Genomic DNA, 1,153,433 nt, shown 5'->3' on the forward strand with positions numbered 1-1,153,433 from the left:
CCCTTTACAGGTGAGAGGAGTTTTCCTCTGGCCAGGAGGGATTTTAAAGAGGTTTACCCTTCCCTTTATATTTATGACAGCTTCTTACTGTTAAGGTACATTTTAGAAGTATGAGATTGCACTAGGGCAATAACAATGTAAAAGAAAGGCACTAAACAATGTTTTTCTTGAATGTTCACTATATTAGAATTAGGATTTCTGTTTAGCTGTTGATGGATGCATCTCAGGAAGTCTTACAGTTCAGTTTTGATAAGAACCGAAAAGTGTGGATGCTTATTTGATCTGTAATAACTTGTAAAACTGGTATAAGTTTCTTATGAGAGAATCTTGTGAGATTTCCAGTACTCCCTTCTTTCTACTTGGGCCAGCAAACATGATTAACCCTCCTAGTGACACATGGATCTCTCTGATTCTTGACCAAACTCAAGACAGCAGAGGAATAGAAGACAAAAAGATATACATCTATATAGATATATTTAATTTTGTATCTCAAAGAAGACTTGCTGTGGTTCAGTTTGAGTTCTGAGTGAAGGTTTGGATCAATTTTTATTTCGTGCATACCTCCTATTCTTAGTTTATTTTGTCCTAAAAGTGATGAAGAAAAGAGGGGAAAGAAAACAAAAGGAAGATGGTGCATATTCAGATGAACTGGCTGCTACAATAGCTTGACACACAACTGCACAAGAACAGCTCATGTCGTTCTAATATGGGATTCATAACTAACTCTCAGATTTAAAAGAGGTCACATACCACATGGCAGATTTCTTGTAGAACAATCTTGATAATTTATTCATCAAGATGGTATCTATGAGGATCTGACAATGGGGAGGAGAAGTGGAGATGTACAGAGCAGAATGTGCAAAGGTGTAGTAGAATTATAATGTGTTGTATAGTACTTAGCGCAGAAAGTGTTAGAAAATGTAATTAGGAGACAGCTGAAGCTGAAAAAATGACACTCCAGAGAACATGTGAAACAGATTAACAGGGGAAAGCAATAGAATAATGTCATCTCTAGCGAAAGACAGTACTGGGGGAAAGTGTGGAGAGCAAAGAGGGGCCAAAAAGCATCAATCTATGGAGCTTGGAAAAGACAATTTTCAGAAAAGGAGCTAGAACATTATGATTGAGGGACCATACAGCAGTGTAACACAGGAAGGCGGGGAGAGGGTAATGTGCAGTTCAGGTTAAAAGTCAGGGGGCAAATATGTGCGGAGAAATTTGATAGTATAGACGCTGGAAGAGAAAGGACACTGTGACACACAAGTTTTATTGTAGAGTGAAAATACAGGAGGAGACAAATGGTGTGATCAAAAATAGAAATAAGATGGCAGGGGATGTTTGAAAATGGATTGAAGAATGCATAACCCTGTCACACTGTCTGGACTGGCTCAGAACCAAGACTTCCAACCTCAGAGCAGACACTCCAACTGGTGGTATGTTCTATAATTAGGTTTCACCAATCCACTAACAGATGTGAACTACCAAAGTACTACAATAGCCTTATAATGGAGTCACAGACAGTCCCCTTAGACACTCCAGTCTATCTTGCCACCCAGGCAAGCTGGACTATGTGATAAGTGGCCACTTACACCAAAAATCACAAAATATTCAAGTTACACCCAGTCCCAAGAGACCAGTCACACATTAGGTGGATTTGCAACCTACCTGTCTCACCAAAGACAATGCTGGTAGCGAATTCCATAGTAAACTAACTAAAGGTTTATTAGCTAAGAAAAAGAAATGAGAGCTATTAAGAGGTTAAAGCAGGTAAAAATATATGTACAGGTGAGTCACAGTCTATAATTTCAAAAGGTAGCAGAGGTGAAGTTATCTGGGAGTCTTCCAAAAAGTCTTTTAGGGCCATCCAGAGTAAATTTGGGGATCTCCATTTTCTTTTTTGGTTATTCTGCTGAGCTAGGCTCCACACAGTCCACAGATTAAGCATTTTTCCTTGTGTCCATATTTATAGCTTCTTCTCACAGAAACTAAGCTGACCAGACAGTCCTCACGTCCTTTCTTTTATGGTGGGGAGAGAGGAATGCACTTACAGACTTTGAACTTTGATCTCTTACACAATGACCATTAGCTTTCCATGTGAAGAAATTAGCACTTTCCCGTTAAAATTCTTCATTTGCATTACACAAGGCTTCTTTCTTGTTTGATGGGTTACTTAGTTACAGGGGTATATACAATGCAAATGTTTGCTTTTACATTATAACAGGGTACAGAAAAGGGAAAACAATGCCTCCAACATCCCACCAGTTTTTCATGGAGTTTAAACACTAAATACATTCTTATACATTTTAAATCTACTTTGAACTACACTAACACAAGTGAGCAGGTCTGGCTTCCACCTCTGTGTTTGTCAGTTCTTAGCTGATGCCTGTGGCCTTGACCAGAGCTGGCACTTGGCTTACCAGCATCACAAACCCGATTATTGCATTAGGGCCACAGGAAGATGGGCAATGAAATTCTGAGAGAAATGAGGATACAGATAGAAAGGAGGATGAGTTACAGGATATTGAAAAAAGCTGGTAAAATATTGGAGGAGACAATGTAGGAAGCACAACTGCTGAAAGAGGCACTGAAAATAACATGCTACTGCAGAAGCAATATAGGAAAATATCATAAGAGCCGGATAATGGTATTTTGGCTTTGTTGTACTTTCTTCAGTTTTAGAGGGGTAGCCGTGTTAGTCTGTATTCACGAAAACAATGAGGAGGCTGGTGGCACCTTAAAGACTAACAGATTTATTTGGGCATAAGTTTTTGTGGGTAAAAAACCCACTTCTTCAGATGCATGGAGTGAAAATTACAGATACAGGCATAAATAACTTAAATTTATGCCTGTATCTTTAACTTTCACTCCATGCATCTGAAGAAGTGGGTTTTTTACCCATGAAAGCTTATGCCCAAATAAATCTATTCATCTTTAAGGTGCCACCGGACTCCTCATTGTTTTTCTTCAGTTTGTATTTGTTTTTTACAGTGTTCTAAAGACAAGGGGATTTCTTAAAAACAGGGCATGGGGGAAGAGGAAAAAGTGGCATGACAAAAACAGCCAAGGGGTCAATCCTGCAACCCTTATGTGACAGGGGCTTGATCTCCTGTTGAAGTCTACAGGGATCTTTCCATTGACTTCGATGAGAGCTGGATTAGGTCATTCATCCTGACTCACCCAAGTAAGTCCACTGCTTTTGGTGGGAGTATTGCATGCAGGATGAGGCATTCGTAGCTGGATTTTTCCCTCTGCAAAAACCAGGGACACTCAGTCTACAGAACCTTGAGGGGCAACTTATTTACTCACTCATTCTTTAGTCATTCATCAAACACAATAACCTCTGTTGGCAATTAGCTTGCAGGATGAGTGATTTTGGCAAATGCTGGAATACAGAACTGCACAGCTTACTCTCAAAGGAAACAGCAACAGATGTATTGTTAGAAAGTGCTCCCATGCCCACATGTTGTGTGAGATTTTTTAAATGAAACTGAAAACACTAGAAATGTGTCCGCTTTTCATTTTCAAATCAAAAATTGTTCTAGATTTTTCAAAAATGTACAAAATGCACGAAGTATTCCCTCAAAAGTGCGCTGTTTTCAATGAAGAACTATGCACTTTTAAGCCCAATAGTGGAAACTAGCCCCTTCCCATTAAACAGGATTTGTAACAAAAGTTGAAAAATTGTTTCCTATTTGATTTTCTTGGGCCCAGGCTCAAGAGGGTGCAAACGGAAATAAGTCAGGGAAGTTCTTAGAGGAAATCCAAATGTCCAGTCAAGCAAGGATAATTTAAACATATCCTGGGTCCCTATGGCCCAAGTTGATTGTCCTCCTCCCACCTGTGAGGTAATGCTGGACTGGACTATGGAGTGCAGAAGCTGACACAAGCATAGACATATTAATGAACAGCAGCATCCCCCATTTCTTGGGAGCACATTGCATCAAGACTTCAGACTGCAGTGGCCAGGTATTGTTGGAGATACCAGCAGGGGGAGCAGTAGAATCTAGGCTACTGGTAAATCCAGATGAGGACAGTGATAACTTCTGCAGGCTGATCCAAACATCATACCACACCAAGGAGGGAGATCTCAGCAGGCTATAAGTCTAAATGCGAGCCGGTGGCCAGCTCCAGCTAGTTCTTGCTGCCTAAAACAGTGGAAGTCAAGAGTCTCTTCAGTCCACAGCACAGTTATTTGCTTCCTACATGGTCCTTGATTATTTGCTCCTTACATGGTCTGGAGGAGAAGTGAGAAGCAAGCAGGCTCATAATTATGCCTCCTGGTGGGGACCTCTCATCTCAGACTAGGAACCCTAACATCACAGTTTGTCAGGACCTACAGGGCTTTCCATCATTCAGCCTCTGCAGCAGCAGCAGTCTGCACAGATCCAGGTGACTTTTGTATAGGAACCGGGGAAAACACTATCAGGATTCCCAGTACTTCACACACCTGCATGGCTGCAGGCAGGCATAGAAATAGCCTCAGGTATCAAACACAGAATGGGAAATCTTACAGCAGGAAGCTAAAAAAACTTTAGTGCCATGACAGCGGTGTCCAGGAATTGTGACACTTTCCAGGGGCATCCAGAGTTACCACCTGCCCTTAGCATGGGGAAGCCTTATCTGTGCCTGCGTGCGTCAGCTCCTGACTCCGCCAGCCACAGGCAACTGAAGCACTCTGCTCCTAGCTTATGCAGGGTCCACTCTCCCTCTGCAGGTTAGTGATAGGCATACTCCAACCCCAGAGCCCTATCATGTCCCCCTATAGTGTCCAGCCCCTCGTTTACTGGACAGTCACAGAATTCACAGATTCTAAGCTCCCAAAGCAACAGTACACCATCCCAGCTTACCAATCACACCTTAGATTATAGCTACTCTTAACACATAGCACTTATATATGTTTATAGTGAAAACAAGAAAAGTTTATTTAGGAAAGCATAGAGATTCAAATGATAGCAAGTAGAAATATTGGAAACAAATGGTTATATATAAAATACAATCATATCTTGCATTCTAGATCCTTGACTTATTTAACTAGTTACTTTCATCTCTCGTATAGCAAAGCACACCCCGCAGTCCTTTCTGTGTTTTTCAGCCAGGCTTTGCTGTGATCTTCAATACATGTGACAAGTCATGCTGTCATCTTGCCTCCTTGGTGAAAGATTCAGGGTGTCTCCCGGTACCCTAGTTATACCCCCCAAAACCATAGCTTTCACTCATAAACAGGACACATACACACATACCCCACTTGTTACTTTTTCCTGGATGCCTCTTTCTTGTTGAGTTTACAATCTCTTGATTAGCATTTGGCTCAGACTGTAGGTAGGCCTCCACTGTGAAGGACTACAGTACACATAAGACCAGCCAAAGCAAGATAAGCATCTCTTCCCTACTGCCTGACAGGACCATGTTTATCACTTTCTGGTGACCTGCCTTAATTCACATACCTTAAGAACATAATGTTCAGTGAAGATACAAAATTCCTTCAATATTATCCATCCATACATTTTGCGTGATTTTGATGACCAGTGGGCTACTGGCTCTTTCTAGAGACCTCACGTACCACCTTTTGATAAACTTAATATGCATACGTCTGACTCAAAGGATCCCTCTAAAACTCTATGCACCCCTTGTGCCCTCTGCCAGTTCAGCTGGCACCAAGAGTTTTCAGTGACATAGAGACAAACCAAGGTGAGCAGATGCTCCCATTCCCCTAAATATTTTACTGCTTGGTGAGATAGATAGAGCAAGAGAACAGGTTTGGGAGGAGCTCTCTGTAAATATCTGCAAAACTAACTTATTATCCGCCTTTACATCATTCAGTAAAGTTCTCCTTTGCTGTGATGCCTACAAACTTTGACAGGCTACTGGTGTGCTGAGATCACTGTCCATTATACTGACCAATATTGTCCTCTCCCATTGGTCTGTGTGAATCCCTCTGCTTTCTTTGTCTTATGCTTAGATTGTAAGCTCTTTGGGGCAAGGGCTGTCTTTTTGTTCTGTGTTTGTAAAGCGCCTAGCACAATTGGATCCTGATCCATGACTCTGTCTCCTAAGTGCTCCAGTAATAGTAGAAGAGTAATGAAATGTGGTGGAGGCCACAAAAAAGTTTGATCTATTCACTTGCTGAGCAAAGTTTATGAGCAATGTGCCCACTTGTGGACATGTACATCCAATTAGTATACAGAATATTCTGAAAGAACTATGGGCTAAATTCTGCTCAGTTACATTTGTATGCCAGAAGCAACTACAGTGTGATAGGTACTGTCCACACACACACACAGACTCTCTGTCTCTGTCTGTCTGTCTGTCCTAGAAGAGATTATCTTGATGTAAAGACAAAGACATTCCATTAACTTAACTTCAATGGATTTCCCCAAGTTTTACACATAAATGTCCCACTGTTATGGCCAAGGCACTGAGCTTTAAAGCTTCTTAATCAAATGGCAGGTACCTGTACAGTAGAACCTCAGAGTTACAAACACCTCTGGAATGGAGGTTGTTCATAACTCTGAAATGTTTGTAACTCTGAACAAAATGTTATGGTTGTTCTTTCAAAGGTTTACAACTGAATATTGACTAATACAACTTTGAAACTTAACTATTGTGAGAGACCCAGGCCAGTTGAGTACAACAGAGTAGTCCTATTGGGATCCGGGAAGTGGGCAGGCGAAGCCCGTCCACTGCTAAAGGATCCCCCCGGCCTAAGAGGGGGATCCACAGGACCTGGATACCAAATAAATCCGGGGGACAACTAATGAAATAACAGGGACAGGAGTGCGGTCAAAGGGTCAAACGAAGGGAACCGGACGGGGACACCAAGCAGAGAACCCCGGACAGTGCCCACTGCTCCTCAAAGGCGTCAAGGGAGTCAGTGGATGCCACCCAGAGGAACTCTGCCCGGATACGTGAACGGACTGAGGATCGGAAATAGGCCCCACAGTCACAGGAGACTCCATCGGCCAACCTCCTCACTCTGATTTTATAGATGGCCATTTTAGCTAGGGCCAGGAGGAGGTTGACCAGGAGATCCCGTGACTTTGTGGGGCTATGGATAGGAAGTGCATAAATAAGAAGGTGAGGGGAAAAGTGCAACCAAAAACATAATAAAATATTTGCGAGGAGCCAAAATAGGGGCTGCAGCCTGGCACACTCGAGATACATGTGCGCCAGGGTTTCCCTCATGCCGCAAAAGGGGCAGGTGTCTGGGATAGGGGTGAACCACGCCAAGAACATGCCCGTGCTCATGGCTCCGTGAAGGAGCTGCCAACTGATATCCCCGGCGGGCCTCGGGACCAAGGTGGAATATAGGTGAGGAGCCCCGGTGGGCCAGCCCTCCAAAGGTGGCAGGAGGTTCCACCATTTTGTATCGGGGCGGGACACAAGGGTGAGGGCGTGAAGGGTGTGGAGCATGAGCTTGTACAACAGAGTAGTCTTATTGGGATCCAGGAAGTGGGCGGGCAAAGCCCGTCCACTGCTAAAGGATCCCCCCCCCCAGCCTAAGGGGGGGTTCCAAAGGACCTGGAAAACCAAATAATTATGGGGGATAACTAATGAACAACAGGGACAGGAGTGCGGTCAAAGGGTCAAACAAAGGGAACCTGACGGGGACACCGAGCAGAGAACCCCGGACAGCGCCCACCGTTCCTCAAAGGTGTCAAGGGAATCAGTGGACGTCGCCCAGAGGAACTCTGCCCGGAGGCGTGAACGGTCAGAGGATCGGAAATAGGCCCCACAGTCACAGGAGACTCCATCGGCCAACCTCCTCACCCTGGTTTTATAGATGGCCACTTTAGCCAGGGCCAGAAGGAGTTGGCCAGGAGGTCCCGCGACTTAGTGGGCCCACGGACAGGGAGTGCATAGATAAGGAGGTGAGGGGAAAAGTGCAACCAAAACCTTAACAAAATATTGGTGAGGAGCCGGAATAGGGGCTGCAACCTGGCGCACTCCAGATAGACGTGCGCCAGGGTTTCCCTCACGCCTCAAAAGGGGCAGGTGTCCGGGATTGGGGTAAACCGCGCCAAGTACACGCCCGTGCTCACGGCCCCGTGGAGGAGCCGCCAACTGATATCCCCGGCGGGCCTCGGGACTAAGGTGGAATAGAGGCTGGCCCACCGGGGCTCCTCACCCTCTAGAGGTGGCAGGAGATCCCGCCACTTTGTGTCAGGGCGGGACGCGAGGGTGAGGACATGAAGGGTGTGGAGCACGAGCGTGTACAACAGAGTAGTCCTATTGGGATCCAGGAAGTGGGCAGGCAAAGCTCGCCCACTGCTAAAGGATCCCCCCCCAGCCTAAGGGGGAGATCCACAGGACCTGGAAACCAAGTAATTACGGGGGACAACTAATGAAGAACAGGGACGGGAGTGTGGTCAAAGGGTCAAAAGAAGGGAACCGGACGGGGACACCGAGCAGAGGACCCCGGACAGCGCCCACCGCTCCTCAAAGGCGTCAAGGGAGTCGGTGGACACCGCCCAGAGGAACTCTGCCCGGAGGCGTGAACGGACGGAGGATCGGAAATAGGCCCCGCAGTCGCAGGAGACTCCATCGGCCAACCGCCTCACCCTGGTTTTATAAATGGCCACTTTAGCCAGGGCCAGGAGGAGGTTGACCAGGAGGTCCCGCGACTTAGTGGGGCCACGGACAGGGAGTGCGTAGATAAGAAGGTGAGGGGAAAAGTGCAACCAAAACCTTAACAAAATATCGGTGAGGAGCCGGAATAGGGGCTGCAACCTGGCGCACTCCAGATAGACGTGCGCCAGGGTTTCCCTCACACCGCAAAAGGGGCAGGTGTCCGGGATTGGGGTAAACCGAGCCAAGTACACGCCCGTGCTCACGGCCCCGTGGAGGAGCCGCCAACTGATATCCCCAGCGGGCCTCGGGACTAAGGTGGAATAGAGGCTGGCCCACCGGGGCTCCTCACCCTCTAGAGGTGGCAGGAGATCCCGCCACTTTGTGTCAGGGCGGGACGCGAGGGTGAGGACATGAAGGGTGTGGAGCACGAGCGTGTACAACAGAGTAGTCCTATTGGGATCCAGGAAGTGGGCGGGCAAAGCTCGCCCACCGCTAAAGGATCCCCCCCAGCCTAAGGGGGAGATCCACAGGACCTGGTGGCCAAAAAATTCCGGGGGACAACTAATGAAAAACAGGGACAGGAGTGCGGTCAAAGGGTCAAAAGAGGGGAACCGGACGGGGACACCGAGCAGAGAACCCCAGACAGCGCCCACCGCTCCTCAAAGGCGTCAAGGGAGTCGGTGGACGCCGCCCAGAGGAACTCTGCCTGGAGGCGTGAACGGACGGAGGATCGGAAATAGGCCCCGCAGTCGCAGGAGACTCCATCGGCCAACCTCCTCACCCTGGTTTTATAGATGGCCACTTTAGCCAGGGCCAGGAGGAGGTTGACCAGGAGGTCCCGCGACTTAGTGGGGCCACGGACAGGGAGTGCGTAGATAAGAAGGTGAGGGGAAAAGTGCAACCAAAACTTTAATAAAATATCGGTGAGGAGCCGGAATAGGGGCTGCAACCTGGCGCACTCCAGATAGACGTGCGCCAGGGTTTCCCTCACGCCTCAAAAGGGGCAGGTGTCCGGGATTGGGGTAAACCGCGCCAAGTACACGCCCGTGCTCACGGCCCCGTGGAGGAGCCGCCAACTGATATCCCCGGCGGGCCTCGGGACTAAGGTGGAATAGAGGCTGGCCCACCGGGGCTCCTCACCCTCTAGAGGTGGCAGGAGATCCCGCCACTTTGTGTCAGGGCGGGACGCGAGGGTGAGGACATGAAGGGTGTGGAGCACGAGCGTGTACAACAGAGTAGTCCTATTGGGATCCGGGAAGTGGGCAGGCAAAGCTCGCCCACTGCTAAAGGATCCCCCCCCCAGCCTAAGGGGGAGATCCACAGGACCTGGAGGCCAAAAAATTACAGGGGACAACTAATGAAAAACAGGGACGGGAGTGCGGTCAAAGGGTCAAAAGAAGGGAACCGGACGGGGACACCGAGCAGAGAACCCCAGACAGCGCCCACTGCTCCTCAAAGGCGTCAAGGGAGTCGGTGGACGCCGCCCAGAGGAACTCTGCCTGGAGGCGTGAACGGACGGAGGATCGGAAATAGGCCCCGCAGTCGCAGGAGACTCCATCGGCCAACCTCCTCACCCTGGTTTTATAGATGGCCACTTTAGCCAGGGCCAGGAGGAGGTTGACCAGGAGGTCCCGCGACTTAGTGGGGCCACGGACAGGGAGTGCGTAGATAAGAAGGTGAGGGGAAAAGCGCAACCAAAACTTTAATAAAATATCGGTGAGGAGCCGGAATAGGGGCTGCAACCTGGCGCACTCCAGAGAGACGTGCGCCAGGGTTTCCCTCACGCCGCAAAAGGGGCAGGTGTCCGGGATTGGGGTAAACCGCGCCAAGTACACGCCCGTGCTCACGGCCCCGTGGAGGAGCCGCCAACTGATATCCCTGGCGGGCCTCGGGACTAAGGTGGAATAGAGGCTGGCCCACCGGGGCTCCTCACCCTCTAGAGGTGGCAGGAGATCCCGCCACTTTGTGTCAGGGCGGGACGCGAGGGTGAGGACATGAAGGGTGTGGAGCACGAGCGTGTACAACAGAGTAGTAGAAGGCAGATATACTGGCCCCTGGATAAGCAGTTTTCTGTTCCCTGACTGACCAGAGCAGACTTCCCTGGTCCAGGCTACAGTGGACACATGACTCCAATTAGCCAGCAAAGAGTCAGTTGAAGCCATTAGGCTAATGAGAACACCTGGCTCCAATTAACTTGAAAAGCGTCAGGTGAGGCCATTAAGCTAATGTGAACACCTGACTCTAATTAAGGCCCCCTGATACTATAAAAGGGCTCACTCCAGTCAGATCAAGGAGAGCCCAGGGAGAGGAAGTGTGGCTGAAGGGTTGAGTAATGAAGACACCCTCAAGCCACTGGAAAGGGAGCCCTAAGCTAAGGGTTGAGAGAAGAAGGTGTTGAGAGAGAGAGAGAGAGAGAGAGAGAGAGAGAGCTGTGGGGAAGTGGCACATGGAAGTGGAAATGTAGCATCTCTGGCAGTGAAAGGTCGGTTGCCAACAGCTGATGGGCCAGAACCCAAAGTAGAGGGTGGGCCCGGGTTCCCCCCAACCTGCCACTACAGAAACACCTCCTGGGAGGGGAAGACAGGCCCCTGTCAGGACAGGAGGCTAAACTGTTCTGGAATAAGCCCATAGAGACTGAGGGAGTTCTCTCACCAACCTCCTTGCTGGCTTATGATGAAAATGGCTCAATAGACTGTCTCCCTTGACTCTAGAGGGAGAAGGGCTACATAGAGGGTCACAGTGAGCCTCTGAGGCTAGCGTAATCCACCAGGAAGCGTGGGAGGCACCGAGACAAGGTCAAACCTCTGCCACACTATGTAGAAGAAAAATGCTGCTTTTAACCATCTTAATTTAAATGAAACAAGCACATAAAGTGTCCTTACCTTATCAAATCTTTTTTTGAAACTTTCCCTTTTTTTTTTTTTTCAGTAGTTTACATATGCATGCTTTTATTTTTTTATATATTTTTTGGTCTCCGCTTCTGCCTGATTGTGTACTTCCGGTTCCAAATGAGATGTGTAGCTGTCTGGTAAGTTCATAACTCTGGTATTTGTAACTCTGAGGTGCAAATGTACTTTGAAGTTACAGCTCAGGCTGGAGCCCATCCCCGCCCTAGGCTTCTGGGCTAGTGCCCATTAACAATCGATATTACCCCATGGCGAATCCCATTAAAAACATTGTTTGGGGATGGGATAGATTCTGGATTTGAATCAATGTCAAATTCTTAAAGGAAATGTGAGAGTTACATTTTTTTATCATTCCTTCACCTCTTTCTAATGGAATCCACCAAAAACATGTAGTGAATTCCAGCAAGCTGTTCCTCTGCACACCCTGCTACTAAAACTCCACAAATCAGGTTTTTTATTATGAATAAACCCAGAGATGCTTGACTAATTTAAGTGCACCAGCCTTATAGAAATTCAGAGTTCATCAAATCCTGCTTTGTGTGTGTTGTTGCAGTATTGCCTGCAGTAAATATTTAGGAAAGTAGTCAGTCAGGGTTCCCAGGCAAAACTGTAGGCGAAATCCAGTTCTGGGTCCACATGGTGTTCAACGTGCAGAGACACTTGATATAAAGCCATAGAGGCCCACAGCACAAAGGCTGCCAAGAGTAAATTCCAGGGGATCATCACAGCTCAAAAACTGATTGGTGCCAAACCAGTAGGGGGCATGACTAAGACAGTTAAAGGGATGTGTTGATTCAACAAATCACTTTAGCAAGCTGCAACATCCATGATGATGGAAATTGAAAATTCTGAGAGAAGGGAGGCAACAACACTGATTGCCTCCCACAGAGTGAAATCCTCCCCTCTCCCACAACCCTGCCAACAATACAAGGGGAGACTGGTGCAAGGAAATGTAAAATAATCCTTTCTACACTAGTTTCAGTTAATCTGGGTGTGGAGCTGTAAGCAAGATGTAAAAATGAAGCTTGCAACATTCAAAATAACAGTCGACTTGACCACTGTAAAATCATACTATCAGAAAAGTTTAAGGCAGACGCACTGTCAAGGTGTTTTCACAGTTCAAAAAATTATTTTGGTTAATTTATTTTAAACTAAATATAATCACTTGGAATCTGGAACGAACTTCCTTTTCAAGGAAAATTTTAGGTTGTTGCATCATAATGAATCCGCATCACTGCAAAATTTTCAGTGAAATAAAACAATCCAATTTGATGCCCTCTGGCCAGACAGCCGGGCAGGCTGCCTGACCATCAGCTAGCTGGATAACTGGGAAGCTGGTCAGCTGGTCAGCAGCAAGATAGCTAGGCAGCCAGGTGACCAGGCAGCAGGGTAACCTGCCTCCCAGCCGGCAAGCTGTTCAGGGAGCTGTCCAATGGCAAGCTAGCTATCTTGCTATGCAGCCAGTGACCCAACAAGGAGGGAGGGAGGGAGCTGGAAAGCAGCAAAGCAGTCAGGCAAGAGAGGAGAGGGCAGCAGGCCAGCTAGGCTACCTGCCTGCCTGTCCATCTGCAGGTGGGCAGCCTGGCAGATAAGCTGGCAGGAAACTAGGCAGACAGACCAGCCTTCTATGATTACAATGAAAGTGTTGACGGAATCCATATATTCCCTTTGCATCCATGCAATTCTGTCTACTCAGCATTTTCCAATGGAAAACTGTTCAACTGAAATTATTTTACTAGCTCCAAATGTAAATGTCACTCCCTTGTTCCACCTACGTACCCTTGATCATGTCACCATTGTAAGCCTCCAAGTCTTGTATGAACACCACTGCATGTGAGATCATATCTTGACCAAAGATGCAAGTATATTTAGTATCCACACAGAGAACACAAAAATGGCTGGAGAGATTTTTCTGAAACACTGCAAAATTTCCCACCCCTGGACTGAGACCTAGCATACACCACTTCAACTAAAAAGGAATTTGTTACAAGCAATTAAAAAAAGACATTTAAAATAGATACTGCATTTCAACTTAGCTGTAAATCAGTTGCTTCTGCTAAAATATTGGACTAGTTTTCAGTGGTATTTTTAACAGAAACTTGCCATTTTGTATGTACTTGTGTAGGATTCTTGACAGGAGTTCCATCTTTCCCTCGGAAAGGTTGGAAGATTTTTCTTGTAGCTGATTTCTGAGGCCTCACAAATAGCCTTTAGAGTAGCAGCCGTGTTAGTCTGTATTCGCAAAAAGAAAAGGAGTACTTGTGGCACCTGAGAGACTAACCAATTTATTTGAGCATAAATTGGTTAGTCTCTAAGGTGCCACAAGTACTCCTTTTCTTTTAACAAATAGCCTTGTAAACTTTACTGGTGCCTTTTGATTCTCCATTAATTATCCAGTATGTCTGTGGCAGATCCCTGAACTTACTTGCTATTTCTTCTAGTCATGACGGGGTCTAATACACTGTTGAAGATAATAATAATAATAAAGAAGTCAAAGCCAGTCATATGAATAATCAAGTGTCTAGCTTGTAACTTTGATGAGATGGTGATTTGTATTCTGTCTTTAAGCCCATCTCTTTACACATAGATCCAAAACAGCTTCTCCTTTTCTGTGCAGTAACTCTGTACTAATGGCCCCCTTTGGGGCTGTCTTAGTATAAAGAGGATGATTTTACTCGATCAGTAATAATGTGGGATTCAGGAATGAAGCAGATGTAGTGATTAGAATTCACTACATGAGAATACACAAGTGATTGGAGGAGGGGGAAAGCATCTTAAGTGATTAAGCTCTGGACACCGGCATGTTTGCTACACATTTGGCTGCTCTCTCCTAAACCTGACCAATCAGATTATCTGGCTTCACTCTGTGTTCTGTGAGGTGTGTTCTTCACTGCAGCAAAAAGTCCAGCATCGTGCATTCCTTATCAGACTACTTATATTTCCAGGCATTCGTCTTTACAGTGTCTTCTCCATCATCAAATCTGAGGAACAAAGAAAATTGATCCAAAGATAATTCCTTTGCTATTCTACTAGATAGAATCTGTGTCAGCCTACCCACTGAATTGCTGACATTTAGCCACTGATATATTCTGCCTTTCTTTAGAAAAAAAACAACAAACAACTTCAACTTGTGAGAAATCTGTCTTATATCTTTAAAATTGTATACTCCTTATAGATAAACCAGTCCCTGACTTGACACAGCACCCAACAGCTTTCCGGTCTAAAGGACTCAAAATGCAGTGTGCTGTGAGATGATCAGTTGTCACTTCATGGCAACAACATTGATTATATGGAAAAGAATAAATCTACATCAGTCATTTGCTATAAAAATAAAAACCTCCCCTTGCTTTATAGAGAAATGTTTAGCTTTGCCTAGGAACTTCAAGTGTTTTGTGTTAGTGTCCAGTGACACATGAGAGGGCAATAGGTCATGGACCTATAAAACTCAAACAACTAAAGAGTTTATGTATTTTATGAGCTATTAGCTAGTTTCTATACTACACACACACACACACCCCTTATTGTTGGTGTCAGGGTGCACAAGCACTAAGTGCACACTGTTAATAGCCTGCATGGAAAATGTTTCCATTTCTCATTTAGAGAAGTAAACTAGCTTATTTCAACTAAAATGAAGCTGAATGTTTAACTCTTCCACTAATACTTGTCAGCTCACAAGTATGATTCTTCCCCCCTAGCAAATACATAGCATTCAATAAATATTGATTCAGTTTTAACTTATTTGACATGCAGCATAAGCACCAGCAGGGTCATACAATTCCCAAAGCTGTGTTTTCCGCTTCAGATGTCAAATTATATATGTTTTTCTTAAATCTTCACTTATTATTGATAGTGAATATTTTAAACTACAGAGGGTAGTAAAGGCTTAAATTCCAAACTCTGCTCTGTATTTCTTCCTTCCAAAAATCTGTCAGTTTTAAAGCATGAGTGAGGGATCTGCTTGTCAATAGAAAAGCCAGACAAATTCTGGCCTGAGATATACAAATCTGCAAGCCTCGCTGTGAATGACACCCACTTAATGACACCTTATTAGCCCCTGTCAAGTGCACAAGAGGTTATGCCAACTGACAGATCATACAGACTTATTCTCGAATGGGTGTAAATATAAATAGCAGTTGATCACACCTGTAATAATTAAACCACCAGATATTCTGGAAGCAAATAAAATAATATTGCCCAGTAAAACCATGTCACTCTTTTGAACTTGATAATGGCTATTCCTTCACAAAGCATTTATTGACGAGGATGCTGTTAGGCTCAAATTATTATTATTTCAGCAATCCTCAATCTCCAACAAAGGAAGAAAATGGAGAAAAGGATAAGTATCAGGGCTGACAAATTTGTGCCTTTTCAGTTGATTACTTTTCATCATAAACTGAAAGGATTACAGGGACCAACCATTTGAGAGTTTGTCCTCCTTCATTCCCCATGGCAGTTAAAATTAAACAAACCAGGTATTCGGCATTATTCTCTAGGATTTCACTAGTTGGCAATGGGGAGAGGTAAAATGGGATTTTCAAAAGCACTCACCCTTAGCCTAACTCTGTTAACTGACTTCAGTCAGAGCAGAGCTAGGTTAATGGTGAAGGGTTTTGATCACCCCATCCATACTGTATATAATTCCTAGGGTTCTGCAGTGCAGACAAACATGGAATCAGTTATGATTATTGCCCACACCTAGGCTGATCGACAATTAACTAAGGAACCGTAAAATGTACAGCAGCCTGATCCAGACGAATGGAGTTTAATGCAAGTTTTGGGGGTTCAGCAGCTCTCAGGATCAGGTCCTTTGTGTACTACTTTTAATTTACATCATGAAAGTTGTAAATTTAAAAAAAATGTAAATAGTGAATTTTCCCCCATTACTTTTTTCTCATTCCTGGGAACTGCTTCGGCAATACACTTCTCACCATGCCAGTTTCATATTGTGACTTGCTGTGCTACACACGAACATTTTGATTTGCAGTACTGCAGATGAATCTGTTAGCAGCAGAAAGTAAAGTGTCTCTTGATACCATTACCTTTTACACCCAGACTATTCAATAACTGCATGCTGCTTCTGCAAATCTAAGTAGTGTCCTTGCTACTCTAGTACAGCCAGATTCTTTTGTTCAGGTGCAAAGGGTGAAATAAACCCAAAATATCATCTACTTCATGGCTTTAAACTACTGTAATCAAGTAAAAATGTTCCTCCAGTCATTAGAACATGATGGGTCTCTGGCAGCCTTCTAAAAATCTCAGTAAGAAACAAAGGTTTTTCTAGCAAGTGGGATTCTTGTGCCATTATTAACATTCTACAGCAGGTTCTATTTCTACTGCACCATTGAAGCAGAAGAAAATGAACCATCTCTGTTTGCTTTTTTCTCTTCCATGAAACAAAAACTAACTGAAAATATGTTGTCCATAATAAAGATCTAAGTAAAACACAATATTTTATTGATTATGTGAGTGACACCACAGTAACTAAATTGAAAAGTTTTGTTCATATTCTCTGACTTGTCAAAATACAAAAACTGATTAAAAAAATCAATCACTCATATTTGTACCATCTAATAAAGCAAAATCTAACTTCAGTATTTCTCTCACATCTATACAAACTATTTTTATGGGCTACAATTTATATTGTAGTACAAACATTGATAAAGTAGGCAATAAATTTGCCTTACAAATATAAAAGATTACAAATCTCAAGTTAGTTTAAGTTGGACTTTTTTAAAGCAGCAAAATTACTAGCACTTCCCAGAAAACCACCTTAAAAGTCATACATCTTGTCAAATGACTTTGAGGTCTATGTCATCCTTTCTTTTTTGCTGTGGATGAAATAAGTGTCGAAAATCCACTCTATTGGCCAAAATTCTAGCAGTGGGAGCAACTGTGACTCCCCTCTAACTCCATACGACGTGTTTTCAGGCTTGTGGCTGGTCAAGGAGTGAGGAGAAGAGCCATTCTCCACAGTAACAATCCAGGAGAATTTTCTCACTAGCCCTGCCACCCACTATGACTGTAAAAAATTCCCTCTCCATGCTGTAAAACCCCCACCTCTGGGAAAGGGGTTTTGGCCTAGAAGCCATTGGGAAGCTATGCCATTTTGGTATAGTCATGGCTCAAAAGAATGTTCAAAGATATATTTAAAAATATTGTAGAATTTGGAACATCTGTGAAGTTCATAGATTTCAAGGTCAGAAGGGACCACTGTGATCATTTAGTCTGACTTTCTGTATATCACAGGCCATAGAATTTCCCCAAAATAATTCCTGTTTGAACTTGAGCATATCTTTTAGAAAAACATCCATTTTTTTATTTTAAAATTTCCATTTATGGAAAATCCACCACCACCCTTGATAAATTGTTCCAGTTGTTGATTATCCTCATTGTTAACAATGCGTGTCTTCAGTCTGAAAAGGGAAAGCCTGCCCTGACCAAGCTGGAATTGGAGGCTCATGCCCTGTGGCCAGTAGAAAGGAATGTCAACCTCCCTTCTGATGGGAGAATTCAGCAGAAAAGTTACTTTACTCAATCCCTCTTGCAGATTTTTTACAGGCAGATGTGATTTATTCCCTAGTCTCTGTGGCCACTTGATACTTTGTCAACAGGGAGACATTTTTGGAATGCTACTTTTCCTTTTGCCAACAAAGTTAACTTTGGAAGTTGTCAGATAACTATTCTTAAAATAGCCTCTTTTGAAGTGATTTGATGATTTCTTCTTGAAGTAGTTTACTAATTATGCCTTTTAACTTTGCTCACTGAAGAGAAGATACTTAGCCAGTCAAAGAACTTATGTTGTGTCAAAAAGTACCTGCTTAGGTACCATTAGTAGGATTATATGGTAATTAGTTTCTATTGTTGATTGTCCAACAGTCTTGTCAGCTACCAATTCTTCAACCATCTGTTTGGAGATTTTTATTTTTAGAAGAAGCTGAGTTAGGGATCTTACACATTTTCTGAACATCTTGAAGAAAGGTTCATCTTCTCTGTACTCTCCTCTCTCCCAAGGCTTGTGTGCTGCCGATCGTACTTTTTAAATTCTATCATGAATCAATAAGTAAAAGAAAACCAAGATTGGATTTGAGTGGTAGCAGGTACTATAATAAGCATAAAATGTGTTCAACATAGCAAAGGTTTAGGCAATTTTTTAAATTAACTGTTGTGCTAAAACTTTTTCACAAGATTTACTCACTTCGGTGACTCACTGTCTCATGTTTTCTTCTCCTTTTATGTTTGCTTTCTGCATCAAACTGGTCATCAACTCTGTGCTATAATAAATCAGGCTGTGAAATAAGCTTGGTTGAGTAGCAAGAACATTATGATTTCTCATTTTGCAGCAGACAAATTGCCTTATGTTCAAATTCATGCCTCCCAGTAAGGCTCCCAAATACTTTCCAGACGGTGGCTTTTAATATCTGATCAGGAAAATGTGTCCTAGTGCTTAGTTCAGACTTGCCATCTCAAGCCATGAAAAGGATGTATTTACAATAGGCTGGATCCTGAAGATATATATTTTAGTGTTAATTCACTTTGTATTCTGGTAAAATTAATTGCAATCAACTGTAGTTTTATATGATTTGGCCCAATCGTACCACTTGGCAGATCAACTTTCCAATCGCTATTTATACTTAGGCTATCTACAGTGACCAAATTCTCATCTCATTTACACTAACGAGTTCTAACTAACTCCACTGATTGCAGTGGGCTTGCTGTGAATGAATCTGATCATGTGTGAGATATAGAATGTCAGTGACATTGTCTGCTTACAATGGAATTTCCATACAAAACCAATGTCCTCACAAAGCTGCAACTTTAACAATATTCTATTCACCTTGACAAAATCCATATCTTGTCTTGATCTTAGTGTATTTTTTATCAAGCTGGTTAAATGTATTTTAATTAGAAAGGGGAAAACCTGTTGGATTTAATGGCCTTTTTTGCCCCCATCAAAAGTCAGTTCCATTTTCAAGCTTGAAATCTATCATGTTTTTATTCTGTGAGCAAGAGTCATTTTGTCTAAAAAGAAAAACAAACTGCATACTGATAGACCACCCTATCCACTAATAAAAAAAAAAATGAAACAACAAGCACAAGCAGGTTGATTGTAAAACAAAATTTCTGTTCCATGGGAAATTCTGACATTTTGAAATGATTCCATTCTGAATTGGAAAATAAAGTTGAAATGGCAAATTTTTTGGTGAAATGGAAATTCTCAAATATTTTTATTCAGAAACTTTGTAATATTTTGTTTTGATAATGTCAAAATGTTTCATTTTGATAAGAGAATGTTTTGTTTTAATAATGTAAAATATTATAATGTTTAAAAATATTGTAAAATCTAAATTAAACCAGTCAAAATGAGAAAAAACAATTTTTTACTTTAGTAAAATGAAATGTTACGACATTGAAAGAAAACAAGAAAGCTGAAACAATTCATTTTAACATTCTGCCATTAAAATTTAGTAAAAATTGACATATTCCTGCAAAACATTTCAGTGAAATTATATATTCCAATACAAAGCGGTTTCATCCAAAAATAAAAAAAGACCAGCTCTAGTTAACAGTTTTATAATAAATAATGCCTGATCCTTATCCCATTGAAGTCAATGACAAAATTCCTATGGGAATAGGTTTGGGTCTCTACAGTGTCTTTAAAATCTAGTTTCCATACCAATGTGCGCTTCCATAACTAACATTCTCATAGTGGCTATTTTAATAACATTTCAGACATTGTAGATCAAAGCTGGTTCTTGCGAAGGGCATCAAACTACTTCTCTGGCACTGTATATGTATGTGAATGGAGGGAAACGGTGTACTCTGTACACATAAATGAATACTGAAAAGTGACTTTATCCTTGATGAAAGGAGAAACCTTTAAACCATTCCAAAAGAATATACGCAATTCATAGTTTGGAAATCTTATTGGCAAACACTGTTCACCTTCATGCCCTGTTGCAATAATATCCTTAACTTTTCTGTCTCAAATTCTACTTCCACTGGCTTCAGAGGGAGCAGGAATGGATTCTTCAACTGAGAACCCAAGCATAAAGTTAGTATTAAATAAACAGTGCATATATGCATTCTGGAAGTAACAAGTTTAAAAAACACCTCCATGATTGGCATGCATTTCATCCATAGCACTGAATAAGGAACATGAGCACTTAGAAATACCAAACTTCTGGAGACTTGAAAATAGCACATTGAGCATGTCTAAGACCTTAGTCTCTTTCCTCTAGAGACATATGGATGAGCATTTATTTTGACACCTTTGTGTGTTTATTTGAACAACCAGTCATTCAAAAACAGAAGGGATAGAGGAGATGCAGAACTCTTAAGGCCATCAAAAAAGCAAATTTTGAACCACCTCAACAGTTCTGAACTCCCACTCAGGACTTCATGGGGCTTTGGATCAATCCCAGGATGACAGTTTGGAGAACAAATAGTAAAATCAATTCAGCTAATGATATAGCAGAGGAGTAAGGGTTCATTGGGATGAAGAAGCTACGGGAGCTGCATGCTATAATTTCAAGGACAATGACTGGATGCTTGGAGGAGGAAATCAGTAGTATTTAACTGGCAGTTAAAGCAAATTCTCCTTTAGCTCAATAAGTTGCCTTAAATTTTTGGATGCAAGTGTCACTCATTAGGTTTCTTTATTAACAGGATTTCTCACAAATAAGGATAATTTTTCAATCAATGTTTACTCGCTCGGTTGCTTTCCTGTGTGTGCCCTGTTAACATTTGACATTACAATGTTGATGTATTCTTGCCAAAATGAGTTTGTGCATTAGTTTGTATTTATTTTTAATTTAACCTTTATACATTAATAAACTCTTGTGTTGGTGGCAAGATGAACATTTAAGGCATTCCATTTAACTTTAAAAAAAAATGCTGCTTAACAACATGCCATGGGAAAAATATAGATATCAAGCCCCCTTTGTTTAGCTGTCATATCTTTCTATTTCCAAAGAGTTGGGGGGGGGGGTTCAATTACATCTGTCTCTTGTTTTTCACAAAAAGAAAAGGAGTACTTGTGGCACCTTAGAGACTAACCAATTTATTTGAGCATAAGCTTTCATGAGCTACAGCTCACTTCATCGGATGCTCAAATAAATTGGTTAGTCTCTAAGGTGCCACAAGTACTCCTTTTCTTTTTGCGAATACAGACTAACATGGCTGTTACTCTGAAACTTGTTTTTCACAATTTTTTTTAAATATTTTACAATTTTTCTTTTAATACAATAAAATAACCTGACCATTTGGTGCAAAAATTAACCTGGAATGGGAAATGTGATACTGTAATTGCACTCCATTCTATCTATCCTACTTTATTCAGGTTCTTATACAATGCCAATAACTATAGCATGTGAGCATCTTCCCGAGAGAGCATGTGTGTGCGCATGAAGCAGTCAGGAGAATGACATTCAATAAACTATAGTGTTTAAAAACCACACATATGCACACAGACATCAGGACACTGTCGAGTTCAAGTTCCCACAGTATCTGTATCTCTACCTGCTATATGTATTGCAATTGGGTCTTGAATTAAAGAACACACACATCTATGCAGCAAAGAATAATGCTACGTACGTGTAGTTTCATCATTTATATAGTGCTGTATACTGCACATGCAACATGGGCAAGGGCTGAAGTTTATCACCTGGAACATAACATTGAAGGTCATGGCCATGGAGCAGCCCATATGTGCAAACTGTGGAAGAAAGAAAATAGCCAGTCCCTACAAGGAAGCAGTCAAGGGCAGAGCCACACATTATACTGCCATGTCTATTTGACTGTGAGGGAATAGGCTAAAATCAGGCGGCTAGTTGCATGAATAAAGCCACAACATATGGCATCAGTTAGATGGCCAGCTACCTGTAAGCAAGGAAGTGGCATCAGAGTCCAGGCATGTTTGGAAAATTCAAGGGAGCGCGCTCATCTGATGGTATTGCAGATATAGCCTGTTTCTTTAAATTGTGTGGTACTGCATGCATTCTGCTGTCTCTATGAAACTCCTGTATGAACTGTCTTCCCTTTCAACCTTGCTAGCTAGCCACACACACCCCCAGTGAAAACTACTGTTCTTCCAATATAAATTACACTTGTAGAACCACTGGATTCTACTTCTAATTTAAACACTCTAGAGTTCCTACTTTACAAGCTTCATCTTAAAACATTTGCTCACTCCGTTTTCAAGATTTTTGCCCTAAAACTCAGTTTAGCTATCTGCAAAATGAAACCAGTTTTGAGTTAACTCACAGCTCTTATAGCACAAGTTATTAATGCTTGTAAAGTGCTTTGAGATCCTCATATAAAAACTGCTGTAGAGTTACCAAAGTGTGTACAACCCTGTTTCTATATAATCAGTAATTAACTATATTTGGTCAATGTAGCAAAATTTTATTAACTAGTACATAAAATACCTACTTAAATACTGTTATCTCCACACAGCCATAATAGAAAGGGGGAAAATATATCTGTTTTATTTTAAATATAAAATATTCACAATGTTTATAACAATATCTAACAAATAATTAAGATAAATACATTACCTTATCAGGATGAAGGAGATGAGAAAGTTTGTGAATTTTTAATCTGAAAAACAAAAACATGACATTAATAAGACTTAATGGCATATTAAATATTTAAATGTGTCCATTAAAATATTTCTATTTAATATTTATATACTTAAGTATCTTTATTCATAAAGCAGCAACAACTATTGGAATTTTGGTTTGTGTTAATTAACTTGCTCAAAATGAACTTTTCTGTGCTATCTTAAAGTTTGTATTTTCTCTGCAGGTAAATATTGCCACCATGAACACATTAGGGAAAAATGACACAACTGTCCATTTCAGAGATGTACAATTAGACCCAGTTGGTGATCATGGACTGTCACACAATACAGGCATATGAAATTGTAACCAATCAGTTGTGTGCTAAGTAGCTAGCCTATATACTCATGAATTATTATTGATGTTATTCTTTTCCTTCTTTTTCTCTCCTACTTTTTGCTATTTTATTATACCTTAAATTAGATAGCAATCACTTCAGGGCTTGGACATTGCCGCAACATATGGTTCTGATCCTGACTGGGGCTTCTTGGCCCTATTGTAATACAAATGTTTAACAAAAATAACTGCACACCCTGTTGCTTATTGGAGCAGACACTGTTTTCTGCTAGTGAACCTTGGGGTGCTAGCCACCACAAATACAGTAGGCCAGTGGTTCTCAAACTTTTTTTTCCACAGATCACTTAAATTGATGAGGGGCTTGGCGGATCACTTAATGATCCTTCCAAATGTTGTTTGTACCGTTAGCTAACTATTGTAAAGCACTATATAAAAAAACCCTTAATTATTAACATTTTTTGTTCTACAAATAAAAGCACACAACTCATATTTTAATATCAGTAGTCTTACCTTTCTAATGCGATGGATGTGCCCTCTCTCCTTTGCCACGGCAGCCCCCGAGCTGGGGCTGGGAAGGAGGGGGGTCTCGCCGCAGCCCTGGAGCTGGGGAACGTTCTCTTTCTCTGGCCATCGCAGCCCAGCATGTCCCAAATTCCCCACCCATCCCCTCTTCTCACCCCACTACCCCCTTCCACCTACCCCCATTCCCCCCAAGGCCACCACCTCACCTTACATGTACATCTTCTCCAGGATCCAGGCACCTAATTAGTGGAGCCACACCTGTGCAGCTCCACTAATAAGATGGGTGGCCCTTCATTCTTTTCGTGTGCAGCTGCCCAGGTGCACACCTTAGAGGGAACTATCCATGGACCACCTGAAAGGAGCTTGTGGATCACTGGTAGTCCATGGACCACACTTTGAGAACCTCTGTGGTAGACTGTATTGAAGAGGAGGTGGGGCTATATTCTTGCCCACCCTCTGGATAGGCTAGGTGAACTGGCCAGCTACATAGGGGAGCATAACTTGTACCTCATTAAGAGTGAGAGGCATACACTTCCTAATAAGCTCTTGAGGTACAATGCTTTCTGTATGAGTAGTGCACATAACCCAGGGCTATATATGGCCCACTGTATTCTTAAACTACATGTCTATCAAGTATTATGTCATGTTTCCAAATGTTATGCACTTATTTATATGAAAGATCATACAACAGGATGCAATAAAAGGAACTGAGGGTGCTCACTTCCTCATGGGATCAAGCCTATAACGCATAAGCACAAAGCAGTCCTATTAATTACCATGGGAACCTAAGATCTCTAACTCCTTGCTTTGTTTGGTATTTCAAGCCTGTAGTTACAGCAATGAGAAGACTTTTCCTACTTCTCTGAAATCATTGCCTTGATATCTAGCTCTGTCTCTTAGATCAGCTAGCATTATGGGATCTCACAGATGATTGTTGTGCTGGGTTTCTTCAGCTTCATTATAAAAAAGTCTGTTCACAAATATACATACTGACAAAAACATATGGAAACAGCAGCCCCCTTCTGTAAATTTGCATGTCTCTGATTCAGCAGGCTTTCATAAAATTCAATACATTTGTTTCACTTAACTTGGTTAAGAGAACTGATTGACTTAAAAATTATATCTGACCTTTAGCCTCAGCTTTTTAAGATTCAGCTGAAAATGGGAGCAGCTTGAACCCTTTTGTAGTCTCTGAACTGCTGACCAAACCTTAAAGCTCCTTGATCAGTTCAATACAGGGATGGATATCATACTCCTATTTCCTGAGAATGTGTTGGCAAAGGCCAATTTGTTGAAGTTCTCCATAAAAAACCTTACAGCTGCAAGTGAAGACCTCTGCTCCTGTAGCAGTCCTCACTGATCATTGCAAAGAGTGGCACAGGATGAGCTTGGCAACTGCTGCTGAAACCCCCTAGATATGCTCAGTCTAACACAACCAGAAGATTTCTACTGTTTCACAAACTGTTCTCACTGGTACTTCAAGAAATCTATAGTGTCAGGAGCAGTCTTGGGCTGCAGGTTGTACACCACTAATCCAACAGCTCTCTTCCATCTCCAATTTCACTGATGCCCAGTCATGCTGGGTAAGCCCATTAGCTGGACATATCTGCCAAAATAACGCAGGTGGGCGATTTCACGTCTGATTTTGATGTCACTTCCTTGACTTTTGTAACTGAGTATAGAATCTTTCCCAATTATGTGTCACTGGATGTCATTAGGCTTCAGAGGTAACATTCTGGTAAGATAATGGATCAGTTCACACCTTAGAAATATCGTTTCAGACTGGCTTTTTCTATAAATTAAAGAAAATGCTGTACTGGGCCACATTCTGAAGAATTTCTTCACACCAGGAGGGCTAGAAACATCACATGTTTAAAACGAAACCTTTTCTTCTGCAGAAACTTAAAGGGCCACTAGACAGCTGCAAGAGATACTGATGTTCTTATGTCTGGGGAGAGTGTTTTTTCATTTCCTGTTCTAAGCTGTTGTGTATTTTCAAACAGCTGCTTTGTTCCCTCTCACAGGTAGCTGCATTTCAGTAGTGAGAAAGTAATTCCTATATATAATGGCCCATACGCTCCCTTTCCTTTGAAGTAACAGTGGAAAGTAGATGGACAAAAATCATGTGGAACTGTACTTCAAACTGTAGTATGTTAGCTACCTCAACTTCTGCACATCTGCCATCAACCCTTTGGTATAATTAATGCAGCAAAGCCCCTATGCTGATAAAGAGGGTGGCATGGAGGAGGGAGGGGGAGAAGTTGAAAGACAGCTACTATATGTAATAAGTTCTACCCGGGGTAGCTAATTTTAATTTATTGCTGCTATTTGGTGTCAAACTCAATGGAGCTAGTCATGTGCTTCAAGTTAGGCACATAGTTAAATACCTTATTGAATCAGGGCCATAGTTAGGATGAGTGCATACATCCAGATTTTCAATATGTTTTCAGATAAAGAGTGACAGAAAGCGAGAGCTTGGAATGAGAAATGGCTTTTTTCCTGTTTACGTTTGCAATGCATTAAAAAACAGTAGCCCCAAGACTGAGAACAGCAAGCACTTCAGGAAATGGAGTCAGTAATCTTATCATTCTAAATTAAAAATCACCTTTTCAATCTGTTTTTCACTTGTGCTCTGCCACAAACATGGCAAGGCCATATTTATTTTTTCTGTGGACAAGTTAACCTAATAAAAAGTGAGAGCATTTTGTATCCGATCCCCCTGAGTTTCATCTCCTGCAGTGATTTGATCGGGTTTCTTGTATGACTCTTTTAAATCTTTGCCTGATTTGATTCCCTATTCAGAGGTCTGTCACTGTACAAAAAAGCAGGCTTTTCAGAGTATGAGGATGCTGTATCAGACATGAGATCTGCTCAGTTTATGATGTGGGCAAAGGACATTTGTGCTTCAGAAATGATAGAGTTCAATCCTGTAGTAATAAATTAGGAGGTTTTATCTTAGTGCCCACTTGTACATGTCTCAAAACCAAATCACACTCTGCTCAGCAAAGGTCCAGGGCTGAAATCCTGGGAGCGGATACAGGTCAGGAGTGGGAGATGCTGACAGGGGGAAGTTTACATGCCCCTTGGCATTGGTGGAAACGTTCACTCATTAGGTATCACCTCTGGGATTATAACAGTCCCAAAGAGGGAGATTCTTATGGTCAGCTAAATGGCAACCTTTTTCCTGCAGCCCATGCTCTGGAGATGAGGATCTCCACACTACTTCAAATCACTTCTCAGATGTATGATTTAATGCAGCAGACTCCCATTGTGGGCAGAAAGGTTGACAAGCCTGGGGCTGAGAATTCAGCGTAATTGCTAGTTTTACATGCAGTTGCTTTTCTAGCAAACAGGTGGCTGCCTGTCCACAGAGCTCTTGTAAGGCCAGCAGTCTGCACGCACAGCATACCTGCCTGCTCCAATCTCCGCTCATACTATGGATAGTAGTCTCACAGATTCATGATCACAACATTCACTCATCTTTTCAAAACAAACCTCAGATTATAGGGAAAGGGAGAATGGAAGACCCACAGTTATAGACTGTGGTGGAAAGACGGTTCCAAAACTTAGTAAACTAACTCCTAACAGTGTGAGGGGCAGGAAGACATGAAGCAGAGCTGACATTGCTTTCACTGAGAGATATACATTAATATTAAACATAAACCTGAATAACGCACACAAAGCAGCATGACTCTCCTACTTCCATAGTGTTTGTCATCACTGGTAGCAGCAGACATCCATACATATCTGCAGAGAACTCTATCCAACATATATGAAATCACACTTGTGGAATCTTTGTTTAGTTCTAACCATGCTAAAATCTCACCATCAGACTCTCTATTCTCCTCTCCTCCATCATGTCAGATTTCCCCAGCCCCCCTAAAAGCTCCTCCCATCTGCAAATACTGTTCTTCCCTCATAATATCGCTACCATAATCCTCAGCAACTTCAAATTCCTTATTGATATGCAATCTGGCCCCTTCGCCTCCCAACTCCTTCAGTTCTTCATTTGACCACACCAGCTTCCCCACTTACAAAATTGGCCATCCACTCAACTTTGCTTTCACTAAACAATGCTCCTTCTTTGATCTCTCAATAGTGGAGTTCCATCTCTCAGTCATCAACTCATCCCTTCAACCTCACTCGCCTGCTAGCCAATCCCTTCCTCTTTCTCCTCTGCTGACTTTCTCTTGTTGAAATCTTCTCCACTCTCTTCCTTCAGTTCCTATAGGCCAAGAGTCCACCAAGGTCATTAAGAGAACCCTTGTTGATAGGTGAACTGAAGACTTTAGTTTCCACTACTGTTAACCCTGTACTTGCAATAACTTTTAAAAATACACATTCCAGTAAATACAGGGAAGGAAATATTTGATCCAGTGTTTGTTTCAGCTCTGTCTTAACAACCTCACTTTAAAAGGAAGTGGAAAAAATAGGAAACTCAGGTTTACAGTGAAATGCCATTGTCACAGCCCCAGTATTATGCTACTTTAACATGATCAGATAAGATGAGTAATTGGGCTATGTGCAGTTAAACCTTTTATCTAAACACATGTAGCTTTGGTAATTAGCAAATATGAAAATTAGTAATGGAAAACAAACAAAAAGTAAATGGATTTAATTTCTGAGTCTATGTTCTCCCAGTATAAAAATTTCTCCTTTAAAACTTGACAGCAGTTAGAGTCAAGGTGGATCTTTAGATTCTTGTCTCTGAATTTACTAGGAGGTCTTCTCCTATTGTTAATGTTATATAGTCACTTAAGTAGACTTTCACTATAGAAGAAGTTGCATTGGTCCTTTCTCCTGCTGGGTAGTTGTAAGAACAGGAGTTTTGTACTTCTCAGCTCTGATCAAGCCACAATTTAAAGGCAGAATTGCTGGAATAGAGGAAGCAGAAAATATAATACAATAGACCAGAATGTGATCATATAAAAACCCTTTCATACTCCAGATACTTCATCTGAAAGCCTTTGCACAAGTAATGAAGAGGTGTAGTATCATGAGTATAAAGAAAGCGTGGACTTATGATTACTAGGCCAGATCCTGTACTCCACTGCTCAGTACTCAGATTCCCCTTTGTGTGAGTCCAGTTTAGCCAGTTCTGTGTCATCCCTGGTGAAAGGATGTAGTGGGAAGGAGGCATACAGAGAGTGCTATTGTACTCTGCTGATTTTGGCTGTTCTGATAGCCCTTTGGTGGCTGTTGCAGCCAGGAGCAAATTAGAATAGCCTTGAGGCTGCTCTAATTTGGGCTAGGGATGAAGTGGCTCAAGGTTCTGAGAAGAGATGCACAATGATATAGTCCACCCATCTCTGCTCCAGTCCTGCGCCAAGCACAGCTTGATCTGAACCAAAAATTGAGCTCAGTGTGTCTCTTGTTTGCCTCAGAGGTTGAGCTTTCATATTGAAGCTATGAATTATATTTCTATCCATTTCCTTTGCAAAGATTGTAGCCAATGAAAACTAATGTGGCTTTCCCTCTTTGCCTAACCTTGCAGAAAACTGTGTTCAGCAAAAGCAGGAGCATCAGGAAAAGTGTGAATTCTGCTCTTCACTATCTTAGCAACTGTTCTGTGAGATAAACAAGTAGAGCCAAGATACCTGACAAACAAGGAAGGCTCATCTCTACTGGCCAGGGACAAGGTATTAGCATCTTTCCATCAAGAACCATGATAAAGATCAGCTTGCTAGAAAGGTGCAAACACTGTTTCCCTGGCCAGTGGAGGCAGAGCCTGACTTTATAGTCTCATTCTCCCGTCTCTCCTGTCAAATGGCCTGGCCTCTCTCTGAGCTGCATCTACCCTTTCCTGTTAGTACTCTGCTGTACCAGAGCTTATGGCTCATCTTTAGTTGGAAATGTTCGTCATATAGGCCTTGTCCCCAGTACAGAATTTTGAACTGGTGGGATATTCTCAGTGTGAAGTATCAGCAATGCAGTGTCCACACTGGGCATACCATTTTTGCTGGAGGTTAGTTGTAGTTTACCCTGCATCCATGCTAGCACTGAACTACATTCTGTGACCATGTTACAGTCACTCTGGATACCTCTCCAACAGTTCCTGGGACAGATCCTTGAGGCAGTTTTTTTCTGGGATATTTTGGGAAGTTGTTGAAGTAGTTAAACAGAATGGAGACCAGGCACTTGCTCCTTGCTTGGCCAAAAAGGTTTCTGTTAGAGCTCTTGAAAAGTCACTGGGAGGCATAGCTATGTGGTATTCCAGCAGTATTTTCAGAGAGACATAGACCAAGAACAGCAACAAATGGGGTGTTTGCTGCAATGATTGTGCACCCCATGCCTAGCTCAGAGTAGTCAGTTCCATGCAGTGCTTGAGGACGATGCTTATGAGGTACAGCATTGTCGGGAGGTCTAGATCATGACTTCACATTGGTAAGACCAAGTTGTTCTTCAGACCTAGGATAAGCAGCACATCAGCATACGGAAGGAGACCTTTCTCTACCTTCTTGATGAGCTAGCCCAAGCAATGTAATGCCAGAGTATTGAAATGAGAGCACCATTCCCCATGGAACAGAAGGTAATGACTGCCCTAAAGAAGCTGGCCGCTTGGATAGTTCTTTGTCAGTTGGATACTTTAGCTGCCTTCAAAAGTTCTTCAGCACTTCTGGAGAACACAAGTGTCAACCAGTGCTTAATTCAGACAGTTTCTTTGTAATATGAAGTCATTGGGAGAAAAAAGAAAGTTTATTAAGGGCTTTAGCATCCTCTTTCACAAAGTAACCCATGGGGATCACTGAGTTTCCAGGAAACCACCCCTACCAAGTGGACGGCGGGGTGGGCAAGGAGTTCAAGAGGTTACAAAGTGGATAGGGTTTGGGGTGTTCCACCACGGTAGATCATGGGGATCCATGGGAAAGGCAATCCCCAGATAGGCAGGAGTAGGAGATGGCCACTTAGCGGGCCGATTGCTCCATGCTACTTGGCTAGTCTCCCTACTCATGGCAGCATGGCTTCTTACAGGTGTACTGACACAACCTTTGGTTGAGCTAATCGATTGTCTACACTAGAATTTACAATTGTGGTAATTTGTCTACACTAGAATTTACAATTTACAATTTGAATTATCTGACAATCACAGACATTTGTAAAAGCTAAGGGAGACACTTTTAAACCTCCTTGAACACATGTCTGTGGAGCATCAATGCTAGAATTTACAATCGTATTAGCAATCTATTAGCTTGAGTTTCAACAGGACCAAAAGCTTGAGTGTATTTGTCTGAGGGTTGCTTGGAGTAGCATTAACGCCTGATTCCTTTGCAGATATCTGCAGGTTCAGCCAATGAGAGTTCAGCCATGAAAGCAGCAGCTCCTCTTCCTAACCACCCTGACCCTCAAACTTCAGTAGAACCTGATCCTTGCAAGGATGCAGCATGGGGCCTTTGTAGATTCTCAGTGGGAGATGGGATGATTCCACAGAGATGACATATCTTATCAGTGCCCCCAGATCCATTCAACACACTCTCAATCCCCAATGCTCATAGAAGAGGAGGGCGATTTCTGAACTTGAGTCTTGTTGTTTTGTGCATAAATATTTGCATTTGTTCTTAAAACACAGTAGTTTGCAATAAATATTTTTGATTTTAAATAAAATAGGAAACACGAGTAAATATGTTTTGATGGAGGTTCCTTAGCAATGCTTAATTACCAATAACAAGTACAATTAAGTAAGCAAATTATTTTTAATGATTGAAAAAATAGGCAATTTTTTCCTTATGAGTGATTAACTTTAAGAGGAGGAGTGATACCCATCCTGGTCTTGGTTTGACCCTGCATTAGCCAATGGGGGCAACACCTTTAACTCCCTTAGGCAGTAGTTACTTTGCATGCCAGTGTATCAGATAGAGAGGACTCTGGTTTGTATTGCAGGTGATGAATGGTGATTATCAGCACTTTTTTATTCTGCTGTGAAACATTGTCTCAGAGTTGGGGACTAAATCTCTGTATACTTCAATGACAGCAGATTAGAGAGTGTAACCAAATCCCTCTCTGGTACACTAAACAGGGCAGAGACTTAGAGGTCATGCATTCAATTTTGGGCAATTACTGTCAGTTTAACTTTGAAGATGAAGGAAGATAGCGTATAATTAATCAAGCAGATAGGCATGCATAGCTTTAGCACAAAAGATTTAATGGAACAAAAGACATGGAATTGGAAAACAGGAAGGGGGCAAAAGTTGTCATTTTGGAAGCGACAAATTGTAAAGGGCTGTATCCTCTCCCTCACCCACCAACCCTCCCCATCCTTTTTCTAAATATGTCGTAATGAAAACCAGAAATGCAGAGGGGATAAGGAGCCAAAGAAAAGACTATGTCAGTTTCTACTATCCAGTTAGAAACCGTAACTAGATTTCAGGTTTTATTCTCTCTAGTCAGCACTGAAAGGTGCCAGGCTGAAAGATCTAGAGCTAGGTCTTGATGTCATCCACAGAACTGGAGTAGCACTGGAATAAACAATGCAAGCTTCCTCCACACTAACCCTAACAAGGTATCACAACCATGATCGAAATCTATTTTAGGAACCCATATGCCCCCTGTCACCACTGTAACTGAATGGCTCAAAATCTCTAATGTATTTCTCCTTATAACATCCCCGTGGGCTAGAGCAGTTCTGTTGTCCCCATTTTACAGATGGGGAATTGAGGCCTACAGAGACTGAGCCCTGGTCTACACTATGAGGTTAGGCTGAATTTAGCCGAGTTAGGTCAATTTTATAAGCAATGCAGCTACACAACCAACCCCGTTCTGTTGACCTAAAGGGCTCTTAATATCAACTGCTGTACTCCTCCCCGGTAAGGGGAGTAGCCCTAAAATCAACCTTGCTGGTTCAAATTTGGGGTAGTGCAGATGCAGCATTGTGCAATTCGACAGAATTGGCCTCCGGGAGCTATCCCAGAGTGCTCAATGTGACCGCTGTGGACAGAACATTCAACTCCGATGCACTAGCCAGGTACACAGGAAAAGCCCTGGGAACTTTTGAATTTCATTTCCTGTTTGGTCAGCGTGGCAAGCTCAGCAGCACAGGTGACCATGCAGTCCCAGAATCGCAAACGAGCTCCAGCATGGATCGAACGGGAGACACTGGATCTGATTCCTGTATGGGGAGAAAAATCTGTGCAGGCAGAACTCCGATTGAAAAGAAGAAATGCTAAGATATATGCCAAAATCGCACAGGGCATGGTGGAGAGAGGCTACACCAAGGACACACAGCAGTGCCGCCTGAAAGTTAAGGAGCTCAGGCAAGCCTACCAAAAGACAAAGGAGGCAAATGGTAAGAGCCCCAGTAATGCCACTTCTATGATCAGCTGCATGCCATTTTTTGGGGGCAGGGGGACCCTACCACTACCCCACCACTGTCTGTGGACACCTGCGAGGGGGGAGTTTCATGCAACATGGAGGAGGATTTTGTGGATGAGGAAGAGGAGGAGAATGCGCAGCAGGCAAGCAGAGAATCCGTTCTCCCCGGCAGCCAGGAACTTTTCATCACCCTGGAGCAAATACCCTCCCAGGGTCTATTGTTCCTGGACCCTGAAGGCAGAGAAGGCACCTCTGGTGAGTACACATTTGTAACTACACTACTGGGGTTAAAAGCAATTGTGTTTAATGTTTGATTTGCCCTGAAGAATTGGGATGCATTCACGGCCAGTGCAGCTACTGGAAAAGTCTATTTGTCTGGGGGTGGAGCGAGAATCTCCATGAAGCTCTCCTAGAGGTACTCTGAAAGCCTTTGCCGAAGGTTTCTGGGGAGGGCTGCCTTATTTCGTCCACCATGGTAAGACACTACCATGCCAAGCCAATAGCAAGTAGTCTGGAATCATTGTAGCACAAAGCATGGCAGCAAATGGTCCTGGGTTGTGGTCATATTCATGCAACATTCAGTCTTTATCTTTCTGTGTTAGCCTCAGGAGAGTGATATCATTCATGGTCACCTGATTGAAATAGGGGAATTTTTGTAAGGGAACAGCAAAAGGACCCCGTTCATTCTGGGCTGTTTGCACTTGGCTAAAAGGTATCATCCCTGAGAATAGCCATGCAGTGTGGGGAGGGGTGACGGGATCAGCCCAGAGAATAGCCACGTGGTGGGGAAGAGGAAGGGGTGTGCTGCAGATCCACCCCAAAACTGCAGCCCCTCCTTTTAAATGGCAAACCCAACTGGCATTGTTTGCTATGGGGAAGAAGAGCGCTGAAGTTTGAAACCATTCCCACATGTTATGAAGGCGGAAGAAGCCAACCCCACGTACCAAAAGGTTTACCATGGCTGCCTGGAAAACAAATTCTGTTGCCCAGACGTGTGTGATGTGTCACCATACCGGCAGGCACTCAATATAAAAGGCAAAATGAGACCTTGTACCTAAAGCACATGTGCTGTCTCACAGTGAATCAAGCAATTCACAGCAAAGAGTCTCTCTTTTGTTCTCAGAAATATCTTCTTAAATTTTACTCTCCCTTTTTATCCCCCTTGCAGGTGCAAATGTTTCTATGCTCCCCCTAACATCTCTGTCCATGAGGTTATCGCAGATTAGAAGGCGAAAAAAATGCACTCGCGATGCCATTTTTTCGAGCTCATGCAATCCTCCCGCACTGATCGGGCACAGCTGAATGCATGAAGGCATTCAGTGGCAGAGGCCAGGAAAGCAGTCAGTGAGCGTGATCAGAACACACAGGAGGCTATGCTGAGGCTAATGGGGGAGCAAAAGGACAAGATCAGGTGTCTGGTGGAGCTGCAAGAAAGGCAACAAGAGCACAGACCACCGCTGTATCCACTGTATAACCGCCTGCCCTCCTCCCAGGTTCCATATCCTCCTCACCCAGACGCCCAAGAACGCAAAGGGGGAGGCTCCAGGAACCCAGCCACTCCACTCCAGAAGATGGCCCAAGCAACAGAAGGCTGTCATTCAAACAGCTTTGATTTGTAGTGTGGCTATAATAAGCAATGTGGCCTTGTCCTTCCCGCCTCCCGCACCCCACCTGAGCTACCTTGTCAGTGATCTCCCTTTTTTAAAAAATAAATAAAGAATGCATGGATTCAAAACAATAGGGACTTTATTTCCTTTGCCAACTGTGGCCTAAGGGGAGAGGGAGACTGGCTTCCAGGGAAGTAAATTCAACAAAGGGAGCGGTCCTTCATCAAGGAGAAACACACACAACTGTCACACTGTAGCCTGGCCAGTCATGAAACTGTTTTTCAAAGCCTCTCTGATGCGCAGCACACCTACCTGTGCTCTTCTAATCGCCCTTGTGTCTGACTGCTCAAAATCGGCTGCCAGGCGATTTGCCTCAACCTCCCACCCCGCCATAAACGTCTCCCGCTTACTCTCACAGATATTATGGAGCACACAGCAAGCAGCAATAACAATGGGAATATTGGTTGAGCTGAGGTCTAACCTAGTCAGCAAACACTGCCAGCGAGCTTTTAAATGTCCAAAGGCCCATTCTGCACTTGCTCAGCCTATAGTTGAACTGCTCCTTACTATTCATGAAGCCGTACACAGGCAGCCTGGGCCATGGGAGCAACGGGTAGGCTGCGTCCCCAAGGATAACTATTGGCATTTCAACATTCCCAGTGGTAATTTTCTGGTCTGGAAAGTAAGTCCTTTCTTGCAGCTGTTCGAACAGCCCAGAGTTCCTACAAATGCGAGCGTCATATGCCTTTCCCAGCCATGCCACGCTGATGTTGGTGAAACATCCCTTGTGATCCACCAGTGCTTGCAGCACCATTGAGAAATACCCCTTGCAGTTTATGTACTGGTGGAAAGGTGGTCTGGTGCCAAGATAGGGATATGCATTCCATCTATCACCCCACCACAGTTAGGGAACCCCATTGCAGCAAAGCCCTCTACTATGACCTGCACATTTCCCAGAGTCACTACCCTTGTTACCAGAAAGTCAGTGATTGCATTGGCTACTTGGATCACAGTAGCCCCCGCAGTAGATTTGCCCACTCCTAATTGATTCCCCACTGACCGGTAGCAGTCAGGTGTTGCAAGCTTGCACAGGGCTAGCGCCACTCGCTTCTCAACTGTCAGGGCAGCTCTCATCTTGGTATTCCTGCACTTCAGGGCAGGGGAAAGCAACTCAAAAGTTCCAGGAAAGTGGCCTTAGGCATGCAAAATTTTTGCAGCCGCTGGGAATCATCCCAGAGCCGCAACAGTATGCGGTCACACCAGTCTGTGCTTGTTTGCCGGGCCCAGAATCGGCGTTCCACTGTATCAACCAGCCCCACTGCCACCATGATGTCCCAACTGGCACATCCCATGCTTTCAGGAACATCTGTGTCCATGTCCTCCTCAAAATCGTCCTCGTGCTGGCGTCTCCTAGCCAGGTTCTGCACATACTGCAGAATAATGCATGAGGTGTTTACAATGCTCTCAGCAGCAGCGCTGAGCTGAGCAGGCTCCATGCTTGCCGTGCTATGGTGTCTGCATGCGTGACTCAGGAAAAAAGGCACAAAACGATCGTTTACCATTGCTTTCATGGAGGGAGGAAGGGGAGACTGACGACATGTACCCAAAACCACCTTTGACAGTGTTTTTGCCCCATCAGGCATTGGAAGCTTAATCCAGAATTCCAATGGGCTGCGGGGACTGTGGGATAGCTACCCACAGTGCACCACTCTGTGAGTTGATGCTAGCCACGGTATTGAGGACTTACTCCACCGACTTAATGCGCTTAGTGGGGACATACAATCGACTGTATAAAATCCCTTTCTAAAATTTGACTTCTATAAAATCGACCTAATTTCATAGTGTAAACATACCCTAAGTAACATGCCCAAAGTCATAGGGTCAGAGGAGGTAAATGAACTCCTGAATGCCAGGCTGGTGCCCTAACTACTGGATCAGCCTTCCATCCAGCAACAGCCTGTGGGGAGCAGAAGCCAGTTAGGTACTCAGCTGAGCAATAGTAGTATTCAGGACAGAGTTGGGCTGCGACTACCCTTTTATATAATCTAGACCACTAACATGGCAATGACTAGTCTGAATTAGATTTGAATCCATGCCCTGGAAACATAAAGGACTCTGTCGCTCTTTGCATAATCTCCTGAAATTTCAAGGGGATAGTCTTCTAATTACTTCTCACATCCAATTTGCCAAGGTAAGTAATAATTTCCCCTCTTCTATGAAATGTAGATGTAAGGAGCATGTCAAACAGCTTGCAGTAACTCAAGAGTATAGTGCTCCCCAGATGCTACACCTGTTTCTCATCTATCATTTTCTTTTTTAACATTTGTGTTTACTCTCCAGAAGCTTATGAATAACTAAGTTTTGCCATCAGGGAAAGTCAACGCTGAATGCTCCTTATTACTTTTTAAGATGTTTATTTGTATTGTGCTAGTGCCCATAGGCTTCAGTGAGGATCCTACTGTGGTGGGTGCTGTAGAAATATATATGTGGAACAGCCTTTGCCATGCAATCTAAAAAAGGCAAACAGCTGAGGAGTGGGAGAAAGTGATACAAAACACAAGCATAGGGCCAGGCTTAGTGGTGATGATGATAGCTGGCAACCATCACTCAGAGCTGAAGGGGGGAGAGGAATGTGGAAATAGGAGGCGAATGGGTGAAATAAGAGGGAGGAAGAAAAAAGGACGCCAAGTAAAAAGTTTGGGATGTGAGGGGTAGACCTTGTAGGAGAGGGGTGTGATGATGGGGGAACACAACCATTGGTAACACAGCAGATAAGATTCCAAACTGGCACTTTCACAGCTCTCTTGATGTCTGGGAGCCGTAAAGGCCTCTCCCAGATGCTGCTGTTTCTAATGAAGAAAAAGAGGAGGAGACTATTAGGTTCAGTGGCATTGGTTTGTATGAGGATGGAAGGACATGGCTTACCCCGGGAACCCTCAGCTATAGTTCATGCTGGCTGTTTTGAAGAAGGAGCTCCCATCATTGTTTTAGCTGAAGTGCACTAATGGCTTTATATTTATGTACGTAGAAACAATGGGCTTGTTGTCAAAGTTAGTTTGCAAAAGTCTATATTAGAGGTGGCTTGAGCCATGAATTCTGGTTTTGGATTCAGACTTCCCCCCCCAAAAAAATTCAAAGGGCTTTAGATCTGGTGCTGACGTATGGAATCACCTTCTACAGATGGAGCCAAGCCTCATGGTTCAGGAGCAGTATGGATTTGAAATCCCCCAAACATCAAAGGTTTTTGGAGCCAATGTTCTAGTTCAAACCCATTCCATATGTTCAGAGCCTTATATACAAACACACCTATTGAAGTAGATATTTACTGTTGGATGCAGCATTCCAGTCATTTGGATCAATATTAGGCATCTGCTGCATCTGGACAGTGCCTCCAAGAAGTACTGGGATTGAAATCCCATGTGAAACAGAGATAACTGAAGGCAAAAGATGAAGCGTTACAACGTAGTTTTTCTAAATGTCAAATAATTGTAAGATAAGTCTTAGCAAAATGTCTTACCATAGCCTTTCTATTTCTGAATGCAGTTCTTCACCTTCTGCCACAATGGCTCTGTTTACAAATGCAACGCTAGTGGTTAAATATCTCTTGTCTGCAACATCTGTGTTAAGAACTGGTGGGGTTTCAAACTGTGAAACTCTGATAACAAGAGAGCATGCCTGGCCCAGTGACCCAAAACAAAGGAAGCAATGGAGGTAAAAGGGTAGAGCTGGGAGGAAGAGGAAAAGTTCAGAATTAACCTAGGATGATTATATGTTCTGACAGAATGAAGTAGCTGTTACACACTACACTGAAGATACATGGCAGGGTGGGGGGGTGAACTAAAAACAGACGTAGACTTTGTATGCAGTAGATAATATAATTTATGTTTTAATACATGAATCAGTAGAGCTGCTGGAGTAGATTTTCTGTCAGCAGTGGCTAAACAATATGCAGACAGTTAGACATGTGTGTTTAATTATGCCAAGATTTAAACAACTCCTTATGGAAAAGTCCCATGTGGTTTAACAGAAAATGATAAATAATCATCTGTAAACTGTATAGAATGGGTATCTGCTATAGATTGCTCCAGAATGGTTGAAAGGGCCTCATTCTCTATTACATTCAATAGGTTTTCAGAATAATCTCTTTGGATCCCTGTTGGTGCCATAATTATTGAAATCCATGCAATGGCTCCATAAGAGATCCTTTGTCTTCTTGTGCCTCCATTTGCCCATCATGGTGAGACACCCTGACATACACAATTAAAGTACCATGTATTACCAAGTTTTGCTGGACCCAGAGCTCTGATTTTTCCCAGTTGGATGTCTGCTTTAAGACATTCTCTTCTGTTGCACTCCTCTGAGACCTGCTGACAGTAGAATAGGGTAATACAATATTAGTAACAGTAGTCGTAGCTCTACACTCTGCAAATAGCATGCAACTGTGCTCCAAGGTGTGTGCAGCATGACTTGTGCAGTTAGGTGGATTGTGACCAACTTGACCGCTGTGCATTGGAGTACAAATGGAAACCCAATCAGGCCAACTGAATAGTGCCCAGTGTGGGGTGGCAGTGCAAGAACAATCTGCACCCTTAGGGCTATTTCACCAGGCACTTATGTCCACATGAGCACATCTGTGATGGAGAATAGCATGTGGGAGGACCGTATTGTGGTCAGCCTTGCTTGATGCAAATCTAATACGGAAAGGATTGTAACACCTTAGCACTGTTAGAGTACCCAGATGTGGAGTCAGATGTGTGTTTCAGCATGCCAGGTGGACTACATAGTGGTTGGCATGCCAAATATGCATCGTGTAGACAAGGTTCAGCTGCAGCCAACAAACTGTTTAAAATAGGTGTAATTTTAAACAACGCTTGGCTGACCCTATGTCCATTTAGTGGGACAACAGAGTTTAAGGCCAATTGAGACAAGTCGGGAGGAGCAGTATTATCAACAGGTGTCAAACACAACTAAGAAGTCTAGTAAAGACATAGCTAATAGGACTAGCAAATTCAAGCCTCGATCCTGCATTTTGTTCCACACAGGCAGACCTCTGCACCTGCACAGGGCTATGTGAGAACATAGTGTCTTGTCATGTGGAACAAATTGCAGCATCAGGGCCTTATTGCTAACACTAGGTGCTGAAAAATGGATACTATTGTAAACCTCGTGTATGCAGTGCTGAGACAAAACCCCTGTGCTCTCTCTACACTATCACTTACACCATTGCTAGCTCTCTGTAGCTTCATTTGTGCTGAAAAATAGGCACTAAATTTGCTGGTGTAGATTCATCGTGAGAGGGTGTGAATGTGTATGTGTTTTTACACTAGTTTGCTGGTTAATGGCTCCAGCTTGCTGCTGCTGTCTGGTCTTTAAGGCTGGATTAACAGGCTAGCAGTTCATTTGAAGGGCCATCTTCATATAAGACTAGAGCTTGATGTAGTTATTGTTTTCAAATGAAGGAATGGGAGGCTGTAGAAAATAGCAGACAAATTACAGGGAGAAACTAAACTTGTGGGATCTCTGCTTTTTCCCTGACTAGACTTGCAATTTTCCACTGTCCATAGCAATTTGTTGTGTATGGTGTTGTTTTTAAATAAAAGGACTTGTTCAAATCAGACAAGTAGGGTGGTGAGGAATGTTCATCATGCATAAAAGCACTGTGACCTGTACGAAAATTTATAAACATGATGCATGGTCTCTAAGGTTGTGCTCTCTCTTTCTCACAGGCAGACACTTTTCAAAACTAATATTGATCCATCAAAACCTATTCTGGGTTCTAATTTGAACTGAATCTTCTACAGAGTCAATGTCCCTAGTCCTTATTGAAGCTCAGTCTAAATTGTAGATCAGCCTGTATATTTGAGAAAAGATTCATGATGCTCCTCTAGATGTAAATATTTGTAATGCTTTCTAGAATTATGTGGTTGCAATTTTGATCTCCAATATACATCCAGAAGAAAAGACAACTGAGGGTCTGATTCTGGGGGCTCAGAGCATGCCCACTAATGAGAACCTTGCAAGATCAGGCTCCAAGAGAGGATTTGGTAACTGTAGACAAACTACACTGGGAGAAAATAATGTAACAGGAAATATTTATTCAATGTGAACTACATCTATCATCTCAAAACTCCCTTATGTGCTGAAGGCTCCCTTCCAGCTAAAGGGGCATTCAATACGTTACTACCTTAAAAATATCCTCATTATTTTTCACAGTGGCTGTCACAGTGATGCCCTAGAATGTTTCCTGCTGCCATGGAATTCCACAGAGCCTCTTGGCTTGTTGGAATTTGCCACCATGACTGTAGGGGGACCTGAAGGAAGTTGTAAAAAGGATTATCCTGATTCTGCTGTCATGTACACATATGTAAATCAGGAATAATTCCACTGTCAGCAGAGTTACACAGCTTCAATACCTATGTGAGAAAAGAACCAGCCTTTGGCTGGAGTGTGATTGACCCCCTCCAGCCCAAAAGGAACATCCCCCACATATTACTGATGTCAATGGAATCTTGAGGCTGACTTTGCAGCTCACCTTGCACCTTAAGCTAAATATGAAGAAATGTATCTTAGGGGAGTCTAGCGCTCATGGAAGGTGTCAGATTGACAGCTGCAGAAACAGAAGTCTGTTTTATATATAAAACAAGTTCAGAATGGGCTGCCCACCCCACCCCCACTGCAGCCCTGCTAATATGTCTGATCCTTAATCTGGAGGGACCACATCAGATGGTGATATGACAAATCAGACTTAAGGGCACACTTGATCCTTAAGCTTTCTACGGAAACTGACAACAGGGAAACCATCCTGAGGGTAATTTGGATTGCGGACATCTGTCTGCTAAGACCTGGAATCTGCCCACCTGTTCATGGCATATAAGCCACCAAAGGTATATTTGCTGTTGTTGAATTGCCCCAGTATCGAGCCAGTCAGCTAAAGATAAAAGCTTGATAAGCCATTTGGGAGCAGATTAAGGTTAAATAAGACCTGAATCCATCAAATATTAGGATCCCCTTCTGTAGCTTCCCCCATAAGCAGAAAAAAGGCTCAGCAGCTCCAACATCATCTATGGGCTGAGCCTGCTGATCTAGTGTTCCATCCCCTAAGCCAGCTCTCTAACAGAGGTAGTGAGTTTAGCACTTAAGCAGACAGACTCATGTAATCAGATGTTGCTCCCCCACTATGGATGAATGATCATTCAAACTATTTGCTTCATGTTGACAAATTTAGAAGCCATTTCCAAATTTGGGAGCTAGACCCTAGAACTCAAGGTATCCTGTCTTAATTTGCAAATAATGTTTTACCAATTTTCTAAGCAACCTATTTACCTTGGAAAACAATTTATAATTGTATGATAAGAATGGACAAACTTGCCTGGGGAGATTGAGAAGTCATCATCACTAGGGATCCTGAAGAGTGAAACAGTAAAGAGTTTCAAATCCCTGAGTCCTGTCTACCCTACAGCTTCCACTGTTGCTGTAACTGAACTGGAGAATTACAGCTCTGAATTCTTCCAGTGTAGATATATCTCATATAACTTAGGAGGTCCATTTAGATCAGTAGCTTTAGCAACATCTGCAATGGTTATGTGAAGCACAGTGTTCCTGTGTCTCTTGTAGTAATTGTGCAGCATGAGCTTTGTCTGAGCTTCACTATTTACACGTATTACACTGTTTAGAAAGGTAATTCCTAGATTCATGAGTTTTGTGCACAAATGCTATTAGCATAATTAAAATAATTACAAAATGCCTTAAACCTTATATTTAAGAAGCTTATTAAAAGCAGGACCTAAGAGGAAAGAGATTCTTCCCTGATCCATTTATCGAGCTTACTCCATTATCAAGGCTCCATTTCTTATTGTATCAGTGCTAAAGAAAAAAAAACACCCACACCTCAGTGTTTTCAGAATAAACTTCTATTTTTTCAGCTACTGCAATTTTGTCCTCATTGCCATCTTAAATTTGGCAATGCACATTTTCAGTCCAGAAGAGATGTTTTGCTTAACAAATTTAAAGGGAAAATCTGTTATGGTGTATTCCCGCTGGTGTAAAGTTTGGACAAGTGGAAGGAGTCAGACAACACTGGATAGTTATGACTTCTGTTTATCCATAGAATTATTTCAACATAGGAAGTAGTAGTGCAAGTTATCCCGCAACTGTAATTCACTCCTGAGCTAGAGATGTGATATGAAAGGACTGGTCAGTCTACCGCCTTAATATTTAGACTACTAACAAGAGGATGAAGTAATGCCAATTCTGGTGGTAGTTTTTGCATTGTAGACAGATGTCCACTAAGAACTGGACCAACAACCCAAACCAACTGTACATACAATACATTGCCAAATGATCATCCAATAGAAATAACTTTTGGTCACTACCGTCCTGGGCTGGATTAGAACCAGCAGCTTTGAGATGAAGGTCTCTGTGATTTCCAGGTATTTGTCCAGCTCTGGGAAAATTAGTCACAATAACTCTCAAATGTCAGAGAATGTAACCCATTCACATGTGCTGAATGGAAAGGAGTATTTCATAGACTTCTAGGCCAGAATGCATCACTGTGATCATCTAGTCTGACTTCTAGTATAGTACAGGTCCTCAAGTGGTTAGAGCACTTGATGTCGAGAACTCTGCATTCAGTTTCTAACCCTAGTACTGACTCTATAAAACTTTGGGTAAGTAAGAAAGGCCCAAAATTTGAAAAATGTCCTCTAATTTATGTGCCTTCATGTTTGAGTGCCAAACCTGAAACACCTTGGACCTGATTTCCATAGGTGTTTGCTGCCTATGGCCCCCATGGACTTCAGTGGGAATTGTGTGCGCTGAACACCTCCAAAAATTGGGTCTTAAGTTCCTAAAATTGAGCCCCAAAAATGTAGATGCCTAAAATTAAGTCACTTTGAAAAATGTGGGCCTTCGCCTCTCTTTGCCTTAGTTTTCCCATTTATGAAAGGGGAATAAATACTCACCTAAGCATTGTGAGGCTTTATTCATTAACATCCAGGAAATCCTATGTTGATATATTTCAGGTTTCAGAGTAGCAGCCGTTTAACTCTGTATCCGCAAAAAGAAAAGGAGGACTTGTGGCACCTTAGAGACTAACAAATTTATTTGAGCATAAGCATCCGATGAAGTGAGCTGTAGCTCATGAAAGCTTATGGTCAAATAAATTTGTTAGTCTCTAAGGTGCCACACGTACTCCTTTTCTTTATGTTGATGTAGAAGTAGAAAGCACTATTCACAGTAGCAATAATGCTTCCTCTGTACAGTTCGTTTGTGGTTAAATTGGTTTAGTTGCAACTAGAGAAATGCAAAAATTTTTCTTTGTTTTTCAGAATTTCATAGGGAAAGTTTTACAGTTTCATTGGATTTTCTCTTTCCCCCTCCCCCCCTTTGTTTGGGCTTTATTTGCAGTTTTGATAAAATCAAATCAAAATACACATTTTTACATATTTTGGATGCAAAATCCTCTTTGCTTAAATGCTGTTGTTTGCTGTGATATGGGCCTGTTTTTGCTCAAGGAATTCGCCTATATTAGTGAAACTTCACAGTGTGTTACAAACTCAAAACACGTACGTTTGGAGATAAAAAGCATAAGGCTTAAAAATACCAGTTTTAAAATAAAATACTGTTTTCAAATACAGCTCACATTGGTACGTTCAGGATGAGATTTGCTTCCTACTGTGAAGGCTTTCAGTGTAGGGCACTGAGCCAAAGAGGGACAGCCTTCTTCGAAGGGGAAAGAAAACCAGATTAATCACTGTTCTAATTCCACTGAAGCTGATGAAGTTATATCCGCTATTAATTCAGGCCAAAACAGTTATTCATATAACACGCTATTGGACTGGTACATTTACATTTTGCCTGAGTAAGCAGCCCTTATGAGAAATATAAACACTTTGCTTCTTTAACCCTTTCATCATTCTCCACTGAGATACGACATACATACATACACTTACCCAATCCAGCTGTAGCTCTCTCCCTCCCGCAAAACGCAGTGAAAGTCCTCTTTGTCTAGCACCCTATCACCAAAACTCTCCACCAATGAGCTGAGTACCTCACTTTTCCTGTTTTCACATGCTGATCCTCCTTACAGATGGTCATGGCCCCATGTTCATTCTTCCCAGCTATAGCTATGTCCCACCTCTGTCTTGCTGACTCCCAGCTTGACAATGTGGTTGAGAACCGGGGGAAGGAAATACTCCAGGTCGGAGAAGTGTGGAGGCTCATGGTAAGGGAGGTACATGTAAGATGGGATTTCCATCACCCTAAACTCACCTACTCCCATGTTCCAGTGGCTGATAACCTTCCCTTTACTGGCCACCCAAATCTTGAAATCAGCCAGTAACCAGGTAACATCCACCTGAAAATCAGCTTGCTTCCAAAGCATAAGAGGGACATGAAGTATGGTTGAAATGTTCATTTTCATCTAATTGGCTCTCTGGATGAGATCTTGTCTACATCTACTGTTAAAGACGGCACTTTTCTCTTAAGTTTTCTTCTGTAAATTCCTCCACAGTTACTGTTAGATATTGTGGTAGTCTTCGTTTCCTAGACTAAAATTTGTCTAGTGTTGCTGTGCACTGATAAACAGGGTCTATGTTCCACAATTCTCAGGGCTGCGTGTTGGCCGTGGTTGAAATTATTCTGAGGTAGATACACTAGCACTTTTGTATAATATATTTCATGCAAGTTGTCACCAATGTAAGATGTCACAATTCATTCTGAGTATGTTAAATTCATTTTGCATATCTTACAATTATCTGAGAAGCAGAAAAATTGTCATAAATTCAACAAAATATTCCAGTGTTTGAATCAGGCAAAGCAGATCCTACCTGATCTTTTACTCCAGTATCTGTTTAGGCTTATTCACCTGTATCTGATTCTTGTTGATAGTAAATCAGTCAATGAAAACTCCCTCACAACAAATGAAAGCAGTTGTGACATGGCCTAACACAGTATCTCAGTTTCTGATAAAATCATGTAACTAGGTGTAGTTCAATCAATTATACACCTCTAAACTGAAAATCAGTAAATAGTGAAAGAAGCTGACAAAAGGATAGGCCTGGTTCGGTGAAGTTTTACTTTTTTTTTTTTTTTTTTGGTTGTGTGGAACAATCCATTTTGTAATATCTGAGAAAAGTCTTGCTAGAAGACTTTTACCAGGTACTTTAATCATTTAAATTAATGTGTCTTTACTTTGATGCAAAGAAAAAGCATCCCCTTAATACATGCTTTAACAGGTCAGCCTCACTCAACTCCATATCAAATTGTGTCAAAGCAGGATGCCTATGATTCCATATTTTACTTTTCTTTTTCTTTTTTAAGTCCCGTATTATACTTTTTCCTCCACAGGAAATTAATTTTGACCTATGAGTTAGATCCTATATAGTTCATAAATAAAGGACAACGAGTCTCAATCACTTGTTATCACCGGGATTGGTAAGGTTGAGAAAGATAGACTTGCTGACAGTGTTATGTCCTTGCAAACAGAGCAGTTAAGGGCACTTGATATTTTGCAGGACAGAGCTCTTCGGGTATGTCTCGGAGCAAGCCTCCCAGCCCAGGTAGACAGACTAAAAATAGCAGTGTGGCGGTTGCGACTTGGGCTCTCAAGCCCACCCCACCTAGGCTTGAGTTGAGAGCCTGAGCCCCAGCCAAAGCCACAACGTCCACATTTCTGTTTTTTGTGTACTAGCTAGAGTAACGTTAGCACAAATCTGTCTACCTGGGCTGAGGGGCTCGTTTCCAGCTGCAGTGTTGACATACCCTTAGTGATGTCAGGCTAAATGAACAGGAAAAGAAGAAAACTGAAGAGGCTTTTGTCATAAATATAAAGGGAAGGGTAAATCCCTCCTGGCCAGAGGAAAATCCTCTCACCTGTAAAGGGTTAAGAAGCTAAAGGTAACCTCGCTGGCACCTGACCAAAATGACCCATGAGGAGACAAGATACTTTCAAAAGCTGGGAGGAGGGAGAGAAACAAAGGGTCTGTGTCTGTCTGTATGCTGCTTTTGCCGGGGATAGACCAGGTATGGAGTCTTAGAACTTTAGTAAGTAATCTAGCTAGGTATGTGTTAGATTATGATTTCTTTAAATGGCTGAGAAAAGAACTGTGCTGAATAGAATGACTATTCCTGTCTGTGTGTCTTTTTTGTAACTTAAGGTTTTGCCTAGAGGGATTCTCTATGTTTTGAATCTAATTACCCTGTAAGGTATCTACCATCCTGATTTTACAGAGGTGATTTCTTTACTTCTATTAAAAGTCTTCTTGTAAGAAAACTGAATGCTTTTTCATTGTTCTCAGATCCAAGGGTTTGGGTCTGTGGCCACCTATGCAAATTGGTGAGGATTTTTACCAAACCTTCCCCAGGAAGTGGAGTGCAAGGGTTGGGAGGATTTTGGGGGGAAAGACGTGTCCAAACTACGTTTCCCAGTAAACCCAGTTAGAGTTTGGTGGTGGCAGTGGAGATCCAGGGACAAAGGATAAAATTAATTTGTACCTTGGGGAAGTTTTAACCTAAGCTGGTGAAAGTAAGCTTAGGAGGTTTTCATGCAGGTCCCCACATCTGTACCCTAGAGTTCAGGGTGGGGGAGGAACCTTGAGAGCTTTCCTCACAAAGTTGGCTGAAAACCACTGAAATGGGGAAGTTTATCCTTCTGAGTTCTTTTGTTATGTAAGAGGGATTATACTTCCTATGATCTGGTATTCCTTTAGGTGGCGGCTGCTGTATAAATAATGCCTTAGAGGAGCAATGATGTGGGCAGGGCGTGTGAGGGCAGACTCAAAGAGGTTGGAAAGCACCTGCATTTTTTTCAGATTCACTGAAGCACATCTCTTCTCTGACCCTTTCTGTAACTTGTGTCTACTCAAGTGTATGATTAATATTAGGGTTATGATATTTTGGAAGAATTCCAGTTTAAGAAAGGACTAAGTATTCCAATTAATTTTACCAGCTATCTCATTTCAACATGTCTAATACAACCATGATTTCAGATGCCTGACTTTAATCTATTCTAGGGTGGCAAAGTGGTTTCTTTTTTGCACCCTATTTTTAAAAAATGAGATCTTTATACACAATTAATATGTTAAAAAGATATTTCCTACTGAATGTATTTTAACATCATTCTAATGGCATTGGAAAAAACCTTTTTCTAATCAGTCTTCGATGACAACATGCTCATGGCATTCTGATAGTATCTTCTGATGAATGTAACTCCCTCCTAGCAGGCATGGAGATAACTTTACATAGCTGAAGGCTTGCTCTCTCCATTGTTCGCATTTGCCCTCAGAAGTTTCTCTTTTTACTCCAAGACCAATTATTCTTTTCCAAACCCTTCATTCCCCTGGAGTCTCCCTTTCTTTTGGGCTTCTTCTCCCTTCACTAATTCCCCTCCTGCTCTCTTTCTGATATACTTTGTGCCAAATTTTGCTGTCACACCACTCTAAATCTGAAGTAACTCCTTAGGGGATTTATACTGGAATGACTGAAAGCAAAGATGGTCATCTAATTATCACACTTCCACTTTGCTGTTTTATCTGTCCCTCATCATTAATATGGTTAGAGAGATATCTCCCAACTACTCCTCTTCTAAAATCTGCCTCTCTCTTCCCTCTACCACCTTCCCTCTCTGTCTTGCTCCTACATTGTCTTCTCTTTTCTCCCTCCTCCTCCTCCTCTATATTTCTAATCCCTGCCCCTCCACTCTTCATTTTTCTTCAATAGCCTCCTTTTTCCTTCCTTGTCACCCAGCCAGCTATGGATATTACCTGCACTTCCAAATGACCTCCATTGTGGTGTGATGGACCTGGCACTCCAATCTGTGCTGTAGCTGGAAGTGATTCTGAACAGTACTGCTATACACAGATGTGGTCTAAATAGCAGCACTATACTTCTCCATATTGCCTTCAAAGTCCCTCCAACTTTCCCAAACCCAGTAGCAGAGAGCATTGTTCCTGCCCATTTCTGTATACTGATGCCTTCTGTGATCCATAGAAAGGCCCATCAGCTACTGATGCCTTTGAAAGTGATAAATCAATGCTTTTTGTAGGAAAAATGGTTTAAATACTGTATGGAACTTTAACCAAACATTGAATTGCCTTAAAAGACCCATACAATTGCAATATTTGGGTTGTTGATTCTGCAGGGGAATATGTACATCTGAACAAAAACATTTTTATTGACATTTTAAAAAGAAAAAACACTATTATTTCTATTATTATTAGGTATGCAAATTTTTAATTGATTTTTGTGCGAACCTAAATCAGACCTAAAGTATTGTCAGTGACTATTCAATTTCTTGGTACTTGGTATTGATAAGAAAGATAATCAGGGTTCTTATACACATATGAACCGCAAGAAAGATGCTGCTGGAATAGCTTCTGCATTCCAAATTGTTTAGATAATACCCAGGTGGGGTAAGTATTCTGTAAGGCAGCACTTACAAAGTACAGTTAACAGCTGAGTACTACATAATGGGGCCATATGTTATCAAGAATAAGATCAGCATTATTTTTTGCAAAGTGACTGTACTGAGCAAACTGTGTATGATTAAACTTCCGTCATCCCATGTGTTTGTACTTTAGCTCATAGTACAAAAAAAGGAAATTTGATAAGATGTATTAGATCACTGAATTCTTTTCCCTTTAAGGACTGGGTGAGTTCTGTGGTAGAGTATGGATCAAATATTACTAAACTGACAACATTTGAGTTTAGTGGTTAATCTGTCCAGATAAATCTGTATATCCCTGCTCTGGGTATTTTTTTTCTAATGTGGTTTAATATTTCATTTAATAAAACCACTTAAATTCTAGGCTTTCACAGAAAAAACCTCTGACAGTGATAAAAATGGCATTCTATAATTCAAATGTTTTAAAAAATAAAAATAAAGAAATGCTCCAAGACTGGAAATCTAGTAAGAATTAGCATTTATATAAAACTTTTAATCTTCACAGACTGTCCAAACACAATGTAATTTATAAGGCTAGCAAAAAAAAAGATTTTTTTCTGCAGGAAAATTTTTAAAAAATCTTTCCCCCCCCCCCACAATGTTCTGGGTTTTTTTTGTTTTTTGTTTGTTTGTTTTTGTTAGCGGAAGGGGGTGGAGGGTGTCAGGGAATTTGATGAAAAAGCAAAACCTGAACTTTTTTGTTTGTTTTCTCAAGCTGACCCAAAACAAAAATTTTGATTTAAAATTAAACAAATAGTAATTTTGGTTTTGTTTCCTGGTGTTTAAAAACATGTTTTTAAAAAAATAGAAACAAAAATTTGACAAATTTTTTTTTTTTTTTTTTTTTTTAAAAACCGCTTTTGGTCAAAAATAATTTTCAGTGAAAAAACTGAACCAGCCCTGCTAATGAAATTTCATCACACTCCTGTGAAATACGATGGAAAGTGCACAGACTGGCACAGTAGCCTTATTTATTCTAGCTTTTCTCTCCTAAGATTTTCCACTGTTGCAACTGCACTGGTGGGAGCACTGGTGTAGAGAAAACTCTGTGGATTTAGACACCTTTGTGGCTAAAACAATGATGGCACTGCCCCAGGAGTAGCAATGATAGGCTACTTTAGGGGGAAACAACTAGTTCAGACAGAGTCAGAGGTTAAATAACTTGATCAAGGCACTACAGTGGGTGGAACTGGCATCAGGACATAAGAATTCCTGATTCCCAGCCCCATAAGTTATTCCTTTAGCCCTTCAGCTGCTACACAAGTCTCTTATATCCACAAACATGACCACATAAATGCAGAGTAACCTGTTGAAAACAACTACTCATAAGACCAATAAAAACCAGTTGCTTACCAGAGGTGACTTTCTAATAAAGCTGGAACAGAACTGCTCATCAGGATACTTTAGGGCAGTCTTTTAGGGCAGGATACTTTAGGGCAGTAAGTTGTCTAATAAAGTTGGGCACTAGTTAGGTTTTGTTGCTGTTGAAGAACTTGATTTATACTACAAGTGAGAGCTGGAACAAAGGTCATATAATATGCTGTTGTGGCATTATCCAAAGACCATTAAAGTCCATGGCATTGCTCCTGTTGACTTCAGTGAGCTTTGAATCAGGCACTTAGGAGATATTTAGTTTAAAAACATTAAAGTTGGGTTGTAATCTTGAAAATTTGAATATTTACCGGCTACACAGCAGGATCCAAGTGAACAATTGCAATAAGTATAGATCTTTCATTAGATAATTGCTCCAATAATTCTAAAATCAAGAGCCTTTTAGATGTCTGGCTTGGAATATTAACCAGACATTTAAGCCCCAGCTATAAACTAATTAAAACTTTCCTAGAAATTATATATCATCTACAGGATTTCCTTGCTTGTCAGTATCTAACAGAATTGGTGTGGTTTAGTGTCCACAAGTGTTTTAGCAGGCTATTGTTTCCCTTAACATCAGTTCTGTGTTTTGGCCTGAGGTATCGCTAAGACATAAGAGGCTATAAATTACCCTTATTACCTTAATCATTACAAGATTGCTGAATAAGCTTCATTCCATCATATAGGAATCACATTCCAGCAGCTGCTCCAGGCCTTTAAGATTTGCTGCTGCTTAGAAGGAATAAGGATCTGAGTCAATCAATATACAAAGCATTATGATTGCACAGAGTATCATATGTGCAACAAAGACCCTTGCATATAATTAAGGCTGTGATTGTGTCTCTGAGGAATTTACACATCTAAAAAGTGAATTAATACAGTAATGGGATCCTTCAATGTATTTTTATTTCAAATAGCACATGGAAATCACAGCAATAAAGCATTTTTTTATATATTTCGCCTGAATATATTTCTGTTTCCAGTGTTTGACTCTCCATTTTATTTGAGTGTTTGGAATTGTGCTCAAATTGATAGTGTTGGAAGACTTGAAATAGTTTTGCAGACTGCCTAACTATGGAACTCTGCCAATGTGTTACTCATGAGAGTGAGAACAAAAAGACCTTGGACTGCTACAACCAACCAGTCCAAAGAACAGTCTCTTTGCCAACCTCTTTGAACATGGAAACAAGCTGGTAATTATTGAGGTTGCAATTTTCAAGCTGATAGGCAGTTTTAACATGTTAGATTAATAGTTAATTTTGGTATGTTATACTCACCCCAGGACACTGCTGTCAATTAGTAATATAACTCAGTTAATCATAGCAGCATTCTGCACACACACACATACAAAGCATGGATTTGGAAAGTGGAACCTGCTGGGATTGAGCAATTTCTGTGATAATGGTGATGCCATCTCTTCTTAGAAAGCAATCAGATACAATTTGAAATGACTCTCAGTTTGAGTTATGTTCTTTTAATTTTTTTAAAGATACAATTATTGAAGCAAGCATTTTGCCGTCAGGTCTGTCCTTGTGAGGCAGAAAATCCAATCAGCCATGCAGACATTCAACTACAATAGTTGAGAAACACTAATTGTACAGTAACATTGGGTTGAGTGAAGGAGGACGTGTTACAGGGAGAACTGTATATACAGCACACTGGGACCAAATTCTTCAGCAATGATCCTTATATTGTACAGCAACATTAATCCATTCTGTCACAATTAAATATCCCTCGCCCCACACCAACCCAACTATGGTTCCTAGATGCAAATCACAGACAATTCATCATTGATTATTTTCTATATATATATATATATATATTTGTTACGCTCTTCAGGCTGCCTAGTTCCAGCCCCCAGACCTTGATTCCCATAGTGTCGTTCAGGTGGCCCAGTTCAGAACCACCTTCCTCCAGTGTGTGGAAAAAAAGGGAGAGCTTGTAAGTGGCCACAGCCACTAATATCCCTGGACCTCTGCTGCTACACTGTATGTCCATGCAGCCCTACTCATCAATCTATACTTCTGGGACCTGCGGCTGCCTGGCATGTGTTATAATCTGACCGATACCCTCTTGAAGGGAAAGTCAGAGAACAAGTGGCAGCTGTAGGCAGGTTCCCAGTAGGGCAGGGAGACAGGGGGTGGGAGAAAAGTAAATTCCCATGGCTTCCTGAAAAAATAAAGGCCAAACTCTGTGGCTGGGGAATCAGAGGGCCCTGACTGAGATGCATGGGGCTCTTCATCCCTCTGAGCTACTATTTCAGGCTCTGCAGACTCAGACTCACTGCATCAGTTTACCCTCAGTTCAAATTTATGTTCTCTCTGCAACCATAAGAGCTACAACCAATTTTTAAAAAAAAAGAAGAAAGAAAGAAAGCTAAGATTTTGGACTGAAGCTGTGCAGCAAGAGGCAAATTCTGATTGTAGAATATACATACACATAGTTACAGCACATGACTGGAACTGGTGATCTACAGGGTCTATTCCTAATTCAGGCACTAACTTGGCTTGTGACCTCAGGCAAGTAATTTAAACTTTTTGCCTCAGTTTCCCCATTTGCAAAAAAAGGATTAATTATCCTAACTCATATGGGGCTGTTAGACTAATGTCATTAATGGTTGTAAAGTGCTTTCTGTTCTTTAGAGGAAGGGCACTATGCCTGTCTTTCTATTGCTAATGGACCCCGATCACAGAATTATGTACAAAGCATCTGAGTTATGTAATGCTAATTATTTTGCTATTTTCACTACTTTCAAACCCAGCTGAGATTCATTCAGTCTTTCGCGAACAATTGTCAAAGAGAAATATCCTAAATCTATAGACTTATTTCAGTTTCAGGTAATTTATAAAAATCTTTACATGCAAATGTCTGGATTTAAATTTCATTTTCTCTGGCATAATAGAATTTTGAAGCATTGCTGCAGGCAGGATTTTGCCCTGCCTATTCTACCTCATCAGCGATTTTCAAAATCCGAGACACAATCCTCACAGGTATATGGACAGCATTAAATTAATAAATTCAGATTCCAAGGACTATTGCTTAAGTGTATCACCAATATGTTGTTGGCAGATGTACCTCCCTGTAGGTTTGAATTAGTTTTAGGAATATTCCTTTACACATAATACAAGGTTTCTTTCCTGATTCACAGTTCTTTTCCATCTTTCCGCCCACTCCCACTGAAGTCAGTAGTTAAATTCTCATTGACTTCCATGAGATCTGGATTGGGTCTGTCCATTTAGCTAAGAATTCAGCTACTCTTTGGGGGACTGATCGTGCACCATTTAGATCAAAGGCAGCTTTGCCATTCACTTCAATGGGTGCAGAATCAAGCCCTAGTACAGAATAATTGTATTTCTTCAATTTAAAACTTTCATTTTATCTTATTTACAATTATTTCTCCCCACTTCATCAGTCCTCCTGGGAAATTCTGCCTATTGCACTTAGTCCCATGTTGTTCTGGTCATCTTCTGGGTGCAGAGGGTGGAACACAGCTTACTTTAGACCCCACCAACATTGTCCCTGAGTTACTTGGAAATAGGATTATGTTTCTTTCTGTGGTTGTAGGCATATCTGTTCAGTTTAATTTGTAGTATAACTATCTCCTCTTTTGTAATATGCTGAGCCAAATTCTTCCTTTGTGTAACTGTTTTGAAGTCAAACAACTTAGAACAGGACTAAGTTTGCCCATTTATTTTAAACACAGTCATAATACAAACCCACTAAACTCTGGATCTTTCAGCATGTTAAAGGATTTTCCACGTTCCTCGAAACTGCACCACGTGATGAGAACTATGGCGCATATTAATTTCTTTAAGTTATTAGGAATATACTTAAGATTCCTTATTACTATGAACTATGCATATAAATTATGTTTGAACTGCAGTAAGCATCTGGCTTAATGCTATGTATTGATCTAAACACTGATTTAGTGCACATGCATGGAAATTGTTTCTGCCCATCATTGATTATGGGAATATTACATACTGTATCATATGGTGCCATCTTCTGTGCAGCAGAAACTATACTGTATATGTAAAATTATGTTGGAATTGTTTTATCTGGTGGTTTTTCCATTCATTGCACAATCCAGCTAATTGGTTGACTGATTAGTTTCTTTTCTTTTCTTTTTTTTTTGCAATGCAGTATATACTACACTAAGGGCAGTATATGTTTAGCGTGTAGTACCAGATTACCCTCTGTTTTATATCAGTCCAAAGTAGCAATTCTCTTCCCATTTCAATATTACAACAGTTAAAGAATTTCTGAAATGTTTTGTCTAGTATTGTTTATTATAATCTTCTCCAGATAACGTCTGCTTTGCTTTATCAAGTACTTTTGAGGCCAGTGAACTGAGCAAATTTTAAATTAAATTAGAGAGCCAACATAGTGACTCCATAGTTAAATTGTGCAAAGGGTACTGTGAGGAGCAGTTTTGGGGAAGAGTGAAGGGAAAGAGGGCAAATTAAAGGCTACACAAAGGATATGCACATGTAAGCTAATATCTGTAGGTGGAGGTAAAAAAACAAAACTGGTTGTGACACTACAGTTCTCACAGTGAGCTTCTTAACTGAGTACAGTGGAAAGTACCTGGAGTTGAGGAAGACAGTGTGGTGCTGGCAGTCTGAGACACAGATAGGCGCAGCCTCATTCTGAGACAAAGGCCAAAATATCTGCGCGTGACTGCAATCCAGACGTGTCTTGTGCTTGGAAGGGAAGAACCAACAGTGCAAAACTGAAACAACCCTAGACTTTAGACTTACAACAGGCATTGAGTTGTTTTCATTTAATGTGTTAAATCTCTAACCCAGTAAACTTGGGTAGTTTTTTCTCTTTTACAATCATTACAATTGCACTATAATAAAATAAAAGCCGGCAATTTATGCCATCAAATAAACCAGTGGCTTTAACCAGTGATGAGCTGCCAAAATCTTAACGGGTTCCCTCCTCACCCACGAGGGGGTCATTGCCCACCCCCGCCCCCTGGAACTCCTGCCCCATCCAAGCCCCCGCGTTCCTTGACCCCCCTCCCCCAGGATCCCTGCCCCATCCACTCCCCTCTCCTGTCACCTGACTGCCCCAGAACCGGGCAGGAGGGTCTTGTGGGCCACCGTAGTGGGTGCCCACCCCACCCCTAAGAGCCAGAGGCACCTGCCGGGGGGCGAGGTGGGGAGTCCCGGCGGTGCTTACCTAGGGCAGCTCCCAGGAAGCATCCGGCAGGTCCCTCTGGCTCCTAGGAGTGGGGGAGCATAGCTGGGGGGGGGGAGCAGGGGGAGCGGCCGCTCCCCCACTGATCACATCAAAAGTGGTGCCTTAGGCGCCGACTCCCTGGGTGCTCCGGGGCTGGTGCACCCACGGGGAAAATTGGTAGGTGCAGAGCACCCACCGGCAGCTCCCGTCCCACGCCCGGCCCCAGCTCGCCTCCACCTCCTCCCCTGAACACACATTCCCGCTCTGCTTCTCCGTGCCCCTCCTGGCTTCCCGCGAATCAGCTGTTCGGCGGGAAGTCGGGGAGGGCTGAGAAGCAGGCGGCGGCTTCCCGCTCAGGCCAAGGGTGGTGGAGGTGAGCTGGGGTGAGGAACGGTTCCCCTGAGCACATCCCCCTGCCCCGGGTTACCTGCTGCGGCGTGGGCAGCCCTCCTTGCACCCCCCCCACCCCAGCTCACCTCCGCCTCCCTGGGCCTGAGCGGGAAGCCACCACTTGCTTCTCAGCCTGCCCCGGCTTCCCGTGTAAACAGCTGATTTGCGGGAAGCCTGGTGGAAGGGGGAGGGCGGAGAAGCACGTCAGGGTGGCGCATTCAGGGGAGGAGGCGGAGGTGAGCTGGGGCCCGGGGGTGGGGCGGGGAGCTGCCGGTGGGTGCTCTGCACCCACCTTGGGTGCTCCTCGCGGAACAACCAGTTCTAAAAGAGCTTCTAAATTTAACAACCGGTTCTAGCAAACCGGTGCGAACCGGCTCCAGCTCACCACTGGCTTTAACTACCCCTCAGTATTTCTTTTCCCTACTATGCATGCAAAATTTACTAGGTTATTTTATGACTTATGTGAAATATCAGCAGGGCTGACTATTCATTCCTGCATATTTAGAAGCTGCAGCGAGATACTTGAGAAATTCAGGGCAATCTCCTCTCTTTATTCTGTTAAGTCATTTCAGTCCACTATGGCAGTATAATTAAGTTGCATAATGCACAATAGACTATTTTTAATGTAAAAATCCTGTCAAGCTTCTATTCCAATATGGCCATTTTGTGACAGAGTGAAGTAAACGACTTGGAAAATACCAGCAATGGCTGGCTAGCTGATTTATAATATCTGTATCATGAAATGTCTCTGGTTGACTCAAGATATTTAATCTGTTTAATATGGACCCATTGTAATGTGTTCAATGATTGCATTTTATTGTTACTTTTTAACTAAAATGGCATCACCAATAAACAGTATACAATCTTTTTCAGCTGTATTTTTAAAGTCATCCATAAAAGAAGACATCATTCCCCATAATTCAAACAAACATACTTGACACCTCAGAGTAAAAAAAACCCCTTAAATAGGAAATAACTTTCATACCCCCTTATGTCACGTAATATAGATATGCTTCAGCTTGACATTGGTCAATTGGATTAAACAGGTAAACACTAGAGAATTTAACAAAATCATCTTAAACATATAAGTTTGCTACAGTGTTCAGAATGTATTCATTAAAAACCAGGCTCTGATTTCACCAAAAATATTTTAAAGATCATATACAAACACATAGTTGGGCTTTATTCACTTAAAAAATACAAGTGCATGAGTTTTGGTTTATTTCTCATTTGTATTGTTTTGGCATCTGGAGACACATTACCCTGAATGTCTGACTGCAAACAGAAATCACACAGAGTGGTACATGGTAAGTGTGTGGAATTAAGGTAAACTGTAAAAGAATATGTTCATATTTTGTGCCCTATGTATAAAAGGGTACTAATGGAAGTTATGTGTATTGAGGGCCTGATCTCTCTCCAATGAAGTCTTTCCATTGACTTCAGTGAGGACTGAGTTGCACCCAGAGAGACTCACTCTCTCAGTAGAATTTACCAGCAAGCATGCATAACACCGCTTTCTGTGCACAGAAGAATACAAGTTTTTGAGTATACAAACACAAAGCATTTTGGAGAAATTTGTTTTTTCATCTCACAGTAGAAGGAATGTGTGGGTAGTAGAAGAGATGTGGCTCAGGAACACTCATTTGAGTACGTAAGATGCACAAAAGCAATATGGCACACAAAAGGTGGGATTATATCTCGACTGCTTCCTTTCTTCAACAGTGATCCGATTTACTAACAGGTGGTAGAATGCCTGAACTTTCAGAGGTTTAAACATGGAGAGAGCTAAGCACAATTCAAGCAAGTCCTTGTTTAATGTGCAAGATGCAGTGTCAAGTACGGTATTCCTTTCTCAAGAATACAGTGAACAGCACAACATGTGCAAGTTCTGCCAGACTGTGGCCCTTAAAAATTACACAGATCTGCATTTAGCAATTTAGGGTAAGGACAACTTTTGACCCTATTGTACCTACCACAGTTTTTTAAACTAGCAATTCTATTGGGGAAGTACCCAGTATAAGCTTGGTCCTTTGTGGCTGACAGCTGTACAAGTAGAGCTATACAAAACTTCCTTTTGAAATTTGCAGCCAATCAAACCTTTGGATATCAACCTGAAATTTTGCAGCTTCTCTTCAAGTTTTGCAATCCTTCTTCAACTGTGGGATGAGTTTTAAGTAAGCCTGTGCTGAACAGTGGTCTGGATGGAAACCATGAAAAACTCAGTGGTTTCAGTGGATTTCACACATAGTACATATTAACATATACAGTGTGCGTATATCATATCAGGTGTGTGTCTGATAAAAGGGAATGTATGGTAAAGTTTGCAATTTTAAATAAGAACAGGCAAATGTATGTAGATTGCTGCCATATGGGCCATTAATGTCCAAAACCAGACCAAACTTGTGCAACAGTATTTTTGGGAATGCTTCTTAATGACATAGGAGCCATTATATTTGTTTTGGCTTGAGCACTAGTCAAAGGTGTGGTTAACATTTAAAACAAATGTCACTTATGTGCAGGGAAAGGACATTTGCAGAATCACAGACTTGATACATTACATGGTGTGTTGCACTTTTTTCTGAGCTAACAGCGTAAACCTTGCGTAAATAATGCCTAGTGCTTTTATGAGTCTGACCCATACTGTCAGTAGTTTTAAGTAATAGATATGTGCATATATAATTTTTACTTTAATATTAAATTTCCATATCAACTTACAAATGTAGTTTCATTCATTTTAAAGTCACAAATAATTTCCTCTTTAAAAAAACCTCTAAGAAATGTAAACAGAATAACATCATAAAATGTTTTTTTCCTTTGTTACTTTTAAATTTTAAAATGTGAATGCAAACCAATGTGCTGTGATAGGTGTAATGTAATATCTTAAGGGACTTATAATAAAATATAATTAGTAGGAACTTTATGTCATATTCCCTAAATGGTTTTTAATGTGTGCAAAAAGCTCTGGTGATTTATTTTCTGGGATTACTCTGAGTGCAAATATAATTTAACTGAAATATTTTTTTATTTTTATTTTTTAATATTAGAAAATAAGGCAAGTCCATTTCTGAAAAAGGTGCTGCACTTCTGGGCTAAACATACCTTCTAGGTCACTAGATAAATGTGACAACTATGAAAATTATCAATAATAAAAACATTAAAAATAGCTGCAATTTCATATCGACTGAAAAGCTATCAAAAGACAAAGTGACCCAGCATTCATTTCAGAAAATATTTTTAGACTTCATAAATACAAGCACCCGGTATTTACATAAATTATCTTCTCAACTAGTTTTCCTTTGAAACACACTTTTGTTTCTAACAGATATGTCCGTTAAATTATAGAAATGTTTCAAACATGAAAAAAGGACTGTGTAGCAAAATAGAAATATCAGATCATGTTACTTTTTTGGATTTGCTTTTTGCTAGGATTTGGTTTTTAAATATCTGCAGTCTGCTACTACAGAGCTTTTTCAAAAACACAATGCCAGGAAATGAAGAACTCTGTACTTGTAACAATTAGTGCTACAGTATAACGAATCCATTGTGGGTTATTAGGTTAAGTTCACATGCGTTCTAATGATTATTTTCAACATTTCTGCCTTTAAACCCTAGTAAATTGTTTATCTTACTTTTGAGCTTCAGTACATTGTTTCACGATGGTATAAATCAGAAATATAGCCATTACAGACCTAATTTCTTTACATTTTGACTATTTTACATTGAGCACCTTTTTACAACTGTGAATTTACTACTTTAAAATTTTAAAAAATTTAGACTCATCAATACAAAGCCAGTGTTTGCTTATGCAAAATGGAATGTAATTCTTACTGCCTCTTACTGAAACAGTGGAGACAATTACGTTTTATATTCTTTTCTAAAATACACACACAACTCTTTACTTTGTTACCAGAAGGAAACTAGACACAGTCGTATTATTTTACAGCATACATTTCACTAGGTTTGCGTCACGTTTGTGTTGAGAAATGTAATAATGTGTAAAAATCCTGCTCCCTTTTAATTCTATGGGAATTTTCCCATTTGACTTCAATGAGAACCTAAAATAAAAGCCTGCAATTTATGCCATCAAATAAACCAGTGGCTTTAACTACCCCTGGGTATTTCTTTTCCCTACTATGGATGCAAAATTTACTAGGTTATTTTATGACTTATGTGAAATATCAGCAGGGCTGATCCTATTCATTCCTGCATATTTAGAAGCTCAATGCCTTCTCTTGTAATGAACTTCAATACTGTAAGAATTTAGCCCAGACCAGTCAGGTAATCTTGAAAGTCTTTAAGCCAGCAAAGCATAAAGAAGCTACTGTATAAAGACTTTTGGTTCAAAAGAGTAGTGCAAAGTTATACTGCTTCCAAATATGACTGCTCCACTTTTTCTGTGATTAACAACTGGTGCACAGAAAATAGAGTGCCTACCCTATTTTTCAAACACTGTTTATAACATAGAAAAAAGGTGTCCAATAGCCTCAGGGAATAATAATTTCCATAAAAATATAACCCACGTGGTGGCAAAACTGAATCAATTGCAGAGCATATCTCTACTTTTTTATACCATTTCCTGTTATGTGGAATGTCCACATTCCATGCTCACTTCCATTCATGATGACATAAAAACAATAACCCTTGAGTCCTTGGTAGAGGTTAAAGTCAACCCCCAGCAAGGCCGCATGTTCAGGTTCAGGCTGGGGATGTAAGGGTAGTTGGACTGTAGTTTCCCATTAAATGGTAGAATGTAAGCAGTGTCAGCTACTAAGCTCACTTGAGGTGCTTAAGTGTAGGGGCTTGTATTTAAATTAGAATGGGAAGCACCTCCTTGGAAGGTCAGGCTGCTACAATGATTGTGGTCACTGCTGCTTAGTGCTGAAGGGTAAAAAACACAATTTTTTATCTGCTTACTCTCCAGCACTAAGATCCAACTGTAAAGGAAGGTATTTTACCTGAGAAACAAAGGGAAAACTTAGAAAGAGGCAGTCCTGAACAGCTGCATAATGTAGTTTGTCTCTAAAAGCTAAACAAAGGCATTTTAGAATAATTACAATATGATAATTATTTTTCCTTAAAAATATCTGCATAAAGTATATATTTTATAAGTGCATAATTAGAAAATACTTCTTTTAAATATAGTTAAAACATATTATGCAATTTATACGGTTTAACTTTGGTACAATCCTATGCTTTTGTTTTGTTTTTAGCAATAAGTAGTTTTATATCATCAAACCACGGAAACCTTAGATTTATGGTAAGTTTAACTGCAACCAAAGTAGCTAAATCCATCAAGCTTTAACTTGAGATAAGATTGTAAGTAACCTTGATTGGGGCTATACACTGCTTTCTCATGCTTACAAAATAGGTCTCCTATGATGTGTGCAATATCAGCTCATATCTGAATTCATTAATATGCAAATTTTTGTTCATTTTTCCTTTAATGTCCAAATTGGAATCATGCCTCCCTTCTGTGACCTGATCTTGTTCGTTGCTGCATTTTTTCAGCAAGTTTCTATTTTCTAATTCTGCTCCTTATAGAATATTTTCCTAGAAGTCTCAACTCCCTTCAAGATAGTTGCCACCTTAAAAATGGCAAGTAACACATTAGATAACAAGATAACATAGAACCTTATAGTTTAACACTGTTTACAAATCCTGATAATTGTGTTACTAAAGTACAGTAAGTGGATTTTTTTTTTTTTAGCTCTTAAAAGTACATAATGTGTATTTATCTTCTGGTCTGTTCTTCACTAGAATTCATTTAAATTTCATTTCTGATCATTGCCGGTGTCTGTATGTATAACTTTTTTCAATAGGTCTGCATTTTAAAGTAAGTAAAACAATTCTCCAATTCTTTGGCTTTAGAGGAATCATATAGCTGTGATAGTTTCATTGTGGCGAGAACGTGACCTTTCCAAAGTTACTCGTCTGTTATCTGTAATAAAAAGAGAGAAAAAACAACACACCATAAGATTTGAAACATGGATATTGCAATGTCAAGAGGTTTTCAAACAGTCCTGAAAACTATTTCAAATAAATATGTAAATAAGTAACTAGAAAACTGGATCAGAGAGGTTTTACACTGCAGCTGCCAGGCTGAGTTCAAGAGTTCTGCAATCAGCAATAAATTACTTACTTGATCAGAGAAGCAGGGTGATAAAAGCATTGGAAGAATCCTGAAGCATACTCCCCTTGGAAATAGCAGATGACAACTAAAATGCTGGGTAAAAGTGTTATTCTACAAAGTATCTATGTACAGTGACTTTGGAGGAAAGGCAATTCAAATTTCCACTGAGTGTTCAGTACAAATGTGGTGAAAATACACCTCTTGGACAGAACAAGATACACAAAAAATGTAAGGGTTGTAAGATTGTTCACTTGAATTGGGTACACATACTTATATAAATAGAACAGTTAAATCAGCCACTTCCTAAGCATTTCCTGATTGTGTGGTGTTAACAACTTTCAGTATGAAATATTACAGAGTAATTATTGCAATGAATAATGAATATATCCCCGTCACAGGAAGAAATAATCATGGGCTAAAGCCAAATGCTTTCAAAGTTGTTTTAAAAGCCAGGAATGTGGCAGAAAACAGACTTTTCTTTTTCGAAACCAGAATGGATTTGTTTCTGTGGATTTCAGAGGCAGCTAGTCTGCTGCACAAAATGCAACTGATATGGATAAAATTCTTGTTTGACAAAGGTGTTCTATTGATTACTTAAGTCCTCAACCAACAAAGCCAGAAATTGGCTGACTGCCTAGAGGAGGGAAAGTGTATGGTGTAGATCCCTTGCCCAATCCAATGGAAACTCCTCTACAGTATTTTTGTAGCTCTTGTTGGTGTTTCCGCAGCCTTCCCTTTCCCCGCTTCCATCCTTGCATGGTTAAGATAATGCATCTACGCTACCCCTCTTGTGAGGGAATATACCTCACCTGCCAATGATAAGGTCAGCAGTTACTGGAAGTTAAAGCTCAGTGCACTGCTGCCTAAGCAGGAAAAATCCAGGAAGGGGAGTATCGACCCAAACATGTGATGTGCTTCTAATACAACAGTGAGCAGTAAAGTATCTAGCAAATTTTAATATCAGTAGGGAGAGGTGCCCAAGTACTGTCATCTGCTGAGCTATTTAGTTGATAGATTTTCCATATTACTAACTCTAAATGTGCAAAAAATCATGAGATTTACGAACGATAGTAAATGTTGGTTTCTTTTTATTTGCTTTATGGTTTTTGTCTCTTTAGAGTTCATGTTTTCTCAACAGTGAAGGCGGCAGGAAACTTTTTTTTCTCAAATGAAAGTTAAGATTCTCTTCTAATTATGTGAGTCCAGGAGCCGGGGCCTTAAGAAAAACATCAAACTTCCAGCAGTTGGCAACACTGGACTTTCCTTCCCAAGATGACCTCAAATCAAGCTAATTTAATTTCTAATCATTAGCAGTAACCTGAATTGGTTTTCTAAATTATTTGCAACTGTTAAGAAAGGATTTACATTTACAAAGGATGGTAAGGACACAGATCATAAGCTAGAGACGTAGCTGGTGGCGGCGGCAGGGAGAAAGTTCTGGACAACTCCATTGGAGAGGGCACTGATCCAGTTATTCTCACTAAGACATGATATTAGCACTTAAAGAGATTTTTCTGCAGTAAATATGTAAATAAGTAACTAGAAAACTGGATCAGAGAGGTCGATGGTGCTCGACAAGAGAACTTTCTTGCAACTTTTACTGTTGGGAAGGGAAGCAGAATGCAAATTAATCTCTGGTCTTACCTTTGTGCCACACTAAAAATAGCGATGGATTAGATTTAGCTGTTAGTAGCTATGTAAAACTGTTACTGTATTTTGAGATAGTATTAGTGTAGTCACCTGTTTCGCTGTGATCAAAATTTCCATTTGTGTTCGTAGGGTTTACAGAGGAAATGAAGTATTAGTGTATATATACACACCTTAATCTAAAACAAAGAGTTTCATATTAAGATCTTTATGGGGATAGACTTCATCTGAGAACCTCTTTTAGTGCAAATTAAAACTGGTTTATGCACTGTAATAATCAGACCTGCTGAAAATGTGATTAGGCCTTACCAGTGATTCATAGTATGTCTATAGCTCTTTTTTATCCATAGATCTCACAGCCGTTGTAAAGGAAATGTTACATCCACTGAGCCAATTTTTAATCTCAATGATATTTATTTTGTAATTCTGTCTGTCAATTTGATCATCATTGTATGTTTTAGAACATATATATGTGTACCTTTCTGAAGAACATAAAATGTAGGAAAAGGCAAATAAGAGATACAAACACTGGATATAAGAATGAGGGTAACAAAAACAAGTTCACAGTTAATTGTTATGAAAACCTTGTATTACAAGAAGTTCCACAATATATACTAAATTCAACCTCATCCTATTCTCGCACACAGCCAGATATATAGTCATCTGTGTGGAAATGTTTTATGAAAAAAAGGCTGCACAGTTCAGTACTAAAGTGGAGATTTGCACATGCAGTGTGAAAGTCTTTAGTTATCTAAGTAGGGATAACTATAATTTTGATTGGACATATTCCTGGAGCTTTCATCACATGACAATTATTAATTAAAGATTAATTTTTAATTCCTGGAGACTCCAGGAGAATCCTGGAGAGCTGGCAACCCTGTATCTAAGACACTATTTCTCAAATACAGTATCCTACAATTCCTTCTAAAACGTTTGTGAAACATGTTGTAGTACAGTGAATACCAGAATCAGTAACAGCCATTTATGACAGAATGTACACAGTAGATTTTACTGAGACAGTGAAGTACATAGTGTGGGACTTTTCCACCACAGGTGCTTTTGAAAACACAATCCATTTAGTTTTAAACAGGTTTCAGAGTAGCAGCCGTGTTAGTCTGTATTCGCAAAAAGAAAAGGAGTACTTGTGGCACCTTAGAGACTAACAAATTTATTTGAGCATAAGCTTTCGTGAGCTACAGCATCACTTCTCACTGTAGCTCACGAAAGCTTATGCTCAAATAAATTTGTTAGTCTCTAAGGTGCCACAAGTCCTCCTTTTCTTTTTAGTTTTAAACAGTTTATGTTAAAATTTGCTGTCGTATACAATACCATAGAAATGTAGTGCTGGAGGGGACTGCAAGAGGTAGGATTAAGTATACCTAAACCACCCCTGACAGGTGTCTGTCTAACCTGTTCTTAAAAACCTCCAGTGATGGAAAACAACTTCCCTCCAGTGCTTAACTATCCTTATAATTAGAAAGATTTTCCTAATATTCAACCTAACTCTCCCTTGGCGCAAACTAAGCACATTACTTCTTGTCCTCCCCGTGGGTGATATGGAGAACAACTAATCACCATCTGTCAAGATTCCTTCCCCACTGTCAACTCTAGGGTACAGATGTGGGGACCTGCATGAAAACCTCCTAAGCTTACTTTTCCCAGCTTAGGTTAAAACTTCCCCAAGGTACAAACTATTTTACCTTTTGCCCTTGGACTTTCGCTGCCGCCACCACCAAACGTCTAACCGGTATTATTATTAGGAAAGAGTCCGTTTGGAAAAGTCTTTCCCCCGCCAAAATCCTCCCAAACATTACCCCCCCCCACCTTTCTGGGGAAGGTTTGATAAAAATCTTCATCAATTTGCATAGGTGACCACAGACCCAAACCCTTGGATCTTAGGAACAATGAAAAAGCATTCAGTTTCTTAAAAGAAGAATTTTAATAGAAGAAAAAGTAAAAAGAATCACCTCTGTAAAATCAGGATGGTAAATATCTTACAGGGTAATTAGATTCAAAACATAGAGAATCCCTCTAGGCAAAACCTTAAGTTACAAAAAGACATAAAAACAGGAATCTACATTCCATTCAGCACAGCTTATTTTCTCAGCCATTTAAAGAAATCAGAATCTAACGCATATCTAGCTAGATTACTTACTAAGTTCTAAGACTCCATTCCTGTTCTGTCCCCGCAAAAGCATCACACAGACTGAGAGAGCCTTTGTTTCTCCGCCCCTCCCACTTTTGAAAGTATCTTGTCTCCTCATTGGTCATTTTGGTCAGGTGCCAGCGAGGTTACCTTTAGCTTCTTAACCGTTTCCAGGTGAAAGGGTTTTTCCTCTGGCCAGGAGGGATTTTAAAGGTGTTTACCCTTCCCTTTATATTTATGACACCATCCTTTTACATATCTGAAGACTTATGTCCCCCTTCAGGTTCTCTTCTCTGAACATGTCCAATCTTTCAACCTTTCCTCATAGGTCATGTTTCCGACATCTTATCAATTTTGTTGCTCTTTTCTGCACTTTGTTTGAAGCCTTCCCAGTGCTGAGTAATGTGAAACAGTTACACCTAACAAACTATTCTTTGACTACTATCTTTCAACCAGTTGTGCACCAACTTTATAGTAATTTAATCTAGACATTATTACCCTAATTTGCTTATGAGAATGTGAGACTGTGTCAAATGCCTTACTAAAGTCCAGTATGATCCACTTAATGACCGCCTCCCATCTTGATCAGCAGGGATAGGAAACAAGGGCATCATTGTCTCCTTGCTTCTGTAAACCTTAGAAAGGGGCAAATTGAAAGATAACCACACAGCCTTGCCTCAGTCCATGAACATAAGAAAATGTACCATATCCTCTCTTCAATACACACTGAATGATTTTAGTGAGAGCAGGCATTCAAAATTTAGTGTGAATTAACAGTATATGATTTTCAAAAGCCAACCAAAAGTTCTCTCTCACGCTTGGTACTCTCAAAGAGGTTAAGCATTTCTGCTCAATTTTTTAAGTAAATAAAGAAGGGGCCGACACATCAAGAGAAGGAAGTTTTAGCTCTCTTCTCTCCAAAAAGTGACTGAAAATAGTAGTGGGGATGAGAATGGAACCATTCTGCAACCTTAACTATTGTTGCTTCCATTCCCACAACAATGCTGGGAGATTAGGGGCAGAATGCATATAAAATTCTCCAGGGCAAAGAAATTCTCTTGATGGCTCTGCTAATTTGTACTGTCTTTAGGTCATATACCATGGGGACACAGCAGAACACTCGCTGTCAGTAAACAAATATAGAAAAAGCTCCTTAGAACAGACCTATCCAACAAATATAATTTTATTTGTTTTAGCCAACAGCTGTTCAGAGTGGCTAAGCAGGGAAAAAGAGACAAGGAGCAGAGTTTTTGTTTTTCTGTATATAGATTACAAGACCTGAAGGAAACATAGTGATCATCTAGTTTGACCTCCTATATAACAATGACCAGAGAACTTCCCCAAAATAATTACTAATGCAGATCTTTTAGAAAAACATCTAATCTTGATTTAAAAATGGCCAGTGATGAAGAATTTACCACAACCCATGGTAAATTGTTCCAGTGGTTATTAACTCTGTTAAATATTTATGCCCTAGTTCCAGTCTGAATTTTTCTAGCTTCAACTTTCAGCCACTGGGTTGTGTTATAACTTTCTCTGCTAGATTGAAGAGCCAATTGTTCTCCAGTTAGGTACTATTAAATTGTAACATACCACAGATTGAGCTCATTGGAGTCTTTAACAATAAGGATTCTAAGGCGTGTTTTCTAATCCTTTAATCATTGCTGTGGCTCTTCTCTGAACCCTCTCCAATTGCTTCTTGAACTGTTGACACTAGAACTGGACACAATATTCCAGCAGCAGCTGCATCGGTACCAAATACAGTGGTAAAATAACCTGACTCAAGATTCACCTGTTTATGCATCTAAGGATCACATTAACCTTTTTGGCCACAATGTCACACTGAGAACTCATGTAAAGGTGATTATCCACCAGGACCCCCAAATCTTTTTCAGGATCAGTGCTTCTCAGAGTCCCTCATTCCGTATGCATGTCTTGCATTTTTTGTTCCTAGATATACACATTTAAATGTAGCCATATTAAAATGCATATTTTTTGCTTGCACCCAGCTTATCAAATGATGTAAATCAGTGCTACTCGAAGTGGTGGTCCGTGGACCGGTGCTGGTCTGCGAGCCATCGGCTGCCGGTCTGCGCACACATTGGAAAAAAAAATTGCCGGTCCCCCACATCAGATGGCTTGAGAAGCACTGATCTAGATCACTCTGGATCAGTGATCCGTCCTCTTCGTTATTTTCCACTCCTCCAATTTTTGAGCCATCTGCAAACTGTATCAGTGATGATTTTATTTTCTTCTATGTCATTGATAAAAATGTTAAACACCATAGGGCCAAGAACCGATCTTTGAGGGACCACACTAGAAACCACCCCACTGGAAACATACCTTCTCAATGAGATTCCTCATTTACAATTATATACTAAGTTATATCAGTTAGTCAGCTTCTAAATCCATTTAAGGTATGCCATGTTAATTTTATATAATTTGAGTTTTTTAATGAAAATGTGTGCGATATCAAGTCTAATGCCTTGCAGAAGTTTTATGTATATTACATCAACACTGTTACCTTTACCAATCAAAACTGTAATCTCGTCAAACCTATCAAGTTAGTTTGACACAATGTATTTTCCATAAACCCATGCTGATTAACATTAATTATCTTACCTGCCTATAATTCTTTAGTAATCGAGTCCTGGACCAGCCACTCCATTATCTTGCCCAGTATTGATGATAGACTGACATGCCTGTGTAACCCAGGAAATCCCCTGTATCCTTTTTGAATATTGGCACAACAACTGTTTTCTGGAACTTCCCCAGAGTTCCAAGACTTCTTGAAAATCAGCATTAGTGGTCCAGTAAGCTCCTCAGCCACCTCTTTTAAAACTCATAGACACAAGTTATCTGGACCTGCTGATTTCAAAATGCCTCACTTTAATAGCTGCTGGTTAGCATCTTCCTGAGATACTAGTAGAGTAGAAATAGTGTTATATGATACAACTACCTCATCTGTTTTTTTCCCATATAAAGAACAAAAATACTTACTGAACACTTCTTTTTTGTGCATTATTATTGATAATTCTACCACTTCCATCTACTAATGGACCAATACTATTGTTGGGGTTCTTTTTATTACTAATATACTTAAACTCCTTATTGTCCTTAAAATTGCTGACCAAAGATTTCCTTCCGTCCCTTTGATTCCCTTATCAATTTTCTGCAATTCCTAGATTGTGATTTATATTCATTACTATCAACTTCCTCTTTCTTTCATTTGTTATATATTTTTATGGCTATCTTCACTTTCCTTGTAAACCAGGTCTGTGTTATGAGCAATATGGTCTTATTCCTCAATTGTGGCTTTTGGTACATCTGGTACAGTTTTCTTATATGATTTGCAATTATCATTCACATTTTTCTGATTAAATTCTTTTTCCCCACTAATTTGGCTCATAATTGTTTTTAGTAATGTGACATTTTAAAGCACCTATATATATATATATATATATATATATATATATATATATAAATATAAATATAAATAAATAAATAATTACTGGTCTAGAAGTTATTCTGTTTGCACATTATAAATGTGATCAAGTCATGACCACTTGTACCTAAGCTACCATTAATTTTTATTTCTGTGTTCCTCTTTATCTGTTAAGATGAGGTCTAAATAAATAATTCCACTGTGTTGGCTTCAACACTTCTTGAGTTAGGAAATTGTCATCTGTAATATTTAGAAATTCCAAGGATGTTTTATTATTAGCAGCACAAGATCTCCAGCAGATGTCACTCAAACTGAAGTCCCCCCCCAGCATTTTTCCTACACATTATATAGATAGGTGTGTAAGGAGCTGGTCATCCTGTTCCCTAGTGTGATTTGATGGTCTGTAGCAGACAGCAACTAACACCTCATTTTGTGCTTTATCTGTTAGTACATTGATCTATAAGCATTCAAGACCATTTCTTCCAAGTTATCAGTGACTTGAAAACTGGTAGTGCCATTTTTTGGCATAGAGTGCCACTCCCTCTCCCCTTTTGCCCATTCAGTGCTTCCTAAATAGGTTGTAACATTCCAATCATGTGACTCATCCCACCAGATTTCAGGAACACCAACTAGATTGAGTTTATGATCATAAGTAAGCAATTCTAATTCCTCTTGTTTGCTACTCAGGCTCCTAGCATTGGTGTATTAAGCAAATAAATATTTTCTTCTCTTCACGTTTTTTGGTTCCTTGATTAATCTGGTTTTCAATGCCTCAATTTTTGTGTTAACTGAATGCTCATATCTTTCCTCTTTTGTTATTAGTTTAATGCTCTCTTGACTACTCTGGTCTGCTAGTCCCTGAGAAGATTGGTTTCTTTTCTCCTGAGGTGCAGGCCCTCCAAACTATACAGTCTCCTCTCCCCATAGAAGGTGGATGAATGTTCCACAAAACCAGAATCATCCACTTATTGAGCCAGCAGTTCACTTCCAGAATCTACTGCATTCCATCTTCCTTCACCTGTGGGACAGGAAGGATCAGAAAAGATCACTTGGACATTCTGCTTCTTCCGCATGCTTCTGAGTTTCCTGAAGTGATCTATTATATGTGAGATAGCCCACAAAACACTATAACTGGTGGCAATAAGAATCATCACAATTGATCCTTTCACATTCACTTCAGAAACCTATCCAATTTTAGAGTGATGTCTTGTGTCTTGACTCTGGGATGGCAGCACATCATTCTGTTGTCTGCCTGCCACATGCAGAATGTCCTTTCAATTCTTCTGGGTATTTAATTCTCAACAAGGATCGTCTGTCTTCCTTGGATGGTTGAAGAACACTTTGTGGGCAATCCTGTCTTACAGGTTGGGCCAAGCTGCCATTGACAGGTGTGTCCTGTACAACTCTCTGTTCCTTTGGACTAGCTGGATCTTGACAATTATATTCCACAGTTCCCATGCTGAGGACGTGGTATCAACTGAAAACTTCTAGCTGTGTGGAATTTCTCCTGGTACTCTTCTCTCTGGTGGCCACAGCCTGCCCATTCTTGTCTATCTCGAGCTGTGTAGAACGTTGCCATGACTGCTTGTTTCTGGTGGTTACAAACTGCCATCCTTCTCTCTGGAGTCCTCTCTCTCTGTCTTCTTGGTGGCCAGCTCCTTTCTTTCTTGAATGTGGGGGACTGAAGTTTCCTGAACCTGGCTATCTAGGAACTCCACAGCTTCTCTAATTCTCAGTAACAGTTCTACTTGCCTCTCCAATCCAAGAACCTTTTCTTCCAGCAGTAATCAACTTGCACTTTATGCACAAGAAGCACCTTCTGGCTTCAGGCAGGAAAGCAAACATAGCACAGTTACTGTAGGTCATCACCACTGTTCTACTGCTGGCCATCTTGAAATCACATATAGAGCAGAACCAGGAATGAAAGCCATTCATGGTCCCTCTGAAACGTTCCTGTTAGCTGCCTCTGTTTGCAGTTCCTGAGTTTGTGTGGCAAGCGACTTTTTATTCCAAGTCTTGCTGCTTAGCTCAGGTCACCTCCACACCTCACCACCAGTCTCTAAGCAATTAACCACTCAGACTTCAAAAATGGGGCTGATCAACGCTCCTAGAATCAGAACCATGAGGCCCTTACTATGGCACTAACGAAGTCCTGTCTCAGGTGTTTACTCAGGGGCCCAGGGCCCAGCTACAGAGTCCATACAAAAAGAACAAACAAAGTCCAACAATGAACCCATGGACCCCTCACCACTAGTCCCACTACCTCTGAGCTCTCCTATTAGCAGCCTCTGATCTCAGCTCATATAGAAATGGTAAGGCCAAAAACAAAGTTAATGCAATGATCTGCAGACAAAGAAACTTCCTCCAAAAGCCAGAAAACCAAGTTATATACGAACCCCTAGTGGTTTTTGGGCTGGAAGCGTGGATGAGCTTATAGATCAAGCAAGCAGTAAATAACCAAAACTCAATACTAACCCTCCATAGCCACAAATTCAAGTATTAACAAATTTAAGCGAAGGACACAGAATAGCTATTGCTATAGCGTAGAGTGATAAGCTTTATACAAAAGTATTCACTCCACATCCAGTCAGCAGACAAACGTGTCAAAGCTGGTTCAGCAGAGCATAAGCTTGAAGCTTTACAGCTCATCCAACATTGACTGACACAGCGCTAAAACAGGAGATTTCACAACGGAGGCTGCAATGTGGACCAAATCGATTAAATAAAGTGTGAGTAGCTCTAAAATGTCAAGTAAAATAATTACCTGAATGAAATAACTCCACAGAAGTGTACCTTCAGCTATCCACAGTGGCTGTATTTTCTCTTTTGCTTTATCGGAGCCACATTGGGTAAAACAAGTTTTTTGTGTCTATGTAAAGCTATTATTGCAAAGAAATCCCACTCTCACCATTTAAATGAAGGGCAAATGTCCACAAAAAGCATGGGGAAAAAACAAAGATACAAGACTTTAGCTTTAACTTGATAGCATCCAACATTACAGTTGAAAGCAAATATCAAGAAGGCATAGATGTACACTGCAGGAGCAGGTAAAAATCATGGTGAATGATAAAATTTCTGTGGCCATTATTCATCCATCCCAGCATACATATCTAGCTGATGGACAAGATTTGTTTATATATGTGTAGTTTAGGTCTGCAGAACGTGGTCAGTAATTGAAACAAAATGTCTATATTGTCAGGAGAACTACTGTAAAAATAAGCCACCCAGGAAGAGTGACAAGCTGTAATCACTTAGTGCAGAAGTGATGGTCACTCTTGGATGTGTATATGTGAATTTTAAAATAGTCCCAAAGAACTTACTAGCTGCTTGTGGATTCCCTGTAGTAGTCCTTGATCCCACAACCAAGCTTGTCCTGTATCTGCTTAATTACTCTAAGACTAACCATTAAATGCAGAACACAAGATGTTATTTGTTCGGTCTTTAGAAATAGCTAGACTTCACATACTTAATGTTTGTATCAGTGCCTCATGGCCAGATTTAGGAGCAGGTGACCCATGTGACTGTCTGGGGTGCCATTTTTGTTGTTAGTGACAAAAGGGAAAATAGAATGTTTGAAGTAAAATGTTTCCAGTATTTTGTATGTGGATTCATTTTCACTAACCTCCTAGAATGTTCTGGAGAATCTAGTGGAACCTTCCAGACTTTCTGAGAACTACATTTTCCTTGAACCTCCTAGAATCTTGTCAGCCATGCCCTCGCAGGTATATAACGTGCGGGGCATCGACAGTGAGATATAAGAACCAAGTGAAGTAAGAGTCCAGCTGCGATATTGTGAACCTTGTTTTATTGTGTAATTTTGAAAGTGTACAATGCGCTTTAAGACTTGAAGTGTGTAAGTACCATGGAAACACAGCACTGGAGGAATGTGCTCAAGCATCTGATCTCAATTACCCTCTTTCTTGCAAAGAATAATTTGGCTTCCCAGGGCTCGTGGATACGACGTTCACTGAACATAATGGTAATTTCCTGGGTTGGTAGAGCTCCTTGGGAAATATGACAACGTCATGCATGAGCACCTACATGGAGTAGTTTGTAAAGCAGCTATGGGCCATTACTGCAGCAAAACAATTCAAAATTAATTTATTGACCTTATGGCAAGGAAGGTGCTTCATAACATTGATGCTGTTCGTCACAGCAAAGTAGTATGTTGTAATAATGGACTGCACTCCCTACATTAGTCACAGTGAAAAGATGTCATTTACAGTAAGACTTGTTGACAACGAGGATGGCTGTATCCAAGTAAAGGAACACTTTATTTGTTTCCAGTCTGTGGATGACTCTACTGGAAAAGGCTTAACAGAACTGTTTATAAAAGATTTGAATGAGAATAAAATAAAGCTTCAGAATGGCCAAGGTTATTACAATGGCATGAACATGAAGGGAAGAAACAGTGACATCTAGGCAAGGATCCTTATGCTGAATCCAAGAGCTTCCTTCATGCCTTGTGGCTGCCATTCCCTCAACCTGATTGTGTCAGATGCATCATCATCTTCTTTAGATTTAATATCTGTCTTTGGAGTACTGCAAATGATATATGTCCTGTTTTCAGCATCCACTATCAGGTGGAAGATCCTCATGGACAATGTTACAGCTCTGACCGTGAAGGCAGTAAGTGATGTTCACTGGGAGAGCCGCATTGACAGCGAAAGGCCAGCAAGGTACCAAGTGAATGTGGTTTACAACTCCCTGATGGAACTGGCACAGTTGAGTAATGCCAAGGTCGGAATACGACATGAGGCAAAAAGCCTGGCAAACCAGATCACTGAATTCAAATTTCTGGTCTCAGTTGTGGTTTGGCACGATATCCTGTTCAAAGTGAACTTTGTAAGCAAGGTATTACAAACTCAGTCGATGGACAGCATGACCACTACTACTTTGATGAGAAGCTGCCTTGATTTTGTTGTGGCCTGCAGACATAATGAATCTGAAGATGCCATCACTGCTGCCAAAGAAACGGAAAAATTTAGGAGTAAAGCCTGTATTAATCAGAAGAAGAGACAGTTTCTTTATGAGGGCAGAGATGAAGTGATGGGGAAGTTTGGAAGAAAAATTCAAGAGGCAGTTTTTTGCTCACTCATTGACTCTGCTTGAGTGTCCGTCGAAGAAAGGTTCAGACAAATGAAGCACCACGAAAAGACCTATCATACTGCTTCTTTATCATCTCAGTTTAGTTTTGTGATGGAAATAAATAATATTCAGTCAACTCTGCTGTGGATACCTCTCGTTAACTGTAATGCAAAATTACCCACGTGTAAAGATGAAAAGAGATGCCCACCTGCCTGTCAGTTTTGTGCCATGAGATGAATGGGGGGAAAAGTTCTGAATAATTATTTCTTAGGCAAAATATTCTAATTATATCCTTTGACTTGATATGAAATTTCAAATGTATAATTTCGCCCTACATTCTTTATGTATGAGGAATTACAGATCCGGTAGGGAAAAAAACATCTGTGAAAGGTAGTCTCCTTTTCTTAGTGCTCAACGGTACTTATGTTATTAAAAAAAACCTCTCAATAGTTGCAATGGATTTATTAATTCAGTAGCTTGTTATCAGCATGAAACTCTGCTGTGTTAGAGGAAAAAACAAATTATATTTTACAGAACTGTAATCACTACTAAGATTAAATCACTTTTCTGTATTTCACTTTCTTACCCCCCCCCCCCAGGTATTAAAAATCGGTGCTCTCTCTCTTATTACGAACCTCCCTTTTTGGAAACTATCATCTCTAGTAGCAATATAGAGGTTACATGATCAAGTAAATTCAATTATAGCAACTTTGGTGAAACTGAAATACTTGATAGCAGAAAAATCCACAGTGTACTAACTATAGCTTCAAGGAACACAAAACTAAATCTGTATTATGCTATAATGGGTATAGAAGTGTTTACTTTGACATGTCTACCATTAAAACTACAAGTGTATAAAACCATTCTCTTAGGCTCTTAATGACTAATATTTACATACTTAATAAGCTGACTAATTCACTGGAGTAAAGTCAAATCTTATGAATCAGTCCAAGTATCAGTCAAAAAACAGTTATTCAGCTTACCATTGGAACTGCATAGAAACAGCACCAGTGATCTTCTGTGGGCAAAATGTCAAAGCTCATTAAAAAGACCTTTTTTGAAAAGGGTTACTGGGTTTGTGCATTTCAGTTTTTGTATAAGGCTTTCATTTGCTAATTGAGTTTCGATCTTAGTTATGTTCTATGACAAATATGGTATGCACTTACAAAGCTAAATTCAGATGCTGAGAGCCTATGTGAGACTAGACAATAAATTGAATGCACAAAAGCATCAATGAAATAATGAATTCTATAAAGTGATAGCCCTTAAACAAACCAATTTAAGCTTACTGAAGTTATTCAATATCTACAGTATTCCTTTGTGCTTTCTTATACGTATCATAGGAAACAACCTCTATTTGCACATTCAAGGTATCCAATAAAAAACATATAGTTAAGGCTATTGGCAAATTAAGGTCCACATCTGTGATAGTTTTTTTTTATATTAAATTCTGTTAAATAACTCTACAGTTAAAAATATGGATAAGGCTCCAAAGTGTAAAGAACTCAAAAGTTAGGAAATGCTAAAATTATGGTTGTGCAGATAACCTTAGTTTGCATTGTAACTGGAACTGGGCAAAATGTTTAGACCAAATATATTTCAGCAAATATTGTAGACTCAAATCAACCAAACCATTTAGCAAATTCATATTGAATTTGCTGAATTGTCAAAGTTGAAAAAACAAAAATCGCCAAAATGTTCCATTTGAAACTCAAGGTTTTATTTTTAGGTTTCAAAACTACTTTTCATTTAGAAACTTTCTTTAATTTTCTGTAAAAATATTAAAACTAAATGCTTTGATCAATTTTTTTTTAAATTGGTTTGCCACATTTTTTTAAAAACAACACAAAACATTTTTTTTATTTCTCAAATCTGCCAGCAAATTGTAAAAATCAATTTTTCGCATAGCTCTAACTGTGATACAGTCTTTAACATGACCATACATATTTTTTTCCTCAGGACAGCAGCCACATTCCATGTACAGGATAGACAATGCTCAGTAAAATGAGACCCATTCAATATTTCTTAATCCTCCCCACAAACTGTGTGGCTCCAAGCCTTGTTTACTGTCCACCCTCCAGACACTTTACTAAGTGTGTGAAATCTTATTTCCTTATGAACTTTTCTACAGTGCTTATCAGCATAATAGCCAAATACCTCACAAACATGAATTAATTTATCTTCAAAACACCCCTGTGACTCAGGAAAGCACAATTGCCTCCATTTTACAGATGAGGAACAGAGAAAAATTGAGTCTAAAATTTGCGGAAGTGTCCACTAAATTGGATGCTTCAGTGATTGTCTATACTTACAAGTTTACAGCAGCACAGCTGCACTGATACAACTGTGCCACTGGAAGAATGCTGGTGTAGCCGCGTTATGCCGATGGGAGAGAGCTCTCCCGTTGTTGTTGAGCTGGTTTTATTACAAGCTGCGGTAGGTATGTCTGCGGGAGAGTGTTTCCTGCCAACACAGCGCTGGCAAAACTTATGTCACTCAGGGAGGTGTTTTTTCACAACCCTGAGTGACAAAAGTTTTGCTGACATAAGTGCTAGTGTAAAGATGGCCTGAGTGCTCACCTTGAGATAATTAATTTTTCAGAGGTAGTGAGCACCTGCAGCTTCACTGAGTTCAGAGTTATGAATACTCAATACTTCTGAAAATTAGGTCCAGGTTATCTCATGCTGGTCACAGAGAAAGGGAAGAGCTCACATGCAGTCACCACTTGGAACATTTTGATCTAACTTACATCACACAGAAAGTTTGTGGCTGAGACAAGGCTGGGTCCCAGTCCAGTGCCTTTACTACAAGATCAAACTTTCTCTTCCTGCAACCCGATGCCTCATTCACTACACTCCTTCCACTATTTGTAATGAATGAGGAAGGAGTCATACAGATAAGCTCAGTGGTTTCACAACCTCTGTCATTTAACACCCACCCTTTGTACACAAATGCCTCTCTGCCCATCATTTTGCCAATAGCTTCGAATAAGATCCATGAGCACACGAGTATTTAATAGCATATGTATGGCTGACAGGAGCAGTAAAACCTTGTCTATAGCACGGGTGGGCAAACTATGGCCTGCGGGTCGGATCTGGCTCGTGAGCCATTTTAAGCTGGCCCACGAGCTCCAGCTGGGGAGCCGGGTTGGGGACTGCACCACATGGCTCGGCCCCGCTCCAGCACTCTGGCCGGGGCACTGTGTTGGGGGCCGTAGCAGCGGCTTGGCCCTGCTCTGGCCTAGGTGCTGGGTTGGCGGCTGCTCTAGCCAGGGCACAGGGTCGGGGGCTGCTCCACGCAGCTCCCGGAATCCGTAGCATGACCCCGCTCCAGCTCCTACGCGCTCCAATGCGAGCTGCAAGGTTGGTGCCTGCAGATGGGGCAGTGTGCAGAGCTACCAGGCCTCACCTCCCCGTAGGAGCCGGAGAAGGGACCTGTCACTGCTTCCAGGAACCGCTTGAGGTAAGCGCCGCTTGGAGCCTGCACCCCGAGCCTCTCCCCATGCCCCAGTCCTGATCCCCCTTCCGCTCTCCAACCCCCTCAATCCCAGCCTGGAGCACCCTCCTGCACCCCAAACTCCCCAGCCCCTCCCCAGAGCCTGCACCCCTTGCCGGAACCTGCATCCCTTCCCCCACTCCTGCCCCAGCCGTGATCCCCCTCCTGCCCTCCGAACCCCTCGGTCCCAGCCCAGAGCACCCTGCTACACCCCAAACTCCTCATCCCCAATTCCACCCCAGAGTCCACACCCTCTCCCGCACCCCAACACCAATTTTGTGAGCATTCATGGCCCGCCATACAATTTCTATTCCCCGATGTGGCCCTCGGGCCAAAAAGTTTGCACACCCCTGGTCTATAGTTACATGTGCATTCTAGAAACTTCTAGTTACTACAGTTACACCTTATGAATAAAAAAAGATAACCTAACTTTACCTCTTTCACAGTAAAGAAACTTTTCTGATTTTAAATCCTAAGAGTTCAAAAGTGACAACTTTGTGTGACAAGGTAAAGAAATAATGAATGCTCAGAAAGAGGAAATTATTACCACTTGAACCTCGTTATTCAAACATAGAACAATTCCTCCAAGGAAAGATGGGGAAACAGTAGCATCTAACATCTAGACGACAGGTTAAATATGACAATTGAAATTAAATCGTTGCAAATTTTGTTGTTCAACTAAACTAGTAACATGAGTTGCATATATCCCAGGTGTAGTTCTTGTGGTTTATAAACATTACTTTCTCCTTAATTTTCAGAAGTGAATAGTTTAAAAAAATCCAATAATTCTCAAGTGGAAAATTATTCAGTTATTCAAATATGAAAATAGTGTCCTCGCTCTTCCCCCTGAAAAGAATTGTAGCTTAAACTTTCAGAAAAATGAGCAAACAACTGTGCAGTCAACTATGGCCACTGCATGTATAATTACTTCAATTGTATTCATGCATAATTTGCAACATATTTCTGAAACCTGATGTTTTTAAAGTCTCCAGAAAAGAGCACACAGCAGCAGATATGACAAACAGAATCTGGAATTTCATTTTAATTGTAAAATCTACTTAAAGCTCATTTCTATATTGTAATAAAATATAATGTAACTGCCTTCATTCATTTGCAAGATATGTCAGTGATGATTGTTGTTTTTCTTATAGTAGCCAACAGTCATCAAGACTAAAGGGTTCATCTCTATGTACTGGGTTTTATGCCTGTAAGGGAAAATTACTTACCTTGTAATTATACTTCTTTGAAGATATCATTCCCTCTCTTGGGTATCAAGCCTGCCACATGAATCTGGATTGAAATCCCAAAGCTACAGAGTTTTGGATGGCTACAGAATCCCTACATAAGAGCAGCTAGAAACATTCTGACCCAGTGCCCTGAACCTTCTGATCCTTTTTCAGGCAAAAGGATGAAACATTCACTTATATGCAGCAGTAAAAGCAAAACCCTCAAATGCTATGGGGAAGTTGGTCGTGGGAGATATCTTCAGAGAAGCAGCAGTACAAGGGGAATTATTTCCCCCTCGCCCCTGAAAAGTAATCCTGTGACCATGCTTTCACAACTGAAGAGTAAAAGACCCATCTAATAAATGTTATGGCTGACAGGTCACAGTAGTATGCACTAGAACCAGTGTCAGCATGTTGCTGGTATGTAGGGCGAGGAGTGGTATTTGTGCTAATTGCTCTGGCTTGAGGAATTTGTAGCCAGGAAGTTTTGTGCAGGAGGCATGAGACCTAAGAGTGAGACGATGATGTTGGTATATTTAAAAATTAACATTATTAAGTTAAGTGTCCAAAGTCAATATGTCTGTTATTTTAAACTTCCCAAAAGTGAAAGAATGACCTTTTCCAGAGCAATCAAAATAAAACAGAACAGTACTTCATGTTAAAAATATATCCTGGCTGAGTAAACTTGAAAATGACCACTCAAAAAAGGAACTAAGAGATCAATTTAGCAGTGGAAAGAACAAGAAAAGTTCCATTTTATCAGAGTAATTTTGGTTGAAGCAGAAGATGGGGAAATGCACCCTATATGGGCATTTGTAAGGCCTATGCCTTTGGAACGCAATGAAAGCACTTGCATCAAATATTCATTCATTCATTCATTTTCAATTTTTCTCCCTGGGAAAGCCATCTCATTTTCATAAGAGACCCAGGAGACAATATTCATATAATTCTAGTGTACTTTACTATAACATAAACAATAAACAATATAAAATGGCAGACTATGGTGAATTTCATTTGAAAATAATTCTTAAAACCAAAAATCTTGGATGTCTCTTTCTGTGGAAAACATACAAATGCCTGCCAATAAAAAAAGTCAACATTTGCCAGGTCTAAGTATAAAGGAAAACTTTTTAATGGCAACCATTGTAACGGTTTTCCGCTGTTTGGGTCAGCAATTCCCAGTTAGTTTGGTCTCTGGGGACATTACAATCAATATTTGTTAAAACAAAACAAGCTCCTGCCCAGTAAACTACTACACAATCTTTCTAGCACTGTAAGGAATTAAACATTGAACTCTGCTTAGTATGACAGAGCTGATGAATTGTGAAGTGGTCTGTCCTTTCAACCTCTTAATTACAATAAGTATTTAGAGTGATTGCACTAAAAATTAGTAAGCAGGCCACCACACTGTCTGCAGATGAAGAACCCTAAACCACTGCCACAATACTTAATTCCAATGAGCAAGTTGAGCAGCTGTGATGTTCATGTTAAGATTGAACATACCACCTGACCTCAATGAAAGAATGGAAGTTCCAGTAACTGCTTAGAACTGTTTTTTCTTTCACTGAAGCTGGATCCTGGTGAATTTGGCTTGCTACATCCTGCACAGTCTCTGTCTGTAATGTTATCATGTCTTCAACAGACTGCATTGGGCCACCCATAGATAGGGAACATTAAAGCTAAGTTTCAATGCAGTTTGCTGTAACACAGCATATTGTCAGTAGCTGTAAACAGCAACTAAGGGTGACTATTAACCCACTTATTACTTTTCCCCATAGAACACTTGAACCTTCTTCCTTTGTAGGTTAAATTCCTTTGGTAATTGTTGGTGACATTGGAGAATGCAAAAGGCAGCCAGGAAGCCCATCATTGTCCAATCTTTTCTAAGTGCTAGTGGCTGAACACCGTATTCTCTTTCAGGTATTGCCTACAGTTGTTCCTATGAGTGATTATGACAATTTATTCTAGTCAATAATGAGAACTAATTAAGAGCCTGAGAACTCTTTCCAGTTTATAGAAACAAATCTTTCTAAGAAACAAAGTAAAATATATATTAAGGAAAGGGCAATACTAGGAAAAATGGTGATATATTTGGGTTTGAATACATGGCCATCCTAACCCCACTGTTCTTACGACTCTGTGTTGAAACAAACAAATTAATCTTTCAAGGTGTGGGTGCATGTAAAAGCACAGCAAGGTGAGGATGTAGGTGTGTATGATGGGATTGAATACTAACAGAACGGTGTGTCCAAGAGCTTACTTGGCACAGGGCTAGAATTGGCCTGAAATAAAGATCTTTCAGGAGTTGGTACCACTACAGATAAATAAAGCAAGCTAACGAAACACAGACAGGGGTCTGCCATATTGTAATAGGTTGCACTAGTCCATCTACACGTTTCTGATAGCCACTGGTATTTAATTGTATTTTAGGTACTTAATAAATTAATCATGTCACACCCTTTGTTCTGTCAATGTTTTCTCTTGACTTCTTTTCACCTGCACTTCACAAACAAGGCAAGTCTGAAAAAAATTTCTGAACATCTTTTTGATTTTATCACCAAATATACTTTAAGATCTCACCTTCATATTCCAGCTTTTAAAATAACTACCCTTTGAGAAAATCAGCAACAGATGCTTCTCTAAATTGGGGTCTAGTCAACTGGACTCATTGGCTAATTTTAAAACAACCCATGTGTAAATTGAGCTCAGAAAGTACTCCACAACAGTGGTTTTCAACTTTTTTCATTTGCAAACCCCTAAAAAATTTCAAATGGAGGTGCAGACCCCTTTGGAAATCTTGGACAGGTTGAAAACCACTGCTCTAGGACAAGTAATCCTTACTCCATCATTCGGATTAGCAACCACTTTTTTCTTTATCTCCTCTGATGTTGCAGATCAATACAACAGAACCCAGAGTTTCACCTTGCAGATTTATTAAATTTCTAACATCCTTTGATTCCGAAAACAGATTTTTGAATGCAGTTACTTTCTGTGTTATTGGAGGCTGAGTAGTTGGTATGTTTTATTTTGGTTAATTAATATTTTAAACTCAAACTTTTTAAAAGAGCGCTTCAATAGGCATCTTAAACATGCATGGTGAAATAAATCTGAACTTGACCTTTTAGAACTAACTTAAGGTGACATTTTAAATGTATTGGGATTAGTCTTTTTTGTAACCTGAAACCAGAAAAGGTAAAATGATACAGTGTCCCTGTATTCATTTGACTTCCAAGCCTCTGAGTCAAATCTTTGTCACTCAGCAAATCTAACTGACAATTAAAATGGCTATACTATGATCTATTTCAACTAGGGATGTCAATTAATTGCAGTTAACTCACAGAATTAACACAAAAATTAATCATGATTAATCACACTGTTAAACAATAGAACACCAATTGAAATTTATTAAATATTTTGGATATTTTTCTACATTTTCAAATATATTGATTTCTATTACAACACAGAATACAAAGTGTACAGTGATCACTTTATATTATTATTTTTATTACAAATATGTGCACTGTAAAAATTATAAACAAAAGAAATAGTATTTTTCAATTAATCTCATACAAGCACTGTAGTACAATCCCTTTATCATGACAGTGCAACTTACAAATGTGGATTTTTTTTTAAATAACTGCTCTCAAAAACAAAACAATGTAAAACTATAGAGCCAACAAGTCCACTCAGTCCTACTTCTTGTTCAGTCAATCGCTAAGACAAACAAGTTTGTTTACATTTACAGGAGATGCTGCTGCCTGCTTCTTATTTACAATGTTATCTGAAAGTGAGAACAGGCATTCACATAGCACTTTTTTAGCTGGTGTTGCAAGGTATTTATGCGCCAGATACGCTGAACATTCGTATGCCCCTTCATGCTTTGGCCACCATTCCAGAGGACATGCTTCTATGCTGATGATGCTTGTTAAAAAATAATGTGTTAATTAAATTTGTGACTGAACTCCTTGGGGAGAACTGTATGTTTCCGGCTCTATTTTACATGCATTCTGCCATATATTTCATGTTATAGCAGGCTTGGATGATGACCCAGCACGTTTGTTTTAAGAACACTTTCACAGCAGATTTGACAAAACACAAAGAAGGTACCAATGTCAGATTTCTAAAAATAGCTACAGCACTCAACACAAGGTTTAAGAATCTGAAGTGTCTTCCAAAAACTGAGAGGGAGGAGGTGTGGAGCATGCTTTCAGAAGTCTTAAAAGAGCAACACTCAGATGCGGAAACTACAGAACCCAAACCACCAAAAAAGAAAATCAACCTTCTGCTGGTGGCATCTGACTCGAATGATGAAAATGAACATGCATCAGTCCGCTCTGCTTTGGATTGTTATCGAGCAGAACCCATCACAAGCATGAACGCATATCCTCCGGAATGGTGGTTGAAGATGAAGGAACATAAGAGTCTTTAGTGCATCTGGCACGCAAATATCTTGCGATTCCGGCTACAACAGTGCCATGCAAACACCTGTTCTCACTTTCAGGTCACATTGTAAACAAGAAGCAGGCAGCATTATCTCCTGCAAATTGTAACAAAGTTTGTTTGTCTGAGCAATTGGTTGAAGTAGGACTGAGTGGACTTGTAGGCTCCAAAGTTTTACATTGTTTTATTTTTCAATGCAGTTATTTTTTGTACATAATTCTACATTTGCAAGTTCAACTTTCATGGTAAAGAGATTGCACTACAGCACTTATATTAAGTGAATTGAAAAATACTATTTCTTTTTTTACAGTGCAAATATTTGTAATAAAAATAAATATAAAGCGAGCACTGTACACTATGTATTCTGTGTTGTAATTGAAATTAATATATTTGAAAATGTAGAAAACATCCAAAATATTTAAATAAATGGCATCCCATTATTGTTTAACAATGCAATTCATCGTGATTAATTTTTTTAATCGCTTGACAGCCCTAATTTCAACCCTTTAGTAAAAGTGTGAGTTTTCAAGCAATTGACACAGCAGTATATTCAAAAGTCATGTTTGGGGAAGTCACTTACTTATTTTACTGAAATCCTGAACCCCAGTGCACAAAATGCGTGAGGCCCAGCGCTGTATAGAAGATATATAGGATGTGGAGCAGAGGAGAAAAGAATCCTTTCCCCAGACTGCAGAGCTACTGCAGAGGAGAAAATGGCTAGTGCATGTCAATAGTTCTGGATTTCCCAGCTCAACCTTCTCCTGGGGGCTGAAGCTCAGGGGTCACCTTTGGAACAGAGCCCTACTGAGCACCAGACAGAAACTGTCTGGGTGGGGTCCCCACATTTCCCCTCTTCTTCACTCTGCAACTAGGTTCTGAGTTGAGGGTCAAGAGTCCTATAGACTGAAGAGACAAGAGCACAATTTGGCCCACAGGAAGCACCGATCTCCATATCAGACAAATGCTTACTTATACTATTAAAAACATAAATTATAGAAAACTTTGAAAAACCAAATAAGGATCAAACATAAGCTAAAAAATTAATCCTTTTGTAACTGTTGGATTGCAAAGTTTCTCTGAGTAAGTATGTATCTTTTTATGGGGCACACTTTTTAATTTTGACAGGTACAGGGACTGTCTCTTAGATCCTTGTGACAGTTTGCATTCCTACGTTCACCTTTTTTTTACAAGGCTGTGATGGATTTTGTACAAAGTATGCCTTGTGAGGTATCATTTGTAAACTCAATTTGCTGATCATTACTGTCCTGGTAAAATATGTGTGGCAATATTGTACGGAAAGTCATAACATTCTACTCTATAATGCCACTGAGACATGTTCCAAGTTAGAAAAGCAGGCACAAACCAGTTCCTCACAGACAAAAGGCACACTGATGCCTCAGCCAGGTGTCAACAAAATCAAAATCAAATAAACTATAATCTAGTTAAGCGGCCACTTTTTGGCAGGAAAAAAGGTGTGAGCGAGAAATCTACATTTTGGCAAGGAACCGCTGGAGTTTCCTGTCCCCATAGACCTTCTGTCTCCTGAACTCCAGCTGGAGATGGTTTTCAAAGAAAAAAGAGAACTATAGGAAAACAGGAACAGATGCCCCCAAATACTCCACTCTTTCTCTCTGCTCACCGCTTCAACAACACCTGAAAGACAAGGAAGTAACACTGAACTGGGGGAAGGATCCTGGTTGAAAGGAATCCAGGCAGACTGCTCTAAGCATGTGATGAGAGAAACCTTTGCTTTGAATTAATTTAGCTTCTTAAGCTAGATATTAGTGCGTTTTACTTTTTATTCTTTGTAATCAATTCTGACTTTTATGCCTCATTACTTGTAATCACTTAAAATCTTTCTGGAGTTAATAAACTTGTTTTATTGTTTTATCTAAACTAGTGTGCTTGGACTGAAGTGTTTGGGAAACTCCATTTGAGATAACAAGATTTGTGCATATCATTTTCTATTAATGAAATGATGGACTTTATATGCGCTTGTATTGTCCAGGAGAGTGCTGGGCAGTACAAGATGCACATTTCTAGGGGAAAATCTGGGACTGGGAATTTGCTGGTGTCACCCTACAATGTAATTCATGTGTGGCTGGCAATAGCACTCATACAATATAGCTGGGAGTGATTTACATGCTGAAGCAGACCAGGATTGGTGACTCTCAGTGATGCAGTGTAAGAGGTACTCCAGATTGGAGAATTGAGGGGACACAGCTGTCCATCTGTCCAGATTGTATGTTGGGCAATGTCACAATGCTGTTACACCATAACAGAGTTGGGTACATTACCCTGGGTCTCCTGAAAGTTATACAAAGACTGAACTGAGTAACTTGTGTGACTACTAATTGACCCACTGCATGTACTCCCTGTTCCCATCCCTTTTATAGGTTCATTATGTAATGGATTTGGATCTGTTCTGTAACCTTGTACGATACTGTATGCTGACGTGGCTACTAGTAAGTTTACTGTATGACCATACTGGTTTAGTTTAATAGGGCGTGTCAGGAAGAACAAACTGGAAAGGAAAAAATGGCTCAACATAAGCTGCTTCTCAGCAATCACTTGAGAGTTGTTAAGAAAAAATGTCAGGACAGGTAAAGGCATGTGAACACAGGAGAGCAAAAGAACTGTGGCAGATTTCAAAATAAATACTCTCTCCAGAGACAGGGGTAGTTGATTGGTGGAACCAGACTGAGAGACAGGCACACACTGGGGTGTTTGAAGACATTAGGTTGCCATTAAGGCCTTTAGGTAAGACAGACATGTGAGTAGACTATTGTTTTTAAATCCCTTTTCTCTAAAAGCTTTGTTCCTACTGTTAGAATAAACAATTCATGGTTTTTAAGAAGGCTGACTTGACCACTATCTACCATTGGTCACAGACTCCCTAAAGGAAGAACCCACTTGAATTTGATGGGTAAGAATGGTTGATATATAGGGTACTGCTGGGTCTGATCTAAGAGTGTGGGAATTGTGGAATTCCAACCCCAAGATAAGTAAAGACAAAAGGCCTAAAACCTGACTGGAGAGGGGGGCATTCAGAGAGACCAGAAAGGGGACAGAGGTGCAGCTAGCCCTGTAACTGTGACACATGATATTATATGTTCTGTTAATTGCAGTCCTTGTCTGATTCATGAAAAAATGTGGCTCATAGTGACTATAAACTGTTTATACTCTGTGTCTTATACACAAAAATGCTTTAAAAATGGATAATGTGCAAGTTAGAATGTTTAATGGTATGCGGGATGACATTTACTAGCGCACTGCAATCCAGCTGTGACCACATTCAATTCATGAGGAAAACATAACAGAGCGTTTTTGTCACCAAAATCTGAGAGTCTATTTGTATCTTGATCCCATCCAGTAAAGAAATATTTTTCCTATTCTGAGCTCACAAAATCCAATCAATTTAAACAACATATAATGTTAGTTCAGGAAAAAGATAGGATTATTCTCAAGCCTTACATTCAATTTATTTAATTAAGACAGCTTTTTATTAGTAAAAACAACAAGGAGTCCAGTGGCACCTTAAAGACTAACAGATTTATTTGGGCATGCTTTTTATTAGTAGTGACTCCAGTGATGTATACTGTCTCACATCTCTATGAAAGGAAAGTATCCATCAAGTTAAAATTCCTTTAACCTTTGAAATTTCTATTTAATATTTAAATTCCATTTTGCTTCCTTTGGTAACGCCAGCACCTGGGGGACACCTCAGTGAAAGAACTGAAAGCTCTTCCATGACTGGTGACTATAGAAAGCCTTATTTTGAAACAACACATGCCTGCCTCAAGGGTTACAAGACAAATCAATCTATTTTCTCCTTCCCTCCAAGGGTAATTGGCCTTTAAAAAACACACACGAAAACAGGCCTCTGTGCCAGTGCATGCAGAGCCATATACATCCATTCTGTCTCATTTGGAGATTGAATTCCCGGCTGAGGGGAGAGTGGAAAGAATAAAAGAAGGGTAAAGAAGAACTACTGCATCGGGTTGGAAAAAGAAGTACTCTGGGCATTATTTGGCTTTGGCGTTTAATAACAGCTACCTCCATTAGCTTTCACTTTCATACCAGTGGGAAGGAGGGAGCAGCGGGGGGAGGGAGAGTGTGCGTGTGAGAGAAAATAAAAAAAATCAATAATGTTATAACACTGCAGGGGTAAACTTTTACCCCATGAAGACCATGGAAGTTTTGCAACTGACTTCAGTGTTAGCAGGTTCAGGAAGTACAAGTGGCCTTATTGAAAGTTCACTAATCTATGCTGACTCCTTACTACCTCATCTATGTGCAGTTTCCTCTTCCAAACAGCGGTTGTGCCAGTGGGTAAGCTATCTCCCCCCTTCTACCATGTTGTATAAAATGGAGACAAACTGCTTTCAAGTGCCCCACTTGAGGACAGTAATCTCTGCTTCTCAGTGAAAACCTTGAAAACCACATGATATTCTTCACCTTTTTCTTAGCTCTTTATCTGGTCTGATATACCGTTACTCCGAGCAACAAAGTCATGCATGAAAATATTTTCCAAGCCGATAAATGAAGACTGCATATTCAGCTAAAATACAACTGGCCATACAAAGGAAGTTGTTGAAAAATAACACTGTCTTTTAAAAACAGTATCAAGTCCCTTTGGAGCACAGTATTGAAACTGTTCTACTAAACCTTGAATGTGAATTTGCTCAATGGGACTGTGTATACAGGTGTAGAGCAATTATTAGATTTGATATCTGAATGAATTCAGGTTCCCATTAGAGCTTGAATGCTTCAATGACCCCATTATTTTCCTTCCACTGCTCCCAGACCTGATCAACTTAATTATTCTGACTAGTGAAACATTTAGGACATGAATTTCTGATTTGTTTTAAACCAAATGGGACAACTGAAAGTGCTTCATTAAAAAAAAATTACACAAAAGAAGGATGAATTCTATTATGTGTCAGAGCTTGGAAGCAGGTCAGATCCAAGATATATGCCTTATAGTATCATACAGATTCCATACTATACTGTATTTATATTCCTCTTCTGTTTACACTGAAACTTGCTCCAAAGCAAACCCCTAATGTGCAACCTTTCTGCTGGATCGTTGGGACTGAACTGCAGGGCTACCATTAGTGTTACTAGAAATCCCATGGCTGAATCCCATGCATAGTGCTAAACATTTATCCCTACATCTTCAGTTTCTTAACATGTCAAATATTCAAAAGTGCAAAAAGCATTTCAAAGAGCAAACAAATTACATGTCTGCTTTGGCAATGAAAAAAACAACAACACAGGGACAGAACTGTCTAGTAAACATCTTACCTTGTCCCTTCAGGGCTAACATGCAAAGCAAATACCCTTTTAGTGGCTGTACTAAAGTAAAATTATATTCACTAATAAAAAAGGTATCTTATGTCAGCTAGAACAAATGTGCTGATATAAAAATGTGTTTCACTAGTTTAACTGGCACCGAGACTTATTATTAAGGAAAATAGTACAGCATGTGGCGAAAAAAACAGAATGTGCACATTTTGAACAGACTTGATCTGATGCTAATAAATGACACAATTCATAAACAATATAACTTAAAATGGCTTCCAATTTTTATTACTACTCCCAGCTCCCCTATTCTCTCTCTTACTCTTTCAATTTGCATTAGCACTGAAAGTAAGTTTGACTTAAAGGCCAGAAAATAGGAAGAAAAAATAAAGGCAGTAATGGGTTCTGAACTTTAAGTAAACAAGTAGTCATAAAGTTAGTATCTTCCCATCTGAACGCATTTGTCCTTAAAAAGAATGAAGCTGACATCAAAGTGGTCCCCTTGCCCCTTGCCTCCTTTCACTAATGATATGTAACGGCTGCTGAGCCTGCAATAAACGTGTTTATGTCCAGTCAGATTGCCATCATTTTACAATCCAATCTGATTCTTTAAAAAAAGTAAGTCGCGGGAGACCAGCACCAGCTCACGCTTTGAGGCATTTCCTGACATCAGCCTTCACTTTGCACTTCAACTGAAAGCACTAGATTTGACAAAACACACAGAAAGTCATGAGAGAAGGCTCTTCACCTCCTCTCCAAAACTGCCTGACAGGAGTCAATAGTGATTCCTTCACAAGGCTACAATCAAAAACTGCTAGATGAAAGTCCAAGGGGAAGCTTTCTAGCTATTCCTTACAATATTTTATTAAAGAGGGGTGTAAGAATGCATTTGCCTCAGCAGGACATTTTTTCCCTCTTCTGGTTCAACTCAATCAGTTTTAGCAGTTGGCAGTTTAAATACCAGAAGTTACAGTCTCCCATGCACAGATGCTTTATTCTTTGCATACAATATGAAAGCAATGAATTCAAAGATGGAAAAGAAAGTGGAAAACTCTCTCTTTTCTGAAAAGAAATTCTTTTATAATGGGAGCTGGATAACATTCTTCTGAGCACTGAGACTTTCCTAGTGTTTCATATAAACTGGCTACCATAGTTTTCTTCCTAGCCCACAATTACTGACAGTGCCTGTCAAAGGCAAACCACTTTCCCCCAAATCCTACAGTAGTCCTCCTTCTGTATTTTTAATGCAACAGCAACAAATTTGCTTTATAAAAAAAATAGTGACAACTCTGCAATAGCTTGTAGTCCACATGTAAAATGAGATATTTTAAATAATACAATAAAGGCAGCCTATCCAGAATTATTATTTTTAGATTAAATAAAATATCAACATTTTTTATTTATGCCTATGTTAACATTTGCAATTCACTAGTTTGCAATATTTAAATGGAATTGAATATGCTACAAAAAAAACTTAAAACTGCATCTTTCCTGTCTGAGTGGCTGGTGCAAGCAGTAATCATTAATGCTTGTCCACTGCCTTCATTATATAGCATTAAAGAAAAGCTCCCGTTCGAGCTTGGCAAGATGATCTCATTACTACCTGTTACTTCTCTAAGCCCACCCACTGTGAATTACTAAATATTGTATGTGTCTTTAACTATAAATTATTTGCAACAAAGGCATGTACGTGTTATGAAATGTGAAGATACTCCTTATTAAAAGGATTTATACAAAAGGCAATTTAGAGCGCAAGAGAAACACATTTCAAATTGTGAGATGAAATATAAAAACAACCCTTGTAGCCAAATTTCTCTCTTGGCTGAGCCCAAGCAGCTCCCATTGAATTCACAGGAGACCAAGTGTGTATTCAAGGGCAGAATTTAGCCCTTAATGCTGGTTCCTTTATGTATTATAGCTATATCTGATGGTGCACCCAGCAGCAGAATGACAGCTGTGTCAACGATATAGAATACCTTTGCCACTAAAATTCTCTACAGGTTTATAAAGCATCTGATCTTATTCCCACTGAAATCAATGAGAATTTTGCCAACAACTTCTATGGGAGCAGGGTCAAACCCCTAAAGTATAGCACAAATTGCACAGTTTTTGCTAGTAAAAATAAAAATTAAAAAAATCACTTTCGCCATTTAAAAATTATAAGAACAGTTAATGTTCTGAAGATAGTCAATGTTCTGTTGTGTGTGTGTTTTGGAGTTCAGAACAGCTATAATTTAATGGTATTTGTGTGTAATGACAACATCCTTGAAGCCTAATGTGATACTAGGGTGACCAGATGTCCCGATTTTATAGGGACAGTCCCGATTTTTGGGTCTTTTTCTTATATAGGCTCCTATTACCCCCTACCCCCATCCCGATTTTTCACACTTGCTGTCTGGTCACCCTATGTGGTACTCTTATGTGGATGATGCAGTACCAAAAATCAAATGTATTGGATTATTTGGAAACCAAATTTATCAGATAATTAGTCCATAATTCACCTCTGCCATGTAAAAAATATAAATAAATGTAGGTCCAGATTCTCCACTCCAATAGAGGAATGGAGGGCAAAAGTGGCTTCTAAGCCAGCTTTGCACATTTCCTATTTTCTATCCTGGAAAGGGCCTGCCTGACTTCCAGAGCATAAATATCCACCTGTAGCAACCCTTCCCACACCATCCTAAGCTAAAGCCATGGGTGGGGGAAGAGAGGAGAGCAGCTCTATGCCATCTGAGGAACTCCTGTTTGGAGGGAGTATCAACTGGTGGCTGATTCCAGTGGCTGTACAGCCGCATTGCACCACCAGAGTGGCAAAAGGAGCAGGGACAGAGGAGATAATAAGGATAACAATATTTCAACAAACCACAGGTTTATTTAAACTGAGCATTTTTGAGACATTTCACAAGTGTTTTCCTCTTGTACATACCAGCACATATACATTAGTTCCAAATGAGCCAGTGTGTGCTTTTGGGTGAATTATATGCATTTTGGACATTTTTAATATACCTATTTAGACAACTGTTCCAATTGTTCCAGAAACTTTTCTTTTTAGTCTTGTTTACATTATATATTACAATGGACTCTGTGCAGGGTCAGCCTTTTCTAAACTTCCCAAATGAATATTAGAACAATGAACCCTTATTGCTCTATGTAATGCATTGTGAATGCTGGGAGCCTATATTCTGCATTATTAAAAGGCCTTATTTTTTAAATCTATCATCTGCACTAAATAAAAATCAAGAACAGATTTCAATAATAGACAGATGCCATAAAGACGTGCCATTTGGCAGAAAGACATACAGCCATAGAATCTGTCGTGTCAATCTCACAGACTTTAATGAAGGATTTCTTTTTTGTCTTTGAAGCAAAAACAATCTACAGTTAAAATAAAAGAAAATAAATTACTTCCCAACTCCCTATATCTGAATACAACTATGACTGACAAAAAGTGACTGGAGCTAGGACATACTGTCCTTTGCTTGTCCCATGGTTCCTACCAAAGGTATTGCTGGGGTTTCCAACTAATGCATGATACTGTATTACAAGCCATAAGTGTTGCAATGCCTAGGCAAAATGAGATGAACTGAGAACTCAGTGGCAGCCTTAAACCCCTTGATACCACAACTCCAGATTTCTGACACCGTAAACTCTTATAAAATGCATTACCTCTAATGGAAGGAGGGTCAGTGACAAGGTTAACTTTGACTGTCATTGCCTTTGTCAGGTTATGTCACAACCCTAACATTATTTAAACATAGTTTTTGTTTTTTAATATTCTTGTGGATGCTTGCAATTTTTTTCACCCATCAACCTTGAATTTTAATTTAAGTTGATTTACAGTATAATACAATTCACAGCCAGGTGACAGATGAATGAGTTAAATGAGTTAAATTCACAATTTTTCATTTATTCTTTGACTCCGAATTAACTATGTATGCATGTCAACAGAGGCATTCAGAACATGAATAGAAAATACCTTCACCATATGCATGCTAATAAGGCTTAATATTGGATATTTGCTAACTATGCCATAAGATGTTAGCCATTCCTCCTTAACTTCACTCCGTGATCTCTTTGCTTTTGAATTATGTACTCTCCCAAACAGTTTATTGGCATCTATGTAGTCCTTTCTCTCCAAAATCTCATACGTCTCAGATCTCTCAGTTTTTTTTCCTCCATGCTAAACAGGCTAGTCTAGCTAGCTAATCTTGCTTTATGATTCATACCCTCAAAACGTAACTTACCCTCCACTGCACCTTTTCAAACTCAACAATATTTTGCTATAGTACATTTGGGTGACCAGAGCTGCGCACCGTATTCCAAATGTGGTCTTAATAATGCTGAGTCAGTGCTAGAAACCATGTGCCAGTATCGACTACAGACCTTTCTATATGCTCTATACAATTATTGTCTTTTTTGTGTGTGTGGCTACTGCTGCTATATTATGTTACCATTCTCACTCCCGTGCCTGTTTCCTTGTCTACATTTTACACTGTGCTATCTTGTAAACAATAGATTTCTTTGATAATTTTTGATCCTACGTTCATTATCATGCACATCTATCTCTACATTAAACAGCATGAAATAGTTATCAACTGAGAAGCTTAATTTTACCTAAATCAAATTAAAATGCAGACTAGATGGATTTTTCTTGAGCTTTGTATTGAATGAACAAACAAACAAAAAAACCCATAAAACAAAACCCACACACAAATGCCCATGCAAGCTACAGTAAAAATAGTGGAAACTAATCAGTCATAGTGGTGACACAAACTAATAGAAGCAAGAAGCTTCACAGTTAAAGCTGAAACCAAGGGATTAATCATTCTTCCAGTATGGAGGCTCCTCAAAATCTAGTGGAATGGGCATCCTTACCCCTCTGAGGTCAAGGATCTCTGGTGAAAACAAGCCCTACCCCCATGAATTCACGGCATCTTCATGGAGTGCCTCACCTTCTGTGTTGATCATCACACCATGTTAATTTGCCAGGACAGTTTGTCATGCAGTATGGCTGCTACACAACTTCACTCCCCTCCAGCCCATTGCAGAACTTCCAACCATACTGTGCTCATAAAGGGCCTTCCACAAGCTTCATGTCACAGGGAAAACCTGCTGCTCCCACCCTCCCAGGACTTCCACCACTTTTAATTCTCATGGGCTTGCTTCCACACTGCAGGGAGAAGAGCATTGCATAATTGTTTCCAAGTATTGCAGTGGCTCACACCCTCTGTGCTCCTGGTCCCTATGTCAGTTTTTAATTTCTTTAATAACTTATCTTTCTACTCGTCTTCCCTGACACACTAACCCTATTTCATCTCAGGATAAAATTCTCCCCTCAGGTCACAACTGAGATATTGTGCTCCAGCTCCTTCAGTGACATCCATGGGTGAACTGCACGTATACCGAAGAATAAGATCCACAATGTGGATTTAGGAAGAGAAAATTTTCTCAAATGTTGTTAATGCTTACATAAACAAGCCACTGAATGCATCCGATGAAGTGAGCTGTAGCTCATGAAAGCTTATACTCAAATAAATTTGTTAGTCTCTAAGGTGCCACAAGTACTCCTTTTCTTTTTTCATAAACAAGAGACTACAGCACTGGGTAGTAGGGATAGCCAAAGAGAATCTTACATTTATAGATAGCACAGATATTTGTGCTAGTTGGCAAGATAACATTTGAGTAATATTCGTTGGCCTGATATTTGGGTCACCTGTCTCCACTGCCATTAGCAGTAGCCAGTGCAACAGAGATGGCAACAGCTAAACACATCCTTCCATCTGAGGACACATGGAGAGAAGAATCATCCTATGCTGGTCTCTTTAGAGATAAGGGAGGAAGGAGGCAGAGAGGAGATAGAGTACCTCAATCTCAGCCTGCTCCCCTGGGCTCCTCAATAAGGAATATTTAAAAAAAAAACAAACCCAATCTCATTTCCCCTCCTTCTAATCACTGCAGTGAGGCAGGGAAATAAAATACCTGAACCTCACCTCGCATTTCCTGGCCTTCTTACCACAGATGGGAAATGAAATACATCCACTATTCAGACTGCTCAGATTCTTTTGCAGGTCTCCTGGAAAGTCCTCTCCCACAAACGAGCCACCCCACTCCTGTCTTTAGCTTTTTTTTTTGCTGATGACCAATGACATTTTAACTCCATTCCTCTGTTGGTGTCTTCAGAGCGTGGCGAAATGGCTGGCCACATGCATGCCACATCCTTCTGTGAAAAGCCAGGGCGAACTGTCCCCAAATCACCTGGGTATCTTGAGAGGAGTAGACAGTCGCTCTGCTCCTTTCATCTCCCCTGCAGCAGTGGGACCATCCAGCTCTCTCATCCAGCTTCACTGGTCCTTTAATTCAAAACTGAGAGATACTGCATAGTGCTTCAATGCCAATGCAGTAGAAACAGATGTAGGCTGGGGAGCAGCAATGTCATCCCCAAACCCAAAGATACCTAGGAAGATTTTTGGGAAGATGAAGTCCTCTCTGAAAATAAGGTAAGGGAGGGGAATGACAGGGCAAGAGCAAGCTGGCCACATGCTCCGAGCAGCAAGAAGGAAAAGGGTGTGGAACAGGCCACTGGTGAGAATACAAAAATAAGGAAACAATTCAGGGCTGGCAAGAGACCAGGGGTTGGGCTCTGCAGGTCAGGGAGAATCTAACTAGCAAAGAGGCTAGAGGAAGAGAACATGGAGAGTCTGAGACACCGTGTGATTTATAGTCACAGATCTAAAAATAAATGTAGAACATTCAGATTCAATTTCCCAGGCATAGCTGATATCCAAATATCAGCTGACGCACCCCAAAATAAATGGGGATATATAAACTTTACCATGCGCTTTTGCTAGTGACATTACAGTCCTGATCCTCAGGTTCTCCTGAACACAGATATCTTGAGTTGGTAATGTGGTTCTCAGAGAATAGTCTGAGACCATTTCACTAAACAAAACTTCAGCCTAGAACTTCCAAGTCTAAGACTATGATGTTAACCACCTACCACTGGCAACTCCTATAACATGCTTTCTACCCTTGTAAAATCAATTTGTTATATGCCACAGAACAACATACATTTTCCTGCAATTTAGATAAATGTCAGCTGTTCACTCACTTTGCCCTTCTAATTCTCATTTTATGGATCTAGTTGTTTAAAAATGTCTAAATTGACATTATAATCAAACCCTTCATCAGTCGTCTCCAGTGTCTTCCCAATTACCACAATGGAGATTAGGTTCTTGAATGTCTGAGTTTCCTGGAGTTCGTCTTTGATCCTGTTTTAAATCTGTGAACTACACTAGTTACCCTCTAAAACTGTCCTATTCTATCAGGTATCATATTTGCCCAAAGCTGCCTACTTCCTTTGGAATTTGAGGATGTGGTTAATCTCAGACTCCTGTTTTGTCAACTTTAAATATTTTTAACTGCATGATTCCTTAAACTTATTACGGAGAACGTTCTATATGAAAAAACGAATTCTGTCTTTTCAAGTATTCGGTCATAGCGACTAACAGTCTGTGCCTTTTTGAGACTGTCATAAGAGAGGTTAGTTTCACGCTGATGACGTGTTGTTGCAATAGTAATCCTGCTCAGTATGAGATGAGCTACAGGTTCAGACTTTTGGGTGAGGAGCCAGTGGAATGAAGCTACCATCCATGGGATTATGACTGAATGCCTCTGTCAAGGTTCCTTCCCCACTCTGAACTCGAGGGTACAGATGTGGGGACCTGCATGAAAGACCCCCAAGCTTATTCTTACCAGCTTAGGTTAAAAACTTCCCCAAGTTACAAACTTTGCCTTGTCCTTGAACCCTATGCTGCCACCACCAAGTGTGTTAACAAAGAACAGAGAAAGAGCCCACTTGGAGATGTCTTCCCCCAAAATATCCCCCCAAGCCCTAAACCCCCTTTCCTGGGGAAGGCTTGATAAAAATCCTCACCAATTTGTACAGGTGAACACAGACCTAAAGCCTTGGATCTTAAGAACAATGAAAAATCAATCAGGTTCTAAAAAGAATTAATTAAAGAAAAGGTAAAAGAATCACCTCTGTAAAATCAGGATGGTAAATACCTTACAGGGTAATCAGATTCAAAACATAGAGAATCGCTCTAGGCAAAATCTTAAGTTACAAAAAGACACGAAAACAGGAATATACATTCCATTCAGCATAGCGTATTTTACCAGCCATTAAACAAGAGGAAATCTAACGCATTGCTAGCTAGATTACTGACTAACTTAACAGAGTTTCTGAGACTGCATTCCTGATCTGTTCCCGGCAAAAGCATCACAGAGACAGAGAGACCCTTTGTTCCCCCCCCACCTCCAGCTTTGAAAATATCTTGTCTCCTCATTGGTCATTTTGGTCAGGTGTCAGCGAGGTTATCTTAACTTCTTAACCCTTTACAGGTGAAAGGGTTCTGCCTCTAGCAAGGAGGGATTTTATAGCACTGTATACAGAAAGGTGGTTGCCCTTCCCTTTATTTTTATGACAGCCTCTAAATCAGAATCCCCCCTAAACATAACATTGTAGTGAGCTCTTGCTTTAAATCAGAATCCCCCCTAAACATAACATTGTAGTGAGCTCTTGCTTGTCCTTGAGATGCTCAATGACCCTTAAACCACCATCCATGTGTGTATTTGGACATTCAGGCTAACTGCTAAATAAGGGCATCGTGCTTTGAACTCTTTTTTCTAAGACATCTGCCATAGAGTACTCTGTTGATGAACCTAAACCTCAGAAAACAGCTAATATCCTGCTTTCCCACTGTTCACCAGAATTACAATGTGTCAGGCTTAAGAGCACACAGTGCAAGGATTTTTTTATTCAGTCAGGCTTATGACTAAAAGAGATACTATTTTTGTTTCTATTCTGATTAATTGGATGTTTAAGGCCAGCAGTTTTCATGACAGGCAGGACTGTGAATTAGCGTTGATCGCTGAATATTGTTACTAGTACTTGGTCAGTGCCTAGGTACTTGATTACATACACCAGGTCAGCCAGCAAATAGATAGATAGATAGGTAATATACTCAAGAAAGCACATTTAATTTTCTTCTCTAGCACAGTGATAAAACATTTTCTACATCTCTTCCTCATTATTACAAAGAAAATGTAAACTGGGTTGCCACCTTCTATTTATTTGAAACACATACCTGTAAGGGACTAAGCAGCCCAGAGACCAGGGCCCAGAGTCAATTGTGATCACCACTAAGAATAATCACTTTAGATCATCTAACCCAGTGGTTCTCAAACTTTTTTTTCCGCGGACCACTTGAAAATTGCTGAGGGTCTCGGCAGACCACTTAATGATCTTTCCAAATGCTGTTTGTACTGTTAGCTAACTATTGTAAAGAGCTTTGGATAAAAGTGCTATATATAAAAAAATTAATAATTAACATTTTTTTGTTCTACAAATAAAAGCACACAACTCACATTTTAATATCAGTAATCTTACCTTACTAATGAGATGGATGTGCCCTCTCTCTCCCGTCACAGCAGCCACACAGCTGAGACTGGGAAGGAGGGCCATCTCTCCCCGGCAGCCGCAGCCCAGGAGCTGGGAAAAGTCACTTCTTTCTCTGGCCGCCGCAGCCCTGCGCAGCCCAAATTGCCCCACTCCCTCTTCTCACCCCACTGCCCCCCTCCCACCTACCCCCTATCCCCCCCAAGATCACTACCTCACCTTACATGTGCATCTTCTCCAGGGTCCAGGCACCTAATTAGTGGAGCTATGGCTCCACTAATTAGGTGGGTGGCCCTTCATTTTTTCGTGTGTGGCAGCCCAGGCGTGCACCTTAGAGGGAACTATCCACGCACTGAATGGAGCTCGCGGACCACAGTTTGAGAACCTCTGATTTAACCTAAATTTCCACTCCTGTCCCGCAGTGGCATATTTCTGCTATTTTGTTTGCTTCGTATTTCTTGCATGTTTAAATAATGTTAAAGTAAAAAACAGAAAGTGTTGGTAAATATTATCCGCTGCCTTATTAACTTTAATAATCTTTTATTTTTGTTTGTAAGGTAAATAAAATAGCTCTCTATTTCTTTCTAAGGCATTTCAATTATTTTGGGGGCTGCTTATTGTGAATAAAACACAAAAATCAATTAGCAGAACTATCATTTTCCCTCTGACCTAATATTTCAAAAGAAACCACCAACAAAAAACATCAACAAATAAAAATAATTAACTGTATTATCTATAGAGAGGCTGAATTTTGGCATGATACACTTGACTTGCAACAGTAAACTATATTAACTTGACTTTGGTATGTTGCTTCTAAATGTAATACTTTTTTTGTCTGAAATTCAAATCTATTACTTTAGCACGTCAGACTCAGTGAAAACAAAAAACAGTAAACTGCAGCTAAAGAATTTTCAAAAGTTGTCATACAGGATCTGTTACAGGACTTCTCTCATAAATTATGTAAATAACATCAGTTAATTCCTATGTAGTCTACTGACTATATAGCCTAAGAAATGCTTTAAACTACAAGTTCGGAATATCAGTTATTTTCTTAGAAATGTAGAGTTGTAAAAGGATTGGAAATAGAATTTGCAGGACTATTAAAAAAGAGGAAAAAGCACACTCTAAAACCTCAAAAGCATTTCTCAACCTTTTATCATTTATTGCAATAAGAATATATTTAAACATTTCCCATATCTGCCTGCATACACATAAAGTACCAACAAAGAGTCAAAGTGCTAATTCTGATTTGATTCCTTTTGTTTGGTTTGAGTTATTCTATAAAAACAAGTCTCATGCACTTTAAATCCAACATATCAAATGACACTATCATGATTCAGAAATGCCTGGAAAGTTCAATGGGGAGTCTTAGCAAATGTCATAGTACCTTCGAGGCACAGGAAATCCTTAAGACAGATAATGATTCAAGAGTTTAGTACCAAAGGTACAGCAGGGTGCTTTGGAGAAAGCCTGCATGAGGGAGAAAGGTCAACTAACTTAAGTTTAATGATGAGAAACTAAAAGGTCACTTAGCATTGTGATCAGTTTACGTTCACTTGCAGCTGTTTGATGCAATGATACAATCATATAATAATCCAGTAAAGGAAATATTAAAATAGACTCTTTGAGCCATCCGTTGCTTCTCAAAAACAACTCTCCCTTTCTTTCTGTTTATACAAATATAAATATCTCTCTCATCTCCCTCCCTCTGTAGATTGTGTATTGACACAGGGCAACATGAAGTAATTACTTTCACCAAGTGTGTTTATGGCTGGAATCCTCTAAATATCATCAAAGTTAAAAAGAAAAAGTCATTCAGATTTAAAATAGAAAGCGTATGTCAATATCCATGAAGGCTATTCCATCATGTAGTGGTGAAAATCAAAACAATGGGTTTAGATCCCTTTTGGTTCCAGTTATGTGGCAAAAGGAACATCTTGAAAGTGAAAGTATGACACACAATAATTCACCATCTTCCCTGTCAGAAGTTGTATGAACATTATAGTGACTGCCAGAACAAAGGGGATAAAACTAACCGTATCTAACAGGAAAAGGCCTGCACAATTGAGGTTTCATGTTTTAAAAGTAATTGCTATATTATATAGCCACTGTCATCCCAAAGATCTTTACAAGTACAAATCATACCATATGTAAAGACCACTCACCCACCACTGAAATGCAGCTACCGCTGGGGGGAAATATAAGTGGAGTACACAGTCAGCAGTTCAGGGGTCTAATTTTATAATACCAACTGCAGTCATAGAGAATCTTTCCATTGAGTTCAATGGGCTTCAGATCAGGCCCTAATGCAGAAAAGTGAAGAACACCAACTAAAACTACAGGGAGAATTTTAAGTAGATGTAATTTCCTGAGCTAGATGATGGCCAAGACTCAGGAGTTAAATCCCTTCTCTCACGCAAAGTACCATGGGAGGGAGTTTTCTAGTGATTAGACCAAGACTCTGAGTCTCGGGTCTCCTAAATTTAATTTGCAATACTGATACCTACTATCTGTATAATCTCAGAAAATTAATTTAATTTTTCTATGCCTCAGGTTATCTGTCTATAAAATGGATATTATTTTTATCACACCTAACAGATTTCACAGGTGGGTGCTGTTAGGATTAATTAATGTTTGTAAAGTACTGAGTTCTTCAGATGAAAGACTTAAGTGCAAATTATTATTGAACTGATATTGATTTTATGCCTTCTCTGAAAGATGAAAACACTAGCAGTGCACTGTCCTCTTCAACAGCATGATGGGGCATGGTTCAATAGTAAAGCTGGGTGGGAAATGATTTTTCCATCCTATGAGAATTTGAGATTTTAAAAAATGATTGCTGTTCTGAATTGGGACAAAAAGTGGAAATCTCAAATTTTCACAAGCTGAAAATGTGAATTTTTTTTGTGTTGAGGTTAACTGAAATGTTTCATTTTGGTAATTTTGAAATATTTCATTTCTGTTGAAACTGACTCTTTCCTGCAAACAGTTTCAGTTTTTATTAATCAGAATTTTCTGACAAAAATGGTTAAAAAAAGCTTAGTTGAAAAATTCCCAACCAGTTCTATTCAGTATTAATGCTCCCACTTCAGATGTAAAAATGTTAATGAAACGCTGATGTCAGTGATTCATTAACACTTCTACCTCTGAAGTGAGAGAATAACTTCTGAAGATTTATTATGTAATTCCTTGGATGTCCCTCACCCCAAGAACTGACTTTGCTCAAACACTAATTATGAGATCTGACACAATCACAGTATAAGTTGCAATGGCAGAAGGGTGTTGAATAGATTTTTCTGTTTTGTTTTCATTTGGCTTTGCTAGATCTCTCCTATACTTTTACAAATGGTTACTAGCATTCTGAAATATTGTATAAATGCAACCAAATTCTACCCAGACACTACTGATATTTTATTATGCTACTAGAAAAGGAGTACTTGTGGCGCCTTAGAGACTAACCAATTTATTTGAGCATAAGCTTTCCTGAGCTACAGCTCATGCTCAAATAAATTGGTTAGTCTCTAAGGTGCCACAAGTACTCCTTTTCTTTTTGCGAATACAGACTAACATGGCTGTTACTCTGAAACCTGTTATTATGCTACTAGTTTCACTGTTAGGGTTGCCTCTGATCACATTATTATATTTTCATTTCTTGATTACAATACAATTGTCCACTTAGATAGTAAATTTCCAAAAGGTTAAATCTGTTCATAAGCTACAAATCCCCTTTTTTCTTAAGCAGAACAATGAGATGAGATTTGAAGCTTTAGAAATTTTACATAAGCAAAAATGTAATGACAGTTACCACCAGGAGGTTCTCTGCTTATCTTTCTTGTGGATGGAGATACCTGATTGGATTTCAGTCTACAATTTTGCGAAGGGCCAATTGATAAAGCTAAATCTCAAATCTTGATAAAGCTAAACCTCAAAAAGACTTTTTCATAATAGATTGTGTTATGCAAAAAACTTATTCCTGGGTAAGAATCCAATTCTCTGATGTCAGAGTACAGTGCAAATTTTTGTTAGTTGGCAACATTTTCTGTTTGGTCACTCAAATTATATATTCAGTGGAATAACTTTACTTCTTCAGAATGGAAGCCCTGTTACTACAAAGAAATGTATTATATTCAGCATTATGTGTCATATGAAACTATCTTCTCTAACAACAAAGTAAATTCCTCCAAAATGTAACATTTTGGATCACTGACAGATACATAAAAGTATTCTGCTTTTATAAATAAAGCTTTAATTTATATGGGCATTAATTTAGAGAGGCGAAATAATATTTTGAAATCTTCTGCACTCTACATTTCCAGCTATGCTATATATCAATACAATCTGTCCGTTCCAAACAAGGAAGGCAAACAGGTGTAAATTCATGTAAAAAAAATGGATGGGTGAAACATGCTGAGCTACAAGTGATCCCCAAAGCAGCGAGTATGAAGCACACTGATAATAAAGTAGAAAATTTCAGTTTATTTATCATGTCACCAAGACAAACAAAATAAGCAACACGACATAATGCACTATTTTGGGGAAGAAAAGGGAGCTATATAGGTTTGTTTTCAGAAGTTGTTTTCAGAAGTTGGGGTGCATAGGGAAGCATCCTTTTGCCTCCTTGGTAAAGTACAGTGGTTGCCATTAAAAAGTCAGTATTAACCAGCTGTTATAGCACCACAGTATCTGAGGAGCCACAGGTGAGAGTTTTCCTTATATAAGCACAGGAAAAAGTCTGTGGCATTTCTGATGCCACTGTGTGGTAAACTATTAGTACATGCTGATTTTTTTTAATGGTGACCGATGTACAATTGGGCAGCTGTGGTCTAGTGCCAGGAATTCAAGGCTGACAGTCAAGTGACCTGAGCTGTATTCCTGCTTCTTCCACTGGTTGGGATTCTGTCTATTGGGAGATCACTTTTGGTCTGATGTTTAGAAAGGCTAAGCACTAGAAACTCCCACTGGAATCAAGAGCAATTGCTGGTGCTCAGTGACGTTTCAGTGACGTTTCAAAATCAAACTATTATTTTCTCTGCACGTTAGTTTTCTCCTCAAGTGAATAGAGCTCTCTAGCACTTGAAAAGTGCAAAATATTATAACAAACTTCTTTAATAACAAAACTGATGCAGAATCTTTTTCAACAGCAGGAAGAGCCAACAACACCTAACTAAGCAAAAAGGCATGAGAGATGACATGCGTGATCAAAAGCCAGCAAAATACTTGTTTTTACTTCTTTTCTGTTTTGGTGGAAGGCGATGAATTAAAAAAATAGTAGTATGGGGAGGAACATCAAGTGGTAAGGTAGTCCCTGAGCAGAAAGAGGAGGAGCAACAACAACATGGGGCCTAGTCAGCAGGAAAGTCAGGAATAACATGGGAGGGGAGCGATCTGCATCAAAATGGATCAAAAGCAAGAAGCTGGTAAGCATAATAGCAGTGGGGCAGAGGCAAGAGAAAATGCAGCCTGGAAAGCAAGGCAAAAAAGGAAGGAATAGGTGTGGCACACTTGACATGGGTTTGGAAGTCTATGCTCACTACTTTGGGGAAAGAATATTGTTTTATATCAGTCTGATTTTCCATAGCCAGCAATGCAACATCACGGAAAGAACGCAAGACAGCAAACAGCAGCAGGTAGATTAAGAACCTGATCCGGCACATACTTATGTGGGACTCCCAAATGGAGTTCTGTGTATGCCGCCCCTGCAACCCTAAGTGCCAAGGGATTCAAAACATGCAGTCGGCAGAAAACCTGAACAAAGAGACCCTTGCTGTAAAAATGCCTCTGATGTGTATTTGCCATGTCCATTTAGTGTGGTGCAATTTATGTACCATGCAGATATAGACAGTACTTGGTAAATTTGGAGCACTTTTCTGCTTTCTATATAATGACCATCCTGCACCTTTAAGTGGGGTGGGGGGGGCGGGCGTGGTGCTGGTGGTATTTGGCTGGCTGGCTGAATGAAGGGAACAGTGCTGGGGGCGGGGGAGGAAGAGAGATGAAAACTGATGCAAAAGGGTCAGTGAGGTCACTGACTCATTCCCTAGGAATGCAGGCTTTAAAGGGGGCAGCTCTGCGCCTGAAGCCTCCCTTTTACATGGAGCAGGCTGAAGCAGGGCCTACCCTCCTTCCCCTTTAGGTGGTAAAATACCAGGTTTGGTCAAGGCCTGCTATGGGCATTACGCTAGCCACCCCTTTTTTTGGGGGGGGGGGGGGGGGCGCGGGGGTAGGAATTTTTCCCTCACGTCCATATTGGTTTGGGTGCAGTTGGGGTTTTTCCCGCCTTCCCCACAGCGGGTTCAGGAAGGGCTCTGTTCATGCATGGCATGAAGGGCGGTAGGCGAAATGTCGCAACTCATTATTTAAGTGTAGGGCGGATGTCCAGTGCAAGTACTCCACAGAAAAGGTATATAGTGACCCAACAAATGGCTTGGAAAAGGACTTAAAAAGGTGTTTGTTAAAGGAATGAACTGGTTGGGCACTCCTATGATTGGTACGGCAGGGAGCCAACTCCCCATTCTTATAGCACACCTTAACCCTCCTAGGGCGGTGTGTGGGGGGGTGGATGGAAAGGTCCCAGCAATCGATTTGCTGCAGGGACCTGGATGGAAAAAGAGGGGGAGCTGGTAAAAGCACCCCAGGTAACCATGGAATAAACATGGGGTTACCTGCACTGTACACTTTTATCTGCCGGACAGTCCCAGACATCTGATAATAAGTTGCAGCCATCTCTCCTGTCCTTCTTTCGGTATAGCCAGGCATGCTGTGAACTCTTGTAGCATTGTAATATTTAACCTGTGTGAGAACGGCTTGAGATTGATGCTGCTGGCCAGTTGCTCAGGAGATATCTTGGCAGGATTATTTATGTCCTGAACCTCCAGCATGATTGGTCAAATGGGACTATGGTTTAATGGTTTATCTATAGGACAGCACCTTCTCCAGCTTTTCTGTAAATACTGAAGTCTTTTATATAAATATGCACAAACACGGGTTCTATTGCTTAGAGTATTTCATTTTCTTGAGGATTTTTTGCTAATTCCTTCATTGTTTTTCCTAATCCTTATTTTTGTACCACAGATCTCTCCCCCACACTCTCCTGCTCTCAATTGTCTTAGTCTTTTTTCCACTTTCCTTATTTACCATTGCATCCCATTAGACAACTGACTTGAGCAATGTCTTTCTTCTAAAATATCTCAACTCTCACCTTACCAGCTAACTGTATCTTTTTCTCTCTCCTCGTCTCCATTTAAAAATTATAAAAACAAAAAACTTTTGAAAAAAGGAAGACTGGTTTTTCTAAAGGTTGCCATGACAGCTTCTTTTCTGATGAACGCAGCTCTCATTTGTAGCCAATGTGCATGTGACTATTTCTTTGTTGGTACTGAACTTATCCTCACAGAGAAGTAATAGCAGTCAGTGGCAACTATTTGTCTTTCCCATAGTGACAGGTTTGGGTCCAAAATGACACAGATGAGGGATGACAGGTTTAGCTCCAAAGAGAGACAGAGATGAGATGAAGGCAAGAAATTGGGTGCATAGATTTGGCATAGGGAAAAGATTTGATTAATCATTTCTCTCTCTGGCCTGCTGCGTAGCTCATGTCATTTAACTTATATATATTATAAGAACAGAAAAGAGGAATAAGACTAAAACCACATATGTGTCTTGACTTAAATAGTATTTAAAGGATACACAATTTCAAAACATTTATTATTAGGCTTTGTATAAGTTTCAACATTTCTTACCTCATTTCTCAGAAATGTGCAGGTAGCTTTAGATTTTTGTGTGATCCTTATTTCATAATTAATATTAAAACTTTAAAATTCAAGAGGAGAAGAACAATGAAAGTTTGCTTAAATATCACAATATGCTAACTTGTATCTAAACAATGGCAAATTCTATACATCAGGAGGCAGATTTCTGTCTTTAAACCAAAATATAAAAATTATATTATATATCTAATTGGCCAGATTTGTAACATTACTGGAAGTCACCAGATGGTACTATTAGTGTTACAAATTTTGTTTATCTGAATGTATAGGAATTAGATCTTGGGAAAATGCTTATCGAGAGTTGTGATTCTCTTTTTCAGAAGATGACTATATCACCAGCATAAAACCCTCTATTCTGCCTTAGTTAGTCTCTGACTGAATTAGCTTTCCTTGGTGTACTGCTGCTGCCTACAAGTTATATACATACAAGCAAACAAAACATAAGTTCTGGTCTTAGTTACTACAATGCAAATATAACCAGGGTAACTTCATGCAAGCCTGACTATAACATTTGGCTCAATATCCTCAATTTAAAAAGGAAAGAACAACAATGGGGCCCTGGTTAATGACTAGAGTTCGTAGGTGTTATGGTAATACAAATAATAATGCCTGTTAGTAAAATTATTTTGTGCATAATTAATAATAAAAACTTCAAAGTTAACAGCAATAAATTGTACTTGAGGTGCATAAAAATCCTATTGAATTCGTGTACTGTAAAAATCCTTGGCTTATTGGATGATGTGATATTTGAACAACATTAAGGATTCTTTGATACTTAACAATTAATAAAATTCGTATCTCTAAATTCTTATAACACTATGAAACGGTTGTAAATACTTAATTATCTTAATTAAAATGTATTGTGAAGAAATACATTCCATATTCTTAATGCACTTTCATAAGCTCTTACATGCTTCTTCTAGGCAGCCATAAAACTTGACTTTCTTTCAATCCACTCATTGTAATGTATGAAACCACCACAATACAGTAAGTAAAGATCTGTAAATACTACTTCTGATCATCTGACAGATGGATGCATAAAAGGCGCAACAAGAGGTTAATCCTCCATCCCCAAAACAAACATGCAGGAGCTGAGCAGAAGACTGGGTCTAGAATTTGAACCTGCCTGTATTTCTAGGCAAGTGTACTAGCTAAATATATACATAAAATATTTGATTATAATATTATTTTACTTTTTGGCAAAACAGAAGTTTTTTTGTGATTTTATTTTCTTTGCTCCTTTATACACATATTATAAAAAGAGAATTTAAAAAAAACAACCACCCTAACATCCTATGGACATGTGGAAGGTTTAATCAGCTGAACCATAATAGCCATGTGAGTATTACTTAGGACGACCTATTGCGCGACTGTATTTATAAAAATGAAACCTACAACCCACATATAGATATTGTTAGACATAATTTTTAAGAAAGTGGATCACACTGGTTCCTTGAAAGTCCCCAAACACTTTTTTCTGAAATAGTTTCATATTTCATATTACTCATTTTGTAGCCTTGTATAGTTTGAATGCAGAGATATGCAGCATGAATAGCCACCAACATTTTTTCTTCTATTTCCTCCTTCCATCCCTGCCCAACATACGCCCACATGAATACAACATCCACAAGCACCTGCAGAAGCTACTTAAATTAGTGGAATTTACTGGAAGAAGGATCAAAGATTGCCGTGCTGTTTCAATCATAGGCCACTAAAGAAAAAAAAAATGGTGAAATATATTCTTGGTAAACATTTTAAGAAAATTTGCTACATAGTTTGTCTCGTGTGGGCCTCACTTTCTAATAGAGATTAGAAAACGATTAGACTCTTGCATGCTGGTACATAAGTGAACCTACTTTTGTGTGTGTACATGAAAATATCCGTGCAAATCACCTCCTGATTTTTGCTTGTGCACGTGGTTGCATAGATATCTTTTTAGGTAAGTGCAAAACTGGAGTTGTGATAGTGCACACACGTGAGTACGGACTGTGGTCCTCTAATATTTGAAATTGAGTCCTAGTTAAATTTTAGCCATGTTTTAGACAAGAGTATAACAACAACAACAACAGGAATGTAAATAATGGATAGAGTAGCAGAACTCAGTGTATAGTACTAGGGACAATTTTAGGTTACTTTGCAACAGATTCAAATATGTGAAAATAAATCATGAGTGAAATCACACTTAACATTTTTATCTTGGATAATGAAGCATATGACTATACTGCATCACACCTCGTGCCCAGTCCTGTCACATATTTTTAATGCTTTATCTCCAAATTCTTACTGCATGCAGGGTGGACTTTTACAAGGCAGGTATAACAATACAAAGCTGCATCGCTACATTGAATCATGAAGTACAGAGAAAGTCTAAATTACATCTGACTGCCATAGATTTTTGGCTGGACAATAGAAACATTCATTTTTATATACACAAATGTATTTAAGAAAGTACACTAGTATGAAGAGGCCATTGCAGAATTGTAAGTATGTGCAAAGCAACCAGAAAGAAAGAATGAAAAAAATGTAAAAGCTCCTTTTTGTTCCAGGGTAAGTATCTGTTTTGATTCTGGAATTAGCAAAATAGTGACTAAGTCACTGTAACAACAATATAAAAAGACCATTTAAAACCAGGTCAAGTACGTCAAATCTTTCTGTGTAATCTTCCTCTGTTTAAATATCGCTACTGAGGGGAAATACAACAATATGATTGTACAGTTGCCCATGTGCCCCTGTTGTATTTGGCTATAAAAAAGTGTTGCTTTACAATGTAAATAAAAATCGTTGCAAAATTATTTTTATTCATCCTTTCTTTCTGAGTCAAAGGCCTCCACATCATCAGATCATAAGTTCACCCCTATCTTCAACATGCTCTGTCTGAAGACTTGCCAGATCGGGTCCTGAAGACTTCCAACCTCCTTTTTAGTAGTAACTACTTGTTCGGGTTTATTTCAGCTTCTAGCTCCCCCTTCTCTCCTTCCAACAGCTACAAACCTGGCACACATCAATATGAAGAACAACTTTGCCCTTTAAAATGAAAGCTATGCCAATTTTGCACATCCAAATAATGTCAAATTAATACAAGTTATACTAAGGTATAAGGTAAATTGGTCATGAAACAGATGCAACTGATGCCACTATTGGCATTGAAATCAATGGATTATAAGCAACGAGGTGCTTTTGAAAACCTCTGTCAGAATCTATCAGCTTCTTTAAGCACCTAAATATCTTCAAAAATCCGGCGCTATATGAACCTGGCCTAGGTTACAGAGGAAGTCTGCGGCAGCGCCAAAAATCAAGCAGTAACTCCCAGTCCAGTAATAAACCACAAGACCATCTTTTCTTGTTCTGTTCTGATACTGACTTCACAGTCAAGTCAGAGTCAAGTCAGTTTTGATCTATAAATATCTCAATCTCTGCCTACTAGCTGACTGTGCAACTAAAATCAGGGTACATGCCCTATTCTGTTTATAGTAATAACCTATTTTGCTAGTATTGATCATACTCAAATTACAGCATATTCAAAATTGTTTAGACCCACAATTTATCTTCATTCAAATTCCTATGAAAATTAATTTCTTGCACAAATCCCACAAAATCTGATCCACGTTATATGCGCTCTACATCCTAACCGTACCTACTTCTGACAAAAACCAAAAAGAAATCTAACAAATGCCTCTGCTGTGTTCCCTAATGAGCCTGCCTGGTTTTTTCATTTAGACGTAAGCTATTTGGGGTAGGATCTGTCCTTAATTTCTGTCTCGTACAGTGGCAAATATATAGTCAATGATTAACAACTACTTTTGGTTTGTCATTACTATCTTCATTCATACCATGTATGGTTCTAAATACTGGGATTTTTGGTCATGGTCTACTGTGGTGGGATTTTTTACCTTGCAAGATTTCTATTGTTGAGTCCTCTATTCTATTCGCAGCTTAAAACTTAATTCTGTAGTTACTGTTCTTAATTTACTTTGTTTCTGTAAGCCAGTGAAGATAAATTACCATTTATTTTTAACAAATAAGTTCTTTAACTATTTATAATCGTGCGCCTTTACTCTGAAAGATTTATTAGAATAAAACAACAAAGGCAGTTTAGTTTCAGTGCTGCTACTGTGGATCTACATCATTATCGGAGAACTCAATGGCAGAAGAGATGTGTTAGAGCTAGGATTTCAGCAGTACTTTGGCAACTGGGCTCTTTACCCATAAAATACCAGCAAAATAGGGAACAAAGTACCTGTAAAATGTTAATGTTCACATATTACAGACATAAATCTGCTTCAAGCTTTAGGACAGGCACTTAGGAGATGCTGCTATGGATATTGTGCAGGTACGATACATTAATGCAGTTTCCAACAGCCTTGTAGACGAAGAATAAACCCATTGGCTGATATGGAAGTAATGTTCAAAAGTTCTAGAGTAAATTGTCCTGCCATGATTAGCTAAAAGGCGGATGTGGAACCTCTGGGGAAGGGAAAGAGTAGGAAGTTGAGGGAAAGAGGAAGAACACGGGAAACCGAGAAAGGTCAATTCTAACTGCTCTATTATCTGACTATGCTAAGACTAGAACTAAGTTAAATTTTTCGGCCTAATTCGGCCCCCCCCGCCCCCCAAAAAATGCAGTTTCAGTAACACCAAATCAATTTGCAAATTTGTGCCAGTTTTGCCAAATTGTTTTTGTAAAAAAGCAAAAAACCAAAAAGCCGCACTACCTTAAAAAAATTCTGAGAGTAACATTCAACATTTCAAAATGATATTTGGATATTTGGCTTAAAACAACTTTTTGTTTCAATGTTTCCTTTAATTTCATTTAAAAAATTAAAATAGTTTGTTGTAATTGAAACAAAAGGTTTTGATTTGTCAAAATGAAATAATTTGCTCAACCCAGATTGATTTTTTTTCAACTTTTTGATGCATAAAAAATTTCAAACAATTTTAATTTGACCTGAAACAATTTTTATTTTTGATATATTTGGAATTGCTAGCAAACTGAAAAATCTGTTATTTGCACAGCTCTAGAAAACACACATGAAAAGACTACATCAAAAAGACACAGTAGTTGACTGACAGGTTTTGCTATATATGGTAAAGACTTAAACAAAATTAAGGGGGAAAACAAATACACAGTCATAGCATTGGCTGCCTAAAGGAACTAAGGAGAAAACGAGACTCTTGGCTTATTGTTGTGAATTTTGGAAGTACATCTTGGTATGGGCTTGGATAGTACAGTGATGGAGGGCATTATAAAGACCAGGATGGACAGAGAAACAGATACCCAAGGTGGCATGCTCAGAATTCAAGTATCATGTAGAAAACTTCAGGTTTATTTACTGGGGAATGTAATTGGTGACCATGTAAAAGACAACAGACCATGATTTTGAAGAGTTTTAGAGAAGGATCTACTTTAACCAAGCTACAATTGTCTTTGATATCTTTGGTGCCATTCGTAATTGAGGTGTAACTGTTTGTACTAGTTGCTGTATATATTTTTGCAAGGAAACAAATCTAAAGGAAATCCCTTTGATAAGGGAAGAGGACGTAATTAGATAGAGTTCATAGAAGGTGGGAGATTTCGCCAAATGAGAGAGATGCAATTCAATTTCTAGTGCAGGATCCAGACATTTTTGCAAATTTCAAACGAGAGAAGGAGGTTATACAAGACTGAAAGAGGTGGGTGATGTTGTTTGTAAATCCTACAAACAATGGGCCAGTGCTGGTTACATCTGTTGAGTTTTTACACATCCAAACCTGGCCACTGGTAAAGAGAGACATTGCAGAGATGACAGAAGGAATATTATGGTGGCTTTAAATGTCAATCTGTGTATAATCATACAAATTAAACCTTAAATCATGGTGGCAAATCAAATTAATTGAAGCATGTGCAGAATGAAAGGAAAGGTTTTGATTAACAGCCCTGTGGGAGACCTGAGACAACCTGTTTAGTGGAGCAACCAATGGACAGGACATAAAGAGTGTCCGAGTGGACAGACTGGACCAAGAAAGAATTTTACTCAAGCTAACTAACAGGGCTTGAGAAAAGAGGTTTAGCTAAAATAAACTGTGCCAAAACCAGTTCTGATGTCTCCTCACACACATGCAAAATTTATGTAATCATATATGTACAAACACTTCTGAAGTTAAACAACAAAAACAGCTTGGTTTGCTGGTTTATTTGTCTGGCTCTATAGAGGCGATGTTATTATTAGTCACAATGCAATAGTGAATATCAGCTGGGGGCTATAGTTATTTGGAATTCATAGGCTCTTATTTAACACAAAGCCCATAAGACAGATGAGCTTTTGATGCCTCATCTGTTTTTGGTCTGATAAATGCTTTTTCTAGAATAGAAAATTAAACAATTCTCTTTAGTTTTTTTCTAAATAAAGCAACTAATATGAATATGAAATTTATAAAAGAATAATCATGCAAACACAATGTGCAAAATGCTTTTTAAGGTACATTTAATGGTTTGGGATCAGTTGTATTTCAGGGGGCGTTTTTATGTCTCACAAAAACAATTCAAGAGGAAGCAAATATCAGACTGTGCCTTTGTGCAGAAAAAGATGGACGTTGCTCTTGCACGCACCATAAATCTTGTGAGATGAAGGAGCCATCCACATCTGGTTGGTTTTCCTAGTGGTAAATACTAAGTACTCAATCATAAGTTTTATCACTAAAGATTATCCATGTGTCTTGCAAAAATTAACTAATGGAATTAATTTTGAATTAGTTTTACAATGCATGGTTAGGAATGTGGTGCAGTGCAATAATGCAATATATAAAGGGATAAAGTATGAGGCTCCATCTGAAGAGCAACAGCTTCCAGGACCTAAGAAAATCCTATGTCTTGTAAATAAACTTATACTATTACATGTATTATTTTAATTTGAATTTGGGATTTACTATCCTGGAATACAGTGTTCTTCATATAAAACATTTTAAAATAGGAAAAATCACTATAATACAGGAAAAATATCGCTTGATGAGCAACTTTTAGCCATAGAAATACTTCTACCTATATCATCCTTAAGATCTTTCCCCTACTACACAATACGTTCCCTGTTTGTTTTATATGCAGTCAAAATGAAGTGACTATGAACACACCTCGAGTTTTAGGGCACTGGTAAAATCCTAAAAACATACTGCTTCCTTCACAAAAACTTTGCCATTTCTGTCTGCACTATGTCAACTTAGTATTCCCACTTCTGAAGCTGACACCACTTGGGATGCTTGCACCTTTCACAAATGCTGAAAATCTGGAAACATGGCACTTCCCCTCAACTACATGCAGCTTTTAAAAAAAAATATTTCTCCAAACTTGGCTAAGATGGAAAGCATTGCTATTCTGCAGCCCTGACATTGCTGAAAAGATCAGTGTTTCTTGGAGCATTTTCAAATTCCAGTGGTCTGCTGCTGAGACGCCACAGCTTATACTGAATTGCATGAAATCTTGTGAAAGTTTTATGTCCTTACAGAATTCTATTACCTGTAGAATATTATTATTCAAGTGAAGAAAAGTCAGAACTTGCCCTGCATCACTTTGAGTGGAGGAAGACAGCATTGCTAATAGATGCAAAGTAGCTGTGGAGCCTGGCTGCTACAGAGGTTAGGAGGGCTTCATGTTGAAGTAAAATGCCCAGATACATAGCTTATTGTACTCTCTGGTTTTACAAGCCACATATTTGCCCATTCTACTCCAATATGAAGCCTTCTTAAGCTCCACCATGGCCAGATTCACTCATTTTGAAGATCCCTGTTGCAAAGGAAAGAGAACAGAAGGAGTATTGCTGCCTCCACATTATCATGCCTTGACCTTAAGTGGTCTGGAGTATGTGTTGAGGGAGGGGTGGAACAAGGCTGGTGGGATTGTTCTCCTATCAGTCTCAAGATTTGTGAAAAAAAATATTAATGCTGAGTTTATCATACTACCCATTTTCCCCCTCTGCCCTGTGGAACCCTGCCTTGCAGTAGGTTCTAGGTCCAACTGGAGCTGAAGAGGGCAGAGAGCCAACAAGGCTGCAAACAGCCTATGTGTGTGGCTGGCCCTGTACCTTCATAAATCTTAGGTTTAGGAGGTAGAACCATCATTGGTTCCATTGGGAATGGGATGAACTCTGTCTCTCTGATGGAGGAATTCCAGGGAAGCTTCTCAAGTGGAAACTTGCTGAATTTTCCTGCCCTCACAGAGTAGCTGCCTGCCTACTGGGAAAATCTGTCACAGAAAATAGTACAAAATAAAGGAAAAGGACAAACCTCAAGGTTAAAAAACAGTTACCACAAAAAGCACTTCCCAAAAGGGCAAAAAAGCCAGGCACTGTCAACAGGAAAGCAAACAAGCAATCAGATACATAAAGTAATTACTATAATAGGAAAAAATGTAACCGTTTAAGTCTTCTGACTGGATGCTATGCAGTAACTCTGTACTGCTTCTTGAAAAAGATAATTCCCTACATCATCCATTGTCATTAGTTCTAGAATTTAAAGCATTTATTCTAACTGAACTGCAACAGTGTTTTGCCTGCAGCATACTGTTCTGCCTCAGAAATGAAAAAGTGATTTAGATTTCTTGAGCTCTGGGCCACTGAGAGCTGGATACTGTCCCCAAAGCTCAGCCTACCCATTGAAGGGCAAGATAAATGCCAACAAAATACAGGCAAGCAATTTTATTTATTTATTTATTTAAGGGACAGACGGGATGGCATATGGGTTCAAACTACTGTAGAGACTCCACGTCTAAAAATATCAAAAGAAGAAAATATGAACTTGGAGGAGGATTGGGAAACTGTGTCAATATACATGGGACTTGGGAAATCTGGTCAGAAATCTGTTACACAAGGAGGGAGAGAAATGAAGCTAAATAGTGAGGTCCTGAAAAGCACTGCAGCTCAGGATAGTGTAATATTTGCACCACTTCAGATTGGCCATTATATGGCAGCACATGTAAACAACATACACGAATTCATATAGCAAGGGAATAAAGTGAGGGGAAAATAAGCTCCATCACCCATATTTTGTTTCAGAAGTGCAGGCGAATGTAAACGTAATGCCACACTACATGGTGGATGAGCATACTGTGTCAACAAGAGCAGCCTGGCTTGTCACTGTTTGACAGCACAAGGTGTGGAGACATGATGGCTCTATCTTGGCTGATACAACACAGATTAGAAAAAGATAGATAGCATGTGAACCAGACTGTAAAATCTCCAAATCCTTAGCTGTTTTAATTGATTTTCTATCAAAGGACACTATAACTGAGATGAGCAAATGAAAATGAAGCAAACTAATAAAAACATAGCCGTTAAAAGTAAATATAATAAAGCAATAACAGGTAAAGACTTTAGAGCTTGTGTTCCTAGATATATAACTGGCAGTCTGCAGCGAAACAGTATTGGAAAATGAATCGTTTTTTAGCTTGATTTTAGAAGAAAGGTGATCAACTGTCCTACAAATCAATGTCTGTAGTATTCTGTTGAATTTACTTTGATTTCCTAAGGATCACATTATATACCATCTAGACATATAGTTCATCATTATTAGCTCTTATTCTTATTTGAGAAGGTACTCTAAACAAATGAAAAGAGTTTTTTTGGTAAATTAAGAGAAGCTACTTTACATGTCCACTGTAACATAGTTATGGAAAAAGGCAAATATTAAAATGGAGATAAGGATATATGAACTTAATTTATTCCACACCCACCAGTTAAAACTAAGTTGAAAATTGAATAACCAATTTAACACTGAGATGGTATTCAAATATTTGAGCTCAACTCCTCATTGCTTCTAAATTCCCTCAAAAGCAAGATTATTAATTCCTCTTGACAGAAAATCAAGATTTAATGAATTACAAAGTAACTGTAGATGATAGTTCAGACAAAATAAAGTGCTTTTACATATATAAGAAAAACATTATGAAGAATAATGAATGAATAGCAAATGTTAGTTTAGACATTTTCTTTGGCACGAGTGACAAATTTTTTATCTGTAAATGCTGATGAAATGCAGGACAAAAAATGTGTTTCAAAATGTTCAGCAAAAAGAGGCTACAAACATGAAAGGGTTTATTCTGTTATTTGCTGAACCTTCTCCACATTTTAGCAACCCTTCCAAAAAACAACAAAAAAACCCACCCCAAACAAACCACACTTAAAGTGCTTCAGTAAGAAGAAAACATGAACAGTGAATCAGCCAATGAATCAGTCAAATATATTAGAGCCCAGTTTAGGAGAACGTCACTGTTCAAGATCAGGCAGTCAGTCTGTACAGCAAGGTGCCCCTTGAACCAAAACAGTTAAAGTAATGTCTTTTTGTACATTTTACAGGAAAACTGACTTCTAGTCTGTAAAAGTGACATGGATTAAGTGATTTTTATATAAGTTTTTAGATAGGCTCCATAGGGAAATAACATAAAACTAAAATTGATGTGGAAAAATGAAGATGCAGAAACTCTACAAGTTGTGCACTGATTTATTCCCCCCTTGCCTTCTCTCTGCTTGAAAAAATATTTTACAACAAACTAAGCAAGCCACTAGCAATGCATTTATATATTACATTGCTCATTTTGTTGCTTATAATACTATGTAATTTTAATATTGGCTATTTTATAAAACAGTTAAAAATAACAAGCATGTTCACAGCTGATTCTCTGGTTGTTGAAAATAGTATATATAACACAGTGATATTAGGGATGGAAACATTTCTCTGCTTCCCTCTCTGCTCTGCACCACCACCTTGCACTTAGAATAGGAATTAACTTTGATATATCCGATACTGGGAAAAGCTGATTTTTGCAATGCAAACCACTGTATGGGATATTAATGTTGCTAGCTACGCTGCACAGTAAAGATAATAAGTGACAGAGACAGAGTGCAGCCTAGATATAACCTAGCACTAGTAAGAGTATTTTTAAAGCCCCAATGTCAAAGACCCTCTACCCTTTCTTACAATCAGTTAAGCTGGACATTCCTTTAAGGAATCATGTTTCTGTCCCTTCCCAAAATCCCAAGGCCTGTGTTTGGTAGCATGAAGAAGACAGGAGTGAAACCTTTATACTTGTCTTAAAGTACCCTTTTCTTACTAGTGCTTTTGTGTCCTCTCACATATTTTATGTAAGTGGTAGTAATTTCCCATTTAAGTGAACGTTTTGTTACTGACATTGACAAAGGGCCCATATATGTTACTATAATATTCTATGGTCACTTCTGTCACCTCCTATTTTCATTCATGCAGTTTATCGCTGCCTTTTCATTTTCTCTTGTAGTTCTCAGTTTGTGTGTTTCTCTGGTCTTAAGTGGATTGTGAAAGATGGACGGAAAGGGTTAAAGCTGGCTTTGTACCTCCTTCAGAGCTTCTTTGAGTTGTGCCCCTCCTCCCAGCTTTTTACAGTATTTCTCTGTGCGCCCTCATAATGATCCCACTAGCTTCTATAAAACCTATTTGATCACTATTTTAAATGTGCTAAATTTAAATGCCACAATGGAAAGTGCTGAGCATCCTAGGAAGTGTGTAAGCGGATTGGTACCCTCGTGGAAAGTAATTAACTCTCTTCCCTTTCTCTTGCCTTGATTCAGTATTTTTTCTTCTTTCTCCTGTTTCCAATGCAACATTACAAATTTAGTACTGAATACCTATCCTGAAGTGTCATGGACAATTAGGGAGTTGTGTTAATAATAATTAAATATTAATCATATAATTTTACTTTTTGTATCAGTGACAAAAAAAAGGTGTTTTATTTTTCTAGTCTCAGCTGTTATCATTCCTGCAGCAACATTATGAGCTTGCTAGTTTTAGGGTATGTCTACACTACGAAATTAGGTCAAATTTATAGAAGTCGTTTTTTTAGAAATCGGTTTTATATATTCAGGTGTGTGTGTCCCCACAGAAAATGCTCTAAGTGCATTAAGTGCATTAACTCGGCGGAGTGCTTCCACAGTACCGAGGCAAGCGTCGACTTCCGGAGTGTTGCACTGTGGGTAGCTAGCGCACAGTTCCTGCAGTCTCCGCTGCCCATTGGAATTCTGGGTTGAGATCCCAATGCCTGACGGGGCTAAAACATTGTCGCAGGTGGTTCTGGGTACATGTCGTCAGGCCCCCCTTCCCTCCGTGAAAGAAAGGGCAGACAATCGTTTTGCGCCTTTTTTCCTGGGTTACCCGTGCAGATGCCATACCACGGCAAGCATGAAGCCCACTCAGCTCACCGTCACCGTATGTCTCCTGGGTGCTGGCAGACGTGGTACTGTATTGCTACACAGCAGCAGCAACCCATTGCCTTATGGCAGCAGATGGTACAGTAGGACTGGTAGCCATCATCGTCATGTCCAAGGTGCTCCTGGTCGCCTCTGTGAGGTTGATCAGGAGCGCCTGGGCAGACATGGGCGCAGGAACTAAATTTGGAATGACTTGATCAGGTCATTCTCTTTAGTCCTGCAGTCAGTCCTATTGAACCATCTTATGGTGAGCAGGCAGGCAATACGGATTGCTAGCAGTCGTACTGTACCATCTTCCGCCGGGCAGGCAAGGGATGAGGATGGCTAGCAGTCCTATTGTACCATCTTCTGCCGAGCAGCCCTGAGATGTGGATGGCATGCAGTCCGTCTGCACCGTCTGCTGCCAGCCAAAGATGTAAAAGATAGATGGAGTGTATCAAAACAAGAAATAGACCAGATTTGTTTTGTACTCATTTGCAACCCACCGCCCCGCCCCCCGTCTAGGGGACTCATTCCTCTAGGTCACACTGCAGTCACTCACAGAGAAGGTGCAGCGAGGTAAATCTAGTCATGTATCAATCAGAGGCCAGACCAACCTGCTTGTTCCAATAAGAACAATAACTTAGGTGCACCATTTCTTATTGGAACCCTCCGTGAAGTCCTGCCTGAAATACTCCTTGATGTAAAACCACCCCCTTTGTTAATTTTAACTCCCTGTAAGCCAACCCTGTAAGCCATGTCGTCAGTCACCCCTCCCTGCGTCAGAGCAACGGCAGACAATCGTGCATCTGAGCTGAGCGTGCTGTCCAGAGCAGTCACAATGGAGCACTCTGGGATAGCTCCCGGAGGCCAATACCGTCGAATTGTGTCCACAGTACCCTAAATTCGACCCGGGAAGGCCGATTTAAGCGCTAATCCACTTGTCAGGGGTGGAGTAAGGAAATCGATTTTAAGAGCCCTTTAAGTCGAAATAAAGGGCTTCATCGTGTGGACGGGTGCAGGTTTACATCGATTTAACGCTGCTAAATTCGACCTAAAGTCCTAGTGTAGACCAGGGCTAAGAAAGAAACATTGACAGACATATTAACATAAGGTCAAAGTAATGATATGATCAGTTGGAAGAATTCATGAAAAAGGAAAAGAAATGTTAAAAAACCCCACGAAATTTAAAGGGTCTATAGCTGATGAATATCAAAGGCCCTATGAACGACACAACCTCTCCATTTCTGGAGGCAACAAGGCTGTTAAAATCCATTGCATTGCTTATAGGCTGCCTTTATAGCTAACTATTATTAGTTAAGTACTTGCCTTCTGAGATGCTATTCTCAACTTTAAAGTTCTGTAATATGTGCAATTTGAGACCCAGAGACATTGGTATTTTGTCCTTTCTTACACAGCTGTGTAATGGGGAATATTCCTATAGTTTTGTATTTCTTGCTGGTATTAAGTAGGTAAGAAGCATCTTTACTTTGTTTTTGACGTCCTTAAATGTAATGTGTTTATTCATTTGATTTTTATTCTAAAGAAAATACAGTTAAAAATTAGATAAACAAGCGGACTAAAACTGTGATAAAGGCAACTGCTACCTCAGTTAACCTCAGCTGGGCATTTATTATCAGGGAATGTAACTGAAGATATTGTAAATCAACTAGAGCTGTCGGTTAATCGCAGTTAACTCATGCGATTAACTCAAAAAATTAATCACAGTTTTAATCACATTGTTAAACAATAGAATACCAATTGAAATGTATTAAATATTTTTGATGTTTTTCTACATTTTCAAATACATTAATTTCAATTACAACACAGAATACAAAGTGTACACTACTTAATTTATATTATTTTTGATTAAATATTTGCACTGTAAAAATGATAAACAAAAGAAACAGTATTTTTCAATTCACCTTGTACAAGTACTATAGTGCAAGCTCTTTATCATGAAAGTGCAACTTACAAATGTAGACTTTTTTTTGTAATATAACTGCACTCAAAAACAAAACAATGCAAAACTTTAGAGCCTACAAGTCCACTCAGTTCTACTCCTTGTTTAGCCAATCGCTAAAACAAACAAAGGTATTTACATTCACGGGAGATAATGCTGCCCACTTATTATTTATGTCACCAGAAAGTGACAACAGGCGTTCACATGGGACATTTGTAGACAGCATTGCAAGGTATTTACGTGACAGATATGCTAAACATTCATATGCTCCTTCATGCTTTGGCCACCATTCCAGAGGATATGCTTCCATGCTGATGATTCTTGTTAATTAAATTTGTGACTCAACTCCTTGGGGGGGGAGAATTGTATGTCTCCAGCTCTATTTTACTTGCATTCTACCATATATTTCATGTTATAATAGTCTCGATGATGACTCAGTACATGTTCATTTTAAGAGCACTTTTGCTGCAGATCTCACAAAATGCAAAGAAGGTACCAATGTGAGATTTCTAAAATAGCTACAGCACTCGACCTAAGATTGAAGAATCTGAAGTGCCTTCCAAAATCTGAGAGGGACGAGGTGTGGAGCATGCTTTCAGAAGTCTTAAAAAAGCAACACTCCGATGTGGAAACTGTGGAACTCGAACCACCAAAAAAGAAAATCAACCTTCTGTTGATGGCATCGGACTCAGATGATGAAAATGAACATGCATCAGTCCTCTCTGCTTTGGATTGTTATCAAGCAGAACCTGTCATCAGTATGGATGCATGTCCTCTGGAATGGTGGCTGAAGCATAAAGGGACATATGAATCTTTAGCGCATCTGGCATGTAAATAACCTGCGATGCTGACGACAACTGTGCCATGAGAACACCTGTTCTCACTTTCAGGTGACATTGTAAAGAAGAAGCGGGCAGCAGTATCTCCTGCAAATGTAAACAAACTTGTTTGTCTGAGTGATTGGCTGACCAAGAAGTAGGACTGAGTGGACTCGTAGGCTCTCACGTTTTACATTGTTTTATTTTTGAATGCAGTTATATTTTTGTACATAATTCTACATTTGTAAGTTCAACTTTCATGATAAAGAGATTATGCTACAGTACTTATATTAGATTAATTGAAAAATACTATTTCTTTTGTTTTTTACAGTGAAAATATTTGTATACAAAAATAAATATAAAGTGAGCACTGTACACCTTGTATTCTGTGTTATAATTGAAATCAATGTATTTGAAAATTTAGAAAACATCCCAAAATATTAAATAAATGGTATTCTATTATTGTTTTACAATGCGATTAATTGCATGATTAATCACGATTAGTTTTTATAATTGCACAATTAATTTTTTTTAATCGCTTGTCAGCCCTAAAATCAATACTAGGTAAAGGAAGAATATACAATTAAGAACCATTACAAATTTTCCAAGAATCATGTAAAAGGATAAAGGATGTAGTTTTCTTGTCTCAGTGACTTGGTATTGGGAGGGGATTCTACTCCTGAACATTCCAACTTTGGTAGGACAGAAGGGAAAAAACTAAAACTGTCTTTAAAAAACAAAAAGCAAATAAATAACAAAGCAGCTACCTTACGAGATACACTTAGCAATGTCTCAAAAGTGAATCATTATTGTAACATCAGCCACACACTGGACAGATAACTCCTGGTTCTAGGAGTTAACGAGTGACCTTGAAAATCCCAAACACATGCCTGATGTTCTAGAAAGCTCGTCAGATATGTAATTTCAACATGGTTGACCAAAATATCATTTATTTTAAGGTTCCAAAGAAAGGGGTTAGAGTATCTCCCAGATACATATATCCAGTAGAAATCCCAAAATTTCTCAGTGATTGATTTAGTATTACCTTGTTAGACAAAAACATGCTCTAAATTAAAGCTGCAAAAGGTGACTATGTAATCCACAGTTACAGAGTGATTAATAACAAATGTATTGAAATTTCTTGCTTATTAAACAGGTAGAAATGGACGAACAGATGGCTCATCCTCTCTGGACCTTCACGAAGAATATGTGACCCGAAGTTCACTTGGCAAAATCCTAAGCATGCAGCTCCACTGATGATAGTTTTGGAACAGGCTGCAAATTATACCACCCCAAGAGGAAGAAAAGTGCTGCTCTGGCAGCAATTTCCAGCAAGGGAAACTGAGGATAAAGGCAGTACAGGAGTAGAGTAACAGCCATAATCTACTAGAGAGGCGGTTGGGAGCTTTGAAGTACACAAAGTATCAGTACAAAAGTTTACACTGAATAAATGAATATCAAATTAAACTCCTCCAAGAAAGTATCTGAGACAGGATCTGCTATAAGATCAAACAGTAACCCAGTCTAGCTAAAGAAACGCATTATGTAAGAGTACATATGTCCTAAACAGACATTCTTATAAATTATGCTCTATCACTCTGAATTAAGGCCCTTTGCAAGGGCATGTGCAGCTGGATTTATAGGAGCTGTAAAAGGGGTGTGTACCTCATTATGGTACCAAGCTCATCTTTATGGGGGCTCCCAGACTGTGGACAGGCTAAAGACAGGATCAGAAGAGCAAAAGGCGCACATGGATTGAAAGCTTTTTGGGACAGAGATTTTGTCTCTCTCTTTGTTTGAAGACCAATTCATTTTTGGAATAACATGCTACATATATTTAATAAGTCTAAACTGAAGCAACTCTACAGACCTAGGCATTGCGGGGGAGGGCATCTCCTCAGGATCCAGCCCAGCTACTGTAGCTAGACAGTGGGATGAACATTTGGCCCTAAGAGAAATTAATGTTTCATTTAACAGGATGCCAAATTAAAGAATAAAAAAAAGAACAAAGAAAGAGAGCTCAATTACAAAGGGTTCCAAAAGGCAAAGTAGCCTACAGACTACACCTGAATAATGAACATTCTCCTAATGATCTCCTATAGAGTATTTCTTCACTTAGGTTCATTTTGATTTGTGACTACTTCATGACTTTTTGCAGAGACCAAAATTGGTATATAATTTTTTATCTGAGTTGTCATTAATTGAGAACAGATCTTACATCATTACACATCTCATATATTCTGATTAAACAACTAAATATTACTAAATTTAGTGGAATATAAATACTGTTCCTAAACAACCTGGACAGAGTAGGGAACATTTGTTCCCTGTGAATTATGAACTTTAGCCTTATTAGTACAGATGAAGATGTCTCACTTGCCATCGATATGTAATGTCAGAATGAAACACCATAGCCCTCTGTGAAGTTAAAATTCTAATGAAATTTACAGGATTTTGTTTTTGTTCCTGTAGAAAATTGCAGAAAGTGTTCCATATTTTTTATATTTGAAAGGCTTCTGATTTTTATATCATGCTAAAAAAAAATAGCTTTCAGAGAGTAGGCCTCTGTTAACACACCTATTGTATCAACTGTAGACCAAAATCCCACACTCCAAAGAAAAACACACAATGTATTAGCACCATTCCTTTCTACAATTAAATCTGCACCAGGACGTGCATAAACAGTGGATTCTGAAACCTACATAAATAGACTGAAAAGTGAGAAATCAAGCTGGACAATGCTTTAGGAAAAAAGTTGAAATATGAGCAACTTGTAATTTCATGTTTAGTTTTATGATTTTGCCTTGGAAAGGTATAATCAGCGGTATAAGTTAGGGACTCTTTGGTTGCTTTGTATTTTTTGATATACACTTGAAGAAAAGTGTCTCCAAGGGGTGCTACTAAAAGGTAGTGCACATTAAGGGCAGGGTCAAAGCGTCCACCACTACATGGATCCTCCCAGCCACATCAGGCTAGGATGCTCATAGTTTACTTTGACCACAAGGCTGAAGTCGTCTCCACCAAGTGGCTCTGCAGCATCTCCATGAGCTTGTGGGGAGACAGCCCCAAACCCCATCACAGGCATTTACCTAGTTCTCACATTATCTATTCAGGCTGGGTGCTGGGTTGAGGATGTAAAGGAAGCTATGGCTACATTGTTAGGAGGAGCAGACGCTGAGAATGTTTGGAATTTATCCCACAGCCCTTTATCCACCACACCCTTATGAGCTGGGGAAACTGCACTTAAAGGATAACTGGAAAACTTTTGAGTTTCAGTCTGTCTCATATAAAGCAGCTGGGAGTGGACTTTATAACTGTCTGTTATAAATACTGCAGCTATTTAATTCTGTAATTGTTTTTTTTCTTTAACGCTACTACCCTTGTACAAAATACACTATGCAAAATTGTATGCAGTGTTGTTGGTCCCAAGATATTAAAGATAAAAGGTAGCATTTTATTTGCATAGCGGGAGAAAGAGAAGCTTTCAAGCTTACACAGACCTGAAGAAGACTTGAAGAAGAGCTCTGTGTAAGCTTGAAAGCTTGTCTCTCTCACCAACAGAAGTTGGTCCAATAAATGATATTACGTCATCCTCTTGTCATACTATGCAAAGTAAACTTGTATTGCATTACTGAGTATGTCTTGAATAAAATATGCCTCCCCATGGCACTCTGGGCACTGCTGAGTAAGATACAACTGTGTCTATAAACAGATTAAATGAAGGGAGGCTTTTATGACATGTTTTTATCTAACCCGGGGTTAACAACAGAACAAGAATGGAGGGAAGGAAGGAGAGGAGAAAAATACATAACTATGGCGCTAATATCTGAGAAAGATCATGTTTCACTTCTAATATAACTGGAATTCAGAAACCTTGCAACAGGGAGCACTTTTACTTCTTTTTCTCAGTGTACATTTGCTAAGTTACAGTGCAGTGATATGTGGGTTTCATTGAGAGAACAAAATTAAAGACTGGATGATTAAATGCAGCTTTTACAAGCAACAAGCAGATTTTAGGTGGTTATCAGGCAAATATCAAGGGAGGTTCAGGTCCAGCTTTCAAAACCAGCTCTGAATCAACTAATAGTGAGCAGCTTGCCTTGATAGATGGTTTATAGATGAATGCAGCGAGACAAAAATCAAACCACAAAGGGAAATTCAATTGTATTTATCTTTACTTTTGATTTTATTTGAGAGAGGATTTCTGGCTATCACAGTGTCCTTCTCTATTTGTCTCTGTATAATGTACAGCAGATATACTTGATTAATGAACTGATTATCAAGTTCTTTAATTATTTTTCAGTAGTTTTGTTCATTATTGCAGACACAAAGAATCCTTAAAGTAGTGATTCTCAACTCTGCGTCTTGGGAAGGAGAGACACATTATGGAATTGATCTCTGCAATGAAGGGCTTAGATTTTAAAATAAAAATCTGATACAATGTAAGAGATATCCTAATCACCATATCTTCCAGCTCTACCTTTGGTAACTAGATAAAGTTTTCTTACTATTAACAGTATTCATGAATTCTGAGGTGATATTATCTAGTTATCAAAGGCAAAAAAACAAAAACAAACAAACAACCCCCCCAACAGTTTACGAGTAAACCACAGTAACTACAAAAAAGAGTCAATAACCAAACTAATTAAGTTTTTTAGCTATAAATAACAATCCAAAATCACCAATAAGATTCCATCTTGGTATCCACTGATGCAAAAGTAGCAGTGAACTTGTTCTCCCTTTAGAAACCACCATTTGTCAAAGCTGTTTTTAATGTTGTAGGAGTATGGGGGTAACACTTGAGGGGGAAAAAAGAGAAATACATTGTAACACATGTTGAGCAATTGCTGTTATGTCAGATGACACTAGGTTGGAGTGCAACGGGTGTAAGCAAAAGGAGAATCATGCCCTGTGCGAATAGTGGAAAATATCATTAAATTCTAATATGTATTTATTTACCTATTTGAGGTATAACCACCAATCACTAGAGTTTTCCTTTAAGAAAAACTGAACATCCTGAAATGGAGAATGGCATTTCAAGGGATACTGAAGAAAGAGGGAACCTCCCAAGGACACAGGTAAGATTTTTTCCATGGAATTCCTGCAAAAACTTTCATATCAAAGCATTAATTGCCAAACACAAAACATTTCAGTATGACAGTTTGACAAAGCCATTAAAAGAATATGCTGAAGGTAATCTTTTTAGAGGACTTTTGTGGGCATATGTATATGTACTCTAAAGATCAGTAACATCAATTGAGATAGCTGATTTCTTTCTTTTATCGTAACTTGGACACATCTGGGTCAGGGAAAATAAAGCTCACTTCTAAGTGAACTCTTGAAGAGAGTGCTTTTTCTTTCTCCACATAATACTAAAGTGTCAATGTTTGTGCCATATGATGGATTTTAGAAAAAGTAACTATAGTTTTTTTAGCCATGAAGTTGCTCGCTCACATTGCCAAATATTTTAAGTTCTAGCTGCTCTTTCCTAAAATTTCTCCATCTCTGGAATGTTTTGTTTGAACGTGATCTCCCATAAGTTGTTTGAGAGATTGGAATGCACATTCTACTAACAGCTGTCTAGTACAGATCTCTCATCAGTATCTTATCAGATCTTTCCTGTTAAGGAAAATTTAACATTACATACAGAGGTTGAAATAACTGCTGGTTAAAGTTAACATTTGTAATTTCACATTCAGGAAGGGGAAAGGAAGAGGAAGGGGCACACAGATCCCCTGGCGAAATGTGGTTGCAGAGTCTCTTTGAAATTGAGGGAAATTGAGTTTGTGGGGCAGGAGTAAGGCAGAATGGAGGAATGCAGTGTGAAATGAGCTCAGCTTACAGAAGCAAGTAAGTGTGCAGCCTTTTTAAGTGTGGCTCACTGTTTTTTGTATCTTGAAACAGTGCTGTCAGATCTGGGTCACTAGAAAAACTACAGCAGATTTAAGATTCTGTGATTTTTTCTGTAATTTCTTACATTAACAGGACTGGCTTCTCTGATTTAAAAATATTTCTGCCTGATTTCAAATTCAATGCACACTTATGATACATTGTCCAACTCACCTAACTTCTCTTAAACTTGTCTGGAAGGTAATAGTAATAAGGTAGCTGGCACCTTAAATGTTCAGTCCAGGTGTGCCCTAGTTTAATGTAATTAGGACGGTGGGGCTGCCCCTGGGAATCATAAATGACAGACAGCCAAAGACAAGAGAAAGTTTAGAAATTAGAAGCCAGAGACAGAGAATCTAGAGGAAGCAGAGAGTTCACAACCCAGAGTTCAGGAGAAGAGCAGAGCTGGGCTGAAGGCTTCAGGAAGGGGATGCCCCTGAAGGAGGGAACAGTGAGAGTTCCCTAGTTGAGCAGCGAAGCCACATCAGGCTGGTGAAAGCAGAAGACAGTCAGAGGATCCTCTACAAACTTTTCCAGTCTAGAGAGGCATAGCCAGACAGGTCTGAAGGCTGGCAGCAGCAGTGGGAGATGCCAACTGCTCTCTGAGCTGGAGAACTGAAGCCAGAGGGCTAGAAAAGGCTGAGGAATGATAGAAGGGTAAGCCTGCTAACCTTTCTGGGTGATAGCTAGAACCAGACCTGAGCATGAAATGGGGCAGAGAAGTACCCCAGCTGGAGGGGCTGGAATGTGTGGAGAGAGATGCTGAAACTCCTCCAGAGAGCTGGGATGTGGTGACAGATGCTGGAGCCAAAAGGCGGAGCTGGGGTATGGCAAGAGACCCTGGAGTGTACATGGTGAGCTGATGAACTGTTGGGACCTGAATGAGTGAAAGTACGGTTTGGACTGTGCTGGGAAACTCTAGATTTGGCACAAAAGGGAAAATTGAGGCAAATACACTGGTTGTTGCAGGCCTACCTCAGGAGGGCTCCCGGATGCCCTGTCACAGTATAAAGAAACACATAGTGATGAATTTGCTCTGAGCCCTACCTGCAACTCCATATCACTGAGCAGTAAGAGAAGATGATCATTGTCAAGGCTTTTTTTCCTAAAAAATAAAACTTTTAATTTTTGATGGACGATACTGATGAGTAAGAATGCAGACAGCTGTTACTGTAAAAGGAGGTTTCCTTTTGTGAAATATTTTTCTAACAAAAAATAGATTTATTGAGCTTCTCTGAAAATAGTTTATAACAAAAAACTAAGGGTCTTGACACCTCTTACTGTGGAACATTAACTGGTCAAGTGGTACTTTTGAACACTCAAAATGAAGGACTAACTGTGAGAAGGGAACAGGAAGTAAGCAAGAGTTGAAAAATGAACAAGTAAAGAAAAAATGAGTATGCAGAGATGAAGAGAAGAAAGAAGCAAAGAAGAGAGTAGAAAAAGGGAGATAGCAAGTGAGAAATAGCGGGAAAAGGATGAGAAAATATATAGGTCAGAAGGAGTAAAAGTGATGGGATAGAAAAATGTAAATATTTCCCTAAGAGGATGAAACATACTTTGTGATTCTATGGCAATGCTCAGGCATCACTTCTATGCACCAAGGACTCAAAATTCAGCATTCAGATATGGAAACAGAATTCTAATATTTCTTATTCAGTGATAGCAGGGCTTATTTTTCCTGTCGTGGATTAGACGGTAAAACACTAATTTAAATCTCTCTTGAAACACCAATCTTTCACTTTCAACTCTTTTAAAGTAAATATGACTGGACAGACTGTAAGGGGATGCACATTAAACTGAGTAAGCAGAGGAAAGAAAAATTCTTTTCAGCATTTATTTACAGTGGGAAGCAGCACTGGGTAATAATATGTTAATCAACATAACGTTAAATGTGTTTTCCCCCTGCGCCGACAAAAACTATTGTATTTAAAGTTTTGTCATATAGTCATAGTCAGGTGTTAAATGATTTCATAGATTCATAGACACTAAGGTCAGAAGGGACCATTATGATCATCTAGTCCGACCTCCTGCAAAACGCAGGCCACAGAATCTCACCCACCCACTCCTGCGAAAAACCTCTCACCTATGTCTGAGCTATTGAAATCCTCAAATCGTGATTTAAAGAGACTCCTCCAGCAATTGATTTATTATAAAAAGCATTAAATTTCAAGTTACTATAGGTTAACCATGACCAATTCTCAGGATTTTAAACACAGCAGGTGATCTCTTGATCACCTGGTGGTCCCTTCTAGCTTCAAACTTTATGACAACAGTCCTTGTCTACACTGAGTGCTAATGTGTTTAATCTGATATTACTGAACATGTGACATTGTGTTAGAACACTTAGTGTAAAGAAGCCCTTATTGGTGAGTTCATATTAAAGGGTAAATTGGGAAAAGAAAGGGATTCATTAATTTTAGATTAAAAATATGTAGTTTTGGCTCAACAAAAAGCAACTCTGTCCTAACTGTTCTTGTGGAAATCCACACAATTTATGAGCATTGCTCCCACACTTTACTGATACCACTAAATTCTGATTGGCTGGGTAAGCATATAATTGGCTTGCTGGGTTTTTTTGGCTTTTTTTGTTTGACAACCATAGGACAGAAGATAAAATAAGGTTCTTTAAAGGATGAACCTTCAATAGGAAAAAGGTGTGTTCTTCACTCAAAGCTAATTAACTCAAATTAACTAATGGAAGGTAAAATTCGAACAAAGACACGGCAGTTCATAGTTTACATGTGAGTTAGTAGGTCAAGGTAAAACCTAGGGTCCCCCAAGTCTTTACCTTAACCTGCTAACTCATGAAACAAGGCCTAAGCTAAGGAGTATGAGGACAGCCTATTCTATTTTGATTATCAATTCTAATCATAATCCCATTTTTGCACAAGTTATTCTCTATTTATTCATTTTACTATTCCAAATAGAAACCTGTGGTTTCACATGGTACATAGTGTGAGATGTCTAAACAATAAATTGTCAACCACCAAAAAGATATGCATTTACCAAATTCCTTTAAAAAAAAAAAAAAGGAAAAATTAATACAAATTGAGAAAGAAAAAAAACTCAGACAAGTGGCTTTATGCATAAAGAAGTGCAATTTGCATATCTGGGACTTCAACTCAGTAGTTTTTCCAATGCTTAATGACATAGCTGTGCCATGCAGACATGCTATACTAAAACTGTTGGCTCTCATTAGCCTGTGTAATATGACTAAGTATATTTTTCTTTTAATTCTTAAAATGAATGTAGAAATAATCAAACCGACTAGGATGGAAAATAGTTAAGTCATAGAGATAACACATCTCTCTCTACTTACTCATGAGAGCATATAACATTTGTCAAATTCATGTACTCCCCCCCCCCCCCCCCCCCCCCCCAAAAAAAAAATACTTTGTTCACTGAAAGGTCAAGTTTCTGTAGTAAATTACCTAATCTTTATCTATCTATCTTGTCCCCCATACCACAGTATTTGAATGCTTAACAATCTTTAATATATTTTTCCTCACAACACTTTTGTGGGGTAGGGAATTACTGTTATCCCCATTTGGAGATGAGGGATTAAGGGATCAGACACATTATGGTAATTGCCCAGGGTTGCATAGGAAGTCTGTGGTAAGGCAAGGAATGGAACCCAGGTCTCTAGAATCCCAGGATAGAACCCTAACCATTGGGCTATCCTTCCTCTCAAATAATAACAGTTACATAATTCAAATATTAAAACTATGAAAGTCACCATGTAAGGCAATTTACATAAGTATTCCTTTGTCTTATATCGCCTATGTTCAGTGATTTACAATATAAGCACACAAAACTTTGCTTGAAATGTATTCAGAAAAACTTATACTATGACCCAAAAGACATACTTTTGAACTACTTTAATATACAGAGAATTAATATGCATGTCTTCAACTACGGAAAATATGTTGTTAATATTTATGTTGAAAGACACATGGCTAAACTTTTATTTCTTTAAACTGCTTGCATACGGTTTAATATTTACCATAACCATCTTAACTTTTAGCTAATGATTGTTTTTGCCCACAAATTGCCTATTTTAAAATGTGCAATATTATACAGTATTTGAAATGTAAAGAGACTTCATAAATATTGATGATATAAAATTTCATGTGGATAAAATGAACAATGTAAATACAGTTAATAAATATTGATATTATAAAACTTCATGTGAACTTCAGTGCATAAAGTATTCTGTGCACAGACCTATATGCTCTGGAAGGAAGCTAGATAGAAAACTTTATGTGAAAGGTGCCTAAAGTTTTCTATGGTTTTCCATCTTCTTAGGGGGTTTGAGCACAAGTCTTTATGCACTGTAACTTTTCTGTAGTGCCAAGCAGCTAGCATCTCATGTTCAGACTATTAGAAGGTAAGCACACTCATTTTGTCTCTCAATTTTAATGCCAGAGTTATCACATGGAAAATTATAAACACTGGCATTTGATGAATTGTTTTATTTGCTGGCTTCGATGCGCCAGACAGAAGCATGAATAACAAATGATGCTAATAACTTTGTTCTTGTTTTTTTAAAGACAGTGTATGCATGAGATTTTCTTTAGCTCTACATCTACGTAAACTTTTTACACCAGAGTGGTCCAAAACCACCCCCCCACCCCCAGCCCCGAATAACCCATGAGACACCAGTGCTAGGAATTTTTATTTAAAATGCTTAATTCCTTGCAACTCCAAAACTATTTTAATGATTTACTTCTAACTTTCTAGAAATTAAATCTGCACCTCAAGGGTAAATGTGATGATTCCGGTTAGCAAAACATATCTGTGTTCTTCTCTACCAAAAATCTTTATTTTTTTTGGGTTAACTAATCATGGGAAAGCATGGGTTGGCCCATGGATCTTTTGAAGAATTTCAGCTCTCATTGTGAGTCCATGGGTTTGATCCTTTATGTTACTCACAGCATTATCCCTGACCTCCTGTTCTCTATTAGCCTTCCATACTGCCTAGGGTTCAAATTGGTGCTCTCCGAGGCTTTCAGTTAAGTTTGTTCAGCTGTTTACCATTACAAAGCCAATCATACACCCACTCATGCACACACAAACATCCCAAAGTTTCAAATATCATAGCAAAAATCTCAATGTCAAAAGTCATTAATATTTAATAAAAATTAAAATTATGGAATCTAATATTTCTCTGACAGCTATGACAAAACTTTAGCCTTAGGTACTGTTTATTCTTTCTATTTACAGCAGTGTAAGTATGCATGTATATGTAAAATTACATTTCACATTCTGCCAGACATGATCTAATTGGGTGGAAAGTTGATTTTATGTATATATCAATATTAAAGGATGCTGAGCTGGCTTTTTCCCCTCAGAGTACAGTCATACACTTCATGTTTCCACTGACAAATTATATTTGACATTTAATTTAAAAACTAAGTTACCCTAATCTAAAGCTCTAGTACAACAACAGTGATAAAGCAATGAAGCTTTCTATGGGACAAAATGAATTTTTTTAGTTCAAGATAATTTTAGTAATTGAAAATGCAATTTAGAATTCATTACTTTGGATGGTTAATTACATCAGAACAGCCACAGTTTCAATGATGATGAACCAACAAAATATAATAATTTCCCCTCCAATAATTGTATTAGAATAAATAAAATGAAAAAAAAAAGTAAGGCAAGTGGAAATAGGTATTTGACCTACACTAAAAAGAACAAGTGTATATCAACATGTGATTCACTATCCACCCTAAGCTTTATATTTGCGTGTATGTTCTACCATTTCATAAATGATTGAACTCACCCAGGTATTGGAATTAAGATTTATGGAAGTTATAACAAGGCAACTCCTATATGACAAATATGTTTTCTTTCTTTATAATCTGTCATGATGGGGCAACAGGATTTCATTTAACCCTCACTGTACAATGTGTCTATAACTCTTACTATAATACAAAGGGAAATTCAGTATTAAGAGCAAAATTCTTCTTTGAGAGCCTCATGATTAATTCCCCTGTTTCCTGCTTCCAATAGTATGAAATACATGGAAGCAGCACTGGGAGTTTCAGTGATGTAAGATTTCAAGCTCAGTATCACCACTCTGCCCATCAGCTCAACCCATGTCTTCTCTTTGGGTCCTTAGACTTCTCCCATTTTGTATGCCAATTGTATCCTCATTGCCACAGAACTCATCAGGGGCAAGAATCCTTGGTCTGTGCCCTTGTGACCAAGACTAAGGGATTGCCTACAACAGGAAAGTTATACCAGCATAAGATAAGGTGGGGATAGAAACTGATACAGTTACACTGGCATTAAACCTCACGTGAACACACTCATGCTAATAAAACCCCCTCCCCTTTTTTATTTTCCTCAGTTTAACTTACGTTGCTTAGGAAAGGATTTAAGGGGAAAAAAAGCACTTTTACTGCAATAAGAATGTCCCCAGTGGGGTTTATATCAGTATCAGTATATTAATTTACCTGTGCTCGTATATATGGTAAAAACAGAAACTGTGAGTGTTGTGTGCTAGGTTCATAACCTCTGATCACAAACAAGTAACCTTTTTAGCCTACAATGTCGCAAATAAGCAGAGATGGCCAACATTAGAAATACGAAAGATGTGCAAACCTGGGTTTATGAAAAATCCCTCACTCTCACAGATCTTGGGAGACACACCAGTCCTTGCTTACAGACAGCCCCCCAACCTGGAGCAAATATTCACCAGCAACCACACAACAAAAACACTAACCCAGGAACCTATTCTTGCAACAAAGCCCGATGTCAACTCTGTCCACATATTTATTCAAATGACACCATCATAGGACTTAATCACATTAGCCACGCCATCAGGGGCTCGTTCACCTGCACATCTGCCAATGTGATATATGCCATCATGTACCAGTAATGCCCCTCTGCCATGTACATTGGCCAACCTGGACAGTCTCTATGCAAAAGAATAAATGGACACAAATCTGACATCAGGAATCATAACATTCAAAAACCGATAGGAGAACACTTCAACCTCTCTGGCCAATCAGTAAAAGACATAAGGGTGGCAATTCTGCAACAGAAAAGTTTCAAAAACAGACTCCAATGAGAATCGGCTGAGCTTGAATTAATATGCAAACTAGATACCATTAACTTGGGTTTGAACAGAGACTGGGAGTGGCTGGGTCATTACACATATTGAATCTATTCCCCCATGTTAAGTATCCTCACACCTTCTTGTCAACTGTCTAAATGGGCCATCTTGATTATCACTACAAAAGTTTTTTTCTCCTGCTGATAATAGCTCATCTTAATGAATTAGCCTCTTACAGTTTGTATGGCAACTTCCACCTTCTCTGTATGTATGTGTATATATATATCTTCTTACTATATGTTCCATTCTATGCATCCAATGAAGTGGGCTGTAGTCTACGAAAGCTTATGCTCTAATAAATTTGTTAGTCTCTAAGGTGCCACAAGTACTCCTGTTCTTTTTGTGGATTTATGCTGAAGACTCTTGAGAATAATTTGAATGCTTCAGCCAACAACCGAAGGAAATTTAAGGTACTTTTGGGAGATACACACATATGGATCATGTATTAGGAGCATACCTTTCTGAATCACAAATATTTTAAATTACTGGTTCCACAGCTAAAGATAAATTTCATCAGTTTTTGTTAATCCAAGGTGCCTCATTCCTATAATTTTCTTTCTTGATGGTACATTGATAATTCCAAACTAGGAATATCATTTTCTCAACACATTTATGTTTCTGCTAAAAGAGCAGAATCTCACCATATTTCTACGGTGGAAGAAAAATCCAGTAGGCCTAAACTTCCCAAGTAGGCCTAAAACTTTGGTCAAGCTAACTGTGTGTGTAAAAGCATAAGTAGAAGCTGACGAAAATTCCACTGTGGGGCAGTTGCAACAGAACAGCTTAAGAAATGTAACCCTAACAGTTAGAAATTAGGAAGAACCTGTTAACCACAAAGAACAACCTGTCAATAACAGGAAAAGCTTGTTTTGCCATATCCCAAATAAGAAAAGCTACTGTTAGAACGTGCACTATACGCCAGTTAAGGAAAAATGCTGTTAAAGGAAGTGTGCTGAACAAATTGTGGTTTTCAGCTACATAAACTCCTGTATTTTCTGCTTACACAGAACAGCTATGGCTGACTCTCCCTGCATACGTATGCTTGAATAAAGGCGGGTTCTGATTCAAACACAACGTGTGGTTAATTTTCTACCACACTACCTAGTCTGGATTGCAACATCACGCAGCAGGGGTTTCAGCAAGTGTTAGACACATATGTGGTTTTTGGCTATATGTGCTAAATTACCTACACCATACCACCACCCTGCTAGTTTATGGCAAGCAGCACTCACCATGTCACAACACCCTCCCCAAAAAATCTTGCATATAACATGTCTAATTTTCACTCACATGTGCTCCCCAAAATACTGTAATCCCTTACCACATTCTGTAATTAGAATTTCCATTCCACTATGCTCACAATCATGGTACTTTAAAGCAACTAAAAGAAAAATGTAACAATTCTGTTCATCCAATAAATCTGACAACAGTGATAAAATTAAATGAAATTAGATGTCAAGTGCGTCTTAATTTAGTCATACTTTGAGGTACTTCTTTCTTTAAGTTCTTAATAAATTCTAAGCAGCATTTTTCTTACTTTACCTGTCTGAACATTTCAGTTATTAGCAATGGAAATAGTTCGTCTGTTTTTGTGTGTACGGTGAAATCACATTTACCGTTTACCAATAAAAATCTAATTCTCCAAAGCATAATTATAACCAGACAACTCCCTTATCATACATTTGCAGATCTAGAAGTGCAAGGTAAGGCCAGTACTGCCTTAAAACAGAAATCCTCTTTTTCTCACAGTATAATCTAGTTTACTATTTTGGTTTGGATTTTAGGATTCTCCTATCACAAATGATGATAGGGTTATCTGGAGATTCCTCACTTCTCTGCGGGCAGCCTCAGATCAGTCGTGCCTGAATTTTCACTACTGTTAAGCCTTTTAATGAAAGATTAATCACCATTTATGGTAGTTCTTTGAGAGAATAGCCTCTGCATATTCACACTGGTGCAATGGGCACCCCGCCACAGCTGAGCTTTATGGAGTTTCTAGAAAGCAATATCCAATAGGCACTGTGTAAGCTCTTTCACAACACTGAGTATCAGGAGGTGAGGTTATAAAAAGGCTATGCTGTCCTCCTAAATGTGGCAGCTCCTTTCTGTAAACCCTAGAATTCTAAACGTAGAACCTGTAGTATGTAGAACTCTACATAGTTTCTGTTTGTGGAAGTTGAGTAAGAAGCACAACCCTCATGTAAGGGAGCTAAGCAATTAGGATTACACATGGCTTGCAAGACAACCTTCACAGAGAGAGCATCAGATCTAGATGTTAAGGTCAAGAGACTAGTGTGTGAGAGTATAAACGGAGGACTTTAGATAGCCATCATAAAGATTTCTAGACTTATTTCCTGTAATAGTGATATTAGACAGCCAGTGGGTGGGAGTTGATATTCTCCTTACAGGAGCTACAAAAATTCTGCAGCCTGGACTACATTGAAAAGTTTTGCTAACATAGCTGTGTTGGTTAGGTATATGAAAAACAAACAAACAGTGATGCCATCACAACCTTCATGCCAGTGCAGCTTATTTTGTTCAAAGGTATAAACTATATTGTCAAAAGCACCCTTTTGCTGACATAAGGGGCAACTCCACTGGAAGGATTTGCTGCTATAGCTATACCATATACCTACTGAAGCTCTGGGAATGGGTGGGTGTAGGCCAGCCCATTAATAAATGCCACCCACCCCTCAGCTTAAGTGGAGTCGTCACTGGACCCAGGCATCAACTGATCACGGGGGACAACAAATGAAAAAACAGGGATAGAAGTGACGGTCAGAGGGATAAAATCAGGGATCCAGTAGAGAACACCGAACAGAGGACCCCAGGGAGTCAGTGGACTCAGCCCAGGCGTGACTTCAGGAGGAATGGGAAATAGTCCCCTCAGTCACAGAGCACCTGCCCCCTGTCCAGCTCCCTCCTCCTGGTATAGCTATACCATACAACTGAACTAGCAAACCCTTTTTAGTGTGGATAAAGCCTAAGTGATTTTCTAAACATTTTCATCTGATGACATTATAAATTCGGGGCCTTTTGGCATCTAGGATATGGAATCTCTCTCCCTCTAGATTAAGGTTTCTGCTGTGCCAAAACAGGCAATGCTACATTCTGTCCAACAGCCTAGTCTGGACATCAACTCTTATATTAATACTATACTCCAGTAAAAGTTTGTTATCCACAATTTTGCTGTTTATCAGAAGTTAATATATTTGAATAACTAGTCAGCAAAATTTTGTGGAAATAAAATATTGAGGAAGGAGTATAAATCAGAAAAATATTAAAATATTGCAGGCTATTTTAATTGAATACACAGACCCTTCAGGTACTTAGAGAAAATACGGTTTGCCACCGTGAAAATCCATGCTATGCACAGATATGTGTTGCATGGTGACAACTCTTGTCTCTTTTATCTTGCCAATAATGGAACTGGAGCAGAAACTGAATTTTAAACGTTCTTCCATCCTTCAGCATGAAAGGTTCTACAGAAATATAAAATATTAGTATTAAACATCTTTATAAAGTTCTATGAAATTGAAACAAAATTATTTCCAAATGGTGATAAGAGCGATTTCTTTTAAAAGTGGTAAATTATTTTACAGGGATAAAAATATACTTGTTCCCATGTATATTTACTGAATTCTTGTTTCGGATCCTGGTTGTCTGATAAAGATGTTTCTTATTGCTTGTAAAAAAAAAAAGGGGGGGGGGGAGATGAACAATTGATATTAACTCACAGGGGAAAGGCAAAGGTCTGATCACCTTGAAGGTGTTCCTTCAGCTTCCTCATCCAATCAGAGCAAATGTCTGATCCTCACTTATCACCTAGCACCTCACAAGAAAATTCAATCCTATCAGCTAAAGTGCTGCTAACAGCAATCACTCAATATTATTGTTTTACCAGGCTGGCCTCAGAACATAGAGTAGAAGGGTCTGAGCCATTGCAGTTTCTACTTAACATCTGAATTGTTGTACACACCAGTTCAGTTATGATTAGAACACAGTGGTTATGAACTGCAGGTAGACACAGATACTTGGGGATGCGTTAGTCTTTGCTGTCGAAGGGCAGTGGGCAGTGAGACTAAGGCTATGTTTACATTACAAAGGTAAGTCGACCTATGTTAGGTCGACTTACAGCTACTGCATTAATTACTGCGGTTGCTGATGTCCACACTACTCTCCTGTTGGTGGTGAGCATCCACACCAGGAGCACTTCCACCAACTGAAGGTGGTCAGTATGGAGGACTGGGAGCCAGGGTTCTCAGCTCCACACAGCTCCCTGGGACTTCTCACCTCTGTGCTCCTAGCCAGGATGCAGGGGGAAGCCACCCGGGACTTCTCACCTCCAGCTGGGTGATCCATGCCTGGAGTCTGGCTGGCTTCCATGTTCCTGGTGGGGAGCGGGCAAGCAGGACCCTGGGGGGGCAGCATCATTCTCAGCGGGGCTCCTTGCTCTAGTGGAGCCGTGAAATTGACAAGAATGACAGTCAAAAGCAGACGTAAGGAACGCAGTGTCTACACCAACATAAGCTCTTTGCCTCTTCTTGAGGTGGTTTTATTATGTTGGCATAGCAGGGGAGTTACATCGGCAGGAGGAGCATTTCAGTGTGTACATCCTCCACTGTTTTGTCGACAAAACCTGACTTTTGTCGACAAAACTGCATAGTGTAGACAAGGCCTAAATAACAGTTCTTTTGTTCTGTGTACAATCCAATGATGTAAAAAGTTCAAAGGACAAAATGGGCTGAATCCAAATGTTTGCTGCCTAGAGATTCTGGGCATATTTCTTTTACTACAACCCTTGCAAAAGGCCTCTTAATCAACATATTGTGGCATCCAAGCTTCCTGTTCTCATGTATTTGATCATTTTTGACAATAAATAAAATTGCACATTTATTTTACCCTCTGTCAATCATTTTGAGTGCACACAGGGCTAGTGTATGTTGTACCTTTACAATGAGCAAAAAAAAAAAGCTTCTCAATATGTGAACTTTCAAAACACTGCATTGGGTAAAAAGCACACAGCTGTCTTAACCCCTTGAGTGCTAAGAATGCCCACTCAACCCAGAACCATTTGAATTAGGATGGGCATTTTATTTATTTATTTATTTATTTTAAAGGAAAAGGAGAAGAAATAAGATGTGAAGTATGCATCCTCGGGCTATATGATGCCACTTTGCCGAGACTACAGTGTAGGGATCATTCAGAGAGTAAAAACATATTGCTGCTTTGACGGTGTTTAGAAGTAGGCTGCACAGCATCGAGAACTGAGTATTTACAAACACTTTAAAGTAATATCAAACTGTATTTTGATACCTTGGCATGCTTAACTTAGGTAGTGTAGCACATTTGATACCTATGTATTACAGGGGCTATTGAGCAAAAGAAGCTACTAAATACCAAAATAAACTTCAAAACAACATACATTCTATGTTTAAAACGACAAATGTGGATAAGGATTATGACACTGAACAATTTAAGTAAAAAAAATATCACAATTAAAGATGGAAAGAACCACGTGTATGACATCTAAAACAGGCCACTGAGAAAGCTGCTAAGGGGAAAGAGAAGTAACTTTGGAGCTGCAGAAGGAAATCTACTGTAATTCACCATCTAACAAATCTGGCCCAAGGGACAAAATTTTACTGCAGTGATCCAACTATGGATTATAGTAACAGAGTTGCAAAATCCTGAAAACAAGGAGTTTATAGTGGAAATGTTGACAAAAACTACATTAGAGCACAGAAAACTCAAACCTGGAAATACCTCTGGGGGATTTCAGGCACAGCAGCTGAAATCTTGGAGCCATTTGAATTAACGGGAGTTTTGTTGTTCACTTTAAATGGGCCAGAATTTCACCCAGAATCATTAAGATACCACTAAGTTGGACAGAGCAACAAGGAAAGCAAGGAAAGACAGAAGCTTGGGAAAAGATACACATAAATAAAATGTCCTTGAAAATGCAACATCTGAGAAACACTTTGAAGCTGTAAAATTTTTACAGTTTCTGTTTTTTTAAGTCTCCAGCTACATCAAAAATCCTTTTTATCTCAACAGCAAGGCTTTATATTTTTAATTCTTTTTTGAAAAGTCCAAGAATAGCAAAGATTAAAGTAATAAATTACATCATACTGTCTTGACTGATTTCCACAGGCGGGGGGAGTTAAAGTTTCTGATTTAATGAATGAAATATGAACAGGCATAACATAGATTTTTTAAAAAATATTAAATTTGCAACAATTTGCAACAAAAAAACTGTTTAAAATTAAAGCTGTAAGACAGAGACCAACAAAAAATGATATTGAACTATAAGCTGCCACTATTTCTTAAATCTTTCTACTGTGCTTAAGTATTGCAGATCATATAGGATGTAAGATCATGCTTCCTTCTATAGTACCTGCAATACCTATGCGGAATGGAATGAATTACAGATGAAACACCATTCTTAACAGTTAATTATCTTGCTCTTGTTGGTTTGCATCACAATCCTGACAGTACACATGTATTTTTGGTGTTCCTTTTCTAGTTTTCTTCATATGCAAAAATTCAATAGGACACGTTGATAATGGTGCTATGTCCATGGTGCCATAGAGGTACATACTGCTTTGCTAGATGTTCACTAAGCAACTATTGGGCAGTGAAGGGGTTAATTTTTTAAAAAGTTATAATACATTTGCTCTAACAAGTAAGAGTTGACATGAAAAACTGTCTAACTACCTCTAACATGCCATATTAATAAAAACTTTCAAAATGTAGATGACATAAATATGTATTTAGGGAGTTTTAAGAACCATTAGTCACTACTGTTTATTGGCACAATATTCATCTCCCCTCACAAAGGTGTTTTGGGGATAAATTATTTGTTAAAGTACTTCGAGATGCTCAGATGAAAACCATTATGGAACTGCAAGAGATAGGCCCTAACTAAATGTTCTTAACTTGGAAGTGGTTCAAATGTTCATCTCCCTCTCCAATTTTAAACATTAATACTATTCTGCTCTATATTAGCCTGAGCTTTCTGGGCACTGCAGAGCTTAACTTCCTTCAAGGCTCTCAGTGAGGTTTGTTCAATGACTTATCCATCCACAATGACACATCCACCTACCTTTATGGCCATCTAAATTTCAAAAAGTCAGAAGTCCAAGGTAATTTTTAAAGTAATTGGAAATTAAGGAATGTGTGTGTGTTATGACAGAAGGCCAACTTTACCACAAGTGCATAAACTATGTAGACTAGTTGTTATTATTGTTAAGTTATAAAATCCCTTGAAAAAAAAAATGTTGTTCACAACGTCACTAGTACAACCTTAACTATATGGCCCAACATGTGTTTTCTACTTTAGTGTCCAAGCACTGGTCTAGTAGAAGCAAAGAGCAGCAATGGACAGCTGTTCCATTTACACTAATAACAACTTACATTTATGTACAGTAAAAGCTGTTTTATCCAGCATGTTGGCAAAATGGGGGGTGCTGGTAAGTGAAAAATGCAGGTTAACTAAGAGGGAGGAAGTTTGGATGTGGGAGGGGGTGGGGGCCACGGGCTCTGGGAGGGAGGTTGGATGTGGGGCTGGATCCAGAGGGTACTCACCTTGGGTGGGTCCCTGCAAGTGGTGACATGTCCCGGCTTCTCCTAGGCAGAGGCGCGGTAGGCGGCTCTGCGCGCTGCCACTGCCCCTGCCCACCCTGAGGGCTGGCTCCTCAGCTCCCATTGGCCGGGAACAGCAGCTAATGGGACCTGTGAGGGCGGCACCTGCGGGTGGAGGCAGTGTGTAGAGCCGCCTGTTACGCCTCTGCCTAGGACCAGCCGGGACAGGTTACCACTTGCGGGGAACTGCCCGAGGTGAGCGCTGCCTGGATCTGGCACCCCACACCTCCTCTTGTGTCCCAAGCCCCGTCCCAAGCTCATGCTCTTCATCCCCACCCCCCAGTACCCTAACTCCCTGCCGGTCCTGCGTCAACTGGACTAGAAACTGGACTTAGAGCCAGTTGTTCATGTGGGTAAATAATTAAATACAAGTCAAACCTGTGAACAATTTTATCCCTTCAAAAAATACTTACATATTAGGTTACACATTTTCATACGTAAGTAAATTTAGCAGGGCACAAGAATCACAAGAGTTTAGAATGGAAAGTGAAGAATACATCATCTGACACCACAGGGGAATTCAGAAGGGCACCTAGGAGCAGTGACGGAATCTCCCACACATTTATCAAGACAGTCCTAACCTGCTAAACTTGTGAGATCTAACAACATGACAGCAAAAGTGCAGCAACTACAGTGAAGTGCACAGCAAAGTGGCAAACAAGATGCTCAACCCTGGAAGCTGCCTGCTTTTCACTCAATAAACTTTTCGTTTGTTATGAGTCTGAATATGCCCATTAAGACCAAGAGAAAGAGCATGCCTAAAGGATAAAGGAAATAGGGAGCTCAAAATTACAAAATCAAGCCAGCAGAAAATTGCTTCACAGCCAAATCTTAAAAAGTATCCCCCTGCCACCTCCATAACCAGCTATATTTAAGAATTTTTAGATATTAAAATGTGTCCAATAAGCAAACACAAATAAGAGAAACAGCCTTTCTTTGCATATAAAAAGCTGACCCAGAGCACCGTTTCTTGAAGATTTATTTTGTTCTACTAAATATAAAATAGTCAGGGAAAGAGCAGGGAAAAACGGGTATCTGAACTGAAGTCAAATAATGATTGGTGGGTGACTTTACTCAAAGAAATTTATCACTGATGTTGATTAGCTTGGAAAGTTCTAGAACACAAACCAGACTCTTTGCTAGGAAGAACCCATTAAAAAACCCCCAACACCTTACTAAAAACTTCTTAAATAACAGACTAATAATAGCACAACTAAAAACCAACAACCAAACAAAAAAACCTATCATAAAGTGCTTGGTGCCTCTTCTCCCAGACAACATCCGATATGCAGATTTTTTTCCCATGTTGACACAGCTGCTGTATCCAAAGATATTTGCTATCTTTGCAATATTAATAAGATTTGCAATATTTACACACACGCCCTCAGGTGTCGTCTAGAAACGGCATATCTGTAGTATATGCCCAGATCTGACTGACAATATGAGAAATTCAAGAGATACAGCTGAATCATTACCCTTTCCCTTCTCCACTATATGAACAATTAAAAGACTCTTGCAGAACTACAAACTTCAGAACTTATTTAGTCAAGTAGTAACTTCAGTGCCCACCTAAGTGTAGCCACAAATCTCTGCTCACTTGAATTCTCTGTTGTGGAAAAAGGCAAAAAACTTAAGAGTGAAGCCTGTCTTAAGCCAAAAGAATGAGTATGGAAAATCAATTAGTACATTAATTAAATTAGTTAAAAAAAAAAGAAAGGAAAATTATTAAAGCCAGTGAACTACTTGCTCTTTCTAAGCACCCTAAAAAATTTCTCATAAAAAATCTATCTAGCAAGTAGACCATCAAACACTAAAACATATGAATAGCAGGAGAATATATACAACTAGTCACTATTTTGTGAAAGCTCATAAAACAAAAAAAATAAATACCCTCTCCCCTTCAGAATAAAATAAACTGATAATTTTAATGAAGCCTGTCTGGACGTAAAAACCTGAATTTGGAAAATTTCCCCTTTCCCACACGATCTTATTCACCAGACTAGGCTCTCTCTAGTTTAATCTTTAAAGAAATAGATTGACAATGGAAGCAAACACACTTTAATCCTCAAGCACCTAACGAATGGAGTGAGTCTGGCAAGTAAGTTAACACATTTGACCAGCCAGAAGTGCTGCAGGGACAGCATTGGGAAAAACGGAATTAGAATTAGCAATATAGGAAGGTGGGAAGGCAAAGTTCTGCATACTGCCCCACTGAGACGGACAATAAATTAAAAGTAGACAGAAGATGTCAGTTATGCACAGCATTTGACTTTTGCTCACTCATTTATTTATACTCTCTAGCTTATTAAATATGGAATAGAGCACAGAGTTGCAACTCTGTTTTAGCATTAGTACTGAATACAGACACAAGTCAGTCTGAGCTGCTTTCTGTAACAGAGCAAGAGGTTGACTTCTTAAATGAAAAATAAATTTTCTTTTTTGCTGTGTATAAATTTTATCTCCAATGTTCTGTGATACTGATGTGCAACACACAGTAATCCATAGATAAATGAGCCTCCCATCCCTAGCTGGAGTGAAATACATCCTGTTTGCTTTAGAGAGAATTTACTGAAAAACGCAGGATAAAGAGTCATTTTAAAAACAGTATTGTGAAAAAAAAAAAGTCTCAACGTCTCCTGAGAAACCACCTTTTTTAGCAATGACAGGCTGGTGCTATAGAAGGTACTATAGATTGTACAGGAAAAAAGTTATAGTTTCACTTTTCTGTAGGTTGCTGCCTACAGAAATGCACCATTACCAAAAGGAATGCAAGATGTCTGTACTAATGAATCAAACCTTAAGAGAAAAAACAATTTGCAGAATAAATTGATGTGTTTACTACATTTTATAACAAAAACAACAACAAGGCATTGTGTGCGCAGAAAATAAAGCAATCTGGGCAAGACAAATTGTATCAATGCTTGGAGTTAAGAAAATAATTATCCTGCAATTTAATTACTATTTTCTTCAAAACATCAGTAAATAAGATAAATGGGGACACAAACTCAAAATCCTAACAAAAATGCAGATCATAACAGAAAAGAAAATGCACTGGCAAACCAGATCTATTGCAAGTCAAAATTGCATATCAGCATTTTCCAACAAATTATTTGACATTTGCAATATGTTGGTGTAGGTGTAAAGTCAGCTTTAAACTGCTGTTGGCTCAGGGTTCAGCAGATGTATCAAGTATAACATTTTGCAGCTTCTTGAATATATATGTTTGACTGTTCTAGGATAGAGCAGTTTAAAAAAATACCTCATTTACTGCATTATGCTTCAGTGATCACTATAGAAGAACTGACGTTTCTTTATTAAGTCCTGCATATGCTCATTCTTTGCATGACATCCAAATGTATTCAAAATGATACAGAGGTATTAGATTCTTTATTACAAAACCCAGGATGTTCTTTATAGAAAAGTGGTTACTCAAGAGTTTTTAGACCCATTAGACTTTTAAAATAGGCATACAGGCTGTATAAAATGTATGTTCCTAAATATCTGTGATTCTGCTCATAGAATATCCTACATGCAGGTTTCTCTGCTAAGTTGATTTATATGGTTTGAGATTCTTTTGTATATATTACATGAATTATGCCCATTTGCTGCTCCCTGTGGAAAGCCAGTGTTTTCAGCATCCTGGCACAATATGACTAGGGTCACCCCCCCCAACCCCCATACCACCCCCAATAATGATTTTGAAGTAGATACAGCACAGAGAGAAAGCATAGCAGTAGCTCCTGAACAATGCAACTGGATTACAATACAGAAAAAACACCACATTCATTTCAGAGGCTTAGTAGTGAGGTTTTTTGCATTACTGTAGCATTTCACATTGTGTGAAACAAACAGTTGAACTGATTTGTTTACAGGTTTCCGGTTTATATTTGCCACTGTAGATTTCTCAGTTTGTATACAAAGTTTATTTAAACAAAATAATTTCCAAAAGACCTTCAGCACATCTATGGTTTCTGAGCTGAAATTCTGACCTATATTGATCATAGGGGTATGTTTTAACAGCTATAGTTTAAATAGTATTGGAGATCCAGTTGTCATGGTGGGTGAATATGCTTAGCTTTTCATCTCTGAAGACATGTTCAAGAGTAGCTGAGATCACAAGAGAAAACGGATTTAATGATCACAACTATAATTCCTTGTATACGTTTGTAGTAATAAATCCACACATTCAGGCAACTAATTTGTAATACCAAAACAAAGCTTTTATCCCTTTTGACACTACTGTAAATGTGATTTATATGTACTTTATGAGACAGTTTTATAACACATTGCTAGGTTTACAGTTTCATGCTTCTGTTTAGTAAAGATTGCCAACTATCTGTTCTTTTTAGGAATAGAATATCTTACTTTTTAGCTAGTGCGTCATGTACAACATTCCAGGGTTAATGGGACAGCATCTATTTTTAGAATGAGAAAGTATGTACTGATTCATAAGGGAATCAAGCATTACATTCTTAAATAATTCACTAGAGACCAATACTAAAACCTTATGTACCAACTTCCAATTACTGTCTGCCTATTGCCAGGGCTGCAATCCATGTTGGGAAATCCTGACTCTCAGTACCAAGAAGTGAAGCAGCATGGTGACTTTCTTGGAAACTTCAGATTTGGAAAATCAACGGCATAAGAAAATGATATTTATGCCATATTTCCAAATGTCTGCTACTGAAATTCACCTAAAAAATAACCTGGAAAGAAGCTGAATGTGTCTATGTTCCCATAAGAAATTTGGAATCTGTAAGGTTTTTGATCAGAACTTTTAACACCCACATTATGTACATCAAGAGTGAAATCCTCAAGGGTCATATATGGGCTTTGTTGTTTGAGTGGAAGGCTTAAGTGGAAATGGCAGCCACTGCTCCTTGACTACGACTAATTCAGGGATTTCCAAACACTGTCTACGAAAGCAAAGCACCAGTACCCCCTTCATGCCCACATATTTGGAACTGCCATGGAGACTACCCTCCCAGCACACAGCAGGAAGCCATCCAACTTTGCCTAGGACTTGTTTTGAAGTATAGGGATTTTGTGGCACAGAGGACCCGACCTGAGCATTTTGCAAATAGGTGAATTTCATCCTGTAAGTAAATAATGAAGGTGCATTACAAGCTATGTATTTTAAATTAAATTAATGATGTTGGTTCATGTCACTGTTTAGAAAAAACATATATTGTACGTATCTCAATTTGTATAATAACTCTAATATTTAATGGTGATGAATTGTAAGGGACATATGTAAAATGATAATGCAACTGATGCATTTGTAATTGATGTGAAACAACATAATTAATTGTCTCAGAGTTCATCAATATATTATTCTACTAAACAGAATACTTGAAGGTCCCACTTGAGTTTTAAATGTGATATGAAGTCTTTATTTAAAGCATGACTTCCTCTGTGTGATATTCTCAATTATTTTTCAGCAACAAGAAATATTATGTTTACTACTTTTATTCTTGTATTCCCAGGTGGCTCTCCATTAAAGCAACTGAATTGATTCATTTATTTGTATACAAAGCTAAAGTCTGTTACGAGTTATTTTTAAAACAGGCATTTAAACAAACACAGTAAAGAGAAAACAAAAAATTTTTGAAGTGGCAAATTGAAATTAAAAAAAAGTTTTAAAAAGTTGCTAGAGTTTTTAAAAGGTAGAAAAAGGAAATAAAACATCACCTATCCTCTCCAATGTATGCAAACAGAAAATGAAAACTGTGATATAGTACCCTAAGGTGCTACTCGAAGGTCCCATGTTTCAAACCCTTACTAAACCAACTGGTCTACTGCTATGAAGACAACAGGACAACTCATGTGACTGTCAGTGGACTGTGCTATAAGAATCAATTTATATATCTGGTATGAGTTTATATATATAAAATATACCAAATATAGTGTCAATTCTTGGCTTTAGTAATTGCATTCACTTCCATGGAGTTTATCTGTAAAGAATTTGATCCTCTGTTTTTATGTATAATAAGTTTAGACTGTACTCTCTAATTCAGATTAATTTACACTGCAAACTCTTTGGAGCAGGGGCCGTATTTTGTTCTATGTTTTTTAAAGCACTGAGCACATGCTTGACACTTAATAAACAGTAACTAAAAATGAAGAAGTTCTTTCTTCCCCACACTCCGAACTGCTTTCAATCAGAAAAAAAAATGCACCATCTCCTAAACTTTTCCCATCTTCCAATACCCACTGAGAGAAAACTTATTCTTCAGCTATTTCTATACTCAAGAAGCATATAAAAGCTGGAGACAATGAACCCACCTGCTTCATGTCTTTTTCATTATTTAAGAGATGGGCTCCCAGTTTCAGTACAGTTAAAATTTAGTTTTATTTAAAGTTTTATTTCATAGCAAATGTACAAAAAATATCTAGATAAAACTTTAAGCAGACAGATTCATATACTTGTTTTTCAGTATCAGTTGTACCAATGTATAAGGGTCTTTGTCTTGACAATCCCATCCAATGTTTTTTCAACAGTTCTAAACTATTTATAATCTATACAAGCATATTGCTTTCGAATAAACCTCCACCGTACTATAAAATATCAATAAATCTTTAGGAAGACAGAAATGATATAATCAGTATTGAAAGAGAATGTTTGCTGATTTATATTTTTAGGTAGAAGGAAATAGAAGATCTCAAAAGAACAATTCTGTCTGCATTCAAATGATCTATAAAAAGTTTTGGCTTAATTTATGCTGTGTGAAAGCCCTGAACTAGTTTTCAGTAACTTTATCCTTCAAAAGAGTTCCTAATATTCAAAAAGACCTGCCTAATTAACTCCTAAAACTACCTCAAGTCCAACTTGCTTCTCCTAGTTCTTAGAAAAGTTTTAATGACTCAGATCAGGCATCTGAATACCATCTGTCACCTTCCAATATCTTTCTTGCTTTTTAAGCAAAGCGCTTTTGTGCTTTTCCCTTGTGCTTTGAGAAGGGCTTTATTTGTAACAATTTGGCATCTCCATATTACAGTGAGTTTTTCCTTGCCGTTTTTTAAAGAATGGAGTAGCAGTGTAAAATAAGATGTTACAACTTTAAATCCTGTTGCAAAATGTTTGGTTCTTTCCTAAAATATTATGGAGAATTTTATCATGTCTGAGCATCATAATGGCTCTTACTAACATAGGTAACAAAAAATAACTGAGTGTGTACTAGCCTGTGAATGAAAATTCTACATCCAATAATTCCAACACAGTTAGGGTTACCAATTTGTGGTTAGATATATTCCTGAAGCTTTCATCACATGACATAATCTTTAATTAGAAATCTTTATTTTCTGGAGACTCCAGGACAATCCTGGAGGGTTGGCAACCATAACACAGTGCACTCCTTTTTCTACTATCCATTGGAAGACAGCTCCGAGCCTGCTCAGATAAATTTTCAAAGGGTTGCCTGGGAATTTATCAGTGCAATTGCAATGAATATTAATGAGAGTATTGTGGATAAATTCCTGGGCAATGTAGTGGAAACATATTTCCACTTTTTGGGGAAAGCTACATTTTGGAGAGGTGGCAGAGAACTTTAAAATCTGGTAATCAAATGGAAAACTGAGTACTAGGCCAAAATTAATTGTCTCATGTTCTCATTAAACAGTCTAGGCCAAAACTAAGCAGGAAAACATGCATCCTATCTACTACATACTGACTGCAGAAACCACAATATTAGAAAAAGAGTCACTTCAAATATGAAAATAGGCTATACTCATTTTTAGCTTTTGTATGTCAACACTGTGTCTATAGTTATTTATCTAATCTTTTTAATTCTACATGGCACTCTTGCTACATCTTACATTAATTTCAGGTAAACGTCCTGGTCATTTCAAAGATAGTACAAGAAATGATAAAGATGAGATGCCCACAGATCATAGGCCTACACACCACAGTAAATAAGACTGCCCACAGAGAGCTTAGTTTCATAGATTCATCGATATTAAGGTCAGAAGGGACCATCACAATCATCTAGTCCGACCTCCTGCACAACGCAGGCCACAGAATCTCACCCACCAGAATGCAATAAACCTCTCACCTATCTCTGAGCTATTGAAGTCCTCAAATCATGGTTTAAAGACTTCAAGGTGCAGAGAATCCTCCAGCAAGTGACCCGTGCCCCATGCTACAGAGGAAGGTCTCTTCCAATCTGCCCTGGAGGAAAATTCCTTCCCGACCCCAAATATGGTGATCAGCTGAACCCTGAGCATATGGGCAAGACTCACCAGCCAGATACCCAGGAAAGAATTCTCTGTAGTAACTCAGATACTACCACATCTAACATCCCATCACAGGCCTTTGGGCCTATTTACCATGAATATTTAAAGATCAATTAATTGCCAAAATCATGTTATCCCATCACACCATCTCCTCCATAAACTTATCGAGTTTAATCTTGAAGCCAGATAGGTCTTTTCCCCCACTGCTTCCCTTGGAAGGCTATTCCATAACTTCACTCCTCTAATGGTTAGAAACCTTTGTCTAATTTCAAGTCTAAACTTCCTGATGGCAAGTTTATATCCATTTGTTCTTGTGCCCACATTGGTACTGAGCTTAAATAATTCCTCTCCCTCTCCAGTATTTATCCCTCTGATATATTTATAGAGAGCAATCATATCTCCCCTCAGCCTTCTTTTGGTTAGGCTAAACAAGCCAAGCTCCTTGAGTCTCCGTTCATAAGATAAATTTTCCATTCCTCGGATCATCCTAGTAGCCCTTCTCTGTACCTGTTCCAGTTTGAATTCATCCTTCTTAAACATGGGACATCAGAACTGCACACAGTATTCCAGATGAGGTCTCACTAGTGCCTTGTATAATGGTACTAATACCTCCTTATCTCTACTGGAAATATCTCGCCTGATGCATCCCAAGACCGCATTAGCTTTTTTCACGGCCATATCACATAGCCGGCTCATGGTTGTCCTGGGACAACCAATACTCCAAGGTCCTTCTCCTCCTTCATTACTTCCAAGTAATGCGTCCCCAGTTTATAACAGAAATTCTTGTTATTAATCCCTAAATGTATGACCTTACACTTCTCACTATTAAATTTCATCCTATTACTCTTACTCCAGTTTACAAGGTCATCCAAATGGTTAAAACGAAATCCAGAGCTTTCATTAGCTACAACATAACACAAGTAATGGGAGAATATCTGGGAAGCTCCTTCCAAGACCATTTACCCAATAGGATATGTTCAGTGTGGTTCATAAACAAGCTACTGTAAAGGCTGGACAATCCTTAAGAAGTTGTCACCATCAGTCCTTTTCCTATGAAATTCACCTTCATCAGAAAAGGCCTCAGATTTCCCCTTTCCTTCTTAGTACGGGGCACTGACCACAACCCAGAGCAGCAGAACAAAACAAAACAAAAACCTAAGGAAAGGGTGGGTGGGTTGGAAGAAAGTCCAAGAAGAGCAATGCAAGCTGACCCCTTCCCCTCAGGAGTGTGGGGATCCCATCAGACCAAAGAAGTGCCCGTGCATGGACCAATCAAGACACAGAAACTGGAACTAAGTGCCCTACCCCAGCCTCATCTGGCCAACCCCTGCTCATGCACAAGGCTGTCAAGAAGGGGGCAATCCAACCAAGACCCTAGGGATGACTTTCCCCTGCCAGTCCATCCAAATCCAACCTTTATCAGCCCCTCAAGAAACTGGGGCAGCACTAATGATTTGACTTAATGTACAAATATGCTGAAGCCCACTGATTAAGGTGCAATGCTTAAGTGTTATGCTAAGGCTTTGATCAAGGGATTGCAGATCCAAAGCTGAAAGTTATTTGACAAGGGAGATAATACACTGGGCTGCATACAATCAGAGATATGAAAAGGTCCAGTAAGGGAACACAGTTATCTCAAACAGAAATACACCAGACATGCTTACTTCATGAATCTTCATCTCTAGCTTTCAATAGGGTTTCTCTGGAAACAACAGTAAAACTAAAAGTAATATTTTAAAATGAATTCAGTGAATATGTGCCCGAATACACAGAATGCAATTTCCATTTAATGACTACATATTGTACAGGATATGTGATGACTTAAATGTAAATATGTTATTTATCCTCGTGAGTGCAATAGATAAGTCAGGTGTGATTATATGACTGTAAAGTTATCAATAGTTCTCAGCAGTGAAGATAATGTCATTTTGAACTTAACTCATCACATATTATACACTATGTGTACAACATACTTTTTGTGTGTGTATGTGTGTATTACTGTATTTTCTAACCTATTTTTTCTCTTAATCCAAAAATAATGAACTGCAAATACATTTTCTCCAAGGAATGTTGCAGAATAGCAACATAAAAATCCTAAACTGTCATATTTTCTTCACTCCTTGAACAAACCAACATGAAAATAGGGTGTGCTTATGTTACAATTGTTTGCATTTGGTAAAAAAAAAAAAATAATGCAGGAAAACAGCATTTATTTGTGCAAATATAATTCTCATTACTTTTTTTCTCTTGAGGCCATGGAATCAGACTTCTGTGTATTATCCACAACTCCTCCCAATTTTAAGCTGAAGAAATCAGATGTGAAAAAATACACCCTCTCCCCGGTCATCATTTAGGCAATATTCATGTCATAAATTAGACAAGCATGTGACAATTAAATGTATCACATCCCTATGGCTGTATCAGCTTCTCTCTACTCACAAATCTAGATCATCAGACTTACTCTAACATGTCAAAATCCTGAGCATCTTCAAAAAATATCATGGCTTTGAAATGCAATATTTTGCAACCCTTCAGATTAGAAATGGGAGTTTGTTCCACTGGGCAGAAGCGTGTCACAGATTCTTGCACACTAACTAGTCCCCAGCATGTGCAGCTTCCCTGGGAAGTTCCTGAAATACTAGGCTTTGAATTAATGATTTTTAGGGTTCGAAATGCTATTTTAGATAATTTTACAAGAATATTACATTAATTATTTTGATTTTTTTTTCTTTCCTTCACATTCCTGCACAGCTGGATTAATGGTAACTAAGTTGTGATGCTAGCAGACTAGGCGCCATCTCATGCCAAAGTCCCATGTCTCTCCTGAACACTGATAAATGCATAGCTAGAACCACTCTGGCTCACCTGTGTGTCAGCATTGTTGAAATAGATACTAGAATTATAAGAAGGTGTTTATGGAATGCTCATGAGTTGCTGCATGCATTAATTTCACTTTTAACATCCTATCCCATAATGTAAAGTAATACTTGACGATTTATATTGTGAGCCTCTATGACTATGTAAATCACCACACGAGAGAGATATTAACTAGTGCTGCTCTCCAACAGAAGGTGTTACGTCCTGGCCAACAAGGAAGGTCCATCAATCCCAGACAGACTACTGTGGAACATTAAAGAGGACAAAAGATTCTGCTGCTCTGCTCTTCCTCACCATTAAGATGAGTAATGCAAGTGGATTCCTCCCATCAGCTGAGTTTGCAGCCATAGCACATGGGAGGAAGGGAAAAACTGTAACAAAAAGGAAAGGAATTTCTATGCTGCTTGGACTCTGGGGGTAAAGGTTTCTAGGCATAAGCAAGGGATCTTCAGCTATTTAGCCTGGGTTAACCCTGAAGAACATAAAAAGCTTGCTCGTTATAGAAGCGTCTATTACCTTTTGCAACTTAAGCTTGTAATTTATATGCGTATATATGTTTACCTGCTTTTAACCTTGTAAATAACTCGTTTCCTTTTAATAAATCTTTAGATAGTTTATTATAGGATTGGCTACAAGCATTTTTTTAGGTGTGATCTAATGCAAATGACCTGAGGTAAATGACTGGTTCTTTGGGACTGGGAGTAACCTGAATAATGCTGTGATTCTTGGTGTATCTATCTATTATAAAGGTAGGCTCACCTGGGTGGCAAGACAGATCAGAGTACCCAAGAGGACTGTCTTTGACTCCATGTTAATGCTGTTATAGTGCTTGAGGAGTTTAAACTTGATAATTGGTTGGTGAAGGCTACGTATAGAACTCACAACCAGCTTGTGCCCTGGTTCTTAACAGTCTTCCCTGAGACTTGTATTCAGGCTCTTGAGGTACTGCAGGACAGCTTGCCTTAAGACAAGTACCTAAGGCACCTGGCTTTACAGAGGAAGAAATACTAGAAATAACCCAGAATTATTAAAGCCTCTCTAACATATTCCTAAATAGTTTTTCTGTAACTTTCATGGTAGGTACAAAATGCGTGGCAGTATGGGGTAGTATAAAGATGTTATTGGCATGAATTAATGGATATTTTGTGTAACTCACTCCTGGCTTTACCACTCATGAGTAATGTTTATAAAGCCTTTATGGCCACACCAAACCAACACATATTCTGTATGTGTGATTCTATATGTATGTATACACACAGTGCCTTGTGATGAGGATTCTTCTCCAAGATTGTGTCAAAGGGTAAGGCACTGGAATGTATCTATACTCCATTTAAATAAGTACCTGCAGGGTGAAAACCACCAGGATATCTCAATAACAAATTTAATACATTAAAAAGACCCAGTAATTTAATATAAAAGAATACACAATGTCGTTAATAGAAAACTTGTTAAAATGCAGACACGTTGCAATTTGGAACCAGAACCGTCTCTCATTTAAATCAATGGGACTTGCAGGAAAACCTGAGACACACCATCATGTTGTAACATTACATAATGGGTATCGCCTTCACTCTACAGTTAACCCAGGCTCTTATATGGCTTGTAGTCCAATTCGCCCACTATCCACACAGAAGCCTCTAATCTGGATTTGGGGGGGTGCTGGATGCCTCAGCTACCTTACATGGCTAGGGGGTATAGATTAGAACCCAGATTCCACTTTAACTTTGCCATGAGGATGCAGGTAAAAATCATTCGAGTGCTTATAGTTTTTCAATGTCTTTCCCACATCCTCTCCCCAAAGGGCAGACAAGTTCCCCATAAGTAACAGGGAAAGAAATCTCAAGCATCTCTCAGCACAAAGAACTATGAAACGTGCCCCTAGTCACATAGGGGCAAGTGCAAAAACAGTGAGGACACTGTTACGTGGGTAGAGCTTTGTTGTGGGGACACACACGTCGGCTAGGCTAAAGTAGGTGCTCAGAATCAATTGCCAGTTGCCTGGGTTAACTGTGCAGTGAAGACATATCCAAAGTCACAACATATACAACTGAGGGTTTCTGACCACTTATGTAAAAAGAAAAGGAGTACTTGTGGCACCTTAGAGACTAACCAGATGCTATGCATCCGATGAAGTGAGCTGTAGCTCACGAAAGCTCATGCTCAAATAAACTGGTTAGTCTCTAAGGTGCCACAAGTACTCCTTTTCTTTTTACGAATACAGACTAACACGGCTGTTACTCTGAAACCTGACCACTTATGGTCACTGAAAATCTATGACACATTTGAGCAGGGGTTAAATCCCAATGTCATAACCAGATCTGGTCTTTGCCTATCTAAATTACCTGGTAACTTCACTGCCCCCTTACCATCCCTATCTCAATGGGGACACTATTTGAAATGACAAACAGAGGACGGACAATCCTGGGAATTCCGAGAGGAGTAGAGGAAAGCAAGGCCAGGCTTGGCTACTCTAGGGCCTCCTCTCCTCCCAAAATGCATGTGAAGATTATGCCTGTGTGTCTGTCTGTCTGTCTGTGGCCAGAGTGTGAGTGTAACTGAGGAATTTGAGAGTCAGGATTTAGCAGGAACTTGGATTGGATTACCTGGCTGTCGCTGGCACCGAATGTGGTTTGATCTGAAATGCTTGATAGAGAAATGTCAACTGTGCTGATGTGGATCAGGCCTGAAGAAGTAGGAACTGAAAGGTCTCTAGAGTCTTTTCTGGAGACACTGGTAGCCCGGTGATCAAACACAGGGAAATCAGATACAATGCTCTGGGACTTTACAGGGAAGGTGGGAATTATCAGACACAGGGACAGATATGTGGTTGGGAGGATTGAAGAGACTGGATTGATGGGAGGCAGATACCAGGCAGTGGGGAGGAGGCTGTAGCCAAGCTGTTGCTGGCACCCCCCATGGCCAATGTGCAGGAGACGCTCAAATGGGCCAGCTCACAGAAATAAAACATGAGCCCTGGGAGATAACAGGTGGACCCGATTACACTAGACGAAGAAGTCTTAAATCTTCATAGACTGAAGTATCCTTCGCCAGGTATCCTCATCCCTCTTCACACAGAGGGAGATGAGGGGAGAGGATTCAGAGAGATGTTGAATCCTAGGGGTTAGGCTTAAGAGGCCCATCCCTGAATATTGTATGTTTGGCATGGAGGTAATTTAACAATGCACTGGAATGAAAAAAATGGATAGTCTTTTTTGGGGCAGGTTAGCCCTCTCCCCCAAATAAAGATAAAAGTGTAAAGCTAATAAAGTTGTAGTCTTCTGCCAGCCAACCCTGTATCTGTGTTGTGTTTTCCTGAGTGTCTTGATAAGACAGTAAACATTTTTTTCACTTCCTCTCCTAAAAAACTTTTATTGTATTCACTACATTCCACACCAGTGGTGATGAGTGAAAGGGTTTCTTGTTTATAATTCTGTCAAGTGCCTTGATCCTTGCAAAAAAGGTGTCATATACATTAGTAAAGATAATAAAGGGATATAATATGAGAAAAACTCTAGTTATCCCACTTTTGGATGTTTAACGTATTATCTTAAACTCTGAGTCTGTGCTTCTAACATACCAAAAGAAGCATTAAAAAATTATAATGGATAAAAAGAAAAATACCAAGTGTTTCCATAAGCAGTTAATACATTAGTCTTTTATAGAACTTCTTTTGTACAGTTGAGTTGTTTTTGTCTATTGTCAATGTATGTATTGAGTGGACAATAGGCTTACAATACCTATTATCTTGTTGCAGCTGAGAAAATACTGATAAAAAATTGAAAATCAGAGGTGGCGAGATTTACATTTGAACTGGGGCAGCATATTTATAAACTTGTTTCTGTATAGTTCATCAGCTCTCCCCACCCCCTTTCTCTTTTTAAAACTCTCTGCTGTCAAACTTGAGCCATGCCTGCTTTCTTTATAGTTGCCAAAAACACACACACAAACCCACAATCCCAAACCCCAGACTATGAATACAAACAGTTCAGCAAAGTTAAAGTACTACACAGCTTCTGCAAGTAAATAAGTACCTTTCTCTCAGAAGACAAACAGGTTCTGATTAAAATTTGTGTTTTGACAGCTCACGTCTTTTATCTGGTTTTGTTTGGTTCTTTAAATTGATGACAGGGCACACAGTTGAGCTGGGAGTTGTGATTAAGAGGTCAGGCACTGAATTGAGTACCTTTTTTATCTATTTTTCTCAACCAGCACTTTAGTCTCCTAAGTTATTCATATCAGCAGGAGGCTATGGGTGAACACCACCCTCCAGACACAAATATAGAGACAAGCTTCATTATCACCTATTGGTTGAAGTAAATAAACTCAATAGGAGTTCGGATAATCCAGGCATATATATTGCCTTTCAAACTCAATTACTGTTTTCATTTTCTTCTTCTGAACCATCAATTCCACTTTGAACAGCTTAAAAAAATTAAAAGACTTTTTAGAAAGGGAACCACTTTTGTCCTTACACAAAAGAGCAGCAAAAAAGGTACTCCCATGGACAGAGTCCGTTAAAAATCAGATTATTTCCACAGTGCTCTCCTATTATTCACCTGCCAGTAAAATATGTATGCTCATTGTCTCTGTCTGAATGCCTATTTTTAATCTGACTGAGGCTATATGGTCATTTTTGTATTTATTACTGAGTTCTTAAGAGTTTTTTTCTTTTTTCTAAAGCATGTTTTTCTGTTCTCAAAAACTGGGCCACATGCCTCTGAGGAGAAAGTAGTGCATTATTTCATTCCCACCTTTTCTTCTTTTTTGGCATCTCTGAGGCCTGCTATGCCCAGAAGTGCTTCCACTCAAGCTGGACCATCAAATCAATTATCACAGCAGTCTGCTTCCTAAATATGAATGGCAATGAATGACAACAGGCAAGGCGAACTTTCAGCTTTGATTTGTCATTGGTAATGTAAATTTTGTTTTGTTTTATAGATGTTTGTTAGAGGCTGGCAATTTGGCCAAACTCTCCCCCTGCTGTTTGCAGCTGCATTGTGTCAGATCCTCTGATAAAAAGCTTTGCCTTTGCTGAGCCAAAGATACAAGAGAAAAACAGGGCAGGGAACCATTATTGCTATAAAATCTGTTCCTATTGGCCTCTTATCCCAATCATTATTACATGTGCAGAAGCACTGCAGCACAGCAAACATTAATTTGCACTACTTAAAATTCTTAACTGCTTCAGTATTAGAAGCCTCAATTTTTTGGGCTTAATGTTGATCTTTTCACATCAAGTTCCTGGTTATGTGTAATAGTTTAATTTTAAAAATGTCCTAGGTGCTTGAATCAGATAGTGACTGACATAATGAAACATGCCGCCTTGGGCAAACTGTATCTAGCTCTCATAATACTATTTATGTGCACTAATCAGTCTATTGTGTGTGGGAACTCCACAAGTATCAGTTTAACAAATTCACAAGGAGTTACATATGCTACCGTTAATGTTGCAATGTTGCAATGTCCTAATGGGGTTATTATTTGTAGGCACTTTATTGATAGAGATACAGTACTCTAATTGCTCAATAATCATCATCTGGGATAGGAGAGGGGAAACTCTGCAAAATCACAATCACAGTGTGCAAATAAAATCTTATTTCAATGTGCCTATCCATGGAGTTCTTTGAACATTTTTTTTCCTACAGGCAGATTACTTTAGTTCTTTACATTTGTTGTTTCTCATGTTCTAATAGTGCAAATTTAGTTGGAATAGGAAATGAGAACTGTCATGCTAGTTCCTACATTCTGTAAAAGCTGAAGCAAGTGGCAGAGTTGCAGACTCTGATCATTCCTATCTGCTGCCTATCGCACATAGGAGTGCTTTTCTACTGCAGAGCTTGCTCAGTCAATATCTCAATCTAACTTCCTGTTTAAAAAAGTAATTTTACCATATAAGTATACAAAATAGAATACACGAATAAGCTGAATCTTACTTACATAAAATGTATCTTACATAGAAATGGATTTTTATATTTTATTTTCATTTGAATACTGGACCATATCCTGCAGTCTTTATCCAGGCAAAACTCACAAAAAAAGTAAAAAAGGTTCTTTTGCTTAAGTAAGGAAAACAGGAGTTGGTCTATTGTGTTTAACAATATTTTAAAAAGCAAACTTCATTATTTGTACAAAGAGCGTTCACATTAATGAAAATAAGGACATACTGACGGCAGTTGTAAATTTGCCATCTTAAATAAAGTGAAGCACGGTGTGGGGCTTTTTTTTTTTTTTTTTTTTTTAAGAAGGATCTTAAGCTTCTAGTCTCATGAGTAGAGAGAGTCATGGGTAAATCTAATGATACGCATCCGAAGAAGTGAGCTGTAGCTCACGAAAGCTTGTGCTCCAATAAATTTGTTAGTCTCTAAGGTGCCACAAGTACTCCTTTTATTTTTTAGAGAATTAGTTTCTCATCAGAAATCTCACAGCAAGTTGTGAGAAATACTATCAAAATGAAAACAGTAGACTTCTTCACTCTGGCATACTTAAAATATGCATATTAATTTAAAGAGAATGAAATGGCTTAATGTTATGATGACAAACCACTACTTTGAAAGACTGTTACTTTTGGTTGCATTTGGAAATTAATTATGTTTCTACTCATTTATGCAATATTTTATTCAAAATACTCTTTACATAATTAGATTTCTTACTTCTTCAGTCTAAGAACTACAATTTCAAATTAGGTGATTTCAAGCATACCTATATTTCTGCTGTAAATTAACACAAGCTTTAGCGTCAGCTAGATAAAGGAAAGAGAGCTAATGCTAGGTAATGTATCGGAGATTAACATAAACAAATTTACATAATCACACATTCAAAGACATAGTGCAGTCTGTCATGTTTTATTTTCCTCTCTTTAAAAATCATATTGTTTGACAAACAGTGTTTGGACCTCATACAGTAAATGTACATGAACTGCTGGTTTAAAATATCAAATGTTGGCCAATACAAGCCACAGTGCAAACTGAATTTATTAAAATGAATGTGCTACATAATTTCAGTTGGAATTAGCATTGAATTGTGACAATGCAAAAAGATTAATTCTGGTATAAAGTACGCATCTATTAGAACTCAAATGCAAGTCACTGCAGGCAAATCTCATAACTGAGCCAACTAAAATCAGTAAGAGATCTCGTCACTTTCCCATCTGCCATCAAATTATGTGCTGAAATCAAAATCGTGTCCACCAAAGATACATTGATTATTATAATCTTAGACAGAGTACTGTTTTGACTATATAGTGTAAGAGTAAAAATTAGAAAATTTCCTTCTAAAACATCTTTGGATGTTCTCCTTATTTTATACCATTATACAGCAATATGAATGGAGGGTTTCCAAATAATCAACAGGGAGACACATTCTGAAACCTTATGTTAATTGACTTAATCAAATTCTGTTTTATGATTGATGCCAAAATATGTAATCTGGTGACCATACAGGAAAGGTTGTGCTGCACTGAAATAATTCTAACTCTACAGTTAGTAATTTATTTCTGTGAGCATGGCTGAGAATACAAATTCTTTACGTATGTCATAGAATCATAGACTTTAAGGTCAGAAGGAACCATTATGATCATCTAGTCTGACGACCTGCACAGCGCAGGCCACAGAATCTCACCCACCCACTCCCAAACCTATGTCTGAGCTACTGAAGTCCTCAAATCGTGGTTTAAAGACTTCAAGGTGCAGAGAATCCCCCAGCAAGTGACCTGTGCCCCACGCTGTAGAGGAAGGCGAAAAAACCCCAGGGACTCTGCCAATCTGCCCTGGAGGAAAATTCCTTCCCAACCCCAAATATGGTGATCAGCTAAACCCTGAGCACGTGGGCAAGACTCACCAGCCAGACACCCAGGAAAGAATTCTCTGTCGTAACTCAGATCCCACCCCATCTAACATCCCATCACAGGCCACTGGGCATATCTACTGCGAATAGTTGAAGATCAATTAATTGCCAAAATTGGGCTATCCTATCGCATCAGCCCTTCCATAAACTTATCAAGCTTAGTCTTGAAGCCAGATATGTCTTTTGCCCCCACTTCTTCCCTTGGAAGACTGTTCTAGAACTTCACTCCTCTGATAGTTAGAAACCTTCGTCTAATTTCAAGTCTAAACTTCCTGATGGCCAGTTTATATCCATTTGTTCTTTTGTCCACATTGGTACTGAGCTTAAATAATTATTCTTCCTCTGTGGTATTTATCCCTCTGATATATTTATAGAGAGCAATCACATCTCCTCTCAGCCTTCTTTTGGTTAGGCTAAACAAGCCAAGCTCCTTGAGTCTCCTTTCATAAGACAGGCTTTCCATTCCTCGGACCATCCTAGTAGCCCTTCCCTGTACCTGTTCCAGTTTGAATTCATCCTTCTTAAACATGGGACACCAGAACTAAACACAGTATTCCAGATGAGGTCTCACCAGTGCCTTGTATAACGGTACTAACACCTCCTTATCTCTACTGGAAATACCTCGCCTGATGCATCCCAAGACCTCATTAGCTTTTTTCATGGCTATATCACATTGGCGCCTCATAGTCATCCTGTGATCGACCAATACTCCGAGGTCCTTCTCCTCTGTTACTTCCAAGTGATGTGTCCTCAGTTTATAACAAAAATTCTTGTTATTAATCCCTAAATGCATGACTTTGCACTTTTCACTATTAAATTTCATCCTATTACTATTACTCCAGTTTACAAGGTCATCCTGATCTTCCTGTATGATATCCCAGACCTTCTCTGTATTGGCAATACCTCTCAGCTTTGTGTCATCCGCAAACTTTATTACCACATTCCCACTTTTTGTCCCAAGGTCAGTAATAAAAAGATTAAATAAGATTGGTCCCAAAACTGATCCCTGAGGAACTCCACTTGCAACCTCCCTCCAGCCTGACAGTTCACCTTTCTGTGTGACCCGTTGTAGTCTCCCCTTTAACCAGTTCCTTATCCATCTTTCAATTTTCATATTGATCCCCATCTTTTCCAATTTAGCTAATGATTCCCCACGTGGAACCGTATCAAATGCCTTACTGAAATCAAGATAAATTAAACCCACTGCGTTTCCTTTGTCTAAAAAATCTGTTACCTTCTCATAAAAGGAGATCAGGTTGGTTTGACAGGATCTACCTTTTTTAAAACCATGTTGTATTTTGTCCCAATTACCACTGACATCAATGTCCTTAACTACTTTCTCCTTCAAAATTTTTTCCAAGACCTTGCATACTACAGATGTCAAATTACCAGGCCTGTAGTTACCCGGATCACTTTTTTTCCCCTTTCTTAAAAACAGGAACTATATTAGCAGTTCTCCAGTCATACAGTACAACCCCTGAATTTACAGATTCATTAAAGTTTTTTGCATATGGGCTTGCAATTTCATGTGCCAGTTCCTTTAATATTCTTGGATGAAGATTATCTGGGCCCCCCGATTTAGTCCCATTAAGTTGTTCAAGTTTGGCTTCTACCTCGGATGTGGTAATATCTACCTCCATATCCTCATTTCCATTTGTCATCCTACCATTATCCCTGAGATCCTCATTAGCCTCATTAAAGATTGAGGCAAAGTATTTGTTTAGATATTGGGCCATACCTAGATTATCCTTAACCTCCACTCCATCCTCAGTGTTTAGCGGTCCCATTTCTTCTTTCTTTGTTTTCTTCTTATTTATATGGCTATAGAACCTTTTACCATTGGTTTTAATTCCCTTTGCAAGGTCCAACTCTACATGGCTTTTGGCCTTTCTCACTTTATCCCTACATGTTCTGATCTCAATAAGGTAGCTTTCCTTGCTAATCCCTCCCATCTTCCACTCCTTCTAGGCTTTCTGCTTTTTCTTAATCACCTCTCTGAGATGCTTGCTCATCCAGCTTGGTTTACAACTCCTGCCTATGAATTTTTTCCCCTTCTTGGGATGCAGGCTTCCAATAGCTTCTGCAGCTTTGACTTGAAGTAATCCCAGGCCTCCTCTGCCTTTAGATCCACAAGTTCTTCAGTCCAATCTACTTCCCTAACTAATTTCCTCAATTTTTTAAAGTTAGCCCTTTTGAAATCAAAAACCCTAGTCACAGATCTGTTTTTGTTTATCCTTCCGTTTAGTTTGAACTGAATTAGCTCATGATCGCGCGAACCAAGGTTGTCCCCTACAACCATTTCTTCTATGAGGTCCTCACTACTCACCAAAACCAAATCTTAAAATGGCATCCCCTCTTGTCAGTTCAGCAACTACTTGGTGAAGGAATCCATCAGCTATCGCATCCAGGAAAGTCTGAGCCCTATTATTATTACTAGCACTTGTCCTCCAGTCTGTATCTGGGAAGTTAAAGTCTCCCATGATCACACAATTCCCATTCATATTTACTTCATTAAAAACATTAAAGAGGTCTCTATCCATATCCAAATTGGATCCCGGCGGCCTACAGCACATCCCAAGCACTATCCCAGGGGAGGTTCTAGTAGCTTTCTTCTTCAATGTGATTTTTGCCCAGACAGACTCTGTCTTATCCATTCCATCACTTCTTATTTCTTCACAGTCTACCTCATCATTGATATACAATGCTACTCCACCACCTTTGCCTTTATTTCTGTCTTTCCTAAAGAGCACATACCCTTCAACATCTGTAGTCCAGTCACGACTACTATTCCATCATGTTTCTGTTATTCCTATAAAATCTGGTTTCACTTCCTGCACCAGTAGCTCTAGTTCCTCCATTTTGTTACCTAGGCTCCTGGCATTAGCGTACAAACATCTTCATTTTTGCTGTTTGGCCTCACTCACATTCTTTACCCGATTAGGCACAGACATTCTACCACCAGTATCATCTATTGGACTGGTATGTACACTACCCTTCCTACTGATGTCCATTCTCCTACCCACGGCTATATCCTCTCTTACTTCGTTTTCTTCCCTCTCAAAGAGAAAATTCGGCGTGGAGATTACCTGGACATCTCCCAACCATCCCCCCCAGATTCCTAGTTTAAAGCTTTCTTGATCGGTTGTGCCATGCTCCATCTTAGAAGTCTATTTCCTTCCTTACTCAGGTGAAGTCCATCCCGAGAGAGGTATGCAAATGCAGACTCCTCCATGCGGGAAAAAAATCCATGATGCAAGTAGAACTGGTAGCAAATAAAGTATCACAGTATTGTGGAATGGAGGACATTCTCCATGGCTAGCCAACGCAAGCATCAGGTGAAAAAAAAATCCCTGAAGAGGGAAAGGTAATCTCCATTAATATAGTTCTCCAGTTGCTGTTTTGGTGTGTGTTTCTGTCCACTTGGTATTATTTAGAGAGTAAGGTTATAACTCATGCACAAAACATAATGTGGCTTTATTCTCTAACTTTGACATTAACATCTACTGGACACTAGAATTGGACCAAGCTCATTTTCAATTCTGGTGCTTTTATTAAAGCACCATTTTACCTTACCATTATGTGTATGTATTAAAAATGGATCTCCTCATTTCTACACTGAATTTTAACATTAATCTTATGTCTACCCATAGAGCCCTGTAAATCCACAGATACCCGCTTTATATGCGGGGATCTTTTTTGTGGATCAGATGTGGATACAAATTTTGTACCCAGGCAGGGCTCTATCTATTCAAAGTGCTATTCAATGCAACCAATAATAATACTAATTATTTATGCTGTTCAGTTTCACTCCATGAGTGATGAGTAATACCCCTCTCTGGCTGAGAATACCAGTATGGCTTGGGGGAAGAATGGCCTCAAACAGGGCACCTTGATACCCTCTTTCTTGGAGAAAGAGAGTTTCACCTGAGCAAGCGTGCTTCCCCTGTCAGCTCAGTGACTGAAGAGCACAAATCCTGGTTTCAACTCCTAACATCCATCAACTGGCACTGACACTAAGACAGTCTTTTTGTAAACAACTGATTGATTTAAACTCATTCTTTCGCATGCCCGGAGCAACGACACACATTTAGAAACAACTCATCCCTTTCTTTTCAAATAAAAACAATATCCACAGATGCCTGGATTAAAACAGAACCAAAGAAACCATATTCAGTTAAAAAAGTGCAAATTCCTGTCTTATGAAGGCAGTTGCTAAGACTGTCCTTTGCATTATGCAGTATTATGAAAATGCAGTATGTTATATAGCAGGGTTTATTTGTCACAGAAGCTACTAGCAGTGAGTTACTTTTATGGAGCAAGGTTAAATTTACATATTCTTGAATATACAGCCAGAAGAGACATAATTTACATTAATTAAATTTGTTATGTTTGGGTGCTATTTTTTGCCATGGAAATAAAACCACACATGGAGATGCAGGTTGCAGCAGCATTTATAATTCACTGACAATTGCCTATTATATGAATGAAGGAAACAAATAAAAATAAAGGGTACCTTTTGGAATATTTTCTTCAGCCCTTCCCACTTTCGTTATGCCAGTTGTGAATTATGCTTCATAAAATAAATAACTAGTCATGAGTGAAAAGATGCGATGCTCCAGAGCACATCTTCAGGCCTGATGGGCTGACTACCGTCAGATAATGTTGAAACTAGGATTATGCCTTGAAAAGCTGACAAACCACTGATTTGTATGTCTAAATCAAACCTACTATATTTAGCTCAACTCAGTCAACTATAATTAATTAGCCCACAATTAAAATAACTTCTTACTGAATGTTTTTAACAGATTAAATTACTGGAGAGTATATTATATATCCTAACTCTAAACTTTAAGGATTTACATAAAAAAAAAACAGCTTGCCTTCATTATTTCAAAGGTTTTCCCTCCTAGAAGCATGAAAACAGCCATTTATCACATGATATATTTTAGTGATTTAAAAACAAAAATAGAAAGACATATTTCATTTTTAAACATATCTTCAATTTAAGATAGTGGGTTTCTTCATTTAGATTGATATGTAGGGCCAGATGCTCCCACACACAGATCTCTTATTGATGCTAACAGGTAATGTGTGTGAGAAACAACTCGCATATAATGCCCCTTATTTCAGAGTGGTAGCCATGTTAGTCTGTATCAGCAAAAAGAACGAGGAGTACTTGTGGCACTTAGAGACTAACAAATGTATTTGAGCATAAGCTTTCGTGGGCTAAAACCCACTTCATCTGATGCATGCAGTGGAAAATACAGTAGGAAGATATATATGTATATCTACACACACAGAACATGAAAAAATGGGGGCTGCCATTTTAGAGTTGGTATGGCAACCCTCATTTTTTCATATTCTCTGTATATATATATATCTTCCTATTGTATTTTCCATTGCATGCATCTGATGAAGTGGGCTTTAGCCCATGAAAGCTTATGCTCAAATGTATTTGTTAGTCTCTAAGTGCCAAAAGTACTTCTCATTCTTTTTCCTTATTGACATAGTAAGACAATAGGTGGGCATGTTCTCTCTCTCTCTCTCTCAAACGTACACAGTAAAGAGTTTTTAGGGGGAGCACAAATTCTCTTTCTTTGCTAAAACAGAGGGATAATTGTCCCTTTTTTTCCTCTCATGAGCTTCCCCCAAAACCCACCTCCTCTTTCCTGGCTTTTGAAAGAAGCACTCATCAGATAGAAGAATATGAAATAGAAGCAGCAAGAGGGGCTGGTTTCTGGCTGGGCAGATGAAGTTCCAAATCCCTTTCTGCCAATAGACTGAGCACAGAGGGAACCTGATAGATAGGAGAAAAACAATTGTCTTATCTAGGTCCCCCCTCTGCCTCCTTTCCTCTATAGGAAGATTTTTTCCCCTCTCTCTCAAGGGGGCAAGGAGAGAATGAGAAAGAGCCTACTGCCTCCAGCTCCCCCTGCCCTTCAGAAGAAAAGGGAGTCTCTGCTAAAACCAAGGAGAAATAGAATGACTTTCAGTTCCTTCTCTCTTCTCCTGGCACTCCATAAGTGTGTGTGAGTGACATGGGATTGGGGGAGGTTGTTGGGAGCACAGGATTTACTCCACTACAGAGGACCACATTCTGCTTGCTTGCAGACATTTACTCCTTTCAGACAGCTGTAGTCCCTTGTCCCCATTTTCCTCCTGTGCCATGTACCATCACTCAAGATGATGTCATGTCACTTTACCACACCATATTAGTGTATGCAGTGACATATATTCACTAAAGTTGATAAGCTCATTCTCTGATTTTGACTTAATTAAACCAGTGCTCTCAGTATTTCAGTTTCTGATGTCATCTTTGTGGAACACCATCTGTTAATTTTATTTGCAGCTAAGGAGACTGGAATTTTCTTAAAATAGAACCTCCATTGTTTAACCTCATCTCAATGACAATTTGGGTTCGATAATTATTTCAAGTTTAATATCTTAGCTATTTCAAATCACTTCCACAAATTAAAAATCAAAATACTGACAACATATTTGTGATATACAAATAAAGTTTTTAATCTGTGTATTTTAAGATTTTTCCTTTCCAGGCACAGACTCTCCAGAGCACTACTAAATTGCCTTTCAGGCAAAGCCACAAGCAAGAGCAAAGGTCTTGTGTTTCAACAAGAAATTTCCAGAACTTTGTCATCGTCTTATTTTATTGAATAGGATGATGGAACCCAGAAAACATTTCTGAAGCAGTAGCTGTATTTCTAAATAACAGCTAACTTCTGTCTTTCGATGCTGGCGTGGAGCTCTCAATGAAATTGATGACAGCTGTACACAGGCATCTGAAGACAGAATATGACCTAAGTCTATCGCTCTTTCATAGATAGGTTTTGTAATTTCCTGATTAGGATCTATCATACCTGCTCTTCACACTGCTTAGTGAAGAACTATTTCTCTTAGTAAAAAAAAAAAATCTGTTTCTCTCAAACTTTGCTAGTACTCTCCTCCTGGCCACCACACCTTTTTTGAACTTCAGTTCTCCAAGTTCTGACAATCAGATTTTAGGAGTCAGTTGTGTTCTAATATGCAGTGAACTTTTCTGAGTCCCTTGTAGACCATATATGCACCCTGTTTTCAGATGGTGGTATATAATTTATATTTTTTTATACTCATATATTTAAAGCTTTACAAATAGTTGCAAATTTCTGCCAATAGCAAGAGAGTTCTTGTCATTGTGGCAATACCTTGGCTACCAGCATTCTGCAGAAACATACTTTTTCCTGAGAGAGTAACTTCTGCAGTGCATTGATAGTACTCTGATTGCACCCATATTACACTCCCTTTAACCAGTATTTGCAACTCTTTTGTGAACCTGCTGCATGGGATAATGTTTCTGGGGGTGTCAGTAGTCAGTGTACAATCAGTAATACAGTATTAAATAGGTGGTTATGGTTTGGGCATAGTCAGGTTTTGTATTGTATTTATTTACAGGAGTTTCTAGAGTGCTTTCTCCATAACATAGGTGCACTTCTGAAGGTTACTCTAATTTTTAGCACACAGACATAGGAAAAATGGCTCATAGGTAGTTTAGTGCCTGCCTTCAAGTCAAAGGTACAGTGAAAGACTATCTAATACACACATTTTCCTAAGGTAGGGCCACAGTGAAAAAAAAATCTACATAAAAGATTCCTAAAAGATCTCATTAAAAAAGTGGGCACAGTCAGAAGTAATTTGGTGGGAGTCAGGACAAAGACAAAAATAACACATATGCTATCCTGGAGAACAAAGTAGGCTGCTACAGGAAATGAATTATAAAAGTAAAGTTGCTCAGAGTAGCTTTAACTTACTAGCAAAAAAATCTGCACACTCACATCATTCCACCCCCATATGGCAAAAGATAAATGTTTCAGTGTATATTTAAGTACACAGGTGTCATCTGAAAATGTGTGGCCTTAATATCAGATGACAAGGTTGGCTACACATTCCCATAGGCCTCTTACTACAGATTCAGCCATATGTGTGGTTGTACAGTGTACCACGTCTTCCCAGTATCAATGAGGTGGTTTTTTTTCTTCACTTTCCTCCAATAGATGTTTCAGTCCATGACCAGTGCTATTTGGTGTACCGCATTTTTTTTCTCATGACGGGATGCATTCTGCATTAGGCAGCTCAATATTGCAGCAATTTTTGCAGATTTTTGTCTGTTGAGCATCTTTCTGTGAATTGGGGAACATAATTTCTGTGCAGGGTCTGCACTCCATTACATTGCTCTGCCTTTGAATGTCCTATCCTTTCAGCTGCCTTTTCTAACAGCAGCAGTGTATAATATTACTGAAATTGCCTTTTAACAACAGTTTAAGATAAAATATTTCATCTAAAGGGGAAATTAGTACTAAAAACTGTTTCTCTTTATTGAAGGAAAATTTTCAACTAGACTGTAATGAATTTTTACTCTGAGAATAAGTTTAATACAAAATTTCTTTCTTAATTTATTTAATCTCTGTCTGTTTGGCAGCTAGATTACTTTTGCTGCTGTGATGCAAACATTGTTGTCCTCAATGAATAGGTGTTATTTCCTATGATATGGATGTCTGTTACTATTAGGATCTATTTAATAAATATTCATAACATCCACTCTTCAAAACCAGGAATTTTAGATAATCTATTCCATTAAACATAAATTTATTTTATTTCTACCCGTTAGGACAAGGAATGAACATTTCAGTCAGTGTCCTTTTCAAGATGTTTGTCCTAATGGATGACACTTAGAAATAAAATAGACTTATGTATAATGGAATAGGCTGTCTAAGTCACCCTTGCTTTGAAACGTGTACATGCTCATAAGGAAAAGAATTTATGAAGTATCTTCAGAATATCTGACACAAACCAAAAGTTGGACACTAGTTATTTAACATCTTTAAAGGATGAAGCAGACACTGACTACTTTAATTTGCCTGTAAGAGAACAAAACTGAGAAACTGGTTCAATTTAAAATTGTTATTTGTACATCATACTATTATAGTTTATATATCACTGGCATTAAAGAATAAGCATTTGGCTTCCTATTCAAACCTACATAAATCTCACCATACTTAATAAATAAAAATCTTCTAAATAATCTAGTTATGGTTGAATCACATATCCAATTCTAGTTTACCTATTATCCTTTAATTCTTGCAGAATGTAAAGATGTACAACTTGATAGTGTAGGAAGTGAATGATGCAATTCCTAAAGTTGGATTATTTCCCCTCCTCCTTTCGTAGGAAGAAAAAAAATACATTCCTGTCTTCCTGGGCTAACTGACAGCTCATGTAGTCTGACCTAATGAACCTTTCAGCTCAAAAGCCTGCACACATCTCCTCGGAAGCAATGAACTGAAATTTTACCCTCGGCATTGTCTCTCAACCCCCCAGTGGTATGACTGTAGTGCCAAGGTACCAAAAACCACTGTAAACATTTGATGAAGGCCAATCCCTGCAGGAATGCTGTCGAGTTCATTTTGGGGTTTTTTTTGGATTTTTTTCCAAAGATTCATTTGGAAATCTGCTCGATCAATAGTTTATTTACTTAAATATGCAACCAACTTAACAATCTGATATTTTACCCTATTTCAGTTGTGAAGTGTCTTTTCTTTACCTCCTCTATTATTACTTTGTAGGGAAAAAATCGAAAGCTTGGCAAACCATTCTCTTAATATCTTCACTGATTTACAAGCATACAGCCACTTTCGTACAATTTTATGTGAATAATTTGCAATTGCTTTAATCAAAAGGACAATTACATACCTATAAGCAAATTTCTCTAAAAGCACTATTGACCTGTAGAATGGATTCACACTCCTGAATGTGAGGCATCTAGTGCATGGCATCCAAAGACATATTCAAAGACAGTTAATTTTTTTAAGTCATACAGTAAATTCTATATTTCATATCTGATTTAAAGATAGCAATTTAAAATTATGATATAAAACTTCCCTGGAGGAGGTGGGAGAGGATGGGATAGTGTGTATATTGATTATACTAGTCTCACAGAATCCTACCTACAGGTCAGTAATTCTTCTCTCACTAAAAGATACCGTCTATGAATATTGGAAATGCAAGGTAGAAAGAGCTCTTTATACAGATTAATTTAAATATAAAAAAACATACCAGAGAACATCCTTCACAACATAATCTAAACAGCACTAAGCTTCATGTAAGCTCCTCAGAGGATAGACCATGTCCTCTTGTGTATCTCTGTCAAATGCCATTCAAAACTCTGGCATTACAGAAATAATAAAAAACTATATTATGTTGCTATTAAGACTGCTACTATTATTAATAAATATATCAACATCCTACCTCTACCAATATCATAAAGAAGACTCATCCTATCTAAACCACCTGGGAAGACACAGGATTCTTTTAGTTACATTTGTGTGTGAGTGTGTGTATGTGTGTGAGAGACAAAGAGAACTAAGTTGTTTTAAGTAGTTATACTAGATGTATGCACAGAACACAAAAGGGACAAACGTACACAGCACGAACACCTTAACATCCAAGGTTGGTGGGAAGAAATGTGAACTCATTTTGGGAACAATTTCTGAACTGCATCTACTCCAAACTTTGAGCATCTCAGTGGCATTATGTTGAGACAATAACACATACAAATATGAGAATTCGGTGTTTCATCTTTGCAAATTTTCATGGAGATACTGATATGAAATTACACTATAGAAGCTCTGATGGCAGGGTCTTGACATAGCCCTTTCCAGGGTTCAACAATCCTAGTGCATAACAGTGAGGGTCCAGGACACAATCAAACATAAAGATAACCATTCAAGTTCAGTCCAGTGGTCTTTCAAATCCAGTACCTGTGTCTGATGGCCAATAACAGATACTTAGAGGAAGGTGCAAACCTCCTCATGCTGGACAATTATGCAGTAATCTGCTAGTAGGCACAATTTCTGCCTAACCTCATCAATGTCTTATGCCCTGAAGCATGCAGATTTATGTCCCTTATACTTTTTATCCTGTGTAAGGCCCTAATTCAGGAGAGTACTTAAGCATGTTAATTCCAATTAACTTCAATGGGAGTGAAGTACATATGTAAGCAGCCCTCTGAAATAAGGATACTTTACTGAACTGGGACCTAATGTAATTGTGAATGTGATTGGGATCTAATGTGACTGAGGATTTTAATAGTACATGTAAATGTCTAACCCTTTAAAAAAATTATCATACTAAACCCTTTGATTCCATGATATTTTATGGCAGTGAGTTCCACAAGTTAATTATACATTGTGTAAAAATTATCTGTTTTACATTTATTGCCTTTCAATTTAATTGTCAGCTTGTTTTTGTGTCATGAGAAAGGGTAAAAACAAACATCCCTAGTCCTAGTCTATACAGAAAAGGTTTGCTGGTACAGCTATGTTGGCAAACCCTCCTTGCATAGATGCAACTTATACAATAGGCAAAAGAGTTCTTTTGCTGGCATAGCTTATACCACCTCCCCAAAACAAAATAAGTTATGCTGGGAAAAGCACTTTTTTGCCAGTATAACTGCATTTGCACTAGGGCTTTGCCTGTATAGAAATGTCCTAAAAAAACCCCCATAAAATCACACACCTAACCAAGAATACTGCACTAAAGTTTGCACTGTAGACCTGGCCTTATTTACTTATACTGTTTATAATTTTGTATCCCTTTAATGAAGGCCTCCGCTTATTTGTCCCCTCTCTAAACTAAACAGTGCTGATCTTTTCAACCTCTTCACATGAAAACTTTCCAGGCTTCTAATAATTTTGCTTGTTTAGTTCTGAACCTCTTCTATTGCTGCTATAAATATTTTTTGAAATACAACTAGTATTTTATTTGATTCTTTATACAACCCAGTTTATTTTTTGACTGCCGCTGCCCATCAAGAACAGATTTGCATTTAGCTCTCCACAATAATACTATTTGTCCTATGTAAAAAAAAGTTAATTTCGAACCCAGTAATACATATTATATATATATACACACACACACACACTTTTATCTACATATATGTAGATAAAAGAACATGTATATGTAGATAAAAGTATTCCTTGCATGCATTACTTTCCATTTACCAGAGTTAATTTTATCTGCCACATATTGCCAATTTACTAGTTTTATTAGTGTCCTCAGAAGTTAACCACAGTCTTCTCTACACTTACTTAAATTAAATAATTTTGAATTATCTGAACACTTATCACCTCCAGGTTTATCTCATTTTACAGATTATATATATTAAAATAGGTAAGGAACTGCAGAGAATCCCCTGTGACACATTTCGCCGTGATGAAAATTGACCATTTATTCCTACCCTTGCTTGCAGATTCATAGCCAGTTTTGAAGCTATTTCAATGCTTTACCTCTTGTTCATGACTATGTAGTGTGCATGCTTAAAAGTCTGTTTTGAAGGTAATAAATTACATCATTTGCTTCTCTTTTATGTACTATTTTGCTGACACACTCAATAAATTCAACTACATTAGAGAGGAATATCTTTTCTTTATAGAAGCCCTGCTTTGTTTGTCCCACCATATCATGTTAATCTAGGTGTTATATAATTAAGGCTAAAATGATCTTTAAGCTAATTTTCTTAGTGTGAAGTGTAAGGACAAGTTCCTTCCCTGACTGACCCCCATATAAGGCCCCAAAACAATATGGCCCAAAAAAGGGTGGGTTTTTTGTTTTGTTTTTTACATGAATAAATAAGCAAGATATTTCTGTTGTGTGGGTTGGTGCACACAACATTGGTGTTGGCATTGGTAAACTCATTTTGAATTAGAACTCAGATAGAACTTCAGACAAAAGTGTCAGCAATTAACAGTTGAGATTTGTATCATCTATTTATTCTTTGACTAATTATAGATAAGCATTATTCCTGTTCAATAAGCTGCTAATTCATCCCAGTAGGTTGACATTGTTAAAAATTGCAACATGAGCACAGAAAGCATAACGTATACATCCAACTTTCAAATTGTGAACAATGCCACATGATTTGCAGCCAAAAAATTCCACACATCATTCTTAGTGTATTGATATAAACAGTATCTTGCAAAATTTAAGTTAAATGATAATTACAAAGCTCATTGAATAGGAATGAGAAGTTTGATAGACAAATGCTCTTAAAGGGTCAATTAATTCATATGAACCACATAGCTCAGCTGAAAATTGATTCACTAGTCTAAACCACCAGCTTCATCTTCTTTCAGCCATCGGAACATGAGTATTGTCTCTCACAATAATTGTTTAGTGGGGGTAGAAGTTGTGGGGGGAAGAAAGCTACTTCAGAAGGTGTGAGTAATCTCAGATACAATAATAACTCTGCGGGAACAGAAGCACTAGAGTACATAATACAGTTCAAACATCACTTGTTTGCACTCTGTAGTTCATGATACCCCTACGGGTTTGATATTTCCATATATATCACCCTTGTAAAGGTTCAGTTATAATTATCTTTATAATTATTATTATTATAATTATATTTATGTTCCTCATAACAGAATACCTTTAGTAAAAATATAATTTGAAATCCCTAGAAGCCAATAGCACAATTACAGTTAAAATATATCAACATTTATACAAACATTTTAAACAACGAGATGTTCAATGTGTACAATAAATAATATATTATCAGGAAAAACTATAGGGAAAAGGCAATATCATAGACTGTAAAAAAAAACACAAAAAACCCCAAAACCAAAACAACCCCAGCCCTTTAAGCTTATTAGATGGGTATAGGAGACTGTAATAGGATTATGAGTTTTGGTTTAGCTTGTCCATCATTCCAAAATCTCCATAACTAAAGGGAATATCTTCACAGGGGTCTGAGTTTAACATTGAAGCTGCTTTATTTAATTCTTCCTATTATATAATGCTGAGTGTTAATTAGTTCCATCCACTTTCTTCAGGCATGTCAATAAGGTAGCTTTGAAGCCAACCTTCTCTGAATTATGAATTAACCAGTTTTGCAACGGCATAATTCATGCCAGCCAGTTAGCCAATTTAGCACACTTGCCTGTAATACAGCTGCAGTGTTATTGTGGCATGACTGCAAGGAATTTGCTTTCTGTAAATCTGTGTCTTCTGCTACTTAAAACTAGGAAAATACATAATCGCTGCATTGTTATTATGTGCTTCTTGTTTTGATAGGACTAATGACAATTATTAAGATGAATGACGCTATCACAGATCTTACAATTATTTTTATGATTTTATATACTTTAGAATGAGATGTCAAACACACACAATCCCCTCAGGACAGTCTAAGAGAGGCCACAAAGCCAAAAATAAAAAAGTACCCTGGTCTACATTCATACCAAAGTTTTCCTGATGCCACCCAGTCGCAGATATTTTATCTCACTAATAAAAGCATTAAAATAAACATAATGGCATGACTTGTGTCTTTTGAAGGGAAGAGCAAAGCAACATTTGTAATTGATTCCTCCACACACTCGATGTACAGTAAGACATCTCTGCCTTAGAGCTTTTTAATTTTCAAAGACCATTATTATCCTTTTAGCTGCTATTGTAATAGCAAGTCATATCAGTTTTAACTGCTCTAGAGGAGCCAGTGTTTATGCATTTCTTGTCACAGCCTCTACCTCACCAGTCTCTTAACCCTCCCTAAAATATTGCCATGTCTTTTAACTACAGCAAAAGTGATGATATAGGGCATGATACTACAACCCTTACACACAAGGAATATGAGTTTCATGAGAATACTTGTGTATATATAGACTGCAGGACCAGGTCCAAAAATGTTCATGAAACAACTGATACAGTATTTGCAGCACAGAATTATTAGTTCTCCCTCTGAGTTATTAAAAAGGTTAATAAGTTAGGAATAACAGCTATAATTGCAATAATCTCTCCCTTCCCGCCTCCCCCCAGCTCCCACCAAAAGAAAAATAAAATGTCTTTTTTTAAAATCCAGAATGTGTGAGTAATACTGAAAGCTACAAGCCTCAGAGTAAAAACCACCAAACAAACCAGACAACTTATGGGATCATACCTTTCCTGAGACAGATGCAAATGTACAGAAAAAATAATAATTACACATCATTACTTCCTTGCTGTCCACTGGATGGAAGGAGTATATATGCAATGTCACTTTGCAGTATCTGGGACTAATGTAGGGAAGAACTGTCTGACTGTGGAATGAAGGGCAGGGTACTTTCATTGACACTGTTGTTGACATATGCTGGCAATAACAGAACTGCACATGCAATCTGGACAAGTCAAATATGAAAGTGAAGTACTACAGAGTGATAAGAAGGAGAGAGAAAATTGAAGAACACTTGAGATTCATTTGTCTGTACACTGCCAAGATTGTTCACAAGTGTAATCAGGAGCCTGGTCCTCTCCTGCAAGGGCCAAAAGGTATTCATATTTTGGGCACTGGGTGATCTGCTTGTTTAAAGCTTATATTTATATATATATAACAAATGGCCAAATACCATATTCTGGTAAAACTCCTGCTGTCAGGAAGGGTTACAGAATTTGTGTTTACTGAACCAAAACTCCTACCAAGCAAGGGCTGTATGATTTGGCCTACTACATATTTTCACACAGGCATATGAGTGAATGCACACCTGTGTCAATGTTTCAAACTATAACAAAATCCAAAGGTTTAAAATAATAATGGGTGTTCCTGAACTGAACCCAGAGCCATTATTTCATACGCAGGAAATATTTTTATAGAATCATAGAATATTAGGGTTGGAAGGGACCTCAGGAGGTCATCTAGTCCAACCCCCTGCTCAAAGCAGGACCAATCCCCAACTAAATCATCCCAGCCAGGGCTTTGTCAAGCCTGACCTTAAAAACCTCAAAGGAAGCAGATTCCACCAACTCCCTAGGTAACGCATTCCAGTGCTTCATCACCCTTCTAGTGAAAAAGTTTTTCCTAATATCCAACCTGAATCTCCCCCACTGCAACTTGAGACCATTACTCCTTGTTCTATTATCTGGTACCCCTGAGAACAGTCTAGATCCATCCTCTTTGGAACCCCCTTTCAGGCAGTTGAAAGCAGCTATCAAATCCCCCCTCATTCTTCTCTTCCGTAGACTAAATATCCCCAGTTCCCTCAGCCTCTCCTCATAACTCATGTGTTCCAGTCCCCTAATCATTTTTGTTGCTCTCCGCTGGACGCTTTCCAATTTTTCCACATCATTCTTATAGTGTGGGGCCAAAAACTGGACACAGTACTACAGATGAGGTCTCACCAATGTCGAAGAGAGGGGAACGATCATGTCCCTCGATCTGCTGGCAATGCCCCTACTTATACAGCCCCAAATGCTGTTAGCCTTCTTGGCAACAAGGGCACACTGTTGACTCATACCCAGCTTCTCGTCCACTGTAACCCCTAGGTCCTTTTCTGCAGAACTGCTGCCTAGCCATTCGGTCCCTAGTCTGTAGCGGTGCATGGGATTCTTCCGTCCTAAGTGCAGGATTCTGCACTTGTCCTTGTTGAACCTCATCTGATTTCTTTTGGCCCAATCCTCTAATTTGTCTAGGTCCCTCTGTATCCTATCCCTGCCCTCCAGCATACCTACCACTCTTCCCAGTTTAGTGTCATCTACAAACTTGCTGAGGGTGCAATCCACGCCATCCTCCAGATCGTTAATGAAGATATTGAACAAAACCAACCCCATGACCGACCCTTGGGGAACTCAGCTTGATACCGGCTGCCAAACAGACATGGAGCCATTGATCACTACCTGCTGAGCCCGATGATCTAAGCAGCTTTCTATCCACCTTATAGTCCATTCATCCAGCCCATACTTTAACTTGCTGGCAAGAATACTATGGGAGACCGTAACAAAAGCTTTGTTAAAGTCAAGGAAAACATGTCCACTGCTTTCCCCTCATCCACAGAGCGAGTTATCTAGTCATAGAAGGCAATTAGATTAGTCAGGCATGACTTGCCCTTGGTGAATCAATGCTGACTGTTCCTGATCACTTTCCTCTCTTCTAAGTGCTTCAGAATTGATTCCTTGCTACATTTCTCCTAAATGTTCAAGGAAGTTTTCGTCCAGCTTCCAAACTGAATATATTACAACACAATTTTACAAGGCACTAGTAGGTGAGCGTGATAGATCACCTACATCAACATCTGAGTAAGTGATAGCAAGTGATAGCAATGGCTTTTTTTGCGTGTCCTTTTAAGATTATTATACTCCATGACTGAACCTCCTTTTTTGGTGTGTCAGCCTTTAATGGCAGTACTAGCACCAATAACAAAGCCATAATGTAATCCTTAATACTTCTGTCACAGGGCAGGTATACCCTGTCACCTCTTTGGGGTGTTTTGGCGCTGTGACCAAGTCCAAACAACTGCACCTCTTCTCAGGAGGGTATGACCTAATGGTCTGAATCGGGGGGGTGGAGGCTGCTCTTAAATTCAGGGCAGCCTGGCTGAGTGGCCTATGTCTGTTAGGGGAGCCCTATAGCTCAGGACAATATGGCACAATGGCCAGTGTCAGTGACCTGTCCTTAGAGGCTGGGCAGTATGGCCTAGAGGCCGGAGCCAATAGGACCACCCTTCAACGCAGGGAGGTACAGCTTAGAGGCCAGAGTGAATGGGGCTACCCTTCTACACAGGGCAGCATGGCCTAGTGTCCAGGGTCAATAGGGCTGCCCTTCTGTGCACTGTGCAGGGCAGCGTGACTTAGTTGCTGGAGTCAATAGGGCTGCCCTTCTGTGCAGTGCATCATGGACAAGTGTCCAGGGTCAACAGGGCTGCCCTTTTGCTCAGGGCAGCATGGCCTAAAGTCCAAAGTCAATAGGACTGTCCTTCTGTGCCAGGCAGCATGGCTTAGTGGCCAAAAAGGGGGTGGGCCACCAACCGGGGTGGGTTGGCAGCCTGGGTAAGAAGACCCAGGACCTCCCTACTCCACTAGGTCCCAGCCCAGGGCCCTATCAGTGACGAGTGTATCTGCCACTGAGTCAGCGGAGATCTCCCTGAAACATGAATTCCATTCCCAGTTCCACAACTGGATCAATGTCTGGTTCCCCTGGGCTACTTCCCACCCTATCTTCCTGCTCCATAAACCACAGGTCCTCTAGCTCTTCGGGGTGGTCAGCAGGTGAAGTTCCCTGCGACTCCTTTCCCTTGTGGGTGTCCACATACAGCTGGGTATTGACCTGGGTCTTGGTGTGCCTGGCTTCTGCGGTTTGGAGTTCTGATAGCTCCCAGGCAGGAGCCAGCAATGTACATCCTCTCTCCTCCATGGTCAACCCTGACTATGCTGATCTGCTCCCTTTTATACTGTGGTTCTAGCTGGAGCATGCCGTGTGAGGGGGCGTGGGCTCCTTAGCCTACGGTATGGGGTTAACCTCCTCCTGTCTATATCCTGTCACCACCTTTCTGAGTGGCACTTGACATAAGTATCAAGACACATTGAACTATTACCACTGCAACAATGTACATCTCACTATATTTTAAAATTTTATTAAAGTTGGAAAGTGATGAAAGCCTCAAAGTCTTCATAATTAACTTTCTTCTGCAGTTTTTACACCAGACAAATGGAACATATATCAAATAGTCAACACTACTGTTCGCAGCTGAAGAAAAACTGAACTCTTATGTGAATGCGGTATTTATACTGAAAAAAACCCAGAGACATCCTCACTTAAAAATCAGCACATAGCTCTCATCTGAAATAACTTACATTTTTCCTGAAGAAAATGTATACAAATGTCAGTATTCAGTGTACATGCCAAAATTAACATAAATGTGTTTCCTTGTGAAGTTAAATAACTATATGCAATGGTTGTGATGTTTCTTTCCATGCACTGCAAAACAGATGTTAGTGTTTGAAAAGCAGCAAACTTGGCTTCCATTCATTCTTACTAATAGTACTAATCTGGAGTCTGTGGTTTTCAGGAAGCAAGTGGCAAATTTCAAGGGATAATATTAAATTTACGTATCATATATACACTCAAACATTTCTATGACCATTTTCAACCAACAATGCTCTTTGCTAAGCTGCTAGTATTTTTGACACCTCAAGAATGTAAAGACTTTCCATTCATTTTTCTGATTATCAGAATTTTCAAGATAAAGGTGCACAATCAAATGATAGCTTGTGGATAACTGGTTAAAAATAACACTTCATAAAATCAACTGCAACAAAAATTCTGGAACAGTCAGGGGTTCTCAGGACAAATTTTTGGTGGCCTCAGAGTGCGGCCACCAATTCTTGCTGGTGGCTGCTCTCACACTTTTTGCTACAATACTGAATTAGCTTTAGGAAAAACAAAGAAATATGCACATATACCTATCCAAATCATTGTAACTTATTTATTACTAGCTACTAAGTCTGTTGTTAAAAGTGATATTAATAAACATACAAGTATCACTTTTCCCAGCAGACTTATCCAGTCCTGCCTAGCCTGGGGACAAATTAAGCCCTGGATGGGGGGATCAGGGGAGGCAGCAGGAAGCTGGAGCCCAAAGCCCTGGGGCCTGCCACAACACAGCTGGAGCCTGGGGCTGGAGTCCAAAGCCCCTCACCCTGCAATCTCAGGGCTGAAGCCCAAAGCCTGAGCCCCACTGCCCCTGGGAAGGTGGGAATTCACTGGCCGCCTGTTCCTCCAGGGTTGTGGCCCAGGTATCGCCAGAGGGTGATAGGGCACAAACTCCTGCTGGCGGCGGCAGCAATCAACACCAAGGCAGTGCATTCAGGAGCAACCGGGAGGGGGGGGGGCAATATATTTCCCCCCACCCCAGCCCAGGAGGCTGTGGCCACAAGAAAAGCCCCCTGGTGGCCGCATTTGAGAAACACTGGACCATAGTGAGTTTAGCTTCCTCAGATGAGTTTATTCTGTGGCAACATGCTTGATACAACGTCTCTTGTTTTGTGCTCCCATGTTTTTAATTTAACAGTGCAAGATTACATGCAATGAATCTTTAGCACTTTCACCCAGAGAAAAACAACTGCAAAATCTATCATATCTGAAAGATATTTTGCGCTAGACACCCAAAATAGAACGATGTTACTGCTTTCAATCTATCAATCTCAATTTACTTAAGTTCTGGCATACTGGGTTTTACCCTAAAGGCTAGTATGCTGGAACAGATATGATCCTCTCTATGTACCAGTGTAGCATAAGAAGCCTTGAAGGGGGTTAAAAACTCGCATTGCTTCCAAGAACTTTTCAGTTGTCTGATCATAACAAACAATGTTCCATGTACTTAAATAACTTCTGAATGTAGCCAGGTTTGATTATTTTTAAAGCTGTTTTGAAGTATTGTCACTATGTCTGCCTTTTACTTAAGCATTTGCACTAGCGTAAGTCATGGTGTAAGGAACTGTCACAAGATGACTAGCCCTTACGTGTAACATAGGGCCCATCTATCTGTGCTTGATCAGCACACCCTTCAAGTTAATTAATTAATTAGGTCCTATAGATGGCATCTGGCTTGAGTGGGTTCCTAGCAAGGGAGTTTGTGGTGATTAATCTCAGGTGTGCAGGGGAAAAGGCAGAAGAAAGAGAGAGAGCTAGGAGTTCACACCCAATTACTGTGAAGAACTCAAAAGTTGAGTGTAGGGTGTTTGCTTCCTTGCTTTGCTTCCTATTGGACGCAGTGGGTATATAAAATATTTTTGTCCTCAAAATGCACAGCTGACGCATTTGCAGTATCAAAGCACCTCTACCTTCCCCACCCCAGTCTTATGGAAGACTAATCCTATATCCTGTCATTCTGGAACTTTGCTTTGCACAAAATTTTATTGTACCAGCCTTCGACTCTTATGAGTTTGATTTAAGTACATGATAGTGGAATATCCACACAATTACTTGTTTCATTAAAAATATTGCCAGCCTCAACAAGAAAAGATAACAAATATGTTAAACAAATTTGGCCATCAACTAACAATGATTTGCAACATGATTACATCTAGGTTCTCATCCCAGCCACCCACTGCCTGAGTCCTGCTCCCCTCTCCTCTGCTCTGGTCTAACCGACCTCAGCCACACACCCATTCGTTTCATTTAATTCACCTCCCCAGCCACTCATTCAAAGACCTACACTATGATGTAAGGTTCTGAGAGGGGAGGGGGGTTTAATAGGAGTGCTGGGATAGTGGGCTGTTGAGGCCCGTCATTCCGGTCTTAGATTGCCCAGCACCTTCACCATCTCAACCGTCTCAACCTCTTTGCAGGTCAACTTCCCTCTTACCAAGGAGAAAGGAATATCCCTCATAAAGATAGAGGTACATCAGAAAGATCAGTGTCCCTTACTTAGAAGATTAGTTGATGTAAAGGGTCAGCAGCAGAGGTAATGAAATGTTTAGGATTAAAAGTTTTCTGCGGGAAACAAAAGTCAGATTTTTGGTATGTGTGTTGTAGTGCTCTCAAATTTCTCTACTTTACCATTATAGTTATAGTAGGTAATGTACACCGGATCAGATGTTATGTAGAGAAGTCCAAGGACATTACTCAGGCTTATGAAATGTTTGTTGCACATTGGTGAGTTTAATTCTCAGAAATTCTATTCAGCCAAAGCTGTGGTTTTGAAACTAAAATGACTTAATGGTTCCAAGAACTCTACCCTTTAGTAAGCAACACGTGTCGTTTACAGTCAGTTGACTGGGGGAATGGGGGGGTGAGTGGAGAAGGAGGTGGCACAGAAGAAAACATGATACCTTACATGTGATCTAGGCCATACCATCTGTTGTGGTGTCAAATATTTATACATAATTTGTGATTTCTAGACTGGCACATGCTACCAAATACTTCACCATTTAATTGACGGGAACTTTTGCCATACTCATGGAAAAGCAGTGCTCTGCCAGGCATCCAATGTTAATCACTATGGCAATGCATATTTGAGAAATTCTTATAATGGTTTCACTTTATTGTGCCATCAGTTCTGGCATCAGGAAAAATGTCTTCCAGTTCCAATATAAGATAGTTTCTGTGGTTTTGGTGGGTAGGATTTGCACAGAAGAGTCTCTGCATTGGTAGATGAGTACTGAATATGAGGAGTAAAAAGAGAAAACTTTCACAGGAGAAAACTAACAACACTAACATCAAGAATAAAAATGAGTAGCTAATGTATGGCAAGTCATCATCATCACCTCAGCCATCATCAAAAGCTACTCACAGTTTTTAAAACCCCAGGACTAACAAACAATTATTATAACCGTCAAACAAAATGGACTACATGGTGAAAATAAATGTAGAAAAGAAAAATTTGTAATCTGACTTTCTATATTTGCACCATCATAAATGGTAAATGTTTACTTTACTATCATACTATGTAGCAGCACTGCAGTTACCACAAAGAAGAAAAATTTTCAGGGAAATTGAGTCAGATTCCACAGAATCATTAGTCTCTTCATACTGAATATATCCTCTTCTGTATCTTCGCTTCTTTCAAATCGTGGTTTTATTAAAAAAACAACCTACAAATAACTACCAGTAGAAATAAGAATCCATCTAAAATCAGTTGTCATCATGAACAAAACTTCAGATCTCGGCATGAAAGCACAGAATCACACTTTTAAAGTATATTGAGAATTTGTCAATTCCAGACAGCTACAGGACACTGATAGCTTGTGATTATGTTTTTCACGAACTCAAATGGAAACCTAAAATATTAATTTCATGTTGCTGCTCCTGACAGAGCTGAGATAGTTGTGGACACTCCAATTTTATGGCTCCCAAATACTATTTGTCAGCAGTAATGGGCACTTGCATTAGAATAACAGTATAAAAATCGCTACGGAAATAGCATTAGTGCCACAATCAAGCCTCATTTCCTAGAAACACACTTGACTATTAGTTTATATTTTAACAAAAGAGATACTATTTTTTCAGTCCACTTATGACTTAGATATTTGAAGATTGAATCTATCAAAAAATGTAATGTTACCACTATGATTTTTTCCCAGGGTCTGCTTTCATATAGAAAAGTGGCTGTTTGAAGCTCCTCAGCCAAAAGGAATTTCATCACTCCCATTATTTACTGTAGTAGTAAAGCTTAGCCACAAATCAAATACTAAGTCATTTTTTTTTTATCTGATTTGTCTGGCTCAAGGTTGCACTGAAAAGCCAGAAAAGAACCCAAGGGAAAATTTCTATCCTGACCTACTCCTTGTGCAATCCAAACAAACTCATCCTGGAAGTGATATGTAATGTCATGATAAAACCATACAAAGAGGCCTCTTGACTTTTAGGGTATCGCAAGGGGTGAAAATCTTTGCAGAATTAGACCCTCTGATCGTAATATTGGTTTGCATCCCGGCCTTAGTAGTAAATTGGGTAAACCTTTTGTAAACTGGTTTGATTGCAAAGGGTCATGAATGGAATGCAGTCCTCCCATGAAAAACTCAGAGAAGTGTCTGATTGGTTTGGGGTTGTGTTGTTTTCATTTAAGCATATTATGGTGCAGATGCTGAGCATTATGTAAACATTTACATTGCCAATAATGGGCCTCTAAGTGCAAAACACATTAACCAACAGCTGGGGTGGAGGGGGGGGTGGTGAACAATAACAAAAAAAGCAAGAAGATTGATAAACACTTCACAATGTAAATCATGTTAGAAAAGGAAAATGTCATCTTGCCTAAAAATCCCTGTCCTTTTGTTGGTTAAACTTAATGTTGCTATATTGCTCCTTCACCACATTCTTTTTACTTCAGGGGACAAAAAACGAGTTGACTTGAACTCACACATGCACTACTTCCAACATCTGCCCCAATGCTCTCATCTTAAACTCTAAAATGGAGGCATGGGGTGAATGCTTACTTAACTACAATAAAGTACCAGGCACACACAAAATAATTATAATTCAAAAAGCAGATTCGGTTATTTGTCATGTACACTGCATATAGCTGCTTCAACAATTTTATTTAATATCTTAAAAAAAAGAAAAGAAAAGGAGTACTTGTGGCACCTTAGACACTAACCAATTTATTTGAGCATAAGCTTTCGTGAGCTACAGCTCACTTCATCGGATGCATACTGTGGAAAATACAGAAGATGTTCTTATACATACAAACCATGAAAAAATGGGTGTTTATCACTACAAAAGGTTTTCTCTCCCCCCACCCTGCTCTCCTGCTGGTAATAGCTTATCTAAAGTGATCACTCTCCTTACAATGTGTATGATAATCAAGGTGGGCCATTTCCAGCACAAATCCAGGGTTTAACAAGAACGTCTGAGGAACGGGGGGGGGGGGGGGGGGGGGGGGGGGGATAATAAACAAGGGGAAATAGGTTACTTTTTATAATGAATCAACCATTCCCAGTCTCTATTCAAGCCTAAGTTAATTGTATCCAATTTGCAAATACAATTGGATACAATTAACTTAGGCTTGAATAGAGACTGGGAATGGTTGATTCATTATAAAAAGTAACCTATTTCCCCCTGTTTATTATTCTTCCCCCCCAGACGTTCTTGTTAAACCCTGGATTTGTGCTGGAAATGGCCCACCTTGATTACCATACACATTGTAAGGAGAGTGATCACTTTAGATAAGCTATTACCAACAGGAGAGTGGGTTTGGGGGGCGGGGGGGGGGAAGAAAACCTGGATTTGTGCTGGAAATGGCCCACCTTGATTATCATACACATTGTAAGGAGAGTGATCACTTTAGATAAGCTATTACCAGCAGGAGAGCAGGGTGGGGGGAGAGAAAACCTTTTGTAGTGATAAACACCCATTTTTTCATGGTTTGTGTGTATAAAAACATCTTCTGTATTTCCCACAGTATGCATCCGATGAAGTGAGCTGTAGCTCACGAAAGCTTATGCTCAAATAAATTGGTTAGTCTCTAAGGTGCCACAAGTACTCCTTTTCTTTTTGCGAATACAGACTAACAGGGCTGTTACTCTGAAACCTGTCATTTAATATCTTAGCATTACCACCACTGAGATTGATATAAGAAATGAGCATTGGTTGTAAACATGTTTACAGCTTCCATAAGAGCAGCACTACATGATTAAAAAGAAAAAAAAAGGATTTAACTTTGTTTGCAAGACCAATTTCTTTGACAAAAAGTAACAGTGGAGCCTTTTATTTCTGAAAGGTATGACCATGCCATTATGCCATTAGGTGCCATTTGAATTCATTAGCTGTAGGTTTTCAAAATTATTGATAAACAGCTCCCCATATCTGGGACTGCCTTTAAAAGAAAATGAGCACAACTTCCTTTACTTTATACTGTACTTCATGAACACACTGCTACTCTGTAAACTCTTCTGTCATCCTTTCTGTTTTCATGTGTAGCATCTTCAGAGAAAATGCAGAAAGGGCAGTGGGACAAACAAACAAAAACAAGAACAGACTATGTTCATGTGAGGGATAGGGAGCCATAAAAATGTGAACACCAAGAGACAGAAAAGGAGGCAGAGTTCAAAAAAAGTAGGAATGTGCTGAAGAGCCAAATCCTGATCCTACTGGGCAGCACAGGCCCTTCCCACCCCATTTTCAAGGTAATGTGCAAATCCATGAATCCCGACAGTGCTCCCACCCAGTTGGTGAGTGTGCAGTGCATATATGCGCACGCAATGCTTGCATTATGTCCATGGTTCTTGCCATTAGGGAAGTCAAAAAGGGATGACCTCGAGACAGTTTTGTCTCTCTGAAGTCCTACCTGGCTATGACATAACTGGGTAAAGTAAGAGAATGGGCCAGCCTAAAAAGTATCCTCGGTTGACTTCTCTGAAATAGGCCATTCAGTTAGCTACTGCAGTTGGGTCCACCAGCCCCTCTCCCTTTTGACTACTGCATTGCCATCACAAGGTCAAAGGAGACACAAACCACAATCAACTACACAAAAGGAAATATTATAAGAAACAAAACAACATTCTCTGTTCTCAGTGGTGGCAGATGACAGAACAAGAAGCAATGGTCTCCAGTTGCAGTGGGGGAGGCCTAGGTTGGATATTAGGAAACACTGTTTCACTAGGAGGGTGGTGAAGCACTGGAATGGCTTACCTAGGGAGATGGTAGAATCTCCATTCTTATAGGTTTTTAAGGCCCGGCTTGACAAAGCCCTGGCTGGGATGATTTAGTTGGGGATTGGTCCTGCTTTGAGCAGGGGATTGGACTAGATGACCTCCTGAGGTCTCTTCCAACCCTAATATTCTATGAACATTCAGAGGAAGCCACTCTTGACTTTTCTCTTTTGTCTGTAGGAGCCCTGTGGGAGGTAACCTAAGTCCTAGACCATAGCAACTACTTCTGCCTCAGAGAAAGACAGAAAAAATTAGTTTCATGAAAAACTGCCCAGGGAGGTGGAAGCTTATTTACCCCAATAAGTTCTAACATTTCTCAGAACTGACAGGCCTATCACAAAGCTGTCATATACAGAAGTAACTATTTCACATGCATGTTACTATCACATATCCTCTTACACTCACGTATTGTTTGGATTAAGCCAAATTAATTAGCTCAGTTTTTTCCCAATGGTGAACAATAATTCTACCTGATTTTGTAAATCAAAAACCCAAGCAGAAGCACCACTGAAAGGTTCCTGGAAAGCTCATTTTCTTTTAAATACTATATTGACAGTTAAAGTGATGCCATATTTAAGAATGGCTCAGATTTTCCTATATGCATAGCTGATGGATTCCTTGATCAAGTAGTTGTTAAACCAACAAGAGGGGATGCCATTTTAAGATTTGGTTTTGGTGAGTAGTGAGGACCTCATAGAAGAAATGGTTGTAGGGGACAACCTTGGTTCGCACGATCATGAGCTAATTCAGTTCAAACTAAATGGAAGGATAAACAAAAACAGATCTCTGACTAGGGTTTTTGATTTCAAAAGGGCTGACTTTCAAAAATTAAGGAAATTAGTTAGGGAAGTGGATTGGACTGAAGAATTTATGGATCTAAAGGCGGAAGAGGCCTGGGATTACTTCAGGTCAAAGCTGCAGAAGCTATTGGAAGCCTGCATCCCAAGAAAGGGGAAAAAATTCATAGGCAGGTGTTGTAGACCAAGCTGGATGAGCAAGCATCTCAGAGAGGTGATTAAGAAAAAGCAGAAAGCATACAGGGAGTGGAAGATGGGAGGGATCAGCAAGGAAAGCTACCTTATTCAGGTCAGAACATGTAGGGATAAAGTGAGAAAGGCTAAAAGTCAAGTAGAGTTGGACCTTGCAAAGGGAATTAAAACCAATAGTAAAAGGTTCTATAGCCATATAAATAAGAAGAAAACAAAGAAAGAAGAAGTAGGACTGCTACACAACGAGGATGGAGTGCAGGTTAAGGATAACCTAGGCATGGCCCAATATCTAAACAAATACTTTGCCTCTGTCTTTAATGAGGCTAACGAGGATCTTAGGGATAATGGTAGCATGACAAATGGGAATGAGGATATGGAGGTAGATATTACCATATCCGAGGTAGAAGCCAAACTCGAACAGCTTAATGGGACTAAATCGGGGGGTCCAGATAATCTTCATCCAAGAATATTAAAAGAATATGCACATGAAATTACAAGCCCATTAGGAAGAATTTTTAATCAATCTGTAAACTCAGGGGTTGTACCATATGACTGGAGAATTGCTAACACAGTTCCTATTTTTAAGAAAGGAAAAAAAATGATCCGGGTAACTACAGGCCTGGTAGTTTGACATCTGTAGTATGCAAGGTCTTGGAAAAAATTTTTAAGAAGAAAGTAGTTAAGGACATTGAGGTCAATGGTAAATGGGACAAAATACAACATAGTTTTAAAAAAGGTAGATCGTGCCAAACCAACCTGATCTTCTTTGAGAAAGTAACAGATTTTTTAGACAAAGGAAACGCAGTGGATCTAATTTACCTCGATTTCAATAAGGCATCTGATACGGTGCCACATGGGGAATTATTAGTTAAATTGGAAAAGATGGGGATCAATATGAAAACTGAAAGATGGATAAGGAATTGATTAAAGGGGAGACTACAGTGGGTCATACTGAAAGGTGAACTGTCAGGCTGGAGGGAGGTTACCAGTGGAGTTCCTCAGGGATCGGTTTTGGGACCAATCTTATTTAATCTTTTTATTACTGACCTTGGCACAAAAAGTGGGAATGTGCTAATAAAGTTTGTGGATGACACAAAACTGGGAGGTATTGCCAATTTAGAGAAGGACTGGGATATCATACAGGAAGATCTGGATGACCTTGTAAACTGGAGTAATAGTAATAGGATGAAATTTAATAGTGAAAAGTGCAAAGTCATGCATTTAGGGATTAATAACAAGAATTTTTGTTATAAACTGAGGACGCATCACTTGGAAGTAACAGAGGAGGAGAAGGACTTTGGACTATTGGTTGATCACAGGATAACTATGGGGCGCCAATGTGATATGGCCATGAAAAAAGCTAATGCGGTCTTGGGATACATCAGGCGAGGTATTTCCAGTAGAGATAAGGAGGTGTTAGTGCCATTATACAAGGCACCGGTGAGACCTCATCTGGAATACTGTGTTTAGTTCTGGCGTCCCATGTTTAAGAAGGATGAATTCAAACTGGAACAGGTACAGAGAAGGGCTACGAGAATGATCCGAGGAATGGAAAACCTATCTTATGAAAGGAGACTCAAGGAGCTTGGCTTGTTTAGCCTAACCAAAAGAAGGCTGAGGGGAGATATGATTGCTCTCTATAAATATATCAGAGGGATAAATACCAGGGAGGGAGAGGAATTATTTAAGCTCAGTACCATTGTGGACACAAGAACAAATGGATATAAACTGGCCATCAGGAAGTTTAGACTTGAAATTGGATGAAGGTTTCTAACCATCAGAGGAGTGAAGTTCTAGAACAGCCTTCCAAGGGAAGCAGTGGGGGCAAAAGATTTATCTGGCTTCAAGATTAAGCTCGATAAATTTATGGAGGAGACGGTATAATGGGATAACATGAATTTGGCAATTAATTGATCTTTTAACTATTCATGGTAAATAGGCCCAATGGCCTGTGATGGGATGTTAGATGGGGTGGGATCTGAGTTACTACAGAGAATTCTTGGGTATCTGGCTGGTGAATCTTGCCCATATGCTCATGGTTCAGCTGATCGCCATATTTGGGGTTGGGAAGGAATTTTCCTCCAGGGCAGATTGGCAGAGTCCCTGGGGTTTTTTCGCCTTCCTCTACAGCGTGGGGCACGGGTCACTTGCTGGAGGATTCTCTGCACCTTGAAGTCTTTAAACCATGATTTGAGGACTTCAATAGCTCAGAAATAGGTGAGAGGTTTATTGCAGGAGTGGGTAGGTGAGATTCTGTGGCCTGCAATGTGCAGGAGGTCAGACTAGATGATCACAATGGTCCTTTCTGACCTTAACGTCTATGAGTCTATGAGAATGTTGGTGCTGTATATACAATACAACCTTTTTCTGAATCAGGAGAGACACTGTTCTTTCCCCATGGAAATGTTGGTGGCACTACCAATGGTTTGAATGTATCCCTGGGTAACAGAAAATGACAATTCTATCACGTTTCAGTCTCTCAACATTTTTCTTTTCAGATATTTCTGTATCTACAAATGCAGTTTAAATAAATCTAGGAGTACTGTAGACACATATCCCTAGTTATGCTGCTCTCATCATACATCATTCCTCTCCAAGAATGAAAAAGGAAATTAACCTGCAGATATCACTTCAGTATTCTTAATAAAACTCAATAAAGTAGCAAACTGCTTTATACTTCACAATTTATTCGCTAGAACCACCAGCAATGCAACACCCTCCCACTTCTTCTACTGCCTGTAAATCAACTGGAATACAATCTTCAGCATGAACAAAAGATCTGTCTCAGTGAAACTTCTAGGATCAGTTGTTCTGCCCTGCCCCAGTGTATTAATCCATAGCCTGATTGTCTGGTGGATTCAGCAGAGTTCTGGGAGCCAACACACTTGGATTCTACTCCTGACTCTGCCACTGATTCACTGACCAACTGTATAACCCTGGGTAGATTACAAAGCACTTGGATTTCCAGATAGGCCGGGAACATGCAGCTCCCTTTGATTTCAATGGGATCTGTAGGTACTAAGCTGACGCCCAGGCCCTTAATTTCTCTGTACATTTGTTTCTTTATCTGTAAAATGGAGGCGGAATAAACAGTTCTGTAAAGCACTTTGAGATCTTTGGATAAAGAGACCTATGGTCTACACTTAAAATGCGGAAGTGATGCAGTTGTGGCGCTACAGCTATGCTGATGTAGCACTTCTGTGTAGACACCCACTACAGTGACAGATGGGGCTCTCCCATCACTACTGTAGTTAATCCACCCCCCTGAGAGATGGTAGCTAGGTCAACGGAATAATTCTTCCGTTGACCAAGCACTGTCTACACCAGGCGGATAGGCTGACAAGCTACGTCTCTCAAGGGTGTGGATTTTTCACACCCCAAGACACTTAGCTATGCTGATGTAAGTTTTCATTGTAGACCGGCCCATAAAAACAGACTAATAGCATCTTCACCCTTGCCCAATCTATCAGCTTCATCATTACTTGTCTTCACAAGATTATTCAGTGTTTTACCCTAAATTGCTGTCATCAACAATGCTACATCATTCCCTCAGAAGTAAGAGGTTTAAAATGCATGAGACCTACTGTAATTTAAAAATAGGCACCTGGAGAAAGTAGGGTACTTGGGCAAAGGTTCTCCAGAAAAAAGGGTATAAAATATATGGAATAAGTTACTGTGGAAAGAGGTTGTAATAAAGACTATAAATGAGTTCAAGACACTTTGCTTTATTTGAAAGAATTAGGGATTTTAAGAATAATGGTAAAAGAAAGAAAAAAGGCAGGAATGTTGGGGTGGATTGTTTAATCATATCCCTACAGTGGGTTTTTTCTGGTCCCTCTAGCCACAACTTTTCCATTTCTAACAGAGGCTTCACATCATCTTTTTCTCTTTCGAATGTGAAGTGCTCCAAAGTGTGTCTTTTATACGTCTTCTTACTTTTGGATATCTTGAGTCAAATGCTCAACTTGCCTAAATTGTCATAGATCAACTGAGTTCAATGGAGCTAAGACAATTTCAATGCATGCAGCTAAGGATCTGTCCCCTCATGTGATGATATCGCTTCAGTCTTGACAATCACATATGCAGATGACACAATATACACTATACTCCTTTGTTTCACACTCTGAATTCTCTACCACCAGTTTCCTGATGCTCCTTGGTACAACCTAAATTTCTACCAAAATAATCTCTGTGCCAATGAAAAATCCTTCTTTTTTCATGTCCCTGACTCATTCTCTAACTCACTGTGCTTTAACACAACCATCCATCTGTAAATCCAACACCACAATTCATCCTTACCCTTAGACACCACTGTCTACAAAAGTACTTATTCACGCCTTAATTACTTCCCATCAGCTATTGCAGATCCCCTTTCTGATCTTCCTAAATCCCTTCTCTCTAAATCTCAGGTCCGTCAGACTTTGTGTCCACACTGTTCATTTGTTCCAGGAAGCAGGACCAGAACACTCGTTTTCTATAACCTTTACTGACTTTCCATCAAGCTATGTATCTTGTGTTCCTGGTTTTTGAAACTTATATGGATTCTTGTTCTACTCGGACTCTCTTAAATTCACTGCCGTACCCAACTCACATACTCCTGGCTTCCGGACTCTTTTCATTGTGTGGATATTTGAGTTGTTTTCTCTCTTGAACTGCTTCCCATTTATTTTTAATATTCCTTTCCTCAAATCAAATGAATAACTTTATCTTCTCCTCATGTTATTGCATCCTTACATTCTCCTTTCATTGTAGCTTCTGTAGTCTGTAATAATACTTGCATTTTTACCATTATTAAATTTCGTCTTTGGCTCTAGTCCACCTTCCTGCAGTTTTTCCTTTTCTACTTGTATGATAATCACTGCCCAGGATCTAATTTTGAAGACCCTCTCTGTCTGTTTCAGCCTCTTCTGTGAAGTGTTTTATGGACACTTCATAAGAAGAATTACATATAAAAATGTTATATCGTATCTATACTTCAGAAAATATTTTTCAAGTCACATGATCATTTGTGGAAGGAGTGAATCAGCCATTTATTCAGGTAATATAAAAGCAATAATAAATTTAACATTTCTACAAATTAACACCACTCAGGTTTATTATTGTAATCAAACTTAATAGACATGTGTCCAGCTGATTGCTAACCTTTTAGGATGACATTTATTGTCTTTATGCAATATGTTTAAATCTCACAAGATGACATTTGAACAGTGTGAATCAATCTATTTTATGGATGTTATTTTTTTCTATGACTTAAAAATATATTTATCCTACCAATAATTTACTTGGAAGAAAATAAAAGGAGAATCATAACATACTGTTGCCCACTTAAACGTGAATGAAAGCGTTCTGAGACCTATTTTCTGAAACTGGCCATAAGGCCAAGCATCTTTTATTAAAAACAACACTAAAGCTGACCTGCTAATTTGGGAGACACCTGAGAAAATTATGTTTATATTGTGTTTATAATTCAGAGACAAGATCAGCTGCCCTTCCCTTAGCTCTACAAATAGATTCACAGGACAGTGGCATGGTAGCTAGCTGGTACTTTTTTGCCAGAGGTTTCTCTAGATGGATGCCAATGGATACTTCCCTCTCCTGACCAATCATAGCCTGGCTTTGCATTGGGCTGTGCCGATGGACATTCCCTTTGGGTCTAAGGAGCCCTCTTCGGGAACTGCTCCCTCCTTAGGCTGAGCAGGGAAGGAACAATGGACCATTCACACACTCTACCTGTAGCAAGGATTTTCCACACACTCATGCCGCTGGAGTGTGATTCAGGGCTATTATCTGTCCTTATCCTTAGGGTATCGTATTGGCATTCAGTTGCTAAATGTGTTGTTTTTGTTACATTGACTAAGCATTGCATTTTCTTTTCTGTTTGAGTCTAGGTAGAATCTCATTCAGGTTTCCATGTCTCAGAATATTATGTCAAAACTGTGCGGATAGACATTCTTTGCAGGGAATAAACACATTTGCCTGCTTAGGCTGACACAATAGGTAGGAACAGGTTCGTATCTCCAAGAATTGTGAGATTCAATGTGTGGCTGGGACAGACACACTTACTGGCAGAGACTGCCTGGAAGTGTCTCAGTGGTGCCCCTAACCCTCTCGAGAGGTGGCGGTGGTGGGGGATATAGTGTGGCTTGCGGTCTAATGTGCATGTCTAGGCCTGAATAGGCTGAACAGTATGATGGCTGTGTAGCAGTTTTGATCTTAGGATCTGCAAGTCAGGCTGCACAGCTATGAGCACCACTTTGCTGCAAAGACTATGTTCATACTCCTCCTTCATTACTTTACGTTATGTTTATTAAAAAAGTCATGGCCATTGTGCCATAAACAGTTCCTTAGTTTATGCACAGGTTTTTTGGGATCCCCTGGGAAATGCATGCTGCCACTACAGAAATGCAAAAATAGTGCAGAAAGGGAATTTTTCAAGCAGCAAGTTGGTGGTGGGGGTTTAAACCCATTTCAAGATAACTCAGTTTTTATTAACAAAAACATGTCAGTTCCAAAATGTGATTTGATATCTATGCTAAACTTGTATATCCTTCATTTGTGCATACAAAAATCAGTATCTGAATGTATAAAAATAATTTCTGAATGGGTGTGTTTGCTGTTAACTCAATGGATGTGCATGCTAACTTTATATGCACAATTTAGACATCAACCTTTCAAACTTTTGCCCTTAAAATCTAGTGAACATTCCTCATCAGAACAGCACAGCTTTAAGTTGAACTGAGATGCCAAAAATGTAAATGATGGTGTACTTGCCACTCATATAAAATCCCACCATACTAATTTGCAGCTAGTGTTTGGATTACTCTTTGTGAGAGACACGTTGCCACATCCATTTCTGAGTCTCATAAAAGCTTATTTTTCAGTTCTCAAAGCTTACTTCCCCACACCTAACATTTAAATAGGCTTTTGGAATTGAAAACAAAGCTTTAGGAGCTTCATAATTGGCTGTGGCAACTCAGACTATGATAACAGCCGGATTGTGTAGCTTTCCTAGGGACCTGCAAAATCATATGCTTAGTTCGAAAGGGCCTCTAAAAATAAGAGCAATAATAGTCAAATTTGATACCAGAAGTAATTAGCATGGTACCCTGGACTTACCCTATATGTATGAGGCATTGTAAGCAATTATGTTACATAAGATGTTTCGCAGATACCATGGTACCACACAGTTCTTTCATTACTCTTGTGTCATGTTTATCATTAATGGACATTATATATTTACTTCAAAAGGACACATTCTAATATATCTGTAGATTGTAACAGGAGAACGTATACCTTTGGTTCTTAAGGAAGTAAGAGAATAAATATAGTGCAGATATTTAAACTTTTTTTTATGCTTATAAATGTATTCAGATACTTTGCAGTATAACATTACAGATAATATTTGCAGGCTGTATTTTCTTATAATTTATACTAATAAAGGCAGGTAGCTCTTTTTTACTATTTATAAATCTGGTAATTAATACTTGAACTTTGGGTTACTTATGTAAATTCAGAAGTAATTTATAACAAACATTATCCTTAGCACCATATTTTTGAATGACATTATTCAGAAAGGATATCAATCTCCATTGCATATTTTCATTTACACAGATTCAAGTATTACCCTTTAGCTTGAATTAAAAAAATATGAAGGAAATTAACACAAATTTAATTTAAAGCAGTATACAAGTGTACAAGCAACACAACAATATATATAACGTTTGGAGTTAATAGTGCCATATATTGCTATGTCTGCCAATTACAGCACACAAGCATTAGCATTTTTTATCAGAGAAAGATGATGATTTTACACATTTAGGAAAATACTTCTTGCATAGATATGGTCTATACGTATCTGGATTGTCTGGTATTTTGCGAATCAGTTGCAATAGGATCTGAGGTTAACATAAAAAACAACCCTTCAGCAAGACATAGCATTCTTCAGTGGAAGATAATCAATACAGTTATGCCTAGATACAATGAGACCCAGGTAAGGACACTGTGCTTATCCTAATTCACACACTTCTGCTTTTTGTATATTTGCCTGTATTCATATTCCTAAATACTTCAAGTTGTGAAATGTTTCATACCTATGTAACTCCCACAGTTTATAATGGAAGTTCTTGGCTAAAACCCAGGGCAGTCTGGTTTAGGAAGCTTAGGGGTTAACATTGCTTTAGTATTTCGCTTTTTTTAATTCCCTTCTCTTTGCGAATGACATTCATCCCATATGCAAAGTAACACATGGACATGCTGTGACCGTAGTTTACATGCTAGTCGACTAGGATATATTATTTAGTTGTATTACTTTAACTACCAAAATCATAAAATAAAATGCATACGTAGTAAAAACTGATTATACAACAAATACCTGTTTTTAAATTGCCTTGGGACTGTTTATGGAGCTCTCTGGACTAAAGCAATTACTAAAACTAGATCTGAATGCCATTATAGATGGTCTTTTCTTATATAACCCATATTTATATTTACCAATAAAAGCAGACTTAAAGCTTGCAGTAATGTCTTGGTGGAGAAAGCCGGACAAATTTATTATCTATGATCCCTTCTTTATCTTTTGCCTTTACATTTGGGATAACTCTGAGGTACTTAAATGATATGAATAAGTCTCATTAGTCCATGACTCTTCTATTGTAAGCAAAAATCCTCCATCTAAAAATGAGATATGAAAAATGCTTCTACATATTGTGAAAAAATAAACAAATTACAGAGATATTGTCAGTGGAGTATAACAAAATCAAAGGATACTAGTGCCTCAGTACTATAGGATCTCTAAGATGAAGACCAGATATTTGGTGAAAGTAACATTGAGCCATTTATTTTCAAAGCATGGGAGACATTTAATTGTAGGTAGTCTGTTGCAATAATTTTTTTGTCTTGTATGCAAAGCACAGGTGATGTCATTCTGTTTGATTAACAAGGCAGCAAAATGACTCCACAACACTATTATGGATAGGTTTAGCTTCTGGTTTGTCAAAAAAGCATCTAGCACACTTTGCAAGCTATATAAATAACGATAAACATTCTTACTAGCTCAGACAACAAACATGTATATCAGAAATCAATTTACTCATAAAAGTACCATTTGCAATACATTCTTTTAAATGGATTGGGTTCTAGCTGTGTGAAGTTTTATTTTAATGTGTTTTAACAAATAAGAGCAGCCATCAAGAAACCTAACTGTCTAACATGATTTTATTTGGTATAATAGAAGGATAAATGTGAAAGTCATGTGTTAATTCTAACCTTCAGGATGCTCATCATCAAAAGTTTCAAATTACAGTAAAATATAATTTCTGTTCTTTTCTGGGTTGGAGAATTCTGATGGATTCAGACATAATACATAGATCTGGATAATTTTTTAAAAGCGTGCACTGAATTTTTTTTTAATTAAAAAGTGTCTTTATATAATCTGAAAATTATCTAAAGCCATTAAAAAGCAGTAATGTTCTACTGTCTCAGTTTCATTTTATCCTATTGAAGTTTAACAAGTGGTGGCAGCTTTCCAGATAGCTCGCATAAAAGATTCAAATTAGGTGTCAAAGTTGAATAAGGCAGGTTTGTTTTAATTTTTTCTCTCTCATGCATACTGCTGAAATGGAAATGGTAATGACAATATAACAAGTTTCCTCAAATAAATCAAGTTCACAAGACAATTCTTAAATTATGCCCAGTGTGCATCTCATTGATGTGCTGCAAGCTGACATGATATTGATGTATGGTATTCAAAAATGATCCAAAAGTTGCATTTCAGCACAGACTGCAGTACATATTCTATTAATATATTCCACACTCAGATCTAAAGCACAAAGAGCATACATGTACCTTAAAGCTGTAACTCCCCTGCAGTGAGAAAGTGGAAAAGTGATGGCACATAATGCCATTGCAGCTGCAATATTTCTGAACTAGGACACTCAAAAAAGGGCACTAGCTATTAACATTTCTGGAAACTTTAAGTTTAATTCCACAGAAAAGATTTAGCTGTTTAGTGGTAAGAAAAAAACCAGAAAGAACAGTTAGTCTGCAAAGAAATTTGCTTAAACAAATATTAGAAGGAAAATATTTCAGAATCAGATTTCTCTAATAATCTCGTACCCTGAGGCTATTCTCTTTTTCAGTTTTAGCATGTCAGGATATTGGCAAAGTTGTAAAAGAGCAAGAATATTTTTCTAAAAGGAAACAATACTACATTGAAAATATGCAATTTTTAATGTTTAGAGTATAGCCTCTAAAGACAAGAAACCTAGTGAAGGTACAAGATTTGCAGTTAAATCCTGTAGTCATGTACAATAATAAAACAAGCTTAAGAAGATAGAGCATGCAGTGTGTGTCTCATTAATTATCGTGCATTTGAAAAATCAATGTATCAATTAATATGTAGGAATGCAATGAAATGTAATCTTTTTTATTTTCACAGCTTGATGAGGAAGAGATTTTATTGAAACAGTGTTTAATTAATTACAATGTATTATATTAAAATCTACCTGTTCATTTGCAAGATTTGCAAAACAGGAGACAGGAAAAAACAACAGTTTCATACACAAAACTAGATGTACTTTTCCAAACCCATAATTTATTTGCCTGTGGATTTTACCCAGACACATTTATCTAGGTGTATATAAATGCACAGAGAGAAAGAGATAAATATTTCTATATCAAATATATCTCCACTCAGGGTTGCTATCATAGAGAAAATAAACAGTGTTACTTTTCAAGTTTTAAAATAAATGCTTCTACAGTGAATTTCTTTCACAATAGAATAAAATTAAGTATTTTAAGGCTGCATACACTAATGTTTAAAAGGATCATTAAGAAAATGATTCCCATACTGGGCTAAATCCTGAAGTCTTCCTTCAGGCAAAACTCCAACATGAGATTTTGCTGTTGTCAAAACTCCTGGTAACAGCTTTGTTAAAAAACAATCTTTCGTCCCAAAGCAAAAAAAAAAAAAAGCCTTGGAGTTTTTCACTATGGTTATCTGAATGGGCAAAAGTCTGAATGAATTATCTCAAAGGAAGGTGCTATTTCTTTTCAGTCACTTTTGAACTATTACTGCCCTATTCGGTATATTCTTCCAGAAAAGTTACAATGCTAACTGGCACTGTGCACAAGATTTTACACCACCAACAAACCCAGTCAACAGTTCTGCTTTGCCATACTTGCCATTTGTTCAAAATACGACACACACACACAGATTAAAAATACCATCAGGCAAGAAGAAAAACCATTTCTGTCTAGTAGAAAATATACAATATGTTACATCTGTACTTCACAAGCCTTATAGTTTTGGGTCCAAGAAAAAGTAAAATAAAAACTTCGTAGGCACCAAAGGCCTTTGCATCTTTCAAGGGCAAGATTTCCAGTCTGTTGAATCTTGCAGTGCTGAACATTTGTAATAAGCCCTTAACTCTTCTGACTTAGAAATGGATGACAACTAAGTCTGGAGCCACAAAAGCTACAGAGACCCCCTAACATATTTTCCATCTGCCATAAGCAAAACATTAACATCAAAATCCATTCATCCTTCTTAGCATCCATATCTGGGGTGTCTGGGCTGTATCAATTGCACAATTGTTAAAAAAATAAAAGATAAATCTTTCATTTTCATCAACACTGACATTTCTTACCCAAATCTATACTCTAGGGTAGCCAGGAGGCCTTGGGAAGTCCCTGGGCGAAGATGCTAGATGGCATAAGGTGTGATTAGTTAGTGGAGTCTTGTTTGTGATTTGTAGCAGCAATGAAGAATCTTCTTTTTACCCACGACAGTCAAAACTCCTACTTCTCTACCATGAAGGACATTACATAAAGTCATTGTAGCCCACTCTTAAAATGCCCCACTTCCCTTACTAAAGCAGTTTATTCTATGCATCACTAACAGGTACACTGGGTCTTGTATTGTATCCCAAGCGCGCGCCCCCCCCCCCCCCCCAGCCTGTCAATATAACCAAACTTCCTGATCCTTGAAAGCAAACACATTTATACTTATATTGTAACATTTTCATATCAAAACTATAAATTTATTTTAAAACATACATTTTTGGGTTACATTTTCAGGAACTTCCTAACTTGCACCACCATTAGTTGCATATGTAAACCCCTTCCTTGACATGATCAAGAAGGATAACTTCTTTCTCTTTCCACTTTCTCTTCTTTGATGCTGCATTTGTGGTATGTATCAAATGTTTATAATGATAATTCCATCTGCGGCCCAAATACAGATTCAATACCCCTTTCTGCATTACCAGATATTAACATAGCACAAACAATAAGGGCCCTTTTCTATAAAACAGAAAAAAACACTTTCACTTTCCTTTACCATTGTAAAGCTTACTTTTAAAACTCAATCATGCACTCTTTCCTCTTTTATTAACAATTAAAACTTTCATCATCAGTATCTCCAATTCCAGATTGTACATCTCAGATTTAAGGTCAGATATTAGCCAGCCAAGATGTGGTTATGCAAGGTGGAAAGGCGGAACAAAGAGCCTCTTTGCCCTTTTCCTACACTCCCCCAAGCACAAGGACCAGCATACCTTAAATGGGAAAGAGGAAGGGATATATCCTCTCCTGCAACCCCAGCTAAGTCCAGTGAGCTCCAACAAACCAAGAACTGTGGGAGTCATTGTATCTCCATGGAGCATAATGCCTTTAGGAGTAACCCCTGAGATGGGGTGGGTCCACATTGGTCTGTGTGTATTAACTTAAGTTCTTTTGGAATTTACAGTACACTTTAGTACTCAACTCTGCTACCAGGACAGCTCCTGTTATTTGTTAGGCGTACTTCCCCGTTCCTGTTATGAAAGTTATTTGCTCTTGTTAGGGAGCCCATCTTCGTCCTTTCACAGTTCTTTCAAAGACCAAAAAGAAGGAAAACGTTACCATTGGTGGTGTTTAGTAGCAAAATTGTCTTTTACATGTTAGAAGCCACCACTGATAATTTGCCTCTTCAGAAGTTGTTCTTTTGATAAATGATATTTTTATCAATCAAGCTGATCAGAATATCATACCATCACGTTCAGGTTTGTGCCTCTATCTTAGATCTTCTTGATAAAACCATAAGAAGCAAATACACCAAAAGAAAGATCTACTTTTTATGTTCAGACTAGCGGTTTCAGCTATTATCTCTCTTTCTCACGTTGTTTTCATTTTCATTATGCATTGGTTTTGGCAACAGGTTTATGATATGAAACTTCATTGAGATAGAGAACACATGCATGAAAAAGAAAATGTGTGAAATGACCATATTGCTGGGGTATTTTTATCATGTGGTTCAGTTTGCTTGTTATCATGTACTTAAGGGAAATATACCACAATTGCAACAGTAACAACCTACAAAATATCTCTCTTTCACTTGGTTTTTGTTAAGAATTATGTTATTTGCAGTCAGAATAGCTCAAGATGCAGCAGTGAAATGAAACCTATGTCCAATGTTGCCAGAGAACAGAAAGAAATATAACATTAATGTTTCTCTCTCTGATTTGCTTTTGATTAAGGATGGATGACTGCTACCAAGACCACTTGAAGATGAAATCTTTGCCCTAACTTTCAAAACAACAGCAAAAATATATTTCCCTCTTTCTTCTTTTCTGTGTGTTAAGGATAGATGCTGACTTTCTGGAAGCACTGCAGCAAGTTATGAATAATGTATGAAATGAAAAATTCCTGCTTACTGCACAGAGAAAGTACAGACAGCTAGCTATATGCTACATGCTAGCCAAACACAACCAAACAGCCCAGCAAGCTAAGAAATCCCAAGACCTACCCTACTTCTCCCACAGGAAATTAAAACAAAATAAAATATTTTTTTTTGTTTCCTCCTGCTAAAACCCCAGAGGCACTCACTTAGCTCCTGTCTAAAGAAGATCCTCACTCATGAAAACTCCAAGCGCCCAACATCAAAATCCATCCAGAATACTAAAAAGGAAACTAAATAACATTCTCTTTAGAAGTTTATAGTGAGTTTTAAAAGTTGGTAAAATTTTCCCATCTAGCTCCCATCTAGATATTGGTTGTAAGTCTCAAAGTCTCATCTACAAGCGTCTTCCAGCTGTTTGAATATATTGGAGAGTTACGTAACAGAGAGGGAGTGGCTTCCAAGGCAAATGAGAGGGTGTTTACTTTTAAATTGCTGTTTCAATTAGGTACTCAAATATTAGGTGGTGCTAGAGTTTGTCATCTACGATCTGAACTAATTTAAGGGGTAGTCCACATTTTGACATGTCAATCTTACTTGTTCAAACATATTTGTGGTTTGATGGTACTGTGATACAACATGATGATACAATGCAAAGATGTTGTGATGCAACATGTTTGTTTTTATATTCTTCCAGTAAAAGTGCTTATTATTAAACTATTTGTTGAGTTACTGCCCAAAGACCCAAATAATGACAAGGGTCCCATTGTACTAGGTGCTGGAAAACAAGGACGACGACATTATTCCTTGCCCCAACAAGCTTACAAACAAATGAAAACACAGACAAGTGATGGACAAAAAGGATACAATGTACTAGCCCAGGGTACAGAACAAAAGATTCCTCCAATAATTTTATTATTATTTCATTTGTAAAATAGTTTCTCCTTATTTGGTGGCATTGTACTTACTCAAAGGCTCCCCATGAGAATAGTTACGCCCATCTTTAGTTTTAACTAAAATTGACACACAGATCAGTGTTACTGTAAAGACAGAAGCACAGCAGTTCCACATAACTCTCAAGGAACTAATCTGTGCTGGAGCAATTAAAAAAACTAGTTTGTGAATCTCATAAGGTCCTTAGCAGTATCCGATTATTGATACCTCCAAGCCTAATATAGTTCAGCTTTTTGTTGACTACACTTTAGAGACCCCCTTCCTTCTCATACTACAAATGAACAACTAGATCTAAATGTTAAAAAGGGACTAATGATTTAGGGTGCCTTCATTTTTGGATGCCAATTTTACACACCTTCATACGTCCTGATTTTTAGAGGGACTGTACTGCTCAACACTTCCTGAGAAACCATGCCCCTGTAAGGAATTTCAAATTGGGTGCGCCCTAAAAAATGGAGTCATGCAAAATCACTAATCATCTTCTAAAATTTAGGTCTTCAAGCCTATTATTGAAAGACTCAAAGTCCAAGGCCAGAAAGAACCATTGTGATAATCTAGTCTGACCTCCGGTATACCACAGGCCATAGAATTTACCTAAAATAATACCCAGAGTACATTTTTTAATTTTTCAAGGCTGGCTCAGTTTAACACAGCATGAAATTAAAGGTGGCAATAGCTCAACAATAAATGGATTTAAAAGCAAGAGAATTTTAAAGACAGAGTTGATTTGAACAAATAACTATTTGTGGATATGGACTGTATCCATTCAGCCTACGTTACTCACACCCACAAGATGAAATGACATATTCCAGGATAGTTACGTCCTGCTATATTCCTTATATATGCAAATGATGTATATATAAAAATGAATGTAAAATGTCATAACTAATTATTTTCTAATGAAGCTGAATTTTTTTTTGACTCACAAGAGACTAAGATAAAAATGGATTATAAAATTCTGTTGAACCCTCTATTGATTCTGGGCAGAAGAACCATCAGATGTCCTAAGAATGTCAGTCACATGTGGTTATTCACCATATTTCTGGCATATATGCAAGGATTGGTACATCTACGCCATCACTGTTAAACTGTAAGTTTGTCAAAGGGGAATATTGGCTTGTGGCCAAATAGTAGGTCTGAATTTCTGTCATGAAAATAGGCATCACAAGAGGAAGTTTCTTGCAGAATATTCTTTCCTTATGCTAACCTTTACACCATTTCCTATATCAAAAATCAGCCTGCTAAATTCATGCTTTCACAACAGTCAAATGGAATTGACCCTATATCTCGCTGTCCTGCAGAGATCATCGCTGACGAAATATGCATGAGAGCTGATTATATTCTGTTGGAAAAGGGACAAGAAGAAGTGATTGAAATTTCTATAGAGAACATCAGTTCTTGCTTAGAACAATTTTGCATATAAATAGGGCATAAAACGGTCTGTACTCAATTTGTTCTCCAGTTGTTGACAAAAAATGTCATCAACTCCACTGTATATTGCACTCCTAAACTTCTATCTTCTTGTAATGCAAACCTAGATCTGATTAATCAATCAGTGAATCACTATGCTTATGTAGAGCCACCCAAAATGAGAATCTCATTGCCCTTAATAAATGAAATAAGAAAGCAAATTAAAAATCAGTATCAAGCAAATAAGTTCTGAGATTAGTTTTGAAAAGATCCAGGAGCTAATATAGAAATAGGAAAGCAGTTCTTCAAGGAGCTGCAAAATGAGTCAGAGGCCAAGGACCATTGTCAATGGTCCTGACATGAGAAACTATTAATGTCTGGGAAGTAATCCATGCAGAAGCAGAACACAGAATTTATAATGAAAAACCTTCACTCATAAGTGGGTAAAATCTCTAGTCTGATGTGCTGCATCTGAACAATACTTGAACACAGATTGAAATTATTTTTATGTAAGATCTATGGGATAATTTGAAGATCAGAAGGAAATGAAGGCTGCTATAAAGAAGTGATCTGGAGGTCAAAGAAATTGATAGAATTGGTCTGGTGTGAGTTTAAGAACAGTGAAACAAATGCATTAGCCTTAAGAGGGTTACACTGGAATCTAAACATGCTATTTTGTCTTAGAAATATCTCAAAGTGAGTACTGAATGGCCAATGTAATTACTTTATGTGTGAAAATAAATTGTGCTGTATCTTTCCCATCTGCTATTTATTCTTTTATACACCATATTGGGTTTTAATTCAAGAACCTGATGATTTAGGTTAATTTAATCATTCCTTTCTGTCTCTCTCTTTTTCTAGAAGTGAATTTAGTGGCCATGAAAGGTCCTAGCTTAAAAACTTTGATAAATAAAGGACTTTCTTTATCAATACAGAAAGTACAGTATGGACAGTTCCAGTGCATGCACCTTCACACTGCTATGCTATTGTGCCTGAAAACTGTTACAGAAAGACTTACTCTAGGGAAAAAGGATAATTCAGTTCTTGGCCTTTCTGCACAGAGTGACAAGGGTGCCAACCAGTGAGTTGATTTTGTGATATAATGTTTATTAGGGACTGAAATAAGACCAGCTTGTCCTTTTACATAGGCTACTGAACTGTTATTAGTTGGCAACCACTTCTGATGACTACCAACATATGCAGAGTTGCACCAGTATTTTATGAGTAAATAGTCTGTTAAACTCCTAATATAACCATGGAAAGTAGATGCCAGAAAAGAAGACTTGATTCATTCCGTTTCATTCTTTGCATTTTGCTGGACTGCTTGAAACATCAATTCCACTAACATTTTATTCTGAATCTATTCTTGAATACCTGTTCCATTGACCAATTGCTCTTGTTGTTGAGAACTTTTCCCTACTATCCTCACTTCCTTCCTTTCAGGTCATTGCTCAATGTCCTATCAACTTTGAGTCTATGAGTAATTCCCTTTCTTCATTTATACTCCTTGAAGATGTCCCCGTGTACCTATCTTCATATCTTCTCCTTTTTAAACTATATACATTTAGCTCCCTTTGTCTCTTCTAACATTTCTTCCAGATTTGGTTCCCTTTTTTGTATTTTCCCTATTTTTTCTACATCCTTTCTGAACAGTGCAGCCCACAATCTTCCATCCACAGTGGCACTACAGCTACTTAATGATAAACAGCCGATAGACTAAAGACAAGATTAGAGTTGGTGCTAGGCATAAGCTGAATAAGCAATTGCTTTGGGCCCTGAGCAGCTCAAGGGGGCCCCCTACTTGCTTTTTAGTGTGTGTGTGTAAAATACTCCTTCTTAGGACCCCCAATTGGCTAGCCGCACCTCTAAGATTATGTTTACTGATGGAGTGAGGCGTAACTACACAGAAGAGTCTCTGTTAAGGGAAGTGAGCTGGGTAAATTCTGCTCTCATCTCTCTGCACCAGTGCTACATCCTTCTCTCACACCTCATAATTGGGAGTCTTTATATCTCCCTAGCTTTCACTTCTCTCCTCCACTCAAATAGGGCTCCCTATCTTTTTAAAATAAATTTGTGCTGCCATTGTGTCACAAGTTACAGTCCTAGTCACATATGTGTCTCCAGGATGAAGGGTCAAACCCATGCTTATTTCCTCAAACAAGGCAGAGGAATTGGCCTAATAGTGGGAGAGTACAGGATAGGTTGTGAATAGCAGGAGCGGGATTGATTGAAAAACAGTGGCTGAAGCAATTTTGTACAAACTTCCCCAGTTATTGGGCTAACTGAATCTCTAATCCCCCTCCTGTTCTCTCCACATGCACCCCCCTTTAGGTCTCAAGCTGTCACCTGTCTCTCAGAGTGGAATCATGCAATTCTCACACTCTCAGACTGGGCCCTGAGTTGCAGTCCCCTCCCTGTGTATCAACCATGATTTACCTCAGTAGGTCTCACATATTCTGACCCTGCAATTCTGTTCTCTCTGGGGCAGTGACACAGTAATCAAACAGCCTCCTTAAAGCAAAGTATTATTTATTTGGAACAAAAGTGTTTCAGAGAAAACAACTTCAAAACAACAACAGACTGTATGCATATTTAGCTTTTCCTTCAGGCTTACCATTTCATGGCTCTGGGATAGCCCAAATCATTAGACATGCTCCACAGAGTATCTCTCTTTGTGTTAGCCTGTCTCCCTAGACAGTTTTTGGCAAGTGACACCCCTCCCCCCTTTTCCCTCGAGAAGGGCTCTAACACTTCAGCATTCTTTTCATTTCCAAGTGCCAAGCTTTGCCAGAATAAATCCTGCAACTTATTAGAGTGAAGACAGCATTACTGAAACTAGTCATTTCTATGATTTTATAAGCGTACTCTTCAGTGTTCTTATCTGAGAAGCCAGTGTGTCACCTTCATATACACAAGCAGTTGAATTCAGCCATTATAAGTATACAATAAACATTCCACTACCCTCAATATACAATAACTTGACCTCACTGACCAGGTCACATACCATGTTCATAAAACTATTACGTAGCAGTACTCATAACATTATTACATGTCTACTTCATATCTGACACACAGACTTTCTAAGAAAGAAAAAGAATAATGAGGCATCATAAATTTCAGCCACAGGCGAATATTTTGGAGGAAGTTATGAGCTATTGAACAGAGGAGTTTATACGGACCCTTAACTAAAAGCACTGTTGCGTCACTGTGCCATTAGAAAATACAGTATGCACTTATGAAAATTCGGTGTTCATTTATGTAGCCGGGGTGTAAGACAAAAGGTTCAATAAAAAGTAAAATGAATGATCCCCTGATTGTTCAACAGACTTTACGGGGGGGGGGGGGGGGGTAGAATTTAATATATTAGTTTTCACCACTGATGGCAGAATCAATCAAGATTTCTACATCTAGTCTTATGACTCTATCACAGACGAAAGCAAAGCCAATGTTAGCAAAAAAGAAAAAAATCTGACAGACTACGTTAAGATTGCCTACTCTGACCAAGTTTACTGCAGACATGCACCACATTGTATTTATAATCTTTCAGATCAAGGACAACAGAAAACATACTTTGTCCTGTTTCCATTTTAAAAATAACAAATTAATTACTCAGGCATGCTCATATTATTTCTTTTAATTGGGAGAACAGAAATATTGCTCAGATGGAAGGATGATTTTGAAAATGTAGCACAGTTTGCGAATAGTGTGTGCATCAAGTATTTCACTCTTGTTCTTTTTTTTAAGATCAGGTTTATGACAAATTATAAACAATAATAAATCACTATTATATTCCATTACTTTTACTGCTACCAGATAGAAGGTAGCACATTGTGCCTTATTAACTCAGCTGCATGGAGACTATGCTGAGTCTAAAATGACAATGAATGGTTTTGCATTGATAGTTCAGAGCAAAATAGAACAGTAGTGGCAATTTGAAGTCCTAAGCCCTATGTGGCAGTCAGGGATAAGGGTGTGAAGAAAACAGTGGTAATATTCCTGGCTACCTCTTCCTTTGAGATAATGTGTATTCTTGCAGTCAGATAGCCCCAAGAGTTATATATTACATATGGATGTAAAGGTAAGTCGCAAGAAGTCTGTCTACATGGCTCTAACTGCAGGATCAGAACTAATGGAGTGAGCGGGGGCTCACTTTACTCTTTTATGGAGTGGTAAGATGTACTCCCCAATTTGCCACCAATACCACTTTTCCAAACCCTCCGCATGGATCTGACTCATAAGGGCTTGATTTTGCCCTGCGTAAAGAAGTCATTTTAAACAATCTGATTTATTAAAATACTGTTTTTGCTATAAGACAAGTTAAAACTAGAAAATTACAAAATACAACGTATGTTGCCATACACTTTAATAAGAGATAGATTCAAAGTAACAATAATTTATATATTTTATGTGTTTGAAAAGTTACGTGTGTGTGAGTATTTGCTCCACTCTTCCTTGAGTCACTTCAAAACCAATACCTGTACAGAGGACAATCATTCAAGAACATCCCTACAGAATGTTAGTAAATCAACAGAATGAAGCTGCTTTAATAATGAATTGAGTTTTACTCCCCATAAATGTTACAGCTTCTAGCCCAATGAGCATGAACCCGAGCATGGCCCTTGAGAAAAGCTAGCGGCCATATGCATCACTCCATTAGTGTAAGAAGTTACTATGACTTTCTTAGGGCCAATTACAACAAATAATTTAATTATACTGATGGGTTTAAATGATATAAAATACACACATGCTCTTTTAAAAAAACAATGATTTTTTAAAATGTGAAATTAAACACAGTGGGAACCCTTGTTCTAGTTTTCTGCAGAGTCTACAATTATCTGAAGATAATTAGTTACCAAGTTTAAAATTGTGATCACACAGCTATAACCTGCTGAGATTTCACACCAGAAGTGAAAGACCAACTTTCAATGAAAGCTCTTAAAAGCCTTGGCAAGACTCTTCCCCTCATCCCCATATTTGGAACACTAGATTCCCCTCCCTCCATAACCACAAATCTACTAGAAAATGTCTTACTCACCCTGAATTCTTGGTGTTCGTTTCCTGCGATCCCGGAAGGCTGCCCCTGACTGCAGGGCCTCGAGCAGATTATCCATCACTCCTGTCTCATCACCCTCTGTGAATAGGGGAAAAAGTAAAATTAATCTCAGTGCAATTAAAGTGAGATTGCATGAAAAAAAGAAAGCAAAACTGACGTCAGATTTACATAAAACCTCTAAATTAAATTCATATATAGTATAACATAATGAACGCGTCATACAGACTCCTGACTAGTTTGCTTATGATGGTCTATTAAGCAATACTGATGACAACCTCACTGTTCTTTCAATTTAAAGATCTTGTCCTTTGTATTATTGATGACATGTTCAGTATGCAAATAAATAACTGCTGATCCGTGACTGCTACTTGATGGTTAAGAACCTTATAAGATATTCCCGAGCAAGAATCTAGTGACCCTATTTAATGGAATAAATGCACGTGGAGTGGTTTGATAAAACACAGTGACTTGAGGTTAAGTACTAATTGTGTTAATATTGCAAACATTTAAAACAGTCTGCTTCTATCTCAGAGATCTATAAAATAAACACATTTCTTACCATTTATTTATTTAGTCATTCTATTTATACTGCATGCCCACTAATTTCACATGGGTTCTTCTTGGTCTTTCAAGCAGGTAGCTTTGAGAAGGAATAAAAAAAAAACGCCTTCATTGCTAGACATATATCTGAACTCAGTACACAGAATGCCATTTCTTTCTTGCTCCCATTTGTTCGTATTCAGGGAGGCAAGCCATTAGACCTTAAATTGCCTGGTTCCCTGGAGCATTATGGGAGATTGGCTAAAAATGATTAATTTTTTTTTTGTTATTCATTTGAGTGTTTAACTTTCTTCATGTTTCAATTTGTTCTGTTATTAAGGGCTCATGGTGGCATGTAATAAATGCAAGAAATACAGGTCAAGGATTGCCATAAGTTGTAACTGCATCAATGAACCATGTCTCTTGTTCTGTTCATGTGTATATGTTAAGATCTAAATCTCAAAAGCTGACTAGACTGAGTGAACAGGCAGAGTAATGCGATGTTGAATTTTTATTAGCATCTCTGGGACTTTTTGTTGTCAACTGAATATTAAGTACCTCACTGGACTGTAGGAAGACAATTAGTTTACATGAAAGATTTGTGTCTTTGTAAATATTTCTAGTCTGTGAATCATGTAGAAACGATAGGATGCTGAACATTCAGAAGATACATTATCTCTGTCTCTCCCACCCCCTCATTAGTTTTATAGCATTCTTCCGTTGCTTATGGTTCTTCAATTTGGTTCACTACTACATAGATTAATTGGGCCACATTCAGACCCCACGTAAGAATATGCCAATCCCATAACAGTCCTTTGTTCATATTTGTAGACAACAAACATTAGTGCAAGTTAAATGGTATACTGAAATTGTAAATCAAAGTGAGAGAAAACATTTTAGCATTCAGTAGGTGTGGAAAACTTGTAAGTTATGTGTGGCGGGAGGCGGAAGGCAACATAGCCAGAAAAGCAACAACAGAAGCTTCTAAAATAGCAGGCCAGATTCTGATCTTGTTTTATCCTTGTGAATCTTTAACCCTTGATGTCAATGGAACTACTCCTTGTGCCACTTAGATCAGAAGTGTGTGTGTGGAGGGGAAGCGGTTGTTTTTGCTTACATGATTTTGTTAGTAGTTTTTCCTGCATTGAATTTATGTTCAAAAGATAAAGATTTAAGAGAAATTAAAATGAGAATGAACTATTACAGCAAACATTTAGCCTCACATGCTTATCAAAGCATGGAACCAAAATATACAGTACAAGTTTCAAACACAGACTGAATATGGTCACTTCATATGTAAATTTAGCTGTTCTATTATAGACCTTATGTTGAAAAATTAATAAACACAGTGGTTACCAATATGCATTTTGGAAAAAAATCTACTGTGTTTCCAATTAAAAAATAAATAAATAAATAAAGTACAGAAACAATCTACTAACTCCTTTAACACCTCACATACCTTTATACAAACTTCCACTACTTTAAAGTGGGTGTCACTGTCCTACCTTTAGTTACCGTGGCAACTAAAACAACAAATTTTTATGGAATATCAAAGTAAACAACTGTGTAACACTAGACATTGACTACAGAGGCTGTGTTTTTCAGAATTTTGTCAATCAGATTTTAGTTTTGGGTTGGGTTCAGATCTTAATTAAATTTTATCTAAACCAGAAGTTCTCAAGTGACTAACAGGGAATTGAATAGGAAGCTCCACTTCGGGTTGATCTTCATCTAAAAGTGATGAGTATGGTTAGAATGGAATTTCAGACCTCCCTAGCAGCTTTTGCTTATGTACCAGGTAAAAAAAATAAAAAGATCTTTGGTAATACATTTAATTTGTTCTACACCACCTGCAAAGGCACAGAAACTTGTAAAAGGAAAGGTTTCAGAGTAACAGCCGTGTTAGTCTGTATTCGTAAAAAGAAAAGGAGTACTTGTGGCACCTTAGAGACTAACCAGTTTATTTGAGCATGAGCTTTCGTGAGCTACAGCTCACTTCATCGGATGCATAGCATATCGTGGAAACTGCAGAAGACATTATATACACACAGAGACCATGAAACAAAACTTCCTCCCACCTCACTCCCCCGCTGGCAACAGCTTATCTAAAGTGATCCTCAAGTAGAGCCATTTCCAGCACAAATCCAGGTTTTCTCACCCTTCCCCCCCCCCCCCACACACACAAACTCACTCTCCTGCTGGCAACAGCCCATCCCCCTTTGAAACCCCTCTTTATAATGCGCATGATAATCAAGGTGGGTCACCTCCAGCACTAATCCAGGTTTTCTCACCCCCCCCCCCACCCACACACCCCCCCCCCTTTTTTTCAAAAACCACACACACAAACTCATTCTCCTGCTGGCAACAGCTCATCTTACAATGTGCACAGCAATAATCCAAGTTTAACCAAAACGTCTTGGGGGGGGGTTTGCAGGAAAAAAACAAGGGGAGACAGGCTACCTTGCATAATGACTTAGCCACTCCCAATCTCTATTCAAGCCCAAATTAATAGTATCCAATTTGCAAATGAATTCCAATTCAGCAGTTTCTCGCTGGAGTCTGGATTTGAAGTTTTTTTGCTTTAAGATAGCGACCCTCATGTCTGTGATTGCGTGACCAGAGAGATTGAAGTGTTCTCCGACTGGTTTATGAATGTTATAATTCTTAACATCTGATTTGTGTCCATTTATTCTTTTACGTAGAGACTGTCCAGTTTGACCAATGTACATGGCAGAGGGGCATTGCTGGCACATGATGGCATATATCACATTGGTGGATGTGCAGGTGAACGAGCCTCTGATAGTGTGGCTGATGTTGTTAGGCCCTGTGATGGTGTCCCCTGAATAGATATGTGGGCACAGTTGGCAACGGGCTTTGTTGCAAGGATAGGTTCCTGGGCTAGTGGTTCTGTTGAAAAGCCCGTTGCCAACTGTGCCCACATATCTATTCAGGGGACACCATCACAGGGCCTAACAACATCAGCCACACTATCAGAGGCTCGTTCACCTGCACATCCACCAATGTGATATATGCCATCATGTGCCAGCAATGCCCCTCTGCCATGTACATTGGTCAAACTGGACAGTCTCTACGTAAAAGAATAAATGGACACAAATCAGATGTTAAGAATTATAACATTCATAAACCAGTCGGAGAACACTTCAATCTCTCTGGTCACGCAATCACAGACATGAGGGTCGCTATCTTAAAGCAAAAAAACTTCAAATCCAGACTCCAGCGAGAAACTGCTGAATTGGAATTCATTTGCAAATTGGATACTATTAATTTGGGCTTGAATAGAGACTGGGAGTGGCTAAGTCATTATGCAAGGTAGCCTGTCTCCCCTTGTTTTTTTCCTGCAAAACCCCCCCCCAAGACATTCTGGTTAAACTTGGATTATTGCTGTGCACATTGTAAGATGAGCTGTTGCCAGCAGGAGAATGAGTTTGTGTGTGTGGTTTTTGAAAAAAAAAGGGGGGGGGGTGTGGGTGTGGGGGGGGGGGTGAGAAAACCTGGATTAGTGCTGGAGGTGACCCACCTTGATTATCATGCGCATTATAAAGAGGGGTTTCAAAGGGGGATGGGCTGTTGCAGCAGGAGAGTGAGTTTGTATGTGTGTGTGGGGGGGGGGGGGGGAAGGGTGAGAAAACCTGGATTTGTGCTGGAAATGGCTCTACTTGAGGATCACTTTAGATAAGCTGTTGCCAGCGGGGGAGTGAGGTGGGAGGAAGTTTTGTTTCATGGTCTCTGTGTGTATATAATGTCTTCTGCAGTTTCCAGGATATGCTATGCATCCGATGAAGTGAGCTGTAGCTCACGAAAGCTCATGCTCAAATAAACTGGTTAGTCTCTAAGGTGCCACAAGTACTCCTTTTCTTTTTGTAAAAGGAAAATCTCAAGTTTAATAAAGTTGAGAAACCACTATCTAGCGCAGGTATTTTATATGAAACAAAAATAATTATTTCATTTCTTTCTTCCCAAATGGCAAGAACATTAATGGGGTGGGAGTTGGACCTGGCCTCAAGGAATGAGGCAGCAGCTTCTCAGTTCACCCTTTCTTTCTTGGTGGAGTCCTGGAACCAGAAGGGAAGGGGGTATTAGAGAACATGTGTGTGAAACTTCTCTCCCTGCAACATCATGCTGGGAAGAGCTAGAATCTGAGGGGTCCCTGTTTTCTAGCCCTCTTGACCCCTTGATTACTTGTTTTGAGGATCCTGATTGGCCCTGGGCAATGAAGATAAAAAGCATGTCTATACTGCCCTGCAATTGCCTAATTGTTGCAGGGAGTGTGAGGAGTTGGTATAAATAGAGCAGGGAAATGGTTTACACCCGAAAGCCACATTTTGTCTGTTCCCCTAACAGCCGAATGATTGCTTTGTGGGGCCCACAACTGTTGTGTGGTCCAATACTGGAAAACTGAACTGGATAGGACTGGCACCTGCTGAGTAGCTTGGGAGTGATCTGTCCCATTCTGATGCTAATTGGTTATTTAAAGCTAATAAAGTTGCAGCCTTATTTAAACCACATGTCACTGTCCTGTGTCTTATTCCACAAGTGTTAAGGACAAAATCACTTTGCAAATGTCATTGTTTACAGATATGCTGAACTAGCACAGAGGTTGGTCTGCTAATTTTAGATATACACCACAAGTTCTAGAGTAGCAGCCGTGTTAGTCTGTATCCGCAAAAAGAACAGGAGTACTTGTGGCACCTTAGAGACTAAAGCTTGGGGCTGTTCAGAACAGGAGTTTTGATTCATGCCCACCTCTATTCTTAGCAGATTTTACATTCAGGTTTTTTTTTAAGCCACAGTTTAATAAAAATGATGTATTTCAAAACTTGGCTGCAGTTATTTTTAAGTGTAACCCAACTTCAAGAATACAAATAAAAGGTTTACTGCAGAAGACCTATATGCATTCGATTATTTTATCATTACAGCCCCATTACAAAAAAGGGCGTGCATGTAGTGTAACGTTAGCGCAAACATATGTAGCATTATGGTAAATAATACACAAAACTACAATAACTGGGTCATCTGTAGTCTGTGTAATCTCATTTGGGGTCAAAATGCCTTTGTATAGTCAGACATGAGACTGAAGGGGAAATTAAAGACACAGATCTTCTTGCACAAGGAAGTACTTCAGTGTTGCTATGCCCAAACCAAGACAACTCAAAGCATGTCCACTTGGTCAGTAATAATTTCTAATATTTTAATCACATATTTGTTTTTAGCAAAAATAATCAATTTTGGTAATGAGCAGGTGTTGTATGTCTACGCTTACATGGAGTGCAGGTGAACTGAATAAATATTTTGTATTTTGAAGAAATTAATTATGTCTTATAATTCAAACAGCACATGCCCTCGAACAGAAGTGACACTCAATTTCAAAATCAATAAAACCCTCCAGCGGGCAGATGTTGTCCACCAACTGAAGCTGCCAGTAAATGTAATATACAGTATTAGTAACTAGTATTTAATTATACTCAAACAATACAAGAACTCCACATTATAATCCAATAGCTCCCTGCTTGTTACGTTGTCAAGAAATAGGTCATAACTTTTTTAATGCCTTTGAACCACATAGATCCAGCACACCACCACTCACAAATCTGCTCCAATGGATACATTCGGTTAGTTTCTCTAGGCTGCTCAAATTTGTGTCATCTGACTGGAAGAGCAAGCTGAATGGTCACATCAGTATTGCAGTAGGAGTTGATTATTCAGTAAATAATATGCAATTCAAAGTTCTCAAATGCACGGCTTTATATACTATTTTGACAAAGACAGGTTAAGTAGGCAGTATTATACAGGTACACAATTAAGTCATGATGACTCATCATTTAACAAATATATCAAACATGGTATCAATTATTACAATGAAATAAATTCTGAATTCTCAAAGTATTGCGTGGTATTGGCAGAGGGCAGAGTGGATTATCTGGAGCTTTCAGAAACTCAGCTCACATGGTCCAACAGCCAAGCCACCTGAGCTGTTGAATCACTACTTAATGATTTACTTGCCAAATGAAGAATATTGCAGCCTTAAAATCAGTGGAGTTAGAAATCGCACTACCAGACAAGTACAGTTTCTCTGAAAAAGAAGTCTGTGGAAAAGATTATGACAGCCATTCAGAGAGAGGTGAATAGAGCTCTCTGCTATCATGAAGGAAGAAAGTGTTTTGGAATGAATCTTTGCTGATTTGCTCCTATCCAGTAAAAGAAAAAAGAAAAGAAAAAAAAAGAAAAGAAAAGATATAGTTTTGAACCTGGAATAAATGATTAGATTCATCTGGACAGTGTAAATTACGGAATCGAGAGAGTAACCCTTAGTGCCCATATATCTTCATGAAAATTCAGTTTTACTTTTAACAAATACCTACAGGCCCTGATTCAGGAAGTCAAGTTACTTAAGTACATGACTAACTTTAAGCACAGGAGTTTTCCCATTGTTCTCAACATGTTGAAAGCAAGGCACATGTGTAAATAGCTTCCTATATCAGCTCCATTAAAACTTGTACAAAATTCCGCTGTGTATTACAGAAGCAAATACATATACAGAAGGTAGAACTGCAAAGCAACTAAGCCACAATTTGAGAGGAACCAGACATTGGAGCGAAGATTTTGTGGGAGCAGACAACTTATGATCAGAATGAAAAAAAAAGAATGAGGTTGGACAGGAGTGTGAAGGAGCACAGAGACAGCAGGAATAAGAGAAATCCATCCAGTTGACTCAACCATTAGGACTGATACCAAAACCAGCTATTAAACAGTCCATCACAAAACTGGGAAAAATCTGTTGTGAATAGAGGCTATGCTCAAGAAACCTCAACCTGCAGTTTTCACCTGAGACGCTAGATTTGCTTGATAAGAATTATTTCAGAGGTAAGAATTCACCAAAAATGTTCCAGGAGGTTTGTGATTAGTACGCACCAAAAAGATGAATCGGGCTGGGAGAAAAAACCCAATGAGTTACCAAACCAATTGTTTTCCTCAACTTACATTGTTGCATACATTATAGAGAGCAAACAGTCTATTTCTGTGATTCTTGAACACATAATGGAAAAGGAGGCTTAAGTTTTCCATTGAATAAACTTTTTAAATACGTTCTTCTACAAATGTGAACATATAACAGTTATATACTTTCTTATATAGGGAACATAGCTGTTTGTTCATTATACTTATCAAACCAAATATCCTTTAAGAAACTATCTGATGGTGCGTGTGAGGGATGATCTTACATTTTCTTCATATAACAACTGGATCTGAAACATTACAATGAATCCATTAACCTGTTGTCCAACTAACTAGCAAGCTACAGCTAATATAATATGGTATGTCAGAGAGTGAAGCAGATCAGATGGAAACTAAACTAAACGGAAGCATGTCTTTCTGGAAGCGTTTAAATATATAGAGAAATCATTACCATCCTAACGCCAGATTATCTGTCCTCTAACTTAGACTCATGTTCCTTATATTTTGCTCCTCACCACTGGTAGCTGGAAATCAAAGGACAACATTTAATCCTGGTTTTATTTTTTTACTGTTTAAATTAAAAAATTAATGTTTATTTAATTTTGCTTTTATACTGATTGTATCAACAGTGAAGAGACTGCTCTTGCATATCACGACTTAAATCTTTCTTTTTTAAATGTAAAAATCAAGAGAAATACAAATGTAAGGCTAACTGTTTAAAACACTTTTATATAAATGTTTTGTTACTGCTAAGGGATCTCTCTCTCGGTATGTATAACTACCAATCTACTGTTTCAATATTTTAAATATCTTCCTAATGTGGCATTTTCCAGTTCACAGCTATGGAACACAGCAGGTGTAAAGATGCAAAACATTCTGTTCCACCACATGTGTGATAGTCGTTTCTAGGTTATCATAATTTGGATAAGAACAGTGCAAGAAATTAATGTAGATCAGAAGTTGTGCTCATCAAGCACACCAGGTTTCTAAACTTACATGAATAACCATATGAATCTGACATTTAAGCCAGCTCAGAGAGAGAGCAAAGGGATTAAAGTATCTTCTTTTTTTATAACAATTTATTGGAACAGGTGGCACTTGCATTATATTGTGGATATATCTGAAGTATTTGTAGAAGCTAGGATTCTACAACTTAGAAAGCAATATATTTTAGCATAGTCCATATACTGCTAAATTAACCTAGATAAATGTGTTGTAAAGGTGGAAATCACAAGCCTGATGAAATTGAGGATGATAAAGAATATGTTTATTTAGCACTTTTTCCACAGAGCAACTACAATCCTTCACATGTTTGTGAATCCACTCTCTCTCTTTTCAATGGAAATCTATCTTATCAAATATTGATTTCTAGTTCTCATCAAAAAGTGAGGAAACATGGAAATGAAGAATAAATGTTTTCTTGATTTTGTTCTCAATGTGGAACTAGGTGTTCCTTAGCCAAGATTTAGCGCCCACAGTGTTCTTTTATCTCTTCCCTGACAAATTTCATATGCTAAACCTTAGATAAGCCCACCTACATTTAATAGAAAGGTATTTGCTTTCCCATTTATAACTCATATCATCAGGATGCGGATTACAGTTGACAAATCAATACAAGAAAAACTTTTTCTTCACTTAGTATAGCCAGAGTAGCAGTGACCACTACAGTTGAGACGGAAAAACAGTTTTCATTACAACCCTTGTTTTCTGTTGTTCCTAAACTCATTTTTGAGTGTGAAATGTGCTTTTTGCTGGCCATGGAAGCAAATCTCTATTCCAGTCATTCATTGAAATCTAATTATGTCCTAAATCTTTCTTATGTTTTTCTCTTCACCAGTATGCCTTATACCCTTCCTTTCAAGAATTATTGTAGTATAATTTGTCTATCTTTGACTAAGTTCCTTAGGGCAAGCAAGGAAAATGTCTCAACGTGTTTGCATAGCATCTAAAGATTTACAGCATTACACAAAATAAGAATAAAAAACAAAAGCAAGGCCTGAACAGCTTACAGTCATTAAAGATCCCAAGGAAGTTCTCCAGGAGCTAGAGGTCATACTTCAACATCCTGGGCAAATTCCACTTTGGATAATTACATTCTGTCCATCTTCATTGCTCATGGAGTTTTAAACTGCTATACTTTCCCTCTGCACTTCTTGTCCTATATTACACTGCTGTGGGCTGCTAATAGCTGCCACATTCCAAAACTGGCTGCATTTTAAAAGTGAAAGGGTTAAAGAGTTTCACAGCTTTTACTAGTTTGTGTAATCATAGTCATTGTATATACACACCACTCACTAGTAGAAAGGGCTTAGTATAATAAACTAATATAAATAATTACTATATAATTAAATATTTGGTCACAACATAGTGTATGATGGTCAGTTTTTTTTCTTGGAAGTTTTATATTTTTGTTCTCTTGATAGCACTGGTTTTCAATTTTTGTTTTCTAAATTCATTTTGTGTACAGAGTAAAAATGCCCTTGAGAACCAGTTTTCCTCAGCAATTTCTACCAGAGTAAAATTCTGTGAATATTATCAACTTCTAATTAAAAGAAGAACAGGTTAGGGAAGTGTGAATGATAAGAGAATCAATATCTCACGTCAGTCTACAAAACAAGACAAGGCCTTGCATACATAACATTTCAACTCACTGTTTGTGATAACTTTACATAAGCCTGAGATCAGGTTAATAAAATGACAAAGCTATGCTTAGTTGTACTGGCAAGCTATAAAAAAGATTTCTAGAATTACATATTTTCCATTTTCAGAAAATATCACACTAGTCAAGGTCTATTTTAGCAGGAATGTATTCAACTAAAATGCATCAGCATTGTCCCAGGTGCCTTATTCTGAATGGATTTATGGCCTTTGCAAGGTTGATTTTCATGAAACTTAGAAAAATAAGCATGAATGTGGAATGCTCAGTAACAAATGGACACACACCTCTAACATGGGGGCCACAAAACTGCCAAAGTGACAGAAAATGAGGCAATACGAGAGGTATTGTACCCAAAGTAATATACATTCTACAGTAATATACAAGTTCAACTACTTTCTTAATGTTATGATTGGAAGTCAAGTAACTGGAGCAACTTTAAAGTTTTGCGATTGGCATCTATGTATAAGCATCATATAATCCAAGGTCTTGAATCCTTCTAGCATTAATGGAGTCATCTTCCTTTAAAGGTTACTTTCTTCTTTAACAACTTATCCTGGTTTTTTTAGGAAAAGAAAGGTTTTTATCATTCACACTGGGCTCTCATGTTTCTTTTTTGCACATGACTTCTTTAACATATTTTACGTGATTCAAGACAGGATATTTTCACTCTGTTTACATGCGAGTTCCATGAGGTCCCTCTTACCATTTTTCAAGGTACTGACAGAGTACACTATCGTGTTCCATGCATGAGTCTTTTAATGTGGCATCCTTCTTTGAGACTACAGCACCACAGAACAAGAGTGTTCAAGTGATCTTCACCAATTATTTTGTCTTCTGGGCTGTGGGATTGATTTTTTTCTAATATTGATTTCTGCCAATTCAGAGTGCTGGCTAGCTCTTTCCTGCTTCACTCAGGACGAGCACACAGAGGCAGCAGCAGTTTTAAAACGATCAAATGTGGCAGTCTGAATGAACAGACTATGTTATGCCAGTTTCCTCACTATAAAATTAAACCCTGATTTCCCAAACACAGACTGTCTGAAATTCAGGTTATTCTAAATTTAATTGTCCTCTATTGTCAAGACTCAAACAGAGCTTGAAATCTATTTATCTGAACGGTAGATTTTGCTAAAGTTGCTAATGCCACTGAGATCTCTGTAAAATGGGGGGTTGTTGGGGTGGGAGGATGTCTACTATCACTATGAAACCATCAACCATTTTGTCTCTTTACAGTGATGAACATTATGTAAAATTGTGACAGCTACCTAATCTTAACCACACAATAATGATTGTATCTGTACCTATGGTTTTTACTTGTATAGCTATTTTCTGAATTATGAATACTGTAGGGTATGCATAAATGGAGAACTTTCCAAGTTATGATTTCTCCTGGGGGAAAAACCCTTGGCAGGCCCAAAGCTGTCAAGGTCACAGAATTATCTGGATTCTAAAAACTCATAGCTTTTTTACCGACAGGCCAGATACTGACTCCCTGTGAGAGATAGTAGGAAACAGTGACCCAGGTCAAAGCTTATCTGCTAGGAGACTAGCCACTGAAACTTTATAGCCTATCAGTGTCTTACATCCCCAAAGGTGTTAGCAACTGATGTGTGTAGCCTGGGGCAGCATTACATTGCACCAAAACTACTGTTCCACATTTATGCTGCTGCTGCTAATACATCTTCACTGTAGTTATCCAGGCCAGTCTAAGGATTCATTTACAATGTATTGTGGGAAAAAACTTGTCTGACCTTCCTGGGCTCTTGGGACTTACTGATATCACACTGCGACTTTACCAAAGACTGGTGTCAGTTTCTGGACAGCTGGCAGCACGGGAGAAGGATTTCTCTGTTCAAATGCTGTTGAAGTGCCACACAAACAGAGTAGGCTAATATGGGATGAAAGCACACTGCAGCATGTGTAATTATGGGATGAGACTGGAAGACTACCAGCATCCAGGCTTGATTAATTTGCATTGTCACTTCAAAATCGGTAGGTTGCCAGCCCAGGCAGAAGCAAAACCCAAGCTCCTGAGTTAGATTCTTTCTGTTCGTCAGGAAGGGATCTTGAGGACAACATCCATGTTAACGCTGAAATGAAGAAATACCCAGAAATGCTAAAACTATGCTGTTCAAACAGACTATCTGTTGGCTTATCTATAGTTGGCTGTCTTCCATGTAGAACAAATGATGAGCAGATTTTCCAACAGTGTAAGAAAATACTTAAAACAGATGACTGAGATCCCACTTTTAAGACTGGCCAAAGATTGTGGGGAGACAGACACACATACGCTGCAGCTCAGGGTCGGCCTACTATGAGATCTAAACAGTCTAAGTCAGACAGGAGGCACACACTGCTAAATATAACTTGGCTTTCATCACACACTTGATTCCCAGTAAGAGAAACACTGAATCCAGAATTCATGGTTCAACTTTAATTTCCAGCATGGCGGCATGATACACTAATGTATCACTAGGATGGATATTACAAACAATTAATATTTACAAAAATTTCACTAGAAACATGTTGCTCATATTGTTCTCTGTAAAACCAAGCATAAGTTAAAACTTTAGCTAATAAGGAATAGTATTTTTCCCAGTAATTTCCTCATCTCTCATATCACCATTTAGCTATCAATAGATAGGATACACAGTTCAACTTATAGTACATAGCTGAATTTTGATTATACGGTGTAGAAGGAAATAGGTGGGAAATAAGGTAAAAAGCATATTAGAGTATGGAATTATAGCATTAAAAATGAAACCTAACTCACTAATGTATTTCTTTCCTCTGTATGTATATATCAAACTTATGACACATGCGTTTGTATTCTATAACCCAGTAACTGAGGAATGTCTGATTGAGCTACGTAGGATTGAATGAATACACAAGAAACTGAGAGAATGCTAAAGTGAAGAACAAAAGACTTCCCACATTCAGACTACTTATTATAAAGGAATATTAAATTGAATTTTTCAATGAAAACTATGCATTCAAAACCCAAAGTTACATCTTCATATACTATTTTAATAAGAAGAAACTTGTTCACTTGCTCCAAGGCCTTTTCTCTTGTGGACTGAGCCCTAATACTACTCATAAAGGTTCTCACTTCTTCGCAAAAATGCAGATAGCTAACCAACCAAAAAGGTTTTCTTTTTATTGATATGAGGGCAAGGCAAACATCTAGTTTTGCAGCTAAAAATATACTAGCAGAATGTCCTTTTAACATTTATAGCACAAGATGAAATAGAATTCCTTCCCAAATATTTGTGACATTACCTCACTGAAAATATAAAACTAAAACTTTACACCTTGGGAAGTAAGCATCAAATGTGTCTGCAGTTTGCTTTATCCAGAATTATATACAAGGAGGATTTATTGCTAAAGCTTGCGACTTACTCAGTCTCATTTCTGATGTCACTTCCACTTAAATTCTGTTCTCCAAGTGACGTATTTAAGCTTATAACTTGAAATGGCCCTAAAGACAGAACGGCCTAATAATTAGAATTAGTGACTCCTGAGAATACTGGAAGCTTTCAGAAAGGATTTAAAGATGGTAGCTCCCTAAATTGAGCCGAACATTCTTTTGGAAGACCCACTAGAGTGAAAATACTCAAAGACTAATGTATAAATTTTAATTCCCCTCCCACCCCCACCTTAATTAGGGTGCGTTCCTCGGACAAGAAAAAGAAACTAAAGAAAAAATGGCAAAGCTTCAGGTTATTTTCCATGGAAATGAGAGCTGGAAATCCTTTTCTTTACCGCAGTGAGTCTTTGTTAAGTGCACTAGAAGGGGAAGTCTGTTTCCTTTTCCAATTTAAATTTACTGTAGTGATAATTAGTTCAAAGAATCTGCCCTGACACAATTGCTTTTCCTTTTCAATTGTTTCTAAATAATCATAATAAACAGAAGCTGAGAAATCCACCTTCCAAAATAGATTTAAACTAATGCACATGACCTCAGACTAGCAAGGGTAAGCAAAATCTCTCTCCTTCTGCATTTCAAAAAGGACCAGTTGGTGAAAAAATAAATACATAAAAATAAAAAATAAAATGTTTGAAGGGTTTCTGACCAAAAAAGGGCTACAGGGAAAACACTAACATAAAGGCAGCATTTCCCCAACCCCAGATAAACAAATAACTTTATAAAAATACATACACTTTGGTGAAATGTAAAATTATAAACCCCACTGTAAAAAAGAAAAGAAGTACTTGTGGCACCTTAGAGACTAACAAATTTATTTGAGCATAAGCTTTCGTGAGCTACAGCTCACTTCATCGGATGCATTCCTAACAAATTTATTTGAGCATAAGCTTTCGTGAGCTACAGCTCACTTCGTTGGATGCATTTTCTTTTTGCGAATACAGACTAACACGGCTGCTACTCTGAAACCCCACTGTGAGACTGCAGTGTGCAAACTGGTGAGCCTGGACTCTGATCACTCAGGTGTTAATTAGTTCCCCTTGAGAAAGCTGATCGGGGTAATGATCGGGGTAATCGGAGTAATGGCCCACTGTATGATTTACGGAGTCAATTACCTCATCAGTGCAAGGTGGATAAAGAGGCAGGAAGGAAGTGCCGAGGATGAGGGCGGGGGGCACGGACGAGGGCTAGTTGAGCTCAGCTGGTCCTTCTATTTCCCTCATGTCCTGGGCAGAGGGTCAAAAGTGCTGTTGGCACTATCAATAGACAGTTGCACAGGGATTGTTGGTGGACCTGGTGCAGGGAACTTAAAATAAAAGAATATAGTGAAGGCACGAACACTGGAGTCCGTACAGTTTCTGCGTAGAGAAGGTGGGAGAGGAGCCACGCCCTGTCACAAACACATTTTGCTCTAAACTTAAAAGTTTGGGAAACAAACTACACAGACACAAAGGGAAAAATAGCGAAGTCTTTTTGTCAATTATAGCTGCATTCCAAAACAAATGTGTGTGTGTATGTGTGTGTGTGTGTGTGTGTGTATACGTACATACTGTCACTGCACAACATGTATTAATCCCACTAGTCCGATGAATTTGTATTATATGCTCTTATATAGGGCATGTTATTTATTCAGGCACACAAAATTGGATTGCAATGGCACCCGGGTTCCTAACTCCTTTACGCTCAATTGAAAATCACAGTTTCAATAGACTGAAAGAATCTGAATTTGCTATTATAGTCCCAGTGACAGAATTTGAGTAGGAGCTTTCTTCTTAAAGTTCTTCTTAAAGTTTCTGTTGGGCGCCTTTGGTTTCCACTTGACAGCTTCATGCAGGAGTTGGCATCTGGAGGATATTCCCCAACTATGTCCAGATCTTCCTTCTGATTCTAGTGGACACAAGCTGCTGGTTGGTAATATCTTAGATCTTGTCACTGGTGATAAAGTCTTTCCAACCAATGCTCAGAATCTTTTATAGGCACTTAGTTTTCCTATTTTTTGGTAGATCTCCAGCTCTCATTAACAGACATTATGTTTGCATTTAAAATGCTCAGTTTCATTCTGTATAGTGCTGTATATCTGATTTCCATATATTGCTGAGTTTGATAAATGCTGCGGATGTCTTTCCTTATCCTTGATGTCACTTTCTTCTTGAGATCTCAGTTAGCCATTATGGTGCTGCCCAGCTAAGTGAAATGTGGTTTGTTCTTGATATTTTTATCTTGTCATATGAAGTTACTGTTTGATGTCTGGGTTGAAAGAATATTTGTTTTAGCATAACTAAATTGAGCCCTGTTTGGTCTACTATTGTTGTCTGTTGTCTGGTTGTTCACCCTTACAGAACATTTAGCATCTTCAGTATGTGGCCTGAGAGATGCTGACAGATTTAGCTGGGATTCTGTAGGACTGAAGAATATTCCTCAATGTATGTCTGTACAAGCTGTCAAATACTTTTTGAAAAATCAATGAAATTGATGATGAGGGGACCTGGACAATCTATATATACACTTCTATGATGCTACCTAATGTGAATACTTGATCTAGAGAGGATCTCTTGGGTCTGAATTCAACACATTCTTCTCTAAGCTTTGCATCCATTGCCTCTTTCATCGCAGGAGTTCTCAAACTGGGGGTTGGGACCCCTCAGAGGGTTGTGAGGTTATTACATGGCAAGCTGTCAGTCTCCACCCCAAACCCTGCTTTGCCTTCAGCATTTATAATGGTGTTAAATATTTAAAAATGTGTTTTTAATTTATAAGGGGGGGGGGTCTCACTCAGAGGCTTGCTACGAGAAAGGGGTCACCAGTACAAAAGTTTGAGAACCACTGGTATATAGTATCACACTGCAGAAGACTCCCTACAACAGAGAGTAGTGCAACTCCTCTCCAGTTTTCAGAGTAGAAGCTGTGTTAGTCTGTATCCGCAAAAAAACAAAACAAAACCCAGTGCCACAAGTACTTCTCTCCAGTTGTTAGTCAGTAAGATCACCCTTCTGGGGTATTCTGACAATGAATGCATGTTTCCACTGGCCAGGAAGGGTCTCTTTCCCCAAAACTTAATTGAACAGCTGTCAGTTTAATTAGTTTCAAGTGCGTTTAGCATTTCTGTTGCAGTTTGATCATTGCCTGCCATTCTGTTATGTTTCAGCTTCTTAACTTCAGCCTCTACTGGGTTAATGTTAATGTCAAGCTGATCAGGTTCGCTTTTCATCAAAATCTGGTGAAGTGGGTCTGGGATTGTTGAGCACTTTGAAATGCTCTGACTATTTTTCTGTTCTACCTCAATTGTGAGCATTTTTCCATCTTTGGTTTTTATTGGTTCATTTCCTGTCTTGAGATTTCCACAAAGGGTTTTAGTCACTTGGTAAATGACTCTGTGGTTTCCCATTACAGCACAAGCTTCAGCAGCTAGGTCTTCAACATCTCTGCTTTTATCTTTCCTTGCTTTGCTTTGCTTTCCATGGCTTTGTTTGCTTTCTTGTACTCCTTTTTTCCCCCTTTTCTCCCCAATATTTCCTTGGTTTTAGCATTCAGGAGTTTTCCTTTCAGTATTTTTCTGTTCTCACTGAGACCTCATATCCTTTCCTTTTCCAGCTTATCCTTTTCTATGCTCTATGTTAATGTCCAACTGTGACTGCTATTGCCTGAATCACATTGTCTCTGAGCCCTGCCTGTTTTTCTTCAGCTCCAGTCTCTCTCTCTCTCTCTTCCTCTGCCCCTAGCAGTACCTCAAATCTGTTCCTTATCTCAAGGTGGAATTTCTTGCAGTACTCTTTTGATTTCAGTTGTGTACTGTTAATTTTCTTTACCACTTTCTGCTTAAAAGTGATCTCTCTCAATTCTTTTGCAATACAAAGACACTTGTAGGAGAGTTAAACACCTAGAGTTATTGAATGGAAATAGAATGAGGTGCTAACACCCAGAATGTAATGTGTCACCACTGCACACTATAAAATGCTGACTAACAACTATCAAATGGGTGGTGCAATAATAATCTGCTGCTGAACACTGAGACTTAGGTTCTCTGTACTCATTCAAATATAGGCCAGGAACCTATACATTCCATGTCGGTTTACGAAATCTATTAATTGGATATTCTTTGTTTGGGCTGAGTGCTCTCAGTTGATACTATGAATCTGTCAGCAACAACTATTGACTTGAATGTAAATACACTTGACTGAGAACACAACTAATTTAATTGCTATATTGGTGAATAGCAGCTGTTCATTTGACACTTCGGTAAAAAAAATTACAATATTGAAATATTAAACTAAAACAAGTTTCTAATTAATGATTAGGCAGCACAAGGGTGCTATTACGGCACTTCCTTTAGTACAGAGCTATTTAGATTGTTTTCAGCCTTTATCTCATATCTTAGAATGGTCTTCTGCAACATAAAGTTAAATAAAAATAATCAGCTGGCACTCTCTGCCTCAATTTCCCTTCCTGAGGTTGGTCTCCTTGGCTTTCCAAACACCAGACTGTGCTGGAGATGTGGCTTAGTTCTACAGCCAAATCACAAATAAAATTTAACTCCTTCCAGCATAGCAAAAGTCCAATGAAAAATTGCCTCCAGTACAAAAACGTTTTTCTCCCTTTTGGGGACTTCTCTTCAACCTGCTCTCTGGGTCCTATTCCAGCCCCTTTCTGGGTTACCTTTGAGTGTCTCTAAGGCTCAGGGATAGAACACTCAGCTCCTAGATCGATTCCCCTGAGATATTTACTGTTCTCTGTTCCTTGCATCCTTCCCTGCTCTGCGCCCCAAAAGTTGGTTCCTCTGGATCACCTTGTCCAGCATACCCTGACTCACTGCCTCCAGCCCAGACCAGCCTGTCACCCCGACTGATCTCCCTCAGCCCTTTTATAAGGCCCGGATGTCCATTAAGCTATCACATGACCCACTTTAGTCCTGTCCCCTCAGCCTGGGAAGCAGCTAATTTATTATGGCACAAGCCTGACTGGTCTCATCTCTCCTTAAATGGACAAGTCACACTGTGACAGGCAGCAGGCATGTACTGTACACAGAACACAAATTTGTAGCTACCAGTGATATTACCTCATCCACCTTGTCTCTCTAGTTTTACTGCCTTAAACTTTAGGAATGATCACATGTTGCTTCTTCTTCAATTTAAAAAGATGAGGCATCACATACTCAATCTTAAACACAGTGTTAGTTTATAGATATTCTTTGTTTTTTTAATCACTTTCCTCGCATAACGGGTTACACATCTCACCAATGACTTGCAATTTGAAGCTGCATATTTGATTACTAGAATCTGATCCTGACAAAGCTCTACTTAAATCAATGAAAGAAAGGTTCAATTCATTTAATTAGATGTCTGCATATGAGGGGAAAAAAAAAAAGATAGGCAGACTTCTGATATTAAACAAGGGTTCTTTGTTATACCTAGTGGACTTACTCTCCTGAAGAAAAGTGCTATATGCGGTGTCTAATCATCACAGTTTGCTCTTAAATTGAATGTAATGTGAAAATGTTTTTAATAATAACGTGCAATGTATAGGAGTGCCATATTAGGCTAATATCTAAAAGAATCTTCCAACCCTTAGTAACTCAGCATGTTTCAGTGGAAACAATATTAAAAACTAAGGTGTATTACGGTATTAGCTGATGGAGAATGAAAGTTAATTAATTCAAATCACTTCTAATTAAGCTAGTTTTGAAAAGTTTCAGTAGTATATTTCTTCAGAGCTGTTTAACACCATGGTATAGTAGATAAAAAACTTATCAACATGATTAATTTGTCTCTGTCTCGACATACTGTGGTAGAAAGCCCTTGGGAGAAAAAAATCTCAACAGACGTGTGAAACTATATGCTGCAGCTACAAAAACAACATTCCACTGATGCAAAATTCAACAAGCAACCCATTCTTCCTCCCACCCTTCAGTTGCATACAGATAAAGCTTCCATTTTATGACAGTTCTATATTTAAAGTGCAAATCTCCTTCCTGTTCTTTGACTACTGGCTAACCCATCAGTAAAGAGGCTGCTAGCTGACCAACTAAATTATTTATTTCAGAAATTTTTATTACTATTTATCTAACACCCATCAAGTATAGTATGTATAAGCATCATTTTACTGAACAATTACAGTGAAAAGTATGGCCACCTCTGGGATGCAGCACAGCTGTCATATTCAAGAACACCACTACTGCATAACAGTTTGGATAAGAATGGTTTGTCCAAATGACATGACAGGATGTGGGAATTATATAGGCAATTATCTTGGAACTTGGTCAGTTCAGCCAACAATTTGGTAATTCTCCTACTTTTTGAAGAAGTGCCATGGTTTTTTCATAGTAAGTGCTGATAACTCTTTTACAAAACACTTTTATACCTTACCATTTTATTTTCTCCAGGAAATATTTTTCTAAAATGTAAATACAATGAGTTTATTGACCCCAAGATGATCCTCATTGGCTGTCTTTATTGTTACCTTTTTATAACTTGAGCTTCTTACCCTTTGGCTCAGTTATAGCTGTTCTGTATCCCCCAAGTGCATTTACCACCCAATAATCTCATCACATTTTTACTCCAGCCTTTATGATTTGGTATCTCCTCTTCCCCAGAACCCTCCAACCACATTTTTCAAGCTCTTCAAGCTCTTGAGATATTATAAATGATTAGTTGTATTAAAGTTTTGGGAAATGCTCAAACGATCCCAAGTTTTGATTGATAGATTATTGCTATCTGAACCTAACTTGCCAGTTAACATATTCACACCTTTTTTTAAGGATTGCTACACCTTTTATGATGTGTGTGGTGGAACAAAACCACCAGTCACAACATATGATGAAAATAGGTAGGGTTAGATGAAGGTTTCTAACCACCGGAGGAGTGAGATTCTGAACTGCTTTCCAATAGTAGTGGGGACAAACAAGCTAACTAATTTTAAAATGAAGCCTGATAAATTTAAGTACAGGATTATATTATTGTTTCTGTGACCGTAGGGGACTAGACTTGATGTCACGGAGATCTCTTCCAGTCCTTGGCCCTAGGTTCCTAATACAAATAGGTGGCTGAGCGAAGCGAAATGTAATACCCAACTTGATATAACTTCTTTGTTTGTCAGTAATGTGATAACTTTTGAACATCATATCCAATTAACTCCAAAACTTCAAGGAATGTTCTAGGCATGAGTAGGCACAAGCCTATTGATTTTGGTGCAAGTCACAACACCAGAAAAACCCAATTTACAAGAAAATCAGAGCTGCCAGAAGCAATAGCTTAACTTCCTGTATGGGAACTTTGACTGTAGCCTGGACTCTAACAGAAATATGAGAGGCTTACAAGGACAGTTTCTACAGGGGAAGCTGGGATCCAGGGGAAAGAAAGATGAGTAGAGTAGGGGACCTGGAGCAGAAGGGGGCAACACTAGGTGGCAAGCTCCAGGGACACCAAAGGATGTGCTCCCGAGTGGCAGTGGGGGAAGCAGAGACCCAGTGAAGACTAAGGGCTAATGATGGCAGTGTGGGTAAGCAGGGACCCAGAGGGGAAGTGGACTTGGTGATGGTAGGGAATGGAGACCCAGAAAGGGGTAAAGCAGGGATCCACAAGGAAATGACAGGGTGGGGAGTGGCTGTGATAAGGAAAGCGGGGAACCAGAAGGGGGGAACTGGTGGGTGGACATGGAAGCAGGAACCTAGAAAGAGAGGACTGGAGATGGAGAGGAGAAAGCAGACTCTGGCAGCAGAAGGGAAGGGAAGGGAGAAGTGGGCCTGGGGAGAAGCAGGGATTCAGAGATGTGGAGGTGGAGAATGGGTGGGGACAACAGGGATCCAGAAAGGGTGAATGGAGACAGGGAAAGGGAATGTGGGGCAACAAAGAGACCCTGCCACAGGTGGGAAAAGAGAGCAAATAGAGATCCTAGCATGGGGACGACAATGTGGGACCCAGATATGTGGGGAGGAGAGAATGGGGGCCACACAGATCCCCTGACATGGGGAGAAGGTAGCCACGTGTGGACACACAGAGCCCCTGTCATGAGGGAGGAGGGGTGTGTGGAGTTGCACGAGTCCCTGAAATAGAGGGGCATGGAAGGGTGGCACAATGGGAACTTGAGGGCAGAATAAATGCAAGGAACCCCCTGGCAGGTGCACAATCCACTTGACTTACAGAAGCCATGAAGCTGCATCCCCCAATAAATAAATATATGCAAATAAATACAAAATAAAAAATCATGATACAATGAAGTATGCTCCAGTGGAAGGAGCAGGGGGTCTGGAAATCATGGCTCCTTGTTTCTACTATTGTTTCTTTCCCTGTTTCCCTTTGAGCTAATTTAACCACACAGTACCTTAGTATGATTACTTCCTGGGGGTTTATGAAGCTTTGTAAAGTGTCGGATTATTATTATTGTCAATATCCTCAGATGAAAGATCCAGTATTACAACTTGCACTGATGTAGAACCTTTCATCCAATGATCTCATGGCACTTTACAAAAACAGATAAGTATTATTCATATTTTATAGATAGGGAACTGAGGCATAAAGATACTGAATTACTTAGAGTCACACAGCTAACCATTAATACAGTAGGCAACTGAATCCAGGTTTCATTACTCCAGGTATCCTGTTCTAACCACTAGCCAACACTATCAGTTAGCACAAAGCGGTGTTATGTGAATGCTGATGCAGTAGTATGGGTCAAAAGCAATATCCTTCTCATACCAATTTTAGGGTCATTTTTTTCCCCAGTCTGCATGCTTATCTTGAAGGACACAGAATAAGTACATAAAAATTAAGACACTGCTGTGACATTAGGGACTAGTTGTGAAAGTGACCTTCTGCACTGGACCCTTACATCATCAATGCCAGTGAAACAGTTCTGTGAAATTCAGCTATTATTACGAACACAGGTCTGAACATTAATAGAATAGATACATTTTTAATAGGTGACTTATGATTCAATATTGGGATGTCCATATGTTTTTAGAATTAGAACACCTAGACATCCCAGATAGCCATCAACCACTACCAAAGAACTCCATTTACATTATCTTCATCTGTGTTAGGGGAAAACATTAATATACCTTCATAAAACAGACACACAAAGGAGTACTTGCATAAGTTTACTGGTGGAAATATAATTTTGATACTTGATTCTGGGAGGGACTAATTGATACATTACCTATTCAAATCACCCTGCCTTTGTCCTCATGTGAAAAAATTTGAATTGTCTTAATATGGATGTATTTTAATATTTTAGGGGTAAATACTACCCTGGCTGGAGCAGCAAGGGATTAGCACAGATGTTATCCAGTGTATGCTTTGCTTGACTGTTGGAGTGGGGTGAAAAGGGCTCCCTATAATCTTTTGTCCTACCAGCTGCAGGAAGCAGGATTCATTATTGCTGTTTATATTTATATAATGTCTAAAATATGCTAGTCACTTTACAATATGTAAAAAAAAAAATAAAAAAATTTCTTGATTCAGCCCTTAAAATGCAGGTAGGCAGTAAGATTACTTTAGACATGTAAACTAAGAGGCTGGAAAACTGAAGGCACTTGTTTGTTCCACACTGAAAGGTTTCAGGAGAGCATTAGAATTTTATATTCAAAAATAGTTAGAGAATGAGTGAAAAAACAGTGTTAGGTTAAAATATCCCTGGGTGAAAAGAGTCACCTTGTCAAAATGACAGCTTGAGAGGACGTATGCACCTTTCCACTATGACTTCTGTGTCATATTGGCTTAGAAAAAATTGCAAGCCATTTTCATAAGCAGCAATGACCCTGCAGAGCTGAACGTAACAAGGAAAAAACCTCATTTGGTAAACTAAGACATACTTATTGAATGAGAATGTTCTGGATTCTAATTGTCTTTTTCACTAGAGGTATAACATGTGGAATGGATATTATGGCATACAATGGTTTTATTATAGAAGAGAACACATACTTCAGCAATGAAGACAGGTAGATAGGGTTATTTTCATCATCAGGCCCCGGTTAAGATTTGAACAAGGCCACTGAAGGTAGTTACTGGCAGTTCAGTATTATATATGGTGGTTTCAGCACATTTTACACTGGATAGCCAACCACACACTGGTATTTTCCACACAGACCAAGGACCAAATTTGAAACTTCAGTTAAAATCTACTTCTAGTGAAGTTCCTTCATATTTTTGAGCAAGATATATGACCAAGACAGTTTGAGGCATCAGGCATTAACACTTCCCAGAATATCCCCTTCTTCGGCTACATATTAAAACAAATTTCCAGCAAAGTCAGCTGACATTTAATAAGAAATAAAGGAAGCCTAGTGATTGGTCAAGTGTTGAACACATCTCAAACTTAATCTAATAAAATGGAAGTTTACTCTTTTAGGTAGAATTTGTATTTAAACTGAAACTAACTAGAGAAGAATTCACATCATACTGTGAATTGAAAGAGTTTGCCACCTACACAAGTCATCAAAGGCTTATCTGAACAAATCTATGGGTTATTCCTATTTTTTTTTAATTTGGTATCTTTTCCACTCTAGCCAGATGCAAAATAATGTTAGACTATGTGGTTTCATGGGGCTAAAAAAAGATTACATCATCAATATGTCATAAAAATAAAGTTCACTGCAAACTCTGAAGAAGTCACTTCAAACAAAACAAACAAGAAACCAAACAAAAAAACCCCCAAACAAACATATAAACAAACATAATGAGGTTTAGAGGCTCTGTGGCAAAATCATGTGTATAAGCTTCCAAAAATATTATGTCCAAGGATTTTTACAAGACTACCACAAAAACAATTTGTGTATGTATATCTCTGTGCATAGGTTACAGTGGAAGTTTGTACAGCTACATTAAAAAATACAATGCAAAACATGAAAGAAATAGGAAAACATAATTTATCACTGTCAACAAATATAGCAAGGTATCTAATAAATATGTTCTCTTAAAAATAATTAGTTGCACATCTAAGAAAGATCACAGACCAAGATGAAAGGAAAACTGTCCTAATTTGGCTCATTGCAAAGTTCTGAGTGTTTACAGGTGACTAGCCATTCTTGCCAAATATTAATTATACAAGGACTTATCTAATGCAAAAGTTGCACTGATTTAACTACATATCAATATAGTTAAAGTGGTACAACTCTTTTAGTGTGGATGCAACATACTGGTATAGCAATTCCCACGTGAGAAGAGCAATAAGGTAGACTGTTATAAGGTACCTTTGCATCACTATAAGTGCACCCACGGTAGGGGCTGAACCAGTACAAATAGCTATACTGGTACAAAAACTGGGTGAAGACCAGGATTTAGGTTTGAAAGTGTAGTTGATATGTTCATCGCCCAGTGATGGTGGGAACTATCTTTTAGAAAATTCAGATTATTTGGGGCACTATGTCCCAAAGGTACCCTCTTCTGGAGAGCACAAAATGTAATGTAAGCAGAACAAGGGGTGGAAATGCTTGTAAAACTTTGAAAGGCAAAGCACAGTGGGCTGATGGCATGGGTTCCTACTTTCCAGGAGCCCCTCTACAGGATATTGGGCTGGAGCATGGAGGTCTGAGAGGATACAGTAGCAAGGAAGAAATTGTATTCTATACCACACTACTCACAAAACCCTAATAAATTTCTAAACAGGTTCCACTCTGTCCATACACTGTTCAAAGTGAGGATGTGCAGAGACATAGAACACAGCTCCTAAGGGAGCCTGGCTGCCAGTGGGAAGGTGAGGCTGGACAGCATCATTAAAGTGGCTGGCAATCTATACGAAAGCCCTAGGATCAACAAAATTTGCTTGATGATCATCAAGTTCTGTGGGTTTTAAACGCCTTATCTCAACTAGCCCACAAGACTGACAGACCTCCACAAGAAGAAACTGCAGAAGTCAGGCCTGGAAGAGTTTCTGAGTTTGATCTAGCCCCTGTTGAAGTCAATGGGAGTATCTCACTGACTTCAGCAGTAGCTGGATGAGGCTCTTTGTGCTTTTTTCCCATTCCAATTTTTTTTAATTACAGGAGAGAACTGGGCATATGGGATCAAAATACAAATAATTGTAAACTAGAGTCAATCATGTTTCTGTACTAGTATAACAATCTTAACAGGAAATATGAAAAAAAATGTAGTCAAATTCTTCTTACAGTTTTTAAACCTTTACAACAAACTGATGTTATTTTTGTTTTTCAGTCTCTTTCATAGACCTCCATAATGGTGGTGCGATACTGAAATCACATCTCAACTGGTTGACACAGCTAACTATCTGACTTGTATACTGTTCTTCAGTCAAAATGACAATGCATGAATTTTCCCACCCATGGTTTTATGGCTTTAGTTACATATACAAGAAAATTTCATGAAAACTCTCCAGTGAGATGACTTCACATATTCATGAAAAAGGTCACTGCAACAACATGTTCTGGAAAACTAGCGAGAAATCTATTTATTCATGTTCAGAAAGTACGTTGTCCTAGTTTTTTCCTGATTTTTTTTACACCGTTATTTAAGAATTTCCCTTTCCCCCTAAAAAGAAAACTTCTAACAACCTTTATGTACTTGAAAACAGTTATCATTTTTCTCTTCTCCAGACTAAACAAATCTAATTTTTTAAATCTTCCCTCATAGGTCATGTTTTCTAGACCTTTAATCATTTTTATCTCTGGACTTTCTCCAATTTGTCCACATCTTTCCTGAAATGTGGCACCCAGAACTGGACAGAATACTCCAGTTGAGGCCTAATCAATGCAGAGTAGAGCGGAAGAAATACTTCTCGTGTCTTGTTTACAAAACTCCTGCTAATACATCCTAGAAGGATGCTTACTTTTTTTGCAACAGTGTTACACTGTTGACTCATATTTATCTTGTGACTCACTATGACCCCCAGATCCCTTTCTGCAGTACTCCTTCCTAGGCAGTCATTTCCCATTTTCTATGTGTGCAACTGATTGTTCTTTCCTAAGTGGAGTACTCTGCGTCTGTCCTTATTGAATATCATCCTATTTACTTCAGACCATTTCTCCAGATCATTTTGAATTTTAATCCTATCCTCCAAAGCACTTGCAATCTCTCCCAGCTTGGTATCGTCTGCAAACTTTATAAGTGTACTCTCTATACTAGTGGTGGGCATCCTGCAGCCCGTGGGCCACACGCAGCTCATCAGGGTAATATGCTGGTAGGCCGCCAGAGCGTTTGTTTACATTTGCATGGCAGCCCGCAGCTCCCAGTGGCCGCGATTTGCCATTCCCGGCCAATGGGAGCTGTGGGAAGCGACACGGGCTGGACACTGCTTCCCACAGCTCCCATTGGCCAGGAACAGCAAACTGCGGACATTGAGAGCTGTGGGCAGCTTGCAAATGTAAACAAATGGTCTGGTGGCCCACCAGCGAATTACCTTGACAGGCAGCAAGTTGCCCGCCACTGCTCTATACTATTATTGAAATCATTGATGAAGATATTCAACAGTTCCATACCCAGAACTGATGCTTGGCACGACCCCATGCGATATCAAAAGCCTTACTAAAAGTCAAGATATACCACATCTACCACTTTTCCCCTCACATACACAAGGCGTGTTATCCTGTCAAAGAAAGCTATTAGGTTGGTTTGACATGATTTGTTCTTTACAAACCCATGCTGACTGTTGCTTATTATTTTTTAGGTAATTGTAAATAGATTGCTTAATTATTTGCTTCATTATCTTTCTGGGTACTGAAGTTAAGCTGACTGGTCCGTCCCTGGGGTTGTCCTTATTTCCCTTCCCCTTCCCCATTTATTTCCCATTTACATTGTGATTTCACAGACATACTGCTGGAATTATGATTTCACTGGAAAGGTAGCAAAAAGAATCTAGGCTGAGAGGTAGACCGCTCTTTTCTATAAAGCGAGAAGATATGAAATAACTGCAAAAGGGAATACAGAATATTGCTAGACAAGTTAATTATATTAAAAGACTGACAGGGACATACACAGTGTATCAAACTTGAAAAAAGAACAATATTATGTAGCTAACATTTTCAAAAGTCCCAGTAACCTGGAGATCCTCAATTTTTGAGTGCTCAGTTTGAGACACTTTAAAGTGGCCTCATTTTCAGAAAGCGCCAAGCACCCACCCTTTGATATGCTGGCCCTTTTAAGATGTCTCAAGTTGTGCCACCAAAAATTGAGGAACCCGAAGTCACTGGTCACATTTGAAAATCGTAGCCATATTTTTTTCCCAGGCTTGCTATAGTGTGAAAGTCCCCAATTAAACTCACTAGGAGACATTTTAATGAAACTGTGTTAAAAGTATATCAGCAAAGCAGTTTTCATAGAAAATGAAGGCCAGTTACTATGGGAACTCCATTTTTTAGGATATCTTGGGCCTGATTTCAAAACTGAGGAGCACTCAGAACTCCCTGTGGTTCAATGAGAGCTGTGGGTGCTCAACATATCCGGAAATAAGGCCAAAGGCCTCTCCAGCTGGACATCCAAAAATAAAGGCTCACAAAATCATTGATCACTTTTGAAAATTTTGTCCTAATATTTCTGAAGTGTAAAGCATCCCTGAATAAACTACCTTTCACTACAAATACTGTATATACACACTTAAAATATAATGTTTTTATTTCGAACCCTTCTCCGTAATTGATTGATCTCCAGTTTAGTGCTACCTCAATTCACTCTAATTATAAGGTTTATTGTAACATCATTCTGGTAAAAAAACTTATATATCTTGGCACCTTACATAAGATTTGTCAAAGAAAAAGAAATCTATTATTTTGCTTGAAGTGAACCTGTCAGATTTGTTCACTGGGTTGAAAAGAGAAGTTGTAGTCACATACTGAGCATTTTTATATGTTTTATGATTGAGAAGGATTAGTTCAGTCTCACAACAGCACAAAAATGATCACAGAAGGAGAACAGCAACTGAAGTCTAAAGTAATCTCTTGTTCAATCTAATTCATATTTGTGTCTTCTCCCTCAGTTATGGGGTCCAAAGGGATGGAAAGTAAAGCCTGCATTTTGCAGGCTTCTGGAACTTTGCAAAAAATAGATATTAGGAGCCAATTGATTTCTCCTTCCTCTCCCTCTGGGGCTCTCTCATAGAATGCCCTCATGAACTACATAATGTCATTCTAGCTAACCAGTAAGCTCAACACATTACTTTTTATCATGCTGAAATGTCACTCTGTATTTAGGCTCACAGCTGAACCAGATTTTTCAGCTCATAACAGTACTGTTGGGAGAACATCCATTTATAACATGGAGCCTCCAAGCTCAAAAAGAAAGATGTTAATTGCCACAATATCTTGATTATGGAGATGTTTACAGAATAAAATTAACAACAAAACAAGAAAGAAACTTTTTCTTGGGAGGAAATCCATATAAAAAGAAATCAGTTGACTGCAACAAATGAAAACAAGTCAATAATTCACCACAAAATGCCTTGGAAGAGACATTGCATATAGTGAATGACAGATGCAGAATAACATGAAAATCAGGTATGCCAAACCAAGGTAGAAAATTGACACTAGCAAAGTTAACTTGGTTTCTGCACTTTCAACATAGCAGTTAAGGACTTTTCATTCTAACCTGGAGGAGACTTAACTAGAATATCTTTTGTTCTGTTTACAAATTCCTCTACTGAAAATGTTGCCTTACCTTTGTTCATATCAATCAGCTGCTTCTTCTTCTGCTGCCGCTCTAGTCTCTCTCGTTCAGCTTTCTCTTTTGCCAGCTTGGCTCTCTTGCTCTTCTCCTCCATTTCTCTTCTCTTGTTGTTTTCCTTCAGTGCCTCCTGTATAAGAAATGTTGAAAATAGAATTTTTCCATGATTTATGCACTGTAAATTGGGGAACTGGTAATTTAATTTTAAAAAAATTGGTTGTGTGTAGACTTTGCCCATACTGGGGCTACACTATTGCTTCCTGAAGAGAGATTTATGTGCTTTTGATAGCATTAAGTAAATAACTTTATTTAGTCAAAGCCTCCTGTTTCTTTTTCTATAAGAAAAAAAATATCAGGTACAAATCAAGCCAAAACATTACAGCTTGGGGAGGTGGGAAATTAAAGAACCATCTGTGTTAAAGAATTACTGAAGGATGATATTTTGCACAAGTGAAGCAGATTTTTACCTAGATTAGATACACTTAAAAGGGAGGTTTTGAAATACACAGTGCCTACTAGACCAGTAATAAAATGAGGTGTTAATCTACTATTTTATCATGTATCCAATAAGGGAAAAGGAAAAAGAGTTAGTACCTAATGATCCTGAACATGTAGCAATCTATACAACCCTTGGAGAGAGTGCAACATGAAATACTAATAGATGTGAGAGAGATAGAGAAGAATGATTAGAAATACTGAAATAGTTCTTCACAACTAGAACAGCAGGTAACACCTATGGGGAGATGAAATGCATGAAATTTTTCTATAGCAATCCCCTGGGCTTACGTAGGCAAGATAATGGACCTACGTCAGACTGTCTCAGACAGAAACCTTGAGGATGGCAAGTGGCAAGCTGGAAGAAAGGCAAGTCCCCCGTGTGAAGGCACTTTATATACAAGTTACTACAGTTCTGTTGGTTTCTACTGCAGTTTAATTTATGCTTTCTAAAATGTTCTGGTTGAGATTTTCAAAGCTGTCTAGGTCAGTGGTTCTCAAACTTTTGTACTGGTGACCCCTTTCACATAGCAAGTCTCTGAGTGCGACCCCCTCTTATAAATTAAAAACACTTTAAAATATATTTAACACCATTATTAATGCTGGCGGCAAAGCAGGGTTTGGGGTGGAGGCTGAGAGCTCCTGACCACCCAATGTAACAACCTTGCGACCCCCTGAGGGATCCCGACCCCCAGTTTCAGAACCCCTGGTGTAGGTGATTTTGATATAAATCCTGCATTTACACTAAAGGAAGCGATCTGTCTGAATTTCTTAAATTCTAAAAATTTCAGCCTCTATGTTGGCCCAAATCATGCAAATGACATAACTCAAACCTACAAAGGAGGAGGAACATATTTGGTCAAAAGAGCCCATCATGATGCGTTGTTCCCTGCTGCCCCTTACACATGGAATAACCGGGCCATTTTAGGCTCAGCCGAAAACGCTTACTTTCTGTACATTTAAGGACCTCGTGAAGACATCTTTTTTATGGTTAGAGCTGGGCTAAATACTTTTGGCGAATAGTTTATCTGGTGGAAATTGCAGTTTTGGTCAAAGCAAAATTATTTATGAATTTATGTCAAATTTGCTGAATAACTTCAACTGAACCAAAAAATCAAAATGTTCTGAAAATGTTAAATCAAAATAATTGTTTTTAACATTTTTGTAACATTCTGGTATTTTGGGCTGGAGTCACAAAACCTCTTGATAAGGAGGTGAAGGTGGTGGTAGTGATGATGAGGCTGGTAGCCTCCTTAAAACTTTTAGCCCATTGGTTAGGGCACTCACCTAGAATGTGGGAGTCCCAGGTTCAATTCCCCTCTCCACCTACTATGGTGAAGAAATCTGAATTTTGGTCTCTCACATTGTAGTAAAGTGCCCTAGCCACTGGGCTATTCTGGTGTGTTTACACAGGGATAAAAAGATAAAACAAAGCCATGGCAGGCCTGGGTCCATTGACTCAGGCTTGATGGGCTGAAAATAATGTAGATGCTTGGGCTCGGGCTGGAGCCTGAGACCGTGAAGGGTCCCAGGACTCTGGCTCCATTCTGAGCCCAGATGTTTACACAGCAATTTTCAGCCCTGTAGCCAGAGCCCTGGAAACCCCAGTCAGCTGACCCAGGCCAGCCAGGGCCGTGTTGTGGGTCTTTTATCCCTGTGTATACGTACCCTGAAAGAACCTACCCCATATGGCATCCTATTTAGTAGCTAATGACCTGTTTTTCCCCCAGAGGTGCTAGGTACCTACAGCTCCCACTGATATCAAGGGAATTCAAGGTTCAGAGCACCTCTGAAAATTAGACCTTAAGAATGGTATTTACTGCACCAAGTACACTGTTAAAAAGCAACAATATTTTGAGAGAAAGAAAAAAAAAGAAGAAAACAATATTTTATCCTTCTTTTTTTGGACAGTTCTGTCTCTGCACATTTGATCACAACTGGCAGACACTTCATTTCATTGCAACTTCACAAACTGCAATGAAAGTAAATCCCCATAACCTTAAGAAAAAAACAAATAAGAAATGTCACAGATTAACAAACTAGTAGCCCAGTAGCCATTGACATTGATTTGAATAAGCATGGATTTGCCTGCACTGTACACTTTATCTGCTGGGTAGTCCCAGACATCTATATAATAAAGTTGTGGACTGATTAAAATCCATAACAAGTGTCTCCTATCCTTCTTGTGGTGTACCCAGACAAATACAATCCAGAAAAAACACCTAGGACTAAGACTAGCCATAACATGTGATGTACTTCATCCAGTGCACTCAATGCCCCAACATCATCTATGTGGGTGAAACAAGAATAGCTATGCTCTCGAATGAACTCACACAGAAAAATAATAGAAGATAAAAGCACCACTATTATTTGTGGGCAAAAAATTTTCAAAAAACGATCACTCCATATCTGACCTCTCAGTTCTCATGCTCAGAGGAAACCTGCACAACACCATCGAAAGATGAGCCTGGGAAATTAAATTCTATAACTCTGGTAGACACCAAAAACCATAATTAAGACACTGGATTTACGGCTCATTACAATAATCTGTAACCCACTCAACCTCCTTGTTCTATGACTGTAAAGATGTTAATCACCCATTTCACCTTGAATGGTCTCTTGCAACATCTGTTAACTCTTTTTCTGTTTCATCTTGCATTTCGCTGTGACACTGAGTATCATTCCCAGACCTGAGGAAGAGTTCTGTGTAAGCTTGAAAGTGTCTCTCTTTCACCAATAGAAGTTGGTCCAACAAAAGATATTACCTCACCTTGTCTAGCTCATCTCCTTGGACCAACACTGCGCACACACACACTTGTGTGTCTGTCCATCTTTCTGGCTAACTTTAAATGAATCTTTGCCAGCTATATATAAAACACATGCATTCTCCTTCTGATTCATCTACAGAAAACTCTGCATGCCAAGAGCTTAACCATAGATGGGTGAGAAAGGGAGCCCTATGAATTTTTTTCACTTTTTTCTGTGTTCATTTTGAAAAATTTCGCCATTGTGAAAATGGCAAAATTGTTTGAGAGTGGCATCTTCCCATCTGGCAGAATAGCTATGCCAGGTGCTGGCTTGAGGAAAGTTAATAAAGGGAAAAATTCTTTCTGGGGACCTCAAACTTCCACTATGTCTAGTACCTGCTCTTTCCATAGTTCACTGTTAGAGGGAGTCTCCTGTGCCCGAGATTGAGTTAGAATCTTATATACCTCAGCTCAGGAGAAAATGGTATCAGTTGTAGTATAAATAGACTTTGTTTAAAGGACAAATCTTTCCCATCTGGCGACCCCATATTTGGGCTTCTGCAAGATATTCATAAGCTTTGGAAGAAGTTCATAAGCTTTGAAAACTGAAGAGTCAATTTTCACCTGCAAAATTTGCCTTTTAGAGTTCAGTGATAAAAATTGCATGGATATGGCAAAGATTTCTTCCTGGCTGAGGATGACAAGGAGATCAGCTAGGGAAAGAAACAATAAAAGGGCCAAAACAGATTTTAAAACTTTTAAATCTTCACACGTTTTCATTTCTCCTTTCTTCTGCTGGCCTTTATTCTGTTTACACTCTCCTTCATACTACTGCGCTAAAGCTCTTTGCTTATGACACACCATGGTGCAATTTCAGGTTATCTTTTTTTTGGGTATTGAACACCAGCCATGCCCTTTTCTGGGCAGATTGGAGGTCAGGTTACCTAATTACCAGAGGTGAAAAACTGCTTCAATACTGGCAACGTTTTATACTTAGAAACTGCATTTTAAAAAGAGGAAGTTTGTGTTACTACAATATAGGTCAATAAAAACTCACACCATATACCACCAATTGCCAGTTGTACTACACAACTATGCATTGCTCTTACAACACAAAACACTACATATTAAGTTAATAGTTACACGTCACATTTAAGTGTTGCAAAACAAAAGGAAATTCAAAGTTACGAATAAAAGTCTTGCTGTGGGCACCTGCAGCACGTTTGTAAAGGTACTCATATAATATTTCCCTCTCAAAATATACGTAAGTACATATAAAATCTTTCATCAATATGAATTGTACTTTTAGTCAAAGAGATACATTTTCGGTGTTTAATGAAAAGGTTCAGAATTATTTTGTTCTACAAGGAGGTTTTGTCATCCACTTTTCTTTGGCAAAATGATCACTGTAATACAAAAGAAAAATAAGGATTACATTTTACAGTGGAAAGTGGTAGGTATAAGAGACGGGCTGAGTGATCATGTTTCATGTGGTAGTTGTCTTCTTTGGGATTATGTTAAAAGCGGATTTGATTAAAGTGCATAAAAATCTTTAAATGAAGTTTCCATTTTTTACCCAGGATGCTAGGACAAAGGGGTATAAGTGAAAACAACAGAAAGAACAACTTTTGAGCAGATGTTAGGAAATGCTTTTTCATGCAGAAAGAATCATGAATGCATACAAAGGTTTACTCTTCAATGTTGTTGGGGCCAAAATATTTGTGTAATTTAGAAAACAGTGAGATGTTACCATAGTGGGGACTAAAGGATTGAAAAAGGAAAAAAGCACTTAGAAGGAAAATATCACTTTTTTATATAAAGTGCTCATAAAGAATGCTGTACTTATTTCCCCAGGCATATTAATCCTATATCTTTGTTATATCAGATATTAAGAGAAAGAGTCTATTTAATGATCAGGATAAACATTAAAAAAAAACATTAAATACATTAAAAAAAACTATGGAAAACATATTTAATTCTCTATGTATTTTTCATTCTCTGTAGTCTGGCATAATATTTGGGGAAGGAAAAGTGCAGATGGGAACACTAATTTCAGATTTCCAGTAAAGTATAAATATTATAAACAAATGGCCCTCTTGAATTTAGCTAAAACCTTAATTATGAGCTATTTGGGGTACTAAATATCATGCACAAACACAATCCTAAGTATATTTGTTGGTGTAGAGTACCAGAGAGCTTTCAGGTTAATATTTTTTTTTCCTCACTACCGCATTGAAGATCAGATGAAAAGTTCATTTGAGCTTAATTGTACAAATGACTCCTTCTGGGCAGAGAAATACATTCTTTGAGGAAAATTATCTGTTGTTTAGGAAGCAAGTTGAAGCAAAATGTGAGTACATGTTCCCCCTTGTGTTTATTAGGATTCACTGAAGTACGCCTCTTGTTTTCAGCACAGCCAGCTTACTGCTCAGCTTTCTTAAGAATCAAATAAAAAATTAATGCATCTCTTACATGCTGTACATATCTTGAGGTTTGATGGACAAACAGATCTTTGCACACTAACACAGTTGTGAATAGCATCACAAAGATAAATTATTAAAAAGAAGAACAAAGAAACAGACTGTAGTGTGCAAAATCTCCTTGGATATTAAAGATGCAGTTAGTTACAAAGCGGTCATGCACTGATAATGAAGGCTGGCTCTGATCCCTAAGGCCTTCCTTTAAATTTGCCTTACAACTGCAAAAAACACAACCTGAAGTTGTAAGAAAAAAAACGTCTTTCTCGTCACAGCTCATTAGAATGGTGAACTCTGATTAACTGGAAATGAATCTATAAGCTACAGGAATGCAAGCTTAGTGTTGCCAAACTAAATATGTTTTTTTTTTCTCAATATATATCTGAGTATTCCATTACCTCTTTGGGATGAATGACAAATTCAAATAAAATGTTAACCCAATAACAAAGGAAAGGAACCCTGAAACATGACGAACCAAGGTAGTATAAAATGTAGCAGGCAAAGCTTGTGATTCCCAGTGGGTGAATATGAAACAATAAGGGTAAAAATCATGATTGCACTCGTGATTTAATCTTGTGGTTCATGCATCAGAGGCCTCATGTCTGAAATGGAACTTCTGAGGGATGTCATTAGAGATTATGACTCCTGGCAAACACTGCTACTGTGGTATATTCAGTGGGGAGATGGGCTTTGCTAACCATCTTATCAACACCACAGCATAACTGGTGAAGATGACAATATAGTAGATTAATGCAACAGTGGTTTTCCACGTGTAATGAGATGAGTGAATAAAGATCAGGGCTAGTAACAAAAAGCCAGCCATGCTGTATGTCCTTTAACTTTGTATAATACATTTATGTGCTGTACATTTGAAAAATAGATTTTAGGAGAATAGATTTTGGACTACAGTCTTAATTGCTACTTCCACCCAAATATTTAAAATATTTGATAAAAATCAAAATCTTGACTTCATAATTGACATGGAAAGCCCTCATTCAGATAATTAACGGAAGATCTGAAATGAGTAGTTACACTTCAACAAAATGTACACTTATCATTAAAAGCAAAATGACAGAAACTGGCTACACACAGATTTTTAGTTCTTTTCCACTTTAAGCTAAAGATATGTAACCTTCATGCAGTTTTTTAATTAGCCATTAGTTGTTATAATTTCATTTATTTAGTTTTTTGTCACAATACAATACTCAGCCACAATGATCAAGCCAGGTGAATACAAATAAAACAAAAATAAAAACTGGAGAAAAATAAAGGAATACAGAGGCACTCAGGTTGCTAAATCTGGCCTATGAATGTAGTGATCAAAAGTAGCTATTCTCTGATGTCAATGAAATGAATTGGTGGCCTTAGTTTAGATTCTACTGGACAGAGACTGATAGCATAAAATCTCAGCACAGCCTGAAAGGACCGTAGCAACTGAACTACTCTCTCATCCCAGAAAGTTGTCCTTCTGGGTCAGGGTGGAGGCTCACTGGTAGAGCAGTATGCAAAAGCTTTGATCGTTGCATGTCTGCTCTGCGTGTGCAGAGAGAACTTAACAGAGCTTGCCAGCACTGTATTCATTTAAAATCAAGGTAGAATAATACTGTGAGATCACTGTCTAGAGTGAGCAGCTCAAGTGCAAAGACTCAGAAACTTTGGCACACCCTGACCTTGATATTGTGCATTAAAAATTACTCCCAGGAAGAAAATTCTCTGTTGAGAAACCTTTGGGAGAGTTAATGGAGAATGCGAGAACTGCCAAGAGTTGCAAAGAAGATTGTGCAGGATTGATGTAAGTTAATTAATGCCTGTGTAACGCTGCAGAGAGTAAAGGATGATACAGCAGCCTCCATTCAGAAGGGAATTGATAGAAGGTCTGAAGGAACTGGTGTGGAGACTCTGCAATGTTCCTTTTTATAATTTCATTATGATGTTTTTAATGTAGTATAACATTGTTCAGATTAATTTTCCATTGTATTTCAGTTATGATCAGCTGTGTTACAATCTTTATCACTTTTTAGCTCCTTGTTCTTTTAGTACTTCATGTACTTAAGTGTAGAAAGGATCTAGGTACTCAGCACTATAAGTCTGAACATGGGACTGGTAGGGACAAGGGGCCAGGTGGGAGCTATTAGGTTAGATTAAATCCAGTGCCTATTTGGGCTTACTCTACCACTGCACATGTTTAGTCACTGGTGTGGAACCATGTAGGTAGGTGGTGTGCAGAATCATAAAATTGCTTTGTGTCTAAATATGAACCCAGCAGGAGCCACTTTGATTAATAAGTACATTGAAAGACCTCATAATGGGATTCCATTCAGAAGATCTTTGGATCCAAATTTTATGTTGAATGAGTCCTTCTTAGCCTAAGGCTTTGCCAGCAAAAATTTGGAACTTCTACTGTTTATTTTTCCATACCTTTCTGCTACTTTCTGCTACAGGCATTTTTAAGACTATTCCATGGACCCGTTACTTTCTAAGCATTCTGAATACGGATATTTAATCATCCCATAGTAAGCTGGTGGGCAGATCTCTACATCTCAGTTTGGTCTCAATTTATTTATTCAATTGCCAGGCATTCAAGACATGTAATAAGACTTCAGCTTGGTCAACTTTGTTTACTAAGGTAAAGGGATGACTTGAGAACATGTTATAAGTTCCTACATGGGGAACCAAAATGGACTCTTCAATCTAGCAGACACAGGTATGACAAAATGTGGGGGCTCGGTGTTGAAGCACGATAAATCTGACTGGAAATGAGGTTAATTAATCATTGGAACAATTTACCAAGGGCTGTGGTAGCCTTTCCATCATTGACAAGTTTAAGATTAAGATTGAATGTTTTTCTAAAATAAATATGCTCCAATGTAAACAAGAATAAATTCATGGAAGTTCTATGGTCTGTATTGTGCAGGAGGTCAGACTAGATGATCACGTAGTCCCTTGAGGCTTTATAATCTATGAATCTATTAGTAGCCGTGGTATTACCATACCATAGTAGTATTACCATAGCACCTAGGATCCCCAGTCATAGATCAGGACTCCATTGTGCCAGACAATGTATAAACACAGACCATCATTTATTATTAATTATTATTATGGACCCACTGAGAATTTACCCATTCATAGAGGGTCTGGTAAATAACCCAGGAAGAAATGGTCTCTGTGCCAAACAGCTTGCCATTTCATTTAAGCAATGTATAGCAAGCAAATGCAACAAACTGGAAGGAAGGATTACAAGGTTAACTGAAATGGCATTTGTGCTAAAACACACTGAAAACTACCATGGTGAAAAACATTTTTCCTGTGAAGGAAGTAAAACAAATGCTCAGTTCCCTCCATTTTAAAGTGGACAAGAGACAACTTAGCTTTATGAAATCTAGGAACACTTGGGATACGTGTGGGCTAATGCTGGCTGTCAATTCATTAACAGTTAATCATGCTTTACATTTTGCTGGAGCACAAAGAACAGCTTTTGTACCACTGAGTAAGCTCAAAGTGCATCCTCCATATGCTGACTGATTGACAATCAATGGTCATTGTTGATACAAAACTACAGCTGAGTTTGTTTTTTTCTTTTACAGGAACCCATTCATCTACACTGCCAACTGATAAACTGCTCATATATGCTTAAATGTTTACTCCCTTTGGACTATAAACTGTGCTTCATGTCTTCACAATCGAATTTAAAGACTTTATCTCTTACTCAAGCACAAGCGGGGATACTTGGGTTCAGGAAAGCAGAGTTATTGTTGAGACACAGACTACCAGACATAATTTGCTCATGTGGAAAAAGAATAAGAAAAAAGCTTATCTGTAACTTGTGACAGCCAGGCCATTAAATGCTTGTGATCACCTTTTCCAATTGAGTCCAACTTTTTTTTCTGGCAGACATTCTGTTTTCAAATATTAGTTTTAGACCTGTCAATATGTGCTTGTGAATGTATCTGCATAAAAGGCAGAGCCTGCAGATCACCCTCCTTATTTTGGGAGTCCTTCTCTAAATGCCAGGTAAATAAGATATAATACAGTTTTGTGGGGGTTGAAGAGTTAATTTGACTGAAAACAGCCATCACATCTTTGTAAGAGAAGAGTTTTTCTTAAAGAATTTCAGAGAATTAGTTAAGGAAATGCCAAGAAAGACAAATTAAAACAAATGTTAGGTATTTAGAATGCAATCCACGCAACCTCAAAGGGGTGACTTTGCCTGAAATGATGAGAAAAAAGGGTTGTGGGTCTTTCCTCCCCTTCCTCAGGGGTTGAGAGGAGGTGGCAGGAACGGGGGAAGGCATCAGCTGAGTGCTTGTTGAGCCACAGCAAGCCACTGGTTCCTGTGCCTCGGGGTAGGTCACATAAGCCCTGTTCCTCCACCCTGAGCCCCCTCTCATGCCTGAATTTACAGCTCCCACCTTTCCACCCATGGGATTAGTACAGGTCGGGATTTTTGCTATTGGCATTGCGCTAGTGACCTTTCTGAGAACTGGGAAGGAATTTTTCCCTCAGCACCAAAGTGGCCACGGTGGCGTGGTTTTTTTTTTTGCCTTTTCCACAGCAGCTCAGGGACCCAGAGATGTAGGTCAGGAGGTTAGGTTCAAACTGTCGTGCCTGAGCAGGTGTCCAATGCAGGTACTTGTTCCACACATCAGCATCCAGTTCCCTGATAAAGCAGAATTTAAAGTAGACTTAGGGAAAGGCATCCCCTAAAGATGCTGGGGAATGGGGTTGGGGCTCTTAATATTTGGCACAGTGAGGAGACAACCCCCCTTCCTCAACCTCTTAATCTTCATAAGAAGGGAAGGTGGAAGAGTCCCAGCAATGCCTGGGACCAGGTTTGGAGGAGTGGGGATCTAATGGCAGCTCTCTACCAAGTGGAAACAATTAAGAAAGGAATCATGACCTGCACTGTATGAATTATTGCTGGTAGTTCCCAGATAAGTCAAGTTAATCAAGTTGTGACCTAATTGAACCATGTCCTCTGTTTCTTCCTGCATGTCCAAGACAATGTCACAGAGCATTTGATAAGAATTTGGTTGGCTAAAGTAAGGATTCATAGTAAAATGGAGTAAAATGGTATCTTGCTTAACAACCTGAATTACTATTAATATTTGTTAAGTGCCCCAAGCTGCACTAAAAGAGCATAAAAGGCAGTGCACCTGCCCAATGGTACTTACCCTGATCTATGATTCTGTTATAAACCAAGAATAAAGGAGATTGAGTTTACCCTTATTAGAGAAAAGACTAAATCAATGATACTAGAAATTAATGTCTCTTCTGTAAAACATCTGTGTAAAAATGGCATCTTCTTACTCAACAGAACTACTCTCTAATCATTTAGTCCTGTTTACTTAGAATTGCCAACACAGCCATTGTGAGGACAGGGAACCAATCTAATGCAAGAGAGATTGCAAGCAAAGAAGAGACCAAAAGGGATGCAGGGATGAGAGGGTGGTCCTGAGCATCCTGAGGTAAAGGCTGTTTTGCCTCTTCGATTTATTATTTTCTTCCTTCTTCCATGCAGAAGAATCAGAAAAGGGAAGGCATGGTAAAGGTGACTGACTTGCCTGCTCTGTGCTTCCAGCAAGGAGAGGAAAAAAAAAAAAAGGTAAGGAGAAGGAGGTATAGGCTTAGCTTTTGTAAATCAGAATAATGGACGGTTCTCTTTCTAGTTCCTGCATCTCTAGATGGAACCATAATAGCTCAGTGTACCATCATGACCTATAGGGAACAGTTGACTAGATTACTAGGCAGGATTGCTGTCAATTGTATTTGACTAGTTGCAGTCATATGGTTGACAGCCTTCCAGATTTAAAGCAGTCCCTTGACTGACGGCCCTTATGACTAACTCTACAGTGTATTTTCTGCTGTTATAATCATCACATAATAGTACCAAAATAACACTACCTTTAAAGCACAAACCTAATCATGTAGTGGTAAAAACTATGTAAGAGAAACAATTAGACATTTTAATGGCAACTTGGTATGTGGAGGAGGAGAAGTGATTCAAAAATAAAGTTGGAAATCAGGAGAGAAGAGAAAAACAAACAAACAAACAAGGCAGGCTTGTTGGGCTAAGCGCCCTTTTCCAAAGCACGGAAAACATTTTGATAGTAATCAATATCTGTAGCTGCTCACAAAGCAACTGAGAAAGGTCAGTCACTGCACCATCCCATATTGCCTCCCTTATAACTTCCTTTCTTCCTGATGCTAAGGGATAATGCAATAACAACTTATTCATAGGGAACATTTTGCTGAAAAAATCATATGTGAAGATGAACTGCAAGACTCAAGGGAATTTTCTCTTATTTTGCAGTCACTGATATGCTTTGATCACGACAATGAAAGTTAGTTTTTGGCCTAACATTGACTGCTTGGGATTTTAAAAAACTCTGTAATATCTTGTCATTTATTGTCATAACTTCTGAAAACCTAGAACAAATCCCACTAGGAAAAGAAGTCATTTTTTGGACACATTTCATTTTTAGATGAGACAAAAAAAGCAACATCCCCAAAATGTTGTTAAAGATTAATTTATCCATTTAGGCCCTTTTAAAATTCGCTCTGGAAGCTTATGTCTTATTAAAACTAATTGACACATGTATCTTGTTTAAACTAGTTTTATTCTAAGTTCCTATTATTAAATATTATTTTTCTGTTCTCTGCAATATATGTTTAACTTTTGATGAAGATAACAATTAGAGAAGAAAAAATATATATATCTGCTTCTGACCCAAAGTAACCATAATCTTCTTAAAATAGCAAACAAGGGTTGGTGGCTATTTTTCACTCAGAAACTAATAATCTAATTATCCTTTTTTAAGTACTCATTGAAACCATTCACTCTACACTTCTCTGAAGAAAACAACATGAGTTTGCCAGTGAGACTAAATATCTTGGTAACATTAAAGTAACTTGACTTCAGCTGTGTTATTCTTGTGTAAATTATGTCGAAGTCAATCGCTGAATATTTGTATGGAATGTTCACAGGAGACATTTAGAACATATTTTTAACTTCATTTAATTTTGACTTTTCTTTTCACTCCACACTTAAGAACATCCTGATGGGCTATTTGTTTAGCCAGCTTGGAAACTTACTAAATGAGCCATGAAACCTTGGAATAGTGTAAAGTTGGAAGGGAGTTATCAGTGGCTGTGAACCAGAACACAGCAACATACGACTGGCTATACCAAAGATCACTAGTCTATTTACTTCAGTATCCTGTTTCTGACAGAGAAAGATATTGTAGCGGAAAGGGAGGAAAAAAAACAGTAGGTGGACAATTATGTAATAACTTATACATCAGGCAGTTTCTTCCCAACTGTAACAGAGTGCTAGGTAGGAAACCCTGAGCCAGTTCTCTGTTCACAGCAGCTCCAATCAGGCATAGCAGATTGGAGCTTCCGAGGCAGACCTGTGCCTAATTTGTGGGTGGGGTAGGGCAGAAAGGCTAATTAAGCCATTAGCCAGAGCCCACAAATAGGCACAGGAAGGAAATGAAAAGGGGGAAAGCAGGCAGTAAGAGAGAGAGAGAGAGAGAGAGATTGCTCTCCCCCTGCTTGTAAAGGCGCTAGGTATTCTGTGAAGGTAGTGGGACTCAATAATAAACAAACTGCACAGGGTGTTGAACCAGCACAAGGGTCTCTGCATGGTTTGTAGACCGAGACAGATGTGGGATCGAGGCAGCCCTGTTACACCAACCGCATTGTTTATTGTTTGGCTTATGTCCTGGAACATGAGGGGTTATACCCTTTCCAGTAGATCTGTATATAGTCTCATTTAGGGCTGTCAAGCGATTAAAAAATAATCACAATTAATCGCACTGTTAAAAATAATAGAATACCATTTATTTAAATATTTTTGGGTGTTTTCTACATTTTCAAATATATTGATTTCAATTACAACACAGAATACAAAGTGTAGAGTGCTTTTATATTTACTTTTTATTACAAATATTTGCACGGTAAAAAACAAAAGAAATTGTATTTTCAGTTCACCTAATACAGGTACTGTAGTGCAATCTCTTTATCATGAAAGTTGAACTTACAAAGGTCGAATTATGAACAAAAAAAATAACTGCATTCAAAAATAGAACAATGTAAAACTCTAGAGCCTACAAGTCTACTCAGTCCTACTTCAGCAAATCGCTCAGACAAACAAGTTTGGTTACATTTGCAGGAGATAATGCTGCCTGCTTCTTGTTTACAATGTCACCTGAAAGTGAGAGCGTTTAATGTTCGCATGGAACTGTTGTAACCAGCATCGCAGCATATTTACATGCCAGATGTGCTAAAGATTCATATGTCCCTTCATGCTTCAAGCACCATTCCCGAGGATATGCATCCATGCTGATGATGGGTTCTGCTCGATAATGATCCAAAGTAACGTGGACCGATGCATGTTCATTTTAATCTGAGTCAGATGCCACCAGCAAAAGTGGTGGTTTGGGTTCTGTAGTTTTCGCATCTGAGTGTTGCTCTTTTAAGACTTCTGAAAGCATGCTCCATACCTCTTCCCTCTCAGATTTTGGATGGTACTTCAGATTCTTAAACCTTGGGTCAAGTGCTGTAGCTATTTTTAGAAATCTCTCACTTTGCAAATCTTTGCATTTTGTCAAATCTGTAGTGACAGTGTTGGTAAATCAAACAACATGTGCTAGGTCATAATCCGAGACTGCTGTAACATGAAATATATGGCAGATTGCAGGTAAAAAGGAGAAGGCATACAATTCTCCCCCAAGGAGTTCAGTCACAAATTTAAATAATGCACTTTTTTTTAACAATCGTCATCAGCATGGAAGCATGTCCTCTGAAATGGTGGCTGAAGCATGAAGGGGCATACAAATGTTTAGCATATCTGGCACTTAAATACCTTGCAATGCTGTCTATAAAAGTGCCATGAGAATGCCTGTTATCGCTTTCAGGCGACATAGTAAATAAGAAGCAGGCAGCAGAATTTCCTGTAAATATAAACAAACTTGTTTGTCTTAGCGATTGGCTGAACAAGAAGTAGTACTGAGTGGACTTGTTGGCTCTAAAGTTTTACATTGTTTTGTTTTTGAGTGCAGTTATGTAACAAAACCCCCCTACATTTGTAAGTTACACTTTCAGGATAGAGATTGCACTACAGTACTTGTATGAGGTGAACTGAAAAATACTAGTTCTTTTATCATTTTTAAAGTGCAAATATCTGTAATCAAAATTTAATATAAAGTGAGCACTGTATTTTGTATGGTAATAGAGATCAGTATATTTGAAAATCAAAACATCAAATTTTTTTTATACATTTCAATTGGTATTCTATTGTTTAACAGTGCGATTATTCGTGATTAATTTTTTAAATCGCAGTTAATTTTTTTGAGTTAATCACATGAGTTAACTGCGATTCATCGACAACCCTAGTTTCATTATGTACATAAACGTAGAATTCTTTTTGAACACTACTGAATACAGGAGAAATTCTTAGGACATCTTCTGTTCTCCTCTATTTGCAATGTGGCTTTCATCTGGATTCCTTGCTATTATAGATAAGAGTGGTATAGCATTCTATAGAGCTTCAGCTCTAACCTGTTCAGGTTTCCACTGGCTTGCACAGGCTAACAGTGAACACCATATGTGGGATATGGAAAACATTACTATCTGTCATGACTTGGAACAGCTGGAATGAGAAAGTTACCCACCTTGTGCAATAACATAGGTTCTTTGAGATGTGTGTCCTTGTGGGTGCTCCACTTTAGGTGTTCGTGCACCCATGCTCGTAATCAAAGATTTGTGGTGGCAGTGCCCGGCTGGGTCGCACATGTGCAGTCCCCGTCTTGCACCGCTTCAGGCAGTCAACTGGTGCTGTGCGACCAATCCCACCTCTGTTCCTTCTCTATTGGAGAGACTAAGTGATAAACTCCAAAGTAGAAGGGAGGAGGACCCACAGAGGGACACATGTCGAAGTGGAGCACCCACAGAGGGACACATCTCGAAGAACCTATGTTACTGCACAAGGTGAGTAACTTTCTATTCTTCGAGTGCTGTCCTTGTGGGTGCTCCCCTTTAGGTGACTTCAGAGCAGTGCCCTCCGGTAGGAGGAAGGGAATTCGGAGTTGAAGTCATGGCAGAAGACAGTGAGTCCAAAAGAAGCATCAGATGTTGCCTGTTGCTCTAATGCATAATGCTGTGTAAAGATATGGGCTGAGGTCCAGGTTGTAGCGCTACAGACGTCCATGATGGGTACGTTGTTAAGGAAAGCAATGGAGGTCGATAGGGCTCTGGTGGAAGTGTGCAGATCCCCATAGGAGGTTGTCGGTCACATTGATGACAGTATTGTTTTATGCAAGCAGATATCCATTTGGAGAGCCTCTGTTTGGATATGGCACTCCCTTTGGAGTGTTTAGTGATGGAAGCAAACAGTTTGGGTGATTTACAAAATGGTCTTGTTCTGTCTATGTAAAAGGCCATTGCCCGCCATACATCGAGAATATGAAGTGTGGACTGCCTTCTATCCTTATGAGGCTTGGGATAGAATGTCGGTAGGTGAATGGCTTGGTTCAGATGGAAGGCTGAGATGACTTTTGGTAAAAACTTGGGGTGCGGTCTCAGGGATACTTTATCTTTTAAAATAGACAGTGTATGAGGGGATCTGCCACGAGAGCACACAACTCTCCTACATGTCTGACAGATGTAATTGCCACTAGAAATGCCACCTTCATATAATATTGACCATGTAGCCATGGGTTCGAATGGGGAACTGGTGAGGGCCTGAAGGACTAGGTTGAGGTCCCATGGTGTAGTAGGATCATGTAGTTCTGGGTAGATGTTGGTGAGGCCTTTGAGGAAATGTTTGGTGAGTGGGCGAGCAAAGACAGAGTTGATCCACTTTGTGGTGAAACGCTGTGATAGCGGAGAGGTGTACTCTTATTGAACTCATGGAAAGGCCTGCCATTTTACGTTCTAAGAGGTAGTCTAATATTAAGGGTAAGGAGGCTGAAATGGATACCATCTGCTTTCGTTGGCACCAGGCACTGAATTGCTGGCACTTGTGTAGGTCCGTGTGGCGGGCAGTTGCTCTACTACTATTTAATAATATGTTTTGTACATCTTCTGAGCAGGTCAACTCAGATCCCTTGAGCCATGGAGGAGCCATGATCTCAGGTGGAATCTTTGAGGATATGGATGCAGGATGTGACCTGCATCCTGGGACAGCAGTTGAGGCAGAAGCGGGAGCATGTGTGGTGGATGCACTGCCAGCGGGAGAAGGTAAGGATACTAGATTTGTCAGGGCCATGTGGGGGCTATTAGGATTACTGTGGCTCTGCCCTGCCTGATCTTATGGATCACTTGAGCCAGGAGGAGGGTAGGCATATAAGAGGAGAGCATTCCACTCGATGAGAAAGGCGTCGCCAAGAGAATGTGTACTAAGACCTGCCCTGGAGCAAAACATGGGGCATTTGGTATTTTGCACGGTTGCAGAGAGGTCTATTGTTGGTAACCCCACCCTTGGAATATGTGTAGTTGTGTAGTTGTTGTTGAGCTCTCACTCATGGTCCTGATCGAGTATGAGTCTCCACCTGCCTGACTTTTTCTTTGTGAGAAAATAGTGGAAATAAAATACCCTCCATTTGTGTCTTGTTGGAATGGGTTCTACTGCTCGTAGATGTATGAGGTGGATAACCTCCTGACGCAGTAGATGTTTGTGAGAGGGATCCCTGAAGAGAGACGGGAGGGAGGGTGGGTAGGGGGTTTGAAAAGAAAAGGGATGGTGTAACTAGTTTGTATGATTTCTAGCATGCATCTGGTGGATGTGATGGTTTTCCAGATTGGATAAAATGGAACTAGGCAATCTCTGAATCGTCAGGAGAGAGTAGACGTCTTCAACACAAAAAGGCATGGGGTTCTTTGGCCCTCAACCAAGGCTTCAAATTTGTTGCCCCCTTGTCGATGGCTGCAACGCAGCTGCTGGAGGAGTAGGCTGTCCTCTCCTTGATAGCCTCTATTTGCGATCCTGTGACTCGTACTGCCATTGTTGTTGTGAATATGCAGTGCGGCATAGTAACTCCACTGTCTTTTCTTGGATCTAGAGATCGGAGTGTTGCCTGTGAATCTTTTAGTGTATGGAGAGAATCGTCAGTCTTTGACCGTGGATTGCATTTCCCTAAGGAAGTTGGAGAGATGGAGCCACGAGGCCCTTCTCATCACCACTGCGGTCGCCACTGATTTTGCAGCTGTATCCACAGAGTCCAGTGCAGCTTGGAGAGTTGTTCTAGAGATGAGCTGTCCCTCTGATACAAGTGCTGTCAATTCTTCTTTTATATCTTCATAAATAAAGTCAATAAATTTGGAAAACTTCGTGTAATTGTTGTAATCATACTTTGCCAGAAAGGCCTCAGAATTGGCTATCCAGAGATGTAAGCCTGGTGGCCAAAAAGGTCGAGACTTTTCCAGTCCTTATCATAAGGTGTTTTCTTGGGCTGCTGTTGTCTGCCACATTCATGGTCTGCATTGATCATCAGTGAATTGGGTGTTGGATGGGAGAAGAGGAACTCTGTGTCCTAGGCTGGCACAAAATATTTTTTGTCAGACCTCTTGCAGGTTGGAGGAGCAATTGCAGAGGTCTGCCAAATGCTTTTGACAGGTTCCATTACTGTATAGTTCATAGGTAAATAGATTTGGGAAGAAGAGGATGTATTCAAAATGTCCACTAGTTTGTGCTTTGTCCCATGGACAGAGGTGAAAGTAAGCTGGTCCAGTCCGACTGTACCGGCTTCCCCAGGCCGGCGATTTAAAGCCCCGGAGTGGCGATTTAAAGGGCTCGGGGCTTTAAATTGCAGCCTGAGCCCCAGCGCTCTGGCAGCAATTTAAAGGGCCGGGAACCCCCCGCCCTTTAAATCGCCGGCCTGGGGAAGCCGGTACGCCGGAGTCCTGAGCAGATTTAAAGGGCCAGGGGATTTAAAGGCCCTGCCCCTTTCGGTTGAGTCCCCGTCCCCTCTCTCCCCCCGCTCAGGACTCCAGCATAGCGGTAAGTCCTTTAAGTTACTTTGACCCCTGCACCTTTACCTCTTCCACAGAGATGTTCAGAGAACTCGCCATCCTTGTATGCTCACTGGGGTGAAAGGGACATAGGTGAGCCCCAGGGTTGGCTGTACCATTGTGGATGTCCGGGATCAGTATAATACACCCCCTGAGGGGGTCCCATTTTGGATGGCTCATGGTGGGCAGGAGATTTTCGAGGGGAGTCTATTTGCCCTTCTTTGTCCTCCTCCTCATCGCTCAAAAAAGGTGGAGCGGAGCGTGATGGAGTCGTAAGAAGACTCAGTGCAGAATGTGCCGGGGATACGTCGGTGCCGAGAATGGGAGAGTCATGTGTAGAACGGGATTAAGAGTTCTTTGTGCCGTAGGAACTGCTGTGGTGTCTGCATCATCTATACCGGAGGCTGCATGACAGTCAGTGCTGGGAGCTGTGGTGTATATGTTGGCACCACAGGCTGTGCTGGTGGGTGCACTGAGCATGCAGTGGAGGGTCGAAGAGTTAGTCACAGTCTGCACCAGTGCCATGCCACTGTGTGCTGATCGCGGCTTTGGATGCATTGGACTTGAGGCATGGGATTTTGATTTCCCCATGGCGCCTGTATCTGAGCTGGCTCTTTTAGGGGTACCGGCAGTGCCAGATGGTCACGTTATCTTGGCTACTGGCACAGCCAGTGTGGTCAGCGCCGATGCTGTTTGACGTTTTCTTAACGGCACCTCTTGGCCGATTCCTGCATCAGGGACGTGACTACCTGCTTTTTGGACACTTTTTTAGTGGGGTGATCAGACGCCTGGGTGGTGGAGGAGGGACCCTTGTCAGAAGCCATGGTTCGCGAGGCTTGTCCAGGTGGGGTCCGGGCTTCAGGCTCAGATACTGGTCTGAGAGACTTCTCCATGAGAAGGTGTTTTAGTTCTAAGTCTCTAGCCTTTCTTGTTCAAGCAGTTAACTTGTGGCAATGAGGACACTTCTGTGTTATGTGTGTTTCTCCTAGGCAGCGAACACACTGAGCGTATCCATCTGAAACTGGTATGGAGAGACTGCAGGTGAGGCAATGTTTAAAGCCTGGGGAACCAGGCATTCCCATCAGGAAAGGCTTTTGCCCCCAGAGAGGCTAACTATTCTAAAGGGTCAACTGAAACTTAGCTTGTAACAAATAATAATAATAAAAATACATACTTTCTTTTGCTTATGTTTTTTTTTTAAACGCGGCAACAGGGATAAAGAGAAATTAATTCACTAACTATCCTAACTAAATGATGGTAGTAAATAGGCTAGAAGAACTAAGTAGCGAGGCACTGCTAAGTGCTCCAACTCAAAGCCAAAGGCGGTAGAGAACGAACTGCAGGGGGAGAGGGGTTTTGGTCGCACAGCGCCAGTTAACCGCTCAAAGCAGTGCAAGACAGGGACCGCGCATGTGCGACCCAACCAGGCACTGCCACCACAAATCTCTGATTACAAGCGCTGGGGCACACAAACACCTAAAGTGGAGCACTCAAGGGACAGCACTTGAAGAAGAACAGCTTTTTGTCCCTCTCAGTACATCTCTGCAGACCTCTTGATAGGTGGCTCGGGTTTTGGGGAGTGCGGACATTCACTGAACGTTCACTGAATGTTGGTAATGTAAGGAGGCTGCTAATAAAAAATCTGGGCTTGAACTGAATAACTGGATGGAACATATAGATAGTGATGTGAACACCTCAAGGGATATGCCTTAGTACTGGGCACGGAAATGGGGCACCATCTCCAGAGCACCCATTTCCTTCTCCAGCTGTGGCCCAAGGGGGATATCCCAAATGGTGTGTGTTTCTGCCTGCACGCATATCTGCGCACTGGGAAGAAAGAGGACAGCTGGCCCTGTAGGCACTAGGACCTACAACAGTACCCTGGATCATGAGGACTTATTTGCTTGGTAACAAGTTAAGTCTCAGGTTTTAAATTTTTTAACAAAAATTTCGGCCACATGTATTTAATCCTTATTGTTATTGAGATGTCTGAAGAAGGAAGAGCTGAGTGGCACAAGACAAATAAATCATTTACTACTGTCTTCTAATCTCACCCATCAAGGTATTTCCATAGCCTTATCCTTTAGCCAAACGACTCTTCACTTAAAAGTGAAAGATTAATGGTGCAGTCTGAAGTTTATAAATCTGAGAAGAGTCTGGGAAAAACTTTGATTTCAAGTAAATTCTCAATTCACTACACTCCCGCCACACTGCAACAAAATCTACAAATAAATATATGTATTTTTGAGTGTTTATGAAAAGATATAGATATCCAGATCTCTAAACAAACAGAGAACACTAGCAGGACATGTCGCGCAATAGATCTACAAATTGAAGTGCCTTGCAGATCCAGAACTCTGGAGAACCCTTCTCCCTTTTCTGGGGGCAACAGTATCCATGAAGCAACTTACTTTAACTCCCCATATGTGGTCTTGAGGAAAGAAGGGAAGAAACTGAAGAGAGGAGGCAGCCAGAGACTTGAGCTGGCAGGAGCAGATGAAGAAGCAGTTTAAGCTGCAGTTGTCTGACACCGATGATGACATCAGAGTGCTGTGAACAGTTTAAGCCAGGGTTGTCTGATACTGATATCATCAGACTGTTTTGTACAGTTTTGACCCTGACTGTTCTTATAACAACTTGAATAATGGAGAGGAGATGACACAAAGCTGGGAGAGGTTACAAGCACTTTGGAGGACAAGATTACAATTCAAAACGATCTTGATAAATTGGAGAATTGGTCAGAAATCAAGATGATGAAATTCAATAAAGGCCATTGCCAAACCACTGTGTTTAGGAAAGACAAATCAAATGCACAACTACAAAATGGGGAATAACTGCCTAGGCAGCACTCCAGCAGAAAAGGATCCGGGTATTATAATGGATCACAAATTGTCATAACCATATAGCTAAGGGTAGCCTAGAATTTCTCCTTTCCTGTAAGGGGTTAAGAAGCTCAAATAAACTGGTTAGCCCCTGACCAAAAGGACCAATGGTGAAAGAGGATACTTTCAAATCTGGGGGGAGGGGAGAAAGGCTTTGTTTGAGTTTTTTGTTGTGTGTGTTCTCTGGGGAAGCAGAGAAACATCAGGTCAGAAAACTCCTCCTCCTAAAATCATCCTAAAATGAGTCTCAATATTGCAAAAAGAGTAAGTAAATAAGGCAAGGCGCATTAGATTATCTTTTGTTTTTAGCTTATGAATTTTCCCAATGCTTAGAGGGAGGTTTATCACTTTTTTTTGTAACTTTAAAGTTTTTCCTAGAGGGGACTCCTCTGTGTTTTGAATCTAATTACCCTGTAAAGTTACCTTCCATCCTGATTTTACAGAGGTGCTTCTTTTAATTTTTTTTCTTTATAATAAAGTTCTGTTTTTTAAGAATCTGGTTTACCTATTTGGTTGGTATATTATTCTCAAGCCTCCCCAGGAAAGGGGGTGAAGAGGTTTGGGGGGATATTTTAGGGAACAGGAACTCGAAGTGGTCTTTTTCCTGAATCTTTGTCTAACTCACTTGGTGGTGGCAGCATTACCCATCAAGGACAAGGAAGGATTTGTGCCTTGGGGAAGTTTTTAACCTAAGCGAGTAGAAATAAGCTTGGGGGTCTTTCATGAGGGTCCCCACATCTGTATCCTAGAGTTCAGAGTGGGGAGGGACACAAATTGAATATAAGTCAACAACATTATGCTGTTGCAAAAAAGAACAAATGTCATTCTGGGATGTACTAACACGAGTGTTGCATGTAAGGGACAAGAACTAATTTTTTCTCGACGTGGCACTAGTGAAGCCTCAGATGTTGTACTGTGTCCAGTTTCAGACTCTTCACTTTAAGAAAGATGTGAATAACCTGGAAAGAACCCAGAGGAAACCAAGAACAACAACAACAAAAGAGGTTTAGAAAGTATTACACATGAGGAAACGTTGAAAGAACTGGGCATGTTTAGTCTAGAGGAGAAAGCTGAGGGGGAACAGTAACAGACTTCAAATATGTAAAATATTGTTATAAAGAGGATGGTGATCAATTGTTCTCCATGCCCAATGAGGGTAGAACAAGAAGAAATCAGCTAGGTTTGCAGCCAGGGAGATTTAGGGTAGATATCAGGAAAAAAAAATCTAACTATAAAAATAGTTAAGAATTAAAACAGGATATTAAAGGAGTGGTGAAATTGCTGTCATTACAGGCTTTTAAGAAAAGGTTACACAAATGCCTGTCAGAGATGGTTTAGGTATTCTTAATCCTGCCTCAGTACGGGGGACGGACTAGATGACCTTGAGGTCCCTTCCAGCCATGCATTTCTGTGATTCTCTCTCCTGTGCAGATTGGCTGTTTACTCCAACCCCCTTCCATCCAGTCTCTTCACCTCAGCCTTTCTGCACCTCTCCTCCATGATCCCGTCCTTGCCTTCTCTCACTTGCCCTATCCTCCCTCCCTTTTATGGCCCCTCTCTTTTTCTTTTTCTTTCCATTTAGCTAATTCTCTTCCAATACAATCCCATCAAAGGATTTAAACAACAAGCTCTCCAAGCCCCACATCCCAAAAAATCATGAAACTAACATGATGTTAGTTAACTATCAATGTTAATTCTGCTTGTGTTACATCCTTTCCTCCCTAATCTTCATCTCTCTTTAGACTTAGGGCTTGTCTATAGAGACATACACAGTTTGCAGCAAATTGGGGTGTAAATCTATCCTGTATTAGCATGCTGCACACTAAGTGTCCATCTGGACTCTGCTGCCACACACAAACAGTTCATAGACTCGTAGACTTTAAGGTCAGAAGGAATCATCATGATCATCTAGTCCAGGGATTGGCAACCTTTGGCATGCAACCCACCAGGGAAATCAGCTGGTGGGCCAGGACAGTTTGTTTACCTGCAGCGTCCGCAGGTTCGGCCGATTGCATCTCCCACTGGCCACAGTTTGCTGTCCCAGGCCAATGGGGGCTGCGGGAAGGTGGCCAGCACATCCCTCGGCCCGTGCTGCTTCCCGCAGGCGCCATCGGCCTGGGACAGCGATCCATGGCCAGTTGGAGCTGCAATCGGCTGAACCTGTGGACGCTGCAGATAAACAAACTGTCCCGGCCTGCCAGCAGCTTTCCCTGGTGGGGCGCACGCCAAAGGTTGGTGATCCCTGATCTAGTCTGAACTCCTTCACATTGTAGGCCACAGAATCTCCCCTACTCACTCCTGTACTGGATCCCTAACCTCTCATTGTGTTAATGAAGTCTCAAATAATGATTTAAAGTCTTCAAGGTACAGAGAATCCACCACTTACACTAGTTTAAAGCTTCAAATGACCCATGCTCCATGCTGCAGTTCCTTAGTACACTTCAATCTACTTCCATTTCAAAGCAGGGTAGATCAAAGTACACTCAGGAACTGTTAGTGCAAGGGAACAGCATCCAGATGGAAACTTTACCCCAATTTGCTACGGACTAAATGTCTTTCTAGACAATCCTTAAAGGACCAGATTTTTACATAGAATATGCACCTAACTTCCATTAGGTGCCAAATTCCCTTTAAAAATAGTGCCCTAAGCTCACTGGGGCAGGTATTGTCTATTACTTCATGTTCGTACAGTGTCCAGCACAAAAGTGTCCTGTTTTTGGTTGGCCTATAGGCATTGCTTTAGTTTTTATTTATTTATTTTATTTATTATTATATTTAAAGGAAAAATCCATAAAACCTGACTTTAGCATTCCAATGTAATACTGTTGGTTTTTACACTGGACGTCTAATAAAATTATGAAACAGGTGAGGTTCATATTTATGGTAAATTGTTAAGGTCAAATATTGCCTTAGAAATACTCACAAAGATTTGTGTGCACAAATTTGAGGGCAGAATCATGTTTAAATGAAACATAGTGCATACAGAGCAAGTATAAAATGTCTGCCAAAGTAAGTGATTAAAATAGTCTGCACAGTTTTTATTTTTTGTATTCAAGGAGAAACATTTGCAAATGTGTGAATTATACACATGTATATAAAGTCAATCAAAGAATTATAGTGAAATTGGGATAAATAAATAAATAGGGCTGTCAAGCGATTAAAAAAAATTAACCACACTGTTAAACAATAATAGAATACTATTTACATATTTTTGGATGTTTTCTATATTTTCAAATATATTGATTTAAATTATATCACAGAATAGAAAGTGTACAGTGCTCATTTTATATTTATTTTTGATTACAAGTATTTGCACTGTAAAAAATAAAAGAAATTGTATTTTTCGATTCACCAAATACAAGTACTGTAGTGCAATCTCTATCGCGAAAGTTGAACTTACAAATGCAGAATTATGTACAAAAAACTGCATTAAAAAATAAAGCAATGTAAAATTTTAGAGCCTGCAAGTCCACTCAGTCCTACTTCTTGTTCAGCAAAACGCTCATACAAACAAGTTTGTTTACATTTGCAGGAGATAATGCTGCCTGCTTCTTGTTTGCAATGTCACCTGAAAGTGAGAACAGGCATTCCCATGGCACTTTGTAGCCAGCGTTGCAAGATATTTACATGCCACATGCACTAAAGATTCATATGTCCCTTCGGGTTCAACCACCATTCCAGGGGACATGCATCCATGCTGATGATGGGTTCTGCTCAATAACAATCCAAAGCACTGCAAAGCGATGCATGTTCATTTTCATTATCTGGGTAAGATGCCACCAGCAGAAGGTTGAGTTTCTTTTTTTAGGGTTCTGTAGTTTCTGCAATGGAGTGTTGCTTTTTTAAGATTTCTGAAAGCATGCTCCATACCTCGTCCCTCTGAGATTTTGGAAGGCACTTCAGATTCTTAACCCTTGAATCAAGTGGTGCTGTAGTTATCTTTAGAAATCTCACTTTGGTACCTTCTTTGCGTTTTGTGAAATCTGCAGGGAAAGTGTTCTTAAAATGACCAACATGTGCTGGATCATCATCAGACTGCTATAACATGAAATATATGGCAAAATGTGGGTGAAACAGAGGAGGAGACATACAATTCTCCCCCAAGGAGTTCAGTCACAAATTTAATTAACACATTTTTTTTTTAATGAGCATCATCAGCATGGAAGCATGTCTTTTTGAATGGTGGCCGAAGCATGAAGGGGCATACGAATGTTCAGCAGATCTGGCATGTAAATACCTTGCAATGCTGGCTACAAAAGTGCCATGTGAATGCCTGTTCTCACTTTCTGGTGACATTGTAAATAAGAAGAGAGCAGCATTATCTCCTATAAATGTACACAAACTGTTTGTCTTCGTGATTGGCTGAACGAGAAGTAGGACTGAGTGGACTTGTAGGCTCTGAAGTTTTACATTGTTTTGTTTTTGAGTGTTTTGAATTATAAAACAAAATATATCTACATTTGTAAGTTGCACTTTCATGACAAAGATTGCACTACAGTACTTGAATGAAGTGAATTGACAAATACTATTTCTTTTATCATTTTTACAGTGCAAATATTTGTAATAAAAACAATATACTTTTTTATTTCAATTACAACACAGAATACGTATTTCCTATGTGGTTAAGACTACAAAATATCTAAAATGCTGTTATAAAGTAAGCTAAATCCTGAATTTAGAATCAATGGGAGTTTTGGGTGAGCAGAGAATGCAGGATGTGGCACGAGGGGTGAAATTCAGCCTGCAATCAAGTCAATAGTAGCTTTGTCATTAACCTGAATGAAACAAAGACTTATTTTCAGTTGGTATTTTTGTCTCTTCGCTCTTCATTATTCCCTTTTAAAGTGACTTCCACACAGAAATGATAACTCACTATGGCTTTTTAAAAAAGTATGAGGTCTTTCCCTTCATTTTACACCTTTGTCATGAGTTATGCAGTCTCTCTCTTTCCTTAGATATAAATGTAAAATTTTTTTTGCTTGTTCTCAAATTTGTTTACAGTAGTTATAATATAATACACATATCCTGTATTTTAAATATTCATTAATAAATGCAACGTTATTAGTAATGGTGTTAAGTTAATGCAGACTGGTAAAATAGGAAAAGAAAAAGTGTACTGGATAAAATTAACAACTGAAGACACAAAAGTTTTGCAGTCATTTCTTTTTATAAAGTGCCATATTACTCTGAAAAATGGATGTGTACAAATGCACCTTTATACTAAATAGATCTGCTTCCTGCACATGGGTACATTTACAGACAGATCTGCTGATTTCAGGAACAAAAATGCCTTTTATTATTGCTTCTTACCATATTAGCATTTTACAGCCAGTGTTGCCAAGATGGAGTGAGCTGGACTCTATTCCATTTATTACCATCATCATCAAATCAGTTACATCCATGCAAAACTACTGAAGAAAATGTGTTTCCCACAGGTGTTATGGGGGGAGACAGGAGGATTCATAATTTGAGAAGTGAGATAGAACGAGTGTAAATGCAGGCCAAGTCTGAGGCTTGCTGAGTCTTTATCACTAGAAATGATGACTGAGAAGGAAAGACCCCAGCTCAACTCTATGATCACGGGGAGAGTTTATAGGGGTTATATTTGAGATATCTTTTTTCTTGCAAAATGAACACCTTTGATATCAGTGAGAAAAACATGGAACTCCAAAATAAGATTCTTACAGAATTACTCTTCAGAGAAGAACCACATTTTATACATGAATTAATGACATTTTCAGCTCCTCCTGGATTAGTGAAGCTATAGAATAGTTCTTTTTATATATTCAGTTCAGTTGGAAAGGTCACAATTTTTTACATTTTTATTCTTGGCAGAGTTTAGAACATCTTATTTTAGTTCTCTCTTCTCCCAACTGAAAACACAAATATCACAAATTTTTCTTCCCACTAGTGGTAGAGTCCCCGCAAAAGCCACGTGCTTTTGTAAAACTAGCCACTTGGTTTTAAACATCTGAAGAATAAAAGTCCAAACCAGTTATAATGTATTTTCCAGAAATTCACCGCTAAGCACTGAAGAGTAAAAAGACATTCTATGTCTAAATATCCAGTAAGTCTGAAGGAAGATTAAGTAGTAGGGTTTAAACAAAATAAAAATGGGATTTCCCACTGTAATGTGACTTCTAGGAAACGCAAGGGCAAATATCCAGTGAAGTCCTATATACTTTCATGGGAGTTACATACACACATCTGAGGACAGATTTTGGCCATAATGCTTAATCTTGTTTATCTGAATACAATCGCCAGATCAGCTAATTTTTCCCTAGCTATTGTATTATTTGGGTAGAATTACTTATTTCAGTTGCCCAAATTTAAGCTGCCACATTTGAAAATTTTAGCATGGGATTTCAGGAAAAATAGATGCACGGATATATCTCATTACACTTGCTTTTGTCCATGACCAGTCTTTATACTGATGTGCTAGTGGTAATGTCCTATTATAGCAGCATTGCATAAATGACTTAGGAAAATGAACAATTTTAACTGTATTACAAATAATTAAAATGTGCTGTAGTTAAAGTTTAAAAAAATTAAATTATGTACTAAAGTTATGCTTTAAGAGCAGTTTGCATCTACTATACTGAAAATCCTGATAGTTAAAGAATTAAAGCTTGTTTCTGGCAATACGGATCTATTTGCTTTAGCTGTGTGGTAAATGGCTAAGTAGTATTGATAAGTCAAGGCAATTTGACTATTCCCTGGAGGCACAGTGTGATGTTCTGTCCATCTCTTTTCCCTACCTGCTTCCCTTCTTACATGTTATTTTGAAAAAACAAAATTTCTTAAAAAAAAAAAATTACGAGTCAGACACATTGGCTGGCTGGGAATAATAGAATTTAGGACCCAAAGGAGCTTTGGCGGATTCCTTTATTCAGAGATAGAAAGCTTATTTTGAAGGTTTCTATCTTCTTGCCTGCTAAACTGCAATATTCTACTAAAAAGCTTAGTCTCTAAATTTCAGAATGATGCAAATGTCGGCGTCACCAGTGACAACCATACAGGTTTTTTATTTTAATATTTTTCAAACATGGACCTGCCCAATTTCATGTAGTTTTTTTGCGCATGTGTTAAATGTGGGTGGTTTTTTTCTTCCTCAGTTTGTTTTTTAAACAGGGAGAACAACATTTTATATGCATACCTAAATAACCATCAAATCCAAATGTAATTTTATAAGAATTGTGAACTAACAGGTTGGAACAGGGGACTTCAAATCAATAGCTCTCGATGAGAAAATAATTCAATCTGTTTCTAAACTGTCGATTTACACCTGTCATTCTCTGTTATAGGATCAAAACACAGTCTATTTTATCAATGAGCGATTGGGGGAAAAACAACACTGAAAAGTTTGAAACAAAAAACAATAATGTTGTATCACTGTTTTGTTAGTCTTTACTTACCAAGAACATAGTTCGGAAGTTGCTCAGATCACCAAAAAATTCCTCTATACTTGTTGCTTTGGGATCAAAGGTAAAGTACTCTCCCAAATTCTCATATAACTTGGTCATGTTGTTATGCATGTTGGACAACTTTTCATACTGGTCTCGGGCACTCTTAGCAAAGCTGTAAGTTTGTGTTAAGGAAGATCATGCAAATATAACCATCTCAGTGTTAAAACAAACAACAAAATAGCACAAAAGTTAAATTATATTCTCATTTAATTGATATTGCTCTATAATCCAACCTGATATTTACTGATTTTATGGGGGTGAGGCAGAATTATATGTACTCAGGAACATTTCATCATTGGTTTGCAAACTTCCCCTTGTTATGGCCTCTCATTTAATTGTGAAAATCCTCCTGCTTAGTTACCTGAAAAAAGTAATACCAGACAGTATTAGATACAAGATGAAACAACCTTGCCATAATGCAATGACTGCTGAGCCCCATTTTGCCTCTGTAATGTCCATGTGCTCTCCATGGGTATAGGATTTTATATCCATTTGCACTGAATTGCATCTAATTGCCCATATCCACCTATTGAACTAATCTCTCACTTTGCGGTTTGATTACATCCTTCTATGTGTTTATTATAGCTCCAATTTTGAACACTGTTGAATTTACACCAAATACCCCCAAAATAAAGACAAAGTAGCAATTTAGAGTGCAGAGAGGTGAAGATTTTTCACTTTTTTTTTCTTTTAAAGATTAGTTGATTTAAAAAAAACTTCTTGAACTCCAAAGAGTTCTGGACTAGCAGGAAGCATCAAGCATAACAAAAGAAGCATTACTGCCTAAAGAAAGACTAGATGCTTTACAACTGTGGCAGAAGTGGCTTGCTGGACTACATTTGAGAATCACTACTTGAAATGTGCAACATTTACAACAATGAACATAAAAATAGCTAGTGAAAATTGATCCTTTAAATTAACCCTTAAGCTGTCAATAAGACACTCTCATTCATTTGAAGTTAGAGATTCAAAAAACAAACACACACTGTCCCTGGATGTGATAGAAAACATGAGTGATATAAACAACAAAGAATTAGACATGAAATGTAAATTGTCAATCTCTCCTCAAAAGCAGATTGGGAATGAAATGGTAGGGATGTATATAGGACTCAAGAATGCACAGTATCTGCCAGTTGTTTAAAATGTCACAAGTCTGTTGTATGCTGAAGTATATTGCACATACTTATTAGTAACTGAAGAGGGGCTAGAAATCAAGTAGTGATCCACTTGACCTTCACAATAGTTTTCATTAGAAATTTGGTACAACTATCACTTCACATGAAAGGAAGTCATTTTATATGTAAACACAATATAATCTATCTTCAGAAAAACGTATCTGAGAATATTTAACTGTTAACACACGTTATTAAGGGAAGAATTAAGAGAGAGTTTCCCCATTGTTTTCCTCAAAGGTTATTAACAGCTTCAGTACACTTCTCTCTTTTGTTGTTTGTTTTAAGATCAGGCACACACTACCTTTAAAACTGTTAGTCCATGGTTAAACAAGTTCCTCTGACCCAGAACTTCAGTTGATGAAATTGCTGTGTTGTACATAAAAAAAACCACCCAACCCACAAACCAAACAATCCGACAGAGAAGTAATCGAGTTGTGACACCCATGAATAAAAGGTAAGAGAATCCAGGCTGAAATTCTATTCTTAACATTTCCATTTTACTTAGGTATGGGTGATACCTCAAAAGCCTATGCAATCTTAGAAGCCTCATGCAATGCAATACCAAAGTGAAAAGATGCTCTACTGAAAACAGTTCTAATATTTTGCTTGAATTTTCCTTGTTTGTGACTAAGTGAGGGAATCAAACCCCTCACTTAAATACAGTATTCTAAGAACAACATGGAGAAGTCCATGCAAGAGAGACCACCTCTTTTAGGCAACCTATTTTTCCAAATCATCTCAAACATATCAATTCTGTTTCATCTTTCTTTGAAGACTTTCAGTGGCTTTTAAGACAAATTTTACTGTAAATCATATGCAAATATTTTTTGGAAGGAGGGGAAATAACCGAGGAAGGTTTATTCCCTACAAAGCTTGCTGGTACATCAAAGATATGTTTTCCTGCTGTATGTACATTACTGCTACAACTTAATGAGTGAGACACTCACAGGTTTGAAATAAGAACTGGATTTACTGATAAACTGTGTCCAACTTGGAGCACCTACACTCTTTTGGTCTAATCCTGGCAATTTCTACATTTTTAAACTTCAAAATCCTTAGTGTTATGCAGTATATAAAGTGTTACAGAAGAAAATAATTCCACAAATGTACAAACAGAAACATAACTACCTCTTTTTCTATCACTGACAAGATATTTTAGAGGTATAAGCAGTATATCAAAATGCTAGAATGCACGTTTCCTTACCAAAACAAACAAAAAATAAAATCACTATTATCTACAAAACAAAACAAAGCAAAAAAGAGAGGAAAATTTGTTAGATTACAAGGTGGATGAGACACTCACAAAGTTTGTTTACAACAGAAATCTGGGCATAAAAAACCCTACATCAAAGAAGCAAATGGGATATCTATGGTGAGTTTTTTGCTTCTAGTGCTTATGTTCCACCGTGCCCTGCCTATACATTTATGTATAATTTTTATCAGCAAAAAATGACTAGGACAACTTAAACTACCCAAGATTTTCTTTATAAGGTCTTGATGTTCAGGTTGCTCTTTGGAGTGCTACATGTTTTTTCCTGCTAGCTTCTAAAATCCATTGACATAAAAAAAATATAATCAGTAAGATGGGGGAAAAGGTGCATCTTAATGTAGTGTGAACTAATCACATTTTAAAAATAGGAAAAACTTCCATGCTAACCCTAAACTAGAGGTTGTGAACCTTTTTTAGGTACATATATGTCAGCAATGCCTACTGCTTTCCAATTCAGTTGTCCACAATCTACCCACAGTGGAGCTTGGATGGCTACAAACTCTCATTTTACATAGGGCCATGGTTTGGAGTAGCTCTGTCTCCACTGAAAATTAGGATATACACAAACGAATAAGAGGCTGGCATTTATGATGCATCGGGGCCTAGCACATTTGTGGGCAGCAATGGCACATTCCTGGATTGAGGGTTTCACACAGCCTAGAGAATTTCTTATTAAAGCCTGAATTACCTTTGCTGATACACACATTAGTGGCTGCGAGCCACTGTCCTGAACAACCTACTCAGCAAACTTCTCTTGGAAAAAAAATATATGTTAACCTACACAATTTTACAAGTTCCGTCTATCCTCCCCTTAAGAAAATAAGCTGTGTGAGGACTGTGGGAATGGAATTCTTCTTCCTCCCATGCAGTGGGCAGGAAAAGGGACACTTCTGCAGCCACAACAACAGCCTTTGTGCTTCAGTAGCAGCCATGGTCCATGGAACCGCCTGCCATGAAGTTTGACTCTTTGCACAAGGCTCTGCTGAGTTCCCATTCATGGCCTTTTCTTTATCTGCCTACCCAAAAGTGTGCAGTGGAACTACAGCACTCACTCTATGTTTTGGCCATTGTGTTGCTGTAATGGAATTTCAAGGGCATATTTTTACGATGAGTTAACTTATCACCTTACAGAAAATAAAGCAACACATTAAAGATGTGAGGAACTACAAAGTTACATACATTGTTATATTCCCTCAAAAATTAGTGTTATATTAGCAACAAGCATAAATTACCCTAAAATACTTAAAACCAATAAAAAATGTTATCACCAAAAAAGTGAACTTGCATGCATCATTTGAAGAATAAGGAACTGAGATGCAAAATCTGAAAATACAAAGCTATTAAAACTATAGATAACAGTATTGTTATGATAACTCAACAAACTCCTGTTTCTAATACAGCCTTGAGGTTAAAACCTGACTCCACTGAAGTCAATGGAAGTTTTGCCATTGACTTCAATGTACTGCCTTTTGCCATTGACTTTCAAGTTTTACCTACTTGACTGTTAAGATTATACATTTTGAAGATGATTTGACAAGCAACAAGTGAAGGGAATTTTATCTGCAAGTGTCTCTGCTTGTCTATACCACAAATTCTTTTGGGTGGTGCCCTTTTCCACTCTATGCTACTTTCCCATTGTAGAACACTGACTGAGGTTAAGCATCTTCTTTCTAGAAGTATGCATGAGCTTTAAGCATAGTGTTCCTGTAGGAAGACAGCAGTGGAAACTTGAGTTATTGCTCAGTTGTAGAGGACCGTTGTAGGGTTTATATGCCGTCTCCTTAAGCGCAAGGATGATAATTAACGACAACCAGTCATCCATTTTGTCTGGTTCCAGTAAGGTTTAAGGATGTTAAATACACCTACCTACAACTGCAATGTTTAGTATCCTGTCAGACAAGTGGCATACCTAGCTACCTCTTTAAACATCTGGGCTAAGGACTTTTACAACTCTAAGCAAACTGTAAAATGACTACTTCCATGAATGTTTTGGGTCCATGAAGTGGATTTTTTTTTACACACAAAAGCTTATGCCCAAATAAATCTGTTAGTCTTTAAGGTGCCACCAGACTCCTCATTGTTTTTGTGGATACAGACTAACACGGCTACCCCGCTGATGGATATTTTGCCGTCTTTGCTGCGGTCTTTGCTAAATTTTCAGCCTTGATTTTGCTAGGTTTTTAGACAAATTCCACTTGTTCCACAGGAACATGATTTCTATTTTGGAGCATGTTAGGAAAAGAGGGTATTTGTTTCATTAGCGGTTTCATTTCTTAGGCTAGAAAATACTCCACCAAGCTAATAACACAACAGTATCTGATTACCATCTATGTAACATTCCATACATTATCCACAGTAAAGCTTTGAAAATTTTATTTTATTAGGTCACAGAAAAAGAGCTTAGTATATGCATTTTATACACCCTTCACTCTACTTCCTTTTCTCATTTTCATCTTACTACAGATGGCAACTGCTTTTAAATCAAAGTTTGAGAATTTTTGAGCACCAAATTAGAATGTTTGAAGTGGCATTATTTTAGTCTAGAATAATAACAAACAACAATAATAAAAGAGATGATTTAAAAAGCCATCTGTTTCCTTCTAATTTTCAACTACATTTAACCTTCAGACAGAAAATAAAATAAAAGGTTCAGTAATTGAAATGAAAAAAACCCAGTGCATGTTATTAGATAATATAGTATTACACATTGCATGACTTCTCCCCAAATAACTCTAAAGTAACCTCAAATATAAGCATTCAGTTAAACAAGCCAAACAAGAAGAATGTTCTCTCTCAAAGCTCTAAGAGGTAGGCAAGTGGAGCTTCCATTAACAGATTATTCAGCTGACTAGGACCTTTTACTTTAAAATGTCATGTGTCTGCTACATTAGTGTTTTCCCTCTGGAGAAACTGTTCATTTTTAATCAGTTGAGCTGCCATATTAAATGTACTGTCTGATTCGCTTGTTACTTTTTTATTTGAGCATAAGCTTTCGTGAACTACAGCTCACTTCATCGGATGTAGCTCACGAAAGCTTATGCTCAAATAAATTGGTTAGTCTCTAAGGTGCCACAAGTACTCCTGTTCTTTTTGCGAATACAGACTAACATGGCTGCTACTCTGAAACCTCTTGTTACTTTGACATGGAAGACCAACACGCAGGCAAACAAGTCAGTGTTTAGACACAGAAAGATATATAAGTAAGGCTACGTTTATGTCACGGAGGTCACTGAAGTCACGGAATCTGTGACTTCCAGAGACCGCCATGACATTCTCTGCTTCAGCTCCAGGGGCTGCAGGACTCTGGAAGGGTTCCAGAGACAGGCGACAGCAGCGACAGGGGGCTCCCTGCAAGGTTCCAGTGACAGGTGACAGACTCCTGAGGGGGCCCTTCCAAGGGTTCCAGTGATGGACAACAGTCTTGCGTGGAGGGAGGGGGACACCTCGGGCGAGTGGCTGGGGGTGTCCCATTTTCTCTTTGGGAAATATGGTCACCCTGCAGTTCCCAACCACCATGGGAAGAGGGGTCCCCCCCAAAACTTCCAGCTTCCACAGGGGGAACCCCACAGCTCCCAGCCACCACGGAGGCAGGGGAAACCATGGAGCTGCAGCAGCAAAAGTCACAGACAGGTCATGGCTTCTGTGAATTTTTATTTATTGTCCAGGACACGTCCATGATTTTTACTAAAAATATCCACGACAAAATCTTAGCCTTATATATAAGGAGTTGTGAGGAGCAAATTAAATGTAAGAAGAGTATGTGTTGGAAAGCGTGGTGAGGAATCCTCAGTATTAAGAATATGTCATTCTATAAAACTAGTAATATTCGGTGAAAAGAAATGTTCAGTCATTTGGTCAATGAGCTTCATACTTGGAAAGCTACAAAATGACTATCATTTGCTGGCATTTTACCAAAGGCATGAAGAAGCTCACTAAATTAAGCAACTGATGGATATACATGCCACACTATTGCATACTGTCAAACATAAGAAAATAGTTATCACCCAGTGAGCACAAAGTGTGATTCTGAATCGCTATATGCCTGTGGTAGGAAAAATCACCTCTGCTGCCTTGGGGTCTATTGGTTTCTATCATATAATACATAAATCAGAAATGGGGATAGGGAAGTCAAGTTCAAAGAACAAAAATTGAAGGTCCAGCTTTGAGGGGAGGCCGACTTCAAGTTCAGGATCGTGTTCCTGGTTTTCTAAATCTCTCTGCAATTTGGGTCTGAGCTGCCACATCTTCAGTAACCCTGACATTGCATATTTGAAAGAATGACAGGGATAATCAAAGCAAGTAAAAGATTGGCAAGAGCTGGAGACAGAGCTTTCACAGTAGCCTGTCCATGTTCACAGAACTCCCTTCCCGAAGAGATCAGGAATCTCACCAATTTCAAACCTAAACATAAGACCTATTTGCAATGCCCTAGGTCTGTCTCAGCAATTAAACAAAACAAAAATCTGGTAATTTGCCTCTCTCCACCACAGATTTGAGGTGGGACAGAAAGAACAATCAGAATTTTGGTCACATTGGCTGGGAATGTGAAGTGGTGCAATGAACAGAGATCAGAGTTCGAGCATCTTTCCTTCCCCCTCTGACCAGCCAATGCAATAGGAGAAGGGGAAAAAGAAGCCCAGCAGAGGCCCCAGAAGACCCCATCCCTACAATAACAATTAAAAACAAAGTTACTCTGATAGCTCCTCACAGCTACTTGTTATAGGAAACTCTGAATTAAAAGAATGAAGTTAGAGACATATTCCATTGGGAGATTTTCCTTTTCACACTTATTTTTTTGAAGTTTGTGGTTATAAGAAGATATGAATAAGTGCATCTTAACAGAGGTGGGCAGGAGGCATTATACTACAGATGACTATGCAATTCCCAGTGAAAAGCAAAGCACCACTGATGAGGTAAACTGAGGTCTGTGAGGAAATAAGGTGCAAGGCTTCCTGCTCCTAAAATATCTGCTGTGGCAAAGTTCTTGCTCTACTGCCTGGAAAACAAAGAATCAAAGAGCTAACTGGAGTAACTAACTGGCATTGAGATGAAAAGGTAAGCAACAGTCAGTGTGGGATTCTTAAGCAGCACTGGCAAAAATAAAGAAGTCTGATTTTTTTATCCACTATTTGCCCATTCATTATGTTCAGAATGTACTTGCTGTTTCAAGGCTTGTCACGGTACAGAACATATATGCCTTAAACATATTTTGGAACGGTCATAGGAAAACATGGAACCATTATTAAATATGGAAAATACTACTTTTTGTTATAAATCTTCAGAGGGTTTCTCGCGAATTTGTGCAAACCTGCCTTTATGGATCCACTAAAGACCTGTACATGTCCAAATGTCTGCTTTGTGGTGAGGGGAAATAAAGAAAACAACTCAGTACAGGGACTGGTTGGGCATCATTCCTCCTGCCCCTCCCCTGCCAAGTTAGGAAAGGAAGCATATACAATGTCAGTGCTGTTAGTAGGTGAAAAATATTAAGCACCCCACTCTGCATTTGGCGGTGTTTTGCCAATTTGTTTCATTATCACTGTTTGATGGCAAACAATGCTATACAACTGAAAAGTGACTACCCCCCACGCTGGAAAATAAGTGTGTCATTACACTTCAGTTTCCCTAAGGAAACCTAATAATGAAACAGCTTTGAGAGTTGTTGCCGGGTTTGAATATCTGATGACCCGTTTGCTATTTCTAAAATATACTTTAAACTCATATAGCTTAGGAACAGAGTGAGGAAATAGTTTTCTTTATACCTGTAGATTGCTAAATCATAATCAGGTGAAGGTCAAGCAAAATATGTCTATGAACTATATAGCAATGTAAAGATGAAGCACTCCACCATTTTCTCCCTTAATGCTAAAGGCTGCAAGAGAGAAAATATGCAGGTCAGTATTCATCTACCCGCCTCTGTCATTTTTATGCAATGATTTCATAGTTTGTAATAGCTAAACTTATTATTCAATTAGGTATTCCATACTCTTAATTGAATGATATCCTCACTGTACCGACAATGGTACCCTCTCTCAGGACATTCAAAATCTCAGATAATGAAATTTAATTATAGCACACTATCAACATTTCCAAGATAAAGTCTGTTTTTCAAAGCTTTCCAATTTGATTGTAGAAGTCTGTTCTCAGCTGAACTAGAGAATATAGAATGTTTATTGGGGAGCAATTTTTGTAATATACATAAATGTAAGGCCTGATTTCCAGAAGTTCTGAGCGCCCACATCTCTCATTGACTTCAACAGGAGCTGTGAATGTTTGGCTCTTCTGAAAATCACAATCACAGAAACAAAAAGGCAAGCTAAAAATTCATTACTTTTGGATATATTTTGTAATGACATAGTATTACAAAAGTTTCAGAAGTGCGACAGTGCACAATGTTAGATTAGAGTTTCAGCCTGAACTCCTACTAGCTTTGCTCTGGAGTTTTTATATCACTCCTTTGCAGCTATTTAAATATTTTTGTGGTTTCACAGGTTCTCTTTTACTAATATGAGCTGCAACATGCAAGCAGAATAATTAGTGACAATAAAACAAACAGAGAGAAAGCCAGAAAAAGAACATATAATGAACTATATAGATTTTAGAGAAGAATGAATATAATTGAAAACCAACTGCTATTCAAAGCCCCTTTTGTGCTTCATGTAATTCATTTTAAACAGGACCAGCAACGCTTTTGCTATTCAAGTGTTAAGAATCTCTCTCCCCGCAAAATGTATGGGTCTAGTACGTCCACTAAAGGATTACCATGAACCCATCAGTACCACCTGTTGATCATCAAAATCTGAACTCAGCATGGAATTTTCATATTTGATCACATGACAAAGTTTATGCCTCCAAAACTGTAGTGGATTAACCAGTTGTGTTGTCTCTAGGTGAGGAAAAAAATCCGTTTTTCATAAAGTTTTATTTTGCATCATAACAAAGGGTCATTTCTAAATTGTGACATAACTGCAGTTTCCAATATAAATAGTTTTTTCTTGGTTTAAATAGATCTGCCACTTTGCACATCTTGAAGTTAATATGCCATCTCTGTTTTGTGTTCTGGCTTAAAATGAGTTGATAACAGTTTATCCATGAAAGTAATGGAACTCCTTTTGCACTGTATATACACTATACAGTAAAATCACCTTTGGTGCACCACTACAGCTTAATGCACAAAAAAGACCTCACCACTTCAAAATATAAAAGAAGCTCAGCTTGAGCCCTGCTCTCAGAAAGTATGAGAAAAGTACTCTACACTCAAAGACCAACTGAGAAAACCAGCTCCTGTCCTCAAGGGAAACTCTCAACTATTCACTTTTAAAGAGAGGAGTTACACTCACCCTGTGCAGTAACTGTAGTTCTTCAAGATATGTCCCCCATGGGTGCTCACTCCACTTCAGGTGCACCCCACTTGCCTTCAGTCAGAGATTTTCATCAGCAGTGTCCATCTGGCCCACACATGTGCTGTCAATATGCTAGTTTCCTGCTCCAAGGCTACATCAGGCTATGTTTCTTCTCCACTCAGGAGGAAACTCCAAAGCAGAGGGGAAGGAGGGACGGTAGTGGAGTACCCATAGCGGGGGACACATCTCCAAGAACTTCAGGCATTGCACAGGGCGAGTGTGACAGAGTTCACTCCCCATGGTGGCGCCTCCTGCTGGCTGTCCTGGGGATTAGGCCTGCCAGCCAGTGCATCCTGTTTTGGTGGTGCCTCTCTTGTCGTCGTCTCTGCTTGCAGACCTGTGTCACTCCAAAAACACATCTTTTTCCTGACTTGGCTCTCCGGTCATGTCATCATCAGTGTTTCCTCCTTCCAGGGCGTGGGTTTCACTGTCCTCCACTCAAGCCACTTCCCCAGTGGCGAATGGAAAGGACCCACACACACTCACTACTCTGGGTCCCAACCCAGGGACCCTGTAGATAGCAGCCTCTTGCTGAATCTCCTTAACTTCGTTCAATGCTGCTTCAATTCCCTGGGCCACTTCCCCATGGCCCCAGCACCTTCGTCTACCTGTTCTCAAGGCATTCTGTCAGCAAGTCCCAGCAGCCAGCCAGGAGCTCCCTCTTGTTTCCCTAGTCCCAGCCAGCAACGTCTTTGTCCAAAGTGCTACTCTTGCTATAGCCTGCTAGGAATGCAGTCCTCACTCCTTGGGCTCTCTGCAGCAACTGACCCTTCTGTGCCCTGCAGCTCCTTTTGTAATAGTCCGCTGGGCCCTGATTGGCTGCTCTCTGTGCCACCTCTCTAGGCCACTGCTCCTTTCTGGGGTGTGGCAGGCCCATGAGGCCTCCATTAACTCCTTCTACTCCTGTGTGGGGTGAACACCCTTCACAGTGAATAAATTCTCTTTCTTCTTTGAGTCGTGTCCCTAAGCTCCACTTCAGGTGATTCCCAAGCAGTACCGGCCATAATGATGAGGGAGCTTTGGAATCAAGTCCAGAACTGAGAAGACTGCTTTGCCAACTGTCACATCAGATCTAGACAGGTTTCAGAGTAGCAGCCGTGTTAGTCTATATTCTCAAAAAGAAAAGGAGTACTTGTGGCACCTTAGAGACTAACCAATTTATTTGAGCATAAGCTTTCGTGAGCTACAGCTCACCTCATCGGATGCATTCAGTGGAAAATACAGTGGAGAGATTTATATACACAGAGAACATGAAACAATGGGTGTTACCATACACATTGTAAGGAGAGTGATCACTTAAGATGAGCTAATACCAGCAGGAGAGTGGCGGGGGGGGGGGGGGGGGGGAACCTTTTGAAACGATAATCAAGGTGGGCCATTTCCAGCAGTTGACAAGAACATGTGAGGAACGGGCTGGGGGGGGGTGGAATAAACATGGGAAAATAGTTTTGCTTTGTGTAATGATCCATCCACTCCCACTCATTACACAAAGTAAAACTATTTCCCCATGTTTATTCCCCCTCCCCCTCCCCCCCCCCGGCCTGTTCCTCAGACGTTCTTGTCAACTGCTGGAAATGGCCCACTTTGATTATCACTACAAAAGGTTTTCTCTCCTCCCCCGCCGCTCTCCTGCTGGTATTAGCTCATCTTAAGTGATCGCTCTCCTTACAGTGTGTATGGTAACACCCATTGTTTCATATTCTCTGTGTATATAAATCTCCCCACTGTTATTTTCCACTGAATGCATCCGATCAAGTGAGCTGTAGCTCATGAAAGCTTATGCTCAAATAAATTGGTTAGTCTCTAAGGTGCCACAAGTACTCCTTTTCTTTTAGCAGATCTAGAGGCATCGACTAGGTCATAATGCTTGGAAAAGCACTGTACTGAGAACCATGTACCAGTTCTGCAGATCTCAGAAACTGGGGACATTTTTAAGTAGAGCCATAGTTGTCAACTGTGACCTTTCAGAATGAGCTGACCCAGCAGAAGAAGGAGCAATGCTGGCAGCACTGTAACAAGCAATAATACAACCAGAAATCCATTTCAACAGCCTTTGGGTAGAAATAGCAGAACCTTTAGATCGGTCTACAAATTAACCGAAGAAAGTACAGTAACTCCTTGCTTAAAGTTGTAGTTATGTTCATGAAAAATGCCACTATAAGCGAAACGATATTAAGTGAATCCAATTTCCCCATAAGAATTAATGTAAATAGGGGAGGGGTTAGGTTCCAGGGAAAGTTTTTTCGCCAGACAAGAGACTATATTTGATAGATAGATAAATACACACACATATATACACAGTATACATTTTAAACAAAGAATTTAATACCGTACACAGCAAAGACGATTGTGAAGCTTGGTTGAGGTGGTGAAGTCAGACAGTGGGATATTTCCCGGAGAATGCCTTACTGCTAAATGATGGCTGAGCCCTCAAGGGTTAACACGTTGTTAATGTAGCCTCACACTCTACAAGGCAGCAGGAATGGAGGGAGGGGAGACAGCATGGCAGAGAGAGACAGAGACACAGAGTGAGTGAGTGTGTGTGTGTGTGTGTGTGTGTGTGTGTGTGAGAGAGAGAGAGATGCACATTGCCCCTTTAAGTATACTAACCCCACTCTAAGTACATTGCCTTTTTAAGTAGGTCAGCAAGTTGAGACAGCAGCTGCTGCCAGCAAGCTCCTGAGCCCTGTCATCTGTCACCCCCTCCCCCCCCGCTCTGTGGAGAAGGGGTACAGAATTAGGAATGGGGTGGAGGAGGACACCCTGACATTAGCACCCCTCTTCTCCTCCCGCACTTGCTCAGCAAGCAGGAGGCTCCAAGGCAGAGGGCAGGAGCAGCACATCGCAGTGGGGGGAGGGACAGCTGAACTGCCCAGCAATTGGTAGTCTGCTGGGCGGCTGCTGCACAGGGAACTTAGGGGGAGCGGGAAGCTGATAGGGGAGCTTCTGGTTCCAAGCCCCCATCAGCTAGATCCAACGAGCTGCTGTTTCTGCAAGCAGTGGGCAAAGCAGGCGGCTGACAAACAACATTATAAGGGAGAATTGTGCAACTTTAAACGAGCATGTTCCCTAATTGATCAGCAATGTAACAACATGAACCGGGATGACTTTAAGCGAGGAGTTACTGTGGGAGATTTTTGAAATAATTTAGTCCTATCTAATTGGAATTAGGTGGTTTTGGAAAGAAAACTGGTAGGTAAATTATCTGATTCAGATGAAACTCAGATGGTACTTTAGGAAGGAACTTGGGGTGTGGCCATAAGGAAACCTTGGTCTGGTAGAATATCGTGAAAGGAGGGTCTGCCATTAAGGAAGGACCCAATTTCTCAGACTTGATGGGCGGATATAACAGGCACTAAGAAGGCTTTATTCACAGACAAATTTAGTAAGGAGCAGGTCACCGTCAGTTCAAAAGAAGGTTTCATATGACTTGTAAGAACTGAATTAAGGTCCCAAACTGGGATCCAAATATTTCCCAATCCTTTCATGAACCTTACAGTTGTAGAGTGAGCAAACAGCAAGAACACCTCAATTGAGAAATGAAAATCTGTTAAAGCAGCCAAATGAACCTTGAGATAACTAACAATACCCCCTCCTTTTTTCTTTTTTGGCTCTAGAAGGTAATTCACAACAAGCAGAAGCAAGGCAGATTCAGGAACTACTTTCTGGAGTTTGCACCAGTGACCAAGTCTTCACTTTTGAAATTAAGTATTTCTGATAGACTCTTTCCTACTATGAAGTAATATCTGTTATACCTCTGTAGAACAGGCTAATTTTACCCAAGCGGACCATCGGGGAGCCATGAGGTGGAGAATTCTTGAATTAGGATGCAGCAGCTGACCAGCATCCTGGGAGAAAAGCTGAGGAGTGGTTGGAAGATTTATCCAAAGGAGCTGGGTGAAATGGGTAAGAATACCACACTCGCTTCAACCACATCAGGATGATTATGATAACTCTGCCCTTGTCCTGTCTGATTTTGTTCACCAGTCTGAGGATCAGAGGTGTTTGGGGAAATGGCCAATGGAGGAACTCTAATTGGTTGTGGTGGAGAGTGGTTTCTTGGGGTGATCATCTGCCTTGTACCACGACAGTATCAAGGTGCTCTCCACATATTAGCAGAGAAGCATCCGTGGTTACAGTTAACATTGGCATTGGTTGAAGGGCGGGAATTCCTGCAGCTATGTGTTTCTACTAGTTTAGTAAGGGTTTTACCTATTGAAGAACTGACACCTGTTTGTCTAGGCTATGTCTGTTTGGCAAGTAAACTGATCTGAGCCATCCCTGGAAACCGTGAAGGTGTAACCTCACATTTTCTGTGACAAAAGTGCAAGATGCCAAGTGACCTAGAAGTTGAAGACTATTTCTGACTGAAGGTCTTTCTTTGGCACAAGGAAGTCATAGAAGTCCTGTCCCTTGTGCTGAGTGGAGACTGGCTCTATCACTCTGATACAAAGAAGGGAGTTTATTTCCTGTCTTAGTAAGAGCTCTTGAAAGGGGTCCCTGGAGAGGGCCAAGGAAGAGGAATGATGAGAAGGAAGGGAGGTAAAATAAAAGGGGTAGCCCACTGATATTATTCTCAGCACCCACTTGTCCGAGGTGATACACTCCCATGCTTATCAGAAATGGAAGAGTCAGGCAAACAGCCAACTTCTAATAAAAAATGTTGCTTCAAAGACGAAGTTGGCTGTGAAATTGTGTTGGGTGGGTTAGAATCTCTCTCTTTGGAGCCTATGTCTCTTTCTTGAAGTTCCATTTGTCTCTGAAACCCAAAGAATTTGGGGCCATTTGCAGTCTACTGAACTTTCTTTTGCTTCCAGGAGTGCAGATGCACAATGAACATATAACCCTGAAGTCTTTAAGAGAATGTAATGACTTGGTATCCTCCGCAAAAAACTTCAGTCCATCAAATGGGAGATCCTCTATTGTATTCTGGACTTCTCTAGGGAAATCTGACAATCAGAGCCAGGATGCCCTGTGCATCATCACTGCTGTGGAGATGGAACGGGCTGCGGTATTTGCAGCTCCCAAAGCCTCCTGGCCAGTACCTGTCCTGCGGCAATGGTACCCTTAAATTGTTCCCTTGGGTCTTGAGGAAAGGGTTCAATAAAAGAACCAAATTTTACACAATTTGTAAAGTTATATTTGGCTACCAGTGCCTGGTAATTTATGATGTGGAATTATAAAGCTGCAGATGAGAAAGATTTTTTTCCCCTAGAAGATCCAGATGCTTCTGATCTCTGTTGCACAGAATGGACTTACACCAGTGTTATTTTTACCTCATTCACTCTCTGAATCAACTACCAGACAGTGGGTGCAGTGTGGAAAAATAGGAACTCAGAGTTCTTGATGGGAACATAATACTTTTTATCATCTCTCTTACACATAGATATTACTGTGGCCGGGGTTTGCCAAGTGGTTTTTGCACGTTCCAGCAGAGCCTCACTGATAGGAAGGTGTTGCAGAGTGGAGAATATCAAACAGTTCGTGTAATGCTTCTTTTGCCTCCATAAGCGGTATCTACTGAGAGTTTGCCACCCATTTAATGAGGTCTTGAAATTGCCAAAAATCACTGGTGATAGAGAAGAAGGCATTATCACCTCATCCGGTGAGGAGGACAAGATGGTGGTCTGAGGGGCAGCTTATTTGTCTGCCCTAGCCTCCTGATCCTCAGATGTATCCTCCAGTTGAGTGGTGTGCCAGGAAGGAGAAGCCTGAGTCTCCCTATCATCTCAATGGGAGAGGCTCAGGGTCCTGTTCCCTGTGGTGATAAGATGCCCAGGGGTTCCAATATGGCTATTGAGAACCATCTCGGGGAAAGGGTGACATCCAGGGTTGTTCCCACCAAGAATGATGAGCTCCTCAGAAATCCTCCTAGTCTCTTCAAGAAAGGGGGGTTTGTAAGTGGGTACACAGTAGAATCCTGGACAAAGACTGATAATACTGAAGGGAGGTCTCCATCTCTGACCTCTTCTTCCTCTAATGGGGTAGCTATGCCCAAAAAGTGAGGTGAATCAGACGGTACTGGAGATGTATCAGGGGGTTGAGACTGAGTGGTTCTCAGTACCTAGAGATGCTGGGTATTTCCAAGCAATGGAGACTGACTCAGCAGTCACCGATAAGTCCTTCGGATACCTAAAGTCTTGAAGTACTGAGCGGAGTTGTGGCACCTAGTGGAGTTATATGGTATGACAGACAGAATGGTATGCCTGTCACTGCGGGACACAACTGAGGGTTTTGAGTACTTCACAGAAGGCACTGACATAGACGGAGGCTGTTTCTTACACGGTACCGAAGAACCCTACAGGGGTTCCAGGAGAGGGGCTAAGTCAAACCATACTGGTCTTCCGTGTTTGCTCTGACCATCTCTGCCAGAAAGTACCACGGCCTTTTCAGAGCCATGCTTACTCTTAGAAGAGCTATGGGATTTTCCCACCTGACTCTGGTACCAGAGGAATGCTTTGCTTCTGCAGTACCATTTCTCAAGGTTGAAGTCTCTGAAGTTGTTCACTTGCTCAGAGAGCAAGATCTTTTTGAGATGGAGCTCCTCCTCTTAGGATCTCTCTACACGTGAGGCAGTGTTTTAACTCTGGTGAACTGGGCATGCACTCTCAGGGAGGACCTCCTGGGAGGAAATAAAATAGTCTTCAAAATAACTAAACACACTCACTAACTAAAAACTCAAATACACTAAGCTAGACCAAAGTCAGCAAATATCAGAGGCACATGAAGTGCACATGCATGAAGCTGCATCTCTGGCCAAGGTAGCTGAGAAGGAACTGAAGGTGGGTCACCCACACAGTGTGAAATCGCCTCAGTGAGGGGCACCAAGATATTAACAGTGCATGCAAGGGCTGAATGGACACTGCTAATGAAAATCTCCATTTGAAAGTGCACCTGAAGTGGAGCATTGATAGGGACACTCAAAAAAGTACACTCAATTCTCCCTTCTAAAAGATTTACCAACAGTACTGAACATAGTAAGGACTAGCCAATACTACAGATTGTCACAGAGGCCTTATATTTAACTTCTGTGGAACAAACCTCAGCGCATACTTAAAAATCAAGTACACATGGAAACCATATGAAATGTCGTTATTTTATTCATCCTGTTCAAAATTTGTTTTGATGGTCAAAAATGTAGATGAACCATTACAGAGGCAGCCACTAGCACAGAAGTCCTGACAGATCTGTTGGTGGTATCCATTATAAACATTCATTTTTAAATGTTTGTAAATTAACTGTAAAAACTAACTCCAAACTGCAGCACTATACACGATGTTTCAGCTCTCACACATTCTTAAACTGCATGTACATCCTATTGTGTGGGGCTTTCCCTGTTTTTTTTTTTTAAAAAGAAGCAACGAGAACTTATTTAGAAAACAAGTTTTCATAAGAAAGGATCCTATTTTATTTCTAAAGCAAGCTATTGTGTAAGCTCTGGATGATAATGGGAGGAGAATAATGTCATGAAATTGCAAGGGGGGGGGAGTGTTTTTTTTAATAAAAGGTATTTAACATACTGTTAGTGTTTGAGAGAGGTGCTAGACTCATATCTTTATTTCTTACCACAGATTTAGCTTGGGTAGCAACACCCTTCTTCACACATCCATGTAACAGCAAGGACCAGGAACAAGACATGTCATTTGACCAACCGATGTGCCTCTACTTTATTTTGAGGACAACTTTCTAAGGATGTGTAGGTAATTAAGTCTCTATGCCATCTGATCCTTGGCCTCTATGATGAGGCTTTCTATAACATGGCAATTAAGGGTTTGAAAACGTGTCAACATTCAAATGGTCAAATTCCAATATTTTTGTTGTATGTCTATTTGTATCATCATAATCCCTTTAGTCATTACCATCCATTGAATGGCATCTATTTTTTAAAAGTTATCATAAAGTTCAAATATATGTAATGACCTTCTGGGTCCACCAACTTTGTTAATGAATAACCACTTAGTGAAAACAGTGGATAAATCTGTTTTCATCTCAGTTCCATAGTTCTTTAAGATGCATAACCGTTTTTCTTTAAGTTTCTTCAGGTACACACCTAATTATGGTCTTAATTAAGCAGTGTGGGTCTGCAGGTCTTAAAAAGGGACATACATACCACAAAGTAGCTATGTGAAAGACAGCTCATCAAGGTCACTATGATGCAGAAATGGAAAAAAAACTACGTAGATTACATTTCAAACAATTTTTTTCCTATTAACTTTTTATGGTTGTTCTAAAATCCCAGTTAAGAGAGGTATTATTACTCTAATCATCAGATTCTAACCATTAAAAATCAATGTTATGTCTTTAAACAAAGAGCTCAAACATATTAGGGAAGAGCTACATTTTAGGATACAAATGTTCCCTATTTTCACTGGGCTAAGATGTTGTGCATTAAAATTCCAAAAGGAACTATATCTCATAATACCCAATTCTTCTCAAATGCCTTAAATCTATTTTATGGAAATAACCTACACTTGATTCCTTTTCTGTTAAAGAATCTGTTTGAATGAAACCAGGATGCAAATGAACGAAGAGGAAAGAAGTCTGAGCTCAGGAAAAATCTGGAACAGTCTTGCTGCAGTGAAACTGACTTAAATTACAGATGCTGATTGTGGGAAACATTTGTGCTCTTAGGCACAAGCAAAGATGCATGCATACTCACTGAACAGTCAACATCTCCTGAATGTAAATCCACCAACTGTAGAAAGCATTTGTATATCTGCACACTGATTAACAATACTGCACATAAATGGCCAGCAATCAGATACCTGGAAAACTCATGAGGAAGGATCAATATCCTTGTCAACCATAAAACAAATATATTTATAAACATAGTATGAAAAAAAACATATTTGTTCAACAGGAGGAATAAACCATGCATTCTTGACTAGTTGGCCTGAATATTGCCAAATCCTACTTTATTATTGCAGAACAGCACTGAAAAATGTTAGACAGCAGAGAGAAACTTTTAACAGTGGTGCTCCAGGAGCATATGGGTAGTGTATACATGTATTCAGATACAGACATGCACACATACACCACTTTCACATGCACATGTACACCACAGGTTACTAACTTTCACACAGTAAATAAACACCCCGACATTCACAATACGTCAAAAATCAAACTAATCCCATGTCAAAGCAAGGCCAAAACAAGCCAATCCCTAAGAACCCCAAAGCTCTATGTGACTAGATCCCCCTGGCGTGCAGTCTGGGACTGTGGTGGGCGCACTGTGCACCCTGACTCTCTCCCCCCCTTATCCCTGCTTGCCCCCCCTTGCCGGGAGCTGATCAAAAAAAAAAAAAAGACGCAACAGGCTACAACAAGCAACAAGTCAAACAAGCTACAAGCAAAAAACTAGCCAACAAAGAACTCATAAGCCAATTAAGCAAAAAGCAGTCCAATTTCTGATTTTTTTTCATGACTTTGGCATGTCTGAATACACACTCAAAGATGTCATATGCTCTTCTCCACCGTACATTATGGTTTGTGGCAAAAAGAGAAAAGTGGCTATGCACCATGCAGCTCCTAGGGGACAAACACTGGCAACCTATGTTGGTTTGTATTGGGTGTGAATCAACTAAAAAAATACATCTATTCCTTTGCTCTGCCCTACATCACATGCACTCCACAGAATAGTACAAAACATGATAAACTGCCCACACATTGATCCTGATTGTTTCAGCATGAATTCTGCTGCTGTAACATGACTAATAGAACAATATTGTCAGTATTGTGGGGTAGAGGTTCCAGAGGTATGTCTACGCTGCAGCTGGGATGAAGTGAGCTGTAGCTCACGAAAGCTTATGCTCAAATAGATTGGTTAGTCTCTAAGGTGCCACAAGTCTTCCTTTCTTTTTGCGAATACAGACTAACATGGCTGTTACTCTGAAACCTGCAGCTGGGAGTGATGCTCCCAGCCCAAGCAGACAAGCTTGCGTTAGAAGGGCTTGCACTAAAGTGCTAAACTCAGCTGTGTGGATGCTGCAGCCTGGTGGAGTCTCATGCTAGCCACCAGAGCTCCCCTTATCCCCCACAGTCCCCTGGGTCCGAACTCGGGTGACTAGTCTGAACCTCCGCTGGTGATAACATCCACATAGCTATTTTTGGCACACTAGTGTGAGTCCTGATAGCTCCTGGATTGGAGTCAAATTCCACAACAGTCTTCAGTACTGATGCTTGATTTCCCACTCTGCCTAAGGGAGAAGTGGTGAGAGGTTCTCGCTAGAAGCCTTGTTTTTGTAAAGACTGCACTCTTATCAGTAAGGCACCACAGCTCCCTTTAGTGAGTCAGACTCCCAAAGGGATTCAGGTCTTGCCTCTCAACTTGACAGAATATGCAAGGAACTCTCCTTGGTCCTAGTTTTCCCTTTTCTCAATACACCTCTACCCCAATATAACGCGGTCCTCGGGAGCCAAAAAATGTTACTGCGTTATAGGTGAAACCACATTATACCGAACTTGCTATGGAGGACCCGGTAGGGAAGGCTATGCCTCCTCAAACAGCCTGGCCCCGCCCCCTATCCGACCCCCACCTACTTCCTGCCCCTGACTGACCCCTCAGAATCCCCTACCCATCCAACCCCCCTGCTCCCAGTCCCGACGTCCCCCAAGACCCTCTGCCCCTTATCCAACCCCCCTGGCCCTGGCCCCTTTAACATGCCGCTGCCATAGGCACCAACTCCAGGGCTGGAGCTCCCACGGAGAAAAATTGAGCAGCTTCCCGCCCTGCCCCCACTCACCTCTGCTCTGCCACCTCCCCTGAGCATGCTGCCGCCACTCCACTCCTCCCCCATCCCTCTCTCCCTCCCAGGCTTGTCACGAATCAGCTGTTTGGCGCGGCAAGCCTGGGAGGGGATTGTCTGCCCCATTCTTTGCAGTTCACCCTAAGTTAGTAACACCCTAAACACCCTTTGCAGTTCACCCTCAGTGCAGCTCCCCTGGGATCCCCGTCACAGCCATATACTTAATAATTCAGTATGTTGAATCTCCTTGCATACGTATGTGCACATGCGCACACACAAGTCTGCCTTATCTTTTCACTAATTCATCATGAAAACTAACACCAATTATAACTGATATTAAGTTGATAAAAAAAAATGCTCCTTTGGGGGGGGAAAAAAAATCTTTCAGCAGGTTGTAAGATTTCATATATGAAAAAGACCAAATCAAGTATTTACTTCAATACTGCTGTGTATCAGAACCACTTTCCTTTCTATCAAAAGAAAAAAATAAGCTAAAACACTATTGCGCTGGAAAATATCTCTGAACAGTGGCAGTTAAAGTAAGAACAAACTTCATTTCTAGAAAAAAAAAACAAGTCCTATTACCTATACATTAGCATTTCTTCTATTGGAAGAATCTTTTCTATTGATCTATATTCTTTTTGCTTTTCTTACACTGTAAATCGTGAAAAAAATATTGACTTAGGTGGCCATGTTTTGCTAAAATCAGAGTCTTCATTTTTCCCCTTTCCAATTAATTCTGAACCCAGGAAACTTTATCAAAAATTTTAACGTAATATTTTACAATTTTCAAGTCTCCCCTGCTCACTGGTGAATGATATCAAGTTTTTCAAATTAAAATGAATCTTGGCCTGTTTCTCAGACTATCAGATGAATTTTATTTGATATTTACCTTGTAGAGGCTTCTGGACAGGCTGCAATTCACTGTGCGCTCCCATGTGGGTTTTGGCTGTGCCAGTGGCTGCATTATGGAATGCTTTGAAAGCCATTCTGTAAAGCTGGCTCGTTTACCAGTTGTATGTTCCCATGCATATTTTGACAATTCTGGGGACTGTTTTACTGTTTGCTTCTCTATACAGCATGGAAATATTATCTGCTTTCGTATGAACATTGGGAGTGGGTCTGTCGATTTTTCTACAACATATGGATTTGAGCAATACTGTCGGCCTGCTTACATTGTGCTCCTCAAGTGTTCCTTCTTCTTATCATGATGATCTTATCTTTGATGATAATTTGAACAAAAGCTGGCTGCTCACACCTTGTTTAGAAAAAAATACACCCCGAAGATGTTCACCATACTATTCAGTTCGTGCACATCTACCCTACCACAGTAGCAAACAATTCATATTTTGTCTCAACTTGACTTTATCTTCCCCAGAAGCCCTGAATGGACGTCCCTAACATTATTTCTGCCCTATCATGGCTTAGTCTGTATGTGGCTTTTTAAAGATATACCAACACAAATATAACTCTTCCATTTTCATTAGCTTCTTGGGGGTCTTTATTCACAGAATGCATATGATCACCAAAAACAAATACAAGACAAATCCAAATGGGAAATTTGTCTTGCTCACAAGAAACTGTAAAAGGGTGCCCACATATTGTCCACAAGCTGGGTAGTGAAAATAAAATTCATCGTCAACCTGGGGTTTAATTTTATTGACAAAGAAATTAGCAACATAGAGCTATGCTCCAGTTTTCAGCCCAATTTGCCTAATGTTGGGATACCTCTCTCAGGACTGATCACCACCTCCTCTCTCTAGATATCCACCTCTCTCTCTCTTATATCTGGATAAGATAATGAGAAACCTGCCTCGGTGAGTCAGCCTAATCCATTTAGCCCTTTCCCCAAAAGGATTAAAACCTGCTAAGAGGGTGGGATACTTCAGACAAACACACCCAGCCTGTTACAACTGTCTAACAATTTTATTATTACATTTTTTCAGACAAAGATGAATGGCATAATTTATGTACTTCTGGCATTCTGCAGCCTGAAATTAGCATAAGTGCTTTCCAAAATGTCACTGAGGCAGTATTTTGATCAGAACAAGCTGGACAGTATAATTTCATGATATCTGACATCAGATCTTTACAAGAGACATCAGACGTGGCAAGTAAGGAATCATCATGTGAGAATCCCACCTGGAGGCATGACAAACAACAAAAGCCCACACCACAAACTGCAATATGATCATCAACATAAACATTTTTTTTTAAACCAGGAGGCTGGTCTCTGAATTTTAAATAACATTTCTAAGAAATACAACATCCTTGATTCAATATTTTCCAAAAAGCAGCTCTCCCCACAGTGTTTTCTTGGCTAGTAACCTTTGTTGGTAATGTTGTTATGCCTCTTTGCAATGTATTTAAAATTCTCTTGAAGAGCAATTCTCCATCTCAAAGGTAACAGTCCACGAAGTGATGCTATGGCAAGCATAAAGAAAGACACTACTTTAAAGTAATTGCAAATAAAGTCACTGGTTTTCTTAATAGTATTTTAAAGCTATGGAGGAAAATTATTCCTCCTTCATTATTTACCTTCTGTCTCACGGGTTATCGTATGATTGGCCATCATCAACCAGAGAACTATGTTTACAATTGCAGCTTTATTTAGTGCAGAGGTGTCAGGATACTTTTAACACCTTTAACATTATCTTAAGATGAAGGGAAAATCACAATCGTGAGCAACTAAATTTCTTATCAAGACTTATTCATGTTGATCCATGTTTCTTTTATTATATTGTATTTAAGCCTGTTCCATGTATCAAGTCTCACACTTCATGTGACTGATCATATCCACCTAAATATCTGAAGTGGGATTGACTGGAATCTGCAGGTAAGTGAATGGAGATGGCTACATAACAATTCTTCTGGAAAAGTACAGTAGCATTATCTCAAAACTGGTCCTGTACTGTGAGGGATATCATTGACATACAGGTTATTTCACTATTTTCTGCACTACATACTGTGACGAAGCTCTGTCCTTGTCTCTGTGGGTCCCACGCTTCCTGGTGGATTTCGCTAGCCTCAGAGACTCACCGTGACCCTCCACCTAGCCCTTCTCTCTCTAGAGGCAACTACTGAGCCATTTTCATCATAAGCCAACAAAGGAGGTGAGGAGAGGCTACTCTCCCTTGCACAGTCTCTGTTGTCTCCCAGTCTCATTGATTACAGTAATTTGGGGGGGTGGGGAGGGGAGGAGAGAGAAGGGGGGGGACCCAGGCCCGCCCTCTACTCCAGGCTCCAGCCCAGGGACCCTAATAGTATCAGCTGTGGTAGCTGACCTTTTGGAAACAGGACATGTACAATTCCCTGGCCACTTCCCCACAGCAGCCCCCCACTTCCTAAATATCTCCTTCACCCTTACCTCAGGGCCTCCTTCCTTCTGCCTGTTTTGGTTTGTACTGCTCAGTTTATCCAACAGCACAGCTTCCTCCTACAGCTCCTGACACATGCACCCACCTGACTAACTGGGAGGCTTTTAACTAGTTTCAGCCAGCCCCTGATTGGCTTCAGGTGTCCCAATCAACCTAGCTGTCTTCCCTGCCTTCTGGAAAGATCTTAATTGGCCCCATGTGTCTTAATTGACCTGGAGCAGCTGCCACTTGCTTATCCTGGTAACAGGGATTTGTTTAGCCTGTGGCTGATATATCTGTCTCCCACTACTTTACGGTAGCCATCTGGCCTTGCCCCATCACAGTACATTTCATTGCAATTTTTGCATTACAGGACATTTAGCTAACTTTCAAAGAAAATATTTCAAATCATCCAAGTTTTTGCACTTTCCACCATTATGTGTGTGTACGCACGTGCGCCCACGCATTACAGTAAACAGAAAAATCTTTGAAGTTTTTTATTGTTCTTTGTTGTTGAAAACATATTTTCCCTTAAAAAGTTGTGTTTGCCATTTGTTATTGGTACACTCTTTATTGCTGACATTGAGATGACTAAATTTACTTTATTTATAAATATGCCTTTCCTAACTATTTTGACCATGTTGTATGGTCAGTTATATTGTTTCTCATGCCCCACTTATGCTCAAATTTATTATGAACATGGTACTTTGCACTTGCCTGCTTTTTTTTTTTCCACATACTAGTTTGCATCTGTATACATTCTCAATTGATAAGATCCACGCCATAACTCAAGTGTGGAAAATCTAAAGAAAACCATACACTAACTGTAAATGCTTTCCAAACATGACTAGCAGTGCAACTCTGCATTTTCAAGTGTTTATGCATGCTTCCTCCATATACTAAGTTTCATCCAGGTATAGGGTCTCATTATGTCCAATCATGTAGATATGTAGCCTGCTCACTCTTTCCCTTGGTTTGCCCCGTCTTCATTGTGGGAAATACAGTGTGTCCTCCAGGAGGACAAGATAATAGTGATCTGACCAAGAAGATTGTACCCATGGAACATGCAGACTTTGACTAAGATTATCCACTCAAGATTCACTTTGCAGATCACTTGGAGAGACTCACATGCATGGTTTCCACCCCCTTCCACAAAAAAGTGGGTTTCAAGAGGGAAGACTCAGTTGTCTCCATTTCACTATTGTCTTGTCCTCCTGGGGGACACACTGCAGCTCCCACAATGAAGACTGGGCAGACCAAGGGAAAGAGTAAGCAGGCTACATATCTTCCTTCTCCACTCTGGGCCAGAAAAGAATACTGAAAAAATATACAGCCTCCAGCTGATCCACATAGACCATAACAGCCTACTACTGCTACCAACTGAGTTGCAGAGATATTAGATTCTATCACCACCAATGAGCCATGGTGGAACTGTTCCAACTTGGTTGCAGATGCCTTATATACTGCCTATATTTGCATAGAAACAATTGGCCATTACACTTTTTTATGTTGTGTCTTTTTCTGCTCATGAAATTGAAAATACATGCATGCACACTTTTTATATATATGACGACTAGCTAGTGGCAAACAGCGTGAAGGCAAAGACTGTAGCCTACTCAATACACCTTTGCCAATATAAATAATAAAATACACCCTAATGTGCCAACCCTCCCCCCGCACCCTCTACCTAGTATGACCTCCACTAAATCCCTGCTTTTTAAAGAGGGAGCAGCAGTTAGGAAAGAAACAAAAATTTGAAGTCAAGAAGCAGAAGAGCAGTATAGGGGCTAAAGAAAGAAAAAAGAAATTAAAAGGGGAGAATAACAGACAGGAAAGAATATGGAATGGGTCAAAGTGCAGAAGCAAAAGGTAATAAAGAATGCTAGAGGGGGAAATAAGTAGACTTACAAAAAAGGGTGCAAGGAAGAAGGGTCCGATCTTGCTTCCAATTAATAGCAAACATGAGCAAAATTAGGCCCTATGAAAGCAAATAGAAAAAAGCAAGATTTTCAATAGCCATGAAAATAATAAAGCTCATACATTTAAACACAAGAGAAGCTGAAAACAGCAACTAATATCATTGCTAGGACAGTTCATTTGATATGACCAAATGCGCAACATGACATGTGTGGTCGGAGCTGGAAGCCCCAAAGTACTTTTTCCATAACACAAACTATACATTCAACATTACAAACACCATTAGAAAATGTCTTGACAGTTCAAACAACCCTAAACAACAAGCACACTTCATAACACAGGAGTCATTGTTCTGAATGGTCAAAAGCAGCAACATGTGAGACTACATCATGTGCACAACTTACTTTGCAATACATTAAACAAAAATAGAAAATCCAAATTCATCAAATTATTTCAAAGTTTAGTTTTAGTTGAGTAAACAAAATGAAGAAGGAATTTCATTTAATGTACAAATTAAAATCTGTTTTTATCTGAACAAAAATTAACCATAACTTCTTATTCATTACTGCCTAAGTGTAATATAAATAAATAAATAAAATAAAATCTATATAAATCTAGCCACAACTAAAAAAAAACAAAACAAAAAAACCTCCACAACCTTAACACTGACCACATGAAAAAAGCCTGGAAGCAGTAAAGAATGCTAATAAGACATTTTGCAAGTGCTAATGAACTTCTCTAAGTTTTGTTTTCTTCTTTACACAATGATGGAGTGGATATGAAGCTTAGGTTGGAAGTTAAGACACATCTTTAACCAAAAGTAAGTCAAATTTCTTTTGAAGAAATAACTCTTTCACTCTTGCTTTACAGGCCTCCAGTACTTAAATCCAATGCCAAACATATAAAATTACAATAAAGATAGTAGTCCTGAACATAGCAACATAGAAGTCTTAGTTCCACAGATAAACACTTCAACATTTGAACCAGGTGCAGAACTACAGCTGTCCCATATCGGAGAGCTCTCAGTTTGCTTTTCACTGTTGGGAACTTTCATTTCCTCCCCAATGCCAAGTAGGAAGAGAAAATATATTAAACTAACTAACCACTGTCAATTGTGCTAAACGCTACACAATTGATCAGGAAAGGAATTCGATCCAGTCTGCCGCATAACAATTTTGCTGCTGTTTCTATGAATCATGCCAATTTTAAAAACAATTTAAGAATTTCTCAAAAATAAAAACTCACTCTGGAGTAGTGAGATCTAAAAGACTGCAAATCTCAACCACTCGCAGTTTTCCAATAGCAACTTGACTTTCTGAAAGAAGATCTCTCTTCCAGTTGTAGATTACCTACCTCAACTTAATTATGTGTTTTAAAATACAGCTGATTTACAGATGCATCTTAACTTGATGAAAAACAGGGTTTTTTATGTTTTGCCCCAATTTATATGTAAATGACATTAAAAACAACATAATTACTTTTAGAACAAAATTACAATAGGCCAAATTCATTTGTGTAACTCCTTTTAAGGGCTTCTCCTTGCAGACTGTATAGCTGGCCCACAGAAGCCAACTTAAAATGCTGAGAAAGAAACAGATTTTCAAAATGAATCTCCCTCATTCTTTAGAGTATGTATATGTATCAACTTAATGATAGCCCAACAAAACTGGGAATCAGTAAATTAAATAGAATTATATCAGGAGTTAAATATCTAAGTTCCATGTCCAGGAAGTTATGTATGCACACTCTTGTGTCCATAAAAAGAAACTTTCACACTAGGGCCTAAATTCACTCCACTCCACCCCAAAGTTGAGTAGAAAGGAATCTATAGAAAAATGTGTATTTTTTTAAACTGGTTATGTGAAACTCCCTTGAAACTTGCTGAGTCCAATTCATCCCCACTAAAGTCCACAAATAAATTATATCCATTCTATATGTAAAGTATGCATAAGAGAAATTTTTTCATACTGTGTCCAAAACGCTATGGTCAGAGAGCCACACCAGCACAGACATTGGGCAGAATCTGACTAGCAAAAAAGGAAGTGAGAAATATTACAATTAAGTTAGACATACATGTCATTCAGTATTTCTCCTTCAAAAAGGTTAAAATAAAAATGTTATCTGCTGATCATTATTATTATTATTTATTACTATATCATCACACCACCTTAGACTTGATTTTCAAACCTTGTCTCCACTGTTGCAGTTGCAATTTTCCACCCTTCAAGACCTGTTCCCTTTGTTTTGTGCCAGCAATGCAGCACTTACCTTATGAACTGTGGGCACCATATTGTGGGACCAATTCACCCTAGGCCACGACTATGCCTTCAAGTTTATGGTGAAATAGATGGAGAAATAAAATATGTTCACGTTTTATATAAATACACAGTATCAGAAATTAAACTTTTAAAAAAACATGATTGCCTTTCATTGCATTTCTGAACACACTAAACAAAGGCACAAACTAATTCCTTTCCCTGCATGCAAAGCAAAGCACCATACATCAAGACTGAATTTTCCTAAATACAGTGGACATGTGACAATTCATGATAACATTAGCAAGCAGATTAAATTCACTAATGTACATTAATTCTACTTTTTTGCTTTATACTGTACATTTCTATTTTACCAATATACAGAGAAAAAGACTGGTTAATCATTTAAAGTTGTGTTTAATCTAGGAAATTCCACTACATCTTTAGATATGACTTGCATCCACATTACTGTATGTGCAACTGTTCTTATGTGTAAATTATAAAGGGGAAATACCAGGTACACATCAGATTGCCCAGATCCTCAGCTACAATCAAGCTGTTAGACTCAAGTTCTGATACTGAACTGATCAGCAACACAAATTAGAGCAGCCACTTTCACTAGCTGCCAACAGCCCTATGGAGTTGGGGATCATGAGGGCATTGGGGCACCTTGGCCACGCTCCCTGTGCCAGGCGCTCCTTATCACACAAGTGATACAGGGCCTGTGATTGGTCTCATTAACAATAGTTCAAAATTAGACTAATCCACATATTGTAATTTTTTTTCTCCCACTCTTGCTAGAAAAGCAGTCACTTTGTGCTCTTGTGTATCTATGGCAACACACAGAATGATACTTCTAAAAAGATAGCATCAGTGTGTTACAACATTTTGTATGAGAAAAGAAACAGCTACAATAAGCTGTTAATAATAGCAACAGTATGATTGCACTGTCGACACACACATCAAAAATCAAACCCAAATTTGTGAAACGAGCATCATTTTGGAGATGCATACAGTAAGTATTCTCCCTTACGGGATTTTCTGATGCTGTGTTTTAAGTCCACAAATCTGGGATAACTGCTTTCTCTGGATATCTTTTTCAAAAGAGATACAGCATTCTAGGAAACTTGCAGGGGAGTGTCTTTACATTCTGACAGGTTTCAGAGTAGCAGCCATGTTAGTCTGTATCCGCAAAAAGAAAAGGCGTACTTGTGGCACCTCAGAGACTAACAAATTTATTTGACCATAAGCTTTCGTGAGCTACAGCTCACTTCATCGGATGCATTCAGTGGAAAATACAGTGGGGAGGTTTTATATACACAGAAACATGAAACAATGGGCGTTACCATACACACTGTAACGACAGTGATCAGATAAGGTGAGCTATTACCAGCAGGAGAGGAAAAAAACCTTCTGTCGTGATAATCAAGGTGGGCCATTTCCAGCAGCTGACAAGAACGTGTGAGGAACAGCGTGAGTGTGGGGGAAATAAAATGGGGAAATAGTTTTACTTTGTGTAATGACACATCCACTCCCAGTCTTTATTCAAGCCTAAGTTAATGGTGTCCAGTTTTCAAATTAATTCCAATTCAGGAGTCTCTCGTTGAAGTCTGTTTTTGAAGTTTTTTTGTTGAAGAATCGTGACTTTTAGGTCTGTAATCGAGTGACCAGGGAGGTTGAAGTTCTCCGACTGGTTTTTGAATGTTATAATTCTTGATGTCTCACCTTACCTGATCACTCTCGTTACAGAGTGTATGGTAACACCCATTGTTTCATGTTCTCTGTGTATATAAAATCTCCCCACTGTATTTTCCACTGCATGCATCCAATGAAGTGAGCTGTAGCTCACGAAAGCTTATGCTCAAATAAATTTGTTAGTCTCTAAGGTGCCACAAGTACTCCTTTTCTTTACATTCTGTTTCCAGGAATTCTCATACTTACAGTTGAGTTTTGCATCTTTCATTTATCTGTTTTTTCCCCCCAAGCTAGATTGGCCAACTTAAATTGTGGTAAATGCCCACTGAAATCTTAGCATTTTTCAAAGCAATTCACTCCAATGGCTGGGATGTTTATGTATCCAGAATCTGCAAACTTTTAATAATACTTTGTGATAACCAGTTTTCATGAGAATGATTCTACATCATCATATCACATCATCTCTGTTGATCAACAACAATCAGTTCTCTATTCATACATACCCTGGAAAATTTCAGGAGTCATAGGTGTTATCTTACTGCAGCACCTGAGTACACTAGCTAGAAAGCTGTACTTTACTCCATGATTGCTGCTGTTTATGCAAAGCTGCTTGGAAAAGAGGGTTCTAAAGAGAGCTGCTTAAAGTTTAATCTTTCTTTACATGACTAACTGATATTTTGTGTGTGTGTGTCGAAACCTTCAATTAAGCCACACAACAAACAGATGCAGTACAGGCAGCAACAGTATAAGCTTTCCCATAATGCCTCAAATGTACTTTAACCCTGGGCAAGAGGAGAGTGCAATCTCCATGCCCCATTGAAGATTAGTGCCTCTGACACTGTTGTTAAAGGAGGTATTAAGTGCCTACTTAGGGGGGATGGTTAGAGTGAACTGGACATCTGCCCACTATGAACGAGAGTAAAACCAAAGATTCATTTCACCCAAGCGAACAACCTATCAGCTGGTAAGGACTTTTGGCAGCCGTCACTTTGGGTCAAATATGAACCAGTGAGCCATCCTGTAGATAAAAAGGCCCATGAATCTTAAACCATTCTGTCCTACAGTAGATTAGATCAATACACATTGTAAATTACTGCCAATATTTTTCGAAAATTGACATTTGGGTGTATGGAAAAAATATTTAGCTAAGCTTGAAGGGACAATACTGACTTTTAAATGTAGCAGTGAGGGGGAAACCAAGACACAATTAGGCAGAAAACATCTAATTGTGCAAAAAAATTCTGCAAATAATCACAAGTATACACACTTTGGCAGGGAGGGGATTAAAACCCTCACCAAAGAGTAAACATTGCATTCTGTTAACAAGGATGGGTGGATTAGCAAATGCAGCTTGCAAATGAACCTCACTGGCAGTGGAGCTGGTATCTGACATCCTCAGGGCTAAGAAATGAAGAACAAAAGGGAATAATAAAGGGGAAAGTGGGCAGGAGGCTAGAGAGAAACCAGGGGATGTTCTACTTGCATATTTTGGGCTTGATTCATCCCTAATATAATACCAAGGAAAATAGTTACACCAGAGACATCTGGCCCTCTATGTCCATGAAGGCTGAAATAAGCCCTGGTTTGTACCATTTACTTTGAATTGTATTCTGTTTGACCCTAAAATGGACAAGACATGTTTCTTATTATTCTCTTCTTAAATAAACTGCCCATCTTTTAAATGGATGACTTTTTAACCTTTTGAACTTAGCATATAGTCCAACTACATACCAAATGCAGGCTGAAAGATAACCCATTAATAAACTTCAAACATTTGGAATTTTGAATGCATATATGCTGTATTTTGACTCAGTTGGAGTTTTTTCCTCCAAGTATGTATAAGGCAAAACCAGGGCTTTAGAACAGTTGCAGAACAGAAGTACAGTACACTAGGAAAGAATGGGTGTGTTGCCGCAATTCCCACTGCAACAGACGATATATGTCCACATTTCAGGACAAAATAACATTGCTGAAAAGTTAGTGGTTCCAATGCATGAAAAGTTTTTAATTATTAAAATAAGTTTCTTCACTAAAGAAAGCTAGGTCTTTGATTACTACACTTAGTTTCACAGACTATGCAACAATTTAACATTAACATTTAACAAGTTTATCAATGAGATAGAAGAAAACATGAAATGATCACTGAAAGTTTGCAGATGACAATATTGTGGGACTGGTAAAAAATCAAGAGGACAGGTCACTGATGCACTTGATAAGCTGGGCGCAAGCAAACTAAATCTAGCTAAATGTAAATGTATACATCTAGGAACAAAGAATGTAGGCCATATTTACAGGATGGGGGACTCTATCCTGGGAAGCAGAGACTCTGAAAAAGATTTGGGGGTCATGGTAGATAATCAACAGAACATAAGCTCTCAGTGTGATATTGGGCCAAAAGAAGAATGCTGATTAACTGGAAAGGGATCAGAGAACTTCCACGAGAAAGATTTAAGTATAGAAAACATGATAAGGCATGACAGACTCGAGGAACTCAATCTATTTAAGCTTTACAAAGAGCAGGTAAAGGGGTGACTTGATTATAGTCTATAAGTACCTACATGTATCAAATATAGGCTCAGCACACACATGGTACACGGCACACATGGTCAGCACGAGGTCTCCCAAACAAACGGACCACACGGTATATTTCAGTCAAGCAGCAAGCACACCACAAACACTACAGACAACAAACTTACCCCAAGGGTCCCTTAAGTGTCTGCTTCTTGGAGCAGCTGATCCTGGAACCCACAAGAGGAGAGGGAATTCTTGATTTAGTCCTAAGTGGAGCACAGGATCAAGTCCAAGAAGTGAATGTAACTGGACCGCTTGGTAATACTGACCATAATATAATTAAATTTAACATCCCTGTGGTGGGGAAAACTCCACAACAGCCCAACACGGTCGCATTTAATTTCAGAAAGGGGAACCACACAAAAAATGAGGAGGTTAGTGAAACAGAAATTGAAAGGTACAGTACCAAAAGTAAAATCCCTGCAAGCTGCGTGGAAACTTTTTAAAGACACCATAACAGAGGCTCAACTTAAATGTATACCTCAATTTAAAAAACATCATAAGAGAACCACAAAATAGCCACGGTGGTTAAACAACAAAGTAAAAGAAGCAGTGAGAGGCAAAAAGGCATCCTTCAAAAAGTGGAAGATAGAGGAAATGAGAAAAATAGAAAAGAACACAAACTCTGGCAAATGAAGTGTAAAAATATAATTAGAAAGACCAAAAAAGAATTTGAAGAACAGCTAGCCAAAGATGCCAAAAGTAACAGAAATTTTTTTTATACATACATCAGAAGCAGAAAGCCTGCTAAACAACCAGGGGGACCACTGGATGATTGAGATGCTAAAGGAGCACTCAAAGATGATAAGGCCATTGCGGAGAAACTAAATGAATTTTTTGCATAGGTCTTCACTGGATGTGAGAGAGATTCCCAAACACGAGACATTCTTTTTGGGTGACAGATCTGAGGAACTGTCCCAAATTGAGGTGTCATTAGAGGAAGTTTTGGAACAAATTGATAAACTAAACAGTAATAAGTCACCAGGACCAGATGGTATTCACCCAAGAGTTCTGAAGGAACTCAAATGTGAAATTGCAGGACTACTAACTGGCATCTGTAACCTATCATTTAAATCAGCTTCTGTACCAAATGACTGGAGGATAGCTAATGTGATGCCAATTTTTAAAAAGGGCTCCAGAGGTGATCCTGGCAACTACAGGCCAGTAAGGCTCACTTCAGTACCGGGAAAATTGGTTGAAATGATAGTAAAGAACAAAACTGTCAGACACATAGATGAACATAATTTATTGGGGAAGAGTCAACATGGTTTTTGTAAAGGTAAATCATGCCTCACCAATCTACTAGAATTCTTCGAGGAGGTTAATGAGCATGTGGACAAGGATATGCAAGTGGATATAGTGTACTTAGATTTTCAGAATGTCTTTGACAAGGTCCCTCACCAAAAGCAAAATAAGCAGTCATGGGACAAGAGGAAGGTGCTCTCATGGATTGGTAACTGGTTAAAAGATAGGAAACAAAGGGTAGGTATAAATGGTCAGTTTTTAGAATGGAGAGAGGTAAATAGTGGTGTTCCCCAGGGGTCTGTACTGGGACCAGTCCTATTCAACATATTCATAAATGATCTAGAAAAAGGGATAAACAGTGAGGTGGCAAAATATGCAGATGACACAAAACTACTCAAGATAGTTAAGACCCAGGCTGACTGCGAAGAGCTACAAAAGGATCTCTCAAAACTGGGTGGCTGGGACAACACAATGGCAGATGAAATTCAATGTTGATAAATGCAAAGTAATGCACGTTGGAAAACATAATCCCAACTATACATATCAAATGATGGGGTCTAAATTAGCTGTTACCACTCAAGAAAGAGATCTTGGAGTCACTGTGGACAGTTCTCTGAAAACATCCACTCAATGTGCAGCGGCAGTCAAAAAAGCTAACAGAATGTTGGGCATTATTAAGAAAGGGATAGATAATAGGACAGAAAATATCATGTTGCCTCTGTAGAAATCCATGGTACGCCCACATTTGAATACTATGTGCAGATGTGGTCACCCCGTCTCAAAAAAGATATATTGGAATTGGAAAAGAATAAAAAAGGCAACAAAAATTATTAGGTGTACGGAACAGTTGCCCTGTGAGGAGAGATTAGTAAGATTGGGACTTTTCAGCTTGGAAAAGAGACGATTAATGGGGGATATGATAGAGGTCTATAAAATCATGACTGGTGTGGAGAAAGTAAATAAGGAAGTGTTATTTACTCCTTCTCATAACACAAGAACTAGGGGTCACCAAATGAAATTAATAGGCAGCAGGTTTTAAAACAAAAAAAAAAAGGAAGTATTTCTTTACACAACACCGTCTGTGGAACTCTTTGCCAGAGGATGTTGTGAAGGCCAAGACTGTAGCAGGGTTAAAAAAAGAAAGAGATAACTTCATGGAGGGTAGGTCCATCAATGGCTATTAGCCAGGATGGGCAGGAATGGTGTTCCTAGCCTCTGTTTGCCAGAGTTTGGGATTGGGTGACAGGGCATGGATCACTTGATGATAACCTCTCTGTTCTTTCCCTTTGGGGCACCTGCCATTGGCCACTGTCAGAGGACAGGATACTGGGCTTGATGGACCTTTGGTCTCACCCAGTATGGCCGTTCTTATGTTCTTAATCCATAGCTGGAAACTGAAGCTAGACAAATTTAGATCAGAAATATGATGTACACTTTCAACAGGGAGGGTAATTAACCATTGCAACAATTCACAAAGGGTCATGGTGGATTCCCCATCACTATGGATTTTAAAATCAAGATTGGCTGTTTTTCTAAAAGATCTGCTCTAGGATTTATTTTGGGGAAGTTCTACGGCCTGTGTTATGCAGGATGTCAGACTAGATGATCATAATGGTACTTCTGGCCTTGGAATCTATACATCTACTTATTTAGTAAGAACAAATATAATGCATATTCTAAAATGACTGTTTTTCCAATTTTTTCACAATTTGCATTGTTTTTTGTTTAGTTTCTGATCCGTACTTACATCTGCTCACTCTTTTATTGACTTCACAAAAAATGTACTTCGGAGTGATGCAAGGACCTCCAACACAAACCATGAGACAGAATGTAATCACTTCACATTCTTCAGCTGCAACAGCACACAGCAATGATCAGCATAGCAGGCTATCCCTATTGCTGCATCATGTTTATAGAGTGAAGCACATTTTGTTCTTGGGGTACACAATTCCTACTAACATTAAATGGAATATACATAGACATGTTGACAAGAGCATGGATGCCTATTATGCTAGTTTCCTAAATAAATATTAGCTGACACTTATGTGAGCCATAGTGCTGTTTCAATAAAGGTGCTATAAAATTAAATAGAAACAAGATCAAATGGCACATTGCACCTTAAAGACTGCGTTTAGAACTTGCTAGAACAGATTTTTTACAAATTAAGTATTTTTAAATACATGCGGACCTCTAACTCACATACACACAACTTACTCTCAACTATTCTACCCAAATACCGAAGGAATGTTCTTCAGAAATGTAGGTTTAATGTAGTTGCATTCTCATATCTAATTACCGTGTAACCTATTTATTGTATGTACCTCTACATCTTGATAGACTTATACTCATAGACTTTAAGGTCAGAAGGGATCATTGTGATCATCTAATCTGACCTCCTGCACTTTGCAGGCCACAGAAACTCATATACCCAGTCCTGAAATAGACTCCTATCCTGTGACTGAGTTACTGAAGTCCTCAAATTATGGTTTAAAGACTTCAAGTTACAGAGAATTCACATTTACACTACTTTAAACCTGCAAGTGATCTATGCTGCAGTGGAAGGCATTTGGTATATCTATATAGCTATAGAGAGCATTTAGTACAACGCTCATATAGCATACACTCATTAATCTGAGTTGTAATGAAGATATCTATGTAGTTATTTCTTCCTGCAGAAAGCCCGTCCGTTCTGCATAATAACGCTGAAATCGTCACTGGAATGTTTTGGCTCTGCCCAAAGGGTTGTGGGAAACACAGAAGAAATCCAACAGGTTCTCAGCTGTCTCAAGTACAGCAATTATTAACAGTTCATTCAGACAGTAAGATTTAAGAGAAAGCACAAATAGAACAAACTTCAGTGTCGACAGCCATCAACAATAATTTTATGTTCATTGTAATATTGTTTTAGATACATAATGAAGATGGATGTTACGGCTCTATAATAAATAATGTTAGTGACCAGCGGTAGAAACAGGAAATTATTACTAACATGCTGACCTTCTTAGAGACTGCAGAGCAGAGCAAAAAGCCACAGTCTGTAAATCTTCTCAATTCTACCATCACTCAATCCTTTGGCATTTTAAAAGTGGATAAAAAAGAAGAACTGTTATGATTAGTGAGGAATTTTAGATGCAGAAGCTGGTTTGGTCTGTATAAACTCTGCCAAATCTGGCCTAAAGATAGACAGACAGTTGGATAGACAGACAATTAGATGGACAATTAGTTATAATTTTCACTTAAAGAAGGGAATACCAGTTATTTTGATCAGTTCATTTAAATCGTATGCATGTCATTTATTGTCAAATTGACATAAAACCGCTTTCAATACTTTTTGATTTGAAAAGTCATTTTTTCATACTGAACTCTTACTGTAATCCAGCTATGCTAATAAGGAAACCAAAATGATAACCCATCATTGAAAGATGACACAATAGCTAGATACTACAGTGATGGAAGCATTTGAAAGAGAATACACTACAGTATTTTGCTCTTACGTAACACTTTTCCTCTATAGGTCTTCGATTAGACAAAATATGGTGTCTGTTCACACAAAATCTTGTCCTGGCAGAAAGCTTTGAGATCCATGGATGAAAAGTTCTTTGTGACTACAAAAAAATATTATTGGATGTTTGTCTATATAACAAAACTAGATAACTTTCTAACAATTCAGCTGCGGGTCAGGTTAGAGGTGCACGAAAGGTTTGTTCTTCACTAGAAAATTATGTAGTATGAGAACTTCTGGAATAATGTTAACTAAAAATATTTAACACAAATGTGCAGCCTATATAGACAGGGATTGCTTTGTAAACATTCTGTCAATCAGTTGTGGTTAAACCCTGCCAGAAGCACAAGGTTAACCAGAACAGTCTGAAACAATGTTAAACACAATTTGTCCATGTCAGGGTTCCTTCCCCACTCTGAACTCTAGGGTACAGATGTGGGGACCCGCATGAAAGACCCCCTAAGCTTATTTCTACCAGCTTAGGTTAAAACTTCCCCAAGGCATAAAGTCTTTGCCCTTGGATTAGGTAAACGCTGCCACCACCAAGTGATTTGACAAACAATCAGGGAAAGGACCACTTGGAGTTCCTATTTCCCCAAAATATCCCCCCAAGCCCTGACAGCCCCTTTCCTGGGGAGCCTTGAGAATAAACAAGATGAGCACAAACCAGCCTTGGATTTTTAAGACCCAAAAAACCCAATCAGATTCTTAAAAAACAGAACTTTATTAGAAAAACAAAAAAAGATAAGAGAACTCCTCTGTAAGATCAGAATGGAAGATAATCTTACAGGCAGTCAGATTCAACACACAGAGAATCCCTCTAGGCAAAACCTTAAGTTACAAAAAAGACACAAAAACAGGAATGCACATTTCCTCCAGCGCAGCAAATTTCACAAGCCAAAACAAAGAAAACCTAATGCATTTTCTAGCTAGATTACTTACTAACTTTACAGGAGTTGGAGGGCTTGCATCCTTGATCTGTTCCCGGCAAAGGTGTCACACAGACAGACAAAAACCTTTCCCCCACCCTCCTCCAGATTTGAAAATATCTTGTCCCCTCATTGGTCATTTTGGGTCAGGAGCCAGCCAGGTTACCTGAACTTCTTAACCCTTTACAGGTAAAAGAACTTTGCCTCTGGCCAGGAGGGATTTTATAGCACTGTAAGCAGAAAGGTGGTTACCCTTCCCTTTATATTTATAACAGTCCCTATCTTCACAAACTGGAAAGCCACATTTAACACAAAATCTGAATGATGTATTCAAACAAAACCTAATTTTCTAATGAAGGCAAGTCCTGTCTGATTTGCAGGGGAAGCAGGAGAAAAGCAAAATTCTTTTCATCTCAGTATAAACTGGGAGAGCTGTTTGGGGAACCTTCAGTGTCTATCCACAATATTCCTGGCTCTAGGCAATTATATTAATCTATCACTTTCATGAGGTCAAATTTCAAAGGAAATTACAGAATAATTACTGAAGACAATCTGCTGGGCCCTTTCCCCCTACATAAATATAAACTAGTCTATTATCTAAGTGATAGAACTTTATATCAGCATAACTCCGGTGCTGTCTTTCTGACTTGTATCTCTGTTGATCAAGAAATGCAGTTCAGTGCTTCATAACTTCATGGAATCTCTAGGCAGGGGCAAATAAATTAGGGCTTCTGAATTGCTCCATCTGAAGAATAAATTCCAACAGATCATTTCTGAAGATTCGTTTTCTATTGCAAATGCCCAGTTGAAAACATACAATGCTCCATTTTTTAACAGAAAATGGAACTTTATAACTTTTTAAAGTAACCATAAGCATTTGTGCTCCTCCGACAGTACAAATCAACAATAGGAGCTGTAAAGCTGGTCTGATGGGGTTCTTATGGTTCCCACAGGAATGAAAAGTGTGCCACACTTTTAAAGAGTAATAGATATGCCAAGCTCACAAAGTTAAGAAGAGCAGTGTGATAGATGGTCATTTCCACCCACTTTGGCCACATATGTTTTGGAACAGAGCAATGGAGAAGAACAGGACTAGAGCAGTCTAACTGATAATTAAGTAAACATAGCCATGTAGGGTACAAAATATTGGGAGTGCTTTTCACTCTTCCCCCAATGTTCTTCAATTTTCTCCAGACCTGCAGTACAATGCTCTCATGTATATGTTTTCAGGGACATGAAAAGAGGGGTGATTTAAACTAGTCTGAGAACTTTTAGCCTGATGATTAGGGGAAGCAGACCCCTCTGTATGCGATAAGGCACCAGAGGCAGCAAGAGGACCCGGGGCCTAAAAAGCGACCAAAATTCTGTTCTAAATCCAAGTTGTCTTTGTCTTCATTCTCAGTTCATGATAGGACACAATGAGGAATATTAAAAGATGACAAGACAAAATACCAGTTATACTTTATGTCACTCATAGGTAATGAAAAGAGATGGAAAAAGAGCCTTAAGAGTTTAAACATGTTCAATTTAAACAATGAAATATAACTTCAGTATCTGGAGTATGCAAGTTTGAAGCATTATGAAATGTTTTAATTTAAAAGGTTGATGACCTTCTTGCTATTATCACAGGGAAGTCAGACGATAAAGATCAATTTTAGAACTTGGATTTAATTTATTTTTGGAATAATTTTTCATCCTGTACTATATTGTTGCCACCCATTCCAAGAGTAAAGATGTTTCTGAATTCATAAATTCAGAATAAATATTTTATAGATTTCATAGATTAATTTATTTGCTTAATTTTGACGGATGTAAGATTTAAGCACATTCTGCTCCCAAGGGATTTTAAGGAACATATTGTAATAATAAGAAAGTAAATAATAATAAATCTAGAGGTATGGAATATATTTAAATTCCTGAGGAAAATAATATATTTATTTTGTAACTCAAACTATATATAGTACCATCCTTATGGCATTTTAAATCCTGATGGCATAAGTATTTGACATCTTCCTGTCTTTGAATACTTACACAACACACCACAATTAATTTGAATTAAACTTTAGCTACCTTTCTGTGATGCTATTCAAATTTTCCGTCCTCTTCAATATATAAGAAAAGGAACCTCACGTTTAGAAAATGTGCGTGTGTTAGTCTTGACATCTTAAAATACATCAAAATCTTTGAAGTGTTTGCTTAATTATAAGAAGTATATTTAAAAAACAATCTTTGGAGAAAAATCAATATTAAGCCAGCTTGATATAAAACATGTAAAGACCGTTTGCAGCTTTCCTTTTCAACATTTCATAATGCTGCTTGTATTGCTGATCTTAAATTATTTTTCTATACCATTTACATACTCATAAATTGGAGAAGCTCTGCTTGCATGCCTGTCTACACCAGTCTTTCAAGTTCACCAGGAATCAAATGTTTAAAGATCAGAAGACAATTGACTATATTTTTACATATGAATTTTAATCAAGGTTTATATAACACCTGTTACAAAGGATACTCATCTTGTTTTATTATAATTCTCATTTAAAATTGCTTCGATTTAGATTCTTTGACACAATACTAAAAAGCAAACTGGTTTTATATAGCTTTGAAATTCAAATTTCACTCACTTTTAGTGGTGGCCACAATTAACGGTAATCACTATTGATACACAAATTAGGAAGCAACACAAAAGACATGATAGTCAAAAATACATCAAACAGAAAATATTGTAAGAGTAATGAATCTCTAGTGTACCTTCCCCGGAGAGTAACTAGGTAAAATCTGTTTAGATGAATAAAGAAAAGTTAAAGAAAACGACTGAAATGCAGGTATTGCAAAGAAATCAAATATTTATGTTATGGTTTTGTAAAACTCATTTTGCATATTATTTTTGTATTAATTAAACATGATCATTTCAAATAACTAAGGCACTGTCACAGGATGTGCTATGAACAATAAAAAGTAGGAGTCTGGCACCAAACTGAATGACACTGTTATAAGGTTGCCACTACTGGACAAGTTATATTAGCTTGGAAATGTACAGTGATACAATGTAGCTTATAACATTAACAACTTTGTTTGCCCTAAATCTTTCATATAAATTGCAACCATTTTAGCTCCCCTTTTGCTCATGCAGTCTCCCTGCTTCGTTTGGATTTAATTAGCTGGGGTTTATCTGAGTTGTCAGGTGTACCCTACTTTAACAAGCTGAATCAGGAGACTTGATAGACACTTCCACGAGAGAAATACACTTCTATGGGGGTTCACTTCTAATCCCTTTCCAAGGTTCTTTTAAAAGCAGAAACATTAGTAAGTCTCTTATTCTTCTCCATTGTTAAAGTTCTAAAATTAGTTTTTGAAGTATATAAGATTTCAAGGTTTAGTACATCTGAAACCAAGTATGAAAAATGAATGCCTAGGTCAGGAGAGCACATGTATATAAAGAGAATTCATACAGAAAGTAACAAATATATTTAATGCAAACAACTACCATAATGTATTGATAATTTAGTGCTCACATATTCAAATGCACAAGAGTCAGAGTATGAAAATGTTAAGATTCCGATAGGCACAATGTGGCCAACCTGATGTGACTATTCTGTCTACTAATTGTCCTGTTAAATGCATACCATACTACACAGTGTGTGCAGTGTGGCTGATAACTTTTTTCCATTCCTGACTTTTAGTATTTAAGACTGTAACCTTAACATTTTATTACATAGAATAAATATTTTCCCAGATTAGGAACCTATTGTTCTACACAATAGCTGAGAGGCTGCCCCTGCCCCAGAATTTACAATCTAAATAGACTGGACAGACAAAAGGTGGGAGAAATTAAAAATTCTCACCAATTTAGGCCCCATCCTTCAACAACTTATGCATGTGCTTATGGCTAACCATGTGTATAAGGATCAGGGCCTTACACAGAAGCAGAGAAAGGCCGTAATAGAGTCAGGATCTGAATCCATGTCTCGTAGGTCCACGTCCAGTGCCTTAAACACAAGACCATCCTTCCTCTCTGCATTTAATGCATTTTTTAAACTATAAAAGAAAAGAAAACTGTCTTTGGTTAATTGACCAATGATTTGGTTAATAATTTAAATTGTACCTATTCATTTTTGGAGTTCTCACCTCACCTGGAATAAAAGGGGTGAAATTCCCACCTTTCTTCTCTTCTGGTTTGTCACCCTCCCACCTCAGTAATGAAACTAAAAACAAAAGATTCTGAGTTTCCTCTATTTGTAATGGACCATGCTAACAAAACAAAAGAGAAAACAACAACAACAAAAACCCAAAATACCACCACCAAAAACCAAGAGTGGAGTTGTGAAGAAAGAATTCAGAATATCTTTACACATCAGAGAAGCAGTAAAAGAACAAGTTTTTCTCTTTAAAGTTCACCTTCAATAGTACAGCAGTCAATCAATTTACCTTATGACTATTCTACCTTCCCATAAGAAAACAAAACAAAACAAAACATTATTTTCTCCTATCCTGTTTGCTATTGGAATTTAATTAAATAGGTTTAGTACATGTTTCAGCTAGAAACTTATTACACTATCTTTAATACTTACATGCCCCACCACCATAATATTGGAGCACCTAACAACCACCTTGTGAGATAGGGATACCACTTTAGAGATGGAAAACTGAAGCACAAAGAGAGTGACTTTCACAGGTTTATACAGGAAACCTATAGTAGAGCTGGGAACATATCCAGTGTCTCCCAAATTTCATGTTAGCACCTTAACCACTCAACCATAGTTTCCACAATCTCCTTTGTGCAAACTGTTCCATTAACAGCCCAGTGCCTGGTCAAACCAGATAAACAGCATATGTAGTTTTCATAAGACTCTACTAAAACCCTAGATGCCATGAATGAACATGCAATGAAGCCGTTTGAGAGTCACTTACATTATCACTTGTTTTTTATCCTCCAAATTTAGCACATTTCCATGTGGAGCCAAATGATCAGTTTGCAGATTAATTTCATTTTCATCCTTTTTTGATATACCGGGATTAAAAATAATTCTTTTTTTTTTTAAATTAAGCTGAAAATAATGTATCCCACTGTCCCAGAACTCAAAGCACTGCAGGTATTTTCCTAAAATTCTTAAAATAAATAAATACAAATAATAAAACAATTCCACCCTGACAGGAAAAACAAAGGAAGTTTCAACCCAAAAAAGGATTTTTTGACAAAGTTATGAGTACACGATTGCAGGGAGATACATTCAGATATCTGTTGTAACATTACACTAATGTTCATTCTCATGAAAACTATATTTTCATACAAAAAAAGCTTTATCTGCATAGTAAGCCAGAACATAAAACTCAATAAAGCTATTAAATGAGAAAGGATAATCCAAGAGGGAAAATAGTTTTACCTAAAGATATTTAGTTTAAAGGTAAGCAGTAAATAGTAAAAAGAAGCAATACAGTATTATAAAATGAATATTATATCATTCATTAATTTTACTTGTTTGACTTCAAATCTAGATAAACCTATAAAATGGCCAGCGCTCATTTTAAATGAGTAATAACTCCAAAGTTCTCGTGGTTTTAATTTTATTCAGCATCTCTCCTCTTTAGGGGCCAGGGGAAATAAAGAGAAGCACATTGCATATTTATGAAGCCCCTGGAACCCTAGCAGGCTTCCAATTGCCTTGTTTGTTGCAATCTCCTTGTCAAACTATTAAAAAAGTAAAATCCGCACGGTATCGTGCAGAATCCGCTAATTAAATCAAAAGGAGCTGATTGCAAGAATGAGAAATGTTGCAGTTTGTCAGCTTTGTATTGTTTAGGCAATAAGAAGAGATAGAACAAGTGTAGGTTTCAGAGTAGCAGCCATGTTAGTCTGTATCCACAAAAAAAGCAGGAGTACTTGTGGCACCTTAGAGACGAACAAATTTATTTGAGCATAAGCTTTCGTGGGCTAAAACCCACTTCATTGGATCCATGCAGTGGAAAATACAGTAGGAAGATATATATACACACAGAGAACATGAAACAATGGGTGTTATCATACACACTATAATGAGAGTGATCGGTTAAGGTGAGCTATTACAAGGAGGAGAGAAAAAAAAAACCTTTTGTAGTGATAATCAAGATGGGCCATTTCCAGCACTTGACAAGAACGTGTGAGGAACAGCAGGGGGGAAAAATAAACATGGGGAAGTAGTTTTACTTTGTACAATGACACATCCACTCCCAGTCTTTATTCAAGCCTAATTTAATGGTGTCCAGTTTGCAAATTAATTCCAATTCAGCAGTCTCTCGTTGGAGTCTGTTTTTGAAGTTTTTCTGTTGAAGAATCGCAAGTTTTAGGTCTGTAATTGAGTGACCAGAGAGACTGAAGTGTTCTCCGACTGCTTTTTGAATGTTATAATTCGTGATGTCTGATTTGTGTCCATTTATTCTTTTATGTAGAGACTGTCCGGTTTGGCCAATGTACATGGCAGAGGGGTATTGCTGACACATATCACATTGGTAGATGTGCAAGTGAACGAGCTCCTGATGGCATGGCTAATGTGATTAGGCCCTATGATGGTGTCCCCTGAATAGATATGTGGCAACAGGCTTTGTTGTTGCCAACTGTGTCCATATATGGAACATTTTGCCAGGGATAATTTTGCAACTGCAGTGAGAGCTGGGGTTGTTTCTTGTCTTTGCTGCAGTTTTTTCACCTGCTTCTAGTATTAACTCCCTGGCAATGGATTCAGTAACCTGTGAAACCCATTTCAGTTCCTGTTAAATGCACTAACTTTTAGCAGGACAGGACCATACTGTCAGCATCCTCGGAGGTTATTGGGCACCTTTTTTCTTCAATTTCATATATTCTATGTTTAAAAAAATTACAACAATTGGAAAAGAAAAACCTAGTGCATCATCTTGTCTCTTCCTCAACCAGAGCAGGATCCCTCCTTACAATATAATCAAGTGATCTGGACAGCTTAACTTATGTGAGTCTAACTGTGGAGCTTCCACTATTTCCCTTAGGAAACTATTCCACATTCCAACAGTACTCAGTGTTAGGAAGGCTTTCCTTCTAGTTAGCCTGATATTTCTCCCCTGTTAAATTTAATGTATTCCTAGGTATACCTCTCCCTTTGGAAAACTCTAAACATTTTTTCCATCATTTCCCACAAACATATTATAGCCTGTTCATAATTATTTAGCCAAAATATACACAGTTAGCTTTTACTCTTCACTCATAAGTTACTTGCTTCAGCTCTTTAATATTTTTTCCTTTTCTTATATGAATTTATTTAAATTTGCCTGTATCTTTCTTGTACAGAAATACCAGAAATGAAGCACTTTTCCAGATGCAGTCTGCATTAACGAATAGAAAGAGGCTCCCTCATGTGGTGTATCTGCATAGTCTCATCAAAAAAACAAACAAAAAAGGTAAACCACCAACCCCAAACTATATCACTCACCCACCCTTCACTTTGACCTCTTATTTTTTTTGCTTATTGGGAAGGTATTGTTGGATGTACATTTCTGTGTAGTTTATTAAATGTGTAGTAATTAAATGCATAGAGAACAAATATAATTCCATTGAATGTTACATCAATGTGGGTCTGAGGTAGACATATATTAACAGGATTAACACAAAAACTCTTATCCTCACTGAAAAGTAAGCCCTACAATATTGCGTAAGTAGGAGATATTAAAATTCAACCTTGATAAATGACTGCCTTTCCCCCCTACCACTCATCCCTGCATGCCTCACTCCCATCTCCCCATCTTCCCCCATACCCTCCTTCCTTGATCCCCATACCTGCCTACTTGCTAATTGCAAGACCCCTCTACCTCCCTGCTAAACCCTGTACTCCCCTCCCTGCTAATTCCCACACTCCCTTTCTCCCTATAAGCCCCACATTCACCTCCATGCCTTTCCCTGTACCCTTCTCCCCCTGCATGCACCACCACCAACCCTTTCTGGCAATACCTACATTTCCTCTCCATGCCCTGCCAGTTTGTGATTGCTCTTCCTCTATACACCAACTCCTGCTTCCCCCAGATCCCTGTGTTCCAACATACATGCACCCAAATCCATATTCCATATCCCCAATGTACTTTCTGGTCTACTTTACATTCAACATGGCATATGTCCCTGCACATTCCCTTCCAACTCCACCTTCTACCCACCCACACATGCCCTTCCCACCAGCAACTGGGCCAGCACATGAAGATGCCACTTCACTGCCTACAGTGAATAACAGGTGAGCTTTAGTTTATGTTTTTAAACAATTGTAGACATTCTTCTGACTATCCATAAACAAATCTGTAAGAGTGTGACTTAAGGCAGTAACCATTCTGTTCTGTACCTAGTTATGAAAACAACTCTGTAAGAGCACGACGTGGGTGACAGCCATGCGATAACAGAAAAGGAACAAGCAGAAACTAAAAACAAACAAAATGCCTCATCTGGCCATTTTAATGCACATGCATATCCATGCAGATGATTTCCCAACCACAGGTCAGCATACAGGCATCAGACTACTCCACCTCCATAATCTTTATACCACCTTCACCCCAAAAACCAGGAAACAAATGATAGCTTGTTTCAGCCAAGAAAAATGCAAGTACTTCCATCAATTTACAAAATCTCATGTAAAGTTTCCCATTTCCTTCTTGCTCTGTGTGGTTGGGCAAACACTTCTTTCCATCTCGGCCCATCACACAGTTTTCTTCCACCTCACTTTGTAGCCACACCAAATGAAGTCCTAGTTAACTTACCTGCTTACCTTAGGTAAGATCTACACTACAGTGTTTTGTCAGGATAGTTATGTCATTCAGGGGTCTGAAAAAATGTCACCCCAGCTGACATAGCTAAGTTAGCAGAAACCCCAGTATAGATGCAGCTAAACCAAAAGAAGAGTGCTTCTGATAGCATAAGTAATCGTTTGAAGAGGCAAGTGTTACTACGCTGACAAAAAAAGCTCCTTCTGTTAGTATAAAACTATGTCTACATTGTTTGGGCTCTGCAGGCATAGCTATAGACTTTAACTATACTGTCAAAGCATCTATACTGTAGACAAGGCCTGAGTGTATTGTATGTTCATTTCACAAGTTGTTATTGTATATCTTTAATTCCTTCATTTATCCCTACAAAGCAAACAAGCACTTCTCAAACAAGACCAATAAAACCAATTTTGAGTTAGTAAGTCAAGCCATTTTGAAGATATGATGATCTATAATGCAACACCAAGTTTTGTTTGCTTTTTTGTTTTGTTTTTTTGCCATATACCAGAATGAACTTGTATACAATTTGCTGTCTTCTATCAGCAACTTATCTTCCCAATAACCGCATGTGTTCTGTATTATTTTTCCCAGATGTATTAACATGCACTTTTGCAGGCTCAATCTCATTTTATTATTTCCTGCTCATATTTCCACTCTCCCTAGGTCCCTTTGTATTATGTCTCTGCTCTCACTGGTGTTTGCATTACCTACCAATTTATTATCTGTGAATTTAATTGATGTGCTGTTTATCTTATTCTCCAGATCATTCATAAAGCTGTTAAACAAAACTGGACCTTACACCAACCCCCGAAGCACCCCGCTAAACACATTACCCTGCTAAATGTATTCCTATTTATCACTATCCTTTGTTTATGCCCTTAAGGAAGTTTGTCGTCCATAAGGCAGTCATCGCATCCACACAAATTTAATTTTTTCATATACTTGGTGAAGCAGAGCATCAGTGCCTTACTAATAACCCTCTCTGTTGGTGTACATCTATTGCATTTTGTTCATAAAGGATTCCCTTCCTTTAATCAAGGAACATGAACTCAAGCAATGAACAGAAATGAGGGGAAAAAAATAGAGATAGTAATAAAGAGATGAATGAAAAGCAAAGTGGGATGTTAACAAGAAACGAAACAAGAATGCAGTGAATTAGTATTTAAAATTCAAATTAGGATAAAAACATAATATTTGAAATTTCAAATATGTCTGACTTGGTTTGTTACCAAGTTACCTTCACTGCTTCACTGAAAACGATGTAGAATGTAACAAGTTAAACAGCTAACCCAATACTACTGATAAGAAATTCTTGCTATTTGATGGTGTGCAGTCACAGCAGATTCCCAATCTTGGTTCTATGCTTTATGCATATAAGAGGAGGAAATACCTAGGTAAGGATTATATTTCCTTTTACGGGGGGGAAATGGACACAGAGGCCAGGAAACTCCATGAGCGTCAGCTTACCAGTCTGTTGGGGAGGAAAAACTGGAGAGTGCAGTTTACTCACACAACTCCACATAATAGACAGGGAGATAAGAGCCAAACACACATACAGGTATCTTGAGATTCACAGCGTAGTATCACATATCTTCCGACACACGCCAATGACTGGGACATTAATGCAGAGGCCCAGTGCATCTGCAGTACTCAACGGGCTCCATGCTATACCCCTAAGGGCCCTGCTTCCCTAAACTACTAAACCAGGAGTGATGTTTAATGTACAGGAGAGACTGACCACCGCTTCCAACTATGTTCCCAACACATACTCTATGGAACACATATCCAAAAAAACTGAGACAGAGGATAAAGGAAAAATGAAGACCTTGATGTACTAATTTCCAATGGATTTTTCTCCTTTCTAATCATAGAACAGAGGGGGGCAAACTACGGCCAGCAGGCCACATCTGGCCCCCGAGCTCCTGCCAGGGAGTGGGATCAGGACAGGCTCGCAGAGGAGCAAGCCCAACTCCCCGGCAGCGCGGTGAGTGGGGCAGAGGCTAGCCCCTGGCCCCTCCCCTTTTGCTCCCCTCCCTCCCTCGCAGTCACAGTTCCCCCAGCACCTGGGCAGCGTGGCTGCAGCTCCGGCCAGGTGGCATGGCTATAGCGCTGCCAGGCCTGGTGCCCCAGGGGGCTTCCCTCCACCTCCAGCATGCTTGGCCCCTGTCCCCAGCAGCCAAGCCCAGACAGGGAGCGAGCCCTGCCCGACTGCCAGGGAGAGCAGCCAAACGAGAGGGGAAATACACAGGGAAAGGACTGAGACCCCCTTTCCCCCACCCCACAGGTAACATGGGGTGGGGAGAGCAGGGAGGATTGGATAGAGGGTGAGAGGCTCCAGGGAGTGGGGAGCAGGGGAGATTACATAGGGGCGGGGAGTCCCAGGGGTGGTCAGGGGGTGGGGAGCAGGGTGGATTGGATAGGGGATGGGCATCCCGGGGGGATGGTCAGGGGGCAGAGAGCAGGGGTGTTTGGATAGGATGCAGGAGTCCCGGGGGCAGCCAGGGGTGGGGAGCAAGAGGGGTTGGATGGGGGTGGGAGTTCCGGGGGGGCTGGAATGGGGGCGGGGGCCAGGCCACGCCTTGCTGTTTTGGGAGGCATAGCCTCCCCCAGCCTTCCCTACCCTGCACTCCATATAGTTTCTGTACCAGATGTGGCCCTAGGTCTAAAAAGTTTGCCCACCCCTGTCACAGAGGGATGGCTTACTGGACGGGAACCATATGCACATTAGTTTTGTGCTGTCAAGGGTAGTGTTATACTTGCCAATGCAAGGGGATATGGCAATTGCAGAACCTTAGAGGTTAGTCCCTTTCTAACAAAACAAACAAATTATAATAATAATAAAGAACAATTTGTAAGGATAGACTAATATCTGTCTTCCAATTCTGTAGAGAGGGTGGATTGGTGGGTGTGGCAGTACTCAACTACCATCAGAACAAGAATTACAGAGAATATTCTTTTGTAAAGGTCACAGCAGTTATCCACTGTTAAACTAATGGGCTCCCATTATCTCTCTGCACAGAAAATAAAAGCCTTCTGCAACTGTAGGATGAAGGAACAGTGCTCACTAGAATGGGAATACAGGCGTGGAAAGAAAAGTGACAGAAGGATTGACTGTTGACAGTCTAATTTTGCCACTGTTTCTGTTGGATCATTCCCTAAATTTTCAAAAGCAGGGGACAGTTTTGGAGTGAAAAGTGGGGAGGGGAAAAATGTGAGTGTTTGGAGATAAGGGTTTTAAAACCCAACCTTTTAGAAAATTCAAAAATGGGGTTTGTTCTTAGTTTTAAAAATACACTAACCAACGGCAATCTTTTATTTTAAATGAACCTTGACTAGTCTTACATTGTTATAGCTACAATTTATGGTGTGTGTTCTACCATTTACACATCTAAGCAGTTGACTGCATTCTTAAATCAGGTGTTCAAATCATAGAATCAGAGAAATGTAGGACTGGAAGGGACCTTGATAGGTCATATAGTCCAGTGCCCTGGACTGAGGCAGGACTAAGTATTATCGAGACCATTCCTGACAAGTGTTTGTATAACCTGTTCTTAAAAACCTCCAGTGACAGGGATTCCACAACCTCCCTACATAATATAGTCCCGCGCTTAACTACCCTTACAGTTTGGAAGTTTTACCTACTATCTAACCTAAATCTCCCTTCCTGTATTTTAAGCCCATTACTTCTCGTCCTGTCCTTGGTGGTTAAAGAGAACAATTTATCACCCTCTTCTTTATAACAACCATTTACATACTTGAAGACTTACAATGAGCTCCCTTTGTCTTCTCTTCTCCAGACTAAAAAAACCCCATTTTTTTCAATGTATCCTTCTAGGTCATGCTTTCTAGACCTTTCATCACTTTTATTGCTCTCCTTTCTCCCATTTGTCCATGTCTTTCCCCAAAGTGTGGTGCCCAGATCTGGACACAATCCTCCAGCTGAGGCCTTATCAGTGCTGAATAGAGTGGAAGAATCACTTCTTGTGTCTTGCTTACAATACTCCTGCTAATACATCCCAGAATGATGTTTGCTTTTTTTGCAACAATATTACATTGTTTACTCATATTTAGTTTGTGATACATTATAGAACCCCTTTCTTCAGTACTCCTTCCAAAGCAGTCATTTCCCATTTTGGATTTGTGCAATTGATTATTCCTTCCTAAGTGCAATACTCGGAATTTGTCCTCATTGAATTTCATCCTATTTATTTCAGACCATTTCTCCAGTTTGTGAAGATAATTTTGAATTCTAATCCTGTCCTCCAAAGTTCATGAAATCCCTCCAGCTTGGTATCATCTGTAATTATAAGTTTACTCTGTATGCCATTATCCAAATCATTTATGAAGATATTTAACAGAACCGAACGCAGGATGGATCCCTGCAAGACCACACTCAATAAGCCCTTCTAGCTTGATTGTGAAACACTGATAACTACTCTCTGAGTGTGGTTTTCCAACTAGTTGTGCACCTGCCTTATAGGAGGTTTGTCTAGGATATATTTCTCTCATTTGTTTATGAGATGGTCATGTGACACGATATCAAAAGCCTTACTACAGTTGAGCAATATCACATCTACTGCTTCCCTGCTATCCACAAAGCTTGTTACCCTGTCAAAGAAGGATTGTAAATTGGTCTGACATGTTTTGTTCTTGACAAATCCACACTGACTGTTACTTATCACCTTATGATCTTCTGGGTGCTTACAAACTGATTGTTTGATTATTTGCTCCATTATCTTTCCAGATACTGAAGTTAAGATGACTGGTCTATAATTCCTGGGTAGTCCTTATTCTCCTTTTCATAGATAGGTACTGTATTTGCCCTTTTCCAGTCCTCGGGTACCTCTCCCATCCTCCATGACTTCTCAAAGATAACTGCTAATGGCTCAGAGATATCTTTAGCCAGTTCCTTAAGTATTCTATAGTTATTTCATCAGGCCTTGCCAACCTGAAGACACCTCACTTGTCTAAGTAATTCTTAACTTTGTTCTTTTCCTATTTTAGTAACAGATCCCCTCCCACCCATTTACACAATCACTGCTAACTTTTTTGGTGAAAATTGAAACAAAACAGGCAGTTAGCACTTCACCCATTGCTATGTTTTCTGCTGTCATCTCTTCCCCTCTGCCTCCCACTGAGTAATGGATCTACCCTATTCTTGGTCTTCCTCTTGCTTCTCATGTATTTTTAATATCTTTTCCTGTTTCACTTTATTTCCCTAGCTAGTTTAATCTCATTTTTTGCCTTGGCCTTTCTAATTTTGTCCCTACAGGCTTGCATTGTTTTTTCATATCCACCCTCGTAATTTGACCCATCTCAACTTTTTGTATGACTCTAACATCTCCTTGTTAAGCCAGGTATTCTCTTAACAAACTTTTTATCTTTGAAATTGCATTGGGATAGTTTGCTCTTGTGCCCTTAATAATGTTTCTTTTTAAAAAAACTGTCAAATCTCCTGAATTCCATTTTCACTTACACTTGCTTCCCGAAGGCATCTTACTTCCCAATTCTCTGAGTATGCTAAATCTACCTTCTTGAAATCCAGTGTCTTTATTCTACTGTAATGGTAGGCTCTGCATATTTGTGGGTGCAAAAGTTTGGACCCAATGGATTGTGGATGCAAAATTATACAGTTAAGAACAATGACCCTGAATCTATGGCCCAATGCATATATTTTAACCACTTTACTGCAATCAAACAATATGCCAATTCTATGCACATACTATGTTGTGGAATTTACTAAGTTTATCCTAGCACCCCATTTAATGTATTAAAAAAAAAAAAAAAGAAAATAAAAAAATCAAATTGTACAATGAAAAAAAGTTAAAAGTATATATACACACACACACATATATCTGTTCTTAAATACTTATTCTACTTTAAAAATATTATTATAGTTACATACTTGCTGCTTGTGATAGAATATCTTTTCTTTAAACAATTTGAGGTGATTCCCAAAATGCTAAAAATCACTTCAATTTAGCCAACAATTTGTTCATACTTTAAGATAATTAAGGATGGTAATAAAAAAATAAAACTGAAGAGAAAGTGAGGAATTTGACCTTGATGTTCACTTTGCATGTACTGTTTATACGATGTGAAACACCTTAAAACCTGGTCTATGTGCAAAGTTGTATCAACATAACCCACAACGCTTTTTATAGCGATTTGCTAAAAAACAGTGTCACTTTGTGTGTAGATGCTCATATCAGTTTAAATCTGGCTCATGTCTGTTTACTTGTCGCACTAGCTAAACTGATACTAGCCAGGTTAAAAACCTATTTGAATGTCCACACACAAAGTTACATCAGTTTAACTAAACACTATAAATTAAACCAGTGCAATTTTGTGTGTAGACTTGCCCTTAGTTATAGTACCTTGCCAAAACTACATAAAGAGTGCACAAAGCACATTTACCTTTTATTGTTACTCCTTCACTTAGTTTTCAAAAACAATTCTTCAGAGTCCAAATTAAGTGTTTGTATGAGTTAAAGAAACTTACTGTTCACTAACAGAGTGAAGAACATGCCCTATTTTCTTTGGCCTGTCATTATTCTTAATGAGAACACAGACATAAAATGATAAAGGCTCTGGTTACTGCAGGGATCAGGTGTTCATGTGCAGATTTTAAATACTGCATAAACAGGTTAATAAAAAGAAACACTTTACTGGATTAAAATGCTATGCAGAAGGCATACATGGCAGATGGCACAGCTGAGCAACATTTGCTGAAAGTTCTAACTAGGACCCAGCAGATGAACCCATTAGAATCCCTGGACAGTACTTGTTTCTGACAACACTGAAATCTTTTCAGATTCTTAAGGCATACAAAGTCAAATGGAACAGTCAATAATTGACTAGTAATTTATGTTACAACTCAACTCTAGGAAGAGTCCAAGTGTCAGTTTCCTGTGCAGCATAATCAATTATTTTACATATGCATTTTTCATAAGAACATAACTGCCAAACTGGGGCAGACCAGTGGTTCACCTAGCCCAGTGACCCACATCACTTGTTGGATTGATAAGTAACATTTTAAAAGCTTACTCTGGAAAATTAGCTGTACATTTCAACCTCCAAACAGCCAACTCTTTATTATGCCATAATTCACCATAATAAACACATGTGTTGTACTTTAAATTTAATCTCTGATTTTCCAATGTACATTGTTTTGGCCAAATGAATTCTTCCATAATTTCCGCCAAATGCACCGAAATCCAGATATTTTACTTTCGAGGCAAAACAAAAAATCAATTTCAGTTGTAACACCTATATTTGTTTAAAAATATATTATACTTTAAAAATGGCTCTAAACGCTGGTTACACACCATCTTGTGGCACTTTGAATAAAATGTTGTACAAAAATGTAGAATTATGTTAAATAAGAAAATTTGGTAAATTTCCCCTTGTCTGCTCTCATTCATAAGTTATTCTCCGCCTTCTCAAATTTCCCCACTATTACTTCATTTATGTTCCAATAAATTGCAATTTACAATCCAGCAAGAACACAACCTATAGTACTTGAAGCCAACTCCATGTCAAATGACCAATGGGGAACTCAATTATTTAAACATAATATTTTAAAATATTTTAATTTACTGTCAAACTTACATGCACAAAGGCAAAAAAAATCAGAATTAAACATAAAATTAGGGATCACACAGCACAAATAGTACTTATACTTAATACCTACTGCTTGATGAAAAACATTAAAAATGACCTGCAGAGAAATGAAAAGGTGTTTATGTGTACGGGTGGATTAAAGACCAAAACATATTTTTCTTGATACCTCCACTCCCAAAATAAAACACACTAGATATATCAGTTCTTGAATTCTCTATTTCTGCTGGAGGACTACAGAACTGGGGGAATATGACATCACAAAAAACAAGGAGACTTGACAGAAGCAAAAACATATGAGCAAGAAATGTTTTTGTTGTTTTTATTTTTTGTTGTTGTCAGTGTTTAAACTTTGTTTTTGCTGATTTATGATGACACTTATTTGATTCAAACTCAGGCAAACACTTGAGAGAAAAATGTCTCTGTTAAATATTCAAACACCCGTGGCCTTTCTACTGAAGTCAGAGAAACCTCCCACTCCAATTCTCAAAAGAGTTCTCCCGCAAAATGAGGGAAGACGTTCATAATATTTCTTGGGGAACGAGGAAATGATTACCAATCCCCTACCTCTCAACACTCTCAAACTTTCATGCCTCATTATGAATTATAAAGAAGTAAAAACAGAAGTCAGATTTTCCCCCTTTACAGGTCACCTCTTTATTAATTAATCCTCTTTACAGCTCTAAACAGGAAATAATAATCATTATCCCTATTATACAGATGGAAAACTGCAGAGGAGAGATGAAGAGTCTTGGCCAATGTTAATATTAAACAAGTAGTAGAGCAAGGATTCAAAAAACAGTATTTGTTTACTCCATCCTTTATGCTCATTCTTGGAACAATACTATCAGGGATAGCCTATCAGGGATTATCCAGCATTACAGAGAACACTTATATTGCATTATTTGAGAAATAGCATGTAGCTTTATATTTAAACAACGTATCACAACGTGTAAGTGTGTACAGTTAATATTGTGCATTCTGGGCATGATGCTGATCTTATATCAGTAAAAATATGAAGAAAATTGAGGTTAGAAAATCCAAAATCAATCTCTCAGATGTTACTTTCTCATTTCATAACTTGGGTGCTTAACTATCGAAGTTTAAAAGTGAGTTTAGTTGCAACACACACACACATGCAGGCACACAGAGCAAAGCAGCACAAATCAATGAAATTACCACAATTTTAGAAACTTGTAATTCAATGGTCTGAACATACAATAAAAAAATTACATTGTTTGCTAGCGATTTTTTTTGTTTGTTTGTTTTTTTTAGAAGTTTAATATCTAAAATGCCTGCAGGCAACCGGGTTCCTTCCAAAACAGTAACCCATTGTGGCTTCATTTAATTTTGATTTGAAAAGCTTGATGCAGCTTTTTTACAACTTTTGATTAAAACTGTTTAAATAAAAAAGTAAATGTGTGACATGGCAGTGGAGATCTACATAAACAAGTGAGGGGTAGAAAACAAAGTGTTTGAAGATTTGGTTTGAAGAAGAAGCCAAAGTTTGTGAGAAACTCTTTGGCAGAGAAGTTTTGCTGGATAATTCACAAGACTCTCACCAGACAGTCAGCAGTTACTAGTTTCAGTCAGTCATTACAAGAGAATTATCAAAATGTAAGGTAAATCTGCTTAGGGCAGAGCAAAGTACATCTAAACATGAATGGCCTGAAAATCAAAAAGGAATCCTTCAAAAAGTGGAAACATGGAAAAATAGGTAAGGAGTGCAGAAGAATACTGTTGGGGTAGTTTTATTTTTGAAAATTGCAAGTTATGAGCAGATGACGTTTAAGTTGCTTATATTTCTAAACTACAATTTTTATTTTTATATTTAACCTTTAAATAAGTTATTTACAGGCAAGATGACTTTTTTGGCTAGGGCTCTAATATCTGATGTATTTTAGCAACATTTTGTTTTACTGCTGTTTTCACACCCTTGTGTTTTGCATCTTAGTTATTTGAGGCTTTAGTAAACAAATTGATACACCTTACTTTTTTTTTTTTTTTTTTTTTTTGGACAGGCAGTAGTTCTTTTTCAACTTACTAGGTGTCATCTCCTCCTCCTCTTCCCACACCACCTTTTAGCCATTTGTTGTTTTAATTATTTTTCTACACAACTGTACACAGGTTACTTCTCCATTAGTATACCTGGAAACAGCTAAACCATATAAAATCCCTATTTTCTTTTTAGTGATTTTGACTAAATTATTCATAGCCCAGTGATTCAAATCACATTATTACTCTGCCTGCAGCAGCCAGCACAATTGATCTTATACAGACACATTCATTGGGAAGGGTCCATTTCCTTCAGAATGGCTGTAAAGAGGAGAGTGGGGGAAACATGTAGCGGTGGTAGTTATCACCTGACCTCCCCTTTGTATAATTTGATTTTTTTTTTCTGAGGGTTTCACGGGTGTTACTGCACAGAGATATGCTGCCATAACTCGGTTTCATTATCAAAGCAAGCATTCTCTTCTTTAACACTTAAACATTCTTTTTAACACTTTCACTGTTAAACATTTCCATAGCCCTCAGCTGTTAATTCCCACTGAACTCTGCAGCGTTAATATGTGCAAAAGCCGCTTTTAAGGTCTTTCGCTCCCACCCCCCCTCCAAATTGCTTGCTTATATCCCAAAGTGACACATTTTTCAGCCGAATGCTTTCGGTAGGTTTAAGCTATTTTTTTTTTCACTTATTTCTTAACTTAGTATACTTTGCCTGCAAAGCTGAACTCTCCAAATACAGTCCTTGATGGATGACTGCTTTTTACTTTGAATTTTCACAAATAGGTAACAGATGTTGGTTTCTCCCTGAACTTCCAGGAATTTTTTTCATTTAGTTTGTTTCCTCTCCTACAACTTTTATTTGCTTTTTATTGTTTTTATATTCACCTCTCAAGGTTGCACATTTTGTTGTGATGTTTTAGCCATCAAAAATAATCCTTGAGAAACTGCTCCCTTGATTTGGACTCTCTCTGCTAGGGAGGGTGCGAGGGAGGGGGGACACAACAACTAGATACTATTTTTTCCATGGAGGCCAATGGGCTCTATTTTTTGAAAATTTCAGAGTCCTTCAACAGAGCTCTGCTGTGCTCTCGAAGCATTCTTTCCCTCCCCCCACTCTCTGGAGTTCCTTTTTTACCTGGTCCCAGTTTCCCCCTAATACTTCTTTGGGGAGTCCATCAGGTCCATCTTTAGATTTAACCGACTTCTCCAGCATGGTACTAATTTCTTCATTTAAATCCTTCAACATTTCCAATGCCATTTCCCTTAATGCTATATTGTGATCCTCACATCCTCACATTAAGGGATATGTATGTTACCTGCTCCAGATGAGTGCATCCGAATCATGACACCAGTATGTTGGTGTACCTTTTGAAACCTTATCTGTTTATCCGTATACTGGGGCAGCTTCTGAGACCTTATTCACCTGGTTTCTAAGAAATCAACTAGACTCCAAACTTGACACTGAGGTGTCTTTTTTGACATATAATCAAACTACACTTGAGTTGATTAAGTGCAATGGGTGGATACAATGCATACCAGAGGAGCTAGCTAACGGGAGTTTTGCAAGTCTTCAAGGCTAAGGCTGTGAGGGAGATTCCCAAACCTGAGTCTTCTTTTTAGGTGACAAATCTGAGGAACTGTCCCAAACTGAGGTGTCATTAGAGGAGGTTGTGGAACAAATTGATAAACTAAACAGTAATAAGTCACCAGGACCAGATAGAATTCACCAAAGAGTTCTGAAGGAACTCAGATGTGCAATTGCAGAACTACTAACAGTAGTCTGTAAGGTATCATTTAAATCAGATTCTGTACCAAATGACTGGAGGATAGCTAATATGACACCAATTTTTAAAAAGGGCTCCAGAGGTGATCCTGGCAATCACAGGCTGGTAAGCCTGATTTCAGTGCCGGGCAAACTGGTTGAAACTATAGTAAAGAACAAAACTGTCAGACACATAGATGAACATAATTTATTGGGGAAGAGTCAACTTGGTTTTTGTAAAGGTAAATCATGCCTCACCAATCTACTAGAATTCTTCGAGGAGGTTAATGAGCATGTGAACAAGGGGGATCCATTGGATATAGTGTACTTAGATTTTCAGAAAGTCTTTGACAAGGTCCCTCACCAAAAGCAAAATCAGCAGTCACAGGATAAGAGGGAAGGTGCTCTCATGGATTGGTAACTGGTTAAAAGATAGGAAACAAAGGGTAGGTATAAATGGTCAGTTTTCAGAATGGAGAGAGGTAAATAGTGCTGTTCCCCAGGGGTCTGTACTGGGACCAGTCCTATTCAACATATTCATAAATGATCTAGAAAAAGGGATAAACAGTGAGGTGGCAAAATTTGCAGATGATACAAAACTACTCAAGATAGTTAAGACCCAGGCTGACTGCGAAGAGCTACAAAAGGATCTCTCAAAACTGGGTGACTGGGACAACACAATGGCAGATGAAATTCAATGTTGATAAATGCAAAGTAATGCACATTGGAAAACACAATCCCAACTATACACATCAAATGATGAGGTCTAAATTAGCTGTTACCACTCAAGAAAGAGATCTTGGAGTCATTGTGGATACTTCTCTGAAAACATCCACTCAATGTGCAGCGGCAGTCAAAAAAGCTAAAAGAATGTTGGGCATCATTAAGAAAGGGATAGATATAGTACAGAAAATATCATGTTGCCTCTGTAGAAATCCATGATACACCCACATGTTGAATACTGTGTGCAGATGTGGTCACCCCATCTCAAAAAAGATATATTGGAAAAGGATTAAAAAAAGGCAACAAAAATTATTAGGTGTACGGAACCGTTGCCCTATGAGGAGAGATTAGTTAGATTGGGACTTTTCAGCTTGGAAAAGAGACGATTAATGGGGGACATGATAGAGGTCTATAAAATCATGACTGGTGTGGAGAAAGTAAATAAGGAAGTGTTATTTACTCCTTCTCATAACACAAGAACTAGGGGTCACCAAATGAAATTAATAGGAAGCAGGTTTAAAACAAACCAGAGGAAATATTTCTTCACACAACGCGGTCTGTGGAACTCTTTGCCAGACGATGTTGTGAAGGCCAAGACTATAACAGGGTTAAAAAAAGAACTAGATAACTTCATGGAGGGTAGGTCCATCAATGGCTATTAGTCAGGATGGGCAGGAATGGTGTTCCTAGCCTCTGTTTGCCAGAAGCTGGGAATGAGTGACAGGGGATGGATCACCTGATGATTACCTGTTCAGTTCATTCCTTCTGGGGCACCTCGCACTGGCCACTGTCGGAAGACAGGATACTGGGCTAGATGGACCTTTAGTCTGACCCTGTATAAATGTTCTTATACCACACGTCAAAGTTACACAGTAATGTCTTCCTTTATATACATTTACACATTACCTTGCATTTACTATTCATTGCATCACATGTTTTGTAGAAACCAGTATCTGTAGAGCATGCTCAGTTCACGCACTGTTCATGTACACCTTTATGTCCACAACTTATCTTATGTATTATTCTCTTTTCCATTGGAAATGGTTCCTTAGTGGTTCCCCCTTATCTTAGCTAGTACAGACATTCTTTTCCAGCCTGCTGACCCATTTACCTTCCTAATTCTCTCTCCCAAGAAGTGAGGCCTCCCTCAAGTCTAATTACTCACATCAAGCGAGGACTACAAATAGCACAAGAATTTAGGGACAAAATTAGAAAGGCTAAGGCACAAAACGAGTTACACGTATCCAGAGACATAAAAGGCAATAAGAAGAGGTTCACATTAGGAGCAAGAAAAAGGTGAAGAAAAGTGTCGGTCCTCCATTTAGCAGGGGAAGGAGGGCTAATAACTGATTATATCAAGAAAACTTAAGTGTTTAATGCTTATTTTGATTCACTCTTCAGTGAAAAAGTTAATGGTTACCAGATACTCAACACAACTAATATTAAATAATAAGAGGGAAGGAGCAAGCCCAAACAGAGAAAGAACAGGTTAAAGAATATTTAGATAAATTAGATATATTCAAGTCAGCAGGGCCAGGTTACTTAAGGAACTAGCTGACACAATCTTGCAATCATTAGCAATGATCTTTGAGAACTCATGGAGGACGGGTAAGGTTCTAGAGGACTTGAGAAGGGCAAACATAGTACCTATCTTTAAAAGCAGGTACAAAGAAGACCTGAGGAATTATAGACAAGTCAGCCTAACTTACCTGGAAAGATGCTGGAACAATTACTAAACAATGAGTTTGTAAGCACCTAAAGCAGTGGTTTTCAAACTGCAGGTCATGACCTACTACTGCGTCACGGCATGTCAGGCACTGGGTCGTAGTGGCTCTGGTCAGCACTGCTGACCAGGCCGTTAAAAGTCCCGTCGGCGCTGCTGCCCGGCTGAGGCAGGCTAGTACCTACCTGTTCTGACACCGCACTGCGCCCTGGAAGCGGCCAGCAGCAGGTGCGGCTCTGAGGCGCGGGGCCAAGGGACTCCATGCGCTGACCCCATCCCGAGCACCGGCTCCCGGCCAATGGGACTCTGTGTGTGTGTGTGTGTGTGTACCTGTGCGCCTCCGCCTAGGAGCTGCACCTGCTGCTGGCCACTTCCAGGGTGCAGCACAGTACATGGGAGCCACCAGACTGGGAGCCACCAGAGGTAAGCCTGCACCCCAATCCTCTGCCCCAGCCCTGAGCCCCCCCCAAAACTGGGAGCCCTTCCTGCACCCCAAACCTCTCATCCCTGGCCCCAGCCCAGAGCCTGCACCCCAGCCCAGAGCCCTAACCCCCTCCCACACCCCAAGCCCCTGCCCCAGACCTGAGCACCCCCAAACTTGGAGCCTCCTCCTGCACCCCAAGCTGCTCATCCCCAGCCCCACCCCAGGGCCTGCACCCCCAGCTTGGAGCCTTGACCTCCTCCTGCACCCCAACCCCCCACCCCAGCCCATAGCCCACCAAAAGCCAGCACCCCCAAACCCTCATCTCCAGCCTCACCCCCGCACCTCAACCCTCTGCCCCAGCTCCACTGGGTCATAACAATTTTCTTCAACTGGGTCACCAGAAAAAAAGTTTGAAAACCACTGACCTAAAGGATAAGGTGGTTATAAGGAATAGCCAACATGGATTTGTCAAGTACAAATCATACCAAACCAACCCAATTTTCTTCTTTGACAGGGTAACTGGCCTATGGGATAGTGGTGGTGGTGGTGGTGGTGGCGGGGGGGGAAGTGGCAAGTAGTAGATGAAATATATCTTGCTTTTGACAGTACTACATGACATACTAGGAACAGGTGGTCTAGATGTAATTACTGTAAGGTGAAGGCACAACTGGTTGGAAGAATAGTTATCAAGGGTTCACTGTCCAACTGGGAAGGTGTATTTATTGAGGTTCTACAGGAACCAGTCCTGGGTCTGGTACCATTCTATATATTCATTATTGACGTGGGTTATGGAATGAAAAGTATGCGTACAAAATTTGCAGATGACACTAACCCAGGAAGGGGTGTCTCCCAGGTATCTTGGGAGAAGAGGATTCAAATTCAAATACAAGTCAACAATGTAATAAAGTTGCGAAAAAGGCTAATATCATTCTGGGATGTATTAAAAGGAGTGTTGTACGTATGCAATGGGAGGTAAATGTCCTGTTCTACTCAGTATTGGTGAGGTTTCAGCAGGATACTGTCTCCAGTTCTGGGCACCACACACTTCAGGGAAGATATGGATAAACTGGAGAGAGGCCAGAGGAAAGCAACAAAAACAATAAAAGGTTTAGAAAACCTGACCTATAAGGAAAGGATAAAAAAAATGGTTATGTTTAGTCTTGAGAAAAGAAGACTGAGGAGGGACCTGATCAGTCTTCAAATATATTAAGGACGGTTATAAAAAGGACACTGATAAATTGTTCTCCATATTCACTGAAGATAGGATAAGAAGTAATGGGCTGAATCTGCAGCAAGGGAGGTTTAGGTTAGATAAATCTATCCTATACAGTTAACCTCTGGAATGGACTTCCCAGGGAGGCTGCAAAATCCCTATCAATGGAAATTTTTAAGAGGAGATTGGATAAACACCTGTCAGGAATGGTCTAGATTTACTTGGTCCTGCCTCAACATAAGGGGCTGGACTTAATGGCTTCTTGGGGTCCTTACCAGCCCTACATTTCTACGATTACTGCTTGTAGCAGGGTGCTGTTGCAAAAGCACCTAATTAGCCCCTGCTCAGCCATCTCCAAATCAAGAGAAATAGATTGGGGCTGGTGTAACAGGCGTGATGCCTGGCCTGGGGATTGGCTCCACCTGTGGGCCTGACAAGCCAGCAGTTATAAGGGCTGGGAGTCAGTATGAAGAGGGGCTGCCAGGAGAATGGACAGTCTCCCGGCTGCGGGCTGACTGCTAGCCAAAGAGGGAACTAACCCTGTAAGCCTTGTAAATAGGTCAACACTGGTGGTGGGAGAACTGTTTGTGTAAATAAAGCCACGGGTGCTGCATAACAGGAAGCCTCTCTGAGCTTTATTGGGGCAGTCAGCGGGCCCCAGGAAGAGGGGTGGGCAGAGGACCCTATTACACTGCTCTAGTATGTTTCTTTTGGAACATTTAAAAGTTTTAAGATGACAACAACTTAAAAATTACAGTTTATTCTGAAGTGTTATGGTTTACTCTATGCTTTCTGTATTGCCAGTTTCATTGTTTCCCTTGTATTTTCAGTCAGGTCCCCCTATTGAGGGTCTTCCTCAAGCAACAGTAAGGCGGAGGGCTGAGGAGGAATGTGTTTATAAAACTAAAAATTGGCACCGGACTTGAGGAATGGGTAAGTGAAATACAGAACATGTCACTTTTTTTTAAATTGACTAGATCTCAAGTTGAGAGTCTCTTTTTTCTTGGAAGAAATGTGAGAATCTACCTCACATCACCAAAACTTTCCATTGCTTTTCCTCTGTCCTCAGCTTATTTCCTCATGCCTCCTATTGGACAACAGAATCTCCTCTCAGACATGCTTCACCCAAAGAATGTGTGTTAGCAGTGTCGCTTACTCTTTCTAAACTTGAATAATTTTAAATTCACTGAATCACTGTGGTTCTTCTCTCTGACAAACAGCTTTTCAAGCAGGTATTGCTGTGTCTCAGGAACAATTTAAAGCATATTGGTTTCCTGGATTGCAACCTCTTTCAGTTTCTGTTACTGTCTGGAATCTTTTATCTATCATTTATGTCCTCATCTATTCTGCTTCCCATTCACTCATCATGAGATGGGTATTTTATTTTATTTATTTGTGCATGGAGTTCTCAGGGAATCTCAATACTGCATTGTTACCAAAGACTTGGCTTTTTCTTTGTGGCATTACATATCGTTCTCTCTCAAGCTCCAAATTCTAGACGAAAGCCGCATCTACAGTGCAGTCACAACATATTTTTAAAACCCTTTTGCCTATCCTTGTCTGTAACCTGTGTGGTTACTGGGAGAGATGGATGAGATTCTGTCCTGTGCCGCCAAGAGCTGCAGCACAGAACTTGCCACCCAAGGGAGCAGGGGGCTAAGGTGGCTTTATGCCACCCTGATACTGGGCTGTTCCAGGGGCTGGAGAGAGCCCCAGTGTAACTTAGGCAGTCAAGGTGGCTTAAGTTACAGCAACATGAAGAGGCTGGAGCAAAGATGAGGCTCTTATTCTGTGTTTTTACCCTACCTGGAAGTCTAAACAAGTAGATGGTTTTGAATATGGTTGTAACAGGATTAAGTCCTGGCCACAAGCCTGTCCACAAAACACTGTATCATGCTAGAACATGGTTACGGAAAATACCAGCGTTAACAAATGGTCTTAAACAACTACTGTTAAACACATGTTTATGTGGGGCTCAACTGGCAACGAGCTTATTTTCGTTTTTCACATACCCGTGTAAGACGGAACACTCAACTTCAATAGTATTGTTTTGTTACCTACAATTCATCATGTACATTCGTATACAAATATAACATAACACACAAACAAGCAGTTGTCTTTTCAGAGGGTTATCACACCACAGTTGTGTTTCAAAAGCAGATATACTGTGACTGAACTGACACTCAAATAAAATGCGCTGCTTTCATATGCACCTGAATGCTGTAGGGTCCCCCAGGTCCGAGCAACGTCAGTGCTTTTTTACTTTTCAGTGAGATAACACACACAAGTTAAAATGACATGAAAAAAAACCCTTTACCATGGGCTCACTGATTAGGGGAGCAAAATGGGGTTGATTAGTGAGGTCTGACATCTGTCGTCTCTTCCTACAAGATGGAATTGTTCTCTGACATTCTGAATGAGGCAGTTCTTCTATCCCATTCTATAACATATATAAAGAAAAAAATCCATAGGCAGTATAGAACTTTGAGGGATTTGGTTGGGTTGACTGAAAAATGAGAAGAGAAAGATGGAAAAAGATATCAGTATTTTCTTTCTCTTCTGTAACAAATGAGGTTTAAATCTTGGTGCTTAGGCACTGTCACATGACCTGTAACACTTCTAGCTGGAGTTTCACTTTCTTAAGGAATTCAATTTGCAACTACATTAGCATAAACAAAAAGCAAAATATACATGTAAATGTATAAAAATCAGGGCACCCCAAGCTATTATAATTTTATAGATTCTTATATTTAATTGATCAACAAATAAATTAATTTGAATGATTTGTCTTCATGATTTAAAATACCCAGTTACCCACTGTTCACAGTAGTTTACAGCATTTAAAAAAACTGGAATGCCATCCTTATTTATATATATAAAAATATGTTTTAAATGAACATATGACTTTTTTGTAGACCTTGAACTATTTTGTGTTCCACTTCTGTATTAGCTCTATATTTTTTGTCAATTATGTTTTAAAGTACATCTTGTGTATAAATTATAAACACCTCCTATTTAACCAAGCAGGAGATGAGAATTAAGAGGGTTTCAGAAAGGTTATTACTGAACTATTAAGAACCCCTACAGTAATTTCTTTGTGCGACAATATTGCTTTAGAAAACAACGCTATTCTGAATGTTCTTGGATTGGCATATTTACAATATTTTAAAACAATAATCTGTAATTGATTTCTATACCAGCTGGAGTTCTGCATGGCCTTGGAAATGGTCTCTCCGAGCCATAAAAGTAATAATTGCATTATTTGTTATTACGTAGTTATTTTTAACCATTTCTAAAGAAACTATCTCCATAGCATCTAGGCAATATACTGGACATGTTTCACAGCAGTAGTTCTTTTAGTGGCACTATCACGAATAGCAATGTACTACTTCAACAAAGACAAAACGCCCACAATCATAAAATAGAATCTAGAAATTATAATTTACAAAGTCAGAGGTTGATCAGCTATATTAAATAAAATATGGGATTGTATGTGGAGAATTACTATGCTCTCCAGTACATGACAAAAGGCAAAGCCCAAGCAGAATGATACTCCCACTCTATATTTGACAATGAAATCTCAATAATCTGTCTTTCATAATTTATCTGCATTTTAGCCAGTCACATGGGAGCGTGAAGGAACTTTAGCCCAGCCCTGGTAGAGTTCAACTACACTGGTGCTTTGTCAGCTACTCCCACATATGATAGATATGGCACAATACATTGATAGGAAATTCTGTATCAAGTAATGCATAGAAAAAAGTGTATGTTAATGGAGGTTATTTATTCATAATTAGAGGTTCTTTGAGATGTGTGGTCCCTATCTATATTCCACGCATGGGATATGAATGTGCACCATGCACCTAAGTCTGGAATTTTTTTGCAAGCAGTACTGTTTGGCCCACACATGCTCTGTAGCTCTCTCCTTGTGCTCTCAACTGATGGCATAAAGAGAGGGGCAGCGGGGATGCCAGATTGTTGGTAACAAAGGATAATATAATCCAAGATCCGGTTCAGAAGTCTCTGCACCAACATAAGTTGAACTCTTGATCACTCTCATAGAAACAAAAAATTTAGGAGTCTTTCTAAAAATCTTTATTCTTGGCAGATAAAAGGCCAAAGCCTTCCTCATGTCCAGAAAATGCAGTCTTCTTTCCTCTTCTGAGGCATGTGGTTTAGGAAAAAACCCAGGTAAGCGGATGACCTGGCTCATGAAACTCAGAAGCTACCTTGGGTATGAATCTGGGGAGGAAGTGTAGTCAGACCTTTCCTGTATGGCGGGCCTGATTTAAGCACTGCCAGTTCACTGATTCTTCTGGCCAACATTATAGCTTCATGGACAGATGAGTCATAGAGCATGTGGCCAGCAGCTCAAAAGGAGTCTTAGATACCACAGAACAAAACAAAGGTCCCACTGAGGTGCAATCACCACCACAGGCAAAAAGGATCTCAGAATCCCCTTCAAACATCTAGTTGGGACAGGATGTGAAGATGGTTTGGTTATCCACTGGTGGATGCAAAGTGCTGACTGCTGCTAAATGTAGCTGCAGGGAACCGAATACAACACCTAAAGACTTAAGGGTACATAGATAATGTAAGATAATGTAAGATATCCAGTGGAGTCCAGAGACAAATTGTGTTGATGAGCCCAAGTGGAGATACGCTTCCATTTAACTGAGAAACATCTTCTTGTAGAATCTTTTATACTTTGCATCCTGTTGGAACATGAGCACTCTATCTCCGATGCCCTCTAAAAACCGGGCTCTTAGTTGCAGCGGTCCTGAATTGGTTTGTGAAACCATGCTCCTGTGTTGCTTCAGAAGGTCCGGCAAGTGGGGATGTTCATGGATGGTTGCACTGAGATCTTCCGCAGATCTGCGAAGCAGAACAGCCTCAATCAGTTGGGTGCGATGAGGATGAGTCAAGTTCTGTCTTGGCAAATCTTCCATTGAACCTGTACTATCAAAGGAACTGGAGGGAAAGCATACCCCAGGCGACCTTTCACAACATCAGGAGGGTATCTCCCAATCTGCCCAGAGCTACTCTGGTGCAGTACAAAGAAAGCTTCCTGTTTGCTTGTGAGGAGAAAGGCTGGCAATTCCCACTAAATGAAGACGTTGGTGAGAACTGAATCATTAATCTCCCTCTTGTGATTACTGCAAAAGTATCTGCTAGGCAATTTTGGTAAGTATGCTGCTGATAAGGTTATGTGATGTTTGATACACCAATTCCAGAGGGTGACTGCCTCTAAGCACAAAGAGAGAGAGCTCATTCCCCCTTGCTTGTTTATCTAAGGGTTTGTCTACTCTACCACTTTTGTCAGTACAACTTATGTCGCTCAGGGGTGTGAAAAAACACCCCCCAAGTGATATAAGTTACATTAACAAAAGGGCTGGTGTGGACAGCACTATGTCAGCAGAACTTTTCCCACCAACATAGCTGCCAAGGAGGGAAAGGCAAGTTCTCACTGACATCCTGGCTCTGATAGTGACCTGGCGTATGATTACGCTTTTGGCCTGAAACCTTTTGGGAGGTAGATATGCTGCTGTTGCTGCAGTCGAGTCTAATATCACCCCATGACCTTGTGGGGGTCAACATGGATTTTTTTTGTTATTGACGCAGTAACCTAGGGAAGGTAAAAGGCCGTACAGAACCTGAGTTGCCCTATGAAACGCCTTGCAGGTGTTGCCTAGGAGAAGACAGTTGTTGAGGTACAGGAAGACTAAAATCTTCTCTTGTCATGCAATAGCCACCACTGAAAAAAAAAAAATTCTGTAAACGCCCTGGGCGCTGTGGCCAGACCAAAGGGAAGGCCTCTGAATTGGTAATGGTCTTGGTTGAAGAGGAACCTGAGGAAACTCCTGTGGGCTGGATGGATATCTATATGAAAATATGCATCTTTCATGTCAAGAGGCACAAACCATGTGCCCCACTCCAATGAGGGAATTATTGATGCCAAGGATATCATGCAGAATTTTAATTTGTGGATAAATTTGTTTAACTGACATAGCTTGAGAATTGGCCTCCATCTGGGGATCAAGAAATAAGGAGAATAGAATCCTTATAGTGTTGAGTTGGAACCTTTTCTATGGCTCCTCTGGGGATTAGCAAGTTCACTGCCTGTCATAAAATCTCCTCATGAGAGTGGTCCCTGAATACGAATTGGGAAGGGGATTGGCAGGAAGGAGTTGTCAGAAACTCGATTAGGTAGCTGTCAAAACCTCTAATACTCATTTGTCTGTAGTTAGGGCCCTCCTTTCTTTGACAAATTGGATAAGACAGCCTCCAAACATCTGATTAGGGGAATGAAAAGGCACCATTAAAGGGATGTGGGTCTCGACAGCCCCATGACAAGAAACTCTTCACTTGGGAGTTACAGTATGAATGGATGTTGCAGAGGCTGGGTTCCTGGGTCTGTACACCCTCTCTCTCTCTCGTGTGGTGGCTCCTCAGGATGTTGATGATAAAAGGGCTGAGGTGGTGATCTTCCTCTATATCCCTGTCTACAACGCTTCTTCTTGGGGACAAGGGTATAAATGTCCAGCGAATGAAGAGTTGTTATTAAGTCTTTGAGGAGTGGAGAAACTCCTCCATTGTCTCATGGAATGTATTGATAGTATCAAAGGGTAGATCTTGGATGGTACTCTGCACCTCTCTAGGGAAACCTGAGGTTTGCAACCACAAGAGTCTCCTCATGAAAATGGCCACAGCCATCTCCCAATAGCCAGAGCTATGGCTTGGAGTGAAGTTTCAGCCACCAATTTGCCCTCATCCACAAGGCATGGAAGCAGGTTCTATCCTCTTTAGGGAGCTTGTCCTTAAACTCTAGAAGGGATGGAATCTTATTTGGCCCAGAGAGCCTGATAATTAGAGATCCTGAATTACAGGGATGGGGAAGAGACAACCTTTCTTCTCAGATCAAGCCTCTTGTGTCCCTTATCAGATGGAGTAGCCTTTGGGTTCTGTTTCTTGGACCGCTCTGTAGTTGACTGCACTACCAGGGAGTTTGGCAGAGGGTGAGATACAAGAATTTTCCTCCTCTTGGATGGGACAAAGTAGCACTTCTTGGCCATCTTAGGGGCAGAAGCACAACAAGCAGGCATGTGCCAAATACCACCTTTGCTGGGTTGTTGATGGAGAGGGCAACTTTTCTCTAGCTCGATTTGTAGCTCTGCAACTTCCTTGTGCATGAGCTCTTGGTATTATTTAAAGTCACCTGACAGACATGAAAAAGATGGAGTGACCACCTTCTTCGGTGATGAGATTGCTCCCAAAACTCTGAGAACCATCGCAACCAGTTCACCTTCTTCCTCTGAATACTCCAACAGGGCCAGTTGTATATGGGTGGCAATGGCAAGCAGAACGGATGCACGGATCGGTGGGGAGGGTTGTGGGGGGTCTGGCACAGAGCTCCCACGGTTTCCAATATTGCCAATATGTTGGATCCACCAGCAGAGGGAAGCCCATGGCATAGGGTACCACCTGTCCATTCGCCAGTCATGTCCGGTTGGAATCCCTGACTTTCTAGGGCTTATGTCTGAGGTTGCAGAATCCTGCGGAGCCTCGAGATCATCAGAAGAAAAGACAGCTAGATCTCTGATCACCAGTAGTACTGATGGTACCAATGGTTGTGATTTAAGGCAAGTGGGTGGAATGGGGGAATGACTTAATCTCTGATAGACTCTTCCTCCGGTGTTACAACCTACTGGAATATAGACAGACCCAATAAGAGCAGTCAATGCGGATGGGGAGAGCAAAAATGTCTTCTGGGAAGACATATGTCTCAGACATTCCCAAATCACAAGTAGAGTCCACTGGTGTCACTATGGGTACTACCCCGGTTCCCAAAGTGGATGGAAGTACCAGGAGCTGTCTTTCTCACATCTTCACCACTGGAACTGGTGTTGGAATCATCGGATCTGTGAAAATTTAGTCAGCCTTACACTTTAGTACCCGTGTGTGCTGGCTCTTCCCTTCTTTTGGGGAGTGGCGTACACATAGATAATTTGTCCTTATGTCTATGAGAGTGCCTCTTACTGCCCTGCAAAGCCTTCTCTTTAGGCTTAACAGAATTAGCCTCTGTTCCCAAGATCGTGCTTTGAGGGGTGCTGTCCATTTTTCAAGGCTGATGTACGGGGGCCCAGATCTGATTGGGGCTTCCATGGTCTTCTTCATGAGCTGTTTTCTGAGTTTCAGTTCCTGATCCTGCTCCATGAGTTCAGAGGGGTGGGAGAAGTGGAAGATGCTGCACTTGGCAGAAATGGGAGCCTCACCCAGACAGTGTTGATATTGGTCACCCACAGAAAAGGAGCAAGGGCAGAAAACACAGTTTTTGAATGCAGGGACCCTGGACATTTCCCAGGCTTCTCAGGGAAAAAGTCCCCGGGTGGTGGAAAACAAAAAAAGCTATCTAATAATTTATGCTACACTATACTATTTAAAACTACTAAAAACTTACTATGTACAATTCTTACAGGAATGATGCAGTAAAAAGGAGCTGAGGACATGAAAGATTCCAACGTAGACCATGTGGTGGTAAGAAGCAACTGGTGAGGCAATGGCCATGAAAGCACGTGGACAACTATGGCGCATGTGTGGTCCAATGTACATTGCTTGCAAAAAATTCCAGGCTCAGGTGCATGGTGTGCGTGTGTATCCCACATGTGGAATACACAAAGGGACTTCACTCAAAAAAGAAGAATTTTTATGGTTGGTATCTTTCAGTATAGTCTTTTATTGCACACTTTGTCATTTATATCGAGTTACAAATGAATTCTGTAAGTATTCCCTCCACCCCCTGCTGTCCTGGCCATATCAGATTACTGGAAAATATAGAAAGACAAAACCAAAATATGTTCGGGAGGATGCGAAAGCCTTGTGCTTGTCTGTGCATCCCCTCATCGTACCAAATATGCCCTTGCCCACACCACATCTCCTACCCTTCTCCTAAGCACATTTGTCATAAGCTTCTCTGGCACTTCTCACTTCTTTTGTCCATATTGTTTCCTCTCTTCTGTTTTGAGTCTTTTTCCTGTAACACACATCTTTCCCTCTCCCATCTGTCTTGTTTGGTTTCTTCATTCTCCTTCATTCATACTTTAACTTTTTGTTTGTTTTTCTTTCTTCAACCCCCTCCTGTTCCGTGACTGACTCCCTCTAACAGCATATCTTTGTCCCCACTATGTCTCCTAGTTGCTTCTCATTCTCACCCAACCACACTCCTAACTCCTGGCTGCTAGACTTCCTAATCCGTGATTCCCTGCCTACATCCTCTTTTGTTACTCCAGTCACCTACTCAGCTGAGCAGAACAACTAAATTAATCTAATCAGAGGTGAAGCATGAGAGTAGTAAGAACTTCAGAGCTAATTAAATTCACATCCAATCTCCACCTGCTCTGCTCCTCTCTTATAGGATTAGGATAATGAAATTAAATAGCTAGCCTGAGGAGATAGGGCCAAGAAACATATTGGCACAGTCCTAATAGTAACGCCATATTTTTCGTTGTTGCTATTAAATGTTTTCTCTTCCTGTTATATGTTTCGGTGGGAAGATGTCAACAAAGAATTTTCAATTATATGTGATCAAGACTTGATGACTGTCTTTCTCTCAGGATGGGAGAAGAGGGACATACAGCAAATAGAATGACCAATGAGTAACTTTCTATTTCCCTCTTCTCCCATCCTGTGAGAAAGACAGTCATCAAGTCTTCACCTACCAGGAAGCAAAGAGGCTAAGGAGCTGTGAACAAGACTTCCTTTCTATAAACCTGGTTAACTTCCTTTCCCTGCCATTAGAAACTTCAAAAGCAGGATAAACAAGAGAAAAAATGAGAACATGGAAAGTCCACATTACAAAATTAATATTTGAGTTTTATTGCAAGCCTTTCCATATTTCTATGAAATACTATGACATACTAAAGTTTCAGCAGCATATGAAGGCTGACTTTTCTGTATTTGCCCATTGACCTTAGTTAAAGGGGACAAACTTTCCTCGGCTACATACCACAGAAATTTGGAAAACAATATAATTACTTTCTATTTATCAACTTTTATATAAGTTATTCTCAAGAGGCATCCAAACTAAATAGAACATTTTATTCAGTAGATAGAACTGAACTCACACTAAGCTATTATAAAAAAAGATATAAAATTAATGCTTAGCCCAGAAACACAGTATCAAAAAGAACATCCTCCTTAAATGCTACACTACCAACACTCCTAATAAATACTAATTACTGTGTGGTGACAGTGTTCATCATTTCTTCAGGATGGTTTCAACAACTTCGAAATTTTTTCAAAGGTGGCATTCCTTATTCTGGGCCAAATTCTACCATCATTTAAATCCTATAAAATCCACTGAAATCAAGAGATCACAGGAGTCATTGACTTCAATGCACTTGTATGGGGCTTCACAGAGGGCAGAATTTGGCTCACATTACTTTCCCCTGTTAGGAAAAATGGCAATTTTCAACCCCAGTTGATGTTAAATTCCTTTTAATTTCCATGCAATATTGACAATACGTGACATTAGTAGCATTATTTGTTTAGTTTTCCCTATACTGGCATGGCAAGAAAGTCCTACTTTTCATTGTGACTAATGGCAAGAGAACACTTAACAGCATTGTTTGAGTATCAATTTCTTAAGTAACTCTTATGAAGGACAGCTCATATTCTGTGATCTCCTAGGCTAAATTTTAAAGGCATCAATCCAGTATCACTTTCCTTCCATGCACTGGCAAACGTCTCTGAACAAGACTTTATTCCCTGATGTAACAGATCCTAATACATACGCTTCTTGGAGGCTGTATCTATGCTTTCTAGTTGTAAGCAGAATTTGTCAAGAGAAAGGTCTCAATACCCGCATTTTAAATCAAAGCCCAACACGAAAGGAATAACATATGAAAAATATTGAGTGGGTCTCTCTTCTCTCTCTCTCTCTTTAAAAAAACAAAACGAACAAAACCACGGGATTTATACCAGAATAACAAGATACCAGTGTTATGTCTACAAGCCACTCTTTTCTGTTGCAGTGTTAATCGCCACAGAACTTTGAAGTGTACATGGTAACAGTGAGTAGCTACTTTTAAACTCCCATTAGAATTTTGCTCCCTACTTAAGGGAATTCTGAAAGCTATTTGTTTCATTTTTTTAAAATGAGAGAACTAGGTTTTAGAACAAATAGGTCTGAAAAAAATTCTATAATTATGAAGATTTTCATCCTTTCCACCGAAGATCTGTTGCAGGGTATTTTTCAGTTTTGTTCATAGGCAATTAGACTCACACAACCCATATGAACGTCAATAAGAAATTCTCTTTTCATTGGGCACTATAAAGAGAATGTTTCTCTCTAGATAACTAGCAGTGATTTTCCCAAAGACACATTTTAGGTCAGAACTTGCTTTTCAATCAACATATTTTAAAATGTCACCTTTGTAGACTGCTACTGGAAAGATCTTTGGATAAATACTATAAACTAAAAGCTCATTATAATCCTTTTGTCATTAACTTATAAAAAAGACCTACAATTGGAGCTATTTCAATTACCCCATCCACCTCCAGGTACTAAGGGGTACCTCCATATCAGAAATACAAGTTTAAAATAAACTCAGCTTCATAAATGGGGGTCACAGAAGTACCTAACTGCCTCCTCTCGCTTATTTCTGAAAAGACCGTAGTTCAGAACAAGATCAGAATTTAATACAGATAATCACGAAGCACTGGACACCCCAGATTTCAATCTGACTGCAAAAGAGAATGGGCTCCTCTGAAGTGACATCTGACACTGCTTCCCATATTTTTTCAAGTAATATAATGATATGATTGTGTCATAATCATAAAGTATTTTATGCAATATAGGTCATGTGAGGTATCACTGACAAGGTTATGGTTTACTGAATAGGATTATCCTATTTGTAAGAATGTATCATTTTTGTATCTAAAGTTAGGACTATTGACCATACATCTGTAATACAAAAGTGTTTGCATCTGGGGAACGCAGACCAGACAGAATGCAATCAGTGTGGCAGGCTAACTGGGAACGAGTCAGTGGACCATTTATTCTTTGAAAATGCTAATCTCCCACCTCCCTCAGAAGCTTTCTTGGGATGCTACAAACAACCTCTGACTCATGGCTGCTTTGACACTGCAGGGTCATGTGATTATGTCCCTGGTACTGGACTCCATGATAGAATACCAGTATTTTTCCACTGCGGGAGGAGGGGAAACCACCCTGGAAAACAAAGGATTCCCACCATATATAAAACCTATTTCAGGCAGGGGAGTGACATAATCAGTGGTCATTCTTCACTGAATCCCCACCCAACATGACTGTTGTGAACATCTAAGGGCTAGTCTACACTGGCAGTGCTTTAACACGGCTTGTGTGATTGCAGCAGAGCGCTGGGAGAGAGCTCTCCCACCGCTCTAAAAAAACCACCTCCACAAGAGGTGCGGCTCCCAGCGCCGGTGCACGGTCTACACTGGCGCTTTACAGTGCTGAAACTTGCTGAGCTCAGGGGCGTGGTTTTTCACACCCCTAAGCAAGAAAGTTGCAGCGCTGTACATTGCCAGTGTAAACAAGCCCTAAGAAACAAAGGGTTGGAGGGGAGGGAGTATAGAAGGAATGAGCCCAGGCTGGAAAGGTGTCTAGCCTATTAAAGAAATATCTGGAGTTTTCAGGTGCAAGCAAGAACAGTTTGCCTTCAAGAACCTCTGCAATCTACCTAAAACAACATTTAGGGTGAGAAATTACTACTTGTAGCCAGTTTCTTTAGTATTTTAAGCTTATATTGCTTTTTGTTTTATTTGCTGGGTAATCTGCTTTGATCTCTTTGCTAACCCTTATAATCACTTAAAATCTATCTTTTGTAGCTAATAAACCGGTTTTTGTTTTCTCTACAACCAGTCTGTGGAATTCATAACTGCGGGGGGGATGACAAAAGCTGTGCATACTGTTCTCCACATTGAGGGAGGGAGCAAATTTCATGAGCTTCCACTGTATAATTCTCTGTGCAGCACAAGACAATACAATTTTAGGTTTAGACTCCAGAGGGGGTATGCACTTGAGTGCTGGGCAATTCCCTAGCTGAAACCCTCCCACGCAGTGCTGATTTCAGTGTCTCTGCCTTTCTGCAACTGGGTGTGTCCCTAACTGTGTGTCTGCTGGAGGAGGCTTGAGGGCCTGGCTCAGCAGGACAGTGTAAGGGAGCCCAGACTGGTGAAACAGGCAGGCTCAGCGGTATCCCAGTATGTCAGGTGGTACCCCATCACACTTATGAAACAACGGACACCCCATATTTCAATCTGCCTGAAAAAGAGTATGTGCTTCTCTGAAATGACATTTCTTTAAGTCAATTATTTTTCCATAATAAGCTATAAGGTGACTACAGGTTCTAACAGATGACAGTATGTTAATGCCATTAACTTTCTGTCAGCATTCCTTGTCCGTGTGTTAACGATGCCTGGCTGCTCAGTCACTTTGAGCCCTCATGCTGGAGAAAACGTTTAGCTGGCAGACAACCAGGAGACTGAGTTTTTGCCTCCCAGTACATGGTTTTCTCCAGTGCCAAGCTGGATGACTACATGAAATAACTCTCTGATAGGAGTCATCCTATCAGTTTAATGCAGAGTGGACATTTCACATATTGCCAAAAACGTTTAAAGAAGGCAACACGTCGTTTCTCAAATGGATCTCATTACACTCAAGACAGGTTATGCGAAGAACCAATAAAACTCATGTTGTGAATACAGCTGTTATTACCACACAACAAGGCTTACTATCACTACCTTAAGTAATGGTGACCTTGACATATGGCTGAATGCCAGAAATTATGTCATTGGTGCCAAAAAATTGCAAAAACCCAAATGCTGGAAGTTTTAATTTTGTTTAAATAGTATTTTGTTTTGGCAAATGTCATCTCTCTTTGAAAATCAGAATAAAGAGAAATAACAAATCACTGCTCTGGTACATTACATGAAAGGAATTTTGCCTATATGTCCATTTCTTTACAATGGGATAATTATTTTCCACTCTCTTTTGTGCATCTTCAAAGTTTCCTGGTTTCCCCAAAACATCTCTGATTCTGCAGACCCTCCCAGGGCTCTTAGATGCCTGGATCTTTTATTTTTATGGGTGGACAATTAATTAGTAAGCCCTCAGAGGACAATCTCATGCAGTGGAGAATGGACTTACAGAACCTTTGTGCAAAAGTGGTCTGGGGACAGCAGTAACAGCAAGGTTCCTGCACCACTTAAGAACCATTTAAGTAGACACAAAGATCAACTAGTGTACAACGGGTTACTGAGTGGGTGAAGGATTAAAAAGAGAAGGAGTTGTTTATCTCAAGGCATGAGGAATTCTGGGATATGGGTGGTTTGATTCAGACTTGCATAATGTAGTATAGCCACTGGAGCCCCAGGTTGGGAGGCAGGGTTCAGCAAATCCTAACCTGAGAGTAAAGATGAGTGTAGACACTCAAGACCTAGATTAACAAAGTCAGGGTCTGCTAACTCAAATTCTACTAACCCTTTGCTTACATTGCAGTGAAGCTATCCCCCCCGCCCCCGAAGATGTAGAACTCAGAATAAGCTATCTAGGCCATCCACTTCTTCTTGTTCCCTCAGTGCTACTTCCTATACTCTGCAACAGTCCCCAAATTCCCTTCTCAGGCTATGACAATGGTTAGTTAAGATGGTTTAGTTAAATTTCACCCCTTCCTTGGGCTACTTTACCCAGCTGTCCATCTAGGCCTCTTCCCAGACCCTTCAGCTTGAGAGACTTAACCACAGATCTTATTCCTTTCAAGTTTCCCACACTGGACAAAATAAAAGTTCTTATATACAGATTCTCTTCCAACATCCCTCGCTATCAGGCCTACAGCTCCCATAAATCTTAAGAGCTAATAGCACCAGAATTCTCCTGTTCTAGGCTGAAATTGTAACAGGGCAGTATGGGGCCTGGATCTCTCTTAATGGGTCAGCTTTTCTTTTGATGCACCAAATCCAAATAAACTCTGGAAAGGAGGAAGTTAATGGTCATAGGGAAACACCTCAAAGACATTATATCAGCCTTCAACAGAGTGTATCTAATCCTTAAATCATTAAGATAGCACACAGAGTTCTCAGATTCATCACACTCTGCTAATATTACATACCAAACTAAAAACAGTAGCAGCACCCACTACAAACTTCTTTTTCCAGTCTGTGCCAGGGTAGGAGATTGTACATGTCATGCTATTGAACACAGACCTGCATTTGTGATCACCAGGCCTGACTAGTTCAAGGCTCTGTATCTTGGAATCAATGTAGTGGCCTTAAAGCTTCATATGACACAACATGTCACAGAATACCTGAAGAGCTACTCAGGCCAATTGCAAACAAACACATTCTCCATGTGCTCTGCTTGCTACAATATCTCCATATGCAATAATGGATCAAATTCAAGGTCCTTCACAGATTAACTGGGCCCTCAGTGAGATGGTCTAGGCTACTCTCATAGATTGACACTTTCCCTCCCTCTCATTTTACAACCATGACCGCTTTATTTATCATGAACCAATGAACTGCCCACAGTATAAATGAGACTAGTGGGATCCAGGCACACAGCATTTCTACCATCGAGAACACAAATGTAGAATTCCTCCTGAGAGAGATTAGAGCTACTGATATCACCACCTTCAAGAATCCTTTCAAGACATCTCTTTGCAATATAATTCCCATAATTACAAGCTTCCTCTGACAATATTAATAAAAAATAGATCTGTAATCACTTGTAGGCAGGATGGAGACAACTGAAAGGCAGCACCAAAACTTTGTGATTTGTGTATGTGACAATGTTTTTTGTCTAGTGTTCAGTTAATACTGTGACAGATGCAGTATCAGTGACTAGAAATATAGAAACCACCCACAGATAAAACAAGAAAGGCTTCATTGATTTAAAAATACGTAAATTAAAAGAGAGCTGCATTCTGGATACATCTCATTAGGTTCATTACTTACAATATAACTAGATTTTTTAAGAAATAAAATTCTCTTCTCATTATTGCATACCACATACACTGTTATATACTACATATCACCACATACAATTCTTCAAAAGTAACAAAAATGTGGCAGAATGACTTAAATGCATGAATCTTTCAACTCAAATCCTAGCAAGTAGGTTGTCAGTGCAAATGAGGTTGGTTATTTCAGCCTAGTCTTCATTTGTGTACATCACAAAACCACCACACAGTATCAAAATGTACGGTCTCTGCTCAAGATAGGTCTACAGCTGAAGCAACTACCAGTAAGTTAGTTGTACGTCAGGACACAGGTGCAGTAACACAGCTGTGTGAGGAAGCTAACCCACAGAATCCAAACGATCAGTTTGTTCTAAAGTTATCAAACTGCTATTCATAGCCTTCCTTCTCTACTCTCATTGATGTGACTCCTTTTCCTACACACCCAGTCCAGTCTCTCTCTCTCTCTCTCTCTCTCTCTCTCAAAAATAGAAAGCCTGGCACTGGGCTTCCCTGCCTGGAGTGGCAGTAATTATTTATTGAGGTTTTCTGAATGTCAGAGAGGCAATGATCTTAAAGACAACCAGAGAAAAAATTCCCCCCCACCCCATCAACATGCACCCATTATGTAAGCATAACAACACCACTTTTTATTGAAAGGTTTTACTAGCAGGTAAAGAAGAGAAATGACATTAAGAAATTCTATGAAGAGTATAAATGTAGATTAGGATGAAGAAATTAACAGGTTTATTTTATAACTTTTTTTTTTCAATACGGGGGGTGGCGGGGGAAGATAAATGACAACGAGTGGAAACAATAAGGTTGAGTTCCCAACTCAGTTCCCTGACTCCAAATAAAGATAGCAAGCCCAACTTCAATTTACTGCCTTGAGAGAGACAAGGTGTGTGAGGAAATATCTTTTATTGGACCAACTTCTGTTGGTGAGAGAACTTATCTCTCTCACCAACAGAAGTTGGTCCAACAAAAGATAGCTATAATAATGCTGAATATTTATAACATTATTTCTTATGACTACTGCTTGCATTTAGTGAGAATACTTGCTGGACCTGGGATTAAAAATTTTGACCATCTTTTCTCTTTATAAAAGAGTAAAAAAATAACTTGTCAAAGGTGGATTTAATGCAATATAGTAAGATGAGTAAACCAAGTATCACTATTAGAAATAGCTGTTCCGGCTCTTTTCTCACTAACTTGCACCTCGTGTCTGATTAGTCAAGATATAGTTAAAAAGCCAATGGTAATGGTGTGAAATCATTGGCTTTTTAACTATATCGTGCTTCTCTCTGTGGACAAATGAGCACATCTCCTTCCAAAAGGTAAACAGTGATTTGCCCACAAAGAATAGGAAATTCCTAGCACAAGCTACAAGCACTGTGAACTAGCAAACCTTTGGTCAAAAGTATTCCAAGATCTAGACATGGTATCAGATGGTTTCTTTACTACAGGACAAAGTCCTCCCTGGTATAATTATTATAACAGGAAGAAACTGGTCCTGCAAGTACTACCAGTCTTGTCTCTGCCAGCTGCAGATTTTACCACTAGGCCCTTGATGGCTGGATTAATCAACAATGTCCCTAGACAGAAGAGACTTTGCCAATCATCTGGGACAACATATATGAATGTTATTGTGAATGTCTCACTGAAACAAATTCCAATCCCCGCAAACAAAACAACCCCCTCACTGATTGATGATAAGAAAAAGGCACTGAAAACAAGAGATTGTGCTTTTCAGGGGAAGGGGGCAGCATGCATCTTTGAATTTTTCCTGCATTGTACAATAATCTGCATTTGCTTTAACGGTTAATAAATAAATTTGTCTTACTTTTTCCAAGAACTGCCTTCACAATGTAATCAGATATAGTGCTATCTTTTTAACAAGTCTTGCGGAAAACTGCCTTTGCCCATACAGTGAGATCAACTAAGGATTAAACTTCCCCTTCCATGCTCCCCTCACAACAATGAATATGAACTTCAAAAGCCTAAGGTTGTCTCTACACCACAGAGACTATACCAGCATAACCCTGTAATGTAGATGGAGCCAGACAGAAGGACTTTTCTGTTGGTGTACAATTGTTACCTGCCCTAGCCAGTGGCAGATTAATGATTTTGCCGCTCCTAGGTACAGAAGTAATTGCTGCCCCCCCCTTCCCCTCAGCTCACCTCCGCTCTGCCACCACCTCCTCCCCTGAGCGCGCCGCCGGGTCCTGCTTCTCCCCGCTCCCTGCCAGTGCTTGTGCGTGAAACAGGTTCGCGAAGGAGGGGGGAAGGGGCAGAATGCGGTGCACTCAGGAGAGGAGGCGGCGGCAGAGCGGAGGAAAAGGGGACCAAAAGGGGCAGGGAGGGGGCGGGGAAGGGGTGGAGTTGGGGCAGGGCCGGGGGCAGAGGGCGCAAACCAGCACCAGAGGCAGCAGCCTCTGGCTGCTATTATAAATTTGCCGCCCCTGCAAATTTGTCGGCCTAGGCGTTAATACGCCGCTGGCCCTAGCGAAGTTAGCTATGGCCATAGAAGCATAGAAGCATCTAGATGTGGGGGGGGAAGGAGGGGTTAGGTTGCCATAGCTATGGTATCAGGGCTGTGTTTCTCTCATACCCCTGCCTGACAGTTGTATGTTGAGCTAAATTTTAAGTGCAGCTCGCATCTAGTTTGGACCATTCAAAAATTATTAGGCATGGGAAAATATGTTAATAAAAACAAGATGGTAGGTACTGGAATAACCTGGGTTTGGTCGGCTCTCAAAATGTTGGGATGATTAACCACCAAAAATGAAGAAGGCCAGAGGGACTGTGCAGTGGCTGCAGCCTTCTCCCTGCTTGAGGAGAAGTGAGCTATATAGTAGCTATACTATAGCAGACTGCTAATAAATGGCACTGTATTTTGTTTCTATAAACATTATGTAAAGCAAAGGACTCTCTGGAAAAAAGAAAGGAAAAGAAGTTCTATAAATCTAGGACCAAAAAATCGAAGTCTCACTTATAAGATGGGACTGTATCTTGGAAAGCAGTGACTCTGAAAAGGACTTAAGGTCATGGTAGCTAACTGAATATGATGCTGTAACTAATAGGGCCAATGAGACATAGGAATATCAAGTACAAGTAGAGCTGTGGTATTAGGCCTCTGTATATGGCATTAGTGAGACTATTACTGGGATAATGTGTCCAGTTCTAAACTCCACACTTCAAAAAGAATGTTGACATATTAGAAAGGTTCAAAAAGGAGTTACAAAAATGATTCAAGACCTAGAAAACACAGTACAGACTACAGAAATTTAATCTATTTAGTTTATCCAAGAGAAGGTTAGGAGGAGACTTGATCATGGTCTATAGGTATCAACATGGGGAAGTCATTTCTGACAGCACACAGATCTTTAATATAGCAGAAAAAGGCATAATGAGATCCTATGGCTGGAAACTGAAGTTAGACAAATTCAGACTAGAAATAAGATTCAATTTTTAACAGTGAAGGTAATTAATCCTTGGAACAAATTACCCAGGCACATGACAGATTCTCCATTACTTGACACCTTTTAATCAAGACCTTTCGAAAAGATATGTTACTGCTCAAACAGAAGTTATGGATTTGATGCTGAATTGATTGGTTGACATTCTTTGGCATGTACTATGCAGGAGAACAGACTAGATGTTCATAATAGTCCCTTTCTGGCCTTAAAATCTAGAAAGTAAACTGCTCAAGGTGGAAGTAGAAATAGCCTAGAGTCTGTCTGCTTCTGCAAGGCGTCTACTCCTTATAACCCTAACAGTTCCAACTCAGACCTCATTATTTCTAGCAATACTGTCTGCTATGCACATTAAGGCAAAAGAACAATGATTAACCACTTGAAAAAGGTAATAATCCCCTAAAATTATTGTCATAAAAATAAAGGGAAGGGTAACCACCTTTCTGTATACAGTGCTATAAAATCTCTTGATTTTAAATCCCTCTATAAAAACCCTCACCTGTAAAGGGTTAAGAAGCTAAGATAACCTTGCTGGCACCTGACCCCAAATGACCAATGAGGAGACAAGATACTTTCAAAGCTGTGGGGGGGCGGGGAGGGAGGACAAAGGGTCTGTCTGTCTATGTGATGATTTTGCCAGGACCAGGTCAGGAATGCTTTTCAGAACTTCTGTTAAGTTAGTAAGTAATCTAGCTAGAAATGCGTTAGATTTACTTTTGTAAGATGGCTGGTAAAATAAGCTGTGCTGAATGGAATGTATATTCCTGTTTTTGTGTCTTTTTGTAACTTAAGGTTTTGCCTACAGGGATTCTCAATGTTTTGAATCTGATTACCCTGTAAGGTATTTACCATCCTGATTTTACAGAGGTGATTCTTTTACCTTTTCTTTAATTAAAATTCTTCTTTTAAGAACCTGATTGATTTTTCATTGTTCTTAAGATCCAAGGCTTTGAGTCTGTGTTCACCTGTACAAATTGGTGAGGATTTTTATCAAGCCTTCCCCAGGAAAGGGGGTGTATGGCTTGAGGGGATATTTTGGGGGAAGACATCTCCAAGTGGGCTCTCTTCCTGTTCTTTGTTAACACGCTTGGTGGTGGCAGCATACGGTTCAAGGACAAGGCAAAGTTTGTACCTTGGGGAAGTTTTTAACCTAAGCTGGTAAGAATAAGCTTACGGGGTCTTTCATGCAGGTCCCCACATCTGTACCCTAGAGTTCAGAGTGAGGAAGGAACCTTGACAATTATACTGCCTGGAGTGCTTTTATTACTATTTTAAACTGAAATTTCTGAACAATTATACAGGGAAAATATATATACTCCTGAACATGGAGCTGCATTGATATTTCTAGAACAACCAATCTAAAAACAAGTCTGTGCAGAGTTCTAAAGCAAATCTAAAATAAACCAAATCTAATTCTACTATCAAAGGCTCTCTTTTCATTTAGTTTCAGCAACTTCTCCACTAAATCTGCTATTCAGATAGATGTGACCCCATGATTCCTCACATTTTTAGTCAATAAAATGTGTTAAAATAACAGTTCAAATTTTATATCAAGTTAAAGACTACAGACAAAATAACTACATAAATTAAAATTAAAAAGGTTTAATTTAACATTTTAATCAGCCTACCATGTTTATCTGAATAAAATTTCTCTGCAATGTTTTTGCTTTGAACAGTTTGTGGAATACTGTATCACTACTCTCTTCTTCCATGTCTTTGTGTAAATATGAATGCAGCTTCATGAGATAATCGCTCTGATAGTTACAGATTACAGTACATGAAATACTACTCACTGAAGTCATAACATACAGAGAAAGAGAGAAAAAACAGGTTATATGAAATTACGAATTAAATTGTTTAAAGGGGGAACAAGAAAAGCAAGAATATATATTTCAATTTTGTAAGTAAGCTTTACATTCATTCTTCATCACTTAAAGCCTAATCAATACCTGGACCTGTTTCATACTTCTCTTCTCTCTCTCTCTTTTTTTTAGGCACATGAAAACTGGGTCAATATTTTCTCATCATAAAATTTGCTTCACTGTTGGGAATAGGGTGCTCTATTAACTGACCTCTTCTCTTAGTACGGCATCATGCAATATTTATTTAATATTCACTGAAGACAGCTCCAGCTACAATTGATACTGAGTAGCCTCTATGTATTGGTGTACAGGGAAAGGGAAACAATACCTTTAATTACGATATATACATGGAAGTGCATCCCAGAGCTCCCTCTGCTGAGAATGATTAATGTTCTGACATTTTTGTCATCCATTTTCTGAAAAGCACAAGCAGTTATAAAGCACATTGAGCTCACTCTCCCTGAAATTCCACAAGTTTCTAATTTCACTGTGTGCCATCAGCAACCAAACAATTCTACACTGGGCTGACAGAAATAGAAGAAACACAAGGGAAGCAGAAAGACCTCCTTTTTGTCTCTCTTAAGCAGCAGTGTTGTTCCTGAGTCTAAAAAAAAAAGTATTTCAGTATAAAATAAAAGGGTGTATTTAATGGTGATAAGAAATAGCAATTTTGATCATGTACTACAATTTAATTTACTGGAACTGCCTTTCTAAAAATAGAAATCAACCATTTATCAGGTCATCAATTAATTATGAAAACAAAAATCCTTAGACAGAAACAGCTTTTTTCTTACAGCCTTATCTATTTTGTCAAGTCATCAAATTTGTTCAATGTTACAGTATGATAAAGTAGCCAGGCACCTACTACTGCCTAACATGCCTCTTTTATTTACCAAGAGCCATGGATGGCATCTCGCTGTCATATCAGAAGTGTGGTGATGTGCAATGAAGTGAAGCAGTTTCGTTAGTTCAGTTTCACAGCTCCAGCCTTAATTTCCATAGAAAACTCGTCAGGCCCCGGAATTTTGGGCAGCATGAAAAAGTTAGCAGCGATCTATTAAAATGAAATTGTTCTTACCTTTTAATTCCTCTGTGCAGTCTGGTTCTACCAATGCAGTCAGATGAAGGAGTCCCATTTCTTTAAAAAAATCAGGAAGGAAGCAACAGAATTTTAGCATTTTCATATGATCCAGCCACCGTCACTCATACTTACCCTATGTGAGCTATTTCAAAGATTTAAGTAACTGATCCGCACTATAAACATACATACAGAACAAGAGCATCAACATTTTCTCAGAGAACTGAAGGACATGGTCCTGCAATGGTTTAACTCATGTGTACCAATGGAATTACCAGGTAAGAAATTACACTCTTTCCAGCCTAAATATCACCATTGCAGATGGATTTGATCTGACTGGCTCTTCCCCACATATTGAACTTGAGGATGGTGAAGGAAACTCCTTCAACTACCTTGAAAATAAAGAAAACCCTCGAAATCAAGAAAACCATCTCAAATAAAAGAGAGAAGCCCTAAATAAAGGGTCATGGGGATCTGACAGGTGGTCAAATGCAAGAAGCTGCTAGGAAATGAGAAACTAAGATTAGAATTTACGTGAAAACTCTGACAGCCTAAGTGCAGCTACAACTGCCACCTGCACCCTGAGGAACCCAGGGGTGAGCCCTTTGTTCAAATCCTTTAGAATAGGACTTAAAACACTGCAAGTGATTCCCTATAATAGGCAGAGAAGGTATTCTTTTTTTCTCAAGTGTGAACTAAACTAAATGTGGATCTAGCTCCTGAAGGATGCTCTGTTCACAAAACAAGCTGACTGAATGAGCAGACTGGATTGTGGTTAACGAAGGGAGCCTGGGAAAGTAGATGAAGTAGGAGGATGGAGCTTTAGAACTGTTATGCAAAATATTCTGGTAACACAGATTATTCTGGCCATATTCAGGACCGTTTTCTTATGAAACCCTGAAGCAAATGGGATGGAAGGCAATGCATAAAGCAAGAGGAAAGTTTTTGATATAAATTAGCCCTGAACTACTTTCCTGTGGTCCAGCCAGAAACTGTTAATGGTCCATGTAGGGAAGACAGCACTTGAGAGCTTATGACTCTCTCTCTCACTGGACCTCATCGCAGTGTGGGCTGTAATCTGGCTTGTTGGAAAAAGTGTGTACCACTTGCTTTAAGGGCTATTGAGCCAGGGAGTGACTTTCTGGTGCAGCTTCAAACCAGGTCCCCCCATAGGTGACCAGAAAAGGGGTGAGGGATTATATAGGTCCATGCCAGTGCATGAAAAGTCTTTTACTTGGACCAAGTGGAGCAGCACCAATCCTTCAACCCATGAATGTAGTGAAATACTGGGTTCTGTAAGGATCAGCTGTGGGCAGCACTGTGCTAGCTGCTCCTTTCTTGGGGGACTGGGAGGAATTTTTTTCTTACCACAAGATTGGCCAAGGTAAGCGGGGTTTCTGGGGTTTTTTTTGCCTTCCCTTCAGCAGGTTTGGGGGCTTTGTTGGAGCAAACTTGAAACGGGAGTTAGGCTATAATGTTGAAACTCATTATGTAAATGTGAGGCAGATGTCCAGTGCAGGTACTCTGTAGGGAAGGGATGCAGCAGCAATCAGAGAAAATAGATTGGTAAAGGATTTAAAGGATGTATTCTTTAAAAGAGTGGAAACCAGGGGGTGGGAGGAGGGGGGCTTAGGGCTCATACGACTGGTATGGCAGGGAGCCAAACTCCCCTCCCTCCAAACCTTCATTCAAGAGGCTGGATGGTGAGGTCCCAGCAGCACGATGGGTAAGGGGGAGGGCTGACAGAAGCCCCTTGAGAATATATTGAAAAGATTATGCAGTTACTTGTACTATATAGTTTTATCTGCTGGGTATTCCCAGATATTTAAGGATAAAGTTGTGGCCTAATTAAATCCAGTGTCTCCTGTCCTTCTTCCAGCATGGCCGAACAATGACTTTTCTCTAACTCCCTTACAAATTAGTATGCTAGTTGGCAGGATCGCTCCACTTTACATTAGTCCACTGATCATGCTCAACAGATTTCTCCAAATGCATTAAGGTGAGCCCACTGGCAAACATACCTACGTGTACGGCCTCTCCTATGGAGGAAGTTGAATACTCATGCTACATTCTATCAGCCCCTCAAGCTTCTGTAAATAAATACATATACAAACCTCATGAGTCAGGAACAGGCAAACACACATTAAACATTTTCTCATTTAAAGAAATATGTGGATTTGTATATTAAATTACCGACTGAAAATTTCCTTTAAGCACAACGGAAATGTAGTCAGTTCCACATAAATTTAACAGTCAGCTTCTTGCACTTACATTTCTTTACTCTTGACCAAAAGTTGAACTACTTCATAAGTGAAAATTTTTGAAAGAGTGGAAGGGTGGAACAACCAGAAGTTAAATCTTGAGACAGTGACTGACATACAGCTGTCTATTTTAGTTACTTTTAGATAAAGAATTCACAGTATTTATTCCCTACAGAGATAAAATGATAAGTCAATCTTCAGTTCAGACTATTTAATCATACTTACCAGAGCTGGCACTTTTCTCCTAAAATTATAACTTTCAAAAAAAATCAAAACAGACAATGACTATCAGCAACTTCTAATACTTTAAACTAAAGTTTTCTTGATGAGCCAAAATTTTGCAGCCAAAACTTCTCACTATATATTTTCCATTTTCTACCCTTCTTTCCATATTCTTTGAGCCTGAAGTGATGCAACCACTATCTAAAAGTTGTTCTTGGATCATATAAAGATATACTCTCTCCAGTTTACGACAGGATCCTGGGTATTCAGCTCCTTCAGTGGGAAGCCTTGAGAATGGTGTCATCTTTCTTCTTAAAAGTGTGATTATAAATGCTACAAGCTAGCCACAGAGAAGAAACACTCAAAATTTTCTGATATGCTCTTCCCTATGCAAAATAATAAACATGAAACAACACACACTTCTAACTGTTAATTTCAAATATTGTAAATATTTAATAAGACAGACAAAAAAACTAAGATTATCAAACCAGAAGTGCAAAAAGGATATGGTCATCTTTTCCACAAATTTATCATGTGCATCTTCTGATTTAGGGAACATCTTTATGTCGTTTTCTAGACGCTGTATCTGAAGTTCCATTGAATCAAGGTTGCTCTTGAGATTTTGAGCTGAAACTTAGAAAAATAATGAGACAATGAATTAGAAAAACTTCTGGAATTCTGATTTAAAGAAAAAATGTTAAAGAAAAGCAATGCCAAGAAAAGCAATGTCGGTAGAAGTATTCTTGAGGTAAAGAGAATAATTCCACAAAGCAGGCTCTCATTTTTCTGAATTACTGCTCATAAAAATTCTACCCTTCATAAAATAAGTGAGAATGTGTAATATAATATACCAAATCATCATGTTAAATGTGAGAATGTCACCATTTTATTCAGCCATTAGTTCAAATGGATCTATTTCTATTTAAATTTATTGATGGAAATTCTAATATTTCATTCTTTTAAATCTAATTTGAAGATTAAAGAGAAACTAAGGTTCAAAGAGATTTTATCTTATTAATGCATGTACTTGGCTATATAAATGATTTAAGGGAAAATTATAGAAAAAGATCAAATATTTTTTCTTTTTATTGAAATACACTGATTTCTATAAACCAACATCTGTGGAAGCCCTCAATACTTTTTAACACCTACCCACAAAGATTTGGATACTAGGAGCTATTGACACTTTACACAAATACAAATAAAGAACATATGGTGAAACAGCAATAATATTAATTTTAAAATAAAATATTCTGTAATATCTCAATGTACCCTCAAACACTGTATTAATTATGGCTTTATTATCCTTGAGATTCTTCACACCTTTTTTCCTGTCCTTCTCCTTGAAGACTTCTCTCGAGTACCCTATTAAAAATGTGCTAGTATTGCATATTCATTTTACACCTTCTCCAGCCTGGTTCTTACAGGATCCTTTTCTACCTTTCACTTGCTATATGCTCCATATTTTCCTACTCCTACCGGCATCTTTGAAGAATATCATCTGACAACGATCTAAAGAATTAACTTTTCCCTAATTTGGATGGCTATGACACTAAGTATAGGGCTTCCAAACTGTGGGTTGTAATATGCTTCCATGTGAAATAAAGAACATTCCTCAACCAGGGTGGATAAAAATCAATTATTTTTTTAAAAAATGAAATAATAAAAAAACATTTTTTTTAATTTAAATCAGATTTTTTTATAAAAGTTTTTTTCCTCAAAAAGCATATCTAAAGATAGTTTTAATTAAGATACATTATAGCTCAAAGATATCTCATCATGGATAGGGATTATAATTCTAATTCTATGGTACAAGACAATAGATTCATGTAATGTTTAAGGACAGTTTTGTAAATGAGTTCCAATAGTTCATGGATTAGGGGACCCAATCCTATGGGGCTCCAGGGGCTTCTGTTTAGATTATTTACGTTAATCTTTCTATCTACCAAATGGGACTCAGTGCTCAGTCTAGAAGATACCATCAGAGATGCTTAGTTTTGCAGTTCTCAAACAGTGGATTTGTGTCTCCAGAGATAATATGCTTGTTAACAGCAAAAATGATTATAAATAAATAAATAAATAAATAAATAAATAAATAAAATATAGAGGTGAGAAATAACAGACCACAACCCTATTGTCCCTCTGCGGATTTGTGTACACAGAGTCAATCCCTTACCTCTCTCTAAAAGTGCAAAGTTTCAAAAAAGTTCAATGAACAGAAGACTGTTGGGGGCGGAATAGATCTGGACAAGGAGAAGAAGTCTGGAGATAAATGTGAGAAGGGAGGAACAGCAGTAGAAACAAAAGTGAAACTGTTTGAGCAGCATATTCCAGAAGTCTTGAGGTCTTTCTGAGTGTAGTCTTCATTGAATTGAGATCTACCATACTAGAAGGGAAAACCTATAATGACAGCAGGCCATAAAAGAGACCCAGTTTGGGAATAAGAACCATTCAAGAAATATATGTTTGCTGATGATGTTTTAAAGAAAGTCACACCAGTGAACTAGTGGAAGTCACTTAAGCACTTGGATTTAGAGACTGTTGAAGTGATAACCTCACTTTTAACAGCAGGAGCTTCTTCTGCTGGTGTAGAAAGAATATTTTCTTCCTTTGGACTAATTTATTCCAAATTGAGAAATCATTTGGGACCTGAAAAAGCAGAAAAGCTTGTTTTTCTTTTTCAGATTATGAACAAACACGAAAATGAAGGTGAAGACGACTGAGTTAGCTGCAGAAGCCAATATTTTAAATTTCTCATGTTGACCTGGCTGACATAGTCGATTTAATTTTTGGGTTTTTTTTTAATTTCATGTAATTATTTTAGTTAAATACAATGTTAACAAAAACAAACTTATTTTAAAAACTTGAATGTTTAACTAAATTTAAAAATTCCAATGCTTGTTTTGTTAAAATATTATATGTTTGCTGTTGAAGAAAAAAATCCAGAATACATAACTTTGTTGCTTTAGTTAAATAAAAATATTTAAATGCCTGTCTGGTGATGTTCTCCTTCTAATACAGCATGGCAAGAAAATCCTCCAAATAATAATGATTAATTCATATTTGAATTGGAGATTGTTTACCTCCCAATGACTTCATAAATATCTGGTTCAATTACCTTTGGTAAATGAAATAACCAAACAATCATTCATTTTTTGATATAGCTGTAAAACTAATCTGAAAAGTTTTCAAAACAAATCACTTTAAAAATATATATACTGTATACTTTCTAAAAATGAAACCTACATCTATCTCTGCGTTGTGAAGAATATATATTAAGGTTATAACAACCAACAAGAATGCACTTTTATGTAGAAATCCATGATTAAATCGAGTCTTCCAGACTAGTGATTTAAATCATGTTTTAAATCAATTTAAATCAAATCTACCCTATCCCCAACAGAGAAAGAAAAGGGAAAAAAAAAAAAAGGATAGAACTACAGTATTAGCTGGCAATTTTAAATCTTTCACAGCTGTATTGGTTTTAGAATGGAATATGCAAAATCAAATTCTTAGCAGAATTTCAGCAGTAGAATGATACTACTGTGGTAGCAAAGTACTCTTGCTACAATGACATGAGTCCTTTCATAACTCAGAGTGGAGAAATTGCCAGAAAATATACACAGAAATTTCAGACATTGTAGGGGGAGAGAGAGAAAAGGGGCTGGTGGAGGAATCAAACACCAAATATAGGAATATAAGAAATTAATTGATGTTCAACACGCACAGTTGAGTATTCCTTTTTTTTTTTTTCTTTTAAAGTGGCAGGCCAGTAACTGATCTTTAACTGGAGGAGTTTAAAAAGGATTTGTCTTGTTTAAAAACCAAACCAAACAAACAAAAAAAAACACACCACCAATATCTTGGCACTTGTTGCTTTTCTTAGGGACTAATCCTGTGAAATGTGCCTCAACTACTATTGTCTTCACTGGGAATTAAGGATGCCCAGAAACTGGCAGGGACAACTGTGAAGAGAGACTTTCATAATGAGGAAGCTTAGATATATTTTTTTTTAAACTTTAACCAATTCAACCCTTTTTTTTTTTTTTTTTTTTTGTAATTTGTTTTAGAAGGTTTGTTAACTAAAGAGATCTGATTCCACAAGAGGTGTCTCCTTCACATTCTCCCTCATCCCCCCCATTTGATATGGTTAGAACATTCCACATCACAATTATTTCCATTGTACCAGTAGGAGGACAAACATGGAAGGTGAAGCAGGGTTATAAGGGAGAATGCTCTCAGCAAACCCAAATGTATTCAGTATAGGAAGGAAATACTGACAAAGCAGGTTGCTATTTGTATTTAAAAAATCCTGAAGTACTGACTTCCTCCTTTAATTTCCTCTCTGATCATACAAAACAGTTAGGTTTGGTTTAATACAAATATGTATGTGCTATCTCTACAAGTAAAATATGCATTTTTGAACCATATTCTGTCATCTGCCTTCTGATGTGCACCACATATTGCTGTGGAGCTCACAAAAATTAGTCCCTGAGGTTGGACAAGAAATCACAATAGCATATTTTCCAAGGTTAGCCCTTTAATATTAGTGTACTGTTTCACAGCCAGATCCTTCCTCAGCATTACTTTCTGAGTGTCTAGAATTTTGCCGCTTTCATTTTAAAGGAAATGTCTTTGACACAAACTAGCAAGCTTTTAATGACAGTGGAGACAGCTTTATAGACGAGTAGTCTCACTCTAAGGCAGATATCTACTGATTGATTACAAGGTCTCTTTGTTGAATGTTTTATGTCTTATACCATATCACTGTATACAAGATGCAGTACCAAGCCATTTAAAACTACAGTTATGTAGTTCTTTCCTGCAGTTTATCTGATTGTGCTTCCAAAATTCCTTTTAATAAGGGGACTCAGTTGATCTATAGGTGTAATACATTAGACACCTTTTCACAGGTTTTCATTTTTTATTAAATTGGTAAGTTTTGCTGTTTCACAAGTGACTCACCCAGAACACTTACTATGAATAGATTTATCTTTTTCCTTTTCTTTTTGTACTTAAAACGGTGTGATTAAAAAACAATAAATCAAAAGGTTTTAAACTAAAAGATAGGAAAAGTCTCACACACACACACACACAGTGGAGGCACAGACAGCGAAAAAAATGATGCAGATGTAAATCCACTACACACAGCAAAAATCTATTAAACTGACCCTGTTCTCATCTGAACCCATTTCGTATTGGTGTAACTTCATGGAACTTAGTGTAGTTACTGCCAATTTAAAGCGGCAACAAGTCATAAGTATCAAATTCCAATATACTGCATCTATCTTCTTTTATTTATTATTTTAATTGAGGGGGGAGGGTGAGATACTCGATGAGCAGAAGATGCAATAGCACAGCCAACGTAGTAAGGCCCAGGTCTTGCAAACATGACCCATGCAGGCTGACCTTTGCACCCAATGCAAATAGTTTATTAGTTTATTCATTTTTGGTGAGCCTGAAGAGAAACAGTGATATTTGTGTTGTAAGTGAAGAACTTGTTTGAATTACAACAGTAATAGGTTTTATCAGCAACGTGATATATTTGGATACAGAGAAAGCAGCACAGAAGTAAAATATGCTGGAACTGAAAAATAAATTAGAAAGATGGAAATGGTTATTTTGTTGGTAAAGAGAAAAGGAGCTGGTAAATAAACTGGCACCATAACAGAAAACAAAGTTTAACTGCATTCAGCACTCTGAAAATATTTAAGTGCATAACTGCCTAGCATAAATAGTCCTTTACCTTTGCATTTGAAATTTAAAAGTATCAAGACAAAACCAATTAACAATGACAAAAAAGTATAACGAGTTTCTGTGCTTAATTAATCCTCATATTAGATGAAAAATCTAACTACTTCCCTACTGGGTCTTGGAAATCTTAGTATGTTGAAATTGGGGGGGAAAACCCACATGGGATGCATTTAAAAGTGACTTTATTATAATTAGTGAACTACGAACAAGTTAAAACTTCCCTGGATTCAGAAGCACACTACACAGTACTTGTGTTGGTGTCTCACTGACACCATGATCAAATAAATTTTTAAAAAGCTATACACTCTACAGATGCCAGGGTCTAACTCACCCCATGTTTAGATAATGAAAACAGATAGTAACAGCAACAATATAAAAGGTACATACGCAGCCAAGTGGGAGTAAACAACCTACTACTTTGAACAAATGAGGTACCTAGATGCCATGTTCTGAATATACAAAGTTTTTACATTTCACTCATTTTTATGTGTTTTTTGTCTCGTTCTCTGGAACAGATGTAACTCCTTCCCCATTTCCTAGGCCCTACACATCAGTACCCAGCATGCTAGATGCTCCTTCCCCAGAAGCCTGAGGAAAGGCTGCAAGTTTTTATTTCTGCACCAGTGTGACATGATGTATAAACCCTGCATTAATAAGGTAGGGGTCACTATCAGGAATCAGAGACTGTGGCTTGTACCAGTCCAACACCATGATGGAAATTAGGCATGGAGAAGGACCACCCCTCAGCTACAGAGGCACTCCAGAGAGATTCTTTTTACAGGTTTCAGAGTGGTAGCCAAGTTAGTTTGTATCAGCAAAAACAACAAAGAGTACTTGTGGCAACTTAGAGACTAACAAATTTATCTGGGCATAAGCTTTCGTGGGCTAAAACCCACTTCATCAGATGCATGGAGTGGAAAATACATTAGGCAGGTATAAATACACAGTACATGAAAAGACGTGAGTTGCCTTAGCAAGTAGGAGGTCAGTGCTAACGAGACAATTCAGTTAAGGTGGAAGTGGGCTATTCTCAACAGTAGAATACTTTGTAGTGGTAATGAGGCCAATGTAATCAGGGTGGCCCATTTCAAACAGCTGACAAGAAGGTGTGAGTAACAGTAGGGGGAAATTAGTTTGGGGAAATTAGTTTTTGTAGTGACCCATCCACTCCCAGTCTTTATTCAGGACTAATTTGACAGTGTCCAGTTTGCAAATTAATTCCAGTTCTGCAGTTTCTCGTTGAAGTCTGTTTTTGAAGGTTTTTGTTGTTGACGAATTGCCACGTTTAAGTGTGTTATTGAGTGTCCAGGAAGACTGAAGTGTTCTCCGACTGGTTTTTCAATGTTATAATTCTTGATGTCTGATTTGTGTCCATTTATTCTTTTGCATAGAGAATGTCCAGTTTGGCCAATGTACATGGCAGAGGGGCACAGATATGTGGATGGAGTTGGCAACGGATCCCTGCAACCAACCCCGTTGCCAACTCTGTCCGCATATCTATTCAAGGGACTCCATCATAGGACCTAACCACATCAGCCACACCATCGGGGCTCGTTCACCTGCACATCTACCAATGTGATATATGCCATGTGCCAGCAATGCCCCTCTGCCATATACATTGGCCAAACCAGACAGTCTCTATGCAAGAGAATAAATGGACACAAATCAGGTGTCAAGAATTATAACATCCAAAAACCAGTTGGAGAACACTTCAATCTCCCTGGACACTCAATAATAGACTTAAAAGTGGCAATTCTTCAACAAAAAATACTTCAAAAAACTTCTCCAACAAGAAAATGAAGAACTGGAATTAATTTGCAAACTGGACAAATAAAGACTGGGAGTGGAGGGGTCACTACAAAAACTAATCTTTTCACGTACTGTGTATTTATACCTGCCACTGTTTTTTCCACTCCACGCATCTGATGAAGTGGGTTTTAGCCCACAAAAGCTTATGCCCAAATAAACTTGTTAGTCTCTAAGATGCCACAAGTACTCGTCATTCTTTTTACATAGTAGTTTCACCATTTCTGTATCTACGTCCCTGAGAAATATTCATCTCTTACTCAGAGATTTTTGATGCCAGGTGCAATTCAACAAAATTCAAACAATATATTCATTCAGACATGTGCATGTGCAATGAAACAGTGAATCTTTTCCCCAGCAAACAAGAGTCTTTTCTACACAACAATGAGTATTTACCTCAGCGACTATGGGTTTGCCAGAAAATGGATCTGACAACTGTGGCTTCCCTAAAAACTCTTCCTAACAAGCGTAGGCTTCCCAGAAAATCAAGTTGAGAGTGTTATGTTCGAAGAAACTCAACTAGCTGGACAATTGTGATGATACATGTGGCAAATGCTATCTGGGGTCTCAAAAACTCCCAAGACTCTTTTGGTGCATTTTTTTTGAAAAACAAAAACCACTGAAATGATGAAGATAATAACAATACTGAAATATTAATATAATCATATCATAACTGCTGCCTCAAAATTAAAACAATCTGATGCTAGAATACCTTCATAATTAACGTGGGGGTAAAACTGACCCCAATAAAATTGGAATGACTTTTTTTACTACACTAAAGCCACAACTGGTATTCGGATTAAATCAATTATAACAGGTTGTTCTCATCATAGTTTGAGAATATGTAAAGAAAGAAGAGGCAGTGGTTTGCCTGTCATGTTTTATTTAAATTTTGGTACGCGTTTGGGGTCCAGGAGACCCCAAAGATCTTAGAAGTGTAATATTTCATTTTTACCACTGACACTGAAGGGTCTAACTGACTCCATTACCTTTTTCATTACTTTTTTTTACCAGGACACAGAAACCACAACAGATAGGATGACAGAACCACTGAGGAAAGACTGAACTCCCTCCTAGTTTGAGAATACTTAAGAAGCACAGATTTGGCATGACAATTTTCATTTACATTTTTGCACACATTGGGGTCAGATAGGCCCCAAAACATTAGGAGGTTATATAGAATAAGGGAAGAATTTTCAGTGGTTTTAAAAAACAAAATTCAGAAAACAGTTCAGATTCAAGTCTGAGGCCAAGATGATCATCAGTACTAACGGATCTTTAGACAGGAAGTCTGAGGGATGCATTACACATGAAAGAGTTGTACTCCTCCATTGATAAGTGCTCAACTTTCATTAACAGCACTGCTAATTATGTGTGGAAATAGATTACAACATATTTGAATTAGCATGTGTAGGTTCTGCACAAAATCCCAAAGGCAGTCTGATTTGCTTGGAACTGTTTGTAAATGAATCAATGACATCATAACAGCTTCCAAGCAGCCAGAATTTAAAGAAAAAGTCACAGTCAAATATATGGATATTTCTAAAAAAACAGCCAAACAGTGGAAACATTGCCAGAGGTTTGTAGAAATGTGTCTCTTAAGAGCACATAAGCATGGAAACTGCGTTCTATTGATAAAACCTTATATTTTGATTCCTAAGATCCTAACAAATTGAATTTTGTTTCTTCAACTGACAACATTTTAAGCCTCAGCTCATGGATAGAGGTAACAGCGAAATTCAAAAGCACTTGCGTTATTCAACTAAATGTATTAACTAAGATAAAAGTACAATGGCAAAGACTTACTCTTTAGATTTATTGAAGTATTTTAGTTTTTGACACACAGGACAAAAGACAATTTTGTAGATAATGTGTAAGATGTCCCTTGACTAGCCAAACCAGTGTCATTCAATGACATTTTTAAAAACACAAAGAAATGTCAGAGGTGAAATCTTCTCCTTTTATGTGGGGGAGTATGTCTGCCTTTTGTTTATGAAGTAAACAACCTTTAGGTACTTATTGATTGCTTGGTGATTCTGAATGCTCTGAAAGCATCAGAAGCCAAGCAGGTCATTCCCCAATCTTTGTGAGCATATCTTCAATGCAGTTAGTCTGGACTAACATGGGTGGAGCATCCCCACAGCAAAACCCTATCCATGCAAGACCAATGTAACTGCATCCATAATGGTGCTGTACTAGCTCGCGTGCTGGGCTGGATTTCTAGCAGGCTATCCCGTGGCATGTAGTGTTGCATTAAACTGGACACTCTACAAATTCAGTCGCAGGATGCTCTCTCTCACCCCTAATAGGAGAAGCTGTCTGTGGCAGTGACATGAGAACAGTACTTTATGTAAATAACTTCCAAGTGAACTTATTCATTATTACTTCAGACAGTTCTGCTAATGAAAACAAAACAGCATTTCCCAGAAAGAACTTTTAATGAGAATGTCATTAAGGAATTCAGTAATCTGCCTCAGAGCTGGACCCTGAAACCTTGGGGTCCTCACAAGTCTGCCAAGTAACAGGGAGTGTGCCCTTGTCAAATCCAATACTTTTTCATGAAATATTTCAGATGCAATGAACTGGCATTTTCTGACAAAACACTGTCTCATCCGAGTTCAGCTCACGTGTGCGTGCTCTCTCATTATGTGCGTACATATGTGCTTGCACCCACCCACCCCTTGCTGTTTAGGAAAAGTATTTGAGTCTTTATTTTAAATAAATACATATTAAATGTATATTTACATATATAATGCTGCACGTACATTTTCCTTGTTTCCACTCATCAATAAATCATTGTGAAGGATTTACTACTTAAGTATTATGAAAGATGACAAATAAGAAGATGTTTTCATTGGCTTTGTGATGGGTCATGGGCATTTGATAAGAGTCTTTGGAGGTTTTGGGTCAGTAAGCTTGTTAATAATAAAGAGGCACGATACTGTGTACATGCAGCAAAATGGAACTTCTTTGAACAGGTGGCCCTTGCCATAAATATGTGAGTACTGAACCAGTATTCTGTCACTGCTCCCTCCCCAAAGTGGCCACTTGCAAAGAAAAAAAAACAACTTCAGTTCTTCTTTTAGTCTGCCAATCAGATTTTGCGTACACCATATCCCTCCTTGATTTCACAAGCTCCAAGTTCTGTAGTACATTATCTACCCTGCATATTGAAGGAAAACTCAGTTTTACCAAGATAAATCTGTTTTGTTTCATATTTGTTTAATGTTTTTTAAATTTATTAATCATTAGGATAATTTAAAGTGTCAATCTGAACACATTCTAATTTTAAGATTTTATTCATAAAATAAAAACAAATGCTGTTCTCAAAATAACAAGGACTTCCTATGTGCCTACCTGCAAACAGCAAATTTTATTTTCTCCACTAGTATACTATCGCTTCCTAATAAAAATATGAGCTTAAATAAGCAACAACATATTGACTAATATGGTCAAGGTAAATGCTGATTAAACTAAAAAAAGTTTTCAAAATGTTATTTTTATGCATATATTAAATTCTATTAGTGGATCTGAAAACTCACCATAAATCTATGTAATTTTTAAGGAGTGTGTTTAAAAATGTGATCACAAACAACATCCAACAAATACAAAATCAAAATCCCAATTCCTATTGCAATATCTACATATTTGTCCCAATGCTTGGGCATTAGGTAGTGCATCATTTCCACTTATGATCATTTCCATATATTAACCTCCTGACACTGGAATTCTCAATATAGGATGTTAAAATTTGGGTTTTTAATCATCAAGGAACACAGCTTTAAGCGGGCTTTAAAAGGGCCAATATCACAAAGCAGAAAACAATTATGCTAAATCAGCTGGGAGGAAAAATTTAATCAGAACAAATTTAAATGATAATTAGGAATTATTAAAGAACACTTTACAAGATTCCCAAAAACCACAATCAAGGAAGAAGGTTGCATTGGTTAAAAACCCAACGTGTTTAGAGAATATGTGAAGGCAGCACACCCTCTCTCTCTCTCTCTCTAATGTATAAGAAATGGAAGAAAGAGGAAGTTGACAGTAATGAATACAAACTAGAAGCTAGGAATTGTAGATAACTGATAAGGCAAGCAAAGGGACACAAGGAAAAAATCTATGACTGATAGAGTTAAGGACAATAAAGAGAAAATTTTCAAGTATATTAGGAACAAAAAAAGATAGATCTCCTAAGTTCTACATCATGCATCTTAACAAACACCTACATCTTTGGTGACTATGTTTTACTACATTTACCTTCTATTTCTCTTTCAAATTATTATACTGTAATTCTGATTCAGTGGTGAATATGATTTTTTAAATGTAAACCAACAATACAGTTGATGTGCATTAGTTTCTGACAATATTTATTTAAAATAACCCTAGTATTTGATAATATACCAACAAATAAGCTGATGTGAAACACCCTAAACTATTAAGCCAAGATCAATGATAATTGCTAACACTGAAATCTATTAAAATAGAACAGCTTAAAAGCATTCCCAACTTCATCTAATAACCAAACCATGTCTATTTACGAGTGTTTTTTATATCAAGTATAATGGATATATACAATAGATAGAAATCCCTAGGAGATTAACAGAGTATCCACAGAATTATTTTTCTGAAAACCAACTGTAACCTACTACCAAATCACTGTTTTAACAGCCCTTCTCTCTAATAGAACATTATTATTACTATTTACTTAAGCCATATCTAGACTACAGAGTCTAATGTCAGTGTAGCCCCCGAGTACAGACGCTGCATATGCAGACAGGAGACACCCTTTTGCTGGCAGAGCAATACCTCCTTCCCAAGAGACATCAGCTAAATGGACAGAATAACTCTTCAGGGTGGGTATGTGGGTGTGTGTGTGAGAGAGAGAAACTGTTTTATTGTTTTTTTGTTGTCATTTGAGCTGTGTCAACTGGGAGGGTGATTGTTTTTACACTCTTGGCTGACACAGCTATGCCTGAATAACTGTGTTGTGTACAGCAGGCCTCAGTGTCCTAAGTGTGTAAAAACAGGCATAGAAACAAATAAAAAACAAGTAAATTTGCCAATATCTTTCATTGATTGAATTCTCAATCCCAGTCCCATTTTTAATACCATAGCATAACCCAGAATGAGAAAAGGAAATTAAACAGATGTTAAGTTAACGAGAAAAAAGATTATGGATCAACAACGCATTTCAACAGTATAGTCCATTTTAATGGTTAAGTGAAAGCTTATTCATTTATTTACAATAAATGTTTTATCCTAAGTAAGGACAAGTGCTAAAAATCCCCTCTCTGGGGTTGGTTCTAGAAGCAGGTGTTATGTTACCCTTAGTAAATATAAAATTAATGGGGGTCTGGTAACTGGTTATCCCCACCCTGCAAATCAGACATCAGCTCACTCTTACTGCAGAAATTGTTATAGCTGCAGGGAAAACTAAACTCTCCTGTGAAGCTTTGGTGGCTACCCATGCAGTAGTCTGCACGGGTCTGCAGATTTTGGAATAATAGGACGCTTGGCATTTGAACACTGAAAAGGGGAAAGGCCAATGACAGCTCAGGGCAGCTGCTTCCTTCCCTACTTTCACAGCTGCCAGAACAGTGACAACTTGTCTTAAAGTTAAAGATCCAATAAAACTATTACTACTTGTCTGAAAGATTCCAATTTTGCCTGTGGCTCCTGCCATTCACATTTTTTTCCCCCTTATGTGGGCAAAAATATTAAAAATCATCAAAGAATTCACCCATAGTCACTCTGCAAAAACAAACAAACAAACAAAGTCCGTGTTATGGTTGCTGACAAAGATTCTGTAACATAATTGCCCCAAGCTGAGATATATATACTCAAAAAGCAGTTTATCTGAAACTATTAACTGATATGCAATCCAAATATACAGTATGTGCTGGTATTGTGCAACACACCAGAAACACCTGATTCTTCACAGGAGATACTGTAGACTCTGGTTAAATACAGACTGCTTAATTGTGATAACTGCACACAAACATCGGTGAATGGAATGTGTAATTTCTTCTTACGATAGTGTAGACTGTTGTGATTTAAACCTTAATTATGGGACATGACAGGGGTGGTGTGGACTGGGGGGGGCAGAAAATCACATTAGCAATTTCAACTTCGCTAAAGAAAAATGGAGGTAAAGTGGCTTACTCTGCTTTCACATAATTATAAAGTAACAGTAGAATCATTAGAACCAGACTGCATTTTACTGATATCCCTTCATTGTTCAGTCCAAACTATTCGAATCCTTTCTAATCCTATTCTAATCTGATCCTTTCCTTAATGGTGATAAATCTTTGAGCTAAATTATAGTTAGATATGTATGAATGATCTCAATCTTTCCTTGGAGTTAATTCAAGTGTAAAGATATCATTTGAACTGCTAGTGAGTGACATGAATTTTTTTTAAAATAAATCTTATAATTTTACCTACATTAGTCATTAATAACTGGCAAGACTGAAAAAAGGGATTCATATCACAATACTTTGTAGTGTCATTATGGTTACCCTTTTCCCATATGTCGTGGACACCATCTTTCTAGCCAAGGAGAACTGGGTGGGACTACCTCCCAGAGCATAAGCTAGAGGGGCCACTGTATGTGGGGAATCCTCTATATTACTACACAAGCAGGTAGGCCACTTGTCTCCACAGTACTCCTAAGCTACTGCAAGCATAAATCAGAGCCTACACTGTACATAGATCTTCCACAAGTCAGCACAGAGCCCAACTAGTAGGCAACTAGGTGAGCTCAGCTATACTTTGACACATAATTAGTTTGCTATATAGTGTGAAAGATATTGTAATCCCAGTATCTTTGGGGTCCATTGTTTTAAGTGAATGGTTCATATCTGACTGTGTTCAACACCACGGCTCCTACAGGAACTAAAAATATTAAGGCAAATCGGCAAGTTTAACCCTCCACCTCATACCCCAGAGACATATCACTGCCTGTGGAGGCTCACATATACTAGTACAAACTGGATTCTCCAGTGATAAATGGACAAAGAAAGGACTTTTGAATAAAAACAGCCTGAATTTGAATGGACTTGAAGTTGTTCTTTCTGAACAAGCAAACAAACAGAACCTTCTATCCAAGAGAGGGCCCCCAATCCTTGCAGAAGGGTTGGAAAGACTTGGTAAACTTTCAACATGCATACATGAACATTTAATGTTTTTATATGTTTTCTACGTAATACTTTTACCTGAAGAATGAATATGCTTGATGAGGAAGAGCTGTGTTGATAACTTGTAACTGCTGGCAATACAATGTTCACAGCCCTCAGAGAGAAAGCAGACTCAAGGGGAAGGCTGGGTGCTCCTTAGCTGCACCCAGGCTCTGTTGGCTGTAAACTCCATTGTCCCTTAAAGGCTTATACAAGATGCCACACCACCACATGCATATCACTAGCAAGACAGTAACAAGCCCATGCTAAATAGGGTGCTGGCTCTTTTTGCACTGAGTCCAACAGATCCTGCTGAAATACACACACAGAAAGACCAAATGAAACAGTGCAGTCCTATTCTAAAATGCATCTATCAAAAAATTCCCAACTTCCATGATGTCACGAGTAATACAGTAGCCTGATGAATATGATCCACTACTAGGAAAAGTAATGTCCTCTTCCATATTGAGAAAATTTCCCATGGTCAAAGAATCTCTCTTCTCTGACAGTACTATGGTTTTGAGATTAAACATGATAGAAACATGGGGAGGGAAGAACGAGACAGGAGAAATGCTGGGATTTTTTACTGATAACTATTAACTACCTCTCACCCAAATAAACAAATAGCCATACAAAGTTTCTCTTCCTCCCAATATGGAATTTCCTCTCAAAATTACAGGTTCTTTTTTTCTTTTTCTTTTTTTTTTTTTTTTGAACAGATGAGTCTGGAACAATCTTATGTAAGTTCTGACATTTCACAGCCCATCAAGGATGGAAATTGTAGTTTTACATCATGAGCAAAACCCCAAATCCCACATTCCAGGAGTCCTGTTGCTACCCTTGGTACAGCAGACAGGAGATATAAAAGTAAATTTACAATATAAAAGAGAAAACTTTATTGTAGGTTATTTTTAGAGGTTCCTAAAATTGATCAGTTATTTTTCTCTGTGTAGCCTGGACAGTTGGATTTACGGTAGCTTGATTTTGCCAGAAAGAGATTAAAAACATTTCAAATACAAATACGTAAAGATCATTTAAATATATAAAAAAATGCCTTTTTTCTGCAAAACATGTTACCTCTACCAAATGAATGGTGGTCTGGTGTGGCATAAAAAAGTTTTGCTGCCACTCACTGGAGATGATGTGCATTAATCACTTGTGGCTTCACTATTTGTGAGTTATGTGGCTACCTCCAAAGCCTGCCAATAAAACTTTCATAATACCCCATCATATATTTCCTCTTAATATCCTTAAGTAACAGAGCCAGATGGCTGGAAACATCGAATTAGCTGACTCTGTACATCCTCTGAAGATTCTTTGGACGCAGCAACTGAACAACACAATCTTTTTTGGGTGGGCGTGGGGGATTTTTTTTTTTTTTTTTTTTTTTTTTTACAGGAACAGAACTTTAGTTTAAAGACATACAGTAAAATTACAACAAAAAGTAGACTGTTTTCTTTCTTGAAAAATATTTATCAAAATGCTAGAACAAACAGAAACTAATTTTTAATATTTTAACACTTACTTTCTGAGAGAATCCCCCAAACACATAGAAACGTACACAGGTGAACAGGCCATGTTCAAATTTGCTGAATTACAGTAGTACGTACATTTATGACAACAACACGACTGTTAGCGAAAGACTGATTCTGGAGGACTCCATAAAATGCCCAGCTACTAGTATGTCTATTTCTTCTTCGAAGCAATTCTACTAAGAATGAGCTTTCTATAAAAATCCCTGCACCAAATGATTAAACAAACATGTTGCTTTATATTTACACTCAGGCAGTGAGATATGTATTTGCAAGGAGATGGACAGGATGATCTGATAGGTCCTCTCCACCTCTAACTTCTGTCATTCCACGATCAGTCACATCAGTGGCCTGAGAGATAGGACAGTACTCTAGCACACTACCAACCAGTATTTGAGAATAGTTTGGGTCAGTAGAGGAGGAGAATATTAAGAGGAAGTGTGCTTTCATTCTTCACAGTATCATTATTATACTGCCACTAGCTGTAAGCCATGCAAGAACATTTCCAGAGGAATAGTTTACTGCACTTTACAAACAAAACAACAAGGTCTCTACCACAAAGATTACAATCAGGCAATAACAAAGGAAGGGGGGAAGAGATACAGCAACGTATGTGTGTTCTGAGTAATTTTATATTAACATACATACATAAGAATGGCCCTATTGGGTCAGACCAAAGGTCCATCTAGCCCAGTATCCTGTCTTCTGACAGTGGCCAATGCCAGGTGCCCCAGAGGGAATGAATAAAACAGCTAATCATCAAGTGATCCATCCCCCGTCGCTCATTCCCAGCTTCTGGCAAACAGAGGCTGGATACCATTCCTGCCCATCCTGGCTAATAGCCATCGATGGATCTATCCTCCATGAACTTATCTAGTTCTTTTTTGAATCCTGTTATAGTCGTGGCCTTCATAACATCCTCTGGCAAGGAGTACCACAGATTGACTGTGCGTTGTGTGAAGAAATACTTCCTTTTGTTTGTTTTAAACCTGCTGCCTATTAATTTCATTTGGTGACCCCTAATTCTTGTGTTATGAGAAGGTGTAAATAACACTTCCTTATTTACTTTCTCTACACCGGTCACGATTTTATTGAGCTCCGTCATATCTCCCCTTAGCCGTCTCTTTTCCAAGCTGAAAAGTCCCAGTCTTATTAATCTCTCCTCATACGGAAGCTGTTCCATACTCCTAATTAATTTTGTATTACACTGATTTTATGCAACACAAACATTTGTGCTGACATTGCATAATCACATGGGAAAGGGAAAAAAAGCTAGAAGTTTTGGCAACTGGTTTTTGGACCAATGGTGAGTGGTTTGTTTGTTTGTTTGTGTGTTTTTTAAACATCCAGGAAAGCCTGAGAGGCTGCTTAAGTATTTAACTCTTAGGAGGTGGTTGATGCTTTGGGAATGAGATACAGAGAGAAGTTCCTATTTTCTTCTATCTTATGGGGAGGAAAGAAAAGAAGTGATGAGGCATTTTGGAATTAGGTTTGAACTTAGATCCTATCTTCAGAAAGACTTAATAGTAACCAGCTGACCCTTGTGCCAGTATCCACCACTGCATCCAGCAATAACTGTAGCTGCATTTTCAGAGAGTTTCTGCTCAAATGATTGGAAGGGGAATAATTAACAATGTTGACATTTAAATCATCACTAAGCCTCTGTTAATATCCCATTAAAGTAAACAAGTCTTAAAACTACTGGGTCACACACTGCTCTCACAGTAAAGAGAATTCTAGAGTAACTTCTAGGACTTCATCTGAATTATTCCAGATTTACTTTTGTGTAAGTGACAGCAAAATTGTACCCATTCTTTTAGTCTCTCTGTTTTCTCTCTGTTGGGAAGACAACACTCAATCTGTTCACATTTGGAAGGTTTTCTTAGCAACTCTAAGGCTTAGAACCTTCTTAAAAAATAATCTTTGGCCTATGTTTGCAAAAAGCAAGGGGCTAAATTCATTTGGAATAGCATAAATAAGGCACAATACCTTGAAGAGAGGGCATCAGAACTAACAGATATCCTTACACTGTAGGCACAGAACAACCCAAGTCTAGCTAGTGAAGTAGAGTATCTCTCTATATACACATACAACCTGGGTGCACCGGGGGTCTTTCTGGAGTGTGTGTGTGTGTGGAGAAGGAGGAGGGCAGCTTTGGTCATACTAGACTCTGAAACCTTCACAATGTAGTTTTGTTATAGGTGTGCTAATGGAGCAAATGGAAACACAGAACTTACATGTACATAGACAACTTTCCCCAAAGATATTGCATTATTTATGACCTTCAAGACCTGGACTGAATACCAGGAAAAAAGGCAGCAATTGTCTTTTTTTCTATTTGAAATTCACAGCCTCCTGATAATGACTCACTTCAAAAATGAGAAACATGTTATCAGAGTGAACTTTTTCTGAATCCTGGATGACTGAAAGGTATAAATGCACCTTGACTTCCTGATCTGAGAGCAAGAGAGAGAAAAAAGCAGAAGTCAAAGAATAAGGCCTGAATGGTACTTCTCTGAACACCCACAGAAGAGGAAATAATTCCTTGAACAATGGTATACCAAGAATCAAGCTGGGTTTTGTCAGGGAGGAATAATTCCTCTGCATTACAAATGTGCCTTGACAAAGAACATGTGTATCCTACATCCAGTGTTCATTCTGCAATGAAAGGATGCAAAAACTGTGTATGCTTTTTCCCATCTGTGCCTGAAACCGCCCCCTACTACACACAATCACAACAGTGATTTTACTAAGCTACCAAGACCTCCGTTTTCAGTTTTATTGCATCCTTTGTAATTTTCTATGTGCTCTGTAATTTTCAATGATTTTTTTTCAGACTATTAATTTAATCATTGGTGAATTAAATGAAAAAAATCAATGCTGAAATATAAACATTCTGTCTTCTATGTTACAATAAGTCTTCAGCTCAGGGATGTATGAATATTCTTTGTTACAGTTAACAATTACTTCTTCCCCTTTATATTTATTTATAATGCTTACATCCGCATTCAATAGTCTTAGAATTATGTACCACATGCTGATATGAAAGAACACATGATTCAAAATTAGCTACTAACTTATTCTCTACCCACAGAGAATGAATGGACAGCAACCAAATATGTTTAGCCCCCCTAATAATGTGCCTCAATCCTGTTCTTGAGGGATAAATGCTAAGGCTTCACAAACATTCAGTCTAAATATCCCTTCAATACCTGGTTTCTATACAAAGTCTGCAAAGAATGGTGCCAATTGTGAAGTGATTTTTGCAAAGTAGACACCTGTCTTCAAAGAACCAAACTCAGACCTCCAGGTTTTTAACATAACCATCCAACCACCAAGAAAAGGTAAGAGCTTTCCATTGCTATTAACTTCACATAGATTAGAACTGGTTACCTACAGGTCAAAGGCTTTATTTTTCCCCACTAACTATCTAGTGACCCATGCAGTTGCACAAAATCATATTTTTAGCTGAGAAGAGGAATGGGCTATATTTCTGTTTTTCCTATTCAAAAGCCAAACTGAATTTAGTGATCATTGCAAAACAAAGCCAAACTGCTTCTCTCTCTCTCTCTCTCTCTCTCTCTCTCAAAACAATGCACATTTCTTTCAGCTTGCATTTTTATTTCCTCATACCCTATGTAGAGAGTGCCCCAAGGAAATAATGTTACAGAATGAAGGCTGGTAACAACTGATAATGGGCTGGCACACCTAACAAACACGCTTTACTGAGACTCGGAGTAGAGTTCCTTCCCCGCAAAAAAATGTTGATTTTTAAAACCTGGTACTTAATTTTTACTATATTTTATATATAAGATCGTATTATACACATGTGGGTACACAGCAGGCAGGCCTGATGGACAAACTAGCATGACATACACATACTGAAGGACCACATCTTGTTAATTTCCAGAAACCGAGTGGGAGAGATGGAGAGGAAGATGATAAAGCAGAGTATTGAGAACTGACACAGAAAGAAGCAGCAATAAAAAGGAAGCTGCAGCAGAAGACAAAAATGAAAGGAGGAATAACATGGACTGTGCTAAACACTTTCCAACTGCCATGGTCAAAAATTTAAATGAAACAACACTAGCAAGAATCTTTCAGTTTCTTGCATTACAACCAAGAGCTGTAACAATTCGGCCCCATATCATGGAGAGTTGCTATCAGGAAACGATGGTGACAGCCACCCTAAATGAATTAAGTATGTGGCTCTAGAAGATAGCTCAATGTGCTCAAAGGACAATTTCCTCATCTTTAATTTCTGATTAACCACCACCCGTACACGGAGTAAGCCAATCACATGGCAGAAGAAGCAGATATTCTGTCACACTCTTGTCTCTCTTAACAAACACATTTTCATTTTCAAATGGTACATGTAGAATATTTCTTCCCATGAACCCTCTTTTATTTATAACATTGTGAAGACTGAAGTTCTGGGTCTTAGTCATGGTTCTGTTATAGCATATTCTGTCTTGTTTGTTGACTCCAATTTTTTTTCTGGTTTTTCATTGTTATTTTTATTTGGTTGTGTTGTCTGTTCATTTTGTGCACTTCCTCCATTTCTTCGGTTGTTTTACTCCATGTAAACTGTGTTGTAGTTCTTCTCCTGTTTACATATTTAACATGGTAAGCGGTACGTTCATAACAGAGGAAGAAGCCAGGAAAGCCCCTGCAGAATTCCTGCTGTCTGCAAGAATTCTCACATATTTTAGTGGAATTTTCAGTAGTTTTCTTTTGGCCTCACAGTAGCATGACAACCATTTAGTGAAAAGAGCATGTGAAATGTAAAGTCACACTTGCCACATACTACTAACCCACACTTGCTTAATGATCTCTATTTTCCTCAAGACTGATCATAGAACAAAGGAACTTTCCCAAGAGATCCCACAGCCATCAGCTACTTCATTAATGAATCAAATGCAATGATGAACTTGAGGAAAAACTGTGCTATAAATAGCTAAAAGTATTGGAAACAGAGTGGTCATATACTGATATTAATATTTTCTTACTGAAAAATAACTTCATGGAGACAACAGCAGAAATACCTATGCATTATTTTAGTACTTCACTTATTGGCATTGTTGATTACAAAGATTAAGTATTCTTGTCACACTATAATTTTCTCTTCATTATGTCATATATGCACAAATAATTCATACTTTACTTTTTAAACAGATGATTGTTTAGTGACCTATTTATCCTTGTGAGTGCCTGGAATACGTGGAAGGTCATAAACCTAATTTCCTTGGCCAGAGAAGTAATTTACTAGAATTCATAAGTGTTCTTCCTGCATGAAGTAGTCCACAGAGAGTTAGAAAGGATGGTGTAGAAACAATTTCATACCCCAGATTATCAGTTCAAAACAGGAAGACACTTTACACTTGTTATGATAGACATTGTGACATTCTATACCTTGGGGAGCACCCTGTAACCCTTATATTCCTCATTTATATATAATTGTGATATTTATATAATCCATGCCATGTAAGGCACTGGGGAAAGGGTACAATCTCCTGAAATTCACCATTCTATCTAAATATGTATATCATTAGTGTATATGAAATTATGAGACTGTGTTGTATGATTGTCACTAAAACATGCTGTAAGTTGGGGGAATCAGCCAGATATTAGCTTCCCAGAGACAACAGCAAGGAAAGTAACCAAAGCCTGGGCAAGTGTCAAACTACAATCAACAGCCATTGTCCAGTAAGGGAGCTACAACTGACTCCTCTGAAGAAGGTCACAACAAGGACATAGCTCAACCTTGTCTGGGGACTCAGCAATGCTCCCAGACATGCCTGGCCTTGTGTTCTCCAAGCACATGGACTAAGGGTATAAAACGGAACACAGGAGCCCCATGCTTGGCCTTTTCTCCTGTCCCCACCTATGCTGCAAGCAGCAAGACAGAAGACTAACAGAGGAGACTGGCCCTGGTTTCAAGGGTGAAACCTGTGTACTATGAACTGTAATATCCAGCGGGGTGAGAAAAACTGCTTAATCTAGATGTTGTCCAGTCTAATAGGGTTAGGAGTTTACACTGCATGCTTATATTTTCTTTTCTTTTGGTAACCACTCTGGAATTTTTGCCAATCACTCATAATCACTTAAAATCTAACTTTTGCCGTCAATAAACTTGTTTTACTGTTTTCTTTACTAGTGAGTTTGCCTGAAGTGTTTGGTAAATCTGGTCAGGTTTACAAAGGTTGGTGTATATCCAGTTTCCACTGATGAAGTGGTGAACCAATTAATAAACTTGCACTGCTCATCTTTAGCAGTGCAAGACAGTATATTCCTGAGGTACAAGGCTGGCGGGATTCGGCTGATGACTTTCTCCGTGTGATTCATGAGTGGCTCTGGGAGCATTCATGCAATCTAGCTGGGTGCGGGGCTCCACATGCGGTTGTGCTGAGTGATAACAGCGCCTGGAGGGGTTTGCTGCTTGTCACTAGCAAAGCATTGTGAGAGACAGACCAGGCTGGAGAGTTAAGCAGTCCCTCAGTCCCACGCTGCACCCCGGGGATCCCGTCATAGACAGACTACTACAGTGAGATTTTTATCATAGAATATCAGGGTTGGAAGGGATCTCAGGAGGTCATCTAGTCCAACCCCCTGCTCAAAGCAGGACCAATCCACAACTAAATCATCTCAGCCAGGGCTTTGTCAAGCCTGACCTTAAAAACTTCTAAGGAAGGCGATTCCACCACCTCCCTACGTAACGCATTCCAGTGTTTCACCACCCTCCTAGTGAAAAAGTTTTTCCTAATATCCAACCTAAACCTCCCCCACTGCAACTTGAGACCATTACTCCTTGTCCTGTCATCAGCTACCACAGAGAACAGTCTAGATCCATCCTCTTTGGAACCCCCTTTCAGGTAGTTGAAAGCAGCTATCAAATCCCCTCTCATTCTTCTCTTCCACAGACTAAACAATCCCAGTTCCCTCAGCCTCTCCTCATAAGTCATGTGTTCCAGTCCCCTAATCATTTTTGTTGCCCTCCGCTGGACTCTTTCCAATTTTTCCACATCCTTCTTATAGTGTGGGGCCCAAAACTGGACACATTATGATGAGGCCTCACCAACGCCAACTAGAGGGGAACGATCACGTCCCTCGATCTGCTGGCAATGCCCCTACATATACAGCCCAAAATGCCATTGGCCTTCTTGGCAACAAGGGCACACTGTTGACTCATATCCAGCTTCTAGTCCACTGTAACCCCTAGGCCCTTTTCTGCAGAACTGCTGCCGAGCCATTCGGTCCCTAGTCTGTAGCGGTGCACGGGATTCTTCCGTCCTAAGTGCAGGACTCTGCACTTGTCCTTGTTGAACCTCATCAGATTTCTTTTGGCCCAATCCTCTAATTTGTCTAGCGCCCTCTGTATCCTATCCCTACCCTCCAGCATATCTACCTCTCCTCCCAGTTTAGTGTCATCTGCAAACTTGCTGAGGGTGCAATCCACACCATCCTCCAGATCATTTATGAAGATATTGAACAAAACCGGCCCAAGGACTGACCCTTGGGGCACTCCACTTGATACCGGCCTGTTATACTGGTGCATGAGGTGGCACTTAGAGCGGATCCAACGAATACCACTGAAGGGGAAAAAATCTCTAACAAGGGTGCACAGAGCATGCACGCACACCTAATGTGGAATAGACATCAGCAAGCACTCAAAGAAGAACAGTATTATCATTCCCAAGCATTCACAGATCATAAGTTAGGCCCCCACAAAATCAAAACATTGGTTTAAAAACAGTGAGTTCTCAAAGTTTTCACAGTTCTTTGTCTTTTCTTTCTGGTATCTGAGCTTTTAATGTGTACTTGGGTCATGTTTGCAAGCTTTTCTCTGCAACCCATGATGTCTAGAAACTTACTTTTTAAAAAAAGGCTGATATTTTCATAAGTTCAACTTTATATTATAACATACGGTGAAGCACTGGAATGGGTTACCTAGGGAGGTGGTGGAATCTCCATCCTTAGAGGTTTTTAAGGTGAGGCTTGACAAAGCCCTGGCTGGGATGATTTAGTTGGGGATTGGTCCTGCTTTGAGCAGGGGGTTGGACTAGACCTCCTGAGATCCCTTCCAACCCTGATATTCTATGATTCTATGAATAGCACTAGCTATATTGCCTTCTCTATTGTAACATATTATAACCATAAAACTTAGTAAAAACATATCCAATATGAAATATTAGACTACATTATCAATAGCCAGTAACTGTGTTCAATTAAAAAAAAATACAGCCAACATTCAAGAATAAAAACCATATTGAAAAAGATGAAAAAAAGAAAAGAAAATCTGAATAGTGAAATCAGTTCAACCATGGAATAGACCCCCAAAACAGGTGAGAGAAGCCCCACTGCTTGAATTATTGAAATCTGTACCAGACAAATCACTAATGTACACACCAGAGAACAATCCAGCAATTACCTAAATGGTCACAGAATCATAGAAGATTAGGGTTGGAAGAGACCTCAGGAGGTCATCTAGTCCAACCCCCTGCTCAAAGCAGGACCAACACCAGCTAAATCATCCCAGCCAAGGCTTTGTCAAGCCGGGCCTTAAAAACCTCTAAGGATGGAGATTCCACCACCTCCCTAGGTAACCCATTCCAGTGCTTCACCACCCTCCTAGCGAAATAGTTTTTTCTAATATCCAACGTAGACCTCCCCCACTGCAACTTGAGACCATTGCTTCTTGTTCTGTCATCTGCCACCACTGAGAACAGCCTAGCTCTATCCTCTTTGAAAGCCCCCTTCAGGTATTTGAAGACTGCTATCAAATCCCCCCTCACTCGTCTCTTCTGCAGATTAAATAACCCCTGTTCCCTCAGCCTCTCCCCATAAGTAGTCACATGCCCCAGCCCCCTAATCATTTTCATCGCCCTCCGCTGGACTCTCTACAATTTGTCCACATCCCTTTTGTAGTGGGGGGACCAAAACTGGACACAATACTCCAGGTGTGGCTTCACCAGTTCTGAATAGAGGGGAATAATCACTTCCCTCGATCTGTTGGCAATGCTCCTACTAATACAGCCCAACATGCCGTTGGCCTTTCTTGGCAACGAGGGCACACTACTGACTCATAACCAGCTTCTCATCCACTGTAATCCCCAGGTCCTTTTCTGCAGAACAGCTGCTTAGCTAGTTGGTTCCCAGCCTGTAGCAGTACATGGGATTCTTCCCTCCTAAGTGTAGGTCTCTTCACTTGTCCTTGTTGAACCTCATCAGATTTATTTTGGCCCAATCCTCCAGTTTGTCTAGGTCATTCTGGACGCTATCCCTACCCTCCAGCATATCTACCTCTCCCCGAAGGTTAGTGTAAATAGTGGTGTTTTCTATCTCTAACTTATATGATTACACAAAAACATATCTAACTCCAGACAGCTTTATTAAATTGGTTCTTAACCTTCTTCCATATTGTGACCAACCAAGGCTTCCTGTCCCAGAATCAGTGAGGATCACCCTCCCATTTAACAATATGAGAAGGCTGGGTGGTTGAGATACATGAAACTTTTGTGCCTCAGGTTGAGTAAACTACAGTGTCTTGCATGCGTGTATCTGTGTTTGGAGTCCTATAACTAGGCTTGGCAGAATTCAATTTTCTATTTTTATAACTAGAATTTTTTAAGATTATTGATTGATTTAAATTTCACAGATATGTAAAATTATGGGGCTTTAATTAACCATTTTTGTGTTTTTTTTATTTACATTTTCACAGTTGAACAAAATTATGAGGCCATCAACATAACGTGTCAAAATATAACACAGTGAATAACCTTAAATCAAACTCTAGTAAGTGCTCAAGCGGAATTTTTCTTACTCTATCTATAAATGTTGATTATAGTTGAGGGAAATATTTTTCATCAGTTTCTGTATGTATGGTGAAATCAACAATTACTGACATTTATCTATAAAAATCTAATCCTTCCAAGTCTACCTATAACTGATGGTATTTATGAGGCGGAGAGATTAAGTTCAGTTCCAAAAACAAAATCTCTCCCAGGCTAAGGTCTTTTAATGAAGATTAAATATCCGTAAGTAAGTTTTGTTATATGTGTGGGGGAGGGGGTAATGGCACATGCTTTTCCATGATAGGGAGTAATGGTATAATCATCTCGTTTGATTAGTATTCCCTTTATTCAGAGACTATCACAAAAAGTCAACGCTCTGTTCATCATACATAATTAAATTTGTAACTGATGAAATGATGATTTTGTTTATTATTTATGACAAATAGAGATCTGCAGTCATTTAACATGATGCATGGTGTCATTTCGACATGGAAGGTGATCTCTTTTTTCCCCTCTTTTGACTATTCTACCTATATTATTTCTTCCCTTGTCATTAGAAATCCTTATCACTTATTTAATTTGCAGAAAACAGTGGTTCAGAGTATGTGTGAACAAAGGTTCAATAAATGTTTAGCAGGCTACTTTAATCTTCATAAATGCTAGAAACAGTTAATTTCATGTTAATGTCAAGTGCCAGCCAGAGTGGGAAAGTATTTGAAAGTAAGCCAGCCTGAGCATTCTATTACACACTATATCCACTGCAATACAGTCCCATTATTAGCAAGTTTGTCATTGAATCCAGGGAGATGCTAATAATTTTGTCTAAGAAAAAACACACCAGACTAAGAATTGTTTTCTAACAGAGGGTGAATGCAGACATTCTGACTAGATATATTTTCTTTTACACAATAAAAATTCAAAAGCTCTGTAAACCTTCCTGTTTTTAATGAAAAGCAAAGTTTGTCATGCCTGAGTGTCATATTAGTTGACGCAAAGCAAAGATTCAGTAATATGAGAGCTAATAACAGTATTTAGATGGCTTTGATAAGTAAAGGCAATTTGATGAAAAATGAGTGAATTAGCTTAGTTGTAAGTCTGGATAGTATTAAAACTAACTCCATGCACTGAGAATATTTTAATGATGAATTTACTTCTTAACCCTGAGGGAAAGTGAAAATAGAAGTCTTCTTAAAAGAGCTTGATGAACAGCTCAGGGGAAAAACAAAACGAAACAAAACAAAACCACAAAACAAACAAACAAAAAAAAACACCTCAGTCTGTAGGAATGCAAATTTGATCTGCACTACTAAAGTTTGGATTCTGAAAAACTGCTGCTGTTTAACATATTTTCATTTAATATCCTGTAATTATTCTTGTATATCCCAGTGCCAAACTGAAGCAAACACAGGTGTGCCCTCAGCAGAAATAGTATATCATATTCCTTCCTGCCTTGAGGCAAACACCAGGGTTTTTGGAAAAGGTAAACTTTATAAAAACTGAGAACTTTTTAGATTTATTCATTCAACTCATGAAAAGGTCAGACTTGAGTGAGATTATAACTAATATCCACATAGAAGGTCAGTAGTAAGCATGATATCTATGTCACTCCATAGAAAATATTACAGCTGGTTGACCTACAGATGTTTTCAAGCCTTAATCAAAGTGAAACCAGACAAACTCATCCACCTGAGATTCTGGTAAAGGTATTTGTTGCTTTAGCAGAATCACTAATAGCAGAGTCGAAGCGTACAAGCATAGGGCATGGCTTCAGGTTTTAGATTCCAGATGAGCTCTTCTGGACTTCTAATTGATCTACAACAGTTCCTAGGATTTTTATATTATATCCTGCTTGGAGGAAGATTAAGCTACAGTCAACTAAGGTCAATTTACTTCTGAACGAGAACATACACACAGAGTTTTAACACACGTAAGGCCACATCTACACTACGGGGACTATAAGGGCATAGGTATGATACCGTAGCTATGCTGGCATAACTGCAAGGTATAGACACAGCCTCTAGAGATGGAAGGGGCTCTTCTGTCACTCTCGGAACACCAGCTCCCAGAGTGATGATAGCTACGTCAACACACATTTCTTCCGTGGACTAGCTATGCCTACACTCGGGGTTAGGTCAGCACAGCTATGGTGTCAGGGGTGTGGGCTTCTCACACCTCTGAGCTAAATTAACCTAAATTTTAAGCATAGATCAGGCTTACTTCACAACTTGAGCTGATCTGTCTCAACTTTCCTAAGTATATCTGTGTAGAGAAGCCATCAGCGACTGAACTAACATCCCCACCTCATGTTATTACTCATCCTTTTTTGTCAACTTGTTGGCAAAAAGTGACTCATTTTCAATACCTGACCCAAGTTCATTTTTTCTTCCAGAAAAATCATCTTCTGTCAGTATTATACATCGGTCATTTCATTTGTGTAAATTCAAAGTAGTATTATAAAAGCCATCTTATTATTTTTGACAATGATAATATACACCTTTTTTACCTCTGCAATCCATATCTGGAAAACAAAGGAGAAAGGCCATAACTAAGTGATTTTTAATTATTTTTCTTTAAGGCTTTTAGAATCTAGATTTCTTGTTGTCGAAATGCACCACTACAAAAACTGCTACTGAAAAATATGACAACTAGTGCTTTTAACTGTAATTTCAAAAAGGCACAATCAAGTAATAGATTGTCTTTTGAACTCTCTTTACCACTGCATTTGCTTTTTAAGCCTTTCTAAAACCAAGATATTAAATATGTCAGACTTTGGTGTTTTTATAGGATTTCTTACCCAATACATTGACTACAAAGAAAAATGTAGCTTAAAAATAGGATGGCAAGTACTACTGATTATAGAGCTATTAAGTTAAGCAGTTACAGGTTATCCCCCAAAGCTAAAAAAACAATAATTACTTCTGTAGGTAGAAGGGAGAAATGGAAAACAAAACAAAAAACAAACAAAAACACAAAGGGCTTTGTAAAACACTGCTGATCCACTGTGTGAGAGATTTTAATCTCTCGACCCCATGGGATTATTGCAGCAAAACAATATTTCAGTTTGTCAAAGATAAAATGAACTATGCATTGATTTCACTGTTCTGTCCTATCACTTTGCCAGCAGGGACAGAGCACAATTTTAAGATAAGAGTGCTTTATAAGTCTAACTCTGAGCAGCTCCTAGCCTCATCAGAGTTTAATGAGACATTCCATCTAAGAAATAAATTAACTGACAATCTGGGATCATGTTTAATGAAGCGGTTATCTGTGGAAGCTCTTGATAGTGATAGCCTTTTTATAATCTATGCAGAATAAGGCAAGAGACTTTTATCAATCATCTGGGACAAAATGGCACTCTGTGGAATAGAAACTGTTGAACCTTGGAAACTCATGATCTCAATCATGATCCAGAACTAGCTTCTAGTCTTCTTGACACCACAAATGCTTACACATCTTACAAAGGCTAATGCTAATTTCATATATCATTGTCTTATTGCTATCTGAATAATATAGTATTTTTAATACAGATTTCAAAAATACGTACAGATTAAAACAAAAAAACAAGCAAACAAAAACCTAAACTGGAAAACTGTAACAGGGCAAATACAAAACTTTCAAAATCTAGAAACAGGAAAAGCCTGAGTTAAAAGAAAAACAAAACAAAGAACAACCCATGACAAGAACTATGATTTTTTTTTTAATTTCACACAAATTATGGTGATTGCAGAGTAGGATAAGGAGATTTCACTTAAATATCATGCACCAAAAGCTTGTGACAAATTGCATTGGAAAGGGTGTACCATTAGCGTACGATGTAGTGAAATGAAACCACTGCCAACTCGGCCTGAAAGACAAGACATTACAAACAGTGGCAAAATATGTACTATAAGCATCAATCTTAGCCTTTCTTGAGCTCATGGAGACACATTAACACCTAAGCTCCTAAAACCAAGTCAATCTGTTAATGTAAGTGAAACAGAAATATGTGAAGGTAATTGTACTTAAGACCATCATTTACAGTGGTTTCACAGAATAGGTCTCCTTGCCTATTACATACTGGAAAATTACATCCTGGAAATGGTCCAAGAATTAAGGAACCATACACATGTTCTGGGCTGGGACTAGGTTACAGAGACAATTAACTTAGCTCACTATTTAGCTATAACCTTATGTCTTTCAAAAAGAGGCACAATATTTTGGCTCAGGGCTGATTTAGGAGTGTGATAGAGTCCTAATTTCTTGATTTGTATGGTTTTATTAAAGCTAAATATATTTTAATACAATTAAATAGCATTTCAATTATGTTTATCTTGACATATTTTCCACACACTTTCAATGGATATTTGCTAACACCAGACTTGCATAGGTTTGTTAAATTTCAAATGAACACCAACATGCTTTCATGTAAAATACCAACTGAAGAAACTGACACATTCTATGTTTAGTGATATGAACAGTGAAAGAAAAATCACAAACTACATGGGACCTAAGTCTTTATTCAAAACTTACATGGGGGAACCCATCCTCAACAACACACACTTTCACAGACCTTATGTTGAAAAGGAATTTATGCTTACTAGCAGCTTTCTTCCATCCCCAAATTCAGATATTTTGACAATTTAAAAACCTAGTTCCTTTTTCAAAAATATAAAATTGATTTAAATGTATATTAATGATTTATTGAAAGGAAATGTTGTATGCAGAACTGGTTAGCCAAATGGACCAATGAGACACAGAATTATTCACCAACAAGTCCAAAGTTCAAACTTGCCAAATAAGTATGGCAAAAAGACAAAATGTTGATAGTCTATACCTCAGTCTAGCCCCAGAAAACATACTCATACTGGGGAAAAAAACCCCACCAAAACCCACAAAATAAGATCACAACTGATCAAGGCAACAGTCACCGTTGTTAGCAGCATTAGTAGGGGGATGGGTAGAGTAAGAGGGCACAGAGACCTAACCATAATGTCCGTGTCACACCTGGTGATCCCTCCAAAACAGTTGAGACACTTTAATAGGGAATATGCATCCGATGAAGTGAGCTGTAGCTCACGAAAGTTATGCTCAAATAAATTGGTTAGTCTCTAAGGTGCCACAAGTACTCCTTTTCTTTTTAATAGGGAAATATGTTTACACTGTTCCATCATGCTTTACCTCTAATCTGTGGATTAATAGAAGTTTAATAGAAGACCACGTTTCACAATGAAGAGAACATAGAGTTGAATAGGTACATTTTTCTCAATGATCTCTGAGTGAAAGTCCTTCACAAGACAGAAATTTTATCATTATATATCCTGGGTAGCTCGGCTAAAAGTAAAAGCAACATCACTTCAGTAAATTTCATGAAAGATTAGTAAAGAGACAGTAATAACCACACTGTAGTTGAGGCAGATTTTTTAAGCATGCTGCTTTTTAATAGATTTACATCAAACCATGATGAAATCTGAAATACTAGATGCCAGTTTAGATGCAAAAATATTTACAAAACATTAGAAAAAATTGTCATGAGTTTCAAATGCATTTTTTTCAAGTTCATTCTTTAATAAAACAGTGAACTAAAAAACAATCCCTCTAATTTGTTTCATGATTGAATAAATGAGCTGGAATTGCTTATTAAGGAGACATGTCAGGTCTTCTATTTTGGAAATAAAATATCCATGATTATGTGTTGTTCATGCGTAAATCTACTCTACAAGTATGAATTCTGTTTCTTGTATTTTAAAATAAAATAATTACAATTTGGTGATAGCTCATTTCAGAACCACCTTGTTAGAAAAATGGAACTTAGTACTGCATAAGGCTATAGTCCGTCTTACAGACACTACCTCATTTTGCCTTTAAACATTGCACACCCCCACCTCCAACCCCCACTTCGGCAGGAGCTTGAGACCTGTCTGCTGCAACTGTCCTGCACGCTGTATTTTCCACTGCATGCATCCGATGAGGTGAGCTGTACCTCATGAAAGCTTATGCTCAAATAAATTTGTTAGTCTCTAAGGTGCCACAAGTACTCCTTTTCTTTTTACACAGGATACTTTCACCTGCCGTTGAAGTGCTCTTCTCTGCAACCAACCAGCTCCGTCTCCATTTTCTCTGCATCCCTTCTCTGCTGCTAAAAAACACTCCCTACAGAGTCATTCTGCTACTGTGATTTGTCTCAGTCCCTATGTAGGGAAACACATACAAATGTCTGCACATACTATGTGTATATATACTACATGCACATTACATTATATTCTATATATATACACACACACACACGTTTCTGTGTATTTATACAACCACACACTATACATAGAGAAAGAAAAACACGTACATATACGGGCAAGCTTCCAATGTGCTACTTCTCTCATGGTTTCAGAATTTCTATGCTTTTTGAAAGGTAACAGCTTTCTGGTCTTTTCAATTTGTTGAAGTGAGAACCGTACTCCCAGAGGTGTAAAGAATCGTAGACAACCTTTCAGAATCATTTAAAGCCAGCATTCAAGAGAAGAAGAAGGGGCTGTTATACAGCGTTTTCACATTGGTGTTTCCTCCTAACTCTGTTTTTAAAGAACTCTATTAGCCCAGGGGATTAAAGGGAGTTGAAAACTGGTTTAGACTTCTATTGCTAAGTGAGTTGGTTTAGCTGCCTCAATCTTGTATTTCCTAGCTGAATAGAAGCACATCAAGGCCACCTAGATTGTCCTCCAGCTCCATCCTATGATCCTTATACTGCAGTGAGATACTCAACATTCATGCCATACACAATAATCTCCATTGTCTTTTCAGAGAAAGAAATGTTCTTCAGATGATTCACATAAACCTGACACTCTCACCATAGCTCATTGCTATAAATCTATTTAAGTGATGCAGACATAATTGGCTTGCTTCAAAATTCTGAATAGCCTTTAGATCACCTAACATTTCACACAAATTAGAAGGCAGTCAGGACTGGAAAACAAAGAAAAAAACAAAGAATGGGAAACAAAACCAAAATAATTTACATGATTTGTACAACTGTCAGAACAGGTCTCTTTAAAAAAAGAACCTTTTGGTCTCTATGACCCACATTCAATACTTTAATATTAAGCTATAAACAAAGAAATAATTTTAGACTTAGTTTAAATATGAAGAAATTGTCAATAGTTGCTCATGTGTTATATTAAAATTCATAATGCACAAAAACTATTTTACCATTATAAATAATATTGCTTTTAGTGACTGAAAATGAAAAGTAGCTGAGATGAAAAACAAGAACTTATTTATTCTGTTAATTATATGTTTAAAATGAATGCATAAAGAAAAAAATGAAAGATAAACAAACAGGCCACCCAATCCACTACCCAGCCAATACAAGACAGCAAGCTAGCTGGTCATTTGCTCTTCAGATGAGTGAGAGATATGGGTAAGAAACAATGATTATAGTTACACAAGTAATGCACACACCTCCTGGGTGTGGTGTTCTGTCCCATTTAGTATCAATGAGATCACTTAGAGAGAGAGACTGAGTCTGCTCTACAGCCTTAGCTAACAAGCAGTTGGTTTTTAGCTCATGCAGTAGAGGCTCATGCGCTAAGCTCCAGAGGTCCCAGGTTTGATCCTGCCCGCCAGTGACTGGGGTCGATCGGTGTTACAGTAAGATCACATAATCACTGAACATTATATTGTACATTCCATACTTCCAATATGAACACAACTGTATCCAGTGACAGCAGCCCGATTTGTAACATCATTCAGCATGTTGCACATAACACAGAGTACCACTGAAGCACAGACATACCATCCATTGTATATTTTATAGTGGAATACAGTACCTCTTTATAACTACCTTAATGGAAACCAGAAACACATTGCAAAGCCCAGCAGAACTACTGCATTTTGCAGCTGACTCAGGATCTCAGGACTTGTTTAGGTGATAAAAATTCAATACTATATGAAATAGATCTATAATTTAGCAGAGATGATATCAAATGTATTTCTTTCATACCAAACTGTGTTTCTCAGCTGACTCACGAATTAGCTGCCCCATGACAGTTTTTAACAAGAGAGAGAGAGAGAGACCAAAGTAAAGTGATAACTACCAAATATTGCAATGTTGATTATTAATTATTATTTGTATTGTCATAGTACCTAGAACGCCCATTCATGAATCTGCACCCCATTGTGCAACGTGGATTACAAACAGAGAAATTAGTAAAACAATGTGATTTGTATTAAGTTTAGCTCAAGATTCAAGGGTCTCTTAATAAACCATTTTTATCCTTTAATATTGCTTAAATATTTGGCATCTTTTTAAAGATCTCAGTATAAAGATTAGTTAATGATAACACTGCAAACAGTTGTGCTGAGTACAGTCTAGATTCCATGAAGTCATATATAATAAAATTTAATCCTCAGGAATATTAGACCAATCAAACTATATCAAAAGCTGTTTGTTTGCTGTATCTTAGCAATTCTATTTTGGAATTTGCCAACAACAAAATATGAATGAAAATTTGCTTTCATAGACTGAAATTCTCCCTAACTTTCTTCTCCACTGTCCCCTAATTAAGACAGCAGAACGGTAAGACATTTTGATGGGGTGTGTATGTGTGAGGGACAGGACACCATGAATTACTGATTTGAATGGGGCATGAGCGGCTGTCAATGTGGTTATACATGTACATTTATAAGCGTTACTCAAAAAATGTAGTTATCTAATGACAGGCCTGGAATAACCAATGTGGACTGCACTAGGTGCACTTGCACAGGGCCCCCAACTTGAGGGTGGGGAGAAACTACGAGGCCCCTCCTCCAGCAAATAAAAAAAACCCTCCAACCCAGGTCTAGGAAGGGGTGGAGTGGGAAATTGCACAGCCTGAATACTGTGGCCAGAGTCAATGGGCCGGAGCGAGGAGCTGGGGCAGCCCTGAAGGACAGGCACTACTGTGGGGTGAGTTGCAGCGTGGGCTCACTTTCCAATCCCAAGGACTTCCCACCTACCTCCCACCCCCAAGTTATGGAAGGTGGGGAGTGGGGCAATTGTTGGAGTGCACAGTGACCCAAAATTCTTGAATCTGGCCCTGCCTAATGTTCTTGTGTTTAAGGCATTCACAAGGGCATTAAGGTAGTTTCAGAAATTTCAACATTACAAGTTGTGGAAACTGAAAGAATGATAAAAACAATGAGGAGTACTTGTGGCACCTTAGAGACTAACAAATTTATTTGGGCATAAGCTTTCGTGGGCTAAAACCCACTCTTATAAACCAAATAAATTTGTTAATCTCTAAGATGCCACAAGTACTCCTCGTTGTTTTTGCTGATACAGACTAACAAAGCTACAACTCTGAAACCTGCAAGAATGATGGAAGTCACCGTTCAGTATGATGTTAGCTTTTGAATATGACACAAAATGCCAATCTTCAGATGCTATTATGGAAAGAACACTCATAGATGCAGGCACTAAATTTAACATGCCAGAAAGCACAATCTTTTTCATTTCCACCAAAGTGACAGGTTTGGTAAAATCTTCCTCAGCAATTTAAACTGTATGGGGTGGAAAACACTGCAGCTTTTCTTTGTACAAAGAACAGCTTCACCCACTGCAATATTTAGGGACTTTTTCATTTGGTTGGGAGTAGGATGATGATGAGGAGAAAATCAGATTACACAAACTCCTCTCAAGAATGTTTTAAATCTTTACACTTGCAAATGAACAAATACCTAAGACAATGATTGACAATGCACCTGGAGTGTTTTATTATGATTTGCTGTGCTATAATATAAAATTATCATCTTACCCAAAGTACATTCAGATGCCTGTACACTTAAGTACTTAAAACACTTTTTGTTTTGTTTCTCACAATATTGTTATTATATATGGCAAAAGGAAACCTACTTATATAGTAATAATATACTATATTTGGGTGTGTATGTCTTCCCCGCTCAAGCGTGTGACTGCAGAATACAAAGAAATAAAAAAATCACTAATACCTCTACACCAGTATGAATCTTTTATCAGCTACCATTAGTAATAGAAAATAAAAAAAAACCCACAAAAAATCCCCTATGAAGTGTATAAATATATTTTGTGATGGAAATGACAAAAGGATAAATCAATTATATTCTCAAGGTAGCAGATATTGTATACTGCTCATGATGATCCATTTTTGCCACAGCTTGTGCTAAAGTGGTGTGACAGGGCAAGGCCAGATGGCTATAGAAAAGTAGTGGGAGATAGATATATTAGCTCGAGGCTAAACAAATCCCTGGTACCAGGTTAAGTGAAATGGAAGCTGCTCCAGGTCAATTAAGACACCTGGGGCCAATTAAGAACTTTCCAGAAGGCAGGGAGAATGCTAGGTTGATTGGGACACCTGAAGCCAATCAGGGGCTGGCTGAAACTAGTTAAAAGCCTCCCAGTCAGTCAGGTGGGTGTGCATGTCAGGGGCTGTGGAAGGAAGTTGCATTGTTGGAGAGGCTGAGTAGTACACACCATATCAGGCACAGGGAAGGATAACTTCTCCTCACCTCCCTTGCTGGCTTATGATGAAAATGGCTCAGTAGACTGTGACCCTTGTCTCTAGAGAAAGAAGGGTTACATGGAGGGTCACAGTGAGCCTCTGAGGCTAGCGAAATCCACCAGGAAACGCGGGACCCACGGAGGCAAGGACAGAGCTTTGTCTCAGTGGCTAAAAATCAGTGTTTCCCAAATAGAAAGTGTGTGGTTATGGTAAGGGCCCTACCAAATTCACAGCCACAAAAAACACGTCAGGGACCATGAAATCTGGTCTCCCCCATGAAATCTGGTCTTTTGTGTACTTTTACTCCTCTACTATACAGATCTCATGGGGAAGACCAGCATTTCTCAAACGGGGGGTCCCGACACAAAAAGGGTTGTGGGGGAGCTGCAAGGTTATTGGGGGAGTGTAGGCAGGGGTGTCACGGTATTGCCAACCTTACTTCTGCACTGCCAGAGCTGTTGGCCAGGAACCCAGCTCTGAAGGCAGCACCCTGCCAATAGCAGCACAGAAGTAAAGGTGACAATACTATACCATGCCACCCTTACTTCTGCGTTGTTCCCTTCAGAGCTGGGCACACAGAGAGTGGCAGCTGCTAACCGAAGGCCCAGCTCTGAAGGCAACAGCAGAGAAGTAAGGATGGCAATACCACACCATTCCATCCTTACTTCTGCGCTGCTGCTGGCAGCGGCACTGCCTGTAAAGCTGGGCTCCTGGCCAACATCCACCGCTCCCCAGCCACTCAGCCCTGAAGGCAGCACTGCCACCAGCAGCAGCGCAGAAATAAGGGTGGCAATACCACGACCCCCCTACAATAACCTTGTGACCCCCCCCCCCACCACCTCCTCCTTTAGAGTCAGGACCCCTACAGTTACAATACCATGGAATTTCAGATTAAATTTCTGATATCATGAAATTTACGATTTTTAAAATCCTATGACTGTGAAATTGACCAAAATGGACTGTGAAACTGGTAGGGTCCTAGTTATGGTTGTAGGGGCTCACACAGACAAACATCTCATTTGCGGATTCTTCAGAGGTCTCTGGCTATTACAGTTATGAAGAAAACCTTCAAAATATGAAGTGTAACCCAGTACAGAGATCTGCATATGTTCACAGAATGCCTAAAAGGATAGGTCTCTGGTGAGACCTGCCCCATTCACTTCAATGGGTGCTCAGTCAGCTGTCAATGATATTTCAAATGTCAATATCATTCCCTATTTCACTGCTCATCCAAGCACGTAAGAACAGAAAGGAAATATTGTACGAAAATATAATTAATACATTAATAATAATAATAATACCACATCGCTCTCATATAGCGCTTTTCATCATTAGATCTCATCAGAGATGTAAAATCTGAGAAACAGGGAGGTGAAGTGACTTCCCCAAGGTCATGCAGCAGACCAGTGATAGAACTGGAAATATAACCCAGGTCTCAGTCCAGTGCTCTGTCCACTAGGTGACAGTGTGTCCCTTGGATACCACCATTTTCCAAACAGGTGAGGAGGGTGCAAAAGACAAGTTGGGGTCTGTGGAAGATGTATATATTAATACAGATTGACCTTAAACAACAGATTGTTGAGTAGCAGGGGCTAGGGGCAAAGGTCTTGTGCATTTAGTTTCTTTTTCTTGAAATGTGTGTGGCGGTGGGTGGAGGGCGGGGGGGGATTTTCAAGTTTGGGAAACATTGGTTTAAACTAACCTTGAAAAAAGATGGATATGAGGCAGGGCATCTAAATGCAGGGGCATTAGTAAGAGCCAAAGAATCACAGCTGTGTCACTGTTTTGTTGGTCTCATAAAACAAAGAAATAACAAGGAATGGCTGGGAAAAAATAAGAATGTTGCAACTTCAGCCACACTATTTATTTTGGCCAGTTCAGCTGCCAAAGCCTCGAAACTGGAATAAACCCTATGAGGAGGCTGAGAGTCATAGGAAGTTATGGGGCAGTAAAACTGCCAACAAAATGGGAGACAGCTAAAGACCTGCCCTGGGAACTGTGACTTCATTCAGAACGTTGGAACTGCACTCAATGTGGTCTCTAGCATAAATAGGTATGGAACAGCTAAAAGTCACCTGTTAAGCTAGCTCTTCAGGTAGCCTGTTGCACAACAGATGTTGGTGCTTGCTTCCATATGGGATAAGGAAGAGTTTATGGCCATGTTTAGAGTAGGTTCTAGACATTCATGCAGGCACAAATAACTCCGTCAGCTCAATCTTCCACCTGGATTTTGTCCAGAGACACACTTTTTTCTTACTTATATTTCTGGCCCAACAACTGAACCATAATAATATTTTTTACAAGATTTACTGTGTATTTGTGTGTTTATACCTAATATAATAAAGCCTGCAAACTGCATATCAATAAAAACTCACCCCTCTCCTGGGGTATCTTTTGTTCAGCATTCTCCTCAGGCTTAGCTGTTGCCAGGAGTCGTACCTTAGGACTGCTTAATCCAAACCTTAGGTCCTCTTTCATCCAAGAGCCACATTCCCTATATCCGTATACCCCCAATAAGTCAACAGAATTTACATAATCCTTTTCCAAAAGGATCATCATTTGCTAATAGGATGAGATGTTTCAAGCAAACACTGCGCATTTTACAGCTATATAATGTCCCATAATAGACAGGCTCCAATCTCCTGTAAATATTTTAAATTTGTTATTCCTTTGGGTAGATCCTTATACTACTTCATCAGTCCTACAGTACTCCCTTAACTAGGAGGTGTTGCTTTTGAGAAGCTTTTTATGGTGTACAATTATATTTTGACATAGAAGTTAGAGGAATCATCAATAGCTACAACACATAATTAAGATGATTAGAAGGGGTGATAAGGACAGCAGATCAATGTATTTTTAAAGGTCTTGTTGAATAACATGAAGCCAAAAAAACACATGCGCTATCACGTGGGATCAGGATTTATATTACTGTGATGTTGATTTCTTAAGCTACACCAGTGAGCTAAGATTTTCTAAGATGTTGCACTTATAAAGTAGTAAGGGAAAGCACATACACTGTGGTTGAACAGAAAATAGGTAGCCATGATTAACGAAACTGGATGTCTGAGTTCATAAGAGTAAAATAAATGCTTGTTGGTAGTCGTTAAGCAATTAATCCCTAAAGACAACTGATAAAAAATTACATTCTCAGAAATATAGTTTTATTCTGGCTTTTTTAAAAGTGTTCACCGTGGTTTAAAAATGAATTGTAAACATGATTAATAAATCAAGATGACAGCCTGAACATACAGAAACAGTTACACAGTCTCACCAAAAAACCCATACTTACAATAGTTACGGTAATTTCAAAATCTTCTGCATGATATATGCAAAATAAGCCAAAACCAACATTTAGCAGTTATTTTACTGAGATATTTTGGTGGCTTCAAATACAAGGGAAAAAACTAAAGAATGTTATCATTGTTATTTAAACTCTGATTTGGAATTCTAGACTTACACGTATGTGTAGGTATATGTTTTTTTCATGATATTGCTGTGCATGAAGAAAGCAAAGTAAAAACGACTGCCCCATAGACCTATTGCTCCTTCATTCTGCTCCCTGCTGCGGTCTCCTCATTTGCTCGGATGCACGTGCAAGGTATGACAACAGGTCACCACTACACTGATACTATAACTGAAATTGTGTTAAAAAACCCAACAACATTCTATAGCGGCCATAAAGTGACAAAAGTAGATTTTCTTGTTCCATTGAAAAAATAATAGATGAATGGAAAAGAAGGAGCAGAAAAAGAATATGCAAAGTATTTCCACTCATGACTTTCTATTAAAAATTGGGATACATTTTGAAAGATACTTTAGACTTCCTCTCCTTACTTAAAACATTTAAAATTCAACTTCTAGAAAAAGCAAAATAAATACAATTTTAAACCTATTTAATAAACTCATCTCAATGAAGGGAGAATTCACTTGAAATTCAGCCAAATACCCATCCCCCTACACATGCACAAAACCCCAATCACCAGGCTCGTGTTCTAAGAACCACTTAGTATAGTGCTCATATGCATCAGTTCTAAAAGATTATCTGTAGAAAATATGATGAGATGCACAAGCACTGGAGCATGGGAAAATAATCTGTAACTGATTGAAAGTAGTGGAAATAAGGAAGGACTGGGAGATCCACTCTTTCCTTCCATCAGGTAGTAAGTCAAGGAGTTACTGTAGTTTGCTGCCAGGGCAGAAAGGGGTCAAATCATCAGGTCCCTTGCCTATGGGCTGAGAAGACACTTGCAGATACTTAGGATTGCTGAAGAAGTCACTGGTTGCTTCTTATGTGCTGATATTTTATATTTGTATCTACAGCATCTAGAATCAAGGACAGAACAGCTGATATTTTTTTAAATGTTTAAAACATACATATATTAGGACTGTCTATCTCGTGCTCTGGATGTCCCTTCCAATATTTGAACACACAGTAATACTTATAAAGTAAATAATATCACCTCTAAATTTACTCAGAAAATTTGAAACAGTCTAAATATCCTCTTCCTGGGGAAACAACCACTTGGGGAGCTTGGAATGACTCATTAAAGAATTCCTGACACACACACCCCCTTGGAGGGGAAATTTTGAGTCTGTGGCAGTGGCCAAGAGCATCATTTGGTCACATAGGCCTCAGCAGAGCTCAAAAGAAATTTCATGGATTTTGTAGCACTCATTCAATAGGCTAGCCCCTCTTAACAGCTTCACAAGCCTCTTTCCATACTTGCAGAATGGTACAAGACAGCCATCAGCTCCTTGCTATTGCTTCTGGCATACCCAAGGACTCTAAAAGTAATTGTGACTTAATACCGAAAGGAGCAGCTTTAAATCCCTACAGAGATTTCACAAGCTTCATAGATCACAATGTCACATGAAGAAGCTGTTCACAGCTTCACCTTCACTAGCTAGTCACTCCTCCCCAAACCCACAGAGCCGCTACTACATGGTACTTGTCTGGAGAAACTTCCATTGGCTTAGTTGCAAAGATGGCAGTGGAAGTGCAAGGCAAGAAGTGGGGAATGATGTCTCCCTCAGATAGTTTTGGGAGAAGTAGAGTTGAATTGCTGCTGCTTTTTTCTCCTTTGTAGTTCATAGAGAAGTAGACAAAATGGCCCATTGTCTGTGACATAACATTATATAGGGTGGTTTTCAACCCTCTGGGGGATCTGCAGACTATGTTTAAGGGGTCCACAAAAGGTTGTCGTTACCATAGAACACTGGTTTTCAATCTGTGGTCCGCAGACCCCTTGGGGTCAGCCGACTATGTCTAAGATTTCCAAAGGGGACCACATCTCCATTCAAAATGTTTAGGCGTCTGTTATATAGTCATATGCCAGAAAACTCTCTTAAGTAGTAAACATATTACAACAGCTCAAAGAATGAGAAAAAAAGAAGGAACTAACTGCTCCTTTACCACAATAAATCCGTAGAGCTAAATGTAAATTGAAAAAGCCCTTCCATCCAATGAGCCTGATGTTTGGAAAGGATGAGCACCTATATCTCTTATTTAAGACAGGAAGAGATGTGGATGTCTACACCGGTGAAAATCATGACCCTTAAATTAAGACTGTTATGATTATATGGTCAAGCTTTAGAGGCAATTATTTCCTTCCATATCAGCATATTATTGTAGAATGAAACAGAAGGAAACTTCCAAATATTTCTTTGCCTAAGGGACAATTTCCTATATTTCCAGCATGCAATCATTTTATAATGGCATCTCTGTTTTTTAATCTGATGTCAGCATTAGACACCAAACATCATTTTGTTAATCAGCTAAGAAAACAAATTTGTAAACTGTTTCATGCAGCTGTAAATCTTTGCAACACACCCACACTATTTCAACAAAAAGCGTACTAAAGGAATTGAATGTCCTCCTATACTATGGCAAGCAATGTTGCGTAAACAATCAGACCTTTAAATTATGGTTGTTCCTCACTGTTATCAATTTATAGTTGATTTTAAAAAATCATATTTGAGAGGCAGGATGTTTTACTGCCAATATATGATCGATTTTTATTTAAACTTGTATGCTATGGAAAAGCAAGATACAATTTTTACACACACACACACACACTACAGTAATATGAATTAATCACAGGTGTTTAAATATAGCATACTAATGGTGGTGGATATCCAAGTTGGCATTATTGGGAACACTGTTACTAAAAATAAATAAATAAATAAATAAATAATGAAGCAAGGTGATTGTCTTTCCAACACCACTAGTAAGTACCTTTAAAAAGCCAGTGTTTTAAATTGCTATATTTTATCTGGAACTTGATTGTAGAACCTGACGTTCCATGGACCAGGCACAATCAAAGGTGGAGTTATTAGAAGAGTTTGGTGAATTTTTTCAGGGAAATAGCTGATTTGTTTACAATGCAGCTTCAGGTTACCTGAAGTTTATTTGTGAATTCAAGCTGAATTCACCAAATAGTAGTTTGGCGTTTTTGGTTTTTTGGGGGAAGGGGGAGGGAAGAGGAGAAGGGTGAAGTTGATAAATCCACAAGAGGACTCAGCCACCATTCCTGAGGAGCGGGTGGTGGCAGCACTGACTTTATACCCAGTAGTTAGGGCACTCATCCAGGACGTGCTTATTCAGAGCAAAAATTTGAACATGGGTCTCCCACAGTATAGGTGATTGTCATAACCACTAGGCTAAAGGGTATTCTGTGATGGGTATCTCTTAATCTCATCTGTTCCACTTCGTATAAATAATAACATGTTCCCTCAACTAGAAAATTGGGGCATGTCTGTACTGCAGCTGGGACTGAGTTTCCCATCCTTAGTAGGCTGGTTTGTGGTAGCAGGGCTCACACTAGCTAGTACGCTATTTCCCATCTGAATTTGTCTAGTTTCAACTTTCAGCCATTGGACTGTAACATGCCTTTCTGTGCTAGATTGAAGAGCCCATTCTTAAATATAATTATAGACTGTAATCAAGACACTCCCTCACCTTCTCTTTGTTAAGTGAAATAGATTGGACCTTTGAGTCTATTACCATAAGGAAGTGAGGGACCCACCCCAGAATACCCTATAGCTTGGTGGCTAGGACACTCTCCTCTGATGTGAGAGACCTGGGTTCAAGTCCTTGCTCCAGAACAGGGATTCAACCCTGGGTCTTTGTTACACAGATGGTACATCCACACAACAATAAAAGCCTGGGCTCAAGCCCAACCCTGGTTCTGTCTGCACATCAGTTGTGTTGACCTAGAGCTTGAGCTTAGGGTCCCAGGACCCTGCAGGATTGGAGGATCTGAGCCAGGGTTAAGCTGGGATGTAGGGTCTGAGCCCTATGGCTTTCTTGTGTGCACACAGCCCCAGCTTGGCTTGGGTCGAGAAGTCCTCCAGATGTATCCCAGAGTTCCTTGGGGCAACTTCCTTAGTCCTCATCCTCTTTCTGCCAACAATCTGTAGTGCAGTCTAATGCAAATGGAAGTGACACCTCCCTTTGGAAACGGCAGCAGTTCAGATCAGTGTTAACTTATTGTCTGCTGAATACCAGTCTTCAAGCACACTATCACACAGCCTGCAGGGTTCTCAATGGAGATGGATTAGAGGAAGCTTTTTTTGCAAAGAGAGCACATGCAAGCCCAGGGTGGGAAAGGGAGCCCGGGAGCAAAGGTCAAAGAGCACAGTGAGGACTACGCAGCTGCCCTGCAGGGAAGGTAAGTGGCAGAGCTCCCAACTCAGCATGGCTGGGGGAGAGATGATCCTCCAATATCCTGGCTGCTCCCCCTCCCTACAGGGCATCCACTTGGTCCCTGCTCCACTCTCTGGTCCCCATTGCCCTCCCTGGGGTTGTGTGCGTGGAGGTGCCTGGGCAGCGTGCACTGTGAACGCAGTGAGTGGGAGCCAGCCCCAAAACTTTCCCATAGCCTCCTGAGGATCCTTTATCCCTGCCTCCTGGGGTGTGGCAGGGGCAGGGACAAGGAATCCCTGGGAGGTGCTGGAGCACACTGCACCCCCAAACCCTGGGGAGGCACTTCACTGCTCCACAGTCGGCAGCAGCCAGGGTGTGTGTGTGTGTTTTTCCTCTGAAAAAAACAGACAAAATTAAATAAATAAAAAAGCCAAACCAACAAAACCCCCTCATTGAACATCCCATTTAAAAGTTAAGAATAGCAAAGTTTCATTGTAATAGTTTGACAGCCCTGGAAACTGATGTGCTAACTATCCTCAGTACAGGTGCACATGGGCATTTCCCTGCCAATGTGACTCAGCCCAGAGGTGGAGAACCCAATTTGCAGATTAGATGGTAGTTCAGTACAAAGCCTTCTCAAACTGCAGTCATTCTACTGAGACAGCCACCAAAGGAGCTAATCATGCAGTTTATGTACTCATGTGCTCCTTATGGGCACCTGAGTCCCATCAATAGCACAGTCACAGTTAGGAAACAGGGTGAGCAGTAGAGTTTTCCCACAGCGCAACACATTTCTAAGAATAGACTGTCAACACTGGGGGAGGGGGGGAAACTAGGCACTCCAGGATAGGGTTACTTTGACTCAGGTCTGTGCACTGCAGTGTGAACGCCAGACCCCTAGGTTTGAGCACTGGACAGAAAATCCTTATCCTAGGGTAAAAATGCAGTGTAAACACTCAAGCCCAGGGTTCCCTGACATGAGTCCCATTAACCGCAGGCTTACAATGCTGTGCTGACATACTCACAGGTTCCTTTTCAAAGGGTTCCCTGTTCCTTGCAAACAACTCTCACTTTAGACCTGACAAACTCACTGCACCAAACACTTGTTTTACAGGATATTTTTTCATAGAGTTACATGCAAGGTATTTACAGAAAGGTCATCATTTGTAAAGAGTCCATCATTGCAAGACATATATACAGATATGTATTTATAGTGAAAATATGCTTTATGGACTTTGAATAAAAAATAGTGACCAGGTGTAATGTGTCCTGGTGATGACCCATTCAATCAAATGGGAGCTGTAACCCGTCCCTAGTCAGCTGACGAGGTTATGCAAGGTTCTGTTGTCTACAATGACCACAATCCAGAACAGTCTACAGAAAATAATCAAAGACAACTGCAAATGATTAAAACCATTTGGAGGTGAAAACGAACAAAAGAGCCAGGAGGAGACTGCCCTGGCTATAAAGATGGACAAAACACTGTTTCAATATAACAAAGTGTATGTATATGCACTCTGTATTCATTCACTGAGGAAACCCCTTCAGGAACATGGGGCTTTCATGAACATTTAGATCGTGGTTCTCGTGAAACCAGCCAGCTCTGCAGCAGACTGGACTTTGTGGGGAAAACTTACTTTATAGAGTAGCTATTGATAAGTGCAGACCCAAGTTCACATTTTATGATTCTGTTATAACCATTTACTGCCACTGCACTCTCTTCTCTAGTTAAATCTTTATTCTTAAATAAACCTATTTTTGTTTTATAACTAGCACTCACAAGTGCTGTGTGGTTTACAGGAGCAACGATTTAAAGTGGGGTACATGGCACCGCTGTGTGAAAAGGATCTGGAATTTCTGAGAGTACTCAGAGTCAGAGGCTGGATATCACAGGAGAACAATTCAAAGGGTCTGGGGTTAACCTTTTGTGTATTTACAAAGCAAAGTTAGGGCTGGCATAGCCCAAAGGAAGGTGCTTGAATGGCTGAAGGCTGGTAATATTAGGGAGATGACAAACAGTTACCACAAGCAAGACTCCCTTTTGCTGGAGACAGATTTGGAATTGCAACATACCGTACAACAAAGGACTATTAAATTCATCAAGCCAATGCCTATTCCATTCACTTTGTGCCAGTACAACACAAGTAGCTAAGTAAATGACCACTCCTGCAGTACAGTAAAGGCAGCCAAATGGAATGCAATCAATGACTTTATTAAATGATACTGCTTGTAAGTAGGACAACTTAGTGAAAACACAAGGAAAATAAGGCCACAGCTTTCTGTCAAGACAAATGCACCTTTAATTTACTTTACTAAAGCAAGAGACAAACCAATAATTAAAAGCAGGTTGACAACCTAATTTAATTGTATAACGAAGGCGAGCATGTACTGCACAGGCACAGCATCGTTTGGAACACTCACAATGGCAAAAATTAAAAAGAAAAAAGCTGACACTTTTAATGTGAGTTATAAATTAGAAGATTGTTCTTTAAGCTGTAAGTGCAATACTTGTCTTGACAGACTATTTCTGGAGCTGATGGATACACATGTTAAGATAAGGGGAACTATGATAGAGGAAGTTAGCAGGTAGCATTTACTATAATAGTGGTAGGTTTCAGAGTAGCAGCTGTGTTAGTCTGTATTCGCAAAAAGAAAAGGAGGACTTGTGGCACTTTAGAGACTAACAAATTTATTTGAGCATGCATCCGATGAAGTGAGCTGTAGCACACGAAAGCTTATGCTCAAATAAATATAATAGTGGTATTATGCTTCCTTGGCTCCCTGATTTCCCCCACCGCAGTGCAATTCCAGAAACATACTGATTAGCTTTTTCTGAACAGGTTTCAGAGTAACAGCAGTGTTAGTCTGTATTCACAAAAAGAAAAGGAGTACTTGTGGCACCTTAGAGACTAACCAATTTATTTGAGCATGAGCTTTCGTGAGCTATAGCTCACTTCATCGGATAAATTGGTTAGTCTCTAAGGTGCCACAAGTACTCCTTTTCTTTTTCTGAACAGTCTGTCTCTCTTTCCTTAATAGTTTAGACTCCTACATTCAGTCACAGAAGCTCAGAAAATATTAGTCTTCCACTTCATTAGTGGCTTTCATACTCTTTTTAGCTCTGATGCAAAAACACACAAGAGCTATCGTTCTCAAGAGGTTTATATGCTATGCCTAGCACCACAGTGTCTTTGGTATTTTTCCAGTGAAGAATCAAAATGTAGCAAACAACAAGTTTCTGTTTTCTCTTCTAATGTATCCAACACTCAGTTGTGAAGACAATTATATGAACAATAAACCACCATTAAGACACAGAAAATTCAGAACTAAGGTGGTAACCTGTCATGACCCATTCCTTTCTGACTACGTATTTTACTGGAGGACATGTACCAAAGAAGATTATACACTTTTTAGACACCTTTACAATACCTATGGTGGGGCACAAAGAAGAAGAATAGGCACACAGTTTTAGAATCTGAATGTACATTTTCCTGGCTGTACGTCTTCCTTTACCCATTGTTCGTAAATAGATAGCTACCAATTTAACTCAAATTGCTTCTGTATAATCTTAATCACCCCACAAAATGTTTAATCAAAACAAAAATGTTTTTCTAGTTCTCTACCTCTCTGAAGTATGTTTTCAACTGAACAGTGCAATAGATTTTTGATAGACTCAGTCTATAGGAGACTAGATACCGCTAAATTCTAGATTTTCTAGAGACAAAATAGTAGTGCAGTAATTTGCACTGTATATTATGGAAATTTAATCATGTTTTGACATTACATTTTAGTACAATCACTATTAACAACATTTTCTAACCATTGCCACACCATGGAAACTGTAATACCATCATATTTTCCTATATTTGAATTAGGTGGATTAAGCTAGTTCAAAATAAAGCATAATTCCAGAATAAGAGTTTCCATACATGGAGTTAATCAGCTTTAACCTGCTTTAAATTCACACCCTAAATGTTGACTTTTTAATACCGACCATTGTAACGTCAATCGATTATTTCCATGTTACTGTGAAAACCACCAAACAGAATGGAGTCGAATTTTCAGCATACAATTTCTCTTCTGATTGTTGTAACAGAATGAAAACTAATCTGCAGTTTCTTGTACTGGAGTTCTCATACTGCTAATGATGCTCAATAATCAACAACATGGCTGTTGAGAGCAATTATGCTCTAATTTTTGTAATATATATTTCAAATTATTTCAAAATCATTTTAGACAAACTGAGAATAACTCCTTCAAACTTTGAGAATAAACATGAACTTGTAGCCCTTCAGAAAGACAGTAAAACATTTGATTGCTTCATTGCTTCTCTGAATAGCAAACAGGTTTGTGTAGTCAAGGACAGTTGCCTGTAGGAATTTCCTAACTTTTGAGTGATTGACTTAGCAAACTTCATAAATGTTCTTTTTATCCATTTTTTTTTGGATAACAGTGTATTGGATAATTATTTATATTGATCAAAAGTAAATCGGAAAAAAAAAAGTAGTTTTATCCTCCCCTCCCCACCGTCATATGTTGCCTGATTCCTAGATGGTAAGCTCTTGTGGAAAGGGACCATGCCTACCCAACTGTCCTCCTCTAGCTCTAAACTGCACTGCCATCATGCTAGTTGGGAACCAGGCGCCATAACCAAGTCCCTGATGGCTCCTTCATGATGCATCTGAGGCAAGTTTGGACACACCTGCGAACCTTACCCATTAGGTTTATCAGTTATTTTTGCATTTGACACATAAACACGGATCCAGTTATGATTTCAGATCCGATTAGATTTCAGATGGAAAAGTCTAAACTGAAGCTCATTCTTTGGTCGATGGTATCAGGCCTCAACCTTGCAAAATGATAGCACACGGGCAGAATGCTTGCCTGAAGAGTACTCCATGGAAGACAGTGGGCATGCTTTAGAGGATAGTAGTCTGGCCACATACTATAAATTGGATAACAGTAACCTTATACGACACTATACTATATGCATTTTTACAGCATATTTTATTCTGAAAGACTTTGTAGCAGCATGATAATCTGCATATTTAGTCATCAACTAATTGTGGGCTGAAACACCCTGGCATAGAATTTAGCTCCCATTCTGCTCCAGCAACATGACAAGGGACAGATGTAAAGGGTTATGTACCCAATTGAAATTGCAATGTTTAGGAAGCAACATATACTATTTTTACCCAAAATGGAATTTGCCTATGACACTGGGGTTAATACCGAATCTCTTATTAAAAGTACTCCAGGAGTTTTAATGCCAACAAGGTTAGTACCATGGTATTCATCTGAAATTATGATGAGCACCACAAAGCTATATGTGAAATCAGAAAAGGCTCACAAGCACCACACTAAAGAAATATATACACCTCTACCCCAATATAACGCTGTCCTCGGGAGCCAAAAAATCTTACCGCATTATATTATATTGGGGGGGAGGGATAGCTCAGTGGTTTGAGCATTGGCCTGCTAAACCCAGGGTTGTGAGTTCAATCCCTGAGGGGGCCATTTAGGGATCTGGGGCAAAAAGTAGGGATTGGTCCTGCTTTGAGCAGGGGGTTGGACAAGATGATCTCCTGAGGTCCCTTCCAACTCTGATATTCTATGATAGGTGAAACCGCGTTATATCGAACTTGCTTTGATCCACTGGAGTGGGCAGCTCCGCCCCCACGGAGCCCTGCTTTACTGTGTTATATCCAAATTTGTGTTATATCAGGGTAGAGGTGTAATAGGAACATGGAAGAACACTCCTTGCTCCCTTAAAATCAATTTGCTCAAATTTGTATAGCTATATTGCCCACATGTGTTAAAAGAGAAAGGAAGCTTTCAGAGGAAAAAAACCAAGTACAGGAAAAATAAATAAAATACAATTTGCATCTTTACACGTGTGATTGAAAGTTATTAACGTGTTCATAGAGCTGAAGACACAAGTAAATTACACATCCTTGAAGACAAATACCTTACTAGACACTATATTATAATCAAATATATATTAAAATGGTGTTCTAATACATGAAACAGTAATAGTTTATTTGTAAATGCATCCTTGAATAAAAAAATCTCTGAGATTACCTTGACTCAAGTTACTTATTCACAGTTGCCACTCGAAGTTTAACAATTTTGGCCATTTCCATTTTCTATTCAAATTACCTAATTGATTAGACCCCAATATGGACCACTAAATTAAATTTTAAATCAAGGCATTTTAAAATTTTACACATGCAGAAAAATCTGAGAACAGTAACTTTTTTTGCCCTGTTAGTGAAAAGATACATTCACTAATTTCTGCTGGGTTGAGCTTTTATTGTACACATAATTTCCATTCTCTCTCTCAATTTTGTTACCCATGCAGCACATATTTATCTTAATGAATACAAGACATTTTTTAATGATAGCTGTAAAACAAAATAGCACCATTTGCATTTCACAGTAATCAGTAATATCCAGCTTGAAACTCGCCGGTCACAGAAACGGTGTTAAAAGAAATCTGTCTCCAGCACCTCAGTTCCATTTTTAAAATAATGTTTTCAAAATCTGATACAATATGATAAACAACTATCACATTATTTCGTACAATACTGATCTTTGTTAAGAAAATCTGTCATCAGAAATTCACATCCACAATCCACATTCAAGATGTTCTTATTTTAAATATATTATTACTGTTATTTATACTGAAGTAATGCCTAGAGACTCTGATCATGGATCAGGACCCCACTGTGCTAGACACTGTACAAACACATAAGACAGTCCCTGAATTGAAGAGAACCATCTAAACATTATTTGTGGCACTGCCCACTATGTGTGAAATTCAAGGACAGTTCCTGCACTGAGCTGCTCACATTTTCATGCAGGGTGTCAAATATGCTGCTCGTGTGCCAAATTCACCCCACTGGATCTATTTATGCAGCCTACAAGACAGACAGATGCAGCAGAATCTAAGCTGTCATTTAAAAATGAAATTTCTAGCCTTCATGGCTGCAAAGTTTACTTTCCAAACACGAACAGAGTGTAAACAGATTAGCAGTTGTTTCAGGGAAAGAAAAGCAGAAGGGAAAACAAGATATGTGCAAGAAAAGAGAAGAGTGAGAGGAAGATAGGAAAGAAAGAGAAACAAAAGGCAGAATCAGCAGTTGACTAACAGGAACAGATTTCCTTACTGAATAGGAAAATAAGGTATTTATTAAATAGTTCACAAACATCTAGTTACTATATGTAGGCTGTGTTCTCCCCTTGATCTTTGTGCAAATCTCCCACTGATATTGGAGAGAGATCCACTGTGGATTGAGGGGAGAATGAAGTCCTGATGTTACATTTCAGACCATGAACATTAAATATGGAATCTGCTCTCTCCCAGTTTGACCTGTGATGTCAGGATTGCACCATGCACAAGGATTGCATATGTATGCACATTTTTCCTAATTCTGCATCAGGATATTAGATACTGTAATATGATCAACTTATGCATAGGGAATTAACAGTATTTTTTCCCAAAAGCAGTGAAATAAACGTCACTGAATGTTTATCTCCAGGAAACTGAATAGCTGATTCTTACATGACATGTTAATTCCCCAGAAAGATGAACTTCTTTTCATAAGGAAAAAATGAATTTCTGGGGTAATGCCAATGTGGTCTTCAATAGACTAACATCTTCAAACTTGGCCACCTAAAATTATGCACCAAAATCCATAGTTAGGCCCTTAATAAATGTGGCCTAATTTTCAAAGATGGTGAGAATCAACAGCTCTTACTAAGTGTGAGAGAGCAGTCGGTGCTCTGAGAATGAGGCCACTTGATTCTAATTCACTCTCTTTCTCCATACTCCTATCTCCTCCACACGGTATGGCCATAAAACATTTATATGCAATATAAACAGTAGCAACTACGCTGTGCTTCATGTCATGAATTATATTAATGTATCCTAGACTTTATGTAGCGTCCAATCAGTTATTTACACACACTGGGCAAAATTTTGCTAATGTGGTGCAGACAAATGTTATTTACATCTCCCTCCACAACCAACACTCTTTGCAGTCATTCAGATGTTAATCAGAGATTCCATCTCTTTTTCTGCCCCTACATCCTCTCTAATGTCAACCTTCTAATTTCTCCTCCTCAATGTGCACCCTTTAATTAAGGAAGATGGAGACTGAGTACTGGAGTAGTGTTGTCATTGACTTTGGGCACATTTTGGTGTTGATCTCAAAAAGTATAGCGTAAAGCAACTTCTGGCTAGAATGTCATGCCACATGCAACGTACGCACTAGCTATCAAGACAACCCCTCTAGACAGACCATGCTACCTAGGGCACACAGAGCACCAGCCACCACAGTAGGCAGCCTTGGTTTGTAACTCTTCATTGTGCATTGCAGTTTTGCACTCTCCATACCCTGAAGTACTCCTATGCAACAAACAGCAGGAATTCACAAAGAATGCTTCACTACAGTATGACAGAAGAATGTAATCACATGAGCTACTAACTTTTGTCCATTCATAGCTACAGGGATAAGGAAGCTATTTGTAAATCAGCAAAAGAATACACACAATCTTGCTGTTTGCAGTGCAGACTGTGACATTTTTGGAATAATTCGGTGATGGATGGTTGAACCAAGTCTTCTGTATATAGTAGAAGAATGATTCCCAAATAAGCCCCAACCAGAACATTTTGTCAGGTAATATACATCTGCGTTATGCACCCCCAAAAGTAGCTACCCTTTAAGCATACCTTAATTACAGTCTTTAAGATTATTTTTAGTTCATATGGAACTAATCTTCTCAATCCTGTCAAATGCTTAAAATGCACTTTCTAGAGAAGCCTCTAGCAACTGGCTGTCCTAATCATAAGCAGTTGTCTCCAATTCCTTGGCTGCATCACTTGGATACTGTGTAAATCACTGGTGGAAATATAAAAATAAACTGACAATTCTAATGCCAAAGGAGCAGCATTTTAATCCAAGGATGTTAATTAGTAACCACTTAGGCCAGTGCCTGATATCGGTGTTACAAATAATGTCATTTGTTAGTCAGCCATCAACACACGACTATTCTTAGCTGGCATCATGTATGAAAAGAAAAGCCAGCATTTGTTGTTCTTGAGGAGAAAAATGAGGCTTCATTTCTTAGGCACAGTATTTAAAGGTATTTTGTAAATATTCAGAGAGTTGGAGATGTGTAATATTTTCTTGGCTCTAACATTGACTTTCCACATGTCCTCGGCCAAGTCTCCTGACAAGGAGAAAAAAAGGGCTGTACCTTGTTTTATTTCTTTTTGATGTACAAGGAAGTCTTAAAGTCATGTTTTCCCCTCTTCTTTCTACAAATTAGAATTCCGGGTCTAGCGGACACATTTTTTTTCTTACAAAGTAATATAAATAATAACGGCACAGCAAGGAGAATAACAACATCAAGTGCAATACCAAGGAAGCTTAAAGGGGAAGGGGCTTCTATTCAAACTATTAAAAATATTTGTTTGTTTTCTTGCTTTTGTAAATATCTTTAACTCAATGCCTAACAAATGCACGAGAGAAAACATCTGTTTGTGAAACATTCAGACTCAACTATTAAAGTCCAAGAAAAATTTCATTACATTTCTCCAGCAAAAACAGAAAAGATAAAACTTGATATGCTTTACTCTTAATTTGCCAAGATTTAAAGTGAGGGGAAAGATTTTCAGGCCTCATTCATATACATTATAAAGGGGAGGGGAGAAGAACCGTGCCATTTTTATGTCCTTTAGCCTCTCTGTTTCAGTTACCCCTTCTGAAATAATAATTAACTAATTAATGGAGCAGTAGTGCAGCTCAATTTATTAGTACCAGTAAAATGCTTTGATGTACTCCAATGGAAGGTGCTGAAGAAGTGAAAATTATCTGGAATCAACCTTTTAGTATGGCCTGTTTATCTTTATAGAGACCTCACTTATATGCTAGCACTAAATGATTACCTAAAAGTTCTGCAAAAATAATCTAATATTTTGGAATTTACATTAGTATTTTACTTGATTATTCATAGCATGAGGAAGACATATCAGATGCAACATTTGGCACTCTGCCTGCTTATAGCTTATCCATTTGTAGATGCGTTTAAAGGCACAACACCACAAGAGGAGCTCCAGAAGGAATTTGTACCTCACACATGTAAATCCCTCAATGAGTTCTCTGATACAAAAGGGTCAGTGCACAAATTACACTGTCCTCTAAGGTGGTGAAACATTCCACTCCTCACCAATGGGTACATATTAAGGAAGCAATCTTTATAACTGTCCTTTAAGTGGGGCATAAAATGGAGAAAATGCTCCCTACATTTCCCCCTTCCCATGTTGTATTAATCCAAGATATTATTGCAGTTGCTCTCAATCTTGTGAATTTATTTAATCTGCAACACCAGGGTTATTGATCACCATTTCCAAATCGTATATTCAGTGTTGTTGTTGTAGCTGTGCTAGTCCCAGGATATTAGAGACACAAGGTGGGTGAGGTAATATCTTTTATTGGACCATCTTCTTTTGGCAAGAGAGACAAGCTTTCAAGCATACACGGAGCTCTTCTTCAGAACCTATGTATGCACAAAAGCTTATCTCTCTTGCCAGTAGAAGTTGGTCCAATACAAACATTACCTTACCCACCTTCTTTTTCTGATTTCCAGATCAGGTATGAAATCACTCTTTGTATTACTCTGTATCTGCATCTACGTATTACTTCAAGTTGAATACCCAAACACTCTGTACGTATGTTCTGAAACATTATTTACCTTAACATACATTTTAGAGATGATTACGGCTTCCCTTTTACAGGAATTTCACAAAAAAAATATTAGGTTGCTTGAAGCCACTTTCCTTGTTGATTAACTATTCTCAATCCGTTTGCTCATCTGAATACTACCATAATCGAACATTATATCATGAGTCAGTATACATCATAGAATCACTTGATTGGTAGGCATTGCATTAATAAGCAATAGTGTGACGTACAGCTAGAAACATGCATATCTCTTTATGTTCTTTTTTCAGTAGTGATATCCAATATCCAATGCCATTTGACTTATAGGGTATGTCTAAGATAAAGCACTTTAAACCAGAGCAAATCAATCACACATTATTAAAATGTACTACTTTTCACAGACGTTTATATGATACTCCATTTCAAAGTTACTGATTTTGCTTTATCTAACTACATAATAGTATATCATGACAATAATATTCACTCCCACAGTTTTTCTCTTTGCCTGTTTTGTTTTTTTACCATACTCTCAGACAAAATTAAGTTTGTAAACAGATAGCTAACTAAACTAAAAAAGAGACACCGTGGCTTCACAACCATGTAAAAGAAGTAGTGAGAGATAAAAAGGCATCTTTTAAAAAGTGGATGTCAAATACTAGTGAGGTAAATAGAAAGGAGCATAAACAAATTCAATGTAATAAGAAACGCTAAAAAGGAGTTTGAAGAACAGCTAGCAAAAAACTCAAAAGGTAACAACAAAATGTTTTTTAAGTACATCAGAAGCAGGAAGCCTGTTAAACAACCAATGGGGCTTCTGGACAATCGAGATACAAAAGGAGCACTTAAAGACGATAAAGTCATCGCAGATAAACTAAATTAATTCTTTGCTTCAGTCTTCAAGGCTGAGGATGTTAGGGAGATTCCCAAACCTGAGCCGTCTTTTGTAGGTGACAAATCTGAGGAATTGTCACAGATTGAAGTGTCACAAGAGGAGGTTTTGGAATTAATCGAGAAACTTAAAAGTAACAAGTCACCAGGACCAGATGTCACTCACCAAGAGTTCTGAAAGAACTCCAATGTGAAACTGCGGAACTATTAACGATGGTTTGTATCCTGCCCTTTAAGTCAGCTACTGTACCCAATGACTGGAAGATAGCTAATGTAACACCAATATTTAAGAAGGTCTCTAGAGGTGATCCTGGCAATTACAGACCCGGTAAATCTAAGTTCAGTATTGGGCAAATTAGTTGAAACAATAGTAAAGAATAAAATTGTCAGACACATAGAAGAACATAAATTGTTGCACAAAAGTCAACACGGTTTCTGTAAAGGGAGATCGTATCTTACTAATCTATTAGAGTTCTTTGAGGGGGTCAACAAACATGTGGACAAGGGGGAGACAGTGGACATAGTGTATTTAGATTTCCAGAAAGCCTTTGACAAGGTCCCTCATCAAAGGCTTTTATGTAAATTAAGTTGTCATGGGATAAGAGGGATGATCCTTTCGTGGATTGAGAACTGGTTAAAAGACAGGGAACAAAGGGCAGGAATAAATGGTAAATTTTCAGAATGGAGAGGGGTAACTAGTGGTGTTCCCAAGGGTCAGTCCTAGGACCAATCCTATTCAACCTATTCATAAATCATCTGGAGAAAGGGGTAAACAGTGAGGTGGCAAAGTTTGCAGATGATACAAAACTGCTCAAGATAGTCAAGATCAAAGCAGACTGTGAAGAACTTCAAAAAGATATCACAAAACGAAGTGGCAACAAAATGGCAAATGAAATTTAATGTGGCAGCAGGTTTAAAACAAATAAACCTGTGGAACTTCTTGCCTGAGGAGGTTGTGAAGGCTAGGACTATAACAGGGTTTAAAAGAGAACTGGATAAATTCATGGAGGTTAAGTCCATTAATGGCTATTAGCCAGGATGGGCAAAGAATGGCGTCTCTAGCCTCTGTTTGTCAGAGAGTGGAGATGGATGGCAGGAGAGAGATCACTTAATCATTACCTGTTAGGTTCACTCCCTCTGGGGCACCTGGCATTGGCCACTGTTGGTAGACAGGAAACTGGGCTGGATGGACCTTTGGTCTGACCCAGTATGGCCATTCTTATGCTACCATTGAAAAATAATGTTCTAGATATTTTAAAAAAATCAAATGAAAGTTAACCAATTAAAACACTGTACTGGTTGGTTGTAAAAGATGTTTTCCCTTTAAAGATGTTTAGAGTACACCAGAAAGCCTGGAAATAGTTACTGCCCCATCACTGAGCTTAGCTCTGCCATCTTAACCATACTTATTCTCCATTTACTGCGCGGGAAATCTTACTTGCTGAGCCACAAAATAAATTTAAAGGAAGTCTTCCCTATTGTGCTGCTCTGGGTTGGATTTAGAGAAAAGGGGGAAAAAATGCCATTGCCTATTTTAGAAAATGAACAAAACTACCACTGTCCTATTTAAAACAAACAACAATGACAACCAGGGGACAGGGTAAAATGGAAATGAAAAAAATGCAGCAACAAATTGGATAGTGCTAGGTAAATGGTAAGGGAATTTGACTAGATTAAAGGAATAAATGCTAAAAACCAAAAGGAGGGGTCCAGGCTTTTAAAGGTTTACAAATTTAATTATGGAGTCTCTACACAGCAGCATAATGACTCATTTTTGTAATAAGGGACTGTGTATTCCTATTGTATAAATAACGCCCTATGTATACTACAAAATGTGCTAGGTTAACTATTTTCAAGAACAATGTTGAAAATGTGCAACATATGTGCTGGCTAGAGTCGCTGGGGTATAACTGTTTGAAATGGCTGTCAACATTGTAACATTTGAAGAATGTTTTTCAACACCTTGTTTAAAAATATATAATCCAGCCATCGGAGCCAGCACAATTGTAAACTAAACTAAAATTGTAAACTAAACTAAAGCAATTTGCAGGACTGGTTCTTGAAAACAGTATTTTAACATCACCAACTGTATTTCTATATAGATAGGATCCAGAATTTGCTACGGATTATGGGTATAACAACAATGTTCTTCTGCACGTAAGATTTCATTTAGAATGACAACATATGACTATGAAGAAAGACTTAAGAACATGAACCAGGTGTAACCAATTAAGTCTTGAATATCAACCAATGCAAGATTGAGCTGCTCATCCCAATGGAGTGCAATGTCAAACAAACAAAAACCGCACAACCCTAACAATAACAATTTAAATGTCAAATCATCTCCCATGGTTTGTCTAGCACCAAAAGAATCACCTGCCCCAAGCAGAAACCAAACATGACAGATTTTCCTCCTGACAACTTCCACAGCACATTTGTAGGCTGTCCATACAAACAGTGACAATTGAAAATTAAAGGGCAAAGTCAATTACATTTAATTTAGATGAATACACTCACTGAAAAAATATTGTGATTTGACAGTATTATGAATTTTCAAATTCAGTTTAGTAAAAATGTCAATTTCTGAGTTTACCTGAGCTGTGAGAATTTCTACTCTACTGCAAAATCTAGGAGGGCTTGCTACATAGTTTAGCCAAGTTTCCAGTTTATCACAGAGTATACTAGGTCTTCAGTATTCTTCTGGTATGTCAGAGTCTCCATAAAACAGAAATAAATCCTATTTATAATGTATAATGTGAAAGGCAGAGATACTATTACAAGTATAAGAAAACCATTTTTTTCAGACCTGAACATTCAAAACCATTAGCAGGGAGGAAAAGAGAGAACAGCCAAGTATAGATAAAGAGTATTTTTTCCCCTAGAATGAGAAGATAAGTAGCAAGCATTATCTGACAAGTAAAGTGAATTTGTCTAAAATCCTCAAGCAAACTAGTAGGAAAGGGAGTCACACTTATAAATTCAATTCACTGCTTTGGCTAGGAACTGACAATCTTAAATTTACCTAAGGCAACTTAAAGGAAATTCATTTTTTGGTTAGAAAGAAATAGTGTTTCTCACCCAGAAACCATAAAAAAGCCTTTGCCATTCCAGCTGAGATTCGTTAAAAAGGAATAAATATCTTCCTTGTTACATTTCATGTATTATTAATGCACAAACCTTCTTCATGTTTAGCTTCAGCCAAAAAAAAAAGTTACATAAAAAGGGATATCTATTAAAAGCAAAGAACTATGTTAATGCAACATAAAGGCTAAAATTTTAAAGTAATAAAGCTAGGGCTGTCAAGTGATTAAAAATAATCGTGATTAACTGTGCAATTAATCATGTGATTAAAAATAATCGTGATTAATTATGCAACCACATGATTAAAAATAATGATTAATTGTGCAATTAATTACACTATTAAACAATTACAGAATATCATTTATTTAAATATTTTGGATGTTTTCTACATTTTCAAATATAGTGTACAGTTGCTCACTTTATATTTATTTTTATTACAAATATTTGCACTGTAAAAAACAAAAAAAAAGTATTTTTCAATTCACCTAATACAGGTACTGTAGTGAAATCTATCATGAAAGTTGAAATAACAAATGTAAAATTATGTACAAAAATAACTGCATTAAAAAATAACATAATGGAAAACTTTAGAGCCTATGAGTCCACTCAGTCCTACTTCTTGGTTAGCCAATCACTCAAACAAGTTTGTTTACATTTGCATGAGATAATGCTGCCAGCTTCTTGTTTACAATGTCACCTGAAAGTGAGAACAGGCGTTCATGTGGCCCTGTTGTACCCAGTGTCACAAGATATTTACGTGCCAGATGTGCCAAAGATTCATGTCCCTTCATGCTTCAACAACCATGTGTCCATGCTGATGACGGGTTTTGCTCTATAAAAATCCAAAGCAGTGCGGACCGACGCATATTTATTTTCATCATCCAAGTCAGATGCCCCCAGCAGAAGGTTGATATTTTTTTCTGGTTTGGGTTCTGCAGTTTCCACATCAGAGTGTTGCTCTTTTAAGACTTCTAAAAGCATGCTCCACACCTCATCCTTCTCAGATTTTGGAAGGCACTTCAGATTCTTAAACCTTAGGTCGAGTGCTGTAGCTAACCTTAAAAATCTCACACTGGTACTTTCTTTGCATTTTGTCAAATCCGCAGGGAAAATGCTCTTAAAACGAACATGTGCTGGGTCACCATCCGAGACTGCTATAACATGAAATATATGGCAGAACACGGATAAAACAGAGCAGTAGACATACAATTCTCCCCCAAGGACTTCAGTCACAAATTTAATTAATGCTTTATTTTTTTTAATGAGCGTCATAAGCATGGAAGCATGTCCTCTGGAACGGTGGCTGAAGCATAAAGGGGCATATGAATGTTTAGCATATCTGGCATGTAAATACCTTGCAAAGCCGGCTACAAAAGTGTCATGAGAAAGCCTGTTCTCACTTTCAGGTCACATTGTAATTAAGAAGTGTAGGCATTATCTCCTGTAAACAAGTAAACAAACTTGATTGTCTTAGCGACTGGCTGAATAAGAAGTAGGACTGCGTGGACTTGCAGGCTCTCAAGTTTTACATTATTTTGTTTTGGAGTGCAGTTACGTAACCAAAAAAAAATCTATATTTGTAAATTGCACTTTTGTAATAAAGAAATTGCACTATAGTACCTGTATGAGGTGAACTGAAAAATACTATTTCGTTTATCATTTTTACAGTGCAAATATTGGTAATGAAAATATAAAGTGAGCAATGTACACTTTGTATTCGATGTTGTAATTGAAATAAAGATATTTGAAAATGTAGAAAAGCATGCAAAAATATTTAATACATTTCAATAGTCAATTGTTTAACAGTGCAATTAATGAACTGATTCATCGCAACCGATTAGTCACAATTAATTTTTTTAATCGTGATTATTTTTTGAGTTAATCGTATGAATTAACTGCAATTAATCGAAAGCCCTAAATATAACCAAAGAAATCCAGAGTTAAGGCTATATAGTTCATATATATTACATGATCATGTGATATCATAGAATCATAGAATTCTATGATATCACATGATCATGTAATATATATGAACTATATAGCCTTAACTCTGGATTTCTTTGGTTATATTTAGGGCTGTCGATTAATTGCAGTTAATTCATACGATTAACTCAAAAAATAATCACGATTAAAAAAATATACCCAGTTGTAAGTCCAAACATATATTATTTGTGACATACTGTGCATTGTACTCTCCTGGGATACTATTTTATTGAAATGGTATATACATAAACTAACTGAGATTATGATAAAATGTTCAGTTTGTTATGAAATCTCACTGAATATTTACTATAAAACCATGTTTTCCTTTCAAAATTAACATTTATAAATTAGAAACAAATATGAGGATTTTTTAAATAAATAAAAACAACAAAGAGTCCAGTAGCACGTTAAAGACTAACAGATTTATTTGGGCATAAGCTTTCGTGGGTAAAAAAGTCACTTCTTCAGATGCATGGAGTGAAAATTACAGATGCAGGCATAAATATACTGACACATGAAGAGAAGGGAGTTACCTTACAAGTGGAGAACCAATGCTGACAGGACCAATTCAATCAGTGTGGATGTGGTCCACTCCCAATAACTGATGAAGAGGTGTCAATAGTAAGTGAGGGAAAATTGCTTTTGTAGTGAGCCAGCCACTCCCAGTCCCTATTCAAGCCCAAATTAATGGTATTAAATTTGCAAATGAATTGTATCTCTGCAGTTTCTCTTTGAAGTCTGTTTTTGAAGTTTTTTGGTTGAAGTATGGCTACTTTTAAATCTGTGATAGAATGTCCAAGGAGATTGAAGTGTTCTCCTACTGGCTTTTGAATGTTACCATTCCTGATGTCCGATTTGTGTCCATTTATTCTTTTACATAGAAACTGTCCGGTTTGGCCAATGTACATGGCAGAGGGGCATTGCTGACACATATCACAATAGTAGATGTACAGGTGAATGAGCCCCTGATGGTGTGGCTGATGTGGTTGGGTCCTCTGATGGTGTCGCTAGAGTAGATATCGGGACAGAGTAGGCAACGGGGTTTGTTACAGGGATTGGTTCCTGGGTTAGTGTTTCTGTGGTGTGTAGTTGCTGGTGAGTATTTGTTTCAGGTTGGGGGCTGTCTGTAAGCGAAGACTGGCCTGGCTCCCAAGGGATAGGTTGTGAGGGATCATTTTCCGGGATAGGTTGTAGATCATTTATGATGTGCTGGAGAGGTTTTAGCTGGGGGCTGTACGTGATCTGTTAGTCTTTAAGGTTCCACCGGACTCCTCGTTGTTTTTGTGGATACAGACTAACACAGCTACCCCTCTGATACTTTAAATAAATAATTTATGCTCCTACAGAGCTAAAAGGTAAGGCGAACTACTGCTCAGTTTGTGATAAGTGACTCCCCAACCGCAATGGGGTGTTCAGTAGGAAAAACAAAAAAATCCCCTTTGTGCATTCCTGGCACATCCTACTTCACTAAAGATCTCCAGTTATAACTGATCAAAGGTTTAATCGAAAATCAGTGCATCACTAAAGTCATTAAAACTCCCAGGGCCAACTCTAAGCACACACACTATATTCCCTAGAGGAAACAGGGAGCAAAATCAATAGGACCAACAAAAAATGTCTCAGTCCAAGTTTATGCTTAATCTGCACAATCTTTTTCTGTCTTGTTTTCCCCTGTTCACTACCCAAGGAACAGAATAGATCAAGTCCCCAGAAATCATTGCTCCGTGGTCTCCCTACATAGAGTGTGAAACAATGTTGCTGAACATACTTCAGAATCCAGGGCAGTTATTAAAGGGCAATAGCCAAGTGTCCAAATAAAGATTATCAGGGTAAACAGGAAAAAACTAGTTAGAAACCATACACACACTACAACAGTATCCAGAAATGTCCCCATCCAAACACCCAAGCCTAATGCGTTCCAAAACAATGCCACCATCCAAAATTCTTTCATGTGTATATTTAATTTAGCATTTTCAATTGATTGCAAAACACATTGAAAACAAAATCCTAAATAGTCAAACAACTGATCCTCAGTGGGTTTCAGTACTGACCTAATAATATTTGCAATGCCCCTCCCTTACCCTCTAAACAAATATACAATTTCTACAGGAGAAAAAATTAACGTAGCACAGAAGATTGGGCCTGAAGGTAATAATGCTATAATTTTCATTAAGTCTTTCCATCCCACAGTCAGGTCTAAAGCTACATGCCATCTACTTAGACAGTCACACTGAGGCCCATGCCCATCACAATCACCCAGATGTCATAAATCAATAAAAGCAAACAATCCACATCAAAATAATAAATCTGCCTATTTACTAACAAAAATATCTATTCCCTGTCATCAATAATGTTGATCCAAAGCCTGACCAAATTTAAGATGGCTAAATTCAGGCTCAGCTGGACATCTAGCAGAAGTAGATATCAAAAACATGGACTCTCCACTAAAAATGCCCAGTTGCTGAAGATGGCAAGGTTAAAACTTGGAACCAACAGCAGATTTTACATCTTGTAATGTGACATGGGGGGAAAAGGCAATCCGTCACATAACTGTAATATAGGAACATTTAGGGCTTTGCTGATTTTAAATCAACGACTTGAATTTTTTATGAAACCAGTTGTGTAGGGCAGTGCAGGACTGGACTCGGATGTGGTATGCTAACAGCTTCCAGGTAGTTTGGTGGACTGCTGGAATTTCATTGATGTAACTCTCTAGGTTGTCATCTGCCTGAGACAGAGTTCTGTAGCTCTAATACAAATTCACTGACTGAACTAAAACAAGAAGCTGTGTGTGTTTCCAAGGGAAGTGGCTGAATGCTGATCACATTCAACACTTAAACTAGACTAGCAAAGCACTACAGAGATTTGGGGGGGTTAGGGGGGGAATTGCACTGGCAGGGGGATGAACTAGGTACTTTATTAGCTCTTTTCTAATTTTAATTCCACCTGCCCTCCCCCCAACCATGCACAAATTGCCTGGATTTCCAGAAACAGTACAAAATCAGAACAGGCCACCGTGTACTTCGGTCAGCCAATGAAAACTAAGAAAAAACCCAGGAACTTTTAATATTTTTTGGAAGGAACATGCAAGAAGAACATATTCCACAGATGTAAAGGGAATGAACGTTTGCCTCTCTGAGATGGATTCTTCCTTGTCAAACTGAAATACAAGCCCAACTTCTGTTCTTTCTTACAATCGTGAAGCCACACAGCAAATTTCAGTAATTTTTTAAAAAAAATATTAAAAGCCCTAAGACAAAAGGGTATATTTTTGTTCCTTTGCCATTTACAATGATCTGTGTACATAAATCTCCCCCCAGTTTATTTTCCACTGAATGCATCCGATGAAGTGAGCTGTAACTCACGAAAGCTTATGCTCAAATAAATTTGTTAGTCTCTAAGGTGCCACAAGCCCTCCTTTTCTTTTTGCGGACACAGACTAACACGGCTGTTGCTCTGAAACATTACAATCTACATACCACACGGACGATGCTGACAGCTTGTGCCACATGCTCTCAAAGAAACAGCGGAACCACCTGATCAACATCCTCTACAGCTAACAGGGAAAGATTAAGAATGGATACTGGATACTCTCATAAAAAACCAACCTTCCACACAAATTTCTTCGTGGCTGGATTTTACAAAAACTAGACAAGCCATTTACAACACACACTTTGCTTCTCTACAAAAGAAAAAGGACAGTAAACTATCTAAACTACTACATGCCACAAGGGGCCACAACAGTGGTTCCCTTAACCCACCCAACAATATTGTTAATCTATCCAACTATACTCTTAGCCCAGCAGAAGAATCTGTCTTATCTTGGGGCCTCTCCTTCTGCCCCTCCACCCCCACGAACATGATACAGTTCTGTGGTGACCTAGAATCCTATTTTCGACGTCTCCGACTCAGAGAATATTTCCAACACACCTCTGAACAACATACTAACCCACAGAGACCTTCCTACCAAGACTACAAAAAGAAGGATTCTGGATGGACTCCTCCTGAAGGTCGAAACAACAGACTGGACTTCTACATAGAGTGCTTCCGCCAACATGCACGGGCTGAAATTGTGGAAAAGCAGCATCACTTGCCCCACAACCTCAGCCGTGCAGAACACAATGCCATCCACAGCCTCAGAAACAACTCTGACATAATCAAAAAGGCTGACAAAGGAGGTGCTGTCGTCATCATGAATAGGTCGGAATATGAACAAGAGGCTACTAGGCAGCTCTCTAACACCACTTTCTACATGCCATTACCCTCTGATCCCACTGAGGGTTACCAAAAGAAACTACACCATTTGCTCAAGAAACTCCCTGAAAAAGCACAAGAACAAATCTGCACAGACACACCCCTGGAACCGCGACCTGGGGTATTCTATCTGCTACCCAAGATCCATAAGGCTGGAAATCCTGGACCCCCCATCATCTGAGGCATTGGCACCCTGACAGCAGGATTGTGTGGCTATGTAGACTCCCTCCTCAGGCCCTACGCTACCAGCACTCCCAGCTATCTTTGAGACACCACTGATTTCCTGAGGAAACTACAATCCATCGGTGCTCTTCCTGAAAACACCATCCTAGTCACTATGGATGTAGAAGCCCTCTGTACCAACATTCCACACAAAGATGGACTACAAGCTGTCAGGAACAGCATCCCTGATAATGTCACGGCAAACCTGGTGGCTGAACTTTGTGACTTTGTCCTCACTCATAACTATTTCACATTTGGGGACAATGTATACCTTCAAATCAGCGGCACTGCTATGGGTACCCGCATGGCCACACAGTATGCCAACGTTTTTATGGCTGACTTAGAACACTTCCTCAGCTCTCGTCCCCTAATGCCCCTACTCTACTTGCGCTACACTGACGACATCTTCATCATCTGGACCCATGGAAAAGAAGCCCTTGAGGAATTCCACCATGATTTCAACAATTTCCATCCCACCATCAACCTCAGCCTGGACCAGACCACACAAGAGATCCACTTCCTGGACAATACGGTGCTAATAAGCGATGGTCACATAAACACCACCCTATACCGGAAACCTACTGACCGCTACTCCTACCTACATGCTTCCAGCTTTCATCCAGACCACACCACACCACACGATCCATTGTCTACAGCCAAGCTCTACGATACAACCACATTTGCTCCAACCCCTCAGACAGAGACAAACACCTACAAGATCTTTATCAAGCGTTCTTACAACTACAATACCCACCTGCTGAAGTGAAGAAATAGATTGACAGAGCCAGAAGAGTAGCCAGAAGTTACCTACTACAGGACAGGTCCAACAAAGAAAATAACAGAACGCCACTAGCCATCACCTTCAGCGCCCAACTAAAACCTCTCCAACGCATCATCAAGGATCTACAACCTGTCCTGAAGGACGACCCATCACTCTGACAAATCTTGGGAGACAGGCCTGTCCTTGCTTACAGACAGCCCCCCAACCTGAAGCAAATACTCACCAGCAACCACAAACCACACAACAGAACCACTAACCCAGGAACCTATCCTTGCAACAAAGCCCGTTGCCAACTGTGTCCACATATCTATTCAGGGGACACCATCATAGGGCCTAATCACATCAGCCACACGATCAGAGGCTCGTTCACCTGCACATCTACCAATGTGATATACGCCATCATGTGCCAGCAATGCCCCTCTGCCATGTACATTGGCCAAACTGGACAGTCTCTACGTAAAAGAATAAATGGACAAAAATCAGACGTCAAGAATTATAACATTCAAAAACCAGTCGGAGAACACTTCAGTCTCTTTGGTTACTCGATTACAGACCTAAAAGTGGCAATTCTTCAACAAAAAAAAAACTTCAAAAACAGACTTCAACGAGAGACTGCTGAATTGGAATTAATTTGCTAACTGGATACAATTAACTTAGGCTTGAATAGAGACTGGGAGTGGATGGGTCATTACACAAAGTAAAACTATTTCCCCATGTTTATTCCCCGCCCCCCGCTGTTCCTCAGATGTTCTTGTCAACCGCTGGAAATGGCTCACCTTCATTATCACTACAAAAGGTGTTTCCTCCCCCCACACCAGCTCTCCCGCTGGTAATAGCTCACCTTACCTGATCACTCTCGTTACAGTGTGTATGGTAACACCCATTGTTTTACGTTCTCTGTGTATATAAATCTCCCCACTGTATTTTCCACTGAACGCATCTGATGAAGTGAGCTGTAGCTCACGAAAGCTTATGCTCAAATACATTTGTTAGTCTCTAAGGTGCCACAAGTCCTCCTTTTCTTTTTGACTCATTTAAGACTATTACTTAATTCTGTAGCACCAAAACCAAAACAAAACAATAAACAAACAAATCCAACCAAGTACTACAGTAATTTTAATTCAAGGGTTTTATTGCATTTTTTTTAAACATTCACTAGATTCCTTACTCTCTCAACCTAAATTATGCAAAACTCTCCCAGAAATCAATAAACACTTTTGGATGAAAAAGGGCAGCAGTATGCAGATGTAGATCAAAATGCAACTGTACCAAACATTTTTAAATCATCCATCATTACTGACTGCCTAGAATTTAAAAATCATATCTAAACTTCTTGCCGTAAGGACTGAAATATTAAAATTATTTTGATCAGATTTATCAACTCTAGATTATGATACCACATAGTGAAGACAGCAGGGAAAACTTTAAAAATGCTACGTTTTACGAAACTTGCTCTATTTTGTAAGCTTTTCAATAAAATTAAGATCCAGAGTGCATAATACTCTTTGCCATAATGTTCATACGGGTCAAACAACATGATATAATAGAAACAAACCTAAGTAAAGCCTCAATGCAATTGTATTCAGCTGCTGTTTTTAACCTGAAACACACCTCCCCCCAGTAACTCTCATCATTCTATGCAGATCTAAGTTGGATTAAGGTAATTCAACTCAAATGAAGAATACGTAGACAGCTTTTTTTTTTTTTTTTTTTTTTTTTTTTTTTTTTTTTAACACTGGCAAGCTGAAAATTACTGCGTAGACTGTTGGTCCTTCATCAGTTGAGACTGAGCCGATCACAACACATCTTCCAATCCTCTCTCGCTCTGGCCATCCTTCGCCATGTTTGTCCATATCTCCTTGTTAGGAAATCATCCCACCTCTTGGGAGGCCGACCGCGTGGCCATTTCTGTTCTCACGGATACCACTCGGATAGAGCTACGGTCCATCTGTTGTCACTGAGTCGGGCCACACGTCCCGCCCACTGCATTTTGCTGAGCCTGCTTTCAACAACATCTCGCACTCCAGACTGCTGCCTAATTATTTCACTGGGGATGTGATCGAGGAGCGAAATGCCCAAAAATATTCGTTCGATTGCCCTCTGTGTGAGAGGCAGTTGATGTTCGTCAGCAACCATGTTTCACTGACATATAACATCGCCTTTCTGATTGTGGCGTATGTTGACTTCCTGGCCCAAATAATTACTGAAAATTACTAGAGGCTTTAAAAGGAAAGGTTTATCAAAACAATTAACCACTCCCACTATTAGCTGGGCAACAAGAAGTTTCTTCGTGCAAACACCAAAAAATAATTTTGTTTTTGGTCTTCCCAAGAACTTTGGCCATAGCTATTGTATTATATTTACTTTATCGGTAGTAATAGTATATAAAGTGCATTGTGCTATTAGCACAACAAATAGCACAATAAGAACCTTGTTTACACCATTACATTATTCCTTTTGCCACTAATCATTTGTGCTTGAACAACAAAAGGATGAACATGGGGCCCAAAAAATATAATCCATAGGTTACAGCAGCTCAAACTTTAATTTAGCAGTTATTTTCATAGTCCTGTAACTGAAAAGCTTAAAGGGATGCTGTTAAGTAACTTAGATGCCAACTGTTATCTTGTTTATATAGAATCTATACGAGGGGTGGGCAAACTTTTTGGCCCGAGGGCCACATGCGGGGTTGTGAAACTGTATGGAGGACCGGGTAGGGAAGGCTGTGCCTCCCCAAACAGCCTGGCCCTCCGCCCCCTATCCGCCCCCCTCAGAACCCCTGACTCATCCAACCCTGCCCCGCCCCGCCACTCCCTGCTCCTTTTCCCCTGACTGCCCTCTCCCGGGACCCCACCCCCTATCCAACCTCCCCCTCCACTACCTGTCCCCTGACTGCCCCCTCCAAGGACCTTCTGCCCCTAACCGCCTCCCCAGGACCCCACCCCCATCCGACCCCCCTGCTCCCTGTCCCCTGACTGCCCCAACCCCTATCCACACCCCTGCCCGGCCACCCTGGCACTCCCAAATCTATCCACCCCGCCCTGACTGCCCCCCCCAGACCCTCTGCCCCATCCAACCACCCCCTGCCCCCTGTCCTCTGACTGCCCCCCAGGACCCTCTGCCCCTTATCCAGCCTCCCCATCCCCTTACCATGCCACTCAGAGAGGCAGGACTGGAAGCCACACTGCCTGAACAGAGCCAGCTGCACCGCCGGCGTGGCTGCAGGGGAAGGGGTGACAGCGGGGGAGAGGCCAGAAGCTAGCCTCCCCGGCCAGGAACTCAGGGGCCGGGCAGGATGGTCCCACAGGCTGTAGTTTGCCCACCTCTGATCTATACTACTATATGCTCTTCTGCTTGCACAGACAGCCAGTCAAGCAGCCAACCAGCAAAAGGAGCGCAACTTAATTGGAAATTCTAGTCTAAGAACCCTCTTGACATTCAATTTCTCAGAACACAATCAGAAATAAAAAGAGATGAGCTATGTTTACATATACTTCCACAAGGCACATACAGAGAAAACTGTCTGCTAAATGGTAAAAAGTTCAAAATTGATAAAAAATATATTTTCAAAATTTTAAGAATATTTACAACCAACTAGAGAGAAGGAGGAAAAAAAATGAATTCTTATTTAAATAAAAAAAAAATTGACTACATCTTCCCCTCAAGCTCATGGCTTGTATTCCTGAAATCTTAGCACGTTTTTTAATTTAACTTTACCTTTCTTAATAATATATTTGTGCACATCCACATCCCTGAAGTTCATCAGAAAACTTACATACCAGAATTCTGTGTAAAAGAGGAGAAGAGGCGATCATGAAGCTGAATATTGGAAAAGAGTAGTCTGTGTGTGCTGTATTCAACATACATTTTAAACGTTAAGGGCCTCGTTCCCCACTCCATTACACCAGTTTTGATGGTGTAATGCCACTGATTTCAGTGCTGTCATACCAACATGAAACTGGTGTAACAGATTGCAGAATCTCTCATCCTATATATATGCATATTAATGTGTAGGGCATAGATTTTTTTGAGTGGAAGTATTTGAATTAACTTGTATTTACATTTTTTTTCAACACACAATTTTATGCCTGTAGAAATGTCTTGTCAATTCAAACTAATACATGATTACAATATATTCTGTGTTCAGCGGTTTATGTATTGATTTTATAACTAAAGAAAACTTGAACAGATTTTCCTATCTGTTTTACTATGGAAAACTTTTAGTTGTAAATGTTAAACTTTAAAAGTCTACCAAAGTGGAACACCCAGGGGGAAAAATTGGTGGGTGCTCTGCACCCATCAGCATCTCCCCACCCTGCCCCAGCTCACCTCTGCCTCCCCCTCCTCCTCCCCTGAGCACGCTGCTGGGTCCTGCTTCTCCTCCCTACCTCCCAGCGCTTGCTCCGTGAAACAGCTGTTTAGCGCAGTGCGCTTGGGGGAGAAGGCGGGGCCAGGGCAGGGATTTGCAGAGGCATCCAATAGGAGCAGGGAGGGGCGGAGGCATGAGTGGAGGCAGAGGTTAGGCTTTGGTTGTTGAAGAGAGGATGACCAGGATCATGTATGGAGAAATTAAAATGGTAAAAAATGGCAATACATTTTTCAAGAAGCACGCAGGATTCAACTCCAAGTTGACTTTTGTATTGTAGTAGTATATTCAGTCAGTACCATTGGGAAGTTGGGAAATTCATGGTTATTTGTTTGAGGGTGGGGTGAAGGGTGTTGGCTGTTGGGGTTATCAAATCTAGTAGCAGTAATTTATAAAGAAAACATCTGACTGAAAATTCTTATCTACACCTTTGACCTTGGTTTCTTGGGGTTTTTTGGTTTTTTTTTGCCCTACCCCCTATGTTTTCATTTTCCTTGCTTCTCCTACTTTGAACATAAAGCCCTAATCTTATAACCTCGCTTTCAAAAGTAATCAACACCCAAACCTCAATTGATTTACATCAGAGACACATTTGTTCAGCTCTTGTGAAAATCAGGTCATACATCCTCTTATAAAGATCAGAGTTAGAACACACACACACACACACCCATAAAATATCTATGTAAATCAGACTTTAAAAAGTTCTGTGATCATGGTAAAGAGAAAGTTATTGGATTTTTCAGCCTGAGCTATTAAACTTTGACAGGTTTGTGAAGCTGATATAAAACTTCTCCCACCTTCGAAATGCAGCAAATGATTTTAATGAAGCAAGCAGTGAATATAATAAGTCCTGTCTTTATCTGAAACTTTTTTTTTTCTTCTGGTTGATACTGAAGTATTTCTACAATATATATTACTAAAAAGCATTATTCCTCCCCTGAGGAGAGGAAAAGCTACAAAATAAATAGTTTTGGTCTTTCATTTCTCCCATCCCCTATTCATCTACCAATAAGTTCTTTATTTATATGCATACTTACATGATGTTGGTCCGTGTATCAGACTAAGAATGGGAAATATTAAAGGTCAATACAAGTGTCAAATGTATCTATCAGCTTTCTCTTCAGAATATTTCATTTGTTTTGAAAACTGGAAATGGAAAGCCAACTGTCTCTTCCTTTCTCTATTTCCCTTTCTCCCTCCCTCCCATAGTGTTTATCACCGTGGATACTCAACAGGTTAGTTAGGTCTGCAAAGTGCTGTTCATGGTGGATTCCATAGTTGTTCCACACTTCTTCCAACCTAAGTATTTTTAATAACCTTAAATACACAGAGAGAGAGAGAGAGAGAAACACAAGTAAAGCAAAGAAAGGTAAAGAAAAGAACCTTAGAAATTATTTCCTTCAGAATTCCATTTTTCCAGGTAAAGCTACCAGTCTTAAACCATAGAACTGTCACTGAATCCAGGTATATGGCTTAATCTCTATTATTTTTAAACATTGAGCCTTGTAATGATGGCTATACTTTTTTCAAGAAGCATGGAGGATTCAACACCAAGTTGACTTTTGTTTAACTGAATTGGTTTCAACCAATTCTCCTTCAGATACTGGGATTGCATATATACACACACACAACCTGAACTGGAGGGAAACATCTTGGCAGACAAAGTAATTTCACTGTTTGTTGGCTTTATTCTTCACTGCCGCGCTCATTGCCGACCACCCCGATGCACTACTGCGTGCCTCACTCACTCTGAGTGGCTGAGCGTTGTAACGTCTTCATTAAAACAAAGAAAAAAGCGGTGCTGTCACTGTTGCTTAATGCTGGGGCTTTTTGAATTCAAGTGTTCTTCTGTTCCCTCTGTTTCGTTGTGATTTTCAGTGAAGGGGAAAAAAAAACCACTCAGACATTCAGAAAAACTGAAGTGCTAATTAAAACTGTTGTGGAACAATATTATCCTCTTTAGTTTTACACTGACAATTTTAATGCAGATTCAATTCTACAGGCTCTCTCATCAGAATTCACTGGGACTCTCATTATTTCTCCTAATTCATTGAACGAGTCCATTCCCAGGGATCTTGAAAATGCAAAACACGGTCATACAAAAATAACATTTATTTCATGGAAGTTTCATCAGCAGTTTCACAAGCTAAAGGGGGGGGGGGGGGGAGGGGGAAGAATCCTGTTTTGTAAGGAGTCCTGTAGAGATATTAATATATACTGTGTTTTTGTGTAAAATATAACTCCCTGAAAAGTTATCAGGCATTAGTTTGAAAGGAATAAAAAAAATAAAAGATTTGGAATGTGGAGAAAACAGCTTAAATATACTGAGCTACTCATCGCCTTTGGCTCTCACTTTTTATGATTTAGACAACCACAACAACAAAGGATATTATTATAGTGATGCCATTCAAGCCTTCTAGTTAAACTTGCCAGAATTCTTGTTATTAAACCCTCTTTTCAGGGGGTTCGTTACTCAGCTGTTAAAATTGTTTCAGGGTAGTAACTAGGCATAGAATTAATAAACCAACGGACTCTGCAGCCCTTCTCCGTGAATCTAGAAAATAATTTATATCTCTTTGAATTATAAAAAGGGTTTTAGAAAAATATTTTTAAAATGCATTTTTCTGCCCTTCTGTTCCTCTAAACCTTAGTGGGCCAAATGATGCCTTCACTTGCACACATGCACCTGAGGGCAGAAGTTGATTGTTTTAGCCTTTAATACTTTGCAATGCCATCTATACTTTAAAAAAAATGGAAATACTGCCATTTAGGGTCTAATCTATTGCATATTGATGTAAATGGCAAAACTTCCATTGATTTCATTTAGAGCAGGAATTGTGAATTGGTAGTGTGAATAACTCTCTTTTCAGGCATTGTGTGTAGAAAAAAATAAGGAATACTCTGGGTATTTTTTATTTTGTTTTGTCTTTTAGAAAACTCATTGCTGAGCAAATGTAAGTGTATTTATTTTTTTAAATCACATTCACTTAGTGTGTATGTGACAGTTATCTTGGTACATCTCAGCAATGGTGATGGGGTAAACTAAAAGGATTTCTCATGCTTAAGAGATGATCAAATTGGTGGTGTCACCATAAACAGAGCTATTTTTACTTATGGGCATACTAATGTGTGTTAAACAGCAACATTTAAATATGGATTTCCAGAGCTTTATTTACATTGATAAGGATAAGGCATTTTCTGTGTATGGCCCTTGGTTGTGGAGTTTGCTCTCTTCGGTGATCTCTAAAATCTAAAAAGAAAAGGAGTACTTGTGGCACCTTAGAGACTAACCAATTTATTTGAGCATGAGCTTTCGTGAGCTACAGCATCCGATGAAGTGAGCTGTAGCTCAGGAAAGCTTATGCTCAAATAAATTGGTTAGTCTCTAAGGTGCCACAAGTACTCCTTTTCTTTTTGCGAATACAGACTAACATGGCTGTTACTCTGAAATCTAAAATCTAAATGAGTCCAAATTTTACCTCCTATATGTAAGGAAGTATAAAGACTCGCCTCTTTATTTCGCTTTCCCCTTATTGTCTTCTGCCGTGCTTCTTTTTTTTTTTTTTTTTTTTAAATCAGTGAGTATTGTTTTGGTTGAGGATGAGGAGAGTCTCCTTGCTCCTCCCATCACAAGCCCTTAAGTCAGGATTTCTTCAAAATTATCAGTGTTAGTGATACCGCGCTGAGAGGCTCCTTAGAAATGTGTGTATCATATCATTAAAATCCCTGGCATATAAGATATCTAGATCTCTGTAGAACTACATTTCTATCACATTTTCTTAAATGTATTTCTTCTTCTATTTTTGATTGATAGCTGAACTTTTATTTGTAGAAGTTCTTTATTTGACTGTTCTTTTTTCCTCTCACATTTCGTGGAGTGTTGCAATATAAGTACAGCAGGACAGTAAACAGTCAATAAAACAGCTAGACTCAAACAGCAAAATTCATCAACGAAACTATAGATTCAAAACAAAGCTAAATCTTTCTACTAGAAGGGTTACTACTCTCTCTGGAACTAATAAATACGTTTTACACACACGAACCAGCGAGAACAGGTCAATTAAGGTTACCTACTCTAATACATGCCTCAGAGATCCTGTACAGAGGGAGTGGAGGAAGAGCAGAACAATAAAAGATTGTCCCAACAACAACAGTACTGCTGTTAAAACATCCATGCTATAGTTCCCTAAAATCCCCATTCTCTATGGGTGAAGTTTGCCACTCCTGCACACATCTGTGTTACTCCCACAGAGGAGTACTGGAATATTGTGTCCTGTTCTAGTTACCTTATCTAAAACATGCAGAAGAAAAAGGTGACTTTCAGAGAGGGGAAACACAAAATTATTATAGTCATGGAGAGACTTCTGTATGAAGAAAGACTGAAGAGAGTTGGGACCGTTTAGAGGGAACACGTAACAAACAATGGTATAGACAAGTTAAAGGAGAATTTTTTGTTTAACCTCACAACTCAAGAACAGACTGAAATTGTTTGAAAGGCAGCACGTTTAAAATTGATCAAAGGCCATACAATACATAAGTAGCCCGTGGAATGTATTGCTGCTAGATGTTAAGACCAGGATTATTAAATGATTTACAGTAAGATTAGACTTTTATATAGCTAATGAGAGCATTTACAATTACTTTAGGTCTGATTTAGGAAGAGAGAGAGAGAGAGAGACGTGCACTTTTATGTTTCCAGCATTAACCAATCTAGCAGAGTTAAAAAGAAAAATCCATTATGGGCAAGCTATTCCATAATTGTCAACTTTGCGATTTCTGGCACCTCTCTTTGAAACATGAAGTACTGGTCACTCTGAGACAGTGTACTGGATTATGATAAGTGGAATACTCGTCTGATCCAAAGTAGATCTATGTTTCTATATGAAACATGAGTTGAGGGTGTTGGATGGAAATCAGCATCCTTCCCTGTGGTAGGTAAGCCCTGGGCTATAACACATCTCCTTCACAGATGCTATGTTGGAGATTCCTACTCATGCAAAAGTGTATGCACTGCTTGAGCAGGTCAAAGATTCTGCTCCAGTTCTGATGATGGTCTCTTGAGGTTTTTTAACTTATAGTTGGAGGTGACACCACTGGTCTAAAGCAGGGGTCTCAAACTCAATTTATCTTTGGGCCAGTGGCAGTCCTCAAATCCTCCCAGCGGGCCAATAAGGTCACTGAAGATGGTGTTCACACCACCTCCAAGATGGTTTCCAACCCTTTTCCCTCACTCCCTTGGCCTCATGCCGCCCTGGCTGACTCTGTCCGGCGACTAGTGATGCTGCCTCCATGGCTGACTCTGCCCAGCAACTAGTGATGGTATCTCTGTCCCTTTCCTTCCCAGCCAATGGGAGCTGCGGGGTTCAGCTCCTGTAGCAGACAACCAGCAGTGTAGCTGCATGGGTCACTCCACCGGTAACAGCAGGGATAGGGAATCGCTTGCAGGGAGCGGAGCGCCCGAGGTGAATGGCACATTGCCGAGTGCAACCCTTGGGAAGGTCCCATAAGCAGCAGGATAGAGCAACATTGTGGGAAGGGGCATGTGAATCTCTCCTGCCTGATCCCCTCCCCCGCCAGCCAGCAGCCATGAGGGCCGGATGAAAGAACTTCTTTAAAAAGTTTCCACGGGCCGTAGTGGGGAGGTTCTCAGGCCACAGATGGCCCCCGGGCTGGGACTTTGAGACTCCTGGTCTAAAGAGTCACCATAACCCAATCCAAAACCAGAAATCCTAGTGGTTTAACAACAGTAGCTTGTTACTAGCAGCTTCTCAATGCAATGCTTCTCCTATCTGAACTCTTTCTCCTCATCCCAGTTGTTCTCTGACTGATCTCTTTTGGCAAAGCTCCTATGACTCCTTTCATAGCCCTGTCTTTATCAGGATGGACATCTGGGTCTTCCCAGTTAAATTCCATAAAGGAGTCAGCAAACACTTTTCCTGTTCCTAGGAATTTGCCTCAGCTATATAGGACAAAAATCTCCTTCAGAGAGAACCTATCTCAGAGTAAGTCTCACTTCATCCAGAGGATTGTTAACCTTCATCCATATTCACAATTGGAGCTTACATTTTGGATATGTCTTTTGTTACTTAAACATAAACATTCAGATTTTAGCACAAACATGGTGGTGAAGTGTTTCTAGATTGCCACTGGCAACGTTTATTAGCCTCTCTACACCTGAATTCCTTAGTTACCACAAGCAAAATATGCCTCATTGGTATTAAGGGATCACAATTCCTCTCCCTCCTCACTGTCCCAGAATCAATACATTATAGAGGCTGTAAGTGTAGAACTGAGATTGTTTTCAGCCGCCATTCTTGATCTACAGGCAAAGCCAAAGGAGGAGTTTTGAAGTAAAAGGTGAGGGGGAGTTTTGTTTTGAAAGAATTCCTGTCCATTGCTAAAACTGGAATTACAGCTGCCAGCTATGGACTTAGAATTAATATTAGTATTTATAAGAATCAGTGTGTCCAAATGAGTGGTTATTTTCTACTATAACTGTACCTATCTGACAACATCTGAGTAGGCTTAAGTAGCATATTTTCTCCTCCAGTGGCTTTTTCTCCTCAGCCTGAATTCTAGAACTGGGATGCTGAATTCCCAGCAGTATTAAAGCTAGAGTTAGCACTTCTCCTAAAGTTTCAGAATTCTTATCAAGAATCTCTTAGTCTTTAAAGATTTGTCACGGTTACATGAGGTGTGTTGTCTGTCCTAGTACTCTGATGTTTAATATGTGCTCTAGTGCTCACTTTGTGTGGCCCTGAGCTAGTGATTTAACCTCTCTCTGTCTCAGTTTTGCCAGCTGACAAAATGTGATAAGAATATGTAACCCACAACGGTTATAATTATTATTTAATTTATATTTGCAAAGGATTGCATAGTTCTACCAGTACTAAACTCACAGCCACTGCTTTTCACCTGCATGGTGGGAATGAGAGGCAGTGTAGCTGTCTACACGATTAACTACTGAATGCAGACGTAGCCATAGATTTAATTCTCATTATCTGTTTTGCAAGACTATCACTTCTGCAAAAGTGTTAATTCTAAATGGTTACAATTACTTTGACTTCACTATACACATACAATTAAAAAGAAAAATGAATGTATATGAGTTCAGAAATAATGAAGAGAATATAATTCATTGTACAATACTAAATGCAACAGTTTCACGGCAACTGCACCGTATTGCCGATCTATGATCCACCAAGGGCACCCACTTTAGGCTGCTGGTTCCCAGCCATCACCTTTCTTGGGCAGAGATTGGTGTCTCACTCCCTCCTTTGACCAGGGATTTTTAAGATTGCAGAGCTCCCTGCCTTACACTGTTATATCTCCAGCAAGCCAGACTATCTAATCAGGCCAGCGCCTGCGCTTTGCTTTCTCTCTGATGACCGTTACCGGCATGTTTCTCACAGTTATTTACTACACTGTTCCTTCTAAGCAAGTTAATTTATTCTTGAAGCTCAAAGCACTGCAGGGAAAACATTAACACAATAAAAAACTACACCAGGTTAAAAAGATTACCAGAAATTACCCCCTACTCCCAACTTAGAGCTCTGGTGAGTTTTAGACCTTCAAAACCCCAAACTGAGTTTTCCCAGTGGTTACAAGTTTACGCATCTCCGATCCAGAACCAGATCAAAGGCCCAGCATAAAGGCTGGGCAATCAGCTGTTTCATCATATAGCATGGGCCTTTGATGTTGGCCTTCTGTAACAAGTAATCAGGAGACAATGACCCTCTCCTCAAGGTGTAGCTTCAAAAGGTTGGGGTTTTGCATAACCAGAGTTGGGAAATTTGCCCAGGATTTTACTTATCCCAAAACTCCATAGTTGTCTGGCACATCTTCATTATAGTCCTCTGAAGTCCCAGTTATCAGGCCTGTCACATCTTGCCCTAGAGGGGTTACATGCTATCCCATCCCAGAATAATGCATACGTTTAATTCAAATAAGATCTTTGAAAGATATTGCAGGAAATTGCCCTATCACACAAAGTACCTGGAAATTTTTAGTCGAAGATAGTATACATAATAAGCATGTAAAAACATCCCTCATTGGTTCCAATCATATTCAAAGTTTCATATAGAATATAGTGTATATCATTAGCATCCTTAATGGTGAAATGGGGCTTTTCAAGAACTTTAATATCTTTGTATTCTTAAGGTTGTTTTTTTCCCCCCTTTGAGGGGACAATTTAAAACAAAACAAAACCCCTGATCTTCTCAGACTTTCACCATCCACACTGAAATATCACAAGACTCAATCAGATTTTGTATTATGTCACAAAGGGGGAACTTACATTGGTTAATATGGTCCAAATTTTCTGCCGGTATAAAAAGATCAGGTGACTTAATTTTTTTTTTTTTTTTTTTTTATCAGAGTGCCAAGGAGCTCCATTCACAGACCAGGACCTTATTGTGTTAGGCACTGTACAAACACAGGTCAAAAAGATGGTCCCTATCCAAAAGGACTTTACAATCTAAGCATAAGACAAAAAACAACAGAGATACAGACAGATTTAGAGACAGAGTACAAGGAAACAATGAGACAATATTGATCAGCACAATAGGCAGTCGTTACAGCTTCAGTGACTTAAAACAGAGCTGCTACAATTTACAACAGTAGATGTCAGTGAGACAACCAGAATAAGTAAACAAAAATATGGAGCATTTTAAATCACTGACTACCTGCTCTAATGAAAGGTGACATGACGACAACCCGGTAAAATGAAATCTTTTCTACTTATCCACAAATAAGTGCAGCATGAACAATAGCTTCCTTACACTGTCCCATCAATATGCCCCCTCGCCCCCTTTGAATGGAAGGATTACTTCTGGGTGTAAGGGGAAAATTTGGTCTCAATGAAAATTAAATCCTTTGCTTTTTTTTTTTTTTTTTTTGGCTTTACGTCCGCTAGCAAGGGGATGTTTATTATAGATTTGAATTTTATTTTATTTTTAATGGGAATAGTTATCCACTAGGAACAGGCTGAGGCCTCCAAATTATTACCCGTGAGACAAACATCCCATACGTAACTGCTTTTAAATCAATAATGAACTGAACTCTATCTCCCATGGCCAAACAAATACAAAAAAGTTTATTGTGTTATATGTGCAGATCTAAGGGTTTTGAAATAAGTATATTACATTCGTACATTTTCAGAAAGAGAGGTGGAAATACCTTTGTAACCCCTGTGTCTGTTTAGGCAATTTTAACTGACAACTGTAAAAATCTCAGAAGACCCCACACTGAAAATTAAATGTCAGGTTTCAGAGTAGCAGCCCTGTTAGTCTGTATTCGCAAAAAGAAAAGGAGTACTTGTGGCACCTTAGAGACTAACCAATTTATCTGAGCATAAGCTTTCCTGAGCTACAGCTGTAGCTCACGAAAGCTTATGCTCAAATAAATTGGTTAGTCTCTAAGGTGCCACAAGTACTCCTTTTCTTTTTTTGAAAATTAAATGTTATTCCTGTAACACAAGAACGCTTTTCCCAACAAAGATTTGAGAATTACAAATTAGTAACACCGTTCCTTTTCGATGTAAAGATTTACTTGACTGGAAAAGTGAATAACTGCAAGCTGCGAAGAGGTAGGGTATTGGAGGGCAAATAATATAGCTGATTTCCCAACCTGTCACTGTACACAGATACCCACAACCTCTCAAAACAAGCATCTTAGCCTAATCCACCTTCTCTGTCTTTCAGTAGCCCCTGACAAGATCTCTCTCATGCCTCATCATTCTGTAAGAAAGTACCAAATCATTGAATAGACACACAGTCTGTCTAAATCAACTTAACACTCAGCGAAACTGGTGTGGAGCTTAAGGAATGGAATCCTCAAGATGTATCCTGCCTTAATAGGTGTGGGGACACTGTGCTACTACTCCAGAAGTTTGGGAACAAGGAGTGCATGCACTATGCTGCTGCTTCTTACATGTGGGTTTGGGCCATTGGAGCAGTGTATACGTGTACAAGCCATGTTACTCCAGCTCCCCCTACCAAAATGTCCTGACAGTTAAACAGCTCAGGTCCATACCACACAGAACATTTAGCACAGGTTTCATATCACATTCTTCCATAGATTCTTGCCCTTCATTTTATGCAAGGATGCAATGAATGCTGAATGTCTTGCATGACAAGGAAGAGCTAGAATATTTGATTCTATATATTTACTTCAAAACAGTGTATCTTTACTACAGCTACGCAACATGTTTAATCATTATAATTTTTAGACAAACCGCAATCTCTACCCATTTTACATGTTAATATAGACATTTAGCTATTCCAAGTACTAGGTGTTAATTTTACATACAGAGCCCACACAAAATTAATGAAATAAAGCTTGAAGCAGACCATATAACAGTGCTCCCTTAAGAAACACAGACTCTCCCTGCCTTTCAGTCCTTTCCAAAAGCCCAGGACTGTAAAGGAAGGTAGGAATTTGCAGTAATGCATGTTACAGTCAAGAAGAGTAGACCCCTTCTCAAGTGGGGGAAAAAGTCTGTGGCAAGATCTACTTTAAAGTGTTTCAAATCCCTAACACAGAAGGATCTCTGTTTTCAAAGAGCAACATGACAAAGTTTGCCTTAAGAATTATTTGCAAAAGTGCTTGGAGAACCACACACACCCTGACCTATGTAGCTATGACAATATAACTTTCAAGGACCAAGACTTTGATAACGTCAATTGAATTATGCCAAAATTAAATTTAGTCCAGTGGGTCTGTCTGACGTAAGGTTTTTCTAATAGTGTGCATACTTAAGTCTCTACAAATTTCATAGCTGTTTTTGAGAGTAGTTTAATTAGTTTAAAAAATCTGTAGTTTAAAGAGGCAGAAAATCACTGTGCCCTTGAACCACCATAGCCTCCTGATAGCTTATTAAACAAAACCAACTCACTAGAAACACAGTTAAGTGTATCTGTATCGCAAACCAGGATAATTATTTTGCATGTTGAGTGACATGGCAAAAGATAAATCACAGAAAGTCATAGGAGCTGGAACTTGGGGTGCTGCTGCTCCCCCTGGCTTGAAGTGGTTTCCATCATATACAGGGTTTATAGTTTGGTTCAATAGCTGTCAGCACCCCCACTATAAAAATTGTTCCAGCACTCATGTACAAAATAACTGCATAACTTACTTATACCTTCAGGCAGCATCTTTTTTGTGTTCTGCATACTGTTAAAATGGTAACAGAGGAAGGAAAAAACGTTTGCAAATTCAATAAACTTTTTTAGTGTTCTCACTAACAGTAATGAGCCAGGTATTTTCTGTAATAGTTAAGCAATTAGCATGAAAATTCCTCCTACTACATTACATTGTATTACATAATGCAGTACACTATCCAAACACGATGATCAAAGCAGTTTTTTAAATTATTTAACAACTCAACCTTAGTACTATCCACGTATCCTTATTTTCATAGTATGCAAAAACAAACAGAACAGCATACTGCAATCATAACATTTACATTTGAATAAATATCTTAAGAATTGCATGCTTTCCAAAAGTTTAAAATATCCTCCAATTTACAATGTCCTTAAAGGGCAGACCTTCAGCCGGTATAAATTGCCATAACTCCAATGATGGATACTAGTAACGACATAGTTCCAAGTATTCATGTTTTGGGATAGAAAATAACTGCATGGGAAGCAAAAGAATTTGATACAGTCTTCTTTTTCCTTAGTTAAAACTTATTACATATACAATACTGAAAAACATAATGTGCAATCCAGCTTAGAAATACCGGAGAAAGAGATTCAGCTATTCTACAAAAGACTTATGAAGATACTATGCATTTTAGATCATATAAAATTATAGGTAAGATAGATAATCATTTTCCAGAGATTGTGACAAAGAACAAGATGTGGACTTTCTTTGCTTGGTTGAGTAAAAATACACTTTGTATATAAGTAGTTTGGGGCTGGATTATCACAGTTAGAATAGTTAAAGGGTAAAATTAATGTCTGTGCAGAGTACCAGCATTAGGTGTGTGAACCACTTAAGTCACAATTAAACACTGTTTTGAAGACTCAGGCCTTGTGCTGTAACTCAGCACAGAGTGAAATTCACTCTAATAGCCCAATTTGGAATTAACAGCTGCAGCGCTTACTATCATGAGTAGCCCCACATAAGTCTTTGGAACACAATACAGTACTAAGCAGCATGTCTTTGCAGGATTGGCACAGAGAGCCTCTGTTAAAAACGTTTGCTGAGAGAGAAGCTTGGGCCAGGCTTACTTTCCAAAGAATAAATTTCAAAGGTTTACTGGACTAAAAAAGAAAGGGGAGAGAACCCCAGAGTTATCCAATACTTGTAGATTAAAGGGTTCAGAGATCAAGAAATCACAGAATGTTAGATCCTTCAACCAAGGGGATTGAAGTCTCTCGGAATTGAATTTAGATGAGAAATCTGCTGAGACAAAGATTGTAAATGGCAGAAATTAAATTTTTGTCTGAGAAATATAGTTTTACTTTTGTTTGCTTGTAACCCTTTTTATCTTTATTCCTTATACTTGGTATCACTTAATGCTATGTCCTTTTGTTAAATACACTTGCTTTACTTTTACTGTAAACCAATTTAAGGTTGTGATTAAAATAAGAGCAATTAAATTAATGAGCTACAGTGTATTGCCTCTTTAAAGGAGCAATAAAACTGAATAATTTCTGTGAGTGTTCCAGGAGAGGGCTGGATACTGCAGACAGACATCTCTTGAAGAGTTTGCTAACAAGGCAGATAAGCTCTTGTGTCAGGACGTTTGTCACACAGCTTAGCAATTGCAAAACTCTCACTTGCTGGGCCTGAGAGGGTAACGCATTAACTCTCAATTCTGGAACCTCAGCCTATTGTCACATTGGTAGATAGTTTTGGCAAAATTTGGGACTGGGAGGGTTTTGGGGTCATTCTGCAAAAAGTAACTGGCTGGTGAAAGCCAGACTGTGACCTGTATGCTTGTGTGGCTGGCTGCTGGTATGAGGGCTGTGAGCCACAGCAGCATAGCATTTAAGGTACCCAAAGTTGCAGAGCAGGTGGTGACAACCTCTTACTGGTCTGGATTGAACCCTAAAGCACCACAACCAAACAGACACAAATTCAGATAATATTTACTAATTGAAAACACAGGGAGGGGAGAAGACGGAAGATATTTGTGTGTGAAGAAATACACTCTAAATCCTCAAAGGGAAAAGATAAACTTGCCTCATTGTCTGGGTATACCGCAAGAAGGACAGGAGACTTGTTATGGGTTTTAATCATGCCACAACTTTATTATATAGATGTCTGGGACTACCCGGCAGATCAAGTGTACAGTGCAGGCAAATCCATGCTTATTCAAATCAATCCTTGGGGCTTCCACCAGCCTCCCTTTGTTTCCATCCAGGTCTCCCAGCCGACCCATGGCTTGGACCTTACCATCCACCAGACTTGTAAGAGGGTTAAGGAGGGTTATGAGAAAGGAGGGTGAGGGGGAAGGTGTTGGTTTCCTGCCGTACCAATCATAGGAGTCCCCGAACCCCCTCCCCTCACTGCTTAGACAGAGACTTGCCCCACTCAGGTTTTGTGCCTTTATGTATGTTTGTGGGGGTAGGGTTGAGCCACTGCTGCAATGCTGACCACCAAGCACCTTTTACAGCAGTTTCTGACCTCCTTCTTCTCCTCTCCGCCCCCACAACCACAAAGCAGAGCTGCCCTTCTTTGCATAAGCCCAGACAAATTCTGCCCCCGTTTAGTTGTGGTGCAGTCATTTTCTACACAGGCTAAGTCATAACTTTGCAAGAACTGCATTTCTGAACAGTGTTTTTTCTTCACTGTATGTGTCATTTTTTTGGATTTCAATAACAATATAAAGAAAGACAATAGAGAAATCAAAATAGAAATATGAACATTATTTCTTTTGATACTACAAACAAAACAAAACCCATCAAACTTTGTATGCATGTGCTGTAGTTTTTATTGTAAGCTGTAAAAAAAACATTTCACTGGAAACCAGTTAGCCTACAGAAAATGAGTTTTTCCTAAGGAAGGTTAAATTTAAAATCTTAGATTTTGATTAGTTTATCTCAGGGATTCTCAAACTTCATTGCACCGCGACCCCCTTTGGACAATAAAAATTACTATGTGACCCCAGGATGGGGGACTGAAGCCTGAGCCCGCCCGCCCGAGCCCGGGGTGGTGGGGGGGAGGCAAAGCGGAAGCCCAAAGGCTTCAGCCCCAGGCAGCGGGCCTGTAACCTGAGTCCAGACGCCCAGGGCTGAAGCTCTCGGGCTTTGGTCCTGGGACCCAGCAAGTCTAGGCCAGCCTTGGTTACCCCACTGAAATGGGGTCGCAACCCACTTTGGGGTCCTGACCCACGGTTTGAGAACTGCTGGGGATCAGGCATCTGCACTTTGATTCCAATACTGTGAAAGCATAAATTTATGAATAACCATAGCACTGCTTTGCTCACATTTATAAACAAAGATGCAATGAAGACCACTAACATTTACTCCAGGAATTCATAGCATCACTACATTGACAATGTGTCCTTGATTACTCTTCAGTTATTCAGAATGTTCCATTGAGACACACGTTGTGGTATGCAGTTTGTCTCACTTTTCTACTATTCAAAGACAATCAAAGAACTATGACTGTCAAATGCTTACCATTAAGTCTTGACAAGAAAATCATCATAAACTTAAAATAATAAGATAAATAAATCAATAAATAAAATCTCTTTGTCCTTTTGCATTGCATCCGGGAGTGCTAAAGGAGTTGGCGGATGTGATTGCAGAGCTATCACCCATTATCTTTGAAAACTCATGGCGATCCGGGGAAGTCCCGGATGACTGGAAAAAGGTGAATGTAGTACCCATCTTTAAAAAACGGAAGGAGGAGGATCCTGGGAACTACAGGCCAGTTACCCTCACCTCAGTCCCTGGAAAAATCATGGAGCAGGTCCTCAAGGAATCAATTCTGAAGCACTTAGATGAGAGGAAAGTGATCAGGAACAGTCAGCATGGATTCACCAAGGGCAAGTCATGCCTGACTAATCTAATTGCCTTCTATGACGAGATAACTGGCTCTGTGGATGAAGGGAAAGCAGTGGACGTGGTGTTCCTTGACTTTAGCAAAGCTTTTGACACTGTCTCCCACAGTATTCTTGTCAGCAAGTTAAAGAAGTATGGGCTGGATGAATGCACTATAAGGTGGGTAGAAAATTGGCTAGATCGTCGGGCTCAACGGGTAGTGATCAATGGCTCCATGTCTAGTTGGCAGCCAGTATCAAGCGGAGTGCCCCAAGGGTCGGTCCTGGGGCCGGTTTTGTTCAATATCTTCATTAATGATCTGGAGGATGGAGTGGATTGCACCCTCAGCAAGTTTGCAGACGACACTAAACTGAGAGGAGTGGTAGATACGCTGGAGGGTAGGGATAGGATACGGAGGGACCTAGACAAATTGGAGGATTGGGCCAAAAGAAATCTGATGAGGTTCAACAAGGACAAGTGCAGAGTCCTGCACTTAGGACGGAAGAATCCCATGCACCGCTACAGACTAGGGACCGAATGGCTAGGCAGCAGTTCTGCAGAAAAGGACCTAAGGGTTACAGTGGACGAGAAGCTGGACATGAGTCAACAGTGTGCCCTTGTAGCCAAGAAGGCCAATGGCATTTTGGGATGTATAAGTAGGGGCATAGCGAGCAGATTGAAGGACGTGATTGTTCCCCTCTATTTGACATTGGTGAGGCCTCATCTGGAGTACTGTGTCCAGTTTTGGGCCCCACACTACAAGAAGGATGTGGAAAAATTGGAGAGAGTCCAGCGGAGGGGCAACAAAAATGATTAGGGGACTGGAACACATGACTTACGAGGAGAGGCTGAGGGAACTGGGATTGTTTAGTCTACAGAAGAGAAGAATGAGGGGAGATTTGATAGTTGCTTTCAACTACCTGAAAGGTGGTTCCAAAGAGGATGGATCTAGGCTATTCTCAGTGGTAGCAGAGGATAGGACAAGGAGTAATGGTCTCAAGTTGCAGTGGGGGAGATTTAGGTTGGATATTAGGAAAAACTTTTTCACTAGGAGGGTGGTGAAACACTGGAATGCGTTACCTAGGGAGGTGGTGGAATCTCCTTCCTTATAAGTTTTTAAGGTCAGGCTTGACAAAGCTCTGGCTGGGATGATTTAATTGGGGATCGGTCCTGCTTTGAGCAGGGTGTTGGACTAGATGACCTCCTGAGGTCCCTTCCAGCCCTGATATTCTATGATTCTATGAAACAAAAAGCTAAAGGGGAACAGATAACCTACTGTAAAGTTGTCACTGAGCTACAGAAAACACTATTATTATTTGTATTGCAATAATGCCTAAGAATTCCAATTATTGGCCAGGACCCGTTGTGCTAGGTGCTGTCCATACACAGAACCAAGAGACTGTCCTTGCTCCAAAAGAGTTACGTAGACTTCAGGTCAAGATTTAGTGACCAAACACCCGATTCATCACGATACTCACCAAACCAAGAAATCTTTTTATTACTTAATATGACCTTTATGTTTTCACTAGAAATGTTTAGAATTCTTCCATTATGACCATTTCACAGAAAGGTAAAAGTTTCCCTGGAATCTAACATGCCAAAAGAGAAATACACTTGGAGATGCAGAAAACAAAACTATTCGTCTTCTCTTGGCGGAAGTAGTTAGCTCCCATTCATCCAAATTAACTCATCTGTATATTGTGACAGTTTAGAGAATCTGTCCATGTAAACTTGTGAAATTTTTTGTTTTGCATAATACTATTTAAGATTTTTAACAGTTCTTGTTAATTAGAACATCAATTTGTTAGCAAGGTCCCTGAATGTAGCAAAAATACTATGTCTGGAAACGTGTAACCAGGCCATCAAGGTGTCTTCAGCAGCTCTATCTTTGTGGAACAATGATAGATACTGGCAGAGCCTCTAACTTGTAATGACTCTCCGCCAAGCCCCAAGGGAAGGAGAGGTGTTACAGACTTTCTTAAAAAGAAAGAAGGGGGAAAAAAAAGACAGACATGATTTCCGAGCAATGAGGCAGACCATGACCAGAAGCAGAAAGCTGAGCAGGAGGAGTGGAAGAACCTACTTGCCCCTCCAAACCCAGTGCCCACCTCCTGCCAAAGGACTCTGACCAAAAGACGCCAATCACTGGTGAGGACTCTCCCAGAGGAAACTGCATTCAGGCGTGGTTTTTCCATAGATCGGTAAGTCTCTTGCGTAATCAGGACTTGTCTTCACTGCTAGAAAGTGCATTTTTGACCTCATGAAAACTAACATGCATGATACACCCTGAGGTAAAAAAAACATAGTGAAGACCAGGCACATTCGTTTTATTGCGAAGTAAACCACAAGGTAAACAGCCCTCTAGCCCCTCCGAAGAGGGTTTTAAAACTGAAGCGTCTGGTCTTCACTGTGTTTTTACCTTACGATAGCTCACAAACATTAAGATAGAGAAAATGTGAAGGAAAAGGAGTTTAGGAAGGGACATAGTAAGGCGATAATGGAATGAGGGTAGTGGAGTGGATGAGAATATGGGGTCTGATCTTGGAACTGGTTACAGCGGGGATATGGCACAGGGGCAAGAGAGAGAGAACTTGGAAGCAGCTAAAAGGAAAAAGGAATAGCAGACGTGGAAGAGGAGCATGAATCTATTTTTCCACATTAAGCTTTAAAACATTTAAAAATTTGAATCTACATTTTAAATGCTCAAAGTTTTATATGAATATAAAGACCTCTGCACCATTCACTACTCTCATATCCCACCAGACATAACATTCACCCCTCTACATTTCCAATAGATTTGTTCATAGAGAAACCTCACTATGACAACCCCAAAGATCTAGGTTCATCTAGATCAAGGCTCCTCGCTGTAGTCCTCATACACCAACACAATTTAAATTTTTGATGTTCATTTTAAGAAATGGGAAGTTAAATAAAGAGTTAAAGTTGAAAGTGTGTATGATGCAGGCCATCTGGCTCTAAAATATTTTTTTAGTACAAAAAAAACTATATCTTTTCAAAAACTTAATTGTTCATTTCTGGAACTGAACGGGAAAAGCATCCGGCTTGTCACTGGCCTATAATTTCTTACCACATGACATATCTTGTCTCCAAAAAATGCAAAATGATATGCAAATGTCAAAGTAAGTTTCTATGAAGTCCTATTTCCTGCTCAAACAACACAAATTGAATAATCTCTCAGTGATTAGTTATTTTGACTCCTGTTTATATTTCCCAGAAAAGGTGTACAAAACTGCTTCTTAGTTTGTTTTTGTTTTTCAAAAATCTTGAGGTAGGTTTTCCAACTTTAAAAAGATCAAGAATTTTGCTACCAGCTAACAGCAGATTATTGGAGATTTTAGGAAATGCATGACTTGCTCTCCTAATCCTGCTGACCTTTTTCATATTAAAATCTAATTTCTGTTCAACTCATGTTTTATTGTTAGTTTAGTCTTTAAATAAGTGAATTCTGTTTATTTTTTTTCCTAATCTTGATTTCTCTCTTCTGAAAGAATATTATTTCTGTGCTATTAAAACAATTGAGCCTTATTTCTTTTATTTTGCTTAGGACAGAGAAAAATATACTACATCCACTTGTGATTAGCAAGGAAGAAAGTCAAAGGTAGGAAATCCTGTACGTATTTTTATGCAGTTAGGTTTTATGTGTAGCTCAATCTGTGGCATGGTTACCCATCTAAAAACAGCAAGGACAAATCTAAAGTATTAGGCCATGACAACTACTGCTGTTTTACATCATCAAAAAGATGATCCCTTAGCTCTTATTTGAAATTCACACAAGTTCCACTCCTCCAATTAGTATGTGCGGTTGAGTGATCTGAATGATTTTATATTTGAAGTCATTCTATTACTCAGAATCTCACTAAATGATAAAAAACAAACAAAAAAAAAGCACCCATTAAATTACAAAAAGATCACACCAAAGCCAGGATTTTTGGGGAGAGTGTAAAAGTATCCTCTTGCACACAAATCATGCTAACTAGTCTGGGACAATGAAAAGTCACACATGATGGAACAGATGACCAATTACGTTTAAACAAAAATTACAGCAGGCAATGGTTGAAGCAAGTTGTACAAATACCATTCATTCTGCCAAAAAAAATCTGCTTTGCAAGTCAAAGTATAGAACAGCTCAAATGTGGTTTTGGTCATTAAAATTTACAATAATTTATGCTGTTTATAAGAAGTTAATGCTGTTTATAGGAAACTTAACCAGCTTTTATCTTGTAGAATGGAAGAAATTTAACTGAAGTGAAACCCATTTCAGATTTATGCAAAACCTTCGGATTAATAGTGACTTCACATCCATTAATATGCTTTTTTCTATCAGTGCAATGGTTTTAATTAAACTTTACTAACCCTTTTTGGTTTAATCCCTCAAGCCGACCTATAAAACACTAGAGGTTTTAAATCAAACTGTAAAAATCCACAAAGCTGCAAGTAAAAGTGTTAGCCACAGGAGAAAACCAATACAGGATTTATCAAACATGTCTAGTAAACCAGTAAACCTTTGTAAAGAGAATTTTTATAAAGAAACGATAGATTAATCTTAAAAATTAATCTCTAGAAAATAAATTACACGGGTGTATCAAAAACATTTTCAACATAAAAGATAATAAACTACAGCAAAACACTTGTTCTAAGCTTAAAATTCAACCCTAAATATACTATATATGAATAGCAGTTGAGGTTTTGATAAGGAATTGCCAAATGGAAAAGATGACCAGAGGGCTAATACTTTTACTAGGTAGAGTGAAAGTGAGACTACTGTCTGTGCTTCTAGTTCCCAGGAAGTTTGTGGCTATCAATGCATCTGCTTAGATATAAAAACACGTATTACTACAGACAACGGTGTACCTCTACAAAAGGCCATCACAAATATCCTGATAATACAGGAATTAAAAAGGCAATCAATTATGGTGAAGAGTGAAATCTCTTCCTACTACAAATGGCAACCTGGTGTATGCTCTTTATACATCACAAACAACAGAACATGAATAAATGCCACCAGCCACATGTTATTTTAACATATACCTGTACACATACACACAAATATTTAAACCACACACAAGATAGCCCTTAAAAACCAGAAAATCGCTTTAAGCCTTGATGCCACAGCAAATGTTGTGGGGAGAAAATCCCTGTACCCACATGAAGCCCCACTGAGGTCGGGTATGGAGGTCAATCACCAGGAGTTGATTGAAACATGGGGACTTAGATGACTAGCATTTGTAGTTAGATAACACAGGCATTTGCAATGACCAAGGTATTTCCTTCATTACGTGCAAGGAAGTACATGGGAAGACTGTAGATTCTGAACAACAGCAATAATAATGAGATAAATTACTCATTATTTTAGAAGGTAACTGCCATGCTTTAAAGGCTAACTCTGAAAAGACATCCCTCAATGTACACTTCTTTTGGGGTGATAATTTTAGGTATTAGTGCAAAAGAGAAAGATTAATTTAAGGTAGTTATCAATGGTTTAATTGTCCAATAACGTCATAATTTAACTGTTATTTTATTCTACAGTTTAACTAATTAAAAAAGGTTGTAAGAGATATTTTGGAGTTTTTCTCAAAAATGTTTATAATGCCAATGCATTATAGGTCATCATAATTGTAAAACACAGCACTCAGAGGCTATCATCATGTAGCTAACATATATGTGGCTGCCACACACAACACACTGTTAGATTTTTTTCATTATTAATTAAAGGTGAAATTAATCATCTTGTCCTATCTACACGAATCCCAATCAATCTGTGTGCACAGAGCTGCATTTCAGCCCTGCTAGGTGATGGGGTTGCTATGCAGCCTTCTCCTAGATACTCCAGCCTACAGATTTACTGCCCCAATTCAGGGGTTTTGAGGCACTGTATCCATACAGTCATGAATCTCATGGCCCTATAGATCTGGTCAGAATTGGTCCTACAAAATTCTGTTTAATCAGAAAATGCAGAGTCACTGAACCTAACATGTTTTGCAAAAACATCTCGTGTTTAATGAACTTGCATCAAATCACAGGCAGGGCCCTGAGGGAAATTCTGAAAACTTTGGTTATGGTCTAATTTGAAACAAAGCCAAGTTAAAAAAAAAATGCTCTAAACTGATACCCCAACTTTTTACATGGTCATTCTTCTAGCCCGGTCAGCCTCAAAACTACTTCCATGATGGTGTATTTGGAGTGAGTCCGAATCCCTCCTATGGGGTAAAAAAGGATACACAGGGTTGTTTTGAACAACTTCCTCTATGGAAATTAAGTGACATATAGTGTTGGCATAAGTTCTTCTGGGCAAGAGTTAATTTTACCCTTTCCATACTCATGCCAGAAACAAGAAAGGGGCCTGGGAGAGAGGAATTATTTCACCTTTACAGAAGCAATTTTGAGTATGCTGCTAGAATCATAATTGACATCCCTTGTTAATAGGACTACTACTACTACTCTAATATCTATAACATATAGTATCTATTACTGTAAATGTGGCAATTTTTATTCTTGTGATTGGACAATTAAACATAACATTACAACAACATTCCAAATATTCTAGAAAGCTAGATTTGCATAGGGGTCCTCTCAGCTTTCTGCTGCACAAGCTTTGGGCTTCACATCCCTGACGCAAAATCTGAAAAAGCTTCCCAATCTCAAAATTCATAAAATGCAAATCATCAATCCCTGTTCCTGGCAGGTAATCAATATATGTTCTGATGTTTGACGACCCTCGTTGTCTCACCTTGCATGGCTACATGTTTTAGTGGTCATGGAATTATCCTACCCTTCTGAAAATCCAGCTACAGCATGTGTCTGAATTACCTCCTGTGGCAGACAACTGCACACGTTTACTATACACAGTGTAATTAGTAGTTCATTTATTTGTCCTAAATGTACTGTCCTTTAATTTATTACATGTTCGTGTGTTCTGATGCTAGTCTTAATCTTCTTGTTCTTAATCTGTGTGTTTTTAATCTATTCACTATTTACTTGTCTCAACTGTGAAAATGGTTTATTCTTAACCTTTGTTTCCTATCTTTTAACTGGTCACTGATCCATGAGAGGACCGTCCCTCTAATCCCATGACTTTGCTTTACTTTGCTTAAAAGTCTTTGATGAGGGACACTGTCAAAAGCTTTCAGAAAGTCCAAAATATAAACTATATCCACTCGATCGCCCTTGTCCACGTGTTTGCTGACCCAAAGAATTCTAATTGGTTGATGAGACATGGTTTTCCTTTACAAAAGCAGTTTTGACTCTTCCCAACATATCATGTTCATCTATGTCTCTGATAATTCTGTTCTTTACTACAGAAATCAGAAATACTATAGTATCAAATACTAACTATAGTATCAGAAAAGTGGTAATATCTACTAAGTGCCACCCATTCAAGGCAATGCTCTGAACTATCCTTCACAGTAAATTGTACATGTCTTCAGAAGGTTATTTCTCTCCTTGCTTTTTCACATTATTTGATCAAAAGAGTAATAGTTAACAATGTTAACTTTACAATTATTGCCACTGGGTGTTCTTGGTTCTTCATCAAGATTCCTAAAGCTATTGTTCAAAGCTCTATGCAAACTCAGTTAGACATCACTATACTGCATTAAATACCACGCAGACCTGAGTATTTATGAAGATAAAAGAACCCCAAGGAAACTCTCTGAATAGGAGACGCTATTCAGGGCTCAGCTGAAGTTAAAATCTAATGCTCTTATTATAAAATGAGACAAAAAAGTCTTGGACTGTCTAACAGAAGAAGAAAGGGGACAACGGTATCCATTATGGAGGTGATGGTCTATCAGCACGAGCATCTCACAGAATGTTGTCTGGACTGGACATATGCTGTAAGGATTGACCTTTGGGTGAGCTCTGTACTGGTCTGGGAAGGAATTTGTCAATAAGTCCAGGCTATAGATTGATTTTTATATTTTTTCTTTTATCTGTAACTTTGTTTTCCAATCCTTTCACGTTCATCTATTTTGGATCTTTATCTTAAGCTGTGTTAAATATACTTGTATTTGTTTTTTACTACAGACACAATCAAGTGCTTGTGTCAAAGAGTGTTGAATTGAGGGGACATTGGTAAACTAGTGTGTGGTTTTTCCAGGGAAACAGTGGATTGGCATATATTGCTGGTAACCAGAACAAAAGGGATTGGGCACTCAAGTGTAACAAAGCATTGTGTGTAAATTGCTCCCCTGTAGAGGGTGAGAGAGGGGCTTACAGTAACCCAGAGTGGAATGCTTGTGTCGCCTGGAGCCAGTAGCTCCGGGAGAAGTATCCCCAGTGGGCACAGACAAGACTCCTTCATGCTATAAGTAGGTGATAGCGATTAACCCCACACACTCCAGTTAACCCAACAAAGTATCACAATGGATGTATCCAAACCCTAGTTAGAAGGAGAAAAGCCTGAGGAGCCCAGCAGAGCCCTGTATAACCATATTTTAAATAGAGTATGCCAAGAATGACCTCTCAAGATGTCCAAACTTGAGAAAATGTTGTTGTTATCAAGAACCGCCATTCCCAAGGTGTTTGTAACTCTGAGGTTCTACTGTACATCAAAAAAGCCTTTTCATGTCCTCTGCCAATACCTTAAGGAAATCCCTCAAAAGCACCACAGGCAATTGGTAAGAAGTTAACATTTTGTTCACAAAACTCAGAATGTACAGGGCAAAAAGCATTATAAACTACCTGTGCTTGCTGGCCCTCGAGCACATTGACATTGATCCTGTCCTAAGGAATGCAGGTACAGGATAAGATGCTGTATTTCAATAATGATCTTAAACACTGTCAGTGGGATATGAGAGAATGCAGATAAATCACCATAGGATGATAAGAACAATCAAGAAAAATCGGAAGGTTTCAGGAGCTACTGGAAGAAACACAAGAGAATTTCAGTGGATGTGGAATGTTTCAAGCACCTTTTCAAAGAAGTCTTTTATAAGCATTTATCTGTGACTTCCATACTTAAATAAATAAATAAATAAAAATCAGAATAACATGGTTTCACAAATTTGAGAGAACAGTTTTAATAATGTTGAAATACCATTAGTACCCATCACCTTCCAAAAACGTTGTCCCACCACCCTGACTGCAGAAAGTCTTCTCTTTCACTTTTTCATATTATTGTGCCACACAGACTGTGCATAGTATGCAGACGAAGATGAATCATGGACCTGTTCTTACTTCTATTTCATCTGCATTTGTGCACCTCAGGGGATCAGTGCTGTGCAGAGGTGTGATGTATACATGAAGATGAAAGCTGAACAGAAACTGATGCACAAACATATTGTTTGAACCTCACAGAGCGGGTGCTCTTCCCAGCATGCCCCTAATTAGCTTTCTCAAACAGACAAAAGCTGTAGTTCTTCTACTTTTCCAACAACTAGCACTAAACACATAATCAAATGTACTTAATTAAAATGCACTATACACTGTAACCATATTTTTTCTTCTACACTACACTTAGTACAGAACAGATCAAAGGGGGATACACTGGGCCAAGAGTTTTAAGCAGAACTCCCCACAGAAAATTGTTGTCTCAATATAGGCACAGCATATGCAGAAGGAAGAAAACAAAATGATCATTTATGAATAAAACATGTTTTTTGCATCAAACACAATGAATTTTGAAAGAGGTGGCTATTCTTAGTCAATCTAATGTGTAATTGTTACATAACATGACTAATATTAGTAAGTGAAATGCATATACAGCATATTAAATGTGCTAGTAGTTATAGATAAGACTCCCTTAGCCCTTTCCTAAACCCTCATTTGCAGATTTAGAAACTCAGCCCAAACAGATTTTTGTTGTAAGACTCATCTTTTGTATGCAAAAAAAGTGCAAGACATTAGTCAAAAATTTAACTCTCCTTTGGTTTCCTTGTAACTACAGTACAAGTTCTGAATTCATAATACAAAATTGGTAGCTTCCTATGGCAGCATTTTTCACATTTTATTAGAATCTGTAATTGATGCAAAAAAGTTGCAAACAATTAACAGCAGACTATAGTAAAATGAACACTGCTGTAAGAAAATGGTAAACTATTCCTTGACTTTAGCAAAGCTTTTGATACCGTCTCCCACAGTATTCTTGCCAGCAAGTTAAAGAAGTATTGGGCTGGATGAACAGACTGTAAGGTGGATAGAAAGCTGGCTAGATCATTGGGCTCAACGGGTAATGATTAATGGCTCCATGTCTAGTTGGCAGCTGGTATCAAGCGGAGTGCCCCAAGGGTCAGTACTGGGGCCGGTTTTGTTCAATATCTTCATTAATGATCTGGAGGAGTGGTAGATATGCTGGAGGGTAAGGATAGGATACAGACGGACCTAGACAAATTAGAGGATTGGGCCAAAAGAAATCTGATGAGGTTCAACAAGGACAAGTGCAGAGTCCTGCACTTAGGACGGAAGAATCCCATGCACCGCTACAGGCTAGGGACCGAATGGCTAGGCAACAGTTCTGCAGAAAAGGATCTAGTGGTTAAAGTGGATGGGAAGCTGGATATGAGTCAACAGTGTGCCTTGTTGCCAAGAAGGTGAACAGCATTTTGGGCTGTATAAGTAGGGACATTGCCAGAAGATTGAAGGATGCGATCGTTCCCCTCTATTCCACATTGGTGAGGCCTCATCTGGAGTAGCGTGTCCAGTAGTGGGCCCCACACTACAAGAAGCATGTGGAAAAATTGGAAAGCGCCCAGCAGAGGGCAACAAAAATGATTAGGGGGATGGAGCACATAACTTATGAGGAGAGGCTGAGGGAACTGGGATTGTTTAGTCTGTGGAAGAGAAGAATGAGGGGGGATTTGATAGCTGCTTTCAGCTACCTGAAAGGGGGTTCCAAAGAGGATGGATCTAGACTGTTCTCAGTGGTAGCAGATGACACAACAAGGACTAATGGTCTCAAGTTGCAGTGGGGGAGGTCTAGGTTGGATATTAGGAAAAACTTTTTCACTAGGAGGGTGGTGAAGCACTGGAATGCGTTACCTAGGGTGGTGGTGGAATCTCCTTCCTTTGAGATTTTTAAGATCAGGCTTGACAAAGCCCTGGCTGGGACGATTTAGTTGGGGACTGGTCCTGCTTTGAGCAGGTGGTTGGACTAGATGACCTCCTGAGGTCCCTTCCAACCCTGACATTCTATGATTCTATTGGCTAGGTTGCGTTAGTACATAGAACACTGCCTACTGTATTTGTTTAAAAATCACTTTGCCTATCCAGGATTGTGGAAAGTGAGTGAGTGTGTGTGTTTTCTTTAATAGGAGAGTTAATATGGACACTGACAAGTTTAGTTGGAAGCTTTCTGGGCTATCAGCTTGCACACTACTGAAGTAAAGAAATGTATGCAATATTTCCCCTGAAGCAATATGAATACAACCCACGAGGCAGTTTTCATGATATTTGCTGTGTACTGTGACTAATTTTTACGACATAAATTCCTGATCTTCCAAGAGTATGGACCATATTTATCATGGATTCTAAAAGTTTAGTATACAGGAGACACTGCCTTTGGCAGATGTCAGTTTAAATATCTGAATGGCCAAAAAGTATTTAATTCAAAACCCACGACAGCAGCTTTTGATTCTGTAAGACTAAGGTAACTGTTTAAGAATACTTACATATTGTATTGCAAAATTAAAGGGGTTTACGCAAGGACAACCAGAATTATTAGGAGTATGAACTCTCACATGGAAAGAAAAAAAGATAGTGATTGTTTAGGACTCAAATAACAGAGGATATGATAAAATAATGAATGAATTAATAATGAATAAAATATAGAATAAATAGAGAAGGTAGATCAAGAAATTCTGATCTCAGTGTCCCATATGCAAAAACAAGGGGACATTCAATGAATAGAAAAGATGGCAATTTAAAAACTGATACAAGGAAATATGTTTTCACAAAACACAACTATGAAATTCACTACCACAGGAAGCAGGATGGTGTTGGGACCAAAAGTTTAGGAAAATTCAAAAAGCAATTGGATAACAAGAATATCCAGAGTTACTATAGTTAATGCTAACAAATTCTGGAAGGAATATTGACCCTCATGCAAGGTATAAGCCAGTGGTTCTCAAACTTTTGTACTGGTGACCCCTTTCACATAGCACCCCTCTGAGTGCGACCCCACCTTATGAATTAAAAACACTTTTTTACATATTTAACACCATTATAAATGCTGGAGGCAAAGCGGGGTTTGGAGTGGAGGCTGACAGCTCACGACCCCTCCTATGTAATAACCTCATGACCCCCTAAGGGGTCCCGACCCCCATTTTGAGAACCCCTGGTTTTAGCCAATCTTTAGCTATTAAAGATTAAGATGAGTTCTAAAGTGAGAGAGGGGCAGGGGGGGAGGTGGCGGCCTACTAAATGATTTCTTAATCCCCTCTCTAAAGCATCAAGTGCTGGCCATGCTCAGAGACAAGGTCATGGACCAAACAGACCGCTTGGTTCTGATCCAGTATGGTAATTCCTGTGTCCCTATGCACATTTATTAAGTAGTGAATTTTGGGTTCCAGTACATTTCCTAACATATGCCCACAACCGACTTGTGAATAACTGGAATTCTTCCAGTATAGTCATTAGATGTCAAGGTTTATATGAAATATGGAGAATGAATTACTCTATAATCGTTAAAAGCCCTAAGGATGGTCCCTATGGGCCAGGGTTAATACATTTGAATACAGTGGTATTGGAAACCTTACACAATCAGTGCTCTCAAACCAGACATTGTATTAGCTCTAAATTAATTTTTGTGAAGTATATTAAGTTTAACTATAATACATATAATAAATAGTTAAAGAGACAGATAGACCAATCCATTATAAAGGCCACAGAGGCTGGCAATAAAACAAAAAGGGTTTTTAAAATACAGGGTCATCTAAGTTTTCAGCTTTTAATTTTTATTTCTTATTGAAAACAGTATTTCTTATACAAATCAAGCCAACATTATTTCACAACTCCACATTGTTTGTCATGAGAACCACTAATGTTGTAAAGATTTAATTAACTTTTAACATTTTTGGTGGACGGATGAACAGAATTATGGCAGACAGACTGTACAGCAGCACAGCCAAATTATATACGGTCATATAGATGATGTTGCTATTGACTCTATTGTGTGTATATATATATAATTTCTCAAAAAGTAATTTTCATTATCAGAATATAATAATTTTAAAGTAAATCAAATTGGGAATTTATACTATTTGACCATGCCCATTTCATGTACTGTTTTTTTGGTGGGGTTTTCTCAAATGCGTAAGATAGAGTGAAGGATCAAGTTCTCTCCTGATCTAACTCATGTTTAGTTAAATACTTACACCAGAAACTAATATTTAGGGCCATGGTACATTTTTTTTTTATAGTAACCCTTCAATACTTTACAAAATGCTAAGACTTTTGTACGACACAATCACTAATGAAAATTTAACAATTGGGGGTTTCCACGTGACATATTTGGAGAAACCTGTTGCCAAGTTCTTACATAAACAGCCACATATTTAGAAACAAACAAAAAATCAGCATAAATATGATATCTCCAGAAAGAACTTGGGAAGTTGTTTCCAAAACAAAAGGGGGAATAAAAAAAAAATACATCTCTTTAACAAACTCTTGACACTCACTAACTACTTATTTCCTTTAAGTGCAGAACATATTCAGTGATTGCGTGGCAAGATCGGTACTGGAGATCTATGGATATCAATAACTACTTGGCAATTTCCAAGTGTAGTAGAGATTGTACTCAAAGTGAGACTGCAAATCTGGTCTCATGCAGGTTTTAAACAAGTTTTGTATGATAAATTGTACAGCCAAGAATTAAGGGCAAAAAATATTAAAAAGTGACAGAATGGCCAATAATAAAACTCTTAAGTTAACAGGCAGCACTAATAAGATATAAGAAAGAATCAAAGTTCACACATCCATAACAATGAAAGGAGACAAATTATTAATATGACAATGTGAACATACAGACAAAGGAAATATTTTTATCTTGAAATTTAACACATGCATACAAGAACAAACAATTTTACTGCAGGGGAGGAGAGGGAAATGTTGAGACTAACCAGTGCAAGACCCAATTTAAGTAAACAAAAGAACAGAATAAAGATGGAAGAAGCACTATTATTGTGAGTGTACCTGATCAGATCATTTACACTTCAGAGGGCTTTTGGTATGGCAAACTATGTTTTATGTTTAGCTTTATTTTGCTTATTGTGGCAAACGAGGGAATTATGTGTTTTTTTTTTTAATAAATATTTTAGGCACTTCATTTTATCACTTTGCTATTATTCTGCCTGACTGCAAGGAGTTCAATCAAAAAAGGCTGTTAAGAAGGGAACAAAATATTGGCAAAGATAAGGTAGAGTCTAGAAGGTACCAAGGATCCTTAAGGAAACAATACGGAAGCTATAAATTGGGGAATGACCCTACCTGACTCCAACCAGGCTGGCAATTTCTCTTTCCAGAAACCTTGGATCCAAGGGGTTACTAAAATCGTAATGATGCGGGTCTAGGTAAGAAGCGTGAGGGGATGGGGTGAGGAACTTGAGTGGGCTGTCAGAGGCTGTCTTAGGGGCTGACAGAGACACACTGAGGAAGATACACAGGAACTGAAGCAAACAGGCTCTCTATCACCAGCCCTGAGATGGAGGTAGTTGCACTGAATAGAATGTACCAAAGCTTGCAAGGAAAGATTAAGGTTTAGGCAAAGAGAAATATGAGCATAAACCTTTATTGGTTTTGTACCTTTACTCTGCATACTGTGTATCTTTCCATGAATAAATCATACTTTGTTTGAAGATGCTGTTTTTGAGTCACTATAATCAGACCTCTAACCCTGCCCTTGAGCTATGGGGGAGATGTGTGTGTGTGTAGCACAGTGCTGCCAGAACACCACTGTGAAGAGAGTTGGGCCTGTTGGCAGTAAGGGGGGAGAGTAGCAAAACCTATGTACTTGACAGGAACTAAAAGAGGCCTAAAGCACAACTGACCCTATGACTGTGACATTAGTATTTTAATTGGGATCTTTAATTTCTTTAGAAGGACTTGTGCCTAGAAAGGTACATGCTCACCAATTGTCACCATTAATACATCACTGTTTACCCACATTTACCACACTGATATTTGAAATAAGAAAAAAAGCCCATTCATTCCCCACACTTTAAACAGATCAAACTTTTGATACCACCTAAACAACTTTAAAATAATATTAAGTGATGGCAGTTTAATACCTACTGTGTGAAAAAGAATTAGAGGTGGCTTTTATTCTCTGCCAAATATTGGGATAAAGTGTAAAATTTCCAAAAGTAACTTAAAGTCCTAAATGACATTCATTGAGACTTAGCCTCATGAAGATTTCTTGAATATTTGTTTTTAGCACAACGTTATGGTCCACTCTTACCAGCACTGACAGATATGAGTTACATTACATAAATGCAGAAAGATTTGCAGAATTGGGCTCCACAGTGGCAGCTTACAGTTTTAAATGCTCCTTAGTTAACGGTTGGAATAGTTTTCATGTTAAATTATGATAATGTTGGGTATTAACATATAAGACAGATTCAGTAAGGGTCAGGCTCTGAGTTCCTGACTCAGTTTTTTCTCAAGCAAACTTCCACTGATTACAGCACCTCAGAATTTAACCCAGTATTTAAAGGGTGCAAGAGATCTTTCAGGAAGATTTTGCCTTTTTAAAACCAGGCAAGTGACCTAACATTTAGGTTTTGTAAAGATAAATTGTTTAAAGACGCTGGACTAAATATGAGCTTTTTTAATTTAGTTCCAGTAGAAATTGTTTTTTAATTAAATAAATTGTACAAACAACAAGCGACCTCTATTTTTATCTGTTTTACTGGGAAAATGATAGAGAGCATAACCTCAACCTTTTTTTATTCCGGTACCTTTTTGAAGCACAGTTTCTTATTCATTTGATAATACTGAACAATGCAAAATACAAGAAAAAAAATTACTCTGTACTAAGTCTATTGTTTCCTTGATTATAACATCAAAAATCACAGGCTTGTAATATGGAACAAAATATCTGTAAATGTGTAACACCACTTATAGTAGTTACCTCTGAGCAGAGACTGAAGTGTTTTGCTGTTACTTGTTGATCAATAAAGTTAGCATTCAAAAACATAGGCAGTATTTGTCTGATTAAAAAACACAAGACACTACAAAGCTGACAATGTGAATGAATACATGGGTAAAGACCTGACCAGTAAAACTGCGTTTTGGTTTCAAACCCCCAGTCATCATCTATCCAAACAGTCCTGGAAAAATCCTTCAAAATGTCCAATGACTACTAATTTAAGGAATTTTTATACTTCTGAGGACTTGACTAACTGTCCTGTAAAATTAAGATGTCTTGGTTTCCTTGCAATTTGAATTAGATAATAATGATTTAAGGAGATCTGACTTTTTGATTGTGTATGTTGTGATTATATATATGAACAATAAAGCAGGTCTTTAAAACCATTAATGGGGAGCTGAAAATTATTGGGATGCTGATGTTATAAAACTCCTTGTGTGAAGTTCAAAGTACTTCACTGTAATGTGCTGTGTTACCTCACTCCCCTTAAAAGCAACCACTCCCTGTACCTTTTCCCAGGTCAATAAACAACCAGAAGAAGAAAAATCCATGAGGATTATTAATGCTTAGAGGTTACATAATACTACAATCTAAAATTAAATGATCTGAGAGCATTCCATACCAATACAGATAAAAACTACTCTAGATATATTCTCTACATGCTTACCTTTGCTTGCACTCTCAACATGTTCCAGTTCATCTGTGAATTTTAAGATGTCCCGATAATTCTCTTCACAGATTTCAGCCAGAAAATGCAAGAGTGTTGTTTTTTGATTTGATGATTTAGTATCTCTAATCTGCAAAGATAAGAGCAGAGTAAAGACATAAGGAAAGAATACATTATTTAGCTTTATGAAACTGTTTTCTTAAATCTACTTTAAGATTTATTTTAATTCACTTAATTAAAGATTTTAGTGAAAGTTATCTACATTTCCAACTTGTGAATGAAACTAAAAATTGCTATGATCCTCAAAATCATTTATTTTAAAATTAACCTTAGTGTGGTTTCTAAAACAATGTTAATCATATAAAAGATCTGAAATATTTGAAAAATCCAAACTCCATAAATCTTTAATTTTTTTTTTTTTTTCAGAATACAGAGATGCGTGGTTCTGCACATCCGTTTCAATGTCAGTTATGCTCAGTATGAAGTGCAGAGATGGTCCACACTAAGGGGAGGACTGAATGTTGAAACATTGTTAGTCTAGAAGTTAAAATATTGTTAGAAATTGAGTAAGTTATTCAATTCACCTTTCTAAATGAATTCCAACTTCTAAAGCAATCCCTCTGCTGCATGTATTCTGGGATACAGTGCCCCCTAATCTATGTTTGCTCTTTTAAGCTTTCAAGGGAGAGGTTAATGGAGCTTCTTCCCATCATAAATCCCAATTACTCATTTAAGCAAAATCCAATACATAATAAATCAATCAAGGTGGAATTATATTAGTGTTTCATAACCTATTTGGTTGGTCTTTCACAGAACGTTTGAAATTAAGAACTAAACAGCCCCCTCCCAATCCCCCACCCTTTTCTGCAAAAAGAGAGGTGAAAAGCCCAGGAGATCCAGACTGGCTGGCTAGCAGGAGAATGAGAGAGGGAGTAGTTTCAATATCTCATCATGCTTTCTGCTCTCCCATGGAAATGTCTCTACAGGAGCTTGCTGGAGATTCTTCAGACTCAATGAGAACAAATGGGAACATGGCCTCTCTCCATTCCACTGTTCCACCACCAACCATATATGGGGGCTCCTTGCCCGGTCTGAATCACTCCCCATTGAAAGAAACTTACGGACAGCAAGAATCATGGGAAAGTTGTGGCACTGCTAAGATACATGGGTTCTGACAAATTTGCAGATAACCACTGATTTTGGGGCCAACCCCTATGCTAATTCCCATGTGTATGTGTTTGGGTGTCTAACGAAGAACCCTGTGGATCAAAGGGAATCATCAGATGATGCATTTAAGTCTCAGCTCAGAGTTTCTGTATCCCACCCAACAATGAAGGATTCCATTTCAGATGGCAAAATTTGGTTAACTCCACAATGTGAAGAAAAGGGAAGCAAAACATAACAGTGGTATCTACTTCCTCTAAAAATGCAACAAAACAAAACATCATCCAGAGGTCTCACAATCTATAACCCTCTGACCACTACATACAACTACAAATACTTATGCTACACAGTCTGTTCCACCTTCTATTTAGCTGTGACACACTAAGTACACTTCTCAGACCTGAATAAGAGCTCTGTGTAAGCTTGAAAGTTTGTCTCTCTCACCACCAGAAGTTGATCCAATGAAAGATAGTGTCACCTACCTCGTCTCTACGTCTCCCACCCATACAGGTATAACTCAAAAGTGTTTGTGTGTATTCATTTTAGATTTGGCCGATATAGAGGATGTAATTATTACTTGCTTGCAAGGATACTAACAGCACAGAATAATGCAGATACAGACTGCACATAATTATTTTCAGAGACTTTTTCATCGATGAGCATTACTATCACAGATGAATTTGTAAATGCTTTTTAACCCACCTTGACATCTAGTGCTTTGTCTAATACAGACTAAGCTACAGCATATCCTGCAAATGAAATCAAGGATTTATTTTAAAAGAATACATAAATATGTGCACAAAATCTCCAGTTTGTTGTCTCATTCTGTAAATTGTTAGAAGTTATAATTCTATAATCCTCAGATGACAGGTTTGCCCCGCTGATGTTCATTTTAATGCAGGCCTTTCAGCTTTAAGGATTTACCCTGTTAAGAATGAGTACACTCCATAAACAGGTTTTTAAAAATATAGGATATTGAGGCAATTAGAAAGCAATTTAATTCATACTGATTTGGTTACTAAAGACCAAAAAATGTTCAGTAATGGTATGCAGTATAAATCAGGTCTTAATGTATTACTGCACCATCTCCACAAAAGTCCCCTCCCACCCAATTTCTTTAAAAAGAAAAAAACAAAAAACACCTAAATTCAGTTCCATAGCCACTAAATTTAAAAAGTAAACTAAGTTTAATTATTTCTTCAAAGGATTTAACAAGAAAAGAAAGGTTTATTTTTCAGTGTTGCATCATCACAGAGTAGGTAAAACTGAGTTAATTCAAATAGCCAAAAATTTATCTTCCCTTCAGACTATCAGAGCTGTGTTCTGTGGCACGAATAAAAATACTATACTAAGTCTGTGTTGGTATTTTACTGGACTACTTAAACACCTTACTATATTCTCATACTGTTAAAAATCTTGGACAGTACTGTGTGTCACAAAGCTGATCAACTGAATTCTGTTAAGTGTTATTGGGCTGACCAAATATAGTTTAAGGATTGTCAATGACAACAAAAGAGAAAGCATGCAGTGAAATCTACTTGTCTAGGCACTCCTGCTGCTCAGATGGAAACAGTGAGAAGACTGATTTAATGAAGTTAATCTTTGCCTTTTGCACTGTATACTGGGCTCACTAAATAATATCTTTATTTAATGCACCGTCTTCAAGGTATTTATAACAGTTAGGTAATAGAGCTAAGAACATATCAAACGAATATTATTTTCAGGTGGGTTTTCCTTTATAATTTTTACTATTTAACAAGTTAAGACCCACAAAATAAAACAACATGAAACTCAGTCCTGAAGTCCTACATAGGAAAAACATCTAACTTGGCTGAATTAATCCCCAGTGGAACTCGACTGACAGGTGTTCCACAATGGGTACATTTATGCCATTGTCGCCATTATCTTTAGTGTTATGTTTTAGGCTTCAGAGGTATGGCTAAGATTTTGTCTTGGATATTTAGTAAAAGTCACGGACAGGTCACGGGCAAAAAAGAAAAAATCATGGAAGCTGTAACCTGTCCGTGACTTTTACTAAAAATATCCCTAACAAAATAGGGAAGTGCAGATCCTCACATGGCCTCAAGTGGGGCAGCTATGCAGGGGCTAGGAGCTGCCTGTAGCAGCTGGGGGCTGTGAGATACCCCTGACACCTGCAGCTCCGTGGGTTCCTTGCTGCTGCTGGGTACCCCCGCCACATGGAGGGCCAGGAGCTCGGGGTTCCCCCACCACCCATGGCAGCCGGGAGCTATGGGGTACCCCACAACCAATGGCAGCTTGGAGTTCCGGGGGGCTGCCAGAGACACTGGGGGTACCCCACAGCTCCCTGTCCCCACAGACTGTAGGGACCCTGCAGCTCCCAACCACCGCAGGCTGAAGTCCTGGAGGTCACTGGAAGTCACTGATTCTGTGACTTCCACAACCTCCATAACTAAATCATAGCCTGAACTACAGATAATCCAACTGATTACCAGCAACAGGCAAGCAATAATAAAAAAACAGTCATTTACATTCAGTGACAATTAATCAAGCATTGTCTAAACAAGTAATGATCAGTATGACTGGGACATTAGTAACATGAAGTTTCCTAATAGTTTCCATTCTAAGGCCTGTTTTCAGTCTCTCAGAACTTTTAATCTCTTAGGCTGAAATTTTCAAAGTCTTGTCTTTGTCATAGACTTTGTCGGAGCGTGATTTTTGACCCCTGATCAGAAACAAATAGTACAGCCATTTTTGAGTTGAGTTTAAATAAAATACAATCTATGACCTCCCTATCCCACTGCTCTAGTGCAATATTAGTAATATATGGTTTTAAAGTCAAAGTAGGAATTTGGCTGGAAACTGATCATCATGGATGAGAGATACTTTTTGAATGTTCCAGTAAAAACTGGTTTTGATTTGGCCATGTTATAATGCTTTGAGATTCACACTTTGTAAGTCTGTAGTACACAACACTTACTTCTGATTCTCCTACCAAGATTCAGATTTAACGTAGGTTGTGTGACATGCACGTGGCCGCACACACACACACAAATACAGAATGAGCATGCCGGATTCTTTGGACACACTACGAATGCTCTGAGGGTGAAATTAAATCATTGCACACAATAAAGACATAAGTCCTAATCACAAATTAAGTCCACTCACTGACATTCCACAATCTTGGGATGGCCTTTTGCACAGTGATGAACTGCACACTGAACAAGGTAGGGCTCGCTAGGGTGCAAGTTTTAGATGAACAAATACATTTAAAAATGAGCCACAGATTTATGCTGCACTATGTTAAATAGCCAATGAATGGAGAAAAGACTGTGTAAGTCAAGAATCAATGTAAGTGTTTTTCTGAGCAGATAGGTATTTGTTGAAAAAGCATGGACACCTGAGATTTAGTCACTGTCTTCTCAAACTGAGAAATGTCTTATTTGGGCTATAAGATAAAAGCTACATCTGAAATATAACACTGATTTTTTTAAAGATGACAGACAAGGAAAATAGTGGCAGATGAGAAGATTATTTTTTTCTCATTCTCTTTACACTTCTCACTGTAGAGAACTACTTCGAGGCAGATTTACAGCACATTAACATTAGAACAAATACCTATTGAAATAAAGTCAGTAAAGCTGATCTTATTTCAAGGGAAGTAAAAAAAAAACCCCAAAACAACCATATGAAAACACACTTTAGTAACACATCATTAGAGCCAAATTGTTCCTAGGGCTTATGTGGCCATGCAGTGGAGTCGGCGGGAGTAAGAACTGTCCCTCCACTATCAGAGCCCCCATTAGTGTCCTCCAGGTTTTGACTCCAAGCATTGCTGGGAACGCAAGGGATGCATCCAAAATGTTCCCGCATGGGAACACGGGAGAAAACAGATGAGTAGTAGGCAAAGCATTAGCTGGCAGAATTTGCTCATCAAACAGGATAGTGGTGGTATGCTGCAGTTCATAAAGGGGAGCCCCTAATTACTCCTTTCCCTTTCTGAATGCATGTGCTCGGCTGTGCTATCTTTAAACATTAAAAAACACTCCCTTCCATAGCCAGGAGGAGAAACCAGGATAGCCAATTATCAAAATACTGATGCTGCATAAAAAAAGCTGAGCACAAAACTGGCAAAGTGTGTTGCATCCCATCTAATGGATGCTTCTGGGCTAGAGTTGCCAGGTGTCCAGTTTATGACCAAAATGCCCAGTCGAAAAGGGACCCTGGTGGCTCCGGTCACCACTGCTGACCGGGCCATTAAAAGTCTGATCAGCAGCACAGTGAGGCTAACGCAGGCTCCCTGCCTGCCCTGGCTCCGCGCAGCCCCCGGAAGCAGCAGCATGTCCCCCATTTGGCTCCTATGTGTAGGGGCAGCCAGGGGGTTCCACATTGCACGCTGCACCTGCCCCAAGTGCCGATTCTGCAGCTCCCACTGGCCGAGAACTGCAGCCCGTCCGCCTAGGAGCTGGAGAGGGGACATGCTGCTGCTTCCAGGAGCCGCCTGAGGTAATAGCCGCCCGGAGCCTGCACCCCTGACCCTTCCTGTGTCCCAACTCCCTGCCCCAGCCCTGATCCCCCTCCTGTCCTCCGCACCACTCGGTCCCAGCCCAGAACACCCTCCTGCAACCCAAACCCCTCACCCCCTCCCACACACCAATCCCGAGCCAGCCAGGTAAAAATGAGAGAGTCAGTGAGGGTGGGGAGAGCAAGCAACAGAGGGAGGAGGGGACTGAGTAAACGGAGGGTGGGGCCTCAGAGGAGGGGTGGGGCAGGGCAAATGGATTAGATTTTGTGTGAATAGAAAGTTGGCAATCCTACTCCGGGCACTGGGACACCTCAGTGTCTCCTGTTCTCTAAATAGCCTAGTCACCTGTGGGCTGTAATACTTTAGTCTAATTTTCGTTGTGGGGTTTAGGTGCGTGTGGTGTTGGTGGCCTGTGATATACAGGAGTTCAGACTAGATAATCTGGCGGTCCCTTCTGGCCTTAAACTTCATCATCTACAGAGAGTAATACCACAGTACCTGCTACCAATTACACCTTTAGCCTAAACATTCTGGGTTCCAACTCTGTTGATAGCCCACATAGGGGTAATTATGGTTTTGGGGTTTGTTTTTTAATTCCTTTTTAGAGAGATGTAGGAAATTGCATGCAAAAATGACTTAACAGAAAGTGAAGGTTCCTAAGTCAAGCACTCAAAAGTAAGTGAAAGCCAGAACTAAGGTTGCCCTGGCAACCTTATTTTATCCTTGTTGCATAGGTGCATTGTAATGGTGTTGCCCACTATCTCATAGGTAGTCTGTGGCAAAGCCAAGAATAGAACATGCCTCTGTTGTGTCCCAGCCCAGTGTCTTTAACACAAGAAAACATCCTTTCTGTTCTTGCAACCTTCTACTTTAGTCATCATTAGACTATGCACTTGTCAAGGTTCCTCCCCCACTCTGAACTCTAGGGAACAGATGTGGGGACCTGCATGAAAGAAAAACCTCCTAAGCTTATCTTTACCAGCTTAGGTCAAAACTTCCCCAAGGTACAAAATATTCCACCCTTTGTCCTTGGATTGGCCGCTACCACCACCAAACAAATACTGGTTACTGGGGAAGAGCTGTTTGGACACGTCTTTCCCCCCAAAATACTTCCCACAACCTTGCATCCCACTTCCTGGACAAGGTTTGGTAAAAAGCCTCACCAATTTGCCTAGGTGACTACAGACCCAGACCCTTGGATCTTAAGAACAATAAACAATCCTCCCAACACTTGCACCCCCCTTTTCAGGGAAATGTTGGATAAAAAGCCTCACCAATTTGCATAGGTGACCACAGACCCAAACCCTTGGATCTGAGAACAATGAAAAAGCATTCAGTTTTCTTACAAAAAGACTTTTAATAGAAATAGAAGTAAATAGAAATAAAAAAAAAATTCCCCCTGTAAAATCAGGATGGTAGATACCTTACAGGGTAATTAGATTCAAAACATAGAGCACCCCTCTAGGCAAAAACCTTAAGTTACAAAAAAGATACACAGACAGAAATAGTTATTCTATTCAGCACAATACTCTTCTCAGCCATTTAAAGAAATCATAATCTAACACGTACCTAGCTAGATTACTTACTAAAAGTTCTAAGGCTTCATTCCTGGTCTATCCCCGGCAAAGACAGAATATAGACAGACACACATACCCTTTGTTTCTCTCCCTCCTCCCAGCTTTTGAAAGTATCTTGTCTCCTCATTGGTCATTTTGGTCAGGTGCCAGCGAGGTTACCTTTAGCTTCTTAACCCTTTACAGGTGAGAGGAGATTTCCTCCTGCCAGGAGGGATTTTAAAGGGGTTTACCCTTCCCTTTATATTTATGACAGCACTAAATAGAGCATGACTCTCGTAGAATAAATAATATATGATCATGTAATTAAACCTCTAATAAAGGGTATTCCCAAGGAGATCAAATTAAGGTAACACATTTAGCTTTAATTCAGGCATTTTCTACCTTGCAGCCATAACATTATCTTTTAATGTACTTCTTTGTATGCAATTTCCTATATAAGTCTTTCATTATTTCATGATAAAAATATCACACATACTGCCCCCCATGGGCAAAATCCAGGGATAAAAGGAAATCTTGGAAGTCTTCATTGCGTGCGCAGGAAAAGAGAGGATTCATTTACATAAGGTCCTTGTTTTCCAAACAGCTCCACACCTACACCCCAGGCAGTAAGCAAGAATCCTATTCAAATCCACTCTGCTTCATGCTCAAACACCATCAGGATTGGTCATTCCAGTCTCCCTTTCTCCCACATTAGCATGTAATTTGGCAGAAATGCTTACAAGGTAAGTATTGTTTCAAATGTAGTAAATTGAAAGAAATAAAAGTGAGACTAAGTTCAATATGCATTTAAATAAATACAGTTTTACAGTTTGGAAATATTTTTTAAAGTTATGCAAATGTGTCAGTCTGAATCATTAAATTATTAAAGAATTGAAGAACGGAAATGATAATACTACACTATCAGAACTGCTAATATACCACCAATTAATATAACATATTGCAATTTTAATTGTAATTTTCATTTGGCCAGTAAGTAACTGATCTCACAGTGTAATAAAATCAATGCTATCTCCCTCATCTTTAATAACTTTATGAAATGGTGCAAGAGTATTAAAATCTTAACACAGCGGCACTTGTTTATACAGGGCTTGCAATGCACTTTACTAATTTAATGCAGTTCTAGTTTGGTGCAGTTTTTCCGAGTTCATTTATAGCTAAAGAAGAAGTTGCTGGTTAAATGCTATCAAGTTTAAATATGGATAACTGATTTTTATGACAAAGTTATTTTTCATAATACGGTGATTTTTTCTAAATTTGCTCAGATTTATGAAAGAGATCTTTGTGTGCATAGTATAATTGATACATTTCACTAGAGCAACACAATGCTTAATAGGAATTTATTAAGAACAACTTTCAGTTGAACGGCAAAGCACAAAATTGGAAAATCAATAGTAATAGATACATTGTCAAAAACGTCAATGATTTAAATGATTTAAAATCTCATACAAACAGAACATAAAACTTGTGGCATGGACATACCAATCATCTAGTTTCTGAACTCTCCAGTCTTCAGGTCTATGCCTCAGAAAGAGATAAATCTTCCTTTATGTGTAACATTCTGGTTGAGTTTTGAAGCCATACATCATGCCACAGCCATCTGTAAAAAGCTTTAGAGGATCTGCTTTTTGGTTTGGCTATTTGGGAGCATAGAGATTGAAGCAAATGTCAACTTGAAAAGCAAACTTCATTCTGAAAATTTTTTACCTACCATTGTTACAAATGACACCTAAAAATACTGTAACTGGAAGACTGAAGATAAACTATCCAAAGCACAAGATATTTTTACTTTGTGTATTTGACAGCACTTATGAATAGTAAGTTTCATTGTTTCCCCACCATGGTCAGTCACTTTCCCATACATTTATGTGGGTCTTTTACATATCAGCAGGGGGGAGGTAAAAAAAACATTATGGAACTATGATTTCAAAAATACACAAAATGGCAAGTTCAGCACCAGAAAAAGAGAGAGAGAGAGAGAGAGAGAGAGAGAGAGAGAGAGAGAGTGTGTGTGTGTGTGTGTGTGTGTGAGAGTGAGAGAGAGAGAGAGATCTATATCTATATATTTAATTGACTAGATTTCTAGTTGGCTGTATCTTTAAATGAACTTAGTTTTTCAAATATTCTTTGCTACTAAATGTCTATTCTTCATCCAACTACATAAATATGGGAGACTGGGAGATAAGTACATGGTTTGCATGCCACCTCTACTATCAGTGCTTATGTAAATGTTTATGTAAAATGAGCTTTCTGAAATGTCTTTAGTAAACCGAGAGCTGTCAAAGGATTTAATAGAAGAGAAAAATAACTTTCTAAAAGTCAAGTAACTTAAAACATCTCTATCCTAAATGCCTGATAGGGACAGTTGGGTGAGGGTGGAGGATGGCAAGAGAGACTATACAATTGAATAGCGATGAAAACAAATGTGTTATATAGAATTTTCTCTACACAACTTGTAGCAAAGTTGTCAACTCAGCATGCCCCCTCCTTCTGGTTGGATGTATCATTGAAGCACCTTTTATCTCAGTTTCCCCCACATTCATTTGGACTTTGCTGAACATAAGAGTGACTTTGCCCTCTAGCCAGACCACTATACAGTGTTCAGCCCCTTCTGTGGACTCAGAGTCTTTTTCCAAAAATCCAACATAAATATAAGCACAGCCACACCTTCAACCCAAACGGTCTCACAGCTGGCAACCATCTTGTCAGAAGCATGCCTCTGGTGCTTTAGACTGTCCTTCTGTTCCTCAATCCACACAACAATCCAGGGACAGGCCCACTACTCCTCACACATTCAGCTTGTGTGACATTACTGACGTAACCTGTGACTGTATAGATCATTGGTGCAACTACAGTTATATATTTGCAGCAAATATTGTACAAAGGTTGTCATGTAAGGTGTCTATGGAAAAGGTTATGATTTGCTAATTATGATTATGCTACCTGTGTGTGCGTGTGTACCATTTTTTGTAGCTGAAGTTCTGAATATTGGCTATGTACTTGTATATCAATGTGTTTTAATTCTAAAGTAGCCTTAGTAAAGCATTTGGTCAGCTTCTTGAAAAAGGAATTTACACGTTAAGTGCCCAATCAAGAAACACTTAACTGACAATAGACCTTGGGAGACTCCAATCCACATAAGAAGTCTTCCTGAAGACATTCAAGAGAGCATATGGGCAATGGCTACCACCTGTAGCCATGTGACTCCAAACTCCATTTTGTGGTAATTTTCCACAGTAAAAACAAAGAGGTGTTCTTACACCTGGAGGAGACTATAAAAGGCAGCTGCCTCATCTCCATCTTATCTTCAATCCGGCTTCATACCTCTGGAGGAACTTTGCTACACTGAAGCTTCGAACAAAGGACTGAATGACCCATCCCAGCTGTGGATGTACTCCAGAGACTTGATTTGAATCTGCAGTTTATTCTATCACTGCTACAAGCCTGAACCAAGAACTTTGCTATTACTGGATGTAATTGATTCCATTTAAGCAATTCTAGCTCTCATCTATATCTTTTTCCTTTTATGAATAAACCTTGAGATTTTAGATTCTGAAGAAGTGGAAACAGTGTGATTTGTGGGTAAGATCTTATTTGTATATTGACCTAGGTCTGGGGTTTGGTCCTTTTTTCTTTTACTGGGGTGTAGGTTTTCATAACCATTCATCCCCATAACGAGTGGCATTGAGGTGATACTGGAAAACTGGAGTGTCTAAGGGAATTGCTTGTGTGACTTGTGGTTAGCCAGTGGGGTAAAACTGAAGTCCTCTCTGTTGTGGCTGGTTTGGTGTGCCTTAATAGCAAAGGAACCCCAGCCTTGGGCTGTAACTGCCCTGCTTTAAGCAATTTGTCCTGAATTGGCACTCTCAATTGGGACCCACCAGAACAGCATCGTTCCAGCTTGTCCTCCAGCTTGCCCCGGGAAAGCATTTCTGCTCTTATCTCCTTCCTCATTCTCAGGCTTCCTTCAGGCTGCTTCTCAGAGACACAGGTAACTCCCCACATCCTCTCCTCCATTTTTTGTTTTTCCTCTACAGATGCTTACCCAACTCTTTAGGGAAACAAGCCCTGCTCTCCCCCAGCTGGGCTTTATTTCCAATTAGGCCTGTAGCTCTCCTGATATAATGAGGCAGGTTAACCCAGCCTTTCAGGCCCATATTAACCCTTTCACGGCCTGTGTGAGTAAAACACATCACACAATTTAACAACTTACACATCAAACATTCTTTCTAAAGAATTTGTAAACCTACCTATACAATTTCATAGAGGAATTGGGGAAAACCAAGATGCAGGGCATCATTTGCAGGGGAAGAGGAGGAAATGTGACAGAGAGAAGGAAATGAAGAACAACCTCCTACGATATTCAAAATAAATTGAAAAATTTGCTCTTCATTTCCGTCTGTCACATTTCTCACCCTTCCCCCCCAATGCTTCAGTGCATCTTGATTTCTTCCCTACCCGCTAGATACGCTGGCAACTTCTCTTCCTGCTCTCCGAGACACAAAGTACTACTACTCTGGTGATGACGTGCACCTCTTTGAAGAGGATTTTATTTTTTTCTCTTCCTACTATGTAGCAGTAGCCCCAGTAGAGGCTGTTACAGAAATCTAAATTCTTTCAAATTTGCAATGAAGAGTCTATGCAACAGCTGTAGACAAAAGAGAAGAGTTAACACCATATGAAAAAATACAGACAACTGCTTGAGGATGAGTTACATACGAGTTACATAGAATTTTCCTGTAGAGGTAGGAAAGGATTAAAAAAACACACCAAAAGCTATTTCTGAGTTTAGGAGAGATTTTGTTGAAGCTTTGTAGTTTACCTTTAAACTAACTCTTAAATAATGTAGGCCTCAATTCTGCAACTACTTCTATGTATAAATTTATTTTAGTGACTAATCTCACTGACTCTATGGAACTACTTGCATTACTAAAGATATGCACATGCCTAAGTGTTTGCAAGATGAGGGCCCCAAGCCTTCTCAGCCAAATTTCCAGCAGTTTAAACTTGTACAAAACTAGTTATGATTGTGTGCACTGTTTTGGATTAGATGACAAATATAATAAAATCAGGGACCAAAATTATGGTTGCCAACCCTCCAGGATTGTCCTGGAGTCTGAAGCAAGAGCAGTAACTGATGTTCTTCGAGGTGAGTGGTGGTTTGGAGTGAGGGGCAACAAAATTGGTGGGGGAATTGACATTCTGTTGAGGAACAGAAACCACGGTTGTCTAGGCCACGATGGGGCAATCAGAATTACCGTGGCACCATCTGTTCATATCTTTGTCAGAACTCTGTGGAGAACAGGTATCAGGGGAAATGCATGTACTAAGTCCTGGTCCCATAAGATCATGAATGCATCTCCCAGGGAATGTTTGCCCAGTCCCGCTCTGAATTCGGGACATTTCGTGTTTTTTGCAGTTGCAAAAAGGTCTATGGTTGGGTAGCCCCAAATGCAGAATATGCTGCGGATGACTGTGTCATTTATCTCCCATTCATGGTCCCAGGGAAAGCACCTGCTTAATTTGTCTGCTGTGGTATTCATAGCCCCGGGAAGGTAGGCAGCTGATACCCAGATATTGTTTGCAAGGCATCAGTTCCAGAGTTTCATAGCTTCTGTGCAAAGCAAGTGAGAGTGATCTCCTCCCTGCCTGTTCACATAGAACATGCAGGCAATGTTGTCTGTCATTATCCGTACATGTTGGTTCTGGATCAATGGTAGGAAGTGATGGCAGGCGTTGCGTATGGCTCGAAGCTCTAGGACGTTTATGTGTAGGGAGGTTTCAGTTGGAGACCATAGCCCTTGTGCTGCATGGTGGGACGTGTGCACACCCCACCCTGTGAGGGATGCATCGGTAGTCATTATAAGGGATGGAGCAACCCGAAGAAAGGGGACTCCAGAGCAGAGGTTGGAAGGAACTGTCCACCATAGGAGACAGTCTTTGACTCTGAAAGGTATGAATAGAAGCTTGTTTAGAGGGTGTACATTCAGTCTGTAAATCGTGGCCAACCAAATTTGCAAACACCTCATGTGTAGTTCTGCATTTTTGACCACAAAAGTCCACGAGGCCATGTGACCCAATTGTCGTAGACAGTCTAGAGCAGTGACCTGAGGACTGTTGTGAAGTTTCGTGGCCAGTACTTTTATGGTGTTGAAGCGGTCGGGCGGGAGAGATGCTAATCCCGTCCAGGAATCAAGGTGTGCTGCTACAAACTCCAGGTGCTGGGTCAGAGATAACATGCATTTGTTTCTGTTTATTTGTAGGCCGACGGATAGGAAGCAAGCGACGGTGAGCTGCATGAATCGAAGCACTTTGTCGAGCGTTGCGACTTTGAAAAGACAATCGTTGAGGTAAGGAAATATTATGACCCCTTGTCTCCTGAGGTAGGCAGTGACTACAGCTAGGAGCTTGTAAAAAACATTTGGGGCGCTGGATAGGCCAAAGGGTAGCACCCTGTATTGAAAATGGGTTAAGCCATGGGTAAAACGAAGGAAACGTTTGTGGGTCGCATGTATAGTCACATGAAAATAGGCATCCTGTAGGTTGAGAGCTGAAAACGAATCGCCCTTCTCCAGCCCTGGGATTATGGTGGTGAGGGTAACCATTTTGAACTTTTGTTTTTTACTAAATTTGTTGAGCCGCCTGAGGTCAAGGATTGGTCGCCATCCCCCGGACTTCTTTTCGGTTAAGAAATAATGGGAATAAAACCCTTTCCCCTCTGTGTTCTTTGGGCACAAGTTCCACTGCTCCCAATAGAAGAAGGTGTTGTACTTCTTGGAGGAGCAGTTGCTCATGAGAGGGGTCCCTGAAGAGGGATGGGGAGGGTGGATGGGTAGGAGGCAAGGATATGAAAGGGATGGAATAGCCAATTGTGACGACCTCTATAACCCACTTGTCGGTGGTAATGTTTTGCCATTGATGGGAGAATGGCCACAGGTGGTGTCCAAAAATAGGGACATAGGGTGTAAGCACTGAAGTGGGAACGTTGTTTTCTATACACCCGACTAAGGCTTCAAATCTGCTTATTAGTTGGAGGGGACTGAGATGCTGCCAAGGAATTGGGGCAGTGATCCTGGTATCTGGGTCTCTGGTATTGCTGTTTGTTGTTGCTCATGTGACCTATGGAATTGCTGGGTGTATGTGGGGTACTGTGGGCGCTGGTAAGGTTGATGTCTATATTGTCACCTTCTGGTTGTAGGGGTTTGAATCCCTAGGGACCGGAGAGTTACCCTTGAGTCCTTCATTGAATGAAGTACGTCATTCATCATGGAGGCAAAGAGTTTGTCGCCATCGAAGGGAAGATCTTCGATAGTATTCTGGACCTCTCGAGGAAAGGAAGAGGAGGAGAGCCATGAACCTCGGTGCATGACAACTTCTGTAGCAGTAGATCTTACTGCAGTATTGGCTGCAACGAGGTCCGCTTGAAGAGCGAAATGTGAGATGATTTGTCCCTCAGAACCTAGAGCCGTAAATTGTTGTTTCTTTTCTTCCGGAACGTCATCAATAAAGTCCACGAATTTGTTGTAATTTTTGTGGTCAAATTTTGCCAGAAAGGCAGTATGATTAGCAATGTGAAATTGTAACATAGAAGATGCGTATACTTTACGTCCGAGCAGATCTAATCGCTTCCTGTCCTTGTCAGATGGGGTGGAGTGGGGAAACTGATGCTCGTTCTTTTGGTTGACTGTGTCTACTGCCACCGAGTTTGGCACTGGTGAGTGAAAAGGAATTCAGACCCCTTGGAAGAAATGAAGTACTTGCGGTCCGCTCGCTTACAGGTAGGTAGGCTTGCAGTGGAAGTCTTCCAGATGGTCTTAGCAGGTTTCAAAAGGGCTGGGTTGATTGGTAATGCAATCCTAAAAGGAGAGGGCTGCAGGACGTCCGTTAACTGATGCTGCTGTTCAGGAGCCTTCTCCAAGCTAATTCTTAACTCACTGGCAACTCTTTTGAGAAGTTGTCCAAAGATGATGGGGGAAGAGGAAGTAGGGCTTCACCAGGCGTAACAACCGGGTCTGCTGGGTTCGAGGCAGGTCGTGACTGATCCTGCAGTTGTGACGGTGCTGCCTGGTCCCTTACATCAGTGGCAGGTTCGTCAGCTGGCGGTGGCGGGCAGGTGTCACTCCTGGCTGTGGTGACAGAGAGTGTGGTCTCAAGGATAAGATGCCCATGGAGCCCAATATTGCCACTGTGGTGGGAAGGGTATGGGTGGTGCCATCCAGGGGTTTACACACCACAGGGCAGGATCCTGAAAGTAGGACGAGGTAATTTTTCTATGACCTCTATTGATTGGGGTCTGAGGATGGGAGATTTGATATGGTGAAAACTCACCCTGAAGTCCAGCTTCCTCATCACTGGAGGAAGGCTGTCCGGACCCTGACTGAGCATTTGGAGAGAAGCAGGCATTAAACAGGGGTGACTGCAGGATTGGTGACACCAGCAGGTCCCTTGACTGTGTAAATTGGGGTGCTGGAGCTCCTCTGTGAGGTGAGGGCTGTGCGAGAGGAATCTGCTGTGAAGAAAGGTTCCTCTGCAACCGTGTCCTGAGCATTGCCAGTCAGCTCAGCGGAAGATGGGCTGGGAGAGCAGGAATAGCCTGCGGGGGAGGGAGGGGGTTGTGTGTGTCAGGCACGTCAACATGCGTCGGCACCGCTTCCGTCATGGTGCCGAACGATGCCACGAGAGAGGCAGGCAACTGGAAGCCTGAAGCCTCGGCACCGGAGCTTTGTGCTACAGCCGCAGCTCAGGCAGGTTTCATGTGGCGCCATAGGAGCCGACACGTCAAAAGTGCTCAGCCGGGGAAGCACAGGGAGGGAGGCTGTAGACCTGCCCGGAGAAGTCTTGCCCCACAAAGAACTCTTTGCAGGTGAGAGAGGGTGCCGGGTTTTTTTAAAATCTTTTTGTCTTTCTTTGAGGCAGGGTGGCTACGGAGTCGGCGACTGGGTGTGAAGCTGACCCTAAAGATTTCTGAAGGAGGAGCAGTTTTAATCTCAGCTCCCTGTCCTTACATGCCCTGGATTTAAGCTTGCTGCAGTGGGCACATTTTGGGGGGACGTGGGAGTCCACCAAACATTTTATACATTGTGAATGGCCATCTGTAATAGGGATGGCATCACTGCAGTTAGAGCAGTGCTTAAAGCCTGGGGAGCCAGGCATATCGGAAGCAGCCGCCACTGACAAGAACAAAGAAATTTTTATTTTTATTTCTTTTTTTGTTTTAGAGAGAAAAAGACAGGAAAAGTGGTATCTAAGTACTACTGGTAACAAACAAACTAACAGGGAAGGTATGTGAATGAAGGGAGAGAAAGTCTCTTACAAGTCTGCTGAGCTCTGTCTCAGGCCGTGGATGTCAGAGAAGGAACCAAGGAGACCGGTCACACATGCGTACTATTAAGGTACGCTCAGAGCAGGGGGGCAGGCTCTGCGCGTCTGCAACCGGTACGAGTACTGCTGTAAAAATCTCCAAACGAAGATACAGGGATATACCAACACCTGGAGTGGAGCACACACAGGGACACCTCTCAAAGAAGAATTAAAGATTAATCTTTAATTAAACATTACATCGTGTGATGAAACCTCCAGGAATATGTGCAAACAAAATTGGCAACCCCACCCAAAAAGGATGATTGCAAAAACAAGAAAAAATAATTCCTGAACATGACAGAAGAAAAACGCGACCGTTATGTACATATAGATACATAAAATAAAAATGGGCACCTGGCAAAGGAGGTTAGAGAAACAACTACTTAAGTGTAACCACAGGGCAATATTTAAGCACGAACAAATCAAAGCCTTTTTCTATTCAATAAAACAGACTAAGATTACTGCATTAATGTCCATAAATCAGGGTTGTATGTAATTTAAGATTTACAAAAGTACATATTAATATATGGGTCAACAATAAAGAAAAAGATGCCATTTTCTGAGGTAATGCTACTCAAAAATATTTCTCACATTTGCCTTTTGTTTTAACCTTTAAATACTGCATGCTGAGAGCTCAAGAATCTACGTCCTCTCCCCACTTCTCAAGATACGATTCATCTGGATATTGGAGCCATCAATCAAGTAGAGAAATTCACCGTAACTGTCCCCAAAGCATCTATTGCCATCCAAACCCTCACTAAACAAACTCCATCACTACTACTATTGAACTTACGTGGTTAGCATTAAACATTTTTGAACAAACTGACTGTCAGAACACAACACATTGTGTTTATAAACGTTTCATTTTTTAATGATTTTCTCCATAAAGGCCCCAATCCTGATGCCTTTGCCCATTAACAACTCCCATTGTCTATAGGATTTGGAATGGAGAGCAAACTTAAGATTTGCTTTTGCAAGTATCCTATTTATTTTGCAATACCATATCTTTTCCAGTGTATTTAAGTAAACACAAAGTTATACCTTTTTTTTTTTTTTTTTTTTTTTTTTTTAAGGTAATGGCCAGTAGCCCGGAAAATATATAAGTACATGCATGTAGACCTATTGATTACACATAACTGAAGCACTTTGCTAATATTAAATACTACAATTAGTGCATGATTCTATAGTTCTTGCATACTTCCACCTGCCATGTTAGCTACAGGATTGCTTCTGAAAGATACCTCCAACTGTCTGATCAGTAATACAATATTTAAAGTTTTAACCAACATATACATACATGCTCTCTCCCTACAGTGTATGTGTGCACGTGTGTACATACACACACAGTGGCATTACAAAGTGAATGTAAGGAGAATGAGCATTTCATAACAAACTCACATAAAAGTAGAAAAGGCTGTAAACAGAATTCTCAGATTTTTTCCCCTTTGCAGATCCACTATAAAAGTCAAGAGCTTTGCCTCAAGAGCCAAACAATTTTCAGTTGTAGCCACGATGGTCAGGTGCATTTATCGTTAACTGGAGATGTTACCATAACCATTCCGATCTTCATCAACACTCTGTGTTTCGCTCTGTCTCTAAGTGTCCTCTATAGGACTGTTATCCCAATACAGGAGAAAGGAATTGTGACACACATTACAACTGCATGCAGCACCTTTGGGAATCATATTGTATTTTACGTTTAACACACAAAAAAACCAAAAAGCAATATATTGACACGGACCAAACAATATGAGCAATAGAATATTTATCCACCTTTGTATCAAAACAGGTGATGTGTTTTGTTTGTGTGTTCCTGTCTCACTGGGGGAGAGGGGTCCTAAGAAATCTAGAATCACCAGGGGCTGATAAATGCAGATTTCCCAACACTGGTTATGCAAAAACACAGCCTTTTGAAGCTTCAGCCAGAGAAGAGGGCCATTGATTTGTGACAATCTGTTATAGGAGACCAGACCAAAAAAAAAAAAAAAAAATGCCTGGATTATCCCAAATGGGTCTTATTCTTGATCTGAAATCTGACAAGAATTAGTATCCAAGGTAGCAAACCCATTTGAAGGTTCTGAAAGACTGACACCTACCAGAGCCTGATGTTGGAGGTAGGGGTGACCAACTGTAAGCTTTTACTGTGCATTAGGGTCATTTATCACTTTTTAAATGTTTTCTCTGTAATACTTTTGCCCTAAGAATAAATGTGCTTGCTTCAGAAAACTTGTGAGATTACTGGTAAAAACCACTGACATTATCCTCAGAAAGCAAGCAAGCACAGGTGCTGGTTGTAAGGCATACTGTCTTGCTGTGGATATCACAACGTATGGTGGGGAGAGGGAGAACTGTACGCCTTTAAACCCATTCAGAAAGGAGTGAGTCAAGGATCCTTACAAAGAGACAAGCAACAGCTGAAGATCAGAGACCCGACTAGGCACTCCAGGGAAGGTTCACCGTCTGGTCTTCAACTATGTTCCTCTAACATCCTAGCATAGCCTTTTTTTTCCCCCCTAAGCGAATGGCAGTGATCAACAGATGACAGGGGTATGCACTGAAGTACAGACACTTCATTTGTTCACTTTGTAGTTTGTGGGTATGGTTTAATTATATTGCCAGAGGATGAGTCCCATTTCCAATGCCTCATTCCCACTGAAGAATAATCACTTGACAATGGAGATGACAGCTAAACCTTCCACTTTTTAAATATGTGACTTTAACAGTTGCCTACAAGAGGTAAAACTGATTGTCAGCTGTATCAGATAGTTTTATTGGATAATTACCAAAGGTTTTATAGGCTACTTACCAAGAGAGTGTGAAGTCTGCATTATCAATAACCACCAGACCAGGATAGCTAAACACCTTCCTTAGGCTTTATACAGTCTGCATTGACCAGTTGTGACAGTTGGAAAATTGATTATGGGCTAATACTTTTTACCAAAAGAATTAACAATAAAGGCCTTTAGTTCCTTCATCCACTTTCTTGCCATCTGTTGATAAGGGTAAGTCTTAAAGTAATCTTCAGTGGAGGAGTGTTGATTTATACTTATTTTGCTTTGTGAAGTTCTGTGGAAGTTTCTCAGATAATAGGTAAGGGTTATCTGGCTAGAAGAATCAGAAATCAGTTGTTCAAAATAAAAGCTCAGAAGTACACCATCTCTGCTGGCTGCTTTGGCCTCTCCATTTGAATCCTCCATCTCATCTCTCTCCAAGTAGCCTATAAGAGCAGTCCACACAAGGCATCTCTGCTTTATCCTGTCTTTCCAACTGCTGGGCCTTTGTTCTGTCTCTCAGAACCCCACCCCCACTTTACACACTCACACAGCTTTTACACTGCCCACATCTACTCATGCACTGCAGACTGGGGATGACAGAAGAAATCTACTCCTAAAATATTGCACCTCTCAGGTGTAGTGCGGTACTTCCAGTGGCAGAATCATTCGTCTCACTTCTGGTTTAAACCAATAGTAAACAGTTCACTCCTCCCGCTTCTCACTCTGTATGGAATTTGTCTACTCTGCAACTCAAATGTGCTAACTACCTGCATGCCAGTTCCCAGGTCTCTTCTTCTGTATATACTATTTTGTCTGACCCCAACCCCTCCTAGCTCCTTAATTCCTAGCATCTGTTCCTTCTTAGACAATCAAACTCATCTGTTATTTCACAGTGTAATAGGTTTTGTTAATGTGTTTTATTTAACTATTTTTTAACACTTTCATCTCTTAAAAGGGCAATGAAAGTTATAACAGGCAATGTTAATTCCTCCCTATTTGTTAAATCTAACTCAATCACAAAAAAATTCCTATAACGGAGCAACTCAACGCTCAATACTGTGCAAATCCAGAAGATTATAATAGACCCCACTGTAAAGATCAACAACATTTACGATAAAGGATTACTGTGCTTTCATAATAGTATTGTACACAAATGGTCAGATTTTAAGATCAACCTCTCTTTAAGACACAACAAACTACATACAGAAGTTTTAATAATATTCCATAAACTGAAATATGTCATTATCAGCTCCATGATTATACCAAGTAAGACTATGCAATAGTTGCCATCTGATTTTAAAAACAAAAAGAAAAGACAAACCATCTGTATTGTTCCTCTAAACATAGTATGCATATGTGTGCATACACACACACACACACACAATTTTCCCCTTATTCTTTGTAGGTATCTATCTATAACTGATTTGAAACAGTAGGCACTCTTTACATTAAATGGTAAAAATGTTCTTGCAAGGACAGTGGTGGAAGTCCCATGGGTTCAGTCATCTAGAAGTGTGCTAGACAAGTTATTATGAAGAAACGTACTTTAAGAAACAATTCTGCACTGTGAAGGACTCTAGAGCACCACATGGATTGTTTTTATCTCTAATTCCTAAGATTCCACAGTGCAGTTATAAAATATATCTGTCCGTCCAGTGGCCTTAAGATATTTTGTCCGATGTTTTTTAAAACTAGAATAGATACTGTACTTTGCACATTATATTTCTGCATTTGCAGTACGAATAAATATACAATAAGTCAAGTTTCAGAATTGTTTTAAATACTGCATAATTGCTCTGGCAGAACTAACTTGTCACTCATGTGCTTTTCAGTTTGCATTCAACAAAAATACATAGTGCAGACAGGAAAAAAATACATTTGACATCTTTAGGTAACATATTAAGTACAAAACTGCCAATTAAGTACTTCTTTATATGCAGAAATGTGTAAATTGCACTGAAAAACTCAAAGTAGTAACAGAATGAGATTTCCCGTTTAAAATGTTTAAGTATTCAAAGAAAACAATTTTGCTTTCTTGTAAAGAGAGAGATAAGAAAATGCTAAACTTTCCTGCAGTTTTCTAGGGGGAAAAAAAACAAACTAAGAGAAATCTAATTATAGTGTGAACAAAACCAATATGAGAGATTCAGGAAATTGGTATAAAACACAAATTAATGCTTTATGTAGTGCACAAAGCAGGCTTATTACTTAAGGAGGGACCAAATTATGAACTCCTTACTCACATCAGTGATCAATGTCAAAGGCACTACTTGAGAGTAACTGCTCACCAATTTGACTAAGGGGGACCACAGTCTTGCCCTAATATAACAGTTTCCCTCTCACCCCCTACCCCATATACATATACACACACACACACACACACACACACATATATATATTTGTTTTTATACCACCGCATACCACAAAGTTGTTTGGTACCAAAGCTGTAACGAGGCCCTCTAATACTTAGTTCTAAAGAGACTACACTACTCAAAGTCTATCTTTCCCCTCCCCTTCAACAAAAAGAGGTCTTAATCACGTGCTGGGAAGTTTTATTCATGGTGTTCCAACATCACCAACGCTACCACTCCAACACTTGTCCCCAGCTCTGCCAGATATGTGTTATATCAGGCATACCAAAAAGTGTAGCAATAATTAGAGGTATTGCAAGATGCAACAGTCTGGAAAGATATCCAGGAAGTTCTTACACACCTCAAATTTTGCAGGGTGGGAAGCTGTAAGTTCACAAGGTAGATAAAAAAACAGAATGAGGGGAAGAGAAGAACAGAGGGGAACAGATAAGTGGAAGAAGGGAGAGAAGATAAAAACAGAAAAGCATACAGACTAAAAGTGGAAGAAAATTGAGGAACAGATGTGAAATGATGACAGCAGGGACATGGTATGGGAATGGGCAGGTAGCGGAGAGTATTGGCGGTTGTTTCCTTCACTTTGACCCTAGAAGTAGAGCTCTCAAATGTAGTTGATGCAAGAGTTCAATAAACCCCCATTTTCTGAGGATTGGTTCAGAAAGCAGAGACATAGTTCCTTTGGAGGTGTGGGAATGTGTTTTTAATCTCACAAAATAGTCTTAAAAATATTAAAATTCAAGACCCCTCTATAAAGTACATGCACTATGTGTTTATTGATTAAAATTAGCATTTTCTCAGGGTGGGGGTTTCAATCCACCTATGAATTACAAACACAGGTCCCACTGATTTACAAGATTTATACTCCTAAACCATTTAGGCAATTTTGAAAATCCTACCTTAAATGTTTACTAGTATGTTTTATAACTATTTATATATACAGTATAGTTTTGGCCCAAACTTAAGAGGTGTTCTGGAGCTGGATACAAACACTGTGGCTTTGAATCATCTATAATATACAAAAATGTAATAATTAACATCTGCCATATAGAGTGAACACAGTAAGCAGCTGAGGTGAAAGAAGCATTGACTAAGAAAGCTCTGTTACAGATGGAATGATTCCTGCTGTACCTCACTCCACTGATTCAGAGCAGAACAAAAACAGAATCTGAACTTTCTGCAAGCCTAAAAATAACCCTCCTTCCCCCCTCTTCCCCCCTTCAATGAAATAGATTTTTACCATGGCAACGTCGCACAACCCTAAGTGTCTTCTTGTCATAGCAAAAAGTTAATATTTATTGCAACATGGTAAAGAGTAGTCCTTGGTTTATTGGTGCAAAATTGTCAAACCCACCAACATATTCAGAAGTTTCACCTTTAGTTATTCTAGTGCATTATCTTCTTTTCTCTAGTTGTTGCTTCTTTCTCTATCATATTTGTATATCCACAGAACAGTTAATACTTAAGCAATCATGAACACTCCAGTGCATAGATCAAAACAGCTACTATTGCTTGCCAGTCTTGCTACAGTACATGCATTCTAATGCTGGTCTCCTTTATTTAAACAAAATTAAGTTCTGTGCTCTCTGCCAAGGGTTGTTTACAAATCATTGCTTTCTTCAATAACACCACACATTGCAATATAACATCCAGAAAGATAATGTATTTTTAAGGATTTGTAATTACCATAAAGACATTAGCTTTGTAGCTACGACCAGACAGGTTTAACACATGCTCTTCTGGGTTTACTTCTAAATCTGTCATCAAAAATGCTTTTCCGGATTCTCCATGACTGGGACTGACTCTAGTTCAACAAAATGTAATTTATAGTAGGAAGATGTCTTCCTCTTGGAGGCCTTTTCTTGCAGTTTTTCTAAATCTTCGTATTACTGTTGAACAAAAGTCCAACAACTGATAAGTACTACACTTGAATATTAATTTATGTTAAGAATGTATACTTAAGAATGCATAGGAGGAGGTTACTCACCCTCTGCAGTAACTGACGTTGTTCGAGATGAGTGTCCCTGTGGGTGCTCCACTCCTGGTGTTGGTGCGTCCTTGCGCCTTCGCTTGGATATTTTTACAGCAGTACTCGTACCAGTCGTGCACGCACAGAGCTTGCCCCCCCACTCTGAGCATACCTTAATAGTACGCGTATGCGACTGGTCTCCTCAGTTCCTTCTCTACAATGAAGGCTACCCCAACTCCGAAGTAGAGGGGAGAAGGGTGGGTAGTGGAGCACCCACAGGGATACTCGCCTCCAAGACCATCAGTTACTGCACAGGGTGAGTAACCTCCTCCTCTTCTTCGAGAGCTGTCCCTGTGGGTGCTCCACTCCAGGTGACTTAAAAGGGGTGTATCTCGAAGAGGTAGGGACTTCCGATTGGGTGGAAATGCAGTAGATAAAACAGCTCTGCCTAATCATGTATCTGAGAGGGGGCCCTGAGAAAGGGCATAGAGCTTAACAAAAGTGTGTTCAGAAGACCAAGTGGCTGCTTTACAGATGTCAGTCAGGGGAACTTTGCGTAGAAAAGCCACGGAGGTAGCCATTAATCTAGTGGAGTGAGTTCTGATGTCTGCTGGAGGCATAACTTTCCGTATATGGTAACGGAATCGGATACAGTCAGAAATCCATTTTGAAAGTCTCTGGGTCAAAATAGGTGTCCCTCTGGATTACTCCGTAATGGAGACAAAAAGTCTAGAAGAGTTCCTAAAGGGCTTGGTTCTATCCAAATACAAGGACAAAGTCCTGCGTACATCTAACGTATGCATTGTGGATTCAAAAGAGTTTGCATGTGGTTTAGGAAAGAAGGTCAGCAGCTTCAAAGTGAGCTGTAGCTCACGAAAGCTTATGCTCAAATAAATTGGTTAGTCTCTAAGGTGCCACAAGTACTCCTTTTCTTAATTCACTGGCCACTCTTTTGAAAAGGTCTTGAAATTTTGAAGTCATCTAAAGATGATGGGGGGAGGAGGAAGCACGGCTTTGTCAGGCATAACTGGGTCTGCTGGGTTAGAGACAGGTCGTGCCTGATTCTGCACTTGTGATGGTGCTGTCTGGTGACTGGCATCAGTGGCAGGTTTGTGAGCTTGTGGTGCCAGGCTGGTGTTGGGCTTGGCTGAGGTGGCATAGCGAGTGTGGTCTCGAGGACAGGATGTCCACAGGGCCCAATATTGCCACTGTGGTGGGAAGGGCATAGGTGGTGCCATCCACAGGTTTACACACCATGGGGCAGGATCCTGAGAGTAGGAAGAGGTGCTGTTTCTATGACCTGTATTAATTGGGGTCTGAGGATGAGAGACTTCATATGGTGAAAAATGCTCCTGGAAACCAGCTTCCTCCTCACTGGAGGAAGGCTGTTCAGACCCTGGCTGAGCATTTGGCGAGAAGTAGACATTCAGTAAGGGTGACTGCAGAATGGGTGACAAAAGCAGGTCATTTGACTGCGTAAATTGGGGTGCTGAAGCTCCTCTGTGAGGCGAGGGCTGTGTGAGAGGAATCTGCTGCAACGAAAAGTTCCTCTGCACCGGTGTCTTTAAAGTTGTTTCACTGACGGCCAGCTCAGCGGGTGTCGGTGCCGGTGCAGCGGTGATAGCCTGCGGGGGGGGAGGGGGGGGGGAGGAGGCGGCACCACATCTGCATGTGTCGGCACCACTTCCACCACGGTGCCGAAAGGTGCCAACTGAGAGGCAGGCAACTGGAAGCCTGAAGCCTCGGCACTGGAGCTTCGCACTACCCCCGCAGCCGCAGGCAGGTTTCGCGCGGCGCCAGAGGAGCCTGGTATGTCAAAAGTGCTCAGCCGGTGGAGTGCTGGGAGGGAGGTGGTAGACCTGCCGGAAGAAGCCTTCTCCCGCGAAGTTTGCTTTGCGGGTGACAGAAGGTGATTTTTTTTTTTTTGAAGTTTTCTTCGTCTTCTTAGAGGCGGTGGGCTGTGGTGTGGAGCAGAGCCGGAATCAGCGCCTGGGTCTGAAGCTGACCGTAAGGATTTTTGCAACAGGAGCAGCTTTAGCCTCAACTCCCTGTCCTTTCGTGCTCTAAACTTAAGTTTGCTGCAGTGGGCACATTTTGGGGGGATGTGGGACTCCCCCAAACATTTTATGCATTTTGAATGGCCATCAGATAGAAGGATGGCATCCTTACAATTACAGCAGTGCTTAAAGCCTGGGGAGCCAGGCATGTCCGAAGTGGGTGCACTGACAGGAACTAAGAGAATTTTTGAGAGAGAAACTAACACCCACTACTGGTAACACTAATAACTAACACTAGTGGTAACAAAGTAACTATCTAAAAGGGTAAGAGTAACAAGGGAGAAAAAGTTTTCTAACGAGTCTTCTGAGTTCCGTCTCAGGCCGGGGACGGTAGAGAAGGAACTGAGACCGGTCGTGCACGAGTACTATGAAGGTACACTCGGGGAGGGGGGGGGGGGCAAGCTCTGCATGTGCGCAACCTGTACAAGTACTACTGTAAAAATCTCCAAGCGAAGGCACAGGGACACACCAACACCTAGAGTGGAGCACCCACATGGACAGCTCTCGAAAAAGAATGATGTTTTATTGGAAGATTTGTCTATTAAATACGATACCCAGTCATTATCCAGCATTAAGCTAAATGTTCTTTTATATATCTGTATGTTATGTCCTACTGAGAGTTATGCATTTGTCCATACAGTCACAAAAATTTTGGCCCATCACATGTAAGTACTTTACAAAAACACAAACTGCATTGTTCTATATTTACAGCTGTTTAACAGACTGACAGACAAATCTAAAGTTGTTTTTTTTTAGTCTTTATTCAATATAGAGACATGAAGTCCCACTTAACTAAGTTATCCAACTTCCTCAGCAGACTTACAGGGAAATCAGTTAACTTTCCCTAAATCATATCCATTTAGGTAATACATCACAGATTCTTATCCATGATTTAACCTGCTCCTATTTAATATTCTAACCTCTAAATGTACGGTTTCTTCATGCTGAATGTTTAAATTTAAGATCCATACTATTACTTCGAATATTTACACACACACACAACATCGATGATTTTTTTCCAATAAAATCAAGTGGTAAGACTAGTGGAATATATGCAAAACATTTATGGAAGAAAGTTCTGAGAACCCATCCTTCAGAAACCTGCAGGTGGGATCTAAGAAACTTTGTACAGACATATACATTTCAATTATGTAATTACTTCATGAAATTCAACAAGTCACAGAGTTTTATACCTGCATAACTTCAGTGACGATAAACCTGATTTTCACTTGTGTCAACTTAAAGAAACCAAGCTCTTAACGTTTGTTTATCATTCTGTATAAACCTTCCATCTAACTCGGTTGAACACATACCACAATTTACTACACATAACACATGCCACAATTTTTAAAAAAAAGTGTAATGACTCCAATTCTTAATCCCTACAAGATTGCCACTGTTTGCAATGTCTCTTGTTCTACTGCATATCATCAAACCGTGGACCAAAAGGAAAAGCTCCATTGCTTGCCAATATCTGAAAAGAATATTTGTGTAATCAATAGACAATAAGACATGCCAGAGACATTCACTATCAAATTAACTATCTGTAGGAACTCAGATAGAAAGAGGGAAACTTTTCTGGCAAAAATCCTGTAGTCCAATAAAAACCTAACTGAAAATGGTGCTACAATTGAGCCCACATACACATAACCATTTTGGAACACACCTTAAAATAATATTGTAGTTTAAATATAAAACCTACAGTTTTAAGGTCTAGAAACCTATGGCAAAGATTACACATACACAGTTGGAAATAGCGGAAATATACAGCTGAAGCAATCCAAACCACTGTACTTCTATCTTCTACATCTCTTCTCTTCATGACTTAACACACTTGCCAGACTATTTTTCCAAACCACAAATGAGAGTTAGGTTCTCAAACAACAATGATTTTCAATAGAAATTGGACACCTAACTCCCCTTTGTAAGTCTGGTAAATTTTCCACATAGTTAAAGAAATATGCTGAATAAATTTTAAAACATTTTATTTTTTCTAAGGCTATTAACTTCAGACTCTCTTACCACGTGTGGAGGCTTATCTAGTAAGTGATGGCTTGAATTACTGTCCAACCATTAAGACATTAATAACTTTTAAACATAGTCTACATTTTCAACTTAATATGCTTGCCTGGTTCCTCCTGCTTTCCTACACTTCCCACTTGCTTTTGTATTTGTGTCCATTGCCTTTTGTCAGATCTGAAGACTGACCCACTGGCAACATCTCTATATTGGGGAAAAATATAGTATAAAAACTAGGTGGAAAGGTCACACTGTTAGATTCTTTCTAAATTCCATTCACAAAAGGCCAAAGTCTCTCCAGATGAGAGCTCTTAGAGAATAAAAAAACCCTGTTTTCTACGTGACTAATTATATACACAAAATGTTCTTTATCTTGTCAGCTTTCCCATACTTTGAGAATCATAAAATCAGGCATAGATTAGACTGAGAAAATGAATTCACGAGACCATAGAATACTAAACCAGCTGGGTTAATCTGATCTCAAATTCTCTATGGAAAGAGGCTTTGTGGTGAACCAAGTAAAGCTTACAGCTAGACCATAAACCATATTTTTCTTCTTTGTCTGTTCCAATGTTGAAATTATTTATTGCCACCTATGATATATGGGGACTCATCAACATTTGTTCTTTTCTTGCAAACCTGAGACTCGTCACCTCCTGTCAGTGGTTTTACCAAAAAAGGAAGGTTTCTTTACATCTTTTTTCTTGTTTAGGACAATCTATGTCTACATCTACTGCATATTTATGTAATGCAGACACAGTTCATGTAACTGTTTTTATTTTGGTATAATCCATAAACCAAAAAAGGAAATAAAATGCACTTAAAGCACAGTCGCTATATGGCCACCTTTCAAATGACGGGAACTAAAACAGAAGTCCAGTTAAACCAAGAGTCAAAATGTATCCCTTCATATGAAAATGGGAATATCCGCATTTGTACTAAAAATAAACTCTCCCCAGTGTAGCCTTCGTAGTGACTAATAAAACAATTAATCAGTATGATGCAAACAAACTTTGTGGGACCAGTACCCTATTCAGGAAGCTGGTAACAGCCAAAACTTTAATTCACTGCCCATCTCTCAGCAGGTGGATGCTTCCCCCTAGCTGGAACAAGGGGCTTTGTCCCCTCCCACCCTTCCCCTTCTCCATTCATTACACTGATAGCTCTTTATAGGAAGTAGCTCACCCATGTCAGTTTTTATATACACACACACATTGAACAGATTCGCTAGCAAATGGGCCTCTTTCTCAGTATTTTATAGCTTCCCCCCCAAATCCAGAGTGAAAATTCCATTATTTTAAAGAGAAATTTTCCAAAGGGAAGAAATCAAACTTACTGTGAGTATTGCCTGGTTATCTTTCTTTCCTCAACATTTATTTTAATAACGTGTGTTTGTGCGTGTGTAAGTAAATCTAATAGCCAAAAGGCAATCATATTAATAAAGCATTGTTCTATAGAAAATATATTACACTATAAACTGAGATTTATAATTAAATCTTGATGTGTGATGTTATCATATCTAAACAAAAGTAAATAGGCTCTGAGAAAACAAATGTGAAAAAAGCATATTCATTTCTGTATTTATTTATTTTAAAGCTGGTGAAAGTTGTCAGTTTTCCAGCTTGCAGTGCTTAAAAAATTAATAATGGAAGAAATGTGTTTCTTACATTGGCTGCAAATTATCACAGCCTACTTCTAATCTAACCCTGCAACAGAGCTCATGCAAATGCCACGTACAGATTGTGACTCATACCATTGATGATCTGCCATTTTAAAAAAAACGGTGTTTTTAAAAAACTAACTATATGGAACAGGTATAAAGTTTAAAACTTACTCATTACATAATATGTGCACTCTACCCAACTGAAAAAAAGCCTAACAGTTTCCTCCAATGAAACTCGGAAAGTGAAAGATGGTCAAGTTCCTTGTAAAGAGAAAGCAAAGATTCCCCTGGAGTTCTCAAAGGAGGAAAGTACCAGCAAGCTCAAGGAATCCAAGCAAATCATAGTGACATACGATATTTCACATATTTAAGTTGCTTTCTATGGAATTGCTGGCTTCTGTATTTCACATATTTAAGTTGCTTTCTATGGAATTGCTGGCTTCTGTATTCCTCTGGATGGCATGAAACAAAACTGAAGGCCACGTAATACTGGCCAATAGAATAACTTGTGATTACTGATTACAGATATTAGTTTACCTGTGTTCTGCTTTTCCATAACAATAAAAACAAGAAATAGGGAGAAAAAACAAAGTCAGATGAAACTAATAAATTCAAATGTAACATCAAAGGACAAGTGAGGTATTTCATTTGTGAAACATTCTTCTAATAGTACAGTGAATTATTGAATGTCTTAGGAATAAGAAGATTCTATTAACTGGAATAAAATAACATTTAAAATGAAGGTCAAGCATCACACACACTGAACAAATCAAATACATCCAACACATACCCATTTTGCTTAGGAATTGTAGGGGTCTTGAATTGTAATTAACTACATTTCAACATGAGACAAATATTAGCTGGTAACCTTAAAACACGAACTTGCCTGGACTGTTGTAATAAGGTTGATAAACTAAATTTTACATTTAAAGCTAGGAATCATATTTAATGCGTTTTTATAAAAGAAAAAGTCACCAGCTGACATTGTTCAATTTCTTAGATCACTTTGGAGCCATTACAACAGAAATGCAAATGTATTATACACAATGAAGTGGGAAAAAACAACTGGCCCACAGGTTGCCAAAATCAAAATGAAGACAAAGGACACAGTGGGCGTGAAGACTGAAGTATCCTGTAAACTCTGAGAGAAGCTGCCTCAGAAGAGGTCTTAGATGCACCATGAGGGCAAAGCAGCATAGTTTGTGTCATGAACCACTATGGATAAAGAGTAGTTCTGTTACAAACAAGCACTGGGGGTGGGGAGGAGGGAGAGGGAAGTAAAATCCACTAATATTGTATCGTGTTTATAATCCCTCCATGTGAACCGATACAGTATCAGTGAAATTTAGGTACAAATTGAATAGGAGACTTTCATTGTTATCTACCAGAAACTGGATTCTTAGCAAACAACGTGTAGCCATTATTACTGTTAATAACTTGCAATAAAACAAAGTTACCTAGGGAACAAAACAAAATTATGAAGTTAAAATACTGCAAAAAGTCATTTCTCAAACATAAATATCTCATTTTTAAAAGGAAGTAAATGAGACTTAGAGTTAATACTAAGAATCAAGTATCTAAGGATTACTAAAGTACAAGTAAAAGTTTCAGTCAAAAAATATCTTAAGGAATCAAAAAGTTACTAAAAACAACACAATTCAACGATATTTTACAAGGAAAAATACTTTTTGTCTGACTACTGTATGATTTTTTTTACCCAATGTAAATTAGAATGGCCAAGATGTAAAGTGCTGAAAAAAGGAGTCTACAATGGAAATGGCACAATGACCCTTATCTCTAGCATCACTATCTGTTGTTTCTGTAATAACTAACAGACATCCATAGGGCACTCTATCATGGAAAACTCATCTTCACTTCCATTAATTTTCTTTCAGTTAAGCACATGCTAGTTTGGTGTATCACATAGCGAAAATGTACTGCTCTCAATTAATATTCTACGGTGAAAGTAATACTTTTAGCTATGAATTAATGACACCTTTGGCATAATGAACATTTTTGGTTTAGCCATCTCTTGGGTTTTTATTCCAATGATTGTGTATGGTAACTAGTTTAATTTTTGACATCAACCAATAACAAAGGACATTTGATATATTCTGCAACCACCACCAAAGTAAACACCTTATTACAACCTAGATTATTACATAGAACAGTTTATTACTTTCTTTCCAAATCTACCAAAGAGAAAATTAGTTTTAAAATAATTTAAATGGAAATAGCAGTCCTAAAAAAAGAAAAAAAAAAGTTTAGTATGGAACAGTCCAACTAAAAAGAAGCAATTATACCTCAGATATAGTAACTGGAAAGTAGCTGCAACCGTAATTAGCTATGCTTCAACAGTTATTTAATTCAGTAGAATACAATTTACAACATTAGTCAATTTACATGTACTATGTCAGCATCGGAGAGATTTATGTTGACAGCTATTCATAAACATATTACCTGAACTCTAAGAATTACCTTTCTGTATCTACATTGTGCAGGAATACTATGCATGCATAGTCTTCCTCACATATTAAGGACAAGTCGTTTCCTGCTTAAAGCATGAATTTCCGACTAGATGAAAATTCTACTGAAAAGTGAAAGCCGTATTTGATTTAAAAAACTTCAGTCTTCTCTCTCTCTCTTTAAAACTGCTATTACTACATGATAGTATTTCCCAGCAGATTGTTTTTATTTTATCTGAAGTTGGCAAAATCTTTGTGCTGAATCCTTTGAGTCTACCTCTAGTGAAAGATGTCAGATCAGTGTTGTGTGGCAAAACTTTTATTTGAGAGGTAGATGACAGAAAGGCTATCACCAAAACATATGAAGTTGCTATAAAAGTCTTCCGTGAGATTAATGTTAACCCTTTTAATTTTTGTACAGGTTATTTATTCCCTTTATTCCAAAGGAGTCAATTTACATAAATAAGCAAGGTCCAGTACAGGAGAAAAGATTTTAACTAAAAAAATATATGGTAAAAGATTAACAACTTCATATCTAGACACACTGGGTGTCTAAATTAGCATAACACACAAAAGAAAAAAACAAGATGTTTGCCAAACTTTAAAAAAAAATCAAGTCTAAATTATTCCTGTTTTAATTTGGTTTTTTGGGGGGAGGGTGGAGGTGGTGAGGGAGGGTTCAGAACTGAAAGCTTTTAACTTTAAAACAATCTGATAAAGTCATACTTTGGGATTATCAAGACTTTGGCAAATAAACAGTTCTCAAGACTTGAGGTTGCTTGTTTATATTTATATCCCCAGTTTGCACTGTAAGTCACTAGAACAAGAACACCTACCGGAAGAATGCCCGAAGTATTAACTAAGGACCCTCTCCTTACCATAAAGCAGCCTCCATATCTGCATGCACACTGAAGCCCTGCAGGCCTACTTGCCTGCGCAATTATGAAGGCTGCTCTCTGTTTCAAGGAAGTACTTCACCCTTGGTATCGACCCTGGTTTAAATAATATGAGTTTGCTTAAGAACAAGCTTGAACCAGTCATCCTAAAACGAGGACAAGATGGAAGAGGAAATCTTCCTTGATTGACATTCAATCAGGCAGGGAAATATTTTAAAGGGGCAGCATTGACCAAAGACATTACTGGGGGGGGGGGGGGGGGGGGGGGTTGACAGTTCCATTACAGCTATAGTATAAAAACACCTACATCAAATCCTTCCCCACATTATTTTCCTCCAAAAGCTCAAGAGTCACCTATGATCTGGGGGAAATTTGACAACCATGATGGTGGCAAACAATAAGGTGGAAAGAAAAGCAATTTACTTACACACACACACACAACACTTTGATTGTTGACGTCTAATCTGATGAATTTAAGGCTGGTCAAAATTAGTTTCTCTTATCCTCTCATTAGGGTCGCCACAAGAGTAGGACACACCGTCAAAAACAACAGCTTCCTCACAAGCTCAGACAGGCAGCAGTTGACTTGGTAGATAGCAACCTCAGTTGCATGAGCACCACACCCCTTAAACCACTCTGCATCTCCCTGTCATGCAAAAGTTGTATCCTTTTCTTCTGCATCATGACACCCCTCCTTTTAATAAGAGCCACAATGTGTTGCCTGGCATGTCCTAGGGTATACACAGTTTCTGCTACATCGCTCCCCAAAATCAATTACAGTGTTTTCGCATATGTAAGCAAAATGCCACACATTCCAATGCATGTTAAAGCATTCAACTGCTGCAGCCAAAGCATGCAACAGCTAGCATAGTTTCATGCACAAGCCAACTGTCAGCCAAAGACTGCAGAGAAGACCAAACAAACTTAATTGGTTACAAGTATTACATCCTCTACTTATGTGTGTGTGATGGTGAGGAGGAAGCAGAACTGCAAAAAAGTGAAAAAAATCAGAACAGTGCTCAGGAAACTAGCCATGGAACACTTGGTAACAGTAACAGGAGTCCTGTGCCCAATTCCCCATGTTCCAAATTTACTGCAATGTACATTATGTACTTAGTTAAACCAGGTTAATCCGTACTTCATCCATCTGCATGACTGTGCATATACAAGATTTAAGTGCTAACCAGTTTTAAAACATGTATTTATCAGTGATTTAATAATCTGCCATTTTTGCCCTGTTTTAAAATCCACATAAAACTGGATCTTGCAAAGTGATTCAGATTAGCTATGTCTTGCATGTACTTACTATGGACATAACCAAATTCAATTACATTAAAACCATAGCTTTTGAAGGTTTCTTTGTGCCTGCAGTTTTGCAGTCACACAATCTTAGTTAAATATAGGATGGTTACAGATTGAAGCATAAGGAACCCATCTGTAATCACAAACATATTTTTCAGTACACCCAAAGACGACTGATGTATGTTCCCTTTTTACACTGGAACTATTTAATATTTCTGCTGATTTCTCTCTAAAACAGAGTCAGAGTTTAAAGGCAGAAGGGACCACCCAGATCATCTAGCCCAGTGGTTCTCCACCTTTCCAGACTATTGTACCCCATTCAGGAGTCTGATTTGTCCTGTGTACCCCAAATTTCACCTCACTTAAAAATTACTTGCATACAAAATCAGACATAAAAGTGTCACAGCACACTAGGACTGAAAAATTGCTTACTTTCTCATTTTTACCATAGAATTATAAAATAAATCAATTGGAATATAAATAGTGTACTTACATTTCACTGTGCTACTTGGGCCTGTTTGTCACTTCTGAGCCTTGTCTGAAGCCCGAGCCCCAGGCGACATGTAACTTAGCTTTCCGAGGCCCCTGATGGCATGGGACCTGAGCAATTGCCCTGCTTGCCACCCCCAAATGCTGGTCCTCCACTTGTGATCCCGGGGCTGCAACCACTAGGTTGAGAAACAATGATCTAGATGATTTGAGTATCCCCTTAAAGACCTCTGCATACCCCCAGGTCTACACATATCCCTGGCCTGACCTCCAATGTATCACAGGTCAGCAGTATCACCCAGCACTGGCACAATAAACCTGACAACTGAAATTGAACCAAAGTATTAGGAATTATTTCGGGAAAATTCTATGGCCTATACTACAGAGTCCTTTCTGGCCTTGAAATCTATGACTGGCAGGGAACTGGTTACATATGATATACCCAGATGATAACAGCCATGCTTTTATTCCTCCCACCCCTATAGGCCTTTGTAGATAACATTCTGGAGTGATCTCTGAGCCCAATCAACTATGCAATACATTTGTTTTACCTAAATCTTTGGGGCACCTGGAGCTTGTGAGAAACCTCTAGTAAGTATCAGAGCAGGTTTAGCTCTGTTCTAATGTATATGATTTTGTAACTTCCTCCAAGGAGTGGTTACACTGATTAAGGATCAGCATAAGACAGGAAATCTCCAGCAATATCCCTTCCTTCAGCCTTTGGGCACACAGACCCTTTATCATAAATGGGGTAATATTGAGTTGGCTACATTGGCTGAGTACCAGCTGGGGATTCTCACATGGTGGTGCACTCTCAGTTGTATGTTTAGAGCAGCATTGCACAGAATCTCTGCACTTATAAAATAATAAAAGTTGTTATAGTTTAACCTTACCTTGCAAAGAAAGCTGATGTTAAACCCCAGCGATTGGGCATTTCTTGAGCCTGAATTCATGTAGTTTCCAACCAACAACACTAGCTCTAACCACCTATTAAAGCTCTCACTCTTCTTCAACTCCTCACAGGCTAGCGTTACTGCCATCATGCCAGGTCTGATGTTGTTTACATGTTCCTCAAACATAAGCTTGAAAAGGATGCCATTGAGGCGAGGCCGTAACATTTTCACTGAGCTCATCTGCAAGATAAAGAATGCTAAGTGAGAATACAGACAAACAGAACAAAAAGCTTTTCATCCAATGTACCTCAATTTTATAAACAATATTGTCTCTTTCCAACATAAAGTCATACAGTACAACTGCATTCTCATTGTTTCAAGTAATGTGTATCTCCAAATATAAGAGCTTTTCCCAGAACAATGTCAATTTCAGTTTAACCAATTGCAACAACCTATTTAATATTAATAAAACATTTTCTAGAATTGGAGAGTTTTATTTAGGTAAATTGCAAAAATCACTGGCAACCAGCATTGTGCATTCTGCCAAAATACTTCCTCAAGGTGAAGTAGATGAAAACCAGATACATGGAATGCTAAAAACTACAGATTAAATAAGATTCTCACTGTCACTAACATTCTGTCACTGACGTCACAGTTCCAGAGAAATTACCTATTATTATGGTGCTTAACATTCTAAAACTACCTCTTACTTTTGCACTTGTTACATTTTAAAATAACATTAGAAAATTATCTTACATTTTATAACAGAGATGAAATATTGTATATAAAAAGTTTCAAATCCCTTTTAAAATGTTCATGTTAAGCAATTACGTTATAATAAAGTCATATGAGCTCACTTTTATGTACTGCATACATTTTAAAGCACTGCATACAGATTTCTCTTCAACAGTGCTTCTTGTGTTATCAGGTTTGGTTTTACACTGTATATGTCCAATAGCTATTTATATAGTGCTCATTAGTTCTATTTCCTGTGATAAAAATAACTCCAACACTGTACATAAAACCAGCATTTAGCCACTTAAACACAATGTGCAGCAAACACTGAGAAAGAGTCTGCAGCTAGTAAATTCCCATTAGATTCAGATAATTTTGCATGCCAATTGAACATAAATATTGCCATACTTTCATCAGACCAGTGGTTAGCTTAGTAAAGTATCCTGTCCTTGACCTCAGTACCAAATGGTTCAGAAAAATATGCAAGAATCACCCAGCAAAGGGTGATTATGGAATAACGTGCAATAAGAAAAGTTCTTGCTAACCTCCCAACATTCACATGTTGGCTTATGCCCAGAAGCGTAACTCTTCTAAAAAGCTATTTAAAAAAAAAAAAAATCCTCACTATAACTACTCTGGATATTCTTGTTAGCCACATAAATGTCCAATACAGGATTAAAAAAAAGTAATCTCTTGGCTTCAATCTTGGGGCAAAGAATTCCAAATGTGAATGTAAAATTCCTTTAATATTTTTTTTTAATTAATACTTGGTTGGGTTACTCTTAAGTTGCCTCTTCAGACGAAAATTAATTTCTCCCTCTTTCTTCCTGCAGCAATAATGTGACTAATAACTGAACATGAAGTTCTGCAAAATGTTCATCAATCCCCATAAGACTCTACTGAAACTGTCTGCCCTGGTCAGTCAGGCACAGTCATATAATCTTGTCTTACCTAGACTAAATCTCAAACGTCTAAAATGTATGCCAACAGAGGTTAAAAAAAAGTAAATTAATCATGGAGGAAGACGAACAGTGATGGAACAGCAGCTCATTTGTAAATGATTTTTGTATTAGCTGAAGGAGAGCTATATCCATCACATTCACAGGTTTGTGTGTGGTTTTTTTTTTTCCTGATCGCTTCTCTCAGTTGAGGTCTCAGTTGCACAAGCTGGCCTTCTCCCTGGAGCCAAGATCTGAGATCTTGTGAACATATGAGGTGGTTTTTTTTGTTTGTTTGTTGTTTTGATTGGGATTTTTTGTTTGTTTTTAATAAACTGAGATCTAAAATGGATTACTTGTCATTTCTCCTAATAACTGTAGGCAATACTACCTTGAGCTGTGGTCTTAATAGTTGTTACTAACTATGCATGACAATTTGGGCCTCACTAATACTATCGAAGAGTGACTACCAAGAATAATTTCGCCCCAGAATCTAATAGGTACTACTCTTCTTGCTGGGACCTTTCAAACTTACCCCCACCACAGAATGCTCCAGAAAGAGCTATATAATCAATGTATCACAGCAAATGATGATGAAAATTGGCAGAGGAAGGGGCGGAGCTTTCTGCTTGAGTCTATGATGAACTATATAACTCCCTCTGAACTGGCCTCAGATTATGTTGCCTACTCTCCTGAGGAGAGTTACACAAAATTCTGGTACTTTGAGACCCTTGAAGCAAGAGCAAAGATTTGTGCAAAAAGACTTCAGAGAAATATCCAGCCAGGACACAGACTAGCTCCATTCTTTCTATTCCCTTAACTACTTGGATACAAGTGGTACACAATTAAACATTTGGATTTCAGTCTGTTGTCCTTTTGATGCATTTCTTTAAAAAAACAGTTAACTAAGATACCACCATCTTTACACTTTGGATATTTCTCAATAGCTACAGTTGTTCACGTTGCAAAGCAATCATTCATAATACCTCCAAACACTGCAGCTAGTCTGGAAGGAATCAGTCATGCACTACACCTTCAGGAATATACTCGTTAGTGATTCAATAACGTAATCCCCCCGATCAATTTTGCTAGATTTATGGCTTACTGCCAAAAAATGTCCTTGCCTTTCTTATCTATCACAAATAATCTAACACTTTCTCTTACCTTCCAAATGGACTATTAAAACATTAGTGTAAATTGTGATGATTAAAATAGCAACACATAAAAAAGTTGTTTTAAATAACTTTATTGACTGATTGAGAGAGTTACTGCAAATCTTTTTAGAGATCTTAATACGTGAGACATATTAGAGCAGCAGTGCCCAAACTTTTCAGGGTTGTGCCCCCCCCCTTATGCCCGTCTGTGCCCCCCTTCCATCTCCTCCCCGAGCCAGGGCCAGGAGCGGGACTGCAACTGAGGGGGGACACGGCCGGGAGTGAGGGGGCAAAGGCTGGAAGCAGAGCAGCCAAGTGCGGCTACACTACCACCCCAGGCCAGGAACGGAACTGCAGCCAGCAGCAAAGGCTGGGGGATGGTACAGGGCCAGGAGAAGAGATACACTGAGGCTGGGGACAGGGCCAAGTGCAGGGCCAGAAGCTGGGGATGCAGCTGGGGGAGGGACCGGAGCAGAGCTGGGGGCATTGAGAGGCTGGGTGGCACTCCATCCCTGCCCACATGGGACTGGCCCAAGCCCCCCCTGCCCTCCCCTTATGTCTCCACACCCCCTAGAGAGGAGTGCTATACAGTTTGGGGACCTCTGCATTAGAGACATTTACATATGGAATTGATTGTCACAAAATTGAGGCCAAGAGCTTTTTTGACATTTATATGGCTAACAAGAATATCCAGAGTAGTAATAGTAAGGATTTAAAAAAAAAAAAGTTATTAGAAGAGTTATGCTTCTGAGAGTAATCCAACAAGCATCTGCTGAGAGGCCAGCAAGAACTTTAGGTAATTTATAATTGGCAGAATTTAATTAATATATTATAATTCCTAATGTTAAGTTCTCAATGACATTGTAATGCCAACAGACCCCGGTCCTCAGCGGGCAGGATCGAACCTGGGACCTCTGGAGCTTAGAGCATGAGCCTCTACTGCATGAGCTAAAAGCCACTTTAGCTAAGGCTGCAGAGCAGACTCACTAATGACTCTCTAAGTGGTCTCAATGTCACTAGATGAGGCAGAACACCACACCCAGAAGGTATAAGGGTTACAACATTGCTACCACTAATGTATGTTAGTTATAGTAGGATCCAAATCCTTGCTGTGGAATAGTCCGTAGAAGAAGTCATCATCCTCATAAAACTCAAAGTTTAAACCTGTGACTTTCCACTACATTCTTCCACCTGAAAGGAAGGTTTGGTTGCTACTTAAAGTGGATATGGAAAGCCTGGATCTTGGGTCATTGACACAGAAAGCCTCTGAACTATTCCTCCCACTCTCTCTTATACCTGTGTGATACCTCTGAGCCTACCTAACCAGGAGTTACCTCAGATCCTCTTTAGACCTGATGAGTCATCCCTCAGTTACCTGGTAGCCTGAGTCTGACAACACAGCTACAACAATACTGCATAAGGCTGATGAGCTATCCCTGAGCCAGAGAACTTGATGAGTCATCGGAAGGAATTACCAGCAGGTCTTGTGATGGGCTCCATACCATGCAACTAAGGTCCAGCTAATCCACAGGCAAGGACCCACCCATATGATCCATTGGTAGGTATATAGGTGCCTAAGGGAAGCAGTCTCTCTAGACTGCTCAATATCACTAGCTGGCCTTGTTTAGAAGGTATGTATTATTTGGTGTAGAAGAATAATAGCATACAAAGATAAAATGATTAAAAGCTACAGATCACAAAACAGCACTACAGTGATTTGAGTTTGATTGAAATGAGCAACATTTGTCAAGAATGATTCATCGCAGCATTTTAGCTGACTTGAATTCTTTGTTTTTATAATTCATTCCATAAAATAGTGTTGGACCATTGATCATGATATTGTATTACGCTGTGGATTTATTTGTTATGAGGTCGTTGTCTATCAAAATACCATCAAAAGAGTCATTTCTTTAGTTGATCTATACTATATTTAAAATATGTCATGATGGCTTTAGTGAGAGCAGTTACAAAAGGGTTATTTCCCCACAGAGTTAGGGATGCTTTTGCTTATGTATTATGTTCTTTACATTTCACTATTTATAACAGGGGTGGGCAAACTTTTTGGCCCAGGGGCCACATCTGGGTGGGGAAATTGCTTGCAGGGCCATGAATGTAGGGCTGGGGCAAGGAGTAGGGGTGCAGGAGGGAGTGTGGTGTGCAGGAAGGGGCTCCTGGCAAGGGGATGCAGGGTGTATGAGGGGCCTCAGGGAAGGGGGTTGGATTCCGGAGGGGGTGCACAGTGCGGGAGGGTGCTCAGGGCAGTGATGCAGGGAGTGTGAAGTATGGGAGGGGGCTCAAGGCAGGGTGTTGGGGTGCAGGCATGGGGCTCAGGGCAGGGAGTTGGAGGGCGGGGAGCAGGAGGGGTTCGGGCTCTGGCCCAGCACCACTTATCTGGAGCAGCTCCGGAGAGGGAGTGGCTCCCTACCTGCCCTGGCCCCGCGCGGCGCCGCTCCGGGAAGTGGCCAGCACCATGTCCCTGCGGCCCATGGCGGTGAGGGGGCAGAGGGCTCCGCGCGCTGTCCTTGCCTGTGGGTACCTCCCCTGAAGCTATCATTGGCCGTGATTTCCAGTTCCCGAGCAATGGGAGTTTCGGGGGAGGTACCTAGAGTCAAGCCTCCCCCAAAGCTCCCATTGGCCACGGTTCCCCATTCCCGGCCAATGGGAGCTTCGCGGGAGGTAGCCACAGGCAAGGGCAGTGCGTGGAGCCCTCTGGCCCCTCCCCTCCCCCTCCCCCTCCACGCCCACCCTGCCAGGGACGTGGTGCTGGCCACTTCCGGAAGCGGCGCGGGGCTGGCAATCCTGCGGGCCGGATCCAAAGCCCTGAGGGGCCAAATCTGGCCCGTGGGCCGTAGTTTGCCCGCCTCTCACTTATAAGAATGGCAAAGAGCATTTCTTCCAAATCTCTCTCATTCTGTCACCATACACACACACACACACACACACCACTAGAGATGAATATGGTAGGTGAGTAAGAGGACTTCTGGCAGATCCTGGAACTTTTTTCCCCAGGAGTAAAAATTATTAGGTCAGACATGTTGCAATGCAGGGTGTGGCGGGCAACTGTGAAGCCTCTCAGATGGAGGAGACTGGTTAGTATGTAAAAGGGAGGTGGACATATTTAATAGGCAGCAGAGGGGCATCAGCAATTTCTCATGTGGACACAGCACCAGAACTATTCAGGTATGATAATTTGTCAGACTTGGAGCTGTCATGTTTTTGGCAGACATCAAAGATGGCATTAGTAGGTGTCTGGGACCACTGCTAGATATTAGGAGGGAGAAGGGGGCGGGGAGCCAGCCCAGCTAATTACTGACAGCTCCTTGTGGTGAATGTCCAGGTATTTCATAGGGAAGGGATATGGTGACCATATAAAATGGATTGGTAAAGGATTTAAAGGAGGCATTCCTTACAGGATCAGAAACGGGGAGGACGGGGAGCAGGAGTTCGTGGCACCTATAACTGGTATGGCAGAGAATCAACCCACCTCCTTTACAGTCCCCCTTAACCCTCATTCAAGGGTGTGATGCTGGCAGACCAAATGCCAGCTCACACCAAAGCTCCAGGCCAATTCACCTGTGTATTAGAACAGATCAAAATGATTGTTATATGTATAAGAATGTATTTGGTGTTTAAACTTACACGCATTGTTTTCACTTATCTGTATCCTGTTATAATGTAATAGCAAACACTTACATTGCATATACCCCTGTAACTAAATAACCCATCAAACGAGAAAGAAGCCTTGTGTAATGGAAATGAAAAACTTCAGCAGGAAAGTGCTAATTTGTGCACATCTGAAGAAAAGTGATCGTCACACACAAATACCAAAGACTCTAAATGTGCTCCTCTCTCTCCACCCATCAAAGAAAGAGCCAGCATAGGTGGTGACCCTGTCAGCTTGTTTTCTGTGAGAAGAAGCTATCAGTATGGATTCAGGGAAAAATCATCCGTGTCTGGACTGTTTAGATTCTAAGAGGGCAGAATGATGCAACAAGAAGACAGAGATTCCCAGAATTATTTTGGGTAGCCCTTGGAGACTTTTGGGAAACTAATAGATTACTACAACTCCACCACCATTAGAAATTATAGACTGTGACTCACCTGTATGTGTATTTTACCTGCTTTAATTTCCCAATAACTCATTTCCTTTTCCGAGTTAATAACCTATATTCAGTTTACTATACAATTGGCTACCAGCGCTGTCTTTGGTATGAGATCTAGAATGCAACTTGACCTGGGTGAGTGACTGGTCTCTTGGGAATGGGAGTAATCTGAAATATTTGTGATTTTTGGTATAAATGGCCATTTAACACTAAATCCAGATTGTCTGGGTGGCAAGATAGACTGGAGAGTCTAAGCGAACTCTCTGTGACTCCAATATAAGGCTATTGTCGCATTTTAGGAATTTACATTTGGTTCTACATTGGTGAAATCTAATTACAGAACACACCACCAGTTTGGGGTGTCTGCTCTGTTTTTGACAATCTGCTCTGAGGCACTCATGGTCATGAGTAACTCCAGACAGTGGTGAATTAGCCACTTGGCCAATGGGGCCTGTGCCCAGGGGCGCCAGCCAATTGAGGGCCCCGGAAAAAAAGAGCGTCCGAGTACTCTGAACCACTCTGTCTGCCTGGCGTTCCAGCTGGGGCACAGGGTCGGGGTGCAGGGGCTTGCTCCATTCCATCCCCGCAGTGCTCCAGCCAGGGAGTGGGAGCAGGTACTTGCTGGGTGGGCAGAGCACTGGGCGGGTGGGCAGAGCAGACGAAGCCCCGCGACCTGACCCCACTCCCCGGAAGGAGCTCCAGGTGGAACGGGGCAAGCCCCCATGCCCCAACCCCATTTCACCAGCAGGAGTGGGGGGATGGAGGGGACTGTAAGCGGAAGGTATGGGAAGGGCCTCCCATTTGCTCTGGTCCATGGATCCCACAAAACCTTAATCTGCCCCTGGTGACAAAGGGTTCCAGCAGCAGGTTGGCTGGGGACGAGGATGAGTAAAGGGGGACAGCTGAGAGCAGCCCCTCTCCCAGTCATATGTAAATAATTAGGGAATCACCAGCACTGTACACTTTTATCTGCTGGATACTCCCAGATTTTTAGGAATGAAGTTGCAACCTAATTAAACCACACGTGCAGTGTCTCCTGTCCTTCAGATTATGCCTGTACGAACAGCATGAAGAGGACAATGGGACTCTATAGGAGCACATGGGAGAGGAATACAACTCTCCCAGGGGCTGGGACAAAGGTGGATCTGTGGAATAAATGGATGCATTAAAGCTCTGCAAGACAAGGGTGGGCCGCATACAGGGGATGAAACATATCATTGCTGGTAGCTATCCATGTGCACATAACCTGATCTACACTGAAAATTTAGTTTGATATAGCCACAGAGCTTAGGGATATAAAAATCCACACCTCTTGAGCACCGTAGATATTCTGACCTAAGCCCCAGTGTAAATGCAGCCAAGTCACTGAAGAATACTTCCATCAACCTAGCTACCTTCACTCATAGAGCTATTATTCCTGCAGCCACAAAAAAACCCATCCATTGCTGTACACTACAGGGTTATGCCAGTGTAGCTATGCTGCTATAAGTATATTCCTCATACCTAAAATGTGGCCTAACTTTCAACACCAAGTGCTACTTTAACATTCTGATAAATCTCCCCGGCGCCCTACCAAACAAAAACAAAATGAAACAGACAGTAACCTTGGTAGTACCAGTATCCTTAAAGTGGTAATATATGAGACACCAGTGTCAGTCCTTTGGATGCAGCCACACCCGAATCAATTAAAATGTTAAAATATCTTAAATTTGCATATTGTACTTTGTATAAAACACTGCTTCCTCACCAGCCTGGAGAGATAGCAGCCACACCTTAGTCCCTCTTTAGTCCCTCTTTCTTGGCTTCATTCATTGTCCAAAATGACCACAAACTCACAAAAGGCAAACAAAGCTTCCAGCTGGTGCTTTCTACCCAGCCATGACAGGAAGGGCTGACCACCTGGAGTCTTCCTTCATCAGTGATTACTGCAGGAGACTGTCCCTTCCTGCAGCTTCTTCCTGCAGTCACCCCTCATTTAAGGCAATTATTTTTTTATGATCACTCACTACTTTCCCAGCTAGGTCTTTTTGGCAAATTGCCGGCACTACTATGATGGGTCCTGTGCTTTCTCTTCTTGTGGGTGGGGTTCAGGGCTCCGTTTCTTGCCCTGGTCTGGGTTATCAACTGTCCCACTAGTATACCAAAGAACAGGAGTGGAGAGGGAGGAACCGGGGCCCAGGGCCGGCTCCAGGCACCAGTGTTCCAAGCAGGTGCTTGGGGCGGCAGTTAGAAAGGGGCAGCAGTGTTTTCGCGGTGGCGGCAATTCAGCAGCAGCCCGTCTGTCCTGCCAGCAATTCGGTGGCAGCTTCTCTGTTCCGCCGGCCACGGCAGCAAATCGGCGGCAGCTTCTCCCTTTTGCCGGCCGCGGCGGCAGTTTTTTTTCCACTGCTTGGGGCAGCAAAAACTGTACAGCCGGCCCTGCCCGGGCCCACCCTCTACTCCAGGTCCCAGCCCAGGGGCCCTAGGGATAGCAACAAACCACTTGAACTAGTGATTCCTTCCCCTGGGCTACTTCCCTCAATGGTCCTTCAGCTTGTGGGGCTTTCTGCCCTCTCTCTGCACAAACCGGGTTTCCCTTTACCTAGGGTCTTGGTGTTCTAGCCTGCCACAGCACTTCTCCAAACTCTCCTCTGCTCCAACACCAAACCACTCTGCTTTAACTCCTCCCCATCTGATTGAAGCAGAGGGTTTTTATCAGGTGACTGGCTTCAGGTGCTCTAATTCGCTTCAGGTGCTCTAATTAATGTATAGCAACCTCTCTTCTCTCTACAGGCAATAAGGCTCTCATCATCCTGGGGCTTACATATCTCCCCTCTACCACTCTTCTGCTGCCCTCTGCCCATGCTGTATCACAGTCTGATGATTGACCAGGGCTGACTAGCTCCAACCCTCCCGCCTTTAGAGGGGCATGCCACCCATGTCAGAGAAGATGATGCTCTGCTTATTAAGGGACACAACTTTTTTCTCAATATGTAATAGCGTTGGGCCAACAAATATATTTTCCCCATTGTACTTGAACATCATTAAGTTGATTCCTATTAAACGTGAAACTATTTAGTCCTGGGATATAACTTCAAAACTGTCCAGATATTTAATTTGAATATATAATTGATCGTAATACTTCATCTAAATGAAAATTGGAGCATCATATTTCCATTCACAAAGAAGATTAATATTAAGCTTATTAGTCTGTTATAATAAGTAGCCTAATTACAAAATATTCCTTTTCTAAATGAATTTTAAACATTTAATTCTGACCTTTATTAAGTTTGATGGGTATATTGATTAGTAAATTAAAACCTTATTAATAATTAACATACCTAATTTGTATATAGAAATAGGTATACACATATTAAAAAAATCTATCTTTATTTTAGCTTGTCTGTCCTCCTGTATTTACTTTTTAACATGTTCTTCCTAACAACAGCATTCAGATTATCATTAATCCAAGACTCCCTGGAGTCTAGTCTGTCCACTCAGGTCACTAATCGAATGGGAAAATAAAACACCCTAAAAAGGAACCTCCTTATCTGATTACAGATGAGAAAATTCTTCATTTTAACAAATTTTGATGCATTTTCTATTTGAAGTTTCAGAATTTCAGTGTTCGGAAATATAAACCATTACACTACATCAATGCATAATCAAGACTAGGAACATTATAAGTAAAAAAATATTTTTGCTACTAAGCTGTTATACTGTGCCTTTTTAATTCTCTCTGGCGCTCTTTGAACATATTTCCTAGAACAAAGGTGCAGCAGTGAACATAAAGAAAACAATTATCCTACACTAACTTTGGGTTTTTGAGACATTGTACATTCACATAAACCTCGTGCACATGAGACCTGATTATTTTGACCAGTAGAGTCCATCAGGGCCACATATGAGCCCTGAGCCCCCTCATGACCCAGCTCAAGGCCATAAAGGTGGGGCTGCAACCCTCCCTCTTCTCCTGTGTTCTTGGAAGACCACCTCTAAGGCTCTTAAATGGAACAACCAGGTCACTTCTGTTTGCAACAAGATCTTGTGAGAATGCCCTGAAGGAGGAAGGGGGAAAGATGTTAGTAAAGGGTGGGGAAAGGAACTGGATGGTATAGCCACAAGCATTGTAAGTCCAGTTCCCATTTACTGGCTGTAAAGTCCAGCAATACACTAAGAAATAATGCAAGGTGGCTTCTAAAGAACATACTCTGCAGACTGCTGGTGCAGCTCTTGAATGTCACATCCATTCTGCTGACACATCAAAGGAGTGTGTTTGCAGAGGCTGAGGAAGGTTGACATTCACTGCTGTACTTGCGGTGTTTCTTGGCCTGGTATTCAGGTTTCCGGTGGTAAGACAGCATGCACTGTCTCAGTTGATGTTATGGTTGATGGCAGTATGGTTTATGTTAGGCCAGAGTGGTACAGATTCCTAGAGAGAGTAAAGTCACTTTGCAATATTTCAGCAAATGTACAGGTTTGTCAGTCCTCTCACTTTTTTGAGGGCTTGGAGCTGTTCAGCAAGTCCTCAGCCACAGCTTGTATTTGTGAGAGATACCCAAACCTTGGTGCCATAACGCTTTTCACACAGACTTGGTCGCAGTGTCCGATGTATTCATTGCTGCTTCCAAGGACATTTTTTGCCAGCAGCTGGCCCTTTTTTCATGTCTTTGGGCTCCTCTTTGTTCTGATTAGAGGCTATTAACAAAGGGTGTTTCTCTGTCGTATGTTATAAAGTCAGATTTGTCCAGTAGGGCTTGGTAGTTGGCCATTTGCAATCAGAGTGATTCTGACAAGTATGATTTTCTCTCTAACAGGTCTAAAAAGGTTTTATTCTTTGGTGTATTCTTGTCTAAGCATGTTTTTTTTTCTTGGACAGCTGAGACAAGCAATGATCCAAGTTTGGATGCTTATAAAAGTACTCCAACTGCCAAACTCCAAAAGGGGCACCTGGTAAATGTTCTGAATGTTGACAATAGTGGCCAGCGTCTGCCACAAAGCTCTTACAAAGATGAATACTCCCTCATTTATGGAGAAGACAATTCTAGCAGGGACAACAGCAGAAAGAGTGGAGGAATTTTTTTTAGATGATTAAAGTCTCAGCGCCTCCACACTATTATCCATCTGCACGAAGAACTCTCAAAATGCACTGAAATCTCCCAGAATCATTGATGAGGTCACCACTTCATCTGGTGACCATTATAAGAGGTCCTTGGGAGGTGAGGGAGCAGAATGATGTGGCTACACTTCTGGGTCCCACTCTTCCTCATATTCCAGGGAAGCCACCGAGGAGGGACACCATTTCCTTTTCCTTAATGACGAGGATCAGCTCCTTCAAACCTGAATGTGTGGACCCGAATACCTCAGTAGGGCCAAGGTGGCATCCTGTATGTATATGGGTGGCTGGTGCATTTCAAACTGGACTGTGCCAATCTTGATGAGCCAGAGGGCTCTGTGGAGGTTCTCAAAGTTGGGGTTCCCCCAAGGCCTCTTCCACTAGGTTCCCTAAGAATTCAGTCCAACTCCACTCTCTTCACTCAGGTTCCTTAATCTGGCATACAGCAAAGCTATGCTGAGTTAATAAGACACAAAGAGTGTGGGGGAGTACAGGGTGTACCACACATCCAAAATTACAGAACAAACTTCTTCCTTTATATACAGCTTCACATGACATTGCATCTACTATATGTTGCATCACATGTTTGGGGATTGGTCACATTGTAGGAACCAATCCCTGTACCCCATTGTCCATGCATGATTCACTCTTACCCCCTGAGTTGTAACCTGGAACTGGGATACCACTGAGCCCTCTGACCCACCAGCCTGGGCTCCCCTCTCACACTGTGTTGCTGGGACAAGTTGCAAGGTCCTCCAAGCTTGCACTTTCACCAGCATTCTCACTGATAGAGACACACACAGCTGCAGTTACATGCAGGCTCTCTAATCACCAGCCTCCAATCCTAGGACCCCAGAGCAGTACCATCCTGCTCTGGTCAAATCTGGCCAGTATATGGGTTTAATACCTGGTCCATCTCTCCCTCAATGTGAAGAGGACCATGCACACTTATGGCAACCAAGCTGAGATTTTCCCCAGACACCTCAGTCAAACACACACTTGTTTGAATTAAAACATAAAATAAGTTTAATAACTATAAAAGATAGATTTTAAGTGATTATAAGTGACAGCTAACAGATCAAAGCAAATTACCTAGTAAATAAACACAACTGCAAACTGAGTTTAACATATTAGATAGGTAGGATATGAATTAGCAAATTCTCACTCTGAGTGATAAACAGGCTGGCAGATTCTTAAGGCCCAAGTTGCCTTTCCTTTGCAGCTTGGGTTTCACAGGTTTTCATATGCAGGCTAGAAATCCCTTCAGCCTGGGACCATCACTTCCTCCAGTTCAGTCTTTGCTCCTCAGGTGTTTCCAGGTATGTTGTTGTAGGAAGAGTGAGATACCACCATGATGTCATTCCCCGCTTTTATATCTTCTTCCCACTTGCTGGAAAGCTCTTTTGTTCTGACCTGCATCAAACAGTTCCCTCTGTGTAGTGCTATCTCAGAGAGGTTTCTATTGTACACAGTTCCTGGGGTGATCCTTGTGCTTGTGTGTGTTGCCTCAATAAGCCATTAACGTTGTTTGATCTTTTTACTGTTGTACCTGAAAGGCTGCTTGTGGGTGTTTTCAACCTCACTACATGTATAGCCAAACTTCATAACTTCACATATGATGATAGCATATACAATCCAAAGAAATATTAATGTCTAGCAGATCAAGATTTTTAGAATGATACCTGACAAGGGATACTTTGTGCAAAACATATCCTTATTATATGCTAGTGGTGAATAAGGGGGTGCCAGGGTGTCACAACCTCATTTTACGTTCCAGGATTATTTTAGCCATTGTTATAAAGTCCATTGAAAATGATTCCCTGGGTGTCCCCCCCACCCCCATCTTAGCTAGTACAGACATCCTGTTTCCAACTCACTAATTCATTTAACTTCCTAATTCTTTCTCCCAAGAAATGAGGCCTCACCCTTGTCACGTCAAGCCAGGCCTATACTCAGTTGTCTCCACAGCACTATCGGATCTTATTCTGTTAGACACTGGGAAAAAGATGATAGTAAGGAGGAGTACACATCCTCCATGGGTGCCGTCGACGGGTAGGATGCTTTTGGTGCTGAAGTCTGTGCCAGCACCATGGACATCTTGGTGTCAAAGATTGCTCCAGTGCAGCTTATGGCTGCTCCTCTTGGGAGGTGGTCTTGTACAGGGAGTTCTCTTCACAGATCTTGATCAAATAGCCACTTAAATCAGTTTCAGGTACTGATTTATTCAAGACTTAGGATTGTCCTGAAGGTTTTCAGAAGATTCAAGGTGGTGTCAGTTTGGGGTGGGGGATTTGTTTTGTTTTTTTGAAGAGTTTACAAATGTTAAAATCTAATCATATTGGACACAGGTTCCAATTTGCTACCATAAGTGAGAGATGAGGATGGGTCTTGGCCACCCTACCCTTTATGTCTTCGTTGGGGAGCATAAAGAAACAGGATAAACAGTCCTGATGGACATTCTTGGTCAAAAGAATTTGATCTTGTGCACTTGTACACCTACACTGGGATTCACACTGACATGAAACCAGAATTGTAGTAATATTTACACTACTAAAATGTATGGTGGACAACAGAACAAAGTTTGGACTTTTTTTATTTTAATGAAAAACAAGATACTTGAAAGTTTAACTGTAATGTCCCGATACTAGAGGTGTGGAGACAAATGCAGAAACACAGCTACGTAAAGACAACCAGAATAAGATGGGTAGAGTTTTTTCAATAGCACTTAGGGGTAAGTAGGATTTTATGCGAAAGAAATTACTAACAATTAAGAGTATTTGAATGAAAGGTTGATAGATTGAGTCAAAGGTAAATTGACCACACTGTCATACAAAAAAACCAAGGGGCATGAGAATGATTTTTGGAATAATAATAATAATAAGTGAAATTTCAGAAAGCATACAATTCATAAAAGCAGGAAGCTAAATTCTGCTTTCATAATGGTATAAATCCACAGCAACTCCCATCATCCCAGTTGAGTTACTCCAGATTTACCCGAGTATAACAGCAGAATTTGTATCAGTTTATATCAAATGGCATATTGTTTGGGAAATCCTCTCACCCAAAACATCACTTTATATGGTCAATAACCTTAGCAACACCCTGAACTTTTTTCTGATTACATCATGACAAAATAAGATAACTATTCCAAGTACATCTTTGCAGAAATGGCATACATCAAATGCACTACAACAGCAGCTAAACACCTCATGAATGCACAAAGAGCAAATACTCATAACTGACAACTGTGAATTAAAATGATGTTACTCTAGGATTCTCTTCTAACTTGGATGTTGCCATAAGAGTAAGTAAACTTTCCTCTCAGTACAAGAACATTAAAAATTCACGGAGGACAGTTTAGCACTACAGCATTACAGTGCCTGTCATTGGGTTACTTAAATATCTGTTGACATTATCAAACCTAATAAAAAATGTAAGCCTGAGAACTAACCTAATTGCCGCTTTTTAGAACAAAAAATAATGTGAGTTACATTGTCATTTATGTTGGCAATCCAGTCCAATTTGTAAACAATAAATTTCATACCAGTCAAGATACACTGTATCAAGACACAGAATATAAAAGCTATGTTATCTTTATGCAATCTGTCAAGGTCATGACTATCATCATCCAAGACAGGATGAATATATGGCATGTTATTAAGTAAAAATAACAAAAAATGAGCATGTAATTAAAAATAGGTTGCATCAACTAATACAACCTCTAATACGTTACAACCAGCTTTTCAGATCCATGATATGTCACTAATACACTAGCAATGCATTTAACTTCATTTTCAGTATCATGTTTTACTTGCGTATGTCAATATTAATCTACCTATCTGGTTTTAAAAGGTAAACCAACTACTGGATCTGAAAAGTAATCTGTGTCTTCAAACACTTTGTGGCTTTTGTGATCATATCAACATTATTTTTTTTCCATTTTCATTTTGACCAATGATAGTTACTACACCGAATGTAAATTCTAATTATTATTAGTGAAATCACACAATTTTTTTTTCCTTTCATTTTGCTGATTGGCGAGGAAAGCGAAACATAGCTTTAACTAATGTTATTCCAATCAGATTTCTCCAGTTTATATCTTTACTATTAAATTTATTTAGCACAGATAACAGTTGTTGGCCACAACCACAAACCAATAACACCTTGAAGAGAAAAGGGTAAATTATTTTTGATTTAATAAACCAAATTATTAAAATGCAGGCAGCTGTGAGAAAACTCATATCCATAGCTGACAGAGGACAAGGAACACACAAGATTAAGAAAGAAAAAAAAGCCTAGAGTTTAGGGGGGAAAGGATACAGTGATAAGGTCTGTTACCAAAGTCAGGTTGCAGGGGATTCCAGATAACTGAATACCAAGAATGATGAGCTTTCTTGAAATCACAAGAAGGGTAAGAAAAGATATCAGAAATTTGTCAGATGTAGTAGAAAGCACACTGCTAGCAAACTATGTTATATTATATTAAATCTATGTGTATATATAAATGTATATATGCACATACAGACACAAACACACACTTCCCTTATTGCAGCTAGATGAGTGAATATAAAGAACAGCCTAATTTATAATAAGGCTGTATTAATTCAAAACTTATTTACAGCTAAGACTGGGTGTCTGTCACAGAGGTTATAGATTTTGTGACTTTCCGTGACGTCTGTGACTGTTGCAGTGGCCGGTGCAGCCAGCTCAGGGGCTGCTCAAATACTTGGCAGCAGTTTAGGTGTGGGAGGGGGATCAGGGCTGGGTTGGAGAGCACGGTGGCACTTACCTAGTGGGGGGGGGGGGGAGGGGAGGGCTCTCCCTGGAAGCGGCCAGCATGTCCATGCAGCTTCTAGGCAGAGGGGCCAGGGAGCTATGTGCTCTGCCCCTGCAGCTCCCATCAGCCGGGAACCACAGCTATGGAGCCAGAACTCGTGGCGAGGGCAGAATGCAGAGCCCCCCAACCTTCCCTCCTCCTAGGAGCTGAAGGGACACACGGAGCTGGATAGGGAGCCTGGCAGTCCCGCCAACACTCCCCACCACGCCACCACCAGTAGGGGCGCCGGGCCATGCACCGCTGCCTGCTCCATGCCCCCAATCCCTACCAGCACGAGTCACAGGCCGCCCACTACCACCCGCCTGCCCCAGAAGAGCACCTGCAGCCCCCAGGACCAAGTTTTAGTTAGGGGTATACAGTACAAGTCATGGACAGGTCAGAGGCCATGAAACTTCGTTTACTGCCCATGACCTGTCCATAACTTTTACTAAATATACCCATGACTAAAACGTAGCTTTATTTATGGCTCATCCCAGGACCAGCAGGGCCTGGAATGAAGCAGACTCAAGGACACAGCTTCTGAGGGAAGAATGTTTCTGATTTTAAACAGAATCTACCTCTATGATAAACATGGGTTGATTAAAAAAAAACCAGTACACACACAAACACACACACAAATGACAGTGACTCCAAAGGGAGCCTACATCCTCCTGTGGTGAAAGTATGGGAGCTTTAACACATTAAACATATCAAGGTGGAATGTGTGGCTTACAAACTGAAAATAATTTAGGAGAGACAGAAGATCCTTAGAGAAGACTTCATGGAAACTGTTGGATGACTTTTTCTGTGTTGCCACTGGAACTTAAAGGTTTTGCATTAAATAGTTCCCTTTTATATACTTTTGCACAGAAAAGGAGCAACCAGGGCCTTTTTTTTTTTTAGCCTGTAAAAAAACCTAGCAAACTACTTAGCTATAGTAAGGTGTGTCTCAAAACAATTGACCTACTTTTTGAAAAGTATGCCTTCAGACACTGATAAATAGAACAACAGAATCAACCTGAACTAATTCTTTTCTTGAGGTTGTATGTTACTCTCTGTTACCTTTACCTCTCTTCTCCTCTCCTCCAACCACAGGGTCCTCCTGAACCCCCTCCCCAGATTACCTTTGAAGTTGCTCCTGTATAAATTGGTCTCTCCAAAAGGGACGACATTGTAGAACTAGGCCATTCATTAAAAAGCTAGAAAATATATGAAAAATCACTAAACCTTTCATTTTCCAGTTCCTATATTTAAAAAAGCCATATCTGATCAGGCCAAACGTTTTTCCTTTGCCTCAACATCTGAGAAGCGTTGTAAGGACTGACTTACTTATATTTTGTGCAGTCAAACTGGGTGCCCAAACTGAACTTCTAATGCAGCGGTTTCCAAACTGTGGGTCAGGACCCCAAAGTGGGTTGCGAGCCCATTTGACTGGGTCACCAGGGCCAGCATTAGATTTGCTGGGATTCAGGTCTGAAGCTGAAGCCGGAGCTCCAGCCCCACCTGGGGCAATGGTGCTTAGGCTACAGCCCCCTCTCACCCACAACCTGGGGTGGCAGGGCTTGGGCTCCGCCCCCCCCCCCGCCCCCTCTCCAGGGGTCATGTGATAACTTTATTGTCAGAAGAGGGGCCGCAGTTTAATGAAATTTAAGAACCCCTGTTCTAATGGGTATCTGCTTATAACCTTTTTCCCAAGAGAGAGTACGATCTCTAGCCAAAATTGCAGTTATTTTTGTGACAATCTGATTTACTGCATATATAGCAATTGAACTACACACTTTTTACAAAACACTTCTGGATAGTACTTTTGGAACTTAGACTTTACTACGTAACTTATGCTATATTGGAACATTTGATTTAGAGATAAGTCCTAGTCACAAATGGACACATTTTGATTTTCTTATTTTGGTCATACTTTGTCTCTGAATAGGGACTACTTTTTGGAGACAAGTGCTGCAACTCAACATGAGTATCATCAGAATCTAGCCCAGAATTTGGATCCAGATCTGAAATTTTCCCAAATGCAGAGGTTTTACTAGGTTTTGTAGTCAGGTCCACAATTTATCTGAATAAACAAAGTTTATAATAAACTCTAAATTTATTGATTCTTCTTAATAAGATATCTTGCATCTTTTCTCAAGTTCCACTCCTTTTAGTAGCAAAATGATATATGTTACAAATATATGAGCATAAATAGCCTAATTTTTTATTGCAAGGTGAGGGAGGAATATCTGAACTGAGAAATAATACATAGGCTAACTCTTTCAATTGCCAATGCAGTCTCTTAGATATTAAGTACAAACAACAAATGGGTGAAAAAAATCATCAGTCGATGACTCTGCATAAATGAATACTTAAGAAGTCCTAAAATATACCTCTTCTGCTCTATTATTTATCAACAGCACTCCCCTGTCAATCAGCAAAGAGATTTGATTTGTCATAGAAATGACTTTTATAGAAAGTGGCCGTTAATTATACATCACTGTTCCTTTCAATGGTACAGTATAGAGTAGGCTCTGTCAAGTACCTGTAGGGATTCTATTCCATAAGAACCTTAATTTCCTGATTTTTGCCACTATTGTGCTAAATAAATGAGAGACAGACAGACAGTGGTCCACAATCTGTGCAGTCTGAAAAACATGTATTAACAGTAATGAAAAAAAATCAATACACTATTTAAATGTTTTTCCTTTTAATGTATCTTATAAATGACAACCCCTGGCTGAATATTAGTCGAATACATACCACAACTCCAAACTGTTCTGGCTCACAGAGATCATCATATTCATGCTTTAACTGCGCTAAGGCACTGAGTTCTTTCTGTTCAGGAAGATTCTTCACCAAATTCTGGAACCAAAGAAATAAAAAAGCATATTACATTACCTTCATATTCTGCCAATTGCTGTGATTTTAATGAGCATTTGTTAAACATTTTGTATTATACGATGTTTGTAGTTTGTTAGATGACTTGATAATTAAGGGAATATTGTGAGACCCCCTATTTTTTCCCCATTTGGCTATTTCCAGTGCATGCAAACATTGATCTCTTAACGTACAAGTAACACAACAAATCAGTAAGTTAGATGGGTTTATACAGATGTCAGCATCTCCACTAAACAGCCTCTGTGACAGGAATCATGATTTTCCAGTATTAAGGAGTTAGTGCTGTGATCTCTGAACCACTGGCACCAACACATTCAAGTATTAGTCATTGGCTGCCAACTTTTTTTTTGCCCCTGTGGTTTCATCTTCCTCATTAAATTATAAATAAGGAGTATTATCTTCCTTCCCACCCACACAGAAAGCAAAATTTTACTTCCCAAAATAACTCTGGGCCTTATCCACAAAAGCAGTCTGCAGTCATCACTTGAAAGACATTTACACAGAAATGGAAACCATTCCAAAACTGCATAAGTCTCTGGGGCTTTAGCTATTAAGCATAACTTTTCAACCTCTTCTCCTCTGATAATGCTAAGCAAGATGTAAAATTGGTTCATAAGCTCATCTCACTATACACAAAGAAAATGCTGCATGTATCATATAACCAACTGAACTCTGGCAAAAGGACAGGCCTAATTTGCATGCCCCTCTTCATTGCTTTATTTTAAATAAATATACTTTGGGTAGTACAGGTGTACAGAAATCCCTAATTTTATAGTTAAATCAATATATTTAAAATTTATTCTTGCACAGTTTTTTCTTTGTCATATGTAAAAAGAAAAGACTAGCTTTTTTTTTTTTTTAAATTGAGCAGGATATACTTATCTGCTCTAAGAGACTCAAGGATCTTAGGTTTCCTGTTAAACACAGGTGTCCAGCTGGATCAGAATGTTGCCAGGCTGATAGAACATGTGTACTACTATTGTACACACTCATCAATACACTAGTTCCTAGTGGCTGTCCTTCCCTCTGCCTTGCCGCCACAGATCGCCATTGCTCACCGATGACTTATGGTAGGCAAACTGGGAAGACAGAAAACTGGAGCACTGATGGCAGAAGATAATATCTGAATCAGCTCTAGAGTAGCATAAGGATTTTATAGGATCCCTTGTGATGAATGCTTAAGGACCCATTTTTTCCCCCTACACCTTTACAAAGCTGTTTCAGATAGCATACATACAGTCTAGTCCACCTGGACTGCCTTTGCTGAGTTCCAGAATCTGCTATCTAATAGACTACATTGCAGAAAAAGGCTGAATACATTTAAGGATGCTTTCCAGACCTACAGAAGGGAAGCCGGAGCAGAAAGGGATAAAAGTAATGCATACCCTAACTAAATGCAAGACATTCTCACAAGCTAACATTACACTATCTTACTGATGTACAGACTCCTCTGGGAAGTGGACGCAGTTCAAATGTCCTTGCTAAAACTTATAGGACTTATTACAGTCTCCATCACAGTTAAGCAACATCAGCTGCTTGCTGACCCAAACTGTGGTCGACATGTATTTCCATATATTTATGTTAAAAAATCACTTTCATCATTGAATATATGTTGGAATTCAAATTACAAAAATTGTATCTCTGACCGGTAGCTCACTACTCATGTTTCAGCCTACTGTAATTTTGTAAGGCTGCTACAACTAAAGGTTTTTAAATGGAAAACTTCGGTATAGATGTGTCTGTGACACCACTGTAACAGTAGAATACAATCTTTCATGCATTATAGCTTTCACTTTATGGTATCTCAGAAGTGGGATGTAAAATTATTCCTGTTCATAGAACGGAGAACTTAACTACTTTCCACATTTTGGCAATTTTCCTACAGCATTCCCCAAACTTTATTTTCCTTAAATGTTAATTGCACACTTAAAGGTTAGTTAAGTGAAGGTATTGAACTATAATGCCCTTACTTTCTTACCAAAACCTAACTGTTCTTTCTCATCTCATTTCAACTCACTGAGCCATGCTACTTGTAGAAGAACAGATTTGGGCTCTCCATGATTAAGTCCATCATATTGTACATAAATTGTGTTTAAACTGCGAAAGACCCTATTTTGTCAAACTCATTTTAGAATGGCATAACCATCACTGTGCCTATGCCATCTAGAATTAAGTAGTGTTCTTATGGTTGTTTTGCTTTTTAACATTATGATTTCTTTTTCTCATGCTGGTTCTGTCCATAGACCTTGCTAAGGAGAAACACGCTTGATTTCTTTTTTAAGGAAAGCCCTGGCAAAGACTGCACACAATACCACACCTGCTCTTTATTCTAGCTCCGAGATCTGCAACATACCTGTTAGTCACAGATTCTAAAAGCATACTGTACATAGTTTTCAAAAAACATTATTTTGCCAAGACATTTGTTTTATACATGTGAACACAATGCCTAAAACCTTCAGATACAGGATCAATAGTTGGCAGTTGTGACTCAAATGACGCAAAACCTCACACTAACTGAGTTTGGATAGAATACTAGGAAAGTTTTGTATTGATTATATAGTACAACCCCTTCAATACCAGTTATAAGCTTACATGAATTAAAAGCAGAGCTGGTAAAGTGTCAGTGCTGTAAGAAAAAAATAGAAATAAATAGAATATTATGTGACCAGTTCCAGTCTAGTTTTCACAGTTCTGAAGAACAAATCTTTGTCCTTTCCTTATTTCTTCATAGGAAAAAATGCACTTGAATTGAATGCACACATCGATCAAGATACACGTTCCCATGAAATAAAAGTGAAAATGGAAATTTGCCCCAACACATTGTCATGAAGCCTTTGCTCTATTTGATGCTTAAGTAATAATTACCTCTATTTGTTTTTTCTATATAATAAATTCTCACAAATTAAATATCCAAGGAAGCACAAAGAAATTTAATTTTTGTGACTTTGGGGAAAAGTCATTTTGCCCATTATTACTTTCATTTTCCCTTTAAAAGAAGATACAATTTAAATTTAATTTACACATAGCATTTCAGGGAACTGACAGTGTCTCAGAATCTTTCAGTCAATGTCTTTTAATGGTTGCAACTGTCAAAATGCTCCTCCATAATTCATTTCCCTTTTCAAAAACAAAGCACTGACACAGTTAATGTAGTTTAGTAAGTGTGCATTTCAAGGTCTTCTATTTTACTTGCATAATCCAATGCAACATGGAAAATACTATATTTAAAAAGAGCTGCAGGGAACAAAGTAAGCAGACATAAATGCACTCAAGTTGCTTCGTACACAGACATATGCACACATTATTTCTCCAAGGGGGAAGTCTTGTGGTTGTTGTTTCAAAGCTGATTTTATCAGTCACAAATACATTAACAAGGTAACTAACTGTGCTTCAACTGCAGTAATGTTAAAATGTGTTGAAAACAAGCAGAAAACAAACAGGCTCACAACTTTTTTTTTTTTTTTTTTTTTTAAGTTTACCCAGCCAAGAATTTTGTTTTAAAACCAAAGGTTGTAGAAATCTGTGTTTTGCTACTTTTGTGTCTACTTATTTATGAAATATGGATAAAAAGTAATTTAGGAGTATTTTATTATAATATTTAATATTAAACTTTTTAATCATGTATGTTTCCAAATGGTCTGGAATGCCACTGCAGCTAATAAAATGTATTACAGTGTATTAATAATATGGTAGAGTTAAGTGCTATACAGACAAATCATGCACAGAGCCCTAATATTATAGAAAGCAAATGATGGGAGAAAGGAACACAACGTACAAACAGAGCGTCCAGGGTGACAGCAGGAACACAGAACTAACAAGACAGCTGCCCATTTCTTGATTATTTTAGAGTTGCAAAGTTAGTTATCTAAACTCAGGGATAGACATCATAACAGAAGTGAGTCTTCATTTAAATCCTTCCGCGCGGAGTAGCTCAGGAAAGGTGTTCCTTGAGTGAAGAGCAGAATGAAAGACACTTGTGGGACAGGTAGGTCACTTACTGAAGGAAGAGGACAGGGAACAACAAAACAAGAGAGAAGGTTGAGTAAGGAGGGGCAAGGATATATAGGGCTTCAAAGGTGAAGGTGAAAAGTTTAGTTGGAGAAGGGGGGACCATGGGAAAAAAAGGGTTGAAGTGGTCAGATTTCCTTGTAAAGACTATTTTACAAGGACTAGTGAAAGATGATCTGATGCCCAATGAAGCTCAAAAGAAGGTGGTTTCATTTTTTCTTCCCTCCTTTACCTCAGATGAAGATCAAGTCTACAATCTGGCAACTAATATCACATACCCATGAAAGACACTACTTTTTTTTTTAACATCTTTTCTAAAATATCCAGAACTGTTTTAATAAGACATACTATAACCAAATATAGTCTCATCTAATCATCAGGAAGTTGTTTTGTGTTCATCCCTCCCCACTCCAAGTTAACTGTTTAAAGATATTCAAGGTATTAACTGAGATACAAAGTTAAATTTGCTATTGTACTAATAAAAGAAAAAAGCCTCTTCAAATACAATTGTTATACTTCTATTTACCTTGTGTGATAATCATGTTTTTATTTCCCAATAAAGTGTATTCATTTCCAAATTATTTTTACTCAGGTTTATGATTAACTACATCTACTTATGAAAATTACATAAACTTTGGTACTAATTATCTTCTTTTTTTTTGTTACTGGTTCAATTTGCTTTAGAAGTAAAATGATAAACCATCTCCAGACAGCGAAAATGGTGTTAGAATCAAACAGACTGAACAAGCAAAAGAGTAATCCTGCTGGGATTACATTTAGAACAAATAGCAGATGTGTGATGATAAAATTATTTCTGCTGTTTATTATACCTCTGTTTGCACACACTCAGACTGCAGCACAAATGCTCATTTATTATTAAGACCCATTTTCAGTTTAAAATATCTGCATCATTTTGAGTCAGCAACTACTACAGAAAACCAAGGCTCCTCTACAGGATAACTAAAACACACCCCAAATACAGGTATTTATGGAGCTATGCACGTGTGCACACAAACACACACACAGTTGCCATTATTTATGGAGCTATGGAAGCTGGAAGGTTCCAAGCGCATGTGCACACACATCAGATACAGGTATTTATGGAGCTATGGGAGCTTGGAAGGTCCAAGTTCATGGAAAAGTTGGTACTGTATTAACAGTTCTCATTTTATGGGACTATTCTTTGGGGCTGGAATAAACATCCTATACAAGTCTGGGTACACAGAGACCTCCTGGCTTGGAGTTTAATCTCCAATCAGACAATCTGCACCATGCTGATTGCCAGTTTTGCCTGCATACAAATTTTGAGAGCGGTAACAAGATAATTTTTGAGCTGCATCGTTTTTTTCTTCAAGTCTCTTATTGACATCTGAAATGTTAACCATGGAGAAGTTTGAATAATGTCAGGCCCTGCCCCCTTTAAATCTTTCCAGTTAATTAACCCTCCGGCAGCCTGGGGAACAAACTGAGTTGCAGTAATGGGGATTCATTGAGTATGTTTAACAGGTCATTCCAAAATATACTAATTAATCATATATGGTTACTGAGGGCTAAGTAAGATACTTTACCCCTGGAAGGGGGGGAGAGAACGAACATCTAATCCTACATTACATCGATAATTCCTTCTAGAAGAAGTTACATCTCTTGCAGCTCTGAAGCCCAGGAAGTTCATGGAAGTAGAGGTAATTTTCTGAGAGATATGGTCCAGAGTCTATCTTCATAATCAAACACCTAAAAATGCATTTTGATATGCAATATCCTTTTTTCTTGAGAGGAAATTGATTAATGATCATTCTTATAAACTTGAAGAAATTAATACCAAGGTACTGGATTCCAAAAATCACTGATTTAATAAGTAAATATGATTAATGATTTCAGTGAAGCTCTTACTCAAAATATTGTCATCATGGCAATGAGTACACAAATGGACTGGGATAGCATGAAGAGGATTTTCTCATGCTACAGAATTTGGAAATGCCTTAGGGATTCAATTCAAAACACATTAATGATTTTGTAAGATGTTTTGTTAATTTGCTTTTTGTTAAATGATATGGCTCTTGCTTACACAGACTAAAGCCAGGAATTTACAATGGAACAAAACAACTTTATTTTGGATTGCAAGCAAGAATGCTGATTTGTTATAACTCTCATGACAATTCCATTGGATTAAGGCTATTATCCTTGTGTACAGAAAAATACCAATGAGAAATTACAGTCTGTCTATCTAAAATTCACCAGTGATTTACACTGAGTAGAGGATTCACCAAACTCTTTCCAGAATGATTGTGTATTATTTGTTAAGGATGTGATCTTTCACTGCAGAATGACTTCTGCCTTTTTTGCACTGCTGCCCAGAGCCCCAAACAGATACAGTTATTCATGTACTTCCAGTTTTAAAAGTTATTATGATTTGAGATCTTTGGATGAAAGATGGTATACAAAATGCCAGCTATTACTGAAACTACTACTTTTGTCCATCCACTGTTTTAAAACAGACCAGGATTTTTCACCATATAGGTTTCCTGGAACACTTCTTTATGAAATTATTTTTTACTTAACTTATCCAGACATTATTAATAAGTGAGGGTAGTCAATAAAACATCAAATATGAAGCTTTAAAGTTATGCATAGATACAATGTAGTGATTGTGGGAAGATTGATATTAAGATATTAATTTGATGGATTTGCAGACTTCCTCCTTTAATTACTGATCTTATCTTGATTAAGAAAAATAAAACTAAATAAAAGGTTATATTTTAAGTCACATCCTGGAACAGAACCATAATAAAACAGAAGATGAAAGTGTATTTCCAATTATACTATATACGTGAAGCTCATAACATATATAAACTTATTTAAAAAAAATATTTCTTTTGACAATCTCTCCTATCAATATAATGTGTCTAACATATGTTCTGAAGATAGAACAACAGGGAAGTGTTGGCATATTCTGATACATAAAAAAAAAAGGTTTTCAAAAGTACTTGTTATAAAATGAAAGTTGGCAACAATGTAAGTCACACATCTCCAAAAACCTCAAATATAATCACACAGAATGAAAGACATTAATATGCGAAGCATCTTTACAAGTCATAGTCTTTTTGTCTTTAATTCAGTCCTAGAAACACTCTTCAGATTCCTCACTATGCTAACACAGAATACCATTCCACACCTGAGGCATAAAGTTTAATACTGATCTAATGTCAATGATAATCCTGTTGTATTACTTAAACCTCTGAAGGTAGCAGTACACGTGGATATGTTTAAATCTGTTTATTTTGCAGCTACCCAGAAGAATTAACTAACCCAAATAAATAAATACGATCAAATACACTTTTCCTTGATCATTCTAATTAATCTATGAGAGACAGAGAGACAAAGAGAGAGAATCACTGACAAACTGTGATATTTTAAATTAAAAAAAAAAATACATCACAGAGTATGAGTCCAATGCTGTGGCTGTTAAGATGACAGAAAGATTATTTACCAGAAACTGAAGTTATCTGAATGTATATTTCTGCCTAGCTATACTGTAGAAGTTGCACATATTGCTTTTCAGGAGGTCCCAAGAAAAGTTGCAAAGTAAAATCATTGCTAAAAGGAGGCACACTTAAGCCTATGCATTCATTAGAAAATCAGTTTATGTTAGAACATGACTTTGAATAGGGTTAATCACAACCGGATGTTATGATTAGAGGTTATGTTAGATGTTTGAATAGGGTTAATCACAACCGGATGTTATGTTAGAACATGACAAAGGGTTAATCACAACCGGATAATGTGATGTTAAATGTGATTGTCCTTGACTAAAACTGATCAAAAACAGGAAATGGAAAAGTAACAAAAACATTGTGCACAGTCACGCTCATTGAAATTCTCAGGGGTATTTCCATATCAAAATTTGAATGCAATGAAAAAAATGGCCAAAATTTAACATTTAAAAAATTTACCAACTCTATTGCTAACAAAATCACACAAATATCATATTCACTTTCACATACACAGAGATAGCATGTTCTTCATAATAGGTTATAGTTAAGGCTGTCCATTGCAATGTGATTTTCATTTCTTGTATGTGTATGATGAGAATAAGGACATTGTTTAATTGGAAATGTGATAGAGACATAATTCATATGCTGGTGTGGCTGAGCGTGGCAATGAAGATTCACACTCTATTATGTTCATGTTGCTTTAACTTAAGATTTGTGTGTGTTTTTTTTAAACCATTTGAGTGGTGTGGAAATAAGTGAGCTGTAGCTCACGAAAGCTTATGCTCAAATAAATTGGTTAGTCTCTAAGGTGCCACAAGTACTCCTTTTCTTTTAGCTGAGACACTACAACTCTAAGTTAAAGCTTTTCAATGGCAGTTTCCCAGTATTATTTAGCACCAAAACTTTAACTCTATTTGGCCTACGTCTATGGGAGGGAAATCTTGCTCCAAAAGACCTTAAAAAATGTATGTGAGTGGATCTCCCTTTCTGCAGACATTTTCAAGACCCTGGGTAATGTGGGACATATTGCAATTTCCTGCACCTGACAGGAGCAGTCTGTCCACTGTTCTTAGCCAAACAGCGGCCACACTGTCGGGTGCAGTGACTTTGGGTCTAGATGGAGTTTCTGGCTGTGATGTTATGAGATCACATCCAGAAAGTGTGGGGGCTGGATCAGAGGTTAAATGGACATCTAAAGCAGATCTGTCAGCCCGAACTGCCTCACCCACTACAGAGATACCAGAATGATCATAGCTTTGTTACTTGAGTTCAGAAATCACCCTAGTAATCAGAAGAAAGATGTATATGAATTCTTTGTTCCACTGTAAGAGAGTCATGCAGTAGCAACCATGGACCCTCTTGAGCAAAAGTTTTAACATTTTGCATTGTCCTTTCTGACAAAGTAGTCTTCCATGTACCCCACTGATAGAATATCATTTCCATGAAGGATGTGTACAGGGACCATGTGCTCAGGAAATCTGCTCACTTGTTGATTCCTGGAAAGTAAAGGGCCAATCATGTCACACTATTTCCAGAAGTTGATGTCCTCCAGGCAGAAGGATGAGCATCCCATTGGAGGATAGGCAGGAATATTGTACAAGCTACCCCGGTGGCTCTGGACTCTAGAATGGTTGTGTGTAATCCCATGTTGTTTGGGTATCAGGTTTCTGTGGTAACATGACATGGTACTATGACCTTTGTTTCTTATCACATTTTCAGTGAAGAACAGACATTCCTTAGCCTGAGTTGGAGAGTTTGAAGGCAAAGTTTGACAAGCAGCTTCACGTAAATGAATGCCAGCACGTGGCCTACCACTGAGAGGTATGTTCATAAGGTAATAGCTGTGGCTGTGATGATCAGCTCTGATGTGGCTCCTGACATTCCCACCAAATTTGCTGTCTGGCTGACCAGGGTGACAAGGGAAGCAGAGGATGATTGTCTCCTTTGGCACCATGACCATTTTGATTATGTCTGCCCTAAGAGTCAGCATGAGCCCATTGCCCCTGTCAAGGCTGATACTTGTAGGGCTTTCAGTAGGGGATGGTGTGTCAATCCCTCAATGGATCTCAGGATAGCCCTCATGTTCTTCAAGAGGGTGAAGTGCTTTGTCAGCCTTCAAACTGAAAAGCTCCATCTCTTTGACGAGTTGCGCCTCTGGTGGAGCTCCGAAGGCTCATCTCAGGATTACATGGTCACAGCCACCAATCTTACAACCATATCCTAGGCTGCCTTGGCAACCATCTGGCCATGAATATAATTTCCTTTATCTCCTCCCTACCATCATCAGGCAGCTTGGACAAAAAGTAAGTTGACCTCCTCCTTGTCAGGACATGTTACTTGGCAAATAATGCTTGATAACTTGCCACCTATAGTTGCAGTGAGGCCAATCAATCAGCTTTGCCCCCAAAGAGATTCAACTTTTGGGTTCCTTTGTCCCTGGGTGTACATGTACCTTTCACTGACTAGGGTTTCTCTTGTACCATTGTGACTACTAATGACCTGAGGCACTGGGTGGGAAGAGAAGTGTTCTGAATTTAGCTGGGGCACTTGGTCATGTTTCTCTGCCATGTTGGAGGTCAGCTGAACAGTGGATGGAGTTTGCTAAAGGGCTTTGGCCAATTCCTGTTTGCCTTTGCTAATGGGGAAATCAATGCTGGCAGGGGACTGATGTAGCCAGGATATCACAGTTTGTGTGACTATTCATAGACAACCACCATCTAAATATCCAGAGTCTCGGGAAATACGTATTAGGAGATCCTAGGTCAGGGATGGGCAAGCTTTTTGGCTGGAGGGCCACATCAGGGTTGCAAAACTATATGGAGGGCCGGGTAGGGAAGGCTGTGTCTCCCCAAACAGTCTGGCCCCCAGCCCCTATCCTCCCCCTTCCATTTCCTGACCACTGACTGCCCCGACTCATCCAATCCCCCCTGCTCCTTGTCCCCTGACCACCCCCTCCCAGGACCCGCGCCCTAACCACCCCCGGGGAACCCACCCCCTATCCAACCGCCCCTTCTCCCTGTCCCCCGACTGCCCCAACCCCATCCACACCCCCGCCCCCTGACAGGCACCCTGGGACTCCCACGCCTATCCAACACCCTCTGCTCCCTGTCCCCTGACTTCCCTGACCCCTATCCACACCACCACCCCCTAACAGGCCCCCCAGGACTCCCATGCCTATCCAGCCCCCCCCCATTGAACTGTCCCCTCCTCCCTGTCCCCTGACTGCCCCCTGGAGCCCCCTACTCCCTGCCCCCTTACCACGCCGCCGCGCTGCCCGACAGGAGTGGCGGGCCAGAGCGCTTGCGGCACAGCGCGCTGAGGCTGCAGGGGAGGGGGAACAGCAGGAAAGGGGCCGGGTACTAGCCTCCCCGGCCTGGAGCTCAGGGTCCGGGCAGGACGGTCCCGCAGGCTGGATGTGGCCCATGGGCCACAGTTTGCCCACCTCTCTCCATGAAATCATCAGCCGCTGGCGCTGGTTAGACAGCTCTGTCTCGAAACAATTAAGAGTCTGGCTGCTCTGTCCCCATTGTCAGTGTTCTAGGCAGTGATAACCACAGAAAAGACCGATCTCTTCCTCTTTCTGGATCTATACAAAGTGAACTATCTATGGGACACATGCAATGATGTCGAGCCACCATGACATACAAATTGGGTACCCTCCTACTTGTGTCCTGCCATGCCTGTGCTGGATCAGTGCTCTGTAGCAGGGTCTCCTACACTTGCTCTGAAGTCATCTGTGAAAACTAGTGGGGAGGACTCCCTGCTCTGAGCTGGACAAAATGCATAAAACTGCTGGAGCAGATGAAATTGGATTGCGTCTCCCTTGACTTGAAAGTCCTCTATGTGAATGATTTGCACACTGCACATTTATCAGAAATGCTTGTCTTCCTCGAACAGAAAAGAACTTATTTGAACAGAACATTTACATTGGCTATGCCTGTTGATAAGAGGAATGATTCTGCTGCAGGCTGGGTAGAGCCCTAAACCCTGAAAGCTTACAGTTCACCATGATGGTTCTCCACTGTACGGGGCATAGAAAGGGGTATGTACAACTATCTCCTCTATCCTTTTTCCTTCTTCTTTTGTTAGTTCTTTTATTTCAGATATTATATGAGAAAGAGGGAGATCTTCACCAGAATAACAAGGATGACCAGCAGGTAAAACACTTGCCAGGTTCCCTCTCGCTGCCACACGCTCTAAGAAGAAACTGAGCGGAAAATGTGGTTGCCCTGCCTTTTATGCTTTTGCATGGGAACACAAGGTGGGCAATGGAGCATACAGTCCTAGCATGGGAGCCAGGCTGAAACACCCTTGAAGGAGGATATTTAGTTGAAAGTTATATGTTTGATAACAAAGTTTAAAACTGGACATTTTTATATCTTAAAGGTATTACTTTTTTAAAATGGATAGAAGGGCATGGGGACAGCATTCTGACTACAGTGCAGAGAACCAGGATGAGGAGCTTACTGTGTTTTAGTGATTACCCAGTGCTAGGGAGGCCAAAAAAGTGACCTGGGAAAGCTAGTCGGACACAGAAATTGCCTCTCAAATGGAGACACAATTTTGCTTCCCAAACAAGTTTTGCTGCAAGTCCCCGCTTCCCTATTGCCACATCCCAACACCAGAGAGAGAGCAGGGAGAGGAAGAGGCTTGCTGTAAAAGCAAACTAAGAATCCCTTCATATACCTGTACTAACAGGGAATACCGTCCAGCTGGCAGACCTACTGGGATACGCCAGAGAGCAGCCTGGATATGGCAGTTCTTGCCAGGCCCCTAAGAAAAGGATTCCTTTTGTCGAACCCCAATGGGGTTGCAGAAGACTAAGGGGGTAAGGAAAGTGGTAGTAGACTGGTGGTTTTATGAAGGCAGCAGCATTCCTTGGCATAAATAAGTTATGACAAACAAAATTAATAACAGAAGTATTTAATAAAACACTGCCACAAGTCTTACATTTAGTTTAACTCCACCTACATAGTAAGCATAGGATGTTATAACCAAGGTATTTTTTAGCTAGAAGGATCTGAAGGAAACAGGCTGCACAGCTACATGTCAAAGAAGAGTTATTCTAACTGCCCGTAACTCCTAAGCAGCTGAATAGATTTAAGTCAAATTTGCCTGCCGGGGAGAGGAGAGGTGTTGGAGAGTCTTTACCATAAGTATAAGTGTCACGAGATGGATGCTGGTGTACATTTGTATTACATAAAGATAATTAATCCCAATCACAACTGCAAGTCTCAGTAGAACCTTAAATATACAGTTGCTACCAATACCTCCATAATAAAATATAAAACTGAACGAAAAAAGGAAGGTAGTCTCATACAAACATGAAGAAAAGTGAAAATGAGGAAGATAAAGAGTGTTCCATGGACATATCAAATGAATCTTTACTATCCTAATTTTTGATATTATAATTATATACGTAATAATATGATCCAATAGAGCAGCATAAACTAGCAAAATATGAATGTATTTTGAAAAAAAACATTTAAATTCATGGAAGTTAACATAACTGGGGACTGATGCCTTACACGGTTATATATTAATCAGTCTCTGCAATAACTCCTGACTTCATCACCCTTGTTATATGGCAACACAAAGCTGAACCCTCTTACAGATTTCGAGCTCACAAAACTGAGAAAATAACTATTCCCTTGGCTCCAGGACGGACAATCATTCACTGAAGACTGACAACTTTTCAATATTTTTATAGCAAAACAACATTGTCTTTAAAAATAAAACCCACACACACACTTCCTTGAGTCAAGAGAAACAGGTCAGCCTGAGCAATCATTTCACTCTTGGGAGCATACTGCTTGTTATGCGACAGTTCCACCTTAATAAAATAAATTCAGACAACCAAAAAAACCAAAACAAAACAAAAAACCAAACCAGACTTTTGTAATATTTGAGTTAGGGTTGAGAGTATAGGTACTGAAGGGTACTGAACTTCAGAAGCATATACTAATTATACAAAAAAATCGGTAAAGCTTTCTCCTGGTTTTGGTCAGTAATGAGATTAAAGAATTTCATGGATGGATAAAATCCTCTAAGAGTTACAGCAGCTTCCTCTACTTTGTACCAAAACTGTGAAGGAAGTGCAGGAGACATGATGTGACCTCTATAGGTATGTCTACACTCCATTAAAAACCCACAGCTGACCCATGCTAGCTGTCTGGAACTAAGGGGCTCAGGCTAAAGAGCTGTTTAATTGCATATAGACGTTCGGACTCAGGATGCAGCCTGAGCTCTCGGATCCTCCCACACCAAAGGCTCCTAGAGCCTGGGCTCCAGACCAATCCTAAACCTCTACACTGCAATTGAACAACCCCTGACCCCAAGCACCGCCAGTAAGAGTCAGCTGGCACGGGCCAGACATAGGTTTTTAATTGCAGTGTAGACATCCCTCGGCCCGCGCTGCTTCCCGCAGCCCACATTGGCCTGGAGCGGCGAACCACAGCCAGTGGGAGCCGCGATCGGCCGAGCCTGTAGACGCAGCAGGTAAAGAAACCGGCCTGGCCTGCCAGGAGGCTTACCCTGGTGGGCTGCATGCCAAAAGTTGCTGATCCCTGCCTTATCTGTACACAAATGAAAGGGCTAAAAGACTTTTTTTTTTTCTTTCTTTTTTTTAAAAGGAAGAACACTTTTGGACTCCACTGGCAAGTTTTAAAGCCAATGGAGCATATGTGCCATTCTGCTATGCATGTTCCATGAGAAAATAACTTTTACTGTCCCATGCACTAGATTTTGCCGAAGTATTTTAAAGTAAAATTAATTTGAAATTTCTAGAATTGTTTTGAAGCTTTGATGTGGCAAAACACTGTTAGAAGAATTTTCAAAACATTACCAATATTTTTTTTTAAACACATCTCTTGCAGGTATCTTGTCAAAATAACATTAAATTTGGGTAAAATTATTATTCTTGTTGACATTTTTGTGACTGGGCACACTTGCAAAATCTTATATAAAACACAACTTATCTACTCCTACTCTCCATGAGGATTGTAAAGTGAGGGGAATATCATGTTAATAATTAGGTCTGTCAATTAATCGCAGTTAACTCAGGCAATTAACTCAAAAAAACTAATCATGATTTTAAAAATTAATCACGATTAATAGCACTTAATAGAATACTAACTGAAATACATTAAATATTTTGTATGTTTTTCTACATTTTCACATATATTGATTTCTATTATAACACAGAATAGAAAGTGTACAGTGCTCACTTTATATTATTTTTATTACAAATATGTGCACTGTAAAATGATAAACAAAAGAAATAGTATTTTTCAATTCACCTCATACAAGTACTGTAGTGCAATCTCCATCATGAACGTGCAACTTACAAATGTCAATTTTTTGGTTACTTAACTGCACTCAAACAAAATAACGCAAAACTTTAGAGCCTACAAGTCCGTTCAGTCCTATGTTTTGTTCAATCACTAAGACAAACACGTTTGTTTAAATTTATGGGAGATAATGCTGCCCACATCTTATTTACAATATCACCAGAAAGTAAGAGCAGGCATCTGCATTGGACTTTTGTAGCCAGCATTGCAAGGCATTTACGTGCCAGATGTGCTAAACATTCATATGCCCCTTCATGCTTCAGCCACCATTCCAGAGGACATGATTCCATGCTGATGCTCGTTAAAAAAAATAATGTGTTAATTAAATTTGCGACTGAACTCTTGGCGGGAGAACTGTATGTCTCCAGCTCTGTTTTACACATATTATGCCATATATTTCATGTTATTGTAGTCTTGGATGATGACCCAGCACGTTGTTCATTTTAAGAACACTTCCACTGCAGATTTGACAAAACATAAAGAAGGTACGAAAGTGAGATTTCTAAAGATAGCTACAGCACTCAACCCAAGGTTTAAGAATCTGAAGTGCCTTCCAAAAACAGAGGGACGAGGTGTGGAGCATGCGTTCAGAAGTCTTAAAAGAGCAACATTCCGACGCGGAAACTACAGAACCTGAACTACCAAAAAAACAAAATCAACCTTCTGCTGATGGCATCTGAGTCAGAGGATGAAAATGAACATGCATCGGTCCTCACTGCTTTGGATTCTTATCAAGCAGAATCTGTCATCGGCATGGACATATGTCCCCTGGAATGGTGGTTGAAGCATGAAGGGACATATGAATCTTTAGCACATCTGGCACATAAATATCTTATGACGCCAGGCTGCAACAGTGCCATGAGAATGCCTATTCTCACTTTCAGGTGACACGGTGAACAAGAAGCCAGCAGCATTATCTTCCGCAAATGTAAACAAACTTGTTTGTCTAAGTGATTGGCTGAACAAGAAATAGGACTGAGTAGACTAGAAGGCTGTAAAGATTTACACTGTTTTATTTTTGAATTCAGTTATTTTTTGTACATAATTCTACAATTGTAAGTTCCAGTTTCATGACGAAGAGATTGCAGTACAGTACTTGTATTAGCTGAATTGAAAAATACTATTTCCTTTGTTTTTACAGTGCAAATATTTGTAATCAGAAATAAATATAAATTGAACACTATACACTTTGTATTCTGTGTTGTAATTGGAATCAATGTTTGAAAATGTAGAAAACATTAAAAAATATTTAAATAAATGGGATTCTATTACTGTTTAACAGTGCAATTAATCACAATTTTTTTAATCGCATGATTCATGGCTATTAATTTTTTTAATCGCTTAACTATGGATTTCAAACGTTGTTCTTACTGTTTATTGGAAAGGGATTGGATTTTGTCCATTGTGAATATTTTAATAGTTCCCATTTGAAATGTCCATTGATGAAGATCATAGGACATGGTCCATATGTTTTGGAATAAATGCCACTGATGAAGAATTAGCAGTACAAGTGCTGATTAAAATCCAATAAAGCATTCAGGCTCCAGTAAGCAATGGTTATAAAGCACTTTGAAATTACTGGATGAAAGATCTAGTATATGTGCAAAGTATTTCAACACACGACAACTAGGCTATAGGAACATGGAAACTGCCTCAGTTCCTGACTCAGGGCTGGTTTACACTATGGGTGTGGGGGGGGGGGGGGGGGAGAATCGATCTAATATACGCAACTTCAGCTACGAGAATAATGTAGCTGAAGTCAACGTACTTAGATCTACTTAAGGTGGAGTACCAGAGTTGACACTAGAACGACTGGCAGTCGATTTATCACGTCTATACTATACATAAGTAGACCCCCGCTGCATCAATCACTGCCCATCGATCAGGCTGATAGTGTAGACAAGCCCTCAGAATCAAGAACCATTTACTCCAGTATGTGACAGAGGCCAACACAACACACTTCAGAGGAAGATTCAAGTACCCTGAAGTGGACAGATGTGGAATAATTTCCACCTGGCCCACATTGGATTTCATCTTCCTCTCTAGTAAATGATCTTAAAACCCGAACCACAGAGTTGCTCAAAATTTGCTAGCACCAACTACAGCAACTTTGGATATTCTTGCTAATTATATAAATGTCCAATCCTTTTCTGAATCATACTAAGTTTATGGTCTCAACAACATCCTATGGCAAGGAGTTCCACATTCTAATTATGTGCTGATTTAAAAAACAAACCAAAAAACCCATCACTTTTGCAAGTGCCACCTAATTTCAATTCATGTCCCCTAGTCACTGCGTCATGAGACAGGGAGAATGAGGCTTCTGATCTACCTTCTCTAGACCTTTTGTTCTTGTGTATACTTTTTATGTCTCCTCTTATTCATCTCCTTTCTAAGACGAAGACACCATTTTTTTTCTTTACATGAGACATATCCCTTTTTCATGAGAATGTTTGCATGCTTCTAATCACTCTTCACCCTTCTCTAACTCCCCCTCACCCCAATTCTACAATATCCTTTTCAAGATGGGGTAACCAATAACTCTACACAGTACTTACTCCTGAGGGTATTCTATGCCAAAAAATTAAAAATTCTGCACAAAGTATTTTGAAATTCTGCAAATTTTATTTGTCAGGTAAGTGTGGAGGCTCCAGCATGGCACTGGAGAGCAAAGGCCACTGGCTGCACAGAGGTGGGAGATCACCATGCAGTTCCACCCCCCCAGGACACAGACTTAGTCGTGAGGCTGCACCCAACCCTGATGCAGCACAAGGACTGGGCCTGCCCCAGAAACACCCCAGGGCTCTGTCCCTCCATGCCAGGTGCACCAAGGGTGAGCAGGCAGGCTCAGCAAGGCAAGATCTAAGTGTGGAAGGGCTTAATGTGGGAAGATCTAGGTGTGGGTTGAAAGAGTCCTGTGTGGGGCAATCTGGGTGCAGGTGGCTGGCTGAGTGGGGGATCTGGTGCAGGGAAGATCTGGATGCACAGGCACTTGTTAGGGGTTCTGGGTGCAACAGTAATGGGACTCTGTGTGGGGTCCAGGTGAACGTGGTTGGGGCTCCATGGGGGGGTCTAGGTGTGGGGAGGGAGATTGAGCTCAGCAGGGTGTCTGGGAGTGGGGAGCTTGTGGGGGGCAGGGTCCAGATGCAGGGGGAGTGGGGCTCAGTGGGGGATGTGGATCCAGGTGCAGCTGGTTGGGAATCGTAAGGGTGGGGATCCAGATGAGGGTGGCTTGTTGGGGTGGTCCAGGTGCAGGGGCAGTGGGGCTCGCGGAAGGTTGGGGGGTGAGACTCAGTGGAGGGTCTGGGTATGAGGGGGATCTGGACTTGCATGGGGATTGGGCGGATGGGGGAGCAGCTCCCTGTACAGTAATCCCTCCCTGTGCAGCTGAGGAGAAGTGGGTGCAGGAAGTGCGGGCGGGGGAGGGAAGCACTTTGCAAATCTTACTACAGCTGTAGGGGTGAGGGAGAATCTGGGGGTGGGTCTGACACAGCCTCGTATGCCATGCAGGGGAAGAGGAAGTCTCGTCCTCCCCAGCCCAGCTGCGTCTTTCTCAGTCCTGCACCGTACCCTACATTGATTTACCTCTCTGCCTGCTGCCCTGGGAACCTGAAATGTACTGCTGGGGAGGGTCATAAGATCGCTCTTGTGGCTTCCCTTTGCTTCCCAGTCAGAAAGTCATTTTTCTGCAGCGAGGAAAAGAAATCTGCAGGGGACATGAATTCTGCGCATGTGCAATGGCGCAGAATTATCCCAGGAGTAAGTACGACAGATGCTTTCTTAACGTGATAGTTTCATTAGAACTTTGTAAGGAAGTACGAGTAGCATTTTTCCCCCTCTATTGTACATTACTTTGCATTTATCAACATATCACGTACTATTGTACTGCCCAATCACCAACCTGGGTTAGGTTTCTACAAAATTCCTCAGTCCTTTATGGTCTTCACTAACCTAAATAAGTTTGTGTCATTGATAGTTTTCGCTGTGTCACTGCTTACCACCACCACGCCTTTCACAGATCATTAGTGAATATGTTAAACAACACTCAACCAAGTACTGAATTTTGAGGCACTCTGCTGTTAACCTTTTGCCGTAATAAAAACTGACCATTTCGTCCTACTTGTTCCCCCTTTGGTTTCCTAACCAGTTTTTGATCCATGACAATACTTTGCCTTCGTTCCATGACTACTTCGTTTCTTTACTAGTCTCTTCTGAGGGACCTGTCAAAGACCTTCTCCAACTCTAGATTATGTCTCCTGTTCTCCTTTTTCTGCTACTCAAATTAACATTTGCAAAGAACTGTAAGGTTTTCCTTTGTAGAAACCATGCTTGTTAGACACTGTCATTTCAAGATCCTCAAATTGTTTTATTATTTTTTAATTATTGTTATAACTAATTTGCCAGGTAGTATGGCTTATGGGCCTTTAATTCCCCATATATTCTCTATAGGTTTTTTAACAAACAGTACTTTTAGTACCCTCCAATCCCTAGAACAATACCTATTTTTAATGAGAGACTGCATATTTGTTTTTAGCAGCTCAGCCATTTTATAACTAAGGGCTTGCCTACATTACCCACTGGATCGACGGGCACCGATCGACCCAGTGGGGGTCGATTTATTGCATCTAGTCTAAATCGATAAATTGACCACCGAGCGCTCTCCCGTCGACTCCGGTACTCCACCGGAGTGAGAAGCAGAAGCGGAGTCGATGGGGGAGCGTCAGCCAGCAACTTACCACAGTGAAGACACTGTGGTAAGTAGATCTAAATACATCGACTTCAGCTACGTTAGTCACGTGGCTGAAGCGGTGTAACTTAGATTGATCCCCCTCCCCGGCAGTGTAGACCAGGCCTCAGTTCCTTCAGAAGTGTTAGATGTACGCTATCTATGCGCTTTTAAAGCAATTTGTTCCAGCACCTCTTCTTCCGAGGGAATGTCATCTTTATTACTGGATGCCAGGATGGGCAGGCATCTTCTCCCCAAAATCCTCTTGTGAAGATATATGCAAGTAAATCATTTAGCTTCTCAGCAACATCCTTGCCTTCCTAGTTAAAGATGGCCCTAAGGGGAGTGTGCTGGAAATAGGATAGTCAAGACATGGAGAGAGGGAGGTAAGTTATAAAGTAAACAATATAGTGTGAGGGGAAATCAGATCAAGATCTTAGATATGAAGAAAACCCACGATGAAAAAATTTAGAGAGAACATTTATTAAAAGTATTAACACATTGGAGCCATACAGAATAATGCCAGTAAAGTAAGTGTCTGAAGGTTTCTTTCATCCTACACGATACCTCCCACTAACTAAAACTGTGTTCAACTTTCCTTCACACCAAATCCTCAACCTATGGCATCTTGTATGTGTTCCATAAGTCTGGAAGAGCCTTGCATTCACTGTTCAAGAAATTAACAAACTTAAGAAAATTGTTTCAGTAGATTTTTTTTTTAAATCTACATTAATATAGTGTTCACTTGTGACTTCAGTCTACTTCTCACAACAAAGAATCCAACTTTGTCATTTCATTTTAACGGTTAAAAAGTGTTGTACACATTAACCTAAAAGTTGAAGTAATAATTCTTGGTATGCCACACACTTAAGTGTTACTGTTACTTTTTAATTCAATACAATCTATATCAATAAAGATTTCTTTGGGAGGAAAAATCCTCGACAAGGAAAAATCCTCGACAAGAAAAAATCCTGCACACTTAGTTCTAAATTTTGTATGATAGTAGCTGATGAGCAGAAGTGAATTTGTTTTCAATTTACTTGAACACGTTATTGAACAAATGGAGAAAAAATTAGTTAACAGTAGGTCTCTCCTACCAGAACAGTTAGAATTCCAATCACAGATAAGTGACAGTTTATTGACTAATTTAAGAACAAAGTAACAGAGCCAGGATAAATATTGAGGCCAAATTCCACTTTCATTTACAGCTTTGTAATTCATCTGAAAGTGATGTGAACTAAAGGGCTATAAGTGAAGGAAGAGTTCCCCCCCCCAAAAATAAAAAATTTAAAGGGGGAGAAGCTATTAGAAGTAGCTGCAACTACATGAGCAGAAAATGAGAGTGAGTGATTGCACACAGGTAGAAATACTTGAGATCTTGCGTACTTTTCATTAGAAGCAGCTTTTAACACTTCCAGTTGCATAGGTTTTCAAGAACTAAAATACAGACCAAAGCTTAAATACCCATTTGTTCTATTTCTCTGCATTGTCAATAAAGCTGAATTTTATTTTATTACATGTTTAATGTCTTAACCCTTTCAATATAATACAATAAATTGCTAGCTTTTTAGACTTTGAACTACACATTAATTCTGTTAAAATGTTGCTTACTAGAGCTGAGTAAAGAGCTCTGCTCTTTACACTGTATTAAGAAAAATTAAATCATCATTCTTTGGCATGTAGTCTCGTACTGGTACAAAAATTGATGAATTTCAATGAACATTTATTTTAATAAAAGTTCAAGTTGCAGAGATTTTATGTATTTTCCCAATTTCATTAGACTTCCAAAAACAGCCCTTGAGCTTGCAAGAACAAGAGGAAGTAACCAACAACAAAAAGAGTTGTGTGTGGGAGGAACCAGGTAAATGATAGGTAGTGATGTATGTCTGAACAATTTTAAAAAAAAATAATTTACTTTTTAACATATATTTATGTGCATTTATTTATATACATACACACAGATTTTAGTCACTGGTACATGTACAGCCTTGAAAAATTGTTTTTTTCAAGTGGAGTTTGAAAGTGAAAGCATAACATTTGTGGCTCAAGAGGTGGTTCAGGCATACAGGAGGACATGTGAAGGCAAGCATAGGAGGTTGACATGAAGGGAATAGAGATTAACAGTCTAACCTGAGCAGCAAACTGAGATAAGAACAGAGAGGTCTGAGAGACTTGTTGAGGACTCTGACATCTATGGACCGATGATAGCCATTTGTTGGAAATCCAACATGATTAAAGACTCCATGTGTGAAGAAGAGTAAACAATGACATTCAGTTTACAAGCCAATAGGACAGGGAAGATACTGGTGAGGTCAATGGTAATAAAGAAAAGAGCTGAAGGAAAACATCTTCGAGGAAAAATATTTTTCAGTTTTTGATGTGTTGAGCTTGAGTTGTCAGTATACCTTCACAGAAAAAGTGACAGAGGAAGTGAAAGGAGGGGACGGGTCTAATCAGGGAAGTTGGGTGGAGAGTTAGACCTTGGAGTCCGAAATATACAGATCATTCTCTTCTTGGGTGGAGAGTTGCCAAGGTACAGAGTTTAGAGGGAAGAGGAGAGAGGGCCAACAACAGGCTGCCAGAGTTAACAATTATCAGTATGGGAGAGGAAAAATCACCAGAAAAACAATGAAAAAAGAGTGTCAAGAAGGGTGAGAGTGGCATAAGTATAAAATTAAAGAATTCAAGTTAGCTTAAACTTGGTTAAGGAAATATGTGGATGTCAAGGTTCCTTCCCCACTCTGAACTCTAGAGTACAGATGTGGAGACCTGCATGAAAGACCCCCTAAGCTTATTCTTACCAGGTTAGGTTAAAAACTTCCCCAAGGTACAAACATTGCCTTGTCCTTGAACTGTACGTTGCCACCACCAACATCTTACACAACGACCAGGGAAAAAGCCCACTTGGAGACGTCTTCCCCCAAAATATCCCCCCAAGTCCTATACTCCCTTTCCTGGGGAAGGCTTGATAAAAATCCTTACCAATTTGTTCAGGTGAACACAGACCCAAAGCCTTTGGATTTTAAGAACAATGAAAAATCAATCAGGTTCTTAAAAGAAGAATTTTAATTAAAGAAACGGTAAAAGAATCACCTCTCTAAAATCAGGAAGGTAAATACCTTACAGGGTAATCAGATTCAAAGCATAGAGAATCCCTCTAGGCAAAACCTTAAGTTACAAAAAGACAAAAAACAGGAATATACATTCCATCCAGCACATCTTATTTTACCAGCCATTAAACGAAAGGAAATCTAACGCAGTTCTAGCGAGATTACTTACTAACAAACAGTTGTAAGGCTGCATTCCTGATCTGTTCCCGGCAAAAGCATCCCACAGACAGACAGACCCTTTGTCCCTGCTCCACCCCCATCTCCCCCCCCAGCTTTGAAAGTAACTTGTCTCCTCATTGGTCATTTTGGTCAGGTGCCAGGGAGGTTATCTTAGCTTCTTAACCCTTTACAGGTGAAAGGGTTTTGCCTCTGGCCAGGAGGGATTTTATATCACTGTATACAGAAAGGTGGTTACCCTTCCCTTTATATTTATGACACGCCCCCCAAATCTCAGCTAGCGTGAAACACTGGCTGTGATTTCTTCCTGGAGCTCTACCAAGTGTATGAAGACTAACAATATTTTCCACATCTCAAGGACGATTTTAACCAGTTGATTTTGGGAAACTTTCATGGGAGAATGCATCATCCACTTTGTTGGAAGCTCCTGAGATGTGTTGGATGTCGAAATCAAAATCTTGGAGAGCTAAACTCCACCGAATAAGCTTTTTGTTATTTCCCGTGGTGGTACGAAGCCACTGTAGCGCAGCATGGTCGGTTTGCAGGTGGAAACGCCGTCCCCAAACATAGGATGGAGCTTTTCCAGAGTGTAGACAATGGCGTAACATTCTTTTTCACTGACTGACCAGTTGCTTTCCCTCTCAGACAGCTTCTTCTAAGCAACACTACAGGATAGAATTCTTGATCCGGCCCTTCCTGCATTAAGACTGCTCGCACACCACACTTGGATGCATCTGTGGTTACTAAGAACAGTTTGTCTAAGTCTGGGGCCCTTAGCACAGGCTCAGACATGAGTGTCGCTTTAAGCTTGTTAAAGGCCTTCTGACACTTGAACGGCATTTGGCTGTTTCTTTTTGGTTAGGTGTGTCAATGGCTGTATTGCGGTACAAATTGCCTATAATATCCGGCCAAGCCTAAGAAGGATTGAACCTGTTTCTTTGACTTTGGGACAGGCCACTTCTGGGTGGCATCCACTTTGGCCTGTAAGGGGTTGGTAGTTCCTTGACCCACCTGGTGTCCAAGGTAAGTCACTCTGTTTAGGCCTGTTTGACACTTCTTAGCCTTAACATTTAGTCGTGCCTCCCTTATGCGCTCGAAGACTTTTTGTAGATGTTCCAGGTGTTCTGCCCAGGAATCCGAAAATATGGCCACATCGTCAAGGTAGGCGACTGCATATTCTCCTAATCCCGCTAGGAGACCATCTACAAGTATTTGGAAGGTGGCGGGTGCATTCTGCAGCCCGAAAAGGAGTACATTAAATTCATACAGCCCGAGATGTGTGGTGAAGGCTGACCTTTCCTTGGCGGATTCATCTAGCGGTACCTGCCAGTACCCCTTGGTTAAGTCCAAGGTAGAGATGAACTGGGCCCGTCCCAGTTGCTCCAATAGCTCATCTGTGCACGGCACTGGATAGCTGTCTGGGCGAGTTTCAGCATTTAGCTTACGGTAGTCAACGCAAAAACGTATCTCCCCATCTGGTTTGGGAACTAGAACCACTGGAGATGCCCATGCACTGCCAGAGGGGCGGATTACACCCATCTGTAGCATATCTTCAATCTCCTGTTCTATAGCAGATTTAGCTTGAGGAGACACCTGGTAAGGTTGGACTTTAATTGGGTGAGCATTACCTGTGTCAGTGGAGTGGTATGTCTGTTCAGTCAGTCCTAGGGCAGCTGAGAATGTCGGCACGTAGCTAGTGCATAGCTCCTTGATCTGCTGTCGCTGTATACGCCCAAGGGTCATGGAGAAGTTCACCTCTTCCACACCACCAACACTTTTCCCCTTGTAGTAGACACGTTCAGGCCACTCAGCGTCATCTCCTTCCTGGGCTGTAAACTGACAAAACTTTAATTCTCGGGCTTTAGAGAATTAATATAGTACACCTTAGGCTTTCAGTTGGAGGTGGAAAATGCTATGAGATAATTAACAGCTCCCAGGTGCTCTTGGACCGTGAATGGCCCTTCCCACGATGCTTCCATTTTATGGGCCTGGAGCACCTTTAAGATCACGACCTGGTCCCCTACTTTGAAGGACCACTCTCTGGCATGTTTATCATACCAGGCTTTTTTGCTCTTTTTGAGCATCCTGTAGATTTTCTTTAGCAAAGGCTAAAGAGGTTCAGAGGGTGTTTTGTAGATTGGTTACAAAGTCCAGAATGTTAGTTCCTGGAGAAGGTGTAAATCCCTCCCATTGCTGCTTCAAGTGTAATGGCCTCTTAACCTCGCGGACATATACAAGTTCAAATGGGGAAAACCCTAAACTGGGATGTGGTACAGCTATGTAGGCAAAGAGCAACTGCTGCAACAGTAGGTCCCAATCATTGGAGTGCTCATTTACGAATTTACATATCATGGCCCCCAAAGTCCCATTAAACTTCTCCACCAGGCCATTTGTTTGATGATGGTAAGGGGTGGCAACCAAGTGATTCATCCCACGAGCTTCCCAAAGGCTTTCCATAGTTCCTGCCAGGAAATTAGTTCCTGCATCTGTGAGGATGTCAGAGGGCCAACCTACCTTGGCAAAAATGTCTGTTAGTGCCTGGCACACACTTTTAGCCCTGGTGTTGCTTAGAGCTACTGCTTCCGGCCATCGGGTGGCAAAATCCATGGAAGTCAGTATGTACTGCTTTCCTCTGGGTGTCTTTTTCGGAAAAGGACCCAGAATACCCACAGCTACTCACTGAAATGGAACCTCAATGATGGGGAGTGGCTGGAGAGGGGCTTTGACCGGGTCTTGGGGTTTTCCCACTCTTTGGCATACCTCACAAGACCGGACATAGGTAGAAACATCCTTGCCCATTCCCTCCCAGTGGAATGACCTCCCCAAATGGTCTTTGGTCCTGTTCACCCCAGCATGGCCACTAGGGTGATCGTGGGCTAAGTTCAAGAGCTTAGCCCGGTATTTAGTTGGAACTACCAACTGTCTCTGAGGATGCCAGTCTTCCTGGTGTCCACCAGAAAGAGTTTCCTTGTATAAAAGTCCTCTTTCTACAACAAACCTAGATCCATTAGAAGAGCTGAGAGGCGGTGGGTTGCTCCGTGCCGCCACCCAAGCTCTCTGGAGGCTTTCATCTGCTTCCTATTCGGTCTGGAACTGTTCCCCTGATGCTGGAGACATCAGTTCCCCATAGGACTGTGGACCTAGGCTTGGTCCCCCGGAAGCGATGCAGGTGATGGGGCTGTTTCCGCTGACTGTGAACTGCTCTCCGCTGATGCACTATGTTGGGGTTCAGGCTCCGACTGAGCCTCTTGTGTAGAGTTATCTGCTGTCGCTGGTGCAGGTTCGGTGGGGCCCTCTGGTGTTGGGGTTGCCAGCACTGGATTCAGTGCTGGCACTGGTTCTGGTGCTGGTTGTTCCGCCGGTTCCGGTTCTGGGACTGGCTCTGTCTGGGTCTCTGGGACTGGATCCACTATTGCTGTTGCTGACGTTGGCATGGGGTCCGGCTCCATCACCTCTGACACGGTCCTGGTAGAAGTTTCTGGAATAGAGCTAGGTGTGACAGCTTGCTTAGCCTGGCTGCGGGTGACCATTCCCACCCTCTTGGCTAGCTTCACATGATTGGCCAAGTCTTCCCCCAACAGCATGGGGATGGGATAATCATCATAGATTGCAAAAGTCCATGTTCCTGACCAGCCCTTGTACTGGACTGACCACTTGGCTGGAGGCAAGTCAAAAGAGTTTGACTTGAAGGGTTGAATCATCACTTGGATCTCTGGGTTGATTAAATTGGGGTCCGCTAAGGAAGCATGGATAGCCTACATTTGTGCTCCGGTGTCCCTCCACGCGGTGACCTTCTTCCCGCGCACACTCACAATTTCCCTCCGCTCCGAGGGTATCTGGGAGACATCTGGGCCTGAGGATCTCTGGTGTGATTCCGGTGCAATGAACTGTAATCTGTTGGGGTTCTTGGGTCAGTTGGCCTTTACATGCCCCGGCTCGTTACATTTAAAACATCGTCCAGCTGACGGGTCACTGGGGAGAGTTGGGCTGCTGGAGAATGGTGTGGCAGGACGATAAGGTGTCTGGAGTGTTCCTTGGTGTGGATCGGGGGCCTTGGGCTGTCCCCGGTTGTAGGGTGAGGTTGGAGGTTGTCCCTTCTGGTCTCCGCTCCAACTGCGACCAGGATTGTTCCTCTCTCCTCCCTCCACTCGTTTTGTTCCAGTTTGCCCCTTCTGATATTCGCCCCAAGTGCTACTAGTTATTTTTCTTTTCTGCCACCTCCATCCATTTGGCTCCAATCTCCCCCACCTCGATTACAGTTGTGGACTTCCCATCTAGGATGAATAAGATGACGCTCCATATAAGAAAATATGATAAGCATAAGGAGGGAGGAGAGAGACAAATGAATTTTCTCAAAAAAAACACCCCAAAATTAGGCTGGGTTTCAATAAATTAAACATTTGATTTTATCTATGAATATCCAACACAAATTAAGGATTGCTCTTTATGACACATTTTTATAAAATTTGATTTCCCCTTGCCCTCCAAAAAATACTACAAAGTTGACCATGCTTAACTCCGTTAAAAAATATCTGGGAGATATAACTAAGTTTTGCAGGACCTATTCTGTATATAATCTAATCTCTCTCATGTACATAGGCAATTACATGTACATTCTCATACTGTTTAACGTAAGTAAATAAAACAAGATTTAAAAAACTGGAAACAGCTTGAATTCATACACGAAAGTTAAGTATCTGTCCAAAATTATATATTTTCATTACCTCTCAAATTTTGCCTACAACTGAATTTTTAAACCACTGCTTTGTTTTACTCAAATTTTTAATTTGAGGTTAAGTACTCTTCAGATACCTAACAAATCTATTACATATTCAGCTAAAATGACAATTCCACCATTTACATACCAGTTTTATTACTCATCAAAGGTGCAAAAAACAGAATGGTAGATAGCATCTGTTATATTATTTGCACACGTGACAGGTTGGGTCACAGAAACCCCCTTGGGATTGCCACATGATGTGCTGAAACTGTCTCTGAGCCCGTTTTCCCTGCCAGCTTGGGACTTCAGAACCCTGTTTGATCGAGCCAGACACACTAGCCTGCTGCAAACACAGACCGAGGTCTGAACCATGCCCCACCAAAAGCTGCAGACTTAACAGAAAACAGCTTAAGAAGTGCTCCTGTCTCTAGCACCCAGATACCCAGTTCCCAATTGGATCCAAACCCCAAATAAATCCATTTTACTCTGTATAAAGCTTATACAGGGTAAATTCATAAATTGTCCGCCCTCTATAACACTGATAGAGAGATATGCACAGCTGTTTGCTCCCCAGGTATTAGTCACTAACTCTGAGTTCAGTAATAAGCAAAAAGTGATTTTATTAAATATAAAAAGTAGAATTTAAGTGGATTTAAGAATCCAAGTACTAACAGACAGAACAAAGTAAGTTCCAAAGCAAAATTAAACAAAACATGTAAGTCTAAGCCTAATACATTAAGAAACTGATTGCAGATAAAAATCTCACCCTCAGAGATGTTCCAATAAGCTTCTTTCACAGACTCGATTCCATTCTAGTCTGGGCCCAATCCTTTCCCCTGGTACAGTCCCTATTCCAGCTCCGGTGGTAGCTAGGGGATTTCTCATGACTGCAGCACACTTTGTTCTGTTCCACCCCCTTATATAGCTTTGGCACAAGGCAGAAATCTTCTGTCTCTCTGGGTCCCCACCCCTCCTTCTAAATGGAAAAGCACCAGGTTTAAGATGGATTCCGGTACCAGGTGACAGTCACATGTCCTGACACACCCAAGCCTTCATTCTTCCTAGCCTGACTCACAGGAAAGCTTGCAAGTAAACAGAGCCATTACAACCAACTGTCCTAGTTGATGGGAGCCATCAAGAATCCAAGCCACTATTAACGGCTCATACTTTACATAGTTACAATAGGAGTTAAGAGTAACACTTCATATTTCTAGCTTCATATACAAGAATGATACATTTATACAAATACGATGACCATACTCAGTAGATTATAAGATTTGTAATGATACCTTACAAGAGACCTTGTTCATGAAGCATATTCCAGTTACATTATATTCACATTCATTAGCATATTTTATAACATTATATGGAATGCAATGTGTCAGCCCAAAATAACTAAAATTGAAACAAATAAATCATCAAATAAATCATCATGAAATAAAATACCCAATAGATAAATATTCCATTATTTTACATGTTATAGATGAACATTCAGTCTATTAAAAAAAATTTCCATTGTTTTCAGAATGAATTCACCACTACTTTATTTTAATAGATACTGAATATGCCTAAGATACAACAATCAGTAAAGTTGATCCTTACCCTTAAGTGGCTACGTCTTATTCAACTCTTTGAAAATGTTTTTTTTATCGTCAAGGTCCAGAACTCCTTGAATGATCGACTTTATTCATCATTCAAATTTTCTTTTTATGGGGGTCCTGAAGCAACACTTTAGATTTAATACATCTATCTGAAGGACTTTAGGGAGACATTTTTCAATCAAATAAATTGAATTTTGAGTTTCAATGTCATTTTGGTTAATGTACCACTCTGATTTTCTCGGATTCTTGACCAGCTACAGCTGGTACGATGAATAACTACATATAGACAATTATTTTACAACGCCTTCCTCCCCCTCCATTTCTTACGCCGCTATTAAATGGAGAAAAGGAAGTAGGTTGCTTTATGGAGAAGGTCTCGAAAGGGGGAACGTGAGAAATGGATTCAGTATGTTCAGGGATATTTTGGAGCAGTTTATTAAGTGAGAATTTGGGTTTTAAGAATATTCTCTTTAAAAAGTTTCAGTATCTGTTCCACCTTTGCATGTTATCATCCCCAAAAAAATAGGACCACAATAGTAATAAAAGAGAAAGTCATTCAAACGTACTCATATAATATACTATACAACTAACACAGAGATGCAAGCTACATCAGATTTAAGTGACCACAACTATTCTGGCTTCACTTCCCAACCCTGCCTGGGGATTTGCACTTGTCAACTGATGAAGCGTGACACTAAATAAGAATTTTGGCCAGGATGAAAGAAGCAAGTTTAAGGTTGAAGAAGGGCATAACTGTTTTTTTTATGTTAGTGCATTATGTTATGGTGCAGCAACATAGCCCCAAACTGCTTCTCAGCACAGCATACCCCCAAAAAATACCACTGACTCTAAAAATCTGCAAATTGACATAAAAAGTACATGTAAAAGCACACAGAGAAACCTTACTGAACTCAAACTACAGTGCCTATGAAAATACACTGTAAACCAGTCTCACTATGTCCAAACTGCAGAGTAATGTAGGAGCCTCAATGCTTTGAGTTTAAATATTTTCCTTAAGTATTTGAATCTATGATGTACTACACCGAGTCCACGCTATGCTTTCTGGTGTTTTGAGGATATTGCTGGACATAGTCCCTGCCTCATTAGAATCTTAGATGGTATCTGAGGAAGGAGGTAATAAAAAGCCCCTCCATCCATGTACTTCAGTAGGGTGCAGTACAGATCAGCTACCTAATCCTGCTACTGGCACTTTTCCCCACGAAGAGCAGTGTCTACTATATCAGGATGGAGAAAAAAATAAACCAACTTCAACAAAAGAAATGGGGTTCACAAATAGGAAAATTTCTATCTCTGGCTGTAAATATCAACGAATTCGTCTATGACCCTAGGATTTTAAGTCTAATAAAAAAAGTTGCAATGAGAGGACAGAAAACTGGAATGTCTTATTGTTGGTTTTATAAAATCAGTGTGCAGGACTTGAAACAATACTTGACAGTGACGTCTATAATTTAATAGATGATAGTTTTCTGTCAAGAGTTGGTTGCTCAATCTGAGTTCTTATTTTAAATTCTAGGGAAAACAACAACTGCATGTAAACAGATTTTCTAGTCTTATCAATGTCATGCTTCCCATACTGATCACATTTACAACCACCTAAGCTTTCATCACTTCAGACAGTTTATAACAAATACATAAGCACAATAAAATATGTATTGAACTCTTACTAACTTCTGCAAATTTCTAATCGGAAATATAAAAGCAAAACAAAGGAAAATAAAAATTAATAATTAAAAAACAGTGCTCTACTGGATTGTTTGCATAACTCCCTCCCTCTTCTCTCTTTTGTATAATGAAAGAGTGTAAAAAAGAAAATCCATCTTAGGGTTAGAGAGATTTCTGGTAAGTTTATTAGCATACAGGTAGCTTAGAGTGACCACTCACACTTCTTCAGAATACCAGACCTTCTGATAATTCTGGGAACAGAGGGGGCTCACCCCCACCAGTGAGACCTTGAATGCAGTGTGCATGGTCACGCTGCAAGAAGGCCGCCATTTTGAAGAGTGTGTCATCACACCAGTGGGGGCAGGGAATACTATTTAAAATGGCACCCACCATCCAATACTGGACTAAACTCATCCAGTTTGGTCTCAGTTCTAGACGGGGGAAAAACCTTAGAAATGCAAGACTGTCTGGCTTAAAACCACATGAACTGACTGCCTAGTGTAGATTTTTTAATTGTTTTAATATCCTTTGTTGTGTAGTGCTTTTACTTAAAAATAAAATAGGCTTGCATAGGAAGTGCTGTGTGGTACCTTATAACTGTGGGAAATTACCCTACTCGTCTCCAAAGAGAAAGTAAGGTCTACTTAAGCAGAGTCTTTTACTAGGAATAACACAGGGAAGGCAAGGAACTGTTCAGCCTGGAGATACACCGGGTCAGATGGGACACAGATGTATCTCTCCACCCAAGAGGTGATGGCCAGGGGAGCCAGACGACTGAGTGTAGGTGCGCCTACTGTTCCACAAAGGGGGAGTGCAGAAGCAGTTGCCTTGAATTGCACCTGTATTCCAATACATATGGACTCAATACCCCAAATAAAAAAGCACAAACAACGGTGTATTAAAGAAACATTGATTAGTGGGGGGAAAAAAGGAAAGCAGATAGGAAAACAATGTATCATGTATTCAGTTTTTCTATTTTTTTTCATTTATCTACACGTTTCTACAATATGCTACAGAAATTACCACTCTACATCATTACCAGCTTCCAAACAATTAAGCTTAATAACCTATTAGAAACATACTACTAGGCTGCTTGTTGGGCTCATAGTTGAAGGACACAACCGCCTGGTTCTGCTAAAATTAAGCTCGCTGGAATTTCAGTAAGGCCCTGACGGAAGGCTATAGCATGAAATTAAACTAAGCACGAATATATAAAAGGGGAAATGTATTTTTCTCCTCTATAGGAGGACTTTACCATGCAGGATTTATTCCAATGTGTGGTTGTTTTACTTTTTCGTGGTGGTTTTGCTTTATTCTGGTTTGGGTTTTTTGCACTAAGTATTTAGACTTTGATTTAAAAGGACGGGGTATAAATCCACATCTACCCCCCTTCCACCCAAAATTAGTGATTTCCTATTTCTTTGTAAAGGGAATGAAACCCAGGATTTCTCGCTCTCATCATTCCTCTGCTCAGCAAATATCTGTGAAACATACTGGCTACAAGTCCCATCACACTCTAATGCTGGCACACAAAATACTGCCAGTTACTTTTTTAGCTCAATGAAAGAGATCTGGGATCGCTCTAAAACTTCCAGCCCTACTGTGGGCGTCAATATGATGCCACATGATGGATTTTTTTTCAATTTTTTTTTTTTTTTAAAGCCTAGGAAGTTACATACAAAAGTATGTTAAAAGATCATTATTACGGATACAATGTCAAATCAAGCACTCAAAAATAAGAAAATGCCAGAAGTAAGTTAACCTATGCATCTTAATTCAGCCCTCTTGAGTGAATGCATTATGATACAATCTACTTACATGATCATGTATTTTTTGCTGTTGGATTCTTGCCTCGTTCAGTGCTCAGGATGGACCTGCTCCGGGGATCAACCAGGGTTGTACAGCAAAAGAGACTCTTGTCTGTAGGACCCTTCTCCCTTGTTAGCTGCTATTCTCATATTAAACTTTCCGAACACTGAGCCCAAGCTTCAACATCAGAGTTTTCCCATCAAGTTTAACAGAGGCAGAATCAAGAGAATCATTTATATTTAATAGTTATCGAAGTGCTGGGTTGTTTTTTTTTCCATTACATCTGGATGAGCTGGCTCTCACATTTCAGCACACATTTTGTTTTAACATGATCACTACTTGTAGCTTAACAGTTTGATGGTTCTTAGCACTGAAATGGCAAACTCTCTTAAGACCACCGTCATTTATACACTGTTGTAACCTAGGAAACCCAGCATTGACAGATAGCTCAGGAATTGTTAGAACACACAATCTGTTAACTGCAGCTCTGATAATTAAATAATATTAAATTTGTACCTTCACACACACCTGAGTTTCCCTCTACTAGACAAGAATAAGCAATGAAGGATTATGCTGAGTTGAAAGCAATAATGTACCAAATTTACAAGAGGAGAAACAGAATTGGCAAAAATTTTCACTCTTTTTTTGTTTAATGGTTAAAGGTTAATTTAGTTTTTTCCACTCTTCTCAGAAGCTAGCATAATTTAGCATTCATCAATGCCTTATGTAAATATTATAGCTGTTGATGAAAAGAACAGGCCTAGGGGTGTATGTACTCATTTTTAGTAACGGAGGTCATATAAACAAGTAAATGAAAGACCTCTAATTTTACCACACAGCTGAGAGTCACAACCTGACAAAAATCCATTTACATAACACTTCACCGTGATTTTCATGGATACTGCTAGTTACACACAGTTTTTTGTTGCATGACCACCATATACATACCAGCATTTCTGAAAGATCAATATGATTTTAAGATATCTGAAGCCAATTGAAAATATATATATATTCTTTTTTCAACAGACAAGCGTTGTAATGCAGTATATTGTTCTTGTTGTGTCATAATAAAACACTTCTAAACTCTTCTAACACACAATAAATTACAACTTCATAATTTATTAATCTTCGGATCAAATAATTCTCCCAACCCACCATACCCTCTGCACCCCACACAAGAGTCTTTTTTTTTTTATTTTAATCTTACTCCACTTCTCAGCAATTCCTAAAAACAGTCTCTGAGGTAAAGATTAATTACAAAATACGACCATATGGATTTGCTACTATATAAAAACGATTTTAATAAATAATTCAACATAACACTTGCAGTGAGTAAGGTAAAAACAACAATCACTGGAATTCAAAGTAATTCAAAAGGTGGTTGGATCAGCCATACATTTACTGATATATCTTATACCCAAGGAAAGGTAATCTTTGCAAACTGTATATTGGCTCTTTTGACTAGCTATATTAGGGACTCCTCCTGGATTTCAAAAAGTTGTCCAGTTTCAGCACAGCAGCTCAATATAATGTGAAGCCAAGATGATCCAGAGTCATATATGGCTTTCCATGACTAATTCAATTCAACATTGAAATTACTCCTCTGCCCTACTTCCTTCTGAACTAGCTTTGTGATTCACCTCTAAATCCCAGGCTGGGAAATTCTGTGAAAGAGTTTTCCCAGAGAATCTAACCAACTTCTAGGAAAAGAGGTCTCTGCCCTGATCTGACTTTCCTGCCACCTGGAAGAGAGAAGAGGAATGTGCTTTTCATTCTCTTCTCCCTTCTTGAATACGGGCTCAGGATTCCCACCACTGTGCCCCCCTCCCCAGTCTTTTGCAGCTCACAGCTGTTTTAAGGGGTAAATCACAATTTATCTTTCAACAGTTTCATATACACTGCCTCTATTCTAAGTGAAGAAAGTAATCAAGTTGGTTGCTCTTAGGTCACAGAAAAGGCAAGAATTCATTTCTCCCGGCAAGAGAAACAAAGATAGACTTTTCTTTCCACACTTCAAGAACCACCCCCCTCCCCCAAACACACCCCGCAGCTCAGCACTGACTATGCCTGTACTGTCCCTTTCAGAACAGCAGTTCAATGAAGCCTTACTAGAGAAGCTGGTGAGCTTCTCTGCTGTTCAGAACATAGCACACTGAAAATGAACAGATAATTATAAAATGCACCGCTGCCCTTCCCACTCATTAGAGCAAGCTGCCTTCTTTGCAATGGCAATTTTTTATTTTTTTATTTTTTTAATCTTGGACATTATAACCAAACACCTGACTTTCACCATGCACTGAAATTTCCCAAATTTGACCTGTTACAGCGTCTGGGGGAACAAGTTGCACAAAAAAAGGACTCTGATGACAACACGCTGCTCTTTCCCAGCGAGTTTTTTCTCTAGCAACTAGCACCATGGTATTAATTTTCCTCTGTACTCAATATAAGTAATAATCCAATTATTTCTGGTAATTACAAGATGGAAGTAATATCTTCTAAAACACAATAAATTAGAAAGGTAGCATTTTCAATATGTAAAACTATATATTACCAATTTAGCTTTAACTCCTGTGATATGTAAGATGCATAACTAAGTTTTTGTATACAATTTTTTAGAAGATCTAAAATGTATTAAATGATTAAACAAACAACCTCCACCAGTAAATACTTTGCAATTGGTATCACTGAAAATGTTATACTAGTAAATAAATGACAATCTCACATATCTGGAGGATTAGATTCGAAAGGAAGATTTTTTTTCAGAACAGTTTGAATAAGGCCAGACTTATATTATATAGCTTGTGTCACAAACATAAAGGGAAGGGTAACCACCTTTCCATATACAGTGCAATAAAATCCCTCCTGGCCAGAGGCAAAACCCTTTCACCTGTAAAGGGTTAAGAAGCTAAGATAACCTCGCTGGCACCTGACCAAAATGACCAATGAGGAGACAAGATACTTTCAAAGCTGGAGGGAGCGGGAACAAAGGGTCTGTCTGTCTGATGCTTTTGCTGGGAACAGATCAGGAATAGATGTATTTGGTCATTGATAATTTACTGAGGCCTCACTCCTCATCAAATTAGTTCAAGTTAGGAGTAGTTTTGTCTCCATGAGGCCTGCAGAATCAGACACTGTACTAACTTCCCCTATCAAGAGGAAAGTATATGGAGGTGCACAGAAAAGAGAATAAAATACATACTTCATGATTGCAGGCAATATTTATGTTCACAGTGACAAAAGGAAACATGACTGATTGTTAAGTACATGGTGCCTGACAATACAGTCACCACGCAAGCAAAACTCATTGACTTTAAGGGGGCATTGCATGAAGCAGCATGATACCCTTGCATATATTAAATAAAAGGTGTCAATAATATAATTGTACTATGTCCTCTGCCACAGACTGCAAAAAAAAAAAATCTGTAAGTCATCATGATGAAGCACGAACTTGCAAAATATTGTAATTAACAAGCAGTAAATATTACCCCATATTAAATCAATGTATCTGATGTCCAGCATGGCTCTTGTATTCTCAGACATGAATGGGGGTTGGGGTATCCCCACACGTCATCAGTAGAAGATAGCTTAATGACCATTTTGAGTATTTACTCATTATTATCTTAGTGTTTTCTGTATGCATGAGAAAATTAACATGAAAGCAAAAAGGAGCCAGACTATGGCAAACAAATGTACCCTGTTGTCAACAGTTCCTTTATATAACAATTACTTTGTCTGTATTCTTCGCATCCAAAAATAAAACTGAAAGAGCAGACACAATGCATAGGTATTAAAGAAGATAAAGTGAGGAGTTTATAGCATGCGTTTAGCACACAATTTTGAATAGTTCCTTATTCTTCTTCTTGAGTTAAAGCTCATTTCTTTGAAGAGATTGTTATGAGGAAAGCTGTTTTGCTGAAACAGATGACATTATAACTTACCTGAATCAAGGATTCACTCAGCTTCTTTTCATCCACCTCTAAAATAATATTTTTTATTTCTTCATAAGGCATTCGGAAAGATCCCAGAAAGATTGCTGAAATTAAATACGAAGTTATTAAAAACAAATAAAGTCAAAAGTATGAAGCAACATCATATTTTAAGTAATATTTTTACTGCAAAAAACATTCAGAAATAGGTTAACTATAGGTCAGATTATCTACAGGAAAAAATGGATTTATACAGAAGACTACAAAATGTTTTAGCAAAATAAGTCGGTTATCTCATGACAATTTCTAATGACAAATGTCCACATTCTTAAAAAATAAAAAGGCAATTATATTTTTCCTCCTTGATGATTTGAACTGACAGGCCAAAGACTGAAATAAGTGCAGGGAACTGGACTAGATGACCTAGAGTGACCAGATGTCCCGATTTTATAGGGACAGTCCTGATATTTGGGGCTTTTTTTTTTTTTTTAAAAACCTAGGCACCTATCGCTCCCCACATAGTGTCCTGATTTTTCAAATTTGCTATCTGGTCACCTTTTGACCCCTTAAGGTCTCTTCCTGTCCTATGATTCTACTCTCTCATACTGTAACACACACCCTCACAAACACCGAAGCAATTTTCTATGAAGGGTAAAATGTTTGCACTGCTACTGTACCTACTGGACGTATGCTGTGAATAGAATATTTCAATCTTGTACTTTCAATCCTGCCCCTTTCACAAAAAGCACTCACATGTATGTGTAAATTGTGCACTTCAGATTGCTAATAATCTTTGGGAGCTGGTACTCTATAGCATTGTGTGAGATAAAGTGCTGAAAAAATGCAACATCAACAGCAGTACAACATTTCCCAAAGGGATAAACATGACGTGGGAAAAGACACGTGGCCCTCCTCCCCACCTCTACTGGGGTAGTAGCAGGGCCAGTACAGAGGTGAGCACATGCTGTATGCTTTTAAAGCCTAACACAGCTCTGAGGCTCTCAAAGAAATTTAAGATGAGTTAGCTGAAATATCTCAGGGAAGCCCCACTGCTGTGTGGCCCCTGTGCTAATCTATACTCTTCCAAATGGATTTTGGACTTAAAAGTCACCAAGTAGTCCTGATAGGCTACCACAGTTGCAACCATCTGAGCTGCAATAACATGAAGGGGTGTGTCAGGGTTCCTCCCCCACTCTGAACTCTAGGGTACAGATGTGGGGACCTGCATGAAAACCTCCTAAGCTTACTTTCACCAGCTTAGGTTAAAACTTCCCCAAGGTACAAATTAATTTTATCCTTTGTCCTTGGAATATCCACTGCCACCACCAAACTCTAACTGGGTTTACTGGGAAACGTAGTTTGGACACATCTTTCCCCTCAAAATCCTCCCAACCCTTGCACCCCACTTCCTGGGGAAGGTTTAGTAAAAATCCTCACCAATTTGCATAGGTGACCACAGACCCAAACCCTTGGATCTGAGAACAATGAAAAAGCATTCAGTTTTCTTACAAGAAGACTTTTAATAGAAGTAAAGGAATCACCTCTGTGAAATCAGGATGGTAGATACCTTACAGGGTAATTAGATTCAAAACAGAGAATCCCTCTAGGCAAAACCTTAAGTTACAAAAAAGACACACAGACAGGAATAGTCATTCTATTCAGCAGAGTTCTTTTTTCAGCCATTTAAAGAAATCATAATCTAACACTTACCTAGCTAGATTACTTACTAAAAGTTCTAAGAATCCATTCCTGTTCTATCCCCGGCAAAAGCAGCACACAGACAGACACAGACCCTTTGTTTCGCTCCCTCCTCCCAGCTTTTGAAAGTATCTTGTCTCCTCATTGGTCATTTTGGTCAGGTGCCAGCGAGGTTACCTTTAGCTTCTTAACCCTTTACAGGTGAGAGGATTTTTCCTCTGGCCAGGAGGGATTTTAAAGGGGTTTACCCTTCCCTTTATATTTATGACAGGGTGTCAAATCAGCTTGTCAGAGAAGTGTCTCTCAGATCAATTTCTACCAGAGACCCACTGTGGCCAAAGTTTCTACCTGAGGTTGGCTTCTGTGCCATCATTTTCAATACTGGCTCCATGTAGACTTCAACATTAACCAAGCCTTAGCACAGTTGTGTCAAGGTGAGCCATGTCTGTGCTAACACGAACACCCTGGCCATGATATGGCTCTCCATCCCATCTGACAATGATGTCACAGCATCATGTGGTGTTCTCATGTGGCTACACAGTCCAATCTGTGAGAAGCAAGATCGTGAACAGATGTCACAAGGGAACATGCAGTTTCCCACTGAATACTTGACAGGATGCTTGGCCTTTTTTTTAAAATCAGTTTTTCCACATCTATCTTCTTCAAAGTGTTTACAACCTTTACTGATAGTTGCTCTTCATTATGTCTCTGATATCAAAATTTATGTTGAATGAGCTAAGATTCTATTTAAACGTGGCAAAAATATTTTCACTGACCACCCCTCCTGTGCTTTCTGAGAAATCTTTCTTTCACAGTCTATCATCACTCATTCTAATAACATGACCAGGCCATAAGGTGAGCTTTGATAATTATTGCCTTGATACTCTTTCAACTATGTTAATATTTGAGCCTGTCTCTCAATAATGGACTTTCAGAATAGGAGAGAGACAGCACATGTGACCAACACAGAGGGACCTTCCTCTACACTGACCTAGCTGGGGATCAAGCTAGATGCATAGGCTGGTATACTGCAACTCCCTCAGGATAAGCTTTGGGAGATACTGGGCTTAATTAGAAGAGGTAGAGGGGCAAAGAAAGTTACACTCTGTGAACTGCGGTCTAGTCAGAACTTTCCCTGCTCGGTGGTAAGCCTGGGGTTGGCAGTGACCACTGCAAGCATAGAAAGACCTCACCATTTTAAAAGAGTTATTAGAAAGATGGAGGATTTCTTCCCAGGGTGTGGGGACAATTTCTGAGCAATTTTAATGGAGTGTCATTCTGGAAGGAAGGAATGAATAATGGAGGTTGATTATAAGATCTACTCAGATGCTTTGGAAGGCATGGGTTTTGGGATATTTTACCAAAGCAGATAGTTCACCCAAAAATGGTTCTCCACCTGGATGGTAACAGGGATAGTGCAGAATATAACATTCCTGGAATTTTTCCTATTTTGGTTCCAGTGGTTATTTGGGGAATGGAGTTTGCAAATAAAAGGGCTTGTTTCTGGTGTGACAACATAGCCGGTATACGTTATCCATAACCAGTCCTCCAGATCACACAGGGTTATGTGATTGGTAAGGGCATTTGTACTACCATGTTTAAGCATTAGCATCTATTTCTCTTCCAAGCATGTGCCCAGGGTTGATAATAGCACATGCATTGTCTCATTTTCAGATGGACAGATTTTGGGATCTGGCACCAGGAGCCAACACGGAACCCGAACAAATACCACTAACTATGGAATCTTGGCATATGATGGTTGTCAGTGTAGCACAGAGATCGGTATCTCCGCAAACATTGCAGAGTTAAATTCTGTGCAATTCCAGGATCTGGAAGGCCTGTCACCAATATGGCCCATTGCAGAGAAATATATGCTGCAGTGCATGGTGTTGTTAGCAATCCAACAACTGGCATCTTCAACCATCTCTACTCACCTATCAGCCTTTACATCTGTCAATAGGCTAAGCTGTTACCCAGTGTTTTAGTTCAAAGGTTTAGAGCAGGGTGGTCTGGAAGCACCAGCCTGAGTGAGGATACGTGTCATTCCATCACTGTTAACACACTTAGGGATCTGATGTAGATCCTGAAATCCATATGTGAGGCTGTGGACAGGAGATGGCCTTATTCAGGCTGGCATTTGTGGCAGCCTTTTTCGGAGCTTTTAAGATCAGTGAGCTAGTAGCTGGATCCTGTAAGGATTCTTCTGGCAGGTCTTTGGAACTGAGGGATATACACTGGAAGGGGTGATTGGTTATATTCACCTGGAAGTCGTCAAAAATGGATCAAGGGGGCGAGAGTGAATCCATTATTCTACAGGAAGGTGGCAAGCCTGGGATCTTCCCTGTGGAGGCAGCGAGGGCATACGTGGCAATAAGACCAGGGAGGATCTTTATTCATGGTGATGGGTGTCCCCTCACAACATATTAGTTTATTACAGTTTTAATACAGGGACTGATGAGGCTGGGGATCCCTACACATGAATATGGTTCCCTCTCATTCAGGATTGGGGCAGCAACAGCAGTCGCCCAGCTGAGTATGGGAGCTAGAGCAATTCAGGCAATTGGGCTTTGTCATTCTGAAGCTTACAGAATGTATGTGAGACCCCAGGTGGGGAATCATTATTACTTTTCCATTCTGTTTTCATTCCTTATGTGCATAGATGGGCCAGGCAGATAGTGGTATGGTTCTGCAATTCCCCACCACCACCTCCACGACCACCACTTGGCCAGGGAATATGAAGAGGACTTGCTCCTTAAGGAATTTATCAAAGCTGCCTTTAAGAATCAATGCAGAGCAACACAATGTCATCCTGCCACTAAGTATGGAGGCCACAGCTCTACCTTAAAGCTCAAAACCGAAATAAAAGTAGCTTGGTTTTCACAGGTAGTGACCACCTCTAGCTATCACTAAATTCAATGGGATGAGGGGGGGGGGGGGGAAGACGGGAGACAGAGATAAGACCAACTGTTTAGGTCAATTGGTTCTGTGTCATAAGGCTAACTTTAGGTGACCAAGTCATAAAGGTTTGGCCTGACTGAGCTCTTAGCCCATGATAGTTGGAAAATGAGAACCTACATGTTTCTCAGCAGTACTAATTAATAACGTATTTTTTCTGTAAGCCTGCACATATTTTGTTGCTACATTTTTAAAATACTTTCCAAAAATCCTCATTAAGTAGAATGAATTATATAGGGTCAGATTGCAAGGCTATTCTTGAAAGCACGTGGGCAACAAGGCAGGCATATACTAGCGTTATCATAGATGGTAGTAATAGATTCTTTATTCCAAAAATTAACAATTGTATTGGGCAGAAGTATCTGCCCTTGCTTTCAGGGTAAATTATACTGGTTTAGTGAAAATAATGGTAAAGAACAGACATAATGATAATAACTAAATGTTTTTGTTAACCTATTTAAATATTAAAGATTTCCCAGTTTAGGATAGGACTTGCAGCCTGCACAGATATTAACTGGGGACTTCCAAACACAAATGTGTGAAATACTTCAAAGCTTCTCCATGTGTTAGATTCAATGGGTAAAGCTTTTCATTTTAAAATGTTTATTTGTTTTAACATTTCCTATTCCACACATTAAATGAATCACTGCATCAATGTACACACCTCTTGCTTTATATAAATTTTGCAAATTCACAATCCAAGTAATTCTCAACAATTATTCCACCCTTCATAGAAAGGTTTAATGGCAGTAAGACCTTGCATTACTAAGATTTCATTATATTTCCAAGACACGTAACATTACATTTAGAAGTACATATATACTATGAAGTGTTACTTAAACAATTAGTACAAATTAACTTATCTAAATGAAATGCGTTTTGTGATTACTAGCTCTCCTACTCTCGCTTGCTCTTGTGCTCTTTTAAACAACAGGTCACACAGTCATTAGTCTGAATTAGTTCTCTGGTACAATAGCAATAAGTCAAAATGGAATGTGCTTTAGATGGCTAGAGGGGCACAGCTATTGAGAGACAAGTCCAAGCTTTTTCATGAGTCATGCTATCACAGAGTCCCAAACAGCAGCTCCTAAGAAATTTCCCTGGAGGGAGATGTGGTGCAACAGAAAATGAAGTTACTTACCTGTAACTGGAGGTTCTTTGAGATGCATGGCCCCTACCTGTATTCCGCTGACGGTTATGCACATGTGCCGGGAGCTGGAGCTTTTAGTGTTCGACAGTCCGCACAAGCATCCTGTGCCACCTCATGGTTAAGCCTGAGGTGATAAAGGATGCAGCAGGCAACTGGCATCTCCAGTTCCTTCTCTACCACAGATCTATGGGATCCACAGCAGAGGGAAAGTACGGTGCGTTTGGAATACTGATAGAGACCACACATCTCAAAGAACCTCCAGTTACAGGTAAGTATGTTCATTTTCCTCTTTGAGGGATAGTCCCTATTGTATTCCACCGAGAGCGAGTAACCAGCACTACCTATGTGGGAAGATGGTGTAAGGAGACTGTGGAATGGAGAACTGCTGCTCCAAATGAATCACCCATGGCAGAATCATGCACTAGAGTAGTGTGTGTGGAATAAGATGTGTATCGAACACCACATGGCTACCTTGCATATGTCTGCAAGGGGCACATTGTGGAGTGCGGCTGTAGTTGATGCTTGTGCTCTCGTAGAATGGGCCCAAATCTCTTCAGGAGGATTGTCCCAATAATTGATAGCAGTGCATAATGCACCCTGAGTCCCTCTTGGAGATTCTCTGGGTGGAAATGGCTTGCCTTTGAATCTCTCTGCTATGGCTACTAAAGCCGCGGAGATTTCCGGAAGGGCTTTGTCTAATCAAGATGAAAAGCCAAAGCTCTTCGAACATCTAACAAGTGAGACCTCCCTTTTCCATTAGAGGTGTGAGGCTTGGGGAAGAAGGTATGTAAATGTATGACTTGACTGAAGTGGAACTCGGAAACCACCTTGGGTAGGAACTTAGAGTGAAGACGTAAAGAGACCTTGTCTTTATAGAAAGTGGTGAAGGGGGAGGAGGGTTAGCTACCATGTCTCCCAACCCTCCTAGCTGATGTAATAGCTATGAGGAAAGCGACTTTCATGGAAAGGAGAAATAGCGAGCAGGAGGGAGTGGTTGTCAATGAGGTGAGGTCCCATTGGGGGGTGTCAAGGCTGATTCCCCACTCTGGCACTTCGAGTGCAGAAGGTGGGGGCCCGCAAGAATTCTAAAAATTAATACTGGCCACTCCAGGCTTGTATTAAACTCCCAAGGTTACAACTTCTCTCTGACCTTGGATGGGTAGATGCTGCCACCACCTAAATGCAAAAAAACAAACTAACAAAAAAACCCTTTTGAGAACCCAGGAAGGCGCACTTGGGAATTCCTTCCTGTGGGGTAGCCTCAAGCTCTTTCACTCCCCCAGCTTTATGGCTCAGAGTGCTTAATGGCAGCTTTATGGAACTGAGTGCCAGTCCCGAGTCCTTCAGAAAGAGGAAATACCCCAAGGGTAGTGGGATGCCCATCGCTTCGGGGACAAGGCCCTGTCGTGTAGCCCAGGAAGTGAAATCCATCCATTTGGCTCAATATGAGCACCTTGTGGAGTCTTTCCTGCTGCTTCAAAGGACACTTGCACTGGCCATCAATCGACGGGTGTGCAAGTTGGGGTGTCTGAGTCTGCTGTTGTGTTGAGTAGCTCTGGGAACAGCCAAAGCATGAATGGAAGGTGCTTCAACATTCAGAGGAGAAGTGGGAGCCAGAATTGGTAAGGCCATCAGGGGGTGATCAGGAGTTGCTGCTTTCTCTCATCTGACCTTGTGGACTACTCGTGGTAGGAGGAGCCAGGTGGGGGCGGGGGAAAGCACAGCATGTGCAGTCCCACCAATTCATGATTAGGGCATCCCACAGAGACTGGGCTCTGATTTCTCCCCTTGAACAATATTGGGTGCAGCTGGTGTTGTTGTGGAATGCAAGAAGATCCCTCACTGGAGTTCCTCATCAGTCAAAGATGTCCGCGACTGCAGAGTCACAAGGGTGGAGCGGGGGTGTTGTAGCTTGGAACACTCTGAAGTCACCTGGATGACCAATGAGTTCGGTAGAGAATGAGAGAACAGGAACATTGACCCTTTGGTAGGGACACAGTATTACTTCTCAGCCCCTTTCAGGATGTGTGGCTGGGGTATGCCAGTGCATGCCAACTGGAGGATGGCACCACTGGTTGGTAGGACCACACTCACTGGTATCAAACTGTATAAGATGTCAAGCAGCTGGTGCTGACTGTCTTGTACCTCCTCTAAGGGGATCTATAGGACATTGGCTATTCTCCACAGCAATTCTTGGAACTGGTGATAGTTGTCCAACAGAGAGGAGGGGATTGAAGGAGTGGCTGCGTCTGGAGAAGATGAGGGATAGCGGTGAAGTTGGGCTAACCAGTGCGTCAACCAACACTGTCGGAGCATCTACCTGACAAGGGTTGTGGTGGCAACGTGGAGAAATTCTCCTGAACCTAGTGGGATCTTTCAGAGCATGAATATTGGGGCCACAACCCGGTTGACCTGCTGTTGCATAGCCTGGGACCAGTGCCAGATAACAACTATGTGGATAAGGTAAGGTGGGGAACTACCATGGAGCCACTGGAACATTCCAGTAGTCATGCTTCCAGAACGATATGGACACAGTGTCAGACATCCGTATCGTCTGAATCAAAGGAGTCAGAATTCTCACCAAATGGTGGTACTGTCGGAATTACTGGAATAGAAGGCAGCAGGGACATAGCAGTTGAAATGTCCCTTCAAACTGGTGGTAAGATCGGGGCTCATGGAGACGGCAGTCCCTCCAGTGCAAACAACTCATGGGCACTCAGGGATCTTCCCAATCTCCTGGGGTATCTGTTCTGGAGGGAACTGCATCTATCTGGAGACTGACAGTTCCCGGGACACCAGTGGAGCTGGAGGAGATGGAGTGGCAGGATCTGTAATTGATACCGGCAGATCCAGCAATCAGTGCATCCATTTCTCAGTCTCGTGAGACATGGAATATGGCCAGAACTCATGGACAGTGCCAAATCCTTCACAGACTTGGAGTAAAACTTACTGCCATGCTTAATATGCGCATGCTTCCTTAGTTCATGGCTATGCTCCGGTGTGAAGTCCTTAGCATTGGTACTGGCGAAACACTATGGGGGTTCTGCAGTATGGGGAGCATTCTTCACCTGTTCAGGCTGATGTACAGGGGGGTTTCCCTAGCCATGAGCCGAAGCCGGTCCCATGGCATCCTCCATAAAGTCTTTCCTGAGGTAGAGAGTCTGGTTCTCTTGAGTACGGTCAGGAAAGGAGAGGCAGATACTGCATGTGGCTATGATATGGCTTTCCCTACAGAAAGTGCTGGTGCTCATCACTGATGGAAAATGAGTAGGAGCAGGCAGTACAGGTTTTGAACCCTGGCATCTCTGGCATAATCCAGTACCCAATCCCAGGTACTGGGGGGAAGAGGGGAAGGGAGTAGTCTGGCAGAAAACACCATTTAAGTGGCGCCCCAATTTCTAAATCTGCTACAAAAAAGGTGGAATCAAACAAAAAAATACAGAACAAACAATAAATCTGAACTATGAACAGTTTGGATATTTTTATAAACTTTTGGAGTAGAAACTCCAACTCAGACCATGTGGCAATGAGAAGGAACTGGAGACACCGGCAACCTGCCACACCTTTATCGCCTTGGGCAAAACCATGAGATGGCACAGGGTGCATATGCGGACTGCCAAACAACATTATTTTCAAAAGGTCAGGGTGCATTATGTGCATGCATAACCCTCAGTGGAATACAATTACTCAAAGAACAAGGTCTACTGACGGTAAAGAGCAGTAAATCTTGAGTGAGTTTTGACTGGAAATGTGCCTAGACCTGAAGAGAAAGCCATTTGAAGTAGCTACTTCTTTGACTCTCTTTTTCCTCCTAAGAAGCTATGCCCAGACCCACAGAAGTGACTGCAGGCTTGTTGAGAGAATGCAGTTGTGCTCCTACTTTCCCACTGCATGAGTCTGGAGAATCGTCAAAACCATTTTGCTACACTGCGTTTCACGCAATATAATGCATTATTTGTCCAGAGTTCAGCAACAAGCAGATGAATAAGGAACTGGGTTCTGCAGAACAGCTGCAGCATCATGAGGAAAATAAATGTTTATTTCATTATTTTCCTTGTAGACTGAAAATGACAAGATAAGAGGAGGAAGGGGAATTAACACAACAACCGGTTAAAGCTCGTTTGCAAGCTCATTTTTCTGCTTATCGGATAAATGATTTAATACTACTTACACAGATTTTGTGCTGTTTTTCCATCCAAGATTCTTAATTCTTTAACTCGTTTTTTTGGCAGAACTACTTTCTTTTCTTCTGTATCATCTACTGCCTTTTTAGCTGTAAAATAAATGTGTACATATGAATTTCTAATTCACCAATAATAGTTTTAAATTTTTAACAGATACGACTTCATTTAAGACACTAATGCTACCTTAGAGGGGAAAAAATAACTTCTCAATTTTTCTTCAGTTCAAGGGAAAAGAAACATGTTAACTCACAATAAGATCTTCTCAAACACAATGGCAAATAAAACAAAATTAAAAAGCAGTAGAAGGGCCATACAGAATTTACAAACTGAAATTTGATAGGACACTGGGATGTATACTTCCGCTCTTGCAAAAATACTAAAATCACAGAAACTGGTTGTTTTCTCAGTTTTTCTTGGATTTTGAAATCCAACACATTCAACAATAAACTCTCCAGTGATTCAATACAGGTCAAAGAAGATGAGAGCTATCTGCTGAAGCACCGCCATTTCCTGTACCGTCCTGAAGGTTTCCCTTACAAGAACCCATCAGTCACAAACCAGTTTTGTTTATGAGATCTAATGACAATACTCTCAAAACTGTAGGCATCTATTACATTTTTAATAATTTAATCAAAATTATAAATACCATTGTTGTAATGCATAAAATCAAATCAGAACTTTTATGAATATTCTAGGTTTTGGATTAATACATTTGCTTATCTGACTGAAAGTTTTATATTTGGAACTTATAAAATGATATATACTAACACACACCATTTAAATTTTAAACACGTACATATGAACACTTTTTTGCATAACTGGACAAATATTTTTCATGCAAATTTCACAGGTACCAATTAAATTAATCTTAAATTCTATCAAGCAAATGCACACACATGGCTTTCTTTATATCTGACGGTCCTTAGAGGTAATACAAAAAGGGAAAAAAGGGTTTGTAGATTTGCTTTTTAAGATGCTTAAAGGTGGTCTCTAAAAGTTCGTTGTTTGTTTTTCAACTTTAGGAAATTCATATTTTTATTATTCTGGAAGACAATAATGAATGCCAAACTAATGAAATTATCTCATCACAAAACACATATGGATGACAGCTGAGCAACGGAAAAGAGAAGGCACATTTAGTCGTTCTGTGTACAACTTGCTCTTTGTTTGTTTACACTTTTTGAATTTCCAGTGACCAATGAACGTTTGGAAGAAACCAGGTTTCTATCAAAAATGCAACACTTCACCTCCTTCAACTGTAACATGGGAGTAAACAGCACACTTCTTCCAAGAGCCCTCTACCCAAAAAAAACCCAACGAAACACTTTCAGGAAAACCAGGACACAACTGCAAAAAATCATTTAACCTAGCTTGTACCCTTTTCTAGGTCATCTTTAAAAATGATGATACAAATATTTGTCCATTTGAGATTAGAACTGAGACATAACTGAAGGATACAAATCAGGAATGAGTAACTGTCACCTAGGATCTGATCCTGCAAACACTTCTACACATAAGTAACTTTACACAACAGAGTAGGTCCATTGAGCACAATAGCAACGGCCTACTCCCATGCTTAAAGTTACTCAAGTGTTCATATCTGCAGAATCAACAATTCAATTAGTATATAAGGATATCAAAAGCAGGATTAAATTTTACAACTATCAGTCACCAATAGACTTATTGGCTATCACCTCCCTCTCTATTCAATTGAAAGCCTTCCCCAGTGTCTGGGGGACAATCTTGTCCCAATAATTGTCCCACTTCCCAGTGCTTCCCTTCCTGTAGTGAAGTTATATGGACCTGCATTTCCAAAATGTCATAGTTACTTGTTTTCAGGATCAGGAAGGAATTTTTTTCCAGTCGGGCCAAATTGGTGAAGATCTGGTGGGGTGTGTTATGATGCGTTTGATATATATATATATATTTGGGGGGGGGGGGGTAGGGGGAGTGGAGGTTTGGTGGTGTGCGTGTGTGCGCGCGCGCATTCCTTGCAGCATTGTGGAGCAGTTAGATTAAAAGGAAAAACAACGAGAATTTTAATATTAAGAGATAATGTACAAATGTTTTGTTCATCATAATTTGCAGCCAATGTCCAGTGAAAATAAAAAAGGCCAGATCCCAGAGTTAAATGAGACCCGGGATTTGGCTGGTAGATCTTTTGTCTGTAGGAAGAAGGGTAAACCTTAAAATTTCACAGACAGAGGTTCCCCTGGCTACCTCCCTCACAGATGGAGGGCTAGAGTATTCAGAAGTGAGCTGAGTCCTAGAGATAGGCTGAAAAGAGTCTACCCTGAATCACTGGTTATATGGTTGGAGCCCTGTAACTCCGCACAAGATCCAATTAAATGATGGTGCAAGAGAAGGGGCTAGCATAAAGCACCCCTCATCTATTGTTAAATTAAGAAAGTTACTGCTGGCAGTTTAAATCCATTTTGTCGTTCATTTACCTACATGTCTTGATCAATATTTGTAAATTGTCATCAGAGGGTCTACTCTGCCACTGCATTTGCTCCTGTTTATTATATGGTAATGGACATTATGCACAGGTGTTGTTGGGAGAGCTCTCTTGGGAAAGTAATGACAAATATTTACTCCTCAGACAGTAATTTAATAGTTAATATCCATGCAAATTTTAACATTCACACAGTAGCATAGATTGTGGCTAGTAAAAGTACTGGGGTAAGGCAGTTATTCCAAATTTTCAATAATGATTAAAACTAACAACTCAGGTAAGTAGCAGTAATTACTTTACTAAGTAACATATTTCTACTACATTTTCTTATTTCTTACAAGTCAAATATTTTATATAATATTGTGTTAAAAATTCATTAGTTTTGCACTGATGCGTGGATATCAGCATAAATAAACTAAACTTGTTTATGATCCTTTCCCTAGTCTAGTTTAGTAAAACTGTCCTTTTGTAATGTTTGTGGTTACAGCACTCCTCTATTAACTTATATCCCAGTAGGTACATGCAACATGACAAGTTGTTTAGCTGCTATATGTAACCAAGATTAAAATGCAGTTTAACAAAGTAACATTGAATGATTAATACAGTAATAGCTAAACATTAATCAAAAACCTAGAGAATGCAACCCGGTAGTATTTCCATTCATCTCTATTATTTATACCATTATGCCTTATATTTGAAAGAAATCTGTAGGTTTAAAAAAAAAACACTTATTTGAATGTGTGTGTAGGTGTATATACACACACACACACGCACTACTGGAGATAAGGATATGGTTAAGTCCTCTGCTGCCATTGCTTTTTGCATTCTCTCCCCCTCCTCTCCCTTCACTGAGACAATATATTGTGCATTAATAGGATGTGTCACTCAGAGAATTAATTATATTTCATTATTAGTTACATTGCCATGGTAACTTGAGCAACTCTTAATCAACCTTAACATATATGTTGAATTATACACCAGTAGGTGCGTGCTCAGTGAGTTTAAGTAGTATAACCATATTTGCATCTGCAGTAAAATACATAGGATAGATTTATGTCAGTGATCTTAAATGACGATGTAAATTAACGGGGAAAATATAAACAAATGATTCTCTATTCTAGCTGGACTGCAAAGCAAATAAGCATAATTTTAATTTTAAATCCTATTGAATACCCTTTACCATGGCATCTTGACATCTCCATTTAATTTAAAAATTAAAGAAATCTACAAATGGATGACAGTAAAATTCCAAGATTATCAAACTTTTCCAGAGTGTAGACTCTGCCCTAATAGAGACAGTTTCTTAGACATCTCTCCCATTCAGTTGTGTGGACCACTTTCCTCTTTCATTCTTCTTACAACATCCCCATGGAAACTATAGCAGTTGCATAAATGGAAGATAATATTAGAGAAGTAGTGTATATCTAGCTTCCTTTTGATGGAAAAAAGGAGTGATCACATAATAAGCAAGCTCTTGAAATCCCATGCATATACTATGGTAAGTATGAATAAAATCATGTAGGAACCTTCACTTTGATCACGGATACATTACTTTTTTTTTTTTTTACTTTGTGACTAAGAAATGTCTGTGTCAGATGTTATACTAACATGCATTGTTGACTTCAGCTTAATACAGTACTTGTTGTGGACCACATATGCAATGTGTTAACAAACATGTATCTGAAATAAACTGACTTCATGAAACAAGAGCAAGGTCAGACATTTCAACAAAGGCAATTTTATTTTTGTCTTGTAATTTCCGTAGTTTTTGAGCATGGTGAATCTTTTGACAATGTTTTCTGCAACAGCCATTACTTTACTGCAATCTTTACATGTGTGCTTGTGTATGCACATACACACAATAGTTGAAATATATATAAAATGTGTATACAAATGTTAAAATATAATACTTAGGAAGGAAGATGTCTTTAGACTCAATGAGTTGCAGTGCAGAGATATATTTATATATATACACACACACACCACTAAAGTCTGAAATCAGATTTCTTGTGTCAGAGAAAAGGTTGCTATACAAATTTTGATTTCTTATTCGTACTCATGTAGAGTACTGATTAATATGTTAAAAGAGAAAGAGGAAGTGATTTATAAATTCTGTGTCAGACCCTTATCTCAGGGTTTCCAGTACATTAAATGTTTGTGTTATTTAGAATCCTAAATTCATTCTGAAACAGTGTTTGTGTTATAATTTTATACTAATTGTTGTTTTTGTAATTTACAAAATATATCTCCCAAAAGGGATACTGCATTGAAAGAAGTGAATATAATTTTTACTTAACCTGAAACCTATTAATCAAAAACTGAACAAAAAAAAAAAAAAGGGGGGGGGGGGGGGGAGAAAGCACGTCACTGGGAAGCATTTGTTCAGAAAACATATTTCAACAAAAACAAAATATTCATAGATATGTTGAAAATCAGGGTAATTAAGAAATTAGCCTCATTCTGAGTGTTAAGACAAAAGCAGGTTACAGTAAACAAGCATTCATTGTTTCATTGTTTTACTTGGTTGAATGCTGATTTATACATTAATTATTCTTCACTGGCAAACTCCTGTATTCAAAATACTTGGTTCTCAAGAAAAAAAAAAAACCAACACATAATGAAATGGACAGCATGAGATTAATTTTAAATAGAAAACAATACTTTTTTTTTGTTTAGTCTGCTTTAAAGATAGATTTCCCTAAATTGGCATGAGTGGAACCTTTCTTAATTAATTCACTAAATTAATTCACTTAATTATTCACTAAAAGACCAAAAGAAACGTATCTTTTAACTTCTGCACATCAGTGCCTCATAATCTCTACACATATACAGTGATTTCACTTTTTTATTCTTTGCTTCTCTTCATTCTCTGCCTCAACCAGAAAGGGAGAGATAATGTGACTCAAATCAAGGAAAATTAAAAGGTTCAGGTGTTGGGAAAGGCCAGCAACAACTCTTTCCAGAACAACAAAGAGAGTCTAAATTAAACATGTTGGTAAGCAATCAAGATTTTGTTTTCATTTGGTGTTATGTTCTATTTTGTGAGTAACAATGTATTTGTTTATCAAAGCTGGAGGAAAAAGAGCTGATGCAACCTGCTGTAAGAGATTGTTTTCCATTCCATTCTTCTATGTTATGTACTGCATATACAGCTGTAAAGCATGTGTCTTCAGTGATACCTACATCTGTGAACTAACTAATATATCCCACAGAAAGAACTATTTCCATTTTACACCTGTTTAGCCTATGAAGACGTAACAATGACATTAGTCAAAATGTTCCAGAAGTTCAAAATATATAAAACAAGATTAATGGTACTAATCACAAGGAACACACACAAACATGTTGTAATGGTTCAGAGACCTAATTAAGAGGAGGGAAGGAGGTTACTCTAGTAGTTGGTACAAAAATCTGTAAGCACACATGGCTTTTGTAAATTAGCAGTTGTATGTTAACTAATATACTTGTACACCTGTTCATTCACTCAATTACAGAACACCATTAAATGTTACCACTACAATATGTTTAGCGGCCCTAACAGCATTAAATAAGATTTTATATTTTACCCTTTGAGTTGACATTTTCTCTTTTTCTTTAATTAGTTGGTTTTAGAGTTTATAAAAGGGACTCGGAGTGCAGCCTAAAACAACATTCAGCACAGTGAGCATCCCTTCAACTTCTCAGACAAACACTATGTTAAGATGGCATTAAAGTTGAGACCACATCAGCATAACAGTTTGATTGATTGATGCATAAGGGTTTGTAATCCCGATATAAAAGAAGATAGTGTTTTAGAAAGAACAGTTACTTACATTACAGTAATTGTGGTTCTTGGAGGTATACTGTCCACACAGATTTCACTCTTGATGTGCATGTGCCCCAGGCACACAAAATCAGATTTTTGAATAGCAGTGTTCAGTGTGCCCTGGGAGCCTTCACAACCAATGAAGCTGAGGCGATAAGGGTCAGAGTGGTCTCAACCACTTCTTACTTCCTTCACCAATGAAGAAGTCCTTACGGAAGGATTAAAAATTAGCAGGTTGTGGGATCCATTTGGACAACACATTTTGAAGAACAACAATTTCTGTAAGGTAAGTAAGAGTTGTTTCTTTGAACAATTGAATACACAGATTCCACTTTTGGTGATTAGCAGGCAGTATACAATGCCTCGAGATGAGTAAAAAGGAATCCTACTTGAAGATCAACCAATGGACCGCTGTACCGAAACTTGCATCTGGTCTAGAGGCCAGCCCCAGAAGACTTGAGAGTTCCTCTTAGGGACTCTTGCCTAAATTGTCTGACCCATTTCCAGGGTTATCCATGGTGAAGATGGGTCAGAGTCTAGCAGATATGCTCTGAAGAAGCTGAACAGTATTCTTCTTTCATAGGAGTGATTTGGACAAGCGTCCTCTGCCTATTAAGGGCTATAGTTACTTATTTCCTCTCTTCATCTGACCAAGGCTAAAGATGCCAGAACCAGTCCCCTGGCTGAATCAGCCTGTGCTGAGAACAGTCTTGGTGCTATCTTCCATCCATACCCATGAGTCCAGTTGCTGGTGCTGATGTGCTCAGTGTAGGCATTTTCAGTGCAGTCACCATAGGTACAAACTTATCTGGCACCAGGACACTCAATGCCAAAAAGAGGTATGCCGACTGAGTGCTACTGAGGGGGAAGGGAAGAAGGTGGCACAGTGTTTACTATGTGAAGTGATCATCGGTGCCAATTTCTGTAGCTCTGCCTTGAGGCTTTGGAATGTTGGAGCATTGGGGGAGGATTTTTATTTCCTCACAGGGAGGGAGATTTGTATCTACCCTGGTCCTTGAAGTGGTGATTTTTACAGCCACTTTTTGAGTCAACACCAGAGCAAAAGAATGGGACCTCTGAGTGTGCTGTGAGCTCTGGGTGACATGAAAGATCACCAGGGCATGAGAGAAGTGTGACTGACTAGGTGGAGATCTCTCCAATTGCTTATTGGGATCAAAAAATGTCTGATGTTTCTAAAAGATGCAGCTGCAGTCTACCTTTTCAGAACACAAAAATAGCCATATTGGGTGAGACCAATGGTCCATCCAGCCCAGTATCCTGTCTTCTGACAGTGCACAATGCCAGATGCTTCAAAGGGAATGAGCAGAACAAGGTGATCATCAAGTGATCCATCTCTCGTCATCCAGTTCCAGCACCTGGCATTCAGACGCCAAGGGACACCAGAGCATGGGGTTGCATCCCTGATCATCTTGGCTAATAGCCATTGACGGACCTATTTTCTTTGAACTTATCTAATTCCTTTTTTTTTTTTTTATCCAGTTATAGTTTTACATCCCTTGTCAAAGAGTTCCACAGGTTGACTGTGTGTTGTGTGAAATAGTTTCTTGCCTTCAGAGTGTGCTTTGAAAAAGATTTGCATACTGAGCAATGCTCAGAAACATGTCCTTCTAGACATAAAAGACATCTCAAGTGCTCATTGCTTACAGGCACTGATATGTCTCAGGTCTGATCAATCTCAAATCCTGGAGACATAACGTCGACAATTGTGGTTCTATGTGCAGAGGCAAGGAACCCTATCTTGCCCATAACATGAAGTAATACTTTATATAAACCAACTGGTTGAATTAAACTTAGACATACGCTTACCACCATATTGGCCAGGTGCAGTGGGGGTTTCTTCACCATCCTCGCAGCAGGTTCAGGTGGGCTCTGTTCATGCACAGCATGATGGGTGGTAGGCTGTATGTCGCAACTCTTTATTTAGGTGTATAGCGGATGTTCAGTGCAGGCACTCCATAAATTAAGGCACAAAAGAACAGATAAATGGCTTGGGAAAAGAACTGATCAAAGGTGCTTGGTAACTGAGCAAGCCGGGGGCAGCTGGGGACTCCTCTGATTGGTACAGCAGGGAGCCAACCCCCCATCATTATAGTCCACCTTAACCCCTCCTACAAGTGGGGGGGTGGGGTCGGTAAGGTCCCGACAAGGGAATTCCTGGGTGGACCTGCATGAAAAGGGGTGGAAGCCCCCCTGCACCTCTGGAATTGGAGGTTCCTGGCAGTGGATCTGCTGGAGGGATATGAATGGAAAGGTGTGGGGTGGGGGTGGGCTGAAAAAAGCACTCCCCCCCCACTGAATTGTGGGGGTTTTCGCTTGCACTACAGGTTAGTCCCAGACATCTAATAATAAAGTTGCAGCCTGATTAGAGCCATATCTAATGTCTCCTGTCATTCTTTTGGCATAGCCAGACAATGAGATCTTGCACACCAGTATGCATGTACACCAAGAGTGAAATCCATGTGGACGATCACTTGAAAAAGCCCTGGTCCCGTGTCCCGCCACAGCAAAATGATGGCTGAACATCTTGAGTGTTAAGTTTTGCCAGTATTGTCATCTGCTTTTTGTTATAAAAATATCTATTAAAAAAACAGAAGAGTTGCACAGTGCAATTTAAACAGAACACTGCGTGGCAAACATACAATGTGCAGCTATTTTACATAAAGAGATACTGAGTAAGAAGAGTAATGCCGATGTCTGTTCTTCTTACGTAAAAAGCATCACTCTATCAGCAGTTTTGACAGTTATGTTACAGTGCGTTAGTTCCAAAATACGCTATTATATTATAAAACCTTATTGAAAAGAATGACATTTCTATCCTGGATTTCAATTGGACTTTTTATGCTTTAAATAATATGCAGGAAAATTATCTTGATATATTATGTATAGTAATCATGTGGTTGATGTATCTTATGTTTATGGAGGAATTAAAAAAAAAAGACCTATACTGAAACATGAAATGGCTGTCCAGAACTAGAATGAGTTCAGACTCAGATTACAGGTTTCCACTCACTAACTGGACTGAGGAATATCTGTTTATTAAGAGCACCATACCCAGTGTATTAGAGGCTACAGTCTATTAAAGCTGCACTGCCTTGATTTCATAACGTATTGTGACAAAGTTCCTCCCCTACCTTGGTGGGTCTTGCTCTTACTGGCGGATTTGCTCACCTCGGAGATTCAGGCCAGCCCTCAGTTTGATTGTTTTCGTGAACCCACAGTCCAGGTCAACTTCTCCTGTGTCTGATCAGGATTTGGGAGGTTTGGGGGGAACCCGGGCCCACCTTCTACTCCGGGTTCCAGCTCAGGGCCCTGTAGAATGCAGCTGTCTAGAGTGCCTCGGGGAACAGCTGTGCGACAGCTACAACTCCCTGGGCTACTTCCCCATGGCCTCCTCCCAACACCTTCTTTCTCCTCACCATAGGACCTTCCTCCTGGTGTTTGATAATGCTTGTACTCCTCAGTTCTCCAGCAGTATGCCTTCTTACTCTCAGCTCCTTGTGCCTCTTGCTCCCAGCTCCTCACACGCGCACCACAAACTGAAGTGAGCTCCTTTTTAAACCCAGGTGCCCTGATTAGCCTGCCTTGATTCCAGCAGCTTCTTGATTGGCTGCAGGTGTTCTAATCAGCCTGTCTGCCTTAATTGTTTCCAGAAAGTTTCTGATTGTTCTCGAACCTTCCCTGTTACCTGACCCAGGGAAAAGGGACCTACTTAACCTGGGGCTAATAAATCTGTTGGCATCCTCTTCGTGCAGGATATCAGGTTTCTTCTGTTTCCAAGACTCCCCCCTCACCAAAAAGAGATCAAATGCAGTTTATAACAACTAACTTAAAAATCTGAACTCTTGATCTCCTACCCTTGAGTGCAGATGCAATCACAGCAGGCGGGCAACCATGAACTAGCAGCAAGTGTAGTACTCGCCAGGCGGTAACTGGTTTATCTAGGGAGCTGAAGGACTAACCCAGCCTGACTGGGCAGGAAGTTTTCCCAAAACAGTTCTATAAACTGTGAGTTTCCTTAAACAGGAAAGGAATACATTTAGGATACTGTTTCCCAGTACCCAGAAGCCAGTTCTTAGGGGGAAACCAGTAGGCAGGCATGGGACTTACTTTTTCCTGTCAAATTTCAACTCAAATCCCTCCCCTTTCTCTCAGACACTGCTCATCCTGAGAAAATGTGCCATCCAAGAACAACTGCTGTAACACCCCTGAGCTGACAGGGGTCCCTATAATTCAAAATAGACTCTGTTCTCTCTCCCTCACCTTGCAACTGGGACTCTGAGTCTTTCCTTGGTCCCTCTGCCTCCAAGGAATAGCCACTTCTCCCTGAGTTACTAACACAGACACCAGGAACCAAGGTAAGCTTCACAGGGGGTTACAAACAAAAAGTGATCATCCTGTCAAAGCTACTTAATCCTGATGATAAAAAAACGGGCGACTCTGTCAGAGAACTACGACAGAGTTCAACAATGGAGTGAGTACTCTGTTAATGAAGACGTCATTTACTGCTTCGCTTGCCAAAACTTTGATAGTAATTCCTTACAAAAGGCTGAAAAGGCTGGGAAACGAGTATTTACTGATTATAGATTTTCAAAGTGGAAAGACATGAGTGACCTGTTTCAACAGCATGTAGAAAGCGTATGCCACAAATAATTGTCTTTTGGACTGAATTTTTTGCGATTCTAGACAAAAAAAAAGATCTATTGCTTCAAATATTTCAACAACTAGATTGAAAGAAGTTTAGGAGACGAGGAAAAGGCGATATCCAAGCAACATTTTTTTGAATGTCAAGCATTAGACCAGTGGTCCCCAACCTTTCTGTGGCCAAGAGCACATTCATGCCTTCAGAAGAGTGTGGCAGGCAGCGACGCTTCTTGGCGGCATTTCGGTGGCAGGTTCTCCAGCGGATGCACTCCTCTCCTCTTCATTCCTTGGCGCCGGCCCTGATGGCAGATGCACATAAATGCCCCGGTGGGCGCTAAGGTGCCTGCAGGCACCACGTTGGGGACCACTGCATTAGACAATCAAGTAAACTTTGCTAAATTCCTTGAGATATTGGAGACAGATACAAACCTATGTTCAAAAAGGGAATGTTGGAATGGTCGTTACTTATCTCACAAATGTCAGAATGATCTAATTTGTGTTTCTGGTGAACAGAGAACAACAACAGCTTCAAGATCAAGAAATGACTATTTTCTCCTGTTTCCCTTGATGAGATTAAAGACATTTCTAAGAAGGAACACCTTACTCTAACTATCCAATACCTTCATGTAAAAGAAAGAGCTATTGATAATTATCAGATGTGAAAAATTTGTACTGATTCCTTAGCAAACTTTATCTATGACAAAGTATGCAGTATGAGACTCCACTTGAAGTTTTGTGTGGGACAATGCTATGACAGTGCAAACATCATGAATGGGTGGACTAACGGAGTTCAAGCAAGAATAAAAGAGAAGGCTCTCCATGTGGGTACATTCACTGCCACGCCCACAAGCAAAACTTTGCTTTAGTCAACACTATCTCAGATATGCCCAAAGTTACAGAATTCTTTATCATTGTACAAGTGTCATGTCACTTTGTAGTCAAAAGCAATACCAGACACAAGTTATTTGTTCAAGCTCAGAAACAGCTCCAGCAGAAAATTATTCAGCTAGAGTAAATGACAGCTACCAGGTGGTTTTATTGGATAAAACTGCACTATGAAGCCATTCTCACTGTATCTGAGTCAGCACATATCATTCAAAAGTTTTAGCCGAGCCAACTGGATTCCAAGCTAAGATAAAGTCACCTTTCTTATTGTATATGCTTATCTTGAAAAGAATAACTGGTGTGACAAATGCATTATCAGAGCAACTTCAATAAAGTGGACTTGTTTTACTACGTACTACACACGATCAAAGGAATTCAAAAACAACAAGAATCAGCAAGATCTGATGCAGCGTGGGGGGAAACAGTGGAAAATGCAAAAGAATTTGCTGTTGGTATTGGTACTGAACTGGATTTTAGGACAGCTGAATTGTCTAAAGTGCCCCAAAAGAACTCAAAGTTTCCAAGTTTCTTGTTGATTATCTGTCAACCAGTACTATTGGGAAAAGTAATACTGATGAGACAAGTCTCTGATACATTTCAAAAGACTTACTGTGTGGTTTTTGACTATTTAATTTCCTATATTTCAGATATGCTTTGAACAAGATGCTGTCTTGCGGAAGTGATGAGGACCTGTTTTACAAGTCATCTGAAAGGCTGTAACAGCGAGCATAGTAAGGGAAGATTGTCACCTACTGGATCACCAATTTAAACTTCTTAATCACTTGGATTTGCGTAAAATGTCTCCAACTCTAAAACCATCTTAATGTATGATACTTACACCATACTGAAATCTCACAAGGTATGACAGCAGGACAACATTAATTCAGACAAATCAGCAGAAAAATATCAGATTACATATGTACTCATATTGGGAAAACAGGGATTAGAAAAGGGAAGCTTTTGGTCACACAGAAAGTGGATGAATCAGTGTGGATATCAATTGAGACATTGGACCTTACAGATAATGTATGATGCAATTCAGCAACTATTTCCCAGGTGTATGTGTGATTATTGAATTGTGGTTGAAAAATCTCCAAAAAGCCCTTCCAAGGATACGGAAAGTACAACTTCTAAAACTGAAATATTGTGTATCATTTTACCTTCATGATTAACAAAGAATTCTAGTGTGACTGAGGGAAAGAATTCACAATTTCTTTCTCTACTGAATGTTATATATAGCATACTATATGTCATGCACAGAGAACAACACAGTATAGCTTTAAAAATGAAAACTAATTTTCATAATAATCCTTCTGAACTTGGTAAAATAAAGCATACAAAGAGACAAAGTATGAAAATGTAACAATATAAAAGGCACTGATGTTCTACAGTTATTAAACAAAGGATTTAACAATGAAAAACTGGCCAGAAGCAGAATTTATTAGCAATACTTTTCTCTTAGCAATATTATTTTAAATGTTAAATGTCCATAAAAAGCAATTTAACTAAAAATCAGACAAACAAATAATGTATTCAAAGGTATCCACATTATAAAGAAAAATATGAATAGGAAATAGATTGCCCTCTAATTATTCCACTTTGCTATTCATTTTTACAATCCACCTTGGTAATAAAGAGACGCAGTTAAATGCAGGCTTGGATAAAAGTTATTATGCCCTTTGCATTTTAAAGCAAACATGTACAACATTGTAGAAGCACTTCTGCATCAGGTTACTAGAATACCAAGTCATTCATTTTCTCTCAAAACCTTGTTAATTTCAGGATTATGTGCATTAAAAGTTTGAAAGAATTATTCTACTTAAAGTTAAAATACTGTTTAAAACCATCAAGCCATATAAATCCTTTCCATTCCAACAGTAGAGAACTATCAGTCTAAAACCTAGCACTTCAATAAGTTAGCTTCCACTACAATTCACAAGTGGGATGAAAATTGTAAGACTAGTTTCTTATTAAATCTCTTTTCTCTCCCTACCCCCCAAATCCACTTTTTAAACAAGGAATTTAAGCAACTTGGCATCAGAGTCTCTTTTTTAGGAAAGCTACCAGCAGACAGTCTCTCAGAAGAATTCCCCAGTGTTACATTCAGCATTGGTGTGTAATAAACTGAATAGCAAAGACCCTCCCATAACCTAGTCAGTTCTGAACCTCCAAGGAAGTGGTATTAGCTATTTGGCATTTTTCACTTGGCACTGAAATTATGTCCTATCTGTCCTTAAAGACCTATATGGTAGTAATAAAGGCAATAGATCCAGGTTCCTGGCCATATTCTAATTCAGATCATTACATTCTGCCTTAAATAACATTTATCCTACAGGTTTCAGAGGGGAAGCTGTGTTAGCCTGTATCACAAAAATAATGATGAGTCCGATGCATCTGATGAAGTGGATTATAGCCCACGAAAGCTTATGCCAAATACATTTGTTTCTCTCTAAGGTGCCACAAGGACTGCTCGTTGTTTCTCCTACAGTTTCAAAAGAAATATTTCTCTCTCTCTCCTTAGGTCTCATCTCCCATCATGTATTTTTGGGGGTAACAGAATAGATTAGATTGTTTCAAATGGCTATCTAAACATTTGCTCTTCAGAGGTATTTTATGAGAGACAGATAATTCTCTCGGCTCTGACATGTAAACGGCGCAACCTCATCAGAAGCAATGAAGTTATTCCAACCTGTCTTCCAGTGTTGTAGTTCAGTTTTATACACTATATCATCACATTTACCTACTAACGCGCTAACTGGAAGATTCTGGATCACTTGCAGTATTCTTGTATTGCAGCAGTACTTCATAAATAAGCATAATAAATAAAACTTTTTCCTATAATCACAGAAGAATTAAATTGCATGTCAAGGAAAAAGAATATAAGTGAGAGAGAGGAAGACTACAGCCCCAGTAGTGCACTATATATGTACACACACACACAGACACACAAAATTAGGCTTAGAAAGATTGATTCTTTTCAGTAAAAGTTGTTAAACGTCGATTTCACAGTACACACAAACAGAAGAAAAAGTATTTCATATATAAAAATCAAAGTGCACGCATAGGCAAAGTCAGAAAAATACTGCTTGAGAACTGTATTTAAAATCCAGTGATTTAGACTTAATTTTTTTTTATAGATTCAAATTTTCAGTTATAGAAAAATTATGAGTTTCAGCATTTTTTCCTATTTTTACTAATTTAAATGTTCATGGTTGTAGAAAATTAAGAAGCATAATCAGACAATTATTTTATAGTAGACTTTGAGATTCAAAAAGTAAGGCTTTGTAAACGGTTAAAACCACTTGTCAACATCACATAAAAATATAATAAGTAAATATTCTTAAATCAACAAATCTGATCTGTTTTTACTATTCATTCGCTAGTCCATTTGCAACAAGCCTAATTTTAAAAAAATGCTTAAAATTAACACATCCATCAAATTTATAAAAATCTGAATTTTACTAATCCTATATACAATTCAATATGACTCAGCACCAGGAAACAAACAAAAGTACAAAAGAATCTAAAGTCATGGTTTTCTAGTCTCAGGATTGAGAATATAAACTATTTATCCATCCATCTAGAGGTGGACCTGAAAATTCTTTTAAATCCAGATATGCCAACCATCTGCTAGCCACACCCACTTGCCAATTAATTCAGCAGCTGTGTGATCTAACCACATACTCCCAATGCCACCTGGCAGAAATGCAAATTGTACAGCTACCCACTCTTGGTGTGAAAATAAATAAAGTGCCTCTGCTACATTTCTATCCTCCCGGTATTCATAAAAGCTAACAACCTTGACAAGGTGTTATAAAAGTAAAGGAAAGAACAGAAATCAACAAAGACACTATGTTCATCACAGATGTGTTATCAGTCTTTGATATCACTAAAATCAAAAGTTACTGTATCAAAGCTTGCAGAAAACAAAAATCCCATTAAAAATAAAAAGAATAATTGATCTGAAGGTGCATTTTATTGTAAGTTTAAAGTCTGTTCACACAATAACAAAACAAAAAAACAAATGTGCAGTGCCACCTGATTTTGCTTAACCAATGTCATCATGTTGAAGGAAATTACATTAATTTATAAATGTTTTATAAATATAGAAAGAAGGATCAGTGAGCTGTCTCAGAATAAAGAGAAGGGGTGAAAAAAGTAAAATGCAACAAGTAATGGTAACTAAAAAAAAACATGCAGGATCTAGGGTCCACAGTTAGTGTTCTAATTTACCATAAGACTCAAAGAACAGACCAAAAGCCTTTTGCACCATTCATTTTTTTGGGAGGGTTGGGGGGGGGGGGGGGGAAGGTCATTAAGAAAAAATACTAATGTTACCTAATCCAGTCATCATCAATTGTGGGACTCACAGTAGTAGTATGGAACATCATGGCACACTGTGGTCTTCAAATAATTGTTGTCAATCATTAAATATGTTTCATTAACTGCTCCATATCAGAGTTTATTTCCTACTTAACAGTTCCAACCTGAAACCTAATGTTTTGGGTTCTTTATTTTTGGGGGGAAGGGGGGTTTGTTTTTTTTTTATTATTATTATTATTCTTGTTGTGAGGTGTTGGGGGGGGTTGGGGTTTTTGTTTTTGTTTTTTTTGAGGGCGCGCGTGAAAGTGCTAGCTCATATAGTTTTCAATACTAAATTTGCTCCTCAATTCAACCAGCCATTTTTTAGTGGTTTTATAAAAACAAAATCCTTAAGTTTCTGCTTTGTTTTACTTTTGTTCATGTTGTTGTGTAAAGGATCAAAATAGCAGTGGATGCTGATTATAGTAAAACAGTCTAAACAGAAATTATTTGGAAATACACAAAGTACAATGCTGAGGGGAAAGGAAACCCAAATATTTCCTGTTGACCTTTAGAGTAATGTGTAATATCACTAAAACTAGTGAGCAAAAAAAATTCAGACAAATGCGTCAATTGACTGTATCCCTTTTATGAACAGCGTCCTCACAGACAAGAATAGCTGCTTTGTGAAATGTCACATAACGGACTGGAACAAAGTAAATTTGTCACCTATTTCTCCCTTCCTTTCTCCTTACTATTCTTCTCCACATACTAAAGTAGGGGAACAAGTCTCACACTTTCTGCCTATCTTCCCCCATGCTCTCCTCTCCCCCTGCCCAACCTGCCTTAGCTTCAACTTCTGGGACACTTAACATGGAAGTTCCAATTGTGAGCTGCCCTTCAACATTACTATTCAATATGCAGTTGGAGTAGGGTTGCCAACCCTCCAAGATTGGCCTGGAGTCTCCAGGAATTAAAGATTGATCTTTAATTAAAGATTATGTCATGTGATGAAATCTCCAGGAATATATCCAACCAAAATTGGCAGCCCTAAGTGGGAGACAGTTGGTGGAAACTGGACAAGTTTGGTAGCTGCCTAAATGTTATGGTGATGAGTGCTTTACAAATGTCATAAACATCTTAAACAACATTAGATATAAGATTAACAAATGTATTTTGCCTGTACAAATCAAGACATCTATTTTGGTTGCAAGTCCACAAGCAAAGGAAGTTAAATCTTGAAATACATACGCAAATTTTTGACATATGCTGCTTCATGGTATGCATTTTAAAGTGGAAATTGTTGCAATTAACACACAGACAGCCATTTATTTTATATATGTTCGTGTATATATAAAAATCTATGCCCAAAGAAAAATTATCACTGATGTCATCATGATGAAAATCCATCAATGTTGTACATAGGATTTTTGATACTTGATGTGATTCACCAACATAAAAATGGAAAGTGGACATTACGGAAAAGTTACATTCCAAATGCTGCACTGGGGAAAATATTTTGGTTATCTAGCAGTACCTGTAGGGGTAGCACCCCAGCAACCCTTGGAGTGGAGCCTCCATGGTGCGGTATAAGGAAAGCTGCGTGGTCCCCCACCCTCAGTTCCTTCTTGCCAGACAACTCCGAGAGAGGAGGAGGAGGGCGGGATGTGGAATAGACATGAGCAACACATCTCAAAGAACACCAGTTACAGAAAAGATAACTGTCTTTTCTTCTTCGAGTGATTGCTCATGTGTATTCCACAATAGGTAATTCCAAGCTATATCTGTTGGAGGTGGGAGGAGTTCACAGATCCCCAGGATGGAGTACGGCTCTGCCAAACCCGGTGTCATCCCTGGTTTGGGGGACAATCACATAGTGCGAGGTAAACGTGTGAACCAAAGACCAAGTGGCGGCCCTACAAATATCCTGGATAGGGACGTGGGCCACAAAGGCAGCCGACAAGGCCTGGACCTGAGTCAAGTGTGCCTTTACAATTGGTGGCAGGGGAACACCGGCCAGATAATAACAGGTGGGAATGCACGAGGTGATCCAGTGGGAGAGGCGCTGGGTGAAAATCGACTGACCCCGCATGAGTTCAGCTGAGGCAACAAACAGTTGAGAGGACTTCCTGAATGGGTTAGTCCATTCCAGGTAGAAGGCCAGGGCCCTAAGCACGTTGAGCTTGTGGAGGTGGTGTTCCTCACTGGACACGTGCGGCTTGGGGCAGAGGACAGGCAGGAAAATGTCCTGGCCCAAGTGATAGGCGGAGACAAGCTTAGGGAGGAACGCAGGGTGTGGGCGGAGCTGAACCTTATCTTTATGAAAAACCGTGTACAGGGGTTCGGAGGTCAGGGCCCGGAGCTCCGAGACCCGCCTGGCCTACGTGATAGCAACCAGGAAGGCCACCTTCCATGAGAGGTGAGACCAAGAGCATGTGGCCAAAGGTTCAAACAGGGGCCCCATGAGACGGGATAACACCAAGTTCGGGTCCCACGGCATGACAGGGGGCCTAGCATATGGAAGACGACGGTCCAACCCCTTAAGGATTCATCCAGTCATAGCATGGGAGAACACCGTGTGTCCCTGCACTGGCAGATGGAAGGCTGATATGGCCGCCAGGTGCACCTTGACCGATGAGGGCACCAGGCCCTGGGCTCTTAGGTGAAGGAGGTAGTCCAGGATAAACTGGATCGGGGTGGCCACCAGGGAAACACCCTGCTTGGCGGCCCATCTGGAGAACCGGGACCACTTCGCCAAGTAGGCGCGGCGTATGGCGGGCCGCCTACTTTCCAGGAGTATGTGCTGGACCCCCTCCAAACATGTCCGCTCCTCCCCGCCTAGCCACTGAGCAGCCACATCATGAGGTGGAGAGCCACTAGGTTGGAATGGAGGAGGCAGCCTCAGTCCTGGGAGAGCAGGTCCAGGTGGAGCGGCAATGGCTGCGGCAGAACCGTTGGAAGGCCCATGAGGGTCCCGTACCAATGCTGGCAGGGCAATCAGGAGAACCCGTGCCTTGTCCATTTTTACTTTCTCCAGGACCCTGCTGATGAGAGGGAATGGGGGGAAGGCATAGCGAAACTGGTCTGACCATGACAGGAGGAAGGCATTGAGGATAGCGCCCTTTCCCAGACATCCCCCCGCCCCCCCGAGCAGAACTGGGGGCAGCGCCAGTTCCGTCTTGTTGCAAACAGGTCCACCTGCGGAGTTCCCCACACTCAGAAGAGCTGGTGAGCCACTTCTGGGTGGAGAGACCACTCGTGCTGGGAGGAGAAGTCCCTGCTCAAGTGATCCGCCCGCATGTTGCGGGCGCCTGGCAGGTGGAAGGCCCTCAGAGAGATGTCGTGGGCTATGTAGAAGTCCCAAAGCCTAGTGGCTTCGTGACAGAGGGCAGAAGATAGGGTCCTGCCTTGCCTGTTGATATAGAACATCATGGCCGTATTGTCCGTGAGGACCCTGACTACCTTGCCCTGTAAGTGCGAGCAGAAGGCCACGCACGCCAGACGCACCGCCCTGAGTTCCTTGACATTTATAGCTATGGGGCCGACCACAGCCCTTGGGTCTGAACGGTCCCCATGGGGGGGGGGGGGGCGCAAGCCAGGTCTGACGCATTGGACACGAGCTCCAAGGACAGGGCCCTGTCTCGGAAAGAGACCCCTTGGAGCATGTTGTTTGGGATGGAACACCATCAAAGAGAGGCAATCAGGCACAGTGAGGACCTTGTCCATCCTGTCCTGGGCCTGGGAGAACTCTGAGGCCAGCCAAAGCTGGAGGGGCCTCATTCGGAGCCTGGCGAGGCAGACCACATACGTGCATGCCAACATGTGACCCAGGAGCTGGAGGCACGCTCTGGCCATTGTCAGAGGGAACTTTGTGACTGTGTCAATGAGCCCCTTTAGGGTCTTGAATCTGTCCGGTGGGAGGGAGGCCTTGGCCGACGAGGCGTCCAGGAACATCCCGATAAACCCTATGCGCTGGACCGGGACTAACGTGGACTTGGTGTCGTTTAATAACAGGCCCAAGGCAGCACACATGGACAGTAGAAGCGTCACATGATCCCGCACCTGCGACCGGGAGCTGCCCTTGACCAGCCAATTGTCCAGATAGGAAAAGATCTGGACCCCTCGACGCCTGAGGTAGGCTGCTGCCACCGACATATATTTTGTGAACACCCTTGGGGCAGTGGATAGACCAAACGGGAGGACCATAAATTGGTAGTGATTCTGTCCCACCAGGAAACGAAGGAAGCATCTGTGCCCCTTGAATATGTGGATGTGGAAATATGCATCCTGCAGATCCTGGGAGGCGATGATGGAGGTCAGGGAGACCATGTGGAACTTGAGTTTGACCTTAAACTGGTTCAGATCCCGCAGGTCCAGGATGGGCCTGAGTCCCCCTTTGGCCTTCGGGATAAGGAAATAGCAGGAGTAGAACCCCTTGCCTCTGAACTCCCCGGGGACCATTTCCACTGCTCCCAGGTCTAGGAGCTGCCCCACCTCCTGCTCATGCAAAGGATCCCCCAGAAGGAACAGGGGTGGGGAATGGCTGGGCGGGGGCGAAACAAATTGCAGGGTATAGCCCCGGGAGACCAAATTGAGGACCCAGCAGTCGGAGATTAGTCGCGACCACTCCATGAGGAAAGCACACAACTGATTGCAGAAGGGAAGCTTTATTTAGTTCCCTTCGGGAACTGTCAGTGTGCCCCCCCAGCATCCCATCAAAACCGCCTTTTCCCCGCCTGCTTCCCCTTGGAGGACCCAGGCTGCGGGGCAGGCCGTGATTGCCACTGAGGGCACCTCTTATCTCTTGACTTTTGTAGGCAGCCTCATACTTAGGCTGGGCAGCCATAGCAGGGGCCTGCTGCAGCTTAAACTTAGTTTTGGCTGGAGCCAGAACATAAAGACCCAGGGTCTGCAGGGTCATGCGGGAGTCCTTCATGCCATGCAGCTTTGTATCCATTTGTTCCGCAAATAGACCCTTGCCGTCAAATGGAAGATCCTGCATGACCGACTGCGCCTCACTGGACAGCCTGGACAGCAGGAGCCACAACGCCCTTCTCATGGACACCGCCAAGGCCATGGATCGAGCTGCAGTGCCCACCGCATCTGACGCTGCCTGCAGTTACGCCCTGGCAGCAGCTGCATCCTCCTCCACCAGCACTTAGAACTCTTTTTTATCGCGCTGCTGGAAGGAGTCCTCGAATTTAGGCAGCTAACCCGACAAGTTGAATTCATATCTGCCCAGGAGAGCCTGGTGGTTTGCCACCCGCAACTGGAAACTCGAGGATGAATAAACCTTTCTGCCAAGAGTCCAGCCTCCTTGAGTCTAAGTTTTTCAGAGTGGGGGCTGGTTGGCCCTGCAGCTCCCTGTGGTTGACCGACTGGACAACCAGGGAGTTGGGCGTCGGGTGGGTTTAGAGGTACTCATGCCCCTTGGTGGGTACAAAGTACTTGCGTTCTGCCTTCTTCGAGATGGGAGCCAGAGAAGCCGGCGTTTGCCACAGGGCATTTGAAATCCTTGCCACACCTTCATGGAGGGGCAAAGCCACCCTGACCGGTGCCGAAGATGACAGTATATTAAACAGGGAGTCTGAGTTCTCCTCCAGCTCCTCTGCCTGGAGGTGAAGGCTCGATGCCACCCGTTTTAAAAGTTCCTGATGGGCCCTAAAGTCCTCCTGTGGGACGGAGGGGGGCAGAGCCGCTATCGCCTCATCCGGGGAGGGTGAAGAAGCCGGTACGGTGCTCTGGGTATCCGCCAGCACCGAAGGGTCCACCACCTGGTCGATCTCCAGGCACAGTACCAAGGACATACGTCCCACCAACCCTCTCCTCGGGGGCCTGGAGAGAGAGGCTGACGGTGCTTCTGAGGCTCCAGCTACTGAGCAGGCCCCCACCAGGGGCTGCGTTGGAGGCCACGGTGCCTACTGGTACCACTGTGCCAGCCACTGGGCCAGGTGCCACTGCACCTGCTGTGGCACCGACGGCCCCGGCTGTTCGGCCCGGCCGGCCTGGCCCAGCCCGGCCCACGGAAGGGCAACTACAAACAGAGCCCGGGCTGATGAACGACCTACCACTGTCAAGGGACCAGGAGGAACGGCGGTGCCTGAAGCGGCATCGCCCACGGGACCGCAATCTTGATGCGGAGGACCGGTACCACCCGTAGCTGCTGCTTCGCGATCTGCTCCGACGCACAGACCTGCAACAGCACGGTGCCGGCGATCTACGCCCCGGGCTGTGGAGACGGTGCCTTGGCGGAGACTTGGAGCGGGATTCTGAGCCGGAATGCCGACGACGTCCATGCCACTGCCGGCTGCGGTAACCTCTGCAAGACGAGGACCTCTGGCGACATCTGCCTCAGTACTGTCGGTAATTGCTCCATGGCGTGGAGCGGTGCCAGGAGTCCCAGTCAGATGGTACCCAGCCAGACAGTCTAACTAACTACAGGTACTAGCACTGAATGAACGAAAAGCTCTGGGGACGAGCTACAGCAAAGCTGGAGCAGAACAGTTCCAATGCACCTTCACTGGTGGCAAGAAGGAACTGAGGGTGGGGGGAGCACACAGCTCCCCTTATACCACACCATGGAGGCGCCACTCCAGGGGTCGCTGGGGTGCTCCCCCTATGGGTACTGCTAGGGGAAAAACTTCCGGCACCAGTGCATGTGGCGAGCACGCATACCTATTGTGGAATACACATGAGCAATCACTCGAAGAAGAAAACATTTTGGTTACCTAGATTTTTGTGGATTCCATTTATTTGTTGCACTATATTCATTCTCCAGTCCCTACTCCTTCCAACAATAAATAGCCTTTTCTTTTTCTTTTTTTTTTTTAACTCCCACATCAGGTATTATTTGGAATGGCTCATAAGGCACTAACCTTTTTTCACCTTGTTAAGTATGGAAGAATACCAACTGGTGATTGGGTTAGAAGGCTAGAAGCCTAGTATTGAGGGAAGCCAGCTGGTTATCCAGGGAGTGGAAAGGAGGGTTCCAAATGAAAAAAAAAAATGTAATTCAATTGGCTGTGATAATGTCATATGATCATCAGTTTGGGACATCAAAAACTGCTTACTAGAATATGGCAACAAAGCTAAACTATGCTTAAACAAACAACCTTATCTTGGCCAACTGCATTGTGTTTGTCTTAAATATTATGCAGTATTCACCTGTGCCTAAGAATGGTCTAATGTCAGTCAAACTTAAAAGTCTACAAATACAATTCCTCACTTCTGAATTGCTGCAATTAGTGCACGGTTTATGAAAATGTGACATCTGAACAATACACTGGAATTAGCCATTGGGATTTTAAAAAGTTAGCTTTGAGTACATGGCATTTGCAGATGTCATCTGTATATGCATAGAACACTTTTTTTTTTTTTTTGTCTTCTGCAGGTATGCAAATTGCAAGCAGCTTAGCAAAGGCCTCCAATTCCTTAAACAAAGATACATCCTTATCCTACCCTAATTGTTTGATTCCTTTAAAATAATATAACAAATGATACTGGTACTATTTAGCACATTCTGGTGTCATACAGAGACTATTATCCTTCTTCACAATCTATATCTTCATTTTATTTTTAATAGTATCATTCTTGGAAATGACCCCATTGAACAAAAACACGTCTCAAATCTCTGAGGAAAAAACAACAATGCAAAATGTGACGGAAATCGTTGCCTTAATCCATCTGCTGTTTGTGTGTGGATAGAGAGAGTAGTATGAAGTAAGAAGAATGTAATTAACAAAAGCTTCCCAGAATGAATCCTTCTAAGAAAGGCTCCTCCCTTTAATAGTCACAAAATAAAAATGAGGAATTTAACTCTTCCATTTATCTAACTATAAATGTAAGTGGTCTAAATAGACTAAGGGTAAGTTTCTGTAAGAACTACCTTGGAATAGAGACATGTCATAACACTAGAAACACACGCACCATTACATAACAAATTTTCTAAGCAACCCTCCATTTCATAATATTTTGCCCATATTTAGGTCACCATAAACCTACTACTACATGAACATAAATGCCTCCTACGATCTCAGCTGTCACAATGTCACATAAATAGACAGGCACCTCTTAGGTCCCAGGACTCTAGTCCTTACTTATAAAACCACTTCAGTACCTAGGAACCAAATAAAGATTGTTATAGATCAATGCCCATTTCTAGGGGTGTCAAGGTTCCTCCCCCACTCTGAACTCTAGATGTGGGGACCTGCATGAAAACCTCCTAAGCTTACTTTTACCAGCTTAGGTTAAAACTTCCCCAAGGTACAAATTAATTTTATCCTTTGTCCTTGGAATATCCACTGCCACCACCAAACTCTAACTGGGTTTACTGGGAAACGTAGTTTGGACACGTCTTTCCCCCCAAAATCCTCCCAACCCTTGCACCCCACTTCCTGGGAAAGGTTTGGTAAAAATCCTCACCAATTTGCATAGGTGACCACAGACCCAAACCCTTGGATCTGAGAACAATGAAAAAGCATTCAGTTTTCTTACAAGAAGACTTTTAATAGAAATAGAAGTAAAGAAATCACCTCTGTAAAATCAGGATGGTAGATACCTTACAGGGTAATTAGATTCAAATAATAAGAGAATCCCTCTAGGCAAAACCTTAAGTTACAAAAAAGAAACACAGACAGAAAGAGTCATTCTATTCAGCACAATTCTTTTCTCAGCCATTTAAAGAAATCATAATCTAACACATACCTAGCTAGATTACGTACTAGAAGTTCTAAGACTCCATTCCTGTTCTATCCCCGGCAAAAGCAGCATTCCGACAGACACAGACCCCCTGTTTCTCTCCCTCCTCCCAGCTTTTGAAAGTATCTTGTCTCCTCATTGGTCATTTTGGTCAGGTGCCAGCAAGGTTACCTTTAGCTTCTTAACCCTTTACAGGTGAGAGGATTTTTCCTCTGGCTAGGAGGGATTTTAAAGGGGTTTACCCTTCCCTTTATATTTATGACAAGGGGGAAAACAGCTGTTCAGGTCACAGTAAAAGAAACCTTAAATTAAAGTTAATAAATGAAGACTCGGCACACCACTTCTAAAAGGTTGCCGACCCCTGCATTACAACATAACATTCTTTAAAATCCGTGAACATACTGTGGACAACATAGAAAATTTTCTGCATCTGAGAAGCTTAACCTTGATTAACAACAACTCTTTCCAGTGAAATACTGTTTCACTTCTTGGAACTCAGGTTTACCAGGGTAACTTGAACTGTTCTAGGCAAAGCTCTACTGGATCTTGAAGAACTTATGTATGTATGTAAATAGCATATTCCATGTTTCAAATCGAAATTCTTTCTAACAACTCAAACACTTAAAATAAAATCAAATAGGAAGCTCGGACAAAAGAAAAAAGGATTCAGAAATTCTGAACAAATATATTTTACACGACTATCTGTCTATGTAAAAAATTTCCCAAAATTGATCTTAACCAGCTACACTTTCAAAATTTCTACAATTTACTTATTCAATATAAACTGGGTGAGTCTTCCTTCAATTTGGATTGGGACAGTTAAAAAAAAAACACATGAACATCCACTATAAAAAGCAAGAGTTCCTTCATTTTACAGACAGTAATTGTTTCACTTCTATTATCTTTGTTGAACTGTCAAAGCTGAACTGATCTAGTAAAACAAGTCAATAAAAATACACACAGATCTGATTTAAGCTGTTAAAAAATCTAACAAAAGTTGGAATTAGATAGACTCAAAGATAGCAAAATAAATTAATGGCTAGAATGAAATGTAGTGGAGAAACAGAATTTGATCAAGCTTTGCTCTGGGTCACAGCTTCTCAAACTGGGTGCTGAGCATGTAATGTACTCTGGGGAGCGGGGCTGAGAAGCTTTAGGAAAAAAAACTTGCTGTGCATATTTTACCCACAGCAATGAATAACTAGCAAAGCTGATTCCTTCAGACATATCAGGTCCTCAGATGGCGCTGTGCATTTGACTCTATATGGGATCTAGATGTGCATTCTGGTAGATTTCTGTTAATCTTGCATAGTATTATTCAAAGTCACCACCATCTGTACATTCATCTGTTTGCTATGACACAATGTGCACATTTAATTGAAGCATCAACCACAATCGCAGTTTTGCTTTTGCTCTTATTACAATGAATCTGTTTTGCTCTGTTTGAATCAATGCCTTACTGTTTTTAATATTTAGTGAGAGTTCCATGTTTTGTTTTGTTTTTTTAATCCGTATATGTACTTGTGTGGCGGGAGGCAGGGCGTAAAACACTACAGACACAAAGAACGGGGGCGTGATCAAATACATTTGAGAATCACTGCTCTGGGTAAATGACAAGGTGATTCTAGTCACCTCTTCTCTTACTATATAGCGGGTCCGCTACGCAAAATATTTCAATTACTACACCTCCTGGCTGAAGAGTCTGTGGAAAGTAAAGCTACATTTTCATACAAGTACCAATAGAAGTGAATTCACTCCATTCTAGTTCTGTGTGTCTGATCCAAATCTTGTATTAAAACAAGGGCTAGTTATAAAAATGTGACTTCTGTTTTAAAGATAGGAAAGGGTAAGTCATGTTAATGGTCAAGTTAAGCAGACACTGTTCTGGTATTTTAGGGGAAAATTTAGGTTTTATTAAAATGAAAAGTTTCATACTACCTAATACTAATGGAATAGTCATTTTAAAAAAAACATTAAAATATTTAAAACTAAATAGTGTTAAGTTGTTTGCAAGCCAAGTGGTGCAAGCAAACTCCCATGCATGAAAATAGGTAAGATGCTTTTAAAAAAAATACTTCCAGAAAAACAAGAAAGTCCTTTTAAATCAAGAACAGTTCAAGCAATTATATATATATAGTGTTATTTTATTTCAATTTTATTAATTTAAGGGGGAGGAGCGCTTGTCAGTCTGCTAGTGGACACTATGGATTTGCGCAGCTTTTAAAAACCATGTGAAGATTAAGGTGATGATATTATTTGTAGAACTTGGAAAGAGAAATGCTAGTTTCCCACCATTGTTTTTGAAACTTAAAAAAACCCAACTAAATCTTCCTGGAAAAAAGGTGGGTTTTTTTTTTATTTGTTTGGTTTTTTTAACATTCAAAACATTTAGAACTTAATGTTCAGTTGTCGAGGACTATGTACTCCTGGAATCGTGGAGGTAAAATTTGCTGTAAAATCAACCCAGAAGTAGGAATTTATAGCTACTATAGTTCACAACTATGTGCATAGGGCATGGTGAATAATATTTAGAATATTTAGAGAAAACATTCAAGTTTTACCTACTACTTCAGCTAAATGAGCTTTTTCATTAGCTCTCAACAGTAGCAGGCCTTACAACAATTGTCAAGCTAGACACTAGAAAGTGAGAAAACAGACATAGCTGTAAAGTTGACATATTTCCCTCTCTCACACACACACACACACACACTTTGATCTAGTAATGCAATATGCAGTAGGTCAGACTATTCAATTGCTTGGTATATGCAGATAACCAAAGCCAGTGGATTAAAACGTAATCCTCCTATACAACAGCTTTTTATTAAAACAAGAATGATTATTACAATTAAATCACACATTCCTTTTGTGCCGATTGCACCTACTCTTTATCCTCTGAACACCTGAAATCTTATTTCAGAAATTCAGACAGAGCCTCCCATATCAGTGCACCAACCATTAGCTAGGCTTTTATTAATAGTACCTATTTGCACCCTTACGGGAGGGACAGGGGATACTGCTCTTAAAATCTTTTCGTTTTCTTTATGGTCAGTTAAACCCAATCAGACTATTCACTGTTTGAACAATTAACACCTACATGCCTATCAAGATAGGCAAGGGAGGAAAAAAGAAAACAAAACCACACACAACAGGGTAGTCTTCTTCATCAGATTGCAAAATGAAATGATAGCAAAGGAGAAACACTGACTGTTAAATACTATCAGAGGAAAATGATAGAATTAAAATATCACTTATAAGCAGCTTGAGGTTGCTAAGTTATATTCATTTAAATCCTCTCTCTGAGACAGCCATGTCCATTTTGAGTAGACTGCATCAGGTAACCTGCAAAAGACGACTGCTTTAAGTATGCACGTTAGTGAACAAATGACCAGTAGCAAAATTAGGACATAGCTGACTACACTTTATTAAGATATATTTTAGACTACATTTGTGTCTGCGAACTCCACATCGGAACAATAAAAATGGTCTAAATGATGTGATCTTTTACTCCTAGTCACCTCTAACTAACAAACAAATATTTTAGCCTTCGAACAACCTTTAGCACAAAACAAAAATTGTGGATACCAGCAATTATCAATATCCTGTCAATGTAGATAGATATTTATTCTTTCTTTTATAATGATTCATTTAAGAGGCCACTACTGCATTATTACAAACAGCATGGTCATGGTTTGTATACAACCTTTGCAGGGTTTTGGGGAGGTTTTAAACAACGTCAAGTTGTATTGTTCTTCAGTTCCTTCAATTGCTATTTATTTAATAAGGATCTAATAGGTACTATTGTCAAGAATTGTTGACAATTTTGTAGGGCAGTTAAGGCAGATCAGTTGTATGAATTACAGAACTGCAAAATTCTGCAAAGATGTGTTTCACAAACCCATTGGACAGTGGCCCCAGAGAAATAATTTATTCACCTACGCAGGTGTAAAACTGACTATAGTTCTCTTCTGGAAAATGTAAGGGGCATGGGAAATTAACAGGAAAAACTGGAAATATTAGTACACAAGCTAAATTATGACAATTTGTATCACAGAGAATTGGTGGGATAAATCTCATGACTGGGATACCGTTAGAGGAATAAGAGCTTATTCAGAAAGGACAGACAGGGAAAGAGGGAGGAGATGTTGCATTATAAAGCAAAAATATATACACTTGTTTCGAGGTCCAGAAGGAGGTGAGAGACATACCAGTTCAAAGCCTCTAGGTGAGGATAAAGAGGCAAGGGGGAGGAGAATGGGTGATGTCTTGGTCGGGGTCTACTACAAACCACCAAATCAGGAAGAGGAGATGGATGAGGCATTTATAGAACAAACAACAGAAATATCCAAACACAAAACCAGGTAGTAATGGGGGACTTTAATTTTCCAACAGATATCTTGGTAGTAATGTGCCAAAATAAAATCACCAGTAAGTTCTTGGAATGTACTGGGGACAACCTTGTTTCAGAAGATTGAAGAAGACACCAAGGGGAGTGTAGTTTTAGACTTGATTCAGATTAACAGGAAGGAATTGATTGTGAATCTGAAGGTGGGAGTGATCATGAAATACATTTCATGATACTAAAGAAAGGAAGGGGTGAGAACAGCAGAATGAGGAAACAGACTTTCAAAAAAGCAGACTAACACACACAGAGAACTGATAGGTATGGTCCCATGGGAAGAAAAATGCATGGGGAAAAGGAGTTCCGGAAAGCTGGCAGTTTTTACAAGGAGACAGTATTAAAAGCACAACAGGAGACTATCCTGTTGTGAAGGAAAGACAGGAAAAATAGAGGGCAATATGGCTCCATCAGGAGCTCTTTCATTACCTGAAAATGAAAAAGGAATCCGACATCAAGTGAAAAATTTTCCAGGATGAATACAGAATAATAGCACAAGCATATAAAGACAAAGTCAGAAAGGCTAAGGCACAGAATTAGTTACACTTAGCCAAGGTCATAAGTCAATAAGAAGAGGTTCTATAAATACATTGAGAGGAAAAAGACAAAGGAAAGTGTAGCTCCACTATTCAGCAGGGAAGGCGAGATAATAATGGATGACACCAAGAAAGCCGAGGTATTTAATGCCTAGTTTGTGTCAGTCTTCAGAAACAAGTTTAATTGTGACCAGATGCTTAGCACAACTGATATTACCAAGAGGGAAGGAACGCAAGCCAAAGTAGAGAAGAACAGGTCAAGGAATATTTAGGTAAGTTAGATATTGTCAAGTTGACAGGGCCTGACAAAATTCACCCTAGGGTACTTAAGGAACCAGCTGAATCAGTCTTGGAAATGTTCATGATTATCTTTGAAAATTTATGAAAGACAGACAGGAGAGGTCCCTTACAACTGGATGAGACATCTCGATTTTAAGGAAAACTTTTGACACAGCCCACACAACAGTCTCATAAGCATAAGAAAATTAGGAAAATATTATTTACTCAGAGTAAATACCAATAGTTTCCTGTCAAACTGGGAGGGGATTGTGAGGTCTTGCAGGATCTGTTCAGGGTCTGGAACTATTCAACAGTTCCATAAATGACTTGCATAATGGAATAAAAGATACCTTAGAAAATCTGTGGATGATAGCAAGATGGGAGGTGTTGCAAGCACTTTGGGAGGACAGGATTAGAATTCAAAATGGCATTGATAAATTGGAGAACTGGTATGAAGTCAATGAGATGAAAGGTTTGTTTAGGAAGGAAAAAATGAAATGCACAAATACAAAAGGGGAATAAATGGCTACATGGTAGTACTGCAGTAAAGAATCAGCTCTGCAAAAAGTTAATATCTTGGGATGTACTAACAAGAGTGTTATATGTAAGACACAATAAATAACTGTCCCATTTTGCTCAGGGCTGGTGAGGCCTCAGCTCAAGTACTATGTCCAGTTTTGGGTGCCACATTTTAAAGAAGATGGGGACAAATCGGAGAGCAGTTCAGAGAAGAGCAACAAAAATTATAAAAAAATTAAGAAAAGCTGACCTACGGGAAAGGTTTAAAGAACTGGATGTTTTGTCTTGAGAAAATAAGACTGAGGCGAAAGCTGATAACAGTCTTCAAATACGTTAAGGACTATTATGAAGAGCATGGTGTTAAATTTTTTCTCCAGGTCCACAGCAGGTAGCATAAGAAATAATTAGTCTGCAGAAAGAGTGAATTCGGTTAGGTATTAGGAAAAGTTTTCTAACTATAAGGATATTTAAGCACTGGAATGGGCTCCATGGGAAGTTGCAGAATCTCCATCACTGGAAATTTTTTAAGAACAAGTTTGACAAATGCCTGTCAAGGAGATCTGCATAAACTTGGTCCTGCCTCAGTGGGGTGGGAATAGTGGGACTATATGACAGCATATGTTCACACCCCTACCAAAAGTGTTCTAGAACATGCACAGGAGTGGGTGGGTGGGTGAGGTTCTGTGGCCTGCAACGTGCAGGAGGTCAGACTAGATGATCATGATGGTCTCTTCTGACCTTAAACTCTAGGAGTCTGGAGTCTAGGAATACTGTATCTTTTTTTTATCAGGACCTGAAGTTCTTTACCATTCCCCCAGAAACTATCATTTTGTTGCGTGTTTCTCTGGCCAGTGTAATAGGGTTGCTACTTTCTCCAAGGTTTAAGTAGGCTATAGGAGGCAGTCACACACTTGGGTACAAGCAAGCCACATCTACAGTCTATGGCTCCACTGGCCAAAATTCTGTCAGTAACTCAAAGGGGTGGCAATTACTGTTTTAACTTTTTTATATAAATGCAGATTAAAAAGATGATTAGTGTACTTTTCATATTATACACACATACTTACTATCAAATTATGGCCACTGATTTTAAAACATGTAATATTAACTAATACATGCAAATAGGTCTAATCATATATTAGCTAAATATCTCTACCTCTTAATGTAGTTTCTAAGACTATATTTATAAAAATAGAGAGGTTAGAAGAAAAGGAAACTGAAAGTTGTTATTCTTTAAGAGAGTAAAAGTAGTGAGTTAAACCATGGAGAGTGTGCAGACTTTCTTTCCCTCTATCAAAGTAATGCCCATTCCAGGGACAAGTAGTCCAAACTATTCCCGAGCTCTGTCCAAAACTACTAACAAATTAACTCATGTCATATTATGTATGGTTAATCGGTAACTCCCAATTACTAGAGATAAAATTTACTTCTCCCTGATCATTTCCCATAAAAGTACTTTCAGATTATTTTAAATCTGGTTTCAGTGATTCATCCAATACACCATCCAGACCTCATATTTCAGACTCACTTAATTCAACTGGCATGACTTTGGCCATAGAGGTCTTTCACTGCATGTCCTAAAGCCATCATGCTGATTGTTTGAATTCGTAGTTTGTCATTGACCACTGTCATAAATATAAAGGGAAGGGTAAACATCTTTAAAATCCCTCCTGGCCAGAGGAAAAACCCTTTCACCTGTAAAGGGTTAAGAAGCTAGGATAACCTCGCTGGCACCTGACCAAAATGACCAATGAGGAGACAAGATACTTTCAAAGCTGGAGGGGAGGGGGGAGACAAACAAAGTTTCTCTGTCTGTGTGTTGGCTTTTGCCAGGAACAGAACAGGAATGGAGTCTTAGAACTTCGTAAGTAATCTAGCTAGATATGCATTAGATTCTGTTTTGTTTAAATGGCTGATAAAATAAGCTGTGCTGCATGGAATGTATATTCCTGTTTTTGTGTCTTTTTGTAATTTAAGGTTTTGCCTACAGGGATTCTCTATGCTTTGAATCGGATTACCCTGTAAGGTATTTACCATCCTGATTTTACCGAGGTGATTCTTTTACTTTTTCTTCAATTAAAATTCTTCTTTTAAGAACCTAATTGCTTTTTCATTGTTCTTAAGATCCAAGGGTTTGGGTCTGTGTTCACCTATGCAAACTGGTGAGGATTTTTATCAAGCCTTCCCCAGGAAAGGGGGTGTACGGTTTGGGGAGGATTTTGGGGGGAAAGATTTTTCCAAGCGGGCTCTTTCCGTTATATATTTGTTAGACGCTTGGTGGTGGCAGCAATAAAGTCCAAGGGCAAAAGGTAAAACAGTCTGTACTTTGGGGAAGTTTCAACCTAAGCTGGTAAAAATAAGCTTAGGGGGTTTTCATGCAGGTCCCCACATCTGTACCCTAGAGTTCAGAGTGGGGAAGGAACCTTGACAACCACTGAGATGACAGTGTAATGAATCTCAACAGCTGCCAACATCTAGTATGTCAATATAGACAGAGTATATTATGTAAGAAACATATATGATAGCAATCTCCACACTGCTCTTAAAAGTAGTATAGATGTAAGAGTATAGTAAAGATGTAAGATGGCCACTTTTTTCTGAATATTCATCTGTCCTCTGTTTGCATTCTGTATCAAAATTTTCAATACAAGCTAAACAAATATCTTTAAAAAGGAGTCTTTTTGAGCTGACGTGTACTCTCTTCCTCTGACCTAAAACCACCTGCCAAGTTTCAACCAAAAACAAATTATATGTCTCTGTTTTAATTCCTGGTAGGGCAAAAGGTTCATACTGGAACGGAAGGCACAATCTTCCTATATTGGCACAGAAATCAACACAATAATAAAATACAGCACAACAGCTCAGAAGATGCGTCTCTGTACCACTTCTTAGCCCTGTTCTACACTAGGGGGGGAATCGATCTAAGTTACGCAACTTCAGCTACGTGAATAACGTAGCTCAAGTCAACGTACTTAGATTGACTTACCGTGGTGTCTTCACCGTGGTTAGTCGACTGCTGCCGCTTCCCCGTCGACTCTGCCTGCGCCTCTCGTGGCGCTGGAGTACAGGAGTCAATGGGAGAGCACTTGGGGATCAATTTATCACATCTAGACTGGATGAAATAAATGGATCCCTGCTGAATCGATCGCTGCCCGAGAAGTCATATGAAGTGTAGAAGTCTGATTCTTTAAAAGAAATGTCTCTAAAAAGTTGTGTGGCATATTTCAGGTTCTATCATGTTGTAAATGGACGTGGGAAAGGGGCAGATGTTTAATTAATTTTACATTGAGTTAACGGTAATTATGTGCTGAAACTGTTTAGCACAAAGTTTAACAATTTAGACTGCAATAACATGTATGCAGAAAAGGAAAAAGTTAAAGATGAGCTTACAGCAATATAATGCATATGAAAAGTTACATCTGCCAAGCAACTGATTTGAACCCTTACTAGTGATCTCAATTTACTACTCTGGCCACTAGTTTTGTTTCAAAATAATTAAGTGCATTTCCCATGAGTCTCTAATTTAGTTTTCCGTATATACGAAAAGTTAAAGAAAGAAATTAGGTCTCTTATGATATATTTAGAAACTTACAAATTATACATTATTAATCAAAGCTGGCCTTTGGAGCTCCAAGCCACAAAAACACTCATAGCCCGTGGGACATGATAAATACCAAGGCCAACACAATCTTTCATTAAAAAGTAAGTAATTTTCTACGCCTTTTCACAACTAAGATTGTAAATTTGGCAGTGACCTCCTTTTTCCCCCCAATAATATTCCTGAATAAAATTAAGAAGCAGAACAATTTTGGACCTCAAAATGTATATCTAGAACCATGTGCAGAAAGTGCACCAGATATAATGGTTATTTAATACAAAACAACACAATTGTCCTGTGTTTTTGGTTATTTATGTCTAAAATAATGAATTAGTAAATAATTTGTTTTAATTTCTATACAGATACACAACACCAGGATTCACAGTTCTTAAGTAAAACTACGAAGGAAAAACTAATTTAGTCTTATTTTAGATTGCACTTCTAACAATCAAATTACAGACTTACTCAGCCACTATGTTAATAATTCATACACTCATCTCGAGTAGTCAAGACTAATTCATCACCACAACCAGCACCTTTTTTTAGTTTGATATATAGAAGTGACTAGTTTGTACTTATACAATTTAGTTATGTACTGTTCAAAATATAAAAAGCAAAGAATTGTCCACAAAATATGGTCCCATTCTCTACAACTTTATATTTAACCTTGTGTTATTGCCTGACTTTAATGATACTTTGCCTATTGTATTCCTTAAAAATTCACTGCAACAGGTTATTTGATTTATCATTAAAAAACACAGCATTTTCATATGGCAAAATACCCAAATCCTAAAATGTATTGAGCCTTTCTTCCAGATTTGTTTCATGTAGCTATCCTTATTTCCAGTTTCTTCCATGCAAAGGCCCCTCCTTGATTTACACTATTTTGTAATAAAATAAAGGCAATAACAATTAATTAAACATTCCATTGCCAGTTGCAGTACAAAAGTACATAATGTAACTGTTACAGAAAACAGATCCATTTTTTAGTCCAAGAAAAGCAACAATGTAGGAGGTGAGATACAGTAGGACCTCAGAGTTACGAACACCATGGGAATGGAGATTGTTCGTAACTCTGAGCAAAACATTATGTAAACTTTTGAAAGTTTACAACTAAACATTGCCTTAATACAGCTTTGAGACTTCACTATGCAGAAGAAAAATGCTGATTTTATCCATCTTAATTTTAATGAAAAAAGCACAGAAATAGTTTCCTTACCTAGCCTTTTTTTTTTTTTTTTTTTTTTTAACTTGCAGGGTTGTTGTTTTTTTTTTTTTTTTAGCAGTTTACGTTTAGCATAGTCCTGTATTATATTTGTGGGGTGTGGGTTTTTTTTTTGTTTTTTTTTTTTTTGGTCTCTGCTGCTTGATTGGGTACTTCCAAATGACGTGTGGTTGACCAGTCAGTTTGTAATGCTGGTGTCCGTAACACTGAGTTTCTACTGTATCTGTGATTATTTTTCCTACCATATTTAATCTTTGTATTCTATGTGTGTTTTTGAAAGTGGGAAACTTTTATATGAAGAGAAACAAGAAACCATAAGATTTTTTTTTATCCAAAAGCAAAGTCAGAAGAAATCTTTACATGCACATAAAAATCCAATCATTTATCATCTTGAATTTTTGCTACAAAACAGGGAATGGACATGGATTTCCTCATGCCCTAGTAGAAGCAGACTATCTATACATCATTAGCCAAAAAAGACATTGGACAACAAAAAATATTTATCCAAGCCTATACCCACAAATATGTATTTACCACATTAACAGGGAAGTTATCTTCTCTGATAGCATCTCATCCTTTAAAGAAAGAAAGGAATGGAAAGGAAGGCTTTGAAACACACACACACACCCCAACCATTCCTATTAGACAAACTAAGTAAATAAGTAAAAAAAAATGTTCTAAAAAAACTAATTTTAACACAGCATCCAAAGTCTAGTAGCAATTATGTTTCCATTCCCTCTCAAACACATACTCAGATCTACCCCTAATTCAGCAAAAGAACAAAAACAAACAAAAAAAACCCACAATGTTTACTTGATTTACTGAAATGGAGCCTTTCAGTGGTATTCAGGTATCCAACTGTCATCAATTTGGAGGGCAACTCTCAGGTTTTTGTTTTTTCCACCGTCACCTGTTCATCCTTGAAAACTTTACCACCAACATTTCTTGGTTACACAGGAACCAAAATTTAGACCCCCTTGTCTTAAGAGAATCAAACTATATGCAGGGAGGACTGGAGAAATCAAAATATTAATAAAGGTAACAATAGAGGAAAGAAAAGGTCATAACGGAAAAATGTCAGAGAAAATAAAATGAAAGATACTTAAAGGATGAAAAAGATACCCATCAGAGAGAAAAAGAACAGAGAAAAATAAAATACAAGACATATAAGTGGTGAATGAGGAGCAACAGAAGAAAATGTGAAGGAGACAGTAACTGTCTTTCATTAGAAATCTTGCTTTCCACAGCTTTTTGAAAATTTCAGTTTAATGGTTTTTTTGGACATTTCTAATCAACTAAATAAATACAGCTGGATAGATTTCCAGTTGTGGGTAAGAAATGGAAATATTCCCTCCCAAGGCTTGACATCCTTTGGCTGATAACTACCATCATTTTATTTTTGATATGTTGAAAGATACTGGCACCAGCTTGTGGTTCTGAAAACAGACCTGAATAAATGAAAATCCTATTATAAATTACCTGACCTGTTATCCATTCTATCAAATATTGAAATCTACTTTTAGATCTAATTAGTTGCAGAGTATCAGGCAGAGGCCAAAGTTACAACACACACACTCAATGACACAAAAAGCTAGCCGTTGAATTCATACCAACACCAAATATAACTGGAATTAATCCTCAGGGTCTGTACAAATGCTGTTACAAGCTTTGAAGCATTATCTTCACATAACCTCTATTTCAATTCACAGTATAAGGATCCTTCTCTTATAAAGTTTTTCAGTACTGTTCTTGAACTAGTGCTAGGAAGGATCTATATAGCCTTTGCCTGTTCGGTATCTGCATACTCATGTGGCGATTTCCTGCAACATACTGGGCACACCTTACTGAATTAAGTTTAAGCATCTTAGGCATTCATTGTATTAAGAATACAAATGTTTATTATTGCTGAATGATACATAACTTCTTTAAGGAGGAGACATGGCTAAGATATACCCTAGTGTTACATTCTTCAAAGGACTCTTTGAAAAATGTGCTAGACAAACAAAATAGGGATTCTAGGAAATACTTGGGAATTACTTACCTCTGGAACCATCATCCTGAAGCTGAGCCTTGGAGAGAGACCAATTGTCTGCTTGATCACCAATTTGTCCTCTCTTCAAAGACCCCAAACTGGATAAAAGAGTGACTGTCAGATTCATGTGGGTTCTTCTTCTGAGCCCAGATGTTATGAACATGCAACATCAGAAAAAAATCTCATGTAGTCTGAAGGATTATTCAACTGCCAGAGTCCTTGCTGGAGTAGGGGTGATCTCTGGCAAGCTTATTGGTCTGCATGTAGGTTCTTTTATTGTTTAATATGTTCTCACTGTAATGCTTTTACCTTCAAAATAAACGGGCTTGCTTAGAAAGAGCTGTGTGGTAACTTAACAGTGGCAAATACACTTTTTAGTCTCTTTAAGAAGAAAAGTAAGGCAGGGCTGCTTAAGCAGTCTGACTTTGCTGGGGACTTCATAATGTAAGCCGGGGGCGGTGCAGCCTGGAAATACCTCTGTTCAGAAGAAAAAGAGATTGTGCCTCTGCCCAAGCAGGTGAAGGCTGGGGAGCTGGAAGCCTAAGAATGGGTGCCCGTCGTGGACAATAGAGGAAGAATACAGATGCAGTTGCCCTGAACTCTGATAGATGGCAAACTGAGACTGCTGCGAGGAACACCTTATTAGACCTGAACGTAAGGCCGGCCTGTTCCAAGTGAAAGAAATAGTCATGGTTCTGAGGTATTGAGGCCTGGGCCAGGTCAAACCTGGGCTGGATCAAGTGTATCAAGAACCTCTTCCACTTAGATGAGCAAGTCCTTCTGGTAGATATTTTCCTGTTCTGAAAAAGAAAATTTCCTGGACCTGCAGGGAGCAGTCTATATTCACAGTACAAAACCAGCCAAGAGCTATACTGTCATATGCAGTGACTCCAAGACTGAATTGAGCCTCTGACCCTGCTACTGTGAGATCAGTCCTGGGAGGTTGACTAGAGGCTAAATGGATATCTGAAAGAGATCTGTCAGCCACAACTATCCCAATCAATATGGAACAATGAGAAGGATCACTGCTTTGTCTCTTGATTCTGGTGAATCAAATACCCAAAACATACTTCATAGTTTTTGTGCGCTGAGCTTAGAGCATACACCAGGAGCTCCTGGCATTCCTCCATTCCATCTTACCAGCTCCTTGAGTGCCACCTTCTATCCATTTCCATTTCAAGGACTCCCTGCAACTCCCTTCCTTCTCCCACCACCACAATTTCTGCATGCCTCCCCTTACCCGCCACCAGAGTCACCTAACTCCCCCCACAACCAAGGGTTCATTGTGCCTTCATTCCTCTCCATTTGTTCCAGAGTTCCCCTTCTCTGTCTAGACAGAGGGTCAAAGAGTGAGCACTTCCTTATTTGTTAATGTAGTGCACAGCTGGCGTGCAGTCTGAAGATTTGCACTACCAAGTTTCAAAGAACAGGTAGGAATGCAACACAGTCTAGTTGCTCTGAGCTCTAAGTTGTTTATGAATAACCCCATATGAATTTTTAATTGGGCCAAATGAGCTCCCCAACTTGTCCCTGATACATCTGTGATCAATGTCTTTGGCAGGGAGGAGACAGAGAAGGGTACCTTTTCTATGACTTTTCTGGATCTAGACACTAAGTTAGTTCTGCAATGATATGCTATGGCACTCAGACTTTCCTCCGTAAGTGAACTGAGCCAGAGTTGGACAGGCTGCAAGTAAAGTCTGTATAAGTATAATGTGCATGCACAAAGACATTTGACTTAACACTGTGAGATAACTCCATTCTTTCATAGTATATTCTGATGCAAACTGCAAGTTGACTTCGGTCATATATGACTTGGGTTCTGATGTGGCGTTCATTACAGCTGCTGTGAACTCTTATCTTCTGAGACTGCATCAGTGATGATTATTCGTAGTCCACTAGGAGGCCCAGGCACGTGAAGAGCACACTTCAGGCTCACTGCTATCTCCCACTGTCATCTGCTTCTGATCAGCCAGTCATCCGAGTGCGGTACACATCAATGCCTTGCTTTCTCAGGTGGGCCATTACCAGTACTGGGCATTTCATAAATATCCTCAAAGCCATGTAGAGTCTGAATGACAGTATCTTGAACTGATCCCACCATGAATCTCAAATACTTGGAATGGGCAAGGTGACCAGCTACATGGAGTACGTATCTTGGAAAACGAGAATCACAAAACTGTCTTGAGCCTGAAGCTATAGAATGATGGAGGCAAGGGGTAATACCCTTAACCTGAGGCAGCACAGATATTTGTTCAATCTCTTCTGGTCTAGCACAGAGACCTCTTCTTCAAGATAAGGTAATATTGAGAATAGAAGCTTCTTCCCCTGTATTCCTGGGTAATCTCTTCAGTGGCTCCTAGATAAAGCAACGGGGCCACTTATTTTTGTAACAGGCTCTGATGAGAGTTGTTCCTGAAGAGAGATGGGGAAGAGGCTGGAAGTGAATGGTGGTAACCATGGGTAACTATGTCCAACACATTTTTTCTGAAGTGCATCTGACCCTTTATGGAAAAGGGTAAGGGAGTTCCAAAAGAGCACTAGTGATTCATGATCTACTCTGATATGGCTACAAATACCCCCATCAGATCTGCTGACTGGCTCATGGGGAGGGAGTGGGCAAAAGAAGAGGTGATGATGGGCAACGATAATTGATTTTCATAATCGTTTTAGTGGTGGGTACTGTTGGATGATCCCACAGTTTCTTTTGGGGCTGATATTTTAGGAATTGATTAGTATATTAAGTGAGGTCCCCCAGTCCCCAGTGACCTCAGAGTAGACTTCAGGTCTTTAAAGGAGTGACGCATGTTGTCCACTCTCTTACTGGGAGAGCTCGATCCCTTGAACAGGAGACCGTGCATGGTACCATCATGAATCACTAGTCCTTTTGGAGCTGCCTTGCCCTTTGCCATAAAGGGTCAGATACACTTCAGAAAAAATGTGTTGGACATAGTTACACCCATGGTTACCATAGTATTTGAGATGCTAACAGTCAAGAGGTCTGACTCTGGGTCAAAGCCATGCTTTTTAACTTTGACACCATGTTGGAGGAGTCCATGGCTGCCTGCTGCACTGTTCTGGCAACAATTTGTCCATCTTCTGTTCCCCCCTACAGTCCTGTGTTACTTTCACCAGCCCTCTCCCATGTCAGGAAATTATATTTGGGCAACACCACCCTGATAGTTTGTCACATCAAGCTTCAGCAAAAAGGATAAGGCAGCCTTGGGCCCAAAAAAGTCTAGCTTTTTGGGGTCCTTGTCTTGGGGCAGGCTTTACATTGATTGTGACTTTTCTTGGAATGCTCCAACTACCAATGATCCTGGATTTGAGTGGAAATAAAATCTCTAAGTTTGGGATGGGGGTGCACATTTGATAGTTTTTCCTACTGGTTTAGACATGGGTTAAATAGTGGATGGAGTTTGCCAGAGCTCCTTCGCAAGCTCTGGCATTCCCTCACTGAGTGAGAAAACAATCCTGTCCGGGACTGATGCAGTCAAGATTTCGAAGAATTTATGTGAATTTTCCTTTATGACCACTGTTTTGATATCTTGGATATCTCTGATGTGAAGTAGGATATCCTGAAAGACTATTTTGGGATTACAAAAAAATAGAGCTCCCTCTTTGTTTGATCTTCTTGCCTGTTCAGAATGAACACTTTTTGCTCCAGGAATTTAGATTTCCCGGAATCAAAAAGTTAAAGTACTATTTTAAAATTCTTTGTACATTCCAACTACTAAATTTCTCTTCATTAAACTCATGCAAAAATCATTCTCTATAATATAAAAGAGTCCCATAGATCAAGACTACTTATATGAATGTATTCATATTTCATGCTAATTAGACACTGTACACGTAATCTCTTTCCCTAGTGTGTCCAGTACATGTGTCTCTGTCCTCAAATCGCTCATTAAATCTGCTATAGTTCATTTGAGCACTGTATCACTGAGACTGAATTAGACATTTTAAAATCCAAAGCCTTTGCTTCCTTCCTCGTGTGTATTTCTTACAAAATCTTTACAAGGAAAGCGCTGGTACTGTTGTAGAAATAATGCTTACAGTAGTCAATATGCTCTGTAAGTGTATAAACAAGGTTATCACAAAGCTAGAGTGGTGTCCTCAGTGCCTCAACTGTACATGCACGTGATATGCCCTGTGTCTGACAAGTTCTGAGAAGTAGCAATCCTTATTCGTTTTAATGGGGACGTTTGAGACCCACCATATCTAGAAAAATACAATGCTTATGCTTACACTGAGACTTCTTAGACGACTCTAGAGCCAACATTTACTCACCACCCTTCTCTTTCTCTATTTAATATTCTCACTTTTTAATTAACAGAGGATGTTCTGCAGTAACTACCCATACTTCTGTCTAAATGGTATCATTCAGAATCTAGTCCTTCAAAGCAACAGAAAGTGGTTATGTTAAAGTAACAGAGTGGTGCAGAGGTCTTGGGTACGGATTAATTTTTTAAATCAGGACATGCCTATGATTTCATTTTGGTCTTTTTCTCCCTATCTTATGGTATGAAATAACACTGCTGGAGGATAAAGATTTTGACTTTTGCTTCAGATCCAGGTTCCACATTCCCAAGGTAAGATCTTATGCAGGCTTGAGAATCCCACACTGATTTTGGCTTTTCTATTTTTTGAACCTCAGACAAACATCATACATTGTTAAAATTCTTCTCTTGTACAGCAGAGTTCTTAAATCAGAAACTTTTAAGGAGGAGGGATCTTCGCACTAATTCACTGAAACCTTTGATACTAACAATTTTAAATAATTCTCTAGGTATTTACCTGAATTTTCACTTGAGTACCAGGACAGTTCAATTAAGCATTAATAAGTTTTCAAAACAATTACTACCGGCCCTAGTGCTAATTTTAAAAGTCTCTTTACTCTGGCCCAAACACTGTAACATCCACTTTTTGTTTTGTTCCAGCTATTTTATTCTGATGGACCATATTCTAAAAGATTCTGGATAAAGTCGTCACTACAAAGACATCTGTATAACTTCTAAGCAACAGTCATTTGATAAGCAATTGTCATTTACAAGAAAAGCACAGTAAAACCCTCAGACTAAACCTTTTAAATTCTCTTTGAAATCCTTAGGTTTAAGTTAAGGTCAAAAGTATGTATCAGTCATTTCAGGATACAGATCCTTACAAGAAGACAGAGGTTTCCAAGAAAAAGAAAAGCAAGGAAATTCCAAGTTACACTTACTATTTCCATACAAACTCAAACATTTCAATGTAAGAAATTTCACAGTTAATATACTCAAACTACCTTAACCCTGCCTCTATTCATCTTCTCCTTTTCCCCACCTTTAGGAATCTCAACTTCCAATATTCCCCTCTTTGTTCCCTCAATTGCTACTTGGCAAGATTTTTATTTGTATTGTGTGGGTTTTTGTTTTTTTTAAAACCAAGGACACTTTTTAAGGACTTGAAGGCCAGATAGTAAGGTTTGCATTTGAAAAGCCATCGTATTTACACACCTTGCAGCTACAGTATTGAAAATGTGCACTGCAGAGCACTGGTTTACAGCTGGCTTCACAGGGGGCAAGAGGGTGTCTAATAGCACTTGAATTATTGGTTGGTACATGGGCTCACTCATGAAAAGTTTTTAGTCTCGGATGACCCATATAGCCAACAAGCCACCATACTCTTAACAGAGACTAACAAGCCCAATATGGCTCATGTTGGTTTGAGGCTGACCCCGATAAGCTTCAAAGGAAACAGATGCAATTCAAAAGTAAGAGGTAAGAAAGAAGGTGGTGAATCCTCCTATGATCTCAACCCATCAAGCTTCCTGCCATCTCCCCTTTCAGGTTGTAGGTGGGTGCTGGAATGTGTATGAATGAGGATAGGCTGGATAGGAAACATTCTATAATCTAGATCACATCAGTATAGCATTTCTACACTTTCCAACTCAAAATAAACTCTATGCCTACTTATTTGACAGGTGAAATACTTTGATCAAAGGGTGTATATGTAGGTGTTGATGGCTACAGAACTAGGTCAAGATTTTCAGAAGTGTTTTTGGCTACCCTCCTTGATACACCAAAAAGGCTCCTGATTCCCAGAAGGTGACCGCTCAGCACTGAAAAAAACTCCTTTAGGTTGTTTCAAATCAAGAAACCAAAAAGATTACTATTTGTTTTTGTCATAGTTAATTTTGGTGTAACTGAGAAGAGCAAAGGCTTTGGGCGAAATGCAGTAGAGTAGAATAAGGAGCTGTTCTTCCCTCTCCTGCCAGGCTGTAAGAAGGGAATTCCGTAAGGGAACACTTTCCCCCACTGCTGCTGCCTTCTGCCTCCAAGCTCTGTCTCTGGAGCTCCCAAGGAACCAAAATTAGCCCATCACCTCATGATGCCCCTTCCTGAAGTTACTATTTGAAACGTGAACTTTTAAAATATGTAGGTATAAAAAGGTTTTGGTTCTGTGCACTAACCCTAGTTGGAAAAACTCTCAAATGTGGTTCAGCAGTGCCTCTCATGGTTAATACAAGGCTATTCAATACACAAATGACTTGGGAAAATAACTGTCTTAGTAATAATTCTTGTGCATCAACTTTTTTAGTCCAACTATATTTCAACATTATTGTGTGTGTTTAACTCGTAGTTACTGCTCACAATCACAATCAAGTCCTGCAAGTTTTGAGCAAATGGGTACAAAGTGCTCAGGGAACAGCTCAGTTTCCCCATCATGCATCATTTCCTTTTACCTCAATTCTGACTCCAACACATCTCACTCACGTGCTCTTCTCTCCCTAAGGGGGAAAAAAGGCTACTTGTCAGTTGCTTCAGACCCTCAGTGTATTCCTTCTGCAAATTCATACCTTATTTATTCATGTCCAGTCATAAGAAAACAGAGGCAATGAAAGCAATGACAGTGCTGTGGTAGCGTACAGACAAGTAGCTTGATACCACTATTCTAGACCTTACATCCTAACCATATCTCAGTTCCTCTTTACCTCAAGAGAACACATTGAACTCTGAAGAAAGGGGGAAGGGAGGGTGAGTGTGGATCTGCAGATGCAATACAAGCAGAGAACAGTTAGTAGTAAGCCAGTTTTCATCTTTTGCAACACTGTTTCTGAAAATTCCCAATGCAGAAGACTAACCTGCAGTGACAATCCATAGCAAGACAGTGAAGGAGCACTAATTAAAATGACACTGAAGCAGTGATCAGTGCAGTGGGGTATCTGTTCTGAATTCTGAATCAAAAGAAAGCTGTTTTGTAAGTGTGAACTGAACATAAGATGAGTTCTGGTGAATTACCTGAAGACAGACAACAAAATCAGGATGCAAAAGCTAGCACAACTCAAGTAGAATAGACCTTAAGCTCTTGTTCAAGTCACAACAAATCTGAACACAATGTTAAGCCACACAGACTGCCTTAAATGAAATAGCTAATCAAAGATAAGGGTTTCCAAAAGCTACATATCTTGCAGATTTCCTAATGTATCTTGTTCTACCAAGGTAGTAACTGATTGCTGTGACACTTCCCACAGGTACCCAAGGTAGTGATGACCCTCACTCTGATCTGCCCTTATTATTGAGGCAGTCTTGTCTCTGCCTGCTGTATATCAACTCCCTGACTCCACCACCCTCTGGTAATACAAGCACTGACTTACAGGTTTCCACAGGCCTCTCTCTCTCTCTTTCTTCACCAGCACCCATTAAACCCTGAGTCCTCAGAGAGTCCCTCTAGTGTGTTCAGCCCCTGATCCACTGAACACACAGAGCTCTCAGATCCACTGCTCCCAAAGCAACAGAACATACCAGCTGATTAGATTCAACTCAGGATCACCACTCCACTTACCACACAGCACTTACATATATTCATAGTGAAAACAAGAATAAAAGTTTAGCATAAAGGAACAGAGATTGAAGTGATAGAAATTATGAATATTGGAAATAAAACAAAATCATAATGTGCTTTCCAGAACCTAAGCTTAACTCACAAGACATTCCCCTATCTCCTACAGGATAGTTTACCCCAAATCCTTTTCCCAGCATTTTCAGCCAGGATGGCTCAGATTCCCCTTTCATAAGATCAAGCCCATTGTCAGCTTGTCTTCACAGATTGAAGGATACCAGTGTGCCTCTGCACCCTCCAATATACCATACCAGACGTTTGATCTTCAACTGAAAACAGGGTCCTTCCCACTATTTACTTCTTCCTGTTCATTTCCTTCCGAAGTCCTCACTAGTGCTTTATTAGCATTTGGCCTCCATATGCTAATAGATTTCCATTGTAAGACACACAACGGACATTTGTCCACCACGGAGGTTAAGCGTCTCCCATGTCATGGCTGGGGAAGTTTGTCTCAAGATACGCTACCTTTGAGTGGCCTACCTATAATTACAAGGCCCAGAGAACACGACTTTCAGCACATATACACAACACATCACTATGTTCTTTACACACACCTCACAATGGTTATGACAAGTGTGACACAGGCTTTCATTAGAGACCACGCATAACATTCTTTTGGTGAACCCAGGGGATCCCAGTATCCCTGTGTGCACTTGTGCCCTTTGCCAGTTGGCATCAAGAGGTCCTTGGGTCATAATCACCCTTTCACACCCCAAATGTGCAATCTGACCTCTCCTGCTATACCACAATGTTCTTGTTCTAAATGCAAGCTGTCATACAACAACCTCCTGATATCATTGCTATATGAATAGTAAGATGTTTTATGGAGAAATATAGCAAGGTCATTTGATGCTAGACTAATTATTAATGTAAGAAGCCATTAAAGTAGAAAGTATTTATATTAATGGGGAATTAATAAATTAATTACTGGCGATGTGGAAGCAAACACACACCCTATGCAGGAAAAGAAGAAAATCATTGTTTCAAAAACTCATGTAAATTCAATAACTTAGGCTAACTGCTTTCTAAGAGTAATTGAAAAGACCATTCTGAGAACTAAACTCTTCTATAAAGAACAAGACTATCTGGACTTTCTGAAAACAAAATTTCATATCCTGTCAAACACTAATAAAAGTAAAAAGTTACCTCAGAAAATGGACTGAAAAAAAAAGAAAGAATTAAAACTAACTTTAAAAGTTATCTGGTTCTTTCCTGCCAGAAGAACAAAAGGCAATTAAAGAAATGTCCCAAGTTTTGTATATTCAAGAATTGAAGCATGGTGCCAAGGAAACAGTGATAGCAACCATTCCAAATCTAAACAAGCAAGAAAGAAGTGAGCATCCCCTGCTCCTCTGCTTAGACAGCAAGCACTCCATAACTTATCGTGCCCATCTCTACAAATAACCTGCCACGAAAAGGTAAGAAAAACAAAGACTGAATAAGAAACCAACCCAGGGAAACCTCGCAAAGACTTCAACCTAAGAAGGAAGTTAACTAGAACAGTGCCTAGAGATTAGATTTAAAACTCTTGTAATGATTTTTATGTCACGTTGAAATACTGTTGTAACTTAAAAGACTAACAGTTTCTCCTGTTAATCACCAATTGGTTAAACCTGCATTCCTGGAGAGAAGATGTGGGTAAACAACAGTAAACAGAGAAACTCTGGGATTTAATTGGATTTAGAATCTTAGTATTGGTTAATTGGCCTATCTCAAGACAGATCCTTAAATGGCTTCTTCTAAGTAACTTATTTAAATATTCTCTTCCGCTTCATAGGATGTAGTTTAGATTGCTTATTTTGCCAATTATAAACAAGCTGGTTATTTATTAGATTATTGGATTTAGACTCTTAGTTTTGGTTAATTGGCCTATCTCAAGACAGATCCTTAAATGGCTTCTTCTAAGTAACTTATTTAAATATTCTCTTCAGCTTCATAGGATGTAGTTTAGATTGCTTATTTCACCAACTATAAACAGGCTGGTTATTTATTAAAAACTTTGTATTTACTATTTATATCATTTATAAATTTGTATTACTACTACTTTGCCAACTATGAAGTGGCTGGTTATTTATTAATAACCATCAGGTCCAGTTCCCCTTAAAACCTTAGGGGTGTAATCTCTGTTAAAATCTCTCCACAGTGAGAGACACAGAAGAGATCGTGATGGAAGAAACCAGTTTGTCATTTGTGTTCAGTCATTTGTGTTGCTTAATGTTTTCCTTTCCTTAATAATAAAGTAGCCATGGCTAATAATTGTGATTATTTTGGTTTGTCTTGATCATGGTTTCCCTGAAGTATGCCAAAGAACTCCTGTGACTAAACAGTGGGAGATGCACCCTGCATTGGCAGTAAGAGAACCAATTAGTAAAAGATGGCCTACCATTTCTTCTTTCTCAACATATGTTTAGTAATTTTTTCAAACTAAGTAGGCGTCCAACACTGTGAAGCTACTTGCCCCCTTTCACACACCCCCACTCCAAGATATTTACACTAAGCATGATCTCTCTCTGTTTCTTAAAGCCATGCCTCATTAAACAACCTATGTGAACATTCACTCCCTATCATCAAAGATGGAACTAGTAGGCAGAATACTAAACCCCCCATAGACACTTCTGAGGGCAAACCTTCAACTGAACAGAATTTCTGGCTCCCTGAAAAGGGGGAAGTTAACACCGACTTTAGTGGGATTGCTCACTTGCTTAAAGTTAAGCACATGCTTAAATGCTTTTGCTGAACAGGGGCCAATATGAGCATGTGCAAAGGCAAACTATTCCCTGATTACATATGCATTAAGTTGTGATCACACCTTCCACTAACAAGAGAAGAGAATTCACATTAAAACTGTGAATTTATGAACTTGAAGTGCAAACTGCACTTTGCACTGAAAAAAAATGTCCATTCTTCTAAGCATATGACTCATCATCATATGGAAGAACAGACATATAGAAAAAGCAAATGCTCAGTTAAGCACACCAAGGATACTTAAATAAATCTGCACTGTAATCCTCATGCTAATGTTATTTCAAATTATGTAATCTAGCACAGGCTAAAAACAAGTTACAATGATGGTAACGGTATGGTAGTACTCATATTGGAATTCACAAACAGCAGCTTTTACCACTAAAACACTATGCTAGATACGTAAATAAACTAATACAATTCTTTGCTACTCTAGCTAACAGACACAAAATAAACGCTCTCTTTAATCATCCCTACAGACAATCTTTTGATTTTATCCACCAGGATTGCTGAAAAATACTTACTCAATTTATCAGTCCATGACTAATTTTCCTTGGAATAAGTAAGTAGGTAAATTATCAAAAAAGCAAGCTTCTGTATACTTGCTTTCTGGAAAGTTTCATTGATCTAATAAGTGAGTTGGTTGCAGTATTTTGTTTTTACTAATGAATTGCTAACAAAATTTTGTGAGAGAAAAAGGTAAATTTCCAAATGAAAAGTAAAACAAAATCTCTGCAGTATAAAGAATATACTGCTTACATACCTGTACATGCAACTTCCAGAAGGTTGCATGTGCTAGATACTCAGCAAGCGTACATATTTTAAGGAGCGACACCGCAATGCCAAAAAAACAACAATAGGCACAAACAAGGTCATTTCACTATGACAGTGGTTCTCTAGGCTCAGGGATAGCCATAGACAAGTTCCCACTCCATACAGCAGTCAGAGCTCCAGAGCTGGTTCAGGAGCAAAACACAAACTTTAGAAATCTATAGTAGATGTCCCTATGGCTGTTCTGCTGAGATAGTACTTCATCACCCCATCCTATTGTGGCAGCGGATCAAGGCACTAGGTTCCATACATACAGCGACAGGAAAAGTAGTTTACTTGTTAGACAGCTAACTAGTAATCAACTTCTGTGTTCTATTCCTAGTTCTTACGTAGCAGTTCATTTTACCCATTTTTAATACACAGACAAGACCTACCAGTGTGCCCCCTTTACGTTCATTAACGGCTCTCAACTCTTGCAGACTAATGTACCCCATTCAGAAGTCTGTTTTGTCTTGTGTACCCCACAAGACAAACCAGTTTCACCTCACTTTAAAACTACTTGCTTACAAAATCAGACATAAAAATACAAAAGTGTCACAGCACACTAGTACTGCAAAATTGCTTACTCTCTCATTTTTACCATATAATTATAAAATAAATCAATTGAAATAAAAATATACTTACATTTCAGTGTATAGTATATAGAACAGTATAAACAAGTTACTGTCTGTATGAAATTTTAGTTTGTATTGACTGCACTAGTGCCATTTAGCCTATTGTAAAACTAGGGAAATATCTAGATGAGTTCATGTCCCCTCCGCCCCCACCCCCAGAATCCCCCTGTCTTCCCAGAGGGGCATACGTATCCCTTATTGAGAACCACTGCATTTATGTATAAAGCACTTTGAGATCCTCAGATAACAGAGCTGAAATACTGTAAATCAACAGTCCCTCTCCTCCCTTCTAAGCAAGACACAGTTAACTTACCACAGCCAATGCTTTAAATAATCACTAATGTCTAGGATTTATTTTCACACTCCTATTAAACTGATCTTACAAAAGGAAAACACATTTTCTGTTCATAAAATGAAATCAAAGCTTATTCAAGAAAATGCAAGAACTTAATGCACACTACATCAAGGCTAATTAAACTTGCATATAATTGGCATGCTGACAGTATTAAGGTACACATTCCTACCAACTTTGAAGACTAACATGCAAGTAGTTAGAAAACAAAATTAAAATGAAGCTTTGCCAATAGCAGAATTCAAGACAAAAATATGTATGCTCTCTCCTCATGATCTTTGCCCTTCTTGCTGTCCCATACATTTCATATTCTATGGGTTTAGGAATATACACAGTGATAAAATGTACTGCATATAGGCACAACCCAGGTCATATTAAATGAACCAACTGGAAGAGCAATTGCTTACTGGTTAGAAAAAAGAATAGTCATACATAAAGTAATGGTATGAACATGTGAGAGAAACATCTTCTGTAAGATGTCAGAAGATTTTATTTTATTCAGAAATAATACTATTAAAATTAGTGTAAGTATTAGTAAAGCCAATCTGAAATATGGCATTGCACCCTAAAAGCTATTCAATTTTAAAAAGCCCAATGCATTTTTCATTAGTCAATGTTGTACAATACATTTGTATTCTGGCTGTTTTATTTTCAAAAACTAAGTCCAGATGTAATTGTAAGACAAATGAAAAAAGAGCATAAGAAGGCCTAATCCTTTGTGAAGCAATGAATGAAATGGCTACTGATGCTCTCTAAATAAAAAGCTCACACGCTTCCTTCAATAGAAGCAGGTGCTATCGAATGGCTACTGTTTGCACTATGGCTTCCCAGACAAAAACGCTGCACAAAAAATAACATACAAATAACTCCTGAGAGGCCTCGTGAATCTCCAAAACAATAGCCCAGCTGCAGCAGTACTACATATATCATTCTTAAGGTCGATTTGGAAGCCATGTTACTCTGTATAACTATTGCAAGTGTATTAACAAACAACATCTAGTGGGACTCAATATTTAGGGTTAAATCTCACTACTTTGTGAAAGTGTTAGCGTGTGTTCTTGATTACAGACATTGTTTTTGCTATTAGTACTTACGATTTTAACACAATAAAAGATTGGAGAGAGCACCACTTCTACAAACAGCCTCCCTATTAGCCCTGATATTCTAGCCCAGTCTACTGTTCAAGGAAAAAAGCATTTGCAGATAACTTACTATGAAAAAGGGGGAAAACAGATTTACTTCTTATAAAATTATAAAGTGATATAAATAATTATAACAAAGACATCCGCTTGGAACACGAAACAACTACAAATGTATTTTTAACCAATTGCCAAGGTTATCATTTGAAGTTAGATAAATGCTTTAGAATACTTTTAAAGTGAATGCATGACATTTTGTTTTGAATTCAACTTCAAAACACACGTACGTAATAGGTTATTACGTAATAGGTTAACAGCTATTCTTAACAATTCCACTCCTTTGAGTATCACTCTTTTTTAAGTAAATAAATGCTTTGCACTGCCACCTTGGCAACTGAAGTGGTTTGAATTTTCTGGGACCTAAGATCCTAAGGTGGTAGCAATGCTAAGTAATAACAGAAGCAGAAGACTGAGGTTAAGCACACAATGCCCAACTTTCGCCATAATTGAGTCTGGCATCCCACAGCTGGACTCGCCTCATCGAGCAAGTGATAAGAAGGATGAAGACATGTTTTTGTACAACCTGATCTTCCCCCATCTTGCTTCTCTGACTCATCTTGTTATGGAAGAAGAGCCATCTCCATCAGAATACCCTGAAGATGCAAGTAAGCTGATCTACTTCACTCCTGTCTCTCACCTCTGATAATCATGGAGATGCTAAGGCTAACTAGGACATTGTGAAGTTTATCAAGAAGGAGCTCATATGAAAAGCAGGGAGTTTACGTTGCAAAGCAATACCATCTTTTGGTTGGCATTCCTAGGTATCTCAGGGATGAGAAGAAAATACAGAGAACAATACTCCATCTGAACCAACTGGAAGAGCAAGAGAGCCATCTACAGTTTGAAATTCAGAAGCAAGTAAAGTTAATGGTTGGGTTGTTCTATTTGTTTCATCATCAGGGATTCTTTGTTCCCAAGACTATATCTGGATCACAGCAAGCACAGCACACCTGTGATTAATATTCATTTAGACCTTAAGAGCCAGTGCTGCTCACAGATGTACACTCCTACAACTCTCGTTTAAGTTACTGCATTTTAGAGGGCATAATTGGGTCCAGTGTTTCCATTGCTATGATACTTCAGAGTCATATATCCATTTGAACTGTCAACCAGCTGTCAATAAACGCTTTCTGTGGTGAGTGTTTGGGCCTAAGTCACCAATATCACCAATCCATATCCATTGTAAAAGAAAGTTCTAACCCTTTTACTTGCAATGCTAACTTTCCAAATGTAAGTGAATGATGTGTTATCTGCTGGCTGACCCAGCTTCCATTCTTTTGGAGCAGTAGCAAAGTGAAATAAACAGGGTTCTCATGAGGTCCACCAATGCTCTTCAGAACCTTAAAGGCAGCAAGGAAGCTGGTCAACAATCATGTGTTTCATACTATTAATCTACTTTGGAAAGTTAAGAGCAGCAGATGAGACAGGTTCTGTTATTCACAAAGGAGGATTATAAAAATAGATGCTGGAATTTCTGTCCTGCAAAGTGCTGAACACCCTATGCTCAACCCAGCAAAAGCATTTAAGCATGTGTCACCCATTGACTTCACTAGGTCTGCACACATACCTAGTGTTAAGCATGTGTTTAAGTGCTCTCCTGCTCAGCATCCTGCAGGACTGAGCGCTAAGGGATAGAGTAATGGATAAAATAAGGGTCCAACATACAAACGAAGTACCAGGCATTTCCTGGCCTCAGTCATATGAATTTGGCAGGGCTCTGAAGGAAAACAGCCACGTTCACATGACAGGAGTTAGTATCCTCTAAACCCACTACAACTGAAATCTCTTTATTCCCAAGTACCCCTTCTTCAAAAGCCCTGGCAAAGGGGTGGGGTAAGGAAAAGAAAAAGCCACCATTCTTTGCAGAAACCGCGTCTCTGAGGGAGAGGAAAAATAATAGAAAACATCTTTCCTTCCCTGTCACAGCAACCAGGAGGTTTTGGTGTGGAAAGAATAGACACAATGATGCTTTGCAGAAGCAGTTCAAAGTGGATCTGAGTGCCAAATTTAATCAGATATGAATCCAGAAGCCAGTACAAAAGATGGTGCTCTGAAGCTCTGTCCAGGGAAAGGCATGCTGGGAGAAATCTCCCTCTATAAAGGTGCTTAAGGTCAAAGAAAATTAGCTATGGAGATGAGTTTGTAGTTTTCTTTTGCTATTTGCTGAGCTAGTAGATCTACTTAGCAGAGACCTTGGGCTCTAAACACACAATTCTGTAACTAAATACATCTACAAGCTCAGCCAGTAGCAAAAGAAAACTACAAACTAATCTCATTACAGCTTTGCCATTCTGGCTAGTAGATGGCAGGTGCATGTCATTAGTGTTCTTTACAACTAGAGCTATCTGAAGTTAATTGGTACAATAAGAACACAGTATGTTTATTTACAGGACAATGGATTGTTACAAGATTTGCAATGACTATATTGATAAGGCCTTAAGGGGACAAAACAAATGCAGTTTTAAAAGGCTCCCTCCCCCTCAAAGGCAAATAAGTACATAATAAAGAAATATTCTGTCTCTTGGCGAGACACACACTCCATATACAGAATTTGTTTTCTTTGGGCTATGCTAAAACAGATGTTATTTTTATATGAAATTATTTGAATTGAAATGTTCCCACCATAAAATGATGTTGCGGTCAATGAAGCTATGGTGCCTAAGCAATTAGTTTATACAGATAAAGTGATAAACAAAATATAAAGATGTATACAATTTCTGTCACAGGTGCACAGTGTGACCTTTCCTTTATGACAGCTCCATTTCTAAGCACTAGTCCACATATATTGATCTGGTATACCCCAGTAGACAGAACACAATACAAAAATTTATTCAAGCCAATGAAGTATCCTTCCAAATTCAGTTTTAGGTGAAAGGAAAAAACAGTGGCAGGGGGGAAAAAGCACAGCTGCCCACCTACATATTGTCTATTGCAAGTCAAGGGCCATTACATTGAACAGATATCTAACACAGACTTACTATTTCTGTTAACAAAGATGAGGCAGTAATCATAGATTATGGTGCCAAAAGAGGTGGTGTTGAAACTGATAAAATTAACAATCCACTTGGATCACACTGCAGTCATGCAGGTTTATTAGGAAGGTGAGAACAAAGGAAATATGTCATCACCATTAAAAGTGACTACTGGAAAGTAGCCAACATTGTATTTAACTGGGGATTTCAAGATTAGACTCCTGAAGTTAGGCCCCAAAGTCAATGTCCCCGTTTTCAGAAGTACTGAGTACCCACTACTGAAGTCAACATGGATGTTCAACATCTCTGAAAATCAGGTCATTTGTTAGGAATCTAAAATTGGTCTGACAAGAATAAATTTCTGCACCGATTTCTAAAATCTTATTTCATATTGGTCTTTTAAGAATAGTTTAAGGAGCGATTCTAAGATTTTTAGATTAGCAAACCTTATTTCACACCCAGAAGATTTAACCAATCAAGACGGCTGCTTAACACAATGGCAAATGAAATTCTCTGTAGGAGTGGAAGGTTATGCACACTGGAATGCATAATTTGAACTATTCATACACAAAAAACAGGTTCTAAATTAATGGCATAGACTTAAAAATGTATACTTAGCTTTTTTTCTTTAAAACAACTTAATGAAGACTGCTGTTCAGAAGGGAGTAGTGGTAAAAAGCAATGATGTAGCAGTGCAAAAGCAAGCCCCTGTACCTTAACACTTTAAATGCTATTTTCAATTCTGGTCATCCCCATACAAAAAAGACTGACTAAAACAGACAATGTCTACAGAAGAGCAAGAAAAATTGTTTGAGGAGTGGAAAGCTGCCATATGAGGACAGATTAAAAATATTGGGTCTAATTATCTTAGAGAAGAGAAAAATATGGAAGACCATAACAGAAGCCCATAGAATAATTAATGTTATAGAAGCCAGTTGGACACTTGTACTTACTGACTCTCATAATACAAGAACATGGGCTAAAGGATAAACTAACGTAATTAAAAAGAATACATATATAATGATAAAAGGTTGTTTAACACAAAACATAATTAACCTATGAAACTCATTGTCACATGTTATTGCTGAGGCAAAAAGTTTAGTATTTATCACATGAACATATATGAATGAAAATATCCAGCTACATTAGATGGAATAAATGTACATGAATCAAAATTCTTGTTTCATGGCATAAGGCACACTCTGATTGCTTGGGATTAGGAAGAAATTTCCTCTCTGATTGTGGTGATGCATAACATCTGTGCATTTTGGGGGTGTTACATCTGCCTCTGAATTACCTGTAATGACCACTGTTGGGGGAGGATACCATGCTGGAGCAACTATTATGTAAAGATAAATGAATTAGCTATGTACTCACACACGAAGGAAAAAGTGAGAAAAATTATCTTATGCAAATTTATTTGCTAGTGCACCCCATACCTAATTAGGTATGTATAAATAATTGCAAATGGATTATAGACAGATTGTGAAAACACATTCAATTCAATATAATTGGTCAAGAAGGTTATAGTGGGGGAAAAAAGTGAGGATGGTTAGAAAATATATCACAGAAATAATTCTGTTACTCACCAATTTGAAAATTGAAACTACATCAATGCTTCTGACTCACAAGAGTCATTTCAATCCTGATATAATGACTCATTCTAAATATACTAACTAAAAAGTCAGAAACAGAAAATGTTATGTGTATGTCTATATATTATACATATCTACATACATGCGCACACACAACCAATCAACCGGCATAACGGCCATACAATACCTACCAGAAAAGAAGCTCAAAAAAGAAGGTGAAAGAGGTAAAACCCTGAAGGGGGATTATAAAAATCTCAATTAAGAAATCTAAATTCCTGAGCCTGTCTACATCCCATTGCTCTACCTAGGGCCATTCAGATCATTTTCAGTGACTTCTTTCCACTCACCAGCAGACTCACCAAATGAAGCATCATTGTGAAGCAATTCAACGCTGTTCTTCTGAAGCTGACAGCATAAGCTTTCCTACTGTTGATCAAAGAGATGTAAGCCACCCAAGATGGACCCTGGGTGTGAAGGCCAACATTTTGTTCACCCAGACAATGATTAAAATCATGGGGGGCAGGGGAGTTACTATTTATTTTTATTGCATCCTACATAATTTAAGTCCGACAGGCCCCAGTATCATATCATATATATACAGCATCACATGGAATGTGAATTTCACAAATACTTGCCAATGACCTATTTTACATGAACATTCACAACAAAGCTGATGCCTTCAATTTTTATAGAGCTTAATACTAAAGTTCCCAGCAAATTCTGCACTGATTTATACCCAGTGACTCACTGTTGATTGTCAACATAGAGCATGGCCCTATTTCTGTTAACCATTGCTAGAGGTTATCACAACCCGTGCACATTAAGAAATCTCTTGCTTAGCCCTTTGTTGCCAAAGACAGCGTGCTATGAAGGCATGTCTGTCACCTTCCTAGGGTCCTTGTCAAAGGAGGTAAAAGGAAAAGTAATAAAGGACAGAAAAAGAAAATGCTTCCCTCCCCAAACATTGTATTTCTGTTGTTTAGTTACCTGAAATTAGCACCTGTTCTGAGTGTTAATATAATGCTCAGTGCCACTTCACTTAAGGCTGTGAATTATTCTAGATGGAGACAGAACCTGGCAGCAACATACATCATCCTTCAAGAGGTAATGAGCGAATTAGACATTTTGTTCCTGTATCAACATAAATAATCATTTATGTTACATTTCTGGTGGATTCTGCCTCCAGAAGAGTGCCATCTTCCTTTTTGCTTAAGGATTTGTAATAATGGAAGATATTGGTAAATTAAATTGAAGCCCGGAACTTAAATGTGCACAGAACCTTAATGACTTTAGTGAGGCGGCTGCCTACATCTTTTGATGAAATTACAAGTTTGATTGATAAAGGTAACTGTATAGTTGTAATATACTTTTGTAAGGCATTTGACTTAAGACTACTCAATATTCCTTGTTAAAAAAGGAATATACAAATGTTAGCAAAACATACACTAAATGGATTAAGAATGGGGCTAACAAACCTCAAAAATGGCTATCAATGGGGAATCATCATGGAATTGGGGTGTTTCTAGTGAGGTTCCAACAGGGATTGGTAATAAAGGCAGATTCTATTTAAGACTTTCATCAATGATCTGGAAATATATCTAACATCACCGCTGACAAAGTTTGGCAGGGTAATAAATTATAATGAAGGCAGAACAGTCATACAGAGCTTTCTGAATCATTTGATACGCTGAGCCCATTCCAACAAAATGTGTTTCAGTACAGTCAAATGCACTACATCTAGGCACAAGGAATGTAGGCCTTACCTCCATAAGAATGGCCATACTGGGTCAGACCAAAAGTCCATCTAGCCCAGTATCTTGTCTTCCAACAATGATCAATGACAGCTGCTTCAGAGGGAATGAACAGAACAGGTAATCATCAAGGTTATCGGAAGGGGGTGGGGAGGTTGTATCCTGGAAAGCAGTGGCTCTGGAAAGAACTTACCTCTATTTGTCATGGCTAGGACGGATACTGGAATAGTGTATAGAGTTCTGGCATCCACATTTTAAAAAGTATGTTGAAAAATTGGAAGATGTGCAGAAGAGAGTCTCAAATTACTCAAGGGCTGGAGAAAACGCCTCACAATGAAATACAAAGAACTCAACATGTTTGGTTTATCAAAAAGAAGATTGAGAGGCGACCTGATTATAGTGTATAAGTACCTTCACAGGCAGAAAATATCAAGTACTAAAGGGCTCATTAACAACAACAACAACTACTACTACTGGAAGCTGAAGCCAAACAAATTAAATTACAAATCAGGCACAATTTAAAAACAAACAAACAAACAAACATTGGGCTGATTAAAACTAGTAAACTACCAAGGACGTGTGGACTGTCCACCTCATAATCAGGACTGGATACCTTTCCTCAAAGATACGTTTTGGCAAAACACAAGTCATGGGGCTCAAATGGAATGGCCTGTGATCTACAGAAGGTCAGAATAGATGATCTAATAGTTTCTTCCAGCCTTCATCTCTATGAACCTATGAAAACCTTTAGCAGGATCAGTCCTATATTACTTTATTAAGTGCTGGTCCACAGAATCTTTGTGCATATGAAATTCACACTGTGAACTTTTTAGAATCTGTTCCACTTTCATTTAAATTCTAGGTTCAAATCACACTGTTCCATCACTTCAGGCTGCATCTCTGCCACTAGTAATCTGGCTTCCTTCCCCAAAGGTCTGCTTACATTAAAGGACAATCGTATTTTGATTTATGTGCTCTTACTGTGCATGGCTCTGGGGAAAAAGGAGTGAGACAACAGAGATGGCCTCATATTACATAGCACCTGTCATCAAATCAGGAATAGTAATAACAATTAAACCAAGGGACCAAATCCTAAACGCAATGTGTAGCTCTCCCCTAAGTCAACTGTACTAATGTTTGAGGTACCTGAAAGACATACCAAAGGGTACATTTTGGTAGCACGTTGTCAAGCCAATAAGGTTAGACTGAAAAGATGTGTTACCTATACTACTTTCTAGGAAACCCAATCCTCTGTACTAATTTTTAGTAGAGACTATAACTAAGGAATCCCATCTCCTCCTTCCTCTTCACAGAGTATTGATTAAAAATGTATATCATATTCATAAAATTTTATTTACAGTATTTATATGACCCATGACTACAGTAGCTGAGCACCAAAATGCAAGTGGTATGTTTTTCAGAAGACTTAAAACATTAGAAACCTAATTGTATTCCTATCCTAATCCACAACTTCCTTACAAGAAAAAAAACAAACCACTGTGAAGATAACAGGCTATTAATGCATTTTTAAACATGGACTTTTGAATGAGAAGAAAAAAAATACTTAAAGTAAACAAAAAATAGCCTGTGCCTAAGTATCTACTTCACATTAGCGATCAGTAATTCGAAACTGAAATTTTACTAACCTATTATCTATGTTTAACTCCGTGATCTTAAAAGGATCTCACCAATATTGTCCCTACCATAATTGGTTGATGCTCAACAAGGTTCTGCTAAGACAAAAGAGCAATTTATAAAATTATACCCTGACATATCAGTTATAGACTAGCTAACTCTAGTACTTTCTTCTATTATAAAAAGTCAGTGATAAGCAATATTTCATTTTTTCCTTCTGAATAAAGGATATACACTCAAATACAAACAAAGTAATAATAGTCCTGAAGTAGTCTCTTTCATCTATAAAAATCAAAGAGATTCTCAAAGATGCACTATTATTCCATGATTTTTTCAACTGTTTAAGTCTGCTGGTCTGGAATAAATTCAAGAGAAATGTTTATCATGAGTTTATTCTCTGTGTATTACTGAGCTCAGTTCTTTGGCATTTCTGGTTGTAGCCAGATAGAATATCTCATCCTAATTTTTCCTATTTGCAAATTCTCTTCCAAAACTTGACTGTATGCAGAACAATGTAATAACATGCCATTTATATGGCATATTAAGAGGATCTCATAGCAAGATATAACTGTTTTATTTTATTTTAAGATTACAGACACACAACTTTGTAATGTAGGTTCTGTACACATAAAGCACTCAAATTTCAAAATGAGATATTCCTTTAAACCCTCTCCTGGTCTAGTGGATTCACATACATTCTACCTCATCAAAAAACAAAAAGAACAATGAGGAGAAAGATTTGAATCAGCCTAAACTCTTAATTAAAAACAAAAAGCTACTGAAGATAAAGATTGACTTATTTCACAACAATCAGAAAAGCATGAAAGACCCATATGATTTTTGAGTGGAAAAGTCAAATTTACAGCTTAAATGTGTTGACATTTATTACCAAACCAATTCTATTCAATGTAGTTTTATTGGACAGAAAAATATCTACTTTCCCCTATCACATAACTCAAAGTTAGACGATGTGTCTGCTTAACTGCATTTATTTGATGCTTAGAACATATACATTTAAATAGTATAGGTTACAGCTATTCGTCAAGAAGTTTTATTTTGAAACCCACAGAGAGCTACAAATCCAGCATCTGTCTAATATTTCATTTGCTTTATGCTGTCAAATATTTTTTTCTTCTGACAATTGTTTTAAATACATTTTCAAATACTTAGGCTGTGATTTTCTTCAAGACAAAAAGGAATAACTTAACCTTAAAGAGAGTACAGAATCTTTTCTTACTTTGAATTAGCCACCAGTGAGTTCGAAGTTCATCAAAAGACAGACTTAATGTCGATATCACACTTGGTCAGCTGACCCACCTACTGATCCAAGAGCAAACTGTGCTAAATTAATCAACATGTTGACAGGAAAGCTGCCTCAGCACAAACTTCCAGTAAAATACTAAGGAAGCTGTAAACAAAAATTAATAGCAATATCACTGCAAACTTAGAATGCCATCTTTCCTGTTCTGTTTTGAAGATTTTTTTTTTAACTGCTCCATGTGGAGTTACTGATGAGAGTGATTTAAAACAAACAACCCACTCTTGATTCCAGAGTTAACCCATCTGAACTGAGACTTCAACATGTATAATCAAGATTCAGCAACTTGACAAAAATGTTGGTTTTGGCTAGTCTCAAATACAATCAATCCCCCTAAATACAATAGGATCTAAATGCCAATTCCAAGATCTGGCACATTAATTTTATACCATGAAATGTTGAATCCTCAGCAAATGGATGGTGAGTCCATTCTAAAACGAAGAGGGAAGAACAGGTGCATAAGAGTAGGCCTATAAAAAAAGTGATTGACTAGTCTTGTTTGTATGTTCATTTGACAAATTTCTTTGTACAACATTGATGAAACCTTTCACCTATCCACCTCTCCCTTGAAGAAAAACTAAGGGACAAGCCCAAAGAAAATTAGGGTGCTTCATGCTATAATGGGCCAACTTCCTGACAGACTAAAGGGCTATTTCAGTCAGCATCATTTTGACTGTGGTATGTCTGGGAATAAACCGTCCCAAGCAAAAGCTGGAATTCCCAGAAGTTTTTAACTTCCTGTAAATTTGTACATTAAGAGGAGGTATGATGGAGGGGATAAAAATAGCCTCTTTTGTCATCAGATTTCAGTATGCTTCAAATGTATAGCAATCAAGCCATGAGATAGTACGATGTTGCAGGAAACTTCACTAGACTAAAGAGTTGGTTGCCTTCAAAACTTCAAGGTAAGATTCTGCTTTGTGGAAGATGTTTCTCGGGCGGTTTTCTTTTTACACATTTCCTGCTTGCCCACCCCCACCCCAATTTTTTCTGTGTGTGTTTGCTTTATTATATTCTTCGAGCAAATTGTCAATCAACAGCAATCTGATTTTTTTTGGTGCACCTCTACTCAACTCTACCCAGTTGATAACTTATGAAAACAAAGCTACAGTTTCCTCGTAAAATGTTCAAAACAAAATAAATGTTATCAGTTATATCCTAAAAACACAAAGAACAATCCCTTTGTTTTCTCTGCAGTCCATCCCAAAGCTATGAGCCAAGTCACTGTAACTCAGAGAATTGGGTTTTTTTAGGTGAAAGTCTGCAACTTACCTAAACCCTATTTTCCCCACCCGCCAACAGCATTTATTATCTTGAACTCTTGATGAAGTAAAAATAAAAAGTAGCTTTATAACACAGGCCCACTTCCGCAAGTGTCATAGTTTGCTGGGCCTACACATCTTAAATGTAACAGAGGTAGGAGGGCAGTGTCAGGGAGTGTCACACAGGCTGTCTGTGCCTCGGACTGATGGGTTGTAATGATTGACCTCTTCAGGTAGTTTTTTCAGGAAGTATATAAAGGAGAACTGGGGCAAGGAAGGTCATTTCCCTTCAGCAATCATGTTATTTTTCCCTCTACCCAACTCTTGGTTCACTCATCATGGGCTTGGTAAGCAAAATGCCTATTCACTACCATTTCATATTTTCATAACTGAATAAAATATATTGACTTAAATTTACATTTTCTATTTACTTTCTACTTTTTTCCATGATGCCTTCATTTTGAGCCTCTTTGCAGTGTAAACAAGTATATCTTGTTCAATTTCTTCAAACTCTTTTATAATTCCCAATATTTCCATACTGTGACCCTACAGTTTTTACTATTTCACACTGATATGCAGCTCACCTTTAGCTATATCTCAAATGTTATAGAAATAGGAACAATACAATTCTATTTTTTGTAAAGGTGACCAAAACAATTCTTTTCTGGTTGATGTTTATAGGTGATCTGTACAGTAACATTATCATTTAGTTTTTCATTCCACTAGTCTATTTCTTTTTTTACTGCTGTCATAAATACATTAGTCTGCAATTACCTCCTAATTTCCTTTCTAGGCCAATATTCCGTGCATGATCATTTAGTTCCATCTAATGACTGTCTACTATCGATTTTATTTTCATTGCCTCTAGACTTTTTTTTACACTTCTATTTACATTCAACTGTATTGTCCATGTTCTAGCTGTAGTTACCAGAATTATTTCTTTTTATTTATTTATTTGAGCTTTCTGGTTTTGAGGACTTATTTTGTATTTTAAATGGGAATTTAAAAAAAATAACATGGGTAATAGTTTTTGTAACATCTTCAGTGGGTTTTCTAACTAGCATGCCATTTTCCATCTGACATAATGGCTTCTCAATATTCATTATTTAAAAGCTAGAATTTTCAAAGGAGCCAACAGGAGTTAGGTGCCAAACGCTGAATGGGAGTTAAGAGTCTACCTAAGCCGCCTTCAAAAATCCCTATTAATCTATTTAAATCTTTAGTTTTCCGAAAGGTACTCACTAACACTATTATATTTCGCTTGTCTGCCACAACACTGGTATCTTTAAAGAATCTGCCAAATAGCCTCTTAAACACAGTTATCCACACGCTAACTCTGCTATCATGCAGGGAATATTATCAGTGGTTTGGGTAGATCTAATGAAAGAATCCAATAATCTATTTAATACATCTACCATTTCCTTATCTCAAGCTTAACACCGCCTGCTAATTGAGAACAGTGATTAAACTGAGTCAGAACACTGATCCAGCTTCTGTTACCACACGAGAAAGAAGCCTACACTGCCTGAAGCAGCTTGAAAAACCAAGCTTCTGTGCCTCTCTGAGGCTATGTCTACACTATGAGCTGAAGGTGTGATTGCACGGCTCACATACACATACGCACACTATTTCTCATCAAGCTAGAGTGAGCATAAATAGCAGTAGCCGCGGTAGCATGGGAAGCAGCAGCAGTGGCAGGACTTAGCTATGCCAAGTGCATACGCATATGTACTTGGCCTGGCTAAGCCATGCCTCTGTTGCCACTACCTGTACTACCCCAGGTACATTACTATCTATACTCCTGCTAGTTTGATAAGAAATAGCCAAGTATGCATATGTGAGCAACAATTCTGTGTATTAGCAATTAAAAGCCACCAGGGAGGCAGCACACACTGGTGTAGAACTGCAAGAGGATAGGGTTGTGGGAAGCGTGCACATATATGTAAGGTCCAGAAGTCAATAATAAATCCTGTCAATACCACACAAGACAATTGGCATTTCCAGCTCCAACAGATTCCAAAAGCAATACGCACTCCAACTTCAAATGTTCACTTGAACACAAAACTAAGTGACCACATATGTTCATATCAATTTTATGAACAGTTTGGCACATCTGAGTGGATCACACAATTCATGCATTTCAGAAGTTATTTTGCCTTAACACTGCTGAACTCACTTAATGTTTTGCATTAGAGTGCACAATAGGGGAAGTTGCGTGCATAAGGTTTTTTTTCTTATCTGGTGGAGATGAAAGTGAAAACTGTATTGAGTGTGTTATAAAAATGTTGTAGGTAATATGAATTAAAATGTGAAGGAATGTAGAAATCTTTTCTTTTAACCACGTTTTTAAAGTTTTGTATGAATGGGTTGTGTATGTAACTTAAAAAGATACTAAACAATTTTTGGTTTCATCATTTGTTAACTGCTTTATGTTGTAAGAAAACAGAGTCTTAGCTAAGATTTTGATATGCTGTGGAGGCACAACTCTTCCATCATCCATACTGGGGGTGCACAACTGAGATCACTGGCAGGGGAAGCCAAAAACTTAGGAAGACACTGTGACAGTATTAACTAAAGAAAATATTTTACATGAGGACCAATGCCCAGATTTTCATGGTAGAGAAACTGTAGAAGTTTTATAGCAACTAGTGTTTTGGAGATCCCCCCTCCACCATCAACAAATGTGTTAAAATTTCAGCATCTCTCTGCTGCACTAAAAGTCTCCAGATAAGTCACCTGGATTTAACGAAGTGTTGTCTGTCAGAAGTGTGCAAGTTTGGCTATCATTATTGTCCAGCTATTCCAAAAGAAGGACAGGAGACACCTGATATGGATTTAATCAGGCCACAACTTTATTATTAGATATCTGGGACTATCCAGCAGATAAAAGTGTACAGTACAGGTAACCCCCATTTATTCTGTAATTACCCGGGGAGGGAGCTTCCACCAGCTCCCCCTCTTTTTCCATCCAGGTCCCTCCAGCAAATCCATTGCCGGGACCTTACCATCCCACTATCCCCCCACCCCCACCCCCTCTCGTAGGAGGGGTAAGGTGGGCTGTAAGAAAGGAGGGTTGTCTCCCTGCTGTTCCAACCATAGGAGCTCCGAACTGCACGCCGTTCCATTCCTTTAACCAACACTTCCTTTTTAAGTCCTTTACCAGGCCATTTATCTGGTCACTGGATACCTGCACTGGACATCCGCACCACACTTAACAAATAAGTTGCAACATATAACCTACCACACCTTTTGTACTTACCATACTAGGTGTTCCCTAACACCCGCTGTGGGGAAGGCGAAAAAACCCCACTCCACCAAAGTCAATATGGTAGTGAGAGAAAAAATTCCTTCCTAGCCCCCGTAAAAAGGATAGACTAGCACAATGCCCACAGCAGGTTCAAACCCAGCTGATAATCACAAGGGAAGGGAGGGTGGGTGCTGCCTTGCCTGCTGCATGGAGAAAGGGGTTTCCAATGACAGGGCTCACATCTTTAAAGCCTTCCACGCTTACATTCCAAGGGGGTGAGTCAGTGCTGCAAAGCTGACCAACACCACCTTTTTGCAGCAGTTTCTGACCTTGTTCCCCTCTCTGCCCTGTCATAAAACACTAGTGTCTTCCTCTGGCAAGCCTGGACAACAGCCCCCCTGCTTTGGGTACAGGGCGGAAGCATATTTTTGTTTCAGTTTAGATTTAGCATATTTAGCATATGAAATTTAAAGCCTGGCATAATGAAGTCTTCACAATTCCGCAAACTTTAAATCATTCTAAGTAAAGTTATTCTAGAAGCAGATGATTTTTTTTCAGTTCAACTGATAAGGGATGTGTTAACAGCCCAATGTTTCAAAAAAATACATAATGCTTAAATAAACAGAGTTAAGCCAACCTGTACATTAGCAGCTAAAACATTTGATATGGATTATATCTGACATAGAGGGACAAGCGTTGTAAAACAGACTAACCTGTGCCAAAAGATGGGGCTTGGTTAAGAGTATTATCAAGGCAGTCTATTGTATCAAAGTACTATCCATTTGTTAGTGTTTACAGTTTTTTTAAAGCTACTTTTTCAATATTAATCAACTGTTTCAGTATTTGACACTGAGCGATAAAACTTTTTTTCCCCATTACAATTCATTTCCGTTTACAATCTAAATAAAATGCATTAGGGATTCATCTGAACCACCTGGAAACGGGTTACCACCCAAAATTTCTAGTCAGTTTCCCCATTTCCTTAGATAAAATGATCCAGATTCTCAGCAGGTATAAAAACTACACCTATTTACACCAGCTGAGAATCTGGCCCAATATATTTTGAATCCTGTTTGAAAGGAACAAAGCACAGAGACACACACAAAAAACTGTATCAGGCTATTAACTGACAAACCATGAAGCTACACGGAATCAAAACTGCTAACCGATAATATTAATAACTTCCTGTACATGTTCAAACAAAAAAAATCAACAGCTACTTTGAAAAGTCAATAGTAAACCAAATATCCATGTTTTGTGGGGAGAAGTACATTTTTAGAAAGCATGAAACTAAACTACTTAAGGTCTCAAATACAGATTGTATAGAGTTTTTTCTTTAAAATCAACATTTTTTTCCCCCAGCAACTATCGATAAATCAAACTCTCCTTAACTCACGTGCCAAGACTCAACTTAAGGGTTATGTTTTATCTGAGAATTAGTTCATATTGTGCCACAAAAATGAAATAAACCAAAAAGTGCAATCCCTGAACTGTTTTAGAGTAGCAGCCATGTTAGTCTATATCCACAAAAAGAATAGAAGTACTTGTGGCACCTTAGAGACTAACAAATTAGAGGTTGGAGATATCAGAAACAATAATATACAACCACATTTTATGAAGAGGCTTTGCTTAAAAAAAAATTTAAGATTGTTAAATACTCTAGTTAAGCATTAATAGAAGAGGGAGAGAAATAACAGGCACAGACAAGAGAATGCAAATGCTTTGCTGCTCCCCAACGATCATGGTGAAGTAGTAAGACTCGCATAGAAACTTTAACTCATATCTTGACAGGTATGTGGAATGGCTGATTTCATTTTATTTTAAAGATGGTGGTATTGAGCAGTAAAGCACTAAATGCCCTGGCATTTTTCACACCTTTGAGCTAGAGGCCTGTGGTTTTAAAATGGGAAGATGATGTTGGGAGAGCTTTTTGTGTGAGGAACTCTCAAGAGTTTTGAATCCCCAGTTCAAAATAGCCCACACTTTCCAAGGCCCATATATTATTTTCCCCCTGAAATTGTATGGTAGGACATCTAAGGTGCCTTTGGTTTTTAAAGAGGAAGAAGTCATTTTCATTTCAGTGTCTTTTCAACTCTTTGGTTAATAATTTTAATATTGTGGGGCAGAAGTTTTTATCCTATTTTATCAAAAGCAAGATATCGGCTGCTATCATCCCCCGCCTGTGGAAAACAGTGCCAGACAGTTTTCAGAATAGCGTCCCTATTCCAGTGTTCCCTATTGTGGTGATACCCCTCTGAAAACGCTCAACCTTTGTCCCATGTTGCCCTTCCCTTTCCCCACCCCTGGCCAAACTCACCATTCACACTGTGTGTCTGCCAAGGGAAAGTGAAAAGAGGTGTATCTAACTTGTATGAATCAAGTTTGTGAGTGCACTCACAATAGTACCTCTCTATTTTCTTTCTTTAGCTTCTGCAGATGTGCCCACTGAGCAGCTCTGTCTGATAAGGAGATAGAATCATAGAACCTCAGGGTTAGAAGGGACCTCAGGTGGTCATCTAGTCCAACCCCCTGCTCAAAGCAGGACCAATCCCCAGTTTTTGCCCCAGATCCCTAAATGGCCCCCTCAAGGATTGAACTCACAACCCTGGGTTTACAAGGACAATGCTCAAACCACTGAGCTATCCCTCCCCGCAAATGATGAATCGGAGGAGTAAGGAAGACATGTTCCGGGAGATGCTGCAATTCTCTGATACAGCTGGTAGTGCCCAAAGAGCATGCAAAGAGGCCATCGATGAGAAACTTCATATGGATAGCCAGAAGCCGATGATACAGCTGCTCGAGGACCAAACAGACATGCTGTGGTCCCTGACTGAAATAGTCGTGCTCGCCTCCCCCTGCAGCCCATACAGAACTGCCTTCCATACCCTCCCCACTCTCCACCCTCACATTCCTTGCATGTTCTCAGGCCCTCACAGTACCCTATCCACTGCAGTCCTTAAATGTATGCATATAGTCATGCTAAATTATGTTGTATTGCTCTTATGAACATATGTCATATCCAAGTAAAAATGTTAAGCTTTGACACTGGTGCCCATTAATCCAATGCAATGTTTGATTCATTAACCATTTACTTTATAATGCAATCCGCCAATAACAGCACTCCAAAGACTTAGTCACATTTCTTTGCTGAGAAAGCTATTCTAAGTATTATATATTCACCTCATGATTCCAGTAAAGCAGGAACAATACTATTAGAGTGACTGTATTTACGAAGTGTTACAGTGCTGAAAGTTAAAGAAAAGTGAAGCTTCTAAATCAAAATGTTAAGTTGGTCTTTATTTAAACACTACATGTTCATAGTTTGCATGCTATGAAGATGAGATGATAGACTTGATATGTATCTTTTATATATCTTATTCTTATCTGCAGGCATGGTTCTGCCATAAAAACACTTTTGATAAGTCTGAACTAAGTATTAGGTGAAACACTTACAATTTTATACTTTAATTTTGAATATATACTTTAAATTTAAACTAAGACTTGTAATTTCAACTAATGAATCCCTAATGAAAATAATAAAAAAAAACAAAACAACCAATCCTATTGAGCACACTCCCACTGTACAAATATTAACCCCTCCTGCTTTTATGTAAACATGTTGAAGTGCTTTAACATTATTTAAGCCTTAACAGCCATTTGAGGTCAATAATATTCCTGATTTACAAATATGGAAACTGAGTCACAGAAAGTTCAAGTGACTTGCCTATGATCCAGAGTGAGTCAATGTCAAAACTGGAGCTAAAACAAAATCTGTTATCTAAAATTGTACGTTTTTAATAGTTAGATAAAACTCCTTATTTTGATTTAAAACGATCAGCAACATATAATTAACTCTTTGGTCACACTAAAAACTGGGGAAAAAGCTAGCGATAAAAAGAACTATTGCCTTAAGATCGTATTCGTTAGAAAATGTCTTCAGTTACCTCATGATTCTGAGCTTGCTCCTAAGAAATCATACAATAATCTTCATAGTTTGCACACATACACACCCCAACACAGATTTCAGAATGGCAAAATATAACATTACTATTAAAAACCTGTTTCAGTCATTAAAACAAACAAATCAAAATGACAGCTGCATTACAAATCTAATAAACAAAGGCAGATAGAAGTCAGACTGATGATACATAAATTATATTTTTTCTTGAGATGGGTTGAATGGGTAACATATTCTGTACTAGAACAATCCCAGCAGTTAAATACTATTATGTACTAATTACTACCTTTACAGATCTACAGTACACACAATTAATTTCTTCACTGTATCACTATGATTCTTGACTGGCAAAATACACAACCTAAATTAAAAGAGCCAGAAATTAACATGAACCTTTAGGGAGAAAACATTAACTTGCTTTGTAAAGCTTTATAATTGGACTGTGAATCATAGTAAAAAGTCACTGAGTTTGATAACAAAAAGCCAACCTTATTTAATATTATGACATAGTAACACAAATGCTGTTTGGGAAGAACTATATACTGGAGCTGCTTATCCAGGATGACACTCTTAAAATCTTGTCTGTTTTCTAAACATGAGATTCTCTATTTTATTCCAATATAACATGACAAAAACACAGTATTCACAGTACTAAGGATTACTGAGAGATTTCCAATTTTAGGAAGCACATTACAGACAGAATACTGCCCTTACATATACCACCTGTACAGAAATAGACATCCCGTCTCATTTGCTAATTAGGCATAATAAAAATAATTTATGAGCATTTTAAATGTTTGCACTAAATATTTTTTAAACCCAAGTTAAACTAAAGCAATAACAATAAGTAAATCTCTTACTTGAATCCTCTTGATAGATGGGTATCTAATTAGGTTCTTAATGATGAACCTAATGTTAACCATTTTATGCTATATTTTTACTAATTCTTCAGAGATTCAAACTGATTAAGAGGAACAGCTAGCAATAAATTTTAATTTCATGCAAGTAGAAGAGTTGTAATTTACCACTCTGTGCACAAAATTGTCCTACCATGGTGCAGTAAGAACAAGCACCTATTACACTTAACAAATAAATCCGTTTCCACTAGTATGTTACTCTCTTTCAATGAAATACATAGCCACAACCTACACAAAGCTTAAGCAATTAGGTAGTGAATTGGGAATTCTGAGGGAGTTGCATGGGATAAAATCCATAACTGCCAGTCTGAATGCAGGCCGTGGTGGCAACACAGCGCCTCCCCAGCTATTCATTCTAGTCTACAGGCTAGAAGAGAGCCTAGAAGGCCTACGTGCATTTCTCCCCTTTGTTTAACTACACCAAAACCCCATTTATCCGATCTAATTGGGACCAGGGCCAGATCGGATAATCAAAAACCTGGTTAAACCGGAGACTGGAAAATTGCAATGCTGCATCGCCATCTAGCGGACACAGAAGAGATCACCCCCTTCTGGACCAGTGCACACTGCTTACCCAGTTAACAGGGAAAGCTGGATAATGGAGGGTCAGATAAACAGGGTCCTACTGTAGTCAAAGACAGCTCCAGCACACTTTCCCTTAGCATTCCCTGCATCACTTCTAAAGTGGCTGGCTATTAGAGCCAGCACACAGATCCATTTCTAGATATACTATAGGTGCAGCTGATAAGAATTTGGCCACATCTCCCCCCCAACCCTCCAAGGGGTGTTCAAGGGCTTGCACTGCAGAGTGCTATACACTTGGGTATGTTTCACATTCTGTATATATTCAGAGGGCCAGATCGGGAGTTTTTCACAAGAACCCACAAAGCTACACTATGGCAAGGAGAGAGCACTATGCCAGGATTCTGCCTCCTCCAGCATGTGGGAGAGTAAACACATTGAATCCTGCTCCCCCTATGCTACAATAGTCAGCTTCAGTTGCTACTGCATAGATAGACAAGCAGAAAAACAGCTTTACTTACTCCTCTCTTTGGTGGTTTGAAAACCTGGGGATAGTAGAAAGGTATAGCCCATTTGCTCCATTCAGCACAGGAACTATTACTGTGACCTACCTTGCTCTGGGGTGGAGAGAGAGAAAGGGAGGAGAGGGTAGGTAGGAATGAAGAGAAAACATATATCCTTTTCCACTGAACAGGGACAATAACTAAGAATGAAGTATGAAATACAAATAATCAAATACAAATACAGTAATTATACAATAAAATGTTTTATGAGGTGAAACCATCGAGATAATCCATCCATGACAAAGAGACCTGGTCTTGTATTACTATTCAGCCCAGATTTTAATTAAACAACATTTGTAATTCTTCACATAAATGAGATATTCATAATGTTAAAAAAACCACCAAGTACAATTTGGCCTTATCATTAGACAACTCCTCAAAGAAAAAAAGAAAAAGTGACATTGTCAGCTAAAATTTAACTACCTAGTTAATTTCTGTCAACATTTTACTGACAAAAAATGCCCTAATAGAATTATTGACCTTCACTGAAGAGCTTAAATACATCAAGCACAAATCATTAAGTATCAGTCCATTCTTTTTCAAACAGAACACTACTGAATCTGACATTTCACAAGGTCATTATTCGAAAGCATAAAAGGATAAAGGATGTTACAGCTTGTGAAGTCACTAATGTTGCTTTTATTAAGCCCTATACAACTAAAATTAATAAGGTCAAGACAGTTCAGAATTTTTTTTTACCAGCATCAACATTTTTCAAAATTATGAAAATGTAAAGAAAAGGAAAGCACTTCATAGATAACTGCATTCTACCACATATATTGCCTCTGCAAAGACACACATCAGAACATTCCTCTGCAAGTCCCAAAACCACCTAGAAGGCAGTTAAGTGTTAGGGCCATGTGTTACAACCTGCTCATGTAACACGCTAGACTTTCCCCAATCAGTTGTGAGTGGATCCAATTCCTAGGTTCTGTGTGCTTCTAAGCCAACTGGATCTGGGTAGGGTAGAGATATTGTTTCTTGTTCTGGGCCTATAGGGCACTTCCCTAGCCTCAGACCACTCATCTTATGCCATTCCTTGAGATGTGGGGTACTACAGTCCAGTCACCCTAATTCCTGAAACAAACCAATGCCTCAGACAGCCCTAACTCCCCCCCAGTTACTCTACTGAAGCTGTGGGTGCTCTGGGCTTCCTGTTTAACTCCTTTAAACTGGCACAACTTGGCAGGAAAGCAAGGAACACTGACTTAGCAAAGGGAATTTCTTAACTACAGTCACGTTGCTCTTAAAAATACTCAAGAATTACAGATCTTTGAAAAACAACAAAAGTCCTGAGTAGGGTGACCAGTTAGCAAGTACAAAAACTCAGGACGGGGGTTGTGGGTAATAGGCGCCTATATAAGAAAAAGACCCAAGTATTGGGACTATCCCTATATAATCGGGACATCTGGTCACCCTAGTCCTGAGACACTAGTCTTATCTCACTCTTTCGTCAAGTCCAAGGTCTGCCAGCATTTCAGGCTGGGAAGAGCCACTCAGCCCCCTTCTCTCCTCTTTGCCCTGCTTACACGTTCACCCACTTGCACAGAGCAGCACCCACTCTTGATTACATCTTCTCTTGTGCCATGTGCAACACTTAGCATGCTTGTCCCTTCACCTTTACAGGCTCTCTACAATGTAGAAAACCTATTGTTGCATCGGGGTGGCACAGCAGCCGAGACCCAATAAAAGTCATTGCCCCCAAACAGCTATATTGATTGCTTCTCAGTGATACTCCTCCAAATAGGCATCAAACACTTTTCCCAGGCACAGAATCTGTCTGGAATGCATTATAATCTGCTTCCCTTAGGCAGATTTTGAAGTGTTCAGCACAGAATAAAAAAATTAAGTAAATTATTTGATGCATAATATACCACTGTCGCACCATTTACATGCCCTCCTGGAGACCTGAACAGTCTAGCTAAGAGCATTAAGGAATCATCAGGACCAATACTCCTTGGTTCCCTTACACAGATTCAAAATACTATCTAAGGACTATAAAGAGGTAGCAAAAAAGTATTTCTGAGAGTCACAAACTACTACAAAAACTCCAGTTACCGACGATTAATCTAGCTTTCTCCATTAAGTATTTCTCCATTCTTGGGAGACTGGCCAATTTGTAACAATCCCAGAAAGATGAATAAACACTCACCAGAAGAAGCTCCGTATTTGACTTCAAATGTTGAGTAATGTTGAATGAAGGCACAAATGGACCTCCATATGTCAGTTTAACAGATTTAAAAGAATATTACATTCATGGAGCATGTAAGGCTGCTGATTTACAAGAATGGGGTACTTGCTATATTTTAAACACACCTTGCCCCAACAGCACCAGCTGGTGTCAAATCCATTCAGACTTCGGGGGGGGGGGGGGGGGGGGGGGGGGGAATTATTTCTGCATATAATGTATGAATAAGCAGATCTTTTCAGAAACATAAACCTGCCATGCTCTAATGCTGAAAAAGTCAACTAGTCATAGCAATACCTTACACGTTTCACAATTTGTGTGGAGTCACTATCAGATCTCTTGATACGTGATTTAGTCTCAGTTCTTATGAGTACAGTAACATACACCTCAAGACAAATTAGTGACATAAAAAAAAGTTTAGCTATATAGAAAGTGTACTGAGATCAGCATCCAGAAATAATGTAGGTGGCTTATGCTCAGACAAGGAAGGTTAAAAGAATTAAGGAAGGGACCAATATAGTCATTAAGTAGAAAATAGTGAGCTCCAGGATAAATTTGCATGTGTTGCTGGTTTTGCAGAATTAAGTCAGTTGCAGAGATATAAACTTGTTTTCTCTCCACATCAATGACAACTGCAGCAGTATCACATGAGGAGAAGAGAGGTCATTCAGAGATCCAAACCACATACAGCTAAAGGTCAAATCGAGCTCTATTCTTCACCCAGAATAAAACAAGTTGCCAGAGCAGCTCCCACAGCACAAGTAGCCCCAGTGGAAACCAACACTTAAGTGGCCTGCCGCATGCTGCACTCAGTGCAATGTCCAGTAGCATACTGCAGTAGTACAGTCTTTAAGTGGCAAATGCAAGGGCAGTCATGATAAAGTATTCATCCGAACAGAAAAACAAAACTTGCTGTGCCAAATGGACATTAGCAATTATTGCCAATAGAGTATTCGGAAAGGGGGCTTTCTAGATGGGGCCACACTACTTGAAACAATGGGAGAAGACTTTGGCATTTCTTTTCCATGTTCCCTTCAATCCCATGTAACAAACAAATTTCACTTCCTCTCATTATACCTTTCTACTTCCTACCCAGAGCCATTCTTGCATTAGAGTTTACATACTATAGCTAGGGTGACCAGATGTCCCGATTTTGGGGTCTCTTTCTTATATAGGCTCTTATTACACCCCACCCCCGTCCCAATTTTTCACATTTGCTCTCTGGTCACCCTAACTATAGCAAATGAATGCATCTTTCCTCCTTCAAAACTCGCAGCATGACACACATGCAATCCAACTGTGTGACAAGACCAAAGTGTGCAACACCTGTGTTTTGTCACATAATGTGGTATAATTGACAGATAATGGTCTTTTTAACTATAAAACCTGTGTTGAAGGAAGTTCTCTACCTGAATGAATTAAACAGTTTAAACAAATAGGACTAAACAAATTCTATTACATGCAATCATAATGATCTGCTAGGTTATCGACAGGGTTTGTACCCTGAACCCTTAGATGCCAAGCACAGGCCTCTACCATTTCGCCAAGAGGAGTAAGGTATCTTCTGTGGACCAGCTACTAGAAGGGGACTTAACACACACCTTGCCAGTGGTTTATACAACTATTTCCTGGACAGCAATAGAAAGTTGAAGATCAAGACTTTAGGGACTATTCCGTCATCTGGAAGGAGTGTTTGGCAGATATTGGTTAGGACAGGATAACCACACCCATTTTTGGGCACCCATTTTAAGACAGCATGGCTCAGTGGATAAGACTTGGGTCCAGCACAGCAGCGTGTTAATGCCTAGGCCTAGGGTGGCAAATTTATAATAGCAGCCAGAGGTTGCTTCCCCCGGTGCTGGTTTGCACCCTCTGCCTCCGGCCCCGCCCCAACTCCACCCCTTCCCCACCCCCTCCCTGTCCCTATTGGTACCCTTTCCCAAATCCCCGCCCCAGCCCCGCCTCCTCTCCTGAGTGCACCGCGTTCCCTCCTTTCCCCCCTCCACGAACTTGTTTCAAGCACAAGCACTGTCAGGGAGGGGGGAGAAGCAGGAGCCAGCGGCGTGCTCGGGGAGGAGGCGGAACAGAGGCGAGCTGAGGGGGGGGGCAATTATTTCTGGGCCTAGGGGTGGCAAAATCATTAATCCACCACTGGTCCAGCATATTGGTGACTTGTGTTCTATTTGCAGGTCAGGTCTTCTAGTTTGACTCTGTGCAACTTTTCAGTTAACTTAACAGTAAGATAAAGGGCAACAATATGCCTGTCTTCTAGGATAGAATTTGAAGCTTTTTCAATATTGGCCCTGAAGCATCACAGAAATACAAACACTCAGAGGTCAAGAAAGTCTCAAATATAGGTTATCAGTTTGTTTGAAGATACCTACGCATTAACTGTGAACTATGAGCACAGTCCTTAAAATTTTACCTGTCCCCAGGACAGGAATGTCTTCACAGGGGCCCAATAAATTCACCTAATCAAGTAAATGAAATAAACATGCTTAGTTAGGTTTTCACGTCTTTAAGCAGACAGAAAAAAGTCAATTCTGTGAAGCTCCAGAAGTCCTCAACATACTGTGGCAGACATTTCTTTGTCTCACCAGACTTAGCACTTCCCCCTCTGGAAGGGGGGGACGGGGGGGAGATCAGCTCCATTCTGGGCAGTATTTGTCTCCCCCTCCTGACCCTGTGCTTATTTGGCCGTATTTTCAAGGTAGGCCTCAGGGCCGGCCTAAGGGGTGATCCTCCACCAAAGAAAAAGGAAACAGTCTCACAAACACAAAACAAAGGTGGATACCTTTTCCTACTCCCTCACTGGGGCAAGCTGTTGTCCTGTTGTTTTCCCTGGGGTGTCAGTCCTTCCCCTAGCAGACACTCAGTTTTGGCCATTTCCCCTATGGGAAGGGGTGCAGAAGAAGCAGCTTATTTCTCTGCTGCCACGAGGCTGGCAGCAGCTTGTCTCCTCCTCCTCCCCCAGCTCCGCCCCCAACCCGAGGAGGGGTTTTTAAAAGGTCTTAAGCAGCCATTAATTGGATTCAGGTGTCCCTAATTGACCTGAGGTAACCCCTTCTCAGATTATAGGGCCTTTAACATTCTAGGGCTAACAAATCTGCCTTCCAGGACCCGCTTGCATCCCTTCCAGATCCCTACTTTTGACCCTCTGATCTTCACACCTATCATTGTTTTTTCTGTTGTCCCCCGTAATTATTTGAGGCCCAGGGTCATGGGATCCTCCCCATCAACTGGGGGAGGGTCCTTTAGCCATGGGTGAGTGCTAACCCTATACTACCCACTTGCAGCCATCATGCCTGACATTGTCACAATACAGATTCTCAACATACAGATGGCTGAACTGTTAACAAGAGATTTGTTGATAAGTCAGAGTAGAACTAGGAATATTTATGTTCTTCGACATCTTATTCCCATACTCATGTAAAGATTCAAATACATGATGCAATAACGTTTTTCCAAGTAACTCAGGTTATTTACCCCACTTCTTCAGAGAGAAGTTGAATATGTTTCAATCTCACCATGTGTCACATGAACGAAACCCTATCAGCAGCATTTTGAGAAAGTTATGGCCTCAGACTTTTCATTAGAAAATCTTACAATAAAATGTATATACAATTTATCCTTTAGGAACAAAATGGCAAAAATTCCTAAAAGCAAATGAAGCATGACAGCAGAGTGGAACATTGTGAATTTGTGTCATTTTTGCCAAATCTTTCAGTAAAAAAAAAAAGTCAAAATTCTGAAAAAATAATTTTTGAAACAAAAAGCTGCGATTTTGTTTTAAAATTTCTTTAAAACAATAAAAAATGCTTAAATTCAAACAGAAATGTTTTGCTTAGGGTCTAACAAAATGTTTCAGAAAACCCCCAAAAGAGGTTTCAGACTGTGGTTTACTGAAAGTTTAGAAAGAATTAATTTTCAGTTGACCCAAAACAAAATTTTGTTTCAATCTTTCAGAATTGCCAGTGAACAGAAAAATCCATTATTCACACAATTCCAAATAGGTGTGCAATTCTTCATATCAAAAGCTCATCATAAAACTAATACAATTCACAAGCTAGTTTAACTTGAGAGATGCAGAATGAGGTAAACTACGTAAAAAGTGTAATTACAGCCACTGGCCAGAAACATAGATGTTGCCAATGACATCTTCAGCACAGATTGATTACCTACATTTATTTAGGAAAAGATGACTACTCAGAAAAAGATATCCTATACACTGCTGCATACAAAATCAACCACGGCATGTGTACAATGGTTGAAATAAAACCCTGTCTACATGAAGCAGAAGGTGAAAACTGAATCAAACATCCATGGCCAGCACATCCAGATACACTTACAGAAGTCTTGAACTGAACCTATTCTGTGAGCCAATATGCAGTTCTTTTGGGAGGAGCATCTACAAATGCAAACACCATCTAAGGGACCAGCTGCGTACTGCTACTTCTAAGGTGTAGGACTACTCCACAGTGTTGGATGCCAAATCTGTCTCTTACATCTTGTGAAATATAACTTGCACTCCAAAAAACTGTTTATGCTACGACACTTTTCCTGAGTTATGCTCTACATATCTATTTTATGCAGTTTCTGTAGAACTGGGTAATAAGTGTACGGTAACCATACTATACCGACTCAGAAGTGAAGTTTAAAATCAGCAGAATATTATTCAAAAAGAGCAAGCCAAAAGGCAAAATAATTTGTTTTCACATTGTAAATTATATTTAGCTTTTACCATAAGCCTAATACAAATTTAAACAAAACCATTTGCAGACATTACTAAAGCCTTTGTGGAATAGAGTTGGTTGAGAGTTTTCCAACTAAATGATTTTCTCCAGAAAATGCCAGATCACTGAAACTAAAACTGGTCATGGGAACTTCCCAGTTTCAACTAAGTTTACATTGGAAGAGACTCATGCCAGCATAGCAAATAGCCTGGTGGTTAGGGCACTCACCTGGGATATGGGAAACTGAGATGCAAGTCCCTGGTCTGAATCAGACTGAGCAGGGATTTGAAACTTGGTCTTGAATATCCCAGGTGGGATTATTCTGCATTGAAGTGATTGTCTCCTTCCCCCACCCACCCCACCCCACCCCCGCCAATTTTTTTCCAACAAATTAATTCAAAGGTCTCAGTTTTACTCTGATATGGAAAAGAAAATTATCTGAAATCTCAATTTTTGCTTGGTGGAAAAATGTTTCCCGCCCAGCTCTAGCAGGGAGAAAATATAAAGAGCAACTCACAAAAAATAATAAAAAACTGGCTGATTTTCTGAAGTCCAAACTACTCCATGTACTACCCTTTTATGATCAGGAGAGTATTATGAAGATTAGTTCACACTAATTCTTTAATACACCATTAATAAGTACAATAACTGTCTGTTCACAAACCAAAGCTGTTTGCGCAAATTTTAGCACCCTATTATGAACAGCAAAGTATAACTGCAGAACTATCCACCTTATTTTGAACTGAAAAAACACAAAACATTTTTGTTCCTGACTGTAGCATTTCCACTATTATTTTTAATTTACTTTAGCGTTCATTTTTAATAATCTATTTTAAGCATTGCCAAACTGCCGCTCTTACCTTAGAATGTATTTCATACTCCCCAGTAACTTGTTACATTGTATTCTAGGGTTTGCAATAACTAGTTACTTATCACACACACACTACAGAAAAAAAAATGCACTAACAATTGCATAGGTAAAGTAATATGTAGCTGAAATTCAATTTTTATATAAAGGACGAATCCTCAAGTCTTCGCTCATAACCTGACTCAAGCAAAGCTCTTAATGAAGTAAATGGGAGATGTGTCTGATCAAGGACCAAGTAACAAGTCAATAGAGACTTTAGTTAAAACTTTCAAAAGCACCTCAGTTCCATGTAAGCTGAAATCCTAATGGACTTTCAATGCGAGTTAGGGCCTAAGTCACTTAGGCACTTTTGAAAATTTTACCCTTCATGATTTGGCCTATAATTAAGGTTGATTTACATTACACTCAAGTTGCTTAAAGTTTAATATTAAGACAAGTTGTTCCTCTATTAAAATGTTGATGTTTGTCAAACATTACCAGCACTGTTAAAGTATGCTTACCATTGACGTCTTGTCCTATTATCTGCAAGATTAAAAAAGGTGCAGTCTTGTCTAACACCATGAAGCAACTACTAATGACTTGTTAAAATGGTGAGCTCTGTACATGTTACCTGATCTCATTGAGTTCAGCAGATTGAGTTTTGAATTTTCCATGCTTCTGGGCAAATCCGTCTTACTTAGATGGTCAGATATAGGAAAATATTAGCTCATCAGCCAAGCCTAAAGAGGACCAATTTCACATCTACAAAAGCAGTGGGAGGAACACTTGGAAAAAATCCAACAGTCATTACAGTAAACACATGAACGCTTAAAGTCCAGGTATTTTGATCCCGAAAATGGGTTTCTCAGGTGTAACTGCAAATAATTTTTCAGTACCTATTATCAAGACATTGAGGCAAGCACTTTGAAGGTTAAAAATACAGGAACAATCCTAAAGTAAGGAAAGAACATGACGGTCAAGATCACCATGCAACTTCGCTAACCCTGAGGAGCCTGTTCAGCCACTGAAGATTAAATATGGAGCAAATACCTTAGCTCTTAGACTTCCACAGAAAAAAAGGATAACACGTAAAGCACTTTGGCTCTTTGAAAGAAAGAAGTGTGTTCAGGTCACTCCAACCAGAAGGTGGCATCTCATAAAAAACAATACTGGTAAAGGGATGGAGACACAGAATAAGGTTAAAAAGTACATTAAACCTCCATTGACTGTGCCAAAACAGCTTTCTGTTTGATTTTCCTTAAGCATGGTTGGTAAGGGCCCTCTATAATTTTCCAACTTTCACTACAGACACAGAAATTTCCAGTTTATTTTACCTTATGCTGATAAGCAATTTCTAATTCAAGAAGTAAACAACAGAGCTAAGAGCCCAGCTGCCAGTGCCATGGGCTGGAAAAATAAAGCCACTACCCCAAGAAAACTTGGGAGTTCTCGCTATCATTCTCTTTCACCATAAGATTCACAAGTAGAACACAAAAAGAAAAGGAGTGCCACAAGTACTCCTTTTCTTTTTGCGGATACAGACTAACACAGCTGCTACTCTGAAACAAATAGAACAGCCTATAGAGAAATACATTTCCCCAAGGCACATTAAGTACAAATCCCTTTATGATTTGTTAATGCCATCTTACGTTCACATGAAGAACTTATTTTAAAAGACAGACTTCTTCCCTTTTATCACCATCATATGATGAAAATGTCTCAGAAAATAAAAGTATACTTTTGCTAGCTAATAAAAACAAAATATTAAAATAAAAATTGCTTAATAAGACTTTCCTGTTAGAAATTTTAAAGGAAAAAATATAGAAAATATTTAGTCAGAAACAAATGATTCTGAGATCCAATGACAAACAGAAAAAGAGCAGGGACATGGAAGACATGAGACTAAACACTTATTTCATAAACTAAAACCTGTCCTACCGACATGAGAGCCTCCTTTTACGGCTAACTGAGTTCTAAGGTTTGAGAACTGCAAGGTACATAGCACATGCTGCATTTATAAGAATCTGGATAAAGTTTTGTGAGAAGAAAAAAATTTGCTCTGTAAAAAAGGTCCCATTCAGAAATTGTCCAGGTTGTGCCAATTACGATGACAGACATTTTCTCCTCACTACTATCAGAACTTGACTCATGAACATGCTTTCCACTGCTACTGTCATCTCATTGTTTCCTATTATCAACAGGGAAAGTCTGTATTACCCATAGAGCTGGAGTAACCAGTCTTTGCTTTTTCATCTTTCCACCTAGGATATTTTTCTTGTGTCTGCAATTATCCAACATACAATGACTAACTCTCCTAGAAAAATAGTTGCCAGTCTAAAAAAAAATTAGAAAAAGAGCCTTAACTTCAATTAACTTGTCATTTGAATTCTGTAATACGGTTTTGATTCTGCAATACTTAAATTTCACCCGCACAATTATACTAATGTATTGATTATCTCACTTGACACCTTTTCATCTCTTCAATTACTGGAAAACATCATCTCTTGTCAGGGTTAAATCCGACCAATTTTCACAAACTATGTATCTTTTTTCAGAGTAATAGCCGTGTTAGTCTGTATTCGTCTTTTGCATCTCATCAAGCCCCTGGAGAACCCTAGAAGTTTGTATTAGTCATTACAGTTATATATTTGATGCTGTTACTTCAAGCAGTTAATATTGATGATTGTAACTATAATTATTTAACTACATTCCTATTATGGTTTCTAGTTGTCATAAATATAAAGGGACGACTAACCACCTTTAAATCCCTCCTGGGCAGAGGATAAACCCTTTCACCAGTAAAGGGTTAAGAAGCTAAGATAACCTCGCTGGCACCTGACCAAAATGACCAATGAGGAGACAAGATACTTTCAAAGCTGGGGGCGGGGACACTAAGGGTCCTCTCTGTCTGTGTGATGCTTTTGCCGGGACCAGAGCAGGAATGCAGTTCAGAACTCCTGTAAAGAGTTAGTAAGCAATCTAGTTAGATATGCATTAGATTCTGTTTTGTTTAAATGGCTGATAAAATAAGTTGTGCTGAATGGAATGGATATTCCTGTTTTTGTGTCTTTTTGTAACTTAAGGTTTAGCCTAGAGGGATTGACTATGTTTTCATGTTTCTCATGGGTGACTTTAATCATCCTGATATCTGCTGGGAGAGGACTACAGCGGTGCACAGACAATCCAGGAAGTTTTTGGAAAATGTAGGGGACAATTTCCTGGTGCAAGTGCTCGAGGAGCCAACTAGGGGGAGAGCTTTTCTTGACCTGCTCACAAACCAGAAAGAATTAGTAGGGGAAGCAAAAGTGGATGGGAATCTGGGAGGCAGTGACCATGAGTTGGTCGAGTTCAGGATCCTGACACAGGGAAGAAAGGTAAGCAGCAGAATACAGACCCTGGACTTCAGGAAAGCAGACTTCGACTCCCTCAGGGAACTGATGGATAGGATCCCCTGGGGGAATAACATGAGGGGGAAAGGAGTCCAGGAGAGCTGGCTGTATTTCAAAGAATCCCTATTGAGGTTACAGGGACAAACCACCCCGATGTGTCAAAAGAATAGTAAATATGGCAGGCGACCAGCTTGGCTTAACAGTGAAATCCTTGCGGATCTTAAACATAAAAAAGAAGCTTACAAGAAGTGGAAGACTGGACAAATGACCAGGGAAGAGTATAAAAATGTTGTTCGGGCATGTAGGAATGAAATCAGGAGGGCCAAATCGCACCTGGAGCTGCAGCTAGCAAGAGATGTTACGAGTAACAGGAAGGGTTTCTTCAGGTATGTTGGCAACAAGAAGAAAGCCAAGGAAAGTGCGGGCCCCTTACTGAATAAGGGAGGCAACCTAGTGACAGAGGATGTGGAAAAAGCTAATGTACTCAATGCTTTTTTTGCCTCTGTCTTCACGAACAAGGTCAGCTCCCAGACTGCTGCGCTGGGCAACACAGCATGGGGAGTAGGTGGCCAGCCCTCTGTGGAGAAAGAAGTGGTTAGGGACTATTTAGAAAAGCTGGACGTGCACAAGTCCATGGGGCCGAATGCATTGCATCTGAGAGTGCTAAAGGAGCTGGCAGCTGTGATTGCAGAGCCATTGGCCATTATCTTTGAAAACTCATGGCGATCGGGGGAAGTCCCGGAAGACTGGAAAAAGGATAATGTAGTGCCCATCTTTAAAAAGGGGAAGGAGGAGGATCCTGGGAACTACAGGACAGTCAGCCTCACCTCAGTCCCCGGAAAAATCATGGAGCAGGTCCTCAAAAAGCTTTTGACACGGTCTCCCACAGTATTCTTGTCAGCAAGTTAAAGAAGTATGGGCTGGATGAATGCACTATAAGGTGGGTAGAAAGTTGGCTAGATTGTTGGGCTCAACGGGTAGTGATCAATGGCTCCATGTCTAGATGGCAGCCGGTATCAAATGGAGTGCCCCAAGGGTCGGTCCTGGGGCCGGTTTTGTTCAATATCTTCATAAATGATCTGGAGGATGGTGTGGATTGCACTCTCAGCAAATTTGCGGATGATACTAAACTAGGAGGAGTGGTAGATACGGTGGCAGGTAGGGATAGGATACAGAGGGACCTAGACAAATTGGAGGACTGGGCCAAAAGAAATCTGAAGAGGTTCAACAAGGATAAGTGCAGGGTCCTGCACTTAGGACGGAAGAATCCCATGCACCGCTACAGACTAGGGACCGAATGGCTAGGCAGCAGTTCTGCGGAAAAGGACCTAGGGGTTACAGTGGACGAGAAGCTGGATATGAGTCAGCAGTGTGCCCTTGTTGCCAAGAAGGCCAATGGCATTTTGGGATGTATAAGTAGGGGCATAGCCAGCAGATCGAGGGACGTGATGGTTCCCCTCTATTCGACATTGGTGAGGCCTCATCTGGAGTACTGTGTCCAGTTTTGGGCCCCACACTAGAAAAAGCATGTGGAAAAATTGGAGAGTGTCCAGCGAAGGGCAACAAAAATGATTAGGGGTCTGGAACACATGACTTATGAAGAGAGGCTGAGGGACCTGGGATTGTTTAGTCTGCGGAAGAGAAGAATGAGGGGGGATCTGATAGCTGCTTTCAACTACCTGAGAGGTGGTTCCAAAGAGGATGGATCTAGACTATTCTCAGTGGTAGAAGAGGACAGGACAAGGATTAATGGTCTCAAGTTGCAGTGGGGGAGATTTAGGTTGGATATTAGGAAAAACTTTTTCACTAGGAGGGTGGTGAAACACTGGAATGCGTTACCTAGGAAGGTGGTAGAATCTCCTTAGAAGTTTTTAAGGTCAGGCTTGACAAAGCCCTGGCTGGGATGATTTAATTGGGGATTGGTCCTGCTTTGAGCAAGGGGTTGGACTAGATGACCTCCTGAGGTCCCTTCCAACCCTGTTATTCTATGATTCTATGATTCAATCTGATTACCCTGTAAGGTATTTACCATCCTGATTTTACAGAGCTGATTCTTTTACTTTTTCTTTAATAAAATTCTTCTTTTAAGAACCTGATTGCTTTTTCATTGTTCTTAAGATCCAAGGGTTTGGATCTGTGTTCACCTGTACAAATTGGTGAGGATTTTTATCAAGCCTTCCCCAGGAAAGGGGGTGTAGTGCCTGGGGGGATATTTTGGGGGTTAGATGTTTCCAAGTGGGCACTTCCCCTGTTATTTTTGTTAGACACTTTGGTGGTGGCAGCATAAGGTCCAAGGACAAAACGTAAAACAGTTTGTACCTTGGGGAAGTTTTAACCTAAGCTGTTAAAAATAAGCTTAGGGGGTCTTTCATGCAGGTCCCCACATCTGTACCCTAGAGTTCAGAGTGGGGAAGGAACCTTGACACTAGCTAATATAACTTTTTTTCCCTGTTAATGATCAATGACCATCTCATAATCAGCATTCATGCTACATTAGTGTTCGAAAGAAATACTTACTGTTAAAAATACCCTGTCTTATGATGAAACAGTAAGATCAACTCTCTCTACCCATATTTCACAGCTTTTAAGGATCAAGAGAATTTTTTAAAATAATAATAAAAACATGGTCCTAACCTACAGCACAACAATGGCCATGATTACACACTTCCTTCATTTAATACAGAAGTTTGTCCTGCATTTGGTGATTAATAAATATTTTGCACTTTAGTGCCTTTCACCTAATTATCTCAAAGTACTTTATATATGATGTCCAGTTCTACAGGTATAATGCTGTGTTTCCTTTTTCCACGTGTATCTACACATATGTATCAATATATACACAGAGACACAACTACACACATTCTAGAACTGGAGATCTTACATGTAGGAGAAGTTTCAGGTAACATATAGGATTTGGGGTCAAGAAATCTAGATACTATATTAGGCTCTGCCACAGAGCTTCTGTGTCACGACAAAAAGCTAACAGAACTCTGCTTTCCTATCTGAAAAAAATGGGTATAATACCTACTTCAAAAGGGAATTGAGTTTAATTATGGTAAAGCACTTTGAGAGCTACTCTGTTATTATACAGTTGTATTCTATTCTATTTAGGGATTGTCTACACATGGAATTATTCTATAATAACTATTTAGCTTAATCCACTGTCAAAGTCAAACAAACACAAAGTACTTTATTCTGTAGTAAGTGTCCACACATGGGGACAAGGTGGGTGAGACAGGAACTTTTATTGGACACACAGAGTTATTCAGGAATAGCTATTCTACTTCAAATTCTCCCACTACCTTAATCCAAATTAACTTTGTCTACACAAGCACTTAGATGTTTCAAAACACAATGGTTCTTGTTATTCTTGTTCAAAACGTGGTTAAGGTATCAGAAGGCTCTCTTTTTACTCAAGTCAATTAAGAGTAGATTACACAGTATTTTTAAAGCAACCCTCTCCATCCCCTAGTAATTTCTGAAACATGTGGCAGCACACCAGTCCCCTTTATCAGAGCCCAAGTTCCCTATTGTTAAAATACAATGCATAATTGTGAAAAAATCCAACTCTCAGCAATAAATAGAAAAGTAAGAGCAACTGCATGTCTGAAGAAAGAAAAAGAAAGAAGTGCACTCTTTCAGGAAACACATTCTGTTTTGCAAGCATAAATCTAGATTGCTGTTTTGATCTTTAAATCAACTTTGCACAGTTGACCTATGAACACTTGATTATCTGACTTCCATTAATCTTCCAGAATTGTATGCTCCTGCATTGCAATGTAGTGTAGCTACCTGACAAATAGGAAAAAGGGATTTGTAACTGCATGAATTTATTCTTTTAGTACTTAGCACTATTTTGGACTTCATTTGTTGAATTGCCTTATTAACTCATAAATAAGTTATTATTGAACCATACCTGAACAGTACTTGCACTTTATGAATGCCTGACATAGTAACTACTGACAAATGGCCCAAGCATTAAATAGTGATTGATTATTCATAATGAATAATAATGAACAATTGTCCGTCTTGAGAAATTTCTGTCTAGATTCAGATGAGAGCATATAAAAATTATGTTTAAAACTCACAAAAAGCTGAAGACATTATAAAGAATCACATCCACAGTAAGCCATTCAATTGTCAGTCAACTATATTTCAGATTTTTTTGAAATTGAAACACTGACAAATTATTACATATTGAGAAAGCAAATATATCCTTCAGAAATAAACTAATTAGTAGTCCAAAATGTTAGCAGAAATGAACTACTGAAACGCCACTTGCATCAATCTTATTTTGACTATATGGAAATCTCTGGCACAAAATTGCTTTTCTAGTGCATTGTTCTCTTTGGCATGGTCAATCAATATATGCATTTCATTTTGTTTTCCAAAATGATCCAGAAGAATACTGAATATTATACGACATTATGCAAACAGTTTAAATAATATAGAACCAACCTCTGGGACAAACAGATACACAAAAGATAGAAAAATCACATATATGCACGTCACACCTTCTGGGTGTGGTGTTCTGTCCCATCGGGGGGGGGGGGGGGGGGGGGGGGGATGAGGGGAGAGAAGAGAGAGAGATTATGAGTCTGCTCTACAGCCTTAGCTAACAGCCAGTTGGCTTTTAGTTTACGCATTTAGTTCCAGAGGCCCAGGTTCAATCCCGATGACCGGGGTCTGTCGGCATTACACGAACACGCAAGTTTTCTAACTTTTGTGAATCTATATCTATATATAGTTTACAATAAGACAATTGTAGTTTCCCTCTAATTTTACAGTTCTTGTAATGTTGGCAGATTATTCTAAAATTCTACGTCATGAAAATTTCAACAATATAAAAAGCTGAATTCAGTATTTTCAGAATTTCAGGATAGTGAGTTCTCAGTTAAAAATACAAACTTAAACATCATCTTGTTTCAATTAGAACATTTTCTATATTGGTATGTATTAGAAAATGCAAATATATCACAATTTTGAAAACAATGAATGACGACGATTCACGTGGTAAGTAATGAACATAAGAATGACCGTACTGGGTCAGACCAAAGGTCCATCCAGCCCATTATCCTGTCTACTGACAGTGGCCAATGCCAGGTGCCCCAGAGGGAGTGAACCTAACAGGTAATGATCAAGTGATCTCTCTCTTGCCACCCATCTCCACCATCTGACAAACAGAGACTAGGGACACCATTCCTTACCCATCCTGGCTAATAGCCATTAATGGACTTGATCTCCATGAATTTATCCAGTTCTCTTTTAAACCCTGTTAAAGTCCTAGCCTTCACAACCTCCTCAGGCAAGGAGTTTCACAGGTTGACTGTGCGCTGAGTGAAGAAGAACTTCCTTTTATTTGTTTAAACCTGCTGCCCATTAATTTCATTTGGTGGCCCCTAGTTCTTATATTAGCGGAACAAGTAAATAACTTTTCCTTATTCACTTTCTCCACACCACTCATGATTTTATATACCTCTATCATATCCCCCCCTTAGTCTCCTCTTTTCCAAGCTGAAAAGTCCTAGCCTCTTTAATCTCTCCTTATATGGGACCCCTTCCAAACCCCTAATCATTTTAGTTGCTCTTTTCTGAACATTTTCTAATGCCAGTATATCTTTGTTGAGATGAGGGGACCACATCTGTATGCAGTATTCAAGATGTGGGCGTACCATGGATTTACATAAGGGCAATAAGATATTCTCAGTCTTATTCTCTATCCCTTTTTAAATGATTCCTAACATCCCGCTTGCTTTTTTGACGGCCACTGCACACTGCGTGGACATCTTCAGAGAACTATCCACGATGACTCCAAGAACTTTCTCCTGATTAGTTGTAGCTAAATTAGCCCCCATCATATTGTATGTATAGTTGGGGTTATTTTTTCCAATGTGCATTACTTTACATTTATCCACATTAAATTTCATTTGCCATTTTGTTGCCAATCACTTCGTTTTGCGAGATCTTTTTGAAGTTCTTCACAGTCTGCTTTGGTCTTGACTATCTTGAGCAGTTTAGTATCATCTGAAAACTTTGCCATCTCACTGTTTACCGCTTTCTCCAGATCATTTATGAATAAGTTGAATAGGATTGGTCCTTGGACTGACCCTTGGGGAACACCACTAGTTACCCCTCTCCATTCTGAAAATTTACCATGTATTCCTACCCTTTGTTCCCTGTCTTTTAACCAGTTCTCAATCCACAAAAGGATCTTCCCTCTTACCCCATGACAACTTAATTTACGTAAGAGCCTTTGGTGAGGGACCTTGTCAAAGGCTTTCTGGAAATCTAAGTACACTATGTCCACTGGATCCGGCTTGTCCACATGTTTTTGACCCCCTCAAAGAACATTGTGTACATTGTAATGTTTCTAAATGCAAAAAAAAAGTTAACTCCAAGAATAATGCAGTAAAGCAATCCACGCTCTACATAACTAATAAAATGTACGTTTTAAATATTTATTTTATGTTACTGTGGTAACAGCCTATAACCTGAATCTTTAACATTTCCTATCTATAAAATGAATTGCAGTACTATTTTTTTCCATTGAAAATATTTTCTTATACCACAGAGATTAATTAAAACCAAGTCACACATATGAGTGCTTCAAATTAAGGAACAAGTATATTTACCTTTCATCTGTGTACCAAAGGTAAGCGCCAGTTTTGCAAACAGATCTGGATTTTCAAATTTATCCTCTCTAACTTTTAACCAAAAGCAGTTTTCCAATATATCCTGGGGTTCAACCTGAAATAAAAAGCAAAATATTCATTCTTCAAGTTAATGACTACTCAGACTTCAAATATTCATTTTCAGTCAATGGGTGATTTTCCTAATGTAGGATTTGGTTTAAACTTAGTAGATATTTAAAAAGCATTCCAGCAAGTGAAAAAATGGCCACAATTTTCAAATGTACGCCGCACTCCAGACATTTAACGCCATTTATAGGAACCTGAACAAGGGGTCTCCTTTTCAGAAGTGCTGGGCACCACTGAAATCAATGGGAAATAAAGGTATTAAGCACCTTAGAACTGCGAACTCTAAGGCCTTGTCTTCACAGTGTGTCAGCAAACAGCAGTTGGGTTTCAAGTCCTGCAGGGTCACAAAGGCCAGTTAGTGTGAAACACGCTGGTGCAGACTAGAATTTACACTCAACTGGTGTGCACTGACACAGTGAAGACAAGCCCTAGGACAGAAGGAGACAAGAATAAGGCCTTGCCTACACACAAACTTGCTTAATATTTTTAAGGACTGATATCCTTTACCTTAAGAGAGAGAATATATATTTACTTGAAATAATTTTTTTAAAGTCACCTTTAAATTCAATGTCTTTTCACCTAGTGTTTGAACTATTTTCCACATTATAAACAAGAAACATTTAAATTCTAACACTTTTTTTAAAAAATTATGGATAAGTCTTCCGATTTCATGAAGTGAAATCAGTGTGACACCACTCACCTAGTCACTATAAATTATCCAATGTTTTTTGTGTACTTGTTTTTAATTTCAGGAGTAGCTAAAAGGATTAAGAGATGATAAATTATTTGTCTGGATAGTGGTATGTTCTTGACACTCTCCCCCCAAAAAATCATCTGCAACACTTCCATTGTCTGTTCCTAACAGCAAAAGACATAATGATATTTAATTACAGCTTGTTTTTCAGCGTCCGCTATCTCAACAAACTTATTTTTAAAACACTCCTAACTGTCCACTTAAGCATACGTATATATTTTTTCCAAGTGAATTGTCTTATCTTCTTCAATGCTAAAACACCAAAAACAACCTTCCCCCGAACCCGCCCACTTTCTCTCAAAAGGATTTGGGTACCTATCAGTGGTGGATGATTAATTACGTTGGAATTGCAAAAAAAGAATCTCAAAACTAGAAATTGTCCAGAAAATAAAGATCCACAGAAATACAGAAAGCTTTCTCAAACCCTCTTTACAGTGTGTCACTTCTGCTTTGAAGGCATCATTATTAATTAAAAAAAAAAAAGGATAGCCCGGCATTCATACTTTGCTATTAGGAACAGACAATGGAAGCTACACAAATAACTTTTTTTGTGTGTGTGCGCGCATGACTAGCATCAAGAATTTTCCACTATCCAGGCAAATAACTTATCAACTCTCAACCCTTGACCTACCCCTTAGATTAAAAACAAGCATGCAAAAAGAAGTTGGTAGTTTACAGGGTTTACAGGTCCTACATTCCACTCTATTTTGATTACTGAGTGCATACACAGACAAATGTAAGGAGACAGTGATAGGAATTTCATCGTTGACTTTATTGAGCACAACTTTGTTGCAGTATACAGAGCTGCACCTTTGTCCAACCATGCCAAAAGAAAGACTGGAGGCAATGGATGTGGTTTAATTAGGCTGCAACTTTATTCACCTAAAATATCTTGGAATATCCACCAATTAATTGTACAGTGCAAGTCATTGTTTCCTTAATCGTTCACGCTACTGGGGGGCAGGGGAAGGCTGCCATCCTCCCCTCAGGTAAGTGCAAAGGGGGCAGAAAAGGAAGGGGATTGGTTCCCCACTGTACCAGACATTAGCAGCCCTGAACCCTTCTTTCCTAGCTTCCATAAATGAGGCTTTCCTCTAAATCCCATTCCTATTCATTTTATATGATCACCATCCCCGTTCCATAACAAGAACTTGCACTGGACATTGGCTATAAAATGGTGCTAGAAATTAGCTTGGCTTCCTCCATACAGACCCCACTGGGTTCCCACATATTTACCAATTCCTTCCCTAATACTGGACAAAAATATGCACTCCCCGTAGCAAAAAAGTCTAACAGTCTGGGGTGTATTTACAGGAGTGACATATGTAAGACAAGAGATAACTGTCCTGCTCTACTCGGTATTGGTGAAGACTCAGATGGAATAAAGTTTTGGGTGGCACACTAAGAAATATATGGACAACCTGGACAGAGTCCAGAGAACAAAAATGATAAAAGGCTTAAAAAACATGATATATAAGGAATGGTTTAAAAATATGGGTATGTTTCCTCTTGAAGAAAGAAGAATGATGGGGTGTGGGATTCTGATTATCTTTACATGTTTGAAGACTAAGAGAACTGTGACCAACTTTGCTCAATGTCCACTGAAGGCAGGACAAAAAAGAAAAAAACTTAATCTGCTGCAAGCAAGATTTAGGTCAAATATTAGGAAAAGCTTTCTCACCATAAAGATAATTAAGCACTGGAACCAGCTTCCCAGGTAGACTGTGGAGTCCCCATCATTGTAGGCTTTTAAGGAACAGATTACACAAATCTGTCAGGGATGGTCTAGGAGTGGTCCTGCCTCAGCACAGGGGACTGGATAGCCCTACATTTCTGTGATTCTATATGTAATATTTGCAATGCTTAAAGACTTTCTACAATTAGAATGTTGCACTGCTACAGTATTAGTGTGAATAAGGGTCTAATTAATTTGTATGGGGTAGGTATCTGGAAAAAAATTCTAGGCTGCCTATAAAGGAAGCCTGGATAAACTGGACAAAATGATCAGCAAAATGCTCTCACTGAGCCAGGCTAAGCAGTGAGATAAATGCACTATTGGTTTAAGTCTTAATCTGTTTGCCCTCTACTCACACAGATCTCTTAAAAAGACAATATTAGTCTTTCTTGGACATTTTCTGTTCTGGTTCAGGACTGAGCTGCGCCTTGAATGCATAGCTTTAAGATGAGCCATCATATCAATTTGACACTAGTTTTCTTTCAGCCTTCCCCCCACAGCTCTGCCCCGTGTCTTAATTAGTTGCTTGACTAGATTATGATAACAAGGAAACAGGAAAGCAGGAGCTGTCACACCAGAAAAGAAACTTCTTCAAAGAGAAACTGCAAAGCTACAATTATTTTGCCAATTTAACACCATCAATTTGGGCTTGAATGGCGATTGGGAGTGGTTGGCTCACTACAAAAGCCTTTTTCCCTCTCTTGGTATTGGTACCTCCTCATCCATTATTGGGAGTGGACCACATCCACCCTGACTGAATTGGCCTTCAACACTGGTTCTCCACTTGTAAGGTAACTCCCTGCTCTTCATGTGCCAATATATATTTATGCCTGTATCTGTAATTTTCACTCCATACATCTGAAGAAGTGGGTTTTTTACCCACGAAAACTTATGCCCAAACAAATCTGTTAGTCTTTAAGGTGCCACCGGACACCTCATTGTTTTTGTGGATACAGATTAACATGACTACCCCTCTGATACTTGGTCCCAGAAAAGAAAACTATCTGGTACAGGTACACAAAATAATTTAAAAGTATGAAGAATGGCAATATTGCACTATTTGTCCTTTGTAATAATATAAGAACAAGTGGGCAACTCAACGCTAAACTTAAAAACAGATAACATACAATGCATTTCTTAAACAGTATAAAGGCAACCCACAGGAATTCACGCTGTGAGTAAGACAGAGCTCAGCCAAAACAAATTAGACATTTGTATATTTATAAGAATAGCATTTAGCATTAACAATGGCTATTGAGGAGGAATGAGAGATGTTATAAAAGATAATTTGTGTAACTGGTTAATGATAATTTCATGAAAAACCTCTGGTTTTGAAAACCATATACTTAGAATTTAATATGGACATAAAACGCCTGTATTTTCTCTGGGTTTATAACAGCAGCAATCTAGCTCTTCAGTTCTCTACGACAGACTATCAAGCACTGACTCAGTCACTACTTTGGCATCAGGAACAGGAATTATTGCTTTTATTTCATATCGCTAAGATGAAGCAGGAGAGAACTATATTGCTTGGCCCCAGTGAAATCAGTTCTCAGCAATAATCTGAATTGCAGACACTTTTCTTTAAATATTACCAAAAAGTGGAGTTCATACTGCAATTGTCTGCCCAGTAAAACAAGCAGTGGTAATCACACAATACCACGTAAGTTTACAGTGCATTTTTTATTAGCAAAAGGAGTAATCATTTGGGGGAACACAGGCATCAGGATTTCTAAATTAAACGTAATTTAAGATTAAATGTATTTTAAATTACCAGATGCAGGCTTACAAAACTTTGATTCAACTCATTTTTGTGTCTAGCACAAGTTTAATTAAAACAGTCATGTGACATGTGGGAAAGTCAAGAAGTCTAATGACAGCACAGCATGTAAGGGATAGGATTCAAGTACTAAACTTCATTCTGAATTTCCTGGAGTGAGAGCATTGCTAAATTAGTGAGCTCCTGGGAAGACTGAAAGTGTTGCATAACTCTCTTTAGTAACCTCATATAGCCAGCCCAGGAATTATAAGGACTCGCAAGTAAAATATAACAAGACACCTGGATGATTTGGCACTCTGTAAATCGAGAGAATAGATCTCTCTGCAACAGTGATACGAGCTAACTCAATTAAGAAGCTTAAAGGGGAAGAATAAAGTGGTGAATAAGAGGAATCTAGAAAGCACCTTCTTGTAGTAAAGAAGGGAATGACCACATAACCATTTATGCTCTCACACAGATATCAATTTATTTAAACATAAAAGTATAGAAGGGGTAAGAAAAGGGAACACTGTAAGAAAAGTCCAAATGTATTTCAAGATGGTCAATGAGTAACAAACAAAATAGAAAAGAATGCTTAACTTTTTAGTTAGAGATTGATTCTTTAATATTTTAGTTTAAAGGTCACTTTTTTAACTCTGCTTTTTTTAATTTTGTAAATGCTACATATATTTCAGAATTACTTTTAACAGCTCCAAGCATTCTATGTCTTCTGGCAAAACACTGACGATGGTAAATAATATAAATTTATTCTCATGGTAAATTATATAAATTCACAATATATATATTTCCACTCAGAGGTTTTAAAGTACTGCATAGCTATATCCGCCTCCTGGGCCTTTTTGTTTAAATCTTAACGGAACTTGCCACAGAACTGAAAGTATCACAATTATCTGCGAAGAAGAAGATAGTGCTACAATGGGCCCAATTTGGTACTCCTTTCAGAAGAAGGAAGTAATGTCATTTCACAACATCCCAGATTTCCAGCGGAGTGAAAGTTAATCTTACTTTGGACTCAAACATTCTTGAAATCATGCATTCAACTGATTAACTCCATGTGTGGAGATAGGGGTGCCAAGCTAGTTTTGCTCCTCAGGGCCACAGACAAATACCTCAGGAGGGTCCTGATTCAGGAAGATATTGAATAAACATGGACTACTGCCATTTCACAGATTAAGAAACAAGATGACGGTCACAGAGGAAATCTCTGGCAGAAATCAACCAAGACTGCTTTAGTCCTAGTCAAGTGCTGTAACTCCAAGACCACCTATATAGTATAGGCGTGTAACTGCAGATGTTTTCCCACTGTAGCTCACCACACAGAGGAAGCAACTTGAGAGCTGGGTTGGAGATGTGACTATTTGTCTCCCCATCACTTAAGTGTGACTGTGAATGTAGCCAGCAAAGGAACACACTTGGTTATCCACTGATATGTTCTATTTTGGGGCTGCTTTTGTAGACTGATAGATTTGTGACAGTAGGCCACTGTTACATATCATACTTGCATACTGCAATTGAACTGTTTAGTAAAGAACATTACTGTCCAATTAAAATTGTCCTTGTAATCTTCATCCTCCAACAGTTGGTTCTGACAACCCATCCCCCCCTGTGCACAGCTGGCTATACTGTCACAGCTTACAGTACCTTTCATGTGTCTGCTCTCACTCAAAAGCACGATAGTGTTAAGTAGAAAAGGGACATGCACTGCCCACACCTAACCCATTTTGATGCCTGCAGAGTCTTCAGCACTTTCTTCTAGATGTGGGGTGATGGCCTGACTCCAGAGATCAGCACTGACTATGCAATTGCTTTTACTTCCAAAAAACAACCCAGAAGTAATTTAGAGGGCATGCATACAGTCTACTGTTTGGTTAGATGAATTTTTATACCTCCAGCTGCAAACAAATTTTCAGTCTCAACTCTGCTTATTTTTCACAGCGTTCATCCTCCAGCTCAACACTTTTTCATAACTTCTTCTATTTGAATCTCAACAATAAGTATGATGTGGACTAATTATGATCATCCCACTACACACCGAGAAAGCTGTAATTTTGTGAGTGTCATTATGGAGCATATGACAACATTCCCAGTAAACAAAACTATATGAGATTTTATGAACTTACTCTAAGCACTCTGTAGACCTAACAAGTATGCTAAAAGCATTCAAGCATTGTTTTTCTGAAAAGTCCACAGAATGGATTACGTCTGCTCTAAAAGGTTTACACACCCATTCTTTCCCTGTTTGTTTCTTACTTGCTCTTCGTGATTATACTTATAATGAAGGTGAGTTACATCTCTACGTTATTAGGTAATGATTTAATGTGTAGATAAAATGAGCAAGTTGTTCTTACATGTTCCACCATCCAAACAACAAAATATAAAAGAATTTATTTATGTAAACATTATAACTATATCTAAAATTGAAGTGATTTGTACTATACTTAAGGCCCTACTTAATTTGCAATATCACAGAAATTGCAGATCCCGCAAGAGTAGGCTTCCATAGCAATTTTAGTGGCTCCGCAAACAAAGAACAGATGTTTTCTAACATGCTGGCTTTTAAAACATATTTGATAGACTTTGCAACTGACAGAAGTAAGGTAAATGGTTTTTTTAGAGAAATGGTTTATGTTTCACCATGACAGATATGGGATAGGTGTTGTTCAAGGGTGTTCTGTGCAATGAACCACAGGCAACACAATAAAAAGTTATGAAAATCAATTTTTAGCCAAGTATTCCACCACATTCACAACAGGTGGCACAAACACATAAGCAACCTAAAAATAGAATACAACTCTGTTAATTTGCTTTCACAACACACACCTTAACAACGCATAATAAAAGCACAGAGCATTCATGAAGTTTCCATTTAAATGACTAGAAGTTGATTTTAAAATTATACTGTCACAGGGTGACTCGCCCCTTTAGGAGAGATGGGGCCAGCCACACCTGTATCTTAATTAGTTAGCTGCTTCCCAACCTGAAATAGCAGGACTAAGGAGGGTAAGGTGATAGATTAATGGACATCTGGACCTCGCTAAAGGACTGAATGAGATCCATCTGGAGCAGGAACCCTTAGGGACTGCATAGGCTCCTGTGGAAAGCCCAGAAACGGCTCTGTACCAAAACAGGGAAAGACAAAGCACAGATCCAGCAAGGGGCTGAGAACGATAAGCCAGGGGAACAAGCCTGAGGGCCAAGTGCGCTGTATCAGAGCAGGAGAGAGGACTCTCAAAGTAGCTCAGTAAGGGGCTTGGAATAGGGCCCAAAGGACAGGCTGAACAGAAGCCTTGAAGAGCAGAAGAACCTTTTTGTTTGTTTGGGACATTTGACTTGTAGTTTTGCTATCCCGAAAGAGGTTTAGAACCTGGCCAGAGGACTAAGCCACAATGCCAGGACAGGCTGGTGTCTGGAAAACTGAGGAGAGCAACCTCAGGAAGGGAAACTGAGGTAGGGAAGGCCAGCCACACCACACTCAACCAACGGGGCGGATGGAAAGACAGGATGCCAGTACAGGGCAGCTACACCCCATGACAGATTCCCTGAAGTGAGATTGTTTAAAAATCCTGTCCTTGAGATAGAAAATAATGATAATATAAGCTTGTATACATCATTGACACAAAAAATATTAAAGGCTGTTTCTTTTAATATTAAATATTAAAGGTTGTATCTTCTAAATTTCAAAAAAAGAAAAAAAATCCCAAGCAAACTTTTTAAAAAGATGAATAGATGAAGATGTAAAGCTATTTATACTGTCAGATTATTGAAAGACAAACCCTGGAAAACAGCACACAGTCAAAGCAACCAAGTATTTACACTATCATCTGGAGAATGGGAGGATTAATCCGCAATGTGCTGGAGCTACAATCCACTTGCCCAAAACTGCATCATCCCCAAACCATGCCTCCCACAGACAGCCTTGTTCTAACCCCTGGTCACAGCATGAACAGATAGAATTCTCAGAGGGTTTGTTGTTGGTGGGGGGGTTTTGTATTGTCTCCACAAATTTCACCCTCTTTTCTCTCAAAGACCCTTTTTTTCCCCCAATAAGGAGAAAAATACTTAGGTACCTTTGACCAGTTGATTCTCTTCATAGAGACCTCAAGTTTATACTTTTTCTTCTCCTTCATTCCATAAGGCAGGGATGCTGAAGCTCCTGGAGGAGGAGGTATGCCCCCGAGAGGCGGTGGTAGTGGAGGGCCACCAAACAGAGGCGGTGGTGGAGGTACACTTCCTCCAGGCAAAGGAGGGGGAGGGGGAGGGGGAGGTGGGATTCCACCAGGTAAGGGGGGAGGTGGTGGCGGCGGCGGTGGTGGTGGCGGTGGTGGTAGAGGAGGAGCTCCTGATGTAGGCTGACCAGTTGGAAGTAATGGACTCTGAAATTTAAGCAGGATGAAGTTATTTTTTTTTTTTAATTTTGCAAAAAAGCCTTGATAACTAACTAACTGACCAGGCTATTTCTATGCCATCTCTCTCTCTACTTCAATAAACACAGCATTTCTCAGATATCTACAAGTACTCAGAAAAAAATGTTTTTAAAACCTACCGTATTTAGGATAAGTAGTTTTTACAGTTTGTACTTTAAAGTATAAATATTTCCCAACCCTACTGGTGTCTAAGATCACCTTATTTTCTCCCTACACTTAGCAGGGTTTTGCATGAATCACTGGCAAATAATGACATTAATTGGCTTCTGCTATATCAATAAAAATGCTAGGTTAGCTAACTTAATAAACAGTTGCTGCATATTACACCACTACAGCTTGCTTGTTGTGAAACAGTCCTTGTAGCTAACATTTAAATGAGTATCTTAGCATCTTCACGATCATCATGATTACATAAATATTTCCCTCCTAAATCAGAGAATCCAGGCATTCTAGGATGCCAAATAAGCAAAAATCAACATTAATATTTACTAACAACCAGGTAGGGGGAGATTTTCAAAGACAAAGAAACTCAGGCACCACATTCCCATTTAAAATGTGCCTCTTAATCCAACACTTCTCTTAGGCATTATTTTTTTCCAATTTTGCTTTTGTCCAGGATCAGATAGCAAGTCAGTAGGAGTGTCAGACTTAGAATTCAGAAACACGTGGTTACAAACAGACCACTATTCCCCAACTTTTTTATAGTGGGTATAACTTTGGGATATTAAGAGAAATTGTTTAAAAGGAGGGGATCCCAATTGACAAATAGTGGCAAATAATGAAATGCAGTCCTTGAAATGAATCAAACTTTAGAGTCTCCAATAACAAAACTATTGAAGAAACTTGTTATATGCCATCATCATCCACTGGATACCAATGGAAGTAGCAAGAAACAAAGATAAAAACTAAACACCCATTTGACTTGTGTCCAGTAGGAATAAAAGGGTGGCCCTCTCCTGCAAGCCCTGAAACTAGGGTATATGAACTGAACGCGCCATGTGCTCAGAAGAGTTCATAGAGTCATAGAACTGGAAGGGACCTTGAGAGGTTATCTAGTCCATCCCCAGCACTCAAGGCAACAAGAAGCTGAAGAATCATAAGTGTCACCAACGCTCAAACCAGTCGTGTGGAAAGCATTTGCCCCCATCCCAGGGTTAAGAAGATAACACAAAGTGGTGAGATTTCAATTCAGACATATTTCCGCTTCTTTAATGTAAGCAACCGTGGGTTATCTTGCTAAGTTTACACTCTCTAGTGAGATGTCAAGTATTTTAACAGTCTAAACATCTGCAAGTGATTAGAGTATCCACTCAGATATTTTTAAAATGCTAGTAATCCAGGAAGTGGTTTTATACTAAAACTCTAATCCGTAAGTTATCAGTAATGTAATGTTTTCATCTGATCTAGCACGTGTCAAGGTGCAAGCAAAGTTTTATCTTGTCCTCTGGTTTTTAAGCACTGCATATAACATTTCTGTGCAATACTGATGATCATAGTTGATTCTCCTGAAACCTAAAGTCTAATATGTCAATATTTGGAAAGCCATGTATACATGCAATAAATTGAAATGATAGGAAAAAATGTACTCTGGATTATCACCACCTGAGTGAGACCCTTATCTATAGAGCAAACCATTTGCTTTAATCAAGATTTGATGTGGCAATTTGTGAGGAAGGTCTACGGCCGATGAATGAAATCTGTGTAATACTATGCTTTAGCATGAAGTCCTCTCTGTAACTTGACTTATCGCAAATATACTACTTTTATGGTTCCATGAACATAATAAATCAAGTTATGACACATGTATACTTTAATTCTGACAAGAAGATACATGTGCTGTGTATGAATATATTGTAATAAGTATTTTCTTTCAGAAGAAACTTAGCACAGAGATTTTGACCACTTTCTGTGATTAAAGGTCCCATGACACTTGTGCAAAGGAAGAGATGTTCAAGCAATTATGTTGTCCAAATTCAATTTGGGTAATTACATTCTGCTTTCCAAAATTCTACTCTAAAGTTACAAATGGAAAAACATGTTCCGATGTATAAAACATGCCTTTGGTGTACAGAAATGGATCCATAACATTTCTGCAGAACCAAGACTAGGTAAATTAAGTTTAAATGACTCAATCATCTGTTTAGTAAATAAAAGGAATTAATCCAAATTATAACTAAATATAAACTAACATCCAGCAAGCGGTAAAAATGTTATCTTTATGACATACAAAATATATTGACAGTGAAAACCTCAAGTTACTGTATAGCAGAATATTAGTATAGACTAACAGCATTAATTTTACCTAAAAAATGTTGTCCCAATTAGTCGGACCGCATCTAATCCCAGAGATGATATACAGTTAAATTAAAGTAAGAGTTACTCATATCTCAGTGAGTCACTATGAATTTAGTTTTAAACCACAGTGAGTTTACAATCTCAAACAAGAAGCACCCTCATGTTGCCATTTAAGGCTGATTAAGTACAGGGAATCCACAAAGAATATACTTAATCCTAGAAGGAACCAAACATGGAAATCCAAGTCAACATGCATTTGCAATCTGACAGAGCACAACCACCAAACAAAATGCATGTAGAATGTAAATTTAACTTTGTGTCATTAGTAAGTAAACAAACCATACACATCAAGGTTAAAAATAAATAAAATATATTGAAATATAAACTGATCAATCACCCACCATGATTAGTTTGTGTACATTTGTTTTTTGTTTTAATTTTGTGATCCAACAGGAAGGTCTGCTTGATATAATGTCCCATGGAAAAGTGTGCTTATTCACTCACAGGGGGTGGGGAAATCTCAGCTAGAATCTACATTTTAGCATTCACAAAATAGTTTTATCATAGATTATTCATACATTTGACAACCATGAAATGTGAGATTTCAGAACCATGGTAGGAACTTCTGTAAATTAAAATTTAAATTAGTGGATTTTTTGGATATAATTGGAAGAAAAAAATTGTCATGAGTTCAAATTTCTCAAAACTTCATGACATTTTAGCCTCAATAAGCAAACCAGCTATGACAGGCTTGTCATACACTTACATTTGAGAAAATATATCATTTCCATTAATCTTGCCAACATGCTCAGAGACCATCTGATTGCCATATTTGGGGTCAGGAAGGAATTTTCCCCTGGGTCAGATTGGCAGAGACCCTGGGGCTTTTTTTGCTTTCCTCTAGAGCATTGGGCACAGGTCACCTGCAGGTTTAAACAAGTGTAAATGGCGGATTCTCTGTAACTTGAAATCTTTAAATCTTGATTTGAGGACTTCAGTAATTCAGTCGGAGGTTGTGGGTCTATAACAGGAGTTGGTGGGTGAGGTTCCATGGTCTGCAATGTGCAGGGGGTCAGACTACATGAGCACAACAGTCCCTCCTGGCCTTGAAGTCTGACTCTATCCTGCACACTCTTGTAGAACCAACTCATACACATTTGTCAAGTAACACACTGTGTACTCTACTTTTAAAGTCAATCCGAATTATTTAAAAGAAATTTTCAAATTGTCACCAGACAATTCTCTTGGTGGTAATTTTTCTTTCATTCTAACTATAATTTTCTACAGCGGAACTCCCTGTGACATGACAGGGTCTATATCTCATTTCATTACCTGGGTTCTTAGCTGCTGGATTTCTGTTTCAAGCTCTTTGATTTTCTCCTCTCGTTTCTGAAGTTCAGCCTGTGCCTCCTGTCGAGCCGTGAATTCTTCATCAAACTGCAATGATTACCATCATAAACTCATTCATCCATCTATGCCCACACTAAATACTGTAATTTCAGAAAGGCTTTAAACAATAGTGTGAGTAGAGCAACAGAAGCATTTGTGGCTCATTATATTGCATAACCGATTGGAAAACTACAGAAAACACAATTCTTCTGGTCCCTAAGAATTCACAACAATGTGTATAGATCCAGCTACACAACAAATTGCCATTGTAAACTTCAGAAAAGCTTTTTTTCCCCAGCACTTTCCAAGTTGTAACCTTTTTAACACCTTTTGAACACTCTGATTTCCTCTGAAATGACATGAAGCTGAGATATTAAAAGTAGCTTGAGTATTCTGGAATGTCATTGCAAATCATATTAAATATGGCCTATGGGTAACCAATCCTGCTTATGAACGGGTGTAACAATTCTAAGGGGGACTTTTACATTCCAAGAAGTTTTTGTTTTTCTTTTTTTTAAAAAGCAATCTGTGACTGGAATAAGCTTTTGTTCTCACATACACAACATAATGCTCCTAGAATCTATGACCATATTTTGTGTTAATGCAAATATTAAGTTACTACAACGTGCACTTGGATGATCACTTTAATTTGCCCCACAGCAGAAACAAAACACGTTATAGGTTAGAATTAAAGGAATATATCTGAAGATAAGTATAGTCTCTCACTGTTGAAAATTAACAATATTGCTTCAAACTGCAATCACTGCTGCAGATGATATAGTTTAAAAGGAGTGACTTGCAGTCCTATACTTTTATATTTACAAAACTTAAAACTCATTGACAGAAGTAAATGGTGTAGAGCTGCATATATGTTAGAAGAGTTGGGTTCTCAAGATAAATAAAGACAGACCTACATCCCAGGAGATTTTGAGGACATCTGAATACAGAGAAAAAAGCAATGGAGATCTTCAATAAATTCTTCCATGTCTAATCTGACAGATGAGGCCACTTTACAGATTTGCAACGATGTCCAAGCATTGGCACACTCTTGCTGAATATACAGTTAATATATAATGAAGATACAGGTCTGCAGTTCACGATGTAATGTTTCCCCCAAAATTTAATATGGGTCATGTTCCAGGTAGACATGATTTTTGGCCCTGACATGCCAGGATGTATTTAAAGCCCAGTCTGAAATATTACCATTTTCTAAATTTGGTACTGAAACTATTTCTACTCTAATGGAAGTTTTTATTTTGGCTTCCTTTAACAAACTCTTTTAAATGATTATCAAAATTCCTTAGGAACAATTCTGTAAAGCTTGCTCCTTCAAGAAGAAGGATGGAAAGACATAGCTCAGGAAAATATTCTACAACTCTCAAATAGTAGTAAAGAAATGCTGTGCACAGACAAGCATCCAAGTCATTTGTTACTTTGAGGATTCCGACACCAATAGTGCTGTGTTTTAACTCAGTATTTAAGTAATATTAAGAGCACTGACAAGTGAATGGGAAGACCCAAGACTCCACTTCAGTTTTAAGTTCATGTGTCCAATACATTCCAGAATATGTTGCATTTCAAATTAGGAGGATTCTGAGGCCAGGTCCATCTACCAATGCTGCTCTGGTCTATTTTAGGTCCAGCACTTGGTATTTTCTCACAGGACCCAGAAAGACATGATGGCTGGAAACTTTATAGAGCAATCATAATGCGTTTGTTATCAGTGTTTGATGTAAGTGAAGCAGCTTCTCAGTTACTCAAAGGATACTCTGAAAGTGTAATGTCATGTGGCAAAACAAAAACGACATTGGTACCAACTCTGAGAAAGCAAAATTACTAAAAGGACTACTAAATGTTCTAAAGACAACCAACCAACCCTAGTGAAATGCTTCCCATGGAAATAATTTTATGGCCTGATAATCTACTCCTAATAATGAAAAGAAGGACAAAATCATTTCTATTAGGTCTTTTTTATAACTTAATTAATATCTTTAGAAATATATTAAATCACAAAGATTAACATTTAAGAAATACTTCTTCTGAGATAACAGTGTAAGAGTACTTTTAGGACTGAACTGGAGTGCTCTCCTGGCTGTTTATTACTACTGAAGGAATGTAGGCATTTTGTTGCCATTATAAAGATACGTACTGACCACCCACACAGTCAATAACAGTAAAGGATACTAAGTTGTAGTCGGTTTCCTACTGAAACTGATTTAACTTTACCTTTCTGAAGTAGAAAGATATGTATCTAGACACAGCCTTAAGAGAGAGCAACGAATTAATCGCTAGACTCTTTTTGTATTCTAAAGAGAGTTAACTACATGAAAACCTGAAAAAATTATCTGAATTTAGCGCAACTCATGTTCATCTGATAAGTTCATTCTCCAGAAAGAACATCATTGTATTTAATCCAGAAAGACTAAGGGAAGCGAAAAGAGAGAAAACAGCTTCAGCTAATTACAGTCTAACTTTCATGAGAAATAAGACTGAAAGTTCCATCATTTCCTTTATACCAAGGGAACTAACTGAAGACTAAAATTAGTATATCCACTTAAACATCTCTCAAAACTCCAAGGAACCTTCTAGTACATTAAACAAATGAGAGCAGAAGGAAATAAAGCAAACTACTTATATCGAAGTATAGTATATATTACATATTTGAAATAAACAACACATGCTGAATAACTCAATTACCCATCTCTATTCTTTCTGTATACACAGATAATATACTTGACAACTCTCCCAAGAAAAAACAAGTATAGGATAAGCTCTAGAATACAAGATTTTTTTTTCCTATCGTTGTCTGAAGCTAATGTACTCTAGCAGCTAAGAAAGGTAGACTTGATATATCAAGTCACTTCTGCAATAAGGATACAAATTATGTAGTAATGCTGCCAAATATTGATCACAACAGCAAATCAGTTTCTCTACCTCAGCCGAAAGGTGGGAAAAGATTTTTGATGCATGTTTTAATCCGAGATTTCCAGTTGTCTATATCTTAAATGATAATGATTTATGATCTTACCTTTTTGGAAAATTCTGCTGCTTTTTGTTCACTTTCTTCTACTTTTGCTTTGTTCACACATGCATCTAAAAGGACAATTACCAAGACAAAACTGGTTAAGACAATAAGCACTACTAAGTAATAAACAAATACACATATTTTCAAAGTGCAATGAATTGCTACAGAACCAAATTCCACAGTTTCACCTCAGCATTTTTAGTCTTCCAGAGGACTAAATCTTTCTTGAACCCTTCCTCCTTTCCCTATGTCTCTTGAATAGACGCACAGCTATACAATTTCTTAGAAATATTATGTTAATTCTAAATACCTGTTGCTCAGAAAAGTGCATTTACTTTCCAATAATTACTTAAGTTGTAACATTCTGATAAAACGTAAATCAATATGGAAATTCTCCCCTTTAATCAAGTTTTCAACATTAGTACAGCCATCCCCTTCTGGAGTTAGGCTTGAGGTGAGTGTCCTAATAACTGGACTAGCAGCTATTCTGGAGTGGTCTCTATCCCCTCATGGTTTGTTTGTTTTTTCTTTATTTCTTTTTTTTGTGTGTGTGAAAACTGTTGAAACATCTTGTTTTCTTACTGATGCAGAATGAAAAATGCTAAAACCTCAATAATTTTCACGAAACAGATTTTCTATTTTCCAGCCAGTCCTAATTATAACCTAGGTGGCGTTTTGACCATTGTTCTCAATAAAACATAGTCTAACTTTCCAGGCATATCTGCTTGAACAGTCTACGCAATATACTTTCATTGTAAAATATTTTGCTGTTCTAGAAAAATATGATTACAAGCTATACAGTGGAGCTCTCAACTTCTAGAAAATTTGAGTTCATTCCCAAAACCGCATATTAAAAGTTACAGAGTTCTGTTTTTGGAGTATGAAGAGAACACTTACCTATAAAAATATTTATTTTTCTAAAATACAAAGAAACCAAAGGAGACAAGTTACTTCAGGTTCACATACCAATAAGGTGGGTAAAATCTACATCCAATCTTCCTCTACATTTAAAATCCGGGTCCATACCACTGCAGTGCAGTACTATCTGTGAAATGCATTCTTCAATTATCTTGTAATACTGAGTTCTGATGATAGAAGAATACACATCAATGTAGTTTTAATATAATAGAAACAGTGCATATAATTTGTGGAACAGAGAAAAAAGGTTAATTATAACTTCTAATACCTGAATTATAAATTCAACAGAAGAAAAGACTGAAAATAAAAGGCCTTGTTTAAACATTGTCTATTCAATTGTTACTGTCATTCTCATAAAGAGATGTATGAAATAAAAAGCCAAAGTTTGGTCTCTGAAAATGAAGTATTATTTTAAACAGAGCATGGCAGTTCACATAGTCCATGTACTCATTTCACTTCTGTCTCCTGGGTCTCTGTTCAGATTCTTGTTTTGCACTTGGTATCTCACTTTCTTCACACTTTGGAAAATAAAATGATACTTACCCTATTTTGTCCTCCCCACCTGCTTCATTACCACTTTTGGTCATTAATTGGCAACAAAGAGCACTACACCCACACACACAACTAATTCTTATTTCTAAAGTTTCTAAATACAAATCTAAAAATGATGACAGCTACCAAATATGAAAAAGATTGGGTATTATGGAATTTTATGGGGTTAATTTTTAAACTACTTTAATTCCTTAAAGAAGCCTAAGATACGATGTCACGTTAAGGAGCTAAAAAACAAACAAATTATTTGAAATCCACACACTGTTTAAGTGACTCCAAATGAAGGATGGAACTATATACTGACTCCATCTGTAGTAGCTGTACAAGAACACATTTTTCAGACTGACAAAAATATAAGGTCAAAAGAGAAGTTAAATTTGAAAAGATTTTCAAGGTTTATGTTTGGACATTACCTTTTTAGAACTTGTATTTCTGAATCCAAGAAAACTGATTATATGTGATTTCTGACCAAAGCGCTTTTATTTCTTAAAATTATTTTTTAATATAAGTTTAGACAAGATTTTAAAAAATGGAGTTTGGCTCCCAAAATCCACGTTTAGGCAACCAAAACAACAGACCAGTCTACAGCTACTCTAAAGCACCTGGCACTGGCCACAGTCGGGAGACAGGATACTGGGCTAGAGGAACCTTTGGTCTGACCCTGTATGTACATTCTTATGTTCTCAACTCTCATTGTGTACATGTCTTATTTCCTTATGCTAATAAGTGTGAGTTGTTTCAATATGACACCAGCTGAATGTGGAGATTTGCAGTGTTTCACTTCTCTTCCCTCATCCATACACTATATGCAGGAGTGTACTACTTCTTTACTCGTGGATTTTCTAAATTCTATTTGGAGGACAGACTTACTTCTTAACTCTCCCATTATGTTTCAATTATTAGCTTTGTTTAATTTCTTTTTTTCTTGTAACCATGTATTTATGAGCCATATGTTTAAAAACACCATTTTAAATTAAACTTAATAGCCATACTAATGGACCTAACAGAACCAATGTAACACATGCCCATTACACTAACATTTCTAAGATGGTCAGCCCTTCACTACCTAAGTGTTGTTACAGTTCTTCCAGATACAGTACAACCTCAGTTACCTAATCTCGATTATCTGAAACATAGTCATGCCCCCCAATACTACTCACACAAATAAAAACCGATTTGAATTTCAAGTGTCCTATGACATTAAGTTCATATTAGTTATACTTTGTACATTAAACTACTGCCATCAAACTACTGTCTAAAATTTAGGGCATTTTAGGGGCAAATTACTGTAATTATTTCAGACTGACAGTCCTTGAATAATTTGAATTTCATGTAAATTATTAGTAGGATTACAATGAAATAGAACTTTCTCAGCCCAGCTGAGGAAAAAAAAACACTTCATAATGTAATTCAAGACTAATGCATATGCACAAGAAGGTCAAATTAAGATTAAAGCAACGATCTTAATTCTGCTATTTTCTAATTTGAGTGATGGACTTTAATGCTTTGGTTCTTTTAACAGGTTTTTTTCTGTATAATTTCCCAGTATTTAAAACACCTTGTGGAACCATATGTAAGTCTGTGTGGGTCATGAGCAGATTCTGAACCCAGGTTCAGGTTCAGTAGTTACACCTACGTAACTATACAACTTTAGCATAGCTAGGCATACATGTTTGGTAAATTCCACCTGCAAGGCAGTGTGGCTAAAAGGATTAGACCTGGGACAGTCATATTGTAGACCAAGTTCTATTGCAGCTCCACCAGATGTGACTGTATGCAACCTCTAAGTCAATCTATCTTTAAATAGTGGGAATATATGTGTCTGCTGCCTAGTTAAGGGGATATGAGGTCTTGCTCAAAAATAGGGGCTTCTGAAGTGAACACAATCATTGACACCAGTCAGTGGAAGGTATCCTTCTGGATCCCAGCCAGGCACACCTTCCTCAAATCTAAAGGAAACAGCATTGCTGCTTTCACTCTGTGTCCTCTGTCTTGAGGTCTTGCTCTGTGCCCTCCAAATAGGAAGCTGAGCAGGCTTGGGAGCATGATCACTCTAGCTGGCATGTAGAAACTCCCTAGGATTGGAGCACACTCAGCGAAGATGGAATGTTAGAGATTTTAACAGCAAGCCTCCAACCAAGATCGATGGAGCATGTGCAAGTGGCTACTTCCAGAGTCTGATAACTTGGCCTATTCTAAAAGGATTTTCATGGGGACAGCAAAAAGTCTGTTCCTGTCCCAAGGGCCACAACTCTCTTCCAAATCAAAAACACATTGGAGCTTCTCAAAGAAACATTGTTCCTTTTGGTTTGGTTGGTTTTAATACTGGTTGCCAAAACAACCGATTTTTTTCCCCTAACCTGATTCCCAGAAGAAGCTAAATAGTTTTGCTGGAAAACTTATGTGAAAAGTCAGTTAATGACAAAATGCCAGCAGGGAAAATTTCAGCTTGAACAGTGGAAGTTTTGCGAAATTTATGAGCAACTGGAAACGGGCTCATAATTTTGAAAATGCAGATTACTAACTGCCAGGGTTCCCTCCCCACTCTGAACTCTAGGGTACAGATGTGGGGACCCGCATCAAAGACCCTCTAAGCTTATTTTTACCAGCTTAGGTTAAAAACTTCCCCAAGGTACAAACTTTGCCTTGTCCGTGAACAGTATGCTGCCACTACCAAGTGATTTCAACAAAGGACAGGGAAAGGACCACTTGGAGTCCTATTCCCCAAAAATACTCCCCCAAGCCCTACACCCGCTCTCCTGGGGAGGGCTTGATAATAATATCCTCACCAATTGGTACAGGTGAACACAGACTCAAACCCTTGGATCTTAAGAACAATTAAAAATCCATCAGGTTCTTAAAAGAAGAATTTTATTTAAAGAAAAGGTAAAAGAATCACCTCTGTAAAATCAGGATGGTCAATACTTTTCAGGATAATCAGATTCAAAACCTCTAGGCAAAACCTTAAGTTACAAAAAAAGACTCAAAAACAGGAATATACATTCCCTCCAGCACAGAGAATTTACAAGCCAAAACAATGAAAACCTAACGCATTTTCTAGCTAGATTACTTACTAACTTTACAGGAGTTGAAGGGCTTGCATACTTGATCTATTCCCGGCAAAGGTATATCACAGACAGACAAAAGCCCCCCCCCCCCCGACCCCCACTCCAGATTTGAAAGTATCTTGTCTCCTCATTGGTCATTTTGGGCCAGGTGCCAGCAAGGTTACCTTAGCTTCTTAACCCTTTAGCGGTGAAAGGATTTTGCCTCTGGCCAGGAGGGATTTTATAGCACTGTATACAGAAAGGTGGTTACCCTTCCATTTATATTTATGACACTATCATCATCTACGGTAAAACTAATAAGTTTTTAAGGATCACCATTTGGCTGTGATTGATTATCAGCCTTTATTAGCAATAGTACAAGTATCTGATCAATTACAACATGTTAATTTCTCAGGAACTGTACTGTGAGCACACACAGTTCTCTGTTGTAACTTCTGTAATCTCTCTGTGCTGACGAACCCTGTATTTAAAAATTTAAACTTGTTTATCAGCAACAAATGTTACACCTCAAGTTCACACTCCATTTTGTTGAACCAGAAAAATCATCTCAAGTCTAACTGAAGGAAATATTGCAAAAAGAAAACAAAATGGAGCTGTCACACTAGTCAAAAGAAAAATAGTTGAGGGAAATATTAAAAAAACCTCTTCCAATAACTTCTCTTTCTCATCCCTTCCAACTAGTTCCCTGTATTTTCTCTACAAACTAGAAAAGCCCGCGTTACCTGGAATAACTGACATTTATTTGTAGTTGTATGATTTAACAATATGAAAACACCAATTCTCCTGCCTGATTCAGTATTATGCTAGGCACTTGACATATAAGTAATAACACCTTACACTCTAAGGACACAATATGCAGTTGAAAGGGGATGGAGATGTTTTGAAATAAAAACATGAACAAAAACGTATTGTAGATTTTCTGAAGACAAGAACCTTTCTGCCCTGTAGGGAGAAAAGTGAGGAATAATTCAATGAGTTAAGAGATACAGAAGAAAAAAAACCACAAGGAACTCAAAAATAAAACCATCCTTTTGTCTACTATAATGAAACTCTTCCCTTTAAGTAAGTGTACCAAGACAACTTGTGTTCAGCAGTTCACCCTAGATTATAAAATAACCATATGTTTGAGATCCACTGTGTTAATATTTCAGCTTGCATTACCCTACAATTTGGACACCTGATATTAAAAGCAAAAAGAACAGCTAGAGCTGACTCTTACCGGATGTAATAATCATTCCTGACCAGTAGTAAGTGTTGCAATATTGAGAGGAAATAGTTTTCAGAAGCTGTGTCCTTCAGCATGTTATACAGCAGATGGTATACTTCATTCATATCAGTGCAAAGATTGTTAAGGAAAATGCCAAATGACTGAAATGAACATGTTCATATTGTAAGGAATACACTTGCATTGTTCTAATTAAATTCTATTGCCTTCTAAACAATCCCCCTCATTACAACATTTCCATTTTTTCCAGCTACAACTAACCAAAATTATTTTACTGTGCTCATCACAAGATCTGCCAAATAAGGCTCTAATCCTTCAACTCAGTGTTCATGGGGACTGATGGGCCCACATACAGCCCAAATGAACTCAATGAGCTTAATGTAGGCTCAGCAATATACCTGCACTATTTGTTACAGGACCAGGGCCTGAGGTATTTTCCATTTTCCGACCAATTAACACATTATACTTTTACATGAATCAAGATAAATAATGGTGCAAACATTTTGAAATCATTAAGAGTTGAGGTTCTGTGATTAATTCATACAACAAATGAATTTGGCATTTTAATTTAAGAGTGGAACAAAATTAGATTATATATATTATAAATATCGATTACATGTTTCATGTCTGTTTGGGAATATTATACTTATTTTGTCTACTCATTATTATATCCAAGGAATCTAGAGATTTGTTTCTATCAACTTTTCATCTCATGGTGGGCCTGAAAGTTGACAAACAAAATACCAGTTAATGTACAGGTATGACAACGTGAAAGATTTAACTGATAAGAAACTGTTACTGAGTTAATATCCACTAAAATGAATGGGACAGTTCACATCTTGAAGGCATTCTTCTTAGCTTACTGCAGACTCATGTAGTCCTCCTGGCATTGGTTACACTCATTATACATTTGTGAAGTTTTCTTTGCCATCTTAACAGCTTAAAAAAGGGCTGAGATTCTAAAGAACAACACAGTAATGCAAGGGGTGCCAGTTCACCATACCAATCCCATGTGGCACATGTTGGAAAGGGTTAATTTCTATGGGCATGAATCGGGAAATAACTGGGAGCACTTCCCTTATTTAGGGCCAGACAGTGATATCCAATGCACAGCTTTGTTAGCCTGAATGTTGGAGTTATACAGATGCATGTGGCTGTCTCTGTAGCAGACACCATCTCCAATGGTAAATAAGGTAAGTAAGCCAATATCCCATTTCCCATGCTTAGAGAAGGAATGGAGCAGGCGGGGGGACCTGCTCAGATATTTGTCACATTCGTTTTGGGGGTCAAGCTTCATTTTTAGAACTATGTATGAAGCAGCTTGGCATGGCAGTAGTTAGGCCTAGGAATTGCTGGTAAAAAACGGTTACTTACTTTCTCGTAACTGTTGTTCTTCGAACGAGTGGCTCCAACCTGAGCAGGACCTGTACCAGGTACCGTTCCCTGGACCGTCTGCGGGAGACCTCTGGCGAGGGCCGTCTCAATTCCTCCCGGTGCCGGTCTCTGGGCAGTGCTTGAGAGCTGTGTGCCCTTTCTGGTACTTCCTCACATCAACCCGCTGCCGATACCACAAGCTCCTTCTGGGCCGCTGGCAAGTGCGAGTCTCCAGAGTCAGAGCTCGACCGGGACCAACTCCCGGAGCCATGCCAGGACGATGTCTTAGAGCAGCACACCATTGCCGGCTTACCCCCTCGACAGCAACCGAGGCACGGGCACCGGACGGTTCTCCCCATACGGGAGGGGGCTCACCACCGACAGCTCAATGAGGTCCTTTGCAGCCTCAAAGGTGCCAGGCGTAGAGGGCTGATCTGTTATGACCTCGAGCCCATTGGCCACACTGAGCTCACTTAGGTCTGGGCTCAGTGGGGCTTGTGCTGCCAGGATCGCCTGTGTCAGCGCCAGCACCGCAGCCTTCTCACTGTTGTCAGCACTCGGGGCCTTGGGAGGCGCCAGCCTCCTATGCGGGGAACGACCACATCTTCCTTTAGGCTGCGGCGGGGGCCACACCAGGGAACACAATCAGTGCCGGGGCCTAGCAGCTGCAATGCAGCCTCCATCAACAGTTGCTTTAGACGAAAGTCTCTTTCTTTCCTTGTCCTTGGCTTAAATGGCTTGCAAATCCTACACCTTTCAGTTTGATGTCCGTCCCCCCAGCAACGTAGACACGAGTCATGGGGGTCGCTAACTGGCATAGGTTTGGGGCACATGGCACAAGCCTTGAAGCCGTGGGCCTGCGGCTTGCCCCGCGGCCCGGGACAGGTGCTGGAGGCCTCCAAGCACCTAATGACTTAAGTGTCCACAATCTGTATGTAAACTAACTGATAACAGCTACTCTAAAGGCTAAGGGACTGCTCTTCTATGAGAGAGAGGTTGTTCCAAAGCCGCCACGGACGGTAAGAAGGAACTGGAGGGGGTCGAGCCAGCAGGGGTATATATGCACGGCGCAGTGGTGCCACTCAGGAGGCCCGCCGGCCTGATGGGAGCCGCTAAGAGGAAAGGTTTCCAACACTCGTGCACGTAGCGCGCACACACCTAATGTGGAATGGACGTGAACAAGCACTCAAAGAAGAACTTCTGGATTTGAGTTAACTTTTTTCATTCCAGATGAAACTGAAATTTTCCATAAAGCTGCAAACTAAATGCCTATTTCTGATTTCACACCAGTTTTATGTAGGTATACCTTCAATTGATTTACCCAAGGGCAGTTGAAAATCACACACAGAGTCTTTACCCACATACACATGTGATGAGTTTACTGGCATCAACTAGAAAGGGGCAAGAATATGGCTGGCACTTTGGAACGCAAGGTTAAGAATGTCCCCATATCACAACCTGTCTATTATACCAGTAAAAGTTAGATAACATCTGTGTGTAAATGTTAAAGGACATGCCTGACGTTCAGGAGTGCATACCATGTTATTAAACACACTAAAGAATTTTGCATTTGTAAAAATGAATTCATTATCTAATAAAAGAGCAGCCTATTGTATACACAAAACACCCCCTGAATACCACAAAAAAATTAAGCGTTTGGCTTCATGAACTGAATTGCATATTTTTTTACTAATTGTGTATTTTCTTAATTTATAAGAATTACCTGACAGAGCAAAATTACTGGTTTAATGAAAGGTCCTTTTTCATGAAAGATTACTTTCCCTCCATGACTTGTAAACTACCTTACATACTTGTTCATAAGCCGAATTTTTTTTTTTAGTAAAAAAGGGAACCATCAGAGAAGGGGGTCAACTTATGAACGGGTATAGAGAGGGAGAGGTGGGACACAGTCCCTCCCCACAAAAGAGGGAGCAAGGAGAAGCAGCACAGCCAGAAGGGAAGAGGCGGGGCCAGAGTCTCTCCGCTTCTGGCCACGCTGCTCTCCCCCCAGCCTCCAAAGCAGCTGCAGCTCCAGGGTTGGCAGGCTGCAGCCGCGCCAACTGGCCTGCCGGAGCACACTGCAGCCATGCCACCCAGCCCAGCCCACTGGAACATGCTGCGGCCATGCCGCCCAGCCTGGCCCGCCGGAGCAGGCTGAGGCCATGCTGCCGAGCCTGCTGGAGCAGCTCCAGCCAGAGACAGTCTCCCCTGGCTGTCCCCAGATAAGGTGGGAAGGGATGGGATGGGATATGAGTGTGGGGGTCCCTGACTAGGGGTGGAGTCACGTGGAGGGTGGTCACAGGGGGTGGTTACTTTGACCCCCAGCTTCTCCCCCCAAAAGAATTTCCCCACTAGTTGCTGTACTGGCCCGTCAGGGTAAGCAGCTGGCGCGCCGGGACACTTTGTTTACTTAGGTTTACTGCTGTGCCTGCGGACACTCATGGTAAACAAGCCATCTCAGCCCGCCAGCGGCTTATAGTGATGGCCCAGGAGCCAAAGTTTGCTGACCCCTGAATTACAGGGTCGGCTTATGAATGGGTCATAAAAAGTTTCCATTTTTACTTATCCATCTTGCGGGTCTCGGCTTATAAATGAACCAGCTTATAATCGAGTATGTACGGTAACATGCATTTATATATATTGGTATTTATGTAACACTTTTTCAAATTAAAGCTACCGGAACATAAAACTACCTGAAACATACAGACCCAAGAGACCATAATTTAACTGTGGCAACCAATCAATTTAATCTAGAATATTTTATTACATATTTACAGAGAATATACATAAAAATTAAAATAAATTAGTGAGTTTTTAAAAGGATATTCCATTTCAGCTCTGATGTCATTGAGACGATGTGACAATTCAATTAAGTCTTCTTCTTTGTTTTCATCAAACACTTTCAACTGAATATCAAGTTCTTCATTTTCTTTCTCTTTTAGGTCCTAGTTTTCAAAAGGCACATTTCAAAACCACGTTTGTCATCCTTTTTAAGCAGAATTTTTTCCTTCAATAAATACATTAGTACAAGATAGAACTGACCAGAAGACCAATTAAACTTTCTTTTAAAAAGAACCAAAAACCTAACAGGTTACAGCTCATTGTCTGATTCTGAAGAGAGAAGATTTTATGGCAAGAATACTGCTTCTAGCTTTCTACTCTTATGTGTGTTTTAGACAGGAGATTTTCTTTACCTACAGGTTTCAGGAGATCAATACAGTAAACTAATTGCTAATACTTTCATTTTCAACACACTAGTTCAAACAAGAAAACAGTATTACATGACACCCGAAGGAAGCATGTGGTTAAGACAATTGTATATGTCCCTTTGACAAATAGTGATAAGAACAAACAACATTAATAGAGAAAAACATACTGATATATTCAAGTACAGCAGTCCCAAGTATAGCAGGAACTTTTTATTTTATTTTTGTTTTTGTATACAACATTATTGCTGTAGGATTACCAAAAAAGTATAATAAAAAAAAAGGGGTTTTTTTTTTGTGCGTGTATTTTAAGCTTTACATTTCCAAAACTACGTAGCTCAATTTCCTGCACGGTACTTCTTGAAGCCCATACAATAGTTTTCCCCTCAAACTGATGTTTAATTACTACCTAAAAACTCAGTCATTGATTTTTTTTTTTTATACATTACATTAATGCATATGCACCACAAATATGTAACTTTTTTTCTCCCTAACTCAACATTTTCACAGCATGCCACGCTAGAGATTGTTGAGATTAATATATCACTTTGATTGTCTTTTACTATGTCTCCATTCAAGTTGCAGTTTTCAAAAGCCATTCAATAACCACAAGTGGGGAATATTCAAAGATGGTGAAGTCGACTGAGAGTAAGATGACTAGGCATGGAGTCTAAAAGGAAAATGTCAGCAATGTGGAGTCTGTAGTTAGATGCAACAGACCTGACCGAGATGAATACTGATACTTCTGTTGCTTCCACAGATATTATATAGGAAGTTCAAGGCTTTGATTAAGCTATTTCACTATGGCCATGAGAACCGACCTCTCAAAACGCTCTTCTAATAACTTCTGTAATTAAGCCCTTATAGATTTGAGGTACAATTTTCAAAAGGATTTAATGACTTAGGAGTCTAACTCACTTTGGGAGTAATTTACACACTTCCTGACTTTCAGTGAAACTGAAAAGCTGAAGTGCCTAAATCACTTTTTAAAACAGGACTTAGGAGCCTAAATCATCCAAATGCTTTAGAAAGTGTTATCCAGGCTTTTCTTTATTACTACCTAGCCACTCTCAGAATATACGTATTTAATTCATTTGTTGAAGATATAACATTTGCAATTGTTACACAATTTTATTTGTATGACATCTCAAATAAATACTAGACAATTCTTCACATCAATGAAGAATTTTTTATGATTATATACTGCTATGATAATGATTTATCAATTATCACTGGAATTCTCAGAAATGCTATCGGGAGATTCCCAAACCTAAGCTGTCTTTTGTAGGTGACAAATCTGAGAAATTGTCACAGACTGAAGTGTCACTAGAGGTGGTTTTGGAATTAATTGAGAAACTTAACAGTAACAAGCCACCGGGACCAGATGGCATTCACCCAAGAGTTCTGAAAGAACTCCAATGTGAAATTGCGGAACTATTAATGATGGTCTGTATCCTGTTCTTCAAATCAGCTACTGTACCCAATGACTGGAAGATAGCTAATGTAACACGAATATTTAAGAAGGGCTCTAGAGGTGATCCTGGCAATTACAGACCAGTAAATCTAACATCAGTACCGGGCAAATTAGGTTTAAACAATAGTAAAGAATAAAATTGTCAGACACATAGAAGAACATAAATTGTTGCACAAAAGTCAACATGGTTTCTGTAACGGGAGATCACGTCTTACTAATCTATTACAGTTCTTTGAGGGGGTCAACAGACATGTGGACAAGGGGGAGCCAGTGGACAACGTATATTCAGATTTCCAGCAAGCCTCTGACAAGGTCCCTCACTAAAGGCTCTTATGTAAATTAAGTTGTCATGGGATAAGACGGATGATCCTTTCATGGTTTGAGAACTGGTTAAAAGACAGGGAACAAAGGGTAGGAATAAATGGTAAGTTTTCAGAATGGAGAGGGGTAACTAGTGGTGTTCCCAAGGGTCAGTCCTAAGACCAATCCTATTCAACTTATTCATAAATGATCTAGAGAAAGCGGTAAACAGCAAGGTGGCAAAGTTTGCAGATGATATTAAACTGCTCAAGATAGTCAAGACCAAAGCAGACTGTGAAGAACTTCAAAAAGATCTCGCAAAACAAAGTGATTGGCAACAAAATGGCAAATGAAATTTAATGTGGATAAATGTAAAGTAATGCACATTGGAAAAAATAACCCCAACTATACATACAATATGATGGGGGCTAATTTAGCTACAACTAATCAGGAGAAAGATCGTGGAGTCATCGTGGATAGTTCTCTGAATCTACTCAGTGTGCAGCGGCAGTCAAAAAAGCAAGCGGGATGTTAGGAATCATTTAAAAAGGGATAGAGAATAAGACTGAGAATATCTTATTGCCCTTATGTAAATCCATGGTACGCCCACATCTTGAATACTGCATACAGATGTGGTCCCCTCATCTCAACAAAGATATACTGGCATTAGAAAAGGTTCAGAAAAGAGCAACTAAAATGATTAGGGGTTTGGAAGGGTCCCATATAAGGAGAGATTAAAGAGGCTAGGACTTTTCAGCTTGGAAAAGAGGAGACTAAGGGGGGGATATGATAGAGGTATATAAAATCATGAGTGGTGTGGAGAAAGTGAATAAGGAAAAGTTATTTACTTGTTCCGCTAATATAAGAACTAGGGGCCACCAAATGAAATTAATGGGCAGCAGGTTTAAAACAAATAAAAGGAAGTTCCTCTTCACTCAGCGCACAGTAAACCTGTGAGTAAACTCCTTGCCTGAAGAGGTTGTGAAGGCTAGGACTATAACAGGGTTTAAAAGAGAACTGGATAAATTCATGGAGGTCAAGTCCATTAATGGCTATTAGCCGGGATGGGTAAGGAATGGTTTCCCTAGCCTCTGTTTGTCAGACGGTGGAGATGGATGGCAGGAGAAAGATCACTTGATCATTACCTGTTAGGTTCACTCCCTCTGGGGCACCTGGCATTAGCCACTGTCCATAAAAAGGATACTGGGCTGGATGGACCTTTGGTCTCACCCAGTATGGTCATACTTATGTCCCAGGCTAACCTGGTCTGCAGCAGAAAGTCATGTCCTGGCTCCCTCTCCCTTAAAGGAACGCACACTTTTTCCAAACAGCCTGATAACAGCTCCTACACCACTTAACGTGCAATGAGGTAATTTGTGCATAATTTATGGCAACACTGATATTTATATAGCATTTCATGACAATACTGAACTACAATTAACATTAAAAATAGTTGTGGATTTCTCAAGACATCTAGATAGACTCGTGATTAATAATTAAATCACACCATGTTTTAATAGCATGTGCTGCAAAGAGCCACAGGAGACATATTAAAAGCCACTTGCAGCTCCCGAGCCTCCATCTGAATATCACTGACCTATTGTGTTTTAACTTTGCACACACTGCTTTACCTATTGCCTCCCAAACCTCTCAGAGAATAGTATCTGTCCCCTGTTGCTTGGTGAGGCTAGAATGGTGTACTGAGGTATCAATACTTTTTCCTCTGAGTTTTACTTTTGGGGAATATATAGGGTTTATCGTATTTTCATGAGCATTTATTTTCAACTAATTTTTTAGATTTCTGGCAGGTATTGAGCCCGGTAATTATAAATTCCCTTTAGTCTCAAAGTGGAGTTTTCACTTTTGGGTAATATAGTGTAGTATGAAGCAAATACTACAAGTCTGACCGGACATTGGTCCTCTTAAGGCCAGAAACAAATGCTCTATTATCGTCTCTCACATAAGCATTCCTCATTTTATTAAATGCAGAGGCTCGTGCCTGTCTACACTAACAACTTTTCACACTACTATTGCTTGGGGAATTTGATTACTCAGCTCAACACATTTTAAAATCAAAATTATGGCAAGCATAAACTACCCTGGTGATGGTATATCAGATTACCCCAGAAAAGCACTTTTCAGATGGTCATTGACTTGATATTATGGTTTAACTTCTACTTAATGCAGAACATTCCCATATAACAAAAAAAAAAATTAAAATTAAAATTTTGTCAGATCACCATTAATACACAGGTTTCAGAGTAGCAGCCATGTTAGTCTGTATTCGCAAAAAGAAAAGGAGTACTTGTCGCACAAAGTGAGCTGTAGCTCACGAAAGCTTATGCTCAAATAAATTTGTTAGTCTCTAAGGTGCCACAAGTACTCCTTTTCTTTTTTCATTAATACACAGTTTATCACACTCAAACCACTTAATGCACAACTACGAATTTATCCAGACCTCAATTTCTTTTGCATATGAAATGTAATATCACATTTCACTTCAGCTGTCAGTCAGCTGTCAAATCTCATAGGTAAAATAGATCCTCAGGGTTTTGTTGGGAAACATTTATATATTACATTAATTTCTTAGTGCATATGTAAATAGTTTCTGCATACCTGTTGCAAAAATTAAACCCTGAAATGTTAACGTATTAAAAATCCACACAGAAATGAAATAAATACACTAACTTTTTCCTTAAAAGGAGGGGAATGTGTGTGGTTACAAAACTATCGATATTTATTACACTGTTGGTGCATTTTAACCGGGTTTTACAATTACATTAAGCTGTACACATTCAAAGTGCACTTGTGACACATACAGTATTCCTATTTTTCAGTATTAGCATTGTCATACAATGTTTTATGCCTTGGGACCAACATAAGGGGATTATTTAATATAAGCAGAACGCTGTAACTCCCCTCCTCCCCCCAGTTTTTGACCGACTGTAACTACAGTAACCTAAAAAAGGGTCGCACCAGGAGAGTAACGATGGATAAGGACCTAGGTAGATTTTCTCCCAGTAAATTATACATGGCAGTTTTCATTTCTTTCAATACAAATACTGTATTCTCCAGATCTTCTTTCAAGAAACAAAGCTTCAGACATTTTTATAAATCTGAGACATAACGAGTTAAGATAAAATCTACAAGAACAAGAATAAGAAACTAGTGAAAATATAAATTTTTTAAAAATATGCAGGTGTTTCCTGTTTATAGGAGAAATCCAGAGTGCCAGATGCAGAAGAATATGATATAAATAGGCACAAAGATACCCATAAGACTCTAATTTCAGAAACTGTCTATATATGATCCTGAACCTAATTTAAAATATCTTCTGAACACAGTTCAAAGGCAATAATCTTCCTGGCGAATGTGCAATGAACTCCAAGAAGCTCCCATGCAAATCTCAGCTGGTGAAATTTGACCTGAGGCTGGCTACTGTCCCTGCCTCAGCTCTGGTTGAATGAGCTTTAATTTGTGCCTCAAGCATCAGTCCAAAGGAATAACACATAGAAATGCAGGAAACAAGTTATTTCAATATTGTTCCTTTGGAAATAGAGTAATTTCATCAGGTGGTGTCAAAAGAAAAAAAATTATAGCTCTTCTAAATGGAAAGTAACTTCCAAGGGAACAGATCCAGTTTATGTCATGTTTCAACTGAGATGAAAGTAGAAGACAGACATCGGCAGGGGGACCAATTTATTACTATGGTTCTCCATCAATACCTTTGGAAGGACTTATGCAATATTAAACTGCCTTTGAAGGACTGAGAAGCCAGTAATGCTTGTCGTTAATTGTGTAAAATAAAATTATGGTCATAATCTACCCACAAATCTGCTTTATATATAGTGGTCTTGGTACTATCAGAGACATTTACCGTGGAGCAATACAAAGTCAAATCCCTAAAAACAAACAGAAGTCCAAGCAAATGATAATAAATTAAAGCTTGATTTAAAAGCGTGCCCACTTCTCACACATCTGAATGGTGGAGTCAAGAAATTCCACAAGAGAGAAAATGCACGTGCAGGACTTGGCAGTAGAAGATGCCATCTGATCCTGATATTTACCACAAATATAATCACAGCTGAGTGTAGAGGTCAACCTTAACTACTCTCAATTAGAAGTCATTCCACATTTGTATACCAACATAAATAATGATGCTTTCAAGTTAAAATATTATTTAATCTGGAGCCAAAGGAGCTCTTTCAGGTCTGGTGTAAAGTGATGGGAGGCTTTAGTCCGAATGACATCCCTTTTTATCGAGTTCTATAGAAACTGGAGTTAATTTCAGAAACTTAGTGGGAAAACAGTTAATAATGAAACCACATCAATCCAACTTGACCAAGGTATGAACGAGCACCTTCATATTCAACACTAGTTTTAGCCTAGAAATGCTCTTATGGTAATATCTTTCTTATGACATTGGCATACATTAAGCTATTTCAAGGTAACTGAATATCATAACTGTAGCTTACTATGCTAGGAACAAGTTTGATCCATCAAAAGATCAGTAAACAAGAAACGACATGAAAAATTGCATCAAAATCATCTGTCCTTTCTGCCTAGAACTCCAAGCTTTGATCTTAAGATAAAAAGTTACACTGTGTTGCGACAGCAAGATTTTTTACTAAAACAATGGTGTATTACCTACTCTCAGATGACATTGAATCAAGTTATAGCAAGGAAGTTGTATTGTATGTTCAAGAAAGGTACTTATTTTTCTGTTCCCTCAGTTATCCATTGGATAATTTCTATGTAAAAATGGTTGATAAGAATTGTTGTTACTTATCATGCGAGAAAATAGTTAATCAGCACAACAGTTTTCAAGTAATGATGCTGATTTGAGATATTCTTAAAATAATTAATCCTATTGTTTCTGGCAACTTTTTATCTAGTTTTGTAAAGGGAAGTCACTTACCCTTCATAACTGGAATTCTCTGAGATGTGTTCCACATCCAGGTGCATGTGCCCTGTGCACTTTAGCCAGCAAGTATCCATTGGTCACACCAACTCCCTGATAACCTTAAGCACCTCCCACCTCAGGGCTATAAAGGAGGCAGGGCAACCAATCAATCCTCAGTTCCTGCACCTCTACCAAATCAGAATATTAGACTTGATAGTAGTGAAGAAAAGAGGTCAGGTTGTGGAACACATCTGGAAGAACTCCAGTTACTAAAGGGAAGCAACTTTCCTCTTTTCTTCAAGTACTTGTTCACGTTCCACTTCTTGTGACTCCCAAGCACCATCTAATAGACAGAGGAGATCGACAAGTCTAAACGAAGATTGCTAAGCAGCCCTCCAAAATCGGGCAGCTGAAAAAGATTCCTGAACTAAAGAGTAATGGCTAGTCCAACTACATGTATTATTACAAGTAGAAGTCCTACATATATCAGCTACGGGCATTCCCCTAAGGGCTCGTCTACACTTACCAGGGGATCGCCGCATGACGATCGATGCATCGGTGGTCAATTTAGCATGTCTAGTGAAGATGTGCTAAATCGACCACAGATCGCTCTCCCATCAACTCCTGTACTCCACCGGATCAAGAAGAGTAAGGGGAGTCAACGGACGAGCATCTGCTGTTGACATCACGTAGTCTGGACCCCTCTGTAAGTAGGTCTAAGCTACATCGACCTGAGTTACACTATTCATGTAACTCAAATTGCATAGCTTAGATAGACTTTTCCCTGTAATGTAGACAAGGCCTAAGAGAGGCTGAAAATGTGGCCTGTGCTCTGCAAGAATGTGACCTAACATGACCTGGGAGTTCTAAATTGGCCCCCTCATAATGTAGCTTCATGTAATATGACACTCAATTAGAGATCCTCCAAGTTGAAACTGCCTAACTCTTGGATCTCTCAACAACAGAAATAAATAGCCTAGGGGACTGCTTGAATGGCTTTGTTCTATACAAATAAAGCAACAGAGATCAGAGGACATGCAGAGTATGTGCAGCAGCCTTACTCTTAGTTGAATCAGTCTCTGGAGGGAAACATGGATAAGTGAATGGACTGATTTAAATTAAAATCTGAGATTATTTTAGGAAGATGTTTAGGATGTGAGTGGAGTGTGAATTTATCCTTGTGAAAAATCATGTACAGGGGTTCCTTCATCAGAGCTTGCAATTCACAGACCCTGCTTACCGATGTAATTGCAATGATGAACGCCATCTTCATCCATAGAGCATAAATGAAAACAAATACAAAAGAAGTTAAGTGAGCTAACAAGCGGGCAGTGAAGGCCAAAGAGAATGCCCTCAACAATTCATATGTCGAGCTTTTAAATGACCCACAGCTGGCTGGCAAAAAAGATCTACAGCATTGCCGAAAGGTAATGCCATTTGTAAATGATGATGGGAGAGACTGCTCGTAACACCTGAACAAGTTAAGGAGAGGTGGAAACAATACTTTCAGAATGCCTAAAACGAGCTTTCCAGAGCTGTCAACAAGTGAGCTTAGTCCTGATGTAATGGAGGAGAAGAGAAATGCAGTTTAAGAAATAAAAAATGGTACGGCAGCGGGACCGGATGAAGTGATGGCAGATCTGGTGAAAGTTTTGGATGAAAGAGGCATAAAATGGATAAGCCAATCGGTTAAAGCCATGTGGCAAGACAAGAAAATTCCTGAAAACTGGTGCAAGTCTCTCCTGGTTCCCATACATAAGAATAACTACCGAGGAATAAAACTATTTTAACATGGTATAAAGATACTGGAAGATATTCTGGACCCTAGGCTTAGGAGAATGGTGGAACCCCTCTGTGAACAAAAGCAGTTCAGCTTTAGGAAACAATGAGTAACTACAGATGCCACGTCTAATCCGGTAAAGATACCAACAAGATAGCTTCTGGACTTTCATAGGCCTAAAAAAGAAATATGATCAAGTGGACAGAAGGATCGTCGCATCAGTGCCGAGGAAATGTGGCATACCTGAGAATCTAAAAACTATGGTGACCTTCTCTATATATCACCCAAAACAGAGATCTCAACACATTTTGGAATGACAAGTCTCTGAACTGAAAATCAGACCACACCAGACGTGTGCTGTTTATTATATTGACAGACTATGTCAGCAGGCAGCTACCAGTGGGAAAAGGCAAGAAGATGCTATATGCAGACAAAATAGCAATAAGGGCATCCTCAAAAGGAAAAGGTTAACCAGTGGTATGACCAGCTAAACTGATCTGGGATGAAAATGAGCACGACTAAGACTGAGGTCACGTGGGTAAACAGCACTACCACAGGGAACCTGGGCACAGAGATTAGTGGAGTAAGACTAAATCATACTGAACAGTTCAAGTTCCTTGACTGCTGGGTCATGGCAAATGGCAAGACTGAACATGAAATACAATCCAGTTAGGGGAGCGCTAGAAAAGCATGCAACAACATCTCAGGAGCAGCGTATGACAAGCATACGCCACTGAGACAAAAAGCCCAACTGTGTAAAACAATGGTGTACCCGACAATGTTGTATCATGCAGAAGCATGGGCAATAAAGCGACTGCAGGTTCAATACAGAGATGCTTGAAATGTCTTCACACCATGAGGAGTTACATGAACAGACAGATTTCAAAATTAAAAATGGAAGTCAAAATCCATGAGGTGCCTAACAAAATCCAGGAAGCACCACTTCACTGGTTCAGGCACATGCAGAGGATGAACAAGGCAATCTGGTGAAGCTAGCACAGCAGGAGAGGGTGGTAGGGAAGATGTCCAAGCAGAACAGAGGAAGAGATGGATAGACTGCATCAAAGAAAGAGGTAAGCAAGTGGATCTGAGGGATGCCTCTGACAGATGATGGCAGATGCTTGAAAGATGACCCAACTGCAGTTGATGGGATAAGGGAAAGAAGAAGAAGGTGGCCATCTTCATAACAATGGAGTAACAAGCATGAAGCTAATAATGCAAATGGAGGTCCAATCAGACTGGTAGGTATAACATTAAGATCACAAGGTTTGGGGGGTGGAAAGAGGCTGTCTATCAGAGAAAAACTCTCAGAAGACCTTTAACAAACTTTTTGACTGAAGGGTGAGAAAAAACTCTATGGTATTGAATTGGTGGATGTGCAAAAATAGTCAAATGAACATGTAATAACCTTAAAAATATGTGGTTTGTTGCTAAGCTTATCTGTCAAGATACTAAAGGATATGAAAGATTCAAGTCTCTTATGGGGAAAGGTGATGTTGGTAAGCCAAGGATGACTTGCTTCCATTTTTTCAAAATCACTTGTCCTCGCAGACTGCTTTCTGCTCTGTATCAACATTCTTGCTACAAAGGGGAGGTCCTTCCAGCATAGATTGAACCTCTACTGGCAACCCACAAAACTGGAGTTATGTTGCACGCTGCATAGTAATTGTGGCTGCCATCAAGCCTGAGCATTCAGCAGCATCAGTGGGGGCTTGTAGGGAGATTTAGCCATTAATTGACCCTGTACAAAGATTTAAATTCCTTTGAGTAACACTGCTCCACATAAGAATATTGTAACATATTAGAAGGGCCTGATAGTTCACTCTGTGAAGTTGAAGGATAGCTGATGAATAACCCTTCTAAAAAGTCCAATATTTTTAGCTCCTACTCCTTTTGAGTACTTCTGAAGGACTGATGTTTTGACTTCTCTTGTGCTGCATCACAACTAAACACCCTGGAACAGAATTCATACAGAAATATCTGAGTCTGTCAAAGGAACTTAAAAGTCTTCTCTAAATAAGTAATTTACGGAACCATAATAAAATACGCAAATGGGAAAAAGTGGAGATTGCTAGCTTGGTCTGTTTCACAGACATAAGTGACTGAAAGGAACTGAGAGCCAGCTGGTCATCGGGCCCTTTTAATACTCATGAGGGAGGAGGGGCTCGAGGTCATCAAGGAAGCAGGTATGGTCAACTGACACTATTGGCGAAAGCATTCTGATCCCAAGTGCATATGGTGCATGCATACCAGAAGTGTTACATGTGTAAAAAAGCATTTGAAGAAGTTTCAAACCTCTGAAAAGAAAAGAACTTTGGATTGAGGTTAACTGAGCGAAAAACAGAAAGAAAAGGTAGATGATGATCTATTGCCAGCTAAGTTAACAATTTAGACTCATTAACATAACCTGCAAACTAGCCTTAACTGATTACTCCTTTGAGATTTACTTGGAATATGGCTCATGAGTGAAGAGTGAGGCAATGGCAACAACAAATCAAGGGGTTGAGAGAGATTAGAAAATCTGACTAAAACAAGAATTCTCCTCTAAAGTTTGCGGACGATACCAAGCTGGGAGGGGTTGCAAGTGCTTTGGAGGATAGGATTAAAATTCAAAAGGATCTGAACCAACTGGAGAAATGGTCTGAAGTAAATAGGATGAAATTCAATAAGGACAAATGCAAAGTACTCCACTTAGGAAGGAACAAATCAGTTGCGCACACACACAAAATGGGAAATGACTGCCTAGGAAGGAGTACTGCGGAAAGGGATCTGGGAGATCATAGTGGATCTCAAGCTAAATATGAGTAAACAATGTAATGCTGTTGCAAAAAAAGCAAACATCATTCTGGGATGTATTAGCAGGAGTACTGTAATCAAGACACGAGAAGTAATTCTTCTGCTCTACTCCCCACTGATTAGGCCTCAACTGGAGTATTGTGTCCAGCTCTGGGTGCCACATTTCAGGAAAGATGTGGAAAAATTGGAGAAAGTCCAGAGAAGAGCAACAAAAATTATTAAAGGTCTAGAAAACATGACCTATGAGGGAAGATTGAAAAAAAATGGGTTTGTTTAGGCTGGAAAAGAGAAGACTGAGAGGGGACATGGTAACAGTTTTCAAGTACATAAAAGCTTGCTACAAGGAGAAGGGAGAAAAATTGTTCTTCTTAACCTCTGAGGATAGGACAAGCAGCACTGGGATTAAATTGCAGCAAGGGCGATTTCAGTTGGACATTAGGAACAACTTCCTGTCAGGGTGGTTAAGCACTGGAATAAATTGCCTAGGGAGTTGTAGAATCTCCATCATTGGGGATTTTTAAGAGCAGGTTGGACAAACACCTGTCAGGGATGGTCTAGATAATACTTAGTCCTGCGTTGAGTGCAAGGGACTGGACTCGATCACCTCTTGAGGTCCCTTCCAGTTCTATTATTCTATGAAATTTTAGTGCCTGCAAGTCCACTTAGTCCTACTTCAGCCAATCGCTCAGAGAAACAAGTTTGGTTAAATTTGCAGGAGATAATGCTATCTGTTCCTTGTTTACAATGTCACCTGACAGTGAGAACAGGCATTCACATGACACTTTTGTAACTGGCACCGCAAGATATTTACATGCCAGATGCGCTAAAGACTCATATGTCGCTTCATGCTTTAACCACCATTCCAGGGGACGTGTCCATGCTGATGATGGATTCTGCTGGATACCAATCCAAAGCAGAGCAGACCGACACATGTTCATTTTCATCATCTGAGTCAGATGCCACCAGCAAACTGATTCTCTTTTTTGGTGGTTCATGTTCTGTAGTTTCCATATCTGAGTGTTGCTCTTCTAAAGTCTTCTGAAACACCTCGCCCCTCTCAGATTTTGGAAGGCACTTCAGATTCTTAAACCATTAGTCAAGTGCTGAAGCTATTTTTAGAAATCTCACATTGGTACCTTCTTTGCATTTTGTCAAATCTACTGTGAAAGTGTTCTTAAAACGAACGTGTGCTGGGTCCTCCTCATCCACGACTGCTATGACATGAAATATACGGCAGAACGCAGGTAAAACAGAACAGGAGACATGCAATTCTCCTCCAAGTCACGAATGTAATTAACACATTTTTTTTAAATGAGCATCAGCAGCATGGAAGCATATCTTCTGGAATGGTGGCCAAAGAATGAAGGGGCATACGAATGTTTAGCTTATCTGACAGGTAAATACCTTGCAACGCAGGCTACAAAAGTGCCATGTTCTCACTTTCGGGTGACATTGTAAACAAGAAGCGGGCAGCATTATCTCCTGAAAATTTTAGGAGCATTAGAGCCATAGAAAGGAAACAAGTCTATATTCCATTCCGTTCAAAGTGGCAAGACCTGAAAGGGACAAGCTCAGTGCTTACACTGATGTTTCTCAACAAGCCTATACACACACACACACGACTTTTTCCTGTAGAATTTCAGAAACTGAGTAGCTATTTTGTGCCACTTCCAATACACATCTGTCCCAAGCAGTTTGATGCTACTCTTGACCCAATGGACGAAATCTGCCTCCAGAGCATTCTGAACTTTCGACTGGTTTCGTGATTAACATAGATGGAGCAGTCATAGATCTCTGGTCAAATTCTCCTTAGGGTCACCAGAACTATTAAATCTTCTTGTAGGGCACTGGTCCTCACTGCTGCTATAATTGCTTGCCACAGAGTCCTGAAAAGACTGCTTCCTTCTATAAAGGTGTTTGTATAAAATAATACATGTTTCTAAGGCCAGAAGGAATACATATTCTAGTCTGAACTCCTGTATACCACAGGCCACTAAATTTCTCTCAGGACAACAGGCCATTAAATTTCACCCAGTGTTATTCTCTCCAATTGCCTGCTTGAAGAGAGATTGCTAGCTTGCCAGATGAAGACTGCCTCCACTCCAGCTACTTGTTCCCCAAATGAATCTTCACCCAATTTTTTGGTAGTTGTCAATTGCTGCTTGTCCTGGAACTCAGCCACACATGGGACTTGGAAACAGTGTTGCAAGACACAGCTTTGACAGAACTCACACAACACAAAGGAAACTGTCTGCGACAAAAGGCTTCTGACAGAAAAGTTTTGTGCAGTGTGGTTCCTACCTTGACCCATTTAAGCTTATGCTGGCCACTAAGGTCATGGTGTACAATTATCCACTCCATGATGGCTGTGGTGAAATATATAGAGATTACATTGCCCACAGTGCTTCGGAAGAGTAATTTCTTTTCAAGGTCAAACAGCCTTCCTCAAAGTCTTTTGGTTGATATTTCTCCTTGCTGTGAATAACAGTGTTTGAATAGAGCAGACACTTCTGAACCACTTTCAGCCAACAGACTAGATCTCACTTGGTGGCATGCAAGAGCATCCGGGCTTGTTTACTTAGCTTCTTTGTTTCACATAAATCTTCCAATCTAATCTCACCACATCTGAGATTTCGGACTCCTGCCTTCAGCTGGAGGGGAATAACCATCAAACACACACAAAGCCACTGAAAACTTGAATGGCTGGACCACGACCTGTTAAACTTATCACTATCCTTTCTCACTTTGTAGCAAGCTAGTGGAGGGAAACTAGACACATTATATACAAAACCTGGAATGTCACCATCAAAGGACTATTTACTAACTTCTCTAAAGAAAACAATATTCCAGCTGGTTCTCACAAAAAACACTTGATGTGGACAATCTCCTGTGCCACCTTGTGTCCCTCCTACACTTCCTACTCAAACTGCATCACCACATATGTAGAATCCAAGACCTGGCATTTACCAACATTGGTAGTCAATGACATGGTGCAGCTGATGCACTTACAAGATGCTAGTGGATGTTACAACAAGGAATTCCATCATTTATCTTCAACAGGATCAGAGAACTGCAACACGCAGACACTACAGTACTCTTATCTTCTTCCCGACTCTACGAGAAATCTTGGAGAAGCAGAGATACCCCACAAGCTCCATGACTAGAAACATACCAATGACACCAAGCTGTCTCTTTCAGCAAATGGCATCAAATCTGCATGAGATGAGCCACCAAAAAAGTAGCCCTAATGAACTCAAGAAAGATTCAAGTAATGCTGGTAGGACAGGAGTTGGCCAAGGTACTGACCTCTTCTTCCATCAAAGGCATTTACTCTTATTAAAAGTAGTATGAAGTCCCAGGATCTCAAACAACTCATCACTACCAACATAGTAACTAAGCTCAGGGACATAACCTTCATTTTGTCAGAAGCTATTCCCTTCCATCTCAAAGACTCAGCCAACATGATTTGTGTATTTCTCATCTGCGGAGGAAACTATGAAAAATCGTTATATGGGGCTGATACAGTTTTAAAATTCGTTGGGAAACTGTCTGTCAAAACTCAAAAAAATAAAATATTTAAGCCTCTTCACAGTATGGCTAGAAAAAGCAAAATGTCCCTCAAACTTCTTCAGTGGAGCAGCTTAAAGAACAAAAAAACAGAGTACATTTAATATTTAACTAGAAAAACTGAGTGGCCTCCTTCAGTTATCCACCTGAACAAAAAAAGATTAAAAATTAGAAGTAGAAAAATTATATAATATCTTGAACTTGAGTGTGATAACAGAAGCTGCAGATCAAAATTCTCGATTAAACCGAGAATGAAAAGTGAACAGTGGTCCAAAACCTCAAAACTTTTAAATCTACATGCTGTTACTGGTGCTCAGAGTAATGAAGGTACTTGATTAGCACTGTGGCAAGAGGATCAGTAATGTAGCTACATCAAGTCCTGCTGACAGTATTAGAAGCAGCAGGATACTGCACCTATTTTACACTAACACTGCACAGGCTCCACTTCCAAAAGTAATAGCAGCAGAAATCCGATGCATGACAGACCTAACACCCACATCACTGGGCTCATTCCTACCCCAAAGAGTAAAACTTTTGTTTGCCCCTCCTCTTTTTTTTTTTTTTTGGTAGCCATTATTTCTGGACTGGCAGCTGTAAGGGTCAAACCCTAATTCGGCATTCCAAGGCCACATGTATCCAAATGAAGGTATTTATGATTGTATTCAGCATTAACCAAATGTATCCTGGCTGTCAGTTTCTGGAACACCATATAGAACGAAATTCTTCTTATGTGGTGGAGGGCACCTGATGCATTCTCTCCCATTTTCTGATACAGTGAAGTAGTACTGTGCTCCATCGTAATGCAACACCTGAGCCAGCTGAAGCACACCAAGAGATTAAAGTTCATGAAGTACAATAATAAAAAAATAGAGGATTTTAGATAGAGGTATCTCATCTTCACACAGTATTCCATTACTTATAGAAAACAGTGCAGCAAGAAAGCAGACACATGTATGCTATAATGCCCAACTGTTAATAATAGTTAATAGTTAATAATAGCATCTTCATACTAGGAATATTTGCATTGTAATATCTGTCCTCTCCAAGAAAGAGTGTTTAAATGGCTCACTGATTTTGTCATCTGATTTTTAAAAAATTAATAAAATTGGAGAGGGGTCAAGGCAAGCAGGAGAGCTTGGATTTTACAGAATTGTAGAAATAATTTTAAATGGAAAGCAGATCTATTACTATCTGCTCTCAAAGTGATATATATTGAAGTTCATTTGACAAATGGTGCATAATGAAAACTAAGTCTGTTAGGACTGTCACAGTAACTGACCAATTCATTTCTGATTGTGTTATGCTGATATGCAAAAGCAAGAAAGAGATTCCTAAAGCAACTCTTAACTGCCTTTTTTTTTTTTTTTGCATAATCTCTTGTGTTCAGAATAAAATTATTAAAAACTACTAAAATATTACCAGCTCCTAAATACAAGTAAAGAATACCTAAAATATTAGGCAGGAAGTACAATGAAAATGGATTCGACAGGCGGGACATTATTGGTGGTGAGAGTCATTATTGGTGGTGTGATTTCTCACTCACCTTTTCCTTTATCTGAGATTTGAATGAAACATTAAAATTCAACCAGGCTGCCTCAGACAGGTTTACTTTTGTTTTATAACATTGTCTTGAGGTTAATAATAATTATTTTAATTTCTGTAGTGAACATGTGGAAACAACTTACTGGCAATGTTTTCTTCAGTCCACAGCGTAGGAATTCATTTCTCAAGTGTATCCTAAAATCAAGATCTTCTGGAGAAGTGACAAGGGCATTTATAAACTGCATGCAGGCCACCTGTAATTAGAAATATTAACTTACTAAAAATATCTCTCTCAGCACACACACAGTTTACATACAAGCAAATAAATCCTTTCTGCCTTTAAATATTTAAAAAAAACTTACTAATGCAATATAGTGGCATATAGCAAAGAACAAAGACGTTTCACATCATATTGTTCAGCAACAGTCTGGAACCCATAACAGTTAAAATCCATTATCATCTAATAATTTTACAATGGCTGAAATAATTTTGTTTATAAGTGTAACAAATGTACAAGGACTGCCGTTTGAACAGCACTGAATCATTGAAAGGTTCTCTGATTTTAAGCTTAATGCTTTCATGATTCTTTGAGGAAAAGTTTACAGTTTCTGGTTTTTATTTTTTTGTTTGAACGCCTGTATGATTTTTAATTAATTCCTTGATAAATATAATGAGATTTGGCTTTTTCCCCAGTGAATACCTATTGTTTTTGAAAGAAGTTCTCTCTGTGATGTATTTAGGGAACACTTCAACAAGATTTCAATTTATACGAGAGGTTCATATATAAATATTACAGTGCATAATATGAATTATATTATCTGCTAAAATTTAGAACAAATTTGTCATTTACTATAATTTAATGACACTTCTATAAATAAGTTTAATGAAATTTTACACAAAGACAACAAATAACCCTCCACCTTTTCTCCTGATCTACATGCAGTATCCATAATGTAGCCAAATATACAAACATTTTGTTCACTGGGTATCGTGTTTTATTTCGTTTGCTTTTAACTAAATACGATAGCCATTTTTACATCTATAAATGAAATTCAGAAGAGCAAAAAATTCATCCCATTAAAAACAAGTGTGATGGTCCTATTGCAACACTTTAGGCTACCCCTAAACATGTTCTTCATATATAGATAATTCACTGATGTTTATAAGCAGATTCATTATGTTTCATTCGTATTATAATGGTTCAACAACTATGCTCAACAGGCACATGCAATAGCAAATATTGTTCCATATGCTTACATTAAGAACTATGGGGACTATATAGAATTATATTGCTAATGAAGGGTCCAAGTTTTGTTTCTGATAATGTCGTCCATGCTGGAGGACTTGCTTCATCTTCCCAGTATTTTTGTGATAACTGGAGATTAGAAGACAATCAACAAAAAGATAATTGCCAGGTGTCTCTTGCATTACTCCTGCATAGCATTTTGGAAAATGCCTGAAGTCTCAGGCTACTGACTTATAGTTTAATTGAAGAGCTGTGCATTTTAATTGATTTATTTTTTAAAAAGGTAGACAATAATGTAATGCCAAAAGTACTAATACACATTAAGTCTGCAAGGGGACTCCTGGGAAATTCCAGGTTTGGTGAAATATGTTAACTGCAAGTAAAAGCAGAACCAACATAAAAATCAACAGTAGCCAGGGAAAAAAAATAAGCAACAGATTAAAAATACCCTTTCAATTTTAATTACTTTCACCATTTAGTTTTAATCAAACACCTTAAGGAATGTGTTAAATTTATACTGAAAAGGACAGAAAAGGCTGGAGCAATGCAACCTTCTCTACAGCTGTAGAAAGTTGGTAGAGGCTCTGGATACTGTACAAGCTCATAACTACATCATCATTGTGTTTGCTTGAGTGATCCTTGTTATGTTACAACTATGACATGACTGAACAAGCCAAAGTACATGTCCAATCGGAAATTAATAGAGAGAAAAGGTGCCATCTGCTATGATTGTTTCTGCCAGAAGAAATTCTGGCTTAATGGCTTGTGTTAGTACATTACAAGTAAAGAACATTTTTGTCAGAAACAAGTTAATGAGTCTTGCAGTTGTACCTTTGCTCAAGTGTATATATTTGGATCAAGGAGACAATAAAAATGGGAAAAAACCTATAAAATGAACTTCTTTGTAACATCTGTATGATTGACTGTAGTACAAAGATGATAATATTCTATGATAGAAGATATTCATTTGATAGACAATGCATAAATGCATTACAGAATATTCAAGTAATGAAACTAGGTGAGTTTCTCCAGCTGGCAAAATAAAAATTATTATTAATAATAAATAATAAAACACGTACCTGGGGATATTGTGAGAGGTTAACCATTGAAAGAATAAGTGTAGAGAGGAAGTATTGATTTAACAATTTTCATTTAGGTGGTTTTATGTTCTCAGATATGGCCAATAAATGACAAACTGCTATCTAAACTGAATTATCTTACCTATAGTCTACCACGAAACAACCACAAAGGTAGAAACCATATACATAAATATTTAGTTATCATGAAAGCGCAAGCAAAAGATAGCGGCAAGACTTTTCTTCCTGTTTTACAATTTAGCCTGCTTAATGGTAAAAGATGGATGTAAAAACACCAATCTGAATGCACTCGAGTCAAATGAAGATTTTTGTGTTCCCCAAACTTTAAAAAAAAAAAATCAGTAAGTAACTTCCTTCCCTCCCCACCCCACAGATTCTACTTTGGCACATGGGTTTTCAACCCATGGCCATTTTTCCCCCCAAGTAAAATTTAAGTTAAATTAACTACATTTGAGTTGAAGAAAGGAAAAGCAAAACAAAACATTTAATTCATAGTACTTTGCATCCACTTTGTCTTTATAAAAATAGCTTTTTAGAGTCATACTTTTTAAAAAATTTTTTAATTCTGAGTTATAAAACACTGCCCCTGGGTGTCCAGGCGCATCAAGAGGGGAAAGACGCTACAAGGTGGCACACAAACAGTGGTGAATACAATGTGGACAGCAAGGTGGCATCTTGCCACGGCACACAAAGTGCTTTTAGCACAGAAATCCACCTATCCCAATGGGGTGAAAACCAAAACCTAATGAGGCATGAGTAGCTGATGAGAATGGATGCTGACTAAGTAGCAAGTGCTAGCCAGCAACAGTTAGAGTGAGCATGTTGCTCTTGGTAACAGTAGTAAAAAGTGCAATGCAGCATGGGGGTGGCCTGACCTGGGGCATCCTGCCTAATGGTGGCAGTATCTCCCAGACACCAGATAAACCTTGTAGCATATCTGGACACTTGCCACTGCATACACTATGTTCATGTTTGGCAGTAATGGCAGGAACATAGCCTTAAGTACTGTGACAAAGTTCCTGCTCTACCTTGGTGGGTCTTGCGCTTATTCGCGGATTTGCTCGCCTTGGAGCTTCACGGCAGCTCTCAGTTTGGCCACTTTTCTGAACCCACAGTCCAAGTCGACTCCTCCTGTGTCTGACCAGGAGTTGGGAGGATTGGGGGGGAACCCGGGCCCGCCCTCTACTCCGGGTTCCAGCCCAGGGCCCTGTGGAATGCAGCTGTCTAGAGTGCCTCCTGGAACAGCTGTGTGACAGCTACAACTCCCTGGGCTACTTCCCCATGGCCTCCTCCCAACACCTTCTTTCTCCTCACCATAGGACCTTCCTCCTGGTGTCTGATCATGCTTGTACATCTCAGTCCTCCAACAGTCTGCGTTCTCACTCTCAGCTCCTAGTGCCTTTTGCTCCCAGCTCCTCACACTCACACCACAAACTGAACTTAGCTCCTTTTTAAAACCCAGGTGCCCTGATTAAACTGCCTTAATTGATTCTAGCAGCTTCTTGATTGGCTGCAGGTGTTCTAATCAGCCTGTCTTGTCTCCAGAAGGTTCCTGATTGTTCTGGAACCTTCCCTGTTACCTTACCCAGGGAAAAGGGACCTACTTAGCCTGGGGCTAATATATCTGCCTTTCATTACTCTCCTATAGCCATCTGGCCCAACCCTGTCACAGTACGTGTCTACGTGTTATTATACCTATAAATGGACTGGATAGAACAACTGAATAGAGGAATATTCTCCATTCTGTGTATTTGTCCTAACACATACATTAATTTGTTAACATTTCTGTGTCTTAAATTTTAATAAAAAGTTCAACGCACATTAAGGTGCCCAGAGAAACAAATCAAAATAACGAAATTCACATTAGACACTAAGCCCACAATACATGAACATAACAGAGTCAATGTAACATTTTATTCTATTTACATGTGAGCTTAAAATGTTTAAATGAATTCTCTTGCATGATCCTGAACATATTAATATTCTTCTCATGTAAAAAGAAGTTACATTACTTTTAAAAACGCATGTTTTAACTTCTGACATCAAAAACATCGGGGATATCAATATGCAAAATCTCTAAAAAACATAATTGATGTTACCGTTCTGAGTGCCGCTAGCATTCTTTTACTCAGCAAGGAAACAGGATGGCCTTGCAGCATGACCTTGACCTTTAAAGATCATAATCTTACTTTCATACTACTGTAGAACTAGCTTTTCACCCTGTTGCATAAAAATTACACAAGTTACCTTTGTCATAGGGCCTTAGCCTTTCGGTGGAAAGGTCACGCAATCAATCATTATCTTACTCACAAAAGACATTATAGGACTTGACTTCATCCTTCTGTCATGATTCAGAGCTAACACACAATGTGGGCAAAATCCCCCTCTCAACAGATACACTAGATGGACCTCTCCAGGGATTTTGACTTTTAACCTATACATTGCCAAAGGTTATTCAGTTACTAAACTGGTATTTTTCTTCATAATCACAAACTGGGCTGACAAATATCAATAATGGTTTATACCACAGCTATACAAACGCCATTGACCTTCTGTGTTATGCGTATACATATACAGAAGAAAAGCTTTATCACAAAAGTAGATGGAACTTGCATACCTAACACTGCTTTCAAAATAACTAAGGAAACTCTTGGATTTCAACAGTCATTTTTAATTACTAATTTATTTGGATGGTTCAATACAAACCTATCTATGGGTTACTATCAAGATTCATAATCATAGCACCTAAGGACTGGTAAGATTTTCCAAAATTAACTACATATTCATCATCCTATAAAGGCACAAAACATTTTGACATCAGTTGCTATTTATAAATTGGCTCATTCTACTCAGAGAATATGTCCATCGTACATGATACTGTATACTTGAGAATCCTGAAGCAGTGCAAATGTGGTTTTCAGGGTGACAGAGGAAAGCAAACTTTGTAATAGTGGATTTTTTTATTTATGTATTTAAAATTTACTAAGACAATCATCTCCTCCCCAATTTAGTGATACTCCAACTGGTTGAGAAACGTTGAAGGTATCTTGCCATCAGCACCTTTCTGAATATTGGTAAGAAGTCAGGTAAAGTTCTTGTTAAGTGAGCGATCCAGATACCCATTCCAAGGATTCTCTTTCAGTTAAGGCTAAAAAGTCACAACAGACGCTAAGTTCTTCAAACCTGTATGAGCACAACCCCGGCCTGTTCTCTGCAACAGTGGCTGCACTGAAATCACTTCATGCCTTTCATATATCTTATTTTCTTCTTAGGCATTTGCTCTGAAATCCCAATCCAGCACTTTAGACAAAATTGCTAAGCTATGAACCAGCTGTTTTTATATTTCCATGCCCTGTATTTCAAAGACTTAAAAAAATTCCCAAACCAGTATTGCATGTCTTGGGTCAAAGAGCAAGTCTGCATATAAAGTAGAAATTAGCTATATTAGCAATGGCTAACAACACTGAGCAGATGAGCTTCTACATATATTTAATCCTAAAACCCATCTTACGGTACTGTATAATACTTATCACAGTATCTAAAGCAGTAGTTGTGACAGACATGAATCTGCCATGTAATAATTTAGAAATAGTGATCTATAATTTTCTCAATACTGCATGTGACCTGGTCAGTGAGATAGCCACCATACATTGGGATACTGGGGCTTCGCTGCACAAACTTATTTGTCTAGCTTAACACGGGGCTGTTGGGGAAATCAACAGGAAAGCAACACATGACTAAATAAGCAGCCTCCCAAAGAAACATTTTGGCAATAAAAAGAAAATGGGGTAAGCTATTAGTTTCAAGGATCCTACATCCTGTCTTCAATGAAGGTGCAAGCTTTGTTTTGCCAATGCTGAGAGCTAACTGTGCAAGGCCTGGTCTAAGAATTGGAGAATTACACCATTCCACCATAAGAGAGGAGTACTCAAGGCCTGAAACCTAACTGGCAGTACAAATGTATACACAAGAAGAGGTCAGAAGTGCACTTTGCCTAGAAATTGTGACAGAGTGCTAAAAGGTTTCAGAGTAGCAGCCGTATTAGTCTGTATCCGCAAAAAGAAAAGGAGTACTTGTAGCACCTTAGAGACGAACGAATTTATTTGTATTTTCTATGGATAAAGAAAGCGAGAAGTGTGATTAATAGAACGTCAAACATGTAATGAAAAATGGAAATAGACTTTTTGCATACGGCAGGTATGTAATTCACTAACTTCTAAAATTTAGTTGTTACTTGAGGGTTGTTCAGGGAACCAGCTGGTCCTTGAAAAACAGAGTAGACCATAATTTTTAATGGAAAGCTCTCTCCTAATGGACTTAACCCACTGTGGCCAGCAAGCAAGCATGAACACAACTATAGCAGCAAAGGAATGGCCAGGGATTACATGATCTATTATGGATCTACCACCGCCCTTCCAATTATGACTAAGGCTACACTTTAGTCATGGGTATTTTTAGTAAAAGTCATGGACAGGTCACGGGCAGTAAACAAAAATTCACGGCCCGTGACCTGTCTATGACTTGTACTATCTACCCCTAACTAAAACTTGGACCAGGGGGCCATGAGTGCTCTGGGGTTGTGGTCCGGGGTCACCGCGGGTGCTGCGGGGTAGGCAGACAGCGGCGTGTGCCCTGGGACCCTTGCTGGTACTTGGAGGAGGGGTCCGGGAAGCAGCCTGGGACCCCCACTGGTGCTGGGGGGGGGGGGGCGGGGGGGGGGAAGAGGGGAGGCTGGCAGGCTCCCTACCCAGCTCTGCATGTTCCTGCAGTTCCTAGGGGGAGGCAAGACCAAAGGGGTTCCAAGCACTTGCTCCCGCCATGAGCTCCAGCTCCACAGCTCCCATTGTCTGGGAACAGCAGCCAATAGGAGCTGCAGGGCTGGAATCTGTGGGCAGGGCAGTGCTCAGAGCCCCCAGGCCGCCCAACCTAAGAGCTGCAAGGACAAACCTGCCACTTCCGGGCAGCCTCCCCAAGGTAAACACCACCGTGCACCCCAACTCCCTGCCCCAGCCCTGAGCCCTCTCAAACACGCAAACTGCCCCAATGGCAGCCAATGCAGCTGGCTCTGAGCTGCTCAGGGCAGCCCTGGAACCAACCACACCGACCACTGCAGCTGTCACAGAGGTCACAGAAAGTCACGGAATCCGTGACTTCCGTGACAGACATGCAGCCTTAATTATGACTAGATGAACATTTTACAAATTTAAACAAGAAATGAATTTCTAATGTAAGAAACAAGCAAGCAGATGGGAGGGACAGGGACCGACAGGCATCATTTATTCACAATGAAGAGTAAAAAGGGCACAACTGTTTTTCCTTTTTCCAGATTAAATTAGTATATGAAAGAGGTGAGCAAGTCGAAGGTTCTGGGATTTTCTTTCCCCAACTTTGCAATGTGTGTTGGTCCATACAAGAGTCTAGAGGTTTAAAACGCCTCTTAATTTTTTTCTATAATCTCTAGAGAAAGAAGATGTTTATACAACTATGTCTGTGATATAGTGGATAAGGCATTGGACAGCCACTCTGGAGACCTTGGTTCTATTCCTGGCTCAGCCACTGGCCTCCTGATAAGTAACTTCACATGTCTGTGCCTCAGATTTCCCATCTGTAATATGGGAAGAAGGAGCCGCACCTCCTTTGTAAAGTGCTTTGAGATCTACTGATGAGAAGTGTTATATAAAAAGTATTATTATTCTAAGCATTAAAGAACTAGAACCACATTTCACACACAAATAAAATATTGTGTGCCTTTATATGGTGCTCAGACCTTGAAGTCTTTACTTAGCCAATACAGCCATTGACCTCAATTAACTATCTCTATATAAAAAAGGAGACTCAGATTTCTAACACAAGTGAACCACTAGCATTCATTCTAGCTAATCATCTAACATTTCTTTTGAAGTTATTTTATTTTTAAACATGCAAACAAAAAATTGTTTTCAGCATATCTGTTGGTAGATAGGAGATATACCATGCCAAAATCCAAAAACAGCCAGTAATACTACGGTCAACATTTCCCAGAATTTTTCAAGACTGCCTTTATTACTGAGAATGTTAATAAAGCAGTGTCTAACACAACCAATTAATTATTTTATGTCTGCAAGGCTCTTCAAATATTTCTACTGAACTGAAGTCTTCTTGACTTGGTATTCATAGATTCTAACTGCTGGAAAATAATTTCCACTGAGTTTGTCTTCCTAATTACCCCGACAATAAATTTTTCTTTTATTGAAATATAAAAAGGCACAAATTTACATAGCAAAACAATTAAGAGATGTTAAAACCGTTGAGCTGATTTCATTTTGTTACCATTTTTGATTATATTTAGACATCTGACAATTAGATCATGTTCAAGATACAGCAAACCCACCTGCAACTGCAAAGCTTCATGGTTCTCCAATCCTTCCACAACTGGAGAAAAACGTTCTCTGTTATTTCTCTCAGCTGCAGTCGTTATAGCTCCTAAAAGTTTGTCCAGACTGTGAGAGAGAGAGAGAGAGAGAGAGAGAGAGGAATTCATACGCAGTACCACAGAGCTTACCTACTTTCAGTCTTCCCCTTTCCATATCCATCTAATCACTTGCAAACCACACAAGAATGTAATAAACTGTACATTAGATATTCCACATCGGGTGTTAAAATAAAAGCTTCAAATAACTTCAGAATGCCTAGGCTACTTCAAAATGAAAATTCAATCACAATATCTGGGAAATCTGTTAAGAGTTTTGTTTTGTTTTTTAATAGTCTTCTTGATTAAAAGTCAATTGTACAAGTTCAGAGAAAAAGTTAATATTTTGCATCCTTTGCCACTTAAGTAGTAGTGTCACCTTTGACTGGACACCAGCAACAACACTGGATATGTACATATGTTGCTTGTTATTTAGCTGTTCATGATGACCCATCTAAACCAAAATACGTTGTTATTTATGAGACTCAGGCCCTTCCCATATAATTATTTGATAAGGGACCTATCAAAGGCATTTTAAAAATTAAGAGCAAATTATTGGGTCCATTTGGTCACCTTTATCTACTCTCTCATTAATTTTTGCAAGTATTCTAACAGGTTAAAAACATATAATTTACTGCCATACAAACCATAATGGTTTGACCCATATGTACGCAGGAGCTCTTCTACTCTATTCACACATTGCCTGTCAATTTCTCTGGAACTGAGAACTGGCTCACCAGCCAATAAACTCAGCGTCTCTATCATGGCAATTTTAAGTTTTGCAGCACATAGGGACTTTCCATGGTTTTCACTCACACATGAAATGCTGTATATTGCAATACAAGCAAACTATTCAACAGCTGAAACATGTCATGATCCGGATAAACTCAAGTGTTGATTATAAAGAACCATGGACTGAAAATCTGTTTTACCCAAAAATCATTTTGACTCCCTTAGTAAATGGGGTCAGTGTCAATATTTTAGTATGAAGGATATAATTCCAATATATAAACTATTCCAACATACTTCTCAAAATATTGATTCTGTCCATTTAAGTAGGTAATGCATTTCTTTTCACCTCAACTAAAAACAGTATAACAGAAGAGGAAAAGTATCCGGGGGTAGCCGTCATAGTCTGTATCCACAAAAAAAAGGAGTCCAATGGCACCTTAAAGACTAAGATTTATTTGGGCATAAGCTGTCGTGAGTAAAAAAACCACTTCTTCAGATTCATGGAGAGAACATTACAGATGCAGGCATTATATACTGACACATGCAGAGAAGAGAGTTACCTCACAAGTGGAGAACCAGTGTTGACAGGGCCAATTCGATCAGGGTGGATGTAGTCCACCCCCAATAACAGATGAGGAGGTGTCAATTCCAGGAGAAACAAAGCTGCTTTTGTAATGAGCCAGCCACTCCCAGGCCCTATTCAAGCCCAAATTAATGTTGTTAAATTTGCAAATGAATTTCAGTTCTGCAGTTTCTCTTTGAAGTCTGTTTCTGAAGTTTTTTTGTTCAAGTATAGCTACTTGTAAATCTGTTATAGAATGTCCAGGAAGATTGAAGTGTTCTCCTACTGGCTTTTGTATGTTACCGTTCCTGATGTCCGATTTGTGTCCATTTATTCTTTTACGTAGGGACTGTCCGGTTTGGCCAATGTACATGGCAGAGGGGCACTGGTGGCACATGATGGCATATATAACATTAGTAGACGTGAAGGTGAATGGGCCCCTGATGGTGTGACTGATGGTTGGGTCCTCTGACGGAGGTAGAGTAGATATGGGGACAGAGTAGGCAATGAGGCTTGCTACAGGGATTGGTTCCTGGGTTAGTGTTTCTGTGGTGTTGTGTGCAGTTGCTGGTTACTGAAGACACTTTTCAGATAAATGACTTAACACTGGCCATGAGTTTACCCCATTTTATACTACTCCAGAAGAAAGTAGAGAGTAACAAAATAACCTATAACATGTAAAATTAATCTGAACATTTGCTATCACCTTCTCATGCCAAAATAACGCAGGAATAGATGAAAGGGAATAACTCAAGTTAGTTATTTTCTCAAAGCCCTACATACAATAAGTATCTCAAACATATTACTTACATATTTTCCTCTCCAACAATACAAATAGCAGAAAGTATTTTTACTGTTTCCGTCATCATGTTTGGTTGCTTTGGATCAATTGCTCTTGCTAGTAATAAAAGGCTTCTTTCATCTCCTAGAATCCTTTGCAACCCGTACTTTAAAAAGAGAGAGACAACAATGAGTTCTTCATGAAAAGGTTATTCCTCCCCCTCAGACTCATAAAGCCTGGGTATCCAAGATGGGGCATAAAAAGTATTTTTTTCAAGTATTTTCACTTAAATGGGAAACTTGCTTCAGCACACTATCAGCTTTATTGCTTGTGGACCAAAATCATCTTTTAAACTATAATCTTCTTCCTGAAAAAGACAAATCTTACTAATTCAGATATGCTGAAGTATAATAGGTATCTCAATAAAGAGGTTCCATCACTTTATTCCCCCACCTACATCCAACGACTGAATCTTTCATCAATACATTCAGCTACGTAACATCAATAAAGCTAATTAACAATAATAAATTGCTACATTTAGCATGAAACTGTAAGGTGAACACCAGTAATGGAATACTTTGCAGTTTGTTATGAGAGATTAAAAGTCACAAATCATCTAATAATGCAACTTTCAAAAAACAGCTCACACAAGTAAAACTCTTCATGGACACGAATCTTTGAAACAAACTTTGGTTACATTCCACTTTAACTGGTTAACATCTGGGAACATAATTCCAGTGTATTCCCTTAAAAGTAGTACCTATTTTTAAGTTTGGAAATAGCAACTACTAGAAACTTCAATTACACACATTAGCACATATTAAGAGAAAATAGGTATAATTTATGTCTGTGATTGAAGACAATATCTGAGTGTAGTCCAACTTCATCTGCATGTACAAACAAGCTGTATCTAAAATTAACAGCTTAAATCATTCTGTTTACCAGAATGTAAAATCTCGAAACAGGTTTAAAAAAAACATGTTCTTCCTCAAGATGCAGAGCATCCAGAACGTGTTTTGTGGTCAATGGGGGCTGCAAGTTCAGCTCCTCTGAAAACCTAAACCTGTGTTTATCATGCTAAGCATAGAACTAGGTGATTAAATTTGGACATCCATTTCTGAATATAATGGTTGAATGACTATATCATCTGTCTTATGAATATTAAATATTTCTCTACTCTCTCATATAGTTCTGGCTTCTATTTCTACAGTTTAAAGAATATCACGAAGTTCACTACAATCTGCTTGCCAAATGTAGCATTGACATTTCTTACAGAAAAAAATATAATGTTCATTGTCACTCCCAAATTCATGATGTTTTTTTAATATATTAAAATTAAACATTTTAGTCCAAGAAAAAAGCTGATCCCATAAATTATATATTTTGATTTCTACTACTCCATACCAACAGAGCACCCAACCAAGACTCTAGGTAGCCTTCATAATATCTTAAAAACAAACCAACTCTGCCCATTACCCCAAGATCACAGTATCTTAGAAATAATGGCATCATTAATGTTAACTCCCTGTAAATAATCCCTACCATAGTTCTTCCTCCCCCTTCACCCATCTCTTAACAGGCTAGAGAAAAGAGAAGAGCCTTGAGGCACCATGTTCCTGTTAAACTCCACATATTAGGAAGAAAAAATTGGGGGAGAACTTTTTTATTATTATTTCCATTCTACAGAAGCATTATGAATATTTCCCTAACAAGCAAATTAAATTTGGTCCATAGCACACCATGGTACTTGCAAATATATGCTTCTACCTCCACTGGTGCATTCAATAGAATTCAACATAATTGTGACTGAAACATCATTTTAACTCACTGAAGATACATGAACTGGACACTCAAGTCTGTACTGCACCCTTATCCCTGATTCACTAATGCAGGACTTAAATATCCATTACTCTGAATTTCTCACTTTTGACAAAGAAGCATGACTAAAAGAAAAGAAGTGAAAATATCACTAATAGATGCAATAATGTTAAACTTAATTATTGCGCTTAGCTCTTTAACAGGCAGGCATGATCAAAGCACCTAAAACTAAACAAAAATATTTCTTACCTTATTATTCATAAATGCTTTGAGGCATTGAATAAGCTTATGTTGATTCTTCTTGTCAATACTTTCTTGCCTTGAAAGAAAAACCAACAGATTTAACTAAGGTCAAAACCTTAATAGCAGTTTCCATCTCCCATCCCAATGTTTTGGGTTCTTACTGTTTCTTGTCCAGAAGCCTTTCCAGTACATCCAACAAAAGCCCAAGACCTTCATGTCCAAAATTGTTGACCCAGCTGTGGGAAGAGTAAAATATACATGTTAATTTATTCATTTTTTATTTCATTTGACCAAATGTGCAACTATTCTCCGATATGATTTGTCCCGTGTTCCCAATATATTTTATAAATGACCAAGAAATTAGTTAAAATCTGTTTTAATGTATTGATATCGAACCCCTGAATTTGGGTGACTGACTCTGGCTAGCTTTGAGCATGACTAATAAAATTTCTCCACTTATAGAATACAAATCCAGTGCTGACATTTGGGAAACTGCTTCACATATTTAACAGCACAACAAACTAGGGAAATGTGGTTTAGATTAAATTAGTATAAGGTGGGTGCAGCAACAGGTTCAGTTATCAGTGGTTCACTGTCAAACTTGGACAATGTATCTAGTTGGGTCCCTAGGGATCTGTCTTGGGTCTGGTACTATACGATATTTTCATTATTCTCCATTCCATTATCCAACTCATTATGCTTATAAAATTTGCAGATGATGTCAAACTGGGAGGGGCTTCTAGCACTTTGGAAAACAGGATTAGAATTCAAAATGACCTTGACAAATTAGAGAATTGCTCAAAAATTAATAAAATGAAATTCAAGAAAGGTAAGAACAAAAATACTGCTGTTAGGAAGGAAAAGACATGCATAACTACAAAATGGAGAATAACTAGTATGGTGTAGTACTGTAATGCTGAAAATGAATCTGGGGATTATTGTGGTTCACAAGCTGAGTAAGAGCCAACAATGTAAATGCAAAAAGGTCTAATATTTTGGGGTGTAGTAGCAGGAATGTTGTATGTAAAGAAATGAGGTAATTGCCCCGCTCTATTTGGCACCAGTGAGGCCTCAACTGGAGCACTGTGTCCCCCTGTGGGAGTTACACTTTAGGAAAGATGGGGACAAACTGAAGGGCAGTTCAGAGGAGAGCCACAAAAACGATACAACGTTTAAAAACCTGACTTAAAAGGAAAGATTAAAAATACTGAGCATGTTTTATCTTGAGAGAAGACGACTGAGTGAGGACCTGTTAAGTGTTGTAATAAAAGATGCCGATCGATTGTTCTCCAGGTCCACCAATGGTAGGACCACAAGTGATCAGTTTAATGTGCAACAAAAGATATGTAAGATAGCTACTAGGGAAAACTTTCTACCCATAAGGACAGTTAAGTACTGGAACAGGTTACCAAAGATGGTTGTAGACTCTCCTCATTGGAGGGGATTAAGGGAAGGTCCTGCTTCAGGATGACCCCTCATGATCGCTTGTTCCAGTCCTCTGTTTCTATCGTGTTTCTAAATCACCATGACAGCAACTGCACTGGTTTGTGCTTCCTATCTCAAGCTATTTCTACACTACGCAGCTTTTAGCAATAGGGATGTGTCACGACAGCTGTGCCGCTAAAAGGTGCACAGTGTAGCCACTGTTTGTCAGCTCTCCTGCCAACAAAACACTTCCACCCTCAACGAGCGACGTTAGCGTTGTTAGTAGGAGGGCACTCCTGCGGACAAAGAGCTGTTCACACTAGCGCTTGCCATTGGCAAAAATTGTGTCTTTGGGGGGTGGGAGGTGTTTTTAACGTGGCTGAAAGACAAAAGTTTTGTCGTTCAGTTACCAGTGTAGACATAACCTCCGTCTTGTCACTGAGGACAGAGTTTCCACAAGGGCTCGGCACTTACAATAGGCATCGGATTTTCCAAAGAGCTCAGCTCCCATTTAGGCACAAAATTAAGTGACCAGATTTAAAAATAGTCGTACACATTGGGTGCTGAACTCTTACAAAAATTTGGCCATAAATCTTACAAAAGCAAACTCTACACCTCTACCCCGATATAATGCAACCCGATATAATGCGGGTTCGCATACAATGTGGTAAAGCTCCGACACGCTGCTCTAAGCAGCGTGTTAAGGGGGCCAGGCCGGGGGACTGGATAAGGGGCAAAGGGTCTCAGGGGCGGTCAGGGGCTCCCAACTCACCAGGGTCTGGGAGGGAGGAACTGTGGGGGGGCACTTTTGGGGGCCCCACAGTCCCAGAGTGGCCGGGGGGATTAGCGGGGGACCGGGAGCAGCCTGCTCTGCTTCCCTCGCCCCAGTCACAGCCATGTCACTCGGGGGAAGGGATCCCCACCACACTCACAGGCAGCAGCGGAAGCGGAGCAGCCCGGCCCCAGCCCACTCCACTCCGCCAGCTCCCAGCCGCAGGGCTCCGCTTCCCACCGCAGGTGAATGCGGGACCTTTCCCCAACCTCCCACGCCCCGCAGAGACACAGCTGGGGCCAGGGCAAGGAAACCAGGGGGGAGGGGCCGCATCGCTCTGCTTCCTGCCGCCGGTGAGTGCAGAGGACGTCCTTTCCTCAACCTCCCCGCACTCAGCAGCGGCGGGAAGCGGAGCAGTCCGGCCCCAGCCCGCTCCACTCCACCAGCTCCCAGCTGCAGCGCTCCGCTTCCCACCGCCGGTGAGTACAGGGAGGCGTCCTTTCCCCAACCTCCCCACACTCACCAGCAGCGGGAAGAGGAGCGCCACAGCTGGGAGGTGGCGGAGTGGAGCAGGTTGGGGCCACATTGCTCCGCTTCCCGCCGCTGCCAGTGAGTGCCTGTCAGGGGGCGGGAGGTGTGGATAGGGGTCAGAGTGTTGGATCATATTAAAGAAGTTCTGTATTAAAATCACAAATGAGTTTGATTCCCCACAGTTTAAATTCCAGGGTATTACTAATTAAGAGGTCTCTTGTTTTTTGGTACTGTTTCTCTCCCTCTGTGTGTGAAACTTGCAAGCTGCTAATTGTGTTAGTACATTCTAAGACAGAGTTTGTTCTCAAAGCAATTCTTTGTAACAACAACTACTCACACAGAGAGACACTCAAAGCAAGTTTCAGAGTAACAGCCGTGTTAGTCTGTATTCGCAAAAAGATAAGGAGGACTTGTGGCACCTTAGAGACTAACCAATTTATTTGAGCATGAGCTTTCGTGAGCTACAGCTCACTTCATCGGATGCATACTGTGGAAATCGCAGAAGACATTATATACACAGACACCATGAAACAATACCTCCTTCCATCCCACTCTCCTGCTGGTAATAGCTTATCTAAAGTGATCATCAAGTTGGGCCATTTCCAGCACAAATCCAGGTTTTCTCACCCTCCGCCCTCCCACAAACAAACTCACTCTCTTGCTGGTAATAGCCCATCCAAAGTGACCACTGTCTTCACAATGCGTATGACAATCAAGGTGGGCCATTTCCTGCAGAAATCCAGGTTCTCTCACCCTTTCACCCCCCTCCAAAAACCACACACACAAACTCACTCTCCTGCTGGTAATAGCCTATCCAACGTGACCACTCTCCTTACAAAGCAATACTCTAACAACAGAAACAGCACCCAGAGACACCCCGCCCTTTTGTTGTATTCATTTCGCTTTGTTAACAGTTGTGATTAAAATAGAGATAGAGGATGTATGTGGATGGATGTTTGGTGTGGATAATAACTGAATGATCAGGGAGGTGCCAGTCTAAGAATCCAGTGTCCATCGGCTGAAGAAGGCGTCAAGTGGAAATAACAAGAGGACCCCCGGAGAGCAGACTGGAATCCACCCAACAGCCTCAAGAATGGGAGAACCAAAGAACAAGATAACATCTGGCAGCACGGAGGAATGTGATGTCAGTAATGTGACATCAGCTGATTGATTCAGCAACAGCATGATGAAGCAATTCCCATAGACTGGCATAGGAAGAAATTCCTATAAAAATGGACTGTGGAAAGTGAGAACTTTGGGGTCTGGTTCTGCAAACCAACTTCCAGGAGCATCAGATGTGCATCTGACAAGGCCTGCTCCCTCCTCATGTCCAGGCCACCTGGCCAGTGGCTTGGCATGAGCAACTCTAAGGCTGATAACTATGGTAACAACCTTGCAGAACCTGGGTGTGTGTGTGTGTGTGTATATGAATGAATGTATGAATAAATATGAGATTGAACGGAATGTTATAGCTATAACTAAGTGCTTACCATGATTCTGTGTTCATAATAAATGTGGTATTTTGCCTTTTCCCCTTTAATAAGATCCTGCTGGTTGTTCTTTTATTGGTATAACAGGAGCAGTCAGGGGACAGGGAGCAAGGGAGTGGAGTCCTGGGGGTGATTAGGAATGGGGGTCTCTGGAGGGGCGGTCAGGGAACAAGAAACGGGGAGGGCCAAAGCAAGTTCGATATAACGCCGTCTCACCTATAACATGGTGAGATTTTTTTTGTCGTCTCCCAAGGACCGCATTACATTGGGGTACAGGTGTATATGCTCAATACTTTTGAAAATCTAGCCCTAAATGACACAACAGACATGGCCAAGAATGCAGCGTAGGCAAAGACCCTTCCTTTAAGAGCTTTTTCTTCTCTCTCTTTTCTTTTTTTTATATAAAAAAACACCACCAGGAAAAACCGAGATTTCTCATTTTACCAGTTTAAACGCAAATTTTTCAAGTGCTGTAACTCCTTAGTCCACGCTTCCCTCCCACAGAGCCCTCTCCACGTGGTGCAGAACTACGCACCTGTTCCAAGGGGAAGCCAAGAGGGTAACTACCAGTTGGTGGCTGCTGCAGCTGGCACAGTAGGGCAAGATAGGCAGGGAGCCTCGTCCCAGCAACTGACACACGCCAAAGAGAGCGGAAGCCTGCACCCCGGTGAGTACTGGTTCCCATCTACTTCCCCTCCCCTTCAGTGAGGCCACAGGACACAGAGCCATATCCACTCCTCCCACAAGAGTGCCAAGCACCCTCATCCTCATGGGGCACCCTCTGCCTACGACCCCCCCATAAGGTACCACTTCCGCATGAGAGAAACCCTCATCCTCATGGAGCACCCCCAGGAGTACCAGGCACCATGTTCATGCAAAAGACATGAACCCCTCCTCTCTGCCCTCCAGGAGTTCTGGAGCCAGGAAGGGGCACCCTTCCATTTCCCCAGCACACAGTGTTCGCAGAGCAGGGAAGAAGGTGGTATCAGCCCCCTAAGTTCTTGTGGTTCTGTCATCCTCAGTGCCAGGCACCACTCCTTACCATGGGGCACCCCCTCTTGCCCTCTGCTCTCTGAGAGTGCTGGGCACCCCATGACCACCTTGGTCCCAGAGTATCAGGAACCCCCAGAAGCCCCCCTTCTACAGAGCTGAGGAGCACATGGCATGGTGAGGAAAGTAGTGGCTCTGTCTCTCAGTGCATCAGTGGGAGCAGGGTTAGGTGCCAATGGCAGGATTACTCCCTGTTCATTCATCCTTGTCCCACTCTCCCCTCACTCCACCCCCACCCATAGTCCTTCAGCTATATTTGAAAGTGCAGGAGAACAAGCCTCGGAAAAGACCCTTCAAAAAACCTGCTGAGCGTTTGCGTTACTGTCAGGGTTCTCTCCCCACTCTGAACTCTGGGGTATAGATGTGGGGACTCGCATGCAAGACCCCCTAATCTTATTTTTACCAGCTTAGGTTAAAAACTTTCCCAAGGCACAAATTCCACCTTGTCCTTGAACAGTATGCTGCCACCACCAAATGATTTAGACAAAGAATCAGGGAAGAGGAACATTTGGACTTCCTCTTCCCCGCAAAATCCCCCCAAAGTCCTTCCACCCCCTTTCCTGGGAAGGCTTGAGAATAATATCCTAACCAATTGGTTACAAAATGATCAAAGACCCAAACCCCTGTGTCTTGGAACAATGGAAAAATCAGTCAGGTTCTTAAAATACGGATTTTATTTAAAAAAGAAAGGTAAAAATCATCTCTGTAAAATCAAGATGGAAAATATTTTACAGCGTACTCAGATTCAAGAACACAGAGGATTTCCCTCTGGGCAAAACTTTAAAGCTACTAAAAAGCAAACCAGGAATACACCTTCCCTCTCAGCACAGAGAAAAACACAAGCCAAAACAAAGAAGCTAACACATTCCCTTGCTAGTACTTACGAATTCTAATGGAGTTGGAGTGCCTGCTTCTTTTGATCTGTCTCCAGCAAGCACACAGGACAGACAGACACAGAGCATAAAAACAAAGCCTTTCTCCCCCCATCCAAGATTTGAAAGTATCTTGTCCCCTTATTGGCCCTTTTGGTCAGGTGCCAGCCAGGTTACCTGAGCTTCTTAACCCTTTACAGATAAAAGGATTTTGTGCCTCCGGCCAGGAGGGATTTTATAGTACTGTATACAGGAAGGTTGTTACCCTTCCCTCTATATTTATGACAGCTACCCAGGCCTTTTGGCATTTACACTGAAACCCCTTTAATCAAGCATAAAAACACTCCACTGTTTGTAAACTGTTTTCAAAAGAAAACAAAATCCATTACAACAACATTAAACTTTTTACTTTTAATACTCTTCATTTCATCCTCCCATTCCCTAACATTAACCGGATAATACCCCAAAACTATTAAACTGTTTTCCCCACTGATGTATACCTTTTTCTCTTCAATTTTTGTAATAAACACCACCAAATTCCCAGAAAATTCTCAACAAATTAAAAACTAGGAATGAGGGGCCTTAAGTATAAATACAGATGTCAAATATGCCCTGAAAATATATTCAGCAGCTACAGTTCCCTCTGACTCTTTTAAATCAGTAAACCATTGCTCTGTTACAGTTAGATTACAACCCATTACCCCTATACATCCTTCCTAATCTTTAGTTTCTTCTTGGTGCTCGGGGGAGTGGGAACCAATATGCATATCCAACAGGTGCGACAACTGGTGGGAAAGCTGAAATTGAAGCACACATTCCGTAGGAAAGGAAAGCAGCACCATTTGATAAGGAGTCTTCCAGTCAGTGGCAGATTAATGATTTTGCCGCCCGTAGGCCCAGAAATAATTGCCACCCCCACCTTCGCAGCTCACCTCCGCTCTGCCTCCCCCCCTGAGCTCGCCACCAGGTCCTGCTTCTCCCCGCTCCCTGCCAGTGCTTGTGCGTGAAACAGCTTTGCAAAGGAGAGGGGAAGGGCGGGAACGAGGCGCGCTCAGGAGAGGAGGCGGGGCTGGGGCAGGGATTTGGGGAAGGAGACAAGGAGGGGACAGGGACAAGGAGGGGACAGGGAAGGGGTGAAGTTGGGGCATGGCCAGGGGGGGCGGGGGCCACAAACCAGCAGCAGGGGAAGCAGCCGCCTCTGGCTGCTATTATAAATTTGCCGCCCCTGCAAATTTGCTGCCCGAGGCCTACGCCTTGTCGGCCTAGGCGTTAATATGCCGCTGCTTTCAGTTATTGTTAGATGCTCATATATAGGACTCCCAAAGTTTACTTGCGTACGAAGCTTCCATCCCCCTTAAAACATGAATTACTTGACATGTCATATATTAGTGGTACTGAAAGTAATTGAAAATTGATGACTAAGTCTATGCAACTAGAAATCTTGTTCTGTTCTTTGGCATAGCTACTGGGCCACTTTTCTGATCTATGTTAATTGCTTAGAAGACTGCATATGTTTTTTTGCATCTGTTATATCTACATTTAATGAATGAAATTTGATTGTATACTTCTGTGGCTCTGGGAGCATTAATAAACTTTTGGTTAATAACTAAGGTAAGTGTCCTTACCTGAGAAATACTGTCCAATGTAAAAGCAAACCTGTGAAATACCTAGTGCTAAAAATCACTAAGCTAGAGCTCCCTGGACTCAACAAAAAAGGGGGCTATCCTAATTAAGTGCCATTATAACGTTGGCTACACCACTTACCAAATTAAAAAATCTGGTTGGTTAGATTTCAGTTTCAGAATTGAACTGGTATATCAGCTAATTAATAAAATTCTCACACACACACACAACCATTTACACTTACACTAGCACACCTGTAATCTCCTCCCATTTCTTACTTTAAATGGTTTATCTGTACTTTCTAAACTCCTCCCGAGAAAAACTTGTGGTGTGGTAGCAGGACAGGACTTATAGTAGACGACACTATCTTCAAATACTGAAGAGCTGACAAATCCATAAGAATCAATGATCTCAAGAAGGAAACTCCAACCTTTTTCCTAACCCACCATGCCACAATCTGTAGCTGCTGAAGTAGTATCTAAATGTGTTGGTTGTGATTTTCCATACTGTCCAATTATTTCATTTTCTGTTTTAGAAAGAAAACTTAGAAGTACACAGAAAACAAGCCTGGAAGGCCATCGTAAACCTTTGTTTAAACCAAATTCACTTAAATAGGGATTGATTGTCAAGTTTCAAAGCCTCCCATCTAGGTTTCCTATCTACAACTGATAACTTTTTTCACCATTCCTTTTCTATTTAAACAGCGTAAGGCGGTTGCTTACCAGTTCTGAGGCTAATATTAAGCCAAAAAAAATCCATACGCTATTCCTGGTATTTACAGTCAACCCAAAAGCAATTCCATTCATTGACAGAAGACGGAAAAATTATTCATCAGTAAACGTGGCAACTCAGACACCTAACAGTCCCAAAACAACTTTAAAAGCAAAATACCAATGTCACAGAAAGTTGACTCAAAAAAGCTCATGATCTTTAAAACACAAATTTGCAAGTTAGAATTCTATAGTTAAAGGAACAGAAATCAACTATGAATCGTTATGACAACTAGTTACAAACAATGATAAATCAGAAAGGAATATAATTATCACTCCAATGAAGTATTTTCTCTAAGGAATTCATAGTATTAGTTTGAAAAAATGAGCACCTGAAAATATATTCACATTACTATGATCAGGACAATGGATTTAGAGGCAGTAAAGACCATTTCATTTCATAACACATTAACAATCATTTGTGCTGAGAGTTTAAATAGTATACTAGACTGAAAATTTACCTTAGAGAGAGTTTGTCAATACAAAACATCTGACATAGGCTTGTTGTATTATAAATATATACGGAGTCCTGCAATACATATCTTAATTTGAAAACTTAGTAGTATTTTACAATACTGAAATGTTTTACTGGCAATTACATTGACAATCAGTGCCAAAACTATGCTTTGTTATTGCTTAAAATCCTGCATATCATGGAAAGAAAGATGAGAGGTATCAGCTCTCTAGTTACGGTAGATGTCATAAATATAAAGGGAAGGGTAACCACCTTTCTGTACACAGTGCTGTAAAATCCTCTTACCTGTAAAGGGTTAAGAAGCTCAAGTAAACTAGCTGGCACCTGACCAATAAGGGGACAAGATGCTTTCAAATCTGAGGTGGAAGAAAGGCTTTGTATGTCTGTCTGTGTGATGCCTCTGCCTGGAGACAGATCAAGAAAGCAAGCAATTCAACTCCTATAGAGTTAGTAAATAATCTAGCTAGAAAATGCATTAGATTTTGCTTTTGGTTTGACTTGTGAAATTCGCTGTGCTGGAGGGAATGTGTATTCCTGTTTTTGTGTCTTTCTGTAATTTAAGGTTTTGCCTAGAGTGATTCTCTATGTTTTGAATCGGACTGCCTGTGAGATTATCTTCCATTCTAATTTCACAGAGAGGCTTCTTTTACCTTTTTTCTTTCTAATAAAGTTGTTTCTTTTAAGAGCCCGACAGATTTCTCTATGATCCTAAGATCCAGGGATTTGGGTCTGTGATTACTTTGTAACCAATTGGTTAGGATATTATTCTCAAGCCTCCCCAGGAAAAGGGGTGTAAGGCTTGGGGGAATATTTTGGGGGAATAAGAACTCCAAGTGGTCCTTTCCCTGATTCTTTGTTAAAACACTTGGTGGTGGCAGCGTACCAAGTTTGTGCCTTGGGGAATTTTTACCCTAAGCTGGTAGAAATAAGCTTAGGGGGTCTTTCATGCGGGTCCCCACATCTGTACCCTAGAGTTCAGAGTGGGGAGGGAATCCTGACAGTAGACAGTCTATGGTTATAGCAAAAGCTGAAATCAAGGTTTCTAATTTTGATAACTCAAAGATAGTAGTTGTAGGATAAAGTCTTCAGCTGATGCTGACCAATTCCAAGTTGTGCGTAGCTTGTCTAATATTCATGATCTGTTCAGTAACAAAGCCCCCAACTTCACACACATTACTGAACCCTGTTTAGGATTATGCTGCTAAACTGGTTATTACTAGGCTTTAGCCAGGGGTCAACTGGGTGATGACGTGTTCTCCTGCTTGCATCCACCTTGGGAATGTAAAATGTCCCCTTCCTACTCAGACAAGGAATATATACAGCATATACCTAAAGTACAAGTGCCAGTATGATGCTAAAAGGGGACTGGTACTAGTGCTGAACTGGTATTAGCTGACGGTACTCTGACTTTCAGAAACCATATTTGTGTCTGCTATTCACAGAGAGCTCAGAATTCAAAAGTCACAATAACCACCACTGAATAGCCCAGCTTGTTTATGCCTCACCTGGTCACACTTTTGATCTGGCATTTGATTTATTTTGGCAGGAACTGAATTTGGGCCTTTTAACAACCTGCAAACCGAGAAAGCACAGCACCTCTCCAGTTCAACTGAAGAACCAGTGTTAACGGTCCAGCATTAGAGAACACGGGAAACTTCCTGAAAGGAGAATATTTTTGTTCTGTCCTTATCTGTGGCTTGGCAGAACTGCTCAAAAATATCTTCAACTATCAATGAAGTGGCTCCTCGGCATCCTCTTTCCAGGCTCTCTCTTCATAAAGTCACCATGGTTTACTTAGCAAATGCACAGAATTAAGGGAAGACATCTAGACTTTCAGATTCAACAGTCTCATCCCAAATTGACCAATTCCACTGCAGACCTTTTCCCCCCCATCAAAGAAATCTGATCCTGGGTAGGGGAATGAGGTAGAGTTTCTTTGCCTTTCCCACACAGTGTTTCCGAAGTCTCAATCAGCAGCCTGTTAAATACATTTATACAGAAGCTAGTATTGAAATGTGTTGTTTATTATGTGTTTCCCCATTGAGATTACGTTGGCTTTGCTCAAGAAAGAACAATTTGGCGTGGTACTTCTAAGAAAGCTTTTCCCCCCCATGATATATTGTCACAAATGCCATAAGTAAAAGCTGAAGATGTGTCACTTTGAATGAGAGGGAATTGCTGACAAGGAGCCTGAGCTTCAGAATTCAGTCCCAATCTTGAATTGAAACAGCTTTAAGCTGTTGACATTAAGAGCCCTTTGCAATATTCACCTCTACTTCTGAGCCTTTGGAAAGCAAGATTTATGTTTAATGCTACAATCTGTGCTGCGATTGTTTTGTTTTTCCACTTCTAAGCTATAGCAAAGTAACTACATTTATTTTCATTAGTAGTAGTATTCCTATACTTGCATGTTTATAATATACAGAAAAGTGCCCAGAACCATGGATAGGCCACTCCTATGTTTAAATCAAAATGAATTTATAACATTCAATAAGGTAGTTCCAAAAGTACTTTATATGTCAGTGGACATGTTGTAGGCTTTTATTGCCAGATCAACACAGCTCAAAAGGCTTCAAATTATTTTTAACTTCTCCCTTTCCACTTGTTCAACAGGTCTCAAGCTTCCAGGAACATAAACAAGTGACATCAAATTAAGACAAAGCAGCAGCTTTCTGATGTATATCCCACCTAAAAATCCAAAGACTCAAAATTAAATCACTAAATTCAATCTTGTTTTAATTAAGGTAGAACCTATTCTGGTAAGCACACACCCATGACAAAAACAAACAGAACAAAACCAAAAAAAAAAAAAGAGTGTTGCCCCTAAAGGATTACAATCCAAATTACCCTGGATTAAATAAATCTATAGAATAATAGAATAAATCTAGCACATAAGGTTAACCAAAAATCTCCATCATCACTCTAGGTATAAATAGTTGAAAAGCTTGGAAACAGGAAGACAAAGATGACATTACTGTTATATATGGTCTCAGTTCTGCAATTCAGAAGCACAGCCATAAACCAGGCTACAAAAGAGGACAGAACCATTGAAGAAGTATAGCACATGAGAAGCCTCTGTTCAAAGTTCAAATGTTAAGCTTGATTCAGAGGGAGTAAAAATAAAATCATGGTTCAGAAAGGCCACGTCTCCAGCTCTAACACTGCTCCTGACTACCACCTCACCTGCCCCCATGTCCACACACAGAACCTGACTGGGGATGCCTCTACCCAGATCTAAGGGTGAATTTGCCAAGACTGTGGCTGGCATTTTCTTGTTATATAAGCCAAGCTTGAGAGACCATCCTTTGCGAGAAGGGTCTACTAGTAGCATCTCTCAGGAAGCAGGTGGGAGAGCTACAGGAAGAGGTAGCCTCGGTGACATGAGGAATTCGCTGAAAACATGCATTTGGAGACCTCCAAAGCTGAGAAAGCAATCCAGCTGGAGGGAAATGCAGCAGCACCATAAAGAGAAGAGGAAATGGCACCTTCAGAGGGAGGAAGCTGGCTGCTAGTTACTTCTGGCAGCAGACAATGTTCTACCCCCACTTCCAACCTACTGTTCACAGAGATCAATACAGAATGCTGCCTTGGCAACCAGAGAAGAGCAATCTTCCCCAAAGGTGGAGAAGAAGCCATTATCCCCATGGCTTGGAGGACTGTAGCCACTGCTTCAAAGAGAAAATGAAGCATGGCAGTGATCGGTGACTGCCTTCTAAGCAGGTCAGAGGCATCCATCTGCTGGCCTGACCTGGGATCCCAGGAGACATGCTCCCTGCCAGGGGCCCATATACAAGACATTATCAAAGGTATGAGGAGAATCATCTGGCCCTCTGACTACAACCACTGCAGCTCATCCATGTGGGCATTAATGATACTGCAAGGCAGGCAGTTCAGAAGTGACTAAGGGATCTGGGAGCGAAGGTGAAGGAGTTGGGGGTGAATACCATCTGGTCCTGGTGACTTATTGCTGCTAAATTTATCAATTTGTTCCAAAACCTCCTCTAATGATACCGAAATCTGGGACAGTTCCTCAGATCTGTCACCTAAAAAGAATGGCTCAGGTTTGGGAATCTCCTTCACATCCTGAGCCATGAAGACCGATGCAAAGAATTCATTTAGTTTCTCTGCAATGGCCTTATTGTTCTCGAGTGCTCCTTTAAGCACCTCAATCATCCAGTGGCCCCACTGGTTGTTTAGCAGGTTTCCTGCTTCTGATGTACTTAAAAAAAAAATTTATTACTACTTTTTGAGTCTTTGGATCACTGTTCCTCAAATTCTTTTTTGGCCTTCCTAATTGTATTTTAACATTTCATTTGCCATGTCAAGGTTCCTGCCCCACTCTGAACAGATGTGGGGACCTGCATGAAAACCTCCTAAGCCTACTTTTACCAGCTTAGGTTAAAACTTCCCCAACGTACAAATTAATTTTATCCTTTGTCCTTGGAATATCCACTGCCACCACCAAACTCTAACTGGGTTTACTGGGAAACGTAGTTTGGACACGTCTTTCCCCCCAAAATCCTCCCAACCCTTGCATCCCACTTCCTGGGAAAGGTTTGGTAAAAATCCTCACCAATTTGCATAAGTGACCAAAGACCCAAACCCTTGGATCTGAGAACAATGAAAAAGCATTCAGTTTTCTTACAAGACGACTTTTAATAGAAATAGAAGTAAATAGAAGTAAAGGAATCACCTCTGTAAAATCAGGATGGTAGATACCTTACAGGGCAATTAGATTCAAAACATAGAGAATCCCTCTAGGCAAAACCTTAAGTTACAAAAAAGACACACAGACAGAAATAGTCATTCTATTCAGCACAGTTCTTTTCTCAGCCATTGAAAGAAATCATAATCTAACACATACCTAGCTAGATTACTTACTAAAAGTTCTAAGACTCCATTCCTGGTCTATCCCCGGCAAAAGCAGCACACAGACAGACCCAGACCCTTTGTTTCTCTCCCTCCTCCCAGCTTTTGAAAGTATCTTGTCTCCTTATTGGTCATTTTGGTCAGGTGCCAGCGAGGTTACCTTTAGCTTCTTAACCCTTTACAGGTGAGAGGATTTTTCCTCTGCCCAGGAGGAATTTTAAAGGGGTTTACCCTTCGCTTTATATTTATGACATGCCAGTGTTCATGCTCCTTTCTATTTTTGTCACTATGATTTAACTTCCACTTTTTAAAAGGATGTCTTTTTGCCTCTCACTGCTTCTTCTACTTTGTTGTTTAGCCACGGTGGCTCTTTTTTGGTTCTCTTACTATGTTTTTTAATTTGGGATATACATTTAAGTTGAGCCTCTATTATGGTGTCTTTAAAATGTTCCCACGCAACTTTCAGAGATTTCACTTTTGCCACTGGATCCTTTAATTGTTAAACATGCATTAAAGAAATGAATGGTATGTTCTATGTGTCAAGATGTATTTGAACATTAGCAGTTACACCATAAATGAAGTAGCACCATGGAACCTAAATCTGTGAAGAGCAAGTAGACAGGTGAATAGTACAGATTTCAAGGAAAAACCACTCATACCCAAGAACTCACTGCACACTACTTTTTCATTTCCTGCTTAAAGTGCATACCTTTTGAACATGTACTTTAGTAACATGTAGGGTTTTTAAACCAGCCTAGATGGTTAAAATATTTAACATGGAGTTCCCCCACAAACACACTTGAGACACACTGGAGTGCTCAATAATTCACACCTTTGGATAGTGATGTCATGTTCGTATACGGTAAGAAAAATTGATAAAGTAACCAATACACATTTTATTTTCTATGTGTATGTAAAAATGGTTCTCAAACATATGAGTTATCAGCTATGGTCAGCGCTAGGACCTCAATTGTTGGTGGCACTTGGGGTGGTCATTGGCCAGGTTCTATCTTGGAGGTGGCAACTCTAGTAACATGACTTGCTGAAGTCAAAGACTAACAAGTAAAACAGAAACTTAATTCCTATCCTGCTACCATTTTGTTTAAAAAAAATTCCAACATTTTAAGAATTTGAAGGCTTTAGAGTTTAATTCTACATATGAACCACTGTCACTAGATGGCCTTGGAGAGCTACCTAGGTTCAGCAAGGCCTTAGAGGACTGACATTGCAGAATACACATCCTAGGACATACTGAACTGGTGGTAAGATTTCAAAGGCTCTTTAAGACCATGCAGGGGACAGAATTTGATGCAGTGACAGGAAGCTAATGAAAGGACTCATTTCTATTAAGCTTAATTCAATGTAACAGGAAAGAGAAATGATTTATGACTTGATCAAAAGCTTATGCTCAAATCAATTGGTTAGTCTCTAAGTGCCACAAGTACTCCTTTTCTTTTTTTGATCAATTGTGTTTTCTATAGTTTGGAGGGTAGAAAAGGAGAGCTGACAAGAGGTCAGACATAAAGGTTTCAGCAACAAAGATAGGAGACAACTAAGAAGAAGCCAAGATGCTTAGAAGCGAAGATACTAAGAAACGATTTAATTGAAGAGATCTGGAAAAGGAGTAAGTCACAGGACAGACGGCATATGCAGGGAAGACGTGAGACAGAGTTTAGTGTGTTCTGCAAAGGGCTTGGTGAAGCACAAGAGGATTCCCAGGTAAACTATGAAGCTTTATTCCAGAGACCAACTCAATGACACCAGCACATCCAGGAGGAGATTACAATGCACAGAAGGCAAGTTCTGGGACTCATTTCTATGAAAGTAGCAGCTGAAAGCAATGAGCAGATGAGCTGAGGAGAGATAACAGAAGAGTAGACATCCAAGAATATAAATCAGAGATGACAAGAGATATGGGGAAAAGAGAGGATGAAGACCCAAAGGTGATACTGAAGGAGAACGGGAAGAGCCTACAGTTGTAGAACCCACAGGAGGACAGAAAGTGGCAGAAGTGGATTGTTTAATTGCCAAAAGTATGAGAACATGGTCAGGAGAAAAAAGGCAATCTTTTGAATTGGATGGGGAAAAGGCCACCTGTCAGATGATCTGAGTGGTGAGTAGGGCAAGAAACAATATTTAAATATTTAAAAAATCAAGAGAGGAAAACTGGGCTACAAAGTCTAAAGGAGGCAGAAAAGTGAATTAAGAAGTAGTGGACAGGCTGGTGTGATCAAAGACACGCTTCTTCCCCTAAAAGAGGTGACAAAATCTATCTGTAGAAGGTTGTAACACTCATAGGAGTGAGACTGGACAGAAGTTGGGAGAAGATGGGATCAGGATGACAGGCTGATAAATTAGAAGCACACAGATGAAAAAAAGGAGGGGAAATAGTAGTTCTTGCTAATGGCTGTTCACCTTGTTTAGTGAATGAGTGAACAAAATATACAGAAAGAAGCAAAACCAGAAAGCAGCTGTGAAACTGTTTTTAAACAGTATTCCAAAATCTTAACAGTGGTGGGCTTGGGCTGGCCTCTCCAATGCCATAAATAGCAGCCAGGCCACTGTTGCCAACCTTGTCTTCTCCCAACTGGCATTACGCAGCACTTCCTCTTTCCTCATGCAACAGTAGCACTAGTGAGAAGTGTTTCATTTCTAACAACAATAAAGAGAGAGTCATAGCGTTGTGTTCTCATCTATGTACTAATTATATTTTCACAATGCTGTCTCATAGCAATTTATTTTCTTCCCTCATAATACAGTCAGTCTCAGCAGCTAGGATGGCTGTATTATTTTTTCTTGGGACTGGCAGCTAGGCTCTCTCAGTGCACATTTGCCATTTGCTCCCCTTGGTTTACCAGAGGTTTACAAAGCACAATGCTAATTTGTTCTAATTTTGAGTGGATTATTTTCCACATCTTTTCAAATTTTTTTCTTGAAGTGGTTGCTGATATCTTTGGAGGCTGCAGCACTTCAGTAATCTTATGTAATTTGTGTTTTACTTTTGTACTTGATCTTCTTGGTGGAGAAAACATCATAACATCTATTAGTAAAAAAGCATCCGAGGCCATTAAATAACCATCAAGTTTCTGTTTTTAGTATGAACAGGTATTGTTTGGTACAACTCATGAAACTGTTGAGCTAAAGCCTCCATTAAAAAAAAGGACACAAAGACCAACTTTTTGAGAATACAACACTAAGTAAACAAACTAAGAGACTGGCATGAATGTAAAAATATCAAGTTAGGCAGGCTCGAAAACCTATATGTTTACTTTGCATACAAAACATTATCAACGCCCATTCCAAGTAACTAGGAACTATCATTTAAGGAGTAAATATTGCTCTCCTTACTCAATCAAACTTCCCTTTAAATCAATGGGAATAGTAACTACATGACGCAAACAGAAGTAGACCATAAAACATTTTACAGTGTCACACAGCAACAATATAAGGCTCTAAGTTACTTAAAGCAGAAAGATTGAGCAACTGTTTCACAGTGCAAGAGAATGAATAGTATCTTGTCACATATCTCTCCCATGCAACCGCTTTTCTAGAACCGGCAACAATCTATTACACAGATATTTAAAAGCTACATACTTCCATTTGTATGCATCAATGGAGGATTTACAGTCATTCTTTATTTACTACAGTAGGTAGTATAAGTTTTCATCTTGACAGGCTTCTACACTACAGAGTTAGGTCGAGGTAAGGCAGCTTATGTTGACCTAATTATGTCAGTGTCTACACTACAGCCTTGTTCTGCCAACGGTAAGTGCCCTACTAGACCAACATAATGACGTAAGCATAGGGCTTATGTCGGTGCAGTTAGGATGATGCAGTGTCCATGTAAACACTACTTTTATCGGCTGTTGGCTGTCTTTCACAAGTCCCTGCTGGAGCTAAGAAATTGACAAGAAAGGCTGGTAGGCTCCTTGTTATGAACCCTACACCTCTTTCAAAGCTCAGGCTGTCACCCTACACCAGGTGGAGAGCTCCCTGCTTCAAGCCTGTCTGCTGGCCACACTCCCCACCAGAAGCCCTGCTGTCTCTGGGCTCCGGGCTTCCCGCTATCATATATTTTTTCACCTCTAAAATCTGAGCTGTCAATCTTTGCCATTTTGAGATATTCTATAATGTAGTTTTATGATGTTTGTGATAAAGAAATCAAGTGTTACATTTACTGGTGCACTCTCTCCTGTCTTCAATTTATAAGCTTTATTCCCTTCCATTTCATGTATTACACTATTTTTATAGACAGGAGAAACAAATAACAGAATTCCTTACATTCCAAATATATAGACCCCACCAGGACCACACTGACAGACTACAAAACAACAAGGAGTCTGGTGGCAACTTAAAAACTAAGATTTATTTGCGCATAAGCTTTCGTGGGTAAAAACCCCACGTCTTCAGATGCATGGAGTGAAAATTACTAACATGGCTACCCCCTGATACTGGTAGATTAAACACTGTAGCATTACCTGCCAATTAAATTTTTTGTTGTACTTAACAAGCTGTTAAAAATGTCTTACACATGTGGGCTTATGTACCTCAAACATAAGGGGTTTGGGGGGTTTTTTTGTTTGTTTTTTTTAAGCAATTATGATCCCTCTAAAGCAGAGTGAATAAAAATCAATGAGTTTAAAAAAAAATTAAAAAAACTTATTTAAATCAGATTTTTTTTTATAAAATGCTTTTTGAGGAAAAAGCAATTTAAAGATCGTTTTAATTAAGATACATTTTATCTCATCGTGGAATAGGGATTATAAATTCTAATTCTATCGTATGAGACAATAGAGTCATGTAACGTTCAAGGAAAGTTTTATAAATGAGTTCTAATAGTTCATGGATTAGGGACCCAATTTTACAGGGTTCCGGGAGCTTCTGTATAGATTAACCTAAATAATCTTTCTATCTACCCAATGGGGCTTTGTCTAGAAGATACCATCAGAGGGGCTTAATTTTGCCGTTCTCAAACTGTCAATTTGTGTCTCCAGAGATAAACATGCTTGTTAACAGCAAAAATGGTTTTAAAATAAATTATATAGAGGTGAGAAATAATAGACCTCAACCCTATTGTCCCTCTGCAAATATGTGTACACAGAGTTAATCCCTTACCTCTCTCTAAAAGGGCAAAGTTTCAAAAAGTTCAATAAATAGAAGATTGTTGGGGGCGGAATAGATCTGGACCAGGAGAAGAAATCTGGAGATAAATGTGAAAAGGGAGGGACAGGCAGGAGAAACAAAAGTGAAACTGTTTGAGCAGCATATTCCAGAAGTCTTGAGGTCTTTCTGAGTGTAGCCTTCATTGATTTGAGATCGACAATACCATTCTCACTGGAAGGGAAAACTTATAATGGCAGCAGGCCGTAAGAGGGACCCAGTTTGGGAATACTTTAATGACGTTCCTCTACCTGTGGGTAAGACAGGCATGCATGCAAAATGCAAAACAGTGCAACAAAGAAATGCAAGCCCTAGTTGCCTGAACGAAACATCATGAAAAGTGTTCCTTCTCAGAAGGAAGCTGCGTTGAAGATGACGAAAGGAACATGTCTGAACATGCAAGATCTTCAGGTTGGTAAACTTTTTTATTTCATACTTCTTTATTGAGGACTGCCTGTCTTCCTTCTGGACTATTCTTGAATTCTCATGTTTGAGCAAAAAAATATAGTTGTTACTCTATGGTACTATCATTTTAGATGCAGTTGTGATAAAAAAACAAAAAGCTTAAATAAGCAGATCTTCCTTTTACAATTTTACCTTTAAAGTAGTACTGAGTGTCAGTGAATGCAATGAGTAATACTGAATGAGCAGTATGGTAATAATAATTAAATAGCTGCATTGACTTATTTTGTTTAGGAGAATCCAACCTCAAAATACAGGATTCTGAAGACTATCCACCTTCAAGATCACCATCATTTTCTATAGTTTCAAAGTTATCTGTCAATGATAGTGTTTCAGTCACATAATGTATGTCACATAGCCACAGTATATCACCTGTAGCAAAAAGAAAAAATCTCCATCGTGATAAACATAAAGGGAAGGGTAAACACCTTTAAATTCCTCCTGGCCAGAGGAAAAACCCTTTCACCTGTAAAGGGTTAAGAAGGTAAGATAACCTCGCTGGCACCTGACCAAAATGACCAATGAGGAGACAAGATACTTTCAAAGCTGGAGGGGCGGGGGAGGTAGGGGGGAGGGAGAGAAGACAAAGGGTCCTCTGTCTGTGTGATGTTTTTGCCAGGACCAGAGCAGGAATGAAGGTCAGAACTCCTGTAAAGAGTTAGTAAGCAATCTAGTTAGATATGTGTTAGATTCTGTTTTGTTTAAATGGCTGATAAAGTAAGTTGTGCTGAATGGAATGTATATTCCTGTTTTTGTCTCTTTTTGTAACTTAAGGTTTTGCCTACAGGGATTCTCTATGTTTTGAATCTGACTACTCTGTAAGGTATTTCCCTTCCTGATTTTACATAGGTTTTTCTTTTACTTTTTCTTTTAATTAAAATTCTTCTTTTAAGAACCTGATTGCTTTTTCATTGTTCTTAACATCCAAGGGTTTGGGTCTGTGTTCACCTATGAAAATTGGTGAGGATTTTTATCAAGCCTTCCCCAGGAAAGGGGGTGTAGTGCTTGGGAGGATATTTGGGGGGGCAGATGCTTCCATGTGGGCACTTCCCGTTATTTTTGTTAGACACTTTGGTGGTGGCAGCATAAGGTCCAAGGACAAAAAGGTAAAACAGTTTGTACCTTGGTGAAATTTTAACCTAAGCTGTTAAAAATAAGCTTAGGGGGTCTTTCATGCAGGTCCCCACATCTGTACCCTAGAGTTCAGAGTGGGGAAGGAACCTTGACAATCATCCAGAAACAACCATAGATAAATTTGTGATAAGAACCAGAAGATTACAAAAAGAGGTAATTGATGAAAAAAATTGCCCGGTTTGTTTATGCAACAAACTCTCCTTTCCGTATGATTGAGAACCCACACTTCATTAGCATGGTTCAGTCATTGAGACCAGGATACAGTCCACCCGACAGAGCATATGTTGCAGGCAAATTGCTGGATTAAACGTATGAAAGAGAAATTGAGCAGTGAGCAAAAGGTCAAGAGGGTGAAATTGTTAACCTGAGTCTTGCTGGGTGAAGCAATGTCCACAATGATACTGTTGTATGTGCTTGTGTGACAACAGAAGAAGGGAATGTCTTCCATATAGAAACAATTGATACATCAGGAAATGTGTACACAGCAGAATACCTACAAGAAGTAGCAGTAAAAGCTATAACGAACTGTGAAAAAAAATTCAAATGCACCTCGCAGCCAAAGACTTCAGTGTTCCAGACAAAGACTAATGTTGGTGAAATTGCAAAATACTTCCATAACAACCACTTTGCAGCAGCTACTCTGAAAAAAATTGGGAGGAACCGAGCTAATTCTCCCACAAGATGTGCAATGGAACTTAGGAATAGTGGACTGTTTTGAGCACTATATCAAGAACTGGCCTAATCTGATGACAGTTTCTGAACAAAATCATGAAAGTCAAAGTTCTCAACATTGGGCTTAAGAGAAACGCTGAACATATGCTGAGTACCCTGAAGCCTATTTCTGTAGCCTTGAACAAAATGCAGGGAAATAGCTGTTTTATTGCTGATGCTGTTGAAATTTGGAAGGAACTGAGTGATTTTAAGAAGAGAAATATGCAATGACAGAGTTAAATTACAAGCATTAAAATAGCGAATGGGACAAGCACTATCTCCAGCTCATTTTCTTGAAACTATTCTCAATACTCAGTACCAGGGTCAAAGTACTTTAAAGCTGAAGAAGAGGAGTTGGCTATAACATGGACATCCAGCAATCATCCCTCCCTAATGCCAACTATAATAAACTTCAGACCTAAGAGTGAACCACTCAAGAAATATATGTTTGCTGATGTTTTAAAGAAAGTCACACCAGTTAAGCACTTGGATTCAGACACTGTTGAAGTGATCATCTCACTTTTAACAGCAGTCGCTTCTTCTGCCGGTGTAGAAAGAATATTTTCTTCCTTTGGACTAATTCATTCCAAACTGAGAAATCGTTTGAAACCTGAAAAAGCAGGAAAGCTTGTTTTTCTTTTCCAGATTATGAACAAACAGGAAAATGAAGGTGAAGACAACTGAGTTAGCTGCAGACGCCAATATTTTAAGTTTCTCATGTTGACCTGACCGGCATAGTTTATTTAATTTGGGTTTGTTTTTTGTTTTGTTTTTTAAATTCATTTAACTATCTTAGTTTAAAACTATTTTAACTAAAACAAACCTTATTTTAAAAAACTTGTCTATTTAACTAAATTCAAAAATTCATATGCTCGTTTTATTAAAATGTTGTATGTTTGCTGTTGAAGAAAAAAATCCAGAATATGTAACGTTGTTCTTTTAGTTAAATAAAACTATTTAAATGTCTATCTGGTGATGCTCTCCTCCTAATACAGCATGGCAAGAAAATCCTCCAAATAATGATTAATGCATTGAATTGGAGATAGTTCTCCTCCCAATGACTTCATAAATATCTGCTTCAATTACCTTTGGTAAATGAAATAACCAAACAATCATTAATTTTCTGATATAGCTGTAAAATTAATATGAAAAGTTTTCAAAATAAATCACTTTAAAAATCGATAGTGTCTACCTTCTAAAAATGAAACCTATATCTATCCGTGAGTTGTGAAGAGTATGTATTAAGGTTATAACAACCAACAAGAATGCACTTTTATGTAGAAGTCCATGATTAAATCAAATCCCCTCTGCTCTGAAGAGAGCAGAAGGAAAGACTACTTTAAAAAAAAAAATAAGACTAGAACCGTTCTAATTAAATCATAATCTATAAAAGGAAGTGGAAGATACTTAACTGGATGTTCTTCAAAATGTGTGGTCCCTACCTGTATTCCACATGCGGGTATGCATGAGCGCCATGCTCCCAACTCTGAAAATTCTTCAAAACAAAGCACTGTCTGTTGGCCCACATGCGCAGTAGTTCTCTCCATGCTCCCAAACAAAGGTGTAAGAGGCAGTGCAGGTGGATTCCTCTACAGCACCGCCTCTTACTGTAAATCCAACTGGACCTGAAGCAGAGGGGATGGAGAACAGACAGTGGAATACAGATAGGGACCACACACCACAAAAAACTTCCAGTTACAGTAAGTAACCTTGATTTCTTCTTTGAGAGATGGTCCCTATGTGTATTCCACACATTGATGATTGGCAAGCAGCGTTCAGACTGCAGACAGGTGCAAAGAAGCTGGTAGCAAAAATACTACCAGTCCCACTCTTGCAACAGCAGTTGAGGCATCAACTAGGGCATAGTGTGTCACAAACATGTAGATCTAACTCCAGATGGCCAGTCTGCAGATGTCCTAGAGTGGAACATCTGACAGGGATGCCATGGAGGCTGCTGTAACTCCCCTAGGAGTAGGAATATTTGCTAACTTGTAGCACTCTGTGATATATCCTAAGAGCACTTAGAAATCCTCTGGGATGATATGGCTTGTCCATGTGATCTCACTGCTATGGCAATGAAGAACCTTTGAATTTCCTAACGGGTTTGGTTCTTTGCAGGTGGAACACTAGGGGATGCTGGACATTGATAAAGTGATCTCTCTCAACTTCAAAGTAAGTGTGGAGTTTTGAGAAATATACAGGTAAGTGTATTGTGTAATATACGCCGAACATAAAAATTAGGAGAAAAACATGGGATAAGGTCAAAGAGAAGCCTTTTCTTTGTGAAACAATATATAAGAGTGTACCATGATGGCTCCGAGCTTGCTGACTCTCCTAGCTGAGGTGATAGCTACCAAGAACGCCACCTTTGTGGACAGGTGAGCCATGGTACAAATCCCCATGCATTCAAAAGGCAATTAATGAGCTTGGAAACAACAAGGTTAAGGTCCCACTGAGGGGAAGGTCCTGATAAGGCCTTTCATGAATTGCACTGTAGCTGGGTGAGTGAAGATTAAGTGTCCTTCCACCAGTGGGAGGAAGACACGTAACTCGGCAAGGTGTATTCATAGTTAACAAAGAGAGACCCCAATAGGAGAAAGTCTAAAACCAACGGAATTATTACAGTATCTGAATAATGTTGGTACAGTTGTGCCCTGGCCAAAAAGTCTCCATTTAACTCAATAGCAGGGGCTACTAGACTCTCTTCTACTCTGGTAAGGATCACTTGAACCAGGGCCGAACTAGGGATGATACCAAGCTAGGAGGGGTTGCAAGTGCTTTGGAGGATAGGATTAAAATTCAAAAGGATCTGGACCAACTGGAGAAATGGTCTGAAGTAAACAGGATGAAATTCAATGAGGACAAATGCAAAGAATTCCACGTAGGGAGGAACAATCAGTTGCACACATACAAACTGAGAAATGACTGTCTAGGAAGGAGTACTGTGGAAAGGGATCTGGGAGATCATAATGGATCTCAAGCTAAATATGAGTGAACAGTGTAATGCTGTTGCAAAAAAAGCAAACATCATTCTGGGATTTATTAGCAGGAGTATTGTAAGCAAGACACGAGAAGTCATTCTTCTGCTCTACTCCACACTGATTAGGCCTCAACTGGATTATTGTGTCCAGTTCTGGGTGCCACATTTCAGGAAATTGGAGAAAGTCCAGAGAAGAGCTACAAAAATTATTAAAGGTCTAGAAAACAGGACCTATGAGGGAAGATTGAAAAAAAATTGGGTTTGTTTAGTCTGGAGAACAGAAGACAGAGGGGACATGATAACAGTTTTCAAGCACTTAAAGGGTTGTTACAAGGAGGAGGGAGAAAAATTATTTTTCTTAACCTCTGAGGATAGGACAAGAAGCAATGGACTTAAACTGCAGCAAGGGCGGTTTAGGTTAGTCTTTAGGAAAAACTTCCTAACTGTCAGAGTGGTTAAGCACTGGAATAAATTGCCTAGGGAGGTTGTGGAATCTCCATCATTGGGAATTTTTAAGAGCAGGTTGGACAAACACCTGTCAGGGATGGTATAGAAAATACTTAGTCCTGCCATGAGTGGAGGGGACTGGACTAGATGTCCTCTCGAAGTCCTGTCCTCTCGAGGTCCCTTCCAGTTCTATGATTCTGTGAGCATTCTATTAGATGCCACTCAAAAGCCAGGCCATAAAATGAAGTTAACCAGGTTAAGATATCTGAGAATGGGTGATTTCTGATTGGTGGGTGGGCAGACATTGTTAGAAGTTCCATGAACCTCAACTGTCTGGCCCAGTGGGGAGCTAGGAGAATGATGTTGGTTCTGTCACAATGTATCTTTTCTATGACCAGTAGCAGTAGGAGAAGAGGAGGAAAGACCTAACAGAGGCCATTGGTCCAAGACATCAGCAGATCAACCACCTTGGGAGTTGCAACCCATGGCTCCCCTGGATCTATATATGGGAGCTTTCTGTTCGTTTGGGACATCAAGGGGTCCCTACAGTGGAGTACCCCATCTGTAAATATCTCACTCAGGACTGTGTTGTTAATCTGCCACTTGTAGTCTATCAAGAAGCTTCTGCTTAATTTGTCTGCCAGGGAATTCTGAACACTGGAAAGGTATCATGATGCGGTTCCTGACACACCAGTTCCAAAGTCTCACGGTTTCCTGGGACAGGGGACAAACTCTCACTCCTGCCTGTTTGTTTAGATAGTGGTGGTATTGTGAAACATTATCTGACTATGGAGCAAGCGTATAAGCGGAAGGAAGACTTCGCACGCAAGGTGGACCATCCTCAGTTCCAATTAATTTATATGTAGTCTGGTGTCTGATGGGGTCCAAAAACCCTGGGCAGTATGACTGTCCAGATGATCATCTCATCCCAGAAGGTGTCGCAATGGTGGCCATGAGGGTTGGAGGGCTGAAGGGAACGGTGTTCGACCACTAAGTTTGAGAGGTGACAACTCTGGCAGGAACGACCACCCTGGAGTTGATGTAGTCCTTGCTTGGTCAATAGGTTGAGTGGAGCTAGTCTGCAGGCACCGTTAGTGGAGTCCCGCAAAAGGAGTCACATAGGTGAATGCGGCTACGTGACGTAACTTATGCATCATGGTTCACTGTCTGCGAATGGTGTGGGAAAGCTGGGTGCTCAGTGCATGAAACCTTTCTAAGTGGACTCTATTTTTATGAGAGCGTTCCTCCAATCTTGCTTCTAAAAAGTTTATTGATCTTGTGGGTAACAAAACAAACTTTGCTCTGTTCATACCAACGCCTAAGGCCATTAAAAGTTGCACAAGAACCCTTGTCACCAACTTGACCTGCTGATGAGATCAGCCTATCAGCAGCCAATCATCCAAGTATGGGAATACCGCATAGCTCTCATGTCTCATCTGGGCTGATACCACAGAAAAAAAATCTTCATAAATATTGGGTGCTGTAACCAGCCCAAAGGGGAGAATTTAAAACTGTAAGAGTTCCTTGCCTACCATAAAAAGAGTTCCTTTGTGATGGGTGAATAATGCATCCACGTGAAAATATGTATCTTTCTTGTCAAGAGCCACAAACTTAAGTTTTCCAATAAAGATGTTGAATTGTAGAAGGTCCGGGATGGGTCTCCTTTTGGGGGATGGCCTTTTGGGGGAAATCGGAAATACAGGGAATAGAATCCTCTCCCTTGGTGATGAGGTGGGACGCAATCTATTGCCCCTTGGTATAAGAGGATTCTGTTTCCTGTTAAAGAATTTCCTTGAGAGAGTGCTGGGGAGGGAGTTCCTGAAGGGAGTTTGTGAGGTGGAAAGGAGGGAAACTCTACAGAATATTGCTGATGGATAATCTCCAGAATCCAACTGTCCATAGTGATCTTGTTCCAGTTGCAGGTGAAGAATGCAAGAGAACCCCCAAAGGTAACAGGGGATGAGGTGGTTGGCATTAAGGTGGTACTCAGATTCCACCACCAGCCTAGAGCCACTTTTGGTTGAGAGTGAGTAGAGCAATGGGGAGCAACCTGCAGCCCGCGGGCCACATGCGGCCCATCTGATCGTGGGCCACGAGACATTTTGCTGACATTGACCATCAGCAGGCACAGTCACCCGCAGCTCCCAGTGGCCGAGGTTCGCCATTCCCGGCCAATGGGAGCTGAAGGAAGCGACAGGCTGCAGGGACATGCTGGCCATGCTTCCAAAAAACAAGTCTTCTATGGGAGTTTGCACACCTCTGTGCTTGAATTAAAACATGCATGCACCTATTTTCACGCACTGACAACTTTGTGCATAGATGATAAAAGGTTTTTGAAACTATATAGTACTGGAAAAGATCAACAGCAGTCTCATCACACACTAGGGAAGCACATGAATATTCATATCCTTTCCTACTGCAGAAAAAAATACTGTCATTGTTAGCACATTCAGGAATAACATAGGACAGTTAAAACTAGTTTGTCGCCATGCTTACGCACAGTATTCGATTTGCATTAAGTTAGAACTGTAATTGCCAATTCACAGTAGATTCATAATACAGTCAAGGTCATTGAAAGTTTACAGTATTAAATTTCTCATTCTAGCTCGGTCATGGTAAATGCTGTATCTAATGGCCAACTCAATTCATAAACTCCTAAAATTCAGTCTGCAGAAGGACATAATTTAAACTCCATATCATTCCTTAGACTGTTATGACATTCAGCTGCTAAATATTTTTGGTAGTTTGGTGTAAAGAGCAAATTAGCCACACTTTGAAAGTAATGTAGTACTAATTGCTCTTTCCTACTACACTTATGCTAAACAGAGTGGTGCTACAGTTTAACAGTTTGCAGGCCTACATATACAATAAATCTTTCATGACTAACTCGCGGTATTTTCTGAACCATCTGGTGAACAACTTTTAAAACACACCACACTTTAAACATTTTTTATCAATATACTTCATGTATTTACTCTCAGAAAACCAGCATCTCAATTGACACACTTGCTATGAGTCTCATTCAAGATGCAAAGGACTGAATAAACTTTTTGAAACTACTCTCCGCTGAAGGGCAGGGATGGGGACTTCAGCTTATGTTGAAATACACTACCTGTTATAGTAATGCAATCGCTATCATGTTATAGGTAAGAAACTTCAAACTGCAGATCTGCGTCTATTTATCGATTGTGCATCAGTAATAAACTGGTAGTTCATCATACCCAGTTATTTCTGGGGAGTGGATGTACACTTCTGCACAGTGAATTAATTCTAATGCAGTCTCTAATTTAATATTTGTCAGCGTTACAAAGAACAAACAGATGTCTGTCTGTTCTAAATTGTGCTAATGGTACAGCACTTAAAAATCAGAAAATGCAAAAGGTTTCTATTTTAAAAAAGCATACACTAAGATGTTTCTTCTTTTAAAGAGCAAACACTTTTCTACACATTTATTTGAAAGATTATTTGAATTACACATTTTTATTCTAGTCCTTTCTTGAAGTTGCGTTTTTTAACCAAAGCTCTTACTTCTGATATTAAGTTATTGCACTCCCAAATGTCAACTCTATTGATGTCTAACGTGAACGCTACTGTGCCTCAACATACATCAAAACCCCACCACCCACCCCTAAAGTTAGAGGCCTGAAATAGTCTTTTAGATAAGCATTACTTTCAAATTATTAGTATTACACCACATATTTTCAATTTATAATTTGTTATTTCTCTGACACTACACAAATGGTCCAATACGTAATATGACAACTCACAACAAGAGCAAGACAATCTGATTCATAAAGGTGCAACGAATCAATATTGATAAATAGTAATATGGGAACATAAAGAGGTAGCTTCTGATATTTAAGTTTATTTAAAGGGGCATTAAGGAATTAATGTTTATAGATCATGTAAAAGATGAAAGTTTCATGATAAGGAATTTGAAAGTCATCATCTACAATCAGAGTAACAAACTCTTTCCTTTAACATGAGGTGGAATTGAGGGGAGAAGAGAATGCATGGATGTTATATAGTACTACTCAAGCTCAAACAATGTACAAACGTTACAAGGTCAAGTTTTTTTGTTTCAGAATAGAGTTTGATTTTCTGAAATTGAAAATATTTTGAAAGACAGTAAAATCATTTGTAGTTAATTTCAAGTCACATCACATTTGTCTCTCCCTGGTGTTTGTTTGCGTATGGAGTAAAGTAGAGTTGGTTGATATAAGCTGTTCACTTTCAAAAAAGTTTTCATGAAGAAGGGAGCTTGTGTGAATTAGTTTTTCATCCCACATCACTCTTAATCAGGCGGAGCAGGGACTGGAACATGCTTCCTCCTACGTCACAGGCCAGACCTCACCCCTCAGGTTTGAGCATCAATCCTCCCCCACGCCCTTTATTTCTTTCTAAATCAGAAAGCTCAGGTTTCAATCCAAAAATGGACAAGCCAATACAAATCCGTTTTTACAAGATCAAAAAATATTTTCATTCAAATGTTGATTGAAAAACTAATTTTATAATCTCAGAAGTCACCACAAAACAGAATGGTTGTCCTCTGGACAGCCATAGTAACCAGTACTGATACCATGTATATAAGAAAACTGAATATGAATACAAGGTTTATTACATCCTTACAATAATTATTTTATACTTTAAAATTCAGGCTCTCAATTAATCGCAGTTAACTCCCATGATTAACTCAAAAAATTAATCACAATTAAATCGCATTTATAACAATAGAACACCAATTGAAATGTATTAACATTTTTGGATGTTTTTCTACATTTTCAGTATTGATTTCAGTTACAACACAGAATACAAAGTGCACAGTGCTCACTTTATATTATTTTTTATTACAAATATATGCACTGTAAAAATGATAAAAGTATTTTTCAATTCACCTCATTCAAGTACTGTAGTGCAATCTCTATCGTGAGTGTAATTTACAAAAGCAGATTTTTTTTGGTTACATAACTGCACTCAAAAAAAAAAAAAAAACACCAGTGTAACACTTCGAAGCCTACATGTCCACTCAGTCCTACTTCTTATTCTGCCAATTGCTAAGACAAACAACTATGTTTTCGGGAAATACTGCTGCCTGCTTCTTATTTACATTACCTGAATGCGAGAACAGGCATTCGCATGGCACTTATGTACCTGGTGTTGCCAGGTATTTACATACCAGATATGCTGAACATTCATAGGCCCCTTCCATGCATCAGCAGAGGACATGCTTCCATGCTGATGACGCTCAGTAAAAAAATAAAGCATCAATTAAATTTTTGATTGTACTCTTTGGGGGGGGAGAATTGCTCCGTTTTACCCGCATTCTGCATATATTTCGTCTTATAGCAGTCTCGGATGATGACCCAAGCACATGTTCGTTTTAATAACGCTTTCACAGCAGATTTGATAAAATGCAAAGCTGGTACTGATGTGAGATTACAGCACTCCACCCAAGGTTTAAGAATCTGAAGTGCCTTCCAAAATCCAAGAGGTACAAGGTATGGCGCATGCTTTTAGAAGTCTTAAAAGAGCAACACTCTGATGCGGAAACTACAGAACCCAAACAACCAAAAAAAGAAAATCAACCTTCTGCTGGTGGCATCTGACTCAGATGATGAAAATGAACATGCGTCAGTCCACACTCCTTTGGATCATTATCAAGAGAACCCATCATCAGCATGGAAGCATGTCCTCTGGAATGGCGGTTGAAGCATAAAGGGACAAAAGAATCTTCAGCTCATCTGGCATGTAAATATCTTGTAACGCCAGCTACAACAGTGCCATGAGAATGCCTGTTCTCACTTTCAGGTGACATTGTGAACAAGCAGGCAGCATTATCTCCTGCAAATTGAAAGCAACCTTGTTTGTCTGAGTGATTTGCTGATCAAGAAGTAGAACTGAGTGGACTTGTAGGCTCTAAAGTTTTACATTGTTTTAATTTTTGAATGCAGTTATTTTTTTGTACATAGTTCTACATTTGTAAATTCAAGTTTCATGATAAAAGAGATTGCACTACAGTACTTGTATGAGGTGAACCGAAAAATACTATTTCTTTGGTTTATCAATTTTACAGTGCAAATATGTGTAATAAAAAAATTGAGCACTGTACACTTTGTATTCTGTATTGTAATTGAAATTAATATGTTTGAAAATGTAGTAGACATCCAAAAAAATTTAAAATGAATGGTATTCTATTGTTTAACAGCACGACTAATCACGATTACATTTTTTTTTATCACTTGACAGACCTATTTAAAATATACAAAGGAAAATCAAAATATTCAGAAGAGGGAATGTTGACTGTAAAAGAAAATGCAAGAAAACACAAACCATACCTGGCATGTGGAAATGTACATGCACATACGCTTTAGGAAATTTATCTTTTGCACCTGCTTGGGGCATTAAATATCAAACCACCACCATGAAGGAGTGAGTACAGAAACTGTTCCATGTGTGACAACTAGAATACAATGAAGTATAGGGAAAGTAATACTACTGTGGTAAGTCACCCCCAAAGGTGTAATGCAATTTCAGCAGCAGCTTTCAAAAGAAACCAAGACAATTACAATTTTAGAAATATTTCTAAGTGGATTTAGGTCTATTTCTGCCACATGCATGTAACTCTGAGTGTTAGTGATTTATTGCCATCAATTCTTCTGAAAACCACTAACTATACACCCACCTGCACTGAGATGGCACTGCTGGAAATAACTTTTCCAGATTCATTAGTTTTCTCCCATTAGATCATATTCTCTCTCATCCACTTCAGACAATAGACATGAATGAGCTAGGGTAGAGGGTATAATTCTTGCTCTAAGAAATGGGTGCTTCCCTGTGTGCTCAAAATAAAATGAAATTGGGATTCTTATAACTGAAATTTTTGTGTGACCAAGTATAGGAAAAAAGGAGGGAGCTACATCAATCTCCAGCCAACAATCTGGGCCTTAAGCATTGTACCAATTTTTTAAAAAGCATGGCTATTTAGACTGAGCTGCATAACATATAATCAGACTACTATATTTGAAAACTGCTTATACAGAACATAAGAATGACCATAATTGGTCAGACCAAAGGTTCATCCAGCCCAGTATCCTGTCTGCCGACACTGGCCAATGCCAGGTACCCCAGAGAGAGTGAACCTAACAGGTAATGATCTAGTGATCTCTCTCCTGCCATCCATCTCCACCCTCTGACAAACAGAGGCATTCCTTGCCCATCCTGGCTAATAGCCATTAATGGACTTAACCTCCATGAATTTATGCAGTTCTCTTTTAAACCCTGTTATAGTCCTAGCCTTCACAACCTCCTCAGGCAAGGAGTTCCACAGGTTGACTGTGCACTGAGTGAAGAACTTCCTTTTATTGGTTTTAAACCTGCTGCCCATTAATTTCATTTGGTGGCCCTTAGTTCTTATATTATGGGAACAGGTAAATACATTTTCCTTATTCTCTATCCCTTTTTAATGATTCCTAACATCCTGTTTGCTTTTTTGACTGCCGCTGCACACTGTGTGGACGTCTTCAGAGAACTATCCACGATGACTCCAACATCTTTCTCCTGATTAGTTGTACCTCAGTTAGCCCCCATCATATTATATGTATAGTTGGGGTAATTTTTTCCAATGTGCATTACTTTACATTTATCCACATTAAATTTCATTTGCCATTTTGTTGCCAATCACTTCGTTTTGTGAGATCTTTTTGACGTTCTTCACAGTCTGCTTTGGTCTTGACTATCTTGAGCAGTTTAGTATCATCTGCAAACTTTGCCATCTCACTGTTTACCCCTTTCTCTAGATCATTTATGAATAAGTTGAATAGGATTGGTCTTAGGACTGACCCTTGGGAACACCACTAGTTACCCCTCTCCATTCTGAAAACTTACCATTTATTCCTACCCTTTGTTCCCTGTCTTTTAACCAGTTCTCAATCTATGAAAGGATCTTCCCTCTTATCCCATGACAACTTAAATTTACATAGGAACCTTTGGTGAGGGACCTTGTCAAAGGCTTACACTATGTCCATTGGATCCCCCTTGTCCATATGTTTGTTGACCCCCCTCAGAGAACACTAACAGATTAGTAAGACATGATCTCCCGTTACAGAAACGATGCTGACTTTTGCGCAACAATTTATGTTCTTCTGTGTCTCTGACAATTTTATTCTTTACTAACGTTTCAACTAATTTGCCCGGTGCTGACGTTAGACTTACCAGTCTAATTGCCAGGATCACCTCTAGGGCCCTTCTTAAATATTGGTGTTACATTAGCTATCTTCCAGTCATTGGGTACAGTAGCTGATTTAAAGGACAGAATACAAACCATAGTTAATAGTTCCGCAATTTCACACTGGAGTTCTTTCAGAACTCTTGGGTGAATGCCATCTGGTCCCGGTGACTTGTTACTGTTAAGTTTCTCAATTAGTTCCAAAACCTCCTCTAGTGACACTTCAATCTCTGACAATTCCTCAGATTTGTCACCTACAAAAGACGGCGCAGGTCTAACATCCTCAGCCGTGAAGACTGAAGCAAACTATTCATTTAGTTTTTCTGCGATGACTTTATCGTCTTTAAGTGCTCCTTTTGTATCTCGATCGTCCAGGGGCCCCACTGGTTGTTTAGCAGGCTTCCGTAATGATTGTGTCCCATTGATTGTCCTCACTCCACTAAGTACACATAGTGACATCCTTCCCAAGTCCAAGCAAAACTAACTTAACAGCAGGCTGATGTTTCCACAACTGAACTGGATTTTATACTCTGAAGCAGTTTTTAAAAGCATCACAGTTACAGTTGCTTTCCAAATCCTCTGATTATGTAATTGAAAGAGAAGGTCCTTTATGTCCTTTCATATGGAAAGTGAGTCTCTCTCAAGAAGGATGTACAGAAAAAATAACAAAACTGTTGAAGTAGTAACCTATCAAATGGTCAATGTCAGGACATTCAACTAAAGGAGAAACATGTCCACCAATAATTAAACAGTGCGAGCAAAGATGAGAATAATGTTTAAGATTTTCCCTGAAATCCACTATAGTGGATCAGTTTAATAGCACCCATGCAGTTTGGAGAAGTTTCATCGGGGAATACACATACAGATGATGGTGTAGTATCCCTGTAATACTCACGCAACCAGCTGGCTAGAAAGTGGTACAGAAGGTTCTTTACCAGCTGCATGCTTTAAAATGGATGGGTGGCATGTAGCACGGATGTCCTCTACTACTTGTTAAGAATATGACTCCACTTGCTCTTCTTTATTCCTCCCTCCCCCCCCCCCCCCCGACTCCTGTTCAGTGGCAACTGTTCAGCTTTAAAAGAAGCTCTTCTATATTTTGCCTCCATTTATATTAGCATTTAAAAAAAAAAAGCCTGTCTGTGCACTGCGACTATCAATTGTATCTGACTAAAATTACAAGGCTTCTTTCTACTTTAGTACCGATTTGAGGTCATGGAACTACTTTTCAATATGTTCTGGCAAAAACTATACGTTTTTATAGTTTTTCATAAGAATTATTGCAAAAATGTTTCACAGATTAAAAAAATCATAGTTAAGTGAAAATACATAGCTAAGAGTACACGAATTATTCACCATGAATGTTTGAGGCAGTTTCTGTATTTTTGTTTGTTTTGTTTTAAAGATAAATGTAGTTTTCTCCCAATGTGTGTTCTCTGTCCCCTAAGGATAAAAATGATGTAAATCTTTTGGGGTTTGTTTTTTTTTCCCCTTTTCCAATTTTTTAATATTTTCTTGCTCTTAAATGTATTTGAAATTAACAGCGTACAGCTATTGAGAAAAAGCCAAATGTTTAAACTAAACTTTAAACATATTCACTAAAACTGACTAAAAACATCAGTAACAGCCAATTAAGTCATCAACACAGTATCTACCAGCTCTAGATACTCCAAATTCACATTAGCATCTGAGCACCTGAACCACGCTACAGTAAACCAAACAAAATTTAAATCTGTTCTGCTTTTTTAAACAGGCTGTCTTTGCTTCAGATATCCGCTTATTCCTCCCCACGCTGGTTTGCCTTCTTCCACTTCTGATTGGTTGTAGGTATTCTAAACAAAGTTAAAATGTGGAACAATTCTTATGGTGACCTTTGTGAGTATTGAGCTGTTATGAGAATATGGCAAATTTAATACTACTTTTTTTTCATTAAGATAGCATAATTCATTTCAAAAGAAGCCAAAGCACTTGACAAATGAAACCTCTGGGGACAAATGTGACAGCCAAATAGACATTGCACAACGGCTACTTTAAATGCAAAATCCAAGTAGGTTTGCAATGCCTTTGTAACCTTGATATTTTCATTATCTTATTTAATGGATAAAGCTTAAACAAATATAGGAAATGTGCAGTTGAGACCAACAAAACAATTAAGCAAACTAGAAATTTAAGTCAACTTCTATTTTTAAGTATTCCATGGGAATACAATTTTCTTACTAACCCTAAAACCAAGGAGTTCTGCGTGTTCACAGTTCTCATGAAAAGTTAAGTGAAAATAAACATCAGTCCATCAGGTCTCAGGTATATTTTGTTTCTTTATTTAACTTCTTATTTGCCAAACCTGTTGCAACCAACAAATACAAAATTTAGAACCCAAGGATATAAATAAAATTGACTAAAAAGAATACACATTTTTAATAGAACACTTTTTTGTGTGGGTGGGGGGAATAACTCCCCATGGAAACCAATCGTAAATGGAAAGGAGGCTTCAGAGTTGGTGTGTTTCTGTCTTTGTATGCTTTTTGAACAATCCATGACATATGCATTTGACACTTTTCCTGTATAAACAGAGTATTGTTACTTTTTGTTTTAAGAAAAAATTACTGTTAATCATCATTACTTTCTCCTCCATTTGCTTCACCACTCCAACTAATTACTAGAGCATTTATACATGCTGTAATAAGGTGTCTGCTTCCTAATCTGTCTGTCCTTACTTGCTGGATTGTAACAGGGACACCAAATGCAGTGTTTGTGCCTTCACAATTACCTCCGTATTGATGAACTGTGATCAATTAAGCAATAGATACAATGTGATTAGAAAACGAACACGTTTCCTTTATAGAATGTTCTTTCCCTCCATTAGGAAAGATCTTGTGGTAAGTCCATAAAGGGATTTTTTTTTAAAAAAAATGTGTTTCAGAGAATGAGTGGTGGCTCAAGGGTGACTAAATCAAACATTTGAAAAAGATATTGGTGCTTTTACTTTTTTGTCAGTTTAATGTGGTTCCCAATTTTGGAATCCACTGCTGAGATTTTACCTGAGCAGACACTCACATCAGAATCCTCTTCATAGCATCTCAGCACCTCCCGACATTTTAACAGCCTACTATGTCACTTACACTCCATTATCTTCACTAATAGTAACAACAAGTTGTATAGGGTTTCATAGCTTCCAACTGCTTCAGAACTATTATCTAATGCTCACAAAATTCTTGTGATGTAGCGTATTATTCCCATTTTTCTGGGGAACGGACACAGAGGTTAAATAACTTGCCCAAAGTCACACAGCTGTCCTATCTTTGAATTTCTTGCTCCCAAATCCAAGTTAGAAGGTACCTATCTGGCCAGAGAAATGGCATTACAAATTAAATACACAGAAATTAATATAGACATTCTGAGGACAGAGGTGGATTTGAGTTTTGTGGGAGCCCCTGGGCCAGAGCAAGTGCCCCCCCCCCCACACACCTCTTCCACCTACAGTCCCCTCCCACCTCCACTCCTGCCAGGGAATCATAGAATCATAGAATATCAGGGTTGGAAGGGACCTCAGGAGGCCATCCAGTCCAACCCCCTGTTCAAAGCAGGACCAATCCCCAATCAAATCATCCCAGCCAAGGCTTTGTCAAGCCTGACCTTAAAAACTTCCAAGGAAGGAGATTCTACCACCTCCCTAGGTAACGCATTCCAGTGTTTCACCACCCTCCTAGTGAAAAAGTTTTTCCTAATATCCAACCTAAACCTCCCCCACTGCAACTTGAGACCATTACTCCTTGTCCTGTCCTCTTCTACCACTGAGAATAGTCTAGAACCATCCTCTCTGGAATCACCTCTCAGGTAGTTGAAAGCAGCTATCAAATCCCCCCTCATTCTTCTCTTCTGCAGACTAAACAATCCCAGTTCCCTCAGCCTCTCCTCATAAGTCATGTGTTCCAGACCCCTAATCATTTTTGTTGCCCTTCGCTGGACTCTCTCCAATTTATCCACATCCTTCTTGTAGTGTGGGGCCCAAAACTGGACACAGTACTCCAGATGAGGCCTCACCAATGTCGAATGGAGGGGAACGATCACGTCCCTCAATCTGCTCGCTATGCCCCTACTTATACATCCCAAAATGCCATTGGCCTTCTTGGCAACAAGGGCACACTGCTGACTCATATCCAGCTTCTTGTCCACTGTAACCCCTAGGTCCTTTTCCGCAGAACTGCTGCCTAGCCATTCGGTCCCTAGTCTGTAGCTGTGCATTGGGTTCTTCCGTCCTAAGTGCAGGACCCTGCACTTATTCTTATTGAACCTCATCAGGTTTCTTTTGGCCCAATCCTCCAATTTGTCTAGGTCCCTCTGTATCCTATCTCTGCCCTCCAGCGTATCTACCACTCCTCCCAGTTTAGTATCATCCGCAAATTTGCTGAGAGTGCAATCCACACCATCCTCCAGATCATTTATGAAGATATTGAACAAAACCGGCACCAGGACCGACCCCTGGGGCACTCCACTTGACACCGGCTGCCAACTAGACATGGAGCCATTGATCACTACCCGTTGAGCCCGACAATCTAGCCAACTTTCTACCCACCTTATAGTGCATTCATCCAGCCCATACTACTTTAACTTGCTGACAAGAATACTGTGGGAGACCGTGTCAAAAGCTTTGCTAAAGTCAAGAAACAATACATCCACTGCTTTCCCTTCATCCACAGAATCAGTAATCTCATCATAGAAGGCGATTAGATTAGTCAGGCATGACCTTCCCATGGTGAATCCATGCTGACTGTTCCTGATCACTTTCCTCTCCTCTAAGTGCTTCAGGATTGATTCCTTGAGGACCTGCTCCATGATTTTTCCGGGGACTGAGGTGAGGCTGACTGGCCTGTAGTTCCCAGGATCCTCCTCCTTCCCTTTTTTAAAGATTGGCACTACATTAGCCTTTTTCCAGTCATCCGGGACTTCCCCCGTTCGCCACGAGTTTTCAAAGATAATGGCCAATGGCTCTGCAATCACAGCTGTCAATTCCTTTAGCACTCTCGGATGCAACTCGTCCGGCCCCATGGACTTGTGCACGTCCAGCTTTTCTAAATAGTCCCTAACCACCTCTTTCTCCACAGAGGGCTGGCCATCTACTCCCCATGTTGTGATGCCCAGCGCAGCAGTCTGGGAGCTGTCCTTGTTAGTGAAGACAGAGGCAAAAAAAGCATTGAACACATTAGCTTTTTCCACATCCTCTGTCACTAGGTTGCCTCCCTCATTCAGTAAGGGTCCCACACTTTCCTTGGCTTTCTTCTTGTTGCCAACATACCTGAAGAAACCCTTCTTGTTACTCTTGACATCTCTTGCTAGCTGCAGCTCCAGGTGCGATTTGGCCCTCCTGATTTCTTTCCTATATGCCCGAGCAATATTTTTATACTCTTTCCTGGTCATATGTCCAACCTTCCACTTCTTGTAAGCTTCTTTATGTTTAAGATCCGCTAGGATTTCACCGTTAAGCCAAGCTGGTCGCCTGCCATATTTACTATTCTTTCGACTCATCGGGATGGTTTGTCCCTGTAACCTCAACAGGGATTCCTTGAAATACAGCCAGCTCTCCTGGACTCCTTTCCCCTTCATGTTAATCTCCCAGGGGATCCTACCCATCCGCTCCCTGAGGGAGTCGAAGTCTGCTTTCCTGAAGTCCAGGGTCCGTATCCTGTTGCTTACCTTTCTTCCCTGTGTCAGGATCCTGAACTTGACCATCTCATGGTCACTGCCTCCCAGATTCCCATCCACTTTTGCTTCCCCCACTAATTCTTCCCTGTTTGTGAGCAGCAGGTCAAGAAAAGCTCCCCCGCTAGTTGGCTCGTCTAGCACTTGCGCCAGGAAATTGTCCCCTACGCTTTCCAAAAACTTCCTGGATTGTCTATGCACCGCTGTATTGCTCTCCCAGCAAATATCAGGAAAATTAAAGTCACCCATGAGAACCAGGGCGTGCGATCTAGTAGCTTCTGCGAGTTGCCGGAAGAAAGCCTCATCCACCTCATCCCCCTGGTCCGGTGGTCTATAGCAGACTCCCACCACTACATCACTCTTGTTACTCACACTTCTAAACTTAATCCAGAGACACTCAGGTTTTTTTGCAGTTTCGTACCGGAGCTCTGAGCAGTCATACTGCTCCCTTACATACAATGCTACTCCCCCACCTTTTCTGCCCTGCCTGTCCTTCCTGAACAGTTTATAACCACCCATGACAGTACTCCAGTCATGTGAGTTATCCCACCAAGTCTCTGTTATTCCAATCATGTCATAATTCCGTGACATCACCAGGACCTCCAGTTCTCCCTGCTTGTTTCCAAGGCTTTGTGCATTCGTATATAAGCACTTGAGATAACCTGCTGATTGCCCCTCATTCTCAGTATGAGGCAGGAGCCCTCCCCTCACAGACATTCCTGCCTGTGCTTCCTCCCGGTATCCCGTTTTCCCACTTACCTCAGGGCTTTGATCTCCTTCCCCCGGTGAACCTAGTTTAAAGCCCTCCTTACTAGGTTAGCCAGCCTGCTCGCAAAGATGCTCTTCCCTCTCTTGGTAAGATGGAGCCCGTCTCTGCCCAGCACTCCTCCTTCATGGAACACCATCCCATGGAAATGTAGTCAAGGCGCAGTGCTCCACTCGGGACAGCAAGTCAAGCACCTGCACCTCAAACCTGCTCCACAGGAGGAGTGGCGGGCAGATAGAGTGGGTCAGGGCACAGGGGAACCCATTCCCCCATCCCCCACATTGGCCGAGGCCCACTAGCCCAGTGGCTAATTCACCACTGACTGAGGAGAATTTTTGTCATTTTCCACAGAAATGAGACCACCTAGATGAGTTTTGCTCCAATTCAAACTGGCCATTGTGGTAGCTGAAGTTCTGCAAACAGAATTATCAGGTGCCCTGTCACTAAAACAGACAAGAACTCCACTTATCTGTTAGGCATCCCTGCTCCTGACAGCAAGATGGTGGAGAGACTGAAAAGCAGTGCGAGGAAAAGATTATGGGATGGAACAAAGTGAATAGTGAAAATCTGACTCCAAGCTCCCACAATTCCATGAGAGGAATGCTGGTATCCCACAACGCCTGCAAAAATGACCGACAAAGCAGCACACAAGATAGCACAGGAGACATTGGAATGCCTACCCACAGTTCCGGTTGTCTTTTGTTGATAAAGCCGCTCACTGAGAGGACATGATGCACCAGGAGGAAAAAAAAAAAGCCAAATGTGCACATGCTGCAGCAATGTCATTAGCTGTATGCTGGCACAAATGCTACAGTAAAATAGTCTCTTATAGGTATGGCCTTAGATCAATGAGGTTGCACAGGAATAAACAGGGCCCAAATTCTGTCCTACAGCCTAGTTAACCTATATCAATATTATTCAAGGTTACTTTCTTCTACAAGTTATTCCTCCTTTGTTGGAGTCAGGCAGCCAATGATGTAAACGACAGATTTTCACCTGTACATGAGCGTGGCAGAAGTTATGGATCTCCAAGTCATAGTGATGAGAATGAGTATTGATAGCAGTATGATTATATACTGATTCTATCAACAACTAGCAAAGATTACAAGGTACAAAGTGTCAAGAATTGTCTTCTGAACTTGCTGTGAATTATCAGTCAAGGCTAACTTTGATAGCTACACTTCACCCAAAGCAGCTAAATAAGAATATATTTTAGTACATCTCCTGTGGTAATGTTTTAGGTCTATTCTTAATACAATACTTGCTCCACAGACACAAATCATAGTAATAAATTTAAAAATGGCCAGAAGGTATTCTAAATGAATACATTTCTTTATATTTTTGTTCCATTATTAGTGTGTCAAATTATATCAAACTTGTACAATATACCAGCTTCACCGTGATATTGAGTTTGTCATCACTGGGCTTTTTGTAAGAGTCAATTTCATTTCCTTATGATCAGTTTATGCAACGTGGTACGTAATGGCCTTAAATATAAAAATGCTGCATGTTTATTTGAAGGTCATTTCATATCACATGAGCAACCAAGCAAATTATATTTATTTCCAACACTATTTCCATTTTATTAGTATAAAATGACGACAAGGAAGAGAAAATTACTAAATGCACAACAAAATCACAACTTTTATATTTTAAGTTTTCATCTTATTAAATGTTTTGGGTTTTTTGTCATCGCAAGGATGTCACATTTACAGAGAATATTTAGATACAATAAACTAGATGTCGTTAACCTATTTTCTCAAGTGCTAGTCAACTATCATCTACTTATTTGGATAAAATTATTAATTATTTCCTCAATGAAAGAAATTATGAATGGAGCTCCAGGACAAGTATTGAAGTAGGCTGTATGCAAAAGATACACAAACTTGGTAAACAATATTTTTATATGAGCTGTTTGGAAATGCTAGGCTACTATATATGCATGAAATTCACAGATAGCTTAATAAAGTCTTATATCATGAATAACTGATACTTCCATAAACAAAACATTGTGAATTAACTTAAAAAGAAAAGGAGTACTTGTGGCACCTTAGAGACTAACCAGTTTATTTGAGCATGAGCTTTCGTGAGCTACAGCTCACTTCATCGGATGCATAGCATATCGTGGAAACTGCAGAAGACATTATATACACACAGAGACCATGAAACAAAACTTCCTCCCACCTCACTCCCCCGCTGGCAACAGCTTATCTAAAGTGATCCTCAAGTAGAGCCATTTCCAGCACAAATCCAGGTTTTCTCACCCTTCCACCCCCCCCCCCCCCCACACACACACACACACTCACTCTCCTGCTGGCAACAGCCCATCCCCCTTTGAAACTCCTCTTTATAATGCGCATGATAATGATAATGATAATCACCTTGATTATCATGCGCATTATAAAGAGGAGTTTCAAAGGGGGATGGGCTGTTGCCAGCAGGAGAGTGAGTTTGTATGTGTATGTGTGGGGGCGGGGGGTGGAAGGGTGAGAAAACCTGGATTTGTGCTGGAAATGGCTCTACTTGAGGATCACTTTAGATACGCTGTTGCCAGCGGGGGAGTGAGGTGGGAGGAAGTTTTGTTTCATGGTCTCTGTGTGTATATAATGTCTTCTGCAGTTTCCACGATATGCTATGCATCCGATGAAGTGAGCTGTAGCTCACGAAAGCTCATGCTCAAATAAACTGGTTAGTCTCTAAGGTGCCACAAGTACTCCTTTTCTTTTTACGAATACAGACTAACATGGCTGTTACTCTGAAACCTGTGAATTAACTTAGGTTCTTGTTCATCCTTTTGTGCATGTAGTGGAGTCAGTAAATTGTTTACTTCCCCATTAATGCAGTCATCTACACTAACATGTTAAAAAGTATACTTGAAATTATATGTTTTGGCACCCAGAAGTTTGCCTTCAGCAGCTTCACACGAAAGCCAACAGAAAAGAAGTCCCTGCCCAAATTACTTACAATGGTATTACTGCTTCCTCATTATTCTATGAGTTAATAAGCAGACAGAGGATAATTAACAATTTGAAAACCGATTCTGCTAGAGTTATTTCCCACGAAATCCATAAATTCTAAACTCTGCCAATAAAAGTGCTGAATGTGAGTTATTGCCACCCACCCTTCACTGAACTAATTTTTTTAAATCACTACATTAGCATAATTCTCTGAATCTCCCCAGTATGTCTAGTATATACGCAACCTTGCAGAAGTGACCTTTTCTACTTCTGACTGCCATAAAGAATAGAGGACACTGTCAGCAGTAAACTATATGGCCATGTCTACACAAACAAGTTGTACTGATTGAATTATATCCAATATAGTTAAAACACTGCAAACCCCTAGTGTGGATGCAGTTATACTTATGTAAGAAGGTTTATGCTGGTGTAACTGCATTCAGACTAGGGATAGTACTACTTTTAACAATTTCAGTTTACCAAAAAAATTGTATTCCCACCCAAAACAGTTATACTAGTACAAAAACCAGATGTACAGCAAGTCTGAGAATGGACCTCCTCCATGCTCAATTCCACTAGAAGAAGAAATCTCAGTAGCAAGCGGGAGTTGGGACATAGGTTGCAGTTATCCTAGCATCCATGTAAGGCATGTGAAACAGAATGGTCTGCTAGAGCCCAGGTGTATGCAGGAGGGGTGTATTTCACCATAAGACAAATTCTATCATGACAGAGAGTGCATTCCCATTTAACAATACAACTCAATTTAACAATACAACAATACAATACAACCTGTTGAGACTGACACTGACTTCACTCAAGTAATGAGAAATGGTGCTAAAATTCTCCTAAATAATCCCTATGGCAAAACCTTTAGGTAAGTATTTGCCTCTTCATCCAGGCAACTGTTCTGTCCCTTCCCTAACCCCCCACCTCCGCGCGGACTCTGGGATTAGAGGATGAGCTTCAACATTTCATTAATTATCCTCTGAACACACACTACAGAGAAAATTAAAAGTGAAAAAGAAAGAGTATGAAGTGGGAATATACAAGTAGAGCACGAACTGTACACAGACATGCCTCTGAATTTCCCAGAGTTTTGCTGACCAGTTTTCATGTTCAGAGAAAGCTACTTTCAGACTCAAGATGTCCAATCTAATACAAAAGTTTTGTTTTTCATTGTTTTTTTTGTTTGATTTTACTTCCTCAGTAGCAGAGCTGAATAGATAAATCAGCCTTCCAGAATTAAAATATTATGGCAAGACAGTGCCCTCCAACACAGGAGTTGGGCAAGGAACTCCTTGAAGGCAATGTAATAAATTCAGCCTTGAAATCAAAATTCAACTATTCCAAGGCTAATGCTACCATCAGCACTAGCTTTTCAATAGTAACAGAGAAATTATGGTAAGGCACCCAGTTGCAGAAGGAAATGAATACTTCATCTTCTTCAAGGGTGGTTCAAAAGCAGCGGTCAGCTGTACATCCTGGCCTCCTTAGGGGAATGGACCCTTCTGAGACACAATGCTTCCTCGAGTTTGTGTGCCTCCACGCTGACCCTAACTGGGACACACCTTCAAGGTATGATATAGCCCTTAAATTGTGACATAACTCAAACATCAGATGGGGATTAACCACATATTTTCAACAACGGAGTATAGCTCCACCCTTATGCCAAAATTATTTATTTACTGACAACAAGGCTGAGTATCAACCTACAGACACCACCAATGTAAGACTGGGAAAGGGAGATCATATTTTATGCCAAACAAAAATCTTTTTTTTTTTTTTATCATTTGAGAAGGATAGGGTGGCTGCTCAGCACTGTCTCACGCTCAGGTGACTCTGTGTATTTAACAAAAACATTATGTGAAGTCACCTGTCACATTTCTTAGTTGCCCACTATCACTGAAAGTCCATACTATGAACATTTATCCCACTCTCAACCTCCTCCCCAAACTGCAACACACAGAGAGACATCAGCAGAATTATACAAGAATAAAGATTTACCCTGCTCTCCCAGGCCCTTCAACATGTGCCCTGCAAGAGATGCTGGGTGATTTATGTTCTTGTGCCTATGATTACTGGCATGAGTGCTGGCACTGATCTGCCCAAATATATGCTATAAGGAGAAGCCCCTGAAGAAAACCCAGTTTTAATATAAGAATTACTTATTGACTTCAAGAAGTCTGCTTGGTTATCCTCATTTCATGAACTAGATGTAATCACTACAGATATGTCCATCACTGCTGAATTCAATGAGTTCAACTCAATCAATAAAGGTTTTCCTTTTATTTCCAGTAGGATTTCATCTCCTCCTGATCTCCACAGTTTATCTGACTTTATTGCAAGAGACTTTGCAGTTTGCAACTTGATGCACACTTTTTCCTAGAACTCAGAAAGTTATATGTTTTCAGAGTTATGTAGAATACGCTACCACCACCATCACCTCTGGTAGAACTTAACCAGAAGAACAGGGAATTTTAAACCCCCAGGTACAAGATTTACAGTCCAAAGGCATAAAAAAAGTCAAGCAGAAGGAGCGATAGTATGACAAAAAAGTTTTACGCTATCAAAAAAACCCCACGAAAAATTTTGGCTCTTCAGTGACATTTCAAAAATGAATGTAGCCATGACACTTTTAGATCTTGGTTCTGACCTCTAACGCAGTTAAAGAAAGTAAATCAGAAAGGTGTTTTCAGGTGAGAACTTACTGAAAGCCCCTTATTTAAAAAGGGCTTTTAAAGGTACTGATTCAAGTAACATAGGAACATGTGTATAGAGTTTACATCTTATTTATATTTTTTCAGCCTATACATTATACTGTACCTGATCATAGGAAGTGAAGCATATTGTAGAGGCACTTTTCACAGTACCAGAAGAGATAGTTAACTTTTCCGTAACTGGTGTTCCTCAAGATGTGTTGCTCACGTCTATTCCACAATAGGTGTGCGTGCTCGCCACCTGCACCTGTGCAGGAAGTTTTCCCCCTAGCAGTACCCCTGGGGGGGATCGCCCCCCACAACCCCTGGAGTGGCGCGTGCCTGGCGCGGTATAAGGGGTGCTGCGTGCTCCCACCCTCAGTTCCTTCTTGCCAGACAACTCCGCCAGAGGGGAAGGAGGGTGGGATGTGGAATAGACATGAGCAACACATCTCGAAGAACACCAGAACACCAGTTACGGAAAAGGTAACTGTCTTTTCTTCAAGGTGAATTCCAAACGATATCTGTTGGAGATGGGTAGGAGTTCACAAGTTTCCAGGACGGAGGACAGTCCTGCCGAACCCGGCATCATCCCTGGTTTGGGGGACAATCGCACAGTGCGAGGTGAACGTGTGAACCGAAGTCCAGATGGCGGCCCTACAGATGTCCTTGATGTGGACATGGGCCACAAAGGCAGCCGACAAGGCCTGAGCCCAAGTCAAGTGTGCCCTCACAGTGGGTGGCAAGTGGAGGGCTGTCTACTTCTGAGGAAGACATGCTGAACCTGCTCTGAGCATGTCCTTTCCTCTCCACCTAACCACTGAGCAGCCAAGCCATGAGGTGAAGAGCTGCCAGGTTGAAGTGGAGGAAGCGGCCCTGGTCCCGACAGAGCAGGTCCGGGAGGAGCGGCAATGGCCACGGCGGAGCTACCCGTGAGGGTCCTGAACCAATGCTGCCTGGGCCACACCGGGGCAATCAGGAGGACCCAGGCCTTGTCCGTCTTTATCTTCTCCAGGACCCTGCTGCTTAGAGGGAACGGGGGAAAGGCATAACAAAGCCAGCCTGACCAGGACAGGAGAAAGGCATCAGAGATAGCACCCCTCCCCAGCACACCCCCCCCCCTCGAGAGCAGAACCGGGGGCATCGCCGGTTCTGCCGAGTCGCGAACAAGTCCACCTGGGGAGTTCCCCACCTTTGGAAGAGCCAGTGGGCCACTGTCAAGTGGAAGGACCACTCATGTTGCAAGGAAAAGTTCCTGCTCAAGTGATCCGCCCTGTCATTTCACGCACCCGGTAGGTGGAAGGCCTTCAGGTGGACGTCGTGGGCTATACAGAAGTCCCACAGTCTGAGGGCTTCGTAGCAGAGGATCAGGCCCCGCCTTGATATAGAACATTGAGGCCGTGTTGTCCATGAGGACCCTGACTACCTTGCCCTCCAGGTGCAAGCGGAAGGTCATACACGCCAGCCGCACCGCCCTGTGCTCCTTGACATTTATATGTAAGGTCAGGTCTTGGGTCTGAAAGTTCCCCACATGGGCCCCCCAAACCAGGTCCAATGCACTGGACACCATCTCCAACGACGGGGCTCTGTCCCTGAATGGGACCCCTTGGAGCATGTTGTTTGGGGCAGACCACCACCGTAGGGAGGTGATCACAGAGTCTGGCACGGTGAGGATCTTGTCCATCCTGTCCGTGGCCTGGGAGAACTTCGAGGCCAACCAGAGCTGGAGGAGCCTCATCCTGAGCCTGGTGTAACGGACCACGTATGTGAATGCCGACGTGACCCAAGAGTTGTACTCAAACCCTGGCTGTTACCAGGAACCTTGTGACCGAGTCGATGAGACCTTTCAGGGTCTCAAATCTGTCTGATGGGAGAGAGGCCCTGGCCGACACTGCGTCCAGGAGCGCCCCAATAAACTCTGTGCGTTGGACCGGGACTAACGTGGACTTGGTGTTGTTTACCAACAGGCCCGAAGTGGTGCACGTGGACAGGACGAGAGCCACATGATCCCTCACCTGTGACCGGGAGGTGCCCTCGACAAGCCAATCGTCCAGATAGGGAAATATCTGGACCCCCCCACCGCCTGAGATAGGCCGCTACCACCAACATGCATTTTGTAAACACCCTATGAGCCAGTGGTCAGACCAAACGAGAGGACCATGAAGTGGTAATGATTCTGTCCCACGATGAAACAGGAAGCTCCTGTGCCCCTCCAATATGTGGATGTGGAAGTACGCATCCTGTAGATCGAGGGCAGCGTACCAGTCCCCAGGATCCAAGGAGGGGATGATGGAGGCCAGGGAGACCGTGCGGAACTTGAGCTTCACCATGTCCTGGTTCAGACCTCAGAGGTCCAGGATGGGCCCTACCCCCCTTTGGCCTTTGGGATAAGGAAACAACAGGAGTAATACCCCTTGCCCATGAACTCCTCGGGCACCGCCTCTATCGCTCCTAGACCTACGAGCCACCCCACCTCCTGCTTGAGCAGAGCTTCATGCGAGGGGTCCCCCAAGGGGGACGGGGAGAAGGTAAACTGGAGGGTGTAACCCCAGAAGATGGTGTTGAGGACTCATCCGTCTGAGGTTAGCCGTGACCATTCCAGGAGGAAAGCACACAACCGGTTGTAGAAAGGAAGCTTTCTCCTTCCTGGGGGTGGATCCCTGATGAGGACTGGTGGAGTGCCCCTGAGCGTCACATCAAAAACGCCTTTTCCCCACTTGCTTGCCCTTGGAGGACCCAGGCTGCGGGGCAGGCCAAGACTGCCTCTGAAAACATCTCTTATAGTCCCACTGCTTCTTATTGGTGGCCTCACACTTCGGGAGGGCGGCCTAGGTGGGAGTCTGCTGCGGCTTGAACTTAGGTTTTGTCAGAGCCAAGACACAGAGGCCCAGAGTCTGGATGGTCGTGCGGGAGTCTTTCATGCCATGCAACCTTGTATCTGTTTCCTCTGCAAACAGAGCTTTCCCATCAAATGGGAGATCCTGCATGGAAGACTGACTCGCTGGACAGTCCAGAAAGCAGGAGCCATGACGCCGGTCTCATGAACACCGGAAGCCATTGATCGTGCGGCCGTGTCCGCAACATCTGAGGCTGCCTGCAGGGACACCCTAGTGGCCGCTGCCCCTTCCTCTACTAGCACTTTGAACTCCTTCCTATCACGCTCCTGGAGGGAGTCCTCAAACTTGGGTAGGTAGCCCCACAGATTGAATTCGTACCGGTCCAGGAGAGCCTGATGGTTTGCCACTCGTAACTGGAAGCTTGAAGATCAATAAACTTTCCTTCCGAAAGAGTCCAGTCTCCAAGAGTTTTTGTTCTTTGGGGTCGGGGCTGGCTGACCCTGCCATTCCCTGTGGTTGACCGACTCAACCACCAGGGAGTTGTGCGCCGGGTGGGTATACAAGTACTCATGCCCCTTAGCGGGTACATAGTACTTGCGTTCTGCCTTTTTAGAGATGGGGGCCAACGAGGCCAGTGTTTGCCATGGGACATATGAAATCTTAGCCACCCCTTAATGGAGAGGCAAGGCCACCCTACCCGGTGCCAATGGGGACAACACATTAAACAGGGATTCTGAGGGCTCCTCCATCTCCTCTGCCTGGAGGTGGGGGCTTGCTGCCACCCTCTTTAAGAGTTCTTGGTAGGCCCTGAAGTCCTCCTGTGGGACGGAGGGGGTTGGGGCCACAAGTCACCTCCTCCAGGCGGGGCAAAGAGGCCGGTGCGGTGCTCTGGGTGTCGGCCAGCACCGGAAGGTCCACCACCTGGTCAGACTCTGGGCACGGTGCTGAGGACACACGTCCCACCACCTCCTTTCTTGGGAGTCTGGAGAGGGAGGACGACTGTGCCTCCGAAGCTCAGGCCACTGAGCGAGCTCCCACCGGGGACTGCGACAGAGGCCACGGTGCCCACTGGGTCAGCCACGAAACTCGGTGCCACTGCACCTGCTGTGGCACCGGTGGAGCCAGGTGTTCGGATTGGCTGGCCTGGCCCAACAAGGGATGGCTATGAATGGAGACCGGGCTGGCGTAAGATCTGCTGCTGTCTCTGGACTGGGAGGAGAGGCGGTGCCGGGATCTACAACAGCCACGGGACCACGATCTCAACATGTAGAACCGGTAGTAACAGCTGTTCCAGAATGGCCTCGGCGGGTGGACCCGCGATGGCGAAACACTGGCGATCGACGCCCAGGGCTGCGATGTCTTGGCGGAGACTTGGAGTGGGAGTCTGAGAGGGAACGGCATCGACGACCGTGCCATGATCGATTGCAGTACTCTCTCCGAGACGAAGACCAATGGCGAAGCCCGCCGCGGTCCCACCAATATTTGTTCCTTGAGGACGAGCGGTGCCGCGAATCCCGGCTGGACGGAACCCAGCCAGACACTCTGGTCGGCGTCGAGGGCGATCCACCTGGACTCTACCCCGAGCAGTCGCTAGGCATTGATCGGCATCGGGAACGTTCCCTTGACAGAGACCGGTACCAGGCCAAAGGCGACTGCAGAGATCCCAACGGCAGCTTGCCTCTGGAGTGCGGGGCCAACATTGGCAGCGCTACAGGCACCGGCATGGACATAACGTTCTGGGCCACCTGGAGGGCTTCAGGTGTGGACGGCATCTGGACGTCCGGAGAGGCCAGGCTACTCCGCTCAACCTGAATCGGAGGCCTGCAGCCCGGTGGGGATCGAGGACTGCCCGACACGGGCCTAGCCTCTGTCCCAGACCTCCCTCAGTGCCTCTGCAAAGAAAGAGTCTTCCTGGCCCTCTTGGCATGCCCTGTGGGTGGGGAGCGGTGCCGACTGGTTGATGACACCAGAGGGTTGCCACGTACTGACACTGTGGTGCCGGGTATTGATTCGGAGCAGCGTGCAGTAGTTGGGGTCAGTGCTGACTCCATCAGGATGGCCCAAAGCCTAATGTTCCTTTCTCTTTTGGTCCGAGGCTTAAACGACTTGCAAATCTTGCACCTTTCACTGATATGGGTTTCTCCCAAGCAGTGCAAACAGTCTGCATACGGGTCACTTCTTGGCATAAAATGCCTACAAGAGCCGCACGACTTAAACCCTGGAGTGGGGGGCATGCCCCAGCCCGGGCTCACTGACTAAACTAACTAAACAGCTAACTAACTAGAGGTACTAATGCTGAATGAACTAACAGTTCTGGGGACGAGCTACAGCAAAGCTAGAGCAGAGCAATTCCGACACACCTTCACTGGCGGCAAGAAGGAACTGAGGGTGGGGGAAGCGCACAGCTCCCCTTATACTGCGCCAGGCAGGCATCACTCCAGGTGTCGCATGGGGCGCTCCCCCCTACAGGTACTGCTAGGGGAAAAACTTCCAGCACCGGTGCACACCTATTGTGGAATACACATGAGCAACCACTCGAAGAAGAAGAAGATTATAAATCTGTTTACAGAGGTGCACAGAGGACACAGTGGGCTCTTCTTCACCCAACACCTGGTCAGCTCTCATGGGCAGGAGGGTATGGGGAAATATTGCCAAAATAGATTTCTATTGTACAGAAAGAGACCAGAAACCGCACACAGGCTTTTTCCTTCTAACTCTGATCTGCAGTCTGTTTCTTTTGTGTATGGTGCAGCCTCCCCAACTCCTGTAGCCCCTGGCTGCACCAAACCTAAAATATAGTCATTTTGCCTGGTTGCCTGTGAGCTCGTTTACTTCTCAGATTCTTATCCCTTGCATTCCTGGCCCACCAACTCAGTAGCAGCTGGCACAGGAAACTGAAGATATTTTGGTCTAACTCTTCTTAGGTTGCTCCTACCCAAGTGTTTAAAGACTTTTACACTGTATCACACATACCTATTTAACCTTATTCCAAAACTACAGGCTCTAAAACAGGGATTTACAGTTAAACAAAAAAGTTAAGATAGATTTGGTCTGCCAAGAAAGTACCATAAAAAAAAAATTTCCAGTCTACACTTTGTTTTTTCACTGAAGATTACAAAATGATTCATTACCTAAAATACCACTCAAGACTTTTATACAACGTATCTGAAAAGCTTAAAGTAAATAAACAAACAAACACCACTTACCACACTTTGAAATATGAGTATTGTAGTTTATTTGTTTTGACTAGTAGAACGAATATGAAAATTGCTGTCGGCATGAAGCTTAAATATGTGAGGGAATACTCCCGCACTAGGGAGACACGTTTGAGCTTTCAGGCAAACTTTGGTTACTTGATCAATTTATGATGCTTTGAAAACAAGCTGTTGTGGATGTACAGCATATTTCACATGAGATATTTTTTTTTCCAAATATGGTAAGTAAAAGCTGTGTTGAGCCAGGGCTAATTAAGTTTTGTTGTGAAAGAATGGCTGTGATATTGAAGTGCATATGGGATGAAGCAAATGGCCCCTCACCTCCTTCACTTCAGGACATTCCACCATCAGCACTAAAGAAGCTCCATTATTGTACATCTTAGAAAGTGTGCACTGGTCACATACCCCCCCTCCTTCAGGGATGTTTAGTGACTGTATAAAAAGATTATGAACAGCCAGGACAAATGTTACAGCTTCAGGGACTCAGCAGGTTATCAGCCTCACAAGGGGTATGGAAAGTCAGCCAATATTCCTCACATAAACATGGATACAAATTCAAAGTCAGCCCAGTTGTCAATCCTTTGTGCATTCTCACTCTAAAGCTGTGCACAGAGGAGGAGACATACTGAAGCCACTGGGGCACATCTATTAGCAAATATGCCATATGGTAATATACATAAAATCATTCATAGCTTACTAGTCAGCAGGTTTCATTGCTCGCACCAGTGTCTCCTTTGGCACCAGAGGTAAACAACTTGATTTACCAGTCACCTCTGATGTCAAACGATTTCCCTTCCTTCAACCAAAACAATCGTTTCAGCAATTTGAAAAGCTATGTGCTTTTTAAACAGTAGCAGCAAATCTTCTGGTTTCTAAAGCTTCCATTAAGGAACATTGTTAAGCAGAGTCTGAAACTATAAAAATTACTGCTCTGCTTTTAGACACTTCAGTCTTAACAGCGCTTAACCTAAAGCCTATGCCTTTCCAAAGAAGGTTTACACACTTAATCATTATGATCATTTAACTTTTCACAGTACTTTTAGACTTCAATCTTGGTACTGAAATCCAAGAAATTAACTGATTTTATAACATGTTTCACACAAGGGTCCTACATATGGCACAGCAGTTTATTATATACAACTAACACCATTACATATCTCTGTTATTATAAAGTAAAACATATCTCCTACCTGACTGGATTGCTGGTTAGAGACACTCTGAGAGACTCTAGGCAGTTAAGAAGTTTTTCTTCTGTGATACCAGATCGTAATTCATGGACATATTCTTGTGAAGACAGTGTGCACTCATGCTTGCTATTTTTCAATCCTCCCTTTAAAAGAAAAAAAACAAACAGATGAAATTTGAACATAGCCAGAATCCAAATTACATTAGTCAAATATATTTAAGCAAATACAGATGTGAAATTTCACATCTAGAATGGTCATTCTTTCTATCTGGCAAGAGTACTGCATCCAAACTTCTGACTTACAAGTGGAAACAAGGCTGTATACAGTAACATTCCTTGTATGGCTAGCAAGAAGGCCGGTGCACATAAAAAAATTTCTTCCATTCTCCAGAGAAGAAATTTAAAAAACTTATCACCCAAGTAGCAGCTAATAGTGATGTATAGCACATGATATATTAAGGCTTAAATAAAATTCCCTAAGAGCTAAAATTAATCTGTGACATGATGTTTGAAGAAAATAGTGTACATCATTTTAAAATTTTATCCATGGATTTGAAAGTAATTCATTTTTTAAAAGTAACCAAAATTGAGAAAAAAAGGATTTACTCAAATTATACAAGGATTGACTATTTAAAAAAATATTTAACATGATGAAACATACAAATAAGAGGTAGATTTTAATGTACAGATTTCCACACATCATATGAAAATATGGGAAAATCCACCTGACATCTTATTTAAGGAAAGGAAATAACTCCAAGGCAGATTAACCTTCGTACATAGTTTGGCCTCTGAGGGATATCCCATCAATATTTCATAACTCTACAGCTTTCTGCACCCATCCTGCACTTCATAATCTGTTATAGTAACACAATGAAGCTGGGCGAAAGGAAGACAATTGTCTCAAGACATTATTTCTGGGAGAGAATTGTGGGGACTTTTTCTACAAATGTGAGGAGATGTACAGAGACGGATTTACAATGAAACACACAGTGCCCTGGCACAGGGTCCCTGGGCCAGGCAGCCCAGCACCCTGAGCGGCTCAGGGCAGTGAGCTGGCCACACACACCCGGCCCAGCCCCCTGCCCTCACTCCTGCTCCCCGCCACAACCCCAGCCCTGACTCCTGCACCTCCCCACACCCAGCCCCCCCCACACCCTTGCCCTACTCCTGCACCCCCCCCATCCCCACCCCTGCCCCAAGCACCAAACGGGAGCTCCTGTGCTCCCCCATCCCCACCTGCACCCCTCGCATCAAACAGAAGCTTCCCCAGGTAAGCGCTCCACACCCCAATGCTCTGCCCCAGCTCAGAGCCCCCTCCCACACCCTAACTCCTGGCCAGACCCTGCACCCCAAACACCCAGCCCCCACACCCCAACCTTGAGCCCCCTCCCACATCCTAACTCCTGGCCAGACCCCACACCCAGCCCACTCCTGCACCCTAACTCCCTCCCAGACCCCACACCCCAACCCTGAGCCCCCTCCCACATCCTAACTCCTGCCCAGACCCTGCACCCCAATGTTTTTTTATATAATAATTAAAAAAAAAAAGTAAAGTGCTCTTATCCAAAGCACTTTACAATAGTTAGCTAACAGTACAAACAATATTTGGAAAGATCATATAAATGGTCTGCCTCCATCCTTAGCAAATTTCAAGTGGTCTGTGAAAAAAAAAATTAAGACTACAAAAACAATTAAGGTACCTCACTTTATTTTCATTTACTTCCTATTACTTGTAATATAGGACGAGGATGAAGGAAAAAAGAATGAAAAACAGGGATGGGGGAGATAAGAGCAAATGTTCTCTTTCTTGGGGCCCCAAAAATGAAGCGGAGCACAGGGCCCCATTAACCCCAAATCCGCCACTGGAGATGCGTATCAGTTTCCCTACATTCTTGATTTCATATGAAGTTCAGCAGAGTTGAAGCTTTACGATTGTCTAGTGATCAGATATCAAGAAGCATGGGTTCCAGGAGTTACTAATAGCTTTGGTACTATTACATAAGTAGTAGTAAGAACTGAAATTTGGTTGTCTCCATGCAAACTGCAACTGGAAGCTCTGATGAGTTTTAGCTCATGGGCTCTAGTCTCCATCTTCCATGGAAATTGAGGTAGTATTGGAAGAAATAAATTTGGGGAAGCGTGAAATTTATCAGCTTACTCCTTGGCTTATCTATCCAATTTTATGGGAACTGCATGCAGAAACACAATTTTCACATTCATTTCAGCTGCTGGTCATTTGCTGAGATTTTCAAGCACAGGTTTCAAGTAACAGTTACAAAAAGCTCCTAAAGTGTTAAGTTAATCAATTAAGTAGATAAATATGTAATAAAGACAGGTTTCAGAATAACAGCCGTGTTAGTCTGTAGTTGCAAAAAGAAAAGGAGTACTTGTGGCACCTTAGAGACTAACCAATTTATTTGAGCATAAGCTTTCGATGAAGTGAGCTGTAACTCACGAAAGCTTATGCTCAAATAAATTGGTTAGTCTCTAAGGTGCCACAAGTACTCCTTTTCTTTTTATGTAATGAAGAGAAGTTTTGTTTTTTTTACCAGCATTACAGCTTCAAAAGTTGGCATATTAACTTATTTCTGACCTAGACACGCAAAAGTCGAACCATCTCCAACTACTCAAATCCCTGCCTTCATGCCTCTTCCCAGTTCTTGGGCCTGCCTCTTCCTGTAGTTCCCTGCCTCATTCCCTAAATATATCTGCAACAAATGTGACTGATCTTACAGAAGAGAGTTGCCTTCACTATACAACTCTGATTTATTGCTTGAGCAAGTTCCATCCTGCTGATGGAACAGGGCAGATGTGTCAGACTATCTTAATGCCAAAGAAAGGCAGCACATGTATTACCTAACACACGTGCTTGACTTTACTACATTAACAATTTTAATCTGTTTTAATATATATATATGATATATATATATATATATATATATATATATATATATATATACACACATACATACATATATATATATATATACATACATACATACACATATACACACACACACACACGAGTCAAAAGCAAGGTAACTAAATGAAAATTTAAGTCACTCAATAGCACATGCCTCTATTCCTCCACCCACAAATACACAAATTATCACCACATGCACCAAAGACCATATACCACAGCCCAATCTCCCCTGCAATCTAATGAGTTATGCATGCACCCATGATTATTTTCCCTTCCAACCCTATTACTTATTGGCTACATTAGGAGATTTGATTTTTTTTTTTTTGGGTGGTAAAGAGATGGCTAAAAGCTGTTTTGGATGACTGAGATCTCTAGAGTTAATGCTCTGGTCTGTGGGGTATGGTAGCTGCGGTTATGGTGAAGTTTGTGCTCGTGATAAAGAAGGTATGTGATGTCACATGACTTGATTTGAATGATTATTTCCCTGCTTTTTTGTCTGGTTTCTTACATGTGGCAAACCTAACTGCAACAACACAAACGTGCTTTAGTTGGGGACTGGTCCTGCTTTGAGCAGGGGGTTGGACTAGATGACCTCCTGAGGTCCCTTCCAACCCTGATATTCTATGATTCTATGTGTTCTTTTGTTTTTGTTTTTTAATTACCATAAGTGAGGATGGGGTTTGAATGAAAGGGCGGATTACAAGTGAAACTGTTTATGACTTCTTCTGTAAGCAGCTATGTGCAACTCCAATGTAAGTTCTCAGTACCACAATTAAAAAAGGAGGAAAAAAAATGTAGCTCCTACTGGAGAAGGTTCTGTATTGCATAAGATTTCATGTACAAGCTCATCAATCAGCTTTGGGTGTGCGACAGAGACTTTCAGCTATAATGTTAATAGTTGCAAAACAGGACCCTAAGTAAGTATAAAACCCTATCGACTGCATGTTATCTTCCAGAATGCACCTCTGATTTTTATATAAATAGCCTTCAAAAACCATGTTTCAGTCACTGATGTGAAGCAGGAGTATCATGGCCAAATTTTCATTCAGAGCCCAATTTCAACAACTTCCTAATAATAAAATGTTCAGGGGAAGAAAAAACACACTAGTTAGAAAGTTCAGAGTAAGAACAAATTCCACATTGAACATTTGTTTTTAGAGTAAACCAGCAACTTCTGCTCCATTGTAAATCTATTTAGAACAGAACACTAACATTGGAGATGCTACCAGGAGCCTCCATAATCCCTGTTATTGAAAAACTTTCAATGACTCAGCCAAGCAGTTTTCCATCTATCTGATAAGATACTTATCTGCAGCTATCAACAAGTTCTTTGGGGCTATGCATAGGGGAAAACTGGATTTAAAAATTTAAATGATTTAAGAAGTCTTCTCCCTCTCCCCCGAATTATTCCAGCTTCTCAACTTCAGTCACTTTAAGGATCAACATGTCAAATCAGTGAAAGCTCTTCTGAAAATATGTATTGTACTGTAAAACCTATCTATGAACAGTGATTTAAATGAGGCTCTAATTATTTAAGAGTTTTATTGCAATATGTGGATTAATGAAATCCCATTCTGATATAAAACATAGGAAAAAAGTAGAAAATGGATGGAAAATACAAATTTTAATTAGCTGCTCTGTATGAGATTAATGAAAGTTACTAGTATACCCTTCTGATCTTTAAAACATAATGCAGAGACAAAAGCTAGCAATTAGTGTGCATCACACTGTACCAAAAGTAGAGGAACAAAAAGCTTTATTCCTTAATTTGAAATCGATTAGGAGGGAATTGTTGCATCTTGACTAACCCTCCTTCTCCCCACCCCACAAACATGTATGCAGTACCAAAATGGTGGGAATGGGGAGGAAAACTGCGGGTCAGCTGATATACTGAGCTCACAGTGCTTGTAGCAGAATTTAGCACAAGTAAAAAGCAGTCTTACACAAACTAACTTTTTAAATCTGAGATGGGGTATCTTCTACACATTTTAATTTAACACCATGGGCCAAACTCATCCTGACTGAAGTTGTCCCTAAGCATTTTTACTCTAGTTTAAGTGGAGACTTATTTACAATTAACGTGAGGATCACTTCACAACCTGCGACCAAAACAATCAATGAAAAATTTACTTCAATAATCAGGGGGTAGCCGTGTTAGTCTGTATCCACAAAAACAACAACGAGTCCAGTGGCACCTTAAAGACTAACAGATTTATTTGAGCATAAGCTTTCATGGGTAAAAACCCCACTTCTTCAGGGTTTTTACCCACAAAAGCTTATGCTTAAATAAATCTGTTAGTCTTTAAGGTGCCACGAGACACCTTGTTATTTTTACTTCAATAATGTTTCAGAGATATCCAAATGTGAATTTTAAGAACCACAAACAAGTATTTACATACTATTTAAATTTTTAGGTGGACAGTTAAATTTCTTACAAGTTAAGAGTCCTTAGATAGTTTCCTGGTATAAGATAGCTTATTTCTCAGAATCTTCCTCTACTGGCTGAACACAATCATGCCTTTAAAATACATTTACTCCTGAGGGCATTCTGCACCAAAAAATTAAATAATCTGCACTAAAAAATAAAAATTCTGCACACGATATTTTAAAATTCTGCACATTTTATATGTCGAATCAATGTGAAGGCTCCAGCATGGCATTGGGAAGCACAGACCACTGGCTGCACAGAGATGGGAGATCACTGTGCAGCTTCTCCCCAGGACATGGACTCAGCGATGAGGTTGCAACCAACCCTGACAGAGCACAAGGACCAGGCCTGCCCCAGAAACATCCCAGGGCCATGCCCCTCTATGCCAAGTGGACCAGGTGTGGGCAAGCAGGCTCATCAAGGCACGATCCAAGTGTGGAGGGGCTTAATGTGGGGGGATCCAAGTGTAGATTGAGAAGGTTCTGTGTGGGGTAATCTGGGTGCAAGTGGCTCAGTGTGGGATCCACATGTGGTGGGGATCTGCATGCACAAGGGCTTGTTGGGGGGTTCTGGATGCAACAGTAATAGGACTCTGCAGGGGGGTCCAGGTGAAGGTGGTTGGGGCTTAGGAGGGTGGAGGGTCTGGTGTGGGGGGGATAGAGCTCATCTCAGGGTTGCGGGGGGCTCAGTGGAGGGTCCAGATGCTGGGGGAGTGGGGCTCGGGACAGTGGGGATCCGGGTATAGGAGGCTCATTGGGGTGGTCCAGGTGCAGGGCGAGTGCGGCTCGTCCGGGGGATTCTGGATACACAGGGGCAGGACAGCTGGAGGAGCAGCTCCCTGTACAGTGACCCCCTCCCACTGCAGCTGAAGAGCAATGGGTGCAGGGAGCATGTGGAGGGGAAGGGGAGTTGCAGAGCTTCCTACAGCCAGGAGAGAAATCTGGGGATAGGTCTGACACAGCCCCAAATGCCATGCAGGGGAAGAGGAAGTTCCATCCAGACCAGCCAGGACTAGCAGCTGAGCCCAGCGCAGGGTAGGAGCCCCCTGGCCCACAGTGATGTACCTCTCTGTCAGCTGCCCTGGGCACCCAAAACATACTGCTGAGGAGAGCTGCATGACCACTCTTGTAGCTTCCCTTTGCTTCCCCATCAGAAAGTCATTTTTCTGCGGTGAAGCAAAGAAATCTGTGGGAGACAAATTCTACGCATGCGCAGAGGTGCAGAATTTCCCCAGGAGTGATACATTATAGCAGAGCAGCAGCTCTCCTATAGTTATAGTTGAGAGTCACTCACACACTGGGAGTCTAATTTCTCTAAAACCCGGAGACTGTCTCAAAATTTGCTCAGATAATCACAGACGTGAGGTAGGGTTAGTGGTCCAAATTTTGAGTCAATTCAGCAAGCAGTTCTTAAGAAAAATCCAAACCCTCCTCCCCCACAAAAAAGTTGTTTACAAAATCATCTGGTTCTTTTAACTGTTTTTGAGCACACTTGGGCCTCAACCTGTCACTCCAACCCTGCTCCTTTGAGGAAGAATTATTTAGAAGTTATCAATAGTTACGTTTGGAATTCCAACCTGGCTCAAGCTAAACTAACACTCCAAGCAGAGTGAAATGCACATGTGCAGCAACAGTAGGGTTCTGTTGCAAGCAAGAGGGTGTGCAGGCAGTCTGTCACAGTAAATGGGTGACTTAAGTCTTCAGGTGCAATGCTGCAGTGCTCATTTGCTGTTTCTCCAGCCTCTCCCTTAGTCTCTATAACTCAGTGCCATTCACACCTGCCCTTCATCCTCTTCTCTCCTTCCTCCACTGCCCTTTCCCCCCTACCCTTCTCCCTTCAACATCCCCTTTCCCCTCCCTTGTCTTATCCTGATGTTTAGCTTATCCCCTCCTCACTAACTCCAGCCCCCACCCCCAAAAAGATTGTGGAATTTAACATGACATACTACCATCATATTGTTCATTCTGCTTATGTGTTATACCCCTCTGCCCCACCCTCGGTCGATCCAGTATACTTAGATTATAAGCTCTGTGTGGATGGGAAGTGCCTAGCACAATGAACATTATTGTAATCACATACTTACAGTTAGCGCTTAAACATTCCTTCAAGCATGACAAGAACATTATTATTTCTGTTCAATAGTAAACTGTGTAATAAAGAAAACTGCTAATGTACACTGAAAATGAGAACAGGAACCAACATTATGCTCTCCATTCCAAGCACTATACACCAAGGATTTGAACAGTGCTCCACAGACATTATGCTACTGAGACATGGAACAATCTTTAATGCTTCCATCAGCGTAAGCCTTATTCAGTTAGACACTGCTTCACTGAGTAGCACCAGAGGTTAGGATTCTCTCAAGATGTGACAGTGCACTATTTGTGCCTGGTAAAATACTCTGCATCTTCAGTGCGGCAGGGACCAAAATACAGTCTTTTTGGTGCCTTTATAACCCGCCCTCCACTGCCCTCCCACCCCTATTATGAGAAACTGAACTAATGTTAAGTTTGGTAACTTAAATATCCAGTGATATTGTTTTTGGTTAGAATTATTATACAAAACAGACTATACTAAGATTTCAGTTATTCCTTTGTTTAATTAAAATTGAAATCTCCACTCAAGTTAGACGTTGGTCAAATCACTCCAGTTACAGCAATTCTGTTTGGTTATATCAAATATCTTTGAAGGAATAGCTACATCTACTACAGCTACCACTCCCGCATTTACAGTGGAACAGCCAAAGAAAAATAAATACAGATTCAAGTTTTAACAGGAGAATACATGTGGAAAAGTCACCATTTTATGTGTTTTATTTTATCTGACAGTTTAGAGAGTCACTCAGGTGGTAAAAACCTCTTTTTTTTTTCTTTTTTTTAAGAGAATTTAAAGCCTAGAGAAGCAGAATTCTCAATATTTAACGTTTATAAAGTTGTTACCACCTACCAATTGAAAAAGCAACCTCTCTTATAATCTATGAAGCATGATCCAATGCCTAAAATGTAATTGCAATTAATGTAATTATTACTCAAATATGTTTAATGTATGGAAATACAGTTAATTCTTTGTATTTAATGTTTAAATGACTTACCAAGTAGACAAACCATGCACTTTGCTAGTTATTAGGTCTAGCATTTCTCAAGTACATAGAGTCCTTAAAAATTGACCAGTCCAAAAATAATTTTTTAAAAAACAGTTTTTCCCTCCTGAAAGAAATGTATTTTCTACCTGTCAAAGCTACTCTACTGATTTGCATATTAATTATTTGTCAAAGAAAAACCATCAATCACTTTGGACATGAGCACAAGTCTCAGCCTCAGCCAAGTAATCAAATGTTCAACATTTAAACTGTCATTATATATTAACAAAAAAAGCAAAAAGTACTAACTACAAGAAAAAAATTGAACCTTTATTGTTAATCATCTAAGAAACATAGCTACTATTCTCTGGTAAAGTAAATAAAAGTAACTTACAGCACACACAAAAAATACATTTAAAGGTTACACTAAAAGCAGCACTTGTCAACTATGCTACATATTAGAAAATTGTTAGTACTATTAGAAAAGTACTTCAAGGCTTAACACAGTAGCTAACACAGTAATTCTTCATGAAGCTGTAGCTTTCTTTTTTCTACAAGCTGTCACTAATGCTGAAAACTCAGACTTAAATCCCTCTAAACTCACGAGCAAATGCACAGTAAGAGAGACTTAACGTCATTCTGACTTTTCTTCCAGTGCCAGTGTTGACAAACTCACATGCTCAAAAAACAAAAAAAAACCCACCAGTGCCTTAAATTTTTTTTTTTTTTTTTTTTTTTTTTTAAAGAAAAGTCCAATTTGTCATTTTTAATTTGCTGTTATTAAGTTTTTGAGCCTTTAGGGTTAACATTTCCTTAACCAGCATCTCTGGTAGAGATGCAAAGTAATCAGTGTGTGGTGATGCATATATGAATGGCCAAATCTGACTGCAGTTCATGGATAAAAATAGAAGTGGGTGCTGGTGCTGTTACTAGCATGCCCGTGCGCGCGCGCGCACACACACACAAACCCCTATATTGTTAAGCTGATGGACACCTCCTCCAAACACACTATTTAAATAAACTTCTGCCCTCAGGTAATGTTTTCCAGAAGCATCAACATATTATAGATTTTAATATTTTCATTAGTTACTGTTGCTTTAAAAATTATATATGGTTTTCTTCAATAGGTGGAAATAAGGATCAAAGATAAATGAATACTAGCATTGGTGGAAATTAGGGAGGTCAATCGCAGTTAACTCACGCGATTTAAAAAATTAATCATGATTAATAACAGTTTTACTTGCCCTGTTAAACAACAGAATACCTATTGAAATTTATTAAATATTCTGGATGTTTTTCTACATTTTCAAATGTATTGGCTTCAATTACAACACAGCATATAAAGTAGACAGTGCTCACTTCACCTCATACAAGTACTGAAATGCAATCTCTTCATCGTGGAAGTGCAACTTACAGATGTACATGTTTTCATTTTATAACTGCACTAAAAACAAAACAATGTAAAACTTTAGAGCATATAAGTCCACTCAGTCCTACTTCTCCTGCAGCCAATCGCTAAGGCAAACAAGTTTATTTACATTTATGGGAGATAATGCTGCCCGCTTCTTGTCACCTGAAAGTGAGAAAAGGTGTTCACATGGCACTTTTGTAGCCGGCATTGCAAGGTCTTTACGTGCCAGATATGCTAAACATTCGTATGCCCCTTCATGCTTCAGCCACCATTCCAGAATACTTTGCCATAATACTTCAATACGTAATTTTTGCTCTTACCGCAAGTTATAAATGGAGCATGTTTGTGTCCATGTTAATGAGGTATAAATGAGAATAAAAGAAACTATGAACAGTATATGAGAAGCATGGCACCCCAAAATTTATGGGATGTGGAAGTACAAATAAGGAAGAGGAGGGTGGAACCTTCCTACAGATAAGGTGGTGCATGTGGTCATAATATAGGATAAAAAGGGACACCCCATTGGGAAGACCCCAGCAGGCATCACCACTCTATCAATGACCACCTGTTGAAGATCCACGAGACTCTGATCTCTTTGGGTACATGAGTATGAATACAGCACTGCCTATTGCATGGAATTTCTCAGCATTTGTACTTATTAACCTTAATCATCTGCTTAGTAAAACTTATAATACAAAAAAGATGTTTTCCTTGTAACTATGTTAGTGGTCACTGTCTTTGTTCTCTGTGTGCTCCTAGAGCCTCCAAACCTAAAAGAAGTGTTAATAGTATCTTTCATCCTGTTTATCCTGAAACTGTAGCAACATAGGAGCTGGACTCACTCACTAAGAACACTGTGGTTTAGCACAGAAGTGTCAATTCAACTCATTTAGAGGCTACGGGTGCTAGTGAAGTTAGGAAGACTGGATGGACCACCACTGGCATTTCACATACTGTTTATGTCTGCCTACTGACATGGATTCTAAACAACGATTCTTGTGTTTCACGAATTATCATCAACTCTTCACAACTGATCTCTCAACATGAGAAACACTGATTACTTCAACCTTTCTTTTCAAGCTCAGTCTATCAGGTTCTACCACCTTTGATGACAGTCTCCATCCCCCACACAATGATTACTTTATCTTACATATTGTCCTTCCTTTACTGAAGGAAAAGATTTTGTGCAGTAATCCATAGGAAAAAAAAATCCAATTAAACCATGCAATTCTTGACTAAACTGCTGTGATAAATGGGTGGGGGGGGGTAGCTCCCTTTTGTGGACACCCAGCCAGCCGGTTAGCTACAGAATCCCTCTTGGTAGCTGTTCTCTACTTGCTTTACCTGTAAAGGGTTAAAAACTCTGACTACATGCATAGGTAAAGGGAAGTGAGTGGGCAGCTGACCAAAAGAGTCAATGGGAAGGCTAGAACTTTTTAAAATTGGGAAAAAACTTCCCTTTGTTGTTCTGTTGTTGTTCTCTTGTTGTTCTCCAGAGAGAGGAGACGCAGAGCAGGAACAGGGCTGAACTATGCTCTAGGACGCTTTAAGCCAGATATGAAAGAACATCAGATCATACCTAAAGACTACTTATTTGAAACCCCCAAATATGTAAATAGATCAGGGAATGTCTAGGAAGATGTGATTAGGTTTATCTCTTCTTTTTTTTCTTATTAGCTTGTGGACTCCTCTATGCTAACCCCCAAATCATTTTGTTTTGCTTGTAACCTTTAAGCTGAACCTCAAGAGAGCTATCTTCATGCTTAATTTTCTTAATTGTTTTTTTTAAGATTAGCAAAAAGCCTAAATTCCAGATGTATTTTCTTCCTTTTTGTTTTTAGCAAAATTTACCTACTTTAAGAACACGACTGTGTCCTAAGAGGTTTGTGTCCTAAGAGGTTTATGTATATGTTGTTTAATTAGCTGGTGGCAACAGCTGATATCCTTTGTTTTCTTTCTCAGCTCTTCCCCAGAGGATGGCTGAAAGGGCTTGAGAGTACCCCACAGGAAGGAATTGCCAAATGCTCCTTCCTGGGTTCTCAAAAGGGGAAGTGGGGGTGTTTGCACTTGGGTGGTGGCAGCATCTACCCATCCCGAGGTCAGAGAAAAGCTATAACCCTGGAAGTTTAATACCAGCCTGCAGTAGCCAGTATTAACTTTTAGAATCCTTGCAGGCCCCCAACTTCTACACTCGAAGTGCCAGAGTGGGGAATCAGCCTTGACAACTGCAACTTAAAAAAAGTAAATTATATAACAGTAGTGAAAATTGAGTCATTTTAATTTTGTTTGCTTGTTACAAGACAATAAGCAGCTGGACATTTGACTGTAGTTCTATGACCTATTCAGGTAGCTTTGCAACACTAACTGCAGCTAGCAACCTGTAGGACATTTTAGCATGGAAGAATGTTACTGAGCTTGGTAGAATCTATTGAGGTAGAAATTTTAATATCGAGTACATTTGATGAACACTTCTACTTTGCACTCAGATAAAACATCTATGTTGCTTCCCTTCAAGGACATTGTTAACTGTTCAGATAACATATTTTTGTTAGAGCAATCTCTCTAAACACAACCTAGTTTTGTCTTTCACATGATTTCTTTTTTCATAATATTAACAAGAGGATGTCAACCATGCTGTACAACATGTGTACATATGAAGAGATTTATATTGCATGAACAATTTTATGTGCTAGGCATTCTAAATTATATATGTCTATATACACAGTATTTTTATACACTTGGAAAGTAGTGAATTAGATATACACACACTTTCTGATCGTTGTTTATATATATATGCTCATGTTGGTAAATATGGTCTGCACTGTCAGTGAAGTCATCTTACTTTCTTGCGGCTTAAGATTCCTTTTGTATATTTTGTTCACTGGGCTTACGGGACAGCTTCCCTCTGCTGTTCCAATTAGTGAGGCATGCTAAAATAATTTTTTGTGATGTACAGTATGTATTTCATGATCAATATACGTTGCTTCAAAGTAACATCTGAATGGTGTAATTTTTAACATACCAGAATTTACCACATAAAACACGTTTTAAAAAGGAGTCACATTTAATACTTCCCACTAGAACAACTCCATATAAGTGAAAAAGAAATATCTGCTTTTCAAAAGAAACAGTTTTAAAAGGTTCAGAAGATAATACTTTAATTAGGAAAATATATGCAAACCTACTCAGAGAAACAAAGAATGGCAAATATGTATTTTCATGGAGGATGCATCTATTGAATACTCGTGGTCTTTGCCCTACAGTTTGATTACTTAGACACTGAGCTGATGAATTATTTCTTTAGAAGAGAGGCTTTGTTATTCCTTTTAAGGAGCACCTCATGTTCTTCAATTGGTATCAACTCATAGAACTGCCTGGTCATGTATGAGCCAAGCTCCAACAGGGGCTGAATGCCTCAAACTGCCCATGCACACTGTTTATACACATGGGAGTGGTCCTCAAGCATTTGTGAATATTGCATGATTCATCACACAAAGTAAATCCCCCACCCCATCACCCAAAAGGAACCATATCACTAACCAAAACCATTTCATTTTATAGTTGCTCCCTTCTCACTCCAAGGAAAGAGTTTTGGTGCTTTTCATTTCAACAGATGGATTGATTATTTGGATAAACCTGTCATTAGGCTGTGGAGGCCTGCATCCAACCTTTCACACAAGATTTCTCAGTGGGCAGGTATGACAGACGTGGCTGGTACCTTTTGCTTATATTAAAGGATCTGCTCCTTGTGACTCGGTTCACCATTTCCAGGCCTATGGTAGGGTGAGGGTGTCTTCTGCTAAGATAATGGAGGCTCCAGCTACATTTTGAATGACTTTGTAACAAAGCTGGGTACACTGGCTGGTCAAGCACATCTGTTTCAGGAGAAAAGTGGCAAGCTGTGTTATGGCAGCCAACAGCAAAATTTCCTGTTGACACCTTTGAAAGCCTATTAAGCTCTGCTTTAATGCCTTTCTTCTCTTGTTAGTACTAAGAGCACAGATGATTAATTCCCTGCAGGAAAGGTAGAATTTCATTTTTCTTTGTGTAATATTTCAGACCATACACAGCCATACCTAATGACAATACAAGGCACATTTAGTTCTCCATTCCTTATTATTCATACTTTTAGGTGTTTTATCAAGTAAACAACTACAGTGAACTCTACTATTAGTGAAAACAGCAATGATACAGTCAAATTATATATCCTTCTATCTGTGGATCTTCAACTAATTTGACCTAACATGCCTGTGAGTTAGCCAAGTATTATGCCAGTTTTCAAATGGGTCAACTAAGGCACAATAACTTCTCTGTGTTCTTGGCCATCTATGGCCAGACCAAAAACACTAGACAGGTTTCCTTAGCATCAGCCCTGTGGCTTAGCAACAAGACTAAGGCTCCCTCTCTCCAATACATTTTAGTCATTTTCCTTTGCCATCCACATTTGACAAGACACTCCTAAACTGGCATTAAGTGAGTACTCCACTAAGATTACACCACCACCGAGCCAGTACTGGGGTACCTGTTAAGGGATCACAAGTGATGTCTGCCTGCCAGATATATGCAATATATTTGATGAAATTATTAGATATGAATATTCATTTCTCTCTGCTTATATTAAAAAAAGTTATTTTATAAATGACGAACATTCTAGCTACTTAGTGCTATGTAAGTCATTATATTGTTATAATCTGACAAGAGATACAGCAGCATAACATTAGAAAAGGTAATTTGATCACTCTTCAAGATTACTGTCAAACTGTCGGTCAGCAACACTCTTTCCTCAGAGATGGAAACTGATTGGAGTACCACACAAGAAAACACATTGATATCTCATGTAAACAGTCCAGCTCAATAACTGAGTGCTATTATAATCAGGACACGTTATTCCTTAAAAAAATAAAATGAAAGAGGGCAATTCATGGCACTTAGCAAGGGTTTAGGTTAGCGTATACTGTACTACCAAGGTAAAGCACCCATTGTGCACTTCATATAAAATCTCTACTTTATTTCTTATTCTGAAATTCATAAATGCTTATAGGGTACAAAATGAGTATCAGATTACTTCTGATATTCTGAAACAGAAGCATTTTAAGAGTCTACAAAGACATTGTTCCACACCTGTTTCCATTGTGCCTTAATGCCACTTCACCTCATTCTGATTTCTGTTTTTTTAGTTAGCACCTTGCAATTTGATTCAGACAACGTAAGGCGTGTTTCGTATATGTACCTAGGTTATTGCTTCTCTGTAAACTTAAGATGAAATAAATCAAGTAACAGACATTTGTACTAATACACAGGATTGACTATCTGGATGAAGATATTCACCAATTTAGGATGGAGTTTTATCCTCGTGCAGACTGCATATCATGCACTTAAACCGTCTGTGAAAAGTTTAAGTGGTACAGGGTATCCTGTGCTGGACCTCTGCACTGAAGTCTGTTTTGGCCCCTGGAAGGCTGATATTCCTCATATGGTATGACAGGGAGAATCCAGAGCACAGTAGCAACTACAGTATTATTTTAATGCTGGGGTCACAACTACAGCTGAACCTCAGAGTAAGAAACTCCAGGAGTTACGAACTGACCAGTCAACTACACACCTCATTTGGAACCTGAAGTACACAATCAGGCAGCAGCAGAAACCCAAAAAAAAAAAGCAAATACAGTACAGTACTCTGTTAAACATAAGCTACTAAAAAACATGAAGGGAAAGCAGCATTTTTCTTCTGCATAGTAAAATTTCAAAGCTCTATTAAGTCAATGTTCAGTTGTAAGCTTTTGAAAGAACAGCCATAACGTTTTGTTTAGAGTTATGAACATTTTAGAGTTACGAACAACCTCTGTTCCTGAGGTGTTTGTAATCTGAAGTTCTATTGTACTTATCAAAAGAAATAAGCAGCTGTATTCTTTTATTTCTCTTCACAGCTTCCTCTTTTCAGAGCTTGACTTAATACAATGCCCAAATACATTTTAAGGAAACCTTACAAAATTATTTCTCCCCCTGAAAGCTACTTCATAAACACAACTTAGTAATTATGTCAACAAAAAATTTTTTTCAAGTGGAACATAATGATTTCTCTGATCAGCATGGCATCAGAGAACCAGGCTAGCCCACCTAGATAGTACAGTGCCCTTCTAGGTAATCTTTATCACCATTTTGCAACATGACGATCTATAAAAAACAGTCTATACTGATCAGAATAATCATGCTACTAACAGTGCTAACAATATTGTTGAGATAGTCCCCATAAATAATCAGTTTAATCTACAGCAAGGGAGATTTTGGTGACAAATAAAGGAAACTATCTTGTAGTAGATCAAGTACTGGAATAGGTTAGGTTTTGCTGTTGAATCCAGGTCACTAGAGGCTTTTAAGAACAGGTAAGATTAGACAAAAACCTATCAGAGATGGTATGGGTATACCTGGTCCTGCCTCATTGTGGGAGGAATGAGCTAATGACCTCCTGAGTTCCCTTCCAGCCCTGCATTTCTATTGCTCTATCAAAATACAGTAAAAGCTGTGTTATCTGGCACTTTATCAGCCAGAAAGCTCTATTATCCAGCATTTCTGATATCTCGCAATACAAATCTTCAATCTAACAACAGAGACTAGTATACTGCCCAGGACGTTATGCCATTGCACATTCTGCACTCTACTTTTATGCAAAAGAGGACAAGTAAACAAGCTGATATTAGGGATTTATTCAAAAAGCAATTTCCAGGGTGTGTCATAGGGCCATTACAGATTCAGCCCAATCTCCTATGCCTTCTACATCTACAATGATGATTGATGTTGATAACAATGACACTGAGGTACTACAAGATCCTGAAGTGCCTTTTGAACCATCAAAGAAAGATTAAATTATGTTCAGTATAGTTTTAGTGTTAAGTATATTTTTAGTGATCTGGGTGTATGCCATGCAGTGCCCATAGTGATATGTAGTGTCATAAGATAACCTACTATATAGACAACTTTACCTGTATTCACCTAAGTGCTTCAAGAAAGCAACCACTCTGCAGTGCAGTACTACTACCTGATTGCTGAGTACCTGTACACTATTTTACACTTTATTCATTTTATTGTATTCCAATTCTTTGAAAATTGGTATTCCATTGGTAAGTATAACTCTTAGTTAACCAAAATTTTTGACTACAAGACACCCCCCAACCCCCGTTACCCTAACATGCCAAACAACAAAGCTTTTACTATCTTTGTTTTATTTTGAAAAGGCTGTTCTGTTTTTGGGTGAGATTCTTGATATGTTTGAGGGGGAAATAAGCAAGCGAACAAAACCTACCCTCATTTCTAAACAAATGATAGCAACGCTACACAACATGAGGTTTAGAAGAATATTTGCTGTTATGACACACACACAATGCCTAATGTGCCATTAAACATGTGACTTCAGAATAATTAATGCTGAATAAGCATTTATAAAAGGGGATAACAAGTACAAATGGTATATTCTATTCCATAGCATTATGGATGCCTAATAGAGAATTTGAAGTCTAGAGCATTACATGTGAATTAGTAAATGTATTCAGCAAATAGATGAGACTACATAGTATGTGTGCCTGTGTGTGTCATTTTGCTTTGTGAACATTATTTTGGTTCTGAGAATGTACTGTCAATTTCCTGTTGCCTTTTCGCCTGTATCTGGCACTGAATTCCAAGAGGCGTTGTTGCCAAAGGGTGGTCATGCCGCAAGAAAGTAGTTTTTTCTAGTCTGGACTTCAGATGGGTGATAACCAAGCAACGGATCACCTGATGGGCAACGTGGATCACCTGAGGGAGACTGAAGCTGAGGGTCACATGACAGCAGGGACTGGAAGTTATTAAAGGACAAGGTCTGCTCTTAGTAAAGCTCTCTCTGTTGGGACCCTGAAAAGGGCTCTTGGAGTGGTCCGTACCCCAGAGGGAAGGTTTTGCATGCACAATGTTTATTTTGTTCGCAGGGATCTGTAAGACTCTTATGTTTTCTACACAAGTGAAGCGTGTGCATGTTTAGAAATCCCTATGTAGAATCTGTGTGTAGTCTGTTTACACGGTTAGGTACTCCCCAAAGAGGGAAACTAAACTGAAGGAGTCACAGCTTCACGGAATCCTTAAGAGCATGCAACAGCTACTGGGGGGTCTTGGGAGAGCAGACACTAATTTAAGGACCTATGCAATTGGACTGCGGGGTTCCCACTGCTAAGAGAGGTGTCACACAGGGTCTGTACCTTGAGTGTGTATATAGAGGCCTGTAGTTATCAAGACCGTGCTTAAACTCTATTCAGACCCGACAAGCAAAGAGCATGTGGGACTCCAAGTGTAGGTTGAGCACAGCAGCCTGTTGAGCATCCACAGGGAGAGTTCCACCATGCCGGATATATGTAATTTGTCTGATTTGCATGACATGTTCAAGTTCAAGCAATGGAAAGATAGTGAGACTTTATGCTTCAAAACACCTACGTGTCAACCATTCAATACTGCAAAAAAACCCAAACACCATTTTGTAAGACCACTGATGCTGTATAATGTATTACTTTAAAAGCCAAAATTTCCAGATGCATACAGTACAAGGAAAGACTATTGTCAAACACTATCATCGAAACATTCACTAGCACTTAAATTGTGGTCATCTTTGTTTGACAAGGTCGTGAAGAGGGTTCCTATTCAAAGTCATGAGTCAACAGCTACAATAAGTTTTTATTGATTTCCCACTCTTCAGCAAGAAGGAATGATTTCTTGCATATATAGAAATGGCAGGTAGGATTAATTAACCAAGTTTGCTTTTAGGAAAAATAAAACGTGAATATCCCATAATTACTGGTAATATGTATAGGAACCTGAAATCAAGGGGCTATACATTTGTAATGTGCGAAGGATAAATATATATGGTACAAGTATATTTTTACTGTAAATATACCCATTTCAAGTGACATGCAAAACTCTGCCCAACCTTCTCTATATGAGACATGATTACAAACTCCTTTGTCAGGACTTCAGCAAGTCCTGCTTAGCTGTCCCTGTTTGCTATAATCATACTTTCTGGTAAGAAAAATCATAATTTTACGAATTGATTTTAGTGGGTTTTTGTCAACTACTTAAATTAGAATTCAATCTAGTCTAGAACTATATGATTTAAGTTTAAATACTTCAGTTTGAAATTGTTTTTGTAATTGGAAGTGTAATTGCTTCTTAAGCCCTAATGACCTCCTTATCTGCTAGATAAACTTGAACAAAAAGTTTGCACAAACTGCATGAAAAATAATACGTCTCCACATAGAATTACTTCAGTGTGTAAGCAGTTTAGGTGACACTGATGTTAAACATTTAAGGTATGTGAACCAAAGTAAATTTATCAAAAGCATTACTTTAATATTCATGGTTTTGCTTTAACCAAAAGAAGATTTTACTAGCATTCTGGGAGCAGATAAACAGTAAGATACAAGATCTAAAAATGAAAATATTTAAGCTCAAAAATACACACACAACTATATTAAAATTAATCTCAAAAAACTAATACATATAACCAAAATATTGTTTCATATGTAATACTTAGAACGTATAAAACAAGTTGAAAAACAGAAATAATTTCAATTCCTCAAAGCTGAAATAGACTTAATAATGTTAATCTCAACCAGTAGTGCATATTGACAAATGCACATCTTACCTTTGGAATTGTTGACACTTCTCTGATACTAACACCAAACCCTGGTATTCCACAAGTACAGAATTTATAACAGAGGGAGCTCGAAGTTATTCTTAAAATTAAATTTCTTTCCAGCAATTTGTTTCAAGAGGACATATTTTATTTATTGCAACAAAAACAACTATTTGACTAACAGCTTTGTTTTAATTATCTAAAAGGTTGTTTTCTAAAAGGCATGAAAACATACTCTTACTCTGCTGACTTTTGATGGAATGGATTTTTTTACTGAGATTTGTTACCTTTGAAATATATTAAAGATGACTAGAGTAGCTAGATACAACTACTCTATCGCTCTCCTATCATATACCAAACACCATATACAAGAAAAAAAACTCTACTCAACACATTCGGCCACCAAATTGGACTGAAAATCAACCACAATAAGACAGATATGACATGACCTTTAAAATCACCTCAGCATCACCAGTACAGATAGAGGATTATGTTCTCACCAATGTAGAAACATTCACATACTTGTGCAGCACCATCAGTGAGGACAGTGGAACAAGCCAGGGCATCCGGAACAAAATCAATAAAGCAAGGAACACTTTCAGGAGCTTAAATACAGTTTGAAAATCATCAAAACACAACACCAAAACCAAACTCGAGACTTATCAGAGCTCCATACTTTCAACACTACTTTATAGTTCAGAATGCTGGAGAATGAGAAATTATGACATGTCTAAACTGTCTTCATTCCATACAACCTGCCTCAGAAAAATCCACCATATCTTTTGGCCCAGAACAATCTCAAACCAAGATCTATTGACACAGTGCAGCCAAGAGGATCCGAACACCATCATTGCCAGGAGCCGCTGGAGATGGATTGGTCATGTGTTTTGGATGGAAACTGATTACAGCACCAGAGGAGCAATAAGATGCACAACTGAAGGCAAGCGAAAACGAGGATGCCTGAAAACAACATGGCGAAGAGCTGGGGAAGCCGAACTGAAAAACCTGGGGCACAGCTGGGGAACCATTGAAAGACTTGCCAGAAACATACAGGAGTGGAGGAGCTTCATCACTTCCGTAAACACCAGAGGCATAATAGGAACACGATGATGATAATCTAATCATCTGTTAATTTCTCATGTAACTTAACTACAACTGTAAAGTAATTATTAAAAACCATGTTACTCTCATTCTACATAATCTACCTTTCTAAAACCACTATCACATTAACTTCTGATAGAGATGCAATTGTCTTCAGACCTGTCTTGCCCAATGCATCTCCAATGAATAGTTGTATACTGTGTTACATACAAAATAATGTTGGAAGTTTAAGCTGAAACATAAAGCACTTGAATGTTTGGAAATACCAGATTTATGGTTGCCCATGCAATCTTCACTACCAATCCCACCTAGATCTATTCTCTGTAATCACTGAGGCATTGGTCCTATGGAAAACACAGTATGCGATCATGGAACTGAAGACTGTTATAGTTAGGGCCCTGCCAAACTCACAGCCATGAAAAACATGACAGACCGTGAAATCTGGTCTTGTGTCCTTTTACCCCATAACTATACAGATTTCACAGAGGAGACCAGCGTTTCTCAAATTGGGGGTCCTGACCCAAAAGGGAGTTGCAGGGGAGTCACAAGGTTATTTGGGGGGGGGGGGGGGGGGGGGGGCGGGGGGGCATCGCAGTATAGCCACCCTTCCTTCTACGCTGCTTTCAGAGCTGGGCGGCTAGAGAGTGGTGGCTGTGGGCGAGATGCTCAGCCCTGAAGGCAGCGTCCTGCCAGCAGCAGCGCAAAAGGAAGAGTGGCAATACCCATACCATGCCATCCCATCCTTACTTCTGCACTGCTGATGGTGGCATCTCTGTCTTCAGAGCTGGGCTCCCAGCCAGCAGCCACCACTCTCCAGTCCCCCAGCTCTGAAGGCAGTGCCACCGCCAGCAGCAGCACAGAAGTTAAGGGTAGCAGTACCACAACCTCCAGTACAATAACTTTGCGACCCCCCTATAACTCCTTTTTGGGTGAGGACCCCTACAATTACAACACCATGATATTTCAAATTTAAATAGCTAAAATCATGAAATTTACCTTTTTTAAAATCCTGTGACCAAGGAATTGACCAAAATGGACCATGAATTTAGTAGGGTTGTAGTCAAAATGGATGTGCACAGATGTGGGACAGAACGAAGTTACAGAAGCAATCATAAAACTGGTATTTCTTCATTTCTGAATGACTGGCTTTGGACCCTAAAAAAATTAAGTTTTGTTGTTGTTGTTTTCCTTTAAGTAATGACCTATGCGTTAACTGAAGGGAAAAATGGTAGGAGGCATTGTAATAGTAGCCATTTGGAAGTATTACTGTACTGCAGTTATAGCCAAAACAATCCACTCTGTTTAGAATATACTGATTTTAAAGATACTTATGCATACCAACATTGCCAGTTTATACAATTTTATCACGAGTCCAGGAGCAGTGACACTCACAGGTGTAATTTAAAAGAAAATCAGTGGAAACTGAACCCTAAAGCCTCAAAAACCAGAAGAAAAATAAAAAGGACCCAATATGTGTGTGGTATGTTTTGTTTTTTAATGTCATGGTCTAAGATAATCGTGACTGTTTGGGGCCCGATATATACAGGGCTAAATTGCATCAATTCAGGGCCTTAGGGAATCAGGGCTCAGAAAATAAGTGACTCAACCAGTCTGCAACAAGCACTTTTATATCAATAGAACTGAATAATGCATATAGAAGTGCACACACAATGGATATATTAAAGGTAAAAAGACAATAAGAGATCAGCACTCCCAGATAGTCAAGTGGATGACATGGACTGACTTTACAACTATTTGGTGATTAAAAAAAAAAAAACTTCCAACTGCTGCCCCAAATAAGAGATTGAAATCAAGACAGCCAAAGCTGTTCTTAAAATTCTACCAAAATCTGATACAAGTGAGACAGATTCTCTACTAGCTGTAAAGAGTGTAGTACATTCTCAGCAGGGAGCTATCTTCCACTCTCAGCAATGGACCTGGTAATGGGGGTCCACCCATATTAATTCTATTGTCTTTTAGGCTCACCTGGCATTCTGAGTGATTTTTGTTTTAATCCATTTTACAAACATGTCTCTAACTTTTAATCTCATCTTAAAAACCCTCAGATAGTCCACAGTGTGGATTATTCATCTTCAGATAAAGAATGAACACCCTTCTGGAAGATGCTTTTGTCAATCACATGTTAGTGGGCTCAGTACAGGGGTAACTCCTCTCAGTGGCCTGACCACAAAAAGTGTGTGTGTAACCTTAATTCTGTACAGTGTTCAAGTTTGCATACCAAATTAAGACACACCCACAAAACAGACACCTGCCATTGTCACACTCCAGGAAAGATCAAATATGTACTTTCCTTTGGAAGAACATCTTTATGTTTGAGGAAGACTTGTAGACTGGAAGTCATATGGGAATTCAACTTTGTAAAGAGAAAAAGCTTGTTAAGAGGTAAATAAAGGGCTCCAGAGAAGGGCTAGTCCTATTTATAGCACCCCAAATTTTTTTTTTTTTCCAAATGCAAAATGTGAAGTTTAAAGCGCTGCTGTAGTTCAGTGACAACTGGATTACAAAAAAGGAGAAATCATTTTCTCAGACATCTCTTTTAACTCTGTTTGGCGCCATTGTCAGTAATATGTCCATAGCAAAGGCCAAAATTTAGTTTACAACAGCTTTGTTTTGTTTTCATAAAACTAGAGTATATGTTGCTACCAGAGATTTAAATTGCAGTATGCAAATACAGTGAGAAGTACTAAAGGAAGATATGAGAGAGGTGGACAGGCTGCTGATTTTTGTAGCAGAAGTTCAGTTCAAAGCATGAGGACAGCAGCGAAACGTAACACTCATTTTAGTACAATAAAAGCACAAGAGAGACTTTTCTCCAATTATTCAGTCATTTTCAAGGAAATAACTATTGCTGGAAATTCCAAAAAGGCTTACAGGTTTTTGAACTGTAAAGTAGTTTAAAATGTTAACATCTCTTCTTAAGCATACACAGCAAAATTTTATTATCGTGCTACAAAAGCATTCTAGGCATTTAGCCATAGGTGGTTGCTATGTTACTTAAGATTAAAAAAAACTGAAGTATTCTGAGCACTGATTTTCATAAAATGAAGATCTGCTGAAGTATTAACGAGAACCATTTGTTTTTGCCTCACCTACCTGGCAAACTATGTGAAACTAGGCAGGGACCAAATGTCAATTCAGATCTTAGGAATTAAAGTTCTTAAATGGTATTTTTCATTCACTGTGTGCTAAGCAGCATTTAACATAGCAATGATTAATAACCATAACAGCTAAAGATTTTATTATTTTCAATAAAATATTCATTTTAGGACTTTTTTGTGATTTTTCTTGTTCTTCCCCTCATCTTTAGTACAATAAAATTTACACACCATATCTAGATTACAATCTCAAGTGTCTTCTTGGGATTTCTGTACTTCGTTTCAATGGTTAGGATAAAAGCGGACTTCCCTCCATATGGCTATCCGACATAGCTTCTCAGTTGTAAACCTGCATCTTAATTAGAATAATTTAATGCCATCTCACCTTGCTGACCATTGTAGTTTTACAGCACATTAATAAGGTAACATACTTATCTCATGGGATGTTAACATTTAAATGTGGGATAAGACCCTCCTACAAGCAACTATGAACTGGACTATAATTAAACTAAGACACTGAATTCTTACTTTATTGAAATGATTTAACACACCTTGACTAAGCTAATGCCACTCCAAATGAACAGATCTGTATTTCAGTTATTAATGGATTAGATATTTCTTAAATCACCTGTTGAATCAGTTGAGTAAATTGTTCATCTATCTCCTACTAAAATAGGAAATAAAGGATTATAAATGTATTCCTTGAGTGCAATCAACCAAAGTAGGCCCTCCTAAACCACATACACAACCTCCGTAACACAGTTGTGATGAGAATGTTGCCATAAAACCAAGCTTTTTCAATGCACTGGTCTTCTGAATACCTTTTAAAAGCATCTAGGTGACTTGGATGCCTATACCCCATTGAAAGTCAATGGGACTGTTTCCCATAGCCATAGACAAGTGTGAAATAAATTGCCATAGGACATACCACTTTAAAATGTTGCACCAGGTTAGCAATTCTTGTATGATATTAAAGATGTTTATCGATTCTGCTGGATCAGTAACATGTCAAAAATCTATATTTCTAAATAATTATGCATAAGTATGTAGTGGAGAGAATGATCGCAGATAAAGGTGAAAGAGACTATTCTTTGGTAGGGAACGAAGACTGCAATTTGCCCTTATGAATGGTATACACTGACCTGGATTACTTTTCAAAGGTTTTGTCTGATTTTTGGTGAAGCGAGAATGACAAATATTTTTACAAAATAACTTTTGGTCCTAAGGCATTTTTATTGCCAATGGAACCAGCACATATATATACACCCACATTATTGAGACTGTACAATAGGAAAAAATGTGTTCTCTTTTCTAAAATACTTCTATAAATCTTTTTTAAAAAAATCATAATCATTAAAAAGTTACAACTTGAATGTTAAAAGCAAGCAGTTCTATCAAATGCAATACTACATTCAATATTCCCACAACGAAAAAATTGATTTGAAGTGGATTAAATGACATATCGACATGATGATTGCTTCCCCTGCAATACACTAAACACTGGTGAAAAATTAGGAAGTGTCTATGTGTGTCATGGTAAATTTCCTAGAATTATTCCTCTTTTCCACACTTATGTGAAACTGACTGAGGAACAACATCGCCTAGATTGCATTCGGAAGCTTGATTGATAGAAACATATTAAAACTTCAAGTCCCTCCTGAATTTATACACAGTCAATTAATGAAAACCTTAAAAGTTAGCTGAAGCATATAGAATAACGCCACATTACCTCAGAAACTTCCAGCTTCATCTGAACGTTCATTTCAATAACCGTTTTCCCTGTTAAAGGACCTTAAACTTAGATGATAGTGATTCAAATATTTGAATAAGTATGCTCACAGAAACCCAATGAAAAGAAATACCCAAAGAAGATAGCGGGTAGCAACTTAATCTTTATTTAACCAAATAGTTTTTAAATTATTTTTATGATTTTTGTTATTACTAAGGCTATTTCCTCTAAAAATATTAGCCTCCATGTCTAAACTTGAGATTTTTACATGCTAATGCCCTTGCCTGCAGGCACTGCCCCCCGCATCTCCCATTGGCCACGGGGAACCAAGGGAGCTTCTGGGGAGGTACCCACAGGCGAGGGCAGTGCATGGAGCCCTCTGCACCCCCTTCCCCAGGGCCGCAGAGACACGGTGCCGGCCACTTCTGGGAGCAGCGTGGGGCCAGGGCAGGCAGGGAGCCCACACCAGGTAAGTGGCACCAGGCTGGAGCCCACACCCGGAACCCCTCCTGCACCCCACACCCCAACCCCCTGCCTGCACCCCAACCGCCTGCCCTGAGCCCCCTCCCGCACTCCTCCCTGTACCCCTGCCCTGAGCCCTCTCCCGCACTCCATGTACCCCTGTCCTGAGCCCCCTCCTGCATTCCACATCCCAACCCCCTTCCCTGAGCCCCCTCGTACACACCGCACCCGTTCTCTGCCCCCACCCCTTGCCCTGAGCCCCTTCCTGCACACCTCCAACCCCAGTGAACCCACCACATCCTAGAAGAACCCCTTACTCAAGGGAAAAAAAACGATTAGGGGAAACAATAGTCCCAACAACTATTAAACTAACACACACCAACAAGCCTAACTATACTAAAACTAAATTATGAAGACAACAGGCTGGCCCTATGTTCCACCTCACTGAAGGCAGCTGAAAAGGAACTGAAGGCAGTTTGCCCATGTAGCCCTTTATATCCTCAGTATGGGGCACGAGGATTTGGAGAGTACATGTGCAAGCCAAAAAGTGTCCACTGAAGGCACAGGGGCATATGCGCACTTTACATGGAACACCCATAGGGCAACTACTTAAACAATTATCTATTTTACACATGTATATACATACTATCTGAAGATGACACTCAGTTTAACATAGAATTTTACCTTTAGTGTGTTTGACAAATTTACAATTACAGAACGAGAAAACAACATTTGTATATGCAAGCTTAAACTAAATTCTGGACTGTATGCACATAGACAAAAAATTGTCATGTTTATTCAAAATTATTTTCACTACAGTCCTACATTACACAATACTATAATACAATAATATACTGTATCAATGGTGGGCAACCTGTGGCCCACACGCAGCCCAACAGGGTAATCTGCTGGCAGGCTACGAAACAGTGTTTACATTGACCGTCAACAGGCACAGCCGCTCGCAGCTCCCAGTTGCTGCCGTTTGCCGTTCCCGGCCAATGGGAGCTGCGGAAAGTGGTGAGGACCGCAGGGATGTGCTGGCCGCCATGTCCCATAGCTCCCATTGGCCGGCAAACCGTGGCTACTGGGAGCTGCGGGCAACCATGCCTGTGGACACTCAGTGTAAACACTGTCTCGAGGCCCGCAGGTTGCCCATCACTGACGGGCCGCAAGTTACCCACCACTATAATATATAATAGCAAAACTTTTCTATAAATGCCTGTCTTCACCACCAAAAAACTTATTCAAGAATGTAGAAACTTTTATATAAAATATCTACTTTTAAACAGATAAGAAATTAATTCCAACTTCATGATCACAATCTTACTAATGCAGGCTTTAATTATTCACAGAGAATACCAATTACCTGGTTAGAATTCTTTTGAAAGAATACAACATCTTAGTAAAGCATATCACGGAACTATCCATTATTTATCACACAACGAAAGATGTCCAATTACCGATTTTTAGTACTATTTTTTTTTAAACTAGTGATGGATGACCTGAACGTCTCAACATCAAACCACAAATCTGTTTTTTCCATGCCAGTAAACAGAAACAATTCTCTTTCGTGTAATCAATATTTAAACAAAACACTACTGTTAATATGGATAAAATTAACAACGAGAGAGGCGCAGAAACAAAGACTTTTAGAAGTCATCTCATAGCAGTAACTTTTTATTAAAAGAACACTGTTCAGCTCACTTGAATTCTGTTTGGAAAGCTTAACTGTTTGAACAACGAACAGGTCATATATACTCACAACAGAGCCTCAGAAAAACTAAGAAGCAGATATTAAGTGTACTCTATTTGCTACCTCTAGTGTCTAGTATAGCCATCTTAAGTATGTTCCTGAATAAACCTATTAAGCTCAGTGAAGTGTGTTATTTTAAAATAAAGAAATGGTCACTGCTTTTCTTGGGATTGCTTATGGAGATTTAGTGCTACAGAGTTTACTTTCAATACAACACAAAGTTTAAGTAGCAGACAAAAGCAATATCTACAAAAAAAAGTTACTCAAGACATTAAGGGAAACACAAGAACCATTGCCAACTTGTCCACCTGTCTTAATGCTATAAAACAGGAGGAAGCCAAAGAAATTAGAGAGCACCACATTCAAGTTGCAGGCTAGCAAAGAAGCGAAGAATTTGGAAAAGGTCTAAAGGGGCATTAGACAAACAAGCATGTTGGCAGCTAAACTAGCAATAAGTTAATTAGATCATTGACCTTAATACTATGAGGCATAAATTGCTTACCAGCTGGCATCAGGAATAAGCATCTTCCCATTACATACCACTTTATGTTTTGCCAGATACACTATTTAGGGTGAGGCAATGATCACTTCTCTCTGAAATGTTCAATATTGTATACGTCAGAAACAGGATACCTTACACCAGTGGTCCACTCCAACGTAAAACAAATCCTTTTTTATATATTAAAGGATATTGGTATAGCAATTACAGAAAGTAACTGTAAGCATGTATGTAGAAAGCTTGCCTTGCTGCTGTGACAACCTATCTGGAAACAGAGGAAGACTCACATACTGTCCGTCTGAACCACAGCTGTCTCGGCCAAGCTGGAGCAATCAACATTTTTGCCCTGTACTGACTAATCTTCACCACTTTCTGAATTAACTGAAATGGAATTTTGGAAAAGTAGGCATCGAGCAGGGACTGACAGTCCCTCCCTGCTCTTCAACAGAATGGGAGACATTTCTTGCTGATTTTCTGTCTCAAAACATATCTACCTTGGGCTGACCCCAATGGGAAAAGATATTCTGATACTTGAACCTTTAGGGACCACTTGTAAATCTGAGAACGGTCCCTGATGAGACGACCTGCTAGCATATTGCTTTCCCCGACAAAGGCAGTGCCACCAAATAGATATTATGAAGAATGCACCTATCCCATAACCTGACCGCTTCAGCACAAGATTGGAATGAGTGAGGTCCCCCTTGTTTGTTCATTTAACACAGTTTTATTGTCCGCTGCAATGTGACCACCTTCCCTTGCACATGAGGGATGAACGACACGAGAGCCAAATGAATTGCCCTAAATTGTACCACACTGCATTGAAAGCTCTTTGCTTGCAAAACGCAGTGACCCTGGATTGTGAAGTAAGCTAAATGGACACCCCATCCTTTGTTGAAAGAATTTCATGTTATCATCACCAATGGCAAAGGGGGATTGAGCAGAACAACTCAGAACATTTTATCAGTTCATCCACCACCTCAGTGAAACCACAATACCCTGAAGCATGGTGACAAACACACGAAGACGGTCCCAGCTGCGTGTGTAAACTTGAGACGCCTATTGGTACATTGGACACGTTCTGAGATGAGCAAGGGGGGTTACATAAGCTATAGCTGCCATCAGGCCCATAAGAACCAGAAAGATGATCACCTCCTGGGTACTGACAGGCTTGAATTTGCAAAAAAAATAATTTCTTCTATTTTTTTAAACCTGTCATCCAGAAGAAAAGCTCTTCCTGTTTGAGTCCAGTATAGAACCTAAAAAAAAGGGAATTCTCTCAGATGGGCAGAGATTGACTTCTTGACATTGAGAAGCAGACCCAGAATCAAAGGAGACTAACCATGGTGTACTGCAACAGCACCTCAGGTGTAGCAGCTTTCAGCAGTCAATCATCCAAATATGGGTCAACAAAAAGACTGTTTTCTCAGATGTGCTGCTACCAAGGAAAGGAACTTCGAAAAAAGTGCGGTTGACAGGCTAAATGGGAGAATCTTGGATTGGAAATGGCACCCCTCCACCATGAACTGCAGGTATTTTTGATGACTGTATTAGATTGCAATATAAATATAAGCGTCCTTTAAATCTATTCTGAAAACTATCCTAAACTAAAGCTATACGAAGAACAAAAGTATAAAATATAACTATAAAACCAACAAGACGCTAAAATGGAGAAAATCGGAGATCCAAACGACCAGAGCAATTCACTTCTGACAGCAACTCAAGCAATAGAGGGTACAGTGCCCTCTTATATACCTTTGCCCTCAAAATATTCAAAGACACCGAGGTGAGAGGGGGCCACACACGCACTACAGCAGGCATTGCCTGTAGGAGGTTTTACCATTAGGCACCACCAGGGGGTGCAGTACCCCATTATTGGGAATACGCAGAGCCACTCGAAGAACACGTAGCTTTACAAGTATTTAGCACATTTTATATTGGTCACTTAAACCTTATATTTTTTCCACTTTGTAATGGATCACAGAATTCCTCACATCATTTAGAGTGGTACTTTTAATACTGGTGTGTCGTTGTACATTGCATATGCATATTTTACATTTCTCAGCTCGAAATATTACTTGTGGGAAAATGTATGCAAATTCTTTAAGAGGCACTGGGTTGGGGGGGTGGGGGGGAGATGTCCCATTTTCCAAGGCCCAAATCCTGAAGCCCAAACTCAGTACATCACTCCAAAATAAAAGTCAATTAGAATTTTCTGAGCAAGAGAGAGAGGATTTAGTGTACAATAAAGAGAAAGCACAAGGATATGACAGAACAGACTGTTTACTGCTAATAAATAAGGGACATCTAGTAAGTTTTCAGGCTAATTTATGGCTGGTGATATTTTTGGTCCAGAAAATAAATTTTTTCTTCATTAGGAACTTTATATTTGACTTGGCAATATGACATATTTGAAACTTCAATTGTAACATTTTATACCTTAAATCCTGAAGGTACTAAATGGAGTATCATTTTAAGAATATTTCACGGATTTAAACAATATTTAGTCATGTTTGAAATACTTAGTGAATGTATACATAGATACATACATGGCAATGCTATCCATGCAACGAACCACATATTATATAGAATTTACTGTCTTAAGGTCAACCAAGAATGGGGTGCCATTGTGCTAGGTACAGTAGAAATAATAACCACCATAACCTTGTCCCAAACTACTGCTCTCTAACTACATTAGACAAAGGGGAAAGGAAAGGAATACAACTTACAAGCAGAATGACCCAAACTATGGTTTACCAACTTCCTTAGTTGGATAATTCTTTTCGACCCTTTGGGTCAGTTTTTCTTAGAAGTGGGTTAGCGGGGGAAGAGGAAGAAAGCAGAGAAGATGGGGCAAAAGGAGAAAAGAGCATGAAGGTCAAGTGACCAAAAAGACAGACCTTAATTTAAACTGAAGAAAGCAGCCTGACTTCAGGTGTCAAATGACTCCTCTGTGTAGGCTGCTTCTGCATTTGTTACTGACAGCTTCAGTTTCTCTGACCCCAAGGCTGGTTCCTTCCTGGAGTTTCTTCTATATCCAGATCACATGGCTCAGGAAGAGAGAGAGCACTGAATGAGTCAGAAAGAGGTGTTTTTTTCACCCACACAGAGTTCCGGATATCACAAGCTTTGGGGATAGAGGGGTGGACTTTGGGTGGGCCACATCTCCTTTCCTCTGGCACTGGAGTACCTGATTAGGCTGCTTCTGATCCATGCTCACTAATCCATTGCCTCTAACTATTTTTAACATGGCATGCCCCTGAACAGCTAAGGAAGCTTTTTCCACAGACAAATGGTCACAAGAATTATCTTCCCTGATGTGAAATTTTATCTGAAAACTATTGTACAGAAGTGCAGAAAAAAAATCATCCTGAGCCAGCAATAAGTTTAAGGTCCTAAATACTGCAAACATGAAGCACTAAAAACAGGAGATTAGAAAGTCAAGACTCAGCCAGGTGACTCAATTAGCATGAACCCAAGTACACAAGATTAAATGAGAAAAAAAATTAAACCCCATTCTAAACAGCTTTTTCACACTAAGATGCAAGGATTTAAAATTCTCAGCTACCTCTGGGCAATAAGTAAATGTCCTGTTTGAAAAATAGGTATCTCTCCTTTGTAAACAATACAGTTTTATTTTCTTCTTGATAAACTAATGACAAGCAACCCATCTTCCATAAAGGTACAGAATCAGAAATAAAAAGGTTGGCACCATGCTCCGAAGTTGGACATGCTGAAAGAACTGAAAATTTGATGCTAATATCTACTCTAAAACTTTTCAAGCGTACTTCATGGACCAAGTATTGTTTCATTTATATATCTAGCTATTTGCAAATTATCAGCAGTGTACTATGCACTTCTTCTTAGATTTCTTATAGAAGGTACACTGTTCTCTCTTCACTCCTAACAATTAAATCAAAGAAGAGTGTCCAGTGAGACACTTGAGTATGGCTACACCTTGAGCTCGGGCTGAGATTTCCATCTTGAAGAGAAACACTCATGCTAGTTGTGACTGAGCTAGTGCACTAAAAATAGAGTGTAGCAACAGCAGTGGGAGAAGTTAGCTACCCCGACTATGTACCCATCCAATACCACAGGCACATACTTGGGGCAACGCCCACTACAGAGGCTATATTCTATTTGTAGTACGCAAGCTCAACCAGAGCTAGCATTAGTATGTTCCTCAAGCTGGAAATCACTTCCACCCCTAGCTCCAAGCATAGACCTACCATTAGCAGTCCCATGGATTTCTCAAAGCTTTCCATACTGCACCACTAAAAACAAAAATACAGCAAAGCTAATGTTCACACAATCTCTTTTTTGTGCAGAAGAGTCGTGTTCCCCAGCAGAAACATTCCCCTTCCATTTTTATACATCTCATGGATCATTTTTTGACAGTTTTGTTTTCAGTCTAATTTAAGGTGTCAGTTATATGGCAGAGATCCTGTCCTTTTTACTTACTTTGAAAGCACCAGTGCTAAAGCATCAGAGTAATTAGTCAAGTATGAGGAGAAAGTGGGTAGTTGTTGCAAGTTACCTAACTAGTCAAACATCTGAGTGCAAGTTCATTCCTCCATTCTACCTTCTGTATATTATTACACCATGCATATCTTTGGAGCAGGCCCACATATTACAATTAGTGAGGACAGATCATACCAAATCATAGAGACAAATATATTTATTCATTTGTGTAGCTATACTGTTAACATTTAACATTTGTGTTGGAAAAAAATAATTCAACACTAAAGATTTTACTTGGGGGAAAGAGACCGATAACTCAGGATCCCTTATTTATCCATGTCCTATTTCCAACCGCCAACACTCTACAATTCTTTACTTCGTCGTTATCTCCTCTTCATTAGAGAAGAGCTAGACACCATTAAGTAGTAATTACCACAAACCAAATGGCTGGTATCCCCAGGGGATTTAATGAAGTTGAAAGTAGAGCTGTCCTTCCCCACGCACCCAGGGCTATGCACCCAGCCCCCTTAAAGCCTTCCCAAAGTAACAGGTCAGGATTCAAAGCGAAAACTCAGGATCCAAATTCCAGAAGCACAAAATGGGGCAGCCCAGCACGTCTAATATTTCACAGCACTATGAATCCCAGCCCCATCAGCTGACAATAAGAAGCTTTTAACACCTGTTTCATTGTACTTTATCAGAATTACCATAAACATGTACAAGTTCTTTAAGGCTAAAGCATCAGAATGAGCTTTGCCAGATTACTCCTGTTATACATGTCTCACATCTTTAGTAATGATGAGCATTAACATGAGCTACTTATGCAGCCCCTTAAGTTAATTCTTTTTCCCCTCCGAGATAAAGGAGTTGAACAATTGAAGATGACTTGAAACAGGAGCTGGAATCCACCAACTGTTGCTTAAAGTAAAGATTTAATAAAGAAATATTTCTGTATGATTCAATGATTGCTTGATACTGCAAGGTTCTTTTGTCTGGTCTCTAGTAATGCTCCCTAGAATATCTTATTCTCTACACAACAAAATAATGATATAGAGGTTTTGGCAAAGAAGCCACCCCCCTGTTGAGATGGCATTACAGGAAAATAGCTGTCTAAGCTGTATAATTCAAGGAGATCTTTTAGAATTAAAGTATCTGTTAATCAGTTTTTAAAGCTATGGTGTTCAAAACCCAGAATAATATGCAAAACGTTCCTCAACCAAAGGGAGTGACTAATCTTCTGTACAGCTTTGATAAGTTACAAGAAACAGGTTTATCACAGAAGACTGGTTATGATTAATATGCAGCTCCTAAAGCTCCTTAGCTTTGTACAGTCTCTAACTGAGACTAATAAAGATAGGTTAGGCATTTTTCATATTCCCATTTCACCCATGACTTATATCTAATAGGATTTAGTATGCATTGGGTATTGTGTCAGGGACTGCACCCCCTGCTATAAAATCCTTTTTTGTACTTTTAAGAGAAATTATGAAATTTCTATTTTTGTTTCATTTTAACTCTCGTTATCAGCCATACTTACTACTTCTAACAGGATACAACTCGTCAGAATGAAATTATTCTATTTTATTTAAATAAATAGCTTCACTTGACCTAGACATTTTGCGATACTGATGCAAAATATAGTAGCGCAAAAACTGCATGTTCATGAGATAGTCTGGATCTCTTTCACACTCCCTCGGTCAGCAGTGCACAAGCCTGGAGCATTAGCTTTCTGCTAATGAATTTCCAGGATAAAGTCATCATGGAGAAATAATATGCCATGCTTATATGCCCACACTTCCAGCCAGACAATCAGTTATGCCTATAGCAACTGATATAGGTATGAAAATGAAAGATAGGTGTCTAGAAACAAGGCATCTTGATTCTTCAGCATGCCAGCTGTGGAAAGTATGAAAATCAACCTGCTGACAAATAAGCAATGCTCTTACATTGGGGGAAAGGGTGAATTCTCTTTCATGCACAATACCACACTTAAAAACAAGAATTGAAATGTTGGAACAGGATACCTTTAACAAAACACTATGAATCTGTACATTATTACACATATATGCTGCTTTTTATATGAAATGTGTACTTTTCTACCCACTTCTTTACACGTCATTAAAGATAAGCAACTGAAGAATAAAATGGCATCAGAATTATCTTTTGTATTCCCAAAGTCAGAGTAATGATTTAAAAGAAAAAGCATCAGGCTTTAGCACCTCAAATTAGAAGGTCTATAGTAGAGAGGAACATAGAAGAGGCAAAACTGAAAAGCTCCTGCTAGCCTAAAGTAATCTGAAAACCAGTTTTGACTATTAGTTAGGAACATGATGCCTGTAGCAAGATGGCACTACTGTGCTTGGTATGCCAGTTAAGTTTGAGGCTAGCACCCTCTGTGGCAGCTGGTCCGGGCAACATATGACTGGGACATTACCCATCTGATAAAACTAAAGGGGGGGAGCTACTCCAGACATCAAAGACCAGCTGTGCTAATTAGCCAAGCTTCATCAAACACTTGGATTTCATGGAAATCTAAGCACTTGTATGTGACCTAGGAGTTGGCTCATGTGGTAGCTCTCAAGTTAAATTGCCATCCCTTCACAGCAGCCAGGACAGGATGCTTCGAGGAGGTATATAAAGTTGCAGCCATTTGGACCTTCAAAAACAAAACAAAAAACCCCCTCTTGTCATTGTTCACCATTCACAGCAAAATGGCTGTTTCCTTATATCTAAAGCATCAGGAATACCTACTGTCTGGTACTATTTAAACAGCAATTAGTTTACCTATACAAAACTATTACATACATACATCAGTTTTAAGTTGTGGCTTTTCGTTTGCATCAAATGTTGTAATAGGCTGTACAGCTACAATTTTTTGCTTCATTCATTTCCATAATGCCTTTCAGAATGGTTGTTTTCACTGCATATGTCACAGCGAGTGCAGACAATAAAAATACTCCATTACCTTAATTTAAAAACATCTACCTTCATGAAAAATTCCCCTTTCCCCCATATAGTCATTAACTATTTGGTTGCACTGGGTTTGCTACCAAATGACATTATCCAGTTCTATGCTTTTGTTATTTAATTGGAATATATATGGCATGATACAAGGGATGGCAAAGGCAATCCTGGTGTGACTTATTTCTTATCTTATTCCATTGTTTACTCAAATCCTCCACCTTGAAGATACAATGCTCACAAATAATCACTGAACATTTTAAAAAGAGTGAAGTGATTTTCTGAATAAAGAGTGGTTTCAGAGTAGCAGCCGTTAATTTGCCAAATTAATTACATTCAAACTCCTTGTTCTGCAGTCAATTTTATTTGTTTAGATTTGTGGAGTATGTCCCAAATTCAACTACTCTACACTCTGGGTGACATAACAGTTTAACTTAGTTTCATCATCATTCTGACAATTAAACTGCTCACCCCACACTAAGCTGCACTATTACTAACCACTAAAATTTTTAAAACAAAATGAAAAACTTAAATTCCTCAAATATCACCCAAATGCTTTAAGTAAAGCTAGACCTCTGCAGCATATCTGGAAGGTTAATCTAGGTGAAACAAGATCCAAAGCCAAGGAGCTTTCAAACTGAACACCCTGCCAACAGCCCCAAACATATTTACAAGGAAGCTCTGCTTTAGGAGCTTCTGCTCATCTCAGCTGAAATACCATGACACAAACTAAGGTGGACTCTTGGGTAACCATGACCCAAACTATTTAGCATTTCCAGGAGGTCAACATCATCATCTTGGAAGCTCGAAAGCTAGCCAGGGCAGCTCAGGTTGTAATCAATCAATCAATACTGTAGCCCTGAATGGAATATTAGAACTTTAAAGAAGTCTCTGAAGTGTAAAGAAACTTCCTAAAAGCATAGTCATCTTAAAAATTAAGTACTTTCCCTGCTATAACAGTCCTATATTACCTATATTGCCAATTGATTAGTGGTAATTATGGAAAGAATGGATTTTTTTTTTTTTTTTTGTGAAGCTAAACAGGGCCTGGGTCTATACATTTATCAGCAATCAAAGGAAGGTCCTGATTCAGCATGAAGTAGGGTTGCCAGTCCTCCAGGGTTATCCTGGAGTCCATGAATTAAAGATTAATCTTTAACTAAAGATTATGTCCTGTGATGAAACCTCCAGGAATATATCCAACCAAAATTGGCAACCCAAGCATGAAGTGATGGGACTCGTGGTTCAGTAGGTGTCTCTTTCCTCCAAGCACACAGTAAGAGTGCCCAAGTAAGATTTTAGAGAGCCAAACTGCTACAATCCCTCATTCATCTAATATATGAAAGCTGCAATCCAAAGCCCCACTTTTCACAATCCATGCAAACCAAGTGTCCTGGCAAGTTTTTAAACTTGTTTTCTGTGTTCTGCTTACCTAAACACATCCTTGCATTCTCAGCTGGAGAAATGCTCTGATCTGCCACAATCTGTTATACAAAATTGCTGATGCAGAATGGCACAGCTGACATTTCACCCAGTGGTGGGTGCACTACAGTAGTTATAACATGTTTTGATATCTTAAGATGGAATGCTTTAATACTTAGCTAAAAATCTGTTAAGATAATGAGACAGATGTTAGGACAAAAGTTACACTTCACCAGGTTGTGTTAAAATGCGACAGAAAATGTAATATTCAACTTGAAAAAGCTGGGGAGAAATCCATTTGTTAGCTCACCAAAATAAGAAATATATGAATTGTAGACATATTCCTTTTTCAGAAGTGGACCTCAGGATTTGCAAAGTAAATGTCTACTGAAAAAAGTCTCTTTAAAGCTAACGAAGCAAGCCTTTAACAAATATGCATTGTTGTTTTAAAACAAATTAGTTCCTGATTTTTTCCATCCTTAGGAGATGGAGAACTACTTAGTGCTCAGCAGAATTTCCAGGAGTAAAAGCTTGCTTTGTTAAATCAAGGATGGTCAAAAATCGGGCATTGCCCAGGCGGTCAACTAACTCATCAATATGGGGTATGGAGTATGCATCAAATTTGGATCTCTCGTTTAGCCGGCGAAAGTCATTACAAAACCTAGTGTTGCCATCGGGTTTGGGCACCAACACAAATTGGGCTCGACCATTGACTGTGGGACTCTTCTATGACTCTCAGTTCCAACCTCCTTTTTACCTCCACCTTGATCTCCTCCCTTTTTGCCAAAGGGACCTGGTAGGGCCTTAAAGTTACCTTTGCCCCGGGGTCTGTGACAATATGGGGATATGCTTCGGTGGTCCAGCCTGGTTTGGTTGAAAACACGTCCTGGTATCGGCTAATCATCTCAGTTATCTCCTTATTCTGTTTCAGTGTCAGATCAGGGGATATCCTGATCTGCTCATGAAGGTTATTTCCCTGGATCGGGGCCTCTTGGGCCACTACACATGCCTCTTGCTGGTGCCAAGGTTTCAAGAGGTTAATGTGATAAATCCGTTCTTGTTTTCAGCATCCTGGCTGCCACACCTTGCAGGTTACTTCCACACAGGTTCAACCACCTCATAGGGCCCCTTCCACTGGACCAGAAGCTTGCTTTCTGCCGTAGGTACCAACACCATCACCCAATCCCCTGGTTGAAACGGTCGGACTTTTGCCTAGCGATTGTAATGGATTCGTTAGGCCTCCTGCGCCTTTTCCAAATGTTCCCGTACAATAGCGGCGACCAGGGCTATCCGGTCTCGCATCTGAAATATGTGTTCTGCTACATTTCTCCCCTCATTGGGTTCCTCTTCCCAGATCTCTTTAGCGATATCTAGTATGCCACGGCGCTGGCGCCCACATAATAACTCAAAGGGGGAAAACCTAGTTGAGGCCTGAGGTACCTCCCAGATGGTGAACATAAGGTAAGGTAGTAGGGTGTCCCAATCCTTCCCATCCTGACTTACCACCTTCCTTATCATAGCCTTGAGGGTTCAGCTAAACCTTTCCACCAGCCCATCGGTCTGCGGATGATAGACCGAAGTCCTCAGGGTATGTATGTGGAGCAGTGTACAGAGGTCCTTCATTAGCTTCAACATAAATGGGGTCTGTTAATATCTCCTCTGGTAGCCCCACTTGGGCAAAGATCCCCACCAGCTCTTTGGCTATCATTTTAGAGGCTGTGCTCCACAGGGGGACAGCTTCTGGGTAGCGAGTAGCATAGTCCAAAACAACAAGTTTGTATTGGTGGCCCCGCGCCGTCTTCTCCAGGGGTCCCACGAGGTCCATGGCTATTCGCTCGACCTCTATGATGGGAAGGGGTACTAAAGGTGCCCTCAAGTGGGAACGGGGATTGTGCAGCTGACACTCTGGGCAGGATGCACAGTACCTCCATACTTCATGTACTCCAGGCCAGAGGAACCGTCGTAGGACCCGTGCCAGGGTCTTCTCTACCCGCAAATGCCCCCCAAAAAGATGACTATGGGCAAGACTTAATACAGCGTTCTAGTGTTTTTGAGGTACTAGGATTTGCTGTACCTTCTGTCCTTGTACTGGTGCAACCCAATGTAAGAGATCCTTCTTCATTATGAAGTAGGGTCATTGTCCCTGGGTTTTCCCTTCTACAGGAACCCCATCTACTTCTATCACCTCCTTCCTAATGTTGTCGTACCTTCGGTTCAGCCTGGTCCCATCCAAATTTCCTCTCCGAGGCTAATCTGCCCGAGTTCTAAGGGGCCAGTCTCTGTTGCCTCTACTGGTTAAGAGGCATTAGGGTGGGGGTCAGATAGAGTGCTTCTCTCTCCTGGGTGGCCTCCTGTTCAGCTGCTCGGGTCTGCCTACCTACGAGAGCGACCCTCTGGCTTTGGGCTAGTATTCGGGTTCCCAAGGCCTTAGCTGTCCTCCTTTCCCTTTTCATCTTTCTACCCTGTCTGGGAGTGGAGAACAAATCTGGGGATATTTCAGAGAAGACTGGGGGTTGACAGTCTACTGTGGATGCCTCACTAATTTCAGGGTTCCCCTCTTTCTCCAATCTTCCTACTGGGAGTAAGACTCCAAACCCTGTGAAGTCCCTTCCTATGAGCACCGGGTATGGGAGTTTAGGGACTACACCTGCTGCTACCTCAGTAGTGTTCCCCTGGATTTCATTTTTTACTGGGGTGGTGGGGTAGTAACAAACTGTCCCATGGATGCATGTTTTCCCTGTACGTTTAGCCCGCAGCAGCTGACTAAGCTTCACGAGCTTCCCCGAGATAAGCGTGATAGCACTCCCCGAATCAACCAGTGCTATGGTCTCTACCCCATTTAGTTTCACTGGTCCGGTGTACATATGTGGGGTTAGTGAGACCCCCCCCAACAAGGTGGATTAGGGAGCATTTGTCTGCCCAGTTCCCCAGGTTACACTGCATAGGCTCCTCGGCATTGTAACACTGTGCAGCTGTGTGTCCCCACTCCCCGCAGGCCTACCATCTGTATGGAACCTAGGCATTCCCCGGTCTCTTGGTTTGGGCCTTCTAACATCACAATCCTCTTCCCCCTCAGTGCTCCGACTCTTTGTGGCTTCCGGTGGGCCTTCAGCCCCTCTCTTTTTCCACCTGGGCTCTCCTGGTGGCCCAGTCACCCGAGCCCTAGGGCTTGGTGCTGCTAGTTTAACCCCGGGTACCTCTTCCTTAACTGGTCGGGTCAGCTCCCTTGCTGTCCTTCGCCTCTCTACCAGTGCGACAACTTCATCAATGAGGGTTCGTTCTGGCTTAGCCATGCACCAAGATCTGGTGGTAGTCCCCTCATGTATCGATCGATGACCAGAACCTCTAGTAGTTATACCAATAAAATAAAAACCAGCAGGATCTTATTAAAGGGAAAAAGGCAAAATACCACATTTATTGTGAATACAGAAAGAATCATACTAAGCAGTTATAGCTATAATCTTCCATTCAATCTCATATTTATTCACACATTCATTCATACATACATACATACATACACACACACACACACAAGTTCTGCAAGGTTGTTATCATAGTTACCAGCCTTAGAGTTGCTCATGCCAAGCCACTGGCCAGGTGGCCTGGACACGAGGAGGGAGCAGGGCCTTGTCAGATGCACATCTGATGCTCCTGGAAGTTGGTTTGCAGAATCAGACCCCAAAGTTCTCACTTTCCACAGTCCATTTTTATAGGAATTTCTTCCTAGGCCAGTCTATGAGAATTGCTTCATCATGCTGTTGCTGAATCAATCAGCAGATGGCACATTCCTGACGGCTCCGTGCTGCCAGATGTTATCTTGTTCTTTGGTTCTCCCATTCTTGAGGCTGTTGGGTGGATTCCAGTCTGCCCTCCGGGGGTCCTCTGGTTATTTCCACTTGACAACTTCTTCAGCCGATGGACACTGGATTCTTAGGCTGGCACCTCCCTGATCATTCAGTTATTATCCACACCAAGCATCCATCCACATACATCCTCTATCTCTATTTTAATCACAATTGTTAATACAACAAAAGGGCGGGGAGTCTCTGGGTGCTGTTTCTGTTGTTAGATTATTGCTTTGAGTCTCTCTCTCTGTGAATTGCTTTGAGAACAGACTCTGTCTTAGAATGTACTAACGCAATTAGCAGCTTGCAAGTTGCACACAGAGAGGGAGAGAAACAGTACCAAAAACCAAGAGACCTCTTAATTAGTAATACCCTGGAATTTAAACTATGGGGAATCAAACTCATTTGTGATTTTAATACAGAACTTCTTTAATATGATCCAACATAGTACGTCCTCCGGACTCCAGGACTCAGTTTGCAACCACTTTCGTGTGAGATGGTGGAGGTCATATAATTGGGACCACGGGGTTTTGTTTTCCTGGTGCCTCCACTCATGATATCGCTGGGCCCGCACTGCGGTTGTTACCCCAGATCTGGCCAAGATCTCTGCTTTCAGCTGGAGGTAGTCTGCTGCAGCTTCTTAAGGCAAATCATAGTCGGCCTTCTGGGCCTCCTCACACAGGAATGGGGCAAGGATGCCAGACCACCGATCTTGAGGCCAGGCCTCCCGTAGGGCTGTCCTCTCAAAGGCCAGGAATATGCCTCTATGTCATCCTCCCCCATCATTTTCTGCAGGCAATTGCTGGCCCATATGATCCTCGTCCCATCATGGCCGTGGTTCATCTCCATAACGGCCTTCACTTGATTTACCAGTTCCCACAACACAGTACAGTCTTGAGCAGCCTGGTCCATCAACAGGCGATTGGTCTCCTACTGCAGCCGCACTGTCTCCTGTTGGGCGGCTGCGGGGACATGGGTAGCCTCCTGCTGGGCAGCCATGGCTTGTATCAGTGCCCGCACTACGTCTTCCATTGTGGTGAAAAAAAAATAAACCCGCTCCCCGCCCCCTCTTTTTTTCCTTCCCCAAACACCCTCCTCCTTCCGCCGTGCTGTGCACACCAGATCCCACTGCTCACACCAGTTGTGACAAAGTTCATCCTTTGCACTGGTGGGTCCTACGCTTATTGGCGGATTTGCTTGCCTCAGAGGTTCACAGCAGCCCTCAGTTAGGCCACTTTCGTGGCTCAGTCTGCCTTTCACTCAGTTAGCCTCATTACTGGCCAGCATGGGAAAAAGGAAGAACAATAACCCCCGCAGTCTCTGCTGATCCACCTAGTGGATCGGGGAACAGGCCAGAGACCTTCCCCTCTGGTGGAACCCAGAGTCCAGTTCAACTCCTCCAGTATCAAGTAGGGAGTTGGAGGAATGGGGGGGAACTCGGGCCCACACTCTACTCCAGGTTCCAGCTCAGGGCCCTGTGGATTGCAGCTGTCTACAGTGGCTCCCGTAACAGCTGCATGACAGCTACAACTCCCTGGGCTACTTCCCCATGGCCTCCTCCCAACACCTTCTTTATTCTCACCACAGGACCTTCCTCCTGATGTCTGATACTGCTTGTACTTTTCAGTCTTCCAGTAGTATGCCTTCTCACTCTCAGCTTCTTGCACCTCTTGCTCCCAGCTCCTCGCACGCACACCACAAACTGAAGTGAGCTCCTTTTTTAAACCCAGGTGCCCTGGTTAGCCTGCCTGTCCTAATTGATTCTGGCAGCTTCTTGATTGGCTGCAGGTGTTCTAATCAGCCTGTCTGCCTTAATTTTTTCCAGAAAGTTCCTGATTTTTCTGGAACCTTTCCTGTTACCTTACCCAGGGAAAAGGGACCTACTTAGCCTGGGGCTAATATATCTGCCTTCTATTACGCTCCTGTAGCCATCCTGTAGCCATCTGTCACACCATACAGAAATCTTGTCAACTTTCAAGAATATTTTTCATCCAACCTTTCAACTCTTAGTGTGGTTACTTATAGCTTTACTATGCAACTTTAAAATTATTCTTAAGTCAGAAAATTGACCGGGGTCATCATGATCTTTCCAAACTCACCCCCACTGAACTGCATGTGACTTCATCTCAAGGTTTAAAACTGTAAGTCTATGAAGTCTTATTTCCAACTATTTGATATCGTCTCAACACCCTATCAAATCAATCTGCAGCTAATTACTCAGGTAACAAAAAGGTAAAGAATACCATCTCTTTCAGACATTACTTTTTTAGCAGGTGAACTTCAATTCAATTATGAAAAACAGCAGTTTCAATTAATTTTACTGTATTCATTCTTGATTAAACTTCTGTCTAAAATATTTGATCAAAGATCTGATCTGACCTTAACCCATTTAGATTCCTGATAGCAGGACAAGATTTTTGGTTTTTTATTTTTGTTTCTTCAGTTCTGTTTGTTCCAAAAATATTGTTCATTTTTACTGGACTCGCATAAACAATGAGGAAACAAATGAGTTTTTATATATATATAACTGAAAAATAATAAGATAAGTAAAACCTTTGAAAGTTGATTAGCATCCAAACAAAAGTTAAAATACATACTGAATTATTTTAGAGATTTTATTTACTCAAGTGATCATCATTTGAAAGCAAAGGGTTGGTTACAGGTATTTTCAAAGCTACTTTTAATCTTCCTAAATTCAAGAACAGTACAATTCAATGTGGCACCATGCTTGGAAGTTGTGTGTTCAGTTGACTGTCAAAATCTTCAGGCTCCGAGTTTTGCTTTTCCCCCTTTAAATTTATAGCAGGAAATGAGTTTTCCTCCAAATCTGCTTTCTTCCACATCTGCTGTGCTATTTTTCCCTTTTTTATTAGTCAAGTTTAACTTTTTAGTCAGGTAAAAGTTGTAGATAAATTTAAGTTTTTTTCATAAAAGTTTCAATAAATTATTCTTTACATTTTCATCTCCTCACCTGAAACATTAAACTTCTTTATACAGATCATTCCCATCAACTAAAAATCATACTAACTTGGAAGGTTTCAAGAAATATTAGTCCCAAAACCACTTCTTGGTAACTACTGAGATTTAAATTACCTGCAACTAATAAGCTCTCTTCAAGAGTTCTACCTCATGGCTTGTAAGATGAATTCACCAGCATGACATCTAAGTTTTATATCTGTAAATTCATGACATGAACAGCAATGCTTTAAGAAGTTGGTACTTGTGCTTATACAAATACACAAAAAAAGGCAAGCAGCACCGATAGTTCCTCCTGCTTGGCTGTTTTATTGCGGTATTAATAGAAAAAAATGAAATATTCTAAAAGAAAGGCTATAATACTCTGCTTTCAGCAACTAAAGTATAAGAAAATACTGCCAAACAAATCAAGACAAGCAGTAAGGTTTACAATGTGCTACCTAATATAAAATTAGTTTATTACAGAACCTCAAGCTTGTATACTAGTTCCATTATTTTCTCTCGTATCTGACATTGCCTATATTAAAAGAAAATTTATTAACAAACATTTCCTAAAAGCTGAAATCATTCAGTACAGCAAAGCATGATTTCTCTGACAAACTGTGTCCCTTCAAATTTTAACACGACTGTATTGTAATCTTTTCAGAAAAGATTACATATGTATGTGTAGGTTCCTACTTCATGGGAGAACAATGGGCTTTTTAACAGATCGAGTATCACCCAGGCAGCTCCTGACATTATCACCTGTTGGAGTGTGACTACCATGGGGCAGAAAGAGGTTTTATAAAGTGTTGATAACCAAACTATTTTATACCAAAATTTCGTTAAAAAGTTTATAGTCTGATATGATAATATGGGGAGCTGTTAGGGAAAAATTAATGGACCAATTGTGTCCTCGACTATTTTGCTGAGCACATAGTTATTTAGAAATCTGATTACCATTTCATGAATATCAAAGTACACTCACCTGCTAAAGACTCAGCACACCTGCCCACTGTTTTGATTAATAATATTTGATAGACATGCCGGTTTGTTACATGTGTAATCACAGATGCCACTCAACTTAATAAAGTCACCAAAAAGATGTCATGAGCAGTGAAAAGATGCTCACTCCAACATGGTAACATCCTGTTCAAGAGAGACCTGAGGATTGTATTATTTACCAATGTTACTCTAAACAAAAGTGCATTGTTGTAACCTTCAAGAAACAAACAATCAAGAGAAAAGAAATGTGCAATGGTTTGGTTTGCGTGCTTCGGGGGGGCGGCTGTCTTTTAGCAATTCTACTCCTCTTTCAAGGCTCGACGTATTTGTTATACAATCTTCAAAGCGACTTCCTAGAATCCTCGGGATTTTCCTCATTTTATTAGGAATGCTACCAGTTTCCCTTCCCTTCCTTAAATTATATTCTCTCAGGACTGCCTTTAGATTAATTCACACATGGAAAAAATTTGTTTGTGTTGTCCCCTTTCCCAGTTTCTACAGCAGGGGTGGGCAAACTTTTTGGCCGAGGGCCACATATGGGTGGAGAAATTGTATGCAAGGCCGGGGTAGGGGGTTAGGGTGCGGGAGAGACTGCGGGGTGTGGGAGGGGGTGTGGTGTGCAGGAACAGGCTCAGGGCAAGGGATTGGGGCACAGGAAGGAGGCAGGGTGTATGAGGGGGCTCAGGGAAGGGGGTTGGGGTGCAGCAGGGGTGCGAGGTGCAGGCAGGGGGCTTAGGGCAGGGGTGCAGCAGGGGTGCAAGGTGCAGGCAGGGGGCTTAGGGCAGGGGTGCAGCAGGGGTGCAAGGTGCAGGCAGGGGGCTTAGGGCAGGGAGTTGGGGAGCAAGGTCAGGACAGGTCTGGGCTCCAGCCTGGCGCCGCTTTCCCAAAGCGGCTCCGGGGTGGCAGCGGCACACACCGGGGCCAGGGCAGGCTCCCTCCCTGCCTGCCCCGGCCCCATGCCGCACTGCTCTGGGAAGCGGCAGGAACCACATCCCTGCGTCGCCCCTGGGGGGAGTGGGGGGCACAGGACTCCACATGCTCCCCTTGCCATGCCTCCACGTACCTCCCGCAAAGCTCCCACTGGCCACTGTTCCGCATTCCCAGCCAATGGGAGCTGCAGGGGGCAGTGCCCGGAGGCAAGGGCAAAGCACTGAGCCCTCTGCGCCTGCGCCTTCCCCCTCCCCCTCGGTCCCCGGGACATGGTGCCGGCCGCTTCTGAGAGCGGCACGGGGCCTGCGGCACCACAGGAGGGCAATCCCATGGGCCGGAGCCAAAGCCCTGACAGGCCAGATCCGGGCTGCAGTTTGCCCATCCCTGTTCCACAGCATAAACAGAAAAATTAAGTAGGATTGGCCATTTCACTCATTCTCCCCAGAATGGAAATACCTTATAATACACAGGCTGCTATATCACTACTCTGATATCACATCCGAAGAAGCATTTGAAATAACGCTATTTACAAGCCAAAGAGCACAGCAAGTAGACAAACTTTTTAACTTCTATTCTGAATGAGGTCAAACCAGCAGCCGTGTCATTTATAACACTTGCATATCTCAAATGGCCTTTGAACATGTAAAATGCTGATGCACCAATTATTAGACCTTATAAAACAAAAAATTGAAATTTATGGTTCATAACACAAGACTACACAGCAAAGGAATCACTGAAGTGATTCAAACAGAAAAAACACTGCAGCAGACTTCTAAGTAACTTTTCAGATGAGTGTTTGGTTTAATGTCTTCTTGAAACGACACTACCAGTTACATCAAGAGATATCCCGGCTCCAGGCTGTCACTTAAAACGTACATTTTTAATTACACCGTACTTAAAAAAATTTAAAAAAAAAAACTCTTTTGCCAAACTATCCTCACTTCCTGAGTCTATTCCCACAACAAAATAATGTATTTGTTTAGCAAACCATATAGAGGTGCTGACTGCATCTAGGGTCAATGACACTGATTCAATCTCAGACTTTACTTTTTCCACAAAAATCCATATTATGTCATCACTGCGTCTCAATTTTACATGTGAGTTCGAGTTCAACATTAGATTTGCTTTCTTCTATTCCGCAATACTTTTGACCTCACTAATGCTAATCCAGCCACAACAGACTTCATATATATAATGACTTTATTGGCAAAGCAATGAGGTGTTAACACACACTAAGTGACAAAAGTGAACTTCTTGTTTTGACAAATGTCAAAACAGAAGACACTCCCAATGAAACATTAAAACCATAGTTCCTGGAAAGCCTCATGTCATGCTTGAAGTCTGCATGATTACTCTAAGTTTCTCATAGCTCCAAGTGATATCCTAAAGCAGATTTGTTTGTACTGGACTATGCGCCACTGGCGAATACCAAGGTCTACATGAGACACAATAAGCTCAAGACCAACTGAATTTCTTAACTATGAATCAAGTATTACTTTTGCTGTAAAAAGCAAAACCTGCCTCAACTGCATATAGAAGGCCTGATTCAAAGTCTGTTGTCAACAGTAAGACTCCCAATGAATTAAACAGGCTTTGAATCAGATTGAGAGTTTACAGTAAATTAATAATTTCTTACAACTTTTTCCCCTAAACTATTAAGCTGATAACATGATAAAACAAGCACCATCTGGCATGTGTTAAGGGTGCATAAAATATGATGAAATAACTCAATTTTAAGCCTAAATTCTACAATATAAACATGTACTTAGGAAAAACACTACCATATTTGTACTCACCGCAACTTTACCTCCAACTATCTGCATGCAGTGGTCAGCGAAGAATGGTTATAGTGTGAAAAAAAAACAAAAAACATAGCAAAGTTATTAGTAGGCTGTAGCATTTCACAGAAATAGTCAAATGTTTATTAGTAAATAATTCAACTCTTTTAATACTTAATTTATCAAAAAGTCTAAGAATTAACACATCACAACTAGCATATTCTCATTCTGTGGTGGAAAAAATAGTTGAGATGGTTACTCATGTTCAATTACCAATATTTTATATATTTCATTACCAGCTGAAGAGCAGTCTAGTTTGATATCTTCACATCAAGTATTAAAAGATTGAAAAAAAAAAGTGTTAAGGTATCAGGCACTAGACAGTTTAACAGATGTAGAGAAGAACTACAAAGTGAATACTCCTTTAATAGCATATTAATATACATTTTACCTTTGTATTATAGCAAATGTTTTTTACCTGAAAGGGGCTTTTACTGTATTTAAGAGGGAACATTTCTTTAATTCAATTTTCATAAGCTCACTAATGTAGTTTCTGGCTGAAAGTCTCATTTTAGTATTTTCATGAAGTCCTCACATCACATTTTTGTTCAAATATTCAGTATGGATGTTTTTCCAACAGTGACAAAACCACATAATCCAGAATTTGTGTTTTTAGAAGCCATCCTTTTTCATTGTGCCATCACTGCATTTAACAGCAAGTGTGCACCTAGATTAACAGGTAGCTGGATTTGCACATAACACTTAATCCACAGAAAAACCATGTATATCTGCTTGGTTCATTACCACCAGATGGTTTTGCCCTTAGAATCAACAGACCCCACCTTCTCTCCTCACCTGCTGCAGCATGATAAGCAATCCAACTTCCTGGGAAAGGACCCTTTGTCTATGCCCACTGACTGAGATCCAAGTGTATGGTCCAGACACTCCTTACCATTTTGTTCTGCCTCTTACAGGTTACTGAGTTTTGTTGTCTTAGATCTCCCTGAAGTTACCTACACAACTATAGTGTTGAAAGACTATGGACAGACAGCAAATTGAATTAAAACGACAAACTGTTTACTCAACTTCTCTAGATTTAGTCTTATGTAAACTAAGCAAGGTAAGATCTTTTCAGCCTAACCAGGGAGCAACAGTAAATATTTGTAATCTCTTGAATGCAATTACCTCTGACCACTCAAATCTGGCCGTCTTCTCACTGCTGTGCATTGATCCTGGAAATTACAGGCCAGTAAGCCAAACTTCAATACTATACAGATTGGTTGAAACTACAGTAAAGACCAGAATTATCAGACAAATGTGCACAATTACTCCTGTGGGAATTCTGTGCCACTGCGCAATGCAGAATTGATGCAGAAATGAATGTTCTGAGAGCAGAATTTCCTTTCCTCCTGCCCACAGAAACGGGCTACAGAGCTTCTGGCCACCACTAAAGAACATTGGTCCCAGCAGAGCCCAGCTCACAAACAGAAGATATTGTCCAGAGGGAGAGGGTTGGGGAGGGGGTCCAGGCACCTGCAATTCCCAGCATGCCCTAAAGGAAGGAGGTGGTATGCAGAAAACTCCATACAAGCTCAGGACCCAGCATAAGGCTGTTTGTCTCTCTGGATCCCTGGGCTCTGCGGAGTAGGGGGTATGGGATGGGGGAGGGGGGCACAGCTGTGGTCTGGGAACGAGGGGGCAGAGAAACAGGAATTGGGTTGTTATAGGCGTTTCTTTTACTCTCTACTCCTGGGAGAATTTTTGTGTGCCAGTATTGTTACAGACATATATGCTGACAGGTATTTGAAATAAATTACCAAAATAAATGAAACTGGCATGATTATTTTGTGTTATTCTGACAAAATATGCAGAATTTTAAAATATTGCGCAGATTTTTAATTTTTGAAGCAGAATTCCCTCAGCAGTAACACAATGTGCCAATACTGCTTTTGTGAAAATAAATCATGCCTCACTAATCTATTACAACTCTTTGAAGGTGGTCAAACACCCATGTGAACAAGGGTGATCCAGTAGATAGAATGTACTTGGACAAAGCCTTCAAAAAGGTCCATCCCCAAAAGCTCCTCAGCAAAGTCAGCCCTCATGGGACCAGAGCGAAGGTCTTCTGAAGAATCACTAACTGATTAAAAGATAGGAAACAAAGGGTATGAATAAATAGTTTTCACAGTGAAGATGTAATAGTAGGAGCCCCTGTCTCTGTACTGTCAACTGGTGCTGTTCAACATGTTCACAAGTCATCTGAAAAAGGGGATAAACAATGAGGTGGCAAAGTTCGCAGACAAAACAAAGTTACTCAAGACAGTTAATTCCAAAGCTGACTGTGAAGAGTTACAAAGGTATCTGGCAAAACTGAGTGACTGGGCAACAAAATGAAATTCAATACTGATAAGGGCAAAGTAATCCACAATTCAAAAATATAATCCTAACCATACATAAAAATGATGGGGTCTAAATATCTGTTATCAATCAAGAAAGATCTTAGAGTCATTGTGGACAGTTATCTGAAAACATCCGCTCAACATGCAGCAGCAGTCAAAAAAGCTATCCAAATGTTAGAAACCATTAGAAAAGGGATAGAAAATAAGACAGAAAATATCACCATGCTGCTGTATAAATCAATAGTACTCCAAGACCTGGAATACTGAATGCAGTGCTGGTCAGCTCATCTCAAAAAAGATGAATTGGAATAGGAAACGGTACAGAGAAAGGCAATAAAAATGATGAGGGATATGGAAGAACTTGGAGGTGAGATTAAAGAAACTGACTATGTTCATCTTAGAAAAGATGACAAAGTGGGGGACCTGACAGAGATCTCTACACATCATAAATGATGTAGCAAAAGTGAATAAAGAAGTGTTATCTACCCCTTCACATAACATAAGAACCAGGGATCACCTAAGCAGTAGATTTAAAAGAAACATATGGAAGTACTTCATAATAACGTAAGAGAAGCCATACTGGGTCAGACCAAAGGATCAACTAGCCCCGTACCCTGTCTTCCGATCGTGGCCAATGCCACCTGCCCCACAAGGAACGAACATCAAGTGATCCATTCCCCGTCACTCATCTCCAGCTTCTGGCAAACAGAGGCTAGGAACACCATCCCTGCCCAACCTGGCTAATAGCCATTGATGTACCTAACCTCCGTGAATTTATCTAGTTCTTTTTTGAACCCTGTTATAGTCTTGGCCTTCACAACATCCTCTGGCAAAGAGTTATACAGGTTGACAGAGTGTTGCATGAAGAATTACTTCATTTTGTTTGTTTTAAACCTGCTGCCTATCTTCACACAACATACAGTAAACCTGTGGAACTTGTTGCCAGGGGATGCTGTGAAGGCCAGAAGTATAACTGGAGGACAGGTCCATAAATAGTGATTAGCCAAGATGGTCAGGGACGCAACCCCATGCTCTCTCAGTGACCCTAAACCTCCAAACGCTAGAAGCTGGGAACTGGATAGATCACTCAGCCATTGCCCTGTTTCTGGTATCAGCCACCGTCTCAAGACCCGATACTGAGCTAGACTGATCATTGGTCTGACCCAGCACAGCCAGTCTTATGTACCTACTAGAAAGGCTTTTTCAATTCCCACCCCAGTTTTCTAGGAATGAACGAACACTATAGGGCAAGATAAGCAGATTTACTCTTTACTTGCCAGGGAAAAAACCCTTAATGATTAATGGTGACTTATCAGGGTGTTAGGTCCTTGAAGGGGAGATGAGGCCCAGTCCCATCTGTGATTCATCAGCTGCCTGGCAAAGGGATCAAGGCAATAGCAGAAAGATCACCAAGTCCTCATAAAAGCTAACAAAATAAATCAGCCAAGTTAGACTGCCGTTGCCGGGTGAGGAGAAAGGACCCATATTATACAGCTCAGACAGATGGCCTGCAGAGTGCAATCCTTAAGTGTAAAAGCTATAGAGGACAAAGAAGGAGAGAAGGAGAGGGAGAGGGAGACTCTCTTGTGTTCCAAGAATATGGTCTACAGAGAATAATCCCATAAAGAATAGCTAGGTCCCTAATCAGGGGGGAAAGGACATCATCAATATGGTGAACTTGTCTTATTTTGAAGAAATTAAGTTGAAGCTCTGAAGGAAAAACAGTAGAATCCCACACCTGAAGAGAGTGTTATTTGGTACATGGAGTAGTGAGAAAGCCCAGCAGCTTATAGGGCCTCCCAAAAGGCTGAAATGACATAGCTCACATGCCTTTCAGGCAACTTCAGCTAGCTGCAATCAATTTCAGTGAGGCCTCCACTAGAACTCCAAAGCAATGTATCCCATTTGACATGCGTTATAAATTAAGGACAAATGCCCAAATACTCTGACCTAGCCCTCTAACAGGACCTATTTTCCTAATATGACCTGCCTACATTTCTATTAAAACATCAGAAGATGAAAGTTACTAGGATTTCATCACAGAAATCCACATTAGAGAAAATATCCCTTTCCTGCTCATTGGAACCCTAATTTAGAATTAACTAGTAAAAGTAGAAAAAGGTCTAATTCAAGATTTACATTTAACATCTAAAAATGGCAAGTGTTAAAATTCCTAGAATATGATATAGACTGTGTAGAAAGTTAGTTTATTGCATTTCCACACTACCACCACCTCACAGACTTTCATGAAAGCAGCCATTAGCTGACTGAGCAAAGTGACCATCTTCCTTTTAGTTATACCGAAGCAGAAAAATAGGAGCCATGTGATGCTGGAGCACAAATAGTTTTAAAAAAGCAAGCAGTAACTCTTCTCTAACTAAACCTTAGAGTTTCCAAACAAACAACAACAAGTGTAGGAAGTAAGGAAAATAACAGTTAAAAAAGGTGCAGCACATCTTGCAAGAGATTAATTACCTTTAAGAAGCACAACCTTATTTGTATTATTGTATCACCTAAGAGCTGCAGCCATGGGCCAGGACCCCATTGTGTTAGGCGCTGTACCAACACAACTTTGAGATACTAAATTCTTATTGGAGAAGGGCCAGAAGAGTTTTAAAAACTTGATCACTTTAGGAATCTTAATGAATAAAGTAATCTGCTTTATGAAACAAGACAATGACCTGGAACTGACCAAAGAAGAAAGGCGATTGCCATCAGTACATTTTGCCTTAGGGGGATTAGATAAGCATTGTGTTGCATAAAGTTCCAAGAAGAAATGAGCATTAAGATGGGACACTGCAAATCACAACTTAATTGCATTTGCCGAGTGTTGACCCAAGAGCACAGCTTGTATGAGTGACCCATTGTCACTGTCATACCAATGAGGAAAGTAGCCATGGCAGAGGAGCAGAGGCATGGCATTGGGTTGTAGCTACAGAACACAAAGCCCCTTAAAAGTCCCTAAGGCACCCAACAGCCTTATTCTGGCCAAGTTACTACATGAGTCAACCAATGAGAAGCAAGTATAAGACAATGCACGGTGCTTCGAGTTTTTGGACAGCTCCAGTGACTATCACAGCTCTCAAACTGGGTAATAATACTGACTTGGGTCAATTTTCAGTGCTGCTGTAGACAGCCCTACGACAAAGGTTGATTTCATTCTGCTGCAAGAAACGGTCACCTGAACCCCAGTTTTATGAATGCTAAGTCCCCTGAAAAATAATTTCGGCCAAAACTATTCTGATTAATTAAGGTCAGAGGCCCATGTGGGCTCTCTAACATGTAGAGTTTGGAAAAGTCCTTAATGAAACTGCAGATTGTGGGATGTGCAAATAACGAACAAACAGGTAAGCGTAAGGCCGTAATAGCTGCTCGCTGGACTTTAACAGAACTCAGTGACAAACTCAACATCTTCAAGTTTGACAGGTAGTCCAATACGTGAGTTAAGTGAGAATCTGAAGCAGACAAACCACAGCAGATTTACCAAAAGTAGATTTGCTTCCATTTTTGAAGTTCAGTCTTCCTCATGGACAGTTTTCTATTGTTCAACACTATGTTCTGCACTTCAAATGAAGAGTCTATTTCTACATCTACTCGTCATCCAGGAGACAAGCCATGCGATGTGACATGGGTAGACTGGGGTGAACAGTTTTCCCCAAGTCTTGAATCAATCAGCAAGCCTATTGTCAGTGACAGTCAAACAGGTGGCCAAAGTGACAGGTCCAGGAACCGTATCTGCCTCAGGCAGGTTGACACCATCGCATGATGTTGACTTTGCTCTTTTTCATAAATTTGAGATGCAATGGTGTTGGGGGACAAGCTTCCAGCAGGGTTCTTGGCCATGCAGCAAGGAAACCACTGCCTTGCAAATTGCAGTCAGAACCGCCCCCCTGAAGTGTAACTTGCATCATTGCTTGTTGGATGCCAAAGAGGTCTAGCTCTCGGAAGCCCCAAATGAAAAACACTGCCTGTATAATCTGATTCCTCAGCTCCCATTTGCCATGTGGGCCTGGCAAAAAAGTCAGTTCAGTGTGTTGGCTAACATATTCTGCAGACCTGATAAGCATGCCTCTGATGGGCGATGCATCCATTCGTAAGTACTAATGCTTTTATTCCCAAGGATAGGATCTTGCTCCTACCTGGTGGCTTACAACAGTGATTCTCAACCAGACGTACGTGTACCCTGGGAGTACACCAAGGTCTTCTGGGGGTACATCAACTTATCTTGATATTGTCTAGTTTTACAACAGGCTACATAAAAATCATTAGCAATGTCCATAGAAACTAAAATTTCATACAGACTGTGACTTGTTTATACTGCTCTATATACTATACATTGAAATCTAAGTACAATATTATATTGCAATCAATTTATTTTACATGGTAAAAATGAGAAAGCAAGCAATTTTTCAACAACAATGTTTAAATACTTTTGTATTTTTATGTCTGATTTTGTAAGCAAGTAGTTTTTAAGTGAGGTGAAACTTGGGGTATGCAAGATTAATCAGACTCCTGAAAGGGATACAATAGTCTGGAAAGGTTGAGAACCACTGGCTTACATAATGCATGGTCACTCTGTTGTCCATCTTGATCCTGAATGTATGATCTTTCATTATGGGTGGAAAGTGGTTGCACACGTACCAAACTGTTCTGAACTCAATGAGACCGATGCAAACGACAGATTTCTGAGGTGCCCATTTGTCCTGTACTGTAAGGTTTTAAAGAGGGGCACCTCAGCCTATCAGAGAGGCATCAGGATACCTCTTTGTCAGCGCTCAGTTCTTGTTCCTAAGGAGGGGACACATATGGGTCCTGATGGAGGTTGCTGATATTTGTAGGAGCTCTAGTGCGTTTGCCTCCTGGAATCGTCATCCCCATACATACCCCAGGGATTTCAAAAGGGCCACTGAAGTGGGGCCCAAGGGAAGGGCGATGGACCCAAGGGTGGCTGTAGAGGGATTCGCATGTGCTTGGTTCCTGAAGACCCTCTTTCAGAGCCAACCTGGGAAAAGGGGTCAGAGTGGGCAGGAGGTGGATCCCTCAAAGGATATCTTCAGTTCTAAAGAGGCGTCATCCCTTATATCAAACGAGGATGCTGAACTCATCAATATTGAAGGGGGGGGGGGTTCTTTCTGTACCATCAGCAGGGGAGAATCAGGTTCCTGGGAAACTAGAAGATCCTTCTGTAGCAGCTATCTACATGCTACTGGAGGAGGCACTGGTGAGTCAATTCAGATGGTGCTGTAGCTGGCAGTACTGACGATGGCAAGAGAGCCATCAGAATGTCCCTTGTGCCCTACCAATGGAGCAGGTACCAGAGGAGCTGGGGTCAATACTTACCTTTTTGAGGTGGCTTTGTCTGGCTGGTTCTGAGCCAAGTACCATGGTCAACAAGTCAGAGGAGAGTCTCCTACAACACTCCAGGAGCAGCAACTTAAGCTGGTCCTTCCTCAGTTCCTCGATCTGCTTCTGAATCAGATACAGATCTTGCACCCTGATCAAATGTCTCCTCTAGACAGTGGAGACAATTAGACTGGCTATCGCTCAGGGGAAGAGACCCTCTGCATGTATGGTAGGATTTAAAAACTTAGGTTTCTGGAATAACAAATTTTAAAAAAAAATTCACAAAGCCTCTGACAAAGGGAGAAGCCCTTACCAGGGTGGAAATGGGACAGGGTGCTGAACCACACCTATGAAAGACTGAACAAGGCAGGCCCACAAAACACACAAACTAATTTGTGCAGTAAGTAAATAGTTAGATGTTATAAAACACTAAGGAAACAAGGCAATTAAAGTAACAAGCCTAAGACTGGTAGCACTAACTACTGGACCCCCACAAAGCTCAGTGTCATGCCAAAGGCAGTTGAGAAGGAAACAGAGCAGGAACACGCCCTCAGACAGGGCATGAGGGCATACAGACCATGGAGCAGACCATGTGGACACTGCTCCCAAAGGTCTTCAAGCACAGGTGTACCTCCTCCCCACAAAGTGGTGAACCCACAGGGACAAATATGGGACCAAAAAAAAAAAAAAAAAAAATCAAATTAGCTCATAATTAAAAATGTTTAAATGCTATGTCTTTTGATATTGTAATATCGGGGGGAGGGGGGGAATGTCTTGTGCTCTTCAGGTTTTTAAATTTGTTTTGTATCTTAAGTAGTCTGTGGAAATATTATCTGACTTAACAGGGTAGGAAAAACTTTCTGACAAAAAACAAAGTCATTAGTTCAGCTATTAATGAATGGATCCCAAGAGTAATAAGGACAATCTAAAGGAGTACAGACAAAACTAAGAAACCTATACAGCTAAAATAATAAAATAGTTAAGGCCATTTATGTTTTTGACTAATATACTTTTTAAACTAAGCTGCTAGACTTTGGCAGAAGAAAAAAAACCCCACAATTACCAACAACCTGGAACAGCCCTACTACAACCATTCAAAAGAGTTTACCGCTAATATGCTTTTTACTTCCAGAAAGGAGCTGCCAGCTTAAGTGTATAGACTACTTGGTGCAGACCATGTACCATGTGAACCTCAGTTGTGTGATATGAACACATGAAATTGGTGGTCACATGGATCTGCCTGACCTTTGCTGCCAAATTCTTCTAACAGTCACCCATCAACTTGGACTTGCAGAAGGCTGGCCACTTGGCAAATCATCTGCAAACTCACAGTAAATCAGCCCAGGTGCCCTTCACCCCCTACAAAGTACTTTTTCAACAAAGAGAAGAAGCCACTCTAGGCACTGAAACTGTAAGTTACTCATGGGAATGTCCAGAAAGAGATAATATCCACAGAAGCAGTCAACTAAGTGGGAAGGAAGCACATCCAACGGAGGACGATGACCATCAAGCAAACAAAGCAGACTGATGAAAATAGTACTTAAGAATAAAATGACATTGCATTTGAGTCAACTGTTGAATTTTTTTTCCTTTTAATCAACTGCTGTAGTTGCCACAGAAAGATCATCAAACATAGATGAATCTGAAGGACACTTAAGAGGTGGGTCAAGTCATTAAAATCATTAACTCCTAAGTTTAGTTATTTTACCTACATAAATCTTTCATTAGATTTAAGCCAAAAGGAAAGTTAGGGCCATGAGAATAATAATGTTACCGAGAAAAAATTACAAACATACATCTACACTTCTGGTTTATTTATAAATTCCATTCAAGTTTTAGAATTCAATTGACATGCACCTAAATTACCTATTTTAAAGTCTACATGTGAGTTGGAGTACAATATTTTAAAAGGCAAACATTGTAGACACCAATGAAACATCCAAACTGAAGGCTGAACAACGTTTTAAAATGAAGATTTCTCTGAAGGTTGTTTTGGAAAAAACAAAAACTATACTTAGTATTGTATTTAAAATCAACACCCAAGTTTATGCTACACTTCTCCACAATGTATTACATATTGTGATAAGGTTAAAGTTTCTTAAAATGCAAACAAAAGCTGTTAGGCATGCAACCTTAGCCATGCTTTATTATAAAATTCCTAAATTATATCTTAACATCTTTAGGGGAAAAGCCACTTTCAGAAAATATTTTTGAAAAGAGTATTGCTTTAAATATTCCCAGTAGACACTTTTTCCATAACTTCTGCAACAAGGAAGTTTTAGTAACATATAATTGGTTTTCCTCTTGCTTGGACTGATCCTACATTTGATTTTTTTAATATCATCAAATGGAGAAAAAGAAGCTTTAAAGCACCCTAATCAAAAATACCTCAATAAACCCAAAGCTAGTTCACACAAAAATATTACCAAATCATTTTCATAATAGTGGAATGTTATTACAGCTGGTGTACTAGATGATTGTGGTATGTTTAGAAACATGTAATGCTTTACACTCTGGATTTTTCATTCATTGAAGGACAAGCTTTAAGCTTTAAGCTTTCATATCTATTGGTTTAATAAAGATAAGACAGATGCGACTTTCTTTCAACATCTCTATTTACACATTACACCAATCAACTCCCCTCATTCAGTGAAAAGGATAATCATGTAACTTTTTCCAAAAATTCATTCAGTTATATGGAGTTCTAGTGTTGTGAAGAAATTTGAAGTCAAAACTTCATATAGTAACAGTGTACTGATGAAAATCTGTTAAAAAAAACTCAGAAGCTCAAGTCACTTACCTCACTTTCAGTTCTATGCTTATCATTAGGAAGATAAACGAACTATCTTATTTTGCAGTTCATTTTAAAAATAAAAACACATGATTATCCATGTATAGTTATCTGTATTTTGCACTCAGACTTAGTTGCATAAGATTACTAAAATTTCTGCCTTTAGGTATTACACTGAATATAAAGCTTGTGTTTCCCAAAGCATTTTGCTACAAATAACTGAATGCAAAAATGGGGGGAAAAAAGTCCCAATTTCCAAGTAAAACTCTATGCATCACCCAATTCTATTGAAAATGATGCTAATGGCAAATTTCACTTATCACTTGAAACATATTTCTGCTCTTGGATACCAAAAGCTAAATTTTAAAAAATGCTGTTACTCTGCTCTGGCAGTGCTGCAATGCGTTGTTTAACATTCAGAAATCAGCTTGCTTAAAATACAAAATACAGCGAATACAAGAGAGGACTACAAGGCAAAACACATTGGTAATTTACAGTGGAATTACTACAGATGTCCAAGAATAGGTTACCATCTTTCACTGCAATCAACCTTAACTGAACATTGGCCAACTGGAGACGGATAAACCTGTGGCCATTTTACCCAAAAAAAAATCTCCCCCTCTAGGGACTTTGCATGCAACCATATACTTGTAGGTAACTGAACACCTTTATGGCATAACAAAGTTGTGATTTGTGGATCTACTAACACAGGTATTTATACACACAGCGAGGAGCATGGAAATTCTTCAACCCTGAAGACTGACAGCTCCATAAGGTTATCCCTAAGAATGGTGGCATTTCATCTTACTACAGAATGATTCTCACCAGCACCAGAGCACCTTGTGCCCCACCAAGCCAGCTACACTACTTAACTAATTTAACAAATTGAGACCTTGTCCAACATCAATTTTATTACTTTACAAATTTGACAATTCCATGTTTTCATCATCAAGTCCTACTGATTACCCTAGAGCTGTAGATTTTGAAGTCTGACTAGTTTACAGTGAAGTGAGGGTCATGTTTCAGATTAATTAAAATTTAGTACACCTCGAACAATTTATCTACAATTGATAGGTTTCAGAGTAACAGCCGTGTTAGTCTGTATTCGTAAAAAGAAAAGGAGTACTTGTGGCACCTTAGAGACTAACCAGTTTATCTGAGCATGAGCTTTCGTGAGCTACAGCTCACTTCATCGGATGCATAGCATATCGTGGAAACTGCAGAAGACAACCTTGTCAGACTGCAATCAGACTATTTCATCTCGAAAAGCATAAAGTACATGAAGCCAAGCTTATTATTCTGGTCTATCTTGGAAAAGTTAACTTACAGATTTAGCAGTTGCAGAAATGTACTGGCCAACCATCTCACGTTTCGTGGTCAAGTCCTTATTTCGTAAAGGAGCTTTACGTTCTTCATTTAAGTTCATGTCTTCCTGTAAATGAGCAGACAACATAAAATGACATGATAATACTTATTTCAGTTTTCTTTTTTCTTGACTAGTACTGATGCCCCTTTACAAATAAAAACTGCTCCATATTTGAAAATTAACAGTGACTGAGTTACTGTGTACCTACTTGAAATATCTGTGGTAATCCAGTCAATTATTCCCTTACATTGTCCTCTGAATTCTCAATATTAAATTTTTATTCTATACCTTTAACTATACATTATGAATTTTAATTTTACAATTTTCCATTATACCCCACAACTAGCATTATGTTCAACACAACTGACAAGGAAGTATGCTTCCAGTAAAAACAACAAGAAAAGTAAGATGCTATAATTGATCCAATTCAGATGTTAAGTTGACCACATGCATAAATTTTGTATTATCAGTGTCCAAAGCTATGTTCTTTATAAAAAAACATTTTAATGACATAAAAACTTGTCACTTTGAACAAAGTTGTTCCAGTATTAATGAGATTTTTAGACATTTGACACATTAACCAAATTTGTAAACTTTCTTACACAGGCCAGTTTCCCATAATAAGGACCAAAAGCTAGCTTTCCAAACCCATATTTAGCCACTAACAGGTGGGATTATCCCTAACTGATTTAGAAACACTACAATCCCACTGATCAAGCCATATTCCCTGATCAACGAATACAGTCTCATCAGAATACTCCTGTTTCCCTGGCTTGTCGAAGTTCTGATTTTGGAAGGTGCTTATTTACACTAGCTATTTGCTTGCTATGAGTTGGTGCCATTCTCACAACCTGGATGTTAATGAAGTGCTGAACTTCTTTTCCAGTGCAGATGAGCATTTTAACTACGAAACTTTAGGAAAATATATGTAAATATTTCAATTCTAGCATGCACATTAGCATTCAGATTATAAAATGGAAAGAATATAAAGGCCTTACAGAAGGTAAAGTATTATTTATATAAATCTTTTGTTAAACGATATTTTCCATCCTGAAGCCCACTGGCTTAAATCCTCCTCAGAAAGCAATGACCGAAACCCCCAAGCCCCACAATAATGCTAGCCTTAGTAGAAACCAATTTGACATTTCTGTCCAGATTATTTGAGCTTTTTTCCTCTCTAAACGCTGCCCACTATTTCCATTCTCTATTGGTGGTTCTCATTCTGCCGTCCTCCAAAGTTATCAGGTTTATCACCTGAGGGCCATTTTATTTATTTATTTTTTTACTCCACCTTCGCGGCAACAAACGGAATTTGGGTTCACCATTTTTGTTGATGTTTAATATTTTGGTAGCTGCAAGGTGGGTATATATGGGTACAGTAAAAGTAGTATGATTGTTAAACTTATTTTCTTGCTTTTGTAATTGTGCCCAGTAGATTGTGCGGAGCCAACTCAACTTTACACCACTAAGTTTTTCTTTACGTGTACATCTAGGCATCACAAGAATGTAAGTAGTTTAGTGTGCATTAAGTACACAGACCCTGCAATCACAAGTTGCTTCATCTGAAGTTAACGCTGCAATTGTACAGGAGAATGGCAGAAATTGTCTATGTTTTATTAAACCAAGGAAAGTATTTTAATTCAGTTACTTAAAAGAAACCATTCATGAAGCTGTCTTAAGACTGGCAAATTAGTTAATGAAGAATTAACACTTAAGTTAAATCCACAATTTTTCAAATTACTGAGGTTAGCTTATGTTTCCTGTTCAGGAACAGGTAGTCTAGCCCATTTTGTTTAACAGAAGTTTTTACTGTCAAACTGAAGTAGCATTTTAATATCCCATTATAATCATTACAAGAAAAAAAAAAAACTAATTCCTAATTCTATTCCTGCACTGACATTTGGATTCCAGAGAAAAAGTCTTAATACATATGTGTATTTGAGGACATCAATGTCAGTTTAATGAATGGGTCTCAAATAAATAAATAAATAAATAAATAAATAAAAAAGGCTTACCACAAATGCTTGAGATGTGAAAAAAGCACAAGTTTCTACTTCTGACTATACTAGAGTTTTTGTTTCAAAACAAAAGTTATAGAAAATACAGAAATTAAATCCAAGATAGCTTTTGTCATTTAGTAGACTAGGACTGAAACCTAAGCGATCTGCACTTAATCCTAGTATTTACTCTCACTAGCTGGAGAACAAACATGAAGTTTGATAGCATCCATACTTGCTGTAATCAATCAGTGAATTATTCAACAATTTCAGTTGGTAAGTCCAGGTAAATTATCCTGTATTTAGAGGTAATGGCCACATTGTGATCTCAGCCCACCAAAAACTCAGAATAATTGACTTCACAATGCAGTAACTTGAGAATTACAAGAAACTAAGAAATCACAATGTCCTTTTGAGTCACAACATTCATAAAAACAGAACTCTGAACCAAAGATAGTATTTGTATTACTGTAACATCTAGGAGCCCTACTCATACACCACATTGCACTTGGTGCAGCACAAACCAAAAACAAAGGGTTTTTTTGTGCTGCCATCACAAAATATAAAGTGTGTTTCCATGTAGAATAGCTTGAGGATAAGGGGTATGGAAAAGCTACTAAAATAAGGATCCAAGCTGAGAACCTGTACTAGATGGTCTGGCTGGCTGTAAGACAACTGGGAGGGAAACCAACTTACAAACCCAGCATCAAGCCCCTGCACATACTGCATTCCTGGCTTCCTCATCCTAGGTCATTCTTCCTCCAAGCCTTGGGAATCCCTTCATCCTAGCCTAGTCTATGCTTCCCCATCCATCCAGATTCCTCTTATCCTCCTACATCTCCTATACTGAGGCACAGGAAGCCCTGGACTAACAGACCTAATATGTTCAGATAGGCGATTCCTCAAATTCATTTCTCCTTTATCAGAGCTGCAAGCTCTGCTATAAAGGGAAGAAACAGTTACTTATTGTAACTGTCTCTCAAAATTCCACTGGTGCATGCCCAGCACACTGGAGCCAGAAAATGTTGCCTAATAATACCCATGGGGTGGGGGCTGTGCTTGCGCCTCATGGTCCTAGCCCTTCCCCAGCTATATGAGGCAGCACTTCCAGGACCACCCTTAGTTTCTTCGCACCCAATGCTTAGGGACTAGACTTCAAAATAGAGGGGATGGAGGGTGAATCGTGGAATACATGTCTGCATCACATCTCAAAGTAGTACAGTTACAGCAAGTAACCATATGTTCTTTGAGTAGATGCAGCCATGTATTCCACTTAGGTGACTCACAAGCAGAGTCTATTTGAACAAGGATTGCCTTCCCTAAGTTTGCATCTGCTCTTGATGCAGTGGTAATGGCATAATGGTTCAGAAACTTACGTATTGCTGACCACGTGGCAGCCCCACAAATGTCCAATATTGACAATGTCACTCAAAAACACCATTGACTTAGCTTGCGCTCTCGTAGAATGGCTTCACACCCATTTAGGGGGCATAGCTGAAGCTGCTTTAGTCTTGATATAGATATAGTCTTAGATATAGTCTTGATGCAACAAGTTATCCACTTAGAGATCATCTGTGCAGAGACTACTTGTTCCTTTATATAATCTGTATACGACACCAACAGATGAAGTAAAGCTCAAAAGGGTTTAGTCCTGCCAAGGTAGAAGGACAGACGTCATCTGATATCTAACATATGAAGGCACTGCTCCTCCAGGTATGAATGTGGCTTAGGGAAAGACATAGGTCTGGTACAAACGAAACAGAGACCACTTTAGACACAAATTTCGGGTGCATCCACAAAGTCACTATCCTTGTGTGTATTGTGTGTAAGGAAGTTCCTCCATCAAAGCCTGCAACTCTCACACTCTGCTTGCGTGTGTTGTCATGAGGAATGTAGTTTTTGACACAAGAGAGGAAAGGGAGAGGATGCAAGAGGCTTGAACAGAGATCCCATCAGAGCTGCCAAGATTGAGTTAAGGTCTCACAAGGGAACATTTTTCCACACCAGCAGATGGAGATAAATTCCTTTTAAGAATCTCGCTGCCGTAGCACTAGAAAAATACTGATCTTCTAAGAATGGGAATATGAAAGGCTGAGATAGCCACTAGATACGCCCTCAATGTACTAAGCCTAAGGCCCAATGACTGAATAAGCAGCAAACACTCCAAGCTGTTCTGGATACAAGTCACATTGGCTGAACTCCACAGGCCAAAATCACTTCCATTTTGCTGAACAGGCCATTCCGGTGGAAGGTTTTCTACTACTGAATACAACCTGCTGAATAGCCGCTGAACAATGCTCTTCCTCCTCTTTAAAATACAGAGCAGCCACACCATGAAATGCAAGAGCTGAACACAGGATGCAACGTGCAAGTCAGGATGGATAGGAAGGTGTACGAGAGGCTGAATTGATAGCACAAGGAGGTTGGGAAACCAACACTGCCTCACCATGCATGGGCAAGGAGAATGAGTTTGGCCTGACCCAGTTTCAACTGAGGCATAATCTGTGAATTTATCAGAATTGGAGGAAAAGCATAGAGGAGGGTCAATTGCCAGCTCAGGTGGAAGGTGTTCATCAGGGAGGCCAGACTGAGGCCCTCAGAGCATAACAGATATTACTTGTTGTCCTTTGTAATGAATAGGTCTATCGTTTGCCAACTTGCAAAACTAAGAACGGCCATAATTGATCAGACCAACGGTCCAGTATCCTGTCTTCCAACAATGGCTAATGTTAGATGCTTCCGAGGGCATGAACTCAACAGGGCAATTATCCCTATTCTCAAATCCCAGATTCTGGCAGTCAGAGGCCTAGGGACACCAAGAGCACAGGGTAGCATCCCTGATTGTCCTGAGTAATAGCCATTAATGGACCTATTCTTTGTGAACTTATCTAATACTTTTTTGAATCCAGTTATAGTTTTGGCCTTCACAACAACCCCAGTCACCAAGTGCCAAAGATTGACTGTGCATCGTGTGAAGTAGTACTTCCTTTTCCTTATTTTAAACCTGCTGTGTAGTAATTCCGTTACACCCTCTAGTTCATGTGTTATGTGAAAGGGTAAGCACTTTCCTATTTACCTTCTTCACATCGATCATGATTTTATAGACTTCTATCATACCCCACCTCAGTTGTCACTTTTCCAAGCTGACTAGTTGTGACATTCTATACGTTGGGGAAGTGTACTGTAACCCCATAGTCCTCATTTCATATAATTGTGATCTTACCTTACAAGGAATGCTTTATATGTATCGGGGAAAGGTTATGATCTGCTGAAAGTCATTTCTCTATCCATATATGTGTATCATTAATTAATATGAAGTTATGAGAATTTTGTTGTATGTAGTCACTAAAACATACTGTAAGTTGAGGAATCAGGCAGATATTAGCTCCCCAAACGCAACAGCACAGAAAGTAACCAATCCCCAGGTGAGGTGTCAAAGAATCCATCAGCAGCCATTGTCCAGCAAGAGAGCTACAATTCAATGACACACCTGCATGAGGCCACACCAGGAGAATTGCTCAACACTGCTTGGAGAGACTCAGCAACGCCCCCCAGACATGCCTGGACTTGTGCTCCCCAAGCACATGAGGGTATAAAACAGACAGAGTGAACACATACTGGGCTCTTCTCCTGTCCACATCTTCGCTAAGACACTGAGAAGAAGACAAGACTTCAACAGAGGAGACTGGCCCAGGTTTAAGGAGCAAACCTGTATATTAATAACTGCAGTATCCAGTGGGGTGAGAAAAACTGCTTAATCTAGATGTTGCCCAGTCTAACAGGGTTGAGAGTTTAGACTGCATGCTTATATATATATTTTATTTTATTTTGGTAACCATTCTGACTTTTTTCCCAACACTTAAAATCTATCTTTTATAGTCAATACATTTGTTTATCTTTACCAGTGAGTTTGAACATAAGAATGGCCATACTGGGTCAGACCAAAGGTCCATCCAGCCCAGTGTCCCGTCTACTGACAGTGGCCAATGCCTGGTGCCCCAGAGGGAGTGACTCTAAAATGTAATTATCAAGTGATCTCTCTCTCCTGCCATCCATCTCCACCCTCTGACAAACAGAGGCTAGGGACACCATTCCTTACCCATCCTGTCTAATAGCCATTAATGGACTTAACCTCCATGAATTTATCCAGTTCTCTTTTAAACCCTGTTATAGTCCTAGCCTTCACAACCTCCTCAGGCAAGGAGTTCCACAGGTTGACACTTTTGTTTTAAACCTGGTGCTCATTAATTTCATTTGGTGGCCCCTAGTTCTTTTATTATGGGAACAAGTAAATAACTTTTCCTTATCCACTTTCTCCACACCACTCATGATTTTATATACCTCTCTCATATTCTCCCCTTCGTCTCCTCTTTTCCAAGCTGAAAAGTCCTAGCCTCTTTAATCTCTCCTCAAATGGGACCCCTTCCAAACCCCTAATCATTTTAGTTGCCCTTTTCTGAACCTTTTCTAATGCCAGTATATCTTTGTTGAGATGAGGGGACGACATCTGTATGCAGTATTCAAGGTATGGGCATACCATGGATTTATATAAGGGCAATAAGATATTCACCATCTTTTTCTCTATCCCTTTTTTAATGATTCCTCACATCCATACATCCTTTGTATGAAGTATGGGGCAAATCCGCTCAGGTTTGCAAAGGCTGGTGTACGTCCACTTTCCATTGTTGAAGTGGTGAACCAATTAATAAATTTGCACTGCCCATCTTGAGCAGTGCAAGACAGTATATTTCTGGGGGTTGCTGCTGGTCACAAACAAGGCATTGTGAGAGACAGCCCAGGCTGGGGAGAGTTCAAGGAGCACAGTCCCAGGCTGCATCCCGGGGGGATCCCGTCACAGTAGTCCCAGTCTTCTCAATCTCTCCTCAAATGGAAACTGTTCCATCACCCTTAATCATTTGTTGCCCTTCCCTGTACCGTGTCCATTTCTATCGATCTTTTTTGAGACAGAGTGACCAGAACTCCATATAGCATCCCAGGTGTGGGAGTACCACGGATTTAATATAGTGGCATTATGATATTTAAAGTCTTATCTCTCCCTTTTCTAAACCGTTATTAACATTCTCTTTGCCTTTTTGACTGATGATGCAGATTGAGCAGATGTTTTCAGAGAACTATCCATGATCTCCTTTTGAGGGATAGCAGCTAATTTAGACCCCAACATTTTGTATGTATAATTGGGATTATGTTTTCCATGGGCATTACTTTGCAATTACCAATATTGCATTTCATCTACCATTTTGTTGCTCAGACACCAAGTTTGGTGAGATTCCTTTGTAACTCCTTGTAGTCAGCTTTCGACTTAAGAATCTTGAGTAATTTTGTATCTGTAAATGTGCCACCTGACTATTTGCCCCTTTTTCCAGATCATTTATGAACATGTTCAACAGCATTAGTCCCAGTATAAATCCCTATTTCTCTCTCGCCATTCTGAAAACTGACCATTTATTCCTAACTTTTGTTTCCTGTCTTTTAACCAGTTATTAATCTATGAGAGGACCTTCCCTCTGATTCCATCACTGCTGACTCTGCTTAAGAGCCTTTGGTGAGGGACCTTGTCAAAGGCTTTGTCAAAGTTCAAGTACACTATATTCTTTGGACCACCCTTGTCCACATGTGTTGACCCCCTCCAAGAATTCTAATAGATTGGTGAGGCATGATTTCCCTTTACAGGAGCCAAATTGACTCTTTCCCAACATATTTTTATCTATGTGTCTGATAATTTTGTTCTTTACAATTTTCCTGGTACTGAAGTTTGGCTTACCAGTCTTAATTACCAAGATTGAATCTGGAGCATTTTTTAAAAATCTATGGCACATAAGCTTTTCTCCAGTCACCTGGTACAGAAACTGATTTAAGTCATAGGTAAAACTATTAGTTCAGCAATTTCTTATCTGAGTTCCTTCAGAACCCTTGGGTGAACATCATCTGGTCCCAGTGACTTATTACGGTTTATTTTATCTGTCTGTTCCAAAACCTCCTCTATTGATCCCTCAATATGGGACAGTTTCCCAGATGCATCACCTAAAAAGAATGGCTTGGTGTAGAAATCTCCCTCAAGTCCTTTGCAGTGAATACCGATGCAAAGAATTAATTATCTTCTCCACAATGACATTATCTACCTTGAGCACTCCTTTAGCACCTCGATCATCCAGTGGTGTCACCAATTGTTTGGCAGGCTTTTGGCTTCTGAGGTACTGAAATTTTTTGCTGTTAGTTTTTGAGTCTCTGGCTAGTTACTCTTCAAATTCTTTTTAGGCCCGCCAAGTAGACTTTTACATTTGACTTGCCAGAGTTTATGCTCCTTTCAATTTTCCTTGGGATCTGACTTCCAATTTTTATAGGATGCCTTTTTGCCTCCGATTCTTTCACACTGCTGTTTAGCCCTGGTGGTATTTTTCAGTCTTCTATTCTTTTAGTTTGTTGTACACACCTAATTTGAGCTTCTATTATGCTGTTTATTAAAAGTTTCCCTGCAGTTTTTAGGCATTTCACTCTTGTGACTGTTCCTTTTAATTTCTGTTTAACTAGCTTCCTTATTTTTGTGTAGTTCCCCTTTCTCAATTTAATGTTACTGTGGTGGTTTCTTTTAGGTATTTTCCCACCCCAACAAGGATGTAAAACTTAATTATATTGTGGTTACTATTATAAGCCGTTGAGCTACATTCACTTCTTGGACCACATCTTGTGCTCCTCTTGGAACTAAATCTCCCCTTGAGTTCCAGGACTAGCTACTCCAAGAAGCAGTCATTAATGTTGCCAAGAAATTTTATCGCTGCATCCCTTCCTGAGGCTGTCCATAATGGAATAGAAATACCTCATTATTATTGAGTTTTCTATTTTTATAGCCTCTCTAATCTCCCTGAGCATTTCACAATCACCATCACCACTCTGGTCAAGTAGTATACTCCTACTGCTATACTCTTATTCAAGCATGGAATTTCTATCCACAGAGATCCTATGGTACCATTTGATTCATTTAAAATTTAACTATATTTGACTATGTTTTTCCCCTTCCTCCCCTCCCCCCAGACAGTTCACGCTGGTGGGGGAATGGTACTATTTTGTCATTCCTATATATTTTGTACCCTGGTATTACAGGGTACATCTACACAGCAAAGAAAAACTTGTGGCTGGCCTGTGCCAGCCGACTTGGGCTTAGGCTACAGCAGGGCTGTTCCAATGCTGTGTAGACTTTCAGGCTGGGTTGGAGCCTGAGCTCTGGACCCGCAGATGCATCAGAGCAAATGAAGCTAACAGGGCAATTATTGTGTGATCCATCTCCCGTCACCAAGTCCCAGCTTCTGGAAGTCAGAGGTCTAGGGACCCCCAAATCATTGAGTTGCATCCCTGACTACCATGAGTAATAGCAATTAATGGCTAAAGTATTTCAAAACTCACCTGTTGCTTAAGTTATATTATTAGAGAGAAGCAGACACTGATGTTGGAAATCAGATGCAAATGTGTGTACTTTGGTCACATTAGGCTCAGAGATGGAGATAACCTTGGAAAAATTATTGTGGAAGGAAAGGTGGAGGATATCATGCTAGGGGATGACCACCAAGGAGATGAAAGGATGATGTATGGCAGATTACTGGAAGGTCCGTTGCTCAATACTCAAAGTTAGCAACTGATTCCAAAAATTCTGCTATGTCATCAGTGATACTCAGACATGAACAAATGGATTTACTTTCTTATTCATGCTTTAAGTACTGATCTTCGTTTAATCTATAGTTGATTGCATTAACAACTGCTCTGTAATAAAGCAAGCCTAATTTATGTTCACACCTGGATATGAATGTGTTTTGGATCACAGGAGAAGGCGCTCAAAGTCATGGCAGCTCCAGTTACATACATGTGATGCCATGAAGGTAAGCATAACCTTTTCTGAAAAGGGAATAACTGAATAAAAATTCAGACGCAATCAAACATTCTCTTCAGACTTTGGAATGATAATACACTCGAAGGTTAAAAAAAATATATTTTCACCTTCTTAACATGAATACATGTTGCTCCTGTTTAATTTATACTGGCACACCACGGATTCAAGCTTCCATGTGCTAGCATTGCTTAATATTCTCAAAACTATGCTAACTTTTATTATGCTCCCTCGAATATGCTTATCATATTTTAGCATCTTGTTTGTGCTCAGTTGACAAATTAAGAGCCTCCAGTAGGTAATAATTATCCATTACTCGTGGTAGTAACAAACTTAGATTTTTTTATGCTTTCAACTGCAACTGAGAGCTCTTAAAATACAACTAGTTTAAGTCAGTTAATTGAATCTGCTCACCAAAATGAGCCATCACAAAGAACCTGTTCCTCTCAATGCCTCTTTAGAGCAAAGTGCTTAGTCATTTAAAGCATTAAATCTGATTCTTTCATGCACATTTTCATTTACTGGGGTCGATTGGATTGATCTGGAAAATCTGAAATCCTCCCACATAGATTCTCCTGGAGCCGATTTAGGTACCAAAGCAGTAGTGTATTAACAATTAAGACCCTTTGCTACTTATTTGTTCCAATAGTGCTCTGCCACTTGCTAGCTTTCTGAAAGAATAGTCAGTCCTAAGGAAAGGAATTAGATTGCCTATTTCAACTTACATGCTCAGAAGCGTTAAAAATACTCAGTCATCTAACACTCACAGAAATTGTACATAGACAGTCACACAGTAGCTCCAAGAAAATATGAGTTAAATTGTAACTGAGAAAAAGCTATGAAACAAAGCAAACCATGGTCTTTTGCTGCAAGTTATATGTGAATACAATTACCTCTGATGTACATAAGCTATACACACTTACTTTTTTAAAAGCAGGTTTCCATGTTACTGAGGAAGAAGCATGATTGTAGTAATTTTGCCATAAATGTCACTGTTATCATAGGCCCTAACACATTACTGTTTATACATGAAACCTTAAGACCCTGAAGAAAATGTAGCGTTATTTGTATATAAAAGGTCTTTTTGTATTAGTAAGCCCTTCAGTCTTTTTCAGAGATCACTTAATCCTTTCACAACATTCACATAAGCAGTAAAACTTCTGGTATTGCTGTAACTGTGCTATTTGAAGATTGTTTAAAACAGTTATTTGTCAAGGATAGCAATCTCAAATTTGTTCTACTTTTGTCAAGTCCTTTGTGGTTCTCTGTAGACCTGAATTAGGCAACTCTTGAACATGCCATACACTCAGGCAAGTTTTACTGATTATTCAGTCAATTGACAGATTATGTAGCTCATAGAATTAAATAGCTGTCCTTTGTATGAAGCGCATAGGGTATGTCTTGGTGTTTCACAATAGTAGCTAGCTTTGCAGCCAAAGTTTCAAGTCTCAAAGTAAGGTGGAAAAACTATTCATTGACATCTCACATTTCAAAACTGTTGATACACATGAAAATATAAGAAAAAAACTTAGCAAATTGCTTACCATCATTTTTTCAAAGAGATCCATAACTTCTTTTTCTGATAAATTCATACAACGATCATCAAACAATGGTTGGGCAACTGGAAATTCACTTATAGAGGCTTGAGAATCAGGGTGCTGAATGAGAGGTTTCTCTTTTTTTACAGCTGATTTTCTAAAACTGGTTAATCTGTCACGCTGAAAACAAAAAAGATATTTTAAAGTAATTCCTATATATATATGCACAATGTGAGAAAGCAGCATAAATCTTTATTGATCGAATTGCATGCTCATGATGCAACGAACATACCAAGTGTTATTTTAAGTAGCAAGGCCAAAAATCAGAGACTGTACTATTTATAAATTCGTAAAACTCCTCGTTCTCATAGAATTTTTTCCCCCCCATTCAGAATTAAGTTTAATCCAAAGTAGTGGCACTGAAGTATAGCCTATATCACCACATTTAATTCCCACTCTCATATTCACCTACACACCAGTACATTAGGGTCTCAAAAATCTTGCAAGATAGTTGGAACGGGGAGAAGGGCATGCTGCACATCAACTGGTAACAGTCCTGTTAACCAATTTCTGATGAACATTGATAAATTTGAGGACAATTGCCCAACCCTCTTTTACCTGAAGACTGGTGGTGGGTTTTTGGAGGATAGCTGAAATGGCAAAATTTTGGGGATAATCACGGCTTCACCAGGTGTACACAATATTGCCACATAAAGAAATTTTCCAGAGGAATACAAAGTATCTTAAGGTTTTGTCACCGACTTTTCTATTGTTGAGTACAGTCTCTTGTAATTAGCACGTAGTGTCACAAATCAATCGTTTTACTGCATAGAAACAGCCATTCACAGTTTAATACACTTGCCAGACATTAGTAAAAGCATACCATGTGATCTGCAATGAAGGTTCTTAACTAAAACTGAATGGGTTGTATTCCTTTTCCCCCCTTTAGAAGTGCATGCATACTCAGTTTATTATTACAAGAGGAGAAAGAATCATTCCACCAGTTAGAGTGATCTTGTGATCCTTCATCCTAAGGCTGTTTGTTACCATATTAATTAATACACAATTCTACCTGGATAGCTGTTAGTCAGAAAACCTGTTATCTTATACCACCAACTGAAGAATGAAATACTTGTTATGTCTGCTTTAACATCAATGCAAACAAACCATTTAACAAATCTCATTATTGATGTATATTTTATGGAATCGAACAGCCTTAAGAAGACACATTCAGTAAAACAGTCCATTTGCAACCAGGGGTGGCAGGTTTGCAGAAATTTTGGTGGTGCCCAGAACCCGCCCCTGCCCAAACTCCACCCCCTAAGCTCCACCCCCCCACCTGCCCAAGGCTCTGGGAGGGAGTTTGGGTGGGGGAGGACGTCTGAGGTGCAGGCCCTGGGCTGGGGCAGGGGATTGGAGTGCAGGAGGGGTGCAGGCTCTGGGAGGGAGTTTGGGGGAGTGCAGGGGTGGGGCTGGGGATGAGGGTTTGGCATGTAGGAGGGGGATCAGGGCTGGGGCAGAGGGTTAGGGTGTGGGGGTGAGGGCTCTGGCTGGGGCTGGAGATGAGGGGATTGGGGTGTTGGAGAGGCTCAGGGCTAGGGCAGAGGGTTGGGGTGGGGCAGGGCTGGGGATGAGTTTGGGGTGCAGGCAAGCTGGGACTGGGGCCAGAGAGGAGGACTCCCCCCAGCCCTTTCCCCGCCAGCTACAACGAGCTCTGGGGAAGAGCGCCCCCCCTCCTCCCCCGGCAGCATACTCACCCCCAACACTGTCACTGCATGTGCTCCTAGGGTCGCACTCAGGTCCAGGAATCTCCCTCACCTCCCCTGTGGTGGTTGCCGGGGCGGGGGCTACATGCGCCTTCTCCCCTGCTGTTGCCCCTCACTGTAGCCTCACTGGGGGTGGTGGATAGGGCTGCCCCTTGCCCAGCGTGTGGCAGGAGCAGTGAGTGCAGGCGGGGGGTGGGGGGCGGCTGTACTGGTGGAGGGTCCTGCTGGAAAACGAAAGGGTCTGAGGGGGAAGGGCAGGGGCAGCCTACCCTGCCACTAGTGCTTGCGGGGCACTAGGACCCTGAGGCAGCAGTTGATGCAGGGAGGCAGCATGAAGCTGCAGGGGAGAAGCAGGGATGCTCTGCTCCAGGGCCTAGGGAGGTGCGCGGGGACAACAAGGGGAGGCCAGGGGACACTCAAGGGAGGAGCAGGGGGGCAGCAGGTGGGGCCAGGGGGGAGACCCAGCCCCAAACATTGGTGGAGCCAGGCACCCGGGCCCTGAATATTGCCGGAGCCCGGGGCACCACGAGAGAATGTAACTTGCTGCCCGTTTGCAACAGGCTTAAGCAGCTTATTTAAGGTTACAGGTGTATTTTTTGTAGAATTTTTTTCATAAAAGTGATTAAGTTAAACTGTTTTACATATTGTTAAGTAACAAATCAATAGGTTAAAAGTTTGGTTGTCTACAATTAACACTTACAACTTATTCAAGACTCAAATTTGGTTTTCCATTCCACTTGACTTTTCATGAAATGGGGAAGGGGGAGCAAGGAATAAGTTAGTACTGTAAGACTTACTTTACCAAAACTGAAAACAGGTAACCCTATATAAGCTGCATCCCTTTTACTTAATGTATTTTTGACCTAAATCAAGCATTTGTGGATAGTGACAATCATTCAAAATACTGGATTTAAGAATAGCTGCGACAGATTGGTATTTTTACCTATAAATTAATTTACAATTTTTTACCACCCCCAATTACTGCAAATATTTGTAGAACCCAACGAGTGAAACATTTAATATCCTTTAAATACAGGCTACATTGTCCATAACCTTTTGAGTAAGACAGCATGCACTGTAGATAAAAGTTGCCATGAAGGCCTTACCACATCATCTGCCAAAGTTTTTATTTGAATGTTCTATTAAAAACCAAAGAAAAAAGAAAAAGCAAGTTACCTTTGTGTGAAACAAAGAAAAAATTAAGCTCTTGTACATTAATGAGGAAACAGTAACTAAAATCCTCCTTTAGCTGATTTAATAGAAACAAACTGAGATTTATTAATGGGTTTAAGCTAGCAAGACAGACAATTATAACCCCTTACAGAGCATTACTTTCCCTCCACCCAGAAAGATGAGTTGTAGGATGTTAAGTTATTAATTTCGACATACCATACAGCATCAAACTTAAACACTTTTCATCTAACTCACTCTGGGATACTAGTAACCAGTGCAAGAACTGTTATATCTAAGTCCGAGTTTACTTAGTTTTACAACTTGAAAATTTGATGATTTAAGATTTGTGTGGAGGAAGTTATTTCCAGCAGGAGCACCCTTCTCTCAATTTTGCCAGAAGACTCAATCTAGACACATCTAGCAGTGTCAATGTTTCATTTCTTTAAAAGCTTTATTTTGTTCTCACCTGGCTCACATTAAAAAGTAATGTATATTTCAGGTAACTGTCACCACATACTACTTAAGAACCACTGAGTTAGTAATGGCTTTGGTAGTTTGAGCAGGAACCATTCCAGAGTTCTAGAGAAAAATGTCACTGTGATTTACATGAGCTATCCAAAACCATGAATTGATAGTTATTTGCCAGCATGGCAGAAAATTAGCTATAGTATGGTCCCTCCATTAAAGATCCCATATCTCAGTGACGGAGTATCTAAACGGAGCCCTTCCCATTTATTCTAAGTGCTTTCCCCATCCAGACAATCAAAGCCATATAATTTTATAGGGACTATGTTTTACTCACCCAGCTAGCTTTCTTTCATGCACCAGTCTCCCGCAGATACTCAGTAGCGCGAATTACAACTTTAGCTAGCTCAGATATGGCTAAGTAAGAAGTTGTGCATCATCAGCATACTATAGCCACTGCAACCCACATAGTTATGTTGCACTGTTAACAGCCTCTCCTACATTAGGAATAAGAGCCTTGACAAGATGGAGCCCTGAAAAACTGATAATTTCCTCAGGGAGGAGAAACTGCACAACACTTTTAGAGAATATTCACCAGGATAGGGGATCAACCCAAAACCTACCCAATCATCCACTTGCTATGGTTTGCAACTCAGTCACTACTCCTTCACTGTCTATGGTATCCAAAGGCTGCAGACATTGCTTTATTGTGAATATTTCATCTTTCTTTATTGCCAGATCATCCACTGACGCTGCCCTACATTCTATACCCAGTTCAATCATCAAATTGACAAGCACTAATGAACTCTGAAACCAGCAAATATTGTGTCATCAGTAATGGATACTGTGGAAAATAAAGCATTAGCTTCTGGAAACTAAGGGGAGCTTCAAAGTCAGCAGCACTTGTGATAGCTCAACCAGTGTAGTTAATGCTTCTACCACTCACAAAGTAGCCCTTTTGTTACCAGTGCTACCACTTGCTATTGTGCTCCTTAACCTCCCAGCAGGGCTTACCGGTTTGACAGACAAGCAAGCTCCCCTACACTCTCCAGTTTTGCATATACTGTACTCTCAAAGTAGCAGCCAATGTTTTACTCAAGTATTTGGAGACTGCCCCGTTACTGGCTCATACAGCTCACCTTGAGTTACAGTGGATGTTGCTTAATTGCAACCCTGATATTAACGAACTTCATGTTAATAGCAACTTTTGCCAGGAACCAAACCATCCAACTGACTTTAACGTTAATGGTATTTGGATATTGGCAACAGGCCTGCTGCTTATTCATTTTGGGGGGTGGGGGTGTAGGGGAAAAGGAGACCGGACCACAGGCAGATTTGCAGCCAGGAAAGGAAGCATCAAGACAGGTCTTTCTTAGCTACAGGCATATTTTGCAGGGCTGTAGCCGGTGCTCAGCACATCCCAATGCTTCCTTACCTGGCAGCAGCATCACAATCTTGCCTACACCCACGGACCTGCTGCCCACACAGGAGGTAACAGGTTGAGGTGCCCATAACCCCACAAAATGGGGGAACCCCTGCTGGAGTCCCCAGTGCTTCAGGCTAAGGGGCATGGCTTTCATTCTGCAAGTTCTCAAGTATGACCTACAGATTTAAATTGTACAATGCTTCTGAAAAAGCTCCGGAAAAACTCCCAAAGCCTAAAATTATTTACTTGTTTTTAACCATAGAATTTAATTCTTATGTGGCTTTTCTCAAAGACTTTAGAAAACTTAATTTTATTAACTAATGACAGTAAAAACAGTTTAAAATGGGAATTCATTTTATTCATGAAGTTTATAATGGTTTCTTAACACTAAAGTGAGTTGCTTAGAGCAACTATAAGTAACTTTTCAATTCTCCCTCCTCTTGGCCCTGCAACTCAGAATGGACGAAGCTCACACTTAGATATTTAAATAATACCTCAGCAAAAGTAGTGAATACCACACTACAAATTTAGTATTTCGAAAAATCAAAGTACAGGCCCAAAATTTCCATTAATTCATACCTCAATGGGGATATTTTTACTTGGCAATTATTATTTTTGAAATATTTCAGAACAGCAAAGCTACAATCTAAAGGTTTTAATTTTAACTGATTTCCCCAGGTGTTCCCACTAGGAAATGATTGTTCTGCACTTCTGAAAGAGGCCAGTTCCATTTAGGTATCTAAATGTGGACTTAATTTTAGCCATTAAGATGTGTCAACTTTGGCCTTAGAAAGGTTAACTATAACGCCTTATGTGACAGTAATGGTTATGTCCTCAGTAGCTGAAGTCATAAAATATTGATCAATCTGCCTCCATGCATGTTCATAGTCCAGAATACGTGATGGTTAAACCAAAGTTATCAAATCCAAGTGTAATTCATAGTCTACGGCAGCTGGTAAGCCCGTTAATAACCAGTTATTTATTCTTACTATTTGATGTCTGTTTTAACATGAAAAGGCTCGATCATTTACCCTTTAGGTCCATTTCCACTGGGCTTGAAATGCGTGACTAACCATAATCTGAAGAGTCATGAGGTCACTCAATTTGTGCATGATTGATACACAGAACCTGCCTAGGTATGTGGCATTAACTGGTGTTTCCGCACAGATACATTCCACCCTTTTTCAAAGACTTCTTTTTTAAAAAGTTAAATTTAAGCAAAATTGCTTCATGTAACCCACTTTCATTCCAGCACCTGTGTGATCAACCCTGAACAACCCTAAACAGAAACTTGAAATATACAGTACCTCCTCGCTTAACGTTGTAGTTATGTTCCTGAAAAATGCAACTTTAAGCAAAATGATGTTAAGCGAATCCAATTTCCCCATAAGAATTAATGTAAATGGAGGGCGGGGGTTAGGTTCCAGGGGAAAAAATTTCACCAGACAAAAGACTGTGTGTGTGTGTGTGTGTGTGTGTGTGTACATACACACACACAGTATAAGTTTTAAACAATGTAATACTGTATACAGCAATGATGATTGTGAAGCTTGGTTGAGGTGATGAAGTTAGAGGGTGGAAGAAGATGGGATATTTCCCAGGGAATGCCTTACTGCTAAATGATGAACTAGCAATCAGCTGAGCCCCCAAGGGTTAACATAGTTGTTAATATAGCCTCACACTGTACAAGACAACACAAATGGAGGGAGGGGAAACAGCATGGCAGACAGAGACAGAGACACACCCTATGGGGAGAGGGAGAGAGACTCTAAGTACACTGCCTTTTTAGATCAGGAAGCTGAGACAGCAGCTCCTGCCTGCAAGCTCCCTCCGTCCTAAGCCCTGTCATGTCCCGTCCCATCCACCCCCGCCCCCGCTCTATGGAGACAGGGTAAGCGGATGGCAAGGGGGAGGGGGAGACCCCAATATTAGCGTCCCTCTTCCCCCCCACCGCCAGCCCCACACAGCAAGCAAGAGGCTCCCGGGAGCAGTTCCAAGGCAGAGAGCAGCACATGGCAGTTGGGAGAGGGACAGCTGAACTGCCCGCATTTGATAGTCTCCTGGGCTGCTGCTCCACAGGGACCTAGGGAGCCGATGGGGGGGCTACCAGTCCACCCTGGTTCCAAGCCCCCACCAGCTAGCTACAAAGGGCTGCTCTTTCTGCAAGCAGTGGACAAAGCAGGCGGCTGCCAAACAACGTTATAAGGGAGCATTGCACAACTTTAAATGAGCATGTTCCCTAATCGATCAGTAACATAACAATGAAACAATGTTAACCGGGACGACTTTAAGTGAGGAGTTAGTGTATTTTTATTTAACCATCCCTTTTTTTAGCCAAGATTCACACATACTGTTTATTACCTTCTCCTTGAACACCAATTCTTAAACTCTGTTTAATGTTAAATACTGAATTATTGTCTCCTGTTTAGTCATTAAATATAGTCTGCAAATAAAGTTCAACAGCACTGGCTTTTCTTTGCCTCCATAGCTGCTAGCTTGTGGGCTTCAATTTATGTACCTGAAGTCTTTCACATTTTTCTAACCTTGTTTATCACCTTTCTAAGCAATAGTGATTAAAAGCGTCCTCCTTCCATGTCAAGGCTGAATCCCCACTCTGGTCCTTCGAGCACAGAAGGTGGGGGCCCGCAAGGATTCTAAAAATTAATACTGGCCACTCCAAGCTTGTATTAAAATCCCAAGGTTACAGCTTTTCTCTGACCGTGGGCGGGTAGATGCTGCCACCACCCAAGGGCAAAAACCCCTTTGAGAACCCAGGAAAGCGCATTTGGGAATTTCTTCCTGTGATGTACTCACTCTCTCTCACAAACACACACCCCACCCTACCCCAGGGAAGAGCTGAGAAAGAAAACCAAGGAATTCAGCTGTTGCCACCAGCTAATTAAACAACATTTCCACAAACCTCTTAGGACGCACAAATTCAATCCTATCCTTAAAAAAGGTACATTTTATTAAGAATAAAAAAAAGAAAGAAGATACATCTGGAAATTTAGGCTAATGCTAGATTTAAAAAAAAAAAATTACAAAAATTAAGAATCAAGAATAACTTTCTTGAGGTCCAGCTTAAAGGTTACAAGCAAAACAAAAGCATTTGGGGTTAGCACAGAGGAGTCCACAAACCATAAAGAAATAAAAAAAATAAACCTAACCGCATCTTCCTAGACATTTCCTGGTCTATCTACATATCTGTGTGTTTCAAATGAGTAGTTTCTAGGTATGATCGGATGATGTTTCACACCTGGCCCAAGCTCTTAAAGCATAGCTGCTCTGCCCCTCCTCTCCAGGAAAGCACCACAGATAGACAAAGGGGAAGTTTTTTTTCCCCCCCAATTTTAAGTTCTAGCCTTCCCATTGGCTCTTTTGGTCAGGTGCCCACTCCCTCCCTTTCACCCATGGACTTTTTAACTATTTACAGGTAAAGCAAGGAGAAAACAGCTACTAACAGGGATTTTATAGCTAACTGGGTGTCCATAAAAGAGAGCTACCCAGCCCCCTTCATTTATCACATCCCATAACACAGTTTCCCATTTTTCGCCTCCTGAAGAATTAGCTTACTTTGCCATAATTCCTCGTTTTCTTCAGTCCAATTTTTTCTTCTCATCTAGGTCCCGTGGAGGTCTCACTGGGTTCTGAATTTTTATCTGAATTAATACACTTTCTTCTTTTCCATACCAATAAAGACCATAATGAGACCAAAAGAACTATGCAGCACCCCTTTACCAGTCATAAAAAGTACAAGTAACTTATTACTCTGCTGACACTCTGTGCCAAGTTTCAGTCTAATTAATTTTGTAATAGAATTTAATGTAGCACTCTATCACATCAATAACGTATCTAAGATTTAATAGGTTATAACTGACATTAGTTTTGCCTTAAGCCCACAATTGTATCCTACTTTTTACTACACTTGGGGGAGGCGGGGGGGAATTATTTGTTTGTTTTCAAGTAATACTGGTTCTGCTCACGGTTAAGCTTGTATTTTACTGAGAGCCATTTTTCATAGAAGGCAAATGACCAGTACTGGGAACACCACCAAATTTCCTTGATATTTTGATGGCTATTATCAACTAAACAATATTTTGAAGGTGCCAGAAATCCCAGCATATAATGAAGTTTTTAACTTCTTTCTAGATCTTTGGAGTTTCTTTATTCAACTGGAGTATCTCCTAGATATTTAAGCAAGTGGACAGCATGTTTTTTCCCCTCATATTCAAGGGTTTTCTCTCAATTTCTTCTCTTCTCTATTTTCTTCATGCTTGTCTACATGCCACTCAAGAGAGCGGATCACTCAAAGAGCAGGCCAACCGACTTCAGCTAAAGGTCACCCTCTACCAACCTTGTGCCCTGCATCCTATTTTGTTATGCTTCATCACCTCCACGTCTCTGGCTTCTTTGTTCATGTGTAATGATGTAAATATTTAGCAAGAAATTGCTTTTCATTTTTACTTCCATGAAAAACTCTCAAGTCTGAGACAATAACCAAAGAGCTAAAGTGTCACTCACAAGGCTGTCCACTTAGTATTTTTCCCCTATACAGCCCCCCCGACCTTTGTTTTAATTGCATCAGTACCACATTCTCCAAATATTTAGGGTCATTACTTGGGAAAACAATAAAAGGATTTAACTAAAGGGGAAAAAGATACCTGTGAAATTTTGTATATTCTGTTGTAAGCAATTCTAGTGATAGAAGATTCAGTAAAGCATAATGCATCCGGAAAGCTCGATTTCAGAGTAATCTCCAACAATGGGCGGGGGGCGGGGATCCTTATTTTTGGTTTATTTCCTTTAAGTATGTCATAAATCATTACTGATTTAGTCTTATTTTTTCCTTTGCCATCACACAGTAAAATGGACTGAACCTTTCCAAAAAATAAATGTTTTAACAAAAGCAATAAAGGCATTGTCCAAAACATGTGGCTATTCCCTTCTTACAACCAAGTTATCTGAACACATTTTTAATGGATCCAACAATGAAGATTAAATACTTGAAGCTTAACGTTACAAACCACATTTTGTTAAAAATTATACATAAAAAGTTATCACAAGAGTAGTGCCATAACAAACTAGCATTATTGTTGTATTCTTTACCCAACTGTAGCCTTTAAAGTAAGTAATAATTCCTTCATAATTAAGGCAAAAAAATTGTATTTCTAGTATAAAAAGTTTCAATAATGGTTCCAAAAAATTAAATTAAAAAATGAAGCCTCACACTAAACAATACACAGTCTACGAAACAGACTAGGGATCCTAATGAATTTAAATCAATTATGTGTTAAAGAATTATGAATGAAAACTAATGAACCTTTTAAAAATTCCTATGTCCATGTGGCGTTTTGTATAGACAGATCACCCAACTTACTACTTGTAGTATAACTAGAGGCATATTCCATTTTAAAAGCTAAAAATAGATTCTCTCCACCCTTCTGTCTTTGACACACTGATTGGGGAGAGCATTTTAGTTTAACAGTTGTCTCCCAGAGCATATTCTCACAGCAGTGGTTACCAGCACAGTTCAGGGGCAACCACTGGTAATACCATTTTTTGCCTCATTAACCCAATAAGATTTCACACTGTTCCACTCAGGGTCTCTATCTTCAAAGGAGTTTTTCCAGTGTCTCATAGAATGGAGCCCTAATCCTGATCGGGGGGGGGAGGGTTCAGTGATACCATGAAACAAATAAAGACTGGCGGGAAATGGCCATCTGATTCTTTTAAAATGACCACTATCCTATCTATCAACAGATACAAATATTTTTCTTCAATTTACCCGGTGAAAATAAGTTTCCATAGTACTGAATTTATATACGTCACAAACAGCATGCACGTCATTTTAAAAAGGATTGCTATCCACCAGCTCTGGCACATGTGAACCCATTACTTTGCTAGATTTAAGTTTGCTGATGGAAGCATATCAATGTGTTTTATATGTTTACTGCCAGAAATCCCAACAATCTGTACACAGCTTCAATCAACTGCACCAGACAGAAGTTTCCCTATCTGAAATAGCTTACAAGATTAAAGGCACAAGGAGATACAGTATGAAGAGCATGAAAGAGAACCATGAAGAAGCTGATCAGTGCACAATGAGTTAAAGACAGCTTTGTGCTGCCAAATCAGGAAGATGGCTTCTGTTTTTGGAACATATGAAGCAATTTATGGAGTTTTGGTACTGAGGTGGAGATGCTTTCTATTACACTCCCCACTATTGTCATAAAGATCCTAAATTTGTAAAGATAAATAGAATTACTCATGACATAGTAGCAACTACTAGTGGCTGCCCCATTGCACCACATCCTTAGATCTGCCTTTGTATTTTATTTTAGGGTATTTACAGATGAGATTTTTTTTTCCAATAGTTGCTGCTCATTTTATATACTATCCTTTTTATCATTAATCTGATGTAGCTCTGAAGCCTAACGTGAGAAGTTAACAGTTCCCACAAGTGTAATTTCAACTTGGGTGCACTACTGTTTAGGCTTATATTTGGTCCTTACTTTTCAAACATTAATTCTGTATTTATACAGCTACCTTATTAAATAAGGCCTTGATTTTTACTAATATTGAAAAAAGCATAGATCAACTGCACATATGGGCATGGCTAATTGAAGTGCCTACTGAAAGTCACTACAGTGAATGGGGCAAGGCTTCTGTACAATCACTACTTGGCATTCCATGCACTTTTTTTTTTGATGCACACCACATCAGTACTCAATCTTAACTTTTACTTTCTTTAAGGCATGAAGTGTTATGACAATGACAAAGATTGTACACATGTATAAAGACAGTTCCATACAGTGTATGCTAAAAGCCTAGAGAAATCAAGCAGATAGAAGTAAATATATTAATAGCACTGGACACATTTTGAGGTACAAAAAGATAGTAAATTAAGCACAAAATTTTCAGCTAGCTTCCATTTTGTACAACCCTATCCTGATTTTGTACAACTGATTTTGTACAACCCTATCCTCTAATATTCAATTTTCATGGTTGACTTAATCTGATTTAACATAGAGGTACACCCTAACATCAAGCGTTAGACCCTTGAAGCAGTTTCCTACATTGGCAGCCCACCAAATTTAAATCAAGGACTAGAAAAAACAAGCTCTCTCTTCAATACTCATCCACAAAATTACTTAGCTAACCAAGGGTTGTGGTATGTCCAGGAGAGGACTGTTCCACTGACTCCCCCCTTATTGTGGTGTAGGGCACGGGTGAAGCTGTTAGCATAATTGGAGTACATAAGGCTCATTAAAGATAAGGGACTTGCAGTACCATTCCAGAAGCACCCCATAACATGATTGCTTCCAATACAGACACACACCACCTGACTGCAAGTTGGCAGGACAAACTCTATTGATGCACAGATTTTAATGCCAGACGTACCATTATCATTATGTCTACTTTGCTTCATAACACAAGCCACCGAATTTAAAATGGTTCCTGCATCAAAGCCGTAACTCCTGGCTGAGCTGTAATGCTACATACTGCCTTTTATAAAGACATCAAATCTTGATTTAAAGACCAAATGATGGATTTTTCGTCACATCCCCGAGATAAACTATTCCAATGGTTAATTATCAATGTTAAAAATTTGCTGCTTATTTCTATTCTGAATAGTTTTCCCGTCATTGGATCTTCCATACCCTTGTCTGTTAAATTAAGCCTCCATTTACTATCCAAATTTTTCTCCCAGAGATGCCCCAACCTCTTCTCAAGTTAAATAGGTCAGTGTTTCTCAACAACCTATCAGTGGACTGGCACTGGTCTGAGATTTCCCTGACAGTTTAGGAAGGCAGCAAGCGAGTCCCGGGTCTCAAAAAGGCTGAGAAACACTGAACTAGGTAGACTGAGCTTTAGTCACACTGCTACATAGTATTTTCAGACATCTAATATTCTTGTAGCTCTTTTCTGAACCATTCCTATTTGTCACCATCCTTTATGACATTCAGACACCAGAGCAGAACAGCATTTTGATTCAATGTGGCAGACAACAATTCTAGGCCCGTGCTCAGTCTTTAGGCCGCGAGTAAGCTCAGAATGAGTATAATCACACCACAGATGTAACAAAAGCAGATCCTGAAGATTGAGCCAAGCCTCCACTACCAAAGACAGTGTTATGCAAGGAGACGAATGAGAGTTAGACTGTTCCCAGGCAACTCACACCTGAAGACACAACACCTGCTGCTGCTCTGGATAGACTGCCTTCTCCCCAAATGACACCATCTAGATGCAATGACATCGATAGATCCAGAAGTACAGAGCCGAGGCATGAGGAGTATAGATACAAGAGCTATGTCCCTATCTTCATATCATAAAGCATATGTGCTCCTGCCATATCTTTGAGCAAACATTTCCTTAATTCTGTGCTTTAGTTGAGTGCTTAGACTGGTTTCTAATAGCAACACAGATGGCTCTCTTTAAGAGGATCCCACTCATGGATCCAGATACTTGTATTTTCTTCTACCAACTTCCGTGACAGACAATTTTGAAACCTGTAAATTAGACTCAAGTGACCTCCATGAAAAAAAGTTTTATCCTATCAGGGGGTAGCCTTGTTAATCTGTATCCAAAAAAACAACAATTAGTCCAGTGGAATCTTAAAGATTAACAGATTTATTTGGGCATAAGCTTTTGTGGGTAAAAAATCACTTCTGCATCTGAAGTGGTTTTTTACCCACGAAAACTTATGGCCAAATAAATCTGTCAGTCTTTAAGGTGCCACCGGACTCTTTGCTGTTTCACGGTGTCTGTGTATATAATGTCGTCTGCAATTTCCACAGTATGCATCCGATGAAGTGAGCTGTAGCTCACGAAAGCTCATGCTCAAATAAATTGGTTAGTCTCTAAGGTGCCACAAGTCCTCCTTTTCTTTTTGTGAATACAGACTAACACGGCTGTTACTCTGAAACCTGTTTGCTGTTTTAGCTTATTGTTCACATTGGTTGAGGCTCAACTATTTCCTCTCAGCACCCTTTTCCAATTCCAATTCACCAGTCTGATAAAAACCATGTAACCAGTTTAAATTTACTTGAAAATTAACATTGAATACACCACCACCACAAAGCTGTGGTAGAGAAGGGAAGAGATTGTTCAGAGACCTGCTGCCTGTGAAAGCAAATACAATGAGACACTTAAGTAGGGACACACCCTTTGCAGCATCGCACACAACTTGCTAACCGTAATCAAATCAGCAATGCATTCTAGAATGACTCCAATGCTTTTTACCATGCCAAAGCACATACTCCCAAGTATGTTTATGTGAAAAGTCAGTCCTCAGCTGACGATTCCCATTTTCTATAGCACAGAAGTTGTTCACTGTTGCTACCAGTGCCTGAAGAAGCCACTTAATCTCAAGTATACTCAGCACATCACAAAGGTCATATTCCATTCTTTTTTCAGTTTATATTCATGTATGCCATAATCTACTTTCACACCACTAAGTTAAACCTGCACCTCTAACCTAAAGGTCAAATGTTACTAAATGCAAGTGATGCAGCACTGATTCATCCATATTAAACATCTGTTTGTTGTACCCACAGTTTGAAAGCCTGTTCTGTTTTTCTACTTCTTTTTGTACACCTCTGTTCAACAGAGTATCAATTTATTAAAAATGAATATGTAATCCAGTCACCAAAATGACCAGGTCTTTCACTCACCTTTAAAAGTAGAGACTTTTGCTACAGAGTTTATAGTAAATTATAATTATAGAAAAATTATGTCTCTCCTTGCTTTTAATTAGGACGGCTAGACTTTTGATGGCAGGAAACAAATCTAATGTTAAATCTATGTTGCCATATAAAATACATAATTCAGCTTAATAAGCAAATTGTTGCAGTAGGCATTCTTGAGGTCTGAATTCCACAAAGGTGTTGCACCATTAATCTAATAGGACTGAGGTGAACAACTGAGCTGGACAGGTTTCAGAGTGGGAGCCGTGTTAGTCTGTATCAGCAAAAACGACAAAGAGTACTTGTGGCACCTTAGAGACTAACATTTATTTGGGCATAAGCTTTCGTAGGCTAAAACCCACTTTATCAGATGCATGGAGTAGAAAATACAACAAACAGGTATATATATACAGTACATGAAGAGATGGGACTTGCCTTACCAAGTGGGAGGTCAGTGCTAACGAGTTTTCAATTAAAGTGGAAGTGGGCTATTCTCAACAGTAGAATACCAAGGGAGGAAAAAATCACTTTTGTAGTGGTAACGAGGCTAATGTAATCAGGGTGGCCCATTCCAAGCAGTTGACAAGAAGGTGTGGAGTAACAGTAGGAGGAAATCAGTATGAGACAATTAGTTTTTGTAGTGACCCATCCCCTCCCAGTCTTTATTCAGGCCTAATTTGATGGTGTCCAGTTTGCAAATTAATTCTAGTTCTGCAGTTTCTCATTGGACTCTGTTTTTGAAGTTTTTTTGTTGAAGAATTGCCACTTTTAAGTCTGTTATTGAGTGTCCAGGGAGACTCAAGTGCTCTCCAACTGGTTTTTGAATGGTATAATTCTTGACATCTGATTTGTGTCCATTTATTCTTTTGCGTAGAGACTTTCCAGTTTGGCCAATGTACATGGCAGAGGGGCATTGCTGGCACATGATGGCATACATCACATTGGTAGATATGCAGGTGAACAAGCCCCTGATGGTGTGGCTGATGTGGTTGTGTCCTATGTGGTGTCCTTTGAATAGATATGCGGACAGAGTTGGCAACAGGGTTTGTTGCAGGGATAGGTTCCTGGGTTAGAGTTTTTGTTGTGTGGTATGTAGCTGCTGGTGACTATTTGCTTCAGGTTCAGAGGCGCTCTGTAAGCGAGAAATGGCCTGTCTCCCAAGATGTGTGAGAGTGAGTGATCATCCTTCAGGATAGGTTGTACCTAACCACACAACTAAATACTGTGATCATCTCAAACCATTAACTACAATCTGAAGCAATGAGCCTAGACTTCTGTGATTTTCAAAACAGTTCGCAAGCCAGGCAATACTGGAGTTTTGTACTGGATTTTACCATTTGTACTTCCCCTACAGAGTGAAATATTTACTGGAATATTGATATTTACGCATTTACTGGAAATCAGTTTTGCTTTCACAGTACCAGTTCACGTACACTGACAAACTGGCTGAGACTGGGCACCTTTGAAACTGAGAACAGACCTCACACTGCTGCTGGCTACTCAAGAAAAACTAGTGTGCAGCAGTACCCTCTTCTGAGCATAAACAATGACAGAAACCCTAAGAATGATATCATCTAAAGTTGTTTCACATATTTGCATATTCAGCAGAGGCTTCCCTCCAAGTTCTATCCACTCTCCACTGAACAGGCAAGTGCCTTAGTTGAATCACTCTTGGTCCTGAAAAAGCAAGAAACATGTATATCATTCATTTCAAAGCTATTTAGCAGCTTTAAGATCTGTTTGAGGGACCAAGAAACACTCGTTTCACTTTCTGAAGCCTTCTGGCCAGTCTCTTGAATTTGGAGGTTGCAAGGTCAAGAATACACCAAGAATTCTTCCCAGCCTGAAAACAACGCAGAAGCTAGTTCTCATGCTGTTGGTGGGACAGTACAGAGGCCACCAAGTGCATTATGCATATCCATGAAATTCTGTCCTGAGCCAGATCTAGTGTATTACAGAGTAAGATGCCTGTGGGGGACTGACCATGTCTTAGGTCTTCCTTGGGGAAGTATCTTTCCCCTTCTGTTTTCAATGGCACCAAGTCAAAGGTGATTCTCCCTGCGAAGTTGGTACGCATTTGGAGCAGATGAACACACCATTTTAAGTGTTGTACAACCATTTGACAAAGTGGGACCTATTTAGTTAGAAAACTGATATCTTCATTCCACTTGAATTTCTACAATTTGACATTTTCCAGAATTCGGAGATGCTTCATCCAAATGATGTCCAACTTCTTTTCAATCTTCACAGTGAGGAGCCATGTTTCAGTCCCATAGGCCAGAATACTGACCACTGAAGCATAATATAACCTTAACTCCATCTCTCTACTTATCAAGGTGTTTGGTTTGCAAAACATTCTCAACTACATGCCCTGTTATTGATGCTTTTGCAATGTGGGCTCCAAGCTCTCTCTCGCTGCCACCCATGTTATTGACAGAGCTGAGATAAGTAACGTCAACAATCTTGACTGGATGGCTGCCAATAAAGATGCTAGAATCTGCAGTGTGTTCAAAAATCACCAACCAGAAGAATGTTGGGTTTACCCCAATAAATTTTTCAGGCAGATTTTTGTGGCTGAGCTTTCCAGGGGTTTAAGTGCCACAACTAAATCTCACTAGTTTGACAACAGTGATACATCATCAGCTAAATACATAGGAAATAAAGGGATTTTAGGCATATACTTTGATGAGAACTTGACTAATGTCCATTTTATAGAGACCAGGTGGGTGAGGCAATATCTTTTATTGAACTAGGCAGTGCATAGCTTGGTTCAAATGGCTATAAGAAAATCTTAGGAACAAGTTTTGAGCATGAAATTTACCAGCTGGGAATGAAATGGGACACATGGGTCACCTACTTTCTAAGAAGCAAAGCACAACATTTATGATCAATAAACCAGAACTGATGGCTATGGGTTTGAACTCAATACCTTCAGCATATCAAGACATTAAAACCTTGATCACACTGCCTCAATATCTGCAGAGGACAGGTGTGAAGAATCTATTTCTTTAGTTTTACAGAGCTTGCCACACCCTTCCTGGAGAGAGGTCAGCTTTATCTCACTTTAAAATTAGTGTCCTCACCCTAGCATTACAAAAGAAAATATGGAACATTTTCTGTAATACTGGAAAGATATTTCTTGAGCAAGTGAAGTACATAGTTAGAATAACTATCCCTGGTACTATCCAAGCTCTCTTAAGAATGCCTTGTCATGAGATAATGAGACTTAGGATAGGTCTACACCAGGCGCTACAGTAGCACAGCTACAGCATTGCAGCTTTACTGCTGTAGGGAAGCATCTATGCTACATTGACGGAAGGGATTTTTCCATCAATGTAGGTAGTAAACCACTTCTTAAAAAGGCATCAACTAGGCAGATGGAAGAATTCTTCTTTCAACCTAATTGCAATTACAGTGGGGATTAGGTGAACCTAACTATGCCAAGCAGGCTGTCACATTTTTCACAGCTCTGAGTGATGTAGCTATTAGGTGTATACCAGGCCTTTCTATGCCTTAGCTGAGGATTCTGATTGGGATCACTGTCAGATAATCTGCAACTCATGCCCTCTGCATCCATGCAACACTGAACACTCAGGGCACTCTGCACTCAAATCATTGAACATGTCTCCATCGTTATGACTGAGCTGAGTTTTACTTGGATAGAATTACTTGTTAAAAATCCTGTAGATCCTCCACAGATTTATGGCATTTAGTTTAAGTTTTAAATGAGTTCTGTAATTTTAGAAGTACACCCATTAGTTTGTGAATTAGATTGTAAAAGTATGTCCTCTAAGTTTAGCAGTTTGTCAAATCTTTGTCCCAAATATCTTACATGGAACAACACAGTCTTCATTTCCCATATTGTCAGCACATTGACAACATGAGCTCAAGTTACATTTCAATGTGATAATTAATTGTCTTTTTGGTGCAATTGTTTTTAACTTCATCTTCAGCAACAGAGGACACTGCTTTCAAATAATTTCATGAGCAACTGTCACCTTTGAAAATGGCTATTTCCCTATTCTCAAAAGAGAGAGGGCCACAGAGTACCACAGGCAAAAACAGAAGAGTTCTGTATAGCTCGAAAGCTTGTCTCTTTCAACAACAGAAGTGGGTCCAATAAAAAAATATTACCCCCTTCACCTTGTTGAATAGACAAAGACAGTCACTCCTCCACTCACCTGCTGCACACAGGGCTGCTATGTGGGCAGCCTATTGCCTCAGTCCCATTCACAGTAGTGGGAAACAGCTGCTGTGTTCTGAAAGGTAATTCACTTTCTCTGAAGAAAGAAGCTATTCTTCTTCCTCTTACTTCCCAAATGTACCTTTGGCAGTCACCAGTTGGCAGCATTACGTAATTTTACAACTTGTAGTCTGTTAGCAAGTAGTGTTGAAAGTGCTTTTCTGGATATATCAGTTATGTAAATTTCCATTTAGAGCAAGTGTTCCAAAATTTTTTCCCTGAGGCCCACTGGGCCCCCGCTGCATCCCCCAGCCATCCCCTCCCTAGCCCCCCTGCCTCCTCCCTCCCCCATTACCCCAAGCTCCCTTCCGTGGCCTCACACCCCAGGCCCAGCCCACTCCTTGCCTCTTGACAAAAGCAGCCAGAGAGCAGCAGCTTCTGGCTGGGTGTCCAAAATGGGATGCACAGGGAGGAGCTTCTGAGTCCAGGGGCTCCCCCTAGAGATACGCCCCCTGAGCACCATGGCCATAGGAAGGGGTAGCCTAGGGGCTGGCCCGTTGGCTCAGCAGAGGCAAGGAAGCATTGCCCACTCCCTACCCAGCTGGACAACGGCTCCAGTCTTGGGATCAGCCACACTCACCCTCCCACCCCCAACAGCCGCGGATTACAGGGTGAAGCAGCTTGGAGCGGGAAAAACAGTGAACCCTCCAGCCTCCTCCAGCCACTGTCCCTCGGGGCCAGCCCCTTCTCTCCCACCCACCAGCTCCACTTCACCCCCTGCCACTCTCTAGGGCTGGGCTCCTCCAGTCCTGAGCGGGAGCCATTGCAAGTCTGCCACTCTGCCAACGTATACTGTTTTTTTTTTTGGTTTTTTTTTTTTGGGGGGGGGGGGCAACCCACCATGCCACTCCCTGCAAACTACACCCAGGGAAGACCACCTGGGATTGTCCAAGCCCCACCTTTGGGAAACCCTGACTTAGATGAAGCTGTTACAAACAGCAATAAGGTTTGCGCTCTGCTAGAACTGATTTTGTACATCGTTGGTACTAGGCTGAGATTTCCACGAAGGGACTGCCTGCCTTCTGATTGTGACCACTTGATCCAGGACTGTTGTGTACATAATTACATCAAGTACCATTTCAAACATACTTAGACTCCATGTCACTGATTTATCCTTCACTAGGAAGAGAATTTGCAAGGCACCAGAATTCTGGTACCACCGAGAAGAGCAATATTTTTTATACTCAATTTATTAGAGATATCAACACGATAAAAGAGTTTAGTATCCATATATGAAATGTTGACTGACAAAAAGGAAGTTTCTCAAGAAGACTATACTTAGATGGAGTCCAAATTCAAAGATGCTTTAGGGTAAAACATTTTTTAAAAAAAAAGCTTTCTCCATCCCAAAAATAAGCATTATGAACCCAGAAATTCAGAGCTAAGGTTAAACTTAAGGTCTGAAATATGTTAAAGCATTTGCCACAGAGCATCTGGACTGTTGCCCATTTACATTTCTGAATAAAGGACACGTGTGATAATAATGTACTTCAAGCCAATTCCATTCTGCTATTTGGGAAGCACTGATATTCTGTCTACTTGTATCCAGTTTAATCTATTAATTGCAGTACTTGAGCCAGGTAGTCAAACATTTACTAAGCTGCTATTTCACATCACTACAGAACCTTCTTCCCCAGAGTATGTGGGAATGCAAACACTTTCCAACTCAACTGTGAATTTATCTTAAAAAACAAAAAAAACACACCATTAATTAGGCAACTTTTTAGATCATGACGCGCAGCTTCTGGGAGATGCCCTAATAGGCAGAAGTTAAGCAGATACAATGAGGCCAAAGTAAATCTCTACAAAGCAAGGAAAAGGCTAGTCTGGCTGCCTGTTGGACCATCAGAAGGAACATACCTTCTGGAGATCAGAAATTTTCCTTTCTGAGAAAGGGAACCTACTGTGATGCTGTCTGATTGTACAAGATTCGTTGCAGTTGTTTAACCGTGGCAATATTCAGGATATAAAAGGTCATATCCAAAGTGTGTCATGTAAGGCATCAATGGTTACGATTTGCTAAGTATGATTATCCTGCTTATATGCATGTGTCATTTTGTTTTTTGTAGTTTTTAATATTGGCTATGTACTGGCATCATACATGTGTGTTGTATTCCTACGTAGCACCCACCAGGTAAAATTTATATTAGAGCCAGACATTATGTGGTGATGGCCCATTAAGGACACTTCACTCCACACCAGACTTTGTTCAGAATTCACATCATGTATGCTTTTGCAAGTCACTTGTTTTGCTTCTTTTAATAAAGCCTATCCACCTAGAAAGGGTGTTCTCCCTCCTCAAGGAGAAACGGCTGGGCAGCTTCACTCAGTGCCATGAAAAAACAATATTCTTCAAACTACAGAGAGGTGAAGAAGATGAAAGGTTTGTCTGGACCTCATCCCCAACTCATAGTCTCGCTAAGGCAAAGCATGTACAGAGGTATCCCCTCTCATTAACATCTCACCAAGGACTGGTAAACAAATACATGGCTGAAATAAGAAGACCAGAGAGGAAACGTGAGTGGGTGACAGTACGGAAACACACCATGAGGGAACCCAACCAACCACTCTCTGTCCATCAATGCAGTCTTTGGTCCAACTAAATGTAATGTTTGTGTCTGGGTATTAACATTTTACTATAGTGCTTGACAGCCTCTGTGATAAATGAAATAGGGAGGTAAGCTCCCTTTTATGGACCCAGCCAGCCAGTTAGCCATAAAATCCCTGTTAGTAGCTGTTCTCTACTTGCTTTACCAAAGAGCCAATGGGAAGGCTAGCACTTCTTAAAATTGGGGGAAAACTTCCCCTTTGTCTGTCTGTGGTGTTCTCCCGGAGAGAAGGGACAGAGCAGCTATGCTGTAAGAGCTTGGGCCAGGTATGAAATATCTTCTAGAAACTACTCATTTAAAACTCCAGATATGTAAGTAGATCAGGAACTATCTAGGAAGACGCAATTAGGTTTCTCTCTGTTTATTTCTTTATGGCTTATGGACTCCTCTGTGCTAACCCCAAATGTTTTTGTTTTGCTTGTAACCTTTAAGCTGGACCTCAAGAAGGTTATTCTTGATGCTGAAATTTTGTAAGTGGGTTCTATAAACCTAGCAATAGCATGAGTTTCAAATGTATTTTCTTTCTTTTTGTTTTTAATAAAATTTACCTTTTTAAATAACAGGATTGGATTTTGTGTCCCAAGAGGTTTGTGCACACATTGTTTAATTAGCTGGTGGCAACAGATGATTTCCTGGGTTTTCTTTCTCAGCTCTTCCCCAGAGGGAGGGGGATAAAAGGGCTTGAGGGTACCCCACAGGAAGAAATTCCCAAGTGTGCCTTCCTGGGTTCTCAAGGTGGTTTTTGCCCTTGGGTGGTGGCAGCATCTACCCATCCAAGGTCAGAAAAAAGCTGTAACCTTGGGAGTTTAATACAAGCCTGGAGGGCCAGTATTAATTTTTAGAATCCTTGCAGGCCCCCACCTTCTGCACTCAAAGTACCAGAGTGGGGAAATCAGCCTTGCAGCCTTTTAGCCCGAACAGAAAGCATATGCCAGACAAGTTTACAGTGTGTACAGTTTAACTCCCTGGCTCTGGGTACCTGATTTAGGCTACGTCTACACTAGAACGATAAGTCGGCCTACATTAGGTCAACTTACACCCACCACATTAAATACTGCAGTTGCTGATGTCCACACTATCCTCCTTGTGTTAGTGGTGCATGTCCTCACCAGGAGCACTTCCATTAACTGAAGAGGGGCAGAGTGAGGGACTGAGATAAGGGCTCTCAGCTCCCCACAGCTGCCCCCTGGGAGCCCAGCTGCCCGCTGGGGCTTCTCGCCTCCATGCTCTCAGCTGGAAGATCCATGCCAGGCATCCAGCTGGCTGCCATGCTCCCGGCAGGGAGCTGGGACCCTAGAGGGCAGCAAGGCTTCCAACAGGGAGCAGGGAGCCCAGGTGGCAGCCCAAGCCAGGAGCCTTGGATGGCAGCCCGCTAAGAGTGGAGACCAGACATTCCAGGAGCTGGCTTTTTTGTCAATTTCACAGCTCCAGAACCATGAAATGGACAAGAATGACAACCAACAGCCAATGTAAGGAACGCAATGTCTACATAGAAACCGTGTTGTCCTAACTACACTGACATAAGGCCTATGCCTCACATTGCGGTGCTTTTATTTTGTTGGTATAGCAGGGAATTACTTTTGCAGGAGGAGCATTTCAATGTGTAGACCTCCACTGTTTTGTAAGTGTAGACAAGGCCCTAGGATTGCTGGAACTTTCCTATGAAGTCAACAGTGGTCAACATTTACTGCCTGGCAAACAGATGAAAAGAAACTTCACCAGCTGAGCCTTCTCTGCCTGCTGAGTCAACCTGCTGCACACATACACAATGGGAAATAATTGCCTAAGAAGGAGCACTTCGGAAAAGGATCTCAGGGTTATCGTGAACCACAAGCTAAATATGAGTTAACAGTGTAACACTGTTGCAAAAAAGCAAACATCTTTCTGGGATGTATTAGCAGGAATGTTGTAAGCGAGACAGGAGAAGTAATTCTTCCACTCTACTCTGAGCTGATTAGGCCACAACTGGAGTACTGTGTCCAGTTCTTGGTGCCACATTGCAGGAAAGATGCAGACAAATTGGAGAAAGTCCAGAGAAGAGCAACAAAAATTATTAAAGGTCTAGAAAACATGACCTGTGGGGGAAGATTGAAAAAATTGGGATTGTTTAGTCTGGAAAAGAGAAGACAGAGGGGACATGGTAACAGTTTTCAAGTACATAAAAGGTTGTTACAAGGAGGAGGAAGAAAAATTCTTCTTTTTAACCTCCGAGGACAGGACAAGAAGCAATGGGTTTAAATTGCAGCAAGGGAGGTTTAGATTGGACATTAGGTAAAACTTCCTGTCAGGGTGGTTAAGCACTGGAATAAATTGCCTAGGGAGGTTGTGGAACCTCCATCATTGGAGATTTTTAAGAGCAGGTTGCACAAAACACCTGTCAGGATGGTCTAGATAATACTTAGTCCTGCCATGAGTGCAGGAGACTGGACTAGATAGCTTCTCAAGGCTCCTTCCAGTCCTATGATTCTATGATAATCAAACATCCTCGGTGAAGATTTCCTGTTTAAAAGTAAGGTTTAGGCATTTAGGAATTTTAACTCTTTTTTCCAAGTTGTTTGGTACGTTGCTACAAATAAAGGTTTAAATAGATTTAGATAATCCTTACGATTTTTTATTTTCCCTACAAAACTGGGTTTAGATTATACAATTTAAACACTGGTACAAACAGCTGCAGGAGTATTTTTTCATTTACAATTTTTTTAAGGCAGTGCACTGAGTAATATTCTGAGTGATTACCACTATTTTGTCTCAGAATCCAGCTTAGACCTAAGGGGTCATGAATGTCCACCATCTGCAATGTCCAAAACTTCAATCTCATCAGCTGGTACCACCACCAGTGCTGTAACTAAAACATGCACCAAAAGACTTACTTCATCGTCCAGTAAAGTCATCAATGAGTTTGTATTAAGGAACAACAAATTAACATGGTTCAATCATTATAAGCAGGCTCCTCTCCACCAAGCAGAGCAACCATTCCTGGAAAGCAATGAGGTGGCAAAATTCGCAGGCATCTTGAGTAATTCTTATTAAGCCCAAAACTGACTGAGAAGAGTTACCAAGGTCTCTCTCAAAATTGGGCACCTGTGCAACAAAATGGCAGATGAAATTCAATCCTGATAAGCGCCAGGTAATGGACATCAGAAAATGTAATCCCAACAAAATGATGGGGTCCAAATTAACTGTTACCACTCAAGAAAGATCTTGGACTCCCTGTGGATAATTTTCTGCAAACAAGTGCTCAATATTCAGTAGCAGTCAAAAAAAGGCTAACATTGGGAAATGGATAGATAATAAAACAAAATATCATAATGCCACGATATCAATCAATGGTACACCCAAACCTTAAATATCGCATGCAGTTCTGGTTGCCCCATCTCAAAAAAGATACCCTGCATTAGAATTGGAAAAGGTATAGAAAAGGGCAACAAAAAATGATTAGCAGAATGGAGCAGCTTCCATGCAAGGAGACTTTTTAGTTGGAAGAGTGTCAACTGAGGGGGGAACCTGATAGAGATTTTTTTTTTTTTTAAAGTGGTGTGGAAAAAGTGTTGTTTACTGCTTCACATAAAAAACAAACCTGGGTCACCCAATGAAATTAATAGGTAGCGGTACAAAAACAAACTGAAGTACTTCTTCACACAATACACAGTCAACATGTAAAACTTGTTGTCAAGAGATGTTGGGAAGGCCAAAAGTATACCTTGGTTCAAGAAAGCATTAGATAAATTCATGGAGGACCCGGACTATCAACGGCTATTAACCACAATGGTCAGGGACACAACCCCATGCTCCAGGTATTCCTAAACCTTCAGAAGCTGGGACTGGATAACAGGGTATGGATCACTCAAATTGCCCCGTCCTATTCATTCCATCTGAAGCATCTGGTACTGTCCACTGTCAGAAGACAGAATACTGGGCTAGGTGGACCACTGGTCTGACCCAGTACCGCTGCTCGTATGCAAGATGGCTAAATACAGTGTATGAGAAGGAAATTGAACACTGTGCAAAAATGCTGACAGGAAATATGTTAAACTGCATCTTGATGGGTGGTGCAATGCATCTAGTAATATGCATCTAGTAATATGTGTTTTTGTGACAACAGAAGACGGGGTTGTCTATCTTACAGGAACAAATGATATATCAGGAACACCCTTACAGAAGCAGTATAAGCAATTACAAACTGACAACAAACATTCAGGTGGGTAGCTTTCTCACAGACAATGCTGCCAAAGTAGCAAAGATATGAAGAAATCTAGAAGATAATTAATGCGACTTACAGCATATGGTTACAGTGGTCACTTGATGGATCTTTTAGCCAGAGACATAAGTACAGCTCCAGGAATAAAGGAAAGTGCTGCTGAAATTGCAAAATATTTCAGTAACAGTCATTTTGCTTTCAGGTTCACTGAAAAGGCCAGGAGGATCCAAACTAATTCTCCCCCAAGATGTGCAACGGAATTCAGCCACTGACTGATTTCAGCTATTTATTAAGAATTGGCCTATTCTGATGACAATGTGATGAAAATTGTGACAAGACAGAACCATCACAGCCTAAGTAGTCAACACAGGAGTAAAGAGAAATGTACAAGATAGGTTTCAGCGTATTCAGCATATTTCCATAGCTTTGGACAAACTGCAGAAAGATTCCTGTTGTACTGCTAATGAAGTTTGGAAACAACTTTGAGACACTGAAGAAACAAACACCCAACAACAAAGTTAAATTGCAGGCAGCAAAGAAGATGGATCATATTCTTGCCAGGGTAGATGTTATATCAGCATCTTTTTCAGCCATTAGGCATGGGCATCTAATTATCACCCATAAATAATGCCAACCCTAGTAAATTTCAGGACTGAATATGAACCATACAAGCAAAACATATTTGCTGATGTTTCAAACAAAGTCATGCCACTAAAATGGTAGAAGTCACTAGCTAAGCATCTGGAAGGAGACTTTATTTAAGTGCTAACTCTGAAGTGGTAGCCTCTTCTGCAGATACAAATGAAGGAAGTATTTTTTCCTGGACTAATTCATTCAAAGTTGGAAAAGCAGGAAGACTTGTCTCTTTTCCATTCTATGAATAAAAATGAGGAGGGAGGGGATGAGATCTACCAGTTTTTAAAGTCTGAATGACAGACGAACGAACTTAGAAGACTTGTCTCATTATCAGGAGACTACAGCCTGGTTTACACCTAAACATAGTTATGGCAAGTCTACACTACAAAATTAAGTCAACCTAAGTTACGTCAACCTACAGTCACCACAATAATTAAACTGCTTTGCATGCTCCTTGGGTCAGCAGTTGGTTTCCTCACCAGCAGCGCTTAGACCAATTTAACTGTCAGCATGGAGCATTGTGGGACAGCTTCTGAAAGGCAGTAACAGTTCACGTAAGTAATGCAGTATCTACACTGCAATTACACCGACCTAACTACATTAACTTAAGCATTACGCCTCTCGTTGAGGTTACATCACTAGGAGCCCTATTTTAGTGTAGATCAGTGGTTCTCAAACTGCAAGCCCCAGGCACTTTTGGCCCAATCAGCACACAGCTGCGGCCCGTGTGACATCCTCAGGGCCATACATGTAGTATATATATTGTGCAGATGCAGCCCACAAAACAGAGAGCTGCATATGCAGCCCACAATGGTAAACAGGTTGAGAACCACTGGTTTAGATGCTTACAGAGTTAGGTCAATGTAAGCTGCCTTATGTCGACCCAACTCTAATGTAGACCAAGGCTCAGTCAACCTAGCTACATCGCTCGGGGTATAAAAAATTCACACCTGAAAGACATAGTTAAGTTAACCTGCGCCACAGTATAGATAGCACTTGATCTACGAAAGAACTCTTCATTGTCTTAGCTACCACCTCTCCAAGAATTGGATTTACTACAATGACAGAAGAACCCCTTACATCGCTGAACCACAAGTCCATGCTATAGCGGCACAGCTGCCGATGTAGTGTTTCTAGTGTAGACATACATTTCTACTCCAGTTACTTCACTTAGGCACATTAGAAAATTTTCCCAGGCTGCCTTGAAATAATCACTGACTATACCTAAACCCTGTTTAATAAATCATTTAATTGTAAATGTGAAACACGTTTTGTCGAGAAGTTTGTATATCCCAAACATTTAAAGTTTAGTTTAATAAAAATACATTTTATATACTGTTGTGTGCTTAAATTCCAGTTAACATCCTATTGCAGCTTGACAAATCAACAACAAAAATATATCATTCATCATTTCCTAATGTACTAAAAATGAACCATTAAGAATCTGAAAACATTAAGCTATAGAATTGTTTAAATAATGAGTACCGCAATTGTGCTCCTTCCTAGATAGCAAATAGTGCACCATATCTAGTGTAAAGGCTCTGTGTAGTTGTAAATGACATGTTTTAATGATTATGTAAACCAATGAGAACACACCTTTTTTTTGCAGAGTATAAATGGAAACTTGATTAAAATCAATTATTTACACTGACACTTCCCACTTGGTGATTTAAATTGTGGATTTAAATGAATCAGTCCCACTAACATGGTTGTTTCTGTATCATATATGACCATTGGTCCGAGCGGTTCTATCCACCTGGAAAGGAACTCCTCCTCCTTAACCTAACAGCCTGCTAACTACCCTTAAGAAGAAACTGCTAGAAGAAAAAAAAAAGTGTGGTTAAGTAGACATTTTAGGGGAAAGGGAGACTAGAGAACCCAAGATGCAGAAGAAAACCTTTGTTTTTAATTATCACATAACTGGTTCTGTTCAGTTACAAATCCTACAAAGCCCTTTTAACAGCTTGCATTAAAGCTTAAGTGTAGCCTATAGGGATAGCCTGCTTGCTTACCTATATATTTTTTCTAACTGATTTCTCATTTTTTATAGTTTTGAATATTTGTTTTATTATAATAGATTTATAGGTTTATATTAAAGAATATTGGCTGTAATGCAAGGGACCTACAGGACACATCCTGTATGTTGAGCTAAGGCAAAGTTAGCACACATATATGGCTGTGACCTTTAAAAATAAATAGATAAAGGATGCATGGAAGCAGGTTGGCAAAGGGAGCTTCCTAAGTTCTTATCTTTTAAACTCAACAGGTCCACCACAAGAAAAAAAAAAAAACAGATAGGACAAAAATAACTGATGTAACAATGATGTAATGCCATTAATATGTCATCAATACGTACAAATATGCCAGTCTATGAAGTACATGTAATAACATTTTGTGGGTGAGAAAATCAAGTGTGAACATAGAAGGAGGGCCTGAGTGTTCAAGCTCTAAGAGGGGTGACCCATCGTGCCAAGGAAGCTTTGAGTTTTAAATTCCAGTTTTGCTAAGCTTCTGAGTTCCAAACCTTCTAAATAAAACTCTAAGTTAGCTTCGATAGCTCTTAAGCTTCTTCTAAGCTCTGCACCTCCCACTCAAAAATTGAGGAACTAAAACCTGAATCTGAACTCTTCTGGCATGCCAGAGGCAAGGCTGGTTCTCTGTCTCTTATCACCAGGTTATCAAGAAAGGTGTGAGTATATCAATCAAAAGCTTTACACTATATAATATCACATGTATCTCTAAAACAATATTATTTCATTTGTAACTAATTATTTTAGCATTTAATTACTGTTTGAGTACTATTCCATTTATCTCAAAAGTCTTTAAGGCTACATTTGTCTCAGTGTAAGTGTGCTGGTCATACCCCTGAAGTCCTTGCAAACACTATGTAGCCTAATTCTGAAACAAAATGCTTATCTTCTAATCAAAGTAATTGGCAAGCCTATAACCCATATTACCCAAGTTAATATTAACTTCCTAAAATCAGGCAACATAAATAAGATTGGCTTGGCAGGCCAATCAACTGACTGGACAAATATTTTCAAATATTCCAGCAAGAATGCCAGGAGGTAGGCTGCAGCCTACCTTTTTGATTGCATCATAGTACCATCTGTTAGACGCCTACTTAAATGTCTTGATCATGCATTTTATTTTAAGTTAATGTCACCTGCTGGGGAAAAGGTGAGCACCTTGATTGTTCTAAAAGACTCCAACCAAACATTTTATGTATGTTTATATCTCTTCCTTCATGTACTAGGCCATCAATGTACATAGTGTTTAACAGGACTTGTAACCAAGTTGAGATATGGATCCTTCCCCAAAGAGCTTACAAATCTAAACTGACTAGACAAACATACAGAATAACTCCAAAGGGACTGGGGGGAAAGGAGGAGGGGAGAAGAAGGTTCACATTCATTAAACTTCCACCCCCAGAGAAAAGATGCACAGCCATTAAGCTGCTTGAAGAGTTGGCCTGCTGCCTACCTAGTATAAATCCATTTAAAATCACATTGTTAGTATGTTTTATTTTTTTTAATTTCTCTTGCTTTTGTAGTTGTTCAGTCTTCAATAACCGTCACACTTCAATACTAGATTAACATGGTTAAAAAAAAAGAAATTTTTTTTTTTTTTTTTTTTTTTTTTAGGACTCAGCCCTTCATATTTGAATTAATATATCTCAGTTAAGTAATTTCTTTTAAAATTAGACCTAAATACTGAAGGCTCGGCCTACAGAAGACCATAACATCTTACTGTTATCTTTCTAATAAATTAGTGCTTTAAAATGTCTGAACAATTATTCTGGGATTGGTCAAATGCTCAACCCTGAAGTTAGATGAGATTAAATGTACGTGTAGATGGTTTTCATGAGTTTTCTCAAATTGCGTTTACCTGCTAAATAAAAATACTTCAAAGAGTGTTGATGAAAATCACTTTCTGAAGGGAGGCGAGGCAAGCAGCAAAAACATAGTCAGACCTGCATGGTCATATGCCACTGTAAGCATAGAACCATATGCTTAAGTCCTAATGTAAACAGAAGAACAATGAAATTCCACCATAAGACAAGTATGGGAAAAGGCACAACTTCTTCGAGACAGGTACATGGACAGAGGTGCAGCTAGCCCCATAATTAAAACATGACATTTGGCAACTGGATTGTTCAGTTATGTATGGGCTACATTTTCACCTGTATTTAAGTACTGGGAATTGATCCAAAGGCTATTTAGGGACCATTTTATAACAAGTTCTCAATCCATTTCCTGGACTGCAAAAGGAAATGGAGTAAATTAGTCTTTCACCCCAGTTTTCATCACCATAGTTAAAGCAAACTTTCTTCCAATGCCAGTGCCAAACCAGTTATATGAACAGATGGCTTCCCCTCTCTCCAGTGTTGCCCATCTGGCACCTTTCACAAACACTAAATTCACTTAAGGTAATATAAGTAGGCATCTCAAATTGGTTTTCAGACTATCAGGATGCACTTCTAATTTACTGACATTTAACCAAAGAGACTTGGAAGACAGAGTTTTTAGATTAATGTTTTCTAATCAACCCATGTCTGCAGAGACTAACAAGTGTGTCACTGATTTCCCCATCTTACTTTGAAAAAGATAAATTTTCTACCAAAATGTAACCATGAAAGCATGCACTGATGGCAGCTGGTTGGTTTTCATCTTCAGTGTAAATCCAAGAAAAGTACTAAACGATTGTACATTCTGTAGATGTTACATCTGGAACAATTAATTTTTTGTATATTCTCATTTATCTACTTAACCTGGAAAACAAATATAGAAGGAACAGTGATTTTATTACTCATGTACTTTGAGCACTTGCACTGCTGAATATTGCTGCAAAGTGAAATAGATTGTTGCTGTAGTACCATATGCTATCTCAGGAAAGTCAACGATCATGTGAAAGGAATGAGCAATAGAACACTGAAATATATTCAAATTGTCACATATACTTGTCTGAAGCATTCATAATTGTCATTTTCACAGCCAGTCAGACACCCAGTGCCTGCTGCAGCAATAAAAAAACAAACGAACAAGCAACACAATATCATGTTTTCTCCTCCTTAGGGGCATCCCAATATTTGAGGGAGACAATTTCAGTTTCACAGCTATCAATTCAGTTTATACTTCTGCCTCTTCTCCTCCTCCACTGTACAGCTCCTCAAACCAGCTCTCTTGCCTAGAATACTTCTACAGTACTTATGAAGGAGTAGAGTTCAACAGAACAATTTATGATAATCTCACTCTCCCACACAAAATAAAATGTGCTTCCTCATCGGTTAAAGTTCACTGAATACCAAGACCCATCTTTAATGTTGCAAGATACTAACAACCACGAAGACATTTAAGACTAGAGCTCATCCAAAAAGTCAATTTACTCAAGTAATGTCTTTCTTCTCCCTTTGTCTGGATTTTTGTTTAATTTTAAAAAATATTTAAGCAGTTTTAATTGAGAGCACTCTACTGAGAGACTGGAGAGGCAAAGTTTGTAAAACCATGTCCTTTAAGGTTTAAAATTATATTCCAGCAAGTGCTAGCTCCTGCAGGAGCCCTAGTGTAGACAGAACTACCATGGGTTAAAGCTAGAATCCAAAGAGTTGATTAAAACCTGGACTGAAGTTGAGGTATCACCTATGGCAACTGTTTCTAGAAACTCCTCTGGAGACATTTACTGTTAGACAGGCGAGTCATCACAACTTCATTTTAACAAAGAGAAATTTGAGGATAAAAGCCACTTGAAGAGACTGCAGCTACTTATCTTTATAAAGTGGGCAACCCTAATTTTACACATGTAGTATAGTATTTCTATGTAAGTTCTCAGTCAGGACAGCAAGTTTAGTGTTAAAGAAGTGTGTCTACTTTAAGTTATGCATGAGTAAGCTTTTAGTCGCACTGTTAAACAAGAGAATACCAATTAAAATTTGTTACATATTTTTGGATGTTTTTCTTCATTTTCAAATATGTTGATTTCAGTTACAACACAGAATACAAACACCTCACTTTATATACACAGGCATATACAAAGCTCACTTTATATTTTTTATTACAAATATTTGCAGTGTAAAAATGATAAACAAAAGAAACAGTATTTTTCACTTCACCTCATACAAGTACTGTAGTGCAATCTCTTTATCGTGAAAGTGCAACTTACAAATGTAGGGGTTTTTTTTTCGTCACATAACTGCACTCAAAAACAAAACAATGCAAAATTTTAGCGCCTACAAGAACACTCAGTCCTACTTCTCGCACAGCCAATCAGTAAGACAAACAACTTCGTTTACATTTACAGGAGATAATGCTGCCCACTTCTTATTTACAATGTCACCAGAAAGTGGGAACAGGCATTTGCATGGGACTTTTGTCGCCGGCATTACAAGGTGTCTATGTGCCAGATACGCTAAACGTTCGTAGGCCACTTCATGCTTTGGCCACCATTCCAGAGGATGTGCTTCCATGCTGATGACGCTCGTTAAAACAATAATGCATTAATTAAATTTGTGACTGAACTCCTTGGGGAGAACTGTATGTCTCCAGCTCTATTTTACCCACATTCTGCCATATATTTCATGTATTTTGTAGTCTCGGATGAGGACTCAGCACATGTTGTTCATTTTAAGAACACTTTCGCTGCAGATCTGACAAAATGCAAAGGAAGTACCAATGTCAGATTTCTAAAGATAGCTACAGCACTTGACCCAAGGTTTAAGAATCTAAAGTGCCTTCCAAAATCTCAGAGGGATGAGGTGTGAAGCATGTTTTCAGAAGTCTTAAAAGAGCAACACTCCAATGCGGAAACTACAGGCCCAAACCAGCAAAAAAGAAAATCAACCTTCCGCTGGTGGCATTTGACTCAGATGATGAAAATTAACATGCGCCCGCCTGCACTGCTTTGGATGTTATTGAGAAGAACCCATCATCAGCATAGATGCATGTCCCGCCGCTTCACTTTACAGTGCTGAAAGTTGCAGCACTCGGAGAGCAAGTAGGGTGTTATTTTACACCCCTGAGCAAGAAAGTTTCAGCACTGTAAAGTGGCAGTGTAGAGTGGCTGCATGAGAAGTAGGACGGAGTGGACTTGTAGGCTCTAAAGTTTTGCATTGTTTTGTTTTTCAGTGCAGTTATTTTTGCACATAATTCTATATTTTATGATAAAGAGATTGCACTATAGTACTTGTATTAGGTGAACTGAAAAATACTATTTCTTTTGTTTTTTACAGTGCAAATATTTGTAATAAAAACAAAGTGAGGACTGTACATTTTGTATTCTGTGTTATAATTGAAATCAATATATTTGAAAATGTGGAAAACACCCAAAAATTTTTAAATAAATGGTATTCTATTATTAACAGTGCGATTAATCAAGATTAATTTTTTTTAATCGCTTGACAGCCCTACTTTTAAAATCTTCCTGTTTCTAAACTGCATTCAACATGTATGAAACTAATGTGGTTTTGTTAAAGTATTGGGGGTTGTGTTAAAGTATTGGAGGGTTTTTATAACTATTCCCAGTTGTCTCGCTACGTGTCCTAAAGTAAACACACAAGCCGGACAACTCATTTAACAAAACACACTTTTTAAATAGTTACCAAAAAACAGAATACTGTGAACTATGGTGTTATACTTTTTTCACTTAGCTTCCCTTATACAACTTGAAGACCAACTCTCTTTCCCCCCCGCCCCTTGAGGCCCCTAATTCAAAGTCACCACCTGATTTAAGTGGATTCACTTGGATGTTGTGATAATATTATAGTTGCCTACGGTTTCACAGTTCCCCAATACCTTCACGCTACAGTTGTGAGAGCACAATACTAATTGAATGCAACTTCAGGCTTTTCCACCCTCAAAAACAAAATTACTTATGCACAAATTGATAAAGAGGACAGAAGGGGAAAAAAAAAAAAAAGTCAAGTCAAGTCCATACATTTTCTGCACACACTGCAACTGTCTGTGCATCTCAAAGCCTTCCTTGGCACTGAAGGTTATCATGGTTTTTAAAGTTGAAAATAAAAAACCCAGTGAAAGGTGTAGCAATGTAATTTAGCCCAAGTAAATTTATATATCAATATGTCCTATTAATCTTAGCCCAAGATTATCCAATTTGACTAGCAATTGGGGGTTGTCGACTCAAGATTTCTCTTGGAGGGACCTGATTTTTTAGAGGATGGACGTTAACTTTCTGAAAGTGTCTGCAACCTCCTGAGAAGATAAGTTACATAAAAGGTTAGCAACCAACCACTGCACTAAAGCTGCACGAAGTTTCTGAGCAGCAAAATAAGATTAAGGTTTACCTACTTATTAGAAAACTGAAAATGAAGGAAGTATCTGAAGAAATTTGCACGTTCTGCTATTTTATTTCATACAGATAAATAGGAACAGAAGATTTGATTCCAATGTAGTACACAAGTTTAAGTTGATCCAAAGTTTGATTACAAGTCTATCTGCAATGTTAGCAATTGTTACACAAACACTAAAAAAATTTCTTGATCGCCAACTTTCACATGAAAATAAGATTCTGAAGATAATCAAATTCTCCAGATTTCCCTAAAACATGCTCCAAATGATGAGTATCTGCTGTCTGAAGAAAAGCCATCAAGAGGAAAATGCCTAGATGTACTCTCAACTTAAATAGAACTTGCACAGAATACATGCAAGACTGCAAGAAAGCACTCATTCATTTTACTCATCTCATAACTGTCAAGCAGCTTGTGGTAGGAAATCTGAAGAATAATGATGAATAATCAAGTGAAAACTTGTCAGTTGCACATGAGAAAAGCAGACCATTCAGTAACTTAGTAAAAACTAGCATTCCCTTTTCAGAGTCACAGAGCATGTGCAGATTTGTCTATTTTAACTGATTATATGTCTCAATGCTAGACAGTCTTACACATCTATACATTGTGAATGGGCATGTTAAAGCCATGAAGATGGATTTCCAGGTTTGACTGTAGTTTTGGTTCTAGATACATGATGCTTGAGTCAAAGTATAGCAACATGCTTCAAAATATTCAGTTTTAAACAATTAGCTATACTCCTTGCTAGTTGTAAACACTGGTGTTTCAACTATTCGCACCATTTTTATCATTGCCACTGCACCATCAGATCCCCCTAAGATTGCAAAGACTGACCAATTTCTCAATGGTTTTTCACATACCAAAACTAGAAACAAATAACTGCATGTCAAATTTTAGGAAACTGTTTGAAAACACACACCTATCTACTACTTGTTTCAGCCATAAATAGGATTCAAAGCATTCTGAACAACTGTTTTAATGTGCTGATCACTGGTTTTATTAGTATATTGTTTAAAAAAGTGCAGTTAGTTTAAACTATTCTTTTGAAAAATTAGTTACACTAGATAAATAGCAAGGCAAGTACAGTGAGTGTTAGCTTTCCTTCAAAAACGGTTAAATATTTCAAAGGATGCACACTAACAGCTTTTGCAGTCTGACTGAACATGACATTTTCCAAGCAAACCAGTCTGGTGTTTTATTTGAGTGCTGGAACCAGACATAGGAGGAGTGTATTAGAAAGTTACTGTATACAAGGACCACCAGACCCCACTGAAAAGATGGTAAGATTTGGCAATAGCTATGACACTTATTCCAGTATTTGAAACATGTATTGTAAAATTTTTACACAGACAATGCCTTGTTTATACTGCTCTATATACACTAAAATTTAAGTACAATATTTATATCCCAATTGATTTATTTTATAATATGGTTAAAATGGGAAAGCAAGCAAATTTTCAGTAATAACGTGCTGTGACACTTTTTGATTTTGTAAGCAAGTAGTTTTTAAGTGGGGTGAAAATTGGGGGTACGCAAGACAAATCAGACTCCTGAATGGGGTACAGTAGTGTGGAAAGGTTGAGAGCCACTGCTTTAGAACTATAATTTTGATTTAGATGCAAGATGTTTTACAAAACTCAAGAACAGGTTCATGATTTCTCACTCCATTAAGAACTTCTGGGGGAGGATTTACACTTTGTCTATCAACAGTCTTATGATAGTCAAGACTGAAATTTTACTCTTCACTGAATCTTTACTCAATTAAAAATGGAGGACTTGTGGCACCTTAGAGACTAACAAATTTATTTGAGCATAAGCTCTCGTGAGCTACAGCTCACTTCATCGGACGTATATGCTTATGCTCAAATAAATTTGTTAGTCTCTAAGGCGCCACAAGTCCTCCTTTTCTTTTTGCGAATACAGACTAACACAGCTGCTATTTACTCCATTTATTTAAACCATTTACTCAATTTAGTGTCACACACTATGTACACTTCATAAAGTTACCTTACAAACCAAGTATTTTCAGGCAAGGGCCATCTTTTTATTATCTGTAATACTGTGCTGAATATAAAGAAGTCTTTGTCCATGGGGAGGCTCCGAGGCACCACCAAAACACCAATATTTATGTCCTCAATATCTTATGTTGTAGCTACTAATAGGTAATATTCTACATTTATCTTTTAACCCAAGTCCCCTTTTCACTTCAGCCTATCCATTGTCTACATTTGCTACTCTTTCCTATCAACATACATAAATGCATTAAGTAATGGGATATTATACAACCTCTGTGAAAACATGAATGGTTATAACAAGATCTATAAAGTCTCTAAGCACTATACTACATCTAAATACTGCCTACAGAATCGTAGTGCTTAACTGGGTCCTGTACACAGGGTTTCACCTTTAAGCGGCAACAAAATAGTTGTCAAATGATTTCTCTTTAGACAAGGAGAAAGAGTGTTATCCAACTGAATCTGCACAGCAAGCTAGGTAGGCAGAACAACAGCATAAACCAAACAGTGAAATTTCACTGTTTGCTCTTATGAAGAATGCTACAAAGAAGTTTAATTACTACAGGTGGCCAGGGCCATGGTTGTGCATCTCATCTAAATCTAAATGCCAGCTTAGTTCTTGAACTAAAGTTGGGGCATTGTTGCTCATCTACCACCACCACTGCTAGATGTAACATCTTAGGGACAAGGGGGAGTTACCTTAAAAGGTAGGGTTTTCTTTCATATATATCCAACCCTGCTCACCTTTTGTCATCAAAAGAGAGCCAGGTTTGAAAGGGTATGGCTACAGGCCTTGTGAAACAGTATCAGAGACCATTTATTTTGTTTTATACCGCTCAATCTACTTAAAATGTCCTGAAAAAGCGCCCATTAGCAACCCACTACTTTCTCTTGAAAATCTTCAAGAGCAACTCGCTAACATCTCTGCTCCTCTCCCTCTGTCCAACACTGATCGATTTCTGCTTTGATGACTTCTTATACTTATTAACAACAGAACTACCACTAGTTAAGCAAGACCCAGGAGAGCATGCAGAGAGAGCACTCTCTCATCACAGGAACAGTGTGGAGTAAACAGGAAGGGAAACTAAAACATGACTAAAGAGATGAGAGTGAATGATGAGTGAAATTACTCCAGTATGAACTTTTGGATTATGTAGTCCAGTACCTTGTCTGTCACCGGCTAGCATTAGATGCATTAAAAAATGTTAACAACCCACGGAGACAATAGTGTAGTAACATACTCCTATATAAATTATCTTCCTAACTTCAAGCAATTTGCTTCCATCTCTAAGCATGAAGGATAAATGCTTTAGCTTTGTTTGTCCAACAGTAGGTTTTTATCCATAAAAATTAGGGAATAATCAGCATCCTATGGAATTCTTAGCATCAATAGCACTTCCTGATACCAAGTGCCTCAGATTAGTTAGGCTTTATGCAACAAGTAATTAGCAGTTTGATATTTTTAAAATTCCAGTTAAGAAAGCCCCCAAAAGATAAGCCACAAATCAAGTTGCTCTCCTCAATTAGAGGTGAGCCTTAAGTTCCAAGTCTTCTGTCCTTTACAATAAGAAGTTAAATATTTTGCTGAAGTGATTTTAACATTAGCATCACATCCAGCTGCCCGGGATAATCCTGTGTTCTATAAAACCACCATAAAAACCTGAGCCTCATCAGTAAAGTCATCCTCAGCAGTTACAACGTAACAGCAGTAAACTTCATGAACTCATGCAGGAAGATTTACAGTGAAGGTCATCTGTGCATCAGATGTTCTCCCATTTTAATATTTCTCCTGGAATGATACATACTACAAAAACCTACCTACATCAACACTTCAGGACATATTATATCTTTCTAGTTGATGCCTTTGCAGTTCATGCTGCTCTACATACCTAGCTCCAATCAACTTTGTCAGAAAATGGCCAATAATATAATCCATCCAGGTCTGCTTTAGTCTACACAGCAAAGAAAACCCCATATTTGGCCTGTGCTGGTCGACTCTGGCTAGTGGGACTGTTCTATTGCTGTGCAGACTTCCGGGTTCAGGCAGGAGCCCAAACCCTGGGACCCTCCCACCTCATAGGGTCCCAGAGCTCAGGCTACACCCCGAGCCTGAAAGTCTACGCAGCAATGGAACAGCCCCATAGCCCCAAGCCCTGTGAGCTCAAGTCGGCTCGCATGCGCCAGACATGCATGTCTAGTCGCTGTGTAGACACACCCTAAGAGGCCTCAGGTGCACCAGTGCTAAACTGCTCCTGCTGAGAGGTCAAAACATTTGAGTAAGTTAACATTTACGATGTTAAGACATACCTGAGCTACGTCAACCATAGTTGCTTATAATCCTGTTGCTGACATATGGTATTATGTTTGCTCTGTCGACAATATCTTTGTGCATCCACTACAAAGGCTTTTGTTTAAGTGAAGTTAGTCAATTGAGATAGTGTTCTAGATTTCTTTTTCATTATATAATTTATTGTGTCAAGAAACAGCTCTCTCGAATATGCCTGTATGTCACATTCAAACAGTTAACATTTGGATAGCCGCAGTCACCCTTGGATATTTTAGTCAATAGTTGCTTACCTCAAAAGAGTTTACTTTACCATGATCCAGATGCCAGATGTAAAAAACCCTGCTTTTGTAGTTGCATCATAGCATTACTCAACTGTGAAGTCAACATTAGGAACAACAAATCTGTTTTACACCACTTATTTTTAAACAATAAGCTATACTATTTTAAATGTAGACAGGTCAGAAAGTGGAAAGCCTTTTTTTAGTGCCAATGTATACATACTTGGGTGCTTCTATTGTTAATTTTCACAACACGTGAAATTATGTTATACTCAAGTAATCTACCTTTCTTCAATTAAGGTGCCAATTTGCATTTCACAGTCACATTTTCTTTCTGAGTTTCTCTGTTTCTGAGAGAACCAAATGAAGAGGAAACTGACTACATACAACCAGGGAAACTATAGACAAAATACTTTCACACAGGGTTTTTTGTTGTTGTTTTGGGTTTTGTTTTGGTTTGGGTTTTTTGGTTGTTTTAACTCACAAGCTTAGGTAAGAGTCAGACCTTCGATTGTATTTGACTGTGCCTCTTTAGAAAGATGAGCTGGATAGACTCCACAGACTTTATATGGCTAACTGTGGTGAACAGAAGTGTGTGAACACATATCTGAGCATCACTGGGATGCTCACAGCAATGTGGCGTAGCCAATCAACAAGCAACATCCACCACCCTTGCTTAGGCTCAGCTATGCCTCTAAATCAGCGGTCGCCAACTGAGGGACACAGGTCAGCCTCCACGAAGAGCAGGAAGGGAGCGCCACCCAGCCCCGCTCTGCCCCCAGTTCCACTCAGGCCATGGCCACTGGCTCCCGGCCAGGGCCCCAGCTCCGCTCTCGGCATGGCTCTGCTCCCAGCTCCCGACCACGACCCCACCTGTAGCATTGGCTCCCAGCCCCCAGGGGGCATAGACAAGGTAAGGGGAGGCACAACCAAAAAAAGCTTGGGGACCACTGCTCTAAATCTGAGTCACATAAACCAATTTACCTACATGCAAAACAGTGAAATTCCAAGGGTGAATTTCATAGCAGTTTGATATGTCAGTCACGCAGATTAAACTACCTCAGATTTGTTGCTGGGTAGTCCACCTCATCTGGGACCATGTCTAACATCCATGCCCAATTAATTTTTGAAAGCAGCTCCCATAAAGCTTTTAATTCTTCCCTAAAGGTAGAACTCTCCACTAACCTTGGAGATGGTGGCACTGGTCTGATACATATGATAAATTCTGATGAGAGCTAGGAAGAGGAGTTTTGTACAATTGCCAAGTGCAGACTCCAGCATTTGACATGCAACACAGTTCTCTTCCATGCCTATGAAGTGCAGGGATGTTACTCTTTAATACAGTTGTTATATGAAAGGTTATTCAGATCACGTTTAGAGTTTCCCCTGCTGCCTTCAGTGCACACTTTCTCTCCCTCTTAACAAAGTGCTGTTGAGCTCAGGGTCCTGTAATATGGAAGCCTAGACTTACAGATTTAAGTCAAATTTCAAGTTTTATAGAATGGCACTGTGGAGGTAAACAGTTTTTCTACAATGTATTGCCATATACAAAATACGTTGTAAGATCTGAGGCACACTGCGTCTTTATTGGCATTAGTTTGGGATGACTTGCATAACTTACTCAACTTGGCAGATCCTGAGTAACCCAATTATGCCAAGAAAACAATTATACCAAACTATCAAGTAAACACACAATTTAATTTCAGACAACTCAACAATCATAAGTACAGTGGAATTCCCCTCCCATTTTTGAAATATTCCCTTACCTTTATTACTTGTACAAAGACAAGGACATTAAGATTAAGTGCATGAGAAACAACTCATTTGAAGCTCAGGGGGCTGAATCCACTGAGGCAAGCAGCTCCTCTCAGCTACAGTTTAAACCAACAAAATTTAACAAGCTTACTCTTCTAAAGTATGGAGCAACTCTCCAGCTGAGTGCAGCCTAATTTCCCCTTGGAAGTTCTGACGCACCACAGGCAGCCACTTGTGGCAAGTTGTATCTTTACCCTACACCCCCTCCCCTTTACTCCTCCCCCGAGCTTGGTGTATATCAAGCATTCTGTACCCCCACCACCACCCCTGCAACAACAGGATGCTAATTCTCAAACAAAGCTCAAAAGTTGAAAGCTAATATGCACGTTTTATATTGCTAGTTTTATAAGAATGAGGTTTAGTACTTGATCCTACAAAACTAAGTACCCGAGTAATTTTAGGCATTGAGCAGTTCCACTGAGTGCAAAGGGCCTAACACAAACACATGGTTCTCACGGGCAAAGGAGTGAAAGGGAATGAGAGAAGGGTGCCTCTGAAAAAGTATGTCTTGTTTCATGGAAGTAAGTGTACCTACCATAGGCAAATACCTGGGATTTTCTCCACACAAATCTGAGTCTCGGAATAGTCATGCAGATTAGACAAACTACAGGGACCAAGCAATACTGAAATACCCATCTCCATCACTAAGTAATGTTCCTAAAACTCATTTAAATCTCTCCCTCCTAGTGAAGCTAACCACTATTTCCTAGTTCTGGACTCCCATAACACCTGTTGGCATTGAATTTCAACATATATTGCCTTACAATTTTTTTTAGCATAAACATAAGGAGAATTGAGCAGCGTAGCCCCCTTATCACTAACAAGTGAGAAGACAAACTGGTAAATTCATCTAGCAGTCTCCTAGTTGACAGTGTAGGGATCTGGTAAAATTTAGCTTTTTGTAAGTGCCAGTTCCATCTCTTCATTGGGAATTGAAACACAAAAGCATAGAGATAATGATTGAAATAAGTAAACGCAGCTACTTTAAGAAACCGGTTAAGTTCCACTATGCAAGATTAACAAGACCTAAAAATGCTTAGTGGCTGAAAAGTTAGATTTTAATACATTCTGAGTCTTCAGGTTAGCCACTGAACCCCAATGGTGACTTTAAAATTATTATTTTCACATTTAGAAGGCACTTTATGAAGTGCATTGGCTACATATATCTATTTCTTGGTGTGCTGATTATCAAAGAATCAGCAGTGTGCCTCTTGATCCCAAAACAGGTGTCGCAGTGTAAAGGTAACCCCAGCGATTACTTAGTTTAGCCCTGGTGTGAGCACTTGAAATCACTTCAACTGCCACACCACGGCTGAATTCAGAGCCCCTTGCAAAGAGGCAGCCCAAACGAGGTTTACAGGCGGATTCGGGGCAAAACCCGTACTTGTTGCTGTGAGTCACGGGTCCTGTCTCGCGGGGGGAACCGTTCCTGAAGGAGCCGTGTTTTAAAGACAGCATCGTGAGCTCAACCCCACACGCCCAGGGCCCTCCCCGCGCCTCCTCTCGGGTTGCGAGCGGGCGCGAGGGTTGGCGTGCAACAGCTGTCTCAGGGACCGGCAGGGCTTTTCCATGCACAATACCCACGGCTTGAGGGGCACGCAAACCGCTCCGCAGGACCCGCCCGGCTCCCAAACCCTAGGACCAACCGCCGGGGCGGCGGCAGCACGACACCTAGACCCGCACCCGCAGCGCGTGACTCCTGCCCCACGCCAGCCTCCCACCCCCGCCACACGCCCTCCAGCCTCTTCCCGCCGCGCCCGGCACGTGCCCGCTCCCGCGGTGCCCCCCGCTCCCTCACCAGCTTGGGCTTGTTCCTGCTCTCCTCCTCCGCGGCGCGCCCGCTGCGCTTGAGGTTCGCCCTGCCGGAGCCCGGGGTGTCCTCGCCCGCGGCGCCCGCGCCCCCCGCGCCCGGGTCCGCCTGGTTCTCCATCCTCCTGCCCTGAGCGACGGCCTTCTGTGCTGCGAGCGGCTTCCTCAGGGCCCCATAGGCGCTTCACACGCCGCAGGGCAGACGGGCGGCTCCCTGCTGCTGCCGCTTCCTTCTCCCCCCACCCCCTCCGGCCAGTCGGAGAGAGCCCTCGGCACCCTTCTGCGCATGTGCCTACCCCTGAACGCCGGCCTAGTGAGCATGCGGCCAGCTCCCTGCGCATGCCCCTTACGAAAGTGAAGCCACGGCGAAGCTGCCGCCCTTACCTCGAGCTTCTCCGAGGCTCCCTTTCCCTGAAGTCCCGTAGCAGAACGGGAGGGGGAGGGGCGGCGAGCAACAGATGCGACAGCAGCGGGGGCGGGGCATCTAGTTGATCCGGAGCTTGCGGGTCACATCTGCTGACTGAGGGCGCGTAGGGAGCCAGCGTGTTTGCGGCTGGTGGCTGCTCCAGGGTCACCCGGAGACAGCCCAGGAGCGTCAGCTCTGCTTCGCTGCAAACGACGGCTCTGCGAGGGCATGCTTCCCAAGTTGGGAAAGTGCTTTACAGCTTCCCCCAGTGTAACCAAACCACGGCTACAATCTCACACCGGGCGGCATCGGGTACGCCGCCCCCCTCCCCAAACACATGGGCAAAATAAATCTAATTCTCTCAGCTCCAGAATCCAGCCTTAATCAAGGGGCTAAATACCCTCCCCATACAACTTCGGAGACTGGCTTGTCAAGGAGCAGTTCCTCTCACCGAGCATGTGTTCTCAAGCCCCGTATTACTTTAATTTCAGTGAAACAACAAAGTTCTAAACAGAAACAAGCAATTGATGTTGCTCCCCAATATAAATATAAACAAATTCGGAATAAACTAACCCTACACTTCAATGCCCTTGTTCCATTTTGTTACGGAATTATACTGTAAACAATTATTTCCTCTCAAGAGTTTGCAGTCAAAACATTTACACTAAAACTGCAGGGGTACCTGACTCCACTGGACTTCAAATGGTAAAATATTTTCTTCGTTTTCGAACCTGAGAATCATGCTATAAGTGTTTAGTTAATAGTAGATTAGGGTTCCTAAACCCGAGTTGTAATTTATGAGTACGATTCAAAGTACTTCTTCAGTTATTTTTAAAATTAGAGCATCCCTTTATCTGAGGTTTCTCTCCTAAATCTTTTGACTGAAGTTTTCTATCTAGCATGCAGTTATTCAGTGGTACAGTTGGCAATACTGTTTCCTTCCCCTCCCCCAGTATGCTTCCTTCTTAGTAAAGACGCTGTATTTCCTATGAAATATGTTAACTTGACCTAGTTACTGGAAAGTGACATTAACAGAAATATTTAGCTTTTAAGACATCCTGTATATGTTCCAATCAATGCAGGTTCTAGCTTCATCCTCTACGGTAAACATTTTCTAGTACCATCTTAAACATTTTAAATTGTAAAAAGAAAAGGAGTACGTGTGTGGCACCTCAGAGACTAGCAAGCTCAATGCATACGATGAAGTGAGCTGTAGCTCACGAAAGCTTATGCTCAAATAAATTTGTTAGTCTCTAAGGTGCCACAAGTACCCCTTTTCTTTTTGCGGATATGATAACACGGCTGCTACTCTGAAACCTGCCATTTTAAATTGTGGGGATTTCACCTTTTCTCCTATAAGACTGTTGCACACTCTGATAGGGGATTTTCAAACTCCTTCTGCATAGAGCCTAGGTGCTGGTTTTAATTATCCTCGGTGTAGTTGGGTATACATTTAGTACGACACACACTTCAGTCCTCTCACAGATATCAATGGGAGGCTTACACAGATTTTTAATATGGCATTTATGTAGTATATCAACATTTTAATTATGCAAATCCTGGATTTAGCATCACTCAGTAGAAGAATATGTTCAAGATTAGGACTACTGTTATTTCTGCCCTTAGTGTTTCTTTCGCCAGCCTCCTTTTTCTGTTCCTCTCCCTCTTTCCTGTTTATGTCCCATTCTCTCTCTCTCTCGCTCTCTCCCTCTCTCTCACACACACACAGCACTCTTGTCATGCATCCCCAATTCTCACTCTTCCCCAGGCTTTTCAATTTTACTTCTTTCCCCTTTCTATCTGCTAACCATTTAACTAAACACTTTTAAAGTGTCATCATTCAGCTTTAGGGGTAACATTCCAATGAGATTAGAGGGCTGTGGGAAGTTTACTTGATTATTTTTTCAGGCTGTTTGCAGACTCAGGAAGATAAAATTGCATTGGTTTACACTGTGGTTGGCGAGATTTCCACAACCATGAAAGCTAGAATCCCATTCTTAAAACTGGAGTTTCAGATTCTGCACAATTTGGTAATACCATGCAAACCCTGAAACAGGCCATTTCCAGCCTGTAGGCTGACACCCCATGTCTAGCCCATTTTATATGGGACATTTCTCCTCATTTTTACCTTAAGTCTTCCTATTTATCCCATGTATTCTAGGCATAGCCCCTTTGTATTACTTCATGTAACTTTTTCTTCTGTTACTTCAAGGATATTGTTCCACTTTAAGTTATCAAGGCAAGCTCCATGTACTTTAGAATTAGTAATTTTATAAAGAATTTTGAATTTTATTACCAGTTTGCAAACAGTGAAAAATAATTTCCAGCAATCATTTTTAACAATATGCAAACAGCAGCACTTTCCAAATTAGGCTAGACTGGAGCATGAAGACAGTTTAAACAAGTGTTGTCAGATACAATTAAAATCAACAACTCTTTTCTTTGGTCAGTCAGCCACACTCCTCCCCACACACACCATTTTTGCTCAACAGTTTGTCTATTTAGGCATGTCTTAACCACAGGTGATCAGCACCTGGGTAGCTTAGGCCGAGTGCAAGCATTTGCACAGCAAAACCCTACGCCCTTTATTGTACACTCAGTGCTTGTGCACTCATCTGGGTGTGTCTGTGGGCGTATCACAGGAGATTCTTTGCTGAAATGGTCTAAAGATTCTTTCATAGAATCAGAGAAGGTTAGGATTGGAAGAGACCTCAGGAGGTCATCTAGTCCAACCCCCTGCTCAAAGCTGGACCAATACCAACTTAAATCATCTCAGCCATGGCTTTGTGAAGCCGGGCCTTAAAAACCTCTCAGGATGGAGATTCCATCACCTTGCTAGGTAATCCATTCCAGTGCTTCACCACCCTCTCAGTGAAATAGTTTTTCCTAATTCCAACTTAGACCTTCCCCACTGCAACTTGAGACCACTGCTCCTTGTTCTGTCATCTGCCATCACTGAGAACAGCCAAGTTCCATCCTCTTTGAAACCCCCCCTTCAGTAGTTGAAGGCTGCTATCAAATCCCCCCTGACTCTTCTCTTCTGCAGACTAAACAAGCCCAGTTCCCTCAGCCTCTCGTGGTAAGTCATGTGCCCCAGTCCCCTGATCATTTTCGTTGCCCTTCCGCTGGACTCTCTCCAATTTGCCCACATCCTTTCGTGGCGGGGGCGGGGGGAGGAGAGGGAGCACAAAACTGGATGCAATACTCCAAATGTGGCCTCACCAGTGCCGAATAGAGGGAAATAATTACTTCCTTTGATTTGCTGGTAATGCTTCTACTTTCCAGTCATATTGTCAATGATGAGAGAACTTGGCTGTCCTGGAGACGGAGGGGTGAAATTCTTAAAGGACATTTCAGGACTATAAGTGCTAGAAAGATTTTTCCTGCATCCCCACTGCAAATTGGGAGGGTTTCATTCAGAGTTAAACCAGAGCTCAGACTCCAAGCTATACCCCCAGCCAACGATCTTCACCCAGGCTTAAAGCACCTCCAACCCCAGATCAGAGGATTTTTTGTGTGGATGGTAAGGCATTTGGGGTAAAAGCCTTGGTTAACTCTGCAGTGAAGACATAACCTATATTTTTAGTAACAAGGTGCCCATAACTTAACACAAAACACCAAGTGCAGTCACCCCAGAGTCCAGTTTAGAGGGATTATTTCCTAGCTGTCCTGAATTCCTATGCACAGATCTTAAGTGCTCCTGAAGCATTCTGTGGAGTGGAGCATTTTATGTATCCAACACAATTTCAAGTGCTCTGGAACTTCATTTCACCACACACAGGCTTTACATTTGCCACAGAACTAGTCCTGTGGTATTACGGAAACCTTCTCTTGCCCAATTGAATGTTTATATTGGATTCATCTCCCTAAGAAATAGACCAGCAGGGAAGGTATAAATAAAGATCCAAGGAAGGAATTGAATGAAACCACCATACATAGGGAGGCTCATAAAAGCTCTAGAGGAAGGTACGTTTGGGATTTCAGTTCAGCTAATTAACTTTTAAATGAAGTGAAACATCAATTTACTTTCAGTATAGTTTGTTTATATGGAGGAAAAAAAAAAAACCCTTAAATCAAGTTTAGAGACACTGAAAGTTCACTCCAGTACAGTTTTTAATTTCTTTTTAAAATATCTGGCACTATAGAATTCTTTATAATAAGAGTGAAGCTAGTCTGTGAGAGACAGAACTTTCTTGGGGGCTGGTCTAAGACTTTGGAATGTACTCCCCCAGGAACAAAGCACCATCACAAACCTCAGCCTTCCGATCCAAGTGCAAGGTGCATTTCTTTGAAGTTGTCTTCTCAAACATGTGCGTGTGTGTGTGTGTGTGAGTGAGTTTGTGTTTAAAAATCTCTACCAAAAACAAGACAAGATATTCCACTGCACACATTTCTAATGCAGGGGAAGGATGAGTTTAAAAAAAAACAAAGAACACACACCTGACAGATGTTAATCACATCATGTAATGTACTATGAGAAGATGCTCTTACTAGAGCTGAATTAATGATTGATTTTTTTTATTTAGAGGAGGAACTGACAAATTCTGCCACCACCTCCCCCCGGAAAAAGAAATTGGTTTGGTTTCATTCAACCCTCAACAAAAAATGTCAATGTTTTCTTTCAGTCCCAATGTTATTTTTGGATGTTATTTGCCCTCTCTTTTTAAAAAAAATTAGCTAAATTTCAAACCACAACATTTTGAAACAAAAGGTTGAGATACTTAGTTTCAAGATGGTCAAACCAAACCATTTTGACATATTTGGATTATTTCCCTTTTTTTGTCTGAAACTACTTGCCAAATTCAGCCTAAGGTTACAAATATTTTTAGGTTTCAGAGTAGCAGCCATGTTAGTCTGTATTCGCAAAAAGAAAAGGAGTACTTGTGGCACCTTAGAGACTAACAAATTTATTTGAGCATAAGCTTTCGTGAGTGGGCTGTAGCTCACAAAAGCTTATGCTCAAATAAATTTGTTAGTCTCTAAGGTGCCACAAGTACTCCTTTTCTTTTTGCAAATATTTTTAGTGCTCAAAAATATAAACCTCTAAATATAGAAGTGTATTTTTCAGTTAATTTACTATTCACGAAAAAAATTTCACCCAGTTCTAGCTCATAATATATCCAATATAAGAAACTATATATAATAGATTTTTTTTCTGTTTAAGTCAGAGAAAAGCATTTTGAATAGTCTTATTGCATGTACCAAGCGTCTTTTGTAGGACAGAACTTCTTAACATACCCAGAATGACATTTTCGTAACTGTATGGATGCATGCAAGCAGGCTGAATGTTAGGCTCAACAAAAACATGCTCAAATTATATAAGCACATGCATAATCCCAAGACTTGGGCAGAAATTTTCAGTTGCCAAGCTGCTTTGCTGCCTGCTAGCTATGCCTTTCTGAAAACAGAAGGGGCCATATGGTGCGTGGGGGAGGTTGGTGACAGTGGCTTTGGGCAAGGAGGTTTAAATGCCTCATTTGAAGGGTTTGACATGAAAGCAAGTTGGAGAAGGTCAGAGAACTATTGTTGTCTGAAATGTGTTTAAGATCTGTGTTAAAGGTCACACAACACCCTTTTTGATAATATTTTTAATTGTGCTCCAGAATATCCTCCTTCATCAAAAAATTCTTCAATCGGTATCATTGTGAGGCAAACATTTCAAAAACCAAGAAAAAACTTGTTAAATGTTAAAGTCTGCAGATAATCTTAAGAAAACACTGAGCGAGCTTCATTCTGCAGCATTTTCCCACCTCCTTGGCACTCCCACGTATTTCTTCACAAGAAAATATTTTTCCTAACGCTCTCCTTAAATCAATAGACAATGCTCCCCACCATTCTGCTTTTAAAGTATCCTTTGTTTACAGTCACCTGCTATGCGCATTATAATCTGTAAGAATGGTTGTGATTGTCACTAGTAGAAGTAAATTTATGAAAGTCATTCAGGTTTTTTAGAACTAAGTGAGAAGATGGAAAGTTTGACAGAAAGATACTGTAGGTTTCAGAGTAACAGCCGTGTTAGTCTGTATTCGCAAAAAGAAAAGGAGTACTTGTGGCACCTCAGAGACTAACCAGTTTATTTGAGCATGAGCTTTCGTGAGCTACAGCTCACTTCATCAGATGTACTGTAGTGTCCTGTAGTGTAGAGTAGTGTTGAAGCGCCCTTTTATTCACAGGTTTCAGAGTAGCAGCCGTGTTAGTCAGTATTCGCAAAAAGAAAAGGAGCATCTAATGAAGGATATGATGAAGTGAGCTGTAGCTCACGAAAGCTTATGCTCAAATAAATTGGTTAGTCTCTAAGGTGCTACAAGTACTCCTTTTCTTTTATTCACAGTGATCCTCATGACTGGTTGAATGTTTGTGATAAAATTAAGATCTATACACTTTTATCTAGTCCAGGTTTCTGTCTCTTTTTTTTTCTAGCACAGCTTTAGTCCCTTTTCACAATGTCTCCAGATATGTTATTGCCACCTACGACTCCCATCGTCCTTATGTTACTGTGGTGTTCCAGGCTGGAGGGGTAGACTAATAATAAATAGGATCTTGTTCGGTAATCTGCAGACTGTTTCCTAACAGCAGGGCTCTGTTGGTGCTGGAATATTACACTTAATAGTACTGCTAAAGAGATATTTATATTGAAATTAAGCACTTTCATTGACCATTCTAGTTATTGCAATCTCTAATTTTCAAAAATAATTTCATAGCATTGAAAACCACATTACTAAAACACCCCAGGGGATAACATTTCTACTGGTGGTTTCTAATGTAACCTCAGCCACAAAGTTATGTATCTCAAGTATTTTGACTATTAAGTAAAGATAAAATTGCCAGCATTCGCTATCTGAACAACTTTTAGTGAGTTATACGGTCCAGGATAGAGATCAGAGGGTTTACGACATAACAAGCACATAGCATTGAGAGACATGCCAACTATTATTCACTGGCTAGTGGCTATTTAATGAAAGACCTTGAGAAAAGAGGCCCTGTTTAAAATGGCTGCCTGAGGCAAGATCTCTGAAAGGGTATCCTTCTTTAACCCTCTAAACCTACTTAATGCATCCCTAGAAAACAGCACAAGATACCAGAAGATACATACCCTAAAAGAATCTGAAATTTGAAAAAGTTTGCAAAATAGAATGCTTCACAGCGCGAGGAATCCCCTATCAGGTAGTGAAGGCATGGATCCCAAAGCCAGTAATGCTAACCTGTCTGAAGAAATTCAGTTGAGCACTAAAGCAGATGGCTACTCTGCATCTGAGGCTCGGGGGAATAATTTGTTCTATAAGTTTCTAATAGTAAAAGAAGAAGTTACCAAATTGAAGGATGGAGTCATCAAATTGGAAGTTGGATTAGGAGAAACAGCAGAGAGAAAGTTGCTGTGTTGCAAAGCACTGCTGGAGCAAAGAGAACACATTATATTTAACTTAACCACTAACAGGAAATGCAAATCAAGCCTGTCAACAACCTCTGCTTCTTCATCCACAAACTACTCAGCATTAGCACAAGAGCCCTCTACCACAGAGAGCATACCGCAACTATAACTGTGCCCCAGGGATGCCAGCTTCCAGTGCCCCCTTCCTCAAGCATTCTTCTTCTCCCCATCCCAATAGCATCACCACAAATAGACCATATTTTTTCCTTTGCACCCCAGTTTTTCTGTACAGTTCTAGAAAAATCACATATTCAAGTTTGGGGAAAAGGGTGCTGAAAAGGCATGTACATTTGGTTGTATGAACTTAACATATCCTTGCTTTATTTGAATAACGTAGCTGAAGTCAACGTACTTAGATCTACTTACCGCGGTGTCTTCGCTGTGGTAGGTTGACTGCGGACACTTCCCCCTCGACTCCGACTATGCTTCTCACTCTGGTGGAGTACCGGAGTCGATGGGAGAGTGCTTCACTAGACATGATAAATCGACCCCCCACTGGATTGATCACTCCAGAGGTAAGTGTAGACATGCCCTAAGTATTAGCCAACCTGAAATGACACAAAGTAGCATTTGTGTATGAGCAGCTACTTAGCTATTTGGTTACCCTTTATTCAATATTTGACAAAATGACCTAAACTGCCAAAAATTGCATTTTGACAAGTTTTTATTATTAAATTGTCTAGACTGGGTAAGTCATAATGAAAACAGAATTCACTCAACGTTAAGGTAGTTAAGGTAGTCCCCAGAAACGTTCATGCCTCTGGATGGCATAAGCAGATTTCTTCTACACCATAGTAATACCCTGCCCAATAGAAGAGTGTGATAATTATAAATTGCATAATCTCTCTCTAGTCCAAATTAAGTGTCAAGCTACTTTTCTTAGGGGTTAATATTTTATTTCTGATAATGGTGTGTTAATGATTTGTAAACTCCTGAAGACTTCTTAATAAACAGTTATAAAAATAAAGCTATTCTTACTATTAGAGCTATAAGAAATTCATTAAACACACAAGTAGTCCTGGTCATTTCTAAAAGGGAAGAAGGAAATAAATGCAGGCAGCTTCCTTACAGCCAACTCAGTGGGCTTTATTTTCTGTGGTCATAACTACTGTTTTGCTTTTAGCGAGCTAGGAGGTGGCTGGGAAGCAGTCATAACATATAGTGATTAGGCACTTGGTCAGTTTTGAGCTAAAATGGCAAAACTGTCGAGTCACTGATTTAGTCAGTCCCCACTTGTTTGCCTCTCATACTTAATTGCAAGAGGAAGCTGACAAACGTAACCCATTGTATAAAAAAGGTTACATACTGCAGGTGGAGTGGGGATGGAGTAATAAGTCATGTGAAAAGTCACAGCACATTTGCAGTTGAATTTTATTTGCTATGGCGAGGCATAACAGACTGCCAAGGGATTGGAGTTGGGCAAAGAATAATACTCCTAAATAGTATCTTTAAAAGAAAATGGCAGCCTATGTTGGGTCACTTCCTCTATTAAGAAATGGATGTGAACCAAGGAATATACTCTATGCGGGTTCTAGTGGGAGTCTTAATTCCAGGATAGTGCAATTTAAGTGTGAAGTTATTTATCCAGTGTTTTGAAACCAGGACCTGATATAGCTATTTAGTATGTCTCTATTACTCCCTCCAATTAGTTGCTTTTCTTGCTACAAGCAATTTCTACCTCCTTGACACAATCAAGATTAATTGTGCTTACCCACTGAATGCAAAATTAGAGGAAGATGCACCATTTTGCCAGCAACTACCATATTTTGGACCGTTTACCCTTCTATTTTAGATCATGACTGAATTTCCGCTCTCCTTCCCACACTCCCCCAATTTTTCCTTTGCATATTTTCATAGCAAGAGAAAATTCACATGAGGCTATCAGATTGTCAATAGTATAAGTCAATATTTGTGAGCCATTCAACTTTTCTAAAAAGTGATAGTATTATGAGAAGTTTTTTGGCAAAAGGATAGCAAAGACCTGAAGGAAACATATTGATTTTTTGTTTGTTTCTAAAAACAAAACCTTCCAACTTGTTTTTCTTTTTACAAAGGATTTTTCATTGCAAATTTTGTTTACCCAACAGAAAGCTAAATATTTAGTTGACTGTCATCCGGTGGGGTCCTATGCCTCCCAATTCAACATACACATTGGCTCCAGTCCAGAGAACTACACTGTTTACATGCAGATTTTTCTTTCACACAATAATAAAACTCCCACAAACTACAAGCTAGCTTCTCTTTAACTACATGAGTGAGCAATAGCTGGAAGTCACAATACACAAAGTATACAGAACTGAAATCCAGCCACCTACTGAAACTTAGCTACATTAACAAAAATAAAAATAGAAAAACTGATTTAACTACAAGCCATTTTCCAAATAGATTTCTTCCTTCAATATTTCTAAGCTGCCTTCTTCCCTCAAATGCAAAAGCCCTTAAAGGCTTCATTTTTGCTCCAACTGAATGGCCTTCCCTGCAGGTTTGATACTGTGGCAGGAGCTATGAATTCAAACCCAAATGGACGGACCATTAACTCTTCCTTTCCCTAGCCTGGTGTGGGTTTGTCCTCCCTAATTATGAGCTATTACACTTTCAGAAATTCAGATATTAAAATAGATATTTTCTACTCTGCCTGCAGATATGACTACTGGGTCATCATCTTTTTCCACTCTAGCTTAACTGAGGAACCATCAATGCAATACAATGACTGAGCATAGCTTTCATGGACTAGCTAAACTAGATGGTCCCAAGATACTTAAAAGGGATAGACAAAACAATGTACAAGTTTTCATGAACTTCAAGATTAATGGTGTCAAGATATTTTATAGTTCATGTCCTGCATAAAGATGCACCTAAATGAATTATCTCCTTGTTTGTGCCACCTACTAATTTTGCAAAAGCCTTTATCTGTTGTTGTACTACTTGATACTGAATTTGGTTCTATTAATATTTATTATGCGATTACTTGTGCACAGTAGGGATTGCTCCAATGTCCTTGACAAGCAATTTTCCTGCTTTCCCCTTTAGCTTTCCACAGAATGTCCCTCCCTTCACTGATGGTATTATTGAGAGCCTAGGTTAATAATCTAATTTTGAGTAACACTATGTTATGACAAGGCATGACTGCCTTCTCTGAATATGGGACAGCAATGCCTCTTAGTTTGCAATACATAACTTTTGTTTTAACAAGATACATTTTTCTACAGGAGTTGATCTAATCTTTTCATTATATACATGGAGAGAGTATCACAACTAAACACTTTTTCTCTTGTGTTTTTTCTACATCATTAGATACATGCACAGATACTATACATATTCCATTTTTTAGGTTTTGTCATAATGGTCTCAACTACCTTACTGACCTAGAGCCAAATCCCAAAAGCTGTTAAAATTTAATGGACACTGAAAAAGCTGAGCAACTTCCAGGATTTGGCTATTACATTTTCTGTTTTTATCCCTTTTAAATGTATGCTTTCTCTAAGGTTTGGATTTTTTCAGCACATATGTACTAAAAGTAAAGATGAATATCTGTCTGCAAAACAGAAAAGATATCCTGAGTCTGAACATTAATTTTATATGTTGTTTTTTCCAAAAGGAATACATTCTCCCACTCCTCTTCATTTCTGTGCAACATAGTAAGAGAGGCAGTGGGATGTTTCTGCATTGTGCAGCGTTTTCTATTCCTCAGTACTGGTGCTGCAGTTTGTTCCCATTTCCGCCAGACATCTCATGTGCCCATAACCAAATCTGGTAGCATCTGTGCTTCAGTTACACCATCTGCAGAAGGAGAAATATCTCTTACAGGAGTGATGAGACCTCAGAAAGTAAGAGTCATACAGTGTTGAGAATTGGCACTCATTAAATGGACTAGCTTTGAAAATGGCAACTTTCAGCTGATGGCATTCTGGTGGGGATGAATGAAAGAAGAACCCTTTTATAGGAGCATGCACATTTCTTTAAAATCATATCACACTAGAAGGTGTTTACAGCTGCCATCAAGTGGGTCTTTGATCCATACACCTGTTTAAAGCTAATAGAAGTGCTAAGCACCCTTCTTTCTGAAGATACTTTTATCGGTGTAAGGGTCCACAGCTCTATGAACTCACATCTATGGGTTCTGAGATAACTGTCACATGCTAGTTGCCACAATTGGAGGCTGCTGCCCAAGCCAGTCAGCCACATAGCAAAGCCTGAACAACCCAAATAGGTTAACAGGTGTTTCCCTGATTGTAAAGGCAGGCTGAGTTTTGGGTTGGATTGTCCGTGTGTGGTAGAAGTGAAAGCCAATAAAAAGGTGGCAAACACTTAGAGAAGTATGACAGGTTTCAGAGTAACAGCTGTGTTAGTCTGTATTCCACAGTATGCATCCGATGAAGTGAGCTGTAGCTCACGAAAGCTTATGCTCAAATAAATTGGTTAGTCTCTAAAGTGCCACAAGTACTCCTTTTCTTTTTACTTAGAGAAGTAATCATGAAAGTGACCTGGAGAGGGAACAGATAAACAAAGCTCCTTGGGGCACAGAACTGACTGGAGGAGCAGATGTAGGCAATGCGATCAAGGAAATTGCCTGCTGTTGATTATTTCTGCAAAGTGCAGGCAAACAGGATTTTTTAGTACATTTTTGTAAATAAATAGGATTTCATGCAGGAATATGCCTGAGTCATATTCAACCACTCCTCCCAACAGAAAACATCCTGCATGTCCCCAAACACTGGTTAACAGTTCTGGTCAAATGGCCAATAACAATTTGAAATGGGTTCTGAACAGTTTGAGAGATTTTTTTAAAGTCCAATTTCTTTGGAATGGAAAAAGTGTGTTTGTACTCCAAAAAGTCAGAACCATTTTGCATAAACTCACCCCTCCCTTCCCCCCACCCCAAAAGCCACATTTGGAAATGTCACACAGAAAGGGGAAATTTTACGTAAATTAGAAGAATGAGTCTTCAATGGATATGTATGCAGCTTTTACAACACAGTAATGCATCACATCCAGACGCCCTTTCTTTGCTTCTTGATACTGTCAGACTAATTCAGCAAGATGAAAAACTTACAGTCAATGAGTCAGAAAAGATGGAGTCATTTAAAAATCACAGAAGCCACTTTTAGTCCTTTCCTAGCTCACTATGTCCATAACTGGTCTTATTGCCTTCAGTCTTCTATTTTCCCGAGATTTTCATGGAGAGTCTTTAAGATTCATGACAGGAAGTTAGATCTGGCAAGTGGCATGACAAAAAAAGTTGGTTCACAAAGAGAGGAAATAAATTGATGGTTGCTTCAGATGAAAAAGTAAAAAACCCTCAAGAAATGTTAATGCTCTGGATTGAATTTTGGAGACAGATTGAAATTTATTATACAAGATAATCTAGTGAACAAATCTCAAGCAAGGAGGTATGTGCCCTTAGCCGGCATCTTTTTGCCACATTAATTGCATGGAGCTGAAAGTAAGAATCCTTAACATTCAAAATGACTAAAACTAAGGCAATGTTGCAGTTGGTTACACAACATCTCTCTTGTGCGATATATTCATCTCCCAGGGACATGTAGAGAGTAGCTTTGACAAAATTAATGAAAGCTCTAAAATATTACAACACCTCTGCAGAACAATATTTCCTCCCAGGCACAATATATTCTCAAATTTACTTTTGGAAGAGAACCCAAGTTCCCAAGAGGATGAGTGATTCAATTCTCAAGTGTGATCTATTTCATAAGGCACTTTTGAAGGCAAGATAGCGGAAATAGATTTTTGTCTTTATGTACCCAACAGATAGCAGCTTTAGCAGAAGTTCCCCCTTTTGAGGGGGTGGGGTGAAGGGGAAACGTAGCTACAGACATTATTTTCAAAGATAGGCGTCACAAAGAAAGGTATAATTTCCCTTAGTTGCGGTGATAGCTGGAATGCTACCATGCATGCTGTCCCTTTAAGGACAGGCCTGGGTCCAGCTTCTCTTTGTTCCATGTTCTGGCCCTTTAAGGACATGACAGAGTGATATGATAGCAAGATTATAGAAGAATTGCTTGTAGGTCATGTGACTGAGGGTCAATGCAGCAGGATTATAAAGAAGTTGCTCCTGGTTCAGATAATGGATAGACAAAGAGGAGCAAATTATTTGGAGTACTATGTTTTTCTGCAGTGCTCTAGGGGAAAAGTCTGAGAGACAGTAAAAGGGTAGAAAATAATGTTAAGTAGGGGTTTACGTTTAGACTAATAAACCAGAGAAAGCGTGGTTGTCAAGCTCCCCTTGGACACTCACCAGGCTTCTGTATTCGGATTCCAACACTGAACCAATATGCTCCTCAGCGTCCCTTGCTCCGAGTAGACTACAGCACTATCTTTCTTCAGCCACTCTGGTACACCTCCTGAGCACAGACCATCCATTTGATACCTTCCATACAAGGGAGACCCCATGGCCCAGTTACTCCAGCTCCCCAAAACTGTTGCTGACACCACCAGTACACTGCAATAGCTTAAATATACCCTTTTCCTGGGCATCACCTGGTGGGCATTCTGGTTTACAGTTTACCCCTTCAAGGACATATCCTCTACCTAAGCGGCAAAGAGTCCAGTGGTACCCTATAGATTAACAGATGTATTGAAGCATAAGCTTTTTTGGGTAAATACCCACTTCATCAGATGCATGTAGTGGAAATGTCCAGAGGCAGGTATAAATATGCAAGCAAGAATCAGGCGAGGGATTCTAGGGTACCTCAACTGCTAGAAGAGGGCCTCATCCTCCCTGGTTGAACTAACCTCCTTATCGCTAGCCTGATTCTTGCTTGCATATTTATACCTGCCTCTGGACATTTCCACTACATGCAACCGACAAAGTGGGTATTCACCCACGAAAGCTTATGCTCCAATACGTCTGTTAGTCTATAAGGTGCCACAGGACTCTTTGCCGCTTTTACAGATCCCGACTAACCTGGCTACCCCTCTGATCCTCTACCTAAGTTTCCTCACCACTTGTGAGCATTCTTTGGGAGCTGGGTCAGTGTCCTTTCAGGGTTCCAGTCACTACTCCTGGACCTCCCTCCTGCACCTCATGGTTTCTCCTCTGGATCATGGAGTGTGCTGTCATTCCACCATTATGCTTTCTTCTATTTCTGGTCTCTTTTCTATCTCTAAAATGGCAGGTGAGAGAACCTTCCTTTTGTAACTTCCGTTCCCTTTGTCAGATAACCTGCCTTGCCACCTCAAACACCATATCAGGTGATCAGTTGTTTTGGTTACCAGCCCACCTGTGCAGATTGGTACTTCTGGATACCAGCCAACTCATTGTCCTAGAGTGCCTCAATTTGAATAGAAGATCATCAAGGTTTAATTACCCCATGCCTGTATTAAGAAACCAGAGAATTTCAGGTCATGATGGAGAGTTTTTTTAAAAACAAAACAAAACAGAACGTAACAAAAACAAACAAAAAACAGAGAAGACTCAGCATCCTTACAATGCAGTTTGTAGTTTGATATATATACACATTATTTCAGACAATTCATAAGTTGTTCATAGACAGATTCCCCTAATTATGTTATCAGAAGAGGCTCAGAATAAATGACTGAGTCCTTAAACCAAAGATGAGAGAGTCTTAAACCAAAGATGAGAGTGTTGTTATATTATATGAAAAGTTATAGTTAAAGAGAGTTAGAAAAAAAATCATTTTAGGACAGGTCATGTGCAGAGGCTTGAGGTCTATTCTAGGCAAGTGTTCTTTTTCTTGGGACTTCCAGGAGTGGGTTTTTGAGGAAACAGAAAATCCATTACTTCCATTTACTCCCCTGCAATCAAGTGAAAAACATTCACTCTAGGAAGAGGTGAAGGACTGCTTACTTTGTTTTGGATTAGATTACTCTGAAAGAGATTGTTGGCATTCATTGGAGGATAAGAAGCACAAATATCACCAAGTTTCAGAGTAACAGCCATGTTAGTCTGTATTCGCAAAAAGAAAAGGAGTACTTGTGGCACCTTAGAGACTAACCAATTTATTTGAGCATAAGCTTTCGTGAGCTACAGCTCACTTCATCGGATGCATACTGTGGAAAGTACAGAAGATCATTTTATACACACAAACCATGAAAAAATGGGTGTTTACCACTACAAAAGGTTTTCTCTCCCCCCACCCCACTCTCCTGCTGGTAATAGCTTATCTAAAGTGATCACTCTCCTTACAATGTGTATGATAATCAAGCTGGGCCATTTCCAGCACAAATCCAGGTTTTCTCCCCACCCCCCTCCCCCGGGAGAAAACCTGGATTTGTGCTGAAAATGGCCCAACTTGATTATCATATTATTTTTTCATGGTTTGTGTATATAAAAAGATCTTCTGTACTTTCCACAGTATGCATTCGATGAAGTGAGCTGTAGCTCACGAAAGCTTATGCTCAAATACATTTGTTAGTCTCTAAGGTGCCACAAGTATTCCTTTTCTTTTTACCATTACATAGTTCAAATCAGGAGATGAAAAGTGACAGAAATGTCTGAGTTGAATAGGTTTCACTGATAGAAATCAGGATGAAAACTCTCAGTGTAGAAAGTAGACTATCTTTTACTGCTGAAAGGTACATGAAATGGGGCCAAATGCCATACTACAGAAGGATGCAAGAAAGTTTAACAAAAGTTAAAAGTAGATGGCTGCTGCAAGGCCTACATATTTCACCGGAGCTTTCCTTTGCCCTCACTTAACATGCAGAAATCAAGATGGGGTTTCTTTCAACTAGAGAAAGCACTTACACTTTGTGCTTATAGATGTCTTCACTCCTATCTAGTCTGCCTGCTCTAATGAGCCCAGGTGATGGACTATTCCTGAATGGCAGGTTTACTCAGGGTAGGTCTTCTCCCTTATTCACAACTTTATTTACTTCCCTGTCTCAGTGTGAGGGATCTTTATTAGTATTCGAGAGATTCATAGGGGAGTTTGAGAGGACTTGGCACATCTGATACACTCCAGAAACTGTTTTAAAAAGTGTTTTGGTTATTTGTTTTATGCTTAACTGTTCACTTTTTGAAAAGGGATTTTCAGTAAATATAGGTTCAGGTCAATAAAATGGTAAAGTCCAAAACTTTAAAGTTAAACTCCTCAGGACAATGGAATTAAATCAGGAATGATTTTAACCCACCTCCTCTTAAATGAAATAAGCTAATTACATAGATCAGTCATTTTGGTAGACTGCTTGATATAATGGCTTTGTGTTGAATTGGTAACTACATTGCGTTAGCAGGTTTTACTTAAGTTGCTATTAGTCACTACTATAGTAATAGGCAAGTCCAGCTTCCAGATGGGAAACTAAGTCTAATCTAGTGTTTTGCAACCTGCCAGCCGATTTTTATCAAGTCAATATTACATGAAATTCACAGAAGTAAAATATCTCTTCCCCTCTACCCTTCTATTTTGTTTTCTCTCATGATTGGAATGTTTTCTCTTTGCTATGTCAGACAACAATTCCTTAAGGATTGCTCACAGCAAAGTTATTTGAAGAATGTAAGCCTCAGGCATAAGTACTCAAAATTGTTTGCATGTGGGATTGGCCATCTTTGTAAATGGGTAAGGGTGTATCTTGGTAAAATAAGAACATTTATTTGAACTATTGTTAAGTTGGTCTTCATCCTGATCCTGAAATCCAAAACATACTTAACTTTAAGTACACAAGCTTCAGGAGACAGAGCTTTCTCAGAGGCTGGCCCAAACCTGTGGAAAGAATTTCCCAGGCACAAGGTACCATTACTAAACCTAACCCCCTTCAGCTCCAAATGCAAGGCATAATTCTTTGATCTTGCCTTCTCAAACATTAATGTATACCTAGGTGTATCCGTTAGAGCAAGAGAGAGTAAGGGCTGGTCTACACTACACAGTTAGGTCAACATAAGGCAGCTTATGTCAACCAAATTATGTCAGCATCTACACTACTGCCTTCCTCCCACCAATGTAAGTGCCCTATTACACTGACATAATAACTCCACCTCCATGAGAGATGTAGTTGGTGTAGTTAGGGCGAAGCAGTGTCTTTGTCAACCCTGTGTCCCTTATATCACCTTTTTTTGTCAATTTCAGAGCAGGAGGGTAGTGTGGACGTGTACCACCGCAGTAATTACTGCCATAGCTGTAAATCAACCTAATATAGGTCGACTTAGGTTTGTAGTTTAGACATACCCTAAATTCCAAAACAAAACAATCTGTGGCACATACTTCTCCCTCTGAGGAGAAAATGAATAGAAATACAATGACAAATGTTAGTTATGTTGCTTAATGCATTAGTGGAAAGCACTCAGCTGCTACTGTGATAAGCCTGGTATAAGAACCCAGGTAGAATGGAATGGAATTATGGAACTTCAGTTGGGCTACTCAGACCCATATGGTTATGCACGATCAGGGTTCACTTTATTTCTAGAACTACCCATTAAAATACTTATTTCTTAGATGATCAAAGTTGCATGAAGAGAAATAAAAGATTATCAATTTTATAGTGACAAAGAATTACCAGATCAGAATTGAGTAATGATCCATTTAACAGCATCCGATGAAGTGAGCTGTAGCTCACGAAAGCTTATGCTCAAATAAATTGGTTAGTCTCTAAGGTGCCACAAGTACTCCTTTTCTTTTTGCAAATACAGACTAACACGGCTGTTACTCTGAAACCTGCCATTTAACAGGGTATCCTATCCTACAAAATGGCTCAATGAATATAGCTATTCTGTACTGAGAGGTGTGTATAACTGGATCCACCTCCCCTTTCCTGAGTGCATTTCCTGACAATTCTGCTATTGAATTAACTCAATATAGGCATACAGTAAACATCACAATAACCTGGTCAAGATACAGTATTTATAAATTATTTACAGGCAGCTTGTAAATGAGTCACAATTTAACAGTCATATTTTGGTGATAGTTGCTCCGAGGGAAACCGCTTTGCTTATAATTATGGTGTGGTTCCCAAAACTTTCTCTATTCCTATTCCTTTTTTGATAGGTGACCGAAACTGAACCCAGTATTTTAGGGTGAAATAATGTTCCCCTGCCATCCATTGATCTTTTCTCTTCATGATAGAACCTAGAGTATGTCTGGTTATTTTGGTTACTAATGAACAATGAGCTCCCTTCCCCAAGCTAACCACAGAAAAGCTTAGAGCTCTTTCCTGGCAGCTTATTACTAATTGATAACATATCAGATCCATCATAACTGAACAATCCTTTCCTATTTGCATTCTAATAGCTTACACTAGTCAGAATTTCACTGATCATTGTTAGTCAATTCTGTGGGTTCTTTTAGGAGTTCCTTACTTCATAGCTTGATGAAGCTTAATGATGGTTAAAAGATTCAGCCATCTCAAAATTAGCATCCCTTTCTAAGTCAATAGTAAAAAAAATACATGTCCCAAGACAAAGCCTATGTGTAGGGCACCTCACTATTAACCTCTTTAAGGATTGGAAATTAGCCATTAATTCTGTTTTTGCTTCCTATACTTAAGTTATAATTCACAGCTAAATTCAGTTCAAGCCCTTTTACCATGTTCAGACTATGTCCTGAAACAATTTGAATACACTATCATTGCGGTGGGGCAGCATCTTCATTTTACAGATTACCCTGGCTTATTATGATAGAGAAGCACTCTTTAAAACAGAAAGGAAAACCACCAAAGTGGTTCTAACCTCTACTGATGGAAAATTCCATCATTGTGTCATGGCTGCTAGCCCTGGGTTCTAACCTAGGTAGGGGTGGCTCAGCTTCTCAGTCGGAAGTTGCATGTATTGATGCAACTGTGCAGCTGATTTGGTGGATGTGTTAGACGAGATCCTAAGAGCTGAAATTGTCTGCTCTGTAGGAAAGTTTTCCCCTACCTTATATTTAGACTACTATTACCACATAACTTTCTCTTTACAATTTTGTGTAAAACAAAATGCTTCTTAGATTTTCAACTAATTAAAATGATTACTATTTAATATTCATGTTTAAAAAGCTCTTTGTAAAAATAATTAATTCTTTGCTTAGTTTAATTCATTCGCTCCCTAGGAGCTACTACTTCCTATTTGATGGAAGCACATGCTATGGTATGAAAAAAATTATTAATAAAGAACATGAAAAGACAACTAACAGATGAGTTAAACAAGTGCTGGTATTGTGCCTGCTCAGAAGGGTAAGGATAGGTCAGTTATTTTGGTGCATGACTTACCTCAGAACTTGGCAAGTTATCGAGCGTTGTCTTTATCGTCGCTGGAAACACTGTTTCTCAGCATAGCATTAGTGTCAATTACATTATATTGCTCAAACTCAGGGCTGCGTTGTGGATGTAATCTGGGATCATATGGTCATCTTCACTATTCAGGTATGCCTAGGCAGCGCAAACTCAGAATGTGGGGTTACCAGTAGGTATTCTGTAAATCTACATTCTGCTTCTATTGGAGTCTCACTTCATATCCTAGACAATTGTCAGGAATTACATGAGAAATAGTTTAATTGTTGTAACCACAATTCTTTGGTCATTGTAATCTATGTTTATGCTTCATGAAAACTCATGTCCTCAAACACACTATCCCCACTTCTCTGCTGCAATATTTGTAGGCAAAAGATTAGCTAGTCATCTAAGGAAGATGAGTCACTGAGCCAATTAATATAATTATATAGCCACTTGTTTGTTCTTGGGTAGACTGAAGTAAAAATGTTTTAACCATAGATAGTTGACCATGACTTTAAAGATAAACAGTGCATAATTGATAACTGCTCTAAACTTTTGATAACTGAACCATTAGTTTCAATCTCTTAACAAGACTTCTTCTGTTAGTTGGGATTTTGGAGTCTTTCTTGGTCCACATGAATTATGCTATGTTCCCTGAAACACTAGACAGTAATTTGCTTAGACTGCAGTGATATGTTATTTATCTGCTCTGTCTGAGCAGAGCTAATCAGCTGTAGGCTCCTCTGCTGTTAAATACAGCCAACAAGCGGCTTATGAGTCATGACTTTGGCAGATACTTCTGCTTTTTATACAAATGGGAATGTTATTGACTAGCTTCCACATTATTTGTATGGACAAACACCAATGTCTGTATCGTAATAATTTTTGTAACATTTGTATGAAGTCCATATTTTAGCAAACAATATTAAAGTGAACTCTGTAATAAACTTTTGTTTTAAAGGATTGGCAAAAACACTTTTTGGAGTGCAGTCATTCTGGAGGATAACAATACAGAGTGAACTTGGAAATGTGCTGCTGTATCTATGCTTGATTAGTAATTAAGCTTTCAAGTGTTCATGAAACTAATTTCCATACAGAGCAGTAGTTAAGTGCAAATTACGAGATAAACTCCCTATCTGGAGCTAAAACTGTATCTACATCTGATTATTAATGATACTCTTTATAGCATTTATGAAAGTGATTTCCATTTTATAGCAGTAGTTTAGAATAAAGTACACTGTAAACTCATTTATATTGGTAAATAAAAGTATATCTACACATGAATATTAATTATGCTCTCTATAGAGGTTGTGAAAGTAATTTCCCTTTATGGCAGTAGTTTAGGGAAAATTAACATTTTGATCATTTGCATGTCAGTTATTACTTCATCTCATGCTACAGTATCTTGTGCTGCTGCCCAAATAATGGGCAAAACAGAAATTGTGAAGTGTTAGATGTGCTTAAATTAACTGTGTGTTTTGAAAAGCACAAGTAAACAGTTCAGTTTTGTTTAATTTCTAGTTTTTCATTGCTATAAAGGTATATTTAATATGAGCTACAAGCATAGGAATTGCCCTATCAGATCATTGGACCATCTAGTGCAGTGTCCAGTGTCTTATAGTGGCCAGTGGCAGTCTAACGATGCTGGTTCTGGTGGGACCCAACTGAGAGTGCCAATTCAGGACAAATTGCTTAAAGCAGGGCAGTTACAGCCCAAGGCTGGCGTTTCTATGCACACCAAGGCAAATCAAACCAACCAAACAGAGAAGACTTTGGTTTTACCCCACTGGCTAACCACAAGTCACACAAGCAATTCCCTTAGACACTCCAGTTTCCCAATATCACCACCAGTGCCCCTCGTAATGGGGACAAATGGTTATGAGAACCAATACCCCAGTAAAAGAAAAAAGGTTCTATTGATCCCAAAGGACCAAGCCACAGACCCAAGTCAATATAAGAATCAAATCTTACCCACAAATCATGCTGTTGCCAGTCCTTTAGAATCTAAAATCTAAAGGTTTATTCATAAAAGGAATAAGATATAGATGAGAGCTAGAATTGGTTAAATGGAATCAATTACATACAGTAATGGCAAAAAGAAAAGGAGGACCTGTGGCACCTTAGGGACTAACCAATTTATTTGAGCATAAGCTTTCGTGAGCTACAGCTCACTTCATCGGATGCATTCAGTGGAAAATACAGTGAGGAGATTTATATACACACCATGAACATGAAACATGAAAAAATGGGTGTTATCATACACACTGTAAGGAGAGTGATCACTTAAGATGAGCTATTACCAGCAGGAGAGTGGGGGTGGGGAACCTTTTGTGGTGATAATCAACGTGGGCCATTTCCAGCAGTTAACAAGAACGTCTGAGAAACAGTGGGGGGCGGGGAATAAACATGGGGAAATAGTTTTACTTTGTGTACTGACCCAACCACTCCCAGTCTCTGTTCAAGCCTAAGTTAATTGTATCCAGTTTGCAAATTAATTCCAATTCAGCAGTCTCTCATTGGAGTCTGTTTTCGAAGTCTTTTTGTTGTAATATTGAGACTTTTAGGTCTGTAATCGAGTGACCAGAGAAACTGAAGTGTTCTCCGACTGGTTTATGAATGTTATAATTCTTGACATCTGATTTGTGTCCATTTATTCTTTTACCTAGAGACTGTCCAGTTTGACCAATGTACATGGCAGAGGGGCATTGCTAGCACATGATGGCATATATCACATTGGTATATGTGCAGGTGAACGAGCCTCTGATCGTGTGGCTGATGTGATTAGACCCTATGATGGTGTCCCCTGAATAGATATGTGGACACAGTTGGCAACGGGCTTTGTTGCAAGGATAGGTTCCTGGGTTAGTGGTTCTATTGTGTGGTGTGTGGTTGCTGGTGAGTATTTGCTTCAGGTTTGGGGGCTGTCTGTAGGCAAGGACTGGCCTGTCTCCCAAGATTTGTGAGAGTGTTGGGTCGTCCTTCAGGATAGGTTGTAGATCCTTGATGATGCATTGGAGAGGTTTTAGTTGGGGGCTGAAGGTGATGGCGAGTGGCGTTCTGTTATTTTCTTTGTTGGGCCTGTCCTGTAGTAGGTGACTTCTGGGTACTCTTCTGGCTCTGTCAATTTGTTTCTTCAGTTCAGCAGGTGGGTATTGTAGTTGTAAGAAAGCTTGATAGAGACCTTGTAGGCATTTGTCTCTGTCTGAGGGGTTGGAGCAAATGCGGTTATATCATAGAGCTTGGCTGTAGACGATGGATCGTGTGGTGTGGTCTGGGTGAAAGCTGGAGGCATGTAGGTAGGAGTAGCGGTCAGTAGGTTTCCGGTATAGGGTGGTGTTTATGTGACCATCGCTTATTAGCACCGTAGTGTCCAGGAAGTGGATCTCTTGTGTGGATTGGTCCAGGCTGAGGTTGATGGTGGGATGGAAATTGTTGAAATCATTGTGAAATTCCTCAAGGGCTTCTTTTCCATGGGTCCAGATGATGAAGATGTCATCAATATAGCGTAAGTAGAGTAGGGGCATTAGGGGACGAGAGCTGAGGAAGCGTTGTTCTAAGTCAGCCATAAAAATGTGGGCATACTGTGGGGCCATGAGGGTACCCATAGCAGTGCCGCTGATTTAAAGGTATACATTGTCCCCAAATGTGAAATAGTTATGGGTGAGGACAAAGTCACAAAGTTCAGCCACCAAGTTTGTCGTGACATTATCGGGGATAGTGTTCCTGACGGCTTGTAGTCCATCTTTGTGTGGAATGTTGGTGTAGAGGGCTTCTACATCCATAGTGGCCAGGATGGTGTTTTCAGGAAGATCACTGATGGATTGTAGTTTCCTCAGGAAGTCAGTGGTGTCTCGAAGATAGCTGGGAGTGCTGGTAGCGTAGGGCCTCAGGAGGGAGCCAGACAATCCTGCTGTCAGGGTGCCAATGCCTGAGATGATGGGGCGTCCAGGATTTCCAGGTTTATGGATCTTGGGTAGCAGATAGAATACCCCAGGTTGGGGTTCCAGGGGTGTGTCTGTGCGGATTTGTTCTTGTGCTTTTTCAGGGAGTTTCTTGAGCAAATGCTGTAGTTTCTTTTGGTAACCCTCAGTGGGATCAGAGGGTAATGGCTTGTAGAAAGTGGTGTTGGAGAGCTGCCTAGCAGCCTCTTCTTCATATTCCGACCTATTCATGATGACGACCACACCTCCTTTGTCAGCCTTTTTGATTATGATGTCAGAGTTGTTTCTGAGGCTGTGGATGGCATTGTGTTCTGCACAGCTGAGGTTATGGGGCAAGTGATGCTGCTTTTCCACAATTTCAGCCCGTGCATGTTGGCGGAAGCACTCTATGTAGAAGTTCAGTCTGTTGTTTCGACCTTCAGGAGGAGTCCACCTAGAATCCTTCTTTTTGTAATGTTGGTAGGAAGGTCTCTGTGGGTTAGTATGTTGTTCAGAGGTGTGTTGGAAATATTCCTTGAGTCAGAGACGTCGAAAATAGGATTCTAGGTCACCACAGAACTGTATCATGTTCGTGGGGGTGGAGGGGCAGAAGGAGAGGCCCCGAGATAGGACAGATTCTTCTGCTGGGCTAAGAATATAGTTGGATAGATTAACAATATTGCTGGGTGGGTTAAGGGAAGCATTGCTGTGGCCTCTTGTGGCGTGTAGTAGTTTAGATAGTTTAGTGTCCTTTTTCTTTTGTAGAGAAGCAAAGTGTGTGTTGTAAATGGTTTGTCTCATTTTTGTAAAGACTAGCCACAAAGAAGTTTGTGTGGAAGGCTGTTTTTTTATGAGTGTATCCAGTTTTGAGAGCTCATTCTTAATCTTTCCCTGTTTGCTGTAGAGCATGTTGATCAGGTGGTTCCGCAGTTTCTTTGAGAGCGTGTGGCACAAGCTGTCAGCATAGTCTGTGTGGTATGTAGATTGTAATGGATTTTTTACCTTCAGTCCTTTTAGTATGATGTCCATCTGTTTGCATTTGGAAAGGAAGATGATGTCTGTCTGTATCTGTATGAGTTTTTTCGTGATAGATTTCCACTCCATACGGCTAAATGCAGTGCCTTGCATAATGACAGGTTTCAGAGTAGCAGCCGTGTTAGTCTGTATTCGCAAAAAGAAAAGGAGTACTTGTGGCACCTTAGAGACTAACCAATTTATCTGAGCATAAGCTTTCATGAGCTACAGTTCACTTCATCGGATGCATTCAGTGGAAAGTACAGTGAGGAGATTTATATACACACAGAACATGAAAAAATGGATGTTATCATACCCTCTGTAAGGAGAGTGATCACTTAAGATGAGCTATTACCAGCAGGAGAGGGTGGGTGGGGGGGGGGGGAGGAGAAAACCTTTTGTAGTGATAATCAAGGTGGGCCATTTGCAGCAGTTAACAACAAAGTCTGAGGAATGGCGGGGGGGGGGGCAGGGGGAGAGGGAATAGTTTTACTTTCAAAGTTCTTGGTTCAGGCTTGCAGCAGTGATAGAATAAACCTCAGGTTCAAATCAAGTCTCTGGAGTACATCCACAGCTGGGATGGGTCTTTCAGTCCTTGGTTCAAAGCTTCAATGTAGCAAAGTCCCTCCAGAGGTAAGAAGCAGGGCTGAAGACAAGATGGAGGAGCTGCAGCAGCTTTTTATATTCTCTTGCCATCTGGTCTTTCTTTCTTTGTTCCAAAGACAAGCTGTCCATCACATGGCATGGAAACACCTCAGAGTTCTGCCCATAGGCATGTCCCTGCATACCTTGCTGAGTCCCAAGGCATGTCTGCCTTCTCTCAATGGGTCAGTTGTGTAGCTGATGGTCCTTAATTGGCCATCAGGCAGGCTAGGCAGAGCTGACACCAACTTAGCTGGGGTGTCACCTAGAAGCATAGCACAAGTTTGAACCAGAGACAGTACAGAGCCAACATTCATAACTTCAACTACAAAAATGATACACACATATAGACAGCACAATCAGAATCAGCAAACCATAACCTTGTCTTAGACACCTCATTTGACCCCCTTTATATAAGATTTGGTGCCACTACAGGACTTTGGTTGCAACAATGACCTATACGGTCCCAGATTATGTCAATAACGTTACAGGCAGATAACTAAAAGAAAGATGCAAGAAACTACATAGTGACCAGTTATGGAGTATCTGCTATCAAAGGAAATTTCTTCCTAACATCATTAATGGATTGCTTTATGAAGGGAAATAAACTCTATGGACTTTTTATACCTAATGTAACAGTATGTTGTCATGATCCAATTTAAATCTTACTATACTCTTGGCATCAGTGATGCGTTGCAGCAACGTGCTCCACAGATTAACTACTCAATTTCTGTGTACATGTATTTTGGTGGGGTGGGGATATTTCAGTTGTAATCTTGCTGCCTTTTCAATTCTATTCCACAACCTCCTGAGCGGCTATATAGAGAAGATAAGTTAACTACTCCTATCACTCATCAAAAACTGTCCCTAAACCACTAGATGGAGAGATGTTGAGCAAGAATCTGAGTCAGACTATTAAAAACCCTAGATTTGACAAAGATTTTCACTTAAGTTTGGACACAACCTCTCCATCACTTTTTTTTTTTCATTAAAATGAGTATAAAACAACTTCACAATAAATGTTTTTACAAAGCCTTTAAGGTGAAACATACTAAGTGTTAAGTAACTTTATAAGAATAATGGTGACTAAAATGCACTAGCACCAATGAATTTCTTCCAGTGTATTTAATTTATATTTCTGGATACTTGTAAATTTCTTTTTTAAAGGATTAATATCCTTATCACAGCCCTGAGACAACCCATATTTCCCCTTCCATTCCATTCTTGTATCACTGTGTCTTGTAAACTATTCTTCCAGCCTCAGACTATTGATGGTAACTTGCTTCATAGACTGTCAGCAGTGCTGATAAATTAGCTAGCATTTAAAGAGGTTATTGCTGAGTAGAGCACTTTCTGTTCTTTGCCTTTCTGCTAGCTGGGGAGTGTGTTGTGTATGTACTACTTCCCCTACCAGCCTTAAGCAAGAGATCAGGACTTATGTAACCTTGTTATTTATGACACTGCAAAATTCTACCATTCGTTACCTTAATGGCTGCATGACTTATGTAATTATAATGGCCTTTGCCATCATTTTCATATACTATATTTTGTAATTAAGTTTTAGAAGGATCGTGGAATTAACAAAGGAGTCAGTAGGATATTGCATTCCCATAATCCCATTAATATTAATACATGGGATTAAATACTTTTATCTTGTTTGGAAATTAATGAGGAATTCACTTAAAATGATGCACAGCAGGCAGGATGTGCGCTCATCTGGTTTTAGTGGCATGAGTAGGAGAATATTGGAGCTACTTTTTTGGATGTTAAATAGCCTTCCAGTTGAAAAGGGAATAAATGAGCTTGATTACTAAAATCTAGTCACAGTTAGATAGAAACTGAGTCTAATTCTTACATAAAGCGAATTAACATCTGCATGGAACACATTTTCCCTCCACTTTGCACAGCACATGCAGTTTTTATTCATACAGTGACTTAAATAACACCATGTAAATAATCATGTTCCAAGCCAACCTAATGTCAACATCTGAGAGACAGCACTTAAATAACTCATATTTTACTACAGAATAGAGTTAGGTGAAATTTTGTGAATAGTTTATTTGCTGAAAAATGCAGTTGCAGGTCAACAAAACTATTGGCGAATTTGACACATTTTGCTGCATAGTTTCAGCCAAAAGAAGCGCTTTTCAGCCTAGATTTACAAGGGGACATAGGTGCCATTCACAAAACCACATGAGAAGAAGCTCATGGTGCTACTGCTGCCTGCTGTGCACAGGCCAAACCAATAACCTGCATTATAGGTAATCTGGGTTCAAGTCCCCACTCTGCTGACGTGGATCCAGGCATGTCAATTCAGGTTTCCCAAGTTGCAGGTGAGTGTCCCACCCACAAGGCAATAGGGTACTCTTGATTCAGGTCTTTCTCGTTGAAGCTGTTACACTTTTCATAAGTGCTTAACTATTCATTTGGCTAGAGAGAGAGCATGAATGGAAATGACTCTATACCCAGATGGTTAGGGGACTTACTTAGGATGGAGAACACCTGGTTCCTCTCCATGGTGTTATATCAAAAAATAAGACCAACAGGATCTTGTAAAGGGGATAAGGCAAAATGCCACATTTATTGTAAGTATAATAAAAAGATCAGAATATAAAATTCTATCTTGCTACTATTCCTTATTTATCCACATATCCATTCATACATTCATTCACACAAGTTCTGCATAGTTGTTATAGTTACCATTCTAGAGGCTGCTCGTGAGAGAGTACTGGCCAGGTAGCCTGTACACGAGGGTTGAGCCGAGTCTTTGTCAGATGCGCATCCGATGCTCCTGGAGGGTGGTGGCAGAACCAGACTCAAAAGTTCTCAGTTTTTAGAGTCAGTTTTTATAGGAATTTGTTCCTATGCCAGTCTATGGGAATTGCTTCATCATGCTGTTGTCATGATGGCTCTATGATGGTTATCAGGTGTTTATCTGGTTCTTCAGTTTTCTCATCCTTGGGATGGTTGGGTGGATTCCAGTTTTGCCCTCGGGGGGTCATCCGGTTGTCTCCACTCTGTGCATTCTTCAGCCGATCGATGCTGAATTCTTTGGCTGGCACTTCCCTGATCATTCATTTATTATCTAAACCAATCATCCATCCACATACGTCCTCTATCTCTATTTTAATCACAATTGTTATTTTGCTGTCTCTCCCGACTTTAACAACTCTTGGGGTGTCACAAACACAACAAAGTGAGATAAAAACTACAGAGGGTGGGAGTCTCTGTGTACTGTTTCGAAGGGCAGTTACAAAGTATCACTTTGAGGACAGACACAATTAGCATCTTGCAAGTCTCACACAGAGTGGGAGAGAAACAGTAAAAACAAAAGACCCAAAAGAAAAACAAGAGACCTCTTAATTAGTAATACCCTGGAATTTAAACTATGGGGAATCAAACTCCCTTGTGATTTTAATACAGACCTTCTTTAATATGCCAACAATGGACCAATGAATTATTTGTATAAAGGGGAACAACTTCAACAGGAGAGACTGAGAAACATGCTACAAAATATGCTATAGTCCAGTGATTAGGACACTTAATCTGCAATGTGGAAAATTGAGGTTTAACTCACTGCTCCACATAAGGCAGAGTAGGGACTTGATCTCAGGTCTCCCCAAGGAGTGCTCTAACCATGGGCCTATAGGATATAAGACAGGGATCTCAAACTGAAACTACCATGAGGGCCACAGGAGGACTAGTACATTGGGCCAAGGGCCGCAGTACTGACACCAACCCACCCCCCCCCGCCGCTGCCCCTGGCCCCGCCCCCACTCCACCCCTTCCATGAGGCCCTGCCCCTGGCCCCACCTCTTCCCACCCCTTCCCTACCCCCATTCCAACCCCTTCCCCAAATCCCCACCCCTGCCCTGCCTCTTCTTCGCCTCCTCCCCTGGGAGCACTTCTCCCCGCTCCTCCCCCTAGAAAGCACTAAGCGCTGCCAAACAGCTGTTTGGCGGCAGGAAGTGCCTTGAGATAGGCAGAGGAGTGGGGACGCGGCACGCTGGGGGGGAGGGCGGGGGAGGGGAGCTTGGCAGCCGCAGGAAATAACTTGGGGGAGGCGGAGGGAGCTTGGTGGGCTGCAGCAAATAGCTCCATGGGCTGCATGTGGCCCATGGGCTGCGTGTTTGAGACCCCTGGTATAAGGGCATAACCACCATCCATTTTGTTAATGGTATTTCCAAATAGCCTCTGCTTTTAATAAAAATGCAGTTAGACTGTTCAAATCAAAATTAAACATTGTTTTCTGGGTCAAATGAAATGTTTCATTGGACCCAAACCACATGCATCCATTTATTGTTTTTCTGAGAAATCCGAAAACTTCTCATTTAGCGTTAATAAAGGAAATTTTTCTTCAGTGTTTTTTCCCCCAATTCAAGCAGTAAATCATAAAATTAATTGTTCACAGAGCTTTATCACAGAAATAATTCAGAAGAATAATTGGTCAATGCAATTGATTATCGTACTGTTTGTGTGTATGATGTAATTTTTTTCTGTGCCAAAGGTCTGTTGCAATGGTAACCGAAAGTAACTACATCAAACTTTTGCATTGCCAAGTTTCAAGGGTTCACTAATGTGTTATAATAGGACAGTGGTTCTCAAACTTTTGTACTGGTGACCCCTTTCACACAGCAAGCCCCCTTATAAATTAAAAACACTTTTTAATATATTTAACACCATTATAAATGCTGGAGGCAAAGCGGGGCTTGGGGTGGAGGTTGACAGCTCATGACCCCCCATGTAATAACCTTGTGACCCCCTGTGGGGTCCCGACCCCCAGTCTGAGAACCCCTGTAATAGGTTTCAGAGTAGCAGCTGTGTTAGTCTGTATCCGCAAAAAGAAAAGGAGTACTTGTGGCACCTTAGAGACTAACAAATTTATTTGAGCATAAGCTCCTGTAAAGTTAGTAAGTAATCTAGCTAGAAAATGCGTTAGGTTTTCATTGTTTTGGCTTGTGAAATTTGCTGTGCTGGAGGAAATGTGTATTCCTGTTTTTGTGTCTTTTTGTTACTTAAGGTTTTGCCTAGAGGGATTCTCTATGCTTTGAATCTGACTGCCTGTAAGATTATCTTCCATTCTGATTTTGTAGAGTTGTTCTCTTATCCTTTTTTTCGTTCTTCTAATAAAGTTCTGTTTTTTAAGAATCTGATTGGGTTTTTTGGGTCTTAAAAATCCAAGGCTGGTTTGTGCTCATCTTGTTGATTCTCAAGCCTCCCCAGGAAAGCGGCTGTAAGGGCTTAGGGGGATATTTTGGGGAAATAGGAACTTCAAGTGGTCCTTTCCCTGTTCTTTGTTCCCTGTAATAGGATGACTGTTGTTTAAGGTGACTATACATCCAGTTTTGGCTGGGACAGTCCCCTTTTTAAGCCCTGTCCTGGATGAGCAAACAGCACAAATGCCCAGTTTTCAAACTGTGGGGTGCAGAGGGAAGTTTCGTGGGGGGTGAGCGCGATGTTTGGCAGGGGACATCTCCACATCCTGGCCCCACACTGGGAGGCTGCACAGGTGCCTGGCTGATGTGTCCCGGCTATGCGATGCAGTGTCACATGCTCACTATGCAACCCAATCAGAGGGCAGTGCTGTGGGCCCTAATTCAAACTCTTCTCTGGTTTCCATGGAGATGGTGGGGCCAGCCGGGCCATGGAGCTGTGCCCCAGGCCCTACCAGAGAGCCTGGCTGGTAAGTGCCCAGGTGGGTCTCGTAGCATCTGCATCTGCCAGGGCATAGGGCACAGCCCATCCTCCCTATGCCCCACTCCAGCCTCGTGTCTCCTCCCCACTGAGTGGTTCCCGGAGCCCCCCACCCCAGCCTTATTCCTCCTGCCCCAGAGTCATCCCCAGAGTTTCCCAGCCCAGCCTCGTGCCCTCCTGCCCCAGAGTGGTTCCCGGAGCCCCTACTCTGGCCTCATGTCCTCCACACCCCTTGTCCTTCGGGGTCAGTCCCTGAAGCCCTCACCAGTCCCTCCCAGCCAGCCTCTTTCCCTACGCTGACCGCTTCCAGTCACTTCTGCCACATCACGGCCTCCCCCTACCCTCCTAGGGCTGCTATCTGGACTCTCCTTGGTCCCTCCTGCTACCAGGAGCCTCTTTCCTGTCCCTCTGCTGTCCCAGTTCCCGAACGGGTATCGCACCACTAGCCAGATCATAATCCAATAGCTTCACCTTCTGGCTCTGAGCCCAAAAGTACACACACTTGCACACTCACATCTTGCTTTGCTGCCCAGATCCCAGCCCATACCCATTCCCGTTTGTGGGGGAGGGGTGAGCGACAACACCAGGTGACTCGGACCAGCCCCACCTATCCTGTTTTCAGTTTAGGGAAATATTGTCACCTTACTGTTGTTCCATAGCTAAGGTTACAAATATATTTGCATGTAAGCCCTCTAAAAACACACACAGACACACTGTCAAATGGTAGGTAAGGTCTGTGACAGAAGTAGAAGCTTAGTAGAGAATTGTTGTGTCAATTGCACAACATAATCTTAAATTTAATTTAGGTGTCTGTAATCCAAAACCCCCACAACTTTCTTGCAGGTAAGAAATTCTGCAATTCTCATTGCAGACAAGAAAGTGCAGAAAGAAGAAGAAAAAGGTTAGCTTGCTGAGCCACTCTAGAAATCTACTGCCCAGGACAAAAATCTCTTTAAGTTGCAATTTCAAAAGACTGTGTAATGTTGCGACAGCACATTGGCTCCAGTGATCTCACTATATAGCCTCAAGTGGCTGCTGGAGACCTTAGATGATAAAAAAGCAAGTCTGCAAGCAACAGGGATAGAGATTAAAATGTAACCTGCTTTCAAGGGAACTTGTCAGTGGAAGGAGATATTACAACCTCCCGTTCCCACATCTCTAGCCACTCTCTTCAAGTGTGTGTAAAGCCTTGATCCCACCTCCCGTTAAAATACTCAAAGGAAAATCCATGAGTTAAAACTCATGCATTAGGTACGTCTCTGAAGGTTACCCCCAAAAGGAAAGAGGATCCCAATTTTAAAGCAAGCAGCATATATAAAAGCTACTAATATTTAAGAAGGCTGACGTTTGTATTAAATTGGAACTCCAAGATACTGCCTGTTTTCCTTATGTGTTGCAAGTTAGTTTGACTTAAAAGTTGACCCACCAGTACAGAAATTTTTTTCAGAAAATATATCCAAGAATAACTACTTTGTGAACTACTCAAACTGCACCATGAAAATCCATTATTAAAGAAACTACTCAGGGCAACTATATCTCCTGTGTGTTAAGGCAAGTCTACACTACAATATTAAGTTGACTTAAAGTATGTTGACATACAGCCACTGCAGTAATTAAATCACTTTTGCATGTCCACATTGTGCTCTTTGTGTTGGCAGTGCACATTCTCACCAAGAGCGCTTGCACCGATTTAACTGTCAGTGAGGGACATTGTGGGACAGCTTCTGAAAGGCAGCAACAGTCAGTGCAATCAACACAGTGTCCACACTGACACTGACACTATTAGCCTTTTTTGCAACTGCATCACATTGTTGCCTCATATTCAATTTGCTATCCTTTTCTGAAATACTAATGCGAAACCAGTTATTTCCCATTTCATAGTTGTGCATTTAATTTTTCCTTCCTCAGTGTAGTACTTTGCACTTATCTTTATTGAATTTCATCTTGATTTCAGACCAATTTTCCAATTTGTCAAGGTCGTTTTGAATTCTAATCCAGTTCTCCAAAGTGTTAGCAACCCTCTCAGCTTGGTGTCATCTGCAAATTTTATAAGCAATGCACTCCACTATCCAAGTTACATTCATTCATGAAAATATTGACTACTACCCGACTCAGAACAGATCCCCCCCCCCCCCGCACTAGAGGCGTTCCCCAGATTGACAGTGAACTGTTGATAGCTACCCGTTGTATATGGTGTTTCAACCAGTTTTGTCCCACTTTATAGTAATTTAATTTCCTGATCACTTCAACCCAAATTGCTTTCCACCTTCAAATTTGCAACCAATTCCTCCCTGTTGGACAGAATCAAGTATAACATGTCTGTCCCCCAGGTTCCTACATCTTCTGAAACAAGACGTTTGTCCCCAGTACATTCAAATACTTTATTAGAGATTTTGTGTTTTGCCATGTTACTTTTCCAGCAGATGGCTGGGGAGTTAGTCACCCACTATTACCAGGTTTTGTGTTTTGGATATTTCTGTTATTTGTTCTAGAAATGCCTCATAATAACGTGAGAATGGCCATACTAGGTCAGACCAATGATCCATGTAGCTTAGTATTCTGTCTTCTGACAAGTGGCTAATGTCAGATGATTCAAAGGGAATGAACAGAACAGAGCAATTATGAAGTGATTCATCCCCTGTCATCCAGTCCCAGCATCTGGCAGTCAGAGGCCTAGGGACACCCAGAGCTTGAGGTAGCATCCCTGACCATCTTGACCAATCTACAGAGGAGCATTGCCTGCACATGATGGCATATATTAACAGAAACACTAACCGAGGAACCAATCCCTGTAGCAAACCTCGTTGCCTATTCTGTCCCCATATCTACTCTAGCGACACCATCAGAGGACCCAACCACATCAGCCACACCATCAGAGGCTCATTTACCTGCACATCTACTAATGTTATATTTGCCATCATGTTCCAGCAATGCCCCTCTGCCATGTATATTGGCCAAACCGGACAGTCCCTATGTAAAAGAATAAATGGACACAAATTGGACATCAGGAATGGTAACATACAAAAGCCAGTAGGAGAACACTTCAATCTTCCTGGACATTCTATAACTGATTTAAAAGTAGCTATACTTGAACAAAAAAACTTCAGAAACAGACTTCAAAGAGAAACTGCTGAACTAAAATTCATTTGCAAATTTAACACCATTAATTTGGGCCTGAATAGGGCCTGGGAGTGGCTGGCTCATTACAAAAGCAGCTTTGCCTCTCCTGGAATTGACACTTCCTCATCTATTATTGGGAGTGGACTACATCCACCCTGATCTATTTGGCCCTGTCAACACTGGTTCTCCACTTGTGAGGTAATTCCCTTCTCTTCATGTGTCAGTATAATAATGCCTGCATCTGTAATTTTCACTCCATGCATCTGAAGAAGTGGTTTTTTACCCACGAAAGCTTATGCCCAAATAAATTTGTTCATCTTTAAGGTGCCACCGGACTCCTTGTTGTTTTTGTGGATACAGACTAACATGGCTACCCCCTGATACTTGACATCTATGGCTGTTGTTAATAAAACTAAGCAACTTGTGCAATGGCAGCTTAACATCTGGCATGTATTTGTTCCACTCGACAGACATAATTTACAAAAAAGCAATGACTTCCAGACACGCAAGCATACATATCTCTTGTGTATCTCTATTGTCTTAAAGTGTCCAGAACAACTGATAAGCTAATAGACAGAGGGGCTGCCCCGTTATGCATGAGTAGGCTTTAAATTACTTTTAAAAGTAGTTAGTATTCAGAGCTGTTTTTTGACCCCATCTCTTGACACCCTTTACTGATCTTAGTGCAGCTGATGCAAATAGAAAAAGATTTTATTTGTAGGCAAATATTAATCAGTGCTTTAGCCATCCTCAATTAAAAATGAACAAAGGGACAGAAGTATAAAGAGCATACATTTGAAATCAATACTGTCCCTATCATTTTGAGAACACAACAAGTTTGAAAAGGGGAGAATTCTGACTTCCTTCTGAAGTGAGAAGGAAAAATGTTCCATAAATGTAGGGTCACAGAGCAATACCGCTTCATCTGCAAAGCTCAGGTTCCAAAAGCCTCTCTATCTCTCAACTACTGTACAAGGGCACAAAAGTCTATAGTAAACCAGAAATTCTAAGGTATTAAAAATAGTGCGAATATTTCAGAGAATGAATAACTCTTTGAGGTACGACCTCTTAAACTCAGAAGTTTGACATTGTTGCTTTCGTTAACACAGTGCAGCAGACAGTACGAAGAAGTGTTGGAGGCCGTGAGTCTTTGGGGCTTGAAGGCTGCACAGTTTATCCGTTGATGTCTGTTAAGTGGATGGACATAAAGGGGAAGAGGATGATGTCCCTGTCATAAATTTAATCTCTTTGCAGGATTGTTCATGCTATTTTGTATGTCGTGGGTTTCTATAATTCAGTAGTATCTAAAGCCCCAGTTCCAGTGTGATGGAGTGTAGATAACCTACTACTGGGCAGGCTGAATAATATTTACAGACAGCTATATTTACCTTTTCCTCAGCCTATGTATCAAATTATACCACTGGACTACAAGTGAGCATCAGCACCACCACCTCCTCTGGTGGCAAGATTTTGAATGGGACCTGATCTGGTAGGCAGCCTTTGAGAAAGTCTACCAGATTGGGCCCCTCAAGTGATTTAGGCAGATGAACGTTATCTTCCCTTGGTTCATGAATCACTCTGGGGCTTAAGCGGGAGATAACATCTGAATGCCTAGAGGGAGGTACTTAGGGAACTTGTAATTTAAAAACTTAGGCACTGAGTGAGCTTAGACACTCCCAGTGTTGGGAAGGAGTTTTGTGGATCACAGTGGGGCCTAAGTCTGGGGTTGGGCACCTAAGTCTGGGGTTAGATGCCTAAGTTCCTTTGTGGATCTGGACATTCCAGAAGCCCCCTTATATTAAATTAGCCCAGAGAAAATGGCTATTGGATTCCTCTCTTAATAACTGAAGTTTGAAGTAAGGACAAAGTCCCTTGATTGTTCTTCAGAAGATCTGCCTTTCAACCTTAATGTATTCTGCACACATAAAAAAATTACAACTACTTCACAATAGTGCAAAAACCAAACCAAACCAAAATCCCCTGGCTAAGACTTTGCATATCAGTGGCTTAATGAAGTTATAAATAAGTTACTGTGGAGTTATATAAATAGCTTAGCAAGGAAATGAGAACAGGCCATATACATGGCCATAAAAGAAGGCATTCCTCTTCCAACTAACACTCTTAGTAGCTGCAATCTTTAATGAACCTAAACAGGCAGAAATCCCATTCAAACCAATGGGGTTTAGGACTTATTAAGGGATGCAGGAAACATCAAAATCAAGTTACTAGAAGCAAAGACAACTGAAGGAAAAAGCATAATGCTAACCCATATAAGAAGATTGTACATTATCAAATGCAGTTACACTCCAGGTTACAGGTGTCTGAAAATGATAAATGTCTATCCTGTACCAAAGATGTAACATTGATTAAATTGCTTACAGCTGACAGGAAGCTCAATAATTGCGGCTCTTTGTTCTTTGTGGAAACGGCGGGCCCATCAGATAGCTTATTTCCTGTGGTAAGAGGGAGTGGGCTATCTTGCATCTGATCCCTGGCATTAACTCTCTTCACCAGAATATCTTTTGCAGGATCCTTTCCTGCTAGCTGGAGAACTTTGTAGCGTGTCACAGATTGTGGTTAATCCTACATCTGTCCTGGGTTCACCCAGGACCAGATTTACACTGTATGTGTCTCAAGGCACAGCATCATCAGTGCCCCCCCTGCCTACAGCTGACCATGTTTTCCATTAAAAATGAAAATTTTAACCCACTTTTAACTTTTAGGTGCCCCTAGAATGCTGGCACCCCTAGGCACATACCTACTGTGCCTAATTGGAAATCCATTGTGGGTTCACCATGCTAGTGTCATAGTTTCAGACATTTTGTGCATAGAAACAGCATTTTTGGAAGAACTCATTGGACACAGGAGATCAAAGGTCTATTCTTGACTCTGCCACTAACTTGCTGTGTGATGTGTTGTAAACCATATACCTCTGCTTGCTTCTTCTCCAGCCCTTAGTCTTCTCTCTTTAAAGAGTACGTTTTTGTAAGCACACACCTTACTATGTGTATGCACATTCTTAGTTCAATCCTGGTTAAGGCATTTGAATGAAACTGTAATATAAATAATGTTGGGAAAAGAGCTGGTGCAGAGTTTTGGTAGGTATTGCGATATTAGCCCAGAGTTAGATCACTAGCTAACCACAGGAGAACTCAGAGCTTCTAAATCTGTTAGAATTACTCAGTTTTCAAACTTTATCAGGACCTTTTGGAGGGAGACGGTATTGCTAGTGAAGCAGGATAGAATGGATTTGATGTACAAAACTATATGAAACCTCAAGAAATGCAGTGTTGAAACCCTGATATGCATGCATGCTATATTTATTCTTTCTTTAGCTCTTGTATCTAAGTATAACTAATAATGAATGTTTTGGACATAATGTTATTAGGTATACTGAAGTCATGGCATCAGTACTATTGATAGTAATGCATAAACACAGACCTTTAAAGAAGCATGATATAAATATTCCTAATACATACATACAAGGATACTCTTTAGCAAATGAGTTAAGCATCTTTTCTTTACCTAGTACTACAAACATTCAAGTTATCTTCCTGTGAATTTATTCCCACTACATTAAACACTGGTTTTAGAACTACACCAGAGAAAAATAGTTTCACAGTCCTTATTTTTGGCTCCTACACAAAAATTTAAGTAAGAACCATTCAAATATTTTTATATACATTGGCCAATGTGTAACATGACCACATTATTGTCATTTTTCAGAGTAACAGCCGTGTTAGTCTGTATTCGCAAAAAGAAAAGTAGTACTTGTGGCACCTTAGAGACTAACCAATTTATTTGAGCATAAGCTTTCGTGAGCTACAGCTCACTTCATCGGATGCATACTGTTTCCACAGTATGCATCCGATGAAGTGAGCTGTAGCTCACGAAAGCTTATGCTCAAATAAATTGGTTAGTCTCTAAGGTGCCACAAGTACTCCTTTTATTATTGTCATTGTTATCTATGGGAATAGCATTGTAATATTACTAAGTGGCTTTTGCAAAAAGGTAAAGCCTTTACTTGTGACTCCTCGACTGGCATTAGATCCCTTTATGATGCAACTAGTCTTGAAAGAAAGGCAAAATAATTCACTTGTTTTCCCTTTCCTCCTATATCTAGAAATTAACTACAAGCTCAAGTTTTTTTCTGATCTGCTTATTTCCCTATTCCCTCTAACATTGTTTGCCTGAAAAACCCTATCTCATTAGCAGGTGTCAATCCTGCTGGGAAAATATTAGACAGATTGGATCAGGCATCTCATAACCCATCTGGATTTCAGATGGAAGTGGCTTTGAAGGAGAGAGGGTAGTCTGAGCAGTCATAAATGAGGAACCCTAGGAGAAACCAAGGCTGTGAAGAAGGCTGCTGTTTCAATTCTTTAATAGTGAAATTTTGAGTCTGAATTTAAATGTTGTGGACTATATGCAGAGGAGGTCGGGAGAACTGCTTACTCACACCTTCCCTCTCTATGTTTAGGGCTTCCCTCTCTCTCTAAAAAAACCTTCTCCCTCAAATACTTCCATTCCCACTCCCTCACTTCTCACTGCTGTTTAGAATGCTGCTTCCCTCACTTCTCACTGCTGTTTAGAATGCTGCTCTTCTGCTGAATGAAGCATTTGTCAGAACAAACTTCTTTTAATGATGGAGCAGTGCAGCAACAGTGATCAATCAGCCTATGTCTCGAGGTTTTATAAGATGAAGTTTCTGTGCTGTGAAGGAGAGGTCTATCTAAATAGCTTCTGCAAGGCAAATGGTCCCATGTATCTCAGACAATTGTAATCCCTGAAATCAAACCATCTCTGAAGCAAGGCAATGACATTGTTATAAAATGCCTTAACTTATTTCTTGAGCATTAGAGCTGAAGATAGTGACACGTTCTATTAAGGATTTTACTTGCTGAAGATTCATAACATTTCTCATTCAGTCTGTGAGTCGTCAGCTTGTTCCTATCAATTGGCTCAGTCTTGTACAGATGGTAAGAACTTAAATGCCTTCTTTTCAGCGTGAGGACGGCATGTTGGAACCAATAGGCCAATAAGTTAAATATGATGATACCTTGTCCTAGTAAATCACAATTGTTTCTTGGGTGGTACAAAGGAAGAATCTGTTGAATTATCCCTAAATACAAAGATGCTTCAGATTTGTTAAGTCACTATGAAATCTGTCACTATGAAATCTGTTATGAAATCTATGAAATCTGTTAATCTGAATTAATTGACTGACCATATACTATAGTTTCAGGTTGCACCAATCTATTAGTGTGAAGCATACTTCTTGTTTTTGGGTGTTCTTTTAATGTGAGGAGTTGCTAAACAGAGTTGATTCTTCTTAGTCAGGTTTTGGGATTGGGGGTGAAAGTAAGAGCATAATATGAGGTATAATATCTAAAAGAGGTATCTTTGGGATAAGCAGGAAATGAGCAGGCAGTGAGAGCACGGAGACTTTACATGACGAGCATAGCAAATAAATGTGACTATTGCCCTACTACTAAGAACATCTCTGTAAGGAGAGACAAATGGGGAGTCTGATAATTTGATCAGTTTCTTTTTGTCTTCAGAATGTCAAAAGTCAGTCAGTCAGGAATAGACTCTTAACATTTTACTAACACCCTAACTAAAAATCATTTTATTTTAAATCTGTACCTTCTAAAAAGTCTGAACATCTGAAAACAGAAGGTACTTTGTCAGTGGGAAGACCTAAACTGTTCATTGTGGTGTTTGGCCATATTGTGAACAATGTGGCCACACAGTTGCTGAAACTAGGAAACCGCCTTTTTTGCTGCACTTCCCTTTTCAGGGAATGATACATAGTGATATTCTCCAAAATTACTCATTGGCCTTGTCTGCTCTAGAAGGTGCCATCTGTTGCACATTGGCTTGTGTCCATTTGTTTTTCTCCAGTCTGAGTAGCTGGGATTGCACAAGTTTCCCCCCAACCCCCAGGCACTTGACTGTGTTGTATGTATTTGTACAGTGACTACTAGAAATGATTTAATATCTCAAAAAGCATGTCTACAAACATCAGAATTTCAGCATGCAGTGGGCTTTTGGGGATGATTTTGATGGGCACAGATGGATGCACTGAGTTGCATTTTATCTGAGTCACATGATTTGTTTCAGGACCAGGGAATATGATGCTAAAAAGGCATGAATGATTATGATGCAGTTCTCTGAGTTTTGCAGACTAAAATGGGTATATAGCAGCACTATGGCACCTCAATAACTTCTGTAAGCCTTCATGTAATTTAAATGGACTCAATCATTTTGAACAAGGCTGTTTAATAATTTACAAGCAAGATGATAGAACTTTGAGCAAAAGTCCTCTGAAAACCCATGTTTGAAAAAGATAGAAATGTTGACATTAAAGGTCATGAGAGAGACAAGGTGGGTGAGGTAATATCTTTTAGTGGACTAACTTTTGTTGATGAGGGAGACCAGTTTTCGAGCTTACACAGAGCTTTTCTTCAGGTCTCAGGTACTCAGAGCATCACAGCTAAATGCGAGGTGGAACAAATTGTTAAACAAAAGAGCTAATGCATGTTGCAGGAGACCATTCAAGGTGAAGTGGGCAGTTAATATCTCAAGGAGGGTTTGTGGGTTACAGTTTGTGGTAATGAGGCATAAATTCAGTGTTTTTATTGAGTCCTTGATTGTTAGTGACTAGTAAAGTTATGAATTTAAGCTTCCAGGCACATCTTTTAAAGGTATTGTGAAGGTTTTCTCTGAGGACGAGTACTAAGAGGTCAGCTATGGGGTAATCATTTTGTGAAAACTGTTCCTAACATTCTGTTAGCTTTTTTGACTTCCACTGCACGTTGAACAGATGTTTTCTGCACACTGTCCACAATGACTTCTAGATCTCTTTCTTGAGTTGGTAACAGCTAATTTAGACTCCATGATTTTGTATTTATAGTTGGGATTATTTTTTCAATATGCATTACTTTGCATTTATCAGCATTGAATTTCATCTGCCATTTTATTGCCCAGTCACTCAGTTTAGTGAGATCCCTTTGTAACTCTTTATAGTTGGCTTTGGACTTAAGTATCTTGAGGAATTTTGTATCATCTGCAAATTTTACCACCTCACTGACTTCTTTTTCCACTGATAAACTGATTCTTCAGTGTGAAGATGCTTATTTCACCAAAATTTGGTCCCCTATAATCTCAGAAGAGAATACAATAGAACCCCGTTTATCTGACTTTCCATTATCCAGCTCTCCATATTAACCGAACAGCGCACAGAGGTCCAGAAGTGGGTGATCTCTCCTCTGGCTGCTAGATGGTGCTGCAACCTTGCACTTTCCCATTCTCCAGATTATCTGAATTTTTGATTATCCGATCTGGCCCCGTTTCCAATTAGATCGGATAAACAGGGTTCTGTTGTAATTGTTCAATATGTTCTACATACTTGTGATTGAGTAACTTCAAATGTTTCCACAGTAAGCCAACTCTCATCGCTGTTCTGAAGATAAGCTTAGAAAGGGAAGACAAAAAAGGATATAAAAATATGTGAAATTTTCAACAAACTCAAAAAATAACAAAACAGGAAGGTGTAATATAGTCTCTGGGAAATGTACTGTGTGTGTGATATAAATATGTTAAAATGCTAATACTTTAGTGATATTTTTGCATCTTTACTACAAAGGAAACCTTACTCCTTTTTTAAAAAGTATTTTCAGGATGAAGGGTATAGAAGTAAGGACTTGATGTAAATAAATGATAAATTATGAACATTATGTAATGTGGAATAATTACATATTTTGTACTAATCATTGTCTTTCTGAATTTTCAAAGAATTAATTCTGAATAATTAATGTATATGAAAAGGCTTGGCAAGAACTCCAGCATGCTAATCACTTGTTTTGATGTCAATTATAAAGAAAAGCTTTTTATGCCTGATAACTAGATAGAATTTGTTTCATTAACCTCAACATTCAAACTTGATCAAATGATGAAGCGGGCATATGAAACTACGTGGCCAAATAAGTTAAACTTGGAATGGAAATACTAATTGTAGTTAACTAGGCAAAATCTCTTACCCAAACCTCCTAGAAATGCTATATAGTATTTAACTTCTAAAAACTGGAGGCCTTAACAATATGCAGTGTATAAACATGGGAAACAACTACAACTCTGATCTGTATTTAACTTAGATTTGCTGAAGCATTTCAGCTGACACGAAATACTGGAAATAAAAAAAAATAAAAAAAAATTGAAATCCAGTGAATGGTTTGGGGACAAATACACAGGTGAACACAAATGAAAAGATGTTAGTTCCTACTTTGTCTTTCCTACAAAGACAAGTTGGCTTATGTTATTAGAGAAAGCATGCAACTTGTTTTGCCATGTTTTTAATGACTTCACAAAGCTCTGTATACAAGTAAGGGTAGCGTAATTTAAATGTTTTAAATGTATTGGCTGTTCAATGTGGAATTATAACTCTCCACAATACCTTCTGTTCAATATCAAAACTTTATTTATTCTTAAGAACACTTTAATAAGGTAATGGATAGTAGACCATAACTTACATGGCTGAAAAAATGAATTTTAACACTTGAGTGCAAAAGGATATTAGTGGGTGTTCTTCTGGGCATTTCAAGGTAACTTATTGTCAGTTACCAGAAATTGAACCATACTATGATGTATGCAAAGGATCAGTATATCAAATATAAAACTATTATTTGTATAGAGATTGGAGATCCTGGAAAGACAAGTCATCTGTTGGTTCCTGGGCTGTGGTGAAGCCACAGAGGTACCCAGCTCCCTAGGTATGAGACTGTGATGAGTAATAAAGATCAGATAAAGGTAAAAGGTTCCCAGCTGGAAGCTTTCTTTTGGAAAACAGAGCTGAAGAACCCAAAAAGGAATGGGTACCGAACTCAAGCAAGATTGACTCTTTTGTGCTCATAGAAAAAAGTAAAAACCAACGTTAAGCTTGATTTGCAGCTCTTAAAAATAAGGTAACAAAAATGCTTTCCCTACATATTACATAACTCTGAGGTAAATGAGGATTACTTGAAAGGATTAATTGCTTTAAATAGAGTGAGGCAGAGAGCCTGCTGTGCTTTACAATTACAGACAGTTTCCACCTGGACTGAGGAAGGCAGGTACTTAAGCCTGCTCTGATCCATTTGCTCAATTAAGCCAGTTAGGTAGAATTGTAGATCAAGATAGTTGCTTTTCTCTGCTTGCTTACTGTAACTTCAGTATTCTCCACAAAGACTGTCAAAAAAGGCACAAGGAAGGTTCCATATTCTTTCAGTGAATTCTCTATCAAATTTGTTCAGCTTACAAGTAAAGACTGGTTTCTTTGGCCAGTAATTAAGATGGGATCTGAAAGTCTAACAGTGTTATTTCTGCGTAGTGCATAACTGCTAGTACCTGAGAATTCTTTTTTAAAGAAGCTAACAATTCTTATGTGAGTGTAGGAGACCTATATAATAAATATTACCACATTTGACTTTGATCTAAAGAATTGGAGAAAAGCAAGGGGCAGAAGACAAGAATTTTAGCTGCAACGCTTTATCTCTGCACAAAAGAAGGGGGCAGGGCAAATCAACTAGAAGAGCCCCCAAAGTGTGTGGATCAGACCAGTTACTGCACGTGCTCAGTTGTGGTTTCTGAAGCTATATAGGAAATTTTAATTGTGAGCAAACCACCTCACTGGCCAAACCTGGTTACCCTCTGAGAGCTAACCCAACCGGACGTTTGGGTGGGGAAGATTTTAAATAGGAGTTAAAAACAGCTGTATGGATTTAGTGACTGTTAAACATAGGAGTGTGTGAGAGTGTTGCTGTAAGGGCTGGGTCTCAATATTTTGTATTGCTTTGTTACAGGTGAATAATTGCTGAATTATTTGCTTGGGAAGCTCTCTATGAGGATGTCTGGTCCAGCATGGTCTGATAGACATAGAGGAAGAGCTTGAAGGGGAGGAATGGTTATCTCCAGGGCTATATCTGCACTGTAACTGGGAGTGATCATCCTTGCCTGGATAGACAGACATATACTGACTCTGCTCAAATTAACTCACTCAAGATAGCAGTGTGGATGCTGTGCTGTGCATTGTGGCTTGGGCTACTCACCTGAGTCCAATCCTGCCTGACCATCTTGATCTGAGCTTGGGTGCTTAGCCCGAGCTTTTGCCTGTGCTGCAACATCCACACTGCTATTTTTAGTGCACTAGGGTGAGTCTTTCTATGCAAGTTCTCTACCAGCTACAGTGTAGACACACCTAGGGGGCTCTACATCCTGTGGAACTCAGATTTAGCTGCCAGTTAACTGCTCTAAGCTGTCTTTTTAAAATCTCTGTTAAAGAGAGAATGGGCAGAGCCTGAAAGATTTGTAAATTCTTACCTGACCTCAGTTGCTTTTATGGGGAAAAGATATTGCTTTGAAGAGTGACAGCCTTATCAAGACCTAAGGAATGCTGATCCCAATAACCGCACCACTTTGGATACAAGGCGACAGATTTGTTTCACCAGCAACTGAGGACCAGTCCACTAACCCAGGGACTGGAATGCTGCTAGCTGTGGAGTGCCTCAGGCTGTCTGTTTGCTGAGACAAGGTGAGTGAAACAGTATCTTTTACTGGACTAACTTCTGTTATATGCGGGCAGGTTTTTGAAGTGTTTGAAAGGACTAAGATGTTCTCAAGCTCTGAAAAGTCCAGATGATGCACACTATATAAAGACTGAGAAATCATTTCTGAAACTTAAGAGGGGAATGTGTGTACAGTAGCAGTCTAAATGTTATGTTGGAATGTTATATTTGAATATATTTAACAACAATTAAGCGAGGAAGTCTGTTTAAGTAATACCAATGGACTTACTGCCTAACAGTTTTCCTTTAAAAGTTATTCATAGTATTTCTAAGACTATTTACAATATTTCCTGATTACGTACATGGTCTGTTGTTTCAGGATTGAGCAGGAAGGCCCCATCTACGGAGATCTGGATATATGGGAATAGTATTATTCACTGGACACAGAAAAGGGCATCTAGCAAACCTAGGGGACCTGGGTGAAACTTCCACAATTGGGCCAACCCACTTGTCATGGCAGAAGTGGGGACACGGTGTGGGACTAGCTGACTTTTCTTATCCATTCTATGGCAGACTGTTCCTGTTATCTGCGGCTGATCATTATTTCCCTGGGGGAGAATGATTTAGGCATAGCAAAAGAGGCTGATTTAACAATTAGAATAAAGAGGAACGGCAGCCAGATTTCTGCTCTTTCCCTGGTATTATCTTGGTCTGGTTGGAGGTGCTTCAAAGATATTATGACCAATCACCAGACTTGCAAGATCAACTGAATAAGGAAGGAAGTAAACCAGGAAACTTAAGTATATTACTGCAATAGGAAAATAGACAGTGACTTACCATTTATAAATGGAGGAAACCTCCTCAGCGCTATTTAGAGAGCATAGAATACATCATCTGTCATGGGATCAGGTATTTTCTTGGAGGACTTCAGACAATAGGTAGATGATTTTCTAGATGTCCAGTAGGAAGGGTGTGTCTGTCTAAGCCGATTGCTGTTGTCCCCTATTACAGGTTCGAGTGCAATAGGTGGGTTAAGAAATCGTGTGATGTGAGGGCCATGTAACATGATGGGCTGCTTGGGCACAGGCCTTAAGCACAACATTGCACAGTGATGGAGTAGGCCCTCTTAACTTGCGCAGCATGGGGCTCCCCTCCTCTCATCTCTCCTGCCTGTGGCATAGATGAGGGGAATGGATTGGGGCTCTTGGTTACACATGATATTGCCTCAACATCCCTTACCCTATCTTGCGTTAATGAGAATAAAAGCTAGCTCTTCCACTGTCCTTGCTGTGGGTTGTATGAGGTAACTAGGTGTAAAAATGTAGGCAAACTATAACCTGATGACTGGAACAAGCACACGGAATTCAAAATATTCAGGACTCATCTATTGAAAGAAGTAGCATCCTTGCTTCCGAATCATGCTAGAGTTATGATGCAACTGAAAGTTTTGAGTGTTAACATATGGATGGTGAAGTAGATCCCAGGAAGTGTGAAGATTTGGTTTCAGATGAGTCAAATTTGAGTGCAGAAAATAGTCAATATATAGCAACCAAACCTAGTTTCACTTGTTATCTGAATGCTTAACTGTCATATTCAGCATCATGGAGTAAGGAAAACATGCCTACCCTTAAAACCACTGCTGTGCATGCTCTTCAGTATTCCTTGTTGTTTTCTCGCTTTTCTGTTCGTCTCCTTTCTTACCTCTGCATTTCCTTTCCTGCAGCAACTCCCAGTTCCAATCTTATTTTGCACTTGCACCTCATTGTCCTCCCACCCCCATCCAAAATTCTAAAATAAGCAGTGAAGTGGTTAATGAAGACTTAGAATAGATCATCATTACGTCTTGGTCCCTATTGCAGGGAAATAAATGACCCAGGAGTGTTCATATGTTTATCTTGTCTACAGACAAGGTAAGATGACAGTACTTCATTTACAGTAGCTTCATATTGGTGAACTTGGCAACTGTGATTAGTGTTTAAAATTAGAACCTCTATCTAGCAGAATCTGAATGTGCCACCATTAAGTGGGATGGGTCACCATTATTTCAGATTTCAAAGTATAGTTTGGACTTGTACTCATATACTGATTGAAAAGTTACTAACATCTGAATATGAGAACTATTACAGTGGGTAGAAGCAATTCCTTTAAGTAACACTTGGCCAGACCTTTAACATCTTTCCAAGATTTTCTTTTCATAGGCGTCAGAATATTGCCTGAATCATGCTTCATAAGAATATGAAGTTGTTAATGATTTTCCGTTCCACAACTGACATTACATATTTTTTGGACTTGAACTATCTAGGTTTTTAGGATTGATGTGCCACCAGAGTCTTTTACAAGTTCTCTCATGTCCAAGTTTAACTTGTGTTAAAAAGTTTCATTTAAACCTTAAAATACTTCAAACATATGTCTAAATTTGGTAAGTATAATCTCAATATTATTTTTCATGGATAATTTTTCTTTAATTCCTGGAGTCAAAACTGTTGAATTGCTTTTCCTAAGTATTTATTTGAAGTATGGGTTTTCACACTACAATGTGCATACACTGTTTTATCGAAAAAGTTCCCTAATGTATTGGGAGAGTTAATTTGAAAGTAGTTTTGAAATAGAAAATGAAGAAGAGATGCTTGTTTGCTGCTTGTAAATGTCAGAATATAAAGCTCGCAGGGACTATGCCAGTGGGGGGTGTGGGTGTACCAAATTCAGTAATCTAGTCTGTTTATTCCTTGGGAAAAAACACTTGATAGTAGACAAGTGTTCTGGAAATAAAGTCAGCTTTACTCATAAGGTCATATTATGCTGAATAGAATACAAATGTGCCTATTTGACTGCAAGAAATATAATATACTGATGGAAATTTGACAAATAAATAAATCCTTTACTATACCCCAAAATAAGGTCTTCCTTTTAAAAAAACTAAACCAGTGGGGTGGTGATAGAGAACCACAGTTTATTCATAACAGCAAAAATTCTGAAGACTGCATAAAATTCTAACAGCATTGATAGATTGCAGTATTGTGATGATGTATACCTGGGCAATTAATTCAATCAAAAATATGGGGAGGCACAGATGCTGTGCATGGATGCTTCATTTTAACTACTTTCCATCTTGAACAGCAAATACCTTGCAATAGCTTGATAGTTCGGTTATTTCATGTGCCTAGCAGAGTAGTGATTAATATCAGTTTGTAGGCAGCAGTTTCAGAGGAGTTTTAAAAGTGAGACATCTGATAAAATTACCTTTTCAATTGACTATTCTAAACATGAGCCATTACTATTGACAGAAACCAGATAAAATATGACATCAGTGTAAATGATTTGTTGCACTTGCTGCCTCAGTGTGTTTTAAAATTGAAGTTGTTTCCACCCGAAGTGCTGAAATACATACAAATGCTAACTTGAATTTCTATGTCTGTAGTTGGGAGAAAATGATTGAATGAAATGAAAAGGGGAAAACTGCAGGCATTAACACTTATGTTTGTACTCATCAGATCTCCAACATAGACTATATGTGAGTTGGTCTACATTTATGTAATAGTGCGTTTTAGATTCAGATTAGGAAATTTTTGTTTCAGGTTCTGTGATTTGTTGGAGGTGTGTGTGTGTGTGGGGAGAGGAAATCTCTCAACTAAAAATTCAGTATGCAAGAAGTAGGGATCCCCAGACACAGTATGTGATGCCATATGATTTCCTTGATGTACATTCTTGATTTCACCACTGTTCTACAATTGCAACATATCTGGTACAAAGTATATCATGTAAGATGTCAATGGAAAAGTTATGATTTTCTCAGTATGATTATGCTGTTTATATGCATGTATCATCTTTGTATCTGAAGTTATTAATATGGCTATGTACTGGTATCTTGCACATGTATTGTATTCCTGAGTAACATCCCCCAGATAGAATTTACACTAGAGCCAGACAGCTTTATATTGATAACCCATTAAGTTCACTCAGCTCACAATTAAAGAAATTCATCCTGCTCAATAAGCATTAGAAGGACACATTAGACACGTTAGAAAGAATATGGGCAATGGCTCCTCTGTGAGTCATCAAAGCGTGTAAGCGTGTGTAATATGCTCATGTGACTCTATCTTGGGTCAGTAATTTTCCATGCACCTGGGATGTGGCCTTTGTTTGGGACAGTAAAATTCTATACGTGGCAGAGAATGTAAAGAAGCGTCTGAGACATCTCCATTTTGTCTTTATTTCCTGTTTAATTTCTCTGGACTGGATTTCTAACAAGGAAGCTTTGAATAAGCTTTGAATACCCAATCTGTTTGGGTAATTCCAGATAGACTTTTGCAAGCTAGCAGTTTATCCCATCACTGCTTCACACCTGGTATAAGGACTTTGCATTTGTATGTATATGATCTATTAACCATTTATAACTCTCTTCTTTTCTTTTATTATTAAACCTTTAATTCTTAGTCACTAAAGGATTGTTATCTGCGTGATTATTGGGTAAGATCTGAGTTATATATTGACTTTGCTAAGTGGCTGGTCCCTTGGGATTGGAAGACCCTAGAACTGATTAAATTGGTTTTCAGTTACCACTCATCATCAAAGTCTAGGGTCTGAGTGGAGAGCCAAGGGCTGGAATGCCTAAGGAGACTGCATTTTTGACTTCTTGTTAACTAGTGGGGTGATACCGAAGTTCACTTTTGTCACTAGCTTGGTATAATCTAATGATAGAATAACCACCAGTTTGGGGTGAATCTGCCCTATTTCTCAGCAGACTGTCCTGAATTTGGCATCCTCGGCTGTGATCCACTGAGGCATGATGACACAGTGTAATCAATTAAATGTAAGCAGACATAATTAAATCCTCTCAAATCTCTCCTGTAAAACAACTTTAAGTCCTACTCGTACTAGTAGCAAAATTGATTCCTATGCAGTTCTGCAGTGTTGATTACTTAACTTTGCCAGTACTTAAGTGCCTGGAATTTTCTTAAGCACAGAGGGGACAAAGAATAACACCTATGATCTTTCTAGCCACTAGGGTAGAGGCTAACCACAACACAGTTACAAAGCCTGGAATCTAAATCATTGAGTTGCATCTGAAACAATCTGATATTCTAAAATTTAAGTAAATGTGAATGTAAGCAATGAGAATCAAAGATATCCTCGCAGAACAGAATAAATAGGAAATTTGAAATCCCACTGTATCTGCAACAACTTGAAACTGCATATGATGGTATAAGTTCACATCTGAGAATCCAAATCTCTTAACAAATATAGGATAACATTGAACATAACCTATGTTAACATTTAACTAAAATAACTCTTAAACAGACATTCTTGTTAACAGATTGAAAGCAGAAAAATCTAACAAGTTTGCTTTGTAATGTATAATGTAAAGGGGAATAACTTTTAGACTAAATTTGTTTTCCTTTTGTGTACATGTTCAAATCACTCTGTGGCTCAGGATGCCAGCTAGTTTAGATGAACATGGAGACGTATGCTTCAAATCCAAATTATTACTTGGTTTTAGTATTAAAACTAGCAGCTATCACCTGCTTTTGGAGACATCTGCTATTCACACCTTTCTATAACCTTTACAAAAGAGACTAACTTGTTGATTTATTCAGAACATTGCAGCTTTATACAATGGCCAGGCTGAAGCTAACGGAAGTGTTGTGTGGTTTGATAACTGGTCAGATATGTAAAATCAACAATAGATGAGAATTGACTTGCAAGATACAATTCCGCTAAATCTCAAATGCTGTACTTGTATGGTTGGCACAAATGGAGCACCAGGGAGACAAAGTTAACATTCTCTCCATATAATCTAAATGTATCCTACCAAGGTGAAATGATTCCAATAAGTAACTTGAGATTGACTTTCAGTAATTTTTTATAAGTTTCTGAGATATGATCTTGGAGAAATCTCTTGCACAACATCCAGAATGAACCATCACTCATGAACCTCGTCTTCTGAAATTCAAGTGGACATGCTCTACTATGGAAGTCATAACACTCGTAAAAATAGAAAATGCCAATTGTAAGGCAGACAAAACTTTGAATAATGGGATACATGTTTTCTAATATTACAGCAGTAAGAGAAATGTATGCTGTAACACTTGCTTAAAATGAAGAATGAAGTAGTAGTATTCTAGCTTATTTGACGGAAGCACATCTTCCTTCTGTCTTGTAGATGTTCTGTGTCAGGATAAGGTTATTATCTACTTACAATCAAAAGAATGAAAGTGTTAATTTGTATAGTGGCATCTAATTGTTGCCACTACATAGGGGAAGAACACGGTTCAGTTCAACTTCTGAAAGTGAAATAACTAGCTGAAACATGAATTAAAATCTGTCCATAACTTTCCCATACCTTTCCCCTCTTCTTCCTCACCATCTTATACCTATGTTCCTTCCTTGCCTTCTGTCATCTGTTCAGGACTTCATACTTTCTTCCATACTACTCAGTGCTGTGCTTGGAACAATATCCTGGTTTATCCTACACAATATTACCGCCCTCAAAAAACCTATTCTGTGTAACAATTTGGTTATGAAATTACACTATGCTTGGAACTGTAAAGAGTTTATATTGCTGATTTGTAGGTCACTGTGCCTTTATGCCACAGGGGCCTGTTAGGTATTAAACACTTCACTATTGTACAGAACTCTGGTTTGACAGCACTAAATAATTGGCCTCATAAAGAGCAATATTAGTGGCATCAATGCCCTGAGGCATAAATTAACATAAAATCTGGATCTTAAAATTACTGTTTTATTGCTCTAATAATGCTATAGCTTTTCTCATCAGTGATCATTCATGCGGCTCTTTCACTTTAATAAAAGCTTCTAATGCAAACCTAGAAGGCCATACAGAAATATTTTAATCCTTAGAAGACAAATGATTTTTAGTCTCATTGCTGCATTTAAAGGTGGTAATCTAAGACATCTCTTTAAGGGTGTAACAAAAACTTGATCTGTGCTTTGGCAAACTAATACGGTCGCTTATGGGAGGCGATCTTATCGAGTGAACAAGATAGCAAAAGTGTCTGAAGTCTGTAGTGAAAACTTAACTTTTCCCTATAGTATGCTGTACTATCAAAGACCAGTTCTGACGGGTGTCAAGGGTATATTTTGGATCTTCTCAAACAAAGATGGGGATAAGCAATTGCATTCCTTTCCCATACATTGCAATAATTGCTGGAAAAGAATAATCAGGGTGTGATATATACCCCATCACACTTCGGAAGGGTGAAAGGGAGCTGGAGAGCACAATTAAGTCACCTGGTAGCAACAACACGTGTCACTAGGTTAAGGGTGAGATCCACCTGGGAGGAGCTCTGTGGGTAATATAAAATAATTTCATGCCGGAAGAAGACAGGAGGCTGCGGGGAGAGTCAGCCTTGGTGGTGGTCTCCCCTGAGAAGGGTACTCTGGCAAAAGGCCAGGAGAGAGACTGAGAAGCCACAGGGATGGAGCTAACTCCTTCAGTGACCCTTGATAGTAGGGCAAGAACTAGACCTGTGAAGCGTTGCTCTCTACCAGAGCCAGGGAGAAATTGCAGAGTCCTGAAAGATGCTGGGTAAAAGGGCCTAGAGAAGAGACCAAGGTAAAAAGTAGTCCAAGGAAGCAACAAAAAGTCTGAGGAAGCGGATCTTAGCTGCTCGCTACTACAGGGTCCCTAGACTGGAACCCAGAGTAGAGGGAGGTCCTAGGTTCTTTTACCAGCCACCAAGGAAGGTGGTGTGAAATGCCCTGACACAAGTGTGTGATACCTATGAAAACCTGGAGTTCAGAGGTATAAGGAGCACTTGTCCCAGAGTCAAGGACCAAAGACCTGGTCTGAGGTCACTGTTTGTGATGGGGTGGAACTGAATGTGAACTGGCCAAGGGATGATAGAGAGCCTGCTATGCGATGCCTAGCCATGAGGGTGTGTACTGACTGGTACACTCTTCTACATAGGGCTGGAAGTTGCTGTATGACACTGAAAATTCACTTGGCGGTCTGGGCAGAAAACATGTGAAGCAATACGGTGTTGTAAAAGATCCAATTCTAGTCTGGACTGCATATAGTCTTGCTTTCAGGAGTTTTAAGCTTTATAAGGGTTATGTCAGGACTTGGGTGTTCATGGAGAGTGAGTTTTCCATACTAGGGTCAAGATAAATTTGTTCAGTTAAAGTACAAATAAGGAAGAAAGGACAAACTTGGTTCAGGTTATTTGACTTCAAAATAACTTGACAAGCTGGAGTTCAGCTTGAGGGGGAAATGCTAATAGAAGAAGATGAATAACATATTCATGTGCTTCAGCACCTGTACACTTGGCCATCATTCTTTCTGCTTTAGGGCACTTGCTTCCCTTATTTCAACTAATCTGGAACCTGAAGGTTAAAAGCTCCATTTTTGTTAAAACTTTAAAAAATCTAAAGCTCAGAGCATTAAGAAGCAATAGTCATAAGAAGGGGGGATGGCAGGTATCTTGCTGTTTTTGCAATTAATGTTAAAGAAGTTTAAAATTTCAAAATCACTCCAGGAGGTCTCTAATTTAAAATATTGTATTACTGTGTGAAAAGTAAAGGATTTGGGCAAAAAGGTGGTGTGAAGTACACGAGAGTTATGTTTTCTGTTAGTTCCCCATCAGTCCATCTAGCTTGCCCTTCAGCTCATCAGAGGTGATGGATGGCTTTTAGAGGTGAGTAAACACTTCTTACCTATGTTTCAGTGAAACAATAAGCACTAGAAAATTCTCCTCGGATTCCTTGGAGGATAAGAGTACTTCATTCAACTGTGTTCCTGCTGGATTTCTTTCGTGATTTGCTTCATGGCATATAGATCAACATGATACTTTACAGACTCGAACATTATCCGTAGTGCTGTAGCAGCATCTCCAAAATATTCAGCATCCCGCACTCTAAAATAGCAGGAAGTGGGGAGCCAGCTAGTATGTGTCATTGGCTCTTGAGAGCATTTCATGTCAGGCAGGCCTGGGCTCTTGGACAGTTAGCAGCTAGAGGTGGGAAAACAATTAAACATATTCTTGTTGGAAAATGTTGATCAATTAACATCAAAACTTTTTGTTGAAACATGTTTTCACTAACATTTAATTGGGCAGTGGGCAACCTCATTGTAAATAGCCTGCTGGCCAGTGGTTTGGGCACTTATTGGGGTAGGGGAAAGGTAGGTTCAAGTCCCCACTCCTCCTGATTTAATCAGGAACTAAACCTGAGTGCCCGAACTATTGTGGTATCAGTTATTCTGAAGGCACACACTCCAGTTTTTCATGAAAATTTCAAAAAATCAGTTTTGTCCCAATGTAGAACAAAATAAAATGACGAAACTGCAGATCTTTGTGAGAAATGGATTTCTTGTTGTCTGGCCAGCTCTATTATCAGCTTCATTTTAGTAAATAGAGCCAAAGAAATATATAAACTAAATTTCAGTCTAAATGTTGACACATCAGCCAGTCATTCAGGCAGTGGGGGAAGCGGTTAGGGGGAGGATTGGAAGTTACCACTTACACAAGGTGGCCAATCAAGGTTGGTGTAAAACTGTTAAACATTTGCAGCATGCAACAAAAATGGGGGTATGGCAATTGCCAAACTGGGTCCATCTGCAACTATATCATGAATCAAGGTCTTACTGGGATTCTGTTTAGCTTTGGAAACACTTCAAGCAAAGGTAGTTTAAGTATAGCGTCTTGGCTATTCCAATCCCTGGGTTTGTTTCTGGCAGCTCTGTCACTGTTTCTTAAGCCTTCTTCCTTCCTCTTTCCTCTTGTTAGCAGAGCAGTCCAGAAGCTCTTGGAAGGGTTTTTAAAGTTCCCCCTGAACCCTAGTGTGTTCTTTTCTTAGCATATGCCCTGCTCTATTATTGACAAACCTAATTTTATAGAATTTCGTAAGATCACTCTGTTGGCAAGTTTGACTTCTGCCCCTGCGTGCTTGTTGCCAAACACAAATATCGGGCTGAAAAAAAAGAAGAAGTTTATTGTGAAACTTACCTTTAAATCCTGTAGCAAGTAGTAATCAATTTTTAAAACCAATATTTGTTCATCGCATATTGGATTTCTTTATAGTTCCTAGCACTTGATTTGGTAAGTGAACACTTGCTTTACAGATTAGTGTATACAAGGTAACTCTTAAGTCCAGAAAGAATAGGACTAATATATCTTCAGAAACACATTTAAATAAACTAAAGTTTATCTTAGTAACAATTACACTGTTAATCAGACACAATTTTTGTTGCAGTGGATCTATTTTAAAACTTGACATTTGTTTCCTCTCTTTTTGGCTTCATTGTGATGTCTTGTGTATTAAGTACTCAGCAGAAGAAAGTTAGGTATCTGAGTTTTCAGTGGTACTTGGTGTTTTTAAAGGATAGTGACTAACTTTAGAGTTAGAACAAGTACCATAGAGTTGTGGTAATGCCTCTATTTTTTCCAAAATCTAGGTATTTTTGCTTTTTTCTTACAATTGAATAGCTATGAACTTGTGACATTCATACATCCATGAGCAAAATGGTTTCTAGGATGAAATGTATACACCACCTGTGAGCATGGCGGCCCCTAGAGGGGTGAGGGGCCCGGAACAGTCCCCACCTCCGGCCCAGGCCCTGCCCTCACTCCACCCCTTCCCCCAGGCTCCCACCCCACCTCGCCTCTTCCCGCCCCTGCTCTGCCCCCATTCCACCCCTTCCCCCGAGTGACGCTAGGCCCCCTGCTGACCCCCCAGGGCGCCCTGCACCCCATGTCCTGAATTGAGGGGCCTCCGGTGGTTGCCCCGGTCCGTGGGATGGTTCTGCCTGTGAGTGGGGAGAGATGGGTAGCTCACTACTTGGTGGCTGTAGCTTGTTGAAAGCCATCATTCTACATAGCTGGATTAATATTGAGGCACAATATTTTTACTTGAAGATGATATTCTAACCAAACTGGTAACTTGATGTAAGCAGAGTCGGGATGAGCTCCACCCTGACATCTGGTGGTGAGGTGTGGCAAGTTGTGGAAAAGAACTTCAGGGGCTGATCTCATTTGCATAGGCACACCCACCCCACCTAGAATGAGGCCATAGCTGCCCAAATGGTCACTTTGGCTGTTGTGGGATCCCCAGTGTCTCTGTTATTGGGGCAGGAAGAATAAATTGTTGTTACCCTGATTATGGGAATCAAGGACAGTGGAACTGGAGGGACTCGCCATCAACTAAGTAGCACTCGCTAGGCAAGGGACATGGGTTCCAAAACTCTGTGAATGGAGAGAGGCTGGGGACAGGTATTAATACTTGGTGACATGGGCCCCCTGGTGAGGGCCTTACATGCTAATTGCACTTCCTCCTCTCTCCACTGTGGAATATCAGAGCTAATTTTGATTCCATTAGGAGTCTAGTTACAGGCTGCTGAGCTGAATTCACTTTGTGCTAATGGTGCACCAGCACTGAGGCTCCCCTACTACAAGCTGAAATCACAAAAGAGCTAAACTTACTAAGAGCTGAAATCACTGAGTGTTGTGTTAAGTAGTGGGGGAGCCTGAAGATATATGGTGGAGCAGTTTGCGGGACGGCGAGCAGAGCGGAGCGGCTGGTGGAGCAAAGCAGTTTGCGGGACGCAGAGCGGAGCAGCTGGTGGAGCAGAGCAGTTTGTTGGATGCCTAGAGCAGCCCATGGGGCGGCTGGCAGAGCGGAGCCCCATGGAGAGGTGGGGCCACCAGCTTTGGACCATGTAAGGTGCCCCTTAACACCCCCCCAATCTCCACCCAGGTTGGGACGTAAAACTCTGCAGGTAAACTTTTGAACTTTGGGGCTGCCCTGACCAGGGACAGAGACTTTTGGGTCGTTGGACTTTTGGGACTTTGGGTGACTTTTGGGTTGCTGGACTCAAGAACTAAAGGGAAAGGACATGCCCCAATTTGCTTGGGGTGGGTTTTTTGGTCATGGGTTGTGTTATGAATCCTATTGGTGGTGTTTCCCCAACATAATGCCACATTGTTTCTCTCTGTTATTAAAAGGCTTTTTGTTACACTCAGACTCTGTGCTTGTGAGAGGGGAAGTATTGCCTCTTGGAGGCGCCCAGCGGGGGGTGGTATATATTTGTCCCAGGTCACTGGGTGGGGGCTTGAGCTGGTTTTGCATTGTGTTATTGGAATGGAACCCCTAGAAACTGAACCCGGCCCTTGTTGCTGCCAACTCTAACTGGCAGAAGGGTTACATTATTATGCATGGTTGGAATCATTTCTGTAACTTAAATGGATGAAGAGGTTTTCTTACAATTGAAAATAATTGCTTCATGGCTGAGATTATGAAGGGAATGCTTCAGTCCTAACACTCTTCCCCCTCTCCCCCCGCAAGTGAAAACAGAGCTGTGGGAATTGGATCATAATCTTAAATACAGCATTGGATATCACAGTTACTAAATCTTCTAGAAAAAGGATATAGTATTGTGGCTCACACTCCAGATGGAAATTTTCCCAAATTTGAGAACAGGATCAAGATGTGTGGCTTTATTTGGGAAGTTGAAGGCATCAACCTTGGTACCTTTGGAAAGATATGTAAAAATCTTTTCTCAATCTAGTCTTTCCTCAATTACTCTTCCTCCCCTCCCTCAAACAATCCAATTAGAAAACTAAAGAAGGAGAGATGCTTGTGAGTCCGCTTTAGTAAATGTATATATGTTGAGATACCATTCCGTCAGGTGCCATTACAGACTTTGGATGAGTGTGTTACTACTTAGGAACACATGATAGCATAGTCTAAAGATTTTATCTGCTTGACTTTGATAGTCATGTTAGTCATGAGTGGTTATAAACTGGAAAACCACTTGACACATTTCATTTATTTTGCACTTCATCTGCCTCCCTCCCAACCTCCCATTTAACTGTTCCTATGTTTTGGCTAGGGACTTCTTTCATAAATTCATCACTTGACTGGCCTTCTCCAAGTGCTGGTTACTAATCTGGAAAGTCTACCTGGCCCTCTTTGCAGCTGACCCAAATTTGACTCCAGTGCTGAGTGTGCTGTCCAAGGCGGCTGTCAGTACAAGGTGACAGGTTGAGGGATTCCGTGTTTACAAGAAAGTGATAAGAAATTGAGAAATTACAACAGAATACTTTTTTCTGGTACATAACAGCCTTTTCTCTTAAAAGGTAATGGCCAGAATCTTGACCTTACTTACACCCAGGCAATCATACTGAAATCAGTAGAGTAGCACAGGTTTAAATGACAGCAGAAGAGTTTTTTTTCTCTTAGACACACATTGGTTGTGCAAATAACCTAGGATCATTTTGCATACTTAGAAGCTGGTAATTAATATTGTAATGTTTTTCTCCCTATTTTTGATGATACAATTAGATAATGAGAAATGATTCTTCAGTCTCTAATTGCAGCAATACTTAGTGTGAGTCTCCCGATGCCAGTAGTAATAACAGCAACATCTAACCACAGCACAGTTTCCTGAGAAAGGAAAAGAGACATTACAGCTAATAACGATTCATAAATAATATCACGATTTATGTTCTTGGGGCCTTTGAAAGCGGAAGAGGCAGTGAAAAGAGGAAGCCAGGCTTACATAAATGCATACACAAGTAATTAAATATAGAAGAGAGAGAACCTACTAAGGACATTGCAGTATACTTCTGTCTGTGAAACATATTAATGCTATTATTGTGAATAGCTGGATGGCTGATAATAAGGCAAGTCACTTTAATTTGATATAAATCTTACTACTACTCTGAACTTATGAGAACTAGGGAGAGGGGAAAATGAACTCACAGGTGCTGACAAGGAAAACAATATTTTGGCTTAAACAGGGCGTTTACCCTAGCATTAGAGTCTGAGTCTTCAATCCAGCAAATCTTCAAAGGCAAAGATGACAGAGCTAGGTCTAAATGCAGAGATAGTTGCAATAACGTCAGCTTTTCACAGGGATCCACTGAATGTTAGTAAGGGGGCAATAATGTAGTCACGTACTATAAAAGCATTTGTATCCTGCTAACATTTACACATGCAAGTTCAAAACTACTACTGGCATGAGAGCATTTCCAGGATCAGGCTGTTAGAATAGTGGTTTTCAACATTTATGGACCCCTAAAAAATTTCAAATGGGGGTGCAGATCTCTTTGGAAATGTTATATATAATCTGTGGACCTCCCGGGGTCTGTGGACCACAGGTTGAAAACCACTGTTAGTGTTTAATACAGGACTGAATAGGACGGGTACAAAGGCAAGTATATAATCATGATCAAAGTACTCCTTCATGTCCAGACTCTAAGGGATTTCAAGCCTACTCAAAAGATGTTGCATACATCTTTTTAAATGGCTACCAAAAGTATACACTTGATGGTTTTATTTATCTGATCATTTCAAAAAAGCTTACAAAGGTATATAAGCATCATTTCTTTAGAGGGGCTAAGTGAGTTGCCCAAGGTTACATAGAGTCAAGTCTCAGCCTTTGGGCTCAATTCACAAGACAGCAGCTACCCTTTAATATGATAAAGCTGACTACTGGATAAGATAAAGTTGCTGATGACTGTAAGAAATAAACATCAATATTCAGTTCCCCTGCAAAAGTACTCCATACACTCATATATGCATCACAGTAACCTCAATACATAATGTAACCCATCTCAGTTTGCATCCTCAGATGAAAAGCTTTACTTTTTCGCTCCATTATTCAATTGAACAATGTGTGACAGGACAGCCTATCCCACGGTGGCAGGATATGAATCACATTGAAGTATACAGGTAAAGCTGAAGACTGAGCATTGTCTATTTTGATGTCACACTGGTGACAGACATTATTGTTGAAAGATAAATGTGAATATATTCTGTCCCCCTCACTCTTCCTTTTTTACAGGAGTGGATAACTGAGCTCTCTCCAACCACAAGGACTGAAACCTCACTTGAAGTAAAAATATTGGAAAACAAAGCCCAGTATTCATGAAAGCTCCAGAGAGAAGGCAAATATAGTACGAACTTGGCAATAGCTCTACCATTCTACCTCAATTCAGGTTGAGTAGAGTTCTCTAAGTCCCATTTGTTCTCTAAGCAGAGTTATGAGGAGGTTTGAGATGTATATAGATAGGTAATAAATCTCCGACATACGCTGAGTTTAAAACCTATGTTTCCAGAAACTAAAAGCTGGTGCATTAACTCCTTATTCTAATGTGCCTTCCAGATCACGTCACATAACAGTATTCAGGTTGGACGGTTGTTGGATTCATCATGACCTTCGTAAAACACATATGGAGACATACAAACTGGGTAACAGTCAGATGGCTATGATCTAGTGTTGAATGAAGAATCTTTATAATTTGTGAGTGTTGCCATCAGCTGTAGGGCTACTATTTCTGAAACTTAACGAATAGACATTTTTGTTTCAGAATAAGGTACTCTTATTTTGGAATTCCCCATATAACACAAGTTCTGAAGGGCTTGTGTAACACCTAAGTCTAACTGCATGACTACCGAGTAGTAACTCCAGTAAAGGTATTGCATTACTCTTAATAGAGATATTGAGTAGAGCTCCGCAGACTTCTAATAGCAAGCTACTTGTCAAATTTCAGCCTTTCTTTGACTTATTAAATTATTTATGAAAAATCATTTCCAGTGAATTTAGTCCACTCTGGCCAAATTCCGATGTCTAAACTATGGATTGTTGGTGTACTTTTAATCTAATACTGCTAGTGTACTGATTAGTCACCTAAGTCTCATTATCTTCTTTGGCTGTCTGATGGTTTCCATGAAAATTAAAAAAGATTGCATAAGTCACTGGATATATCAATTGCTAAGAGTGTTGGAGTAGTTAAGGGACAGGCAGGAGGAGATTAGCAGACCTGGGGACATTGTAGGAAACATAATGTGTGTTTGTTTTTTTCCAACTACATCAGACGAGGATTCTGCTTGCTGTGTTAGTGGTTTCTAGATAAAAAATGTCAAATGGTTCCTGCTAAGGCAGGGATGAAGACAAAACAGTATTTATAATTTATATTTATATTGAGAAGACCAATGACAAGGTGTTTCTTCTGAGAAGGTTACCACAGTGTCAGGTATTTCCAAAGTCATGATTTTGCGGTTTGCTTTTCAGCAGGTGCTCTACTCTGCCTCCTGCTGCTGGCTGGGTGGAGCAGTCTGGAAAGAACTGTAGCAGTCCATGGCAGCTGTTCTATGCCTGCAAAAATTTGTTCTCCAAGCAGTAGCCATCTCTCTTTCATCCTTATCTGGCAACTGTCTGTCAGTAACTGGTTAAACATGGAAATGGCTGCAGAATTCTGAGAACCTCATCTCTGGGAAGCCACCCATTGAGGACTTTAACAAGCTGGCTGCTGCCACTGCACAGTGTCAGCTAGGAACCAGAAATGATGTGCCAAGCTTAGCTGAATATTAAAGGCTGAAGAACAGCACATGCTGGAACAGTGTGGGTCAGAGTACACCTGACTATGAAACTAAGAACTGTGATCAAAATACTGTTGAATTAATAGATAAACACCTGAGATGGCCCTGACAAGCTATTGACCAGACATGCCAAACCCACAGAAAAAACACAGATATTGGGCTTGTTTTTGGCTTAATTGGCTTTTGAGTTGCTTGTTGGCAAGTTTTTGGCTTGTTGCTTGTTTGGCTTCTAGCTTGTTGCTTTTTTTTTTTTTTTTTGATCAAAAAGTAGGGGCAAGGGGAGGAGAGAGTCAGGGGTGCACAGCGGGCCCACCACAGTCCCAGACTGCATGCCGGGAGGATCTAGTCACATAGAATGTTGGCGTTCTTAGGGATTAGCTTGTTTTTTCCTAGTGTTGAAATGGGATTAGCTTGATTTTTGGCTTATTGTGAAAGTCGGGGTGCTTATTTACTGCGTGAAAGTTGGCAACTGTGCTATTGACCCAGACTGTTCTATACCACCTCGAAACTGTTAATTAAAAGACCACCCCAAACTCCCCACATGGTTTTTTGTCATTAACTGTCCTTCTTTACAGGCATCTGGGCTTTAACCGATGCTAAAGAAAACTTTGTGGGAGTCCCTAGTTAAAATATCATACAGATGGCGAGACACTATTAACAGCAGAAGTTCTATCGAAGGGAGGTGGGACAAACTTGAGGACTTGGGCCTTGTAGGCACTTCAGCTGAGCTCCAGGAGGGTTAAAGGTTGGAGTGATCTAATATCTGTCAGATCACCACAGGATGCTGCTGTTTATTACCAATGGTTGACTATTATGGCAGTTATCTTCTGTACAGCTACAGAAGATATCCCGAAGTAGATTCCCCAGAAGTACTGTTTGAGAAACTTTTGCAGTATGGCAGTACTATGGACAGTACTTCACCCCTTTCTTGGCTGCATAAAAACTATGGGGAAAGGAGTGCTTTTAATATAGCTAGTATAGTCCCTACCCAACAGAGCCCTTGCCCTGAATCTAGTCTCTTCATGCAACTGTAATACCAAAAATGACAGACATAACACAGCCTTAATTATGGAGTAGCTGCATAGTGTATATGGAATAAAGGATTAGCATGGCAGCCTGTTACCGAAAATATACAAAATTCAGTACAACTCTGATTTGAGTGTAATATATGTACTCTGGAAGGACCACCTTGGTCTGTTAGCAAAATAAGTTTCCTTCTGTCTACACAGCAGCATATGTTGGAATTGGGTTGAAATGGCTAGCTTCATGTAGACAGTCACAAGCATTAAGTTCCTACAGAATGTTTAAGCCTCTGGCCTCTTGTCTGCTTTACTCTTCAATGTGCGTAAGGAAGGGTGAGAAAGGTAGATTGTTTTGAACCACGTGGCTGTAGAGGACTAGCTGTACACACTGAAGTCCACTTTAGTCAAATAGTTTTCTTTCACAGTACCAATTGTCTAGATCATTGTCATTAGTGGTTTGAATTACTAATTTCACACCATTCTGACCTTGGAAGCTTGCTCCATTTCTTTTTCCTACTAGTGCTGTACATAATCATCATGAAGGAAAAAGTTGAGAACAGATGTTCAAGGCAAAAGGTATTAGACGATTGCCTTCAAAGTAGTGTGGTACATATTGAAAATTTGTTTTCAAATTGTTGAATGTGTGTTCAGATCTCAGAAGAATATACGTGAAAGAGATGGTTCATATAAATCAATCATCATTGCTAACATAGTAACTACATAAGCTAGAATGTCATACACAGAAGGTACTGAAGATTTTTAACTAGCAATCATCACAACAATCTATTTAAACATTCACCTGAAAGACAAAATTTCACAGAAGTGCATTAAAAGAGAATTTTCATAAATTAGGAATAATAAGGGAAGCATCACACTTCCTATGGCTTGCCATTTATAACACGTTCTGGACCACAGAGGGGTCAGATCATGTACTGGAGGCTGTCATGCAGCCTCTTGAATCAACTACTGTGGATACAATCACAACTAATTATGTAAATATGGGGTTAAGTCACTTATGGAACAAGAGTTACTGGTAGCAGGTTAGAGGGTTTTATTGAAAATATTCTCACTCCTAGATGTGAGAAATTCAAGTGTCTGGGTTTGTTCCTACTTTAGATCTATATTTGACACAGGAAAACAATCTGTTTTTTCTGATGAATACAAACTCATTTTTTTTAAAACTGTGGGTTTCTGTTCCTTTTAACCAGGCAAAAAGCAGAATCCCTGAGAAGAATTTTGAGTCTGTTGACCATAGCTGGGAAATAAAGACACTCTTATAATACTTAAGCATTGTTTTTGTACCTTTAGTAATTCAGAAAACTAAATTAATAAATGCATTATTGTTCCTAACTACATCACTAGAGAAAAGAATACCCTTAAGATGTATGCCCACTTGTGTTGTGGAATGTAGCTTTTTTTCCTTCAGGTGGAACTTGGATACAAAGCATATCCCGTGAAAACACTTGGAAAACTGGTACAACAAAAAATGACAAGCAGTTTAAATGCAAAGTTAACCACACTTTGGATCAAATCACTTAGGATAAATTTATTAAAAATGAGCCACAGTTCTGTATTTATAGATGAAAAATTACATTTGTAAATTGAAGCCAAAATTATGGCTGAACAGCTTAAAATAGACCTTTTTGGCCTAAAAGTATTGTTAGTTGGATATTAGAGCTTCTTGGGTACTAAAGCGCACTAGCAATCACCAGACGAACTTGGTGTGTGAGAAGAAATTGATGATGTGCTCACAAAAAGAGCAGGGTACAGTTTCTAAAAATCAAATTGCTGGGGGGAGAAAGCAGTAGGAGAACTTTCCAGGTGATAAATCTGGCTTGTAGGAATTTATTGAGCTCAAGGCTATAACAAGTAATGATGTCTGTCTCTCATGTAACTCATTATCAGATATCAGTGCTTCCTAATGGTGGTAAGTATTGTACTCGTTCTACAGGGGAAGCTTAAGGCCGAGCGTTACTGGCCTGACCAGTTTCAGAGGCTGGGCACTGCAGCCAGTTTCAGTGAAGAGACTGTGGAAAAATTCCTTTTTCTCTGACTTGACAATGTCATTTATAGGTCAAGATAATGGGAGTTACTCATAGTAAATGCAAATGAATTTTTATGAAGCAGATATAGCTGCTTTACAGGAAAGTCTGCAAGCTGACAAACCTGATGTTGGCTTTCTTTTAAAGTAGACTAAAATAGACCTAAGGTCCTCAGCTGGTAAACTAGGTTGGGGTCTTGCACTTTGTCAAGAAAATAAATGACTACGACAAGGAGATTCTACATCACCCCTCCTCCCCCCAAAAGAAAGAAAGAAAAAAAGAAAAAAGAAGGATTTGCTAGACTTATATGGTCGATATTTGCTCCTAGATGGAAAAAAATGGATTTAAGTTCTTTGGACTCATTTAACAGATCTAATGCCCATGATCATCAAAGTTAAGTTTAAAGCCAACTAGATTATCAACTTTGAATTTGCCACATGGCTATAGGCTGACCTGGAAAGCTTAGTATAGGGCAACAAATGTCTGTTAGAGACCCAAGCTCTAGTCAACAACTTTCTAGTTGTTTTGCCTTGCAAAGATTGCAAAATACATGCAAATCCCCAGGAGCGAATACAGGCCATCAGGATGAAGATTCACAAAGGAGGAGCCACCACACATGGTACAGATTAGTGGGGTGGGTGGTGGTTGTAGTTTCCTCACCTTTTAAATGTTTGAGCACTCTTCCCCTCCCTCAGTTTTATGTTTGTTTCCATTTTTGCTGCCTGAGCAATGTAAGCTGCCACCACAGCAGACAACTGTCTTTCTGCCTCCAACTATCTGGAGTATTAGGCCTTAGGAGGAGGAGGGTATGACTTCGTTGCGTGCCAAGAAAGTGTTCTTATCTCCGGTTAGGTACCTTAGCTAAAAATTGAAGGGAAGATGTGGGAAGTCTGCTTTTAATTCTGATTCTCTGCTCATTTTAAAACCTTGGTGGGAGCCTGGGGTTGAACTCTGGCTGTTAACCTGAGCTAAAAGCCAAGTTGCTACATCTTCCCTGCTATTGTAACTTGGCTTAGCTAACCCAAGTAAACTCAGTTTTTTTCTGCACTGAATACATAGCTGTTGCTAGGTGAGGTCTCACTTAGTCCCTCCAACTTTCAGGGCACCTATTGGAAGCTAGGAGAGCCACCTGGATGATCTGCCTCCTGAATCTCACTGTTCTTAGCAAGTCCTTTCTCTTTGAGCACTTCATGAGGTGCATAGGAAAGGAACCTTACTTCTGCACACCTGCAAAGGTCTGGGGCCAGGGGGAGTTTAAAGGAATTTAAGAGAATGGGGGTGCATTACTACTTTTTCTGGGGATCTTCTGAGCCCTGCAAGAGGAGAAAACCCCCAGTGAACAATAAGAGGGTTGGCTCCCCTTGTGAGTAGTGGGCTTGTTGATCCTTAAGAGCACACACCCCTCCTTTGAGCTCTTGGAGGCCCATTCCCTGGAGCTTCTGCTGGCTCACCAAGTGCTAACCAACTTTCTGTGAGCTAGGTAGCCTTGTTAGTCTTGGACAAGCTCTTAAGGATTGGCAGAAAAGAGAAAAGGGTGAGATTTTGGAACTCCCTGAGAATCCCTTTGGAGGACTGAAGGCACCCACAGGGAACTGGACAGGAGTTTGTTTGTTCCTGTGCCCTCTGTATGGGATCAAGGCACCAGGGAAGGTGCTCTTAGTAATAGCATCAATGGTGGAGGGGGAGAAGTGGCAAACTGCATGCTTATAGGGTCAGTATTAAGGGGTCAAAGTCCCACTTACTTTAAGAGGGTCTGTGCTGCAGAGAAGCTATTCTGAGCTATCCATTCTAGAGCATGATTTCCGAGTGCTAAGAGAGGCACAGTGTGAAGCAATATGATGCTTTGTTTCCTGCTCTTCCCCCCAGCCTAAACCTGGTATTGGAAGGGCTGATGTAACTCAAGACAATGAAGATGCTTGAAAGATTTCCTTGATCTAACTGAAGGGAAGAGAAAATGAAATTACTGGAGGGTTAGGGGAGGGGAAGAAGAATGACGATTCTAAAAGATACGCAAAGCCTCTGCTTCAGTGATTATAAATGACCAAGCAGACACTGACTGACACATGGTGCTGTGTTTGACCCTGAAACCCAAACACTGATAATAAGCAGAACCATGCCAGATTCAGAGGCTTTTATGACAACGTCATTCTTTTTCTTTTTCCACAGGATTGTGTAGCTGGCTCTAGATTTATCTAAAGCTTCCATGTTTAAAAAGTAGGGCTTTATTGCATCCTATTTTTGATTTTTCTTACTCTTATTAAATCTCTCAGAAGAATCATGGCTTAATGGCACAAACAAGGTTTTATGTCTTTGTATTTGAATGTTGGAAAGACTTCTCTGTGTTCCATGCAGCCAAGCAAGGATGCTAGGTCATATAAAGTCATTTTCTCATGCCCTCAAGATAAAACACTCAAGGCACTGATACTTGTTCCATCTGCTAATTTTGCTTTCCCTTCAGTTCACTAGCTTCCCAGGGAAACTGCTGATATGCATGCGGTTGGGCGAATTCTTCTTAAAGCTGAATGTTAAAGCAATAGTTAAGTCTCTAGTAACAGCCTATTTGTGCAAGAGCGCTGTGGAACACACATCCTTTGCATTTGGGTTTTATGACTAGTTTCCCCAGGTTGGAAGAGCAAATTAACTTTGGTGGAAGATTTTATAGGATGGAAAACTGAAACAATGTCAAGTCTCTTCAAGACATTTGTCTTAGTTCATTCGTCCAGTCTGAAGCACATTAAGGCAAATGACCCCAGCATTATGCCGTGTACAACAGGGAATGACCATACTTCAAATTACATAGAAACTTGTGGTGGTAAATTAGGATATGCATTAGAAGTTAGGACCTGTGTTGTATCTACCCCTGTAAAGGTGTCTGCCAGTTGTAACTAGAATTAGCAGTTGAGGGGTATATTAAGTCTCTGCCTGTTGCTGTATAGTCGTGCAGTATCAGAATCCTCTTTTCTATATCTGACCTGGATAGTGACCATTTCTTTTACAGGTAAAACTTGCTACAGTAGTCAGGCCTCAGTCAGCTAGAAATGACTGCAATGTGCTTTATATGGGCCACGCCTTAAATCAAGCTAGAAATGGAGGCCAATGTGAAATGCAGCTGGTACGTTGTGTGCTTAGCCAGAAACGTTTTTCTAGGATCTGCACTGGTTACCCAGTTGGGTTTCAGGTTTATTGGGAGTTTATTTCCCTCCCTTCCCCTTCCAAAAAGCCTGAATGTATTTATCTTTTTGACATGCTGCAAGATCCATCCTTTACCATTAACTATGGGAGAGGGTCATAAGGTCATATGAAGGTATGCTAAGGTAGTGTTGAACGTTTATCTCTAAGGAATCATTTCTAATATGCCAAAGGTGCCTACCAGCCAGGATAGGTGTTTATTTCTAGCGAGCAATATAAACAAAGTGAGCACTGTTATTAGACAAAAACACAGATCAAGGTCAGGACAGAGTTAATAAAAGGACATATTCAGTGAGTATGGACCAATTCTCTGATTTGCATGGAAATCTTGTGAATTTCAAAGTGTCTCCTGCTTTCATTGCCCAGTTTGGTATAATTTAGCTACTTTGTTTTACCTTGCTTTGAATCTGAAATTATAAGTGAACATCTCTTGCTACAAATCCAGGTATGGAAAAACCAAAGAATATTTGCATGAAACCCAGCAAAGCAACACTGTGAAGTGTCATGTGATGTTAGTAGCTAATACTGTCCCAGCAAATTTTACCAACTCATGCAGCCAATTTGTCAACGCTTTATTTTATTTATTTATTTATTTAAAATCCTCTACGCATCCGTATAGTGCAGGAGTTTTAACCAGGGGTACAGAGAGGTCTTCCAGGGGGTACTTCTCTAGTTTTACAGCAGGCTACATAAAAAGCACTAGTGAAGTTGGTACAAATTAAAATTTCATACAATGACTTGTTTATACTGCTCTATATACTGTACACCGAAATGTAAATTCAATATTTATGTTCCAATGGATTTATTTTATAAATTTATAAATTTTAAAAATGAGAAAGTAAGCAATTTTTCAGTAATTGTGTGCTGTGACACTTTGATATTTTTATGTCTGCTTTTGTAACAAGTAGTTTTTAAGTGAGATAAAACTTGGGGTATGCAAGACAAATCAGACTCCTGAAAAGGGTACAGTAGTTTGGAAAAGTCGAGAGCCGCTGGTATAGTGCACCAGGAACATATTCTAAGAATGAAGAGAGAAAATAAAAACCATTTAAATACTGGCATACACATATCTCAGGACACACCCTCATCAACACTCATAATAAAGAGAAGGAAACGGGTCTTGCAGAGTTCTTGGAAGACTAGCATTTCTGGGCTTGGGCAGACCAAGGGTGGGGTGAGTTCCAAGGGCTTTTGAAGAGAATGCCTGCCAGCATCTGCCTGTCATCCCTCCTTCTGACTGATTTTAATGGATGACTGATTTTTAATGTGTGCCCAGTGTGCACCTTTACTTAATGAGTAGCTGGCATCATTCTTTGCTAGATTTGGCTTGCAAATGGTTCCAAGTAATTTAGCTCATGACTTCACTTTAAAAAAGCTGCTTGGGAAGCTGTTTATTTCTTGAGTTGCTTGTGTAAGATTCAAACACATGATGGGAAATGCAGAAAGCTTGTACCACACTGGATTTGTGAATGTGATGTTGCCCTCTGGTGACTGGCCCACAGAGAACAAGGCCTGTTCCCATATAAAGGAGCTTTCCTGTAATGTGGATGTTTGAGGCCTATGTACAGAGCTGAAGGGCCAGGGTTCTCTAATTATGGCTTTGTATCTATGAAATACTTAATAACTGGGTCTTTTATTTGCAGCACAGACTAGTTACAAGTTCTCACTAATTTCTCTTGACGTTTGTTTTGTAGAGTGGTTGATGAAATAACGTGATTAGTTTTAGGGAAGAGAAGTGTGTGTGTGTATCTATTAAGCCACTCTATTTCTACTATTAACAAAACTAATATTTTTATCAAAGTATCAAGGAAATGAAATATGTAGCAAAGTATCCCGGGCTTTGTAAGGAGGGTTATACTCAGAATAGAATCGAGAAAAGATAGATCACTGGGTGATAGTTAAAGCTGATTTTCCTCTTAATTCTTGAGATCAAGAGTAACTTGAATTGTCCAGTTACTTTCAAAGCAGAGCTTCCTGTAATCACAACTTTGACCATTAAAAGTGTTAATGTAAAAACTTGGCCCAAGTTTTTTGACATCATTTAACAAAAAATACTGATGGCAGCACCAATTGGAGCTCTAGGGTAAATTAAGTGCTGGCATTTTTACCACCACACCATGTAACCCCGCTCAGAGATAGTGTAAGGACAGTGATAAAATGGTACAGCTGCCAGTGACTGACCACAGAGCACCAGCCAGAGGTGGTGGCAGTATGAAATTTGGGTGACTTTCAGAGAAGTTCGGTGTAGTCAAAGCCCCGGTGTGTGCATGTGTAAGCTGCAAGTGCAGCCTGTTCAAAGTTGCAAAGAACCCATTTACTCCAGGCTTTCTTTAAAGTAGTGAAAAAGCTTAACTTGTATTTAACTCACAGGCTATTCCCTTAATCTTAAACGGTGCTATTTTGTGTTTTGTCTTTGATCCATCATGTAAGTGTACTGGACAAATGTAAAAAGTTTGAGCTCTTTTCCTCTCTACTTGCTGAGTTATATCCACAGCAGCAAGAGGAAGATTCATTTCTTCTGATAGAGCCAGCCATGTGTGTGCATCTAAAACTCTTGCTTTATGGGAAATTGCCAGGAGCATCAGTGTCTCTGTGGCTAGTTTCCATTTATTTATTAGGTGCACAGAATTGTCAACATGAAATGTGGACAGCTAAGGACAGAAAATCATCTTTTAGAGTGTCTCACTGCCTTCATGTAATAGCAATAAACATAGTAAAGCATGTGTCTTAGTTAAATTCTTCAGAGAAAACGCATTTCAGTAATGGAAGATCAGACTTGATGAGGGATGTTTAAATGATGATCTGCACCTGTTATATTAACCATTTCTTAATGATAAATAACTCAACTCATCCTTGGTTCATTGCTGAAGGTTCCAAGTTTTGCAGGTCTATATGGTGAACATCTGCTTGGGTGCTGGGTAAACACTTGATTAGTTTTAGTTGAACCTGCTTTCATGGGCAATGTAAATTCTAGAGTCCCAAGGGAGTAATGCAACTCTTGGTCTAGTTCAAACCTCTTCCCAGCCAAGTCTCTAGCCAATATTTACTTGAGAGAGAGAGAGAGAGAAATCCTCAAAGGCCAATGTACAGAGTTAAGCTGAAACTGAGCAGCCACTGCAGCATAAACCCCCAGTCAATCCTACTTTAGTGACTGACAACTGGGGGGCAAGGGACTGTTTGGAAACATCTTTGGATGCCTTCAGTTTAAAGGGTTTTTTTTTTCCCCCCTTTGAGTTTGACACTATCCACTTCAGTGTTTTGCTAGTTATTTAAAATCCTATCTGGTGAAACAAACAACCTTTAAACTCTCCAGTTGAGTTAAATGTTCACAAATAAGTATTTTTCAAGACATTCACTCCCACATACTAAAAATAAATTCCCTTCCTCCTTAAATCAGGAATGAAAGCTATTGGACAAACACATCATCTAGCTGGCTTAGACTTCTGCCAACTCTGATCATATTTCCCATGCAGTTATATTGTGTGATAGTTTGTATACTCTTGCTGTCATTTTGTATGCTGGCCTTGGCTGGCTCTATTTTTTACCATAAGTGCATGCTTAAATACAGTGATTTATTATTTATACTACCATAGAGCCCTAGTCATGGATCAGGACTCCATTGTCTTAGGCATGTATAAACACAGAACAAAAAGTTGGCCGCTGCCCCAAAGAGCTTATAATCTTAATATAAAACAAGAGACAGATGGATACAGACATATGGGGAGTACGAGGAAAAAATAAGACAGTATTGGTCAACATGAAAGACGGTCGTCTCGGCACACCAGCGGCCTAATCAGTCAGATGATTTGTAGAGGTCGCAGCAAAGGAGTGTTTTGAGGAGGCATATGAAGTAGGATAATGAGGTGGATTTGCAGGTCTTTATGGGAGCATGTGGGGCAGCATGGAGAAAGCAATAAGATATTTGAAAATGTAACAAGTGGGTGATAGAGGCTGGTCTATGGGAGGCAGCAGTCAACCTCCCTATAATAAATGCAAGATTATGGGTAGGATTGGGGTAGGCTATGCAGGCTCCTATAAGGAAATACAAGAAGTTTATGTCTGATGTGATAGAGAAGGGGGAACCAGCAGATAGTTAACATGGGCAAGTTGGCGGGTCAGGAAGCTGATCTTTGCATCAGCATTCTGAACAGTCTGCATAAGAGTTAGCTGTGTGAATAGTTAGGAAAGGTCATCCCTTAGACATGTTATGAAGAAGCAATCTGCAAGATTTAGGCATAGCTTAGATGTGAGTACCTAGAGAGCAGTTTGAGTCAAAGGTGATGCCCAAGTTATGGGTCTGAGTGACAGACAAGATGACGGTGTTGTCCACAGTGATCAAGAAAGGAGAAACCAAGATGTATGAAGTAAGCCTATGTGTTGTTGCAACTATTTTTACTGTAATGTGAAAGTGGGTGCCTTCTCAGCAAGTAGCTGATCAAGAAGTGATTCTGATATACATTTTATTATTCTATGGTAAAGTACATAATTTACAGGCCAAGCTGAGTGTATTAACATCAATATGCAAAGGAAAATTAGTGCCAGTTAGGTACATATGTCAGTGATGTACCCAAGCTTTTGAAAGTGGAGAGGCTCTACCTTACTCAGTCAACAAGCTTGAGAGCTAGTTAAGTGGCTGAGTTAAAGGTTTGTAGAAACATTTGGGTAGTACTTGTGCTGAGAATGCTGCATTATAACAATCTTTAGATAACTTGAGCCTTGCTCTCTTTTGGAATCCACTTTCTTTTGTAGCTAGGCAGTAAAGCTTCAATATTCAGCATTAATATTCAATATTACACAAACCTAAAAAGCAGTTAAAATACACTTTCTTAAACTCTTTTTTTTAAACCAGAAATCATGACTGGGAATTAATATTTAAATACGTAGCTAAAATATTTTACTATAAAATGATAGAGTACATTCTGAGTACAGGGAAAGAATGTGGTTTTTATCATGGTTATTTTTAGTAGTGATAAATTTACTTGTAAACCTCCCCCTCAACAGCATACTGTTCAGGATGAGGCAAGTAATTCAACTTGCACTACATGCATGGTAAACTGTACATCAGTTTTATGTTGTAAAGCAAGCCCTGGTCTACACTATGGGATTAGGTCAAATTTAGCTGCGTTAGGTCGATTTTAAAATGAATAGGAGTACTTGTGGCATCTTAGAGACTAACAAATTTATTTGAGCATAAGCTTTCGTGATAGTCTCTAAGGTGCCACAAGTACTCCTATTCTTTTTGCGAATATAGACTAACACGGCTGCTACTCTGAAACCTTTAAAATGAATGTGTCTACACAACCAACACCGTTCCGTCGACCTAAAGGGCTCTTAAAATGGACTTCTGTACTTCTCCCCGGAGAGGGGAGTAGCGCTAAGATTGACCTTGCTGGGTCAAATTTGGGGTAGTGCAGACGCAATTTGATGGTATTGGTCTCTGGGAGCTATCCCAGAGTGCCCCAATATGACCACTCTGGACAGCACTTTCAACTCCGATGCACTAGCCAGGTACACAGGAAAAACCCTGGGAAATTTTGAATATCATTTCCTGTTTGGTCAGCATGGCGAGCTCAGCAGCACAGGTGACCATGCAGTCCCCCCAGAATCGCAAGTGAGCTCCAGCATGGACCGAAAGGGAGACACTGGATCTGATTCCTGTATGGGGAGAAGAATCTGTGCAGGCCGAACTCCGATCAAAAAGAAGAAATGCTAATATATATGCCAAAATTGCACAGGGCATGGTGGAGAGCGGCTACAACAGGGACACACAGCAGTGCCATGTGAAAGTTAAGGAACTCAGGCAAGCCTACCAAAAGACAAAGGAAGCAAACATTCGCTCTGGGTCAGAGCCCCATACATGCTGCTTCTATGATCAGCTGCATGGCATTCTAGGGGGGGACCCTACCGCTACCCCATCACTGTCCATGGACACCTGCAAGGGGGAGTCTCATGCAACAGGGAGGAGGATTTTGAGGATGATGAAGAGGAGGAGGAGGAGAATGCACAGCAGGCAAGTGGAGAATCCATTTTCCCTGGCAGCTAGGACCTTTTCATCACCCTGGAGCCAATACCTTCCCAAGGCAGGATCCCCGACCCTGAAGCCGGAGAAGCTCTGGTGAGTGCACATTTGTAACTACATTACAGGGTTTAAAAGCAATAGTGTTAAATGTTTGATTTGCCCTGAAGAATTGGGATGCATTCATGGCCAGTACAGTTACTAAAAAAGTCTGTTAACGTGTATGGGGATGGAGCGGGAATCCTCCAGGGACATCTCCATTAAGCTCTCCTGGAGGTAGTTTGAAAGCCTTTGCAGAAGGTTTCTGGGGAGGGCTGCCTTATTTCATCCTCCATGGTAGGATGCTTTACCATGCCAAGCCAGTAGCAAGTAGTCTGGAATCATTGCAGCACAAAGCATGGCAGAGAATGCTCCTGGGTTTTGGTCACATTCAAGCAACATTTGGTCTTTATCTTTCTGTGTCAGCCTCAGGAGAGTGATATCATTCATAGTCACCTGGTTGAAATAGGGGAATTTTTGTAAGGGAACAGTAAAAGGACCCTGTTCATGCTGGGTTGTTTGCGCTTGGCTAAAAGGGATCATCCCAGAGAATAGCCATGTGGCAGGGTGAGGGGAGGTGTGTGCTGCACATCCACCCGAAAACCGCAGCCCCTCCTTTTAAATGTGAAACCCAACTTTCATTGCTTGCTATGGAAAAGGATGGCACTGTAGTTTGAAACCATGCCCACATGTTACGAAGGCGGAAGAAACCAACCCTGTGTACCAAAAGGTTTACCATGGCTGCCTGGAGACCGAATTCTGTTGCTCAGTCATTTGTGATGTGTCACCATACCGGCAGGTGCTCAATATAAAAGGCAAACTGCGACCTTGTACCTAAAGCACAAGTGCTGTCTGCTGTAAATTGCTTGATTCACTGTGAAAGAGTCTCCCTTTTGTTATCAGAAATGTATCATCTTAAATTTTACTCTCCCTTTTTATCTTCCCCCAGGTGCAAAAGTTTCTATGATCCCCCTATCATCTCCGTCCCTGAGGTTATTGCAGATTAGAAGGTGAAGAAAATGCACTCGCGATGACATGTTTTCCGAGCTCACACAGTCCTCCAGCACTGATAGGGCACAGCTTAATGCATGGAGGCATTCAGTGGCAGAGGCCAGGAAAGCATTAAGTGAGCGCGAAGAGCAGAGGCAGAAGGTGATGCTGAGGCTAATGGCAGAGCAAACGGACATGATGAAGTGTCTGTTGGAGCTGCAGGAAAGCCAACAAGAGCACAGACCCCTGCTGCATCCATTGTATAATCACCTGCCCTCCTCCCCAAGTTCCATGCCCTCCTCACCCAGATCCCCAAGAATGTGGGGTGGGGAGGCTCCGGGCACCCAAGCACTCCACTACAGAGGATGGCCAAGCAACAGAAGGCTGTCATTCAAACAGTTTTTTGATTTGTAGTGTGGCTACAAGAAGCAGTGTGGCCTTGTCCTTCTCTCCTCCTGCAACCCACCCCACCTGGGCTAGCTTGTCAGTTATCTCACTTTTTTTTAATTAATAAAGAAAGAATGCATGGTTTCAAAACAATAGTGACTTTATTTCCTTTGCCAGCTGTGATCGAAGGGGGGAGGGTGGTTGGCTTACAGGGAATTAAAATCAACAAAGGGAGCGGGTTTGCAGCAAGGAGAAACACGCACAACTGTCACATTGTAGCCTGGCCTGTCATGAAACTGGGTTTCAAAGCCTGTCTGATGCACAGCGCACCTAGCTGTGCTCTTCTAATCGCCCTGGTGTCTGGCTGCTCAAAATCGGTCACCAGGCGATTTGCCTCAACCTCCCTCCCTGCCATAAACGTCTCCCTCTTACTCTCACAGATATTATGGAGCAAGCAGCAATAACAATGGGAATACTGGTTGTGCTGAGGTCTAACCTAGTCAGCAAAGAGCACCAGCGAGCTTTTAAACATCCAAAGGCACATTCTACCACCATTCTGCACTTGCTCAGCCTATAATTGAATTGCTCCTTACTACTGTCCAGGCTGCGTGTGTACAGCTTCATGAGCCATGGGAGCAAGGGGTAGGCTGGGTCCCCAAGGATAGCTATTGGCATTTCAACATCCCCAACGGCAATTTTCCGGTCTGGGAAGTAAGTCCCTTCTTGCAACTGCTCGAACAGCCCGGAGTTCCTAAAGATGAGAGCGTCATGCACCTTTCCCGGCCATCCCACGTTGATGTCGGTGAAACATCCCTTCTGATCCACCAGTGCTTGCAGCACCATTGAGAAGTACCCCTTCCAGTTTACATACTGGTTGGGAAGGTGGTCTGGTGCCAAGATAGAGATATGCATTCTGTCTATAGCCCCACCACAGTTAGGGAACCCCATTGCAGCAAAGCCATCAAGTATGACCTGCACATTTCCCAGAGTCACTACCCTTGATAGCAGAATGTCAGTAATTGCATTGGCTACTTGGATCACAGCAGTCCCCACAGTAGACTTGCCCACTCCAAATTGCAGTCAGGCATTGCAAGCTTCCACAGGGCTATCGCCACTCACTTCTCAACTGTCAGGGCAGCTCTCATCTTGGTATTCCCGCACTTCAGGGCGGGGGAAAGCAACTTGCAAAGTTCCAGGCAAGTGGCCTTACGCATGCGAAAGTTTCGCAGCCACTGTGAATCATCCCATACTCGCAACACTGTGTGGTCCCACCGGTCTGTGCTTGTTTGCAGGGCCCAGAATCGGCATTCCACTGTATCAACCAGCCCCACGGCCACCATGATGTCCCAATTGCCACATCCCATGCTTTCAGGAACGTCTGTGTCCATGTTCTCCTCACAATCATCCTCATGCTGGCATCTCTTAGCCCCATTCTGCATATACTGCAGGATAATGCATGAGGTGTTTACAATTCTCACAACAGCAGTGGTGAGCTGAGCTGGCTCCATGCTTGCCGTGGTATGGTGTCTGCATGGGTAACCCAGGAAAAAAGGCACCAAATGATTGTCTGCCATTGCTTGCACGGAGGGAGGGAGGGAGAGGCGACTGACGACACTCTCGACAATGTTTTTGGCCCATCAGGCACTGGGAGCTTAACCCAGAATTCCAGTGGGCAATGGAGACTGCAGGAACTGTGGGATAGCTATCCACAGTGCACCTCTCTATAAGTCGATGCTAGCCACGGTATTGAGGACACACTCCGCCAACTTAATATGCTTAGTGGGGACTTACACAATCGACTGTATAAAATCGATTTCTAAAAATCGACTTCTATAAAATTGACCTAATTTCGTAGTGTAAACATACCCCAAGTTAATGAATGGAGAAATGTAAAAATATCTTAAACTCAAGACAGAATAGCAGTTTGAAGGCCAAGGTAATGACTTCGTAATGGAGGAACAGCTTAGCCTCTGATCATGTGTGCAAATCATTCTGGTTGCATACAGAAAAATGCTATATTAGGGTGAAAAATTCAGGTCCTATTCCATTGCTGGTTGAATGACAAGTGAAGCTAACTACTTGTCTTTTAAACTATAAGCAATGTAGAAAAGGGATTCTTACATTCCGTGTGTATGGAGCTGAGGACAGTGGGGCCCTGGCCCTGGCCGGGCCCTTGAAGGTGTTAGTGGAATATAAACAAAACCAAGGATAGGTCTCAAACAAGTGTAGTGAGTGTTTGGCAGGTAACACACAGGTGTTGATGCAGAGGTTAGCAGAAAGGTAGAGTTATTGTCAAATGACAGGCAAGCATGCTGCAAGGAGAAACCAGGGACTGGATTTTCATGAGTGCAGCACCCCATGGCTCTCATTTAGGTACCTAAAGTGGTCATGTCTTCACAAGTGCTTTGTATTCAGCAACTTTTGTTATACTCAGAGGACTCAAAATTTGGCCCCAGATATTTTTCATGTGTCCAAAATATCCAGAGATGAGGGCTGAAGGCACATGAGAAGGCTGTTAAGAGGTATTAGTAGCAAGTGGTAGGTAGAAGTTGCTAAACTTTAAATCATGTATTGTGCACCATAAACTCTGTTTTCAAATCGCTACAGAAAGCGACTATAATCACGGTGTATATCACATGGAACTTCAGTGGCTCTTGCAGTCTCGAGTTTATTCAGAGATATTAAACTTATATGTAGAGTAGGTTGAAGGGGTGAGATGCTATGGTGTAACTAGTCCATTTTATTAATGTCACTCTTTTAACAGCACTGGAACTTAACTTGAAAATGATCAAGTTCTGGTTACCTCATTCATCAGTCAGGAACTGAGTACTATCGCAATAACTAAATTGAAACCAACAGTAAATTATGGTAAAACATGGGGCAGAGCTGGGGGTGGGGGTGGGCGCGGAGAATGGATGAGAGAGCTGAATTTTGTTCGTCTTTCTGACACTATACTGCAGAGTTCAAATGTTTAAGATCTTATATAGCAACACAGATTGACTTTTCTTCCCCCCAAAATTTCTGTGCTTGAGAACAGCTGAATGGTGTGTGTGGACACACAAAGCCAACTAAATCATCTAAAGCAACTTTGAGAACAGTCAGATGTGCAGTGGTTGCCATCAAGAAATCAATATTGGTTAACATTGGGATGGGGCTGATGTAATTAATATCTCATTTAGAATTCAAAACATAACTGCAGAATCTCAGCATCATATGGTAATGATTGGTAAATGCTGACACTTCAGTGACAACCACTGTAATTACCCTGCTGTCAAATACTCTGTGAAACTACTCTTCAGTAAACCAAATCCTCGCTCCTCTAGGACAGTGGCTCTCAAACTAGGGCCGCTGCTTGTTCAGGGAAAGCCCCTGGCTGTCCAGGCCAGTTTGTTTACCTGCTGTGTCGCAGGTTTGGTCAATTGCATCTCCCACCTGCCATGGTTCGCCGCTCCAGGCCAATGGGGGCTGCAGGAAGGGCGGCCAGCACATCCCTTGGCCCGCGCCGCTTCCCGCAGCCCCCATTGCCCTGGAGTAGGTGAACTGTGGTCAGTGGGAACCACAATCAGGTAAACAAACTGGCCCAGCCCATCAGGGGCTTTCCCTGAAGAAGTGGCGGCCCTAGTTTGAGAACCACTGCTCTAGGATACACAGAATTCAGATAACTGCCTAAGGTGAAACTTAGAACTGAGGTCTTGGAGTATATGTTTTAATGATGTTTATGACATCCCCTATTAAAGCTTCCATCTAGTGCTTCTTGTGTAAATCAGGCTTTTGCAGTTATTCTGTCCTATAAACTGATCCAGCTTACAAGTTGATCTGATGTCGCAGCAGTTCTATCAAAGCCTACTGTGTACACTGAGAAACTCCTAAACTACAGGCTGTATTCTTTGTTTTTTTTATTTTTTATTGCTTGATGGTGTGCTTGTCAGAAGCAGATAAACTATTCAAAGAGAAAAAGGGACTAGTTATTTCTTTTGAGGCAGATTTCTCATTACAGTGCTCCTGAAATGCTGTAGCACAATCACTTCCTTAGTGTGAGTCCATATTGCCACTAATATGTCTCCTGTAAAAAAGCACTGTGTGCGGCTAGTATTGTAATATCCTCCTGTGCTCCTTGTGAACTTCAAAAAAGGGCTGACATTTTTTATTTTGAATGATAGTTCAGTCTCAACATCAATATAGAGAAGGCATATCTGTAAGATGATGTCTCAAAAGTTGCCATTCAGCACCATTATTTAAGGGGCCTTGCCTTAAATTTCTAGGGGATGGAATGGGAGGTGGGAGAGAATGAGGAATTTGGTCCCTGATATGCTTATCACCCTGAAAATGTGAGTCACAAATGTATACCCTGGATAACAAGTAAGGCAAGCAACTTGACAACAGCCTAATTGCAAGATGGTTAAATTCAGTGGTCTCATGAGAGCAATTACTAGAAACAGCCGTGAAAGCAGCTAGCAACACACAGCTGGAAGAATATATTCCAGAGCTTAATGTTTTTGTCCTGTAAGTTCAGTCAGATCCCTTGTGTAACCATTGATGTTGGATATGCTGATTGGCAGGAAGGATGAGAGCTGAAAACATGTTAACATGAAAAAGAAAGGGCAGTGTTGAAATGGGAAATAAACCCGGTGGCTTGTTTCATAATGCCATGTGAGGGACTCGAGCGTAACTTTTCTAGTTCCCGTCCCTATATTGTTCTGATGGCCAGGGACCCTAACAGTGTGTATTGAAGACAGGCAATGTTGTGGGGCTCTGAAAGTGGTTCTGCCATTCTCTCCCACTGGCAGGAACAGAAGGTCAGGGAAGCATAAGTGTATGGGGAGATAGGGTGGTAGTCAATTCTATGAGATGCATACAAGGAGCCCTCAGAAGAAATGCTAACGTCAGTATAAAAATTTAAAACTGTACAGTAAATCATCCTGCAATTTCACAGTAATTAGCTAAACATACTTAAATTGTAGACTGACAGCTGCTACATACATATAAACTGGGCTTAACTTGGAAGTGCCAGGTCTCATAGATAAGACACTTTCATGCTAGAAAATTTCTCGTCACCTCACTCTTTATATGCCAAACAAATTGCTTTACCACACTCAGTTTATTAACTTTCTTTTTTTCTATTGTTGGGTTCAAAGATGGCATCCAGTGATCATCAGCGAGACAACTACTCTTGGTGGCAAGTCCGAACTGTGACATAAGGCTAGCCCCTGCTGCCATCAGTTATATTATCCTCGAATGAAGGGCCTTCAGCCTTTGGCAGCTTTACATCTGGAGGAGGGATGTGTACCTAGGAATGTGAGCTGGCCTGTGTGTGTAATATTTTAGCACCATGTAATTCTTTATTTTCTTAAATGTACATTAAATAAAATTGAATGGAAATAGGGCAAATCTCTAAAAGGGAATCACGACTGGCAATAAGCTCTTGTTGAACTTCTATATATTCAGATACATAAACAAATTACTTTTTAATAGTGTGATCTGCTGATTTCCGGTTAGATTAGTGCAGTAGGTGCCAAATTATTCTTTTAGGAAGGGGAGATGGTGTAACTGGGTGAAGTTCTGCTTCTGTTATGAAAATTCAGGTACTTATCTCTTTGATATGATGATTCAGAGTTCTGGGCAAACGAAATCTTTTTGAGCTCTTAAGTTAACCCCGTGGATGTGGGATGTTGACAGTAAGTTTCTCTAGTTTGACTGCTATTCCCTAATAACTGAGTAACCCTGACTACAGTTCAGCTTACTTCTCAGTCCATTAAAAGGCAAGAGTTGCTAATACTTGAGAAAAGCATCACAATACAACCACCATAAACTAGTCATATGAGACTGAAAGGTGACTTCATTTGTACCTAATAAAACATAGGCTGAAGAATATACTCAAACCAAAATAATCACAGTAGCCCAAACATAAAGTCTCCCATCACCAAATAGAATTCTGTTTCATAAATCTTGTTTATTTCAGGAGTACTGATGAGCGAGTTCTGGGAAATAGCTTTGTACAGATTTGCTCATATTTTTCCTTTTATTTTGTGTTCAAAGATGAGTCAATTGTTAGAATTCAATTTTTTGTTTCAAAGTATAAAATGGAAAACCATAACAATGACAGTGGTTTAGTGCATGTACATGTTTAAGCTGAATAGAAGAAAATGGGCAAAGTACACTTGTAAGGTTGGACCTAGCATGTAGACATGAGGCTTTTTTGTAGTGGTGCATTGCATATGGAGGCAGTAAAAAATGGAAGCCATCTGTAATTATTGACTATCACAAGTACCATGGAACAGGTAAGAAATGTTAATTTTGATAATATGGGGAACATGAATTGAATTAGTTTAAACTTCTTTAGACAAAGCTCATGGAGCTCTAGTAATGTTCTGTAGTAGAATTAAATTGCTATTGTAACAAAATCAGATCTAACAGTCCTAAAAGAGTGATTGAATGCAGGTACATCAGTCTTAGAATGGTTAAAGTCCTTTTTCCTGTGAACTGAAAGTGGTTACCTCAGGTTAATTATGGACACCTGAGTCCAATTAAGGGCAACCTGTGCTCTGTTTTTTTCCTTAAATTCTCTTCAAGTGAGAAAGAGGAGGGAAGAGAAACAGGTTGCAGAAGAGGAAAAGGCTTCTTCTAGGTAAAGGGCTTTTTTCCTTTGTAAGGGAAATATTGTGTTTATTTCTGATTTGGGTCGGGGCCTTGGTTTCCAGCATAGCTGGGTCCAGAGGGGGTTAGAAAATGTGGCTGGTAACTGTTAGCCAGCATAACAAGAGTCAGTACTCCAGTGGGAATCAAGGTATGTATTTCTGTTGTTTAAAGAAACCTCTCTGGCCAACCCTATCCTGTAATTAAACCGGTGTTAAGAATTAAACCTGCAGAACAGGACTGATTTCCTCCAGGCCCCCCTAATGCCAGAGGAAGAAAAGCTGAATTTTGATGAGATGAAAGAGGTTGCTGCCTTATATGATCTTATCATTTTAATATCTGATATGTCCTTTATTCGAGGACTGTATATTAAATTGATTTTTGGAACAGGGGGATGGAATAGGAGCTTGCTCTGTTCACCCCATGCATCTACCTGGTATTGCAGTGCTTCCAGGAACGGGAAAAAAATGATACTGAGTTCCAGGAAGTGCAGCCCAGCGGAAATGTATGGGGGAGGGGATGCTCAAAGCAAGAGCAGCAGAAGTGCTCTAAAAGTGGGGAGGGGACACAGGTGCCTGAACGGTGGCTCCGCCCCTATGCCATGATGCCCTGAGGCTCCACTCCCGCACTGCCCTTTCCCCTGAATGCCCACCCTCATGCTACCCCTTTCTATGAGGACCTGTTCCTGTGCAGCCTCTCCCTCCCCATACTCTTCCCCCCGCTTGCTCCTCTCCACCCGCTCCTTCCATTGCTTGCCCTTATCCCTGTCCCCCGCTCCAGCGCCCATGGTTCAAAGCTAGCTTTGATATCTTTGCATCTTCAAGATTCTGGATTGCTCCAGGGGCTGAAATGGCCTCCACTGTATATATATATAAAAAAAAAGTAACCCTGGGTCTGCTTTCAAATTTAGGGCAGCCTGCCAAGACTATGCCATAGTCTGGAGTGGCTCCAAAAACTCAGTAGCAGTGTGCCTGAGGGAAGCTGGCCGTCCTGAAAAAGGGCAATTGGCCCCTGCCACTTGGAGCCATGAAGATAGCCTTATAAAAGCAGCTGGAGCAATGGGCAGAGGTCTCTGCCAGAATCTGTTTCTAATGCCTCCTCGCTTACTCTAGTTAACTAGAGTTGCCTGCATGGGCCAAAAGCAGCATATATGGCCTGGTCTACACTAGGAGTTGAGGTCGAATTTAGCAGTGTTAAATCGATTTAACCCTGCACCCGTCCACACGACAAAGCGCTTTTTTTCGACTTAAAGGGCTCTTAAAATCGATTTCCTTACTCCACCCCCGACAAGGGGATTAGCGCTGAAATCGGCCTTGCTGGGTCGAATTTGGGGTACTGTGGACACAATTAGACGGTATTGGCCTCTGGGAGCTATCCCAGAGTGCTCCATTGTGACTGCTCTGGACAGCACTCTCAACTCAGATGCACTGGCCAGGTAGACAGGAAAAGGCCCGCGAACTTTTGAATTTCAATTTCCTGTTTGGCCAGCATGGCAAGCTGCAGGTGACCATTCAGAGCTCATCAGCAGAGGTGACCATTCAGAGCTCATCAGCAGAGGTGACCATGATGGAGTCCCAGAATAGCAAAAGAGCTCCAGCATGGGCCAAACGGGAGGTACGGGATCTGATCGCTGTATGGGGAGAGGAATCCATGCTATCAGAACTCCATTCCAGTTTTCGAAATGCCAAAACATTTGTCAAAATCTCCCAGGGCATGAAGGACAGAGGCTATAACAGGGACCCGAAGCAGTGCCATGTGAAACTTAAGGAGCTGAGGCAAGCCTACCAAAAAACCAGAGAGGCAAACGGCTGCTCCAGGTCTGAGCCCCAAACATGCCGCTTCTATGATGAGCTGCATGCCATTTTAGGGGGTTCAGCCACCAGTACCCCAGCCGTGTTGTTTGACTCCTTCAATGGAGATGGAGGCAACACGGAAGCAGGTTTTGGGGACGAGGAAGATGAGGATAGCTCACAGCAAGCAAGCGGAGAAACCGGTTTTCCCGACAGCCAGGAACTGTTTCTCACCCTGGACCTGGAGCCAGTACCCCCCGAACCCACCCAAGGCTGCCTCCCGGACCCGCCAGGCGGAGAAGGGACCTCTGGTGAGTGTACCTTTCAAAATACTATACATTGTTTAAAAGCAAGCATGTTTAATGATTAATTTGCCCTGGCATTCGCGGCTCTCCTGGATATACTCCCAAAGCCTTTGCAAAAGGTTTCTGGGGAGGGCAGCCTTATTCCATCCACCATGGTAGGATACTTTACCACTCCAGGCCAGTAGCACGTACTCGGGAATCATTGTAGAAAAAAGCATTGCAGTGTATGTTTGCTGGCATTCAAACAACATCCATTCTTTATCTCTCTGTGTTATCCTCAGGAGAGTGATATCATTCATGGTCACCTGGTTGAAATAGGGTGCTTTCTTAAGGGGACATTCAGAGGTGCCCGTTCCTGCTGGGCTGTTTTCCTGTGGTTGAACAGAAATGTTCCCCACTATTAGTCACGGGGAGGGGGAGGGTGGAGAGGCTAGCCATGCACTGGGGGGAGGCAAAATGCGACCTTGTAACGAAAGCACATGTGCTATGTATGTAATGTTAACAGCAAGGTTTACCGTGAAAGAGTGTACCCATTGTTCTATAAAGTGTGTCTTTTTAAATACCACTGACCCTTTTTTTTTCTCCACCAGCTGCATGTGTTTCAAGGATCACAGGATCTTCTCCTTCCCAGAGGCTAGAGAAGATTTGAAGGCGAAAAAAACGCACTCGCGATGAAATGTTCTCTCAGCTCATGCTGTCCTCCCACACTGACAGAGCATAGACGAATGTGTGGAGGCAGACCATGTCAGAGTGCAGAAAAGCACAAAATGACCGGGAGGAGAGGTGGCGGGCTGAAGAGAGGGCTGAAGCTGAAAGGTGGCAGCAGCATGATGAAAGGAGGCAGGATTTTAATACTGAGGCTGCTGGAGGATGAAACCAATATGCTCCAGCGTATGGTTGAGCTGCAGGAAAAGCAGCAGGAGCACAGACCACCACTACAGCCCCTGTGTAACCAACCGTCCTCCTCCCCAAGTTCCATAGCCTCCTCACCCAGACGCCCAAGAACGTGGTGGGAGGGGCCTCTGGCCACCCAGCCACTCCACCCCAGAGGATTGCCCAAGCAACAGAAGGCTGGCATTCAATAAGTTTTAAACTTCTAAAGTGCTGTGTGGCCTTGTCCTTCCCTCCTCCACCCCCACTCGTGGTGCTTCTCTGCTCCACCACCCTTCCTGGGCTACCTTGGTAGTTATCCCCCTATTTGTGTGATGAATGAATAAACAATGCATGAATGTGAAGCAACAATGACTTTATTGCCTCTGCAAGTGGTGATTGAAGGGAGGTGGAGAGGGTGCTTAGCTTACAGGGAAGTAGAGTGAACCAAGGGGCGGGGGGTTTAATCAAGGAGAAACAAACAGAACTTTCACACCGTAACCTGGCCAGTCATGAAACTGGTTTTCAAAGCTTCTCTGATGCGCACTGTGCCCTCCTGTGCTCTTCTAACCACCCTGGTGTCTGGCTGTGCGTAACCAGCAGCCAGGCAATTTGCCTCAACCTCCCACCCCGCCATAAACATCTCCCTCATACTCTCACAGATATTGTGGAGCACACAGCAAGCAGTAATAACAGTGGGAATATTGGTTTCGCTGAGGTCTAACCGAGTCAGTAAACTGCAACAGCGCGCTTTTAAACGTCCAAAGGCACATTCTATCACCATTCTGCACTTGCTCAGCCTGTAGTTGAACAGCTCCTGACTACTGTCCGGCTGCCTGTGTATGGCTTCATGAGCCATGGCATTAAGGGGTAGGCTGGGTCCCCAAGGATAACTATAGGCATTTCAACATCCCCAACGGTTATTTTCTGGTCTGGGAATAAAGTCCCTTCCTGCAGCTTTTGAAACAGACGAGAGTTCCTGAAGATGCGAGTGTCATGTACCTTTCCCGGCCATCCCACGTTGATGTTGGTGAAACGTCCCTTGTGATCCACCAGTGCTTGCAGCACTATTGAAAAGTACCCCTTCCGGTTTATGTACTTGCCGGCTTGGTGCTCCGGTGCCAAGATAGGGATATGCATTCCGTATATCGCCTCACCACAGTTAGGGAATCCCATTGCAGCAAAGCCATCCACTATGACCTGCACATTTCCCAGAGTCACTACCCTTGATATCAGCAGATCTTTGATTGCGTGGGTTACTTGCATCACAGCAGCCCTCACAGTAGATTTGCCCACTCCAAATTGATTCCCGACTGACCGGTAGCTGTCTGGCATTGCAAACTTCCACAAGGTTATTGCCACTCGCTTCTCAACTGTGAGGGCTGCTCTCATCTTGGTATTCTTGTGCCTCAGGGCAGGGGACAGCAAGTCACAAAGTTCCATGAAAGTGCCCTTACGCATGCAAAAGTTTCACAGCCACTGGGAATCGTCCCAGACCTGCAACACTATGCGGTCCCACCAGTCTGCGCTTGTTTCCCGAGCCCAGAATCAGCGTTCCACCGCATGAACCTGCCCCATGATGCCCGCATTGCCAGGGCCCGTGCTTTGAGAGAAGTCTGTGTCCATGTCCTCATCACTCATGTCACCGCGCTAACGTTGCCTACTCGCCCAGTATCGCTTTGCCAGGTTCTGGTGCTGCATATACTGCTGGATAATGCGTGTGGTGTTTAATGTGCTCCTAATTGCCAAAGTGATCTGAGCGGGCTCCATGCTTGCCATGATATGGCGTCTGCACAGAAAAAAGGAGCAGAACGATTGTCTGTCGTTGCCCTGATGGAGGGAGGGGCGACTGACGACATGGCTTACAGGGAATTAAAATCAATGAAGGGAGTGGCTTTGCAAGAAACTGAATGGCCCCCTCAAGGATAGAACTCAAAACTGGGTTTAACAGGCCATTGATTTCACAGAGGGAGTGAGGGAGGAGAAAATCAATACAAAACAAATCTGGTCTATTTCTTGTTTTGAGCCACTTCATCTATCTTTATGCATCTTGCTGGCAGCAGACTGTGCAGTACGACTGCTAGCCATCGTCAACACCTGGGTGCTCGGCAGAAGACAGTGCAATATGACTACTGGCCATCATCTTCTGCTAGCTGCAGATTAAAAGACAGTGCACTGCCGGTAGGACTGAATCGCCATGAGACGAAACAAGGGAAATGACCTGGCTGAGTCACTCCCATGTTTGCCCAGGTGCCCGATTAAAAGAGCACCCAGGACTACGTCGATGATGGCTACCAGTCATACTTCACTGTCTGCTGCCAAAAGGCAATAAACTGCTGCTGTGTAGCAATGCAGTATCACGTCTGCCAGCACCCAGGAGACATACGGTGACGGTTAGCTGAGTGGGCTCCATGCTTGCCGTGGTATGGCGTCTGCACAGGTAAATCAAGAAAAAAGGCGCAAAACGATTGTCTGCCCTTGCTTTCACGGAGGGAGGGAGGGAACGGGGGCCTGACGATATGTACCCAGAACCACCCGCGACAATGTTTTAGCTCCATCAGGCACTGGGATTTCTACCCAAAATTCAAATGGGCGGCGGAGAATGCAGGAACTGTAGGATAGCTACCCACAGTGCAGCGCTCCGGAAGTCAACGGTTGCCTCGGTACTGTGGACACACTTCGCCGACTACATGCACTTAGAGCATTTGTGTGGGGACACATACAATCAACTGTATAAAAACGCTTTCTAAAAAACCGACTTTTATAAATTCGACCTAATTTTGTAGTGTAGACATACCCTTAGTGTGGCCTGCATAAACTGCTCTTTTGGACCTGTAGACTAACTTGTTGTTTTTGGAACTGGAAAACACGCACTTCTTGCCAAGATTTGTGCATTGACTAATTGGTTGTGATAAGAGCTGATTAAAATTCTTTAATCTATTTTTCATTAATTTTTTTTCTTTGCACCTGGATACTCTTGCAAAAAGTCTCTGTTTGCATATGAAAAGGAATAACCTGGGAATTTTGCTTTTTGTTTTTTTTCCCCTTGCCTTTTTTTCCCAGGGTGTTTTCACTTTAAGCTTTTTCTTTCCCATTTTTCTTTCTGTCATTGTTGCATTTGAAAAACTAAGGGAGGAGAGATGAAAACCCCTGGATATCATTGATTCTCTTGCATTTGGTAGTGTGATAAAGGGTGCGCTCAGGGGAGGACAAAAGTGAACCTTCCATCTGTTTTAGAATATTTCATGAACATTTTAAACAAATGTTACTCTTTTGAAACAATGACTTTGAAATTGATGTATTTGCAAAACTGCTTGTTTTTTTTTGCCTGCTTGCATTAGCAGAAAGTCAGCATTACAGGTAACTAAGAAAATCACAAAATAAATAAAGGCACTTGTGTTAATATTGACTAATTAGACATCCAGACATCAGCCCTTTTCCTTTAGGTAAATAAGGAGTATATTGAAAAATGCTAAATATGTCCTATATTTAATGGCCCCACTCTGCAGAATTAATCTTATCACTTAATATTATTGCTATTTTGTGAGCAGGCATTCCTATAGCTTTTATGAATACTACTGATTTTGTAATGCCAGGATTGTAGGAAGAGAGGAAAATTATCTTTGCTTTTAGGCATTTGTTTAAGGGTCTTGCTAAATGTGGAAGGTACAGAAACTGCTCCATGGTATCCCCCAGGCTCGCCTGAAGTCAGACTAAACTTCGTTTAGGCACTTATTTTTAAATGGAACAGGTCCAATGAGATCACCCAATGAAATGACCCTAAAAATAAGAAAGAACATTGAAAGAAACCTAACAGAATCCAGACACTCAGCAGATACAGCAATTTACTTCTCAGTATTCTGTTGTATTTTGTGTTCAAGTTGTGTGCCTTTTGGAGTATAACCTAAGCTAATTAAATCATAGTTCCTCCTGAGGGCTGACAGTTTCTGTGAGTGAGATAACAACTGCACCATACTGATAGGGAATGACAAAACATGTGTATGAGGATGCTGTTTCTGCCTTGTCAGATACAGTATGCAGTTGACAGCGTCAAGGAGTTTTCACAACTGTATAGTTCAGCTCACACAAAATAAGAATGTCTAACTGGAGAATTTCATTGGCTCTCCTGTTCTGTGTTCTCACTATTTTAGTGGTAACAGCCGAAAGTGGGCATGGTGATACAGGGGCTTTAATTCCTACTGCAGCACTGACCTTGGGCAAATGATTCAAACTTGCAGCTTTCCTGTCCATGTAATAGGGATAATATTTGATTCTCAGGGGAGTTGATGCATCGTTATTTGTTAGGCTCTTTGTGATAGCTGTATGGATGGAACAGTTTAGGTGTAACTAATAGTAGATGAGTCTGAATAACTGCATTTGTTCTCTCAAATACTTTGCCTTGAATTGGAATCTGCAATGACATCAGAATTGTTTGCCTGGTGTCCTTGGCAATAAACTGTGGTCATATAAGGAAATAATACAATTAAATATTAATTGCTTCACAGTGGCGTCAAAATGGGACGGAAAAATGTGTTGGGGGCAGAGACGTTCCCTTAAACAATATTCAGCTTGTAAATAAGAGATAACAGAAAGATTTAAGACTTCGTTCTGAGTTATAAATCCAAATGTGTTCCCAACTAAAAAGTAACCATTAAACTTCAACAGGGAAAAGTTTAATGAAGTTTGCATATTCTTTGTGAATTTAATCTGTTAGGTATAGTACGGATGAGGAGTGACTTGGGTATTCATGAGAGAATATTGGTGTGCTTGCCTTTGGAGCCACTTGTGCACTTCTACCCAATGGGATACGTATAAAAGTTGAGTTTCAGTGGGGGATGAGAAGGAGATTTTTACCCAGACAGCTTAGCTCTTGGTGGATTGAAAGTGACTTGGGTTTTTACCACATCCAATTCTATAGGAAATATTTTCAGGTATTTCAATTATGAGCTTGGAACTATAGTTGCAAAAAAGATCCTTTCAAATCACTATTCTGCAGCTTTCAGTGACAAGGGATGTTCATCCCCTCAGCTGAGCTTAGTGCCAAATGTAGGACCCTCCTGGAAAGGCTGTCCGTTTTTCCTTTCACCTAAAAATGCAAAACCATTGTTAGACATGAGCAGCATGCTTGCAAAGATTAAAAGCACAGAAATGTGCTGTGGATCCGCTTTGCTCTCAGCAGTAGGCAACAAAATAATCAATAGGAATTACCCGTATGGGGTTTAAAAGACCTTGTAATAATTAAGTCTGCCAAAAGACATCAAAAGCTGTGGAGGCTTAATGTGAGCTATTTCTTACTGAATCTGCTGTAGAGCTCATTGACTGCCACATCTAAACTGGAAGCTTTAGAAGGCTTGTGACACGCCCATGTGACAGTGTAAATATCAGGCTCTGTCTTGTACTGCAATTCTAATGGAGGCACTCGTCTAAACGTTGCTCTAGTTTGAGTTTTAGAGCAATACATCTGTGCCATCATTGCTTCATGAACAATTACTTTGCACTTAGTGCTATTCACAGGATTTCAGAGAGGGAAACAATCAATCCTGAAGTATTGCTATCCTGACTTAATAGCAGGAAAAAACATGGGTACAGATATTAGTGCAAAGGTTCTGAGTAACTACAAAAGATGAGCTGTGGGTACTCAGACCCTTTAAAATGATCAAGGGCACTGAAGTCAGTGGCACAGATGGGAGTAGAACCCAGCAGTCATGATGACTTCTGCTCTAACTGTGCTTCCCCTTTATGATGTAAGCTTTTAATAGAGGCCATCAAAACAAAAATTGAATATTGACATGTAATGTTGAGAATCTAAAAACCTTCAGGTTAGTGTTTAAAATTCTTTTGAAAAATATTTCAGAGGGTTGTGCTATGCTATACACTTGTTTGCTGAACTATAAATGGATTTTCAACTGCTTATTATTGAAATTTTTAGTCTCATGTATTATAAGGACATACTGCATATTTTACAAAGCATTCTTGTATGAAGACTATCCCAGATGGTATGCATGTTGTAGGCTTTGGCCCAGAAGATATTTGCTTTGCTTTTCTTGTTTTGTTTCCTGAGCATCAGGAAAATGGCTAGGAATATTTCAGTACCTATCTAGCCCATCAGATCTAATGCAGCCTATTTGAAAACCATTTTGCTATGCAAGAATTTTCTGCAGCAATGGTTGTCAGTTTGTACAACTGAAAGTTCTCATTATGAAGAGAAAGGTATTGGTGGTAAACAAAGCAGTCTATGTAGTGTGACAGCAAATGCACCCTCAAGAAGGGGTTTGGAACATGCACTGTGTATTCTGTTGCAAGTTATGCACTGTAGAGAAATATTACATTTTATTGTGCACCTGAACCTCAACTGCACCAGAACAAACTTAGTACAAATGAGTGTTTTGGTCTATCCCTGGTTTGCAAAACGCAGTGGCTCTGGTGGGATGCGGTGGAGAGGTTATTTTGAACATAGTCTCTTCTTCCCGCTTCCCTTTCCCTGCCTCCCCAAAACATAGCAACCCTGGAAGAATGGGATCAAAGGTGAAGTAAAAGAATTGAGAAACCAGTCTCTTCTTTCCACTGTGGAAGTGTGAAATAAGTTATTTTAAAAAGTGAGCTAATTTTTCTACCATTATAAAATTTCTAAAACTCTCCCCATCTTTCCAATAGAAAGAGGGGAAAATAAATAAGTACATAACCTCTTTAAAACAAAACTAAAATAACTAATTTTTCATCAAAAATTGGGGGGTGAGGAGTGGAAAGAAATTTCCAATTAACATATTTCCATTTAAGATTTTTTGTGAAGCCCCTGAAATTAGACCAGCTGTAACCGAACACTGGTCGCCTGACGGATTGCTTTTTCAGGGTCTGTGTCCTGATACTCAAAAGCCTGGCCCTAGACTTTGGCTCTCGTTATTGGACAGATTTTCCTCCATGACCTCGCACAACTGCTACTTTCTACTGGACGAATGAAGCTATCAATAAGTATGAGAGAAGGTTTATGAATGCAGGACACAGCTTATAAAATATGAATGCAAGACACAGCTTCTTAAATTCTAGAACTCAGTGAACGGCTGCACCACAATTGTAGTGAAATGACTCCCTTATTTGACTCAAGTTTCTCAGTTTCTTCACACAAAATCCCACATCTCACCATGCCGCTCCCTATAAACTAAGAAACCTATATTATCTATGTGTTGGGAAGCAGTTTTTTAGGAACATGTGCGAGGTTCATACCGCAGTTCTAAGGACCATTTTCAGGGTGTGCGCATGTGGGGGATTGGTTATTCTACCCTTCTGTTTTTCAATGCTGTTGTTAGGGGGCTTATTCCTTCACCCACTTACTTCCCTGGTCCTTTCGCATGAACAGAGAGCAACAATACCCGAAGTCCAAAGATGCAAACAATTCGATGTTTATTGGGGTGAACTTCCAGCAAGGCTGATTCCAGTTTCCTTCCTTAGTTGTCCCCGTTCCCAGCTCTGACATCACAGAGCCTTACCTGTGTCCCTGTTCCCATTCCTGCCCTTAGCTAAACATGATTCCAATTTCCCCACCCCCATTCCCTGTTTCCATTTCCCCCCCACACACCCACTCACTTCCTCATTGACTGCAGACTATATAGTAAAACTTGAGTTCTGCTTAGCTATATCTTAACCAATCATTTTACTGAAATTTAACTAACCAATCCTAACATATTGTAACATGATTATTTAACCAATTATATCCCACCACCTTAATTAGTTTACACCCAGCAAAATTAATTATACAGCAGACAGAAACAATCACAGAACCAGACAGTGACCATGCAAATAAACAATAGCAAAGTGGGAACTATAATGACAAAACAATACAGAAGTGAGGATTTCACATCTGGTATTGATAAGTGAGTTCTTGTCAGACAGGATGCTATCAAACTAAGTTTCCTTTTACATCTTCTAGGCACTTCTCTTTCTCTGGAGGCGATAGGCATTATCAGGACAGGATTGTATTCCTAACAGCCCAATAGCACCTTATTTCAATGTGACTCGTTTGGAATGTGAGGATGTGACCTTTCGCTTCCCAGCTTATGGCTGCCTCTGTTGCTTAGCCAAAGGCCTTAGCCTAAGAACAGGGCCTCAGACTGTCACAGTAAGAGAAGGCCCTTACGCCGGAAGACAGTGATTTTGATTCTTTCTTTTATACCTCAATAACTAGCCAAGTGATAAGAATACACCTAAATTCTTAGAGTATAGGCCTTTACAGACAGGCCTGAATATCTATATCCTAACAGCTGTGTCAAGGTTCCTCCCCCACTCTGAACTCTAGGGTACAGATGTGGGGACCTGCATGAAAACCTCCTAAGCTTACTTTTACCAGCTTAGGTTAAAACTTCCCCAAGGTACAAATTAATTTTATCTTTTGTCCTTGGAATAACCACTGCCACCACCAAACTCTAACTGGGTTTACTGGGAAACGTAGTTTGGACACGTCTTTCCCCCCAGAATCCTCCCAACCCTTGGTGTATTCTTATCACCCTTGCAACCTGGGAAAGGTTTGGTAAAAATCCTCACCAATTTGCATAGGTGACCACAGACCCAAACCCTTTGATCTGAGAACAATGAAAAAGCATTCAGTTTTCTTACAAGAAGACTTTTAATAGAAATAGAAGTAAATAGGAGTAAAGGAATCACCCCTGTAAAATCAGGATGGTAGGTACCTTGCAGGGTAATTAGATTCAAAACATAGAGAATCCCTCTAGGCAAAACCTTAAGTTACAAAAAAGACACACAGACAGAAATAGTCATTCTATTCAGCACAATTCTTTTCTCAGCCATTTAAAGAAATCATAATCTAACACATACCTAGCTAGATTACTTACTAGAAGTTCTAAAACTCCATTCCTGTTCTATCCCCGGCAAAGCAGCATACCGACAGAGAGACCCAGACCCTTTGTTTCTCTCCCTCCTCCCAGCTTTTGAAAGTATCTTGTCTCCTCATTGGTCATTTTGGTCAGGTGCCAGCGAGGTTACCTTTAGCTTCTTAACCCTTTACAGGTGAGAGGATTTTTCCTCTGGCCATGAGGGATTTTAAAGGGGTTTACCCTTCCCTTTATTTTTATGACAAGCTGTCAGTTACAATTTTTCATTTTTAGATGGTGTGCTTTTTAATATAGGGACTGTGGTGTTCTGTTTTTATGGATAGTGCTTTGAGACACCAACTTCACTGAAATCTGGGTTTACTACCTAGGTGAAATCAAAAGTTAGAGCATAGGTTTTTTTTAATGAGAAGATAAATATAAACCCTCATATAGAATGTCTGTTAAGTGTAGGCTTAAAGAAAACAGTGGAAATAATTAGTGTCCCAATTATCGAGCATCAAAGATTCCAACACATTCCACTAATTCTTACTCTTTATAAATCATTCTGTCTGTGAATGGGAAGGACCCAATGATTTCCACCCCCCTTCCCTTCTATTCCTTGCTCACTAACCAGTTGTATATTATTCTATATAATGCATTAAATACACCATGTAGTGTTAAGCTAAAGTGAAACTAGATTCCATATTACAACGTTATGGGGCATCAGCTGCAGATTTGTAGCTGAAACCAAGGTGAGTTAGGCACTTACTCAAGGATTCAACCTCTTGCATATGGAAAAATATAACACATACTTTTCAAAATCAAAGCATGTAATCTTCTTTGTGTAGGATAGAATGAGTGTCATTGAAGTAATTTAGGAATTTCAATTATTTAAAAATGGGTCTATTAAGAATTATAGCTGTCAGAATTCCTTTCTTAAAAACTTTAATGGAGTACGTCTTAAAAAGCCGACACATATTCTACATAGGCTATACATGTGTTTCCTGTTAATCATAACCAAAAGTTTCTTCTTCAGCAGATACTGAAGAATGATCTTATTGAGAGAACTGCTTGAAGAACTCTTTTTTCAAAATGGCCATCTCCTATGGTTCTATGGGCCTGATGCTACAGTGAAAAACACTGTATCCACTCACCTGCTGCTCTGCACTTCCTGACAGTATGTAAGGGGCCACCAGCTTGCCTTTAATTGTGTTTCCACTTCAGCTGAGAACCAAGGAAGGTAGTGACCATTTTGAAAGAGGGGAATTCTACTTCTTATTCTTTGCCAGAGAATGATGCATGAATTTCTTCTTCGGGAAACGTCAGTTGTGGAAAATGATGGCAAAAACCCTGATTACACCAGTTATTCAACAAGGAAGGGAGAAATGAGTGGTGTCTTTGCTGGGGAATAACATTTGTGAAGGTATTAGAGTGTTTTTTGGGAAGGGGGCATGTCTTCAGAGGAGCATGGAAGACAGGAGAAACAGGGAAATTATGGAGTAGGCTCTGGGTGTTTTGTGCTGACCTGAAGATGCACATAAACTGTGTTTACAGCTAAAGTGACTGCTGTGCTCTGGTTGCTTTGGGTTGCTGCAGGGTGGAATAAAATAGCCAGTGGACTGGGCCTTGAAAATAAAAGAAAGATTTCAATAGATACTACAAAGATACAAACTATGAAAAATATTTTTTTTTCTGGAATTACTTGTTGAGTATTAAAGTACTCATATTTTAATATCAGAAGTCTTAACCTTTCTAAAGCGATGGATGTGCCGTCTCCGCCACCACAGCAGCCCCCAAGCTGGGGCTGGGAAGAATGAGGGTTCTCTCCCTCTCTCCCCCCACCTCAGCAGCCCCTGAGCTCAGGCTGGAAAGAAGGGGGGTTCTCTCCCTCTCTCCCACACCGCAGCAGCCCCTGAGCTCAGGCTGGAAAGGAGGGGGGTCTCTCCCCCATCACAACAGCCACAGAGCTTGGAAGGAAGTGGTTCTCTTCCCAGCAGCCGCAGCACTGGAGCCTCTTTCTCTAGCCGCCATAGCCCTGCACGTCCCAAATTCCCCCCACCCCCTCGTCTCACACCACTGCCCCTTCCCACCTATCCCCTATTCCCCCCAAGGCCACCACCTCACCTTACATATACGTCTTCTCCAGGGTCCAGGCTCCTAATTAGTGGAGCCACGCCTGCGCAGCTCCACTAATTAGATGGGTGGCCCTTCATTCTCTCATGTGCGGCCGCCCAGGCATGCACCTTAGACGGAACTATCCGCGGACCACCTGAATGGAGCTCATGGACCACTGGTGGTCCGTGGACCACAGTTTGAGAACGCCTGAATTAGAGAACATGCTCATTTAAAGTTGCGCTATGCTCCCTTACAGTGGTGTTTGGCAGCCGCCTGCTTTGTCCACTGCTTGCAGAAAGAACAGCCCGTTGGAGCGCTAGTGGCGGGGGCCTGGAACCAGGGTGGGCCAACAGTCCCCCATCGGCTCCCCTAAGTTCCCTGTGCGCTGCCGCCCAGCAGACTATCAATTGCTGGGCAGTTCAGGTGTCCCTCCCCACCACTGCCTTGGAGCTGCTCCCGTGAACCTCCTGCTTGCTGTGCAGGGGGGAGGGGGAAGAAGGGTGTTGATGTCAGGGTGTCCCCCTCCCCCCGTTCCTGCCCCCCCATCTCCACAGAGCACATGGGGACACGACAGCGCTCAGAATGGAGGGAGCTTGCTGGCAGCAGCTGCTGTCTCAAAATCTCTCTCTCACACACCGGGTGTGTGTCTCTGTCTCTCTCTGCCATGCTGTCTTCTCCCCCCTGCCCCCAATTCGTGCTGCCTTATAGAGCGTGAGGCTGCATTAACAACAATGCATTAACCCTTGGGGGCTCAGCCGAGTGCTAGTTCATCATTTAGCAGTAAGGCATTCCCTGGGAAATATCTCACCCTCTGACTCCACCTCCTAAACCAAGCTTCACAATCATCATTGCTGTGTACAGTATTAAATTGTTTGTTTAAAACTTATACTGTGTATACATATATAAAATATAGTCTTTTGTCTGGCAAAAAAAAAAAATTCCCTGGAACCTAACCCCCCTATTTACATTAATTCTTATGGGGAAATTGGATTCACTTAACATTGTTTCACTTAAAACAGCATTTTTCAGGAACAGAACTACAACGTTAAGCAAGGAGTTATTGTATATTTTTTAAAATAATGTAAAAATGTGAGGGCTCTGGGGTGGGGCTGGTGATGAGTTTGGGGGTGTGAGGGGGCTCAGGCAGAGGGCTGGGGTGCAGGGGTGAGAGCTGTGGGGTATGGGGGGGCTCAGGGCTAGGGCAGAGGGTTGGGGTGTGGGGATGAGGGCAGTGGGGTGGGGCTGGGGATGAGGAGTTTGGGGTGTGGGAGGGTCTCAGGGCTGGGGCAGAGGGTTGGGGTGCAGGGGGTGAGGGCTCTGGCTGGGGGGTGCAGGCTCTGGGGTGGGACAGGACTGGGAATGAGGAGTTTGGGGTGCAGCCAGGCTGCCCTGGGGCAAGGGCCAGAGAGGAGGATTCCCCGCAGGCAGAAGCGAGCTCAGCAGGGGGCCGCCACTTCCCCCCTGCACCACACTCACCTTGCACCACTGTCACTGCATGTGCTCCTAGGGCTCCTCTCAGGTACAGGAAGTCCCCTCGCCTCTCCTGTGGTGGGTGCCGTGGGGGGGGAGGGGAGGCTGCCATCACACGTGCACTTCCTCCCCTGCTGCTGCTCCTCACTGTAGTTTCACTGGGGATGGGGCTGCCCCTTGCCCAGCGTGGGGCAGGAGCGGTGACTGTGGGCGCAGGCCCCCCTGTGCTGGTGGAGTGTCCCGCTGGAAAATGAAAGGGTCTGAGGGGAAGGGCAGGGTCAGGGTCAGCCTGTCCTGGCAGTAGTGGGTGGGGGGCACTAGGACCCTGCAGCAGCAGTTGATGCAGGAGGCAGCATGGAGCTGCAGGGGAGAGACAGGAATGCTCTGCTCCCAGGCCCCGGGGAGGCACACTGGGGCAAGTGGGGGCTGGGGGACACTTGGGGGAGGTGCGCAGGGGCGACAAGTGTGGGCTGGGAGACACTCGGGGGAGGTGCGCAGGGGCAGCAAGTGGGGGCTGGGGGACACTCAGGGGAGGCACGCAGGGGCAGCAAGTGGGGGCTGGGGGAGAGACCCAACTCCTAACATTGGTGGAGCTGGGCCCCCGGGCCCTGAATATTGCTGGAGCCTGGGCACCACGGGCCCATACAACTTGCCGCCCCTGCTGAAGTGTCTTAATTATAATTGTCAATGCATGATGTCACTATGTGGCAGAACCATTTGAATGCTCGAACTGTGCGTTTCCATATTTGAATATGTTCAGTCACTTAACTTTAACCTTGCTTCTGAAATTGCTGTGCCTATGTTGCTTGGTACTAAGATCAAAATAATTTACTGGAACATAGTAAAAGGAATTCTAAAATACTGGTATGTATTTAACCTTAGCTTCATTTTAATGTAGTTCTGTTTTGGGAATCTGAGCAAAGCTTCTTTACTTGTCTCACCTTAAAAAGCCATCACTTTAAACCCTAAACCTGTGTAAGAGGAAAGACATCTACACAAATCACACTTGTCTGGATGTGTTATATTTAACGGCCTTGCACTTTGCACCTAGGATGTTTACAACTGCACTGTGGGGGAAAAAGTCTATTTTCAGGTTTTGTATAAAATGGAATATAGAGTATGTTGCCATTTCACTATGTCTTCATGTGGCTTTCCGTATTTGTAGAGCAACAGATTTTTAAAAAGGTATATCAAAATGAAAGTGTGGTGATAAAACTCGCCAAACTTGATGTCCTGTTTTTAAATTTGTTCTGTAGATTAAGTTGGGTCCTACCAATAAGTTAAACTGAAATTTATGGGCTGCAGCTCCCTTCCTCAAAACTGTGAAAAAACTACCGTAGTCAGGTCCTCCAGCAGTTTGCCTAGGTCACATAGTCTGGAAATCATGACATATAGCTGTATGAAGGGTTTAATGCAGTAATCTTCTTCCAGCATATCATGATGCTGCACTAAACTGCTTTACTGCTATAAGCAGGAATGAAACTAGGTCTGGACTATCAAAGGATACTTATCAGTCAGTATAATCCATTATTTGTATTCCCTTATGACCACAGAGGAAAAGTCTGGAAGGGATTTAGGTTGCAACTCGCAGATTTGAAATAACCATATTGGAGGCAGAGGGAAAATAAACTGTTAAAGATGAGTAGCTAATGAATATCATACTCCAAGGCTCTGATTCTTAAGTGATCATACCATTTTCCACTTAGTGTCAAATTGTTTAATTCACAACACAAATACTTTGAGAATAGATAAGATATTTCAACAGGTACAAAGTTGCAGCTGCCCGACATTTAAAAAATAAAAACAGAATATTTCAGCTATTATATTATGACACGTTAGTAATCATAATGCATATTAGGAGCTCCTCCTTAAATAAAATTAAAAATAAAGTTTTGTAATTCCCAAACAAGCTTCACAATTCTTCAAAATGAAACTTTTTTATTTTGAAATATTTTATGGGCAATTTTTACAAAAATTCCATCTTAAAAAGTTTTGGTTTTGAGGAAAATGTCATTTTGTTGAAGGCAAGGGACCATTTTATCTGAAAAATATCCAAGCAGCTCTAGTAGTGCCCTGTGATAACAAGGTACACAATGCACGTGTCCCTGTAGTTTCCTTGTGGTCAACATAGGAGCAGATGGCTAGGTCTTCTTAAGATTTTTCTGTTACCTAGCCTATATGGCATGATTGTAGATTAAAATAAGCTCAGTGATTTATCTAAATCTTCAAGAACAGTTGCCTCGTGCTGTGCAATGATTAGTTGTTCTGAGAGTCCATCCTACAAAATTCAGGACTTCTCCTACATGGCTGTTCTAACAATGTGAAAATGTGCTATCTGCTACCACGAGGACAATAGTTGTCCTCATGACTGGGGAGTCAAACTGAGAATGGGTAAATGAAGGTTGCAAACTGTAATAGTGCAGCATTTTTTTTCCAGTGCTTGAGGACTAATAGTGGTGCTACTGCCTGCCTTCTGACTTTTAGCCAGAGTTAGGGCATTCACTGGAATTTGGGAGAACAAGTTCAAATCCTGCTCTGGAGCAGGGACTGGAACCCAGGTATTCCCCTTGTCATGGAAATAACCTAACAATCAGGTTTGCATGGAGCCCGAGAGAGAGGGAACATCTTCAATAGTAGATCTTGTGATATCCACACTGGAATAGCCTCAACTGGAAGGGGAGAGACTCTGGTTCAAGTCCCTGCTCTGGAGCAGGGACTTGAACCTGGGTTTCCCACATCCCATGTGAGAGCCCTAACCTCTGGACTAAAAGTTATGAGATGGCACCACCATCTACTTCGTGAATGGTGCCTAAATCCTCTTCTGATTCTATCCTAAAAAACTGAAATGTTTGATTTTGGTAACATTTGAACAGTTTGGCATTTCTGAAACTTCTCTTTTGTGTCAACTGAAATGAAAATTTGCAGAAATCTTACATGAATTTGCAAAATGCTTTGGTTGACCACTCTAGATTTTTTCACTATAAAAATAAGTTTTTGTTTGAAAAATTTTGCTCAGTTCTACTTGCCATTAACATCTCAGCTACATTACCTGGAATTTGACTGAGGACAATGTAGAAATACTTCCTCCATACACATGGAAATATGGCAGATCTTGATAAAACTTTATACACTTGTTACATAACAGATATTTCTAAAAGGGGAAAACCTATCCTGCTTGCACGAACAATTGTAAATCACACAGACAATACTTGCCCACTGCTTTTGTTGTCCTCTGCTAATATGTGTTATGATTACTTAAGCACACACACAGTTGGTGAAGTTTTGTGTGTACCCGTAGACCTAAAATGTGGTATACTCTTTTATAATGGTTCCTAAAATGTTTCTTGTTAAATCTTTGTTCTGTTACTTAAATATTGCAGCATGCAATTTAAAAATATAATCTTCTGTAAAGAAACTGATTTCACTCAAGAAAACTGCAATATTAAGAACCTATTTGTTTATCTACTCCAATAAACTGTGTTTAAATTGAAACTCTGCTATCACTTAAACCTGACTGTTAAACACTTCATCTCCTATAGGTGCTCAACATATAGCTTCCTGCAGGCGAAACTAACATAAGTAGGAATTGTGGCTGCTAAAGGACTGCAGGGTTGGGTCTACAGTAGATAAAACTAGGAATGTAGAGCCAGTCAAAATACCTAGGCACAGCAGACTGATACAAGGATGGCTTTCTGACACGATATGGGAACTGAAACTTAACAAACAGCCCAGTAGCCAATATTCAGTAGACGCTGCCTGTACTAGAACTCCTATTCAAATTCTGTTCACAAGGAAGGGTCAGGAAGGTGGGAAGTTACAGGTTGTGCTTGGCATTTGATTATCAGAACTCAACCAAAAGGGTGCGAGTTTCTCCTTAAGCAGTCTGCTCAGGGCATGACACTTCCGTTACATGATTTTATTTGGTAGTATGAGGTAATTTAATAGCCTCATTGTGCGGAACAAATTAAGGTAAAGTGACTTGACTATATCACTGTGAAATATGTTATTTTCCTAGTTTACATTTGTAACATTGTCAGCATCAAGCAGATCCTAGGGCACAATATTACTAATGATGGAGTGAGTACCTCCACATAAATAATATATGGTAATTGCAAACTTTTAGAGTATAACAAAACTTGTATATATTTTGCTCACAGATAAAAAAAGTCAGTGAGTCTGAGCTTATAAATGCTAGGACAACCAAAGAACTGAAATACTTACATCCATTCATCTAGCTAAGTATCCAAGCTTGTGGCTACAATCTCACTTTGAATAAGAAGTCATGATTCTTTCTAACATTTGACTTTCACAATATGATCAAAACCTCCTGAGTTCCTCAAGAAAGGACGGTAGTAAGAAAAATAAGAATAGCTTGTCTCTAGTTGTATTACACTGAGCGCGAATTGCTTGTTTAACACATTAGCATTGAATATTGCCCATGGGAAGAAGTGTAGAAAGGAACGTGAAATTGTGTTCCTTTGGGCTCTGTAGAGCCTCAATAGGTTAGTATGGATAGGCTGTAAGATTAAAGAGCTGTCTTAGCATGTTATGGTTGATAGGATACCTGAAGCTGTACCAGACTTGCTATCCTCAGGAGTATTTCTTAGAAATATGGATTAGTTCATTATATTTTGCTATTTCAATTTTCTCATTGTTACTTTTTACCACCTTGCTCTACATCTTCGTCAGACTCCTGCAGTTTGAGTTGGCACAGAGTTCCTAGCAGTGTGGTTGTGTGAATGTTTCTCAGCAAGCCAAATGAATGGTGATGAGTGGATTAACTGGTAGGGAGCTCTGGTGTGCCTGTTGTTTGTACTGTGGCAGATCCCAGGATTCAGGACTGCTGAGTCCAGCTCGTTGGGAGGTGCCTGACAAAGGTATGGTTAGTATTGCAACTGATGATGAAATGACAGAAAGCTCAAGCTGAAGCTTCAAACACACACACACTTTGTATTCTGGGCATTGGAGTCTGGACAGCGGGTTTTCTTGCAAGCTTAGTCTTGGGGGGATATGACTGAGATCTATACAATCATGACTGGTGTGGAGAAAGTAAATAAGAAAGTGTTATTTACTGCTTCTCATAACACAAGAACTAAGGGTCACCAAATGCAATTAATAGGCAGCAGGTTTAAAACAAACAAAGGAAGTATTTCTTCACACAAAGCACAGTCAACCTGTGGAACTCTTTGCCAGAGGATGTTGTGAAGGCCAAGACTATAACAGCCTTCAAAAAAGAATGAGATAAATTCATGGAGGATAGGTCCATCAATGGCTATTAGCCAAGATGGACAGGGATGGTGTCCCTCGCCTCTGTTTGCCAGAAGCTGGGAATGGGCAACAGGGGATGGATCACTTGATGATTATCTGTTCTATTCATTGCCTCTGAAATATCTGGCACTGGCCACTAGATAGACTATTGGTCTGACTCATTATGGCCATTTTTAAGTTCTTATGTCTTCCCTGTCTTCAGCCAAGGAGGAAATTAAATGTCAGTAGAAACTGGGTACTTAGACTTTTATAGTGCTGTCTGAAATCAAGTCGCAGAGAAACAAACTTTTTCAGTGCTCAAAGTGCTAACTTTGGATTAGTTTAGGTCAACTTGTTTATAGACATCTACATTTGCAATTTGCAGTGTGGGAAGCCTAGGTTGGATATTAAGAAACATTATTTCACTAGGAGGGTGGTGAAGCACTGGAATGGGTTACCTAGGGAGGCGGTGGAATCTCCATCCTTAGAGGTTTTTAAGGCCTGGCTTGACAAAGCACTGGCTGGGATGATTTAATTAGTGTTGGTCCTGCTTTGAGCAGGGGATTGGACTAGATGACCTCCTGAGGTCTCTTCCAATCCTAATATTCTATGATTCTACGATAATTGTCTGTATTAAACACATTGTGTTTGAAAAGGCCTAGCTTACCAGACCATCTAGGTGGCTCTGTGTGATTTTCCCCTTCCTTGTTGTTGTTTACTATTTCACCAATCTTTGTGTCCTCTGCAAATTTATCAGCACTTGTTTTTTGCACTGGACACCTCGATCCTTGATAGAAATGTTGAATAGCCTCAGTCCTCATACAGCTCCCTACAGAACCCACTAGAAACACCCCCATTCTCCATGGACAGCTACTTTGTGTCCTGACACCATCACCTGCAATACACTTTTTGCTTCAGGGCACTATCAAAAATTATAAAACCAAGGTGTAGGGTTCAGAGGTGGAAGCATGGAACAATTTGCATATGAAGAGGGTGAAAAGTTTCAAACTACTGAGTAAAGAGTTGAGTAGGATGGACCGTGAACTTAAAGTAACAAATGGTAACAGTGAAAGTAATTCAGGTTCTCTTTGTTTCCTTTAATCTGAAATAAGAGTTTTCTTACACTGAGAATACAAGTTTTGCTGTCTATATTTAAACCCAATGTGTTTCAAGTTTTAAATGTTGGCACTTTGAACTCCCATACCAGCTGAGACACACATTGCATGTAACAGGCTCTTGTTCACATTTTTAAAGGATGTTGGAAAAACTGGAAAGGGTGCATAGAAGAGCCATAAAAATATGATTTGTGAGCTGGAGAGAGTGCCTTCCAGGAAGAGACTGAAGGAGCTCAATCTGTTCAGACGATCACAAGTAAGATCAAGAGGTGTCCTCATTACCGTATGTAAGTACATTGATGGGGAGGGAAAAAACATACTAAAAAGCTCTTTAACCTAGCATAGAAAGCATAGTAAGACCCAATGTCTGGAAGCTGAAGCCTGACAAAATCGTAATTAGAAATAAGGCACAAATTCAACAGTGAGGGTGGTTGACCATTGGAACAAACTACCAAGGGAGGTGGTGGAGTTTCCATCTCTTGATGTCTTCAAATCAAGACTGGATGCCTTTCTAGAAGGTATGCTTTTTAGAACAATACTAGATATTTGGCTCAATGCAGGGCTAACTGGGTGAAATGAAGTGACTTCTGTCAGACTAGATGGCCTAATGGTCCCTTTTAGTCTTACCATCTATTTACTCATAGATATTAAGGTCAGAAGGGACCATTATGATCATCTAATCTGACCTCCTGCACAATGCAGGCCACAGAATCTTGCCCACCCACTCCTGCAATAAACCTCTCACCTATGTCTAAGCTGTTGAAGTCCTCAAACCATGGTTTAAAAACTTCAAGGTGCAGAGAATCTTCCAGGAAGTGACCCGTGCCCCATGCTTCAGAGGAAGGCATGCCATTTAAAATGTCTTCCAGTTAATTTCTTCTACCTCATAACATTTTGTTGGCTTTTGTCACCACCACTGCATGTTGGACAGAGGTTGTCATTGAGCTGTGTGCAAAACTGTCGTTTTCCTTCTTGCTCAGTTTGTATGTTATGCACAGACATGTTCCCCTGGATTTGACTGAGTGTGCTCATGGGTCTGCATTATGTTTCTGGACTATAAAGAAGTTATGAGGCTTCACATTGCATGGATAAATAGGTAGTCTACTTGCTGAATCAGCTTAGATTACATACTTGATTTATGGATTGTAACTTTGAGCAGTTGCTCTTGGTATCAGGAACTTGATTGATTATCACCCCCCACTGAGGCAATCTAGCCTAGAGGTTGGGAGTTGGGGTATGTTAAACATCAGCCTACCTTCAGTAAGAAAAGGAAATGGATGAACAAGGAATTGTAATCTCTCATGCTGAGGTTTGGAGATTTCCCCATACAGTCTACACAGGGCTGCAGGACTTGGCATGATGCGGCTCATTAGCCTTGGCTTTAAGTAAACTGGTTAAGAGAGCAACAAATGAAGTTACTTGGAACTTCAGCATCAACAGAGGGAAGTCCAGTGGCAGCTTGGGATGGATATTGCTCTCGGTCTCACTGTTGCTGGGCGAGGTTGCTGTAGGGGAATTACAATTTAAAATTAAACAGTATATCCCTGATTGTTATGAATATTGATCTTAAAAGTAGCAGGTTAGATGAAGCATTTTTCTGCTGCCAAAGTCATCTTTCTGCTGCTAAATGTGACTTCAGATCTTCAGTTAAAATTTGAAAAGGCTGAGAGAGATGTCAGCAAACGTGATATGCAGTTTTCTGTAACAGAAAAGAAATCAGGCACACTGTATGCATTTGTTACTACTTGTTAGATACACGATCACAGAATAGTTAATAAACTTGTGCACTGTACCTGCTATCATTTTTTAGGTGTTCAGTTTTATTAACTCTGGTATTTCTTAGCTTCTCAATCCAATTACTTCATAAAGTAGGGGTTCCTACTGTCATAAAGCTACAACCACTTGGCTAAAGACTAAGTTCTAATTGCCTCTATTCTCATTTGGCCCCCTGTCATCCACAAGAGACGCTTGCTGCATAGCTTTGTATGTACAGCTAACCGAAGATGTAGTGGTGGTGGGTGTATGTAAATAAAACCTTAATAGATTGACCAATTCTCAGCAAAAGGAATTGCTTTTCCTGCCATTCAATCAACTGGTCTTAGCTACAATTACAAACCTCAAATTTTTTTTTACTTCAAAGAGAAGAGGTTAAATATAATTACTTTCAAAGAGACCAGTTTTCAATAACTTGTTATAGCAGCTGCAGTCCTATCTGCCAGTGTTTAAAGCATATGAAATGACAAATCTTAAATTTTAATTTGAAAATTATCTAATTTACTAATAAAAATGTATGTGGAAAGTATTATAAATAAATAAATGCAAGCCACACAGTGTTGTATTTTCTATATGAAATTGGTACAAAGTGAAAACAATAACAGGCCGCTAATTTGACAGTGTCTAGTGGCTTTCTAATGCCTTTGGCTGAGTAAAGCCTTGTTTTCTTTTCTAAAGTATAAAGAAAAAAATAATTAACTCTTCTCCATTTTCCTGAGAGCCGGAAAGATGCTCTGTGGCCAAAAGTGATTCAATAATTCTACTCTGTTTTTTATTTAACTTTATTTTACGGTAAATTTAATGCTTCCCCAGCTCAGCATCCACTCTTCAATTCATGACGGGAGTTCAGCAAACACTCTTGATTAGCCGATTCCCTTAAGAGTTTTTTGTGAGTGTCTTAATCAAAACCTTTTAAGACAGAATTCTGAAAGAGCCCAAGGACCTTGTATGTGCAGCAGTCATCCAGTGGGATTTGGGCACTGCACTCCCTTGGGCTCATTTGAAAATCCTAGTTGAAAAATCTAAATGCATATGTATTGCTTCTTCTTTGTCTGCTGTTTTGCTAAATTTTCCCAGGTATTCTGCAGACATTTACAATTACAAAATTAAAAAGGAAAACCAAGTTTATAACTTTCAAGGTGTTTCTGATGCAATATATTTAAATACCTACTTGTTTTACTTGCTAGGTTGATCATTCTGTAATTTCTCATATGAACTTTAGCTCCCTTTTAAAAAGAAGTTGCACACACAGTTGGTTACTCTCCAGTCTTTCAGCACAAGTAGCTGGATTCAATGATGTATCATATTCTTTGAGTAGCTCAACTAATTGGTCTATTCAATGCTCTATTATGCATGTCATCCGGTCCTGAAGTCAAACCGAAGCTTAGTTTTTTTGACTTCCATCTTTTGTTTCACTGTAAAGGATACAGTTGTCTTGCTTTTGTTTCCTCTAAACAGTAAGTTCAAGATAGTTATTTTACAGCTTTCACCTCTGTGCCGACCACCAAATGTATAACCTCTAAAATCACACTTCATTAACCCTACTTAACGTTAAGCTCTGGAAGAAGTCATGCACGCTGCCTGCTAACCTCACTTCAGGCTGCAGAGATGTCAGTATGTCTACTAACCTAGTCAGCCTCACTGACTGTATTCTCTTATAGCTCTTACAGGATTACTTGCCTGAATAAGAGTAGAGCTGGGTGAAAATTTTTGGCCAAAACTTTTTTAGCAAAAAATTCAGATTTGCTGATGGCAAAACATGTTGTTAACTTGTTTGGTTTTGCCAAGTTGTGTTTAAAAAAAAAAAATCTCTGTCTCAGCAAAAATTCCTTGTTTGGACATTTTTACAGTGCAGCAGTTTGATTTTGCAGTTCAAAATTACTCTGATTTGAAATACCGTTCAATTTTTTTTTAAAGTGCAAAATCCATTAAAAGTGCTGGACATATACAGACGACGTTTTATTCATGTTGAATGGGATGTTTTGATACAAAAGGGTTTTTTTTTTTTTTTTTTTTTACTTTTTGATTTGCTAAAAACTCTGAAAATTTTCATTTTCAGTTCAGCCTGAAACAGAGTTTTCCAATTTTTTGGAATTGCCAGCAAACAGACCCAGTTATTTGCACAGATCTAAATGAGGGCGCCAGCAGTGGTGGAAAGAAGGCCAGGAGATGTAGGGTTTTTTCATTTTGGTAAAGATTCTAGTTTATTAGATATTATTCTCCCTTCTGCTACAGCGACAACCAGGCCAGCCAATATTTAACTATCTAGTCCTTGAAGTAATCTGTGGATTTGGCCGGTGTCTTACGTACTGAATTTGTTAGACTTATTTGTATTTGTCTATTTCGTATACATATCTTTAGCTCTCTTAATCTCCTTTTTGCTTCTTGGGTGTTTTGAAGAGTAGATTTTCCGTTCCACTGGTAGATTCTATATATGGTCCTCTGGGACCTTACCTGCAGTCATAAACACGATACACTGAAGACTAAATTCAAAGTTTCCCTTCAAAATAGAAATAGTAACCTATTAGGGTTTCAAAGTCTGATGATTACAGGTATGACTTCTAAATACAGCATACTACTTATCTGTTTACTTCCATAGTCTCAAAAGTTTCAGAGAAGGAGTCATTCATATCTCACAATCTCTGGAAAAATTGTTTCCAAAAAAAGCCAATATGCTGAAGAGTGCAGTTGTAAATTCTTTAACTGGTATTGGCAGACAGATGGCTAGGATAATCATTTCTCATGTAAAGCAGGAATAGTTAAGGTATAATAAGAACTAGATAAAGCTACAGGAAACTCTCTTAGCTTTGTCTCCAGAGAATCAGTGTTAACAAGTCAAATTAGTCATTTTTATTTAGGAGATATAAAAAAAGCATATGCTTTCTTGCTATACCAGCTGTCATAAAATTTTAGAGAAAAGCGTTGCTTCTAAGGCTTCCAGGGGGAATATTTCACAGAAATATTTTAACCTTTATAGCTTACAAAACCAATTGGCTTCCTTTCCCCATAAACTATTTTTTGGCTGAAATTCTTTAACAACAAAGCTTTAGCTTGTAGAAGAAACCTCTCTCTGAAGAAAATAACTGGACTGCCTTCTAGTGGCCTTACTGATCATAGATCACTTTTATAGAGAGCCTAGCTTTTCGTACAATTGTGGTGTTATAGTCAGATAAAGCCAAGTTTTAATACCTGAGCAAAAACATTATTTAGTATTCAGAATTTTAAATGTTTAAATAATATGTGCATTTTGATATACACAAAGGCAAATCCTTCTAGATCTGCCTGTGTGCAATGGTCTTAAAATCCATAGCAAAGAAGGACCTCTTGCCCTCTGGCCTTTTTCCATATGATTGAACTGTGCGTGTGCATTACTGCTAGCTCAGATTTTCCTTTTATTATAAATTCTTAACCTGAGAGCCTGCACCTTTTGAGCCTGTACCTTTTGTACCTTCATTCCACTGAGTTTTTTAAAGCACTTGGGCTTTTCTTCTAAGAAACATCACCTCTTAGTAAACATATTCAAGAAACTTGATGAAAAACAGACTTGTTGAATGAATATTGCTGTATGCAATTCTCAGTTACCATATGCCAGGAAGGTAATTTGAATGAGTTTTTGAATGTAACCAGAAAAAATAGCAACTTCTTGCAAAATTAGTACCAGAAAATGGAGTGACTGTCTATGGGAGAAGGTTATAAGAATAAAACAATATTTGGATGGTGTTAATTAGTAAATACAGTGACGCGGTTTGCATAAATTGCAATCTAAATGTCCAGGTTGTCATAGCAACTTGAGTACATTTGTCCTTTGTTACTATTTTGATTACCTCATTGCAGAGGGCTTTCTCAGATATGAAATATTTTTAACATAGTTGAGAACAGTCACATTTTTGTGTTATCACTATAGTTATCTAATTAAAAATATTTAACCATTGTATGCAGGTATCCTTTTCACTGTACTCTGAACAGAGGATACACATAGTACATATACTCCACTTCCTTCCTTCCGAGGCTCATCTTCAGTTAAAGCTAAATAACAAAAAATTAAACACAACCTTAGCTCCCCCTCCCCCATGTTTATCTACCCAGTTTTTTCTTCCCTGTAGCACATCCTGTGTTCCAGCTTTTAGTGCCCTTTGCCTTAGACATTGAAATCAATCCTACATCCTGGTTGGGGTAAATCAAATCCTTCTGCTAAAATCAGCATTGAGAAATGATTTTGCAGGGTTGGATCCTGAAATCAACTGTTGCAACCACTTGCTGAGTAGAAATAAAATGTAATATGTGTTTTCCATACAAACTATATCCCAAAAGCTACACAATTAAATAGCTATAGAGCATAATATTTCTTCTTTTGCTATTGTTTGAGATGTTGCTGTGATGAAAGACTTCAGATAGAAGAGGACTTGGTGTCAGTTACAGCATGGAGCATATGAACACTTTTATTTTCAAGCGTTGTATGGAAGGCCATTGCATAAACAGAAGCAATTCCCTGCAAAGGAACAGAGAAGGCTAGGGAGTTGGAGGAAAGCAACTGCTGGAGAAGTTGATTAAAACCACATCTTACGACAAGATGAGTAATTGTGAAACAAACCCTGAAATGATAAGTGAGAGAGTGGAGGGGTAGTAAGATCATGTTTCCATCTGTGATGGGTTCAGTCACAGAGACCCCCTTGGGACTGTCACCTTATGTGCTGAGATTACCTCTGAGCCCCTTTTCCCTGCCAGCTTGGGACTCCAGAACCCTGCCTTGTTGAGCCAGACATGCTAGCCTGCTGCAACACAGACCCAGATCTGGTCCACGCCCCCAAAATTGCAGACTTAGGTGACCTGCTGAGCAGTTTCTGGTTTATCTCCAGCACCCAGACACCAAGTTCCCAATCGGATCCAAACCCCAAATAAATCCATTTTACTTTTTATAAAGCTTATACAGGGTAAACTCATGAATTGTCTGTCCTCTATAACACTGATAGAGAGATATGCACAGCTGTTTGCTCCCCCAGGTATTAATCAGTCCTTCCTAGTCTGGGCCCAATCCTTTCCCCTGGTACAGTCCTTATTAGTTTCAGCTCAGATGGTAACTAGGTGATTTCTCATGACTGGCAGCCCCTTTTATTCTGTTCCACCCCCTTGTATAGCTTTGGCACAAGGCGGGAATCTTTTGTCTCTTTGGATCCCCACCCCTCCTTCTAAATGGAAAAGCACCAGGTTTAAGATGGATTTCATTTCAGGTGACATGATCACATCACTGTAAGATGTCCTTCTTCATTACCTAGTAGCTGGAAGACAACTACTCAGGAAGGCCTGCAGGTAAACAAACCCATTCACAGTTCATTGATTCTGAAGCACCCTTAATGGCTTCCACTTAACATGTTTACGTTAGTAATACAAGTTTATCTTATTCTCCTAACTCCAGACACAGAAATAATATATGCAAACAAATAGGATGAACAGACTCAGTAGATCATAAGCTTTGTAATGATACCTTACAAGAGACCTTTTGCATGAAGCATATTCCAGTTACATGATATTCACACTCATTAGCATACTTCCATAAAACATATGGAGTTCAATGTCACACTGTCTATGGTGAGAAGATGAACATCAGCTTTGTATAGATGCTGAAGAAAGGAAAGCTGCTATTTTGATGGAGCATGACCTAAATTGAGATGTAATAGTCATGGATGAAAGGTTAAATATAAACAGAGATGGCAATGGTGCTCAAGGCGAGTGTTGCATTGATGGTGGCAGGAAGCTGTAAAAAGAGATCTATAGCAAATTAACACTAAGGTCCCGAGGAGGCTAAGCCCTTGGGAAGTAGAGGATATATAGATTTCAGCTTAAATCTTCTTGTGCCCAGAGGTTCTTCAGCCTTGGAAATTTAAGGCAATTGGTCAAGATAAGTGGCATGAGGACAAGGAGGAGTCATTAAATGTATAAAAATAGTATAATTGTATATCAATCTGATTAAAAATGGTAGCAAGAATTGAAGGAAGAGAGAAATGAACCTTCTGGAACTGCAGATGAGGGGTTTGGTGTTGTACAGGGGCAGCCACCCATGATGGGGTGGAGGGGAGAGAAACCTGTTGATTAATCAGGTGTTGCTGTTGGATTTATGACTGCTTCGGATCAAAACTACCATATGGTCCCTACATAATTAACAAATAGTATAGTCCATAAGTTAGTTTGAAACCCTTTCTTGCCATTACGGTATTTCGCTTGGCTCCCTGCCATTATTCTCTCAGATGTTACTGCAATATTTCAAACCAATTGCAATAGAGTAAAACAAACTTTGCCTGTACATGAAATAGGAGAGGCAGAGGAAGTGATAAGAAAATCCTTAGTGTTTTTTTTTTTGTGGGGGGGAAGAGGGGCAACCATTTTTATTTGATCACTATGTAAACATGTCCATAATTTCCCAGTGGGGTAATGCAAGCAGAGTAGCTAGTTTGGCTTTTCCTGAAATTAAAACTTTCTGCCATTTCAGGAGTCCTCAGACACAGAATCTTAAGAGAGTTATGTCACGGAGTCCGCGGGCGATGCTCTGGAACTGCTCCCCATGAAGCCAGCAAGGACTCTGGGGAAGTCTCCTTTCTGTGAGCAGACTGTCTGCAGGACACACAGCTCACACAGCTTCCACCTTCCTGGGTCTGACCTCGGAGCATTCAGCATCCGCTGCCCCTCCGTGCGCTTCCCCCAGCGAGTCTGCCCAGGCGGGGTCTTGGGGAAGCCAGAGGGTCCTGCCCTCCAACTCTGCAGTCAGACTTGACTCTCAGCTAGCCAGTAAAACAGAAGGTTTATTAGACAACAGGAACATGGTCTAACACAGAGCTTGTAGGTGCAGAGAACAGGACCCCTCAGCTGGGTCCATTTTGGGGGGCAGTGAGCCAGTCAACCACGTCTGCACTTCACTCCTCGTTCCCAGCCAGTCCCAAACTGACTCTCTCCAGCCCCTCCTCCTCTGGGCTTTGTCCCTTTCCCGGGCCAGGAGGTCACCTGATTCCTTTGTTCTCCAACCCTTTAGCTCTCACCTTGCAGGGGGGAAGGGCCCAGGCCATCAGTTGCCAGGAAACAGGGTGTCGGCCATTCTCTGTGTCCAGACCCCTGCACACACCTGCCCTCTAGAGCTCTGCAACGATCTAACACCCTTATCCCACCACCTAGAGACTTAAGAATTGCATAGGGGAAACTGAGGCACCCCCACATTATTCAGAGGAAACATTAAGAACAGTCCTGATTTGTCACAAGTTATAATTGCAATTAAGTAGTAACTTAAGTAGTAACTTAATGAGACTGGGGATGGGTTAGGTTTTTTTTGTGCTGGGGTGGGTTAGGTTTTTTTCTTCAACGTCCTTATCCTACCAACATTTAAAAAAAGTCACAAAAATATTAAGTCCATTCACAACAGGAGGTAAATGCTGTCATGCCACATTGGTAACTGTATCTCATATATCTTCCATATCATTTTTCATACCATTTTTGCAGTACTTTGACTGCAGCATAGTTTTCAGAACCTTGAATACTGCACAGTTCTATACATTTCCTGTGCTGTTTGTGTCGTGGTGGTAGGGCAGCTTAAGAGAGAACTCAGAATGGAAAACCACCTTTTCTGCTGTGATGGACATGTAATTAACCATCTGACCTCTGGTCCACAACACAGAATGCAATGCCCGTCAGCTTTCCAGAGGCCATGCATAACTTTTGTCTGCATAGCTTCATAAAGCTCTGTAATAGGTTTTTCTATTAAAGAAAATCTGTGAGTGAACACGGTAACATGAATCTGCCCCAGCTACAAGCTTGATGTAGTGTTTGCTGAAATCAACAGCAAAAAGTATAATTTATCCCTATTCTAGCACACCAGTAGTTTCATTTCAGCCCTTTGCACCTATGTGACTTGAAATACATTTGTCTGTTTTCTTTCAGCTGCCTTCACCAGACAGTTCTGGTGCTGTGTCGGGGTTGCCTGTTTTGGACCCTCTGGGCAACTCTCTGTGGGTAGGTCATTGTCTCTGAGGGCTGAGGTAGTAGTGCTTTGGCTCTTTGGCAATGCACGCTTAATTTCTAACCCTTCTAGGGTGGTAAGGTCCCTAAGGACTTTGGAAACAAAAAAAACCACAACTCAAAAGAGGTCATCTGACAAACCTTCAGTAGAACCCTAGACTTCTATCAGAGCTTGTTTCCAAGCAGTCAGTTCTTCTGCTGATCAGCCAGGGTTTGGTTATCTTTTCTAGCGGGTATTTGTAAAGTTGGTAGCCTAGCTCAGGCTCTGTGTTGCAATCAGGCTTCTCTCCTTGCTGGTCAGCCCTAAATTGTGCTTGGTATCCTCCCTTTAACTCCCCTCTCCATTTTTGACATTTGCTGCAGGTCTAGTGGGATGGGGATTACCAGTAACCTTCTTGTTGCCAGTGTGGGGCCTCTGTGCCACATCATAAGCATTTTAAGAGGAATGTGCAATTTGTGTTAACTTGAAATTTAATCTTGTTGCCTGACTTCAAATGATGTTCATGTCAATTATTAAAATTAACCTCTTGGGTTTCTAACTGTGGCCCTCCTTTATGATTTACATATCAGATTAAGCTTTGTTTATGAGTCTAAAGATTTGAAAACAACATTGTAACTTCTCTGGCTTTTAAAACTTCATTAGGAATACATTCTGCCACTGAAATTTAGTTGAGAGTTGAGCTGATAAAGAAGTCAGAGAAACCAACTTCCTCTTGTAAAGCTACAGGGTGTTCATCAGTGGAAACTTATTGCTATTAAAAGGTGCTATTGACACACAGAAGGAGTGGGCATGCTAGATGTTAGTAAAATTTGTCTTTATTTTTGTTCTTTCACAACTGTGCTTAAAGTATAAACCCAACACAAAAATTGGAAGTAGGTTTAGTTTTGGAAGCCAGCTATGGTCTGTGGTGGCAAAAAGATTGCATACTTACTGGATTCCTGTGCGTTAATCTACTATTTAAAAAAATTGCTGTTGTCCAGTACCCTCCCTCCCTCTCATCCATTTCTTATGAAATATATGTTTTGGGTAAAGTTCTAAAAAGCAGCTAAGTTCCATTTTCAAGAGTGACTTAGGCACTTAAAAGTCTAAATCCCATTGTCTTACACTGAGGTTTAAGTTCTTCAGTGCCTAAATTGCTTTTGAAAACAGATTGTAGCTGCTTTTTAAAACTTTACCCCTTGTACCAGCTGACAGAGACAGTATCCTCAAACCTTTCCATGATTTGCAATATTTCTGATAAAAACAAACAAACAAACAAAAACCCGCAAACCCCCTCAGATGCAGACCCCAGATGATGAAAGGTACTCAAGAGGAACTGGATAATATATTACAACTGCTGACTGTCCCTTTGTGCCCTAACAAATTTAGCAATCCTTTTATCAGTTTGGGCTAGTTTGTTAATCCAGGGGCTGGGCTGCATGGGTTGGGTGGGATGCAGAGATAACACAACTTTTGGATCTGAACTGGCAGCCAGAGGACATGGCTGTTGGTCTTTGTAATGGAAAGTGAGGGCCAGTTGTGTAGCTGGATTGTTTTTAAAGGTGAGGTAAGTTTCCCCAGGCAAGTTGTGAGTTTTTTGCTGAACTAGTATTGTTTTATACTTAACTATCTTGATCACTTGAACTTCTATCCAACTTAACTCTTTCATTAGCATTTCCAATACATCCTGGACTAAAGCATAGTACTTCAATGACATGGTATTACAGATAGGGAACTGGGTGGCTAACAAGTGATGAGCTAAGAGATGCTATCTTTCTGGGATTATGGTCGTTTGATGTCTGTAACATAAGCACCTCCCGTGGCTATTGGATAACAGTGCCATGAAAAGGCCAGGAGGATGGACAAAACAGAAAAACAGAACTAATCAAGGGGTAGAGATGTTAAAAGCTGGGATAGTCATCTGCACATTTCATATGAATAATGAAAATAAATTTTTGCTTCACTGTCTTTTCCTTCAAATCTCTAACACAACACTTAAGGATGAGTAACAAAACACCTCACTAATGGGTAGGTTGAGAACAATGGAAGCTGGCATTTAATTAAAATTAAAAACAAATAATTATAGATATATTAGTTTTGTCCTCTGCCCTTCATGGTTCTCTCCACCGTCCTTCAACTGTTAGCTGTCCAGGGCAGGGACCCTGCTTTCATAGTGTTTAATACAGTGTTTAACTTAGGGGACACAGACAGGATTGAAGCTTCTGCATGCTACTGTAATGAGTATAATGGGTCAAAGTCTCAAAATGTTAAGTGACTTGACAGTTTAAGCCTTATTAACTTCCAATGGGACTTAAAAGCCTAAGTGACATATAAAAGCTTGTGATTTTTACCCAATACTCTTCAGTGCTCTTAGGAATGACTTGGATTTCAAGTTTCATGATCAGCTTAATATGTGAATTCATGCTCTGCAAGTATGTAAAATAAAGCAGCACAGTGTGCAGTTTAATTCAGTTTGATTTCCAGGCATCTGTCATACAATTTTGGGTAGGCAACTTGTGAGTTGCTTCTTCTCTTTAGGACATGCTTAAGTCTCTTCAGGTTTGCTGTTCTAAACCTGTAAAGGAAAAATTAGCTATAGATCAAAACCCTTTCTTCATAAAAATGTTCAGCCACGTCCCATTAATCAATTAAACATACAATTTGGAAATAGGATGAAACTAAACAAAAAGTTAGTTTAAAAATAGGCTTTAAATTACTTGAGTCATTATTGACTAAAACTTCCTGGGGGACATTAACAATGCATTTGATAGTTGCCAAGGAAACATAACCTTTCCAGTGATGGTATGCACTGTGCATTGCCAGAATTACTCCATCTACTGAGCCACTTCCAGCATAGCTTTTCTTCATCAATTCTTTGCCAAATTACAAATGTGTGCACCGCTAGATTAATAAATATATTGTAACATGTTGCACTGTTAGCTACTCCATACTTAATATTGCAACTGAGTTCACGGTAGAAGCCAGACTTCAGCGTTTCTTGCTTGAAAAAAAAAAAAAAGGTCATATTTTCCATCAGAAAGGGTACTGGGGCTGAGCTCGGCATTTTGGATTAAATTGGAAGTGATTTGTAGAAGGTTGCTGAAGACTTGGAAGTTCCTGCTAAGTGGCAAAAAAAAAAAAAAAAAAAAAAAGGGTGTGGGAGGGCAGGCAGGTGTGACAAACCCTAGCTTACTGAACTCCCGTAGTTGAGATGTAGTGCTTGGTAATGAATTTACTCAGACTAGATTGTGATGAATACTTGAAGGCTGCTAGGGATTCTTGGGTCCACTGAGGTTAGTACAGGCTGTCAAATGTCAAACTTGAGAATAGAACTTTTGTTGAGAAGTCATTTGCAGAAGTGACAACCAGTACACTAACTTAGGACGGAGGAAAGGAGTGATCTATGCTGTAAATGGGTACAAATATGATGATAACAAAGACAGAGTTAAAAGCTGAGCATTCAAGTCCTATAAAGGGGAAGGTGGAATAGTATTAACAAGTAATGGGTTTTCTGGACCGAGAAAGATGTTTTGAGAAACTTCTGAGTACAGCTGGTTGGCAAAATTTTTGTTGCAATAGGTTTCCATTGGAAAATATTTCTTTAAAACTCTTTTTTTTCTTGAAATCATGTCAGTTTGGAAGAAAATGTCCCACAAAAAACAATTTTCCTGAAATTAAAAGAAAAACGTTTTGGAAATATTGCAATATTTTTTATTTTATTTGTACATTATTTCATAACATGTTAGAAGTTGTACATAATATGACATGCCATTATGAAATAATAGTTGACATTCTATTTTTTATTTATAAAAAATTTAAGGGCATAAAATGTCAAACTATTTCATTCTAACACAAACAGAAGGAAGTTTGATCAAGAAAATAGGATGTTTCAATTTGTACTAAGTAGCAGCTGCCCTTAATATTTTAACCATTGCATTATGTCATAATGACATGTTTCAGTGTTGTAAAAGACATTACCTCACTCACCTAGTGTCTATAACATGAAATGTCACATTATGCATTATTACTACTATGTATGAAATAATGTATAAACAATAAGTATAAACATAAAATATATTTTGAAAAGAAAGTGTGAATTTTTTCCAGAATGAATTTTTTTTAAATGGAATTTTTGGGGGAATTTCCATTTCATAGGAAACTTTGAAAATATTGTTCCATTCCAACTCCGAATGACAACAAATCTTTAAATTTCTCATGACTCAGATTCTGAGTTTGACAAGCTTTACTTTTGAGCCTTCACTTAAAAAATTGTTAGAGTTTGAAGCATACTCCTCCCCCGTTACTTTTAATTAGATTTTACTCGTAAGCTATGGGCTTGCATTTTGAATGTCATAATAAAGCCTTTCTTATAATTATAGATGCTTCCTATTTTGTTGCATATTACCAGAGACAAAGTAATTACTTAATATTCAAGAACATTAATTACTGAGAATTGGACACTAAATTTTCTTGAGTATGAAGAGAGATAAGATTCCAGTTACCACCTTCATTTTTGTGAAAATATATGGAAGACTTTGCAAGTTATGACTATGTACGGAAACAAGTTATGATTTATGACCACTTTTAATTGTCTGACCACTGCCTGTGGCACTGTTCTTTACAATATCTGTAACTTAGTACAACCGCTAGAACAGTTGTGCTGGATTCCCTCTAAAAGCATGCTTGCCCATTGCAACAAAATGTAATATAGGTGTGGTTAGACAACACAGAGGCTATAGGACGAACTTTCAAGGCAATATAATTGGGATGAGGTTCAGAAATTGCCTGTGCAGTCTACATAAACAAAATTGTTCAGAATCATCCAGGGTTCTTCATATTTTTTACTGATCTGTGCACTGGGAGTGTATCCTCATCCATCAACCACATACAACCTAAAAATCGAGCACAATTCCTACTTGTCCATGTAAATAAGAATCAAGACATTCAGCAGTCAGGATGTCAGTCTAAGGGAATGGGAAATAAAGCTTCTGATAAAACTCTGAATTAAATATGAGTCTCATCTTTATGTAGGAGGAGCCAGGAAGAGGTCTATATCATTTAAAGCTTTTCTGAGGCATAAAATCCGAGGTAGTATTAAATTATTCAGAATGCTATAACAGAGTCTCGAAATGTGGAATTCAAGTGGCATGACCTCATCATAGTGAAACGACCAATGCTTGCCCTGCACCCCTTAATAGAAACACAATAAAACATCATTTGGGTCCTTTAGATTAGGGATTTTAATAATCAATTAATAGGATATATGTTGTTTGTCCACATTCCAGGAATTTATTCACTGCTGATAATCTGGGAAGCAAAGCCTACTCATCTAAAAGTGTAACTAAAGGCTTGATATGGAGGCCATGTAAATAATTTCATATGATTCTGAGGCTTTAAAACCATACACTGATTAACTTTCAGTATGTATCTACCTCACAGCAGTGATCTTAGTTTATAGTTGTGCGTGGTCTTAAATAAAAATACAATTTGGGAAATGAGTGAATTTTCTCAGAAGATGAGATCATCTGTTTCTTCCAGACACAGCTGCAGATGCTAGAAGCTTCTTTAAAAAAGATGTCTAAAGTGTGGTAGGAGTAGGGAAATTGGACTTTATGGAAAATTAACACAGTAGTATAGAGGTTTCAGGAATGTTTAAAAAAAGCTACAAGCCTTTGGAGAAGAGACAATGTGTGAATATTGAGAAATCTGTCAATGGTTTATTACAGACATGAATGTTTTAGATTCCTACTGAGGATTTTTCATATTTTTTCCTTTCATTAGTTCTTTGTAGCCTTTTGACTCAATAGTTCGAAAAGTAAATTGAAACTCGAGCATATTTTTTTAAAGTGATGTAAGCAGTGTCAGGATGAGCTCCACCCTGATATCTGGTGGTGAGGTGTGGCAAGTTGTGGAAAAGAACTTCAGGGGCCGATCTCATGTGCATAGGCACACCCACCCCACCTAGAATGAGGCCATAGCTGCCCAAATGGTCACTTTGGCTGCTGTGGGATCCCCAGTGTCTCTGTTATTGGGGCAGGAAGAATAAATTGTTGTTACCCTGATTATGGGAACTGTGCTTGGAACTGTACTTGGCCTTTTGTTATGATGGAGGGACTCACCATCAACTAAGTGGCACTCGCTAGGCAAGGGTCATGGGTTCCAAAACTCTGTGAATTGAGAGAGGCTGGGGACAAGTATTAATACTTGGTGGCATGGGCCCCTTGGTGAGGGCCTTACATGCCAATTGCACTTCCTCCTCTCTCCACTGTGGAATATCAGAGCTAATTTTGATTTCATTAGAAGTCTAGTTACAGGCTGCTGAGCTCGCTTTGGGCTAACAGTGCACCAGCACTGAGGCTCCCCTACTACAAGCTGAATTCACCAAAGAGCTGAACTGACTAAGAGCTGAAATCACTGAGCGTTGTGTTAAGTAGTGGGGGAGCCTGAAGATATATTGTGGAGCAGTTTGTGGGACGGCTGGAGTGCCTTGTGGACAGGCTGGTGGAGCAGTTTGTAGGACGGCGGGAGCTGCTGGTGGGACGCGGAGCAGTTTGTGGACCGGCTGGTGGAGCAGTTCGTGGGACAGCGGGAGCTGCTTGTGGGCCGCGGAGCGGAGCTGAGCTGAGCGAAGGAGTTCGTGGGGCGGTTGGCGGAGCGGAGCGAAGGCCTGTGGGGCGGTCAGCTTCAGATCATGTAAGGTGCCTCTTACCCCCGTCCCATCTCCACCCAGGTTGGGAGATAAAGCTCCGCAGATAAACTTTCGAACTCTGGGGCTGCCCTGACAAGGGACAGAGACTTTTGGGTCATTGGACTTTTGGGACTTTGGGTGATTTGGGGTTGCTGGACTCAAGAACCAAAGGGAAAGGGGCATGCCCCAATTTGCTTGGGGTGGGTTTTTGCTCATGGGTTGTGTTATGAATCCTGTTGGTGGTGTTTCCCCAACATAATGCCACATCGTTTCTCTCTGTTATTAAAAGGCTTTTTGCTACACTCAGACTATGTGCTTGCGAGAGGGGAAGTATTGCCTCTTGGAGGCGCCCAGCGGGGGTGGTATATATTTGTCCCAGGTCACTGGGTGGGGGCTCGAACCAGTTTGCATTGTGTTATTGGAATGGATCCCCTAGATATTGAACCTGGCCCTTGTTGCTGCCAACTCTGACAGGCAGAAGGGTTACAATGATATGAATGATCTTTAGTTCTAGGTGTGTTGCCTTTGGCAGCTTGTGTTTTTCCCAAGATGTTGAACTGTGCAAAGGCTAAAGTAGAGAGGTTCTGAGTCACACCTTAATGGGTTTTGTGGCCCACCTCTCTGTTAATTCAGGATTGAGCCACATCCTGTATTACCCATGATCAAATGAGCTGACAACTACAGCAAATATGAACATGGTTAACTAATATAGGACATGTATCTTCAGTGGTGGCCTTTTGAAGTGCTGTGTAGGAGTGGGAAACAAGGAAACCCAGCTTTCTGAAAACCTTCAAGGGATTCACAGAAAATAGCTGGAGAAAGTTTTGGTATGTTAATGTCACTGGACTTCCCTGAAGAAACACTTTACCTTATTCATCCTTTTCAAAAATCATACATGTCTTTTCTAGAGTTGAAGAAATAGAAAGCTTCTATAGTGTCTAAACAATAAACATAGATACTTTCAAGGGTGAATATTTCTCATTCCCCATCTCATTATGTCTAAACAAATCACATATTTTATTTAGAGATGTACAAGCAGAAAAACATATCCAATCCAACTTCCAACAGCTATCAACTACTGTTTTAGACATTTGAAACAGATGACCGTCACTATGGTTGAAGCAGTCTCATGCTCAAGCTTGTAGTATCGCTTCCATTAGCATTTGAAACATGAATTCAGTGTCCTTCAGTCTCTGAAAAGTCAGAAATTGTATAAGTATTTTGGAGAAATGAAAAACATTGGCAGTCCTCTCGAAGTCCACAGCCAGCATCCCCTCTTAATGTCCAAACAGGAGCTGAACTAAAATGAGCAAGACTCTCTTCTAAGCAAATGGGAGTTGTGATACATTATGTGTTTTACTGGGAGCAAACTATGCCCACCCTTCATTCATGCGCATATATATATAAATATAGGTCTGCTGACTACAAGTTAAAACTAAATGCATTGGTCAGACTTCTGACCTTAGTTACATTGCTGCAACACATTCCATTTAGTTTATGCATGTAGTATTTTTGAGAGATGCTGGTATCTTCTAATGCTTCTCCAAAAATAATTAAATTGCAACAAACTGGGATTACAGGTTTCAGAGTAACAGCCGTGTTAGTCTGTATTCGCAAAAAGAAAAGGAGTACTTGTGGCACCTTAGAGACTAACCAATTTATTTGAGCATAAGGTTCGTGAGCTACAGCTCACTTCATCGGATGCATACTGTGGAAACTGCAGAAGACATTATATACACAGAGACTATGAAACAATACCTCCTCCCACCCCACTCTCCTGCTGGTAATAGCTATTACCAGCAGGAGAGTGAGTTTGTGTGTGTGGTTTTTGGAAGGGGGGGGGGTGAGAAAACCTGGATTTGTGCTGGAAATGGCCCAACTTGATTATCATACACATTGTAAGGAGAGTGGTCAGTTTAGATGAGCTATTACCAGCAGGAGAGTGAGTTTGTGTGTGTATGGGGGTGGGGGGGTGAGAAAACCTGGATTTGTGCTGGAAATGGCCCACCTTGATTATCATGCACATTGTAGGGAGAGTGGTCACTTTGGATAAGATATTACCAGCAGGAGAGTGAGTTTGTGTGTGTGTTTGGGGGGGGGAGGGGTGAGAAAACCTGGATTTGTGCTGGAAATGGCCAACTTGATTATCACACACATTGTAAAGAGAGTGGTCACTTTGGATGGGCTATTACCAGCAGGAGAGTGAGTTTGTGTGTGGGGGGGGCGGAGGGTGAGAAAACCTGGATTTGTGCTGGAAATGGCCCAACTTGATTATCATACACATTGTAAGGAGAGTGATCACTTTAGATAAGCTATTACCAGCAGGAGAGTGGGGTGGGAGGAGGTATTGTTTCATGGTCTCTGTGTATATAATGTCTTCTGCAGTTTCCACAGTATGCATCCGATGAAGTGAGCTGTAGCTCACGAAAGCTTATGCTCAAATACATTGGTTAGTCTCTAAACTGGGATTATTTAGTCTAAAGGCAGTATCACTTTGCGTTTTCAGCTATCACTAGGAGTATAGCATCTAGCTTCACTGCCCCTTTATGGATTTCATTGTATTCACATTTCCTTTCTCCTGATTCAGTTTTCTATTTCTGGTTGAGTGGTTCTGCCTACATTATTATTATTTTTTATTGTACTCTTATCCTTCACTATTGACTCTACCTTGCAAGCTAAATTTCGTTGTGCTAGACGTTTCCACACAGCTAAGGCCTTCCACAGAAATTCACCTGGCCTAACCATTCCTGCAACTTCATGCATACCCCCAGCACACTGACAGCTGTTAGCTGTAGGGTGGAGTTTCTGGGAGTTTAAATAAACCAATTTTAGTACTTTACTACAGACAAAAAAATTATTTTAGTATACAAGATAAGGTTTTCATCTTGATCTTGACACTTTTCTTAGAAAAACATTTCCTTTCCCTATTATGATTTTGTTAGGCTCCCTAGAACTTTGTGTTGTTGAACTGAAACTGGTTAGCTATATTGGTATGTGCCATCACGTGCCAAAGGTTGGTTGAGGTGTTTCCACTGCATTCAAAGTGGCCTGAAACTAAAGATGTTAAAGCGAGAATGTTGTGATTATCAAAGGAGCCCCAGAGAGTTCTGTGTTTAATTCCCAAGAACCATACTCCACCAACCTTATTTGAAAATTCCAGTCAGAATCTAAAACCCTCAGAACCTCTACTTCTTAAGGAAGAAATTAAAATGTATTTGGTAGCTTACTGTGTAATATCAGTTCCTCCCTTGACTGGTGATCTGCATCTATTTTTGCAGACCATTGCCTCTGCTTTTTTTTTTTCAACTTGAACATCAAGAGTGGATGGCATAAGTGAATATTTTGTATTACCCCTTGTTGTGCTTTAATGAGTTGTGCCTTTAGAAATACACAGGAATCAGGTGAGACTTTTATAATTTCAGAGTTGATTTCAGAAGAGCTTATCTTGTCCCAAAGCACATTTGTTGCCTTAAATATAGAGAAGACTACTTACTAGTACAGTGCCAATGAAATCTTATCTTTCTAATGAATATTCCCAAATTAATTATGGCCCATCCACATATAAGATTCAAGCTACAAGTGTCTCTAGTATTTACACTAGTAGGCAGTCAGGCGAGGTCGATAAAAACATGCTGCATCTTGATCATGGCATTGCTTTTTTGAACATGTCAAATGAGCTGTCAGACTGCAAGACCATATAAGGAAAAGCGGAGATTTTTGATTCAACTTTGCAGCCAGACCTGGCGGATACCATTAGTGCCATGAGGATGAAAAAGGCTATCTGTCATCAAGGCAGTGCAGATGAAGGGAAGGTTCTAAGTCCTTCATGGATATATTTTATCTGCCTTCTCAGAGGATGGAGCTTGAGGTGTAAGATTTATATTGCTACATACACAGTTTGGAGTGAAAGCTTTGGAAACTTAAAGGAAACTCAAGGAAGAAGCTTGAATTTGGACAACATTAATCGGTGATATAGCTGCTGCAGCTGCCTGTGTAAGCCATTTTAGTGCTTTCACTTTATGACAAGTATGTTAATTATGTTATGTATGTTAATCTGATTCCTGGTGTAACTCAGTGGAATACAGTCATGAAGGAGAAGAATGGCTCAAGATAGCCCCTTTCAGCAAACGCTTCAGAGTTGTTAAGGGATAAAGATAGAATGATTAGCTCTGATTTTGTGTGCAAGGCCTGTGAAACACAGAACAAAGAACCAGGCAGTGTTTAAAAAGACACTCTTGTATGTCTACACTGCAGTCAGGAGGTGCATTTACAGCATGTGTAGAAATAGCTGAGCTAGCTTTGATCTCGCTCGCCTTTCCCTTCCAGATCTCTGGGTGCATATTCCATCAGCTACTGACCATGTTGCTGTGGCTTCATTGCTATTGCTACTCAAACTAGCATTTGATCTAATTAGATCACAGCTAATCTTGGTTATGTCTACACATGCTGAAATCACATCTCCAAATGGCAGTGTAAGCATACCCTCAGAGAACACGAGGTGGAGGAACAAGACTGAAACGAGACCAAGATACAGGAACTCACTGGGGGTGTCGAGAGCAGGCAGACCAGGAGAGGTCACCATGACAGGATGGCAGGACTTCAGATAAGATAGGGGTGTGTGTATAGTGTGTATGGGCTGTACTTAAAAAAAATTCTGCTCCCGACTAATGGTGCAATCTTGGCTTACTTGAAAACTTCGTTTGAAGTAAATAAATTACAACTGATCATCCAGACTCTGCTGAGTTACCACAAAATGCTGTGTATGTCAGTGCTGGTTGGTACACTATACTATCTTCATGGGAAATGACACTAACTAATAAATGTATAGTACTTGCATACAACTACCATATTCCATATACACAAGATGGGTGAGATGATATCTTCAGGATCTGAAGAAGAGCTTGGTGCAGCTCTAAAGTTTGTCTCTTTCATCAACAGAAGTTGATCTATTAAAAGATCTTACCTCAGCCACTTGGTCTCTTTAATATCCTGGGACCAATATGGCTACAACAGCACTGCAAACATATTACTTTCAGGCACACTGGTCAACTAGTGTCCAAATACATCTGTAGTCAAAGTATTTTAAGCATCATCCTTGGAAAAACCTTGTAGCCTTCAGTTCGGGGAAACTAGATGGCAGAGGACAACAATGGGACCGTTACTGAATTGGGGAAGGCAACCTAGTGACAGTTGATGTGGAAAAAGCTGAAGTACTCAATGCTTTTTTTGCCTTGGTCTTCACAGACAAGGTCAGCTCCCAGACTGCTGCACTGGGCAGCACAGTATGAGAAGGAGGTGAGCAGCCCTCGGTGAAAGAATAGGTTAAGGACTATTTAGAAAAGCTGGACATGCACAAATCCATGGGTCCGGATCTAATGCATCCGAGGGTGCTGAGGGAGTTAGCTGATGTGATTGCCGAGCCATTGGCCATTATATTTGAAAATTCATGGTGATTGGGGGAGGTCCCAGATGACTGGAAAAAGGCAAATATAGTGCCCATCTTTAAAAAAGGGAAGAAGGAGAAGGGGAACTACAGACTAGTCAGCTTCGCCTCAGTCCCTGGAAAAATCATGGAGCAGGTCCTCAAGGAATCCATTTTGAAGCACTTGGAGGAGAGGAAGGCGATCAGGAACAGTCAACATGGATCCACCAAGGGCAAGTCATGCCTCACCAGCCTGATTGCCTTCTATGGTGAGATAACTGGCTCTGTGGATATGGGGAAAGGGGTGGATGTGATATATTTTGACTTTAGCAAAGCTTTTGATATGGTCTCCCACAATATTCTTGCCAGCAAGTAAAAAAAGGTATGGATTGAATGAATGGACTATAAAGTGGATTGAAAGTTGCCTAGATCATCGGGCTCAACGGGTAGTGATCAATGGCTTGATGTCTCGTTGGCAGCCGGTATCAAGTGCAGTGCCCCAGGAGTCGGTCTGGGGGCCAGTTTTTTTCAACATCTTTATCAATCATCTGGATGATGGGATGGATTGCACCCTCAGCAAGTTCGTGGATGACACTAAGATGGGGGGAGAGGTAGATATGCTGGAGGGTAGGTATAGGGTCCAGAGTGACCTAAACAAATTGGAGGATTGGGCCAAAAGAACTCTGATGAGGTTCAACAAGGACAAGTGCAGAGTCCTGCACTTAGGAAGGAATAATCCCATGCACCACTATAGGCTGGGGACTGACTGGCTAAGCAGCAGATCTGCATAAAATAACCTGGGGATTACAGTGGACGAGAAGCTGGATATGAGTCAGCAGTGTGCCCTTGTTGCCAGGAAGGCTAACGGTATATTGGGTTGCATTAGTAGGACATTGCCAGCAGATTGAGGGAAGTGATTATTCTAGGGTGACTGGACAGCAAGTGTGAAAAATCAGGACAGGGGGTGGGGGAGCCTATATAAGAAAAAGCTCCAAATATCGGGACTGTCCCTATAAAATCAGGACATCTGGTCACCCTAGATTATTCCCCTCTATTCGGCACTGATGAGGCCACATTTGGAGTATTGTGTCCAGTTCTGAGCCCCCCTCACTATAGAAAGGATGTGGATAAACTGGAGAGAGTCCAGTGGAGGGCAATGGAAATGATTAGGGGGTTGGGGCACATGATTTATGAGGAGAGGCTGAGGGAACTGGGTTTATTTAGTCTGCAGAAGAGAAGAGTAAGGGGGGATTTGATAGCAGCCTTCAATTACCTGAATGGGGGTTCCAAAGAGGATGGAGCTAGGCGATTCTCAGTGGTGGCAGATGACAGAACAATGGTCTCAAGTTGCAGTGGGGGAGATCTAGGTTGGGTATTAGGAAAAACTATTTCACTGGGAGGGTGGTGAAGCACTGGAATGGATTACCTAGGAGCTGGTGGAATCTCCATCATTAGAGGTTTTTAAGGCCCAACTTGACAAAGCCTTGGCTGGGATGATTTAGTTGGTGTTGGTCCTGCTTTGAGCAGGGGATTGGACTAGATGACCTCCTGAGGACTCTTCCAACCCTAATCTTCTATGAGTCTATGAATGGCTTACCCTTTTGAAAATGGTTCTTCTGTTTAGGTTTAGGATTATTGTACTGTATGTGTGTGCTCCTGAAGCATTAGGAAAAAGAAAAGGAGTACTTGTGGCACCTTAGAGACTAACCAGTTTATTTGAGCATGAGCTTTCGTGAGCTACAGCTCACTTCATCGGATGCATAGCATATCGTGGAAACTGCAGAAGACATTATATACACACAGAGACCATGAAACAAAACTTCCTCCCACCCCACTCTCCTGCTGGTAACAGCTTATCTAAAGTGATCATCAAGTAGAGCCATTTCCAGCACAAATCCAGGTTTTCTCACCCTTCCCCCCCCCCCCCCCACACACATACAAACTCACTCTCTTTGAAACCTCTCTTTATAATGCGCATGATAATCAAGGTGGGTCATTTCCAGCACTAATCCAGGTTTTCTCACCCCCCCCACACCCCCCCCCTCCAAAAACCACACACACAAACTCACCGTCCTGCTGGCAATAGCTCATCTTACAATATGCACAGCAATAATCCAAGTTTAACCAGAACGTCTTGGGGGGGGTTTGTAGGAAAAAAACAAGGGGAGATAGGCTACCTTGCATAATGACTTAGCCACTCCCAGTCTCTATTCAAGCCCAAATTAATAGTATCCAATTTGCAAATGAATTCCAATTCAGCAGTTTCTCGCTGGAGTCTGGATTTGAAATTTTTTTGCTTTAAGATAGCGACCCTCATGTCTGTGATTGCGTGACCAGAGAGATTGAAGTGTTCTCCGACTGGTTTATGAATGTTATAATTATAATGTTATAATTATAATGTTATAATGAAGCATTAGGAGCATTCTTAGTTTGTCCGGATTAGGAATATTGTTCAGCAGGTTCAGAAGATAAGGATTGTGAAACTTTCTATTTACAGAGAGAAGAATCATCTCTGCTTTTGACATCTCTTAACCAGTACGTGACAAGCTTGGTGAGTGCCACAAAAAATACAGCAACAAAAAATGGTTTTCGTGAAATATTCAGATTAAGCAACTTTCAGAAAGGGAGACTAAGTTAACAACCAATGTGCTTAATCCTTTCCCTCTTAACGATAAATCTGGTTATGTTGCTTACGATTGATATGGCATCCCTTCCCACTCAAAAATAATAAAAAGATGACTGCACAAGAGCAGTAAGAAAAACAAATAATTAAATTTCCTGTAATGCTTTGGAGTTACGTCTTTGTATGAGACAAAACTCTTGAACTACTAGACTATATAACCACTACTTAATTGAGTTCTAAGAAAGGTTCCTCATAGTTTGGACAGCGAAATTTAATGAAGTATTGCAAAACAAGCCCAATGTCTGTCCTGGTTTCTTGTGCCTTACTATTGCCATAGGAATGATTAATGTCCAAAAAGGAAATGTCACCATTTTAACAGGAGCTGTTCCTCAAAGGTCTCTTGGAATAAAGCTGTTTTAAACTGCTAACATACTGTACAAAGCACTATAAGATACTAATGGCCTGATGAAATTTTCACAGCAGACTTAAGGAAAATTGAGTTAAATGGAAAATATCGACCTCCCACATGCAAACCCACACCTTTGTGGCCCCATCAGGAATTCAAGAACCCAGCTACCTCTTAACCTATAGAAAGGAACACACATTGCAGTGTGTCCTAAAAGGGTAAAAGTGAGCTAATTAGAGATATATTAGTATTGTTTGCAATATCAGAATACCAAACTCATTGAATCTCTGCTTTAATTTCCTAGCTGCAACTGGAAGTAGCTCAAAACATTAACTTAATCAACGCAGTTTCTCTAAAAGATGCACGTTAAAGGTAACCTGAAAAAAGGTATTTGAAAATTTGGTGTCTGTCTCTCTCTCTCTCTCTGTATATATATGTAATTTTAAGTTTTCACTTTTTAAAATTTTTGTGTCAGGAATTCAAGTCCGGTTTCCCTGGCTCTTAAAGGAAGGGTCATTGGGAGATATTGGAGCTTACAAAACAAATGTTCTAATGCCTTACTGAGAAAAGTGTGTGTGAAATCCTTAAAGTTTCTTTCATTCAAAATCTAGATCACTAAACTAATAGACTTATTAGAAACCTAACCGAAGTAGTGGTTTGAAACAACATGATTAAACTGCGTCATATGCTGGCATTTCACTATTCACTCTTTTGAAGTCACCGTTGTGCTACTTTTCCAGTCCTCAGCTTTTAGAAACCTAAAAACAAGCAAAAATTATTTTAAAGGATTTTAGGGTTTCAAATCTATATGCCATGAAGTAACTTAGCTAAATCTAAAATAATGGGTAGAATGCATCAGGAGCAGAAAAAACAAACAAAAGGATAACTCAAGTGGATTTGTTTAGGCTTGCTACTCTGCTCATGAATGCTGTACTACCCCTCAGCAAGCATACTTTTTGACTGTCTACACTGGCATGCATACCCCATTACTGGACTGTTTATATGCCTTTGCATGATTCTCATATCCATGCTGGGAGTCCTCATGTACTGTGCTAGTCATGGGTGTAATTCTGCTTTATGTGAGGTAAGTGTAACCATTTCAGGGCAGTATCCCAGAGTTCTGAGAGTCACAGTGAGACACTCCAGGAAGTACTGTACTTTGCTGTGTGTGGTGTTGATACTGTTAACTGCCTACACACATTTGCTGATGGCAGTTCCTGATCACATCACGCCTTACTGTTATTCCCTGCCACATTGGGTGAAAGACATGGCACATTGGGATGATGATCTGCTTTTGCTCCTTATTGTGGGGGAAAATGGTTATGCAGTGGAGTCGGTGATTGGGGAGATCCTGGGTGGAATTTGGGCAGAACTGTGACATTTCAAAAGCAGCTGACCCTGAGGGTCAAAGACCATTCATTCAGCTCACATGGAACAGATCTTGGTTGACTGTTGCTTCTGGTGCAAGAAAACCCAGCAGAGTGTGGTAGCTAGATTTGAGAGGATGAGGTTTCCCAGGGCCGTTGATGGCTCTCGTACCTCAATATTTTCCCCTCAATAGAGGGCAAGTTTGTATGTGAACCAAAAAAAAAAAAAAATCACTATTCACTTGTTCACAAGGCTTGGTGGATCACAGAAGCAGATTCATGAATACAAATATGAGAAACACTGGAAAGATTCATGATGCCAGCATGCTGAGCAGATCAGGATTGTATCTGAAAAGGAAAGAACAGGTTTTATTTCCCAGAAACACTATTGTTCTGTATGGTGTGTCTCTGCCAACTGTTGCTTTCCAGGACCCCGTGGAAAAGCTCCTAACTTGGCTTGTGAAACCAGACTCTGACATAAATGGAAAAATGCAATTCAGTTACAGTAGCTGTAGAATGGTCATGGTGTGCACTTAGTAAGCTGAAATCTTGTTGATATTGCCTATGCACCCATCCGGATGCCAATGTGGCAAATGCCATTTGTACAGTTGTCATTTGGTGGGATTCCAGGACTCCTGCAAGCTCGTCATTCCTCTCCTGGATGCTCAGGGGGTACCTTGGCAAGGAATTTTGGAAGCTCATGGAGAGTGTTGTCCCAGGAGTCATGAAGGCTCAGGTTCTCCCCCTGGTCACTTGGTGTGGTTCTTGAAAGAGGGTCATCTATCTCAGCAGCATGCTGGACAGCATCCAGAGGAGCAGCTGATCGTGGTCATTCATTGACAGGTGCAGGGACCCCAGGAGAAGGCAGACTCCAAACTTGTTTTGCCCACCAGTTCTAGGAGCTTTTCCATCAGGGAATATTCCCTTTCCCTCTGCCATGTGTCCTGTTCCACGAACCACTTCATCAAAATCTCTTCCTGCTGAAGAACCCATTCCTGCCATGTCCTGAGGAATTCAAACACGCTCCTGGTTTCTTCTGACAATCCCTATGAGCATCTCTTTCAAGGTCCTTCTCTGTCTGCCTTTGCTATCTCTGAGGGTACTGCTCCTTCACTCCTGGAGATTCACTCCTGCTGGAATGGTTTTCCTCTCTGAAGCTGAAGGTCCTGGCAATGCAAAGACGAGGGTAGCATTTCTTTTTTTCCTTTGGAAGAAGCTGAAAAATCCCCCCACATAACATAACTTTGCTGTAGAAGGGTCACAATTTTGAAAAGTTTAAGTGTTCCAGCAATGGAACTGTTAGAATCCTTGATTCTCGAACAACTTTTGCAGCCCCTGAGAAAGGAGCAGAGGCTACTAATAGGAAAAATGGACTAATTTTTTAAAAAAACATAAATATTCATAGTGTCACAAGGAAGGGGGTGGCAGTTGCTTCTTGGGGATATGTTACAAATTTGCAATTTCTTCTTTAAAGACTGGCCAGCATTTGGAGAACATAGGAGTTTCAAGGTAACGGTATGGAAAAGAGATGTGATTTTCCAGCCCCGTGGAGGAGATCTAGCAGTCTATGCCATAGAGTTGTTTCTCCTAATGGTTACCCCTCTACAAATTGCTTAATTGGAGGGGTTTGGTTGGCTGTGAAGGTGGACAAAACAGACTGGCATTGTTGTTGAACCTCAAGAAACAGCTGGAGTTTCTGCTACACCAGATATTTGCTGAAATATGCTTTCAAGGCTTAGAAGGCAATTTGACTGGAAATTGCTAGTTGGGAATATAGTAATACAAAGTTTCCATGTAAAGGGAGATGCAGGTCACAAACACGGTCCCACACCACAGCCTGGGCATCACCAGAAAATCCTGCCCCTGTGCCTGCCTAACAGTGGAGAAGTGGACAAGGAAAGAGAGAGACTGCAACATCATTTGGTACCCCAAGGCCCATGCCTGTCTGCTGCACATGGACACTTCACTGTGTTTATCAAGCCACCAGACCGGATGCTTCTCCCACCTTCATTTCCACTGGCTTGTGCAGAATGGCTTGATGTGGGGAGAGGCCAGACACTGGGTAGGTAAAAATTTTGTAATCATCCAAGGGAGAAAGGACTGCTGTGACTTTCTCCTCAGTCAACGAATGTGTTCTACAACTGTTCCCCTTCCTCCATCCTGGACCTATCCAACCCCCCTCCCCCACTCAACCTCTCTCCCTCCTGTTCTCTGAGATTCCTGTTTTTAAGGGGATGATAAGATGTGGGGTGGAGGTGAGAGAAGCAGTGAAACTATGTTCTCTTCCAAGGGACAAAAGACAGCTGTTACTAACTTGAGAGAAAAAAACCCGACCAGTTTCTACACTGCTGCAAATCCTACCTCGATGCCTCAATGTGGAGCAGTGGTGACCCGGCTGTTCAACAGCGATGGTAGCGGAGTGTATTCTCCAGCAGGTCTAACCATGATATCAAGGTGTCGGACTGTCAGCTCAGCGTGGGGGTTGCTTCCTCTGTGGAGGGGAGTATAATCCCTCTTTCTAAGGCTGTGAGCTAGCTAAGTTGAGGAGGTACATCTGCCACCAACAGCCCAGCCAGAGGGTGGCTGAAAATAATGGCTAAAACAACATGGAAAACCAAGTCTCAGTTCTTTGCACGTTCCTCGATCCCCACTCCGGAGGCAGTGAGGCATTCAAACGACTAGAGGCTGCAGAGAATCTCAGGTGCCAGGTCGCCAAAAGGAAACTGGTCAACTCTCTCAGTGTGCACCTATAACTGCAGAACACTGACAAGGGAGGAATCGATAAACCATCTCATGGACGAAAAGGCAAAAACAGCCTGCAATGTGCTGGGTGTTTGCGAAACACGACGAAAGAAGGAGATGGAGGTCAGCTGGAGGGATGGAAGCACGGTCATGCTAGAAAAAGGAGAAGGCACAAGGACAGTTGGAGGAGTTGAATTCATCATAAACAAGGAATGGTCTTCGAAAATTGTCTCATGCCATTTGAAGTCATTGCGTATCGGGGTGCTTTACCTCCGATTGAACCAAAATAGTACCCTCAAAAATCATCCAGCTCTATGCTCCCACAAGTGCATGTGAAGATGATGATGTGGAAGGATTCTATCAGGAACTGGAGGAAACCCTCGCTCAGAGTTCCACATATATGATTGTGATGGGAGATTTTAATGCCAAGGTTGGAAGAGGGAGAGAGGGCGAAAAGTCCATAGGAAGGTACAGTATCGGAGAATGACGAGCTATATAGGCAGAAATAAGGAGAATGTTCATTGGTAACACGTAGTTCCAAAAGAAGGCCAACAGAAGATGGACCTGGATTATACCAAACGCGAAGACAAAAAATGAAATCAGTTACTTTCTGATCGATAGACGATGCATTATGCAGCATATTTCAGTAGTGCCATCATTCAATATCGGTAGCGATCATTGCCTACTGAGAGCCAGACTCACGTTCACTGTGAAGGTGGAGAAAAAGGCACTGTGTATGGCGAACAGAAGGCGCCAACCATTAGCTTTCGATGAGGCAATCCTGAAGGAAAACATTTCTAGGGAAGATTGGAGCCTCCTGGACGACTGCGAAGACGATTATGAGAACTTCAGTAAGAGACTGAAACAGTGTGTTAAATCAGCTGAGTGTGAAAGACCAAGAAGAGCTAGCAGAAGAATCTCTGAGAATACAAAGACTTTATTGGAGAAGAGGAGGAAAATGAAAATAAATGGCAGCAACAGGCTTGAGTACTCCCTTCTCTGCAAGCTCATACAAATGAAGTTGAAGAAAGACTTTGAGAAATTTCGAACCGAAAAGCTCCTAAAGGCTGCTGAAGATTGTAAAAGTCTCAAAAAATGCAAATGGGAACTGGCGTTGTACAGGTCATCATTATCGGCTTTGAAGAACGGGGATGGAGAATCAGTAACTGGTCAAACAGAGATGGAGGCAATCTGCAGGGATTTCTATACCCAGCTGTTTGCATCCCCAATAGATGACCCAATGCCATCACTTCAACAAACCAATGAACACATACTCCTGGTTCTCATCAGCGAAGTCTGTCACGCAGCCCATCAAATGAAAGAGGGGAAGGCTCCAGGCAAGGACAGTCTGACAGCAGAAGTGCTTAAGGTGGGAGGTCAGGAACTTTGGAAAGCTCTCTCCCACAGGGTCAGCCACTACCTGGAAATCCAGAAGATACCGTCCAGTTGGAAATACCATCTGGCCGCATAAGAAAGGCGATCGAGAAAATCTAAAGAATTATCGCCCAATCTGCCTGCTTTTGCATATCTATAAGTTGTTCACTAAAATAATAAAATAATGTCGCGAAACCTGGATGAACAGCAACCTAGAGAGCAGGCCGGCTTTCGAAGGAATTACAGCATGATAGACCACATCTTCACTCTAAACCAACTACTAGAGCATTCAAAGGAATACAAGTTCCCTTTGTGCATTGCCTTCGTGGACTACCAGAGGGCGTTCGACAGCGTAGAGACTCACGCTGTTCTTGAAGCTCTTTCAGAACAGGGCATCAGTGCGAAATATATCACACTACTAAAGGAAGCAAACTCTGGCTGCAGCACAGACATATCGCTGTTTGATACTCCCCTCTGAATCCCAATCGAGAAAGGTGTGAAACAAGGAGATACAGTTTCACCAAAATTATTCAGAGTCTGTCTTGAATTGGTTTTTCAACGAGCAGACTTGAAAGGCGGGATTATATCAGTGGAGAGCTGCTAAACCGTGTCAGGTTTGCAGATGATATAGTGCTGAAAGCCGAAAATACAGCCCAGCTTGAGAGAATGCTTAAAGAACTGAATGCGAAAAGTAGTCAAGTAGGATTAAAAATGAACCGGTCGAAAACGAAATATATGAGATCAGATGTTCTGCCAAGAACCCAAATAACTCTTGGAGGAGAGCAGATCCAAAGAGGTTGATAAATACATTTTATTGGGCCAGGAAATCCACATGTGCCACGATCAGAAAGGTGAACTGTCACGCAGAAAAAAAGCTGGATGGTGCGCATTCAGTGACATTAAGGACATCCTCCAAGGAAAGATCAGCAAAACAACTTTGCAAATCTTTTTAACTTGACTGTGCTTCCAGCAATGTTATATGGCAGCGAAAACATGGTCGCTGACAAAGATTGAAGAACATCAACTCTCTGTCACACAGAGGGCGATGGAACGAACATTTTTGGGCATTTCGCTCCGCGATCACATCCCCAACGAAATAATTAGGCAGCAGTCTGGACTGCGAGATGTTGTTGTTGAAAGCAGGCTCAGCAAAATGTGGTGGGCGGGACATCTGGCCCGACTCAGCGACAAGAGATGGACTGCAGCTATATCCGAGTGGTATCTGCAAGAACAGAAACGGCCACGCGGTTGGCCTCCAAAGAGGTGGGATGATTTCCTTACAAGGAGATATGGACAAGCATGGCGAAGGATGGCCAGAGCGAGAGAAGATTGGAAGATGTGTTGTGATTAGCTCAGTCTCAACTGATGAAGGACCGACAGTCTATGCAGTCTACGTAGTTTCTACAACTGTTTCATCCCCAGCCAGGTCCTTTCTAACCTGCCTCCTGCTTTTCCCCAGTTCATGTGGCCCTGGGATCATTGCTACCTGATGGCTGGGTGATAAATACACAGACACAGGGGCACAATGATTTTTCATTAATAATCTGTTTTTAAGGTCTAGGGGTTTAGCCAATAAATAATAGTGATTCTACAGAAATCAATAACATCACTGATTTATAGCTGTGTCTTGCTTGATGACTATTGCAGGGTGGAGCAGAATGGATGCTGGATGGAGGAGGGGAGGGAAGTTGGAGGAGTCTGGTAAGGGGATGGGACATGACAATGCCGTAGCTTCCGCACTGCAGTTCAAACTCACAATGCATGGTATATTATCCAGGGAGAAAACATCAGTGCACAGTTTTTAAAATATTCTGGATCTTAAAAATCAGGCATATAGCACCAGAGCAAGAGGGATATTGGTGGGGAAGATGGGGGGAGAGGGGGTCCACTGTAACTTATCAGCCTAGAGTTCTGGTTCCTGCTGTGGATTGGGTCCATCTCAGGTTGGTCTGTGGGGAGGGGGGCTTCCTCCCCGGGGTCTTCAAGGTAGAGGTGAAAAATCACATGCGTCTAGCTGAAATAACAAGCCAATTTGGATTTCTACTTGAGGATAATATAGCAACAAGGCCATCTAGTATTCAAACTTATTTCAGCATCCAAAAATGACAACTTGTGACAGCACTGTTTTTGTGCATTCTGCTCCACTTCTGATTAATACAGAAACAAAAAGAAAGGAACATTGAAAAGAACTTTATTTCCTTTATTTCCTTTATTTCCTATTGACTTATAACAAAAACAAAATAACATACTCCCTCCCACCCCCAGAAAAAAAACAACCAACCACACCACTGGAAGCTACAAAAGTGTAGATGATGGTAATGTTGTACAGCCCAAAGATAAGCTGTGTCCTCCTGGCCAGGTATAGGTGCTAAAATAGCTTTCTTGACCACTGTTGTTACTTGATCTTTTGCACACACAGATGTTGATCCAGCAAGGCCCTGAAATTATAAACTATAAACGATGAACTCTAAGATGTTGCTTAAAAGTGATGTGATGTAGAAATCTACTTAATGAAATCCAGTTTGTACCTACTCTAGGTAAATCAGCTGCCATGAATAGTGCATTGGCGCTGTATTAGCAGGAACAAATGATACAGTTGTGTGTATCTATCCTGTGAATCTGCTAACTTGCATTTGCTTCCTAGCCAGTGTCCATACTGTAGCACTGAGTTTGTGGAAAGTCGTGGCTGTAGTTACGTTTTTAATACAAAGAGCTTATGGTAAAATTTTAAAAGGCTCCTACATTCCATTTCCAACAGTAGATGAATCATTTGGGGCCAGATTTTTAAAGTATTTGGGAACCTAAAGATGTGCATAGTGGGATTTTGCATTCTAGGTGCCTAACACCCACTAGGGTCTATTGTGCTGAATGTGCTTAAGTATGGAACTTGTACACATTGGGAGTTAGGGATCAAGGTGCTTTTGAAATTCCCATTAGGTGCCTGTCTGCATCTTAAGGTGCCTAAATCCCTTAAAAATCTGGCCCTTGGCTTAAATCCCATGGAGATTTTGAATATTTTACCCCTTGTCTAGTAGTCTTGAGAGACCATGGGTATGCACCCCTGAGAAGTAAAAAATTTACTCAATTGATTTTATGGTAGCTGTGGCTGAAGAGACCCACACAAAAGAGACCACCTCTGCTGCGTCTGTCATGTTTAAAGGTGATGTTTTGACCCTTTGGGCTCTGCTTGCTGCGAGCTCTTTTCTTCTCTGCTAAACTGGGCTGCTTCCTCTTATAACTCCGGAGACCTTTGTTAAGCTCTTGTTTCCAAAGGTGGCAGTCCTAAGTGTGATCTTCCCAGTTATCCACATCCATGTTCATTTCTTTGAGGTCTCACTTGCACACATCCTTGAAACGCAATTTTGGGCATCCTTTGGGTCTTTTTCCAGATGCTAATTCACTGTTGAGGACATTCTTTGGGATGTGCCCATCGTTCATTTGGCACACATGCTGAAGCCAGAGGAGGCGTCTCTGTTTGAGGAGTGTTTTCATGCTGGGTATGCTGGCCTACTTGAGCACGTCAGTATTGGTGACTCTGTCTGCACAGGAGGTTCCAGTTTCAATGAAGGCAACACATATGAAAGCTGTTGAGCCTCTTTTCCTGATGAGAGTATAAGGTCTATGTCTCACCTCCATACAAAAGTATGTTGATAACACATACACGATTCATACATCTTTGTTCTGTCAGTTTGTTGTTTTGCCATACCCTCTCGCTCAGTTTAGATACTATTTTGGCGGCTTTTCTGATGCAGAAGGTGAATTCCATTTCAAGTGAGACATGGACTGCGATAGTGGACACCAGGTATGTGAAATCATTCACCACTTGTCTATTGGCTTATAATGATAATAATGGTCTTACATATCAAGTGCTGTGCAAGAGTGACAAATGGTAATGTCACTTCTTGCTTGTGGTTATTATTGAATTCTTTATCTTGGTTTAGGCCCAGATTTTTGAAGGTGTTTAGCCTTTACTGTGCTCAGCATTGCAAGGCCTTCCTGATTTAGATTCCGAAATCTCATTTTCAAAAGGGATTTAGAAGTCTATATCCCACTGACTGTCAAGTGGCATTTTGGCTCTTCAGCATCTAAATCCACTTTGAAAATGGAATTTAGGCTTCTAAATCAGAAAGGCCTTGCAACATTTGGTGCACCAAAGTCTAAATACATTTAAAAATCTGGCTGTTAGTTACTTAAGATCTAAATTGAAATGACGGCGTGGGCACCAAAGAATGGTAATGATCCATTCAAAAGTTCCTAAGGGGAGAAGGAAGAAACAGGCATTCTGAGTGTTGCTCTAGAGGATCACTTGTTGGTTTCTTTGCTGTCTAAGTTAATTTTGTGTGGTTTTGAAGCATGTTTCCTTTGTTTGGAAAAGGACCCTATCACAGGGTGTTAACAAGATCCTCTTACTCAGGTGTGGCTTAGCTAAAAGCAATTTTGAAACCAGAACTTATTGAAGTGGCTGTGATTATCTTTCTGACTGTTGGCTATGTCTTAAGGTGAGATTTTGCTGTAGCTTGCTACCTTGAGTAGTGGGGTTAAAAAACACATCAAGATACAGAGATGAAAGAGAGTGCAGAGCTGCAGTTGTCATTAATACTTGTGGTGATGGCTTTAGAACTCCTCCAACTTTGGTGGCTGTGTGCCTGTTCTAGAAACTACAGTAACAATTTTCTAGGTAACACTAACGTTATTAAAGGATAAGACTTTTCTGTTAATGCTATATAATGAAAATGGAGAAATGTTGGATCAGTATAAAACATGGGGCTAACAGAATATTCTTTTTCAGGAAGAAAAGGATTTAGTGCATTTGGGAACGGAGCTGGAGCAGTGGAGGATTTAGAGTTAGTGGGGCCCTGTGCTCAGCTTCATTTTTGGCTCCCCCCCCCCGGCCCCGCTCAGGGAGAGCATACTCTCTTATCTCGTCCCTCCCCCGTTTTTCATTTTTTTTCTGCATTCTCCTCCTGGGGCTCAGGGCTGGGAGTGCAGGGTCTGGGAGGGAGTTAGGGTGCAGGAGTGGGGGTGCAGGGTCTGGGAGGGAGTTAGGGTGCAGCTGGGGTGGCGGTGCAGGATCTGGGAGGGAGTTCGGGTGCAGGAGGGGGCTCAGGGCTGGGATGGGGGTTGGGGTGTGGAGCACTTACCTGGGACAGCTCCTGTTTTGTGCTGGGGGTGCAGGTGCAGGGAGTTCAGGTGGCTCCGCGCGGCCCTGTGCTTGCCCCGCAGGCATTGCCCACCGCAGCTCCCATTGGCTGCGATTCTCAGAGCCGCCTCCCACTCCCCTCCAGGCAGGGCTAGAATGCAAGGGCTTTAGGGGCTGCAGCCCAGGGCTAAGTGGGCCTGGGAGCCCTGGGCTGCAGCCCCTAAAGCCCCACCCCCTTTCTGAATCTGGCCCTGGGAGCATGGGCTGGAGGAATCAGGAGGAGCAGAGTGTGCTCCGGAGCAGCCGGACAGAAGTGGCAGTTTCCCCTTCAAAGTGCTGCTTCTCTCTGGCCGCCTGCGCGGCTGCCCTGTGCTCGCAGCGCTCCCACCACCCGCACCTCCCGCCTGCTCCCCTGAGGCTGCAGGTGAGCCTCCCTCCCTGCTCTCCTGCTCCCCACAACTTCTACCCCCCCAGCCCCCTTCCCGTGGAGCAGCCCCCCCTGCAGCGGATGCATCGGTGCTGAGCTGCCCAAGTGCCCAGCCCTGGGGCCCCCTGTTGTTGTGGAGCCTCGTGCCAGGGCACTGTGTGTTTCATAGTAAATCCGCCCCTGGGCTGGAGGACTATTCAACTCAAGGCCTGGTACCATGCCCCTTAAGCCCATACCCATGGAAACTGGCATGGCATCTGGATTTTTCTCTTTAAAAATTGCCACTTGAAAATGGAGCCGATAGTGTTGAATGTGCTGAAGTATAGAACTTGCATGCTTTTTCATTCATTAATGTCCGCGTAAGCTGTTGTATTTTGAGTGCAGTGCAATAGGAGGGAGGAGTGGAAAAGACGGGAATTAGTGGTAAAAGTGGTCTATGTTCTGCTGCCCAGTGTACCCAACTCTAAACCAATTTAGAATGTTTTCAATTAGCCAAGCTTTTTCTCATCAGCTGCTTGAAGCCTACTGTCTTTGTGGAATTGCCACAGCAAGCAAAATGTTAAGGACGTATGAAATGAGAAATTCTTGCCAATCCAGCACATGTAGAATCTACATGCCACTTTTGTTACAGGACAGTAACTAATGAGCTACCCTATCAGTAGTCAAATTAACCCCAAACAAAACCCCCCAAACCCCTAGCATGCAGACAATGTTGAGAGGAAAAACAAAACTGTGAGAGTAATTGCAAACCTATTTTTAAGGCTTGTTTTGGTCTTCACAATACCTTCCTCTGTTCATCCTTCAACCTACTTCATACTATAGCATGTTTGCAATAAAAATTCTCTCCATTACCCAAATTTTCAGAGTGATGGTTCTGAGGGCGATGAAAGGAGCTATACAGAATCTTAACTTCAATCTTAATTTCATGAAGACTCCTCTTCTGAGGATCTTGAAGCTTAAAACACTGGATTCTTGCAAGTGGGATCTCCAGGTACAGAGCATGTAGAAGATCAACCTGGCAAAACAAATCTTAATTTACTAGTATTCAGAAATGGCACATTAACAGTGAACAGTGGTTCTTTAGATAATTAAAGGCTCTGACTTGACCAAGATGCACGGTCAGAAAAAATGTAACGAATAAGAAAGAGTCCAGGAGTACTGATCTTGTTCTAAACACTGGAGTGAATGTACTTGTGTTCTTTCTGAACAAATACACTACTCATACTTTGATTAAGGCTTTAGTTGTCAACCCCATCCTCACAGGGAACCTGGTGAAAAGTGTCAGAAACTGTGTTAAAATTACAGCCTCTTAATTAATAAGGGGTTTCCTGGTCCTGTTTGTAGGCTACAGGGCTTTGTAGGGAAGTGTGAAATCAGAGTCAGGGAGCAGAGCGCCAGCCTAGAATAAAGCAGGGTGAGTTCTGCCTCTGTTTTAGGGAGCAGCCTGCTTTGTGGCTCTCTTTCTTTTTGAGTTATTGTGTAATTATTTTGAATTCTAAAAAAATATAGTTGTGTTATGTTGCAACCTTCCAGGAACAGAATTTATGTTTTTATATAACATCTCTGTGTGCATGCCGTGAACATAACGAAGGGTAGTTAATTACATGCATCAGAGGAAACATCTGACCAGTGGATGCTTGATAGATAGTTTCCTCCAGAATACTTTGGCCTCATGTTGGGGAAAAAAACAAGCTTTGTACTTCAGTGTTTAGGAGGAAAGGTTTGTTCTTCCATGCTCAAGAGGCAATATTTTCCATGCAGCGCCAAGGAGTTTTGGATCTCTAACTTGACCTGTTAACCATAGAGCAATATCCTAATGGGAGTAGACATCTAGGGGTAAAAAAACCAACCCACTACTCATGAGTGAATAACTGATTTTTTAATTTTTTTTGGTTCACAGACAGTTCTTAAAAAAAACAAACAAACAGGGGTCAAAATATTTTGTTTTGTTTTTGAGCTTTTAAAATGCTATTTAAACAAAACTAAAAAGAAATTTTGAAAGAAGTCGAATAAAAAAATGAAATATTTTGACTTCATGGGATTTTCCCCCATCAAAACCATTCTGTGCAATTGACATGAAATTGTAAAATGTTTCAGTTGACCCAAATGTGTATTTTTCTGGGAGGGGGGAATGGAATTTCAGCCCAGTTTACAAGGTTTACATGCATTTAGAAGGGCAAACAACCTAGTTAGGTTCTTAACTTAAATTGGCTTAGTTTGGCACTGACACCCATGAGAGTTAACAAATTATGCAGTCGAGTTTCCTGCATTTGGGGAAATCGCAGGGGTCAGCACACCCACAGTGCAATGGATGAACCTCACCCTGGGAAAACCACCTTTGTGATCATGGTATCTCCCCTGCCAGGTTAACACTAGGCAATCCCAATAGCATTAAAGTGAAGTAGTTGGACAAGAGAGGCCACTAAATGGGAAAGTGCATCCTAATGCTTAGCTTTTCTCAGAGCAAGTGCTGAGGAAGCTTGCTGTGTAGATGTGTGGTGTTCTACAAAAAGAAAAGGAGTACTTGTGGCATCCAATGAAGTGAGCTGCAGCTCACGAAAGCTTATGCTCAAATAAATTGGTTAGTCTCTAAGGTGCCATAAGTACTCCTTTTCTTTTTGCGAATACAGACTAACACGGCTGCTACTCTGAAACCTGGTGTTCTACAGTTGTACTATCAGGTTGCAACAGTGGTGATGCCTCCAGAATGCTTAGGCAGACAAACCTAAGGTAGGAAGGAAAATTAGTGGAGAAGCTTGCAAAGCATGATATTAGCTCTGAAATCTGCAGCAAATTTCAGAGCAAGCTGAACCAGTAAAATCGGAATTGATTAAATGTAACCCTTATTTTTCCTTTGCTTCTCCCATCCCCCTTTATTCACCTCTTCTGTTCTATCTCTTATGCATTGTCTTAGTTGACAGTCTTAAAATCAGAGAGAAAAGGTGGGAAGGTAATATCTTTTATTGGATCAAATTCAGCTGGTGAAAGAGACAAGCTTTTTGAGCTTACATAGAGCCATTCTTCAGGACTGGCAAAGGTACTCAGAATGTTAAAGCTAAATAAAAGGTGGAACAAGATGAGGAATTAACATGTTGTAAGAGACCATTCAAAGTGAAGTGGGCTGTTAACACTTCTGCAGTTGTAGGACAAAAGAGGGCTAATAGTTATAGATTATTGCAATGCACCATAAATCTAGCATCTTTACTCTTTGGCTATTCCTCCATGAGAGGATGATGTTTTCCAAGGGGGTTCATTGGTGAATTTTTAAGTGGCTGAGGAGCCCAATTCTTGCCCTGCAGATTTTCCCACAGAAGTGACAGGTGTAATCTTGGAGGAGGCATATTTGTTGGCTGGAGTGTTGTGCCCTTTCTTTCCTCCTTTGTCTCTCCTCTGTCTCATGAGCACATCTGTTCTCAAAATGAGCTGTGGCTTGGTGTATGGTGTGGCACCACTGTGTTCTGTTCTGTGCCAAGTCCTCCCAGTTTGTTGGGTTGATGCCTCCCTTTTTAAGTTGTACTTTCAGTACATCTTTGAAACACTTCTGCAAGCCCTTCTTCCCTGATTTAACTGAGAGAAGATAGGTTGACCAGATGTCCTGATATTATAGGGACCTGATATTTGGGGCTTTTTTTTAATATGGGCTCCTAGTACCACCCACCCCCGTCCTGATTTTTTACACTTGCTATCTGGTCACCCTAAGAGAAGAATACTCGCTTCGGGAGGTGAGTGTCAGGCATACGTACACAGGGGACAGCCCAGTGGAGTTGGTATTTCATGACTTGTGCTTCTATATTGCTGATGTTAGGGCATTGGTCTTCCCAGCTGATCCTGAGAATCCTCCTGAGGCAGTGCTGCTGAAACCACTCCAGCCACTTGAGATGTCGTCTGTAGGTTACACAGGTCTCACACTCATAGAGAAGAGTGAGGATGACAACTGCCTTGTAAACCAAGATCTTGGTACCTGTTTGTAGATCCCTATCACTGAAGACTCGTTTGAGTAGTCTTCCAAAAGATGCACTGGCACAGCGGATCCTGTATTCAATTTCTGTGTCAAAGCTGGCTGTTTGGGGGAGATGGCTGCCAAGGTACAGAAAATGGTCCACATTTTCCAGGGGTTCTCCTCTGAAAGTGATTGGTGGAGTACGAAGAGTAGTTTGTGCAGGTGAGGGCTGAGAGGGTACCTTGGTTGTCTCTATATTGAGAGAGAGACCCAGGCTGTGATAGGCATCTGCGAAAAGATTTAGGGTGCTTTGCAGGTTGGCCTCTGTGTGTGCAAGAATGACACAATCATCTGCATACTGAAGGTCTGTGATGCAATTCTCGTGATCTTAGATTTTGTTTGGAGACGTCGAAGATTGAGGAGTTTGCCATGCATATGATACTCAATCCCGATTCTGTCAGGAAGGTGGTTGTGAATGAGAATCAGAATCATGGCAATGTAAATGGAGAAGAGTGTTGGAACAATGACACAGCCCTGCTAGACACCAGTGTGAATGGTGAATGGTTCCGTCTCTGAGCTGTTGCACAAAATGTTGGCAGTCATCCCCTCATGGAGTAGTCTGATGATGGAAATGAATTTCTGTGGACAGCCAAACCTACACAGCACCTTCCATAGGGCATCACGATTGATAGAGTCAAAGGCCTTGGTTAGGTTGATGAATGCCACGAACAGTTCCTGGTGTTGCTCTCTGCACTTCTCCTGAATCTGTCATGCCACGAAGATCATGTCGGTTGTGCCTTGGGATGGCCTGAAGCCAACTGTGATTTGGGGAGGAGTTCTTTGGCAAGGGGGAAGGGGCGATTTAGTAGGATCCAGGCAAGAACCTTCCCTGCGATGGAGAGGAGAGCAATACGTCTGTAGTTCCCGCACAGAGATTTGTCCCCTTTCTTGAATATTGTAACAATGTTGGCGTTCTTAAAGTCTGGTGGAATTTCTGTGCAGGTTCAGGTTTTGTCAAGGAGTTGGCAAAGTTTGTGCTGGAGCATTGTTCCACCAGCTTTAAAAACCTCAGCTGGGATGTCGTCTGGGCCTGGTGCCTTGTGATTTTTTTGTCTGAGTGATGGCATGCTGGACTTTCTCAGAAGATGGGGAATCAGCAAGGTGTTCCGTTGCTGAGCATTGTAGAATAAACTTGATGGATTCGCGGTTTAGTAGGCTCTCAAAGTGCTCCTTCCAGTGTTGTTAATGGATGCATTGTCCTTGAGGAGGGTGGAGCTATCCTGAGAACATAAGGGGGTTGGGCCTTTGAAGCTTGGCCCATATATAGCATTTATTGCTTGAAAGAAGCCTCTCATGTCATCCTGGTCTATGAAACCCTGGATCTCAGAGGCCTTCTTTTGCCACCACTTGTTTCTGATGTCACGTAGCTGCCTTTGGACTTTGGCTTTCAGCAGGTGATAGGCCTCATGTTTTTGTTTGTTAAAGGAATCATTTTTCCAGTTACAAAATGCATTTCTTTTCTGTTGAATTAATGCTAGGATTTCCTCGTTGTTTTTGTCAAACCAGTCTTGGTGCTTGTCAAGTTACCTTCCCCACTCTGAACTCTATGGTACAGATGTGGGGACCTGCATGAAAGACCCCCTAAGCTTATTCTTACCAGCTTAGGTTAAAACTTCCCCAAGGCACAGATTTCTTTCTTGCCTTGGGAACCAGCTTAGGTTAAAAACCTGATACGCTGCCACGATCAAGCGATTTAAACAAAGAACAGGGAAAGAGACCACTTGGCGATGTCTTCCCCCAAAATATCCCCCCAAGTCCTACACCCTTTTTCCTGAGGAAGGCTTGATAATGATATCCTCATCAATTGGTAGAGGTGAACACAGACCCAAACCCTTGGATCTTAAGAACAATGAAAAATCAATCAGGTTCTTAAAAGAAGAATTTTATTTAAAGAAAAGGTAAAAGAATCACCTCTGTAAAATCAGGATGGTAAATACTTAACAGGGTAATCAGATTCAGAACATAGAGAATCCCTCTAGGCAAAACCTTAAGTTACAAAAAGACACAAAAACAGGAATACACATTCCCTCCAGCACAATGAAGTTCACAAGTCAAAAAAACCAAAAGCAAATCTAATGCATTTTCTAGCTAGATTACTTACTAACTTTACAGGAGTTGGAAGGCTTGCATCCTTGATCTGTTTCTGGCAAAGGTATTACACCGACAGTCAGACAAAAGCCTTTTCCCCCCCCTCCAGATTTGAAAGAATCTTGTCCCCTAATTGGCCATTTTGGGTCAGGTGCCAGCAAGGTTACCTTAGCTTCTTAACCCTTTACAGGTGAAAGAATTTTGCCTCTGGCCAGGAGGGATTTTATAGCACTGTATACAGAAAGGTGGTTACCCTTCCATTTATATTTATGACAGTGCTAATTAGTGGAATATTCTATAATTTCAGCACATGCATTGGGAATGGTGTTTTAAGTTGATCCCAGTGCTCTTGAATGTCAATGATGTTGTCAGGCAGGCTAGAGAGTTTCTCCAGCAGATGTTGCTGGAACGTCTCACACCTGGCTTGGTCCTGAAGTGCTTTGATGTTGTTCTGCTTTTGCTTAATCTTTGGGTGTTTGTGGTGTGGTGGAGTGAGCTGCAGGTACAGGAATGATCTTACTAATTGATGATCTGTCCAACAATGATTAGTACCTCTCACAGCTCATGTTATGTGGATGTCGGTATAGTCTTGGGCTCTGACTATAACAAAGTCAAGGAGATGCCAGTGTTTGGACCGAGGATGTTTCTAGGTGGTCTTAAATTTGTTACTCTGCCTAAAAATGGTATTGAGCATTGAAGTGATCTACAGAGTTTTAAACCCTTTATGTCTGCAGCTGGGATTTCTTGACACAAATTGCTAATTAATTTTAGCCAAGGAATCTTGAGTCCTAGCCCCAAGGAAAGGGGATCAGAATACCTCAAGGTCATTTGTTTCTGTACAAGCTATAGCCCTTGCTCTAATGAAACTGCAAAGATCAGACTTCGTAGCTATTGTATATGCTGTCTGACTACAGCCAAGATAAAACTAATATCCAAGTTTAGGGTATTTTGAGTCTGGATTTTCAAATGGGAAAATCTTATTTCCAAACATGTTAAATTAATGTATTTGGTACTGATGTGTTGTGGTGTCAATCAGAATGAAGATGAAACACCTCCTTGCAATGTTTACAGTGCCAGTTTGACTCAAAGTGGTAATTTTGAGGGGGTAAGGATAGGCTGCCCGTGTAACTGCTTGCTACTGTCTAATGGTAAGAGCTACAAAAAATGTAACTACTTGAAAACTGGTGTCAACTTAGTCGTGGCCTCAAGATTTTATGTTTTAAAGACAAATTTCCATGAAGGAAGAAATTAGACGCTCTTGACATTTCAGCAGCAGCAATAACATGTGGTTCCCTGCACACACATGGTGCTGGAGGCACTCTTTGGGATCTGAAGTGTAAGTTCAGGGAAATGATTTACAGTATATGTTGTTACATAGTGTCGACAGAGTAAGCACCACTTATACATGTAGCGTATAGAATAAATTGCAGTTACAGCTGGACATTGTTTTCTTCTGTTGAAGTACTAAATAAGATGGAGAACTTCATCACCGTGATGTAAAATGGAAACACTTCAAGAACAGCACTTAATTCTCCACTCAGAAAACATTCCAACAAGTTTTCCATACTGGGGGTGGGATGGTTGGGTCAATACTCCTCTGACAAGAGGGGAGGAAGCACTTCAATTGCTACTCCAGAGGTGCCATTCTCAAAAAGATGGTAAAAGATAGTTACGTGCCAGCTTCAATAATTATCTCCCTTCTCCAAACACTGTTAAGTTAATTCATGATTTGATTGTGGTAGCTCCTGATACTTGGTAGGCAAACACCGACGGAAATAACTTTAGGAATGAAATACATAAAAAGTAAACTTTTCTCCTCAACTGGTAACAGTGAATTCTCTGGGGGTTAGGGTTCATTGTTACATTTCCGGCATACACAAAGAGAAGCTAGATAAAAACATAAATACTCGGGCTGGAAGGTGCAACATAACACTTATTTTTTTAGAATTCAGAATGACAACACACAAGAACGCAAAAGCAGAGAGCGACAAAGTGGGCTGCTTCCTAAAACAGCGGGGCACACCGCCACCTTATGGTGGACTGTCTCTCTGCAGACTGACTGAGCTTGCATACTTCACTACAAAGCCTTCTAGCCTGCATGGAGGGCCTAGGAAGCTCCCCTCCCCCCCGCTCTTAACACAATTACTTGCAATTCCAACACAGATACACCAGTCATGGCAACAAATCATTCCCTTTTACACAGCTTACACTGATGTACTTTGAGTGCCTCCCAATCATACCTTCTTTGGTTTTGAGCCTGTAGAAAAAATAGCTCGATTGGCTCATATATTACCTTTTGACTTTTTGTGTGAGAACACTTTACTGAGGGAAACAAGCAGAAGTAATGAATTTCTCTGACTATGATAAGGTTCATGGTCAGTAACAATAATGAGTGAGTTTGACACTCTAGATCAAGTTCCTGTAAAATTTTAGTTGCTCAAACTCTAACCCCTTACTTATAAGGTTATGTTCCAGTTAAAAAATAACTTAATGTTGTGGAAGGAAAGACACTCTCAGATAGCTTGGGCCAGTCTAATGGAGATCTTTGAATGTGTTTGGCAGTCTTGGAACCAGACTAAATATTCAATGGGTAGTCAGTGCTGGAAGCACAACTTTGAGTGACCTGTGTTATGTTTTTATACCAATTGAAGCTTTTTAGGGGTGTGGCTTTATTCCTAGGTCTGAATTGAAATAATCAAACCTAGATGTCACAAATATGCATCCGATGAAGTGAGCTGTAGCTCACGAAAGCTTATGCTCAAATAAATTGGTTAGTCTCTAAGGTGCCACAAGTACTCCTTTTCTTTTTGCAAATATGTCTCTAGTTGTAATTAGACTAGCCACCTGGCTTAGGCAATTTCCCTACTCTCAGCCTCTTGGTCGGGTAGATTTTTCTATACAATTTAGAATATGACAGAGTCCAAACACTAATAGGGCAGGCTCATGGTGGTGGCTGCTTAACTTACTCAGCTTGGAGGTGCAAATGGTCAGACAAGAAACCAAGCTTTTTCAAGTGTCTTATCCAGATCTAGCACTGAGGCCTGTTTCACCCTCCCCTCCCCCCTCATTAAAAAAACAAAACAAAAAAACCCCCACCCAACCCAAATCAGCAAGGGATCATGTCTCAGAGTAAAAAGAAAAGGAGTACTTGTGGCACCTTAGAGACTAACCAATTTATTTGAGCATAAGCTTTCGTGAGCTACAGCTCACCTAATAGTACATTTTTGAAGTTGACTAACCTGGTTTCACGACTGTGATGGTATAAGTTCTGAATAACTTTCACACAAACATCTTCATCTGGTTTTCAAAATGGATGTTGGGAACATCAAGGGGACTACTACACAAAAGATAATCAAATTGTGCATCAGGGGCTGTTTTCACCAGATTAATTTCCCTGAGCAATGCAAAATGCAATTTCTCCCAGTGTTCAATCTGATGTGAATAATTAAGAGATCAAAGTTTCTCTGAACTAAATATTTCAACCCTGAGGTTAACCATATTTCTGGATACTTAATCTTATCCAAAGCAATCTTAAAGACAAAACAAGATAGAAATGCCAGTCACCCTGTGAAATGGGAAATAATGCTGTCTTGGACCAATTAATTTTATATCCAGGGATGCTGCCAAAATGATCTGTTAAAGACTGAACAGATAAATTGAAGGAAGAAATTTGTATAGTGAACAAAATGCCATCAACGTACAAAAGTAATTCAGATTCCCTTGACCTAAGCTTTATTTCTTGATTCTTCACAGCCTGATGTACAGCAAATGCTAATATCTCTAATACTAGAATAAAAGCAGCTGTTCTGGTGCTTCTGTAACACCAACAAGAAATGAAAATGCTGTTTGTTTAAATTGTGTTGCTAGAGTGATTCTGAATGGTTAAGTGTCTTTTATGATACAAGATCATGGGAAATTTTTCCTTGAGAAATCAAGCATTGTGTATTAAAGTTTATTGGTAGCTCTCTTTTCCCCACTGTCCTGTCTATCTAAAATTTCTAGCAGAAACTACTCCCTACAACTGCACTTTGAAGAGGTTTTAGGAAAGGGAAAGTTAGTTCTTCCCCTCATTTCCCCCACCCAGTCTTTGTGACAAACAGTGGAACAGAGGGGACTTAAAAATGCATTAAACAGGTAGATGGGGATTCCCTCAAATGAATGCATGTTCAGAATGGGAAGTTAGGGCCAGGGTCAGAGCACAATGCAAAGTTCTGGTGATCCTGGGCCAGTCGAATCAGCAAGGGAGCTACTTCCACTGTCTGAAACTAGAGCAACCCCCGAACAGTTATACTTCATGTCAGGGATAAAATGGGCTCTAGGATTTGGGGGGAGGCATACAGAATGGGGAGAAAGTATTTATAATATCAAATCTCTGCTTTCCACCCCCACCCAAAATGCACTGAATTCAGCTCAGAAGAATTGAACTGCTATTTGGTAATGGTATTTTTGTTTGTTTTTTCTGGGGAGGAAGAAACAAAGCAAAATGAGTTATTTTACATTTGAAAAGGTCAGCTGTAATCTGAGTAGGCCAAAAGAGCATCCTGCTCTCAGCGGTGGTAGGTTTGTATAATTTTTGGTGGTGCCCAGAACCCGCCCCTGCCCAAACTCTGCCCCCCGCAAGCTCCGCCCCCACCTGCCCAAGGCTCTGGGAGGGAGTTTGGGTGGGGGAGGAGGTCTGGGTTGCAGGCCCTAGGCTGGGGCAGGGGATTGGGATGCAGGGTGCAGGCTCTGGGAGGGAGTTTGGGGATGGGAGGGGGTGCAGGGGTGAGGGCTGTGGGGTGTGGCTGCAGATGAGGGGTTTGGGGGTGTGGGAGGGGCTCAGGGCCAAAGTAGGGGTGTAGGGGGTGAGGGCTCTGTCTGGGGCTGGGAATGAGGAGTTTGGGGTGTGGGAGGAGCTCAGGGTGAGAGTAGAAGTGTGAGGGGTGAGGGCTCTGTCTGGGGCTGGGGGGTTTGGGGTGCTAGAGGGGCTCAGATCTGGGGCAGAGGGTTGGAGTGCAGAGGGATGAGGGCTCTGACTGGGACTGGGGATAAGGTGTTTGGGGTGCTGGAGGGGCTCAGGACTCAAGCAGAGGGTTAGGGTGCGAGGGATGAGGGCTCTGGCTGGGACTGGGGATAAAGTGTTTGGGGTGTTGGAAGACTCAGGGTTAGGGTAGAGGGTTGAGGGTGTGTGTGTGGGGGGGTGAAAGCTCTGGCTGGGGGTGTGGGTTCTGGGGTGGGGCAGGGCTGGGGATGAGTTTGGGGTGCAGGCAGGCTCCTCCAGGACAGGGGCCAGAGAGGAGGACTCCCCCAGCCCTTTCCCTGCCGGCAGCAGCGAGCCCCCCTTTCTCGCCCCCCCCGAGCAGCACACTCACCCCCACCACTGTCACTGCATGTGGTCCTAGGGCCCCGCTCAGGTCCAGGAATCTCCCTCGCCTCCCCCTGGTGGGTGCCGGAAGGTGCTGCGTGCACCTCCTCCCCTCCTGCTGCCCCCTCACTGTAGCCTCACTGGGGGTGCAGGATGGGGTTGCCCCTTGTGCAGCATGGGGCAGGAGTGGTGACTGCGGGCGGGGGGGCCTCCTGTGCTGGTGGAGGATCCTGCCAGAAAAGGGAAGGGTCTGAGGTGGAAGGGCAAGCTCAGTCAGTCTGTCCTGGCAGTTGAGATGCGGGGCGGTAGGACCCTGTGGCAGGAGTTGCTGCAGGGAGGCAGCATGGAGCTGCTCAGAAGAGGTAGCCAGGGATGCTCTGCTCCTGGGCCCGGGGAGGTCGTGGGGGCAGCAAGTGGGGGCCGGGGGACACTCGGGGGAAGCATGGGGGGGGTGAGATGGGTTGGGGGGGGACACCCGGCCCCAAGTATTGGTGGAGCTGGGCCCCTGGGCTCTGAATATTGCTGGTGCCAAGGCACCACATGGAGATATAACTCGCCGCCCCGGCTGCTCTGGCGGTAGGTGCCTAGAGTAATCAGCCCCCACTCTGGCCAATGTTTATTCTCCCACTTGGGCGTTTACTTCCCAGTATTCTCCAGACAAGCCTGGAGCAGGATGGAGAGAGTACCCCTCTGCCAAACAAAAGGGGGAAAAAGGGGAAACCAAGACTGAAAACAAAGGGGAATATCTTTCCCTATCCTCACTGTAAGGGTGGGTAGCCTTGTTATTGGCACCCTGGGGTGCCAATCCTTCCCCTAAACAGGCAGTCTGTTTTGGAGCTTTTTCTGTAGAGAGGAAAGCAGCTCTCCACCCTGGAACAGCCCTTCTCCCTACTGCCAGTAACTCTGCAACAGCTTGTTTCTCCACGCCTGCCCCCAAGGAGGAGTTTTTAAAGGTCTCAGGCAGCCCTTAATTGGATTCAGGTGTCCCTAACTGACCTGAGGTAACTCCTTTTCAGCGTATGGGGGAAAGGGCCTTTACCATTCTAGACCTGATATCCCTGTCTTCCACCATTCTTTTGTGGATGTGGAGTTACTGCTGCTGGCCCCAGAGCACTTGCCTCAGCTTTTTGCCTGGGCCAGAGCCCTCCCTGCTACCTCACCGGCTGGTGGTCTCCCTGGTTTTTGCTGCTCCTTAGGGAACCCTGCTGGCCTGCTCCCCAGAGGGGAAATGAGGGACTCCACCACTGACTTCGTTACCAACTGCGGGGTCTCTCCTAGCTGGCTGCTGCTGTGGAGGAGCTAGCTGTTTGTGAGGAGAAGGGAGAGGAGCTGCACAGTTTGGACCATCTGGAGCTACTGCAGACCATTGTGGAGGGAGTTTGTTGCCAGACTAAGTGACTATAACGTCCTTCTCCTGTGGTAGTAATTACTGTTGTTGTGGAAAAGGGGGGAGTCTGTCTACCCCCGGCCATCCCAATGTCTTCCTTCCCACTACCACCACTCACTGTCTGGGACTACTCTCCAATCCTGGACCTGGCTGCTTGTCTCACCTTATCGCTTCTTGGTGACCTCCTCCCCTGCCTACAGCCTAGCAGGGTGGAATGTTTGGCCTTTTCCCTTCCCTTTTCCCCTTCCCTTTCCTCCACCTGCCTCCAGTGCTCGCCCCTGTCCTCTCTGCGAATGGCGGGAGAAATGGTGGGTGGGACCCCCCTGGGTTGTCCTGGCTGCCCTCTCGATCACTTCTGCCGGACTGCTTGCCATCGCCCTCGCTGGGGCATTGGCAGTAGTGGGCACGGGTATGGACTCCATTGCTGCCATGCCTCCTGTCTCCTCTGCCCTAGGGAGAGACCCCACAGATGGCAGACAGGGCCAGGGGAAGAAAAAGAGCAGAAGCCCTGCCCAGAAGGCCAAGGCCCCTGTGGTTGGGACTGCCCTCTCTTCTGCAGCCTTGCCGTTGGCCACGGCCCCTGCTGCCCATCCCTTGCCATTCCTTCCCCCAGCTTTGGAGGCATCCTTCCCTGGCCCCCAGAGAGTATGCGCAGGTGACTGTGGCCTGTCTGCCCACCACTTTGTCATCTACCCTGGTCACTGCCTCCAGTTCCATCTCTGGTGGCCAGGGCCCCTTTTCCACCCTGACCAGGAAGCAGTGTCCAGTGCCTCCTGGTGCCCACCTCTCCCCACGTTGAGACCAATGTGTGGGCATTGACAAGGATGGTGGGGCCCATGGCCGTGCTGGCAGCCTCGAAAATGTACAGGAAGATGGTTTTCTTCCTGGAATCAGAGGTCACCACCCAGGAGACAGTGGAGAAGCCCCTGGCTGTGTGTGTGTGTGGGAGTGTACATCCCCCTTGAGCCCTTGGAGGACCTGGGCGTACAGGTGGTTTTCACCTCTGTCCCAATGTCTTCCTTCCCAATGCCACCCTTTCCTTTCTACCCTGGGGAAGCCCCTGTCAGTGATCAGCCCTCTCCTGCCTTCCATCATGTCCTCTTGTTCCGACGGCAGCTGCAGATTCAACTGCAGCCAGTGGCATGTGACAGAGAGGCGCTCGAGGGGTCCTTTTTGGGCCTGGTAATGGGTGTACTACTTTTGGGAGGAGGCTCAGTGTTACCTCTGCTGGGTGATGGGGCACATCCAGAGGGACTGCCCCCTGGCCCGGCACAGAGGGATGCCTGGGATGGTGCCGGCTCTGTCACCGCTGGCAACCCTGGTTGCCTGGCACAGGTAGTCATCCCTTCTCCTCCCCTGCCTGCCACCACCTCTGCTTGGGCCCAGAGATAGCCCCCCGTTGCACTCAGACAAGTGGGTGGGCCCCACCTTCGTTGTGTGTAGTACCGTGCGGCCCGCAGAGGAGAGGGCGGCAGAGCTACTGCCAGGCATGGCAGAGGGCTCGCCCCAGGGTGAGATTTCCATTCCTCACACTGCTCCCCATTACCTCCCTGACCTTTGGTATCATCGCCTTTGCCCCCGGCCTTGCCCTGCTGGCCGGCCCTCCACTAACACCTTGGAGGGACTGGATCCTTGTCGAGGGAAAGCAGGGCAAGTGGAAGGCATGGGCTCAGCACCTTTGAAGATACTAATCTCCCTCCTTCCTGGGAAGTTGCCTGGGATGCTGCTTGGACACTGCAGGGTCAGGTGATCATGTCACCTCGTACTAGACCCCATCCTGGACATCTAGTGTTTTTCCATTAAGATGGGGCAGAGGTCAACTGGTATGTCTACGCTACGGGTATAGTGTCTATCCTACAAAATTAGGTCGATTTTATAGAAGTCAATCTTTAGAAAGCGATTTTATACAGCCAATTGTGTATGTCCCCACTAAGCGCATTAAGTCAGTGGAGTGCGTCTTCAGTACCGTGGCTAGCATCGATTCACAGAGTGGTGCACTGTGGGTAGCTATCCCATGGTCCCCGCAGTATCTGCTGCCCATTAGAATTCTGGGTTAAGCTCCCAATGCCTGATGGGGCAAAAACGTTGTCGTGGGTGGTTTTGGGTACATGTCGTCAGTCTCCCCTCCCTCTCTCCCTCCTTCCATGAAAGCAATGGCAGACAATCATTTGGTGCCTTTTTTCCTGGGTTACCCGTGCAGACACCATAGCACGGCAAGCATGGAGCCTGCTCAGCTCAGCGCTGCTGTTGAGAGCATTGTAAACACCTCGCGCATTATCCTGCAGTATGTGCAGAACCTGGCTAGGAGATGCCAGCACGAGGATGATTGTGAGGTGGACATGGACACAGATGTTCCTGAAAGCATGGGATGTGGCAATTGGGACATCATGGCGGCAGTGGGGCAGGTTGATACAGTGGAATGCCGATTCTGGGCCCGGCAAACAAGCACAGACTGGTGAGACAGCATAGTGTTACAGGTATGGGATGATTCCCAGCTTTCAAGGCTGCAAAACTTTTGCATGCGTAAGGCCACTTTCCTGGAACTTTGTGAGTTGCTTTCCTCCACCCTGAAGCACAGGAATACCAAGATGAGATGCCCTGACAGTTGAGAAGCAAGTGGCAATAGCCCTGTGGAAGCTTGCAATGCCTCAGTGCTACCGGTCAGTCGGGAATCAATTTGGTGTGGGCAAATCTACTGTGGGAGTTGCTGTGATCAAAGTAACCAATGCAATCACTGACCTTCTGCTAACAAGGGTAGTGACTCTGGGAAATGTGCAGGTCATACTGGATGGCTTTGCTGCAATGCGGTTCCCTAACTGTGGTGGGGCAATAGATGGAATGCATATCCCTATCTTGGCACCGGACCACCTTGCCAACCAGTATGTAAACTGGAAGGGGTACTTCTCAATGGTGCTGCAAGCACTGGTGGATCAGAAGGGACGTTTCACCAACATCAGCATGGGATGGCCTGGAAAGGGGCATGATGCTCACATCTTTAGGAATTCTGGGCTGTTCGAGCAACTGCAAGAAGGGACTTACTTCCCAGAGCAGAAAATTACCATTGGGGATGTTGAAATGCCAATAGCTATCCTTGGGGACCCAGCCTACCCTTTGCTCCCATGGCTCATGAAACTGTACACACGCAGCCTGGACAGTAGTAAGGAGCAGTTCAATTATAGGCTGAGCAAGTGCAGAATGGTGGTAGAATGTGCCTTTGGATGTTTAAAAGCTCGCTGGTGCTGTTTGCTGACTAGGTTAGACTTCAGTGCAACCAGTATTCCCATTGTTATTGCTGCTTTCTGTGTGCTCCATAATATCTGTGAGAGTAAGAGGGAGACGTTTATGGCAGGGTGGGAGGTTGAGGCAAATCGCCTGGTGGCCGATTTTGAGCAGTCAGACACCAGAACGATTAGAAGAGCACAGCTAGGTGCGCTGCACATCAGAGAGGCTTTGAATGTTTGCTTCCTTTGTCTTTTGGTAGGCTTGCCTGAGTTCCTTAACTTTCACACGGCACTTCTGTGTGTCCCTGTTGTAGCCTCTCTTCACCATGCCCTGTGCGATTTTGGCATATACATTAGCATTTCTTCTTTTTGATCAGAGTTCAGCCTACACAGATTCTTCTCCCCATACAGGAATCTGATCCAGTGTCTCCAATGCTGGAGCTCATTTGCAATTCTGGGACTGCATGGTCACCTGTGTTGTTGATCTCACCATGCTGACCAAACAGGAAATGAAATTCAAAATTTCCCAGGGCTTTTCCTGTGTACTTGGCTTGTGCATCGGAGTTGAAAGCGCTGTCCAGAGCAGTCACATTGGAGCACTCTGGGATAGCTCCCGGACGCCAGTTCTGTCAAATTGCGTCTGCACTACCCCAAATTCGACCCAGCAAGGTTGATTTTTTAGCGCTACTCCCCTCGCCGGGGAGGAGTACAGCAGTTGATTTTAAGAGCCCTTTAGGTCAATGGAATGCTGTTGGTTGTGTAGATGCATTGCTTATAAAATTGACCTAACACGGCTAAATTTGACCTAACCTTGTATGTAGACAAGGGCTGAGAAACAAAGAGTTACCGACATATGCAAATTCTATTTAAGGCTGGGAAGTGAGTTAATCTTGGCTCTTCTCGACTGCCTGCCCACCCAAGAAGGAAGATTGCTGAAACACCTGAAGAAACAAAGGAACTAAGCTGAAGGGGGGAGGGGGGCTGGGTGTGAGCCCAGGGGAGAAAGGTCAGCCTGTGAAGGGTATACCTGGAGATTTAAGCTGCAAGCAGTGCAGTTTACCTTTAAGAAACTCTGCAACCTACATATAACAACATTTAAAGCGAGAAATTACTATTCGTAGCCAATTTCTTTAATGTATTAAGCCTAGTTTGCGTGTTTGTTCTTCTTTGCTCAGTAATCTGCTTTGTTCTGTTTGCTAACCCTTATAACCATTTAAAATCTACCTTTTGTAGTTAATTAACTTGTTTTTTGTTTATTCTAAAACCTAGTTAGTGCAATTCGTAATGGGGGGTAGGGGGGTAGGAAGCTTTGCATATCTTTCTCCACATTGAGGGAGGGAGGGAGTGAATTTGATGAACTTATGTTGTACAGATCTCTATACGGTGCAAGAGAATACAATTTTGGGTTTACACTCCGGTAGGTGTGTGCACCTGAGTGCTGGGCAATTCCCTAAACTGAGTGTTCCCACACACAGCTGATTGCAGACTCTATGTGATTCTACAGCTGGGTGTGTCCCTACCTGTGTGTGTGCGTCAGGACAGGGTGACGGACCCCAGGCTGGTGGAACATGCGGGCTCAGTGGGACCCCACTATGTCAGGTGGTACCTCGAAAAGGGGGTCCAACCCATCACACCAGGTGCTCTTCTTGCTTCAGAACAGGGGTAGTCTGTGATCTTCCTGCAGGAGACCCATATGAAACGAGCCGCCAAGGCTAGCTGGCAGCTGGAATGGGGAGACAAGGTGTATTTTAGGCATTTCACAGTTAATGTAGCTGGAATAGTCACCCTCTTCTCCCCAACCTGTGGCCCAAGGTTCTGGGGGTTGCTGAGGTTGTGCTGGACCGCCTGCTGCACCTCCGGGCTTGCGTGGAGGAGCTGGCATTGACCCTTGTCAATGTCTATTCCCTGACATTGGGCCCAGAGTGGGTGCATTTTTTTTGGCAGGTGTCCACCTTCCTCGGCTCTTTGGATTCTCGCGAATACCTGGTTCTGGGCGGGGACTTCAACACCACCCTTGAAAAGCGAGACTGCTCAGGGAACAAGCAGTGCCTGGCCACCGCAGATGTTATCCGGGAGATGGTAGACCATCATTTCCTGGTGGACATCTGGTGTGACCACCACCTGGATGATGAGTCTACTTTTACTTATGGAGGCAGACTGGTTGTGCCACTTCTGGTTCGATCACATTTAGTTATCTTGTCATCATCCTTCATGGGCCCACTCCTCCAGCATCTGGGCAGCCCTATTTTCAGATCACCATCTGGTGGCCATGACAGCCCCTCTGACTGCGGAGAGGCCAGGGCTGGCATACTGGCACTTTGACAACAGTCTGTTGGAGGATGTGGGCTTTGTGGCATCCTTCCGGGAGTTCTGGCTGGCCTGGTGAGGGCAGAGGTGCACTTTTCCCTTGGCGCAGAAGTGGTGGGATGTGGGGAAGGTGCACACCTGGGTCTTCTGTCGTGACTACACCCGGGGCACCAGCCAGAGGAGGGATGTGGTGATAGAGCACCTGGAGTGGGAGGTCTTGGAGCTTGAGAGGCATCTGGCCACAAGCCCTGAGGATCCATCCCACTGTGGAGTGTGCCAGGAGAAGAGGGAGGAGCTCTGAGCCCTTGAGAACCATCGGGCTTGGAGCACGTTTGTTCGATTATGCATCCGTCTCCTTTGGGAGATGGAGTGCAACTCCTGCTTCTTCTATGTCCTGTAGAAAAGGAGGGGGATAAGAAGCATGTCACCTGTCTTTTGGAAGAGGACAGCATCCCCTTCACGGATCTGGAGGAGATGCATGGAAGAGCCAGGGCCTTCTACGCCATTCTTTTCTCTCAGGATCCAACTGATGCCGATGCCTGCAGAGTGCTCTGGGATGGTTAGCACAGGCAACCAGGACCGGCTGGAGCTACCTCTCACTCTCAAAAACCCTCCATGTCATGCCCACTAATAAATCTCCAGGCATGGACGGGCTGACCATGTAGTTCTACTACACGTTCTGGCACATTCTTGGACAAGACCTTGTCTCTGTCTGGGCCGAGTCCTTCGGGAGCAGGGTCTTCTCTCTGTCATGCAGGCAGGCTGTGCTCACCTTGCTTCTGAAGAAGGGGGCATCCGTGTTCTTCAGAACTGGCGTCCTGTCTCACTCCTCAGCATGGACTACAAGGATGTAGCAAAGGCCATCTCGCTGCAGCTGAGGTCTGTGCTGGCGGATGTGGTCCAACCCAACCAGACCTACACCGTCCCGGGCTGTAGCATCTTTGACAACTTGTATTTGGTCCGGGATCTCTTAGAGTGCAGGTGTAGGGATGGTCTATCATTTGCCTTCCTGTCCCTAGACCAGGAGAAGGCGTTCAACAGGGTGAACCACGAGTATCTCCTGGGCACTCTGTGGATGTTCAGCTTTGGGACCCAGTTTGTGGTTTTTCTCCAGGTGTTGTACACCTCCGCGGAGTGTTTGGTCAAGCTCAACTGGACCCTGGCCGATCTGGCTTCGGGCGAGGGGTGCATCAAGGCTGTCTGCTGTCAGGCCAGCTGTACACTCTGGCCATCGAGCCCTTCCTCTGTCTCCTCTGTGGGAGGTTAATGGGACCAGTGCTCCGTGAGCTGGAGTTGTGGCTGGTCCCATGAGTGTATGCCAATGATGTGCTCCTCGTGGTCCAGGACCCGGGCAACCTGGTGTGGGTGGAGGCTTTCCAGGCCATTTACTTGGCAGCCTGCTCCGCCTGAGTCAACTGGGTGAAGCGCTCTGGCCTGGTGATCGGGGGCGGGTGGCAGACGAGTTCTCTCCCACCTGTACTTCAGGCCATTTGGTGGAGCATGGGTCCGCTGCTCTATCTCAGCATTTACCTTTCTGCCACGCATCCTTCTCTGCCGGAAAACTGGAAAGGCTTGGAAGGCAGGGTGGCCGAGATGGAGAGGACTGCTCCCATGCTTTCCCTGCGGGGGAGGGCACTGGTGCTCAATCAGCTAGTCCTGTCTATGGTCTGGCACCAGCTCAATACCCTGATCTCTGCCCTGGGTTTCCTGGCCCATCCCCAGTAATTAGTTCTAGAGTTCTTTTCACTAGGACTGCACTGGGTCTCTGCAGGGGTCTCGAGTCTCCCCCTGGAGGAGGGAGAACAGGGTCTGATTTGCCTGTGCACCCAGGTCCATGTCTTTTGCCTACAGGCCCTGCAGAGACTTTTTTATAGTGCAAGTAGTCCGGTGTGGAGTACACTGGTGCACACCATCCAGTGTCGCTTCTGAGAGCTCCGATATGATGAGCAGCTCCTTTAGCTCTAACTGAGAGGTCTTCAGAGAGACCTCTATGAGTTGCCAGTGTTCTACCAGGACCTCCTCCGGGCCAGGAAGCTAGTTTTGGCAACCAGGTCGGTGGCGGCTATGAGGAGGCACATCTCCTCGCGGAGCTCTTGCTACACAATCCCCTAACGAGTGTGCAGGTTTGGAGTCCCTCTTGGTGCACCAGAGGTTGGTCCTGGCAGGAGTCACCAGATCGGCCGCCTCCTGGACTATGACTGGAGAGACTGGGTGGATCTCCTGGTGCTTGCTCGGTGCATGGGGTCTCCACCCTTCAAACTCCCTGGCGCGTACTTCAGGAGGTGAGGGCAGCCTTATTGTCCATCTCTCGGGTTTACCTCGAGTGGATCCTGTAGGAGGGTGCTTCCTGCCCACCCTATGCCCTGGGCCCTCCGGACCATTTCATCAGACCTCTGCCCCGGGAGCCACTCCTACTGTCCTCCCCGAACACCCCAAGCCGGCTGTGTGACGTGTAGCCGGTTTGCTTCTGAACTGCACTAAGGGCACATCTCCACACGCTTGTGCTCCATACTATCTATTTCTTCACACTAAATGAGGGTGAGGAACCCTGGTGGGCCAGTCTATATTGCACCTTGGTCTCATGGCTCAGTGGAGATATTAATTGTTGGCTCCATCATGGAGCTGTGAACACGGGCGTGTACCTGGCATGGTTCACCCCTGTTCCTGATGCCTGTCCCTTTTGCGGCAGTGAGGGAGACCCGGGCGCATACCTACCTAGAGTGTGCCAGGTTGCAGCCCCTATTCCAGCTCCTCCTGGAACACCTCCTGCATTTTTGGCTGCACTTCTCCCCCCACCTTCTTCTATATGCACACCCTGTCTATGGCACCACAAAGTTGTGGGACCTCCTCATCAACTTCCTCTTAGCGATGGCCAAAGTGGCCATCTATAACACCAGGGAGAGGATGTTGGCTGAGAGGGTTCTTTGTGGCTGTGGGGCCTACTTCTGTTCCACTCTCCTCTCACGTATCTGAGCAGAGTTCTTCTGGGTGACGTCCACTGGCTCCCTTGACACTTTCAAGGAGCAGTGGGCACTGTGTGGGGTTCTCTGCTTGGTGTCCCCTTCAGGTTCTCTATTTTTTGACACTTCGTCCCTCACACCTGTCATTTTTTCTGTTGTCTCCCCCATACTTACTTGTGTCCCATAGGTTGGGGAAGGGTTCTTTAGCTGTGGGCGGGTTTGTGCCCACCCACTTCCCGTAATCCAACAGGACCACCCTCTTACAGCTGCCCAGCCTGACTGTGTCACAATATCTACTGATAAAAACTTAGCCAGTAGGCTAGTTTTAAAGTTGGTAGTAAGTAATATAGTAAGCAGATATAGAGAGATATGAAATGGTGTATTTTAGTTGCCAATCATATAATCTTTATCATTTATTCTTTTGGGAGCTCTAAAGCCAAATTAGAGGGAAATGGATGAGCAGTATGAGTTGCGTTCAGTAATTTAACACAAAAAAGTTTTTTTTTTTCTTAGTACTACATTAGGATAAAGGTTTTATAGATTATATCTATTTAATGATTTACTGAGCCTACTGCATGGGATCTTAACATATATCTTTTCTATATTTGTTAAGAGTCGACACAGATGAAACTGCATTATCCATATAGAAGTTAATACACATCTATTTCCTGGATTTTTTCTGTAATTAACAGTAAAAAAGTTACAGGCACAACAGCTGCCTTCTGATCCCTGGGTTTTATTTAGTAGCACAGCTACATATAAATTTCCAAAGATCAAATTATAATTCTGCAGTCTCACACAGTGTGCATATTAGCATCAACCTTCACCAGGTGCAATTTCTGTAAGTTTAGGATGCATAAAGATTTTAGTTAACTGAGATATTAGATTACAAATTAAGTTAATAGCATTTCACATCTCTAAATTGTAAACCCTTTACATATTGTGTCATTATTTTATACCTGTTTGACTCAGTTGGGTAAGAATTGGCATGTTGTTCACTATACCTATGTTTAGTAGAAAATAGGAGGGACTCAGATTTTGGGGTATATAAGATACCACTTAACTGTCTATAATGTCATCTATTCTTTCATAGATATGTAGATTTTAAGGCCATAAGAAACCATTGTGCTAGTCTAGTCTGACCTCCCGCATAACACAGGGCATAAGATTTCACTGTATTTAATCTTGTTCGGGCAGAGCGATTGGACTTGAAGCTACAGCATATCTTCTAGAAATGCATCCAATTTTGCTTAAAAGTTTCCAGTGATGCAGAATTCTTATGATATTCCAAATTGTTATATGAAGAAATACATTAAATATTGGCATGATTAAATATAACATGATTAGTTAGATAAAAGCAACAGCAATAATGTATTCAAATGCTACTTAACTATAACCTGTGACAGTACAAAATTTTTAAATGGAACAGCAAATGCAGATTTTACAGTTTTTTCTATAAGCCTCTTCAAAAAAAAAAAAGTGCCATTGGATATTTAAATTCCACCATCAATTGAGAATTTACTATGTTAGCAGCAAATTGTGGTCAGCCCTTTAAGTATGAACCTCAGGATCTTTCAGAGTGAAATAGTCAACTTTATGGAATTTGGGGTCATAATCTGAATTGGCTATGCTCTCAATATTTTTACCACATGAATCCCAAGCCAAAAGATGTGTAGCTAACTAGCCTCTGGTTATTGGCAAGCTACATCAAAAGTGCTAAACTATGTTAGTGGTTCCCAACTGCTAAATGAAGTTTCACCTGTTTCAATACATAATCTATTTTTGGAATTTGAATCTCATAACTTCCTGGGTTTTTTTTTACAAAGTGAATCAACTCACTGAAGTCACTGGGTTAAATTAAACTCTGATTTAAATGGGGATGGATGGGTGTAAATCAAAGCAGAATTTAACCTAGGTATATATTTTTAGATGCACTATAAGGTGGGTAGAAAGTTGGCTAGATTGTCGGGCTCAACGGGTAGTGATCAATGGCTCCATGTCTAGTTGGCAGCCGGTGTCAAGTGGAGTGCCCCAGGGGTCGGTCCTGGGGCCGGTTTTGTTCAATATCTTCATAAATGATCTGGAGGATGGTGTGGATTGCACTCTCAGCAAATTTGCGGATGATACTAAACTGGGAGGAGTGGTAGATACGCTGGAGGGCAGGGATAGGATACAGAGGGACCTAGACAAATTGGAGGATTGGGCCAAAAGAAACCTGATGCGGTTCAATAAGGATAAGTGCAGGGTCCTGCACTTGGGACGGAAGAACCCAATGCACAGCTACAGACTAGGGACCGAATGGCTAGGCAGCAGTTCTGCGGAAAAGGACCTAGGGGTTACAGTGGACGAGAAGCTGGATATGAGTCAGCACTGTGCCCTTGTTGCCAAGAAGGCCAATGGCATTTTGGGATGTATAAGTAGGGGCATAGCGAGCAGATCGAGGGACGTGATCGTTCCCCTCTATTCGACATTGGTGAGGCCTCATCTGGAGTACTGTGTCCAGTTTTGGGCCCCACACTACAAGAAGGACGTGGATAAATTGGAGACAGTCCAGCGAAGGGCAACAAAAATGATTAGGGGTCTGGAACACATGACTTATGAGGAGAGGCTGAGGGAACTGGGATTGTTTAGTCTACAGAAGAGAAGAATGAGGGGGGATTTGATAGCTGCTTTCAACTACCTGAGAGATGGTTCCAGAGAGGATGGTTCTAGACTATTCTCAGTGGTAGAAGAGGACAGGACAAGGAGTAATGGTCTCAAGTTGCAGTGGGGGAGGTTTAGGTTGGATATTAGGAAAAACTTTTTCACTAGGAGGGTGGTGAAACACTGGAATGCGTTACCTAGGGAGGTGGTAGAATCTCTTTCCTTGGAAGTTTTTAAGGTCAGGCTTGACAAAGCCTTGGCTGGGATGATTTGATTGGGGATTGGTCCTGCTTTGAGCAGGGGGTTGGACTAGATGACCTTCTGAGGTCCCTTCCAACCCTGATATTCTATGATTCTATGATCTAATGGGCCAGATCCTCAGGTTTGTCCTTGGTTTGCTTTGTGTAGATTGGAGGAGAAGGGAAGGGAGGAAATAAGGCTTAAAGCCACCTTTCATCCCCCACTCCTGGGGCTATGCAGCTGTTCCTGAGTCTTAAAGTAGATTGAAAGTTCATTCCTGTACATTTCATTGAGATACACACTTCAAACTTCTTCTTTCGTATGTGTCTACTCTGCTAGTTTGAGCAATCAGTTCTTCAGATTTTCTCTGGGGAAAACCAAAACTTTTAGGTTCATCATTCACTGACTGATGACCTTTATTATCTTTTTGGCTAGAACTGAGTCAAACAGACTCAGTAACATACATAAGATACCCAATGCAGTTATGTGAGCCTGAGTAGTGCCTGCAAGCCTGGACGATCTTACATCTGATGCGGCTGATGCCCCAGTTCAGAAACAGCTGTGTGCAGGGGTACTTCTACTCCATGTTGTACATGATCATTATGGCTTTTATAGGGGCTTACCCAAAGTGTACAGAATTATAGGACTGGAAGGGACCTCAAGAGGTCTTCTAGTCCAGTCGTCTGCACTCAAGGTAGGACTAACCTACTCTTAAAAATCTCCAATGATGGAAATTCCATACCTCCCTAGACAATTTATTCTAGTGTTTAACCACCCTGACAGTTGTTGGGACAGCGCCAAATTATTTTGAATTACTGTGACTGATATGAATGAATGTGGTAAGCATGAGGTTTGGTATGGCTTGGGATGTGTGAATTGGCTAAAGGATTCTGGGAGCAGGAATCTCTTAGATTAGACAGTTGGTGTGGAAATTTACTGAAAGTGCTGAAATTGCACTTGAATTGTTTATGAAAGCTCTATTTGCATGTATGTTTTGACATCGAACTTTGGAATATATCAGCTGGGGGGCCAGTTCACAAAATAAAAAAAATGTAAAAACACGTGAGCTGGTACAGGCTGACCCTGGTCAGAATGACCCCTTTGGATGGCATCACGCTGAGAGCTGAAGTGAATGATTGATGAGAGGGTAAACGTGGATTGAGCTTTGGTTTGTGTCTGTTTTACACGGCCTTCCAAAATATTAATTAGAAAAACCAGTAATGAAATGCCCACAGGGCATATTTCTGGGACAGAGAACAAAAGGTATAAATGCTAAACAAAGTTAGTTAGTTAGTTCCCCAATGAACATCTGAAGAGATGCTGTGAGACAGAAGGCCTCGGGGTAACCAAGACACTGCTGCGAGGGACATTTGACAGACCAACTACCTGAGAGGGGAAAAGAAGTCTCCAAGTCTCCAAAAGAACTAGTAGCTATACCTGCTTTGTTTGCCAATCAGGATACTATGTCAGGCCAACATAGTTACTGAGAGTTTATGCTTGGGGAATTGAGGCTTAGTAGGGAGATGTGTATTACATAACCTTTACTGCTTGTGTGATTCTTTCTCAAATAGATTACTATGCATTAAGCATATTGTTTCTGAATTTTCACTGGTACCGGTAACAATCTGCCCAGCTGTGGGCCATTAAAGATCCATTTCAACAACAGTTAGGAAGCTTTTCCTAATGTCCAACCTAAACCACCCTTGCTGCAATTTAAGATTGCTTCTTGTCCTATCCTCAGAGATTAAGGAGAACAATTTTTCTCCCTCCTCATTGTAACAACCTTTTATGTACTTGAAAACTGATATCATGTCCCCCTTCAGTCTTCTCTTCTCCAGACTAAACAAACCCAGTTTTTTCAACCTTCCCTCATAGGTCATGTTTCCTAGGCCTTTAATCATTTTTGTTGCTTTTCTCTGGACTTTCTCCAGTTTATCCAGAGCATTTAGAATTTTAATCTTATCTTCTAAAGCACTTGCAACCCCTTCCAGCTTGGTATCGTCCGCAAACTTTATAAATATACTCTCTATGTCTTTATCTAAATAATTGACGATGATATTGAACAGAATCAGACCCAGAACTGATCCCTGCGGAACCCCACTCGATATACCCTTCCAGCTTGACTGTGAACCACTGGTGATTACTCTCTGGGAATGGTTTTTCAACTAGTTATGCATACACCTTATAGTAGCTCCATCTAGGTTGTATTTCCCTAGTTTGTTTATGAGAAGGTCATGGGAGACAGTATCAAAAGCCTTATGAAAGTCAAGATATACCACATCTACTGCTTCTCACCTATCCACAAGTCTTGTTACCCTGTCAAAGAAAGCTATTAGGTTGGTCTGACATGATTTGTTCTTGACAAATCCATGCTGATCGTTACTTCTCACGTTATTATCTTCTAGGTGTCTGCAAATTGCTTAATTATTTGCTCTATTATTTTTCTGGGTTCTGAAGTTAAGATGACTGGTCAGTAATTCCCTGGGTTGTCCTTATTCCCCTTTTTATATATTGGCACTATATTTGACTTTTTTCTAGTCCTCTGGAATCTCTGCCAATCCCTGTTCCCTGCTGGGGACAAGACAGCCAACAGCTGATGTAAGTGGGATCTGAGCTACTACAAAGAATTCTTTCCTGGGTATCTGGCTGGTGACTCTTGCTCACATGCTCAGGGTTCAGCTGATCACCATATTTGGGGTCGGGAAGGAATTTTCCTCCAGGGCAGATTGGAAGAGGCCCTGGGGGTTTTTCGCCTTCCTCTGTAGCATGGGGCACAGGTCACTTGCTGGAGGATTCTCTGCACCTTGAAGTCTTTAAACCATGATTTGAGGACTTCAGTAGCTCAGACATAGGTGAGAGGTTTATTGCAGGAGTGGGTGGGTGAGATTCTGTGGCCTGCATTGTGCAGGAGGTCAGACTAGATGATCATAATGGTCCCTTCTTACCTTAATATCTATGAGTGTATGAGTCTAAGTAACAGTGTCTACACAGACACTGCATCACCCTAACTACATGGACATAAGCTTTACACCTCTTGTAGAAATGGAGTTATTACGTTGGTGTAGTTGGGTACTTACATTGGTGGGAGGAAGGCTGTAGTGTAGACACTGACATAATTAGGTTGACGTAAGCTGCCTTACTTTGATCTAGCTGTATAGTGCAGACCAGCCCTAATGTAAGGGACCTATGCTTTCCTTCATTTTTCTCTTGCTCCTAATGTATTTATAGAATACATGTTCTTGTGATGCGATGTCCACATCAGAGAGGACTGGAAAGGGTTAAGGTGGCCAGGTAGGTTTTTTAACTCCATGGGCTGCAGCTGGAGGGAGAGTCAGGGAGCAGGGAACTGATTGCAAGCAGGTTTAGCTGGGCAAGAACAGGTGGGGCCGATAAAGCCGGAAGCTGGGAACAGATGGGGGCTGCTGCTGGAAAAGGGCACTCACTCCCTGGGAAGAGGGTTTGGAGGCTACAGGACTATCTAGTACACAGACACTCAGGGTGCAGTCTGCATGCTTTTAGGCTGGCTGTGAGCATCCCAGGCTGTGAGCTCCAGCAGCGAAGCACTGTGGGAAAGTGGAGGTGGGAGAGAAGAGAGAGATCCTTATCTCCCTCCCTTCCTGTGCTGGTGAACCCAGCTGGCTAAAGCCCATAGTCTCCCAGCTGCCTTTCTCTCGTTATTGTCAAGAAGTACCTGCATAAAGGCTGGTAACTTTCTGATATAGTATTTACAGTAGAGGTGGTTAGGAATTTTAGACTCATTTTTGTTAAAATGCTGATTAATCACAACTGAACCTGTTCTCAAAACAGGGTCAGGTATGACAAATTTCCTAATTTGAAAAAATGTGGAAAAGAAAAGTTTCAAAATTGTCAAAACATTTCAGCATTTTAAAAATGACAAATTGTTTTTCATTTCAAAATGGTTTTTGCTTAGATATTTAAGCTAATTAGAAAAAGTTTCTTAAAAATGGGGCAAAATAGGAACTGAACATTTCAAAATTATTGAAACATAACAGTTTGCTCCAAAATGAAAAAGTTTTTCTGAGTATTTTTTAAGATTTTCAATTTTCATCCTGATTCAATGTTGAAAGAAAATTAAACTCCAAAATATTTGTGGGGTCAACAAAAAGGTTCCCATCCCGTTCTAATTTACAGCTTGAGAAACCAGCACCTTCACTTCCTTAATGGGTGTCTTTATTCCTTTGACATTATAAAACAGTTTGATAGCACTTGCGACAGAGGAAAGTTAATCAATAGAAATAGTCTTAAATTTTCATTGCTTTTATTCAGTTGGGCTAACCTATTATATAGAGGAAAAAGTTAAAAAAAAAAAAAAAAAAGCATGCAACTCTTCCTACAATGGGAACAGATCAAATGTTTAAACAGTACTTTTCTGCTCCTTAAAAAACTTGTTGACAAATGATATATCAATTTAGTACCCTTTGCAGAGAAGGAAAACTTATTCCCAGATTGATTTATTCTGTTTTCTATCTCAAAGCAACAATTAATAGTCTCGCCCTCATGCCACATAACCAGACAGATGGCCTGGGTAGGTCTTCTAAATATTACTTTTACTTTTCAATTGGCCCTCAAAACCCTTTTCAGCCCCAGGTCCCTCATTTGCAACAAGTATTACAAGTTTCTTGCCTTTTTGTTCCTCCTCCCTCTCTTTCAGACATGGTAGTGTTGGGAATCTAAATCAGTCAGAATTTCATTAATGATCATACTAAAGAATCCTTCCTATTCTGAAAAATTCACAGTTACTGTTCATATAGCTCTCCTGTAAGGGACCTATTTTGTACCCTCAAACTGTAAATTAACTGGGATAGGGAACCTGTCTTGAATGCTGAGTATAGTGATAGTGCCCTCTATACAGCTATGTTGCCATGGGATTGATCAGAGTATCAAGTAAACTTGGAAAAAATCATATGTGGCTGGCATTTACTAATGATATGTCTTTAGCATGGGAAGAATCCAGGGCAAGATTCTTTAACAAGGAAATTCAGTTGTGGAATAAATCTACCATATGTTTTCCAACACAGAGATAAAATGGGCCACCATTTGAATGAATTCCTTAATATACCTCATTGTGCTTAGTGGGGTAGGACATATGGTACATCTCAATGTAACGGATTTTTTTGTTGCTTTTATTTTGTTACAGTCCTTAACGTTCTTCTAATGTCATATCTGATGTGTGAATATATTTTGAACATCAGTTACAGTGCCTCGTCAACGGATCTGAGTTTCTAACGTCCAATTTGCATATCCACGCACATTATGATTCAACTGTCAATCTCATTACTTGCTAGTTGTAATGAAACATGATGCAGATCAGTAAACGCATTTGGTCCTGCACCTTTACAGTTTCTCCAATTATAGATGTGTTTAGATACGTCAATTATTATGCTAAGTCGCTCTTGTTATCTTTGGTTTCCTGAGACAATCAAACAAAAGTGCTTAAATCTGTAAGTATGAAGTGCTTCTCAGCATTCTGATTACTGAAATACACCCAACTGTGAAATTCATCTTGATCTCCTTGAATACGTCTGTGTTTGTCCATAGCTATATTTTCTCAAAGTAGGTTTGTGGACTTCAAAAAGCAAAAATGGAGTGGCAATCCAATGGTCAAGAAGAATGCCTCTTTATAGTAAGTAGTGTACTATATTTAGTGACATCTAGTGGCTCATTACCAATATTGTGGCAATTAGGTTGAACAAATGCAGAAATCGACTGAGGCTAAGTCTGATGTGGCTATTGTGCTTGGTGGCATAGAGTGGAAACAATAAGTGTATTCATTCACCAACTGTAATAAACTACTTGGATCTACTATGTTGCAAGTCCCAGGACACTTAGGATACTTAATTCAAGTAGTGTGATGACTCATTTTGCTAGCCCATCATTCGTGATGACAAATAATCATTGGAATAAATCTGTCTTGCTTGACCGTGGAAAGAACAAGTTCTGTTATGTTCCCTTGAACAATGAAGGTACCATAAGTTAGAACATTACTTGTAGTGGAGAAAAGAAATCAAATTAAAGGAAGTAATGTGTAACCTTGGATTGTTTAAACCAAAAGCTCAATTAAATATTTGTCTTAAGCATGATGAGACTCTAGCGAACATTTCTCCTAAAATGCATAATAGGTGACAGGGATGTGGGAGCAAGCAATCCTGAAGGGAGGGAGGAGTGAAATTAAAACCTGACTGGTAGATTTCATTGGAAAATTTCAGTCCCATTTCAGACACTGGCATAAAGAAAGAGAAGTCTTTAAACTGCCATTTGTGTGTTGGTGCATTAGACTGCTATAGTTAATATTTTTTTAAGAAGTCAAAAAGTGTCTTGGGTAAAACACAAAGCTGCTCTTTCTTGAAGCAATCTCATTCCCCACAGGCCAATACAGAATGGACTTCTCTATCTTAAGCTCTCACCCTCCCCCACAAAATAAACAGTCATAGGCTTTGCCATACTGGATCATATCAGGTCTATTTAGTTTCGTATCCTGTGTCTGACAAATGGCAATGCAGTTCAACTGCCAATATTTCATAGGAAGGTGCAAGAAACTCTAACAATTACTGAACAAATTTCCCAAAAGTTTCTTCCTTCCTAATGTAACGGCATAACATGACCTTTATCCTTGTCCCTTTTTACACTAAATAGGTTAACTTTATTTAATTGCCAGCTGTAATAAGTTGATGTGACTCTATTAAGCTCTTGCCTTAAATGATAGCTTGTGGAGTCAGTTACATGGACTAATTATGGTAAGGTTAGGTGTAAATGACGTATTTACTTCCACCATTTGAAAATTTTGCTTCAGATTTCACACTGCTTCAGATTTCCCCATATGAGTCCTTATTTGATACACATCTCATGTCCTCTTTTGCACATCATTTGTCCATGGAAACGTATGCTGTGGTGGTGTTAATTGAGACCTTTGCTTGACAGATTATCCAAATCCTCTGTCAAATAAAGGATTCATCTGCTTCCCGTAAGAAGTAAATTTGAAAGTGAAAGAGGCAGCCAGCTCTAGGTCATGCATATTGCCTTGCTTTAGGAGCACCTTAAAGTCCCAGTCCGTGGAGTCTATCTTAATCATATTCTAATGGCTGAAGATTAAAAAACAGATTAAAAGCAAATGGATCATTTGGCTACTGGAATTCTCAATGCATAGTAGATAATATTTTCTACTTTAGGAGTGTCCATGGACACACAGGTGAAATTTCAGATCGTAGGTAACGAATGTTTTTTCTAGTCCCTGAGGCTGTGGACAAATTGATAGTATGCTTATTGGATCATGTGGATTGATGTTCTTCTGTCCTGAAACTTCCACATACACGCCAGCAAACTCTCTCTGCAGGAAGTAATGCAGCTTGGGATTGAAAACAAACCACTGAGACAATATATTCATGACAATTTTTAGAGGGAGTGATGGAATGATCATGGAGAACAGGGCACAAATATGAAAGTTATATAAAAGACACATCATACTTCTTCTGTAAGCAACATGAATTGAATGTCTGCATGATGCACAAATCATAAACCACACCCCACACAAACATTAAAGACTGTGCACCTCCTTCTGAGAAGCTGGAGGGAAGGGGATGGAAAGTTTCCTGCAAAGATGGCAGACAGCTGAGTTAGGGGCAGTGGCTCATTGCTCACTGAACTGATGAGGATGAAGCTGAACCAGAGTACTGAGCTCCTCTCAGAGGCTCCAAAGAATGTGTGCTCATCTGGGCTCCTCCCCAGTGGCTGTTTTGTATTTTAACAGGATGGATTAAGGTATTTGCTCTTTTCTCTCTCTTGGTCCTCTGTGTTTGGTGTATGAGAGGGGTAGGGATAGGACTGACCTCTCCTCCGCTCCCTGCCTTTCCAACAAACTTGGTAACTTTCCCCTGGACCCTCTCTTGTTAAAGTCCTAACAGTATATAGACTTGAACTTGGAAAGGTAAAATGAAAGTGAATTACTCTGTTCATGATTAATATCAGTATTTATGGAGGCTGATGCTAGTAATTTTTACTGTGTGGCAAAACTGGAAGTTTTAATTGAATATTTAACAGTTCAGATAAAGTGACTAAAATGTCAGCGTTGGCTGGTGCTTGGATGAATGAAAAGCCTTTTGGAGAAATGATGACCTTTGTGAGATGATGGGGCTATCTTCAAATGATACAGACATGAAGGTGAGTAATTCTGCTATCAGATACCTTACAAATGGAATGCGTACAGCCCTTTTCTATGATGTCATTAGACAAGTCACGTAAGGGATTTCCTAATAAATTATAACTGTGTAAAGTCAACAGTGTGGAACTCGGGTGACATTCCAGGATTTCAAACACTACGGGCAATGTACAGGAGTTCACCAGCCAGCTAGTGTTAACTTTTGTTAGTTCATTAAGGAAAACTGCAGAATGAAGAGGATCCATTGCATATCAACTGATGTTTTACGAAAATGGAGAGAGAAGAGACTTGATTCAAGCTACCATTGACTGAGTGTAGGGTCCACAGGTGTATTAAAAAGCACTTCAAATATCATATGAAGTTGGCAATCCCACAAAAGACAGACTCCTTTTTTCTTGCCAGCGTGATCACAATTTTCAGTTAGAGTACGATTTAGTGGGGGAGACACTGTACTCCGCCAGCTTTATTTTTAACTTGCTTAAGCATTTTACCATTCACTGTAATCATGAGCGAGAAGTTGCAGAGGAAGAGAGGTCAAGTACCAACTGTGATGCTGAAGAGTGATTATCTATGCTAACCTGCCTTTTTATTGAAACAAGCTGACAACTTGTTTGGAGATTGCCTAATGAGTCAAAGCAAAGGTTTCTCTCTCTTGGGCATTGAGTTTTATGTTTTTTCTTCTGCCACATACTGGATAGAAAAGAAGGAAATTTTCTTCGCATGGAATGCATAGGTACAAATAGCACTAAAGTAGACTGGCAACCATCTCATTCAAATGTTTACAGGGCCATCACAAGGTGGTGTGGTGATGAACACTTCATGATAAACTCATTACCTCCCTCAATTGCGTTGTTACTGATTAAAATATGTCAGAAAATGTACTTGTTGCCCTGGGTACTGGGTACTTCCTTACATTCCAGTGGAATCTTTAATCAAGAATGTTAAAGTAATGCAGTAATGAAGGTTGGAAGTCAAATGCTTAAGTGCAAGTAATAGCATTAACTTCCCACCTAGCCTCCTCAGGTCATAAGGATCTGACACTGCCATATGCTCACAAGGTGACACTATAAATTATCATACCAATTTCAGGTACACTATTTGACATGTAAAAAGAAAAGGAGTACTTGTGGCACCTCCAGCTGATGCTTTGCTTGGAGGAAACACCAAAAATGTCAGGTTTCAGAGTAGCAGCCGTGTTACTCTGTATCCGCAAAAAGAACAGGAGAACTTGTGGCACCTTAGAGACTGACACATTTATTTGAGCATAAGCTTTCGTGAGCTACAGCTCACTTCATCGGATGCATGCAGTGGAAAATACAGTGGGGAGATTTTATATACACAGAGAACATGAAACAATGGGTGTTACCATACACACTGTAACGAGAGTGATCCGGTAAGGTGAGCTATTACCAGCAGGAGAGAAAAAAACCTTTTGTAGTGATAATCAAGGTGGGCCATTTCCAGCAGTTGACAAGAATGTGTGAGGAACAGTGGTGTGTGTGTGGGGGAAATAAACATGGAGAAATAGTTTTACTTTGTGTAATGACCCATCCACTCCCAGTCTTTATTCAAGCTTAATTTAATGGTGTCCAGTTTGCAAATTAATTCCAATTCAGCAGTCTCTCGTTGGAGTCTGTTTTTGAAGTTTTTTTTGTTGAAGAATTGCGACTTTCATGTCGGTAATCGCGTGACCAGAGAGACTGAAGTGTTCTCCGACTGGTTTTTGAATGTTATAATTCTTGACATCTGATTTGTGTCCATTTATTCTTTTATGTAGAGACTGTCCGGTTTGGGCAATGTACATGGCAGAGGGGCATTGCTGGCACATGATGGCATATATCACATTGGTAGATGTGCAGGTGAACAAGCCTCTGATAGTGTGGCTGATGTGATTAGGCCCTATGATGGTGTCCCCTGAATAGATATGTGGACACAGTTGGCAACGGGCTTTGTTGCAAGGATAGGTTCCTGGGCTAGTGTTTTTGTTGTGTGGTGTGTGGTTGCTGGTGAGTATGTCAAAGGCAATGTAGTCCACTAGTAAGGGCATCCAGACTGGGACTCAGACTTGGATGCTCATCCTAACTGCCACTCACTTCCTATGTGACATTCATCAGTTCTCTGTGCCTCAGTTTCTCCATCTACGTACTAGAGATTTATATGTACCCACCTTGGTCAGTTCTTTCAGATACTGTGAAGAGCTATGCAAAGTACAAATAGAGCTTCTGTGTAAATTGTGCTTTATAAGTTATTTAAATGTTTTAAAGCACAAAATAGTACTGTAACCCCTACCATCTCTTCTCCACCTTAAAATCTTACCGAGCCCCACTTTCCCCCTGTTTGTTCAAGTCCAGAATCTTGCCAAGGTGCTTGAAGAGAACATTGAGGAGGTAGTGTCAGTTGTCCCCACAGCAATCCTTTCCTCTGTTAGCCCAGTCTTCACCACAGATATCTCCCTTACTTAAATTCACTGACACTTGCTCTTTCTTACTGCAGCCCTCTTCCACATCCTCAACTACAGTCTCTCAGCAAGCACTTTTCTCTCCTTCTTCAAACAAATAAGCACCTTCCCAATCTCCGGACATCTTGGTTCTTCCCATCTATTCTACCATTTCTTCTCCATCTCATCATTTCCTCTGCCTTCAGAGTGAACATGTTGTCAAATCCCATTACCTTGTCTTCCTCCCCTCATAACTATTTCTGCAATTGCTTAAAATGTGGTTTCTTTCTCCTCCAGTCCAATGAATTTCCTCATAATAAAGGTACCAATCTTAACCTGAACATTTGCTTGGATCATGTCCATCCCCTTCACTGGCTTACATTAGCCAACTGCTTCAAATGTTTTCTGCTTGTCTTGGGTTAGATGGAAGTGTGTAAGACTTAAGGATATTCTTGATTATGCTGGAGCTAACTCCATTTTTATATTTTAAACAAAATATAAACAAAAAATCTACTTTATAAAAATGTTAAGGTTGAAAAGTCAAGCACTTGAAAGCAAGGAAATATCAGGAATAAGTGTCCCCATGAAACCTTATTTCTGCCCTTTTGTGCGTACGCATTAGATAGTTGTTAATTACAGAACAATGTTTTGTCAACATGCCTCATGCATTACTTAGTGGACAGGAAGCACTAGAGCTAGTCTGCAAAACAGATAGCAATTATTTAATATCCAGAACAAAGTTTTCAAATGGCTAAAAGATTTTTGCTGAAAATTCACAAAATTCTTCAGTAGAGAGTTGGCTTCGGAAAACTGCAGCTTGCAAGGTTAAAGTTGGCCAGTTTACAAGCAATTGAAAACAGGGTCTTGCATTAGTAAGTATTGAGCAGTCTTAACTATAAGTGACATTGACAACTTTGTCTGGAATATATTTTTAAAAATTGCAGGCCATAAGGATCTTTAGAAAGCACTAGGAACAAGGCAGGTTTCCCCCTATCAGTTAAATTCTCATTTTCACCTTCTTGACAGCATTAGGATAATTTGCTTTTGGTTAGCCAGCAGGAGTAAGGAATAAATCTTGTCTGATTGTTGCTCCAAGTTCCAGAGCTGTTTTCCCCATGCCTCCTTGGACAGCTCGGTATGTGTGCGTGGTCACGTACCGGCATATTGCTGCTAAATTATGCTCCTGCTGTTTTGCACTCTGTGGTCAGCACTGGATCATTGTGAAGATGTTCAGCTCTAATGCAGGGAAGTGCAATGCTTCACACTATATTAAAGCTGTCATGCTTGACCCCTTCGCTTCTATTTGAATTGTTAAATGAAAATGATTGTGGAGCTGTTGCATTCATTCATAAAATTCAGTCTCCCATCCATCAGCCAGTGGCACTGAAGTAAGCTGCAGAGTGCAGCCAAAAAGCTACACTGGAGCACTGGCTCTCTTTCACATCACTGAATGCATTTGTCCCCATTGTTTCGTAGTACTTTGGCAGCCATTTTTGAATTCCTTAGCTCTCTTTTCTTCTCAGGTGTTGGAACATCAAAGGTGATTAATATCTATATCTTCCTTGATCTTGTAACCCTTTAGCATTGCAATTATAACCAAACTGGCAGGTTTTATTGACAAATAGAAGAAGTTCATTGTTTGTATGAGTTAATCTTCTTTTCTGTGATGCCTTAATCTCTATCAACAAAGATGATCCAATGTGGGTGCAGCTCTTCATGATAGCAGTTTTAAAATGTGTTGCTGAGTTTAGTGCTTGTGTTTAATGAATCTGAAACCCACTAACATAAACAACAGTGCAGAAAGGAATAAAGAGGAAGTGCTTAATCCAAAGTAAGACACAAGCATCAGTTTGTGTTTACCTAGCATACAGTTCACTTGCAAATGGGAAGAAGTGGGAGGGGGAGCTGTTGCTGTCCCCTCTTTTGGAATTGCTCCTTGCCAACGTGAACCTGCTCACCAGCGCAACATTTAAACAAGTCAGAGTATTTTGCCTGTCCACATAGGTGGCTGTGGTTAGAAAATCAGCAGCTGGGTATGATACAGATGGATTTCTCCTGGTGACAGGTAACTTTCATTACCTATTTACAGGTGAATGATTCTTCCCTTTGTGATCCTCAGTCAAAATGTGCTTCTCGCCTGTTGTCACCCTCTCATTGTAGAGAGGCCACCGAAAATCCTCTTCCTCTAATGCAGCGAATCCTAAATGTGGTATTACTTGGGAGTAGGATGGAGCCCCACTTTCAATCCAATGACCAGTTTTTAATGGTAGCTTGTGGGAGGGGAACATGCTGCAGCCTGTAAAAGGATGTTGTGATCCTACTCTGGTATATCTTCTTCAGGTGCATTGCTTCCAGCAGGTCATGCTGAGGTAGCATTCCTATGTATCCCCATGTAAAAGACAATATCCACCCTTTAATATGGTTCCTACAGAAAGACTGTATGTTGCAGGCCAACCTCACTGTTGTTCCCTAAATGGAATTGTCCTCCTTGTGACCATAATAACAAAGCTCCTTTTTGTTGCCTCTTTACTGAGAAGAGATTTGGCCATGTGGGCTCTGGGAATTGCCGCTGCTTTTAGAAGGCTTAGAGGATGTACAGTGATAAAATGCTCCTTGATTGTGTTTAATCATTTCTATTTAATATTATAATAAAATAGAATTGAGTTTAAATGAAATAAAAGAATAATATATTACATTGATCTTAGCTTAGAAATCCTCATTAATTTGTGTTTGCATTTAATTAAAATAAACTCTGATGACCGAGATTCTAAACAAGTCTTACCTCTGTGAAACGAAAAGAACGAGAACAAGTTTCTAAACCTTTACACTGGTATCCTGTACCTCCACAGTAAGTCCCAGGATAATGTGGAAATGAGACTCATAGGGGATAGCAGGACTTGTCTTAAAAATCATTGTTGCTTTTGTTTTGCAAAGCTAGAAGCCCCAATACTGTGTGCTAGCTTATATTAAAGTTACTGAAAAAATGTAATTAAGCAATCTTCCCATGGGACCCTAATGGAATTAAGACTCCTGTTCAACAAGTAAGCAAACTATTTCAAAAACGCATTGTATACAATACTGTCAAGATCAGGGGCGTGCACAGGATTTTCAATTTGACCACTTTTGCAGGGACTCATTAAACACACACATTCATCATATGCATAGAAATAAACAGCAGGACGCTCACCATTTCAATGAAAATCCATGCACCAAGGAGCAATCTGAATAAATGTATCCACAGCCTCTTCTATGCTAATGTAAGTGGGGGAATGGTCCCACTATTGTGAGGAACTTTCCTGGCTTATACATTACCCCGGTGAAGTGGGTTAGTGAAAGCATCTGAGTCCTCACTCCCACTTCCTTTACCCAGAGGCCTGCCTGACCTCCAGGGTGCCCCTTCCACTCTCCTGGGTGGCAGAGTCCTCGTAACCCCAACAAGGCTTGGCCCAGGATTCCTGGGGGGCTGGACCCCCAACATTGGTCACTTAGGGCAGGGGCTAGGGTGTCCACACCTCCGGGGTGGTCTCTCTGCACTGAACACTTCCCTGACCCACTGATCATTCAAAGCAAATACAATTTATTAAACAGCAATCAATTTTAAAAAATAAGGAAAAAATGGGAAAGGTTAAAGGAAAACATGTCAACCCGCTCTGTGGCATGCGGACATCACAACCAGCATCTCTGGAATGTAAGGGAAATTCAGTCTGTTCCTCACAAGTCCCAGGCCCCTTCTCAGGCCCTGGCTGTGCTGCAGGGATGCTGTGGGTCGGACACTTGCTCTGGCGGTGGCCACACGCCCTGAGGCTCAAGGTGGCAGGACCCTTCTTTCCAGCACCCCCGCCCCCATCAGGGTTACAATCCCCCTCCAAGTCTGGCCAGCATGGCGTCTTGGCTAGGGGTGTCTCCCTGCGCTGGGCTCACTGCCCAGGGTCCCTCTCGCTCTCCCCAGCTGCTCACTGCACCTGGCTCCAGGCTGCTCCAGCCCCAGCTCCACCACTCAAGTCTCCCAGCTCCACTCTGCCTCAGCATGGCTGCTGCTCTGGCTCCAGCTCCCTTGGCTGCTTCTCTGGCTGCCCGTCCCTGGTTGCTGCAGCTCCCCTCCCAGGACAGGTCTGCTCTGTAGGCTGCTTCTGTGACTATGCTCCCAGCACTGACCTGCTTCCTGGGCTGCTGTTCTGGCCCCTCTGGATCTGGCACAGCTCTTCTCACAAGCTCAGCTTGGGCCCCTGCTCTCTCCTTACCTCGGCCCCACTCTGTCTGAACCAGGCAATTCTGGTTCACGTGGAGGACAGGACCCCCCTGGCCTCCTGACTCCCTGATTATCCTGCCCACCTTGTCAATCAGGCTGACCTGGAGCATTGGCCTCTCTCCATTATTCCTGGGGACTGTCAGTGTCTGGGTCCTGATTTCCCATCTGCCCTTCCCCTTTCTTTTGGTACTGGGAGTTAGCCAACTAAAACACCCCCACGGAGTTTTAGTAACAGTCCCCTTACATTACAACAGTCCCCTTATATTAACACCGTTAGTTAAGTCTCTACAGCAAGAATTAACAGTTGCTGAAGACTAGCTTCTGTCAGGCTGCTGCAAAGTCTACTAAGGATGTGCTTTTTAGCACTAAAAGTCTTTCTGCAGTTTAAACTGCAACAGCTAGAGTTGTCAAAAGCACCAATAGGTCAAATACATCAGAATTTGGGAGTTCCAGGTCATGTTCTTTACAGACTTTCATGAGTTCTGGAAAAGATATTGCACTGTCTGATCCCTGAACATTTAAAATAGGCCCAGTGTGGCGTAGAAATAATTTGTACTGCATTTCAGGAGCTCTGAAATTCTTCATTCAGGGCTGGTCTGCCTGACCGCTTAAGTTGATGTAACTTGCGTCACTCAAGGGTGTGAAATCAACACCCCCCTGAGTGACATAAGTTTCATTGACTTAAAATGCTGTCCACACCGTGCTCTGAGGAAGGAGATGCTCTGCTGTCTACATAGTTTCCGCTTCTCGTGGAGGTGGAGTAATTACACTGACGGGAGAGCGAAGAGGTGCAATTTTGTCACTCTAGCGCAGAGACATGCTCTCAGTTTCACAAGTGCTTCTTTTTCTTTTAGTATATTAAGTTTTCAGGTTTTTTGCTGCAAGATAGGACATGGCATGGAGTATTACTGTAATTTTCTGATTAAATCAGCTGTCATTGAGTACAGGGAAAAAGAAATGGACTTTATATTTCTCTTCTAAAGATTCAAAAAGGTAGGATTCTTTGTAACTCCCAATAAAATGATCCAGAGTTTTTGCCGGTTGCCTTTTTCTGTAAGTTGGCATTTGCAGATTCGGTTCAGTAGCCCTATGTTCAGCTTTTATGAAGCATTCATGGAACTTTTTACCCATTCTCAGATTGCGCAAAACTTTTAAACAAGTCTATTGCTTTTACTGCACTGGCAAAATCTATCTTTTCCGGCTGCAAGAAAGTGATAGAATAATGTGCACAGTTTAACACATCCAAAAATACCAAATGGAAGACTGTGAATTTGAAATCCACCTGTATCATAAGCCCCCTTGCTTCTGCTGATACACATGGTTTAGTGGCATTCTGCTGAATATTGACTCTCTAATAACAGAATATTGATTCTCTAATAACAGAAAACTGTTCATCTATGACCTGCAAAGCTCGGCAGCGTAAATACCAGCACACTTCCTGAAGAGCCTGAAGATGTGTCTCTCCATCACTATATTCATTGCCACTGACACTTGACATCCCTTCTGTCTGTGTCCTGTATTTTTTACAGATGGTGCTGTGGTGACTGCTAGCATGGATGAATGTATCCAGGTTCTTGAATAAGTCCAAAAAACATCTTTGAAATGGTATTGGTGCTCACAGTATCAACCATGACTAAATTTAGACAATTTGCATAGCAATATGTGTGTAAACAGCAGTTGGTTATTTTTTCTGCACAAGAGTTTGTGACCCTGATCCATGACCGCTTACGTTTTTTGCCCCATCATAGCACTGTCCTCTTACCTTGTCAAAAGGGACAGGTTCATTTTAATAACCATATTCTCTAAAATATGAAAAAGTTCTTCAGCTGTTGTATGTGCTGTATCCTGCAGATTTACGATCCTCTCAATAATTTCATATTCACTATCCCTTACATACTGAAATGCAACTGCTACCGGCTCCCTACTAGCAAAATTGGGAGTTTTGTCTAGTATCACACTGAAATATCTGGCAGTGGCTAATTCATTTCTGATCTTATTCTGTATAATGGTGACTAAAGCAGATATCATGTCATTTTGAGAATGGTTTGATAAGTAGGTGGAATTTTTCTGTACATGAGTCATTCTTTCTTGCATAAAGGGATCCCAGCAATTAGGATAATCAACTATCTTCAAGAAAAGGCCCCTATTCTCCAAAGTTGCATGTTCATCATGTCCCTGAACTGGTAAGCCAAGCTTGCCCAATGTATGACACAGATCTAATGGATGTGTAATATACTCCCTTTCCCCCTCATTTTCCGTCCCCCCCCCCCTTTTTGGTGGCATGCTTCCATTGCTTCGCTTAACATGAAATCCACACGTAACTTTTCATGTTTAAAATGGCTGATACGTTCAGCTGCCATTCTGTGCTGGCTAGTTTTTGCCTGCCCTTGCATTTTTTCAGGTCCCCTTTTCCAGTTACAACAGCCAGGTGATATCCAATCTGGGTCATGTTTGCTTGTTTTTCATGAAAACAATCTATATGTGAAACAAAACATTGTCATTTTTTTCTGGAATATTCAAGTCAAGAAGCTGCTTCTGGTATTTTATGCCATGCTGCATTAAGCAAGCATAATCTATTTCCAAACATTTGTTGGGGGTACCTGTTCAGCACTGACTGATGTGGCCCTTGCTTTACAACGTGTACAAGTTCTATTTCATTATATGAAAAGATGAGAATTACTAGAGTACTCACCTTAAGAGAAGCTTTCAGCTCCTTTAATTAATGTCGTTTCAATCATTCAGTTCTTTCACTGAAGCTGCTAGTTGAAGCACTACCTTCCCCTGAAATGTGTGTAGGTCTTGATTTTCTTCAGAAGTTGAGAAAGGTTCAGACTGTTGATAATCAGATGGCTGAACATCAGGTGTTGGTAACATGTTTTTAAAGAGTTTTCTTACATCCATCATGTAAAAATGGCTATTTTTCTTCCTATTCTAGTACTGCAGCTGAACTCTACTGTTATTCCACTTCAAATATGCATGCATCCTTAACATTATGGTGGGGAACATGCGCAAAATAAGTATACGCACACCCATAACCTCATGTTTTGGAAATACGTGTTCGACCTAACTGAGTTTGCACGTCCTCATAAGTGCATGTTATGAGGAAATATGTTTACTTCAGTTTGTGAGTGCCAGTGATAGAAAGCACAAAAGGCAATGAATTGATCAGCAGAAATATATATATTTAGGGATGAATATTGGCGTGGGGGGGGGCTTGTCTGTGCTTGCCTCCTCTTGTGCACACTCCTGGTCAAGCTGCTTTCACACCACAGGCCACAAGCTACATCTACTGCACTGCACAGAATCTCAAAACTGAAGAAAAGTAAGAGCAGTGTTTCAACTGGATTCCTCCCTGCCAACCATCTGACCCAGGAAGCCCAACCATGCATCTCAGGTTCCAGAATGGGAGGAGATTGAGAGGGAAGGATGTGGCCTTGCAGATCAAGTGCCACCCAGATCAGTCTTTGCCTAGGTTCATAAGATGGGCCGGCTGGATATTCAGTTTATATTCCTCACTGGCAATCTTATTGTGCCTTGAAGTTTTTGGTGCCCACATGATCGCTGGCCATGTGGTGGCATTCTTTGGTATGCACACTTTGAAATTCATTGGCCTTCCAAGTGGGTGATGAGGGAAGCAGCTATTCTTCAGAGCATAATCCTCCTGAGTCTGGGTGCAATTCAAGGCAGAAAGTCCAGCAACTACTGCTGGTCAGACAAGCAGTGACCCCCTGAAGAGGGTTAACTCAGATCCCTGTTACTGATTGTTACAGAATCAGCAGTGGGGCAGGGGACACAGTGGTGGTGGGGAGTAGAGGAAGCAAACTATAGTGGGGATTCCTGAGGGGTCCCTATTGCCACAGGCAAAGTAACCGCCCAGGAAGCTGAGAGGGAGAACTTAACTTCAGCATGGCTTTCCTGAGAATATTCACAGGGACATCCATCATGGGGTTCTGTACCCCAAACATACTTTCATGGGCATGGAGAGGAGGAGAAATGGGGAAGAGCTGGAATTCCGTTCCCCTCTTGGGAAGATATGGAGGAAACAGAGTTAGGGGTTCCTTCAGTTTGCAAGCCACGATACAGTGAAGATGTGCATAGCATTGTATATGGTCATCTCATTTTCTTGTAGACTCTTGTTCACAGAATACTTGTGTAAATTTCCTTTGGTATTACGGCTAAGAGAATGAAGCTTAAGGAAGATGGCAGTGGTAAAGCATGCCTGCGTCTAACACAGTTACCAATACTACCACTAGTTGGTCTTGAAAAGGAGAGAAAACTGCAATCATCTGAATGAAAACCAGTTTTAATACTTTCTATTGCCAGAATCACATCTCCTGAAATCCAAATGCCTTTTCAATTCATGAGTGACTTCAACTATATTTGAACAGCAAGGAAATTAGTAAAATCAAAAATAACTTAAGCTAACGCAATGAGTAGGTCCTTACCTATAAGCTGGAGCCAGGCCCACTTGGTTCTTGGGTTCATTCCCTGACTCCAGCTGCTACTGTTGGCAAATTATCATATTCCAGGATTTAACGGTGGCTAATCACCTTTACACAGATACATTAAGGTGGACAGGACTAAATTTAACAGAAATATATTGTGAAAATATATTATTTTAAAGCAACCAATCAATGGCATTGTAGTTACATAGTTGGGGTCCTGGTGCATGCCCACTGGAGAGATAGAGAAAGGGTCAACTTCCAGCTCTTTCCACCAGCTTTGTGAAGGCGAATCCCCTCTGACAAGATTGCATTCCATGAGGAAGCAGACAGAATAGGATATACTGGTATCTTAACTATTAATTCATGTGGTTTTGAAATGTGTGCTAAATGATTGTGGCCAAACTATTGTATATGTGTTTGGAGACAGGGCCATCCCTGGGGGGCGGTGGGGCCTGGGACATAGGTACCAATTTTCTAATTTGCCGGGGGTCCTCCCCCCGGCTCCGCCTAGACCCCGCCCCCACTCCACTCCGTCCCCCAAGGCCCCACCCCTGCCCCACTTCTTCCCGCCCCTGCACAGGCTCTGCCTCGCCTCTTCCCCACCTAGTTCTGCCCCCTCCCCTGAATGCGCTGTGCCCTTCCCCTACCCCTCCAGCGCCTCCTGACGCCGCGGGTGAAACATCTGATCCACGGCAGATAGGAGGTGCTGAGAGGGAGGAGGAGGTGCTGATTGGTGGACAGGAGCCACTAGGGGGAGGGGAAGGTTTTGGTAAGGGGGCTGCCGGTGGCTACCGCTCGCCTCCTCACCCCGCCCCCGCCTGCCTGTCTGCTGCTCTCCTCCTCACTGTCTGTTTTCCCACCTGCCTCCTCACCTCCCCAGCCCGCCCAACGGCTGCTCTCCTCCTCACTGTCCACCCACCCGCCTGCCTCCTCACCCCCATCACACCTGCCGCTCACCTCCCCATTCGCCTGCTCACCTGCACACCTCATCTCCCCAGCCAACTCCTCACGATTTTATCCAAGCATGGAGCCCCCCCAAAGCTCAGCGCCCGGGGCGGTTGCCCCGATTCGCCATGGCTCTGTTTGGAGATATAAACTGCACTTACTGATGCACATGCAAATGCAATTTAATTAGTTCTAATGGCAATACTTAATTCTATTTAATTGATCATATTGAAGTGCCTATGGGTCAGGGTGGAGTAAAAAGTCTCTATTCTCCCTGCCAGGTTTCTTTGTTTGCAGAGGAAGAAAGCTGACTAGGTATGTCAATTAGTGATCCTTGCATAGAATTTTTTTTGGTGACAACTCAGCTCTTTTAATGAGCCCTGAAAGATGAATTCCAGTTCTACAAAAAGAAAGTTTAAGTGCATGGATCTTGGACCTTTCCTGCTTATAAACTGAGTATCATTTAACAAAATGCTATGATTTATTATTTTAGCAACCAAAAATAAGGCAGAACTCCTTGCAAAGCTCTCCTAGTCTGCATTTTGGAGTTCCCCGAGGTATCTGATTACATTAAAGATATCATTCAGTGATAGACTGATCAGTGTTATTTTTTATAATTTTAATGTGGTTGCACATGGAATAAGTGAAGGTGTTTTGGGCAGGATATCTTGCAAAAATCCACCTTGCTATGAAGCCTGGAATATCTTTATTTTTAATGGCAATGAATCACAAAACTCACTGTAGACCTCACTTGTCCATGGCTGTGAGCATCACTTATGAATTTTTTCCAGAGCAGTTGACACGCAGAACTGCTCTTCCATCAGTTGTGATGAAAGCCAGAGACAATGTATGTATTACTCAGCATTTACCATAGCATCTTGCAAACCTTCTGTGATGAATCGATCCCAAGCTTTAGATGGAACTGCTTTGTGTAATTGTACTGTTTCTTTCTGTGGTTTAATGACAGACTGATGATATAATCGACAGCTGTGTGATCCACAAGGGAAACAAGAAATAAAACTTGGAAACCTGAGCTTCAGAAATACTAGAAGTAAAGCAGAATTTTGCCATTAGTTTTTATGGTTTATAACCAGCTCAAAAGGCAAAGCCAGCACTGATGTCCTCTGCTGGTCACACAAGGGGAGAGATACCTTACCTTAAAGGAAGTTCTGCTACTGTCCTTTTGTCTTTTGTGCACCATATTGCTGCATGGCAGTCCTTAAGGAAGAAATGGGAATGCTGCTGCCGGAGGCCTACACTTACGCAGTCATGGCTATGCCCATGAATTTAGTTCAGGATGGTAAAAAGATACCCTTTCATGAAAACTTGAAACAAAAACTTTGCACCACCTGCTGTTTTGGCATCAAAATCCGTGATGTGGGTCATGTTTTCATCCATCCATCAGGACCTCAGTGTGACGGTTTGGCAAGTCATAGAGATGTCAGACAAAGTTATATTAGGTTATGGAGATGATGGAAACAAGCTTTTTTCCACCAAAGACAATGGAATGCTATACACATTGCAGCAAACATGGTTATGGTAGTTTGACAAAGTCAGACTGGACAGCTACCAGAGAGTGGTGGAAGGCAGGTGTATCAGGTGTAAAGGCTCTTTTCCCCCATAAGCAGGAAAGAGGTTACCTCGGATTAATTAGGGACACGTAAGTCCAATTAAGGGTTGCCTGTGACCTTTAAAACCCCCTTCTTCTGGTGAGAGAGGAGGAGGAGGAGAAATGAGAGACAAGCTGCAGCAGGGAGAAAAGGCTGCTCCTGTCCTGGGTGGAAGGCTGCTCTCCTCCCTGTAGAGGAAGCAACCAAGCTCACTGACTGGGGAAGGAGGCCAGCATAACAAGGCAACCCCAAAAAGGGGGCTGGGAGAGGTATTCCTCTTTGTGTTATGAGCTTGTGTGTTTTTTTGGCTGAAGCGTGCTCCTTGGGCCTATCCTGAGGCCCATCTTGTAAATACTGAAGAATAAAACCTGAGTGAGGAATAAAAACTCTTTGGACCTATTTACTCAGGTTGCCAACCAGATGGGGATATGCCAAGCCTGGTGAGGCAAAGGAGATACCTTGCCACAGTAGCTAATTTGCTTTAGGTCAAAAACATATGCAAATTTAAGAAATTGCATAATTTAATAGTTACTTTATAACTAATACTAATGTCATAAATATAAAGGGAAGGGTAAACCCCTTTAAAATCCCTCCTGGCCAGAGGAAAACTCCTCTCACCTGTAAAGGGTTAAGAAGCTAAAGGTAACCTCGCTGGCACCTGACCAAAATGACCAATGAGGAGACAAGATACTTTCAAAAGCTGGGAGGAGGGAGAGAAACAAAGGGTCTGGGTCTGTCTATATGCTGCTTTTGCCGGGGATAGACCAGGAATGGAGTCTTAGAACTTTTAGTAAGTAATCTAGCTAGGTATGTGTTAGATTATGATTTCTTTAAATGGCTGAGAAAAGAATTGTGCTGAATAGAATGACTATTTCTGTCCGTGTGTCTTTTTTGTAACTTAAGGTTTTGCCTAGAGGCATTCTCTATGTTTTGAATCTAATTACCCTGCAAGGTATCTACCATCCTGATTTTACAGAGGTGATTTCTTTACTTCTATTTATTTCTATTTCTACTAAAAGTCTTCTTGTAAGAAAACTGAATGCTTTTTCATTGTTCTCAGATCCAAGGGTTTGGGTCTGTGGTCACCTATGCAAATTGGTGAGGATTTTTACCAAACCTTTCCCAGGAAGTGGGGTGCAAGGGTTGGGAGGATTTTGGGGGGAAAGACGTGTCCAAACTACGTTTCCCAGTAAACCCAGTTAGAGTTTGGTGGTGGCAGTAGATATTCCAAGGACAAAGGATAAAATTAATTTGTACGTTGGGGAAGTTTTAACCTAAGCTGGTAAAAGTAAGCTTAGGAGGTTTTCATGCAGGTCCCCGCATCTGTACCCTAGAGTTCAGAGTGGGGGAGGAACCTTGACATGGTGGCAGAGTGGTGGGATTAACCTGAAATCATTTTGAGATCAATTTGAGATTTTTTGAACCAGAAATACAGATTTTAAAAAGGAAAATTCTTTTTCCTTTGGGGCTGCTGGAAAGGAGGTCCAGAAAGCAGCTGAAACTGAAAGCAGCTTGTTTTTTCTCTGCTTTGGGGCCAGAGTGGAGACAAAAGGGGATTATCTTTGTGAATTGCAGGTTTTCTTTGCCTGGAGGCAGGGTACTTAACCTCCTGCAGGGAAATTCACAGTCTTGGTAAACCAGAAGTTTTTTTTTTTCTAAAAGTAAATGGGGTGGGGGGTGTTCTACCCATTTGCCTGGAGACAAAAGTGGCAGGGGCTTTTTTTTTTTTTAGGATTTTGATTTTTTTACAAGGAGCACAAGTTTGAAAAGGAATTTTTTTTTCCTTTGGGCTGCTGGTAAGCAGGTTTCCAAGTAGTTGGAGGTTTTTTGCTTTGATTTGGGGCCAGAGCAGAGACAAGGGAATTGTCTTTTTCTGTAGGCTGACAATCACTATCAGAGAATAGGTATTCTATTCCAGCACAGCAAAATTTTACAGCCAAGTTTTGTTTATTTCTAAACCTCGGGTGTAAAGTTAGTTAAAAACAGAGAGGTTAGGATGACAAAATCCACGGCTCGACAAAAGCTGGAATTAGCCAGATTTCAGGCTGAGGAAAAACAACGGGAACATGAAAGACAGATAGAACTCATGTGGCTGAAGGAGGAGGAGAGGGAAAAAGAGAGGAAGCATGCACTGGAGATGGAGAAGGTAAAGGCTCAGCAGAATATACCAACAAACCCTAGCAATCCTTCTCCAGGTACCACTCCCCATCCCAGAAAGTTTCCCACCTACAAGGCAGGTGATGATACTGAGGCCTTCCTAGAAAACTTCGAAAGGGCCTGCCTTGGGTACAACATATCTACTGACCAATACATGGTAGAGCTGAGGCCGCAGCTCAGTGGACCCTTAGCTGAGGTGGCAGCTGAAATGCCTAAAGAACACATGAACAAGTATGAACTGTTTAAATCCAAGGCGAGAGTCAGAATGGGGATAACACCCGAGCAGTCTCGTCGGAGGTTCAGAGCCCTAAGGTGGAAACTAGACGTGTCATTTACCTGACATGCCTACCACATTGTGAAACATTGGGATGCCTGGATATCAGGAGCAAGTGTTGAATCTCCAGTAAATTTGCCCTTCCTAATGCAAATGGAACAATTCTTAGAGGGTGTTCCTGAGGAAATAGAAAGATGCATCCTAGATGGGAAGCCCAAAACTGTAATCGACGCAGGAGGGATTGGAGCCCGATGGGTGGAGGTGGCAGAGAAGAAGAAAACTGGTCGCAGTTGGAGCGGAGACCAGAAGGGACAACCCCAGACCACACCCTATTATTGGGGGCCACCCAAAGCCCCACCTACCTCCCAAAGAACCCTCCAGACCCCTTATCGTCCCACCATCCCGTTCTCCAGCAACCCACCTCGCCCCAGTGACCCGTCAGCTGGACGATGTTTTAAATGTAATGAGCTGGGGCATGTAAAGGCCAACTGCCCCAAGAACCCCAACAGATTACAGTTCATTGCACCGGAATCACACCAGAGGTCCGCAGGCCCAGATACCTCCCAGATACCCTTGGAGCGGAGGGAAACTGTGAGTGTGGGCGGGAAGAAGGTCACCGCGTGGAGGGACACCGGAGCACAAGTGTCAGCTATCCATGCTTCCTTAGTGGACCCCAATTTAATCAACCCAGAGATCCAAGTGACGATTCAACCCTTCAAGTCCAACTCTTTCAATTTGCCCACAGCCAAGTTGCCTGTCCAGTACCAGGGCTGGTCAGGAACGTGGACTTCTGCAGTCTATGATGATTATCCCATCCCCATGCTGTTGGGGAAGACTTGGCCAATCATGTGAAGCGGGCCAAGAGGGTGGGAATGGTCACCCGTAGCCAGGCTAAACAAGCCGTGAGGCCTACCTCTATTCCGGAAACTTCTATCAGGACCCAGTCAGAGGTGATGGAATCGGACCCCAGGCCAATGTCTGCAACAGCAGTAGTGGATCCAGTCCCAGAGACCCAGACGGAACCAGTCCCAGAACCGGAACCAGCAGAACAACCAGCAGCAGACCATTTGCCAGCACTGAATCCAGTACTTGCAACCTCAACACCAGAGGGCCCCACCGAACCTGAACCGGCAGCAGCCCATAACCCTACACAAGAGGCTCAGCTGGAGCCTGAACCCCAACATAGTGTCCCAGCGGAAAGCGGTTCACAGTCAACGGAAACAGCCCTATCCCCTACATCCCTTCCAGAGGGACCAAGCATAGGTCCACAATCCAATGAGGAACTGATGTCTCCAGCATCAAGGGAACAGTTCCAGACCGAACAGGAAGCAGATGAAAGCCTCCAGAGAGCTTGGACGGCGGCACGGAGCAACCCACCACCTCTCAGCTCTTCTAATCGATCCAGGTTTGTTGTAGAAAGGGGACTTTTATACAAGGAAACTCTTTCTGGTGGACACCAGGAAGACTGGCATCCTCAGAGACAGTTGGTAGTTCCAACTAAATACCAGGCCAAGCTCTTGAGCTTAGCCCAGGATCACCCTAGTGGCCATGCTGGGGTGAACAGGACCAAAGACCATTTGGGGGAGTCATTCCACTGGGAGGGAATGGGCAAGGATGTTTCTACCTATGTCCGGTCTTGTGAAGTACGCCAAAGAGTGGGAAAACCCCAAGACCAGGTCAAAGCCCCTCTCCAGCCACTCCCCATCATTGAAGTTCCATTTCAGCGAGTAGCTGTGGATATTCTGGGTCCTTTTCTGAAAAAGACACCCAGAGGAAAGCAGTACATACTGACTTCCATGGATTTTGCCACCCGATGGCCGGAAGCAGTAGCTTTAAGCAACACCAGGGCTAAAAGTGTGTGCCAGGTACTAGCAGACATTTTTGCCAGGGTAGGTTGGCCCTCCGACATCCTCACAGATGCAGGGACTAATTTCCTGGCAGGAACTATGGAAAACTTTTGGGAAGCTCATGGGGTAAATCACTTGGTTGCCACTCCTTACCACCATCAAACAAATGGCCTGGTGGAGAAGTTTAATGGAACTTTGGGGGCCATGATACGTAAATTTGTAAATGAGCACTCCAATGATTGGAACCTAGTGTTGCAGCAGTTGCTCTTTGCCTACAGAGCTGTACCACATCCCAGTTTAGGGTTTTCCCCATTTGAACTTGTATATGGCCGTGAGGTTAAGGGGCCATTACAGTTGGTGAAGCAGCAATGGGAGGGTTTTACACCTTCTCCAGGAACTAACATTCTGGACTTTGTAACCAACCTACAAAACACCCTCTGAACCTCTTTAGCCCTTGTTAAAGAAAACCTACAGGATGCTCAAAAAGAGCAAAAAGCCTGGTATGATAAACATGCCAGAGAGCGTTTCTTCAAAGTAGGGGAGCAGGTCATGGTCTTAAAGGCGCTCCAGGCCCATAAAATGGAAGCATCGTGGGAAGGGCCATTCACTGTCCAGGAGCGCCTGGGAGCTGTTAATTATCTCATAGCATTCCCCACCTCCAACCGAAAGCCTAAGGTGTACCATATTAATTCTCTAAAGCCCTTCTATTCCAGAGAATTAAAGGTTTGTCAGTTTACAGCCCAGGGAGGAGACGACGCTGAGTGGCCTGAAGGTGTCTACTACGAAGGGAAAAGTGCTGGGGGTGTGGAAGAGGTGAACCTCTCCATGACCCTTGAGCATATGCAGCGACAGCAGATCAAGGAGCTGTGCACTAGGTACGCGCCAGCATTCTCAGCCACCCCAGGACTGACTGAACGGGCATACCACTCCATTGACACAGGTAATGCTCAGCCAATTAAAGTCCAACCTTACCGGGTGTCTCCTCAAGCTAAAACTGCTATAGAACGGGAGATCCAGGACATGCTACAGATGGGTGTAATCCGCCCCTCTGGAAGTGCATGGGCATCTCCAGTGGTTCTAGTTCCCAAACCAGATGGGGAAATACGTTTTTGCGTGGACTACCGTAAGCTAAATGCTGTAACTCGCCCAGACAACTATCCAATGCCACGCACAGATGAACTATTAGAGAAACTGGGACGGGCCCAGTTCATCTCTACCTTGGACTTAACCAAGGGGTACTGGCAGGTACCGCTAGATGAATCTGCCAAGGAAAGGTCAGCCTTCACCACACATCTCGGGCTGTATGAATTTAATGTACTCCCTTTCAGGCTGCGAAATGCACCCGCCACCTTCCAAAGACTTGTAGGTGGTCTCCTAGCGGGATCAGGAGAATATGCAGTCGCCTACCTTGACGATGTGGCCATATTTTCGGATTCCTGGGCAGACCACCTGGAACATCTACAAAAAGTCCTTGAGCGCATAAGGGAGGCAGGACTAACTCTTAAGGCTAAGAAGTGTCAAATAGGCCTAAACAGAGTGGGACACCAGGTGGGTCAAGAAACTATCAGCCCCCTACAGGCCAAAGTGGATGCTATCCAAAAGTGGCCTGTCCCAAAGTCAAAGATACAGGTTCAATCCTTCTTAGGCTTGGCCGGTTATTACAGACCATTTGTACCGCAATACAGCCAAATTGCCGCCCCACTGATGACCTAACCAAAAAGAAACAGCCAAATGCCGTTCAGTGGACCGAAAAGTGTCAGAAGGCCTTTAACAAGCTTAAAGCAACACTCATGTCTGACTCTGTACTAAGGGCCCCAGACTTTGACAAATCGTTCCTAGTAACCACAGATGCGTCCGAGCGTGGTGGGGGAGCAGTTTTAATCCAGAAAGGACCTGATCAAGAATTCCACCCTGTAGTGTTTCTCAGCAAAAAACTGTCTGAGAGGGAAAGCAACTGGTCAGTCAGTGAAAAAGAATGTTACGCCATTGTCTATGCTCTGGAAAAGCTACGCCCATACGTTTGGGGACAGCGTTTCCACCTGCAAACCGACCATGCTGCACTGAAGTGGCTTCACACCGTCAAAGAAAATAACAAAAAACTTCTTCGGTGGAGTTTAGCTCTCCAGGATTTTGATTTCGACATCCAACACATCTCAGGAGCTTCTAACAAAGTGGCTGATGCACTCTCCCGTGAAAGTTTCCCAGAATCAACTGGTTAAAATCGTCCTTGAGATGTGGAAAATATTGTTAGTCTTTATGTACTTGGTAGTATATTTAGAGATGCATGTGTCTTATTAACTCTGTTTTTCCTAGAGCTCCAGGAAGAAATCCCAGCCAGTGTTTCACCCTAGCTGAATTTGGGGGGCGTGTCATAAATATAAAGGGAAGGGTAAACCCCTATAAAATCCCTCCTGGCCAGAGGAAAAACTCCTCTCACCTGTAAAAGAGTTAAGAAGCTAAAGGTAACCTCGCTGGCACCTGACCAAAATGACCAATGAGGAGACAAGATACTTTCAAAAGCTGGGAGGAGGGAGAGAAACAAAGGGTCTGGGTCTGTCTATATGCTGCTTTTGCCGGGGATAGAACAGGAATGGAGTCTTAGAACTTTTAGTAAGTAATCTAGCTAGGTATGCGTTAGATTATGATTTCTTTAAATGGCTGAGAAAAGAATTGTGCTGCATAGAATCACTATTTCTGTCTGTGTGTCTTTTTTGTAACTTCAGGTTTTGCCTAGAGGGATTCTCTATGTTTTGAATCTAATTACCCTGTAATGTATCTACCATCCTGATTTTACAGAGGTGATTTCTTTACTTCTATTTACTTCTATTTCTACTAAAAGTCTTCTTGTAAGAAAACTGAATGCTTTTTCATTGTTCTCAGATCCAAGGGTTTGGGTCTGTGGTCACCTATGCAAATTGGTGAGGATTTTTACCAAACTTTTCCCAGGAAGTGGGGTGCAAGGGTTGGGAGGATTTTGGGGGGAAAGACGTGTCCAAACTACGTTTCCCAGTAAACCCAGATAGAGTTTGGTGGTGGCAGTAGATATTCCAAGGACAAAGGATAAAATTAATTTGTACGTTGGGGAAGTTTTAACCTAAGCTGGTAAAAGTAAGCTTAGGAGGTTTTCATGCAGGTCCCCGCATCTGTACCCTAGAGTTCAGACTGGGGGAGGAACCTTGACAACTAATAACTAATTGTCATTACTAATAATTTCTTAGAGTTTTAATGAGACCCAGCTACAGAAGTAAAATGAGAGTCTAAGGTACTTGATGGAATTTTATATGGAGAAAAGGTACAAACTGAAAAAACTACTTTGGAGATCAGAGATGGAGATGTGCACAAATGATATCCCCTGAGAACACTTTAAGAATCTGTTTCCTCACAGTAAAAAGGAAGCATATTCCTTGTGTTGAGCACCTAAAACCTATTTAAAGTATCTACCAATTCAAAGGATCAATCTAAATCCTCCAGATCCTGTTCCTGGTGAATCTACAGAACAAAACATATTGAGGTATGAAAATCTCTTCTTTTTGTACATTTCAGTAGAAACATGATCTTCTGTTGGGTCCATATGCTATCAGTGCATAAGGATATATTATATAACATTTATAAAAGCTTAAATCTTCAAACATGTATTATATGAGTATCAGTTGTGGTTCCACAGTTAATGCTCCATTGAATTTTGCACTTAAAGCAGGGATTCAACAACTTTGTCATTAATTAATCCATTTTACATATGAAAAACAGAGCATCTTTTCCCTCAAATCTTCCAGCACTTATTCTGAGTACAGAATGAACTGTCTGATAAAAGTAAAAGCGGGTAAGCTTAAACTTTTTTTAAAAGTTTCCTTTAGAGACTTCTGCACCCTGTGTTGGACACTTGTTTTTCTCCTGAATGGTTTTAACATCATAATACAGACTCAAACTCCCCAAAGCTCCCTGGAAGATCCTACATGGACAACATTTAAATAAATGTTTTTAGAAATAACGGTAGAAAGTTCCTTTTCCAGCAGGATCTTAAAACATTGACAGAATTCCAAAAAAAACTGCCCTATTTTGAAAAGAGTGCTCTTCTTCTGTTCGTCCCAATGGTAGTGAAACAATGCTGCCTTGAAGAATATGATCGACAATAGGGGGCCATCATCATCGCCTAAGGCACCTTGGCTTCATTCTGTTGTGAACCAAGGGTGGTGGCAGATGGTTAGAAAGAACTGCCTGGTAGCTTCATTTCTGTTGGGCATTATGACCTATATGACAAGATCCTGCACTATCCTAGACAAAGTGTATGGAATTAAGATAAACCTTATGGAATTAAGTTCAATGCCTTTGGGGGGCCCATTGCATTAAAACTGCAGTAGTTTGTGTTATTTCTGGGGATTATATGTAATTTATCAAGGATATGTGACTAAAGTAAACCTTAGGAAATGTTAGCAACTTCACAGGACTTTTTGAAATTATGTAAACTTTTGAAATTAAGTGAGTTTCCCAGGACATCCCTAAGAAGAGGGGGGTATGCTAATGAAGTTCCTCCCATTATCAGCCATTTGAATGCTGTGTCCTGGAGAGGGGACCCATTGTCTGGCTGATTATGTATTCATGGTCTCTTCAGAGAGCCAAACTGGATAAATGAGTGACTCACAGCACCATGAGGGAGCTTGTTTTGAGCTGAAGCTGTGATGAACTGAGACTACAGGAAAAACTCTTTTGTGGGGTTTGAAAGACTAATCACCAACTAGATCTCTTGTAGGAGTGAGAGGGTGATTCTGGTAAACTTATTAGCATGCATGTAGGTTTTTCCATTGCTTTTAATGTTTTCTTTGTATTATTTTTACCTTAAGAATAAACAGTGCTTATTAAGAAAGAGCCATGTAGCAATTTCTACCTGTGGCAATTACACTGTGTACTGTTTCTGAGGAGAGAAGTGAAGCAGGCTTGCTTAGACAGACTGTATTTTGCTGGGATTAACACAGTGAAAGCAGGGAGCCTTTCAGCCTGGAGATTGGAAGGAGAGAGACATGGGTCTCCACCCAAGAGAGGCAACAGCTAGGAAGCCGGAAGCCTGAATATGGGTGCCCTTGTTGAACCATAGAGGGGAAATACAAGTGCAGTTGCCCTGAACTGTGCAAGGAACAACAGGAGATAGCAGACATTTTGGCAGGGGGAAATTCTTTTGCATTTTTCTGTAGGAAATTATTTTCAGATGCTGCTGTAGAAGAAACTTGCAGTTAGAATGAAGAATAGTAAAATGACATTTAACCCTAAAAACCACTCTGAACACATCCTGCTGTACCAAATCTACTTAGCAGGTGTGGGAGGAGGGATAAATGCATGGTGATGAGCTGTGAAGGGGAATGTGAAGAGCAGAAGCAAGGGGATAACTGGCCACCAATGTCTAACTGCTTTGTGCTGCTCTAGACAGGGATAAAGCAGCCAGCACCTACTAGAGAATTTAGTCCTAACAGCTACAAATGAAAAGTTGATACTTTATCTTTAGAAATGTCACATTACAACATTGTCTTTGGGTTTCTTGTTCTCCAATCCCTCAGCCAGAGACAAACACCTACAAGATCTCTATCAAGCATTCCTAAAATTACAATACCCACTGCTGAAGTGAAGAAACTGATTGACAGAGCCAGAAGAATACCCAGAAGTCACCTGCTCCAGGACAGGCCCAACAAAGAAAGTAACAGAACGCCACTAGCCGTCAGCTTTAGCCCCCAACTAAAACCTCTCCACTGCATCATCAAGGATCTGCAACCTATCCTGAAGGACGATCCCTCACTCTCACAGATCTTGGGAGACAGGCCAGTCCTCGCTTACAGACAGCCCCCCAACCTGAAGCAAATACTCACCAGCCACCACGCACCACACAACAAAAACACTAACCCAGGAACCTATCCTGAGGATAGGAATTGTGGAGGAGTGGACTGAGAGGAATGTAGATAAAATGGCATACAGCTGTGCTCGTATGTCTTGAAATGGGGAGATTTGGAGGAGGCATATGGGGGACAAATAAGACAGGCAGGTGATGGAGGGAGAAATAGTGCTGGGAGAATCGGGGTATATAAGGGAATGCCAAAAATTGAGGAGTCAAGGAAGATGAGTGCAAAATCCTGGGGGGAAATGAACAGAACAAGTTTGTCCTTCAGATTGAATGTAAACTTCCTAATGTTTCAAAAGTGGACAAATCTTCATCTGTGGGCTTGTTTATACTTAAAACACTACAGTGGCACAGTGGTGCTGCTGTAGCACTTAAATGTAGACGCTGCCTACACCAATGGGAGGGATTCTCCTGTCAGCATAGGTAATCTACCTCCCAGAGAGGTGGTAGCTAGGTCAATGAAAGAATTCTTCTGTCAACCTAGTGTAATCTACACAGTGACTTAAACTGGCTTACCTACACTGCTCAGGGGTATGTATTTTTAACACCCCTGACCAATGTAGTCAAACTGACCTAATTTTCTAGTGTAGACCAGGCCTAATTCTCTCTGTTGTCCTACAGTGTCTGCTGCTCTCTTAACCCCTGTGCTTCACAATCTCTCATGTAGACTATCTAAGGGCTTGTCTATACTGCGACGTTGTTGGCAAAACTTAAAAAAGCCCCCCCCGTGAAAGACAAAAGTTTTGCCCACTCAAGTGGCAGTGTGAACATGGCTTTGTCGGTAGGAGCACTCTCCTGCTGACAAAGCTAATGCTGCTTGCAGGGCTGGAAGTATTTTGTCGGCAAAAGTGCTGACAAAATACTGACAGAGAGCGTTCACACACGCTGACTTTTAGCGACAAAGCTGTGTTGACAAAGCCTTGTTGCTAAAAGCTGAAGAGTGTCGACAAACCCACAGTCTACAGGGTGCCCACTGAGCCTTGATGAGTGTTGTAAGATCTGAAAGCAATGTTTCCTGCCTATGGGCCTCATATGCCAAACTGATCATTCTTGCTTTCCATTCAGAAGGCTGTATAAGAATGAGTTTTTGCCTATTATGGAAATGTATGGGAGTTAATACAAAAAAGAATCAAGAAGAAAACTGCCTTTAAGGTTGTTTTTTTAAATAAATATTGCTGCTGTTTGCAGTTAGGGTCCTGAGCACTGATAATACTGGCAGATTCAGAACTTGAATTTATAGCAGAAAATGTCTCAATATTAGGTTTTTGGGGTAAATATCTCTAAGAAACAGCATGAGAACTATTGGAATCAACAGCAGGGAGTTCTACAGATGTAACCACATTCAAACAGAGCAATTTACACATTAGTGCCCTCTAGGTAAGCAAAGGTGCTACTTGTTTCCACAGTACGTGACAAAAGAGCTGTAGACAACTAGGAGTGTTTCTGATTAGAACTTGCATATGACAAAATGTCTTTTTTGGTGTACTGCTGTCCATTCAGGTATGGTAGTTAAATACATCAATGGATGTTTGGAGCAGTGTTGTAAGGCAGTCTGGTGGGTGTGCATCCAGAATGAGAGGAAGAGAAAGATGATTGTTACTGGGAGGAGAGAGTTGTGAAGCTGGCAATGATTGTAAGATAGATGGTCTGTTGGACTGTGCTGCAGTGTTACGTGAAATGGACAAAATGGGAGGAAGTAATTCTCTAAACTTATGGCAAAGTTGTCCATGGGACATCATAATCATTAAAGTCAGATTACAGATAAGTTGATTCGTCCAGAAGGAGGGGAACAACCCAAGATTCTCAAGTCTTAAGTTTTTAATTTTGAAAGGAACATGACTCAAGCATATCTGATTGAGGGGGAGTGCGGGTGGTGAGGGGAGAGAAATCATTTACCAAGAAATTTCAAGGATAGTGAACAGGAGGCATTAGGATTTGAGCTTCTACAAGATTATGGATAATCTGTATTTGTTTTTTTTCATGGCCCATCTCTGCTTTTAGGGCTTGTCTACATAGAATTAGGGAATGTCTACACTGCAATCAGACATCTGTGTCTGGCCTGTGCCAGCTGACTTGGGTTTACAAGGCTCAGGCTAAGCGGCTGTTTAATTGTGATGTAGATGATGGGGTTTGGGCTTGAGCCTGGCTTCTAGGACCCTACCACGTCACAGGACCCTAAAACCCAGGCTTCAGTCTGAGCCCAAACACCTACATCACAACTAAACAGCCCCTTAGCTCGAGCCCTGTGAGCTTGAGTCAGCTGGCATGGGCCAGCCGCAGATTTTTTATTGCAGTGTAGACATTCCCTTAGAGTGCAGCAAGTTGGCCTGTGAATGCACTATCTGTCTGCATGCACCCTGCTGTCATAGACTAGAAGGTCCATAGCACTCTTTGGCATACTGCTGTTTCAAAATTACCGAGCTTTTAGTGTGTGGTTGCAGGGTCTATATGGCAAATCAGTATGTGACAGGCTACTGTATTGTACTTTCATGCCCTTGCTTGTTGCACACTATCTCTGCATAGAGAAGCCCTTATTAACTGAACAGTTAAAATTAAGACTTAGTGGATAATTTAAGCTGAAGCAAGAATCCAAGTTCTGTGTGCCCAGAACGTACTGAATATATATGGAGTGATATTTTGCCTTTTGTGATAATTGACCAGAATACAAGTTTATCAGATTTAAGACATATGGAAGTTTAGAAATAATTGTATTGAGGAGGCCATAAATAGTTAGAGCAGTTGTTTTCTGATGTACAGTAAGTAGGACATAAAGACTTCAGCAGCCAGTTTAGACTTCAATAGTGAGGGATAACAGACGTTTGTTAAATGGGGAGAGGTTTACACAACCGAACTGAAGTAATCATTAAGGCAATGTTCATAAAATCATAGAACTGGGAGAGACCTCGAGAGGTCATCTAGTCAGTCCCCTGCACTCAAGGCAGGACTAAGTATTATCTAGAGACCATCCCGGACAGGCGTTTGTCCAACCTGCTCTTAAAAATCCCCAATGACAGAGATTCCACAACCTCCATAAGAAATTTGTTCTAGTGCTTAACCACTCTGACAGTTAGGATGTTTTTCCTAATGTCCAACCTAAAGTGCCCTTGCTTCAATTTAAGCCCATTGCTTCTTGTCCTATCCAGAGAGGTTAAGAAGAAATCCCACCCCCCTCCTGGTAACAACCTTTTATGTACTTGAAAACTGTTATCATGTCCCCTCTCAGTCTTCTCTTCTCCAGACTAAACAAACACAATTTTTTCAATCTTCCCTCATAGGTCATGTTTTCTAGACCTTTAATCATTTTTGTTGCTGTTCTCTGGACTTTCTCCAATTTGTCCACATCTTTCCTGAAATGTGGCACCCAGAACTGGACACAATACTCCAGTTGAGGCCTAATCAGCGTGGAGTAGAGTGGAAGAATTACTTCTCCTGTCTTGCTTACTCCTGCTAATACATCCCAGAATGATGCTGGCTTTTTTTTCAACAGCTTTACACTGTTTACTCATACTTAGCTTGTGGTTCACTATAACCATGAGATCCCTTTCCGAAGTACTCCTTCTTAGGCAGTCATTTCCTATTTTGTATGTGTGCAACTGATTGTTCCTTCCTAAGTGGAGTACTTTGCATTTGTCTTTATTGAATTTCATCCTATTTACTTCAGACCATTTCTCCAGTTTGACCAGATCATTTTGAATTTTAATCCTATTGTCCAAAGCACTTGCAACCCCTCCCAGCTTGGTATCATCTGCAAACTTTATAAGTGTACTCTCTATGCCATTATCTAAATCATTGGTGAGGATATTAACCAGAATTGGACCCAAAACCGATCCCTGCAGGAGCCCACTCATTATGCCCTTCCAGCATGACTGTGAACCACTGATAACTGCTCTCTGGGAACAATTTTCCAGTTATGCACCCACATTATAGTAGCTCCATCTAGGTTGTATTTCCCTAATTTGTTTATGGGAAAGTCATGCGAGACCATATCAAAAGCTTTACTAAAGTCAAGATATACCACATCTACCACTTTTCCCCCTATCCACAAGGCTTGTTACCCTGTCAAAGAAAGCTATCACGTTGGTTTGACACGATTTGTCAAATTGATTTGTTCTTGACAAATCCACGCTGACTGTTATTTATCACCTTATCTTCTAGGTGTTTGCAAATTGATTGCTTAATTCAGTGGTTCCCAAACTTGTTCCGCCGCTTGTGCAGGGAAAGCCCCTGGCGGGCCGGGCCGATTTGTTTACCTGCCATGTCTACAAGTTAGGCCGATCGCGGCTCCCAGTGGCTGCGGTTCGCTGCTCCAGGCCAATGGGAGCTCCTGGAAGCGGTGCGGGCCGAGGGACATACTGGCCACCACTTCCAGCAGCTCCCATTGGCCTAGAGCAGCGAACCACGGCCACTGGGAGCCGCAATCGACCGAACCTGTGGACGCGGCAGGTAAACAAACTGGCCCAGCCCACCAGGGGCTTTCCCTGCACAAGTGGCGAAACAAGTTTGGGAACCACTGGCTTAATTATTTGCTCCATTATCTTTCAAGGTACAGAAGTTAAGCTGACTGGTCTGTAATTTCCTGGGTTGTCCTTAATTCCCTTTTTATCGATGGGCACTATATTTGCCCTTTTCCAGTCTTCTGTAATGTCTCTTGTCTTCCATGGCTTCAAAGATAATTGCTAATGGCTCAGATATCTCCTCAGTCAGCTCGTTGAGTATTCTAGGATGCATTTCATCAGGCCCTGGTGATTTGAAGACATCTAACTTGTCTAAGTAATTTTTTACTTGTTCTTTCCCTATTTTAGACTCTGATCCTACCTCATTTTCACTGGCATTCACTGTTAGACATCCAATTGCCATCAACCTTCTTGGTGAAAACTGAAAGAAAGAAGTCATTAAGCACCTCTGCCATTTCCGCATTTTCTGTTATTGTCTTTCCCCTGTCATTGAGTAATAGGCCTACTCTGTCCTTGGTTTTCCTCTTGCTTCTAATGTATTTGTAGAATGTTTTCTTGTTACCTTTTATGTCCCCAGCTACTTTGATCTTGTTTTATGCGTTAGCTTTTCTAATTTTGTCCCTACATAATTGTGTTATTTGTTTATATTCATCCTTTGTAATTTGACTGAGTTTCCACTTTTTGTAGGACTCTTTTTTGAGTTTTAGGTCATTGAAGATCTCCTGGTTAAGCCAGTGTGGTCTCTTGCCATACTTCCTATCTTTCCTACGCAGTGCGATAGTTTGCTCTTGTGCCCTTAATAATGTCTCTCTGAAAAACTGCCAACTGTCTTCAGTTGTTTTTCCCCTTAGACTTGCTTCCCATGGGATTTTGTCAACCAACTCCCCAAGTTTGCTCAATTTTGCCTTCTTGAAATCCATTGTCTTTATTGTTCTGTTCTTCCTCCTACCATTCCTTAGAATCATGAACTCTACCGTTTCATGATCACTTTCACCCAAGTTGCCTTCCACTTTCAAATTCTCAGCCAGTTCCTCCCTATTTGTCAAAATCAAATCTAGAAACAGCCTCCCCTGTAGTAGCTTTCTCCACCTTCTGAAATAAAAAATTGCCTCCAATACATTCCAAGAATGTGTTGGATAATCTGTGCCCTGCTGTGTTATTTTCCCAACAGATGTCTGCGTAGTTGAAGTCCCCCATCACCACCAAGTCTTGTGCTTTGGATGATTTTGTTAGTTGTTTAAAAAAGCCTCATTCACCTCTTCTTTCTGGTTTAGTAGTCTGTAGAAGACCCCTATCATGACATCACCCTTGTTTCTTACCACTTTTATCCTTACCCAGAGACTTTCAACAAGTCTGTCTCTTATTTCTATCTCAACCTCAGTCCAAGTGTATACATTTTTAATATATAAGGCAACACCTCCTCCCTTTTTTCCCTGCCTGTCCTTCCTGAGCAAGCTATTACCTAGTGGTCACTCTACCAGGAGTTGGGAGAACTGAATTCTATTTCTGGTTCTGCTACTGACGTGGTGCGTGACCTTGGGCAAGTCACTTCACCTCTCGGTGCCTCTGCTGTTCTTCCCACTCTCTGTCTATTTAGATTTTAAGTTTTTGGGGGGAGAGACTGTCCCCACTATCATAATACAAACAATAATTGTAATGGAAACTTATTAAAAATCTGAGTGTATGTGGGTAAGTGGATGGAAAGAGCCATTGCTGCTGCTGTACTACAAGGTAGTCAGGACTTCTGATGTGACATTAAGATAAAATGCACATTTTCAGGGCTATGTTAAAATTTAACAGGTCTGAGTCAGATGTTCTCAGTGCCCCCCTGCCCTAGCCTCCAAGATTGTTGATATGGTCTTAGCCATTCTTGTCAATTACCCGTTCCACTGACCAAGACAAAGAGCTAACTTGATTTTTCTTCAACAAATAGTAATAGCAAGGCTCAGCAACATTTAAAGACCAAAGGACCCCAAACCTTGGGTCACTAATCTGTTTACATGTAGAGTGAGGTTTCTGCTCTTAGATTAACAGAATTTTGTTTTAATTTAACAATTAAATTTCCATTTAGTATTGTAAGTTTGCCATCACAGAAACATCTGGGTGCCATTTTGAGGTACAGACATTTTCTCAATAAGCAAGCAAGGGGTCCACTTCATCTCCTTGCAATTAGTAATACTTATTTATGACAAGTCTACTTGGGGTGGCTTGCCTCTGGGAACAGATTGCACAGGCTATTCCACAACTCAGTTCTTGAAAGGCTGCTGGAAAAGATGAAACTGTGTGTGACCTGGAGGTGGCAAGACTCCATCTCAGCCTACTCTGCAGTGGAAGTGATATTCACCTCCCGCCCTCCCTCCACACCTTGAAGAGAATGAAATATATCTTCTAGGCCATACACTGAAAAATACTTAAAAAAAGAAAAGGAGGACTTGTGGCACCTTAGAGACTAACAAATTTATTTGAGCATAAGCTTTCGTGAGCTACAGCTCACTTCATCGAATGCATGCAGTGGGAAATAAAGTGGGGAGATTTACTCCTCTGAAACCTGAAAAATACTTGTGATAGAACTTGCTTGATGGCAGATAAAGCTGTAAACTTTTGGAGGAGTGCATAGCAGCAGCTTAAAGAAAAGAAAACAATCAGTCTTCAGATGTATGAATAGAGTATTGAATATCAGTCAAAGGGAATTATTCTAGTCCTATATAAGGGAATAGTGAGGCCATGTTCTGAATAATGTACTCAGTTTAGGTCAACTTATTATTAAAGGATATTATAGAAATGGAGAAGGTAAAGCAAAGGGCAGCTGGAATGATACATGGACTAAAGGGTCTTACTTATTCAAAAAGATAAGAGACACTATGTCTGTGTTCTTCAGAAAAGAAGATTAAGAGGGAACTTTATTTGAAGTATGCTAAACTCTGAAGGGAATAGAGGACAGAGGCTGCAAGCCTATGAGCCTGTGTCAAATACAAGAACTAAGGGCACCAGGTGAAGGTAAGAAGAGGGTCAGGTGATGATGGAATTGAAAATGAATTTCTTCACACACACGGCTAATACAACGTGGTATAAACTATCAAACACAATGTCAGGGATAAGTAGGATAAATTATCTTTATAAAACATATAAGCTTGGAAAAATATACATTGTACAAATGCTTGTTCAAAGTTGGAGATGACTTAGATACGTTTTCTAGCTCCCTTCTGTTCTGAAATTTCCTGTCTTGATATAAGAAACCAGCACATTAATAGGATAAACATGAGTACTGTTATAATGGAAACTAGAAAGATCGCTAAGGGAGAGTTCTTTTTGTAATCAGACTGATGTAAAACTACAAAGAGTAGAAAAAAAACTGGAAATCATCTTCCAGAATAAGAGTGACTGTAAAGGAAAAGCAATATAAAAATGATAGAGGAGGAAGAGGGAGTTAGAAGAATACCAGTGAAAATCAAGGTGATAAAAACAAAAGAAAGCTGACTTTGGAATAAGATTTACTAAGAAAAACTACAATCCAAAAGAACAGTTAGGTATTATAGAAGAATGTGCATGCCAATGTAATTCCAGGGATGTCTCATTTCCACTATAGGACCCTCTGTTAACTTGACTCTGTCCTGGGCAGTAACATACACTAAGCCTTGCTTGTAGGCAAGGAGATTTTTAAATGATATTTAGGTGGAAATTAATTGTTGCCTTAATGATTGATTGTTGAAATGGTTTCAGATTCTTTCATATTTTTTTCCTTTCTTATAAATATTTAGTTAGAAATTAAAAATGGAAACTTTAATTACTAGTATAAAATCTAATCATGTTGGGTATAGAGTCTCATAATAGTTAAACCAATTACAAGGAAGAGGAGGGCTAGACTCCATTGCTGTCAGTGCACTCTTTGGTACACAAGTTAGTATAAAATTATTCATATGGATTACACAGCGAACTTGTGTGCTTTAATGTCTTCCTTGAGTGTTACATGTTGTTTTCCTCCATTCCAAGAGGTGAGCTATGGAGTACAATTTCCAACAGTTTAATTGGAAAAAATCAGAACTGAATCTCTGGAGGGTCTTCTGCAAATTCCTTTGCATGTTCCCTATACTAAATGCCACAACCATCCTTTGAAGTTAAATTGACATAAGATTAGAAAAAGATAGATTACTTTATTGATAAGGAAGGATATCAGTGTTTTCCCATTGAAGCTCTTCAATTTTATCTTAGACCTAAAACTGCTTTGGTTGCCAATTTCCCATTTTTGTGACTATCTTCACACTGCACTTTTTTTGTTTGTTTGTTTTTGTTTGCAAGTGTCTTTTACAATTTAGATAAAGAAACCAAGCAAAGCCTTGTGGAATAGGCAAAAGTTTCTCTTGAGTGGTAAGTTCATGGTTTTAGTATTGCGTTTTGTGTGTGTGTATTTTTTTAGATTCTGAAGCAACAGAGTGCAATAAGCAAGTTAGGCATCAGTTACACTTTTTGTACATAACATACATATTGAGTATACCGCAACAATGAGTATGGTGTACGTGTAATATGAGTTACACATAAACCTCTCTTTAGAGAAATAAAATGAGTCGGTTAGAGCAGGAGATTAGGAGCCATAATACTTGGTTTCTATTCTCAGCTCTACAATTGAGTAGAACCTGTTTATTTTTTGCTGTGACCCATCTGAATAATTGGTATATCTACCTTAGTGGGGTGATCAGTTAATTACTGTTACTAAAGTATTTTGAGATGGTTGGCTGTGAAGCACTACATAAGAGAAAGTATATCACAAACAATGCATACGTAAACTAATTGTTTTAATGGTTACACTGCTCATTACAAAACCAAAGGAGGAAATGGTGATTCCGTGAGACCATATGGAAAACACATGCAATATATAAAAGGCTATATTGCTAAAACAAATGCATTTAATCTTCCCTGGCACATATATTAATGCTCAGATTGTACCATTTCCACTCAAGTTGGTTGTTGCTTTATGCTCTAAATAGTCCTATAGAAATAATATTATATAAATCTTTGTACAAACCTAGTCCTTTATATATGAAGATCTCAAAGCATTTCATGTACTTTGTTAATCAATGAAGCCATGAAAGTACTGCTATACACACATTACACAGGTGGTAAATTAAGATGAACAAGAGATGCTTTAATTGACTAAGGCCAAACAATGGAGTGGTGGGTGAAATTCTGTGGCCTGCGTTGTGCAGGAGGTCAGACTAGATGATCATAATGGTCCCTTCTGACCTAAATATCTATGAATCTATGAATGCATCAGTGGTAGAGCTGAGAACAGACGGAGAAAGGTGTTACTCAATCTGAATAAGGATGGTAAAACATGACCCTAGACAAAATAAAGTAAAACCTCATTATCTTTAGCCTTCTTGAGTTCAAGAAGATAACTGCTTTGAATTTCCTCTCCTCCTCTTTCTAGCAATACAATCAAAAAGTGGAAAATTCTTACTTTGTTTCTCTGAAATACAAACTGCTTTTTCCTTGCTGTAATAAATGCAGGTGAAGTGCTTGGAGGCAGAAGCGGAGGAAAGAAGAGAGGCAAAGCGCTTGGAGGCAGAGTTAAAGCTGAAGTGCTTAGAGCTGGAAAGGGCTAAGCTGCGGCCAGCAGGTAACCCTAACAGTTCTTCTCCAGGTATCATTCCCCATTCCAAGAAATTCCCCACATACAAGGTAGGCGATGATACAGAGGCCTTCTTAGAAAATTTCGAAAGGGCCTGCCTTGGGTACAACAGCCCTATAGACCAGTATACAACACCCCTATAGACTCTTATAGACCAGGTGGAGCTGAGGCCGCAGCTCAATGGACCCTTAGCAGAGGTGGCAGCTGAAATGCCTAAAGAACACATTAATGAGTACAACCTTTTTAAACAAAAGGCCATAATTAGAATGGAGCTAACACCCGAGCATCCCCATCAGCAGTTTAGAGCCCTAAGGTGGAAACCAGGTGTGGCATTTTCCCAGCACGCCTACCACACTGTAAAAAATTGGGATGCCTGGATATCAGGAGCAAGTGTTAAATCTTGGGAAGATCTGTCTCTGCAAATGGAGCAGTTCTGAGAGGGTGTTCCTGAGGAAATAAAAAGGTACATCCTAGATGGAAAGCCCAGAACCATAATTGAGGCGGGGGAGATCGGAACCAAATGAGTGGAGATGGCAGAGAAGGAAAAAGCTGGTAGCAGTTGGAGCAGATACCAGAAGGGGCAACCCGAGATGACATCCCACCATCGGGGTCAGCCAAAGCACCACCTTGCAAGGAGGAGCCCTCCACACAGCCAGGGAAATCCCAGATGCCATCTCGCCCCACCACCCTACTCTCCAACCCTCCGCCTCGCCCCAGCCCACAGTCAGCTGGGTGATGTTTTAAATGTAATGAGCTGGGGCATGTGAAGGCCAACTGCCTCAAGAGCACCAGCCAACTACAACTCATCACCCTGGAGTCCCACCAAGAGCCTTCAGGTCCAGATGTCTTGCAAATACCCCCAGAGCAAAGGGAAACTGTGAGTGTGGGCAGGAGGAAGATTACTACATGGAGAGACACTGGAACACAGGTGTCAGCTATCCCCAAATCCCTGGTGGACCCCTCTATCAAGAGGCCCAAGTGATGGTGCAACCCTTTAAGGCCAACTCTTTTAACTTGCCTACAGTGAGGTTGCCTGTCCAGTACAAGGGCTGTTCAGGAATATGGACTTTTGCAGTCTATGACTATTATCCCATTCCCATGCTACTGGGAGAAGACTTAGCCAACCATGTGAAGCTAACAAAAAGGGTGGGGATGGCAAAACAGGCCTCCACTCCTAACTCCATTCCTGAGCCTCCTACAGGGACCCAGCCAGAGGTGGTGGAACCCGACCCACCGTCTATGCAGCAGTTGTAGATCCAATTCCTAAAACCCAGCCAGAACCAGCTCCAAAATCGAAACTGGTGGAGCATTCAGCACCAGAGCCCGTGCTTGCAACTCCACCAGAGTCGGGGAACCAGCACCAAAGGGCGCCACAGAGTCTGCACCTGCAGCAGCAGCTAAACTGGTGCAAGAGGCTCAACCGGAGCCTGAAATACCACTTAGTGCACCAGTGAAGAGCAGTTCACAGTCAACGGAAACAACCACATCACTTGCATTGCTTCCAGTGAGACCAAGCCCTTGTCCACAACCCAGGGAGGAACTAATGTCTCCAGCATCAAGGGAGCAGTTCCATGCAGAGCAGGAAGTGGATGTAAGACTCAAGGAAGCTTGGATGGCAGCACGGAGCAACCCACCACCTCTCAGCTCTTCTAATAGGTCCAGGTTTGTTATAAAAGGAGGACTCTTATACAAGGAGACCCTTTCTGGTGGGCACAAGGAGGACTAGCATCCTCAAAGACAGTTGATAGTTCCAACTAAGTATAGGAAAAAACTCTTGAGCTTAGCCCACAATCACCCTAGTGGCCATGCTGGGGTGAACAGGACCAAGGACCATTTGGGGAAGTCATTCCACTGGGAGGGGATGGGTAAGGACGTTTCTACCTATGTCCAGTCTTTTGAGGTGTGCCAGACGGTGGGAAAGTCCCAAAACCAGGTCAAAGACCTTCTCCAGCCACTCCCCATAATTGAGGTTCCATTTCAGAGTGTAGCTGTGGATATTCTGGGTCCTTTCCCTAAGAAGACACACAGAGGAAAGCTGTACATACTGATGTCATAAATATAGAGAGAAGGGTAGCATAAAATCCCTCCTCGGCAGCTGTTCTGAATCGTCTTACCTGTAAGGGGTTAAGTAGTCAAATAACCTAGTTGGCACCTGATCAGAAGGACCAATGAGGAAAGAAGATACTTTCAAACCTGGGAAAGGGGGGGGGAAGGTTTTGTTTGTGCTGTCTCTTTGTTGTTCCCTCTCTGGACAGAGAGAGAAGCCAAGCAGGTACAACATCTCTTGAAAATATACCTGGAATTTTCAATCTAAAATCACAGAAATTGTAAGTAAGGCAAGGAAATGCATTAGGTTATCTTTTGTTTTAGCTTGTGAATTTTCCTGTGCTACAAAGGTAGTTTTATTCCTGTTTTTGTAACTGTGAAGTGGAGCCAGAGGGGAATCCTCTGTGTTTTAAATCTTTTTATTTACCCTGTAAAGTTACCTTTCATCCTGATTTTGCAGGTGTGATTCTTTTACTTTTTTTTTTTATAAATAAAGTTTTTCTTTTAAGAAGCTGATTGATTTTCAGTGTCCTGAAGACAAAGGGTCTGTGCTCACATTGCTAGCCAATTGGTTGGTATATTATTCTCAAGCCTCCCCAGGAAAGGGGGTGAAGGGGCCAAATGGAGAAGTTTAATGGGACTTTGGGGGCCATGATACGTAAATTCCAGTGATTGGGACCTAGTGTTGCAGCAGTCCCTTTTTGCCTACAAGGATATACCACATCCCAGTTTGGGATTTTCACCCTTTGAACTTGTTTATGACCATGAAGTTAAGGGCCCTTTACAGTTGGTAAAGCAGCAATGGGAGGGGGTTACATCTTCTCCAGGAACTAACATTTTGGACTTTGTAAATGACCTGCAAAACACCCTCAAGGACTCTCTAGCCCTGGCTCGAGAAAACATAAAGGATGCTCAACAAGAGAAAAAGGTCTGGTATGATAAACATGCCAAAAAGCGTTCATTCAGAGTAGGTGACCAAGTCATGGTCCTGAAAGCGCTCCAGGCCAATAAGATGAAAGCGTTGTGGGAGGGGCCATTTATGGTCCAAAAATGCCTGGGAGCTGTTAATTACCTCACAGCATTCCCAGACCCTACCCTAAAACCTAAAGTATACCACATTAATTCTCTAAAGCCCCTTTATTCCCGAGAAATCAAGGTTCTCCAGTTTATAGCCCAGGAGAAAAACGATGCTAAGTGGTCTAAAAAAGTCTACTATGGCAGAAAAAGCAACGGTGGCATGGAAGAGGTGAGCCTTTCCATGACCCTTGGGCGTAAGCAGCGACAGCAAATCCAGGAGCTGTGCACCAGCTTTGCACCAATGTTTTCAGACGCCCCAGGATGGACAGAACAGGCGTACCACTCCATTGACACAGGTGATGCTCAACCAATTAGAGCCCAGCCTACCAGATGGCTCCTCGAGCCAAAACCACAATAGAGAGGGAGATCAAGGACATATTACAGATGGGTGTAATCCGCACCTCTGAGAGTGCATGGGCCTCTCCAGTGGTTCTGGTTCCCAAACCAGATGGGGAAATCTGCTTTTGTGTGAACTACAGTAAACTAAATGCTGTAACTCGCTCAGAAAACTATCCAATGCCATGCACAGATAACCTATTGGAGAAACTGGGATGTGCCCAGTTCATCTCCACCTTAGACTTAACTAAGGGGTACTGGCAAGTGCCGCTAGATGACCCAGCCAAGGAAAGGTCAGCCTTCATCACCATGTAGGGCTGTATACATTTAATGTTCTCCCTTTCGGACTGCAAAATGCACCTTCCAAAAATTGGTAGATAACCTTCTGGCTGAATTTGGGGAATTTGCAGTCGCCTTCCTCGACAATATGGCTGTATTCTCAGATTCATGGGCAAAACACCTGGAACACCTCCAAGCTGTCTTCCAGCGCATAAGGGAGGCAGGATTAACCATTAAGGCCAAAAAGTGTCAAATAGGCCTAGACAGGATAACATACATTGAACACCAGGTGGGTCAAGGTACTATCAACACCCTACATGCTAATGTAAATGCTATCCAAAATTGGCCTGTCCCTAAGTCAAAGAAGCAGGTCCAATCCTTCTTGGGCTGGGCTGGGTATTACCGACGATTTGTACCACACTACAGCCAAATTGCCACCCCACTAACAAACCTAACCAGGAAAAAACAGCCAAATGCAAACCTAACCAGGAAAAAACAGCCAAATGCCATTCAGTGGGCTAAGAAGTGTCAGACAGCCTTTAACCGGCTTAAGGTGGCCCTTACATCTAACCCTGTACTGAGGGCCCAGGACTTCAACCACCCATTTGTCATAACCACAGATGCATCCAAGCGAGGTGTAAAAGCAGTTTTAATGCAGGAAGGACCAAATCAACAATTCCATCCTGTTGTGTTTCTTGGCAAAAAACTTTCTAAGAGGGAAAGCCACTGGTCGGTATCAGAAAAAAAAATGTTACTCCATTGTGTGTGCTCTAGAGAAGCTACACCCATATATTTGGGGACATCGGTTCCACCTGCAAACTAACCATGCTACGCTAAAGTGGCTTCACGCAGTCAAAAAAACTGACAAAAAACTTCTTCGGTGAAGTTTAGCTCTTCAAAACTTTAATTTTAAAATACAACACATTTCAGAAGCCTCTAACAAAGTGGCTAATGCACTCTCCTGGGAAGAAGAAAAGGAGGACTTGTGGCACCTTAGAGGCTAACAAATTTATCTGAGCATAAGCTTTCATGAGCTACAGCTCACTTCACCTGGGAAGGTTTCCCAAAATTAGCCGGGTAAAAATGTCCCTGCATTCTAAGTCATCATAGTCCTTAAAATGTAAAAAGTACTGTTTAGTTCTTCATGTAATTATTAGTAAAATTAAAGGTGCATGTATCTTATTAACTCTGTTTCCTAAATCTCCAGGAAGAAATCCCAGCCGGTGTGGACCTGACCTAACCCAGGCTGGCCAGCACCTTCTGTGATTTGGGGGGCATGTGATAAATGAAGGGGGAGGTAATTTCCTTTTATAGACAGCCAGCCAGCCAGTTAGCTATAGAATCCCTTTTGGTGGCTGTTCTCTGCTTGCTTTACCTGTAAAGGGTTAACAATATTCTCCAGGTAAAGAAAAAGGAGTAGGCACCTGACCAAAAAAGCCAATGGGAGGGCTAGAACTTTTTAAAATGTGGGGAAAAAAAAACTTCCCTTTGTTTGTGTGTCTCTCTCTCTCCAGGAAATAGGGGAACAAAGGGCAGCAGGAATGCTGTGTAAGACTTAAACCGAGTATAAAAATTCATCTTTCATACCTAGAAGAAATAATTTGGATAGGGAATGTTTAGTTAGATGTTATCAGGTTTATTTCTTATTTTGGCTTGTGGATCACCTCTGTGCTAACCCCTGATGCTTTTGTTTGCTTGTAACCTTTAAGCTGAACCCCCAAGAAAGCTATTTTGGGTACTTAATTTTTGTAATTGTTTCTTTTGAGATCTAGCAAAAAGCCGAAGTTCCAGATGTATTTCCCCACCCCCTTTTTTTAAAATAAAATTTAACTTTTTTAAGAACAGGATTGGATTTTTGGTGTCCCTTACGGGTTTGTGCATATTGTTTGATTAGCTGATAGCCACAGCTAATTTCCTTTGTCTTCTTTCTCAACTATTCTCTGGAGGCAGCGGGGGGGTGGGGGGGGTTGGGGTGAAAGGGCTTGAGGGTACCCCACAGGGAGGAATTCCCAAGTGCTCCTTCCTGGGTTCAAAGGGGGTTTTTGTATTTAGGTGGTGGCAGCATTTACCAAGCCAAGGTCAGAGAGAAGCTGTAACCTTGGGAGTTTAATACAAGCCTGGAGTGGCAAGTATTAATTTTTAAAATCCTTGCGGGCCCCCACTTCTTGCACTCGAGGTGCCAGAGTGGGGATTCAGCCTTGACACTTGCCCTCGTGATTTTTATCACTCTTACAGACCAAAGGAAGCAAGATAATGATACCTCATTGGCGCTTTTTAGTGAGCTTGGTCTTCTGACTTCAGTTGTTGCCGCAGCTGAATGTCAAGCAAACTTACTTTCTAGAAAAAAGTTATTAAGCATTTGTGTAAGTCATCAGCTCTAGGTTTTGTAGGTTTTTTCTTAATTTAAAGCTTGCAGAAGTTCTCAGGTTGATGGCCCTCAAACTTGAATTATCTACCTACAAAATAAGTGGAGTTTAGTTCATTCTCCATGCTTATTTAATCCTTGATCTATTTGAATCTGCCAAGAAGGATGCCAATTAGCGTAATTTGTGACATTAGATGCTAGGCTGAGACCACCATTGTGTTTCACATAGGTCAGTGGAATGTCCTTGCTTGGTAATAACTTCCTGTCACAGTCAGCCAGAGTGTGATTTTTTAAAAACATATTAATGAAAGGTTTGTGTTCCATTTTCAATCATCAGAACCATCCAGCTTCCAGGGTCCTTTAAGGTTAATGGACCCACCAAACATTTTGGAAAAAAAGCAAAGTTTCAAGAAGTTTGCAGGTCACAACTGTAGGCTATCTTTCTATATCATTATAATAATAAGCCATGACAGTGTGTGAATAAGTAAGCTGCTTGATGCACACTTCTAGGTGCATTCTGGTCTCCTATGATGACCAACAGCCAGCTAATAAACACTCTGAGGTGGTCTATTGCTAAGCAAATATGGCTCATTAATTTTCCATTTAATTTTCAAAATAGTTTTTAAAAAGCTGCATTGTAGGCATTCATATAAATCTTCGTTCTTGCTGAAAAGTAGTTCCTAGCACAAAGTTAAGCATCCATATTCAGTACCTTTATTATTAAATATTTCTCGCAACTCTCTTCTAAGATAAGATTCCTGAACTACTTTGGTGCCTTTTTTCCATTCTAGTCTCCACAAGCCAAGCTGTACTTTAACCCCTCTGTCAGCTTCTCACGTTCTCTTAAAATGTATGTGGAATATTCAGCTAGTCTGTTAGTTCACTGGAATTTGTCTGTATTAAAATAGTGGTTGTTGCTCAACACATGTAAATATAAGCCTTGCTTTGAATTGGTTTGCTTCCTATACTGGCTTTGCATTCTGGCAAAGAGGGAATGGGCAACTAAGGATTTTGTTTGCTTTTTGAGATATAGATCAGGGCTGCAGTTCCTATTTTCCCAAGACAGAATCATACTGTTCTGCATTACCCCATTCAGTTTTTGTAGTGTTGCTGGCATTCTTAAGACTCTACCTTCATCCCTTTAGAGTGGTAAGATTTTTGAGCTTCTCTGTGTAGGGGTCACAATAGGTAGACTAAGTGCCTCCTGCCCTTTCCAGCTATCACCCTCAAGTGTCTAATGCCACAGAAAACAGGTCTACATTGCCTTATATTTAGGACAGACCTGGTGCATAGGAGGATACTATCAGCTGGTAAGCATCCAGTAAGAAAATATTAGACGCTTCTGTCTCATTCATTTTTGTCATGTAAAGTAGTTCATATTCTGTTGAATCATTGATAACAGTGAACCATCAAGCTGTCTGAAATACAAAAGCATAAATCCCCATCCCCCACTCTGGCTGGGACAGCTGAAAGGCAACCACATATCTGCCAGCTGATAACATTTTATTTCAATGTTGTTTTGATGAGCCTGCTGGCATGTTGTAAAAAGCCTACAATGCCTTCCAGGACATCTGGGTTTAGGAGTAATTTTGGTGTTCCTGAAACTCCTACAATGGTACATTACAACAGAGTACATTGGTTTTTAGGTGGAGTTAATTTTTTTTATTCCTTGTTGGCTAATTCATTAAATATCACTGATAGCGTAGTAAGATGACGACACTGCCAGATACATTATATCTTTTCGCTAGATTTGTGACTTAATGAGGGCATTGAGGCTGGCAGGAAAAACTCAGCAGGCTCATTTTTCTCTACATAAGCACACTGCGGTACACTTTTAGGACTTCTGCTTTCTTCCTGGAAGTTGCAGTCACTTGAAATGTAGCGTTAGGCATTAAAATTTCTCTGTTAAAATACATGGGATTCTTCACATCCATCTTTTTACAATACCAGGAACTTAACAGCACTCTGTACTTGGAAAACATTACAAGTGAAAGCTTCTTATTTCTGGCAAAATGCAAAATCTGAGCACAAACCAAATACTATATGCCAAATTCTTATTTCCATGCGATGTTTGATTAATCATTTCCATCATATTCTACATGCTGCTTAATGTTTGTCCATTGAAACTTAAGGTTGAATGAGCAGATGTACATAGCTAAAGAATTGCCCAATGCAGTAAAATAAATAACAAAATAGATAAATGGAGCCTATAAATGGGCTATGAAAACTATATCAAGCTTTTCATTAAAGAAATACTGAAATGAATGTACTCTTGCAAAATAATTTAAGAATAGAAAAACACTTTTGAATTATGCCTAGCACCTATTGCTATGACTTTTAATGACTGTTTCAGCAAGTTTCAGTAAACAATACAGGAGCTCTAATACTCTATTTCTACACTACATTCATATACATATCCTGGACTTGTGCGAATGGTCAATCAGCAGTGTAATGTTCAGATGAAAATAATGGTTCAAACAAAATGGTGGAAACAAGTTCTGAATTGATTAAACAGGAGCCAGGATGAGATCTGTCCCGGTAGCTATCTGTGTAAAGGAGGAACAAAGGGCATAATTGAAAATGTTCTTGTAAATGGAGGTTAAGGTAAGGGAAGTGCTTGGTCAAGATGGGCTATCTTTCAATCCTTAACTTCATCATTGTTTGTTTTATTGTTTAATTTAAAAAAAGTGAAAACTCCTTCAGTGGCTTTGCATCTGATCAAGGCCTGAAGGTTCATCTATGTACTTGAATCATTGTTGTATCTTTCATGGATAAATTTGCCTCTTACTCTGTCCCTGAATAAGACAGTTCGATTCCTCAGGAAACAGGGTAAGAGTCAGGCCGCACTCGGAGACTAGAAATCAGAGATAGCACCAGGCTGGAGTCAGGATCAGAGTCAGCCTGAGGTCAGCGACTGGAGATCAGAAGATGAGGTGAGGTCTGGAGTTGCAGCAGGCCGGAAGTCTGTGTGGTTGCCTAGACAACATCCTGGGGCATCCTCCAGGGTTAAATAGTGCACTTGGCCAATCAGAGAGCTGCAAGGTACTGTCACTCCAGGTCCTTTGGATGGTATTTCTTGCAGTGCCTATTCTCTCGCCCTGTCCTCGAGGTTAATAACACTCTTCTGAAATCTGAGATGCTGTTATTTGAAGCTACTCCTTGGACAATCTTTGAACATTAATCATATATGTGTAGGAGTAGACTTCAGGTTCATGAGACTGTTTACAGAATTGCAGTGAAGTTACCAGACTTCAGGTTGTATCTCTTCAATATTTAATGACTACCTTACTGTTTGCTTGTTTTTTTAACTCTTTTGTGCTTGGACAAATTTTGTGGATAAAAATATCTTTCACTGAGGTAGCTGTTTGAGTTTTGCACTCCTATTAATGTGTGAATATAAGTGAGCAATTACTTGCAATAGCAAATATAAACCCTAATTCCTTTTCTGATAATAGAAATAATTAGCTATGCTATTCAGAGATGGAACTAAGAGGTATAAATGCAGAAGTTGTATGCCAGTAACATTTTACTAGAAAAAGATAAAGTTACTTGGAGAAAACTTAATTCTATGCTTAAAGATGGAAATTAATGCCTTAAAAGATTGGATTACAATACTATTGACAGTTTATGTGTACAAATGCTGTGGGAGTTCCTCCCCTGCCAATACACAATCTTGAACTTCAGGGCCTTAGCTATTTTAGTTTCACATATCTTCTGATCAGGGGTTTCTGACTCAGCCCTGGTCTACACTGGGTGGGGATCGATCTAAGTTACAGAACTTCAGCTATGTGAATAATGTAGCTGAAGCTGACGTACTTAGATTGACTTACCATAGTGTCTCCACCGCAGTGAGTCGACTGCTGCCTGCCCCCCGTCAACTTTGCCTGGGCCTCTCGCAGCACTGGAGTACAGGAGTCGACGAGAGAGCGCTCGGGGGTTGAGTTATCACGTCTAGACTAGACGCGATAAATCTATCCCCGCTGTATCGATTGCTGCCCGCCGATCCGGCGGGTAGTGAAGATGTACTCTCAGACACATCATACAGTAGTTTGTAGCTGCTGTAAGGATGCAGAGCCTGGGATGGCTGATGTTCCCACAGCATCACCAGGAAGCCATGCAGAGCTACAGTCAGGGAGCACTGTGGAGAATAGACACTGCAGGAAGTACCAACCGAAGGATGTAGAGTGACAGTACCTTGCAGCCCTCTGATTGGCCAAGTGCACTATTTAACCCTGGAGGGTGTCCCAGGAAGTTATCTAGGCAACCACACAAACTTCTGTTCTGCTGCAACTCCAGAGCTCACCTCATCTTCTGATCTCCAGTCTCTGAACTCAGGCTGACTGATCCTGACTCCAGCCTGGTGTTACCTCTGGTTTCTGGTCTCTGACTCTGTCCTGACTCTTGCTTATTGAACTTGGTTCTACTGATTCCTCTGTCCCGGCTCACCGACTCCCTTGACATGTGGACCCTGGCCCATCTGTGACTGCTAGGCTAGACCACCTATACCCTGGTCGCTTATAGCTATAGGTATGTGGGTCCCATGAACAAACTATCGCAATCCATTTTGTTAACCTAGCATTAAAAACAAACAAATGGATAGCAAGTACTGAGACAGCAGTGGAGAGGTATTAGAAGAATAGGAGGCTACAGCTGGCTTGTTACAGGAACTTGAAATAAAGCACTAATACACTTTTTAACAAAATTGAGACATGTCTAGAGATTTAAAAAGCTTCCCTCTCTTCCCCACCCCATAAAGCTGTCTTTGATTTGATGTATATATCTTCTGCATTTCATATTGCTCCAAGCATGAAGAAGTGTGGAAAAAAATGGGTATTTTGCAAGGCATTAATATAAACATGAATTTCATGGTGGGAGGGAGGGAAGGAACTTACAGAAAATAGGAAAACCTGTTGTTCTCTATAAATACATCTAAATGATTGTAACAGCCTCAGTTAATTCTAAAATTAAAGATAAACTTAGGAAGAACAAATGCTTTAACTAAGCAGTATTCAGAGCTAATAGCTCCACCTCTCAGCTTCATGGAAAACATGTTTGTTTTAAAATAATTGCTGCAAAATGTCTCAGGCTGGTTGCAGCCAGAGGGATGTTTTTTTAAATGCATATACCAACACCTCGGGTATTTGGTATTTTAAAATCATCATAAAGGAAAACTGGGCAAAGACAAGACAATAAATCTCCTAGGAAAAATACAAAACATAATGGGGAAGGTGGGAGATGATATAAAACTGCAAAACAATAGTCCCACACTGGCAAGATTTGACAGGTTACTTTCAAATGCTGCATAAAAATGGAACCTGTTGTATTATATTTTCTTTTAAGCATAGTGGAGCTGTAAAGCTAGGCAGATATTGTTATAGAATTGTAATTTATAATCAGCCTGGTAACTTTACACATTACAGGAAGAAGGCTCTGTTTGACTGGTGAACACTGTAAGAAAACCTTTGAAGAAATCAAAAGTAAAAATAATCAAGTATTTACATGTTTGGCAGGACACTCTTGTTCAGATGTATAGTCACTCCATCCAGTTGACAAAGGTTATGCTTGTCACTGGAAGGCAGCCATTTTTCCAGGAAGTAGTTAACAAACTAGAGTTCAAAACTCATTAACTCCTCTTGTCCTTACTAATCCTTTATGCCCCTTCTCCCTTCCCCTTAGAAACTGTCAAGGTTTCCAATGCTCCTAGTTCATTTCATACTGTACGTGTCATAGAAACACTGTTCATTGACAGGCCAAGAGGAACCAAAATTATTGCTAGAAGGCTCCTTATACAAATTATCAGATGAAAAGTCTTTCTATTGCTCATTCTCTACCTGCTCCCCTCAAGGGAAAAGGGATTGAGGAAAGCCAGAGTCCATAAAGCCAGGAATTTTTTGACTAGCAGAGGGAAGAGAATGCTGTCTTCTTTCATCTGTGCCCTATCCCACTCCACAAGTACAATGAATGGAGAGGGCTGTCAATGATGGTTAGACCCCCATTAACTGCCATAAAGAAAGCAACCAAGAAATCCTCCAGTCAGTTGTATAGCAGCTAAGGCAGGGGTGGGCAAACTTTTTGGCCCGAAGTCCACATCTCGGTATGGAAATTGTATGGCGGGCCAGGAATGCTCACAAAATTGGGGGTTGAGGTGCAGGAGGGGGTGAGGGCTCCAGCTGGGGGTGCGGGCTCTGGGGTGGGGCTGGGGATGAGGAGTTGTGGGTGCAGGAGGGTACTCTGGGCTGGGACTGAGAGGTTCAGAGCGTGGGAGGGGGATCGGGGCTGGGGCAGGGGGTTGGGGCACAGGAAAGGGTTAGCGGTGCAGACTCCAGGCGGCGCTTACCTCAAGCAGCTCCCAGAAGCAGCGGTATGTCCCCCATCCAACTTCTATGTGGAGGCGCGGCCAGGCAGCTCTGTGCGCTGCCCCGTCCGCAGGCACCGCCCCTGCAGCTCCCATTGACTGCAGTTCCTGGCCAATGGGAGCTGTGGGGGTGGTGCTTGGGGTGGGGCAGCGTGCAGAGTCCCCTTGCTGGCCTTATGCATAGGAGCCAGAGTGGGGACATGCCACTGTTTCCAGGAGCTTCCCCTGACCCCGCTCCTCGGCTGGAGCAGGGCAAGTCCCGAACTTCGCTACTTGGCGGGAGCTCGAGGGCTGGATTAAAACATCTGGAGGGCCGGATGTGGCCCCCGGGCTGTAGTTTGCCCACCCCTGAGCTAGGGGGACTATGCTGTGCAGTGGTGATTCTCTGCATGTCATCTACTACACCCTTTAGAACTGGATAACCTGTATAACACTGCACATGCAGCAACTTTTGTCTATTCAGGTGACGGGGAACTTGCTTCAGAGACTCACTTGCCTGCCTCACATGAGTTTTGGGTCTTCTTGGCTTCATTGCCCCCTCTGCATCATATGAAATGAAGGAACATTAGGCCCTAAAAACATACTTTGTAACCTATGTATACAAAGCACTTAACTCCATTGCATGTCAGTGACTAAAGTGGTGGTCCTTTAAATTACCTTCCATGCAGCCGTTCCAGTTAGTACTGGTAAATATTAAACAAGCATAGCAATCATGTCTGAGTTTATACTCTCTATTGAAGCTTTAACTTGGGCCTTATGGATAACAAGTAGATAAGAATAAGTAACAATATTACTTGAATATTTATTTATTTTTTTTAAGAAAAAAAGAGTGATTACCAGAGAGATCTGCCAGCTTCCAAATAAGCGAATAAAACCATGACAGCCTTATTGTAACTGCAGTCAGATGTATATATCTGAAGCAGAGAACAAGGCATTCTGTGTGGGTGATACTATTCTAGGACTTGGGCTCTTACTGCAGTGCATTTCTGGAGAAAGGTTTTTTTCATTGAAAGAGTTAATTTTATTTCCCTTCTTCCTATTTGCAGTAATGTTGACATAGATTCTGAAAATCCTCTACTCACCTTTAAAGTATATTGTTCACCTGGTCAGCATTCTTTACTGTGATAAAACAATCTCTATCATCAAATGCAGTGCTTGAACTCTTGTCAGATTATCATTCCTGTATATCCTTCATGATTAATAGTGTTCTCACTGCTTTTAATAACTTAATCATAAAGGTGCTAAACAAAAACTTATTCTATGTTCTATAGGATTGCTACATAGCCGGTGTATCACTTTCTCTGGTGTATGGTCTTGATTTTCACTGGTAGAACTCCTCACATTAAGCAGACCTCCTTGTATTTAAATAATACAAGGCATTAGATTTGAACCCACAAAACCCAAGAAAACTTAGTTAACCCTGATATGCCAGTTTTATCAAAGCCCCCTTTTTCTATCTGAGTTGCACACCAGTAGGCAATGTGACCGCTCACTAGATAAACACTTATCTGTCAATATATAGAGTCTCTTTTTCTCTCGAGAAATATTCTATGTGGAAGATGTCAGTGCTGCTTCAGATAATTGTGTTCCTGAGAGCTGCTCAGCATCTGCCACTTGGCATCTTTGAGGTGTTTGAGCACTTGCAATGTGGAATTTTGCATGAACTGGTGGTCACTACTTCCCAGGATCATACCCTGTTTCACTGAAAGATCAGCCAAGTGCATCAAAATGAATATAAGCACAGACCTCACTTTTATTCAGTCATAAAAACTTCTACCTATTAAAAAGAAATTGAGATAGAGGAGATATATTGTGGAACATCAGCATACTACAGAACAGTGTTACAAATCCACGTAGTATGACTGTGTAAGTGTTACATTATTGTCTAATGATGGTACAATTGCTGTCTTGGTGTTTGGCTTATATAAATGGAATGAGAATTTGGAAAGGCCATGTTTCCTAAGGGGTGTGGTTTTGCTTACTCTTAGTTCAGCAGCCTCTGTGTCAGGGAATACAAAACTGCATCACTTAATGATAATAGTGGTACCATGAGTGGTAGGCTTTTCCATTAGATTGTTCTGAAGCAGTCAGGCAAGATGACTGTACAGTAGCTGTAGCTTCCTCCCTATCTCCCTCATGGGTACATTATGATGGAAATGGGTTAATGGTTATTTTCATTGTGGCATTCAATGATCATGGCCTCTGTCCTATGATGTTGAAAGCTAATGAGTTAGCTAGTTGATGGAGGGTTTCGACGACAGTTAAAAAAAATCTCAGTCGACATTTCAAACACAGTTGTTTTGCTTCAATGTTCTAACTGGTTTCTGATTCTCTTCTTTACTTTCAGTAGTCTACTTTCAGGCTGTAACTGAAAGTCAATTCTGAATCCCAAAGGATGATAACTGAATAAGGAAAACAATCCTATTGTGGAGACAGTTTCTCACTACACAGCAGCCAATTCTATTGGCTTTTTGTAATTTACTTCCTTCTGCAGCATGACTGGCATGTATAAGTGGCTGTAACCCAATAAAACATGCAGATTTAGTTATATTGGCACACAAGACAGCTTGGGTGTGTAGAGCAGCAACTGCAAAGTTGGCATCAGGATCACATGACTTTGTCAAGAAATGAATGGATCGTTAGACTAGGAAATGCAGGCATGTGCATGTTACGTTTAGCTTTCTTGCTGCTCCTGCTATCCACCCTTGGGCTTGCCACTATGTTATGCAGAGTTAAAAATTCAAGAATCATCATTTCCTGTCAGCAAATAGGTCAGCAGGGATCAGGAGCTGGAATAACATAGATGCAAGGAAGGAAAGTTTGCTAATTTGAGCTGAGCCCCAAAATGATATCAATTGGATTTCTGGTTTCATACACACATAGCTCCAGTTGTAGTTTAAAGAATAAGTGATGTGATACTGTAAAATCATTTCCTTAACTTCACAATAATCACTGAACAACCGGAATCACTTGAAACATTTGTCAGCTAATGACTAGAGTAAGACCACTTAAAATAATTAGATCATTTAGGGAAAAATTAAATTAATGAGGTATAATCATACCATTGTACAAGCAGTTTACAGTCCTATGGTTCTTTTTAATATACATAATTATGGCCTCAATTCACAACAAACTGGTATTTAAAGTGCTAAAATATTTTCTGCAGATTTAGAAGCCTAACAACACAAACAGGTCACAAAATATTATTGTTACAATTATATGGTATTGTGATAGTTTATATTAGTGTTTCAGAGTTCAAGACCCCATTAGACTAAAGTATTTTGTGATTTCTCTGCTTCAAGACTTCCATATTAAGTATGAACCAATGGATTTTTAACTACAAACATAATGGAAATACTGCATTAAAAAGTTCTGAAGAACTAATTTGTTGTAAACCAGGTAAGAAATACTCTGAGTTCAAGGTGCTGGATGACTAGAGTCCTGCATGGATACAAAATTTGCACCTGCATTATATCTGTGATTCACAAAAATGGTCCGTGGCTATCCGTGGATTTGCGGGACTCTATGGATGATCTTTCTGTTTGTTTTTTTTTGTAACTGATGAAAGAAATTTCACATAAGGAGTGTTTGGGGCATAAACAGTATTAAGACATTTTAAATTGACAAGCAATTGTGATGATTCATTCTTATTGCTACTATCCTAGATAGAGCAGAGGTCTTGATATTTTTCCATGCTTCTTTCTTCAGAGATGATCAAAATTTGATTTCAGGGCTGGAAGTCAATTGCAGGGTCTGTCAGTCTGTGTTGCTATGACCCTGTCAGAGCTGCCAAATTAACAGTAATGTGGGTGAAGGGAGCAGTTTATCAACACTTTTCTTCCCCCCACTCTGTGGGTCAGCAAAAAACAGTCCTATATGTGGTCTGAAGTTCCATCACCCACTGAGGTGTTACTGATTGTTTGTGGCTGGTTCCTCAGTTTAAAGTGAGGAAATGACTCCTAATTGCATTGCTGTGTGTGGGAAATCCAATTTTCAAGTTGTCTGTGAGCAGCTACTATCCTGTAGTTAGACAAAATCATATTCTGCCTCTTAAGACAAGATTTGGGATGATTTAGACTCCCTGAGGTGATGAGGCAAAGCATTCCACCCTGGATGAATTCCTTAAGAAGTCAGGAAGGGGAAGTGGCTGCTTATGCAAGAACACCTGCCCTTCTTCTGCTTTATAATTCAATGACCTGAGTTAGCATATTACTTGTGAAAGCCAACTCAATGGAAGGTGAAAGGAATTAATGGAAAACGGAGCCCATGTTACCACAGAGAAATACAACATCGAACTCATTGGACAGCCCTTAATGAAGTCCATCTCTTTGACAATTTCATGAAGAGCCTGGAACAAGCCTTCAGGACTTTTTCATAGTAACAAGAGCTTGGCAGCACATGAAACAGTATAGCCATGAGGCATTAGGTGCAATATTTGGGACCCTTGTGACCATCCTATAATTAACTGCCATTGTACTGATGCTGTCCATGCAGATTGCTGTATCCTGTTCCCACTGAATGACGAAATCTTGAAATGTCTCTAAAATACATTCTCCTCTTGTGTATCCTGGCACAGCTTTCCAAAAGAGCAAATCTGCTTCAGTAGCACCATCAGAACCATATTAGACATATGTTGGTAGCAGTGTAGGACCAGAGACACTATTTTTTTTAGTGTAATTGAAGGCTGCTATCAAATCCCCCCTCACTCTTCTCTTCTGCAGAATAAATAACCCCAGTTCCCTCAGCCTCTCCTCATAAGTCATGTGCCCCAGCCCCCTAATCATTTTTGTTGCCTTCCGCTGGACTCTCTCCAATTTGTCCACATCCATTCTGTAGTGGGGGGACCAAAACTAGACGCAATACTCCAAATGTGGCCTCACCAGTGCCAAATAGAGGGGAATAATCACTTCCTTCGATCTGCTGGCAGTGCTCCTACTAACACTGTCCAATATGCCATTGGCCTTCTTGGCAACAAGGGCACACTGCTGACTCATATCCAGCTTCTCGCCCACTGTAATCCCCAAGTCCTTTTCTGCAGAACTGCTGCTTAGCCAGTCGGTCTCCAGTCTATAGCGGTGCATGGGATTCTTCCTTCCTAAGTGCAGGACTCTGCACTTGTCCTTGTTGAACCTCATCAGATTTCTTTTGGCCCAATACTCCAATTTGTCTAGGTTACCTTAGACCCTATTGCTACCCTCCAGCATAGCTACCTCTCCCCCCAGCTTCGTGTCATCTGTGAACTTCTTGAGTGTGCAATTCATCCCATCATCCAGATCATTAATAAAGATGTTGAACAAAACCGGTCCCAGGACCAACCGCTGGGGCACTCCACTTCATACTGGCTGCCAACTAGACATCAAGCCATTGATCGCTACCCATTGAGTCCGACAATCTACCCAGCTTTTTATCCACCTTATATTCCATTCATCCAATCCATACTTTTTTAACTTGCTGGCAAGAATACTGTGGGAGACCGTATCAAAAGCTTTGTTAAAGTCAAGATTTATCACATCCACCGCTTTCCCCGTATCCACAGAGCTAGTTATCTCATCCTAGAAGGCAATCAGGTTGGTGAAGCATGACTTGCCCTTGGTGAATCCATGTTGACTGTTCCTGATCGCCGCCTTCTCCTCCAAGTGCTTCAAAATGGATTCCTTGAGGACCTGCTCCATGATTTTTCCAGGCTGACCAGTCTGTAGTTCCCCAGGTTCTCTTTCTTCCCTTTTTTAAATATGGGCACTATATTTGCCTTTTTCCAATCGCCCGGGACCTCCCCCGATCGCCACGAATTTTCAAAAATAATGGCCAATGGCTCTGCAATCACATCAGCCAACTCCCTCAGCATCCTTGGATGCATTAGATCTGGACCCATGGACTTGTGCATGTCCAGCTTTTCTAAATAGTCCTTAACCTGTTCTTTCACCACTGAGGTCTGCTTATCTACTCCCCATGCTATGTTGTCCAGTGCAGTATTCTGTGAGCTGCCTTTGTTTGTGAAGACCAATACAAAAAAAGCATTGAGTACTTCAGCTTTTTCCACATCATCTGTCGCTATGTAGCCTCCCGCATTCAGTAAGGGTCTCACACTTTCCCTGACCACCTTCTTGTTGCTAACATACCTGTAGAAACCCTTCTTGTTATCCTTCACATCCCCTGCTAGCTGCAACTCCAATTGTGCTTTGGCCTTCCTGATTATACCCCTGCATGCTCTAGCAATATTTTTATACTCCTCCCTAGTCATCTGTCCAAATTTCTACTTCTTGTAAGCTTCCTTTTAGAGTTCAAGCTCACCGAAGATTTAGCTGTTAAGCCAAGCTGGTTGCCTGCCATATTTGCTATTCTTTCTGCACTTCGGGATGGTTTGTTCCTGTGCCCTCAATAAGGCTTCTTTAAAATATAGCCAGCTCTACTGGACTACTTGCCCCCTCATATTAGCCTCCCAGGGGATCCTACCCATCAGTTCCCTAAGGGAGTCTAAGTCTGCTTTTCTGAAGTCCAGGATCTGCATTTTGCTACTCTCTTTTCTTCAGCATCCTGAACTCAACCACCTCATGGTCACTGCTGCCTATGTTGCCACCCACTTCTACTTCCCCTACCAATTCTTTCCTGTTTGTAAGCAGCAGGTTAAGAGGACCCCTAGTTGGTTCCCCCAGCACTTGTACCAGGAAGTTGTCCCCAACACTCTCCAAAAACTTCTGGATTGGTCTGCATTGAATCACTAGCTGGCTTCATGGGTTTAAAAGAACAGCATGGCCTTAAAGGGACACACCATTACAGGATTTATATTTCATACCAAACTCATGTTAAAAATTGGAAAATTTAGCAAAAATAATAAATCAATACATTTAAATGACTTCCCCCGTCTCCTTGGAATCATCTGTGATGCTCTGTGCAACCCATAGATAGCAGGGAAACCTATTTTGCACCATTTTTATATTGTGAGAACATAGAGGAAATACATAATGGAATGACTTATTTTCAGAATTGCACTTAATGGAGAAGCTAGAACGAAAACTGTGGAACAGCTACCTATTGCTACACAAACAAAGAAGATGTATTCCATCCTCTGTATGTATGAATACGAATTATGCATTCATCAATAGAGGGAAGAATGTAGTGTGGCTCTTTATACTGCATGTAAATTCAACCTGCTCATCTCTTTTCAAAAGTTAACCTTGGTTTTGTTACACATTTATTTGTTCCCTTTATGATGTAGTATTTGATCTTTCAGTCATGTTACAATTACTTAAAAGACAAAGACAACAGCTTGCAGACAACTTTACTACATTCTTTGTGGTGTATGTACTTTGAAAATCACAGCATATCTTCTTCTTGAATGGAGATGGATAATTAGATGCTAGAGATGGAGTCCATACTGGCAAGTGTGAGGCTGTTGGGCTAAATCAAAACTCCAGATAGAACTTTTGTTGTATATGTGTTCATTCAAAAATCTGATTCTAACTTTGTGATTTCTTTTGATATTGATCCAATCAGCAAGTCAATTTCCGATATTTCTGAAAACAAAGAGTGAAGGGCTTACTATCCACTTCCTATTATACATCATTTATTTAAAACTCATTACTACATGCGAGTGATCTAGTGTCATTTTGTAATATAGTTAGCTCACTTACCACTTCATACGTGTTATATGAAAATAACGAGTGGCATTTTTCTTTCAGAACCAAGCGTGATAAAAATTGGGGGAGAGTTCTTCCAAAACCGGGAAACAAATTGCTTAATTTTCTGCATAAGCACAGTATTTGTAAGATGGAGCATGTCAGTGTTTTCAATTTGAGGAATAATGAGGTTCCAGTTAGAGCTGGTCAAAAACATGGGTTTTTCTTTGGAAAATTTCGAATTTGGCAGAAATTTTAAATACAGAAGAATGTTGACTTAAAAATGCTGCTCCAATGCTTCATAGGAATAGTGCCTCAAGCTCTTGTTCTCCTTTAGCAGTCAGCCTCCTTGGTCAGACTATGTCTGCCATAATGCTTCATTGTCTCGACTGTTGAAGAGGGGAGTTTGTGCACCATGGGAGTGCCTGGCTAGGGAGTCCAGCCCATATAGCTGACTTGAAACATGGGCAGCAAGTCAGAAACTGTGGCACCAGTTCCAAATAAAAATATTTTATTTTCAGGCATCCAGTTTTTTTAATGAAAAAGTAAATTTTTCTATAGAAAGCGGATACCTTTTATGAACAACTTAGTTTAGTTGAAAAATCTGTTTCCTATTTAAAAAACGGTTTTGACTGAGAAGTTTTGAGCAACCTTAGTTCTAGTATATTTATCTATAGCAAATTTTCTGTACTATGTATGGCTCATTCCACTGCACATCATAATTTCTATAAATGTACTCGTGATTACCTCAAGTAATTGCATCCTGTATAATGAATATAGGGAGCAGTGGCCACACTAGATATATTGTTATAGACATATGAAGGAAACTTGAACCCCGATGCCTTTTAGCAAAATGAACTTTAAACTACAGTACCATGCATATATTTGGACAAAAGCTAATCTTTGGAAGCATTTTTAAAGCCATAAAGCTGTGTATATTTTCAGAGAAGTTTACCCTCCTAGTAATAACCTGGATGATTTGCTTGAACCAAAGCCATGGATCAGAACCACAAAAAATGGGTTAAGTTTAGGATCCAAAGCAGAGTTCTGTGATTGGTTTCCATCTTAAGTTTTAAATATGACAAATGTGAACTATGGTCCTGATCCAGCTCAGCACTTCAGCATGTGGTTAATATTAAGCACATAAGTAGTTCCACTGAAGCTTATTTTAGCTGACTTTCAGTTTTTGTCTTGTCTCCTTTTTTCCTAAAGTAGTTTGAAACTGACATTTATTACAAGTTGCACTGAAAGCCTCTTACTCTTTCCATGCAATAAGATGTTTTCTGTGGATGTTTGCTTTCTTTACTGTTACACAAGAAATATAACTTTAGAAAAAAATATCACTTCTATTTTTTATAATCCAAAGGATCAATAGATTTATTTGCTTTTCAAAGTCAGTTAATTCTGCTTCAGATTTTGGTTAGTTTATGCGAAGAAATATGGTAGACTTTGCCATAATATTGTGGTTGAATTGCTCCTGCACTGGGCATTTACACTTATTTTATTATTATTTTTAAATATCAGGTAGGACACCAGAGATCACAGGTGAGATGAATTAATATTTCTTGCAAAAAGGCAATGTTAAGTATTTTTTTGCTATTAAACTTACCCAAGCTATTGCATCTAGTTTTAGCTTACTATAAAAACTCATTTCATGTTCAATTCTATTTTCCTTCTCAAATGCCAGTGTTGGCATGAGGAGAGGGAGGAGGGACAATACCAGTTGTTCCATCCCTTGTGATTCATTTGCCTTGGGAACACCCTAGTAAATCCCTTGCTCTAATTGCCATCCATTTTATAGCCATCAAGATAACTTATCTTCATACTGCTGACAGATGAGGTACATGTCCCAAAGAGAAATCCAATGACAGACTAGCAGAATTTCTTTGTTGTCACAGGACTGTTCTTTTTCCAGTGAAAATGAAATCATACAGGTGTGTTCTCTCTTCCTTACCATATTAAGTGGAATATTTCCTCCCAGCTTCCCCTCACCAAACCTTCCAAGTAAAGCTGGTTGAAAAATTTTCAGTGAAACATTCTTCCATCAGAAAATGCTGTTTTGTCAAAACTGAAAAGTTTCTCAGGAGTGTGCCAGTTTTGACAGCATTTCCATTGGGAATGTGTGACACAGAGGACCAGTTGTGGTTCATTACTCTCTCTCTCTCTCAGCAATTCTTGTCAGACTGACATACCCACTACACCAAACTCACTATGGTCTTTATTTATTTGGCATATACAATCTGGTCAAGCCAAGCCAGAGCATTCTTGTCAATGATGTTCAAGGCACGAAGACCTCCAGGAAATGGAGCCATTTTGCAATCCTCAGCAATATATGTCATGGTTTGTCGGTGCACACATTGACATAGTGGACTGCCTCTGAAATTACACTGCAGCACAAATTTCATGTCGGGTACAAAACTGGTTCAGAAAACTCCATTGCCTTTGTGGTAAATCAAACCCAGTTTGACATTGAGTGGAGTCCTAGCTAAGATAATTATTTGTCACTTTCTCTGTGGACATAATCTGTGTCTAAAAGGTGTCAGGTAATATGTTTTTGGAAAACTAATAATTCACTGATCATTAATATTCTTGCATAATGTATTTGTATGGTATGTATTCAGAGTTATGGTGTGTGCTGGAAAGATGATTAAAATGTGTTAAAACAAGACATGTGAGAATGGAGAATTTGTGAACAGGACTGCTCTAGACAAAGGAACATGCATTTGCTTCTCTGACCAGCACAGTCATCAGGCAGAGACAATAAAAGTACATTTACATAACAGGTAAACAAAGCTATCAAGCTAATATGTGGGGGAGCAGAGAGCATGGCATCTGTGCCCTGTAGGGGAGAGAAGCTTGGTCTGGATTTTACTCTTCAAAGAATATAATGCAAAGGTTTACTGGTGTATAGAGACAGGGAGGATGAACCTCAAGGGATCAGCAATTGAATCAACTGACTGTGTACGATATTACTCTCTTATAAAAGTGTGTAGAGTGAGGTCTTTTCTGAAAGCTAATGACACCCTGGTGAGTAATATGATTGTGAAATGTATATATTAACACTACATTATTATGTTTTAAAGTGTGTGGACAACAGGGAGAAATGGGTTCCCTCCCAGACAGGAGAGAAGGCAGCTATTTACCTGTCTCCAATGAAATTAAGCAAAGTGTGACTAGAAATAATGGAAGCCCCATTTACTTTCAAATCAGCATGAGGATGGGAAGCCCACAGCAAGGAACGAACAGCATGAAGTCATCCTGCCTCTTGAAACAAGGTCATTGATATTATAAGCAAAGACAGAAGACATCTTTGGCATCTGTCACTAGACAGACACAAGAGACCAGAGCTCTTGCAAGCTGAGAAAGATGGGTCCTTCAACCAAAGGGAGCAGAAGTCTCTGGGAACTGAATATAGGTGAGAAATCCCTTTAAGCAAAGATATTTTCCCTAGGAAGACAAGGGAAGCCAGAATCTTGTACTTCTGTGGAAGGTTCTGACTGAGGGTAAAGTCAGCCATGACTGGGAAGAAGAATGACTGGAGAGAGAAACCATCTTGAACAAAGCCTGTAGCTTGCTAGATAAAGTTTTAGAGCTTTAGATCCATGTTTTCTCTTATTTGCTTGTAACCCTTTCTAATGTCATTCCTTTTCTTTAAACTCACGTGATCCTGTGTATATTTTGTTTGTTTTATTTTTGCTAGAAACCAACCCAGTGCTGTGTTTTCAGGGAAGGGTGTATTTACCCTGGTTAAGTTAATACGTTTTAATGTTCTTTTGCCTCTTTAAAAGAGCAATGAACCTCATTATTTCTCTGGGCTATCCAGGAGAGAGTTGGACACTTCAGGGCACATCGTTTTGGGGAAATTCAGGACTGGGGGTGTGTTGGGGTCACTCTGCTCGTTGGCAGCAAGGCTTGTGGAAGCCAGTGTGAGGCTATGGGCCTGTAGAGAGGCTGCTGGAGTCATAGCTGTTGAACCAGGGCTGTCTAATACTCTCAGGATACGACCTGCATGCTTGTAGGCTAATTGTGAGCATCCCAGGCTGGGAGCTCCAGCAGCAAAGAATTGTAAGTCAACCAGGGTTGTAGGGAAAGTGGTGACACAACCCCTTACAGGTGTGGTTTGCACCCCAGACTGCATGACAGAGGTTTCTCAGGTACAAGATGAAATTTGGGGGAGAGGGAGAGATGCCAGGAAACAGCATGGTGGTCAGGGTACTCGCTTGGGCTGTGGAAAGCTGAGGTTCAACTGTTCTGCCTGATTTGGAGAAGGGACTTGAATCTGGGTCTCTTAGGGTATGTCTACTCAGTAATTAAACACCCCTGGCTGTCCAGGGTCAGCTGGCTTGGGCTGTGGGGCTGTAAAATTGCTGTGTGGATGTTTGGGCTCAGGCTGGAGCCCAAGCTCTGGGACCTCATGAGGGTTTTTTCTTATAATGTCTTACACAGATTTTCATGTGTGTGTGTGTAGCAGAGCCGTTACCCTGCTCCTGGGCTAGAAGGAGTGAGAGCAGTTGGGGAGCTGGCCACAGGTGTGGCCATCTCAAGCAGGGCACAGCTGGTTCTGATAAGAGGGCTGTGAGTAAGGAGCCATGCGAGTACCACTCCACCCCTGGAGTGAGAAGGGCCTAGCTTCCTGGGAGAGACAGGGTATCTTCGACAGAGCAGTGTTGGGGAAGGGGCAGACTGAGCTGAGGAGCTCAGGCCTGGCTACCTCTTAGGCTGAGGCCTGGCTGGAAGGCCTGAGGAGGTACTGGGGCTGCAGAGAGACAGCTGGGCTAGAAAGGCAGCAGGTCCAACCCCCTTGCCAATGAGGAGTGGCCATTACAGATGGTAGTTTGTCCCAGAGAAAGGGGGCTAGATGATGACTGGCAGTAGCCACTGAGGCAAGGTAGGCTTAGGGAAAGGGGGGTTCCCTTGGGGGTTCCCCAGAGTGTGGGGGCAGCACCCCAAGGTAAGGTCCAGAGGTGGTAGAGATGAGGAAGCAGGTAGCGGTGGGGAGATACCAGGCAGCAGGAAGCGCTCCAAGGCTAGAAAGAGCTAATTCCCGGACGACCAGCAGGAGGAGCTGCGCTGGTGAGTCAGCAATCTGCTACAGGCTGCCAAAGATCATCACACACATTCACTTTAGGCATGTAAATATAAGTTGATCTTTAGAAGAATTGAGCACTTGCAGGTCTCATTGGCCGTTATGCTAAAATAAACCTGTAAATACAAAACCATCTTCTGTATAAATTAAATATTAGATCTTCATTCATTACTGAAAACTGGTCACTATGGGCCAGGCATTTGGATTTATTGTTAGTACAGCATAAGGTGATAGATTCTGCTCACCTTACACAACTACATTTATCTCAGATTACCTCCCCAAAGTCACTGACCTTACCTTATTTTTTATGAAAATAAAAGCTGCTTGCCACTGAAGGTAGAGTTGAAGAATTTATAGCAACCAAATATCTTTTCTTTCATAAAGTTTTTATTTTCTATTATTTCAAGTACTTTTGTTCAGGTCTTCATTTCCTTCTTTGGTGAGCACAGATTTCTCCTGGTAATGGATCTTTTCTCCATGGTAATGAGATTTACTCTATGCACACTAATGCACATCCATAATCCTCATTTTACTGTGCTCTTATCAAATATTGAAAGTAGTTCTGTTGCCAGGAAGCGAGGAGCCAGCAGTCCAATTTGAACGATAACACTCTTCTGGAAACATTCCACCTATTCTTTAAATTTTCTTAACCAAAGACATAAAGTTGAATGATTTTTTTTTTATTTGTCTGGAGTCCCATGCACCTGGCATTGCTTGCTGTGGAGGAAATGAATAGCTGGATTCAACCTAAGGTCTCTTCCTTTGGTACTTGAATTATCAAACCATAAAAGTATTTCCCATGTTTCTCTACTCCAGGCACAGTGATGTGTCTTTTTTGCCTATTGTAATGCTGCAGGGAACACAACTGAGAAATATTTGTGTTCTGAATGTAAACATAAGACATGATAAAGACATTGTGCCTTTCAGGCTGTCTAAAGAAGGCTTCAAAGATCTGAGGAAAAAAGGCTTGTTTTGGAACATTAAGCTAAATACCAAATTTAAAGACAATTACAGATTTAGTAACAAATGCATTTTGAAAGCCTCCATATTCACTAAATTAGCCCTCTATGCATTTTCCTCAAGATAAGTCACTGGCCCTGCTCTCACCTTCTTCTGACTTTTCCTTACCTATTGCCCCCTTTTCTCCCTTTGGGGAGATTCTCATCCCATTCCTCTCTCTCTCTCTCGCTGCATCCACCTATTTTCTGTCTCTCAGAGCTTGGGAAAGAATTGGGCTATGGCAGCAACTTCTGTTGCTGCTGCTCCATGGCAACAGTGACTCTTCTGAATCCAGAGATGTCCCCTCTGCATGCAGCTACCAGCAAAGTGCAGGGAAGCCAATACAAAGTTTTGCGCCACTGTCTCCAATTGGCCAGTGGCAGTTACTGGTTAGGAAGGCAGAATGACAAAATGGTGGTAGGCTCAGAGAGTGGGCACATATCACATACCTAGCCCTGTTCTGTACTACAGAATTTCCATGTAGTCCAATGTTCTGATTGTTAGTCATTCTGTTAATTGTCCAAGGGCTCCAGTTTTGCCCTCAAATATGCCTGTTCAGCTCACACTGACCACAATGTGTGTTTCATACCTGTAGTCAGAATTTGGGGGACTATTCAGGCTATGCAAATTATTTAAAGATATTACAGCAGGAGGCACCAGATGACACCGTTAGTCTTAATTTTTTCTTGTAGTGTGCAAGCTCTGAGCAACGGAAGAAATAGTTACACTTTTTTGTGATATAGTTTCTTTTGGGGGGGAGCTGTGGCAAGGAACAGTGGAGTTCTCTGTCTTAATCTTTCTAACTAGAGTCATTTCTTAAACAGGACTGCTGCTTGGGAAATGGGCTATGATTCCTGAGAGATGGGCTTGCATACATGCTGTTTAATCACCTCCTGTTCAAGGCTGGTGTGCATAGGGTAAACAGAACAAATTACACTAAGCATATACTCAAACTCCACATTGCTTTCTCTTCCTATGGGAAGTTGACATGCAAAGCCCTGAAATCTATTACCCCTCAGCAGAGGGGCAACATCTAACCTCTGAATTTCCAGATTGACTATTAATGAGTCAAGTTGCACTTTTTATCAATGACTTGTCTAATGCATTGAGAAATGTGTATTGATATTGATAATAAAGAACAGCCATGCACTCCATCTCCTAAACATGCTGATAAAATATTGATACAGGAGTGCTGTATAAATGAGATGTATGTAAATGGTTAATAGATCAGATGACAGTTGGTGATTCTCTAGAAGATGTGCCTGGATTTTGCATGAACAACACGAGTGGATATTGTGCACTGCAAATGGCTTGTGTGTACACAGCTGTTTACATGGAATTCTTAACAATTTTCTCAGCGGTTTCTACCCCAATAACTGAATAGGTGAGACTGACAAGCTCCCATAGACATAAAGCCCTACATATCAATTGGTACCAAATGCTTTTCAGCAACTAAGGCTTTTGTTTTGTTGTTAAAAAGCTCAAGTTCTCTCATGCCTTATTTCATATCTTCAGTGCACTTTGTCTGGACACTACCAGTGCGTATGTGCTTCATTTCTCATGCATTCATGGGATACTAGTTGTCATACATGTCCTCTTAGCCTTGGGGGATAGTATTTTTGGGGATTGGCTCACAGCGTAATAAAATTACTTGTAATTTGCTAAAGCAGAACCTAGAAGCTCCAATTAAGAATCAAGATCCCATGGTATTAGTGCATCAATAAATTCCATCCTGTGTTAACAATCCAAATGTGTAGTGAAATCCAATTTTAAAAAAAATTGGTCAGACAAGATATTTTCTCATCCATTTTTTGGATGTCCGTTGATTATAAAATTTGGTACAGCGATTGTTGCACTAGGAATCATAACCTGTCATTACTGAGTGCGAAAACAGCCAGAATAGTCAGTGGGAGATATGGGATATGGAGCATGATGATTTGATCCAATATTGTTTAAGTCCATGTTAGTGAACCCATACTAGAAATAAACTGTAGATAAAGGAGTTTGTAGAAACAAATCACGCAGTTAAAAGTCTTTGATTTTTGTAGGAAAGTTTTTACTCAAATCTTTCATTTTTATTATTGAGTCCACCAATAGTGAACATTATTTATTCTTCAACTATTCATACTGTATTGATAAAACTGGATGCTGCATTTCATTCTATTTGTCATGCAAACATTCTCATAGTCCTCATTGTATTGAATGTATTAAGTATAGAGTTTGAAGTGGTTATCTCCTGCAAACAGAAAGCTGTTGCCTTTCATGTGGCTGTGCTTAATGGTTCATAAATGTCTGCATAATAATGCTATTCTTGACTTAACATTATTTATTTTTGCCAGCACTGGTTGTTACTTAAGGTATGCCATACAATGCAAGTTAGTCTTTGCATTTTATAACATCTATGTCTAAACTGATATTATATCATCTCTGTTCTTTCAACTTCAATTTCTAGTCCAATGCCTCATGGCAAATTCTAAACATCAGTGTCTTTAAGACGATCAGTTGTGTTCAATTAAAACCAGAACAATATGCTACTGTCAGTTATTTTTACTTTTACAATAGTATACCATGAAATGAGTTTTTCAGATACGTTGATAGAATCATTCCAGACTTTCACTGGTGGTACCCCACCACTGGGACCACCTTTGTTTTTGATCAGTTGCTGGATTGGAGAATGATCCCTGCTGTGGGCTGTCAGTCTGAGCTAAGAGAACAAGATAAAATCCTGGAATTATATGAACCCCCACAGGAAATGAGTCTTGCCTGCAATTCCAGGGATTAGTTTGTGTGTCTGAAGAGGCCCAGAGCACAAAGACCACTCATGTATAATTCTTCACTACAAGAAGTGAAGCATGACTGGGGGAAATGTTTTTGTGTTATATAAATTAAAATAAATGATGTTTGTCTGAAAATGGATTACTGCTTTTCCCAGTATTAAAGCATGCTGTGACAAGGCTTATTACAACAGTATACAATGAAATACTAAATATGGATTTAAGCAGAAGTCAAGAACTGCTGCTTTTCAATTGCTTCTGTAAAGTCAATGGTAAGCATTTAGAGGAAAAGCATCATCAGGCACTCACTTAATACACCAGAGGATTTCAGGTTGATGTGCAATCCAAGATCTGTGGCATAAATTTCAAAGGTGCTGAACACTGGTAGTAGCTTCTACAGTAGATCAGCAGAACTGAAAATCAGGGTGCAAGCAACTGTCACTGGAAGGAACCATGTAGGTTTCTCAAATTCCTCAAACAATGGGAAAAATTATTTCCCTTTGGGACTATATTAATAATTTGGGAACACTTACCCACCATTATTGTTGAAATCAGATGAAATAAAACAAACATGCTCGAAACCAGACTCTCTCTGTCTCCTGGCTATGCAGTGTATTAGACAGAATTAGAGGAGTGGAGAATTAGTTTTTAAAAATTGTGTTCTGGATGCTGTTTATTGATTTGAATGCATTCAGATTCTGTCATTTAAACAAAATAAATATGGCTGGGAGTTTATTTCTGAGAGTTATTGCATACCTCCAGCATGGTGCATAGTCCAAGGTCAAAGGTGGAGTGACTCCAGTTGTGGGAATTACATAGAGATCTCTAGAAATACATTGTGACTTACAGCTATCTGAAAATGGAAATTCCAGAGAAGGAACAAGGGAAAAGGTCATAACCATGTTCTTTATTGCATAACATTCCAATACAATAGTATAATTCAATTCTAATGAAGCAATAAGACTCCGAAAAGAGTGGTGAATGGTCAAGTAAATAATGTCTGTTTAATAAGATTCTAAATGTTGCAGGACCAGTTGCAAAGTTGGATTTTATCCCTATAACTATATAATACATTATGATTGTTAGTCACAAAATCATTACACCCTGGAGTGTCTTAATTCTGAAAAGAAGACAAAGCAGAAGTACAGCGTTAAACAAAAGGAAAAGTGATGCTTAAATTTCTGACCTTGCACCTCCAGATGATCATGAGAAACCATGTGTGAGAACAAAAGTGCATTAGGCTGAGTGAAGTGCCTGAGTGATCTTCTGCTCAGATTAAGATGCAGCATTATTTGCTTGAAGTCCTGTCCTCTCTGTGGACAGAATGTGTGTTACAGAGGACTACTGTGAGCTGTATTTCAATTTGAAAGCTCCATTCAGGCCTCCTCTGTAACAATGATAAGGACATGATTCAAAATCTGAACAAATTAATGCATTTTAATGCCAAATTGGAAGCCCCAACCTGGATGCCTTTTCCACCCACTAGACCTGACTCCTGCTCTGACTACTAGGCCAGATCACCTACATCCCAGTCCATAATACTGTCTCTACTATGGATATCAGTGAAACTGCATCAGGGTAGCCCCATCATCTCAGGCATTGTCACCCTGACAGCAGGATTGTCTGGCTATGTGGACTCTTTTCTCAGGCCCTACACTCCCAGCACTCCCAGCTATCTTCAAGACACCACTGACTTCCTAAGGAAACTATAGTCCATCGGTGATCTTCCAGAAAACACCATCCTAGCCACTATGGATGTAGAAGCTCTCTACACCAACATTCCACACAAAGATGGACTACAAGCCATCAGGAACAGTATCCCCGATAATGTCACGGCAGACCTGGTGGCTGAGCTTTGTGATTTTGTTCTCGCCCACAACTATTTCAGATTTGAGGACAATTTATACCTTCAAGTCAGTTGCACTGCTATGAGTACCCGCATGGCCCCACAGTATGCCCACATTTTTATGGCTGACTTAGAACAATGCTTCCTCGGCTTTTGTACCCTAGCGCCCCACTCTACTTGCGCTACATTGATGACATCTTCATCATCTGGACCCATGGGAAGGAGGCCCTTGAGGAATTCTGCCAGGATTTCAACAATTTCCACCCCAGCATCAACCTCAGCCTGGACTAGTCCACACAAGAGATCCACTTCTTGGACACTACAGTGCAAATAAGTGATGGTCACATAAACACCACTCTATACCAGAAACCTACTGACCGCTATACTTAGCTACATGCCTCCAGCTTTCATCCAGACCACATCACATGATCCATTGTCTACAGCCAAGCTTTACGATAAGAACTGCATTTGCTCCAATCCCTCAGTCAGAGACAAACCTACAGGATCTCTATCAAGCATTCTTAAAACTACAGTACCCACCTGGGGAAGTGAAGGAACATATTGACAGAACCAGAAGGGTACCCAGAAGTCACCTACTACAAAAAAAGTAACAGAACATCACTCGCCATCACCTAGGTTTTAGCCCCCAACTAAAACCTCTCCAGCGCATCATCAAGGATCTGAAACCTATCAGAGGACAATCCCTCACTCTCACAGACGTTGGGAGACAGGCCAGTCCTTGCTTACAGACAGCCCCCCAACCTGAAGCAAATACTCACCAGCAACTACACACCACACAACAGAAACACTAACCCAGCAACTAATCCCTACAACAAACGCCATTGTCAACTGCGTCCACATATCTATTCAAGGGACACCAGCATAGGACCTAATCACATCAGCCACACCATCGGGGCTCGTTCACCTGCACATCTACCAGTGTGTATATCCTATCACGTGCCAGCAATGCCCCTCTGCCATGTACTTTGGCCAAAACGGACAGTCTCTATGCAAAAGAATAAATGGACACAAATCAGACATCAAGGATTATAACATTAAAAAACCAATAGGAGAGCACTTCAATATCCCTGGACACTCAATAACAGACTTAAAAGTGAAAACAACGAGGCATCTTAGAAACTAACAAATTTAATTTGGCATAAGCTTCCGTGGGCTAAAACCCACTTCATCAGATGCATGGAGTGAAAAATACACTAAGCAGTGTATATATATCACAGCACATGAAAAGATGGGAGTTACCTTACCAAGTGGGGGGTCAGTACTAACGAAGCCAATTCATTTAGGGTGGAAGTGGCCTATTCTCAACAGTTGAAAAGAAGGGGTGAATATCAGCAGAGGGAAAATTACTTTTGTAGTGCTAACGAGACCAATGCAATCAAGGTGGGCGTCCCCCATTCCCAACAGTTGACAAGAAGGTGTGAGTTTCAGTAGAGGGAAAATTACTTTTTGTAGTGACCCATCCACTCCCAGTCTTTATTCAGGACTAATTTGATGGTGTTCAGTTTGCAAATTAATTCCAGTTCTGCAGTTTCTTGTTAAAGTCTGTTTTTTAAGTTTTTTGTTGAAGAATTGCCACTTTTAAGTCTGTTATTGAGTGTCCAGGGAGATTGAAGTGCTCTCCTACTGGTTTTTTAATGTTACAATTCTTGATGTCTGATTTGTGTTCATTTATTCTTTTGCATAGAGACTGCTGGTTTGACCAATGTACATGGCAGAGGGGCATTGCTGGCACATGATGGCATGTATCACACTGGCATACAGCACATGAAAATATGTATATATTTATACCTGCCTACTGTATTTTTCACGCCATGCATCTGATGAAGTGGGTTTTAGCTCATGAAAGCTTTTGCCCAAATAAATGTGTTAGTCTGTAAGGTGCCAGAAGGGCTCCTCGTTGTTTTCACATCAGTATAGTTATACTGATGCAAATGTCTCATGTAGATGAACTACGGTGTTGTAATATGGGGCTTGCCCAGTTTGAAATGGGGGTAAACTACACTGGCATAACTTCGATTTTACATTGTAGGGAAAATGCATTTACATTGGGGATTGCACTGATGAACCCAAATAGTTTCAAATATCCCCAGTATAAAAGATCCCTTAATGTTAATGATACATTGAATAATAGTGACAGTGTGCTATGTTAGACCCCTTTCCTCTAGGCCTGGAATTTTCCAGTGGGCCTATCTTGTGTAAAAGAACATACATTCTGTCGTGCAAATGAAATGTTGTTTCACTTCAGTTTCTTGCTTCAACCATGTCTATGCCCTTTTCTGTTTGCAGATCTGATCTTTGCACCAACAGTTTAGGGCTTTCACTACTGGTCAGGCAACTGTTTTTCTATCGTATCTGTGCATAAACCAGAGTTTTCCTTATAATTTGCCTTTAAACTATTTTAATGGTAGAATTCTTAGTCATCAATAAAAGGATAAAAATAATTAACACATGATTTGAATAACCAATCATAAACCATATAATAGTGAGCAAACAAACCTGTAAAGCTGAAAATCATTTGAAAGTACTTACAGCATAGTTATGAAGAATGAATGCATAGGCAGAAATCTGGATTGGTTCAAATTGTTCATTAGCTATAAAAAGGGCTAAATTTGTCTGACTTATTTACAATGCATAATTCAGCCAGTTTTAGCAATTGCTTGAAACTGTGTAGGCCAAAAGCCTAATGGGAAAAATTGTCTCCAGTAAATTGTACTCCAATTTGCTTATTTTGCTTTATACCCCATTTTGCTAGATTTGAATTAGTAAAAAGAAATTGTTCTGGGCTTGTTCTTTGCTGATTGTGTTAATGATTGTTCTTAGAATGATAGAAGTTTTATGGTTGTAATTCTTGCCTCTGAAATTATTTACTGTTTGGTGTTTGAGTGAAGAATGTATGATGTGATGATTAACAGGGAAGAGACAGGAGGTGCCAGTACTGATGAGCCGGATGGTCGAGAGGGGAGTGGAGGAGTCGAGAGGCACCAACTTTATTATCAGAATCACCCAGATGGCAGATTGATGACCATAAAGCAAAGGCATACACCCCAAGGGCAAGATAAGTAGTTGAGCCAGAGGGATGAGATAAGAAACTGTGGATCCTCCGGCAACAACTCAAAATAATGCTGATTAAGAGCAACCTCGAATACCTCATGATTAACTGCTCCAGTGTGACACAGCAAGGTCCATAGACTTTGTCATAAATATAAAGGGAAGGGTAGCCACCTTTCTGTATACAGTGCTATAAAATACCTCCTGGCCAGAGGCAAAAACCTTTCACCTATAAAGGGTTAAGAAGCTAAGGTAACCCCACCGGTACCTGACCCAAAATGGCTAATGAGGGGACAAGATTCTTTCAGATCTGGACGGGGGGGAGGAACAAAGGGTTTGGTCTGTGATGCTTTTGCCAGGAACAGATGAGGAATGCAAGCTTTACAACTCCTGTAAAGTTAGTAAATAATCTAGCTAGAAAATGCTACAGATTGTCTTTTGTTTAATGGCTTGTAAAATAAGCTGTACTGGAGGGAATGTATATTCCTGTGTGTGTCTTTTTGTAACTTAAGGTTTTGCCTAGAGAGATTCTCTAGGTTTTGAATCCGATTACCCTGTAAGGTATTGTGACAAAACTCTGTCCTTGCCTCCAAGGGTCCCATGTTTCCTGGCGGATTTCGCTAGCCTCAGAGGCTCACTGTGACCCTCCATGTAACCCTTCTCTCTAGAGACAAGGGTCATAGTCTACTGAGCCATTTTCATCATAAGCCAGGGAGGGAGGTGAGGAGAAGTTATCCTTCCTTGCACAATCTCTGTTGTCTCCCAGTCTCAGTGATTAATCAGGGGGCAGAGGTGGTGGTGGGAGCCTGGGCCCACCCTCTACTCCTGACTCCAGCCCAGGGACCCTAATAGTATCAGCTATGGTAGCTGACCTTTTAGAAACATGACATGTACAATTCCCTAGGCTACTTACCCCACAGTAGCCCTCACTTCCTCAAGGTCCACTTCACCCTTACCTTAGGGCCTCCTTCCTTGTGCCTGATATGGTGTGTACTACTCAGCCTCTCCAACAGCACAACTTCCTCCCACAGCTCCTGACATGCACACCCACCTGACTAACTGGGAGGCTTTTAACTAGTTTCAGCCAGCCCCTGATTGGCTTCAGGTGTCCCAATCAACCTAGCATTCTCCCTGCCTTCTGGAAAGTTCTTAATTGGCCCCAGGTATCTTAATTGACCTGGAGCAGCTGCCATTTCACTTATCCTGGTAAGGGATTTGTTTAGCCTGGAGCTAATATATCTTTCTCCCACTACTTTTCTATAGCCATCTGGCCTTGCCCCGTCACAGTATTTACCATCCCGATTTTACATAGGTGATTCTTTTACCTTTTCTTTAATTAAAGTTCTTCTTTTAAGAACCTGATTGATTTTTCATTGTTCTTAAGATCCAAGGGTTTGGGTCTATGTTCACCTGTACCAATTGGTGAGGATTATTATCAAGCCTTCCCTAGGAAAGGGGGTGTAGGGCTTGGGGGGGGGGATATTTTGGGAGAAGACGTCTCTAAGTGGGCTCTTTCCCTGTTCTTTGTTTAAAACACTTGGTGGTGGCACCATAGGGTTCAAGGACAAGGCAAAGTTTGCACCTTGGGGAAGTTTTTAACCTAAGCTGGTAAGAATAAGCTTAGGGAGTCTTTCATGCAGGTCCCCACATCTGTATCCTAGAGTTCAGAGTGGGGAAGGAACTTTGACAGACTTGCATGGGAACTTATTACTATAAAAGAAGGGAAGAAGGGTGTATTGCCAGGGGCTTTGGGTTCATTCTGCATCAACATCGGGGCTTCGGGCGCATTCGACAGAGACCCAGCTCCCCTCCTTCATGTGCAGTTTCAGCTGGCCACCGGAACTGACCAAGCAACACTAAGGACTGGTAACTGTAAGATCCAGCTGCAAACCTTTTGGTGTATATATATGTGTGTATGTGTGAATGGAAGCATATGTTGATTTTAATGCTTAAATTGTACTTTCAATAAGTGCAGCGTATTGCCTTATCCCCTTTAAAAAGATTCCGTATGCTTCTTATAAGTATAACAACTGGAATCTCTCTTGTTACTCAATTTCATTAACTTTGGTTGGCTTGTGGAAGTTTTTTTCCCAAAGGCTGAGCTGATGCATTCCCTATTTGAGAAGAGAGCATTACTAAAGCACTTGTTTGAAAACATGCAAATATAATCAATTTTTTTCAGAAACAGATGCAGGAAAAAAAATATAGAAGGATTTTGTGCCTGTGTATTTGCATAGTGCTACTTGAAGTAATGTTCTTGATACAAAGATTGCCTTGGCAATAATGCTACAAATGCTAATTTTTTCTTTTGATACTTTGTAACATGTGAATGAATATTATAGAAATTAAAATGTTAATAAAGGTTTACTCATGAAACACAATATGTGGTACAAACAGTAGATGGTTATTTTGTACCATATAGCTGAACTTATTTGCGTTTAAAATTTGTCAATGTTCTCTGCTTGAGGGAACTGAGTGCCAAGTTTGTGTACAGGCAATTGTTTCCTCCAAATTACAAACACTAAAACTATAGCTAATAATCAAAGTAACTATAGGAGTGACCTCTCCTGCCACGGTGGCTAACTTGACATAAAGAAGTGTTCTGCCTAAACATTGTTTAATTGTAATGTATTTGTACCTTTTCATTGCAGAGCACCCTGAATCCATGTACTGCTGGTTAAAGGAGCTGTCTTGATACTAAAAAGTCTGTTCCTGTTGCTTGGCTCACCCAGTGGAGTTACACTCCAATATTTGCCACCCATCTCTTAAGTATCTGATTGATACTGCAGAGTAAATGTGGGACAGAAACAGGCTTACTATGAAGAGGAGATATGTTGCACACATGTCAGCTATGATAGAGAAGAAAATAAGGAGACAGGACACGAACATGTAGGGGAAGATCCATATGTGGCCAACTCTTAAAGCTTCATCTTGCGGTGGTTGGTATTTCCATAAACACTTAGCTCCTGGAATATGAGAGAATATCTGTTTTAATTTTTAAAGGTGTATAGCCCCTTGTGGCATGAAGAAAAACTTGAAAATGGGTGTGTTAAAGGCTTGAAAACCAGAAGGCAAATAAGAACCTCAGAAGTTTTCAGATCTCATGACTAAGACTATCTCATGATTTTTTGGGGCCTGTTTCATGGTTCCTAAATGCCTGGGTTTGTCAACAGTGAGATCCTCAGCTGGTTTGATGGAGCTATGCTGACTTAAGTCATGAAAATGCACATGACAAAAACATGGAAACATACAATGCCATGTTTAGTCACTTTGCAGAGTACAAGTGGATTGTAAGCAACAGTATCAAATTTTAACCATCACTATAGAGAAGTATTCTGCGAAGAGCCAGTTAGGGATCAGGTTCTTAGCTGCTATGGATCAGGATAGCTCCAATAAAGATTAAGTTTGATACTGCTTACCATACACTTGTACTCAGCAAGTGACTTTAAAAATGGCTTATGGGTTCCACGGTTGTGTTACAATGACTAAATGACTGTAACAAATATGCTCAATTTATAAATGGATTTTTCCAACCTCCAGTCATGCAAATTCAAAAGGGGGATGAATCAGTTAGGGCCTTGGCTTGACATGCAACACCAGTAAGGTTCTGCCAGTCAAATCAGGCCTTAAATGGGTTTGCATAGGTGTAACAGTGTGGAACTTAGAAAAGCCTTCTGTTGATGCTCAAGAAGAGATAGAATCTCTCTCATACCAGTGTGGATCTGCAGTGCCAACAGGAGTAAAATGCAGCATAAACTTAGTTTAGTTCTGAAGGCAGTAGCTCTGACTCAGAATACACATGGTAGAATATTCTTTCTAAAAAAGCCATTTTTGCATAGATGCCTCGCAGAGCATAACTTCACTATAAAGTTACAAGTGCACTGCTGTGACACTGTTATGGTTTAAATTTTTTTGATAATAATTCTATTTCATCTTTCACTGCTTGATGCCCTGAAAATATTTATCTCGGTTCTGTGCTCTGTGCCATGCCTTTGTTTTGCAATATTCTGTGTTTTCACTTTCTTTTGCCCTCAAACCCTTAAAATAATTAAATTTAAATAGTTTTAATGTTTTTATTTCTTATTGCAATGGTTGGTTAGTAACCAGAGTGTCCAGTGCTGTCTGTCCTTGCTTCCCCAGGTTCGTAGCCTCTTCAGTCTAGCAGAGAAAGGTATAACGTGATCCAATGGCTGGAAGTTGGAACTAGACAAATTCATACTAGAAATAAAGTGTAAATTTTTAATAGTGAGAGTAGTTAGCCAAGGATCATGATGGATTCTCATCAGTGACAATTTTTAAATGAAGATTGGATGTTTTTCTAAAAGATTTGCTCAAGGAACTATTTTTGGGAAGTGTTATACAGGAAATCGGACTGGATAATCACAATGGTCCCTCCTGGTCTTGGAATCTATGATGACACTGCTCTTTGCATTAATTGCACAGCTACTTATTCTAATGCATGTCTGTAGCTTTTTCTTGCTACCTGCAGCTCAGTAAATCTGAAAGCACCCAAAAAGGCCATAATGAATACTGCTTTGAATAGAGCTGCCTCCGTCCCGCAACTGCCCACTCAAGGTAAAGCTTCCAAAAAACCCTAATAAAACCTGTACACTTCCTATTTAATTGGGGTTGGATCTTGTTCCAGCCCTGCTGCTTCTTCCCACTGCTCCTGCTGAAGCACTGGCCATGTGGTGACTGCCCCTATTTCCATCAGGTTGTGCCTTTTTCCTCTGTAGTGAACATGAGCACAATGCTTTTCCTCTTTAGCGAACATAGGCACAATGTTGGCCTGAGTATATTTTTTTTATCTGCTCTTGTCTCCAGTTTTGGTACTCCCGCTGCTGTCTGGGTTGGACAGCTTGGGGCAATGCATTCCAGCCACAAATCTTAATCCTCCATGCCAAATTTGGCTCATCTGATGCCCAAAGTGTAAATGCCAAATTATATTTCAACCATGCCCTCCTCCCATAAGCCAGGTGTGTCCCTGATCTAATGTCCATATATTTGAGAAGGGGAGTGTGGTGGTCTAGGTTCCTTTTGCATTTTATACTCGTCAATGTACAAACGGCAGTGGTCTAATTATCAACTGTCCTACCTCCCGTGGGTATGATGGATTTCTCTTTTGTCATTATTTGCCTTTTTTTTTCTCCCACAGGATCCTCCCTTGATTTTCTCAAAACAGAAGAGTGAACATGCCCATGTACTCTCCTTTCCAAATCATTTCCCTAACAGCCTTTGACAAGTAGGCCCCATCTGGCTGGTCAGTTCCCCTATCAGTTCTCTGATAGTAACACTTGCACTCACTATGTGTTCACAGGGTTCATTCACTGCTAAGGCACCTCCTCGTGGCTATGTTTGGGGAATCTGCTCCCATCTGGTCTGGCTCCCCTTTCCACTGTTCACTCACCCAATGGTCTGCCTCTGTCTGTGACTCGGGGTGCAGTCTCTCTCTTAGTGACTCAGTCCTCTGGCTAGGTCACTATATAGTTCCCCCTCCCTTCCCAGAATATCAAAGTCCCCCAGACAAGCTGTCTGGCTGGCATCTTTCACAATCCTTCCCAGTGACTGGTAGGGGAATTGGGGCTACTCTGGGTTCCAACCCAGGGACCCTATAATCAGCAGCCAAGGTCTGCAGATCTAGGCAGCATAATCTTTAACCTTGGGGCTCTTTCCTCAGGCTGCTTCCTACTCTGCCTCCCACAGGTTTTCTTTTCCACCCTTCTGGGTAAATGCTTCCCTCAGGGCCAGGATCCTAGGGCTTCTCTCACTCCCTGGTTTCCTTCTTTTCCCTCTCAGCCCAGAGAGTTACTGACAGCTTCTACACTGCAGCCTCTTTCTGTTGCTCAACTTCCTGGCTTTATACAAGCCCTGCATGCTCCCCCAGCTGGGCTTTATCAGCCATTAGTCATTTTCAGTCAAGCCAGACTCTCCACCAAGAGTGGCCTATAAAGTTAATTGGCTCTATATGCACCATCTTAACCTCTTCAGGGATGGTGTGGGGTGAACCCCCATCACAATGTCCCTCAGTAGAGAGGGGTATGGTACCCAATACCCCATCACTGTCATGGGTACATTGCCACCTGGTGTTGAAGATGTCACCTAAACCCCATTTTGTTGCCTGCCTCTGTGGTTCAGTGGCCTGCTGGGAGACATAGTCTCTACCTTTTATCTGCACCAACAGTGCCCTTCCTCCCAAGGAGGAACTACCCATGTCAGAGAGGTGCCGTAACACTTTGGCCATGAGAGGAGTCAGTGAGTCTGCTAATTGCTCCAACCCCTGATGCTGAAGCTTCTCAGGTGCTTTGGGCCTGGGCATATCTGCAAGCTACTCTTGGTGTGAATCTGGAAGCTGTGCTGCTGGCCACTTCCCTTGAACTTCCAACCATGTAGCTTAGGGTAAGGCAGCTTGGCTTGGCTATGTATATGCCCTGCAGGAGAGATTAAATAGGCAGGGGACATGCAGGGGTATGTGAGAGCCAGTCAGCCAGCCTGGTCCTCTGAGTCCTAGCCAGTAGGAAATTAGAGGACCTAAGGAGTGGGAGGTGCCAGATCCCATCTTGCAAGCATGAGATCTGATTCCCACTCCTCACAGTCCTTTTGAGTACTGTGGTGCATCCCCTGTGATCCGGTCAGCATTCTTTTCTGTTGGTGTGTGTGTTTGTTTGTGTGTGTGTGGGGGGGCGCGCCAGCATTCTTCTGCAACTGCTTTGGTTATTAACAAAAACTGCCCTGATTCCATGCAAACTTCTCATGCCCTTTCTCATGATAAGGCAGAGATCACCTATTGGATCTCCTAGACCATTGGTGTGAACAAATCCAGAAGAAAGGAAACAAATGTTTTGCTGGCTATGTTGCCAAATAATAGATTACATTTGGAAACATACCATTGATGAACAAATAAAATTCAGAATCCTGGGGCCAGTAAAGCTTCAGCTGCGAGGAAAGGACATCACTGGCTTTTTTTTTTTGATGGAACATATTGGGTTCTAGAAATTTAATTTTTTAATTTTTTTGATACAGAATATTAATTTATATGTAATTTTGTTTCCTAAGGATTCAGTTCTTTCCCGTGGCAATGATCCCAAGCTTCATGCTTCGCGCAGGGCATAATTTATCCACTTAGCAGCAGCAGCCATCTGTGTGGAAAACTGAGCTGTAAGCCTGTGCAGGAGAAAAAAGGAAAACAAAACTAGTCAAAGGTAGGAATGTTTTATCTAATGTCAGGAGACAAAGTGAACTGAAGTTTTGCCCAAATGTTTATTGAGTATCGAAGAGTAACTATGTTTTAATTGTGATAGACTTCTTGAAATAAGTTTACTTTCAACAATAACCTTAAGGCAACAGCATTTGGGACCTACAGTGTAAATTATGATAAGATGTTGATGTCAGTAGTAGTGTCACATAGAAAGCAGTCCATCCTCTGGGACCTTCATATAACCTATCTGGCCAGTCTTAATCAGGTTTTGGAGGCCTTGGCCAATACAACACTTTCCCATAGTACTTTTTTCTCTAAATTGCTAGCGTTTATTGTGCTGTTCAGAATTATCAGTGCTTGGCTTTTATAAAGGTACAGGCAGGCTTATTGCTGAGGATGTCAGTTGACTGGACTTTCTTGGGACATCTAGAGGAATTCTGACAAGTACTTGGCAGAATGATCTCCATTTCTACTGGATTTCATCAACACTCCATCAGATGAATTAACATTTTAAACTGCTTCAGGATATACTGAAGACCAAAGCTACAGAGTTGGCTGCTTTAGATACATCTGTAGAAGGACACTGAACTGAAATTGGCAAAATTGCTGAACAGCTGCAATCAACATCAGTGTTGCAAGAACAGATTTTTTTGCCCAGACTGCAACATAACACAACCAAAGCAGAGGACGACAGGTCAGTGGCAAAGCTGTGTGAGTGCCAAGAGACTGGGAAGCTGCTCAGGGATTGGAATAAGCACTTTTGACAAGCATGTTCAAAGATGTTCATGTCTTTGTCCCATGTCAGCTGCCAAAAATGGACCCAACTATGCAGAATAAGAAACAGCTGGATGATATCCTAGAATAACAGGACTTCCCAAAAGATTAGAAGTTCTAACAGTAGAAATGGGATTTTGGGGTGGATGTTGCCAATTTTGTCTCTTAGTACACGGTTGTGCCATCCAACTTTATTTTTGCGTAGCACTGGAAAGATTAAACTTTAGAACTACTGAAACTCAGCACCCTAGTCACAAGGTTAATGATATTTCTTAATTTACATATGGCACTTATTGGTAGACCCTTTTACTTCCTTATCAACAGCAAAGAAAAGATGAAAGATTTCATACTACTGTTAAAGTTTAATTTTCTCTTTTCCTTCTTCTCGAGTTAACTACTTTCTGGATGTTGTGATTAATCAGATAAAATATAGACCTACTATAAAGGGGTGAAGCTCTATTCATACTAGTGGGGTATCTACTACCAGCAACCCGGAATCCTAGCCCATCTTTATTTTTGCACATAAATATTTTTTCATGTATAATGTTCTATATGCGATGATACAACCCACACTCATCTTAGGTGAGTTAATGTAAAATTGTATGGCACTTTGCAGTAGAATTGCTTAATTACAAATAGAACTTTTTCATGGCCTGTGTCACCATTGTGTATGTTACACAAAAATGTATATATGACACAGAACTCTGTTTAAATATATCAAATAAAAGCAAATTGCCACAGTATTTTTTTAAATCTTTCAAATTTAAGGAGCTAATATTTCAGGGCAGGGTGGATGAGGCCCTCAAAAGTGTAAAGGAGAGAGGGCAAATAACAAAAATGCTACTAATATCAGGCTGAAATTAGTGTTTTATTGACTAAATTTTTCCAACACCATGGAAGCCATTTCTGCAGAATGTTGGCCTGTATGGGGTTTTTCAATGTGTCTGCTAGGGGTGTGGTTCTCGGAGCAAAGTCAAGGGAGCTGTTTTCCATGCCGCCAGCACCTACCACAGATACAGGTAAAATGAACCCTATTGAGACACTTGGCCTATTCAGACACTGGCAGCTTCAAGCACTTTCTATTCAATTTTTTCAGTGCCCTTCTAAGAAAATAATAAAATACAGCAATAATACAGTTAAAGAAAGAAATGGGGAATACTTTTAGGACAGTGAAAGGCGGTTTACCAGAGCTGATAATAGAAGACAGATTTTAAACATTGGAACAACAATGAACATTTACTGCACAATATCCCATTGCTGGAATCTGTTGACCACTTAAATAGACAGTTGAAGGGTGCATGTGTGTATATACACTTTTTCTTGGTTCTCTAGAAACTGTTCAGATGCTGCAATGTTTTAGCAGGGGGATAGGAAATGATTTCCCCCGGTACTGAGTGGTGCACATACTTGAACTCTCACCTTTTAGATATGACCCCTTATACTGACCTTGGTTACTAGTGGTGTTTTGGCAAACTATTTCAGTGTACCATAGTTCTTGTTAATTCCTTTTTGTCGTCCTTACACATGGAGAAACTGAGCGATGGACTTTGTTGTTTTTCTTTAACTACAATAAATGCTTAACAATTAAAACATTTTAACTTCAGTTAGGATTTATATGGATCCAGTATTCTTAGAATGATGTGCACTGACATGGGAAAGAGGTGAGTAACTGGCTTCAGAAATCTACAGTAATTGGTGGTAAAGGACAAAGTTTCAACTTTCTATTGTTTAAAAACAGTTGATGGATTGGCTCTTTGCCAAACAGAAGCCCATTTGGCAACATGTAGTGTTTCAGATTATTTGAAAAGGAAGGCATACACTTAAGCATATATTTCTCATACCATTTTTTACTTCCTGCATAAAAAAATGAACTTGCTTAAATCTTCTCCAAAGGCTAATCTATCCTTGCATTTATAAGTATATTTAACTTAGATACCAAGAATAAGAGAGAAATATTGCAGAAGCAGAAGTGTGAAGTGAAGAGAATTTGGAAATGTGATTTTTTTTTCTGGTAGGGCTGTCATAATAAATATGGATAATTCACTAGACTCTCCCAGTGAAATAAGTATGCTAAAAGCATCACATATGAATGCTAGAACAGCCTTTGAAAGAACATTGACCCTCCAAGCTGCAAAGCCTTGTTTTGATTAACTAGCTTTAAAATTGTGTTTTAAGAATGGGATTTCAAAGAAACTTAAGTCCTCATTAATGATCTGCTAATTGTTCACAAGCATCCTGAACTTGCTTGATGATATTTCTTCTAATTTTCCTAATGTATTCCTGGCCCTGTAGCTACAATGCCCTCAGGCCAACTCTCTCATAAAAGTGCAGGTGCGCTTAGCAGGTATAATAAAATTATAATAAAAGTGCAGATGTGCATAGCAGGTTTGTCAAGTGACTAACTCATATAGGCTACAAAGAACTTTGCCTTTACATAAATTAAGACAGCACTGGCTGTCTGATTGCCCTGCCTCAGTCATTTTCTCTCCAGCTCTGTACTGAATGTGCCATTTTACCAGAGTCTGCTATGACTCATTTCCCCACATTATTTTCTCTCACAGATGGCATCATTTTGTCTCATGCACTGAGAGTGACAAGTGACACTGTGGTGCTGATATCATATTAGGCTGCAGAGAGTACTAGCTGTGATGAATATATAATCTGCATTGCAAGTTTCTCTAATCCTGTCTTTAAGGGTGAAATAGGAAAAAACAGACCAACCGAACACCTTGAATGCTGATGATGTGAATCTTATGAAAACAATTGGTGATATCATTAGCGGTCCCTGTGTAATAGTGGTGATAATATACTGTTTTTTTTTTCCTGGTGTGCCAGGGATCATAGGGGGCCCATGGATGATTTACTGGCTGATCTTGTCATTTTGGTCCCTGAAATGTTTCTACATTGCTGCCAATTCTGTCTTATTGTGTTGGAACTGTTGGCCCAGTGCTTCTAAATTCCTTTCCACAGCTGATAATTTTGGTGGCGATTGTTACCCATGGACCCCACAGCATTCAGCTTCCTTGGAACTGTGATATAGCAAAATATTGCCAGAGTGAAAACATTCCCAAAAACCAGTGTGAAAGACTTATGATTTCTTTGATTTAATGCTAATGCTGATTTTTCCTCCCCTGTAGTGATAGGCACTGAATTTTATTGGAGAGAAAAATGTATTGAGAATGACCTTGAGGTTTGACTGTTTATTAAATTCTAAGTTCCATCTTTACTCCTCGATCTGCAAGCATTGGCTGTGTTGTGAAGTCAGCCCTTGGGAGGAGGAGGTGCCAAGATTTGCTCTAGCTGATTCAGAAACTCTTTGATGGGTAATGAACAGATTCACATTCATTTCTCAGCTGGAGGAGAAATCTCATTACAATGTCTTGACATCTAGGGTCTCAAAGCTGCCACGTACAGAGCACCCTGACCTCCTAGCAGGAGGCATGCAGCACTGAGTACATTGTACCCACACTAAACAGGCTCTGACTGGGTTAATACTATGGCCTTTTAAGATTCAAGATTGCCCATTCAAGATTGCCCTGATTAACATAAATATATCTGTAATATTCAAGAGAATTAGCTGAACTAGTACAGGATGGTGTCAACATCATCTTTTTTAATTCAAACCTGGTTTATGTTGATCTGGGAAGCAATCTATTTACACTAAATCAACATAAACCAAGTATACATTGAATTAATGGTGTTGACACTGTTTTGTACTGCTTTACCTAATTGGTTTTTTAAACTGATTCAAAGCAAAGCTGGGCTAACTCTGAATATAGACAGTGCTTCAGATATATTCGAGAATAAAACATATTTGTACTGGTAGCTCAAAGCATGCATCCTGAGTACACTTGTATATACTTGTATATTCCTTGTATCAACATCTGTGTCGGGGTAGGAGATTTAAGGTTTTTGGCTTCTGGGTGACTTCTTGAATATTGTCAAGGGAGGACTGGTGATGTCAGTCATGAAAACTTGGGGGGAAAAGAATTATCATGCTCCTTCTGGCATATGGCTTCTGACACCCAACACCAGATTCATTGTTTGTGCTAAGTTATGTAGCCACTCTACCGTGGGATCATCATCTGGAAATGCACATCCATCCATGATCAAGATGATAAAGAAGGGAGTCCATAACCAGATGGCATGCTCTTTGTTCATGAGCTTCATAGGGGCAGGACAGGGAGCTCCAGATGCCCCAACAGTAAAGACACAAGTTAAATCACCTGTGATGACAGTGTATTGTGTGTTAAAGTAGAAGGATTTTTCAGTCCATATAGTTTTTCTGAGGGGTGTGCACTAGCTGATCCAGACACACTAGGGAATGGAGATCTGAGTTGTCTATCTGCCAAGAAATCCCATTGATCCAAAATGTAGTTCCATGCCACCTGTCACTGCTGTTCTGTAAAAAGGCCATTTCTGATATGCTGTCTGAGCTATTTCAGAAAAGGGCTTTGAGTGGAAATTGTGACATAAGCGGTCTTAGTAGTTGGTTGCATTTAGTCATGTGGCCAAGCCTTCACACCCTAATCGCCGGGGGAACAATGCCCGCTGGGACTGGAAACTTGGAGGCTGGAATTGTCCAGGTTGCACCAGTGATGATGATAAGGGCAGAGTTGATAGCTGAGTCCAACTTGCCACAATGATAACTGGAGCCCCATATTTCTGCACAGTTTCTGGCAGGTGCAATAATTAGGGCATTATTATAATAATTAATGCCCTAATTATCTTGCTTATAACTCATTTAACACATCAGTTTTATACTTGACAAAACTCATTTGGTGAGAACTCAGATACTGTGAGTGAAGTTGGAAACAATTTAGTCCAGTTCTCTCTGTACCTAGGAGGGACTCTTGCAGAATGTCATGTCTCTGAAGAACATAGTATAAACAGAAATGCCTATGTTCATGCCTGAGGTAATATGACACTAGCAAACTCATTTTAAACAGTTACTTAACAAAGATTTGCAGAATGCTTTTTTAGCTGTCCATTTTCCTAGAGTAGTCACACATTTTAATGAAATGTATAAGCCATTGTAAGCACTCTATATGGAGCTGTGTGCTGATTAGATTGCTAATTTGAGCCATATCAGCCTTTAGGGGCCTATTCCCATGTTAGGAAGACATGAAATTTCACAAGTTACCAGTTACAGAGAGGTTCAAGTTGGAATCCAGTGGTTGCATCATCTATCCTTGAAAACAGACTGGAATCCAAGGTCATTGAGGTGGAAGAGGTGTACTTCTATAGCACCTACCTCCTGTGCTCTTATGGCAGCATGGCTTAGTTTTGAACCATGCCCTCATTGGCGTTGCTATTACAGGATTCCTTTACTCAGGAGGTTTAATGTAGCAAAGGCAGAACCCATCTAAGTTTAAAGCTGATGAGAAATCCCAGCTAAGACAATGCTGTAGAGAGCAGCTGTCCTTTTAACGTTGCCCTTTTCTCTGAGATGGATACTTGGCATGTCAATAGAGGGGATTTTTGGAGGTGGGACAAAAGAAAGACTAATGCTATGAAGGTGGTATGCTTTTTTCTGTCCTCTCAGGCTGGATTCATCAGGTTTTTATTCACCTCTTTACCTGGATTAGTTATGTTACAGAGAACACAGATATCTGTCTTGGTTGTGCACTGTCACTACAACAGTACAGTTCCTGTGTGGATAAAGCCTAACTCTTAACATTGATAGAGAGAACAGATTTAATAATTTTATTAAGATAATGTTGAAGTAAAAAGAAAACAGTATAGAGTTTAAGCATAGAAGTTTCTGGTTATCAGGGAATAAGGTACAGATTATCAAGGGGTGCGAAATTCGGTTTAGGAGTGGGTGGCGTAAGGAATACATAATCTGCAATCTCCCCGATTGGGGGTTAAAGTTTAACGGGTCAAAGTACAGACATTGAGCTATGGGGGTATGTTGTCAATATAATGGCTATGTTCAGGTGTGGAGTATAACGAGCGGATACGATGATGAGGATGGATCTACCCTCATTTGGTGGGATTTAATGTTCAGTGAGTTTATGGTTCCAGTTCATATGGTCCAGTGGAAAAAGTCTCTCAGTCCCTTTCCCATAGTTGATGCATGATTTCGTACCGGCTCACACCTCCTGGTACTGTCGGTGGCCGGTGATGTTTTCGATGTAGATGTCCCTAGACCATCGGATGGTGTCCGAGACCATGAGGTGCCGCATGAGCCGTGCATAGTGTCGACTGATCCCACAGGTCCACAGCACGCGCTTGTTGCAGGGGTCCCAAGCGCCCAGGGCTCCGACGATCAGGGCGTCCAGCTGCACCTCGTAGCCCTTCGCTCTCAGGGTGTCGGCCAGGGGGATGTATTTTTCCAGCTTATGAGCTTGGGATTCACGTAAGGCTGGGGTCCTGTTCTCAAAGGAGGCCGTGATGTTGATGAAGATGATCTTTTTCTGGGCCTCGTTGGTGACTACCATGTCAGGTCGCAACCAGTTGTCAGTACCGGGGATGGCGCAGTTCACGGAGACCTCCCCCAGGCGCGGTGCGATGGCTTTCACTAGGCAGTTCTGGATGGCGTTGTGGCACAGCTGTCAGACTCTGGAGTGGGGCTTGCAGCTGCACAGGAAGTGGGGCAGGGTCTCGCTGGAGTAGCTGCACTTCCTGCAACGCTTGTCTCGGTTCCCGTGGCGGATGGCTCCATTGAGCGGGACGCAGTTGAGCTGGGCGCAGTGGATGAACCGCCAGTCGGCAAAATGGGTGAAGCCGCCCCCGGCGAGGAAGTGGTTGCTAGCGTCCCATTTGCTGGTCAGTTCGAAGGCTTTACCCTGGTCCGGTTTACGCTTTGGGGTTTCCATCCACAGCGAGTGGATGGCCGCCTTCAGGGTCCTCTCCAGCATGCCCCTGGCGCTCAGGGTGACAATGGTGTTGTCGTCAGACCTGATCTGCGGCACCAGGACTCCCAGCTCCTGGTGCTCCTTGCACCACTCCCAGCGGCAGCCGATGCGCTTCCCCAGGCGACATGTGGCATTGCGAGCGCGGGACCACAGTGAAGCGATGTTGCCACCGTCCCGTCTGAATTCGCCATCCAGGGAACCACTCAGGAAGCTGGCGGTGTCATGGTTGGAGGGGGCTCTGCTGATCTGCTTCTTTGTTGGGTCATGGAGGGTGTTTGCTGCGATGTTCCTTACCATGGTGTCAGGACACGTCAGCAGGCAGAAGGCGTCGGTGATCACTGCAATGTCACACAGGTCGCCCATGTGGGGACACTGGCACTGCCATGTCTGTGGGCGATACAGACAGGCTCGTTGCTGGCTCTCTGGGGAAGGAACAGCCACTTCTTCACCAGCTGCTGGACGATCTTGTCTGCCTTGTTGAGGGGTACCTTCGCTACGGCGGATCCCCTTAGGATGAACGAGATGCGGGGGATCAGGAAGGTGTTCAGGGCATTTATCTTCTGCCACAGTGCTAGTAGGGAGGCGTAGATCTTGACGGCATCCTGAAAGATCTCCTGGATGGTGTCCTTGGATGTCTGCTGGACACGGAAACCTGTTGGCGTGCCGAGGTGCCGGTACGCCTGCTCCTCTGTCAGGGGGATGACAGGCTCACCCTGGATCTGGAACCCTGTCATCTGCACTGAGTCCCTTTTGCTGCCGTCGATGTGGAGAGATGCGCACTTCTTTGCATTGAAGTGGAGCCCCATCCAATCGGCAGCTCGACTGGTGGCATCTAGCATACGTTGGAGGTTCTCTGGGTTGTTAGTGGTCAGGACCAGGTCATCCGTGTAAGCCAGGATGCTCACCCTCTCACCGTGAAGGTTGAAGCCATCTGCGCCATTGGAGATTGCTTGCAGCAACAGCTCCATGGCGAGGTTAAAGATGATGGGGCTGAGGGGACAGCCCTGCTCAACTCCGTTCCAGATCGGGATCTCTGCGATCTCCCCTTTGACTGAGCGAATGGTGGTGCTGCATCCCTCCTACACCCCTTGGATCACACGGAGGAAGTTCTTTGGCATCCCAAACTCCTGGAGCGTGGCAAAGATGTGGTGGTGGGGCATGGACCCAAAGGCGTTAGCCAGGTCAAGCCATGCTACCGTGCACTGCCTCCGTGCCCTTCTGGCTGTTTCGATGGTGGTTTGGAGGACAAAGTTGTGTTCATAGCAGCCCTTGCAGGACATGAAGCCTTTCTGGGTGGAGCTGATGGCTCTCCCGCTCACCGACCACTCCGTGATCCTCGATGCCAGGCAGCTGGCATAGAGCTTGTACATCGTGGAGCAGAGGGAGATGGGCCTCCAGTTGCTGGGGTCATCCCACTCACCCTTCTTGTACACCAGTACCGTCATGGCCTTCTTCCAGGAGCTGGGAGTCCAGCAGAATCGCTTGCACTGGTTGAAGAACGTGGCGAGGACCAGGCAGCCAGGATCTCACTTTTTCAGGAGGCTGTAGGGGATGCCGTCTTTCCCAGGAGCTGTGTTTTTTGTTTTTGAGAGTCTGGCCATCACTTCCTTGGGCGTATAGTCAGTTTCCAGGACACCTGCTTCGTCGGCAGGGGGCAGAGGCACTCTGGGCGCTGCGCGTCATTCTGGGCTATGAGGTCGAAATACTAAAACTTGAACTTACCCATTACATCAGTTCCTATATTTCACACATGGAATGAATTTGGTGCAGAAAGGCTGCATATAGTATCTTGCTCAGTACAACAAAAAAATGGTCAAACCTCCCCCAAATATTTGCTTATTTTGGATGGAGCTGAAGTCTCAGTTGCAGTACAATCAATTTACTTTGTATCTACTTGCTCTTGAAAAGACCAGCCTCTGTATATGGATGAAATTACATGCAAACAAAGGGACTGGAACTAAATAGAATAAAACTAGAGTCAAAATTGTGCTTGACTGTAAACAGTATTTTATCAGCTCTTCTTATTTTATGGGACTTTCAGGGTAGAATAACTAACTCAGTTGAAGTATATTGTTTTGGGAAAGTGTATTTTCTTTGTCTCCTTGGAAATAGTAAGATACCTTTTTCTACTGTTTTAGCACTTCAATGTTTCACACTCCAAAAATGACAGAGGAAATTGCTCTTTTCTAGACGCATCATGGCCCATTCAAAAATCTGCAGAAGGACAAAGAGCTTTTTGCCCAATGAATAAAGAGTGTTTGGTTGCATTCAAATAGTTGTGCAGAGTTCTGTATAACAAGAATAAATAAAACTAAATAAATGCATGAGGAGATGGAGTGTTAAGACAGCAGGAGCTCAAATATGCAAACCAAATGTAGAAATGAGAGGCAGCATTATCTAGTAGTTAGGGTACTGGAGTGGGAGTGAAGACTGGAGTCCAGTTCTCAGCTTTTACAGTGATGTTCTCTGACTATGGGCAAGCCATTTAAACTCAGTTTGCTTCTACGTTACGTGAGAATAATGATGTGTTAATCACTTTTTCATCTATGTAGCTCAAAGAGATGTAAAAGTACTACATGAATGCACAGTATTAATATAAATTGTCTCCTTGTCATTGTTTCAGGGTAACTGCACCACCATGGTCCACTCCAGGAGTGACCTGTCAGGTCTCAGGACTCCATCTGTCACCTGTACCTGGGTAGGGATCCTTGTCTCACTCCCTTATGACATGGGGTTTTAGGGCTGCACAGCTCTCTGTCTTACACTTTGATAGTTCCAGCAAACCAGTCTGTCCAGGAACCAGTACTTCTATATTGCTTTCTCTCTGGCATCTATGAACAATGTACTGCCTGGAAGTTTTAAGTTGCCACATTGCTCATTCTAAGCAAGCACATTTATTCATAAGATAAAAGCATTAGAGAAAAAACATAAAAACGATAACGTACAATAAACAAGTTGGCCATAGAGATTAAACACACTGCAAAGTTACAATTATATATATAAATCAGGTTTTAGAATCTTCTTTTGACTTTTACTGAAGGCTCAGTATCAACACAGAGACTAAGTTGTGTGTATTTTATTAGATGTTTCATATTAAAAAAGAAGAGAAGGGGGAAAGCGAGATCATGGAAAAAACCTTCTGTGAAATTAAAAAAAAATTTCTGTCCTAGCACATGATTATCGGTTCTTCCTAATGGCTGTTCAATAAAGTATCATAATAGAGAGATGAACTAAATAAAACTTCAAGAAAAAGTACATGGGAAGAAAGTGCTCTATACAGTTTTCAATTTAAGATAGGATGCTATCAGTCTGGAAATTAGGTAGCTAGATCACTGGCTAGCCAATTAAAGTTACTGACAGCCAGACATGCCATTTTCCCTAAATTAATTCAATAATCTAACTCGATCAGTGCAGAGTATTCCCAGTTTTAAACTGGACTGAAACCTTTTCCCTTGTTTGTTTAAATTAATTACTGTTCCAAAATGCTGAAGTATAGATTAAAAAACTCTTACCTCAAGATGTAAACAAGAAGAAATTTAATACTCCTGGAAGGAGTGATTACTCTTAGCTCACAATGTTATCATACATCTACACTGAAATCAGATGTGTGATTGCAGTATATGTAGATATAATCTAGCTAGCTTTGATCCAGCTAGATGGAATAACAATAGCAATGAAGCTGTGGCAAGCATGGGCTAGATGCTCGAGTAAATACCCAGGGTCCTGGGCAGGTATCTGCAGCCCATGCTGCCTAGACTTCAGTGCTATTATTATTTTATCTAGCTAAATCAAAACTAGCTTGGATATGTCTACATGTGCTGCAGTCACACCTCTGACTGCAGTGTAGATATACCCTTAGGCACTGATCCTACTAAGATGAGAGTATATGCTTCAGTTTATGCACAAGAGAATTCTGCTCAAAATTGGAGCTACACATGTGCATAAAGTTAAGTACATGCATAAGTCTTTGTAGGACAGGGGCCAGAGCTGTTTAACTAATGTTAATGTTACTGCAGTATTCATATAGGGAATACCAGGGTAGCATTAATTATTTGCAAATGGCAGTTCTACAGACTTGAATATAAATGACATGGATGTTGGCTTCTCAGGGGAGCTTTTTAATAAGTACCCAACAATCTTTTAGCTCCTAAACTGTTGCAGGTGTGTAGGGAAATCTTAGAGAAGTGGGAACATCTCTCAACAGTGAATAATGAAATTATACTATTTCCTAAACTCAACATGAATCTTTTAAAATATGTAATTATAAACAAATATCATTAGTTACTCCTGAGTCCAACAATCTGACTAACATTTTAGAAAACCGTCAGAAGTTATAGCGTCTTTGATACAAATACCTGGCAGAAGAGCAGCAGATAATTTAAGATCCTTATATTTCATTTTGGAGGATTGAAAAATAAGGATACATCTCTTACAATCTTGTCCCTGGACACCTGAGAAGCATTTGATTGCACTGTATCTGATTGCTTGCTCAAGAATGGTTTGATTTTTGGCATTAAATTAAGTCAGTTTATTTACATGATAACAGTTGTTGAAACATGATTAATACAGATTTTTCTGGGGAAAAATTGATAGCAAAGTAGAAATCAGCTGTCTTTGATGAGGCCTGGTAGATGATACAATTAGAATGCAAACATATATCAAAAAGATTATTGACAACAGGTTCTAATATAGTAGATAGGTGGCAACTGACAATTGTTTAGCAATCTTTTGCAACATGACATCTATGTTGAAAAGCTAAGAAATTAGGGCTAATAATATGCAGGAACTTGGGAAGGGGAAAAGAGTCCAGGAGAGCTTGCTGTATGTTAAAGAAGCCTTATTGAGGGCGCAGGAACAAACCATCCCAAAGTGCAGAAAGAATAACAAATATGGCAGGTGACCAGCTTGGCTTACCAATGAAATCTTCAGTGAGCTTAAACTTAAAAAGGAAGCTTACAAAAAGTGGAAATTTGGACAGATGTCTAGGGAGGAGTATAAAAATATTGCTAGAGCATGCAGGGGTGTAATCAGGAAGGCCAAGGCACAATTGGAGTTGCAGCTAGCAAGGAATGTGAAGGGTAACAAGAAGGGTTTCCACAGGTATGTTAGCAACAAGAAGAAGGTCAGGGAAAGTGTGGGACCCTTACTGATCAGGGGAGGCAACATAATGAAAAATGTGGAAAAAGCTGAAAATGCTTTTTTTGCCTTGGTCTTCACAGACAAGGGCAGCTCACAGACTGCTGCACTGGGCAACACAATATGGGGAGGAGGTGAGCAGTTCTCAGTGGTGAAAGAACAGGTTAAGGACTATTTTGAAAAGCTGGACATGCACAAGTCCATGGGTCCAGATCTAATGCATCCAAGGGTGCTGAGGGAGTTGGCTGATGTGATTGCAGAGCCATTGGCCATAATCTTTGAAAATTAGTGGCAATCGGGGGAGGTCCCTGGCAATTGGAAAAAGGCAAATGTAGTGCCTATATTTTAAAAAGGGAAGAAAGAGAACCTGGGGAACTACAGACCGGTCAGCCTCACTTTAGTCCCTGGCAAAATCTTGGAGCAGGTCCTCAAGGAATCCATTTTGAAGCACTTGGAGGAGAGGAAGGTGATCAGGAACAGTCAATATGGATTCACCAAGGGCAAGTCATGCCTCACCAACCTGATTGCCTTCTAGGATGAGATAACTAGCTCTGTGGGTACGGGGAAAGCGGTGGATGTGATAAATCTTGACTTTAACAAAGCTTTTGATACGGTCTCCCACAGTATTTTTGCCAGCAAGTTAAAGTATGGATTGAATGAATGGAATATAAGGTGGATAGAAAGCTGGGTAGATTGTCGGACTCAACGGGTAGTGATCAATGGCTTGATGTCTAGTTGGCAGCTGGTATGAAGTGGAGTGCCCCAGCGGTTGGTCCCGGGACCGGTTTTGTTCAACATCTTTATTAATGATCTGGATGATGGGATGAATTGCATACTCAAGAAGTTCACAGATGACACGAAGCTGGGGGGAGAGGTAGCTATGCTGGAGGGTAGGGATAGGGTCTAAGGTAACCTAAACAAATAGGAGGATTGGGCCAAAAGAAATCTGATGAGGTTCAACAAGGACAAGTGCAGAGTTCTGCACTTAGGAAGGAAGAATCCCATGCACCGCTACAGGCTGGGGACCGACTGGCTAAGCAGCAGTTCTGCAGAAAAGGACTTGGGGATTACAGTGGATGAGAAGCTGGATATGAGTCAGCAGTTTGCCCTTGTTGCCAAGAAGGCCAATGGCATATTGGGCTGTATGAGTGGAAGCATTGTTCGCAGATTGAGGGAAGTGATTCTTCCCCTCTGTTTGGAACTGGTGAGGCCACATTTGGAGTATTGTGTCCAGTTTTGGTCCCCCCACTACCGAAGGGATGTGGACAAATTGGAAAGAGTCCAGCGGAGGGCAACAAAAATGATTAGGGGGCTGGGGCACATGACTTACGAGGAGAGGCTGAGGGAACTGGGGTTATTTAGTCTGCAGGAGAGAAGGGTGAGGTGGGATTTGATAGCAGCCTTCAACTACCTGAAGGGGGGTTCCAAAGAGGATGGAGCCAGGCTGTTCTCAGTGGTGGCAGATGACAGAACAAGAAGCAGTGGTCTCAAGTTGCAGTGGGGGAGGTCTAGGTTGGATATTAGGAAACACTATTTCACTAGGAGGGTGGTGAAATACTGGAATGGGTTACCTAGGGAGGTGGTGGAATCTCCATCCTTAGAGGTTTTTAAGGCCCGGCTTGACAAAGCCTTGGCTGGGATGATTTAGCTGGTGGTGGTCCTGCTTTGAGCAGGGGTTTGGACTAGATGACCTCCTGAGGTCTCTTCCAACCCTAATATTCTATGATTCTAATCAAAAGAGAATCCTTAACTATAGAGGCATTGATAACAAATGCATAGTTATAGTTGCAATGAAAATTGCACATTGTCTATTTTGAGATTCTTGGATCAAAAGCATTATAAAAATGCAAATATACCACTATTGTATCTCCATGGCAAATAAAAGGTGGATGAATCAATAGAAAATATAAATCAATATAAAATAAAATCAGTACACATGAGAAATATGTTTTAAAACAAAAAACCTGTGAATCTAAAACTTGAACATATTACATTCTACTTTGGGTGCTGGCACCAATCTTAAATTATTGCATACCAACAGCACGTCTTCCTTTAGATGATGCAGTTTAGGAGGTTAGTTTAACAAAAGATAAACTTTTGGGGGATTCCCCATTTTGTATTCTTTTTTTTTGTATATTTTAGAAAGTACTATAAAGAGTTCTGAGGTGAAAAACTGGGGGATAATAGGCAGTGATGGAAGCTAAATTTAATATATAGTAGTGCATGATTAGAAGGAAGATTGTGACTTTGAATCGATGCGATGACACATGTCACGGGGTGGGCTGTTCTTTGAAGGATGGGCTTGGGCTAACACAGGCCTGCTATGGTTCTGGGGTCTTTAAGAGCCAGTATTCTGGAAATTCTTCTCCTCCAAGGCCATATGAATACATGCCACTGCAAAGCATCTTGGAAAGGAATGCTGGCAACAAGAGACACTATGGAAAAGTGGAGGGCTTTCCTCCAGGAGAGCTGGGGAGGCCTTTAGCTTGTGGTTATAGAAAAGGTCTGTGAAGAGGCAGGAAAAACCCAGATCTTGGGGAGATCTGAAGCAAGAGAAGGAAAAAAAGCTCGGGGTGACAGTAGTGATGTGGGATTAAGGTGTAGGGACTCCAGGAGGCTCTTCTAGAGTTGATAGGAGAGACTCCCCATCACTCACTTGTATTGAATGAGGGGCGAGACCAAGGCATACTCTGGTTGAAGGACCGTTTTGTTGTTTCCTCCATGAGGCCAGAGGGACAAGTTACCTCTGCTAGTCTGGGCAAGATAATCTTTGAGGGGACAGAGAGGTGACTGATGCTTCTCCTGATGCTCCAGAGCTAAACTATTGGTTATGCAGCGATAATTGTGAGTGATGGAGAGGCCTTTTTGAGAGGGAATAGTGTCTCATTTTCATGAGGGAAGCTAAGCCACCATTTTATTAATTCTCCAAAAGTGCATAGTTAATATGGAGGGTTGGTAGCAAGCGTGGATTGAGATTTAGGCACTAAATATCAATAGTTATGCCCCTACCTCCTTGAATCATGAGCTTACCCAAGAATATTTGCATACTTTTTAAAAGAGAAAGTAAATTTTTATCTTTGAGTTACAAAAAAAGGAGCTTGGAAACCTGAACTGAACATGAATGACACAGAATTGTATGCTTGACTCTGTAGAGCGCCTGAAACAAGAGCACAGAGAGGAAGGAACCATTCCATGCATTTCTGAGACCAACTGTTCTGGCAACAGGGATGAGGGTGTCAACACTTCCAAAAAAGAGGCTTCTGTGGTGGAAGAGTGCAGCTAGTTCAGTCCATCACTCAAGCAGATATGGCCCAGATACTGGCCAAGCAGGGCCATTCCTATGGGGGTGTGGGTCCCAGGGCGGAAGTGACGACTCTATCACCTCCGGGACCGACTGCACCAGCCAATCGTACTGGCCCGCGGGGCTCTCCAGAGTGCGGAGCCTGGAGCAGTCGCCCCGATTCGCCGTACCCAAGGGATGGCTCTGTGGGTAAGTATTGAAAGCCCCTGTCACTGTCCCTCCTCCTCTGTAGCAGCAAAGAACAAGGGGCCCTCTGTGTTCCTCTTTGCCTCTGATGGGTTAGAGGTCCTGCCATACCATGGCTAATATGGTCCTGGTTGGTCGCAAATATATCTTGATGGGCAGGAACACTGTGAGGCTGTCATTCTGCTCTATGTTATAACCCAAGGTTGATTTGGAACGATGAATTATTTTAACACTCTGTAACAGATGGGATCACAGGGCCCTTGATTACTACAAAAGCAAATCTGTGAGGCTCATTCCTGCTTTATTTATCAGAAGCTTTTCAAATAAAGATTTATAATGTTTGTAACTTGCAATCAACTCTCCAAGGGTGTCTACTGTTAGGTATTCAAGAAAGCATGAATAATTTGGCACCGCACTGTGTAAGAGGATTAAAATAAATAGGGAGAAATGTTAATACCTTTTGTGGAGAGAGGCTTGGCATATTAAGGCAACTAAAAATGAAAATTTCAATTATCCAATAATATTACTTTCAAAGTGTAAATGGCAATCCAATCCAACCTGAAGATAGTCAAAATGATAGGACATCTCAGGATCCTAATGGACTGGTCACTAAAACTGATCAAAAATGGTCTTTTTTCTGTGTAAATTTTGATTTTTTTTCCCAGCAGAAATTCAAAAACTGAAAAAATTCAGCCAAAAATGTTTAGTCCAAATCCAAAACTTTTGAGTTAGAAATGCTGCTACTGCACTTTATGAGAGTTATAGTCTGTGTGCCTCATTCTCCTGTTGTCCTCTGTAGACCAGCTTCCCTAGTTGGAGTACATTTTGTATGATGCATCAGTCTCTGTTCTTGGAGAGAGATGGCAGTACCTTATGGGAGTTTCTGCTAAAATGCATCACGGGAGATGTATTCCAGCCAGGGAGCTAATCCCATAGAGGAGAATGGAGAAATGAGGAGACTGAGCTACAAATCCCATGAGGCCTTGTGATGGCATTTCCAAATCAAAAGATTATCCTGTTCATCTGAAAGTGCAATTTTGCATCAAAATTTAGTTTTGACGTTTTACCAGTCTTACCACTTGAACTTGGTGAAATTTTTTTCTTAGCCAAAACTCTCTTCAGCAAAAAATGTGGGTGTGGCAGCACCAAAACATTTTGCAAATGCACGTCAAATCTACAAAATTGTTTTGCTCAGAAAAAAAAAGTATTCTGAAAAAAAGGGTAACATTTCATTTTGACATATTCATAACATTTTTTCACTGGAGAATGACTTTGCATTTAAAAAGTTCTCTCAATTTTATTTGACTCTGTTTCCCCCCCTCTCACCCCCACCTCCCTGAAAAGGTTTGAAGTATTCAGAATTTGAACAAAACATTTAGTTTTGGGTCAAACAAAACATTTTCATTTGACTCAAAATAACTTTTTTGATCTTTCAATTCACCAAAAATTTAAAGAAAAGTCAGTTTTGGGTTGCCCCAAAGCAAATGTTTTAAAACATTTTCCAGAATTGCCAGCAAACTAAAAAAAAAAAAAAAAAAAAAGATTTTATCACTAATCCTATAAACCCAGACGACATGGGTGAAGAATACATTCTTCATCTGTGTCTTGCCAGAAGACACCTCTCTTTCATCTTCAGGCTGGTTTATTTTAATTTGAATGGTCTGGAGTAAAAGGTCAAGACAACACACACATTTTTCCTTGTGCTGTGGAAGTAAGAGGCTATGTTCTGCATATCACACATTTGCACCTTTCTCTGGCTCCGTTCCTCACGAGTGATAATTTAAGGTCTTGTTATTAATTTTCAGGGCCTTCAGAGACTTCGCGCCCAACCTTATCACTGGGGCATTTATGTTTCACCAAGTCAACTTTATTTCTCTGTGACCTGGAGTCAACAGAGCCCATCATGATGTTGATGAAGATGAGACTTTGTCTGGTTTGGGTTGAGTCTAAACTCCTTAGTAGGTAGTTTAGTAATCCAGGGCCTATGACTTTTTCTAAAGCCTGTTGCAAAACTTATCTGTATCCCAAAGCCTGGTCACAGAACTGAAGATAAGGTCAAAACAAACCTACCCAGAGACACATTTCTATATACCCCAAAACAAAACCAATCAAACAAAAAACAAACACCTCCCCTCAGCCCCCACCCAATACCAATGCAACAGCAAGCAAAATGCTAAGAAGCTGAGGGGTAGAGAGCAGAATCCATATACATAACATTGTAACTCTAAACTATAGCATTAGTTGCTAAAATATTGGCAACATTTCAGAAATCTACTAAACTGACAGATGAAGTAAAAATGAAATATGTGTGCTATAAAACAATCCCACTCTATATGATATATTAACTGCGTGTCATTTTTTGTCTGCTCTTGTAAAATAGCTTTTAAAGATTTCTGCTTACTTTACCAATGACCATATACCTGTCCAATTAGTTGCTAACTCTTACTGGGGATATGACTGACTATTTAAAAACATATCTAAAGTAAGAATTCTCAAAGTGAGAGTGGAGAAACCACTGATATAAAAATGTATAAGAATTAAATTCAATAAACTCTCTCCTATATAGGCAAAACAACGTGGAAGATGGAGTGTGACTACTATACTCTCAGAAATTAGATCTTGTAAATGCATCCATTATTTGAACCAATTTATGACTTTTGCAAAAATATAATGTATTCTGGGCTTAAACTTTTTTCTTCCCTATTGATATCAACTATCAGGATAGCTTTAAGTGTTAAACCAAAGGTTATGCTTGCTGTGTGTAAGATTTTCTCTAAAGAGTTGAACTTTGATTCCTCCCCCACTCCAGACCAATACCATAACTTGGTGTTAGCTTTGATTTTTTCCTTAAACCTTCACAACTGAGATTTTATTGTTGCAACCCAGTACTTTAAAGAAGAGATTTTTCCCTGGGAAAGGAACACGGTCTGCTGCCCTTAATCCAAATTGCTCTTTCATTTTCTTCCTCTTTATCATCTGAGGCCAACAGTAACAAGCAGGTCTAATGGTTTTTGAAAGAACCAAATAACATCTCTTCCTTCTCTATCTTCAGGTAAGTCAGCCATTAGAAAACATTTTTCATAAAGACCTATTTCACAAGTTATAATTCAACCAAATTTCTGGAAATGGAATCTCTTTAGTTGTAGTTGATACGTTGATGTCTTATGTTTGGTCAGCTTCACTTTCATTTGGTGAGTTCTCAACTGATGAGGACTACATCTGTGTCTCTTGGATACTTCAGCTTATGGGAAACTACTTGGATTCATTAGAGTAATTTGTGGCTTATAGGTTTAAAAATGCATAAATTAAGCTACTTCCCCAGTCTCACAGAAGTTAAGATGGAACTTCTGAAGATAAATGTTCACGTTGAGATCTCTGGAGGCACATAAGGTTTAAAATCTATGGAAGGGGGAATGGCAAGGTTTTTATTTTGCCCCATCTTCTAAAACATGCTGAGTTCACACTACAGAAGAATTCTATGGCTGGAGCTAAACAGAAGCTGTTCATTGTCTATGTGGCTTAGAACATACATCAGAAAAGGAGACCATATTAATATTTGTTGTCTGGCATCCTCAGTGTGCACCTTTGACTGTGGTAAGGAAACTGGGGCTTAATTTTCAAAATTTAATTTGAGATATTAAATTTTAGAGCCCCAACCTCCTGATATGGGGTAAAAGAGCTGTAGGAGGGGTTATTTATGCTGAGTAGATGGCTTCCTAAATTCTTGGAATGAAATTAAGACTGAGCACTTAGTCATTAGAAGCACATAGGCATCTCTTTTTTTCCAAGATCTTTCTTATGAACATCTGTTCACATAGAAACTCAAACCAATTCAAACATCTATTTAAGTTGTTTAAATAGCCCCCATCACTATACTATCTGAGCATCTTTAATGTACCTATCCTTACAATACCCACTGAGGTTGGGAATGTGGACTGAGGTCACTCCCCAAGAAGCTCAGGTGGTATCCCTGCCTTCTGTTTGCTCAGACATGAAAGAAGTACTTCGGCAAAGGAGAGGAGTTTAATTTTGTTCCTATAAACTACTGAAACGTTATAACACTTTGGCAATGATAACCAAACCGCATGACCATGTCATGTGACCCAGTTAGAGCTGTGGAAAGTACTAATCTTCCCCAGAGAGAAATGTTATGTCAATCTGAATTTAATACTAAGAGTAAAGAGTTGCCTTGGATGCCCCTAAATTGTGTGTAGCTGATGAGATGGGACTATGGCAGAATTCTGATGTCAGCCAGAATTATTTCTATACCTCCCAGAGACCATATGTCCATGTGGTAGCTCTGTTATCCATTAACTGAGTGCAGCATGCCCAGTGAGTACATGGTTCCACCCTAAACCAATCTTTACGTTTCCTGTATTTATCTTTCTACTTTTTGTGCCCAAATAGGAATGTACCAGAATCAGGTCCTAACCAAACAAAGCATCAAGAGCTCTTAAGCATTTCAGAAAAGTTAAAGAACTTTGATTTGTTTGCAAACAGTAAAGCTGATTGGAAAGTTTTCATCAGAATTTCCAACTGAAAATGGGAGAATTTTTTGTCTTTCATTTGTCATTTCCCTGTTTTTCAATATAGTCTAACAAGGTAGTTAGTTATGCAGAAAGTCTATGGAGGTCTTTCCTCTGTAATAGCATGTACTTCAATATTTTCCACGTCTTTGTGGCCTTTCAATAGATCTGTGACAAATGTTGACAACAAAACCTGAAATCACATGAAAGGGTTTGGTTTGTTCTGAACAAACTTGAGATTCAGTCCAGGTTTGTCAAAAAGTTCATTAGGTTCAAAAACCTTTTCAAGTGAATGTGGATCCAGTTTTGAGCAAACCCAAGCCAATTTAGAATTTCACATCAAAACCATGAAAAAGGAGGAGTTGGGTTTTTTTGCATGGTTATGACAGAAAATTGTTGAACTAGATGGTTTTGACTGAGTCTTTTGCTTTGTTTTGGAACTCATTTGAACTTGAAGTTCAAAGTAAAGCTGGAGGGAAGCAATATATAACTAGGAAAAAATGTTTGCACAAACCCCCTACAGAGAGAAACTGGCGGTTTAGCATGGCTCTTTTTAAAAAAAAATAAAATATTTTTAAGCACCATTTAAACCTAACAGTCTATACACCCTATAGAGGTGCTTGGTCCATGCAGAATGGTCCACCATGTTCACACTTAGAGTAGAGTGCTTGGAAGGCAAATGGATAATTTATTATTTAACATGAAACATCTAAAACAATATCATACACAAGGAGCAGTCTTGTTCCCAAGTAATTATAAAGAACCACATGTCTTGGGATCTTTTCAAATACTTTGCAGGAAGTTCAGTATCATCTAAGTTGGATCACATCTTGGGTAGTGGATTTTCCAGTTCCAGTTTGAATGCATGATTATTACTAATAATGACTATTTTAATATTATTTCCTTATAAGATAGCACGATGGAAATGTCCTTGCCATTCTGCCGCAATTTGAGGATTGCTATTGCACCATTTCCTCACTACACAACAAGCCAGTAGTACCTTGATGAGATTGTGTTGTTGCCAGAGGGAAGGTTGCAGTAATTATCCCCCCAAAGTCCAAATCAAGGTTAAATAGTGAGTTCTTTTTGTAAACATTCCATATTCAATTAATATGCCTTGCTTCGGTGAAGCTTGAGATTGAAGCAGCTCCAGAGGCTTACTACTGCCTGACTTGTATTTGGTTTTCAAGTATCGGCCAATTAAATATCTGTTTGACCAGACTGTAATATTGATAATGTATCAGGTATAAAGCAGTCACACATTTAGAAGATACAGTATTGATGCTTTAAGTTCTAGGTCTTGATTTAAGGTACAGTCCTGAGGAAGGCATGCACCTCCCTAAAAATATCCCTGAGACTTCATAATTTGGACACCCCTTGAAGACTTCCCCATCCTGGAAGAAATGGGACCCTGTTGTCTAGCTGCCCTTGGCCCCCAGGATCAGAGCTGACCCCTCATGCACCCCAGAAGCTTAAGCATCTCATCTCCCAGAATTCCAAGGTTATGTCTGCACTGCACACAATGGGTGGTGGCATGTAACATATTTATAGCTACATGCTGCAGTAAAAAACAGCCTGCACCCACACTGTGATGTATAGCTATATGTGTCAGAGAGAGGCTCTGGCGAGGAAAAACAGCAGGGAAAGGCTTCAGTAGCAGGGAGAAGCCCTGTAGACTTTCATCTTTGAGGGAGTCTTTTTCTGTGGGGAGAAAAGGCTCCAGCTGCAGGGAAGTAGCAGGACACACTGCTAGGCCGGGGGAGGGCTTAGCAGGTCTACATGCTGCCAAAAAAAGTAGGCTGTGTAGACCTACCCCAGCTGTGAGGCACTCTGGGTTTTTTGTATGTGGCATATGATAGTGAAGCCAACAGACACAGTGATAGACTTTTCACAGGATTCCAAACCCATTTACTCTTTATTTAGATAGCACCAGAAACACAAATCTAGACAAAATAATACACCTATACATATTTCCCTGCCTTAGTTTCCTCAGCACTCTGGAGAGTTCTTTGGTCTGTGGCAGAATCCTCTGGGGTGCCCAGGATATCCCTTTCCTGCACATGGCTCCTCTTCAGAATCATGGATTTTCTTGCTCTCTAAGTCACTCTCTTGGTCATCTCTTCTGTGGGGATTTATCAGGGTGCCAAGGGGCGTGAGTCACTGCTATCTCCCTGCCTCCACCATGAGGGAGTATTTCTTGTGGTAGCTGGATGTCAGCTCCCTGCCACTGCCAGCCCTTTGGCCATTCAAGCAATTTCCTCAGGGCTCTGCCAGTCCCTATTTTGCCTTGAAAGTTAACATTTGGTGCAGGCCCCACCAGGCCAAGCCTGGTCATGTCTCTGCATATAATGTTCCTCCATTTAGCCAGTGGTTGGTTTCTAGATCAGACTGACTTTGGATACATTTTCATGATTGTCTTTGACATCCTATCATCAGTCAGTTCCCACCATTTTTGTCTGCAACCGATTGCATACCCTGGTTTCACATTGTATTCTCCTTCTAACTTCTTCATTTGGCGTAAAATTATTCCAGTTTACACAATAGATATTTCACCAAATTAATTGCTGTCAGAGGGTCTGCTAATGTGACCGGGTGCAGGACTGGGCCCATAAGTGGGTGTGACTTCATTGAAATCAGTGGAATTATGCTCACTTATTCCAGCCATGAGTTTGGCCCTGTGTCTTCACAAAACACTCAGATCCTTGGATATTTGTTGGATTTGTTTCTGAAGAGTAGATCTGATTGGACAGTGCAGGAGGATAATGAAAATGTTTATGAGAGATGCAATTATCCCAGATATACAACCTTTGAAGAAAGAGAGACCCTGTTAGGCCTAGTGGGCATTAGATAATTAATTATATAATTTGCCCCCACAAAAGTGTCATGGCATGAATAGTAGATCAATATGTCTGAAGGTCCAGTAAATACATTTTTGTCTCCCAGTGCAAGTTTAAAACTTGCTCAACAAAAATGTTAATAAATAAGGGCAACACAGCTGACAGGACTGAAGCCAGACTAATCAATAATTAAAGGATTATCTCTATTTCTTTGTAGTACACAAAGCAATAAACTGTTACTGAGATTGATTAAATGCTTCAGCTTTGCTTCGATTATTAATCAAACCCGAAAACAGTTTGTGTGTATACTACATAGCAATAGAGATTAAGGCTAGTATACAACAGCCTTATTAACAAAAAAGAGGAAAAATATCCTTTTCTTTCATTACATTGTGCAAAATGCTGAGCTGCCTTTTTCTGAGGCTTCTTGGTGATATATGTATTGGTGACTTTATTACAGTACCATGGATAACAAATGATTCAATGCTCAAGGATCGGTCTGAAGAGTGAATTGATGGAGGGGAGAGCTTTTTAAAGTGAATAGTTCAAAGTAGCAGTTTCATTGGCTGTATACAATTAGCAGGAGTTCAAGGCTGTACCTGGAGGGATAATTGTTTTGTTAATGACTGATTCAGTTTGAAATAAGTAGAGGGAAAACAACACAGAAAAATGTGTATTTCTACTAGAAATAGCTGACATCTCTTTTTTATGTAACAAAGGCAATTTTATTACTTAATGGCTATGTCATAAATATAAAGGGAAGGGTAAACCCCTTTAAAATCCCTCCTGGCCAGAGGAAAACTCCTCTCACCTGTAAAGGGTTAAGAAGCTAAAGGTGACCTCGCTGGCACCTGACCAAAATGACCAATGAGGAGACAAGATACTTTCAAAAGCTGGGAGGAGGGAGAGAAACAAAGGGTCTCTGTCTGGCTATATGCTGCTTTTGTCGGGGATGGAACAGGAATGGAGTCTTAGAACTTTTAGTAAGTAATCTAGCTAGGTATGCTTTAGATTATGATTTCTTTAAATGGCTGAGAAAAGAATTGTGCTGAATAGAATAACTATTTCTGTGTATTTTTTTGTAACTTAAGGTTTTGCCTAGAGGGATTCTCTTATTATTTGAATCTAATTACCCTGTAAGGTATCTACCATCCTGATTTTACAGAGGGGATTTCTTTACTTTTATTTACTCCTATTTCTATTAAAAGTCTTCTTGTAAGAAAACTGAATGCTTTTTCATTGTTCTCAGATCCAAGGGTTTGGGTCTGTGGTCACCTATGCAAATTGGTGAGGCTTTTTATCAAACCTTGTCCAGGAAATGGGGTGCAAGGTTTTGGGAAGTATTTGGGGGGAAAGACGTTTCCAAACAGCTCTTCCCCAGTAACAAGTATTTGTTTGGTGGTGGTAGTGGCCAATCCAAGGACAAAGGGTGGAATATTTTGTACCTTGGGGAAGTTTTGACCTAAGCTGGTAAAGATAAGATCAGGAGGTTTTCATGCAGGTCCCCACATCTATACCCTAGCGTTCAGAGTGGGGGAGGAACCTTGACAGGCTAGATCTTTAAAAGATCTCGGCTCCCATTTAGGCATCCCTGTGGAGTGGTCCAATTTTCAGAAGTGGTCAGCACTCAGCAGCACCTATTTGTTCTCAGGTCCATTGAAGTCAATGGGACTACTCACATGCTTGAGACTCGGCATGTACATGGGTATATTGCTGAATTGGGGCCTCAATAGCTAACTATGTTTTAATGCAGTGATATTCAGACCTCAATAGTTCAGGAGCCAAATTAGTGATCAGCCTTACCCAAAAGAGTCACAGTAGTGTGAATTCATTGTTTCATTTACTATAGTACTAGGTACTCATATTTAAATAGTAGGATGGGAAATGTTGAGTGTATCTATATATGTATATATAGATATTATTCTCACAACAAAATGACTGATCACATATTATTACTTTATCAAATACAATTGGTTAATAACATAGTAAAAAGAATCCTGATTGGTTAATAATTAAATGACACCGTGTTTTATATTGTGTGCTGTAAAGAGCCACAGGAGACATATTAAAGAGCCACTTGCGGCTCTCAGGCCTCAGTATGAGTATCAGTGTTTTATTCTATGAAATCTACATAGCATAATATCGAGCAATAAAATAATTCCAAATTTGAAAGACATCTTCCCCTCACAAAAAAGAAAAATATTACCCAGTAGAAAGTTACCACTTTCAGGATAAAGTAAGCATAAAACCACATGTACAATGTCATAGTATAATTATAATGAATCAATTTGCTACTCCTTACCATAATGAATGAAGAAAACCATATACTACTTCTAATGAAAGGTACATGTGCTTTTTAATTGACTAATATCCTTCTTTGATGTTAACAGGAAAGTTCTACTCCAAGTATAGAGAATTTTTTCTGCCTGCAATATATATGAATTAGACCAGTTTCATTAAAAACTGCAGATTGCTCACCTATTTATATTGCCTAAATGAATTTACTTTGCTCAGTGATGGGAGATGGGAGAAGGAAATAGTAATTTTAACAATGGATACGGAAAAATAATTTGAGTTAGCAGAAAATAGATTTTATGTTGTAAGCTTTATGGGTGTTTGGATTTTAGGATAACTTCATTAAATGGATTGTAACCATAGAGTCTCAACTTGCTTTCAAGCTCTTTAAAATCATCATCTTTAATGTTGCACAGAAACATGAGAACTGATAACCCACTCTCATTGCTGTTATCCGCCGTGATTTTTTTGAAGTACCTCAGACACAGAAAAAATATCACTTTCTATAATATGTGCCACTGAAGGGAAAGAATACAGGCTATTATTCCATTATCTGTATGTTCTGTGTTTGTTATGAAACTTGGACGCTCTCTTGGTCAGAGATGTTTCCAACAGGAAGGTAACATGCCTTATACCCTACCTCTCAGATTACCTTGTAGAGTGGCACTAGAGTCAGTTCATTCCTTTACGGGTGCATGTGGAAACTTGCCCTACTGCGTACTAATATGAAACCTGACTTGAATCGGTGGCTTACAATGATTCTCAACATTTGGGTGCAGTAATTTAATTAAAATAAACATTCTCTCATGTGTCTTAAAATCCATGTCTGGATTCTAGATTAGCCAAGGTCTTTTATTTTTCTTTCCTAATAAGTTAAACAGATGGTTTTCTCACTTTGAAAGACAATGCAAAAAGCCAAAATTAAATTTGCCAAAATGGCAAGCTCCTGTTTGAAAGGGGAAATCTGGGATTTCCCTTTTTTGACATCTACTATTGAAAGGCTCTAAATAGACCTGTTTTACTGAAGATTATGAATCACACTGTACAAAATGGAGAATCACATTTAGTTAAACCTTAAGCTCTAAACAATCACTTTTCATGTGAATTGGCAGTGGTTCCATTAACAAGCTAGATTCAAGGGATTTGCAAAAGGATAAAGAAGTGTCACTTCAGAAGTCACACATCTACATTATTTGTTATAATCCATTCTTTCAACCTGCTGTAAAAAATCCAGTTCTCTATCTGACTGCAGAGGTGGGGCTTAAGCTTGTTTTTGTCTGTTTCTGTGGCTAGATTTGCCTTGCTGAGCATTTTAATGATAAGAATAACTTAATTTCTACATGACTAGCAACCTCCCAAGCAGAATCACTTGCCCAGGCATTCTCTGATGGAAGTCTTAAAAGTAGCATAATCCAAAATAAAAATGTTTCTTTCTGTTAACTCCCTTGTGTAAATCAAAAAAACCAAACAATACCGAAAAAAGAAAGGGAATAAATGCATGATTTCTAAATTTTGAGGGTATTGCTCAGACTCCTCCATCCACCTATAATGAAGCACCTTTGGACCAAATTTGACACCGAGATGTAAGTTAACTTAAAGAAATATTTACACATTCTCCAAGAAATGTCTTCATAATACTTTAAATTCCAGTAGGAGATGGTTTTAAACAGACCAATATTCCCCTGCACTGCTTGCAACCCAAAATCTGAGGTTAGTGTCTCAGAACCTAAAAGTGAAATTCACTAAAAATCTCTTTACGCAAATGACCAGTCTGAGGCCATCTCAAGCAAAGAGAGATGCAAAATGTAAATACACAGCAAAAATGGTGAAGGTAAAGTACATGCAATTATTTACAAAACACTTAGAAATTTAAAGGGGGCTGCCACAATGTAAAAAACATACTACAGAGAAACATGTATTTGTTCAATGCCACCTTCTAATTCCCTTTTCACTATTTAAACTCTTGGTTTACATTCTGCGTTTTGATTTCTAACAGCATTCACTGGTACTTTTGTTTTAACAAATGCAAATTCTTCCAAAGTTTGTTTTCATATTACTTTTCAGTTCAAAATTTGGTTCAAGTTTAGTGTCCCTTTAGGCTATTTAAACTATTTTGCAACACTGATACTTTTATATTTTCACACACAAATTTTTGATACCTGGATTGAGATCTTCTGTGCTCACAAAAACGAGCAGAAATTTATGAATTGAGGAGAACATGACCCTCAAATCCATTCATTGCCTGTTGCAGGTTTTCTATATCTCACTGGTGTGCCCAGGCAGGCAAATTTTCCCCGGAAAACATACATTGATAGTGGGCTTGGTTCTCCTCCTCTTTTTTTCTTTTTATTTAAAGTACTAATGGAGCTCATAGATTGAGTGGTATTGCACCTGAATAAGGCTCCACCCTACAAAAGCACTGCACCAGGTACTTAGCTTAAAGCATTTGGAGTGATCTCAGATTTCAGTGGGTCTGATAATGTTCTCAAAGTTTAGTACTTGCAGAAATGCTTTTCTGGGTTTAGGCATTACAGATTAGCTTTTTCCCATTAAAAATAAGTTTTAAACAGGAGATGAAGTTCTACAAACTCTTCCCTATGCTGCAAGACTTTGTCCCTTTTCCTGAAATCTACTTATTGGATTACTCTCATAGAGAAAACACAAGAGTGTACACATTCTCCTGTAGACTGGGCAGGTTGACTTATAGCTACTTATTGATATGTGAATGAATAAAGCCCTAAAGAACAATCAGAATTAAAGAGAAAAAATCCTACTGCAGCTTCCAACTGTGACTTGTTCCTAGATGATGATTTTTAACATGGAGTTGAGTATTCAAGTTGGTAGCAAATAAATAACAAAAAATCCTGGCAAAGTTACCGTTTGACAATGTGAATTTTTTCCATCCAGCTGGTCATTAGGCCTTTCCAACTGTCAATGTCTCATGCAATCTGCTTTATAGCAGCACATAATTAGCTTTATACAGATCAGAGACATTGGGGGGTAATATTCAAACCCAACTATCAAAATCCCAAGAAAGACAACTCAAAGGGACATATGTCTAAGCCAGCCTTCATGACTCTGCCTTTAGTCCTAAAGACTATAGATGTTGATTTATGCACATCAGCTTTGAATCCTGATATGGAAATATATCAATTAAGCACCTACAGCAGTTCTGCAAGGGAAGTCCAGAAGGTTGATATAAACAGCAATATGTCATCTATGTACATGGTTATCTTTTGGGCCTTAAACCTAGTTCTTGTTTCAAATATGCCAGTTCTCTTAATGTTGAGTTGAAGGCTTCTTGGAAAAGATAACGAGAGTGGGCAGTGACCATTAATTTTCTCACCGGGAACAAAAACTTTCCAATTTTACTCTTACTTGAATTGCAAAAGTAAAATCTACATTTGTACCTTGCACACAGATGTATGTTTTAATTATTATTAAAAGATTAATTAACTCTGTTGGGCAGATGTGTTTTAAGTTGTAAGTGTGTGAGTAGTTGGTTCCTGCCTGCAGAAGTGCTTATATTCAGGGTTATATAACTTGGGGACTGATTCATATTATTATTGTGGGTTATTAAACAATATTGTGTTAAAATGTGATTTTATTAAGTAATGTAATAAAACCCATAGTTCCATCCTATGAATCTTACCTGACTGTATTACTTGAACTTTGCAAAGGCTATGCATTTCTTATGGTTTGGAATACCACCTGGCTAACTGATTTGTCCGTGAGTTGCGATAACTGAGTAATTCATCTGAATCTCCCACCTGCCAAAACCCTCTGCCAACAGGAGCTCCTTCCTTGACTCTCTCCCCAGGTCAGATTTTCCCATGAATCCCTAAACCCCATGATTAGTGCCCTTAACTGACTCTACACTTCCAGTTTTCCATTTCTCCAGCATCCATTCCAATAGCAAATTCCATGTGATAGGTTGTCTTTCTAGACGTAAAAACAGATCCTTACTTAGAATCAGCCTCTTCCCAGTAGATCCCTCTCTGCCCTGCCTTACATCCCTTCAAAACAGGACTTTAAAGGGAAAAACAGAATATAAAACACCATTCTCACTTGAATAACAATCCTTGTCCAGGAGACTCTGGTTAGCCTCACATTTCTCCAATGATAATCAGCCTTTTTTTCCATAGGAAACCATAGTCCTTCTCTGTGTTGTACAACCCTATTAGCCATTTGAGGCTCCTGCCATCACTTCCTTCAGAAACTGTATTTACGTGTTAAGAATTGCAGAAGAAAAATCAGTGCTATTGTCCTTAACTAGAGGCTCGAAACCCAAAGAACAAGGCTCCCCGTAAGAAGCTTGGTTCATGTTGCAGCAGAAAAATTAACACTTCACAGCTATCTGCTTCAAGTAATCAGTACTGTTGGCTGCATGGATTATTTTTGGCCCAGAAACTGGATTTTCCCACTGGCTCTAGCAATACCAAATGGACTACTAAAACACATGCTACTTGTGCCTGGGTAACAGGATACCAGGAGTGAACTCAGCTCTCTAAACCAAGCCTGCATTGGCAAAGGGTGGTTTCCTTTAAAGGAACATCACCTGTCAAGATCCATTGCAGGGTCCATTACTTACCTTACATCTTTAATTTCCTGCATCATTTAACCAGTGTTTTCTGTGGCAGAACTGCTTCACATCAATGCTTCTCCTCATCTTTATTGATAAAAGGCAGCTTCTCCTAAACGCAAGGTTGTGCATATAGTGGAGAATATAATCCCCAGATTTCAGATACGTGCTAGAGACTTGACTCTCAAGCCTTTTCACAAAAACAGAGCATATAATTCATGCACAAATGTTTGAAGTTCAAATGCCAGTTTTTGCTTCCTGGAAATTGTGTGTGTGTTGGCAACTCCTTTCTTGATTTTGGCTGGTAATGTTCCCAACACCACCAGTGTCCAGCAGCCCCAGCCCAGTTCACCCTTTCAACTTTATTTCCATAAACTCCCCCAGTACAAATCCCCTTGCAACTTTCCCACCCATGCAGTGATGATTGCTTGGCTAACACCAGGCCAGATGACTTGCATCAAACAACTTAAAGTACAGAGAGGATTGGAATTCATTGTCTCAAATGCATTTCTTTCTTAGAATTATTTGTTCAACACTAGGGCTGGTAGACAGTTTTTTTGCTTAAACTATTTTTGGTGGAAAATTAGGTTTCTGATTAAACAATATTTTTTAAAAAGTGTTTGCTCTCTGCATACAATTCTGACTTTTTGTTAAACAAACAAAAAAACAACCCTCCAAATTTTTCAGCTGAAATCCAAAAAATTGTCATTCAGAAATGCTACCTGTGACAAAATTCTGTCCTTGCCTCCGTGGGTCCTGCGTTTCCTGGCGGATTTCGCTAGCCTCAGAGGCTGACTGTGATCCTCCACATAACCCTTCTTTCTCTAGAGACAAGGATCACAGTCTACTGAGCCATTTTCATCATAAGCCAGCAAGGGAGGTGAGGAGAAGTTATCCTTCCTTGCACAGTCTCTGTTGTCTCCCAGTCTCAGTGATTAATCAGTGGGCAAAGGTGTGGGGGGGAGCCCGGGCCCACCCTCTACTCCAGGCTCCAGCCCAGGGACCCTAATAGTATCAGCTATGGTCTCTGACCTTTTGGAAACATGACATGTACAATTCCCTGGGCTACTTCCCCCACAGCAGCCCTCACGTCCTCAAGCTCCACTTCACCCTTACTTCAGGGCCTCCTTCCTTGTGCATGATATGGTGTGTACTACTCAGCCTCTCCAACAGCACAACTTCCTCCCACAGCTCCTGACATGCACACCCACCTGACTGACTGGGAGGCTTTTAACTAGTTTCATCCAGCCCCTGATTGGCTTCAGGTGTCCCAATCAACCTAGCATTCTCCCTGCCTTCTGGAAAGTTCTTAATTGGCCCCAGGTGTCTTAATTGACCTGGAGCAGCTTCCATTTCACTTAACTTGGTACCAGGGATTTGTTTAGCCTGGAGCTAATATATCTATCTCCCACTACTTTTCTATAGCCATCTGGCCTTGCCCTATCACATAGCAAAGTGCCCAGGAGTTCCAATGATGTGCTGCAGTGGCCCAGGAAGAGGGTAGACTGTGGTGCATCATGGGAGATGTAGTCCAGCCATGGAACTCTACTCCCAAGAAAGGGGGGCATGAAGCACCCACTCTGCTACTCACTCAAGGCACCATACTAGTATATTTGAATCAAAATACTCTATTTTCAACCAACAATAATCAGTTTAAAAAAATTCTCCAAAAAGTCTAAGTTTTCTGGGGAGAAGGGGACATTGTCTCCTCACTCTATTCAACATTTCATGTATTTTGACCCCTAGCTCATTCTTGATGAACTTTTATGTAATATGTTAATTTGGATTTGTTCTGTTGTGGCATATGTGTCACAAGAAGGTATGTTTCTGGTACCTGCCTGGACAAGCACAGCTTCTGTAATCTGGTGTGAATTCTCATTATGATGCATGAGAAATTTTGCTTTCTGTGAATACTGTGCAATATTCATCCAAATCAATACCCACAAATATTACTGGCTCTAAGCTCTCAATATTTACAGGAAGTACTCAGGGCTGTGAGAAGTCACAATGAATATATTTAAAAATCTAAATTAGTGCATAGAAAATATTGTGTAATATTTCTGAGCTCTCTTCTTAGTATTGCTTAACAAATATTTAGTAACTTAACTTACAAACGTTTCTGTCCCTTGAGCTCTAGTAAGTGCAATGAGCTTCCATTAGGCAGAGGAAAAATGATCCAAGGAGCAGCTGTCACACTTGCTACTAAAAATTATCTTTGCCATTCAGTTTAAATGGCTATTCTTGGTATATTTGCAGCCTTTCTTTATCATAAAGAGAATTTTGTGTCTCATGTGGCTTGGCTTCTATAGTTTCTCACAGACTGAAACTGCTATGCCAGAAAACTAGAGATAAGGTGTGTGAGGTTATATATAATTGGTTCCCCAACTTTTCGGCATCACGCCCCCTTTTAAATTTTTGAGAAACCCTCATGCGACCCACCTCTCCTTTACCATTATTGAACCCCCCTTCTAACAAATTCAATTCTTAATTTAAAATTAAAAATAAACACAAAAACTTGACATGAAATTTTTTATTTAAAATTAAAAATAAGCACAAATAATTTTCTTGGCACAAAAATTTAATAAAAATGTAATTTAAAATAAGAAATAGCATAAACAAAACAATTTTAATGTGAAGGATGATGCTGCATTTTCTTCACAAGTTGGGAAATCCTAGATCTGAAAGATGAAAGTGCGCAACGCAAATAGTTTTCGACATCCAGTCGATTCCTTTGTTTCATTTTTATTATGACTAAATGTGAAAAGCTTTTTTCACAGAGGTACGTGGACAAAAATGGAAGAATAATACATAGTGCTTCTTCTCCAACTTTTGGGTAAATTGGGAAATATTTTATCCAAAATTCCTCCAGGCTTAAGTTTTCGAAAATATCTTTCACACTTGAATTGTATTTCATTTCAAGTGCTTGTTCTTGCAATACTTCTGGCAATGAATCAACATCAACGTTCAATGGATTACATGCTAATTTATGAATGGGGTTGCCAGAAAAGTTGTCTGGAAAATAGCGGATGAATTCATCAGCAAGGCAGTCCAGATGAAACACAATTTTGTTCTTCGCATCCTCTTTGCAAAGTTCTTGGAAACCTTCATTTTCAGTGAGTGATGAAAATGTTGGAAAAGACTAAAAGTTAGGCATCTAAGCTTGCATTCGATGTTTTCAAAGCTTGATTTTGTCTGTAAACACTTTGATGACATTGTGGTGCGTTATAATGTTTATTTACCTTTGGAAAGCCGTCGTACCTCTGTGTGAAACAAAATAATTTTATGATCCACTCCCAAATCTGCGCAAAGAGCTGCAAAAAAGCCTCATATTTAAAGTGCTGTCAATTTTGTGAAGAACAACTTTGATGGCCAAATTCAATGAGTCACGTAGGTCATCTGGAAGCGTTTTAGCAGCCAACGCTTGTCTATGTATAACGCAGGTTACGGCTGGATTTTTTTCTTTCACTGATGTCATGAATCCAGAGCAAGATCCGAGCACCGTCTGTGCATACACCAACCAGTTTTTCCCATGAAAGTCCATTTTCTTCAAAAAAGTCAGAAACCGTTTTCATAACATCAGAAGCCTTTGATGTGGTCGTCAATTCCTTCGCAAAAAGCAATTCTTCTTTCACAGTTCCATTTTAATTAATCAAATGTAGACCAGCAACTGACAGCATTGTGCTACATCAGTGGTATCGTCGCACTGAATTACGAAAAAAAGAGAAGCTTTCACTGCCTCCACAACGTGAAGTTTTAGATCTTTCGCCATGTCATCAATGCAACGTTTCACAGAATTGTTGGAAAGCGAAATTTCCGATATTTTTTTCTTGCTTTCCACACCAAGCACAATATCACCTGCTTTCAACAAGCAAGGCTTCACAAGAGTTTGTCCTATTATGTGCGCTTTCTTGGCTTTAGTGATGAGCAATACGTAAGATGCTTCTACCACTTTGGCTGACACTTGATGAAAAGCTCCAGTCATGTCTAGCTTCATGTGTTTTAAATTTTGAAGTTTATCAGAAAAAACTCTTTTGGTTTGTCTTTCAAAGCACTGTGGTTCTTTATCAAGTGTCGCTCAAGATGACGAGGTCTCAAAGCATCGTTGCTGAGAACTGCATGGCATACTACACATTGAGGATGATCGATCCCGTTTTTTTCCATGACGATGAAACCATACTTAATGTAGTCTTCATCATACTTCCTTTTCTTAATCGTGGCCATAATATACTAATAAAAAAAATCTATAAAATAATTTTCCTGATTCGTGAATAATAACAGACGCAAGTTAATCTGAGTTATTGCAAACGTTTATTTATACTACTGTTATGTACGGATAAGTGCTGCCCTATATATACCCCACCACCAGTCTGGCAAGTAGCCAGTCTTGCGCGGTGAGTGGTGGAGGTAACCACTCCCATGATAGAACAGTCTCGAACACTCTCGCAAGCGAGCTAGGAAGTTTTAAAAAGTTCCATTGGTTTCTACATCATTCTTCGGCCTCCCCACCGACCAAAACGGCACTCCTGCACATCGAAAGGCAAAAAAATAAAAAATATTTGCATTTTGTATTATGAAATTTGAAAACATTACAGTTAAATACTTTTATTTATAGTTGTATTTTTATTATTATTGTATTTTATGTTACATCTTTATTCTTGTCTACTTATATTTATAATCAAAACTGAGAAGATTGTTAATACTTAATTGTAGTTAAATAATATAGGCCTGTAATTGGACAATGTTATGAATAATTATTATTATGTATACAGAGATGTATAATTTGTCTGTTGGTCTGTTATAGCGGTGGGCAAACTTTTTGGCCTGAGGGCCACATTGGGGCGGCGAAATGGTATGGAGGGCTGGGTAGGGAAGGCTGTGCCTCCCCAAAGAGCCTGCCCCCCACTCCCTATCTGCCCTCTCCCACTTCCCGCCGCCTGACTGCCCCACTCAGAACCTCTGACCCATCCAAACCCCCCGCTCCCTGTCTTCTGACTGCCCCACCCCCGATCCACACCCCCACCCCCTGACAGCCCCCCCCGGGACTCCCACGCCTATTCAAGCCCCCGATCCCTGTCTTCTGACCCCGACCCCCCGAAACCTCTGCCCCATCCAACTGCTCCTTGTCCCCTGACTGCCCCCCAGGACCTCCTGCCCTTATCCAACCTTCTCTCCCCCCACTCCCCGCCCCATTACCAGGCTGCTCAGAGTGACAGGACTGGCTTATTGGAAAGCTTGGGAGGTGGGTGGGTGCAAGCTGTGCTGGCCATGCGGCAGCATGGCTGCGAGGGAGGGGGGACAGCAGGGGAGGGGCCGGGGGGCTCAAGGGCCGGGCAGGACGATCCCGTGGGCTGGATGTGGCCTGCGGACTGTAGTTTGCCCACCTCTGGTCTATTAAATTAATTAATTAATTAAATAAAAAATGTTTACTCTGACAAAAAATTCTTTTCGATATGAAAATTTCACAGCCTTGCGCCACCCTGAAATTTCTTCATGGCCCCCGAGCGGGGTGCGCCTCCCCAGTTTGGGAACCAATGTTATATATTTATTGGACCAACTTCTGTTGGTGAGAGAGACCAGGAAGTTTTTGGAAAGCGTAGGGGACAATTTCCTGGTGCAAGTGCTAGACGAGCCAACTAGGGGGGGAGCTTTTCTTGACCTGCTGCTTACAAACAGGGAAGAATTAGTGGGGGAAGCAAAAGTGGACGGGAATCTGGGAGGCAGTGACCATGAGTTGGTTGAGTTCAGGATCCTGACGCAGGGAAGAAAGGTAAGCAGCAGGATACGGACCCTGGACTTCAGGAAAGCAGACTTCGACTCCCTCAGGGAGCGGATGGGTAGGATCCCTTGGGGGACTAACATGAAGGGGAAAAGAGTCCAGGAGAGCTGGCTGTATTTCAAGGAATCCCTGTTGAGGTTACAGGGACAAACCATCCCGATGAGTCGAAAGAATAGTAAATATGGCAGGTGACCAGCTTGGCTTAACGGTGAAATCCTAGCGGATCTTAAACATAAAAAAGAAGCTTACAAGAAGTGGAAGGTTGGACATATGACCAGGGAAGAGTATAAAAATATTGCTCGGGCATGTAGGAATGAAATCAGGAGGGCCAAATCGCACCTGGAGCTGCAGCTAGCAAGAGATGTCAAGAGTAACAAGAAGGGTTTCTTCAGGTATGTTGGCAACAAGAAGAAAGCCAAGGAAAGTGTGGGCCCCTTACTGAATGAGGGAGGCAACCTAGTGACAGAGGATGTGGAAAAAGCTAATGTGCTCAATGCTTTTTTTGCCTCTGTCTTCACTAACAAGGACAGCTCCCAGACTGCTGCGCTGGGCATCACAACATGGGGAGTAGATGGCCAGCCCTCTGTGGAGAAGGAGGTGGTTAGGGACTATTTAGAAAAGCTGGACGTGCTAAAGGAATTGGCGGATGTGATTGCAGAGCCATTGGCCATTATCTTTGAAAACTTGTGGCGAACGGGGGAAGTCCCAGATGACTGGAAAAAGGCTAATGTAGTGCCAATCTTTAAAAAAGGGAAGAAGGAGGATCCTGGGAACTACAGGCCAGTCAGCCTTACCTCAGTCCCCGGAAAAATCATGGAGCAGGTCCTCAAGGAATCAATCCTGAAGCACTTAGAGGAGAGGAAAGTGATCAGGAACAGTCAGCATGGATTCACCAAGGGAAGGTCATGCCTGACTAATCTAATAGCCTTCTATGATGAGATTACTGATTCTGTGGATGAAGGGAAAGCAGTGGATGTATTGTTTCTTGACTTTAGCAAAGCTTTTGACACGGTCTCCCACAGTATTCTTGTCAGCAAGTTAAAGAAGTATGGGCTGGATGAATGCACTATAAGGTGGGTAGAATGTTGGCTAGATTGTCGGGCTCAGCGGGTAGTGATCAATGGCTCCATGTCTAGTTGGCAGCCGGTGTCAAGTGGAGTGCCCCAGGGGTCGGTCCTGGGGCCGGTTTTGTTCAATATCTTCATAAATGATCTGGAGGATGGTGTGGATTGCACTCTCAGCAAATTTGCAGATGATACTAAACTGGGAGGAGTGGTAGATACGCTGGAGGGCAGGGATAGGATACAGAGGGACCTAGACAAATTGGAGGATTGGGCCAAAAGAAACCTGATGCGGTTCAATAAGGATAAGTGCAGGGTCCTGCACTTAGGACGGAAGAACCCAATGCACAGCTACAGACTAGGGACCGAATGGCTAGGCAGCAGTTCTGCGGAAAAGGACCTAGGGGTTACAGTGGACGAGAAGCTGGATATGAGTCAGCAGTATGCCCTTGTTGCCAAAGAAGGCCAATGGCATTTTGGGATGTATAAGTAGGGGCATAGCGAGCAGATCGAGGGACGTGATCGTTCCCCTCTATTCGACATTGGTGAGGCCTCATCTGGAGTACTGTGTCCAGTTTTGGGCCCCACACTACAAGAAGGATGTGGATAAATTGGAGAGAGTCCAGTGAAGGGCAACAAAAATGATTAGGGGTCTGGAACACATGACTTATGAGGAGAGGCTGAGGGAACTGGGATTGTTTAGTCTGCGGAAGAGAAGAATGAGGGGGGATTTGATAGCTGCTTTCAACTACCTGAGAGGTGGTTCCAAAGAGGATGGTTCTAGACTATTCTCAGTGGTAGAAGAGGACAGGACAAGGAGTAATGGTCTCAAGTTGCAGTGGGGGAGGTTTAAATTGGATATTAGGAAAAACTTTTTCACTAGGAGGGTGGTGAAACACTGGAATGCGTTACCTAGGGAGGTGGTAGAACCTCCTTCCTTGGAAGTTTTTAAGGTCAGGCTTGACAAAGCCTTGGCTGGGATGATTTGATTGGGGATGGGTCCTGCTTTGAGCAGGGGGTTGGACTAGATGACCTCCTGAGGTCCCTTCCAACCCTGATATTCTATGATTCTATGATTCTATGACATGCTTTTGAATTACATAGAGCTCTTCTTCAGGCCTGGAAAAGGTACTCAGAGAGTGCCACAGTTGTATACAAGATCGAACAGATAGTTTAGCATAAGTAATTAGCAAATATGCTAAGGGACCGTTCAAGGTGAAGTGGCCCATTAACACCTCTGGAGTCATAGGACAAAAAGAGGGGTTAGTGGGTTACAGATTGTTGTAATAAGCCATAAATCTGGTGTCTTTATTAAGATCACAATTTTTAGTGTCTAGCAGAGTTATGACCTTGAATGGTCTGTTAGAAAATGTGCCATTTATTCCAAACTATTTATTCCATCTTGTATTTAGCTGTGACACTCAGTTCCTTTCCCAGACCTGAAGAGCTATGTATAGCATGAAAGCTTTTCACT

The 1,153,433-nt window shown here is 40.2% G+C and overlaps 1 protein-coding gene, 4 long non-coding RNA genes and 4 pseudogenes across 17 annotated transcripts; 3 read left to right on the forward strand and 6 right to left on the reverse strand.

The window, feature by feature from the left end:
- Window positions 1-16,905: 16,905 nt before the first annotated feature.
- On the reverse strand, window positions 16,906-19,676 carry LOC122461750. The gene is made up of 2 exons (XR_006283905.1): window positions 18,670-19,676; window positions 16,906-18,517 (listed from the first exon to the last, which is right to left on the reverse strand). It is a non-coding gene; the product is annotated as an uncharacterized LOC122461750 (long non-coding RNA).
- Window positions 19,677-38,687: 19,011 nt separating this feature from the next.
- Window positions 38,688-51,069, reverse strand: LOC122461749. The gene is made up of 2 exons (XR_006283904.1): window positions 50,618-51,069; window positions 38,688-39,191 (listed from the first exon to the last, which is right to left on the reverse strand). It is a non-coding gene; the product is annotated as an uncharacterized LOC122461749 (long non-coding RNA).
- A 5,938-nt stretch (window positions 51,070-57,007) lies between these two features.
- DIAPH2 (diaphanous related formin 2) lies at window positions 57,008-868,423 on the reverse strand. Of its 10 annotated transcripts, none has more exons than XM_037908252.2 (28): window positions 868,026-868,423; window positions 828,204-828,236; window positions 825,338-825,511; window positions 813,861-813,965; window positions 802,019-802,039; window positions 754,495-754,634; window positions 702,303-702,377; window positions 702,148-702,217; window positions 700,110-700,246; window positions 697,928-698,036; window positions 689,358-689,468; window positions 672,473-672,591; window positions 668,267-668,383; window positions 663,476-663,594; window positions 662,513-662,577; window positions 659,428-659,532; window positions 655,444-655,749; window positions 646,982-647,096; window positions 558,430-558,531; window positions 548,468-548,562; window positions 511,718-511,819; window positions 492,132-492,371; window positions 456,637-456,766; window positions 354,891-355,015; window positions 267,152-267,316; window positions 238,119-238,254; window positions 208,916-209,011; window positions 57,008-62,150 (listed from the first exon to the last, which is right to left on the reverse strand). In XM_037908252.2, the coding sequence occupies exons 1-28, from the start codon at window positions 868,155-868,157 to the stop codon at window positions 62,086-62,088; spliced, it is 3,309 nt and encodes a 1,102-aa protein (XP_037764180.1). In that variant the 5' UTR covers window positions 868,158-868,423; the 3' UTR covers window positions 57,008-62,085. The 10 variants fall into 10 exon arrangements, with proteins under 10 accessions (XP_037764180.1, XP_037764183.1, XP_043378718.1 ...); XM_037908254.2 differs by lacking the exon at window positions 57,008-62,150 and adding an exon at window positions 190,242-203,812 and having other exon boundaries at window positions 868,026-868,318; XM_037908253.2 differs by lacking the exon at window positions 57,008-62,150 and adding an exon at window positions 207,732-208,355 and having other exon boundaries at window positions 868,026-868,318.
- On the forward strand, window positions 312,525-339,104 carry LOC122461746. 2 transcript variants are annotated; one of them, XR_006283901.1, is made up of 4 exons: window positions 312,525-323,350; window positions 330,316-330,418; window positions 333,594-333,676; window positions 337,962-339,104. It is a non-coding gene; the product is annotated as an uncharacterized LOC122461746 (long non-coding RNA). The 2 variants fall into 2 exon arrangements; XR_006283900.1 differs by lacking the exon at window positions 312,525-323,350 and adding an exon at window positions 329,967-330,027.
- Window positions 329,556-354,882, reverse strand: LOC119567022. Of its 3 annotated transcripts, XR_005226675.2 has the most exons (5): window positions 354,093-354,882; window positions 353,921-353,989; window positions 351,900-351,959; window positions 351,150-351,237; window positions 329,556-331,991 (listed from the first exon to the last, which is right to left on the reverse strand). It is a non-coding gene; the product is annotated as an uncharacterized LOC119567022 (long non-coding RNA). The 3 variants fall into 3 exon arrangements; XR_006283899.1 differs by having other exon boundaries at window positions 353,921-354,882; XR_006283898.1 differs by having other exon boundaries at window positions 351,900-354,882.
- An 81,502-nt stretch (window positions 868,424-949,925) lies between the features above and the next one.
- Window positions 949,926-950,089, forward strand: LOC114020412 (annotated as a pseudogene).
- Window positions 950,090-1,000,984: 50,895 nt separating this feature from the next.
- On the forward strand, window positions 1,000,985-1,003,078 carry LOC119567011 (annotated as a pseudogene).
- Window positions 1,003,079-1,009,532: 6,454 nt separating this feature from the next.
- Window positions 1,009,533-1,009,667, reverse strand: LOC114020411 (annotated as a pseudogene).
- Window positions 1,009,668-1,147,748: 138,081 nt separating this feature from the next.
- On the reverse strand, window positions 1,147,749-1,149,343 carry LOC102934642 (annotated as a pseudogene).
- Between the last annotated feature and the right edge of the window lie 4,090 nt (window positions 1,149,344-1,153,433).

Source organism: Chelonia mydas, chromosome 9 (genome assembly GCF_015237465.2).
Source record: "Chelonia mydas isolate rCheMyd1 chromosome 9, rCheMyd1.pri.v2, whole genome shotgun sequence".
Taxonomy (NCBI): domain Eukaryota; kingdom Metazoa; phylum Chordata; order Testudines; family Cheloniidae; genus Chelonia; species Chelonia mydas.

Excerpts from the sequence above, each read along its gene's own strand:
- DIAPH2 (XM_037908252.2), bottom strand. The coding sequence starts at position 868,157 with ATGGAGAACCAGGCGGACCCGGGCGCGGGGGGCGCGGGCGCCGCGGGC. Across the intron at positions 825,512-828,203 it reads AAACTTTGGCAGATGATGTG|CGTGACAGATTAACCAGTTT; the intron begins GTAAGGCCTTCA and ends TTTTGTTTTCAG. Across the intron at positions 558,532-646,981 it reads CTTTGGTACACAGATGAAAG|CTAAAAAGGCAGTAGATGAT; the intron begins GTAAATATACTT and ends TTTATTTTACAG.